This window comes from Heterodontus francisci, chromosome 13 (genome assembly GCF_036365525.1).
Source record: "Heterodontus francisci isolate sHetFra1 chromosome 13, sHetFra1.hap1, whole genome shotgun sequence".
In the NCBI taxonomy this organism is placed as follows: Eukaryota; Metazoa; Chordata; class Chondrichthyes; order Heterodontiformes; family Heterodontidae; genus Heterodontus; species Heterodontus francisci.
Window position 1 is genome coordinate 102550897 of NC_090383.1, and position 820427 is coordinate 103371323.

An 820427-nucleotide genomic window follows, 5' to 3' on the forward strand; every position below is an offset into this window, starting at 1 on the left:
GTGGCTCCACAAATATCCCCATCCTCAGCGATGGGGGAGCCTTGCACATCAGTTCAAAAAAAGGGCTGAAGCCTTTGTATCCATCTTTAGCCAGAAGTGCCGAGTGGATGATCCATCTCGGCCTCCTCCTGAGGTCCCCAGCATCACCAATGCCAGTCTTCAGCCAAACCGATTCATTCCACGTGATATCAAGGAATGTTGAAGGCATTGGTACTGCAAAGGCTATGGGCCCTGACAATATTCCAGCAATAATACTGAAGACTTGTGCTCCAGAACCAGCCGCGCCCCTAGACAAGCTGTTCCAGTATAGCTACAACACTGGCATCTACCCGACAATGTGGAAAATTGCCCAGGTATGTCCTGTACACAAAAAGCAGGATAAGTCCAAACCGGCAAGTACTGCCCTATCAGTCTAACCTCGATCATTAGCAAATTGATGGAAGGGGTCGTCGACAGTGCTATCAAGTGGCACTTGCTGAGCAATAACCTGCTCACTGACACTCAATTTGAGTTCCGCCAGGGTCACTCAGCTCCTGACTTCATTACAGCCTTGGTTCAAATATGGACAAAAGAGCTGAACTCAAGAGGTGAGGTGACAGTAACTGCCCTTGACATCAGGTAGCATTTGACCGAGTATGGCATCAAGGAGCCCCAGCAAAACTGGAGTCAATGGGAATCGGGGGAAAACTCTCCACTGGTTGGAGTCATAGCAGCACAAAGAAGATGGTTGCGGTTCTTGGAGGTCAATTATCTCAGTCCCAGGACATCACTGCAGGAGTTCCTCAGGGTGGTGTCATAGACCCAACCATCTTCAGCTACTTCATCAATGGCCTTCCCTCCATCATAAGGTCAGAAGTGGGAATGTTCACTGATGATTGCACAATATTCAGCACCATTCTTCAGCACTCAGATAATGAAGCAGCCCATGTCCAGATGCAACAAGACCCGGACAACATCCAGCCTTGAGCCGAAACGTGGCAAATAACATTCGAGCCACACAAGTGCCAGGCAATGACCATCTCCAACAAGAGAGAATCAACCATCTCCCCTTGGCATTCAATGGCATTACCATCGCTGAATCCCCGCACTATCAACATTCTGGGGGTCACCATTAACCAGAAACTGAACTGGACCAGCCTCATAAATACTGTGGCTACAAGAGCAGGTCAGAGGCTAGGAATTTTGTGGCAAGTAGCTCACCTCCTGTCTCTCCAATGCCTGTTCACCATCGACAAGGCACAAGTCAGGGGTGTGATGGAATACTCTCCACTTGCCTGGATGGCTACACCTCCAACAACACCCAAAGTGCTAGACACCATCCAAGACAAAGCAACCTGCTTAATTGGCACCTCATCCACCACTTTCAAAATTCCTCCCCCCCCCCCCCCCCCCGCCCCCCGATGCACAGTGGCAGCAGTGTGTTCGTTGGCATTTCACTAAGAGGGAAGCAGGAAGAAAGCAGATCACAATTAAGGCACAATGGAACATAGCTTTCAGACAATGATGACTAATGATTTGCAGAAAAGAACATTTAATTGATGATGACATTTCATATTTTCTACACCTCTGAGTCCCAAAGTGTGAGTAGGTGGTCCTCTTAATATGTTTTCAAGTGTTAATACGCGGTGTGATCCCAGCAACTGGAGCTGAGCTGGAGATAGGCTGCTGATCAAGCTGCCCTTCGGCCTGTGATGACTTTTTCTCTGTCTGCCTGAGGCCTGGAAGGCCCCGACTGCCTGGGTGTCCCAGACTAGTGCAGGATCTCCTCAGGTGTCGTGGCTGCCAGAGCTGGGCTCACTGACAGAAATGCTGAGGAGCCAGTGTCCATACTCTGAACGCCCTGAGGGGAGCCCCCAGATCTAGAGATCAGCCTCTCTGCCCTTTGAAGGCTCAGTTGAACCTCCCTGCTGACCAGAGAAGGATGAAGAGCTGGGAAGTCTCCAGGCTCCTGTTCCTTCTCTTGCCGTGCCACTGCTTCTTTGAGCTCATCGCCAAGGCGATGGCGTGCAGGTCTACACGCATTTTTGGATCTGGTTCTCCATGAGGGTCACCGACCTCTCAATGAAGAAAGCCATGCACTCACATGCCTTAAACATGGCAGCACTCATGGCTTGGATGGAGTCCTCCATTGTCCATTCTAAGTTGTGCATGGCCTCTGGCATCTTCACCAGATGTTGCCTTACCTTGCTCTGCAACTCCAGCATACCCTGTGCTGTCAATACCAGAGGCTTGTCATCAGCCTGGGGCTCAGCATAGGCCTGGTCATCCACACTCCTCCGACTGTCAGCCAGCTGCTCGGGCATGTGTGCGGTGCTCTCACCAGCTTATGACCTTGATTATAAAGTCGAGCAGGTACCCACCGAGGTGAAAGTATCTGCACTGGTGGAAGGTGCAGAAGAGTGATGGGATGGTGTATCCTCTGAATGGTCCTACTCCTCTGAGGCAGGCAGCTATCCCCCTGCAGCTGCAGAATCCTGCACATGCTGACCTGCATGAGGGAACACAAACATATGTGGGCTAGGCTGCACAGATCTTCATGGCAACCATGCATGATATGGGTCTCCAACAGTAATGAGTATGTTGATGGAAGCCAATCCTCACTCTATTGCCCTGGAACTCCAGTCTCCCCACCCAAAATTGCACAGTGGCCCTGGGTCCCCACCAGTTCCAAGGCCTCATCCTCGACAGTAGTGAGAGAAGGCAGGTCAGGGACTCCTCTGTCAGCCCGGGCCGTCTCCCTCCTATTGTGGGCCCTCTTGCCTTGCAAGAGGAAGGATGGAGATGGTAGAGAGCGGCAGAGAGATCAACATGACAGTTCTGCTAGTGTCACCCTTTCGTCCCCTGCTGGAGGATCTGATGTCTCTCGTGCTGTCACTCTCTGTCAGGGGAGTTAAGGGTGGTGTGCTATGAAGGAAGGTGGCCTGTGGCCATGCATCTGTTAGGGTGAGGTAATACGCTAGCCCTCTGCCATCACCGTCGTAGTGCTACCCTCCCCATGTCACACACCCTCCCCCGTAGTTACATGCACTCCCCAAAAAAGGAAGTGGTATGGAGCACTCACCTTGGCCAAACGCAAGAGGTCGTTGACCCCCTTTCGGCATCGCACTCAATTCTGGTGAGTGACCCCATGGCTGCTGACCTCCTCTGTGCCTCGGAGGGGGTCATTAAATTCAGCCCTACATCTGTACAAGTTTACAATTACTCCTGATAGTTTTGCTACCCAGCGTGAAGAGCCCCTGTCACCCCTTCTTTTCACCTAATGTCTGGCACCATTTTTCACAGATGTAATTCCCAGTCTGCCAAAGAATTTCAATGCTGAATGTAGCCAGCCTCATACTTCAAGCCCACTAATGCTATTCAGTACTCCTTTCATGTCTCTCTTGGAATCTAGAGCCTTGTAGCACATTATAATAACCCCTATGACTTGACATTACTGCTGAGAGGTCGTGGGTCAAAGCCTGTGTGATAACTGGCAGCCAGTTGCAGATTGTGAGGAGTGCTATTGGACAGTGTAATTTATCTAAACAATATTTTGCTGTCTTGCCTGTCAGTGATATCTGGAACGACCTCATGTTCAGCACAATAAAACAATCACCCTGCTCTTGTGCAACCATTACCGTCTTTTTGACCTTCAATCGACCTTCTCAAACGTGCTAGAGGTGAAATTATTTTGCTTTATCCCCTTAGCAGTCTCCACTTTTTCTCAAATAATCTGATAACTGCATGTAGACTTTGATTGTAATTCCATCTGCATTTACTCTGCCTAAGGGTCATTATCTGTGCTGAAGGTATGTGATCCAATTGCTTTGCCAGGGGGCCTGTTCGCCTTTCACTCCATAGAGCCTTACTTAATGATTCCTTAGCATTTCTTGTTAGCAGGTGCTGAAAATAAACGGCTAAAAATGTTTTTCTTCTCATTCTTCGGTGCGGGAGTCGCGAATGCCCGTGCCCATTCCCATTGAGGGAGGCAATGCACAAAGCTCAGTACTGCCTCTCATTTCCATGATTTCAGCATGTAGTCCATAGCAACCCGTGCTGTTAGCTGACTGCACACACATCAGGGGACCTGATAGCATGCAAGGTTAGCACGTGTTGTAGCTAGGCTCCAGCTCTGAAAGGTAATCTGTCCCTCTTAAATGGAACCTGCACTGGATCAAGGGAGACTGCGGCTGAATGCTATTGCTGCTATTCAGTTCAAGGGAAATGGAACACCAGGGAAAAGAGAGGGCTCCCAGGTGTAGTACTGTGCGCTGGAGGCGTTCTTCATGGAAATGAACAGGAGAGAAGCCATGTTTCCACGGGGGCAACCAGGAGGCCCTCAAGATAAGCCCTCCAAAGGGAATGGGAGCAGGGAGCAAGGGAGGCCAATGCAAGGAGTCTAGCCCCGAGGACCTGGCAACAGTGCCGGAAGAAGTTTAATGAACTCACACGGGTGGTCAAGGTCAGTGAATGCATCTTCACATGACATCTCCTACCCACCACACCACTAATCTCTCACGTTGCTCAATGCATCACACGCCCATCAGGCACCCATCAGCAGTCCCTAGCACTCAGGTCTCAGGACTAACATTCCGATACTCCAACTCACCCTCCAATGCTGCCAGCCTCACACCCACCCTCTCTGAGCCTCCACATACTCCAGCCATTTAGCTATGGCAGGCACATCACTCAAATACAGCGCCATGCAACTACTGACATTCTTCCATCTCTTTTGCAGGACAAGGTGTCCCACAATAGGATGGAGCAGCAGAGAGCCGGCAGGGGCAGGGACAATTTATCCTTCACCCACTGAGCCTGATGCAGGAGATGGTGCTGGGCATCATGGGAGCAGCTGCAACAGAGCCCATAGAATCCAGCATCACTGAGACCATCCAGGATGAAGGGATGTTGTTGATATATGCCCTTTCTCAACTCCCTCCTCACCCTCATCCTGCTATCTGGCACAATGAGCAAGCTGCTGATGATATGACTATGGACCTCTTGCTTTCCTCCCCACTGCCCTCCCTTCCCTTACCACAACCTTTCCCTTTCAGATACCCATGAACTGCCACTTGGCCAGCCACAGCACACCCAGGAGGAAGAGAGAAAGCCACTGCGTACCAGCGATGAGGAAGCACGATTACTTGATTGGACACTCACAGCCACCAGCTCAGATACTGGCACTGCAAATAACTTAGAAGCTAGTATCGAGTCAAGGTCTGCATGTGTTGAGTCATCAGTGGGCTACAGCAAGGACAGGGGGATAGGGTAGTTCTTGTGCTAGCTCCCCAGGGGTCAAGGTCACAGACAAGTTCAGCTACAGGGGACTCAGATCAGGACTTGGATGGACAGCATACAGGAAAACACTGATGAGCATTCACACCGTGATGCTAGGAGCATTGGCAGGGTGCCAGACTGTCTCCCATCGCTGTCAAAGAGCATAGAGGGGTCCGACTTCAACTTGGCAGAGGGGATCGCACAGAGCTTGGAGCTCATTCTTTCCACCGTGGAAGTGGTGGCCGAGATCATGACATTATTAGCAGACCCAACCATGATACAGCATCTGGTGGCCGATGTCTCAGCTTCCACTGCAGCACAGGCAGAAGCCACTCAATATCTGAGTGCTGTAGTGGAAGCTCAGACGGAGGTCATGATATCCATGCTTGCTGTCATGCAGGCACAGACTGCTGCCATCATGACTGTGGATCTCAGTACTCAAAGGGGATCACAGTGGACCAGTAATCTGTCCTCCAACAGATTACTAGGATTTTAGTGGCGTCACCCCAGGGGAGTGATAGTGGGTCCGTGGTGCACGGACCTGTTGTCCTCTCTCAGGATGGCAGTATTAGTGCTCCCACCACTGCCACTCCACCAGTGACCTTGCTGGTGCCTCTCAGCCAGTCAACCCAGACTGCTGCCGCCCATACCACGGTGCGGTCAGAAGCCAGGACCTCAAGGCCCAGAGCTACTTGAGGGCCTCCTGCAAGGTCATCTGCAGTTTTCTCTTTGAAAATCAGCAAACTTCCACCAGCAATACTGCAGGCACTTGGGTAGGACTACGTAGGAGCAGAGGCAAGGTCACCCGCAGACGGGCACTAAGAAAATGCACAATGGTGAATAGTTCATTTTTGTTTGTATAATTGGATCTATTGTTGGATAAAAATGTTAATGAGAAGGTTTTTGTGGGTGGCCTTTATTGTTGGATGGTGGCCAAGGGAAGACTGTAATGGGGCGTCTCAGATGGATATAATGGTGGGGAATGGTGAATCCATGGAGGACAAATAGCTTTATTGAAAACAAAGTCTAAGAATAAGCACATCCAGAACTAAAGAGTCCAGGATGCTTCCTCTCTGCCTTCTCCTCTGGCACCTCCTCTTCCTCTCTTATGGTGGCCTCAGGATTCCTGGAGACAATGGCTGCGCCCTCATAGTGGCAAAATTATGGAGGATGCAGCAGACGACCACAAACTTTGAAGCCCGTTCCATCATGTACTGGAGGGCTCTCTTCGAGCGGTCAATGATGTGGAACTGTTACTTGAGCAGGCTGATTGTCTGCTCCACAATGTTTCTTGTAGCTCAATGGCTCTTATTATACACCCAATGTCCTCGCATGATGAGCAATGTGGGGGTCATCAGTTGAATGTGCAGTGGGCAGCCTTTGCCCCTGAACAGCCAGCCTCTGGTTCTCCATGGACACCTGAAGTCAGTGGGTTTGGCTGGCTGGCACAGGATGAATACATCATGACTGCTGCCAGGATAGCGGGCATTCACCAACATGATATATTGGGAAAGGTCGCACACCAACTGCATGTTGATAGAATGTTAGCCCTTGCAGTTCCTATTGCTTTCCCCCCTTGTCATGGGGGCCTGCAGAGCATGCGTGCAGCTGATGGTATCTTGCACCATCGGGAAACCCACTTTCCTGGCGAAGCCCTCCCTTTCTGCCTATTCCTGCTGAGGGAGAAGACAATGTACTCTCCGCTTCTGGAATAGATGGCCTCTGTGGCCTCCTGGATGTTCCTATGGATGGTGTACTGGGATATACTCAAGATGTCACCCACTCCCGCCGGGAAAGACCCGGATACATAAAAATTCAATGCCAATGCCCTGGTGTAAATCTCCAGGTCGGGTTGTGGGAGGTGGTACAATTGAGTCACAACCCCCTTGTTGAACCTGAGTCACCTCAGGCATTGCTCCTGGATCAGATGCAGGTAGGAGAAGTGTTCCTGGAAAATGCTTGATGGGCAGGGCCTTCTGTGGAGGAGGCTCCTCCTCCTTCCTCTTTGCAGAACTTCCCCTCCCTGCAGCCCCCGCTCTATTTGTCATGTTGCAGACCAAGAGACCCTGCAACCACAACTCCCAAACTACAGTCACCAAATCCTGTGTCCTCCCTGATTTTAAGCACCAGCTATCCAAAAAACCTCCAAAACTACAGCCCAGTACTTCCACAAACTCAGCCTAAGCAGAAGTAAGTCAAAAGCTTCTCAACGGAAAATTGGTATCTGGCCCTTTAAGTAACGCTAGTGGGGGAGGGAGGACCCTCGTGCTTCTGAAGATCTGTGCAGCTGGAACCAATCAGCACAGGTGTTCATTTCACACACGCAGACCAAGTTCCTGCAACTCATATCAAGTTAGCCAGATGCTGCCAGACCTGCTGAGTGAATCCAGCATTTCTTGTTTTTGAGCCAGAATGGCTGTTTGGCATCATGGTGGCACCATGCCACTTTCAGCACATGGCACACCCCCGCTAGCACTCTTCCCAGTATGAAGTGCCACCCGGGCCGCACTAGATGTTGCCGGAAGAGCAGGCAGTGCCATTTTCTTGCTTTGGGGCTTCTCTCTAGTGCTGGCAGTAGCCGCACTACAAAGCATAATTTCTCACCCAAGGGAATGTGATTTTAAAGAGTAACCTAATCATTATCCTGTTTACAAAACGTAAAATTCAGCTTATCGAAGCTAATTTTTCTAGTAACCTGAACTCCTTCCCCAGGTAGATTTACTCCTTTACTGGTTCAACATCACTTCCCTGCCACACTCAGCTTAGGTACCACACTGTATTCTGAATTATTAAACCATAACCAGCATATGCTGCAGAGCCTCCATTGTGGGAACTTACCCTTGCATAAAAACGTGCATTTATATAGGGCCTCTAATATAGTCAATCATCCCGTGGCACTTCAGAGGAACATATCAAACAAAATTAAACACTGAGCCACATAAGGAAATATTGGGACAGGTGACCAAAAGTTTTATCAAAGAGTTTGATATCAAGGAGTATCTTAAAACAGGATAGTGGGATACAGAAGTGGAGACATTTAGGGAAGGAATTAAAGAGCTTATCATCAAGGTAGCTGGAGGCATGGCGGCCAATAGTGAAGCAATGAATACTGGGGACATTGCAAGAGGTCAGAATTGGAGAAGTGTAGCGATCTCGGAGGGCTGGAGGAATAGAGAGAGCTTAGAGATAAGGACGGCTCAGGCCATGGAGGAATCATGATGCTGAGGCATCAGCTGCAGCTTCGCATGGAATCCACATTCCACTAGTCTACTTCCAGCTGGCAATGGGCAACAAATGGATCAAATTAACTTGCTGCTCATAACCAAGCATTTGAATGTTAATAATGTTTTACTACTGAGCTGAATTGCATCTGAAGCTTCACCAATTCACTCTGAATAACCATGTCAGTCAATATCCATTGTCGCAATGATGACTTATAACAAAAATTCTCCCACCTTCAGTAATAATCTAAGATCTTGACTATCAAACATCAATAACTGAGCGAGCATAAGATCCTTGGAATCAATTCAATGCTGACACCAGGATGCTATTAACTCACTTATTAAGATATATTAGCAATACTTAAGACTTTGACCATCTGACAGTGTTACACTCTACTAAAGCTTTTAATGGCAATGGGATGAATTTTACACCACCACTCCCCCCCCCCACCCCCCACCCCCGCCACCACAAACAGGGGGATGGTGGCAGGGGGGCGGAAAATGGCCAGTTAACAGCCACTTAAGGGCCTTTGCCCGCCTCCACAGGGATTTTACGCGTGGCAAGCAAGCGTCCTAGACCCGAGAGAAGTCGCCTGACAAAAGCAGGCGGCTCTCTGACGGCCGGGGAGGGAGGCCCTCATGATCAGGCACCATGTCCCCGACGGAGAGATGCCCCCGCTGCCCCAACCACACCAAAAACCCAACACACCCCCCAAACGACCTCCCTTGCCTTGCCGGGGCCCAACTGATTACCCACGGCGAGGCAACCAAAATTTACCTTTGTTCCAGGCTCCCTGACATCTTCTCTGGGCAGTAATTCCAGCAGTGGCCATCGCTTCCTGTGGCACTGCTGGGACAGTTAGCTGCCGGCTCGCTGATTGGCCGGCAGCTCTATTCAGCGGGACTTCCTACCTCAAGCAGGTGGAAGTCCCGCCTCACACCAGTTGAAGTCCGGCGACCCACAAAATACGGGTCGGATCCCCAGGCAAGGCGGAAGTGGGTTTGCCACCGACTTTTCAGTCAGTGGCCGGCTCCCGTCTGCCCAGAGTTAAATCCCAGCCAATGTTTCTCTCATAATATCAAGCCAGTTGATGCACTGCTGATAGGCAAGTTTTCCTCTTTTTCATCTTACGTTTCGCTTCTGTACATCCAATTATCTCATTCAGCCACATCAGCCAAGAAATAGGTGAGATTCCTAACCCCCAAGGATTAAAAACATTTTAAAATCTCAAATCTGAATTCAACCTGCCTCCACCTGATCCACTTTCAGTTTTAATGGAGGCGGGTTGCAGAGTTGGGCTCTCAGGAGATGGGCCACTTACTAAAATCTTTTAAGGAGGTTTCATGCCTTCATTTTAACTGGATTTTTATTTTTAATACCTGGAGGCTGGGATTCCCGGACCTCAGGAGTCCCAGCAGTTAAAAGAAGGCGAGAAAAGCTGGATCCATATGTTGTGTCTTTATTGCACTGCTTGTGAGCCAGGACGAACTGGAGTGTTCTCCTCCAGACCCAACAAGCTTACCTCCATGTGATCCCCACAATTGGCCAACCTACATCCCCCCCTGGCGATGTCCAACCCCGTCGCTGTGATATCTGACCCCCTCCTCACACAGTGATGTCAGATTTACTTGCCATTGGCTGTTTTCTCACCTGTCAATCTGGTTGGCTGTTGGGTGGGAAACCCGTCTGAAAATCCTCACTTGGCTCCTGCTTTTTTCCCAGCCCCAAATAAATATTCTGCAAACTTTGGTGTGAATTCTACTTGGATTTTGGTATGTAGATTGTACCTATTTTAAATACTATTTTGACTATCCCTGTTTTTCAGTACACTTTGCTATTTGATGTGGACTAACACCTGGTGAGCAGTCCTACATGGCCTGTTATGTGTGTCTGAATTTTTATCCAGCAGATTGAAGTTACTGAGCATGGAGAATATCGGGATGGTAACATTATTTGTGGGTAAATGTCCTTAGCGCAAGACTTCTGATTTTTGAAAACATTTTGCACATGTGAAAAAATTAGGATTGTTTGGTTTCTCTCGGATTTTATGATGAAGAGGAATCCAAAATGTGAGTGGGATTAGCGTGTGGTTTGAAGAAAGTGGATTGTTTTATGGTTAAAGTGGTAAATATTTATATTGCAAGGCCTGTTTACAAAATTCAAACCATTACATTTCATTAGGACTAATGTTTTCCTTTATCTTTACACTTAAAAATGCCATAAATTATCTCATTGCGCTTGGTTCAGGTGAATTAATGCTTTGTGTGGTCTATGTAATTTGGTTTGGAGAGACTTCACTCAGTGCCTGTTGTGATGCTTTCAGGCTGAGTGGCTTTTCATCTTTCTTGGTTTGTACAAACAGATGTTACAAGCTCCTCCTCAGCTCCCCAAAGCTCATACTCAGAGTAAAAATGCTCTTACTGTTCAGAAATATGAGTTGTTCTGTGCTCTGTCACAACAAAGCTTCTCTTATGAGACAGCATGTAGATTGGTAACTTCAACTTTTACAATACTTCTTTTTATAATTAACCTTTAAAACATCATGTGGGAAGGTTTCTTCCAGTCACTGTGACATTAAAATGGTGCTCTGGAACAACAGTAAACAAACACTCAAGGAAACAGGCCATACTAGATTAAGTAACAAATAATGAACTGGGATTGATTAGCAATCTGGCAGGAAGATCTCTGATAGTCTCGCGCTACTCAGGGATACGATCACCGATGTACGGGACAGGAGGGTGGACACCTGCCTCATCAGCCTGGACCAGGAGAAGGCTTTTGACAGGATATCGCACACCTACATGATGGACGTGCTTTCCAAAATGGGGTTTGGGGAGGGAATCTGCAATTGGATCAAACTGCTCTACACAAACATCAGTAGCGCAGTCTCAATCAACGGGTGTGAGTCGGAAAGTTTCCCGATCCAATCTGGAGTCAGACAGGGCTGTCCTCTCTCCCCGGTCTTGTTTGTTTGCTGTATTGAACCCTTTGCTGAGTCTATTAGGAAGGATGCGAGCATAAGAGGGGTGACAATACCAGGCAGCGGAGGCACTCAGGTTAAAACCTCCCTGTACATGGATGATGTCGCCGTCTTCTGCTCGGATCCACTGTCCGTGCGCAGACTGATGAGCATCTGCGACCAGTTCGAACTGGCCTCGGGAGCCAAGGTTAACCACAGCAAGAGCGAGGCCATGTTTTTTGGGAACTGGGCTGACCAATCCTTTGTCCCCTTCACCGTCAGGTCAGACTACCTGAAGGTGCTAGGGATATGGTTCGGAAGGGCCAGGGCGTGCACCAAAACCTGGGAGGAGCGAGTAGCCAAGGTACAACAAAAGTTGAGCATGTGGGGGCAGCGATCTCTCTCCATTGTGGGTAAGAACCTGGTCATCAGGTGCAAGGCGCTCACGTTGTTGCTGTATGTGGCGCAGGTCTGGCCCATACCCCACTCCTGCGCTGTGGCGGTCACCCGAGCCATTTTCTGCTTCATCTGGGGATCTAAAATGGACTGGGTCCGGAGGGACACGATGTTCAAACCTCTGGATAAGGGCGGGAAAAATGTACCCAACGTGGCCCTCATCCTGATGACCACCTTCGTGTGCGGCTGCATCAAGCTGTGTGTAGACCTCCAGTGCGCAAACTCCAAGTGTCACTACGTGCTGAAGTTCTATCTGTCCCCGGTGTTGCGAAGGATGGGCCTGGTCACATTGCCGCGGAACGCTCCATGCAGTTGGACCGTGCCATATCACCTATCCTTCGTGGAGCAGTTTCTGCGGGAAAACACCTTTGACCACCGATCCATCAGGCAGTGGTCTGCACGGAATGTCCTCAAGGCCCTACGGGAAAAGGAGACGTTGGATCCTGTCGGATGGTTCCCCGAGCAGACCGTCAAAGTCATTTGGCGGAATGCCTCATCACCAGAACTTTCAAACAAGCACCAAGATGTAGCTTGGCTGGTAGTGAGAAGAGCCCTCCCCGTCAGATCCTTCCTGCACGCCCGAAGTCTCGCCCCCTCCACGCAATGCCCCCGCGGTGGCTGTGGTGGGGAAGAGACGGTTGCCCACCTCCTCCTGGAATGTGCCTTTGCAAAGCAGGTGTGGAAAGAGATGCAGTGGTTTTTGTCGAGGTTCATCCCAAGCAGCTCTGTAACACAGGAGTCTGTGCTCTACGGGCTGTTCCCAGGGACGCACACCGAGATAAAGATCAACTGCTGCTGGAGGACTATCAATTCGGTGAAAGACGCTCTTTGGTCTGCCCGAAACTTGCTGGTCTTCCAGCGCAAAGTGTTGTCCACCACCAAATGTTGCAGACTGGCACATTCCAAGGTCCAGGACTATGTGCTGAGGGACGCACTAAAGCTTGGGGCAGCCGCAGCAAAGGCTCAATGGGGAAAGACCACAGTGTAAGGTCCCCCTACTAAGCTGAACTGAGGGGCTGGATCCATGGGAAACCCCTCGAACTGTATCGGGAAAATTTTCATTTGCTGTAAAATGTAAAAATGTTAATGGCATGATAAATGAAATGGAAGGGTTGTGAGGCAACTCATGATTGTATTGAAGGAAACTGATCTCCCTTGCAATGTTTGTATTTTTTGGTGCTGTTTGAAACTGTTTGGCAATGTAATTTTTACAGATTTTTATGAGTAAAGTATATTTTGGAAATTTAAAAAAAATTGATTAGCAATTCTTGTGAATTGTGACCATAGTATGATTGAATATGATATACTAGGATTGAAAGTGAGAAGGGAATGTCACAAACCAAGGTTTTAATTTTAAGCTAGGAAAACTTCGAAAGGATCAAAATGGAATCGGATATATACTTGAAAAGGAAACACTTGCAGGACGAGGGGGAATGAACAGATGTGTGAGACTAATTGGATGGCTCTTTCAAAGAGCAAGCACAGGCATAATGAACCAAACGGCCTCCTTCTGTGCTGTAAGATTCTATGATAAGAAATAAATTGATGGCCTGTAAGCTGGCTAGATTGTTAATGGGTAAAACTACAGACAAAAAGTGGGAAGTATTCAAAGTCATATTTGGTATGATACAAAACCAATATATACTCCTAAAAATGAAAGCTCCACTTGTGTAGTTAACCAATAATGGTGAGCAAACCAAAATGGCTAATGAAATGTTGTCTGTTTGGATTTCCAGAAAACATTTGGCAAGGTTTCCCACAAGAGATCATCAGCAAAATGAAAGTAGATAAAAACGGAAATTGTCCTGTGACATGGATTGGTAATTGGTTAGGAGGCAGGAAACAGAGATTGCGAATAAAAAGAATATTCTCCAATTGGTGAGTTGTGATGGGGGTTGTTCCCCTGGAATCTCTGTCCGCTTCCAATCATATATATTTAGTGACTTGGATGAAGGAATAGGGCATTGTCTATCCAAATTTTCAAAGGGCACTAAGTTAGGAAATACAGCAAGTTAAGTAGATGAGAGCAGGAAGTTTCAAAAGGACAAAGATGGACTAAGTGAGTAGGCAAAATTGTAGCAAAATGGAGTTCAGTGTGAGGAAGTATGAGGTAATCCACTTTGAACATAAGCACATAAGAAATATGAGCTGCAGTAGGCCATATGGCCCTTGGAGGCTGCTCTGCCATTCAGTAAGATCACAGCTGATCTTCGACCTCAACTCTACCTTCCCTTTGGATCCGAGAAAGACAAATCAGAATACTTTCTTAATTGTGAGAGACTGGAGGCCGTGAAGGAGCAAAAGAATTTAGTTGGATATCTACATAAATCTCTTAAAGCTAGCGTTGAGGTACAAAATATAATCAAAAAAAGCTAATGAAATGTTGGCCTTATCACAGGCATAGAAATACAAAAGTAAGGAAGTGATGCTTCGATCGTATTGGGTCTTCGTCAGACTACATCTGGGGTACTGCCTTTATTTTGGGCGCTGCACCTCGAGAACGATATATTGGACTTGGAGTGGGTACAGTGCAGATTCACCAGAACGATACCAGGGCTTAAAGGGTTAAATTATGAGGGCAAGTTGTATAAACTTGGTTTGCATTCCCTTAAGTTTAGAATGTTGACAGGTGATAATTTGTTTAAAATGATAGAGGGATTCGATAGGGTAGATACTGAGAAACTTCCTCAGTTGGGAGACTCTTGGACAAGGGGACATAATCTTAAGGTGAGAGCTAGGCCATTTAGGAGTGAAATCAGGAAGCACATTGGGATTCTTTGGTAGTGGAAATCCCCCCCAAAAGGCTGCAGATGCTTGGTCAATTGAAATTTTCAAGACTGCGCTCAATAGATTTTTGTTAGGTTAGGGTATCAAGTGATATGGATCAAGTGATAGGGCAAGTGGAGTTGAGATGCAGATCCACTTGGATCTGATAGAATGGTGGTTCAGACCTGAGAGGCTGAATGGCCTGTTCCTGATTGTATGTTCCTATAATTATCTGGAATTCTTTTTAGCATTCTTTTAGTTGAGATGTTAACTTTAACAAAAATTGCAGAGGGAAGTTTCAGAGAAATGTGTAAAGCATTATCATCCCACAACATAATGTCAAGCAGCAATGTGTGCCAACAATATTATAAAAACAGTGGGAAGACATCATAGATTAACTGTTCTGGCTAAATCGCAAAATTGCTGTAAAGGATAGATATACAATTTTGTTAGAAATGGCAGCCAGAGGAAATCATCCTGCTATGCTTAAGATGTTGCTGACATGTAGTGGCCAGAGAAAATCTCCCTTCCCCCGATGATCTCTCTTATCTCCCCAACAAACAGTTGTTGTCCATGTTAGGACATATACATAGTGCTAACAACTGAGGAATCATTCACGTTCCATATAATATCTTATGCCTTTATCAATACTTGCTGTTATCACCATTAATTCTGCCCTTAAAAGGGTAATTTATATAACTGTTTTTAAAGGCATTAATCAACAGAGTCTGGTCTATATATTCTAAAATAAAAGCAAAATACTGCGGATGCTGGAAGTCCGACTATGGGTACCCACATGGGCCCTAGTTCCGCCTGTCTTTTTGTGGGATATGTCGAACATTCCTTGTTGCAGTCCTACTCAGGCCCCCTCCCCCAACTCTTTTTCCAGTACATTGATGACTGTATCGGTGCTGTTTCCTTCTCCCGCCCCGAACTGGATAACTTTATCAACTTTGCTTCTAATTTCCACCTTTCTCTCACCTTTACACGGTCCATTTCCGACACTTCCCTTCCCTTCCTCGACTTCTCTGTCTCCATCTCTGGAGATAGGCTGTCTGCTAATATTCATGAAACGCCCACCGACTCCCACAGCTAGTTCTGAAGAAGGGTCACTGACCTGAAATATTAACGCTGCTTCTCTCTCCACAGATGCTGCCAGACCTGCTATTTCCAGCATTTCTTGTTTGTATTTATGGTCTATATATTCATTATTCTTGCTCTTAAAAGTTTAAATTTATCACAAAAACTCACAAATTCTATGTTCATCTAACATATTCCGTACCACTTAGTAGTTTCAAGATTGAGATTATGATCCCTTTCGACCAGCTTTTCTTCAATGCAGGTGGGTCTAATTCCGTGAAGAATTTCGAGCCCAAGTTTTAAATTGGTTCTAGTCAGTCTTTGAATTCTTCTTAATATAATAGGATACGGTGAGCAAGATGTGGGCCACCATCATCTAGAACTATTGGATGTATTTCTCACATTGTAATCAGGAAGGGTGATTCATAAACATGAGTATACATGCTGTTCTGTAGCTCCTCGGGGGTCAAGTGACAGCCATTGGCACATTACCTCAAAAAAGAGGACGGGGGGACAATTTTCAGAAGAATAGAACATAAGAAAGAGGAGCAGGTGTAGGCCATCTGGCCCTTCCAGCCTGCTCTGCTGTTCAATAGTCATTGCTGATCTTTGAGCTGAACACCTTTCCACACGATTGCCATATCGCTTAATTTCCTAGTATCCAAAAATCTATCAATTTCTGCCTTGAATATACTCAACAACTGAAGGGCATCCACAGCCCTCTGGGGTAGAGAATTCCCAAGATCCACAACCGTTTGAGTGAAGAAATATCTCCTCATCTCAGTCCTAAATGGCCAACTCCTTATACTGAGACTGTGATCTGGAGTTCTAGACTCCAAGTTAGGGGAAAGATCCTCTCAGCAGTTACCTGTTTCTCATCTGAAAAGCAGTAGCTGACAATTAAAAACAGGTACCTCAAATTTCCATTAATGCCCAAAGCCCACCTGATGCAAATTCCAGACAGATCGATAAATGGATGAGTAGACCACCTGCCTGTAACAGGCGATCGGCTGCCAATTGTAGGTATACGATTGCAATTCTCGGTATAAATCAGGGTAAACACTGTACCCATTCCTACCAGGCATTGAGCAGCCTAAGCAACAGTCCTTAAAAGGGCCAATGGAGGCCCATTAAAAATTGGCCATGGAAATTCTTAATTTTTAATTTTGTGTGGACAGGAAGACCAGGAGTAGTTCCTTTAATGACAGATTTCTATTGTGACAGTGTATAGCAGTAGAAGAATTTTATCCCTTTGAAGAGATTTGAGTACAATCCCTGTGGGTAACAAGAAAACTGCAATATAACACATTACAGTGGATAATTGTAATCCTTAAAATAGTGGCATTATTGTGGAATTCTAATTAATAATTGTGGTTTCACACTGTTTTGAACAATCCATCAGCAATCAATAACACAGGAATAAAGAATGAAGACATCAACAGAAAACTTGCAAAAGCACAGTCGATCAATCATAACTGCTTTTATTTTAGATTTTTAATATTCCTGGTTTTCTATTTATCCTTGAACAATGAAGACAGATTCCTTTCATCTCAAGAGACTTGGCATTTAAATCCTGCAGCCACTTTATGCAGAGTTATTGTTGAATCCAACAGTGAAATGACTTCTTGAAGGCTTATTTCTGGAGACAAAATGACTCCTTGCTTCTTCAGTCTATTCATTAAGAAAGCGCAATGAGTCATCTGTCACTATGGATGTGTAATGTCCTTTTTTGAGGACTAAAGGTGACCTTACAGGTCCAAAATCGTGTCTGCGGCACGCATGCACACTTCTGGTGTGAGTCGCGCCAGACACCATATCCGTGAGGACATGAGCACGTGTGCAGGGTGCAACTGCCAGAAGTGTGCAGAGTAGGCAGATTGCAGCATCAATCAGTGTGACCACCAGCGCTGCCATTGTGGAGCTCAATACCCCAGCTAATGCACTCTCTTAATCACGCACAGCTGAATACACGTTTAACAGCAGGTAGGATCCATCCTCACCAAACCCCCCCTCACCCCCAACCAGGGCTATTTAAAGGGATCATCAACTGCTTTCAAGTTAACTGCTGAATGGTTTCTACTATCTGTTGCCACAGTTGTACAAGTGTTTGGTGTTTTCTAGAATTCTTTAAAGTTGCTAAAGTTTACAGGAAGTGGTGTGTCTGGTGCTGAAGGACTTTGTCCTGACGACAAGGCTTCTGCACAATGCAGTTGCCCCCAGATATGGAAAAGTAGTAATCATTCCCCTTGGAATACAGCATAACTAGGAGAATAAGCAGAGGTGACACAGAGCAGGACAAGTTTCTAGAAGAAGGAGGAGGAGGAATAGGACTCTCAGGAGGTGGCCATTTCCGCCCAAGGTTTTCAGGGAGCATTTTCCTACCTGACGCTCGGCACTGAAATCTGCCACTTGCTGCAGCCTCAAATGCAACCTCAGAGCTAGATGAAGATGGCATTGCCAATGGCTGTGAAGGTGACCGCTGCAATGAACTTTTATGCATTGGGCTCCTTCCAGACTGGAGCTAGAGATATTTGCAGCATCTCACAGTTTACCGTCCACTGTTGTGTAAGGGAGGGGAGGTCACAGATGCTGTCTAGTCAAATAGAGCTGATACCTTTCATTCTCTTTTGCCAGAGCGCAGCAGGTGGAGCGAGCACATGGTTTGTGAGGATTGCAGTCTTCCCCAGGGTGCAGGGTGCCATTGACTGCACTCGTAACTTTGCAGACACCACATGTCAACTCTGAATTGTATCGTGTTCGAGGGGGATTCCACTCCCTCAACATTCAGTTGATGTGTGACTATACACAGCAAATCATGCAAGTAAATAGCCAGTAGCCTGGCAGCAGACATGATGCCTTCATTCTGTGGCCGTCGGCTGTGCTATTTGCATTTGAGCCACTGCATGAAACCAAAGGTGGTGACTGGGCAACAGGGGCTGTTCACTGGACATATGGCTGATGACTACGGTACACAACCCTCACACACACACACCCACACATACACGCACACACGCGTGGGCAGCATGCATACACTGAAAGCCATGTTGCCACACAAATTGAGATTGAACAGACCATTGTAGTGCTGGAACAATGCTGTCTGGTCCACTTTGTAGAGTGGCAGAGTGGGTGTCAAGATTCATGGTGGTCTGCTGCATGCTGCATACACGCCATCATGAGGGCAGAGCACCTGCAGCTTCTAATTCAGAAGTGATTGTCGGAGGAGCTGGAAGTAGGAATGCAAGAAGGAAGATTAGGCATGAGGATACCATCACCTTCAAGGGTTTAAACCCCACTGCTGGCCACACCCTTGGTACTGGATGCTCCAGCGATGGCAAGCACCGCCTTCTCCATGGGGGTTAGGACATGTAGCCGCACCAGACCGCCTCCAGCTACATCCTGATGCCTCTGGTTGAGCACCAACTTGCGCTGCAAGAGGGAAGTGTGTCAATGTATGCGATGCAATCTGTCTGGGTAACGTGGTTGGCATGGTTGAATAGCTGGCGGTGTGTGCAAGCTGTGAGACGTGGGTGTGAGGCTTGCAGCAGCACTAGGTGTGTGAGAGTGAGGTGAAGTTATGAATGGGAGGTATGAGCCTGATTGACTGTGATTGTTGGTAGGTGAGTGATGGGGGTGTGCTGCTTTGAGCAATGTCTGAGGCTAGTAGTGAGCTATGGCATTTGTGGATGCATTCTCTGACCTTGACCTCTCATATGAGGTCATTGAACTTTTTGTGGTACAGCCTCCAGGTCCTCGAGGCTTGGCTCCTGGCATTGACCATCGTGCCTATCTGGTTCCTGAGCTTCGTAGAGATTGTCTGGAGGGTCTCCTGGGCCCTTATGAATAAAGCACATCTCTCCTCCTCCTCGGCACCTCCTCAACCAAGGCCTCCAATGCAGCATTGAAAACCTTGCAGCCCACACCCTCTCATGTTGTGCCATTAGTGAGTGCTTTTCAGGTCAGAAACAGTAGTAAGAATTACTTCCAGCACCTGCTCCAGCCACAATGCACTTCCCCTTTATGAAGTGCAGGCTGGTTTTAAGTAAATTTTACAAGTGTTTCCATTTTTTTGTTAAATTTTGAGAATTCATGTTTTAAAAATAAAAGATCCCCATAGTCGCAGGGACTTAGCGTGTTTTTTTTTTAAAGGAGGTCACCAGAAGGTTTGGGACTGAGTTTGACCTGTAAACAAACAACCCAGCAGGGGTTGTTTTTGACTTGGAGAGATGTTTACAAAGAAGTGACATGCCAAGATTTATGGTTGTCAAGAGGCTTGCTTCTGGAAAGTTTTAATTTCAATTTAAACTGTTAAAAAAGCTAGTTGCTGCTTGACCTGCCAGGAGAAGACAGCTCATATCTCTCTCTTGAAAAGAAACCCTATATTTCCAATGTGACAGATTCCTATTTCCTCCTCTATTTGAAGGAACCTTGCATCGAATGTATGGGCACTGAAACCTTATTGCTGCCTTCCTGCTGTAAGATTTATTTGGAGCCTTCTGTAGCTGCATCTCTTGGAAAGCCTATCCACACTGATCTTCAACATCATCTGGAAGGAACTTTTCTGGGAAGATCCTAGTGATAGCCACCTATTTGCAATTGGGAGGCCAAACCAAAACCAAGGACATTTTTCCATACCTTCTTTTCAGCCGAAGTGTTTTTAAAAATTCCTTCTATTTCTTTCTAACAGCTGTAAACAAAAATCCCTTTTATTTTTTTCCTGGATAACCGGTTGTGTATGGATGTGTGTGTGTGAGGACTATGATAAATAAGGGGCTTTAATAGTACAATTTGTGTGTATGTTTTACTTCATTGTTGGTTAACCTTGGTTGATAATAAACTGATAATTTTGTTGTTTATTAAAGAATCCTGGTTGGTGCACTTTATTCTTGGAACAAATAGAGTATATGGTTGACCGTATCGTTAAGAGTGAAAATTTAAATATATGTTGTGACTTGTGGAGAGGTGGGACTGAATTAACAGTGCACTCCTCCCACCTCGGTCATAACATAATGCAGGCTAGTTCTAACTGGTGCTAGCCTCTCACAATTCTGGGCCCCCTGCTGATGTGTACAGATGGATCAATAGCATGGTTAGTGCTAGCTGCACACTAAAATCCTGTTAATTAACAGGCATGCCACCTGATTGGATGCAATGGGTACAAGTTAATCCCACATCGCAATCCCCGCACCCATTTTCCGGGGCTATCAAATTTTTCCCCCATTAGTTTGGAGCAGACTTTTTTGACAGGTTGATTTTCAGGCTGAATTGCCAAGGCAAACACTACAGGATCTATAATTGCTAACTTGTAATGTTCCTTATTCTCCATTGTTGAACACTGTCATCTAAAGCAAAATTGAATTCATTTCCCCATCGCCAGCAGTGGTAATCCTTCCTCAACCCACTGAGCAACAGAAGACGTTGCTGTAACTGTCCCATTAATGGCTGCCTGCAGTGGATGGATAATGTTGAGCCATTAAATCTTCTGGAATACTTTATAGAGAAACGCTGCAGAGGAGTAAGCTAATATTGTATGGCACAAGGGCTAAGGACAACAGGATTCAAAGATTGTCATTTCTTTCATTGAAAGAATACTTTTCAATATTGTCCTTTCTTCCTGTCACTCTGTGCTGCTGGGTCATTTAGACAAACAGAAAGCAATAGTTGCAAAACTGCTTTGAGCAAGATTAACAAAACAATCAATTTCCTCCTTAATGTGTCTTTGTAGGTCAGAGCGGGAGGTGATAAGAATATTAGGGAAGTAAACACGTGGCTAAGGGAGTGGTGTGGGAAAGAGGGGTTCCATTTCATGGGGCATTGGCATCAGTTTTGGAACCGGGGGGATCTGTACCGATGGGACGGTCTCCACCTGAACCGATCTGGAACCAGTGTTATCGCGAAACGGATAAATAGGGTGGTCTCTAGGACTTTAAACTAGTGAGTCGGGGGGAAGGGAAAGGGAAAACGACAGGGAGTATGATGGTAAATAAAAAGGTAAGCAGCAGGTTAACATGTGTGCAGGAGGGTTTAAGTTCAAGGCAGACTATGAAAGAAGCAGAAAGGAAGGATAACTCAGGAGTTATTAGAGATGTTGGAAATCATGAGGGTAAGAAAGCTAGCATAAAGGCACTTTACCTGAATGCTCATAGCATTCGTAACAAGGTTGATGAGTTAACGGCACAAATCATCGCGGAGGAATATGATTTGGTAGCCATTACGGAGACATGGTTACAGGTGGTCACGACTGGGAGTTAAATATCCAGGGGTACCAGACTATTCGGAAGGACAGACAGGAAGGTAAGGGAGGTGGTGTAGCTCTGATATTCAAGGATGACATCAGGGCGGTGCTGAGAGATGATATAGGTTCTATGGAGAATGAGGTTGAACCCATTTGGGTGGAAATTAGAAACTCTAAGAAGAAAAAGTCATTGATAGGCGTATTCTATAGGCCACCAAATAATAATATCACATTGGGGCGGGCAATAAACAAAGAAATAACTAATGCCTGTAAAAATGGTACGGCAATTATCATGGGGGATTTTAATCTACATGTAGATTGGTCGAACCAGCTCAGTCAGGGTGGCCTTGAGGAGGAGTTCGTTGAGTGTATCCGTGATAGTTTTCTTGAACAGTATGTAATGGAACCGATGAGGGAGCAAGCTATCCTAGATCTAGTCCTGTGTAATGAGACAGGAATAATTAATGACCTCATAGTTAGGGATCCTCTTGGAAGGAGTGATCACAGTATGGTTGAATTTAGAATACAGATGGAGAGTGTGAAGATAAAATCCAATACCAGGGTCCTGCGCTTGAACAAGGGGGACTACAATAGAATGAGGGAGGAATTGGCTAAAGTAGACTGGAAACAAAGATTTTATGGTGGGACAGTTGACGAGCAGTGGAGGACTTTCAAAGCAATTTTTCAAAGTGCTCAGCAAAAGTATATTCCAGTGAAAAGGAAGGGCTGGAAGAAAAGGGGTAATCTGCCATGGGTGTCTAAGGAAATAAGGGAAGCTATCAAATTGAAAGAGAAGGCATACAAAGTGGCCAAAAACAGCATGAAACTAGAAGATTGGGAAAACTTTAAAGGTCAACACAAAGCCACAAAAAGAGCTATAAAGAAAAGTAAGATAGAACATGAGAAAAAACTAGCACAGAATATAAAGACAGATAGCAAAAGTTTCTATAAATATATCAAACGAAAAAGAGTGGCTAAAGTAAACGTTGGTCCTTTAGAGGATGAGAAGGGGAATTTAGTTATGGGATATGATGAAATGGCCGAGGCATTGAACAGGTATTTTGTATCGGTCTTCACAGTGGAGGACATTAATAACATGCCAGTAATTGACAAAGAGACGAACGTAGGTGAGGACCTGGAAACAATCATTATTACTGAAGAGGTAGTATTGGGCAAGCTAATGGAGCTAAGGATTGATAAGTCTCCTGGCCCTGATGGAATGCATCCCAGGGTACTAAAAGAGATGGCGGGAGAAATAGCAGGTGCACTGGCGGTAATTTTCCAAAATTCGCTGGACTCTGGGGTAGTCCCAGCAGATTGGAAAACAGCAGATGTGACGCCACTGTTTAAAAAGGGAGGTAGACAAAAGATGGGGAATTATAGACCGGTTAGCTTAACCTCTGTAGTGGGGAAGATGCTTGAGTCTATTATCAAGGAAGAAATAGCAGGGCATCTCGATAGAAATTGTCCCGTTGGGCAGACGCAGCATGGGTTCATGAAGGGCAGGTCATGCTTGACAAATCTTTTGGAATTCTATGATGACATTACGAGCAAGGTGGACAATGGGGACCCAGTGGATGTGGTGTACCTAGATTTCCAAAAGGCCTTCGACAAGGTGCCGCACAAGACGCTGCTGCATAAGATAAGGATGCATGGCGTTAGGGGTAAAGTATTAGCATGGATAGAGGATTGGTTGACTAACAGGAAGCAGAGAGTGGGGATAAATGAGTGCTATTCTGGTTGGCAATCAGTCACTAGTGGTGTGCCTCAGGGATCGGTGTTGGGACCTCAATTATTTACAATTTATATAGATGATTTGGAGTTGGGGACCACATGTAGGGTGTCAAAGTTTGCAGATGACACTAAGATGAGTGGCAGAGCAAAGTGTGCAGATGACTGTGAAACTTTGCAGAGGAACATAGATACATTGAGTGAGTGGGCAAAGGTAAAGGTCTGGCAGATGGAAGGGCGGCACAGTGGCGCAGTGGTTAGCACCGCAGCCTCACAGCTCCAGGGACCCCGGTTCGATTCCAGGTACTGCCTGTGTGGAGTTTGCAAGTTCTCCCTGTGTCTGCGTGGGTTTTCTCCGGGTGCTCCGGTTTCCTCCCACAATCCAAAAGACTTGCAGGTTGATAGGTAAATTGGCCATTATAAATTGTCAGTAGTGTAGGTAGGTGGTAGGGAAATATAGGGACAGGTGGGGATGTTTGGTAGCAATATGGGATTAGTGTAGGATTAGTATAAATGGGTGGTTGATGTTCGGCACAGACTCGGTGGGCCGAAGGGCCTGTTTCAGTGCTGTATCTCTAAAAAAAAACAATGTTAATAGATGTGAAGTCATTCATTTCGGTAGGAGTAACAGTAAAAAGGATTATTACTTGAATGGTAAAAAGTTGCAGCATGCTGCTATGCAGAGGGACCTGGGTGTCCTTGTGCATGAATCGCAGAAGGTTGGTCTGCAGGTACAGCAAGTAATTAGGAAGGCAAATGGAATTTTGTCCTTCATTGCTAAAGGGATTGAGTTTAAAAGCAGAGAGGTTATGTTGCAGCTGTATAAGGTACTGGTGAGGCCGCACCTGGAGTACTGTGTGCAGTTTTGGTCTCCTTACTTGAGAAAGGATGTACTGGCACTGGAGAGGGTGCAGAGGAGGTTCACTAGGTTGATTCCGGAGTTGAGGGGGTTGGTTTATGAGGAGAGACTGAGTAGATTGGGATTATATTCATTGGAATTCAGAAGAATGAGGGGGGGATCTTATAGAAACATATAAAATTATGAAGGGAATAGATAAGATACAAGTAGAGAGGATGTTTCCACTGGCAGGTGAAGCTAGGACAAGAGGGCATAGCCTCAAGATTAGAGGGAGCAGATTTAGGACTGAATTGAGAAGGAACTTCTTCACCCAGAGGGTTGTTAATCTATGGAATTCCTTGCCCAGTGAAGTAGTTGACGCTTCTTCAGTAAACGTTTTTTAAGCTAAGGTAGATATCTTTTTGAACAATAAAGGAATTAAGGGATACGGTGGGAGCGCGGGTAAGTGGATCTGAGTCCACGAAAAGATCAGCCATGATCTTACTGAATGGCGGAGCAGGCTCGAGGGGCTGGACGGCCTACTCCTGCTCCTAGTTCTTATGATCTTATGAGCATAAGGCCCCTGTCATGCAGAATGAAAAAATGAGATTATAGTCATTTTTTTTAAAAAGTCATGAAAATACTTTAAGTTTAAAAAATGTCTCAAAAATAACATTTACGCCATTTGCTTAAAGCTCAGAGCTTTTTCAGGAGGCTGAACAGGCTTTACTATATGAAGTCACATAGCGCAGGTGCGTTTTTCAATCTCGTAAAAGTGCCTGAATTTCCACCTGAGCTACTTCTATAAATGTGTAATTGAAACACGAACTCAATACAAGTCTGAGACCAGTGGCTACTGAAATAATTTGCAGCCAGCTGTACCCAATCTATACAGCTTGGCTGCAATTGCATTCTGTCAGCCTGAGCCGGGAATGTAATTGTTACTTTATGCATCTCCAAAGCTCTACTACCCATGTTGGAAAGAAAAAGCCCAGCAGTTTGCCATTTTCTCATTAGAGTGGGACTGATGGAAACATAGCAGAGATGGATAGCGGGAAGGAGATAAATGCTGAATTTATTAAAAGAGAAATCAAAGATATTATCTTGATAACGCAAAGGCAAGTTTAGTTACATTTGTGAAGCTAAAGAAGGACAAAGTGCCAGCACCTGATAGAATAAGAGCCAAGGATTCTGGGAGGAATCAGTCCAAAAGTATCAAAGCTCTAGAAATTATGGAGTCGATGTTAACAGAGGCAGGCTGACTGCATGGTTCACCCTGAAGTCAGAAAGGAAATGAAGATGAGCCAATTTAACTGCCAGGTATCTTTATAATAAGATTTATGGGCTGGTTGGCCGATCCCGCGGTAGCAGGCTGTCTCCCTCCTACGCCTCGCAATATCCAATGGGAGTCTCAGGACACTATTTAAAGAGTGAATGCATCTTTTAAAAGGAGGTTGCATTCATTCAATTTAAAGACTGCTTTCAGCTGGTTTTCTGATTGTGCTGCAAATAGGATCTGGTTGGAAGAAGTGGTAAGATTGGCCCAGACTTTTATACCTGGAGGTGTTGCTGGCAGCAGTCAGAGCCAGGAGGGAAGTGCTGATCCCACAAGGTAGCAAGAGGATGCCCAACATGCCCGATGACAAAAGTCTTGTTAGAGTTAGTAGGAGAGCATCACCCCGAGGACCAAACTCCAATGCTGCAAGAGGTTCAATTACATCACTAGATCAGGAATGGTGAGTACACCTCCTCCTATCCCCATCTCTTGCTCGCAGACTCTCTTCCTCTTACATCATTCAAACACATCACCACCCCTGTAACACATCCCTCCCACCAATCCCAAGGGCACACTGCACCAGCTCTCATGCTCACTCCTAACACACTCATCTGTTGCTTGCTCCCTGCATGGCTTCCCCTATTGCATGCTCTTCTAATCTGCTGTCAATTGCTGAACATGCACCTCCTCTCATGACTTCTTCCTCAAATTCATACTCAAGCCATTCACTTTCACTCAAGAGATCCCCATTCCTCTAACATTTTGTTTCTTTCCCCTCTCAGTTAATGAACCATATGCAGAAAGTATGCACATCTCTACTTGTCCTCTCGCTAGTCACTCATAATTCTGCCCTGCCCTGTCGCAGGAGAAGAGAGTGCACAACACAAAACTAAGACTGGATGTCTTGCCCCTAACCTAGGTGGAGCAGTAAACATTGGAAATCAGTGGGGTTTCAAGAGCATTGACCATTGGAAATGGCAAGGTTGGGGGCTCTACTGAACACTTACACATTCAGGTACCACAAGCAATCACACTTTCAGCCTAATTGAGGACCTCAACCAAGATGGTGAAGACTTTCATCTGCAAATGCCCAGCCTCTCATTGCCAGTCTAACTCTTGTTCCTTTCCTCTTCACTCTAAATACTTCCCAGCAGCAAGAATCCCTTGAAGAAATTCCTGAGGACAGCTCAGAGGTGGTAATCGCCCATTTCATTCTTCAGAAGAACCAGCACAACAGGTGGGCTAGATAGTGAGCACAAGTGATCGAGAGCAGGTACTGGTGGCAGGAACAGCGCGGGAGATAATTAGTCAGAGATTAATGGTCTCTAGCTGTTGAGCAGGTTCAGAGATATAATGCTCCAGGGACCGGCCGTGAAAAGAAAAGTGCTGGGGCACACAAGCGATTATATGAGGTACTGGAAGGCCTGCCAAGACTTTTACAACCATGTCTGAAAGTATGGAGAGTTCACATCCAGCATGTGCCACTGTTGTCCCTCACGGGCATTTCCACTCTACATTCTACCCTGGAGTGTGTGGCCACCCTCAGGGATACTGCAGCCAGGCATTCACAGCAGGAATCTGTGTCATCAGCCTTTTCAGCTTTGATGGAAGCTCCAGACTCTGGGAACCAGTGTCTGCTCCATCCTGGATAGACTTGGGTACCAGATGGGTAGACTGGTGGACCATGTCAATAGGGACTTTCAAGGTGTCACTCTTTTCTGCTGTGATTCACCCTCCCTCAGATCAGGAGGAACAATGATTTGTTGACCCAAGGGAGTAGCAATGGGATTATAAAGACAGGAAAGTGCTGCCCTCTCTCAGGATGGCAGCATATCAGTTATCCTTGCCATCCCCTCAACCAATACCTGCTATGGTGCCCAAGACTGGCTAGGCCAGACTGCCTTAGATGCATTCTCCTCAGTGCCCTCACTGGTTCCAGCTCACATAAATGATTGGCTATGACCATCTTAAGAGTCTCAATATGATCCAAAGCTGTGCTGAAACCACTGAAGCAACACTTTATAGAAGTAACAGTGAGTAAACCTTCTTTTTAAAAAAGGCACTATCGACTGAGATTTGGGCATTCAATGATTTGATGCAAATGATTGTATTTGGCACCTTGGTCTGCCAAACCTTTGTAGAGCAGCTTAAGAGTTTGCCTTGTCATAAAGTCATTGATGTGAAAGCTGGCAAATGTTTTCAGTGCTGGTGAATTCAAGATGAAGGGAGTGGTCACAGAGGTTTCCATTTATACTTCCAGGTTGATGGGGAAGATTAAAGGAATATATGGGATCAGAGTCATAAGTCATTAAAAGCAACACCTCAAATGGTTAAGGCCTTAAGAAAGCAAATTTACTATTAGGTTTTACGGGAAGAAATATAGAATATATAGGTCGAAATATAACGGTGCATCTATATGAAAACTTAATAAGACCACAGTTGGAGTAATGTGTGCAATTTTGGGCTCCACATTATAATAATGATGTTCTAGCAATAGAGAGGGTACAGCACAGATTCACTAAGATGCTGCCTGGTATGTGAATAAACACTTGTTAAATTTGTGCTACTTTCATTAGGAGATGATGGGGTGATTTGGTTAAAGTGTTTAGAACTACGAAAGGATGGAAGTAGATAGAAACATATTGTTTCCAATGATTGAAGGATTTAAAACAAAGAGACAGAGAAATAAAATTATATGTAAGAGAAAAGACAGATCAAGAAAAACTTATTTTACACAGAGGGTTGTGAGGCTGTGGAATGCACTACCAGAGTTAATGATTGAAACAGAGACCATGTCCATATTTAAGAATAGGTTAGAAAGGTAGTTGAAGAAAAAGGAAAACAAGGAGATGTGAGAACAGAGTGGAAACACGGGATTCAAACTACTTCTCGTGGAGGAAAAACACTAATATGAACTAATTTGGTCCAACAGCTTGTTTCTATGTTGTAATTTTTGTGTAATTCAAAGTGGAAAAAGTGGTCACTGTCATCTGTCATTTATTCACACACTTTTGCATAGCAAAATGTTCAGAGACGTTCTCTCCAACCTTAACACCCACACATAATTCAAATGATCTTGTTACATGTTCTAAGTACTGAATAGAAAAACTTGCAAAAAGATAAGCTTTTACCTTCAGTACATAATGGGGGTCAACAGATGTGTCTCTGTATTACCGGTCATTAGACATTAACATCCTGCCTTCAATCAGCTAGGAAGCTGGGTTGCCTAGGCACCTACATCGAGCATTCATAATTTCCCATATTGGATTGTTTCCCAGGGAGGGTGTGGCAGATGGTCAGGCTGGAGGAAACATCTCATGGGACGTTTGGTCATCTTCTCCTCATTTTCTCGAGGCTGAATTATCTTGCAAACACTGCCTGACAATCTGCTGCTTCACAGAGCTGCTATTCACCTGCTAGTGCTTGCCCTTGCCATTAAGTGCTAACCTCCATCCATCGCCCCACTTTCCAGTTCCATTGCAAGTCCAGTGCCCAGCTGTAGTAGAGAAAGAGGAGGATGGCCATCAGAAAGATGGGTCATCAGTCTCTCTAACCCTTGCAGGCATCAGCTCAAAAATTAATAGGCTGCATACCATGGGGAGTGAGTTTCAACGTTTGGCACTGGGTGATTCACTGTTAACAGGTGAGTAGGAGCAAGGATAGGGGTAAAAGATGGCACAGGACACAGCTCTATAGATGGCAAGCTCATGTCCTGGCTCTGTTACAGAAAGCACAAGTGCAGCCTTTAAGAGAACAATGATAGCTGTGCACTTGCAATTGCTCAATGCATTTGAATGCCTGCCATGTCAGACAGTGTGGAAGTTTCCATTTACAACTTGGGCGCCATTAAGGTCTTGCAGTTAACCACTAGCTCTTGCACAGTGAAGTAGAGTCCTTAATTCAGGCGCCAGCATTGGCTGCTTTGGTCGAAGCTCAATTTGGTGCCATTCAGACTCTGGGCTCCACTGCCTGCACAAGCTTGCAAAGTTTGTGAGAAATCATGGACAGGGGCTTCAGTAGCATCACAGCCCTCCTGAAATCTGCTGTCCCACAGATCATTGCGAGAATTGAGGTGCAGAGCCATCTGGGTGGTAGTGGCACCATGGAAGAGGCACATGCTATCCTTCCTCAGGATGACACACACCTACTTCCGTGAACCAATGCCTGGATTAGTGCCAGAAAGTCAGCTGGGCCAGACTGCTCACAGTAGCCGAGATACTGCAGTCTCAGCTCCGACTCTTCCAGGTTGACAATCCTGGCCAACTCAAATGCCCTTATCAGGGGCACAACCTTCCACATCCAAAGCTGAAGCTACTAGAATGGATAGGAGAACACACAGGCCAGGTATTAAAAGCATGATGATGTGTTTGTGTTAATAATGAATGACACTTTTTATGGAATTCATGGTGTTCAGAGTTTGTTTGGTGATTTGAGAGAAATGCTCATTTTGGTATATGGGTTGAAGGCAGTGCTAAAGAGTGTGAAAGGACTGGGACGGATGGTCTTTTGGTGCAGGAGATTGGAATAATTTAGCCAAAACACTCCTCGATGACTACTGCTGAGGAACTCTTGCAGCTGGCAAGATAGGTGGGCCTTGCTCTTCCTTGGCATTCTCTATATTTTATATTTTTCACCGCTCCCAGTGGCAGGAAAATAAAATCCAGCCCATGAAGTTCTTGGCCTCCCGTCAGCTCCCCTCCTCCTGTCTCTTCTGCCTACAGCTGCAGGCCTGTGGACTCGTGCCCGTTGCTTCTCAACAGAACAGGATTTTCCTCTGTATCACACAATTTCCAGAGTAGCACCCAAGACAACACTTCTGACAAAGGAATGGAGATTGAACTCACAACGTTCTGGCTCAGAGTTGAGAGGGCTACCAACTGCCTTAGTTGGTAGGGAGATCTCCAAAAATAATATGAAACTGCTGTCCTTGTGTGGCCAAAGGCCTTACAGAAGAGAAAGGAGATCTTGTTTTTCGGAAAAAATTTCTTTAATGACTGTGACAGGTATACAAAATTATGAGGCGCATTGATAGGGTAGATAGGAAGAAACTTTTTCCCTTAGCAGAGGGAGCAATAACCGGGGGCATAGATTTAAGGTAAGGGGCAGGAGGTTTAGAGGAAAAATTTTATCACCCAGCGGGAGGTTGGATTCTGGATCGCACTGCCTGAAGGGACGGTAGAGGCAGGAACTCTCACAACATTTAAGAAGTATTTAGATGAGCACTTGAAACGCCATAGCATACAAGGCTACAGGCCAAGTGCTGAAAAATGGGATTAGAATAGTTAGGTGCTTGATGGCCGGCATAGACACGATGGGCTGAAGGGCCTGTTCTGTGCTGTATAGCACATGACTCTATGTGACAGCAAACGCTACCCTTTCCATCTACAATACACAATCACCCGTGAAAACTCCGTGCTTCTAAGTGCTCTTCTTCATTCCTTTGCATACACTTCTACGAGGTGCTCCCCCTACCCTGTCAGCTGCTGACCTTTCTGTCCCTTGGCTAGGGATGACCTTCCCGGCCGTCCTCTGGTTGCCTTAGGCCTGGTAAGCCCCAGCATGTTGGGATCCTCCTGCACAGAAGCAGTAGTACCATTTATTGTCAGGGATGATGGAGGCCCCGGTGTCACTGGCAGAGGGGCAGAGGAACTGCTGACCACACCAGGAGCATCCTGAGAGGAGCCCTCAGCAGCAGTGGGAAGCCACTCCTCCTCCCTTGCAAGGCAGTCTTGTGCATCCCTGCTGAGCTGAGAGGGTAGAGGACCTGGTGATGACTCCAAGTCCCCTGTCACCCTTTCGCCTTGCCTTGAGCTCATGGTCAAGACGAGGGTATGCAGGTCTGCACGAATGTCCTGCAGACACTGAGTGCTCAGCTGGATGTGGTTCGCCAGGAGAGTTGAGAATCTCTCAGTGGAGGATGTCACTCATGCACCAGGGCAACACTCAAGGCCTTAATGGACACACATTGTCTCTGGTATCTCTGCCAGATGTTGCCTGACCTCTTGCTGCAACTGCAGTATTTCCCGTGAAGCCGGTGACACCAGAGGCATGTCATAAACTGGGGGCTCAGCATGGGGCTCAGCATGGGCCTGACCCCCCCCCCACCCCCCACAGTCCTCTGACTGTCTGAGACCTGGGCTGTCACAGCCTCCATCAGCTGCTTGGGCATGTGTGTGCTGCGCTCAGCAGGTGTATGCCCGAATCCGACTATGAGCATATACCCACCAACATGCGAGTATTTGCACTGGTGGAGGGTGCAGGGGTTTGAGGTGACGCTGGACCCTCTGAGGATCCGTCCTCCCCCTCAGAGGTAGCAGGCTCTCCCACAGTCTTGAAGGCTCTGCGACTAGGTTTCGCTTGACCTGCATGTGAGGGTCAAGGGACTCCCCTCCTGACATAGCCCAGACCTCTACGTTAGAAACCCCTGTAGGCACCAGGATCCTGATGAGCAGCATGGCTCCATAGCTGCAGATGCACCATGTCTGCCCCATGACAACCTTACTCACTGTCTTGGGAAGGTTCTCCTGTCTCTCCATCTGCATTGCACCTTCCATCGTGCAGCCCAGCGAGCTCCATGCCTCTTCATCCACCATCAGAGTCAGGACATGGAGAATCGGCAGCCCACTGCTGGCCTTGGCCTACTCTCTCCAATTGTGTGCAATCTTCTGCAGGCAGAGGGATGAATGCTGTTCCTCCCCCAGTGAGAACAATGCTTGTGTTTGTCCATCGATGATGGATGTGGGCATATGGATGCCTTCTGCATCTGGTCCCTTTCTGGGGACCGCGTGAGGGTCGGAAATGTGAAACGGCCTCCTTTCATGGCCTTTTCACCATGCCTCAGACAGTTTGTATGCATGCCCTGACCCTTTGCCCATGCCTGGGTGGCAATCCCTCTCCACCCAACTCACCCTTCTCCTCTGACAGATACAAGACCCAGGAGCTGAAGGCTTTAAGAGGTACTCACTTTTGCTACCTGGATGAGGTCATTGAGTCACTTGCGGCACTGAATCCAGGTCCTCGGTGTGACCCCATGGCTGCTGACCTCCTCCGCAATCAGCAACCAGGCTTGTTGGTCAGGCTCCCATCTCTCCTCCTCCTGTCCCTCGGGAAGAGAATCTCTCCCCTTTCCCTGGCATTTTGTAAGAGCAACTGGAGGGAGTCATCACTAAAGTGTGGGTCCACCTGGGGTCCACTGTCCGCCATTACTCTGCAGCCTTTTGGCAAATCCTATCACTGCACACAGCAACATTGAATGCAGGTCTGGTAGCCCTTTAAAAATGGAACCAGCATCTGCCACAGCGTCTCTGCCTCTGCCCCACCACCAACCACATAATTGGCCGGCTCCTATCACCCATTGCCCTTAATTGACCGGCAGACGCTGGATCCTGTGCGCTCAACTGCTCCTGGCCTCGATGTAAGGCGCACCCACTCCCGGTCCTGACAGCGGGACCAGCGTCTTCAAAACAAAATCCAGCACAGTAATGTTGCTCCTCATGCTTCTCTCAATCAATTTACCATGGCAACAGAAGTGTTATAACGTATTAACTTCTAACCTTTCTTTCACGGTGTCAATTTTTTTTCTTATATTATTTTTTAAAGCCTCGCCGAAGCTCCTCATTAATCAATGTTATTCATAATTCATAATCTAATCAATGCCTATATAACTTGCAGCTCTTTTCTTCCCGGTTGCTCAAATTAATATAGGTGACAAATAATTATCCACTCACAGACTAAGTGAGATTTATTACGTTCTGTAATAATATCCCAGTATTTTGCCTGACTAGTGTTATTTGTATCTATGGGTTGGATTTTACCAGTCCTTTGGAAACAGGCTGGGAGGCGGGAGGGCTGGTAAAATGGCAGTGGAAGGCAGCGGGAGGTGAGCCTGACCTCTTCCCACTGCCAGGGCAATTTTACCAGTGTTGGGAACCTTAGCTGTGCGGCCTATAGTACCAAATAAGTGCCCAATTAATGGCCCCCTCCTGCCACCGCCAGTATGTAACCGGCCTTGGGAGTAGCTGCTGCCACGTGGGGAGACTGCCAGTTAACCCTGGCAGCCTCCCAGCAGGTTCCCGGGGTACTGGGAGGGGGGTGGGGGGGGGAGTGGTGGCCTCATTTATGGCCAGTCCATGGCCCACAGAGGGGTTCCCTGGCAGCAATGGAGCCCTCCCCGCACCCCCCCCCCCCCACCCCCCATGCCAGCTACTACACTGCCAATGGAAGGTGCCACTCTGCCCCCGGATTGCTGGGACCTGCCTGTCCGGCCCCAGCATGGAAAGAAAAAGTTACCTTGTCTCCTACAAGGGCACCTCGACATGAAGGCGCCCCCTCCTTCTTCCTGTGAGGGAATATGCTGCAGTGGGGGTGGCTTGTGCCTTTGAGGGCCCTCTATGGCGTAAAGGGTGCCCGATCAGGAGGTCTCCCCACCCTCAGCCCACAAGGAAGACGCCAGTTTTTACTGGGCGGCCTCCTGAGTTCCTGAGCCAGCAGCCCGTCACTGATAATTTACCAGCATGGCAGGAGGTGGCCCTTAAGTGGTAATTAATTGGCCGCTTAGGATCCTTAATTGGCCTGGGGTGGGCTGTTAGTCACCGCCGCCACTGCTTGTAAAACTGCATCAGGGACGGGAAGGCGATGAGAACAGCACTCCATATCTCCCACTCAATTCTACGCACACACCCCGCCTCCAGCGCGCTCACGCGGGAGGAGTAAAAATCTGTTTCATCCTCTGTGGATGCTGTTGGCGGATGCTGTATTTTTAATGGTTGACTTTCTGATTAATTTCCTATTCAGATTGATGCTCCAGGGAAGTGCAGGGGATTGTTATCTTGTCAGAGATGCTATCCTTTGGTTGACACATTAAATCGGTGCCATCTGCCTGTTCTGATCTTTTAGATGGTTGTTAAAGATCATATGACATCATTCAAAGAGTGTTCTCTGGGTGTTTCTTCCTACACCAACACTACCGAAAGCAGATCAATTGGTCACTAATCTCGTTGCTATTTGTTGGATCTTGCAAACTGACTGCAAGACAGGAGCGGCGGCAGCTGGCGGACCTGGGCGGAAGCTGATCTGGAGCGGGAACTGTAAAAGAGAGCGCGGGGCTCGAGGCCCTGACTTACCTGAAGACAGGAGCGGCGGCGGCTGGTGGACCTGCTCTCCCTCTCGGCGTGCGCTGAGACTCGAAATAAAACTTGCAGTCACATCACGGGAAATCTGCAAGGTGATTGGTTGGGTGAGTAGCAGCTGTTAGTGCATTTAAATAGCTTAAAAAAAGAGGAAAGGTTTTTTTTGTTGAAAAAAAGCCTCGAGTGATTCGTTGAGTACTACTGAAGTGTTTTTTTAAATTCAGTATAACTTATTAAGGACTTTAGATTGTAGTGGGTAGAACAAGGCCCTTGTGTAATTAGTATTTTTCAATTAAGGGAGTAACTAATTAACCTAAGAGTAAGTCATAGCAGGAGAGCTCAGCCCCGTGATATGCTCCTCCTGCGCTATGTGGAAAATCAGGGACGCTTCCATTGTCCCTGACGACCATGTGTGCAGGAAGTGTATCCATCTGCAGCTACTGGCTACCCGCATTATGGAGCTGCAGGTGGATTCACTGTGGAGCATCCACGATGCTGAGAAAATCGTGGATAGCATGTTTAGCGAGGTGGTCATACTGCAGGTAATGGCTGCACAGGTAGAAAAGGGATGGGTGATCACCAGGAGGATTAGTAGGCACAGGCAGGTAGTGCAGGAGTCCCCTGTGGCCATCCCCCTCTCAAACAGATATATCATTTTGGATACTGTTGGGGGGGGGATGACCTCCCAGGGGAAAACTGCAACAGCCAAGTTCATGGCACCACGGAGGGCTCTGCTGCACAGCAGGGGAGGAAAAGCGGGGAAGTGCTATAGTGATAGGGGATTCTATCGTAAGAGGTGCAGATAGGTGGTTCTGTGGCCGCAAACAAGACTCCCGGATGGTATGTTGCCTCCCTGGTGCTAGGGTCAAGGATATCACGGAGCGGCTGCAGGACATTCTGAAGGGGGAAGGTGAGCAGTCAGAGGTCATGATACACATTGGTACCAACGACATAGGTAGAAAGAGGGATGAGGTCCTGCAACAAGAATTTAGGGAGCTAGGTAGCAGATTAAAAAGCAGGACCTCAAAGGTTGTAATCTCTGGATTACTCCCTGTGCCACGTGCTAGTAAGTATAGGAATAGGAGGATAGAGCAGATGAATGCGTGGCTGTGGAGATGGTGCAGCAAGGAGGGCTTTAGGTTCCTGGATCACTGGGTCTGTTTCTGGCAAATGGAATTTAACTCTGAGAAGTGTGAGGTGATGCATTTTGGGTGGACTAACAAGGCAAGGGAATAGACAATGGATGGTAGGACCCTCGGAAGTACAGAAGGTCAGAGGGACCTTGGTGTACTTGTCCATAGATCACTGAAGGCAGCAGCACAGGTAGATAAGGTGATTAGGAAGGCATATGGGATACCTGTCTTTATTAGACGAGGCATAGAATATAAGAGCAGGGAGGTTATGATGGAGCTGTATAAACCGCTAGTTAGGCCACAGCTGGAGTACTGTGTACAGTTCTGGGCACCACACTATAGGAAGGATGTGATTGCACTGGAGAGGGTGCAGAGGAGATTCACCAGGATGTTGCCTGGGCTGGAGCATTTCAGCTATGAAGAGAGACTGAAAAGGCTAGGGTTGTTTTCCTTAGAACAGAGAAGGATGAGGGGGGACAAGATTGAGGTATACAAAATAATGAGGGGCATTGATAGGTTAGATAGGAAGATACATTTTCCCTTAGCAGAGGGGTCAATAACCAGGGGGCATAGATTTAAGGTAAGGGGCAGGAGGTTTAGAGGGGATTTGAGGAAAAAGTTTTTCACCCAGAGGGTGGTTGGAATCTGGAATACACTGCTTGAAGTGATGGTAGAGGCAGGAACCCTTGCAACATTTAAGAAGTATTTAGATGAGCACTTGAAACGCCATAGCATACAAGTCTACGGGCCAAATGCTGGAAATTGGAACTAGAATAGTTAGGTGCTTGATGGCCGGCACAGACAGGATGGGCTGAAGGGCCTGTTTCTGTGCTGTATAACTCTATGACTCTATGACTCAATGATCACCGTGCTTGAAAACAGTTAACTGGATGGAGCCAAATGAAGAAAAGAAGTAGCAGAATCAAGATTCAAACGAATGTCAACATAATTAATTGTATGCAATGTGTTTGCAGACTTTTCTGGAAAAAGTGATAAGGTGACTCATAAAAGTGTTTTTTGTCTTCTCGACTGTACTCAGATGTTTTTCTTTCATTCTGTTCCTGGAATTGCTGACTTATCTGATGTTCTTTGATTCTATCTCCTTTTAGATGAAACTTCATTTGATTCTCGCTTTCACTATCTCTTTTCCTTGCTCAGCCTTGTCCAATTCCCACAACAACAAACTGTTTTCAGCTGAAATATCCCATCTTTCTCCTCCTTCCACCTAGCTGCCAGCACTTGCACACTTCAACATCCTAATTTCCGGTGATACCATGTCTCTTCCTCTCATTGACTGGCATGACCACTGTCATAATTTCAAGGGATTCTGGTATGTGGCGTACCTTTATGCCATACATATTTATCATATTGCATATTCCAATATACTAAGCTAATAATAATTGTGTATTACAAGCGTTGTAACTGCTGCCTTCCATGTTGTTTCGGTCGCTGTGAGGCGACTATGGAGTGACCTCTCCATGGCGCATGCCTGGGTGAATGTATGGAGGTTGAGAGTTGCCTAAGCATCAAAACCCCCCTCTCGGCCTTTCTGGTGGGGTCCAAAGGAGTGCAGAGCACGACGTTTGGCACCGGTATGGCTGCAGGAACTGCCGGAAACATGCCAAAGGTGACACATGACCGCCTACGGGGTTCCGCTCCGGATTTTCTGTTAGGGTTTACTCCCTTAGCCTTGGTCACTCCTGAGACGCCCACAAGGCAGTGGGGTTGTTAGGGCCCCTAGGAGGATGCCGGTGGGAGGAGGGGGTGCGAGGGGGAGGGGTGGAGGGAAGGGGGTGCGAGGGGGAGCTGGGAAGGGGGCTGTAAGGGGGTAGGGGGGTGCAGGGGAAGGGGGTGCAGGGGGAAGATGGTGCGAGGGGGGAGCTGGGAAGGGGTTGAGAGGAAGGAGGGGGTGGGGGAGGGGTTGGGGGAGGGGGTGGGGGAGGGGGGTGCGGGGGGGTTGAGCTGGGAGAGTGGAGCTGGGAAGGGGGAGGGGGGGAAGGGGAAGTGGGGGAAAGGGTTATAAACCATTTCATCAGTACCCACCATCGACACCGGGAAAGCTCATCCGTGTCCTCCGGGAGGTGAGCAACAGCCTCAGGCACCGGTACCAGCAGGAATTCGCTCACATTGCGCTGCAGTTGCTCTCCGAGCCATCTCCCGTGAGCGCTTTGAAGTTGTGGCCGAGGTGCCATTTGTGGCTTTTTACGTGTTCGGGGCACCTTTTCCTCAAGGCTTCCCCTCTGTGATAGTCTTATTTCCCTAGGGTCCCGCTGCTCCTTCTTCTCTACAATGGACTTACTGCACGCCGTGGCCGCAGACACTCTGGATGGTGTAGACAGCAGGATCGGAGATCAAAGTATCACCAGCTGTACTTTGCAATTTCGTCCGGATTAATTCAATTCCATTTAGTGCTCAATGAGGAAAACAAAGAGCAGGTATGGCTGGGGGAGGGCAGTGGGCCCAGGTAACATAAACTAGCTGTTAACTTGTAGTTAGGGCTGAAATGAACTGATTAAAGAGCCAGGGGAATTTAAACAGTTTAAAAGGGTAGATTGGAGGAGAAAGCAATAAGAATGGGAGCAGATGGCCATGGATAGAGTTGCACAGCTAGGGAGCTTACAGCCCAGGAGCCATCTTGAACACAAAAGTCCGAGTGTATCAAGCCTGTGTCCTCAGTACCTTGCTCTATGGCAGCGAGGCCTGGACAACGTATATCAGCCAAGAGCGACGTCTCAATTCATTCTATCTTCGCTGCCTCCGGACAATACTTGGCATCAGGTGGCAGGACCGTATCTCCAACACAGAAGTCCTCGAGGCGGCTAACATCCCCAGCTTATACACACTACTGAGTCAACAGCACTTGAGATGGCTTGGCCATGTGAGCCGCATGGAAGATGGCAGGATCCCCAAGGACACATTGTACAGCGAGCTCGCCACTGGTGTCAGACCCACTGGCCGTCCATGTCTCCGCTTTAAGGACGTCTGCAAACGCGACATGAAGTCCTGTGATGTTGATCACAAGTCGTGGGAGTCAGTTGCCAGCGATCGCCAGAGCTGGCGGGCAGCCATAAAGGCAGGGCTAAAGAGTGGCGAGTCGAAGAGACTTAGCAGTTGGCAGGAAAAAAGACAGAGGCGCAAGGAGAGAGCCAACTGTGTAACAGCCCCGACAAACAAATTTTTCTGCAGCACTTGTGGAAGAGTCTGTCACTGTAGAATTGGCCTTTATAGCCACTCCAGGCGCTGCTCCACAAACCACTGACCACCTCCAGGCGCTTACCCATTGTCTCTCGAGACAAGGAGGACAAAGAAGAAGACAAGCGTTGTATGCATCAGGAATTTTATAGTACCTGTAACTGTTTCACATTCAAATTGATCCTCTGCCAAAATATGGCTGTGATAAAATCTCAGTTTGCTAACCATGACCAGGACTTCAGTCAAGTCAGCTAAGACTGTGCAAAGGTCCTTTTGCTGCTTCATGTATTTCTCATGAATCTGCCATGTGAAGAAAATCATGTCAGTGATGCTGAGATTTGATCGAAGCCATTGTCCCTCCCAGGACTGAGCCAGTCAAGTGCATGATCGAGAAGAAACTTCTCTGAGTATTTCCCAACTACTGAAAGGAGTCAAATTCCATGATTCTTGCCACAGTTGCTATTCTTTCCTCTCTGCTTGTGGATTGGATATTTCTAGCACCTTGAACATGGTGAAATGGCCCAAGGTGCTCCACAGGAGCAATTATCCATCTCAATTTGACATCAAGACATATCGAGGAGCTAAGTGGCTGAAAAGTTGGTCAAGATGTAGGGCTGAATTTTATGCTCCTGTTGAAGGTGGGATCGTTGGCGTGGGGGGGGGGGGCCCAGAGAATCCCCAGGGAGTCATCCGCCATGCAAAGAGCGCCGTAATGCTCTTTTTGATGTTGTCCGAGGTGGGGAAGAACTGTGGCAGCACTGACGGCCCGACGCGATGGCATCAGCATTTAAATGTTTTACACACTGATTTAACTGCATTTGAATGGCATTCATCACGATCCAACGAAGCAGTCTCAATTTTGTGTTGGACGTGCAGCTCTCACGTGCCTTCAGTTTCTTGATTTTCAAAAGCTGCCGCCACCAAGGTGAGAGTCCATGGTGCCTCGAAAAGGAAGGTAACTTCACCGGAGTTTATTTTTAGGGGAAGTGGGGTTTGCAGAGGACATTGCCGCTATGCTGAATCTGCAGGGGGGCCTGTGTGTTAAAGGGGGGGCTCTGAAAGCATATAGACCGTGTTTGTCAGGGGGGCCATCATAGGGTAGTTTAAATGATGTTGGTATGGTTTGGAAAAATTGTCAGACCAACATTAATCCCAACTATAGAGCCACCGCAGGCATCCTGCCGAGCAAAAATTGACAAACATCAGGGAGGCAACAATGAACCAAGGGCCACCCTTGATCTGACATCTGCCATGGTTGCCCAGCAGTTTGCTTGTTGATTCAGAGATTTAATTCAAAACATTGAGGTGTCGTTTTAATACACTGCTGCTCAATGCTCGGAGAGGCTACATGCAGGGCTGGCAGCCTTTTAAAGATGGCGCCAGTACCTGCTCCAACTCAGGCGACACCTTGACCAGCGTCTCCATTGCCGCCCCCTCCACATGATTGGTGGGGCAGTCATCTCCATTTTGCAAAATGGCCCATCTGCCGTGTAATGGCAGCGGTGTGGCCGCTGACGTCACATGCGCGACCTCTGCCATTGGTCCCCTGGGCGAGATCATAAAATCCAGCCCATAGGTTTTAAGGAGCATCTTAAAGGAGGAGTGAGCAGTAAAGAGGGGGGACGGTTTAGGGAGGGAATTCCAGAGCTCAGGGCCTCGGTATCTGAAGGTATGGTCCCCAATGGTGGAGCAATTAAAATCGGGGGTGCGCATGAGGACAGAATTGGAGAAGCGCACAGATAAATGTGGCTTTGTGCGATGGTGCCATCTTTCCAGATAGTTGGTCAGTAATTGCCATTCCTATAAATCTCTGCAGTTCTGGAGCTTTACTGGTTTTCATTTCCTTGGTGGCTTCACAAGCATCACTGACGTTGAGAGTCATGCAACACAACTCCTGAATCCTTACTGATCTTGCTCCACCCTTGCCCCAAACAAGGCTTTGGGTTTGCCCCTTGATTGCCTTGTGCAAGTCGTCCAGCATTTTTGAATTCCTAGCAACCACCAGCATCCAATTCACAACAGTTAACCCATGTTCTACCTGTTGTCCTATTATGTTGTGCACAGTGTTATGACACATAATATTTGAAAAATAAATATTAATGAGAAAGATAGGTTCCTGTGGGAAGAAACCAGGAAATGCACAATCCTTTGATCCTTACAACAAACTGATGTAGTCAGTGGCTGCTGTTTATGCCATCTATACTCAACAGCCCTCTGCAGCTTTCAAAGATACTAACACTTACGAGCCACGCAGAGGTTTTTCTGTAATTTTTTGGTGCTGAATTACAGCCAGGTATAGCAAGAGGAATTGGAATTTTAGAGCAATATTTTCAGTACATACTTCATAAATATTTCCTTTGTTTTGCTGTGGTTTACAAAGGTTTAGCTTTAATTTTATTTTTAATGTCAATGGATCAATTCAGCCTGTTGGATATCGCACTATGTTTTGCTGCAGCCATTAACTAGTATGCCATCATGTGGCTTAATATGGTGTTAGATTCCAAAGCTTACTAAATTTGAACCCCTTTTCTTTCATCAGTCTATCCAATCTAATCTAGAACTTCAGATCATTAATTTCAATATTTACGTCATAAATATTTATATTGTTTTAAGCCACAAAGAGATTTTTGAAACCCACAAAAGAAATCGGAGAAACATGGCATTGGCCTAAGTAAGAGATAACTGTGATATGTTGTAATAATGGTCTAATGGGGAATTATGGAAGATTCAATTTAAGGAGGATCATTGAGATCAACGAAACTTCTCAGAACAATACAGGTAGACTTATAAGCAGTATTGCCACATTTACCTAATGTGCATTTTGCTAGTTACTAATTTTAAATTGCATTTATGTTAGCCTAGAAACTGCTGTAAAAGTAACAGCGAGTTCACGGTGCCCACCGTTATTAGTGCATAAAAAAATCCAGCTTTTTGTAGTGAGGAAGAGATATGCATAATTTACAAAATGCCACAAATTGCAGGACGGCTTGTACTACTGTGCACTCACAAAAATGGGAGCTCACCATGAGCGTCAAGATTTTGCTGGATTTGTGCCGTAAATACAATTAAATCTTGCCGCAGCTATTTGAAGCTGGTATTTCGTGTGATAAAGACCATTTTAATGAGATTTATGGTTCAGCCATACCACTTCGACTTGGAGGCCCAGAAACAGACCGTCTGAAGCTGTGGAGTCTCATATTGCATTGTTTTCATTTCGTTCTTACTTCTGTCTCCTTTATTCTCTCTCTTAACCCAATCTTTCTTTCCATTTATTTCTCTTTCTTTCGCCCTATTTTCTTCGCCATCCTTCACTCTGTTTCCTTCTCTATCCTCAAATTTCATTGGTTAAGGAGATAGCCTGTTGGACCTTTCATTCAGGATGTCACAGATGCCCCATTGACCTCCCTGCGCCATTACCAAATTCCACTTCCCGCAATTCACGGTGCAAAAACAATTGGAAGTGAAGGTTGAGGAAAAGAAATCCAATACATACCCTCGCTGTGATATGCCCCAATTCATCAAATTCTGGCCCATTATTTCTTTAGGAAAACTCAGCATATGCTGCAGATTTGTTGGAAAATAGTCAAGATTGCATACGTGCCAAATTACGTTTCTACTGATGAATATAAGCACAATGCCAAAATATGACTAGTATTTCATAATAAAATAAATTACTTAATATTCACTTCTTGTTCGAACCTTATTAGGGCCATGCTCACAAAAGCAGCCAACCTCCATTTGTTTGGCACAAAATGTATCACTAGTCATCTTTAGCAACTTGCATTTATATAGCACCTCTAACATAGATAAACGTCCCAAAGTTTTTCAGAGATGGATGGTCAAAAATAAATGTGGAACCAAAAAGAGAAGAGATAATAGGATAAAAGTTTGGTCAGAGGTGTGTATGTTTTAATGAGGCTTTTAAAGCAGGATGGGGAGGGGGAAGCAGAGGGATTTAGGGAAGGAATTCAACAAGAATGGCTGCACAGCTGAGAGGGAACAGTGGCAAGTACCCTTCTAATATGTGATAATTGTTACTGACTGCCATTTGTACAGAAAGTGAACAATGATAAACGTGGAGTCTCATTCCTTCAGGTTGTGAATTGTTTTAAAATAGTTAAAAATGACCATTTTTAAATTTAATTTTTTTCTTACTTTTTTGCTCCCTCTCTTTTCTCTCTCTTAATCTAAACTCCTTTTGCCTCTCTTTATTTCTCTTTCTGTATCTGATTTGATTGTGAATTCACCACTCTAATTCACCCTCCTCCTCACTCTTTCCTCTGTTTATTTCTCAATGTTTTAATCTTATTGGTTAAGGAGATGCACTGTTTGTCCCATTGTTCACCTAGATGTCCTGTTGCCCTCCTTCCACTATTATCAACTTGCACTTCCAGCAACATCTAAATGTGTAATTGTAACTCTAACTAAAGGAACACGCTACCAGTTGCCCCAATCCAGCAAAATCTGGTCCAATGAAAGGAGTTATAAATATGAGGCATGGGGGACTGGAAGGCTAGGCTTGGTATAGGATAGGATATGGGCAGCAGAGTTTTATATCAGCTGAAGTTTATGCATATTGGAGAGTCCAACAAGGAGAGCATTGAAATAGTCAAGAATGGAGGTGATAATGGCATGAATGAAGGTTTCAGTGACAGCTGGACTGACATAGGGATGGAAGCAAATGATGTTATGAGGTGGAAGTAAGCAGCTGTTGTGGTTGAGAGGATAAGGGGTCAGAAGTACAGCTGAGAGTCAATTAAGATGCTGAGGTTACAAACAGTCTAGTTCAGCCTGAGACTAGCTGGGGAAAGGAATAGAGTTGGTAGCATGGAAACAGAGTTTGTGACAGGAGCTTCAGTCTTCCCAATGGAGGAAATCACAGTTCATTCAAGGCTGAACATCAAATAAATGGTCTGACGTCACAGAGACTGTGGAGGGGTGGAGATGTGGAGCTTGTTGTCATCAGCCTACATGTGGAAACTGATCTTGTGTCTGAGGGTGATGTTGCCAATGAACAACATGTAGATGAGGATTAGAAGGTAGCAAAGGATGAATCCTAGGGAAAGCTGACGGGACGGGGAAAGAAGTTATCGCAGGCAATGCTTTGGCTATGATGAAGCAGGTAAGAGTGGAAACGCATTTGGCATACATTGCAGAACATATTTCAGCACATATAAGAATGGATAGATTGAAGTAAGTAGTAAGGTTTTACTCTCTATTCTAGGGATTAAAATGAGTTTAGCTTACAGACCTAATCAAGTATTGACATATAATTCAAGGGCATCTAATGGGATGAAAGAAGATATGTTAACCCCTTGAAACTCTTTAATGAGACCACATTTAGAATATGCTCTGCAGTTGAGACACCTTACCTTCAACAGGACATTGATGAAGGCTCACAGAAGAGTTAAAACTCAAAATCATCAATTGAAATTCACAAAATTGTTCCTTTTGGAAAGAAGGTGCAGAGGCAATATGATTCAGGTTTCAAAAATATTTATTCCTGATACAAATATGAAAACTCTAGGATTAATTCTTTGATCTCAAGCATCTAGCAGGAAGCATCCAATCAAAGGAAACACATGTTGGAAATATACTAGAACACTGGGCTTCATTTTCCCTCTCCTTGCCCTCCAAGCATGGCTTACTGCTTGACACACTGGATCCTGGAATTAGCCATTTTTTTTGCTTGAACTTTTACTGCAATTGTAGAGCTGCAGGAGACAAGTATAAAACTGGTGACTCTCAATTGCTAGTCATAAGAAAATAAGAACATAAGAAATAGGAGCAGAATAGGCCATTCAGTCCCTCGCACTTTCTTCACCACTCAGTAAGATCATGGTTGATCTGATTGTGGCCTTAACTCCACTTTCCTGCCTGCCCCCCATAATCCTTGACACCCTTGTAGGTCATAAATCTAACTCAGCCTTGAATATATTCAATGACCCAGCCTCCACTGCTCTCTGGGGAAGAGAATTCCAAAGATTAACGACCCTCTGAGAGAAGAAATTCCTCCTCATCTCCATCTTAAACAGGACCCTTTATTTTGAAACTGTACCCCCAGTTCTAGATTACCCCACAAGGAGAAACATCCTCTCAGCAATTACCCTGTCAAGCTCCCTCAGTATTGTATATGTTTCAATGAGATCACCTCTCATTCTTCTAAACTCCAATGAGTATAGGCCCAACCTACTCAATCTTTCCTCATAAGACAACCCTTTCCTCCCAGGAATCAGCTTAGTATTCCTCCTTAAGTAAGGAGACCAAAACTGTACGCAGTACTCTAGGTGAGGTCTCACCAATGCCCTGTACAATTATAGCAAGACTTCCCTACTTTTCTACTCCATCCCTCTTGCAATAAATGCCAACATTCCATTTGCTTTCCTAATTACTTGCTGTATCTGCATGCTAAAATTTTGTGATTCATGTATGAGGACAACCAGGTCCCTCTGTACTGCAGCATTCTGTAGTCTCTTTCCATTTAAATAATAATTTTGTTGTTCTATTCTTCTTACCAAAGTGGACAACTTCACATTTTCCCACATTATACTCCATCTGTCGAATTCTTGGCGACTCACTTAACTTATCTATATATATCTCATTTATTTAAAACCTGGTGACATTCTTGCGGGCTGGGGCGGGCCGTCCTGATTGGGCAGCCTGTGCCCCAAAGTGGGCCGCCCCCAAAGCCCCAACTGCCCCCACCTCACAATACATCCCACACCCCCCCACACCCCCAAACTGATGCTCCCCCTTGCCTCTCTGAGGCCTCGCTGATTGTCCCTGTCTTCTGGGGCCATCCTTCACCTTGCTTGCAATGGCTGGTTGTAATCCCAGCAGTGGCCACCACTCTGGTGGTGCTATTGGGACTAAGAGCTGCCGCCCCGCTGATTGGCCGGCAGCTTCATTAGGCAGGACTTCCTGCCTCAAGGAGGTAGAAGTTCCACCCAAGACCAATTAAGGGCCTGGGGAGCACAAAATCCCGGCGTGGTTCCCCAGGCCCAGTGGAGGCAGGCTCACCCCTGACTTATTAGCTGGGTGGGTGGGGTCTTCTGCCCAATGTAAAATTCTGGCCTTTGTGTCCTCTTCACAATTTGCTTTTCTACCTATCTTTATATCATCAGCAAATTTGTCTACAATGAACTCAGCCCCTTCATCCAAGTCATTAATATAGATTGTAAGTAGTTGAGGCCCCAACACTCATCCCTGTGACACTCCACTAATTACAGTTTGCCAACCTGAAAATGCCCCATTTATCCAGATTCTCTGTTTCCTGTTAGTTAGCAAATCCTCTATCCATTACCCCTAACACCATGAGCTCTTACCTTGTGTAGTAACCTTTATGTGGCATCTTATCAAATGCCTTTTGGAAATCCAAATACACTACATCTACTGGTTCCCCTTTATCCACCCTGCTTGTTACATCCTCAAAGAACTTCAAGAAATTTGTCAAACACGATTTCCCTTTCATAAAACCATGGTGACTCTGCCTGATTGTATTCTGATTTTCTAAATGTCCTGCTACTACTTCCTTAATAATGGATTCTAGCATTTTCCCAATAACAGATGTTAGAATAACTGGCCTATAGTTTCCTGCTTTCTGTCGCCCCCACTTTACTTGAATAGAGGTGTCACATTTGCTGTTTTTCAATTCTCAGCAGACTAGATCTTTTTTACATTTAACAGTAAGAACCTTAAACAGACTACAATCAAAAGGACTTAACTTAAACTCTTTGAAAAGGGAAGTGGTTACACTACGAGTTAAAAGTAGGAATGAAGGCTAGACGTGCAATTCCAGATGTAGCTGGTCACCTTGCCAAATTTCTTCATGATTGTAAAACTGTAAATCTAATCATTGCCACTAAAAAAAAAACAATGCGTGTAACATCAAAGTCCTTTCCCGTCTCTGCGGGAGGGGAGATAAATACACCATTTTGTCTTTACCTGGATTTACAAATCTAAAACTGTAAAGATGCAAATATCCATGGAATTAGAGTACTATGGACAATATTTTTCGATTGCTGTTAAAAGACAGACAATATAGGCTATAATAAATATTAAAATATACAAATGAATCCAAGATGAAAAAGCCCCTGTCAATTCTCAAAGCAAAGCCATGCTGTGAAAGTGAATGCATTATTAAAGTCTGCTGCCAGATTGTCAGGATATTGTAATAAATCTCATGGCTAGTTTTTATTTGATGTTTTAGCAAATTTCTCTGCAAGCTCATGTAAAAACACTTGGATATTTTACACTTTAATTAATGTTGACAGGTTGTCTGATACCCACCACTAAATAAATAATGTGCACGAATGAGTCCTATTAAAGTAGCGCAAAGTGTGGCAGCTGTAAGCTTGAGGAGTTTTGTCAATAATTCTTGTGATTGTCATGAGCACGCTACTGCTGATCAAAACGCAGAGGGTGGACGATACAGAAAAATGGACGTTATCCAGCAGCTCTGTGATAGGAAACACTTTCAAGTCGGCAGCAGCTTAGATGTGATGGAACACAGAAGGCGAACATTTGCTCTGCCTGTACATGGAGTGAAATTGCCAACCTGTCCTTTATAAATGGATTTGCTTTTCATCTGTGCATATATTCAGAATGAATCTTCCCCACAACCCGTTATTATTCTTTGGATAACATCATTTTGTCCACAAAACTGTCTTTAGAAGAGCAATTCTCTCCACATTGTTGCCATGTCTACTTGGTTCAAAGCAGAGTATCAAAGATGAATCTGAGTATTGTGAATTTTAGTTAAGAGGAACTGTTAAGGCAGTAAAGCTTGTTTTCTTCAGAAAGGATGGAATTTCCAGTTGAAGGAACCTGACTATATTTTACCAGGAAACTTATTCACTCTGACAAAGAGTTCAAGGGCTAGGGAATTAATATAAGTTAAAAATTATGAATACAAACAGGAAAATGCTGGAATATGCAGCAGGTCAAGCAACATCTGTGGAGAGAGACACAGAGTTAACAGGCATGATTTTTCCATGGGCATTTGGACCCCAACTTCAGGACCAAATGGGGGTCCGGAGCCCGCACTTGCTGGCAGAGAGATGAGCGGAGCAATCTCCCATCTAATTGGCCGCCTCTGAGCTCTCCATCCTATTAATGATGGCGGGCGGGCACCCGATATTGCTGGCCCAATCAGGGGGCCGGCAGTTCTGGAGCCTTGGAAGCCCCACTGGGAAATGTGGACACCGCTGAGGCAGGTTGGGGACTGTGAGCGTGCTGCAAATGGAGGCACATCAAACATCAAGAAACCAACATCTAGACTGGTAGGTGAGTCAGCCTGGAGGGGGAGCCCGTCTGTCGGATCAGTATGGTCACGATTGCTGGCTTTAATTTCTGCTACCCCTGGTTTGCTGCATGGTTTCACTGGCTTCAATGGTCCCCACCCAGTCTGCCACAGGGAAGCTGTCTCCATTGAGCTGGCGGCCGCTGCACACGGCGAGGGGCCACTCCACCGCTGGCAAAATGGCAGAGGGTCTGCAAAATTTCCCTTAAGTGGGGCCTTAACTATGTAAATTGGCTGCCTGCCTCCTGGAGCAGACAGCCAATCCACTTCGCAGGCCGCTCCTGGGAAAGTTCCCTAGTGGCAGGAATATATCGGGGAGCCCTCATGACGCAGCTCCCCTCTACTTTTCCGGCTCCCCCACCTCCAAGCCCACAACTGTGGGGCCGGGAAAATTCGACCGAACCTTTAGGGTCGATGACCTTTCATCCACCTGAAACGGTAACTCTATTTCTCTTTGCACAGAGGCTACCCGACCTGCTGAGTATTTACAGCATCTTCTGTTTTTATTTCAGATTTCTAGCATCAGCAGTATTTTGCTTTTGTGCTTGTGTTAAAAATTAAGAAGTTAGGAGTAAGAAAGGAAGCCAGATAGAACTTTGTCATCCCAAAGATAATCCAGCTGTGTCATAAAATATGGGGGAAACACAAATGGATTTAAGAGACAACTGAATGTGTTTTTGGAGAGCAAAGGGATTTAGGAGATGCTGAGAAACTGTTCACCTTAATCTCTAACAAAGGGTCAGTATTATTGGGATCAATGGCCTTTCCTGTCCATAAAGATTCTTAATTCTTGCAATCTTACCAAAATGTGACATTTCTTTTCCTCAAACTCTCTTCTATGCTTTTGCTGCACTATCATATTGACAAATTCAATTCAGCCATGATCGTATTGAATGGCAGAGCAGGCTCGATAGGCTGAATGGCCTACTCCTGTTCCTATGATCCTAGTTAAAGCCACTTTTCTTCTAATAAATCACATCCTGAGAGCTGACTGAGACAAGAGTTCCCCTTTCACTAACTCAGCAAGTCAGCAAATTAAACTTTCACCTTTGAGACGCAGGGCTGGATTTTACGCCAGGCAGACAGGAGCTGGGCACTGATGTAAAAGTCGGTGGCGAACCCGCTTCCGCCCGACCCGGGGATATGACCCACATTTTATGGGTCCCTGGGATTTAACGGTTCCGAGGTGGGACTTCCACCTGCTTGAGGAAGACATTCCGCCTCGCTGAGCTGCCGACCAATCATCAGGTGGCAGCTCTTAGTGCCAGCAGCGCCACCGGGAGCGGTGGACACTGCTGGGACTGCAGCCCAGCTGAGGACATGCAGCCAGTAGTCCAGGTAATTTTGGGTTTGCCTCGCCAGGCTAATCGGTCGGGCCTCGGTGAGGCAAGGATGGTGCTTGAAGTTAATCCAATCCCATACTGGATCGGATATTCAGGCCCCCATGGTGGCCACCCTTGAATATGTTACTGAGGGGCCTAATGCCTAATTCCTCGTCACTGAGTTCTTCTTCTTCTTTGGCCTCCTTGTCTCGAGAGATAATGGGTAAGCGCCTGGAGGTGGTCAGTGGTTTGTGAAGCAGCGCCTGGAGTGGCTATAAAGGCCAATTCTGGAGTGACAGGCTCTTCCACAGGTGCTGCAGAGAAATTTGTTTGTCGGGGCTGTTACACAGTTGGCTCTCCCCTTGCGCCTCTGTCTTTTTTCCTGCCAACTACTAAGTCTCTTCGACTCGCCACACTTTAGCCCCGTCTTTATGGCTGCCCGCCAGCTCTGGCGATCGCTGGCAACTGACTCCCACGACTTATGATCAATGTCACAGGACTTCATGTCGCGTTTGCAGACGTCTTTAAAGCGGAGCCATGGACGGCTGGTAGGTCTGGTACCAGTGACGAACTCACTGTACAATGTGTCCTTGGGGATCCTGCCATCTTCCATGCGGCTCACATGGCCAAGCCATCTCAGGTGCTGCTGGCTTAGTAGGGTGTATATGCTGGGGATGTTGGCCGCCTTGAGGACTTGTGTGTTGGAGATACCGTCCTGCCACCTGATGCCAAGTATTGTCCGGAGGCAGCGAAGATGGAATGAATTGAGACGTCGCTCTTGACTGACGTACATTGTCCAGGCCTCACTGCCATAGAGCAAAGTACTGAGGACACAGGCTTGATACACCTGGACTTTAGTGTTCTGTGTCAGTGCGCCATTTTCCCACACTCTCTTGGCCAGTCTGGACATAGCAGAGGAAGCCTTTCCCATGCGCTTGTTTAATTCTGCATAGAGAGACAGGTTACTGGTGATAGTTGAGCCTAGGTAGGTGAACTCTTGAAGCACTTCCAGAGTGTGGTCACCGATATTGATGGATGGAGCATTTCTGACGTCCTGTCCCATGATGTTCGTTTTCTTGAGGCTGATGGTTAGGCCAAATTCATTGCAGGCAGCCGCAAACCTGTCAATGAGTCTCTGCAGACACGCTTCAGTGTGAGATGTTAATGCAGCATCGTCAGCAAAGAGGAGTTCCCTGATGAGGACTTTCCGTACTTTGATCTTCGCTTTTAGACGGGCAAGGTTGAACAACCTGCCACCTGATCTTGTGTGGAGGAAAATTTCTTCTTCTGAGAACTTGAATGCATGTGAGAGCAGCAGGGAGAAGAAGATCCCAAACAATGTAGGTGCGAGAACACAGCCCTGTTTCACTGACCTTATCGGCTCAGGTTTGTCGATCGTAATGCAGCCTGACCAGTGGTCCATAAAGGAACCAACAAGATTACCAGCAAAAGAGGAAGTAATTTAAAAAGGATAAACTTTCATGTGGAGTCAGTGGTAACAGGAGTGGTCCTCCAGCTCCACAACACTGAGGACTGCTGCCAGTCTACAATTTCCTCTCTCCAGCCTTCTCCTTCATCTCAACCTATCGAACAACCACTGTCAGTAAGGCAACAGTCCACATTCGTCCTCATCAACACACCAAGCTGCCTCTGGGTGCCTGATTGGTGTCAGGCTGATAAGGCCCTTGACCCAATTTCAGGTGAGCCTTGGGCCTTTGGTGCATGCTTCTAGCACAGCCCCTATTTCAGGCCTGAAAATGAGCCTTGACCAATTTTCAGCCCATCTCGGCAAAATCATTTTGGCTGATTCATTTGGTTCATCAACAAACATTGACAATGAAGGAAATGTTTACACATTTAAGTAAGGTTTTCTTTTGTGTAGTCATTTTCAACATTAAATGGTGACATAAAAGGTGTGAATCAAAATCATGATAACAAGAAATGTAGTTTGTGTACCAGAGGAATGCATACCAGAGGAAATTTTTAAAAATATAAAATAGATATCAACTTCACTGCCTATTCTCAGTCATTTCTCGGACTACTGATCCCTCATACAACAACATTACTACATATGTACTTTGCAAGACTCGTAAACATGCAGGAACAACAAAACTGGACATTATAATAGACGCTGCTGTATAACAATCAATGGCACCAATGTCGAATGGAGTGAAAGGGCAGCACTACATGAAGTGCAGGAATGGCAGGTGACGGGAGATGAAGTTCAAGTCATCATTTGAAAAATGTCACATACAATTTAAAAAGAGAAATGTCCTCATTTTCTTAAGCAGGATATTTAAAATTGCAGTTGCTAGTTTCTTTTTTACATAGAATATACAGCACAGAAACCGGCCATTTGGCCCAACTAGTCTGTGCTGGTGTTTATACCCCACTCAAGTCTCCTCCCATTCCATCTACCTCATCTCAGCCTTTAAGCATATCTTTCCATTCTCCTTTCTCTCATGTACTGGTGATATCCTTTTGAAAGCATCTAAGATATTTGCCTCAACCACTTCCTCTGGTATTGAATTCGACATTCTAACCACTTTCTGAATAAAGAAATGTCTTCTTATTTCCCAAATGGATTTATTAGTAACTATCTTGTACTGATGGCCTCTTGTTTTGGATTATCCCACAAGTGAAAACATTCTCGGCGGCCAGCTTCAAAAACAACGGGGCGCACGTCCGGGATTTGCTCCGTGGAGCCGCTGTGATATTTAACGTGGCAGCTCATTTACATGGAGCGGGGGGTGCGGAACACCCGCCTCCGATTACATAGAGGGGGTGGGCGCTCCATCCCTGATAATGGCGTCCGGCGCCACTGCACAGTCACCGGCGCCATTTTTAAGGGGCTTAGAGCCCTTACTGATGGTTTCAGTTATTGAAGAGACAGTTCATTTGAAATTAATAAAAATAATTGCAGAAACTTTCCCAGCCCCTCTCCCACCCCCCCCCCCCCATAACATTACATATCATTCCTGCCCTTCCCCCCCACAAAATACTTACTTTGAGTATCTGACCATCCCCCACCCTCAACAAATTTCAGAACCTTTTACCTTTACCCCTTCCCATCACCCCCTCAACCAATCCAAAGGTGCAGGAGTTCCGGCAACCGGTCGGAATATCGCAGCAGGATGGCCAGCGCGACGAGGTAAGTACTTATTCATTTATTTATATAAATTAAATTATTTTAATGAGGCTCCCATCTCTGAACAGTGGGGAGGAGGGGGGGTTCTGCCACGAGGCATTGCCACCACCGGTAATATGGGGCAGGGCCTTCCCGGGTGTCGAGGCCCATAGCGGGTGTCTCCCAGAGGTATTTTCAGGCCCCCCACCCCCCACCGCCATGATCCGCAACATCGAGAGGGGCTGGTAAAATCCATAGTTTCAAAGACCTCTATCAGGTCTTCTTGAAGTCTTCTCTTTTCTAAAGGATAAAGCCCCAACCTCTTCAATCTTTTACGACGATGTTACAATAACAACTTGTACTCATATACAGCCTTTAACGTGATAGAGCTTTGACAAAATTTGTTAGATGGGTAAATGGGTCTATCACATTCAAGGGAGGGGGGGACATTCAGATAATGAGAGATTAATACAAGTCTTGATGTGGTGTCCACAAAATGCACTGTCCCACATGGTTAGTCATTTTCAAACAGTACTGCCAGAACTAGTTCTGGCAACACTAAATAGGACCATTTGTTTTCACTCAAGCTTATGTTTTGGGAGGAAAAGCCTACACAATTGAAGCACATGCAGTGACCTTTCAGGTTCCCCCGGGTAGTTAATTGCCTCATCATGCAGTGAAAAGGTCATCATTTCATCAAATTACAAACTTACTATGGTCAATGTTCTGTAAAGATTTTTAAGGATTGTTCATCTTTTTCAGCAAAGCAGCATGTATTTCGGCTGTCATTTCTAGTCACAGGCTTGTCACATTATGAAGGTCAATAACCTCCACTGAGCATTGCTCCTTATCACGCCTGACTACTTATCCCCTTTCAAATCTACTTTTCACTCTTTATGAATAAAACACCCCAATCCTTTATTACTTGCTGTTCTTTGTCCTTTACTAAATACTGGCTGGTTTATTTATTATCCGTCAAAGTCCCCAGCACTTTTGCTGTCACCCTGTCACTGTTTAATTTCTTCAATGACCCATTGATATAGCTACAATTCACGGTGATTTTGTTTTGTTTAAAAAGCTAATAACTAGCTTCAATTCTACCTTAATGAAACAAAGAGCTGGATATTTACTGAGAGGCAGGGAGAGGGCCGATGGGTGCCCAGGCGAGGTAGGGAAATCCAAATGTATGGTTGCCAGAAGACCCTGCCATTTTTTTCTCGCTGTTTCCGGACCACAGCCAGCCAGATTGAGAGGCTGGCATGTTGTCAGGTGGATATGCTTTGGGAACCAGGCTGCAGCCGTGGAGCAGAGAGGAGGGAGGGAGGGCTCAGAGTCTGACAGTGGGATCAGAGATCGGAGGCCTGAGGGATTGGAAGCAGAGGGAGGGTTGGAGGCTGGAGATTGGAGGCTTGTGGAATCGAAGACCGGTGGTTAAGTGATGGAGGCCGGAATGGTATCCGATCACGGGGTGGTTGACAAGGCAGGTATGCTGGATCCAGCTGTTAAGTGGAAAGGCACTCTGTCATGCTAGGCCCTCACCTGCCAAGAATGAGGCACATTAATTTTGTCACGAACATTAATTTTAAACTGTTGCTGGAGCGAGGATATGACTCACTAAGCAGATCAGCCATGACTGGAAAAGACATTTGCATATTAACAGACAGTGTTTGGAAGGACAAAGGACCATTCCCTGACACATTCAACCCTCAATGGACCTTGATCACCAGGTGTTGTGTGCAAGAGGAACATTCCAGAGACTGCTAAGGTGATACAATCAGAACTAGTTAGACCAACTGGTCGCATGACTAACAGGCTGTTCCAGTGTCTTTTGAACTAGCCACAGAGAATTTGAACTCAGAAAGACTGTCTGCTCCTGGACTGAGAAGAACTCTCCTGTCTGCTCCCATCTCTTTCTCACAAGCCTCTGAATCCACTGAAGACACATGAACCCAAAGAGAGAAAAGTCTCCTGCAGCGAACAAAGTTTAAGAAGAATACTGGGCCCCAACGAAAAGCAAGATCTACCTGCAATCAAGGACTCTACAGAGAGCTCAAAGAACTGTAACAAAAAGTCTTCAGAGATTGCCTCAATTTTTTCCATGTTATTTTTCTTTTGCTCTTTTCTGTCTCTATTTGCATGTGTGTATTGCGTATGCATGCTAGCATGGATGTGTTGTGTATCCATAGGCACCAACCGAATTAGAGTTTAAGTTTTAATAAATTTCAACTTTTCTTCTTTAAAGCTAAGAAAACCTGTTTGTGCTGGCTTCTTTGCCTTATAATTGAAAAGCAGTGAACAAGGATTTACCAAGGGGGAGCTAAAAACAAGGTGCGTTTAAAATTAAATTCTGTTACGGTAAGACCAGGTGAAGGCTGAGAGGGACCCCTAGACACCTTTCTCACCTGGGTCCAGCAGTCCTGGTCTTTCTTTAGCTGCCAGGCATCCCACATGCCAAAGACTTGCAGGTTGATAGGTAAATTGGCCATTAGCAATTGCCCCTAGTATAGGTAGGTGGTAGGGAAATATAGGGACAGGTGGGGATGTGGTAGAAATATGGAATTAGTGTAGGATTAGTATAAATGGGTGGTTGATGGTCGGCACAGACTCGGTGGGCCGAAGGGCCTGTTTCAGTGCTGTATCTCTAAACTAAACTAAACCCAACCAATCAAGAGTTAAATTTCAAATTGTAGATCCATATGAGGCTGCCAGCCTCATAATGATATTGAAATTGCCAAATAGCCTCCTGAGACTGGGTTAGTTGCCCTCCCCTGTCCCACCTCTGTTAAAACTGGAAGTGGATGGATTGGAGGCGAGTTGGGTCTGGGATTCAGATTTCCAACACTTTAACCTCCCACCTGACCCAAATCTGCCAGGTTTTTGGGTTAGCATTGTCCCAAAGTAGTAGAATTAGAAAACTACCATTGGAGAAGGAGACTTCTATGCATTGCCACATGGATGAGAAATAAGTTCAGGGTAATTATAGTTTTATCATTAAAGAATTACCATTTTCACATTTGGTACCTTTGTCTGCAGTGTGGTTTCATTTCAGCTTCTGAGTCTGTGTTGTGAGGATGTCATTGATATGACAGTCAGTTTAACATTTACTTTATTGCAGGATTTGAGGGAGTGGTGAAGATACCAAGTGCTGTTATTGCAGAGGACATGTGGTGCTGTATAACAATGCTAGGGAATGATTTGGACATCAATTAAGTCATCCTTGACATCTCTGGCTGCAAAATATGTTAATGGTTCTCCTCCTCCTCCTTCCTTGCCTTCTCCCAAGTCTTCCTTGTCAGATCTTGATTATTCCTTTTACTGTTTTCTGCTCCATGTGTGAACCATCTTGTGTTGCAAGGTTGTGCTATTGGCAACACTGTACCACAGTCCATGAGTCAATTTATGGGTTGTATTGAATCAAACCAGATTTATCCAGGTGCCTTGTTTAAGGAGCCCTACAGTGTGCTCATTGATCATCCATGTGGTCCCATTGATTTGGTATAACTCAGCTGTTCAGCTATGGTGGAATTGGCATGGGCTGTCATCAGCCATGTTGCAGGGACTAGCCAAATCAGCTCATCAATCAACCACTCTCCAACATTCCAGTGGGAGGAATAGCGGAGGGATAGTTGACAGGCACAAGATGATGGCATCACAACAGCAGCCAGGAAACCTGGTGCACGCCTGTGTGATTCATTGGTGGCGATCAGCAGCTGAATGTTGATGAAATTAAAATTCTTCCCGATGAACAAATGCTCCTGCTGGTTTTCTGGTTCCCTGATGGCTACTTGTGTGCCCTATGACCTCTTGCACATGAGGGAAACCAGTTATTGAAGCAAATCTCAGAGCCCCTTCATTTTATCCACTGGTGTGCATGAAGAAGATGATGCAGTTGCCAGCCATGGCAAAAAGGACATTGGTGACCTGCTTGCTGCACTAATGAACTGCAGGCTGCGTGATGCCAGACATGTCCGTTGCAGCACTCCCCTGTTGCCTCTTGAGGGCAAAGAAATTAAGGGCTGTGGTGACTAATCTTCCCAGGCATAACATGACCGCCTGGGCCTGTAGGCAGTAGGACTTGTGGTAGGAGGCTGCAGATATCAGCAGCTGCCTACCTCCTGCACTACTCCACAGACAGATCCAGCAAAGTCACTCAGGGCCTGTGTAGGCTGCGTAAGCCCTTCTTCGAGAAGCCCACAACCCCGTCCCCTACCTGTTGCATTAAAAGGCCCACTCGCTACTCATCTTCCTCATCCTCTTCATGCATCCAGATTAAAGCCCCTTCTCCATTGTTCCTATCCAACATGAATATATGGCAAATGAGCAGAATAGAGCAGTAAATGTTTCCACCATAATTTTAACTGTGCACCTGCCCTAGTCCTGCTGCAGGGTAGAGGACATTAAAACTCCCCTGATATTGTACAATGTATTGTGAGCAATGCCATAAGGGAGCCACTATTATCTAATCTTGTTGCATTTAAAAATGTAGCAAGTGAAGCAATAATCCATTTTTGCAAGGTAAAGAGTAATTTAATGAACTGATTATAGTGTGTTAACCTACTTATTGTAAAAGTCATTCAGTCATTTAGCCATTAAATAAATGCCCCATCTGCTTAGTCAGGTGGACATAAGGGATCCCATGACAGAGTCAGAGAGAGCAGGTTGTTCTCCTTTCCATCATGGCCCACCATGGCTCCTTCACACCACATCACCAAGAACAAATTCCCTGGTCACTTATTCATTTAATGGTTCGGGAACTTTGCTACATAAAATTCAAATTCTCATTAGTTTAGCCCTGAGTTTTGTTACTCTACACATTAATGTAATTGTAATGTAATCTGAACTGGATTTATGAAATGACATTGAATTTATCAGACTAATGAATAAATATTACTCTAGACTACAAATTAATTCAGTCCATCCCAGCCAAGAGACAGAAAGTATTGCTGTGGTTACAGATACTGTGGCTGTATAGTAATGTCACTGGGGGCAACTTTAAACCCCCAAGAAGGGTGCAAGGTAAAAATGTCTAAAAAGAATATATGAAACAGCAACCTAACATGCCTCCTGCTTTTATTTCTGATATTCACTGAGGCAAAATACTGCGGATGCTGAAACTCTGAAATGAAAACAGAAAGTGGCAAAAAAACTCAGCAGGTCCAGCAGCATCTGTGTAGAGAGAAGCAGAGTTAATGTTTCAGGTCTGTGACCCTTCAGCAGCCCTGAAACATTAATTCTGTTTCTTTCGACACAACTTCCAGACCTGCTGAGTATTTCCAGCGAATATCAGATCATTCCATCTGTTGATTCTCTTTAGGTGAGGGCTGCCAGTGCGGAAGAGTCAATTACTTCTCTACATTTTACACTATAAAGTCATCATTTAGCAGGTCAGGTACAGCAAATCCAGATATTCTTTTACGCTGGGCCTACTAATGTGCCTTAATCTCTAACTCAGGATCTTGCCCTGCGTGAATTACTTCAACTCCCCATTACCAGTCATCCTGAGTGAATGTTTCGAGGTAATGCTAATTTATACTGTCAAGTTTTTATTGATATCACTCTGAAGTGCCTCGGGATGTGTTGCTACATTAAAGACACAAAATAAATGCAAGTTGTTGTTGTGCTGATAGTTTATTCACGCTATCATTTCTACTTGATTTAGATAACCCTAATTCTTCTGATCGTAGAAACCATGGATCCTGCACTCCAAACTTCACAGTTTAAAGATTGTTCCTCAGGCAATTAGCTACACTCTGTATTGACCATACATTTCTCCTGTAACATGTTCTGTTTGGATTTTTGCAGTTGACTGAAGACTAATCTGTCTTTAAATATGGGTGCTACAATAAAATACAGCATGTGCCAAACTGTAGCAATGTTACTGTGTGCAGGCCACCTCTCATAATCTGATCTTCATTTGCTCCAATAAACAATTCAATCACTACTTCTTAAGATTGAACTGTTGGCAATAGCTATTTCTATGGTGATCTGCACCTTCCTTAAGATGGGCCTCAGAAGATGGCGCCTGATTTTAACCCATTCAAAACCCACCCTCTTGCACAGAGTTAAAATTAGGCCCGTCATGTTTCTGATTCTGCGATATGTCCATGTTGTTATGGGGAAGAATTTTGGAGTCAATACGGGGTGGGAACAGAGCGGGACAGGCACTTAATTTCCTGACGCCGACCAATGTGCCAATACCCTGCCACGGTCCTGACTCTAGGTCATTTTCTGGGAGGCCGGGTCAGGTGTGAAACAGCAACCTGCCCACAAGTGGCATGTAGCTTGTTAACTCAATTAAGGTCGTTGGTCAGAAGCCAACGGGAATTTTCTATTCATCTTGTGCTTTAGAATCACTTTGAGGACCCTCCTTAGCCACCATACCCACCCTGTGAAGGCATTTCCCCTCCATAATGGTTGTCTGGCAGCTGTGGCCATTGCTTCGTGAAAAGTACTGAGAGGGCACCTCAAGATGGAGGCGCCCTCACTTTCCCCTACCTGCGACGGCAGGCTACAGTTCTTTTAGTACTATAGAGGCTCCTACTGGCCCTCCAGCTTTGAGGGCCCACCTGCCGCCCTTAATTGGAAGGCGAGAGTGCCCTCTGGCATTAATTGGCCAATCCTTCCAAAATCGTGTCGGCTGACTGTTGCTGACTCGGTGCGGGTCTGGATATGATCCCAACCACAGGGGAAATTCCTGCTCATGATCTCAGTTTTGGATTTTGCAAACACATGAATTTTGGATCTGCCTTATTTAGGAAAAGATGACCAAGAACAGAACATGAAAGGCTTTTACTCATCAGGTTCAGAGGGTTCGAAGATTAGTGCACTATTGTGTTCAATGAAACTGAAGGCCATTTCTCAAATGTTATAAAGCATACAGGGAGACAAACTGAATATCAGATTACTGCCTTTTCGCCTACCTAATCATGTGTACAATTAGCTTCTAAATGAGTTTAATCAAAAATGCTACAAATTCTAATAAATCAGAAGACCTAGGGAGGTGGAAGCAGACAGTTTGAAGCAAAGAATAATTAGTGTTTATTATTATGGCAATAAACCTTTTAAAGGTTTGCTTCATTAGGTCATCTCTGCTGTGGTCATTAATCACTTTCTGGGCATATTTAATCAAGGCAATTCATGTGGGCCAATAAATACCATATTTTGGTCTAACATCTTTTACTGGCTATCCCTATACTAATTAGACATTCAAACCTGATGACCTTTATGTCTGCAGTTAAACTGAACTCGGTGAAATTTATAATGTCAATAATTTCATAGGCAGTTTGCTTACTTAGAATTAAGGTTTGCTTTTTAAAACATTTTTATCAGCAGATCAGGTTCTGACCACACCCTGAAGAGTGTTTCATAAATTTACAGACAACAACAGGAGCTGGTTCACAAGTGCTCATCTTCCAACAAGGCTCAGATAAAAGTATCGTCTAACAACTTTAATTTTGTGATTGGAGCACCAGAGGATTGGCAATCAAATGGAGGCTGTAACCCCCAAGCATGGCTCATTGTAGTCACTTCCACAATGTGCCACCAGTAAGTTCCACAAAAAAAGCACCCATTGTACCTGTCTCTGAACACTGTTCATGAGGTCCACAAATGGTTAGGGGTGCATCAAGAGAAAGCTCTGCCCACTGCAACATTATCACGCTTCTGCCTTCAATGGCACGCTATCAAAGTCGAGATGCCTCACATTACCACATCTGAAATTCATAAGTATTTAATGGGATGTGAGAGTGAAGCACGTGGCGTAAGAAGATGGTGTAAGGAACAACATACAGAATGTATGTTTTACAGCGATACAAATGGATTCCTGTTGTGCCCGTTGTATGCAAGGCCCAATTTTAGGGACCAATATCCTGTACCACAAGGTGTCTGAGCTTAAGGCCTACCTGAAATTGGGCAGGCCATTTTTCAGGTGTCCCTGGAGGCCACCTAAAACAGGCATTACATATGTAAATGGAGCACCTAATGCTTGTTTTAGGTTTCCTCACAGAAATTGGATATAGCTGAACAGGACAGGCTTCAGGCCTGCTTCATTTAGGGATGTTCATTGACTGCTGTGGCCTAAGCAAAAGGTACCAACTAAAGGTCAGTTTCTCAAAAAATAAATTGTTTAAAAAGCCTTCCTGTAGAACCAGGAAAAGCAGGAATGCTGCTCTGACTCCACAGTCCACAAGGATATGTATTGGGGCCCCAGATAGTCACTATATTTATTAACGACTTAGATGATGGGATCGATATCCAGGTTTGCCAATGACACAAAGATAAGTGGCATTGTAAGCAGTGTAGATGGAAACATAAAATTACAAAGAGATATTCATTGATGAAGTGAATGGGCAAAACTGCAGGAAAACATGAGGTCATCCACTTTGGACCTAAAAGGGATAGAACAAAGTACTTTCTAAATGGTGAAAAGCTAGAAATAGTGGGGCCAGAATTTTACGTTGCATGGAGGCCTTACCCAGAGGCTGAAAAGTTGATGGCGAGCCTGCCTCTGCTAGTTCTGGAAGCCATGCAGTAATTTTACATGTTGGGCTTGGTTGAGACTTTTGCCCCCCTGAGGCACGAAGGCCTGCCTTCAAGAGCTGCCGGCCAATCAATGGGCTGGCAGTTCCTCAGTCCCAGCAGCACCATCAGGAGTGGTGGCCACTGCTGGGACTGCACCCAGCAAGAGGAGCAACATGGACGTCGCCCTCAGGACAGGTAAGTGGAGTTTGGGCCTTGCTGGGGACAATCGGCTGGATCCCGGTGAGGGGGCTGGGAGCTGATCAAGAGGGCGGGGGGTGGGTGTTCCAGCAGAGGCAGCTTGTGCCCTCCATGTGGCAAGGGTGCCCAATCAGGAGGGCCGCCCCAGGATGCCGCCAGGTTTAATTGGCCTGGGGCAGGCAGGCTGTTTGCCACCTTGCCTGCTGCTGGTAAAATGGCAGCGGGGGGTGGTAGGCACTCCCCGGGGTTGGGGGGAGCAGTGTGTAAAATTCTGTCCTGGAGGTCCAAAGCAACTTGGGGGTCCAGATACCAATAGATCATTGCAATTTCATGAACAGGTACAGAAAATAATCAAAACAGCTAATGGAATGCAAGGGGATAAAAGTCATGCTTCAGCCATACAAAGCCCTGGCTAGACCACACCCGGATTACTATGAGCACTTCTGGGCGCCATATCTTAGGAAGGTATATTGGCCTTGGAGGGAGTGCAGCATAGATTTACCACAATTACACCTGGACACCAAGGGTTAAGTTACAAGGATCGATTACACAAACTTAGATTGTATTCCCTGGAATTTAGAATGTTCACAGATGATTTGATTGACGTTTTCAAGATATTAAGGGGAACAGATAGGGTAGATAGAGAGAAACTATTTCCACCTGTTGGGAGTCTAGGACCAGGGAGCAAAGCAAGTAGGACAGAAAGTCAGACTTTTCGGTAGTGTATTTAGGAAACACTTGTATCCACAAATGGTTATTGATGCTAGATCAATTGTTAATTTTAAAATTGAGATGAATAGATTTTTATTAACCAAAAGTATTAAGGGATATGAGGAAAAGGCAGGTATGTGGAGTTAGGTCAACGATCAGCCATGATCTCATTGAATGGCGGAACAGGCTTTACGAGCTAAATGGCTTATTCCTGTTCCTATGTTCCAAGAGAAAAGCCGAAACAGCTCCCAAGAAATCTCCCCTTTAGAAAAATGATTAGGCAACCTAGTATTTCCTATTATTTAATTAAAGGAAATTAATTAGAAAATATCCTTTGGTCTTTCAACTGATCTTGATTTTAATTGGTTTTAAAGGAATTCTGATAACTGTGCTTTTTCCTGTTTAACTAAACCAATTAATTTGCTCACCCACATGCCTATTCTTTTCTCACTCGGCCCTAATCCAATTCCTGTGTATTTGTTTACTGTCGACAAAGCTACAACTGCACTTGTACAGTTTTCGTATCAGGCACATTGCTGTCATCCTTTGGGCACAGATCCAATGTGGAGACAAATGTGCAGAAGCAGCCAGTCAGAGTTACTTATATCCATATTTAGGGAATTAGCTCACATGATCTGGTGCATTATTCAGTTACTCATTTTCTACTAAGTGTCATCAGTTGGATGAGAAGAGTTGCCACCCTGCTCACAACCCCGTGAACAGCCAGCATTAACTTCCTTGTGTTCATGTCACCAAACTGAGGGCTCATGGGACCGAGATCAGCAAAGGATCGACAAAAAGCTGCTGATCTCTCCTCATGTGTGTGCTCATTAAAGTTTGTTATAACAGTGAAAGAATATGGAAATGGGTCATTTTTTCCGCTCGTGTTCTCCCCACTGCCAATGCTGTCCAACGTTCCAAGCAGAAAGACGGGAAGTGTTCCAGTTCAACAGATTTCTCCTTTCTTCTTTCAGGAACCAATATCCTGCACCCTAAGGACACCTGACAAAATAACTTACCTGAAACCGTGCTGATTTCGATTATTTACCCACAAAGCAGTATTCTCAACCGTGGGCTGTTGTGTTATGGAGAAAGTCAGTCTCTCGTTAACTTTGATGAACAGGTTATAATAATGAACCACTGATACTGAGCCGATGATATGAGTAAACCCATGATTTTTCGCACAGCAAATTATTACATTAACCAAACAGGGACACATTGGGGGAAGTTTTCCAAATTCACACTTGTCGATGGAGAATTTTGTCCATTCATCACACATATTAGGAAATCAAAGGTTGAGTTTCCATTAGTTATGGGCAATCTGTGACAGCATAGCTGCAGTTTCCTGATATGTGCAGCATGGAGATGAAGCTCCCTGACTGATGTACAAACTTGGAAAATCAGACTTAATACTCCAAGTATGATGCCAGAGTTGGCCTGTTACCTAACCAGATTTACATTCTTATAGCCCTATTATTGAATTCCATTGTAAATGTGATTTTGAGGAGATTTTCACTTCTGTGCCCATGACTTTTCATCTATTAAAATAACTGGTTAGAAAATCTTGGACTGCAGAGGCAGAAGCAAAAATGTTTAACGTCAAGTGAGTGTCCTGGCTCGCATGTTCCCTCAGCCAACACCACCATAACAGACTAACTTGGTATTCATCTCAATCGCATTTTGTGCAAATTGGCTGCTGTGTTTGTCTACATAACAACAACGAATACACTTCAAAAAAAGTGAATCATTGACTGTAAAGAACTTTGGGTTGCCCTGAACATGCGATGTGGCATTATTAAAATGCAAGCTGTGCTTGTTGTGGGACGATCTTAAGAAGGAACCACCTTCAGACAGGACCACCTTATGAGCTGTAAGTGAAGGTCACCAGAGGAAGTGATGTCACATCATTCATAACCAGTGAGTTGTAGGTGTTGCCTGACAGAATGAGATGTGTTTAGATGTGGCTCATGCAATAACTGTTTAAATATATATGTTCCAGTTGTTATAATAAAAACCCACATTTTCTTTAGATATTACTTGTAGCCCTGTGAATGTTACAATAGTTTACATACCAAAGGGACAAGCAATATTATATGGTGGCAATGTTTGGGATTTTTATTTTCTGAAGAACATCAAATATTACATCGTGACAATGTTTGATTATTTCCTGAAAAACACACTGAGAGAAATGAGAACAGCTGAACGCCTACCTGGACTGGCTGAAGATCCAGCAGGAGAGCAGTTAGCAGGAGACCCCACAACACTGCAGAGAGCTAGGCTACAGACAGGACCCTGGGAAGTGTTGAAACTCTGTGAGTACAGTAGGAAATTTGCCAGGAGATCAGAGATTTCACCTAGTCTGGCAGTGGGTCAAAAAATTTGGAAAACAGTAGCTGAAGCCATTACTGTTTTAGTTTGCCTGGTTTATTTTGCTTTGTGGACAGGGGCTAAGGTGAAAAAAGAGGAACAACTCGACAACACCAGTGGAGATCCACAGCACAGTGAGAAAACCTGGTTGTGGCAGCTGCCGATACTGCAGGTTTCAGCCCTCTTTAAAAAAAGCTCACAGTTATTAAAAAAAAAGAGCTGCGCAAACAGAAAGCGGCTGTGGTGTCTCCCTCTTAAAGGTGCAGGCCTGCAGAAATGAATCTGTCTAAACAAGAGAAAAAGTGTGCCTGTAAAATGAAAACCTGTGAAAAAGTCCTGTATTTATTGTTAAAAAAGCAGGATCATTAAGACAACGGCTTTCAGATATCCAGTTACAGGTTGGAAGGCATTGGACCTAGTGTCTGAATTTAAACTGCTTCAACAGCAAATAAAATTGTATTTCCTGGATCAAGAAGTGAGTGAACCAGAGAAACAAGATATCAAGAGCAAAATCACACTGGGCAATGAGGATCTGCAATGAACCAATCCATTAGGATTGTCAGCTGATGATCAGAAGGACCCTGGTAATGTAAGGACATTCCTGGAGCAGCAACTGAAGGTAAAAGTCAATTCCGGGGACATAAGTTTGAGCTTATGACCTATCAGCAAAGGCAAGATGAGTCAATTGACCAGTTTTTTGCAAAGTCCGAGACAAAGCTTAAGAATGCAACTTCGCAGATATTGAATTATCAGAAGGGGTTATAGAGCTCGTAATCGCGTTTACCCCACTAGAGGCCTTTCAAAAAGATCTGCTAGAAAAGAAATAAGGGCACGCCATAGATGCACTATTTAATGATGGAAGGAATTTGAAGCCATCATGGCTGGGCATTAACAGTTACAAGCGCTGGGGCAGGCCACGACAGTTGGTATGGTAACTAAGGCTCAGAAGTCTGCGAAGCCTTGTGGCAAACGTGGCGTGACTCACCCAATTCGCAGTTGTCCAGTGTATCAGAACTTGTGCAAAGCTTGTGGCGTGTGATGACATTGGACAAGACAGTGCAGAAGGCCAAGCTCGGATACTGCACACAGGAATGGTGGCAGATCACATACAGAGAATGTCTACCGGATAGGATGGCAAATGCAACAAAAGGTATGTCAATAAACAACAAAAGCCCATGCAGGTACTTCAGTCAGCAGAGAGACTGATTGTCAGGAGGACACAGGTGTTGAATGCATTCGTCCAAACATTGAGCAAGTATTTCACACAGTTAATTTGGATCGACATGTCAATGCAATTACACAATCTGAGGCATTTGCTGTGATTGGGATTATATGTCCACAGAACAGTGGCAGGCATAAACTCAGAGTGAAAATCGACACAGGAGCAAGTGCAAATATTCAGCCCATCTGTATACTGAAGGACATGTATCTAAAGAAATGGGAATCTATGGTACGACCCACCACAGCTTGGCTGACTGCCTACAATTGTTCTCCAATTAAGTGCATTGGAACGATAACCTTGCTGTGCAGCTATGTGAGCTCCGAATGACTACCACAAATGTCTTATATTGTGGATACAACTGGACCAGCTGTCACAGGACTTCCAGTTTGCTGAAACTTACGAATTGTCACAATACATGAATTCAGTAACGCACCGAAGATGGTAGAATATACCCAGGTCAAGTGTATCAGATCGGTCCATGTAAAGGACAAAACAAAGGCTGTGATTCTTGACACAATGAGGTGATATGATCGGGAGCCTCTTCTCGAGCTTCATTCCAATGCAGCAAGTACCTAGAGGCCAGAGGGATTGCCAGTTATTGGTGATGTTGCCAGTCATCATTTTTCTAAGTTTTCCAAACAAGAGAAGATGAAAGCATGACAGGCAAACAGGACAAGAGTTAGCTCAATTGCAAGTAGGACAGAAAGTCAGAGTCCTCAATCATGCATCAGGAACTTGGCATCCTGCAGAGGTTGCTAAGAAATGCAACCAGCCCAGATCATATGAGCTCCAGACACCCAATGATGTGATTCTCAGATGGAAGCAAAGTCAACTCAAAGAACTGCACAACACTACATTGACAACCCTAAGGCATCGCGGACATGTTCAAAGACAAAGTCTGAAGATGAACATACAGAGACTACGAACGAGAGGGAGAACATGCTGGTCAGAGTTCTGAGTCACCAGAGTCTGAGAGGAGTCTTCAAGACGAGCTCAGCTCTGGGAAGAGGTTTACGATAACAAGTTCGGGACAAATAAGCAAACCTCCTCTACGTTTTAGAGAGTTTCAATCATGTATGGTTAGTCCGAACTGCAACATATTGTATATTGTATGTATGATTTCATCTTTGGAAAAAAGGATGCTGTGGGACGACCTTATGAAGAGACCACGTTAAAAGAGGATCACCTTAAGAGTTGTAAGTGAATGTCACTGGAGAAAGTGATGTCACATCACACGTCACCAGGGAGTTGTGGGTGTAATCTGACAGAGAGAGATGTGTTTAGATGTGGCACGTGCAGTAACTGTTTGTATATATATATATATATATATATATGGTTCTAGTTAAGTTATAATAAAAACACACTTATTCTTTGGATAGCACTTGTAGTCCTGTGAATCTTACAATAGTTCACATACCAAAGGGACAAGTAATATTACACTGCTTACAGTAAGAAATATTTTGTTTAGGTAGCTTTGCCAGTGTGAATTTATTTAAAAGCTGCTTAATTGTCAACAAAGTGTACTTATTTACTTTTTAGTTAGATTCAGTTTATTTGTGTTAGCTCTGGGAGGAGGTTTACGATAACAAGATCGGGATGAATAAGCAAACCTCTCCTATGATTTAGATAGTGTTAAACTTACTAACTTGTAAATAACATTTATTTCTGCTCCATGGAATGCAGTTTAATGTTTTAGAACATCGTATAACAATTGCACATAAATAATTTGGAACCTAAAATCCAGCCTCCTATCAAGTTTTACTTTTTACAATTTACAATTCACTAGGTATTTTGACAGGAGAAAACATGCAACTTCTTTTTTTGTAAAATATGTCTCAAATTTTAACAAGGAAACAACAGAAACCATTTTATAGTTTACCCAAAAACAGTTACAGGATGCATATAGTCCAAGACAGATTGACAACTTGTCATTCAGCTGTTTAAACTCAGGCTACTACAAAAGGAAAAGCAAAGAACCTCTGCATTTAAAGCAGCAAGCGTAGACACTTCTTACAAATGTAACAGAGGATAAATTCTTTATCTTAGGCACTGTTCATGTGAGATTTACTGGGGCAAAATAATAAGGTACAGATTCCAATGATTCACATTGATGCAAGTTTGCATAAATGCAGCCTATATATATATTGCAGGATTGACCATGCAGATGTTTATTGTATTATCAATATTTTGCAGAATGACAAGTTAAAGAATATTCAATACCACAAATAATAATGAGGCTGCATTGCAATGAAGAAGTTCAAGTGATGAGTGGTTTAAAGTCATCAAAATCTTATACTTCTAGCCTGGTAACCCACTCTCATTTATATAGTATATAGTCTGTGCTTAAGTTAGCGGAGATCAGAAAAACAAATGATGGAAGTCTGAAATAAAAACTGGAAATGCTAGAAAATGCACAACAGGTCAGTCAGCATCTGAAAGCAAAAAGATAGGCTTATCTGTCAAGTGTAACTCTTCATTAGAATTGTCCCACTGTGTCTGACGAAGATCCATTCATTCAATGCTGCAGCAGCAGATAGTTTCCACCTGCAACATATTAAAAGGAACAATTACAATTAATATTGAGACATACCACACTGCCAACCACCTGCACAAATGAAATCCAAAGGGCTGGATTTTTAGCCCCTGTTATGTTTACGTCGGGTTACAGGATATATTATGTATATCTGATTTATCTCAGAGCAATCAGCCTGTTTTCTGTAGAAGATTCTAGTTCTGTCTTTTAGTTTCAGTTTTAACTCTTAAGCTTCACCCATAGGCTTAAGCAATCTAACACAGTGAACATAGAGAAATAGACAGACTAATACAATCAAACTCAGATCAATCAAACACTACATTTTTCCCCTTTTGACTAAAGATATTATTTTTGAATTAAAGTATTCTAAACAACAAACATATATACATCAAGTTATTTCTTAGAGAAAACAGACAAGTTGAACACTAAGTACAAAAATAGTCTTTGAGATAGGAAGGTGTTACGACCAGGTGAGGAAGGGGTCTAGGGCTCCCCTCTCGGCCTTTTCCTGGTGGCCTTAACAGTGTTTAACTTTTAAAACACAGTATTTTTAACGTTTCCACAGTGTGTCCTTGTTCACTGCTCTCTAATTGTAATGGTAAAGGACTCAACCAGGCAGGTTTTCTTAGGTTGAAACAAGAAAGGTATAAGTTTATTAACCTTAAAACTCTAACTCAGTTAAAACTACTAAGAATACACGATGCAACCACGCTAGCATGCATACACAATAAACACATACACAAATAGATACAGAGGAAGAGAAAGAAGTAAAGCGGGGAAGGTTTGAAGTAGTAGATGGAATTCAGTTAGTGTTTCTGGGTTGGATGCAAAGTGTTTGATTGAAGTTAAGTCTTGCAGTTCTTGTTGGGGCTCAGTGCACACTCTCAAACTTGTTTTGCTGGTACCCCAGAAGGCTGCAGGGTTGTCTGTCTTGAGGCTTAAGTTACTTCCATGGGTCCCTGGAACTTCGCGTGAGAGAGGGACCAAGAGAGAGCGAGACCTTGCTTCTCTATGGTCTTCAAAAAGCAGTCTGCCTCAAACTTTACTGTGAGCACAATTCAATCAACTCCCAGGTTGACCAGCAGGTTAGTCATGTGACTAGCTTTTTGTTTGAAACTGCATCACCTGAGATGTTTGTTAATTCTTCAAAGCTTACCAGACACACTCAGTGCGGGGTGGAATGCTGGCTCTTACGCATTCAATGTTTCTTGATCATCACTGTTGACAAAACCCATCTGGCTACTTGAATCTGCGAGTACTTCCATTGTCTCTCAGAATGCAAATGTGCAGCCAAGTTTTCAGCCTGTGGTCTTGTTGAACAAGTTATTTCAATGTCCAGTAAACGTTCAAATAACGTTCCATATGACGAAATGAATATGTTTCCATTTGGCAGGTGTGGTTTCTGTCCCACCTCCATATCTGGCTGAATGAAATGCGACATTAGAGGAGCATTTCATTATAAAATAGAAAGAAGAGAAAGTACAGGAAAACAGACGTGCACTTTTCTCATTCATTCTCATTCATTCAGAAATCTTCAAATTGTTACAGTCTGTCTTTCCTTTTTTTTTCTTTCTTTTTCTTTTTATGTCGAGGGGGCCTTTATTCCTCAGGCCCCCTTTATATACACACTTATATTTTTAAAATAACTTTATCAAAACCAGAGAAATCAACAAAAATCTCAAATTAGAATGCCATTCTCGGCGTCAACGATGCACTCCAGTCCCTGCGGTGCCCACTGGTCGCGGAAGGCCTCAAGCGTACCGGCGGACACCGCATGCTCCTTCTCCAGGGACACCCGGGCGCGAACGTAACCGCGGAAGAGGGGCAGGCAATCGGGGAGGACGGACCCCCCGACGGCCCGCAACCTGGACCTGTGAATTGCCACCTTGGCCAGGCCCAGGAGCAGACCGACGAGGAGATCCTCCTCCCGGCCCAAGCCCCTCCGCACCGGGTGCCCAAAGATCAGGAGCGTGGGACTGACGTGCAGCCAGAATTTGAGGAGCAGCCCCTTCAGATACTCAAATAGGGGCTGCAACCTCGCACACTCCGTATAAATGTGGAACACGGACTCGTCCAGGCCGTGTCTTTCCTTTGTAGCAGTGCTGCTTTAAACTGCCCCTTTTCCCTTGAGGTGGACCTGAGATAGTTATGTGTTGCCCAAAGGTTTTAAAGTTTCTTCACTATCGGCCTGCAAAACGTTGGAAATGGGCATCCCAATAAACATGTCATTTTTGGGGAAGTTTGCAATTTGCACATTTCCATGATTGTCTAGGGTGCCTTTGTTCCTGTTGGGGTCTGCAGGGGGATGGTTAGATTTAATTAGCCCTGGTTTGGAGTTCTGATCATGGGAGTCGGCAGTGGATGGATCCACTCTGATCTCTCTTTCAGTGCTCTGATGAGTCATGCAAGTGCTTTTCACTTTAGGCATGGTTGGTTCCCTTTTCTCCTGACTGTGGGGTAGAATTCTTTGCTAATCTTCCTTTTGCCCTCTGGGACACTCCTGCTTGCAGATATTTGTCCAGATTCTACTGCACTCCCCTGTGGCACGTCGACTAGGTGAGGCATCACCCTCACAGTTTCTCTGCCCTCCTGAGGACTTTCTTTGTCCTTACAGGTTTCTGTAACTGCTGTTAGCAACCCTGGTGGGGTGCTTCTGGTGTCTGCATTTACATAGCAGGATGTGGGGTCTAATTTTTTCCAACATTTCAGGGTTGGCTGACTGGGCAGTAGGAGTTTTTATTTAGGAATCCTCCCGGACCTCCTGTAGCTTATCCTCTTTGTCCCTTTTTCCCCTTTCCTCTCTGACCTTTTGCCAGCCCTGTGCCTATCTGTCCCCTTTTGTTTTTGGCAGTGGTCCCTTACAGTTCACCAGCCCTCTTGGAGGATTTCCCAAAAGCCGATACAGGAATTCGGGGTGCAGATTTCACCATAGGTTGGGGTTTCTCCTCAACCTGGCACATGTGGCAACCCCAACAGTACTCCACCACATCTTTGTGGAGTTTTGGCCAGTCAAACTGCTGTCTTATGCATGCTTTGGTTTTTTGTGTACCAACATGTACAGCCACTGTAATCTCATGGACCATTCTTAATATTTCTCTCCGGTACCTCCGCGGCACCACTAACCGGTGAACCACTATGCACTCCTTGCTCTCAGGTCTGTGAGGAGAACTCCATTTCCTCATCAGTATCTCATTCTTTAAATAATGGCAATCATGAACTCCCTCTGCTTCACTTTCTGACTGGGTAGCCTGTGCTAACTCTCGCAATACTGGATCAGCTCGCTGAGCCTCAGCTAGGAAAAATCCATTTAATTCATTCCCTAGTTCTCCTAACTTTCCAAAGAAAGTCTCGGAAAGGCAGACCTCATGGTCATCTGCCTGCAGTGCCAATGCAGTCTCCTCTGGGGGAGCTGGTTTGATCATGGCCTGATCCACTACACATTCAGGTAAACTGCAGGGGTCAGTCTCCACCACTGCCCTGTCTCTCTGACCTCCTGCGGTCTTTCTTTCACTACTGGGGTGGGGTGGGCACTGGAGGGCTACCACCTTCACCCCCACCAGATCATTACCTAGGAGCAGGTCAACACCTTCCAGAGGCAAACTAGGGACAATCCCTAAGGTCACCGGTCCTGAAATCAGGTCGCACTCCAGGTGCACCCGGTGTACAGGTACAGGCCTACACTGCCCTCCAATACCATTCACCACCATTTTGGTGTTCACTGCACTCCCTGGGGAAAAGGTCAGGCCATTTCCCAGTAAAAGGGATCCAGTGGCCCCTGTGTCCCTGACAATCACTATGGGCTTGCTTGCCCCACTCGAGGGGTATGGGGTTACTTTCCCTTCAAACACAAAACCCTGATAACCTTCAGGAATCCTATTAGCTTTTCCTGCACTTACAGCCGTAAGCTTCCTGGGTCTCACTCTTACTACAGTTAAAGCCACAGCTTGTTCTGCTGTGCTTTCCATCAGGGTCCCTTCTTCACTGAGTGGGTGTGCCCTAATAAACCCTACCGGCTTTCCCTTTAGTTTCCAGCAGTCAGCTTTTGAATGCCCTGTTTTATTACAATGGAAGCACACAGGTCTCTGGGCCTCAGTCTTGCTCACAGCACCTTCCTTCTTGGCTAGAGGAGGGCCCCCTGTGTCTCCTGCTTTTCGTTCTCTCCCAGGACTGCTTGGGCTCCTATCACCTTCCCATCCTTTGTCCTTTTTGGATCTATGGGGGTAATTAGGAAAGGTTCTTCCTGGGAAACCGACTTATAAACTAAAGCAAACTCATCGGCCAGCATGTCTGCTTGCCGGGCTCTCTCAACCCGCTGCTCCTCTACATGGGTCTTTATGGAGAGTGGGAGAGAGTGTTTAAATTCCTCTAACAGAACTACTTCTCTGAGATTCTCTTGCTGAGCTGTACTTTAAGAGCCCTCAGCCACTGGTCAAAAGCCAGCTGCTTACTTCTTTCAAACTCCAGATAAGTTTGATTAGCTTGTTTCTTGAGGGTTCTAAACTTTTGGCGATAGGCTTCAGGTACTGATTCATATGCCCCGTGGATAGCGTTTTTGTCAGTTCATAATTTGATGAACTCTCATCCGGCAACAGGGAATAAACCTCATGGGCTTTGTAGGAAAAGAGGACAGGTCTCAGCTGGCCATTTTAGCTGCCTTGTCAGTTTCTCAAAGGATACAAAAAATCTTCTGCATCCTCATCATTGAATTTTGGAATTAGTTGAGCTAGTTTTAATAATTTTGCACCGAGCCCTGAATTATGCTCCTCCATATTGGCTATGCTTTCACTGGGATTACTCTGTCGCCCCCTAGTTAACTCAAGCCACTTCAACTCACTCTCTTCGCATTTCTTCCAGAATATTCTCTCTCTCCCTCTCCTCAAATTCAAGTTTCCTCTGTTCCAATTGTATCTTTGCTAACAATAACCTGTCGGATTCTGCTTCTAATACTGTTTCTGCTTCTTCAGATTCAAGGGAAAAATGGTTGGTCACTAGCCTTAGAAGTTCAGACTTCCTAGCCTTGCCACATACAGTGATCCCACATTGTTCAGTCATTTCTCTCAGCTCCTCCATTGACAGTGCTTTTATCTTATCCCAAGTTACTTCACCCTGGCTTGGAGAGCTACTAGTTTCAGTTGCAGACATATTAGTATTCAAGCACACACAACCACAAGAAAACCTGTATTGAAATCTTGCTCTTTTTTGATTGGGAACAATTTGGCTTCCCACTTCCAATTTCACTTGTTTGTGTGTAGGTAAAATCCCGAATGGTGGCAGCCAAATTTCTGTTACGACCAGGTAAGAAAGGTGCCCAGGTGTCCCTCTCAGCCTTCACCTGGTCTTACTGTAACAGGGTTTAATTTTAAACATACTGTATTTTTAGCTCCCCTTTGGTGAATCCTTGTTCACCACTTTCCAATTGTAAGTCAAATAACCAGCACAAACAGGCTTTCTTAGGTTTAAAAAAAAGTTTATTAAACTTGAACTTAAACTCTAATTTGGTTAACACCTACAGATACACGACACGTCCACGCTAGCATACATACGCAATACACACATGCAAATAGAGACAGAAAAGAACAGAATAAAAGTAAAGTGGAAAAGTTTGAGGCAATATCTGCAGAGTTGTTGTTACAGTTCTTCGAGCTCACTGTAGTGTCTTTGAGTGTAGGTATATCTTGCTTTTCGTTGGGGCCCAGTATTCTTCTTAAACTTTGTTCACTGTAGGAGACTTTTCTCTCTTGGGGTTCATATGTCTTCAGTCAATTCAGAGGCTTGTGAGAAAGAGATGGGAGCAGACCGGAGAGAGATCTTCTCAGTCCAGCAGCAAACAGACTTTCTGCCCAAACTCTTTGTACAAATTCAAAAATTCAGGTTGCCCAGCTGGTTAGTCATGTGACTAGCTGGTTTTACCTTGTCCGTTTGTGTATTCGGCCATCTTAGCAGTCAACCTGGAATGCGAGCTCCCCCACCTTCAACGTCTGGTGATCAAAAGTCCATTGGGGTTCGAATGTGTCAGAGAATGGCTGCTTTGTCCTTCCAAACACTATCTGTTAACATGAAAATGTCTTTTCCAGCCACGGCTGATCTGTTTAACAAGTCCTTTCTTCACTCTAGTAACAGTTTAAAATCAATGCTCATGACAAAATTAATGTGACACATTTTGGCAGGTGGGGGTCTAGCATGACACGGGCCTCCTGTGTCTCCTGCTTTTCTTGTCTCCCAGGACTGCTTGGGCTCCTATCACCTTCCCACCCTCTGTCCTTTTCGGATTTGTGGGGGTGACTGGGAAAGGTTTTCCCCTAGGGAACTGAATTGTATGTTAGATAAAACTCATCATCCAGAACTGCGGCTTGCCTTGCTCTATTTACTTTTTGTTCCTCCACATGGATCTTTATGGAGAATGGGGGAGAGTTTTTAAATTCCTCTTGCAAAATCACCTCTCTGAGGTTTTCACAGCTGGACTGTACTTTGAGGGTCCTCAACCACTGGTCAAACGCCAGCTGCTTACTTCTCCTTACTTCTTTACTCCAGGTAAATTTGATCAGCTTGCTTCCTCAGGGTTCGGAACTTCTGGTGGTAGGCTTCTAGTACTAGCTCATATGGCCTAAGGATAGCATTTTTTGTTAGTTCATAATTTGATTAACTCTCATCTGGCAACAGGGAATAAACCTCATGGGCTTTTCCTGTTAGTTTACATGCACGAGAAGAGTCTAACACTCAGCCGGCTACTTTAACTGCCTTGCAAGTTTCTCAAAAGATACAAAAAATTCTTCCACATCTCCCTCATTGAATTTTGGAATCAATTGGGAAAATTGGAATATTTTCCATGCATTCACTGGGGTTACTCCCTAGCTAACTCAAGCCGTCCTCAGCTATTTTTCCTCCCGTTCCTTCTGGAAGGTTCTTTCTCTCTCTCTCTTCTAATTCAAGTTTCCTCTGTTCCAATTGTATCTTTGCTAACAATACCCTGTCAGAGTCTATTTCTAATGCTGTTTCTGATTCTTCAGATTCAGGGGAAAAATGGCTGGTCACTAATCTCAGGAGTTCCGATTTCCTAGCCTTGGCATGAAAAGTGATCCCACACTGCTCAGCCATATTCCTCAACTCTTCCATAGACAGTGCCATTAACTTATCCCAAGTTACTTCACCCTGGCTTGGGTCGTTATTGGCTTCAGTCACGGACATGTTAGTATTCTAGTACACACAGCCACAAGAAAACCTGTATTGAAATCTTTTCACTTTTTGATTGGGATCAATTTGACTTCCCATTCCCAATTTCTCGTTTGTCTGTGGATCCAATCTCGGACGCTAGCCCCCAAATTTCTGTTATGACCAGATGAGGAAGGGGTCTAGGGCTCCCCTCTCGGCCTTTTCCTGGTTTGGCCGTAACAGGGTTTAACTTTTAAAACACAGTGTTTTTAGCTTTCCCTCAGTGAGTCCTTGCTCACTGCTCTCTAACTGTAATTGTAAAGGAATCAATCAGACAGGTTTTCTTAGGTTTAAACAGGAAAGGTGTAAGTTTATTAACCTTAAAACTCTAACTCAGTTAAAAGTACTAAACATATGTAACATGACCACACTAGCATGCATACACGATAAACACATACATGAATAGAAAGAGGAGGAGAAAGAATTAAAGGGGGGAAGGTTTGAAGTAGTTGATGGAATTCAGTTACTGGTTTTGGGTTGGATGTAACATCTTTGATTGATGTTATGTCTTGCAGTTCTCGGTGCCCAGTGCACACTTTCAAACCTGTTTCGCTGGTACCAGAAGGCTGCAGGGTCTTCTGTCTTGAGGCTTAAATTACTTCCGTGCATCCCTGCAACTTTGCGTGAGAGAGAGAGAGAGACCTTGCTTCGCTTTGGTCTTCAAAATGCAATCTGTCTCAAAACTTTTCTGTGAGCACAATTCAATCAACTCCCAGGTTGGCCAGCAGGTTAGTCATGTGACTAGCTCTTTGTTTGAAACAGCATCGTCTGTGAAGTTTGTTAATTCTTCAAAGCTTCCTGGACACTCTCAGTGGGGAGTGGGGGGATGGCTCTTACACAGAAAATGACTCTCAATGTCGTTTGATCATCATTATTGACAAAACCCCTCTGGCTAGTCGAATTAGGAATTACTTCCATTGTCTCTCCATGCAACTGTCTTTCAGAATACAAATGTGCCGCCATGTTTTCAGCCACTGCTCTGTGGTCTTTTTAAACAAGTCATGTTCAATGTCCAGTAAGCGTTCAAATAGTGTCCCATATGATGAAATTAATGTTTCCATTTGGCAGGTGTGGTTTCCGTCACAATATACAACAGTGAAGTCAACACACGGCATAATGCAAAAATTTGCAGTTGTTGTTGTCGTCTATTACTGGTTATAACTGTTATTTGCTTAAATGGATGCCCTGCCTGGAGGAACACAGTACTGATTTAAACTCCACTGGAATTAATTGGTACAGACAATCAGTCCCCAAGCAGGAATGCTGCTCTAATCATGTTCCCATTAAATGATATTGAGCAATTATATCACTAATTGTTTTTTCTATTGAGAATGATATTTCAGTGCAGGAACTCTCTAAAATCAAGAATAAACAGAAAAGACCTTTTATGTGAATGGGGTTTATCCAATTTATGCTGATTGAAAGGACCAGGCATTACACACTGATAGGATGGCTGCTTTTCTTAAAGGATGCTTGCTTTGGCTGAAGTGGTGCTGTAACATTGGGCAGGACAGCAAGTTGCAGGTACCTCCTCCACTCTCTGCTGTCCTGGCTTTAGTGTAGGATAGTTTGTTTCGAAGAAAAATTCTTGTGGGTAGTTGCATCATGTGATCTCAGAAGACGGGTCACTGAATGGTTTTGCACACAGCTACATTGCAACATTTTACAGCCAAACAAAAATAACCATTAACCAGGGGTTGAAACAAGCTTATATAAAAGCAAAATACTGCGGATGCTGGAAATCTGAAACAAAAACAAGAAATGCTGGAGTCACTCAGCAGGTCTGGCAGCATTTGTGGAAAGAGAAGCAGAGTTAACGTTTCGGGTCAGTGACCCTTCTTCGGAACCCTTCGAAGAAGGGTCACTGACCCGAAACGTTAACTCTGCTTCTCTTTCCACAGATGCTGCCAGACCTGCTGAGTGACTCCAGCATTTCTTGTTTTTGTTGTTGAAACAAGCTTATTGTTACCAAGAAGCAGAAATAAAATCATAAAATGCCAGGTGTGCCTTGTGAAGTGTTCAGCCACATTTGGCAAAACCTGTACACAACCAACTGATGAAATTAAGTATATCAGCTACTATGTTCTGTTTTATAGAAGCTGTAGATGGCTACAATAATTTAATGGCTGACTATATTAAGCAGTGACTCACAGACTGGTAAAACTTCACTCATTACTTTAAGTCTAGACAATCTCTAAAAGTAGAGGAACAGGTTAATCAAGATCGTCATTTCTAAAGGATAAAATTAAAAAGCAGAGAAGTTATGTTGTAACAAGCCTTAATTAGACCACACTTAGCATGTTGTGCACAGTTCTGGTCTCCATATTACAAAAAGGATATCGATGCACGAAAGAAGGTGCAAAAAGATCTGAAGAATAATACCAGAACTGAGCGGTTATACTGGTCAGCAAGGACTGAACAGCTGGGCTGGGCTGTGACTCCTTACTTGAGAAAGAGGTGACCTGATAAGAGGTCTTTAAGATCATGAAAGTGTTTGATATGGGAGAAGTAGAGAAATTATTTTCACTTGCAAGCAAATCCAAAGCTAGGGCCATAAGCCTAAGACAGTCACCAATAAATTCAACAGGAATTCAGGTGAAACCTCTTTATCCAGAGATAAAGGTTATAATGTGGAACCTGCTACCACAAGCAGTAGTTGCGGTAAATGGCATTGATGTATTCGAGATGAAGCTCGGTAAACACGAGGGAGAAAAGAATAGAAGGTTATGCTGATAGGGTTAGATGAAGAGGGGTGAGAAGAGTCTCATGTGGAGCATAAACAGCAGCATAGGCCGGTTGGGCTAATGGCTTGTTTCTGTGCAGTACATTCTATGTATAACAACAGCCTGCTCCTCTGTGGTTCAGTTAGTATGTGCAGTGGGTCAAGCAGAACAGCATCGACCCGGGTTTGATCACTGGTCTGTGCTGAATTAGTTGATCTACGTCAGGTTAGTAGCAGGCACCTTATTTCATGATTTATGGAAGAAGAATGAACCAGTGTTCCCAATCTTCATTGTTGTTCTGTAGCTACTGCTGAAAAGTGTTCATAAAAAAGACATGAAGATTGGGCTCCACAAGAATCAATAGCCTACCGCTGCTCACTGTCTCAGCACGCACATGAAGAATAACATCTTCTGCAAGTACTAGAAGCAACCAGTGCCTATGGAGCAATATCCCAGTTGGAGTTAATGCTGTCAAGAGAGAACATCAGGCAAACTTTAGAGGTGGGGGGGGGGGGGGGGGGAGGGGGGGAGGGGAACTGCATTGAAAATTTTACCTTCAACTTTGTAAAAGAGAGTGAAAAGTGTGTGTTTTTATTCTGAATGTTTTATTTCGAAAGATTGGCATTACAATTTAAAACAACTCAAATGAAGTATTCTACACTCAATTACTTTACAATGGTGTTCAATGAAATCCCTGAATGGATATTGCTTCAGCTTCAGTCAGAAATGAGTGGGCAATTATTCCTCAATCACTATATTTAATACAAGTGGCAGAAAAAATGGGAGGCAACAACCAAGTTTAAACACTGCATTCTTGGCTGATGAAACTAGTTCTGAATCTACAATAAAGTACACAACACTTTGTAACTACAGTTATCAATAACCTTAAACCTAAAAAATTGTTCTCACATTGATCAGCTTGCCATTTTATTTTCTCTTTTGCTTGCATAATAAACATGCAATGAAATATCTGTTTTTATTCTTCCGAAAGAATCTTTTATGCAAAGATTCAGACTGTTGCTGTATTGCATAAGAGCATTACCAAAATAAGGAAGAGCTAACTAACCAGAAACTAACATCTTAGGTTTATGTGAATGTCCTACACTTCTCCTGAGACGCACGGCAGTCAGACAGAAGCATGTACATCAAAAGATCGATTTACAGTGTGACACGGTCATGCACACAACTTCTTGCATAGCTCAACCCACATATAGTAAGGCACTATTTCCTCATCACAGCCCAGTATCCATAAGCAGATTGCTCTGCACATCAAAAAGTATACAATACCATTCCGGATGAAGAAATACATAAATGTATAGGATGAGAGCCATTTATCATCTTTCACGTATGTGCTCACAAGATGATGGAAATGTCTTAAAACGTCTCTGCACACAGTTTGAAATCAATATATCTTTTTCTCTACATCAATTTGAAAGCAGATGTGCTGACAGAGCAGACTCAGTGAGCTATAGCTTCGGTGTTCCAAGTGCACACTGAACAGGTTATATACAAGTATAGGTTTGAAAGCATTCAAAGAGAAAATCTGTAGGTATTTCAATGTTGGTGGGTCAGCCTAGTCCTTGTTTAGTTGAGCTGGTCTTCATACTGCTTGCGGAAGCAATCTCCGGCAGGAAAGAACTCCCAGCAGCGTTCTTGATACATTTTCCACACATAGGACTCCTGTCAGATAAATAAAAATGTCATCTTATACATTATATAATATATGTTATGGTCTTTGCACTCAATGAACCATGCAATACTGTATCAAGTTTACAGTAAATCCCTACATGAAAATTAGTAAAGGGTCCAATTACACACAGAGGACAAGGGTGTCATGGACAATTGGGGACACCCGAGTTACTAGAGGTATCAGGGTAAATGCCAGGTGACTCTTCAAATCAGTCTTTTAATACACAAAAGGATGTCTAAAAATGTATTTGATATATTTGACCCCAAATCAGCTATGCAATGAACAGTATGGAGTATGGCCTGAATTCTGTATGGCATCGAGACCTCAACATTGTGGTAAAGAGCCCACACTTGCCAGCAGCAGGGTTGCCTCGGCAATTTTACCGTAGGCAGCCTCCTAATTGGCTGCCTGCGGACCTGCCATCCAATTAAGGATGGTAGGCAGGCTCCAAATATTGAGGAGGTCTGGCAGCATCTGTGGAGAGAGAAGCAAAGTTAACGTTTCAGGTCTGTGACCTTTCATCAGAACCTATTTTGCTTTTATCCAAATATCGAGGACTGGCAGCTCTAAACCCTCAGCAGCACCACCGGGAGAAGTGGTCACTGCGGACATATGCAGGAGACCTTGGGAGCTGGGCTGAGTATCAGAGGAGAGACCCCTCCAGGGGGATCATTGGGGCCAGGGGGCTGCCTTCCCTGCACCCAGGCCCATCTTTGCGCTATCGTGCCTGGCACCCCAGGCTGCCGCAGGGAGGCTGCCTCCATTTAACTGGCGGCCTCCCCACACAACGGGGGAGTCACCCCACCATCAACAAAATATCGATGGCACTGTAAATGTGACCTCTAATTGGGCCTTTTAATCAGCTGCCTTGGAGCAGGCAGCCTATCTGCTTCCAGTCCCAAGCTGATCCGACACAGCTCCCTGCGATTTTACAGCTACCCCCACCTCGGCCTCCCGGAGCTGGTAAAATCCTGGCCTATATCTTTGCAAAACCTCTGCTTGTCAATTCGGTCTCGCTCTAACCTTACTCTAGTATAATGAAGTTTCAAAATACAACTGCTCCCTGTGATGTGATGTAAATCCCAGCAAGGAATTTGCAATGAACTCTAACAGGGAAGCTTATCATACTCAACTGCATAGACTATGTAAAAGATTATGGCCATGTGTGTCCTGAAGATATAACATCTCTTTTGGGTTTGAACTCTCCCTTGCGATAAAGTAATGTCAACTGACCATCACAGACATCTTACAGCTTTGCAGCATAAATCCAGCCATTTCCATTCTCTTATAAGGAAGTGCTGGGGACTTACCTGTCCTGTGTGCTCCGTTTCATCTTTATTAATAAGGTACATCAAGAAAAACCTGTAGGAATAAAGACACGAGTTGGTAGCATCTAAATAAACATTGCCGATGTTGATCTGAAACTAATTCCACATCACTCCATGGAACACATGGTTGTGATAACACACAGTAGGCTGCCTCTGAAGTTCTCCTATAATTAGCCCCAATTTCTTTCTTATAGTCATGGCTATTGATTTTTTGTTACTCACCTTTGTGTTGTGAGGGTCTGTTAGAACTAAGATGGGTATCTACAGCAAGTGATTGGTCACTCTATTTTTTCCTCAAATTTTCTTGCAAAAGACTAAAACTTTCAGGGTTTTTTTTTTAAAAAAAAGATTGAATAAAAGAATCCTTCATCTAAACACAAAACTTTTATATTTTTTTCTGCCGTAACTTGTTCTTAAGCTACAAGAAGAAACTACCACAAGTATTACATTAGTACATGTTTAGACATGGCGCTGGAGGATTGCACAGTGCTTTAGGACTGTAAGATGTGCTGTTAGTCACGGCTCCTAACATTACAAGATCCTGAACTCTGCCCTTTTGTTGCTGTTGGGGAGGGTAGGTTAAGCTCACACTGAACTCCTTTTACATGCATTCTAGCAGAAGAAAGCCAGGAACAGGTCACATGTCTCCTCATTTGGGAGGGGAATGATACAGGGCTCTGAAAGCAGGGATAGGCACCGACATGCTGTGCCATGGACATTTGCCAAAATTATTGACTCAGCCATGGACATGGGCAATTAATCTGTACATAAAGCATATAATCAATCTAATACCATCAAAACACAGTCTGATTTAAAATACATTTCTCCTTATAAAGAAAATAGCTAAGTATACAAACATCAATGGAGAGCAGCTCCTCTTTTTAGGCAGTCCCTCGGGAATGAGGATGACTTTCTTCCACACCAGGTTCGTGGATCTTTAGGTGACTGAATAGTCCAATTCTGGATCCGCACACTCTGCCACAGGTTGGGCAGGTGGTGTTTGGTGAGGCGAGTGAATGGGATGCTCAGAATTCCGAACGCTCCTTCTGCTGTTTGTACATGGACGCTGCCTGGGCATGTCAACGTTGTTCGAACTGGCTGGCACCGTCACGGATGCTTCTTCTCCATTTTAGGCGGTCACAGGCAAGAGATTCAATGAATCGGTGGAAATGTCACATTTTTTCAGGGAGGCTTTAAGGACATCCTTGTAGAGTTTCCTTTGCCCTCCTGGTAGCCTCTTGCCGTGACGGAGCTCAGAGTAGAAAGCTTGTTTAGGGAGTCTTGTGCCAGGGATGCGGACAATGTGGCCCACCCAGCGTGGGAGAGCAACACAACTGCATGAGCTAGATAGCAAGCAAAATAGTATGCAATGCCAATGCGAATTACTTTCGTTGACAGATTAGAGCTAGCTGTTCTATGTCACGGGTGATAGATGGACCTTATCGGATGACTTCCGAGTGTAAATTCATCAAATAAACCATAAAACTCAAGGAGAGGATTGTTAAATGAGAACACCGATTAATTGACTTACTTTCTTGTCACTATGTTTGACACTGATTTAGTGAGATACCTGGCATTTGTTTTGCTTGCACAAGTAGTCAATGTCTGCCCGCACACTTCTTGTGGCGATGCGGAGTATTCTGGATAGATGTTCATCTGTCAGGAGTTATCTTGATCGTTCTCTCATCCCCTCTCTCTTTCTGTGTCTGTCTGTCTCTCTATCTCTCCCCCTCCCTTTCTGTGTTTCCCCGCTCTGTGTTGTCCCCCTCTCTGTATTGTTTCCTCTCCTCTCTGTGTCATTCCACCCACTGTGTCATTCCACCCACTATGTCGTTCCCCCCCCCCCAGTGTTTCCCCCCCACCGTGTCATCCTCGTTCTCTCTATATCCCCCCCTCTTTCTCTGTCCCTCTTTCTCTCCCCTCTCCCTCTCTCTGACCTTCTCTGTGTCCCCCATCTCTCCCCCCCCCCCCACCCCACACTCTCTCTCTCCCCCACCGCCCCCCACACACTCTCTCTCGCTCTCTGACCATTGCCAAGAGCAGGAACTAAAAGCAGCACAGCTTCGTCGTTGGCCAACTTTAAAAAGAAATCGCAACTGTCAGTCAGAAACTGGTTTTCCAGTGGGCGTTTTATTTTTTTTTAAATCGGTATTCGCCGGAGCACCACAAAACTGTCTGAAGTTCAGAAGCGCTGTTCCTGCTTTCAGCACCTATCAGCTGTGAAACTGACAGTTGCGGTTTTTTTAAATTGGTCTGGTCGGAAAAAAGAAACCAACGGGAAATTTCTCATCCCTGAAGATACCAGTCATGGACCTCAAAATGTTTTACCACAAACACTGCTGCCTGTGTAAGGACACGTGTGTCTGTGTATGGACACGTTGCTGACCCCCCCATCTGAGAGATGCACGAGAGAAAAGAGAAAAATGTAATACAAATTACCGAGTAAATCACATCATTGCATCTCTATGTGTGCAGTAAAGGAATAATATTTACAAACAAATGAGTATTTGGTGACAGTTGAATCTCACAGTATACATAAATGGAGATACTCTTCACGTTACATGCTAAATGACACGGTAGTGCAGTGGCATGGTGTTGGACTGGCAACATAAGCATTATGAATTCAAAATCCCACCATGACAAATTCAATAAATCGAGTTACTGTCTCATTTTCCTCCATTTGTTGTGTCCAGGTGCAGTAACAGACAATCTCTCCCCTGCTGTGTAGAATATTCAAACTGACTCATAATGTAACACCTGCCATGTGAACAATTCCATGAATAGTCAAGATAGCTGAAATAAAAAGTTCCCTTCTCCCAAATGAATGCATTGTCTTGAAAATGCACTCGTGATGGTGAAAAAGCAATTCAAATAATTGCTTGCCTGTTCTCCCCAGGCACAGCTAAGAAATGTAATAAACAACAGGTGATTCAATTAAAATGCTTGCAATATTCTTGATATTTTTCTAAATGAATGTTGATCCCAAGCTTCTGCTTCCATCTCATGAGCAGATTTAAATGGCCACAAATATTCCAATAAACTGCTGCTCACACGCTTTTCATTGTCTCCGTGGAATCTTCCCAATACTAATGAAAATTACTGCTGTAATAGTTACTGCTTTTGGCCAAGACTATTCCAGTGAGAAATATTGCAGTAGCACTGATCCATTAATGTTACATGACTCAGGCTTCACTAAGAATATGAAACATTATGTCACCACTGGCACATGCTGTATTTTGTGTGAAACTCTATTGTTATTCCATATGCGGTTCTTAGTTCCCCTTGTATAAAGTATAGAAGAGTGTTGTCTTACAGAAAACACTGCTGGGGGGTGGCCCTGGTGTTTGGGCAGCAATGGCAGGGAGTATCATGATCTGCTAAGAATCACGTGGCCATATTGGGGTCTGGGAGCAATGGGTGGGGTTCCTCACTGTGGCAGTGCTAAGAAAGTGGCACCAGGATTTGATGTTGGGATCTGGGATGACTTAGAAAGGGCAATAGCAACCGTGGGGAAGGGTTTAGGTACATGGCAAGGGGAGGCACGAGCAATGAGACACGGCAGGAAGTCGCTGGGAGGAAAGGCACAGGGGATGGAGGGGCAGGAGTGGCAAGAAGCCGTGGGACGGAGTGGTGAGGGGAAAAGGGGCATGGGCACTCAGGGTGGGTTGAGGCGAGATGGCTGAACAGAACAGAGAGGTAGAGAAAGAACAAGCAGGAGTGTCAGTAAGGGTTGTTAAGAGGCTTTCCTTGTATCAATCTGGAAAATCCAGCATTATTTAAATAACAAGCGGCATTTGTATAAAGCCTATTTTCCATTTAAATATAAGATGTTCCCCAGTTAGTGTCGAATCCATTTAATGAATCTGACTAAATGAAGGAAAGCCTGGTTCCTGGGAGTAACTGTTAATCACCTTTAAATTGGTTAAGCTCTTCCAGCACTTTGATAGATGTTTCTTGCCTTTCTATTCTTTTCTGCATAATTAGTTGACTGCTTGTGTTTTCGCACATGGACAAAAGTAAAACAAAATGGTATCTCCCTCTTCCTGGAACATTTTCTCTGTTTATCTCCCACTCACCAACTCCTTCTCTTTTCTTCTCTCTATCTTTCTCTTTGTCTTCTACTCTTTTTCTTTATCAAATGCTTTTCATACACTTTCTCTCTCTGCCATCTCTTTTTTTCTCTATGGTATCCAGCTGTACCTTTTGTATTTAAATATTTAAACCTTATCAAGGACCATAATCAGTAATCAAAACTTCTCTCTCTTCCTCTCAGCTTGTTACTGGATGCAGGATACCACAGGATTAATGTAAAATGCTGCTGTAAAGTTGCAATGGAAGAGACCTTTTGGACAGAAGTAGAATTGGAAACAAGGAATTTTCTAGTCAGAGAAAAATCTGATCGATGTAATATTCTGTTGGTTTAATTTGTTTTGTATCTTTGCTGGTGAAAACCTCCCTCAGGAAGATGAGTGAAAACCTCACTCTGTTTATTCATGACCCAAAGACCAAACAGCTCGCTCTAAAGCAAGAGTTCCTCACGGCATTTAATTATTTCAACAATATTGATTCCATTTTGGAAATTCCTTTATTATGGCTGCCTGCCATTTATCTATTATTTTGCCAGGATGAAATAACAGGATGTTCTCACAATGTTCAGACATTTGCCTTTCAAGCTTTCGTTTAACTAGCATTAGCTCTTTTTTCATTATGGTAAAACCATAGAAAATATTACAGAGAGCCATAGATGGCCTGTGGCAAGCACCTCTGATACATCCTGAAACCCAAGAGTTAAAGAGGCGGTGAACGTGAACGTGGTATGAATGGTGAGGTCAGTACACAGCCTGTGTTGTATCCACACCCCACCCCCAGATACCCCATTCACATCAGGCAAGGTGGGGTGGGGATAAAAATTGTGTCTGTAATCTCAGAAAATGGTTGTCCCAATCAGATGTTCAGTCATTGTAAACGGAGAGAACAAGAAAAGATAAATAGCAGACCAGACTTGGCACCTCTATAATGAGATGTTACTTTTTGTGCACTCCTCAACCGAGAGTTAATAAAACAATATTGGATATCTCTGTGCCTGATCACTGCACCTATTACTGAGGTTTGACCTCAGTAAGGTCTACTAACTGCATTGTGTCATATTAAAGTCTTGCATTTATAAAGTGCCTTTCACAACCTCATGACATTCCACAGTGCTTTACAGCCAATAAAGTACTTTTGAATTTTAGTCATCGTTGTAATGCAGGAAACACGGCAGCCAAATTTGCACAAAACCCCACAAACAGCAATATAATAAACTGTTTCAGTGATGTTAGTTGAGAGATAAACATTGGCCAGGACACCAGGGAGAACTATCTTGATCTTCTTCGAATAGTGCCATGGGAACTTTTATGTCCACCTAAGAGGACAGATGGGGCCTCAGTTTAACATCTCATCCGAAAGACAACAGCCTGGACAGATGCAAGTGCGGATTACATAGGAGGGGGAGGGCAGCGGTGGGGGGTGGGGGGTGCAGAAGTCTGTTTTTCCCCACATGCTATGGAGTTTTAAATCAACAGAATGTGTCTTTTAGCCCTGATAGGTTCCTTGCCAGGAAATCAGCCTGATTGACAAGCTTGGCTTCCAGTTGGGCAGGGAGCACTCCTGAGCAGGACGCAGGATCAGGCAGGTCTAATCAACGACCGCAGAGGGGAGTTCAATCCTGGACTCTGTTGGGGAAGTGGGAGTAATCCCAGAGTGACCATCTGATTCCAAAGAGGGAGGTCCGATTGCCGATCCCCAATGTCTTTGTTTGGGGGGAGGGCGTCTGACATGGGAGGAGCTTGAGAGCCAGGATGAAGTGCTCCTGCTCATCCTGACTCACAAGCAGTGCTTTACAGGCATTTACCTTCTCCCTGAAGCTGTCCTTGCATCACTTCAGCTGCCGAGACCTGGGAAATCCTGCCGCCCAATGTAAAACCTACAAAGTAGGTTAAGTCAGAGGCTGCCAGCCTCATTAACATCTTTAAATTGCCAAACTGCCTCCTGGGATTGGGTTGCCTGCCAGCCCATTGTCCCTCCTCCGCAAAACCCAGAAATGGGCAGGGTGGAGGTGGGTTAGTGTCAAGTTTCAGATTTTCAAAATTTTAACTTCTGACCTGAACCCAACCCTGGGCTAAAATTCAGCCCAGCACCTCAGACAGTCCAACTCAATGTCATCATAGTGTTACGTATTCACTATTGAAATGGCAGACCTTTCCACCACTTCACTCCACTCTTGGAATTATAAATTACTTAGAAGTCTCATGTAACAACAAGCCTCAGCCACCTGGCCAAATGCTGCAATTTAACTGAGCCCAAAATAGCTGACATAAATCACTTGTCTAATATCTATTAACATACCTATTTGTTTATATTTTTTAATCACATCTCGGCTCAAGCTTTTACTGGCAAGCTTATAGCTACAGGAACTTCTATCTGCCTCCATCTGCAGGTTCAGCAGCAGTTGGTGAAGCTCAGTAATGCAGATGGCTTCTGTCCATAAAAGGTTGTTTCATGGAACTCAACATTATGGGGGATTGTTTTCCTTGGCAGATTTAATTCTTCCTTTAAAAATGCATCACTGACTGGACCTGTTTATTTTCTTTTTTTGGTGGCCATGTAGCTGATTAAAAATCCAAGCATACTGGTCTGTCTCTGGTTTGATTGAGTAGCAGGAAATGCAAGTACTTACAGGTAATTTGCCAAATTGTGCTCCTGCAGTGTGTGAGTCTCAAAACCGTGGGGTACTGTGTCAAAGTAGTCGTTGCCAATTCCACAGATGAAGCATTTGGTCTGAAAAGAACAGAAAAGGAAAAGAAGGAAGATTGGCACTTGAAGCTTGCAGATCAATATTATCTGATGACTATAATCAGTTGGTGGGGTGGACTTGAGACTGGGGAGATGGGGCTGTGTTTTGTCCCTTCATCTTTCAGCTCAATCTTTGTAAGCATTCCTGAATTACCTTTGAATGGTCACATAATTCCTTTCTAAACTGTGGGAAAGTAGGAGTAGAAATTTGAGATATTTGCATATCTGAAATTAAAATGATCTCAAAGTATTTGTCCACCAAACCTGGTGAATGTAATTCCCACAGAAGTTTTTTTTTTGACATTTGCAAGAAGTTCTTTCTTGGACATTTTCAGTGCTACATGCCCAAAAGGGGGACTGTTTTCATTTAAAAAAAAATATGTTTGACAAACCTTTTGGTCATAATAAAAATAGCATAATTTATAATAAAATACAACAAGAAGAGGTAGATTTTCAAATTGTCGCCTGGGCATAAAGCTGGCGTTGTGGATTGTCCACTTGATACTGGAATCAACAAAGATGAACGTTGACTGTTTCTCAAATGAACAGCTGATCTACAACACCAGTTTTACACCCAGGTGGAAAGATGCAAATCTACTCCCGCATTACTTACATGTGACATCACTGTGATAAAATCACACATAACTCTTTCCTTTGCTCAAAATTTAAAAAAAAATCAATCTTATGGTCCTCAATTCTGGCAGAATCCCCACAGAATTTCAGGGCTGTACAATCATATAAATTTCTAGCACAGAGAGAAAGAGCACTTAGCCCATTGCATCTGCAGTAGTTTTCTGAAAAAGATTTCGTCTTAGTCACACTCCCTGGCCTTTCACTATATCCTTTGCTAAAGCAATTCATACTCTGATCATAACTTTGATGAAAAATTCTTCTCATTTCCCCCCCTCCTTGTGCTTCAGATACATATCCTAAACTAATCTTTCTCTATTTATTCTTTATTGTCTATTCGGCATTTGTGACACTTGTTGTGAAAGACAAATAGCTCGAATTGTACTCATAAGGGCCATTGATTTTAATGGATGTAAAATTGAGAGCACAGCACACCCCTCCGCAATGAGAGTTGAGGCTCAACCAGCAGGGTTACCTCGCAAAATAGGCTTTTTAATATCATCTTGACGTTTTGAGATTCTGACCTTGAAATTGCACTGTGATATTAGTGAAGAATGCAAGTACCCAAGGAACTCAGCCCCAGTTGTCTCTACAATAAATAGATGTTTTTTCCAGTCAAATATTCAGTAACTTATTCCTGGTATTGTGATTCCATAAGTTAACGCTCTTACCTCCATATCTTCTTTAACTTGCTCCTGCTGATCTCTTAGTTCACCAAAAGCATCAATAATTAGACCTGAATGAAAAACAAGAATGAGATCACTTCATAAAGTAAAGGCACTGTTGCAGCTCCTACAGATGTGAGTTTTCATTTAAATGATGCAGTGCAGCTGATTGCAAACAATTTGCACATTGAGACAGTAGAACCCTTTCCTGTTGTCAGCTGTAATTGCACTGAGCAAGGGAGCACATAGGGCTGTACAGGTGGAATCTATGACTCCTTGAATGTTCGGTAGTCCTGCCAAGTCTGTAAAATCATAGGGGCCCATAGATTGTCCATGGTGAAGCAGATAAAATTACTTTTTTTAGCAAGCAACGCATCCGTGCCTTGCTTAATGCACCTATGCACAGCTGATTGACCAATTTTACTAATATTCCTGAATAACTCCATAAAAGTTAAGTGCAGTGCCTGTGGTGCATGTGGGTTGTAGATCCAGTAGCAACAAGTGATGACTTCCTTTGTAAAGTGAAAACTCTGCAGGCACTGCTGCTCAGTCAAATACAGAAGCACCTCGGCCTGTATATTCTGGTGTGGCTGTATTGGTGGGTAAGTGCCATGCACCTCTGGTGCTACCTGACTAGCCTGGTATTTCTCCGTTGCTCCTCTAGTTCTTCCAAAAAAAAAAGACATAAGGTTGTTCCTATTTCACTCTATTTCAAATGTTGATTGAAAAGATGGCAGCTTCACAGCAAATAGTACAAAGATAGATATTAGCTACTTAGCAGCAACAAAACAGCCTACCAATAAAAGCCAGAAATAGGCTGATGCTATAATATTGATCCTAGGCTCATTACATTATTTTTTGCTATTGCTATAGCATCTAGCCGCACTGAACAGTTGATTTATACAGGTAGAAAAAGAAAACAGCATAAATGAGGTCTAAGTAATTGAAAAATGGGACACATGATTTAATTCACACTTCCTTTGAGTGGTGCTGCCTAAGGACTGGTGGGTGGCCTCAGCAGTCTGATGGCTGAAAGCAGGGCAAGCACAAAATTGGACCTTGCTCTGGCATCTGAGCAGGTAGACCCGATAAGAATATCCAGGCTTCAGAGTAAAATACAACTTGAACATTTGCAGGGTACAGTATCCACAAACTGTACACACAGTGAAGAGAACAACTGATCCAAACTGCATACTTGATTGCCCATGTTTTTTCTAAACAGCTAACACAGTATAATTGCATTTGACACCAGCTGCTTTTGCTCCACAGTTATTGAAAAAGTATTATTCTTAGAAGAGCAAAGTTTTCCAGAACTTCAGTTCCTGGTACATCCTGCACCTGAAAGCTTGGCTGTCAGTCATTGCTGCGGAGTTACATTCACAATGAAACCATGTAATTTTTAAAAATCAATTTTGGCTTTTAAAACCAAGATGAAAATAACTCAATGTTATGACAAAACTGAATTCATCACCATGGCTCTGATCAAGTTCTTTGTTTGTCGTATACTGGCCATACAGTGCAAGACGTGTTGGGCGAGATTTTCTTGAATCTGCTGTGATGGTTAGGATGGGAGTTCCCAGCTGCCACACCAACTGATGGGATCTTCATTCCAAGAGGGAGCCCACCGTTTCTCATGAGGGAAATGTGCTGAAGCAAGATACTGTACCACCAGAAGAGGCACCCCAAAACCTCAGCAATTTACATTAACTTATGTCAGGGCATTTTTCCAGGTGGGTGCTTCTGTAAGAATACAGATTTGATATAACTTGACCAAATTTAAAATTGACCAATTTTTACCAGTTTACTTTTCAAGGCCAAAAGGCTTTTCAAAGTAAAGTAACCTGCTAAAACAAGACCACTGGACTGCAACAGGGAACAGCAGATTTTCGAGGCCATGATGTATCGGGCCAAGAGGCCCAAGGGTCATAAAATAGGGCTGAAAAAAATAGACAACCATGCTTCAAAGCTGTGTTAATTCTTCCAGTTAAACTGTGCCTAATTAAGAAATGCTTGCTGGAATGCAAAGCCATTTAATGTGTAGAACCTTAGTGAAATTTTATGTTTCAATTGTTTAATAAGGAATTGAATAACCATTATGAACAGTCCCAAACATAAATAACGGATAACATGCCAATATGAACAAGGAAACCCTGAAAGTTGGTTAACAAATCGGAGACAAGAAGCTGGATTAGCAAAGTGCTTTGGGCGGCGAGCATGAGTACGGGCGTGAGTTGAAGACTGCATTCCCAGAAGGTCTCTCTGGATCCTGATGCCTCGGTGACACGTTCCAATATTCAAAGTGAGGGCGGGCGAGGGGAGGGAGTTGGGAACCTGCGCACCTCCAATTAACGGCTTGTTAAACTCCTTGAGGATCTTGTTAATGGGCCGGGGAGGGTGAGACTGCAGTTTTCAATTGGGAAATCGGCAAAGCCAAACAGTCCGGTGCGTGTTCATGCACAGCTGTCAGGTTCAATGTGGGGAGACGTTAAAGTGTTTTTTACAAGGTTAAAAACCTCGGGACCTGGGGGATCTTGTGTTGGATTGTGCGCATTACCTCTCATTTGGCCATGTGGCCACTTTCCTGCCCGGTGAGGCGGTTGGGTTTCCGAGGAGCTGCCTGCTCTCTTCAGCAAGGCAGCAGCAAGCATCATCAGGTACTTTTCATACTCTGTAGGCAGGTCCGGCCTCCTGGTAATGCTTGGTTCCACTAATTGAGTGCCAAACTTGCCTCCGTCCTAATACGGGCATTTACATTTAAAGATAGCATCACGTGAGCGACACAGATGCGGCATGGGGTCGGAACCCGAAAATTATCTGGGTGTCGGGTTCCTGACCACAAATTGAAAACCCAGCCCAAGATGTTCCAGGGAGTTGCAAACACCAACCACGGGAAACAAAAGGGAGATAACCATGGCAGAAACATGTTTGAAAGAATGTCACTTCAGCTGACTGAAGTGGTGTGGACAGTGTGTTTAAGGTTTTAAGTTTACAAATAGTCGCTTGGCAGTACAGCACTTGAGTATTCCTGAAAAAAGAGACATACTGTTGAAGATTTTCATCTTGCACTCATCAGGACAGACGCAAGAATGCCAAATTTCAAAGGAAGCAACAATTTATACTGCTAGACGGCAGCATCTTGTTAATGGAAAATACCACTTCTGCTGCTACTGCAGAGTAGCAGTGTGAAGGCAGTCAAGCCAAAAAGACATTCTGCCTACCACACAAATGAGTAATGCGGTATATGAATTCCATTGCCGGTGCAATGTCAGGTACGTAGGCCATACATCCCAGCGACTGGTACATCGTATCAAACAGCATGTCCCTTCGCAATAGGTGGAGTACTGACGGTATTCAATCAGCCCATACTTGAAAATCTCAGAACGCAATGTCTAATGTTAGATGTGATTCCGCGATTGGCCAGCACTTACTGAACAATCCCGAGTGCTAAGAATTACACTCACAACCAATTTAAGATTATCAGTCAAGCTCACAATGTGGTTCACTTATGCTTGTTAGAAGATATATATATTCATATGCAGGGACCTGTTTTCTGCAGGCAAAAGGAACATGTCCACCTTTTTTGAATTAAACTAAACCATGGAAGACAATTGTTCCGTGATGCATTCTCCCATGGCAATGCCTTGACCAATCAGAGTCGACTTGCCAACCAATCAGCACCCTTTTCTCATGCAATGTAAATTGTTGTTCCCTTTGAAATGTGACATTGATTGATGATGACTGGTTTGCCTCCTTTTGAAATGCAAAGAAGTTAACTCTACAAGCCGCTGTGTGTGTTTTTCTGTACTTTCTGTCATCAGATTAACCCTGTTTTTTTTTAATTCACCAAGCCAACAACTTTCAAGGAGTCAGTGATCTGATTGCTTAACCATCTTGATGGCCCAGTAATGTGTGACCAGGAAAAGAAGGTGCTGTTGTGTGTATGACAACGATCTGAAGATATCTGTAGCATCAAGGGTGATGGAAATTTACTAAAGGATGTTTAAAAAAGGTGGACAACATCAAGGCAGGCTCTAACTCTGTGGTTTAAACGATGAACTTGAATCTCCATTTCATAATGAATGGCGACGAAGGATTTTTACCGGATGGTGCACTCCTGTCCATGTAACATTCGGTTTGCTACTGAAAGGAGAGTATAAAAAGTAGTTGTTAAAGGAATCAGTAAGAAGGCAATCTGGTCAGTTGCTGAAGAGCGTACAATCAATATAAGATGACCGCTGGTGGATGATTGAATAATCATTGCTGCAGTCAAAAGGGCAGCGCAGTGGTTAGCACCATAGCCTCACAGCTCCAGTGACCTGGGTTCAGTTCTGGGTACTGCCTGTGTGGAGTTTGCAAGTTCTCCCTGTGATCGCATGGGTTTCTGCTGGGTGCACCAGTTTCCTCCCACAGCCAAAGACTTGCAGGTTGATAGGTAAATTGGTCATTGTAAATTGCCCCGAGTGTAGGTAGGCGGTAGGAGAATTGAGGGAAGGTGGGGATGTGGTAGGGAATATGGGATTAATGTAGGATTAGTACAAATGGGTGGTTGATGGTCGGCACAGACGGTGGGCTGAAGGGCCTGTTTCAGTGCTGTATCTCTCTATGACTCTAAGGTGACTTTGGCCAGTCGTCTCACTAGGAAGACCTGCAATCAACAGGGACTGATCATCTGTTGGTTATCTCTTGAAATATTATTGGTATATCGCTTGCATTTTTTGCATTTGCATGGGGCGGCACAGTGGCTCAGTGGTTAGCACCGCAGCCTCACAGCTCCAGCGACCCGGGTTCAATTCTGGGTACTGTCTGTGTGGAGTTTGCAAGTTCTCCCTGTGTCTGCGTGGGTTTCCTCCGGGTGCTCCGGTTTCCTCCCACAAGCCAAAAGACTTGCAGGTTGGTAGGTAAATTGGCCGTTATAAATTGCCCCTAGTATAGGTAGGTGGTAGGGAAATATAGGGATAGGTGGGGATGTGGTAGGAATGTGGGATTAGTGTAGGATTAGTATAAATGGGTGGTTGATGGACGGCACAGACTCGGTGGGCCGAAGGGCCTGTTTCAGTGCTGTATCTCTAAACTAAACTAAACTAAAACATTTTAGTGTTTTTATAACTAACTTTAGATTGAATCTGTTTTGAGGATACAACAAAATCTTACAGATGGAACTGTGAGTCCTGTATAATTATTCCTAAATCTCAAGTAAAAGAATCATAAGCCTGTGAACTCCAGGAGTGAGATTTTACATTTGCATGATATTTAAATATGGTGGTGGGGTTGATTAAACTAAGCCAATTTCACCCATTATCCACATACATGATTTTCCAGTAGGAAGGTACAGACAGCAATCAGTAGCAAAACATATGGGTGATTTTTCTTCTCTTTGCCCAAGGGCACTTGAGATGAGTTAGAACAGTCTAACTTCCATGCCAGCTGAAGTTAGCCAACAAGGCACAGACCAAGGATTGGACCTGGGACCCTCTGGTCTGCATTGTCTATTACAGCATTAAAAAGTGCCTTTACTCACTGAGCTGTCAGGCGAGATTCCTCACAAGCTCTCGTAGCATAAATTTAATTTTGTACTACATCTCTCAGTGTCACTGTAAGCATGGGAGTACAGCAGCAATGAACCATGCTAAATATTCATAGCATAGTAGAATGAAAAAAGTAATATAAAGAGTGTACCCTAAATGCAAGTAAATCAGTCTTTCTTTCAACACTGCTTAGTGTATTATTAGGATGGTTAGCAGCATTAGGTTTTGGCCAGACACCACTTTTGTATTGCAGTGCTCATGCATCATGTGGTCAGGATATTAGTTATTCAAGGTCTGAAGAGATTTTACGCCAGTATCACTTAGCTTTCCTCTCGTGGTTCTTTAAAAATCACTACCTGATGCATGGTCCACCAAAGGACCACTTACAGAAATGCACTTGCACTGGTGGAAGTATTCATGGAGAATATTGGTGAAAAACAGTCATAAACTTTCATCACCACTGATCAGCTACAAAATGCTCCTGCAAAAATCCGCATACCTTGAATGATGGCCAACAGGATGACAATTACGAAGAAAAAGAAGGTGATGTCAAAGATGATGCGATAGATTTCGTATTCGTCCCCAGCAGGGTCTTCAATCTCATCACCAATGCCTCCACCAGCACGGACACCCACGTACATGTGGAACATATAACACTGCAAAAAAAAAAATCACAGCTTAAACAAGGGTATAGTTAAGTGACAACATCAGATGATCATGCTTCGCTTGTTTAGGTTGAGTCCGCTAAATACTTTTTCATTTGCTTTTATTTCAAATTAATCAACAAATTATTCCAAACAAAAATCTCACATAAAATTCACCTAATCCAAAATTCAATACTCCAAGAAGTTCATTTTCAAAATACTTGCGGGCTTTTCATGCTCTTATAATTGAATCAGCATATGTGTTGCCTTAGCGACAACCCTGGTGTCAACTTATCGTTCTTCACTAATGCATCCCTAAAATGTTCTTGTGGTAAGAAGAAACCAATCGGGCTGGATTTTATACAGCAATCAAACTCGGCAGGACTCGGCCCGATGTTGCTGGTGGCGGCGAAGCCTCATGGCGGGCACCGCCGTTTGGTGACGGGACCTCAATTTAAATAAATTACAATACCTGAATTAATGACTCTCCTGTCGCCTCCTATGTCCCGCCGCAATCTTCACCCCGGCGACTGACACTGCCACGCCTTCGGTTCCCCGTCCGGGGAAATGAGGTGCAACATTGATGGGGAGCGGGGGTGGAGGTAAGTTTCTCAGTGCAGGGGAGGGCAGGTGATGGGGTCAAATTAGCATCATCGGTATAGGGAATGGTGGGAAAGATTATAATGTAAAGTTTGTGCAGTTGGGAGAGGGGAAGGTCAGACGGTAAAGTTAAGTGTTTTGTGGGGGAAAGGGCAAATAATTAATTTAATTGTTATTGTGGGATGAAAGAGGGCAAAAGAAATATATCTATTTTTTGCATTTAATCTATCTTTAAATATTTAAATCTGCCGGTAGGCAAACTGCCTTTTAAAAATGGTTTCAGCACCCGTGCACAGGCAACTGACGCTATTGTCGAAGACAGACAGCCCACCTCTCCACATGATCGGGGGAGGGGACGGCCTGCCCCAGCTATTTAAATAAACCACCATGCTTAGAATTGTGGCGGCTCTTTGGCGTGCGGCCCCCACAGGCGGGCCCCCATTTTTTTGTCCACCGCCAATTTCAGCAGCGGGCTTATAGAATCCAGGCCATCATGTGTAAAACTCTGAGGTGAAATTTCCATGGAGGTTCCCTGCTTACTCACTGTAGCTTCATGGAAAGCCCAAACCAAAATAACAAATTTTTAAATTGTGTCCCCTAGTTCTGGTCTCCTCTACAAGGGGAAACATCCTCTCAGCATCCACCCTATTGCAATAATTGACAACATTCTATTTGCCTTCCTAATTACTTCTTGTACCTGCATACTAACATTTTGTGATTCATGTACCAGAACACCCAGATCCCTCTGTACCATAGAGTTCTGCAGTCTATCTCCATTTAAATAATATACAGCTTTTCTATTCTTCCTGCCAAAGTGGACAAGTTCACATTTTCCCACATTATACTCCATCTGCCAAATTTATGCTCACTCACTTAACCTATCAATATCCCTTTGCAGACTCCTTATGTCCCCTTCACAACCTACTCTCCTACCTATCTTTGTGTCATCAGCAAATTTAGCAACCATACATTCTGTCCCTTCATCCAAGTCATCCATATGGATTGTAAATAGTTGAAGCCCCAGCACTGATCCCTGTGGCACTCCACTAGTTACAGCTTTCCAACCTTAAAATGACCCATTCATCCCTAGTCTCTGCTTCCTGTTAGCTAACCAGTCTTTTATCCATGCTAATATGTTACCGCCTACACCCTCTTATTTTGTGTCGTAAAAGTTGTTGAAGTGCTGGATATGTTGGGGCCAAATGGAAGATCAAGTGCTGTTCTCAAAAATAAATCTAAAATAAAAAAAAAGATTAAGAAGCAGCACTTTATGAAGGAGGAAGGCATATGATGTTTACATTAAAAATAAATATGATTACATATATTAATACAGTCAGCTTTTTTTTTACAGAAGTTGCAATAACAGGAGAATGGTTGTACTAGTGAGTATCTTTCATCCTTAATGTATAATTTAGCATCATTTGGCAAAAATTACAGAATCATAGAAAAGTTATGGCACAGAAAGAGGCCATTCAGCCCATCGTGTCTGCGCCGGCTGAAAGAACTAGCTGCCCAATGGAAACCCACCTTTCAGCACCTGGTCCATAGCCTTGCAGGTAACAGCACTTCAGGTGCATGTACAGATACCTTTTAAATGAGTTGAGGGTTTCTACCCCCCTCCAATGTATCACAGAAAAAACTATCACCCCTTCCCTCCCAATAACAATTATGTGCAATATTTGCCCTCTGCCCCCCCCAAAATACTTACCTGCAACACTTGACCTTTCCTGCCCCCCAAACAGATCAAAGTGTAGAGGTCAGCCCCTTCCCATCCTCCCCTACTATTAATGGCAATCGGAACCCATCCCCCGCTCCACCCACCCCCTCCCCCGAAACTAATAATCCTAAATTCCCCCCTTCCCCACCTCAATGGCACCTGCTTTACCTGGACAGGAAAGTGAAGGCGCATGAGTGCCGGCCACTGCTCGGAAGACCCCAGGAAGAAGGTAAGATAGCAGAGAATTTTATTCAAATGTATTCATTCACTTCATTTAAATAGGTAAAGCCACATCCTGTCACCCAGCAGCGGGGGGAGCCACCACGGAGCCTCGCTGCCACCAAGACGATCGGGCCCGGCACTCCCGGCATCGGGCTCTGTGGCGGGCCACAGCCAGAACAATCTTCCGGCCTCCCCCCACCCCGCCATAGAGCCTGATGTTGGGAGCGCAGTAAAATCCAGTGAGACTGATGATCAAAATGAAAGAGACAGATTGCAAACCCATTTAAACAGAAATAGGTCGATTTCATGGGTTTCCTCTCATGGCTTAAAGCCTTGTCCATCAAGAGTGCATATGAGGAAATTATGAGCATGCTACCTCTGAGTTTCCATCTGGTGGAAACTCAAGGGCTGGGATGATGCTGGAAATGTGCATTCATATAATCAACCCTTTGGAGCCGTGTTTCTTTTCAGATTCAAATGCATTAGCATGCTTTAAAAACAAAATCGATGACCAATGAGTCAGACTTGACAGTTTAATCACAAACAGATATGCTTACCGTCAGCATATCATCACACTTCATGTCTGGTGTGTCTCCATCTTCACTTTTGTTGTAGAATTTGCGGAAGAAATTGAAAGCAACCACTGTGTACAAATACACCACAACAGCCAATAAACCCACGGTTAACACCAGCTGCACAGACACAAGGGTGGAACAAAAGTGTTAGATTATTATGAAATAATTAATCGCTATCTATTAAATAAAACTGGAACTTGAGTCTTTAGTGGATTATTAGCCATTCATTTTAAAAATACAACTTGAGGAAATTGTTTCTTAAAGCGTTTCAACCATACAATCATTGCTGCATCTCCTAGTTATTCAATTTTTGTTTTTCCAATTTCCTTTGGCCATAGTTATTATTAAGTCGCCTTCTTACTTTGTAGTTTGTAAGATTGTGCTTTTAAAAGGGAACAGATAAATCTTTGTGCTTTCCATTTTAAGTTTTAAAAAGTAGCTACAAGCAGGTTGGTAGAAAACAAATGCAGCAACCCTCGCAATCATGCCATGCAGGGTTTTTGCACCTTGCTATTAATTTGTAGATTCAACTTTATATTGAAAAAGCCACACGCCCTCATTCTGGTACCTGTTTGCCATTGTGTGTCACTGATGACAGGATAGTCCGTAAAGTTTTAAATCCCATTGCAATATCCAGCAAATGGGCAGCAAAGAAAAAGTTGTTATAATGTCCCAGAACTGACATAGTCATGTACCAGGCAAGATACAAGAAGGACTGCAAGCAAAGAGAAATAGGTATTACTATTACTAATTAGACCACAGCAGAAATACATTGACTACATGAGGAGTTCTATTAAATTCACACTTATTGCATAGAGTTCTAAAACAAAAACGGAAAATGCTGGATCTACACAGTAAACTCATAAATATCTGAAAACGGAACAAATATTAATGCTTCACCTAGAGAGCTTCCATCAGAACCCATTCTTTTCTCTTTAAAGATACTGACTGACTTGCGGTGCAGTTCAAATATTATTTAAAATTTGCAGTTTGTTTCCTTTCATTTCTTGTGTGGAGCTATATTTTTGCTTCAATCATTATGTGTACATGCTGCAAGTTTCTACTTGCCAGCTTGTTAGGGCAATTTCCTTCCAGTATAGTCAATTTAGAACATGGACAAAAGGCATATAGTATACATGTAAGACATTTAACTCATCACAGCGCCACTCCCCAGCCCAAGCTCCAAGTAGGGACTGGTTGTATTACTCTACAGAACCATCAAACAGACGTGGTTCCTGAAATTCCCCAAGGGCTTCTACAAGTCTCCCATTTTCAGCTATTTGACTGCGGGTCCTATTAGAATTATGGTGGAAGATGGTAAAACCACAATAGAAATTCAGGGCTGTGATGTTTCTGTCTGACAGTTGTAACTGTACCTCAGTTAATACAATTGGATAGTCATCAAGTGTTGACAATCTTTGCAAACCAACATTTCCAGTTACAATACCCAGTGAAGATAAATAATGTAATTTATTGGTCAAGTTCCTAAATAGGTTCAATGGATTTGTAAATGAGGCGAAATAAAGGGAAGCAAAAATAAATTCCAGGTTATCATGGCATTTTTTCCAAACAGCTGTTCATTTAATCTGACTGGGAACACTTCCTTGACTGCCCATGGAGAAAATGCATTGCATGATAAATTTATGCCAAATGAATTTTTTTTAAAGTGCTGTATAAAAAAGGCGATAAAGTGGTGACTTTTGTTTAAAAAAGTGTATCAACCTATTTAAATGAGATTTTTTATGCTTAGACTCTGTTTGTGCATCCAGCTTATCTTTTTACAGTAATAACTGCCACTCAACACCTTGCAAGCTCAACTAATTTCTCACCTCACCATTAAGTGGCAGATAAGCAATGCCTGCGTGATGTTCTGAGCCCAAATGCTGTCAATTAACAGCAATTTCCTAATCCCCAATGAACAATGACTTCAAGAGGAAATTGGATCAGCGCTTGAAGAAATAGGCTTGCAGGGCTATGGGGATCGAATGGGGGAGTAGGACTGACTGGATAGCTCCATGGAGAGCTGGCATGGACTCGATGGCCCAAATGGCCTCCTTCTGTGCCATAAATGATTCTATGATTTGCTGCTGGGTAATCCCAATGCATTTTACATGCTAAACTGGACCAAGTGGTTTCGGATCCAGGATCAATTGGGTGACATAAATTCACCAATAAATGAACTGTGCATGATGTGAAAGACACAGGGATCACATGAAAGGAATTAGAAAATTGTTGTCTGATGACATCATTTGATCACTTGGTACTATCATTGACACTGGCACACCAAGCAATACAATTAAATGGGGGGGAAAAGCAAAGGAAAAATACGGCCTGCAAATTGTGGAGTACATGCGGCTCTGATCATAACAATGTCAACGTAGTGCAGTGGTTATGCTATTGGACTAGTATGGACATATAGGGCTGAATTTTACATGTCCACCACTGAGATCGGTGACGGACGTTAACTATGGCGGTCCGACAGTGCGGACCACTCGTCATGGAGCCACCGTGATATTAAATGTGGCAGTTCATTTAAATGGTCGGGGCGGGCGCTCCATCCCCAGCGACGGTATCAGGCACCATTGCACAGGCGCCTACGCCATTTTTAAAGTGCTTTGAGCCCTTAAATTTAATTTGAATTTTTAAATAAATAGCGAGTTAGAATTTATTCCCCCCCCCCCAAATTACCAAACAATTCACTCCTTGCCCTCTCCCCCCCAAAATACTTACCTTGTGCACCTGACCTTTACCCCCCCAAAGTTCACAAACTTTAGTCTTTACCCTTTCCCATCATCCCCTACACCAATCAAATCACTGATACCGCTGCCCACAACCCCCTCCCATCCCCCCACAGCACTGAAATACTTAACTGCTCCCCCTCCTCACCAGTGTCCCACATCGGATCCCCGGTTGGGGGGGGTATCCAAAGGCGCGGAGTGCCAGCCACCGGCAGCAATAACACTGTGGAACGGATGGCGGGAGCAGTTAAGTGATTAATTCTGTCATAAAATTTTTTTTGCATATTTAAATTTGCCTTCCGTCGCTGAGTGGCGGGGGGGGGGGGTGGGTGGGGCCGCCATGAGGCCTCATCGCTGCTGGCAATTTCTGGCTGGGCCTTCCCGCTGTCGAGGCCCATGGCAAGCCTCTGCCAGAGGCATTTTCCGGCATTCCCCCCCACCCCCACGACCCCCAGTGTCGGGTGGGGGGTGGGTGGCGTAAAATCAAGCTCATAATCTCCAGAAATGTGTTCCAATACCATCATGGAAGTTTGGGAACATATGAACATATGAAGTAAGAGCAGCAGTAGGCCACTCAGCCCCTCGAGCCTGCTCCGCCATTCAATAAGATCATGACTGATCTGATTGTAACCTCAACTCCACATTCCCGGATAACCTTTCACCCCCTTGCTTATCAAGAATCTACCTACCTCTGCCTTAAAAATATATAAAGACTCTGCTTACATCTGCCTTTTGAGGAAGAGAATTCCAAAGACTCACAACCCTCTGAGAGAAAAAGATTCTCCTCATCTCTGTCTTAAATGGGCAGCTCCTTATTTTTAAATAGTGACCCCAAGTTCTAGGTTCTCCCACAAGGGGAAAGATCCTTTCCACATCCACCCTGTCAAGACCCCTCAGGATCTTATATGTTTAATCAAGTCGCCTCTTACTCTTCTAAACTCCAGTGGATATAAGCCTAGCCTGTCCAACCTTTCCTCATAAGACAACTTGCCCATTCCAGGTATTAGTCTAGTAAATCTTCTCTGAACTGTTTCCAATGCATTTACATCCTTCCTTAAATAAGGAGACCAATACTGTACATAGTACTCCAGATGTGGTCTCACCAATGCCCTGTATAACTGAAGCATAACCTCCCGACTTTTGTACTAAATTCCTTTCACAATAATCAATAACATTCTACTAACTTTCCTAATTACTTGCTGAATTTTGAATTCAGTTTAAAATAAAATCTGGAAATATAAAGTTGGGACGGGTAAAGTCCCCATGGGTTGTCTTAAAAGCCCATTGGTTTACTAATGCCCTTTAGGGAAGGAAAGCTGCCATTCTTACCCAGTCTGGCCTGTACATCTCATTAGTCCCACATTAATGTGGTTGGCTCTTAACTGTCCTATGAAGTGGCCTATTAAGCCACTCAGTTGTATCAAACCCCTAAAAAGAATAATGGGAATTTTAAGAAAAGACAGATCACTCACTACTGATTGAATCAGAAGACGACAAAGGCATACCAGCTCAGTCAACCTTGCAAAGGTCTCCTCACTAACATCTTGGGACTGGTGCCAAGTAGGGAGAGCCAACCCACAGACTAATCAACAACAGCCTGATATTCAGTCCCAGGTCCAATATCCAGTCCCACCAGCAGGCAGGATATATTGGTATTTAGTTAGGAGTGTCCTCAACATTGACTCCGGAACCCGTGAAGTATCCTAGTTCCCGGTCAAACATTGGTAAGAATCAGGCTTCAGATCAAACATGGGAAAAGAAACCTCCTCCCTCAGCTGATGAGTCAGTGTTCTTATCGTATTGAAGGCCATCTGGAGGAAGAACTGAGACTAGCAAGGACACAGAATATGTTATTGGTGGGGCTATTCAGTGCTTATCAGCAAGAGTAGTACCACCACTGGACAAGTTCTGAAGGAGACAGCTGCAACAATGGGCTTGTGGCAGGTCATGAGAGAACCAATACAATGGAATACCCTACTTGACCTCATCCTCGCCTATCTACCTGTCCCAGATACCTGTTCCCACCTTCCATAGCAACTTTGATACGAGTGACCACTGCTTAGTCCTTGTGGAGACCAAGGCTGAATCTTCCCCAGGGAGGCAGGAAACAGGCATTGGGACATTTTTCAGGTCCCAAAGCCACCTCCACTGGGAAACTGATTAAAGTCACCATTTTCACATGGGAGAGCCCTTAGTTGATATGGAGAGGGGTTTCCTGTCTAATTGGAAACCTTGGGGGTGATAACTGAAGCTGGTCAGATGAAGTAGGGGATTGATTCAAACTTACCATGGCAGTCATCACTGAGTCTTAAGGGAGAAATCTGCTGATTGTGCCAAAGACTTCCACAGCACCAGAGAGAAGCAAGATGTCACAGGAGAGCCGGAGGCCTGGCACCCATGCCAGGGTTGCCCCCTCACTTCATTGATGCCGACCTGGATGCAGTGTTGGAGACCATGAGGGACAGAGGAAGGTCCTCTTCCTGGAGGGTGGTAGGAGGCCACCAGCTGAAACTACAGAGGCCTGGGTTCATATTGCTGCAGCCATCAGCGGCAGAAGCGTGACTAGAAAAACCTGGAGTCAGTGCTGTAAAAGGTTCAGCGACCTCATAAGTTCTGGCAAGGTGAACGCAACCCCCAATCCCCCGGACAGGTCTCAGGGCTTGCACCCTCCTGAGGAGCCTGAGGATGCACGCTGCTCCTGAACATGGGAGGGGTGTATGCCCAGGGCACTTACTGACCCCTCAGAATGGCTCAGAGTCATAGTGCTGCTGAGGACCTGTCACCACTGAGATACGCAGCTTCTAATGGATAGGGGCAGGTGACATTGACCAGAGGACAACAGTGCCTTATCTCATTCTCGTTTGTCCTTGCAGGAGAAACGTGCACACAATGTCCAGGAGAGGGCCCAGACGGGAGGAGGCGTGCTGTTCTTCTACCACATCACCTGAATGGAACAGGCAGCGATGGAGATAACCAGGATAGTGGAAGAGGAGACATTCAGGTCTGTTGAGTCCGGAGCTCATGGTGGACCTGGTGATTACAGACAGCAATGTGGTCATTACGGGCGTGCAGTGCACTCCACCCTGTCTGGTAGCATGTTGTGCGCTCGGTAACATTGGGTAGCCTTAGCACTGCAGTGTGTTCAACTCTCCTAAGCTAGCTCTCATCATCTCTTGTGTATCCCACAGGTGCAGAAGTTCAATCCATGGTACCGTTCCCCCTCCCTCCAAAAGCCCAGAGGAGGGAGAAGGAGATGAAGAAGCAGTGTCATAGCTTATGAACGCACCATCCACCAGCGCAGATATTTTCACATCAGTGAGTCCTCCCACCTGTGTAGATAGAGTAGCACAGAGTGATGATCACGGCACTAGCGGGCAGAAGGAGGTGTCGGAGGGAGAGGCAGCTGTGGTCAATTCCCCTCAGAGGAGGGAGGACAGACATAGCCCTGCTCAGCTGGGTACAGATGTAGGGCCTCAAGAGACACTGGAAAGGAGGCTCTACCTTGAAAAGCAGCAGGAGATGTACTCCCGTATGTCAGAGTTCCCTGAGGCAGTGTGAGGTCTTGGGCAAAGGATGGAGGACTTCATTCAGCTGACGTGCACTACAATGGCTCAGGGCTATAAGCACATGAGCTCCTCCATAGAGAGTGTGGCCAACCTGTTGGAGAGCCATTGCGGCATCACTCAGTGCGTGCAGGAACTGTTCACTGACATCCACAGGATGCATGAGATGCTGTATAGCATGGACAGGTCAGTCACACTGGTGGTGCAGAGATCTTTGGAGGGGCTGCCAGCTGCACTCCAGCTGGAGGCCTCCTCCAGGCATCCGGAGCAAGGACTGCGGATGTCGTGGAGGAGGATAAGGGTGCCGCCCCACACGGGGCACCCTCATAAACCTCGGCCTCCTTGTATCCTCTGATGCCCCAGAGGCACATCCACAACAAGGATGACTGGCCCACACATCTCGACCACAGCTGAATGAATGAACAGGCTACCTTCACCTCCTCCGAGGCCATAAGGGGAGCACAGCATAGCAGTGGCCAAGTGCAGAGGCCACCGAATCATTCGGAGCATTAACTGGGTCGCTGGGGTGTGTTCTTATTGTCTCTGACTACTGTTTTCCTCTCTTTGCACTGTATAAATGATGGCACTTTAAGCCACATGTTTGGGACTCCTTAATTGCTGCTGTGACAGAAAATGTGGTATAAGGTGCTGAAAGAGATAATAGGATCCTCCACAGTGAAGGCAAAGCCTCTGAACAGATGTATTTCCTTCACTGGTGGTAACTGATGTCACAGGCTGCGTCTTCCATGCATGAGTTAGCCCAGGTGCTTCAGACCTCCTTCCATTCCATGGCCCTCAACCTGGGTCAGAGCAGCTCAGCTGAAACATTCCTAAATCAGAAGATTCCTGACATTCATGGTATCCTTATGAGCCCGTTGTGCCCCGTGCTGTGCCCAGTCACCTCTCTCTTTGGCATCATCTCCCTCCGCTTCCACTTTCTCCCCGTCACTCACCTCTTGCTCTTGCTTTTCCCCCATTGAGCTGTGTCCTTCCAGGGCCTCACCATCCTCAAGAATGCAGCAGACCATCACAATGACCAAGACCCTTGCAGGAGGCTATTGCAGGGTTCCACCTGACCAGTCCAGGCATTGGAATTGTATCTTCAGAAGCCCGACGGCTTGCTCAATGGTTGTCCTACTGAGCAGGTGCCATTGGTTGTATTGTCTCTGTTCTTCTGTCTGTTGTTCCCGCAGAGGGATCAGTAGCCATCTCTTAAGGGATATCCCTTGTCCCTAGGATCAATCCACAGAATTTGAGTGTTGGAGTGAAGATCTGAGACAGCGTGGACAGCTGGAGGATGAAGGAGTCATGGCAACTGCCAAAAAAGCAAGCGTACACATGGAGGAAGCTCTTGTTGTGGTCACAGATCAGTTGAACTTCGAGGGAATGGAAGCCTTCCTGTTGATGAATCTGATCGGGCCATTGCTGGATGCCTTGATAGCCACACATGGGTGCAATCGATGATGCTCTGTACCTGGCATTGAGCTTGGAAGGCACCAGGAGTGAAGAAGTTCAAGGCCACAGTGATTTTTATGTCCAATGGCAGGGCATGGCAGCCAGTTCTGCGAGGTGTGAGGTCTTTGGCGAAGAGGGCATAGATATCTGTGACCATCTACCAGTCTACCGTGGCATTGGGTCTTGGTCATTTCCAGATAGCTCTGCCTTCGACGGAAGATCCTGTTTGATGGTATGGCCTCCGTTGCCTTCCTTCCCCTTTTTCCTCTCCCATGTCCTCCTGCTGCTCGGGTACCACCCTTCCTTCTGAAGGTGTTGCTCCTCATCGCCACTGGCCCAAAATCTGACAGCTGTTGTCAGCTGCAGCCTTCCTTTTGAATGGGTGGCATACCTATTGTGATTGGCAGCCTTGCCCGCTGCTCTTCTGCCCCAGCAACGCCACAGGGATGATGACCCCGTTCAATGCTTGAGTGCTGGGTGGCACTCTCCCTGCCACCTGCGGAGCACCAAAAGCACCTTCTTTCCTCTTTAATAACTTTAACTGGCCTTAATTGGGAGGCGGACAGGATCACTGTTCTGCCCTTTCCCACCCTGGTGAATGTTGCTGGCGCCAGGAATGGTGCCTCAAAACCGACAGGCCAGCTGGCGCCAGTATTTTCAGGCCCCACCCATCTCCATTCCAGACCTTGGCAGGCAGCAGAAATTCAGCCCCAGGTCTCACCATCACACCAAAGACATCCTCCATTGTGGTCATATGGCACTACCAAGATACTAACTGGGATAGATTAAGAACACATCTAACAGCTCAAAACTGGGCATCCATGAAGCACTGTGGGCCATCAGCAGAAGCAGAATTATATAACACCACAATCTGTAACTTCATGTATGTTCCTCACTCCTCCAGCAAGCCAGATGGCTTTTTTAAGTATTTCCTGAAGAGTTAACCAAGGAGCGCCATTGATGCCCTCTTAACTTAACAGGGTATTGTCAAAGCACACAATGTTGTAGGAAAAAAGTATATGTGAAAAACTTAGACACACACAGACAAAGGGAAGTCATTTCAATGAGCGATAAAAAGCAGCCATTATTTTTTTCCAGAATGATTTTTGGCATTGTAACAATGAATTCCTGAACATCATCCTTGTATTTATGAAAGTGGTTTATTTAAATCAAAAATTAGCTTCTGTCCTGTTTGATACGTACGTTATCTGTGAACACCACTCCCAACTTCCAGATCTGGTACTTGACATCAATGGAGTTAAGCCTGTATGAAATAAAACAAATCAGTTGATTTGCACTAACCACTCATAATACCAAATAAAGTATTCTGATGAGAAGCACTGCATAGAAAATCTTTTGCCAGGAACAGAGAGTAAAAGATTAAGAAAGAATTGAACATTTGTTCACTTATGGAATTAATAGTAAGCGCACTGTCATAAATTAAAAATATATGAAGATGCTCAACTTTTGATTGCCAGTCAATAAATCCGGAGTGATTATGTTACTCTTTCAGACTGGACCACATCCATGTTACTGACAAGGTGCAGCAGCAGCAGCGGTGGTACTACTACTGCGACGACAATGATGATGTGGCATTTATATAATGCTTTTAATGTTGTAAAAATGTTCCAACTCTTCACATGAGTGTTAAAAAATTTGACACTGAATCACAAAGAGATGGTAGAAAAAGTGACTAAAAGCTGGGTCAAAGAGGTAGGTTTTAAGGAGTGACTTAATGGAGGAGAGAAAGGTAGCAAGATGGAGAGGATTCGGTAGGGAATTCCAGAGCTTACAGCCTAGGCAGTTGAAGGCGCAGCCACTAATGGTGGAGCAATGAAAGTGGGGGATGCCCAAGAAGCCAGAAATGGAGGAGTGCAGGGATCCCAGAGGTTTGTAGGACTAGAGAAGGTTACAGGGATAGAGAGGACCAAGGCCATGGAGGGATTTGAAAAGAAGGACGAGCATTTTAAAATCGATGCATTGTTGGACTGTTGTATCCCATAGAACCCGCTGTAACCAATTCTCCTGGCCCTTATTCCAGATCACGGGGTCTCTGGCACTTTAATGCTGCCCCTGGATTCTTGGGGATTCTCTATAGGGGCAAAGCTGTCCTGCTATTGTGGAAAGGGCAAACCAGACAGAACCATGTAAGTGAAGCAGATTGGGGCATTCCAGTCTGTCATCTCTGATTCTGCTTGTATCACCTGTTGGCTAGCCAGGTGCAAGAGCATACAGAAAAGCTAATTCTGAATTGAAGGTCCTATTTTCAATGCTAGGCACTCCCACAGAGTGGGTCTGTACAGGGGCTCCCAAGTCATTTAAATAGCCTAGGATAGGAAGTTGGGGAAATCCCAGGGCTGGGTAGGTGTAGCACAGTTCGGGTGCACAGCTCCTGTTTAATACCCAGGCAGAGGGGACCCAGAAATATCAGCCCAACTATGTTTTCAATAGTTATATTGAAAGAATTTTGTCCCAATATGTATACTATTCCAGAATATCATTAAATCCAGTCTGTTCAGAGTCCCAGATCCCAGCGCCTCATTGTGGCGATTACAACATACAAGATTTCCGTGGGCCATAAGTACATACTGGACTATTCCCTGTCACTTGTGTCTCTGTCACAGGTATCTATTCTTTAGGAATTCTGTTACACTTTTAGGAACACATTTAATGAGAGAAGTTGTTCAAAACACAAGCACAAAATGAACACAAGTGCTGCCTGGACATCAAGTAAATGACAGCTCATCATAATACTCTATTTAAATGATCATGACAACTCCATTTACACAGGAATCTATACTAGAGTTGACAGCTTCTGCTGTCTAGTTTTGTATCCACCTTTTACATGGTGTCACCTGTTAGTACTGACTAATGTTCAGAAACTGTTGTTCAGTTAAAACAGCAACCCAGAGCTTACAACCTAAATGAAATACTGTCAGTTGTAAAATAGTTACTGAAGAAGAAAGCCACCACAGCTTCTAAGGGCAACTGGTGAGGAACTATAAGTGAGGCCTGGCCAGCACTGCCCACATCTTAAGCAAAAATTGTGAAAGATCCTAGTGACAAAAATATTTGTAAAATAACGAAAATCACAACTTACAGGGAAACAAAACTGTGTATTTGTTAAAGACAGAATGTCTCATGATGTGCATCTATATGTTTTGGAATTAGTTTTAAGGATCATTAAGTAACAACGTTTCAGTTGTTGTGTTTTGAAGGGAAATCCTTGCAATGAACTTTTATGATTTGTTTCCAATGAAATCTGCATGAATTAACAGATTTGCAATAATTTCATGAGCAAAAAAAACCCATTTTCCATACAGCCTATATTAGATCCAGCTGTCAGCCACGTTCGTAAGCATTTGTTTTTATTGTGCTCAGAATGGTGTCACTCACAGGAGTGAAGCAATCTCATCTTTGTTGGAAAAAGTCCTAGGGGACTGGAAATAATTTAATAGAAATTATAATTCAAAAGTCCCAAACATTCTTTCATTTCATGAGGCATAATAAGGGAGATGGAAAGTCATTTCTACTATAGGTAGATTTTCAAATAGTATAATTCACGTGACAGGCATCTAACTTTATTGAAAAGATACGGAAATGTATCACCTTGTTTTTTTGGTGTAAATGGGTTGGTGGCAGGTCCGTCAGAGGCCCACTGTGGGGGAAGGGGCCTTGATTTAAGCTGCCAGCACTCCTGCCCAAAACTGATGGGAGACTAATTAAAGTAAGGGTCCTTTGACAGCTACCGGACTGACTCAATGCTGCCACCACTACTTGCTAAAATCGACTTCCTAAAATTGACTCCATGGATTCTCCTGAACAAAGGAACAAAGAAATGGGGAGCAAAGTGGAGGTGACTCTAACCAGGAACAACTACTTGCCTTTATATAGCACTTCTAACATCGTAAAATGTCCCAAGACATTACACGGGAGTGTTACCAAACAGAAATTCACACCAAGCCACATAAGGAGATACTTCTGGGATGACGGAGCATTTTTGCCCGGTAGAAAACTGAAAATCTGGAAGGGAGGTCCTGCCGAATTTACCAGCAGGAACACATTTTTTTATTCCTTTTCTTGCTTGTCAGCCGGTTAGATAGAGGCTTGCGCTGGATACTGGCCAGGAAAGCCAGCTGTGGAAGGCCATAGCTGCAATATATTGGGGACGGTCCTGGAAATCCAGAAAGGTAAGGGATTGGTGGGGGTGGGGCACGGGATTGGACCAGCAATCAGGAAGGAAGTAAAACCGGAAAAGATTGTGGGAAAGCTGGAGGAGGGGTCAGACAGGAAATTGGGAGATGGGTGGGCCTGGAAAGAGATCACAGGTTTAGCCAACTGTGGCAGTAGATTTGCTTGAGGGGTTGAGGGAGCACTTCTACTCCTCCTGGCCTTATAGGAGTGCTCTAAAAAAGCACTTACCCGCTGGATCTGTCTGCCCCATCCCCATTTTGCTGTTGGGTTTCCCGAGTCCTGGGAAACCTGGCCCGCAATCATTAAATTTAAATCAGATTCCCAACCCACACTTTGGGAGCCCAATTTAAATATTACAATGTGGTGCCCCGCCTCTCCAGACTAATATACAGACATGCCAACAACCCACTGCCGTAGAAATAGCAGCAGGTGCATAAGCAGTGGTTGGGATCTGGTTACTTTTTTTTATTTGTAACACCCCTCCCCGAACCCTCTCACGCCCATAGTGGGAAGGACAGAACATGGGAGCAGGGAGTTAAAGTCCCTACCCATCATTTTAAATTGGTTAAATCCAAATGTTAGAATGAAATCAGGCAGTCAAGCCAAATCAATAAGCTTTGAAGGACCTTGAAGGACCAAGTGAAGAAAGTTCAAACGTATCCACAGAGATGGCATCCAGCTTTAATACTGAGCCTAATAAATCAGGAACACAAAAGGACCATTAATTTAAATGAGCACAGCTTCTCTTTTTAACAACTTAACTGGATTTTGCTAGCAGCAGATATAGTACCATTGTCAAGCAATATTCCATATCTTGTCTGTGAAAGTGCAAATTTAATCTCAGTACAGTGGGGGAATCTCAAACCAGTTTGTAAAGTAAGTATCACCCACAATGCAACTCCCAAAGCAGCCAAATTCTACCAAATAATTGAACAAGAAACATTTTCATTTTCATATTAAAAGAAATTAACTTGGTGCTCCTCTGTTATATTTCTTATGCATTTTGTGCTCATCAAGACTGTGCTGATAGAAAGATTGTAAAATGTGTAAGACAGGCAATAATATAGCATACAATCATGGTAAATGTTGAGATTTTATCACACTGAATGGCAAAGAGCAATTTCAAATTTAATCGCAGGATAAAAAAAAATGAATAGCTCATTTACTGATGAAGGAATCATTAAATAAGGGCTTTAAAACCTCTACATCTATTTAATAGTCATCTTAGCTTGAAGGGCAAATGCGAACAGCTTGAAGACAAGGAAGAAAGCAAAGAGGGTCCAAAGTGCCTAACTTAATCTTGCTAGCCGCAATCCCATGACAAAGGATTTCGAAAGAAGGTACAAGACAAAGGAAGCCAACATGTGGAGAGCCTAGCCCAGCTGTGTCTGGTTGGTAATTTGCAGGAAGATGTGCCAGGTAGAGTTGGAAATGTGAATTTCAAAACCTTTTCTTTAACCTTTGGATCTAAAATTGAGCTGGCATTTCTCATCTTTTTTCTTGCAATCAGGAAACAATCCAGAGGTTTGCTCCTCCAGGTTTTTGAGGTCACGACGTTAGGTCTTTGGCTTCAGAGCAACTGGATGGCTAGAATACTGGACTCTGGGTTCTAATAGCTAGTTATTGCAAACTTCTCTGTCCATATTGATATCACCATTACTACTGTCATGAATGACTTTGGATCATCAGTTGCTTCTATCATATCCTATAGCCACTTATAGAATCTAAAGCTTTTATTTTTATTTTGATAAGATTCATGGACCAATATTAGAAAGGGAGGGAGGAGTCATCATGGCTGTTAATAAATTCATTGGTATTGAAATGGTCAATATTGTACATTTTATCTGAAAGCAAGCATGATAAGATTTGATGCATAATCTTTCACTGTAGTCGAGTTCAGACAACTGGACATTTCTATGATATTCATATCAAAGTATATAATGTCAAATGTTTGATGTAATGCCATGGAACAAGTCGAACAATTTGTCCCTCATTAGGCTCACTCTAGCAATCAATTAATGCACAAAGTCTGTGAGTCATTGGTTCAGTATAAATTATTTCATCATTTGTCTTGTCTGGAAAATAAAAATCTTCTTTTTGTTTTATTCTTTTTTGTTAAGCAAAGGACAGATCTGTGCTGACTTCTGATCCCTCACAGAGCTCACAAGTGATCCTGTCATCACTATTATAGCGGCTAGTGCTCATTTATCCCTCCTGCTGTAGTGCAGAGCTTTCTTCTGCTGCTACTCTGCACAAATCACAGTTTCCAGCTGATCAACAATCTCGAAGCAGCCATGTGCATGTCACAGTCATTTTATAGAGTCTGCCTGAATGCTAATACTAGCAGCAGAGATGGAAGGACAGAATAAGCTATTTATATTTAGAATGACATTCACAGCAAGAAACAGAGTAGCTTTTGAAATATATTCAACAACCAGGATGTGCTACACCATTGAGGAATTGTCCTTTACCAATCATTAATCCATTTCATACCTTGGGTACATTGCAGAACATGAAATATGGTATGGGAACATAGCAACCGCTAGAACAAATAAACAATGTTTATGTTGTTGAGCTTTTACCATTGCAGTAGTCGAATGATACAATGATAATGGAATAAAAGCCCTTGAGGACATTCTGGGGCAAATGACTTATCTTCTGACTTTTCAAAGCTTGTCCATCATCTACGAGGCACAAGTCCGCACTTGCCTGGATGAGTTCAGCTCCAACAACACTCAAGAAGCTTGACACCATCCAGGGCAAAGCAACCCACTTGAAAGGCATCCCACCCACTACCTTAAAAATTCACTCCTCCACCATTGCCGTACAGTGCCTACAAGATGCACTGCAGCAACTCAGCAAGGCTCCTTCGACAGCACCTTCCAAATATACAAGCGCAGCAGATGCATGGGAAAACCACCACCTGCAAGTTCCCCTCCAAGTCACACACCATCCTGATTTGGAAATATATTGCTGTTCCTTCACTACCACTGGGTCTAAATCCTGCATCTCCCTCCGTAACAGTACTATGAGTGTACCTACACCACATGGACTGCAGCAGTTCAAGGCTCACCACCACTTTTTCAAGAGCAATTAGGGATGGGAAATAAATGTTCTCCTTGCCAGCGATACCCACATCCCAAGAACAAATAAAAACATCATGGCAGTCAATCTCTCCATGACCTGAGGTAAACCCTAGTGGTGGAGAGCTTTGGGAACCATGTTTCTAAAGTCACCTGTTCCTCCTACAAGCATGCAACACTAACAATAACTCATGTCTCCAGTTACTGATATACTGTATGCCAAAATGCTACTTCTAAACAAAATGTATTTAATTTGCATTTGATTTGAATGAATCAATACTAACTGCTTCCATGTCTCCCTGTGCCATAGACTGACCACTCGCTCACTGAAATATTACAGGGAACAGTATGCTCAGAGATTATATTCTGGGAAATCAAGGATGCACAATCTCAGCTGAATTTAATGAGCCCACTGCCAGTCGTGGTGGGCAGCCATTTTACATAGTGGAAGTACATGGCCCCCCCAATCACGCAGCAGGGGTGGGAGGCGAGATGTCGATTATGGTGTCAGATGAGTCCGGAGCAGGTGCTGGTGCCATATTTAAAGGCCTGCCAGCCCTGCTTGCATTGCTGCCTTAAAGTCATTTGAATCTTTCAGTGCACTACTGAAAACAGTGTTGGACTGACTCCTGGACTCACCCCCCCTCACCCCCGCACGCCACCCTGTGAAGAACACCACAGGATGGCCGAACCAAGACACAGGGTGGCCCCACGGTTTAGTGATGCCTCCCTGCAGATTCTCCTCCAGACTGCAAAGGAAAGGCATGAGGTTCCCTTCCCCAGCGATGGCAAGAAAAGGTCCTACCGCCTGACCAAACAAGCCTGGATGGACTAAAAACAAGAAATGCTGGACTCAGCAGGTCTGGCAGTATCTGTAGAGAGAGAAGCACAGTTAACGTTTCAGGTCAGTGACCCTTCTTCAGAACTAGCAAATATTAGAAATGTAAAAGGTTATAAGCAAGTAAGCGGGGGTGGAGCAAGAGATAACAAAACAGAAGGTGTAAATAGGACAAGGTCACAGAGAATAACCGATCAGAAGGTCGTGGAGCAAAGGCAAACAATATGTTAATGGCTAAAATAAAAGCAAAATACTGCGGATGCTGGAAATATGAATATGTTAATGGTGCGTTGAAAGACAAAGCATTAGTACAGATAGTACAGGTGTTAACGGACTGAAAATTGAACAGCCGCAAGTACAAACTGAACAAACTAAGATGAAATAAAATAAACACAGAAAAAAAAAATTTTAAAAAGGAAAAAGAAAAAAATAACTAAAAATAAAAGTAAAATAGGGGGGCTGTCATGCTCTGAAATTATTGAACTCAATGTTCAGTCCGGCAGGCTGTAGTGTGCCTGATCGGTAAATGAGATGTTGTTCCTCGAGCTTGCGTTGATGTTCATTGGAACACTGCAGCAATCCCAGGACAGAGATGTGAGCATGAGAGCAGGGGGGAGTGTTGAAATGACAAGCAACCGGAAGCTCGGGGTCCTGCTTGCGGACTGAGCGGAGGTGTTCCGCAAAGCGGTCACCCAGTCTGCATTTGGTCTCCCCAATGTAGAGGAGACCACATTGTGAGCAGCGAATACAGTATACTACATTGAAAGAAGTACAAGTAAATCGCTGCCTCACCTGAAAGGAGTGTTTGAGACCTGGGATAGTGAGGAGAGAGAAGGTAAATGGGCAGGTATTGCATCTCCTGCGATTGCAGGGGAAGGTGCCATGGGAAGGGGACGAGGTGGTGGGGGTAATGGAGGAGTGGAGCAGGGTGTCACGGAGGGAATGATCCCTTCGGAATGCTGACAGGGGAAGGGAGAGCCTGGATGGAGCTAGCTAAGGGGGTCTGCAGCCAGAACTGGGTGCAGTGCTGCAAGAGGGTCACAGACCTTCTGCACTCTGCTATGGTGAATGGTCCATAACTCCCTCTTTTTTAGTGATTGCAAGTGGGCTACGCAGGAGCAAACAGGGGATGGGGATGGTGGCACTATCACTGTGATGATAGAGGGGGTAAGGCATCACCTCATCCTGACAGATGCATGGCTACATCTTGGCCACAGGCACTCACCCGCAATAACTCCCCTAAGAGTATGTGGCAGCATGAGATATATGTGATACCCCAGTAGGAGACAAAGGGCTGACACTAGCAGAACTGTCATGTTGATCTCTCTGCAAAGTATGACAATTTCCTTCCTTCCTCTTGCAGGACAAGAGGGCCCACAGCGGGAAGGAGACAGTCCTGATTTGCAGCCTCTCAGCAAAGCCGAGGAAGAGGCTTTTGAATCAGCAGGGACACAGGGCGGCTGCTCCATACCAGATGGAGAGACTGGAGTCTCTGCGCAAGAGAGTGAGGATTGCCTTCCATCATACATACATACAGATCAGTTCTGGAGACCCACATCACGTATGGTTGGCTTACCGAAATCTGCACCGCCTAACCCACACATTTTGTGTTCTCGCATGCAGGTCGGTGTCCACAGGAGACTCCAGCTGAAGGGGGACAGCCATCCATCTCTAAGGAGTAGGACCACTCAGAGGATGCACTGTCCCATGACTCTCCTGCACCTTCCACCAGTGCAGATATTTTCACCTCGGTGGGTTTGTGCTCAGCTCTAGAATCAGGGTCACAAGCTGGTGAGAGCACCGCGCACACACCCAAACAGTTGGCTGAGGCTCAGCAGCCAAGGCCACTGACAGTCAGAGGACTGTGGATGACCAGGCCCATGCTGAGCCCAGGCTGATGACGAGCCTCTGGTGTTGACAGCACAGGGCATGCTGTCATGGTGGAGATGCCAGAGGCCATGCGCAGCCACGAGTGGACAATGGAGGACTCCATCTATGCCATGTCTGCTGCCATGTCTCAGGCATATGAGCGCGTGGCTTCCTCCATCGAGAGGTTGGCAACCCTCGTGGAGAGCTAGATCCCACAGATCCGCACAGACCTGCACATTATCGCCTTGGCCATGAGTTCAATGCAGCAATGGCAAGGCAAGAGAAGGACAAGGCACCTGACGTCTTCTCCAGTGCCGTGTCCTTCTCTAGTGAGCAGGGAGGTTCAAGTGAGCATTGAAAGGGAGGAGGAGAGGATGACCTTCACATCTGGGGGCTCCCCTCAGGGCACTCCGAGTGTGGACAACGGCTCCTCAGCCCCTCTACCAGTGACCCCAGCTCCAGCAGCCATGACGCCTGAGGACAGTCCTGCACCAGTGCAGGTCATTCAGACAGGCGGAGCCTTCCAGGCCTCAGGCAGCCAAAGGACGCTCGCCAAAGTCAGCACATGCCAATGGGCAGCCTGATCAGTAGTCTGCTTCCATCACTGCTGCTGCCGCTGGGATCACACCGCATATCAGCACTTGCAAACATATTAAGAAAGCCACCAAGTCACACAGGGATTCATGGGTGTCTATGACATCTGCCATGTAATGATTAATATAAAGTTCTTTTGTTCAATTCATTGATCATTGTGTAAAAGTCATTATTCCATTATGCCGTTATTGTGAGCTGCTGACTTCCCCCTACCCCCTTAGTGCAATACCAATGTCACCACAGCCCTCATTTAAATATGATCTCCCATGGGCATGAGCCCGGTTTGTAGCTGGGCGCAAGTCAGGGAACACAAATGGAAAGGAGACAACAAATTACATGCATTGAGCTGAGTATTGGTTTCTCTGTGAGTGGGCATTAGGGTGGCAGGGTTCCGCCGGATCAATCGAGGCACCGGAATCTCACCTTCTGTAGCCCAATGGCCCGCTCAATGGTTGCTCATGTGAAGCTGTGGCAAGTGTTGCTCCTCTCCTCTGCTGCATCGCGAGGATTCCTCACAGGTGGCCAAGTCTTCAATGGGTAGCCCTTATCCCCAAGAAGGCCTCAGAAAGGCCTCTGCCCTATGCAGTGCTGGTGGTGGCTGCCTCACCACTGCGCCACTGAGAGTTCGCCTCGATGCCACCAGCTTTTAACAGAATTGAACCCGTAGGGACGTAAATGTTGCCTGGCATCCACTTAATCCTAGCTCCGCATTGAAGCGCACCAAATAAGATGTTAATGTATGTAAAGGCAGTGTTTTTACAATGTAAAATAGATTCCCGTTGAGTAGGGGCTTCAATTCCACCTTGGTGCCTTCCTGCCGCTTACAAAATCTGGAAATGATGTCACAATGCCGGATATCTGGGCGGATCCCTCTGACGCGATTTTCCATTCCCCCCACGCCACCATTCCCGCTTTAAACGGCTGCATTTAATTCTGCCTTCTGTTACAGATAGGTATGAAAAAGTGCTGAGGATTAAACAGGTACTAATCTACTTTAAAAGAGTAGCTAGTTACATCTCTGGTTCAGACTGCATTGATTGTTTCAAATAGTTATTCATCTTTTCCTCTAATTCATCATCTGTAGGTTGCTTTAACCTATTATTTCTGTTTCTCTCTACTTTTACCCTTCACGACTCAAATAGGATGCAACCAATATACCATATGGCTCCAGCATGCAGATTACACCACACCTATCCATACCAACGTTTATTGGCTGATTGGCCAGTGGGAAGTACAGTGAACAAGAGTTGTTGAACAGCTAAGCAGTGGTCCCTGTCACTGTAAGCCATGGACTGTCAAATCATGTTTAAACCTCAGTATAATGGACAGTAAATTCACAGTGTTTTGCTAGAATATGGCTTCTGTGCATGCTACTCTCTACTGGAAGAAAGAATGGGACCTATGTTATATAATATGGAAAGTTTAATCCCACATGGGTGAATTTCTCATGGCTGATTTTGGCTGGAAGCATCATTTGCAATATCAGGCACAAGGTTTGCGCACTAACAGACCAACAAAAACATATTTAGTTTTATTATGCTACTAATGGGAAACATGACAGGTACCCTTTAAATAACATTTCTATAAATTATGACCCTTGTGGCTTTCTGTTAGCTTTGCTTTTTTTACAAAACTTCCTTAACAACTGGATCTCAATGCATATGCTCCAATGTGAATACCCCTCACTTCAAGAAAGTCTTCTTCTTCTTTGGCCTCCTTATCTCGAGAGACAATGGGTAAGCGCCTGGAGGTGGTCAGTGGTTTGTGAAGCAGCGCCTGGAGTGATTATAAAGGCCAATTCTAGTGACAGACTCTTCCACAGGTGCTGCAGATAAAATTGGTTGTCGGGGCTGTTGCACAGTTGGCTCTCCCCTTGCGCTTCTGTCTTTTTTCCTGCCAACTGCTAAGTCTCTTCGACTCGCCAAGAAAATAGATGACATGAAATGTATCAATGTATCCTTATACTGCCACATGACAATACATAGTCTGGGTGTAACTACTACTCACACTGCAGAGAAGGAGTTCTCTTTCTTGGGTTTCTTCTTTTCCTGAGCATCACTGAAATCTAAAGCAGCTTTGTCCATTCCCAGTAGTTCGCTGATCCTATCCCTCCCGTAGAATTCTCCATACTTATCCATAACCTGTAGGGAGACAAGATAAACTGTTATTAAAGCATTGCATTGTTAGATAAAACAATGAAGGGCAAGGTTTAAAGAAGTTGGACTTCTCAATGGTAGAATATTTACAAAGACACATATTAAATGCAGCATTATATAGCACTCTGAAATCAGTGGCCTCAATGTAGATAGATATTAGGCGTTTCTATCAGTGAGATTATTGTGTGAAAGCTGAATTTGCTCGCATCAATTGTCTTTCATTTGTTTAAAATAATTCCATTCAACACCTCAATTAAGCAGCATAGCAAAGAAATGGTTAAGCGTCCTACAATAACACATCCTAACAGTAATTTTTACATTAAATTTACTATCAGCTGAACTCACTTGTTTTCAACCTTTATCATCGAACATTACCATAAATAATACCTTGAAAGTTATAAAGTTGAAAAAATGTTTTTTGAAATTAATATCCTTTGAATTAACTGGCATGTTGGATGTTCACCAATTTTAAATTAGCAGTGAGTAAAAAAACCATATAAGAAGCAGTGTGGTCAATTTTGACTGCCTTTGTCTGGCGTTAATAGGACGTTAACCGTCTCAAATTAGGGTTGGTAATCTAACTGCCCCATTAGTGCCAGCTCCATTTTAAAAGAGGCCTACTGCCAGGTGTCCAAAGCACCAGCCTGATTCAGGAGATAGGCTGCTTTTAGTACGAAAATCTGGGGCCAATGATATAAATAGGGCCTGATTGCCATTGTAGGTAGGAACTGGTGGGAGTGTCAGCTATGCAGGTCCCAATCAGGCTCATGGGCGATGGAAGAGAAGAGGTCCACAGAAGGCAATTATTGTTCAATTATTTTTGTGGGCCTCAGAGAACTAGGAACAATCTGGGCTGCTCTACTGCGGGACCCCCCCCCCCAACCACCAGCCCCCCCGACACACCCCACCACACCACACTCCTACCCCCGCAACTCGCATTGCTGACGACAGCTCTTGCCTGATTTTCAGGCCTCGACCTGGCAAGCTGCAATGGGACACCTGTTTAGTGACCTGGAGGTTGACTAATGAAACTAAATGAGGCCAAAACCTCAAAATCACAGCGAGAATGAGCAGCTGACCAGCGAGCTCCCAAAATCAAATTCTACCCTCGTGTGTGCAGAATGTAGGAAAATTACAGAAAAATTAAGTTTGAACTTGCTCTTTACCTTTCTCTTCACAAACTTGTCCCAGTAGTTATAAGGGAAAGATCTGAAAGAGGAGGACAGAGTTATTATTAATTATATTTCCTGGTTCTCTCATACCATAAAAATAAAAAAAAGCTGCATTATCAGGCCAGGTGCTGCCTCAGGTGGGCAATGTGCCAAGGAAGGCTGGACCAGAATGCACTCTTGCTTTAGACCATTTTAGCATTTAAGAGGAAAACCTTCAGTGGTAGCTGGAGGTGTGGACATGTGCCAAATCACTGGAGGGTGGCCAATGTAGTACCCACTTTTAAAAAAGGAGACAGAGCTTATCTGACTAACAGCAGTTTACCATCTGTGGAAGGGAAAATTGCAGAGCGTTTAACTAAGAACAAAATGACCACTTATCAAGATAGAGAGAAATAGTTAGAAGTAGCCAACACAGACTTAAAAGGGAAGATCAGCTTGACAAACCTCATAAAATTCTTTGAGGAGGCAACAGAAATGATACATAGGGAATTGCAGTCAATATAATGGTGTGCATGAACTTCAGGAAAACCTTTGAAAAGGCACCACACAGGATGGATAGAAAATGTGAATGGATATATAATTGGGAGAGGATAGAAAACTAGATTGAGAATTGGTGAGAAGGGAGAAAACAAAGAATTGGATTTGCAAGATGTTTATCAGAGTGGTTGGAGATTGACAGATGTACTCCAAAGGGTTTAGTTCTGGAGTCAGTAGTGCAATATCAATGATTTAGATATAGTCTTAGAGGGAATGGTGTCAAAATTTGCAGATAATACCAAAATAGAAGGTATAGTTAATTCCTCACAAAATTAAATAAAGCTGCAGCGGAATATTGATAAATTAGGGTCACTGGCAGCACAATGCTGATGTCAGAGATGACCACCGGAACACATGGAACTTTTTTTGAAGTAAGATCTCTGTAAGCACTGTTTGGAGGGCATCACACACCTTAAAGTTAGCACAAGAGGCACTCTCCTGCAAACAACTCACCATCACCCTAGCTCACAGGGATGCGCTACCCTGTCCAACTGTGAACCCTTTCACAGAGAAACATACTCCTCTTACAACTCTCCTAGTTCAGTACGACTTGTTTAACATAAAAGGATTGAAGAATACATGACAATAGCAGAGACAAGAATTTAAACGTGACACAACATGGTAAACCAATTACACAGAAAGATTTAAACCCCTTATATTTATTATCTGAAGTCACATTGTCACAACTCAGGAGACCTATACCAATAACTGCTGACCCAGGCCCAACATTAATATCATATTTTTTAAACCAATGGTAAGCTTTTCAGTACGATCATTGTAGTAAGATTACATAGCATTACGTGGAAATGACAACACCAAAACAAGCCATTCAGCCCAACCGATCCATATTAGTGATAAACCGTCCATAACAGCATTGGTCCTAATCCCATATCCTCTACATAAACTTCATATTTTTTTATCCCCTTTCCTTCAACCATATAATCCATCTATCAATAAAATTACACAGAAAATTCAATGTTTAATGCTACTCACTGTGTGTTTATAACCAGCCTATCCCATTGGCCCTTGATATCATCCTCTGAAGGTTGCTCTGTGATGTATAACCCATCAAACTCCAACTTCCTGGCAACCTCTTTTTCTCGCTTGAAAATAACCAGTGGGACCTACAAGTAAAATAAATAGATAAACTTCTCTGAAGAACATCTCAGCTCACATTTTATGATCTTTTGTGGAACCTCGTCATCATTTAACTATAGACTGGTTTATGAAATTATGCAAGAAAATCATAGTTGTATACTGATGTGATACAAGAGACTGGCATCTAAATGTTGATGGTTCACTTTTGAGAGATTTGGGCAAATGAGCGATTGCAGGCCAACATGTCAGTATATCACAGAAGTCTGCAACATACTATGACAGATAAGGTATTATTTTATTTGCTGGAATGAAACATTAATTTAAAAGAATAACTGGCACAAACAGCTAAATCACTATTAGCTTTAATGTCCTTGTTTATTTCTGTTCATTTTCTTGATATATATTTTGTTAATTGACTTAGTACTAGTAACATCATTAGGAGTACTGTCCAAGTCTGAAACGGTCATGTTACAGTTACAGTTACAGAGATACAGCACTGAAACAGGCCCTTCGGCCCACCGAGTCTATGCCGACCATCAACTACCCATTGATACTAATCCTACACTAATTCCATATTCCTACCACATCCCCACCTGTCCCTATATTTCCCTACCACCTACCTATACCAGGGGCAATTTATAATGGCCAATTAACCGATCAACCAGCAAGTCTTTGGCTTGTGGGAGGAAACCAGAGCACCCGGAGGAAAACCACGCAGACACAGGGAGAACTTGCAAACTCCACATAGGCAGTACCCAGAATTGAACCCGGGTCGCTGGAGCTGTGAGGCTGCGGTGCTAACCACTGCGCCACTGTTGATATTAGTGAAACAGTTGACCTGACTTCTATACAGTCAAAAACATGGAGCACTTCAGTTTTAAGTATCTATGTTAATTCAGTTGCCTTGAGTTTCACAACAAATCCAAGACAGGAATGTTACATTATTTAGTTTATCCTTTTTTATTCTAGCTATTTTTGGTCTCCATAGAGTTATACAGCTCAGAAACAGGCCCTTCAGCCCATCGTGTCTGTGCCGGCCATCGAGCACCTAACTATTCTAACCTCATTTTCCAGCACTTGGCCCGTAGCCTCATATGCTATGGCATTTCAAGTACTCATCTAAATACTTCTTAAATATTGTGAGAGTTCCAGCCTCTACCACCTCTTCAGGCACAGCGTTCCAGGTTCCAACCATCCTCCGAGTGAAAATTTTTTCCTCAAATCTCCTCTAAACCTCCTGCTCCTTACCTTAAATTTATGTCCCCTGGTTATTGACCCCTCCGCTAAGGGAAAAGGTTTCTTCCTATCTAACCTATCAATGCCCCTCATAATTTTGTACACCTCAATCATGTCCCCCCTCAGCCTTCTCTGCTCTAAGGAAAACAACCCTAGCCTTTTCAGTCTCTCTTCATAACTGAAATACTCCAGTCCAGGCAACATCCTGGTGAATCTCCTCTGCACCCTCTCCAGGGTGTTTTAGACTGGTGTGCCCTAGCTCCCAACATCCTCAAGCAAATTTTCTCTTGCCCTGATAAGAGGTAAAATATCACAGGGTCCTCAGGAAATGAACAGAAAACTATTTCAGATTGTCTCAACTATTAATTCTATATATCTTGTACCTTCAACAGAACCACCTTGTGTCAGACTAACACCAGGTTAGACCTTGTTTTAGGCTTCTACTACTCAACAAATTAATCAATGATAGAATAAGTGAATAGTAGCAGTAACATGACGTTTTTACAGTAAAACGTTAAGCTTTGCTAATGCTCTGCAACTTTTCTAATGCAGTGGTTTTTTGTTTTCTTACGAACTATGGACGTTATCTGGCTTAATTACCAGACATAATTGTCTGAAAAAAACTTTCTGATTTTGGAAGGATTGGCTGATAAACAGCTTCAAACTGGTGACCAGAGCTTCATGAATTTAAATAAGTGCTTGTCAAATTCAAAAAGATCTGCATATTTAAATAAATCACACAGAATGTTTGTATTTGAATTGAAAAGCTTGGTCCTGCATATACCAATAATTGTGATTTCAAGACTGTAATCTAATGCTTGTTTCTCAGACACACCAACTGTTAATTGCAACATAATGTAAAAAAGTGAGTTGGAGCATTTTTCTATGAATCAAGCTTTTTTTTTTATCCCATTATGTACAGTACCAGAATGAGGAAAAAAAGCCAAAGCATAGTTAACTCTTAGATAAAAATGTAGCATCTTTTGTCACATGTACCTTCAAAGATGTAACCGGCACTCAGGGACTTTGAAAATCCCCTCAAAATCCTAAGGGTATTAAAGTCAATAATAATTATTTCTGATGTTTTGTATTTATTTAAATTATTATCTTGGTGGCATTCTTAAATGACTTTCTGAATCTTACTGCTGTGACTTGTTATCCAGTAACTCCTGTAAACTTCAAATAGAAAAGTACTAACAATTTAAAATACAATTGAAAGTTAATATGGAAGCACATAGAACATAGCACAATTGTATGTCATAAAATCGTAGGGCTGAATTTTACTAGCTCCTCAACATCGAGGGTCGTGGCGGGGAGGGGGTCCCGTAAAATACTTGCGGGAGCAGCCCACCATGACCCCTGATGCCAAGAAGGCCCCGCCGCATTTTACCGGCAGCAGCGAGGCCTCGGTACGGCCCCCCCCGTTACATCTTTGAAGGTACTTGTGACAAAAGATGCTACATTTTTATCTAAGAGTTAACTATGCTTTGTCTGGTAATTAAGCCAGATAATGTCCAGTTGGTGTGTCTCAGAAACAAGCTAGATTATAGTCTTGAAATCACAATTCATTTAAATATTAAAATTAGAGAAATAAACATGCAAATGAACCTTCCTGGTCCCAGCGGCCGTCCCGCGCCAATATTACGTGCACTGGCTGCAAACTCTCGCACCTTTGGAACTGTGTTTGGAGATCCAAGGCAAGACACTGGTGGGAGGGGGGAGGACTGACATTATCAGGGCGGAAGTGGGAGGGGGGCAGCGGGAATAGCACATCTTATTGGCTGTGGGGATGGTGGGAAGAGGTTGAAGGACAAATGTTAAGAGGTTGGGGGGGGAAGTGCGAGTTGGGAATAAAGTTCCTTTTGATGACAATGCCCCATAAACAAACATTGTGGGGGGGGGGTGGGAAAGGGCCTCTAGTATTTATTTAATTTTTTATACATAATGCTGCACAATATAACTTTAAATATCACAATTTCTCCTAAGGGCTTGTAGTCCTTTAAAAATGGCGCCACTCCGACCCCCCCCCACCATTTAAATGAGCCCCCGCGTGAAATATCGCGGGGGCTCAGTGATGTTGCTTCCGTGCGTGAAGGCCGGTGAATTCAAAGCGCGTTGCCACAATGTGTGACGCGCTAATAAAATTTAGCCTGTAATGTCCACCTGAAGCTAAATACCAGTAATAGACCTCATGCAGGGACATTGTAGTGGAAGGTTTCCAGAAATGTATAATGTATACTGGCCATATCATCACCTGAGAAACAAGTAAATAAATCGTATCTTAATAACTGTACGGTGATTCTATCAGACCTGTTCACTCTGTAGGATAAATGTCTTCTTACATCAATGACATGAGAGTAGTGAAACCTGCTAACGGCACAAAAGCAGGCCTACAATGGAATAAAACCCTCCTGTAGGTCATTGTATCTTCCAATAATTGTTATTTCAAGACTGTAATCTCATGCTGGGTTCCAGATAATGGTTTTAAACCATTTGACCTTCGTTTTCACATCACTTTGCTGATGTTGACTGAATCCATTGATTAGATTGCTGCCTTATAATCATTCCTAGGTACCATCCAGTAGCCTGTTGTAGGCTACAGAGACCATGAGAGTCATTCTCATGAAAACACAGGTGACCACTGTACAAACTAGACTGCAAAAATGGGAAACTCTGCAATTTAAGAAAAATAAACCACTGAACAAGAGTTTACAGTAAAATACAATTAAATTTTTCAGTTAATAATTGAAGACAATGGGTTTAGATATTGAAAGTTAGATAAAATTATCTTCTAAGTCTTGAATTAGAATTTCAGTTTGATTCTTGGAAAGCAATTTGCAACTTACAAAATTAGTGCATATAGCCTACAAAAATAAACAGATTTTTTTGTGAAGTGCTTGCAATGACCAAAAATTTCTGTTGCCTTACTTTTAAACAGTAATAACCAATAATGCAGAAAAAGGAGATGACAGTATGAAGGATGGCCAGAATTCTCAGAGTGGGTTCCATATAGCCACTGCTTTCTTGTAGAACATAATGCACTGTGACCCGGTGCCCACTTCCCATACTGCTCCAACGAGAACCTCCACCTTCTTGATTATAAACACCAAGGATACTTTCTTTCTCTTCAATGGATGGAGACGTTGATACCTGTTGAACATTGCACATTAGTAACACTAGCTTGCCACCAATGACAAAAATATCCAACACAATTTACAAACCTGACATTCATAGGCCACGATAGAAAGAAATCAAATGCCAGCGTATTTTAAAAAGGCACTGTCTTCATAAACAAGTGCTTGCCCAGCAGTTGTTGGATGAGCAAGAAAAATCAAGCATCATTTTCATAACGTCGTGATTCACAAATGGTGTAATGCTTCTCAAATTTGACTTGCCTTAGTACATTATGTACTTGACAATACACAGAAAAAAGATTGCCGAACATGTTTTCAGGAAAGGTTTCTTAAGTCAATTTCATCCATCTGGGACACAGAATTACAAGCATTTTCAATATTGGTGCTTGAAATGTTTTTATTAAATCCTAAAAAGTGAGCACATTCATGCGCACCCTTTTTTAGTTAGGCATGGATGATACAACATGTCAGAGTAACCACTGTCTATACACAATTTTACTTAGGCTTGTGTTCGATGATGTTCTTTACTACACCAATTTGACATTACTCTTTTAGTCAAGTAGAAAAAAATGTCAGCATTGTCACCTGGTATCAGGCCAAAAGGAAAAATGTAGCGAGTTTCTAAGAATTAATTATACACCAGTTAAACATGCTACATTGGTGCAACACTGTGATCAAAAAAAAAGTTCTGATTCCAAAAGTCAATAAACTCAACACTTTTGCAAATAAATTTCCATTGAACAATCTTGAGGAATATAGGCTAGATTTTATAGGCAAATCTACTTCTGGGGATCACTCATGTATTTTTTGAGCACCATGGTACCCAAAGTAGCATTTCATTCTCCATTTTATTTGGTGCCTTGGGGTTTGTCTCTTGGGTCAGGCAACAATGATGGTTTGGATGGCCCAAACCCTAGCTACTCACTCATTACTGCTGGAGACACTACTCAAGAGATATAATTACATGAATTTGATAATTTTATTGATTTATTTACTGACTAGCTTGAATGAGTTAGTAATGTCTACCATGAACAATGTATCCAAATAATTCAGTGATCACTGAAAAACAATTTGCACTTATTTATAGTGCCTTTCCCATCCTCAGGAATGTCCCAAAGCACTTTCCAGCCAATGAGGTACTGTTGTAACAGAGGTAAACATAGCAGCTCATGTGCAGGCTGCAAGGTCCCACAAACAACATCAACATAAATAACCAAATAATCACTTTTAGGAGTGTTGGTTGTGGCATAAATGTTGGTTAGGACATGGAAAGAATTCCCCTGGTTGTCTTTAAATTAGACCATGGGATCTTTTACAACCAAATGAGAGAGTAGATGGGCCTTTGGTTTAACATCTCACCCAAAGAGGCACATCTGACAGTACAGCACACCATCAGTTCTACACTGATATGCCATTCTGGATTATGCACTAACTCTGGTTAATATATGACAACATAGCTAGGATTTTAGCACCTGGTCAGGAGTCATGTGGGTGCAGACCCAGGAGAGTGGCAAATTGTCTCACCCTCTGCAGCGTGTAGCCCTGGAGATTTTAAACTCCCGGACCTCATCTGCATAGGCCCCAATCATTCTCCCGACAAACTCGTTAATAGCAGGTGGCAGGCAGGTAGGAGTGCGTTTTTGGGCAGCAGGAGGCCACCAGTGGGACCAGAAGGCGCTCAAATAAGTTGTTGCGAGGAAGGTTGGAATGATATCATGGTCGGGAGAGGGGGAGAGAAGCCCTTGTTAGGGGAGGCCCAAGACTTTGTTCTGGTGCCCTGAAAAGCCCTTCTGTTCCTCCTGGCCTACAATGAGATTTTAAAAAATCTTTCTGGGCCTCTTCTGTGAAAACCCAAATTGTAATTGGGTCCTGATGATTGGAGCCCAATCTGCATATTTAAGGACGGACCCCGAGCCTCCTACTCACTTCTGCTGGAAGGGCAGATTGGAAATCAGCCCTTATGTAACAGTTAGCAGTTTTATTGCTGACAAATTTTGATATGTTTGCTGAAAAATTTAAACTGAATTTAAAAATGCATTAACAAATGTCAATAGTCTATTTAACTTTGATGATAATGGAGGATAAATCAACATGCAGTGTTATATCATTCATGTCAGTGAAATAAACCTCATAATGAGAAAAATGATATACATGAAGGAAGTCAATTTACAACAATTCCAGACATCAAGAAGTTATCTTTTGGCATGCAGTCTATGGTTAGTTTTCCTCCCCTCCAGAATCATACAATAAAATTATAGAAGAATACAAACCTCTTACCTTATAGAAGAGGAGAATGAAGTTAATTGCAAAGGCTACAAACAATGCCAGCATCCTCATGTTGTAGAAGTTGCGTGCAAAGTAATTCTGGAAAGGTAGGAACAAATGTATTGTGGAATATCTTAATCTAAACAAAATTCTAAACAATAAAATTCTAAAGGCATTAAATATAGCACAAACCTTAGTGCAAATAATTTAGGAAAGCAACACAGAAGCATGCCTTCAAATGGTCTGAAATAATGGGATTTTAAAGAAAAAATTAAAAAAAGGAAAACAAGGTTCAGTGCCAAACAGCTCAATAGGGCCCAAAAGGTCCCATATTTGGTCCATGGTCTGTACTTGAATCTCTGATCTCAGCAGGACCAGTACTTGGAGCACAGCAACCTTTGCTGGAAGTGTACATCTCTGAGTGCTTTGTGAGGACAGAATCACTTAGCTGTCATGTTCCCTGTTCAGGAGTGGTAATCAGGCCCTCAAACTTGTTCCATTATTCAATTAGAGTATTAGAGATTATGATCTGTACCTCAATAGCATTTACCCGACATGGCTCCATATTCCTTGAAATTTAACATAAACCTATTGATCTCAGTCTTGAAAGCTTCAATTGGTCCAGCTGAAAATATCAATTGACACAGAAATTTCTTGCCATACTCAGGAATAAATAATGGATACTCAAGGGAAATGTGCCTGACGAACTCCAAAAGACACAAGAAATCTGATAGTTAAAAATGGCAAATAGGAAGGTTCTCAGAATTAAAATAGAAAACCAGAGGGGTATACAACCTTCCTGATTTTCTTTGCTATTGACTTCATTAGAAAGAAAAAATGGATGAGATGTATAATGGGTGTATAACCACCAGGCTTTCTGCTTTCACACAGACTAAAAATTACGGCCTATTTTTTTATTCGTTCATGGGATGTGGTCATCATTGGCAAGGCCAGCATTTATTGCCCCTCTCTAATTTGCCCTCGAGAAGGTGGTGGTGAGGTGTCTTCTTGAACCGCTGCAGTCAGATGATAATTCAGTCAGTTTTAACATAATTATGGAAAAGGACAGAGATAGAACAGGAGTTAGAGTTCTCAATTGGGGCAAGGCCAATTTTACTAAACTGAGGAGTGATTTAGAGGAAATGGACTGGAAACAGCTACTTGAAGGTAAATCAGTGTCAGAGCAGTGGGAGGCATTCAAAGGGGAGATTCAAGAGGTTCAGAGTAAGCATGTTCCCACAAATAAAAAGGGTGGGATGGCCAAATCGAAAGCCCCATGATGTCAAGGAGCCTACTGGATAAGATAAGGCAGAAAACGAAAGCTTATGTCCGACACAGAGAACTCAATAGTACAGAAAGCCGAGTGGAGTATAGAAAGTGGAGGGTGAAATCAAAAAGGAAATTAGGAAAGCTAAGACAGGGCATGAAAGAATATTGGCAAGCGAAATCAAGGTGAACCCAAAGATGTTTATCAATACATTATGAGTAGGAGGATAACCAAGGAGAAAGTAAGGCCCATAATAGACCAAAAAGGCAACCTATGTGTAGGGGCAGAAGATGTTGGTATTGTTCTTAATGAATACTTTCCGTCTGTCTTCACAAAAGAGGGGGATGTTGCAGATATTGTAGTTAAGGAGGAGGAGTGCGAATTATTGGATGGGCTTAGCATTCTTGAAAGTTGATTAATCACCAGGGTCAGATGAAATGTACTGCAGGCTGTTAAAAGAAGCAAGAGAGGAAACAGCAGAGAGTCTGACCATCATTTTCCAGTCCTCACTGGATACAGGTATGGTGCCAGAGGATTGGAGAACTTCTAACGTTGTACCGCTGTTTAAAAAGGGAGCGAAGGATAGACCAAATAATTACAGGCCAGTCAGTCTAACCTCAGTAGTGGGCAAATTATTGGAATCTATTCTGAGAGACAGGATAAACTGTCACTTAGAAAGGCACAGGTTAATCCAGGACAGTCAGCATGGATTTGTTAAGGGAAGATCTTGTCTGATCAACTTGATCGAATTTTTTAAAGAAGTAACAAGGAAGATAAATGAGGGTTGTGCAGTTGATGTGATCTACATTGATTTTAGCAAGGCTTTTGACAGGTCCCAGATGGCAGACTGGTTGAAATGAACCCAAGGGATCCATGGAAATGCATCAAGGTGGATACAAAATGAGCTCAGTGGCTTAAACCAAAGGGTAATTGTTGATGGGTGTTTTAGCAACTGGAGGGCTGTTTCCAGTGGCATTCCGCAGGGCTCAGTACTGGGTCCCCTGCTTTTTGTGGTATATATTAATGATTTGGACGTAAATGTAGGGGGCATGATCAAGAAGTTTGCAGACGACACAAAGATTGACCATGTGGTAGATAGCTGGGAGGAAAGCTGTAGGCTGCAGGAAGATATTGATGGTCTGGTCAGATGGGCAGAAAAGTGGCAAATGGAATTCAACATGGAAAAATGTGAGGTGATGCATTTGGGGAGGTCAAACAAGGCAAAGAAATACAAGATTAATGGGAAAATACTGAGAGGTGTAGAGGAAGTGAGAGACCTTGGAGTAAATGTCCACAGATCCCTGAAGGTAGCACGACAGGTCAATAAGGTGGTTAAGAAGGCATATGGAATCCTTTCCTTTATTAGCCAAAGTATAGAATATAAGAGCAGGGAGGTTATGCTGGAACTGTATAAATCATTGGTTAGGCCACAACTTGAGTACTGTGTGTAGTTCTGGTCATCTCATTACAGAAAGGATGTAATTGCACTAGAGAGGGTACAGAGGAGATTTACGAGAATGTTGCCAGGACTGGAAAAATGCAGCGATGAGAAAAGATTGGAGATGCTGGGGTTGTTCTCCTTGGAACAGAGAAGGCTGAGGGAAGATCTGATTGAAATTTGAGGGGCCTGGATAGAGTGGAGATGAAGGGTCTATTCACCTTAGCAGAGAGGTCAGTGACGAGGGGGCATAGATTTAAAGTGATTGGTAGAAAAATTAGAGGGGAGATGAGGAAACACTTTTTCACACAGAGGGTGGTGAGGGTCTGGAACTCACTGCCTGAAAGGGTAGTTGAGGCAGAAACCCTCAACTCATTCGAAAGGAGTCTGGATATGTACCTCAAGTGCCGTAATCTGCAGGGCTACGGACCAAATGCTGGAAGGTGGGATTAGAATAGGTGGATCGTTTCTCAGCCGGCACAGACACAATGGGCCAAGTCGCCTCTTTCTGTGCCTTAAACTTTCTATGATTCCATGAATGTCCTTCTAGGTAATAGAAGTCACAGATTTAGAAGGTGCTGTCAAAGGAGCCTTGGTGAGTTGCTGCAGTGCATTTTGTAGATGGCAAACCCTGCTGTCACCATGCGTCGGTGGTGGAGGGAGTGAATGTTGAAGGTGATGGATGGGATGCTAATCAAGTGGGCTGCTTTGTCCTGGATGGTGTTGAGCTTCTTGAGTGTTGTTGGAGCTGCACTCAGCCAGGCAAGTGGAGAGTATTCTATCACATGCCTGACTTGTGCCTTGTAGATGGTGGACAGGCATTGGGGAAACAGGAGGTGAGTTACTTGCTCGAGAATTCCTAGCCTCTGACCTACTCTTGTAGCCACAGTATTTATGTGGCTGGTCAAGTTCAGTTTCTGGTCAATGGTAGCCCACCAGAATGCTGATAATGGGGGATTCAGCGATGTTAATGCTATTGAATGTCAAGGGGAGATGGATATTGCCTGGCACTTGTGTGGCACAAATGCCACTTGCTACTTATCAGTCCAAGCCTAGATGTTGTCCAGGCCTTGCTGCACCTGGACATGGACTATTTCAGTATCTGAGGAGTCGCAAATGGTGCTGAACTTTGTGCAATCAACAGCGAACATCCCCACTTCTGACCTTATGATGGAGGGAAGGTCATTGATGAAGCAGCTGAAGATGGTTGAGCATAGGACACTTTTCACTGTTCAAAGTGACACTTCCTTTCAGAAGCTTTGACATGAATGGGCATCCATAAACTGAGGTTATTTTCTTACCAAAATGCCATATTTAACTCTGCTTTGTATAATATGAAATCAATCCCCTGCATGTTAGTAATTTTGCTGCCCAAAACATTTCATTCACTGGTCATAAGTACACAGTGAAATAATACGAATGATTTTCTGGTGTGCAGTGAATTGCTGGCTTTCAATCATTATTGAAGATTAATTGCTGTCCTTAATTTGACAGATGGCTGAAATAGCAAAATTTGTGCAGCATGTCATACCTACAGTGTGAAATCTGAAGTGCAAACAGGATAGGACATGCAGGTAGAAAATGGTTTAGAGTCATAGAGTTATACAGCACAGAAATAGGCCCTTCGATCCATCGTGTCTGTGCCGGCATCAAGCACCTATCTATCCTAATCCCATTTTCCAGCACTTGGCCCATAGCCTTGTATGCTATGGCGTTTCAAGTGCTCATCTAAACACTTCTTAAATGTTGTGAGGGTTCCTGGCTCTAGCGCCTCTTTAAGCAGTACGTTCCAGATTCCAACCACCCTCTGGATGAAATTTTTTCCCTCAAATCCCCTCTAATCCTCCTTCCCCTTACCTTAAATCTATGCCCCCTGGTTATTGACCCCTCCGCTAAGGGAAAAAGTTTCTTCCTATCTAACCTATCAATGCCCCTCATAATTTTGCACGCCAAGGATCCACCGCAATCTCAATTTCTGATGTTGAACTGGCGAAAGAATCCAATGAACCTACACTGATGTCCTGAGCTAAAATATGACACTCACGAGTAGCTTCTGTTGGTATGCTGTAATTTTCTTCCAGAAGGCAGATTCTTGAACTTCTGGTTCTTGTGCTTTTTGTGCATGTCTCTGTCTCCTTCTTCGTCGAGGCTTCTTTTCTGTCATTTTTTCCTCTTTTTCTCCATCTTCTCCTCTATAATCCAAAAAGTAAATTGTTATTGAACAAGCCAAAATCAAAATATTCAATAACTCAAGGTTAAAAACCTTCCAGCTTGACACAAGATGCATAAAACATTTACAACTGCACACTAGTCCATTTCCTGGGGAGTTAAGACCAAGTGTAGTCTTCAAATGAAATAGGATTAGAGTGCTGGGAATAATTGGACAAGAGGGTGAAGATATGATTAAGTCACTGTTTTGAAATTATAGATTCTGTTTTATATAATACTTCTAATGTAATATAGAGCAAATCGTAGAGCAATTTAGTAAGCAGAGAGTTAGAGGTGGTTGGAAGAGTTTATCTGAAGTACAGGCTGAGAATGCAGAAGATGAAAAACTAAGACATTAACCCATCTCCACTGGCATGAGGGTGTAATTACAGTTTAGCAAATTAACATTGGCAGTTTCCATTATAAACATTGACAGAGGAATTGGTATAAAGCCAGTGTACATCTAGATCAAATCCTTCATTTGTAAGGGGGTTCTAACAATAACCTGGCAGAATACAATGGACTAGATTTAAAGAGCCTGCTGCCGATCTCGGAAGCGAGCAGGTGGGCCGCATGCCAAGCGCAGCGGCTCAGTTAAATAGCCAGGGTAGCCCGCCCGACCCCCCCCCCCCAATCTCGTGGGGGGGGGGGGGGGTGGGTGGGCTGTCTGTCTCAGCAATGGCGTCCGCTGCCTGTGCCATTTTTAAAGTCATACCCCCTAAAGATAAATGAATAAATTTCTATCGCCCCTTTCCCACCCCCCCCCAATAACAATTACAATAACTATTTGCTTTTACCATCACCCGCCCCAAAACACTGACCTTTTACATCTGACCTTCCCACGCCCAAACTGCACAAAGTTTAAAGTTCAACCCTTCCCGCCATCCCCTCCACCCATTATGTATATTTGACTCCGTTCCCCCGCTCCTACACTAAAAATCTTACCTCATCCGGAGCCATCTTCAGGCACCCCCCCCCCCCCCCCCCACCTCTCCCCCCCCCCTCACCACAGAACCCTGCGCCTGGGGGAGAAGAAAATCCAGCCCAATTTATGTCACGATCCATGGGTTAGGGAGGGGAAAAAAATCAGCCAGATAGAAAGTGTAGATGTTTGGATTTTGAGCAAACACAGATTGTGATGTCTCTCCTGCCGGCGGCGGTGAGGCCTCGTGGCGAGCACTGCCACCCACCCACCCCCCCAACCCCCGGATTTAAATTGGACCCTGGATTTAAATATTTAAATTAATGAGATGAATAAATTTAAATCAACTTACCTTGAATCTTCCAGGCCCAGCATGACCTTCAGTGCAGCGGCCCGCACTCCCATGCCTTCAATTACCCATCTGGAGAAAGCAAGCACGACACTGGTGGGAGGGGGGAGGAGCTAAGGTTTTTACTGCAGCGGGGGGAAGCGAGGTCAAATAAGCATCATTAGTGTCGGGGATGGTGGGAAGGGGTGGACTTTCAACTTTGTGCAGTCTTGTCGGGGAGAAGGTCAGAATGCAAAGCTAAGTGTTCTGGGACAGAAAGGGTAAATACTTACTGTAATTTTTATTGGGGGGGGGTGGGTTGGAAAGGGGCGTTACTATTTTATTTTGTAAACTTTGTGGGGGGGGGGTTTCACTTTAAAAATTCAAATTTGCCGGCAGGGCTGGCTGTTCTTTAAAAATAGTGTTAACGCCTGCGCACTGACAGCTGACGCCATTGACGGCGATGGACATCCCACCCCTTCCAAGTGATTGGGGGAGGGGTAGACTGCCCCAGCTCTTTAAATGAGCCGCCGTGTTGCTCTTCGGCACGTGCAAGCCACCATTTTTTGAGCTCAACAGTGGGAGCGACGGCGAGCTCTTAAAAGTCCAGCCCAACATGTGGACACAACTGCCCAGCACTTCTGGGGTTATACCCAAGTTCTGTTGCTCCCATTTGGAACAGCAACAGAGAAAGTTGGTACGGAAAAGGTGAACACCAAAACGATCAACCACGTTTTATCAAAAGTGTCCAATTTTTGAACTGCATGTGAGACAATTACACCAACGAAACCATCGGATTATAAAGTAAAAAGTTTTATATGGCACTTTTCACGCCCACAGCCAATGAAGTACTTTTTGAAGTGTAGTCTCTGTTGTTATGTAGGAAATATGGCATTCAATTTGTGCACAGCAAGATCCCACAAGCAGCACTGTGATAATGACCAGATAATCTGATTTTGTGATGTTGATTGAGGGATAAATATTTCTCCCTGGACACCAGGGAGAAATCCCCTGCTTTTCTTTGAATTAGAGCCATGGGATATTTTACATCCACCTGAGAGAGCAGACAGGGCCTCAGTTCAACGTCTCACCAGAAAGACGGTACCTCCAACAGTGCAGCACTCTCTCTGTACTGCACTGGAGTGTTAGCCTTGACTTTTATGCTCAAGTCCTGGAGTGAGACCTGAAACATTCCTACTCAGAGGCAATAGTACTACCAACAGAACCACGGTTGACACTACAGCTGTCATTGCATTCACAGACTGTGCAATTTGTAAGGCATTTGGATATCTCTTGTATTGTTGTTATGCTGTGAGGCACTTGTTAATATCTCCTGCATTTCTGTTAATAAGCAAAATGTAACCAGTCGTGGGTGTGGACCAGCGTGTGGAGCTTACCAGGTGGTAAGAATATGGAGGTGGAGGACATGGGGATGAAGGGAGACGAATTCTGACTGATGACATCATCACTGGGGTTCATATTGAACTTTTTAAAAATAAAAGACAGTGTAATTGAACAAGGACCCCCACATACACACACACAGACCAACAAGTCAGGACATGCCACTGATGTGGTAGTCTGGGCTGTTAAAACATCACACAGCCTGTCTACAATCACTCTCATGGACAATGGCCTTTTGAAATATGTGTGAATGGTTTCCTTCTTGCCTTATCAAGATGCAGATATCACATCCATGGGTGGTATGCACCTAAGACCCGCCGCCACCCCCCCGCCCACTGAGTGCAGGATATGACCAAATGCAGGTGGTCTTGCATAGCCATGGTGGGGGGATTGATAAGGTACTGAAACCCAATTGGATGACCCAATTCAAAACATTACCTTATATGTCGAGGATCAGGGTCATAAAGGGGGATAAAATCACAGCTCACAAGGACATTATTGCTGCAGCCAGGAAGTGTGACTTGGTCAGTCACAGGAAGTCATGCGGGAGAAGTCGTTCAGCGGACCAGACCACCCGGGAATGAGCTCCAGTACGCGGGTCTACTAAGCAACTGGTGTTGTCAGTATATACTATTGCTTGGTGAGTTAATAAAGGTGTTCCACATAAAGTGGAAATTATATCTAAAGTCTGTTTCGTGCAATTGATACTCAGTACGGGGTCAAGGCCTTTGAGGGAAGTGAGACCCCCTTTGTAAGAGTCTTACAATATATAGTATAAGAAGAGAAATGTTCTCCCAATTCAGTTTCTTTAATTCGTCATCAACTGTTCAAACAAAATGGAGTAAACTTTCATCCTCACTGCCTGGGCTGTAATTTGGCTGTCTCTGTAATGACAATTGGACAGAAAGAAACATAGAAAATAGGAGCAGGAGGAGGCCATTTGGACCTTCGAGCCTGCTCTGCCATTCATTATGATCATGGCTGATCATCCAACTCAGTAGCCTGTTCCCGCTTTCACCCTATACCCTTTGATCCTTTTAGACCCAAGAGCTATATCTAACTCCTTTTTGAAAACATTCAATGTTTTGGCCTCAACTGCTTTCTGTGGTAGCGAATTCCAGACTCACTACTCTCTGGGTGAAGAAATTCTCCTCATCTCAGTCCTGAAAGGTTTACCCTGTATCCTTAGATTATAACCCCTGGTTCTAGACTCCCCACCATCAGGAACATCCTTCCTGCATCTACTCTGTCAAGTCCTGTTAGAATTTTATAGGTTTCTGTGAGATTCCCCCCTCACTCTTCTGAACTCCAGCGAATATCATCCTAACCAACTCAATCTCTCCTCATATGTCAGTCCCGCCATCCCAGGAATCAGTCTGATAAACCTTCGCTGCACTCCCTCTATAGCAAGAACATCCTTCCTCAGATAAGGAGACCAAAACTGCGCACAATATTCCAGGTGTGGCCTCACCAAGGCCCTGGATAATTGCAGCAAGCCATCCTTGCTCCTGTACTCGAATCCTCTCGCTATGAAGGCCAACATATATTTTCCTTTTTTACCGCCGGTAGCACCTGCATGCTTACCTTCAGCGACTGGTTTACGAGAACACCCAGGCCTCGCTGCATATTCCCCTCTTTCAGTTTATAGCCAGTCATTATCTGCCTTCCTGTTTTTGCTACCAAAGTGGATAACCTCACATTTATCCACATTATACTGCATCTGCCATGCATTAGTCCACTCACTCAACTTGTCCAAATCACCCTGAAGCCTCTCTGCATCCTCCTCACAACTCAAATAGAATTCTTTGAGGAAGTGACAAAGTTGATTGATGAGGGAAGGGCTGTCGATGTCATATACATGGACTTCAGTAAGGCGTTTGATAAGGTTCCCCATGGCAGGCTGATGGAGAAAGTGAAGGCGCTTGGGGTCCAAGGTGTACTAGCGAGATGGATAAAGAACTGGCTGGGCAACAGGAGACAGAGAGTAGCAGTAGAAGGGAGTTTCTCAAAATGGAGACGTGTGACCAGTGGTATTCCACAGGGATCCGTGCTGGGACCACTGTTGTTTGTGATATACATTAATGATTTGGAGGAAAGTATAGGTGGACTGATTAGCAAGTTTGCAGACAACACTAAGATTGGTGGAGTAGCAGATAGTGAAGGGGACTGTCAGAGAATACAGCAGAATATAGATAGATTAGAGAGTTGGGCAGAGAAATGGCAGATGGAGTTCAATCAGGGCAAATGCGAGGTGATGCATTTTGGAAGATCCAATTCAAGAGTGAACTATACAGTAAATGGAAAAGTCCTGGGGAAAATTGATGTCCAGAGAGATTTGGGTGTTCAGGTCCACTGTTCCCTGAAGGTGGCAACGCAGGTAAATAGAGTGGTCAAGAAGGCATACGGCATGCTTTCCTTCATCGGACGGGGCATTGAGTACAAGAGTTGGCAGGTCATGTTACAGTTGTATAGGACTTTGGTTCGGCCACATTTGGAATACTGCGTACAGTTCTGGTCGCCACATTATCAAAAGGATGTGGATGCTTTGGAGAGGGTGCAGAGGAGGTTCACCAGGATGTTGCCTGGTATGGAGGGCGCTAGCTATGAGGAGAGGTTGAGTAGATTAGGATTATTTTCATTAGAAAGACGGAGGTTGAGGGGGAACCTGATTGAGGTGTACAAAATCATGAGAGGTATAGACAGGGTGGATAGCAAGAGGCTTTTTCCCAGAGTGGGGGTTTCAATTACTAGAGGACACGAGTTCAAAGTGAAAGGGGAAAAGTTTAGGGGGGATATGCGTGGAAAGTTCTTTACGCAGAGGGTGGTGGGCACCTGGAACGCATTGCCAGCGGAGGTGGTAGATGCGGGCACGATGGAGTCTTTTAAGATGTATCTAGACAGATACATGAATGGGCAGGAAGAAAAGCGATACAGAACCTTAGAAAATAGGCGACATGTTTAGAGAGAGGATCTGGAGAGGGCCGAAGGGCCTGTTCCTGTGCTGTAATTATCTTTGTTCTTTGTTCACCCTCCCACCCAGTTTTGTGCCATCTGTAAATTTAGAGATATTACATTTAGTTCCCTCATCTAAATCATTAATGTATATTGTGAATAGCTGGGGTCCTAGCACTGATCCCTGCGGTACCCCACTAGTCACTGCCTGCCATTCGGAAAAAGACCCATTTATCCCTACTCTTTGATTCCTGTCCACCAACCAATTTTATATCCATTGCAATACACTACCCCCAATCCCAATGCGCTTTAATTTTACATGCTAATCTCTGATGTGGGACTTTGTCAAAAGCCTTCTGAAAGTCCAGATAGACCACATCCACTGGCTCCCCCTCATCAACTCTACTAGTTACATCCTCGAAGAATTCTAGTAGATTTGTCAATCATGATTTCCCTTTCGTAAAGAGGTTCTATAACAGGAGAGTGATCAACTCCACCAGATTATTGCCCAAACAGTAAAGACAAAAATTTGCCCCATTGTCTCTTTATGTTGCGCTCTCACTTTTTCAAAAGAAATCAATATAGAAAGGATTCTGATTCATCAAAATACTCACTCAGCTTTTTCTGATTCAACTTTATGGTCTTCTTTCTCATCTGTCTCATCATCTTTTGTTTTCTCATCCTAGGAACACATTTGAGTAAGAAAGACTTGCATATATATAGTGCCTTTCATGACCGTCGGACATCTCAAAGTGCTTTACAACCAATTAGGTTTATTTGAAATGTTGTCATTGTTGTAACGCAGGATTCAAGTAAATGATTCAAGTAAAACAGGTTTGTGTCTTTTTTTATGTTTATGTTTGTGTTGAATTTTTAACCCAAGATGAATTATCAAGTGAGTACAATTTTAGTAGATGTAAAGAATGGGATTGGATCAGGTTATGAGTTAAATCTCCACCTCAGTCGTGATCTATGTATAAATAGGTGGATCCTGTTGGAAGTGGGTAGTTGATCAACTGGAATAGTAATCAAGAATCTAAGTAGATCTATGCAACTCTAAACATTAAGAATCTGGAAACTAATGCCCACATTAACATGGCCGGTGACAGAAAGGCACATCTAATTCTGTGGGTTATGCTGAAAAATGTCACAATATCTTAGATGCTTTCAATCTCACAAGGTAATACCAGTGAGATGTATTAAGTCTAGTTTCCGTATAGGCTCACTCAAGTGGAATGGAATGGGAAAATGAGAAAATATGCTGGATTTATTACGAAAAGTTTTATTTGTAATTTTATGATGAATATGGACAGCTTAAAGAAGCTCTGATATTAATGACACTGATAAACTATATAAGTTTAAATTTTAAAAATGAGAAATGTCTTCACATAGGGGTCAATTCAGCAATGTCACCCTCCCAGCAGAACACCACATTCTAAACGAGTGCAAGTTGGAGAAACTAAATTAGAATGTTGTAGCCCTCGCTCTGATTCACCGTCACTTTGAGAATGGCCGCCCTGCAGGGAGCACATGACTGCTGAATTTACCTGATTGCCTACAGGCAAGGAAGCAATAGAAACTCTGCAACAAGTCTTTAGTAACCACTACAAGAGGATAGCTAGTGTTATGCATCACCTGATGGCTGCATTGAAGTTCTGGAAGTGGAACAGTAAGATAAGGTGGACTAATTAGATCACTCATGCCAGCATTTGGATTGTGTGGTATTAGCTTGTACTGGCCTCCCTCACGTCGTAGGTCTAAACCAAAGATATCCGATAGGAAGTCACTCTCTTCAGTGATAGCTGTTAGATCAGTCAAGTCTTCAGAAGGCAGGGTTGATTGTGGAACTTTCCCCTCTCCGTCTCCAACTTCACCTCGTACCTCATCATGTGTTGGATCTGGCATGTTGGCTAAGAGTTCTGTCACTTTAATCTTCTTGGCTCCCTCAACAAGGCTGCCACCCAAGAAAGTGCTGTGCATGATGCGGAAGAATCCACGGAAAACACTGAATACGAAATGGGAGAACCCAATCAATAAACTCCAGTAGAAAGCAAACAAGGTCATAACCATGTCCTTCATTGTCATTTTTTTTATTTTCTTCATCTGCTTTTTGAGGCTCTTGGTTGTGAGCAACTTCATGAGGATCATCACATTATACCTGAGAGCCATTAAGGCAGATCTAATTGTTGTCATGGAAAAAAAGCTCATTTTGTGATCTTCTTCCTCCATCTTATCCTTCTGAGTCTCCTCTTTACTCACAGACCTCTCAGTGGAATCTGATTCTGAGATTTGTGCTGCTAACTGCATTTCGAAGATAGTGTCTTCACAGAAATTCACAAATAGTTCCATCTTTTCTTTCTCTCCTCCTTCATTTACAACATCAAAGATGAATTGCCTCTTAGACTCCTTTACTTGAGGCTTCTCCCACTGTGTCCTGCTGGATTCACTGATCTCAAAGTATACCCTCTCAATCCGTTTGGCACTTCCCATAATCTCTATACGGCCTAGAAATGGTTGAAAATAGTTGAGAACGCTCTCTGCCAACTCGAGGAAGGTCTGCAGCCGAGTATCATGGGGCATGTGCTCTGACAAGTTGGTGAGTAGAACTGCAACATTGAAACCAATGTCTTTTGCAGGTTCATGAAACCTTTCAACAAACTCTTCATAATCCAGCATCTTATTCTCATCAGTCTCTGCACAAGAGAGCAGGAATTCAGTTTCTGACTGTGTGTAGTGTTTATGACTCTCCATGGCCTTCTGGAAGTCTCTCTTGGAGATCAGACCTTTGCTATCGGGATCATATTCTTTGAATGCATCAGATGAGGTTAGGTTCTTTAGCTTAAGGAACATGTCAAAGAATTTGAGAATCATTTCCACGTTGTTTGAAGACTCCACCAACATGTCCACCATCTGTTTGCCAATAGTTCCATTGACGACATTGCCTGAAGTAAATAATTCATGTTACATTTGGTCCATTATTTATCCTTTGTTATCAAAGTTCTTTCACTAGTAAATTAACTAAGTGTTTGCTTTGTTTAGTATTGCATGATTTAATTGATTTGATCTAATCAGATTTTGTTGTTCCATAGCAGTGCATGGTACTTTATAAACCAAAGCCTCTATTTCAAACCCAAGTATAAAGCGAGAATGGGGTGTTTGTGAGGTTAAAATAGAGGCATCACTTTTCCCTCCAGAAGGATGCCCACATCATTTTTACAGGCACATTTGGGCAGTGTTTGAGGGTCTTACCACCCTGTGGAGACTATACAAAAGTCAGGGTCCCAGAATGTAATTCGCACCTTGATGTGAGTGCAGGCCTTGCCAGGGAAATCAGCTTCCAACGAGGAATATGCCCAGAAGAAAGTCTAGAAGGTAATTTTGTTTAAATTTTATTGAAGATTTCCTTGTGGATTGAGAGGGACAAGTCTACACCTCTGCAACCCACAAAGAAACATGGGGCGTCCCCTTTCCCAAAAAATATACCTTTGACCCTTAGTTTGTTGAACATTTCAACATTTATCAGCTCCATGCCCAAGTCTCCCACAACATCCTACTTCAATCCTTACAGTTCAGGATCCACTGTTCTCTCAGTACCAAAACAGTGCTAACCAAAATCACAAATGACATCCTCTGTTATCGTGATCATCTTTTGCTTCTCAATCTGCCTGCAGCATGCAACATAGTTAAGTAAGCTTCTTCCAACATCTTTCCATCATAGGACTGCCCTTGCATAGTTCTAGTGGTACCTCCAGCAATGATGTCTCTTCCCTCCCTTGCACCATCGTCTCCAAAGTCCCCCAGAGCTTATCCTTGGCCTCCTCCTCTTCCTCATCTACATGCTGCAACTTGCAACGCGATAAGGTTAGAAAAATTCGGGCATATGGTTTAATTAGCAACATAGCAGAATAGATAGAAGTTTGGTTGATGGAGTGAGAATAGAGTTAGAGTAAATGGGGTTGCCTGGGTAGGAAAAGGTTTGGAAGTTGTCTACCCTAGAAGTCAGTGCTGGGTCCACTTTTGTTCTCAGTACATATAGATGATCTGGATTTGGGTTCGGGGAACACAATCTCAAAATTTGCTGGTGATATGCAAGTAGGGGTTTTATGCAATGAAGACTAAAACATTTTGGAAAGGCGTGGACAAGCTGCTAGAAAAGGCAGCCAAGTGGTAACTGCAATTTAATACAGATAAGTAATACATGTCGGGAGGTAAAACAAGGACCGAAAGTATCAGCTTAATGTAAAGATAGAGAAGGGCTTGGATGCACAAAAGACCCAGGGGTTCAGATGCATAATTCCCTGAAAGTGCGGTTAGATAAAGGCTTTAAACAAAAATAGAATATGGGGGTTTGTAAACAGGTTACAAAGTACAAGAGTAAGGAAGTTATGCTAACTTTGTACAAACCATTGGTTAGTCCACAGTTAGACTATTTAATGCAGTGTACAAAACCCCATTATAGAAAGTATATTAAAGAGATTGTACAGCATAGGGTCACCGGAATAATACCACAGAATCACAGAACTGTTACAGTGCAGAAGGAGGCCATTCAGCCCATCGTGTCTGCACCAGATCTCCGAATGAGCAATGTATCCAGTGCCAGCCCCCCGCCTTCTCCCCTTAACTGCACATTCTTCCGTTTCAGATAACTATCCAATTCCCTTTTGAATGCCTCGATTGAACCTGCCTCCATCACACGCTCAGGCAGTGCATTCCAGACCTTTTTCACTGTGTGAACAAGTTTTTCCTCATGTCACTTCTGATTCTTTTGCCAATTACTTTAAATATATGCTCTCTCATTCTCGATCTTTTCACAAGTGGGAACAGTTTTTCCCGATCTACACTGTCCAGAGCCCTCATGATTTTGAATACCTGTCAAATCAGCCTTCTCTTCTCTAAGGAAAACATTCCCAACTTCTCCAGTCTATGAAGTTCCTCATTCCTGGAACCATTCTCGTGAATCTTTTCTGCACTCTCTCCAATGCTTTTACATCTTTCCAAAAATGTGACGCCCAGAACTGGACGTAATACTCCAGCTGAGGCTGAACTATTGTCTTATACAAGTTCAACATAACCTCCTTGCTCATGTACTCTATGCCCCTATTAATAAAGCCTAGAATACTGTATGCTTTATTCACCACTCTCTCAACCTGTCCTGCCACAGTCAATGACTTATGCACATATACACCCAGGTCCCTCTGCTCCTGCACCACCTTTAGAGTTGTACCCTTTACCTTATATTATCTCTCCATGTTCTTTCTACCAAAATGAATCACTTCACATTTTTCCACATTAAACTTCATCTGCCACTTGTCAGCCTATTCCACCAACTTGTCTATGTCCTTTTGAAATTCTACACTATACTCACAGTTCACAATGCTTTCCAAGTTCCATATCATCCACAAATTTTGAAATTGTGCCATGTACACCAAGGTCTAGGTCATTAATATATATCAGGAAGGGTAAGTGTCCCAACACTGACCCCTGGGGAACTCCGCTACAAACCTTCCTCCAGCCCAAAAAAATATCCATTAATCACTACTCTCTGTTTCCCATCACTCAGTCAATTTCATATCCATGTTGCTACTGTCCTTTTATTCCATGAGCTATAACTTTGCTCACAGGTCTGTTGTGCGGCACTGTATCAAATGCCTTCTGGAAGTCCAAGTTCACACCAACAGCATTGCCCCCATCAATCCTCTCTGTTACCTCTTCAAAAAACACCAGCAAGTTAGTTAAACATGATTTTCCCTTGACAAATCCATGCCGGCTTTCCTTAATTAACCAGCATTTGTCCATTTGCCTAAGAATTTGGTCCCGAATTAATGTTTCTGGAAGTTTCCCCACCACCAGAGTTAAACTGACTGGCCTGTAGTTGCTGGGCTTATCTTTACGTCCTTTTTTGAACAAGGATGTAACATTTGCATTTCTCCAGTCCTCTGGCACCACCCCGAGTCTAAAGAAGACTGGAAAATAATGACCAGTGCCTCTGCGATTTCCACTCTCACTTCTCTTAGTATCCTTGGATACATCTCATCCAGTCCTGGTGCTTTATCAGCTTTAAGTATAGACGACCTATTTAATACCTCCTCCTTATCAATTTTAAATCCTTCTAGTGTATTAATTACCTCCTCTTTCATTGTGGCCTGGGTAACACCTTCTTCCTTAGTAAATACCAGGGATGGGAAACTATAGTTATGAGCAGGAATGAGAGATATTGGGGCTATCTTAACTGGAGTGGGTGAGGCTGGAGCAGATGTAATAGAAGTTCTTAAAATCCTAAAGGCTTTTGGGAGACTGAACAGAGATAGATTACATCCTTTGGATGGGAACTCAGTGATGAGGAGTCATTAATTTAAAGTTACTATTGAGAGTGAAGAGACCATTAAGACAAATTTTCTTACGTACAGGGTTGGTGGGATATGGAATGCTTTGTCACAGAGACCTTTTGAGGCAGAAACCATTACAGGAAATTTATATAGTTATTTATAGTAGTGAAAAATACAGGGCTACAGGGCAAATATGGGACAATGGGATTAGTCTTGGATTGCTCTCGCATAGAGCTGGCACAACCATGATGGGCCAAATGGCCTCCTTCTGTGCTACAAACTTCCATGGTTCTATTTTAGAGAAATAAGATATTGAGAAGACAAGATTAGATTATTTCAGGTAGGAAAAAACATCAAAGTTAAAAATGGGACAGTTTGAGAATGAGGGGAGAGGCAAAAGAGCAAGCAGAAGTAAGAGTAATTCTGAATTCAAAATCAATTGTGTCTCACCTCATTTCACTGACCCGTACCCACCTTCCAGCATTGAAAGCAGCATAACCACCATATCCTTCTGAAGATCCATCAACTCCTTCAGCAGCTCGATTTGGCTAGAATCCTATTAAATTATAATATGTAGAGACTGTAATAAATCATTTGAAGTCTTTTATCATGTTTAATCTTTTCATATTGCCAAATTTCTGGAAATGTGGTTGAATACCAAGGATCAAGTTATGGTACAATGCTGTGAGGAAACAATTGCAGAAGACACTTTTTTCATTTATTGTCTACTTTTAATCAGCAAAGTACTGTTCGGTCAGTTTATAGTAATTTTTTTGAACTTCATTTCATTGTATTTTTCCTGTTAAATTTTCCATTGGTTCTTCATCGCTTTTTGTCCTTTATAAATCTATTGCCTGGAGATGGGCACATGACCCAAGAAGTGTCAAGCCTTTCTTTCCCTGGGCACCTACTTACTAACCTGGGACAGTTTCATTTGCATGTGGGCAAAGACATGAAGAAAGCCAACCACTGCATCCCATAGCCTGCTGTGTGCCAGACTCTGCTGATTTCCAGTGCAGGGGCCCTAGAGAAGTAAACAGGATTTAGTACAATTACATTATCATGTACAGGGACTATTTCAGCCTGTACTAGTTGATTATTAAAACCAGTACCTTTCAAACCAGAATAATAGTTCCACGTTTTGTGGAGGAATCTTGACTTATAAATGTCAACTTTTTTCAGTTGATTTGCACTCTCATCTCTAAGGCAGTTTCACTTCAGGGCTTCTACACATAATCAAGGCTGACACTCCAGAGGTAACCAAGGCAAGATAGCTCACCCATTGTTTGTGCTCAATATCTGACACTTGAAACTAAATCAGAAATTGACCTAGTCTTGCTTATGTCATGGCCTATCAATCTTTACAATTATAGTCCTTTTTTGGCTAAAACAAAAAAGCTTTGGAATAAAAACAAGAAATGCTGGAATCACTCAGCAGGTCTGGCAGCATCTGTGGAAAGAGAAGCAGAGTTAACGTTTCGGGTCAGTGACCCTTCATCGGAACCCGATGAAGGGTCACTGACCCGAAACGTTAACTCTGCTTCTCTTTCCACAGATGCTGCCAGACCGGCTGAGTGATTCCAGCATTTCTTGTTTTTATTTCAGATTTCCAGCATCCGCAGTATTTTGCTTTTATTAAAAAGCTTTGGAGATGAGGGAGCCGATTTTAACTTGAGGCGCACAATGGGCAGAGTGTGGAAGGTAAGCATTGCAAACCTGCTGCTCACCTGTTGTTTCCGCAGTGAGGCACAAGTCATTTTAAGGCAGGGGCCTCATTTACTTAAAACTGGTGAGTTACTCTTTCAAAGAGCTGGCATCAGCACAATGTGCCGAATTGCCTTCTTCTGTACTTCAAGATTCTATGATTCCAAAGGGTTAAAATATCATGACATTCTACATAAATGTGGTTTATATTCGCCTGAATCTAGATGGTTGAGGGGTGATATAATTAGGTCTTAAAAAAAAACTATTTTCTCAGATTGCAAAACCAGAACAAGAGGGCATAATCTTAAAACTAGAGCTAGGCCATCTAGGAGTGAAATCAGGAAGAACTTCAGACAAAGGATAGTGGAAATTTGGAGGTTTCTCCCCCAAAAAGACATTGATGCTGGGTCAAGTGAAATTTGAGATTGAGATTGTTAAGATTATGATACACTAAGGGTTTCAAGGGAAATGGATCTAAGCTGGGTGAATAAAGTTGAGGTACAGATCAGTCATGATATAATAAAATGGCAGAACAGGCTTGAGGGGCAGAATGGCCTTAACCTGTCCCTATAAGACGCTTCTTTGCATTAAATATTCAACACTATATAATGGTTCTGCCAACAGTAATAATAAACTAATTATCATGTTCTTGAAAAAATGTTTGACAAATCATTCTGACATCAAACCAATGAGGTGAGTCACATTGAAATGCACTGTAATATCACTTGTGCATAATAATCACTGGATTTTGCAGTCAGTGACAAACAAATGACGCTTGCCATTCATTATGCTTACAGCTGGTCACAGACTTTTCATGAGCTTTAGAGTTGCAACTTACAGTCAATCAGGGGTTTGATACAGTGTGACGGCCACTACAGGGGGTCTGGGACTGTGTGACCAGGGAAAGCAGGAGTGTAAGTTAGAATATTTAATTCAATGTAAAATTATGTAAAGAAAGTAAAATAGAGGACAAGAAAGACAGGATCAAGAGAGAACTAAAGGAGTCAAAGAAAAAGTTGATTTTCAGTTTTAAAATTTTTAATAATCTCCAAGAATAATTAAAACCTGAAGGAATGAGACTCCACACTTGTAAAATTTAATTTTCAGTGCCAAAGAGGTCATCTGGTAGTAATTAAGACTTATCACGCTATTATACTTACACTTGAATGGACAAACCCCAACTTATTTTTGCAGGGTTAGTGCATATCTAATAGGCAAGTATCACAATTTCAGCAGCTTCATGTGTTTGAATTACAAATCTCTTGGCGAGATGTTAGAGTGAAGCTTGTGGAGCAGCAGGGCAAATCGGACAACATCTTCCTGATTTTTGTATTTAACTCTGCACATGCAGACACTGGAAGATGCTGTCTGTGTAAATCCTTAATAACAGTGAGCACTGACTGCCGCAATGTTATTATCTGGGTCATTATGGTGAAACCAATGTACAGCTCATAAATCTGTTCCTGTCGTCAGACTAGTCTAATTCAGAGTAGTATTGACTCTACCTGAATGTATTCCGTAAGTGTGTTGAAAACTTGCTTCGCCACATTGATTGCCTTTGAGAAATTACGCTGCCCCTGTTCATCAATGATGTCCTTCCCAGAATAAAACCAATAGAAATCGCTGATCGATTCCTGGAAACAAGACAAAAAACATTGGTCATAATTACAGACATCCAGTGTAAAGTATCTTCAGTGATACAAATAGTGCTGTAATACCTAAGGGGTTTAATGTGCTCTCAATGCTTTGGATTGTGTATTAAATCAGAGTTGACTGCTTTTCCTAGTATTTTAGCGTACTCATAGGAATGTGCAGCTTCATTCAACATACTTTCTTGTGGAGGCTGTGTTATAATGATTGCACAACAGAGAAGGCAGTCAGAAGTAATCTGAAAATAATACAGCTCAATTACTTCATAAATCGCTAACAATCCACTTAATAAGTTTATTCTTACAAAGATTGGGTAACTCGCTGGTGTTTTTTCTGCTAATCAGCTCAGGGAAAAGGTGGGAGGTCTAATCTACCCAAAAGGGCCTGTATTAGTTATCTGTAATGGCAAACACTCTGCTTTTTAATGAGTTGTTTTCCACCAACATGAAATGTTAAAAAGGAAGTAAAAGTTCTGGTAATATACAAGCGATCCACTAACACCTAAAGGGAGATTATATGTGATAATGTTTTGCATAGAAATCCCTCATTAGTTCAGACCAGAGATCCCCATCCATAAATAGTAGCCTATTTTCCTTTTTGTCTGTACATTTCCAGAATTCTTCACTTTTATTCCCATTGTGACTAAGTAAGCATACTGAGAATGCCTTATAAACTCAAGTACATATCTTTATATTTGTAAACTTACTTTTTAAGACAAAGTAATGAAAAAGTGACAAAGTATGCAACTATTCCTGAACTGGCAGGAACAGTAACTAAGTACTGTGTTCAGTTCAGATGTGTCCCTTTGAATACATCAACGCTCAGCATTGTAAAGTGTCGATCCTAAGTCATTAATCATTCATATTACACTGTTCACATTTAACATAATTTTGTGCTACTGCTTTTCAAGATTAGGTATGGTATCACAGCAAGACAGTTGGTTGCCTTGACACATGCCCTAGGTACCCATATGGAGCACTTTTCCAACGGTCTGCAGTTTTCTGCAGTCTCCTTGTCACTAAGCATTTGTCTCACCTTCCCCACAGATCAATATGCTCTGAACAGGCATCAATAACGTCTTTTCCATTACAAGCCAAGCCTTAGGAATTTGGGAAAAACTCTTCAATTACTCCTTAAGAAGGAAAAGCGTTGTTAATGCAGCTTATGTACAGCAACATGTGCTATACCTGTTCACTTCCTGGGTCAACTTTAGGAGTTTGGGAAAAAGACAGCCTCCACTCCAATTACGGTAAAGCACCCTGCACTCAATTAACACATCTGCCAACTCTCATGCACCAAGGAAATAAACCCTTTTATGAAGTACTGCTAGTATTCACAGCCAATCCAGCAGGAACACAAAGTGGGGGTGACTAATTGTTCTCATCATTATGTGCAGCAACATCATAAATATGTTCCTTTGAATGCATTCACATCATTATACATAGTGAGCACAGTAATTCATCTACCCACATTACTCACAGTTTTAAATTAATCAAACAACTTCTTATTCACTGCTGTATCACAAAATGATTTCTCATTTGTTTACAGGACCAGTTGATGTCCAGAGATTCACAATACATCCCGTTTCATTGTGGGATCACGGACCAACTGTTGTGAATTAAATCAAAACAAAACTGTGCAATGGCAAACATGAATAATTCAGATAGGCTCCCGAGTCTGCCACAAAATTAAGGCTAGTAACATAGAAGAAAACCAGGTGCAATACCAAAGGCAGAAAAGTAAAAAGAGAGATTAGAGATATCATGCAGGCCCCCACCTGCCAAGAATGAGGCACATTAATTTCACCACATGGACACAAAATTTCAAATTGTTGCTGGGAAGAAGAGAAGGGCTGTTACAAGGAATTGCCAGGCCCCTGGCCGGAAAGACGTTTTTGCATATGAACATACAGTGTTGGAACAAAGGAGCTATCCCTTGCTCCCATACACTACACAGAACAGACCTGGTCAAACCAGTTGGTCACATGGACACCCTGCTGGCCAACTTGGGGATTTTTAATTTGTAGAGACAGTGTTTGAATGGGGAGCAAGCTCTTTGCTTCTAGACTGAAGAAGACCTCCTGTTTGCCTGTCTGCTCCCATCCCTTTCTCTGATCGAAAAGAACTGAAACCCACTGAAGACACATGAACTCCAAGAGAGAAAAGTCTCCTACAATGAACAAGGTTTAAGAAGAATACTGGGCCCCAATGAAAAGCAAGAACTACCTACAATCAAGGACTAAACAGTGAGCTCAAAGACCCGTAACAAAAAGCTCTTCAGATATTGCCTAAAACTTTTCCACTTTATTTCTTCTGCTCTTTTCTGTCTCTATTTGCATGTGTGTATCGCGTATGCATGCTAGCGTGGGCGTGTCGTGTATCCGTAGCTGTCAACCGAATTAGAGTTTAAGTTTTAATAAACTTTCACCTTTCTTCTTTAAACTAAGAAAGCCTCTTTGTACTAGTTTCTTTACCTTATAATTGGAAAATGGTGAACATGGATGCACCAAGGGGGAGCGAAAAACAGTGTGTTTAAAAATAAAACACTGTTACAGTAAGACCAGGTGAAGGCCGAAAGGGAACCCTAGTCCTCTTTCTCACCTGGTCATAACAGAGACTAAAAGGGTTATAAAAGCCATTGTTATGACTGTGTGGCAGCCAACATAAAGGGTGATGACAAAAGCTTTTCTAAATACATCAAAAGTAAAAGATAGTCAAAGAAAGGGTGGAATCATTAAGGGGACTAAATTATCAAAAGAATAAATAAATGGTCAAGATGCTTAGTAAATACAAAAGCAAAATACAGCAGATGCTGGAAATCTGAAATAAAAACAAGAAAATGCTGGAAATGCTCAGCAGGTCTGGCAGCATTTAGGGAGAGAGAAAGACTGTTAACATTGCAGGTCTGTGACCTTTCTGAAAAATCAATGACCTGAAACATTGGGCTGAATTTTCATAGCTTGCCGCCGTTCTCGACAGCAAGCTTCAAAAAGTACGCAGCGCATGCGCGTGACGTGCACTGCGGGAGCTGCAGTGATAACATGGAGGGGGCAGACCACTCACCCCCGATGACGTAGAGGAGGCGGGCACTCCGTCCCCAGCAACAGCGTCCGGCGCCAACAAGCAGATGAGCAGACGCCAGTGCCATTTTTAAAGGGCTTCAGACCCTTCCATTACATTTTAGTTTTTAAAGTGACAGGTTGGGAAAAAAATTTAAATAAAAAGCTATTCACACTTCCAGTCCCTTCTCCCACACACCCCCCCCCCCCCAATAATTAATCAGTTTACTATTTGTCCTTTCCCCCCAAAAGAAGTAAATTTTTGATCACGCACTTTCCCCCCCCGAACTTTCTTTACTTTAACCTTCAACCCCTTCCCACCATCCCCTCAACCAATTGCATTCGTTTTTGCTGTTGCTCCCCCCACCGACTCCTGCCCTGACAACTTTACTCCACCGCCCTCCCCAACAGTGTTATGCCTCGGATCTCCGTCGCTACGAGGTAAGTATTCATTTATCAGCATTGATTTAAATATGTAAATGAATATTTTCTCGTCGAGCGGCGAGGGGGGCTGCCACCAGGCCTTGCTGCCAGCAATAAAAAGGGGCGTGGCCTTCCTGGCGTCGAGGGCCATGGCAGGCCTCTCCCGGAAGTATTTTCTGGGCCCCCCCAGCCACAACCCCTGACATCAGGGGCTAGTAAAACTTAGCCCATTAATTCTGCTTAATAAGGATGTTGTTTCTGTATTTAGAGAGCAGGATGAGGTGCTAGAGGAGAACAGCCAATTGAAAAAGATATTGAAAAAGAGGTAATTTTAAAGCTGACCAATGACCAGGTGTGGATGGTTGGACAGCCTGCATTGGATTACATTGCATGTTCCCCATTCAGATCATGTAATAAAGCATCCTGATTGAATCCCCGATTTTAATCCTTCACAACTGACATGAGTGGGGCATGCATGGAGAGGTTAAAATATCCACAGCGTCACACTCACTAGAGCTACAATATACAAGCTTCCCATTTCATTTTAACGTTTCAAGCAACATGAGACCCTCCCTCCAGGCAGGCGAGGGCTTCACTGGCATTCGAAATCCTCAGGGCCAGGAGCAGCAGGAGTGCTCCACAAGGCTTCTAGGGCTCCGTTCCCCCCCTCTTCATCTACCTCGCTGGGCACATTTCATGTGGTTCCCCAAATGCAGCCTCCTGCTGCACACACTTGGCTTCTCCACACCAGCCTGATGTTATTGACGCCAGGTTTGGGTGGGAGTCGGGCCTGGTCTATTTAAACAAGGCCTATGCGTTAAAATAGCAGGGCCTCATGCTCACCACTCACCCAGAGTTAAAATTGGGGCTTTTTTCTTTTTAAGTTAGCAAATGAAACTTTAGCAGGATTCAGATGATTGGAAGATCAGTTCACTAATTAGATTCTAATTAACCTAGGGGTTAATCTAGTGGTGTTTATAACCATACCTGCCCAGTGGAAATCATTTGGGTGGGCAGTTAAAATCAGCTGGGTGACTCACCCAGCAATGTCCCAACATCTTCCTGTATATCTGAAGATGGTGGGTCTTGGCTTAAATATGCAGATGATGTTATCAGGCCATGACTACAATTTAATCTGTGGCCTGAGCAGAGAAGTCAATATGGCTTGCCTTCCTCAAGATGGAGTGAAAAGCATCTGATACCAGAAGAGGTCATTTTAGACAAGGTTTTTTTTCTTGTTGACCAGTAGAAGCAGGTGTGCTCTTCCGGGATCCCACAAGAAAAACTTAGGTCTTCCCTGTCCTGGGCTACCCACTTCCTGCAAGACTCTCCCAAAACCCCTGAATACAGTTTACCTTTGTGCTGGTGATCCTCTTGTCGCTCAAATGACCGCCCCGTCCACCAGTCAATTATGGCATTTCACCTGTTTGGGACGGACAGCTGAGCAAAGGCATAGAAATGATCCCCAGGAGTTTCAATTGTCCAGGCTTCATGCTGCTGAGGTTGACCATGTTTGCCACTTGTCCAGTCCCCTTGCCCACTGGAACCCCATTCCTGGTTAAAATCGGGACTACAATATGTGATACTTCAGCTTCACTTCACTTACACATTACCTCTGCACAAAATCTGCTCTAACCAAAATTGAAAATGTGCGCATATCTCTGGTAGACAGTACCTGAACTCTCAAGAGGTAGTCCACAGTTGAAATGATGATATTGACTGTTGTGTTGTTGCCCGTCTGGGTTCGTAGGTAATTCTGGAAATCTTTAGACAAAGAAATCAGAACTTAAAGAATGAACAGGGATCCAAAATATTGTACGCTCTATTGCTACAGCTCATGGGCAGGTTATAACAATCTGATACTAATCAAATAGAGATCCAAAGGTAAGATAAATAAAGACAAATAAGAACAATCAATGATAGTCCAATCTGGAATGTCCAAGACATGGCCTGTGGGCTTCATTCTTTTGTATTGGGGTCTCACTAATTTTGTATATGGGGAATTTTACTTTTTTGTTTATTGGGTCTTATTATTTTTGTGCATGGGAAAGTTTTGCTATTTTTGTGTAAAGGGGGTCTTGCTATTTTTTGTGTATGGATGTCTTGCTAATTTGGTGTACAAGAAAGTATTTTTATATTAACTCGTAATTCTATGAGTGGTGTCACTTCTTGTGTGTATTAGGATCTCACATTTTGTGCTCATTGCTGGTCTTGCTCTTTTGTACCCAGGGGCTCACATTTTTCTGCGCATGTGTTCTCACAATTTTGTGTATACTGGTCTTGTATTTTAATGTTGGGAGTGTTGCATTTTTATGTTTTGTGTTATATAATTTGTGCAATGGGCTGTTTGGATTTGCTGTGGATGGTAGATTCCTATTTTTACATTTTGTATGATCATAGCTGGCCAACCCACTGTCTTTGAAACATGTATCTGGCTTCCAACCCCAAAAGGTTGCATATTCCTGGCCTCAAATACTTTATTTTTTAAAAAAATCACTTTTAAAGTAAATTTCCATCACAGTTTCCATGTCAATAGCCAACCAATTAAAAAGTAAAACTGAATAAAATGTGAATACGATATTCATAGAACTGTAGAAAGTTTACGGCACAGAAAGAGGCCACTTGGCCCATCGTGTCTGTGCCAGCCGAAAAATGATCCACCTATTCTAATCCCACCTTCCCGCATTTGGTCCGTAGCCCTACAGATTACGGCACTTGAGGTGCATATCCAGACTTCTCTTGAATGAGCTGAGGGTTTCTGCCTCAACTACCCTTTCAGGCAGTGAGTTCCAGACCACCACCACCCTCCGGGTGAAAAAACCTTTCCAAATCGCCCCTCTAATCCTTCTACCAATCACTTTAAATCTATGCCCCCTAGTCACTGACCTCTCTGCTAAGGTAAATAGGCCCCTCACACCAATTCTATCCAGGCCCCTCACACTTTTGTACATCTAAATCCAATTTCCCCTCAGCCTTTTCTGTTCCAAGGAGTACAACCCCAGACTATCCAATCTTTCCTCACAGCTACATAGTTCCAGTCCTGGCAACATCCTCATAAATCTCCTCTGTACCCTCTCTAGTGCAATTACATTCTTTCTGTAATGAGGTGACCAGAACTGCACACAGTACTCAAGTTGTGGCCTAACCAACGATTTATACAGTTCCAGCATAACCTCCCTGCTCTTATATTCTATACCTCGGCTAATAAAGGAAATGATTCCACATGCCTTCTTAACCACCTTATTGACCTGTCGTGCTACCTTCAGGGATCTGTGGATATTTACTCCAAGGTCCTTCACTTCCTCTACACCTCTCAGTATTTTCCCAATAATCTTGTATTTCTTTGCCTTGTTTGACCTCCCCAAATACATCACCTCATACTTCTGTGGGCTGAATTCCATTTCCCACTTTTCTCCCTATCTGACCAGACCATCAATATCTTCCTGCAGCCTACAGCTATCTGCCTCGCTATCTACCACACGGCCAATCTTTGTGTTGTCTACAAACTTCTTGATCATGCCCCCACATTTACATCCAAATCGTTAATATATACCACAAAAAGCAGGGGACCCACTATTGAGCCCTGCGGAACGCCATTGGAAACAACCCTCCAGTCGCTAAAACACCAGTCAACAATTACCCTTTGTTTCCTTCCACTGAGCTAATTTTGTATCCACATTGCTGCGTTTCCATGGAACCCATGGGTTTTTATTTTTTTAACCAGTCTGCCATGTGGGACCTTGCCAAAAGCCTTGCTAAAATCTATGTAGACCACATCAACTGCACTACCCTCATTTATCTTCCTTGTTACTTCTTCATAAAATTCGATCAAATTGGATAGACAAGACCTTCCCTTAACAAAGCCATGCTGACTATCCTTGATTAATCTGTGCCGTTCTACGTGACAGTTTATCCTGTCTCTCAGAATAGATTCCAATAATTTTCCCACTACTGAGGTTAGACCGACTGGCCTGTAATTATTTGGTCTATCCTTCGCTCCCTTTTTTAAACAGAGATACAACATTAGCAGTCCTCCAATCCTCTGGCACCACACCTGTATCCAGTAAGGTTTGGAAAATAATGGTCAGACCGTCTGCTATTTCCTCTCTTGCTTCTTTTAACAGCCTGCAGCACATTTCATCCAGCCCTGGTGATTTATCAACTTTCAAGGATGCTAATCCGATTAATACGTCCTCTCTCCCTCTGTTTATCACATCCAATACTTCACACCCCTCTTCCTTACTTACAATATCTGCATCGTCCCTCTCATTTGTGAAGACAGACGGAAAGTATTCATCAAGAACAATACCAACATCCTCTGTCCCTACACAAAGGTTATCTTTTTGGTCTTTTATGGGCCCTAATCTCTCCTTAGTTATCCTCTTACTCTTAATTTATTGATAAAACACCTTTGGGTTCACCTTGATTTCGCTTGCCAATATTCTTTCATGCCCACTCTTAGCTTTCCTAATTTCCTTTTTAATTTCACCCTTCCACTTCCTATACTCCTCTAGGCTTTCTGTACTATTGAGTTCTCTGTGTCGGACATAAGCTTTCCTTTTCTGCCTAATCTTACCCTGTAAGCTCCTTGACATCATGTGGCTCTAAATTTGGCCGTCCCACCCTTTTTATTTGTGGGAACATGTTTACTCTGAACCCCTTGAATCTCCCCTTTGAATGCCTCCCACTGTTCTGACACTGATTTACCTTCAAGTAGCTGTTTCCAGTCCACTTTCGCTAAATCACTCCTCAGTTTAGTAAAATTGGCCTTGCCCCAGTTGAGGACTTTAACTCCTGTTCTATCCTTGCCCTTTTCCATAATTATGTTAAAACTAACTGAATTATGATCATTAACACCAAAATGCTCTCCCACTGCCACTCCTTCCACCTGCCTATCTTCATTTCCTAAAACTAAGTCTAAAACTGTGCCCTCTCATGTTGGAGAAAAGTTCTCCTGAATGCACCTCAAGAAATCTGCTCCCTCAATTCCTTTCACACCATAACTATCCCAGTTAATATTGGGGTAGTTAAAATCCCCTACTATTACTGCCCTATTGTTCTTGCACTTCTCACAGATTTGCTTACATATCTGCTCTTCGATCTCCCTCTGACTGTTTGGGGGTCTATAGTACACTCCCAACAGTGTGATTGCCCCATTTTTTTCCTTAGCTCAATCCATATGGCCTCAATTGTTTTCCAACTGTTGTTAAATGTGCTATGCCATGTCCAGAGAACACATGCAGCCTTTGTTACACACCTGAGTTATGACCTTCACAGAGCAGCTGGAGAAAGCGAAAGAGATCACACGTAAACTCATCATCCTGCATCACCTTCTCACCTACAAGATGTCAGTGATAGCGAGAGTGCAGTGCGTCAGTATCGGGAGCCTGGCATGTGCATCCTAAATCTAAAAAGCTTGCACACTTTTCATTAAATTACAAATATATATCCCATCTATTTTCCCAATAGTTGCTAATCATAGCTACTGTTCTATCAGAAGCCCACACAGTGCACTTCACAGATAGAGAACAAATGAAAACAGCCACGCACAAAATATGCCTACCAAAATGAAATCTGAAAACACTCAAAATTAAACACATGAAAATTATCTTAGAAGTTGACATGGCTGTCGCCAATATTTAAGTTTTACCTAAAATTATATGTTTAAATATGTAGTCAAGACTGCTTGGTTCACACGTGTATGTATGCATTTGAAATGCAGATGCAAATGCCATGATGGTACATGATAATTTTAACATTTCACTGAATGTTTACTCAATATAAAACAAATGACTGGCCTTCTGTAATGCTTCATTGGTGACATATCAGGGCAGTGGGAGTTAGAGAGTTTATTAAATTGTTACTTAGTTGAAGCTGTAATTGCATGAGCTTCACGAGTGATGTTGCTACAAAGCTAGGTTCAGAAATGGAGCCACGTCTTGCTCACTTAGTTGTAAGTCTAAAGCTAAGTATAAGAAAGCAGGCAAGAGATGTCATATGGGACAAGAGTTGTGATAGCTACCGAATGCTGAGCTCCAAATCTTCAATGTCAATTATACCTTATGTTTTTTTCCACAGCTCAAGTTGGATTCAGTGTGCTGTGAAACAGTTTAAGTTTGAACATGGATTAGAATACTTTGTACAAAAAAGCAGGTTTACAAAAGCTTCAGTAAACTTTCAAAATGTGTTGGAGAAGTCTCAAACTATATTCCAGATTTTAATGCCCAAAGCACATCTTATAAATTGCAAACCATTCATCTTAAAAATTATTTAACATTGAAATCTGAGTTGGCTAAATTTAGGAAAGATCTAATAGAGAGACTAGTTAATAGAGGCAAAGAAAATATGGACATTTGCATAAAACACTTGAAGGGAATGGAATGTACAACTATGAAGCCAAACTTGCTGACCAAGGAAAAAGAGATCGCAATATACTTCAAGAATCTGAAATTTGCGGAGGTTCCCACAACAGTGTCTAAGGCCAATGCAATTCTTTTTAAGTCCACCATCATAAATGCAATCCTTTACTCGCAGAAAATATTGTAATTTTCAAACATGATTGGGTAATTGAATTTAAAGTAACTTATTTAAATCTGGTTCCACCACTCCACTGAGTTCCCAATCTCTGCTGTGCTGCCATAGAGTGTTACTGAGCAAAGATCAAGCAGCTCTCCGTGAAGTGGAGGGCAAATCAGACAAAGACTCACTGCCGGACCGCTGTTGTACTGCCTTGCAATCAGTTGAATAGCGGCAAAACCCGACAGCAAGTCAGCCACCCGCCCTTGCAACCACAGATTCTGCATGACCCAGCCATATATTAACATAGTGAAAAAGAGGGAAGCAGAAAAGGTTTTTATATTAAGAAAATAAAATTTGGTTGCGTGTTCAAAGTTGTAAATTTCATAAAGTGTCACATTTATGTGTGGAATTATTCAAACTGAACAATCACACAATATCCGCACTGTCACCAACCTCAGTAGTGGAGTCCAGACAATTGCAAAGAATATCGGAGCTCAGCTTTAATCAATGAAACTAGTTACTAAAACCAAATTTGTTAGGCTGTGGCCATGAACCATGTCAACGCTTCTAAAATATAGAGACCACTGACAACAAGTCATGACTGATGGAAAAAGCTAATGCTGAATGGCTTTATGACTTCACATGGGACTTTTAGATGTATACTGAAAATGGAGTACAGTGAGTGAAACAACAATGTAGGGAAAAGAAAAACAAAAGGTGCAGATGGTTACTTTAATGTAAATTCAATTACTGACTAGGCTTAAATGACCTGGTTGAAAACGCATACTGGATCCAGAAACACTAGGAACTGTATTTGTTTTGTGGCCTGTAATTTCCACATAACATAGCAAAAGATTATATTGTTGTAATAGAATAGAAATTGGGCTGGAATTTCAGCTGAGATTTTCTGATATCTCACCATAATGTCAGCAAAGGAGTGGTGGAAGCTCTGCAGAAATGGCGTAAACAGCGATACTATTTACCGGAAGCATGAAACAGATCCAAGAGAGATAATAAATGTGTAAATTGCTTCAGAGGTTGAGGGGAAAATATGTCAGCTAATGTCAGAATCTCATTCATGTGATACTGAAGCAGTTTATAACTGTCATCAGAACTCCAAGATGACAGGTATTACAAATATGAAATTATTCTGAACATTTCCAATAAGGTGCAGAGATAATTTTAGATAATTTGGGTGGCACAGTAGCGCAGTGGTTAGCACTGCAGCCTCACAGCTCCAGGGACCCAGGTTCGATTCCGGGTACTGCCTGTGTGGAGTTTGCAAGTTCTCCCTGTGTCTGCGTGGGTTTTCTCCGGGTGCTCCGGTTTCCTCCCACAAGCCAAAAGACTTGCAGGTTGATAGGTAAATTGGCCATTATAAATTGTCACTAGTATAGGTAGGTGGTAGGGAAATATAGAGACAGGTGGGGATGTTTGGTAGGAATATGGGATTAGTGTAGGATTAGTATAAATGGGTGGTTGATGTTCAGCACGGACTCGGTGGGCCGAAGGGCCTGTTTCAGTGCTGTATCTCTAAAAAAAAAATTGACCTATATTAAACCTATTTTCCTCTTTTCAGGTGTTGAAGGACTTGCTGTATGTTTTCTGTCCTTTGTCGGAATTCATGAAGATAGTTCTCTTCAATTTTGAGAAAATGTGACTTTTCTTTGCAGCTCTCAGTACGGCCAATGAAAATACACTCCATGCAAAACAATGTCCACACTGAAATACTGCGTTAATTATGGAAACTTTGTCTGAGAACTAATTGATTGTTCCTTTCCAAGGACTAATATATCTGGTGCGTTTTATAAAACATTATTCCATTTCTGCAACCAGTATGCACTTCTGATTTCTAGAGTTTTATATTTGGTGGGCTGAACCTAAATAGCCAGAACAATACGAAGGCTCTCTGCGACAAGCCTAAACTTTGCATTGCAATATACGCAATGGAACCCAGTTGCAAAATAAGGTAGATAGGAAAACACACAGTAAACTCACGCAAAGAATGTCATCTGCATCACAACAAATAATCAGCGCCATTGCACATCAGTTTTTAAAGCAACTGAAAAATCAAATTAGGTACAAAATTTAACACTAAAAGTCCTTTTGTTGTTACTTGCACATTGACAGGTGCAGCCATAAAGCCACATTGAATACACAACAAATACTACAGTAACTGTACACCACAGTTTGGCACATCCAACCAATGCATAAACTACGCCACTTAACGGCTCACAGTTCTTACATCTAGTGTGCCAGTTACTGTGCAAATCCTGAGAGAGAGGCAAAACAGACGTGAAGTTGGCTAAAAGGCTTAAACTTTTCTAAAGCAAAAACAAACAAAAATATGTTTTCTTTTTCATTAACAACTATGCACAATGTCTAAGTGCAAATTGGCAGAGTTCAGGACCTGTACAGTGCTGACACAAGGTAACAAAGGAAATGGCAGAGTTATAATTACCGCGCTCATGAGTGATGACTGAGGAGGGGAAGACAGAACAATTGAAATCAAAAGAAAAAAAAGATGAGATTAGGTAGTTAGAAATTATACTCAACTTCATTCTAAATTTTATAAGAATCGGGTAGGTTGAAAGAGGGGAAAACAGAATCGTAAAAGTCACACAAAAATAAAACCATATATTAAAAAAACAGAATATACACATCTCCTTGGTTTTCTTCTAACTAAATAACAAAGGGATTATGTCATGTAAAATAAAAAAGGTATTTTTCAATAACTAACAAACCCTGTGTTTATTTTAACATTTATTTATGCAATGAATTCAAAATGAACAATTCAACACTTGATTTCTTTTTTTACAAACACACACACACATGCACACACACATCCCACTGCACAGGTACACATGTTTTAATATATACTGCTGTTGGAAAAGTACTTGAAACATCTGTGCAGTTCAAAGGCTTCCTCATTTTTCGTTTAATATCTGATCCTAGTTTCTACTGAAAATCTAATTTAATTGATTGCCATTTGTAACTTGGGAACTAGTGATGCATTTTTCAAAGAGCGGTATTTGGTGAGGGATTTTGTTCTCATGAAAAACAATACGTTTTTTGGTAAGTTTTTAACACAGTCACGTGACACAACAAGAGAACAAGCGATAGGTATATCATGACTAAATGGCTATGACTGTTGAATGATGTATAAGAAAATTATAATGAAGAATGTTTCAACATCCAGAGGAAGAAGGACAAAATAAAAATGAACGTCAACAACATTCGAAAATGGAAAATGCAGCAGTATGATTGGCTTGTGTGCAAGCAAAAGAGAGGCTTCCAGATTAAGTAGTATTTACATTTGTATTGATAAACTTTTTTGTAGCAGTTAAGCTTTTGATCTCTTGTCTATAAAGGATACCTCTAAAAAGACTTGCTGGATACATCAAGAGTTGAATTAAGCAGGATATTTTTGCTGCTGAAAAAGTGAAATGCATAATCTTTTGATAACTGAAGCTGCATTTGTATTATGAAGATATAACATGACCTTATTCGGTTAGTTTGGAGAAAACGAGAATTCAGAAAGGATTTCCAACATCTACAGCCCATAATTACTGTTTGTAATAATATATCATATGACATTCATCTGTCTGCTATTTTAACAGAAGAATTTACCAGTTTATTTTAAAATGAAAGACATTAATTCTTCTATTAAAGTAACAGAGGAATGCCATATAATTTATTTCATATACTAATGTCACAAACAGTACAAAGGAACAGGAGTAGACCATTCGGCCCCTTGGATCTGTTACGCTATTCAATGAGATCATGGCTGATCTGTATCCTAACTCCTTCCACTCGCCTTGGCTCTATATTCCTTAATATCCTTAGCCAACAAAAATCTATGTATTTCATATTTAAAATGATGAATTCAGCCAGCATCTAATGCTTTTTGTAGAAGAGAAAATTCCACACTTCTATCACCCTTTATGTGAAGAAGTGTTTCTTAACTACTGTCCTAAATGGACATGGCTCTGATTTTGAAGTTGTACCCCCTCATCTTTAACTCCCCCACCAGCAGAAAAAGATTCTCTCGATCTAACCTATCAAAATCCTAAAAACATCAATTCAATCACCCCAACCCTTCCTCATAATTTAACCCTTGAAGGCCCGGTAACATTTTGGTGAATATGTGCTGTACCCCTTTCAAGGCCAATATATCCTTTCTAAGAGACAGTGCCCAGAACTGTACAAAGTACTCCAGATGTGATCCAACCAGGGCTTTGTATAGCTGTGCCAAATCTCCTGCCCTTTATATTCTAGCCCCCTAGATAAGGCAGCTAAATTTCCAGTTGCCTTTTGATTTTTTTAGTGATCTGTGTACATGGATCCCAAAATCTCTTTGGGCCTCCACTGTTCCTAAATTTTAATGATTTAAAAAATACTTGGATCTATCCTTCTTTTGGTCCAAAATGGATGACCTCACACTTACCTGCGGTGAAATCCATCTGCCACAATTTTGACCACTCAACTTAATCTTTCAATGTCGCTTTGTAATTGTAGACAACTGTCTACACCACATACAATGCACCAATCTTTGTGTCATCGGCAAACTTTGATATATGGCTCTCTATTGTGTTACCTAAGTTATTAATAAATATAGTCAACAGTTGAGGCCCCAGTACAGATCCTTGTGGGAATGACACTAGTCATTTCCTCCAAATTTGAGTACATACCCATTATCCCTACTCTCTGTCTTCTACCATCTAACGCATTTTCTAACGAGGTAAATAATTTGCCGTCAACTCCATGAGCTTTAATTTTAGCTAACTGTCCCTTATTGAATGTCTTGTGGAAGTCCATGTAAACTACATTCATAAACAAATCCATGTTGTCTCTCTCTAATCAGCTCAAATTTCTCAAAAGTGCTTAGTCATTCTGTCCTTAATAATAGATTCCAATAACTTCCCCACAGCAGATGTTAGACTAACAGGTCTATAATTTCCTGGTTTTTCTTTCTCTCACCCTTATTAAATAACGGCATTGCATATGCAATTTTCTCAGCTAAAGGGACAATTCCTGAATATCGAGAACTTTGGATTATTAAAGCACCTGCAATTTCCTCACCTACTTCCTTTAAAATCCTGGGCGGAAACCATCAGGTCCTGGGGATTTTTCAGTCTTTAGTACCCATTAATTTTTCTAATACTGTTTTCTCTCTGAAGTTAACTTTTTTTGAGTTCTAGTCCTTGATTCGTTATTAGTTTCCCTGGAATGTCAGGTATATTGACAGAAAGTAATTCTTCAACAAGTGTGCTATTTCCTTATTTTAGTTTGCAATATTACACGCATCAGTTTTTAAAGGGCCCACATTACCCTCAACTACCCTTTTTCTTTTAAAACAATTGTAAAAAGTTTTTGTGTTCATCTTGATATCCCTCATTAAGTTTCTTTTCATATTCCCTTTTTGTAGCTCTTACTATCTTTATTGTCTTCTTTTGCTGTTTTTTATATCTCTCCCAGTTCCCTGGATCTACACTATTCTTTGTACATGTTCATACATTTTCGTTTAGTTTTACGTTATTTTATCTTTTGCCGCTACAGCTGTTTGAGTTGTTAAATACAGCTATTGCCCCTTAGGAGTATATACTGGTCCTGTATTAAGCTAAATCCTTTTTTGACCATTATTCAACTACAGTTTTACCCAGTAACAGGTTTGACCAGTTTGTTGTCATCAGTCGCTGTTAGCAAGCCTTACCAAAATCTAGAATCTTAGTAACTGCGTTACATTTTTTCATAGTAATTTTTAGGCTTATATTTTTAAATTTACTCTTTGTAGCAGGAAAATAAATATGTGTTGGTAATTATTTCAGAGTGTTTTTAAAGACAATTTGCCTCTTTAATACAGGCTTCATTACCATTTAAACGTTGGCATCTGGGGCTCAGAAGTAGTCGCTGCTAAAAACACCTCTCCCTTAAAGTTAACCATAAGTGCAGATCTTACAATATACAGAATTAAATTTGTTAATGTTAGATTGATTGTTGATATTTTTTCTTTGTTGTAAGCATGGTTTGTTTATCTAAATCAAGCCTTTAAAATGCAAGTGCCTAAAGGAATCCCAATGAAATACTTTGATGAAAACTTCAGTTTTACTCTGACTTTGAAAATGGATGAAAATGATAAACCTTTCTTGGCGATACAGAAACTTATACTAATAGGGATAGGGTTGCCTTTTGGACTGCCAGGGTGGCAGACTTAGTTAGTGGAGCTGAACATTCAGTGGCAGAGCCACAACAGCGTTTGCACTGCAACTGACACTATAACTGCTGCATTGCAAATCTATCAACCTGGTTTTCAAATTATTTTACAAAATAGATATGCCTCTGCCACCCAGACAACTTAAATAAAACAGCAATAAATCAGTAGTAGATAGTGTCATTACATCTCTTTCTGCATATTGAAATAATAAAAACACTTTGCAGCAGCCTATACTTCAGCAACAGAACCCTTCTCAAAGGATTTTATTTTATTACATTCAATAATTATTTATTTCTGAACATTTTAAGAGAATAAGATATTTAACATAATTTGTAATTTTTTTTTGTTTGAAACAGCACTGTAATTATCACCAGTTTGTGAAATACGATTGCCAAAAGAGACCTAAGCATGTTATCCCGTGTTCAGTTTTATAAATTAGCATTCCTGAAAAAAATGTCCATTTAACAATCATGAAATACTACTCACTAGCTTTAAAATTGTGTCATAACATACTGGTATGTGAATGTTTAACACATTCATATGAAATTCTTTCATCTCCGATGGAAGCAATAACCCATTTAAAGCAAACAAGTTTACACCTCTGTTAAGATAGTGCAGGAAGATATTTCATACAAATGTATTCAGTGTTTGCATGCTAGTTAATATTCCAGGGCACAATTACAAATCTTTCTCCTTATTTTTATTATAAAGCTTATAGAAGATGACTAAAATACCATATGGTCCTTCAACATATACCTGATCCCTCTTCTGTCACCATGCCGAGTCCTTCTGCTTTGTTTTGCCGTTCGAATGCATTTAGATCAAGTACGCTGCAATTAATATAAATAAATATTATTTTGATTTTTAGACTTCCTGAGAAAAAAAAACTCTGAAATGTCGTATGTTAAAGTTAACAATAAGGCTCAATTGACCCACAGATGGTAAATTCTCAATAACACTGCTAAATAGTATCATGTGCTTTACCTTTTCATGTAGCAGCACCAATAACAGACTCAAATTTGCATTTAGAATTGTGTCAAATTCGCATTAAAAGGAGATTCAAGACTCTGAATGGTGCATGTTGAAAACTTAGATTGGTCCTGAGTATCTAACTCTTAACATCAGCTCCTTTTAAAAATTATTTAATGTAGATGGTAAAATCAAGCCTTAATTTGAAGATTTTGCACTTTTTTTGTCGAAGATATTAACTGCTTAAGTATAGTCGCGATGAGTGGGAAGGAAAACAGCAGCAGCTCTTTATTACCAGAAGACTACTCACTATTGCCTGAAATATTGTACATGGAAAGTGTGGAAAACTAGTGTCATCATAGGCATTCACTAAAAATAGTTTGCTAACCAAAGAAGAGTTAATAGGCATTCTGCGTATTGCTGACAAAAGTTGTTTCTCATATATTGTATGTAGTCATGGCAATACCAGGGCCAGAAAAGCAGGGCAGAAGCTGGATACCTTGTGATGGGTGATTCAACGCCTGATGCTTCAATGGCTATCCACCATCTACAAGGCTCAAGTGAGGAGTGCAATGAAATAGTCACCACTCGCCTTGATGGGTGTAGCCACAACAACGCTCAGGAAGCTCGATACTGTCTCAAGGCAAAGAAGTCTGCTTGGTCAGCACTTGTACCACTAAACTCAACATTTACCACCTCCATGACTGATGCACTGTGGGTGCAGTATGGACTATCTGCAGGATGGTCTGCAAGCTTAATTTAACAGCATCTCCTAGCCCCAGGACAACTGCAAGTTCCCTACAAATCACCCCCCCCCCACCCAACATCACACATATGAATATATATCACCCTCCCTAAATTGTCGCTGGGTGAAAATCCTAAAATTTCCTGCTTCTCTTCATCAGGTGAGTATCATCACCACATAGACTGCAACAAATCAAGAAGGCTACTTTTTCAACTAGGGTCAGCAATAACTAACAAATTGTCTTTGTTAGGATCACCCATAACTCCAAAACAATTATTAAAATCCCAAATTTCAGGTACTTCTCATCAGCAATATGGTTGATATCCAAATACCCACAATGTGCCTGCCACTTTGAATTTCTGGATGTTTAGGATTAATACCACACACCAGACTAACTCACCATCCGCTGCTTGGTTGAGATACAGCGTGGTGCATATTCTCCTGATAAGCCATGCCAACATGCAAAATGTAAAGAGGTCAAGCACCATCGGCCAGACTGTGGTCAAACAGCAGGAGGTGATCAGAGTGCAACTTACAATTACTAAACTGTTGCTAAATACTCTATGCTTCCCTCCATCAAGTAAGACATGTCAGAACATTCCAAGAGCTGGCTAAGAACACACTTGAGAGAATAGGGGAAAGTGAAGAGAAATGACGCAAATGCTAGTTTCCACTTGGCGGTTTGCCAAGGACGTGTACCCTCTCCACTGCATTCTATGACATCAAGAAATCCTACATTATGTATTTATGAAATACTCCACATATACACAATGGGGTACTGTTGAAAAATGGACAAAATTGCCCCAAATATCTACATCACTCATGAATCAGTTGTGAATCTATCATATCACTGCATCTATAAATGGTGCTTTATAAGAGAACTTGTTTTCCATTGATACCATGGTTCTTTTTAGTATTTTAACAATAATAAATTGTAGCTTCTACACAATCTGACAACTGGCTGAGCTGTGAAATCAGACTACAAGAATGTAAATAATTATTCTATTGCCTAATATCAGGAAATAAATGTAGCATCAGATTATTGAAAGCACTAGACTCTTAATAAATTAATGGCCCAGGAATTGCTGGGGCGGGGCCCAGCAGACCCTATTAGTCAGACTTGTTCCTGCACCCTCCAGCTCAAAATTTTTTCACCCACATAGTTGCTGGAAGTGCTATCTGAAAACAGTGACAGGCATCTGGGATCTTGGTGAACAAGACAACAAACAGTGAATCTCTTTAACCAATGAGCATTAAGGATACAGCAGGCTATAGATCGGTTGGAGACTTGGGCGGAGAAATGGCAGACGGAGTTTAATCTGGACAAATGTGAGGTAATGCATTTTGGAAGGTCTAATGCAGGTGGGAAGTATACAGTAAATGGCAGAACCCTTAGGAGTATTGACAGGCAGAGAGATCTGGGTGTACAGGTCCACAGGTCACTGAAAGTGGCAACGCAGGTGGATAAGGTAGTCAAGAAGGCATACGGCATGCTTGCCTTCATTGGTCGGGGCACAGAGTATAAAAATTGGCAAGTCATGTTGCAGCTGTACAGAACTTTAGTTAGGCCACACTTAGAATATTGCGTGCAATTCTGGTCGCCACACTACCAGAAGGACGTGGAGGCTTTGGAGAGGGTACAGAAGAGGTTTACCAGGATGTTGCCTGGTCTGGAGGGCATTAGCTATGAGGAGAAAAACTCGGATTGTTTTCACTGGAACGACGGAAGTGGAGGAGCGACATGATAGAGGTTTACAAAGTTATGAGTGGCATGGACAGAGTGGATAGTCAGAAGCTTTTTCCCAGGGTGGAAGAGTCAGTTACTAGGGGACACAGGTTTAAGGTGCGAGGGGCAAAGTTTAGAGAGGATGTGCGAGGCAAGTGTTTTACACAGAGGGTGGTGAGTGCCTGGAACTTGCTGCCAGGGGAGGTGGTGGAAGCAGATACGATAGCGACGTTTAAGAGACATCTTGACAAATACATGAATAGGAAAGGAATAGAGGAATATGGGCCCCGGAAGTGCAGAAGGTGTTAGTTTAGGCAGGCATCAAGATCGGCGCAGGCTTGGAAGGCCGAATGGCCTGTTCCTGTGCTGTACTGTTCTTTGTTCTTTGATTGAGAAATAAACAGAGGAAGGACTGAGGGTAAATTAAAACGAGTAAATTCAAATATCAAATCAGCTATAGAAAGAGAAGTAAAGAGAAGGAAAATAAAGTTTGGATGAAGACAGAGAAAGAGACAGAAAGGAAGGTAAGAAAGCATATCTAAAATTTAAAAATTTGATGTTTTTAAGTAATGAGACTCCATATTTTAAATTATTCACTTTCTGGGAAAATGGGATTGATTGACTGTCATTAACCATTACTACATTGTTAAATGGAAACTTAAGCTGTTAATTACTAGATTTAAATTTTGGTGGTAAGTTTAATGGTCAATTAATGTGTAAATGCAGCAATTTCATAAAAATCACGGATACATTAAGCACGAGATACCATTTTCGCAAAGTTAATGGTGGACTGGCATAAATTGGCCAGCAACCTGTGGTAATTCACAATTAACGGGTTATCTCTTCCTCGACACAAATTACTGGCCAATTTGCACATTAATAACAGTGTGCCTTGTTCACATGCTGTTATTTTTTCAGTGAATTCTATGCCTATAAATTAGTGTTTGTAACAAACAGCTGATACTGGCTGATCACCTAAGAGGAAATCTTAAGTAAATTCCTCAGCACATAAGGTACGAGACTCTAAAATATGTCGCCACAATTACATGAAAGCAAAAGCCAGAAACTCCATTAAAAATGAAGCGTTCTCAAAGCACACATCTGAGGCTACCTCCCGGAGCTACACATGCAAAAACTGGTCAGTTGGTGAGTTCATCAGCAAACTGCTGGATCAAATTTAACTAAATACATTAATGATTTGGAGGAAAGTATAGGTGGACTGATTAGCAAGTTTGCAGACGACACTAAGATTGGTGGAGTAGCAGATAGTGAAGGGGACTGTCAGAGAATACAGCAGAATATAGATAGATTAGAGAGTTGGGCAGAGAAATGGCAGATGGAGTTCAATCAGGGCAAATGCGAGGTGATGCATTTTGGAAGATCCAATTCAAGAGTGAACTATACAGTAAATGGAAAAGTCCTGGGGAAAATTGATGTCCAGAGAGATTTGGGTGTTCAGGTCCACTGTTCCCTGAAGGTGGCAACGCAGGTAAATAGAGTGGTCAAGAAGGCATACGGCATGCTTTCCTTCATCGGACGGGGCATTGAGTACAAGAGTTGGCAGGTCATGTTACAGTTGTATAGGACTTTGGTTCGGCCATATTTGGAATACTGCGTACAGTTCTGGTCGCCACATTATCAAAAGGATGTGGATGCTTTGGAGAGGGTGCAGAGGAGGTTCACCAGGATGTTGCCTGGTATGGAGGGCGCTAGCTATGAAGAGAGGTTGAGTAGATTAGGATTATTTTCATTAGAAAGACGGAGGTTGAGGGGGGACCTGATTGAGGTGTACAAAATCATGAGAGGTATAGACAGGGTGGACAGCAAGAGGCTTTTTCCCAGAGTGGGGGTTTCAATTACTAGAGGACACGAGTTCAAAGTGAAAGGGGAAATGTTTAGGGGGGATATGCGTGGAAAGTTCTTTACGCAGAGGGTGGTGGGCACCTGGAACGCGTTGCCAGCGGAGGTGGTAGACGCGGGCACGATGGAGTCTTTTAAGATGTATCTAGACAGATACATGAATGGGCAGGAAGAAAAGAGATACAGAACCTTAGAAAATAGGCGACATGTTTAGAGAGAGGATCTGGATCGGCGCAGGCTTGGAGGGCCGAAGGGCCTGTTCCTGTGCTGTAATTATCTTTGTTCTTTGTTCTAAAGCTGAGCACATCTGAACACAATAATCAGAAACTTAGAAATTAGAAAATTAGATTAAGGAGAGTTGAAATTCCTCTCACACGGAACAAAGTATTAATTGGAGAGGGACATGTGGTATCCTTACCTGCAAGACTGCATGAGACCTGCAAGACTCTGAAAGAAACCCACATCCTTCTTCTCTTTGAGACAGTCAAGCATTTTCTACAGAAGATGAAAAACAGATTTTATGTGTTGGATTAATGATTAATGACTGTTTTAACCTGTACCAAACATCATTTCCTGTTATAGTCCACCATATTCAAAGGGGTAGAAATTAGTGTGGTGATGTTATGGTTGCAAGAGTAGATAGAGAGAAACTGGTGGGGAAATCAAGGACAAGAAGACATAATCTGAAAATCAGAGCCAGACCATTCAAGGGAAAAGTTAGGAAACACTTCTTCACACAAAGGGTGATAGATGCGTGGAACTCTTCCACAAAATGTTCACTGAATTAAAAATCTGAGATTGACACATTTTAACTTTCAAAGATATTGAGGAAAATGAGTCAAGACTGGTCGATGGAGTTAGGATGCAGATTATCCATGATTTTATTGAATAATGGAACAGGTTTGAATGGCTGAATGGCCTACTCCTGTTCCTACGTATCGTTTGCAACAAAAGCTTGTTATATGGCATTCCTCTATCTATTACTTTATGAGAAGAGTTAATCTCTTCACTATACTACAGTGTAGATTCAGCAGGGTGATATCAAGGATGACAAGAAGAAGAACTTGTATTTATAATAATATTTATCTCTTTATTAAGCAGGCACTCTACAGCCTTGTGGCCTCAACATTGAGTTCAAAAATTTCAGAGCATAACTGGCCTTTTTTAATTTTATTTTTAATTTTAAAATTTTTATTTTTAACCATGTGCCTGTTTTTCATGTTGTGCTTTTGGAAAAAGCTGCTCATTATTCTGCCATTAACACTCTGTCTCTGGACGAATGCTTTGTCTTTCACCACAACCATTAACACTCACTTTGCCTTTGTTCCATGACATCTTTGTTATTTAATCTCTCCTGCCCTCTGTCCTTTCACACACTTTCCCTTTTGTTCTCTTCCTCCATCACCCACTTAACTTGCTTAAAGCCTAATACTTTTCTAACCTTTGCCAGTTCTGATGTAAGGTCACTGACCTGAAACATTAACGCTGCTTCTCTCTCCACAGATGCTGCCTGACCTGCTGAGTATTTCCAGAACTTTCGGTTTTTATTTCACATTTCCAGCATCTGCAGTATTTTGCTTTTATTTTAGGGAAATGGCAGACTTGGTGAATAATGTGTGTCAGTCTTCACAGTAAAGGAAGACGATAATATCCCTGACAAACTAATAATGAATCCCAGACTAGAACTCACTAAAGTCAGCAGAAAGAAGAATTAGAAAAATTAATGATACTAAAGACAGAAAAATCCTTGGGACTTGATGATTTCCAACTCAAGGTTCTAAAGAGAGTAGTTGAGCAAATTGCTAATGCTTTATTCATAATCTAGAAAAGTTCTCTTTATTTAGTAATTGTCCCTTTAGATTGGCAAACTGCAAATATAATTTCATTATTTAAGAAAGGTGAGAGAGAGATTCCTGGAAATTATTGACCTATTAGTCTACCATCAGTTGTGGGCAAGTTATTTGAATCTGTTATTAAGGACAGAGTGATTGAGCATTTAAGAGACATTTGAGCTAATTAGAGAGAGGCAACTTGGATTTATAAAGGGTAGATCATGTCTAACAAAGCATATTGAATTGTTTGTGGAAGTAACTAAAGTAACAGACAGGGGAGATGTCTATCAATGCAGTTTATATAGACTTCAAGAAGGCATTTGATAAGGTTCCACCGAACAGACGATTAGTTAACATTAAAGCTCATGGAATTAAAGACAAAGAACTGAGCTTGTTCAGAGATTGGTTAGGTGGCAGAAGATAGAGTAGTGAAAAAGCGTATGTACTTGAATTGGGAGGAAGCAACTAATGGTGCCCCACAGGAATCTGAGCTTGAGCCTCAACTTTTCACTATATTTATTAATGACTTAGACAACACAGTCAATACAGTAGAGAGCCATATATTGTAATAACACAAAGATTAGCAGCATAGTAGTTGGTGTAAACAGGAGCATAAAGTTACAAAGAGGCATTGATAGATTAAGTGAGTAGGTAAAACTGGCAGATAGATTTCATCACAAGTGTGAGGTCATCCATCCAAACTGCATTCCTTACTCCAATTATGACCTAATTAACATCTGGTACAGATTAATAATCAGTCCCTCACTTTTGTACTCAGTCTAATTTACCTGCTGAACAGTTGAGTTCCCGCCATTTAGAATAGCAATCCCAAGCTTTAGAGTGGATGCAACCATCAGTCCCATTTCACCTAAGGAAAATGAAAGTAATTGCTAAATATATGTATTTACAAACCCATTCTAAACATATCAAGGGTCAGGTTATAAGCAATATAATGAGTTTGCTAGTAATGTTTCTAAATACCTCATTCAACATTTCTGGCAGCAAATCGCATATCAATATGTGCCAACAATATCAATGATAAATGTTCGATCTCTTTGCTATCGTAAGCTAAAATGCTGGTTGAGTCAAACAATCCAGGTCATGTAAAATAGCAACAACTATATGTTTGGAATGAACAATCCCACCAAGACTTCAGTGATCAGTCTAATTTAAGTAGGAAAACCAAGATCCCAGTACAGAATTTGCTTACCGCAAGGATTGTACTGAGTATAGTGCAATGTCCTGTGCTGCTGCAACAACTGAAAGGGAAGGGAAGTAAAAATCTAGCCGTCAAATGACAACAGGGGCTGGCACAGATCTGGAGAGTAGAAACATTGTGGAGGCAAGAAAAGGAACAACTAAAAGGTAAAAAAAAACTGAAAGAGAATAAACAAAACAAAAACTGAAAAACAAAACTGCAAAAAAGGAAATAATATCTAGACCCCTTTAAGATTTTCCTTCCACATCGAACATAATTTAATGCCCAGTTTAAATGGATAGAATCTATTTTCATTGAAGTTTAGGAAATCTTTCCCAGTTACCCTTGGCTTTTATTTACTTGCAGTATGCATATTTAGTAATGTTTTTCCAAATCCTTCAGTCATTAAACCCAATAATCAAATTGCAATGGGGCTTAACAGCAGCAGAGATCAGAAAAGGTTGTGAGAGATTCCATTTCTTGGTCCCCACTTCACATTGATTGAAATGATCAATTCTTCATGACAGAAACAGCACAAAGGAACAGAGAATAGAGCAACATGAACAATCAGCACCTGACTGCCAAAGGAACAGATATAATATTGGCATCAATCTTTCTGGGACAGGATTTACAAGCTGGGGGTGGGTGCAGTTCTGGTTAGCTTTCCCCAAATGCTATTTCATTCCCATTATGTGTACAATTAATCAGTCACTTCTTCAAAAAAGACATAAATTTGTCATAAATACTCACTGTCCTAGATTATCCCATTTATCTCTAAATGCTGACTAATTTTATCTTTAAGATCTTGCTTATGACTATATGGTATCTTCCAAAATCCTACTTGTTAAATAGAAATGAATTTTTGACTATAAAGGAACAGTCAGCAAAAGATATACAAGAACAATAGATGTATCAGGTTAAACTATGATTTAATTTCTGTGCAGGAAACCCCCTACGTACATTGACACAATTAAGGCAGCCAGTGTCAAGTTCAATGTTAACTAAAAATGTTTCACTTTTGCCACAGTTTAAAACTAGATTATCCATTTCTCTCAGTGCAGATATGATGGGCTGGATTCTATTGGCCCGCCGCTGAAACAGGCAGAAGGCAAAAGAAAAGGCAGTCTGCACACACGGGACGCACGTCACAGAGCCGCATCGATACCAAACGCGGCGGCTCATTAGAATGGCCAGGGCAGCTGTCCCCCCCCGTGATGTGGCGGCGGCAGGCGAGCCGTCCCTGACAACGGCAACTAGCACCACTGTGCAGGTGCTGGCGCCATATTTAAAGGGCTTAGAGCCCGAAATGACAGGTTGAATTTTTAAAGTGACAGTCCATTAAAAAATCTTGAAAATAATTTCAAAAACTCTTTCCAACCCCTCTCCCATCCCCGTCGATACTTTACATTTAATGCCTTGCCCACTCACCCCCTGAAATACTTACCTTGACTACGTGACCTTCTCCCTCCAAAGTTCATGAACTTTAACCCTCAAACCCTTCCCATCATCCCCCCAACCACTGAGAAAATCACCTCCTCCCTCCTCCCCACAGGTATCGCGCCTTGTTTCCCCAAACGGGGATTCAAAGGCGCGGCATTGCCGGCCGCCGGAATGAAGATCTTAACCTGCTGTCAGAATCGCAGCGGCCGGCATGTTAATGAAAGCTAAATGCCCATCTGCATATTGTAATGCAGATCCCGTCGCCGAGCGGCAGGGTGAGGGGCCAACATGAGGCCTCACCGCCGCTGCAGAGATCAAGACAAGCCCTGCCAGCATCGGGGTCGGTGGCAGGCCTTATCCAAAGCGATCTTCATGCCCCCCCTGCCACCATTCCCAACATCAAGGGTTCTATAAAATTCAGCCTGATGTATGTTTTTATTTCAAAAGTTCTGTCTTCTTCAATGAAAGCAAGTTCTATTTGCTGAATTTCCATTCATATCTTAGAGCCATTATCCCTGAAGCTAGTATATTTGTATCCTTTGAAAGATAGGGTGCCCGGAACACCTCTGGTTGGAGGTAGCTTTTATATCTTAGCACCTTTACCTTTGCTTGCACTTATCATCTGCAAAACCATCTCAGCAGCACCTCGGTCATGGAGTCTTGCTTGCTGATACAGAAGCTTTTGTTTCTCCATTTCCTTCTCCTAAACAGAAAAGCCAAGAAGTTGAATGGTGGTAAATTAAATATTTTCTTTTCTCCAACTAGAAGATTCTTTTGTTTTTAAACCTAGGGCTCTAGGCTAACTTCTCAGGCCGTGTTTATTTGAGGCCTAACACTGGAATTTCGGCTTTTCTGTTACCTGCATACAGTCCATCTTTGCAGGATGCTGACAAAAGATGTCAAGACATCTGCCCCACCATTTTTGAATAGTGTTACTGGTTTCTTCAACCATCTTAAAGCTGAAGTATCCTTTTTTGAGGAGTTTGCACAATCAAAAAATAGATCCAAAATAAAGCTCTTTCTAGCAGGAAGCTGGCGTTCTCTTCAGATTCTGTACAGGATGTTGAACAATATGAGCTTTCACAGAGTAGAACAGAAAAACCTTTTTCTTCTTGCTGTGGGATGATGTAAGAGTATTTGTTGCACTTTTAAGCCTGTTTTCATAAACACATGGTGCTTTACATGCTTCTAGAATAGCAAGTGCATGTTTGGAATAAACTTTAGGTTATTTATCAATTATGATTCGTATTTCACATTTGGAATATCAATGAAAGGAGGCACAAGCATTCTTGAACTTTCATTGGTCCAGTATTTCCTAAATTTTCTCTATAACAAAAATGTAATCATTTGGCCAGTGAGTGAAGCCAACTGCGATACGAATGCACAATGCATGCCTGGAAAGAATGGCTTGTCCTTATTTCAGCGGAACCACAACAGAAGATTAATGCACATGCATGAGCACGGAAACACACCATGAATAGGTGCTTGTGAGGAACACCACAGCAGGTCTTTTCAGCAGCAGCGCATCATGGAAACAGGCTTGACAAAACCCCTGGGGTAAATGTGGATTAAGAAATCCAAATTCCTGATAGATTTGAAACTTGCAAGTCAACTATAAAGAGGATACCACAGCTTAGATGGGAAAAAGAGTACCAACAGAAGACAGTTTAGAGCCCTGCAAAATAGAACAGTGTTAGGCGTTCAATAGCGCAGCTGAAAGCTGAGAATATGGGGCATGAAACAATCAAATTCGCATCATGTCCAGACAAAAGAAATTTTGGGAGACATGTGTGGCTTATGAGGAGCAGCAGCAGCAGCAAAAAGCAGGTCGTCATGAAATTGGCTTTGCTGCCTTTATGTTCTATTGGAACTACTCAGAAACACGCTGGAAGAACCAAAAATTCAGATGGAAGAGGTTAAAAAAAAGGCTTTTACGGGAATAAATATATAATATAGGAAAGAAAGCAAGAAATGACACAAATGAACAAGGTAATGGATTAGAAACAAAATAATATTACTGAAATACTGTAGATGACACTAACACAGAACAATTAGTGGGGTTTTTGTTTGTTTTCTTTTCTTTTTTTTTGTTTTACCAGAGTCGTTTCCCAGAGGCTGCCAAATTTGTTTCGTAAATCTTTGATTATATCAGGCTGCAAAAACAAAATTAATCAGTTTTTTGTCATTTCCATGTAGCAAAAAAAACTCGTCGTCTGGAAGAAAATGGTGATAAATCTAAAATGGGAGCATAAAGTAATAGTGCAGCCTTGCTTCACTTAGCCATGCCAAATCTGACAGTTTTGCCTTCATTTTCAACCTCTTCCTTAGTAGCTACACAGTGAAAGAAAACAAAATTCTGTCAGTTCATAAGTCTTTGTTTTTATTAAAGCTGCAGCATTCCTTTCGTGGCCTTCATGGGACGGATTTGGCATTTTTCACAGCCTCTCTTCCTTTAGTTATTTTCACTCCCTCTCATTTAGGTGCTCTCTATACTAGGCACAAGTTCCCAACTGCAAAGGCTCTGGAAATTGCAGCAACAAAACACATGAAAGTGAACTGCCCTCTAAATTTCCCTCCCCTACTTAGGGCAGTGAGGGGAGGGCTGGAGAGTAGCATCTGGTCACCATTTAGTATTCTACCATATTCACTGGCTTGTACCTGTAACTTACTGTTTTGGAAGTTGCACACAGTAAATACAGCATTGCATTTTAGTCACCATAAGTATAAATGGCTATGCAATTAATGGCACAAAATTTCCTGTAATAGATCAAAGAATGGCACCCGCCATAAATTAGACTTGCCCCTGGCCATTTAATCTCCAGCAAATCTTGCATAGCAAGTTGCTGGAAGTGGGAATTGGAAACAACACGGTGCACTTTTCATGGCATCGGGAATCTGACAGGGCAAGCAACTGTGTATCTTCTTAACCAATCAGACTGAAGGATTGTGAAATGAACAGCCCAGATTCTGACGCAGGAAGTTACAATAGTGAAATCACTGTCAAATCAGGTACAGAAAAGTAAAGAGAGGGAAAGAAAGATTGGATTAGGAGAGACAGAGAAAAGAGACAGAAAGTAAAAGTAAAAAATGTTATTACCCTTTTTTTAAGAAATCTGCAACATCAACAACTTTATTTACGGCACCTATAATTTAGTAAAATGCCCCAAGGTGCATCACAGAAGCGTTATCAAATAAAATTTGACACTGAACTACACAAGGAGAGATTAGGGTAGGTGACCAAAAGTTTGTTCAAAACGTGGCTTTAAGGAGCATCTTATAGGATGAATGCAAGTTAGAGAGGCAGAGAGGTTTAGGGAGGGAATTCCAGAGTTTAGGGCCTTGGTAGCAGAAGGCACCGCTGCCAATGTTGGTGCTATTAATATCATGGAGCTCAAGAAGCTAAAATTGGAGCAGTGCAGACATCTTGGAGGTTTGTAGGGCTGGAGGAGGTTACATAGACAGAGTGAGGCAAGGCTACGGAGGGATTCGAAAACAAGAATTTTAAAATTGAGGCTTGCTTAACCGTGAGCCAGTGTAGATTAGGAGCTCAGGGGTAATAGGTCAACGGGACTTGGTTCAGGTTAGGACATGAGCAGCAGAGTTTTGGTTGGCCTCAAGTTCAACAACAATTAAAAGCTGAAGGAATGAGTTCTACCCTTGTAACAGTTAATTTTCAGTGCCAGTGAGGTTATCGCACCATTAAAAAGGGTACTTAGACTGAAATGGACAAGCCCCAACTTTCTGCGGCAGGTTTAGTTCATATCTAATGGGCAAGTACAGAAATGTCACACCCTTCAATTCATTTGAGTGGTGAGTCAGAATGCAAAATGCCATTTTCATGAAACTAATGGTAGAGGGGTGCAATTCGAATAGCAACTTCCAGATTTTCAAGTTTGACCGCATATCTGCTCTGGCCTGAAGTTTCTGTGTGATTTGCCCTTAAATAATGGTGAGTGCCGTTAGCCTCAATGTTACTGACAGGAAAATCTGGGACAATATGGACATAAATTGGCATTATTTCATTCAATATTGTATTCTCGCAAACGAAATGGCTTATATGGATGTGTTCTGTTAGCTTACTTGTTCATCTTTTGAGTATAAGTTGCAGATCAGAGATCCAACAGATGTGGCAACCAATACTTAAGAACATGTTGAATTCCTTGCTAAATTTTAAAAGTGCCACCAGGATGTTTTAAAATAACTGGCTATCAAACAATCAATCCGATCCCCGCAATAAAACAGATTTTACAAAAATAACAGGATTTAGAAACTATTCTGCCAAACCCAAATTAAATTGTTTTTTTTTAAGTTAAATTATGCTAAAAAGAATCACTTGATATTTTGTCTAGTTTTGAAATCCATCCTTTGTGGTTTAAAGAGGGCCACTGCAACCTTAAGAACAATAAATGAAGGGACTGTCGATGTGCTGGGTTATAATTATCTTAAAATATTAAAATACACCATGCAGATTTCTACCGAACACAGGGATTAGATTACATCTTGTCAGAGATTCAGCCAGTAACTGATATGCTTTGCGGCTCTTTGACTCTTATTACTATTTACTATCTATATGGTTATTTTGTGGTCCTCACTGGTAGCCAGTGATAGTTCAATTATGTACATGAGAAAAAGTATTGAGATAGGTTCTAGAATCTGCAATGATGTAATCTAATTTCAAGAATGAACCAAAATGTCTCCTTTATTGAGGAGGTAGGTATCCTCAGGACATGTGGTTCTACATAGACATCGAGCGAACAACAAATGCTACTATGTACATCCCACGTTTTTCGTTATTGATTAATTGCGTCTGATCGCATTGCTGGAATTGAACATTACACTCAACTTAAAATAAGCAGCCAATTCAAAGGGAGAAAGCTTAAAGCACTTGGCATTAAGCAAAGATGGCTACAAAAGAAAATTAGTTTAGACATGAAAGCTACGAAAGATATTCTAATATGCATCATCAGAGATTAATCAAGGAAAATCTTACTTCAAAACTTTTGACTTCTTCCTCGCCATCCTCATCTTCTTCTACATGACAGCTCTGCAGTACAAATACATTAAAATGTCTCACTGAAATGTGATTCTATTTAAAGCATGTGACATTTTAAATATTGTTACGACCGAGGCAGGAGGAGTGCACTGTTTATTCTAGTTCCACTTCTCCATAGGTCACAGCATATAATTAAATTTTCCCACTTACCAATACGGTCAATCGTATTCTCTATTTTTCCGAGAATATAACACACTAACCAGGTTTCTTTAATGAACAACAAAATTATTAGTTTATTATAAAACAAGTCTTAACCAGTAATGAAGTAAAGCATAAACACACAGATTGAAATTTTAAAGTTCCTTTTTAACCTTAGCCCCTCACACTGACACACACACACACACACACACATTATATATACATATATATACTGTTTAACCGGAAAAATAAAAGGGATTTTGTTTTTGTTCAGAGCTGTTATAGACAAAAAAACACTTGGGCTGAATACTTGCTCATTTTTGAAGAAAATAGATGAGAAATGTTGTGTTCCAAAACTGGCATACAGTCTGGCCTCTGAATACACATAGATGGATCACTGGGATCTTTTAGAACAGTTCTTTTCATGCAGCATTGAGAATTAATTTAGCAGGCTTTTCTTCAAAGACAGGAGACGAGATGAGTTGACACAGTGGACTTCTCAGGGTCTTTCAGAGAGGTGCTGGAAAGCTGAGCTGGGTTGTGGTCTTCTCTCCTTCCTTGGGAATTCTCTTTTTCTGCAGGCTTGACTATTTAAACATTCAGCAAGACTCTGGTCTCTTCCTCTGTGACACTTCTTCAGCAGCAGGAGCTAACTATCTCATTCCAGAAGGTAAACACTGACACTACAACCAAATGCTTGCAAGTTTGCTGCTCTCTCAGGGCTTGTCCTATCAAGGGGCGCGCGACAATTACTTCTCTGCACACAGCTTCTCCAATTACCAATTTTGTGCTATTTTTAATTTGAGTCATGTGACAACCAGTAAACATTGTTGCCAAGTTAGTTCTATCAGTCCCCTTGATGACTCTCTTGAAAAAAAAATTGGTCCAACATTTCTTCAGTTTGACTGTGAATTCCTTAAAATGTATTTTAACAAAAACAGAAGCATTTTCATAACAATCGCTATTAACATAGTTCCTCGCACATGATTTCTTTACTCAGATTCAAACCTGGCTCACTCTGTCACCTCTCTTGCTGCATACCATATCTCATCTATGACTCAATCACCTCAAGCTCAGAAACCCCAAGCACCGGTGAATTAAAAGGAGTGGTGGCAGAGAGCAGCTGAAAGTTGACAAACAGAGGGAAAAACTCAGCAAATGCAACACAATCAGTACAGAGTGAGGAGCGGCATGAGCTGAGGAATCAGAGCCAAGTGTTTAATTTATTATTTATCTAAGCATTAACTGCACAGTATCCTTTAGGTAAATAAAAATAAAAGATCTAAGAAGAGGGCAAGGACAAAGGCGGAGCACTAGAAAAGGGTGAGGCCGAGAGTGGGCCAGTAGAAAAGGACGAAGCAGAGAGCAGAGCAATAGAAAAGTGGTAAAAATAAAAGGTGAGGCTGAGAGTGGAGCAGGAGAAGAAAGCAAGGCCAAGGGTGAAGCAGTAGAAAAGAGTGGTCTGTGAGTCGCACAGGAGAAAATTGGAAAGTGAAATCACAGCACAAGGGTGGTCAACAGGGGTAAATTACAGGTAAATATTGAATTTAATCTGCCTTTATCTTAAATTAGATCAAGTAATTAGTAAGTTGATCAAATACATAAACTTTAATTAACTAAATAAATAATACCAAGTTAGATAAGGACGGCAGTGTATGTGGGGTGCAGCAATTGCAACATGTGGGAGTTTGTGGACAGCATCACAACTTGGACAACCATATCTGCAGTAAGTGTTGGCATCTTGAAGAACTTCAGCTCAGCATTATTGAGCTGCAGTACGAACTGCAGACATTGCAAGGCATCGGAGAGAGGAGAGTTGTGTGGACACTTTGATCTAGGAGGCAGTCGCACCCCTTAGGTTAGGTAGTGACACAGGTCTGGTTATTGGTCATAGACAAATTGTGTGACTGCGAATCAGGCAGATAAGGGGACCCCAGGTGCAGTGCTGGAGGAGTCTCAGCCTATGCCCTTATCCATCAGATACAAGGTTTTTGCTGCTTGTGTGGATGAGAGCAAAGTCTGCAGGATAGACAAGAAAACTGTCCATGGCACTGTGGAACAGGAAGCTATTCAATTAAGGGATATGAGATGGAACTTGGTAGTAGTAGGGGACAGTATAGTCAGGGAAATAAATACTGTTCCCCGCAGCTGCGACCGGGAGTTCTGAAGGTTGTATTGTCTGCACGGTGCCAGGGTTAAGGACATCTCCTTCCAGCTGGAGAAGAACTTGGGGCAGCATTTTAACAGAGGGACCCCCTCACAGTGGGATAAGCTGCCAGCAGGATGGGAACCCAAAATTTAGTGGAGCGGACTTTGGCATGGCTTTTTAAACTCAGCCACAACGTGAGCATCCTGCTTCCGGGTTTTCCGAGCATTCGGAGCAGGCGGGCGTGAAGACGACCCACGACTGACTGTTGAAGCTTCACAATTTGAAGGGACCCAGGCAGGGGTCAGAATGGATCCATGTCAGGACAAAGTCTGCAACTTCAATGATGGAGTCTTAACGTATGACGGCTACCCCCTGGTTGTTTCAGACATCCCTGGAGGTCATACTGTTGGCTATAAGGACCTGCAGAGAAATATTCTTCCCAGAGGATGGAAGGAATAGGCCAGCCTCTGAAATGGAGCAGGTGTGGCTGCAAGTGGTTGAAGAGGTGAGCTGCCAAGTGTGGTTCCTCGCTCACGGATACAGTGCTGCAGGAAGTTCAACAACTTAATCAGGGCAGGAAAGGCGAGTGGCATGCCACATTCAAGTGCCGACCCCCGACTCTGATTTCACCAGCACTCCTGCACAGCACTCAGACCAACACATCTTGCAGCTCCACTCATTCCTCTCTCTCAAGCACCTCCTCATATTCCCCCTCTGAACAGCCACCACTGACACTCACCTTCATCTTATTGCCATCTCACACCCATCCCTCACAGTCAGCCTCCACAAATGTTATCCTTCCATCCTCTCAAAAACATTCCATTTCTCACACTCGTAACTCTCTGCTTTCTCGCCTTACAGAAGAGAGTGCAGAATGCCAGGGAGTTGCCGAGAACTGGGATGGTGGCTCTACAGTAATCGCCACCCTGACCACTGCAGAGGACGAGGCACGAGAAATCAGCAGACTGTTAGAGGGCATGGCCATTGGAGATGGAGGTCTCCCAGACAGAATTAGATATCACACAGCCAAATGGCAGACACAACAATCACTGATGTTAATGTGGTGTCACCTGGAATTGAAAGATAATCACCTGCACAATCTTGACTTTAAACCCTTTCCTCATGGTAGTTCTAATTCATGTCTTTAATCTGGCACAGGTCCTACAAGCGTGATGCTGGAGATGGTACAGCAGGAGGCTGAGGACTCCACAGAGGAGCTCATGCACTCTGAGGAAGCACCATCACACGACTCATGAGCACCCTCCACCAGCTCAGATGCACACACCTCAGTGGGGACTCTAAGGCAGGTAGCTGGGTTGTCACATGGTGAGCCACAAATCACAAGTGAGCAGGAGCAGATGCTGGAGAAAGGGACAGCAGTGGAGAGTCCCTGTTGCAGGGTGCAGGATAGTTCAAGCTCTACTCAGCTGAGCACAGATGCTGAGTCTTGGGGGCCATCCATGAAGAGGAATATTCTGAAGCAGCAGCAGAAAAAAGTGTGAGGTTCTTTCAGCATTTTCAGAGGCACTGCTGACTATTGGAGAGAGATTGCAGGAGTCTGTCTCTAGCATGAGGGCCATGACGTCTCAGGCCTTTGTACTGATGTCTACCTTCAGGGCAAAAGTGGCCACCTGCATGCAGCATCAGGCACAGCAGGCTACCATGTGCATGCTGGCCCTCACCAATTACCTGCACACTCAGTCTGCCAGTTTACAAAGGATGGTGGAAAGCCTAATCTTGAGTGTTCAGTCCTTCAACGAATTTCAGCAAAGCGCTCTCCAGCTCATGGCGAGCAAAGAAGTGTGAGTGGACCTTGAGAGGGAAGATGGAGAAAGGTCACATGGAAGTGGAGACTCAGCTCAAGGTGCTTCCAATGCTCCTCCCTGGTAAGTGATCGGTGGGTATTTCTTTCTTCCATGTCTCTTGTGTTGTATTTTAGGTTTGGCGAAGTGATTTAAATCAGGCGACGTCATTGCAGGTTAAGAGTACACTTAAATAGTTTTTTGTTAAATACTGAGATCCAAATTAATGAATTAAATAGAATAGAGATGGCTGGGCAGGCGATGTGTTGCAGCTGGAGTATGTGGGAGCTGGTGGACGCGGTGTGATCCACGAAGGATATACTAGCATTGGAGGGAGTTCAGAAAAGGTTCACTAAGCTGAATCCTGGGATGAAGGGACCGTCTTATCAAGAACGGCTAAACAGGTTAGGCCTTTATTCATTGGAGTTTAGAAGAACGAGAGATGATCTGATAGAAACTTATAAGATTTTAAGGGGGCTTGACAGGGTAGATGTTGAGAAGATGTTTTCACTCGTGGGGGAATCTCGAACTAGGGGACATAGTTACAGAATAAGGGGGCACACATTTAAAACTGAGATGCGAAGGAATTTCTTCTCTCAGAGGGTGGTGAATCTGTGGAATTCTCTGCCTCAGAGAGTTGTGGAGGCTAGGTCACGAAATGTATTTAAGGAGGAGGTAGATAGATTTTTGAAATCTCAGGGAGTCAAGGGTTAGGCGGAGCAGGCCTGAAAGAGTAGTTGAGGCCTGGGACAGATCAGCCATGATCTTATTGAATGGCGGGGCAGGCTTGAGGGGCTGAATGGCCTACTCCTGCCCCTATTTCTTATGTCCCTTGCGCCCCGCCTCAGTCAGTGCCCCATATGCTGACTCCACCCTGATGGTTCCTGGTGTAGTTGCGGCAGTCTTTGACAGGGACATCATGACCTACAAAATCCTGAGGATGCTGCCATGAGCATCTGAGCAGTTAGAGCAGGGAGCTGCCTCTAGCTCTGCTGAAGCCACATGGGTAGCACGACGTAGAAGGAATTGGAAAAGGAAAACAAAGAGTTTGTAGTTTCACAAGGGAAATAACTTTGGTGTTTAAAAGGGTGTTAATGTGACAAATTAATTGTAAATGTTTATGCACCATAAACTGTATTTCAAGCCTCCATTGTTCAGTCATCTTTGTTCCCTCTCACAAGAGTCAAAGACAACCAGTGGGTGTCATTGAAATGGAAGGATTATTGACTGTTGGAATGTGTTGTATGATGGTCGGGGGATTGGGGGGGCGGTTGTTGGGGTGGTGGTTGGTGGGGGGGTAGTGGTGCAGTGGGTTCATCATTGCAGAGGTTAGCTGAATTGTGACTGTATGAGGCCATTCTGGGCATCTCTGGCAGCTAGCTATGTGCCTGCAGGAACACTAGTCACATCAGACTCCTCCTCCTGTTGGTCCTCCTCGTTCTCCTCCGAAGATGCAGTGCAGTCATCAATTTCCTCCTCATGCAGCTCCAGTCCTTTCTGCTGTGCCATGTTGTGAAAGGCACCGTGTGTTAGTTGTATATTAATTGTATGCAGGTAGTGGGCATTAACTCAGGATTCACTTGTGCCCCTATAAAAAGGAACAGACTGAAACTATAGTTATTGGGTGAGGAGGTGTATGTCTGTAATGTGTATCTGTAAATAAATGCTTATAGATGTGTGTAAAGATTGGCTCCACTTCTTTCCTTCACTACTTAGCTTTCTGGAGTATAACACAGAATACCACTATCATTCCACTTGCTGGTGCATACTGAAGGGTGCCCCCTCCCCCACCCCCACCCCCCCAATCTGTCCAGGCACCTGAAACGCATCTTCAGCAGCTTGCTCAATGATCACCCTTGTTGTCATGTGGCTCTAGTTGTACCTTTCCTCTGCATCAATGGTAGGGTACCTAACTGGTATCATCACCCATGTCCTCAGAAGATATTCCGACTCCAAGGAGCCATCTGTTGAGTCTGCTTGGAATCTGGAAGATCTGTGGAAGACTTGACTTGTACAAAATGAAGGTACCACAGCAGCACAGCTTCCTTGATATCTTGCAGAGACATGCATGATAATCTTCTGGTACTTACATACCAGTAGAACATTAATGGAGTGGAATCCCTTCCAATTGACGAATACTGCTGGTTAATCGAAGGGCACTCTGATTGCCACATGGGTGCAATCTATTCCTGAGCTTGTGAGAATCCAGCCATTGCAGCAAATCTGACTGGCCTCATTAGTTTCAAAGTGAACATAATTGGCAGCCCTGGCATCGGTCACTGGGAGATACACATGTGCTCAACAGATTGTGAAATCCTGCAGATGTCACTGGCATATCCCCGGAAGAAGCCAGAGGTGAAGAAATTCAGGGCTGTGGTGACCTTGATGACCACTGACAATGTGTGCCCACCTGGTCCATTGCAAAGGAAGTTTTGTTCCAGGAGGCTGCAGAAATCAGCACCCACCTGTCAAGAACGTATCAGCCTTCTGAGGCACTGTTGCTCAGTCACATCCAGAAAGCTGATCACCTGTCGGTATACTCTGTGTTGCAGATAGTGCCTCGTGCGAGCTGGAGCTCTGCGTTCATCCCCTCTGCCCTGTGGAGCAGCAGGTGGTTGAGGAAAAGGTAGCTCCTGTTGCTCTTGCTGCTGGTTTAGGTGCTGTTGCTGGTGTTGCACTTCTTGTTCCTCATTAGAGATTCACGGTAGAGCTGCATAAGCTGCATCCATGTTGCAGCAAAGGCAGAAAGCTGGGAAGTGCAGGTCAAAGTCAAAAAAGTCCAAGGTAGCAGAAATGACCTTCAAAGTCTTGGATATCATCTCAAAGACAGTAAAAGTACACTCTCAGAACGTCCTGTGAGTAAAAGCCTCTCATTTAGGCAAAGAAGCAGCTGTACTGGTTCAGAATTTAAAGACTTCCCAGCCTGTCAATTTCACAGCCCTATCAATCCCCGCTGTGCTTTCACCTTGTTGACCCTGGCGAGTTTTAGACAGCCTGGACAACCCGTGCACTGGCAGTTAAAGCCAGAATCCAGGGTTAAATCCTCAGTCAATTGCTTTTTTGCATACTTAAATCGTCAACCCACCTGTCCCACAGCGGCTTCCGGCACATCTCTTGCCTTAGAGCGGGTGCAACGAGGGTTGTCCTATGAGGAGAGATGGGCCCAAACTCTCTGAAGTTCAGTAGAATGAGGAGTGATCTCATTCAAACAGATAAAATTTTGAGGGGGCTTGACAGGGGAGATGCAGAGAGGCTGTTTCTTCTGGCTGGGGAGTTTAGAACTGGAGACATCGTCTCAGGATAAGGTGTCAACCATTTAGGACTGAGATGAGGAGAAATTTCTTTACTCAGAATTTTTGGAATTCGCCACCTCAGAGAGCCATGGATGCCGTGGTTGAGCATATTCAAGGCCAAGGTCAAGATTGATAGCTTTTTGGACTCTACAGGAATCAAGGGATATGGAGATCGAGCAGGAGAGTGGCATTGAGGTTGAAGCTAAACCATGATCTTATTGAATGACGGAACAGGCACAAGGGGCTATATGGCCAACTCCTGCTCCTATTTTTTATGTTCCAGAGCAGCTTTTTTTAAAAACTAAGGTTCAATTAGTAAGATACTGAACAATCTTGTCCAATAAAGTTTACTCTTAGAAACCTCAACAGAGCTCTAATGTATAACCATAATGTATATTGCTCCATTGCTCCCGATATAGTAATCATTTCGCCTCCGAGTCTGTAACTGGACTTGTGAACAGGAACCCTGCGAACCTTTTATGTAAGTGATGCACGGAATAAATTTGGGCATCCTATGCTCCCGTTACAGTACTGCACCAATGGCCATCCCGACTTTGGTGGCGCAGCTGTACAGTGAATGAGGCGGTGATGGTACATTTGGAATGCCATTGCCCACCTAAACAGTTGTTTTTTATTTGATCATATGGAGGCAACAGAGTTCCCTTCCCCCCACCCACTTACTGCAGCAATGGAAAGCAATGGAAAAACTTTTGCGAGAGACAAGGATTGCCATCTTTTCCAACAGCTGTCAGGCTGAGCAGCACTGATTGCCTCTGCAAACCAGTCAAGATTTTATTCCGCTTGCTCCTTCTATCCATCTTGTCAGGCCATTTGGAGATGTACTGCAATCAAAAACAAAGTCACATACCACAATTCTGAAATACCTGCAGATATCTAATGAATAATTTCCCCCAAAATGTTAACCTATCTTTTCTCTATTCAGGTGCCATTAGACCTGCGGTGTATTTCTACGTTATTTAGTTTCTCTACTTCCAATTTTCTGGACTTGAGATTTTTCTTATTATCACTTAATGTTTTTTTCTACTGGTTTCAATTCTCTTTGCCTGTGTAAGGACAACACAATTCAACTGCCTGCTTAATCATCCCTGAAAGAAAGCATCCAGTGTCTTGTTATGTTCTATAATTCTGCTGCAGTTCAGATAATTTGGGGGAGAATACTCCTGTTTTTTTGAGCTGATTGAATTAATCCACATAGATGCTGATCATTGAATGGAATTAAACAATGTTCCTCCATTATTCTCTATATCCATATCACAGGTAAGATGTTAAACTGAGGCCCAGTCTACTCTCTCAGATGGACATAAAAGATCTCATGGCACTATTTAAACATCAGCAGGAGAGTTCTGCTCAGTGTCCAGACCAATATTATCTCTCAACCAACGTCACTAAAACAGATCATCTGGTCATTATCTAATTGCTGTTTGTTTGACCTTGCTGTGTCCAAATTAGCTGCTGTGCTTTCTACATTACAACAGATGACTTCGCTTTAAAAGTATTTAATTGGCTGTAAAGTGCTTTGAGACGTCCTGAGGTCGTAAAAGGCACTATATAAATGCAAATCTTTATTTCTTTCCAAAGTAAGGCTACATTTAGCCTCTCAGGTCTGATCTCCTTACTGTCAGATTTTCCAGCGATAGTGGTAGCTGGTACTGTTAGTGTTACCAACTACGGATCAATGAATCCGTGGAGGTTTCATCACATGACCTCTCACCTCCAACCACCCCACCTTTTTTTCTCCATCTGTAATATTGTTATAACTAATAATTGGAAGTGTTCAAAGAAAATTAAACAAGCAATTCATTTCTTTGCGCCCTATGATTTTTGATTTAATTTGATTTAGAGATACAGCACTGAAACAGGCCCTTCGGCCCACCGAGTCTGTGCCGACCATTAACCACCCATTTATACTAATCCTACACTAATCCCATATTCCTACCACATCCTCACCTGTCCCCATATTCCCCTACCACCTACCTATACTAGGGGCAATTTATAATGGCCAATTTACCTATCAACCTGCAAGTCTTTTTGGCTGTGGGAGGAAACCGGAGCACTCGGAGGAAACCCACGCAGACACAGGGAGAGCTTGCAAACTCCACACAGGCAGTACCCAGAATTGAACCCGGGTCGCTGGAGCTGTGAGGCTGCGGTGCTAACCACTGCGCCACTGTGCCGCCCATCTTGTCCATTCTGTCGCCCATTCTGTCTTGGGTTGCTTGCAGCAGCGTCCTGGAGATTTATCTTCAATTCCTGGAGACTCTAGGGAAATCCTGGCAGGTTGGCAATCCTAGGTGCAGTATTAGTATAACCCACTTACAGCAAAACAATAAGAGGCTGTAGATTGGATGAGGTTTTTCAAAAATCGAATTTAGCCCAAAATAAAGCAAAATTGCTCCCTTAAGCAATCAGATGCAATGGAAAGTTTTACTTGTCCAGGCACTATTGAGCTCCATAGGTAGTCACAAGTACACTTATTTGAAAAGTATCTTCCATACTTTGAGCTCCCACTCCCAAAACAGACTGAGCACACAACAAAGAACGAAGGAAACAAGATAAGTAAAAGTTAGGCTAGGAAATTGCTTGCAACTGTTTATTCTCCTTCATTGCCGCACAAAGATTCTCTGGGTTATAAGAACTGAAGTAGACCATTTAGCCCCTTGAGACTGTTCCATAATTCAATGAGATCACAGCTTTTTTTTTATTCATTCATGGGATGTGGGCGTCGCTGGCTAGGCCAGCATTTATTGCCCATCCCTAATTGCCCTTGAGAAGGTGGTGGTGAGCTGCCTTCTTGAACCGCTGCAGTCCATGTGGGGTAGGTACACCCACAGTGCTGTTAGGAAGGGAGTTCCAGGATTTTGACCCAGCGACAGTGAAGGAACGGCGATATAGTTCCAAATCAGGATGGTGTGTGACTTGGAGGGGAACTTGCAGGTGGTGGTGTTCCCATGTATTTGCTGCCCTTGTCCTTCTAGTTGGTAGAGGTCGCGGGTTTTGAAGGAGCTGTCTGAGGAGCCTTGGTGCATTGCTGCAGTGCATTTTGTAGATGGTACACACTGCTGCCACTGTGCGTCGGTGGTGGAGGGAGTGAATGTTTGTAGATGGGGTGACAATCAAGCGGGCTGCTTTGTTCTGGATGGTGTCGAGCTTCTTGAGTGTTGTTGGAGCAAGTGGAGAGTATTCCATCACACTCCTGACTTGTGCCTTGTAGATGGTGGACAGGCTTTGGGGAGTCAGGAGGTGAGTTACTCGCTGATCTGTGACCTAACTCCACTTACCCGCCTTTGCCCCGCCTTCCTTAATACCTTTGCGAACAAAAATTTAACAAACTCAGATTTAAAATTAACAACTGATCTAGTATCATTTGCCATTTGCGGAAGAGGGTTTCAAACTTCTGACATGCTTTGAGTGTAGAAGTTTCCTAATTTCACTCCTGAAAGGTCTGGTTCAAACTTATAGTCTATGCTCCCTAGTCCTAGACTCCAACCAGTGTAAATAACTTTTCTCTATCTACTCTATCTATGATCAAATCACCCCCTAACCTTCCAAATTTCAGGGAATACAACTCTAGTTTGTGCAATCCCTCCCCGTAATTTAATTCTTGGAGTCCAAGTATTATTCTGGCAAATCTACCCTGAACTCCCTCCAAGGCCAATATAACCTTCCTAAGGTAGGTGCCCAGAACTGTTCACATTACTTCAGGTGTGGTCTAACCAGGGCTTTGTACAGCTGTAGTATAACTTCTACCCTTTGTAGTCTAGTCCTCTAAATATGAAGACCAACATTCCATTAGCCTTTTTGATTATTTTCTGTACCTGTCCATGGCATTTTAATGATGCCCAAGTCTCTTTGGAGCTCCACTATTTCAAGCTTTTGACCATTTAGATAGTGCCCTGTTCTATCCTTTTAGTCCAAGGTAGAGACCTCATGTTTGCCTACAGTGAAATCCATTTCCTACAGTTTTGCCCATGCACGTTATCTATTAATATCTCTGTAATTTTATGCTTCCATATACACTGCTTACAATTCCACCTAGCTATCTTTACCAAGGAAGTAGATGCAGCCCAAGGCATGGCGAAATAGGAGGTAGTTGAGACACTGGATGGGCTAAAAATTTATTAAAAGGTATTAGCTAGGCTGGCTGAACTTAAAGTTGATAAATCACAAGCACCAGAGGAGATGCATCCAAGGATACTCAGGGAAGTAAGGGTGGAAATTGCAGAGGCACTGGTCATAGTCTTCCAATCCTCCTTCGATATAGGAGTGGTGCCAGAGGACTGGAGAACTGCAAATGTTTCACTCTTTTTGAACAAGTGTATAAGGACAAGCACAGAAACTACAGGCCAGTCAGTTTAACCTTGGTGGTGGGAAAGTTTTTAGAATGATACTTCGGAACAAAATTAATAGTTACTTGGACTAATGGGGATTAATTAAGGAAAACCAACACAGACTTGTACAGGGCAAATTGTGTTTAACTAACTTCCTTAAGTTTTTTGATGAGGTAACTGAAAGGGTTGATGAGGGTTATGCGGTTGATGTGATGTACATGGACTTCCAAAAGGCGTTTGATAATGTGCCACATAACAGGCATTTCAGCAAAGTTAGAGCCCATGGAATAAAAGGGACAGTAGCAACATGGATATGAAATTGGCTGAGTGACAGGAAACACTAGTTGTGAACGGTTGTTTTTCAAATGGAAGGAATATATATAGTGGGGTTTCCTAGGGGTCGGCGTTGGGACCCCTGCTTTTCTTAATATATATTAATGACCTAGACTTGGGTGTACAAGGCACAATTTCAAATTGTGCAGATGACACAAAGCTTGGAAATATTGTGAACTCTGAGGAGGATAGTGATAAACTTTAAGAGGACATAGACAGGCTGTTGGAATGGGCAGACAAGTGGCAGATGAAGTTTAATGCAGAAAAGTGTGAAGTGATTCATTTTGGTCAGAAGAATGAGGAACGGCAACAGAAATTTCAGGGTACAATTCTAAAGGGGATGCAGGAGCAGACTGCACAAATCATTGAAGGTTGCAGGGCAGGTTGAGAAAGCATATGGAATACTGGGCTTTATATAGAGGGGCACTGAGTACAAAAACAAAGAAGTTATGATAATGTCACAAGAGTTTTTTTTAATTGAAAGCTGAGAGTTCTGTATACTTTTAAAAGACTGAGAAAAAGGATTTTCTCTGAGAACACTGAATGCTGAACTGAGTGGGGCACAGATTGCAAGGCAATTTGTATCTAAGCAACTCAGCAGAGGAAAATTTATGACTGTCTTGTGACTTCACTGTTGAAAAGTTAGTTTCATTTTTGGGTTCAGTTGCTGCTAGAGACTTGGCAGGAAGACAGCCCAGAAACTCTTTCTCTTGAAAAATAATTCCTGTATCAAGTGAAATTCTAACTTCTTCATGAAGTTAAAAGAACTTTGAAGGAGTTGCAAATCTAATCAACCCTTGTTGCTGTTTATGCCTGAAGTGAAAGAAAAGACCCAAGAAAGAGGAGTTGCTATACTCCGTGGAGGAAAACTGCTTTGCAGAAAGAAAGCCCCTACATTTTAAAAGGTAATGGATTTCTACAGCCTCCAGTCTCAAGAATCCTCGCCTCAAGAGTGATTCCAGTTACTCCGATGTTGTTCTTGGGAGATCCTGAAATCTCAAGAAAGTTTCTACTGTTAGACTGCTACTTTAAAATTTAAGCAGACCTGTTGGTACACCTTAAACTGAAAGATCTGTGTGACGCCTGCTGCAGAAGAATTGCCTTGAACGCATACCCATCACAGACTGTTCATCAAACTCGCTTGGAGAGACTTTGAGTGGTATCTGACTATTTGACACTGGGACACCTCACTGATCTGGAAATATTCTACCAGAAGCTACAACCCAGTTATTTTATTATTCCTAAGAAACCGTTGTAAAATCGATACATCCGTTTTCCCCGGTTAACCGTTTTGTTTTTGAACGTATGTGTGTGTGCATGAGGATTGGGACCAGTAAGAAGTTATAAAATCTTTTCATACATATAGATTTATCTCTATTGTTTAAAGCTTGGATTATTAATAAGTAGTTAATTTTGTGGTTGTTTAAAGAAACCTGGTTTAGTGTGCTTTATTCTGGGGATAAATCAAGTGTTTAATTTGGCTAATTTCCAGTGGGTGGGAAACTTTACTAATATGCTGAGACCTGTGGAGTAGTGGGACTGAATTAACAGTGCATTACTCTCGCCTTGGTCGTAACAATAAACCTGCATAAAACACTGGTTCAGCCTCAACTGGAGTATTGTGTCTGGTTCTGAGCGTCACACTTTTGCAGGTATTAGGGAGGGTGCAGAAAAGATTCACGAGAATTTCTTTTTATATATTTGTTCCTGGGATGTGGGCATCACTGGCAAAGCCAGCATTTCTTGCCCATCCCTAATTGCCCTTGAGAAGGTGGTGGTGAGCTGCCTTCTTGAACCGCTGCAGTCCATCTGTGTTAGGTACACTTACAATGCTGAAGGGAGTTCCAGGATTTTGACACAGCGACAATGAAAGAATGGTAATATAGTTCCAAGTCAGGATGGTGTGTGGCTTGGAGAGGAACTTGCAGGTCGTGGTTTGAGGGATGAGGAACTTCAGTTATGTGGATAGTTTGGAGAAGCTGGGTCTGTTCTCCTTGTAGAAGAGAAGATTAAGAGGAGATTTGATAGAGGTGTTCAAAATCATGAGGGGCCAGGACAAAGTAGATAGGGAGAAACTGCTCCCATTGGCAGAAGGATCCAGAAGCAGATACAACGATTTAAGGTGATTGGCAAAAGAAGCAACAGTAACATGAGGAAAATTCTTTTACACACCGAGTGGTTAGGATCTGGAATTCCCTGCCTGGGCCGGATCATGTGCTCGGCCGGAAGGCGGGTTTCATAGCGGAAGGAGGGAGGGGCCAGAGAATCAGAGCAGAACCACCCACCATGGAACCCAATGCCGGGATCCTAGTTCCGATCTTCCCGGGGGTGGAATAGACTGATGACGACCTTCCTGCCCAGAGGCCAATTGGGATCTTATCAGTGGCAGTGGGGCAGGGGAGAGCCTCTGCCCTGTGGGCAGGACACCTTGCTAAACAAGGTGCCCTCCCTGAGGGCTTGGGGGAAGGATCCCTGCTTCATGGGCAATTTGTGGCCCATGGAGGGCGCACCCCCCCACCCCACCCTGGAAAAACTGTACCCGCGAGACCCCCCTCCCCTTGTGAATGGCCAGCAGCTTTTGGAGGGGGGATCCCCATCCCTATAAAGTCTTTAAAGGGACGGGGATCCCGCCTCCTAAAACTTTGACCCCAAAAGACTGGAGGATCGCTCCATGGGGCTGAAGAAATGCAGAGGGGGAGCTCCCCCTGTCTTTACGCCACAGCACTGGGAGCCCTGCCTCCCGCACAAAATCCAGCCCCCTGAGTGTGTGGTGGAGCCAGATGCAATCGAGTCCTTCTAAAGAGAACTGGATAATTATACGAAAAGACTTGCAGGGCTATGGGGAAAAGGCAGGGGAGTGGGAGTGGTGAGTTGCTCTTGCAGAGAGCCAACACAGACCCGACAGGCTGAATGGACTCCTTCTGTGCTGTAAGCATTCTATGATCTCTGTGTCATCAGCAAACTTGGATATCTATGCCATCATCTACGTCGTTATTAAATACAGTGAATATCTGGAGCTGCAACACAGATCTTGATGGGACACCACTAGTTACATTTTGCCAATTAATTAATTACGTCTGCCCATTATCCCTACTCTCCGTGTCCTGTCATTCAGCCAATTTCTTAACCAGGTCAATAATTTGCCTTCAATTCCATGAGCTTCAACTTAAGCAAGCAGTCTCTTACGAAGGAATTTATCAAATGCCTTCGGAAAGTCTATATAAATAACATCCATAGACATTTCTCAGACCATTACTTTAGCCACCTCTTCAAAAAGGCCAATCCAGTTCGGCAGGCATGACCTACCTCAACAAATTTATGCACGCTGTCTCTGCTCAACTGAAGATTTTCAAGTTGTTCACTCACCTTATCCTCAATTATAGACATCAGTAATTTCGCAACAACAGATGGTAGGCCAACTGGTCTATAATTCCCTGGTTTCCCTCTTTCAACTTTCTTAAATACTGGAATTACTTGCACTATTTTTCAACCTGAAGGAGTTGTTCCCTAATCAAGAAAACCTTGGAGAATTGTAGTTAGAGCATCTGCAATGTTCTCACCATCCTTTAAAACCCTGGGATAGAATCCATCTGGTCATTTTGATCAGACTTGTCACCCTTTATTGCCATTATTTTTTTCATTACTGGTTTTTTGCTTACATTAATTTTCCCGAGTTCCTGTCCGTTGGGATCTACGGCATGCTAACCTCTTCCTCAACTGTAAATACTGATGCAAACTAATTATTCAACACGTCTGCCATTTTCTTCTTTTCATTGATACTATCACTGTTATCAGTTCTCATGGGGCCTACATTGTTCCTGGACCACCCTCATTTCCCAAATACAATATTGAAACAAATTTTGTGTTGATGTTAATATCCCTTGCAAGTTTATTTTTATATTCTCTTTTTGTAGCTGTTACTATCTGTTTTGTCCCCCTTTGTTGTTCTTTGTTTCTCTCCCATTTCTAAGGATCTGTGCCTTTTTTTTTTGCATTTTGTATGCTTTTTCTTATTGCCTTACCCCTTTAGGCTACTTTTTGGCAAGTAGAGCTCTTGCCTCTCAGGGGTATAAAATGGTTCTGTATCATGTTAAATTCTTTTGTGAACACCTTCCACTGATCTGTCTTTTTAACGATTAACAGATTTGCCCAGTTTATTGCTGACAGTCTCTGTCCCATCACATTGAAGTCAACCTCACCTAAATCCAGAATCTTAGTAGCTCTTTTATATTTCTTCCTTCCAAATACTACATTGAACTTGAACCTATTATTATTGCAACTGGATAAATGTTCACGCACTGTTAGTGTATTATTGTTGAAAATACAGACATGTTGTCGAAGCTTTTCGTCTTACACTCATCAGGACATCCATAAGAATAACCAATGTAGGGAAAACAACAACTTATATTGAATGAGAAAAGAGTGCTGATTGGTTGGCAAGTGAACTCTGATTGGTACAGGTGTTGCCATGGAGAATTCACCAGTTTATGGTGACTGACAGTTAACTGCGTACTGGAAGCTACATATATTAATACACAGGGCCCTGTTCTTTGCTGACAGAAAGAATATGTATAAACAATACGCCTGATTCAGCTGAACAAAATAAGTGACAACCATTCGCTGGTTCATTCCTCAGGGCAATGCCTTGACCAATCAGAGTCAAGCTGCCTGGTTTAAATTTCAAACAAAGCTTAGCAGTTAATTGTCAGTCACTGTAAACTGGTACATGCTCCATGGCAACGCCTCTACCAATCAGAGTTCACTTGCCAAGCACACTCTCCTCATGCAGTATAAGTTATTGTTTTCCTTGACATTGGTTATTCTTGAGGATTGTCCTGATGAGTGCAAGACAAAAAGCTTCAACAACATGTCTCTGTTTTCAGAAATACTCAAGTTCTGTACTACTAAACGACTGTTCGGGTACTAACTAAATCTGAATCATTACTAACTCTAAAATCAGATACTGCTGGTCCCAAAGTTTTTACTCCCTGGGTCGCCTTCCCACCCACTGCCCCACCGCACCCCATTCTCCCACTCCCTCCTCTCCCACCAGGTCCATTCTGTCAGCCCTCTTAGAGCAAGGTTGGATATCATGAACCGCTGCAAAGATTCCTGCTGTATGAGGAAAAATAAAGCAACAATAAAGCCATTCATTCATCCCATTGTAGCTTTAAAAAAGTGATCCAATAGAAGCTATTTTACTCTAAAGAAAGGAATTGAGTTTTATTATTTATATAATTCAATCATTACCTTTGCCATAATGTCAGCATAAGCCATGTAGAGGAAATCTTCTTCCAGGTTACTGAGGAGATCAGAAGAGAATGTTTTAAGTATAATTTAAATTAATATCTGAATTACCTCAGATTTTTTGTGGTTGTATCTTAGTTAGGTTTAAAGACCAACAGCTAGAATTTTCAAGGAGTTCTTCCGACGTCCCTCCATAACTTCAGCAGACCATTGACATAAACCTCAAAGAAACTGTATAAGTGGTTATTTAGGCCATTTCTCCAGGTTTCCCATCAAGGTTACAATGAGTTATCAGGAGAGCCCCAACAGAAATTCTACCCCTATAATCATACCACCAACTATTACTATAAATTACGTACGGCATGATAATAGAATAGCAACCCAGAGATAGTGAATTAAAATCCCAGTTTGTCAAGTTATGAGGGATCATTCAATAAATGTGATCACTTGTGAGAGTACGGGAAAAAAGTTACTATGAAAGCTACTATGTTGTCATTAAAAAAAATCAACTGATTTTTTTTTCATTCAGTCAGGGAACCTGACACCCTTACCCAGTCTGGCCAACATCTGACTTCAGTTTACACTTTGTGGTTGACTGTTAATTTCCTCAGGACAACCAGGGATCAGCAGTAAATACTACCTTTCTGGTATTGGCTCTCTCTTAAGCACAAGAAAAGAGCAGTAAATATAGACCCAGAGTATCCGCAGAGCTGCTCCTACTCCATGTCATAACTTTTCTAGAAGTGTGGTACAAATGCTATTTACACACAAAGTTAAGATGGCCATGTAGGAGCAGCTCCAAGGAAATCCCAAGCCTCTGTAACTGAGAAGTTAGTTGACATGGATTTACTGAGGTTCTGTCTCATGCACTGGGAAAACTACGATCCATCACAGCTTCCAACTGCCACTTTTAATGAGGTTAGAGTTTTTGTTTCTCGAAGACCACCACAGGAATAATCACCTTTGTATCAATTCTAAACTTGCCTTTTTCCTACTTTGTACCTGAGTTCAATAATTGTAGTTTGATGTGAAATAGTTCATGGTAAATCAGTAGATTTTCTTCCCACTTAATATTATATACATCTCCATAAAGTTCCCTGTCACTCACCTCCTTGCAAGGCTGAAGAGTCCAAGTTTTTCTAACATTTTCTCATCACTCTATTCTCAGTCCCAAGCAATGGACCTTAGACTCACCCAAAAATTTTCCTGTCTGTTTGATAGCAACATGGCAGGGTAGCTTCAATAAGTCATTTCAGAAAGCTCAGTTTAGAAATTTCGATACCATAAATGGTAACGTTCCTTATGCTGAACTATAAGAACATTCTTTGATCATAAGATAAACACAGATGAGGACAGAAGGCCGTACAGGCCATCTGGCCAACCTTAGCTTGTTCATTCAGAAAGATCCTACAGTCCTCCTATCAAAACACCCAATAGTTTATGAAATGATTCTGGGTTTTTACTTCACTGTCCTACCCAGAAGTCCATTCCATACACTAATCGCTCTTTATGTGAAGAACTGCAGCCTGCAAGCGTCAGGTAGAAAGTTGGAAGTGAGTCATTTTTGGTGTCGCAACCGTTGCATTCACATTGATGAAATGGAGGGGTACAGAATCCAAAATCAGGGCCATTTTCTTAAAATTAATATATCAACTCAACACAAGTTCACAAGAAAAAAAGAAAGCAACTTGCTACATCGTAAGCAAAGAAAATGTTTTACAAGAGGGCAGCATTAAGGAGCATTCCAATTGCCAATGTGGTTAAAAAGTCATGACGTGCCAATCAGGGAAATTGCATTAAAGCAGGATAGGAAGGGAAGGTCAAATGGGTAATGGCTTACCATTATGACACCATCAACGTCAAGAAGGTAGTAATGGAATATTGACCAGGAAATTCATTTTGGTCCCCTTTCTTGGGTACAAACCGAGCGGTGACAACAAGCACAGTGCCTGCACTGAGGAGGTGATATGGGTCCTCTTGCGTCAATGGGAGTTGACCGGTATACTGAAGGTACTAGTCGTGCCCTGGGAAATGGTACGCCGATTGCGAGGAGGAGCAAAATCAGCCAGCTCGGACAAGGACCCAGGGTCTATGGCAAGTACTGAGGGACCATTTGGGAGTTGATGTGCCTGGGCTGGCAGCAGCCCCCAATTTACATGTGGAGCCTGAAGAAGTACTCCTGCTGCTCCTGGTTTCTTGGCTCCAGGTTCATGTAGGTTTTTAAAACTTAGCTTTTTATTTCTTCCTTTGTCACAAGTAAAGACAATGAAAAGCAAGTTATACTAATTGTACAATTCTGTTAAGCCTACCATTTTTCAGTTAAAGCTGTTCGACTGAAAAGCAGAATGAGTTGGTGAAGAGGGTCAAGTCGTTTGGTTCCCTCCTCTTCTTCCACTGGTTTCTCCCCCCCTGGTTTCTAAAGAAATAAACAGATAAACGTATAACCAAACTGAAATTCCATTACAAAAAAATCTGCAACACTGATTATGACCATACCTGACTCAGGATTTCTAACAAAAAGCTTTCAAATTTACAGTAGTTTTCAGTGAAAACATTGCACAATTCAGAATGTTAATTGCTCGGAATGTAACACCTCATATAATCAGAAAAGAACAGCTGATCCTTACTGGACCAGATTATATCGACTTTTGACATATATAGCACTTTTCAGGTCTCAAACAAGAACAAAAAAACGACTAGGAACAAGCAGCAGGTCAATCAGCATCTATGAAGAGAACTGACTGCTGACATCTGAAGAACAGAATGAAGCCAAAATCTTGACTATCTGTTCTCTTCACATGTGCTCACTGCCTTGCTGCGTGTTTTGGGCCTTTTGTGCTTTTGATTCAAATTTCCAGCATTTGTAGTATTTTGCTCTTTATTTGCTTTTCATGTCTGTTTATTCAATCTTTCCATCACCCCCTCTTAATCTTTCCTTTCTATATCAGTGCCCTTTTTTTTAACTCCTTCTTGGGACTTGGATGTCGCTAGCAAGGGCAGTATTGACTGCCCATTCCTTGGTGGTGAGCCATCTTCTTAAACTGCTGAAGTCGGTGTGGTGTAGATACTCCCATATTGCTGCTAGATAGAGAATTTCAGGGCATGGACTACTTTTGTTTCTGAGGAATTTCAAATGAAACGAAAAACTCTGCAATCATCAACCAACAGCCCTACTTCTGACCTTATAATGGAAGGAAGATCATTGATGAATGAGCTGAAGATGGTTAGGCCTAGGCTGTTGCCCTGAGGAACTCCTGCAGTGATGGCCTGGGGCTGAGATAATTGGCCTTCAACAACTGCAAATATCTTCTTTTGTGCTCAGTATAACTTGAGCTACTGGAGAGTTTTCCCCCCAATTACCATTGACTTCAGTTTTACCAGAGCTTCTTCGTGCCACACTCGATTGAATGCTGCCTTGATGTCAAGGGCAGTCACTTTCACCTCACCTCTGGAATTCAGCTCTTTTGCCCATATTTGGACCAAGGCTGTAATGAGGTCTGGAGCCGACAGGTCCTGGCAGAACCCAACTGAGCATCAGTGAGCATATTATTGCTGTTCGATAGCACTGCCAACAACTTCTTCCATCACTTTGCTGAGGGTTAAGAGTAGGCTGATGGGGTGGTAATTGACTGGGTTGGATTTGTCCTGCTTTTTGTAGACTGAACATTCTTGGACAATTTTCCACATTGTCAGATAGATGCAAGTGTTGTAACTATACTGAAACTGCTTGGCTGAAGGCACAGCTAATTCTGGAACATAGCTCTTCAGCGCTGCAATTGGCTTGTTGTCAGGACCTGTATCCTTTGCTGTATCCAGAGCACTCAGCTGTTTATTGATACCACATGGAGCCCATTTTCTTTACCCCTAATAGTGAAGTGCTCTGGGATGCTTCGTTACATTATAGAGTGCAAGTTGGTGTTGTGTCTGACCTGCAGGGAGCAAGGATATCTGTCCGCAGATTCCAGAATGACAATTATGAAAAATCTGTAACTTTTCAAGGAATACTGTTATGCCCATATAACAATGAACCTGAAAACTTTGCAACAATAATCTTTGTCTACCTCGCGAATCAGTTATTAAATGCAATTTTAATAAAATTAAATCTTTCCTTTGCATTGAAATGCTACTGTGCAGCAGTCACAACAAATGTTAACATGTTTGTATGAAATTCCTCAGTCCGCTAATTTCTCCTTTTTTTAAAATGGGTTAATGCCTTTGCTAAAATAGTACAGAAAGGAATTCCCTATCAATGAATCACTGTGACCTTTGCCCGAACGAAACAGAGCAATGGAAAAGGACATTTGTTGTAGACTGTTAAGTGACAATGGAATAGTTGCACTGGTGGAAAGATAAAAGTAAAGACAAGTCAATATGACACTGCCCTACGTTGCTAATACCTTATTTGATTCCACGCACATAAGACTACACAAAGGTCAACAGCAAAGTGTTACTTACAGCTATATCCTCTATGAGCTTGTCTTCAAAATAATGTTCCTCGGTCTCAATCCAGGATTTCTCATAGCCTTGAAGGAAGAGATTGACAGCTCGGTGCCTGAAGGGGAATACATCAATGACAGTTATGACAAGATTATTTGCTTTGCTTATTACGTTAGGACTGTATTACTTTCTGTATAATATTAAACCGATTAGAAAAATGAATGTTGTTATCTGGAGCCCAGTTTGTAGCACTGCCTTGTCAGTCACTGCCATCTGCTATAGCAATATCTGGTCATTTCTCACGTCAAGCTCGATTTCTTCATCCGCCTCAATCTGATTAGTTTTTTTTAATAATAAAGAAGAATGTCTATACCAACATAAATTGGCTGTTAATCTCTCATCTAAAGTTCTGTTCATAAATGTAGGTATCTATCTATAAGTTAATCTCAAAATAACACAATTGTAAAATATAGCACAAATATCAAGCACCCTTGAGAAAGAAAATTTGTAGGGGCTGTCTCGCGTGCACTCAGTGGCACAGAAAGTTTCTGTCAGAAACTGCATTCATTTCTGGGCACCATGGGCTGGTTTTCGTTACAGAGGCAGGAAACAGGAACTGGGTCCAGTTTGAGGTCAGAAACTCGTCTCCGGTGGAAAACTGATTTGGGTTCAGGTTTTCAAATGGGTAAGCCCTTAATTGGGATGGAAACGGGTATCCTGCCTTTTAGAGCCAGTGGGGTCGGGAATGGAGTTGGGTCAAATGAAGTGTGGAACTCATGTAGACTCTAATGGCAGCCATCACTGAGGCTGCGGATTGTTCTGAGGGAGAGATCTGTCTTCTACAACACCAGAGGGCAATGAGATGTCAGCTGGAGGGCTGGCACTGAGTATAGCAGACCCCGCTTCATCGATGCTGATCGTGACCTAATGCTGGAAGCTGTGAGGGAGGAAGGAGGTCTCCTTGCCAGAGCGCGGCAGAAGGAGGCCACCTCGTCATGCAGCAGGGACACCTCTCTGTTCAGTGTTATCCCCCTCCGCCTTTTCCTCCTCTTCTTCCAATGAGCTGTCTCTTTCTAAGGCCTCACTGTTCTCAAGGTTCACACCTCTCTGGAGGGCCATGTTATGCAGAGTGCAGCAGACCACCACAACGACACCCTCGCAGGAGGGTGTCGAAAGACATCACCTGACTGGTCCAGGCACAGGAATCACATCTTGAGAAGCCCAATGGCTGAGCAGATGGCATTGGTTGCCTCTGTCTGGGGCTCCCATAGATGGGTCAGTAACTATCTTTTCAAGGGATTTCCCTTGTACCCTTGGATCCATCCACTCATTTTGGGGGGTGGACTGAAGATCCAAAGCAGCCTGGATTGCTGGACTGGCAGAGGATGAAGGAGTCATGGCAGCTGCCAGGAAAGTGGGCGCACACATGGAGAAAGCTCATTGTGAAAACAGACCAGTTGGACGCTAAGGGAGTGAAAGCCCTTCCTGTTGATGGATCTCACTGGCCGGTCACTGGGTGCCTTCATGACGACATGGACCTGAGGGAATCCATCGATGGCAGCAAAGCCCAAAGCCCTCTGTACCTGTACTGACCCATCTGTGTCAAAGTGAATGTAATCCCCCACCCTCTTGAATATGGATCAATCATCTGCCTGAGGGCATGATGAGCTGCCAATTGCGAAATGCCACCTATGTCCACAGCTGATCCCTGCAGCGACCCGGCTGCATAGAAATTCAGGGCAATGGTGACATTGACGGCTGCAGGTCAGGAACCGCCATAAGGCTGTAAGGCCTCAGGTCGTTTGGGTCAGAGCACACAGGTGCGAGACCCCTATGGAACTGGCACTCTGTTGTTTGCAGGTAGCCAACTCTTTGACAGTAGACCTGATGTCTTGGGTAGTGCCTTCTTCCCCTCGCAGCCTTCTGCTGTGCTCCTCTGGCCTCCTGCTGTTCAGCAGGTTGCATCTGCTGCAGCTCATCCTGCCTGCTCTGTCCAATATCAGAGTACCCTGTCCCCTTCCGAACTCTCTCTGCTGGCGTTTGTGCATTCATCAGGCCTCTTCCTGCCAAATTCAGCTGCCCAAGTGACACCAGTAGCCTCATGTCCCTCTCCGGATTCCTGCCTTTCACCACTGAGAAATGCATATCTTATAGCTCCAGAATTGACTACTCTATGGCACTTTTGGCACAGCTGAGCTTTATTTTGGCCCTCTGCATTATCTTAATCAGCCCTTCCCATAGCCCTCATGGCCCCTCCCCCCCGCAGTGTTTGCGACTTGTACACCCAGCTGTTTTCCAGAAATGGCGTTCTCCACGTTCCCTTCCTTTAAAAATTGATAACTGCTGCTGACAAACCTGTTAGTAAGCTCAACAGGCACCTAATTGGAGGGGTTGTCGTTCCCTCCCCCCCAGCATCCATTTAAAAATGGCGTCACCTTCCGGACCTGGCGGGACCGAGTGCCGACCACCGAGAACGCGATCTTTAAATTGCTCACGCACTCGCTCCCGCCCCCAGCGGGCTTTAAAAATCCTGCCCCATAACTCCAGAAGGATATATTGGCCGACGAGAGTCTGCAGCATGGATTCGCCAGAATGAAACTGGCGTTCAAAGGGTTAAATTATGAAGCGAGGTTGCATAGGCTAGGCTTGTATTCTCCTTGAACGTAGGAGATTAAGGGTTGATCTAATTACAATTTTTAAGATGTTTAAAGGAGTTGATGGGATTGATAAAGAGAAACAATTTCCTCTGTTGGGCAAGTCAAGAACAAGGGGGTATATCCTTAAAATTATAGCTAGATTGTCCACAGGTGATGTCAGGAAATATTTCTTCACACAATGGGCAGTGAAAATCTGGAATTCACTTCCCAAAAGAGCTGTTGAGGCTAAATCAGCTGAAAATTTCAAAACTGAGATTTTTGTTAGGTAAGGATAATAAGGGTTATGGAACCAAGGCAGGTAGATGGAGTTAAGGTACAGGTTAGCCATGATCTCACTGAAAGGTGAAATAGAGTTAAGGGGCTAAATGACTGACTCCTGTTCCCATGTTCCTATGAAGCAGGAAGATAGTGCGAATGCCTCATTTACCTAATGGTGCTACTGCTCACAGTAATCCCAAATTTGTCAGCAGTGTTATAGTGGTACATAAGCCTGCATTGGTGCCTCTGAAGGTTCTGGGATCTGCCTAATTTTATTGAAGTTCAGCCGATGACATCTCCTGCAATCAGTTGCACTTGGAAAAAATTAAACAACAAATTTGCTTTGTTCCTGCGGCAGTTTTTTCTGCAGCCATAAACCGCTGCTGTCTTTATCAGCTCCACTTCTGACTGGTGTACAGTGCTGGCAAAGTAAACATGGGCGAGTAGCACCAGATGGTCAGTAAAGCAAGGCTGTCCCAAAACTGGCACAGCAATGTAAAAGTGCCTTGAGCATTGAGTTTCACCAGTGTCTAGAAAGGCAGAGGCACTCTAGGTCAATATAAATGTTACTATCTGCTGCTGGAGGTGCACTGACTGCTCAATGGCTGAGCCTGTCTGCAAAAGCAAACAGTGCAGTTTGTCAGTCATTGTTTCCAGTTTTAAATCAACATTCCTCCCTTATTTATGCCTTTGTTACCTCCATAGTAAACCTCTCCAGTGCCATACTCAGTCGTTTCCCTATCTACACCCTACAAAAATTCCTACTTGTCTAAAATGCTGCTTCCCAAATCCTAACTCATACTAAGTTACACTTGCTCATCACATCTGTCCTTGCCAACCTCCACTGGCTTCCCATTTCCGAATTCAAAATCTTTGTCCTCATTTATAAATCCCTCCAAGTCCTTGGCCAACTGCAAGCTCCATCATCCCAGCACATGCCATTTGAGGCTCAGCCACTGGCTTCCTGTGGATTCACTTGTCCCTTTATCCATGACTTCTAGCAGTGTCTTCAGCCATACTCATTTTCTGGGAGTCCCAACCTAAATACCTCTGCATTGTTATTTCCATCTCTGGCTTCAAAAGCATCCTCAACACCCATCTCTTCAATAATAACACTGATTGTTCTGTATCCAGTTCTCCTCTGTGAAGTGCCTTAGGATATTTAGTAAGATAAATGTGCATGTAAATATACCTTGTGTCGGTCAAATAAAAATGCATTCTTTTGCAATTTGGAACACATTCTGCCTGACTGTTATGTTATGAATATTTCCTGCTGCTGTGACAAGGAAAATCTGATTTGCACAGAGGAAATGTAAATGGTTGATACAAGTTCTTTTACCCTGGGTGGGGGGAAAACAATCAGCTCCTACCGTGGTAAATTATAGAGTGGTGCCATTCGGAAGCAGGCCACAACTGCCCGTTTACGTTGCTTCGACAGCAACTTGTGCCAGACAGCTTTTTTAGATCTCTGGGGATGTTCAACCTAGAGTATTAAGTACAAATGCAAAAGTCAGTCTTACCATTATAACTGTGTGACCATTTTTAACAGATTCAGTCATCTTAGGCTTTAACCAATTCTTGAATTTATCCTTATCATGCCCATTAAACAAAGAACAAAGAAAATTACAGCACAGGAACAGGCCCTTCGGCCCTCCAAGCCTGCGCCGATCCAGATCCTCTATCTAAACCTGTCGCCTATTTTCTAAGGGTCTGTATCTCTTTGCATCCTGCCCATTCATGTATCTGTCTAGATACATCTTAAAAGACGCTATCGTGCCCGCGTCTACCACCTCCGCTGGCAACGCGTTCCAGGCACCCACCACCCTCTGCGTAAAGAACTTTCCACGCATATCCCCCCTAAACCTTTCCCCTCTCACTTTGAACTCGTGACCCCTAGTAATTGAATCCCCCACTCTGGGAAAAAGCTTCTTGCTATCCACCCTGTCTATACCTCTCATGATTTTGTACACCTCAATCAGGTCCCCCCTCAACCTCCGTCTTTCTAATGAAAATAATCCTAATCTACTCAACCTCTCTTCATAGCTAGCTCCCTCCATACCAGGCAACATCCTGGTGAACCTCCTCTGCACCCTCTCCAAAGCATCTACATCCTTTTGGTAATGTGGCGACCAGAACTGCACGCAGTATTCCAAATGTGGCCGAACCAAAGTCTTATACAACTGTAACATGACCTGCCGACTCTTGTACTCAATACCCCGTCCGATGAAGGAAAGCATGCCGTATGCCTTCTTGACCACTCTATTGACCTTCAGGAAACAATGGACCTGAACACCCAAATCTCTCTGTACATCAATTTTCCCCAGGACTTTTCCATTTACTGGATAGTTCACTCTTGAATTGGATCTTCCAAAATGCATCACCTCGCATTTGCCTGGATTGAACTCCATCTGCCATTTCTCTGCCCAACTCTCCAATCTATCTATATTCTGCTGTATTCTCTGACAGTCCCCTTCACTATCTGCTACTCCACCAATCTTAGTGTCGTCTGCAAACTTGCTAATCAGACCATCTGTACCTTCCTCTAAATCATTTATGTATATCACAAACAACAGTGCTCCCAGCACGGATCCCTGTGGAACACCACTGGTCACACGTCTCCATTTTGAGAAACTCCCTTCCACTGCTACTCTCTGTCTCCTGTTGCCCAGCCAGTTCTTTATCCATCGAGCTAGTACACCCTGGACCCCATGCGACCTCACTTTCTCCATCAACCTACCATGGGGAACCTTATCAAACGCCTTACTGAAGTCCATGTATATGACATCTACAGCACTTCCCTCATCAATCAACTTTGTCACTTCCTCAAAGAATTCTATTAAGTTGGTAAGACATAACCTTCCCTGCACAAAACCATGTTGCCTATCACTGATAAGCCCATTTTCTTCCAAATGGGAATAGATCCTATCCCTCAGTATCTTCTCCAGCAGCTTCCCTACCACTGACGTCAGGCTCACCGGTCTATAATTACCTGGATTATCCCTGCTACCCTTCTTAAACAAGGGGACAACATTAGCAATTCTCCAGTCCTCTGGAACCTCACCCGTGTTTAAGGATGCATTAAAATAAGATTGTACACGAGGTGACTAGTATTTGAAGGCTTCAAGCTGTAATGTATTTGAAATCACAGTGTGGGATATTGACACGTATTGGATTTTGTGTGTTGATATGAAATTCCTTTCTTTGATATAATAGAGATGTTAGGTCATTTGAACAGGAACTTTAAATGCGCCCAATAATGTGGAATTTAAATCCTTTTCAGTCACAAAAATGGAGTTTGTGTGGTTATCTTATAGAAGTATATGAAATAGTAAATGTTGCGGAAAACTCTAATTCAGAAAACTACTGTCAATTAAACAGTGGAAGCAGAACAAGGGGACATAGATTCAAACTGGTAAAAGGAAATTTTAGGACTGCTATCTTCATGCAGAGAGTAATCAAATCCAGAGCCCTGATTTTAACTTGAGGCACTAGTGCAGGCCAGGGAGAGGGTGGGGGCGGGGGTTGCGCAATAAGCTTGCATGGCCGCACCAATAGAAACCCTGGGTTTTTTAATCAATGGGCCCCTCTACAATCTGGCAGGGCTGATTCCCGCCAACCTGGAGTGAATGACGTGGAGGCTGGTGGGTATGAAACATAAATCTCGCAATGGTAGATTGTCATATAGGACCTAAAGAAATAGTCAAATATGTACGTTGGGGTGGAGTGTGGGAGGAGAAGCTCGCAGGAGATCACATTCGGGGAAGGTGAAGTATATAGTAGCGGAGGCACAACGTTTCCTTATGGGGTTTGCAGGAGCACTCCTACTTTTCCTGAGCCACAACAAAACAGTAAAAAATTACATTTATTTATCATCTTGACCCTCTCCTGGGCCTGGACCTTCTTCTGAGTGGCACCAGCTTTCCCTGCCAAGGCCAGCACCAGGTGTCAAACATGTGATTGCACGTTAGAATATCATCAGGGTCTGAACGACATCATCAACCCTGACTTTTGCATTTCAATAAGGCCCATGCCTGTCTGGGCAAACATAGCATGCAACGCAAAGTGGAGGTAGATCCCGTGAGTAGGACGCTGCTTCCATTTTAACCCTTAATCCAACCCCCTCCCCCACCCTGCTCCCATTGGAAATGGGAAATTGAAGTTGGGTCTTAGGAATGGACATCTGGGTAGAGTTGTATATGTACAAACCTGGCGATAATTTAAGAAACTACTAAATACAGCAATGGGTAGAGTGTAGAGTCATTTCAGATTTATGATTTGAGATGGGCTGAATGGCCTTCCTCATCCACAAGCAATACAACATTCCCTGTATATATTTACAGAATGTTAACAATTGATGCAGATGATGAACTCGCAGGCAGGAATGAAGCAATCGTGCTCCAAAGATCGCTACATTTCCCACTCCTGATAAACCTACTGCTATTTCCAACCAATCCTGGAAATACAAAACCAAAGTCATTGCCTCTTTCAGACGGGCTCCTCAGTAGGCATGCAAATTGGGATTCTACCTTGTACACAGGACTCAGACGCAATACAAAGGTACCAAGAGGCAGAGCCGTGTGCTGTGTGTGTTTCACTCACTGGTACTAGGCATAGAGAAGTTTAATCAGTCGTCTCTAAAGAAACCACAGCAGGCTCCACAAAGCTCTTCTCACTTGCTGCCAGTTCCTCTGTATCCCCCTCCTGTGGTTGCCAACCCCCTACCCCCACCCTCCCCACTTAACCTCTACGAACTTAAGCTCAGCTTCACAGGAATTCTGTGCATTGGAATTATGATTATTTATCTTAAATAGAGAGAACAGACCTGCTCCATGTGGAACACCACATTGGCAATATCCAGCACACGGACCACCGTTTTCTCTGGATCAGATGTATCTTCATTCCTGTTAGGTAGATCTTTGTAAAGGGCCATCTGCCACCTAATGGCAGGATCTTCCAACTGCAGGAATGGACAAATGTCAGTGATCACACAACACCATCCACAAAGCACCACAAATTCCTTTGATATATCTACACAAGCTCACACTCAATCCTGTTTAGTTTAGTATGCAGTATCTCTAACCTAACAGATGAATAAATGTTTTCAATTAGTACCCCATTGCACTACTCACCCCATTGCGTTAAAATCTAGCCACTTTTGGAGTTTGAACAATTCAAATTTAAATAGTAGATCAGAAAAGTAGGATGAAAAAAACCGGCAAGCTACTTTATGCACTGTAATACACACTTAGAAATAAAGATTGTTGGGAATGTGCAGTAAGGCAGTATTTAATAGCAGCAGTCCAGATGGTATCAGACGCTATAAGGATGAAGTTTTTAATGATTTCTGAATATTATCTGAACATTGAGATCAAATTAAAGCCTTACACACTTTTAATTGTTTATCACATACACAGTTTCACTAAAATGAAAACAGTATTGATGTCAAAGCAAAGCTGAAAAGACTTTAAATGATTGAAGACTATGAGTAACCTCTATATCAACACTGAGGATCGTTACAATCATGCAATTATAGAAAGCAGCATCTGAAAAGATAATCAAATCCTGGCAATTATAACAAAGCAGACAAGCTCAAAATCTGAGACAGGTTAACAACAAAAAATGCAAAAGCAAAAGCAAAATCCAAATGGCATATAATAGTTATTGAATCTTAAGCTAGAATTAAGATTGCAACATTGAGATCACTGCCATTTCATTTAATTTTCGTATTATTTTGTATTGTTCAATTTAAGGTAGTGATTTTATTCTAAGTGTTTTAGGCACAGACAGTGGCCCTGATTTTGCAGTGATAATGACAATGAAACTGTCTTCGTTTGCTGGCATTGCTCTCTTGAAACTTTGAAACTGACAGCAACTTTGGGCGTGCGCATTTACACAGAATAACGTGAAAATGCAGCGAATGCTGTCAGTGATTCTAAGCTCCTCCAGAGGGTGCACTACTGAGGTCCCCTGAGAGTGCAGTTCCTAAGCAAACAGTGAATTGATGAAAACTACCACTTTTAAGTATTAGTCTTGTAAAAATCTTTGAAAAAGTTAAACCTTGTTGAAAGAGGTGTAACTGGGTTTTTAATTGCATACTAAGTTCATAATCACCTCTGAACATCCTCACTGGCCTTGAAAAGCTAATTTTATATTTGTGGAGGTCAAATTTCTCCATTATGATAAAAAAAATCCATAAAGTTTGAAAATAATATTTTTAAAGTTTGTTTATAATACTTTACATTCTATCTTAATCCAATCATAATCATTTATTTTGCTATTTGAAAATTTAAATTAAAAGTGAGGGGATTCAGTGCTTTTAATGTCCTGGTTTGCAGTCAGTGAGAATACTTCAATGTGATTGGCTGCTTACCCTGCTTGCTGACATTACTGCTACAGGACACCTGGAGATCCCCTTGATTTGGTGCCAGATTTAAACTGTCATTGGAAAAGGGGAAGTCTGTACCACAGAGATCACTAGATCTTTGTGGGCAGCTTTCTTCAAGATCAGCAGCAAGTGCCATTGCTTCGCCACTGACTGCAAAATCCAGCCCATTATGTCAGACACTGAAGCTTACTATTTATATACCATCGATACCTGATTCTGGATACACTGAAATGCTGTAATGTATTCACTGCAGGTTAACGGAAGGTCATATTCATATCCCGGAAACTGCAATCTTGGTATTTATATGAAAAAGGCTGCATATTCAGCAGTTTTCCTTCAAAGAGATATTACAAATTACTTGAGAACTTAGTATATATTAAAATTCAGTATGATCTGATGTATTTGCTTAACTTATAAAAAGTATCTCTAAACTCATTTCTACATAATGTGCGAACTACATAAGATGCAGCACTAAAAACATTGGAGACACAGAAGGCAAACTAATGTGCTTAGTACAGTGCAAATTCCCATTACTTTGACATATTTTTAAGGCAATAATAGGCTATCTTGCAAGAAAAATTCTGATTGCACAATACGGGCTGCATTTTATTCGGGCGTCGCACTGTGCAGCGGCGCCCTTTAAACTCAGTGGGGTGCCCGCATTTAGCAGCAGCCGCAGAGCCCCTGCGATATTTCGTGCGGGGGCTCATTAGCATCACTGCACCGAGCCGCCCTCCCCCCCCCCCCCATATTACGTGTGGTGAGCCGGGACATTCGACGCAGTGAGAGACATTTTGACAGTTGTGCAGCGGGTGCCGGGGCCCTATTTTAAGAGCCCCAGCACCTGCTTCCTGACAGCTGTCAAAGAAATACTTACCTGACTGCTGAAGAGTAGGGCTGCTGTCAATCTGGCAGCAAAGCAGAAAGTGCTGGAGAAACTCAGTAGGTCAGGCAGCATTTGTGGGGAGAGAAGCAGAGTTAACTTGACCAAGTTCACAGACCTGACAGTTAACTCTGCTTCTCTCTCCACGGATGCTGCCTGACCTGCTGAGTTACCCCAGCACTTTCCGCTCTGCTGCCACATACTTACCCTGCTGTGTCCCAGTATCCTGTGAAGTTGCCTCTTCTCCCACTCAAGTCTAACATTCCTTTATGTAGGCGTGCCGCACCTGGGTGAATAATCTTAATTTTGCACATTTCAGGACGTGAGACTTAAATATACCATAAAAGGCAAATATACAACAGAAATAAAACCATAATTGAAAAATAATTACCTCGTATGAGCATCTAATCATCTGACTGTGAAAAGCCGCAGACTAATATGCATTTGGAATCTGTATTCATTTCTCTGCTAACTGTTATGTGAAAACACATGTAACTGCAATTATATGATCTTTGTTGAAAAAAAACAGGAAAACATGTTCATATTCTAGCTGCATTGCCAATTAGAAATATTACACCAATAAATATGATCAGCTGCTGCAGAAGCAAAGTGTTCGTGAACATGTGTCCATGTGTAATAGTTGAAAAACCATGACAATAGTACAGATTTCCTCACTAGTCCTCCATTGGTTTTCAAGCATGTGCAAGACAAACCTTGCAGCCAGAAGTTAGAGCTGTTACATGGTGGAGTCACCTTTACATTTAAAGGACCACACCAAAAGCCGAGGATGGCAGAGGGGTGTTCTAGGGTGGACCCACAGTTCAGTGATGCCTCCCTGCTCACTCTCCTGCAGGCTGTGCGGGCAAGGTGGTAGGTCCTTTTCACCAGTGATGGTAAGAAGAGGCCCTCCTGCCTGAACAAGGCAGTCTGGCTGGAGATGGCAGAGGAGGTGAATAGCCGTGGGGCCATCTGCCGTCAAAGGATCCAATGCTGGAAGGGGATGAACGAGCACTCCTCCAGTCAGCTGGGGCCCACTAAGCCTCGTGTGCACAGGGTATGAGCGCCAAAGTCATCCACAGCCAAAGGGCAATCAGATCAGCAGCCTTCCTCCAGTCAGGCTGCTAGTGCAGAGGTTCCAAGAAGGGGCAACCTCTCCGCTTACAGAGAGCACACTGACACAAATGGGAATGCACGGGTGTCACAGCAATGTAAATATGTCTTTCACCACATGTTCCTCACCAACATGTGTGTCCTTTTCTCTGTGTGCCAGCATGTAGTGCTAATGTCACATCCCTTTGCACCATTTGCCCTTCAGGAGAGCCAACGTATGCAATAACATCATTGCCATGCCACCATTACTCATGAGTGCCCCCACGGATGCAGTGACATGGACATTGGCTCAGTTAGCTGCTGCCTCTAATGCTTCACACAGGGACGCTGCAGATGTGGACTGGAGCACAACAGGTGAACGAAGGTGATGTGTGGCTTGCGGAGCTCATGTTGGTTCCTATGGTGCAGACAGCCTTTGTCTGATAAGCTACTTCCATACATCCCTACCTCACTACCAGCCCTGCGTGAAGAGCCTGGGTGCCATCTGCCCTCCCATGCATCTTTCATATTGTAGGTCTTCAGTGGCCTCATAGTCCAAGGAGGAATCCTGTTGACGTCTCTCCTCATCATGCCAGGCCTGGCCCCTATTAGGTGCGTAGTTGTGCAGAGCAACAACGAAAGGAGCTGGCCTTTTTGGCCCATAGTACAGGGGATCACCCTATCCATACAGGCATTGGAGGCGCTCTTTCACCATGCTACTCGCCTGCTCAATGGTGGCTCTTGTAGTTCAGTGACTGGCGTTGTAGCTCTCCTCTGCAGCAGTGATGGATCTCTCACTCGTGTCAAAAACCATGTCTGCAAAGGATAGCCCTTATCTCCAAGAAGCCACCCCTCTATCAGTCAGTTCAGCGGTGGCAGCTGGGACTGGCACAAGTCCCAGGTGTCACGGCAGCTGCCTGAGAAGCGGTCACAGATTTGCATGAAGCATCTGCGGTGATCACATACCAGCTTCACCCAGATTGAGAGGATTCCTTTAATGGTGACGTCTGCAGGTGGTAGCCTGGCGGGAGGCCTGACAGCCACATGAACATTATAACCTATGGTTCTCCGGCATGGTGCCGAAACTGATAGCCCTCTGGGCCTGTCTGAGAGAGTTCGTCCTGAAGCAGACATACTCACTGACCCTCCGGTGCAGGACACTGATGCAGCAGTGCACTGCTGACTGTGTGACCCCACAAAGGTCTCTGGTGGGCCCCTGAAAAGCTGCACAGGCATCAAGCTTGAGAACCACTGCCACTATGAGGACCGCAGCATATGATGTCCACCGAAGCCCATGGGCTGCAGGTCATCTTTGAGCAGCACACAGAGACATGTCACCCCCCTCTCGACATGCGCAATCGCCTCTGAGACTGGTGCTCAGACATCCGATGGCATGTCATGTGGGGCCTGTAGGTGCACGGCAATCGTAATGGCGAGCTCCCCTTGGGGGCTGCTGCTCACGACCTGGGGCCTCTACATGGATCACACCTGCCTGTTGATTTTGCCTCTGACACATATGAATCCTCAGGAGCAGAGGATCACACAATGTAGGATGAGCCACACCTATTTCCATGTGATAAATAAAGTTGAACCCTTCATGTATTCCAAGGTTCCTAACAGGGCAGGGATTGGTGTTGATGGGTACATCAGCTGCTTTCATGGATCAACTATGTGGCGTGCCATGGCATTGCCCATCTTGGCCAACACTCAGAGTGGCACAACATGACCATATCAAGATCCTATCAGCTGAATCGATTGCCCCCATCATCTATATAACCTTAATGCACCTACCCTTTCTGGCACCCTCCCCACATACAGGGTGACTGGAGTGCCATTGCTCCTTCACAAACACAAACAAATGCAGAGCGTACACTGTTTACGGAGGGAGAGTACACAATACCTCCCTTCATGCCTGCAGAGCTTTCCCTCCCGTAATCCCAGACTCCCTCCCTCCTCCCTTGAAGAATGCAGAGCTGCAACCCCTGTAATCCCCCCTCCTCCCTTCCACGATGCAGACTGAGACCCTGAGTATCCCAACCTCCCTTCCAGTATGCAGAGTGGGCCCCCTGAAAACGGAACTTACCTGCTGTCGTGAAACGTTCTATCTCCGATGACCCACCGGCTTTTCTAATCATGAGTGGGACGGCACATGACGGCCACCCATTCAAAGTAAAATCAGGCAGTGTCCGAGGAGAGGTGGTGAGCTGCATAATCTGCAGAGGTAAGTATTGTTTAACATATTCTAATTGGGGTGTCACCGGCCTGCAGCGTGAGGACCGCATCGAGGTCCCCCGCTGCCAGTAATTTACAGCAGGCCCTTCTCAATGTCGCAGGTTGAGGCGGGCCTCTCCCTGCAGGATTTTACCAGCCCCCTGCGCGCGACCCGCGGCGCGAGGGGCCGGTAAAATTCAACCTTACGAATGTAAGCGAATCAAAAAAGGTATCCCGGGGCATATGTGAATTCTTATCCAAATTTGGGGTGTTGTTGTCAAAGTACTGTAGACCAATTATATACAAAACAATATCAATGTTAATTATTCATTCACATTTGAACTATAAATATGACATTTTATAACGTTAAGCTATAAATTATGACAGCACATTCTACTAAGGCAAGTCTTTTTATGAACATACACAAGAAGTATAGTTCTATTGCAAAATAAAATTAAACAATAGAACATCAACAGCCCACAGAAGATTAGTGTCTCCTTTTATTGGTAATCAATGCAAATTATTCAGACTTACATGACTACCCTGTATGTCTCAAAACAGCTTGCAGCACCCAAGCTAACCATTCATATTAGTGGTCTTGCCTCTTTCGGGCCTTTGCTGGGCTTAGCAACCAACATCCCAAAATGCTCTGACTGGATCTTTGAGTGTCTCTTCATGGACACATGGTCAAACAAAGGTTTCGTTACAGCAGGGAAAGGAGCTGGTTGACTTCTGCTTATAATGCCCAGCCTAGTAGGGTGTTTTTGCATGTCAAGCTTTTATAAATATAAGTGGCTGGCAAATCTGGACCTGAGTTAGTGAGCCTCGAGATGGATTTGGAAGGTTTGCTCTGCATCCATTTCAGAACTATGATTAGTGTCTTCAGCAGTCCCTTGCAATAAAGGCTCGATACTGAAAGGCAGCATGCAGGCATGCGGGAAGAGAGAGACAGACATGTGTGAAATGAGCAGGTAAAAGATCTTACAGTGACTGCAATGAAACTTGTACATAATTCATGCTCTAGCATAGCGGTGCAATCAATCGAGAGCAATTACACAAATACACATAAAACAGCAATTGCTTAGCAAGTGGACAGTAACACCAGCAACCTACTTTCCCCTGAAGGTGAAGATTATTGCGAATTATTTCTCTAACTTCATCTTCTGTGTCTTTCTGTTTTAAGAAGGAAAAATAATTAAGTTTCAGCAAACTACCTTTAAAAGACCCACAAAATCATGTAACTCTCTTATAATCCATCAACTAAATATAACAAGGACTCTATGTAGAGCAGCATGTTGTACTTTCCAGCAACATCTTAAAATGAATTTTCCAAAATATTTGTACGAGATGTTATGGATCATTGAGAGTTACATTGGTCCAATTATTTCTGAGACATAAGTTAATAATACACCAACTGTCAATGTGGCAGTCTCCCTCAGGTGTTTGTACAACTCTATTAACACCAGGAGTGAGTAGTGCAATCTTTCCCCTGTGTTGTTATTTATCATGTATCACCCAATAGAACCACTTATGAGTTAGAAATCTAAGCCTAGAAATTACTTTCAATGCATTGTTGCTTAAGATTTTTATGGGCTGAAGTGACCATGCAGGAATGCAGTATTTTGTATTAGCGGAGTACCGAGAAGTTCGGTATAATGACAGCAAAACTGGAATCCGAGAGAGACACGCTGGCAATAATGCTGCTAAATGCCTGTTCAAAAAGGGAACCAGGTACTTAAGCCTTTTAAACGACATGGCATATCCAATTCCAGCTGCTTGCAGAGCAACTTCCATTGAAAAAGGAACACAAGACACCAAAGGAAAGTGCAGTTTAAAGACCAGTCCTGGAAAGCTGTGATAGAAAGACTGAAGGAGAAACGAAACATAACTTGACATATAGCTGGTCAAATCTTTCCATAAAATAGTTGACACAGAGCAAGATCACTGAGCAGGTGATGCGGTGTTGGGTGTCCACAGGAACTGGGAGGTCATCCAGAGAAAGATGCGTGACTTGAAGAAAATTATCAAGCCAAGTATTCAAAGTTTTTGTCAATAGCAGGAGCTCACCTAAATTTGGAGGACCCCAGAATATTTAAGAATGAAAGGAATATGGTACAACTGACGGTAAAAGGAGCCCGCAATGATTGGAGATGATAGATAATGCAAGCTCAGAACAGTGTGGTCAGTGTATTCTGCTCTCCAGCCTGTGATTCTCACCCACTAAAGTTAATGTGTGGAAAATTACTGGCGACACAGAAGCAGAAATGCCCTTGGATATCACACGCAAGCCCATGATATCAGACAAATTGCATGAATGTACTTGTAACAGGAGACCACAAATGAAATGCAGACTTGGCATTCCAGTTAATTATCTCTTCAGGATACACATGTTAAGAGTAGAATAGGCAGGCGGCTGTCAAGTCAATGGCAAAACCAGACCATCACATCATCCTGTAGTCATGGCAGAAACCAAGCAGGCATAGAGACCCAGAAGGCAACAGAATATTTCTATCTCACAGTGCAGGCCAATGAAGGTATAATGCCACTGGAATCCCAGGGAGCTCACCTGCAGCCAACCGACTTAGCTAATCAACTGCAGAGTCACTGAAGAGCAGTAATAAACAATTAGCACAAGCTTGAATTCATAGATGGTATTCAAGGAGAAAGAGGTGCACCACATCTCCCTGAATACTTTGACTGCATGCACTACTGGACCAAGAAAATGTTTAAATTAAAACTGTAGAATTTAATGATTTATTATTTAAGTCCATGAAACATAAATGACAATAGTAAACTATCATGGAGAAATAAGCATAATACTGCACAGCATTGAACATAATAGAAGCTAGGGATACTAGAGGATATCAGTCCTCAGGACTCTTTTTCAGTGGTCATCTGTGCAACTCAATTGAATTCTTCTATGAGAACATGCCTTACCAGTCGCCCTTTCTACATTTGTTGCTCTCCTGACAGCTCATTTTCATGGTTAACCTCTTGTTCTTTCATAGAATTATCTTACATAGTGTGGCCTCTTCAAACAACAAATTTCCCAGTGTGCATGAATTAAATTAGTTAAATTCCATTCTTTTAATACAGATCTTGGGATCTTTCCCTGGGAATTGCACTTTGTAATTCTTGATATTTATAATTAGGTCCATTGGTCTATGGTTACTTAATGTCAAATTCCATTTTTTACGCAGTTTAGAGATTGTTTTCCATCATTTGATTGATTCGTCCATTAAAATTGCAAAACCGTGGCCCTCACAATGGTTCAAAAGGACCCCTGCAAGACTGTCCCTAACCTCCCCCATTCTGACCCATGCTAATATCTGAAGTACTGCTTCAAGCTGTCACTCTTGTGTCCTATGATGATCTGGTTCTTGGATCTGCTTCATTGCATATGCACTCTGTAGGAGCAGAAAAGTGGTGTAAAAAGATGTCACTATCCATGACTGCATTGCAAAACCTCGATAGGCCTCTGGCCTCCTTCTGCGCTGTATCATTCTATGATTCATCCAAGTGCCACATCCGTGTTTCCCGCTCGAACAATAGTAGCAACGAGAATGACTTGAAAGCAATGCACCATGTGAGCTTCCAAGATACTGGGCATTGACATTCATTATGTTGTGTGATGGTCGCACATCAGATGCATGTTGATGGAGCAATATCACTTCGGCTTAAGCCATTGCATTGCATATAGGTAAATAAATGATAATGTTAGTTCAGTAAGTGCTATCTTACAATCTTAAATACGTTTCCCTGCTGATGCATCTGCTCCATATACAATTGGATGTTAACACTGACATAGTGGATTAAGGTATCAGTAAGTTCAGTGATTGACAGGATGCAACCTATGATAGCTACTATGCTTGCTTGGCATCTTGCACCAGGCAGCACAGATCTGTCACTAGCCTCCTACTCAACATTGCCGTGCAACAGCTTTGTTTCGTTGGTAGCACTTCTATCTCTGAGTCAGCAGATTGTAGCACAGTGCAGTACTGAGGGTCTGCTGCATTGCGACAGAAGATTTAATATCTGATTAGCACTATTTGTAAAAGAGCAAGAAATTCTCTTGGTATTCTAGCCGGCATTCCTCCCATTACCAAAACCACAAAAAGGCAGATCAATTGGTCATTCTTATCATTGCTCACGGGATCTTGCTATGTGCAATATGATTGTTGCATTTATCTACCTAATACTGCACATTAAAGTACGTCATTGTATGTGAAGTGCCTGGAGATATGACAGGCACCATACTTTCTTACTTTCTGAGCCTCCTGAGGCATTGTTTCTCAATTGTTTCTCACATAGCTCCACTTTCTTTTGTATATGGGGTATCTGTGGAACCTGTACATGCATCTTAAGTGGCTCCCTGATCGCCCTGACCACCCTGTGCTATTCTTTCTATTCCTCCTTCATCAGTTTGTGCACTAACTCATCTTGTAACTACAGATTCTTATCCTGTTATTCAAGCAAATATAAGTTATTAGGCAATTCCTAAATTGGTGTAAATGTTTTAACTGGCACAAAGACACATCCCTGTGATGCTACAGTGCTTTTCTGAAATGATACAGCACTTGTCTGCAAACTGGCAGGTACAAGAATTTGGGCAGAATTTCCCTTAAATGGCAATAATCAGCCTTTCAGCAACCTGAAACATCATAATACACAGATTAGGCAATACTACTGTCTGCAATACTTCAGGAATTTTGAGCACAGCAATAAATAAAACCTAGTGCTATTGCTCAGGAACAAAATTACTGGGCATCGCCACACAACTAGTGTGCATGGTAAATATAATGTGCGGAGTAATTTCTAGGCTTTAGACCCTACTATTGATATTCTTGCCAATATATTAATGCCTATTGGTGTTATGATGAGAAACATAACTCAGAAAAAATAAAATCTAAATTGTGGTCTGCATACCATGCTAAACCTATTTTTAGCTAACGAAATTAGTTCCTGGTCACCAGGTGCACAAATATTTAAGCCAATAGGCAGTAGTCTCTTCAGTGCTGCAACAATGAGTGAAGTTTGAAGAGAATAGCGGTCTCCTTTCTTCTTTGACTTCTTCCTTTCTTGATCAGACACACCTCCCTGTGGAAAGCAAAAAGAAGAAAAATAGTTGTCATGTTAACATTATTTATGTGACAGAGAAAATGGTTGTTGTTATCACATTTTTCAAAAGATCAGAGCCAAGGTAGCTGAAGGGTCCACCACCAATTGTGGGGCGCAAGTGGGGAGGTGCACAAAAGGGCCAGAGCAGGAGGATCAGGAATTATAGGGATGAAAAACTGAAGGAGATTACAGAAGTAGGATAGAGCTATGGAGAAATCTGAAGAAAAACCGTCTCATGTTCTGCATTTATTGCCAGTTGACGCCAAATTATGGGTTATAGCATGGCCACTTGATCTAAGGGCTGAAGTTTGAATACTCTAAATTTGTTTCAGATAGAACCCTTCGAGATAGGAGATTTCCAATCCATTTGGCTGCTTTGGATATGAGCCCAGATCAGTGCACTCATTAGGTAACAATTAGCAAATAGTTCACCTGTTGAATATTAAAGATGGTATTACAGTATATAAAGAGCAATAAGCATCTGTCAGTGCAGGTCAGGATTAATTGAATATTATCAATCTTACTAATGCTCTCAAAGCTTCTCTATCATCCACTGTGAAGTCATTAGAACTGCTCAGCTGAATTAACGTCCAATAAATGCATGAATAAATAATATATTAAAAATATAAATTACTGTAACTTTAAATCCAATGCAACTCCAACTGCAAATCACAGCAGAAATTCTGTGTAAAACAAAGCACTATAGCTCAAAAAAATTCACGACAAATTTGAAACCTTTGACATCTTGGATTTTGTATCAGTGATGAGGAAAGACATGTTGTTGATTTCATTCTGTATCACAAAGTTCTGCTCTTCTCTTTTGAAATTCTGAAAAACATATACATTGACAGTAAGTAAGATTGCAAAAAAATTCTAAACACATGAATCGTTGCTTTATTAAAGAAAAAAATAACTGCATATTATGCTCACGTGTGATTTTGCCCAGTGAATAAATACTTCAGCTACCATGCGGAAAAGTTCTTCTGCTTCAGAATTTGGTTCTTTGAGCCATTTTGCACTAAAATGGAACAAAAAGGCATCTCATGGGCACGCTGTGAAGGCACAATTGATTTCTGTATTCATATGGAAAATAGGGCAATGCTTGTAAGGCTGGTTGGAAAGCCCCATAATATACATCCATTAATATAATGGTTGGAAATTAAGTAGTGTGGGCATGCTGTATTGCTGCTACTCACCAGGAGCGGCCAGTTAAAAATATCAGCACTGTTAATAAATTACTGCAGTAAAAGGGACGTGATTAAAAATGAAGGAAGCCCCAATCAATGCTCCCTGTGAGCACTGCTACTCACCAGAAGCAGCCAGTCGAGAAATTAGCACTGTTATGTTCAAAGTTAAGATTATTCTTTTGATTAATTGATAATTGGTTAAAAGACCTCATTGTACACACTGTAACAATATAATGTCCCAGTATTTCCTCAAGGCTACTCCTGCTCCACCGCCATAGGTGCAGCAAAGCAGGGTTTCCACCGCACATCTGGTAAAGTCATGTCGATGGAGTGGGAACAGTGCCGGGGAAATTGTGGACCAATGTGAGCAGTACGAAAACAAGCATGAATTTTACACGAAGCATGCATTAAAAAGCGTTTAAACAGTCTCTTACATGCCTTTTATCGACATAAAATTAGACCTTCTTTATCAGTTTAATTTTTCTAACATTTGGCCAAAGATAGTTACAATAGTGAAGAGCATAGTGACCATGGGCTACATGGATTCCTTCAGCGATTGTCATTCCTGATTCAATGTAGGAGATTTCCCTATGCTGAGTTGTTACAGCATTAAAAAAAATGCACGGGCTGGTGATCGGAGAAGTATTCATGCACATACTCATTGGAATAGTCATTGGTGTAAATCAGGTGTAAGCTGCTGCAGGGCATAGAAACTGGGTATGCCGTGTTTAAAAAATAGACAGGTCAGCCTGCACATTTAGCAATGGACCGGGGAACAACCAGGCAAGGAAAAAGAAGTTTTTGGCTTCACTCTCAGATGACTTCACGGTCTGTCTCATCAAACTTTTTAATCATACTTTTCAAGAATGACTCCAACAGCACCCTCTGGATCAAGCAGCCAAACAAGACTGCGCTAGACATGGCGAAAAGGCACAGAAGATGATTAAACTTTGTTGATTCAGATCTCCAAACCTCAGTGAAAGGTCATCATACAAACTTTGCTGCCTGTATAGTCTATGTGGTGGGAAGTGTGGGTGGGGCCTTACACCTGACAGGCTGCATCCTTCTTAAATGCTGCCTGATTCTCCTTTGCTCTATTCTGTGCTGCTGCACCTAATCCATATGCATAGAGAAGCCCATATGTACTCCTGAGAAGCTCCAACTCCTGATGGGGCAAAACCCCACCAGTGGTATGATACAGGTGGAAGTAAGTGCAAGATGTCTGTACATAATGGCCACAAAAAAAAACACAAAAAATGTTCCCAGCTGCAGAAATTGCTATTCAAACTCTGCACATTCTTCAGGCTCAAATACTTCTCACCTCTCCCTCAGTATCAGCTGATCCTGGTAGCTGTTCTTCATTATAAATCTCAGTCTAAGTTACCTCCAGTACACTGGGAGTGTTAAAACAGAAAACCTGGAACTGCTGCTCCACTGGCCCTCATTTTGACACAGGTAAATGACATCAGTTAAGGCTCAGCAGGCGGATTGCGGGAAGGCTCAAAAACTGTCAGGGAACATGCCGGGAGCGTTTTAATGCTTGTGTTTCTGCCTGCAAAAAATTTCCTGCACTATTTATGTACCGTAAATATGTTAAAAATTGGGAGATAATTAAACACCTCCTGACTCCAAGAGCTTGAACACCACACTGTAACATCATCACAATGACATCACACCTGAGTGACATGCTAAATTTGACACAGCTTGTGTTATTGTGCTGTTTCTTTGTAAATGAATGCTAACGTTTTGCCAGACACTTTCTCATGAAGGCAGTATTCCTTTTAACAACAGTTACGCCTTTAAATTAGTGCATGCTTAAGGGTTTTAAAAATAAATTACCGGTTATAATCCACAAATCTGATCAGTAGTGGGTAGAAAGCATAAAGATCCCGGGCCAGCACAGTAAATTCATCCAGAATTAGCAGCTCAGCCTCAGACATGTCTCCTCTGCCCTCTGATTTAAGATGTTCCTCTTCCAACACCACTGTGGCCACTTTCTTTTTCAGCTTCTCCATCAGGGGGAGGAAGTGTGTTTTAAGGAGTTGCGGTTTCACTTTGCTGATAATTGGCTGTGAGAATACTGTTAGAGGCAAAGCATCAGATTACAGGATTTGACAGGATTGGTAGAAACAGACTCAAAAGTAACTTGCAAAAAGAAATTGGTAAATACTCCAACAGACATTTGCAGGGCTATGGGGGAAAAGCAGGGGAGTTGGACTAATTGGACAACTCTACCAAACAGGTACGATGGACCAAATGGCCTCCTTCTATATTGTATTCTACTATGACCATCCAGACAGCAAATGTGTGAAATCTCCAACTGAAATCAGACTTTCCTTTTTAATAATTTGTATGCTGATTTACTATCCTTCAGCGCAGAAACCAGCATGCAAAAAACTAGGGACTGGGTACAAGTAACAAGCCTCAAGAGAGATGAAAGATTGGAGGAAACTTTCCCTTCTCCATGGAATAGTGGCGTGTGGAACAGATTCCTAGCAAAAACAGCTAGGTTAAGTCATCCAGAGGGGAATAATGAATGGTCTATTATAGTAACTCTGCGCTCTTGGCTTACTGCACAAACTCTAATTGTTTCATCAATCAAAATGAGTATTTCCATTTTGGAAAATGTGGCAGTCCTTGTAACTATACAATAAGAATGTTGCATTCTGAACAGCAGATAAGCACTATTAATTACACATTGCTGTCCAAATATCAGTTTTATGACTGACCAATCGAATAGAAAAAGACTGCATTATTAGAAATGAAAGTTATTTGAATGAGTGCAAATCTTTACCTTGTGGGAGGAAGAAAAAATCTAGTTGGCAAAACAAATGCTGCCACTAATAGACTAAACCACAAATTGCTCTTTAATTGTGCTATCTTCTTATTTATATGGCTGAATCTCTAAATGCATGTTTCCAAGCTTCCCCACATTGAAAGAGCAACTGGAAAATTGTGAACATGCTACCCAGGATTTTCCATCCATTCATTAAGCCGGCTGAAAATCTTGAGCTGTGTTTCAGCAGTTTCTTGATTTGCACATCCCAGCTGGCAATCAGTCCAATAATAGGAACTTGGGGCAGGAGTAGGCCATTCAGCCCATTGAGCTTGCCCCGACATTCAATATAATCATGGCTGATCTTCCACTTCAATGTCTTTTTCGCACACTATCCCCAAATCCCCTTATGTCATTTGTATTTAGAAATCTATCAATCTCTGCTTTAAACATACTCAATGATTGAGCTTCCACATCCCTCTGGGGTAGAGAATTCCAAAGATTCACAATCCTCTGAGTAAAGAAATTTCTCCTCATCTCTGTCCTATGTGGCTTCCCCCTTATTTTGACATTGTGTCCTCTAGTTCTAGACTCCGCTACGAGGGGAAACATCTTACCTGCATCTACCCTGTCTTATCCGTTTAAGTATTTTGTAGATTTTAATGAGATCATCTCTCAATCTTCAAAACTCTAGAGAATACAGGCCCAGTTTCCCCAATTTCTCTTCATGGGACAGTCCTGCCATCCCAGGAGCAAGTCTGTTGAACCTTCGTTGCACTCCCTCTATGGCAATAATATCCTTCCTAAGGTAAGGGGACCAAAACTCCACACAGTACTCCTGGTGCGGTCTAACCAAGGTTCTATACAATTGAAGCAAAACTTCACTCCTCCTGTACTCAAATCCTCTTGCAATAAAGGCTAACATACCCTTAGCCATGTTAATTGCTTGCTGCACCTGCATGTTAGCTTTCAGTGACTTATTGACAAGGACACCCAGGTCCCTTTGTAGATCTACATTTTCTTATCTCTTGCCATTTAAGAAATAATCTGCACATCTGTTTCTCCTACCAAAGTGGATAACCTCACATTTTTCCACATTATATTCCATCTGCCACATTCTTGCCCACTCATCAAATCCCTTTGATGCCGCTTTGCATCTTCCTCACAACACACATTCCCACCTAGTTTTGTGTCATCCACAAACTTGGAAATATTATATTTGGTTCCCACACCCAAATCATTGATATATATTGTGAACAGCTGGGGCCCAAGCACTGATCCCAGCGGTACCCCACTAGTCACAGCCTGCCAATGCGAGAATGACCCGTTTATTCCTATTCTTTGCTTTCTGCCTGTTAACCAATCCGTAATCCACACCAGTATATTACCTCCTATCCTATGTGCTTTAATTTTGCTAACCAACCTCCAGTGGGGGACTTTATCAAAAGCCTTCTGAAAATCCAAGTATATCACGTCCACCGACTCCCCTTTATTAATTCTGTTAGTAACATCCTCAAAAAACTCCAACAGGTTCGTCAAACATGATTTCCCATTCATAAATTCATGTTGACAATGCCCAATCAGATCATTATTATCCAAGTGTCCATTTATCATATCCTTTAGAATAGGTTCTAGCATTTTCCCAAACTTTCATTAAACATACTGATCTGAAATAACAGTACCTGCTAATCTTTTCATCCAAGCTCCTTCATCAATGCCCAAGTTGTTTGATATAATCTTCAGAATGTTGCCCAGGAGGGTGTTCATGTGTTCGGAAGTGAGAGCAGTGCAACACCGCTCCATCTTCTCAGGGTTATTCTCTGGCCCATGTTCCCACCAATGGGACATGTAGCTGCATAGCATGGGCAAAATCACTTCCATCACATGGGGCATCTGAGTGTAGCGTATCCCAGATTCTGCCAGCTCCATTATCTCTTCCAGCAGACTTTCCAAGGAAGGAATATTGGGACACATATCTTCCACTTTGGCTGGCAACTTCAGAGCTGAGGCATAAGAAACAATTGTAAGAATGTGAAAAAGAAAAGCAGTATTCCAAACAATGATACTTTGTATACTTAAACTATTTATTCCAAAGCATGACTTTTTGATATATGACTTGAACAAGCTTTGACTTTTTTTCAATGGACTTATTCATCTCCTTAACAAAATATATTCCAACAATTGGGACACAGAGTGACTGTTCTCAGGAGTGGGGTAATACACCGCCATTATTTTAAACAGTGGATGTGTGAGGAGAACACACGACAATTGTTTTGAACATTGTGGAGGGGGGACCGTATGGCAATTGGTTGCAGAGATGAGGGATTTTAGCTACACGGTTAGTTTGGAGAAGCTGTGGTTGTTCTCCTTGGAGCAAAGAAAATTGAGGGGAGAATTGATAGAGGTATACTAGATTATGACGGGTTTGGATAAGGAAGACAAAGAAAAGTTGTTCCCATTAACTGAAGGTACAAGGACTAGGGGGGCAGAGATTTAAGGTTTTGGGCAAGAGATACAGGGAGAGCATGTGTGGAAGAACTTTATATGCAGCAAGTGGTAATGTCCTGGAACTTGCTGCCGACAAGGGTGGTGAAAGCGGAGACGATCAATGATTTCAAAAGGAAACTGGATAGACACTTGAGGGAAATAAACTTGCAGGGCTATGGGGATAGAACAGGGGAATGGGACTGACTGGATTGTTCCACAGACAGCCGGCATGGTCTCGCTGGGCTGAATGGCCTCCTGTTGTGCTGTAATGATTCTATGATGATGGCATCACCAACTATTTCACCAACTCTAACTCAATTTCATATTGGTTTTGGTCATTCAACACACTAGATGGCATAACAGCAACACGTAGACAGAGGCCACTGTAGTGAGGGGCTGAATTTTATCAGCCCTCTAGGGTTGGGCAGGAGGGCCATAAATTGCGAGGGAAGGTAGGCGGGTGGCATGCTCATTGCCTTTCCGATGCCATTCAATTTTGTCAGCAGCAGGCAAGGCAAGGACAGCCTCCCCACCCAGAGGCCAATTGAGGCTCTTGAGCGGCCACCAATTAAGGGCCTCTTCCCGCCGCCGCTGGTATTTTACCAGCAACTGGTGAGAGCCCCGCCACGTGAGAAGGCCACCCAGTAAAACCAGGCAGCCTCTCTGTGGGCTGGGTGGGGGTGGTGGGGGGTCGTCCACTTGGGCAATCTGTGGCCCATAGAGTGGCCCCTAGCAACAAAGGCTGCCCTTGTGCCAACACCACACCAACCCCCCACCCTCAACAACCACCCTTCGCCAGGGCCTGCATGACTGACCCCGGCAATTCGCCCCCACTTACCTTCACACCGGGGACCCCGGCCTGCTCCTGATCCCAGGCCTCCTGCAGTAGCAGCAGTGGCTGCCACTCCTAGTGTCGCTGCTGAGCTGCTGGTCCTCTGATTGGCCAGTAGCTCTTGAAGGGCTTAAAGGATGGGGACCCCAGCACCAGGGAGTTAATTGCCTTAGCACTGTGAAATTCAGTCAGGGATCCCCAAAGCGCTAAGGCGGGGCTCTCTTTGCCTTTATGGCCTGGCATCAGGACCCCTGATACCTGCAGAAAATTCAGCCCAAGGTATGCAATTGACACTGCAGTTTCTGAATTTATCCTAGGCATCTAGAGGGTAAGCCTCGAACCTTCCCGTGGTCTATTGTGTGGCACAATAGTTCTGGTAAGGTGCTGCTGACCTTTGTTTGTAAAAAAGTATATTAATTTGCAACATAAATAGAACATATGCTGCATACCTACAACAGTAATGGCAAAATAAGGACTGGTTCACAATAGCAGCTTAATAATATATAGCCTAAAGCTCTGGTTTTAACTCAAGGTAAGAATCAGGCAGATGAGGGCCAAGAGGGCACCAAATCATCCCAACCTCGGCAGTGTGCGGCCCAGGAGACTTTAACTCCTGAGGCTCAGCTGCCATAGGCCCCATCCTGAATCCAGTGGAAGTTAAAAAAAGATTAAAGCAGGTTACCTCTTGATTGGCTTCTGGCACCAAATCAACTTTAGCTGCTTGCCTGCCAGCCCAGGGTTAAAGGGTTAAAATTGACCCTTTAGTGACAATGACAATTGGGACATTAGTGTCCAAGACCAGGCATGATTCTATAGTGCGCAGCAACAGTGTGCCAGAACAGAGAGGCCCAATAATCAAATTAAATGTTTCCGATGGCCTCATTGCCATACTTCAAACAAACTGCAGGCACCAATTGGGCGCCCTGATGGAGTATGACTGACAAATTTTTACTAACGTCACGGGTACGACTGGGAGAGGGTGGGTAATTGGTTGCTGGGCTAGGGCAGGCTGGCAGCAACCCACAGGTGTTTTGTGGAGACGGGAGGAACACTGCTGTTCCTTTCATCTGGTAAGGAAAGATTTACCGTTTCTCTTTTGTTCTCTCCTCAGAGATAGCACAAAAGCCTGTGTTCAGTGGCTTCCTTTAACTGCACTGCAAAGGGTCATTTACTGGGATTTGTTTCATAAGAGTTACTGTCTGCACACATGTCCTACCATTATGTGGCACAATATGGTGGAACTTTGAAGCACTGCATCAGTACATTTGTTGGCTTTTAAAGGTTGCACTGGATCAAATGAATGAATGGCCAAGAACAACTAGTTGTACATTGAGTTACTGTACCTGCTTGATCTTTTGGTGTCTTAGTGTTGTAGCTTGAGAACGGATTGTGCTTATTCGAGTCAGTTTCTAGGAATGCAACTGGAAATGCCCCAGCAAATGCTGCCAGGCATTCACCCAGTGCTGGTCGCTGCCTGCAGATGAAAAATTACACAAATAGAAATAAAATTAACAGAGAATCCTATAGAAACAGCATCCTTGGTCTCCTAATCTTAGTATCCAAAAGCTGTTGAGTAGGCCTTAAGTTCTGGAACTTCTCCCTAAACCTCTTTACCTCTCTATCTCTCTCTCCTCCTTTAAGACCTTTGAAACCTACGTCTTTGGTCAAGCTTCTAATCACGCTTGTTTTAATATATTGTTCTTTGGCTCAGTGTCAAATTTTGGCTGACAATGCTCCTGTCAAGTGCCTTGGGGTGTTCTACTATGTTAAATGCAAGTATCTTGTTGTTGAATATGTTTGTTATGTTCCAAAAGCAATATGTACGAAACCAAACTAAGATGGTAACTAAGCAAAAACAGTTACATTCAGATAGCACCTTATCACATTTCTGAGAAGGAATTTTTTTTTTTTTTTAAAAGAGTGCAGTAACTGACATGTCAACCAACTTGGTTTTAATATGGGCCAATACTTCAGGTGAAACAGTAGATAAGTTGAAATAGCACTGTAAAAGCCAGAGGAACAGAGACAGATTTCAAAAGGATAAAAATAAGTACATTCGTAATTAATTTTTTACATCAGGGTCTCTGGCTCTTGCACTCATGTTAACTTTAGGAAATTTTCCATGTTAAAAGCAGGGCTCCTCTGGGCACCTCAAAATGAGCTTGCAGTGCACATACAGGCTGCTGTGTTTCCTACATTACAACAGTTCAATAGAAATTAATTGGCTGTAAACTGCTTTGGGACTTCCTGAGGTCATGAAAGGTGCTAGATAAATGCACATTTTTCTTTTATTATTTATAATAGTAAATTATTTTTAAGCAATGTTCCTTATTTTTTTGGTGTTACTTGTTCATTGTTGGAACGCCATTGATGAACCATATAATCTCAAGGCATTCCAGTTACATAATGTAGGACTTGCAGTATTGCAAGCAGCATCTTTGAGGAAGAATGATTGGGAACTTTGCTATTGTGTACAAATTACAGTGGGATCTGTTATCACAATACAAGTAATACTTAGATACAACTATCCACGTTTTGATATTCCCATTGGCTATTTCCTTACCTTTCTACGTATATGCTTTTCCCTGTACCCAATGCATATAAGCTGCTTAATATTCTGTAACCAGAAACTTGCACGTCATCCACTGCAAAAAAGAGAACCACCAGCACAATATTAATTCTCAGATTCATTGTAATAGAGGTTATAAAATATTTTTCCTCTATCCGCTCTCATGACGTCACAGGTTTACCCATGGGATAGATGCCCTGGAGCTGAGAGGGCATGTGCTGTAAACATGAGTGGGTTCTTTTTCACAACGGTTAAAAATGTAATCAGTATCACCAACAGAGGACATAGTTTGTACTAAAAACATTTCCACTGTGTTATGGACCTCCTTGTGGATCATTTAAAGCTGTAGTGCTTCACACTAGAAGATAGAAGATGAATAGGTTTGTCTGAACAAAATCTGCTTTTCTGGCATCATCAATTTCGCACAATAGAAATCAATTTTAAGAGCACATGCTTGGTGCATTCGCACCACATTTCTTTGAGCCTTGAGCTTTGCCTCAAAAGCAGCATGTTTTTGAAAACGATCCTTATTTTGAACACTTGATTTCTTTATTTCCTAATCTGTGACAACTGTGAGCACTGAAACACTACAATATGGAACAGCAACTGTTCTAATATCCTGTTTGTTTCCATACTGATGGCAATTCTTCATGTTCACTCAGAAGCTCTGCATAACACAATTCCTTTACAATTCAGCCCGAGCTGCTATAAAGGTTTATCGTCCTTAGGCTACATTCTCTCTCAGGGTCGGGGGGTGGGGGGGGGGGGGCGGGGCGGGGGGTCATACAAATATAATTTTGATTTTGTCACATGAGTGTTTAGACGTATCAGTTACTTGCTGTCATTCAAAGAAGATTGGGTAACTGCAATTATTGAACCTGATAACGGAGCATGGATAGAGTGACAGGGCGGCAGAAGAGTTCATCCAAAGGACAAGACTGGATGTCCACTACCATGCTGTAGACTGGAGGGTAGCCAAGTCAATTTGAAGGATCAGATGTGAACTTGAGCATCGAATTGAGCAGTTGAGGTTAAGTATATCAATCTGCAGGACAAGACTGCAGATTGGATCCATGGTAACAACCGATCAGTCTCTCATACTGAATCATAGCCTTGTCTTCCTCGTATAATGCAGATTTTAAACATCCCTACCAACTCTTATATAGTAGAAGACATAACTTATTGTTGATATGCTGAAGGAGTCATGAATTGCTGATATCCTTTTGCCTGATAATGCCTTTGCTAAAAACTCTAAGTTAAGCTGGAGTGTCTGCTATGCAGTCTGAATGCACAGCCCTCAATACTGCATTTTAAAACACTACAATTAAAATTTCAGTTAAAAGAGTATTCTCTTCATAACTGCAGCCAGGCTAGAGTCATTTATGGTACAGAAGGAGGCCAATCAGCCCACATGAATGAAAAACTTACAATGTTGTCCTTTCCTTCTATCAGATTGTTCTTAGTCACAACATAATACAAAATTGCTTTTCCATAATAATGACTTATAAACTTGGTCCAATGACATTATTTCATATTTTCCTACTGACCCTGTATCTATGCTTTGCTTCAGTACGCCAAGATGGGACTGCCCTATTTCCCAAGGCTTTGCTGAGCTAATATTTCACTTAACGGGGTTCGTCCAATACCAGCTTTTGTCTACAGCCCAGATTTATGATATTTTCCAACATACCTCCATGCCAACACTTAAACTATATTTACCTTTCTGCATGAGACTTATGCTCAGTATAGCATCAAGGTGAACTGGCACAGATTAAGGTGACTGTGCATTATTGCAAGTTAAGCTAACTGAATGTTAGCCAAAAAAAACCGAGTGTTAAACTGCATCATTTTGCAGATTTAAACTAACATTGTGTCTTCAAGCCCCTACATCAATTTCTCATACCAGCATCCATTTCTTTCTAGCTAACCCAAGAAAATACTGACTTATTCAAACAAACTACAAAATTGACAAACATCTTCATATCACATACAATATGACACATAATGTGCAAGAGATTTGGGAATTCAGAGTAAATAATTTATGGATCAATTTAGATAGATTAGGAAAATGGCTCCATCTTCAGCCTATCCTTCAATGCGCATAAATGCAGTATTATGTATTTGGGTTTTGGAAACTCCAAGCATTTATATGCAGTGCAGAAGAGCCCACCAAACATCACAGAGCAAGCTCGTTGATGATCCATCTCGGCCTCCTGCTGAAGTCCCCAGCATCACAGATGCCAGACTTCAGCCAATTCTATTCACTCCGCATGGTATCAAGAGACAACTAAAGGCACTGGATACTCCAAAGGCCATGGACCCTGACAATATTCTAGCAATAGTACTGAAAACCTGTGCTCAAGAACATGATGCGCCCCTAGCTAAGCTGTTCCAGTACAGCTACAACACTGGCATCTACATGGCAATGTGGAAATTTGCCCGGGTATGTCCTGTACACAAAAGGCAGGACAAGTCCAACCCGGCCAATTACCACCCCATCAGTCTAATCTCAATCATCAGTAAAGTGATGGAGGGTGTCATTGACAGTGCCATCAAGCAGCACTTGCTTCACAATAAGCTGCTCAGTGTCACTCAGTTTGGGTTCCGCCAGGGACACTCAGCTCCTGACTTCATTACAGCCTTGGTTCAAACATGGAAAAAAGAGCTGAACTCAAGAGGTGAGGTGAGAGTGACTGCCCTTGAAATCAAGGCAGCATTTGACCGAGTATGACATCAAGGAGCCTCAACAAAACTGAAGTCAATGGGAATCAGGGGGAAAGCTCTTTGCTGGTTGGAGTCATACCTAGCGCAAAGGAAGATGGTTGTGGTTGTTGGAGGTCAATCATCTCAGCTTCAGGATATCATTGCAGGAGTTCCTCAGGATAGTGTCCTAGGACCAACCATCTTCAGCTGCTTTATCAATGATGTTCCGTCAATCATAAGGTCAGAAGTGGGGATGCTCACTGATGATTGCAGTGTTCAGCACCATTCACGACTCCTCAGATACTGAAGCAGTCCGTGTAGAAATGCAGCAAGACCTGGACAATATCCAGGCTTGGGTTGATAAGTGACAAGTAACATTCGCGCCACACAAGTGCCAGGCAATGACCATCTCCAACAAGATAGAATCTAACCATCTCCCCCTTGACATTCAATGGCATTACGATCACTGAATCCCCCATGATCAACAGCCTAGGGGTTACCATTGACCAAAAACTGAACTGGAGTAGCCATATAAATACCGTGGCTACTAGAGCAGGTTAGAGGCTAGGAATCCTGCGATGAGTAACTCACCTCCTGATTCCCCAAAGCCTGTCCACCATCTACAAGGCACAAGTCAGGAGTGTGATGGAATACTCTCCACTTGCCTGGAATGGGCGCAGCTCCAACAACACTCAAGAAGCTAGACACCATCCAGGACAAAGCAGCCTGCTTGATTGGCACCCCATCTACAAACATTCACTCCCTCCACCACCAACGCACAGTGGTAGCAGTGTGTACCATCTACAAGATGCACTGCAGCAAAGCACCAAGGATCCTTAGACAGCACCTTCCAAACTGCGACCTCTACCACCTAGAAGGACAAGGGCAGCAAATGCATGGGAACACCACCACCTGCAAGTTCCCCTCCAAGCCACAAACCATCCTGACTTGGAACTATATTGTTGTTCCTTCACTGTCGCTGGGTCAAAATCCTGGAACTCCCTTCCTAACAGCACTGTGGGTGTACCTACCCCACATGGACTGCAGCAGTTCAAGAAGGCAGCTCACCACCACCTTCTCAAGGACAATTAGGGATGGGCAATAAATGCTGGCCTGGCCAGTGATGCCCACATCCCATGAATGAATTAAAAAAATGGTGCCCAAAAAGATTCACAAGCAGTATGATGAGGTCGCAGGGAAGGCACGATGATTGTATAGGAGAGTACAATATAAAACTAAGAATACCACATGGGCTGTACAGCCATAGTCAGAATATTGTGCCCATTTTTCATCTCTACACATGGTAGGCAATATAGAGACCCTGGAGAAAGTTCAGAGGAGGGTAATCAAAATGATAGCTAATCTTAGAACTCCTAATAGTAGGCTCGATGACTCTGGGCTATTTTCATTAAATAAATGCAGACTTAAAGGATATGATTGTGGTTTTATATTGATGAAGGGCTTAAATGTCTAGTGGAGAGGGTACTTCAATGCATAGAAATGGGAAAGCTGAGTGGCATACTGTTATATATCTTAGAATGTATTTATTTTCACAGAGTCATTGTCTTCTGGCATAAATTATCAAAGCATGTAATGTATATGAATCTGTGCAGTTCTTCAAAAGTGAGCTGGGGAGGTTATTTCTAGTTATAATGTGTAAGTATGGGGTCACTGTATTGAGACGCCTGAGCTACTGTAGCCCCCTGGAGCTTGCATGTTTGTGTTACTGCATTGGGTAGGCCTTTCTCAAATTGGTCACTTTTTCTTTACTGACTAATATCTCTCCCACAAGATTGAGTGATGGTGAGGGTAGGTTGGGGTCGGTGGGAGGGGGGGGTTGAGGGTGGTGCTTGATGGACCATATACCAGATGATCTTTTTGTCATTTTCATATGTTCTTATGTTTGCAAGTAAGCACTTAGACTGGATAACACAGCACTCACATGGAGTACTGGTATGGAGTATATGTCTGCAATTCCTTAACTCTTTATTTCTACCAACTCATTAGGGTTAGTGGCAAATAGAGGCTAGGTATTTCCCCATGACTGGAAATGCATGACTCTGGACTGTTTCCCTGCAGCCCACTTAAGATAGCATCAGTACAGTCCTGGGGAACCATCTTCCTGTGCTCTGAGCCAGGGAATAGTATGTTGTACCAGAAATATATAAACCAATTTTACATATGCATGTTCCCAGTGGTGAGCCTCATCTGCCAGGATTCTGCAACTGGGAATTGTGGAGTGCTTCCCATGATGTCTTGTTCCTTTAAAAATTCATGAAAAAATTTTGGGAAGCATACTATGATGCCTGGGCAAAATTCCTGCCTGGGGTATCCATTTATATCATTCTTGACTTCATGAACTTTGGATACTTTCTGTGATTGGAAAGCATCAAGAGCTACATAACTCATGAGACTGAGGTCACAGCACAAACCACATGAGTGAAACAAGAATTGATTACGGATGTCTCCTGAACCCTAAAATGCACTTATTGTCTTGAAACACTCCCAGTAATTCTTATTATACGTGGTAGATCTCTGAGGCAGTTTTGTAAGGCTCTTTTTTCCTAACAGCAAGTGCCTTAACAGGCAGTGAGAGCTAATGTGGCCCCTTCTGAAGACACACACTGAAGAATAGATGAATCATTGCAAGTTTATCACATGATAATCCACATTTAAATTACTAGAAAATAACAGGCAACATATGTTTGATTTATCATGCGGTTAATTGAAAATAATTTTTAAAAGAGTAGAAGCATACAGATCAGATCTTCTCCGAACTGGTGCTGTCCAATGTGTTCAAACAATGATGACAAGACTGGCAGCAGTGCCACTGTGGTGTAATTGATGATCTGGGTCACTCCCTTTGGCTGGATCCTTGTGTGAGTGAACTGACCCAGCTTAAGATTTTCAATAGTTTTTTCCAAATCCTCTGCTGCATTTTCAAAGAAGGCCCTTAAGGCCAGCTTAACAGACTCCAGGCCGGTCTTCATCACCGTTCTATGCAAAACAAGACAATCATTTAGAGCTGGTCAATGGGCAGTAACAGCTCACTGAGTTTTAATGACATACTAAAAATATCCTTTAGTGCTGCTTCTCCATTAAAAAAAAACCCTGTATATTATCTGTATGATTGTACAGTCACATCTAGGAGCCATTTATTTTCCCATCTCTGATTTTAATTTTGCTGCACACTAGTCCAACAAAACATCAAAAATATACACTGGAGTGATTAAGAGTTTGGGAGGGGGAAAGGAAGAGTTGTAGAATCACAATTTATCTCACCTTCTCCAATAATCTCACAAATTTAATTTCTGCAATTTGAAAGTGCACAAATTCAAGTTCCTTACAAAATTATTCTTTGGTGGGCTGGCATCTATTTTCACAGGATAGTACCTCCATAAGCATTTGTGCATAACTGCCTTCAAAATAATATTTACCACTGGAGTAATAAATGCAAGTTCACAGAAAGGATTTGCTTTTTAAACTGATGCCAGACAATCCACCTGTCAGTAAACATTCAGAAGCACAAGAGCATTTTGAATGCTTTGTTGAAGGGCATTCATTTAGTGTTAGCTCTCATGCTGCCTAAAATTATGAGATCCTTTCATTTGTGAATTGCTAGAAACAAAGAAAATAGTTTTAAAACATAAGGCAAGTATGAGATTGCCTCGAGTAAAAATCGCCCCCCACCCAAAACCTTTTCCAGCGAGACACATACTTCTAGCTGCGTGAGGCTCAGGTTCGAGTCTGGACACCCTAGCATAGTTAGGTATGGTTTACAATCCAGATGCACGTTCAAGTTTGCAATTGTCGGCCATTTTACACAATATACAATAATTTAGTGTGATCTGAAGTCTACTGCGGAGGTCCAGCTGTTGCTACTCCCCCTATCTCACAAGAGATGCGGGAACCAATTATAACTTGAAGCATACAAGAGGTGATCAGCAATTGTCTATTCTGACATCTCTTAGAGGTAGAGAGTAGCTATGCTGAGAATGTTATCATAAGTTTATCTAAACAAACACTGGATTAACTGGTTTACCTGGCATCCAAAGTTTGGCCCAATATGTGAAGGCAGTTTACAATTGACGCGGCATCATTCCCTGTATTAAAAAACAACATTGATTTACAATTGCTGGGCAAAATGGATTATGCTTTAGAGGACTGTCCAAAACCACTGCCAGCTATCGTAGTACCACTAGTTACATGGGCAACGAGTAATATTTGCCATAGAGCAAAATAGAGGCTAAATACATGGCAAATACCACAAATGGTAAGTCTGTACCTTCAGAGTTTTACTTACAAGTGCCAGCATGAGGAAGCTTTAGCCACAGTCGGAAAGAGGCATGCAGGTCAGTTTGCTTTGTTTTTTTAAAAACAATTAAAAAATATTATTTTTGGAAGGAATGCTCTCAGACCAATTTCTTCTGAACTTTGCCACATTTTGAAAGAGGCTGCACAGAGCATGAAAAGTTTAATTACCTGATTTTAGCTTTACATCAGTGACTGGACTTTCATGTGCCTCACCAGATCACGTAGCTGTGTTTTCAAATAGTCTCTTTACATTCAGATTAGAGTCTCCCCCTATATTTGTGGCTGGCAGTCGGGCTGCTCAAGGAGAAGTGCATGGGTAGGATTACAGTGGTCGTTCCCCAATTTTGCAACATAACTTTGGCAGAAAATCAGTGAAAAGCCTGGAGACATGGAGTAAATGGCAGTTTACAATGCCTCGCCATGGTTTCTGAATAAGTTATGGTGGGAGACTGGGGAAGCCCCTGTGAAAATTCTATGTGACCGGATCCTAAATTGTAACATAATTCTAACCATTATAAGAGGAGATACCTACACAATTATTGGTGGCCCTCCCTTGCCCTTCATTGCCACGTTTTATGGGTTTAGAGGGCACCTGGGAGCGTACATTTTCTATAGGCCTTTGTGCGGCTCTGATGTCACTATTTTCACCTAGTGATATCATTAGCAGGGTGTCCGGCCATCACTTTAATATGTCTAGCTTTCAAAGTACAGGCAGCCCATTATTAAACCACAATTAGTCATTTTGAACAGCCTCTGTTTAGACACTGCAAAGGAATGGACTATCATACATAGCTCGTGGGTTTTTTTTTGCTGAATATGTATACCAAATGAAACAGAAGACTGACATCTCCATGGGCACAAATATTTGAAAGACTGTAACACACGACAGTTGCCAACGGCATACAAACAAAAGCTTTTATCAATAAGAGAGATAAAATATCATGCTTTTTGTATGAATAGTTAAATGATGAATCTTAAATATTCCAGATTTTAAAGAACCATGGCAGGCAAGCAGACCAAAGATCAGTAAGCAAAACTGACAGTGATGGAACCAAAGGGCAAGGCACCATACCTATTGGAAGTGTCAGACTTGCTGGCAGAACAGGAAACTGAGGAAAGGAGACTGACATCCCGAAAAGCCAAACACAGTACATGCGAAACAGGTCGTGCAATAGGGCAAAGCACAAATCAAAACATGGTGAGAAAACAATATGGTGCTATGCTTCTATCACTCATGCTTTAGCTTACCAAACAGTGATATCCTATGTCTGACAAGCACTCCAAGTTTGCAGAAGAGGCTGAAGTGGAGAGAAGGAAGAACAGAGGGGGGAAAAAACAGAAGAAGGAAACGGCTGAAGTAAAAGCCTACCAAGTAATGTGACATCATGAAGAAAGAAGTCTTAAAAAAAACTGTCAGAACGACACAGCAAGGGGCCATCATAGAGCTGTAGGGGCAGGTTGCTACCTAGATTATGAGTCTGTAACACAAAGGTCTATAATATCTGCAAATCACTGGTAAAGCCAAGAGCAAAGCTTTTATTAAAGTGATACAAGCAGCTTCTATGTGTTAATCAAAATAGAAGTTCATTAAAGCAAAAGAGCACTTGTGGTTTTGCTAAAACATCAGTCAAATTTCACACAAAGTACACCGTAAAATTTGATCAGATACAGAAGTTCTTTCTTTGATATTTCTCCCCAACCCACACATTACCTTAATTTCTAATATCTTTCAGATTCACTGAACTCTCATCACACATCATTCTCTGACTGAGAGGCTGGGATGTGACCTGTTCCCAGCCCTCAACCATAATCCTATATTATCAGTTGCAAGAGGGAATGCCAACTGAAGCAGAACAACTTCATTTCTGGTTATCCCTGCATGCCTCCTTGATGATCTCCCAAGATCAAAACATCATTTGCAATATGAAGCCAAGTTGAATCCCTCTGCTAACACATTCATGTGAAATATGTGAAATAAAGCTCCTTCCCACTGACTTTTATTGACTAAAAACATTTGATGTTGAATTGATTTTCCAAATATATATTTATATATTCAAAATATGTTCTGGGTACTGCCTGTGTGGAGTTTGCAAGTTCTCCCTGTGTCTGCGTGGGTTTCCTCCGGGTGCTCCGGTTTCCTCCCACATGCCAAAGACTTGCAGGTTGATAGGTAAATTGGCCATTGTAAAAAAAATTGCCCCTAGTGTAGGTGGGTGGTAGGAGAATTGAGGGAGGGTGGGGATGTGAGAGGGAAAAATGGGATTTGTGTAGGATTAGTATAAGTGGGTGGTTGTTGGTCGGCGCAGACTCGGTGGGCCGAAGGGCCTGTTTCGGTGCTGTATCTCTCTATGACTCTATGTTATTTCTCCTTGTATATTAGTGAAGAGTTTCACTGCAGAAATTAAATGTCAATGTTCTAAAAGCACGACCGTTTAATTTGCTAAAATAAATAATGCAGTCTTTTTAAAGTAGAAGAAAAATATTTTCCACATCAGTCACTAAATTTATCTATTTTCCTCATAATATTTCTTCTGTTAAAATGATTCTGCATTTACCAAGTTCTCTCAATAGGTGGCAGTCTAATCACACAGTAAGTTAACACTCCCGCTGCTTGGATATGTAGGAGTTTATATTGCATCTTGTGATGTTAGTAAAAAGATTTACGCATTCATACCAAATCCCTTCATCCGATATTTAACAAAGTATTAGCCCATTCAACATAAACTGGATCATATCGTTATTTAAATAATGGGAAAAAGAAGTTTCTTTTGGTCCTTAATAATGTACACTGCAATATCAATCGAAAATGTAGATTGTTCTTTTATGCTAACTATGGGATTTTGCCTGGATAAATACTAATAGGTTTACTATCAAAAAAATCTGGATAAGAAACATCAATACAGATACTCTCTATAAATACTCCTCATAACTGAATAGTTAAATATAAGGATGGATTCATTACAGCTACACTTTCCAAAGCCAACTAAAAAATATCTGCTCATTTAGTTGAACCCATCAACATCTTAGTTTAAGATTAGGGTTTGAAAGGGTAGAAATGAATCAGATTTGTTGTCTGATTTGTCACCAATAACTGCCATAAATTACATATTATCTCCACCTTTGTTTAACTTGTATAAAAATGCCAAAAAAAATTTGCCATATTTTTCCAATCTCTCCAGTTAACCCTCTGGTTACCTTGTACTCTGCATCATCCTCAGCAAAGAGAGCAACCAGGAGCAGGTGATCTACTCACCTGGCTCTGCAAACCATATTCTACAAGACTGTTAATTTTTGCTCTTGTAAAGTACCTTGGAACATTGTTACTATGGTAATTGCATGTGTGTTGAGGCACGGTTGTTAAGAGTCTTATGCTTATGCCCCTGCTTTATTTGCTTAAAACCTATTACATTTCTAACCGTTGACAGTTCTGATGAAGGGTCACTGACCTGAAATGTTAACTCTGCTTCTCTCTCCACAGATGCTGCCAGACCTGCTGAGTATTTCCAGCATGTCTTGTTTCAGATTTCCAACATCTGCAGTATTTTGCTTTTATTTTATGCTTATGGTATTGGCCTAACAATCTAGAGATTGTAAATTCATAAACCCATCATTGCAAGTTGTAAATTTGAATTCAACAAATATCGTCATTCATGAGCTGTCCCAGAAAGCTGTTGGATTAATGCAAAAATCCATCTGGATTTTAGTTAAGGTTGGAGTACAACCAAACTGCAGCTGATATGTGGTGAAATCACCCAATTCACTGTTCTCCTTAGAAAAGAGGAGGTTGAGAGGAGAGTTGATATAGGTGTCCAAAATCATGAGGGGTCTCGAAAGAGTAGCTAGAGTGGAACAGGGAAGGGAACCTGCCACTCCTCCCCAGTTTGGCCCACATCTGTCTCTTAACACTTATGGCAATAAATACTGGGGCACTATTTCACTGGTACCAACAGTCCATTCTCCATATGTAAGCCTTGACAATGGGTGACAGCAGGCTGTTTGACCAGAGTGGGAATCATGGCTAAATCCAGTCCTCTTTGCAATTAACAACCACACATGGACCTCACAGCAGAGTCACAGGAGGACATTCAGGAGTAGGAGCTCTGACTGATTCCTTTCTCTCACTAGCCCGGAACTGTTAAGGTCAATGGGTAACCTCAGTGATCCCAACCATGCTCGACAAAAGCATGGATCAGAGTATAAGACATTACATTGATGTAGCACCCAATTGCCACCCAGGCTCCCTTCAAGTGAGACTCCTGCTTGGAAGCACTTCTCTTCAGGTACAGTGCTTCTAAGCAACCCTAGCTAAAGTGAACAAATGCAGAACAGACCAAAGATTAACCTGGAACATTTTTTCAGGAATTACACTGTGCAACTTTTTGTTACTTCACACCATCATAGAATAGTAACAGCACAGAAGGAGGCCATTTGGTCCATCGGGTCTGTGACAGCTCTCTGAAAGAACAACTCAGTTAGTCCCACTCTCCTGCCCTTTCCCTGTAGCCCTGCAAATTTTTTCTCTTCAGGTGCTTATTCAATTCCCTTTTGAAAGGCAAGATTGAATGTGCCTCCACCGCACTCTCAGGCAGTGCAGTCCAGATCCTAACCACTCGCTATTTAAAACAGTTTTTCCTCATGTCGCCGTTGCTTCTTTTGCCAACCACCTTAAATCAGTGCCCTCTGGTTCTCAATCCGCTCGCCAATGGGCACAGTTCCTCTCTATCTACTCTGTCGAGACCCCTCATGATTTTGCACACTTCTATCAAATCTCCTCTCAACCTTCTCTTCTCTAAGGAGAACAGTCAATTGGGTGATTTCACCATGTATCAGCTGCAGTTTGGTTGTACTGCAACCTAAACCAAAATCCTACTGTCACTTCTGCCTTTCAGAAGTGAGAAGGTCCATCGCCAAGTGAAAGAACACAGGAAGAGAGCAGTAAAGATGCACAGATAATGAGACACATCAGGGCTGTTTCGCCTCAACACCAGCCCACATTAAAGCTGGCCAAGGAGACTGCTAGATAAGATGCACTGCTGAACATCTTTCACACAGACTAAAACAGGATCAAACCCAGTTTCTCTATTCAGCATGAATAAAAATCAAGTCGAAACTGTGACATGTAAGGCTGGACCTGTGATCGTGCTGTGTTGGTTTAGTTAGTACAATTATGATATATTTCAATGCAGCTCTGCAATTATGAAATCGATTATCCACCTTTTCCTACATTAAAGTGACTTTGTTCTATGCTGTAATAATCACCAAATCACACTACAAAGTGTGACACATGATTTCCTCCCTACTCACAATGAAAAAGAGCATTCAAGCATTACCTTGTTACCATCTCCTTTTCCTTGTTTGATGCATGGCCCCCACTACTGAGAGGGCTACTTGCAGTAGACAGGAAATACAGGCGATGGTTCTTAAAATATTGATCAATTAAAGGAAGAACAACCTGTAAAAATGAACAACATTCAGTGTAAAGGCACGCAAGACAAATGTCCGTCAGCTTTTCACCAGAGGATAAAAGACCAAGATCACCTTCTACCATCCTGCTGCTCATATGATGCAACAACAACGGAGTTGTTGACTGATCAATCTCTATCACTTAGTCTACAACAGACCTAGACATGGGGTGAGAAAAACCCCAGGAGGGGAGGTCTATGGGAACCAAAGTTATTTGTTCCTCCCAAGCATGCTACACTTACCAAATGTCATGTCTCAAATATTGCACACTAAAATATTATTTTCTGAAAGAAATTGATCTAATTTTCTTCCAATATCTCCCTAGGGAATCTGTAGCATAGATTGACTACTCGCTCACTGAAGGACTGTTTCATATATGGATCATTTTGTGTTTTAGGATCAACTCCAAGTCCTGGACATAAAGTATATTGTGATTCCACCAGAGCAGAAGGTCTGATACTTGAGAGCATGAAATGATACACTGGTGACTCAGGAACCAGGAGTCATTTACTTTTAATTTCACAATTGGAAATGTTTGTTTAACCCCACTTTTTGGGGGAGGTATTTTATGGTCTTGACCAGAGGGCATTTAATTGGGCAGGATATTGGCGGGTGCAATTCCCACCACCTTCCCGACTCCACCCGATTAAGTCCACGGAGGGGAAGGCCTGCCCCGCCACCAACTGAGGCCCTTAACGAGCAATTAATGCCCAATCAAGGGTCTCTTGCCATCGCTGCTGGTATTAACCCAGTGACAGGCAAAACTGTTGCCACGCAGGCGCACGACATGCAAACCCATGCAGGGTTGTTTATGGTTTCCCCTGGGGGGGGGGTGTCTCTCGTTCAAAGGCATTCAGTGCCTGATCGAGGAACCCGGCATCTGGAAAGAGGGGAGCCTGCTGAAAGCCACCCCCCCCCGCCCTTGCTGCTGGCCCCCCTACACCCCCTCCTCTATGACCCCCACCCTACGAAACCCCTTCCGCCATCACCTAAATCTGGCCTGTGCCACTTTGTGTTCCTGGGCCTCCGGTGGGTGCCTTTCCAGCAGTAACCACCGCCTCTCTGGTAGCACTGCTGAGCAAAAAAGCTGCTGGCCTCTGATTGGCTGGCAGCACTTGATGGGCAGGACTTCCCACCCCTGAGGTCCTGATCCCGGCAAAGCCCTGCTGATGGCCTCTCAAGTGCCTGATTTGCTCGATATTCGGTGGGCCTTCCCCAAAGAGGGAAATGCCGGTCTCTCGCTGGCTCTTTAGCCAGTGGCCGAGAACCCCGTTGCTTCCATAAAATTCCTCTTTTAAGTTTATTTCTCACAAATATTTCACCAGCTCCTCTTCCTGTTAAAATATTGTACCTTAGCAAAGAACTTGACTTCCTGCTCATGCAGAAACTTTTCTCCTTTACTTGTGGAACAAAGATCTAGAAGCAAGGAGAAGACAGCATTTACAATGATAGGAATAAAACATTCATTACCCATTAAAAACGTACCCAAATAACAGAGTTTAGAACATGGAGTTGTGCAACATATTTTGTGTTGGGAAGTGGCACAAATAGACATAATGCTAATATTCAAGAATGCGCAGTGTGACTGGCACATAAACAACACTCTTCATTGTACCAGAAAAAAACAGAATGCAAGATTCACATTTTCTACAAAAAAAAATTACATTTGATGTGTCAGCCATGGCTAATTTGGTAGCAACTTTCGCCTCGAAGTCAGAAGGTTGTGGGTTCAAGTTCCACTCCAGAGACTTGAGCACAAAAATCTCGGCTGACACTTCAGTGCAGCTGAGGGAGTGCTGCGCTGTTGGAGGTGCCATCTTTTGGATGAGACATGAAACCAAGGTTCCATCAGCCCTCTCAGACGGACGTAAAAGATCCCACTGCACTATTTTGAGGAAGAGGAGTAGAATCATCCCCTTGTCCTGGCCAATATTTATCCCTCAATCAACATCACTAAAAGCAGATTACCTGGTCACCATCATATTGCTGTTTGTGGGAGCTTGCTGTGCACTAATTGACTGCTGCATTTCCTACATTACAACAGTGACTACATTTCAAAAAATACTTTGTTGGTTGTAAAGCACATTGTGACATCTGGCAGTCATGAAAGGCGCTATATCAATCCAAGTCTTTTTTCTATTTCGAAGAAGAGCTACGGAGTTCACCCCAGTGTTCTGGTCAATAATTATCCTTCAATTAACATCACAAAAACAGATGGTTATCTGGTCATTGTCACACTGTTATTTGCGGGAGTTTGTTGTGCACATATTGGTTGCCATATTTCCCACATTACAACAGTGACTACACTTCAAAAGCGCTTAATTGGCTGTAAAGGTCATGAAAAGCATTAGGTAAATGCAAGTCTTTATTTTATATTTTTAGAAAGGCACTTTTTTCTTTCTTGCCGTTCTCACTTATCTTTCTAGATCATGCATCATCTATGAAGGGGGAAGGGAAAGCTGGAGGAAAGAATCTGATCTAAACCAAAGCATTGGCCTGCGCCACTTTTTGACCAGTTTTTAGGATGTTCAAAATGGAGGCCCATAGTGGCCCTTCCTTCCAAAGTTCTGGGGTGTCTGGCTTCTAGTATGGCTCAGCTGAGGTGGAGATTCACCGTGTGGGTACAGACAAGTTATCCAGCTCCTTGCTGCAGTGTCTGGGATCCCCAACATAGTGTGCCAGCAAATAACCAGTAAGTAAGATACTGGGCTGGATTTTATGGGGTCTCCCTGAGGTGGGATCAATGGTGGGTGGGGGTGGGGTGGCAGTAGAATCGAGACGGGAGGCAGGAGGAGCAGGAGGCCCGTCGCTGCCCCGTCGCCAAGCAATTTTCACGGGGGTGAGATAGGCCGATGATGTTCTTCCTGCCCAGCGGTCGATTGAGACCCTTAAGTGGCCCATTAGTGGCCAATTAAGGGCCTCTTCCCATTGCCACTGAGATCTTACCAATGGCAGGGGGTGCCTCTGCCACGTGAGGAGGTCACCTTGTAAAATGAGACGCCCTGACTGCGGTCTTTCAGGGTGTGGAGGGGGGGGATCCCTCCTTCGTGCTGACCACCTCTGGGAACCACTTTATCCCCCCGGGGCCCCCTTCCCCCTGGATTGCATGACCACCACCTCCCACCCCTCGCTGGGGCCTTCTGGACTGGCCCCGACAACCCCGCCTCACCTATCTCTGTTCCAGGGTTCCAGCGCTGGGCCCAAGTCTGAGGCCTCTGCAGTATCAGCAGTGGCCACCCCTCCAGGTGGCGCTGCTGATACTGTCGAGCTGCTGGCCCTGTGATTGGCTGGCAGCTCTTGGAGGCAGGCTCACTGTCTTTACAGGGATGGGGATCCCGGCTGCAAAACCTAGAGGTTAAGAGACCGGAGGGTCGCTCCAGGGGGGCACGAAGAGGCCGAGGTGGGGTTCCCCCCACCTTTTCAGTCCAGTGCCCAGAGTCCCGCCTCCTCCACAAAATCCAACCTATTGTTTCAAATTGTGTTCAATTGGGTTTTGTCATCCTGTTTGCCTTCCTACACGAAGTTATAACTGGCATGAGAACTACACAAGGTAGGGTCTGCAATATTTTGAAAAATTACTTAATCAGTTACATAGAAGGACAAAGAATCCACAGCACAGGAACCGGCTATTCAGGCCAACTGGTCCACACCAGGGTTAATGCTCCACACAAGCCTCCTCCCACTACTCTTCACTTAACCTACACTGGTTCATCAAGAATTCTAGATCCTAAAAAATTCAAACATGAGAATGACAAGCAAACTTGGCATCCAAGATATGTGAATTTGACATGTTAATAGTATGTAAATATGCACTTTACCAAACTGCAGTATGTACTCATGAGCCTGATCAACATATTTGATGAGCTGCTGGAGGAAGCTGTAGGCAAATCGCTTTTCAATGGAAGGTGTATCCAACTCCATCTCTTTGAAACCCCTGGGGAAAAAAAGACCAGTGAGAATTCTCCTTCCTTGTTGTATAACCTTTTGTTTAAAATGTGTGGATCTAGCTAGGAAATATTCATTTCAAAAAGAGAACTAAAATCAGTTAAATTCTTAAAGGTTTCTCAACCGGAATTATTCATCAAGAAAGAGACATCAAAAGTCACAAGTCACAACAACGACCAGTTACAGAATTATCGAAGAACAAATAGAAAAAGGCAGCAAACGTAAGTGGCTTATTCTCATGTTACTAACACCCTATGGGTGCTAATTCAACAAGAATAACGGCAATATTTTATTGGAGGAAACTTCTGTTCATCCAATACTGGATGAGTGGAGTGGTTCGGAGAGGTGGTGCTGAGGTAGTCCTGGATGTCAGCAGCGTACATGTGGAACCTGACGTGTTTTCAGATGACGTTGCCAAGGAGCAAAATGCAGGTAAGAAATAGTAGGGGATCCTTTGGGAGCTAAATGGCATATAGAAAAGAGGCAGAGATATCTCAGGTTGGACTTTTTCCCTTTTTGCCCATAACATGTATATGTGTCAGGCTGGCAGATTGCAAGAAAACCACATTTGAAATGCATAGGAAATTCAAAATATGAAGACGCAGAGGTCACATAATTAAACCATTCTTTCCCATCATTTTTCAGCCATGGCCAAGAACAGCACCAGGTGTAAATCCCACCCATATATAACAGCTGTCCAGAGTTGCTTAGCACTAGGCTGTACTTAGCAATAAGAAGATTCACTAAACAGTTTTAAGGCCATTTCTGCACTGTTTTTCTTCATTTGTTTGTGCCTTTTACTTTGCTGACATTTGGGTTCTCATGAGCCTTTGTGGCAATTGGCGTAATTTTTGTTCACCCCCATATCATTATTGACATCATTGAGTTTTCCAATGGGAAGCATCCTATCTGATGTATTTGGAAGACGAAGAGGTGCCAGGTAGGTAAGGCTTCACAAGATGTACTCTATGCCCACCTTCTGTACCAGCAGAAAGTTGTGGCTATTGTTTTGATAGAGAATTGCTGCAGGTGGAGATTTTTATTCACAAAGGAAGCTGAGGAAACAGACCCAGTGGTGCCACTAAGATGTGTGAATGTCTAACTAACCATAACCCCTATCAGGGTATGCCATGCTTTCAGTAGTACTGCATGGAAGAAGCCAAGCCAGGACAATTAATAGCCAGCTTAGCCTGATTGTTCAGACTGCCAAGATGCCATCAACCATACCTGCAGTCATTGCCATATTTACTGGACAACAACTACATCTGTGCCACCTGTTGCTAAAACATCTGCATCGACCATGTAGCACAGGGCTGGTACATTCAGTGACAGTCACCATCAGATGTGGGCTCAGTTCTGCCTCCAACTCCTTCCTCACATCCTATAATACAGACTTATAGGGCTAGTGTAATAGAGCAGCACAAACAGCAACCCTTCTTGCACTCACCTCATGCAGTTCCACTTTACTTCAGCAGCCATGAAACAGGGAGTCAGGTGCTGGGCCACTCTGTTACTTTGCTGCAGATTCATGCTTGTGCATTTAGTTTCCTTTCTCTTTATTCTTGCCCACTTACTTCTAGATCTATAACCTGTTTCAGTTTGTCTTTTGAATAACATTAGTTAAATTATTGACCTATATTTTCCTTGCAACGGAAAGAAGAGCACCTTCACAGTAAAGTACCAGAAAATCCCCAGCACAATCAAGAAAAAGATCCATTGAGATAGGTAACAACCGCAAAGTGGGTGAATTTCCTTCAACTTCTTCCGCTCTGTTGCTGTAATATTGCAGAAATCCTGTTTGAGCATAAAGGGAGTTCCCGCTGAATTTACGGTGGTGGAGCACAAGAGGCTCCGAGGAAATTCCCAGCCAAAATATTTCAGGAATTATTCCTGATCTCATCTGGAAGATGGCATTTTATAGTCTTCGCAAGGTTACCTCAAAAAGGGAGATTCTTTTCTACATTTTTGAAATGTGCATCTGGTTATTTAGAGCTTCCACATTGTTGACATTTTTCAAAGAGTTAACTTCTGACATTTTTTTCAAAATAGGAAATCTATTTGTCATTTTCGCCCAAACATGTGTCGCACTACTCAGTACAGACTTTCAAAACCTGAAACTCACTGAAAACATGCCTAACTTATCTGAACGCCAAAGAATAAGCAGCCCAGAGCTACCCTCCTTGGTTGAGATTTTGTGTTTTTCATCACTCTCCTTATTTATTCCACTTTTTTTGTAGTTCTGTCCTGTTGTATTCTATCTCTGATATAAAAACGACAGGCTGGAAAAGTATCCCGCAGTCTTCATCTGTATCGCTTGATGAACATCCATGACAAAGTGCACAAGAGGGGCCCAAGATGTTGCTCCCAACAAGGCTTCTGCTCAGCACCACCTCTCTACCAAAAACAGCATGGCTGCAATTGGTAGGCTAGAAAATCATACCCTTCCCTTTGCTTGGCACAGCATGCTGGATGTTCCGTATCACCGTAACATCATCTCATTTACATAATTTTGTAAGCAATACAAAAATATGTACTGTCATTTGCTCCCAATTGATAACTTTTACAATTGCCTTTTAGTAAAGAATCGAACTTTGATTTATTTTTTCACTTTTTTAAAATTCATCTCACTAATAAGTGATTAGCTCATAAATAAGTTAGTGGACTGCATCTAAAGCTATTGCCCTCCTCATGCTGGACACTAATACCTTGAGACTGCATAGCCATTGATCTGAAGAAACTTCAGGATTTCCTGTGCTTTCTCTCGGTCTCTGGCCTTCTCTTTCGCTGTCAGTGTATCGTAGGGTACCAATAAAGGGTGGTTTCCTCCTCCTGAGGGTACAATAGCAACCACAGACATCAAAAATAATAAGTGGCATTTCATAATAATGTTCTTTGGTCACATTCGGTGGAATTTCGCTTCCAGGCTAAGTGGTTGAGGCAGAAAATCTGTCAACATTCAAGATTAGTTTGGATAACAGGATGAAGGGATGGGAATATGGGAATGGGGTGGGTAAATGTGATTAGAACTATTTGCTCATGCAGACACTAAATGTTGACATGGACTGGTTGAGCCAAATGGCCTATTTCTGTATTGTCACCGCTATGTATGTAAAATGTCAACCTTTCTTTTGCCAAAGGGAAAAGGGAAGAGGTCTACTTGCAGAAGCAATTTACATCTCTGCTCAATAAAATATTTAAATAGTATTACCCATCTGAAGAATAACTGATGATGTTTAAAGTGACAGTTGTCAATACAGCGTGTGTGAGCCTTTGGTAATCCACATAGAGAATCCCCGATTTTAATCAGGCTGTAAGTAGGGGAACCTGAGAAGAGACGCGATACTTCCTCAGAGGGGAAAAGAGAACCCCAGTGAACAAGTCAAATAGGTCCAACTCTCACGTATGTCCTAACAATTAGTTCTCGAGCGAGGCACTGACAAAGGCCTGGGAGTTGACTTTGTGTCATTGTCTGAACTAGGAAAGGTACAAACTGCGATGGAATAAGAAAATGGGGGGAAAAAGGAGAGAGACAAAAATATAATAAACTATAAAATGGCAGGTGTAATCTGATGTAATCAGAAGTCCTCGTGGGCCTTTTTTTAGGGGGTTTTATGTTTCTGGTGGTCACCCATTTTACACTGTGCCTGATTTGACTTTCTATTGACTTCAATTGAAAGTAAAATCAGGTGAGATAGAAACAGGTAGCCTATCCAATCCTAATAATTAGCCGGCAGGTGGGTTCTGTTAAAATTCCCTCTAATGTATCATTGTTGGCGCCAAAGAGCAACCATTGGAGACTGTTTGGCCAATGATGGTCCTAATAAGGACTGGTGACACAATGATAAGTAATGACGAGGTCATCATCTGGGTATCGCTTACTCTGCACTCTGGTAGCAATAGAAAATCATCTTCTGAAACCCTGCTATTAGGGAATAAGCAGCTAAATGTTTAGACTAGCACGGCAATACGAAAGGTCATTGACCTGAACCTTTAACCCTATCTTCCACCCTTCCCAAATGTTGCATCATCTGCTGCGCGTTTCTAGCATTTTCTGTTTGTGTAACAAATTCACACTGAAAACTCAGTGAAGAGCAGTGCTGTTACCTTTATCCATAACAAATGTTTCACCAGTGCAGCGACATATAATAAACCAAAAGATAAGAAAATAACACATAAAACTGATTTGCTGTATTGGGGGAAAGAAAAAACTGGAGACAGACTTCTGACTGCTCTCTCACATCTCTTAGCAGGTTGTTTACACTGGCACAGCTGGAGATCTGCGATTAGATCACTAGCGCACCGGGGAGAGACTCAACTGGAGAAGAGGAGGAGCAAAATAGCTGAAAAATAGAAGGCTGTCTAAAAAAACAGAAACAGAGTAGAGGTTTATACTCGTGGAAGAAAAAAAATAATACAATTAGTCAATGTATCATGATCAGAAGCAAGAAGATGATCGTCTCCCCGAAAGAAATTACTCTAATAATTTATGATTCACAGGCTATTTCTCTGTTGATACTGAAAGGCTGAGTAGTTTGGTGACCATTTTGTGGGTCTTTTTTGTTTTCATCAAGAAATGCAGATGAAACTTTATGATGATGTTGCAAGATGGGCCATTCCAGAATTTCACAATCAGTAGAGAAGCATCAAATCAGATCCACTTAACAGGAGCAAAGCAGAAATACCCATTGAATCTTGACTAAATCATTGAATAGGAATCCAGCACTCTGCCACAAAATTTGCCAATCTACCTCTTCCTTTAAGCATACTTTTAAAATAATCAAAATGAAATTTCAGTAGTTAGAACCCAATAGGTTCCAGCAATCTAATGGTAACCTAATGATAATGTAACATGTACCGTTACCTTTAACTTCCAATTCATTTTTCTTCTTCTTAGCCCAGATATTATGATAGTTCTCAGCTAAAAGCTCTGCCATTGCCTGAAATAAATTGCAAAGAAATACAGTCACCACCTTTTTAAAATATTTTAAACTGTGAAAAATAATTTCTGGAGAAGCAGCAGCTACAACATGGATCATTTACTGATCAAACTCAGTGCCTAAATTACGCATCTCTGAATAAGGAAGAACATATCTGCATGTTAGGATGAGAGGGCTTTCCAATGATGAGATACTGACTAGAAATGGCCTATATTCTCTGGAATTTAGAAGAATTAAAGGTGAAATGTATAAAATTCTTAGAGAGCGTGACAGGGTAAATGCTAAGAGACTGTTTTCTCTGGCTGGAGAGTCTAAAACTAGGGATCATATTCTCAGGATAAGGGATTGTTCATTTAGAACTGAGATGAAGAATTTTCTTCACTCAGAGGGTTGAGAGTCTTTGGAATTCGTTACACCAGAAAGCTGTGGATATTCAGTCGATGACTATATTCAAGGTTGAGATTGATAGACTTTTAGGCATTCAGGGAATCAAGAGATATGGAGATAAGGCAGGAAAATGCAGTTGATGTAGAAGCTCAGCCATGATCTTACTGAATGGTGATGTCGTCTCAAGGAGCCATTTGGCCTAGTCCAGCTCTTCGTTCTTATTTTTTTTTTTACAAGAAACTTTCTCTTTCTCATCCAATAAACAGAGTGGCATGGCTAATAAATCACAGTGCTTTACTGATAGTACATATTTTGACACTAACTGTATATTTTTCAAACAGTGCACCCCCGATTTTAACTCAAGGTAGGTGGGTAGAAGTGCCAGTTTATAACTCTCCCGCTGCTCCCGAAGTGAGGCCTAGGCTATTTTAACTCCTGGGCATCATTTAAATCCCACCAGCAATTAACTTATTGCAGTACAAGTTACCATATTCAAACAACTTCTAAATAGAATCACATCAAGTATCAATAAATATGCACAACCTCCTTAAGAGATACTAGAAATACCACATTATCCTCACAAGTGTGCTGATTCATTAAAATGTAAATATCCTAAGCGTTATAGAGCTAAAGAAGCCCACTATCTATTTAGCATTTGAAAGTTTGCCTTTTTAGGTGAGTAAGTATGGTAAGGCAAAATACAGAGTGGTTCTTCTTACCACAGAGATCTCTGGGCTCATTTTCATCTCATTACCGCCCCAGTTATGTCTATTAATGAGCGGTAGCTGCAGGAAAATTTCAAGAGAAAAAACATGCCAATTTACCAACTGAGGCTCACTCATTCCAATTTTTGGGAAGATCTCAATTTAAGCAGCCAATGGCCAAATTAATATACTTAAATTGAGGTCAGGTGACACACTTTAAGACCACGGCACAATCTTTGCGTCATCAGCATTGCCATTGATACTCTCTCAACCCGCTTACAAATCATGAGTAATACAAGTCAGGTGGTGGCCATCTGCAGTGTTACTTAAAGGTAACCTGGTCTTGCCGTAACAGGGTTTAATTTTAAACACACCGGGCTGGATTTTACATCAGGTGGATGGGAACTGGCCACCGACATAAAAGTTGGTAGTGAACCTGCTTCTGCCTGGCCCGGGGATCCATCCTGCATTTAATGGGTCCCTGGGCTTTAATTGTTCCGAGGTGGGACTTCAACCTGCTTGAGGGAGGAACTCCCGTCTCATTGAGCTGCTGCCAATCTTTGAGCTGGCAGCTCTTAGTCCCAGCAGCGCGACCAGGAGCAGTGGCCACTGCTACGGCTGCAGCCCAGCTGAGGACATGGAGGCAGTTCAGATACGTTAGGGTTGTCTCGCTGGGGTAATCAGTCAGGTTTCACTGGGTGGCCTTTCACATCTCCTGGACACCCGTTTGCCACAAGTAAAATCCCTGTGGAAGCGGGCGAAGACCCTTAAATGGCCGTCAAGTGGCCACTTAAGGGCTTTGATTGGGTTGGGCTGGGCGGCCCATTTCTCCCCCACCACTGCCAACATAAAGTGGGTCGGAGGCAGGTCGGCTAGGCCTTCCGCTCAATCTTACGCCACTCCCTGCCACCATCCGGCTCATTGGGGTGTCATAAAATTCCGGCCATCATGTTTTTAGTTACCCCTTGGGAAGTGGGCACTTTCCAATTATAAGGCAAAGAAACCAGCACAAACAGGCTTTCTTAGATTTAAAGAAAGGTTGAAATTTATTAAACTTAAACTCTAATTCGGTTAACGCCTACGGATACATGACGCGCCCACACTAGCATGCATACGCGATACACACATGCAGATAGAGACAAAAAAGAGCCGAAGAAAATAAAGTGGAAAAGTTTGAGGCGATCTCTGAAGAGGATTTTTGTTCCGGTTCTTTAAGCTCACTGTAGAATCCTTGATTGTAGGTGGATCTTGCTCTTCGTTGGGGCCCAGTATTCTTCTTAAACCTTGTTCGCTGTGGGAGACCTTTCTCTCTTGGGGTTCATGCGTCTTCAGTGGATTTGGAGCTCCGTGAGAAAGAAAGGGACAGCCAGACAGGAGAGGTCTTCTGCAGTCCAGGAATATACTGCAGTCTCCCTGTTCAAAACTCTTTGTACAATTTAGAAAAACCAGGTGGCCAAGCAGGCTAGCCACGTGACCAGCTGGTCTGACCACGTCTGTTTGTGGATTCGGCCATCCCAGCAGTCATCCTGAAATCTGAGCTCCCTTACCTTCAATGTCTGGTGCTCAAAGTCCATTGGGGGTTAAATTAGATAAGGGAAGATTTGGGTGTACTTGTACAAGGAACACAAAGGTCAGCAAGCAGGTACAGTGAACAATTAGCAAGGCAAATGGCACGTTGGCCTTTATTGCAAGGGTATTGGAGTAAAAGAATAAAGAAATCTTGTTACAATTGTATGGGACTTTGATGAGACCACACCTGGACTGTGTGCAATTTTGGTCTCCATGTTTAAGTAAGGATGGATATACTTGCATTGGAGGCAGTACAGCGAAGGTTCACTAGATTGGCCCCTGGGATGAGAGGGTTGTCCGATGATGAGAAGCTGAGTAAACTGGGTCTATATTCTATGAGATTTAGAAAAATGAGAGGTAATCTCATTGAAATATTCAAGATTTAGAAGGGGCTTGACAGAGTAGGTAGTGAGACACTGGGCTGGATTTTACAGCCCCCCTCCAGACGTCGGGGGTCATGATGGGGGCTGCAAAATGCTTGCGGCGATGAGGCCTCATGGTGACCCCCCCCCCCCCACCCAACCTGGCAACGGGAGCCAAATCACATTGGTAAAAATATTTTAAATTAGCGATTAAATGACCAACCCACTCCCACTGTCCATCCCAGAGCAAAATTAGTGCCGGTGGCTGGCACTCCCACGCCTTCGGGTCCCCGTCTGGGGATCCAAGGTGTGACACTGGTGGGGAGGAGGGAGCAGGTATGTTTGTCAATGCAGTGGTGGGGGAGCGTGGTAAATAGTGGGAAGGAGTAAAGATTAAAGTGTGTGAACTTTGAGGGGGGTGAGGTCAGGTGGGCAGAGGAAGTGTTTTTGGGGTGGGGAGGGGTCAAGTAATTAATTACATGGTTGCTGGGGGGGGTGGGAGAGAGCCAAATTAAATGGTTTCAAAATTTTTTTCAAAATCTCTCTTTAGAAATTTAAATGAAATGGAAGGGCTGGAAGCTCTTTAAAAATGGCGTTGGTGCCTGGTGCCATTGCTGGGGATGGCCCGCCCGCCCCCTCCATGTCATCGGGTCTGACCTTTAATGAACTGCCATAGGGAGCTCCGAGGCGAAACACTGGTGGGGAGGGGAGAGGAGTCAAATTATCAGGGCAGTGGGGGAGCGGGCAAAACAATCCTTATCGACTGTGGGGATGGTGGCCACCCCCTCTACATCTTCGGGGGGCAGCCGTTCCGCCCCCTGCATTTAAATGAGCCCCATGCGTAATATAGTGGAGGCTCTGCAGCAGCACTTCTGTGTCGGAAGACTTCAAAGCGCGCCGGTGATAAAATTCAGCCCATGGTCTCACAGGGAATCATGGGATATAGGGAGTTGGTGGGAAAGTGGAGTTGAAGCCCAAGATCAGCCATAATCATATTGAATGGTGGAGCAAGCTCAATGGGCCATATGGTCTACTCTTGCTCCTAGTTCTTAAGTTCTTAACAACAGATATCAGCAACATCTATCTGTCTGCAATTCATGCTTGCAAGAAGCAGGTGACTGATATCATGTTTGGTAAAACAAACACCTTCATCACTTTCCCCACAAACAACCGGAAACGTGAAGATAGGGGTTCTGGGGTTCATGCAGCTTTCAGCTGTTCCCCTTGGTCCAGGGTTTCATTGTCTGCACACACCTTGCCCTGCAGGCTATTTTAGATAGTTGCACTGCTTCCATGAATCACTCCCAAAAAAAATCAAAATGGGCATCTTTCTGCCCATCTCTATTCTGGTTATAGGGAATGAGGAAGTAGAGGATCAGCAATAAGCAAAAGGGCCACATGGAGCGGCAGCTCCAGGGAAACCAAATCCGATTAGTTTCTTAATAGAGAGAGACAGGAACGGTGCAGGAGCACACAAATCACTAAAACCAATGGGGAAAGGTGCAAACAATAATCAAAAAAGTGGCCTTTATCTCAATTGGGTTGGAATACAAAAGTGAGGAAGTTATGCTTCAGTGTACAGAGCCATGGTCAAACCCCATCAGGAGTACTGCATTCAGTTTTAGGCACCACACTCCAGGAAAGATATATAGCCCTTGCTGGGTGTGCAGTGCAAATTCACGAGAATGTAACCAGGAGATAAAAAGAAAAATTTTGCACAGATTGCATAAACTTGCCTTGCATTACCTTGAGTTTTGACGGTCAAGGGGTGATCGAGATGTTTAAAATTACAAAAGAAACTGAAGATGCAGCAGATATAAAGAAGTGATTTCCTCTGGTGGGGGATTCCAGAACAAAGGGCATAATCTTAAAACTAGAAGTAGGCCAGTTAGGAGTGAAATCAGGCAGCACATTTCAATTGGAAGGGTAATGGAACTCTGAAATTCCCTCCCAATAACGGGAAAGAGCAAGACTAATTGGAGAGCTAGTTTCAAACGCTGGCATAGGCACAATGGGTGAATGGCCTCTTTCTGTGCTGTATGATTCCATAGGCGAATCTAAGAGACTTAGCAGTTGGCAGGAAAAGAGACAGAAGTGTAAGGAGAGAGCCAACTGTGTAATAGCCCCGACAACCAATTTTATCTGCAGCACCTGTGGAAGAGTCTGTCACTCTAGAATTGGCCTTTATAGCCAGTCCAGGCGCTGCTCCACAAACCACTGACCACTGACCACCTCTAGGCGCTTACCCATTGTCTCTTGACACAAGGAGGCCAAAGAGAGAGAGAGATTCCATTAAAAAAAGGCTGTGAACGTTGGGTCAATTGAAATTTTCAGTAAGAAAAGCTATTTCAATACTAAAGAGTTGCAGTGTAATTCTTCAATAGCACTCTTTACAATAGGTTACACAGTCACTGACACACACAGCATATATTGTAACAGATTAATTGGAGCAGGAACAACTTACATGCAGGCCCCTGGAAAGCGTAACATTGCTCATGTCGATCGGCCGAGGACTGTAACCATGTGCGGAATCTACAGAAACCTGAATAACAAGTAGAAACACAACTGTAAAAGCAGGTGCAATGGATGGACGGAAATAGTTATCGTTTGCACCTATTTAAATAAAAGGAGTTATATCTGAAGGAAAGGACAGAAAGGCAAAGTACAGTGAAAGCCTCTTAATTTGTTTTATTTACATGTTGACAGTATTTATTATCGCCTTTTATCTTGTCTCCCCATGCCACACACCATCCCTTATCAATGTATTCTGGCAGGTGGGTTGCTGCCAGTGCTTTTGCAATGTCACTTCGTACCAGTGCCTAGTCTTTCATATGTTTTATCCAGTTTTATTCAAATACAGTATTCCAGTGTTTGATTTTGTTTCAATTGTATTTTGTTTTTGTTGTATTATTTCCTGTTTCATCCCTGGGACTGTTGCATCCATGCTTTATTCTACTTAGTAGAAACAATTGGACCAAACCTACACACAGAAAAGGGGCACTGAACATGATGAGTTAAAGGTAATATTTAGTGCATACACTGCATCATTAAGTGTAGCAGCAAATGTTTCTGTATGCACAACAGATGTTTATGGCAAGTTACTATAAATTGTATGTTCACCACAGCAAAGCTGCTATTCAAGAACTGATTGATAATGGAAGAGTGGTGACTGGGAAAAGATCCAATTTTGTGAGCGCCGATTGTTTGATAACAGTTGGTGATGACAAATGATGACTGAGAGAAGGAGAGGCTGTCTTGGTGGTGAAGCAGGGCAGACTGTCCTGATGATGGAGGAGAGCAGACTGTCCTGACGATGGAGGAGGGCAGGCTGTCCTGGTGATGGAGAGGGGAGACTGTCCTGGTGATGGAGGAGAGCAGACTGTCCTGATGATGGAGGAGAGCAGACTGTCCTGACGATGGAGGAGGGCAGACTGTTCTGGTGATGGAGCAGGGCAGACTGTTCTGGTGATGGAGCAGGGCAGACTGTCCTGATGATGGAGGAGAGCAGACTGTCCTGACGATGGAGGAGGGCAGGCTGTCCTGGTGATGGAGAGGGCAGACTGTCCTGACGATGGAGGAGGGCAGACTGTCCTGGCGATGGTGGAGGAGGGGAGGCTGTCCTGGTGATGGAGCAGGGCAGACTGTCCTGGTGACGGAGGAGGGCAGACTGTCCTAACAACGGAGAAGGGTAGACTGTCCTGGTGATGGCGCAGGACAAGCATGCTTTTCAAAAAAGAAAGGATATTTGTTTTGCTTTTATTTTGTATTTTTTAACATATCCAAAAATTGGGAGTGGCAAGGAACGTCCTTTGCCCAATCCTAAATATAATCAATGAGAGTGTCAACTGCCAAGTGATTTTAGTTGGTAAAGGCAGCTAAATCTATTCCAATCCATTACTGGTCAATGGAAAATGTAAGCTTTAGTTTTTTATGTTGGACTTACCTGACTTGACTGAGATATTCGACGTGTTCTGTTATGTAGGGCCATGGACTCGCCTTCTCGTGTTCTCGCAATTGTCCAACTCCAGGCAACCATTGTTTTTAAAGACTCCTTTATTGGCCAACGATACACTTCCTTGTCCTGGAATTTTATTAGAAAATTTAAATTTTTTTCTCAATTATATTTATGGTTAAAATAAAGATGGAGTGTCTTTATGGAAATCAGTATATAAAAGCGTTGGTTAGATTTCCTCAGATTGTGAAAAGTGAGTTACGGGATGTGTGTAAATACTAACTAGACAGTTACAAGTACAAGCTAAAATTATAAATCACATTTCAAAGGCATTTTAATTTCACTGATTTCATGACATTAAAAAAGAATCCATAACAAAGTTAACCCAGGGAAAATTAATTTTAGCTGTTTATAGATCTTTTACCAGTAATGCATGTTTAAATCTAATGTACATACCAGAATTTTAAGGCTGCTGCATTTAAATTTAAAATGTTTTACAATATTACAGTTTGTCACATCTATTACAACATTCTCATGTCCAACGAATTAGTTTGAGAGCGACACATTTATTACTAATGGAAACAGATGTCAGTACATTGTCCAGCTGGACAAGTCAACGTTTTACCATCCTTATTTGATAGGAAAAAAAATGGGCTAGAATAAGAACAGGAGAAGGTTGAGTCTGCTTGTAAAAATATTGATACTAATGAATTCTTAACGCAGGTCCAAAAACATTCTCGAAGGTGTTCTCACAGAATTCTCATGCCTCAAAGCTGTGATCTAGAAACGGATTACACCACACAAAAAGTAGCTCGGTTGTGTTATATTTGTTAATAAAAAATAAAATAATTAGGTGTCTCATATTTGGCAAACTCTTGACAGACCTTTTTAATAGCTTAGTGAGAGATGAAGGGAATTTATCTCTCCCTTTCAAACTGGAATTGGATATACACTGAGAAATTTGCAGGGCAATGAGGAAAGAACAGGGCAGTTGGACCAACTGGATAGCCCTTTCAAAGAGCCAGCATAGGCATGATGGGCTGAATAGCATCCTTCTGTGCATATGATTCCATGATAAATATTTGATTTATAAATATCAACAGCAATAAGATCTGTTCTAGCCAAATTCAGCTGCCGATAGTACAAGCTATCCAGAAGAATCCCAATTCATAATATATGCTGGCATCCAACTCTTGATGTTGGAGGGCAGCCTCTTGACTCCACTATTCTCTTTGGTTAGCACAGTCAGGAGGTTTTGTTCTGGCTATCATAAGTTTGTACAGTTGGTAAACATGACCATGGATTTCCTGGATATGCAGGAGACTTATAAAGTATTGTGTACGGCCGTGAGAAAGATTTACGTTTGCCTCTTTCATACAGATCATTGATCTTGGACAAATTCAAGTTGTAGCAACCTTTGGAAACTCGGGATAAAAGCAAATCGGTACAAATATTCTAGAAAATGCTGTCGTTTTGAAAATGTATGCTGTTATTATTTTGTGGTAACCAATTGTATCTTAGCATGAACATCCTTCACCTTGATAAGTGCTAAAGTTCACCAAACAATGAGCATTACTAACCATTCAATGCAAATGTTATCTCATATCATCTTCATAGGGCATATTGGCTATTACCCACCCCGAATCAAAATTCTTGTAGCAAAAATTCAGACAAAATAGAATAGAAATACCCTGACGAATTTCATGTTTATATACCTTAAAACGAAATGGAATAATGGGAGTAATTTCAGAGCTGTAACTTTATTTTAGGAATAAGATAAAATAGAATAAAATAATAATTATAAACTGATCGGGCTTCACTCGGCAAATCTGCAGCATAATCCTTTGAAATTATTACCTTTTTAATCATTCCTAAGCATTCATTGTTCTCTATACAATAACACTAGGTGTAGGAGATAAGTATTTGCTTCCTACCCACCTTTTCAGAGAGAAGTTTGAATGGTTTTAACAAAGGATGAACCTTGGCAGCCTCATTGCATGCTTCACCATACACCCATCCACTTGCAAACTGGGAAAAGAAAACCATATTATTTTGATCCTATTGCAGTTTGGGTATTATCCAAGATAGCTCAACACTTTTTAATCATTGCTGTGGTCATATACGTCATGAAGTGGTAAGATGCAGGTTCAATGGCCACATATCTATATGGCAAGTTCCTGGTGTTGTGTGCGATACTAGGGAGAAGTGGTAAAAACAGGGCAGGAGATTTACCACACAGAGTACAGTATTACAAAGTCACATGCAGGGCATTTGCAAACCTACTTGTGACTGACTCAACACTGGTAACTGCAAAAGAGTGAACTGTATGATCATCCTGTCACCAGGAAATGGGATGTGACCTGGGGGAGATCAAAGCAGATGTGAATGGAACTAATTTAAACAAAAACTGCAAGGGGATTAAAAGTAAGAGCATCCTATTTTTCTAATGACAAAGACTCTTCCTGGGTGGAATGCTCCTGTAACATGACTAACATGCAGCTTAATGGGAAGAAAACAGAATCAAATATAACAATGAAAACTAAGTAACAAATGTTCTTATAAGTGTGCTACACTGTTTCTAAAAAGGATAGCAGTGCAAATTGTTGGAACATAACAATGGTGTTTTTTGGATTCAGTCCCATAACCTCTGACTTCCTGATTTTGGTCATGCTGCTACAGGGAGATGATGAGCAGTGACACTATGGAATAGGCCACTTTTGTCGGTTACTCAATGGCCAATTCACAGCAGCATCAGTGGAAGCTCAGGTGTTGGGTGCTCTCTCAGTTGACTGCGCTGTGCAATATAGGTAGACTCAGGGAATAAAATAAAATGTCTTACCTTGTCCATTGCCCATTTGTCATGACTGTGTTCTGCATATTTGTTGACAAAATAATCCAACTTTTCTGGAAGAGTTGTACTGACAATGGAAGTGAACAAACGAGATGAGTTACCTTCTGATCTATATTCTTCTACTAACGTAACTTGTAAACCATTTTTGATAACATTGGTCAGCCAGAATTACTGCTGGAGGGGATTTTATTTTTCCCACCTCCCCTGTTTACTGCTGACTGAATGACTTACTGAATTTTACACCTATTTCCTATTTCTTATCAGAATGGTGTTACTAAATACTAAATCATTGGTTCAACTGTTTAAGTGTTTTCAAATATGATTTTTTTTGCTACTAATTTCAATTTGGCAGACAGGGAACAATAAAGTTTAGAAGAGTATTAGGAAAAGACAGGGCAATGGAACTAAATTGGTATCTCTGAAAGAGAGGTGCCATGCGCTGTAAGGTTCTGTGATTCCAGGAGGAGAAGCACTTCCTTTCTGGCCCCGCTCGGCCAGAACTGCTCATCGGACCCAGGCCCCGAAACCCTCCTCGGGAGCCGGTCCCGCACAACCTGAGCCACCTCTCGGAAATGCCCTCCGTGCCATTCCAATCGGCGTGGAGGGGTTTCCTGTACGGGCTGCTCCTGCACACACTCCACTTCCTCGCCCTCATCAGCTGGCCGGACGCACCCTGGTGGTCCCCGTTGCTACCTGGTGGCGAGGGGAAACCCCAATGGAGGTCTCTCTACGCAGGAGTCCTCCCCCTTTACATCGGGGACCTGGGGTGGAGGGTGTTGCACAGGGCAGTCCCGTGCAATAGACTTTTAAGTAGGTTCACGGACTCCCAGGCCGCCTGTACTTTCTGCGGCTTGGATGAGTCTGTGTTCCACGTATATATGGAGTGTGCGAGGTTACAGCCCCTCTTTGAGTATTTGAAGGGGCTGCTCCTCAAGTTTTGGCTGCACTTCAGCCCCACGCTCCTGATCTTTGGGCACCCGGTGCGGAGGGGCATGGGCCAGGAGGAGGATCTCCTCGTTGGTCTGCTCCTGGGCCTAGCCAAGGTGGCAATTCACAGGGCCAGGTTGCGGGCCGTCGGGGGGGGGGGGGTCTGTCCTCCCTGATTGCCTGCCCCTCTTCTGCAGTTACGTTCGTGCCCGTGTGTCCCTGGAGAAGAAGCATGCGTTGTCCGCTGGTACGCTTGAAGTCTTCCGCGACTGGTGGACACCGCAAGGACTGGAGTGCATCGTCGACATCGAGAATGGCATTTTAATTTGAGTTTTTGGTTTATTTATCTATGTTAATAAAGTTATTTTAAATATATAAATATGTATATAAAGGGGGCCTGAGGAATAAAGGCCCCCTCGACATAAAATATATAGAAGGGGCCTGGGATATAAAGGCCACCTTAAAAAAAAAAGAAAAAAAACAGGGTAAAGAAAAAAAAACGGGTTAGATACATAGTAAAGCTCCCTCTACACTGTCCCAAAAGAAAAAAAAACCCTCCTTTCTGATCTATAAATACATCAGCTCCACAGAAATTACATTGCTCTAATGGGGAAACAGTGGCAAGTCCTTAGTTAATCGGCATACTTATCATCTGCACCCTCAGGGGCTGCTGGGTTAATTAACATCTATCCTAGCTCTATATGGCTGAGGAATCCTCCCTAGTCTCGCAATCCGAAGATCCTCCTGTAACTTCTCAACCTTACTCCTCTGCAGAATTTCCTTATGCTGTGCTGTTTCCTCTGTACCTTTGTGTTTTTCAAGTAAACAGCCAAGACCCATATAGCAGGGCATCACCAAGAAAATGCACTGACTTGGTAAAGCTGGTGAAACAGCTGTTCCACCAATGGTAATATTAGGAGCATAATGCATCTGCAATTTTTTGCAATGATTTCCCTAAAGGCTTAGACTATGTTTTATTGAATTGGTTAGCTCCGTGACTTGGCATTTTGGGATTTTCATCAACTTGATAAGGCCTGAAAAGGATTTTGTTTCATATGTTATCAAAGGTTTTTGCTTGTAAAGAGCTAACTCCCATTTAGAATGCAGATTAGGATAATTCCCAAGACAGGATATAGATGACAGGCCAGCCACCATAGACATCCAGCTGTTTATTTTTGCATGTTATTTTAGCTTTGAGACAATTAAGGTCATTATGGGTTAGGCCTCGGTATTTTCTGCCCTTATAATAGAATCATTTTTATCCATTGTGGTTGGCAGGGGGACTTAGCGTTACAGACAAAACAACGCTGTAATATTCATATCAAGGGGTTCAAGGTGGTAACTTTAATTGGAAACTCAGTGGGCCAAACCTCAACGGAATTGAGGGCGGGACCAGAGGACAGACGTTGCTTTGCCTTTGCTTTTTCCTTCTCTCTCTGGAGAGAAAAGTCCAAGATAGGTGTCTGCTAGAGACACAAAAAATTTGAGAATGTCACAATGAACTCATCTTGCTCATAGCATAAAGACAGTGTAGGCTTAATATAGGGCTCTCCTCAGATTAGTAACAAAGTTGCATTGTTAATATTTTTCATGGTATGAAATTGATATAACTCACTGGAAAGTATTCTATTCATTCATGTATTTCATGTAGAATGAACCAAGTTAGTTGTATTACAATTGGTCCCAAGTCATAGAGATACCTTTATAATGCCTCTCAAAAAGACAGTGGGAGCACATAGAAGAACACAGTACTCAGCACCAGGTCACGATACAATTTAACTAGATATTGAGCAATAAAATTGCACTCAAGAGGGCATCACAGAGGGCATTAAGTCAATTTAAGAGAGTAAGGCTGGAATTTAACGCACCTCCCAGAAGCAAGCTAGGAGGCGGGGTTGCCTTGCCCATCGCCTTCCCACCCCTCGCGGCAGGGGAGATGGCAAACGGCCTGCCTTCCCTTAGGCCATTGAGGCCTTTAAGTGGTAATTCTGTCCTTAAGTGGCCAATTAATTGCCACTTAAGGGCCTGTTCCCACCACCGCTGGTATTTTACCATTGGCAGATGGGCACTTGCCAATGTTCATGTTCCTCTTCTTGCTGGGTGCAGTCTCAGCAGTGGCCACCACTCCCAGCGGCACTGCTAGGACTGGAGCTACTGGCCCTCTGATTGGTTTGCAGCTCTTGGAGGTGGGACTTCCTGTCTCAGAGGGGCAAAAGCCCCAAGTGAAGCCAATTACAGGTCTGAGCCATACAAAACAGCAGCGTGGCTTTCAGACCCAGTGCGGCCTCTGTGAGGCTGAAACCAAGAAATCAAACCTGTAAAATTTGTAACAGGCAGTCTGAATACTTAGCATTCTATTCATCAAAAATCAAGTGCGCGAGTCGCATTTTACATTCATTTTTGTTCAAAGCAAATATGATGGAATGACTTGTCATAGAGTCATAGAGTTATACAGCACAGAAACAGGCCCTTCAGCCCATCGTGTCCATGCCGGCCATCAAGCACCTATCTATTCTAATCCCATTTTCCAGCATTTGGCCCGTGGCCTTGTATGCTATGGCGTTTCAACTGCTCATCTAAATACTTCTTAAATGTTGTGAGAGTTCATACCTCTACAACCCCTTCAGGCAGTGTGTTCCAGATTCCAACCTCCTGCCCCTTACCTTAAATCTATGCCCCCTGGTTATTGACACTTCCGCTAAGGGGAAAAGTTTCTTCCTATCTACCCTATCTATGCTCCTCATAATTTTGTATACCTCAATCATGACCCCCCTCAGCCTGCTCTAAGGAAAACAACCCTAGCCTAACCAGTCTCTCTTCATAGCCGAAATGCTCCTGCCCAGGAAACATCCTGGTGAATCTCCTCTGCACCCTCTCCAGTGCAGGCACATCCTTCCTATAGTGCAGTGACCAGAACTGTACACAGTACTCCAGCTGTGGCCCAACCAGCATTGTGATTGATACAACAAGTGCCTATTTATACCATACTATCACTATCCTGTGTAGAGAAAAGGGAGAGATAAGCTGACAAATTAATTTAAAATATGAAAAAAAAAACTTTTGATATGCCCCTTCCCCATCCTTTCTCTGAAAGCTATCATCAAGAATTCAATGGCATCATTTTGCACAGGTAAAGGATCCTGATCAGAATGGAATGATGTAATGAATTAGAAGTTTCAGGAAACAGACGTGTTCAAAAGCTTCCCAATCAAACCTTAAGGTATCTGCGGGTTGTGGGTTGAAGTTTCCTTCAGTATCCACTGAAGACTGTTTCTCCATCATTGCCACATAGTTTGATTCCATGTAGTCTGGGGGCAGGGCCCCTGCAACAGCACTCAGACAGGGCAACGCCAACTTAAATAACTCCTGTTCATATTTCTGCAGAAAAGCACAAAGGAACACAAAACATCCATTTGATCTCTTCTTGAAAATAGGGCACATCAACCCTTTCATTTTGCTCAGTCCAGATTCCAGTTCCGTCAATGCATTTATATCAAAAATTTTAATCTTTCCTCCCTTTAAAAGTTGCCGGACCTGCAATTTTATTATAAACTTCCAGCATTTGCAGTTTTTTCTTTATAGAAATTCAAGGATTTTTAATTGCTGCGCTTAGTACTTTAGTCTGCATTATTATAAACACAAGGGGGCAGCAAACTGGTCTGCACTGTTACTGTTTCTCACATGTCAAATGGGAACATTTTCTGGGTGCTTGATCCTGTGCCAGATCTGTGCCACCGGGATATTGGTCCTCATTTTTTTTAGGTGTCCCACAAGGCCGCCTGAAAGCTGTGTTTGCTCATCATAAATATGGAAAGTAGAGACCTGCGCCTGTTTAAGGACCCTTCTGCAATATCCATCAAAGATGAGGCACAGCTTAGGTTTTGCTGAATATTGGAGAAAGGTCCTGAGAAGATACATGCATTTATTTTATGCTGCTCCCAGCGCCATCCTCCTGTTCACCTTTCCCTTCAACTACCTCCATACAACACCCCCTCCACCCCGCCAGACATACTGGATGGCCTCCATCAGTGAGAGAGGCAGCTATAATTGGTCCCAGGAGGTGCAGTCTGATGATTAATTTTGGCCAATCCTCAGGCCAATCCATGTCAGTGCAAGCTGCAGTTACATTGCCCGTTCCATGACTATAATTGGATGCTAGCCAATATCTACCCTAAATTACTGAAATCTCCTTATTGATTTAGATTTAGAGATACAGCACTGAAACAGGCCCTTCGGCCCACCGAGTCTGTGCCGACCAACAACCACCCATTTATAGTAATCCTACACTAATCCCATATTCCTACCACATCCTCACCTGTCCCCTATATTCCCCTACCACCTACCTATACTAGGGGCAATTTATAATGACCAATTTACCTATCAACCTGCAACTCTTTTGGCTGTGGGAGGAAACCGGAGCACCCGGAGGAAACCCACGCAGACACAGGGAGAACTTGCAAACTCCACACAGGCAGTACCCAGAATTGAACCCGGGTCGCTGGAGCTGTGAGGCTGCGGTGCTAACCACTGCGCCACTGTGCCGCCCATGCCGCCTTATGTGAAGTGGCTTTCATTTTGTATGGCACCTTGAAAGTCTTGTTAGCAGAGGGGTTAATGTTACAAGTTGTGGGCAGGCACACCCATAACTATGTATATTTTGATAACTTATTACAGATTTTTTTCCAAAGATTTTTATCTCCTTTACCTTTTGTCATTTTATTATGATAAGAAAATATAGAAGTATTTCCAGGCATCTCATGACCACCACACAATTACAAGACATATCCATCTTCACAGTGTCAGTGAATCACAAAAAGAGACAATTAGACAAGCTCAATGGCAAATTATTAAATTATATTATTTTGAAGCATCAACAGACAATTCTTGGCATGGAGTAAGAAATTATTCCCAGTTCCTGTTCTTGAATAAATTTTGTAAATGACAAGCACTTGTATTTTAAGTGGGATTGGAAATATGACTTTCTACTGAATATAAAATAGTACAAAAAGGGGAAATGGCATTTTCTCAGAACAAAACAAGTCTACTTTCCACCATTATTGCTTGAGAGATGCAGATTACCTGTAATTAGATACTATAATTATTAATTAACAGGGAATGGACCTACCATATGAAAATTGTTTTCGGAACGATTAGACCAGACAGAATTAGTTAAGTTGACTTTAATAAATAAAAAGGTTGTTTAAAAAGGGCTGTTAGTATGGTGGATGGTAAAACAGAAATCCGAGGTTTCGTTTTCCCTGCAAAGGTACCTTCTGGGACAGGGCATCAAAAATACCCCAGAACAACTTCCTGGACAAGTGAAGTTCTTCTTCTGAAGTTGCTCCAAAGCTCCCCCAACCTCCAGGGAGACAGTAATACTTCCAACACCTTTCATAGTGATTGGTCAATAACTGGAAGAGAAAGGTGAGAAGTTGGTTACTGAACAAAAATTACTTTTAAAAAATTACTTTTATTATATATCATTTTCCCCCTCATTAGATAACGTGCACCATTCCCAAAGAAGGCAGGCAGATAACCTGCTCCCACGGTCTCCACCAAGAATGCAATGTTGTGTACAACAGTGGCGAAAGAACCAGAAGTGAGGTGAGAAGAACATTTTTTGTGCAGCTAGTTGTTGTGATCTGAAATGCACTGCCTGAAAGGAAGTAGATGGAATAATAATTCTCAAAAGGGAATTGGATAAATACTTGAGATGTGCAAGTCTATTGGGAGAGGGCAAGGGAATGGGACTAATTGGATAGCTCTTTGAAAGAGCACGCACAGGCACGATGGGCCAAACAGCCTCTTTCTGTGCTGTATCATCCTACAATACTAAGTGAGGCCCAGACTATGGCTCCTTGCTTTGAGGAAGCACCCAGGCTCTGCTCAGCACCTATCAATGTTGCCATCTGACTGTATGGTTTCAACAAGCACAGCAGATTAAAACACCATCGCACTGTACCCCCTCCCACCTCAAAGGAAATTATATTTTAGCCCTTTCATTAGCACATATTAAGATTTAAACTTTTAACAAAGTGCATTCCAGATGATATTCACCCAGGTTTCTAGTTGTTCTGCAAACATAACATGTTAGTTTGAACAATAAAACTCATTTCTCACACATCAGTTTTTAATAATAAAAAACATTAGAAAACTGAGGCAACACAATAGGAATGTTAGAAATGTTACCAAAATTGGGAAATATTTATTGGTAATTAATTTATAAAAAGCAATATTTGAAGGTAACATCCTAGCAGCCAGCTCAGTGTCCGCATTAGCTTCTGCAGAAACACGACGGACTGATGAAATGGTTAATAATTTACTTTGAAAGTTGCAACACAAAACAATCTATTTGCATTGCAGAGTGCATTAAACATGTTCATAGGTGCTTGATAGGTGCTTGATGGCCAGCACAGACACGATGGGCTGAAAGGCCTGTTTCTGTGCTGTATAACTCTATGAGTTCCTTGACATATATTGAAAAGTACAACTCCTGCATCTATTGCTATTGTTTATTCAATCTAAGGAGTTGGAGATAAATCAAAGCCTACATATACTGTTGGCAAAGGAACAAATGATCAAATTACATTCCCCGTCAGCTATTTTAGTGGAGGCATTAAATCATTAAAAATTAACAGGTTAACTCCTGCATTAAAATAGCAGACAAAGAAATGTCACGGGTACATTAATATTGCTAAACGTCATTTCTTGGCTCGAAAGTCTTACCACGGTTTTAGTGCAATGTGGTATTCCTCTTTTGATAAGCAAACTGCACTATTCCTTTCATCTTGCTGTAATTTTGTATCTTTCATGTGCTTTGGCTCTGCCTATTGTAGCATCCAGTAGCCATGCCTGGTACCAGGCTCTGATAAAGCTACTCGAGACAAGCATAAGAGCACATCAGGACGCCTTGCCCTCAAATGCTTCTTTACCACCTTCCATCCCCATATGCGGAAGCAGAAAATCTGCATCACTGTTCCCAATCTCAAATTCAAATTTGTCCAATAATTTTTCTTTTGTGTACAAATTGAAACTAGCAGACGATCGTTATATGAACACATTAAGCATTCGCCCATGAATATCAGCAACAATAACTGATGGGCTCTAAAGAACTTACCGCATTTAGGCAAAACACAAACTTACTTTTAGAGGCATCTTTGCATGTTCATTCAGCAAGGGGACATCAAACACCAATCTCCTCAGCAGATGCTGCATCATGGATGGTCGTAATTGGCTGTGTAGAAAGGGAATTCTCTAGGATGAGATATGGATGTGATTCCTTCTTACATTTACCATTACAGCAATAATAATTATATAGTCCCTAAAGACAATGGTTACATAAATATTATTATTCCTTTTTTTTTTAAATTGAGGAACCAAAGTAAGGGCCATGACCAATAAGTTGAGGGCACCAAGAGTGAAATAAGCAAAGCATATACAAGGTAAACCAGGAAGTGAGAATTAGATTATGCCAAGTTTGGATTTTAAAAGCCGATGGATTGTAGGAGAGATTGAGGAAGGTAAGAAGTTCCTTAATTTTGAGGATCTGGTGTAAAATGAGTTAGAGAATTGGACCATGCTGACTGCAATACAGCAGGAAGGAGGAAGAGCACGTAAGGCATATTTGGAATTTAGAAGTAACAAGAGAAAATTTCCGAGCAGCAATAACCATCTGTGTCCTTCAGGATGTGGGATGCTACGAATTGTGATATTCCTAATACGAGCTCATCAGGGATCTACACAATGTAAGGTTGGACTTTTTTTATTCTTTTATGTGATGCGATGTTGCTGGCAATGCCAGCATTTATTGCCATCCCTAATTGCCCTTGAGAAGGTGGTAGTGAGCTGCCTTCTTGAGCCGTCCACGTGGTGTAGGTACACCCACAGTGCTATTAGGGAGTTCCGTGATTTTGACCCAGCAACAGTGAAGGAACAGTCATATAGTTCCAAATCAGGATGGTGTGCGGCTCGGAGGGGAATTTGCAGGTGGTGGTGTTCCCATGCATCTGTTGTCCTTGTCCTTCTAGGTGGTAGAGGTCAGGGGTTTGGAAAGTGCTGTTGAAGGAGCCTTGGTGAGTTGCTGCAGTGCATCTTGTACACGGTACACACTGCTGCCACTGTGCATCGGTGGTGGAGGGAATGAATGTTGAAGGTGGTGGATGGGGTGACAACCAAGTGGGCTGCTTTGTCCTGGATGGTGTAGAGCGTCTTGAGTGTTGTTGGAAGTGCATTCATCCAGGCGCTCCTGACTTGTGTCTTATAGACTGTGGACAGACACTGGGGAGTCAGGGAGTGAGTTACTAACTTTTTCTAACTAGCAGAATAAATTTCATCTATAATTGATCTGAAATCAAAATTAGATGATGCCCAAAAACACAGAAAGTAATGCAATGCCATACATAGCTTGAAACAAAAATATTCAATTTTATTCTATGGCAAATCTTATCGTTTAACTTACCCACAGATTGCAAGTAAGCATTCTTCAATGGCATCCCTCTGAGCCTTAGTGAGGGAGCAGCCTTTAGACAGCCTGTAGACAGTGTGCAACAAGGAATCAATAAGGGACGCATGATGTTCAGTGCCAGCAAAGAGCGGGGCACACTTCGTTAGCAGTGGTAAAACAGCAGTGCACAGGTATCGATTCAGTGCCAATGCCATATCTGTAGCACTCAAGGCAGCCTAAAGATTAAGAAAAGAAAACGAGCAAACATTCTTGCAGTTACTAAGTTTTATCTACCCAGTTACAGTAATCACGTGCCCTCAGTCTGGGCAGACGAATGAGCTTTAGAAATCCTGCTCAAATTTTCCTCCTCCCCCAATAACTTGCTGCAATGCACACCTTGCTCTGGTTACCATCCTGCATATTCTAACATGAGTAAAACTTTTCCCCTGCCAATCTTTGCCAGGTAGCCCCGATCCCTCAGACACTTCTCTGCTGTAACCCTATGACTAATCAGCCCACTATCAGTTTCTCTGATAAACAGTGTACTGGCAATCCCTGCCCACACATACCCTGTTTCCATAATCCATTTGTTATTTCAATCTGTTGTTGATTGGAACAGAATTGGCTGTGAAATGTTCAAATTTGTAACAGTATGAACAACTAGTGCAGGTGACAGAGAAACTGGCATCCATTCATTGTCTAACATTTAGTTAGACATAAATCAAGTACAACGCCAGCATAAAAATGTACATCTACTGTACCTTTATCATAGAGCTCCTGTAAGAAACATGGTGCTGAATTTTTGTACTGTGTTCTGGACCCCGACATCAGGCGCACTTCCGGGTCCCGACCCTGCGTCTTGTTGACACCCGCAGCAATTTTTAACGAACAGGCCAATTAGCAGCCAGGGTGTATACTCACTGTCCAATTAAGGTCGGTGGGCAGGCTCCCGAGGCTGGAGCGCCAATAGGAGGCCCTCCAGCAACGACACATAGGCAGCCCCACTGTCAGAGGTGGGCACTGCCGATGTAGGTGGGAGAAAGAGAGGGCGCCTCAAGATGGAGGTGTCCTCTGAAGACATTTTTAAAAATATTTTTAAATTACAAAGAAGCCACAGTTGCCAGGCCGTCACCGTGGGGGGCTACCTCCATCACTCAGCTGTATTTCAACCCTCAGTGGGGGGCCCTCCTGCCGACTGGAAAATTCCAGTCGCACAGGCCCAAATACCCAATACGTGCTCAGGGTGGGTAAGGCTCTCCTTTGGAAATGCGAATCTGCAAAACTGCCCCTCACTTATTATTTTGGAAGTGCTGTTCCTGGTCCTGGAAAGAGACCAGTTGTGCAGAGGAGATGTATGATATGAAGATTGACAAATGATACTGCAAAGGTGTCACTAAGTTTATGTAACATATACTGGCAGCAATGTGTAAGAGACTTGTGTGATTTTTCCAATAGGTTTTAATACTGGTCCAATGCATGTCTTGAGTAATACTTCACATTTATCACTTAAAATTGTGCTCTACACTTAGTGCCGCAAGTGACAGTCTTGTAACAATTAATACTTTATTCTAGTTTAAGCTGCTCAAAGTATTTGCTCTAGGCAGAAACCTACTTTGGGGAGACAAATTCTCCAATTATACTGCTGCAGGTACAGTTCAAGCAGATATAATATTAAAGTTTTATATGTCCATTATTCCTACCAAAATACCGACAAGAAAAATCCCTACAGCGTGCTGTATGAAAATTATACACATCCACCATCAGACTTTACCAACCTCCTAGTGACAACATGGATAATGAATTGAATTTTTTTTTTTTTAATCCACTCACCTGGAAGTATCTGTTGATATTACAGCTAGATTTCTTTATCTAGTAGTCAGTCAGGCAGTTTATTTTCAATGTGAATGGCTCAATTGCTGAATCCCCACTATACTTGTATCACATAGACAGAAGCATGCAGAGACATGACACCAATTAAACCTCAGAGGCCATTTATCTACCCACCGTGTCCAGTGAGGCAGCAGCACGGAGGTCTGGCAAAAAGCCAACCTCCAGCAAATGTAAAAGGAAATCTTGCTCTTCAATCCCATACACCCTCTCTAGGAACAAAACCATGGCTGCTTTGTGATCAGGGCAGAATCCTGCTGACATGTCTGGCTCCACAACTGTCCCATCTAAAAAGAAACATATATATTTACCAAATATTTCATGTGTTAACAACCTATTTCTGAGATAATCCCAATTAAATTTTTACAATCATTATGTTTATTTATTCTTGGAATGTGAATGTCGCTGGCTAGGTCAACATTTCTTTCCCAACCCTCATTGCCCTTCAGAAGGTGGTCATGAGCTGCCTTCTTGAACCGCTGCAGTGATGTAGGTACACCAACAGTGCTTTTATTTCTGGTTTGATACAGCGGAGTAGCTTGCTATGCTATTTCAGAGGGCAGTTAAGAGGCAACCACATTGCTGTGACCTGGAGTCATATCTAAGAGCGGGTAAAGATGGTAGTTTTCCTCTCCTGAAGGTCATTAGTGAACCTGATGGGTTTTTACAACAATCTAGTAGTTTCATGATCATTATTTTAATGAATTAGCATTTTATTTCAGGTCTATTAATTGAATTGAAATTCACCCAGCTGCCGTGGTAGGATTTGAACTGGAGTATTGGTCTGGGCCTCCAGATTACTAGTCCAGTAACATTACCACAATGCTGCCATCCTTTCTCAATGCACAAACATTCCATAACTGAGTGAACAACCTTCATTCCGACGATGATGCTCTTGAGTTAGCCACTGACAAGGCACAACATTCGCTCTAATGTCTGCTCTCTCCTGGGAAAGCGTGAGTCTGCTCACCACTTCCCCACAGTAATGCAACCGGAAACGCAGCAGAAATCAAACCCATCTTCCGCTGTTCAAATTCACAGTGCCATCTCACTCCATCCAGTATTTACATTGTAAGATGGGAGCAGAATTTCATGCATCCTTTAGCCCCATCAGAGATCAGTAAGCATCTTACCCAATTCATGCAAGTCAAAAGAACAAGCATTTAGGGAAAATAAAATTGTACATACGCCTAATAAGTAGTAAGCCTTCCATAATTTCCATACCATACAATTTAATATTTTATAAGCAATGGAAAACGTATAAATTATCGTATATTACCAGCGGCCAACAGGCACTTCAGAACCTGAGGAGGCCGCCCAGTAAAACCTGATGGCCTCCTTGTGGGCTCGGTGGGGGGGGGGAGGCACCCTGTGCCCCATGGAGGGACCCCTTCTGGCACAAGCTCCCCCCCACCCTCTTTATCAACCCCCACCACCCTCGCCGGGGCCCAGATGATTTTCCAAAACCCCACTTACCTTTCGGTGCGGGCATCCCTCCTGCTCTTCTGGCTGGGTGGCATCTCAGTAGTGCTCCCGGTGGTGCTGCTGGGACTGAGGAGCTGCCAGCCCTCTGATTAACCGGCAGCTTTTGGAGACGGGATTTCCTGCTTCAGTGGGGCAGAAACCCCGACTGAGGCCAATTAAGGACCTGGGCCACGCAAAATTGCTGCGTGGTTTCCAGGTCTGGCAGAGGCGGGCGCACCCCTGAACTTTTAGCCATGAGCGAGGCCTTTTTTTTATATTCATTTGTGGGATGTGGGCATCTCTGGCTAGGCCAGCATTTATTGCCCATCACTACTTGCCCTTGGGAAGGTGGTGGGGAGCTGCCTTCTTGAACCGCTGCAGTCCTTGGGTTGTAGGTACACCAACAACGCTGTTAGGAAGGGAGCCTCCGCCGCAACGTAAAATTCTGATGCTTGTTTTTGTCCAATTTGTCATTGTTGAGATAATTGTTGAAAAAGACAGTCTGCCTCATTCTTTTTTGTCACTTGTTGAGATAAAGGGCTAATAAGTACAAACTCTGCATACAAGGATGCACTGCAAATATGGTAGGAACAGTCAAAATAAATGGAACTTAAGGGGGAGAATTTTAACCCCAAAAACGGGTGGGCACCCCATCACCCCAGATAGGGCATGGAACTACCTGGCCCTGAGGCCTCCTCTAGACTGCTCCCCACCCAACTAGCAGCCAAGCCTGTCAATCCAGCTGAATTCTGGGCAGGGAACCTATTGGTGACATCACACGATAGTTAAAACTCCACAATGTGTGGACGAGCCCTGACCTCCAGGTGTTCTGCGTTCTAATGAGCCGCCACCTCTCTCTCTTAGTGGGTCATGAAAGTTAAAATTCCCCCAATGGGTTTGATCAATCAAGTAGCTGGAATACATGTCAAGTTCAGTGGCCAATCAGCCTATTTCCCTTCCAGTGGCAAATATCCATCAAAAGCACCAAAAAATCAGAACCCAATTTAAGGCCATGAAAATAATTCAAACAAACAGGGAAAAGTTTTTGTCTTCACCACAAGGGCAGCAATGTGGCGGAGTAGATTGCCCGCACATTATAGAATCCATTAGATTTTCCTTCCAATGAAGTAGACTGCTTTCACTCACTTGCTGTTTGAGCACTCACCACTTTTACTGTTAGCTGCACTTATGGAACAAAAATTAGGCCAAACCCTTTGATGTACCATACTCTTTTTTTTTTCTAGCATAAGTGTATTTTATCTGACTCTATTTTCAGATTCTTAAATGTCATTACATGGGAAAGGAGTGAACAATCTCTTCATGTGCTCAAGTTGTCCAGGCAACCTCACAATTCCACTACATTGCCACATAGGTGTCATCTCTGTGATAAAAGGACAAATTATAACAAGCAGTGGTTTATTTGGAGTGTTGCCGAAAACTGCATTTAAAGAAAATAATAAGTATGTAAACATTGTTCCAATGCAGCAGTTCATGTAAATGAGTTCACTAAAATTTCTCACGCACAATCAAACTGTATATCATCACACTAAATGGAAACAATTCTGTCCAATTGAGCTATAAATTTTAATGGTTTGCACATACTAGCAGAACCCAGAATATGAAGTCATTCATTTCAACAGTATGTTCCTTATCTTGCAAGGTTGTTCTTTCTATCATTATTTCAATAACCTCTTAAGTACCTATTTTTCACCTAAAATATGAGATACAGTTGTCAATAAAAAAAAAATCTGGAAGCTGTCATTAAAAACCATAGCTTGAATCAAGCCATTATTCTAACAAATGTAGTCTGACTATGAGAATAATAGATTTGATTTGTTCCCACTCAAACATACATTGGTAGAATCATGAACAGACCATTTTCATCAGCTCTACCTGAAAACCTTAGCCAACTCAGTGCCTCTTTTGTTTCTACACTCGCCAGGACCCCAGAAGTATACATAAAGGGCTGAATTTTGCGGCAAGTCCCGAGGTCCCATTGCCAGGACCCGAAGCGGAAGCCTCACGGGAGCGGGGGAGGGGGTGCCCATATGGTTCAGCAATGCCTCCCTGCAGGTTCTCCTCCAGGCTGCTCAGGCAAGAAGGGAGGTCCTCTTCCCCACCGGGACAGGAGGAGGAGACCTGCCCACCAGACCAAGCAAGCCTGGCCAGAGATCGCAGAGGAGGTCAGTAGCCGTGCAGTCATCCCTCAAACCTGGCTGCAGTGCTGCAAGCAGGTTAATGACCTCATGCAATCCACCAAGGTGCGTGCACCGCACATCACTTTGCTTAGGGGTTGACATGTGTCCACACGCAAGGGTGAGATTGGTAGAAAGGGAAGTCCAACCCAATAAGTGGCAATGGGGCCAGGCAGCAGCATTGCCTGTCATAGGCATGGCTTGCATCTCGGTGAATGCAGACAGCGCCAGTGAACAGGGAACAACTGTCAACGTCTGAGGAGGAGGAGGGGACCTCAGAGATTGAACCGTCACATCATTCCCCCCCGCCCACCACCAGTGCTGACAACATGTCTCTAGAGTCATCAGCAAGGCAGCAGATGCTGGAGCTGCAGCGTGACGTGTGGGAACACCTGGGGGAACTTCCAGGGGCTTTGCGCACTCTAGCACAGAAGATGGAGTCCATCCAGGCCATGAATGCTGCCTTGTCTCTTGAGTGTGCATATGTGGCTTCCTCTATCAAGAGATTAGTGACCCTCATGGAGAGCCGACCACTCAGTGGCTACTGGAGATGCATGCGGACCTATATACCATTGCCAACTCCATGTGCTCTGTGAAGCAGTGACTGGGTGTGGGGGGGGGGAGGTCGCGGAGCTGCGGCGAGGTTCCTGTGGTCATCATCAGATCCTCAGACTCCTCAGGTGAGCAGGAAGGTACAGGTGTGCCTTAGGGAGGAGCGGCTGCCTGATGCACCTGGGGCTCCTCTCAGGGCGCTCCTGGTGTGCACAGCAGCTCAGCAGCCGCTCTGTTAGTGACACCAGTACCTCACTTAGCCGCGATGACAGAGGAGGGTCCTGCATGGAGGCCCTCAATACGTGGGGGCTCTCCAGGCCTCAGGCAAGCCAGAGGACGACAGCCGAGGTCATCCAAAGCCACAGGGCAGCAAGGTCAGCCTCCACCTCAGCTGACAGTGCAAGGGGAGCATCACGTAGAAGCACGTTAAGAGATTTAAGAAGCTGCACTCGGGATTCACGGGTTAATAGCTTGTTAAAGCATGCTGCCTTGAAATTTTTTTGCTCTCCAATAAATGTGTGATTTGGCAAGAATTATCCTTCCTTTTCTTGCGGGCACTGGGACTTTAGGAGTACCCTGGCTCCGTCAAACAGTGTGATGGGAAGGACCACAGTGCATGAGGTCAATGCATTCCCCATGCCGTGGTCTAATGTCTTATTGCATGCAGGTAAATGGTAAGGTCAACGAACGAACATCTGGCAGAGCTTCCGGAGGTGATGTGCGCACTGACATAGATGATGGAGGAGTCCATCCAGGCCTTGAGTGCTGCCATGTCTCTGCAACAGGGCTGCAGAAAGGTGAATCTTTATTGGATTGCATGGATCTGTTAGTAAGGATCATATGAGATGTGCCAGTATTAGCGCGTCCCGAGCCTTCCTGGCATGTATCTCATTGCGTCTTGCCTGTGATCCCTGGGGTTCTTCAGCATGCAGCGCCTGGTCATCATCTTCCTCCACATCCTCATCATTAGAGAAGGCATTTTGGTCCTCGATAGGTCATAGCCTCTCCCCTCTATAGGGCACAGCACACCACCACGATACGCGAGACCCTTGCTGAGGCATACTGAAGGGCACCACCAGATTCACCTAGGCATCTGAACCGCATCATCAGAAGCCCCATGGCCTGCTTGATTTTGCCCGTGGAAGGTGTTGTACATCTCTTCAGCATCAGTGCTTGGGTTCCTCACAGGCGTCAGTAGCCTTTGTGGGTAGCCCTTGCCACCCAGTATCCATACTTGAAGGCATGCGGGTACCCGGAAAAACTGTGGCACCTGGAACTGCCTTATAACATAGGTGTCATGGCTGCTTTCCAGGAACGGTGCACACGCCTGCAGGAACTGCTTGCGGTGGTCACAGACCAGTTGTAAATTGAGTCCTTCCTGTTGGTGAAGGCTGCTTCCTGGTCCATGGGAGCCTTGATGGCCACAGGCATGCAGTCGATGATATCCTGCACCTGGAAGGCGAGCGATGAACTCTAACCCTATGGCCCTCTCAGCTTGACTTCCAGGATCGATATGAAAGCGTATATATTGGCTGGCCCTCCTGAAGATGGCACTGGTGACCATCTTGATGCACTAATGAGCCACAAACTGGTAGATCCCACATATATCTCCAGATCCCTGGAATGACCCTGAGGCATAGAAGTTCAGCGCCACAGCGACCTTCAGCACCGCTGGCATTCAGTAGCCACCACTTTCCATGGGGCTCAGCATGTCCTCCATTCACGGCACACAGCTCTGTGACGGCCTCCCTGGCGAGGTGCAGTCTTCAGTACATTGGTGCTCCGACATTTGAAGGTAGCTGAGCCTCAGATGGTAGATCCTCTTTGGAGGGTAACCTCTTCTGTGCACAGCAGGATGGTTGCGTGCCCCTCTGTTCCCTCCTCCTGTGTTCCTCCCCTGCCCCCCCATCGAGGCTAATGCTCCTGTTGGCCCTGAGGTTGCTGTTGTCCCGCTGCCTGTGGATGCAGCTCTCTCCCTCTCTGATGCCCGTCCTCACTGGAGGTCCTGAAGCCTGAGTGAATGAGGCCCATGGAAGGTAGTTGCACTCAGTTTCAAGGGCCTCTCATTCACCCACCTCGCTCTATCCAGCTCCAAGATGGCACTCTGGCAGTCTGCCCCTGCAGTGCTGGCCACACTACCATTCACAATGGCTGCTGTCTGGAGCCACTACTGACCTCCCGCTAACACACCACCTTGTTATACCTGGGGAGGCTCTGAAGCCCCCATGCTTCACCTGTATTCATTGAAAAATCTGAAAACCCCTGTCAAAGTGCAGTTAATTTCCAGTTTAACAGGCTTAATTATCTTCCTACCATGTTTGGCAAGGTCCACTCGTCTTACTGGCCACCATTTGGAATATCCAGTTGCGACGTAAAAACATCAGGCTTCTGTCTCGCCGCCTTTCATCGCAATATCCCGCTTTCCAGTCCGTCCCCAAAGGAGCGGGTAAATTCAGCCTATTGAGTTGCTTCTTTCATTTTATGGATATTAATCTCCCATTGCTATTGTGACACAATTAAATTTTTCATAATCCACAGATAAAATTAATTGACAGTCTTCAAAGCCCCCCTATGTAGTGATAAACTCACCCTTAGCAACTGTTGGCATCTGGAAGGGAATGCTGACAACTCCTTCTAGGTCTTCCAGCGGAATCAACGACCGGAGAATGGATTTAATTCGGATTGCCTCTCCTTTTCCTGCATTAATGAGCTATTATAATAAAAAAATACAAACGAATGTTATGATATTTAAAACAGGGAAACTACACATAATTACAAGACAAGATTATCACTGTGCTTTGTTAATGGTGACATTCCCTCGTTCTATGGTTTTTTGCTCATTTTTTAGGTCTCCTCTCTGCCCAACAGGACAGGAAGACAATCAGATCCCAGGCTTTTGCCAATGCTAATCGGAAACCTGTTGTTCCAAAAGTGGCAGAAGGTTTTTATGATTACATTTTTGTGACTGCCGTTCCTGAGCAGGCCTCGCCGAGAGCAACCACCCTATCTTGTGAGAATCATGAAATGTTGTTACAACTAAATATTTGGATCTGAATAATCTCCCTTTTAATTATGAAATCATGGAGCTCGGTCTTCTGTGTGGCTTGACTTAGAGCTATGGCAGGAAGAAAGGTTAAGCAAGCGAGCAGTACACAGAGGTCTCAGGTGTTGAGGTATTTAAATCCTGGTGAATACATTGGAAAGTGAACACTGGAGCAGACACTCTATCTCACAGACTCTTTGGTCTGTGTTACGATTGATTCAGGAATATCTCTTTAAACAATGTGGTCAAAAATTCCCCAAAACACTCAATGATGACAATTTCCTTTGTTTTACTGACCGCACTGTGAACATTCTTAATTTTTTTTTTAAAAGAAAGTAAGGTGCACTCTTATACTTATGTTACATTCTCAAGTTTGAGAAGACTGATACCATTATTTATCTAAGTCTGAATATGAGCATCAGAAATGAGGAATATTCATTTTCAATAGAAGGAAAAACAACTGTGTGGAATTTCTCCCTTCCCCCAATTTAACTTAGTTTGTGAAGAACTATTAAAATTCAAACTGAGTAGCTTTAAAATATTGATGTTTCAGACCATCAATGAAATTCTTTTTTGAGTTGATTTGCAACTTACATGGATCTCTGGTGCACAACGGCCCAATAAATCAATTAAAGCAGAATAGAAGGTCATAATAGCATTCCCCATATGAATGGTGTCATCTTCCTCTTCTTCAATATCTCTGTTAATCAAACGTATTAACAATGTTTCTGCATTTTGTGCAATTTAATGATACAAACAGATGTTTCTGTAGTTTTTAATGTGGCAAGGTAATACAAACATTCCCTACTGGTCACAAACCTCATTACACACACATGTGAAAGTACAAATACAACATTATAAAATATTAGCAGCTTACACAATAACTGAAGAGCGAAATGATTTAAGTTACAGAAAGATGTTTTATACAACTGTGTTTACATGTTTCTTTCACATCTTCCTTGGTGTCCCTCTGATACACCATTGACCGTCAGGGTGAAATGTTTCCCCCCAAGCAACAGTCCAGATGCTGCCAGGTTGCTGTTAATAATGAGCCTCTTTTAGTGTCACTAAGGCATGGGCTGGTTGTGCATATCAGATAACTTCCAATCACAATCACTACATGGTGTGAATGAAATTCTTTTTTAAATGCAAAATGGAAGATTGCCTTTTTTCTATAATTAACATCCTTGTAACAAAATTACAGGCATGCACTGCTATAAAACGTGCCAATTCTGCAAATCCAATTTTATTAACAGGTTGTTAATTGCAACATTTTTCATTAAAGAAGAACTTTAGCCCCAGAGTTTGTAATCAATAAATGTAGCATTTAATGCAACACAAGACTTCCAGCTGCAAGATTCATTATCATTAACTATTCAATAAAATCAGTTACAAAGAATATATTCCTGTTTCTTTTTGATAACTTTTAGAATATTTTCAGGTAAACTGCAAGTATAGATGACAATATTGGGGAACTTGGCTCAGAGATGTTGCAGAGTTTAACAGCATGAATGAGGTTAATTAACAAGATGCAGTTGAGACACCATGACTGTTTAAACATATGACTGTGTCTAGTGGCATTATTTCAGTTCTTATGCTGCTCGGTTTAATATTTCAACTAAGGCAACCCTCCCTATTCAAAAAATATTTGGCCAGGAAGACAGGTAACTGAATGTGCTTTTTCTAAAACTTAATTTATAACCTTAAAATTAGAGCTAGGCCATTCAGGGACGATGTGAGGAAGCACTTCACACAATGGGTGGTAGAAATCTGGAACCCTCTACTCCAACAAGCTGTTGAGGCTAGGTCAATTGAAAATTCCAAAATAAGATTGATAGATTTTTGTTAAGCAAGAGTATTAAGGGTTATGGAGCCAAGGCAGCTAGATGGAGTTAAATTACAGATCAGCCATGATCTAACTGAATAGCGGAACAAGCTCAAGGGACTAAATGACCTACTCCTGTTCCTATATAGAATAGAATCATATCCCACTCCCCTGTCTTTTCCTCGTAGCCCTACAAATTTTTAATGTTTATTTCAATGGTTTTCAATGTTTTCATCTGTTGAGCAAAGATGGGCTGCTGAAAATAATTGAACGTTAGGCTAGATGCTTTCTCTTAGGTCAGATGGAGCTACCGCTACAGAAAATATTTCAAAGAGTGTCTATGGCCACTCCATTGATAATCAGGTCACAAGTTGAACTCACAGACGTCTACTAGATTCATCAGTTGATGAGAGGCCATCTCTCGCTGGGTCTTCAGAGATCTTTATAGCTTCCTCCATAGCGGACAGAAGCCCATCCCCTCCTTCTCCTCGCAGGGCTGGGCCGAAGCATTCAGGGCGGCGAATCAGCAATCTTACAACCTCATTGGCATTCTCTTCCACGCTCTCACCTACAAATTGAGGCAACAAATTGAATGCGAGAAGCTAGCACTGCACACACAAAAAAAACCCCTTAAAACATCTATGTTTGAAAACCCATGTAAAGTAAGGATTTAGAAAGCTTTGACACAATGCAGGGACCCTACTTTCTTCCTGCGAATAAATTAAATACGAGTTTCTTTCTGGTAATTGCAGCTTGCTCTGCCATTGAATATCAGTGCTCTGATACATGGAGGCATAACTTACTAATTTGCTGCATTCATTCACAACAGTTGGTACCAAGAGATATAGATAGAACTTAGTTCATGATATGAGTGAAACATCAGCATCTGCCTGGTGTGTACTGAAGATAAAAACACACACTGGAGCCCATTTATTCTCGTGTCCAATTTCCTGGCTCATAAAATTACAAATCTGATAACCAGTTCACTGCAGATGTACACTATTACCATAAAATCGCTAATAAATAATTCTGCATTTTACACAGCCTTCTACATAGGGCAAATTAATAAAGCATTATTTTATTTAAAAAAACAAATACTGTCTGCAGTATTATTTTCACTTTCTACAACAGAGTGAAAAATAACTAGCACAAAAAATTGTAACTCACATCCTCGCTTCACATTTTAGCATTTCACAACATTACTGTGAAATGTTGTTCACATTTGTGATTTAATCTCTACTTAGAACTTGGTTGGTAAACGCATGGAATGAGTTTAGTATTGGAAGGTTCAAAGGTGAATTTGCAGTCATTATTGAGTTGCCGAGTTCAGCTGGACTGGCACTACAATCGCCCTCAGTACATAGGGTTAAGGAGGAGAAGGAGTCAGCTAGGATTACCATTCCTGATTGTCAACCAGCGAAGCCTTCCAGAAAATGTGTGTGTGTGTGTGGATCTCAGTTGAGAAGATGATTTGCTTCAGCTGTGATGCCCGCAATTGCTCAAATATTGGAAGAATGCCCACTTGGGTGGCTGGTACCTGTGGGACCACCTAGCAGCACAAGTCAGCACCTTCAGGGGAATTTGATGAATGGATAATACTGTGGCGTGCACTGACTTTACTGCTTTGAGCAGGAAGTGCAAGTTTGTAGAATCTGTTCTGCAATGTTAGCCTGATTCAAGTATTGAATTGGAAAAAGCCTTTGGCTTAGTGGTAAGATTCCTCTCTCTAAGTCAGAAGGTGCAGAGTTCAAAATTCACTCCAGATAGTTTTGGTGAGTGGAGACCAGAGCTTAGGCTATGAATTCTGGGTTAGTATCCAGAGGATACTTGTATGGGGTGGGTTGTGTCCTTGCCTCCTGGTATAGGTTGGAGGAGCCTTTAAAACCCTCTTGCTGTATAGGACTAACCACCCTTTTGGCTGGTATAAAGATGATAATGGCCATGGAAGGAGCATTCATGTTTTGTTAATCAGCCTAAGAATCTTTCAATCACTTCACCCTATTCTCCAAGGGAAGAGTATTAACACACCTAAACAACAACTAATAAAGAATATTCTGGTTCACATTCCATGTTGTCATCTATATTGGATTCTGATCACTACTGGACTGGCACAGAAAACAGCTGTACAAAAATAGTTTAGAAAAGAAAGCCTGTAGACTTTAAATTTTGATCATGTTGCCCATTTATTCTGCAGACAAATTTATATGCTTCCTTATGTGTAGCTCTTACAATCTCAGGGAGACAAACAAATCAATAAGAAAAGGTTTCTGTATTCTACACAGAATTTGAATTGTCCAGGAAATTGAAAAAACTGTCAGAGATCTGTTCCAGTGTTGTGAACATGTGGTTTACATATATTTTTGAGAAAGTCTGTATGCTCACTAGTTTTGCACCAGTATTATCACATTATGAGTGACTGACAACAATTTGATTCCCCCACCCTTATATTTTCGGCCCATCTTTATTGTAAACGGCCCCTGATTGAGAATGGACCAAGTAAAATATTAGAGTCATAAGAGTTATACAGCACAGAAACAGGCCCTTCGGCCCACCGTGTCCGTGCCAGCCATCAAGCCTATCTATTCTAATCCCATTTTCCAGCACTTGGCCCGTAGCCTTGTACGCTACGGCATTTCAAGAGCAGTTCAATTTTAATGGGTGAAAAGGGGTTGTGCCCTACAAACCTCCGTGCCCAAATTGTTCATAAGCACTCCCACCATGCAGACACGAGAGTCCATGCTGGGAGGTACGGTCTCTAAATTTCACTGTTCTATTACAATATTTCAATATGGGCTGAATTTTGTTGAGCTCCTGACGTTGGGCTCCGTGGCAGCAGGGGACGGATGATCTCATTGGCAGTGGCTCGCTGTGGAGCCCGACGTCGGGATTGCTCGGCCCGATCTTCCTGGCAGCAGCGAGGCTCCATGGAGGCACCCCCACCCCCCCTCCCGACACTCAGCTACGGGACCCGATTTTAAATATTTAAATAACCTCAAGAATACATTCATCTATAATTCCCCACAATTCTATCAGCTGTCCGGGATCTTCCGTATGACGGGCGGTACTCACGCACCTTCACTTTCCCGTCCAGGGAAAACTGGTGCCACCCAGGTGGAAAGGGGGGGACCTTAGGATTTTTAGTGAAGTGGGGTGGTGGGATGGGGTCAACTCTGCATTTCTAGTGTGGGCGGGGGGGAGAAGGGGAGGAAGAGGTGACCTCTGCACTTTGTGCAGTTGGAGAGGGGACAGTCAACTCTGCTATTCAAGTGTTTTGGCGGGTGGGGGGGGCGGAAACGGGTCAGCCATTTATTTTCAGTGCAGTAGCGGGGGGCGGTGTGCGGGTACGGGTACGGGGTTCAAATCTGCAGTTTCTGTGCGGGTCTGGCAGCCCTTTAAAAATGGCTGACGCCATTCACGCATCGCAGAACCAGCCCCCACTACGTGACTGGAGGCGCAACCCGCCCTGCATATTTAAGTGAGCCGCCACATGCTAGATCGCGGTGGTGTGGATGTGCATGGCCCGTGCATGCGGACCACCATTTTTCTCACCCGCCGCCACTCCCAGCAGCGGGAAAAGAAAATTCAGCCCAATATGTGTACATTGGAAAGCAACAAAATATAGAATATGGTCAATTTGAAGGCTTTACCTTATCTTCATTTTCTTTGTCGAACTATGCTATGGAACCTTTACTCTAATTTTCTCTGCTTTGTTCCCATTTACTTTCCCTTTCCTTTTTTCAATACAATAACAAAGGAATATTTGGTAGCAGGTCCACCAATAGGTATCAGGGGCCATATATATTTGGTCAAGTACTCTGTGATGTATTTGTGGCACAGAAACATATCTGGAGAAAGGGAAGGAAACTACAATCAAAATATGCACCAAGATGACCGCCATCTACAAGGCACAAATCAGGAGTGTGATGGAATAATTTCCACTTGCCTGGATGAGTGCAGTGCCCACAACGCCCAAGAAGCTCGACACCATCCAGGATAAAGCAGCCTGCTTAATAGGAACCCCATCCACACTTTAAACATTCACTCCCTCCACCAATGGTGCGCAGTGGCAGCAGTGTGTACCATCGACAAGATGCACTGCACAAACCCGCCAAGGCTCCTTCGACAGCACTTTCCAAACCTGCGACCTCTAAAACCTAGAAGAACAAGGGCAGCAGATGCTTGGGAACTCCAAGGTCCTCTCCAAATCAAACACCACCCTGACCTGGACTATAGTCGTGGCTCCTTTACCGGCATAAGGTCATAATCCTGGAATTCTCTTCCTAACAGCACTGTGAGGTGTACCTACACCAAATGGACTGCAGCGTTTCAAGAAGTCAGCTCACCACCACCTTGTAAAGAGCCATTAGGGAAACTCAGTGCTACACTGCTGACCCCAGAGAACGTTGAGGAACTCAAAAGGGATTACAAAAGTTGGAGGACCGTGAAACCCCTCTTTGAGTCTCCAGTTCACTGGTGGGAAGCCATCAAGGAGAACATCAAGAGGTTCTTTATCCACAAAGGTGTTCAGAGGGTGAGAGAGAGACAGAAGGAAATCTCCCGACTCCAGAAAAGTATGCAAAACCTGCTCCTGCTGCAGTCGATGGGGGTCGAGGTCAAGGAGGACCTCCAAGAGGTGAAGAGCCAGCAGGCCTCGCTCTTTGCCACGGAGGCATCCAAGATCATCTTCCGGTCCAGAGTCCGCTCCATTGAGCAGGATGATAGGTGCTCGCGTTACTGCTTCCAAAAGGTATACAGAGAGAGCTCTGTTATCAGCAGCCTGAAGGAAGAGGATGGCTCGGTGACATCTTCGCAGTCCGACATACTAAGGATCAGCAAATCCTTTTATGCTGGGCTGTATGACGCGAAGCCCACAGACAGCAGAGCCTCCCAGTCCTTCCTGTCATCTATCACAGAGGTCTTAGATGACAGCACGAGGGAGAGACTGGACAAGCCGTTAACTCTGGACGAGCTGACAAAGGCCGTCGTGTCCTTCGAGACGAGTAAAACTCCCGGAAGCGACGGCTTACCGGCTGAGTTGTACTCGGCCCTGTGGGACTGGGTTGGCCCGGACCTGCTGGAAGTATACGAGAGTATGCTCCTGGCTGGCAGCATGTCAGAATCCATGAGGAAAGGCATCATCACCCTCATTTACAAGCGGAAAGGGGAGAGGGCAGAAATCAGAAATTGGCGGCCCATCTCACTGATTAATGTTGACTACAAGATTCTGTCCAAAGTCATAGCCAGTCGAGTCAAGTCTGCTCTGGAGTTGGTGATCCACCCCGATCAGACCTGTACTGTACCCGGCAGGAAGATCTCTGATAGTCTCGCGCTACTCAGGGATACGATCGCCTATGTACGGGACAGGAGGGTGGACACCTGCCTCATCAGCCTGGACCAGGAGAAGGCTTTTGACAGGATATCGCACACCTACATGATGGACGTGCTCTCCAAAATGAGGTTTGGGGAGGGAATCTGCAATTGGATCAAACTGCTCTATGCAAACATCAGTAGCGCAGTCTCAATCAATGGGTGGGAATCGGAAAGTTTCCCGATCCGATCTGGTGTCAGACAGGGCTGTCCTCTCTCCCCTGTCTTGTTTGTTTGCTGTATTGAACCCTTTGCTAGTCTATTAGGAAGGATGCGAGCATAAGAGGGGTGACAATCCCAGGCAGTGGAGGCACTCAGGTTAAAACCTCCCTGTACATGGATGACGTCGTCGTCTTCTGTTCGGATCCGCTGTCTGTGCGCAGACTGATGAGCATCTGCGACCAGTTCGAACTAGCCTCGGAAGCCAAAGTTAACCACGGCAAGAGCGAGGCCATGTTCTTTGGGAACTGGGCTGACCGATCTTTTGTCCCCTTCACCGTCAGGTCAGACTACCTGAAGGTGCTGGGGTTATAGTTCGGAAGGGCCGGGGCGTGCACCAAAACCTGGGAGGAGCGAGTAGCCAAGTTACAACACAAGTTGAGCATGTGGGGGCAGCGATCTCTCTCCATTGTGGGTAAGAACCTGGTCATCAGGTGCGAGGCGCTCTCGTTTTCTTTTTCTTTTTTTTTCATGTCGAGGGGGCCTTTATTCCTCAGGCCCCCTTTATATACATATTTACAAAAATAACTTTATTAAAACAGAAAAATAAACCAAAACTCAAATTAAAATGCCATTCTCGGCGTCGATGACGCACTTTAGTCCCTGCGGTGCCCACCGGTCGCGGAAGGCCTCAAGCGTGCCGGCGGACACCACATGCTCCTTCTCCAGGGATACCTGGGCGCGAACGTAACCGCGGAAGAGGGGCAGGCAATTGGGGAGGACGGACCCCCTGACGGCCCGCAGCCTGGATCTGTGAATTGCCATCTTGGCCAGGCCTAGGAGCAGACCGACGAGGAGACGCTCACGTTGTTGCTGTACGTGGCGCAGGTCTGGCCCATACCCCACTCCTGTGCTGTGGCGGTCACCCAAGCCATTTTCCGCTTCATCTGGGGATCCAAAATGGACCGGGTCCGGAGGGACACGATGTTCAAACCTCTGGATAAGGGCGGGAAAAATGTACCCAGCGTCGCCCTCATCTGGATGACTACCTTTGTGTGCGGCTGCATCAAGCTGTGTGTAGACCTCCAGTACGCAAACTCCAAGTGTCACTACATGCTGAGGTTCTATCTGTCTCCGGTGTTGCGGAGGATGGGCCTGGTCACATTGCCGCGGAACGCTCCATCCAGTTGGACTGTGCCATACCACCTATCCTTTGTGGAGCAGTTTCTGCGGGAAAACACCTTTGACCACCGATCCATCAGGCAGTGGTCTGCACAGAATGTCCTCAAGGCCCTACGGGAAAAGGAGACGGTGGATCCTGTCGGATGGTTCCCCGAGCAGACCGCCAAAGTCATTTGGCGGAATGCCTCATCACCAGAACTTTCAAACAAGCACCAAGATGTAGCTTGGCTGGTGGTGAGAAGAGCCCTCCCCATCAGATCCTTCCTGCACGCCCGAAGTCTCGCCCCCTCCGCACAATGCCCCCGTGGTGGCTGTGGTGGGGAACAGACGGTTGCTCACCTCCTTCTGGAATGTGCCTTTGCAAAGCAGGTGTGGAAAGAGATGCAGTGGTTTTTGTTGAGGTTCATCCCAAGCAGCTCTGTAACACAGGAGTCTGTGCTCTACGGGCTGTTCCCAGGGACGCACACCGAAACAAACATCAACTGCTGCTGGAGGACTATCAATTTGGTGAAAGACGCCCTTTGGTCTGTCCGAAACTTGCTTGTCTTCCAGCGCAAAGAGTTGTCCATGACCGAATGTTGCAGACTGGCACATTCCAAGGTCCAGGACTACATGCTGAGGGACGCACTAAAGCTTGGGGCAGCTGCAGCAAAGGCTCAATGGGGAAAGACCACAGTGTAAGGTCCCCCCACCAAGCTGAACTGAGGGGCTGGATCCATGGGAAACCCCTCAAACTGTATCAGGAAAATTTTTTCTCCTGTAAAATGTAAAAATGTATCTGGCATGACAAATGAAATGGAAGGGTTGTGAGGCAACTCATGATTGTATTGAAGCAAACGGACCTCTTTTGCACTGTTTGTAGTTTTTGACTTGGTGCTGTTTGAAACTGTTTGGTAATGTATTTTTTACAGATTTTTATGAATAAAGTATATTTTGGAAATTTAAAAAAAATGATGGCCTTGCCAGCAAAGCTGACATCCCATGAACAAATAAAAAAAAAGTTTCCTACCTCATGTAAAATTAGCCAGGATAAATAGCATGGGAAATTACACAGAGTGAGCTTCCTGTCTATATCCTTGTATGTGGCTGGTTTCCATCAAAGACAATGAATCTCCAACTAACATGAATCAGATCACTACTCCATTCGGCTGGGTTACTTTTTTTTGCTTCACTCTCAGTATCCAAGGAATACATATATTGTGTTGCATTGTATCACCACTGACACTTTATTCCTCCTTCTTCATTACATGACTGCAGCCTATTATACTGCACTGCTTACACAGTCTTCACTTTTAAAGGACATGCTTTTCGATAGTGCCTTACCATTGCAAAATACAGCAAAACGGAGAAAATCCAAATATCGCTCCCCTTCCACAGGATTCCACCCAATATCTGGGTAACCCTTGGACACCAGCATAGCACAGCTTTGAAGGCCACACCCAGCCAAATATTGAACAACCTAGAGAACAGAACATTATCAGAAATCAGCAAGTAGCTTCACATTACATTTCCAATATTAGTTGGAGAAACTATTTGGCTTGATTGAAATATCCATCAAACTTCTGGAATAGTTGCAGAAGTGAAGATACAACCAACCATTCACCTCTTGCATCTGAATTCAGCTACAACCTGAGTAATTTTGAGATTCATAAAGGGACAACAGTTTGGTGGAAAAGGGTTGGCAAACCTTTTTATTTATAAGCAAGCACATGACATCATTTGCATTCAAACTTAACATTACTTCTCTTTCAAGGAATCCTGGCTCCAGGTTCTGTTCCCTTTGTACAGCAAAAGCTATGCAATAAACCAATATCTTACAGGACACTCTTCGCGGGATATATTGCAAGAAACCACCAGTCCTATCCAGGCATCAAAATGACTGCTTGAGGATTCCTCAAGTCTACTCATTAAGATCTCCAAAGGAGTCATGGTTCTGATTGTAGCACAGTTTGGTCATTGTGCATGGGGCCCCTGCAGCAAAATCATAATCCATTTGTGCAGGAGATAACCTTTATCTCTGAGCAGTCAGCCTCACACCTGCTGCATAGAGGCAAAGAGTGGGTGGACAGAAGATTGGAGCAGTATTAATATGCCATGGTCAGTTGCCAGGAAAGTGGGTGATGTTCTGCTGGTAACCACACACGAGTTGTGCATTAATGAAGTGAACTTCCCTCATGACTCTTGAGGTAGTTAGATAGTGTGAAGGAGCTCGGAGGCTGACCTGGGTCCAGTTAGTCAATGAAGCCCTGGAGTTGGGGGGAGCCTGAAATCTGTGTGAACCCGAGAGACTATTCTGCAGCTTCCAACTATCCCAAGGCAATCTAATGACAGATTTTCTTTAAACAAAGATGGCACCAGTCACCTGCTTATTGCAAGCATGTTTTTCAGACTGAGTGATATTGCTGGTATCCCCTGTGGTAGTGTGGAAGAATCTGGAAAGAAGTTCAGGGTTGACATGACCTTAACAATAGCAGGTGATGCTGTGCAAGCTGTGGCAATTGGCTCTGGGTTTTGCTGCAGGAGATGACACAACTTTGTGGCAGCCTTGCTGGAGAAGCAGACACTCCTTATGCACTCTGTGATGTACAGGTGCATTGCGCTAAGCCTGCAGGGTACATACAAGAAAACTACTTTCTCTGCCAGTAGTAATGAACAAGAGGATATTATCTTAAAATTAGAACGAGACCATTCAAGAATAAAATCAGTAAGCACTTTTTCACACAAATGGTAGTAGAAATCTGGAACTTGCTCTTCCAAAAGGATGTCGATAATGGGTCAATTGAGATTTTCAAGACTGATAAATCAGTAGGTTTTTGTTAGCTGCGGGGTATCAAGGAATATGGTTCAAAGATGGATAAATGGAACTGAAGTACTGTTTGCTTTCATGTCACTCATCGTTAGCTCAACTATAAAATACTTAAGGAGAAACAGTAACCTACCGATTCGGGTAGAAATAGTAACCTGTACTAAAGTCTGCAACTGCTGTCAAATATTTGATACAATATTTTTTGTAACTTAGCCAGAATATATTTCCTATTGAAAATAACTGCACAAGACTAACAGGCTTGAGGGACTGAATGACATACTTCAATTCCCAGACACTCTGGGAAAGTAATGATCCCTGCAAGCTTGCCTCGTTCTATCTGCTTTCATTGTAGCTGTAACTCTGCCTTCTCTTCCTCCCCTTGCCAGGGTGAAATTTCCAGAAGCACCCTTATGATGAAGTGTGTGTCTGAGAGGCCCCTTAACATCTGCAGACACTACTCGCACTTTGAAATTATCTGAAGTATCTAAGAAAAACCACAAGGTGGCAGAAGCAAAACATGTACCAAAACTTTCCAGCATTTTAACTGAGAGAAGCTGAGGATCCCCTTTAAATATCACTGAAAATGTTCACCTCTCAACTTGTAATGCCCATGGTTTGTAGGCAGGTTGAGATATTGACAGCAACAATGCAGGTGTAGACCAAAATAGTGTCAGAGTCCTGATTTACTAACATCATTGGCCTTTATTTTAATATATTTATATTTTAATTATAAAGTCTTTGCTCGAGTCGCTCTAAACAGGCTCCAGAAGCTGGCCGAGCGCATCTACCCTGAGGCACAGTGTGACTTTCGTGCAGAGATCGACCGTTGACATGCTGTTCTCCCTTCGTCAGATACAGGAGAAATGCCGCTAACAACAGATGCCCCTCTACATTGCTTTCATTGATCTCACCAAAGCCTTTGACCTCATCAGCAGACGTGGTCTCTTCAGACTACTAGAAAAGATTGGATGTCCACCAAAGCTACTAAGTATCATCACTTCATTCCATGACAATATGAAAGGCACAATTCAATATGGCGGCACCTCATCAGACCCCTTTCCTATCCTGAGTGGCGTGAAACAGAGCTGTGTTCTCGCACCCACACTTTTTGGGATTTTCTTCTCCCTGCTGCTTTCACATGCGTTCAAGTCTTCTGAAGAAGGAATTTTCCTCCACACAAGATCAGGGGGCAGGTTGTTCAACCTTGCCCGTCTAAGAGCGAAGTCCAAAGTATGGAAAGTCCTCATCAGGGAACTCCTCTTTGCTGACGATGCTGCTTTAACATCTCACACTGAAGAGTGCCTGCAGAGTCTCATCGACAGGTTTGCGGCTGCCTGCAATGAATCTGGCCTAACCATCAACCTCAAGAAAATGAACATCATGGGAGAGGACGTCAGAAATGCTCCATCCATCAATATTGGCAACCACACTCTGGAAGTGGTTCAAGAGTTCACCTACCTAGGCTCACCTATCACCAGTAACCTGTCTCCAGATGCAGAAATCAACAAGCGCATGGGAAAGGCTTCCACTGCTATGTCCAGACTGGCCAAGAGAGTGTGGGAAAATGGCGCACTGACACGGAACTCAAAAGTCCGAGTGTATCAAGCCTGTGTCCTCAGGACCTTGCTCTATGGCAGCGAGGCCTGGACACCGTATGTCAGCCAAGAGTGACGTCTCAATTCATTCCATCTTTGCTGCCTCTGGAGAATACTTGGCATCAGGTGGCAGGACCGTATCTCCAAAACAGAAGTCCTCAAGGCGGCCAACATCCCCAGCTTATACACACTACTGAGTCAGTGGCGCTTGAGATGGCTTGGCCATGTGAGCCGCATGGAAGATGGCAGGATCCCCAAAGACACATTGTACAGCGAGCTCGCCACTGGTATCAGACCCACCGGCCGTCCATGTCTCCGCTTCAAAGACGTCTGCAAACGCGACATGAAATCCTGTGACATTGATCACAAGTCGTGGGAGTCAGTTGCCAGCATTCGCCAGAGCTGGCGGGCAGTCATAAAGGCGGGGCTAAAGTATGGCGAGTCGAAGAGACTTAGCAGTTGGAAGGAAAAAAGACAAAAGCGCAAGGGGAAAGCCAACTGTGTAACAGCCCCGACAAACAAATGTTTCTGCAGCACCTGTGGAAGAGCCTGACACTCTAGAATTGGCCTTTATAGCCACTCCAGGCGCTGCTCCACACACCACTGACCACCTCCAGGCGCTTACCCATTGTCTCTCGAGATAAGGAGGCCAAAGAAGATTCATTTTTAGCCAACAGCACTGCCCACCTGAAATTCCGAACAGGGTGGCGTAACTTCCATCGGCAATTGGCACTTTTTAAAGAAATGTCATCCTGCTACCAATGTGTTTACAGCTAAAAACGGGGTAATTAAAATCAGCCCCAGCGTGTTTACAGGAAGTTATGCTAAACCTTTATAAATCACTGATTAGGACCCAGCTGGAGTATTGTGGCAAATTGTGGGCAACACTTTAGGAAAGATGTCAAGGCCTTTGAGAGGGTGCAGAGGAGATTTACTGGAATGGCAAAACAATGAGGGACTTCAGTTACATGGAGAGGCTAGAGAAGCTGGAATGTCCTCTTTAAAGCAGGGACAGTTAAGGGATGATTTGATAGAGGTGTTCAAAATCATGAAGTCATTTGACTGAGTAAATAAGGAGAAACTGTTTCCAGTGACAGAAGGATCAGTAACCAGAGGACACAGATTTACGCTGATTGGCAAAAGAACCAGAAGCGACATGAGGGAAAGAAAATTTACGTAACAACTTATGATGATCGGGAATGCACTGCCTGAAAGGATGGTGGAAGCAGATTCAATAATAACTTTCAAAAGGGAATTGGAGAAATATTTGAAGGGGAAAAATTAGCAGTATTATGGGGAAAGAGTAGAAGAGTGGAACTATTGGATAGTCCTAACAGCCAATTTCAAAGAGCCTGCACAGGCAGGTCAAATGGTCTCCTTTTAAGCTGTATCATTCTTTGATTCTAACTCACAAGTAAACTAAACTGAAGTTTTACAGAACAATTTGATTTAAACTGAAGTGATACTCTATACAGTGACACTCTCTGGAGCAGTGTGATTACACTTTCTGCCAGGACTATGTTGTATTTCTTGTGATCATATACCACACTGCTGTGTCAATCTTCTTCATTCATTAATTGTGCCGACATTGGTAAAAAAACAAACTAAGCAATCATACCAACTATGAAACGCTCCAATTAAATTAATGTTAAAATATATTGATCTTAAACTCCTATAAATAACAAAATGAATCAAGAAGATCCCTTCAGCCAGTATATTCAAATCCACCACAAACAATCTAAATTATGCATAAACTGCATAATTATAGTAATAAGTTGTCACTTTCCCCCTCTGCAAAATACATTAATATTAAGTAGGGCAGGTAATTTGCTATTTCAAAATATTCATTTGTGGAACACTGGGATTAGTTTCCATTATCTGCAAATAGAACTCCATTTCAATGTGATACCTCATTTAAATAATTTTACAATAAAGCTGCAAGAATGCTTTTTGAAATAAAAACAGAAAATGCTGGAAAAACACAGCGGGTTTGGCAGCACATGGGTTAATATTTGCAGTTCATTAGAACTAGAAGATACATGGGATCCTTTTAGGGGACTGAATAAGACAGGCCCGGAGGGGAGAATAAGCAGTGAAAGACAAGAGGCAAGACATGTAATCACTACGCAGCCAGGTCCATCAATGTTTAAATGTAGTAGCAAAGCAACACTTTTACTGCTGTGTATACCAACATAACCCAAATTGCATTGTTAATGGGATTTATTTCAATATATGTTACAGAGAAGTAGGACGCCTTTGGCACATTGGAGCAATGTAGCCCAACCAACTATTGTATTCTTTTTATACTTTATTGTCCCAAAGCTGAATATCCATTAAGATGAGGCTTTGGTTGAGTTTCTAAGACTGGTTGAACATTTTGTAGATTTAAACAAATGTAGTTTAAACATTAATACAAATAAGCACGGGTAACTGCATTTGGATAACCATAGGACTGATACTTACTTTTTCTAAGTCAGGCTCTCGCAATGCTAAGGCGAGTTCATTGTTGTCCATCACAGATGCTGCAGCAACATCCAAAGGAGTGGAACCTCGCATTGAAGGAGATGCTGTGAAGAAAATATAAAGCATGTGAGAAATAGTTTTATAAATGGTTTAGGTATGACAGCATTGTTCAATATTGTATCAGACAAAATAATTTTGGTGGAATTTGTCTCTCCTCATTCATGGTAAGGGACTGCAGGGATGAAATTTTTAATGGTCTGAACTTTGGCACTGGAAAGTTGAAACCATTGAGAATTGCTGAAGTCCAGTTTCAGATTCAATTGAGCTCTCTTGGAAAGAAGCTGAGTTCCAAGTATCAAAACCTATTCCAAATCCTCATTAATGAATACTTAGGATGAATAAATCATTCTGAGTGCATTTGCACCTTTAAGAAATCAGACTATTGGGCTATTTTCTTCCTCATTTTCCCATCAATGTCAATGACTGAAAATAGCTTTATTTACAAAGCAGTCCTAGTCTTTAAAGGCACAAGTACAATACTGAAAGGCTTGTATGAATTTCATTCACCTCTACTAAGCAATAGCAAGTGCACCAGAACACTACCAGCCCTAATGCTCCATGTAATTGCTCAATCAAAAAGTCCAATTAAAGAATCTTTTTAAGGAAGATAAATTATGACATTCTTAAGAAGGTTCAGTGTTGGGGAACGAAAACTTGACTTTTTTTGCATCCAATGGAATATCAAGCATTCCGATGTCTGGCACAATTGAGTTTAGATAATGAGACCTTGAAGTTATGCAATGGGATAAACAATGAGTAGAAATGTATAACGCACTTTTTTGCAATTCTTATTTTCATTATTTTATGACAGTATTAACCCATTTGTTTTAAATAGATTAATGCCTCTCTTAAAATATCAAGATAAAAATTTGGGGCAACATAGTCTGTACTCAACTGATGATCCCACAGTTTAATTTCAAGAATTCAGTTAATGACTCTGCCCCAATAATGTGCCTGATCTATATGCTCAGAAGAACAAGATTTATTGCACCATTGTGACACATCCATTTCCCAACCAACCATCCTGGTGTATATTTCAATCTTTGCAATTGGTCAATTCAATTTGAATTTGTGCCAACTTACTGCTATGAGTTAATGCTGCTCAAAATAATCCCATCAGTCCATGCTATGTTTAAGTCCAGGTCCCTCGTATCAAAGAGCAGAATTCTAATTCATTGCTACACTCAACATCCAAGGCTGAATTTAGTGGTGGCATTAGGGCCCGAAAGTGGGGGGTTGGGGGGGCCCTGCTTCAGTGCTCAGCGGGACCTGGGGCCACCCGCCCCCAAGAGCTGCCAGCCAATCGGAGGGCCGGCAGCTCAACAGCCTCAGCAGTGCCACCGAGAGCAGTGGTCACAGGTGGGGCTGCACCTGGAGCAAGAGGGCGCATTGATGGTTGTGTGTCCTCACAACCAAGTTAGTGGGATCTGGGGACACTGGGACCTGCCTGACTGGGGGGAGGGGAACGGGTTGGTGACGGCAGGCACACTGTTGCCATTAGGGCAACCAGAGCCTCCGGGGGAGGGAGGGGTGCGGTGGGGGAGGCCTTCCTTGGGCCAGGGGGTGCCCATAAAGAAGGCCCCGCAAGGAGGCCACCAGAGGCCCCCCTCCCCACCACTGGCAATATGCCAGTGGAGGCGGGAGGAGATGGGAGGAGGCTCTTAATTGGCCACTTAGGTGGTTCAATTGGCCTCTGGACGGGAGGGCTGTCCGCCACCTTTCCCGTCGAGGGCAAGATGGCATGGTGGCAGGAAGATGGTGAGCCATTTTATGCTTTCCCCCACCACCGCCTCCCCCCCGCCCACCCCACTGGCATCCCAGCCTGTCCCCCGAGGGCTGGTAAAAACCCAGTCCCCATTCTCTAATTACATATACTAATAAGTTCTATAACCAAACTACAGAAAACTATTTTTAGTTCTATATAATGCACCTCCATCATAAAACACCGTCTCTCTCTTACATGCACTGGCAGCTCCCGCCTCAGACTGTGGAGCTGCTGATGTGTCATTGCTGCAGGGCCTCCTATTGGCCCCTCCAGCTTCTGGAGCCCACCCACCATCCTTAATTGGATGGCGAGTGTGCTCCAAGGCCACTAATTGGCCAGCCCTACAGAAATGTTGTTGGGTGCCTGACGCCAACCCGACATGGGGTTGGGACCCAGAAATTCTCGCGAGGTCAGGGTCCCAACCAAAAGCAAAAATCCTGCCCCATATATAGAAAATGCATAACTGCAATTTTCATAAATCACACAATTTCATACCAAATCATGAATTGTTTTGTTGCAATATATGAATACCAGCTAGATCAAAAGTGAACACTCCATTATTTCATAATATAACAGGATCTCTTCATGGATTATACATCCTTCTCCTCACCTAATCCAACACTGCTGTTTTCCAATAAATAGCTTAAGTGGTCAAACATGGCTTTTTGATTTTGCCTACTGATTCGGCAGAAATAGCACAGGAAACGACAACAGTTGGCCACCATCTTCGGGAAGATAATTTCCTAAATAAAATGCATTGAGAGAACAAAAGAGACTCAGTTTATTTTGGAAACTATTTTAGCAAACAGAAATTGGGAGAAACAGAAATGTCTCATAGCATTTTCATTTACCATTGTCCAGAAATATCTCACTTGGGATGCTCGAAAAGTGGGCAATATTTTCAACAAAGCTGTATCCAGAAACTTCATTTGCATCTTTCTCTAAACTGGGTACTTTTTAATTTACACATACATATTTAATTTAAATACAATTAAATGTATCACATTCCAGTGAGGATGTGTACTTAAATTGGAAATATGCATCCAGGAGAAAAAATGTAGGGGTAAAGAATAGAGATATTGTGATGGAATATAGGTATAGTAGGCTTAATTAAGTAGAATTTGGAAATAGTTAATATATTATGCCTTTTAGAAGTAAAGATTGAATAAATGATCAGTTTTTAGCACTTACTGACATTCCCCTTTAAGAAGGTAGACTATTTCAAGGTCCCTGTTAGAATAGAATTTCTGTTGCCAGGGAATTGGGAGATAAACACACACATTGAAATATCCTGTGTGACCTCAGTAAGAGGTAGCAATAAACTTAATTAATTTATGGGATTGTTGATGCAGACAAATCAGCTCCGGAGGTTGCTTTCAGGTACGATACAAAAGGCAATGATAGAAAATGGACTCACAGGAACAAGAGGTCGAATAAACACAATTATAAACATGTTGACCAGATAAAAGCTCACAACTTCAAATTCCAGTAAAACATTAAGTGGAAATGGTAATTAAAGATATGGATTTTAAAAGGAACACAGGAAGGTCACATAAATGCTGGAAGTCAGATGACACCTTAGAAATAGTATAAAAATGGGAGGTTTTGAAAGCAAAGTTTAGGGGTGTTGTATCCTCAAGCAACACTTCTCATCTCATGCCTTGCTTGGGAGATTTAAGGTAAAAGTTTACTTTAAATTTTGATGGATATTCTGGATATTCTAGGAGCAAGGTTAAACTTTTGAATTCTATGTTAGAAATAAGAATGTGTGTTACATCTCTCAGTAATAATCTATAAAAGTTAATAAATTGTCTCATGTAGTATTCTGTATACAACTACAAGAACCCCCTCTCTGCGTCTCTTTAAATGGAGAGATACGTACTGAGGGGAGTTTCCCAGACCCTTATAATATCTGGGATATTTATGACTTATCCATAAATATTAAAAATAAGCTATCCAAAAGATGGTAATATTCTCTGTTGGTTTTCTTTCTTTGAGGGAAAACTAGTACAATTCTTTGTACCCAAGTAAGTGTCTGAGAATTTGTCTGGTTTGAACTAGATTAAAGGAGATTTATAAGGATGTACTTCTGATTTGGTTTGGTCCCTATAAGGGGTTACAGTCATAAATCACTTCAACATTGGGCTGCATTTTAAGAGTCCGCCACTGAAGTAGGCGGCGGACGTAAAAAGAATGCGGCCCGCCCACACAGGCACCATGTCAAGGAGCCGCCGCGATTTCAAATGTGGTGGCTCATTTGCATGGCCGCGGCGCACAACCCCCCACCCGTGATGACGTGGAGGGGGCAGGAGAGCCATCACCAGCAATGGCAACCAGCGCCAATGCGCAGGCGCCAGTGCCATTTTTAAAGAGTTTACAGCCCTCAAAGGACATTTAAAAATTAAAGGGCCAGGTCAGTTAAATTTCCACAAAACAAAATTAAATGACCTTGACATGCAATTTCCCACCCTCCCAATGGCATTTCCAGACATTTGTGCCCTTTTCCCCCCCGGAATTCCAATACTGATAATTTGATCAGCTCCCCCCCCCACCCCGCCCAAAGTTCGGCAACCTTTCTCTTTACCCCTTCCCATCTCTGCCGACCAACCCCCCCCCACCCCCCCACTCCCGACCAATCCACATCATTGTTACCCTGCTCTCCACCACCCCCCTCCCCCCCGGCACAGAGAAAAAATCCTCCCCCCCCCCCCCACAGGTGTCGCGCCAAGTTTCCCCCGAATGGAGATTCAAAGGCGCGGCATTGTCAGCCACCCGAATGAAGATCGGTGCAGCGTTTAAGGAAGCGACAGGACCCTCACTAAATCAGGTATGTAAATTAGTTTACATATTGAAATGGGGGTCCAGTCGCTGAGCGGCAGAGCGGCCGCCACGAGGCCCCGCCACTGCCGCCGCCGAGATCGGCATGGGGCCTGCTCAGGTCGGGGTCGGTGGCAGGCCTCCCCTGCACCCATCTTCATTGCCCACCCGTCACCGTTCCCAACGGCGGAGGGGCTTTAAAATCCAGCCCATTGTGACAATATATATTAATGATGTACAAATCCAGCCCATCTACCTTAGATTCTCCACCTCCGAGTACATTCACCATCACCTCCATCACTGTCTCGTGCATCCCCAGGGCTCTCATTAGATTGGGATGTTGGTAAAATACTTTGTTATTCATTATATCCCTATGTGAATAAAAGCAAGAAAACAAGCACACTTAGCACAAATGTTTACTAATGGCTGTTGGTTAATTCCTCTGAAAATTCCACTAACAAGACTTTACTTAACTGTTGATTTTAGAATATTTCAGTCAGACCTATTATTTTTTAATATTTTTTGATTTATTAAGATTTGAACTACTTTGAACCTCTGAACTTAAGTAAATAAAATCAATTTTGTAGGATATTAGCTAACATATTGAAATGAAAAATGTAAAATGAAATTACAGCTGAAAACAAATTCCAAAAAATAAAGATACAAGGTTGTTAACCCCAGTTCGGCTGGGGTGGGTTTTTACAATGGCAGTCGGGAGCTCATGCCGCATTCCCATCTGCTGCCACCTTAACCAGAGACATTTCAGGCATGAGTGTAGGGTAGCCTCCAGCAGCCCAGGACATTAGTAATTTAAATTTCCCATAGCTATGTGCACCCATCAAAACTGGTTCTGATGAAAGGTCACAGACCTGAAATGTTAACTCTGCTTCTCTCTCCACAGATGCTGCCAGACCTGCTGAGTATTTCCAGCACTTTTTGTTTTTATTTCAGATTTCCAGCATCTGCAGTATTTTGCTTTTATTACTATGGTAAATGGTGTTGTTACAGTCTATTAAAAAAGGCCTCCCTTAAGATGCTCCAAAAGATTGGCCTTGAAATGACACTGTTGGATGATGGTAGACAGATGTAACCCATTTGTCTGAAACTCCTCTCTCCACAACCTTTTGGACACATAAACCTACCAACATAAATGAGTTAACACCTCCACCCCAAATGTAGTTGAGGAAGAAATTTCAAGCAAACATATTAATCTTTTATATATTATCCTAAATATATATCATATCATGCTAAAAATTGCTTTTCCTGTCTGAAAAAAGTAAAATAGTCACTAACATTTGAAAAATGGTTCAGCTCAGTAGGAAGGTAGTTTTTGTGCCATAGCTCATATATTAACATTCTGAAATCATTTGAACTACACAATACTAAATTTTGTTTACTCACCCAAGCCCACGGATCATCAACTTCTCCTCTTCTTTACCCATTCTGACACTGAGAAGAGATCTGATCTGGCCCAGTGAAGCAAGTAAGTTTATTGTGTCCTCCACAGACACTCCATTTATTGTGTATGTCTTGGGTAAAGCACGAACAAGCTCACCAATGCCGTCATACTGCCGGTGCAATAACACAAACATGGCCCTGACCAACTCTGGGTCTTCAATCACTGACTCCTGGGCCCACCGTACCATGGTCTCAGAGATCAACTGCTGCAGAGTGGCTAAAAAAAAATCAAAATCGGACATTCATTTCACTGGATGGTTTAAAAATTTCTGACAGCATATTCCTGGAAATACCTGGGAAACATGCAAATTGCTTTCATGTACTCATTCAACGCATAGTACAAGTAATGGTGAAACTTTATTGTTGCATGCAAGTCTTGTGGGAAAATATAACTTTTTTGGTCAATTTTGACCGTATGCTTATAAAGTCCACCTACATTATTGAACTTTGAGGGCACTAATTCCACAATATTGCAAACTCGTCATCAGATTTTAATGAACTCACTATCGCACAATTGAACCTTCTAACCTCACAACATTTTAATGCGTACATTTTAAAAATTTCAAAGCCCCTTACAATCAGCTCACTTCCCGTTTTCAGAAATACTTTGAACCGTTTAAGAAAATCATTTCTCTGGCTTCTCGGATCATTTGTTCCTCCTATCCCACTCCATCCATTCATGTAACATCTCGTGGCCAAGAGACCCCACAGGTTTAATAACACATTGGGCAGAATTTTGGAAGCCCGCCAAAGGTGAAAACGGAGGCAGAGGAGCCCAGAATTTCCCGCCGCTGGCCAGCGTGTCGGTTTTCCGGCACGGATCCACCTCTGGGCCATTTTTGAGAAGGCCGGGTGGCGGGCAAGATGGCTACATTCCCACAAGCAGCGGGTAGCCAATTGAGGAATTAGACCTTCTCCCACGCCAGCTGGAATTTTCCAGTCAGCAGGTGGGTCCCCTGCAGTGGCGAAACATGGCCAGAGAAACAAGGTGGCCTCTCGGTGGCAGACCAAGGGGCTAGTGCTCCGTTTCATTATTTAAGAAACCCTCTCCACAAAGACAATCTGGCAGCTGTGGCCATTTGTATTCTCAAAAATGTTAAAAGTGCTGAGAGGGCACTTCCATCTTGAGGTTTCGGTGACAATAGGCAGGATTTTTATTTTGGGGCCGGGGCCCCAATGCCGGGATCATTTCAGGGTCCCAAACAATTCGCCCAGTGCAATTTTTGTTGGATCAACCAATTAATGGCCAGTGAGTGCGCTCACCATCCACTCCTAATCATGAGAAAGCTATAGCCTGACAATGCAGGTAAGGGAGAGAGAGGGCACCTCAAGCCGATTGTTCTGATCTGTGTTAAATAAATTTTCATTTCTGAAGGTACAGAGAGAAATATCCAGAAGTTCTAGGGTATTTACAAGGACAGGAGTAATACAGCGTGCAGTAAAAGGGTATGTCACAATCTGGGATCACTGTAACTAAAGGACATCACATAACACATTTGAGAAACAAACACGAACTGGGCTTCTTTGCCTCCTGCTCCATTGGATTCTCCTTCTGCCTTTTCTTTAAATACGTCACTTTTTCCACCAGGTTCATAAGCCGACCCCTGATTGTGGAGTCGCTGTTATCGTTATTTGCTTCTTCTTCTTCCAGTTCAATACCTGAAATAGTAAATTTAAGTTCTTTTTAGCACCTGAAATCCCATCCACATTAACAGCAGTTGGAAAACAAACTGCAGAAGAAATTGCTCATTTTAAGTGCGCTACTTAACCCTGTGAGAAAAGTTATGCAACGACAGAGGATCGCAAAGTAATTATTAAGATTAAGGACTCTTGTCAATAAAATATGCTAATCTTGTCAATAACCAGCTATTAAAATTTTTAAAATTCAGAAAATGATTACTTCAGTTTACACAATGTCAACTAGTTCCAGATATGTTTGCTAGGTTTTCTCATTTGATAAGTGCATCCCATATAGGGAAAGGCAAGATTTATCAATAGATCGAAAATCAACATTGACTGATTAGCAAAACATCAACTGTGTGTAAATAGATTAGTTTCATGGAGGTCGATTTTCACATCCCTTGCTTGGTGTTAACGGTGCAGTAACAGCCTATACATGGGGTTGATCGCCTTACCATTCCATTAACACCAGCAATGCAGTTGGCAGCATTTAAAAGTGGCCAGCTTCAGGATGTCCAAAGGGGCTTACCTGTTTAAGAAATATGGAAATATGGAATATGACCATGACTGCCATTTTAGGTGGGAAATGGTCAAAGCCTGCTCCCGTTTCCTTTGAGTAAATTACAGCTTTTTACTTACAGTCCATAATTGTTTTGCAAAGTGTCAGCAGATGGTACAGAACCTAAGTTTCGTTGTGTAAAAATATCAACGAATTGGACTAATTAACTGTGATTTTCACACTTGAATTTTAAAATTCAACCACAATTTTTTTTTAAATGATCGCAATGATTCAATGACTCGTCATAATTACTTTAAACTGTCATGCTCTTTTAAAAATATCATGCTAATAGCCATTCAATGATGATTCACTGTACTCCTTGTGGTTTTATTGTATTTTTACAAAGCATGACAATTTACTGCCAATGCATAAAAGGTTTAGATATAGTAGTGTGTTTTATTAGGGGAGACCATTATTTCAGATAACATATGAATTAGGCTTTGTTCTCGTTGATATGTTCTCGGTTTTAGTAAAGGTATGTTGAAGTAAGCACTGCACAACCACTGACCACAATGTGCCATGAGGTCTTCATGGAAATCCAACAGTTCTTCCCGTACTTCGACAGGGCAAGGACATTCACGTCTGTCATTTTTAAAACTCAGCAACATGTTAATCTGAAAATAAAACAAATTCAACAATCTTGTATAATCACTGTATAAATTAAAAGGCACAATTTTCAAAAATGTCATAAATGCCTTCCATTCTTTCCCCATTTGAAATAGTCTTGAGACTTATTTGTGTTGGGAATATACAGAAATCTTCAAGATTTACTGCTGGGCATGAAGTGTGTTAAAAGCTAGTTTTCACACTCCAGAGTCATCTTGTTAATTTGTTGTCCCTCTTCCAAATGTTATTCTTAGAATAGGCTGTCAATTTAGGAAAGATTGAAACTTTTTTTTTATATCTGCAGATATGTGTTTCATACAAGATACACAATAAAATCTTGAAAGCTGTATGTTGTATATAAAGAACTTTAAAATAATTTTTTACCGACTTCCACCTATAAACACACAGATTTGTGTGGATTACTCCAGCTGTGGTCTAACCAGCGTTTTATACAGTTCCAGCATTACATCCCTGCTTTTGTATTCTATATCTCGGCCAATAAAGGAAAGCATTCCATATGCCTTCTTCATCGCTCTATCTACCTGTCCTGCCACCTTCAGGGACCTGTGGACATGCACTCTAAGGTCTCTCACTTCTACCCCTCTCAATATCCTCCCATTTATTGTGTATTTCCTTTCTTTGTTGGACCTCCCCAAATGCATTACCTCACACTCCTCTGGATTGAATTCCATTTACCACTTTTCTGCCCACTCAACCAAATTATTGATATTATTCTGGGGTCCACAGCAATCCTCTTCACTATCAACTACACAGCCAATTTTTGTATCATCAGCAATTTTTGTGTCTTAACATTCCCCTATATCCCATGGGCTTTCATTTTTCTGACCAGTTTGCCATGTGGGACCTTGTCAAGTGCCTTACTAAAATCCAGGTAGACCACATCCACTGCACTACCCTCATCAATCCTCCTTGTCACTTCCTCAAAAAACGCAATCAATTTAGTAAGACACGACCTTCCTTTAACAAATCCATTCTGACTATCCCTGATTAATCCGCGCCTTTCTGAGTGGCTGTTTATCCTGTCTTTCAGAACTGATTCTAATAATTTACTCACTGCCGAGGTCAGACTGACTGGCCTATAACTATTTGGCCTATCCCTCGCACCCTTTTTAAACAATGGTACAACGTTCGCAATCCTCCAATCCTCTGGCACCTCGCCCGCATCCAGTGAGAATTAGAAGATGATCTTCAGCGCTTCCACTATTTCCTACCTGGCTTCCTAAATAGTTTTGCTACTAACCACTTGACCCACGGAACTGAGACTGTATGCATCTACTATGAAATTGTTCCCCATCAATATGGAAAGAAAAAAAGCAAGAGAAAGAAAGAAATTGCATAGAGATGGTCTTTCACGACCTCAGGATGTCTCAAAGTGTTTTACCGCCAATGAAGTACTTTTGAAGTGCAGTGACTGTAACAATGTAAAAAATGCGGTAACCAACTTATGCACAGCAAGATCACATAAAAAGAATTGAGGCCCAGGTTTTCACAGGGGCGGCCAATTAATGGCCAGAGGGCAGGCTCACCATCCAATTGAGGATGGTTGGCGGGCTCTCAAAGCTGGAGGGCCCATCAGAGGCCTTCCAGTTTGAAAGGAGCAGCAGGCTGTGATGGCAGGTAAGTAAGGGAGAGGATGCTTCAAGATGCGGGCGCCCTCTCTCGGACATTTTTAAACTTAATTTTAAAAAATGCATCTTGCAGCCAGGCCACCACTATGAGGGGGGGTGGGGGGGAGGTGGGAGTGATGGGGTTCAGTGAGGGGGGGGGGGGGGGTGGAGAGAGGGGGAAGGGGAGATCCTGTGGCTGCTCCTGCATCCAAGCAGGCAGGGAGGGCCTCTAGGCCTGGCTGGAGCACTGGCTCCCAGGCCTGCCACCAGGAGACTGCCTCCAGGCACCTAAACTGGCTTCTGGTGCCTGCGGAGACCTGGAGGCCAACTGGAATATCCCAGTCGGCCTCCTTTAATTGACCTCAAAAGGCACATAACGAGCCTTTGTTGGCTACCTGCCACGTGTAGGCAGGTGGCCCAGCCACCCCACCCCACCCCCATTATCGCAAAATTGGTTGGGGCTGGGATGGAGCCAGAGAACCCGCATGCCGGCTGGCAGGGCTATTTTTAGCTCCTGCCCACCTCTGTTCCCTGCCCAGGTGGGGAGGAAAAATCCAGCCCCAAGAGAGCGACCATTAAACAAGTTGTGAGTGAGTCAGTTATCTCTTACTCAATAATAGTAGAACAGCCTGGTAGTAGAGCAAGATGACGGATTAGTAAGATATAAAAAAGTGTATGAAGTAAAAAGAAAGGATGGACTTTTCATTCCGTTTATATTCAATCAAGGATTAATCCACACCAATCTTTCAAAAGTTCAAAAATACAAACATAAAGCTTTACAAATTTATTCAAATATGAAGACAATATAAAAATTAGCAGACTTTAAAAATCAGCAAGATATTCAGTATTTTCAATGCGATTGTTTAAAGACAACAGAAAATGAGGAGATTCATTAAAGATCTGAGATGTATGAAGTCAGTACATAACCACTTCACCTAGTGTAGGTTTTCTTACCTGCTCTTGTGGAGGTGATCGGAATTCTTTTGTTTTCTTGGCGGTCAATGCAGCAGACATGTTTAAAGCCTGCATCACTTCATTATATCGGAACCTTTGGTTGTCCTGAAGCTTTAACACAAAATCATCTGAAAAGGCGACAATGGCTTCAATCCGATGACGGAGTTGACAGTCGCACAAATACTGTAAAAGATGGCACATCTGGGGAAAAGGAAGTCATAATATCAACCCATGTCATGTGTTCACATTGCCTGTATCTCTTTCCATTAGTTGGTGCAAACTATGTAAAAACGAAAAGGTCTTCGTGGTGAGAGTGGTATACGTTGAGTAAGACAATTTTTACAGTTTACACCATCTGAAAAGAGCAATTGTTACCTAAAAAGAGAGGAGTTCGTAGAACAACTGGTAGGCCTCGATGTTTCAGGCAGCATACATCGCCTGGAGAAATAACTGGAGCAGGTGGAAGTAGTGGATTTATATGTGGTGGAAAATGGGTACGTGGGCAGGATCTTACTGCTAATAAGTCCTTACGTGTTCGTATCCTTGCTGCTATTGGTCAAGTGACTGGAAACATCAACAACAAGAACTGCACCACATCAACTTTACACTTCAACTCAATGGATTTCCTTCTCACAAGATTAGCACATGTCCACCTGTTACACTAAAACAACTACCTCAAACAAGACAAGAGTCAACCTCCCATACATCAGCTCCACCTTGCACAGACTACAACGCATAGTCAGCTCAGCAGACATGGAAGTCCTATGTAAGTCATCCAAGAAGCTCAGCTCCATCCTTCATAGTCACAAAGACAAGAAACCATCTCACAACAAACCATGAATCTACAGCACATCATGTGACTGCGGACATGTCTACATCAGAGAAACAGGCCACAGCCTGCACACTAGACTCAAGGAACACCAAGCCTGCTTCAAACACAGTGAATGGGACAAGTCGGCTATCACCAAGCACGCTCAACCACCGCATCAAATGATCCAATTCCAAACCCTCATCTTGTCCATTAGCACTGGCATACAAGATGTGTTAGGGAGGCGACAGAGATCTATCAACGTCACACTGTCCCCCAAGTCAGGCACCTGCTCATCAGTGATATCTAGCTACCCCTACTCAAGAAACACATCACCACCTGCTCTGCAGCCAACATACCCCAGCAAGAACAACAGTATGTATCAACCTACCACGAGAACAACTTGCCTTGGAGACATGGACAACAAACAAAGAGACTATTGATAAGCTGAATGCTCAAGATGTGAACATGTAGGAGGATGTTTTGCAAATCCTACACAGACAGAATGATTTGGGTGAGGGAACTAAATGTAACATTTCCAAGTTTGCAGACAAAACAAAGCTGGGGAGGATAGTGAGCTGTGAGGAGGATGCAAAGAGGCTCCAATGTGATTTCGACAAGTTGGGTGAGTGGGCAAATGCATGGCAGATGCAGTATAATGTGGATAAATGTGAGGTTATCCACTTTGGTTGTAAAAACAGAAAGGCAGATTATCTGAATGGTGATAGATTGGGAAAGGGGGAGGTGCAACGAGACCTGGGTGTCCTTGTACACCTGTTGCTGAAAGCAAGCATTCAGGTGCAACAAGCAATTAGGAAGGTGAATGGTATGTTAGCCTTCATTGCAAGAGGATTTGAGTACAGGAGCAAGGATGTCTTACTGCAGTTATACAGGGCCTTGGTGAGACCACGTCTGGAGTATTGTGTGCAGTTTTGGTCTCCTTATCTGAGGAAGGATGTTCTTGCCATGGAGGGAGTGCACAGAAGATTTACTAGGCTGATTCCAGAGATGGCAGGATTGACATATGAGGAGAGATTAGGTCGACTAGGCCTATATTCACTCGAGTTTAGAAGAGAGGGGATCTCATAGAAACCTATAAAATTCTAACAGGACTAGACAGGATAGATGCGGGGAGGATGTCCGGAACCAGGTGTCACAGTCTCAGGATACGGGGTATGCCATTTAGAACCGAGGTGAGGAGAAATTTCTTCACTCAGAGGGTGGTGAACCTATGGAATTCTCTACCGCAGAAGGCAGTGGAGGCCAAATCATTAAATATATTCAAGCAGGAGATAGATATATTTCTTAATGCCAAAGGGATCAAGGGATATGGGGAAAAAGCAGGAAGAGGGTACTGAATTAGATGATCAGCCATGATCTTTTTGAATGGCGGAGCAGGGCCGAAGGGCCGAATGGCCTACTCCTACTCCTTTTTTCTATGTTTCTATGTCTATGTTTCTAATGAGGAAGTGCTGGAAATGGCTGGAGAAAAGAGGAAATTAAGGCAGAACATCAAAGAGAGAAAGTTACAATATTTTGGTCACATCATTATAGCAGAAGGTAGACAGAGACAATTAATGGAAGGAAATATTGACAGAAAACATTAGAGAGGGAAGCAGAGGAGAAAATGGATGAAGGATATAATGGAATGGATGCAGTTGACCTATGCGGAATGTGTAAGAGCAGCACAGGACAGACAGAGGTACAGATCCATGGCAGTCAACCCTCTGGGAAGAAGGTGACACTGACAAACAAATGAACCACGAGGTACAATAGCTGACCAACCAACAGCAAAAGCAGTAGCATGTACCAACCTAACATGAAGCACGATGAGCTGACCAAAAGCAGCAAAAACAAGAACACGTAATGAGATAAATAAAAGCAAAATACTGCAGATGCTGGAAATCTGAAATAAGAACAAAAAGTGCTGGAGATACTCAGGGCTGGGGGGAGGTCCCTCGTTCAAAGGCATTTAGTGCCTGTACTTGACCCGGCACCAGGAAGGGGTGTGGGCCCACTTAGGGCCACCCCTGCCCTTGCTGTCGAACCCCACCTCCCCCCCACCCCCACAAGACCCTTCCCGCCCTGACCAGCCAAGGCCTGACTCCAGCGGCACTCCTCAGCCTCTGGTAGCTGCAGCTTCTGCGGTGGTGCGGCTGCTACTGGCCTCTGATTGACTGCCAGCTCTGCAAGGCCTGGACTTCTGGCGATGGGGTCCTAAATCCTATGGAAGGCGCAACACTGTCCACTTAAGTGCCTGATTGGCACTAAATTCAGCAGGCCTTCTGGAAAAGAGGTGATGCGGAGATCTCGGTGGCGGTTTCCCCCGACATCGTGCCCCCTGCTGCCAGCATAAAACTCCCCCCCCATTGTGTCAAAAGAACATGCATGACCAGCTGTGAGGAGCTTCATAAAGTTAAATAAAATAGCTGCTGGGGAAACACACTTAGACTACAATGGTTATGAAATCCATTAACCTTTTATCCAGGGGCATTTAATTTAACAGAGAAGGCCATCTAAGTCAACTGAAACCGCTTGTTTGTTTTGATGAGAGCAAAGAGAACAAAATCCTGTTCTTCATTTTACTTCCATATCTATGTAAAGTTAAAATGAAACATAAAATTCTAATTTGAGAATGTATATATAAATTCAGAATTTCAGCTGCAATCATTAACAAAGCCTACAGAAGGAAAAGCATGACAGATTTTCACACATAATAAAAACGTTAAAGGTCAATAAATACATCTTCATTCTCAATACTAATAAGTGTTACAAGAAAGAGTAGGGAAAAGATGCTGATATTACATTTTAACAAGATGGGCTGGATATTAAGAGCTCTCCGGGTGGCCCGGACATATGGGTCGCACACCATTGCACCAACATGATCTACCGCGTGGCTGCTCATTTAAATACCTAGATTGGCCTATCCTCCCCCCAACCCCCTCAACGGAGCCCGACGCCGGGAGCTCGGTAAAAACCAGCCCAATTTATCAGACTATTAAAAGGTTTCATGTTTAAAAGTCAATGCATTCTAACTTTTAAAAGATGCTTTCTGATGTGGGCCTCCTTATTACATATTCACAAATTGAGGGGAGGCCCCTTAGGCCTGGAAATACAGGTCTAAAATTTGAAAGTGTAATTAATTCGTAATTAGTGATAACTAGCCCAAATTCATGCTGGTTCCAAACTTGCCCTCTGAATTAGTGAATCCTCTGGAGCAGCATTGGTTAACCCACTGCAACATTTGGATTAGTGCACTATAGTACGCGCTCCGGACATTGCAGAGCCTCTCCAACATCCAGTAGCTGTGAACGCTGAACATGTCACCATTACTGGCATGGCAAAACCTGGCCCATAGATTAGATCAAATAAAGTACATCAGCTTTGCATAAATTAGTAACTACTTAAGTCAAAATGTCAGATCTACTCAGATGTGTTATGACAATCCATATTATTAAAAAAAGTTGTCACATCATGTACATTTAACTGCCCATTTTGCAGCAAGCTGATTGATCCATGGGATCATGACCTGAGAACATTAATGCATTACCGATCGAGTGGTTGCCACCGATCAATGCTGCACTCCCATGCAATAACCAGACACTTTGCTTTGTGTCGGCCTCCTGGCCTCTCTCCAATAGTCCTTCCCATTCTCAGACAGCAGACGACTGTACCTGGTCTCTCAGCTTGCTCCCTCCAGGCAGAGGGCCCCACTTCAGTCTCCCTGCTCTTGTCAACCCCCACCCCTGCAGATTCAGGCAATGATGCATGGTCTCCTAAGGAATTGGTACTGCCCAGCCCTGTTTTTTGTCATTTTGGACCTTATATTTTGGACCTTTATGTATCAGCTGTAGCTGTGAGCAGCACCCTTGCCTGATACTCAGATGGTTGTGGGTTCAAGTCCCACGCCAGAGACTTGAGCTCAAAAATCTAGGCTGACACTCCAGTGCAGTACTGAGGGAGTGATGCACTCGCAGAGGTGTCATCTTTCTGATGAGATGTTAAACTGAAGCCTCATCTGCCCTCTCAAGTGGACATAAAATATCCTATGACATTATCCTTGGTCTCCTGACCAATATTTATCCTTAATGTTCCCTCTACAGTGACAGGTTGGGTGGCAATGCAGCAAATTAGATGTTTCTGTGCACAAGTTGTACTCTTTAAGGCACTGTGCTGCACCAAACAAAATTAAGGGTACTGTGCACATAAATGAATAGACCGTACACAACAAAAAAATTAATGGGAACATTGTTTATCCTTTAATTAACATCAGTAGAAAACAGATTATCACATAGATAGTTATCACATTGCTGTTTGTCGGAGTTAGCTATGTGCAAATTGGCTACATTACAATCGTGACTACACTTCAAAAGTACTTCTTTGGCTGTAAAGCATTTTGAGAATTCCCAAGGCTGTGAATGATACTACAGAAATGCAAGACTTTCTTTTCATATTTTCTTCAGCACTGAGTCCTGTGCCTTTTACCATGTAACAGTGAATCTGGGGGAGTAATGAGTGGGTGAGTAGATTCTGGAAGGGAAAGAAAGAACTTGCATTTATGTAGTGCAGTTCAGAGACTTTCATCAGGTTAAATTGAAGCTCAGATCTCAAAAATGCAAGGAATGGTGGGTTTTATGAGTTTTGTGCGAAGGGGATGAATAAGGTGAAATTGTATGTCGCGTGCTGTCTGCCTGTGAATTCTTGATGGGAACTCCTGTTGCGTGAAACTATATGCTAGGAGAACTAATTTGTAAAATCTTCCCCATCTCATCACGCAGTCCCTTATCCTTTTCTCCAAAGTATATAATCCAAAATCTTAAGCCTATAATCAAAAAAAGAATGTGACTCAAACTGCTCTCCTTTGTATTATCTAATGCTTATGGCTAGGCCAGTATTTATTACCCATCCCTAATTGCCCTTGAAAAGGTGGTGGTGAACTGCTTTCTTGAACTGCTGTAGTCCATGTGAGGTAGATACAACTAAGTGCTGTTAGAAAAGGAGTTCCAGAATTTTGACCCAGTGACAGTGAAGGAACGGCGATATAGTTCCAAGTCAGGATGGTGTGTGACTTGGAGGGGAACTTGCAGGTTGTGGTGTTCCCATGTATTTGCTGCCCTTGTTCTTCTGGTTGGTAGAGGTCACGGGTTTGGATGGTGCTGCCTAAGGAGCCTTGGTGCATTGCTGCAGTGCATCTTGTAGATGGTACACACTGCTGCCACTGTGCGTCGGTGGTGGAGGGAGTGAATGTTTGTGGATGGGGTGCCAATCATCGGGTTGCTTTGTCCTGGATGGTGTCGAGCTTCTTGAGTGTTGTTGGAGCTGCATCGATCCAGGCAAGTGGAGAGTATTCCATCACACTCCTGACTTGTGCCTTGTAGATTGTGGACAGGCTTTGGGGAGTTAGGAGGTGAGTTACTCGCCACAGGACTCCTAGCCTCTGATCTGCTCTGGTAGCCACTGGATTTATATGGCTACTTCAGTTCAGTTTCTGGTCAATGGTAACTCCCAGGATGTTGATAGTGGGGGATTCAGTGATCGTATTGCTATTGAATGTCAAGGGGAGATGGTTAGATTCTCTCTTGTTGGAGATGGTCATTGCCTGACACTTGTGTGGCACGAATGTTACTTGCCACTTATCAGCCCAAGCCTGGATATTGTCCAGGTCTTGCTGCATTTTTACACGGACTGCTTCAGTATCTGAGGAGTCACGAATGGTGCTGAACATTGTACAATCATCAGCGAACAACCCCACTTCTGACCTTATGATTGAAGGAAGGTCACTGATGAAGTAGCTGAAGATGGTTGGGCCTAGGACACTACCCTGAGGAACTCCTGCAGTGATGTCCTGGAGCTCAGATGATTGACCTCCATCAACCACAACCATCTTCCTTCGCTCTAGGTATGACTCCAACCAGCGGAAAGTTTTCTCCCTGATTCCCATTGACTTCAGTTTTGCTAGGACTCCTTGATGCCATACTCAGTCAAATGCTGCCTTGATGTCAAGGGCAGTCACTCTCACCTCACCTCTCGAGTTCAGCTCTTTTCCCCATGTTTGAACAAAGGCTGTAATGAGGTCAGGAGCTGAATGGCCCTGGTGGAACCCAAACTGAGTGTCACTGAGCAGGTTATTGCTAAGCAAGTGCCGCTTGACAGCACTGTCAATGACATCACTTTACTGATAATCGAGAATAGACTGATGGGGTGGTAATTGGCCGGGTTGGACTTGTCCTGCTTTTTGTGTACAGGACATACCTGGGCAATTTTCCACATTGCCGGGTAGATGTCAGTGTTGTAGCTGTACTGGCAAGGGGTGCAACAAGTTCTGGAGCACAGTCTTCAGTACTATTGCCGGAATGTTGTCAGGGCCCATAGCCTTTTCAGTATCCAGTGCCTTCAGTCGTTTCTTGATATCACACAGAGCGAATCGAATTGGCTGAAGTCTGGCATCTGTGATGATGGGCACTTCAGGAGGAGGCCGAGATGGATCATCAACTCGGCACTTCTGGGTGAAGATTGTTGCAAATGCTTCAGCCTTATCTTTCGCACTGATGTGCTGGGCTCCCCCATCATTGAGGATGGGAATATTTGTGGAGCCACCTCCTCCAGTAAGTTGTCTAATTGCCCATCAGCATTCACGGCTGGATGTGGCAGGACTGCAGAGTTTAGATCTGATCCATTGGTTACGGGATCGCTTAGCTCTATCGCATGCTTACACAGTTTGGCAAGCAAGTAGTCCTGTGCTGTAGCTTCACCAGGTTGACACCTCATTTTGAGGTATGCCTGGTTCTGTTCCTGGCATGCCCTTCTGCACTCTTCACTGAACCAGGGTTGGTCTCCTGGCTTGATGGTAATGGTAGAGTGGGGAATATGCTGGGCCACTGTGGCCTTTCGGCAATAAGGTGACATTATGTTCGGATATAAGCTTTTAGCCATGCAGTCTCTGCACGGTAACCCACTGCAAGATCCAGACCCCTGCATGAACATAAATTTGAAACTTGAACAAAAAGTAACGTTTGACAGTTCAAGGAGATACGCTTTGTGGGTATCTCACAAAAACACAATTTAGCATTTTCACTAAAGTGTGCCCTGATAAATCCACATCCTAATCATTAAGTTAGATCCTCATTGAGTCAGATCCTGCATCAATAAATTATTTATGTTTCAATATTTGATAGGGAGAAGGAAGTATAAGGCTTGCCTGACAGGCATGCAATACCAATACCTCTTTAATATAATGCCTACGGGTGAGAATTGTGTGGGAGAATATCCAAATCAGAGCAGATAGTGCTGCTTGACTGGTACCTAATTAGTGAGGTAATAATATCTTCAGTAAAAATATGAATGGTTTGTTGATGATAACCACACATGAAGTCAATGAAGACTGTTTCTTGAAAGTTTCAATTGATTTTTTTCCAATAATTTCAAAGTGTCATTTGTATTTATTTCCATACTTAAATAGGAATGGATCTTATGTAATCTCAGCTTTGCATACACTGAATTAAATATTTCAAGACTCATCAGAAAATGAAAATGTATTGAAACCCTTGCAACCTCACAAGTTGCAGTGCATCGTTTACAATGTGTCTTGTCGGACTCTTTCTGATTTACTTAAACACCTGAATAAGTGCAGATGAACTCTCAAGAGAGATAACACTCTCAAATTCCTCCCCCATATCCACCCAAGTAAAAGATTCAAACTGGTGTAAAGGCAGTAGCAATGGTTTGGATTGACATCTCCACAACAATGCTGCTTAAAGTCTAGCTGCAGAATAATGTATAGGATCAGTTGACATTCCATCTGCAGCTCTGCAAATGACATCTACAGAGCTGAGAATGACAAAGCAGGGTTGCTAATGGTTTGGGTGGATGGACACCAGCCTGATGCTGCCTGAACTTATTTAAATCTCCTTTATTTTTCCAACTTCCTTCCCTTCCTCTTCAATCCTGAAGGCACTGATACATTGTGGTGATATGGGTCCACTGGAAACATTGCCAGTGGCCGTTCTTCACACGTGAGCCTTGACTTGCAGTGACAGTAGGGCATTCCACCATTAGGTTGGGAGGGGGGGGGGGGGGGGTGGGGAGAAGGAATCACATCTCCACCTGATGTCCAGATGCAATTGTCCAAGGGGGATTGCAGGATAGAAATCAGGAGCAAGAATCTTGGTCTTTATTCCTCTTCCTAACCCAGTGACACTGAGGCCAATGATATCACAGAAGCCCTCCAGCCTCTAACTATTAACACCCGTTGCAGTTGGCTAATTCAGAAAAGGGGATAAAAGCTAGGGCTGATTTTAAATATCTACTCCCTTAAAGCATTGAAGGTCAGGAAACCATGATCACTGAATATATCATATGAAAACAGGCTTCAAAGACAATATTTGAAGAAAAGCTCTATCTTTAACTGTTCGATCTATTACTCACAGACATGAATATTGGGGTAGATCTTGTCAGCCCATTTTGTATATCTCCCAATTTCAATTACCATTGGAAATAGCAATTTGGAGAAATGTAAAACAGGTTGCTAACTCTTATTACACTGTCACACAAAGTCAAGATCTACCCCATTCTGCCCTATTGCATTACCACAAAGAAACACAACTTGGAATGCTATAGTTTTTTTTCATATAACTGAGGTATCCTTGTGTCCTCTACCTGCAGTGTTCCTGAGTCAATAAATTGGCAGTTTTTTTAATGTCCCACTGTAGTGTTGTCCTCATTATCCAACCCTGGCAGCAGTGGGCTCACTCTTGGTGGGAGAGGTTCCAATGGAAAGTGTAATGAGCACTAACCCAGGGAGACAGGCTGGGATCATGGCAGCTGGGGAGGGTTCTTGACTCTACTCAGGTGGGAGGAGGGAAATTCACACTCAGGGTCTCAATATCATTGCTGCTTTGCTAAATTCAAACAATTACAAAAATTGATAATCACTTGCATGAGGTCGTTTCACAAATCTGTGCTCCAAAATAGAACATCACCTCCCAGAAGGAGGAAAACCACATACATTAAATTGTATGGAATTGTTCCTGGAATATCCTTGTTGTAGCTATTTCAGTTGATTTTCTTTAAGTACAGATGATAGAAATGAGAGAACTAGCTTGGGACATGGCATGAGGAGGCCTGAACTAGAACCTGCAAAGGTGCAATTATTAACCTAGGGTCTTTGTTTCAATTGTGCATAATACAAGTTATTCACTCATACTTTAGAGCTTGGGTATGGGAGCATTGTGGTTATGTTACTGGACTAGCACTCCAGAGGCCTAGACTAATGATCTGAAGACGTGAATTTAAATCCCACCACAGCAGCTGGGGAATTTCAACTTAGTTAATTAAATAAATTTTGAATAAAAGGCTAGTTTCAGTAATGGTAACCATGAAACTACCAGATTGTCATTAAAAACTATCAGGTTCACTAACATCAATTAGAGAAGGAAACGTCCTTATGCAGTCTGGCCTCCAGACCCAGTAATATAGCTGACTCTGAAATGGCCTAACAAGCCACTCAGCTGTCTCAAGGGCAATGAAAGAAGGCTAGTAAATGCTGGCTTTGCCAGTGATGCCCACATCCCATGAATACGCTAGAAATCAGCGCCCAGCCCAGATGGTGCCAAAAATATTACAACATGAAACAGGCCATTCAGCCCAACCAGTCCATGCTAGATTATATCCTCCACAGGAGCTGCACTCCTATATGCCCATATCTCCTTATCCTCTTTCCTTTAACCACCTGTCTAACCTATTGTTACATGTTGACATGCTTCCTGCTTCAGTCGTTTACTCTGGTAGTGCATTCCACAGCCTCACAAACCTCTGTGTAAAAATGTTTCTCCTGTGTGCCTTTTAAACACAAATAAAATTAAATAGTTCTGTGCGTTATCAGTCACAAATACGTTAACACACTTATATAACATTTCGCAAAGGTGTTGTCATGTTTAAAATAAATAGATTGTTAAAATAGCAGGCACACACGTTAATGTAATCATCAACAATATGGTGCAGAACAATTTCAAACCCAGAGCTTTCTAAAAATCAACAGAAACTAAAGGCGAAGAAAAGATTCTGAAGTCCATGAGACGCTTTGTAATTATTTACATTTTCATAGATTCTTCTGTAGAATGCATACACAAACTGGTCAAAAAAATAGTGGTTGTTCCAAAAATCTAAAGTAATATACAAAATATCAAATGGTTGAGATTATATATAAAATGCAATTAGCATTGAGGATCCTACACTCCGGTTTCTGGAATAGTGGCACCTACTTATTCAGCTTTAATAGGCAACATTCAGTTAAGATTTTCTTTCAAGTTTTACCTGAAGTTTAACTGGCTCTGGGAGTTTCATCTGCAGTAGACCTTCTTTGGGAACTTGGTCACCTTTGAATTCTTCATCGCCTCCCTCTGTTTTCTGTTCACCTTTACTGACATCCTTTTCATTTGTTATATTTTCTTCTTTTCTCCCAGTATCTTCAGCAAACACACTGGCCTCGATCAGCTGCAGAATATGTTTTAAGTCCTCGCTGCAGAAGATACCCATGATAAGGAGCGTGTAAAAGAGTTTGATAAGGGGGACAAAAAGGAACTCAGTGGTGCCACCAACTGGGTCTCGGACGTGGAGACTGCCTTCCTGCACAGCTTCGGTCAGCATTTCAATCGTTTTGGCCTTCAAGATGTCCAGTGGAAATTCTGGGCTGTACTGGAAGCATTCCCCAGTCATGGTGACAAAACTGGCTGAGGAAAACTGCATTCTAGGCCTAAGTGAGGTGCTGAGGCCTACTCCAGGGACCGCATGATTTTGGTTATCATCTGGGAACAAAGTAATACTCTTGGTCTCATCTGTCATCGGAACGATGAATTCGTTGTTCATCATCAGCCTGGCAGTGGCATAGGTACTAAGGTAAGTGTCAATGAGTAGATCATAATAACCTGTTCGCAGCAAACCAGGTACATATTTGTTTTCTATTGCATAGAGCAATTGAGACTCATCCACATGACTGCACAGGGCATGGGCCACTCGGTTATTGCCCAGAGCACAAACTGCGGAATACAAACGCAAGGTATGGTAGTGAAATTTCAGCAGGTCCTCATGCTCTGTGAGTTCCAAGATATCCAAAGCCCTACATATCACAAAGAATCAAAGGAAAGGTTAATGTTTACAGTATTTATAATACACATGCAAACCTTTTGTCTATTTAAAAAAAAATTACAGTACTTTAGCCAGTTAAAGAAGGCAAGAGTTTATGTAAAATAACAAGCCTTAAATACGGCCTTTCCAATCCAAGCAGAGCAAAGCCCCTCTCCAAATGTGTGCAGCAACAGACAAAATGCTGCTGTGGATATTGCTAATCACTAGTTACATAGAAATTACATAGAAATTACAACGGGGAATCAGGCCGTTCAGTCCAATCAGCCTGTGTTCGTGTTAATCCTCCACACAAACTGTCATCCTAATCCCTTGTGCGCACCCAGTTCCCATATTTCTTTACTCCCTTTTACTTCAACTTCCAACCTAACCTATTCTTAAATTTTGAAATAGTACAACAGTCATTGTATAAAAGTAGACACCAGCATGTATAATTGCTGCTGACTATTGGTTTACTCCTTCCATACTTTCCCATTTAGATGCTCAGGATTGTTTCCCAGCTGTAAGTGTCAAAACACAAATGGATCATTAAATGGATTGTATGATTAAAACTCTAAGTGGGAATAAAAATAGTGCGCGCGCTGTTGTGTTTGACCATAATTAGAGGTCACGGTTATTAATTGTTCACTGATTACTGCCTTCACAAGGCTTTTGAACACTAACCTGTTCTCTTCAGGAATATGTAAAGACATGAATCTTAAAGGTTCTGTACATTGCACCTGCCATCCATGGCGGTCACTAACACGGCTGATATCCACCTTTAAGAACTCATTCGGCACTCTGCTCCACAGCACAGGAGTAAGACGCTGGACATGAAGTCGAGGAGGACACTGTGGTGTTGGATTCCTGCGCTCACTTTTAAACAATCCTGCTGACAGGGGCATTACATTCTGGAAATAAATAAGAGGATGCGGTGGGACCTGGTTATAATGAAAACGATCACAACATCAATCCTTTCATAATGATAAGGCTCCAAAGCCCCAGCACAGTTACATTGCCTTTCAGATGTCTACTAACGTAACGAAACTCCTATTGATAGAAATTTAATCTGCCAAACAACAGAGATGAAGTGTAGTTATAAGAGCTGATCTTGAGCAAGTATTGAAATACTGTGGGTAAAACTGCTTCTGAAGCATAACAAAAAAGATTTTAAAATTATTAATCCCAGCCAGCCTGGTTCCTTCCTCCACATTTCTCTCCACATATACACGGAGTAGCTCTCTTTCTTTCTCTTTACAATGGGGCATAAAGGCTGGTGGTTGATCATGTACAATTGGTAAACAGGGATGGATGGTACAGAGACAGCCATACGAGGTATAGAATGCTGAGATCAACAGGTAATAAATAGGAAGCAAAAATAATAATCCTTGCTCCTTATTTATTTTGTGTTTGTTAGATACAATTGTCAACCCTGACTAGAGTACACAACCAGCTGGCAATAACAGTCTGATGAAAGTTATAATCCGAACGTGCTAATCCAGCATCACCCACTAGATGGTGGTAAAATCAGCAAAATGTCACTGCTGCCAGATAGTGTGCAACAGCTGAAGCAAAGACCAATAAATAAATACGTTACCTTAATGTATTATCAAAGAATTAAATTGACTTTGTTTTCAAACTACAACAGCAGTTTTACACAAATGAAACACACTGCGTTCTTTCAATGAGACATGAAAAACTTTTAAAGCGGATATAAAACCATAAAATATGCAGATTATAAATGTCCACTTTAAAAGAACCAACAGACCAAGTGCTGAACACAATGGAGATATTATGAAAATATATTGCTAAAGAAGAGTGATGAAGTTGGTTACAGGACAAAAAAATAGATTGTTTTGAACTCCAGAATGCTCCAGTTTGGCAGTAATAATCTGGCAGATTACTTCTCGTTGGCATAGTTTATATTGGGAGAGAGGATTAAAAATTCCAGTTGTTATAGAAGATGTTGGAGTGAGTACAAAACAGGAAATCTTGCTTTGTAGCCCACCAGATTTTTCACTTAAAATGATCAACTAGAGGACTTCTAATACAAAGTTAATTTTTGTATTAACAATCTGAACATTTTTACTTTCATACATCTCTCATTTGTACTATTAATCTATGTTATTCCTACTTTGTCCCTCCCAGGCACCATAACCGGGATTTTACTGACCCCGGGATGACAGGTTGGGAAGCAGGTTGGCCGGTAAAATGCCAGGGAGACATATCAGGACAGCTTCCCGATGAAGTCACGCCGCTGGAGATGTTTCTCAGCGGCAGGAAAGGCAACAGCTGGGCTGCCCGTCCACCAGAGGTGGGCGACCAATTTGAATAAATAAAAGTCCAATTAAGGGACATTTTCTTGGGCCGCTGGCAAAAACAGTGCCCCCCACCACCACACGGGGAGGCTGCCAGCTGAATGGAGGCAGCCTCTCAGCAGCTTCCCGGATTGGGAGGGGCCATCGGAGCCAGAGGCTGCATGGCCCAAGGGGGGCGCAGCCAGCGGAAAGGGCCTCTGCTATAGGCCTGACGCCGCTGCTGAAGGGATCTTCCCTTCAATTGCCAGGACCTGCCTACTTGGGCCCGGCAGAGAAAACAAATCTTTGCCACCCCTGCGAAGCAGCCTCAAAATAGACCCACCCTCGTGTTTCCCTCGATGCCACTGCAATGGCCACCTCTCCCAATAGCAATGCTGAGCTGTCAGCCCTCTGCACTAGCAGCATGGAAGGCTTGGCTGCCTCCCCGGCCTGTCATTCATTAACTGGCAGCCCTAACACTTTCTCAATTCCACCGCCTGCTTTACATCCTGACGTCGGGACTTAGTCTCTGCTGGAAAAATCACACCTCGTATTAAAGTAAGTGGTAATGGCTGACAATTAAAATTCTGGATGATAAATGTTCATTGCTAAAGTTAGTATGATCAAAGTTCTCAGTTCTTTACTTGTGGCCTGGATTTTGCAGTTGGGGTGAAGTAACAACACTCGCTGCTGACTTCGAAGTCACCTGCCCACAAAGATCTAGTGATCCGTGTGGTGTGGATTTCCCCTTTCCCGATAAATCTGGTGCCAAGTCAAGAGGATCTCCAGGCAACCAACAACAGTGATGCCAGCAGGCAGGGTAAGTAGCCAATCACATTGAAGCATTCTCACAATCAGAAAACCAAGAAGTTAAAAGCACTTTATCCTTCAAATTTAAGTTTTCAGATAGTATAATAAATGACTATGATTGGATTAAGATCGACACTAAAACATATAAACAAACTTTCAACATTTTTTTTTAAGTTTGTGGAATTCCTTATAATAGAGGAATGTGATATTCAACAAATATAAAATTATTCTTTCAGAGTGAGTGAGGCTGGTTAGCAGTAATTAAGAACTTAGTTGGCCATTAAAAACCCAGTTACACTTCATTCAACAAGGTGGAACTTTCTCAAGGGTTTTACATCAAGTGTATGAGTATAAGAATGGAGCTTCTCATCAGTTGAATGATTTCCAACTGATTGAAAACTGAGGGCAGCACAGCCTCAACAGTGCACACTCTGGAGAAGTAAAGAATTGTTAACAGCAACTCCTGAATTTCCATGTTATTCTGCACATGTATGGACTCCCAAAGTTGCTGTCCATTTCGGTGAAGTAATGATGGCGAACACTGACAACTGTACCGTCATTACCACTGCAAAAGCTGGGCCTTCAGTTCTTTACAAAGATAGGCGGTATTGTAAGCAGTGAAGACGGAAGCAGAATATTACAAGGAGATATTAGTAGATTGAGTGAATGGGCAAAACTAAGGCAAATGAATTTCAACATAGGTAAGTGTGAGGTCATTCACTTTGGACCTAAGAAGGATAGATCAGAATAAATGGAGAAAAGCTAAAAATATTGAGTCCAAAGAGACTCATGGTTCATGTGCATAGATCATTAAAATGTCATGGACAGTTACAGAAAATAATCAAAAAAGTTAATCGAATATTGGCCTTTGTATCTAGAGGACTAGAAAACAACAGAGTAGAAATTATACTAAAGCTGTACAAACCTCTGGTTAGACCACACCTGGAGTACTCTGAGTAGTTCTGTGCATCAAATCGTAGGAAGGATATAATGGCCTTGGAGTGAGTGCAGTGTAGATTTACCAGAATGATCCTCAGACTCCAAGGGTTAAATTACAAGGAGAGATTACACAAAATTTGTTGTATTCCCTGGAATTTAGAAGATGCGGAGTGATTTAATCAAAGTTTTCAAAACATTAAGGGGAACTGAAAGAGTAGATGGAGAGAAACTATTCCTGCTGGTCGGGGAGTCTAAGACTAGGGGACATAGGCCGTAATTTTATCCCACCCCAGCAAGCTAATACATTAGCTTTATTACACTGAATCCCCTCTTTTGGTATCATCTGTTTCACTGGTTCATAATATTGATTGAGTCGATGAAAAGGAACAAGACTGAAATCTGACTTCTGATATCATTACTGGATTAATTAATTGAGAAGAAAGGGAGGAATTTTCCTTTGCAATAAAATTTAAGGTACATAGGAACATAGGAGCAGGAATAGGCCATTTAGCTCCTCAAGCCTGTTCTGCTATTCAATGAGATCATGCTGATCTGCAGCTTAACTCAATATACCTCCCTTTGCCTCATATCCCTTAATACCATTGGTTAATAAAAATTTTATCAGTTTCAGGTTTTAAGCTAACAATTGATCAAATATCAACTCATTTGCAGAAGAGTCCAAACTTCTACCACCCTTCATGTGTAGAAGTGTTTCCTAACTTCACTCCTGAAAGAACTGACTCTAATTTCTAGACTATGGCCGGGATTTTATGTTGGGCGGACGGGAGCCGGCCACCGACTGAAAGGTTGGTGGTGAACCTGCTTCTGCCTCGCCTGGGGATCCTTTCCGTATTTTACAGGTCCCCAGGCTTTAATTGTTCCGAGGTGGGACTTCCACCTTTTTGAGGGACGAAGTCCTGCCTCATTGAGCTGCCGGCCAATCAGCGTGCCAGCAGCTCTTAGTCCCAGCTGCGCCACCTGGAGCAGTGGCTACTGCTGGGACTGCAGCCCAGCCGAACGCAGAGAAAGACATGGAGCCAGGAGTGAAGGTAAGTTTTGGTTCATCGCCGGGGGTAATCGGTCAGGCCCCGGCGAGGCAAGGGTGGTCGGATGGGGTGAAGGGGGGCATGTTGAGTGTTGGGGGTGGTTGGAGTAGCGGGGGCGGCCCTCCATCGGGCTCCCTGTTCCGATGATCAGGGCCCCCCCCGGACAATCGGCAGCCACCTGGTATTTCCAGGCGGTTTCTTTGGGTCCTTGGCCAACCACTTGCTACGCATAAAATCCGCGTGGAGGCGGGTTAGTCACATTTCACGTTTTATTTTTCATTTTTAACCCCCTGCAACCCTCTTTCACCTATCATAGTGGGATTACTGTTGAGGCCAATGTAATAGTTGATCTGCTTAGGCTATACCTATCCTTAAAGCTTTCAATCGAGTTTCCAACAGTACATCTATCCAGCTTGCTTTTGAATGTATTAGTTGGCACAGTATCCTGGGTTTTTGCTGGATGATCCATGGACTGAATTTTACCTTTTGGGGCAGGAAACAGGAGCCGGGACTGTTTCCAGTCCCGAACTTGCCCCCAGGAAGAAACAGTCACTCATTGGAATTTTGACTAGGGCACCCCTTAATTGGCATGGAGACAGGTGCCTTGTCCAAACACGGGCAGCAGATGAGCTCTTGAGGCTGCAAGGCCAATCAGAGGCCTCCCTGCATCAGAGGAGTAGCCAGCTACAATGAGTGGTAAGTAACTGAAAGGGCGCTTAAACAAGAAGGTGCCCTTTCCATAGAGCCATAGAAAAATTACAGCACAGAAGGAGGCCATTCAGTCCACCCAATCTAATCCCACCTTCCAGCACCTGTCCATAGCCTCGCAGGTTACATCACTTCAGGTGCATGTCCAGGTACCTTTTAAAAGAGTTGAGGGTTTCTGCCTCCAACACCATTCCTGGCAGTGAATTCCAGACACCCACCACCCTCTGGGTGAAAAAGTTTTTCCTCATGTCCCCTCTAATCCTTCTACCAATCACCTTAAATCTGTGCCCCCTGGTAATTGACCTCTCCACTAGGGGAAACAGGTCCTTCCCGTCAACCCTATCTAGGCCCCTCATAATTTTGTACACCTCAATTAAGTCACCCCTCAGCCTCCTCTGTTCTAAGGAAAACAACCCTAGCTGATCCAATCTTTCCTTAAAGCTGCAACATTCTTGTAAATCTCCTCTGTACTCTCTCCAGAGCAATTATGTCCTTTCTGTAATGTGGTGACCAGAACTGTAAGCAACACTCCAGCTGTGACCTAACCAGCATTTTATACAATTCCAGCATTATATCCCTCCTTTTGTATTCTGTACCTCGGCCAATAAAGGAAAGCATTCCATATCCCTTCTTCACCACTCTATCAACTTGTCCTGCCACCTTCAGAGACCTGTGGACATGCACTCCAAGGTCTCTCACTTCTTCTACCTCCCTCAATATCCTCCCATTTATTGTGTATTCCCTCGCTTTGTTGACCTCCCCAAATGCATTACCTCACACTTCTCTGGATTGAATTCCATTTGCCACTTTACCGCCCACGCAACCAAACCATCGATATCTTTCTGGAGTCTACAGCCATCCTCTTCACTATCAACTATATGGTCAATTTTTGTGTCATCAGCAAATTTCAATCATGCCTCTCACATTTAAGTCCAAATTATTAATATATACCACAAACAGCAAGGGACCCAACACTGAGCCACTGGAAACTGCTTTGCATTCGCAAAGACATCCGTCGACTACTACCCTTTGTTTCCTGTCACTGAGCTAATTTTGAATCCAACCTGCTACATTCCCCTGTATCCCATGGGCTTTCATTTTGCTGACCAGTCTGCCACGCGAGACCTTGTCAAATGCCTTACTAAAATCCATGTAAACTACATCCACTGCACTACCCTCATCAATCCTCCTTGTTACTTCCTCAAAAAATTCAATCAAGTTAGTAAGACATGACCTTCCCTTAACAAATCCATGCTGACTATCCCTGATTAATCCGTGCCTTCCTAAGTGGCAGTTTATCCTGTCTCTCAGAACTGATTCTAATAATTTACCCACCACCGAGGTCAGACTGACCGGCCTATAATTATTTGGCCTATTCCTTTCAACAATGGTATAACGTTCGCAGGCCTCCAATCCGCTGGCACCTCTCCTGTATCAAGTGAAAATTTGAAGATGATCCTCAGCGCATCCACTATTTCCTCCTTGGCTTCCTTTAACAACCTAGGATGCAATCCATCCGGCCCTGGCGATTTATCCACTTTCAAGGATGTCAGACTCTCTAGTACTTCCTCTCTCATTATACTTACTGTATCTAATTTTTCACACTCCTCCTCTTTTACTACAATGTTTTGCATCATCCCTCTCCTTTGTGAAGCCAGAGACAAAAAATCTCATTAAGAACCCTGTCCACTTCTCAGCAACTTTCCTTAAAAGTTTAATTGAAAAATAGAAAATGTAGCCAGGCCACCACTGTTGAGGGGCGGGGAGTGGGGGAGGGGTGCGGGGAAATCACTCTACAGGGCAGTCTTTGGTTCCCCCCCGCCCCACTGAGGCAGGCAGGGTGGGTCTATAGGCATGCCAATGGGTCTCCTCCTCCAGGTAGGTGACCTGCTCCCCCCACCAACCCCCCCTCCCCCCATTGCGTGGGGAAACTGGAGGTGGACGGGAAAATCCCAGTCCGCCTCCTTAACTTACCTTTTAACAAGGCTCTTAATGAGCCTAACTGGCTACCTATCTCGTGGGGCAGGTTATCATGCTGGCCTCAAATCCATCTCAGCCAAAATGGCCGACGCCGGCAATGGGTTCAGGAAACCGGCACGCCGACCGGTTCTGGTATTTTTGGGCCCTGTCCGCCTCTGTTCCCCACCGTGGCGGGGCCCAAAAATTCAGCCCAATATTACAGAACAAACTAACAAGGCTACAAGAGCACTGAAGTAGCAATATCTTAAGTAATGAGAAATTCTTAGCACAGTCATATTACATATTGAATAATCTGATATTAATATAACCACAAAGCTTAAGTAACAGCATGAAGATAAATTACTATATTAAAATTTTAATTGTAGTATCAATTACCATATTAAGAAAAAATATCATGACTCTAAGGTAGTAGAAACATTTATAAAATGATAGAAGAGGGGACTGGAGACAGATTATCTACAGACATGGGTTTTCAAGACTCTAAAGGGCTTATGTATTAACTGAACCCTGATAAATTGTCTGACACAGCTATACTCTGTAACCAGGAAGAGTGGGCTCAAGCTCAGAACAGGAAAGATGCACTGGAGATTTAACTGCTTTACAGAGAGGATGGTGAATGTGTGGAATACACTGTCCAGAACTGCCAAGTGGAATCATACAGTCTCAACAAGTTCAAGAGATAGCAGCTTCATATGGTGTCACCACTATTCCCAGCCAGACTGAGATGACTGAATAACTCCCCCATCAATCGTGCCTGGAGACCCCACTGCTGTAAGGGACTAGGATTGATTTAATGCACATAACGTGCTCACTGCATTTTGCTGGTGCTCTTATTGGGAAATGTTGCTACAGCTTTGATCAAGACTTTGTAGCAGACTCTGTAAATAGACTTCGGAAATAGACTTTATTTGCTGTAAAATACACTGTCTGCTGTGAGTTCTGTCTAACCTCTCCCCCTTCCCCCAAGCCTCCAACTCATTGTGATTTGAACACTGTGTCAGCCAATGAAAACTCTGTGGCCTTTTAATGAGTCTATCACACAACCTGGTGCACAGTTTCCAAGCAAGGGTGCTTCTGAGTTGAGTTATTATGCACACTGTGTGTTCAGTTCTTAGAGAGTCTCAGGCACAATGCAGGGATAAAGTACCCAATGTTCAGCAGCCCTATAGTCGGAAAGACTGCGGCCCCAAATTTCCTGTGTCTGGGCAACTAGCAACACCTGCTGTGAACTAAACTTGGCCTTGCCCATTAAATGCTGACGATATTTTGTGCTGAAAGTTGCTGGAATGGGGCAATAGAAATAGCAGGGTATCTTCTACAAGGCACCTGGGATCTAAGTGAGCAGGAAAGAAACTGGGTCTCCCCATAACCAATCAGATTGAAGCACTGTGAAATCAGTCATGCAAGGACATGTAATTTATAATGTTGAATTCAATGTCAAATCAGGTGCAGAAAGAGAAATAGATAAAGACTGGATTAAAAAGAGATTTAAAAAGACAGTAAGAAAAGTAAACAAAAAAATGTAGATTTTTAAAAAATCTCCAACAACAATTAAAACCTGAAGGTATGAGACGCCACACATTGTAAGATAACTTTTAGTGTCAAAGATGGTGGCTGCCTGTAGTTAACACTTATCACATCGTTAAATGGATACTTAGACTGAAATGGACAAGACTTGACTTTCTATGGCAAGTTTCCTTCATATCTACTGCACACGTGTAGGAACTTAATGCCGTTCAATGGATTTGAACGGGGAGCCAAACAGCGAGATACTGTTTTCACGAATTAAACAGCAGAGTGGCGCATATTCAACAGTGACTTTTCAATTTCCACGTTCAATTGCGCATCTCTACCCTCACCTGAAGTTGTTTTGGCATTTGCTCATAAATAACAGCAAGCACTATTAGCCCCGTCATTATTTTGATGGCAGATTTTGGGCCGACATATTGAACTGCATTGTCGTTAAGATTAAGCACAGAATTATAAAACCTTAGTCAATTACTTAAAATGTTAAGTAGGTGGAACACTTTCATGTGTACAAGGATAAGTTCACCAATCCTGCACTTGCAGATCAGTTTTGTAGCCCTATCCCAATACCTCACTCCCTTCAAGCAAGGCTCCCCATTACAAGCATGTAATTGTGTATTTACCACAATCATGACTTACCTTAATCCTTCCCAACTCAAATTGGAACACATTGGGGCTTGTGGCTTGTGCAAATACTGCTGCAAACAGTTTTGTGCTTGGTTCCACCTGAACACAGAATGAAGATCGCATTACTGCTGAAGAAAGTTTCTGTAAGGTTATGATCAATCACTAAAATGCAACCCAGTTTTCTATAGAGTCATTCTGGGTTCATTAAAATAATTGAATCCTTACATTTCAAGTGGTTAATGACATACACGTCTCGGTACTTGACTGGACGTAATCACAAATGCTCAAGCAAATTAATGTTGCACTTTCCGACAATTATGTTTTCTGATTTTTGTTAAAGAAGAACCTACTTAGAATTATAAATTAGCAACAAGCCCACGATAATGGATCCAGATGATGAATAACTCAGAATGCAGTCCATACCGCCTACTCATCTATCACTCGAATGTGTACTTCATTTTAATGTTTTAAAAATCGCAATCCATGAAGCAATTTTAATACAGCCTACACTGTCCAGATCCAAAGCAAAGGTGCACTCACTGCAGCAAGTAGATGGAATGAAGTTCACTGATGGCTTGACTTTCCACTGTTTAAGGGTTGCTATAACCAATTTAAAAAGTGTTTTTTTAAACATAAATTTCAATCATTCACTCACAGACACATTCTCAGTCAAGTGTTCTTGTACAAAAATGATGGCTGTGTTGTCAGAAAATCCTCCTTGTAATAATGCCCTCTCACTACACTAGGATGAGAACCTTGCAACTGGCTGTATTTTATAAATATGTTAGATAACATCCCCACACAAAAACTTCAGCTCTTTAAAATAAGAAAAAATTATTTTAATTAATAATCATCTTTTCTGGAACCAAACGCTGTGATTGCGACAATCTGTTAATGTGTCCACTGACCCACCATAGCCCTTCCATTATGCAATTCAATGTATGTCTTTGCCCAGGGTGGATACTGAGGTTCCTGAGTTCTAAAATTCATTCATTCAGGGGATGTGTGTGCCACTGGCAAACCCAGCATTTATTGCCCAACCCCCACCGCCCTTCAGAAGGTGGTGATGAGCTACCTTCTTGAACTGCTGAACTCCATTGTAGCAGTTTTGATGCAACTGAGTGGCTTGCTAGGCAATTTCAGACGGCAATTAAGAGTCACCCACGTTGCAGTGGGTCTGGAATCACTATAGGCTAGACTGGGCCTAACTGGGAGGACTAACAAGGCAAAGGAATATACAATGAATGGTAGGACCCTAGGAAGTACAGAAGGTCAGAGGGGCCTTGGTGTACTTGTCCATAGATCACTGAAGGCAGCAGCACAGATAGATAAGGTGGTTAGGAAGGCATATGGGATACTTGCCTTTATTAGCCGAGGCATAGAATATAAGAGCAGGGAGGTTATGATGGAGCTGTATAAAACGCTGGTTAGGCCACAGCTGGAGTATTGTGTACAGTTCTGGTCACCACACTATAGGAAGGATGTGATTGCACTGGAGAGGGTGCAGAGAAGATTCACCAGGATGTTGCCTGGGCTGGAGCATTTCAGCTCTGAAGAGAGACTGAAAAGGCTGGGGTTGTTTTCCTTAGAGCAGAGAAGGCTGAGGGGGGATATGATTGAGGTATACAAAATTATGAGAGGCATTGATAGGTTAGATAGGAAGAAACTTTTTCCCTTAGTAGAGGGGTCAATAACCAGGGGGCATAGATTTAAGGTAAGGGGCAGGAGGTTTAGAGGCGATTTGAGGAAATAATTTTTCACTCAGTGGGTGGTTGGAAAGTTGAACACACTGCCTGAAGAGGTGGTAGAGGCAGGAACCCTCACAACATTTAAGAAGTATTTAGATGAGCAGTTGAAATGCCATAGCATACAAGGCTACGGGCCAAGTGCTTGAAAATGGGATTAGAATAGTTAGGTGCTTGATGGCCGGCACAGACACAATGGGCCGAAGGGCCTGTTTCTGTGCTGTCCAACTCTATGACTCTATGGGCAAGAACAGCAGGTTCCCTTCCCAAAAGAACATTAATGAACCAGATAGTTTTTTTTTTATAACAATCGAGTATTTTCATGGTCAACATTACTGATCCTAGCTTTTTATTCCAGATTTATTTAATTAACATTATTTAAATTCCCCAGCTGCCATAATGGGATTTGAACTCTTATCTCAGGATTGCTAGCCAAGGATTACTAGTGCTGTAGCATAACCATTATACTACCACACCCATTCAAATAAGAATCATGATCACACTAGTAGTGTCACATCAGTCACTGGGATATTTACATAGTATATGGCAACCTTATACTATTGAATTGCATAAAAATACATGCAAAATACACAGAAAAGAGATATTAATGGTAATTTCACTGACTCCATGCTCCCAGGAGGGAACACACTCAAAAGCAGTGCAGGTCAAATATTTGACATTTTAGCATTGTGTCCCTATCACTGACCAATGATCTATGCGACGGGTTTACCTCACCATGAATTCCTCACAAAAGGAGCAAAAAAGGCAACCTGACATCATGGCCGCCTTTACAATGTAGCAGTGCATTGTTCAGAATACTTGGCAGTGGACTTGATTTGAGTAAACAATTGAAAGAATTTGAGCAGGAACATTTCTTTCAATCCATTTGACAGAAGCGATCTTTAATCCTGTTTGTTGGATTTTATTCCTCAACCAAGTTGTTCCTATTTTAATTATTTGTATCTGTATAAAGATCCAACAATAAGTGCAAGGAGCTCACAGACATCTTTGTCACTAAGATTGAGACCATCCAATCAGCTGCCTCTGTTGCAATCCTCCCTTCCACCCTCCCACTGGGTCAAACTTCCTCTAAAGCTCCCCCCTGCCCTAGCCCTGAAAATTGCATCTTTAGTTTCTCTCCTGTTTCCCCTCATGCCCTCTCCGAGCTCATCTTGCCTAGAGAGACCTGCTCCATCGACCTTATTCCCACTAAACTGCTGGCCACCCAACTGTCCCTCCTGGATCCCATGATAGCAGATATCGTTAATGGTCCTCACTCTTCAGGTGTTGTCCCTCTCTCCTTTAAATCTGCTATCATCATCCCTCTTCTCAAGAAACTAACACTTAACCCCACCATCCTTGCAAACTAATGCCCCATCTCCAACCTCCTTTTCTTTGCCAAAGTCCTTGACTGTCACCTCCCAGATCTGTGCTCATCTTTCACAGGACCCCATGTTTGAAATCCTCCAATCAGGTTTCCTCCCCTCCAACAGTACTGAAATGGCTCTTGTCAAAGTCATAAATGACATCCTGTGTGACTGTGACAAAAGTAATTTTCCTTCCTCATCCTTCTCAACCTATCTGCAGCCTTTGGCACGGTTGACCACATCCTCCTCCAATGCCTCTCCACTGTTGTCCAGCTGGGTGGGACTGCTCTCACCTGGTTCCATTCTCTATCTAATCTTAACCAGAGAATCACTTGCAATGGCCTCTCTTCCTGCTCCTACACAATTACCTCTTTTGGCCCCCAAGGATCTATCCTTGGCCCCTTCCTATTTGTCATCTGCCTCTTGGTGACATCATCAAAAAGCACAGCTTTAGTTTTCACATGTACACAATGACACCCAGCTCTACCTGACCACCACCTCTCTCAGCTCCTCCACTGTCGCTAAACTATCAGACTGCTTATCTGACATTCAGTACTGAATAAGCAGAAATTTCCTCCAAATAAATATTCTTTTTGATCCCCGCTCCAAACTTCATTCCCTCGTTATTGACTCCCTTCTTCTCCCTGGCAACTGTCTGAGATTAAACCAGACTGTGTGCAACCTTAGTGTCAAATCTGACCCTGAGGTTAGCTTCAAACCATGTATTTGCCCCATCACTAAAACCGTCTACTTCCACCTCCGTAACATTGCCCAACTTCAGCTCTGCCTTGGCTCATCTGCTGCTGAAACCTTTATTGATGTCTTTGTTACCTTCAGACTTGACTATTCCAATTCACTTCTAGCTGGTCTCTACATTCTACCCTCTGTAATCATTTACCTATCATCCCTGTGCTCACTGACCTATACTGGCTCCCGGTCAAGCAACATGTTGATTTAAAAATTCTCATCCTTCTTTTCAAATCCCTCTGTGGCCTCACCCCTCCCTCTCTCTGTAATGCCCTCCGACCCCACAATCTGCACTCATCTACTTTTGGCCTCTTGAGCATCCCCGATTTTAATCAGTCCACCCCTGGTGGCCGTGCCTTCAGTTGCCTAGGCCCTAAACTCTGAATTCCCTCCCTACATCTCTCCACCTCTCTACTTTGCTTTCCTCCTTTAAAACACTGCTTAAAACCTAGCTCTTTGACCAAACTTTTGGTCATCTGTCCAAATATCTCCTTATGTGGCTCAGTGTGATATTTTGTTTTATAATGCTCCTGTGAAATGCCTTGGGACATTACCTTAAAAGTGCTATATAAGTATAAGTTGTTGTTGATGATGCAAGATGCTGGTACAATCTGAGAGTAGCCATGTTGTGCCACACGGTGAAGCTATACAGTGGGGGTTAGCTTCACTGATAACCTCACACAGCAAATTCCCAATCTCCACTGGATTGTCTGGGTTAGATGTGAAGTGTAGGTAAAGTGTTTCAACCCGCATCACTTTTGCATATCTTCTGGTGTCCAGTCACAGAGTGTCATTAGCAGAGAAGACGGCTGACTGATTATCCACTCTGTCATGGAATAACATGTAAAGTGGTGCAGTAAAATAACTAAATCAGGAAACACATTTTCACACAGAGGGTGGCTGAAATCTGGAACTCGTTCCCCAAAAGGCTGCGGATGCTCGGACAATTGAAACTTAAGACCAAGCTCCATAGATTTTCCTTAGGTTAAGTGTATCAAGGATAAAGATCAAAGTGCAAAGGGTAAATGGAGGCAAGAATATCAAAGGATATGGAGCTAAAGTGGGTGAATGGAGTGGGGGTTCAGATTAGCCTTGATCGTTTGATTGATGCAACAGGTTCGAGGGACTGAACAGCCTACTCCCGTTCCTATGTAGACAACAAAATGCTATTCGTTCCATTTAATTTGAGTCCTTTGACATACCTGATAATATGTATTTAATTCCTTGCCATTGGCTGTGAATGTCAGTAAACCGCTTGCTGTATCCACCAGGCAGCCTATTTCCAGCCCATTGTTATTACGTCCTTGCCCAGGGCTCATGCTTTCTCCCGCCCACACCATGTAGCAGTTACTTCGTTTGACGCTGCATTGGAAAAACATTTACAGAAAAACTCATCAGTGCTGCAATGTGTGTGGGCAGATATAGCGATGCCTAGAGTCAAACAGCTTTAGCTGTAAGTGTAGTTCTTCTGTAGCTAATCACATCTTTCTGTCTCTGACATGAAAGCATTTCTTAGTTCAGCAACTGTAGCTGTGAGTTTCGCTGACATCATTTCTTCCCCCATCTGTTGTTTTTTTCCTCAGGCCACGACTAGGCTGTGGTTCCATGATCTCCCACAGCCCTCCAGTATGTCACACAAGTGATCATTCTATATTTGTGAGTCTAGGCAATGGGTCTTGCCAGGCAATTTAATCATGTGAGCAACACAGCCAAGCCCTTGATCTCTACCTGTGCAATTTCTAGTTTGTATCAAACAGGGCTGTGAATTTCGGATTTTTTTCTCCTGTTAACACTGGGGCAGCGAGATCAACTGTAGTGCTGTCCTGATTGCGAACACAAGGATACCACACTTAGAATAGAACCATGTTCAGCCATGCAGCTCACTATCAATTGGGCAGATACTTATCATTATGTCATTGGGGTGTTTGCCTGATATCTTTATGCTACATGTGACAATCTAATTCCAGTATTAATCAGAACATTTTCACAACAATTTGTTTAATGCTTTAATAAGAAGTAGTGGCATTAGGCAGATTGGTTCAAACTTACAGAGTAACTTAAAGTAGGTGATTTTCAGTTGATTACAAAACAGGCGGCCAACAGCTGGAAATCAGGGTGGAGGCACCTTAACTGCTCCATTGAAGCCATGGCCCACCTGATGTAATTTTCAGAGTGGCCTATAAGTAGGTGAACACCCAACCCACTTTGTTTCCAGCAGGATGTTGACTGTTCAAATATGCAAGTTGGGGTACTACATCAGTTGTAGGTTCCCAATTACAATCTCACCCATTTATAACAGATACTGAGTAACCTAACCAGTGATCCTCAAAGGGACCACCGATAGCTGCTTACAAAACAGTTGAAAAAATTTTTACTTTTTATTTTTGGGGGCCTATTAAAAGCTTCAGCCTGCTGCTCGCTCACAGAATCACCTCCCACCCTCTAAGCTCTGGAATTCCATCCCTAAAACTTTCCTCCTTAAGATACTCCTTAAAATCTACCGCTTTGACCAAGCTTTTGGCCACCAGTCCAAAAGCCTCCTTATGGGGGTCAGTGTCAAATTATATTTGATAATCCTCCTGTTAAGCATCTTGGGATGTTTTACCACATTGAGGGTGCTACATGAATGGAAGTTGTTGTTGACACAACCTCAATGCATGTGCACCGTCTTTCCTCTGTCAGTGAATTGTCATACCTTCATCTCTTCCAAGCCCTTTGCAATGTAGCCTCTAATTTCTCTTTGTTGTGTGCAGCCTGTTGGTTGCACTGTGCAGTACATTCAAGATTGCTGCGTGGCTGCCCACACATGCAGTTTAAAGAGAATATTGGCTGTGCACAGCCTGTTTGTTGCACTGCGCAGTACCTACTGGATTGCTGCACACCCATGCAGCTTAAAGAGAACATTACTTGAGATGCAACAAGTCTTGATTATTTCAATGCTTCACATGACACATCTTTACTCACAGGTCCAACCAACAGCTGACGCCATTACGTCTGATTCTCCTCCTTGTTCATCCTTCTATATCTATTCACAATCTTGGCCTCATCATCACAAATGAATTACTAAAACTATCATCAAGAAACCTAGATTCTCTTTCATGCTGAATGCTTATCTTCCCTTTAACAGCTCAACTCAATTTAAAACCTCATTCAGCTAAGTCTCAAATACTACTCCCATATCTAGGGAGACATCTTTCTTGGATACGTGGACTGTATAGAAGGAAAAAGCTTCTTTCTTCCCACGTCAATAAAACAAGTCCTGGCGGGGAGATACTCCTTATTTTCTCCTTCGTTCAATTGCATGGTCAAGAATACTGAGTGCGCAGGCATATTACAATTCCTTTTCGACAGCACAACCCTTACCTTTCATGGACCTTCCCCTTCTCATCTCCTAATGTTACTGTCACAGTGCGAACCTTCTCCAGGTCATAAGCAGTGTCATACTGATGAAAATCTGAGGTGATCCAACCAACCCAAACATTAGTTGGCTCCTGACCAGGAAATATTCTCACAGAATAATAGTACTGCAAAAAAAGGAAACTTTTATTAGGAGAGAGGCTCTAACTCCAAATTTTGTAACACCTATCCATGTTTTCAACTTCAAATGTCAAAATCATTCACTGCCACTCTATTGGAGGGAGAGTATAAACATGACATCAGAGGCACAGAATGTTACCTTGCAATGTGGTTTCACTCACATACTCCAGTGACAAAACAGCTTCGTATTGCTGGCTTGTATGGACTTTGCCCAGACACTGGAAAAAGTCCTTGACAAGAAATATAACGTACTTGGAGGTGGTGGTGGGGGGGGGGGGGGGGGGGGGTGCGGGGTAACTGTCCCTTTGCAGAGTTGTGTAGCACAGATATTCAATGTCACATTCACTGTGTTACACAGCTGCCACCTTCCTCTGAATTAAACCCCACCATATAAATAGGGAAAATTCAGATCACGGGAAGCCAAGACATTTGTAGAACTGCTTCCAGTAGAAATTATTCTGCAGTGTAAATGAAGTAACAAGTGTTATATTTTGAAAGAGAAACAGGAGGAAAGGATTGATGTCAGCAGAGACTCAGTCAAGCAGTCAAATGTGGCATGTAGCTGCCAATGCTCAATATAAAAGCACTCATCTTACAGTTATAACGAAGATATGTTTCAATTTTGTTTCCACTACTTTTTAAATGAAAGTAACACATATCTACAACTGTCATTTTCTGTACCCCAAAACCAGGCTGTAGGAACAGTGGCTGAAAGAAATGAAAAATTGAATAAATGATACATGCTCCAATTGTTTATTATTCAAGATTTTTTTTATTATTTCACATCCATTTATGTTTTATAAAATACTGGACAACAGCAGGTAAATCGATGGGATCCAGAAGTTGTTTTCTAATTAATCATGTATATGAAAACTGGTTCACAAACATCTTAACAAATAAAAATGCTTAAAATATTTGATTAAAATATAATCCTGCTTGAGGATGACCATCATAAACCACTTACTGTTGTTGTCTGCATCAGAAAGTCATAATCATCCCTATCATCTGCCAGTACCTCCTCCGTAAGTCGTGTTGAAGAGTGAGTCAAGTTATAATCAGGTTTTGTCCTTTTTAACATAAACCTGAAAAAAGAGGTGTTTTATTAGTGAGCAGCAATATGTTCTGTAGCACTGTTATATACACCAGTAGTACGTCATCTTAACAAAAACGTTTCATCCACTAGTGGCTCTATATATATGTTGTCCTCATTACAAGCGAAGTTATATAGCTTGCAGCAAATCAGAGAAGGGGCCAGATTTTCAAATGCCTGTGGGGTTGGCACCGGGTTCGGATGCGATTTCTGGATCCTGACACCTCTGGACAGACTTCATTTTTAAAGTCTGGCTGGGATGGGAGTGGGGGGGGGGTGGTGGGGAGGAACGGGGAACCCGCTTGCCTCCAATTAATGTTCCTTAAGCTCCTACAGGAACTTGTTAAGGTGCTGGGGAGGTCGGGACTGTCATTTCCAATTTTGATACCGACGAACCCAAACGTCTGGTACACTAAGGAGCCGCCTGCTCTCTTTGGAAAGGCCAAAGCAGGCCCCATCATGGCTGCTGTCTGCCTTTGCTGCTCACACTCTGCCGGCAGCTCCCACCTCCTGGAAACGCTTGGCGCCGCTAATTGGGTGCCGAGCTCGCCTCTTGCCCAATTAGGGCATTAACATATCAAGATAGTGTCGCGTAAGCGACGCAGTTGAGGCACGGGATCAGGGCCCAGAAATCAACCAGGCGTCAGGTTCCTAACCCGGTTTTGAAAATCCAGCCCAAGGTTTATTCTCCCTGTTTCTGGTCAACCCAGGATGTTGAGGTGGGGGATTCAATTCATAATGCCACCAAATTTCAAGGGAAAGTAGTTAGATGCTCTTTTGCTGGAGGTAGTCTTTGCCTGGCACTTGTGTGTTGTGAATGTTACTTACCACTTATCAGCCCAAACCTGAACGTTGTCCAGGTCTTGCTGCAGGTGAGTACAGATTGCTTCATTACCCGAGGAGTCACAAATGGAACTGAACATTGTGCAATCATCAGTGAACATTCCCACTTCTGACCTCATGATGGAAGGTCATGGAAGAAGCAAAGATGTTTGGGCCTAGGACACTACCCTGAGGAACTCCTGCAATGATATCCTAAGGCTGAAATGATGTAGGTTCCAGTCAACATTTGGGCACGAATGTCATGCAGCTCTGCCAGTGAGCATGTTACAAGGCATAGCCCTTGTTCCCAAGCCAGTCTCTCACTTGCCGTGCAGATGCAAAGATTAAGAGATGAGGATTGGTGCAATATGAAAGCATCAAAACGGCTGCCAGGAAAGTGGACACAAATTGGCTGATGCTCTGCTCATGATCACACACAGTTACACATTAAAGTAATGGAAGGTGTCATGCAGTCCCCCACCTGCCAAGAATGAGGCATATTAATTTTGTCATGTGAACATTGATTTTAAACTATTACTGGAGTGAAGAAATGACTTATTTGAAGATCACGAGACACTGGGCTGGAAGGATATTTGCATACTAAGAGATGCTGCTTGTTGAGATAAAGGGCTATTCCCCGCTCCAATTAACCCAAATGGATTTCGATCACCAGACATTGAAGATGTAAGGAAGCGCATTCCAGGCCCTGCTAGGATGATACAATCCACAGAGCCAGGACTGGTTAAACCAGCTGGTCACATGACTGGCTGGTCCAGGTTTTTTGAACTACCCACAGGACAGTTTGAATGAAGAAGGCAGTGTGCAACTGAAGCTGAAATAAGCAAGTCTCTCGCCTGGCTGTCTCTCTCTCTCTCTCTCTCTCTCTCTCTTTCTCCCAAGCCACCAGACCCACGGAAGACATGTAAACCTCAAGAGAGAAAAGACATTGGAACAAGTTGAAGCGTGAACTGGGCCCCAACGAACTGCAAGACTTACCAGCAACCAAAGACTCCACATTGAACTTAAAGGACTATATATACCAGATATTGCCTCAAACTTTTCCCCTTTATTCCTTCTACTTTTTCTGTCTCTATCTGCATGTGTGTTTATCACGTATGCATGCTAGCAAAGTTGCGTCGCATATTCATAGTCGTAAACCGGATTAGAGTTTAAGATTAATAAACTTCTACCTTTCTTGTTTAAATCTAAGGAAACCTGTTTGATTTCTTTTCCTGACAATTGGAGTCGTGAACAAGGATTCACCAAAACACAGCGTTTTAAAATTAAACCCTGTTACAATTAAATCAGGCAAAGGCTGAGAGGGAACCCCCAGACCCCTTCTCACCTGGTCGTAACAAAGGCTTAATAGTTCACGAAGGCAGTGAGCTCATATTTAACTCATGGTGATTTGTGTGTCGGCACTGATGCCCGGGACTTGGACACAGCCGCAATATGCAAACCCTGGTGTCCTAACCTGTTGTTTCCAGTTGGCCATGGTGAACATGATAAACTCATCTGCTTTACCCAACATGGCATCAATGACTTGCTTCAGGAACCATAAACTGTAGACTGACTGATATTGCTGATAAAGCTTGTTGTTGCCTGGAAGGAGCTGGAGACAACAAATTTGAGAGCTGTCGTAAGTTTGACCACAACAAGCCGTCGGTTGCAGCTCTGGTTGCAAGAGGCAGCACTGGTCTGTGACAGCCTTCCTTATGCACTGCTCCTCTGAGAACTGCAGGTATTGTCACTGGTGGCCTATACACCCTGCGAGGTTTCCTTCTCAAAAATAAATCAAGGTTGACACTCTAACGCAGTATCGAGGGAGTGTGGAAGTGTCAGAGGTGCCACTTTTCGGATGAGATGTTAAACCGAGGCCCTATCTGCCCTCTCAGGTAGCCATAAAAGATGCAATGGCACTATTTCGAAGAAGAGCAAGGGAGTAATCCCTGGTGTCCTGACCAACATTTATTCCTCAATCACCATCAATAAAATAGATTATCCGGTCATTATCCCATTGCTGTTTGTGAGAGCTTGCTATGGGTTAATTAACTGCCTCATTTCCTACATTACAACAGTGACTACATTTCAAAAGTACTTCATTTGGCTTTAAAGCACTTTCAGACATCCAGTGGTCATGAAAAGTGCTATATAAATGCAAGTCTTTCTTTCTTCCTTTCTGCTGTCCTTTCAGCTGTAGCTAGATGTGGTCTTTCAGCCTGTTGTTGCTACTCTTTTTCCTCAAGTCAGAATAGAATGGTCAAAAGAATCCCCACTTTTAGAAATGGCTAGCACCTCCTTAACCTTACTGAAGGCTGTCCAGACACAAGAAGTTAAAAAAGTCATTTTGCACCCAAGTAAGACTATGAACTAACAGCAAGATGTCTGCCAAACATTTACAGCAATTTAAAGGAGAGAAGGTGAGTGTCCTTTTAAGTGGCTCTGCTGTTGGCTGCTTGCCACCCTGCACTGCCCATGATTTGTGGGCGAGTTCAAGAAGGCAGCGCTGAGTCAGATGAAAGTGGCGTTTGGGTCCTAAGTGAGATGTGGACGCTCACTAATATGTTAGTTAGGTCCCCTGGAGGAGTGCTGGCTGCCACAATCACAGCCTGTCCACAAGTTGCAATAGGTGGGCTTCAGATGCAAAACTGAGCCCACAGACGACAACACACACCATATGAATCACTGACAACAATGAAAAGATACTGATGAATATTGCAGCCCGGATAAGTAACACCGTTGAATTAATAAACCATTGGAGCAAGCGGCATCAACTAGATAAATAACTTTCTAGAGCTGCGGGAACCAGATAACCAAATAATTAGTAACTGCAAATTAAACATAGAAGTGGGTACCAATGAATTAATAAATTCAGAGACCAGCAGGCAAAGCACCAAACTGTTAAAATATTGGAATATCAGATAGCAATGAATTATTAAATTCGTACAGACCAACAAATCAAAAAGTGAATGCAGCAGACAAAATGGTAAGTGAATTGGAGTATTCAGTGTGAGTGAATTAATTAAGTAATAGTGTAGAAGATGCAAGAACAAGGTAACTAATTAATGGAAAGCTGGCACTGGTGAATTAATAAACTCATAGAGCAGCAAGGTACACCAACAATGAATCAATAGAGCAACTGGAACCAGTGATTAATAAATGAAGAGTGAGATCAATAAAGTAATGGAGCAACAATAAAACAATAAACAAATAAAATAATGGAATAGTTGTTAACAAATTAATATATTTGCAGGGCAGCAGCCACACCACAGAATTAGTGCAATTGTCCAGCACTAGTAAATTAATTAATTAATGCAGTAGCAGGCACAACTGATGAAATAATAAATTCATAGAGCAATGTGCACAACAACAGATAAATCATTGGAATACCAATTAATAAAGTAATGGAGAAGTGGGGTAGACCAACAATTCAATAAGTCAATGGAAGAGCAGGTCCCAGTGAATTAAAAGTTCATACAGGGATGGGCTAACCAACAAATCAATGGATTATTGGAGTAATTGACACGCCAACAAGTCAACAAATGAAGGGAGCAGCAAACACCCATGAATTAATACTTTCATATAACAGAGGGCATACCACCAAATCAATAAATTAATCGGGCAGTGGAAAGCTATTGAGCAGACCCTTGCTGGATTGCAGTTCTGGTTGCCTAATCATAGGAAGAATCTTATTGCTCATGAGATTACTGAAAGAAACAACAAGGATGATTTCATAGATCAAGAATTGAAGTTATAAGGCAACGCTAAATCGATAGGGCTTGCCTTGTTTTTGGAATCTGATTTGGAGATAGCCTAAGTTTTTAAGAGCATCACCGAGAATTTCCCAGATGTTCTCCCGACCGACTGCCGTAATTTTGATCAGTGGAAACACTAGACAGGTGAATAAACTGGGTTTCCTCTGAAGTTGGGGCAACCAATCAGAAGATTCCCCCAAGGAAATTCCGAGTATATAAATCTATTTATTTGAAGGGAATTGGCAAATTCGATCTAAGAAACTACTCACCATATTGAACGACGTAACTACCAGCGGACACAAAGTAAAAATTAGGAAGATATGTGACAGTGTGGGAAGATACTGGATGACTGATTGAACCTGCTGACTAAATGTATCCAGCATCAAGCATACACACTCCAGCTCAATTTTTTCTGGCAAAATGGATAGAAACCTTGACTATCCTTACTAGGAATATGAGTAATCTTTGGAGATCACACCACAGATAGAATGGCTCAGCAGCTGGTAACCCTGATCTGTGAGAATATAATAATTCTCTTTAATCTGCATACGTTTAAGAAGGGAAATCAGCAGAGATCTTCACTCTTCAAATGTAATAGGAGTGAATTTCCTGAGACTGTCTCCCACTGTGGCACTGCAACTTTGGCGGAAATCCCTGTTAGTGCAAAGAACAAAGAAAATTACAGCACAGGAACAGGCCCTTCGGCCCTCCAAGCCTACCCCGATCCAAATCCTCTATCTAAACCTGTCACCTATTTTCTAAGGGTCTGTATCTCTTTACTTCCTGCCCATTCATGTATCTGTCTAGATACATCTTAAAAGACGCTATCGTGCCTGTGTCTACCACCTCCGCTGGTAATGCGTTCCATGCACCCACCACCCTCTGCGTAAAGAACTTTCCACGCATATCCCCCCTAAACTTTTCCCCTCTCACTTTGAACTCGTGTCCCCTAGTAATTGAATCCCCCACTCTGAGAAAAAGCTTCTTGCTATCCAACCTGTCTATACCTCTCATGATTTTGTACACCTCAATCAGGTCCCCCCTCAACCTCCGTCTTTCTAATGAAAATAATCCTAATCTACTCAACCTCTCTTCATAGCTAGCGCCCTCCATACCAGGCAACATCCTGGTGAACCTCCTCTGCACCCTCTCCAAAGCATCCACATCCTTTTGGTAATGTGGCGACCAGAACTGCACGCAGTATTCCAAATGTGGCCGAACCAAAGTCCTATACAACTGTAACATGACCTGCCAACTCTTGTACTCAATACCCCGTCCGATGAAGGAAAGCATGCCGTATGCCTTCTTGATCACTCTATTGACCTGCGTTGCCACCTTCAGGGAACAATGGTCCTGAACACCCAAATCTCTCTGGACATCAATTTTCCCCAGGACTTTTCCGCCAACAAGGGTTTCCGCCAAACCTCCCCACCAAGTTACGGCTGTGCTGTAGGGGAAGCCCTGAAGAACTTTCACTGCCATAGAGTTGGTATTCTAACAAAGAAGGCAATATAGTTGAGCTCTATAGAAAATATATTTCCAAAGAGAGATACTGGCAAGAAGGCAAGTAGGTGGGGCTCATTTATAAAAAAGGGATGAAGCTTGTTTGGACCTTGTCACCTATTCTGGCCACTGAAATGTAAAATAACTTTTGAGAAAATTCTTTTGTTCCAGTATTTCTTCAAAAGATTTTGGAAACAATAACTTGAACTGTGTCTAAGGCCATCAAGGGCATGAGACTGATCAGAGAGTTTAAGCTCAAATTTAACATTGCCCGCCCATTGGAAATATGTTCTCAACACGTTTGTGCCAGGTGCTATTGAAACCCTGCTGCTTTGTTACAGCAAAAAACTCCCGGCACAAGCAGGTGGGGGCCTCATTAATATTTAAATGTCAGGGTCCGACAATGTCATTCAGATCCCAACATGGTATTTGAACCACAGAGCACCAGGCCTGCCAGTGAAAACCTGCGATATGCAAAACCAGGACCAGAAGAGGCCAGGTAAGTTTAATTATTTAATTAAGGTTTCCCCATGGGGCAGGAAGAGCACGAGTGCTTCTCCTGACCGAACATGAACAATTTGAGCCTCTGCTGCCCCAGGCTTCTTCCCCTGACTACAACTATATCTGGACTCTGCCATTCACCTGTTACCATAGGCTGAGGGCTGTTCCTTCATATCCCTGGTGGCAGCCTTCTGCCCCTTCAAAATCCCACTAACCATCCAGGTTGCAATTCCTACCGACTTTGGGTGGGCAAATTTTTTTTTTTAGAACAGGTCCAAGAGATAAAATGGCTCAGAACTCATGCCAGTGGCATCATGGGCACTTCCTGTCCCACCCACTCCCTCAGCCCTTGCCCCAGGAGTTACCACCGCTTCCAAGTGGCGCTGCTGGGAACTGAAGCCTCTGATTGGCCGTCAGCTCCTGGAGGCAAGACATCCTGCCTCTGAGCAGCGGAAGTCCTGCCTGGGGCCAGTTAAAGGCCTGGGCCATGCAAATTAGTTGCATGGCTTCCAGGCATGCTCATCCCCGACTTTTCAGGTGGTAAGCGGGGCCTCGACTGCCACATAAATTTCCAGCTTCGATTATATCGTGACCCATGCTATATTCTAGTAAACTGGAGTACAATGACAACAGATCTCTGCTCAGCCCCTGTCTCTGTTACCTGGATATTGGACAAGGTAAAGGCACATTGTGGATCATAGCACATGTGAAATGCACTTATGGGATTGGTCAATTACATTGAAATCAAGGAAATAGCTTCTGGGATTTTTTTAAAATAAGAAAAGCCAAAAAATGTAAAAATGTAATTTAAAAAGCCTCCATGTTAAAGGCTGTGGACAGCTAAAGTTAACTCTAACCCCAGATTGGCTTCTGTCTCTGAGTCAGCCTGGTAACTTCCTTAAAGAGGATGGAAAGTCCTGGGTAGGGCAGAACATTTTGTTCAGTTACCATCCCCACCTGCCACCAACCCCTACACTGCAACAAAAATAATTTTTCATGTATCTTTAAAAGGGATAAGATTTTCATAGACAACACTCTAGTGACATTATTTCCAGCATAATCATCTCAAAATAGTCAGCTCCACAATTCTATTCTTTTCAGTTCTTTCATCTTTGCACACGACAGCAGTGGCAAAATTGCTGCAGCATGTTTTGATTACTGCATCCATTCCATCACTGCAGAAGCAGCACCACAGTAATCAGTAAAACATTTTAAAGGCTGACCAACTAAAAATTGACAGCCCTCTTTGTAACTGCACCATGGTCAGTAGTCATGAATATAATCTACAGCATTAAATTGTACCTCTGGATAAGAAGCTGACCCCAATGCACATCATACATCACAAACTGATCCTGCAACAAATAATCATTGCTCTGATATTTCCGAATCACTGTGGTCAGTGCTCCCAAGGAAGCTGTGGGATTTTGGAGTTTAAGAATAAATGCACTCAGTTCCAATATGTTGTGCCCCTTTACTATGGATCAATGACAATTATTAGGACAGCTGCAAAAATAAAATATATTAAGAGGTTTTACATTTTAAGCTGTTCGAGGAAATCTTCTGACATCCTTCCCGCAAGTCATGTAATGAAACAAACATTTGAGAAATACTTTCACAGTTAGCAATGTGCATTCTATATGAGTATGCACACCATAGCCGGAATTTTACAGTGGATGGATGGGAGCCAGACTCTGACGTGAAAGTCGGTGGTGAACCCGCTTCCGCCTAGCCTGGGGATCCATCCGGTATTTTACGGATCCCCAGGCTTTAACTGTCCCGAGGCAGGACTTCCACCCACTTGCGGGAGGAGGTCCCGCCTCAGTGAGCTGCCGCCAATCAGCGGGCCGGCAGCTCTTAGTCCCAGCAGTGCCACCAGGAGCGGTGGCCACTGCTGGGACTGCAGCCCAGCCGACACAATGGATCGAGGAGGGAAGGTAAGTAGGTGCATGCCTCACCAGGGGGATCGGTCCTTCCCTGGTGAGGCTAGAGTGGTCCTTTGGGGGGAGGGGGGTGTCAGGTCCCGGGGGTGGGTTGGGAGGCGGGGACAGCCCTCAATTGGGCACCCTGTGCCCAACTGCCATGTCCCCCCCCCCGGGGCGCGGAAAGCCCGGCAGCTATCGCCGGGCGGCCTTTCACGTTCCCAGCACACCCACTTGCCACAGGTAAAATACCCGTGGAGGCGGGCGAGGGCCCTTAAGTGGCCGTTAAGTGGCCACATAAGGGTCTTGATTGGCCTCGGGTGGGTCGGCCTCCTGGAGCCTGCCACTCAATTTTACTCCACCCCCAAGCCACCATCCGACCTGCTGGGACGGCGTAAAATTCCGGCCCATTTTTACCTCAATCTGCAGTAGACATGAATTACTACACCCCTGTGAGGCTTACAACATGATTATATGACTTAGCTAGAATTTGATATTCAGCAGTCAAATTTCAACAAAATAACCAGCACTGTAATTATTAACAAAAAATAGCTCCACAACGGTTGCGTGGATAACTCCACCACCTGGTTTAACACTAAAGTGAGAACATCCAAGCCATTTTTTTTCATGGGCCACTTAGTACATAAGATAGACTGTCATGGGCCACATATACGGACAATAATATGATAAAGAGCTGGGCGTATTCACCATATTCACCAGTCCATTCAACAAGTTCTGCATCATAAAAGTAATTATCACTTCCAATCAATAAGACCCCATCTGGAAATGCATCCAAAAAGAGCAAAATAAACTATCAACCCATATTAAAAAAAATAAGAAAAGAGAATGTTGATTAAAGAGCTTCATGATCCCAGCTGAAAACTAAAGGATAGCCAATAAGTATGGGTGACATTAGCACATTTGTTGCACTGTTAAACTGTTTTGCCTACTCCCATTGCAGAGGAGTCATTTTGCATAAAGATGCAACTTGGTCTGTAAATGCCCAATTGTTTTGGCGATGGCAATAACTGAGGTGAAAATTGGATTCCACATTTATGATGTCTTGGTGCTAGCCAATAGTCTAAGATCCATCCCAAACTGCATTCAAAACAACTTCACTTAATTCCTCTAGCACCAAGTTCCATTTCTCTTGAGATAACTTGTGAAATGTTGTCTGTTTAATCTCTGGTAACCATCAGAAAGAGTAAAAACATATGAATTAGGAGCAGAAGTAGGCCATTCAGCCCTTCAAGCCTGCTCCGCCATTCAACAAGATCATGAGTGATCTGTTTGTGTTTCGAATTTCACTCTCCCATCCATCCCCGATAACCTTTGATTCTCTTGCCTAACAAGAATCTATCTACGCCCACATTAAAAATATTCAATGGCCCCGCCTCCACTACCTTCTTCGGCAGAGAGTTCCAAAGTCGCACAACTCTCTGAGAGAAAAAATTTCTCCTCATCTCTGCCCCCTAGTTCTGGACTCACCCACAAGAGGAAACATCCTTTCCACATCCACCTTGTCTAGACTGATCAGGATTCAAACTCAGCTTCCAAAGGTAAAAGGACAGTGTTCCAGTAAACTACTCTGAAACTGAAAACAACACCTACCAAATGAGTCACTCACCTCTGCTTCAGACGAGAAGGCTTTTCCTGATTATAATCCTTATGGTTGTTGAATTCTGTTTTGGCACTTTCTTTCTCTTTTTCTGATGTGGGTGAGGCTAGATGTCCATGTGCTGTTTTCATCAGAACTTCAAAATCTGAGTCTGCGTCATACTCTTCAATTACGTTTTTCTGAGGTAGAATATTGGTATTTGCCAGACCACCAATGGGCATCTTGCAGAATGCTTCTGCACATTCAATGGGCATGCTTAGGCGATAGAAAACAATGTCTGTGTGGCTGTTTTGAGATCCAAATGACCTTTGTATGACCTTCAGGCAGGGCGAGCTATCGACAGTGCCATCTATTCTTGTCACCTGGCACATAAATGCCACAGAAGGGTCAGCAAATTTATTCCTAATTTCAACATATTAATTAAAAAATGCAAAATAATGAATCTCACAACGTCGACATTCGTAGCAAACACATCTATAAAGATCTAATCAGTCATTCTGAAACAAGCCAAAATGTCATTTGCTTAAAATAAAAGGCCAAATTAGACGTGTTACTTAACATTTCGTCCATTAGACTGGTCATAAATTTCTGAACTGAAATTTTATTTAAATAACCTTATAACCTGTGAACAAAAAATTGGCCATAAAACTTTTGGCATAACGTGACCTGCAGCTGACATCTGCATGTGTTGTCAACTTGGCTCAACTGGTAGCATTTATCTTCATGAATCAGAGGGTCTCTTTTGTTCATTCATTCACTGATGTGGATGTCACGGCAAAGCCAGCATTTATTACCCATCCCTAATTGCCCTTGAGAAGTGGTGAACTGCTTTCTTGAAACGCTGCAGTCCGTGTGGTGAAGGTACTCCCACAATGCTCTCAGCTGGAGAGGGAATTCCAGGGTAGTGACTCAGCGACGATGAAGGAACAAAAGTATATTTCCAAGTCAGAATGATATGTGATTTGGAGGGGAACTTGGAAACAGCAGTGTTCACATGAGCCTGATGCCCTTGTCCTTTGAGGTGGTAGAGATTGCTCATGGGTATTGGACATGCTGTTGAAGAAGCCTTCCTGAGTTGCTGCAGTGTATCTTGTAGCTGGTACATACTGCTGCCACGTTGTGAGGGAGGTTAAAGCAGTGAATGTTTAAGGTGGTGGATGGGGTGCCAATAAAGTGGGCTGCTTTGCCTGGATGGTGTCAATCTTCTTGAGTAGTTGGAGCTGCACTCATCCAGGCAAGTAGAGTGTATTCCATCATACTCTTGACTTGTGCCTTGTAGATGGTGGAAAGGCATTGCGGAGTCAGGTGAGTTACTTGCCACAGAATGACCAGCCTCTGACCTGCTCTTGCAACCACAGTATTTATATGGCTGGTCCCCTTAACACCCAGGATATTGATGGTGGGGGATTCAATGATGGTAATGCCATTGAATGTCAAGAGGAGATGGTCACTGCCTTGTGTGGTGTGACTGTTACTTGCCACTTATCAGTCCAAACCTGGTCTTGCTGTATGTGGGCATGGACTGCTTCATTATCTAAAGAACTGCAACTGGAAGTGAACTAGAAGTACAGGATCTCTGAACTTTTCCCAGGTATTACAAGCATCAACTACACAATGCAAAGACATTCGGCACATGACTCAAAAGCTGAACCAGGGGTTGTACTTTAAAAGGGCACCATCAGTATTCACTCAAACTCAATCAACGTGAGATGCAATCTGCTTGAAACTTGTCACTGTGTTTCTGGTGCATGGCTTTAAATAAGCAAAGCTGACCAGAAATTTTTCTGACTCTTTCCCATTTCTTAGTGACAATGAAATACCTTCTTTAACCTGAGACTAAACCTGGATGCAGTCTGCCCTACCTCGACATGTTCATGGTTTGCTGGTACAGGTACAAACTGAGGCAGCCGTTTGCTAAACCACATTGTGATGTCCCTGTTCATGTTCACAGCAAAGGGCTCATAGCCTTCTTGTAGCCCACAAATAGTAAAGTACTTCAATGTGCCAACGTCATTCCCAAAGTTCATCCTGCCAACTTGAGAGAGCCCCAAGCTACACACCGGAATAAACCCTGTTGGGGAAGAAAAAGGAAAAAATTGATAGCAATTATTGTGGCACTCGCAGCACTAATGTAAGGCACACATTTAATAAATGTGGTGAAAAAAGAACACAAGACAACCTGGAGATAATTTTGACTTTGGGCAATGTTGAGATATCAGATCAGCCATGCTATATACATGTTTCTGAATTTTCATTTTCTTTGATGTCAATGGAAATGAGAACTGATGAATAATGTGTGACTGATCCAACATTTCCCGTTTTACACTATTGCCCAGAGTCAAAATTTTCCACCTTGTGTTTAAAATAGCTGAAAAATATGTAAATTATTTTCATTACACCATCTCCTACATTGATCTGTTTTGATTTCACAGGGTCTCTGGGTACTTCCTTTGTCAATTGCCCAGCTAACTACAGCATCAAAAAACATGGAAGAAATTATGGAATGGATAAATGTAACTGCTGCAATGACTATCAGAACTGAACGTACCATTATTGTACAAATTTTGAACAATCTCAAGTTTTAATTTCTTGGGATGTTTAGTATATAGGTCCAACAAAGCAGTTCTAGTGCAGCAGCTCCAGAACTATTATACACTGGCACAGGCTATACCAGTGGGGCTACAAACTGATCTTGCTCCATAATTCAAAGTCAGCTAATTTATGTACTTGGAAAAAGTTCCCAGCACATACTGCATGATGCACTAGGATAACACCATAATCAGTTAAAGAGCTGGCTGCCCTCAACACAGTGCCTGATTTCTTTTTAAAATAGTTTGCAGAAAAATGGCCCAATTTGCAGATTTATTTTATTTAGAGATACAGCACTGAAACAGGCCCTTCGGCCCACCGAGTCTGTGCCGACCATCAACCACCCATTTTTATACTAATCCTACACTAATCCCATATTCCTACCATATCCCCACCTGTCCCTATATTCCCCTACCACCTACCTATACGAGGGGCAATTTATAATGGCCAATTTACCTATCAACCTGCAAGTCTTTGGCATGTGGGAGGAAACCGGAGCACCCGGAGGAAACCCACGCAGACACAGGGAGAACTTGCAAACTCCACACAGACGTACCCAGAATTGAACCCGGGTCGCTGGAGCTGTGAGGCTGCGGTGCTAACCAGTGCGCCACTGTGCCGCCCTAAATTGATCCTTGAAGACCAAGATGCAGGAGGTCATGCACTGAAAGATTTTTTTTCCTGATTATTTTAAAACACGCATCACTAATGGGCACACAACTTGAGCAGAGTTGTGCAGACTTATCAATTGCTTTCTTGTCTTGCCCTTATTAGCATAGGACTGGGAGCCCTAATGAGACTTGTGCAGGTTCTATGCATCAACAGCACTTGGAAGCTACGCTATAGGGCACTGAACACATTGCACATTAAGTCTGGATCTCATATGCACTTGTCCAATCTGTCATGGAACCCCATAGTGCCAAATAATTTACACCGCTCATACTTGTAATACTTTTTGCCAAGAATCATACGATTAATCTCTGTAACTCATCAAACCAAGTGCATAAGATGATCTGTTGAATAGATCATTAAAATGTGGAAGAAAGTACTTAAGTGGGTGGATTGAAAAACATTTTAACAACCTAACTATGAACAGCTTAGGCTCTAAAATGATACAAGAGCTACATACTTCAAACAAATCATATCGTTACATAGTCATACATTTTGTTAGATCAGTGAGACAAGAGTTTTGCAGGTAGGAGGTTGTAGCTTTATCTGTCCAAAGTTTGTGAAACAGAAGGGTGCTCCTGATAACAGAGGTATGTCGAGAACTAGCAGAAGGGACATGTTGATACGTGAATTTCAATGCCAGTGTGACGCTAGATATATAAGCCATACGTCCCAAAGACTGGCAGATCGTATCAAACAACACGTCCTTTCTGTTGTTCGCAACAGGCAAAGTACAGGCCATACCCAACCAGCCCGTGCTTGCAAAACTCAAAACACAGTGTCGAACATTAGATGTAATTTCGTGACTGGGCAACACTTGCTAAATAATCCACAGTGTGCTAAGAATTACACTGACAACCAATTTAAGATTGGTAGCGCATTTGCACGCACTGGAAGCTACATATATTAATATACAGGGCACTGTTCTTTGCAGACAGAAAGAATATGTACAAACATTGCGCCTGTTTCAGCTGAACAAAATGTGTCAGCCATTCACTGGTTCATTTCTCAGGGCAATGCCTTGACCAATCAGAGTCAAGCTGCCTGGTTTAAATTTCAAACAAAGCTTGGCAGTTAACTGTCAGACAACATAAACTGGTGCATTCTCCATGGCAACACCTCTACTAATCAGAGTTCACTTGCCAGCCAATCAGCACTCTCTTCTCATGCAGTATAAGTTGTTGTTTTCCCTTACATTAGTTATTTTTGTGAATGTCCTGATGAGTGCAAGACGAAAAGCTTCGACAACATGTCTCTATTTTCAGCAATACTCAACTTCTGTACTTTTAAATACTATTTAAAAAGAGGAGTCTGGGCCCCCACACCTGAAACGGGTATTATGCCCTTTGCATATTTAAATAAAGGCCTAATGCCTGTTTGAGGCCTCTTTCCAAAATTATACTGAGTCAGATGAGTTCAAGAAAATGTGGTCTACGTGCAGCCAAACTAGTAATCCGCAAAGGGACTGCCAAAGGTCATCAACAAAAAGGTAAGTTTATTTAAAAAATACTTAGATGAATCTGGAGCCGTTAGGAGTGCTCCTGCTCCACCTGCCTCCAGCAGCTCCCCGATCCACTGTAGTACTGAAACCAATGTTCCCTCTAATTTTTTTTCGGAGTGCGTGGGCAATTTATTTAAGTGTGTGGGCCTGTTAAATTTTTTCACACATTCGTGACCCGTGGTAATTTAAAGGGGCCGACATGTGCACAACCTGCACAGGAACTTTCAGGTTGCCGTGTGGCTGCGCAACTTAGGCAGAATATTGCTGAAGACCATTGCTGGTTCCTGCTCAACCATATTCTGATCGCCTCCCATCCTTCCTAGAACCTACCTGAGGGCCGCTGCAACTGACAAGCTGCCTGGGGACGGCCAGCATGCATCTGCAGTTTGCTTTGTCTCATTTAAATAAGGCCCAAGGTCCAATATTGGGTGTTCTTCAGACCCACCATTCTGGTGCAGGGATCATTCTCTGCACCCAGTCATGCCAACAGGCTACACAAATCAATTTCTAGGTCAATGTCCTTCTGTTCATGCACATTGCCAATTAGTGCTAATTTCATTAAAACTACTGTGAAGTGAATCAAATAGGGATAAAGTAGAGTGTGTTGGATATACACAGCAAGTCAGTTAGCATCTATAAAGGGAAAGGGAAGGTTATGACATATCCTGTGTGTATCCTTTATCAGAACTAAAGCATGAAAGAAAATCATCTTTACTAAGGTTGAGGTAAACAAAAAGGAAACTGGAGGGAGAATCAGACACATGTGTCACAGCGAGGATGATCATGGTTAAAGTGATGTGCAAACTATTTAATAAAAAACAGTTGTTAGAAAAGTTCATCATTGAGATGATGCAGAGATACCTATTATATCAATAAGAATTTTCAATGAACAGATTAAGGTTAGCCAACACATGAACTAACTCCCTGTCTGTGATCAGTGTATTTATTGATTCTCTCCTGCTCCACCTTTTATCCTTACTTTTGCCGAGCTTACCAAAACCACTTTCAATTATCAGTTCTGGTGAAGAGTGCACACCTGAAATGTTGTAAATTGCTGCCATCCTATTCCATTCCACCGTTTCATTTTTCATAAGATTAATTTCACTTTTTTCTGACAATCTAATTTGTATCTATAATTTTGTATCTCATATTTCCTCACATTTCTTTATACTCCAGGCTCCCAGCATCATTTTTGACAGTAAAAGTTATTTCCGAAAGGCTGGGCTTTCATTCTTTGCACAGTGGCTTCAGAGGCTGTTTTTCAGCGAACTGAAAGTCCAAATAATGAAGACTGATACACCTGAACATAGATGTGGGCAGGTAGATTTCTTGTTGCACAAAGCTATGTCAAAACTGGATTTTTGAACCAACATGTCAAGGATTGAAACAAACAAATTAAATATGGGAGATGAAGTAAGCCAGCAACAGAAAAGAGAGGAGGAAAAGAAGCCAAGGCATTTTTTAATTCTTATTTAAAGTTGCATTTTAAACACGTCCTAGTTTTATTAGGTTAATATTGCAGAAATCAGCTATTCCTGAAAGTCGAGTAGGTTTACTGCGACAATATTAGCATTAACTCTTAATCATGGTGTGCAAACTTAAAAAGGATTGCTCCAGAAACTAAGTGTGAACAGACTGGAGCATCATAGAATTTTACAGCACAGAATCAGGCCATTCGGCCCAACAGCTTGATATTTATGTGCCGCACAAGCCTCTTCCCACCTTGCTTCAGCTCACCCTATCAACATATCATTTCTTACAGTGTTATTAAACTGCCACTAACAGACTGAACCCACGAGGGATTAGAAGCAGTAAATTTCTCACTCTGCCCTGCTCACCCCAACCATTATTGATATGCTTCACAATTCCAAGTGCTGAAAATCAATCAGAGTTTTTCTTCCTTTAATTGATATTTTGCAGGTGTACGCTGACAATTCAGCCATGTTCATATTCTGTTCATTCAAGGGTTTGGCAGGACATATAATTATACTTTGCACTTGAATTATTCAAAGCTTTCTATACTCCACAATGTCAAGTTGTCGGTCATTGCTAAATAAAAAAATCACTCTGGGCACTTTCTACATTTACACAAGAAACTGTTGGTGACAGTTTGTAACACATTCATCGGCATTTGCTGATCTCCTTAGATGTCACTCGTGCACAAAAAAAAATTAATTTCTTTTAGGTTCCTCCATTCATCTCCCACTCAAATTATTATTGGCCCGGATTTTGCAGTCAGCGATGCAGTGGCGGCACTTGCCACGGATGTCAAAAAAATCTCCGCACGAACCTAACAACATTCCCACGCCGACAATTTTGGCTGTCTTGAGGGAGGATTCCCTCCTGGCGTAGGTTGCAGCGAGACCCAGCAATCTAGGCTAGTGTGGCCTAGGGTTAAAATGGCAGGCAGCTGTGAGCATGGCTTACAATCACCGCAGCACAAAAACTGTATAAGGCAGGCTGCTGCAGTAAAAAAAGGTATTGGAAAGTTACATTTTAGTAGATGTAATTAATTTCACAAAATTAATAATTCAAACATTTTATCAAAATTAAAAATTTAAACTTTTTTTAAAACGTACAATAATTTTGATCAGGTAAATTATTTCAGAAGTAATATTTAGAAATTCTGACAAATTCTGCTATACATCATTCTGAAGTAGCGAACCCTTGGGAGTAGCGTTGGTTCACGCACTGCAACTTTCTGATTAGCACACTCCGGAGGTTGTGGGACCTCTCAAGACATCCACTAGAAGCAAATGCTAAACACATCACTATTACTGGCACCACAATATCAAGCCCTTTGTTATTTGATGAATTCTACTCTTTCTAACTTTTATGCCTTTTCTCTCTTTTTGGATCACATCGATATTCATCTAGTTTTCCGTCTCCAACTCGACCTCATGTCTTTTCTCCTTCAATCTCTATCTCCATCCCTCTGCACTTTTTTTTTATATACGTCACACTTCCTCTGCCTCTTTCTCTCCATTTTTTTGCTTTCTGTATTTCTCTGATTATTTTCTTTTCATCTCACGTTTCAGAGGTTTGGAGGCAGACTTTAACCACTGAACCTATAATAGGTGCAAAAATTATCTTGCTTTTCCCAAGGGTGGGAAACTATACTTTTCCTCTCAGGCAATAGTGCAATCATATGCTTCCTTCATAAACATTCAAACAGTACGAAGCACTCAACTTTTTTTTTACGCAGCAAATTGGTATGATCTGAAATGAACTGCCTGAAAGGGTGGTGGAAGCAGATTCAATAGTAACTTGCAAAAGGGAATTGGATATATACTTAAAATGGAAAGATTTGCAGAGCTATGAGGAAAGAGCAGGAGAATTGGACTAAATGGATAGCTCTTTCAAAGAGCGGGCACAGGCATGGTGGGCCAAATGGCCTCGTTCTCTGCTGTATGATCTATGAAAATGTTCCAACTGCAGCTTAGGAGCATCTGGTCCTCTCTACAATACCACTTGGCTAATCATTTTTTAAAAGAAATTTCTTGGGAAATTAGGAAGTGAGGTTGCACAGGACTAGAGAAGAGCTGGCATCCACATCAATCTTTGTCTCAACTCCAATGCTCTCTTTGCTGAACCACTGAGAAGGTTTACTTTACAGAACAGTATAAATGACAGCGACACTCTGCACATCCATGCTTGAGAGAGGGTGTCTCAGGAAGGAGCAGCAGGGTCAGGCTGGAGGATGCAGAGTAGATTCTGAGGAGCTCTTGCATAGGGAGCAAGGAAGAGGTGAACTTATGAAGGAGTGATCAAGGAGTGGGGCAAGTGGGAAACCTGCAACAACTCGTAGGCCTGGCTGGAAGTGCTGAGAGCACTTGCTGTCCAAGGAACAGGGAGTATAGAGGGGTTGCTGAGCAAGTGGTGAGAACAGGAAGGACCAAGTAACGAGTGAAGACCAGAGGACAGCCAAGGAGCAGAAAGCACAAATGGGCAGGGCAGAAAGCAGAGAACAGATATGGACCAGGGCATGTGGTGTGGAGTGGCAAAGGGGAGGGAAGCAAGGAACTGATGAAGAGCATAGAAGGCAAAAGGGGTCAGGGGCAGGATTTTTCCCTTCGAGTCAGGACCCCAACGTTGGAGTCAAATGGGAGTCAGAACCCCACACTCTGGGGGAAATGGTCGCCCAGCAGTGGTTTTCCCCAAATTGGCCAGTTAGTGTCCAGAGGATGGGCTCACCGCCCTATTAAGGGTGGCAGGTGGGCTCTCAAAGTTGAAAGGCCAAGAGGAGGCCCTCCAGCTCAGAAGAAGCTGCAGCCTGCAGTTCAGGTAAGAGAGAGAATGCGCCTCCATTTTGAGGTGCCCTCTGTCCAACTTTCTAAACTTTTAAATTTAAAAATGCTCTCAGCAGCCGGGCCACCATTCTGAAAAATTCCAGTCAGCCTCTAAAAATAGACCTTAACAGGCCTTTCACTATCCTCAATTGGCCACCTGCTGCTTGCAAGCGGATATTCCTTCAATGCCGATCCCATCTCCAGGAAAATTGCCTGAGGACACATGGAGGTGGGGGGTGGGGGGGGGGGTTGGTGCCAGGAACTGGTAGTGAGCACAGGAAAACTAGGATAAAGTGGAAAGCAAAAGGGCAGTAAGTGTAGAGCATAGGGAGACCGGGGGTAAGAGAGGAGATGGATTCAGGAAACGCATGCAAACTGGGGAGCAGACAGCAAGGTGAGTCACATTGACAATTAAATGTTATAAATGATTGAGCCTCAATCTTTTCAACTACAGGTGCAGGTATCTGTAAAACAGTGATTCCTTAAGTAAGTATCAATGGTAAAGCATCCAGAAAATCAATTAAATATTCAGTGGCAAAGGCGCAAAAAAAATTAAATATATTCAATGGAAACCCTTCAATGGTAAGTTAAAATATGAGAAAGAGATGTTGGTTGGTATTTCACAGGGATATAGGTCTCATGTTTCGGGGTATCTAGGTTGGGCTGGTCGTAGGCAAAAGTGGAGCATGAAGTAGCCCCGTTTTGGGTAGTTTTGGATGAATGGTCACAGATGTGGCTGGACTGACCTGGACACACCTCAGTCTGCACAAACAGCAGAATGCCATGGCTTGGCTGTGGGGACACAGGCCCAGCCAAGTCAACAACAACACCTTGCATTTATAGAGTGCCACTGATGTAGTAAAACATCCCAAGGTGCTTCACAGAAGCATAATGAGATACAAATTGACACTGAGCCAAAAATGGCACGGGACCCCCTTGCACATGCTTGGCTTTGTTGCAGCAAGGGGAGGTACGCTCCTGTGCAGACAGATCATTTCCAACAGACAGGCTTCTGAATATTACTGATTGGGAAGGAACATTTACACAGTGGCTCCTGGCAGGTTCCTTTGCTGAAGGAAGTCCCAGTGTTTTTTATATATACGATCGATGACTAATAGCAGAGTAGATAAGTAACTGCCATGGTCAGTGTATCAAGCAGAAATCATTTAGCTGAAATGTGATTCAGGGAAAAATTGAAACTGGAAAAAAACATCTTTGCCTAGAAATTTGATGACTCTGCATTTACTGGCAGAAAAGAGGCACAAATGCATCCAATATGGCCAAGAACTGTCTGGTGACACAGCGACCGAAAATTCAAATACTTTTCAATTCATCGACCTGCCTGGGGATGCTCAGCTGGTGTCTGCAGCTTGCCAGCCTGATGTGAATAAGACCCGAAGCCCAATATCAGCTCAGGGATCAATTGGCGCAACCCAATCTCTGGGTCTTTGTGTAAATGGTTTTTGGCGAGTAACAGAAATGAAAAATAAACAATTTAAAAGGAGGAAAACACAACTCAAATGAGAAAAAAGTAGACACTTAACCAACAAGAAAAGGCAAGTTGACAGACCAAAGCAACAGCAGTGATATAAATGATGGTCATGGCGTTTGCAGGTCACGACAAACACAAGAAAGCATCTTAACAATTTAATTGTCATCGTATCGTCAGGTCAGCAAAGCCTGTCATTTTGATGCAGTAAGCTGCTTAAACCAGACAAGCTGGTTCAGTCCCTAAGGCAGGAACCTAAACTAACTATAGAAGGTCATATGAAACTAGGTTAAAATCTACAACACAGTTCGGAATTGGGATGAACCTTGCTTCTGCAACATGGGAACTCTACTGCTATAACAGGACTTCAACACCAGAAAATAAAAGCACAACAAATACTCAGTGTTTGTGACAATTAAAAAATATATAATGACAACATTTTCTTTTGTGCTGCAAATGTAAGAGCTTCAGCTTTCAGCATAGTTCAAATGATCTATTGCTGCAATCACTCGATCACTCACCCTATTCTGTTCAGTACATTTATTTATGCTGCATCACTCAGAACCAGCCTTCAATTACAGTGCTCCAGTGCAATTGACCATGTTTCACAACAACAAAACATTTTTCTGCCCCTCCAATTTTCTCCCTGCTTTCTTAAAGGTGCAGATTGACACTAAGGTATGAGTGCACATCAGTTGAACCAGTTGTCATGTAAAAGTCCTGGCAATGAGTGCTTGTAAACTATTTTCCGTAGGGTCATCACCGTCGATTTTTCTTGCAAAGTTGACATACGTGCAATTCCCAGCAAGAGTCTCTGGATAGCAATTAGGAGAGGCAAACCCATGTGGCATTCTCCCCGTCTCATCCCATACACACACTGGTATGCAGCCACATACATATACACACACACATACACACACACAGAGGCAGGCACACATGCATCTTAGGTACACTTCTGTAGCACTCCTGCCATCATTGCAGTTTTTATCAGATATAAAATGCTGAAAATCTAAAAAGAGAACAAACCATGCTAGAAAAACACAGCAAGTCAATCAGCATCTGAAAAGGGAATAGACAGTTTCACATTTCCTACACTGGAACCTGAAACCATAATGTAAGTTGGACCCTTAATAGGACTGAAAAAAAATCAAAGAGGGGAGAACAGGTAAAAGTCAAGAGTCAGGAATGTTTAGCCCTGTCACAAAGAGACAGTGGAGTCGACTTTCCTTACAAAGGCAGGCAACCGATGTAGAACCCGCCCCCAGGGGCAAAATAGTTACTCATTAGGGTTTTCACAGAGACGTCTTCTTAATTGGCATGGAGACAGGTTCCATGTCCAATTAAGGGCAGCGGGCAGACTTTTTTTACCCAAAAATATACTTTATTCATAAACATCTGTAAAAATGCATTACAAAACAGTTCAAAACTGTTCCAAGTTGACATTCCAGAAAGTGCAAAAGAAATCAGTTTTCTTCAATACAGAACGTGAGCTTCCTCACAACCCTTCCATTCCATTTTATGTGCAATGTACATTTGCATTACACAGCAAAACCATATTTTGGTGCATACAGCCCAAGGGGTTTCACATGGGTCCAGCCCCTCGGTTCACTATGGCGGGAGGACCTTACACAGTAGCCTTTCCCCATTGAGTCTTTGCGGCAGCTGCCCCAAGCTTTAGTGCGTTCCTCAGCATGTAGTCCTGCACCTTGGAATATGCCATTCTGCAACACTCGGTCATGGACAACTCTTTGCACCGGAAGACCAGCAAGTTTCGGGCAGACCAAAGAGCATCTTTCACTCAGTTGATGGCCCTCCAGCAGCAGTTGATATTTATCTCGGTTTACGTCCTTGGAACAGACCATAAAGCACAGACTCCTGTGTTACGGAGCTGCTCGGAATGAACCTCGACAAAAACCACTGCATCTCTTTCCACACCTGTTTTGCAAAGGCACATTCCAGAAGGAGATAGGCAACCGTCTCTTCCCCACCACAGCCAACTTGAAGGCAGCGCGCGGAAACAGTGAGATTCCGGGCACGCAGGAAGGATCTGACGGGGAGGGCTCTTCTCACCACCAAGTTACATCTTGATGCTTGATTGAAAGTTCTGGTAATGAGACATTCTGCCAAATGACTTTGGCAGTCTGCTTGGGGAACCATCCGACAGGATCCACCATCTCCTTTTCCAGTAGGGCCTTGCATACATTCCGTGCAGACCACTGCCTGAGGGACTGATGGTCAAAGGTGTTTTTCTGCACAAATCTTTCCACGAAGGATAGGTGGTACGTCATGGTCCAACCAGATGGAGCGTTCCGCGACAATGTGACCAGACCCACCCTTCACAACACCAGGGACAGACAGAACCTCAGCACATAGTGACACTTGGTGCTTGCATACTGAGGTTCTACGCAAAGCTTGATGCAGCCGCATATGAAGGTGGTCATCAGGATGAGGGCGACATTGGCTATGTTTTTTCCCCCTTTATCCAGAGGTTTGAACATAGTGTCCCTCTGGATATGGTCCATTTTGCATCTCCAGATAAAGCAGAAAATGGCTCGGGTGACTGCCACACCGCAGGAGTGGGGTATGGGCCAAACCTGCGCCACATACAGCAACAACGTGAGCACCTCGCACCTGATCACCAGGTTCTTACCCAAAATGGAGAGAAAACGCTACTCCCACATGCTCAGTTTATGGTGTACCCTGGTTACTCGCTCCTTCCAGGTTTTAGCACAGGCCTCAGCCCCTCCGAACGATATCCCCAGCCCCTTCAGGTAGTCTGACCTGACAGTGAAGGGGACAAAGGATCAGTCAGCCCAGTTCCCAAAGAACATGGCCTCTCTCTTGCCGTGATTTACTTTGGCTCCTAAGGCCAGTTCGAACTGGTCGCAGATGCTCATCAGCTTGTGAACAGATGGCGGATCCGAGCCGAAGACAGTGACTTCGTCCATGTACAGGGAGGCTTTGACCGGAGTGCCTCTGCTGCCTGGGATTGTCACCTCTCTTATGCCCGCATACTTCCGAATGGACTCAGCAAAAGGTTCGAAACAGCAAACAAACAAGACAGGGGAGAGAGGACAGTCCTGTCTGACTCCAGATTTGATCAAGAAACTTTCTGATTCCCACCCATTGATTGAGACTGCGCTACTGATGTTTGTGTAGAGCAGTTTGATCCAATTGCGGATTCCCTCCCCAAACCCCATTTTGGAGAGCACATCCATCATATAGGTGTGCGATATCCTTTCAAATGCCTTCTGGTCCAAGCTGATGAGACAGGTGTCCACCCCCCTGTCCTGTACATAGGCAATCGTATCCCTGAGTAACGCGATGCTATCAGAGATTTTCCTGCCGGGTACAGTACAGGTCTGATCAGGGTGAATTACCAACTCCAGAGCAGGCTTGACTCGACTAGCGATGGCTTTGGACAGAATCTTGTCGTCAACATTAAGCAGTGAGATAGGCCACCAATTTCTGATTTCCCCTCTCTCCCCCTTCCACTTGTAGATAAGGGTGATGATGCCTTTCCTCATGGATTCTGACATGCTGCCAGCCAGAAGCATACTCTTGTACACTTCCAACAGATCTGGGCTGATCCAGTCCCACAGAGTCGAATACAACTCAACCAGTAAGCCATCGCTTCCGGGAGTTTTACTCGTCTCAAAGGACCTGACAGCCTTTGTCAGCTCGTCCAGAGTTAGTGGTTTGTCTAGACTCTTCCGCATGCTGTCATCTAAGACCTCCGTGATAGATGACAGGAAGGACTGGGAGGCCATGCTGTCCGTGGGTTTCACATCGGACAGCCTGGCATAAAAGGATTTGCTGATCCTTAGTCTGTCAGACTGCGATGACATCACTGAGCCTCTTCCTTCAGGTTGCTGATCACAGAGCTCTCTCTCTGTACCTTTTGGAAGAAGAAATGTAAGCACGTCTCATCCTGCTCAACAGAGCGGACTCCGGACCAGAAGATGATCGTGGAGGCCTCCGTGGCAAAGAGCGAGGCCTGCTGGCTCTTCACCTCTTGGAGATCCTCCTTGACCTCGACCCCGATTGACTGCAGCCGGAGCAGATTCTGCATTCTTTTCCGAAGTCCGGACATTTCCCTCTGTGTCTCTCTCACCTTTCGAACACCTTTGAGGATAAAGAACCTCTTGATGTTCACCTTGATCGCTTCCCACCAGTGCACTGGAGACTCAAAGATGGGTTTCACTTTTCTCCAACCTTTGTAATCCCTTTTGAGTTCCTCAACGTTCTCTGGGATCAGCAGTGTTACATTCAGCTTCTACATCCCCCTGCCAACCCCCTGGTCATCCTGTAGGTGACAGTCGACCAGTAAGAGGCAGTGATCAGAGAAGAACACTGGCTTGATGTCGGTGGATCTGACCGTGAAAGAACGAGACACAAACAGGAAGTCAATCCTGGAACAGGCAGACCCATCCGGTCTTGCCCAGGTGTATCTACGCTGCGCTCCATCTGCAGGGTTGCTGAAGACGTCATGAAGCTTGGCATCTTTTACTGTTTCCATTAGGAATCTGGACATAGCGTCCAGTTTGCTGTCGTCACTGCCGGATCGTCCAGCTGCATCAATGATGCAGTTGAAGCCACTGCTCAGAATGACTGGCCTGGACATCGCCAGCAGCAGTGGGAGCATTGTTGCACATTACATCTGCTACGAGGAGGTGACCGCCCACCACCTCCTTAACTTCAGAGATGGTGACGTTACCTCCCTGCAGCAGAATACTCAGGTCAGAGGAACGGGAATCATTTCCCCTGACCAGATCGATGGCCCGTGGGACCACCATCGCGACCATTGCCTGTAGGTGCTGAGGTGCGGTATCCCACACTCCTACAGAAACAGCAGGGCCAATCAGAAGCCTTCCAGCTTGACAGGAGCAGCAGGCTGTGATGGCAGGTTTGTAACAAACGGGCACTTCAATGTGGAGGTTGAACTTTCATTAAAAAATGGTTCTTGTGAGGGGGTGCCCCTCTACAGGGCCATATGTGGCTGCTCTCAGACTCAGGCAGGGAGGACCTCTAGGCCTGCCTGGAGCACTGGCACCACAGGCTGCTGCCGAGTGCCACCTCCAGGCACCAAAGCTGGCTCCTGTTGGTGCAGAAATCTGGAGGCCGATTGGAAAATTCCAGTCAGCCTCCTTCAATTGGATTTAACAAGGATCTTAACAAGTCTAATTGGCTACCCGCCACTTGAGGGTGGGATGTCCTATCAGCCCCAATCCCCCTTCCTCCAAAAGAGTGGGTACTGGGAACAACATGAGGAAACTGGCAAGCCAGCCAGCAGCGGTATTTTCAGGCCCTGTCCATCTCTGTTCCGGCCCCCCGGCAGGACTTGAAAATTCAATCTCGTTAATCAGTGAGAGTCTGCAAATAGCCTTAATAAAAAGATAGAAGGAGATGAAAACCAGTGAATTATTTATGAATCCGCTCAATGAGGTAGCAAATATGCTTTAAAAGAACAAATGGGTGTGAAAAGCCATGTGTGAAAGATAACACAAATGAAAACAGTATGGAATGAAATGCAAAGTGAATAGGAAAAATAGCCAAGATCACTAACACTACCCAGGCGAAGAATTAAATTTGGGTTCTTACTGGTCTTAGTGGCTCAGTTCCATTCTAGAGGAATAAGTTGACCAATTGACCCACTTGTAAGAGTTTTAGAATAACTCGGTTAGACTGTAAAGAGGTATCCTGTGCAAAAACTGTCTGAGTGTCCTTTATTTGAACACCACTCCTTTTCACAGACTGAAATTTTGAGTTCTCCAGGGAGAATGTTGTCACTGAGACCACCCTCAACGCAGCCCAGCCTCTACCAGTCATGGATGAGCTGGACATACAGCCAACAAAATTGGAACTCAGTGATGCCATTGATTCTCTAGCCAGCGGAAAAGCCCCTGGGAAGGACAGCATTACCCCTGAAATACTCAAGAGTGCCAAGCCTGCTATACTCTCAGCACTACATGAACTGCTATGCCTGTGCTGGGACGAGGGAGCAGTACATGCGCGATGCCAATATCATCACCCTCTATAAAAACAAAGGTGACCGCGGTGACTGCAACAACTACCGTGGAATCTCCCTGCTCAGCATAGTGGGGAAAGTCTTTGCTCGAGTCGCTCGGAACAGGCTCCAGAAGCTGGCCGAGCGCATCTACCCTGAGGCACAGTGTGGCTTTCGTGCAGAGAGATCGACCGTCGACATGCTGTTCTCCCTTCGTCAGATACAGGAGAAATGCCGTGAACAACAGATGCCCCTCTACTATAATAAATTAAAAGCAAAATACTGCGGATGCTGGAAATCTGAAATAAAAACAAGAAATGCAGGAACCACTCAGCAGGTCTGGCAGCATCTGTGGAAAGAGAAGCAGAGTTAACGTTTCGGGTCAGTGACCCTTCATCGGACCTCTACATGCCCCTCTACATTGCTTTCATTGATCTCACCAAAACCTTTGACCTTGTCAGCAGACGTGGTCTCTTCAGACTACTAGAAAAGATTGGATGTCCACCGAAGCTACTAAGTATCATCACCTCATTCCATGACAATATGAAAGGCACAATTCAACATGGTGGCTCCTCATCAGACTCCTTTCCTATCCTGAGCGGCGTGAAACAGGGCTGTGTTCTCGCACCCACACTTTTTGGGATTTTCTTCTCCCTGCTGCTTTCACATGCGTTCAAGTCCTCTGAAGAAGGAATTTTCCTCCACACAAGATCAGGGGGCAGGTTGTTCAACCTTGCCCGTCTAAGAGCGAAGTCCAAAGTACGGAAAGTCCTCATCAGGGAACTCCTCTTTGCTGACGATGCTGCTTTAACATCTCACACTGAAGAATGCCTGCAGAGTCTCATCGACAGGTTTGCGTCTGCCTGCAATGAATTTGGCCTAACCATCAGCCTCAAGAAAACGAACATCATGGGGCAGGATGTCAGAAATGCTCCATCCATCAATATTGGCGACCACGCTCTGGAAGTGGTTCAAGAGTTCACCTACCTAGGCTCAACTATCACCAGTAACCTGTCTCTAGATGCAGAAATCAACAAGCGCATGGGAAAGGCTTCCACTGCTATGTCCAGACTGGCCAAGAGAGTGTGGGAAAATGGCGCACTGACACGGAACACAAAAGTCCGAGTGTATCAGGCCTGTGTCCTCAGTACCTTGCTCTATGGCAGCGAGGCCTGGACAACGTATGTCAGCCAAGAGTGACGTCTCAATTCATTCCATCTTCGCTGCCTCCGGAGAATACTTGGCATCAGGTGGCAGGACCGTATCTCCAACACAAAAGTCCTCGAGGCGGCCAACATCCCCAGCTTATACACACTACTGAGTCAGCGGCGCTTGAGATGGCTTGGCCATGTGAGCCGCATGGAAGATGGCAGGATCCCCAAAGACACATTGTACAGCGAGCTCACCACTGGTATCAGACCCACCGGCCGTCCATGTCTCCGCTTCAAAGACGTCTGCAAACGCGACATGAAGTCCTGTGACACTGATCACAAGTCGTGGGAGTAAGTTGCCAGCGTTCACCAGAGCTTGCGGGCAGCCATAAAGGCGGGGCTAAAGTGTGGCGAGTCGAAGAGACTTAGCAGTTGGCAGGAAAAAAGACAGAGGCGCAAGGGGTGACCCAACTGTGTAACAGCCCCGACAAACAAATTTTTCTGCAGCACCTGTGGAAGAGCCTGTCACTCTAGAATTGGCCTTTATAGCCACTCCAGGCGCTGCTCCACACACCACTGACCACCTCCAGGCGCTTACCCATTGTCTCCCGAGACAAGGAGGCCAAAGAAGACTGTAAAGAGGTATCCTGTGCAAAAACTGTCTGAATGTCCTTTATTTGAACGCCACTCCTTTTCACAAACTGAAATTTTGAGTTAGTAGAAATTATGTCTTTGTTTTGAAGGTGTTATTTTCAACTGAATAAACAGATATAATTCCTAATGACTCTAAGGAATGGTGCCGAATTTTTTTCCCATCCCTTTCATGTCACCACGTCAAGTAAAGGGGTCATCTTTGGAGTGCACATTCGAACCATTTCAGCCAAAATGGGAGTTCCTCACATCTATTTACATAAAGCTGTTTCCACCATATATACCAGAAGAACATCAACTGCTGAGAAGGCAGAACAGAGATTAAATTTAAACAATGAAATTCATCAGTCAGGAGAACAGAATAATTAAGGAGATATAGTGGTGTTACACTCAGCTTTCAGGTGTTAATAATTTAAGTAAATTAAATAGAATTAATTCCTTCTGCTGAGCATACTGAAAGTGACATTCATTTGGAAGTTTATTTTGAAAGTAGCATCACTTTGCTTAGTCAATAGAGAAAATGTGTCAATCAAAATGTTTAGCGATCTGCGACTTTACTGAAGATGATAAAATATGTGAATCAATTCTGAACTGTGTTATTACTGAAATGTCTAAGGTATTATTAATTTTTTGGAAACTGGTGGTGCATTTAAAAAGAACAGCCCATACAAGTTAATTTCGGAGTCTATTATTACATTGCATTTCATAGGACACAGCAGGTTTTCTGCCTACTCTGTCTTTCATCCTTTTCAGGCCATCCGCTGTGTTTGCAGATGAAGGACACGTCATGAATATAAAATAGCATAAATCAGGTGCTCCAAGCAGCACTCTCAACACATCACTCAGACTGCGACATGTTCTCAAATTCAATTATTCTTCACTGGATACATTTTATGATTGATGATGAAATAATTATATTCCCCAAAAAAACTTGATTGATGCCTCAGTGCAGTAATACAAGGGTTGATTTTAACCTTGCCAGCAGGAACAGTGCAGACAGGCCTGTCAAAATGGAGGCCGTCAGGAGACCCGCATTCCTGCAGCATACCCCCAGCCACCCACCCCCCAACCCCGACATTTTATCGCCTTCGTTTTTGAGAGCTTGCGGAGGGCATCACGAATGTTGAAATGCCAGAGACCAATGATGACACCGGGACCTCAACGCCAATTTAACTAAGAGACGTGCCAGGAAAAAGTGGAGGTGATCAGCAACAGGCCAAGTCAGTATTCATTTCTAAATTGTTGAGGGGTTCCTTGTGGCGCAGGAGTAGGAGGAGGAAGTCTCTTCCTGGCCCAACAAAGAAACCTTGGGCATCCTCTGCCATGGACTTTCCCCCCCGCCCACTTCTCCGGCCGGTATGAGGCAGGAACTAGGGCGGCACAGTGGCGCAGTGGTTAGCACCGCAGCCTCACAGCTCCAGGGACCCGGGTTCGATTCCGGGTACTGCCTGTGTGGAGTTTGCAAGTTCTCCCTGTGTCTGCGTGGGTTTTCTCCGGGTGCTCCGGTTTCCTCCCACAAGCCAAAAGACTTGCATGTTGATAGGTAAATTGGCCATTGTAAATTGTCACTAGTATAGGTAGGTGGTGGGGAAATATAGGGACAGGTGGGGATGTTTGGTAGGAATATGAGATTAGTGTAGGATTAGTATAAATGGGTGGTTGATGTTCGGCACAGACTCGGTGGGCCGAAGGGCCTGTTTCAGTGCTGTATCTCTAATCTAATCTAATCTAACTATCCCTTAACCTGCTCACTTTCCTTTCCAGGCGTCGTTCTCAGTCTCTGACGACAGTCTGCAGCTATGTTATTTTTCACTCCCACCTGCCAGCTTCCACCCCGTCCCCACTGGCTTCAGGCAGTAGTCAGCATCAGAACATTTAAACTGGGCTACAGGAGATTTTAGCTCTTTTGAGAAGAAAGAGAGAGCCTGGTGGGGCTGGGTAGATCACCAGCTGCTTCAGGTACAAGCACTCCTGACTCCCACTCCAAGGTAAAATCAGGGCTTTAGCTTCAGCAGGTTGTCTTGTTTGAGAGGCTGGTAAAGCTTTAGTCAAGGATTTGCATGGCACTGTCAAACATTGGACATACATTATTGTCGGAAATAGCTGTTAATTCTGCAGAGCTACGAATAAAAGTTAACAGTCAAGACTGACATACTTCACTAATTTATTGATACAACCTGTCAATGCTACAGTTAGTGGGTTGCAAGATGCTGATATCTCAAGGCCAACTTTAAAAAGGCATGTCAGAAAAACTTCAAAGCACGCACCACCAGTTCAAGGCAGTTTCTTTTATCCTTACCCTTATGTTCTTCCCTCCAACTGCCACTCTATCCATGTGGCCACTTGTCCTTTAAGTACAAATACCATTTATCTTTGCCAGAGGTCTCTTGTGTGGTACCTTATCAAATACTTCTCAAAAATCCGAACAAACCATAGCCATTTTGATTCCTTTATTAATCTTCTTTCGGACCTCGGAAAAGCCAGCAGGTAAAAGGAGGCAGAGAGCGCTGGGTCGTAAGATGTGTGCCTTCACAGCACTGTTTGAAGCAGGCATGTTTCCTCCAGGCCCAATAAGGAGACTGTAAACCCCACCCCTACCCCCCAATCTGTCTGCTCACCCTTCAATCTCGCACCCCCTCCGACTGCCATTTCAACCCTGCCGACCACCATCTCGCACTCCCAACCACCCCGACTGCAATCGCTCCCTCTCTCCCTGCAACCTTGTGCTGCTGCCTTTTCCATCTGACAGGTAGCCAGCCTGACAACTTCAAACATGCAGCTTGGTAAACATCAGGACCATAGAGTCTATGTACATCATATTGTAGTGCTTTTATTTACAATGTTAAGTTATTCAAAGAAATCAAGTAAATGGGTCAGACATGATCTTCCCCTTCTGAATGCATGTGACGACTGTATCCCAGATCATGATAGTTCTCAAGAATATCCCTGATAACAATAATCAATTCCATTATTTTATTCAGTATTGAAATAAGATGAATAGTTCTCAAAGGTGTGCAACTGAATGAGGTGGTTGATTGACATTCATTTCCAACTGTTTCACGTGTTTTTTTTTAAGGTAGCAAATACTTTCTTCCAAAACGCACATTAGTCCCTGCTTACCATCCGCAACTTCAAAATCCTTGAAAGCGAGTTCTGAGCCTGAGTCATCCAGCAGAACCTCCCCGTTCAGAGTAAATGTCATGGTGTACTCGTTCATATCGACCAGGCAGCCGACAACATCCCCCGCCTGCCAGGAGCGGCCAAAGTGCTCGTTACCCTGGTGCCACCGTTGTGCCTGCAGCACACATCACATGCAAATGATTACAAGGTGAAGAAATTATTGCAACTGCCACACACTGGTTGTCCAATCATTTAGTGGATAAACATGATAGGAATTCTTAGGAGAAATTCCAGACAAAGAATGGGGCTTTTCTTTCGCATTAAACTCTTAGTTTTGGCGATGATTTAATATGTTATGTTATAGGATGGGCCAATTAATAAATTTTTCTTATTAATTGAAATGAGGCAAGACATCTGCTTTTAGGTGTGTACTTTCTCTCTCTATAAAAGCCACCTTACTTGGTATGATGGCACAGAGAGTTGGTGCTTTTAAATGTACTGTACCACTGAATTAGATGACTTGGGCTCACTACACCCACACAAAGTTTCTAATCTTAGCTATGCTCTTAGACTACAGTGCAGTACAGAGGTTTACCATTTCCTCGTAGAGAGGGTGGGGAAAAAGTAGTCACTTTTCTGGGCCATAATGCACCTCTCATCATCTGGTTCAGGAACTCCCTGAGATCAAGTTGCCTGGCTGCTCGCTCTTAGACAGGGAATGGTGGTGATGGTACTAAAGTAAAGAAAAATATAATACAATGCATTCATACGGAAATTGAAAAACCACCCAAAGCTACCCAGCATCGGGAGGCTCCCACCATTTTCAGGTTCAAGCTTCATTCAGATGTGGCCAGTGGGCTGCGTGTGAGAAACAGGCACTCCACTGCAAGCCACAGGTTACTGGAGGACAGTAAATCTGTCAGCTCCTACACGCAGGCTCGCAGGTGGAACCAGTCCCAGAGGGTGTGGAGGTGGGGGTGGGGAGGGGTGGAGGTGGGGGTGGGGCAAGCAAGGGCCGACAGTGGCCCGTAGCAATTTTATGCAGCCAAGAAGAGCATTCCTGTTGGCCCCAGTAAAATAAGACAAAACATGTTTTGAAGTCATTTTGTGGAGCTGCCATAACCAGACCCTTAAAGAGCTGCTGGTTAGACCACTCACCACCTGGTACAACTGCTTAAATAGCTTCCCACCCAAAACAGGCAGGAATGCTCTGCACCTATTTACAGGCCTGCCTAAAAATTGCCTGGTGGGGTGGGGTGCAGTTGGTCGGGGGGGTCCATCAGGTAACTGAGGTTCCCCCCGATTTTCCTCTGCTTGCAGCCAGTTCTTCATGCAAGAAATGAGTGACAGGTAGATGAAAATCCCACCAACCAACACCAACCCCCGCCATTGCACTGTATGGCCTCTTTGTGCGGTTTTATGATTCTAAGGACAATTGGTATGGGACAGTGGAAAAGTTAAAGCTCAAGCACTGGGATTCTCTTCTGAGGTAGAAGTAAGTCAGTTTGCTAGGGCAAAGTAAGGAAACCTCTACTAGCTGTGTGGCAACTGACCTGTGAATTCTTCATGATACTTTCCATTTCCCCAGCACCATTCATCACTTTGGGAATAAAATTTTCCCCTAAAAAAAGCGAGCTTGATCTTTCATTCAAAACGGTTGGCTGAATTTTACTAGCGCACGCAAATCGCGGCCGTGCGCTTTGAATTTGGCAGTCCACCTGCACAGAGCGGCTGTTGCTGAGCCCCTGCAATATTTCACGCTGGGGCTCCTTTAAATGGAGGGGGCAGAGTGGCCGTCCCCGATGACATAAAGGAGGTGGCCACTCCGTCCCCAGCAATGGCGTCTGGTGCCACCGCTCGGGCTCTGGCGTCATTTTAAAAGGCTTCAGGCCCTTCATTTTCATTTCACTTTTTAAAGGTCCCGCTTCACTGCAACCTGCCGAACAATTTTATTCCAACTTAGATTCCCCTCTCACCGCAACCCCCCCCCCCCACCTCAATGAGTCCTCACTTATTACAGTGACACATCCCCCCAAAAAAGCACCTTTTGATTCCCTGAATTTTCCCCCCTAAGGTCAGAACATTTGACCCTCAACACCTTCCCATCATCCCCACAACCAATTACAGTAGTTCTCCCTACTACCCCGCCCCCCCCCCCCCCCCCGCTTCTGCCCTGAGAATTTCACTCCTCTCCCCCCTCCCCACCAGTGTCACGCCTCGGATCCATCCCACCAGCCAGAATATCTGCGTGGGATGGCCGTCGGGGCAAGGTAAATTTATTTACATATGACACATATGAAAAGTAAGGCTCCGCCGCCGAGCAATGGGGGGGGGCCGCACTGAGACCTCGCCATCGCCGGTAATATGCAGCGGAGCCTTCCCAGCATTGGGGGTCTTGGCCTGCCTCTGCCGCAAGAATCTTCCGGGTCCCCCCACCATGACCCTCAACGTCAGAGGGCTAGTAAAATTCAGCCCGGTGTTTCTGAATCACAACATACACTGAATAATATTTCAGCAGCAAAAGGCTACTGAAATGCAGAGAGCAAAGTGATTAATGCACTTTGGCCTGACCATATTTCTTCTGTTTATATCAACTCAAGCGTACAGTCCTTGATTTATCCGTTCTAAAGCATACAAACCTTGAAACCATCAAAAACAAAGGACTGATCATCTGTCCCAAGCTCCTGATCTGGACGGCAGCCTGGTCTGGTCCAGCCGATGCGCATGTCTTCAGCAGTCACTGCTTCAAACTCAAAGTACCACTTCCCACTTTTCACTGCATAGGTTTTCTCAGCACGGAAAATGCGAAACCTCTCTGCTGCATTGTTCAACAGATCCGATCGTGCAGCTGCAGTAAAAACACATACAAAGCAAGATATGATTTCTTGTATCAGTAACAAAAGTATGATTTAGATACAAATAACGTCCTCATTCGGACCGAAGGGATGATTTTTCCTCTGCCTACCAGCTACAAAGGGCTCAAGTGTCAACCCAGCGTCTAGTGTTAGGGTTGCCGACTCTAATCGGACCAATTCCTGGATGCTTGGCATGTGATCATGTGACATTTTATCATGTGATCCTATGTTCCTCATCTATACATTATGGAAAAATTTTCTGCAAGATGCAGGCCACCTGCCCACCTCTAGTTCCAATTTTGTGTCACACTTGTGTCAGTGCTAGCACTTTGATAAATCTTTATTTTGTTGCTCGTTCATTGCATTCTTGCAATTGTGCTGGTTTTCACCAACCATTTAAGATTTTGCTATACATAATGATCACATGAATTCTTTTCCACTGAGATTTTCCTGTCTCCGCAAACGCAACGAATGCAAAGAGGTAACATAAAAATCAATATGTTGCTTTATTAATGGCATCACATTGCAACAAGGTATGTTATAAAGAGACTACAATGTACTAAATTTCAAAACTGATCACAGGCAGTGCCAAATGCAAGTTGTTCCTCACATGTATAAATGCAACTAAACTGCCCTGCAGAAGTGCCATTAACCCCCAATCCAAGCTGACAGTGCTACACAAGAGGGGAAGCTAGACCCTCTTGTATCGGCTGGACTGTTATCAGTGCAAAGCACAAGCATAAAAGTAATTTCTAAAAAAAAACTTGCACTTTGTTAGTACCTTCCCCCCCCCCCCCCCCCCCATCGGACATCCCAAAGCATTTTACAGCCAATGAAGCACTTTTGAAATGTCATTACTGTTATAATGTAGGAAACATGACAACCTATGTGTGCACAGCAAGCTCCTACAAACAATAATGTCATAATAACCAGATAATCTATTTATGTGATGTTGGTTGAGGTGTAAATATTGGCCTGGACGCCATGGAGGACTCTCCTGAGCTTCTTCAAAATAGTGCCATGGGATCTTTTACATCCACCTGAGAGGGCAGACGGGATCTAAATTTAACATCTAATCCCAAAGACAGCACCTCCAACAGTGCAGTACTCCCTCAGTACTGCACTGGAGTGTCAGCCTTGATTGTTGTGTACAAGTCCTGGAATGGAACTTGAACCCACAACCTTCTGACTCAGGAGTGAGAGGGATACACACTGAGCCACTGCTGACACTCAATAGAATTAAATCAGCACAGTATTCCGACCAATTCGATCAGAATAGGAGGATAAAGAAGGCAAGGGATCATGGAGTGGATAGAGCATGGAAGAAGGCTATTCGGCCCATTCTGTCCATGCCAGCTCTTTGAAAGAGCAACTCAGCTAGTCCCATAGGCTTGCAAATGTTTTCTCTTCAGGTGCTTATCCCGTTCCCTTTTGAAACCACGACTGAATCTGCCTCCACCACATTCACAGGCAGTGCATTCCAGATGCTAACCATTCACTGCATAAGAACGTTTTTCTTCATATCGCTGTTAGTTCTTTTGTCATTCACCTTAAATCGGTGTGCTCTGATTCTTGACCACAATGGTAACAATTCCTCTCTATTTACTCTGTCTAGGCCCCTCATGATTTTGAACACCTCTACCAAATCTCTTCTCAACCTTCTCTTCTCTAAGGAGAACACCCCATCTTCTCCAATCTATCACATAATTTAAGTCCCTCATCCCTCGATCCACTGTCGCAAATCTTTTCTGCACCTTCTTGTTGGATCATCCAGTAATGACGCTTTGCAAGACTGAGATTCAACTTGCTTCACACTGTTCTTTTAGTCTGCCATCTTCACTCTCAAGATGTGCTATCTGACCTTTAACCCCAGGTCAGATGACCTCCTAACTAATACAGATTGTACTGTATTGTATCAAACATGCAAGTCCACATAACACTCAGTTGTTATCATGACACCTCTCCAAAGCTTTCACATCCTTCCTAAAATGCGGTGCCCAGAATTGAACGCAATACTCCAGTTAAGGCCAAACCAGTGTTTTACAAAGGCTCATCATAACTTATTTGCTTTTGTATTCTATGCCTCTATTTATAAAACCCAGGATCCCATCTGCCTTTTTAACCACTTTCTCAACCTGCCCAGCCACCTTCAATGATATGTGCACATATAACCCCTTGTTCTTATGAAGGGGCGGCACAGTGGCGCAGTGGTTAGCACCGCAGCCTCACAGCTCCAGGGACCCGGGTTCGATTCTGGGTACTGCCTGTGCGGAGTTTGCAAGTTCTCCCTGTGTCTGCGTGGGTTTCCTCCGGGTGCTCCGGTTTCCTCCCAAGACTTGCAGGTTGATAGGTTAATTGGCCATTACAAATTGCCCCTATTATAGGTAGGTGGTAGGGAAATATATAGGGACAGGTGGGGATGTGGTAGGAATATGGGATTAGTGTAGGATTAGTATAAATGGGTGGTTGATGGTCGGCACAGACTCGGTGGGCCGAAGGGCCTGTTTCAGTGCTGTATAACTAAACTAAACTAAAGGAATAGTTTCTATTCAATTTATGCAGATCTCACATTTAACCATCCCTAAATCCACTACATGTTAACAACGTCTACATTTCTAACCCTGTCAGTATATTTGAAAGATTTAGTTAGAATGATTGTTAAAAATTAACATTTTAAATGTTCCAAATGTACCCTTATCCTGCAGGTCCAAGATTTGTATTGTGCAACCCTGTGGATTTTCAGAACTTTCAATGTGTTAAGGGATAACATGTGAAAAGATAGGTGAGAAAAACCTGTCAGTCCCATCAATGTTCACCCTACCCATTAGACAAGTTAATGTTGTGCACTGCCTTCTCCAATCATCAACTCCTGAGAAAGGCAAAACAAGAGAGAAAAGGGTCTGTCAAATTTCAGGGGAAAAAACTAAGAAATTCCTCCTTAACCTCCTAAGGCAATAAAGCAATCTGCAAGTGCCTAAGCATAACTATGATACATCACCAGACATAGCTAAACCAAGTCCTCCCTCCGTCCCAATTTCCTATACATGAGTCAAAATGACAATTTCATTTAGGAAAGTCATTTGGTAAGGTTACTTGGGAAAAGCAATCTAAGGCATAAAGCAGTATTTTACATGGCTGTTGGTTAATTTTAATTCTACTGGGCAGACGATGTAAATGTACCTGGGATACTAATGGCGTAAGAGCCTGACTAACTTAAAACAAACACTAACAGCTCCCCCTCCCCCTTTCCATAATTCTTAACAATAATTTGAGGTTGATTTCTGGAAATAACTGGAAAAGCTTTTTGAAACACAAAGAGCAGATCATCCACCAGTACAGCAAACTATAAACTATGCTGGAATCAAATTTGACAAATTGTATGTTACAACAGGCACAGCAGTTCCAATCACAGACATACTTCTGTTTCATGCACATTAACATCTTAAGTTAACAGCAGAGAAGCTGATTGCTATAAAAACTGCACATGCTCTTACTGTCCATAACAGGTAATATGCATAGTTAAACATCTTATTCCCTGCTATTTCTTCATTGATAATGAACTTTTAGGGACCATACATGATAGGGAACAATTAAATCATGAAGCATTTATTCACACAAAGGGTAGTTGAAATCTGGAATTATCTCCCCCAAAAGACTGTGGATGTCAATTGAAATTTTCAAGACTAAGATTGACAGATTATGACAGATTTTTCACCAGCATTCTGATGTACAGTCACAGATCTCAAAGGCTAACTCTGTTTCTCTCTCCACAGATGCTGCCAGGACAGCTGTGTATTTCCAGCACTTTATGTTTTAATTTCAGATTTCCAGCATCCACAGTATTTTGCTTTTATTTATTGATAGACTTTTGTTGTGTTATGTGATCAAGTGATATGAATCAAAGCAGGGTAAATAGAGTTGAGGTACAGAAAGGCCATGATGGAACTGGCTTGGAGTACCTGTTTCTACTCCTATGTTCCTTTGCATAAAAGCACGAATTCATGACTCTCATTAATATTTAAACATCTTTCGCAGAAAAAAAACAGAAGCCAGGACAATTTTCCTTGAAATCACCCCTCTCTATTCGAGAGCAGTCGATATGGGGTAATATTCTCTGTTAGCCACTATGTAATTACAATTTAATTCCTTAACTTCGCTAATTAGGAAGATTTTCTTTAATCTTGTGATCAGGAAGCTTGTAGGCTGCTTGAATAGTGGTACACTGGAAAGTTTTCAGATTTAGTTTCTACAATAAATGTGAAGTAGTCAAAACAAAAAATCATTGGGTTGTATTTTGGACTTTGGGCCAGAACGTCCGGTGCCAAACCTGTATTAAAGGTCGCTACCAATGCCCATCGAGCGCCTGGCTTCGCCACAGGTTTCTGAATGAAGATCTGTCATTTTGTCAATTTAATCCAATACAAAGTTCCTGTATAGTTTGCAGAAATGTTGACGTATTAGTCATCTGCTGGCTTTCACTTTCAATTCCTCTCATTTTGGCCCTGCTGAGGGGGAAATCCTGAAGTGGATGGCACATGTTTCCACCTAGGTGATGAAGAAAAATCATATTCATGGACATCTCCTAACATTCAGCTTGTGCAAGAATGGCAGAGGCCTGACAGCTAATCTCCAGTCATCTTCTCAGCTCAGGATTGGTATAGGACAGGAAGAGGTGAAGAAAGAGGCAATAACAGTTATATAAAAAAAAACACAGACTAAACGTAACAGTACTCAGCAACTAGCTTCTACATAGCTGATAGTCTCTTACCATTACATGTCTAGGCATATAATCTTAGGCGTAAAAAGAAAAGAAGAATGAGTTGATATGTACCATGATCCTGGTCTGGTGCCTCTAAATTATATCCATAGCCTAAAAGTGTGCGAACTGCCTCACGCAGGCTGTCCTTGTTGGACTTTTTTGTGCGCTCATCCAAAAGGGTATATGGAACCAGACGGGGGTTTCTTCTGTTTTTGACATCCTGTGATAAAAGAAACACACTTAGAAATAACATAAAAAAAACAGAATTGCTTTCCACTGTAACTTTTAGGATTAGTCGAAGTAGTTTTCACGTTGGGGAGGGGAGAAGTTGTGATTTGGTACAGGTAGATGGTGTTGTGAGGTGTGACGTCTGATGAGCATTTATTGCAAGTGAGGTCTAGTCATATCCAACCTGCTGCCAAGTCAACAAGATAAACATTTATATTATGTAAAACCCCGGAGCATCAATGTGCTGCACCATGCAGATGTTGGATATATAATTGGACTGATAATTTCTCACAAGCAAACCTTCTGACCTCCATCATATCAGTACGATGGGGCACTGGACAGAAAGTAGGCAATTGCTGTGAGGATGCAAGAAATATGGGTAATCATCCTGAGATGCTCTTCAGCCCTTCCTAACAGCCTGTTTTAGAACAGCAATCATGAAATACAGTGAATGGTACATTCAGCTGGAGAAAGCGCACGTCAAAGGGAGACCAAAGTAAAAGGGGATCTCCCAATGGTTCAATTGGTTCAGGCGGAATATAAATCAGCAATGCAGACCAGCGATCCCAATTTTTATTTCCCAATTTGTGCTGAGGGTTAGCTGATCTGAGTTTGCAACAGAGCAGCATAAATTTAACTTTTCAACAGGGAGCTAGGGAATGGAAAATCAGCCAGGATTTCCATTGTTGATCTCTGTCCAGAAACCTGTGCTAGAAAATGTGGAAGCGATGGGTAGGTAGCCTCCAAACACTTACTATCTTGGCTCATTCATGAAGAATGATCACTTGGGCACGATATTGAAATTGTCAATGTCTTCAGGAAAGGAAAAAAAAGAGGAGAAAATTGGTTCAAAAAATGCAACTCCTACACAGGCAGGTGGCCAGCCGAACTTCCACTAACATGGATCAGACAAAAAAGATTAACCCCCAATGGAGCTTGTAAGTGAGATACCCTCCCACTGACCCTGCAAGCTCCAGCAGGGATCACTGTTGGATGGCAGAAGTGTGCCCGATCTTAGCAAAACCCAGAACAAATTTTTATTTACCCTACCTTTCACAACATCACAAAGCACTTATTTCCTTTATTCATTCTTGGGATGTGGGTGTCACTGGCAGCGCCATTATTTATTGCCTCTCTCTAATTACCCTTAAGAAGATAGTGGTGAACCACCTTCTTGGACCCTTGCAGTCCATGTGGTGTAGGTTCTCCCACAATACTGTTAGGTTGGGATTTTGACCCAGTGATGATGAGGGAACAGCGATATATTTCCAAGTCAGGAAAGTGTGTAGCTTGGAGGTGGTGCTATTCCCATGCACCTTTTGCCCTTGTCCTTCTAGATGGTAGAATTCATGGGTTTGGGAGGTGCTGTCAAAAAATGAAGCACTTTTGCAATTTTGGTTTTTATTTGTGATGGTTGCGGGATTAATTGGAGAACTCCCCTGCTCTTCTTCCAATAATGCCTGAGAGGGCAGATAGGGTCTTGGTTAAACATCCCACCTGAAAGACATCATTCCCAAAAGTGCAGCATTTGCTCAATACTGCCTGAAGTGCCAGCCTAAATTATGTACTCAAATCCCTGGAGTGGGGCTTGAACCCATAACCTGCTAGCTCAATTGCAAATGTCCCATCACTGAGCCAAGGACAATGTACAATTTATTAATTCTTCCACGATGAGTTAAAATGCACCATTAAAAATACAATGAAAAATACAAAGAATTCATTTCACTTTCCTAAATAGTGGGGAAATACGTTAGCTCCTGTTGTTTAGAGTGCTGTATCTAATTAATGCAGCAAAGTTATTTTAACAATGAACTCCATACACTGGATGCAACCTTCTGGAGGTTACATATGTTCTGCTTTTGCATACTTTGTGACATGGCAATCTGTTAATGAGCTGTAAATGGGACACAAGAACCTTCTCTCTCATTCACAGTATGCTGAAGATTATCAGCTTTCTTTACTTTCTGTCTAATATTTGTAAAAAGATCACTTTTCATGTTGGAAAGATAAGGCAGAATCTGCAGTGACTGTAGGAATCCAGGAGATATTTACCAATGGAAGGAGTTAGAGATCTATTTCTTGTTTCGGCTGCAATCTTGGTTTCTAAGCAACTATTTATTTGTGATCTATGTAAATAGTGTTCTGTACCCGAAAATGAATGCTGCGTGGTTGCCAAGGCAACATTAATTTAGTAACACAATTTTCTGCAGCTCACAAATGCTTTTCAAGTCACAATATTTGGTCATGTAGGGTCATAAAACAGTAAAACAAAACTCATGTAATAAATGTTAGCTCATGCTCTGGGCACTTCAGCCCACAATTTAAAATGCTCTTCTCTTTGCATGGAGATGAGGGGGTCAAAGTTAAGAGAGTACAGAAATGTCATCCGTTCAGTACTTAGGGGACATAATTCTGTCGTACAGAACTACTCTCAATATGAACACTGCCGAGTAACAGCAGGAGTTCAGTGAAATAGTTTGAGAGGTCCGGAGGATACAGCATGTGAGGGATAGCACAATGACTCTGTGGTGTTAATTATAGTGCTAGATCACTTTGCACAGTGCAGGGGTACGTTTGCATTTCTAGACATCAGAACATTTGATGCTGTAAAAGGTTTTTTTTTGGAAGGGTTTTTTCATTATGATGCAGCACTATACAACTTAGCCTCTTCAAAGTCCCATGTGGACTAGAACAAAATGCATGAGGGGGTTGATTTTCACTGTGTGCTCCCAATCTCTCACTGTAACTTCATTGGAAGATCGGCAGAACCCCTACAGAAATGGCATAGTTGGCTGTTTTTATACATTTACACATTTCTCTGAGGCTTAGCTGATCTTCTGATGGTTAGGTTAAAAGATCAAGAGAACCTCAACATTCATTCCAAGCACTCGCTGTTACTTTGTGATGTATGGTACATAGATTCATCCTGAAGTTAACAAGGGTGAAATAAATTAACAATGAGCCTATTGCTTTTTCAGTTTATAAATAAATTGATGAGGAGCATTTAACTCTGAAGCTACCATCTGAAAATGCAGTAGATTAAAAAAAGTTTTTAAAAATATTGCATTTATGGGAACAAAATTGGGTCCCTGCTTAAAATGTGGAGTGCACCAAGAAATTTGAGAGAAACATAAGAATTGTATGCACTATGCTCTGCTCTGTATGCTCATTCCAAAAGTTAAGTCAACTGATATCTTTTCCTCCACATTTTGTGAAGACAGATCCTACAGTTAATTTCTTATTCCTTCTCGGGATGTGGGTGTCACTGGCATTTATTGCCCATTACTGAGAAGGTGGTGGTGTTGGGCCTTCTTCTTGAATCACTGATATGGATTTGATACAACTGAGTGGCTTATTGGCCATTTCAGAGCGTACTTATCAATTAACTATACTGAAACTGGGTAGGCAGCAGATTTCCTTCCCTGAAGGACATTAGCGAACCCGCTGGGCTTTAAGATAATCTGACAGCTTCATGGTCACTTTTACCAACTGTTTATTTCAGATTTCAGATGGGGGGATCTGAATTCACAATTTCTCGACTTTTATTTGTTCTTGGACTGTCAGTATCGCTGGCAAGGTCAGCATTTAGTGCCCATCTCTAATTTCCCATGAGAATGTGGTGGCGAGCCACTTTCTTAAACTGCAGCAGTCCACGTGGTGTAGATACACCCACATTGTTAGTACTGGTTTGATACAACTGAACGGCTTGCTGCACCATTTCTGAGGGCAGTTAAGAGTCAAGGGTTAAGAGTCAAGCACATTGCTGTGGGTCTGGACTCACACGTAGGCCAGATCAGTAAGGATGGCAGATTTCCTCCTCTACAGGACATTAGTGAACCAGATGGGTTTACAACAAGCCGGTAGTTTCATGATCATTATTAATGACTAGCATTTTATTCCAGATTAAGTAATTGAATTTAAATTCCCCCAGCTGCCGTTGTAGGATTTGAACTCATGTCTTGTCAGCATTACACTGGGCCTCTGGATTATTAGTCCAGTAACATTACCACCAGCTGCTGTCCCCACTGTCCAGCTCTATTAGTCCAGCCCTCTGGATTTAGTGAAGTTGTAGGGCAAGTTTTTTTTTATTTGAATCAATTTTCCAACTGTCATATCCTCAGGACATCTCAAAGCCCTTTGCAACCAATAGATTATTTTAGAAGAGTAGTGACTGAAGTTATTTATGCAAACATGTTACCCAACGTTTGTGCAGCAAGGTTCCACAAACAGCGAACAACCAAATAGCCAAATAATGGCTTTATAGCTCTGATATAAGGGGATGGTATGAAAATTGGGTGGAATCCAGAAACATCAAGTCTCTGCCCAGAAGAGTTGTTAATGCCAGTATTCACATGGGTCTGTGTTGGAAACACTCCAGCTCAACCTTAGTTCATGACATCAGAGGAGGCAGGAAAATGGTACAGCTTTCTCATGCTCGAATTCCAATGGTTCCTGCCTCCATTCTTGACACTGGAAGTACCCAGCATCAAGGTTGATTTTAATGCAATGGGGTCCACCAGGATCTCCAGATCTGGTAGACCGCGGAAATGCTGCCAACGATGGGCAGAATTTTACCAACCCTCGACGTCAGGGAGTTGTGGCGATGGGGGCCCGTAAAGTACTTGCGGGAGAGGCCCGCCACCACCCACGACGCTGAGAAGGCCCTGCCGCATTTTACCGGCGGCAGCGAGGCCTCGGTGCAGCCCCGTGGCCGCTGGGCAATGGGGCCTTCATTTACATATTTAAATTAATTCAAACAAAATGCTAATCACCTCACCTGCTCCCGGCGGCCGGCCCACGCCAATTGTACAGCCGCCGGCCGCAACTCGGGAGATCCGAAGCGAGACACTGATGGGGAGGGGGCAGGATTGAAATGATCAGGGTGGGGGGACAAATTTGATGAGGTTGGGGGAAGTTCCTGTTGGGACTGAAATATCAGAGTTCAAAGCACGCTGCCGCGATGTGCGGTGCATGAATAAAATTCAGCCCAATATTTCTAGCTCAGCACTTTTATAAGGAATTCAATCATTTGATCTTTGGGGGGGGGGGGGGGCGGGAAGCACCAGTAATCCCCCACAAAGTCATCTTGCATCTTATTTTAACCCATCCTCCCCAGCAGCCCCCACTCCCCCAGCAGGTGCCCAAGGTGGTGCCCAATAAATATATTTAAATAAGATGGTGGTGTTGATTGTGATAGGAATGTTGGCCAGAATATAGGGAGAACTCACTGCTCCTCTTTAAATAGGGCTATGGGAATGTTCTAGCAATGAACCAGCACAGACAGGATGAGTCAAATATCTTCCTATGGTGCTGTAAACCTCTAAGGTTCTCTGAGTACATTATAAGGATACCTCTAATGAAACTGTTACCATTGGAGACAGCCATCCTAGAAGGTAATTTGGGTAAACAAAAGAAACACTGTGGTCTGAAGTTTGCAACTGAGGGGAAATTCTTGCTTTCGGAATAGAGCACAGAAAAGTCCCTCGAGGGTTCATCCTAAAATTCAAACTGAAAACATAGTTGAAGAGACAGTTTTTAAGAGGCTTCGAAGGGCAGAAAAAGAGACAGCAAAACAAGAAAGCTTTGGAAGAAAGATCAAGGGGCAGGGATGTAATAGCTGCGGGTTGACTTCTTCGTTTAATACAGGAAGCAGGGGACAAGTTAGTAGCTCACGGCTAATGGAACAGAGGCTGTGGCCTGACATGTTCTTTCATGTCAGGAGTGTTATGTCAATAAAAATTGTTGTTGAATCAACCAAGGGACTAAAGAGTTTCCTTTTCTTTCACAATATCAGAAAAAAACTAAAGCAGAACGCTCATTAAATATAATGGAGGAGTTTGGGGTGGATCACAGAGGGATCTATCTGGAGAAGATCACTCAAATAGAGTTCTGCAAGGCCATGGAAGGAAAAAAAATGAAGATGAGAAACTTGAAGTCAATTTTCTGGAGCACAGGCATTCAGTACAGCTGGGCAAGGACAGAGCTGGAGGGGTGGCGCGGGGTGAGTTTACTGAATGTGTGATACCTTGTGTGGGAGTGGATTCAGGCCTCATAGTTCTGGATTAGCTGAAGTTTGTTTAGTTCAGAGGAGTGCAGTACAGCAAGGAGATGCTGAAATAAAATGATCCTCAAGGTAATGAATGCTTAGATGAAGGTTCCGACAACAATGAGGAGGTAGAGTAATAAGCGGACAATATTTCAGAGGTGGACGATTGCACTCTTCACAACAAGCAGAGGGCAGAAATTTCAGAGTCAGACAGATATTTCAGGTTGTCTACCACTGGACTCAACCTGAACAAGCTCGCTCAGTGATTGATGGAATTGATACCAGACTGTCATAGGCAGTGGTGGGAGTGAAATGGGATGGTTTCCATTTTGCCTACATTATTACAGTCACAGAGGCGACTACTGCTAATACTTTATTTTGTTCAACATAACAGGAAATGTCAAGGCATGCAAATCTAATCCTTCTCTGTAAGAGATAAATTTTTACTGCCCTTCTACTATTAGTTGACAGAGTGCAATAGGGGATGACATACACTTTTTAATCAAACAGAGTGTATTTTTAATGGAGATTAGTCAGATGAAATTGTAGGATACATCATTCTAATATTTCAAGTCCCTTAAACTACGATCTTGAAGGTACGTTCTGAGCCCTAATGTTTTCTTTCTGACAGATAAATGACTTGCTTCATTGAAATACTGCACATTTTTTATGTCGATGAAAAGTCTTATTTTAAAGCAAAAGTTCGCATTAATATGTATATTTAATCAAAGCACTTCTTGCGTGTTAATTTCCATATCTACATTTAAATCTGAGCTTCTGTTCTAATTTCACTCTTAAGGACTGCATAGATCATGGATTTACACACTATAAAAATAGTACCATAAAAAGATGTGGTAGAATTCAAACAATACATTTATGACTCATGTGAACATAATTATTTTTAGGAACAGGTAAAGGCTATTAGGTCCAACTAACAGTTCTTTTTTAATGTTAAACCCACTTGCCTACCTTCTTACCATATTCCCCAATCACATCTCTCTTCAGAAATATACCTGATTGATCCAGAGACACGTTTATATTGTCACCTGAATGTCCTTCCCTGGTAACATGCCAACAATTTTATTACTTTTGTATATATTATGTGGCAGAACCAGGAAAATGTCCTTATAATTATATAGTTCATGGCCAGCGCCAAAGACATTGGTGTCAGTGTCAGGAATCATTATCTGATAGGAAGAAGATTTCAAAGGTATATACCGGGTTTTCATTTGTTTACCAGTCTCTCTATGATGTTCATATTTCATGGTGGTCTCAGGTGGATTTTCATTCATTTTCACTGTTGAGCAATGGAACAGTGTTTATTTTGGCTGAGGTTGCATTCTCATCTGAGTCAGATAGGTTGAAGCCCCACTCCACAGACTTGAGCACAAAGTCCAGGCTGACACTTCAGTGCAGTACTGATGGAGTGCTGCATTGTCAGAAGTGCTGACTTTTGGGTGAAGCATTTAACCGTGACCCCATCTATCCTCTCAAGTGAACAAGGAAGGATCCCATTGCACTATTCAAAGAAGAACAGGGGAGTTCTCCTAGGAGTTCTGGCCAATGTTTATCACTCAACCAACAATATTAAAAAAAAATTATCTGGTCGCTTAACTCATTATTGTTTGTGGGGCTGCCTAAGAAGAAGCAGCAGCTTTGTGGGACCTTGCTGTGTGTAAATTGGCTGCTGCATTTCCCTATATTGCAACATTTCAATAAGTGCTTCATTGACTGTAAAGCATTTTGGGCCACCCTGAGGTTGGGAAAGATACTACATAAATGCAAGTAAGTAAGTCTGTCTTTCTTCCTTTCTTTCTTGTCATGGAAATGCGAATTATCTGACAAGGTTCCATAAATGAACCGGCAAGCCAAATCTGCCAGGATGGCTTTTAATTTTCCTATTTTCTCATGTTACAATTTTCTTATTTTTTTAATGTTGCAATCAGGGGAATATGTAGCCTAATGATGCACTGTCCTCAGCTTTTGGGTTGTGATCTTGGAGGAGGAGATCACAAGTACTTGTTAGGGGAATCACTGCCATCACTCTCTGATGGCTTCTTGCTGCTGGTCCCTGCTCCGACTTCATCTTAGTTCCATCGTGTGGTGCATTTAATCATTAATCCAGTGGGATAGTAGGAACTTTAACCTTAAAGAAAAAAAATCTTCTGTATTTGCAAACAAAACCAGCTAACTTACATAATTGCCAGCAATTCTATTATTCAAATGCTATTGCATTGAATCTGCTGCTCACATAGACTGGAACTTTATTGCTTTGCCAGTACCAATTATGGAGGTCTAACTGCCACATAATTCTCTGCACAAAGCTCTTCTCAGCTAAGTAAAAGTCTTTTAGCACTCCTTTGGCAATAGTGAAATACTACAGGAGACCAGCATCTCAAAAACATCGTCCAGAAGGAAAGGGTAAATAGTGGCTGAGAAACAAAGTAAATTCACTGTATTAAAAACAAAATACTCAAAATATTTGGTGCTTAAATTCCAAGGAACATTGGAGACAGAAGAGGCCATTCAGCCCATCAAGCCTGTTCCGCCATTCAATTAGATCATGATTGATCTGTACCACAACTCCATTTCCCTGCCTTTGATCCTCATCTCTTGAATGCCTTACCTAATAAAAAATCTACCAATTTCAATCTGAAAATTTCAATTGGCCCAGCATCCACAATCTTTTGGAGAAGAAAATTCCAGATTTCCATTATCATTTTGTGTGGAAAAAGTGCTTCCTGATTTCAATCCTGAATAGCCTAGCTCTAATTTTAAGATTGTGATCCCCTGTTCTGGATTTTTCAACAGATTAAATAACTTCTCTGTATCTACCCCATCAAGTCCCTTAATCCTTTTAAACACCTTGATTAGATCACCCCACAACCTTTTAAACTAAAGGGAACATAAACTAAGTGCAACATGTCATATTTTAACCCTTTACCACCTGGTGAATTTTTGCTCAAGCTGCTCCATGGCCTTGCTGAGGTGCAGCTCTGATAGCTGAGGGCAGAAGGGTCCGCTAGTATAGCATGGGTAGTTTGCCTGTGTGGGTGGTTGGGGGGACTGGGGGAAGGTGGAATTTGCAACAGATTCCAGATGCATCAGGTTTCTGCCCTGTGTCAGATCTAGCCCAAATTCCAGTCAAGGGAATAAGAAAGATTTCTGCCTACCTCCCTTGCATCCAGAGACTGTTTCAGAAATGTATCCGTGTGAGTTCCTGGAAACTGCATCCGTGAGGCTCTCCTTAGTATGCCCGCCAGTATTGAGGATTGAGGACAGCTGAGAGCAGGGTTAATTAGTTACATTGAGGGCTCAGTGAAGGTCCAAGACTGAACCGAGGGGTATTGATTTTTCTGTTCACAGTCAGGACGATCACCTCTGCTGCACACTGGCCACTTGCCTCAAGCTCTGTGACTCAAGCCATGGAGCATTTCCACCAGCAGAGCAAGACTCCCAAAAATTTGTGGCCTATCTGTAAAACAAAGTGGCCTGCACCAGCCCATGTCTGAAGTGCAGCACTGGCTCCAACAGTAGCATGAATCCAAAGAGGCTTCCATCAGCAACAGAGGCATGTGTGTTTTTGTAGCTAGCAGTCCACTGAGTGTCTGAAGCACTCATGCCCCTCTTATATCAGCCAATAAAGTTGTTTTAGAACTTTAAAAGTACCCAGGCAAGTAAAACTAGCTGCTGTAGACCAGAACCCCCCACCCCCCCACCTCCCATTGACCCACCAGCTGAGGCAGTTCTGCAGCATAAAGTGCAGTGTTAAAGATAAATGTATGGCTCTACAACTGCTACAGTTTGCATAATGGATAAATGTGCTGCAGAATCATATTCAGCTAGCAATGGGGGTCATTAAAAATGCAAAAGCTATTGAAACTTTCATAGCTTCCATTCTGTCTAATCAGCAGCAAGTCCCTCGAGGCAATAACTTAGGATGATGACATCCACTGCAAAAGCAGACAGGATACGGCTTACCTGCTGAATACCGTACGTCCAGCCTTGCCTGATGCGGTCTCTTGCCCAGACATTGTGGGCGTTCTCTGCCAGTTTATCTACCATGGCCTCCTGGGTTGAGGTTAGTTTGATGTGGCTCAAGTCCATTGGAGCTGGTTTGTAGCCGCTCGGTAGCTGGTAGCTGTGTCAGAAAACGCAGTGCTTCTCATTAGTCATTTTCAGTTCTGTTTAGGTATTATACTGTGAAATTCAGAGCGTCAACAACATAAATCAGTTTGCAATGTTGCAATGTGTGCATGGAATCTTGACAGTAGCTGTGCTTTTTAGACTAGCCTACCAAAAACGCCTTATTAATATTACTTAAGTTGACAATTCAAAAAACGCCTAATAATATTCTATTTGCTAATATTAACAAAACAGTCTGTATGAATAAAAGTGGGAAAATCCTTTTCATGAACCCCATACCCCAACCCCAGTATGACTCATGCTGTTTGTCGCTCCCTAATTAACAAAGAAAGCAAATAAATACAATTATGACAGTAGGACTGAAATCAGGAACTCAGCAGGTTTGGGGTTGAACTTGCATCCCTAATTGGCATGAAGTAGCCAATCAGTTCTCCAACTGATTATGCTATCCATATTCCAAAGAGCTGCTTTTTGAAACTCTTTGAACTGTCACAACTTCTGAGTTTTAATTTTTGGGGTAAACTATATATATAAAATAAAATCTATAAAACACATGTGTCACACTTCAGTATTAACACTTCTCTCCGATGCTGATCGCTCTGTTATGTTTGTCTTTATTTCAGATTTATAGCGTTCATAGTTACAAATGCACAAAATTGGAACACAGGAAAAGACCAGCAGGTACGTCACGCCTGCCCCACTCTCATGATTGCTAAAGCATCAGGATTAAATTATTCATCTATTATTCCCCACATAAAGCAGCCTCTTTATTATATACTATAGCCATGTTTATATTGTAATGTAATCCATGGGACAGTGAGCTAGCTGCACCATTCATAGAATCATAAGCCCTGAAATTCCAGTCGAGCTGTTCCACCTGTGGAAGAGAGCCAGAGCAGAGCCTAAGTTCACTTGAGAGGATAGGCCCAGATCCTATCCAAACATTAGGGGTCAGGATCATCTGAATATGCAGAGAAAGCACAGTAACGGGGCTTCAGGAGCAGCTGTGCCTAGTCGACTTTTCTGAAGTGTGTGTGGTGTCCTTAGATGCTCCACTATATGTCTGCTGATATTCTTCCAGAGCCTGAAAGGGGTATGTATGTATTTGCTATTACTGTGGCTATCGATCTCCTCCAAGCTTGATGATCTTTCTCAGAGGATCTTCCCAGTGGCCTCAGCAGAACTAAGCCAACACACAGCTGCTCAGAGCTCCACAGAAGCTTTTTTCAGGGTCTGAGGAGGTTTTTGTGAGGTAGCTTTCAAGCAATGGAATGACTCTATGATCATGAGTTCTGTTTGCTATAGTTCATAGAGGCTCTGTTTAAATAGACTCTGATGTTTTTTGAGTAATAAATTCTGTCGACTGCAAGTCCTGCCATAAGTCATAAGAACATAAGAAATAGACCATTTAGTCCTTCGAACCTCCTCCGCCATTCAACAAGATCATGGATGACCTCCTCCCTCAACTCCACCATTCTGCACTACCCCACACCCTTAATTCCTTTAGCAATCAAAATTCGACCTCTGTCTTGATTATAATCAATGACTGAGCATCCACAATTCCAAAAATGCATAACCCTTTGAGTGAAAAAGTTTTTCTTCATCTTGGTCCTAAATGTCCAACCCCTTATTCGGAGACTGTGATCCCGTGTTCTAGATTCACCAGCTGGGGATAAACTATCCTTTCAAATCCCTTAAGAATTTCATATGTTCCTGCCTCACCTCCAACTTACTGGCCAACATATTGGTGTCAATATGCACTCTGCATATTAAAAGTCTTGTGTATCTCACACACTTCCTGTAAATGGAATTCCCAGTCACACATTCCTGATAACATACCTATTGTTATAAAACAGCATATTCTCACGATCACTATGAGTAATGCTGTGGAAGATCAGCTAGTACATTATTTATATAATTGTTACGACCAGGTGAGCAAGGGGTCTAGGGGTTCCCTCTCAGCCTTTACTTGGTTTAACCGTAACAGGGATTAATCTTAAAAACACCATGTTTATAGCTCCCCCTCAGTGAATCCTTATTCATTGCTTTCCAATTGTAAGACAAAGAAATCAATCAGACAGGTTTACTTTGACTTAAACAAGAAAGGTGGAAGTTTATTAATCTTAAACTCTAATTCGGTTAACGACTACGAATACGTGACGCGACCACGCTAGCATGCATACACAAAAAACACACACGCAGATAGAGACAGAAAAAGGTAGAAAGAATGAACGGGAAAAGTTTGAGGCAACAGCTGGATTCTATTTCTGGTCCTTTGAGTTCAATGTGAAGTCTTTGGTTGCCGGTAAGTCTTGTCGTGTCGTTGGGGCCCACTGCACGCTTTAACTTGTTTTGATGTAGGAGTTTTTTCTCTCTTGAGGTTTAAGTGACTTCAGTGGATCCGGAGATTAGTGAGTGAGAGAGAGCCAGACAGGAGAGAGTCACTTGTTCCAATTTCAGTTGCAATCTGCAGTCTGAGACAAGCTGTCCTGTGAACAGTTCAAAACTAGACTTGGGCCAGCAGGTTAGTCATGTGACACATATTTTAACAAATTCCTGCATTGTGAATTCCAAAGCTCTTGGTTGGGGGTGGGGGGGCAGGGTGTAATGTTGTCTCTTACACCAACAATATGTGGATCACATTGCCCAGACCAATCTCTGTTAATTGAATCAATGAGCAGTTCCCATTGTCTTTTCCTAGACGACGGTCTCTTAGAATGCAATTTTTTTTCCAGCCACTGCTGATCTCTTTAAACAAGTCATCTCTCCACTCCAGCGACAGTTTAAAATTAATGTTCATGTGATGAAATTAATATGCTTCATTCTTGGCAGGTGGGACATAACATAAAAGTTTAAAGTTCGACCCACTTCAGATGTCACAGATGACACAGGTTGATAGGTAAATTGGCTATTGTAAATTGCCCCTAGTATAGGTAGTTGGTAGGAGAATTGAAGGAATGTGGGGATGTGGTAGGGAATATGGGATTAATGTAGGATTAGTATAAATGGGTGGTTGATGGTCGACACAGACTCGGTGGGCTGAAGGGCCTGTTTCAGTGCTGTATCTCTCTATCACTCTATGTAAAACGATTATATAAAAAAATGAGGAGGAATGGCTGATTTTATAAATTTGAATTGCTGGTGAGAAATTTCGCTGGTCGGGAACCCATATCAGGAAATAGCAAAGATTCATAAAATATACCCTAAAAACTAATAATTTCCTGTTGGGTTTTTGATCACCTACTAATGTACAAAGAAACAATAGTCCTCCAATGGAGCACAGGATATGTCAAAGAGGAATAGTTCTATTATTGTCTCGGGGACCATATTTACTGCAAACAGATCTTGTGTCCATAAAGAGTCACAATTCTACTTAAGCAGAAAAATGCTTTGAGTATTACATGGTATAATGTTCTTGCTTTTATAAGACTTAGTGTTGTCTGACTTACTGTGGCCAAGGCCACAGGATGTCCTCTAGTATATGATATTTTTCACATTTGTGTTTTCCTGAATCTCTCACCAGCGAAGTCCACTTATTGAGTGTGTCATGATCCAATGAGATGGGAAATGGTTCCGACGGCCACACTTCCAGCCAAGGAGTTGCTGAACAAGCCACAACTGTTTCTCAAACAAACCATCTCGCCGTACAGAAATAAGTAGGCAGCTAAAATGTGAATTCAATAAATGAGCAAACATTACTTACAAAAAAACTAAAACAACTCACTTCAACAATTAGAGAGAAAATAACACATTGCAGTGTGATTGTGGCATGTCTGTTGTAATTGGGCATGTCTCTGGACTGGGAGAACCTGACCAAGTCCCTGTCTGCAATCATTTTAACAACAATGATACAATAGGTATACAGCAGGAGATGGAATATATTTGAGGCGGTCGCATTGACTGGAGAATTTAAAATGCATTTACAACTCCACAGGGCATAATGATGAAGAACCTCACGAAGCACCAATAAAAGATGGTTCATTCAGATTCTGATCCAGCATTATACAATATGTCAGATTCATCAACCAAACAAAAAAAAATGTCGAATTGAACTTCAAGTATAACTGGTAAAACATGCACCAACTGAAGGAAAGGGTTTGCATAAGACCGGGCTTTGAAATGCCGATTTGTATTTTCACAGAACTCCTCCTGGCTCCGCACTCAGGTCAGCACCCTTTAAAATGTTAACTTGTTGGCTGCGACCTATAGACAATTAAGGACACTGGATGACTGAGAACAAACCAAACTTGAAACCAAAAATAAAATACTGTGGATGCTGGAAATCTGAAAAAAAAACCCAGAAAATATTGGAAATACTTTCAAGTTAATAACCTTTAAGTTCCGACAAAAGGTCATCGACTTGAAATATTAGTCTCCCTCCACAGATGCTGCCTGCCCTGCCGAGTATTTCCAGCATTTTCAGCTTTCATTTCAATCTTGAAATCAAACAGGGATTAGGCCCCTGATTTGCATATACAAAGGACATAACACCTGTTTCAGAGATGGGTATGTATATTGATTTTTTAGACTTTAGCAATATGGCAGCAAGTGCACTTCCAGCTCATGATGAGTATGTGCTTCCTGCCTGCCATACTGGGGGCTTATGAGGTCGTTTAGCACATGAATTTCTAGGCAGGCTACACTTTCTGTGTGACAGGTGCAGAGTGTATATACAACATAACGCTTGCTAACTTTTCCTCCATTTCTGCAACAGTAGCCGAATCTCTTCCCCATAGTGCACAGCGGCACAAAAAATGCCCCAGTAACTGTATATGTTGTTGTGCAACATGAGAGACCTCCAGTTTATGCCTGTCTATTTTGCGCACGTTTCATCGTCTATCACTGCTTTCCACTGAAAGAAAGCAAGTGAATGCTGTGGAGGCTGGGTGTTCTAGCTTGCACAGGTTTATGAAAGCACTCTATTAAAGCTGAGATCCTGAAAAGAGAAAAATAACTTCAAAGGCAAATAAGCAAACTCTATCAATGTGGGGCAGGATTTTCCTTCCAGAGTTAGGAAACGGATGTCGAGACTGTTTCCGGGTCCCAATCCCGCTCCCGGGGGGAGCAGTCACAGCCTGATTTTCACGGGGGCGGACTGTTAATTGGCTGGACGGCAGGTTGGGCGGCCAATTAGCGGACACGGGGACGGAAACGGAGGCTGGACTGAAAAAGTGCTGGCCCGATTTAAACCCACAACGGCAGCCATTACTTGCTGAAATAAACATGAACCAGGAAAGGCAGAGGGCTGGAACCCAGGGCAGGGCTGCCCCTCGCTTTGCGGATGCTGAGTTGGAAGTCCTCCTGGAGGCAGTGAGGGAGAGGGGGGAGGCCCTGTTTCCAGAGGGTAGCAGGAGAAGGCCACCCTCCCAGACCAAGGAGGCCTGTATGAAGGTGGTGGACAGTGTGAGTAGATGGAGTGTGGTCTGCAGCAACTGGGTCCAGAGCTGGAAGAGGTTCAATGACATTTGTTCTGGCATGGTGAGTTCAACACCAGACCCTCAGGATGTGCCTCTGGGTATTCAGCTAAGGAGCCTCAGGGCACATGCTCCTCCTGAACATGAGAGCATTAGGAGCCCTGGTCACTTACTGAGCCGTAGTGCCGCTGAGGACCGACCAGCACTGATACATGTAGCTTTTTTATGAAAATAAGCTGCTGGCATTGGCCATGGAGGTCAGCCTTGTCTCTCTCCTTTTTGCCCTTGCAGGAGAAACGGGCCCACAAAAGGGCCCAGACAGGAGGAGGGGTTCCCTTCTTACACATCACCACCAGCATGGAAGAGGGAGCCATGGAAATTTCCAGGCTCACTGACCATGAGCAAGTTGGGGAAGGCGAGATGGGCATCCCAGGTGGAGATCCCAGGAATAGAAACTGGAATGTGTAGATTAAGGGGGTGCATTGCACTCCAGTCCATCTGACAGCATGCCAAAGATTCAGCTGCATTGGCAAGCTTCAGCACTGCAGAGGCTTCTGCTCTCCAAGGCTAGATCTCGCGTCTCCTGCAGGTTCTGATGTTGAGGCGTAAAGACTGATTCCTGTACCATCACCAAGCCAAGCGCTGCCTGAGCTGACCTCGGAGAAAACATCATCATACCCTGCATGTGCACCCTCCACCAGCACAGATACAGTCAGCTCAGTAGGTTCTCATGCGCGAATAGATAGGGTGGCATTGCGTGATGAGCTGGTAAGAAGTGAGCAGGAGGAGGTAACAGAGGCCGCTGTGGGCAGTTCCCCTCAGAGGACAGAGAACAGCCAACAGCCTGCTCAGCTGGGCGCAGATACAGGGCCTCGGGAGTCACAGCAAAGGAGGCGCTACTTAGACCAGCAGCAACAGATGTGCTGCCACATGTCAGAGTTCCCTGAGGCAGTGCAAGGTCACGAGCTGAGAATGGAGGAGTCCATTCAGCGTATGTACACCACAATGGTTCAGGGCTTTGAGTGCATGAGCTCCTCCATTGAGAAAGTGGCAAACCTCACAGAGAGCCACATGCAGCAGTACTCTGAGTACATGGAGGAAGTGCACACTAACATTCATAGAATGCATGCCACACTATGTAGCCTGGATCAATCAGTGGCACTGATGGTGCACAGATGTTTGGAGGATGCCAGTTGTGCCTTGCGTTTTTGTGCACCAACTGGTGCTCCCCTCCAATCAGCCAGACTGCCAGCCATGGGCTGAGGCTGTCAGCAAGGAGGATGAAGGTGCCACCCCTCACAGGGCACCAACAACATCAGTGGCCTCCTTGATTCCTCTGACTGAGGGACCACCTGTGCAGCAGGGTCCAGTGATGGAGGTGCAGCAGCCTCTGAGGACAACCACCACGTGGCAGAGACAAGTGAGCAGACTGCCTTCACCTCATCCGAGGCCACAAGGGGAGCACCATGTAGAAGCAGCCGAGAACAGTGGCCACCATGTCGGACGGAGCACTGAGTGAATCACTGGGGTTTCTTTCAACTGTAACTGGACACTTTTTGTCTGTTTGAGCGCCGTATAAATATTGACACACTAAGCCAGACATGTCAGCTGCCTTTTACTCATTGTAGGACAAGAAAAGAGGGATGGAGTGGTGAAGGGGAGCAAAGGTCTGTGAACCTCTGGGCAGATGTGCATCTATCACTGGTGTTAAGAGTTGATCTATTCAAGGCTGCATCTTCAATGGAAGTGTTCTCACAAGCAGTTCAGAGTGAGTTCCAGAACATGCCATTGCCCCTGGGTAGCTGAGCCTCAGACGGTAGAACCTCCGTGGCGGTAACCTCTTCTTCACATATCAGGCTGACTGTGTGCCCCTCTGCACCCTGCTCCTCCATCCAGCACACCCATCTCCCCCCCGCCTCAAGGCTGGACCTCTAGCTGCCCCTCTGGTTGCTGCTGCACCATTGCCTTTGACTGCAGTTCTCTCCCTCTCTGATGCTCCTCTTCACTGGAGGAACCAAAACCTGAATGAATGAGGCCCATGGCATGGGATTCACTCAGTCTCCAGGGCCTCTTACTACCCCTGCTTTACTCACACAAGTGCCAGTTCTGAGATGCCCCCTCAGTGCTGGCAACTTTTCCCCTTCTCCCGATTGACAATGCCAAAGCCTACGCTGTTCCACCCTCCCTGCCAAGCCATGCTAGGCTTCACAATGGCTGCCTTCTGGAGCCAGAATTGACCACCTGCTAGCTCACTGCCTCCTTATACCTGGCAAGGCTCTGAAGCCCCATGATTCCCGTGCACTTCTTGAAACATCTGAAAATGCCGATAAAATTGAAGTTAATTGCCCATTTAACAGACTTAATTACCTTTCCGCCACGTGTAAGGGAGGGTGGAACAGCGTAGGCTTTGGCATTGTCAATCGGGAGAAGGGGAAAAGTTGCAAGCACTGAGGGGGCATCTCAGAACTGGCATTTGTGTGAGTAAAGCAAGGGTAGTAAGAGGCCCTGGAAACTGAGTGAGATCCTCCCACCATGCTGGTCATCCTTCGGTATATCTGATTGCAATGTTGAGATATTGGGCTTCTATCACGAGATTCCAACCCCTCTCGCCTCCCAAAATTCAGCCCATTGTTTTTGGTCCCTGCCACAAACTCCATTTCTTAGCTACTGCCTCTTTTCCTCACTTGACCACTGTCTGAAGCTGGACCAGACTGTTCACAACATTGGTACCATATTTGACCATGGGTTGAGTGTCAGATCCCATATCTGCTCCATCACTGAGACCATCTATTCCCACCTCTGCAACATTGCCTGTCTCTATCACTGCCTCAGTGCATGTGCTGCTGACACCTTCCTCAATGCCTTTGTTAACTCCAGACTTGATTATTCCAATGCACTCCTGGCTGGCCTCCATCCACCCTCTGTAAACTTTTACTCATCGAAAAATCTTTTGCCATATCCTAATCTACACCAAGTCCCATTCACCCATCACTCCAATGTTCCTGGTCCAGTAAAACCTCGATTTTAGAATTCTCATCCTTGTTTTCAAATCTTTCCATCGGTCGCTCCTCCCTACCTTTATAACCTCCTCCAGCCCCTTTGACCCTCCAACATCTCCATGCTCCTCCAATTCTGACCTCTTGCGCATCCCCAGATTTAATCACGTCACCATTGGTAGCCACGTCTTCACCTGCCTAGACCCTAAGGTCTGAAATTCCCTCTCTAAACCGCTCCGCCTCTCTGTCCACCGTGGGTAAGCATTTGATCACCGGTTCTGATAAATGCACCAAATTTCATTTGCAAACATTTCTATGAAGTGCTATGGGGTGTCTTACTATGTTAAAGATGCTAGAAATTGCAAGTTGTTGATGCTGTTATCTGTATTTAGTGTCAGAAAGTGGAGGCTTCAGGCAGCTTCAATCAGCTGTTCCTGGGGCATTAAAAACAGACATAGGGGATGGACAGCACTCAGAGGCACTCAGCTGCTCAAATAAGCAGTTAACAGCACTTAATCACATTTTAACAAGGTGCGAGAAGCTTATTGAATTAAAATAAAAGCAAAATACTGCAGATGCTGGAAATCTGAAATAAAAACAGAAAGTGCTGAAAATACTCAGCAGGTCAGGCAGCATCTGTGGAGAGAGAAACAAGTTAACGTTTCATCAGAACTGCTATTGAACTGCCCTAAATAGCCAGCCCCGTTAATCTGTTATAAGTGTCACCTTTGTAATTGAATTCAACAGTAATAGCAAATGGTTAGCGCTATTTGCATGATGTGGGTGGCTGCCCAGGATAAGCATGGACTGCATCAGTGTAGGGGACAGTACGAGAAATACCAACACAACATGTGGGGTATCACAACCTTAGCAAATGTTTGACAGGTGTCATGAAGACCCCACCTGCCAAGAATGAGGCCTATTAATTTTGTCATGTGAACATTAATTTTAAACTGTTGCTGGAATGAAGAAATGGCTTGTTTAAAGAGATCAGCAGTGGCTGGAAAACATTTGCATACTAAGAAGGAGGGCCCGGAGACAATAGAACGGCTCCCTAATCCAATTAACCCAAATGGATTTTGATCACCAGACATTGAATGTGTAAGAAAGCCAGCATTCCAGGGTTTCTGCTGAGATGGAGAATCCACAAATGCAGGAGTTTGTTAAAAAAAAATAACTAGTCACATGACTAACCTGATGGCCCAGGGTTTTGGTTTTGAACTGCTCACAGGACAGTTCAGGTCAGATTGCAACTGAACTTGGAACAAGAGAGACTCTCTCCTGGCTAGCTCTCTCTCTCTCTCACGAATCTCCAGATCCACTGAAGTCACTTAAACCTCAAGAGAGAAAAGACTCCTACATCAAGACAAGTTTTAAAGTGTGCACTGGGCCCAAACGAAACAGCAAGACCTATCGACAATCAAAGACTCTACATCGAACTCAAAGGACCGTAAATAAATCCCAGCTATTGCCTGAAACTTTTCCCCTTTATTCTTTCTACTTTTCTGTCTCTATCTGCGTGTGTGTTTATCGCGTATGCATGCTAGCCTGGTCGCGTCGCGTATTCGTAGTCATTAACCAAATTGGAGTTTAAGGCTAATAAACTTCCAACTTTCTTGTTTAAATCTAAGAAAACCTGTCTGGTTGATTTCTTTGCCTGACAATTGGAGAGCAGTGAACAAGGATTCAGTGAGGGGGAGCTAAAACATGGTGTTTTTAAAAATTAAATCCTGTTACGATTAAACCAGGCAAAGGCTGAGAGGGAGCCCCTAGACCCTTTTCTCACCTGGTTGTAACACAGGGCTGGAATAGAAAAGTAACAAAACAACAATAAGATTATTCATCCATCTACTGAATAAACATTAGTTTTGTCAATTGATGCTTTAATTGTTTTACTTGAACAGTTACGGACCAAAGACACAGGAACCAGATTTGGGGAAGTCAAAGAGTGGCGTTGTAACAGAGCTGAATTATTGTCAGTAGATACAGGCTTCAATCCAAGATATTCCAATGAGATGGTCATTCAATCCGTGTGTGTATGTATTTCAACTCTTACCTGCCGCTGCTCATTAGTGACTAGGCTACCTCAAAGAAGTCATCAGCATACATTGTTCAACAGGAAAAAGCAAAAAGGCAAAAGGTTGTAAAGTTAATCATAACTTTTTGCAACTTATTGAACAACAATGTTGATCATAGAATCATAGAACGTTTACGCCTAGGAGGAGGCCACTTGGCCCATCGTGTCTGTGCCGGCTGAAAAACAATCCACCTATTCTAATCCCACCTTTCAGCATTTGGTCCATAGCCCTGCAGATTATGGCACCTGAGGTGCATATCCAGACTCCTTTTGAATGAGTTGATGGTTTCTGCCTCAACTACCCTACCTGATGGTGAAAGATCATCTTGAAATCCAGCCACCCAGAATGTCTTGGAATACGAAAATCACTTTTCTTAACAACTCTTGTAGACTATTGCCCTTGGTATTGAAAGATTGTAATGATAGCTCTGGAGCAGGTGGGGGTGATTTCCTGGTGAATACCATTTGTGAATTATTAAATAGCAACCTTTAGAAAAAAACTACAGAAGATATAGAATCTCCTCAAAATCTAAGAAAAATCTGATCCTTAAGCAGTGTGTATTTATTAGAACTCTGTATTTGATAGTTTTGCCCTTTGAAGAGCTCTCCGTGCCTGAGGGTTTCCCAAATTTTTGTGCTAGTGTGATTGCTTTTGTTTGCTGCTTAATAATGAATCACATTTAAAAACAAAAAATGCTGGAAATACTCAGCCGATCAGGCAGCATCGGTGGAGAGAGAAACAAAGTTAGGTTGATGACCTTTCACTAGAATGGGAAAAAGTTTGAGCTGTTACTGGTTTTAGGCAAGTGAGGAGACAGGGAAAGGGGAGAGGGGATGAAAAAACAAAACAGAAGCTCTGGGATAGGGTAGAAGGCAGGAGAGATTAAATGACAGAAGTGGTAATGGTGCAAGGCAAGAAAAAAAGGAATGGTCTAGAGGAGGTGTAAATAGCAATAGCAAAATTATTACCAACAGTTGTTGTCTGAAAAAAGTGTTTATGATCTGAAATTGTTGAACCAATGTTGAGTCCGAAAGGCTATAAAGTGAATCCCTAACTTCTCTAGACACATCTTTTGTTTCTTTAAGTATCCCATTACCACCCAATTTCCCCTTGCACCAACATCCATTTTGTCATTTAATCTCCTGCTCTCCACCCTATCACAGACCTTCCCTTTTGTCATTTCGTCCCCTCCCCCTTTCCTCTACCTCTGTATTTGCTTAAAACTTGTTACGTCCCTAACTTCTTCCAGTTCTGATGAAAGGGCATCAACCTGAAATGTTAGCATAAAAGCAAAATACTGCGGATGCTGGAAATCTGAAACAAAAACAAGAAATGCCGGATTCACTCAGCAGGTCTGGCAGCATCTGTGGAAAGAGAAGCAGAGTTAACGTTTCGGGTCAGTGACCCTTCTTCGGAACCCCGAAGAAGGGTCACTGACCCGAAACGTTAACTCTGCTTCTCTTTCCACAGATGCTGCCAGACCTGCTGAGTGAATCCGGCATTTCTTGTTTTTGAACCTGAAATGTTAACTCTGTTTCTCTATCCACAGACATTGCCTGACCTGCTGAGCATTTCTAGTATTGAGTGTTTTTATTTCAGATTTCCAGCAGCCACAGTCTTTTTTTTAGTAAATCAGATTTAATCGGCCTGGAAGACGGATGCTTCTAAAAGTGTGCTAAATCATCACCAAGTTCTTGGATGGAAGGTATGAAATACAGTTCATCAACAAATGTAACAATTGAGAGCTGCAGAATAAGCGTGAATAGCCACAGTCCCAAACCATGCATAATATAAGCAGCTGCAGTATTTGTACATCAAAAGAAAGCACAACATGTGGGTCCTGAAAAGATTTAGCTGTATGAGGTTGTTACATTGCCTCATCTGTCTAATCTGCAGGTTAGCACATTTATAATCTCTCACTGCTCATCAACATGAAAAGAGTCATTAAATCATTAAAAAAAAATAAGTCCAAGGGGTGTCATGTCAGTACATTTAACAAAGCCATTTCAGATGAAGGCAGGATTTTCCTGTTTGAGGTTTAAGATTCAGCATCCGAGGGCAGGATTTTCCCTTCAGGGTGGGAAACAGAGGTCGGGACGATTTCCAGGTCCCTAAGCTGCCCCTAGGGCAAAAGAGTCACCAGCCCCAATTTTCATGGGGGCACTCCCTTAATTGGCCTGGAGTCAGGTTTGCTCTCCTTAGGCACTAAAGCTAGGCGGCCTATCGGAGGCATTCCAGCTTGAAAGGTACAGCAGACTGCAAGTGAGGGTAAATAAGGGAGAGAGCACTTCAAAATGGAGGTACCCTCTCTCAAACCTTTTTAAACTTAAATAAAAAAATGGACCTTGCAGCCAGGGACCACTGTTTCTGTGTGTGTGTGTGTGTGTGTGTTTGCATACTCCTCTGCAGGGCGTTCTACAGCTGCTCCTGTACCCAGGCAGGCAGGAAGGGTCTCTAGGCCTGTCTGGAGCACTAGTCCCTGGTTTGCCGCTGGGAGGCTGCCTACAGGCACCTGAACTGGTCCCCGCAACCTACAGGGACCTGGAAGTCGACTGGAAAATCCCAGTTGGCCTCCTTTAATTGGCCTCAATAGCTCCTTAACAAGCCATGTCCGTACCCACCACATGCCCTGCTGCTACCCCACCCCCATACTACCTCCGCAAAAATGGCCCAGAGGTGGATGGAGCCAGGGAACCAGCATGCAGGCCGACAGGGCTAATTTTAACTCACACCCGCCTCGGTTCCCTACCCAGTGAGAGCTCAAAATCCTGCTCCTAGTGTTCCATGGCACGTTGGAGTATCAATACACAATGAGGTAGAAATTAGACCTTGTTGCACCCATTTCCTGAGCACAAAATGGAAGCATAAAGAAACTATAGGGCTATGTCTCACACCCTGAGGTCACCAGAAATATGTCCAATATTGTTTTGGGTGGGGTGATATACAGGTGTCCCTGAGCCATCATAAACAGCTGTGAGATCCCATGTGTATATTAATAAGGGACCTAACAGCCGTTCAAAGACCTCCTGATATTAGTCATCACTGAATGGAGCCTGTACCAGGCAAGCGCTCTTAAGTTTCCTTTCCTTAGGGCAGCCTAACCTGACATCTTTAAAGGGTCCACTGAAAGTGGCCAACAAACAGGTTAGTTGTTTCCTTTTAATTTACATTTATGTGCAGCTGGGAGGAGCAGCAGCACTCGTCCTGGCTCCACAGCAATCCTGAGGGCCAATGCTAGCCTCCACTTATTTCCTTCCAATTCTCCTCCCTCCCATACGAGGATCTATTTAAAGGCCACCACCAACATCACAGCTGCCCCCAAAATAATGGAGAGCCAACCACTGAACTGCCTGTGGTCATCCAATTGACAACTGCAGCTGACAGGAATTAGGCTAATGAGGCTGGGCGCGCAATTTAGGGCAAGCCTCTCCTGGCCCAAACATCGGTTTAATCCAATTTCTCATCCAATAATATATGTAAAAATTGAGCTATTTTCATTAGAACAGGACATTATTGGGTGATTTGATAGAGTTGTTTAAAATTATGAAAGTAGATAGAAACCAATTGTGTTTCCACTGAATAACTGGAATGTAGATCACAGGGACATAGATTTAAAAGATTAAATAGAAGAAGTTGAGGTCAGAGAGTAAGAAAAACCCCTTTATCATAAGAAGGTTGTGGGAATATGAAACATAATGATGGAGTTAATTCCTGGAGCATAGACTATAGGGGATGATTTTAACTGTCTGTTTGACAGAAACTCAGCAGATAATTCCTCACCTGCCAACATCCCACACCAATTCCGTGGGCTCCAAATTTAACCTGCTCTTCTGAGCGCACAAGAGGGGCAACCAGAAGATTCTTTAAATTTGGATATCGTGCTCCAATGATGTCAGCAATCCACAATTTTAACCAGAGGCCTGTGCAGAGAAGCCCGTCCCTAACAGGAAGAGGAGTCAGCCAGGTGAGGTAGGTTTTTACTTTTTTTTTTTAAATGGAGCTAGGAGAAGCAGGAGTGTCTCTGCTATTAACACACCGACCCACCTCCCCCAGATCGCGAGACCCTGGCTGGATTGCCCAACAGCCAAACTCGCCACTTAGCTGCTGCCGGTGGCTAGACCTAGGCCCACAATATTCTGCCACTTCCTGTGGATTCCTTCCCAGAGTTGGTGGGAAAGCTGTCAACAGAACATAAGACTGGTTGTTAAAATCAGCCCTGTCTCATTCTGTCGTGTGCAGGCAGGAAATTTCCCACCTGCTGGCAGTTATAATTCAGACCTAAGTTATGATTTGATACCTACCCCCTGACCTATACATCCTAAAATGCTCTGCTTTTTGCACCATTACCGGGCATTGTGATGGCACTTCTGTAAGAACCCTTGTATATTTTCTCCTACGCTCATTTCTTGGAGGCTGTCTATTTTCCAGGGCCATTTTTAACTAGCCAAAGCCAGCATTAATGGAGCACTATGGGCTCAAAATAGGGTTGGTAAACTTACCATCCCATTAACACTAACCATCCAGCTGCTGCCTTTTAAAGGAACCTTCATATAGTTGACTTGAGCGCCTGCCAGTTTTGGGTGGTAGGCTGCATTACTATGCAAATTCTGGTCCTAAGGTATACTTAGGATCTTGATTGCAACTTTAATGGATGCATGGTTGGACCATGCACCACACACAGCCCACCCACATGTGTTGAGCAACTTAACCAGAAGTCTTTAAAGTGAATGATGCTAGCAATACCAAAAACACCCCGGAAACTTTTCTGAGTGATACTTTTGTGGAGCAAGGAGGAAAAGGAGTAACAGTGATGTCCTCAAATGTGGGATACTCAACTGCATAACTTATGGTAGTGGGAGGCTGTGTTCGTGCTTTCCCTTTGTATGGGTTTTCTTTTAGGTGTCAGTCGTGGCTTAGTGGTAGCACTCGTACCTAGGATTAAGAAGGTTGTGGGTTTGAGTCACAATCCAGACATTTGAGCACCTAGGCTGTTACTTCAATGTAGTTCCAAGAGAGTGCCACACTGTCAGAGGTGCCATCTTTTCGATGAGACATTAAACAGAGGCCCCCTCTGGCCTCTCAGGTGAACCAAGAAGATTATGGCACTATTTTGAAGAAGAACAGGAGTATTCTTCCCTGTGTCCCGATCAGCTTTGATCCATCAAATAACATCACAAAAACAGATTATCCGGTGTCATTGTCACATGGCTTTTCGTGGATGTCAGTCGATCCTTAAAACCTTCCTCTTTGACCATGTTTTTGGTCACCTGTCCTGATAACTTCTTATGTAGCTCAGCATCAATTTTTTTTTGATAATGTTTTGTTAATGCACCTTAGAACATATTCACTATGTTAAAAGGCACTATATAAATGCAAGTTGTTGTTGTTCACCTTGCTGTGCACAAATTGGTGAATATGATTCCAACAGTAAAACAGTGACTATACTTCAAACAAAAGTATTTAGTTAAAAGCAAAATACTGCGGATGCTGGAAATCTGAAATAAAAACAAGAAATGCTGGAACCACTCAGCAGGTCTGGCAGCATCTGTGGAGAGAGAAGCAGAGTTAACGTTTCGGGTCAGTGACCCTTCTTCGGAAAGTATTTAGTTGACTGGATGGCACTTTGGATCATCCTGAGGTCATTGAGGCTGCTTACAAATGCAAGTCTTTCTTCCTGATGGGCTGTGATTCAAATTGAAAGTTTTCCATTTCTCAGAAATAACTTTCTGGACTCTGATGAGCAAAAACAAAAAAAACACCCAAAAAGTGCAAAAGCCAAAACAATTATAGGATAATAAATTTACTGAAGAAATGCTCCATAAATTTCTGTGCTGCTAGTGCAACCAGACTGCACCCAGCTCATCTAAATTTTAATTATCCAACTGTAAAATTTGCGTGTCTATTTGTTATTTCAAGATGAACACTGACGGTCCTGAACAATATAAAAAACCCATGCCTACATAAGTAAAATGCAGAGCTGTAAACAACTTTCATGGGTACATCAAAATGCAATGTATCAGCCAACCCAAGGACATGAGTGCAAATACTTCAACTAAAGCAATCATGGATAAACAGAAATGAGTTCAAAGGCTGTAATCTAATAGAAGGGTTGAAGTGCTGCCACAAAACCGTGAGCTTGAAACCCAAGTGGGTTATAGCTGTCATTAAAACGTCAACATTAACTTACAGCCTTTTGTATTATTTTTAATAATATGTGCAGCTTTATTTGTACTGGGTTTGTTGTTCTGTTCTTGGTTTATTTGACGACAAGATTATTTATGACACTTCTGCTGGGGGAGTTGAAAACCAGGGAACATAAATATAAGGTAGTCAGTAATAAATCCAATTAAGGAATTCAGGAGAAACTTCTTTACCCAGAGATCCAGCGAGTGGCTTGATTTCACTACCACATGGAGTAGTTGAGGCGAATAACATCGATGCATTTAAGGGGAAACTAGATAAGTACATGAGGAAGAAGGGAATAGAAGGATACGTTGATAAGGTTAGATGAAGAAGTTGGAGGGAGAAGGCTCGTGTAAACACGAGCACAGACTGGTTGGGCTGAATGGCCTAGTCCTTTGATTGAAATTCTATGCGGTGTTAGAAAAGGGAGAAAGTGAAGTAAAATATCATTTCACAAAGAGAGTCTTTCTCAGCAAAATACATTGGCCTGGATATTCCTCAGCGATGACTTTGCCACGAGAATCCTGACAGTATTACCTTCCCGTCCACCCAGTTCAACTCCAGCAGATTTCTAGGGTTTAGCCCCAATTGTATTTTACAGGCAGACTTAGAGTGGTAGTAACCATAGGGGCATTAAACAAAAATGTTAAGGAGAGGTAAACACAACATCAACTGAAAACATGATGCAAATGAATACTTGCCACATTTTGCAGTTGAATGTCAAAAGAGCATCAGAGTCAATAGTCTTCATACAGTACAAACATTTTAAAGGGGAATTTCCTTCCCAATCACAGAACAAAAAGAGACAAATGAAACAAAAATGATACTAATATTGCTGGAACTATTTCACATTGCCATCTTTGTAAATATTTTTTTAACTTTATATAAATAATATTGCACTGAAAGTGCTTTGATAGGCCATCACAAATGTTGATTGTTCAATCGGCATCAATTCATGCACCACCTTGATATTTCCTTCCCCATGTTCTCTCAATAAAGGCACTGTGCCACCACTATTAAAGAACAATTAAAACACATTTAGCATGCAATTACTATTCTTCATTATGGGGTGTGCTATCCTTTTCACTGGAACTGTTGCCAATCTGGTTGCAAAGTCAGTAGTGCTGTTCCAACAGTCATATATCACTGCGCCACCACCACCAGAAATGGAAAAAAAGTTATACGGATTTATAATGATTGGATCTACGGGGATCCTAGATAAATATACGAGGGGATAAAGAATAGAGAGTTGCGCTGACAGGGTTAGATGAAGAGGGGTGGCAGGAGGCTTATATGAACTATAAACACCAGCATGGGCCAGTTGCCAAATGCGATGGCCTATTTATATACCAGTTTTGCACTAGTAGCCAATATTCTGTAGAGCTGTAAGCTTTCATGTTGGTTTTCAAATTAACATTAAAAATGCAATGGTAACCTAACATAAAATGAGATCATTTGGAACTTTTGAGAAGACTTGGATGCGGTGGGCCGAAGGGCCTGTTTCTATGCTGTACAACTCTATGACTCGATGACTTAGACATCAACTGGCAGGAAACTACCAATCTTTCTCCCAGAAGAAGACTTAAATACAAAAATTAATTACAAAAAATAGATATTTGTGAAGGTAGATATCAGTTTTTGAAGAGGTGAAGAAAGATCCAGGAAAAATATGCATTAGATTTAGGAAAAGACCTAAGGGCAATATTTCAAAGTCTCCTCGGAAATTGCATTCTATCCAGAATAAGCAGGAGCATTTCAGTACCAGAGGCTTTGCAGAAATAAAGATATTGAGCAAGACAGTTAACATTTAAACAGAGGACAAAAGAAAAATTGCAGAGGAGCAATGTTTATTGGTGGAAATAAGTCAAGAAACAAAAAGAGAAACAACATAAGTCAAGCTACAAGGACAGCTGAGAACAGTTTTGCAAAACTTATTTGAAACTTTCATTGCATGCAAGGTAAAAACAATTGAAGGCCTGCCACCCGACCCAAACCCAACCGGACCCGACGACATGTGTTTGTGTTTGGGTTGGGCCTCTCTTCCAGGTCCGGCTTTCGGGCTCAGGTCGGGCCGGGTCCGAGTCAGGCCAGGTCTGGGTCGGACACACACAGCAAGAAGTGTTATAAGCAAAAAAACCTAACTGAGCTGGGAGTCTGGGACATCAAAGAGGGAAACTCTGAGTCTGCTTAGTGAGCGAGTGAGCATCTCTATGACGTCATCACGCTCATGCTGCAGCTTTCTGAAGATTGGGAGTCACAAGGAAAGTAAAGGGAACATTCCAGTGGTCGGGTCGGGCAAGGGAGAAATTGGAACGACTTGGGTCAGGTCGGGCCCGGGTCCAATGTGGTGCTGTCAGGACCTGAGCTGGCCTTTAAATACAATGGCTCTGAAAGTCCTCGGCCTTGCTCCACCAGCCTGTGCATTGTTGACGCCAGCAGAATACCAAGGGTCAATTATCTTACATACATTTTGTGGGCATCCGCATCAGTATGGCCGCCCACTACAGGTGGTGGGGGGGAGGAGGGGGTGGCGGGGGGGAGGGCTAAGGAAATGCCAGATGGCCATTTGTGAGGGCCAATGACAGGCCCCCTTTTAATAAAGCTCCAAATAAAGCATGCAAAGGAGGAATTTCCAGAATTACTAGGTCAAGGCCCTAGCCTGCAGCAATGAATATTTTCCTCTGTCATATTCTGGATGTCTGAAAGGAGTGGATGACCATAAGCATTCAGATTGTTTTATTGCATTAATAAGGGTACTGTAGAATTGTGGTTATGGCACTAGTCAACTAACCGAGAGGGCATGAATTTAAATCTCACCATGCTGAGTTGTGAACTTGAACTCAACAGGTCAAATTTTCACCAGAGGCAGGAAACAGGAGCTGGGTTTATTTTTGGGTCAGAAACCTACCTCTAGGGGGAAACTGATTAAAGATTTTCATGTGGGTGAGACCTTAATTGGCATGGTGACAGGTTTCCTGTCGAATTAAGAGTGGCAGGCGGGCTCTCTAAGTTGAAGGGCCAATCAGAGGCCTTCCATCTTCAGTTCAAGGTAAGAATTTGGGGCGGTGCCTCAACAAGAAGGTGCCCTCTCAGCCACTTGTTAAAATTCTTAACAAAAAAAAGGAAAATGCAGCCAGATCATCACAGGTGGGCTGTGTTCTCTCTACAGTATGGTCTTTGGCTTTACCCCAACCCGGGCAGGCAGGGAGGGCCTGCAGGCCTGCTAGGAGCGCTGGCACGCTGACCTGCCAAATGGGTGCCTGCCTCTAGGTAGTTATCTGCCCCCCGCCTCGTCGGGAAACCGGAGACCAACTGAAAAATCACAATCAGGCTCCTAAACCTACCTTTAACAAAGGCTCTTAATGAGCCTAAGTATCTGCCCGCCTTCTGTGGATGGGTGGCCTTCCTGTACCTTGAACTCATCCACAAAGTGGCCATGCCAGGAATGGCATCCTGCAACTGACATGCCACCCTCCCCCGCCGCTGCTGTTCCCGTCTTCAGGGGGCCCCAAAAATTCAGCCCAATAAATCTGTTCATTTATACAAACTAGGAGTGGGAGTAGGCTATTCGGCCCCTTGAGCCTGCTCCGCCATTCTATAAGATCATGGCTGATCTGTTTGTGGACTCAACTCCATTTTCCGGCCTACACCCGATACCTTTTGACTCCCTTATTTGTCAAGAATCTGTCTATCTCTGCCTTAAAAATATTCAATGACCCTGCCTCCACCACTCTCCAGGGAAGAGAGTTCCACAGACTCACGACACTCTGAGGAAAAATTTCTCCTCATCTCTGTCTTAAATGGGAGACCCTTTATTTTTAAAATATGCCCCCTAGTTTTAGTCTCTCCCACAAGGGGAAACATCCTTTCAATATCTATCCTGTCAAGTCCCCTCAGGAACTCATATGTTTTAATAAGATCACCTCTTATCCTTCTAAACTCCAATGAGTACAGAACCAACCTGTGCAACCTTTCCTCATAAGATAACCCTCTCATCCCAGGAATCAGTCGAGTGAACTTTCTCTGAACTGCCTGCAATGCAATTATATCCTTTCTTAAGTAAGGAAACCAAAACTGTACACAATACTCTCGATGTGGTCTCACCAATGCCCTGTACAACCGCAGCAAAGCATCTCTAATTTTACATTCCATTCCCCTTGCAATAAACGACGACATTGCATTTGCCTTCTTAATCACTTGCTGAACCTGCATACTAACCTTTTGTATTGTGTACGAGGACACCCAGATCCCTCTGCATCTCACAGTTCTGCAATCTTGCTCCATTTAAATAATAATTTGTGACCTATCATCAAAAAACTCAAGAAATTTGCTGGAATATAATTTCCCTAAGAAGGCTGACCACGTTTCCAGGACAATTAGTCGTTGGCAATGAATGTGATCTTTCTATAATCACCCAAATGCCAGATCATTTTTTTCAAATCTGAGACGCTACATGTGGTCTGAATGGAGTGATTGCAGATGTCTTTTGCAATATCTGATAATTTCAGGGTTTCATCCCAATGGCGTTTGAGAATTTTAAGGATTAAATTCAGTATGGATTTGCAGAATTAAGCAAGAAGGTAGGCAGCTTGAGTCAGCGTGCCTCCACTGAGCTATGTCTTGCTTCTGATCCAGGCCAACTGTTCTTGTATTTCTGTCCTCACATCCACTGTGGCTTGCCACGTCTCACCAGAGGACTTTCAGGAATTTATAGAATGAGTCAGATTATCTACTCACCATGGAGAAGCTCCACAGTTGCCTGCCACCACAAGCTGCCAGAGACTGAGTGCCATCAGTTCATGATCTTCAACTCTATACCAGGTCTGTCATCCCATGATCAAATACTATTAATGAGCTTGCATCTGAATCATGGACTCTAGCACTTCTCCCAGAAGAGAAAAAACACTCATTGTTGGTAAAAATACAAGTAAAACAGTTTTGCTTGACTTTCTGCATGAGTCAGCTTGCAGATGCAGGGGTGCGCAGGTGTAAATCTCATGGAAGGAAAGACTTTCCAACCTGAATATATTCATGGCATGCACTTAAATAATTATTGAGTGATGACATTATAGAAAGTATTTTAGATTATTCTACACACAACCACCCTCACCAAATACCTGGGGGGATCTGCTTGCCTTACTTTAAGCAGCCTTTATTATTTAACACTTTTGAATATTGAATGTCTTTTGTAGTTTTTTTAATAAGCATTTTTTTTCTTAATAAGTATTCATCCTTGAATTTCTATTCTCAATCTGGCAAACTGAGCAAATGATTTGTGGGCAGATTGAGTCAGCGTGCCTCCCCTGATCTAAGCCTTGCTTCTGATCAAGGCCAACTGTTCTGTTATTTCTGCGTCTACACCCACTGTGGTTTGCCATTATCTCACCGGAGGACTTTCAGGAAATTATGGAATGAGTAGGATTATTCCACAGTTGCCGGCCACCACAAGCTGCCAGAGACTAAGTAGAGTTAATCAAAACTTCAACTCTATACCAGGTTTGTCGTGCCATTCCCTCAGTTTCTCTGTGTCCGTCACATCCGTTCAGATGATGCCATCTTCCTTACCAGCACTTTCAATATGTCATTATCATCAACCAAAAAATCCCAATACAGTGGTTGACAGGGCAGGTTGGCAGGGGGTGGGGCAGCCATCGCAGCCAGGGGGAGGGCCTTCCAGGGGCCATGGATTGCTGCCTAAGGAGGGCCCCCCCCCCTCCGACCCTGAGTCTGCTAGGATGCCAGCAGGCTTTACTTGGCAGCAGCGAGCCCCTCCGCCTTCAACAAAATTGAAGTGGACAGGGAAGAGGCCCTTAAGTGGCCATTAATTGGCCTGGGGCAGGAAGGCGACCCTTGGCCTTCCCCACCCTGGACAAAATGGCAGGGGTCCTGGGCGACATCAGGAACAGTGCTCCTATCATTTTGTTTGCTCCCTGCCTCCTTGCCCGTCTCCAAAGGCAGAACAAAATCCTGTCTTTAACATAGTAAAATGTGCCAAGGTACTTCACAGAAGTATTAGTAAACAAAATTTGACACTGAGGCACATAAGGAGACGTTAGGAAACATGGCCAAAGGCTTAGTCAAAGAGGTAGGCTTTAAGGAGTACGTTGAAGAAGCAGGAGAGAAGTAGAAAAGCAGACAAGGTTAGGGAAAGAATTTCAGAGCATAGGACCTAGGCAGCTGAAAGCACAGTTACCAATGTTGGAACGATGAAAATCAGGGGTGTGCAAAAGGCCACAGATCTCAAAGAGTTGGAATGCTAAAGAAGGTTACAGCATTAAGGAGAGGCGTGGCCATGGAGGGATTTGCAAACAAAGATGAGAATTTTAAAAATCGAGGCATTGCCAGACCAGCAACTTAGCAGTATGTGATAATCATAGAATGGTTACAGCACAAAAGGAAACCATTTGGACTGTCAAGCCTGTGCTGGCTCTCTGCAAGAGCGATTTAGCTAGTCCCACTTCCCTGCCCTTTCCCCATAGTCCTGCAATTTTTTTCCCCTTCAGGTACTTATCTGATTCTCTTTTGAGAGCCACAACTGAATCTGCCTCCACCCCACTTTCAGGATGTGCATTCCAGATATAACCATGCACTGCATAAAAACAATGTTTCCACATGTCGCCTTTGGCTCTTTTGCCAATCACCACAAATCTGTGTCCTATAGTTCTCGACCCTTCTGCCAATGGGAACAACTTCTCTTTCTTTACTCAGTCTAGACCCTCATGATTTTGAATATAATTATAATGACAGTGGTATTTCCCACTGAAATTTAGAAGCACTGAATGATGGATCAGATAGTAAACTCTAGAGACTGAACAGAACATTCAGTTGGCAATGGAACTGGGGAGCTCTTGATGACCGTGAGGATTCACGTTGCCTCTATTTCTTATTTTAAATGAATACATGTACAACTCATATATTGGGCTTACTTCTTGAGGAAACAAACTGGTGTTTGGTTACCACAGCCCACTGATTTATTTTGCCACCAAAATGAAAGTTTCTTTCAGACTCTCACATTTAATGTTTGGACTCTACCTGTACCAGTGTTCCATGGATGTGATTCTGTTGTATGCATAGATCTGTGGAAGCAGGTAAGGCTTCCAGCAAGGACTGTGTCATAGGAAGAATACAATCCACTCTGACAAAAGGAACTCAGGCACGAGCTGCCATCTCACGGGATTGGTGCACAGGTGAGTGACCACACCTCATGAAGAATGGCAATTGGGGAAAGCGAGCTACACTACACTCCGAATATTACTGCTCTGCAAGCAAGTAGTACAGAAATTATAGCCAACACTAATTTCCAGTCTGCATTGTGAATTCTACATTATGACTATGCCATTATGAACAAGTGCAGCAAAAGAATAAACACCAAGTAAGTCCAAAACAACACAAAAGCAGGATGCTGGAAATCTGACATAAAAACAGAAAATACTGGAAATGCTGTAAATACAACTCAGGTGAAACAGTAAATAAGTTATGCTGATTTTAAAAATTATTTTCTTTGTTAGACCAGATACTGTTTCACGTCCCTGTTGCAAGGGAGGGAGGGGGGAGGGGAGAACAACAACTACACCCTGTGTCATGGAACTGTTTTTTTCTCCTCTGTTTAAAACAGTGTCCCTTTAAAAACTAAGGGACACAGTGTGCCAGCAGCTGCATCTGTTTCCTAGGCAACAGCAGGAGAGAGAGGAGGTCACAGGGTGTATTGTAATTTTGGACTGTGTAAAGACTGGCTATAACTTGTTTGAACTGGAGCTCAGCAAAGCATGCTCTGCACTGAAGGAAGAATTCTGTCTGTCTTCGCAGAAAAACTACACTGAACTACAGGCTATGTTGTTGCCTAAACAGGAAAAAACCCTGGAAAAGAACATTTGCATTGTTGGAGGTAGTAAATTCCTTTTTTACTTCTAAACTCTAAGAAGTCTCTGCTTCAGCAGTGACTCTGTTGTTTGTTTGTGTTTGCTGGAATTTTCAGTAGGGTTTCAAAATCCAAATAGACTTGTTGAAAGAACTGTGTGTTGCCTGCTGCAACCGAAGTGCTTTGAATGCCTATCCCTTAAAGACTGTTTGTTGAATTCGCCTGGAGACTTCAAGTGACATCTGTTTATTCTACTCTGGGACACCTCACCAATCAGGAACGTAAATCAACAGGACTTACAACCCAGCTACTGATTCCTAAGAAACATCATTTTTAAACTGGTTAACCATTGGTTTTTGAATGTATGTGTGTGTGCTTTAGGGTTAAGAGAAAATAAGTTTTAAAGTCTTTTAGACATAGGTTTATCTCATAAGTGTTTAAGATTTAGTTTATTAATAAATAGTTAATTTGTTGGTGTTTAAAGATACCTGGTTTGGTTTGCTTTGTTCTGGGGGGGTTACTAAAGTGTTTAATTTGGCTAGGTGGAAAAGCTTTAATAATATGCTATGGACTGTGAGTAATGGGACTAAATTGACAGTGCATTGCTCCTGCCTCGGTCGTAACAACTTGAATTTGAAGTTTCAGCATTACAGAAAGCAGAATTACACATGCAAACAAACATTCTGATGATATGTTTGCTCAAGGTACTCACTTTCTGGGAAGCTTTAATTTCTTCACCTTCTCTTCTGCCTGGTCATCAGCAATGCCTACATGGCAACCCAAAGCCATAAGGGTTCTGCAAAATAAACATACAAAAATAAGTAAAACTACAACCAACATCAAATTTTACATAGTATTTGCAGCATAGAAACAGGCCATTCAGCCCAACAGGTCCACGCTGGTGCTTATGATTAACACGAGCCTCCTCCCACTTTTCTTTATCTAACCCCAGCAACATGTCCTTCTATTCTTTTCTCCCTCATGTGTTTATCTAGTTACCCCTTAAATGCATCTATGCTATTTGTCTCAACTACTCCTTATGATAGTGAGTTCCACATTCTAACCACTCTCTGGGTAAAGACGTCTCTCCTGAATTTTCAGCAACAAATGTCTTATCAACACCAGGCACAGTTTAAATTCTTACATAGCATGCATTAAACTCCATGAATTAACAAGTAAAAAGATTATTTTGTCCACTATAGAATGTAATATGTATATTTCTTCATCTCATGGCACTCACTGCAGTGAGCCAGTGTCAGGTTAAAGTAGCAGAATCAGAAACATACAGCCTGTTGCTGCTCTTTTAACTGGTGTCATCTACTCAAATTCCATTTCTCTGTCCTGATCTGATGATTCATTTTCATTCATTTTATTTATTCAGAAATTTTAGCACTGTACACGTGAAGCTGTTTTAAAATAAGTTTGACTACTTTTCGATGCATTTCTCATTTCAAAATTTCTGATGCTGGCTATGGGATCCTGCTGTGTTGCCATCTGCCCCTGATTTTTCTGCCCAATGATCACAGGCTGGTGAGCACACAAGCAGGGCTGAAATGACCAAAATTCGGTAAAGTCTAATACAGGAGTGATTCCACAATCTAACACTCCCAGTGGGGAGTGACGCTAGCAGAGAATAGTTATAGATAATAGAGAGCCAGTTGCAATCCCTGCTTTTGGGTGGGAATGGAGCAGTCACACAATGAAATAGGTCAAAAACAACCAAGCGTCTCATTAGCACATGTAAATTGGGGTCCTTTAGACATTGGTATTGAAGACCTAGCCAATGGTTCTTAAAATATTGATAAGCAAAATCAAGGTGAACCCAAAGATGTTTTATCAATACATTAAGGGTAACAGAATAACTAATGAAAGAGTAGGGCCCATAAAAAACTAAAAAGGTATCCCATGTGTAGGGCCGGAAGATGTTGTATTGTTCTTATTGAATACTTTGTGTCCGTCTTCACAAAAGAGGGGGACAATGCAAATATTGTAGTTAAGGAAGAGGGGTGTGAAGATAAACATAGGGAGAGAGCAAGTATTAATGGGATTAGCATCCTTGAAAGTTGATAAATCACCGGGGCCAGATGAAATGTATCCTAGGTTATTAAAAGAAGCAAGAGAGGAAGTAGCAGAGCTTCTGACCATCATTTTCCAGTCCTCATTGGATCCAGGTGTGGTGCCAGAGGATTGGAGGACTGCTAACATTGTACCTCTGTTTAAAAAGGGAGGGAGGGATAGACCGAATAATTATAGACAGCCAGTCTAACCTCAGTAGTGGGCAAATTATTGGAATTTATTCTGAGAGACAGGATAAACTGTCACTTAGAAAGGCACAGATTAACCAAGGACAGTCAGCATGGATTTGTTAAGGGAAGATCGTGTCTGACCAACTTGACTGAATTGTTTGAGGGAGTAATAAGGAAGATAAATGAGAGTAGTGCAGTTGATCTGGTCTACAGGGATTTTAGCAAGGCTTTTGGCAAGGTCTCACATGGCAGACTGGTTAAAAAAATAAAATCCCATGGGATCCAAGGAAATGCAGCAAGGTGGATACAAAATTGGCTCAGTGGCTGGAAACATAGGGTAATTGTGACTGCTGTTTTTGCGACTGGAGGGCTGTTTCCAATGGTTTGAAGTGATGCATTTGGGGAGGTCAAACAAGGCAAAGGAATACACAATTAATGGGAAACTACTGAGAAGTGTAGCGAAAGTGAGGGACCTTGGAGTGAATGTCCACAGATCCCTGAAGGTCGCAGGACAGGTCTATAAGGTGGTTAAGAAGGCATATGGAGTCCTTTCCTTTATTAGCTGAGGTCTAGAATATAAGAGCAGGGAGGTTATGCTGGAACTGTATAAATCATTGGTTATGCCATAACTTGAATACTGTGTGCAGTTCTGGTCGCCTCATTACAGAAAGGATGTAATTGCACTAGAAAGGGTACAGAGGAGATTTACGAGGATGTTGCCGGGACTGGAAAAATGCAGCTATGAGGAAAGATTGGACAGGTTGCGGTTGTTTTCCTTGGAACAGAGAAGACTGAGGGGAGATCTGATTGGAAAGTACAAAATTTTGAGGAGCTTTGAAAGAGTGGATGTGAAAGTTCTATTCATCTTAGCAGAGAGGTCAGTGTCTAGGGGGCATAGATTTAACATGACTGGTAGAAAGATTAGAGGGGAGAGGAGGAAAATATTTTTTACCCAGAGGGTGGTGGGGGGTCTGAAACTCACTGCCTGAAAGGGTAGTTGAGACAGAAACCCTCAACTCATTCAAAAGGAGTCTGGATATGCACCTCGAGTGCCGTAATCTGGAGGGCTATGGACCAAATTCTGGAAGGTAGGATTAGACTGGGTGGATCGTTTTTCGGCCCACACAGACACAATGGGCCAGGTGGCTGCCTTCTGTGCCGTAAACCTTCTATGATTCTATGATTTTAAATTGGGTAGCTGTGGGCTGCTCAGATAAAGGTAAGAATAAGTTTTAAAACTGATTCTGTTTTTCAAGGTCAGAAGAAGAATTTGTGCTCCTCTTGGCCCAACAAAAAATCAACACTGTGATGCCAAATCCTCCGCGGCCCTTCCCAAGAAGCGTTTTCCACCCCCCACCCCCCTCCACAACCTACTTAGTGGAGCTGGCTGGGCTCCGCGCTGCAGATGATGGATTTTCAGCCCCTCCAACCTGTGAAATGTGATAATGAGAGCAAGCCATGAACATTAGTCACGCCCCTCACCAGTGACATCAGAACGATTAATCCCTGGGGGGATTCTGCATCCTGAACCCCTGATGGGCGGTATTACTCACAGGCAGTGCATCTCAGAGGATCACAGATGCACAGCCATGCTCTCCCTATACCAAGAGTTGCTCACCACTGGGGTACTAGAACATGGAATCACTCCCCATAACTGAAATACAAATCCCATTTCATAATGCTTTAAGGTGAGAAAAGCGCCAAATATAACGCACACGTTTATGTTCAAATTTATTATAATCGCATTTAGATGGTAGAATCAGTTTCATTCTGATGGTACAAATAAAAGGCAGAGGGGAGGGGACATTTCTGGAGCACCAGAGAACGGATTGATAATATTCTGCCAAGTCGGCAGAAAAATGAGAAGTGTCGTTATTCATTGGACTGCCTAGAATCGGTTACCCCCCATTATACCAGCTCTGGACACTGCATCCTGAATCAGTCTCAACCAGTCTGCATAGTGTTCTTCTTCCAGCACTTGTGCATGAATCAGTGGCAAAAAATCCTTCCCGTCATCACATTGTCTAAAAATTTTCACATAACAAATTACTTTTGAAGTGCTATGATTTGTTGTGTGTGCAAATAGAGACGACAATGTTAAATCCATAAATATCACCACGTTGCCCTCTCAAATATCTTCTGAGTGAAACCAGTCCAGGGAAAATTGTGCGGCAGTGTCACTCCAGAATTTAGGGTCAACTGGGTTACTAAGGTAGGTGCGTTGGAATGCGGGTCGGTTCACTACTAACCATTCCCTAACACCTTCAATGGTGTCAAAGAACTCGATTATTTGGTGTATTTCACAGCACTCAGATTTCCAATCTCCAATATTACTGGGAACATACTCCTTCTTGTGGCAATGCTTTTTGCATGGCTTTTAAAAACACTGATCCTGAAATTCCAATGGCAGTGATCCAGGCAGTTACACCAGGATCGCACCCACTAGTGCCCTCCAGCTCCGCCCCCAGGCAGAGTCAGTTGGAGGACACTTCATTTGCATAGAACCAACTGGCACCCAACTAGGGGAGCATCTCAGCCTCAGACTATAGATATTCCAGTTCCTGCCACGATCTGGGGAAGTAGATAGAGAGAAAGAGATAGATAGAGATAGAGAGAAACTGTCCCAAGAGAGAGAGAAGAGATAGGTAGAGAGGAACTGATTCCACTCGTGAAAGGATCGGGACCGAAAGGGCACAGATTTAAAGTATTTGGTAAGAGAAGCAAAAGTGACATGAGGAAAAACTTTTTCACGCAGCAAGTGGTTAAGGTCTGGAATGCACTGCCTGAGAAAGTGGTGAAGGCAGGTTCAACTGAAGCATTCAAAAGGGAATTAGACAGTTATATGAAAAGGAAGAATGTGCAGGGTTATGGGGAGAAGGCAGGGGAATGGAACTGAGGAAGTTGCTCTTTCAGAGAGCTGGTGCAGACACAATGGGCCAAATGGCCTCCTTCTATGCTGTAACGATTCTGTGAAGTGTCCAATTCACCACCCCACACCACCCCGACACCATTATCTCCCCTGGGAGAAATGGTAACTGCACACACTTTGACCTACATTAACAAAAAACCTCTTCTTTGGGGTCCTTGCAACTTCCCTGACCTTGCTTGGCTTGGCCTGGCTTCCCTCCTCTCCCTGACTACATCCTTGCCTCCCAAGGTATGGTCTCATATCCTTCTTGAGATCAGTATGCCTCATCTCACTGGGTACACCAACAACATTTATATAGCGCCTTTAACATAATAAAACATCCCTAGGTAATTCACAGGAGTGTAAGATTTGAAACAGAGTCACATAAGGCGATATTAGGTCAGATGGCCAAAAGTTTGATCAAAGAGGTAGGTTTTAAGGAGCATTTTTATTTCTTTATTTAGAGATACAGCACTGAAACAGGCCCTTCGGCCCACCGAGTCTGTGCCGACCAATAACCACCCATTTATACTAATCCTACATTAATCCCATATTCTCTACCACATCCCCACCATTCTCCTACCACTTACCTACACTAGGGGCAATTTATAATGGCCAATTTACCTATCAACCTGCAAGTCTTTTGGAGGTGGGAGGAAACCGGAGCACCCGGCGGAAACCCATGCAGACACAGGGAGAACTTTCAAACTCCGCACAGGCAGTACCCAGAACTGAACCCGGGTCGCTGGAGCTGTGAGGCTGCGGTGCTAACCACTGCGCCCCCCATTTTAAAGAAGGGAAGCAAGGTAGAGAGGTGAAGAGCTTTAGGGAGGGAATTCCAGAGCTTAGAGCCTGGGCAGCTGAAGGCACAGCCACCATTGGTGAAGCAGTTAAACTCTGGGATGCTCAACAGGCCAGAATTAGGCGAGCGCAGATAGCTCAGAGGGTTTTGGGGCTGGAGGAGATTATAGAGATATGGAGAGGTGAGACCATAGATGGACTAAAAACAAGGATGAGAATTTTAATATTGAGGCATTGCTTGACCAAGAGCCAAGTATGTCAGTGACATGGGTGAACAGAGTTCACTCTAAGGTAATTTTCCACCCTGAAAAATCAGGAGTGCCACAATTCAGGCACATTACTAACACTGGGAGCACAGTCTTGCAAAATGATTCTATGTATTTTCCTCTGCTTGTTAATCTTAGCAGAATGGTAAATGCAAGTATAAAGCCATGTTTTTACACAAAATTTGAGCATGGGGGAAATTTAACATAATTGTTTGTTTCATCTGTTGCACCACAATAATTCTACTATTATTTTTTTCTTTCTTTCCATGATTACTCTAAAGCTATGAAACTACATGCTTCTCCTGTTTGGCTCTCTACAGTAATTCACTCACAGATACTACTGATTATAAAAATGGCATTTTCAGACACTTATTTGAAATTAGACACTTGCAGTCATTTGTTTGTCAATTCAAATTTAAGTATTGTTTATATTATTAAAAGGAGTAATTTTTGCTTGTCAGGCAGTTCAAAAATTAAATATGCATGTTGCACAGCCTTGAGACAGTAGATTTCAGTCCCAGGAACACTTCAATAATTCTTCTTATAAATAGTCTGGTTATTTTTGTTTAACCACTATAGTAGTGAAACTGAGAAAGAACTGGAAGTCCTTGTGGGTGAAGAGTATATAAATTATTGTACATGAAGACTCCCAAACTACAGCAAGTGCACTCTACTGCTGCATTACTGTCATGCAGAGAGCTGAGGCTATTTTCCTTACAGAGTTTCTGCAGGTAAGAGCTATTCAATGAAAAAGCAAAGTGTGACAACATTTCTGCTGTTTGTGTCTTTGACATTAACATGCAAATAAATTTTACTGGATCTGAGACAGGTATAAATCCCAGCACTAAATCAAGAACATATGTTTGAAATAATTCAGAAGCTGAGTTTAACTCATTACATTTTCACTGGGTGAAATGCTCAGAGACCTCACATCACAGCTGCGGCCTTGCATGTAGTAGATGGCTTATCAGAGGCGCTGATTTCTGTTCATTGGCAGTGCTTCTTTGATTTTCAGAAAGATACTACCGGACCCAAATAATGTAAGAATAAACTTTCCAAGGCATGTAGGGATCCAGGCATTGTTAGCTTTAACAAAAAGAGTACTTCAAATCCCCTGAACTTCAGAAAAATAGATTTTTGTTAATGCCCCCATAAGAAGAAAGAGATTAAACAAAATAACAAACTCACTTGAGGGTTTCAAGTGACATCTGCAAATTGTAATTTCGTTCCTGTTCCGGCAACTTGGAGAATTCCACCAGACAAGGGTGTTGTCGTTTGTTGTCATCCCGGATCTGTAAGGAAGATGACAAGTCAGTTGTAAGCAATACCAGCATTTTTGTTGTGTTGTCATAATGTAATCAAGAAAGTACCATACATTTTTGAGGCAATACTAATTTTTCATACTGCAAAAAAATTAATAACATTGTTACAACCAGGTGAGAAAGGGGTCTCGCATTCCCTCTCAGCCTTCACCTGGTCTTACTGTAACAGGTTATAATTTTAAACACTTTTTTTTAAGCTCCCGCTTAGCGAATCCTTGTTCACTAACTTCCAATTATAAGGCAAAGAAACCAGCCAAACAGGTTTTCTTAGGTTTAAAGAAAAATAGTTGAACTTTATCAAACTTAAACTCTAATTCGGTTAACGCCTACGGATATGCGATGCGCCCATGCTAGCATGCATACGCAACACACACATGCAAATAGAGACAGAAAGGAGCAGAAGAAATAAAGTGGAAAAGTTTGAGGCAATATCTGAAGATGGCTTTGGTTACTGTTCTTTGAACTAGCTGTAAAGTCCTTGATTGCAGGTAGATCTTGCTTTTCGTTGGGGCCCAGTATTCTTCTTAAACCTTGTTGGATGTAGGAGACTTTTCTCTCTTGAAGTTCATGTGTCCTCAGTGGGTCCAGAGGCTTGTGAGAAAGAGATGGGAGCAGACAGGAGAGGTCTTCTCACGCCAGGAGCAAAATAGTCTTTCTCAATTCAAACTCTTTGTACAATTCAGAAAATCCCAGGTTGCCAAGCAGGTTAGTCATGTGACTAGCTGGTCTGACCACGTCAGTTTGTGGATTCTCTTGTTTTAGCCGACCCTGGAAAGTCTCTTCTTACACACAATACCTGGGGCTCAAAGTCCATTGTGGGTTAAATTGGAGTAGGGAATAGCCCCTTTGTCCCTCCAAGCACTGTCTGTTAGTATGCAAATGCTTTTTCCAGCCACGGCTGATCTGTTCAACAAGTCATTTCCTCGCTCCAGCAACAGTTTAAAATCAATATTTGTATGACAACATTAATATGCCTCATTCCTGGCAGGTGGGGGATCTGCATGACAATATAAATAAACTAAGCTCATATGCATTGGGGGATTTTGGCTACAGTATTATTTCTTCAATGTTTGGATTCAGTTTTAGCTAAAATAACAATAAAAAACTCACATTTCTGCTTGGTTTAAATCTAAGATAATATTTTTTGTTGAAAGAAATCCCCCTCATCAATCATCAATCCAAAAAAATTGATAAAACAAAGGTTGACATTTTCTCAAAAGATCAAATTGTTTCACTCTGCAGGGACCTGATATATTGGGTCTCCTTGCTTCAGTGTTGTGGTAATGATAATATTGATTGGAAGGAGACCAAGGGGGCGCATTTCAACAGGCAGCTACCCATTTCTGACCTAAAAAATGGCAGCCAGCAGTTTCAAATTGGAGAAGCACCTCTGCTGCACCATTGATTCCCAAGGCACAGCTGATGCAATTTTTCAGGCGGGCCTGTAAACGGGCAAGAAAGTGCACAGCTGCCTAAATATGCGAAAAGAAGTCCTATTCTGGTTGTAGGGCCCTAACTGCACATTTCAGGTATAAAGGAGTGCAGTGTGCACCATGCAGACTGCCAATTTGCACCAGGCACCAAGGGGTCGAAACAGCAACTGTTAAAGTGTTTTTTTCTTCAAAAAATGATGGCTCAGGAAATTTCTTGTTTATTTTTTCCCGGGGACAGTGTGCTCCTCCCGGGTCACAAAAGAACTCAGGCCCACTGATGACTCACTTGTGCTCCCATTCCCCTAGGGTTTGCCTCCAAACACCCCCATCCCCAATCTCCGGTCGGATCGGCTGGTCGACTCCACATGGGAGCCAGATGATTTCCCATCCTCCACAACCAGGAAGTTGCAGCCGGGTGCTATTTGGTGCCTTCAGCTCACCGATGCGATTTAAATAAAGCCTAAATCCATCTCTTTGGGCCTCCCGGCACCAGTTTTCTGAAGCTGGAGCACTGCTCTGCCAACTTCATGTCCGTTTCAGGAGGAAGTTGAATTTCTACCCCAAGTGTCAAGTAACAGGCTTACTATGACTTCAAACCTATTTGGATGATAATGCAGAGGTAGCCAGCTCCAGGAAAACATACTAACTGTTTATGTTGTAAAGTTTACTATGTTCTAAGATACTGCTCCCTAACGTTGTCTTCCTTGTAACATACAGGTGTATTTTCCTCCATTCACTTATTATAGTAAAAGTCTTCATCCTGGTTCGCATCAACTATTTTTTGCTAAGCTAATGAACAGTAGAAAATATACCTCCTGGTTCCAGTTCAAAGCCAGCCAACCAAATCTGTACAAATTAATAGTATGGTACAAACATACCAGCCCATATGTCCAGCCAAGTTCAATTTTGTTCATCACCCAAAGCTCATGGATGTTTTCCGCTAGCTTTTCTCGTACTCGGTCCAGGTGAGGTGGGAGGACAATCTGAAATGTATTCAAGTGAGAAACATTATTCTTCAAAGTGTTCTCCTCAAAGTTCACTGTACAGGAACATTAGCAAAGGTCAAGGAAATCACATACATAGTTCCAAATGTGATTTGAAGTGTCAACAATGCGTGTGTACAGCTTTGTTCCTTTCGGTGAAATCTCACCTGCCAAGCATCTCTCTGGTATCCCTCCTCTTCTTTCTCCAAATAACAAACAGAGAGGGCTTCTAATAAAAACACTGATTTACCTAATTTGTAGTGGAAAGCTTTTAATGGCGATACCAAAACACATGACATGGTACTTTCAGTCACTAAGCTGGTCAAATGAAAAAGCAATAACAGTACAAAAATAGGCATTTAGCTTGCTCGCTGTCTATTTAAATTACTTTCCATTCAAAGGCACAGTCAAGCTACATGCAAGATTTTTATAGGCAAAAATTATTGTTACGACCAGGTGAGAAAGAGATCTAGGGGTTCCCTTTCAGCCTTCACCTGGTCTTACCTAACAGGGTTTAGCTCTCCCTTGGTGAATCCTTGTTCACCACTTTCCAATTATAAGGCTAAGAAACCAGCACAAACAGGTTTTCTTAGGTTTAAAGAAGAAAAGTTGAAATTTATTAAACTTAAACTCTAATGCGGTTGACGCCTATGGATACACGAAGAGCCCACGCTAGCATGCATATGTGATATACAGAGGCAAATAGAGACAGAAAAGAGCAGAAGAAAAATAAAGTGGAAAAGTTTCAAGGCAATATGTGAAGAATTTTTGTTACGGTTCTTCGAGCTCACTGTAGAGTCCTTGATTGTAGGTAGACCTTGCTTTTCGTTGGAGCCCAGTATTCTTCTTAAACCTTGTTCACTGTAGGAGACTTTTCTCTCTTGGGGGTTCATGTGCCTTGAGTGGTTTCAGAGGCTTGTGAGAAAGAGATGGGAGCAGACAGGAGAGATCTTCAGTCCAGGAACAAAAAGTCTATCTGAGTTTGTACAATCCAGAAAAGCCCAGGTTACCAAGCATGTTAGTCATGTGACTAACTGGTCTGAGTACGTCTTGGATTGTATCACCTTAACAGTCTCTAGAATGCACCTCTTACTCACAATACCGGGTGATCAAGGTCCACTGTGAGTTGAATGTGTCAGGGAATGGTCCTTTTTCCTTCCAATCACCCGTCTTTAATATGCCAATGTCTTTTCCAACCACGGCTGATCTGTTTAACAAGTCCTTTATTCACCCAGTAACAGTTTAAAATCAATGTTCATGACAAAATTAATGTGCCTCATTCTGGGCAGATGGGGGCCTAGTATAACATTATAAAGAACTGTACTTCTCATGTTTGCAACAGAATTAGCATAGATATGAAACTGCATTATATTTGGCCTATTATATTATTGAAATGAAGCTCCAGGCCGGAATTCTACGGTGGGCGGACAGGAGCCAGCCTCCGACATATAGGTCAGTGGCGAACCCGCTTCTGCCTCGCCTGGGGATCCGTTCCAGATTTTATGGGTCCCCAGGCTTTAACTGTTCCGAGGCGGGACTTCCACTCGCTTGAGGGAGGAAGTCCCGCCTCACTGAGCTGCTGGCCAATCAGTGGCCCGGCAGTTCTTAGTCCCAGCAGCGCCGCCGGGAGAGGTGGCCACTGCTGTGACTACAGCCCAGCGTCCAGAGAAGATGTCGGGGAGCCGGGAAGAAAGGTAAGTTTTGGTTGCCTCACCGGCGGTAATTGGTCAGGCCCCAATGAGGCAAGGGTGGTCGTGTTGGGTCTTGGGGTGGTTGGGGTAGTGGGGACAACCCTCCATCATGCACCGTGTGCCCGATGAGCAGGGCCCCCTACCCAAGACGATCGGAAGCCACCTGCTTTTCCCAGGCGGCTTTTCCCCGTTCCAGGACGCCCGTTTGCCATGCGTATAATCCGCATGGAGGCGGACGAAGATCCTTAAGTGGCTGTTAAGTGTCCACTTAAGGGCCTTGATTGGCCTGGGGCGGGCGGGTTGTTTTTCACCCCCCCCTCCCCCCCGCCCTATGTAAAGGGGGCGGAGGCGGGAGCAGGTCGGGAAAGCCTCCCGGTGCCTCCCGCTCCATTTTACACCCAGCACCCAGCTCATTGGGGTGGCCTAAAACTCCGGCCCCAGTCTCTTTTTGGCTGAGAGAGCTTAAGTGCTTACCAAATATTAGCCTCATGTGCATTATGGCATAAATAATATTCAAGCAACTTCTGCCCCTGATTATGCTTGGCTATGGGGCTTAACTGAACCAAACATTATCCCCATATTCTCCAGTGATTGACTTTATTGGACTTATGTGAACTGCATTTAAGTAATCTTAATCTTGTTTTTTTGTCAGTGCTTTGCACTTATAACCTAAGATCAAAATGAGCTAAAGGTTAATCAATAAAATCAGACCACTTATGGATTATGGACTGAAGACAACATGAATTACTGGCAAAAACAGTTCCATCTCTAACAGGCATCAGTTTACCACTCAATGGATTATGAGGAAAAGTTTAGAAAGTGTGAGCTTGTTTTCTTTAGAGGAGGCTCAGACCTCGAAATTACTCTGAGTGCTACCCATAATTTGAGATGGCCTCACTGGAGATTTCAAGATTATGAAATTAAGAAGCTCACAGATTCATATTTGGCCATTTGATTTCTATGAGTCCTGCATCAGATACATTCTGAACCGTTTTGGTAGTTTTTAAGCCCAGGTTTTAGATGAATCAGCAGTGGCTACATTGCCTGCATTATAGTGTTTCTCCAGGTAGAGAGAAACTAATAACATCAGTCAAGTCAACAAAGCAGGAACACTGCAAACAAACAGTTGAAAGCAATGCTTTGCATCCACATTAACTGTACTTCCTGGTACGAATATATGATAAATTCTGCTAAAACAGGATTAAAAATCATATTAGTAGAATATTTTATACCAAGTGCTTGGTCCTTGAATTGGCAGCAATTTATCAAGAAAAATTACTACGATTCCTCAGTGAAAGCGTAAATCATTACTTAATACTCAATCCTTATCATCTAAACTGGAGTAAACTGCTAGCTGTGATACAGAATCACAGCTGTGCACGTGTGATACCAAGGGCCATATTTCCCTCCGGTCATTAGGTCTGATACAAAAATGGAAGCGAGCATAAAGCAAGAGAAAAGAGTCATTAATTGAGGTGCATGTGCAAAGCAAGAATCTTGCAAAATTGGCATACAAGTGTTGTAATGAGAATTCTTAAAGATACAGTTCCATGATTTTGCCAGTTTAGAGTCATGGCTAATGGTTAAGTCTGTGAGATGTTCAACAGTCAAGAAAACAATGTTGTGTTAAGCACTGAATTGATTATGTCGATCTTTCCTCATTCTCTGATGACAAGTAGCATGCAAAGAATTTTTAAGTCTTAAGACCTTTATTTATGAATTAAATATTTCATTTCCATTTCTTACTTTAATTAATCTTTGGCATAAACTGTGATATTCCCCTGAAATATACAAACTATTACTGCTGTTCGATCCATGTGGTACAATAACCACTCAGATTCAAGCAAAGTGGTTCAATCACAAAAGTGATACATTTGTTATCAGTCTTGAATGCCCCAGTAGCAATGAATACAAATAGAAAACAGTGAGCAATGTCATGCAATACTACTTATTATAAATAACACAACCTGTGGTGTGTTGTAAGGTAGCAATACATCAGGTTTCAAATGACATGTTGATAAACTGCAAGGGCTAAGTCATGTCAGGCCCTAAATATTTTACTGTCTTGAAAGAACCTGCACAATTGTCTTTCTATATACACCAGGGGTAATCAAAGTCCAGACCTTAGCACAATATAATTTTAACACAGAACACACTAATACTGTGCGTTATTACTCACATAGTCAGTCTTTCAGAGTTGTATTTTTGGACAAAAATTCCAAATTTGCACACATGTAATGCATCTGAATCCTCTCATTTAATATGCTACTCCAATACCCACTATAAAATTGTATCTGTGGTGACATAAAGCAATATACAATTGTCCAACAAAACAAAAACTACTCAAGTACCATACCTGAGTAGTACCCACAGGGGTTGGTGTAAAGGCAGCTTGAGTGAGTGAGATGTTAGGACCCAGTAGGTCCCTGACGCCATTGTGATCTTGCTTGTATTCGTTAGTGTGTTCCACTCTCATCTTCTCTTTAGGCAGCAAAGCTTCAAAACAAGGAGCATAGCCAGGAGGTGGGAGGAACTTAAACTCTCCGTGACGACCACCAAGCAAAAATCGGACTCTAGGGAGATATAAATGCAGCTTCCTTAGAAGGACCAGGTGAGTTTAAAAACTAGAAAACAAAAAATCATGAAGCTCTATATTCAGCAGAATAACTAAACTCTAGTCTGTCAATTAAGTGGACAGCTGCTCAAAGGAGGATTGGGCCAGAACACTAGCAACAATTCTCTGACCCACACACCTTCAAGCGAAGTTCCCCATTAGGAAAGCAAAATCACCAAATTTAACTTTTGGTTCTGAAGGGCCATTGAACTGAATTGCAATTAAAATGGCTATAGTTCTAATCCAACCCTTTCCCCATGTTTATTAAGTATCCACAAGCCACTCTCCCTTGTGAAAATACTGTGAAATGAGAAGATTGGCACCAGCGGTTAAGTATGGATTATCCTCACTATGCTAATCAGAAGCCACATTATCAACTGCAGGGAATGCAAGTGGATATTTCTTTAATGTATTATACATTACAATGTCAAACATCACAAAGCAGCTTCAACTGATTTTCTTGTGTGCAGAAATTGAATGCATTTTTCCCAACTGAATTTCCACAAGTGCTAAGATTACCTTCACTTCTGAGGGAACCAGACCTTTAATTTTTGTGCATTTATTGGGTTAAAAAATTGTTAAAGCCCCTTTCTGGGAGTGGGGTTGCACTTCGTCATCTGCCCACACCTCTTCCCATTGGGGCAGCAGCACACAAACTTGATGCCACCTCCTCATTTACCTGATTGTAGCATTGGTTCAAACAGGACCTGCGCTGATGGCTGTCTGAGCGCTCAGCAGGAGGCCGGGCAGCGTGTGCTGATGTCACGTGGTGCAGCCAGCCTACTCCTCTTAAAGGAAGTTTGTCCCTCTTAAAGGGGAGCTGCACTCAGTGGAAAGGAGCTGCTGCTGGCTGCCTGCATAGACACTGGCTGCAAGTAGGAGATGTACAAATGGTGCGCCAGGGAAGAGAGAGGGTTCCCAGGTCCACGGACGTGGCGCTGGAGGCATTATACATGGAGGCAGACAGAAGAAGAGAAACTATGTTCCTACAGTGTCCAGGAGGCCCTCGTGGTAAACCCTCGGAGATGAATGGCAGCAGGCGCCTAAGGCTGTCTATGCCCAATGTCTGGCCCTGAGGATCTGGCTGTCGTGTTGCAAAAAGTTCAATGACCTCACATGAGTGGTCAATGTCAGTGAATGCATCTTCAAAGGACATCTCTTGCCCAATGCACCACTAACCTATCATTGTTTAATGCACCACACCCCCATCACTCACCTATCAGCAGTTCCTGGCAGTCAGGACTCAGGTCTAACATCCACTTCACCCTCACACACATTCCAATGATACCACCCTCACACCCAGCTCCCACTACTTCCACATACCTCCAGCTATTCAACTGTAGCAGGCATTTCACCCAGACACAATGCAACATAATCACTAACATTCTTTCCTCTCTCTTGCAGGACAAAGTGGCCCATAACTTTCCCATCTAGGAAAAGCAGGCGCTGCGGTGGTGGGGAATGTCATGAGATCCTATGTGTTATCTTAAGCAATACAATGAGGTATTTGGATTCCAGTTCCTTGAAGATCTCGAGCAAGTTTATTCGCAGCTAAACCAGTAAATACAACACAGAGCAAAGTATATACAAAACCTTTGACCAGGGTGTTGTTGTGCAGAGAAACTATGGCTTCTAGTGACATTACTACATCCTATTATTTAGCTCATTAGCATACTGTCTCCTTAAAGTAACATCACTCTTAAAGCAATCATACAACAGGGAAGGGGGGAACTTAAAATTTTTAGTGAGGGGTGGGGGAATGGGGTCAAATTTACATCATTGGTGTAGGGGATGCGAGGAAGGGGTGACCTCTGCATTTTGTTCAGTTTGTGGGGGGGTTGGTCAAGTGTGGAAGGTAAGTGCTGGGGGTGGGGGTGGGGGGGTGATGGTGGAAAGAGGACAGATAATGAATTTTATTGTTATCGGGGATGGGAAAGGGGTAGCAGATTTTTAATCAGTACAGTGGAGGGGTATAACTTTAAAAATGTTAAATTAGCTGGCAGGGCTTTAAAAATGGCACCAGCGCCTGTGCAAAGGCAGCTGACGCCATTGCCGGCGTCGGAGAGCCCACCCCCTCCACGTGATTGGGGGGTGGGGCAACCTAACTGGCATATTATTATGGGCTGCTGCGAGGAAGAGTGCAGCGACATGGCGGCACCTGGCCTGCAAATGCGGGCCGCCACTTCTTTTCCCCGCTGCGGCAGGTGCATAAAATCCAGACCAAAGAGTCTGCAAAGGTTAACATAGGTTAAGTGAGAGGACAAAATTTTGCAGATGGGATGAGGTTGTTCACATTGGTGGGAAGAACAGAAAAGGAGAATATTATTTAAATGGAGAGAGACTACAGAATGCTGTGGTACAGAGGGATCTGGGTGTCCTCATAAATGAATCATAAAAGGTTAGCATGCGGGCGCAGCAAGTAACTGCGAAGGCAAATGGAATGTTGGCCTTTGTTACAAGGGGAATGAATTATAAAAGTAGGGAAGTCTTGCGCAACTGTACAGGGTGTCCCAGTTAAGAGAGAGACGAGGAGGAATTTCTTCCCTGAGAGGGTCATTAATCTTTGGAATTCTCTAGCCCAGAAAGCAGTGTAGGCTGTGTCACTGAATATATTCAAGGCTGAGTTAGACAGGTTTTTGATCTTCAAGGGAGTCAACAGTTATGGGCAGCAGGCAGGAAAGTGGAGTTAAGGACACTATCAGATCAGCCATGATCTTATTGAATGGCAGAGCAGGCTTCAGGTACAAAAAGGAAAGTAAAGAGAGGGAAAGAAAGATGAGATTAAGAGAGAGAAAAGAGACAGAAAGAAAAAGTTTTAAAAGTATTGACTTTTATTGTTTTATTTTAAGTGTCCAACAATAAGTAAAATTTGAAGGAATGAAAACTTATTAAAGTTCATTTTCAGGGCCAGGGAGGTTGTTTGGCAGCAATTAAGACTTATCATGTCATTAAAATGGTACTTACAACGGAATGGACAAGCCCTCACCTTTTCTGGTGCGTGTATATTATATAAATAGTCAGGTAAGTACAGCAAGTTCACACCTTTCTATGTATTTCAATGCTGAGTCTCTGAGCGAGATACCATTCTTGCACAGCTTTTGGGGAAGCAGGACAACATGAAAAAAACTTCCTGATTTCCACATTTATATGCACACATGCTGGAAGTTGCTGTCTGTTTTCCACTTTAATAATAGTGAACACCGTTAGCCTCATTGTTATTTCTACTGCTAAATCTGGCTTCTTAGCTGTAAAAGGAGTTTGTTGAGAGTTAGTCTTGGCATAATTGAGACAGCTTAAGGAATGAAAAAACAGTCTTTTTCCCACACCCCTGAGCAAGCTCTCACCTCCTACTATCCTGTGTTACTATCACCATGTCTATATATCGAGATACATAAAGCACTGAAGATGCAGATAGTGACATTGAGAAAGAATCACAATGTAAATTACCAAGAAGGCCATTTTCACCAGCAGTATAAGTGCTATGATGGGGCAATTGGATGTGTTGCTGAAGAGAGATATGGTGAGAAGATGCATGGATGGGGCTTATAATGTGTCTACTTTCATAATGTTGCTTTAAGAAAGCCGTGGATTGATGTTTCTTCTTTAGTTGTTTGATCACAGAGGCAATTTTATAAGTCTGTGCTGGCAGTAGGGAGCCACACCTGCAGGACGCATGCATCAGAAACTCGGGCATATACTGTCCACAAGTATCTGATAATTATGGGAAGTATGTACCCAACTTTCTAATATATGCTGCCAACAGATGAGGACCCCTGCCTCACATAATTGTCCCTCAGTGCTCTAGATGTTTTCCTTAGATAGGTAACCCACGAAAATAGAATATAACCAACTGTACAAGGAATACAAGAGAGCAAAGAGTAAAAGGCCCAGATTTCACAAGGTGAAAAAAGGGAGAAATAATTTTTGCTCCTAAAAAATCTTGGGCATAAGTCTTATGGTCTGCTTTAATTGGGATGCTGGTGAGCAGACCTTTCTTAACAAAATCTGCTCTTGAAGAATTTTGACGCCAAGTAAAGAGCGTTATAACAGTGAGGATCACCCCTCGTCTCAGTATTACCATTGGATGCGTTCAGAGAAAAGGCTACAATCCCTCAGATGTAGGACAAATGAGTTCTTGAACCTGTTTGTGCCTTTCTCTATAAGAACTTTTAACAGCAGCTTGATGAATGGATGAGCATATTCACTCACGATGGGACTCATTGATTATTTTAATGTACTGGAATTAGTTTTTAACATATGTGTTTTAATCAAGTTAGACTTTTTGTGAGAGGGTAATTTTTTTTTCATTTTATTATTATTCATATGTTCTTATTAATCAATAAGCAATGTGCCCAAAATGAATTTCCGTATGGACAATAAATTAAAATTGAATTGAATTGAATATTTATCACTGGGCACAGTATATCTTCCATTAATTATAAAAATTGACTCAATACTGCAGACAAACAGATGAAAAAATACAGCTAGCATCTATTAAAATGATGGGAATTTCTGAGGCAGAACAGGGATAACGGGTAATGGCAGCAAGCTTTTGAGACTGTTCAAAGTCCTGTTGAGCAATGGTGACCCATAAAGGCACAATATGAACACAAACAGAAGTTGGATGGTTCTGAAAACCATTCAATACGCTATGAAATTCTGTCTACATCTCAAACTGAATGTAGACACAAAACATTCACAACACTTAAGATGCTCAATTTCTAACCCTGTATTCAAAGGCTTCATTCTGAGGCTTGCTGGACCATGAGCCTGAGACACGGATGGAGCCAATTTTGGTTTGCTGTGGTAATTGGGAGGATGGGGGAGGGGACATGGGATACTTTACGATTGTGCTGTCTGCCCGATCTTAGCAACGAGAGTCCAGAACCATCTGGTGGTCAGGCCTCAACAGTACCGGTGAGCTGCAATATTCCAATGCATACTCCAAGATGCTGGTCAGAGAGGAGAGAAAACTGTGTGACTCCCATGCTGAGTGTACTGGAAGGTTGGGTAGTGGGGTTTTGGGGAGGGGGGGGGGGTGCTTGTGGGGCGGGGGGGGGGGGGTGGTGGGGGGGTTGAGGTTGGGTAGCAAGTGAGGGAATCATGGGAGGGCCTGGACCCATATAAAAATACTGCTCCTGTCTCCTCAAAATGTTTCATTTCTATTTTTGGAGCAGGCTGCAGCAATCCCTTTAAGGACCACTGGTTAGACTACTCCAAATCAATAGATCAATGGCTGGGGTGTACAGTGCTCTGCTTTGCCCATTAGCCCATGAAAAATGGGATTTAAACAGGCTGCCACCTGTTTCAGGCAGCAGCAACTATTGCCCATTTTGAGGCCTGCTCAGAGATCCAATTGGGTGAATATTGGTCAGCCAGTGGACAGGGCTCTTGAGTAAAAAAAAAAATAACAATTGCCTACCGCTCCATCTTCTAATGTAAACATTGCAGTAGACATGAGAAAATTGGCCCTAATCACTTTCAACCAATTTGGGCCATTCTCAATTATCTGCTTAACTGGTTTATCCTAGTATTTATATAATGAAACAGGCATCATTAAACATCTCTGCCTCTACATTGATGGCCCGAGATATTAATGGGGAAATAACAATACAGAGTATTTACACTCAAAATAGCTAAACTGATGCATTCCGTAATTGTAACAGCAGCAATATTAGGCCTTTTCTAATACACTGTGCAGGAATGCCTCTACTAGAAGAATATTGAAACATATTGTCAGAATCATGGGGTGGATCCTGACATGTTCAGTTGTCTACACTACAATAAAAGCAAAATACTGCGGATGCTGGAAATCTGAAACAAAAACAAGAAATGCTGGAATCACTCAGCAGGTCTGGCAGCATCTGTGGAAAGAGAAGCAGAGTTAACGTTTCGGACCCGAAACGTTAACTCTGCTTCTCTTTCCACAGATGCTGCCAGACCTGCTGAGTGATTCCAGCATTTCTTGTTTTTGTCTACACTACAATATTGATGCATTGTTACACAAATAATTAATTGAAATGAACTCGCGAATGGAGAAAGCTTTAAGAATTACTAACTTTACTCCTGTCGAGAAGCTGACCACGGGAAAGAAAAGGCCATCGGTATTGAAATTTTCAAACATTCCCTGAACTGGCTGCCCATTGATTCGGAAAGAAATGCTTGGAGCGCTTAAATCCAGACAACAGCTGATAACATCATCAGCTCTTAGTAGGTGTTGATTTGGTGAATTTACTGTCCGTGCAATGCAACCTAAAAGGAGAAAAAGGACAAATTAAGGAAAATATTACGTCAGTTTCCTACCGTCGCAAAAGCTTCACTGGGTAGATTATCTGCTTTTAGAAAAAAAAATGTTCTTACATGTTTATTTTGATTGTTTTAGCAACCCATTTAAACTGGCAGCTTGTTGCTAATTCCTCAGATCAAATTGTGAAACACATTATTAATATCAGGGCGGACAGAGCACGGCTAATCACGGCGCACCCGAAATAATGCTAATAGCACATTTCTCTTGCATCTAAACTGGCACTTAACAAGTTGGCATAACTGCCTTTAACTCAGAGTGAGTAAAACATTGTGAAAATGACCCAACAAATCCAGAGCAGGTCAGAGGCTGGGAATTCTGAGGTAAGTAACTCACCTCCTATCTCCCCAATGCCTGTCCACCATCTACAAGGCACAAGTCAGAAGTGTGATGGAATGCTCTCCACTTGCCTGGATGGGTACAGCTCCAACAACACACAAGAAGCTCGACACCATCCAGGACAAAGCAGCCTCCTTGATTGGCACCCCATCAACAAACATTCATTCCCTCCACCACTGACGCATAGTGGCAGCAGTGTGAACCAGAAACAAGATGCATTGCAGAAACGCACCAAGGCTCCTTCAACAGCACCTTCCAAACCCGTGGCCTCCACTACCTAGAAGGACAAGGGCAGCAGATGCATGGGAACACCACCACCTGCAAATTCCCCTCCAAGCCACACACCATCATGACTTGGAACGATGTTGCTATTCCTTCACTGTCGTTGGGTCAAAATCCTGGAAATCCCTCCCTAACAGTACTGTTGGTGTACCTATCCCATATGGACTGCAGTGATTCAAGAAGGCAGCTCATCATCACCTTCTCAAAGGCAATTAGGTATGGGCAATAAATGCTGGCCTAGCCAGCGACGCCCACATCTCCCGAACGAATATAAAAAAAAACTGATCTGACCTCCAATGTCAGCACTCCTGACCTGACGAGACTCACGATTTCAGCCCACACCCGGAATTGAATGAAATTAAATGTTGGAAACCATGCTGCTCTTTATAGGAATTTTAACAGGTGAAATTGTAAATATCAACACTTTTATTTATCAATGAATAAATTTCTGGCCAACCCATCACCTGATATCAATAATAAAAACAAGAAATGCTGGAACCACTCAGCAGGTCTGGGAGCATCTGTGAAAAGAGAAGCAGAGTTAACGTTTCGGGTCAGTGACCCTTCTTCGGTCACTGACCCAAAACGTTAACTCTGCTTCTCTTTCCACAGATGCTGCCAGACCTGCTGAGTGGTTCCAGCATTTCTTGTTTTTATTTCAGATTTCCAGCATCCGCAGTATTTTGCTTTTATATACCTGATATCAATAATTGGGTCAGGTGCAGAGGGGTGATATTGAGAGCTGGGTAAATAACAGTGGTACTGCCACAGTACCAGCATCAGTCCTAAATCCATCAATCATTATATTTCAACAATAACCCCTAGCTGTGCTAATTTTGCCCTTCATTCATGTGACTAACTGTTCAGACCTACAGCAGACTCCAGGCACCAGGCTGTATATTTCTTTCCAGTACAAAAAAGCTGTAATGTTTCAATAAATTGTTATGCAGGCAGAAAACACCTGGGCTGCATCATGAGTACTTGTGCCATAATGTCAATTTAAGTGATGACATAAGTGCACAGAGAAGCTAAAGCAGCTAAGCACACCCACGAGGTAGACCAGAGCTAATAACAACATGCATTTCACAACCTCAGGGTGCTTTACAGCCATACGTTTGAAGTGTAGCCACTGTTGGAGTGTAGGAAACATGGCAGCCAGTTTGCACAGACCAAGGTCTCACAAACATCAATGAAATAATTGGCCAGATCCTCTGTTTTTTTAGGAATGTTGGTTGAGAGATAAATGTTAGCCAGAATACTGGGGAGGACTACCCTGCTCTTCTTCGAATGATGCCGTGGATGCTTTTACATCCACCTGTAAAGTTACATCTAAAATTAATCCCATAACATCTTAAAACTTTGAAATGCTGCACACCAAAAAACCTTAACATTAATAATCAATCGCAATGATAGCATATGGTAGTATACTATTGTCAAGCAATGAATCATTGAACTGCTTCAATTATGTATTTCCGATGGACAGGCCATCTTTCAAGGCAATCATTATGACATGCAGCAGGTGTTTGTAGTTAAAAGTCTCTCCGTTAATACAATTATTTTAAAATAGTTCTAATTATAACAATATTAGGCAGGAACTGAAGAATTTAGATTGGGGGCGGCTGTTTGAGGGTAAATCAACATCTGACATGTGAGAGTCTTTCAAACGTCAGCTGATTAGAATCCAGGACCAGCATGTTCCTGTGAGGAAGAAAGACAAGTTTGGCAAGTTTCGGGAAGCTTGGATAACACGGGATATTGTGAGCCTAGTCAAAAAGAAAAAGGAAGCATTTGTAAGGGTTGGAAGGCTAGGAACAGATGAAGCACTTGAGGAATATAAAGACAGTAGGAAGGAACTTAAGCAAGGAGTTAGGAGGGCTAAAAGGGGTCATGAAAAATCATTGGCAAACAGGATTAAGGAAAATCCCAAGGCTTTTTATACATATATAAAGAACAAGAGGGTAACCAGGGAAAGGGTTGGCCCACTCAAGGACAGAGATGGGAATCTATGCGTGGAGCCAGAGGAAATGGGTGAGGTGCTAATTGAGTACTTTGCATCAGTATTCACCAAGGAGAAGGACTTGGTGGATGATGAGCCGAGAGAAGGGAGTGCAGATAGTCTCAGTCATCTCATTATCAAAAAGGAGGAGGTGTTGGGTGTCTTGCAAAGCATTAAGGTAGATAAGTCCCCAGGGCCTGATGGGATCTACCCTAGAATACTGAGGGAGGCAAGGGAAGAAATTGCTGGAGCCTTGACAGAAATCTTTGCATCCTCATTGGCTACAGGTGAGGTCCCAGAGGACTGGAGAATAGCCAATGTTGTTCCTTTGTTTAAGAAGGGTGGTAAGGATAATCCAGGAAATTATAGGCCGGTGAGCCTTACGTCAGTGGTAGGGAAACTATTAGAGAGGATTCTTCGGGACAGGATTTACTCCCATTTGGAAACAAACGAACCTATTAGCGAGAGACAGCATGGTTTTGTGAAGGGGAGGTCATGTCTTACTAATTTGATTGAGTTTTTTGAGGAAGTGACGAAGATGATTGATGACGGAAGAGCGGTGGATGTTGTCTATATGGACTTTAGTAAAGAACTTTGACAAGGTCCCGCATGGCAGACTGATGCAAAAGGTGAAGTCACACGGGATCAGAGGTGAGCTGGCAAGATGGATACAGAACTGGCTCAGTCACAGAAGACAGAGGGTAACAGTGGATGGGTGTTTTTCTGAATGGAGGGATGTGACTAGTGGTGTTCCGCAGGGATCAGTGCTGGGACCTTTGCTGTTTGTAGTATATATAAATGATTTGGAGGAAAATGTAGCTGGTCTGATTAGTAAGTTTGCGGACGACACAAAGGTTGGTGGATTTGCGGATAATGATGAGGATTGTCAGAGGATACAGCAGGATATAGATCGGTTGGAGACTTGGGCGGAGAAATGGCAGATGAAGTTTAATCCGGACAAATGTGAGGTAATGCATTTTGGAAGGTCTAATGCAGGTGGGAGGTATACAGTAAATGGCAGAAACCTTAGGAGTATTGACAGGCAGAGAGATCTGGACGTTCAGGTCCACAGGTCACTGAAAGTGGCAACGCAGGTGGATAAGGTAGTCAAGAAGGCATACGGCATACTTGCCTTCATCGGTTGGGGCATAGAGTATTGGCAAGTCATGTTGCAGCTGTACAGAACCTTAGTTAGGCCACACTTAGAATATTGCGTGCAATTCTGGTTGCCACACTACCAGAAGGACGTGGAGGCTTTGGAGAGGGTACAGAGGAGGTTTACCAGGATGTTGCCTGGTCTGGAGGGCATTAGCTATGAGGAGAGGTTGGAAAAACTCGGATTGTTTTCACTGGAACGACGGAGGTGGAGGGGCGACATGATAGAGGTTTACAAAGTTATGAGCGGCATGGACAGAGTGGATAGTCAGAAGCTTTTTCCCAGGGTGGAAGAGTCAGTTACTAGGGGACATAGGTTTAAGGTGCGAGGGGCAAAGTTTAGAGGGGAGGTGCGACGCAAGTTTTTTACACAGAGGGTGGTGAGTGCCTGGAACTTGCTGCCAGGGGAGGTGGTGGAAGCAGATACGATAGCGACGTTTAAGAGACATCTTGACAAATATATGAATAGGAAGGGAATAGAGGGATATGGGCCCCGGAAGTGCAGAAGGTGTTAGTTTCGGCAGGCATCAAGATCGGCGCAGGCTTGGAGGGCCGAATGGCCTGTTCCTGTGCTGTACTGTTCTTTGTTCTTTGATGTGGAGAAGATGCCATTTGTCTGGACGTTGACGCAAGCTTTGCATTTGTAATTGGTTATATTGAGCATTATTATTCCTAATTATGTAGAACTACCTACCTGACCACAAGTGCAGTCCATCGAATCCATAGGAGTAAAGGTCATCTCCTACACCATTCCCTCCCCACCCTTCACCCCCTCCAGGGCATGGTGAGTAACCATCAGTTGAAGCCCAGCCAACTCGAAGATGTGTAGCTTCTGTGGTTACAAAGGGGTCAACATGGTCCACTATTAGCTCATAGTACCACTTCTTGTATTGGGCAGCACCATCGCTTATTCCCAGAAAGATATTGGGTCGCATACTGAAAATAGAAAAAAAATTGTGCTTCTTTATCAGAGAAACTTGCATCACTTTTTTAAAAATTCTAACCTACGTCTAGCACACAATTCCTCAATCCGGTGGCTGTAAAAGTAGTATCTGTACAGATCTGTGAGGGTAGAATTTGATCCAGGACCTAAATACACTGAGTTCCCAACCCATTTACCAATCAATCAGAAACCTTGGCCTTAGTGAGGCTGGGAGTAAGACACTGCAGCAAAATCCTTCCTGCCCACTTGAAGCAGGTAGTACATCAGCACTGAAAATGCCAGTGGTACCCACACATTATATGTTAATGCTACCCACTGCAGGATACCGTAAAGGATCAAGAGCGCAGGGGCGATGTTCTCGGCCCCTACCTTTTAAAAGATGTGTATATTTTAAAACTGGCTGATTCTGTGCTTTTCCAACAACATAACCAGGGTTTTTAGCTTCTGTTCCCAACCATTTTCTGCTCATTCATTTTCATAACTGGAATAATGTAGAGTGGCTAACACAGCAGCAGAAAACACAAGGCAGTATAGGACATAAGAACTGCTAGACAAAAAAAAAGACCAAGGGCCATCTCATTCACTTTCTACCAACCTGGTAATCACATTATGCAATGATAACGGATCATGGTAAATAATCCTCATCATTTAGTCTACTCCCCAATGCCTGTCCACCATCTACAAGGCACAAGTCAGGAGTGTGATGGAATACTCTCCACTTGCCTGGATTAGTGCAGCTCCAACAGCACTCAAGAAGCTCAACACCATCCAGGCCAAAGCAGCCTCCTTGATTGGCACTCCATGCACAAACATTCACTCCCTCTACCACCGATGCACAGTGGCATCAGTGTGTACCATCTACAAGTTGCACTGCAGCAAAGCACCAAGGCTCCTTCAACAGCACCTTCCAAACCGCGACCTCTACCACCTTGAAGGACAAGGGCAGCAAATGCATGGGAACGCCAACACCTGCAAGTTCCCGTCAAATCCACACACCATCATGACTTGGAACTATATCGCCGTTCCTTTACTGTAACTGGGTCAAAATCCTGGAACTCCCTCCCTAACAGCACTGTCGGTCTATCTACCCCACATGGACTGCAGCGGTTCAAGAAGGCAGCTCACCACCACCTTCTCAAGGGCAATTAGGGATGGGCAATAAATGCTGGCCTAGCCAGTGACGCCCACATCCCATGAATGAATAAAACAAAAATTACAGACACAGCCATGAGGCATGGAAAAACCCCACTGATGAAAGGCTTTGGGAACCTTTAATCCTAAAGCACCTGTTCCCCTCAAGTATGCTACACTTAGGTTCCAGTGAACATCAACACAAGCTCGAGGAGCAGCACCTGATCTTTCGATTAGGCACTCTACAGCCTTGCAGAACCAACCTTGAGTTCAACAATTTAAAGCATGACTGGCTTTTTTTAATATTTTTATATTTTTTTATTATTTTATTTTTAAACCACATGCCTGTTTTTTCATGTAGTCAGAGCTGCTCATTATTCTGCCATTAACACTCTCTCTGGACTAATGATTTGTCTTTCACCACAACCATTAACACACTCTTTGCCATTGTCCCATAACAGCTTTGTTATTTAATCTCTCCTGCCCTCTGCACTATCACACACCTCCCCTTTTGTTCTCTTCCCCACCAACCTCCACCCAGCATCCACCATCCCCCGACCCCTGCTTCACTTGCTTAAATCCTAATACTTTTCTTACCTTTTCCATTTCTGATGACCTGAAACGTTAACTCTGCTTCTCTCTCCACAGATGCTGCCTGACCTGCTGAGTAATTCCAGCACTTTCTGTTTTTATTTATGCTAGACTTAGCATGTCTCTTTAAAATATAAACAACACATTTCCATTAACTTTACATTTTCAATTCATTTTAATAGGTTAAGAGAGGACTTAATTGTATTCTGGACAGTTTCTGGTAAAGTCATTTTTTATTTGTTCTTGGGATGTGGCTGTCACTGGCAAGGCCTGCATTTATTGCCCTTGAGAAGGTGGTGGTGAGCCACTTTTTTGAACCACTGCAGTCAGTGCGGTGAAGGGATACCTGCAGTGCTGTTAGGTCGTGAGTTCCAGGGTTTTGACCCAGCGATGATGAAGGAATACCAATATATTTTCAAGTCAGGACGGTGTGTGACTTGAAAGAAAGACTTGCCTTTATGTAGCACCTTTCACGATCACTGGATGTCACAAAGTACTTTACAGCCAATGAAATACTTTTGAAATGCAGTCACTGTTGTAATGTAGGAAACACAGCAGCTAATTTGCACACAGCAAACCCCCACAAACAGCAATGTGATAATGACCGGATAATCCATTTATTGTGATGCTGATTGAGGGTTAAATATTGGCCTGGACACCAGGATATAACTTCCCTGCTCTTCGAAATAGTGCCAGGGGATTTTTACGCCCACAGGAGAGGGCAGAGGGGACTTTAGTTTTAATCAGCCTCATCCAAAAGACAGCATTTCTGACAGTGCAGCATTCACTCAGTACTGCACTGGAATGTCGGCCTAGATTTTTACAAGTTCTAAAATGGGAATTGAACCCACAACCTTGTAACTCAAGCACAGAGTGCTACCAATGGAGCTACTGCCATCTTGGGAAGGAAGCTTGCAGAATAGTAATATTCCCATGCGCCTGCTGCACTCATCCTTCTCAATGGTGGAGGTCACAGGTTTAGAAGGTGCTGTCGAAAAACCATCTGTTCAAACCAAAGCCAGAGTGAAAATCTTTTCAAATGTTTACTTTTGCTGCAGTGAGAGGTTGGAAATTTATTTTTTTAATTAAATGTTTACTCTTATTAATTCAGAAAATGAGAAAAGGAGTGAAATATTGGGAAGATTGATAGAAAATCTTATTTACCCCTAAGCAGGGAGACAATTAAACATTGCTGACTGAGAAGTGTGTCAGCTGTTAGATGAACAAAATTATTCAAATGTTTAATTTACTCTAATTTACATATCATAATACTTTTACAATATAATTGCTACAAAGTACCCTTTCTTAAAATGCAAATTATGGTTAATGTGAGTGTGCCTTAAAGCATTAAATTATGAAGACAGTTTGAATAAACTTAGGGCTGAATTTTATGCAGGTGGCAGGAGTCCTGACGGTGGCCCTTAAAGGCTGGGGAGCCCCGCTTTGGTTGTTTGGGGGACCCTCCTGTTGCATTTTAAAGAGCTTGGCCGTTAAATACCGGGCGCCGGAGTCCCCGTCCTTTTAAGGACGGGGACCCGCCTCCAAGAACTGCTGGCCAATCAGAGAGCTGGCAGCTCAGAGGTCCCAGCAGCGCCACCAGGAACAGGAGCAGTGCTGGAGGCCCAGCGGGAAGGTAAGTGGGGCGAGCTTATCGGGGCCAGTCAAGGAGGCCCCAGCGAGGGGGAGGGTGGGGGGCGTTGGGGCGGGGTTGGTTGGTGATGGTAGGGGGGTGGTGTTGGTGCAGGGGGTGGCCTTTGCCACTGGGGACCTTCTGTAGGCCACAGATTGCCCAAGCAGGAGGCATCCTTCTGCCCACAAGGAGGCTGGCAAGTTTTACTAGGCAGTCTCTCCACGTGGCAGAGGATCTCCCACCGCTGGTTAAATGCCAGCGGCGGCGGGAAGAGGCCCTTATGTGGCCATTAATTGGCCACTCAAGGGCCTTAACTGGCCTCCGGGCAGGAAGACTGTCCTCGGCCTGACAAAATTCAAAGGCATTGGAAAGGCGACGGGCACTCCAGCCCCTGCCTTCCTTCACCGTTTTACGGCCCCACACCACCACCCCATCAATGCCCGCCCCCCCCCACCCCCCCATCCCTAGAGGGTTAATAAAATTCAGCTCTTAGTTTGTATTCACTTGAATTTAAAAGGTTGAAGGGTGACCAAATAGAGGTGTTTAAAATAATAAAAGGATCTGATTGGGTAGATATAAAGAAAGAAATTATATTCTCGGGTAGAGGAAAGTCAGAATAAGGATTATGATTTTAATCATAAAATTAGACTCAAGCCATTCAGGAGTGAAATCAGGAGATTCTTTTTCCCCATAAATAATAGTGGAAATATGGAATTCTCTCCCGCAAAAACAGTGGATGCTGGGTCAATTGAAATTTTCAAGGCTGATATCAACAGATTTTTTTTAATTATGCAAGCTTATCAAGGAATGTGGATCAAAGATGGGTAAACGGAGTTGAGGTACAGATCAGCCATGATCTAACTGAATGGTGGAGTAGGTCTGAGGGGCTGACTCCTGTTCCTCTGTTCCAGCATCTTGACTGACTTTCAGATTCATATCAAAAATATAATTTCTACCTGGTTTATACATGCAAGATAGCTCTGCTTAGATTTTTTTACCATTATGTTAACAAAATAAACCTGTATTCCTTGAGTGAACAGCCATATACTTTACGAATGAAAAGCAAAACATTGCAGATGTTGGAAAACTTTCCATAATATCTTTCAGTTCTTGTTCAATGTATTCATATATACAACAAGACTTGTGTTTCCTCAACAAACGCTGCTTGAACTTGCTGAGTCTCCCCAGTATTTTCTCCTTTTGATACATTACATATGACTCAGTGGACAACCATATTGCCCTTTTACTTCTAGGTTCAAAGCTGGTTTTAAACCCAGCCCAGAAAGTTAGATGGATGTCTCTTTTCCTAATGCCTGTCCAAAATTAAATAATTTTGAGCAGCTGTAATCAATTTCCTAGTGTATATCTGTCCACATATTCGTATTAATGCGGGAGTTGATAGATTCTTGTTAGGCAAGGGAATCAGAGGTTATTGTGGATAGATGGGAGTGTGGAATTTGAGACACAGATCAACCATGATTTTATCGAATGGCAGAGCAGGCTAGAGCGGCCAAATGGCCTACTTCTGCTCCTAATTCGTATGTTCGCATGTATATTCCTAAAGGCCACAGAGATGTGGCAATTTCCCTTGGCGGATTATGCAGGTAATATTGTGCGATAGTGGCAACTTGTTGGGATAGAGTGGATTTAATGGCTGTATTATCGAATACAAAAATAACTGCTATGTAGAAAAAATGACAGTAACGTTTGGTCAGAACCATGATTATGTGGCCATGTTACACAGGTGACCATATGTACAGGTTTTATTGTACCGATATTAAATATAAGATGTAAACAAATCTTATTAAATATGCTCCAACACAATACAACCTGTGTAGTTCCACAAAAAGCTATACTAGTTTCTTCCAATCCTTCCCAGAAGTAAAAACACTGATTTGAACTTTTGTGGTGGGGGCCCTTGACCAGCAGCTATAACTTTGGTAAAAGATCTGTGGAAACCTTGGAGAAGTGACATAACCAGCTGTTACACCGATATCTGCTTCCCCAGGGTTTCTGTAGATCTTCCATCAAAGTTACAATAGACGATCAAGAAATTCAACCCCGCTATCTCCGAGGATCCCATGTTTAATCCCTCATCTATTGCGAGTTGACCTTTGCCGAAGCTGAAAGAGCAGGGAACTAATCAATGCCAGACCAAGATGAGGGCAATTGGTGGCTGTGCCTTCATTTGCTTGGGCCCTCAGCTCCAGAATTCCCTCCCTAAGACTTCCTGCCTCTCTCTCCTCCTTTAAGGCATTCCTTAAAACCTCTCTCTTTGACCAAGCTTTTGGTCAATTGTGCTAATATCTCATTTGGCTCAGGGTCATCTTTGGTTGATAATGCTCCTATGAAGTGCCTTGGTATATTTTACTACATTAAAGGTGCTTTTGAAATGCAAGTTTTTGTTGCTGAAGAAGAATGGAACCCCACGGTTAAAAAAAAGTATATCAATTTATTGCTTTGCTACATTCATGGCATTTAAAGGCACAGTATTTCTGAGCATATATCTGTGGAATGTTTCAATGTTACCTGCTGACATGGTTGATGAGCCGTGTTTGTAACAGTAGGTCTCTTCCTGGTAGCAGGTTGTCACAAATTAGATGCTGGTTAGATCGCACAGCAACTCCATGACACACACACAGAGAACATAATACGTCCAAAACCTTAGAAGGCAAGAAAATTAACTGTGTTTATTCTGCTCTTCTCCGTTTTGTCATTTACCACAAGGAGCAGATTTTCATAAAAGTTACGGTTCTGACAGGCCATCTCAGGGTAACTTTTGGAAACTTGTTTAAATAAAAGACACACCTTCAGAACTGCAAAAGCTTCAACTGCTGCACAATAGCACGAACTGAAACCTGTGGAAGCTCATGTTATTCTTCCACATCTGCACTTATTCAGGCAACTGGCTCATTTAAGCATCAACTCAGGATTGTTAAGAAAACTTCCAGGAGCGTTATCAATTAGATCCATCATAAGTGCACCGAAATTACAGAATTTATAAGAAATAAGTAAAAATGTATCAAAGCTTGAATTGAGTGTTTAATTTACTTAAAGATGAGTTGGTATCTTTGATCACATTGTGATCATCAAATTTCCTTTTATTTAAAACAGCAGTGCTGTTCTTTTGAAATGGGAATAACTACTCTGTCCTATTGTGAAAATTCCAATGTGCAATGCAGACAGGGAACATTTATGTATCTTCTTGGATATTGATCACTATTTATTACATAATTTTTCTGTTAATTATTATATTTTATATGTAATATATCAAGTGTTTGTTAAGTTTCTCTTGACACTTCTACGTCAAAGAGCTGAAGAAGTGTTGGGTTTGATATGAGAGGGGTTAAAACCAAGGGCTGAATTTTTAGGCCCCAATGAGGGCAAGCACGGAGACAGACAGGCATGTAATTTCACAGCGCCAGCCGGTATTCCGTTTTCCCGACACTATCCTGCTCCCAGGCCATTTTCCCAGAGGGAGGATGGTGAGCGGGTGTGGGAAGGCTACCTGCCTACAAGTGGCCTATTAAGTTTAAAGGCCTATTAAGACCTATTGTCAGGGGGCAAATGGAATTTTCCAGTCTGTCTCCAGGCCCTGGGATGCGTCAGGGAACAGCCCAGCTGTCTGGAGGCGGCCTCCTGGCGGCAGACTTGGGTGCCAGCGCTCCAGGTTCCCCTCCACAGCAGTGGCACGGCTGCTGAGGGAATTTTTTAATTCTAAAGTTAAAGACGTTGGAGAGAGGGAACCTCCATCTTGGGGCACCCTCTCTCTCACTTGCCCGTTAAGGCAGCCTACTGTTTCTTCAGTGCTGGAGGGCCTCTTGTTGGCCCTTCAGCTTCAAGAGCCCACCTGCCATCCTTAATTGGACAGCGAGCCCGCCCTCTGGGCATTAATTGGCCAATTCAGGGAAATTCACAGCCGGGTGACTGTTCCCCACATTGTGTGAGCTTCTGACCCCCATTTGACCCTGATGTTGCAGTCCTGAAGCCCGTGGGAAAATCCTGTCGCAAGAGTCTAAAATGGTGCAATGGTCTTTTGCAAAAGCTGATGTATGATCAAGATGAGAATCTCAGTAAAACCGTCTGCTTGAGGGCCAACATTTATGAGAGGTTGAAACAGGCTGAATTTGCATGCAGTTGTACAATATTGAATTGTTGAGATTAAAGAGATTCTCGAACTGAAACTAAAGTCACTCTAACAAAAAGGTAATGGTTCTATTATATGTTCTAAAAATTCTACAGTTAGTATTTGCCAATGACGGTGCTTCATTTTACTGGTTCTTGTAAATAAAGAAATTGGAGCTAAAAATCTACAGGGTCGACATCCCTTAAGTGGATGGAGGCACTGCAGGCCGAAGCTGCTGTCTCCACTGCAGTATGTGGTAGCAGAGGGATTTAACCCCATTTAAATATTCCTGGTGGGTGTCCTTGCCATTATACCCTCAGTGAATCTCTGCCAATGGTCGTTTGTTGTGGAAGGAAATAGTGATAGAGGCCTGACAACATGATATATCACATAAGCCCCAAGTCCAGCAGCCATCTGGTTGTAAAGTTGGTCTTGTAAAGGGGATTGATTCTTGGCTGGTGCCAGCCTGAGTCTTCTGAGCCCACCTTCCACCATAGGTCTTCTGTTTTTCAGTGTACCAGTTGCCTGGTAGATCCCACATCAGTGCCTAGCACACCTGAAGTCCCTTTTCCCCAGCCTCGTCCCCGCTGATGCTAATGCCCTTGTTTGGGGAAGATGGAAGCTCTGCCAGAAAGCCAATCTGGTGGCGTATACCACCCTTTCCAGGTCCAGAGCTAATTCTCCTGCCCTCTGCTGCACTTATAAAGGGCACTGGAAGGCCTGCAAAATTCAAGGCCATTCATTGCTTTAATCGGAAAATGTATGGTCTGTTTGATAATATAATATAATATACTGAATTTAGTTGTACAATGGGAGTCGACGATAAATCCAGACAAAGAAGAAAATTTATAACCTGCAATTTAAATCTACAAATCCTAGAGTTTAAACTTATCATAGAATTTTGTAGCACTTGACCACTTGACTCACTAAGTCTGTGCTAGTATTCTGAAAAAGCTGCCTCCTGTTGGGAGATTCTTTTTACTTGGGCTCTGGCCAAAATATTAGTATTCTGCTCTTTGTGGCACATGATAAACATTCTGATCACATTGGTCAGAGAACCCCAGTGAACAGAGGTTAAAGCACCAGCTCTGAATACTGGGCTGACATCAGCAGACGTACTTGTATCTGATGGGTGTGGGAGTCCCTCCCGCTATTGTGAAGGGCGAGTAGGGCTCTTTAGCCTTGGCTGCAGCCCTCTAGGCAAAAGTACACTGAAAATAAAAACCATAAGGAAGCCAACGGCAACCCATCTCAGCTGGTAAATGGCTCAAGAATCTTATGTGTGAGGCTTGACTTAGGACTTGATCTTGGGGCAGAAAACAACAGATGGACTTAATACATAATACAGTAATGAAACCATTTGTTCTGAATGTAATCGGAGAGTTTGTTGGCGGCTTTATTATATTTATGGCAAAGCAAAATTTAGAAATAAAAGCACAATATAACCAATACAAGATTTAATTGAATGGCCAGTTTATCATTTATATTCTGTTCTGTTTCATAAGAATTGGGAATTTTATTGAAATATCTGATCACGATAACAAATGGTGACTCATACATCAGAATACCAACACACAATGAGTAATGGAGGTTTAACTTCTCTACTCGATTCATCTTAATCATGTCACTTTTGGAAGACACCATGCAGAAGCCAAGTACTTCCTTTGGAAATTCGGGTGACGGGGTGTATGAGGGAGAAGAAAGATAGCAAAATTAACATCAATGAGCATGGGCTACTCTTGCAGGGATCCTAGCACAAAACAGAATGCCAGTGGGACAAAAACAGACACTGGGTGCAGGTGGTTCTTGGCTTGAAAAGGCTTAAAGAGGAAGTAATATTTGAATCTTCAATAATAAGTTTAAAACAAAATAAACATAAAATTCTTATAATAATTGTCATGCAGGCCCCCACCCGCCAAGAATTGCCACATGGACATTAAATTTCAAATTGTTGCTGGGAAGAAGAGAAAGGCCTGTTATAAGGGCTGCCAGACAGGCTGGGAAGACATTTTTGCATATTACCAGACAGTACTTGAAAGAACAAAGGGGCTATTCCCTGCTCCAATTTAACCCACAATGGACCTATGTGTGTAGTGGAGACATTCCAAGGTCTGCTAGGACAAGAAAACCCTCAAGGGCCAGGACTGCTTAGGTGAGCTGGTCACATGACAAACTGGCTGCTGAGGTTTTTTTGAACTTGTAACAGAGAATTTGAACTCAGAAAGCTGTCTGATCCTGGACTGAAAAAACCTTTCCTGGCTGGCTCACTGCAGCCTCTCCTGTCTGCTCCCATCTCTTTCTCATGGAACTCCAAGACCCACTAAAGATACATGAACCCCAAGAGAAAAACGTCTCCTACAGTGAACAAGTTTAAGAAGAATACTGGGCCCCAACGAAAAGCAGGATCAACCTCCAAAAGGACTCGACAGTGAGATCGACGAACCGTAACAACCTCTTCAAATATTGCCTCAAACCTTTCCACTTTATTTTTCATCTGCTCTTTTCTGTCTCTTCTCTGTCTCTATTTGCATGTGTCTATCACATATGCATGCTTGCGTGGGGCGCAGCATGTATCCGTAGGCATTAACGGAATTAGAGTTTTTAGTTTAAGTTTAATAAATTTCACTTTTCCTCTTTAAGTCAAAGAAAGCCTGTTTGTGCTTGTTTCTTTGCCTTATAATTGGAAAGCAGTGAACAAGGATTCACCAAGGGGGAGCTCAAAACACTGTGTTTCAAATTGAAGTCTGTTACAGTAAGACCAGGTGAAGGCTGAGAGGGAACCCTAGACCCCTTTCTCACTGGTCGTAACATAATAAAGGAGAAGCGAACTCTATGGCAACTAGCATAAATCGCTCCACCTCTTTATTTAAAAAAAAACACAGATAAGCAATTTCCATTTACCTAGAAATAAAACATTTAGAAAAGGCAAAATACTTGAGGGAAGATTTCCGCTGCTTACTATTTGTAGCAAAATTCTAAATGTATAAATAGATATAAATGTATTTGTATAAACATACTTACAATTTTAGAACAAATCTTTGCCACGTGTGGTCTTAGAAATTTAGCAACTTGCCCCTTCATGAAGTAAAATGATTATCAATACAAAAATAAATAAAACATACCTTATGATTTCTTCCATGTTTATCTAGCAAGGAAATTATAGACTTAATGTGCCCCTCTTTGATAATGTTCAGAGCTTCAGGACTTTCCACAAGAACACAATGCAAAACTTCAAGAATACCTATTGGTAAAAATGAAAATTAATTAGTTCAATGAATACACATGCTTCTTTTTACTTTATTTTGGGAAGGTTTTTTATTATTTGTACTCCTTCCCCTCTGCGTATCACACACCATCCTTGACCAAAAGGGTCCAACTAACCTGCTGAGTCGTCCGCCAACATCACTCTGCAACTAGCGCAGTTGTGCTAAAATGATAGACTGTGATTCTATCTCTCCACCTCTCACCTCCCGGCCTTGCCTTGGAGCTCACTGTAATGGGATGTATGAGATGAGTACTTCACTGGCAGCGACCTGACCTAATCCCATAAATATAGAATGATACAGCGCAGAAGGAGATTATTCAGCCCAGTGTCCCTGCACTGGCTGTTTGGCTGTTTTACTCTGTCAAATCCTCATGATTTTGAACACCTCTATCAAATTCCTTCTTAGCCTCTACACAACTGAAGTCCTTCACCTCTGGTACCCATTCCAGTAAACCTACCAGTTTGTTGATTCAGCCTCATAACTTAAATAACATAAATACAAAAAATGGCCAACTTTAGCTTGGTAAATGTTTTTTGCTTTGAGACATTTTGTGCAAGGATTAGCGCAATGTCAATTTGTCGCAGGGAACACGTGAACAGAAGAGTAATGCTGTTAAAATGTAAAATAATGTATGTATATGAGAATTATTGAATCAAATTATTGGCATGCACTTTAACATCAATTAAGAATATAAGTCAACCATAAGAAAAGCAAACTATAGAGATGTCATTGTTGCATTGGAAAGAGAGGCTGCCCTTGAGGGGGCAAGGACAGAATCCATTTGGCTAGAGTTGAAAAGCAAAAAGAGTATGATCACACTACTGGGGATATTCTATAGGCCTCCAAATAGTGAGAGAGAGAGATAGAGGAGCAAATCTGCAGGGAAGTCACAGAGAAGTGCAAGAACAATAGTGTGGTGTTATTGGGGGACTTTAATTACCAATTATCGACTGGGGTACTATTAGAGAAAAGGGTAAGGAGGGGGAGGAATTTCTGAAATGTGTACAGGAGAACTTCCTTGATCAGTATGTTCTCGGTCCAACTAGGAAGGAAGCATTGATGGATCTGGTGCTGGGAAATGAGGTGGGCCAAGTGGACCAGGTGTCTGTGGGGGAGCACTTGGGTAAGAGTAATCATCATATCATAAGGTTTAGATTAATAATGAAGAAGAACAAGGAACAATCTAAAGTAGAACTTCTAAATTGGAACAGGGCTCACTTCAACAGATGAGAAGGGATCTAGCCAGGGTAAAATGGAACCAAAGACTGACAGGAAATATGGTAATGGAACAATGGGTGATCTTTAAGGAGGAAATGTTTCAGGTACAGGCCAGGTACATTCCAACAAGGGAGAAAGGTAGGGGATCCAAAGCCAGGGCTCCTTGAATGACAAGGGAGATAGAGAATATGATGAAACAAAAAAAAGAGGATGTCTGATGCATGTCAGGTGAATTCTTCAAGTGAGAACCAGGCCAAATACAATAAGTTGCGAGGGGAAGTGAAGAGGAAAATCAGACTGGCAAAGAGAGAGTATGAGAATAGAATAGCAATTAACATAAAAGGGAAACCAAAAATCTTCAACTAGCATGTAAGTAGTAACCAGGTAGCAAGAGGTGGGTTGGGACTTATTAGGGACAAAGAAGGTGATATATGCTTAGAGGCAGAGGACAAGGTTAGAATACTTAATGAGTACTTTGTATCAGTGTTTACTAAGGAAGAGGATGCTGACAAAATATCATCGGAAGCGGAGATGATAGAGGTAATGTATGGGATGTACTGGAAAGGCTGGCTAAGCTTAGAGTGGATAGGTTACCTGGTCCGGATGGCTTGCATCCCAGGTCGCTCAAGGAAGTGGGGGTAGAGATAGCAGAAGGGCTTGCCACAATCTTCCAATCTTCCCTAGATATGGGGGAGGTGCCAGTAGATTGGAGCATGGCAAATGTGACACCCTTATTCAAAGAAGGGTGTAAAGACATTCCTAGTAACTACAGGCCAGTCAGTTTGACAGCAGTGGTGGGTAATGTTTTAGAAACAATAATTAGGGGAAAAAATCAATAGGCACTTGGAGAGGTTTGAGTTAATAAATGAGAACCAGCACAGATTTGTAAAAGGCAAATGGTGTTCGAATAATCTAATTGAAATTTTTGATGAAGTAGCAGAGAAGGTTGGTGAAGGGAATGCAATGGATGTTGTCTATATGGCTTTTAAGAAAGCATTTGACAAAGCAGCACATAAAAGGTTGGTTTACAAAACTGAGGCTCATGGAATAGGAGGGTCAATGTCAGCTTAGATAAAAAATTGGTTTAAGGACAGAAAACAGAGAATCATAGTAAATAATTGTTTTTCAAACTGGAGGATGGTAGACAGTCGTGTTCTCCAAAGATCAGTGCTGGGACCACTGCTTTTTTTGGTATATATAAATGACTTGGATAATGGAATAGACAGTAACATTTCAAAATTTACCAATGATACCAAACTTGGAGGTGTGGCAAAGAGTGAGAATGATACAAATCGACTGCAATAGGACATAGATAGGCTAGCAGAAATAGAAAGACAAGTGGCAGATGGTATTTAATATAGAGAAATGTGAGGTGATGCATTTCAGCCAAAGGGATGGGAGAGGAAATATATACTTAAGGAAAAAGCTCTAAAGTGTGCAGGGACAAAGGGACCTGCGGGTTCAAGTGCACAAATTCTTGAAGGTGGCAGGACATATTGAGAAAGTAGTTAGCAAAGCATATGGGATCTTGAACTTCATAAATCGCGGGATTGAGTACAAAACCAGGGAAGTTGTGCTGAACTTTTATAAAGCTTTGGTTAGGCCACAACTAGAGTATTGGCTCCAGTTCTGGTCACCACACTTTAGGAAGGAGGTGAGGGTCCTCGAGAGGGTACAGAGGAGATTTACCAGAATGGTTCCAGGGATGGAGGATTTTAGTTACAAAGTTAGGTTGGAGAAACTGGGGTTGTTCTCCCTGGAGCAAAGGAGATTAAGGGGAGATTTGATAGAGTTGTACAAGATTATGAAAGGTTTAGATAAGGTAGATAAAGAAAAGCTATTCCCATTACTGATGGTACAAGGACTAGGGAACACAGATTTAAGGTTTTGGGCAAGAGATGCAGGGTGAAATATGAGGAAGAACTTTTGACGCAGCAAGTGGAAATGATCTGGAACTTGCTGCCTATGAGGATGATGGAAGCAGAGATGATGAATGATTTCAAAAGGAAATTGCATGGTCACTTGAGGGAAATAAGCTTGCAGTACTACGGGGATACAGCAGGGGAATGGGACTGACTGGATTACTGTTCAGACTGCTGGTATGGACTTTCAGTACTGCAATGACTCTATGAGAATGGGGGAATATGTTTATGAAGCAAAGATTAGGACCTTACACATCAAATATGTTTTGAATCGGATTTCTCTTCACAGATTATTTTTGGCATATTACAGTCATTTTTATAATTTCTTTGAGGGATGAAACAGCATTTTCACTAGACTTGTTTTCATCAAAAGGTAAACTGGCATGCTCAAGAAAAAATGTGTTACACCACAGGGAATCAAATTGCTTTAGTCTGACGTGTCTGGAAAGCACTAAGCATTAGCCAACCAGAGAGAATAATAATGTGTGAGAAAGGGAGTAAAAAAATACACTTCATGCACAGAATAAAATAGGTAAATGCATTTCTCCATTTCAAGCTGCACAGTGATCTATTTTTGTTTCAAACATTTCTATTTAATGGCACCAATCCATTTTTTGTCAGATATGATGCTAATACACCCTCAATCCCTGATGAAACATTTATTATTTCATGCACACACCCTATTAGCTACAAAAAGCTAACTCAGTTTATATCTAATTGCTCGACTGTTTTTCAAGGTTAACCGTTCTAATCAGTTGAGCATTTTTTTTGTTAGATTTCCCTTGCACCGTCCCTAAACTGCAATTTTAAAGAAACAACAATTTCACTCCCATTTAAAGCACATTACTCCAGACCAGGACATTGTAGAGTTACTCAGACTCATTACAGTCCACCAATGCCAATCTATAGCAAGAGCAATACATAATTCAAACTTTAACTAATGAATTGATTATCTTAAATCGATTTGAAAAGTACAGAAACACCATTTTATTTTCATGTTAATTGGCTGGTTTAGCATCATTTCTGAGGGAAGAGAGGTGGAGAGGTTTACAGAAGGAATCCTCAGCAGCTGAAAGCAAGGCCACCAATGGTGGAGTGATTAAAACAGGGATTTGCAAGAGGCGAAAATTGGAGGAGTGCAGATTTATCAAAGGGTTAGAGGGATGGAGTATGTCACAGAATTATGGAGGGATGAGGCCATGGAGTGATTTGAAGAAAGAATGTGAATTTTAAAATCAAAGTGCTGCTCAACCTGGAGCCAATGCAAGTCAGTGAACACAGGGTCACAAAGTCAATATGAATGAAATATATGCATATAAGGTCATAAGCTTTCCCACCCCATCAGGTTTGAAGAGGTTCTGGGAGGCGGGGGCAAAGAGCCTGGAAATATGCTTGGAAACATGGCAACAACTTCCTCTCTGTGGACAACTGGCCCATTAGTATAAAATGTGCCTGCTAACATACAAATCAGATGACAGTGGAAACATGGTAACCAGTTGAAATGTTGGATGTAGGGGTCTCCAGTCTCCAGGCTCTGGCCCGCCGACGTCATCAGAGCATTCCAAGCTGTGCATGTACGCAAATGGTCTCCTGCTCTGGAAGATGCTGCGCATGCGCAGCCTACCGTCTCAGCCCTTGCCACGACTAATTGACGCATGCACGGGAAAATGATCCCTGCCACTCGCTCCCTCCAACTCAGCTACTCGCTCCTGCCCCAATGGCCGCTCTTCCTCCTTGGCAACTCACTCCAGGCCTCAACGCTTTCTCTCCCCACCCCTCCCCACCAGCCACATCCCCCCCCTCAGCCGCTCGCTCCCCGCTTCCCGTCCCGCACCCCGCTCTCCGGCCGCTCGCTCCCCACTTCTCCCCCGCCCCCCAGCCACTAGCTCTAGGCCGCGCCGCTTCCCTTCTCTCGACCACTTGCTCCTACGTCGCCCCGTCACCCCTCTCGGCCCACTTTGCTTCTTCGGGTGCTGCATGGAGAACGATCGAACATGGGAGCGAGTGGCCCAGAGGAGGGAAGTGGCACAGCCTAGAGCTAGCGATTGGATGGGTGGGGTGGTGTTGGGGGAAGCGGGAGCGAGTGGACAGAGAGCGGGGGGGGGAGGGGAGCAATGGCGAGGTGTGGAGCGACAAGCTGAGGGAGGGGGGGAACAAGCGAGGCTGTAGTGAGTGCTTAAGGGAAGGCAGCGGGGAGCCAGTAGTGAGAAAACAGGCATAGGAGGGACAGATAGAGAGAAACTCAATGGCAGGAGGGAGCGGAAGACTGTTGGTGATGGGATGGAGGCGGTGATGGGATGGAGGCGGCGATGGCAGCCATTGAGTGGATTTTCGGGTTCCATTTGATTTTCTGTAATAAATTGAGCAACGCCATCTTTACTCCTGGCAGCTGCCTGAACGTCACAGACACTGACTTTCCAGTGGAAGAGACTGCATTTGTGCATGTGCTAGTACTGTGCCACCTAGTGGTTGCGTTGCCAGCAAACGCAGCCTTCTGGAAAACCATCCTCATTTATACACCTCAGTTTGCCTACTTTAAAGTTACTTTTCATTAGCATTTTTGGATCCTTTTAAGAACAGCTTATTTATGCAAACAATCTTAGTTGTTTACTTTGAAGATACTTCCCACAAGCAAGACTTCACGATCCAACTGTTCTCGGATGCCTTGAAGAACAGTTTATTGACACCCACTCTATACTATGGTTAATTGATCCCTCTGCCTACATTTATTGCACTGGTCACTAAAGTTATATAGTAATCACTCATGGGTGATGTCATCCTAGTCATTTATCTCCTTGCACACGCATTTCTTGTAGATAATAATCTGACATTTTGAGCAGAACATAATCCATCCTTCCTTCTCATGGCACTTGAGTGTTAGCCTGTTTATCTTACAAAGCCTGATGCTCTATGATAAAAGGCAGTTCAATTATTAACCCTTAACTCTCCATCATATGCCATAATTACTTTTAGGACAATGACACGCACTGGTCTCAGGAGCAGTTCGGAGGCTGTTTTGAGCTTTCGCCACTGCAAGGCCCACTACAGTAAGCTTCCAGGCCCAGTTTGACATAACTCTTTACGAGACTGGGGCACCTGCCTCCATCATGCAAATGACCCCAGGATCTTAAAGCAGCCAGTGTCACGGTCTTTTTCATGGTAGACAGAAGTCCCACCTTACCAGAGATGCCCCTACCTCTTCTCCAAATGACTAGCTTAGGCCAAGACCTTATATTTGATTTTTTGTACTCTTGCAGATGACAAAGTGGGAAGTAATGCATCCCAGAGGATAAAGAAAATAGTTGTAAGCAAAGAAATAACCATAAAGAAATTGGTCTTTAAAAGAGGAATGGGGTAGAGCAGTAGGTTAGTACAGAATCCTTTTATTTTTGGCATTTCAGTTCAAAGCCAGCATGATGAATATGTTCTCTCTCAAAGATCCAATGAAAAATGAGTTAAAGTAGTCTGAGTCCAACTGCTATCAAATAAAAAGCAATGTAAAAGGTCTTTAGGTTATTTTAAGTATGTCTGTGCTTCGTAGGTTCTTCATGTCGTATGCACTGGACAATTCATACGCCAGCAGTTACAAACCACTGCTCATCACACAACACAGGGGGTATAACATTTAAAAGGCCAAATCCACCATAGTAAACTCTTGTATTCTATGTTACCTTGTTTAAGTGCATATATGAAGACAAAAGAAAAATTTGAAATGAAGAAATCATTGAATGCAAATATGGAAAATGTGTTACTTTTATCCTCAATATATAGAAAAAAATGCAAGCCTGCTCCAGTAGTCAATGTCAGGGATTATGTAGGGGAGTTGCAAAGCACTCTGTTTCCAGAGATCAGCGTACCTGAAAACTCCCTAATACAGTGATACAGCACTACCCTTTCAAATAAAAGACGTTCATAAGCAAACATTAGACTGTCACTAGTTCCAAGCACAAAACCAAATTCTTTATCTGCCTGACATTACAGTCAAACTTTCTTTGCTAAAATCGGTTACATTTGCCAGCAAACCTAATGTGATCACGTGACTACACCATCCACAGAGGCAGAAGCAATGGGGACTACCTCATTGGCAAGTAATTATAGTTGACCTTGACAAGCCTTGCAGTTACACTCTCCTGTCACTCCCAAGGTCTGTTTAATATAAATCTTATTTTCCCTTCTGGAAATCCATGTTCTTTTGAACTATAAACCCCAAAGAAGAAAACCTGGCATAATTACATGAATAGATATGTTGGTATGGAACCAATGACTGGCGTTAATGCAGCGACTTCAATATAGAAAAACATCCTAAAAAGTTTCACAAAGACATAAATACAGCCACCAAGTCCCTAAAAAGGAGATATTGGTCGGGGTGATCAAAAGCTTGGTTAAACAGGTGGAGTTTAAGGGGGTATATAAAAGAGGATAGAGAGATGGAGAGGCAGAAGGGTTTAGGGAGGGAATCCAGAGCATGAAAGCTGAAGGTACAAGAGAAATGATGGGGTGAAAGGGGAGGGAGGGGGCAAAGCACAAGAGGCTGGAGTCAGAGAAACAGAGTTTAGTGGGCAGGGATTAGTATTGCAAGGGTATTTTTTGGTAATGTACCTAGGCTAGCTTATCAAAAATGAATTAAAATGAATATTACTAAACAAAATCAAACCCAGAAGTTAAATTAATCAAAGATTTGACACAAATTTCACAAGCATGCTGACACATCATTGAATTATACCTTACTTTTAAAGCATATGCTACATTCTTACTATTAGTATAAGCTATCTTTCTGAAAAATATGCACTATGTTCATTTGTGTATTTTGCATTTATACTTCACTTTCAAACTGTAAAGTAAGTTGTTTATCTCCTTTCAAATAATAATGTGAGATTATTAGGGATTCATACATACCAGAAGAAGCTTCTAATCTCTCTAGTCGGCTAATCAGCCAGTCCAAAGAACAAGAAAATTGGGCACAGTTTTTGCGATTTCCTCTGATCAGGGCAGCTGAAGACAGAAGAGACAAGATTAGTTTATAACTTAGTGCCCTTTTATGTTTCAAAAAGCCTTTTCCCCTGAAAAGGACCATTTTAACCATTTGCATTCATATACTCTGGCAATTTAGCTCTTATCATCCTTTTACAGCAGAATAGGGAGACCAAACTACAAAAAAAGGTCATGGAGTGTTTCATGTACAATTCTGAACACAGATTGTAAAAGCTGCTATAGGTATGTAAAAAGGAAAAAAATGGCAAAGACAAATGTGGGTCCATTACAGACAGAGACAGGAGAATTTATAATGGAAAATAGAGAAATGGCAGAGAAGCTAAATAATTACTTTGTGTCTGTCTTCACGGAGGAAGATACAAGAAGTCTCCCTGAAATACTTGAGATCCCAGGGTCTAGTGAGAATGAAGAACCAAAATAAATTAGGATTAGTAAAACAGTAGTATTGGAGAAATTAAAGGGACTGAAAGTTGACAAATCCCTGGGACCCGATGATCTTCACCCTAGAGTGTTGAAAGAGATGGCTACAGAGATAGTGGATGCATTGGTGATCATCTTTCAAAATTCTATAAATTATGCAATGGTGCCCGCAGATTGGAAGGTTGCAAATGTAACCCCACTGTTTAAGAAAGGAGGGAGAGAGAAAACTGGGAACGACAGACCTGTTAGCCTGATGTTGGTAGTCGGGAAAATACTACCTTTACTGGACACTTCGAAAATAATGGTCTGATTGGGCAGAGTCAACATGGATTTATGAAGGGGAAATCATATTTGATAAACTTGTTGAAGTTTTTTGAGGATGTTACCAGCAGAGTGGGTAAGGGGGAACCAATGGATATGGTGTATTTTGACTTTCAGAAGGCTTTTGATAAAGTCCCACATAGGAGGTTAGTAAGCAAAATTAAAGCACATGGGATTGAGGGTAATATACTAGCATGGATTGAGGATTGGAGAACAGGTAGAAAACAGAGAGTAGGAATAAATGGTTGGCAGGCTGTGACCAGTGGGGTACTGCAAGGATCAGTGCTTGGACCCCAGCTGTTCAATGATTTGGATGTGGGGACCAATTGTAATATTTCGAAGTTTGCAGATGACAAAAAACTTGGTGCGAAAGTGAGTTGTGAGGAGGATGCAAAGAGGCTTCGAGGGGATTTGGACAGGCTGAGTGAGTGAGCAAGAACATGGCAGATGGAATATAATGTGGATAAGTGTGAGGTTATCCACTTTGGTAGGAGAAACGGAGGTGCAGAGTATTTCTTAAATGGTGAGAGATTGGAAAATGTTGATGTCCAAAGGGAGCTAGGTGTCCTTGTTCATAATTCACTGCAAGTTAGCAACAGGAGCAAAGAAGTCTTGCTTCAATTGTATACAGCACTGGTGAGGCTACACCTGGAATATTGTGTGCAGTTCTGGTCCCCTTGCCTGAGGAAGGATATATTTGCCATAGATGGAGCGCAGTGGAGGTTGATTCCTGAGATAGTGGAATTGTCCTATGAGGAGTGATTGAGGAGACTGGGCCTGTATTCTCTGGAGTTTAGAAGAGCGAGAAGTGAAATTCATTGAAACTTACAAAATTCTTAAAGGGATTGACAGGGTAGATGCAGAAATGATGGGCTGGATTTTATTAGCTCGCCGCCAATCTCGGCGACAAGCTTCAAAAATGGCGGCTCACCCATGCGGGCCACACGCCAAACAGCCAGTGCAATTTCAAGCGGGGTGGTTCGTTTAACTAGCCAGGGCAGGCTGCCACGCACCCCCCCGATCACATGGAGGCGGTGGACTGTCCGTCTCTGGCAATAGCGTCAGCTGCCTGTGCGCAGGCACTGATGCCATTTTTAAAGGGCTGTCAGCCCTACTGGCTTAGTTAAATATTTAAAGATAGAAGAAATAAAATTAAATGAATACATTGATTTTGCCCCCTCCCACCCATCAAGAACAATTAAATTAATTATTTGCCCTTTCCCCCCCAAAAACACTTATCTTCACCATCTGACCTTCCCGCCACAAACTGCACAAAGTTAAACTACAACCCGTCCCACCATCCCCTACACCCATTAATTTGACCTCATCCCCCCACCCCACTGCACTGACAAAATTACTTCCTCCCCCCTCCCCACCAGTGTTGCGCCTCATTTCCCCGGACGGGGATGCAAAGGCAAGAGAGTGCCGGCCACCAGGCCGAAGATCACGGCGGACCATCAAGAGGCGACATAAGTATATTTGAATTAATTAAATTAATTGATTTGAATATTAAAATTGTGGTCCCATCGCCCAGCGGTGGGGAGGCCGCCACGGTGCCTCGCTACTGCCAGGAAGATCGGGCCAGGCCCTGCCGACGTTGAGGTCTTTGGCAGGCCTCATCTGGGGTCGTCTTCAGGTGCCCACCCCCATCCACTGCCATGGATCCCAACATCGAGGGCTCCTTAAAATCCAGCCCAATGTTTCCCCTGGCTGTGGGGTCTCGAACCAGGGGACACAATCTCAGAATAAAGAGCTGGCCATTTAAGACTGAGATGAGGAGGAACTTCCTCACTCGAAGGGTGGTGAATCTTTGGAATTCTCTGCCCCAGAGGGTGGTGGAAGCTCGGTCACTGAGTAAGTTCAAGACAGAAATCGATAGATTTCTAGTTGCTAATGATATCAAGGGCTATGGGGACAGTGCGGGAATATAGTGCTGAGGTAGATGGTCAGCCATGATCTAGAATGGCAGAGCAGGCTCAAAGGGCTGAATAGCCTACTCCTGCTGCTATGTTCCTATGTTATCATTAGCACTATCCATGAACAATGATGGCTGTGTTTTACAAAAATAATTATCATGTTAGACTGCGCATAATATACTAACATAGGAGAGCATTAAAAGAAGCTCAAAAGTATAAGGATATGTGGTATATCTGAAATGTTCTGTGTTTCTGACCCAATTTACTAAACGTATTTTGTTAACATTCATTTATTTGCAACTCTATTTCAATGAGATAAAGATGGTTTGTAATCTTGACAAAGCAGTTTGTGTTGAAAATCTTCTTTATTTTTACAGGATGTAAACCTGTTTGGGGTACACTGAGAATCCAACGCTATTTGCAATGTATCTTTTACGTTCCTCTGAAATAATGACTATTTACTGGCAATAGTTGAATCTGCTATTGAAATAATTTGCCTTACGATCCTCGAGCACACTAGAAATCAATGTGATGATATTCATTTTGATGTCACATTTTTGTTCTACATTGTTATTAAATTAGTTTCTCGTGCACTTTAGGCATGACAGATAATCATCACAGGGCAAACATTGCGGGCTGAATTTTTTGGTAAAGGATCAAGTCCTGCCACTGGGACCAAAAGTGTCAGCTGGCCCCGCTCCAGCGGGCGGCAGAAGTCTAAGGTAGCATTGCCAGCAGCAGGTAATTAACAGGCCACCGCCGGTGCCGTCGTTCAATTGATAACGGCGGACCGCCCCCCCAGAACTGCGTCTCAATCAGAGGGCCAGCAGCACCACTGTTAGCTGTGGCTAATGCTGAGGCTGCATCACGAAGGAAAGGCCTCGAAGACAGGTGTTTTTTTTTAGGAAACCGGGGCCAGGCAGGCAGGTAGGCCTCAGCAATCGAGGAGGTGGGGATGTGCGGTCATTCTGGTGGCAGCGCCTTGAGCACCAGAGGAGCCATTGCCGCTGGGGGGGTCCCTCCATGAGCCATGAAGCACCAATAAGGAGGGCTCCCCCAGGAAACTGCTGAGAGGCTGAGAGGCTGCCAGGGATTATCTAGCGGTCTCCCCACGTGGCAGCAGCCCCTCCCGATGCCAGTGAGGGCAGAAGGTGGCCCTTAATTGGGCAATTAATTGCCTCAATTGGCTGCTCTGCGGGCATTCACTCACTGAGGTTCCTGCCGCCGGCAATATGCCATGGCGGTGAGAAGACAATGGGTTCCCCTCCCGACACCTTCCCTTGCCATATTGCCAGCCATCCTGAATTCAGTCCTGTGTTTCTGCTGTGCACTTTCATGTCACAAACACTGCACCAACCAGCTTTGCATAATAAGCAAACAGACACCGACTTAAAGCAACTAGATTTAGTATTCCAAGAGTGCTTGGTTCTCAAATGCAGACTGATGACAATTAAGGCAGAACGTTCACTGCAGTCACTGTAACACAGGTAATTGCTAGAAAATGAACACAAGTTCCACCTCAGTCCCAAAGGAGTCAGACTAACACACAGCAGCCAGTTACTTCCATGGCTATACCCATCTTAATAGCAGCTGACAGGATAGTTAGTCGTATGCAGTGGGAGGGTTTTATGGGATCCCGTAACCCATGACCCATGCGATAAGGGCCACACCCGTCAGATGGAAGTATTTCACTGCATTCAGGTTCAACCTGTAGGCCAGCTCAGCCCCTTTTACAACATCCTTTAATGTCCAGCATAACTCTGAAAATGTTTGCAACTCATCTGAAAAAGGACCCTTTAGTTGGATTGTTACTTGAAATTGTTGGTTTAAATTACCGGGTTAAAATAGCTGTGTGTGAATCTTCTGTAATATATATATCAATTAAAAATAAGAAAAACTGAAAATATACACCTTACCAAGTAGCTCATACAGTGAGTTTAGAATCGCTCTCCAAGACTCTCCTGCTTCTTTCCCAGCTACATCTGTAAAATGGGCTGCACTACTGTACACGTTGAGATGATCAATGCATTCAAGAACTAGGTTAATCATTCCCTGCAAGTAAATGTAGAAAGGTAAATTTGAAGATCAATTCATATTGATATTTCAGCACTTTTTTCTGCACGTGTTTAAAATTGGTCTCTGCCAATAAGCCTGATTATTTCTGATTTGGCATTACCACCACCAGAATGGCATTTGATAGGTCTTAAAATCAAATGGCAGTAGGCTGTATTTTATACGCCTAATTTTTTAGACTTAACTCATTAGGGTAAATTCAAACTAAATCGGTCAACGAAGAAAGCTAATGAGAGTTTAATATCTCTAAGGGCAGCTGCTTACCTCTTCCTGGAAGAGATTTTGTCTGTTCTTCAGTGCTCTCAATCTGTTCTGTTTTTCTTCATGTTCCAGATGTTCATCTGGTGGCTGAAAGTAGCCAATCAGATCCTGCAAACTCAGGCTGACTGATTCAATTGGCAAATCAACAGCTGTGGACTTCCCTTTCTTATTAAGAGCATCAAGGCCCCTAAAAACACAACCAAATATTATCCACAAATTTAACAGCAATGATCAAGCATCACTCTAATTATCCTAACCTTTCATTTAATAAATTTACTAAGAAAATGATTTGTCAAATTGAAAAACCATACGGTAGAAATTCTGTTCCTTCATGGAGCAGAATTTTGGCAGAACAAAAGTTTCCAAAGTATTCACAAAGCAGTAGCAAATTCTGATTGAGAGGAAGCCAGACGATTCTTCTGCCCACCCTGCCTTTCTTGTGACAGTAGTTTGAGGACATGTCCGGAGTGCTCCCCGGCTACCCAGGAATCCTGCCAGATATGTTTCCAACAGGCCCACTGGTACTTATATCTTCTGAAAGCAGGCAAGGATGCCACCAGGGCCATGTGGGCCCTTATCAGGACTATCTTTCCCTTCAGTGTGTTCATTCGCTTAGTAAATTGGAAGACATGCACATGTTCCAAACAACATGGGAGTTCTGTTGCTTCTTTTGCTTGCCTGCTATCTTTGGAACATCCAGGCTAAAGGCTTCCTCTTTCAGAGTGACAGGCTGCCACTCCTAGATTACATTGTTGATGATGGGTGAGTACACCAATTACTGCAAATACAGGTTCAGGCACCCACCCCTATCATGTCAACAACTCTATTCTTGAGATCTGGAATGGAGTCATTATGGGAGCAGAGTTACAGGTCAAAGCTCCACCCCACTGCACTTCTGGCAGTGCAATGGCTCATGATTACCAAGCTTACTTTATCATGTTAAGCATTTTGAAGACAAACATTAGGAAATATATTGAACGTATCACCTCTGGTAAGAGCTAACAGTTTCTTCAACTGCCTTTAAAAGGGAAAGGGCCATCAAGGGAGTGTACTTTGTCTCCAAAACTTTCCTCATTTTACAAATTAAAATTATGGGGTCGGGGCTGATAATTCAGTTGGCATGCATTGGTGCCTGTACTGCTGCTCTTGGGATGCTCAAATGCAGCAGTACTGGTGGCCATTAGACCAGGTAGGGCAGTGTTATTAGAAGATACATCTCTTCAGGTCATGCTGCAGGAGGTGTTCACCAGAAGCTGAAGCAAATCTTGCTGGTGACAACACATGAGAACCACTTTCCTATCGAATTTGAGAAGACTGAACATAACAGGCGCCAGGAACTGCAAAAAGGAGCATAACAAGCTCAATACCCATTAGGAGAGTGCCCTGCAGATTATGAGCTTGGAGGCAATTGAAGAATTGAGGTGGAGAGAGTTTAAAGGTCTATTACCAGCACAAAAATAAAACCATGCTTTTATTTTCATTCCTTCCTCTATCCAGTCACTCATTCATTTAATGAAGCACAAGAGCATAGCAACAGATTTGTGACTGAGCCTCTAGAGATCTGTCTTCTCTGCATTCCCACTGGAGAAGCAATTAGAAGTATAGGATTATACCTTCGCTCAGGGGAAGTACCAAGGCAATGCACATTGAACATAATTGCATCACACCTTGTAAGGGTTAATAAAAGTCAGGATGACTGACACTATAAAATGTATCCTGAAACTATGTTGGTATGAGGCAGATTAAGGTAGTTGGAGAGAAAAGTGTTTATATGTTGATGGAGCTAATGATTTATTTGGCAAAGCAAATTTGTTGTGCTTTGGGATATTTGAAACGCTTAATTAAATATATCATCTATTACAACCTGCCTTACAACTCTTTGAGTGACCCGTTCTATGAGCAGACAGCTCTTCTGTCTCCTACTGCAACTCATTGCTGTGACCTGCCATCTCCTGCCTGCTCCTGCAGCAAGGCCCCTTTGTAAAACAAAGATGTGTAAGACACAGCAGGCAAAAATAATTTTGGACACCATGGTCAGGTTGTACTGTAATCCTCTTCCAATTCTGCTCTTCTTCCTCTAAATTCATAGAGTGTGATGACTATCAGAATATCTACTGATCCTATTTAGGGAGAGTTCCATTATCCCCGTTACCCCCAATAACTACCACGAGTAGCATATATGGTGGAGCTTTAAAAGAAGGTTGAAAGGGCATGAGTGAACCAGATGGGTTTTTTTGTGACAATCATAGTCACTATTGCTGATAATTCAAAATGTATTTAATTAGCAGAATTTTGAACTCCCCAGTGGTCACGGTGGGATTTGAACTGACAATTTCCAATCATTAGTCCAGGCATTTTGGGTTACTTTCAGCAGCAGGCTACCATACCCATATTCTGACCAAATGGCCTGTTTACGTGCAGCAAATTCTATGGAAAAATCACAATCAGAATTCAAACTGTGTTAAAATACCGCTACGTAGAATGTTTGGATCGAGATACAATGATGAACAATCACTTATGCAGTTTCTATATATCGTGTAGGTATGTCGTAAAACTACGGATACATGCCGGTGCCTTACTGAATGCATCATTTATCTGGGAGGTGGTTTCCATCGAATAATGTTCCAGAATAAACTATTCCATGCTGAGGGGATAATCATGTTTCCTAGTATCACACAGACTGGCTAAAGAGGGCAGTGAAGCTCCTCGCAGGTTTTGCAGAACACCAGAGCTTTGCATATCGTTCATGGTCGAGGATGGAGAATGTAGCCTCACACCCACAGCACATGTAAGATCAGGCTGGTTGGGTAAAACCTGCAGAGTTCAGTTGCGAGTAACTGTACTACTTTCTTCCGTTCCTTTCCGCCCAGCTGTCCTGTGGCTCTGCGAAAATGTACTGAGGTCGCAAAACCCGTGCGAAATGCCTCAGCTGTAGAAACCCACAGGCAACGCCAGCTAACTGGATGATACATGGATTATAGTAGAATGAAGGGTATGTAGGTAGTTTGATCTTAGAGTAGGTTAAAGGGTCGGCACAACATCGTGGGCCGAAGGGCCTGTACTGTGCTGTACTGTTCTATGTTCTAAGGTTGATAGATAAAAATCCAAGGACACCATAAAAAGATCATTAAAATCACAGCTACTTCATACATTATCAACATAGCGGAATGGGAAAATCATTCATTGTTTATTTTAGATGCCTCAGCAGTGCTACTCAGATGCTGAGAATGCATTATGCAGAAATTACGTCATGAACATTTTATTTGAGGCCTTAATAAACATAGTGGATACCTGAATATCCAGCCCTCAGTGCCGTGGACACTTTCTCTTATAAATGCAACAGACATGCAGAAAGCCACATGCCGCAGTGCCTGATAATACAAGTGTCTGATGTACATCAGCATTATAGGTGCCAGGCAACACATTAATGGCTAGAATTTACTGTTGGTAGTAATAACACAAACTGTTTAACACACTGATATGATACTGCTGTCTGCTATTTTAATGGCTGGGTTATGCCATTTTAAACAAATAGATTAATGTCTGCCGTCAAATAGTGAACAGAGATCTGTTGTGCAAAAGTATTAAACATTCATATGCAAATATCACAAACAGTGATTTCTATGCTTAAAAATCAGGGGTGATGTTTTTCACAAATGTTAATTTTCTTATCAGTGTGGAAACCTCAAGATGGACATCCCCAACTTCTAGGTCAGTAACATTACCAGCAAGGAGTGTCCCAATATCCCGGATTGATTCCATTGAAAACAGGGGGCTGTGACTTCAAAGCAGACCTGAGAGATCCCCTGGAGTTGTGGGACTCCAGAAAACCACCCTTCTGCACTGTTGCCAACTTGAGCTTTTTAAGAACCAGTTAGTACTCAAAAGAAAGCATACCCAATAAATCTGTTAAAGAGAAAAACCGTGCTGCGTATAACCCGCGCTGTCCTTGATTCCTCATGCTGAGAGCGTGAGAGAGTTAAGCCATCATCCATGTGACCTTCATGATGCATTATTGCCTGTAAGAGAAAAAAAATGCAAGCATTGTTTATTGCAATCAGATCTCTACAATTTGCTTTGTAGTTGATGTCTTAATTTTTTTCTCTGACTAGATTATGCATTTTCATTTAGAAAAGCAAGAGAATGACTGATGTGGGAAATAGTAACATGTCATACTTATCCAGTCGGGGTTTTCTTTCAAAGCTGAGGCACATAGTTTTGCTCTGCATTTAGCACGTTAATGTAACTCCAAGGCGCTTCAAATTGGAAAGACAATGTCAGAAATTCAGTCATGTCAGCAGAATCCAGGCCGAAAAACTTACTTTACGTTGAACTGTTCCCATCCGAGCTGATTTGGCATCTATAGACTGATAGGTGAGCCATAGTCCAGTGTCTACGTGCTGGATATAGCAGACCGAATCTCCATATTTGACCTCTGGAGATCCCATGCCATCCACTTCTTTCCTTATTCCTGTATCCAGTTTTTCCTGAAAGTAAAATCACATCAGTCTTAAACAATTCTTCATTGAATAAATATACTAATCAAATGTCATTACAGTAGCCCCAAAAGTTCGCAAGGTAGCACGTTTTGGCGTAAATGCTGGGATGCCTCTGCCATGAATCTCCACCACTGAACCTACCAAAATTTTCCAAACTTTACCTAATACAAACCAAGTTTATGTGACCTGTTCTCATAATTTAACCCTTTAAGCCATGCTATCATTCTGGAAAATCTGAACTGTTGCCTTTCAAGGCTAAAAATTTTTTCCTGAGGGTTAATGCCCAAAACTGAACTCAGTACTCTAGATGAGGATCTGGTCAAGACTATATACAAGTGTAGCAAAACGTCCTCTGTTTTGTAATCCAGCTCCCTGGAGATAAAGGTCAATATTCCATGAGCCTTTTTTGATTATTTTTTGGTGCCTGTCCAATAGCTTTAAATGATTTGTGTACTTGAACTCTCAAATCTCTTTACCCTCTACCGTTCCTAGTTAATCATCATTTAGAAAATACTCCAATCACTCAATATGTCTATGCCCCTTTGCAACGTCATGCTCCCATCTGCATTGTCCTCCCTAACCTAGTGTCCTCTCCAAGTTTTTATATACAACTCCTATTCCATGATCCGCCTGCCATTAATAAATATAGTGAAACACTGAGGAGCCCGGGGACGGTAGCATGGTAGTAATGTTGCTGGAGTAGTGATCCAAAGGCCTGGACTAATGCTCCAGGATCATGAGTCCAAATCCCACCATGGCAGGTGGAAAATTTAAATTCAGTTAATTAATAAATCTGGAATAAAAAGCAAGCCGTAGTAATGATGATCATGAAATTGTTGCATTGTCATAAAAACCCATCTGGTTCACTGATGTCCTTTGGGGAAGAAAATTTGCTGTCCATACTCAGTCCGGCCTATATTTGACTTCAGACCCACAGCAATGTGGTTGCCTCATTACTGCCCTCTGAAATGGCCTAGCAGTTACTCACTCAAACCGCTACAGAAGAGTTGGCACTGTCATCACATGGACTGCAACAGTTCAAGAAGGTTGCTCACCACTATCTTCTCAAGGACAAGTAAGGGTGGGCAATAAATGCTGGCCTTGCCAGCAATGCTCACATCCCAAACATGAATAAAAAAAGACACATCCTTGGGGAACACCACTTGTCGGACCCTGCCAACCTTTCATCCCCCTACACTGCCTCCTGCCTCCCAACCAAAGTCAAAAGGCTACCTATAATTTTGTGGGCTCTCATTTTTGCCAATAATCTTTTGTGTGGAAATTTATTAAATGATATCTAGAATTCAATACAGATAACATTCACAGACACCTTTGCCTACCTTATCAGGAACTCCACAAAACATTCAGCGAGATTAAACAAACATGACCTACATTGGCAAAGCTATGCTGGCTCTCTCTGATCAACTGACACTTGTCCAAGTGCTAAATCACTCTGTCACTATATGATAGATATCAGTAACTTGGCCACAATTGATGATAAACTGACAGGCCTGTAGTTAAATAGTTTTGCACTCTGTCTCTTCATAAATAATGGAGTGACATTTGCAATTTTCCAATCCAAAGGCATAATTACTGAATCTAGCGAGCCTTGGAAAATTGACTGGCACATCTGCAATTTCCTCACCTATTTCTTTTAATACCCTCAGGTGGTAACTGTAAGGTCCTTGAGATTTGTTCATCTTAAGTCCCATTAAGTTCCTCTACTTTTTAAAATTATATTAACTCCACCATATTCCTTCCATTGACTTATTTTTAGGTTGCCTTGTTCTTCCTCTTCTTCTTCCTCTACTGTGAAAATGGATACAAAGTACTCATGTAACTGCCAGTCCCACTCCAGGACTTGAGCACAAAAATCAAGGCTGGCATTCCAATGCAGCACTGAGGGAATGCTACTGTACTGTACTGAAGGTGATGTCTTTCAGATGAGACATTAAACTGAGGTCCGCTCAGGTGGATGTAAAACATCCCGTGACACTATTCCGAAGAAGAGGAGAGGAGTTATCCCGGGTGTTCTGGCAAATATTTAACCCTCAAACAACATCACAAAAATAGATTATCTGGTCATTATCATACTACTACTTGTGGGAGCTTGCTGTGCGCAAATTGATGCCAAATTTCCTAAATTACAACAGTGCTTCATTTTTGTTCTTTGAAACATCTGGTGGTTGCGAAAAGTGCTATATAAATGCAAGTCTTTCTTTTCTTTCTTAATCAGTTTTTAGTTCTCTTTTCTTTGCCAGCAGCAGATGCAATGACAGATCATGACAGTCAGCATATTCTATGGGCTGCAATTTGCCATCAGCGGCGAGTTTCGAAAATGGTAGGGTGCACGTGCGAGCTTCATAAGAAGGACTCGTAACAACTACTAGGAGCAGGAGTAGTCAATTCAGCCCCTCAAGCCTGCTCCGCCATTCAATACGATCATGGCTGATCTCATCTAGGCCTCAACTCCACTTTCCTGCCCGTTCTCCATAACCCTTCAACCCTTTACTGATTAAAAATCTGTCTATCTCCTCCTTAAATTTACTCACTGTCCCGTCATCCACCGCACTCTGGTGTAGTGAATTCCACAGACTCACGACCCTTTGGGAGAAGTAATTTCTCCTCATCTCTGTTTTAAACCTGCTACACCTTATCCTAAAACTATGACCTCTTGTTCTAGATCACCCCACTGAGGAAATATCCTCCCTACGTCTGCTTTCTCAATCCCCTTAATCATCTGATAGACCTCAATTAGATCTCCTCTCGTTCTTCTAAACTCTAGAGAGTAAAGGCCTAAACTGCTCAATCTCTCGTCATAAGACAAAACCCTCATTTCTGGAATCAATCCAGTGAACCTCCACTGAACTGCCTCCAATGCAACTCCATCCCTCCTCAATTAAGGGGACCAAAACTGTACGCAATACTTCAGCTGCGGTCTCACTAATGCCTTGTACAATTGCAGCAACACTTTCCTAATTTTATACTCTATTCAAAGAACAAAGAACAGGAACAGGCCATTCGGCCCTCCAAGCCTGCACCGATCTTGATGCCTGCCTAAACTAACACCTTCTGCACTTCTGGGGCCCATAGCCCTCTATTCCCTTCCTATTCATATATTTGTCAAGATGTCTCTTAAACATCGCTATCGTATCTGCTTCCACCACCTCCCCCGGCAGAAAGTTCCAGGCACTCACCACCCTCTGTGTAAAGAACTTGCCTCGCACATCCCCTCTAAACTTTGCCCCTCTCACCTTAAACCTATGTCCCCTAGTAACTGACTCTTCCACCTTGGCAAAAAGCTTCTGACTATCCACCCTGTCCATGCCGCTCATAACTTTGTAAATCTCTATCATGTCGCCCCTCCACCTCCATCGTTCCAGTGAAAACAATCCGAGTTTATCCAACCTCTCCTCATAGCTAATGCCCTCTGGACCAGGCAACATCCTGGTAAACCTCTTCTGTATCCTCTCCAAAGCCTCCACATCCTTCTGGTAGTGTGGCGACCAGAATTGCACGCAATATTCTAAGTGTGGCCTAATTAAAGTTCTGTACAGCTGCAGCATGACTTGCTAATTTTTATACTCTATGCCCCGACCAATGAAGGCAAGCATGCCGTATGCCCTCTTGACTACCTTATCCACCTGCGTTGCTACTTTCAGTGACCTGTGGACCTGTACGCCCAGATCTCTCTGCCTGTCACTACTCCTAAGGGTTCTGCCATTTACTGTATACCTCCCACCTGCATTAGATCTTCCAAAATGCATTACCTCACATTTGTCCGGATTAAACTCCATCTGCCATTTCTCCGCCCAAGTCTCCAACCGATCTATATCCTGCTGTATCCTCTGACAATCCTCATCACTAACTGCAACTCCACCAACCTTCGTGTCATCCACAAACTTACTAATCAGACCAGCTACATTTTCCTCCAAATCATTTATATATACTACAAAGAGAAAAGGTCCCAGCACTGATCCCTGCGGAACACCACTAGTCACATCCCTCCATTCAGAAAAGCACCCTTCCATTGATACCCTCTGTCTTCTATGACTGAGCCAGTTCTGTATCCATCTTGGCAGCTCACCTCTGATCCCTTGTGACTTCACCTTTTGTACCAGTCTGCCATGAGGGACCTTGTCAAAGGCTTTACTGAAGTCCATATAGATAACATGCACTGCCCTTCCGTCATCAATCATCTTTGTCATTTCCTCAAAAAACTCAATCAAATTAGTGAAACATGACCTCCCCTTCACAAAACCATGCTGTCTCTTGCTAATAAGTTTGTTTGTTTCCAAATGGGAGTAAATCCTGTCCCGAAGAATCCTCTCTAATAGTTTCCCTACCACTGACGTAAGGCTCACCAACCTATAATTTCCTGGATTATCCTTGCCACCCTTCTTAAACAAAGGAACAACATTGGCTATTCTCCAGTCCTCTGGGACCTCACCTGTAGCCAATGAGGATGCAAAGATTTCTGTCAAGGCCCCAGCAATTTCTTCCCTTGTCTCCCTCAGTATTCTGGGGTAGATCCCATCAGGCCCTGGGGACTTATCTACCTTAATGCTTTTCAAGATGCCCAACACCTCTTCCTTTTTGATAATGACATGACCCAGACTATCTACACTCCCTTCCCTAGGCTCATCATCCACCAAGTCCTTCTCTTTGGTGAATACTGATGCAAAGTACTCATTTAGTACCTCGCCCATTTCCTCTGGCTCCACACATAGATTCCCTTCTCTGTCCTTGAGTGGGCCAACCCTTTCCCTGAGTTACCCTCTTGCTCTTTATATGTGTATAAAAAGCCTTGGGATTTTCCTTAATCCTGTTTGCCAATGATTTTTCATGACCCTTTTTAGCCCTTTAGCAATAAATGCCAAAATTCCATTTGCCTTCCTCATTACCTGCTGCACCTGCATACTAGTTTTCTGCAATTCATGCACGAGGACACCCAGATTCCTCTGCACTGAAGCACTCTGAAGTTTCTCTCCATTTAGATAATAATTTGCCCTTCTATTCTTCCAACCAAAATGGATAACCTCACACTTATCCACATTAAACTCCATCTGCCAAATTTTGGCCTATTCACCTAACCTATCCATATCCATTTGTAAATTTCTTATTTCTTTATTGTAATTTGCTATCCCACCTATTTTCGTGCCATCTGCAAATTTGGCTATAGTACCTTCAATCCCTGCATCCAAGTCATTAAAATAGATTGTAAATAGTTGGGGCCCGAGGACTGAACCCTGTGGCACCCCACTAGTTACATCTCGTCAACCAGAAAAGGACCCATTTATCCCGACCCTCTGTATTCTGTTGGTTAGCCAATCCTCCATCCAAGCTAATAAATTGCCCCTAACCCCATGTGATCTTACTTTCTGTATTATTAACCTTTTGTGCGGCACCTTATCAAATGCCTTCTGGAAGTCCAGATATACTACATCTACAGGATCCCCATTATCCACTTTACTTGTTACATCTTCGAAGAACTCTAGCAAATTAGTCAAACACGATTTTCCCTTCATAAAACCACACTGACTCTGATGGATTACGTTTTGATTTTCTAAATGTCCTGTTATTACTTCCTTAATAATGGATTCCAACAATTTCCCAACAACAGATGTTAAACTAACTGGTCTATAGTTTCCTACTTTCTGCCTCCCTCCCTTTTTGAATAAGGGTGTTATATTAACATTTTTCCAATCCACTGGAACCTTTCCCGCATCCAGGGAGTTTTGGAATATTATAACCAATGGATCCACTATCTCCGCTGCCACTTCCTTTAGGACCCTAGGATGTAGGCCAACAGGCCCTAGGGACTTGTCTGCCTTCAATCCCAATAGTTTGCTCAGTAATTTTTCCCTCGTGATGATGATTGTTCTAAGTTCCTCCCTTCCTATAACCTCTGCATTACTTGTTACTATTGGGATGGTACTGGTGTTCTCCACTGTGAAAACTGAGGCAAAATACTAATTCAGTGTCTCTGCCATTTCTGTAGTCCCAACCATTAACTCCCCTGTCTCATCCTCCAAGGGACCAGCATTCACTTCAGCTACTCTCTTCCCTTTTATATACATATAAAAGCTTTTGCTATCTGTTTTTATATTTTGTGCTAGTTTTCTTTCATAATTTATCTTTGCTCTTTTTATTACTTTTTTAGTAACCCTTTGTTGATCTTTACAAATTTCCCAATCTTCCAGCCTGCCACTGGCCTTTGCAATATGGTATGCCTTAGTTTTTGTCTTTATGTTACCCTTAACTTCCTTGCTTAGCCATGGATGCTTTCCCCCCCCTTACAATTTTTCTTCCTCTCTGGAATATATTTTAGTTGGGAGGATTTGTATATCTCCTAAACATTTGCCACAGCTGATCAACTGTCCTACCTTTTAGTCTTCCTGCCCAGTCCACTAGGGCCAAATCTGTCCTCATGCCTATGTAATTACCTTTGTTTAACTCCAGATCGCTTGTGGGGAACTCCGGTTTCTCGCCCTCAAACGGAATTTGAAATTCTAGCATGCTATGATCATTCTTCCCTAGAGGATCCTTACCTATGAGATCATTAATTAATCCCACTTCATTACACAAAACCAAATCTAGAATAGCCTGCTCCCTGGTTGGTTCCACAACATATTGTTCCAAAAAACAATCTCTAATGCATTCAATGAACTCTCCCTCGAGGCTCCCCTTGCCAATATGATTAATCCAGTCTATATGCATATTAAAATCACCCATAATTATTGCCGTACCTTTCTTACAAGCACACAGTATTTCCTGGTTTATACTGTGCCCCACTGCAGAACTACTGTTTGGGGACCTATAGATTACTCCCACCAGGGACTTCTTTCCCTTGCTATTTCTTATTTCTACCCAGGCTGATTCTACGTCTTGATCTCCAGTGCCTATATCATTTCTCACTACAGCACTGATCTCTTCCTTTACTAACAAAGCTACACCACCTTCTTTTCCTTCCTTCCTATCCTCCTGAAATACTGAGTATCCTTGGATATTCAATTCCCAAACCTGGATTCCCTGCAACCACGTCTCAGTAATCGCGACTAAATCATACCCATTCATCTCTATTTGCACTGTTAACTCATTAATTTTATTCCGAATGCTTCGTGCATTCAGATACAAAGTCTTTAAGTTTGTTCTATTATTAAATTTCCCTATTCTTGTACGATTCCCTGGTGCAATATGACATTCACATGTTCTGTCCCAACTGTTTTTATTCTGGTAACAATCAGCCTCATCACTAACCTGCACTCCTACCTTTTCCTTTAGCTTTGACTTCCTAATTTTCCATGCAACTGAACCCTCCCCCCCACTATTTAGTTTAAAGCCTTATCAACAGCCCTAGTTGTACAATTCACCAGGACTCTGGTCCCAGCTTGATTCAGGTGGAGCCCTTCCCATCGGAACAGCTCCCTCCTTCCCCAATACTGGTGCCAATGTCCCACAAATTCGAACCCATTCCTCCCACACCAATCTTTGAGCCACACATTTTCCTCTTTAATCTTATTGACCCTGTGCCAATAGCTCGTGGCTCAGGTAGTAATCCGGAGATTACCTTTTTGATTCTGCTTTTTAATTTAGCCCCTAGCTGCTCATATTCCCTCAGCAGAACCTCTATCCTCGTTCTACCTATATTGTTGGTAACTATTTGGACCACAACAACTGGATCTTGTCCCCCTCCCGCCCCCCACTCCGGTTGGAGATCCGAAGGCGCGGGAGTCTGAGCAACCGGCTGGAATATGGCAGCAGAACGGCCGACGGAAGCAGGTAGGTCATTAATGCACTAATTAATATATGTCATGCAGGCCCCCCACCTGCCAACAATGAGGAACATTAATTTTGCCACATGGACATTAAATTTCAATCTGTTGCTGGGAAGAAGAGAAGGCCTGTTACAAGGGGTTGCCAGACCCCTGGCTGGAAAGACATTTTTGCATATCAACAGACAATGTTGGAACAAAGGAGCCATCGCCTGCTCCAATGCAATCCACAAACAGACCTGGTCGGGCCAGTTAGTCACATGACTGGCCTGCTTGGCAGTCTGGGTTATTTTCTGAGTCGAACAGTAGTTTGAACTGAGAGCCTAGCAGAAAGCTGTTTGCTCCTGGATTGAGAAGACCTCTTGTGTCTGGCTCGCCACAGCCTCTCCTCTCTGCTCCCATCTCTTTCTCACAGAACTCCAAAAACCCACTGGAGACACATGAAACCCCAAGAGATAAAAGTCTTCTACAGTGAGCAAAGTTTAAGAAGAATACTGGGCCCCAACGAAAAGCAAGAACTACCTACAAAAGGACTCTACAGTGAGTTTGACGAACCATAACAACAACTCTTCAGATATTGCATCAAACCTTTCCACTTTAATCTTTCTTTTGCTCTTTCCTGTCTCCATTTGCAGGTGCGTATCACGTATGCATGCTCGTGTGGGCACGCGGCGTGGATCCATAGGCATTAACCGAATTAGAGTTTTAAGTTTAATAAAATTTCAATCTTTCTTCTTTAAACCTAAGAAAGCCTGTTTGTGCTCATTTCTTTGCCTTATAATGAAAAGTGGTGAACAAGGATTCACTAAGGAGGAGCTAAAAACACAGTCTGTTTAAAAAAAATAAAACGCTGTTATAGTAAGACCAGGTGAAGGCTGAAAGGGAACCCTAGACCTCTTTCTCACCTGATTGCAACACATAATTACATCCTGCTCCCGTCGCCAAGTGCCGGGAGGCCCACCACGATGCCTCACCACGACCGCTAATATGGGACGTGGCTTTCCCGGCATCAGGGCCCATGACGGGCCTCTCCAGGAGGCATTTTCTGGGCCACCCGCCACGACCCCTGATGTTGGTGGGGCCGGTAAAATTCACCCCTATGTAACTTACTCCTGATAATGTCCACACAGAAGTAATAATAATATAGGTTTTGACCAACAATTGCTCATCGGGAAATAACACAGTTGGTTTACGTTATCGCAAAACAAAAATGGCTTTGATATAATGTTAACACACTTAACCAAATTCAGCGCCAAAATTTATTTTAAAAATGCAATGAACAAATATCCGTAATTCTAATGAGGCAATTGAACGATTAAAATATGATTGCCAGGTCCTACTGAGTAAACCAAATCCGTCACAGCGTCGCATTTGGCCTCAGTACTCTGGGATTAGGGAGGAGAAAGCCAAGTGAGGTTTCTGCAGCTACTGCTTGCAAGTGCACTTGTACAGAGGTTGAGTAAAGAATGGATTGGGTTCTGGACAGCAGTCTCTATTGTTGCCTCTTATGTGATGAATGGCTGCTCGTGTGAGGTACTGTAGAGCAACAGGAGCACAAAGAACCATATCTAGCATGAACGCACCTTCAGGGTAGGAGCAGCAGAGAATGTTTGCAAAAATGACACCTTAAAAAGTAGGGGAAAAGAATTACCAATTACTATGCAGTGCAACATTTTGTGCTGGATTTTACGCTCCATTAGAAGGCGGGTTCTTTGGCGATGGAGTCGGAGAATTGGCACGGAGCCATCCACCACGGAACTCGACGCTGTAATGCCGGTTTCCAATTTTCTCGGAGGAGGCGAAGTTCTGTGGCGGCAACGTGACGGGATCACAATTTAAATTTGTTACATACTGTTTTGCATGAATTTGAATCCAATTCACCACGATCCTATCAGGCGTTTGTAATCTTATACACGACGTGCGGCACTCACGTGCCTTCGCTTTCCCATCTTTGAAAAGCTGGAATCACCGAGGTGACAGTCATTGGTGCCTGCAAAGGTTAGGGAAGTTATCCGTTGTTACCTTGTGAAAATCTTTTTCACATCGGACATTGCCGCTGAGCTCAATCTGCAGATTTGAGGGAAGGAGGGACCTCTGCAAGTGGATACTGTTGGGGGAGGGGAAGGAGGTAACTTTGCAATCCAACATCAGGAGATGCCGTTAACCGTGTCTCCAATGCCTCACCCACCACATGATTGGGGTGGGGGGGACATATGCCATCATTATGCTAAATGGCCGCCTGCCATGTAATCACAGCTGTTAACCTCACAGGCAGGACCGTCGCTGTTTTTACACCTGCCGCCACTCTCGGTGGTGAGATAGTGAAATCCAGCCCTCTGTGTGTATAAATTATTCAACGAGTTTAAGAAAAACTTCTTGCAGAATTTATTTTACTAAATTCAGTTGGAAATTAAGTATGCAATAAGATGTAAAGCTTAGGGTCACAAGGTTTTTAATATTTGCAGTAGTTAGGGTAATTTACTGTACGCATTAAGTTTAAGTTTGGAATTAAATAGGAAAAGGATAAACGCTGGGAATTTCCTCAGGAGTTGTCCCAATCAGTGGCCATAACTTAGGCAGAAACTCTGGTTGGATAAGTAAATGGACTTTTTACAAATCTGCCTTCGAAGTTATAATGAAATCCCAAGGAAACCACAGCAATAAAGCTTAGGATCACAAATTTAGTTAACTTTTGCAATAATTAAGGTAATTAATTGTATGATAAAGTTTTTGGCATGTATTTTTGTAGGAAAAGCCTGGCCAAACTTTAATTGATGGCGAGTCATTGACTATGGATGAAGCATACATAAACAATACCACCCTGATGTGAGTGGGAGGACTACTGTAATCAGCGTGCTACTGTGGTACATGGTACTTTATTATAAATATGCTACAATTAGATTGGAAAACAAGCAATAAGTCACGCTCTATTCACTGCACTCACATCGAGACAGAAGAGACACATCTAGCAGTCGGAAAATAATTCATATTTTCTTATCCTTTATTTTTCTTCTAATTTACACTTCATATGATCCTTCTGTGAGGAAGCAATAAATTTGCTACCAGAATACAAAAAGATGCATAAAACTCAGGTTCTGCATTTTGCATTGGTACCCTGGCAATTGAATGCTGTCTCAGCAACCAGGATGAATGGTGTTTGCACTGAAGAACAAAACTGTGTTATTTTGTTTTGGTGTATGTGCTAAAAGTTACAGTATACACTGTTCACAAGGTTCATCACAAGCACCAAGCTGCAGCAGCAAAAAATGCATAGAAACAGGTATTTCAATTTTTGTTTAGCCAGTAGATAAATAACCCATGCAGTGGCTTTATTCAAACAGAAAAATAGAAGCACATTGATAGTGTACATTGTAGCACTAAAACACTGTGGGTGGAATCTAACCACTTTAGTTTTTAAATGTGAGCCACAGCCATGTGCAGGTACCGACCTCGATGGTTTCTGAGGTCTACTTACCTGCGCCACCTCCGGAAGCCCCTTCCAATTAGGGATGGCAGGCAGGCTGAGCCGGTGAGAGGGCCAATTGGAACACTTAAGGCTGAAGGTGGCCGGGAGCCAACTGGGAGAGGTGGGCGCTGCCGATGTAGGAAGGAGATCGCAAGGCTTTCTCAAGATGGAAGCGTGCTCTGAACACTTCAAAAATCGTCATAAATAAGTGTGGCCACCGCTGCAAGGCTGTCATTGTGAAGGGGGATCCCCTTCACAGGATGTCCTGCATCCACAGTTATTGCCCTCTGGCACCCAAGGCTCTGTGGGGGAAATTAAAGGAAACGTCACTGGCTCCCCGGCCTGCCGCCAGGCACTTGCCAGGCTTCGGGCTCAGTGAGGCCTGTCCATCACCAGCAAGATCCTGGCGGCATCACCAATTTGCCTCTAAGTGGGCACTTAATTGCTGATAATTAGCTACCCTCTGCTGCTGGCCAGGGAGCCAGTGCCGTTCAGACTCTTCCTCCGGCAAGATTGCTCAGAGGCAGGAATTTAGAAATTCCCCACCCTCCTGCATCCAAAGCCTCCTCCGTGGGGCTAAGATTCTGCCCTGTAGGTCACAGATTTGCCTCTGTAATACCCCATGTGATGAGTTTCTGATCATGGTCAGGTAGTCTAGCGATGCCAAGCAACTTTTTTTTCAGTAAGTTTTTTATGTTCAGCATGGAATTTTTCTTGATGACATAAATGCCTGAAACTTTACATTGCCTTTTTTATACTAATACATTTAATCCTTTTGTTTTTCATATAGTTCATTATGAATTACGCTAAAATGGTTTTTATTTCTTCACAGTAAGTCAGTCATGTCATTGTCTTTGGGTTGTAAGAAAAATAAGCTATTGTAATTCACTGGAGAAGAAGAAGTTTTCTCTTCAATACAAGGAATGTGCTGTGCCTCTGAAAGTCCTGGAAACAGAAAATGAGCAGCAAAATTCCTTGTAGAAGCTGTCATGAAAATACTTCCACTATTAATATTTTTTGACTTGTGTTCAAAAGACTGGAAATACCTGAGGAGATGCTGGACTTGTTTTTTTTTTAAAGGGTCACTGGAAGGACCCTTTGTTTAAAAACAACTTAATGAAAGTCACCAAGCTAATTAAACAGTAGGAGCATTGCTGCCTATTGTAGCTGTTAATAGAGAAGTGTCATGTCTAGATTTATGGTGGTCAGGAGTTGGTTCCGTTTGTGAACTGTTTTTGAATGGGCAGTTGGGGTGCAAGCCTGCTAAGAGAGAGGGCACCAGCTCAGCCTGTTCCATCTTTGAGAAACCCTGAGAATCCAGCGTGAGAACTGGAGAAACTGAAGCAGCATTTCTCCCAAGAAGCTTCTGTGAGACTTTCTCTTGATATCTCCTGAACGAACTGCTTCTGAAAAGATCCCAGTGACCACCACAGTGACACCTGTCTACATGTACTTAGACGCCAGACCAAAGACCCATCTGGAACAATCCTTATCTTATCCTTTTTCTTCAAGTATTAACAAGTATCTGGCCAAAGTATTCTTTTGTTTTTTTGCAAAGTTGATCCCTGCAGATAAAGCTTTTTCATTTTTCCTTTTAACGGGTGTGTGTGTATGCACGTGTGTGTTGGGTTATTTACAAGGGAATGTATTTATACTTTCACATTTCAACTTGTACGTTAATAAGCTTTGTATCTTTATTGAATGAGTCTTGTTTTATAATAAATTAATAATTTTGTTGTTTATCAAAGAAACCCAGTTGGCAGAAGTTTATTTTGAAGCTAAAAGAGATAAAGTATATAATCGGCCGTATCGGTAACTGGGTAAAACATTTAAATAATGTTGTGACCTGTGGAGAAGTGGAACTAGAGAAAGACAGTGCACTCCTTCATCCTCAGTCATAACAAAGTGGATGGGAGTTTAGAAAAGTAGCACTGCCATCCGGCATGCTGGAGCCCCAGCTACATCCTGCCTCCCAGCCAATTTTGCAGAGCCAGGATGGAGGGTAATGGGGGATGGGAGGGGGGAGGGGTGGCAGGGCTACCCTGCATGTGGTGGGTAGCCGACATGGCTCATTAAGAACCTACTGGGATTTTCCATTCAACCTCCAGGTCCCTGCAGGCAGTGGGGAGTGGGGACCAGTTTAGATGCCTGGAGGTGGCCTCCCAGTGGCAGACTGGGGGGGGGGGGGCAGCGCTCCACGCAGGCCTGCAGGCCCTCCCTGCCTGCTTGGGTGACCACAGGCAGTTCAGTGGTTGGCTCTCCACTATTTTGGAGCAGCTGTGATGATGGTGGTGGCCTTTAAATAGGTCCTAAGACGGGAGAGAGGAGAATTGGAAGGAAGGAAGCGCAGGCAAGCATTGGCCCTCAGGAGTGCCGTGGAGCCAGGACGAGTGCTGCTGCTCTTCCCAGCTGCACATAAATGTAAATTGAAAAGAAACAACTAACCTGTTTGTTGGCCGCTTCCAATGGATGCTTTAAAGATGGCAGGTTAGGCTGCCCTAAGGAAAGGAAACTGAAGAGAGCTTGCCTGGTACAGGCTCCATTCAGTGATGACCAATATCAGAAGGAGGTCTTTGAACAGCTGTTAGGTCCCTTATTAATATACACATGGGACCTCACAGCTGCTTATGATGGCTTAGTCAGTTGCCAGTGATCGCCAGAGCTGGCAGACAGCCATAAAGGCGGGGCTCAAGAGTGGCATGTCGAAGAGACTTCGCAGTTGGCAGGAAAAAAGACAGAAGCGCAAAGAGAGAGCCAACTGTGTAACAGCCCTGACAACCAATTTTATCTGCAGCGCCTGTGGAAGAGTCTGTCACTCTAGAATTGGCTTTTATAGCCACTCCAGACGCTGCTCCACAAACCACTGACCATCTCTCGGCGCTTACCCATTGTCTCTGGAGACAAGGAGGCCAAAGAAGATGATGACTGTCAGGGATACCTGAATATCACCCGATCCAAAACAGCACAGGACATATTTCTGGTGCCTTCGGAGTGTGACACATGTTCGCGTTTACAATAAACTTTTACAATTTATATAAATGGCATAGATGAAGGGACCGAAGGTATGGTTGCTAAATTTGCTGATGACACAAAGATAGGGAGGAAAGAGGACATAAGGAGGCTACAAAGGGATATAAATAGGTTAAGTGAGTGGCAAATGGAGTACAATGTGGGAAAGTGGGAAATTGTCCACTTTGGCAGGAAGAGTAAAAACGAACCATATTATCTAAATGGTGAAAGATTGCAGAGCTCTGAGATGCAGAGGGATCTGGGTGTCCTAGCACATGGATCGCAAAAGGTTAGTATGCAGGTACAGCAAGCAATTAGGAAAGCTAATAGAATGTCATCGTTTATCACGAGGGGAACTGAATACAAAAGTAGGGAGGTTATGCTTCAGCTATACAGGGCATTGGTGAGACCACATCTGGAGTACTGTGTACAGTACTGGTCTCCTTATTTAAGGAAGGATGTAAATGCGTTGGGAGGCAGTACAGAGAAGGTTTACTAGACTAATACCTGGAATGGGCGGGCCATCTTACGAGGGAAGATTGGACAGGCTAGGCTTGTATCCACTGGAATTTAGAAGAGTTAAGGCTGCTTGATTGAAATCTATAAGATCCTATGGGGTCTTGACAGTGTGGATGTGGAAAGGATGTTTCCCCTTGTGGGAGCATCTCGAACTAGGGGTCACTGTTTAAAAATAAGGGGTCACCCATTTAAGACAGCGATGAAGAGAAATTTTTTCTCTCAGAGAGTCGTGAGTCTTTGGAATTCTCTTCCTCAAAAGGCAGGTGGAAGCAGAGTCTTTGAATATTTTTAAAGCAGACGTAGATAGATACTTGATAAGCAAGGGGGTGGAAGGTTATCGGGGGTAGGTGGAAATATGGAGTAATCAATTCAGCCATGAACTTATTGAATGGCGGAGCAGGCTCGAAGGGCGGAGTGGCCTAATCCTGCTCCTAATTCATATGTTTGGTGCCAATGCAACCACTGGATGGCTCACTACCCACACTTACGCAAACGGAGGGCTGGATTTTACCAGCTCCCCCCCCCCGCCCCCCAACGTCAGAGGTCGCGGCGGGGGGGCCCGTAAAATTCCTCCAGGAGAGTACCGCCACGGGCCTCACGCCAAGATGGCCCCGCCCCATATTACCGGCGGCGGCAAGGTCTCGTGGTGGACACCCCCCCCCCCCCCACCCACCCGCCACACGGTGACAGAACACTGGTGGGGGGGAGGGGGGCAGTGGTTGTGGGTTAAAGTTAATAAAGTTTGGGGGGAAAGGTCGGGATCAGAAGAAAAGCTTTTTTCGTGGGGGGTGTGAGGGGGAAGAGCAATTAATAAATTGATTAATTATTAGGGGTGTGGGAAAGGGGATTGAAAATGTGATTAAATGTTTAACTTTATTTTTTATAATTTTGTGACTTTAAAATTTTGAATGAGTCGGAATGGCTGAAGCTCTTTAAAAATGGCACCGGTGCCTGCGCAGTGACGTCTGACACCATTGTTGGTGTCTATTTAAATGATCATGGCATATATATCATGGCAGCTCCACGGTGCACATCACGTGTGTGCGCCACACTGTTTTTGAAGCTTGCCGCCTGAAAAGTCCAGCCCACAGAGTCAGTGACTGAAACGTCACTGTCAGCGAATCCCCAGGCAGCTGCCTGTAATAAAGATGGCGCTGCTTGAATATACATACAAAAAAGCCACCGAGATATAACAGCACAGTCCAGTCACATTGTGTCCTTAACAAGGTCTGTTGGAAAATGTATGAAATTTGACATGTTCTGCGCATGATGCCCGTGGTGAGAGGGTTTAAGTGCGTTGCCAACACGTGATCAGATCACCTCCCTCCACCTCCTCCCCCTTTTCCCATTTTTCTCTTGCGGTAGACGGGAGGGGAGGGTGACAGGGGAGAGAGAGAGAGAGAAAAAGAGACTGTGGGAGGCGCAGAAGGAGACAGCGAGAGAGGGAGAGAGAACAAGACTGGGGGTTGTGGCATACTGTGGGAAAGGGGAGGGAGACTGTGAGAGACAGAGAGAGAGAGACTGGGGGAGTGGGGAGGGAGACTGCGAGAGAGAGGGAGAGGGGGAAACTGGCAAGCTGCGGAGTGAGGACACACTCCAGTGAGACACAGCCAAACAATATTCAGTATTGGATGAGCAGAAATTTCCTCCAGTTAAATTTTCGGAAGACTGAAGCTATTGTTTTCAGTCCCTGCTCCAAACTCCATTCCCTAGCTACTGAGTCCATTCCTCTCCCTTGTGTTATGACCAGGTGAGAAAGGTGTCTAGGGGTGCCTCTCAGCCTTAACCTGGTCTTACCGTAGCAGGGTTTTATTTTTAAGCGCACTGTTTTTAGCTCCCCCTCGATGAATCCTTGTTCACTGCTTTCCAATTATAAGGCAAAGCAACCAGCACAAACAGGTTTTCTTAGGTTTAAAGAAGAAAAGTTAAAATTTATTAAACTTGAACTTAAACTCTAATTCGGTTGACGCCTACGGATACATGACGCACCCACACTAGCATGTATATGCAATACACACATGGAAATAGAGACAGAAAAGAGCAGAAGAAAAATAAAGTGGAAAAGTTTGAGGCAATATCTGAAGAGTTTTTGTTATGGTTCTTCAAGCTCACTGCAGAGTCCTTGATTGTAGGCAGATCTTGCTTTTTGTTGGGACCCAGTATTCTTCTTAAACCTTGTTCACTGCAGGAGACTTTTCTCTCTTGGGGTTCAGGTGGCTTCAGTGGATTTGGAATTCCGTGAGAAAGAGATGAAAACAGACAGGAGAGGCTGTGGTGAGCCAGGCAAGAGAGGTCTTCTCAGTCCAGGAGCAAACAGATATTCTGAGTTCAAACTGTATGTACAATTCAGAAACACCCAGGTTGCCAAACAGGTTAGTCATGTGACTAACTGGTCTGACCACGTCTTGGATTGTATCACCTTAGCAGTCTCTGGAATGCTCCTCTAACACACAATACCTGGTGATCAATGTCCATTGTGGGTTGAATGTGTCAGGGAATGGTCCTTTATCCTTCCAAGCACTATCTGTTAGTATGCAAATGTCTTTTCCAGCCACTGCTGACCTGTTTAACAAGTCCTTTCTTCACTCCAATAACAGTTTAAAATCAATGTTCGTGACAAAATTAATGTGCCTCATTCTTGGCAGGTGGGGGCTTAACATGCCACTTGCAACAGTCTGAGATTAAGCCAGTCTGTTCACAGCCCTGGTGTCACATTTGACCATATTATGAGCTTCCGACCTCATATTCATGCCATCACTAAGAGCGCCTATTTCCACCTCTGTAAAATCACCCAACTTCGTCCCTGTCTCAGCTCAGTTTCTGATGAAAACCTCATGCATGCCATCGATACCTCTAGACTTGACTATTCTAATGCAGTCCTGGCTGGTTTCCCACACTTTACTCTATGTAAAATTGAGGTCATCCAAAATTCTGCTGCCCGTGTCTTAGCTCGCACCAAGTCCCATTCGCCTATCACTCCTGTGCTCGCTGACCTACCTTGGCTCCTGGTCAAGCAACATCTGGATTTTAAAACTCTCATCTTTGTTTTCAAATCTGTCCATGGCCTCACTCCTCCCCTATGTCAGTAATCTCCTCCAGCCCCACAACTCTCCAAGATATCTGCACTCCTTTAATTCTGGCCACTTGTGCATCCCTAATTGTAATTGCTCCACCATTGGTGACTGTGCCTTCAGTTGCCTAGGTCCCAAGCTCTAGAATACCCTCACTACACCTCTCCGCCTCGCTTTCTTCCTTTAAGACACTCCTTAAAATCTACCTCTTTGACCAAGCTTTTTGATCATCTGACCTAATATCTCCTTTTGTGGCTCAGTGTCATACTTTGTTTCATAATGCTCCTGTGAACCACCAGGGGACATTTTATTACATTAAAGGCGTTACATAAATGTAAGTTGTTGCTGCCTCATCCCATGGGGCAGATGGAATACTGGGAAAGCAGACAGCTACTATCCTGCAGTATCTAAGTGGAAATATATAACAATAGTTCTTTCTCTTTCGAGAGACAGAGTACTGCACAACCACAGTCTGCGCTATGCTAATTAGCTCTCCACTGGAGCCATCACTCTGGCTTAAAGCCCAACAGTCTCGTTTTAGACTAAGCTATTCTCAATATTTTTTAAATGCTGCTTATGTAAACGCAGGTAACTTAATCACCAAGTTACAAAATGTGTTATTCAGATGTATCCTACAAGGACACACCTAATTCCACAAATCTTCAACTGGCAAGAGCCCTGTGTTTTTGCTCAGGGAAATTAAATTGTGCTGACATTAGATTATGTGATATTTTTCAATTGCAGACATACCATGACATCCTGTATCTCTCAGCATTTTCTCATGTATAGAAATAATCAAATCATTACACATCACAAAACTAATAAATTGTTTCAGGAAAGAAAAACGCATTTTTGTGTACTCTATTCAGGAGCCGGGCATTGGGGAGAACTGTATTTTAGAAGGTAAATCACCAAGGAATGGACAAACTTATAAACAGTCTATTCAATTAGTAGAAAGGGCTTATCTATTGCTTTCACAAGCCGTATCTTTGGTGGCAATGTATACAGACTTGCTGGTGCTTACATTTACACTGAATGCTCAAACGGTCAATTCATCGTCTTACACTCTGGCATTTTGATATGATCCCAAAATCTTTTTCTTTATTCACTGGCCTTGACTTCCTGAGGAAGAATGTGCTCACGAGGGAGAGGAATGTGTGGAATGTAGAGAAAGGGGGGCGGAGGCAGAGAATGTAGAGGAGGGAGTGGAGAAAGGGAGAGGAGGGAGGGGAAGGGGAAGGATTAGGACATGAAGGAAAGAGGAGGAGGGTGAGAAGGGGTTGGGAGAAGGGGAAGGAGTGAGAGAAAGGGAGGAAGGGATAGGTACAAAGGGAAGGAGAGAAGCAGGGAACAGTAGGGGAGGAAGTAGGAAGGAAGGAAAAGGGAGAAGATGGAGGGCGAGAAGGTAAGGGGAGGGAGGGAAAGGAGGGAAGGGGGCAGGAGGGACAAACAGGTAGAAGAAGTAAAGGGAAGATGGTGAGGGTTAGGGAATGTGAGAGCAGAGGAGTGATAAGAAGGAGTGAAGGAGACTGGGAAAGGAGAGGAGGAAGGAAAGGTAGGAAAAGTAAGAAAGAAAGAAGAATGAGTGGGGGAAGAGGAAGAAAAAGGAAAGAAAGGGGAATTTCTGATCAGTGAAGGAAAGGTTTATTACAAGCTTTCCTTTCGGTGTGTGAATATCTTAATTTTGTACCAAATTCATTTTTAATGCTCAGCAGATGGGTTGTAGTGGTTATTGGCTTCTGGTTTTAACTTGCTTCTGTTTATTCATTGATGCGGGAGAGGGGACAGTGGTGGCGGTCGTGTGAATGTCTTATACATTTTTTACATATTTGGGTCAATGAGGGAGATTATGCTTCATGTTGCAGGGGTGAATTTTAAGTTTCTGCAATCCCGCTCTTGGAAAACACATGAAACCAATGGGCATTCAGTTTCAGCCAACATACTGGATCAAGATTCCAAAACATCTCAGTATGAGTAAAACACTGAGAAAAGCTTCCATGCAAGGTCCGCATTAATATTTCAGCCCTTCAGCCTCTGTGTATTGATGCACAGTTCAATTTGTTGATAAATTCAAGAGAGTTTGAGTTTTTATTGCCAGTTGTTGATCTGCTGTTTCAGCATGCAGTCCTTTGTTTTGCTATGTTATTTCTGTTTTCAAAGAGACTTTGAGAAATTACCTTTAGGCTCCTTTATCAAGATGTCCACTGTGCTTAAATGAGTGTACTGTTGCAGCACCACATAGTGGCCACAGTTAGGAACCACACCCTAATGTCACCGATCAGTTGATTGATGGTCACGTAATGTTAGGTGTAGTATTAGAATCTACAGTACAGATAAAAGCCATTGGGTTTGTATGGTCTATGTCAGAGCTAATAGTTCACATGGGCCTTCTCCCAGTCCAATCACCTCTTCCCTCTTGTATCCCTCTATTCCTTACTCCTTCATTGCATGCATCAAGCCTCCCATTAAAGACATCAACACCATCTGCTTCACCACTCCATGTGGCAGCCAGTTAAAATTGTCACCACTTTTGGTGAATAGAAATATATCCTAAAATCTTTCTTTGATTTGTTAGTGACTATCTTATATTTATGGTCCCTTGTTCTGGATTTAGCTACAAGTGAAAACTGTCTTTCCATATCCACCCTATTGAACTTCTCCACAATTTTAAAGACCTCCATCAGGTTTCTTCTTAGTCTTCTCCTTTCTAGAGAAAAGAGCCCCAGCCTCATCAATCTTTCTTGGCAGTTGTAACCAATCAATTTTGGCAACATCCTTGCAAATCTTTTCAACATTTTCTCCAATGTTTCAATATGCTTTTTGTAGCATGGAGACCAGATCTGCACATAGTTTTCCAAGGCCAGAATTTTACCTTGCAGCAGTGATCCTGCCCACTGACTAAAAGGTTGGGGGAGAGCCCGCCTCTGCCGGGCCTGGAACCCACCCAGCAATTTTACATGGCCCAGGCCCTTAATCAGCTTCGGTCGGGAATTCCAGCTGCTGAGGCAGGAAGTCATGCCTCCAAGAGCTGCTGGCCAATCAGAGGGCTGGCAGCTCTTCAGTCCTGACAGCGCCACCTTGAGCCGTGGCCACTGCTGGGACTGCACCCAGTGAGAGGAGCAACAATGGAGGAGGGCCCGGAAATGGTGAGTGGGGGTCAAGTCTAGTTGGGGACAATCAGCTGGGCCTTGGCGAGGGGATTGGTGGTCAGAATGTAGGGCGGGGGGGTGGTTTTAGTGGGAGCGGCCTATGCTGCTGGTAGGGGGGGGCCTCCGTGGGCACAGGGTGCCCGATCAGGAATGCCCCTTCTCTCCCCAGCCCGCAAGGAGGCCACCAGGTATTACAGGGTAGCCTCCTCAGGTGCTGCAGTGCCCGTCCAGTGGCGGCAGGAGGTGGCCCATCAGTGGCAATTAATTGGCCACTTAAGGGCCTCAATTGGCCTGGGGCAGGCAGGCCATTTGTCACCTCCCCTGCCGCTGGTAAAATAGGAGCGGGACAGGTATGCGGCAATAACGTAACCCCCGCTTCCCACTCAATTTTACACTGCCCCCTTCCCCACCGCCACCCAGCCCGCTCCTAAGGTTGTAAAATTCCAGCCCAAGTGTGGCCTAACTGAGGTGGGTGCTGCTTAAGTTAATCAGTCCCATAACATTACTCGAAGAGCACCATATCCATTAATTGTTTTTCATATATATTCGTTTATACAGTATTGTAGTATTTAAATGCAGTCTTTGCTCCTAATGGGCAAAATCACAATAGGGGCACTAAGAGTCAGGGCAAAGGTATCATGAAGCAGAGAAGTGGCAGAGGTTTTTCAAGAAAAATCTCTGCCCTAGTTTCCAGCCTTCCAGCGTCTGTCCCACATTAGTAATTATGACCATGTAGAATGGGAATTCTATCTTTGATATTGTTCCCATTTTTGGAACATTTTATCACCTGTCCGTTATCCTTCATGATACAAAAAAAGCTTATTATTTGATAAGTGATTATTCTCTCACCTCCAACCTTAAATCTCATTCCCTCCACCATATGGCTTAGCTTTCGCCATTATATCAATACTAATATTGTCATTGCTTCCCTGAATGCTATTCATTAATGTGAAAATTAAGACTAATTGGGTTGATTTTGAACATGTGCCAAGAACAAGATGGAGACTGCAGTGCCTCCTCAGAGCCAGTTCAATATATTCAGCAAGAGCCACAAACCATTTTCAGGTTTGGGACTCATAAGTATACAGCTGCCAAAAGTTCATGGAGCAAGTAGGCATCTTACCAAAACAGGAGCTGGGAAATCCAACAGCTCCATGAGCAAGATAAACCGGAAGTCAGCAGTAAATGGAAGGGGAGGATCACCGGGGGATGAGGGAGGTTGGTGTGAACTACTCAATATCTGGGAGTCGACCATACTATTTTGTGCGTCCAAGAGGAGCATTACTGCTCCTGCTAACCCCACAGCAATTCCTCACAAAAATATTCCAGGCCGTTTTTGGGAAACCACTCCAGGTAGGCCTTCGACACCTTAGGAGCAGCTGTTGTTTTCCTGAAACGCTGGGCACCACATAAATAGGGCATCTGAAGATCAACTCCACTGCATTATTTCCTCATTCTTTCCCAGGAGCTCAAACTGTTGAAGTCCTTACCTCTCCTCTACATGCTACAGTTCTTTGAATCCCAAGTTTGGTATTACCTATCGACTACTACTTCTTGATTTATCTTTGTTTCCTCCTTACACTTTTCAATCTTGGTGGTAGCATAAACTTATGAGCTTTGACCTACATTCCCTGGTGCTGGAATTTGTATAAATACACAAAATAGTTTCAGTTCCACGGGCTAAATGATAGCATTAATCCAATCAGACTGCTAAACAATTATTTTGACATACCTTGGATGATCTGAAACAGAAAGCTGTGCTTTTTACATCAGCTTTTTCTTTGCCCATTAGAAGAAGGCCTTTCTCATCAATGAGGCTCAAGTACTTTCCTGTTGTAACATGTCTCAGTCTGAATGGCTGACCCCATCTGATATGGCTTCCACTCCATCTGCAAAGAGAAATTAATTAGAACTGAACAATATCGATACAACATAAAGTCAATGAAAGGATTCACAAAACCGAAGAAATAAAAATGAAACATAAACAAGTCACTGGACAGCAATTTTCCAATCCTCACCTGGATACAGGTGTGGTGCCAGAGGATTGGAGGTTTGCTAACATTGTACCTTTGTTTAAAAAGGGAGTAAGGGATAGACCGAATAATTTCGGGCCATTCAGTCTAACCTAAGTCGTGGGCAAATTATTGGAATCAATTCTGAGAGACAGGATAAACTGTGACTTAGAAAGGCACAGATTAATCAAGAACAGTCAGCATGAATTTGTTAAGGGAAAGTCGTGTCTGACTAACCTGATTGACTGTTTTGAAGAAGTAACAAGGAGGATTGATGAGGGTAGTGCAGTTGATGTGGTCAACCTGGATTTTAGCAAGGCTTTGGACAAGGTCCCACATGGCAGACTGGTTAAAAAAAAAGCCCATGGGATTCAGGGAAATGTAGCAAGCTGGATACAAAACTCAGTTGCAGGAAACAAAGGGTAATTGTTGACAGGTGTTTTAGCGAGTGGAGGGCTGTTTCCAGTGGGGTTCCGCAGGGCTCAGTCCTAGATCCCCTGCTTTTTGTGGTATATTTTAACGATTTGGACGGAAATGTAGGGGACATGATCAAGAAGTTTGCAGACGACAGAAAAATTGGCTGCATGGTTGATAGCGAGGAGGATAGCTGCAGACTGCAGGAAGATATCAATGGACTGGTTAGGAGGGCAGAAAAGTGGCAAATGGAACTTAACCCAGAGAAATGTGAGGTGATGCATTTGGGGAGGTCGAACAAGGCAAAGGAATACACAATAAATGGGAGAATACTGAGAAGGGTAGAGGAAGTGAGGGACCTTGGAGTAAATGTCCACAGATCCCTGAAGGGAGCAGGTCAGGTCGATAAAGGTAGTTAAGAAGGCATATGGAATCCTTTCCTTTATCAGCTGAGGTATAGAATATAAGAGCAGGGAGGTTATGCTGGAACTGTATAAAACATTAGTTAGGCCACAACTTGAGTATCGTGTGCAGTTCTGGTCACCTCATTACAGAAAGGATGTAATTGACTGGAGAGGGTACAGAGGAGATTTATGAGGATGTTGCCAGGATTGGAAAATTGCAGCTATGAGAAAATAATGGATAGGCTGGGGTTGTTCTTTTTGGAACAGAGGAAGCTGAGGGGCGATTTGATTGAGATATACAAAATTGTGAGAGGCCTGGATAGAGTGGATAGGAAGGGCCTATTTACATTAGCAGAGAGGACAGTGACTATGGGGCATAGATTTAAAGTGATTGGTAGAAAGATTAGAGCGGAGATGAGGAAAGGTCTTTTCACCCAGAGGACGGTGGGTGTCTGGAACTCACTGCCTTAAAGGGTGGTAGAGGCAGAAAACTTCATCTCATTTAAAAAGTGCCTGGATGTGCACAGAAACCTGCAGGGCTATGGACCAAACACTAGAAAATGTGACTAGGTTGGATGGCTCTTTGTTTTTCCAGCTGGAGCAGACACGATGGAAGCATCCACGTTTCAACTGTTTAAATCAGTCCAAAAGTGCTAACCATTCGTAATTTCTATTATGGTCAATTACAAAGTTGCCACTTACCGCACGTTAAACATACTGCGTATATTGGGCAGAAACAGGTATTGAGTGAGTTATTTGCACCTCATTAAGGTACCATTGCCTCGTATACTTAAACATACTCTAACTGGTGCAAGGTTACTCCTTGCACTGTTCAGCACTGACTGCAATAATAAACACGTTCAATAAGTAAATGGCACCTCATTGAGGTCTAATTATCTTGTGTACTTAATCCCCTCCTAGTGATGTGGACGTGCAGCTTCAGGGACGTGCAACTTGTTACAGTCTTGTTCAATAGTAATAGTGCTACTACTTTAAACCAGCCAAGGCATATTGCAGGCAAATAGTGTTAGCTCCAATGCACCTGGCATTATAAATAGAGGTGACTGGTAACACCGTTTTCAGTCTTAATCTCAGCCTGTGTGACCAATGCCACTGGCCTTGGGACTGCAAAGTAGGGAAACTCAATCCACTCCAAAATCACTGTTCTACTGGAAGGTATGCAAGTGTCACCATGGGAGGAAAGGGTCAGGTTCAGCTATGACAAATTTTCAGGGGGAAATTCTGATGACACCATTTGGGCAAGGTGCTGCCAGATGGTTATCTGAGTCTATGTAACCATACTTTAGCATGGGTTCTGGAGATGAAATAACAAAACCAGGAAGAAAGAATCTTCCAATAAAAAGCAGCAGAGTGCATCTTCAACTTGTTATGAAATAGATATGAGTTTCAATAACCATATCAATATTATTAATAAAGCATATAAAATTTTATTTGAATTCTGGACAAAAATTAAAATAAACCTCAATGAATCTTTAAATCAATCGTTACCAGTTCCCCCGGCTCCACAAAGATACAAGTTAAAAATATCTTTGGGCCATTCTTTTGAGCGGTCAGGTTAGGCCACTTTATGCCGGTACAAAAGGGCGCTTCAAAATTGCAATCAGGGTCCTACATTCACCAAAGGACTCTAATCTGCATCTTACTTGCGAAATTCCACCTGAAACAAGTAGTTAAACAGATGTCACTCAAGGTTAATTACAAGGGGCAGGAGTCACAATGGTTAAACTCCAGATATGTCAGCACCCCATCGTTTCATACTTATGCAAGGTGCTGAAGTTGTGAACAATGGCAACCCCAGAATCAGAGAATTGTTACAGCACAGAAGGAGGCCATTTGGCCCATCATGTCTGCACCGGCTCTCCAAAGGAGCAATTCACCTAGTCAGTGAATTGGAGTGATCACGTTCATTGACAAGCATTTTATGCCAGGAATAGAGATTGTCCCCATTCAATACTGCTGACCTAGCCATTCTTGGTTTAATTAAGTCATGTGGAGTATATTGTATGCCCACAGTTCTAAGAGCTGGTCCCAGTTTGGAACCTTTTACGATTGACAATCAGTGAACAGAAACCTCAATTACACAAGCATGCTTTGAGACGGGCAGTCAGTCTCTTCTGGACATTATTTAGCAGGCCATGGCAATTGATGGTGGCTGCTTTTTCCCTCCTTTACAGCCAACTGTAATACCCTCACTGAGCTGAGACCTGACAGTGCCTTTACATACTGAGTCGTAAGCTGAGTCAGCAGGTGTTAAATTGAAATTACAATTACCTCTCCCCTAAATCACTGAAAGCAACTTGTTTCTATCTACTCTGTCACATTATTTAATTTTAAACACCTCTTTCAAATCAGCCCACAATCTGCCAAGTTTTCAAGTCTTTGTATTTGTATTCCAGTAGCATCCCAGCAAAACAAAAATCAGAAAACTCCAGAACCATTCAGCAGGTTCAGACAGCATCTGTCAGAAAAGCATGGGCTGGATTTATAGGTCCCGCCAGGGTTGTTACAAGTCAATCATCTCAGTCCCTGGACATCACTGCAGGAATTCCTCAGGGTAGTGTCCCAGGCCCAACCATCTTCAGCTGCTTCATCAATGACCTTCCCTCCATCATAAGGTCAGAAGTGGGGATGCTCGCTGATGATTGCACAATGTTCAGCACCGTTTGTGACTCCTCAGATACTGAAGCAGTCTGTGTAGAAATGCAGCAAGACCTGGACAATATCCAGGCTTGGGCTGATAAGTGGCAAGTAACATTCGCATCACACAAGTGCCAGGCAATGACCATCTCAAACAACAGAGAATCTAACCATCTCCCTTGACATTCAATGGCATTACCATTGCTGAATCACCCACTATCAACATCCTGCGGGTTACCATTGACCATAAACTGAACTGGACCAGCCACAGAGGCTGGGAATTCTGCGACATGTAACTCACCTCCTGTGATGGAATACTCTCCACTTGCCTTGATGGATGCAACTCCAACAACACTCAAGAAGCACGACACCATCCAGGACAAAGCAGCCTGCTTGATTGGCACCCTGCCCACCACCTTCAAATTGACTCCCTCCACCACTGACGCACAGTGACAGCAGTGTGTACCATCTACAAGATGGTACAGCAGCACACCAAGGCTCCTTTGACAGCATCTTCCAAATCCACAACCTCTACCACCTAGAAGGACAAGGGCAGCAGATGCATGGGAACACCACCACCTGCAAGTTCCCCTCCAAGCCACACATCATCCTAACTTGGAACTATTGCCATTTCTTCACTGTCGCTGGATCAAGTTCCTGGAACTCCCTTCCTAGCAGCACTGTGGCTGTACCTACACCGCAAGGACTGCAGCGGTTCAAGAAGGCAGCTCAGCACTACCTTTTCAAGGGCAATTACGGATGGACAATAAATTCTGGCCTAGCCAGCGATGCCCACATCCCCCAAACAAATTTAAAAATACCAGCACTAGCCAGCGTGCCTGTTGCCCATCACCGGCAAGTTTCACCAGGCCCCAAGAACCCGCCCGATCTGTTCATAACTGCAATTAAGATTGTTGAAGAGCTTATTAAGAACTCATTGAGGGCCATCGTCAGATTTTGACGGGGGTGCAAGTATTGCACACTGGGGGCTGAATTTTGTGGCCGTGGCAGGGCTTCCAGTGCTGGGCCGCAAAGGCAGAGGGAATCCTGCCTGGGCCAGATGGAGCCTCCCCCCCAGAGCGATTCTATGGTGCTGGGCCAATTAGCAGCCTGGAGCTAGGATCCTCGTCCCCTTAAAGACAGGGATCCCACCTCCAAGAGCTGCCAGCCAGTCGCAGGTGTCTACTGCCAGTAGACAAGAGGGCGCTGGCAGGGTTGCCAGGCCAGACCAGTAGGCCCCAGCAAGGGGGGGGGTGCTGTTTAGTCCAGGGCAGGGGGTTTCAGGGAGGTGCAGGTTTTTCCAGCGGGATCCCTCAGTGAGCCACAGATTGTCCACAGAGCAGGCCCCCCCTATCGCCCCTGCATAGGGAGGTCGCTTCTTTTTAATGGGCGACCTCCTGCATGGCGGAGGTTCCCCCCCACCGCTGGTTCGATCCCAGCAGCGGCAGTAAGAGGCCAGTAAGTGGCCTCAATTGGCCTCTGGGCGGGAAGACTGTCTTTGGCCTATCCCACTCATGAAAAAATTGCGTAGTGATGGGCCCTCCCCCTTCCCCACCCTCGTCATAATTCTATGGGTCCCCCGCCTCTGTATCTGTATCAGAGGGGCCCATAAATTTCAGCCCTAGATCTGGAGCAGACCAGGTACGTGGAGGCAAGTACACAGCGGAAAGCCAGTCATGGTTCCCCCAACCCCCGCAAGGAATTAGGTGGGCCCCATGAAAGGGAGAATGGAACAGAGGGGAAATTGGCCATTGGCACATAGGTGACATTGGGTCAGTGCAGGTTGCGGGGAAAGTGGTCAGTAGGCATTCAGGCAGTGCAGGGGGTCATAAGGGGAGGAGGCAAGGTTTCCAAACACAATTGGGGGGTCACCTGAGCACAAGGAAGGCAGCAACTAGCAATGGGAGACGACTCTCAGATTTCGGGTCCAATGGCAATGAGGAGCAGTACCCTCTGCAGGAAGGGCAGAGCTCCAGGCATCAGGAGGGTAAAGGAGGAAGTCAATGGAGGCATACCCGCAGCATAGGATTTACTGCTGAAGACGGAGCTACCTTGAGATGACCGCGAACCAGTGTCAGAGGATTCTGTAACTCTCCAGATAGTCACAGAGATTTGTGCCCTCATTGTGGAAGACCTCATACCTTGCAGCTCGCTATGCCTTGACTGTAGCTGTAAAGGTCACTGTGGCCTTGAACATCTTTGCCTCTGGCTCCTTCCAAGGATCAACTGTGGACCTTGGTGGTGTCTTGTGAACAGCTGCACACTACTGCATCTCGCAGGTCACTAATGCCCTATTTGCGAAAGCTGGGCAGTACATTCAATTCCAGAGAGATGGTGGCTCGCAAGCACAGAGGTCAGTGGGTTTCACCTTTATCGCTGGATTCCCCCAGGTGCAGGGCATTATCGATTACAGCCATGTGGCTATCAAGTCACCAACTGAGCACCCAGTTAAATTCATCAACAGGAAGGGCTTCCACTGTCTCAACAATCAGCTGGTCTATGACCACAAAAGAGCTCACTTTCCTGGCAGCTGCCAGGACTCCTTCCCCCTCTGCCAGTTCAAGCTGCCACAGCTCTTCATTCCATCTCCCAAACTCCGTGGATGGATTTTAGGGGAAAAGGGATATCCCTTGAAGAGAAAGTTACTCATCCCTCTAGGAAAAGCTGACACAGAGGCACACAGGCGCTGCAACCGGCGCCATCTGCTCACTAGGACAACCATTGAGCAGACTATCCAGCTTCTGAAGATACGGTTCTGGTACCAGGACCGGTTTCGAAGGCGCCCTGCAGTACACTCCTGCAATGGTCTCACGCATTGTGGTGGTCTGCTGCACTCTCCATAACATGGCCCTCCAGAGAGGCGTGGACCTTGAAGAGGGTGAAGCGCTGTATGGATGCATCTCATTGGAGGAAAAGGAGGAGTAGGAGGAAGATGCAGACACAGAGGTGCCCTGGCTACACAGGGAGGTGGCCAATCATGGTACAGGGCTCGAGGGTCTTGTCAAGATGCCATTAATGTCAGGGATCATTTGATTCAGGCCCATTTCAGCTGAGCCTCTTTAACCTAGGAGGAATGGCATGCTATGAATCTTTCTTTGAGATGCCTTGACAATGTTGTGTGATTGCCTTTAAGAGTGATGTCCCTTTAAGATCTTAGTATGCTAATGAGCTATGTACCAGTTCGTGGCCATGTGACTACATGCCAGTCTCAGTCTGTAACTGTAACACCAAGAGGCAGTTCCTGTAAATAGTTAGCGCTGTACTGTGTTTAATAGTTTAGCCGTTAATAAACCTGTTTGAGATCTTCAACAATCTGGACTCCATGCATCACACTTATGTTGCATCAAACAATATAAAAAACTTCTTATTACATGGTGGCAGCTGTGGTGAAAGACAGAATCCAAGATTGAAGACCATAGGAAAACAGCTTTAAAAACCACCTACAGCTAAAAGAGAGAAAGTTAGAAAGTAAAAAGAAACACTGGCCCAAACAGTGTAAAGAAGAAAAAAAATCTCACCTCCAGTTGTAGAAGACAGAACTGAAAGACAGGCTGCAAATCAATCACTGTGAGCAGGTGAGTTAGTATGCCATTGGGACAGGAATCCCAGTTTACAAAAAGCTTTGAGGTGCTTGTAAAGTTGATTTTTTTTTAAAGGCTCAGTAAAAGAAAAAAACAGGGAAAACCCAATCCATATCTCAGGCTGATCAATTGTTTGCAAAGGCTCCCCCACACTGATCAGGTCGGCGCCATTACAGGAGCTGTCCAACAGCAAAAAGCATGGAATCCACCATTCACACAGCTCGCAGCTAGAGCTATAAAAAGAAACTGATTAAATCACTCCAGCATGAAGACCTTTCATTCACTCAGCCTGAGTTTAAAAAATAACTCATAAAACCACTCAAGCGTGAAGAAACTGTCTCTTGAATGGCTGTATAAACAAACCCTAGTTTAAAAAGCACTTAAAATGCCTATTGCATGGCTGTATAAACAGACAGACTTGAGTGCTGGAAGCTAGAAAAACAGACAAGCTGCACCTGTCAATCAAACCAGCCAGTCTAAAGAAGACAATTTTTTTTGAAGGGAAACAGGGAAACAGTGCAGAGTCACAGAAGCAGGTTCTTAAAGCTAGGTTAAAGCAAAAGGAACAAGGATACCAATTTTCCCCGTATGAAATGGAAAGCCTTGGATATCCTATCTGAGTTAAAATTGTTCCAACAGAGAATGCAATTGTGTTTTACAGACCAAGTCATCGTAGAACCAGAAAAGCAGGCTGTAAAAATAATGATAGTGCTTGGAAATGAGGGATTACACAGAATCAATAACTCTGGATTTTCTGAATAGGACCAGAAAGATCCCGCAAAGATATGGAAAGTGCTGGAAGATCAACTCAGATTAAGAGTGAATTTCAGAATTCACTGCCTAGAATTGATGTCCGACAAGCAACAGCCACAAGAATCAATAGACCGGTTCATCAGTAGGTGCCATTGCAAGGGCAATGAATGCGACTTTACAGAAGCTGAGCTGTCAAACAGAATAATGGAGTTGGTGATTGTATCAACACCCACTGAAGCATTTCAGAAAGACCTCTTGGAGAAAAAGAAAGGTCACAGTGTTGATACACTACTGGAAGATAGCAGGAAATAAGAAGCCATTGTAGCTGGACAACAGTACCAGCAAGCATTAGCTGTAGCCAACAGTATCCACACTGAACCAGGTTGAAATGCATGGAGAAATTGCCCTGCATTTCAAGACCTGTGCAAGGCGTGTGGTGCAAAAGGACACTGGGCCCGCCTATGCAAGAATTCTGGCTCGAAAGATGCTGGCAGAAGCCACGGTAGGACACGGGCTAACAGAAGACAGGTACGGCCACATGGCAACAGCAGCAAGGAAAGCACCAGAGACCTACATAAATGCAAGCCGATACATGAGATCCACAGCGAAGCAGACCTGAGACAAGACTCAGAGAGAAGTAGTTCTCAGACGGAAGACGAACAGGCATTCCACATTGTGAACCTGACATATCACGTTGACGAAGTTCAACAACTCGAAGCTTTTTCCACTATTAACATCACGTGCCCAAAGAAAGCTGGCAAACATGCACTCAAGGTCAAGATTGACACCAGAGCTAGTGCAAATATCCTACCAGTCCAAATCCTCAAAGCTATGCACCAGAGTCATTGGAGATAAATGATACAACCGACAACTGCCAAGTTATCTGCGTACCGTGGATCACCCATCCCATGCAGTGGCACATTAACGATGCAATGCAGCTATAACAAGTCGGCATAGAAACCACAAATGTTCTAACCTAGTAGACACGAGTCAACCAGCAGTGGCAGGACTACCAGCCTGTAAGGACCTCAACATCATAACTATCCACGAGCGCATTGCCAAAGGGAAATCTACAAGGGCCGGACTCACTCGCAGACTCCGACCAGCATCAAACGGTGCAGTCTGGAAACTCAGCAAAAGCACAACTATGCCACACCTTCACGGCTGCTCTTTAGAGAACCACCAGCACCACAACGAGCCAAAATGGACAGGCACCTCCATGAGGCCAAGTATTTGTCCCCCAACAAGTTCTCAACCTTGAGCCCAAGACCTTCAGACGCAGAGGATGAGGAGAGGAGATGGACATGCAGTGCCCTGAGGAGGCAGAGGGGGAATAAGTTGAAGTAGTGTCCGTTGGCTCTTCGCGACGAGGTGGCGGAACTTTCCAAGAATAGCAAGGCCACAAAAGGTGATCATTTGAGAAAAGCAACGGAGTATGTTAGCAGGCTGAAGGCAGAGCAACAAAAACTGAATGCAGCGAGGGAGAAACCTCAGAAAAAGCAGCAATAAATGAGATGCAAATTCCCTGAGCAAGAGTTGTCAAACCACCAAGACAATATATGGACTTTTGAGCCTCTATATTTGTAAATTTCACAATGTCTATCCATGTGTAAATAATTTTGATATTGTCTAATTTTGTGTGTTTCTTACTTTTAGCATACGAGACTTAACTTGGAAAGAAAGGGGATATTGTGTGATTGCCTTTAAGAGTGATCTCCCTTTAAGATCTTAGTATGCTAATGAGCCAAGTATCAGGATACAGTCATGTGACTCAGAGCCAGAGTCACTCTGTAACATATAGAGGAAGTATTCTGTAAATAGTTAGCTCTGCACTGCATATACTTGTTAGCTGTGAATAAACCTGTTTGAGATCTTCAACCAACTGGACTCCATGCATCTCATTAATGTTGCATCAGACAACATAAAAAGAATTCATTACAACCTCTGATTGTTACTTCTAGCAAAATCATAAGTGTGTTATTTAAGATTACTTTAGTAATAGCAAAGACAGGAAATCTTCCCATCAGGTTTACAATGCTAGTTGCGGATAGCAACCAGAGGAATCTTTCCCCTCATTAGCAACATGTTCCATTTGATCTGGATATAAATGCTAAGGTGTGAATGTGTGGGCGAACAATCCCCTTCAGCAACAAACTACACAGATAACTCTCCTTTTGACATATTGAAAAGAGTTTCTTCATTATGTTCATGTGTGATAGTGAGTCATCCATCATTTACAATATTTCAGCTGCACTATTTCCATTATAGAAACCGTTCATCAATAACAAAGAGCTCTGAGATTTCACTCTATAACTCGCTACAATGCTGTCATGGCATTTTTATTAACTGCTTATTTAAACTTTGTTTATAGTATAATTTTTCCACTGTACTGAACTATTTCAATGGCTGTCAAGCCAGGCTTCAGATTTAAAGGAAAATATTTAAAATTATATGCAAAATGTTCTTACTTTTGATACCTGGCATATACCTTATTTTCATCATTCAGTTGATTAAGATTGGCATAATGTTTGTGGTTGCCTGGTCTCCAGTGGAGCTTTAACAAGTAATGTTGTATCAGTCTAGTCCTGTGGCCGACAGCCCATTTGTTTATTAGTGCATACCACTGTAAAATGGCATGAGTTAAATTTGTTGGTAGTTTTAACTTTCAGTGGATGAAGTATAATAGGCAGCAGTTTTACACCACTGCTGAAAATTAATATTACCGCTCATTGTGTTCCCAGTTCATGAAAAGAATTCCTGATCTCCGAGAAGAGCTTCCTCAACAGGAAAGGAAATAAAAACTGAAATGCACTTATGCAATTTGAATAGAACTGGCAGAAGCATTGAAGCACTAGCTCCACTGTCTCTCTCAACTGGAGAAACCTGCAAACCGCAAGTGGCCAATTAATGGGGGCAGGATTAAAACAATCAAGCGTCTTCTTACTTAAGTCACCTATAGGGCTGAATTTATGGGCCACCTAGAGACGGGCTGGGAGGCCTGGGGGCCCATAAAATTGCTTGTGAAGGTCCATCACCCCGATGCCTTCGAACTTAGTCCAGAGCCGAGGACAGCCTTCCCGCCCAGAGGCTAGTTGAGGCCCAAAAGTGACCAATTAAGGGCCACTTAAAGGCCTCTTCCCATCGCCGTTTACCAGCAGCAGGGGGGGTGCCACCACCACGTGGGGAGACCACACAATAAAAGCAAGCAGCCTCCCTGTGGGCTTGGAGAATTGTGGAGGGGTGGGGTGGCAGCTCCTCCATGGGCAATCTGTGACCCATGGAGAGCCTCTGGTAACAAAGGCTATCCCTGTGGAATCACCCAGCCCCCACCCTCAGTTAACTCACCACCCCTCACCCTCGCCAGGCGAGTCCGCCCCTACATATCTGCAGGCCAGGGCTCCAACAATGCTCTTCTTCCGATAACTGCTGCAGTTCCAGCAGTAGCCACCGCTGTCTTACAGATGGGACCACCGTCCTTAAAGGGACGTGGACCCTGGCCACGGGTAGTTAATTGCCCGAGCAATGTAAAATGCAGCCAGGGAACCCCCAAAGGGTGAAGGCATGGATCCCCAGGCCTTTTGGGCCCAGTGTCGGGACCCCCGCCAGCTGTATAAAATCCAGCCCATAGTTTTCACCCCTTTGTAGGAAATGGCCTAAGAGACATGAGCAATGTATCTTGTGGGAAATCATGGGCCATAAGTAGTTTTGAAAATAAAGGCTTTCTAGCATGCTCTGTTACGTTATAATCTGGATTGCTCAAGCGTTTAACCACAGAGGACAATGTGGATAGGAACGAAGAGACATGCAGGCCAGCAATGAAGTATGTGCTGAATTTAACCTGATATATATGATTAATCCAAATCTCTGATTGCCATAAATAAAAGCAGCAGATTCTTGAGCTTCTGAGGAGCTGATTCCAGCCATTTGTACAGAAGAATTTTTGTTCAACTGTTGACTCTTCAATGTCATGTTAAGGATTGTATTTTTGGCTCCTTTCACTGCTGGGTCAAAATCCTGGAACTCCCTTCCAACCAGCACTGTGCGTGTACCCACCTGACATGGACTGCAGCGGTTCAAGAAGGCAGCTCACCACCACCTTCTCAAGGGCAATAAATGCTGGCCTAGCCAGTGACACCCACATCCCATGCACGAATAAAAAAAATAGTAGTTTTAACCTGGAAAACTGGAGGCAAATGGCAATTAATCTAAAAACAATACACCCCAATTAACAAAAATATTAATGCAGTGTGTAGACCTGTTGAAATTGGCATACCAGGCAAAAACATGCCTCAGCAATGATATAATATAAATATTAGCAATACCACTCATTCAACTGATAACAACTGAGAGACTATACAACACCAACAACAGCTGGTGCAAGTCTGTTGCTTTCTAGTGAATTTATGTTAATAAACTCTATGGAGACAATTTTAATTCTCTCCAGCTTGCAGGGGTGGAGCGCTAACTGTAGTATAAGAGTATGAAAGGGTTAATCTTGAGAGGATAACGATTACTACCCACCATGATGATGTAAGAGATCATGTGGGAGAGACTCGGAACAGAGACAGCGTGGCTTTTGAAGGAGACACACAATCTAGTGTGGAGTGTATATAGTTGTTATGAAATAATGATTAATGCTTAAATACTACAGTCTAGGATCATCTCTGGTAGACTCAATAAGGTGGCCGCATACAGAACCAAGCATATATCACTAATGGCCCACAAATTGTGGGAATACACTCACCACCTCAATCCCACACCATTCATGCCGACTGCCATTTTCCAGGGAGCCTCCACATGAGAAGCCCAAGTTCCTGTCTGCTTTAGACGGGAGCCTATTTTGAATATGCTAATCGAGTCCTATGATGTACAAGGGACTGCAATACAACTTTGAGGTATCAATAGGATCCATGTGAGCCATGTACTCTCCGTCCATCGGTACCAGATGTTGATCAGATTAATTAGCAATTCGTAAAAGGGACCTCTGCATACCTCTCCAAAATCGGGTCTTTTACAGATTTTTGGAGGAGCATGAATGCATCACTTGGCTCCACAAAAGTCTTCATATTCACTGACAGCGCATCCACCAACCCCTCCCACTCCCACCCTCCACCCCAGATTTTCCACCTATTCCGATTGGCATGCTGCCTGTGAATGGTGGCTTGCCAATAAAAAGTAAATAACCCCAGCCCTCGAAATTAGAGCATGGCTACCTGACCTGACCCCGACCAGACCCCACAACATGTGTCGGGTTTGGGTCAGGTCAGGTCTCTCTTCTGGGTCCGGCATTTGGGCTCGGGTTGGGTTGAGCCGGGTCGGACACAGTGCTGCCTTTTGCTCAGGGAGGGAAAAGCTTCAAAATTTGAACAGCCAGGACGTCAAGGCAGGAAACGTGCATCCGGACTCCACACTAGTCTGCAGTGAGCAATTCCATTCAAGATAGAGCACAATCTATATTCAACTTCATTCCGGTAGTCGGGTCGGGTCGGGTCGGATTGGGTCGGGTCGGGTCGGGCACGGGAAAATATCAAAGGACTTGGGCTTGGTCAGGGTCAGGTTGGATGTGGTTCTGTCGGGCTCGGGTTGGGTTTCAATTGCATACCCGAGCAGGTCTTTGCTCAAAATGTCTCAGGTCTCACGCTGCCCGCCCAATGTTCACCCAGGATTAAAATCAACGCTATTACTTCTACATTACCTTTAAACATGTTCAAAATGACTTCAATTTTGAGTGTTTGCATTTCTAACTTGTCAATTAAAAAGTAAATTAAAACACACAGTTTTTATTCAACTAAAGGAAAAGGTCATGAAGTTTGTTACTTACGCAACCCTCAGTGTCTCCAGCCTCCACAGGGATCGAGCATGAATGGACACTGCTCCACCTTCATAATGAACTGTCCTAGAAGGAAGTTGGGAGGAGACACAACTGAACTATGTCTTGGTTTTAACTTGTCGCATAACATTAGCACATCTATAATATTATTTACAAATAAATCATTGAAAAGTTTTAAAACTCTACAATTCAAAATTACTTTAATAATGAAAAATAAAGAACTAACTAATCAGACTAAGTAGGAGTAGCTTTTCATTTATAAAGAATAAAACTTTTGGGTCCTTAAGATTAAAAATGAATGTAATTTGCGACGTAAGTAAAGACTGTCTCGCTAATCTATTTCGAAATAATTTAGAGTAATGCTCCATATCTATGACAGGACAATCTAAAGTTAACAAAGGAGCAATAATAAAAAATTCAATCTCTCCCCAGTATGTGAATACACTTCTCAAATTTCTCTTTTTTTTTGTTGCTCTTTGACTTCTTTGATTACCTAACACAGCCACTGCTGGGGAGGGTTTAAAATGGTATCTGGTCACCGTAGCCTACTGATTCTTGCTACCGATATTAGCAAACGAATGCTTAACATGGTCACACAACAATCCCTTCCACTATTTTAGCAAACTGTTCACTAATTTAAAATAAACAGGTTGGTGCGTGTTTCAAAATAGCACACAGTGCAATGTCATATCAAACATGTTTATTGTTTGCCTACTAAAACTGCCAGAAGTAATATCTCAGTTAATATGTATTGACCACTGTGTGAAGCTTACCTTTGTTCAGTATTCTAACAGTTTGTAACACATTTAATGCATTAATGACACTGCTGCACATAGAGACCAGAGGAATTCTTACCCCTTTATGCTGTATACATGATGTACAAGTTTCATGTGGGAGGAAGAACTGCTCTGGTTGATACGTATACAGACATCAAGAAAGGACTATAAAGCAACCCGAGTAATCCTTCTGCCTGAGGGCAGAAATCCCTCTGTGCATCGTTTCAGCAAATTAGCAAACACATTTGAGTGAAATTACTTTGTTCACTATTGTAACAAAGTCTTCAGTTCATTTATTTTAAATGGATTAATCACTTTGTTCCGATAGATAACAGAAAACTCTACCAGCTTGTTAAAATAGGGAACATTTGGATGTTTTTATTTCATTGCTCAAAATCACTTATGAAGTAGAACATTTCCATTTCAATTTCCCAACTAAATATTATAACACCTAGAGTGGAAGTGTTGCTGCATTGTCTGAAGCATGTATAAACACCATTACACAATGTAGGGAATATCTTTATTGCACAGAGGTCCCCTCAGCATTCTAGGTGACCCATTTCTATCAGCCAGTTTCACATATTGATTCAAAGTAGGTCTATGTAAAACAATTTTACCCTGTATTAAATACACATTTGACTTTAAAGCAAAGTCATCCTGGTTTTGGATGTCAGCATGCTGAACTAGATTTTCCTCTGGTATCTGTGTATTTGAGGTATTGCTATAGTTTTTCAACTACACTACACAAACATGACTTCACCCAAAACTCTACTTCTCATCCCTGTGCTAACTGGCCTACTTTGGCTCCTGGTCCACCAACACCATGATTTGAAAATGCTCTTTTTCAAATTCCTCCAATGTCTTGGCCCTTCCTATCTCTGCAATATCATTCAATCTCTCAACAGCTCTGCATTCCTCTGTTTCCTTGTTCATCCTCCACTTGTTTCGCCTACCACTGGCGACCACGACTTCAGTCATCTAGGCTCGAAGCTCTGGTATGCTCTCCCTAAACCTCTCAGACTTTCCAACTTTTCTCCTTTAAGATACTCTGTATAATCCACCTCTTCATCCAAGCTTCAGTCACCCATCCTAATAACAACAACAACTTATATCTATATAGTACTTTTAACGTAATAAAAATCTCATGGCCCTTCACAGGGAGTGTTATAAAGCAAAGTTTGACACTGAGCCACATAAGGAGATAGTAGGGCAGATGACCTGAAACTTGGTCAAAGAAGTAGGTATTAAGGAGCGTCTTAAAGGAGGAAAGAGAGGTAGAGAGGCAGAAACGAGAGTCCCAGAGCTTAGAACCGTAGTAGCTGAAGAAATGGCCACCAATGATGAAGCGAGTAAAATCAGGAATGCTCAAGAGGCCAGAGCTGGAGGAGCACAGATGTCTCGGAGGGTTGTTTGGCTGGAGGAGATTACAGAGATAGGGAGGGGCAAAAACCAAAGATGAGGATTTTAAAATCGAGGTGTTGCTTAATCAGAAGTCAACGTTGGCCAGCGAGCACAGAGGTGATGGGTGAATAGGACTTGGTGCGAGCAAGGACACGGGCAGCGGAGTTTGTCTGACCTCAGGTTTACAGAGAGTACAATGTGGAAAGCTGGCCAGGAGTGAAATATTCACAAAGGCAAAGATCAGAGTTTCAGCAGATGAGGTGAGGCAGGGCCAGAGTCGGGCAATCTTACAGAGATGGAAATAGGTGGTCTGAGTAAAGGTGTGCATATGTGATTGGAAGCACATCTCGGGGTCAAATCTGATACCAAGATTGCGAACAGTCTGGTTCAGCCTGAGACACTTGCCAGGGAGGAGGACGGAGTTGGTGCCTCGTGGTGCCTTTATTGACTTGGTAACAACTTCTGCCTGATTATGCTCCTGTTAAGTGGTTTGGGATGTTTTTCAATGTTAAAGGTGTCATATAAATACAAGTTGTTGTTGTAATAAAAACAATTTTTGACAAGCATTTACTGTACGTGGAAGCATAAAAGGATTGAACACAGTATGTTCCTCTAAGGTATGGTCCTCTCTAAAAGAAACCAAGAGCAGCTCAGAACTCCTACTTCACATTGCAAACTTTGAACATTTGAGTTCTCTGCCCAGATATAAATCTAGCTTTACACTAGTTGTGTGGGCATTTGTCATAGTTGCTTACCTCTGTGCATGTTTAAGTTTGAGGAGCTGAGCATTCTGAAAACAACCACTCTACCCCATGGAATTGATAGCACCTGTGACACGAGGAAAACTGTACCTCGTTGGTGACAGCATTATGTTTCCAAGTTGCTGTTCAATGGAGAAATCTCACTTTATCATTCCTAGTTATGTGGAAAAAAGCCCTTGGTATTACTAAACAGAATTAAGGATTTTATTTATCGTCTCAAAAGATATTTTCTGTGCCTGATTGATTAGTCGACTCAGATAAGGAGGAATACAGCTCAAATCTAACTGACAGTGATGTATGACTACCACAGATCTGATTAGACTATTAGACCCATCAATGAGCAAAAAGGAGGCAGTAGAAAAAGGATAACTTTGTAGCTGTAGCCTCGCAATGCATTAAGACTGCCTGACATGCTACTTCCAATATCTTTACGACTTTCTCGATGAAAATAAACCATGTAAAGAGCTCACTTTAAAATGTTTCCCCTCCCTCCAACCAAATTTTATGCTTCTTGTATGGCTTTCAAAACAGCACTGTGTAAGTATTTCAGGTGTTAAATTAGAAGCACAAAAACATTCTTAATGAAACAGCGCACACTAAAATTTGCCTACTAAAGAAGGGTGCGGATATACATGACATAACAATATCTTACTGGATTTTAAATGATTTTGACAGACTAAGAGGATGAAGTTTCACTCCACTTTGGTGTCGGGTCTGGCTGTCACTCCAGATTTACACTGCAAATTAAGCATTGGTTCAAAGTGAAACCACATTGCACTGGTGCTAAGTAAATACAACGTGAAACTAGGATGTAAGGCAGGGGAAAGTAAGATCAGGCCGGGTGTATAATGGGAGGTTGACCCCTTACCGTCCATTTTGTGCACATGTCTAAGATGAATTTTATCTGCACAATTCACAAGTAAAACAATTCCCCTACTTAATTACTACCCAAGGCCAAGCATATAAAAGTATAGGGGAAAAGGGAAAGGAATTGGAATTACAGTGGGTATTTAGTACAATGGGCCAAAGCATAACCTTGTTAAACTATTAGGTAGGCTGAGTTGGTGGAAATTGTGCTTCAAAAGCAGGAGGTTGTGTGTTCTTTATTTTTTTAAATTTATTTAGTGATACAGCACTGAAACAGGCCCTTCAACCCACCAAGTCTGTGCCGACCATCGACCACCCATTTATACTAATTCTACACTAATCCCATATTCCTACCACATCCCCTGCCACCTACCGATACTAGGAGCAATTTACAACGGCCAATTTACCTATCAACCTGCAAGTCTTTGGCTGTGGGAGGAAACCGGAGCACCCGGCGAAAACCCACGCGGTCACAGGGAGAACTTGCAAACTCCGCACAGGCAGTACCCAGAATTGAACCCGGGTCGCTGGAGCTGTGAGGCTGCGATGCTAACCACTGCGCCACTCATTCTTATCCCACTACAGACTCATGTACATAGGCTGATAAATTGGGCTTGTGCCCAAAACACCAGAATATATGCTTATACATTTACAATTCAAAATATTGAGTTCCAGTAATCCTTTGAGATGGAGCCATTATTTATAAAGTATATGCTTGATAACCAACCACAGGCACATATAAAGGGTTAGCACGTATTCTTGGAAATAATACTTATTCCACTACTAATATAGTAGTGACACACTAACGAAGAATGGGTATGCTAGCAGGATTCTGAACAGTGAAGTACAATTTATTCAATCAGCTCCTATTTCTGTCTAAAGTATCACAGGGGGCAGGCAGGCAGATAAGGCCAGTTCCTGTTTGACAAGAGACACTTTGAGGCTGGTAGTGAGCCATCAACAGCAGACATGCAGTTTTCCTAATATCAGCATCCATCAGTAGTATAAAGTTGGGGATTCCACAGACCTGATACCATAAAAGGCTCACATGTTTGTGAGTCCTGAGAGATGCCATCAATACTCCACTTCTGATTTGAAGAAGTGGCAGGAGCAAAAGTAAATGAAGGAGAGAACCACATGGAATCCACAGATTTCCAACTGAGTGCAACATTCTCATAATTCTTACTTTAAGGATAGAAATAGAAAAGATTATACACACACTTAGATGACTTCTTTCTACCAATCATATATATATATATATCTGTTTTTAATGAAACAAGAATGTTTTCAGGGTAGAAATGATCCAAGTGCATAGCAGAAAACCTATCCTTTACAGTAGATTGACAATTATTTTCTTATCATCTAGATTCACAGTCAAGATCACAGGCACACAAGCTGAACTACTCTGGATCATAAGTGCAACCTCACAGCTAGTCACTATAAGCAACTGATCCATGTAGCTAGTTTTGAGCTCAGTAAACAATAGTGAAAAGGCAACTCCAGTATATACTCAGAGCTTACATATGTAGATATGTTCAGCTGCATTTCTTGCACATTTGAGTCTATTTAACTGCCGGTTCTCCCATTTACAAGTTGATAATGGCAGGGAAACAACAGCCCACCTGCCCCAAACTGGCCAGAGGCTGCATGCATATGCAAATTGGCATCGTAGAGCCCTGCAGAGCTTCCACCAATCTGTACTAGGCAATAGCAGCTTAACCAGTGATCCTTAAAAAGGACCACTGAAGGCCACTCCAAAACAACTTGGAATATTTTTAGAGGAAACTTTTGCGGGGCCAGGAGACCACAAAAATACTGTTGTCTGCTGCTGTTGGCTGAATAGGTTCCCCACCACTCCAACTCCCACCATCCCCTCTGGTGTGTCTCCTGTACCTATTTTTTACTGCTAACTTACAGCTTGCCTTGCTCACAGAGCTGCTGTATTTCTCACCACCCCCACCTCTTCCAACCCCGGTTTGGTAAGCTTCCACTTAACACTCATTGAGGGCTAAGCAGGTCACCTGAAAATGGTTTAGCTCTCCCACTGAATTGATCAGGTGTGTCCCTCGGATGCACCACTGACTTTATGTCTGTTTTGGCAAAAGTTCAAAATCACACCTAATCCCCACCCCTCTTTTAGGTTCCTACTGTGATATATGTCACTCCCTAGCTAATAAAAAAATTGATGTGTACCCATCCTGCCAACTCTTTCCATTTAGCTAGTCAGTGAATGTGCTACTCTTCACTTTCTCTCCCTCTGCGGGAAGGACCTCACCTCAACACGATGCCCCACCTTGGCAGCCCAGCCAAATATCAGAGTTCACCATGTGGTGAACTGGAGGTACAAACCCACAATATACCACCTCTTATTGTTTATTTAAGAGAAAGAAAGAAAAACTTGCATTTATATAGTGGCTTTTACACACAAAGAATGTCCCAAAACACATTATAGCCACTAAAATTACTTTTTTGGATTATTGAGTTATTGTTACGTAGGTAAACATGGCAGCTTTGTTATGTAAGCAAGATCTCATACTACAAATGAGATAAATGGCCACTTATTGCCTTCACACACCCAACTTATTGTCCACACTTATTGTCAACTTATTGCTACAACAGGCCTTTAAAATGGCACTTCAACTACTAAAGGTATCATCATCAGTTTCTCAAAGGATGTGATATCTCACAAAATCATTGGGAATGTATTCCAAGTAAATCAGTAGTGCGGATTGTACCAGATCTTTCCTGGAAGCAAGCAATCTAGTGGTCAAAGAAAAGGTTGATTAAAAAAAAACAATGATAATGCTAGCATTTCACAGAAATTTGACTGTAGAAATAGGACAATGTGACGATCTGCCAGTGTAACACCGTGAGGCAATATGTAAAAATAGATGGAAGTTACAAGAGGGAAACAGGCCATTCGGCCCCGCCAGTCCATGTTGGCTTTTTCCTTCCATGAGAGCAAACAGTTATAATAGTGCAGGAAAATGGGAAGTCCAAAACTAGGGGTAAAAAATATAAGATGGTCACTAATAAATCCAATAAGGAATTCAGAAGAAGCTTTTTTACCGAGAGAGTGGTTTGAATGTGAAACTTGCTACCTCATGGAGCAGTTGAGCGGAATAGCATACATGCATTCAAGGCAAAGCTAGATAAACACACGAAGGAGACGGGAATAGAAGGGTATGTTGACAGGGTTCGATGAAGTGGGGTAGGTGGAGGCTCGTATGGTGAAGACCAGATGGGCTGAATGGCCTGTTTCTGAGCCATTAATTCCATGTAATTCTGTGTAAAAACATAACTGAAGCATCACTTTTGGCTGTGGAGGAGTAGTTCATTCATTTCACCAGCAGAGGTGGCAGGGTCAAAGCAGAAACATGAGGCAGAATCTTACCGCCTTGGAAGATTTTCCAAGGACAGGACCAAAAGCGGGTCCTGACCCTGCTGGCTATGCTTGGCTGGCTGCCTGCCTGTGCGATCTTACTGGAAGCAGCCAATTAAGGACGGCGGGTGGAACATGCACCTGGCTGGCCCAATGGGAAGGCCTGCAGTGCTGTCCTGCCGGCAGCCCCACTGGGAGAAGTGGGTTCTTGCAGCAGCAGGGGGGAGAAACAAGGGTGCCTCAAGATGGAGGTGCCATCGGAAGGTATATGAAATTATTTAAATTATTTGTGTCTGCTGCTGCCAGGCCATCATTGTCTGCTCTGGGGAGGTGGGATAAATAAAAGAGGCCTCTTCGGACTCACGGCCTGCTGCCAGGAGGCCGCCTCCAACAACCTGGCAGGCTTTGACCACAGCTAGGGGCCCATCCGCCACCGGTAACATCCCAGCAACCTCCCAATTCTGCCCCCAAATGGCCATGTAATTGTCACGAATAGGCTTGCTACCCGCGGCTGCAGGGTGGGTAGCCACTTCCGTGGCTCACCCGCCTCCGGCAAGATCGCCCAGAGCGGGAACGCGTGGGCTCACCGACCTGATGGCGACCTTTCGGATTTCCCTCCCGCTCCTGCCTTCACAGGTCTCATTAAATTCCACCCATTAATGCTGCCTCTTGACACCACGCACCATTTATTTGGGTGTGTACAGGGTGACCGCTTAGAATGCACTGTACGGTACGAGGTGTTGCTCTGCCATCATGAATGGAGGTACGAGTGATATCTGATAATGCCCTGTGGGACGCAGTCCAAGATTCCTAACACAAAGCACTCTCAACTCACTGAACATTTCATCAGTAAACTAAATAAATAACACAACTCAATCTGTAACACATTCAGCATAGCACAAATGCTCTGAGTGTGAATTCTATTTAAATTCTATTTAAACCAAATTCATTAAAATAGACTCTTTTTTCCTTATCTTCTTAATTTGCTTCCAATCACCAGTATATTCTGAGACTTTTTTTTTGGACAGTAATAACTTGCTGACTAGTTTGTGTTGTTGCACACAAAGATGAACATGTTTGAACATGAACACATTAACCTTTGGCTTGTTATGTAGTTCTATTTGAAAATTCCTCACTGCATATCTTATGTGATTCAAATAGGATCTAAAAGGCAAAACACACACTAATCATATTCCTCTAAATGTACTGATGTTCTTGTTGCTTCATCAAGAGTCCAAGAAGCCCGCAGACAATACACGGTGGTATGCATTGCATAATTATATGTTAACTAGGAAGAGTAGCAAGCCAGTAAAACCGATCAAATTGAATTGTAACACTAAATTAAAAATATGAATTAGCAATGTAATATCTGCTGCAGTGAACTCTTGAGAATCCCTGCAATCTGGGTCATCCTAAAACCAAGTGGATAATTAATTAAATGAGTAAGAAAACCCATACAGTGACATTTACAGAGCCACTTGATAGTGATCAACTTCACTTCAAAGGTGCTTCACTCCCACATGATGCTATTGACCCCAATCCCCTGTCCCCTCCATAAGGTTTCTCATCTCTTTTTCACTTTAGGGACAAACTCTGAAAATAAATATGGCCCACTGTATACATTGTCAGCACATTTCAAGGATTGGTGTTAGCTGTGGCTCATTTGGTAGCACACTCATTTAAGTCAGTACATTGTGGGTTCACAGACCCACTGCAAAAACCCGAACACATTTAACTTAATCTTGTCTCTTTTGTTTCTCTTCTCTAGTTTTTGTTTCCAAGCGAATAGCTACACAGAGACAGGGATAAGTATAATAGCCTTGCATTACATCTGTCCCTGTCTCATTTTCTTAAATTTAAATTGCCAGTTAACCATATCAAATTCCGTTTGGCTGCTTGAATTTAACAAAAAAGTGGCATCCATGTAATTAAAATTTAATGTCATGCCTTCAACCTTTTAATGGAGACTGCAACCTGCAATAGGTTATTTAAAACCTTTAACTAACACATCTCATGTGGATCCTGATTTGACGTGTTAAATTTGAGGCCATACATACAGCTGCCTTTGCTGCAACCCTCATTCCCCTTGCCTAACAAGCCAAAGTTCCCCACAGGTGCCTCCTGCCACACCCCCAACACTTTTCCTGAACCTGCATCTTTCTCCAATTTCTGTCCTATCTCTCCTCATGCCCTCTCCAAGCTCACCATGTCTGAGACCCACCTCCTGTTCCCTTGACCCTATTCCCTCAAAACAGCTGGCCATCTAACTTCCCTTCTTGGCACCCACGCGAGCTGATATCACAAATAGTACTCTCCCTTCAAGTATTGCCACTCTCCGGGCTCAATTTCATCAGAAAATGGCGGAAGGCTATGGGATATTCCCAGAAGTGGGAATGGCAACGGTGTGGTCACCTGCCGAATGGAGACGGGCAGCCAACTAATTCAATTAACTGGCCAATTGATGGGCATTTCCCGTCACCTGCCAGCATTTTACTGGTATTGGGACAGGCTCCCACCATGTGGCAGCCTCCCAGCAGGTTTCCAGCATTGCAGAGGGGGGGGGGGGGGGGGGGCCCTTCCTTTATGGCTGCTCAATGGCTCATGGAGGGGCCTCACCAGCAGCAATGGCCACCCTCACAGCTCTGATGCTGGAGGCTTCACCCCTCCGATTGCTGGGGCCTGCCTGCCTGGCCCTGGCACGTTAGAAAAAATTCTCAACTGCCCTGCAAGGGTGTCTCAACATGGAGGCGCCCTCTTCTTCTTCCTGCAGCCTCAGCAGGGGCCACCTCTATCGGTGACGAGGCCAAGGCAGTCACGCTGCTGGCCCTCAATTGGACGGTGGTCCCAGTGGAGGCCTCTTAACTGGCAGCTGCCATTAAAATCCAATCAATTTCCCTCCTCAGCTACTGTCTCAGATTGTACCAGACTGTTTGAAAAATCAGCATTCTATTTGATATCAAGTTGAGCTTCTGACCCTCTATTCACTCCAGCACAAAAAACATCTGTTTCCACCTCAAAAACATTGTCCCCCTCCACCTCTGCTTCAGGCTATCTACGACTGAATCCCTCATCTACGTCTTTGTCACCTTTAGGCTGGATTATTCCAATTTTCTCCTGGGCAGCCTCCTATCCTCCATAAACTTTAACTCATCCAAAATTCAGCAGTCTATATCCAATGTGGCACTAAGTCCTGCTCACACATCACCCCTGTGTTCATTAACTGCATTAGTCCCTGGATCCCCAATGCTCTCAATTTTAAATTCTCATCCTCACATCCAAAATCCTCCATTGCCTCACCTTCCCTATCTCTGTAACTTCCTCCAGACTGACACATGCCGTTATTAATGTGCAAATCAGCTAGCAGGGTCAGGGGATGAAGAGACGGAGAGAACAGTGAATCTCCAAAGAATGCCAGTCTATTTAAGCCGCTCTGCCGTATCCCTTGTACAAACATCATTGAGCCATTAACCCTCACATTACATTTAAGAACTTCCTGGATATGCGCCACCAAACGTTAGGGCTCATAATTAATAACGTAAATACTCTTTAATGTGATAATTGTTCATGCAATTTACACTTTTGAGTCTGCATGAAGTGAATAGTTATGAGAGATTTTAAAATTCTTAAATACTAAATGTCTGATTTTTTTTCTTAATTTTCCTTTCTGCCTTTTTTCACCCTCCTTTAATCTAATCTTTCTTTCCTCCGCTTTATTTCTTCTTCTATACCTGATTTGACTCTTGGGTTGAATTTTACCAGCCCCTCGATGCCATGGGTCACGCGGGGTGGGGGGGGGGGTGGGGGTGTTGTGGGGGGGGGGTGCTGGTAAAATTCTGCGGGATGAGGCCCGTCTCGACCCCCGGCGTCAAAAAGGGCCCGCCACATATTACTGGCGGTGGGAGGACCTCAGTGCGCCAAGCGGCGGGGCCTTCATCTACATATTTAAATCAACCTAAAGTAGATCTAAATGAGCCTACCTGCAGGTGGTGGCCATCCCACACTGATTTTACGGCCACCGTTCATACCTCACGCGCCTTCGAAACTCCACAGAGTTCTGAGGCGAGAACCTGGTGGGGAGGAGGGAGGAGTAAAATTTTCAGGGCGGGCAGGGTGGGGGAGTGGGAAAAACGCTTTTAATTGGATGTGAGGATGGTGGGAAGGGGTTGAAGGGCAAAGGTTAGAAAGTTGGGGGTTAACGTTTGAGTAGGGAAAAAGGCAAGTGTTGGTCATATCGGGCAATGAAATGACCATTAGGGGATTGGAGAAGGGCCTTCATATCTTTATCATTTGTTAATGAAAAATATATGCATACTGCATCTTTAAAAATTAAAATTATTCTAAGGGCTTAAAGCCCTTTAAAAATGGCACCAGTGCCTGTGCGGTAGCGCCACGCGCCATTGCCGGAGACATGGCGGCCGCCTCCTCTACATCATCGGGTGCGGTCGCTCTGACCCCTCTATTTAAATCTGCCCCCGCGCGTAATATCACTGGGGCTGTGTGGCGGCACTTCCATGTCAGAAGGCCGCCGCTCTCATAGTGCGCCGCCGCAAAGTGCGGCGTACTAATAAAATACAGCCCTATTTTACCCTCCTCTCCATCATTCCTCTGTTTCTTTCTCAATCCTTAAATCTCATTGGCTAAAGAGATAGACTGTGATCCTGGCAAAACTAAGGTCCTAGATGCCCTGTTGCCCTCACCAAGCCAATATCAGCTCCCACTTCCAACAAGTTATAGTGCAAAACATTATCCTGCAGACATCGCATGAGAAAGTCTAACAAAAATGCACCCCATGTGATGCCCCACTCCAGCAAGATTTGACCCAATATAACCACTGTTATTAATGCCAGCAGTTCTGTACAATTTACATTTTTGGGCAGATTTCAAGTTAGAATTGCTCCTCCTGTCCATAAAAGATACCATGGGCATCCCCAACCGTCAGCTACCCCTCTCCCCCGATCACAGACTTGGTGACAACCCCCCCACCCTCCACAGTCTCCCAGTCTGTAACTGCATTACTGGGAACCATTTCTGGGATCCCCAGTGGTGGCCTGACCTCCCACCAATTTTAGTTCCTGCCCAACGACAGTGACATCATTCCGTATGTAAAATGCCCTCAACTACTCTTTCCCAGCAATTCTGCAGCTGTTGATCACTGTCTGTGTCGAGAAATACTTCCTGATACCTATTCTAAATGTGCTTTTCATCTCTGTGAACCTGTGCCAACTTATTCTGTTGCCTAGGATGTCTTGAAAAAAAACTTTCCTGTTAACTGCAAAAGTATCCAGTCCTTGAGATTTAAAGCTGTTGTAGCTTCATCAACTCAACAACAGCAGCCTACACTCATATAGCGAGCACCTTTAATATAGTCAAAATCATCCCAAGGCGCTCATAGAACCATGTCTATCTTTTTCACAAAGGAACATTTAATACTTTCATTGAAATCATTTGATGTGTGGTGATAGGTCCTTGCAAACAATCCATGGCACTGTATCATTCAAACTCTCTTAAACGTCATGATCTTTCAGTTTCCTGCACAACTCCCCTGCATGGTTATTTTGTCCACCTTAATTACCTGCGCTGTTCTTCTCCATGCTCCCCTGAAGGCACAGTCAGACATTCATCCATATGTCCATGTAGTAACCTCAGCACATCCCCTCCCTTTAGATATCCTAACAGAAGAGAACATTTTGTTAACTCTCAATATGAGATGTCATGAATTACATACTGTTTTTTGAACAAAAAAACAAAAACTAGCAGGCAGCTGCAAGAGCTAAATATTTGGACATATAGGGTTCCAATTTTAGAAGTTCTGCAAGCGTCTCAGTTGATGTGGCTGAGCATCAGTACGATATCCTTGCAGAGTGGAACTACTTTCCTTTACTTTCATACTCCTTACCAGAGGCCACAAAACCTTGGTCATCTGAAAGGGGCATGTAGCAACTGGGTGTCCAACACTCAAGGTGCTGATCCATCTGCTCAACCCAGTTGTCTCCCTCACATGACGATAGAATGTACTGGTAGTGGAAAGGATCCGCGTTTCAGCACAGAGGCTGGAGTGTGAGCGGTAGATGCAGGATCATCCCATTGCTTCACAGGGAGGCAAAAGACTATCTCTAATTATTTAAGTATAGGGAGAAAAAGGAATCATGTGGCTCCCAATAAGGAGCAGCAAGCTCCCACCAAATTTGCATCTCCCCCTGAGGTGGCACCGAGAAGGAGCACAGGTTGAGGAAGTTGATTACACACCATACACTCTCACCAAAGATAAAACATTAAAGGACAGACACACAGTGTAAGTAGGAAAATAGAATGATTGTACTTCCTTTGGAAGTTACTGTAAATTTATCATCTGAAGGGACATAAGAATGTTGCAGGTGGCAGAAAGCAGACAGAGATGGTAGTAAAAGTAATGGTGATTATACACAGCATGTTGATAATGGGGATAGTACATTATAGAATGGAGACCATTGGTCTATTAATTCAGTTTCACAAATGCAGCTTTTAAGTGAAATGTCAATCCTGGCTGCATTTTAGCCTCATCCATTTCTTTCCTCTCCGTCCTCCTCTTCTTCCTTTGCCAAAGCTGGGTTCTCTGGGTGAAGGGTGTCCCCTCTCTGCGTATACAGGATGCAGCTGATGCTGATAAGTTTTAAACCTCTGTAGAGCTGCACCCACCTGACCTCTACAGCCAGCAGGATCACTGTTTCAGCATACCAGCTGTTTGGGAAGTTGTTAGTCTTATGAGATTTCCTTTCATCCTCTTTTCAGTGGCTCCTCAATGATGTTCAAACTCAGCGATCCTTGAAATAGTACAAGCACAATGGATTGGCACAAAGTAAAGGCATCGAGACTGCTGGCAGGGTATAGCCCATTTAGCTACAATATTATGTTTCTGTGCTCTGATATCAAAGGCACATTAATGGAATATTGATGGCTTTTTCATATATGCCATGGACTTTTTCTGACCACAAGTATACCACCAATGAGACTCTGCATATTAGGGACGCCTGCCTTGTGATAAAAACTGCTGCACTCTCTTGTGCTGTTTGCTCCTTTCCATAGGGAGATGGAAAATGTGTTCCCATTTGGTAAATAAAACTTCTGTGACCTGGTTGGTGCATTGGAAAACAAAATTCTGACTAATGTGGCAAATGTCACCAGAAAGGCTTGAAAGGATCTGGGCACATAAAAGGTTCGTGATGTAGTGGCTTTCACAGCAATGAGCAGGCTGCCCCTTTGATAGATCTTATCTGCAGGTCAGGCTTCGAAGATGGCATAACTCTACTATGTCCTCAACTCATGAGGCGGTGCTACAAAGGCTCCTCAGACATGCCCAAGTAGATATGTATGGACCTGGAAAGGTATTCCTGGGTTGATTCCAAGTAGGAGCTTGGTGCCTGAGGTGATAGCACACCTGCCCTCTTCTCTTTACTTCCTCCTCCAAGTCCACAAGAGCCACGGGCAGGCAGCACAGAGTGCCCAAGTAGAGCAATATGGTTGGAACTCAAATGTGCAATGATGGCTGGAAGTCACTGCAAAAGGATTCCTACATTGAAAAAAAATCATCAGTGGAAGAAATGAATATCTGAGCAATAAAGCCGAAACCACAGTTTGGGAAGTCGAACAAGGCAAAATCCACTTGCAAAAACGCAGCTGGCCCCAACCGTTAGAATCAAAGTTCAGTAGCAATCAGCAGGGCAGGCAAGAAGCACCTGTTTTATGTGAACAAGCAGTGCACAGAATGAAGAGCACAGAAAATGTGGGTAATTCCTTGTGGGATCCATCAGACCTAATTTGCATTAAATATAGCAAGTACAAAAGGGTCCGTATAAACTCTCAATGTGCCTTGTAAAACAACTTTAAAATTTAAGGTTGTGGCACTTGGAGGCAATAATGCCAGTGCTCAGGCTTATCTACCCAATACTGGGATAAATGGACATGGAATGTGTGGGTGCGCTCTACAGCAGGAATCTGCCCGATATCGTTCATGAATGAATTTGCCTGTCTGGTACTGAGAGTATAGACGGTGTGTAATCGATGCCAAAGATACTTCTGGCAGAATCTTTTCCCTCAGGCTATCAGTGTGAGTCGGGACATTTCCCACTCTGCTGTCAGGGTGTCCGCCTGCGAGATCTTCCCAGAAGCGGACAATTAAGGGTCACCTCCAGGTCCACTGTCCTTCCCTCCGGCTGCAGGCCCGATCAGAGGGCCTGTAGCCTTGGAAGGACAGGCCCTGCCACTGTCAGAAGGGGAATGCGAGGGTATCCTCTGAAGAGGTTAGATTTAAATGAAAAAAAGCTCTGGCTCCTCCACAGGATGGCCAGCGGCAGCAGCTATGGCCCATTGATGGCTGCAGCTCAGGTGAGGGCTAAAACAGGAGGCCTGCTGGCAGCCCACCTCCAGGGACCTGCTGGGTATGGCCCTCCATGGAGGACCCGTCCGCCACTGGGAAGATCCCAGTGGTGGCCCCAATCAGCTCACAAATGGATATTTAATTATGCAGATTGGCTACCCAACACAGTCGGATGAGTAGCCTCTTCAGGTGCTGACCCGCCTCCAAGAAGATCGCCCGGAGGTGGCAATTTCTCAGAAATGACTCCTGGTCCCACCTTGAAGCCTGTCCCGACGGGATCAGGAAGCTTCCAAGTTTCAAGTTTGCACTGCTGATGTGGGGAACCTCACTTCCTGACAACACATCCTGGAAACTCAGGCATGTGCTGTCCAATAAACCCTGGTCTATCAGCCATTTGAGACAATCTTTGCAGACATATTGGATTACAGTCTTTTAATTAGTCAAGATACAGTAGCTGTTCCTTATGGTATTTCTGGAGGATCCATTCTTGCTATTTTCAATGGTACTCAGTCTCCATGAAATTGTAGTCGTATTCAATAAAAGTACATAACTTGAGACTTCACAGGAAATCAGTACGTTTCCAACAGTGAATTACACAAGAGTTCACTATCATATTGCATAGTATCCTGCACTTATTAAATCTATGATTCGCAATTTAACTGCATAATTATGCTATAGGACATGGGATCATCTCTCATCTTCTTTAAGCCCCTCCTGATAGCTTCCTCAAGAAGGTGAGTTTCTGAATTCTGGGTGTGTCTTCGAGGTGAAGCACAAAGTGGGGGGGGGGGGTCAAGGGTTTCCTCAATGGGAAAGGGAAAATATTGACAGCAAGTAATCCCGGAGCTGATTCTACACACCTTTGCATGGTCAGTTCAGTTGTAAAGGTACACACAGTGGCTGGAATTGGTCACTATCTGGCATGGGGAAATGATGCATTATGTCAGAGAAAGCTTGAACAGGAGAGTGAAAAAAGCAAACTTTAAAAAATTCAAAACATGGGTCACAAATAAAAAATATTAATATAGGAATGAGGTCCTCCAAAACCTAAGGTGAATGGTGTTATTTGATGGTTAACGTGTATGTGAAGTGCTTTGACAGAGTACAAAGCTAACGGCATAGTTGCAGCAGCGTTACTGCAGGGGATTTTTTTTTAAACAATCTTACCTTGTGCTACTTCACTTCCAGAGCAAATTGGAGCAACACTCCAGAGAGTTTGCTGGAATGCGGCATCAACCTGTAAACTGCTACAGCCATATGACAAATGCTGCAAGAGAATAATATCAGTTCAGCACCAGCTCAAGACTGCCAGCCCATGCTTGAATACATTTTATCAGAATACTGATTTTTAAAACACCCCATCCTTTTAAAACAATCAAAGACATAAATATTATAGCATTCAAACCCGCTTCCAGAATTTATTCTGTTACCATTCAGCTGAAGTACTTTAATACAATAAATGCAACAATTTTTTAACATGTTTGCTCAGTCTATGCCTTCTTTGTTTTATCTAATTGGAAATGGCATCACATGTCATCTAGCTACACAGATAAGCAAGCATGACTGCATTGTTATATGTACTACAAAGCAAATCACAAACTAATTTTTCTGCACCTTTCAGATAATGCATGAAAAATGGGATCAATGCTGATCAAGAATTTGAGGCTAACTCATTATCGTAAAACATATTGTTATGTTTCCACATTTAATTAATGAACTGAAATCTAGCTTCTATAAAAAAAATGAAAATGGAAGCATTCACTCTCTATTGTGTACAATGTTCTGGCCACAATTACAAATTAACTGCTTCCTACACATTTTAGCTTTTTTCGTCTTTTCCTGCCAACTCCCTCCCCCTCTCTCCACCACCCCCTTCCCACACCCTACCACCTACAGCATTAATTTGTTTCACTGGGGTATATTTTCAAAGGCATTGGTCACTCTTAGGACCTTCCGACCAAGTGGCCATTCTTCATGTGCAGGCTATTTTATCATAAGGCACTTGAAAGGCAAAAGTCCTTACCTAAATGTGCACATATTGGCATCTGGCAAGACTCACTGGAGAATAAACGGGAGTGGGAATCCTAGATGATTTTTCCTTCATTAACCTAGGGACTCTGAGGCCTAACGTGCCATTGATCCTGACAATAATCAACTACCAGGGTGGACAATCAAATACGTATGTAAGACTCAACTATTCATCAGTGTAACTAGTAGAGTCATTGGGAGCACAGTTTTTTCATAATTTCAAAGCACTATACTGTTTAAAAATACATCAGATATGCAACATGTTCAAGTAGAGACCTGAAATAAAATGAACAAAGCAAGTCGTTTGCTGTCAGGAATGGAAGAACAATATTAACAGACTTTCTGTGATTTTGATAAACAAATTTATATGCTAAGTTAGTGGAATATATATCAGAGAATGTTTGCAAGAATTGGAACAGAAAATTTGCACTACTTTACTCACCAGGTACCGCTCCGAGGAAATGCTGACTAAGATAAGATCATCTCCTACACGTACTTTTTCTCCTTCTGAACGTTGTTTGGAGGCTGGGTGTATAGTCCACCAGCAGGCCTCCCCTATATAAACAGGAAAACTGAAACAATTCTCTGTAAATTCAGAGTCCTGTGTCTATTTTTCACATGAACATTGGCAGTGTAACAGTGAATTTGGAGAGATAAGTGCAAGCTGAATTTTAGATATAAAATGACAATAATCTGCCATTTTTTAACTAACCAAACTCATAATACAAACATAACTGTCCCTTGATTGAAATATTCTCATTATCATTACTATTTCAGATGCAATGTTCCTTTTACTTACACATTTTCAGCATATGCTCCACTGCTTTTCAACTTTAAAAAGCTCCCAAAACATTAAATTACAATGTAATAAAAACAGAAAGTGCTGGAAATACTCAGCAGGTCAGAGAGCATCTCTGGAGAGAAAAGCAGAGTTAACGGATGAAAGGTCACAGACCTGAAACGTTAACTCTGCTTCTCTCTCCACAGATGCTGCCTGATCTGCTGAGTATTTCCAGCACTTTGTTTTTATTTCAGATTTCCAGCATCTGCAGTATTTTGCTTTTGAATTACAATGTAACCTGTATTTTCTACTTTTTTTTTTTAGTTATGAATGGTAACCTTTTTCTCGCAATTGAGCAGAGTATTTTAGAATGGACGAATGTAACCTGATGACCAGAGGAACTGTCTGGTATGAAGCAATCAAATTTGTGGGACTCATTTAGTCAGTCCCTGCTCACTTTGCTGCAGGGTTGATGCTGACGGTCTCTCTCCATTCTCAGCACCATTCTAATCTAGACAATAGTTCCCAATGGCCAAGCTATTCTATCATAGAACATACATCTGCTTTGTTACTCAAACAAGCATCGCTAAAACAATAAGGGCAAATTCTTGAACCTGCTACATGCAAGAGAGAAAAGCTTATATTCAATATAAGTCCAATGCATCCTTCAAACATACCTGTTGTATCTTCCTGCAATCCGACATCAAAGGCGAGTTTGTCTGTTGAAGATCGAGATGTGGACAAACAACAGAGATACTTGGAAAGAAAGTGCAGGATAGCAACAGGTTAAAATTGCAGACTGGTGATAGTCCAGCTGAGAAGATAGTAGTGAACAGCAGATCACTTTTAAGGAATTTTTGTTCTCTCCAAGTCAGTTCAAGCTACTTATTGTAAATTAGGTATTGACAAACATTGCAATATGCTGCAGTTTCTTAGTGTTCAGTAAACCAGAAATTGTAAATAATCTTTGAAATTTACACTTGTTGGGCTGGATTTTGTTGAGGTCCCGACGTTGGGATCTATGGTGGTGGGGGGGCCAGAAGATTGTACTAGCAGTGGCCTGCCACGGTGTCCAACGCTGGGAGTGCCGGGCCTGATCTTCCCAGCAGCGGTGAGGCTACGTGGCGGCCCCCCCCGCCACCGGGCAACGGGACCCGGTTTTCCATATTTAAATTAAGAAAATGTATACATTTAAATAAAATGGTCAGCAATCTTACTGGTTGCCCGGGATTTTCCGAGCGGCAGCCGGCACTCATGCGCCTTCACTTTCCTGTCCAGGGAAAGCTGGTGCCACCGAGGTGGGGAAGTGAGGTACTTAGGATTTTTAGTGTAGTTGGGGGGGTGGGGGGTGCAATCATCATTAATAGTGTAGAGGGTAGGGGGGGGGGGGGGAAGGACTGACCTTTGCACTTTGATCAGTTTGTGGGGGGGTCAAGTCTTGCAGGTAAGTGTTTTGGTGGGGGGGGAGAGGGCAACTATTACATGTAATTGTTATTGGGTGGGGGGAAAGGGGCGATAGTTTATTTTGCAGTTCATGGGGGGGACTTGATAGGCCTTTAAAAATTTAAATCAATCGGCAGAGCTGCCTGCCCTTTAAAAATGGTTCCAGCGCCTGCGTATAGGCAGCTGATGACGTTGCTGGCGTCACAAAGCCCGCCCCCTCCACGTGATTGGGTGGGGGTGGGGGGGAGGGGTGGTCCAACTGGCCTATTATGTTAGGCCATCGCGCGATAGATCGCGGCAGCATGGCGGCACGCAGTCCGCACATGAGGGTCACCATTTTTTTTTGTCTGCTGCCTCTCGCAGTGACGGGAGAAGAAAATTCAGCCCATCTTGTTGCTGGTCAACATATGAGTACCAACAGCTACAATGAACACCATGTGGATATCAAGCAGTTCAACACATGAGAACATCTTGGCCTGACAACGCACTGCAGATGGGCTCAAAAAAGCCATTTAGGGACTTTCTGTTAAGAATGTGAAAATTAGATCAATTCTAGTTACTTCTATTTGGTTGCCATAATAATTAAGAGATAGTCTGAATTCCTCTTGCGAATGTGTGATGCAAATTAATTAGCAGAAAGCAGTAAATTAATCATTCTTACCATTCCACTGTAGGAGTGTCTGAGCAATACTGCATGTCCATACAGAAGGGTCCGATGGCCTCCAACTTGAGCTGTCTGTTTAGTAAATGATGATAATGGTCAGGGTATTACATCAAATGAAGCACAGTACCTCTGTGTTGTAACCACTGACAATTCAATTTACCACCCTTTCAAGTATTCTGCAGTTAACAAAGCAAACAGAATTCTGCAATATAATGCTAAATCTGGTAGAGTATAAATCAAAGGATATCACACTGTAACTATACAGTGCTTGGGTCAGCATTTAACATGAGTACTGTTTTCAGTTTTGGTTATTGAGATACAGGGAAGAGAACTAAGCTCAGGAGGCAGTACAGAGGAGCAATGAAGCTGATCCCTAATGTTAAATCCCAAAGAAACTTTGTCTGTTGAGCCTTAATATACCTTATTGAGGTAACTAAGATTTTATTCATTCTTTGGATGTGGGCACCACTGGCAAAACTGGCATTTATCGCCCATTCATAGGGCTAGATTTTATGGGTCCACCTGAGGCAGGGTCAGAGGCAGCGCGGCCCATACAATCACAATGGGTGGCGGGGGGCAGAGGGGCCATCGTCCCCTCATTGGCAAGCGATTTTGCTAGGGGTGGGACAGACCGATGACCGCCTTCTCGCCCAGAGGCCAACAGAGGCCCTCAAGTGGCCTATTGAAAAGCTACGTAAGGGCCTCTTCCCGCCACTGCTGGGATCTAACCAGTGACGAAGGGTGCCTCTACCATGTGGAACTTCCAATTTACAGCCTAAGTATAAAATGGGTAGAAGCATATCAGCCGCCCTTTATACACCCCACTCGATTTCTCTTTTCACTGCAATGGAAAGTCAGGTGGGGTGTAGAACGAGCAGCCCCCATCCGTCAACCCCCGCCCCAACCTGACCGCTACCGTCCATTTTACACTCCTGCCAAAGTTGAAAATTCCGCTCATAGTCAAGATAGTATGATCAGGCTGCAGGGTGAAATTATGGGCATTTTTAGATGGATGAATTAAGATTTTAAAATGTCCTATTTCATGCTTTTATCTGTGATCTTTAACTGATAACACCACCAGGTTCTGGGATAAAGGAAAGGAAAACCATTACCATAAGAAATAGTAACCAAATCCCTACAACAATTTCTCATGGCTAATCCAGAAACAGAATGGCCTGTGCCCATGGAAGTATGCCATCCTACTTGGATAGGATTACCTGGGCTTGGGACAGGTTAGTTCAATAAAACATGGATATTAATAAAAGATCTATATTCAATTCAAAATGATAACTTATCAAAAAAGGGAAACAAATATGAATGACACTTAAGGTTTCATTTTGTATAATAATTAATCTTTGGATATCTAGAAAAATCCAAAGATTTCTGTATTTCTATTCATGGTTCAGAAAAGCTTACATTATTTTTATTCAATGGGATTCCAATTATTGTGTTAATATAGTAGTTTCAGTTCTGCACATTAAATGCTGTATTCAAACAGCACAGGTTCCAATATTTTGTTGGTATGGTAGACCGTCCCATAACCCTTTCCCTTCTAAGGGTACTCTATCTTAAAATGGGAATTTGAGAGTATGGAATGGTCCACCCAGTTCGTTTCTCTAAAAAAAAAATGCAATCAGGTGCTAAATAGCCATTTAAAAAACAGATCAACTCCTGTGCACACAGTACTTCATTTGCATTTCATCTTGAAAACTGCAACCCAAAAGTCAATGACAAGGTCTTGAGGAAGTAAGAGATTCACCAAGCTTGCTGGGTCAGACCAAACATGTACCAACAAAAATAAAGCATTCAATCATATTGGGATTAGGAAAGCCTTTTAGGACAAGTGGAACAACCCACATTCAATAATAAAACAAGTGTAGATTTAGCACCTTCAAATTCCATGGTAGTCCCCATATCAATAAGCATCACTATTTCAAACACAATACATCTTGTCCTTGACAGACTGTGTTACAGCAGAGGCCTAGATAGAGGTCAAACTTGATTCAGTACTTCAAAGTGAGCATGAAATTGTGAGAAAAAAAATCAGAGATTACAGTGACACAAACCACCACTGATAATATAAGTGGACCTGAGATAGCAGGATGTAGAAAATCAAGAGACAATACAATACTGGATTTCCAAATAATCGTACTCTATTCATCTTTGAAAGTGCTTCAAATGAGTCTGTTTCTCAGCTGTCTAATAGTCGTTGCCACTGCACCCACTCCCTATTCTCCATAGGCTAGGTCTACAGCATCAACAGTGGCATCATCAAAGCTTTCTGGCAACCTTATGCATTCTGCTATCAATCCTGATTCCAAAGTTGTGAAGCACACAACCTGCTTCTACAATTTGAGAGACAGTGTTAGCATATATTGGGCACTCTCCAGATACCAAAACCATCCTTTGAGGCTTGCTCAATTCTTATCCGTGTCTCCATGGGTGTTTTATTGCAGTGCTTTTCTGTAACGCTGGTGATCTTACAAAATGGAATCATGAGAGCAGTGAGTATCCCTTGTCACCCAACAGCCATCTTGGCCCTTGCTTCTACTGTTGCAATAGAGTTGAGATACTATAAAAGTATCATGACAACTACCAGAATGTTGTGAATTCATGTGCAAGAATAATGCCTTTGATTGGAAATGAGCTGCATATTTAGGGAATGATAGCCTTTACAGTTCATATAAATAAGGAGATTTACATGTGTGGTGTGCAATGCCACATGGGTGCCACCAACAGCCCTGTAAATCCTGGGAAATTCAGCAACCCTGAAAAATTTGGTGGCCTTCTCAGCTGTCTGTGTGAGAACACTATAATATTGTATCAATTGAGCTGCTATGGCAAAGAGGGCAATGGTGACTTGCCAATTAGTTCTCTGGAATGAGCTTGTGGCATTAAGGTTGAGTACTATAGACACTTTTTGTGCATAGTGAGAGCTGTCAGTGCTGTGAACCTTGTTTGCAGATCTGACTGCAACAGCGAATAGAGCTCCTCTAAAGATGCATTTAAGGAGAACATAAATAAATGTGAGAAAGGAATAGAAGGTTATGCTGACAGGGTTAGATGAAGAGGGTTGGAGGAGGCTCATGTGGAGCATAAATGCCATCAGGGACTGGTTGGGACCAACAGCCTGTGCCTGTGCTGTACATTCTATTTTATTCTAGGTAATTCATGATTGAAGAGCAGCCTCTTCAGACAGAGCTCCTGGGAAGGGTCTTGGAAAGAGCATCTTGCATCTATAGATCCTGCTGGATGAGTAGTTCTGTGATAATCAGGCTTTCCCTTGGTGTCGCCTGATTACTCTGGCTTCACATTGCGTCCAGCTGTTCCTCTTCCTCCAGCATATGAATCATGTAAAGTGGGGTTCCCCAGTGGGAAGCCCATTGTGCAGTCCTCAGATCATAGCTCAGTAATTCTCTTGAAATAGAATGCTTTCCAAGAGTAATGCAATAATGGAGGGGAAGGCTTTCTGACTACGAAAGAAAGAAAAATTTGCAATTCCTGCAGTTAGTCCCATTATATGGATAAAATTCTCCATCTGAATGAGCTGTGCCCTTCAATGAAGTACTTCTGCCTTAATGAATGGGTCTTGGAAGACTGCACCTTTAAAACAGTTGCTTATGTTTCAGAGGCAGCTGGGAAGGTGGAATTCCCATAATTTAGGATGCCATCACATAGATCAGCCCTGTCAAAAATTCCTCATTCTGCAGAGGGGCACGAATCTTGGGCTGAATTTTATGCTCCTCTGCAAGGCAGGTTTTTAGGTGAGGGGGATGCAGAGAATCAGCATGGATTTGTCCGCCACAGAACTAGACGCCGCAATGCAGCGTTCAGATTCTGTCGGAGGCGGCCAAGTACCATGGCAGCACTTCTGCACCGCCACAACAGCAATGGCATTTACATATGTTAAACACTCTTTAGCATACATCTGAATATAATTAATAGCGATCTTACCAGGCGTTTGTAATCTTGTGCTGGGCATGCGGCACTCACATGCCTTCAGATTCGCATCTTTAAAAATCTGGCGGCATCAAGGTGAGAGTCTTAGGTGATTCGAAAGGGTAATTTACTTTAACGCTGTTATCTAGGGGAATTGGTTGGTTGGAAGAACTCTGCAACTGCATTATCTGTGAGGGGGTTCTGGGAGAACACAGCAAGTGGTGTATTTGTGAAGGGGGGTGGGGTGGATGGTTGGGAGAACTCAGCAAGTGAACAGGTAGTTTTCTTTTGGAAGGCCAGTGCAAGGCACTGAAATATTGTTGGTTTGCTCATGATGGCTCGCACTTTTGGAAATGTTGCAGGTCCAACATCAATCCATACTGTGGAGCTAATGTAGGCTTCACGTAACCAAAATTCCAACATCTCTTTGCACAGACAGGTAAACATAACCTTTGAAGGAAGGTGAAGGACCAAGGAGGATAGATATGGGTATGATTCACCCTTTTTTCTTGGATACCCATGCTGTGCTGAGGCGAATTGCTGGAGGCCGGCCCAAGAGGCAGCTCCGCACAAGAGGAGCCTCCCGGACGTGAGCAGCAGCAGACGAGAACACAACGAAGAGCACAGATACAGCAGGCAGTATATAGAACTCGCCTGACATACCTGCAGATGCCTGAATGGAACTGCCGCAGAAGACTGCGGCTTTCCAGAGAGGCTGTCACAGACCCCTGCGCACTGCTCAATGACCTTTTGTGACCAATGGGTTTTGGTGGTCACCCTATGCCTGTGGCTCTGAAGAGGTCACTGGCCCTAAACCTTTATGCCTCTGAATCATTCCAGGGATCCACCGGTGACATGTATGGGGTCTCCCCATCTGCAGTGCACCACTGCATCAAGGAGGTGACCAATGCTTTGTTCAAAATGGCCAGCGAGTATGTGCGCTACAGGACAGACCCTGAGAGTCAGGCCAAGAGGGTCACTGGATTTGGGGCCATTTGGATTCTCACAAGTCCAAGGTGTGATCAACTATGTGGCCATCAAAGCTCCCACTGACCTACCAGCCACCTTCATCAACAGGGAGGGTTTTCAATCCATTAATGTGCAACTAGTGTGCTTTGCGACCACAAAAGGCGCTTCCTACAAGTGGGTGCCCACTTCCTGGGAAGCTGCTATGACTGATACATACTTTGGCACTCCCAAGTGCCACATCTTTTCACTCCTCCCGCTGGCCTTCAAGGGTGCATTCTCAGGGACAAGGGCTACCATTGAGGTCATGGCTTCTGACGCCTGTAAGGAATCCAGCAATGCTGCAGAACAGCATTACAATGCCTGTCACGGCTCCACCAGAGCGAATATCGAGCAGGCTATTAGTATGTTGAAGATGTGGTTCTGCTGCCTCGATGGATCTAGTGGAGCCTTCAGTATGCCCCACAGAAGGTTGGGCACATCATTGTGGTCTGCTGCGTTCTACATAACATAGCACTACAAAGGGGGGAGGCATTGCCAGAGGAAGACATGTGGGAGTATGAAACTTCCTCATGATGACGATGCAGAGGGCACACAAGGCCAAGCAGCCATGGAAGATCCGAGCAGAGTGATGAAAGGTAGACATCTTGAGCAGTGCGTAAGCAAGGCAAGATAGAGCCTTATAATGTAGCGTTTCCAAAATCCATGACTTGCAATAAATATACTTCTGACCAAAACTCACCCTCATGCTTGTAGTATCAAATTTTCTGCCTCTGTACTATCTTGCCCTCCAGCATGAATGGCAACACTCAATTCAGCCAGTGCCTTGTGACATCATTCAAGTAATAAAACAATCATGCTCATTGGCATGTTAATGATGTCAGTGGTCACTTTGCCAATGTAGTAAGGCGTTTGAGGGATTTGCAGTTGTCACAATCACGCCATGGTGGAATGCGGTTATCCATCGATGAAGGCTGAAGATTTGCACCAATGAACTTTTAATTACATTAAACATGAGATATCTACTTCACCCATGAATACCTATGTATGTCAAAGTGTCTTTTTTATACGTTTGCGTGTGCTCCTGTATGGTACATCCCCTGCCACAGCACCTGGACTGGAGGCATTTGCTGATCATGATGCCCCTTGGCTTGGGATGACTTCAGCAGGGGACCTCTGGGTGACTGAGGCCTGGAGGGCCCTGACTGCCTGAAGGATTCCTGCACTAATGCGGGAGTACACTCAGGCATTGTGGCTGCTGGAATTGGCTCACTGAAGGAGGAGATGAGGAGCAGGTGTGCACACTCGAATCGCCCTGAGCAGAGACCCGAGATGTGGAGTGTATCCTCTCCTCCTCCCGCTCGAGGCTTCTTGCAGCATCCCCGCTCACCAGAGAAGGACTAGGAGCTGGAACATTCTCCCGCCTCCTGGTTCTTCTGTTGCCCTGCCACTGCTAAGTGGACCTCATAGCCAAGGTGAGGGTTTGCAGGTCATGGTGCATCTGTGGAATGTGGCTCTCCAAGATGGTCGCCAACCTCTCGATGGATGAAGTAATGTACTTTTATGTCTGGGTCATGGCAGCAGTCGCAACATTGATGGACTCCACCACCGTCCAGTCAAGGCTACGCATGGCCTCTGGCAACTCTGCCAGATGTTGCCTTATCTCTCCCTGCAATTCCAGCATGCTCTGTGTTGCTGAAACCAGAGGCTCGTCATCAGCAGGTCAGAGGCTAGGAATCCTACAGCGAGTAACTCACCTCCTGACTCCCCAAAGCCTGTCCACAATCTACAAGGCACAAGTCAGGAGTGTGATGGAATACTCTCCACTTGCCTGGATGGGTGCAGCTCCAACAACACTCAAGAAGCTCGACACCATTCAGGACAAAGCAGCCCACTTGATTGGCACACCATGCACAAACATTTACTCCCTCCACCACCGACGCACAGTGGCAGCAGTGTGTACCATCTACAAGATGCACTGCAGCAACGCACCAAGGCTCCTTAGACAGCACCTTCCAAACCAGCGACCTCTACCACCTAGAAGGACAAGAGCAGCAGATGCATGGGAACATCACCACCTGCAAGTTCCCCTCCAAGTCACACACCATCCTAACTTGGAATTATATCGCTGTTCCTTCACTGTTGCTGGGTCAAAATCCTGGAACTCCCTTCCCAACAGCACTGTGGGTGTACCTACCTCACATAGACTGCAGCGGTTCAAGAAGGCAACTCACCACCACCTTCTCAAGAGCAATTAGGGATGGGCAATAAATGCTGGCATAGCCAGTGACGCCCACATCCCATGAATGAATAAAAAACAAGCCTGGGGCTCAGCTTGTGCCTGACCACTCACAGTCCTTCGACTGTCAGAGGCCCCAGCTGTCTCAGACTCAGCCAGCTGCTCGGGCACATGTGTTGTGCTCTTACCAGATTGTGACCCTGATTGTAAAGCCAAGCGGATTCGTACTGAGGTGAAAGTATCTGCGCTGGTGGAGGTGTAGGAGAATCATGGGATGCTGCATCCTCTGAGTGCTCCACATCCTCAGAGATTGTTGTTAGTCTCTCGGGGTCTGTGGTCTCCTGTGAATGGCAACCTGCAAGATTCAATACAAACAATATATGTGTGGGTTAGGCTACACATATCCCATTAAGGACAGGTGCCAGAGTTAATTCACCATGATTATTGCATTTTTATCTGATCGGCAATAATCACTCTCTTGTGCTGGGACCCCGAGCTCCACGCTTGAGATGGCATGTATTCTTTGGCTCCCGGCTAGTTGCAGTGCCTCCTCTTCGGCCTGACTTAAAGGACGCAGGTCAGGCACTCCATCACCAGTCCTGGCCGTCTCCTCCTGTTATGGATCCTCTTCTCCTTAAAGAGCAAGGATGCAGATATTGAACCTTGCCAAACTTCAACATCATGATTCCACCTGGGGGATGTTTTGTCTGGCATACTGACTCAACCTGTCGTGGGTCTCTCTTGCTTTGAGGTATTAACGAGGGAGACTTGATTCACTTATGCAGCCAGTCATCTGCTATCAATCTGCTATGATCTCCCTGACTTTGAAATAGCAGTGGCACCCATGTGGTATACTGTGTAGTGACAACCACCAGATCGCACCAAGCAATTTTGGAATGTGCCACTTACCTTTGCTGAACATAGGAGGTCACTGACCCTCTTCCTACAGTGGACCTAGTTTCATTGGGTGATCCCACAGCTACTAACCTCCTCTGCGATCTCCGTCCAGACTTGCTTGATCAGATGGGAGGACCTCTTCTTGCCATCAATGGGGAAAAGGACTTCCCTCCTTCCCCTTGCAGCCTGGAGGAGAATAAGCAGGGAGGCATCACTGAACCAGGCGGCCAATCTTGCTCGGACCTCTGACATGATCAGAAGGATGCCCAGTGGGGCCGCCTGTTGAGTTTTAACTTTTTGGAACAGCACAGAAGTGTTGCTTCAGTGAGCTTCAAAAGAATGCAGGAGACAGTCAATGCAGGGCTGACAGGCTTTTAAAGATGGCACGAGCACCTGGCCCTACAACAGGTGACGTCATGAATGCCGTCTCCATTTCCACCCCTGCCACATGATTGGCAGGGGAGGGGCGGGGAACGGCCGCCTCCATTATGCAAAATGGTAGCCCGCCACGTAATCGCGGTGGCACGGCCAATCATGGGACAAGTGGGAGCACCACCATTTTTGCGCATCCGCTGCTGTTCCCAGCAGCGAGATCAGCATATTAAGCCCCTTGTCTTACACCCTCCCAAAATCTGAATTTCGAGGCCAAATGTAGATGATACCAAAATTATATGCAAAAACAAGGTGATCACAAGAAAGGGATAACATAATATTCCGAGACCTAGCTAGAGTTGGTGGCCCTGAGATTCCACAGTGCTTCCCTCACTTCTACTGCAACTTGGGCAGGAGACCAGCAAAATCCCAGAGAAACAATGTGAATGGCCATTTTCAATTGTTTATGCTATTTTTCTGAATGCTGCATTGGTCTCCTGCCAAAGTTATAGAGGGAAACTGAGAAAACCAATTGCTGAAAGGGTGACCCTACCTCCAGGAAAATGTCACATTCATGTTTCAATCTAAGAATAAAATAAACTGTAAACTATATAGATTGTTGATGCCTGAGTGCCTATTGTGACTTTTATCAGGCAAACTCACTGAATTTCTTCAGAGAATTCTAAATGTGTAGAAGAGCATCTAATCTAATTATCTATATGCAACGAGGCATACCACTCCTAATCCTAAGGAATACCACAAATCAACTACAGACACCTAAAATAGCTAAAATCTGAACCAAGTAGACACCTTATGAGAATTGTAAAAGAGCAAATCTTGATATTTATCAAACACAAAATTAGTCCATCTCTCCTCAAACCCAATTATTGATTCTGATACAAATATAATTCAAATACAAATTCTGATTTGTTGAGATGTGCAGCTCTCACCACTTTTCTGGTGGAAGACTAGTTTGGGAAGTTAACTTCTATAAACTGCATTAACAGCTGCACAACATCTTAGTACACTTAACACACACACAACTGACTGCTTCGAATAGCTCCACCTTGCCATAAGGTTAGGAAATAACCTTGTACAGCATTCATGCTCAATTAGAGTTTTCATTAATACTAGAATAGTAATTAAACTTATAATTGGATAGGACACTTGTACTGAATTGGTTTTGTGCTCACTTCCATCTGAATTACATACTGCTTGAATTCTAAATTAAGCAGAACGGAGCAACATGAAAGTGTGGATTTCAATGCTATGAAGATGCAGTTGGCTAAATAACATTTCATTGATCACAACACTACTTCATGGATTTTTAATGTAGAATATTAACTAAGAAAAAGGAATATATATTAGTTGCACCTGGAAAAATTCTATACAGCAAAATGTTACTATGTGGACATCATTTACATTCTGGATGGCAAACATTATTAATTGGTTGGATTAATTTTCTAAGAAAAAAAAATCAGGTCTATGCAGGACCTTGGTATTAGTCATATTTCTTGATTTCAGCACAATGATCATGAATAATATGTGCACCAAATGCACTGGACTACCGACGTGCTTAAATCTGTCAGTGCTGCAGGTCAGCTAATCTTCCAGCATGTACCATATTTGCCAACACAGGCTTTAATACATTCTCGGCACAACGCCCGGGCTGAGGGGCGGTAGTCTGTCTCCTGTTTGTAAATGGCACCCCCCCTGCCGCCACCCCCCACCCCGCACAAGGCGACCAAGGCAAGAGGCGTGCACTGTTAATTCAGTCCCACTTCTCCACAGTTCACAGCACATCAATAAATTTTCCCACTTACTGAAAAGCCAATTAGATACTCTATTTGTCCCCGGAATAAAGCACACCAACCAGGTTTCTTTAATAAACTACAAAATTATCAATTTATTATAAAACCAAGTCTTAATCAATAATGAAGTAAAAAATACATGCGAATCAAAATATTAAAGCCCCGTATTATTATCCTAGCCCTCAAGCACACACACATACATCCAAAAACTGGTTAACTGGGAAAAAAGGGATTTTTGTTTACAGCTGTTTCAAAGGAATAAAAGGAATAATAAAAAAACACTTATACTGAAGCAAAGAGATGGAAATCCTTTGGTTTGGCGAGGTGTCCCAAAGTCGAATGCTTGGATGCCACTCAAAGTCTTTCCGGGCGAGGTTGATGAACAGTCTGTTTGGGGTAGGCGTTCGAAGAAGTTCAACTGCAGATCTTCCATCAGGTGTGCAGCAACAGCTGTCAGTTCTCACACACATTCGATGCAAAAGTCCTTTTTAAAGATGCAAGGTTTCTGCAAGCATTCAGGGTTTATTAAAAATGCAGGAGGCAAGAGTACCACTTCATACAGGCTTCTGCTTTTCACTAGCAGGAATTCTTCAGAGAGAGGTAAAAGTTATCTGGATTTTCTTCTGATCCCCGGGCAGGTCCATATGCAGATTCCAACTGCCTGCTTTTAGTCCAAAAACCAGCATCTTTTAATAGTTCAAAGTGAAACTAACTTTTCCAAGCAAGTCTCATGCTAAGTCACAAATTCTCTCTTGTCACAACAAAATGGAGGCTCTTAGGTCAAAACCCTGGCTATGGTTACTGGAAATCACATGCTTTCCAGAAAAACTTATTTACAGGTCAACCTCTTTCAAAAAAAAATTAGGTCAGCCTCATCAGTTTTAAAAATACAGTATCCAGTTTTAACAAAAAATATATGGAAATTCCATAACAGTAGGGTCAACGTATGACCTCGAGTGCTATACCAGGGTTTGAGCTCATGAAGTGGACAGATAATAAAGTGTTGATTTGAGGATTGTTGAAAATTCAGTCCTTTGGCTGTGATGTTAAATCAAGCTCCCTGCTCCAGTGATTCAAGTAGATGTCTAAATCCAATAACATTGTTCAAAAAAGTCCAGGGAGCTTTCTTGGTGTCAACAATTTTCCCTTAACCAATATTGCCTAAGAAAAGCTTACTAAGTTAAGGCATCCCAAGCAACAGCCGTGCCCATATTAAGAGGGCAGACAGGTGTCCTTTCGCAGGGTTTAAATAACTTTGAGATGTCCTCTCTGTAACAGGCCTCTAAGACTCATGCAAGAGCAGCCTGATCTTACATTGATCCTTTCTCGCTTCAGACAGATGGACGAGTTTCCTCCTGAATTGTCCTCCAAGGGCAGGGCTGGAATCTGGAAGTCAATATGTAGGGAATTTGTGACACAGTGGGCCCAATTTTAACTCTGTGCAAGTGGGTGGATTTTGAGTGAGTTAAAATCTTGCCCAGTGTTGGAACTCCATTATGCTGCACCGCTACACTGCTCCTTTGCCGATGAACTTGTTTTATATATTTGGGGGTATATCCGAGCAAGAAACGGTAAGCAATTTACTTTTAATAAGAAAGCTCATACAAAACGTGACTGTTGACTGAGTGTCATAAATAGAAATGGTGGGCGCACTGGGCACCTTCTGACAATATTAGTTCTGTCATTAACTGTACATGTAGGGATGCTAAAAAAAAACTGCAAATGCTACATTATGCATTTTACAAGCATGCTACAGTTTGCTACAGGCAGTGCAGGGGTCAATTAAATATTTGTTTTGCTTACCTTCATCATGAATTTCTGTGTAAGCATACAAAATATTTTGAGAAGTTAGTTTACATGAGTATTTTATTTTAAAAATCATCAGAACTTAGCACTAGCTTTTATTTAGTTCATGATGTAAAAGTTATGAATATAACTGACATCACCTCAGTATATCGCTGTAATAGGAAAGCAGAAAGCCATTAGCTAAGCACTTTTTTGCCTTTTGCTCCTAGTACAAAAATGAAATGATGATATAAATTCCCCATTATAAAAATGTTAGCTAGCCACTTGAAATCACAGTTTAAAAAGCGACAAGTTATCAGTTTATACAGAGAACTGAAGCAAAATTCAATCATGTTAACAAGTTTGTATGCAATTCCTTTGAAAGGCATTTCAATTAAAGCATTAACCCAATTAAACTATACTAATATCACAAATTACAATTTCAACCTTAATTCTGGAATTCGCTTCCCCAAATTCTTCATGATCAATGAGCAAAATCCTGCTGCTTAAAACTTCCCAGCTTACATATTCAGGATAGATTAAAGTAATAAATAATTACACTGTGGCAACAAAAAATATTTTTTATCCACATTGAATTTTTAATTATGTATCTTGAAAAATCAGGGACAGTGGCGTTGTGGAAATGTTATCAGACTAGAGGCCCTGACAATGCTCTGGGAACATGAGTTCACGTCCCATCATGGCAGGTGAGGGAATTTAAATTCAATTAATAAATCTAGAATTAAAAGCTAGTCTCAGAAATGGTGATCATGAAACTACTGGATTGTTGTAAGAACCCGTCTTGTTCCCGAATGTCCTTTGAGAAGGAAATCTGCCTACATCTGACTCCAGACCCACTGCAATGCAGTTGACTCTGAACTGCCCACTGAAATGTCCTAGCAAGCCACTCAGTTGTACCAAACCGCTACAGAAAAGCAAGAAAGAATAAACCCAGACAGACCAACGGGCATCGACCTAAGTAATATATGGCAATGGCACACCCTGCTCCGTCGACCCTGCAAAGTCCTCCTTATTATCATCTGGGGACTTGTGCCAAAATTGGGACAGCTGCCCCACAGACAAGTCAAGCAACAGCCTGACCTAGTTATACTCACCGAATAATACTTTACAATGTCACAGAGTCCTGCATCACCATTCCTGGGTATCCCACTGGCAGGACAGACAGGCAAGACAGAGGTGGCGGCACAGTGGTATACAGTCAGGACCGAGAGGCATAGGAGTCTCAACATTATCTCTGGACCCATAAAGTCTCTAGACAACAGGTCAGGCAAGGAAACCTCCTGCTGATTACCACCTACTGCCCTCTCTCAGCTGAGGAATCAGTACTCCTCCATGATGAACACCCCTTGGAAGAAACACTGAGGGTAGCAAGGGTACAGAATGTACTCTGAGTAGGGGACTTCAATGCCCATTATCAAGAGTGGTTTGGTAGCACCACTACAGACTGAGCTGGCCGAGTCCCGAAGGACATAGCTGCCAGACTGGGCCTGCAGCAGGTGTTGAGGGGACCAACAAGGGGGAAAAACCTACTTGACCTCGTCCTCACCAACCTACATGTCACAGATGTACCTGTCCATGACAGTATTGGTAGGAGTGACCACCGCACAGTCCTTGTGGAGACAAAGTCCTGTCTTTACACTGAGGGTACCGTCCATCGTATTGTGTGGCACTACTACCATGCTAAATTGGATAGATTAAGAATAGATCTAGCAACACAAAACTAGGCATCCATGTGGCGCTGTAGGCCATCAACAGCAGCAAAATGGTATTCAACCATAATCTGTAACCTCATGGCCTGGCATATCGCTCACTCTACCATTACTATCAAACCAGGAGAACAACCCTGGTTCAATGAGGAGTGTACAACAGCATCCAGGGGGAAAAATCAGGTGCAAACCTGGTCAAGCTACAGCACAGGACTATGTGCATGCTAAACAGCTAAAGCAGCATATGATAGACACAGCGAAGCAATGCAACAACCAATGGATCAGATCAACGCTCTGCAGTCCTGCCCATGAATGGTAGTGGACAATTAAACAACTAACTCCAGGAGGAGACTCCACAAACATCCCCATCCTTAATGATGGGGGAGCCCAGCATGTCAGTGCAAAAGACAAGGTTGAAGCATTTGCAACCATCTTCAGCCAGAAGTGCTGAGTGGATGATCCATCTTGGCCTCCACCTGAGGTCCCAACCATCACAGATGCCAGTCTTCAGCCAATTCTATTTACTCCATATAATATCAAGAAATAGCTGAAGGCCACAATAGTCACTGCAAAGGCTATGGGCCCTGACAACATCCTGATTGTAGTTCTGAAGACTTGTGCTCTAGAACTGGCCGCACCCCTAGCCAAGCTGTTCTAGTACAGTTATAATATAGGCATCTACCGGACAATGTGGAAAATTGTCCAGGTATGTCCTGTGCACAAAAAGCAGGACAAATCTAATCTGGCCAATTACTGCCCCATCAGTTTACTCTCAATCATCAGCAAAGTGATGGAAGCTGCTGTTGACAGTACTGTCAAGTGGCACTTACCCAGAAACAACCTGCTCACCAACGCTCAGTTTGGGGTCCGCCAGGGCCACTCAGCTCCAGGCCTCATTACAGACTTGGTCCAAACAGGAACAAAAGAGATGAACTCAAAGGTGAGGTGAGAGTGACCGCCCTTGACATCAAGGCAGCATTTGACCAAGTGTGGCATCAAGGAGTCCTAGCAAAACTGAAGTCAATGGGAATCGAGGAAAACTCTCCACTGGTTGGAGTCGTAACTATCACAAAGGAAGATGGTTTTGCTTGTTAGAGGGCAATCATCTCAAACCCAGGACATCAATGCAGGAGTTCCTCAGGGTAGTGTCCTAGGCCCAACCATCTTCAGCTGCTTCATCAATGACCTTCCCTCCATCATAAGGTCAGAAGTGGGGATGTTCGCTGATGATTGCACAATGTTCAACACCATTTGCGACTCCTCAGATACCAAAGCAGCCTGTGTCCAGTTACAGCAAGACTGCACAGCTTGGGTTGATAAGAGGCAAATAACATTCGTGCCATACAAGTGCCAAGCAATGACCATCTCAAACAAGAGAGAATCTAACCATCTCCCCTTGGCATTCAACAGAGTTACCATCGCTGTATCCTCCACCATTGAGATCCTGGGGGTTACCATTCACCAGAAACTTAACTGGACCAGGCATATAAATACCGTGGCTACATGAGCAGGTCAGAGGCTGGGAATTCTGCAGCAAGTAACTCACCTCCTGATCCCCAAAGCCTGTTGACCATTTACAAAGCACAAGTCAGGAGTGTGCTGGAATACTCTCCACTTGCCTGGATGAGTGAAACTCCAACAACAGTCAAGAAGCTTGAAACCATCTAGGACAAAGCAGCCCACTTGATCAGCACCCCATCCAACAACCTTCAACATTCACTCCCTCAAACAAAGGCACACAATTGCAGTAGTATGTACCATCTACAAGATGCACTGCAGCATCTCACCAAAGCTCCTTCAACAGCACCCTCCAAACCCACGACCTCTACCACCTAGAAGGACAAGGACAGCAGATGCACGGGAACACCACCACCTGCAAGTTCCCCTCCAAGCCACACATCATCCTGACTTGGAACTATATCGCCGTTCCTTCACTGTCACTGGGTCAAATCTTGGGATTCCCTTCCTAACAGCACTGTGGGTGTACCTACACTAGATGGACTGCAGTGGTTCAAGAAGGCAGCTCACCACCACCTTCTCAAGGGCAATTAGGGATGGGTAATAAATGCTGGCCTTGCCAACGACGTTCACATTCTTTTTTTATTGTTCATGGGATGTAGTCGAACGTGAATTCAAATCCAACCATGGTAGTTGGAGAATTTGAGTTCAGTTTCAAAAAAAATCTGGAACTAGAAATGTGGTATCATGATGCTGTCTGACTGTGACAAAAACCCAACTGCTAACTCAAGTCCTTTAGGAAGGAAACCTGTTGTCATCATATAGTCTGGCCTATATGTGACTCCAGTCCCACACCAAGGTGGATGACTCTTAACTGCCCTCTGAAGTGGCCTAGCAAGCCATTCATTAAGGGCAATGCGGGATGGACAATAAATGCCGGCCTTTTCAGTTACGCCCACATCCGGAGAATGAAATGTGCTAAAACAGGAGAAAATTTCAAGTGTTCAAGAGAACCCAACATTTTGGATTCTGTTGAGTTATAGAATGTCAATAATTATCCCCAAACACAGCCAAATGACTTCACATTTTTGCTCATTTTCTAAACATTGTGTGAAGGTGAAAAGCTCATAAGAACTTATTCTGTTCTTTAAATCAAATTAAATGAAAAGCAAACTTTAAGCATTGGATTCATCCACTTTCATATCATTTGCTGTTGTTTTGCTTCCTATCAGACAGTGGTTATTCTGAATGAGACACATCTTAAATTTTCAGTTTGCAGGGTATTACATCTTGATGTATACTTGCAACAAACAGTATCATCAAATCATCTGTTTTAATGATACTCTACTGAATACTGGATATCTAACAAAAGAATTAGGATGCATAAAATTCTAGCTAAAATTAGTCAGACAGTAATTACTGTAACAAATGAAAGCTATAAGATAATCCAGTAGTCGGTGAGTTTCTGGACTGAACTGATCACTTAGGGCAAGTGCAACTGGAGGTAATAAGCTTCCACAGAGCAAGGAAGAGAAAATCAAATGGTAAATCAACCTCGAGTAATCTTTTGAATACCTTTGTAGCAGTTGGTGACAAAGAAGTATTTTCAGAGGCCCTGGTCTTCCCTCTCAGCCACAGAATGGAGTTTATCCCAAAATGACATTCATTGGGGAAAAATTTGTTTGAGCCCAAAAACAGGCATGCAAGGAATGAACCCTGTGTCTGAACGGATAGGTCCATGGAGCACCTAATATTGGAACTTGAGCCTCATTATAATTGAACCAGTAAGATGCAGACACCTAATGGGCATCCCCAGGCAGCTCGTTGGAGAGGAGGCCTTGAAGATCAGGCCGCTGCATCGCCGCAGCAGCTCTCAGGTAAATTGTTAAATAGGACCAGTCTTGGGGAGTCGGGTGGGGTGGGGTGCATGACCAGGAAACTATTGTATGATTGCCTTTAAGAGTGATGTCCCTTTAAGATCATAGTATGCTAATGAGCTATGTACAGGATGCAGTCAAGTGACTACAAGCCAGAGTCACACTGCAACCTAGAGGAAGGTTTTATAAATAGTCTGTTCTGTACTGTATATATTAGTTTCGCTGTAATAACCCTATTTGAGATCTTCACCAAACTGGACTCCTTGCATCTCATTTATGTTGCATCAGACAACATAAAGAACTTATTACATGGTGGCAGCTGTGGTGAAAAAATAAAGACTAAGATTGAAGACCATAGGTAAAACAGCTGTAAGAACTACCCTTCCGAGAGCCGCTGGAGAGAAAGTTCAACAGAAACACTGGCCCAAGATTGGAAAGAAAACAGAACTCACCTCCAGCTGTAGAAGACAGAGCATAGAAATGATAGGATGCGAGTAAATCCGGTAAGTCATTGTGCTGACAGTCGAGGGATACTGGTTTGAAAAAAAGCTTTGGTGTGCTTGAAAGATTGATTTCTTCTAAAGACTCCGTTAAAAAAATGAGTAAGACCTGACTACTCTCCCAGGCTGATCGAGGTCGGCGCTATGTCAGGAGGCCTCCGATTGTAAAAACATGGGAAAACACCAATCACTGCAGAGTCTCATCCACGCAGCCAAAGTTTTTAAAACAAGCTCATTAAATCACTCAAGTGTGAAGAAGAGTTTCTATTCACACAGTCACAGTTATAAAAATACCTTTAAACCACTCGAGCATGAAGAACACAAACAAACTCTAAAAAAAATCAACTGAACTGCCTAGTGAACAGCTGTGTAAACAGACCAGCTTAAATGCTGCAAAAAAACTCCAGCAACAAATGCAATTGAACTGCCTATTGAACAGCTGTGTAAACAGACAGGCTTAAGTGCTGCAAGCAAGATAAACACAGAACACTGTAAAACACCTGTTCCTCTCAATCCAAGCAGTTAGTCTTTCCTGTGTTTATTTCCTAATTCCAAAATCTCACTGGTTAAGGAGATACCCTGTTGGTTGCCCTGTTCATTCAGGTCCCAGATGCCCTGTTATTAGATCACACTCTCAGCAATTCTGTGGGAAAACATTTTATGAACTGAAGGGTGAAGGGGCAAATCTAATTACTGCCATTAGATGCCCTGCTAGAGCAAAATCTGGCTCAGTGAGTCCAATGATTGGGGTACTGATTAAGTAAAACATTCCTGGGTGGCGGTAAGGACCTTCAGTGTTTTTATACCTGCACCCATCCAGGTGAGAGTTCAATTACACTCCTGACTTGAGCCTTGTAGATGATTAAGAGGCTTTGAAAAGTCAGGAGAAGAGATGAAATCATAGAATACCAATACAACTCACCCATATATTTGAAGTAAAAAATAAAACTGGGGCATAAAATCCCATGACATATCATAAATCTTTTGACAATAGAGCAATTCATCTACAGTATTGTAAAAGCACAATACTGCAGATGCTGGAAATCTGAAATAAAATCAAAAAATGCTGGAAATACTCAGTAGGTCTGGCAGTCTCTGTGGAGAGAGAAGCAGAGTTAACGTTTCAGGTCAGTGACCCTTCATCAGAACTGGTAAATGTGAAAATTTCAACTTGTGTTTGCACCTTCAGAGCCCCTGGCTCCCTGTTTACAATCTGAGAGTCTGGGAGTGCAAAACCCATGTTCTTCCGGTGTTATAACCTTGCATTCTACTTTCAAAAGGGTCTTTGATCTGGGTTCCTTGTTCCTTGTTCGCATGGTAACCAGGATCCCTGTCTTGTCTCTAGGTTGAGTTGGTGTAAGGTCACATGTCTCCTCTGAATCTTTCTTACACCACATTAAAAATCACAGCTTTTAAAAATATAATCATACTACAAAGTCCAACGTTCATAGCTGTGACATCTACCAATGTACAATCAATATAATCATATATGGCCGCATGCAGATACTGTAAGTATATCCTCTTAATTCCCTATTTTATATTCTGTCTTACGAATAAAGTGAAAGAAACTTCTTTATTCTGGATAGAAGCATTTTATTATCTACTTCAAATATTAGAAAACACCTCATTAAACTGAGTCAAAATGTCATTCCACTAACATATATCAACTGTAAAGAGCAGTTGAAACGAAAATTGCTATGGTTGAATTGAGTGAATAAAGTCACAAATACCTACTTTTCCATGTCAAATAGCTATTGAAATTCAAGATAAATGAAAAGGAAAAAAAATAACATGATATTGATCTGAGCATCATTCAGAATATAGACCATCTTTGCTATTTTAATAATGGCCCAAGTTTTGCAGTTGTAATGATGGCAGAACTGTCAGCATTCACCATTATTACAACTGTGAAACAGACAGCAACTTTGTGGAATGTCAAATTTCTCCATTATGATATAAAGCAAATCCACAAGTTTGTTTGATATTTCAGCTTGTCCCGTGTGTATGAGCCAATCTTTATTTTGCTCTCTGTAAAATGATTAAAAAGTGAAAGATAATCAGTGCTTTTTACTTCCTGGTTTGCTGTCTGTGAGAATTCTGCAATGTGATTGGCTGCTTAGCCTGCTGATCCCTATTGCTGATGCCAAAATGAAATTAACATTGGGAAAGGTAAAATCCACACCACAGAGATCACTAAATCTTTGTGGGCAGCCTTCTTCAAGGTCAGTGGCCCTCACTTCACCACTGATCACAAAATCTGAGCCAGTATTGCCAAGGTCAACCAAAATGAAGTATTACTGTAGTTCACAAGTCTTCATTTGAAGTTAAACAAAGTGGGACTGAACTTCTCCTTCAGTTACAGCAGTATAAACTGATTAGGGAAGGAAAATTGACCAAAGGGCCATTCTGCCACTTCTCTGCCACTCTACCCAACTCCAGGATTTCCTACCAGTTCTGATGTCAAACATACATCTACTCAAAAGGACTGGCACATTATAATAATACATCAATGACATAAATGCTGGAGTGAGGCATCTTGCAGAGTACCCCATTAGACATTTTCCCTCGCCCTTGAACTTGAAAAATTTGTACGCTGTAAGGCTGCTGGAAGTACGAGGGCAACATGGCATCTGTGACCTTGGTGAATGATGGGACCAACAGTGTATCTCCTTAACCAATGAGATTTAAGTCCGGAGGGAAAAAAAAACAGGGAAACAATGGAGAAGAAAATAGGATGAATTAGAGTCAAAACAAGTACATAAGGAGAAACAAAATAGAGGGAAAGAAATATTGAACAGGGAGAGAGAGATTTTAAAAAAGACAGAAAGGAAGAGTAAGCAAAAAATTTTAACATTTTAAATCTTATAAATTTCTAGCAATTTACTACCTGTAGGACTGAAACGCCATGGTTTAAATTGTTCTTTCTCCAGGCTGGAGAGAATGAGTGACATTGCAGGAACATAAACCTCCTCATTAAAAAGGTACTTATGCTGTTAAGGATCAGCCCTAACTTTCTATGGTGAATTTAGTTAGCAATTAATGGGCAGATGCTGCAACTTCATGAAACATATGAGGAGGTTGAGGGTGAGCTGCCACTTTCACAAGACTAACAGTGGAGTAGCAGACATCACACAGCAACTTGTGGTGATTCATAATTCACAGGGTATCTCTTTCTCACCACAAGTTGCTGGATGATTTGCCCATCAATAAGGGTGAGCATTATTAAATGCTTTGTTACTTGGGCAGCTAGATCTGGACCAATATGTCCCATAACAATCTTCCCATTAATTGTACTTATGCGTATGAATATATGGGACCTGTCCTCTGCAGGCAAAAGGAACATGTCCAGACATTGCATCTTTTTTGAATTAAACAAAGCCTGGGGGACAACAGTTCCCTGGTGCATTCTCCATGGCAACACCTCAACCAATCAGAGTCAACTTGCCAACCAATCAGCACCCGTTTCTTATGCAGTATAAATTGTTGCTCCCTTTGAAATTTGGCATTTTTGCATCTGTCCTGATGAGTACAAGACGAAAAACTTCGACAGCATGTCTCTGTTTTTCAGAAATACATTTTAGTGTCTTCAGCCAGCACTTCCAACCATGCTACACCATGGCAAGGCAGTGCAGCAATTCCCTTCCCCTTACCTAAGAATAGCACCCACTGGTGCCCTAAATAGCAATGGTGCTTGCCCTAATTGTTTGAATTTCCCTATCCTCAGGAACTTGGCAAGGGTCCATACCTGAGCTGAAGTCCTGTCTTGTCCTGCTGAAAAATGTTGCAAAGAGGAAACTCTCAGATTATGTCAATATTTTAGCTCACTAGGGGCAGAAGTCACTATATTCTTCTAAATGTTGTCTGAGTCTATCAGGCAGCCTTTGGTTTGGAAGTCTGTGTCCAATCAGTGGTCCTTATAGTTATAATATAATAAAGAGATTTGAAAGTAAGGATGTGTAGAGAGATAGGTGAATGAAGAGTTTACAGGTAGCTGCTCTACAAATTGAATCTTAGGCGTGATGCCCTTAGCAATCAGAGAACATTCTATCTGTTTCAAAACAGTTTGATGTAACGCACATGATGCTCAGCTCCTTCCTATCTCTAAGCGCTACTACTAAAGGTGTGCACAAAGGCACCAATTCTCTTCAGCAGAAATACCACAGCCCCCAAAGAAACAAGTTCCACTGAGTTCTAGATTATTTCTGAACAGTTTAAAATAATCAGTCAACCCCCGACTCTGCTAGCCAAGGACATGTGGTAACCGTGACTGCCCTAAGTTAATGAGCAATTTTGATGAATGTTTCAAGCCTATCTACTTTTATTCAATGCAATTTTTTAAATGTTCATTGAAACTCTATCCACTAAAACATATTTACAGGTTATAAAGGTGTACTTCCTACATTGCACCTTGGCATTGTGACTCCTTATTCAATGGACAGTTGCAGCAGGCTGTGTGAGTGACTGGGTGGGGGAAGTGGCTGCGGCTTCAAGATTTCCTAACCTTTTCCCAGCCGTGTCTGCCATGCTCAACAATAGGACTCTCACCCGAGTCAAAAGGTTGTGGGATCTTATTTAGATATACAGCACTGAAACAGGCCCTTCGGCCCACCGAGTCTGTGCCAACCAACAACCACCCATTTGTACCAACCCTACAGTAATCCCATATTCCCTACTACCTACCTACACTAGGGGCAATTTACAACAGCCAATTTACCTAACACCTGCAAGTCTTTGGCTGTGGGAGGAAACCGGAGCACCCGGCGAAAACCCACGCAGTCACAGGGAGAGCTTGCAAACTCCGCACAGGCAGTACCCAGAATCGAACCCGGGTCCCTAGAGCTGTGAGACTGCGGTGCTAACCACTGCGCCACCTTTTAGATTTCTTTTGTGAAGTAACCAGCTTAAAGTGGATGAATTTCCTATGTTCACAGTTACTTTGGTCAAGGCTATCAAAATCAAGTTGGAAATTGTTTGCATTCTCCAATTCCCAGAACCTCCACACTGCTAAAAGATGAGACTTTTCTCTCAGACAGGTAGCAGCTGAAGAAATGGTAAAAATGCAGCAGAGTCAGGGTATCAATTTACCTGGAAAGTGCTTGTTTATAAACATTTCTGGCACACATCAAGACAAGAAAATGGTTTACAAATGATAGCACAAATTCCAATGTCCAAATTTCTGACAGCAGCTGACAGAGGCAAAATACAATGCTTTTCCCTCTGGGATTGCAACCAAAATTTAGCTTGTTTAAGGGGGAATGTGCAGAAGAAAATATGTTCAGAACCTTAAGAATTCAGGCAGTGCTGATCTGTTTTCTTGTACTGCACCTAATTTGTGCTTTAATTTCTCACCTGGGAGTACCTGATGCCATTATTAAGTGACAAGTGAAGAATGTTTCACTGCCATGCACCTTCATGAGTATATAGATACACAAGAAAAATCTACTTAGGTTGTACCCATTAAACATAAATGTCTCAGAGTTGATACATCTATCACTACCTTAAGAAAAAGAGGAAACTGTTAATCACATTGAAATGTTGAAGCCTGCATTAGATCATAAAACATAATTCGAGTTGCACAGCTCGAGTAAGTGAACATAATTTATACAGATTGTTAAGACCAGGTGAGAAGACGTCTAGGGGTTCCCTTTCAGCCTTTGCCTGGTTTAACTGTAACAGGGTTTAATTTTAGAAACACGGACTGAATTTTACCGGCCCCTCGGCGCCGCTGGTCACGGCGCGGGGGCCGGTAAAATGCTGCAGGGAGAGGCCCGCCACAGCGGCACCACAATTAGCATATGGTAATGCTTACTTACCTATGCTGATTATGCAGCCTGCCGCCTCTCCACCGACACTGCCGGATTTTTCGTTGAACGGGTGGCTGTCACGTGCTGTCCATTCACGATCTGAAAAGCCGGCAGGTCCTCACTCTGCATTCTGGAAGGGAGGAGGGAGGGGGGATACGCAGGGATCAAAACTTTGCATTGTGAAAGGAAGGGAGTCTGGGATTACTGGAGGGAAAACTGTGCTGGCATGAAGGGAGATAAATGTGTACCAGGGATGGTGGGGGCAATCAATTCAGCTGATAGGATCTTGATGTGGTCATGCTGTGCCACTCTGAGTATTGGCCAAGATCAAGATGGGCAATGCCATGGCACACCACATAGTTGATCCAGGAAAGCAGCTGATGTACCCGTCAACACCAATCCCTGCCCTGTTAGGAACCTTTGAATACATTGCAGGGTTGAACTTTATTTATCACATGGAAATAGGTATGGCTCATCCTACATTGTGTGATCCTCTGCATGTGAAGATCCGTATGCGCCAGAGGGAATACCAACAGGCAGGTGTGATTCACGTAGAGGCCCCCGGTCATGAGCAGCAGCCCCCAGGGGAGCCCGCCACGCATCTACAGGCCCCACATGACATGCCATCGGATGTCGGAGCACCAGTGTTGGAGGAGATTGCGCATATAGAGAGGGCAGTGTCACGTCTCTGTAACCTGCTCAAGGATGACCTGCTGCCCATGGGCTCCGGTGGACATCCCATGCCTTTGTTTCTCATAGTGGCAGCAGTTCTCACACCTGATGCCTCTGTAGCCGTTTAGGGGCCCACCAGAGACCTTTGTGTGGTCACACAGTCAGCAGTGCACCGCTGCATCAGGGAGGTCACCAATGCCTTGCATTGGCCAGTGAGGATGTCCGCTTCAGGACGGATGCTCACAGCCAGGCCCAGAGGGCCATTGGTTCTGGCACCATTGCCAGAGAACCATAGATTGTAATGTTCATAGACTGCGCTCATGTGGCCATCAAGCCTACTGCCAGGCTTCCACCTGCAGACGTCACCATTAAAGGAGCCCTCTCAATCTGGGTGAAGCTGGTATGTGAACACCGCAGCAGCTTGCAGTGAATGTGTGACCGCTTCTCAGGCAGCTGCCATGACACCTGTTCACTGAACCAGCTCAGATGGTGGGGTGGCTTCTTGGAGATAAGGGCTATCCTTTGCAGACATGGCTCCCGACACCAGTGAGAAACCCCACCACTGCTGCAGAGGAGAGATACAACGCCAGCCACTGAGCTACAAGAGCCACCATTGAGCAGGGGATTTGCATGCTGAAAGAGCGCCTCCAATGCCTGGATGGATAGGGTGATGACCTGTCCTACGTGCCGAAAAGGCCAGCTCCTTTCGTTGTTACTCTGCACAACTACGCACCCAACAGGGGCCAGGCCTGGCATGGGAGGGCAGATGGCACCCAGGCTCTGCACGTAAGGCTAGCAGTGAGGTAGGGACGTACGGAAGTGGCTTATCGGACAAAGACTCTCTGCACCATAGGAACTGACATGAGCTCTGCAAGCCACACATCATCCTCGCTCACCTGCTGTGCACCAGTCTACATCTGCAACATCCCTGTGTAAACCATTAGTGGCAGCAGCTGACTGAGCCAATGTCCGTGTCACTGAGTCCATGGAGACGCTCATGAGTAATGGTGGCATGGCAATGCTGTTATTGCACACGTTGGCTCTCCTGAAGGGCCAATGGTGCAAAGGGATGTGACATTGGCGCTACATGCTGGCACACATTATTCACACAGAGAAAAGGACACACATGTTGGTGAGGAACATTGAGTGAAAGACGTATTTACATTGCTGTGACATCCGTACATTCCCAATTGTGTCAGTGTGTTCTCTGTTATACCTTTTATGGTCTATTTAAGTCTTACGTCCTGGAATGTGCAAATTTAAGATTATTCACCCAGGTGCGGCACACCTACAAGAAGGAATGTTATACTTGAGTGGGAGAAGAGGATCGCAACTTCACAGGACACTGGGACACAGCAAGGTAAGTATGTGGCAGCAAAGCGGAAAGTGCTGGGAGCACTCAGCAGGTCAGGCAGCATTTGTGGAGAGAGAAGCAGAGTTAACTTTCAGGTCTGTGAACTTGGACAAGTTAACTCTGCTTCTCTCTCCACCGATGCTGCCTGACCTGCTGGATTTCTGCAGCACTTTCTGCTTTGCTGCCAGATTGACAGCAGCCCCACTCTTCAGCAGTCAGGTAAGTATTTCTTTGACAGCTGTCAGGAAGCAGGTGCTGAAGCATTTAAAATAGGGCCCCAGAACTGCTGCACAGTTGTAAAAGACTCTCTCACCGCGCCGAATGTCCTGCCTCACCCCGCGTAATATGGGGAGGGCGACTCTGCACCGTGATTCTAATGAGCCCCCGCGATTAATGTCGCAGGGGCTCGGCGGCGGCTGGCGAATGCGGGTGCCCCGCCAAGTTAAAAGGGTGCCACCATCCAATAAAATTCAGCCCACTGTGTTTTTAGCTCCCCCTCACTGTTCCAACTGTAAGGCAAAGAAATCAAACAGGTTTCCTTAGAGTTAGAAAGGTAGAAATTTATTAATCTTAAACTCTAATCCAGTTAATGACTATAAATATGCAACGCAACCACGCTAGCATGCATATGCGATAAACATACATGCAGATAGAGACAGAAAACGTAGAAGGAATAAAGGGGAAAAGTTTGAAGCAATATCTGGTAGTTACAGTCCTTTAAGGTCAATGTGGAGTCATTGGTTGCCGGTCAGTCTTGCAATTCGTTGGGGCCTAGTTCACGCTTCAGCTTGTTCCGATGCAGGAGTCTTTTCTCTCTTGTGGTTTACGTGTCTTCCATGGGTCCGGCGGCTTGGGAGAAAGCGATAGAGAGACAGGCAGGTGAGAGACTTGCTTGTTTCAGCCTCAGTTGCACACTGCTTTCTGAATTCAAACTGTCCTGTGGCTAGTTCAAAAAACTGGACCAGTCAGTTAGTCATGTGACCAGCTGGTTTAACCAGTCCTGGCTCTGTGGATGGTATCATCTTAGCAGGGCCTGGAATGCACTTCCTTACACCTTCAATGTCTGGTGATCAAAATCCATTTTGGTTAATCTGAGCAAGGAATAGCCCTTTGTCTCCACAAGCAGCGTCTCTTAGTATGCAAATGTCCTTCTAGCCCAGTGTCTGGTGATCTTCAAACAAGTCATTTCTTCACTCCAGCAACAGTTTAAAATCAATGTACATATGACAAAATTAATATGCCTCATTCTTGGCAGATGGGATCTGCATGTCAAGATACATTTGTAATATTGTGGTACGGTGGTTAGAAAAGACTGAATATTGTAAAGTTGAAGTTTCTGTTGAAGAAGTCTGCATAGAACATCAAAATCTATGCTGCAAAATATGCAACAGCACCCTAGAGATTGCTCCAGGCATAAGGCTGTAAGTCTGCACAATATGTATTTGTGTCTAGTTATGCCAGAAATGCAATATAGCACATGTTTACCATTCATTTCCCAAAATTAACAAATTGTCCATGCAAGTTGTTAAGTACAAATGAAATACAAGTCTTAAAGTGTGCATTTCATGCATTAGTTGAATTAAATGGGCAGATTATATCCTTAAAGAGAGGAAAGTCCTTTATTTCTATGGAACACATTGCCGGTACAATGTATTCGTCTCACCCAAATAGAGATATCAGTGAGATGTTACAGTCTCCACTTGGAGGTCAATTGCTTTTACTTTCCTTTCCTTCTTCTGGGGCAGGAAAGTCCCGAAGGGGTGAATGCAGAGGCGGGCCAGCGCAAAAATTAGTTTTAAATCGCCGTTGCTGCCGTCGTCAATTTTGCTCATGGCGGGAAAGGCGGGTCCTGGCAACCCGCCCAATTTGGAAATGAGGCCAATTAACCTCGTTAACGACCTTACTGTCAGCTCATTAAGGGTCAGTTTGAAATTTGGTGGGGGTGCACAGATTGCGCAATGGTTCTGGAACAGGCCAGGTCCATGGAGGCAGCAACACAGCGAGGAGCCAATCATGGCCGCACCATGAAATTAGGTGGGCCCATTAAAGGGAGCACAGCTGAGAGGGGCACTCAGCCATTGGCACACAGTTGCCATCAGATGTGTAGAGGTTGCGGAGAGAATGGTCTGTAGATGCTTGGGCAGTGGAAGGGGTCGTGACCCTCCTGATATCATGGTTCATCGGCTTTGGACCCTGGGACCTAATTTCCCCATGTTTGCCATGATCCTGGCAACATCCTCTGTTGGAACAATGAACTAAGCTCCTGCAGCAAGTGTTTCTGGAAAGTGTGCAGGAAGACAGGTAATGCTTTCCTTCAATCGGAAGATCTGAGCGAAATGTTCCCTACTGTAAGAAATGCTAAAAATAAACAATATCAGGAAATGTTTAGGTTTCTACGCTGCTTATTTTGGAAGAAATGTACTACCTTACTGACCCACTGCTGATCCCAGTTTAAAAACCTATGCTTTATATTAACATTAAAAATTGAAAGAGTGGTCCAGATAACCATTTGCAATCTTTTCAAATGCTATGCCAGGAGTAGTTGGTGGAGTGGGGGGGCAGAATTACAGTGGGATTGCGCTCCGCCAGTGACTTCTACTATGTATCCGACCCAAGAATGCAGGGTTGGTGCGAAGTCAGCCTATGTGCAAACAGCTGAGGGGTACTTGCATTATGGGGACACATCTTCAGCCCCTGGATTTTCCATGTTGCCACAAAATGCAGCACTTATGGCCAGGCTGAGGGTATGGTGGGTGTTAGGTCCTCGTGTAACAAAAGCCTTATTGATCCTCGAGCCAAGGGGGGCTGCTCCTCATCTTTGAGAGTCTTAGCCTGCACACCCATCACTCCCGCACCCCAAACAATTGACCCCATCTCCTCCTCCCCACTCCAATGTAGGACCCACTTTGGCCTGTCAGGAAGCCAGTACGCCTCTTCTCATTTGACACATAAGCCTCTAGTCTTAGCCCTTTAGGGCTAAGGACATGGGAACACCCACCATAGGTAAGCCACAGCGTTGACCTTGCCCTTTTTATGTCAGTGGCCTTGTTTACTGCAGACAGAGTCCCCACTCCCAAACAAGGCCACTGCAAACTTCAGTATCAGCCAGGACCCAGTGTGTGCAACATCCAGTGGAGCTCTTCACCAGAGTTACTGTGGGGGTTTGCTAGAACTGCTGGAGTTTTCTAGAACTGCCAAGCACCTTTCAGGAGGTTTATCTTTAAAGTTTAGAAAAATTAGTCAGGAATAATTACTGTTAAACTGTAGCCTGTAAGAGATCAAAATGTTTTGAGTCCCCTTTCTCAGGGTAGTATCATACTCCTCGTTAGTATTTAATATTCCATCTGATCAGCATTGGTGTAAAGATGCAGTATGATTGGAGCGTAAGATTTCTCCAGATTGGCTCTAATTTTTAAACTTAATTTTTAATGAAAAAGCTTAACAAAAATAGTTATTGTCACTTAATGACATCCCACTATACTAATACATTGCAGCAGTCTTAAATAATTTTTAGAAATGGAATTACAAGTAAAAAGACATATTGGTTTCCTTTCTGCTTCCATTCTTTACAATTTTCCTCTCTGAAGATAGTAAATGTGCTTGGGTTTCCAATGAACTACCACTGTAGATTCTCTTTCTCCACAAGAAAATTGATTTGTCATTTGTGCTTCACAGGACAAACCTCCAGGGCATTGCACAGGTCTGAGTTGCCTACAAATGACCATGATAAAGAAGGAAGAAAGCACTTGCATCCACATAGCGCCTTTCAGAATGTCCCAAAATGCTGCACAGCCAATGAAATACTTCTGAGGTATATGGGGGGAGAATTTTAACCCCGAAAATGGGTGCGATTCATTCGAGTGGGAGGTTAAAAAGCTAGAAATATCAAATTTCTAAACCAACCCACCTCGAACCTGCCCACTTCCAGTTTTAATCAAGGCCTGAAAAAGGGCGGGCAACCAATCTACTTGCTGAAGGCAGGTTAGTTATTTAAATATTTTAATGAGGCTGTGTACTTTGATTTCAACTGTGATTCTATTTTTAACCACAGACAGCCAGGTTTCCCTGTCAACTCGGCCAGTTGTGAGCAGGGAACCGACAGAAAAAAAATTTAAGACGTCTGTGTTTCCCAACCACAAAACAGCCCCCCACTCCCTCCCATCTCAGACTCCATGTCCAGCTCATAGTCACTGCTGCAATATTTACTGCATAATTTTGAATCAATGGTGAACAGTTTCACACAATGAAAACTGCAGCATATATGTGGCTTTGAATGATAATTTGTGTGTGTGTGTAATAAATTTACTAACTATAAATTATTACAATGGTTTCATAGGGATAATAGCTTGAATTAATTTAATTTCTGGTTCCCTTTCAGACCCTTTGCATTTCAAATTGTTCAAATTTAAAATTTCACCCCTCCCTCTACCCAAAGCAAATGCCTTAGACTGAATGAGAAGTTCACTGCATGTGTCAAAAAGCCAAGGGAGTCTAGAATACATTTGTCATTCATTTTCTTTAATGTACCTCTCAACTTTTCTTGCTGTTACTCCAAAAGGCTTTTGAATTATTTACCAATAATATTTGTTTGCATGTATTCATTCTGAGGATTTGAGAATTGCTGGCAAGGCTGGTATTTATTGTTCATCCCAAGTTGCCTTTCAGGAGGTAGTGATGCACCTTCTTCTTGAGCCACTGCAGTCAAGGTAGTAAAGGTACTCCCACAATGCTGTAAGGTAGGGGGTGTTAAGATTTTGACCCAGTGATGATGAAGGAATGATGTCCAAGTCAGGGTGGAGTATTATTCAGAGGAGGACTTACAGGTAGTGGTTTTCACATTGCTCCTGCTGCCCTTGCTCATCTAAATGGTGGAGGTTGCGGGATTGGGAGGTGCTGTCAAAGAGGCTTTGGAAACTTGGCATCCTGTAGATCATGCACACTGCAGTCATGCTGCATCAGTGCTGGAGGCAGTGAATGTTTATGGTGGTGGATGGGATGCGAAAAATGTGGACTGCTTTGTCCTGGATGGTGCTTACCTTCTTGACTGTTGTTACAGCTGCACTCATCCACACAAGTGGACAGTCTTCCATCACACTCCTAATTTGTGTCTTGTAGGTTGTGGAGAGGGTCTGGGGAGACATAAGGTGAGTCACTGTCTGCAGAACATGCAGGCTCGGACCTGATCTAGTAGCCACGGCCAGCCCAGTTGAGTTTTTGTTCAATGGAATCCTGCAGAATGTTGATGATGGGGGAATTCGGCAATAGTACTGCCGCTGAATGTCAAAGAACTCGCTCTGCAAATGGTTCAGCCTTGTCTTTTGCACTCAGATGCTGGGTTCCATCAACATTGTGATGGGAATGTTCATGGAAACTCCTCCTCCTGTTAGATGCTTAACTGTCCATTAATTTCCATCTATTAATTAACAAATACCATTAACAACCGAATGTGTCAGGACTGCAAAACTTTGACCTGATCTGTGCAACATGTATGTAGTCCTCTGTTTTGCTTCATCAGGTTGGCACCTCATTTTCCGATATGCCTGGTGGTGTTCTCAGCATGCTCCTTTACTCTCCTCATTGAACCAGGGTTGGTCACCTGGCTTGATGGTGATGAAGGAGTGAGGTAAATGCTAGGAAGGAGGTTAGTGTTTATGTACAGTCAAAATTGTGGACTCCTAGGGTTACTCCCACCCGACTGTATCCCACTGTTCCCCCACCTCCGGTGGGTCTGTCCTGCTAGTGCATCAGGACGTACCCAGGGATGTTGATGGAGGAGTTTGGGACTTTGGTATGATACTGTGAATACAAATATGTCAGGCTATTGCTTGACTAGTCTGTGGGACTGTTCTCCTAACTTTGGTATAAGTCCCCAGATGCTTTTGAGGAGGGTTGACTGGGCTGTGTGAGCTTTCTTCATGGTCCGTTTTGTTCTTCTTATTTCTGAGGAGAAGTTTAACCACCAAGTCAGATGCAAAATGGGTGGGGTGGGGGTTAAATTCTTAAAAATGGGAAACCTGATGCCAATCTGTCACGGATGCACTCACTTCTGGTTTAACTGGAACAGGTTGAGAGTTGGGCATTTAACCTGCTCTTAAAAGGCAGGCCAATAATCATAATATTTTAATCAGACAGTGTGCCTCAGATTTTAGAAGCCACATGGATTTAGTGGCTACAGGCTCCCAGGACTCAGGAATCCCGGCAGTTTCAGGGAAGTGAGAACTGCCCGATCCAATAATAAGTGCTTTTCTGTGTCGCTTGTGGGCCAGAAGGAACAGGAGTGCTAACCCCCAACCTTACCTGTTGCAATCTGCTCCCCACCCCATCCTGATCCGATGCTGACTCGAGATCACCCTGACTCCTCCTCTCCGATCCCCGCCTCTGGCCTTCTACCACAGGCCTTCGCACCCAGCTGCCAGACTGGAAACTGAGAAAAATATTCAAATGAGGTCCTGCCGTTAAATTCAGTGGGACCTCCACAGTGCCATATTTATGGGTTTGCTGGCCGCCAAATGTCAGCCCCCACATCCTCCTCACAACCCTGTAAATATTGAGGTAATTTTAGCAGTTTAATACAACCAAGTGGCTTGCTAGGCTACTTCAGAGGGCAGTTAAGAGTCAACCACATTGGTGTGACACTGGAGTCTCATATAGGCCAGACCAGGTACGGACAGCAAGTTTCCTTCCCGAAAAAACATTAGCAAAGCAGTTATGTTTTTACAACAATCCTACAGCTTCGAGGCCACTTTACTAATACCATTGTTACACTCAAGTAAGGAGGGATTGAAGGGCTTCCTTCTTTTCCCTCTCCTTGTTAGACCACAACAGATTTAATTCTTTCTTAAAGTGGATGTACTGGCCAATTCAGTAGGTGTTTGATTACTTACTTGCTATGATCATAGCAAGAACCAATCAGACAGGTTTTCTTCAGTTAACAAAGAAAGGTTAACTTTATTGTACCTAAACTGAACTAATGAAATAATAAACAGCATGGCAACTTTCACTGTCACACACACATTGGAGGTTTACACACACACAAATAGATTACAGAGTGGGGAAAGGTAGATTAATTGAGTTCGAGTCCATAAAAAAGGTATACAGTCTGTGGAGTTCGGTGATTCGGCTGGCTTCGAGCTGAATTCAGTGGACCTGAGGCTTTTAGATTGAAGAGGAAAATGACTGGTTCGGTGAGTCTCTTGGAGACAGTGATGTGGATGATTTCCTCCAACGGGGTTTCGGATTGTAGCCAGAGTATGCAAAGGTGGTCAGTTAACATGCAGCATTTGAAATCTTTCAAGCTGGAATGGAGAGAGAGAGGGACCCCCACTTAGGGTCTGCTCATGTCAGAGTCCAGTTGCTTCTCCTCTGCTGCAGAGGAAACAACATCTTAAAACCAGAGATGGGGTGGGGCTTGTCACATGACAGTCACTCAGTGATTCAAACATAGCAGTTAGCAGTATTTCTCTGCTTGCTGAAAAGAACAGATAGTTCCTTTAAACTTCCTGCGTCTTGCTAATTGCTGGGAAATGCACAGACGTTTGGTCTCCCTCCTCTCAGTTCTTAGCAATGTTGAATACAATGTAGCAAACTGGGTAATCATCTTAAGCTGCCAGCAGTCATCCTGTTTTAAATGCTTTTTAAATTTCTTCAAGAAAAAATACAAATTCACATCTCAAATCAGTGGACAAAAGGAAATTATCGTTCAACAAAACACACTGGTGTAACACCATCCTTTTATTTCCAGATTTATTTACTTAACTAGAGAAACTGACCTTTATATTGCTCCTTTCATGACCTCAGAACATCCAAAGCACTTTACAACCAATTAAGTGCTTTTGAAGTGTCGTCTATGGTAATGTAGGATTTCAAATTCTCAAACCATCTTGGTGGGATTTGAATTTATGTTCTCTGGCTGACTAGTCCTGATCTCAGGATCCATATCATAACCAATATGAAACCAGACCCTATTTTAAATACACAATTAGTTTGTGAATGAGATAAACTTTATATCCAGCAGGCATTTCATGAATGGGACCTCTGCTGGATATTTGAAAGAATTAGTCCCATTCTCCAGATTCTTACCTCATACCATTTAAATTCAAATATTTATCCATCTAACTGTAGAAGCTATTGCAGATTCTGTTTCCTAGCAATCCTCTCTATACCAAAAGGACTCTGAACCTCTCCCATCTTTCTTTTGGTTACAATCATAAACTTATGCCCTCTAGTTACAACTGACTTTTTTTTATTCATTCATGGGATGTGGGTGTCCCTGGCTACACCAGCATTTATTGCCCATCCCTAATTGCCATTGAGAAGGTGGTGAGCTTCCTTCGTTGGACTGCTGCAGTCCATGAGGGGCAGGTACACCCACAGTGATATTAGGAAGGGAGTTCCAGGATTTTGACCCAGCAACAGTGAAGGAATGGCGATATAGTTCCAAGTCAGGAAGGTGTGTGATTTGGAGGGGAACTTGCAGGTGGTGGTGTCCCCAACCATTTGCTGCCCTTGTCCTTCTAGGTGGTAGAGGTCTTAGGTTTGGAAGGTGCTGTCTAAGGAACCTTGATGCATTGCTGCAATGCATCTTGTAGATGGTACACACAGCTGCCACTGTGCATTGGTGGTGGAGGGAATGAATGTTTGTGGATGGGGTGCCAATCAAGCGGGCTGCTTTGTCCTGGATGGTGTCGAGCTTCTTGAGTGTTGTTGGAGCTGCACCCATCCAGGCAAGTGGAGAGTATTTCATCACACTCCGGACTTGTGCCTTGTAGATGGTGGACAGGCTTTGGGGAGTCAGGAGGTGAGTTACTTGCCACAAGATTCCTAGCCTCTGACCTGCTCTTGTAGCCATGGTATTTATATGGCTACTCTAGCTCAGTTTCTGGTCAATGGTAACCCCCAGAATGTTGATAGTGGAGGATTCAAGGGTAGATGGTGAGATTCTTTCTTGTTGGAGATGGTCATTGCCTGGCACTTATGTGGCGTGAGTATTACTTGCCACTTATCAGCCCAAGCCTGGATATTGTCCCAGTCTTGTTGCATTTCTACACAGACTCCTTCAGTATGTGAGGTGTCACAAATGGTACTGAACTTTGTGCAAACATCAGTGAACATCCCCACTTACTGGCCGGGATTTTACCCTTGGCGGAGGGGAGCCATCCACCGACTTTTCAGTCGGTGGTGAACCCGCTTCCACCTAGCCTGGTGATCCGACCCACATTTTGCGGGTCCCCGGCCTTTAGTTGTTCTGAAGCGGGACTGCCACCCGCTTGAGGCAGTAAGTCAAAGAACAAAGAAAATTACAGCACAGGAACAGGCCCTTCGGCCCTCCAAGCCTGCGCCGATCCAGATCCTCTAGCTAAACATGTCGCCTATTTTCTAAGGGTCTGTATCTCTTTGCTTCCTGCCCATTCATGTATCTGTCTAGATACATCTTAAAAGACGCTATCGTGCCCACGTCTACCACCTCCGCTGGCAACGCGTTCCAGGCACCCACCACCCTCTGCGTAAAGAACTTTCCACGCATATCCCCCCTAAACTTTTCCCCTCTCACTTTGAACTCGTGACCCCTCGTAATTGAATCCCCCACTCTGGGAAAACGTTTCTTGCTATCCACCCTGTCTATACCTCTCATGATTTTGTACACCTCAATCAGGGCCCCCCTCAACCTCCGTCTTTCTAATGAAAATAATCCTAATCTACTCAACCTCTCTTCACAGCTAGCGCCCTCCATACCAGGCAACATCCTGGTGAACCTCCTCTGCACCCTCTCCAAAGCATCTACATCCTTTTGGTAATGTGGCGAACAGAACTGCACGCAGTATTCCAAATGTGGCCGAACCAAAGTCTTATACAACTGTAACATGACCTGCCAACTCTTGTACTCAATACCCCGTCCAATGAAGGAAAGCATGCCGTATGCCTTCTTGACCACAAAGCATGCCGTATGCCTTCTAGTCCCGACTAATAGAGCTGCCGGCCAATCAGCGGGAGCAGTGGTGACTGCTGGGACTGCAGCCCAGCTTCAAGACGAAGATTTCAGTGAGCCCCGGAACCAAGGTAAGTTTTTGTTGCCTCGCTGGGGTGATCGGTCGGTCCTTGGTGAGGCAAGGGTGGTCGATTGGGGGACGGGGTGGGGGGGTGCATGTTAAGCGTTGTTAGTGGTTGGGACAGCAGGAGCGGCCCTCCTCCAGGCACAGGGTGCCTGATCATGAGGGCCCCACACCCACCCACCAGTTGAGTGGCCACTTAAGGGCCTTAATTGGCCTGGGGCGGGCGGGTCATATTTTGCCGCTGCCATCCTGCATGAAGTGGTGGCGGAGACAGGAGCGGGTTGGGAAGGGCTCCCCAAGCCTCCCACTCCATTTAACACCCCCTCTTATACCCCACCCCCGCCCCGCCACCTTCCCGCTCTTTGGGAGTTGTAAAATTCTGGCCACTATATGAAATGTTTTTTTCCCATTTACCTTACCTCTCATAATTTTCTCTGGTTCTAGTGAACGAGCTCCAATATCTCCAACCTCCTTTCATCACGAAAGCCTGTTTCCCTGGGACCATCTTAGAGAATCCCCTCTGCACTGCCTCCATGGCCTGGGCATCCCTCCTAAAGTAGGGCAAACAAAGCTGGACACAATGGGGCAGATTTTCATCTTCATCATTTTGGGCAGTAATCTGGTGAAGCGAATCAGCCGCCCTTTACAGAACTCACCTGACTTTCATTCTTTCGAAATCAAGAGAGTAATAATCAAGCAGGCATTCAAGCATTCCCCCCGAAGGTTGAATGAACTCTCACTGAGGCTACACACTGAGGCGCACAGTGGCGCAGTGGTTAGCACTGCAGCCTCACAGCTCCAGCGACCCGGGTTCAATTCTGGGTACTGCCTGTGTGGAGTTTGCAAGTTCTCCCTGTGTCTCTGTGGGTTTCCTCCGGGTGCTCCGGTTTCCTCCCACATGCCAAAGACTTGCAGGTTGATAGGTAAATTGGCCATTATAAATTGCCCCTAGTATAGGTAGGTGGTAGGGAAATATAGGGACAGGTGGGGATGTGGTAGGAATATGAATTAGTGTAGGATTAGTATAAACGGGTGGTTGATGGTCGGCACAGACTCGGTGGGCCAAAGGGCCTGTTTCAGTGCTGTATCTCGAAACTAAACTAAACTAAATTCCATACACAATGAGCTCTTTGTACTTCACTGATCTCACTCTCTGCTCAAGATGAATCTCGCACAAGCACAATCAAAGCTACACTTGCTTAATTTACACAATAGCCCAACAACCACAGAAAAAAAAACACAGCCAATTGGAAACAGCTAATCATGTCACTTATGCATCAATCAATTACTCTATTGCCAACTCAAAGCCAACCCATAAGGCACAAATAAATTGTTGGCACATTTCTGTCGTTTGGAGTGTAATCCCTGATAGATGCGGTTTGGCAAAGAATGCTATGCTTTCATCAGAATTTCTCTAACCTTCAGATAAAATAGTGTAACGTTACGTAAACAAAGTATTTAGGTGTATTTGAACAGTGGAACAACTCTAATTTGTATTCAGGGCATTAAAACCTGAACAATTGAATATTTTATGTTTTGATCAGTGATTTTTACTTAAACATTGTGCATCAATTAAGTGTTCTACTCAACAGGAGTAAATTAAGAAATAAAAACAAGAAATGCTGGAACCACTCAGCAGGTCTGGCAGCATCTGTGGAAAGAGAAGCAGAGTTAACGTTTCGGGTCAGTGACCCTACTTCGGATCCCTTGTCGGATGAGACGAAGGATGAAATGAAACTGCGGAGTAGAACAGCTTTGAGATAAGGTGAGGCGGTGCTGTTGGAGAGAGAGGTTCAGTGTGTGCATGTGGCGGCGCATAGCACTGAATGTGGATCTCAGGATGCAGCGAGAGTAGCAGTCTGTGGAATGTTGTATTTCTCAAAGATACCTGTAGTCCTAGGTGGATTCAAAACATGATGGGTGAAACTGTAGTTGGAATCCACGTGGCATAAGTCGGAGCCGGAGACAGTCACTGAGGAAGGAGATATGGCTGTGAAAACGAGTTTTGGTAGACACTTTATCAAACACCAGGAGGGAAATAGAAAGCAATGAAGGTGAACAAGGTAAAAGAGACAAACGAAAATCCCATCGGAGAGAAGAGCAGAACTTCTTCAAGGTACGCATTCCTGGAAGAGAAGTGGCAGTGAATTAAACACTAAAATAAAAGCAAAATACTGCATATGCTGGAAATCTGAAATAAAAACAAGAAATGCTGGAACCACTCAGCAGGTCTGGCAGCATCTGTGGAAAGAGAAGCAGAGTTAACGTTTCGGGCCAGTGACCCTTCTTCGGAACTTTAGGAGTAAATTAAGAATGGCTTTGTAATCTGGAATTCTATGTATGAATCAGGTTTATGCTGACGAGATTTGACTAGAGCAAATTACCAGTGAGATTTAAACTGAACTCGAATGAACCACTTCACATTAATTCATAAATAGGCTGAAATGGAATAGAATGTGCTTCCCTACCTAGATCACCAGGTATCCATTTAGCCAGAAGACTAGCACAGAAAGTGTACCAAAGGCATTAAAAAATGTTTAAGAATTTGTTATTTTCTAATTAAAGAAAATACCCACAAAATGTCATATCATTTCTTGCATGCACCTTTGCCTTGAAAGAACAGAAGTAAGAAAGAACTTGGATTTATATAACGCCTTTCCCACGTCAGAACATCCCAAAGTGCCTTACAGCCAATTAAGTACAGTTAAAGTGTAGCCACTGTTATAATGTTAGTAACACAGCAGCTAATTTGCACACAGCAAAGTTCCACAAACAACAATGTAATACATGACCCGATAATCTGTTTTAGTGATGTTGGTTGATGGATAAATATTGGACAGGACACCAGGGAGAACTCACATGCTCTCCTTTCAATAAAATTATTTTATGTCTACAAGAAGAGGTCTTGGTTTAACATCTCATCCAAAAGATGACACTTCCAACAGTGCAGCTCTCTATCAATACTGCACAAAAATGTCAACCTAGATTTTTATGCTCAAATCTTTGGGCTGGAACTTGAACCCACAACATTCTAGGTTAAAGACAAGTATGCTACCTACTGAGCCACAGTGGAGACTAAGTACTTAGAAGTGAATGGTCCTAAGTTGAAAATGTGAGCAATACAGATCAGAAACACTGTCGTACTCATCAGTACTGCTTCATCATAAATTTCTTACTGTAAAGTAATAGCCTGAAAATTAATGTTAGCAACAGCTTGCAGCTGAAGACATAATGAACTTGTCAAGACATTCCTCTGTTCATTATTTTAGCAGAGGCATCTAACTGTTTTAAAGAATTAAACGCCGGTGTAGAACTAACTGAACAGATATGAATGTTAAATATTCATCTACCAATACTGAATGATAATTTCTGAACTAGTAATCTTAGAAGATAAAACCTGGAAGTTACACGTTGTGACATATCATAGATTATCACCTATTACTTCAAAATAAATGAATCAATGAGTCCAAATAGCAGACTGCATAATCTGATATGAATGTATTTGTATAATAATATTAAACCTACTAAGGTTAAAATATTATTAGTGCTGTAAAACTAGGCCAGAAATCTTAAGTGAATCAAGTTGGTTTAGTTCAGGTGATATCTCAAAATCTGACCAGATGTAACCGTGAATATGTGTGTCATATGGTGAACTGTTATTACTGGTTACAAAATCAAGCATAGCTCTGTAATGAGCGAAAGCAAAGTCTGTCAAGTGTGCAAAGCACGATGCAGAAAAAAATCAAATAGCAGCTGTCGAGAAGGGAAGCTTTAGATATTAAGCACAGCATTGTCCATTTTAATAAGAAGAATTGGAATGTCCCAGAGATGCACGATGTTACTGAGCATGCGAAGTATGTAATTATGATTCCTTGATGCCTAAAAATAGGTAATAGCATTAATGTTTATTTGTACTCAGATGTGATTTTCATTGCTATTGTCCATAATAACTGTCATTTATAGGAGCAGGAAACACAGAAGGAAATACTAGTGGTATTAGCACTTTTCCAAGTATTCTGCTCTATGAAAAAGAAAATTAGGACTAACATTCTGGTAATCCTTAAATGCCCACTGCTTAATAATGCTAATTCAAAGCCTGGTATGGCAATTAATGCCAATTGGTCCTGTTTTCCCATAAATACAATGAATTCTTCACTGGAGCCTATTGCTTCTGGCTTGAATTAAACATATTCGGCTGGGTTTTCTGATCGGGCACCCAATCAGGCATCTATCCATTAAATGTAGAATATGACCACTGCTAAAGTATGAATAGCTTGACTGTCAATGCTTAACTGTGTATTGTTGCATCTGTATTTTTACACAAGTTGCTGAATATCTTGGTTTCTCTCTCTACAGATGCTGGCTGACCTGCTAAGTGTTTCCAGCATTGTTTTATTTTTGTTTTCATTTCAGATTTTCAGCCTCTGCAGTATTTTGCTTTTGCCTTAGAATTACCTGGGTGGCCAAGGACATAGCGTTCACCCTGCGAGCACTCTCATGCTAGGCCAGTTGAAGACTGATTTTGGTGATGTTTGGAGCCTCTCTGCTCTCCCAGACTACATCTACATGTGCACAAGATCCATGAAATAAAACTGAAACATAGCAGCCCTTGAATTAAGTTGTTGCAGCTAGTTTAACATTGCTCAGTGTTGCATATTATGGTTAAATTGGCAGTAAACCATTTCAGAACTGTGAAACCAGCAGGATCGGGGTACTTCAGGATTAGCTGAGAACTCCAGCAATAACACCAACACCAATGTGGTGAAACTTTGCTCCCAACAGAAAACATGGGACATCACTTGGAATAAAATAAGGATATTAATACTCCAAGAACCAGCAGCAGAAAACATGCCAGAGTTTCAAAAAGGAACTCATCTTGTATTTAACAGAATGGTCCTCTTTATAGCTTTTCCCACTTCTCTCGAAACAGCAGCTATCATATACCATTAAATAGCCTGTAGCTGACTGAGAAACACATTCAGTAGTCAGAAGATAACAAGTAACCTTGTGATTGAAAATCTTCTGTTAATTAAATGTTACCAAAGGTATTTTGATTACTTGCCCCTTCTGCTTTCTCCTCATTGTTTGCCAACATCTCTTGTAGAGCCCGAACAGAGAGGGATTGCTCCAGCACAAAGGTGCAGATTGAGAGATCTGGAGGGACATTCTGCAATAAAAGAAACACGATGTAATATTTAAAAAGCTGTTTCTCATCAGAAAAAAACATAGTATTCAATCATTATTTCTAAGATCAATGTAACATTTTTTGCATTCCCTCTTCAAACTGTATCTCCAAGCCAACTGGCAAATATAAAATTTTTCAGCTAGATATACAGGGATTTGAGCAATGGTACACCATCATTCCAAGTATCACATAAAGCATTAATTTGAATTAAGATGGGAGCAAAGGGATTTATGTATCCATGTGCACAAATCACTAAAAGCTACTGCACAAGTACAAAATAATTAAAACAGCTAATGGAATGTGGGCCCTTATCTCAAGAAGGTTATAATACATAAGTGAGGAAGCGATGCTTCAGATGTACACAGCTTTGGTAAGTACCCATCTGAAGTATTGCACTGACTGCTGGGAACCAAACCACAGGAAGAATATACTGGCCTTGCAGGGGATAGAACGTAGATTTTCCAAAATGATACCAGGGCTTGAAGAGTTAAATATGAGAGCAAGTTGCATAAAATTGTTTCTATTCCCTTGAGTTTAGAAGGTTGCGAGATGTTTGAAATGATAAAGGGATTCAATAGGATAGATGCAGAAAAACTATTTTTTCTGGTGGGTGAATCTAGAACAAGGGGCACAAATAAAATTGAAACTGGGTCAGTTTATGTGAGAGCAGAAAGCACTTTTTCACACAAACAGTAATGTAAACGTGAAACTCTCTCCTTCAAAATGGTGTGGATGCTGGTTCAATTGAAATATTCAAAACTAAAAACAATAGATTTTTGTTAGATAAAGATACAGGAGTAGAGATACTGATTACCTATGATCTAATTGAATGGCACACAGGCTGAAGGTCTGAATGGCCTACTCCTGTTCCTATGTTTCTAAGAAGGATGAAAACTAATTATTCTTATCCATGCTTAAAAAAAGCACGTGAAATAAATAAATGGAGTAACACCCCAATCATTACTACAATATCCTGCATTTTCTTTATCATCTATGACTCTGTAGATCAACTTACAAATTTCAACAAGCAGAATGTGCGAGACTGGAGTTTGTATAGTAACTGACCAAGTCTAGGTTCAGCACTGTACTGATGAGGGTAGTTGCTTTACTTACACATGAACTGCATCCAATGGTTTCTAGACTTACTAAGGGTTACACACAGTATCCAATACTGAGCAGTCAGTTACACAGTCTAGCTACACTGTATAGAACTTCACTTCATGATGCATCCTGTCTGCTCCAAATTTGCAACAGTAAATAGAGTCCTGTTGTTTACATCTAACAGTTCACTGGTTTGATTCAACCTCTGCTGATATGTTGCATATTGAATGATACACAAGACAGAATGTGCTACATGACCAAAACCGATTCATGATGTTCTGATAATATCTTCAGCTATTACAGTACAGGTCTTTTGCAACCTACACACATTTACTATTTCTCAGATGGGCAGTGTTACGATCGACTGCTCCAGTCAAAGCCCCCCATCAAAATATACGATTCTGATTGTGGTGGGAGAAACGCACTGTTAATAGAAACGCACTGTTAATTCAATCCCGTCCCTCCACAGATCGCCTAACATATCATTTTTAAACTTTGCAAATTAAAGACCCAGCCAAATTGTACCATCAATTAACCCCCGAATGAGGCTAACCAAACCAGGTGTCTTTAAGTCAACAAATTAACTGTTTAATTGGAAAAACGAAATTCTTAAACACTACAAAGATATAAACAACATTTAAAATAGAAAAAATTAGAGTCCTTGCAGATTTACGCTCCTGTCAGATGTGGAACAGACCAAGGTTGCTTGAAGTCCTCACAGCCGTCCGATGGGGGGAAAAAAGTTCTTCAACAGTAGAACAGTCCATCGTCTAATTCAGAAGTAGAAATAGCTGCTCCTTTTCCAGCAATGAATTTCAACAATTAACAACTTGAAAATACTTTTTTAAATGAATCAATTTGGCATTAGAATTTTTGAGGGCTAAAGGGTTGTCACACTCTAACTTCCCTTCCTTCAGTTTAAATTGTCAGAGATCTCTGTTTTGGCTTGACTTTTTTAAATTTTGAGAGAGAATAATAAATAAACAGACTAAATTCTCTTCCTTCCGTTTAAATGGTTTGAGAGCTCTCCTTTCAGGTGCTAACACACAGCTGACTGTATGTTTTTCAGAGTTAGAACAGACTGTTTCCACTATAAGTCTGTTCAAAATTAAATTGTAACAATCTATCTCTCGATCTCTGGTCCTGAATGGCTGTATTCCAGGCAACAAGAATGCATTCTTTAACTCAGGCTTTGGAGCTTGCTGCCTTAAAGCAGTATGGCTCCCTTTCCAGCCTTAAAGGCATACCGCATTCTTCCCAGAAAAAAACTACAGGGTCATAACAGCAGATAAATGCTTGGAACAACCTACCCACTGCTGGATTTATCTCATCACTCCTACTCCTCCCTTATGATTATTTGGCACTCAAATTATTCATTTCGGTGTCCCAATAAAATTTTAATTTATGGTCTCCGTCCACATTGGAATATTGCTTATGTAATTGGTTTTGTTTAATTTTAAAACTTTTGTTTTGAGCTTACATTCAATGTGAATTTCAATCATATTATGATCACTCTTCCCCACATGATCCCTTACTATGAGATTACTAATTAACCCTGTCTCATCACATAAGACAAGGTCTAAAATAAACCTCTTCACTGGTTGGTTCCATGATGTATTATGCTAGGAAACTGTCTCAAATACATTTCATGAATACATCTTCCAAACTACTTTTGCCAATTTGATTTATCCAGTGTATATGAAGATTAAAGACCCCCACAATTATTGCATTGCCTTTGTTACAAGTTCCTCTTATTTCTTGATTAATGCTCTTCCAACAGTATAGTTAATGTTAGGGGGGCCTATAAACTACTCCACCAGTGTTTTTTCTTCTCTCTACCCATACTGATTCTACTTCCTGTTCTTCAGAGCCAAGATTCTTCCTCACTACTGTCCTTATGTCATCCTTTATTGTCAGGGTTACATCCCCGCCGCTTCTTTTTCATTTTGTCTGCCTTTGTGGAACGTCCATTACCCTGGGATATTTAGTTCCCAACTTTGGTCACCATGTAACTACATGTCTGTATTGGCTATTCGATCAAACACACTTATCTTTATTTGGGCCATTAATTCATCTATTTTGCTGTGAAATTTTTGTGCATTCAGATAAAGCACCATTAATTTTAACTTTTAACCATTTTTCCCTGATTTGACCTTATTCACTGATGCACTATTACCATTAAAATCTTCAGGCACCATCTACAGTGTAACACACGACTGGTACAAGACTCAGTAGTGTACTATAATATCTCACCAAGTCCTCAGGAAGTACCATATTATTCGAGGATAGGACACTTGAAGTTAGCTGGGCACTTAGTTTAATTGTAGTAACTAAGGATTTACTCCAGCTAAAGAAAAGCCTTAGTTACTACAATTAAACTACGTGCTCAGCTAACTTCAAGTCAAAATCACTAGACAATCACTAGATTGATGATATATAATTCCAGTGGGAAAATGTGTTGTAATATATGTGGGAGTTTGGCAAATCAATGGATAATTTTAGATCAAGAAGGCCATTCAGCTCATTTACTCTCATCTTTCAAGAATCCATTCCATTTTCCCATTTCTGAGTGTTCAGGCAAACTCCACTAAAAACCCAGCCTGAATTTGCAGGTCACAGAAGCATAAGAATATTTGGACCAGCAGTAGCTACTGCTACATTACCTTCAAGACCTGATGAATTGTACATAATTCCAAATAACAAATTGTCTTATTAGCCTAAAAGTTGCAATTTGTCTGCAATTTAGAGCTGACTGTGGTTCCTGAAAGTTTTGGGGAGAAATCACTGCTGCTGGTTTACTTATCATTTTTCTGTTTTTAGTCTGTGGGCTGAAATGTGGCCATTCTCTGCAGCAGATTGGGCTATTCAATTAAAGGATACAATATATCTGCTAACTCAGCTGGAAACTGCAATTAAGAGAGAGTTAAGGACCTCAATTGCAATGAAAGGATAAAGCTAGCTGTTTACTCAATAATTGCTGTAGATTTGAGCAAGAAAAAACAACTTGGCAGGCCGGAAGTTGCAAACCTTTTCGCAAGTACTCAAGAAAAGAAGGCATACGCTGAAAGAAACTGATGGCAGAACCCCCCACCCCTAGCCCCCACCCACACCTTCCGCAAAGCACCTGGTTTCCCAAGCATGGCAGGAGGTGGCTTGTAGCAAACTGGACCAGTCAACCACCAAAGAATCCAAATGTGGCTGATTCACATGTGGGGCCTTCACAATACATTGACCAGGAAAATCGAGGGTCACCAGAATTCCAACAAGCTTTCAGTGGAACCTTGCACTCTGACACAAATTTATTGCTTCCACAAGGGAATTGCTCAGAAGGAATGATAGGTTAAATGTCTCATAAACGTCCAGGGAAATGCTAACTAAATTGCCAACATTCTTGTACAATATCCCAGAGAAAATAAATGCCTTGTACTGATTTGAAGGTTGTGCTGAGTATTTATTATTTATTGGTTGCAATGTAGTAAGAGTCTTGCATGCAATGAAAATGAATTAAATATGTAAGTACATTGCTAGGCAGACCCGAATACTTTGGCAGGATCAACACTGGAGGTCTCTTGCAGGTACACCCCAACACTTTTATTGGCCCTGTGGGTTTTTAACTGCATAATTTATTAATTTAGAGATATAGCACTGAAACAGGCCCTTCGGTCCACCAAGTCTGTGCCGACCAACAACCACCCATTTATACTCATCCTACATTAATCCCATATTCCCTACCACATCCTCACCATTCTCCTAAGACCTATCTACACTAGGGGCAATTTACCTATCAAATGCAAGTCTTTGGCTGGGGGAGGAAACCGGAGCACCCGGCAGAAACCCACGCAGTCACAGGGAGATCTGCAAACTCCACACAGGCAGTACCCAGAACCGAACCTGGGTCGCTGGAGCTGTGAGGCTGCGGTGCTAACCACTGCGCCACTGCACTAACAGCCAATGAACTACCCACAGACATATGAACCAACTAACTGATGCACTGGTCAGCCAAAGCTGCAGCTATTTCATTTCCTTTTCTACCAACAGGAAGCAACAGAAGCATGACAAAAAAAATACTGCCAATGCTAGATTCTGCAATAAAACCAGAAAGCATTTGAAAACTCTTAGCCGGTCAGGTAGCATCTGATGGAAAAGCAAAATACCAAGATGCAGGAAATATGGAATAAAAACTGAAAATGCTGGAAATACTCAGCAGATCTGGTAGCATCTGTGGGGGGAGAAACAGAGATAATATTTCAGGTTGATGGCCTTCATCAGAATCCAGTTCTGATGAAAGGTCACTGACCTGAAATGCTAACTTTGTTCTTCTCTCCACAGATGCTGCCAGACCTGCTGAGTATTTGCAGCATTTTGTGTTTTAACTTGAGCAGCACCATACAGATGCTTATTGTTTGCACACTGTTGCAAATACAGGAGTCCTTTGATGGTTACCAACAAGTTCCCACTTCTCTTCTACCACCACCATTGACTTCTCTACTTTTCCCAGTGACTTACCCAGAGGTAGGTCTAGAGGCTCACTAACTGCATTTGGGATTTGTGTTGCTGTGCTAGTGCTTGCAAAGCTTGCTGAGAGGAATGCAAGGTGCTGTATTTCCTGGACAATTGGCAGTGCTGGTGGGCTGTTCCAGCATATAATGATGGAAAGGTGACTGATGTTACAATTTGTCCACTTGCACAGTTATCCACTTGTGCAGGCACTGAAGCGGTCATGACATGTTGAAAGTTGAATGACCACGTGTACATGGCAGATATGTGCCAAAGCTATAGCTACTGTTATGACCGACCACTCCTGTCAAAGGCCCCAATCAAAATATACGATTCTGATTGTGGTGAGACCAACGCACGGTTAATTTAATCCTGTCGCTCCACAGATCAGCTAACAAATAATTTTAAAAGTTTCCAAATTAAAGAAAGACCTAGCCAAATTGTACCTTCTATTAACCCCCAAATGAGGCTTACCAAAATAGGTGTCTTTAAATCAATAAATTAACTCTTTAATTAGAAGAACTAAATTCTTAAACACTTTGAAGATATAAACAACATTTAAAATAGAAAAAAATAGAGTCCTTGCAAATTTGCAGTCCAATGTTGCTTGAAGTCCTCACAGGATGTTGCCTGAAGTCCTCACAGAATGTTGCTCGAAGTCCTCACAGAACGTTGCTTCCCTTTTCCAGCGAATTTCAACAATTAACGGCTTACAAACACTTTCAACAGAATCAATCTGACTTGAGAGTTTTTGAGGGATAAAAGATTGCCACAGTCTAACTTCCCTTTTTTCAATTTAAATTACCAGAGATCTCTGTTTTGGCTTGATGTTTTAGAATTTTGAGAGATGTTAATTAAACAGACTAAAATCCTCTTCCTTCAGGTTAAATGGTTGAGAATACTTTTTCAGGTGTGCTCATCACAGCTGTGTCCTCTGTGTCTGTGTGTTCAGTTAGAACCAGCTGTCTTCTACAAAAAGCCAGTTCAAAACTGAATTGTAACAAATGTATCGCATGAGACTCACTCCCGGTGGCTGTTTCCATGGTATTGAGAATGCACCCTTTGAATCGCAGTCTCCAAATGGCTGTTTCTAAGGCAATGAAAATGCACCTTCCTATAACTCCTGAAGCTTGCTGGTTCTTAAAGCAATACTGATCCCTTGCAAGCCTTAAAGGCAAACCGCATATTCCAAATAAAAACTACAGGACCATGACACTACGTAGTGCATGCCATTAGGTATCCTTGTTTTATACAGCTAGGTTTTGTTGCTGTGGTTTTAAGTGTGTATCCCATTGAAGAGGTGAGAGTGTCAAGGCTTTCAACTATAATTTACAGTGTAATGTGTGCCCTGCAGGTATGCATGCTCAGCAATGACAAGCATTTTTTAAAATGTTTCATGGGATGTCGGCATCACAAGCCAGGCCAGCATTTATTGCCCATCCCTAATTGCCCATGAGATGGTGGTGGTGAGCTGCCTTCCTTGAACCGCTGCAGTCCATGTGGGGTAGGTACACCCACAGTGCTATTAGGAAGGGAGTTCCAGGATCTTGACCCAGTGATAGTGAAGGAACAGCGATAGAGTTCCAAGTCAGGATGGTATGTAGCTTGGAGGGGATCTTGCAGTTGGTGGTGTCCCCACGCATCTGCTGCCCTTGTCCTTCTAAGTGGTAGAGGATGTGGGTTTGGAAGGTCCTGCTTGAGTAGCCTTGGTGCATTGCTGCAGTGCTTCTTGTAGATGCTACACACTGATGCCACCGTGTGTCAGTGGTGGAGGTAGTGAATGTTTGTGGATGGGGTGCAAATCAAGCGGGCTGCTTTGTCCTGGATGGTGTCGAGCTTCTTGAGTGTTGTTGGAGCTGCACCCATCCAGGCAAGTGGAGAGTATTCCATCACACTCCTGACTTATGGCTTGTAGATGGTGGACAGGCTTTGAGAAGTCAGGAGGTGAGTTACTCGCCGCAGGATTCCTAGCCTCTGACCTGCTCTTGTAGCTATGGTATTTATATGGCTACTCCAGTTCAGTTTCTGGTCAATGGTAACCCCCAGTGGGGGATTCAGCAATCATAATGCCATTGAATGTCAAGGGGATATGGTTAGATTCTCTTTTGTTGGAGATGATCATTGCCTGGCACTTGCGTGGCGCGAATGTTACTTGCCACTTATCAGCCCAAGTCTGGATATTGTCCAGGTCTTGCTGCATTTCTACACAGACTGCATCAGTATCTGAGTAGTCGCGAATGGTGCTGAACATTGTGGAATTGTCAGCGAACATCCCCACTTCTGACCTTATGATTGAAGGAAGGTCATTGATGAAGCAGCTGTCGATGGTTGGGCCTAGGACACTACCCTGAGGAACCCCTACAGCAGTGTTCTGAGACTGAGATGATTAACCTCCAACAACCACAACCATCTTCCTTTGTGCTAGGTAGGACTCCAACCAGCAGAGAGCTTTTCCCCCAATTCCTATTGACTCCAATTTTGCTAGGGCTCCTTGATGCCATACTCAGTCAAATGCTGCCTTGATGTCAAGGGCAGTCACTCTCACCTCACCTCTTTTGTCCATGTTTGAACCAAGGCTGTAATGAGGTCAGGAGCTGAATGGCCCTGGCGGAACCCAAACTGAGCGTTACTGAACTGGTTATTGCTAAGCAAGTGCCGCTAGAAGGCACTGTTGATGACACCTTCCATAACTTTACTGATGATTGAGAGTAGACTGATGGGGCAGTAATTGACCGGGTTGGACTTGTCCTGCTTTTTGTGTACTGGACATACCTGGGCAATTTTCCACATTGATGACAGTGTTGTAGCTGTACTGGAACAGCTTGGCTATGGGCGCAACAAGTTCTGGAGCACAGGTCTTCAGTACTATTGCTGGAATGCTGTCAGGGCCCATAGCCTTTGCAGTATCCAGTTCCTTCAGTCATTTCTTGATATCACGCGGAGTGAATCGAACTGGCTGAAGACTGGCATCTATGATGCTGGGGACTTCAGGAGGAGGCTGAGATAGATCATCCACTTGGCACTTCTATCTGAAGATTGTTGGAATAGCTTCAGCCTTATCTTTTGCACTTATGTGCTAGGCTCCCCCATCATTGAGGATGGGAATATTTGTGGAGCCACCTCCTCCTGTTAGTTGTTTAATTGTCCAAATTGTCCACCACCATTCATGACTGGATGTGGCAGGACTGCAGAGCTTAGATCTGATCCATTGGTTGTGGGTTCATTTAGCTCTGTCTATCACATGCTGCTTATTCTGTTTGGAATGCAAGCAGTCCTGTGTTGTAGCTTCACCAGGTTGACACCTCATTTTGAGGTAAGCCTGGTGTTGCTTCTGGCATGCCCTCCTGCACTCTTCATTGGACCAGGGTTGATCCCCCGGCTTGATGGTAATGGTAGAGTGGGGGATATGCCGAGCCACGAGGTTGCAGATTGTGGTTGACTACAGTTCTGCTACTGCTGATGGTCCACAGCACCTCATGGATGCCAGTTTTACATTGCTAGATCTGATCGAAATCTATCCCATTTAGCACGGTGGTAGTGCCACACAACATGATGGGGGGTATCCTCAATGTGAAGATGGGACCTCGTCTCCACAAGGACTGTGCGGTGGTCACTCTACCAATATTGTCATGGACAGATGCATCTGTGGCGGGCAGATTGGTGAGGATGAGGTCAAGTATGTTTTTGCCTCTTGTTGGTTCCTTCACCACCTGCTGCAGACCCAGTCTAGTACCTATGCCCTTTAGGACCCGGCCATCTCGGTCAGTAGTGGTGCTACTGAACCCCTCTTGGTGATAGACATTGAACTCCCGCACCCAGAGTACAGTCTGTGCCCTTGCCACCCTCAGTGCTTTCTTCCAGTGATGTTCAACATGGAACAGCACTGACTCATCAGCTGAGGGTGGTAATCAGCAGGAGGTTTCCTTGCCCATGTTTGACCTGATGCCATGAGACGAACATACGAATTAGGAGCAGAAGTAGGCCACTCGGCCCCTCGAGCCTGCTCCGCCATTCAATAAGATCATGGCTGATCTGTTTCTGCCTCGAATTCCACAATCCCATCTAACCCCAATAACCCTTGACTCCCTTGCCTAACAAAAATCTATCTAATTCTACCTTAAAAATATTCAATAACCCCGCCTCCACTACCTTCTGAAACAGAGAGTTCCAAAGTCACACAATTATCTGAGAGAAAATATTTCTCCTCATCTCTGTCCTAAAAGGGAGATCCCTAATTTTAAAACAGTGACCCCTAGTTCTGGACTCACCCACAAGAGGAAACATCCTTTCCACATCCACCTTATCAAGACCATTCAGGATCTTATAAACTTCAATCAAGTCTCCCCCCACTCTTCTAAACTCCAGTGAAAACAAGCCCAGTCTGTCCAACCTTTCCTCATAAGACAACCCGTTCATTCCAGGTATAAATCTAGTAAACCTCCTCTGAACTGCCTCCAATGCATTTACATCCTTCCTTAAATAAGGAGACCAAAACTGCACACAGTATTCAATATGTGGTCTCACCAATGCCCTGTGTAACTGAAGCATTACATCCTTACTTTTATTTTCAATTCCTCTCGTTATAAAGGATAGCATTCCATTAGCCTTCTTTATTACTTGCTGTACCTGCATACTAACTTTCTGTGACTCATGCAGTAAAACACCTAAATCCCTCTGCACCTCGGAATTCTGCAGTTGTTCTCCGTTTAAGTAACACTCTGCTTTTTTAGTCTTCCTGCCAAAGTGAACAACTTCACATTTTCCCACATTATACTCCATCTGCCAGATTTTTGCCCACTCACTCAACCTATCTACTCAGTCTGCAACCTCCTTATGTCCTCTTCACAACATACTTTCCTACCTATCTTTATGTCATCTGCAAATTTAGCTACCATGCCAACACTCCCCTCATCTAAGTCATTGATATAAATTGTAAAATGTTGAGGACGCAGCACAGACCCCTGTGGGACTCTACTCGTCACATCCTGCCAATCAGAAAAGGACCCATTTATGCATACTCTCTGTTTTCTGCCAGCCAGCCAATCTTCTATCCATGCTAATATGTTACGCACTACACCATGAGCTCCTACTTTGTGCAATAACCTTTTATGTGGCAGCTTGTCAAATGCCTTCTGGAAATCCAAGTACAATACGTCAACAGGCTCACCTTTATCCACAGCGCATGTTACTCCTTCAAAGAACTCCAACAAATTGGTTAAACACGATTTCCCTTTCACAAAACCATGCTGACTATTCCCGATTACCTTGAGTTTCTCTATGTGCCCAGCTAGAACCTCCTTAATGATCGATATTAACACCTTCCCCATGACAAACATCAAGCTAACTAGCCTATAGTTACCTGTTTTCTAAAGCCATGAGAATAAGTGGTGACTTGGTATTGATTAACAGTTAAGTGTACAGCAGGTTGCCAACAACAATTGTGGGCCATGTACCTGGTAAATAAAACCACTGGTAGGATTACCTTCACAACATCCTTAAAGTATGCCACCTTCTTATATCTGTACGCAGGTCTTCCAGGTGCTGCAGGTAGTGTTGCGTCTGGTCACTACCTCCTGCTAGGCTCTATTGTTCTTTGGGAAGGGTGGCCTGAAGTAGCAAACAGAGCATCATTCTCTGTCAGAAGCACCCTCATCCCCACCTGACTGACCAAACTTCTATCACGAAGCCGAGCATGGGCCAAGAGCTCACCACAACTATTACAGCCACAGTGGCCCCAAAGGTTCCTGAAGGATCAGCCCTCTTCCAATCAGACAGGTGTAAATTTCATCTCAGGCTGCTTGTGCTGGCTCCACACATAAACCCAAAAAATGAATGCGCAAAATGTTCTTTTCTACCACCTGCCTGCCCTAATTATATTTTTGATCATCACATTCAGCTAACCTGGCTCAGTTTTCTTGCCAGCACCAGAAAAATAACTATGAGTACTGCTGGATTGCCATAAAAGCCCAGCTGGTTATATTAACGTAGGTCTGGGTAGGGAACCTGCTACTTCTAGCTGATCTGGCCTCCATGTGACTCCAGCCCCACATAATGTGGTTGACTCTTAATGCCCTCGGGGCATCTATAAGGGGCAATGAACACTGGCTTGCCAGCATCACAGAACAAATTTTAAAATGTAGAAGAATTGTCAGCTCTGTGTCAATAGATTGTTACTTCAAACTCCACTCCAGCACTTCAGCACAAAATCTAGTCTGGCACTTCAGTAAAGAAAGAACTTGCATTTACATGGTAACTTTCACATCAACAGGTCAGCCTAAAGAGCTTCACAACCAAATAATTATTTTTGGACTGCTCCGTTGGCAAGCACTACAGCTAATTTGTGCACAGTAAGTGAAATAAATTAACAGCTAATCTGTTAGATTGATGGACAAATACTGGCCAGGACACTCTCCTGCTCCTTGTCAAATTGCACCTAAACAGAAAGACAGGGCCTCAGCTTACCACCTAGTCCAAATGGTGCCACTTCAAACAATGCTGTTTTCCTTCATTAATGTATGCAAATATCAACCCAGATCATGTATTCAAATCCTAAAATGACTGTCATCTGACTCAGAAGGCAGAATGCATTACAAAGCCAGTCTAACACCTGAGTGAATGCTCCACTTTCGAAGGTGCCTTACATTTCATAAGACATCAAACTGTCTACCAATTCAAGTTGACATTAAAGATCCATAGAGCACTGCGTGAAGCAGAGCAGATTTCTCCCAGTGCTGAACAAGATTCAAGAATGGTGGCTCTGTTATCTTTTTGATATTCTTACAGATCTATTACAATATCTTCACAATGCTTCAATACCATACACATAAAAAACGCATGAGATAGCTGTCTTTCTGTATGATTCCTCATTCTTATTAGAAGGGGCTGTTTTCCTTTGGTTGGAAAGTTTCAGGAGACTGAGACTTAAGTTGCACAGGAATATATCTAACCACTTCAATGGCAAATCAATACAGCTTTAATAAATGTGCTAAAAATAAAGCATCTTGTAGGATAAAGAACCAGACTATTGCTCCAATTCTCTGGTTCTCAAAAGGACAGCTGGATATCCCGACATGACAATGCTGTCAATTTCAAAAAATAACTCTTTGCTCATTTACTGGCTCATTGAAAAGAATTCTGCAAGCAGCTTTTCCACTTCAGTTACCAGCTTATTCGCACATTGTGGTTGCTATAGACAAATATCTCTTTTAGATATCCGGTTAGCACTGAAATGCTTTGCTCAATAAGCAAAATATGCTTAATCTATCATCTGCCAAATTTCTGCCTCTGGCAAATATCTTCCTTTAAAAGAGAATTCCCATTTTGACAATTGAGTACTCATTTTCAGTCACAATACACATTCATATAGCTAGAAACATAGGAGCAAGAGTAGGCCATTCAGCCCATCGAGCCTGTTCCGCCATTCAATTAGATCATGGCTGATCATCTACCTCAATGCCACTCTCCCGTGCTATCCCCATATCCCTTGATATCATTCGTATCCAGATATTTATCAATTTCTGTCTTGAACATGCTCATGATTGAGCTTCCACAGCCCTCTGGGGTAGAGAATTCCAAAGATTCACCACCCTCTGAGTGAAGAAATTCCTCCTCATCTCAGTCTTAAATGGCCTACCCCTTATTCTGAGACTATGTCCCCTGGTTCCAGACTCACCAGCCAGGGGAAACATCCTATCTACATCCACCCTGCCATGTCCTGTAAGAATTTTATAAGTTTCAATGAGATCACCTCTCATTCTTCAAAACCCGAGAGAATACAGGCCCAGTTTCCTCAATCTCTCCTCATAAGACATCCTGCCATGCCAGGGATTAGTCTGGTGAACCTCTGTTGCACTCCCTCTATGGCAAATATATCCTTCCTTAGATGAGGAGACCAAAACTGTACCCAATGTTCCAGGTGTAGTCTCACCAAGGCTCTATACAATTGCAGCAAGACTGCTTTGCTCCTGTACTCAAATCCCCTTGTGATGAAGGCCAGCATTGCATTTACCTTCCTAATTGCTTGCTGCACCTGCATGTTAGCTTTCAGTAACTCGTGAACAAGGACTCCCAGATTCACCACCCTCTGAGTGAAGAAATTCCTCCTCATCTCAGTCTTAAATGGCCTGCCCCTTATTCTGAGACTATGTCCCCTGGTTCCAGACTCACCAGCCAGGACTCCCTTTGGACATAAACACTTTCCAACCTCTCACCATTTAAGAACTACTCTGCATTTCTATTTTTTTCTACCAAAGTGAACAACTTCACACTTATGCACATTATATTCCAACTGCCATGTTCTTGCCCATTCGCTTAACTGGTCCAGTCCCTTAAAGCCTCCTTGCATCCTCCTCACAACTTAGTTTTCTGTCATCAGAAAATTTGGGGAAACTTTATATTTGGTCCCCATATCCAAATAATTTATATAAATTATCAACAGCTGTGGTCCTTGAAGTACCCCACTAGTATCAGCCTGCCATCCTGAGAATGGCACATTTATTTCAGCTCTCTGTCTTCTGTCTGTTAACCAATTCTCAATCCATACCAGTATATTACCCCCAATCCCATGTGCTCTAATTTTGTTTACTAACCTGCTGTGTGGGACCTGATCAAAAACCTTCTGATCTATGCCACAAGTAACATCCTCAAAACACTCCAATTGGTTTGTCAAACATTATTTCCCTTTCATAAATCCATGCTGACTCTGCCCAATCATATCATTATTTTCTAAGTGTCTAGTTATCACATCCTTTTTAATAGATTCTAAATTGCTCTCAATCCTTTTTCTGACAATCTTATAAACCACTTCTTTTGATCTAGTTCAACCTCTAACTTGGTTTGTTAGCCACAGTTGATTCATCTTTCCTGTTGGGTTTTTGTGTCTGAGAGGAATGCATATTTGTTGTATATAATTACAGAAGGCTTTTGATAAGGTCCCACATAGGAGGTTAGTAAACAACATTAGAGCACATGGCTAATGGTAGGTTATTGCACATTGCATTGTTTGCACCAGAGGAAGCACCCATAATATTAATATTGTAAACTTTGTATTGTGCTTTGTAACAGTGAGGTTGATTTTAACCCGGAACTGGTTACAGGTAAGGTGGGATACAGGGCAAATGCAAAACACACTCGCCGGCCTAAATTTCAATCCAAGTCTATTTTAACTACTGGGCCTCATTTAAATTATACCACAGGTTTCACAACCAGCTGTGTCAGGAACAGGAGACCCACCAATTTCCCACTGGCCGCCAGAGGCCTATTCAAAGTGGTGATGGACCTCCTTAAGGGAGGCTGCATTACTTCTGGCTGGTTTCACTGGTTCATTGCTGAAAGATGAAATTTGGTCAGAAAGGAGTCGTAGGCACAGCCCCCAAGTTTTCAGAAGCCTCGCTGGAGGTCAAAGAGTTGATGGTGAGGTGGGAAGTTATCTTCCCCACCAATCCAGGAAGATTCCAAAATCAGACCTTCACCAGTCCTTCAAAGGAGTGAGATCAGGAAAATCATCCCCAGGACCTGAATCCTGTGGAGAAAACACTTCAATTGCCTCACAAGAGTAGCGTGGATGAATACAGCTCTTCATTTCTCCATCCTCCATACTACCTGACAGTAGTCCTGTGCACACACTTTGCCCGGCACTCTGAACAACTGGTTCCCTGTATCACATCATTTACCACCCATCACATGGGTGCACTTACCACCTCTCATTCTCAGTTCAAACACACAGAGTTCCTTGCTCCCTTCACTGCAGCCACCAGTAACATTCTGTTTTCATATGATAGCCTTTGCAGATTCAGCAACTTCCCCCATGACTCCTACCGCACTCCAGCCACTTTTCTTTTCCATTCAACAGCTGCCAATTCTGCTTGCATCTTCTCCCCACTACATGTGCAGAAGCCCTACACATTTGCACTCTCCTTTTCAGTAGACATTCATTAAATCTCACCCTCTCTTTCTACAGGGGAAAACAGCACACAGCACCATGCCGGTGAGGGTGGGGGGGGGGGGGGGGGGGGGCGGGGGAGTAACACTGTGGTAAACCACTCAGCCTGATGAGCCTGTCACAGGTAAGCTTGAAATCAGTGGCCTCTCAAGAAATGTTCCAATTGGACATTTTGAGGCCGGGGTCTTATCTGAACAGGGTGTCTGGCCATTACTTGTAGTTCTTTACATACCTCAGAAAATCGCAGATTCAACCAGCTTGACAACATCAAGCTGCATTGTGAAGTCTGTCATCTGTTACTGTAAAGCCTGTTTGTCCTTCTCAGCAGTAAAAACAGGCATTAGAAGATATCGCTGAGGAGGAAAATCATTCTGAGGGAGCACCGTCATGGGCCCCATCCCTCCCAAGCATCAACACAGAAAGTGGCAGTCCGAATGGATTAGACAGTGAGGCAGAGGGGGCTGTGCGTGCTGAAACACCCAGTACAAGAGAGGAGCATCAGGTAATGGTGGGAGGAACAGTCCAGCAGAAAGATAAGGTTGTCTCCCATCTCTGCTGAAGAGGACAGAGATGCAAACTTCAGGGGCTATGGAAAAAAAAACTTGCCTCTCACAAGCAATTATCCCAGATATTGGAAAACCTGACAAGGAGTTTCAGCACTCGGATTAAAACTAAGACGGAGTCCGGTTCCAGCCTGTGTTGTGTCATCTCACATGGCATCAGCACTCTGCAGTCTACCTTGGAAGGTGTGCTCATCTCCAGGAACACTGCAGTATGGATCAGCTTCAGCTGAACCTTTTAGCTTGCGATTTTCTGATTTTTACTTTGCCTTCTGTGTATTGACTAATCTTACATTTAAAAGTGAAACCAAATCTGGAGACAGACATAATCAATGACCTCATTGGGGCCAATAATGTAACAGCTGGCAACCACTGTACTGAAGTGTATTAGGCGCTAGCTTGCGGTATGATCGGGAACAGAGATTGGAGACATTCACACCCAATACATCTTGCGCAGCCCAAATTAGCCAACAACAATAAGCAATACCAACAGTGCACTAATTTCTCTGAGGTCACAGAACCTATGTCAAACATAATGTAGCTGGATCACCTGAGTAGTGCTCCAGTTGCTCAGTGCCCATTAACAGTCATGGAGAGGACCAATTTAAAAAATAAATTCTGGGTGGTCCTGTCCTTGTGCTAGAGCTAACTTTATGTGGAGCTTTATTACATTAAATGGGGGTTGCTGTTGTCAGTTTCAAAGGACTGATTTTGTTTCAGTGCCAATTACCAACCTCCTCCCTCCCTGCACTCCCCAAATAGGGCCTTCAAAGACATAGGCACCAGTTGGGCTAGAGATGGTAGACTCCAGAATCCTGGTTGAAAAATACGAAAGATATGACAAATATGACAGGCTGTTATTTGAATAGTCCCTGGGACAGCTCTTCTATATTGGGAATAAGTTCCCAGATGTTGCTGGGAGAACCTTGCAGGTTCAACTGGCTTGGAATTGACTGAATCTTGTCCTGATCCAATGCGTGGGTCACAGCCAATTGATTCATCCAATATTCCTCTTATTGATCTGTATTCTTGCAGAAGTTTTACAACTAAGTGAATCACTAGCCCACTTAAGACTTGAACATATGTTGTGAGACTGGAGTTATATTTAGGGAGATAGGTGGTTAGTGAACAGTTGGGTTTTAATGACAATCCAACAATTTTCCTAGTACAAATCCACAAATTAACAGATTCCATTCAATTCAATTTTATAGCTCACCATGGTGGGATTGGAACATAAAACCTCTGAGTTGCTAGTCCAGTGCCATAACCACTATCATACTGTACCAGGTCTTTTTTCTTGTTTCAAAACAATTATTTATAGATTGTGCAAGTCTAGCATTGAGCATTTTAGTATCTTGCTGAGTCTTACTGTTTCTTTGAATTATTCTGCTTGTAAGTAAATCGGCCCACTCATTTTGCCCTGAAAGTAATAGCCTGGTAGGACAGTACTTCCTTCATTTCTGAGTAGATCAGAAAATATGGTGGGCATTTCCACTTACTCGCTAGTACAATATACCATAATAGAAGTAATTGTTAGTTCTATGGCACACTATCACACTCATGAGATGCATAAGGTTGCAGGCATGGAAACTGTCTTTCTTTGGTGAGCAAGAGAGAAGAAAGCCCAAAACTCTAACAACTTTCTTTCTTTCTTTGGCCTCCTTATCTCGAGAGACAATGGGTAAGCGCCTGGAGGTGTCTCCATGGCGCATGCCTGGGCGAATGTATGGAGGTTGAGAGTTGCCCAAGCGTCAAAACCCCCCTCTCGGCCTTTCTGGTGGGGTCCAAAGGAGTGCAGAGCACGTCGTTTGGCACCGGTATGGCTGCAGGAACTGCCAGAAACATGCCAAAGGTGACACATGACCGCCTACGGGGTTCCACTCCGGATTATCTGTTAGGGTTTACTCCCTTAGCCTTGGTCTCTCCCGAGACGCCCACAAGGCAGTGGGGTTGTTAGGGCCCCTACACAGGTGTAGGAGGATGCCGGTGGGAGGAGGGGGAGCGAGGGGGGGGGCTGGGAAGGGGTTGTGAGGGGGGAGGGGGATGCGGGGGGGGGTGAGCTGAGGGAGTGGAGCTGGGAAGGAGAAGGTGGGGTGGAAGGGGGGGAAAGGGGGTGCAGGGAATAAGCCATTTCCTCAGTTCCCACCATCGACGCCTGGAAAGCTCATCCGCGTCCTTCAGGAGGTGAGCGACATCCTCGGGCGCCGGTACCAGCATTGCTGACAGTGCGCTGCAGATGCTCTCCGAGCCATCTCCCGCGGGCGCTTTGATGTTGCAGCCGAGGAGCTGTTTGTGGCTTTTTGCGTGTTCGGAGCACCTTTACGCAAGGCTTCCCCTCTGTGGTAAACTTATTTCCCTAGGGTCCCGCTGCTCCTTCTTCTCTACAATGGACTTACCGCACGCCATGGCTGTAGACACTCTGGATGGTGTAGACAGCAGGATTGGAGATCAAAGTATCACCAGCTGTACTTTGCAATTTCGTCTGGATTTCGTTCAATTTCATTGAGAAAACAAAGAGCAGGTATGGCTGGGGGAGGGCAGTGGGCCCAGGTAACATAAACTAGCTGTTAGCTTGTAGTTAGGGCTAAAATGAACTGATTAAAGAGCCAGGGGAGTTTAAACAGTTTAAGAGGGTAGATTGGGGGAGAAAACACTAAGAATGGGAGCAGATGGCCATGGGTAGAGTTGAACAGCAAGGGAGCTTCCTAGGGAGCTTACAGCCCAGGAGCCATCTTGCCTGCACAAACACTTTGTGAAAAAGTTCAAGTTAAAGCAGATTGAGTAACTCTGGTTGAATAAAACATCAGCAAGCATGGCAGCACTGCAGCTGAGGTTTTCACACCTAACTATTTTCTAGGGCAACAATGTTCTGCTCTTTAAGTACGATGCTTGGATCGTTTTTCAAGATTTCTAAAATTATTACTTTGCGGTGTCGGCACTCCCAAGATATCCTGTTGTCGGAAGAATGAGCTGCTGCAAAATACTGGTTCCCCTAAAGTAAATGTTCACGTCAAAAGCACAAGCTACAACAAAGTGCTTAACCTGCATCATCATCATCAGGCAGTGTTACGGTGACATTCTGCTGCAGAGTTAATAACGGTTGACAGCCCAAACCCATTTGCAGAAAACAGCTTTTATAATGTGCAAAAGCTGACACTTATTGCCATTCAGTGTAAAACAAAACGCCAGTCTGAGCAAAATGTGCTCTGGTGAGGCATCAATGTCGAGAGAATTTGGAGCTGCCTTCTTAAACCTAATTACAAGGCCTGATAATCATGAATGTTTATCTGATTTTAGTGCTTTTCTCTTTTAACTATATAGATTGAAATGGTTGTATCACTGGGTGTCACTTCTTAAGCCTCTCTGACAAATGAAAAGCTAACATGTAAGCAATGCTCACAAGCATCCCCTGTGAAGCACACTGATGTGGCAGAGATTATTTAATACTGTATCTATATTACAGCACTGCAGGCTGAGGCAGCTTCAGCTGTAAACAGACAGTGGTGGTGCCATCAGCAGCAAGGAGACTCCAAGAGCTGTTTTTGCCATGTTGCCAAGCAATAAGCTTAAACAGGTACTGCTACTACATGCTGCTCCATTTTGTACTCATGGTAAGTGGGCTGGACTCACAGTAATGCAGTTGTTACTGGTGTTATTCCATGCTGTGATTTCCCCCATGTCAGGAATGTCCACAGCCACAAAGTGAAATCATTCTACCTTTACCGTCAAGCCAAAGGATCAACCCTAGTTAAATAAGGAGTGCAGTACAGCATGAGAGCACTGGGCATTCCTCAAAATGAGGTGCCAGCTGGTGAAGACTCAACACAGGACTACATGCATGCTAAACAGCTAAAGCAGCATATGAAAGACAGAGCAAAACAATCCCTCAACCAACAGGTCAGATCAATGCCCTGCAGTCCTGCCACATCCAGTCATGAAAGGTGGTGGACAATTAAACAACTAACCAGAGAAGGAGGCTCCACAAACATCACCATCCTCAATGATGAGGGAGCCTATCACGTCAGTGCGAAAGACAAGGCTGAAGCATTTGCAACCATCTTCAGCCAGAAGTGTTGAGTGGATGATCCATCTCAGGTTTCTCCTGAGATCCCCAGCATCACAGATGCCAGTCTTCAGCTAATTCAATTCACTCCACATGATATCAAGGAACAGCTGAAGGCACTGGAAACAACAGAGGCTATGGGCCCTGTCAATATCCCAGCTGTAGCACTGAAGACTTGTGCTCCAGAACTGGCCCTACCCCTAGCCAAGCTGTTGGAGTGCAGCTACAACACTGTCATCTACACAACACAACACAAAAATTGCCCAGATATGTCTGTCCACAAAAATCTAAACCGGCCACTTACAGCCCCATAAGTCTACTCTCGATTATCGGCAAAGTGATGGAAGCTGTTGTTGACAGCGCTATCAAGTGGGACTTACTGAGCAATAACCTGCTCACCGATGTTCCGTTTGAGTTCCACCAGGTGCACTCGGCTTCAGACCTTGAACTAAACATGCACAAAAAGAGCTGAATTCCAGAGGTGAGGGGTGAGAGTGACTGCCCTTGACATCAAGGCAGCATTTGACTGAGTGAGCTCCAGCAAAATTGAAGTCAATGGGAATCATGGAGAAGATTCTCCACTGGTTGGAGTCATACTTAGCACCAAAGAAGATGGTTGCGGTGCTGTCTGAGGCAAATCATCTCAGCCCTAGGACATCGCTGCAGGAGTTCCTCAGGGCAGTGTCCTAGGCCCAACCAACCACTTCTTCAATGACCTTCACTCCATCCTAAGGTCAGAACTGGGGTGTTCGTTGATGATTGCACATGTTTCGTTCCATTCGCAACTTCTCAGACTCCATGCATGCAGTAAAACCTGGACAATGTTCAAGCTTGAGCTGAGAAGTGGAAAGTAACATTCATGCCACACTAGTGTCAGGCAATGACTACCTCCAATAAGAGAGAATCTAACCGTCCCCCTTAACATTCAACGGTATTACTATCGCCATCAACATTCTGGGGTTAGCAATGACCAGAAACTGAACTGGACCAGCCACATAAACACTGTGGCTACTAGAACAGGTCAAAGACTGGGAATTCTGCGGCGAGTAACTCACTTTCTGACTCCCCAAAACTTGTCCATCATTTACAAGTCATGAGCGTGATGGAATACTCTCCATTTGCCTGGATGAATGCAGCTCCAACAACACTCAAGAAGCTTGACACCATCCAGAACAAAGCAGCTCACTAGATTCGTACCCCATCCAACACCTTCAACATTCACTCCCTCCACCACCGATGCACAGTGGCAGCTGTGTGTACCATCTACAAAATGCACTGCAGCAACTCACCAAGGCTCCTTTGACAGCACCTTCCAAACAGCAACCTCTACCACCAGAAGGACAAGGGCAGCAGATGCATGGGAACACCACCACCTGCAAATTCCCGTCCAAGCCACACACCATCCTGGCTTGGAACTATATCGCGTCCCTTTGCTGTCACTGGGTCAAGAACCTGGAACTCACTTCCTCACAGCACTGTCAGTGTACCTACATCACATGGACTGCAGCGGTTTAAGAAGGTGACTCACCACTGCCTTCTCAAGGGCAATTAGGGATAGGCAACAAATGCTGGATTTGCCAACAGTGCTCACATTCCATGAATGAATCCAAAAAAAAATTGACATTTGAGCAGTTCTGTCTGTGTCACTGTCAGTGTTCTCAATGCTCCCCATGCTTTCACCCAACACCTGCCCTCCAACCCACAATGTAAATGGGAACAATTTTAGTGCTTTAGCAACCTCATGTATTCTCAAACAGTTTAGCGTAGATGTGGTTGCATAATGCAAATCCAGAGAGAAGTGGCCAGGAGAAATAAAAAGTACTTACTGCCAATTGCAAGCTAAGAAGATCCAATTAAGACCTTTTGATAGGGGGCAACATCAGTGTCCGTTTAATATTAAATTTGCCTTTGCATCAGCAGTGCAAAATTCATCTGTGATGTTTTAGTACTTACATATCATTTGAAAATATGAAACTGTACCAGCATTTATTGCTTGGCCAGTTTGGGCACTGAATAAATTTAGTGCAATTTAAATGGTGTTAAATTGGTAATTCTGTACATGACAACAGAATGTTTTTAATTATAAGAGCTCCATACTGTATTGCTATCACAAGAATCTGCTATAACAGAATGGATATTTTGGGTTGGATCTGAGAACAGTGGCTTTCTTTAAAAAAAAACTTTGACCATTTTATCACTAAGGCTGTGAGAATGAATCAAAAACTCTTTAAAACATCCCTGCCAATCAAGAGTTTTGTTGGGATGCAATTATGCAAAGGGTTGGAAGATTTCATCTGGTGACCTTTGCTGGAATTACCCACTGAATGGCACTATTCTGGAGGCACGGGACTTACTACTGGAACGCCAACCTTTCCCAGGTCAGGTTAATCACGTGTGCATAGCAGGCTCCCAGCCTCACTCTCACTGCTAAGGAAGAATCTGCTATTGCCCAACTGCAAAATCTGGTGGTCCCTCCGCAGGGCTACTGCATGAGCCTCTTGGGACTGTGCATTAGTAGTTGCCGGGTAAGTTTCAAATCAGACTTGGCTGTAATGGCCCACTGTGATAAAATAGCATGATGACACTGACTGTCAAGGCACACATATGAATAATGGCCGCTTGGATGCAGCACTAAGTGACAATTAACTTCTGGAGAGCCATAGTCCAGCAAGGCAATGCCTTTGGGAGAGGAAAAAAAGCAAAATATTTCTGTAAGAAACAAGGTATTTTTGCATTCCCGCAAGAAAAAGTGCATTCTTGTTGCTGTGTGACTCGAATTTAAATTGCCTTGCTTATGGTTGCTCTAAAACAGACATCAATCGCTAACTTAGTAAGGCTCTGGTATGACTCACTCTGTAATAAAAAAAATCCTTATTATAGCATGTCTGTCATTACAACTTGTCTTTAGTTTACAAAGAGAGCCTTCAGAAAGGATCCAGTGCCCCAACCCATCAAGAATAAAAATACATCCAAGACCCAGTGGTATTAAACAACAACAGCTTAAAATGTATCTTTTTTTTAATCATCAAATCTTAACAAGTATTGTTGTCTGCATCAGTCATTTTGTGGAAAGATCACTTTAAACTTCTCTTCAAAAAAATAGCATCTTTTCATTATTTTCATTCATCTATGGTTTAGTTTCTAATTATTCTTGCATTATTGTTCCTTCCACAGCACGACATATAATACAGCAATATAAAATTCTTGAGGTTATCAAATAGTGACATGGTGACAATCACTGATGTCGAGTTCTACGACAACTGATGAAAGTTCAATAAAGATTCATAAAGGCTCACCTTAGAGTTTGAAGTAGACTCCAAAAAACAGAGTCGATTGCCAAATCCTTCTGCAGCGAGACAGAGTTTGAGCTGCTCTTTGTGGAAAGTGGCACTGCACTGCAGCACAACTTCATCATTCTGCAAGAAGATAAATGAAATATATACATCATTTGGAGTTTTCTGTCGAATAAACAGTTTACACTACAGAGGGCACTTGAAAAATGTAGCTCAATAATTGAACGTTGATGTGATGTCAAGGCATCAATCTGTTATTTTCCAAAATAATATGTAACAAATTCTAAACTATGATGTGCAAAGCCATAGAACAAAGCCAAATGCAAATCAAGAAAACTTGCTTTTAAATAGCGCCTTTAACATAGAAAACATCCTGAAGCAGTTCCAGGAGGACTGAACAGAAACTGAGCAGTCACGGATAAGTTAGCAGAGGTACCTAAGTGTGGTTGAATAGGTAGTATTTATTAAATACTTCATTCCCAAATAGGTAGTGTTTAGCACTTTTGATGGCAGGAGGGCAGATATTGAGGCAGAGGTGTTTAGAGGCAGACAGGATTCCAGAAAATAAGGTTGAAATGGCTAAAGGAGTAACTATCAACAACAATACCTTGTATTTATATAGTGCCTTGACAAAGAAAATGTCTCAAGGCACCTTACACAAAAGGAGAGGATAAAATAAAATAAATAAAAGCAGCTGTTGCTGAGTCATAGCCAGGAAAGATAAATGAAAGCTTGGTTCAAAAGATGGGTTTTTGAGAAGGTTTTTAAAGATCAAGAGAAAAAGGGAGAGGAGCAGAGGTTTAGGCAGGTGATTTCTCCAGACAGTAGACCCTGTTTAAGACTCTGCCATCAATGGTGGGCCAAAAGGCAGAGGGAGGCACAAAAGGACAGAGTCTGAAGTTCAAAGGGTGTGGGAAGTGGGTGTATGGCGGGAGGAGGTTGTAAAGATGGTGGGGGAGAGGGGAGGTTGGGGGGAGTGGGGTGGATAGGATGAAACCGAGGAGGGGTTTGAAGATTAGGATAAGATTTTTATATTTAATGCATTGGGAGATAGATGCATAAGGTAGGTCAGCATATACAGGAGTGTTGGGCAAGTAGGACTTATTGCAGAGTTTTGAATAAACTGAAGTTTATGGAGGGTGAAGAATGGAATGTGAGCAAGAAGATTGGAGAAATTGAGGTGCCAAAAGATTGGAAAAGGGTTTCAGCAGCAGTGGGGATGACGTAAAGGAAATATTGCAGAGAATGAAGTAGGTGGTCTTGATGATGGATATAATGTCAGATTTGAATGAAATAGGATATCAAAGGTTTTACACAGATTGATTTAAAAATGAGCAGGTGGAAGAAAACAGTGTCAAAGGAACAACATTTTTGATGGAGGCCAAAAGTGATGGCTTCAGTCTTCCCAATGTTCAGCTTGACAGTAAAGTTTGACACATGTATGCCGTGAAACCAAGCAGACAGACTGACAGCACAGGGGTTGTGCTGGGGTTGAAGGAAATGGTCATGACTGAGAGCTGGATATCATCAGCAATCATATGGAAGCTGATTCTGGGGTAATTTTAACCTAAATTGCTGGGATGGCAACCCACAAGATCAGGTGCAACACCAGTTTTACACCCAGCATAATATAACTCTGCACTTACTTCAACAGGGAGTTAAACTGGACTGGGTGTAAAAATTAGTATTGCGCCTGATCCCGTCGGTTTCCCAAGTGGGTTAGGTAAAAACTGGCCAAATCTGTGTCTGCCAATGATGCTACTGAGCAGTAATATGTGAATGAGGAACAGGCGGGGGATAGAAATAGATCTTTTGGGGAGCCTCAAGACGAGTGAGATGAACAGGAAGCTGCAGTGTCAGAGGACTGAAGGGGATGTAACAGGATGAAACGTTTGAGGAAAGTAAAGAGGTAATGAGTGATTTGTCGATGAGGATAAGAATTTTGCATACACGGTGTTAGAACCTGCAAATTCAATGGGTTGTATTTGCCTCCTACAACTTCTAGTTAATAAACTAAATAAGCCATTAAGTTCTATTGAAAATGATAAAGGAGTAAAAATGTGTTAACAGATTGTAAATAAAAATGGAGCAGTGTATCATTATAGCTTTTGACAACATTTTTTTCTGATTTTACATTTGGAATGCAGAATATTTTTAATATGGCTCTGTTTCTGCTCACATTCACAAAGTGACAAATAAACAGAAATAAATTTAACACATGCACGCACAAAGAAATACATAGAAACATCCAGAACGTAGACACCACTCAAATGGGTTTATTAGTTTTAGTGTACTGTATATATACATATACAAATGATCTGGGACATACCCATCATACTTCAGTCATCACACTTTGTATAAAACATGATTAATCATAACCAGATAATCTTTAAAAATATGCATAAAAATGGAGAAAGAAACTCCGTCATTTCCTGCTGGATTTTCAGATCTTGAGGCTAGTCAGCTTTTTCTCAAGCAAAGGAGCCAAGCTGAAAACATCTAAAGAAACTTCCAACAGCAATAGTAATTAGCTTCTAACTGACATCAACATATGCCCACTTAGTGCACTTCACCTGAGCACTGACTTTAAAGCAACAGGACAGGTCAGCACTGTAATAATGTGATATTCACAAATGATTTCACTGTAAGAACACAACTGCTAAATCTAATTCTAAATCTAGCTCCATCTTTCAGATGAGACATTAAACCAAGGCCCTATCATCCCTCTCAGATGGATGTAAAAGATCCCATGGCACTATTTCAAAGAAGAGCAGGGGAGTTATCCCTGGTGTCTTGGTCAATCCCTCAATCAACGTCACAAAAAAGAGAGATTATCTGGTCAGTATCACATTGCTCTTTATGGGAGCTTGTTGTGTGCAAATTGGCTACCACGTTTCCTATAGTACAACAATGACTACACTTCAAAAGTGCTGTAAAGTGCTTTGCGACCTCAGGTGGCCATGAAAGGCATTATATAAATGCAAGTTTTTCTTTCTTTCAAACTATCGATGAGCAATGTCACAGGAAATCAGCTAGTAACATTTTAAGATTCCCAACCAGAGTTTTTCATGTTGTATACTCGGAAATTATCAACCTCAACTCTGGATCCTTCAATCCAGCCCCATTAAATGGGATGGTTTCTTCCTCTTTGTGACTGGCATTTCCAATATGACTTTAAACTGCAGACTCCAAAGGGATGCAGAAGTGCACCATTAAATAACACTAAGTAAAAACATCAGTTTAAGTGACTGCAAGGATAGAGGCTGTGGGACTCTGCTGCAGTGGATGGTTTCACTTTGCTACCCGACAAATTTTGTAATTATTTTCTAACTTTCTTATGTCTCCTGTGTCATACCTATCTCAAATTAAGGGAGCATCTGGTGGTGTGTAGCCAGGTCTCTATGCCACCCATATATCATCTGTTGTCTCTTTCCAATATTTGAATATTTTTAACCATTATTATCATAAATCAACCTGGCATTTCTGTTCTCCCATCCTTCCAAAATGAAATGAATTAATTCTCTCTGTTGCTGTTCTGTGCAATATCATTGGTTAGTGTAGTGTAAGAATATGATATTCACAAATTACTGTTCTGCAAGAAAATAAGCACTGCAAGTATATGCAGCGCTGTCAGAATATGATATTCTTAGATCGCAACACGGTAAGAATGCGAAGTACATAGATAACATCACTGTAAAAATGAGATATTCAGAAGTACGTCACTGTAAGAACCTGGTGCAAACAGGAAGGCTGAAGCTGGCGCAGCCACAGAATTCCAGTTTAGAGGCAGATTTGGATGTGGTTGTGGACAACCTCAATACATATGGACAAGTTGTGTAAAATAAAGTCAATTGCATTCCAAAAAAATGTGACAGCAATTCCAATGTTTTAAAAACTGTGATCTTTAATGGAGTGTAAAATGGACCTCATACAAAATCTGCCCAGAGGCAAACCAGGGGTCTTGCTTACCATGAGGACAAGGAACCCAGATCAAAGACTAAAAGCAGGGTGCAAGGTTGTAACGCCTAAAGGATAATGGGTTTCGCTCTCCCAGACTCATAGAATGTAAAGCAGGAGGCAGGGGCTCTAAAATGCAGATTGGAGTTGTGGTTACAAAGGAAGGCCCAAGCGATTTTGCTATGGTCAGACTTATGGTCTCTGAGAATTGTCAAAGGCAAACAACCATTGACTTTGGATCTAAATAAATGCAACATGCTTTCCTGGATCTGGGGACTGCAAGGAAGAAACAAAGACTAGCAGTCAGCTACACAGCCTAAAAAGAGATAGAGAGACAGCAGTGAGGAAACAGCTGCTCTCAGATCACCAATACAGCAAAAGGCTAATAAAATTTGTGCCCGGTTCAAAGGCTCGAGGTTTGTGGAGGAGGAAAGACCAAGAGGATCACAAGAAATTGCCTTATTAATGGAAGTCCAGTTGAAGGTACTCGGAAGAAGTGAGGGAAGAGGACGTTGGCTTTGAGACAGACACTGGGAGATCCAACCCATTGCAGCTGGGGGGAGTTTGGGACTTTTAACCAAAAAGATACCTTTTCCGATGAGAACACTGTCAGAACTGATGAAAGGTCACTGACCTGAAACGTTAACTCTGTTTCTCTCTCCACAGATGCTGCTAGACCTGCTGAGTATTTCCAGCACTTTTTGTTTTTAATATCTTTTCTCTGTTATTTAGTGTATTAGCTAACTATTGAGTACTTTTTAGTTAATGTTGATTTTTAGAGTAGAATAAAAGTCTTAAAACGTGAAATGTTGTATGATTCTTTAATCGGCCATGAGGAAGTTCATATCTCTTGTTTTAAAGTTAACAGTCCCTACTGAAGTCATAACAATATACTGTAGCACTGTACTAATGACAATCCTAGATTACTGCACTGTACCAGTGACATATTCATAGATTACATCACTATAGTAATGGCATATTCATAGATTACTGCATTTACTATACCTCATAGATTATAGCAATTTTAAAATGTGATATTCATAGAGCCATAGAGTTGAATTTTGTGTGGACCTTTGAGACAGGAACACAGGAGAAGTACCAGAGGACTGGAGGACAGCAAATGTGGGACCATTATTCACGAAAGGTAGCAGGGATAAACCAGATAATTACAGACCGGTGAGTCTAACATCAGTGGTAGTGAAACTATTGGAAAAACTTCTGAGGGACAGGATTAATCTCCACTTGGAGAGGCAGGGATTAATCAGGGATAGTCAGCATGGCTTTGTCAGGGGAGATCGTGTCTAACAAACTTGATTGAATTTTTCGCGGAGGTGACTAGATGTGTAGATGAGGGTAAGGCAGTTGATGTAGTCTACATGGACTTCAGTAAGGCTTTCGCATGGGAGATTGGTTAAGAAGGTAAGAGCCTATGGGATCCAGGGCAATTTGGCAAACTGGATTCAAAGTTGGCTTTGTTACAGGAGGCAGAGGGTGATGGTCAAGGGTTGTTTTTGTGAGTGGAAGCCTGTGTCCCGTGGTGTACCACAGAGATCGGTGCTGGGAACCTTGCTGTTTGCAGTGTACATTAATGATTTAGATGTGAATATAGGAGGTATGATAAGTAAGTTCGCAGATGACATGAAAATTGGTGGTGTCACAAATAGTGAGGAGGAAAGCCTTAGATTACAGGACGATATAGATGGGCTGGTAAGATGGGCGGAGCAGTGGCAAATGGAATTTAATCCTGAGATATGCGAGGTGATGCGTTTTGGGAGGATTAACAAGGCAAGGGAATATACAATGGATGGTAGGACCCTAGGAAGTACAGAGGGTCAGAGGGACCTTGGTGTACATAGATCACTGAAGGCAGCAGCACAGGTAGATAAGGTGGTTGGGATATTTACCTTTATTAGCCGAGGCATAGAATATAAGAGCAAGGAGGTCATGATGGAGCTGTATAAAACACTGGTTAGGCCACAGCTGGAGTGTTGTGTACAGTTTTGGTCACCACACTATAGGAAGGATGTGACTGCACTGGAGAGGGTGCAGAGGAGATTCACCAGGATGTTGCCTGGGCTGGAGCATTTCAGATATGAAGAGAGACTGGATAGGCTAGGGTTGTTTTCCTTAGAGCTGAGGGGGGACATGATTGAGGTATACAAAATTGTGAGGGGCACTGATAGGATAGATAGGAAGAAACTTTTTCCCTTAGCGGAGGGGTATAGATTTAAAGTAAGGAGCAGGAGGTTTAGAGGGAATTTGAAGAAAACTTTTTTCACCTAGAGGGTGGTTGGAATCTGGAACACACTACCTGAAGGGGTGGTAAAGGCAGGAACCCTCACAACATTTAAGAAGTATTTAGATGAGCACTTGAAACGCCATAGCATACAAGGCTACGGGCCAAGTGCTGGAAAATGGGATTAGAATAGGTGCTTGATGGTCGGCACAGACATGATGGCCCAAAGGGCCTGTTTCTGTGCTGTATAACTCTATGACTCTATGAGAGGTGGCGGGGGCATAAAATCAGGATGGGAGACATTGGACATTCCAACCCGATTTTGTCGATGGCAGCAAAGATGGAATGTGGACATCAGACGTGAAGTGGCAGACAGGCAATTAAGGCATTTCAGAGGCCTACTGACAGCAATTTTATTCATGATTTTAAATTTTATAAACAGCACACGGGATTCACGGAGCTTCAGATGCTCGCCTGCTTGAAGGAGGTGACATGGAGGAGAGAGTGCATTGCCGACTGCTAGGGGAGACCATCAGGAGAAGCAGTGTCGACTGGCAGGCAGTGGGGAGAAGGGAAGGCATCAGACCTCATCTGAGGAGTCGGGGCAAAGGTCCCAGAACCGCGGGGGTGCCATTGCAAGGGGGGGGGGCGTCGGACAAGTGCCAGTGGGGGAAAACTGTGGGCGGGGGGGGGGTGCCACTGGCAGAGAAGGACTTGTGTTTAGGTACAGACCACCTATCCTGGGCCTCATTCATCCAGGGTTTGGGGACCCCTTTGAAGTGGAGGTGGAGCAGAGCACAAGGGAGGTCCAGACACAGCCGAGTAATGACCTGTGAGGCCACAGGAGGGTCAGCAGTGGCCTGCAGATGGTGGTGAAGGGTGCAGAGGGGAAAAACAGGTGGCTCCCTCATGCAGAAGAAGCTATCATCCAGAGAGGGTCTACAGATCAAAGCACAACTATCTGCAGATGTCCGAGCGTCAGTGCCAACGAAGACTCCGCCTCTCCAAGGAGGCAGTCACTGACCTATGCACTATGATGCAGGACGAGGGGACGGTAGAAATGCAAAGCCAGTGGCGCTAAAGGACGCCATGGCATGGAACTCCTACGCCTCTGGATCATTCCAGGGATCCACTGGGGACATGCATGGCATCTCACAGTCTGCAGCCCATCAGTGCATCAAGGAGATCACCAATGCCCTTTTCAGGAGGGCCGGAGACTGTGTGCACTTCTGCATGAATCCCAACTCTCAGGCTGAGAGGGCCATCAGGTTCTGGGATTCCTCCAAGTGCAGGGTGTCATCGACTTCACGCATGTGGCCATCAAGTCTCCAGGAAGGGCTTCCACTCCCTCAATGTACAACTGGTGTGCGACTACCATAAACGGATCCTGCAGGTCTGTGCATGCTTCCTGGGAAGTTGCCACAATCCCTCCATTTTTGTGGCAGTCTCAGGTCCCAGAACATTTCTGGCCTCCCTCGTGCCTTCAGGGATGGATCCTTGGAGACAAGGGCTACCCACTGAGGACATGGCTACTGACACCTCTGAGGAAACCACGCATGGATGCAGAGGAGAAATACAACCCCTGCCACAGGACAACGTGAGCAACCATAAAACAGGCCATTGGTCTGCTCAATATGAGGTTCAGGTGCCTAGATCGGTCTGATGGAGCCCTTCAGTATGCCCCGGCGAAGATCTGACGTATTGTGGTTGTCCGTTATGCACTGCACAACCTGGCGCTTAAGAGAGAGGAGGCCATGAACAATGAGTAATGAAAGGAGCATGCTGCTTCCTCGTACAATGAGGATGCAGAGGAGGAAGCTGGCCAAGCATCGTGGGTTGAGGGGCCCCTGATCAACAGGACAGAATACGTGCAAGGGAGGTTCGTGATGCCCTTATACATTCTCGTTTCCTTTGATCCTTACTGCCAGTTGTACGTTGACCAATAAAGACTTACCTTTATGTAGCCTTGTTGTCGCCTTCTTTCCTTCAAGAAGCATTCACTCATTGGTCAGTTTTGCAGCATTGAGCTGGCCAGGTTCCAGACTGGACCCCTCACAGCATGATGCCTTTCTGCAAGCCCCTTCACAGATGCTGGGGTGATACAAAGGGCCAAAGGTGATACAGAAGAAGAAGGAGATCTTGTTTGGTTGTAAAAAAAACTTTCATGACCGTGAAGGCAAACGCTACCCTTTCCATCTACAACACACAATCACCCATGAAAACCCTGTGACTCTAGGTGCTCTTCTTCATTTTCTTGCGTGTACTCCTACAAGGTGCTCCCCATGTGCTATCAGCTGAAGTGGAGGCAGGCTGCTGACCTTGCTGCCCCTTGGCTAGGGGTGACTTTGTCAATAGTCCTCTGGTGGCCTTAGACCTGGTGGGCCCTGGCATGTTGGGATCCACCTGCATAGATGCAGTAGCACCCTCTGTCATCAGGGATAATGGAGGCCCTACCTCATTGGCAGAGGGGCAGAGGAACTGCTAGCCACACCGGGAATACCCTGAGAGAAGCCAAAGCAGCAGTGGGCAGCCACTCCTCCTCCCCTGCTCATCGTGTCCGTGCCAGCTCTCTACACAGCAATCCAATCAGTCCCGTTCCCTGGCTCTATTCCCCATAGCCCTGTCAGTTTATTTCCCTCAAGTATCCATCCAATTTCCTTTTGAAATCATTCATCATCTCTGCTTCCACCACCCTCGGAGGCAGCGAGTTCCAGAATTCGTAGATTACAGCACTGTATGAATTCAATATTTACCAATATATATTACTTCACTGAAAAATGTGATATTTATTGAAACTCAATTACTAAAATACAATATTCATAGATTACTGCACCATAAAAATGTGAGTCATAGATTATTTCATATTGTAAACATAATCACATATTATAGCACTATAATAATCTGATTATAACACTGCAAGGAAGTGTCATTCATGCTGCAAGAGATACTCAGAGATAACTGCAGTGTAACAATGCAATATTCATAAGTACTGCAATCTAAGAATACAATATTCATAAATTACTGCAGTGTAAGGATTACATAAATCAGTGTACTTTAAAAGCAATATTTTAGATTACAGTATTTCAAGAATCTAATATTTACAGATTGCTGCAGTGAAAGAATGTGATATGCCTGCAAAGAAAAATTACCACATGAATATTAAATTACAGCACCGGTCTGTTTTAGAAAGGTTTACAATGTGTGCATATTATTTACATATATACATTCATACACTATTTAATATTATAATTCTCTCTGGTGTCTTTTCCTTGCTGCGCGAACACATCACGTACTCTGCTGGCTCAATATTGTTCTAATTTGCTGCATCGAAATGCAGTGCCTGCTCTGAAAAGGCAGTGTTAACACCTATGTAGCTCTGTAGATTTTTGCTTGTATGTACTGTTATCTTTATCTGTGGTGATGTGTCTCACAACCTTCTCTAAATGCATGTATTAAATTAAATGTATTAAATGGACATTATTTCCAAAAGCTTTGCGACTCGTTTTTGTCACAAATGGCATTTCAGACAGATTTTTGACAGCAATGGATTTCTCGAGGCACATGGAACAAGTCCAAAACAATACAAAATTATTTGCCATTACATCTTGTCAGATTTCCAGAGGTAATTCCTCACAACGCCTCACATATTTAAATGTATCTAATAAATGTTTCAGGTTCTTCTATACCATGAATTGATGAGGGGGAGAATGCAAGCTTTACAGACATGGGGGTAATTATATATTAACCTGCTTGGCAGGAAACTGGCGGGATCAGTTGGGCCATGAGTTTTAAACCTGGCCCGATTTTACTTTCCATCATTTGACTTCAATGGAAAGTAAAGGTGGGCAGGGTGTAAAACAGTCAGCCAATCCAATCCAGTCAGTTTCCAGCCTGGCGGGTTAGGTTAAAATTATCCCTCAAGCATTTCAAAGGGTAGCTTATCCTCAAGGATAGGATAGGCTTATACATCACACTTGTGAATCTATTAATATATATAAAACACAACGCATGTTTTACATCCTAAAAGATAAATACTCAAAAAAGAGAAATGTTCATCTGATGCATTACCTGAGAGGGTAAATTCAGTGAGCAGAAACTCACTGTGAAAAGCGGCACATGAAAGAAGCATGGGTTCATAATGTAGTGGCAATCTCATTACCAATGTTTCCTTTGATCATGATTCCACACTGGGTTCAGAGGATCACTCAATTTACCCCAATGTTCACACATTCACGTAAATCATGCAGTGGAAATCTGTATGCCACTCATAGGGGTAATTTTGAACTGCGCCAACTGGGTGGTAACCTGGACTGGAACACCAGCACATTGTAGAACCTGCCCAATACTCATTCCAGTGAAATCTACAAAACAGAAATCGGGCAGGCAGTCCACTCCACTAGTAAACTGCCCAGGAGTGGAAACTGAAAATTACCCCCATAGTTTTTAATCAAGATCAGTTATGAAACTGCCAGTCCCAAGAACACATATCTCATCTCCACAACAGTATGTACTTGCTGCAGGAAACCCTATACCTACCAGAAGACAAGTTTATACTTAATGAAAAAAATTGTTCCAGTTTTTATGAAATCAAAATAAATCAATGGATGAAAGAAGGACTTGCATTTATATAAAGACTTCACTGCCACAAGATATCCCAAAACACTTTACAGCAACTTTTAAAGTGTAGTCACTGTTTTAATGTAGGAAATGTGACAGCCAATTTGCACACAGCAAATTCCCACAAACAGCAATGTGATAATAACCAGATAAATTGTTTTTGTGATGTTGATTGAAGGATAAATATTGGCCAGGACACCAGGGATAACTCCCCTGCTCTGCTTCGTAATAGTGCTGTTGGATCCTTCCTTTCACGTGGGAGGGCAGACAGGGCCTTGGTTTAATGTCTCATCCGAAAGACATTCCCTCCAACATTGCAGCATTCCCTCAGCACTGCACTGGAGTGTCAGCCTACCTTATTAGAATGGTGGCAGACACAAAATCAGTGATGTGATCACAACTTTGTGCTGGCAATTGCAGCATCACACCTTGCAGTACCTATAAATAAAGTACCTTACAATGCACTTTATATTATATTGTGAACTCATAATTGTGTACCTGCCTCATAATGGGAGTCACGGAATTTCGAAGTAATGCATTGTCGTATGGATGAAGATTTCAGATGTTTCTCAGATATGTGGTAAGGCAATATGAAAGTGTCATAATTCTCTCATGTTCAATATCACCAATCACTCCCATATGTAGCTCTCACATCCCCCATGATCCAGAATATGCCTTTTATTGCTCAATATCTAGTTAAACTAGAGCATAACCAGGGAATCATAAGAGTGAACTCGTGCTCAGTATAATGGCTGCTGAAATACTGTACCAGCCAGCATGTGTGTTCTACTCTCTTTATGGAAGGCAGAATGAAATGTCGTCCATCGTAACCGTAACAACTTCTAACCAACAAATGTCTTAATTTGCATAAATCACACCAAAGGACATGACAGTTTTACAGTGGGATCAATTTCACTACAATCTTTGGTTAAGAAAAATAATAAAGAAGCTCGATAATCATAGACTCACTTCCCTAGCTAAGCTATTCAAAGCTAAGCTGGTTTAGGCTTTTAAATTATAGCCATATTTTCACTGCTGCCTGCTAACTTTGCAGTTGACTCCATGTCTCAGGAACAGAAAGTGATTTGACATGTGTCTTAAGTCTGTGTTTAGACAATATGAGGAGATTTTCCTGACTCTGCAACTAGGCATTGCAAGCATTGGAAGATGGGGCAAGGCAGAGCACATGTCTATTAAGGAAACCAAACAATGTTATTCTCATTTAGATTAATGGAAAGAAAATTGGCTAATTTCCCTTTACAGTCTCACATTCCTGACCACCCAATTTTCACAACCCACAAGTGATTCAGAATGCCTGGAACAGGCCCATGAAATTCCACCTGCACATATTGAGTATGTCACATATTAAAATTATGTATGCTCTATATGTACATATTACACTAAATTAAAATTCTTCTGGTCACCATACAGGCAATTTTAAACGTACACTCAAAATGGACGTGAAGTCAGCAGTGTGCCACTCTCCATCTGGTACAAATGGCTGGAGTGTGAGTAGTTTTGCATTTGAAATTTGTAAACAGTGTCTTATAACTGACATAGGGCCCCAATTTGCATTTGTAAGTGCCCCCACGTGTTTCTTCAGCTCATCTGCACCCTCTCCCTTTCTCTCTTCCTTTAAAGCATTCCTGAAAACCCATCTCTTTGATCAAGTTTTTGGTCACCTGTCTTAATATCTCCTTATATGGCTCAGTGTCAAATTTTATTTGATGATCATTCCTGTGAAGTGCCTTGGGATATTCTACAATGGCAAAGGTGCTATATAAATGCAAGTTGTTGATTTAGGCAGTAGTGCTGGATGCCCATCGGTTGGAGTGATGATGGTAGAGACAATGGGCTGGATTTTGTTGAGGTCCCGACGTCGGGATCTTTGGCAGTGGGGGGTGGGGGGTGGGGGGGGAGGGGGCCTGAAAATTGTACCGGCAGCGGCCCGCCAAGCAGCCTGACGTCGGGAGTGCTGGGCCCGATCTTCCTGGCAGCGATGAGGCTCCGTGGGGGCCCTCCTGCCGCTGGGCAATGGGACCTGGCCTTGAATATGTAAATTCAGAAAATGAATACATTTAAATAAAATTGTCAGCGATCATACCTGCTGCCCAGGATCTTCTGAGCGGTGGCTGGCACTCACGTGTCTTCAGTTTCCAGGAAAAGCTGGCACCACTGAGGTGTAGGGGAAGATGCAAAGGTGTGACCTCTGCACTTTGAACAGTTTGGGGGGGGAAGTCAGTTCTTGCATGCAAGTCTTTTGTGGGTGGTAGGAGGGCAACTGTAAGTATTATTGGTGGGGTGAAAGGACGATATTTTTTATTGCGGTGTACTGGCGGGGTATGTTTTTAAATATTTAAATTTAGCGGCAAGTCTGGCTGCCCTTTAAAAATGGTACTAGTGCCTGTGCACAGGCAGCTGGCGCTGTTACTGGCGCCGCAGAGCCCACCCCCACCATGTAATTGGCAGGGGTGGGGTGGCCTGACTGGCGTATTATCTTGAGCCACTGAATTGTAGATCGTGGCGGCATGGCAGCGCGCAGCTCATGCGTGCAGGCCGCCATTTTTTTTGCCCGCTGCCGAAATAAAATTCAGTCCAATGGATGGGGTGAGAATTGATGGGCAGGATATACTGGATTGGCTGGCTATGCTTGGACTGGGAAATTCACTTGGTCTGGATGGCTTGGATCCCAGGTTGCTAAGGGAAGTGGGGGTGGAGATATTAGAAGGGCTTGCCATAATCTTCCAATCTTCCCTAGATATGGTGGAGATGTCAGAGGATTGTAAAGATTGACACCTTTGTTCAAGATAAGGACTGGAATTTTATAGTGGGTGAGGCGGGGTGTCCCATCCGCCGGCTGAAAAATCAATGGGGATCCAGACTGGATTTTACGGTCCCCAGGCCCTTAATTGGTCTTGGGCGGGACTTCCACCTCCTTCAGGCAGGAAATCCGCCTAATGGAGCTGCTGGCCAATCAGCGGGCCGGCAGCTCTTAGTCCCAGCAGTGCCACCAGGAGCAGTGGCCACTGCTGGGACTACACCCAGCTTCAGCAGGAAGATGACAGGCAGACCCGGTAAAGAGGTAAGTATTTAGGGTCTTGCCGGGGGCAATCAGTCGGGCCCCGGCAAGGCAACGGGGTTGGTTAGGGGGAGCGTGTTGTGTGCTGGGGGCAGTTGGGGATTTGGGGTCGGTCCTCAGTGGGGGCACAAGATGCCCAATCAGGAGGGCCCCCCAGCCCACTAGAAGGCCACCTAGTTCGATCAGGTGGGTTTTCTGAGGCCTCAGCTGCCCGTCAGCCAAGGGTAAAATACTCCTGGTGGTGGGCAGAGGCCCTCAAGTGGCAGATAATTGGCCACTTAAGGGCTTTGATTGGTCTGGGGCGGGCGGGCCGTCTCTCACCGCCACCGCCTGCGTAAATTGGCAGCAGAGGTGGGAGTAGGTCGGGAAGGGCCTCTCCAGCCTCCCACTCCATTTTACCACCAGCCCCCCCACCCCACCACCAGCCCGCTCTTTTGGGGGTGTAAAATTCCAGCCAAGGTGTTAAGTCATTCCTAGTAACTACAGGCTGTCAGTTTAACATCATGGGTGGGTAGGATTTTAGAAACAATAATCAGGGGAAAAGTGAACAGGCACTTGGAGAGATTTGAGTTAATTATGGAGAACCAACACGGATTTGTAAAAGACAGGTCGTGTTTGAATAATCTAATTGAATTTTTTGAAAAAGTAACAGAAAGGCTGATGAAGGGAATGCGGTAGATGTTGTCTATATGGATTTTAAGAAAGCATTTGATAAAATATCACATGAAAGGCTGTCTAACAAAATTGAGGCTCAAGGAATAGGAGGTTCAGTGTCAGCTTGGATAAAAAACTGGCTTAAAGACAGAAAACAGCGAGTCATGGTAAATAGTTGTTTTTCAGACTGGAGGATGGTAGACAGTGTTAATCTGTTAATTGTGTATCAATTGTTTGATTATCTGCAGGTGGAGGGTGTTAATTGGGGTCTTACTTGAGCACTTATAAGCAGACACACTGAGACTGGTGGAGGGTTTGAATGAGGAGCTACATGTCTGTAATCCTTTAATCTGTACAATAAATGTGAAACTGAGTAAAGATAGGCTTCAGTATTATCCTTCCATAACAAGCTTTCTGGAATTTAACACACAGTAGTGCTCCCCAAGGTTCAGTGCTAGGACAACTGCTTTTTTGATATCTATAAATGACTTGGATTTTGGAATTGAGTAAAATTTCAAATTTTGTTGATGATACCAAACTTGCAGGTTTGGCAAACAGTGAGGTTGATACCAATCAACCGTTTGAGGACATAGATAGGCTAGCAGAATCGGCAGAGAAGTGGTAGATGGATTTAATGCAGAGAAGAAGGAGAGGCAATATAGTCTTAAAATCACAGTTCTAAAGAGTTGGGAGGGACAGAGGGACCTGGGAGTTCATGTGCATAGAACTTTGAAGATGGCAGGACATATTGAGAGAGAAATTAGCAAAGCATATGGGATCTTGAGCTTCATAAATAAAGGCATTGGGCACAAAAGCAGAATTGTCATGCTGAAACTTTATAAAGCTCTGGTCCAATTCTGGTCACCACACTTTAGGAAGGATGTGGGGGGTTTTGAGAGGGTGCAGAGGAGATTTACCAAAATGATTCCAGAGATGAGGGATTTTAACTACAAGGATAGGCTGGAGAAGCTGGGGTTGTTCTCCTTGGAGCAAAGGAGGTTGGTGGGGGGGGGGAGATCTGATAGAGGTGTACAAGATTATGACAGGTTTAGGTAGGGTAGACAAAGAAAAGCTGTTCCCATTAGCTGATGGTACATGGAGTAGGGGACACAGATATAAGGTTTTGGGCAAGAGATACAGGGGGGATGTGAGGAAGAACTTTTTTACACAGCGGGTGGTAATGACCTGGCACTCGCTACCCACAAGGATGGTGGAAGCAGAGACTATCGGTGATTTCAAAAGGAAATTGGATGAGCACTTGAGGGCTATGGGGATAGAGCGGGGGAATGGGACTGACTGGATTGCTCTACAGATAGCTGGCATGGACTCAATGGGCCAAATGGCAACCTGACTTGATGCCTATTTACTAGCCCATCTCTCATTACCTCAGGATATCCCAAGGTGTTTTGCTGCCAATGAAGTACTTATTGAAATGTATTTAATATCGGGAAATAAGGCAGCAAGTTTGCATATAGCAAGATCCCACAAAGAATAATGAGATAAGTCACCAGATATCTGTTTTGGTGATTCTGCTTGAGTGCTAAATGTTGGTCAGATCACCTCCACTGCACTTCTAAAAGTGCCACATGATCTTTTACATTCACCTGACAGGGTCTTGGTTAGTATCTCATCTAAGAGATAGCACCTCTCATAGCGATCACTCCTTCAAGACTGCACTGAAGTGTCACCCTAGATTATGTGCTCAAGTCTCAGCAATGGGGACTTCTAACTCAGAGCCCAAGCTGACACCTAAATCCACAGAACAGGAACATCCTGAAATACAAATTAGACTCAGTAGAAACATCTGTCCATAAATGATGGTTCCTGTATACCACATCATTTGTAACAGTGGGGAAGCTTGGAAATTGGAAGAAGGTGAAAATTAGCCACAAATCCCAATCCAGATCCTTATCCACCAACTTCTACCAGAAGTATGCTAGTCTGGATGGTAGGTGAAAACAGAATCTGTGATGTCCATGTGGTAAAATAGCCTGTTGATACTCACCATCAAAACTCACACATGAGTAAAGGGCCACATGACTGAAATACTGGAGGGTGACAAGATTCCACGACCAATGCAATTGGCCCCCAGCTAGTAGTCAAGGAGAGGAGGGAATGAAAGAAAATGAGCAAGAAATGAAAGTAAACTACCACTGCCTCCCGTCATAGTTCCTTTTTGCATTATCTATTGTAAAATATCTAATCAATATAATGATTTTTCACACACTGACTAACATATATATATATTATAGTAAAATTACAAAATATAAAGGCAATAATCTACAATTTTATTGTTATTCATAAAACAATGAGTAATTACAAAAATATTCTCCTAAGTACACATGGCAGAGATTACAGACATAATACGCTCAACTGAGTGATTCTCAAGTGTCTGGGAAATATCTGTCATGAGGTCTAGGATGGTCATTGGCAATTGAGTTGTCTGGATCAGCCTCACTGAGGATTCCTCATGAGAGTGGGGAATTTTGCCATCAGGAAATGTGCTAAATCTTAGGGCAGGTTGGATGAGATACATAAGTGGAGATAAAAAGAAAAGAGCAGAAGAAACAGCAAGGAATTGGATAAGAGTTGTTAATTATTTAACAATTCGCCGAACCTTATCCCTGAATGCACTGGGAGTGAGAGAATAGCCAATCTTATAAGAGTGGCAATACTACAGATGTATAATTTATAGCTATTTACCAAATAAAACAGGACTTTCAAAGAACATTCTGGGAATGGCAGCTTACTGAGAACTTTGTTTTGTAGAAACTGCCTTTACTATTTGGTCATTCTGTCCTACCTCATTGGCATTGTTCGTGACAGGCTATTGTTAGCCAGACATTTTGGTTCAAGGTACCACTTAGTGTAGCAGATGTTCCTTCACTCCATCAGTTACAGTCTAAGTATTTCAGATAAATGCCTCCAAATCGTACAACAAAACACAATATTTGACAATATAGAACTTCTACTGGCCTGATATATATTTTTGAAGGCTGGTGAATATAGCCATCACTTTTAAGATAGTCCTACTAGACTATTAAATGCTTGGCAGAGTATCAGTTGATCAACCCCTTCACAAATGTCTCAAGTAATAAGGAGAGATTTTGCTGCTGTTTCTGACCTGACAGAGATTTTTGAAAGCTGCAAAGGATCAGCGACACAAATGACAAATAGTCACAGAAACTGATTGAACAGTAATAATGGTCAACACCTGTGGTCTATTGAATCTCACGAAGCCTCAATATTCCCGGTGTCATTCCAACATTTTTTGGAACAGTTACGTCATACGAAGCAATAGGTGGAAGACTTTAATCGGGAGTGTTACAACACTGGTCATCACCCTGATGAGTTGCCATATGAACAGAGGTGCTGAGCAAAACCCAAGTGCTTTCCCACAGGAAGGAGAAATCAAAGGATCAGTCAGCCCAGGCTTCTCCTGCTGGATCAGAGCAGCATTATCAGAATTCTGGGATCTGTTTCCCAAGGAATGGTGCCTGTCATTGACAGTAAAGGGACAGCGCCAAGAAGCAAACTAAAACATTTTAACTGAGTGTGGCTATTGAGTTGATGTTAGAGGCACAAATCAGAGAAAAGGAGAGGTTTTGGTGTAGGACTGGAGGAGGTTACAGAGAAAGGTACAGAGAAAGGGAAGATGTGAAGCTACAAAAGGAATTGAACATGAGGATGAGAATTTTATGTTGGAGGTGTGGGGGCTAGGATCCAATGGAGCTCAGGAAGGGCATAGATAATTGGATATGAGCAGCAGTGTTTTGCACGAGCTGAAGTTTATGAAGAGTGGGTTGGGAGGCCAGTCAGGTGATCTGAAATAATTTAGGGCAATTTAGTCCTTGTGTGACAGTGTAAAATGGGTGATAGCAAAATTTACAGCCCATTCTACATCGCTCCTGATTTTTATTTGGATTGACCTCAATGAAGGTAATTGAGCCAGTGTGTCAAGGAACAAAGATGGGGGCCATAGCAGGGGGAACGATTCAGATAGGAGAGTTAAGGTTATGTTGGAGACAAGGGCATCAAAGGTGAACGTAAGCAACTGGTTGAGAAGATCAACAGCTGCAGAAGTATCAGAGTGAATGGAAGTCCAAAAATTAGGCAACTGGGAGCTTGAAAGGGCAGTTTAAGTGACTTGGGAGAGGATTTATTTTCCTCAATGACAGCAGGAACTGGGATTGGAAGGAGGAAACAGGTGGTGAGGAATAGTAGGGCGGGGTCAATGATGTCCTTGTCAATAAATACAAATCTTTCTCATCAGGGTGGAAGAGTACAATTTGAATGTTTATGATAGCGATTAAAAAACATGCCCTTAAACCCAGATTTTAATTGAAGATTCTCAGTGAAATTTTGGTTTAGGGCATATGCCTTCTACTCTCAACACCGTCAGTGCTCGTATTAAGCATTACCTATTATACAGTATTGAACACATACTTCAGAACAGGTCCATTGTTATATACATCATTCACAACTCTGATCGAAAAGGAATATTAAAGCCCTTTAATAAATTACTATTCTTAAGCCATTCAAAAACACATTTTAAAAATAAATTAAAGAGCTCTCTTTCAGAACTAACGTTGATACAGCAGGCATAAAGTCCAGAATTACATGCTTAAAACACACTCAATAGGAACAAGGCCAATTGGGAACGCTTGACTGGCCCCATTTGCGGCCAAACATGGGCCAACTGTGGTAGGGATTGGAGTTGGATTTCATCCCGCCCACTTCGCACCAGTTTTGTGGCCCATCAAATTTTCTGAGTGGGAAGGTGGGAGAGGGGTGTTGTGGCATGCAGAATTTCTGTCTGAAAAAGGCAGGAGCTTCCTTTGCATTTTAGAAAAGATACAGGGAAGGATGACATGTTTTCCAGCCTGGTGATGTGTTAGGTGGCGAGTCCTCATCACACCCATGGAAACCTGGTTGAACAGAAGCCGTGGGCAGCTTAAAGAGCTGTTAGCACCTGTGGGAATGTACCCATCTTTGTGAGTCATATGTTGAGGAGAGAAAGGAGAAGAACGTACTAAGCACATTGTGCTATATTATTCCAGTAAGGGTGCAACTACACAAAGGGCTTATGTTCCTTACCTTTATCACACTGGTGATCATATAAAAGTATTGTACATGCAGGTCATGTTATGAAATGTGGTAGGTTTTACTGGTCCTTGATCTGTTTTCATCTTCACATGATTTAATTCTCACTCTTAAGTATGCCTGGTGTGGTTGGCAGGTAGGACGAAAACCATGCTGCTCAATGAAGCATGAACACTATTAGCATTCCCTGGTTTATGGGAAGCCTAAATGTTATCTGTGTGTCAAGTAATTTGTGTTCTCAGTCAGCCATTAGTGACACAAGAACAGATTGAGGTTCTGCTTCATTATTACTCCAATTCCACCATCTCCTTCAGACCCAAACAACAAGAGGACGGACTGCATCCCCCGACCAAAAACAATATTGATATTCAATAACTAGTCTGCTGCTGTTTTTTTTTAAATTACTGTAACTTCAAAGATTATATCGGCAACATTGAATCCTGCAGACTCAGACTCATGGTTGATTTACTGTTATGCCCTGCAGGCATCAGAGATCTTCATCCCAGTGTATTGTTTTTGAGATTTGCTAATATGTCAACAACAGATTCAAAGGCATTTGAAAAACACAGGAATGGTTTTATTAGCATGTGCCCAACTTCATTTCATTTAAACTTTTAAAGGTTGATTGTTTACTAGTTCACTTTGACCATTGACATAACAAGAAGAACCATGAGGCTGATCCCTGCATCAGTTATGAGGAAAGGTAGGAGAAACCTGTGTCTCTCAGCCTTTAAGGGAGGTGACTGAAATGGGGACCTCATAGAGATACACAAGATAGGCATATAGAAAATGGAACACAGCCTGAAATTAAACAGTGTTAATAGAGCATAGGAAAACTGGTTAAAACTAACGAAAGACAAATTTAGAATTAATTTCAGGATGTTCTTTCTCACACACAGTGATCAACATGTGGAATGGACTTCTGCATTGGGAAGTGAAATCAAAAATCCTAGAATTAACTAAGATGCACTTTTGGACAGGCAGTGTAGGTTCTTTCTCAATGAATAAATCAGAATGGGCCAAGTGGCCTTTCGAAGCTGTTCCAACATTGCTATCTTGTGATAAGGAAACTTGGAACAAAAGGCCATTCATCCCATTCAGCTCATTCTTTCTACAGAGCGTGTATCTGTTGCTTTAACTTCATGAGGGAGATGATCTTTCAAATACTTTCTATTGTCTGATTTGCTCTCTTAGCAAAAGTCCAGGATGTCGGGATGAAGAGGCTCTAAAGAGAGTAACTGGGGCAGTTAAAATGAAGAATGGTTGCAAATAGAATGAGAATATTTTCTATTGCTCAATGCTGAATTTTCTAAGGCTGTTCAACATTAAAATTCTGTTAAGTGCATGGGTAATTGCTTTTTGTATGTCCTAACTGCAATTCATTTTTTGAGTCCCCGTTAAGAAAAAGTATCCTTGTTTGGCACTTCCATCCTAGGTCTCTTCTAATAATGCCCAATCCACAATATCCCAACAGCATTTTGCAATGGCATTTTGTGAGTTTCCTTTTATTGATTTATGACAGGGAATTAAAAAATCTACAGCCTCTAATGCAGATGCAAACTACGTGAGGCCAGGGCAAAGTATTATTTTGTGTGTACAAAGTGCACGTGCTCAATGGAAGATCAGGAATAAAGTTTTGGGGTTTCAATGAAAGTTTACTCTCTCCCTCTCATCATTTTAGTCAACATATTTCCAAGAGCCTGACACATAGTTGAGATTGTGATCAGCAATGTGAACATTGCTTTCATTTGAGCAGTACCACTGAATTCCAAGATGTGAGAACAATTCTCCAGCGTAGTCCCAAGAGGTTCTCCCCAGAGATTACCTGTATCACAGAGTTACAAAAGATACACCATCCTTAACTGTAGCCTATACCAAGCTGACCACTCAAAACCTCTGTAAATGTTTTAAAAATATAAAACCCACATTGCACAATTATGTATTCAAATTATGGTTTCTGCAAAGTGATATTTATTTATTTTATTTTATTTAGAGATACAGCACTGAAACAGGCCCTTCGGCCCACCGAGTCTGTGCCGACCATCAACCACCCATTTATACTAATCCTACATTAATCCCATATTCATACCACATCCCCACCTTCCCCTACCTATACTAGGGGCAATTTATAATGGCCAATTTGCCTATCAACCTGCAAGTCTTTGGCTGTGGGAGGAAACCTGCGCACCCAGCGAAAACCCACGCGGTCACAGGGAGAACTTGTAAACTCTGCACAGGCAGGACCCAGAATTGAACCTGGGTCGCTGGAGCTGTGAGGCTGCGGTGCTAACACTGCGCCACTGTGCCGCCCATATATGTCATACAGTCAAGGGTTCACAATGATACGATATGAGCTACATACCTTCTGATTTGTACAGCTCAGTTACAGTCTCTCTGGGTTCACCAACTACGCTTTTGGAGGAGCTTACTGATCATTTTTATTTTTTTGCGAAATAAACAACTCCATGTCGATCTGTTCCTAAGGTCCTGCTGTCCAGAGAAGACAAATCCTCCACTGTCCTTCGTGCTTGAGCATATGTAAAGTACTGGTACAACCTTACAACCTGAATAAATGTGCATCACTGGCAAAGGCTTTGGGATTGGGCATCTGTCCACTCTACTGGCTGAAGTAAGAATGAATACTGTAGAACAACAACAACTTGCATTTATATAGCATTTTTAACATCTCAAGGCGCTTCACAGAAGCATTATCAGACAAAATTTAACACTGAGCCATGTAAGGAGAATCGGACAGGTGACCAAAAGCTTGAACAAAGAGGTAGGTTCGAAGGAATGTCTTAAAGAAGGAGAGAGGGGAAGAAGATGAGAGGTTCAGGGAGAGAATTCCAGACCTCAGTGCTTAGACAGCTGAAGGCATGGCTGCCAATTGAGGGTCAAAAGAATTTGGGGTGCACAAAAGGATTGAATGAGAGGAATGCAGAGTTCTCAGTGGGTTGTAGGGCTGGAGGATGTTGCAGGGATAGGGGGAGTGAGGCCATGGAGGGATTTGAACACAAGGATGAGAAGCGAGGGAGAGCTCTAACAAGTGAAAGAAAACAGAAAAAGAAATTCCAGTAGCAGTATAACGAAAGGGTTTTTGCCTCACACCTAGAGAATAAAACAGATGGGGGTGAAACCGGTCTTTACCAGGAGCACAAAATGCACTCTTTCCAAATCAGCAGCCTTCTTTTCAGCACCCTCAAGTTTCTTTTCCACTGATTTCAGAATCAGGCACTGTGTAAAACAGGTAGTCGATTCACTGTGAGCATGTTTCACTCCCAATTGTTCTACAAAGGGCAGGAAACACACATGGGTGATTGTCGTCTCAGTAGTATGCCATCTTTCAGTGTAATGGGCGGTAGCAAGGCAAAGATCATGGGGAACCACTTTCTTTCTTTTGGGCCTCCTTATCTCGAGAGACAATGGATACACGCCTGGAGGTGGTCAGTGGTTTGTGAAGCAGTGCCTGGAGTGGCTATAAAGGCCAATTCTAGAGTGACAGGCTCTTCCACAGGTGCTGCAGAGAAATTTGTTTGTCGGGGCTGTTGCACAGTTGGCTCTCCCCTTGCGCCTCTGTCTTTTTTCCTGCCAACTACTAAGTCTCTTCGACTCGCCACATTTTAGCCCCGTCTTTATGGCTGCCCGCCAGCTCTGGCGAACGCTGGCAACTGACTCCCACGACTTGTGATCAATGTCACAGGATTTCATGTCGCGTTTGCAGACGTCTTTAAAGCGGAGACGTGGACAGCCGGTGGGTCTGATACTAGTGGCGAGCTCGCTGTACAATGTGTCTTTGGGGATCCTGCCATCTTCCATGCGGCTCACATGGCCAAGCCATCTCAAGCGCCGCTGACTCAGTAGTGTGTACAAGCTGGGGATGTTGGCCGCCTCGAGGACTTCTGTGTTGGAGATACGGTCCTGCCACCTGATGCCAAGTATTCTCCGGAGGCAGCGAAGATGGAATGAATTGAGACGTCGCTCTTGGCTGGCATACGTTGTCCAGGCCTCGCTGCCAGAGAGCAAGGTACTGACAGGTTACTGATGATAGTTCAGCCTAGGTAGGTGAACTCTTGAACCACTTCCAGAGCGTGGTCGCCAATATTGATGGATGGAGCATTACTGACGTCCTGCCCCATGATGTTCATTTTCTTGAGGCTGATGGTCAGGCCAAATTCATTGCAGGCAGCCGCAAACCTGTCGATGAGACTCTGCAGGCACTCTTCAGTGTGAGATGTTAAAGCAGCGTCGTCAGCAAAGAGGAGTTCCCTGATGAGGACTTTCCGTACTTTGGACTTCGCTCTTAGACGGGCAAGGTTGAACAACCTGCCTCCTGATCTTGTGTGGAGGAAAATTCCTTCTTCAGAGGACTTGAACGCATGTGAAAGCAGCAGGGAGAAGAAAATCCCAAAAAGTGTGGGTGCGAGAACACAGCCCTGTTTCACGCCACTCAGGATAGGAAAGGGCTCTGATGAGGAGCCACCATGTTGAATTGTGCCTTTCATATTGTCATGGAATGAGGTGATGATACTTAGTAGCTTTGGTGGGCATCCAATCTTTTCTAGTAGTCTGAAGAGACCACGTCTGCTGACGAGGTCAAAGGCTTTGGTGAGATCAACGAAAGCAATGTAGAGGGGCATCTGTTGTTCACGGCATTTCTCCTGTATCTGACGAAGGGAGAACAGCATGTCAACGGTCGATCTCTCTGCACGAAAGCCACACTGTGCCTCAGGGTAGACGCGCTCGGCCAGCTTCTGGAGCCTGTTCAGAGCGACTCGAGCAAAGACTTTCCCCACTATGCTGAGCAGGGAGATTCCACGGTAGTTGTTGCAGTCACTGCGGTCACCTTTGTTTTTATAGAGGGTGATGATATTGGCATCACGCATGTCCTGAGGTACTGCTCCCTCGTCCCAGCACAGGCATAGCAGTTCATGTAGTGCTGAGAGTATAGCAGGCTTGCCACTCTTGATTATTTCAGGGGTAATGCTGTCCTTCCCAGGGGCTTTTCTGCTGGCTAGAGAATCAATGGCATCACTGAGTTCCGATTTGGTTGGCTGTATGTCCAGCTCATCCATGACTGGTAGAGGCTGGGCTGCATTGAGGGCAGTCTCAGTGACAGCATTCTCCCTGGAGTACAGTTCTAGGTAGTGCTCAACCCAGCGGTCCATTTGTTTGTGTTGGTCAGTGATTATGTCCCCTGATTTAGATTTGAGGGTTGGCCCAAGAGCTCTCTTCATGCCATCATACATTCCTCTGATGTTTCCAGTGTCTGAGGCCAGCTGAATATGACTGCATAGGTGTTGCCAGTAGTCGTTTGCGCAGCGCCTGGCTGTTCTTTGTGCAGTGCTTCTGGCTGTTTTAAGTGCTGCGGATGTTAAATCGCTGGGGGCTTTCTTGTAGTTCAACAGTGCAATGCGCTTAGCGGCTATGACAGGTTCCAGCTCTTCATTATGAGATTGAAACCAGTCTGCATTTCTCTTCACACTTTTGCCGTAGGTGGTCAAAGCTGACTCATAGATGGCGTCTCTGATGTGGGCCCACTTGGTCTCAGCATCCCCTGTGGGAGTGTTTTGAAGGGCTGTTACAAGTGAATTTAGAAATTTTTGTAACAGCTGTGGGTGAGAAATTCTGCTAGTGTTGATGCGCAGGTGGCCCTTCTGCTTGGAATGATGCAACTTCTTTGGTCTGAGTCTAACCTTGCTGCACACCAGGGAGTGGTCGGTGTCGCAGTCCGCACTGTGGAAGCTGCGTGTGATTTGAACACTGTTTAAGGCGGCTCGCCTTGTGACAATGAGGTCTAGCTGGTGCCAACGACGCGATCTTGGGTGCCTCCATGAAACCTGGTGACAGGGTTTAGTGTGAAAGAACGAGTTGGTGATGCAGAGGTTATGATAGGTACACAACTCAAGCAGTCTCTGCCCGTTCTCATTCATCCTTCCAACGCCACAGCACCCAAGGCAGGAGGGCCATGAGTCATGGTCGGCCCCAACCCTGGCATTAAAGTGCCCCAGCAGGAATAGGTGTTCGGTGTTGGGGATGCTGCTAATGATGTTATGGAGTTGCTCGTAGAACTGGTCTTTCGCTTCAGGTGGGGAGCAGAGTGTTGGAGCATAGATGCTGAGTAGGTGTACTGGACCAGAAAAGGTGAGCAGTCGGATGGACAGTATGCGTTCCGAACCATTTGAGGGAGGCTCTATCATGCTGAGCAAGGAGTTTCTGATGGCGAAGCCCACTCCATGCTGTCTTTGTTCTTCAGGATCCCTGCCCTGCCAGAAGAAGGTGTAGTCTTGCTCTGCTAGAGATCCACTTGCGGGGAGGCGAGTCTCCTGAAGTGCTGCAATGTCCACATTGAGTCTACTGAGCTCGTTGTTGATGAAGGCGGTCTTCCGAGAATCATTGATTTGTGTAAGGTCTTCCGACAGGCCAGGACACATAGTTCTGACGTTCCAGCTTGCAAAGCCAAGGGCTGGTACCTTCTTTCCTTTTTTCATGTTGTTTGGTGCGGTGTATCAGTCCACCTTTCCGACAATGACCCTGAGCTCCAAGCACCCATTGAAGCAGGTAGACTGTGGCGGGACAGAATCTTATTGACCGGGGGCTGCCCGGTTTGAGGCGGGCGGTAGCTGTCCAGTGAGGTGCGATGACCTCTCCCACCGACAAAGACAACCCGTGGCGCCCAGTTTCTACGCCAATTTATCTGGACTTATAACCCGTAACTGCTGCCTTCCGTGTTGTGTCAGTCGCTGTGAGGCAACTATGGAGTGACCTCTCCATGGCGCATGCCTGGGCAAATTTATGGAGGTTGAGAGTTGCCCAGTCGTCAAAACCCCCCTCTCGGCCTTTCTGGTGGGGTCCAAAGGAGTGCAGGGCACGACGTTTGGCACCAGTATGGCTGCAGGAACTGCCGGAAACATGCCAAAGGTGACACATGACCGCCTACGGGGTTCCGCTCCGGATTATCTGTTAGGGTTTACTCCCTTAGCCTTGGTCTCTCCCGAGACGCCCACAAGGCAGTGGGGAACCACTTACACTTCAGTTAACACCCAAGGTTCACCCAATGTGATTTTCAAGTGGGCCTCAATTTATGTGGCCAGGGTTCCCACATAATAAGCTCGTAAAACTCATTAAAATAATTGTGCTACAAAGGTATAATTTTGATCTTCCGCTGGGTAGAATGCACATTTGCGTAAACCCTGCCCGGTGGAACTGAGCATTCAGTAGCCTAACCAGCAGTCCATAAAAAGACTGTTGGAGTCCACTCCGGAAACATTACAAGTTACATTTTAAAATTATCTTTGGGGGGGCAGAAGGTACATCGTGGGACCACTGCCAAAATCTCTGTCCCCACCCCGCCAGCCCCACAAGATTCTTTTGGTTCAGCTTCACAGAGTAGCTGCCGGATTTCCTAAACCGTCCCTTCCAACAATTGGTAAGCTACCTGTCTGTGCTCGTTTGGCGCTGGCAGCAGACTGATTTTACTTCCATGACACTTGGCTACAAAAATGGATCCGGCCTCCTGCTGGTGAGATCAGGTACACAACTCAATCAAGCTCTCCCACCCTGCTACCACCACCACACTGCCGCCCCCACCAACCACTGTATGTCTACTCAACAAAAGATCGCCCACATTGTGACTTCAAATAATAACTATGCATTTTACCTACCACTCTAAGAATAAACAGCAACCTTTACATCCACAGAAATTAATAGTTAACATTGAATATGTCCTTGCACAGTATTCACCCAGTGGTAGCAGGCTGCTGCAACATAATAATACTATTTTGATCTGTATGTGTCCTTGACTCATACTGCAGTACGGTTCCACAGATGCTGGCAGCCACCCAAGTGGCTATTCTTCATGAGTGAGCCTAGACCACAAGTGCACTGACAATCCATAGGAAGGAGTCAATAAACACTGGTGAGGTACCAGTGGGTTGGAAATAATCTAGCGTGGTGCCCATATTCAAAAATGGGTGGTAAAACATCAACAGGTAACCATAGAACCGATTGTTTTACTTCAACTCCATATAAAATAATGCAATTATCAAGAGTAAACTTGAGGATTATCCGTACAGCAGCAATCGAGTAGATAGCAGTCAATTTGGCTGTAGAAATCTCTGCCTGACCAACATCCTTAATTTCCCTGAGTAAGTGACAAGCCAAATTAGATTGAACGGCATCGTATACTTAAGACTTCCAAAGGCATTTCATAAAGTTCCACACATAAGGTTACTAATTAAGCTGGAAATGGTGCGTATCAGGGGAATATTTACTATGAATTAAAAAATGGGGCTGAAGAGTGAACTAAAACAACAGGAATATAGGGGAAATGCTGAGTGGGGTGCATTGTTGAGACCACTGCTGTTTTTTTAATGTGCATCAATGACTGAGGTTCTGAAATCCAATGCAAATTGTTCAAATTTGCAAATGATACCAAACTTGGTGAGGCGGTGGAATCAAAGAAGACAGCCTAAAAATTTCAGATTGAGCAAAACAAAAATATGAGTGGGCCAAATAATAGCAGATATATTTTCTAGCAAACAAATATAAAGTGTCGCACATAGGAAGGAAAAATGGGTGACACACGTACTCCATGAATGGTGTTGAAATAGCTAACAATGAAGCTGAGTGAAAATGAGGAGCCCTAGGGGATCGAAAACTCAACAAATGTAGAACTGCAATCAATAAAACTAATAGAATGTTGAACATATACAGCCAGAATAGTAGAAAAGAAGCCAAAAGAGAATGCCATCAAACTGTACAGTGCTCTGGCCAGACTGCACCTTGGGTGCTATGTCCAGCAAGTACAGAGATGAGTCAGGAGGTTGCTCCCTAATGTCAAGAATCTGGGTTATGGGAAAAGCTTGGGCATCATTCGACTTTTCACCCTGAAAAGTAGATGTGAAATAGCCTTACAAATGTATGTAAGATAATAAAAGGTATGATAAAGGTTAATCAAGAATACTACTTTAAAAAAAGGAGTAGAACAAAGGGACACCGAGTCAAATTAATACAAGGTAATTTTAGGATTGATATCAAAAAGTTCCTTTTCATGCAGAGAGTGATCAACACAGAAGGTATCGGCTTGACTCAATGATAGCACTGTCACTTCTGAATCAGGTTATAGCTTCAAATTCCACTCCAGAGACTAGAGTACCAGGCTGACCATTCAGTGTAGTGTTGCTGGACGGCACATGGCAGGGGATGGCGGGGGTGGGGGGGGTGTTGTAGTGGTGGCGAGGGGAGCTTGTTCCGTCAGTGGTGCTGTATTTCACACTCAGGATGTCCCAAGCACTTCATAGCCAATCGAGTATGTCTGAAATGTAGTCAGTTGTAATGTGGGGAACACAGTTGCCAGTTTTATAAGGTACCACGAACAGTAATGAGATAAATGACAAATTAGTCTACTTTAGTGATGTTGGTTGAGGCATAGATGTTGTTCAGGAAGCCAGAAGAACAGTTCTTCAGCTCGTGGCTTGGAGTCTTTTACACCCACTTGAGATGGCAGATTGGGCCTCAGCTTAACATTTTTTTTTTTTTTTTTTTTTTTTTAAAAAAAAAATGTTAAGCTGAGGCCCAATCTGCCATCTCAAGTGGGTGTAAAAGACTCCAAGCCACGAGCTGAAGAACTGTTCTTCTGGCTTCCTGAACAACATCTATGCCTCAACCAACATCACTAAAGTAGACTAATTTGTCATTTATCTCATTACTGTTCGTGGTACCTTATAAAACTGGCAACTGTGTTCCCCACATTACAACTGACTACATTTCAGACATACTCGATTGGCTATGAAGTGCTTGGGACATCCTGAGTGTGTGAAAGGTACTAAGCAGATGCAAGTTTACTTGTTTGTTCAAACACTTAGAATGTACTTTTGGAAAAGGTGGTGGTGGTGAACACCAGGAATCATTTAAGAAACAATTAGATACTACAGTGAAGATGTGTAGGGTGTTTTCTGGATTGATGATTTAAGATGGCCCGATGATCTTACTCAGCTTTCAGGATTTATGCTGCAGAAGTGGGGCTCAGCACTTATTGCAACAGTGTTTGCTGGATGATGATCTCGCAAGAGATAGAACTTTGCCAATTTTAACAGAAGTGCTAAAGCCAATTGTATTATTCTTAGAATATTCTTATTCAGTAGAGACTGGTGATCAAACCTGTGATTTTCTTGCTCTGTATAGCACAGTATCTCACCAAGCAATGCATTTATCCATTGAGGCATCATTAGAACAAGAAATGGATGTACTTTGGTTGTGATTTCCATAAAATACAAGATCCTCTACATAAATGGGAACTGACCGTCACATATTTAGTGTGCAGTCGTAATTTTGATGATGACTGCTCCCTTTAATTTTACTTCACATTAAAATATGTACTGTCATTCTACTGGATGTTGTTAAAGACTACAAATTAAATAAACTTATGATATTACTGCAAACAATTGCCCAGAATGTGTTGGACGAAGGAAAGTCAGTGGGATACAGTGTTAGGAAGTAGATTTCTTCTAAAAACAGCTGCACATGGATCCACAACAGGCTCATATGTATGAGTACCTTTCAGTGCTATCTTTTAATTAAGATTGAGATCTTTTTTAAATTTAAGTAAGTTTGGTTTATAACCAAGATCCAATACAACATTTTACATCAAACTTCAATTTTAAAATAATTATTGCTCTGTGTCATAACAAATAAAAGAGAATTACAGTTTAATTGGTCGAAAGCAAAGATACCATTTTGTATTCATTGCAGAAATCTGCCCGGAAGATATAGGAAATCTTATAAGAGGTGTAGAGAAACTGCAGTGCGAAATATGTCTGCAGATTCTCCTGGATGCTTCTCCAAAAACACTTGATAAATAATTCAGTTAAAAATCACTTCAGGCCTGTTGGAAACCCCTCAGCTGAATCCAGCTTTGTAAAACAAAATGCTTTGTTCCAGCTAGTATATCTAAACCCTAGAGGATTAGTGATCATTTCTAATCACCTGCCTCTGCATTTTGGGGAATTCAGAAGTTAGACCATCAGTAAGATCGTCAGTTATCTCACACAAGGGTTAAACAAAATGATTGTTACACATTGATTATAAGTCCACAGACAAAGTGTTTCTCAAGAAAGATCTTTCTGGTGTTCCGTGAGAAACATTTCAGTTGGTCCTAAGATATTCTTAAACAAATGTCACTATGTTGTCTCAGGTCCCTTGGTATTCAAATGTCCTTTGGCATTGGCTGGTGGAAATGATACTTGCACCCATGGGTTGCACACGGGTTGAATTTCAGATCTTACAAGTGCTGTCAGGTGCAAAAGCTAGGGAGCAAGTGCTTCTGCCATGTGGAGCCTTAGAATCTGAGTGCACAATTAGTGTCAGGGCCACTTTGTCTAGTCCCACACTGATTTAAGCTAGAATTAGCAAAGGACTGTAACAGATTGCCTCATTTTCCTCTTAGCTTGAAGCAAGCAGTTGCTGCAACAAAAAATAAAGCCTTTTTCAGTTTTTAATTTTTCTTGCGGTCTTTAAAATCTGAAGGATTTTGATAGAGTAGACATAGAGAAAATGTTTCCACTTTTGGGCAGTCCAAATGACAGGTCATAAATATAAGATAGTCACTAACAAATCCATTGGAGAATTCAGGAGAAACTTCTTTACTCAAAGAGTGGTCATAATGTGGGACTCACTATAACAAGAAGTAGTTGAGGTGAATAGCATAGGTGCATTTAAGGGGAACCTAAATAAACATAAGGAAGAAAAGAACAGAAGATTGTGCTAGCAAGGTTAGATGAACCAGGGGTAATAGGAAGCTCATGTGGAGCATAAACACCTAATGATTAGATGGAATGAATGGTCTATTTCTGCACTACAGAATCAATGTAAATCAATGTAGCTGTACTGAGGCTCCAGCGTCAGGTTAGTTGATTAATTCTTACATATTGAGAACAACTAGTGCAAACTACACAGTGCAAAGATTCTAGAAACCTAAATGTCTTGCAACTAACTCCCTCCTTGTCCTTCTCAACCTCTCCACAACATCTGACACGGTCGATCATATCATTCTCTTCTAACACCTCTTGTCCATTGTCCAGCTTAGTAGGACTGCTCTCAGATGGATTTACTCTTACCGATTAAACCAGAGCTAAAGCATCCCCAGCAATGGTTCCTCTTCTTGCCCTAGCACCATTAACTCTAGAGACAACTCTATTCTTGGTCTCCTCTTCCTTATCTAAATGCTGTCTCATTAGCAACATTATTCAAAGGCATGAAACTACTCCTGCTCTGCAACGTTAACTTCACCAGAACTCCAGGAAAATCCCATTTGCAGTAATAAACAAAATTTCCAACACACTTCTGGAAAAGTGATGGAGCGGAAGCAGCACCAAGGAACATTCAAGCTATAGTGTCAGCTTTAAAATGCGCACAGATGACACCCAAATCCACCTCTCCAACACCTGATGCAACCCCTTTACTGTCTCTTTGTTTTCCAACTGCTGTCTAACATCCAGTCAACAAATTCCTCCAGTTAAATGCTGGGAAGACCAACGCCATCCTCTTTGGTCCCCGCTACAAGTTCCATAATGGTGACACCAATTTCATCTCCCTTCCTTACCAGGCTGAACCAGAATGGTTGCAACTTTGAAGTCCTATTGAGCCGAAGCCAAGCTCAGTGCCATGTCATCTCTATCCACCTACTTCCACCTCCGAACATTGCCCAATGGTTGCTGAACCCCTCAGCTATGCCTTTGTCACCTCCAAAGTGAATTATTCTAACACACTCCTGGTTGGCCTCCTATCCTCCACCTTCATAAAATTCAGTTCATTGAAAGCCCTCCCTGCCTATAGCCTATCGCAGACCAAATCCTGCTCACCCATTACCCCTGTCCCTGCTAACCTATATTGGATCCCAGTTCCCAATGCCTCAAATTTATAATTCTAATCTTTGTTTTTAATCTCTTCATTGGCTAGTTTCCCCCTATCTCTGCAACCTCCTAAAGTGCTACAACCCTCTGAGATCTTCGCATTGTTCCAACTTTGTCCTTTCATCCAACTCCCTTCCTTTCACTATGCACTGGTTGCTGTGCCTTCTGCCCTCTCGAATCTGCACTATGGATTTTCCTACTACCTCTTCGCATCTCTTTCCTCCTTTAAAAGCCTCATTAAAGCCCACCTCTTTGACCAAGCTTGACCTCATTAATATCTTCTTCTTTGGCTTGACATTCAGTTTTGTCTGATTACATTTCTGTGAAATGGCTTGGGATGGTTTTCCTCATTACATGCACTATTTCAAAGCAAGTTATTGTTGTAACTGTAAATGTAATTTTTCATTTATTAATTCTCAGAATGTGATTGAAACTGGCAAGGTTGCTTTTACTGCCCATCCCTAGATATGGTTGGGAAGAAAAACATTCTGATTGAAGGAAAATAAATCTATTTTTGGTGAAGAATTTTTGTTAAGACGTTTGTAAAGTTTGAAGTAAAAAATTCCAATTTTTGTCCTCACTTTTGAAACCAATACCCTTTATATTGTCCATTATTTTCTCTGTCAGTATTACCTAAGGGATTATCTACATTGACAGTTGAAAAAGATTACAATATCTAATGTGAGCCTTTCACAAAATACCATTGGGTTGGGCCAAGACAGAATCATACAACAATGGCTGCTTGACTTGCATAAACCCGAAAATGGATAGTAACATTGCTAAATGTCAGCATTATTTGTTTTCTGCTGAAGACAATTAAGGGCCTTTATTGTCAATGCAGAAAGAACTCACATTTATGTTTGTAGCATGTTTCATGTCCATGGATGTGCTAAAACACTTTGCAGTTAATAAATTACTTTTGAAGCGCAGTTACTGATTGTTATATAGGCAAATGCAACAGGTAATTTGTGGTCCAGAAACAGCATTAAGATAAATGGCCAGATAATCATGTTTTAGTGACATTGTTTGAGGGATAAATGTTGGCCAGGACACCAGAAGAATGATGAAAGGTCATTGACCTGAAACATTAACTTTGTTCTTCTCTCCATAGATGCTGCCTGACCTGATGAATATTCCAGCATTGTCTGTTTTTGTTTCAGATTCCCAGCATCTGCAGTATTTTGCTTTTGCACCACAAGAATTTCCCTGCTTTTCTGATAATAGTGTCACAGGATGTTTTATATGGTCAATGTAGGTTATTATCTGGAGAAAACATTTTTACAATCTATTCTATAATATAGAAATACTGGTGGCCGCAGGTCTTCCATGTAAAGTGGGAGCAATTTGAGATGATGAATTGAGCATTGCACGAGAAGAATATTGACAAAATATAAAGGGTATTGGTTTTAAAAGTGAGGATTTAAATTGGAAACTTTTACTTCAAACCTTACAAACTTCTAACAAAAATTCTTTAACAAAAGTAGATTTATTTTCCTTTGATCAAAATTTTTTTTCTTCCCAACCATATCCAGGGATGGGCAGTAAATGCAGCCTTACCAGTTACAATCACATTCTGAGAATGAATAAATAAAACATTTGGGGTTAACAGTTTTTTTCAAGCTGGGAAACTGTGAATGAACTAACTTTACAATATCTTATGAGGTAATTTGTATTTTGTCTGCGGAACCATGTTTATTAAAGACTATGGAACTGAATTTCCATGGTGTAGTTCTAATCTCAGTGGGAGATCACTGGAAACCCTGAAAAAACGGCACAATTGGGTGTTTACACCATTTCTCTGGGTTTCGACCAACCTCCTGCCAAATTACTAATGGGAGATCAGGAAAACACCTGTGCAAATTCTCCCTCTTGTTACGACCGGGATGGGAGGACAGCACCGTCTTTTCTAGTCACACTTCTCTACAAGTCACAACATATACTTTTAAAAATGTTTGCCCAGTTACCGACTTGGTCAATCATATACTCTACTGCTTATCCCAGATAAAAATACACCAACCAGGTTTCTTTAATAAACAAAAAAAAAATCAGTTTATTATAAAAACAAGACTTATCCAGTAACGAAGCAAAGCATTAACACACAGATTGAAATATGAAAGTTCCTTTTTTTTAAATCCACACACACACACACACACACACACACACACACACACACACACACACACACACACACACACACACACACACACACACACACACAGAAAAAAAATGAATTCTCTCTGCAGAGCTCTGTTACAAAAAAAAGACAAAAAAGGAATACTTTGGTCAAATACTTGCAAATACTGGCCCACAGCTGTCCATAAAGTAGAAGCAAGGCAGACCTGAACATGGGCATGGAGTGAAAGAGCATAAGGTTTGGGAGCAGTGGGGGCCCCAAATTGGATCCCTGCTTCTCAGGTGGAACTTTGAAGGAGCAGAAAATGTGGAACAACTCTGCCAACTTGAGCCAGATTCCTCCATGCTTCTTGACAGTGACAGAAAGCTGCCTAGCAGGCCATACAATGCACCCAGCATCTCACTGTGCATGCCCAACAGCATTTTCCTGTATGTCGCCTCCTCAAGGACCTCAGCTGAGTCCTCTGCAGCAGAACTTGTCTGCAATCTCACCCTCAGGTAAGCTGGCAAATGAACCACCTTATACCACAGCCTGGCTACAACCCACTCATGCCCAGATGCTCACCCATGTTGATCTCAACTCTATACTAGCCTCAAAGGTAAATGCAGTGCCAGTATCTGAACTTGTGGCTCTGGGTGTTCGATCAAGTGATAGGGCCTCATCATTTGTGCTGTGCTGTTGCTCTCTCTCTTCTTTGTTGGGCTGCTGGGGCTGGGAAGGCAGCAGTTCTTGGAGATCTGAAAGCAGGAACTCAGAAGAGGAAGGTTGGTGTGTTGTAAGGGGGTTGGGGCGGGACACAACAGGTGTATGGTCACACCATCAGCAGCTTGCTTGTCATGCCAGATAAGAGGAAGCAGGTGTGCTGGGATTTAAGAAGGAGCATAAGGCAGGAACATACCGTCATCCTCAATGTTCTCAGCAATGCCGGATGCCATGAGCCATTGCAGCCAGCCCCATGATGCTGACAGTCACCTCCTCTGTGGAGCTCAAGAGATGCAGGTGTCCTTGTCCTCCACTGGTTCTGTTCTGCTCCTGTCTATCCTGTGCCACTGTGTGCTGCAAGAGAGAGGGAAGAATGCCAGTGATGGTGCTGCGCTGTGTTTGGGTGATGCGCCTGCCATAGCTGAAAAGCTGGAGGTATGCGCAGGCAGCGAGAGGTGGGTGTGAGGCTGGTAGCACTGGTAGGTGTGTGAAGTTGAGGTGGAGTATCTGGATGTTAGGCATGAGTCCTGAGTCGGCTGGGTGAGTGAATATGGTGCATTGACAAGTGTGAGAGGCTGGTGAAGCTGGGTAGGAGATGTCATGTGAAGATGCATTCACTGACCTTGACCACCTGTGTGGCCACTTCTTGTGACACTGCTGCCAGGTCCTCGGTTCCAGACTCCACAGGTTGACCTCCCTGGTGCACCTGCTCCAACTTTCCTCTGAGGGTGGTCCTTGAGGGCCCCCTGGTGCCCCCAAGAACCATGGTGATTTTCTTCCTGCCCATCACCATGACTAATGCCTCCAACACCATATCCCCCAACCTGGAACCCTCTCTCTCTGCCCTGATGTTCACTTTCCATCATTTAAACTGCAGCAATATTATTGAATGCAGCTTACCTTTAAGAGGCACAGCCTGCCTTTAAGAAGAGCAGGTTGACTGCACCACATGATATGTGAATAGCGCTGTTTGGCTCTCCTGCTGAGCACAGAGGCAGCCGGCAGTGCAGGGAGAACGCCAGCAGGGCAGGACCCACTTGGCCACATGCGACAGTCATATAGAAGAGGTGGGTGCACCAAGTTTGCATGCTGCCCACCTCAATCGGAATGGGTGCAGGTCGGTCGGATATCGTGACTGGAAACCAGGGCACATGAATTTTGAGTTCAAAATCTTCAAAAGCTTACATTTAAGTTTTAAAGTAACTTATCTGAAGGGAAAAATTACTTTGAAAAAATAACAAGACTATGGCAGAGCTGTGAGAGTAAGCTCATGAATCTGCTCCAGAAACTACCTGATAGCACAGTAATTATGGCAAATTTCCAGAAGCAAATGTGACAGAAATTTAAATAAAAAGCGTGACAAAAACATGGCAACAGTAAATCAAGTGCTGCAGATAAAAATGTGGATAGACGCAAGATTTTTAATTAAGATATTTATCTCATTACTGTTTGTGGGGCCTCACTGTATGCAATTTGGTCATCACATTTTCTGACATTACAACAGTGACTAGAATTCAAAAGTATTTCAATGGCTATGAAGCACTTTGAAATGTTATGAACTTCTGAAAGAGGTTACATCAAAGCAAATTCTTTCTTTGGTACATGGAATCGATTCCAAGGCAGGGATCTATCTCTGGGTTCAGATAATGGTTTATTACATCGTCTGAATCTTTTAATTACATTGTCAGAATGCTGCCATGCAATTAGCTAAGGATACCAATATTCTACTCTTAATTACGTATTACACTGAGTCTTGGAGGCTTCAACAAGAACAATAAAAGGAATATTTATATTCTCTCTCACAATTGTTCTGGATACAAAGCTTTCCCTGTGCCACGCATCATTCAAAAATCACTGAAATTAAACACTGTAAATGTAATGGATTGGGTCTGTCTGCCAATTTTCTCTCAATGCTCCTGACCTACAAGAATTTTTTTAATCCAGTTAATCAGTACTCTACATAGTGTGCAACTATACAGTAAGTCAACTAATATGGGGCTTTGCATCAATCCATTTACATTATTTTTATTCCCTCGAGAATTTTATAATATTTCTTCTTTAATGTTATAGCACTTAAATCTAAACAAAATCTCAAATATAGCACAAAGCATAGAAATCATTCCTAAACCCATGCACCGGTTTCCAAATTAGTAGATTGGTTGGCAATATTATAGCATAAGGTCATCATACCTTTAAGTTTAAAATTCACATTTTTTTTCTTGAACTATTGAAACAGGACATAAACGCAATGTAAAGTTTTGTATTTTGAAATAATAGCAATAGTTTACCAACCAGGAGAATTTCGAGAGAAGAAAGTAAAAGACAAGAGACAGTATTGTTCACCTGTCAACTAAATACACAAAAGGAAACTAAAGATGATGGAAAAATGTTACAGCAATGAAGCATACTACAGTGCGTACTAGCTCCAGCTATTTACAAATTGTTAGCAGCTGACTGGAGGAAGTGCAGCTGATTGAGTGAAATTCTCTATTGTTTAATAGACTGGAGAATAAAAGCTAAGTTTTCCCACTACTCATGATTTAGAACTGGTCGGTCCACTTAATGGTCATTATGTGCATTCATTTATAAAAGTTTTATGTACTTCATGCTTTATCAAGTTTGCACGATTGACACTTTACACAAACGCAATTTTTTAAAAAATCCCCTCGTGCAAAAGCATTGCAACCACCTCGCGCATCCTCCAATTAATAACAACAAATATAAAACAGACCACTCAATAGCTGGGCATTGCACCCCAGTTTTAAAAATAGTCAGCAACATTTTCTCAATCCTTCCATAAAAACCTATGTCATATTTGTGATGCAATGAAGTACAACAAATAAAACTTTCTGGATTGGAAGTTTTAAAACAAACCACTCATGCGCCTTCTTTACATCATACAAACATATGAATTAGGAGCAGGAGTAGGCCACTCAGTCCCTTGAGCCTGCTCCGCCATTCAATAAGATTATGGCTAATTGGATTATCACCTCAACTCCACATTCCCACCTACTCCGGATAACTTTTCATCCCCTTGTTTATCAAGAATCTATCTACATCTGCCTTAAAAATATTTAAAGATTCTGCTTCCATCGCGTTTTGAGGAAGAGAGTTCCAAAGACTCACAACCCTCTGAGTGAAAACATTTCTCCTCATCTTAAATGGGCGACGCCTTATTTTTAAACAGTGACCCCTAGCTCTAGATTCTCCCACAAGGGGAAACATCCTTTCTGCATCCACCCTGTCAAGACCCTCAGGACCTTATATGTTTCAATCAAGTCGCCTCTTACTCTTCTAAATTCCAGCGGATACAAGCCTAGCCTGTCCAACCTTTCCTCATAAGACAATCCACCCATTCCAGGTATTAGTCTAGTAAACCTTCTCTGAACCGCTTCCAACGTATTTACATCATTCCTTAAATAAGGAGACCAATACTGTGCACAATACTCCAGATGTGGTCTCACCAATGCCCTGTATAGCTGAAGCATAACCTCCCAACTTTTGTATTCAATTCCCCTTGCAATAAATGATAACATTCTATCAGCTTTCCAGATGTTACGAACATACGAATTAGGAGCAGGAGTAGGCCACTCAACCCTTCGAGCCTGCTCTGCCATTCAATAAGTTCATGGCTTAACTGATTACTCCACATTTCCACCTACCCCCAATAACCTTCCACCCCATTGTTTATCAAGAATATATGATGTTCTGCCACAAAGTTTCACTCCAGTTGAAGATGGCAATCAATTCTTCAAGAAGTAAGATATATTTTTGTACACTAAAATCCCAAAAACAAATCATGACCAATCCCAAGGCGTTGATTGCTTTTGTAGTAATCATTAGTGTTAGTTCTACGACACCTGTGTTGAAAGGAATGGGCTTCGTGTGCCAAATAGATTTGTTCCATTCTATACTTTTTATGTTATTGAATATGTAAAAAGATTACAAACCACTTCAGAATATTGCAACTAGTATTGTATTATTGGGTGTCATTTATTTGCCTTCCACAAAAACACTTTTCTGAATTACTGATCTTTCACACTAGATAAAGCTACCAGCCTTACTAGTGCACAATGTTCTGTTTATTCACACATAAAGAATTTGATCCAAACTGTCCAAAACGATCCCTGACAGTACCGTTTTACAGTGTTAATACATAAAGTACGTGGCCCAGAATTGAATAACACTCAAAAGTGTAACTACATCTGGTAAGGACACTAACCTCATATTTCTGAACAATTCAGACTTTAACATGTTAACTATGGCTTTTTGACTAATGTTGGATGCTGCTCAAATTGGCACCATGATGAAGGTGTACAAACTAACTGAACAAAGCAATAGGACTGCTGCCTTTTCAGAAATGAGAGGCTGAACCATAAATAAGCTCCTCTCCAGTCGGACTAGTAGTAAAACACCAGAAATCTCAACTGGACAACAGTGAGTTCAAACGCAGATTTAACTGAGATTCACACTTCCTCACCCTCATTATGTGAATTGTCTTAGATCTTGCCAGATACACTTTCTAACAGGCATCACTGATCAGAAGGCACAATCCTGGCTCAAATTGCCTCTCCCCACTGCAGAAGAACCCCAGTTGGCAAATTTTACAGAATGGAGTATACAGATCGTATCTGGCATCTGCCTAGTTTGTATTGCTCAGTATAACATTAGGCATTGCATTAGTACATCGACCTACCGAGGAAATTCAAAATTCTACTTTCTTTTTAAGTATCTCAAATTATTGAATCTGTTTCCACTACCCTCTCAGCAGTGCATTCCAGATCATAACATCCATTGCATAAAAAAAAATCATCTCCCCTCTGGTTCTTTTGCCAATACCTTAAGTCTGTGTCCTCTGGTTACCAAACCTCCTACCAATGGAAACAGTTTCTCCCTATTTACTCCATCAAAAACCCTCATAATTTTGAACACCTCAATTAAATAGGGAGGCAGTGGTGTAGTGGTAATGTCACTGGACAAGTAATCCAGAGGCCCAGGCTAATGCTCTGGAGACATCCCACCACGGCAGATAATGAAATTAGAATTCAATTAATAAAAAGCTGGAATTAAAAGCTAGTCTAACGATGACCAGGAAACCATTGTCAATTGTTGTAAAAACCCATCTGGTTCACTAATGCCCTTTAGGGAAGGAAATCTGTCATCCTTACCTGGTCTGGCCTACATGTGACTCCAGACCCACAGCAATGTGGTTGGCTCTTAAATACCCTCTGAAATGGCCTAGACAGTACAAGGGCAATTAGGGAGGGTAATAAATGCTGGCCTAGCCAATGATGCCCACATCCCACGAATGAAGATAAAAAACTCCCCGTAATTTTCTCTGCTCTGAGGGTAAGTGTATATATTATGGAGACCCATCACATATAATTAAAACATCTTCATGACACTGGCAACTTCAATCGTGGCTTTCAAAAGGGAATTGGATAAGCACTTTAAAGGAAAAAAATTGCACAGCTACAGGGAAAGGGCAGGGGAGTGAGACTAGCCACGTTGCTCTTGCAAAGAGCTGGCACAGACTCAACGGACCGAATGTTTTCCTTTTGTGCTGTAACCATTCTATGGTTCCATGATTCTACGAACTATAAGGAAATATTATCATTTTTCACTGTCATTTCCTCACATATCCTGGCTCTATTATACTAGGAAAGATGCATCTGACATCAGGAATCGGGAAAATGCTAGAATATAAAGGATGTGAAACTGGACACTTAGAAAATAATGGTAGGATTGGGCAGAGTCACATGGATTTATGAAAGGGAAATCATGTTTCAAAAAACTTTTAGAGTTTTTGAGGATATAACTGGCAGAACAGATAAAGGGGAACCAGTGCATGTGGTTTATTTGGATTTTCAGAAGGCTTTCGATAAGGTCTCACACAAGAAGTTAGTAAGCAAAATTAGAGCGCATGGGATGGAAGTAATATACTGGCATGGATCGAGAATTGGTTAACAGACAGAAAATAAGAGTAGGAATAAACGGGTCATTCTCAGGTTGGCAGGCTGTGTCTAGTGAGGTACTGCAAGGAACAGTGCTTGGGCCCCAGCTATTCATAATCTATATCACTGACTTGGATGCTGAGACCAAATGTAATATTTCCAAGTTTGCTGATGATACTATACTAGGTGGGAATGTGAGTTGTGAGGAGGATGCAAAGAGGCTTCAAGGGGATTTAAACAGGCTAGCTGAGTGGGCAAGAACATGGCAGATGGGATATAATGTGGAAAAATGTGAAGTTATCCACTATGGTAGGAAAAACAGAAATGCAGAGTATTTCTTAAATGGTAAGAGATTGGGAAGTGTTGATGTCTAAAGGGACCTGGGTGTCTTTGTTCATAAGTCACAGAAAGCTAACATGCAGGTTCAGCAAGCAATTAGGAAGACAAATGGTATGTTGGTCTTTATTGCAAGTGGATTTGAGTACAGGAGTAAAGAAGTCTTGCTGCAATTGTATAGAGCCTTGGTGAGACCGCACCTAGAGTATTGTGTACAGTTTTCGTCTCTTCATCTAAGGAAGGATATATTTGCCATAGAGAGAGTGCAACAAAGGTTCACCAGACTGATCCCTGGGATGGCAGGATTGTCCTATGAGGAGAGATTGAGGAAACTGGGCCAGTATTCTCTAGAGTTTAGAAGAAAGAGGTCATCTCATTGAAACATACAAAATTCTTACAGGGCTTGACAGGGTAGATGCAGAAAGGATGGTTCCCCGGCTGGGGGTCTGGAACCAGGGGACACAGTCTCAAAATAAGGGATCGGCCATATAGGACTGAGATGAGGAGGAATTTCTTCACTCAGAAGGTGATGAATCTTCGGAATTCTCTATCCAAGTGGGCTGTGGAGGCTTAGTCATTGAATATGTTCAAGACAGAGATCGATAGATTTCTAGATATTAAAGATATCAAGGGATATGGGGATAGGGCGGGAAAATGATGTTGAGGTAGAAGATCAGATATGATCTAGATGAATGGCAAAGCAGGCTCCAGGAGCCAAATGGCCGACTCCTGCTTCTATTTCCTATGGTCCTAAGCTTGTTCAATAATGAAAGAAAAAATTACTCAGTGAGTTAATAGTTGTGTTGATCCCCAGCAGCAATTTTCCACCACCACAATATGTAAACAGGAGGAAATCAGTACTGTGGTAATACAGCTGATAGTTGAATTGGCGTCTGAAAGTTAACGGTAGTGCTATATAAATGCTGTAACCTGCTACAGAAAGTAAGGTGAGGAAGCCATTGCTTTGTAGTCCAGTTGCATTGGTAATTTGGGAAGGTTACTGAGAAGCAATGCTTGATTTTCAAATTCTCCATTCCCAAAACTAGACAACCTCAGTGGCATTTAATCAGCCTCTTTTAAACCACCACTTTCATCATTCTGAAACATAATAACCACAGCTTTAGAACTTCTATAAGCCCCTGTCCCTACTGCAGAATGAAATAATAGCAAGTTGACTGTACAAAATTAAAATACAAATCTTCAGCAATGATACTATTCCATAGGGACTAATCTTTTTAAACCGTTGGATACAAATACTGACATTCCAGCATTTCATAAAAACCTGACTATTTCTCATAATCTTAAAAATAAAAGAAAGTAATCTGAAAGCAAAATATAGGTATTAAGGAAACTTCAAAGTTAGGGAAAGACAACGTGATTTGGGAAGAGAATCCAGAAGTGGGGACATTAATGGTTGAATGGTGAAGAGGAGGAGCTGGAAAACTAGCAATAATTAGAGGACAGTGAAATAGAAGTTACAGCCAGGGATAAAAAGCTAGAGTAAATTTGATAGATAGGGAAGGACAAGGCCACAAAGGGATTTGAAAAAGAGGATCAGCCTGCTGAGGCAGTTCAGCTTGGCAAGCATAAGTGATGCCTGAGCTGTACTTTGTTCAGGGGAGCAGTCAAAGCACTATACTGTTGATTAACTGATGTGAAGAGTGGTGGTGGGGAGGCCAGAAAGGAGAAAGAAATTAATCCTCAACGTGATAAAGCCATGCACAGTCAGAGAAACTGACAGAACAGGCATAAGCAGACAATGTGCTGGAGGGTGAATGAAGGTCACCTTGGCAACAAGCAAATGAGGTTTTATGCTCCATTTAGGGTTGCCAACAGGTTGAGGTTGCATGCTCTTGTGTTCAGCCTGAATAGGGAGGTTATGAGATTGGATCCAGAGGTTGATGAGCTGAAAAGAATGAATTTGGATTACCAGTGTTAAACTGGAGGAGATTATGGTTTCACATAACTTTGATAGTGGAGCCGCAGTTGAATAATAATGATTTTTCCGTCAGCAGGTCTCTGACATCCATGGAAACCCACCGCTATGTTTAAAAGTCTCCAAACTAGCAGTAGCACTAGTCTTAGAATCAGCGGCAGAGCATTTATGTGCAGAAACTGGCCCCATAATTGTGGTTAATGTTACCAAGGGGTAGCATGTCAATGGTGAATAGGAAGACACCTGAAAGGGAGACACAGAGAAGAAGAAATCATTGGAGGATGTATAATGAAGGCACTGGGAGAGAGGGAAATGGAACCATGAGACACATTTCTGGAATGAATGAGGCACTGAGGGACATAGTGAAAAGGAATAAAAACAGATGAACAGTCACAGACTTGAAACGTTAACTCTGCTTCTCTCTCCACAGATGCTGTCTGACCTGCTGAGTATTTCCAGCAATTTCTGTTTTTATTTCAGATTTCCAGCATCTGCAGAATTTTGCTTTCATTATAGTGAAAAGGAATATTGCACAGACACAAAGATTTATTAGGGTTGATTTTAACCCATCCAGCCTCCCGGCGGAAACAGTGTTGCAGGGAGGGGAGGGGAGGGCGTGGGGTTAAGATGGCTTTCATCACATTCCCACCTCTCACCATTTTAACTAGTCTGAATTCAGGCAGGGCAAAGCAACCCTCACCAGAGGAGCAGGGGCCTAATTTAAATGACAAAGTCATGTCCCAATGACAGATCAGGTGTGCCTGATAAAGCACCACATAGTCTCAAACTCCTCTAAAAACAGGTTGCAGCAAGGGTCCTGGCCACAACAGACCAATGTAAGCAAATTTTAAATTGTTTTATCAACCCTCCTTGTTAGTAGGAGTCATCTTCTTGGACCCACAAGGACACCTTGGGCTTCTCCTCTTCAGGCATTCTCCCCGTCCCCAATCACAGACTTTCCAACCCTTACTTACCTCAGCAGGGATCCGATACATGGGTCCAGTGATGTCATCCCATCTGCTTCAAACAAAAATGAGATATCAGATGTGACTAAAAGCTTGATCAAAGAGCTGGGTTTTAAGGAGGTTCTTGAAGGAAGCCAGAAAAGTGCAGTTCTTTTGGTTCACAATAATCAGGAGAGACGTATAACAGATGAACTGTCTGATATCACCCCATTTACGTTACCACCAAAAGTTAAAATAACCTCCAACATCTTTTGCTGTTTATAAGATGAACTAGGCCATCCTGGTTCTTGGACCTGGGATGAGACAAAGGATCCTCATCGAATCAGTTGTGATGCTCTGACCTGTTTGGCATCAATACAAGTTCCACTGCTGATAAACTGACTTTTTAAAAAGAAAACCTGTGCAAACTCACTTTGTTTTAAAACTCAAAACTTAAACATTACTTCATCCTTTTCTGTAAATAAAGATAGGTTTAAAAAAAAATACGAAACACAGCACCTGAAAAAAGAGTGCTCTATGGAGTGGGGCACTTCCAGCATGCATGCAGGTAGAGAATGTACCCTATCAAATTTAAGGGCCCTGTAGATGGAATAAAAGGCTTTACTTTGAGTGAGAGCAAGAGAAGACAATTGCTAATCAGTAGACCATGTAGAGAGAGTGAGATATAAAGAAATAGAGAAAGATAGAATAGTTGAGAAAAGGAAATAATATATTCTTCTTCATCTTCTTCGGCCTCCTTGTCTCAAGAGACATTGGGTAAGCGCCTGAAGGTGGTCAGTGGTTTGTGAAGCAGCGCCTGGAGTGGCTATAAAGGCCAATTCCAGAGTGACAGACTTTTCCACAGGTGCTGCAGATAAAATTGGTTGTCAGGGCTGTTACATAGTTGGCTCTCCCCTTACGCTGCTGTCTTTTTTCTGCCAACTGCTAAGTCTCTTCGACTCGCCACACTTTAGCCCCGCCTTTATGGCTGCCCGCCAGCTCTGGCGATCACTGGCAACTGACACCCACGGCTTGTGATCAATGTCACAGGACTTCATGTCGCGTTTGCAGACGTCTTTAAAGCGGAGACATGGACGGCCGGTGGGTTTGATACCAGTGACGAGCTCGTTGTACAAGATGTCCTTGGGGATCCTGCCATCTTCCATGCGGCTCACATGGCCAAGCCATCTCAAGCGCCGTTGGCTCAGTAGGGTGTATATGCTGGGGATGTTGACCACCTCGAGGACTTCTGTGTTGGAGATGCGGTCCTGCCACCTGATGCCAAGGATTCTCCGGAGGCAGCGAAGATGGAATGAATTGAGACGTCGCTCTTGGCTGACATACGTTGTCCAGGCCTCGCTGTCGTAGAGCAAGGTACTGAGGACACAGGCTTGAAACACTCAGATCTTTGTGTTCCGTGTCAGTGCGCCATTTTCCCACCCTCTCTTGGCCAGTCTGGACATAGCAGTGGAAGCCTTTCCCATGCGCTTGTTGATTTCTGCATCGAGAGACAGGTTACTGGTGATAGTTGAGCCTAGGTAGATGAACTCTTGAACCACTTCCAGAGCGTGGTTGCCAATATTGATGGATGGAGCATTTCTGACGTCCTCTCCCATGATGTTCGTTTTCTTGAGGCTGACGGTTAGGCCAAATTCGTTGCAGGCAGACGCAATCCTGTCAATGAGTCTCTGCAGACACTCTTCAGTGTGAGATGTTAATGCAGCATCGTCAGCAAAGAGGAGTTCCTTGATGAGCACTTTCCATACTTTGGTCTTCGCTCTTAGACGGGCAAGGTTGAACAACCTGCCACTTGATCTTGTCTGGAGGAAAATTCCTTCTTCTGAAGACTTGAACGCATGAGAGAGCAGCAGGGAGAAGAAGATCCCAAACAGTGTAGGTGCGAGAACACAGCCCTGTTTAACGCAACTCAGGATAGGAAAGGAGTCTGATGAGGCGCCACTATGCTGAATTGTGCCTTTCACATTGTCATGGAATGAGGTGATGATACTTCATCGCTTTGGTGGACATCCAATCTTTTCTAGTAGTCTGAAGAGACCACGTCTGCTGATGAGGTCAAAGGCTTTGGTGAGATCAATGAAAGCAATGTAGAGGGGCATCTGTTGTTCACGGCATTTCTCCAGTAGCTGGCAAAGGGAGAACTGCATGTCAATGGTGGATCTCTCTGCTCGAAAGCCACACTGTGCCTCAGGGTAGACACGCTCAGCCAGCTTCTGGAGCCTGTTTAAAGCAACTCGAGCGAAGACTTTCCCCACTATGCTGAGCAGCGAGATTCCACGGTAGTTGTTGCAGTCACTGCAGTCACCCTTGTTCTTATAGAGGGTGATGATATTGGCATCGTGCATGTCCTGTGGTACTGCTCCCTCGTCCCAGCACAGGCAAAGCAGTTCGTAGAGTGCCTAAAGTATAGCAGGCTTGGCACTCTTGATTATTTCAGGGGTAATGCCGTCCTTCCCAGGGGCTTTTTCGCTGGCTGGAGTATCAATGGCATCACTAAGTTACGATTTTGTTGGCTGTACGTCCAGCTCATCCATGACTGACGAAGACTGGGCTGCATTGAGGGCGATCTCAGTGACAACATTTTCCCTGGAGTACAGTTCTAGGTAGTGCTCCACCCATCGGTCCATTTGCTTGCGTTGGTCAGTGATTGTATCCCCTGATTTAGATTTGAGGGGGGCGATCTTCTTGATGGTTGGCCCAAAAGCTCTCTTAATACCACCATACATTCCTCTGATGTTTCCGGTGTCAGAGGCCAGCTGAATATGACTGCATAGGTGTTGCCAGTAGTCATTTACGCAGCGCCTGGCTGTTCTTTGTGCAGCGATTCTGGCTGCTTTAAGTGCTACCTATGTTAACTCACTGGGGCTTTCTTGTAGTTCAGCAGTGCAATGTGCTTAGCGGTTATGACAGGTTACAGCTCTTCAAAGTGAGATTGAAACCAGTCTGCATTCTGCTTCACACGTTTGCCATAGGTGGTCATTGCTGAGTCATCGATGGCGTCTCTGATGTGGGCCCACTTGGTCTCTGCATCCCCTGTAGAAGTGTTTTGAAGGGCTTTCAGAAGTGAATTTAGAAACTTATGTAACAGCTGTGGATGAGAAATTCTGCTAGTGTTGATGCGCGGGCAGCCCTTCTGCTTGGAGTGATGCAGCTTCTTTGGTTTGAGTCTAACCTTGCTGCATACCAGGGAGTGGTCAGTGTCGCAGTCCGCACTGTGGAAGCTGCGTGTGATTTGAACGCTGTTTAAGGAGGCTCACCTTGTGACGATGAGGTCCAGCTGGTGCCAACGACGTGATCTTGGGTGCCTCCAAGAAACCTGGTGACAAGGTTTAGTATGAAAGAACGAGTTGGTGATGCAGAGGTTATAATAGGTACACAACTCAAGCAGTCTCTGTCCATTCTCATTCATCCTTCCAATGCCATAGCGCTGAAGGCAGGAGGGCCATGAGTCATGGTCGGCCCCAACCCTGGCATTAAAGTCCCCAAGCAGGAATAGATGTTTGGTATTGGGGATGCTACTAATGATATTATGGAGTTCCTCGTAGAACTGGTCTTTAGCTTCAGGTGGGGAGCAGAGTGTTGGAGCATAGATGCTGAGTAGGTGTACTGGACCAGAGGCAGTGAACAGTCGGATGGACAGTATGCGTTCTGAGCCATTTGAAGGCGGCTCTATCATGCTGAGTAAGGAGTTTCTGATGGTGAAGCCTACTCCATGCTGTCTTGGTTCTTCAGGATCCCTACCCTGCCAGAAGAAGGTGTAGTCTTGCTCTCTTATGGATCCGCTCACAGGGAGGCGTGTCTCCTGAAGTGCTGCAATGTCCACATTGAGTCTACTGAGCTCGTTGTTAATGATGGCGGTCTTCCGAGAATCGTTGATTTGTGTAAGGTCTTCCGACAGGCCAGGACACAGTTCTGGCGTTCCAGCTTGCAAAACGAAGAGCTGGTACCTTCTTTCCTTTTTTTGTAGTGCTGTTTGGTGGGTGTTACAGTCCACTTTTCAGGCAATGACCCTGAGCTCCAAGCACCCATTGAAGCAGGTGGACTGTGGCGGGACAGAACCTTACTGACTGGGGGCTTCCCGGTTTGAGGTGGGCGGTAGCTGTCCAGTGAGATACTCCTACCGACAAAGGCAACCCATGGCGCCCATACTCTACGCCAACTGAGCTGGACTTTTAACCCGTGTTGTTTTGGTTGCTGTGAAGCAACTATGGAGTGACCTCTCCATGGCGCATGCCTGGGAGAATGTATGGAGGTTGTGAGTTACCCAAGCGTCAAAACCCCCCTCTCGGCCTTCCTGGTGGGTCCAAAGGAGTGCAGAGCACGACGTTTGATACCGGTATGGCTGCAGGAACTGCCGGAAACATGCCAAGGTGACACATGACCGCCTTCGGGGTTCCGCTCCAGATTTTCTGTTAGGGTTTATTTCCTTAGCCTTGGTCTCTCCCGAGACGCCCACAAGGCAGTGGGGTTGTTCGGGCCCCTGCTCAGGGATAGGTGGATGCCGGTGGTAGGAGGTGGGGGGAAGGGGATGCGGGGGGGGGGGGTGGGGGGAGCGAGGAGGAGGGGGAGCAGGGGGGAGGGGGGGAGGAAGGGGCTGCAGGTAATAAAACATTTCATCAGCTCCCACCATTGGGAGTACTGCTCACAGTACTTGATGCTATTTGATCCACTAACCGATTTTTGATTTCTCCCAGAGAGAGATGGTCAAATCCAATGGACAGCGTACTAATAACTTTCAAACATGGCCCTGCAGCTTATAAAACCTCATCGTCGATCTTGTCCGTTAACATACAGTAGAGGCCATGTGCTCCTGCGATTCCCTTCAGCAGCTCTTCCTTTGGAACTGGCTCATCGGAGTCCCATTGCTGAATATTGCATATTCCTGACTCAGACAAGACCTTCAGTCCATCCTTCGGAATCCAACGGGTCACGAACACTTTCATCAGCTGCTGGGGGATGCTGATATCGAGGAGGCCGTGCAGGCTGTGGGCTGGCATAATACTAGAAGAGATTTATACATATACAAGTACCCTGCAGATGATCAGTCCAGCATGGTTGTATGTCCTCGTGGGCAAGATGTGCGGTCGAAACACCTCTTCTGGCTGCAGCACTGAGTTATTCTTGTCACTATCTGAGATACAATTCTTGATCTGATAAGTACATTTCCATCATGCAAAGACTGTAATAATATAATAATGTCACTTAAATATCAGCTGCTTTTGGCATGTGTCAACAGTGAGGTGTGCAACTCAAAAGAAAATCTTATACTTAAGGTTTATTCACAATTGGTAGCCCTAGATGTGATTAACTGAGAGGCATTCATATCGGCATTGCACAGCCCAGTCACAGTAGGAAATTTATGGTTGAAGTTTTGGTGGTAGCTATAATTACCTAGTTCTCACCCAAAAAGGCTGCAGAGGAAAAGTTTCGATTTCTTAACATATTCAATTTTTTTTTTAAATAATTCTCAGTCAGTTCAGGATATTCACATTTTCTGCTTCATTTGCCTTTATCTGTGTTTCCTGGCTGCTGTTTCTGGTTCATAAATATACTTCCATAAAACCCCTTTGATCTTCCAGTAGGCAAACGCCATGCAATGTTTGTACCAGATTATACAAGTGCCCACGGCACTAAGTTCCTGCGGTTTTTACAGCACTGTGCCCTCACTGCAATTTTCAGTCCTTTTTAATGTAGTGTGAAAAGCACTGTGATTTAACTGTATATAAATCAGGTTGGAAATGTCACGAAATGCACTTGCTCACACTACCTCGATGTACAAATCCCTTAAACAGCTAACAGTCATGCAGGTGTGACTTTGAAAACAACAGTTTCAACTAATTGCTTATCAGTTTCTTTTTTATTTCTCCTACACCTAAAGGCATTGACTTCTCATTGAATATTGTTCAACGTGCACTAGGCGCCTTCCAGAATCTCACACATTAGAGCCTAACAGAGAGCTATCAGTGGGCCACTTGGCCACAACACAGGCAAAACCAACCTGTCGCCAACTCATGTCCACTTCCAAAGGGGTCATTGTACAGCATTCAGCAGCTGGAACTCTCGTGAGTCTTACCACCTTAACCCAGGGGCACTAAAGCCACTTGTAGCACTCGTACCACCAATCCTTATGAAATCAACTGTCCATAATTATCTGTACAATATTCCATTCATAACCAGATATTCATTCAGTTCTTGCCAGGGAGACTCAAAAATTATCCTATGTGGTGTCCTATGACTTGAATGGACAAGTTCTTGTTTTGGTAGACTGCTGCAAAGGGGACTGCACTCATGCCAGTAGCAAGGCAAGCCCCTCCACTTCATTCATACAGTTGATCACAGAACAGTGTTGGCTGAAAGTCACAAACCTGGTCATGCAGGAGTTTTTACAAGGCAATTCCTGTCCCTTAAGTTGTGGTGCAAAGAATTCCTTTGGTGCATGTAGAAATTTGGTTACAGTGACCTATTCACTGATAGTATCCTGCAGCAAAAGACGTGGTTCTTTTTGAGGCAGAAGGCCAACATTCTGTAAAATATGAGCTTCAAGCAACATGGTGGAAGGTTACTGAGCTATCAGGCTTCAGTGCAATCTAATCTTCCTGGCGTACCTTAGAATAATAGTCATGACGGCACAGAAGGAGAACATTCATCCTATCGAGTTCATGCCACCTCTCTGTAGAGCAATCCAGCCAGTCTCATTTTCTCACTCTATCCCCGTAGCTTTGTAAGTTCGTTTCTCTCAGGTGCCCATCCAATTTCCTTTTGAAATCATTCGTCATCTCTGCTTCTACCACCCACCTTAGTAGCGAGTTCCAGGTCATTATCGCACACTGCGTAAAGAAGTTCTTCCTCACATCCACCCTGTATCTATTGCCCAAATTCTTAAACCTGTGTCCCCTAGTCTTTGTGCCATCAGCTAATGCTTTTCTTTGTCTACCCAATCTAAACCTGTCATAATCTTGTACATCTCTATCAAATCTCCCCTCAACCTCCTATGCTCCAGGAAGAACAACCCCAGCTTCTCCAACCTAACCTTGTGGCTAAAATCCTTCATTCCTGGAACCATTCTGGTAAATCTCCTCTGCACCCTGTTACGATCATCTCATTCATGGTTTGTATTAATTTTCTGGAGGTAACTTTTAATTTGGGAATTGATTTTTTTAATGCAAGACAAATGAAAACACCTGGTTTGAGAATTTGGCAAACAAACCATGAATGAGATGAGTATGGTCATAATGGGAAGTGTGAAGACCCAAAACAATCAGAATCTCTCTGGACTTCTCAATGGAGATGGTGTGTCTGCAGCTGCCTCAATTATATATGATTTCCCAAAACAAAGAGAAGATTTGGAGTTGAAAATAATTAGTTTAAATTGCTATCTGGGACATCCCACATGTTCCACATTGCTATGGAGATAGATGATGCAGTGGGTGCCTGTTGATGTTTCGATCTGTGTGTGCTTGCTGACAAACAAGTAGTTGGCTTTTGAAAAGCCGTTGGACTCAGGAGCAAAAAGGTCATTGGGATCCAGTGGTGTATTTGTTTTGAAAGAGGTCCATGCTCAAGCTAGGAAGTCCAGATTGAAGAGGTGATCCCATACCTCAGAAGATAGCTCAAAAACTAAGGAATCAAAGTGAATTCCTAAGAGCTTTGAATTGGTCCCAGGAGAAGTGAATAAACCACCAAGATCCTGTAATGTATTAGGGAACTCTTGGAGTTGAAGTAACAATCAAACACGGGTGTTCCTTTAAGATTTTAAGTTTAAAATATAAGTGTTTCCAAAGTGTCGTGTTAAGTTAGTAGTATTTTGCTTTGTTTAATATGTGAAATCTTGTCGCCTAATTCTTTTAGTAATAACTGGGAATTCGACTTTCTCTTTTTAAATGTCAATGGTCCCTAATGGGATCATAACAATCCTCTCAAGGAAGCTCACATTCTGTACACTCACATAATTATGCAGCAATTAAAAGGATCAGAACTCAAGCTGAAGAGTTATAAAAATGGACATTTCTTTTTCAAAAAGAGACAACATGCTTCAAAATGGCCACCGAAGGTCAAAAGATCTGGCCTTGTATATTCAAAATGTCTACTGTCTGACAAGGACTGAAGGACACATTCCAAAGATAACAGGTGTCAATTCCACCCATCCTGAACCCATCAAGAGAAAATTTTGAATTGAATGGGTTCTTCTGAAACAAAGAAGTTGTAAAATAGCCACACCCTGGGCCATTGTCAGTCACCACAGGGAGGAAGATATGTGTCTCCCAACAGAAGCAGGATGTAAGAGACTTTTACCTTAAAAGATGGCTCTCTGGAGAGAGAGATACCCAGGAAAAAGCATCACAAAAGCTTGTCCAGCTAAGAGCAAGGAGAAAATACACTAAGCCAAAAGGAAGGTGCTCTGCTGTGAATTCTACATTTCAACTTGTGTCGCAAAGAACTGAAAGTGATCCCCTGCCTTCAGACTCAACTTTCAACCAACAGAGAAATCTACAAACACCCTAGGCTGGCAACTAAAGAGAAATTGACCTCCGAGAAAATTCAGCAGGTTTACCATAAACCCTGAAACCCTATCTCACTTCAAACTGCTTACCCCTTTTCCTCTCAATCTGTCTCTTGTGTGTGTGTGCGAGTGAATGCGTGAGCGGGTACGGTTGCGACAATTTCAGGATAAGGCATATTGCTCAATAAATAATTTATCTTCTGTTTTAAACCTATAAGAAAACCTGGTGCTCTCTGTTTATTTGACAAATAAAACACACAAGGGGTTAAACCCTAATAACAAAAACACTTACTGTGGTCAGGTGGGAGTTGAACAGCGGAGCCCACCCATACCACTTACCACATGGCCATAACAGTTCCCAAAGTGTGGTCACCAGAACTGGAGGCAATACTCTAGTTGTGGCCTAACCAGAGCTTTATGAAGGTTCAGCAATAATGTCCCTGCTTTTGTATTCAATACCTCTATTTATGAGGCCCAAGATCCCATCTGCTTTGCTAACTACTCATTCAGTATGTCCTGCCACCTTCAAAGATCTATGCACAGGAACCACCAGGTCCCTCTGTCCCTGCACACCCTTTCGAACTTCTTTGGTCTTCATTTTTTATTTGGTGTGATGTCCTGTAATAGATGCACTGAATAAAATCCCTATGTTTTGCAAAGGAATCATTTTGAAGTGCATAGTATGAGATTCCTTCCCAACAGGTGATATCTCTAATGGCCTTTAATGGCTTGTGCTGGGTGCTGCACAGTGGCGCAGTGGTTAGCACCGCAGCCTCACAGCTCCAGGGACCCGGGTTCAATTCTGGGTGCTGCCTGTGCGGAGTTTGCAAGTTCTCCCTGTGACCGCGTGGAATTTCGCCGGGTGCTCCGGTTTCCTCCCACAGCCAAAGACTTGCAGGTGATAGGTAAATTGGCCACTGTAAATTGCCCCTCGTGTAGGTAGGTGGTAGGGAATATGGGATTGCTGTAGAGTTCATATAAATGGGTGGTTCTTGGTCGGCACAGACTCGGTGGGCCGAAGGGCCTGTTTCAGTGCTGTATCTCTAAATAAATAAAAATAAATAAATAGAACAGGAAACTCAAGAGCTGCCTTAATGGCAATAAATCAGTTGGCTTAATGAGGCTATTGCACATTCTGAGCTGGATTTTATACAGCCCTCGAAGTCGGGATCGGTGGCGGGAGGGGGGGCATGAAGATTGCCCCGGATGAGGCCTGCCACTGATCTCGACACCGGTAGGGTCTGGCCCGATATTGCCGGCTTGGCGAGGCCTCGTGGTGGCAACCCCACTACTCAAAGACAGGACCGCCATTTAAATATTTAAATGAATTAACCTACCTGAATAAATGAGTCTACAATCGCCTCCTAAAGTCCCACCGCGATCTTCACCATGGTGGCCAGCAGGGCCAGGCCTTCGGATCCCTGTCCGGGGAAACAAGGCGCAACACTGACGGGGATGGGGGAGGAAGTAAGTTTCTCAGTGGCGGGGAAGGGGGCCTCGGGGTCAAATGAACAACATTGGTGTCGGGGATGGTGGGAAGGGTTATAGTTTAAAGTTTGTGCAGTTTGCGGGGGGAAAGTCAGATTATGATTGTCAGATTGTTTTGGGGGGGGGGGAGGGCAAATAATTAATTTAATTGATATTGGGGGGGTGGGAGAGGGGGAAAATAAATTTATTTATTTATTTTAATTCAACGTGACTTTAAATATTTAAATGTCCCAGTCGGGTTAACGGCCCTTTAAAAATGGCGTCAGCGCATGTGCACAGGCAGCTGACGCCATTGCCGGGGACAGACAGCAAGCCCACCCCCTCCACATGATCGGGGGTGGTCAGCCCCAGCTATTTAAGTGAGCCGACGTACTTGGAATCACGGTGGATCCTTGGCGTGCGGCCCACATGGGCGGGCTGCCATTTGTTCCGCCCACCGCCGATATCGGCAGCGGGCTTATAAAATTCAGCCCTCTGTGTGAGAGGGAGCACTAACCGCGGACAATCAGGTTTGAAAATATGTGCAGCATGAAGCAGGTGAAAACTTGGCCTGTTCCATAACTCTCTATTTTGTAACTCACTGTCACACTTTAACCAGCGGAAATTTATCCTTTTTTTTAATGTTGCCTTTGTCAGTCAGGTGAAATTATTTCTATTGAGTTTTGCACTAGTGGTAATTGCCAATCTAAATGAACCAAAAATTTCATACATGCATGAACACTCCTTGACAGTTGTTCATTGGCTTACTAACTGTAATCTAACCTCATTATCTGTGAAATTAAAATCATTGCCAGATTAAGTTTTAACTACATTGTTTAACAGACATTTCTACATATAATACATGTTAAAGTTGTTGCTTTACATTTTGAAATAGAACCATAGAAAGGTTAAGGCACAGAGAGAGGCCATTCAGCCCATAGTGTCTGCGCCAGCTGGAAAAACTAGCCGCCCATCCTAATCCCAACTTCCAGCACCTGATCCGTAGCCTTGCAGGTTACAGCACTTCAGGTGCAGGTCCAGTTACCTTTTAAATTAGTTGAAGGTTTCTGCCTCCACCACCGTTCCTGGCAGTGAATTCCAGACACCAACCACCCTCTGGGTGAAAAAGTTTTTCCTCATATCCCCTCTAATCCTGACCAGTCTGCCATGTAGGACCTTGTCAAATGCGTTACTAAAATCCATGTAGACAACATCCACCGCATTACCCTTAAATCTGTTCCCCCTGGTAATTGACCTCTCCGCTAGGGGAAACAGGTCCTTCCTGTCCACTCTATCCAGGCCCCTTATAATTTTGTACACCTCAATTAAGTCACCCCTCAGCCTCCTCTGTTCTAAGGAAAACAACCCTTGCCAATCCAATCTTTCCTTATAGCTGCAATTTTCAAGCCCTGGCAACATTCTTGTAAATCTCCTCTGTACTGTCTCCAGAGCAATTATGTCCTTCCTATAATATGATGACCAGAACTGGATGCAATACTCCAGCTGTGGCCTAACCAGCATTTTATACAGTTCCAGCATTACATCCCTGCTTTTGTATTCTATACCTTGGCCAATAAAGGAAAGCATTCCTTATGCCTTCTTCACCGTTTCATCTACCTGCCCTGCCACCTTCAGGGACCTGTGGATATGCACTCCAAGGTCTCTCACTTCCTCTATCCCTCTCAATATCCTCCCGTTTAATGTGTATTCCCTTTCTTTGTTTACCCTCCCCAAATTGATTACCTCACACTTCACCAGATTGAATTCTATTTGCCACTTTTCTGCCCACTCAACCAAACCATTGATATGATCCTGGAGTCTACAGCTATCCTCTTCACGATCAACAACACGGCCAATTTTTGGGAAAATTCTGCAAATTTCCCAAACATGCCTCCCACATTTGAGTCCAAATTCTTAATATATACCACGAACAGCAAGTGACTCAACACTGTGCCCTGTGGAACGCCACTGGAAACTGCCCTCCATTCGCAAAAGCATCTGTCGACCTTTGTTTCCTGTCACTGAGCCAATTTTGGATCCAACTCCCCACATTGCCCTGTATCCCATGGGTTTTTACTTTTCTGACCAATCTGCCATGTGGCACCTTGTCAAATGCTTTACTAAAATCCATGCAGACAACATCCACTGCACTACCCTCATCAATCCTCCTTGTTACTTCCTCAAAAAAATTTAATTAAGTTAGTAAGACACAACCTTCCCTTAACAAATCCATGCTGACTATTCCTGATTAATCTGTGCCTTTCTAAGGGTGAGAGTTTACAGCCCACCCAACGCGGGGGTTGTGGTGGGGAGGGGGGGCTGGAAAATGCCTCTGGGAGAGGCGCACCACTGGCCTCGACAATGGGAAGGCCCAGCCCGATATTGCCAGCGGCGGTGAGGCCTCGTGGCGGCCCCCTCGCCGCTGGGCGACGGGAGCCAAATCTAAATATGTTAATTTATTAAACTAAATGAACTAAACTCTAATTCGGTTGACGCCTATGGATACATGGCGTTCCAACGCTAGCATGCTTACGTGATACACACATGCAAATAGAGACAGAAAAGAGCAGAAGAAAAATAAAGTGAAAGGTTTGAGGCAATATCTGAAGAGTTTTTGTTATGGTTCTTCAAGTTCACTGTAGAGTCCTTGATTGTAGGTAGATCTTGCTTTCGTTGGGGCCCAGTATTCTTCTTAAACCTTGTTCACTGTAGGACACTTTTCTCTCTTGGGGATCATGTGTCTTCAGTGGATTCAGAGGTTTGTGAGGAACAGATGGGAGCAGACAGGTGAGATCTTCTCAGTTCAGGAGAAAACAGACTTTTTTTCCCAAACTGTTTGTACAAATTCAAAAAACTCAGGTTGCCCAGCATGTTAGTCATGTGACTAGCTGGTTTGACCATGTCCTGTTTGTGTATTCGGCCATCTTAGCAGTCAACCTGGAATGTGAGCTCCCCCACATTCAATGTCTGGTGATCAAAAGTCCATTGTGGGTTGAATGTGTCAGGGAATGGCTTCTTTGTCCTTCCAAACATTGTCTATTAATATGTAAATGTCTTTTCTCGCCACGGCTGATCTATTTAACAAGTTTTTTCTTCACTCCAGTGACAGTTTAAAATCAATGTTCATGACAAAATTAATGTGCCTCATTCTTGACAGGTAGGGGCCTAGCATGACAGAATAAACACACAGATTGGGCGGCACTGTGGCGCAGTGGTTAGCACCGCAGCCTCACAGCTCCAGCGACCCGGGTTCAATTCTGGGTACTGCCTGTGCGGAGTTTGCAAGTTCTCCCTGTGTCTGCGTGGGTTTTCGCCGGGTGCTCTGGTTTCCTCCCACAGCCAAAGACTTGCAGGTTGATAGGTAAATTGGCCATTATAAATTGCCCCTAGTATAGGTAGGTGGTAGGGGAATATAGGGACAGGTGGGGATATGGTAGGAATATGGGATTAGTGTAGAATTAGTATAAATGGGTGGTTGATGGTCGGCACAGATTCGGTGGGCCAAAGGGCCTGTTTCAGTGCTGTATCTCTAAATAAAATAAATAAATAAAAATAAAAGATTGAAATATTAAAGTACCCTTTTTACCTTAGCTCCTTACACTCACACACACATATACACTGGTTAACCGGAAAAATAAAGGGATTTGCGTTTTAGAGCTATATTACAAAAAATCAGACACAAAGCACTTGGGTCAAATACTCGCTAAATCTTGAAGAAGAAAGAGAAGATATGGAAAGATGTCCTTTGTTTTAGTTTGGTGTCCCAGATGCATATGGATGGCTGTCGCTGGGATCTTCCTAGAACAGTTCTTTCTAGGCGATGTTGAAGATCAGTTGGGTAGGCTTTCCAAGAAATGCAGCAACAGAAGTTTCAGATAGGCCTTACAGCAGAAATGCGGCAACAGGGGCATCAGTTCCCACACATTCGATACGCAGGGTATCTTCAAATACAGGAGGAAAGAGGAGACTGACACACTGGATATGTAGGGTTTCTTTCCTAGAGAGAGAAAGAGATGAGCTGGGTTTCCTTGGCAGACAAAAACCAACTGTCTTCCAAGCAGTTTACACTCGAACTGTCTTTTAAAAATGCTTTTCCACATACCAACTCACTGTCCAAAGCAAAACCATAAACAATGTCACAAGCGACAAGCCTCCTGACCTCTATAAATCTTGACCTGTTACTTCTCTGTAAACATCTTCTCCAAGTCAAAACAACAGGCTCCCTGCTGGTATTTTATCTGAAAACAAGTGCCTTCCAGTAAGGGCCTGTTTACAAGCCAAGTCCAGGAAGCCTTCTGGTGATCTCTTTAAAAAAAAACACAAAATTCAGCATCTCTTCAAGCTTCCAGATGAATCAATGCCCATAATTCAACTATGGATTGCATTTTATGTTGCAGCCGCTGTAACTGTTGGCTGCCATAAAGTATGGTGGCATACACACGTAGGATTTATTCCGCAGAGCTGCCGCAATATTAAACACGGTGGCTCATTTACATGGCCGGGGCAGACCGCGACCCCCCCCCCCACACAATGACATAGGAGGGGGTGGGCGGTCCATCCCCGGCAATGGCGTCCGGCGCCATTTTTAAAGGGCTTCCAGCCCTTGAACATTATTTAAATTTTTTAAGATACATGGTTGTAAAAAAGTAAATAAAATTGTCGCGACCCTCTCCTACCCCTGCCCCATGACCTTAAAATTTATTACTTGCCCTCTCTCCCCGACCCAAAGAACTTACCATGTGATCCGAACCTTCCCCGTCACAAAGTTGATAAACTCTGAACTTTACCCCATCCCACCACCCTCTATGCCAATCAAAATCATTTAACCCGCTACCCCCAACCACACCATGAAAACTTACCTGCTCCCCCCTCCCAACAGGTGTTCCACCTCAGATCTCCGAACGGAGATCCGAAGGCACGGGAGTCCCAGCAACCGACCTCAATATCGCAGCGGGACGGCCAACGGGAGCAGGTAGGTCATTAATTCATTAATTTACATTCATTTAAATATTTAAATCCTGCTCCCGTCACTGACCGGTGGGGGTGGGCCGCTATGAGGCCTCGCCGCTGCCGGTCATATGGGGCGGGGCCTTCCCGGCGGCGAGGCCCGTGGCAAGCCACTGCCAGAGGCATTTTCCGGGTCCCCCCCGCCACGGCCCCCAGCATCGGGGGGTTGGTAAAATGCAGCCCTTTAAGTCCTTAAAAACATATTTTACAAAAAAAAAGGAGTACTTTCGTAACAAAGTACTGATAAAACATCTTTTGGGTTTTCCTTGATTTTACCTGCCAATATGTTTTCATATCCTCTCTTTGCTTTCCTGTTTTCCTGTTTTACTTCACTTTCTCTACTCCTTTAGGCTTTCTAAAGTTTTTTGTGACTGTCTTACCCTGTATGCTTCTAGATAACTAGGGGGCTCTAGATTTGGCAGTATCACCCTTTTTCTTTGTGGGACATGTCTACAGTGTGCCCGTAGAATCTCGCTTTTGAATGCCTCCCACTGGTTTGCCACTGATTTTCCTTCAAGTAGCTGTATGGAACAGAGGTAACACCTCTATTCAAGAAAGGAGGAGGACCAAAAAGCAGGAAACTATCTGCCAGTTAGTCTAACATCTGTTATTGGGAAAAAGCTGGAATCCATTATGAAGGAAGTAATAGCAGGAAGTTACAGAAAATCATAATACAATCAGGCTTTACGGTTTAATGAAAGGGAAATCGTGTTTGACAAATTTATTAGAGTTCTTTGAGGATGTAACAAGCAGAATGGATAAAGGGGAACCAGTAGGTGTGGATGAGATTGGGATTTCCAAAAGGCATTTGCTAAGGTGCCACATAAAAGGTTACAACACAAGATAAGTGCTCATGGTGTTCTTCTTCTTCTTTGGCCTCCTTGTCTCGAGAGACAATGTGTAAGTGCCTGGAAATGGTCAGTGGTTTGTGAAGCAGCGCCTGGAGTGGCTATAAAGGCCAATTCTAGAGTGACAGACTCTTCCACAGGTGCTACAGATAAAATTGGCTGTCGGGGCTGTTACACAGTTGGCTCTCCACTTGCACTTCTGTCTTTTTTCCTGCCAACTGTTGTCTCTTCGACTCGCCACACTTTAGCCCCGCCTTTATGGCTGCCCACCAGCTGTGGCGATCGCTGGCAACTGACTCCCACGACTTGTGATCAATGTCACAGGACTTCATGTCGCGTTTGCAGATGTCTTTAAAGCGGAGACATGGCCGGCCGATGGGGGAAAATATTGGGTATCCATTTAAGATGCAGATGAAGAGGAATGTCTTCTCTCAGAGAATCATTAGTCTTTGGAATTCTCTTCCCCAGAGAGCAGTGGAGGCTGGGTCATTGAATATATTAAAGGCTGTCAGACAGACTTTTGATCTACAAGGGAGTCAAGGGTTATGGGGGGGGCGGGGCAGCAGAAAACTGGATTTAAGGCCACAATCAGATCAGCCATGATCTTATTGAATGGCAGAGCAGGTTCGAAGGGCTGAATGGCCTACTCCTGCCCCTATTTCTTATGATCTTATGGGCTATTTTGTCAAATAGTAAGTTATTTCATTCAAAATGTATATTTTAAGCCTGTTCAATAGTAGAGGCTATATCCTCAAACATAATGATAAGTAGATTATAATTCTACAATGTTTCTCAGCCTGTGTTTTAAGATGAGACACCCTGCATTCTCCATCCTCTCTGCTTTCATAAAGGTTGTCAAGTATTGTACATGAATATTGACAGACCACAGTTTTGATCTCAGCACCCAACCTCAGAAATAACACAAAGTAGCACAATCATAAAACCAGGCTTTATAAAGTTTCAGCATTGTTTCTATCTAAGTATGATTTTTTCTGTAAGTCTCTTTTTTTTGTCCAATGTATAATTGAGGATAATGTCAATGTAGGGTCAGGATGTGAAGTATTCCCTGAAGAATAGTTATCGGTATCTGAAACTAGAAGGCAAACTGCATGGCTAAAAAAAAAGTGTGTGTTATTGAGGGGAATTGGCATCTTGAATTCTCTTTCAAGTCTTCTTTTGGGAATTATGGATAAAAATAATTGTAACAGTGGCTAAGTGGGAACAAGCTGATTTCAGTTGCACAGCACAGGATATTGGGAGTCTGAGTCTGAGCAAATTGCACTGTACAATATCAAAAACAAACACACTACAAATAAAAAAAGGAGGCATGAGGAATTTTTTTTCATGCAATGAGTGATTAGTATTTGGAATGCAATGACTGATAGGGCAGGTGATTCAAAAAGAAATTGGATAAATACTTGAAGGAGAAAAAAACTGGAGGGATATAGGGAAAGAGTGAGGGGGTGAGACTACAGCTCAGCTATGAGAATCTCAGGGAAGTCATTCTGTTCAAGGAATTTAAAAACTCTCTCCCACTCTCCATAAAGACCCATGGAGAGGAGCAGCGGGTCCAGAGAACCCGGCAAGCGGTCGTTCTGGCCAATGAGTTTGCTTTAATTTATAAGTCTGTTTCCCAGGAGAGAACCTTTCCTAGTCACCCCCACAAATCCAAAAAGCACAAAGGGTGGGAAGGTGATAGGAGCCCAAGCAGTCCTGGGAGAGAAAGGAAAGCAGGAGACACAGGGAGCCCTCCTCTAGCCAAAAAAGGTGTTGTGAGGAAGAGTGAGACCTGGAGACCTGTGTGCTTCCATTGTAATAAAGCAGGGCATTTAAAATCTGACTGCTGGAAACTAAAGGGAAAATATGTAGGGTTAGTCGGGGCACACCTGCTCAGTGAAGATGGGAACCTGTTGGAAAGCACAGCAGAACAAGCTGTGGCTTCAACTATAGTAAGAGTGCAACTCAGGTAGCTTACTATTGCAAGTGCAGGAAAATTTAATAGGATTCCTGAGGGTTATCACGGTTTTGTGTCTGAAGGGAAAGTAACCCCATACCCCTCGAGTGGGGCAAGCAAGCCCATCGTAATTCTCAGGGACACAGGGGCCAGCAGATCCCTTTTACGGGGAAAAGGCCTGACCTTTCCCCCAGAGAGTGCAGTGAACACCAAAATGGTGGTGAATGGTATTGGAGGGCAGTGTATACCTGTACCTGTACACCAGGTGCACCTGGAGTGTGACCTAGTTTCTGGAACGGTGACCGTAAGGATTGTCCCTAGTTTGCCTGTGGACGGAGTTGACCTGCTCCTCGGTAATGATCAGGCAGGGGTGAAGGTGGTAGCCACCCCCCACCCCCCCAGTAGTGAAAGACCGCAGGAGGTCAGAGAGACAGGGCAGTGGCAGGAGACGGTCCCCTGCAGTTTCCCTGAATGTGTAATGAATCAGGCCATGATCAAACCAGCTCCCCCAGAGGAGACTGCATTGGCACTGCAGGCAGCTGACCATGAGGTCTTTCTAGCTGAGATTTTCTTTGGAAAGTTAGAAGACCCAGGGAATGAGTTAAATAAATCTTCCCTAGCTGAGGCTCAGCGAGCTGACCCAGTGTTGCAAGAGTTCGCACAGGCTGCCCAGTCTGAAATTGAAGCAGAGGGAGTCCCTGATTACTACTACTTAAAGAATGAGGTACTGATGAGGAAATAGAGTTCTCACAGACCTGAGAGCAAGGAGTGGGCAGTAGTTCACTAGTTAGTGGTGCCGCAGAGGTACTCGAGAGAAATATTAAGAAGGGTCCATGAGCCTACAGTGGCTGTACATGTCAGTATACGAAAGACCAAAGCCAGCATAAGACAGCAGTTTCACTGGCCAAAACTCCACAAAGATGTGGTGGAGTACTGCAGGGGCTACCACATGTGCCAGGTTGAGGAGAAACCCCAACCTACAGTGAAATCTGCACCCCTAAGTCCTAAGAGTTAGGGGGACCCTCCAGCAGAGGGCTGGTGAACTGTAAGGGACCCCCGGTGAGAACAAAAGGGGACAGGCAGGCACAAGGCTGGCAAAAAGTTAGAAAGGGAAGGGGAAAAAGTGACCAAGAGGGCAGGTTAAAGGAAGTCTGGGAGGAATCCCGGATGAAAACCCCTACTCTCCGGTCAGCCAACCCTGAACAATTTGAAAAGTTAGACCCCAGAGCCTCCTATGTAAGTGCAGACACTAGAAGCACCCCACCAGAGTTGCTAACAGCATTTACAGGAACCTGCAAAGACAAAGAAAGACATCTAGGGGGCAGAAAAACCATGAGGGTGAGGCCTCACCTAGTTAAAGTGCCACAGGAGAGTGCAGTAGAGTCTGCACAAATACCTGCAGGCTCTGAGACAAAGGGGAGATTAGCAAAGAATCCTCCCCCACAGTCAGAACCAAAGGAACCACCCATCCCTCTAAAGTCAAAAGCCTTTGCATGACTCAGCAAAGCACTGAAAGAGAGTTCAGGACAGACCCACCCACTACTGACTCTCCTGAAAATAAATTACCTCAGCTGGAACAAAGACCCTAAGCAGCCACGGAAATGGGCAAATGGAAGAGAAACTTCCCCAAAAAAGAACCACATGTTTACAGGGAAACCAAAAGTGGGGGGTGGGGGGTGGGGGGTGATGGGGGTTGAAGTTTTAATACGTTTTAGGATTTGTGAATGAATGAGACAAAAGCATGTTTTTTTTCTGTATCTTATATTTTCTCTCGACCTTTTTAATGAAATGCGCCTTTTCTTAAATTGCATTTGCATGTGTGTATCGCATATGCATGCTAGCGTGGGAGCATCGTGTATCCGTAGGCGTTAGCCGAATTAGAATTTAAGTTTAATAACATTTCAACTTTTCTTCTTTAAACTTAAGAAAGCCTGTTTGTGCTGGTTTCTTTGCCTTATAATTGGAAAGCGGTGAACAAGGATTCACCAAAAGGGGAGATAAAAACACGAGGTGCTTAAAATTAAATCCTGTTACAGAAAGACCAGGTGAGGGCTGAGAGGGACCCCTAGACACCTTTCTCACCTGGTCGTACCAAGATACAGGATTGATTTCCTGGACTTTGGTCTGAGTTGGTTAGCATCAGACAGTAAGTTCATTTCTGTTCATTTATTTGCATCACATTCCCATCAATGGCCAACATATACAAAAATTCAAACATCTGTTTTACAAGATTTGGGTTCGTATAAGAAATTCTCTCGAGTACAGTGGTACTGCTTACTCCCATTGCAGTCCTAGTATCTGACGTTTTTACTGTGTCTATACTGGCCAATGTCTAATTATGTAGTACAGCACCAAGTATAAATACGGCCATGAGGTAGCCCAGAAGACCAGCCATAAACTGCGGTGTAGCATGATTCGAAAGGCTGTCTGTGTCCAATTTCCCGGTCCTTGCAGAGTGCAAATCGAGCATTCCAGCACAAATCTTTTGGTCTGAAAACCCACTCTTATGCTAAGAAAATAAGTTTAGATGTAGGCCCCGAAATTCTGATTGGTGCCTAAGGAGAAGTATGATCTTTGAGCGGAGGACCCTAAAATGGGAAGGCACGCAGTTGTGCCTGGATTCCAACCCATTTGTGCTGCAGAGAGAAATTCTGGTAGTCCGGCAATCTCTCAGAGCAGTACTGCACTGAAGTGTCAACCTAAACTATGTGCTCAAGCCTTGGAGTACAGCTTGAAATTTATAACGATGTGGCTTGGACGCAAGAGCGCTACCACTGAGCCAAGCTGAAACTTAAGTGAGGGCCTCTCAATTTTTTGTGCATGCAAGCTTGGATTTGGAAATGAGCGTCACAACAAACTTTCCATGAGAATAAATCTGGCAATAATCGGTTTTGCATACTGATTTTAAATAAAGTACTTTGCCACCTTCTAAAGGGAGAAGCATTTTCAATGTAAAGACATCCAAGCACAGGAGGAGGATTTTTTCTTAATATCTTTTGACAGATGTGCTCCATATAATGCAACTGAAAAGAGCAAGCATCAAACTCTGAAAATTTGAAATAAATCAAATGTGCTACTTTGCTTTATGTTTAACCCTTTGAACCTTCCAAGAATCAATTAAAAATGTCACTGTTATCCTTTACTGTTATGTTTTTGAATATGATTTATCAGTATTCTAAGCTATATTATATTTGAGAAATTACATTATTCAAAATTAATAACTTATTTAGTTCTTTTTCTCAAGAAAATTAACTTTCACATTGCTTCCTAAAATGTTTTTCCTCAAAATTATACATTCACTTACTAGCAGGGATCACAACATAGTAATTGGAAATGGCTGAATTTTTGCTTCTCAAACCAGGAGCACTGAGTTTTAGCTCATCCGGCACCACTTCAGGTGAGTCCAGCAAATTCAGTATAGGAAAAGATCAAACCTGCAACCTTCCTGGTATTTCTGCCTCAGTTCCTCACTGGTATGTGCACTTACTTACTAACCTATTTCATAATTAAGCAGAGCACTAGGTGCTTGAGAACAACGATTCTCTGTTCTTGCCCCTTTAAAGACGTGGATCACACCTCCAAGAACTGGCAGCTCGGTAGTATAGGCAGCGCTGCTGGGAGCAGTAGCCACTGCTGGAATTACAAGAGGCCTTGGACCCAGGCCCAGCGCTGGAGCCCGTACCCATGGTAAGTGAAGCGGGGTCGACAGGCCCCGGCGAGGGGTGGGAGTGGGGTAGGGTGGATATTTAGTGCAGTGGGAGGGGGGTTAACCTATATGGTGTTTTAGTGCACCACCAACACCCGCCCCCCCCAAGCCCGCAGGGAGGTCGCCTCATTTTACTGGGCCCCCCATGGCAGAGGCCCTCCCCCTGTCAACGGCAGCAGGAAGGGGCCCTTAGGTGGCTGGTAATAGGAAGGCCGTCATAGGCTTATCCTGCCCCCAACTAAATTCCAATGTGACGGGAAGGCGACAGGCCCTCTGCCCCCAGCGCAATTCTAAGGGCCCCACCGCCTCCGAACCCACCTCAGGGGGCCCATATCTGATGCCTCATTTTCTAAGAGATTTAGAACAGAAATGTTAACACTTAAAATGTAACCCCTTCATTAGAGATCTGACTAACAGTCTGCACCCAAAACATTAGCTAATCTTCTCTCCTATGTTAGAAGTCTTGCTGTGTATTTTATTTTATTTTAATTTAAAGATACAGCACTGAAACAGGCCCTTCGGCCCACCGAGTCTGTGCCGACCATCAACTACCCATTTATACTAATCCTACACTACTCCCATATTCCTACCACATCCCCACCTATCCCTATATTCTCCTACCACCTACCTATACTAGGGGCAATTTATAATGGCCAATTTTCCTATCAACCTGCAAGTTGTTGGCTGTGGGAGGAAACCAGAGCACCCGGCGAAAACCCACGCAGACACAGGGAGAACTTGCAAACTCCACACAGGCAGTACCCAGAATTGAACCCGGGTCGCTGGAGCTGTGAGGCTGCGGTGCTAACCACTGTGCCACTGTGATTTCCAGCATTTTCTGTTTTTGTTTCAGATTTCCTACATTTGTAGTTCTCTTTTTGTCCCTCAATTATAAAAAACATTTTCACATGGAAATCTGGGTTAGTTTAATTGGTTAGAGTTAAAAATAAGATACAACTGACGAGTCGATCTTAGCCTATAAGAATTTCTGCTTAACTAGCTAAATTAGTATAAAATACACTCTGTGATCCAATCAACAGGTTCTGGGGGAAATAGAAGAAACACTCGACATGACAGTTAGTCTCAAATGATCATTCCCACTCGGCTGAAAGTTATTTATATATACTTTTAAAGTTTTTTTTAATGAAGCAAATCCACTGAACTCAGTGAATAGATTGGTACTGAAACTATCTTCACACTGTCTAATACATTAAAAGAATTGTCTACTACTTTTTCTTCCTGTGTAAAGAAATTCCACTGCACGACATATGAATATAATATGGTTTTGAACACCACAAGGATGCGTACCTCTGTGTAGATCTTATTTTGACGTTTTTTAATTTTAAAATCCTCTTTTTTGTTGAAGAATCATGCACTGGAGGATATTTTTCCTTCTAATTATAAAATATTCTTGCTCTGTGCTCTGATGACAGTTGCTAAGGAAACACCACACTTTGTTTGAGAATGCACCTTCTAGGCTTCTCACTGCTAGTTAAGATGGGGTCAGATTTTGCTCTAGAAATAATGGTGAGGCTATCAGTGCTCTCCCTTATTATAGTGCAAATCAGACCTAACTTCCAGCGAAGTTATACACTGTTTCAGTCAAGCTGCAGTTATTCTGATGCTCAGTCAGTGAAACTACTAAGTCACTAACTAGTAATCATTGACTCGCTATGCTATCTGAAACATTGGCAATTAAAGAATGTAGTTTGCTCTGCCTTGTCACTCAAGATATTATCGTAATTCCCAAACATCACAACACAGCAAAGCTGGAAAGAATCCCCCCTGAAGATAGCCTTCTACCACAATCATCGCCACTGTGTTTTACTGATCCACATAATTAATAAGAATGTTAAAATCACAATGCAATATTACTGTAAGTAATGATCCTAATAAATTGAAATTATCATCTACTCATTACTCCATTATCTTACAATTGAAGGCTAACCAAAATGATCTCATGTACATCTCAAATTGTCTTTGATTCTTGATAACAAATCGTATTTATTTTAATTATAATAAATTTGACTGAGTAATAAAGCTACGTGTAATCCAAGACCACTTTTTACTGTTTAATGAGGGTTGGCTCAGATTAAAATCAGTCTTTATAAGAAAATTATTTTCTTATTGTTCATTTTGTCAATGAATGAACAAAAGTTGAATTTACACAGAAGGAAAGTAAAGCTAGTAGAGGTAGCTCTTTTTCTCCCCTCCCATCTCTCTTGTTCTCTCTTTTCCCAACCCCTCCCCTCCCTCCCTTTCCTCTCCTCTCCCTGAAAGTATTGAAGTGGCTGCAGAGATAATGGATCCATTGGTTGTAATCTTCCATAATTCCCTAGATTCTGGAAAAGTCCCTGCGAATTGAAAAACCGCAAATGTAACATCTCTATTCAAGAAAGGAGGGAGACAAAAAGCAGGAAACTATAGGCCAGTTAGCCTAACACTATCATTAGGAAAATTCTGGAATCTATTAATAGATCACTAGTAATCCAAGTAGAAGCAGGACCCTTAGAAAATCATAGTACAAGCAGAGTCAATATGGTTTTGTGAAAGGAAAATCAAGTTTGACAAATTTATTCAAGTTCTTTGAAGATGTAACAAGCAAGGTGGATAGAGGGGCACCAGTAGATGTAGTGTATTTGGATTTCCAAAAGGCATTTGATAAGGTGCCACATAAAGGTTACATATCAGCATGGATAGAGGATTAGCAAACTAATAGGAAACAGAGTCGGGATAAATGGGGCATTTCCAGGCTGGCAAACTGTAACTAGTGGAGTGCTACAAGGATCAGTGCTGGGGCCTCAACTATTTACAATCTATATTAATGACTTGGATGAAGGGACGGACCGAGTATATTGTAGCCAAATATGCTGACAATACAAAGATAGGTTGGAAAGCATGTTGTGGGAAGGACTCAAAGGGCTGGATTTAATGGGCCCCCACCAGGAGATGGGCTCGGAGGCAGGATGGAGGCAGGTAGGGGGGTGGTGTGCGGAGAACCTGTCACCTTCCTGCCACATGATTGCATCGGGAGTGGGAAAGGCCAAAAACGGCCTTCCCGCCCAGAAGCCAATTGAGATAGTTAAGTGGCCTATTATTAGCCATTTAAGGGCTTCCTCCTGACGCCGTTGGAATTAAGCCAGCGATGGTGGGGCGGTCGGGTGAGGTCCATGGAGGGCCCTCACTAGCAAACAACTCACTTCCCATAACAGAGCACCTCCCCCTCCCCACTCATCACCCACCCTCCCCCGCCCCACCGCTGGGGCCTGCCAGACTGGCCCCGGTAACTCCAACTCATCTATCTACTCTCTGGGTCTCCAGCACTGGGCCTGCTCCCAGGCCTCCGGTAATACCGGCAGTGGCCACCACTTCCAGTGGAGCTGCTGATATGACTGAGCTGCCGGCCCTCTGATTGACTGGCAGCTCTTGGAGGCGGGATCCCTGTTATGAAAGCGACAGGAACCCCAGCACTGGGCACTTAGGTGTTTGAGCAATGTTGAATTGCACCAGTGGGGCTCCAAAAGAGCAGGATTCTCTTTGCCTTTTCGGCCCGGCACCTGGAGCTTCACCAGCACGACTAAATCCAGCCCAAAAGTGTCTGCAAAGGGGTATAGATAGGTTAAGTGAGTGGGAAAAAATTTGGCAAATGGCATATATTGTGGGAAAATGTGAGGTTGTGCACTTTGGTAAAAATAGAAAAGCAGAATATTATTTAAATGGAGAATACTACGGTACAGAGGGACCTGGTTGTCCTTGTATGTGAATCACAGAATGTTAGCATGCAGGTACAACAAGTAATTAGGAAGGCACATGAATGTTGGCCTTTATTGCAAGGGAGATGGAGTATAAAAGTAGGAAAGTCTTGCTATAATTGGGCATTAGTGAGACCACACCTATAGTACTGTGTACAGTTTTGGTCCCCTTATTTAAGGAGGGATATACTTGCATTGGAGGCAGTTCAGAGAAGCTTCACTAAGTTGATTCCTGCGATGAAGGGGCTGTCTTATAAGAAAGGTTGGGCAGCTTGGGCCTATATTCATTGGAATGAGAGGTGATCTTATTGAAACATATAAGATTCTGAGCGGGCTTGACAGGGCAGATGCAGAGAGGGATGTTTCCCCTCATGGAAGAATCTAGACTAGAGGGTGCAATTTCAAAATAAGGGGTCTCGCATTTAAGATGGAGATGAGGAGGAATTTCTTCTCTCAGAGGTTTGTTAATCTTTGGAATTATTTACCCCAGAAAGCAGTGGAGCCTGGGTCATTGAATATATTCCAGGCTGAGCTGGACAGATGTTTGACCTACAAGGGAGTAAAGGGTTATGGGGGACAGGCAGGAAAGTGGAGTTAAGGCCACAATCAAATCAGCCATGATATTATTGAATGGTGGAGCAGGCTTGAGGGGCCAAATGGGCTCCTCCTGCTCCTATTTCTTATGTTCTTATGTTCCAGTTCCACGGGCACTGGGCCCTTAGCAGTACCATGCCTAAGTGCCCATTTTTCACGTATGAACTGCATGTCAACATGCTGTTCAACTGTGGCGGCAGCGAAGCTGAGCCGAAACGTTAACTCTGCTTCTCTTTCCACAGATGCTGCCAGACCTGCTGAGTGGTTCCAAGCATTTCTTGTTTTTATTTCAGATTTCCAGCATCTGCAGTATTTTGCTTTTATAATAAAGCTGAGAGCAATCCTGTTTCCATCTAACTATTGTTATGATCCCCGTGGAGACCACCAACAAACCAAAATAATTGAATCCATTGACTGACCCCAATTTAGGAAACAATAAAAAGGCCCAAAAGAAAGAAGAAAGAAAAACCAAAAGGACAAAATTTCACTTTCATACATTTTACTTTACCATTCAAACCAAAACCAACATATATTAAACATGAACTAACAGTTAAATCATAATCATCATATATATCTTAAAGGCTACACTTTAATTATCAAATGCAACAATGTTAGTTCTCACAATTCTTCTGGATAATCTTCCCAGCAAAGGTAGCACCAATTACAGCCACCAAGTCCTTCAGGTTTTTGAATTTTTCAAGTAAATTTCTAAATCCTATCTTCCAAAATGCAATTGCTGATTTCTGTTCGATGATGGTCCCCCTCAATCCAAACTCCACCAAAACTGCACACTGTTCCAGAACTTCCATGGTTTCTCAGAACAGTCCTGATGGCATAGCTCCACCAGTGTCACCTGAAGTACCTCTTTAAGTCATTGAAAACGGCTGTAGCAACTTGATTTCACCGAAGGCCCACTTCCAAAATCAAGTCTTTGTTTTTGAAACCTGCAACTTCCAGCTTGTCACTTTAAAACAATAGCTGGCTGTTTAGCTTCCATCCACTGCAGAGAGTTCTCCTAAACTGAAACCTAAGCTCCAATCAGATGTCTCTGTGTGTTTTCAACTGGTTAGAACCAGCCTTGTCTTTTCCAGAATTCTCTGGAACTTTCAGTTTCATTTCCAGTGAATGACTGCCTCAGAAAAAAAAACATACGCTTTGAATCCAAAGTCATAGCACCTAACAGTCCATTCAATAGGTTAGCTGTATAGAATGCAGTCCGCACACGAAGACTCCATCACACTATGCACACATATGCATTTCTATCAGTTGCCTCTGGATATTGATCCTGAATGGGAAGCCTGTTCTCATCTCCCCAGCTTGGATTTTTGTGGCCAATTTTGTGTTCCTAACACTTCCAGATGAGATCAATAAGCTCATCGCCGCTACTCACTGGTTAAATATAATTTATTTCTATCTACCCTGTGCTATTCGAGAATATAAAACTGTCTGTGTGGATATAACCAGGACTTGCTGCATCCTAGATGTTGGACAATCACATCTGCAGTTGATCTACCAAAATGAAAATAAAAACAAGTAATTAAAAGCACATTAACATACTGAAAAGGCTGATCAATTACAATCCTATGGTAATGCAAATATGACTGGATTTCAAGAACCCAATTTGTGAAATCAGCCACTAAATAATCTACTGATTCTGATCAAAATATGTTGTCGTGGCTCAGCGGTAAATTTCTATGTGAAAAAAATTGTGCAGAGAGTCTCAGTTCAGAAATATTGCTTGATGCCCCCAAGAACCTCATGCAGGATCCCAATTTGCATAGGTTACTGAGGTTCGGAGAAGGCCCCGGGAAAAATGGCGACAGAGTGCAACCAAAGTAGTAAGTCACTTTAAAATTTCATTTACTCAAAGAAGATGGATGAAAATGATTTTCGGAAAGCATTTTTAGAGATTTGTGAGAACCTGATGGCCTGATAGCACAATCACGGTAAAACACATTATATATGTGGATATAGGAGTTATCAGGTTGGATAAAGTTGTGCAAGTAGTAAGTTTGCTGCAGGCGTAACTCTCTTACTGTATTACAGATAGTGTCCACCACCTCAAAATTTTGAGATTACACTGGCAACAAAATATGCTCCTCTTGTACTATTCAATAGGAAAAAATTGAAAGATTTGTAACATTCAATCAATTGACAACCAGCTGTCTTTAACTGCCCACCCACCCAGTTTCCACCAGGTGGGTAGATTTAAAATCGGCATGACAGCTTTTTTGTCAAGAGAGATGCTATGAGCATTTTTTAAACAGTGTGTCTGTGTGTGATAATGAGATAGTGCCACTACGTGAAAACAAAGACTGCTCATTATATTCTTCTTGTGGCTTTTGTTTCGTGTTCTATAGACTTCTGAAAATGTATTAAGTTCAGAAAGAGAGCCAGAGTATTTTCCTAATTGTGGTTGGGTTTATTTATTTTTAAAAATAGTTTAATTTTGAAGTAAAGTCTTAAATTACCTCACTGATTATCACCTGTTATGTTGAAAGAAAATGTAAACACCCTAATTACCAGCAACTGTTAAACAGAAAGACAGAGTGGAAGAATTTAACTACCTTCCCCAGCGTAAAACGGTCAGTGTGTGAGTTAAAATTGAGGCAACAGACTTACTGCCTTGTTCCTGCTCTGCTGCCAGTTTTCCCCAGGGCTTTCTGCTCGGCAGTGGGGGTAGGCTTGCCTGAATCAGGTGGGATTCTAATTAATGTGTGCAAATCTGGGTCCTAAAACTTAAGTTCATCCAAATCTTGACTGTCCGTATCCTAACTAGTACCAAGTCCCATTCACCTATCACCCTATGCTTGCCGATCCACATTAACGCCAATCCGGCAATGCCTCATCTTTAAATGTTTCATTCTTGTTTACAACTTCGTCCATGGCCTCGTCACTCTCTCTCTCTCTCTTAACCTCTTCCAGCCTTACAACCCTCTGGAATCTTAGTGCTCCTCCAATTCTGGCCTCTCGCACAGCCCTGATTTCATCACTCTAATGTTGACAGCCGTGCCTAGGCCCTAAGCTGGAGAATCCTCTCCCTAAATATCTCTGCCACTCTTTCCTCCTTTAAGATGCTCATTTAGACTTACCTCTTTGGCCAAGCTTTCGGTCACCTGTCCTATTATCTCCTAATGTGGCTTGGTGTCACATTTTGTTTGAAAATGGCTCCTGTGAAGTTCTTTGGATGTTTTACTACATTATAGGTGCTTCATGAATGTAAGTTGTCATTTTTCTACGGCATGCATAAACACGTAGGATCCTGGTGCCATTTCAGCTGTCTGCAGGGCAAACATTTGCCCTGAACATCCTGCTTACTAAAACATGCAGGCACAGCAGAAGAAGCCTGAAAAAGTAAGTGTTAAGATTATTTTTGTGTGGTCAATCCTCCCGGTTCATCAAGAATAACGTGGGCTCCTGCTGCTACAATCTAACCGCCCCCTCTTGCCACTGTGATCCCAACCCACTACCCCTCCAGAGAACAACATGTATCCAAGCTAAGTTGGCCTCCAGGCCAAAGCAGCATCAGGATTTCTGATTGGTGCTGACAACCTGATGCATATTTGTTCATGAGGTGGAGGCCCTGACAGACTGGGCCTCCTGCTGACACTATTGGGTGGCCGACAGTTTCCTTGGGCTGGATTTTAAGGAGCCCTCGACGTCAGGATCCGTGGTGGGGGAGTGCCTGAAAATGGCCCCGGATGAGGCCCGCCACGGACCTTGACACCGGCAGGGCCCAGCCTGATTCTCCTGGCAGTGGCAGGGCACCGTGGTGACCCCCTCCCGCTGCTCGGCGACAGGAGCACGATCACCATATGCAAATAAAGTAAATTAATAGACTTGCGTGTACTTACCATTAATCTTGTTGTCCCGCGGCACTCTTCAGCCCGATGGGTGGCACTGCCGTGCCTTCAGATCCCCGTCTGGGGAAACGAGACACAACACTGGTGGGAACGGGGGAGGAAGTAGGTTTCTCAATGCGGGAGCTGGTGGGGAGCAGGGTCAAATTAACGTCCTGGGTTTAGGGGATGGTGGGAAGGGTTGTAGTTTGAAGTTTGTGCAGTTTGGGGGGGGAAGGTCAGATGGTAAAGGTAAGTGTTTTGGAGGGAGAAAGGGCAAATAACTCATTTAATTGTTATTGGGGAGGTGGGAGAGGGGCAAAAGAAATGTTTTTACTTAATTTCATTACATGTTTCTTTAAATATTTAAATATGCCGGTAGGGCTAACAGCCCTTTAAAAATTATGTCCGCTGCCCTGTGTGCATTGCCGGGGACGGACAGCCCATCCCTTCCACGTGATCGGGGGGTGTCCCTGGGCTGGATTTTAAGGAGCCCTGGACATTGTGATCTGTGGTGGGATCACAGATCTTCCTGAAGATAACCCTGGATGAGGCCCACCGCAAACCTCGATGCCAGCAGGTTCCGGCCCGATAGTAATGGCAGTGGCGAGGCCTCGTGGCGGCACCCACCCCCCACCCCCCGCTCGGCGACTGGACCCCAATTTAAATGTTCAGATAAAGTAAAATAAGTGAATTAGTTAAGCTCACGTCACCTCCTGATCTCCTTACCTCCACGATCTTCAGCACGGTGGCTGGCACTGCCACGCCTTCGGATCCCCGTCCGGGGAAATGAGGCAGAACACTTGTGTGGGGCGGGGGGGAGGAGGTAAGTTTATCAGTGTTGGTGAGTGGGGGGGGGGGGAGAACAGGGTCAAATTAGCATCATGGGTGTAGGGAATGGTGGGAAGGGTTGTCGTTGAAAGCTGCCGCAGTTTGGCAGGGGAGGGAAGGTCAGATGGTAACGGTATGCGTTTTGGGGGGCGGGGGAAGGGCAAATAATTAATCTAATTGCTATTCGGATGGGTGGGAGAGGGGCAAAAGAGATGTATTTATTTATTTTAATTCCATTTCCCTTTAAATATTTAAATTTACTGGTAGGACTGACAGCCCTATAAAAATGGCATCAGCGCCTGCGCACAGGCAGCAGACGCCAATGCTGGGGACGGGCAGCCCGCCTCCTCTGCATGATCGGGGGGAGGGGGTGCCGCCACGGCTATTTAAATGAGCGCCGTGCCTGGAATTGCAGTGACACTTTGGCTGCAGCCCGCCTTTTATTTTGCCGGCGACGGGCTTATAAAGCCGCCCCATGTCTGCCTGCATTTCTTGTCTTCTATGTCCAAATTTATAATGAAAGCTACATATGTAAACTTGTCACACTGCAATTGCACCTTTCCTGTCAGCAGAGGCACTGCAGTGCTAACAATGGCTGGAAGATGTATTAACAAAGTGGCAAATTTCTGTGGGCAATTTTCATTATTAATGTGGAATTTTTGGTGTTTTTGTTTAAATAAGTACAGAATGTATAACTGTAAAATTAGGATCTGCATTAGATCTGCATGCAGTAGTCAGACTGCTCCCTGCCAACTAATCCAGTATCCCCTAAAGACTACAATTAATATTGATTGCCAATACGCAGTCCCATGTGAGACTGACTAGTAAAATATTAAGCATCTTACTTTAGTCTGCACTTCCTCTCAACTTGTTTTGATTATAAATTCCTTTCTCCCTACTTACAATACAAACTGCTTATGTAAAATGGTCACACTGTGGCTGAATTTTATTGGACCTCCGGGGCCGGCAGGGAAGCGGGGGGTTTCATTGAAGAGCAAGGGAAGGCGAGAGATGGAGGGTCCTTCGCCTTCCCGATGCCATTCAATTTAGTCAGGAGCAGGGCAGGCCAAGGATGGCCTTCCCGCCCAGAGACCAATTGAGGCCCATAAGTGGCCAATTAATGGCCACTTAAGGCCTCATCCCGCCACTGCTGGTATTTTATTGTGGCTGATGGGAGCCCCACCACATCGGGAGGTCACCCAGTAAAACCAGGGATGGGCTGGTGAGGGGTGGAGGACTTTCCTGCTTGGGCAATCTGTGGCCCATGGTGGGCCCACGGTGGGTCCCTGGTGGCAAAGGTCGCCCCTGTGCCAACACCACACCCCTGCCCTCACCCACCCCTCGCTGGGGCCTACCTGACTGGCCTCAACGAGCTCACCCCCACATCTCGTCTCCAAGGATCCAGTGCTGCTGCTGGTCCTGGGCGTCCTGCAACCCCAGCAGTGGCCACCGCTCCTGGTGGTGCTGCTGGGACTGCTGAGCTGCCAGCCCTCTGATTGGCGGGCAGCTCTCGGAGTCGGGATTTTAATTTTAAAGGGACAGGGACCCCAGCACTGGGCAGTTAATTGCCTGTGCGCCATAAAATGCAGCCGGGGATCCACAAAATGGCCAAGGGGAGTTCCCCTCACTTTTCTGGCCTGGTGTCGGGGTCCCCGCCAGTTGCTATTTATTTGTATTCAAGCTAAACATATACTTGTGTGTACATAATGTGTTGGGACTCCACAACCTGCAGGAAGCCATTCAACTGATGTCTGCAAAGGGACTCATCAGTTGGCAGCAAACCATGTTGCTGAGCATCATTTCATATCCTGGATACGGATAGAAAAGTCAAAAAAATATGATTACCGGCCAGGCGTACATAATAGTATGACATTTGTTGTAAAGGCTTCTTCACTGCAGTGCCACCATGGGCAGGAAAGTGGAATTACAAGTGTGACAAGTTTACATTGGCAGTTTTCAATATAAATGTAGTCATAATGGAAGTATAGAACCAAAGGCAGAATAGATAACTTTAGAACGGGAATTGAATTAGTCTGCACACCCGAGTCGGATTATTCCACGCCCTCCCGCTTCAACTTACAACCACACTTGATCTTGACTCTCAAAGTAAAATGAATAGTCATAACTAAATGGGGACGATTGATTACCTAAAATTCTAGGTACCTTACATAAGAAAAAGGGCAAGTTTAAGAGAAGTATTTAATTTAAAGAAAGAAGCCTTTACAAAAAAATGTTATACTATTATGTCTGCCTGGCCACTAATCATATTTTTTGACTTTTCTATCCGTATCCAGAATAAGAAATGATGCTCAATAACATGGTTTGTTGCCAACTGATTAGTCCCATAGCAGACATCAGTTGAATGGCTTCCTGCATGTTTGGAGTCCCAACACGTTAGGTACACACTGGTGTATATTTAGTTAGAATAAAAATAAATAGCAATTTGAGCATGAGTTCAAAGCCTTAATTAGACACCTAGGTTTAGGTGTCAAATGGAAACCTCTCAATCTCACTCTTGCAGATTGCAATGTTGTGCTGGGTAAATGTATTACGTGACCTGGTTTGCAGGCATAAGAATCCAAATATTCCCAGGGTTAGCCCCTGTTCTAATGCTGAATTACCTCCATGTATGTGCACTTTCTAGCAGACATCACAGGATTGTTATTAGGAATGGGAAGCCTGGCTGACTTTTTCCCCCCCTTTTCTTGCCAGAATTATTGAAGATAACTGTAACACATCCATTGCCATCTTCACCAAGAACTTGTGAACAGTCTTGGCACTTTCCTGATTTGTTTCCTGATGTATTTGCTCAGTACCACAGTGTATTTACCTACCACATTGTTTTTAAACCTGCTCACAAATATGCGACCAAAAATTAGCCTAGTAGTATCCGATCCTACATTTCCCTGTGATCTGAATTTTGTCAGCAACAAATAACATTGTTAATTATGTATTAATTGTGTTAAATTGTATGTAGATGGTGGGCATTAACTGGGGATTCACTTGAGCCCCTATAAATTGACACAGACTAAAACTCTGGTGTGGTGAAGAGGTGTAATTTGTAACTCTGTAAATAAATATGAAAGTAATAAAGACTGGCTCCAGTTCTATGTTTCACCATTGGTTTTCTGGAGTACAACAAGGATTTTGCACCTGTTCAGCAATATAAATTAAATATAATCGAGAAACTTAATTACATCAGGCTGCAGTATCTTCCAATGTATTTGCTCACATTGAAATCTGTTCCAGTGCCATTGCTGTCCTCTTGTAAGCCACTGCTCCCCTCACATATAAACATGATTTCTATTCTTAAAAACAACCCTTCAAAACCACCATAGCTCTTATGGAATTACTGATAATTTTTGATACATTTGCTCAACCCCACAGTGGTCAAATAGAATCGCATCCAGAATCAAACAATTATCAGCATTGGCTCTTGAACTAACCACAGTTCCCAAGTAGCTACAAACACCTGCACTATAGAATGGCCTGTTGATAGTCTGCTTCTTAAACCACCGGTTAGAGCTAAATATTTAACTGATGTCTCAGTACAACATACTGTTTTGTAACATTTCAAACACTCAGTGATGTATCTGACTTCAAGTCATTGATAGATCTCAATTCTACATCTGTGGAGTTTGACCCCAGGGTTTCTACATTACTAATTTGAAGCAAATTCCACAAGACTGCTTGTTTACTTAAATTAAGTTTAAATCAGTTTTCTCTCCTACCCTTTCCTCTCGTCCCCAAAGTCCAGAACCTAACTGATCATTCATTAAATCCTTTCTAGCATAATCAAAGGATGTAAACAATGTTTAAACAGTGAACTGTAAACAGTGAAACTGAAATCTGAGTAATCTTCTGAAGCTTGGGATTCTGTTGATGCCATTTAAGCCGCTTCTTAGCTGCATTTTTTTTACAAATACACGTGCAGTTCAATTTTTCATCATGTTAAAGGCAATATTTCAAATGATTTATTGGTCTGACTGCTCCTTGTGGATTGAGTACCAACTGCAAGTAATTGAGATATAAGCAAGTATATGAAAGCACCTAGTATGCTTCCTGCATACAATGGGAGAAGCTCATCAGCAATACCAAACAGTAAGGTCGTTATTGATCCCACAGATGGGAACATTTAGACAGGACCTTGTGTTGTAATGGATATCACCAGTACGCAAACGTTGGCTCTCGGTGTGTGGATTATGTGGACATATATAGTAAAAATTACCCTGGCATATAAAATGTAATCTACAATCAGGCAGTGTTCTTGGCTGGGAACATGTGACCCATAAAATACATGAAACTCAAGCCACAATATTTAGCATTTTTCTGAGCAGCAGATCTGAGCCAAAGCTCAGTTTATGCTACAAGATTTATTGGTGCCCTCATCAAAAACATCCTGTAAAATAGGATGAGAAGCAATGGGCTCTGTCTGTTAGTCTAAAATCACAGCTGAGAACTCATCACCTTTCACAGACAGACACTCATAGCTTCACTTACTGTATTGGTATACCTCTGTTGAAGGCAGATTCACTTGGCGCAAGTTTATTTTCAAATAATTATTCAACAAGGGTAATGTCATCTAATCCCCAGCAACATACTTCATGTTCTGTAAACTTGAGTTCATCCACAACTCTGCTACCTGTATCCTAACTTGCAAAAAGTCCATCCCCCCTATGCTCATTGACCTACATTGGCTCCAGTCTAGCATTTTTAAAATGCCCATCCTTGTTTTAATTCCTTCAATGGCTTTGCTCCTACCTATCTCTGTAACCGCTACAACCCTATAACCATCTGAGATTTCTGCACTCCTCCAATTCTGGCCTCTTGAGCATCCCCAAATTTCATCGCTCCACCATTGGCGGCTGTGCCTTTGGCTGCCTAGTCCAGAAGACTGCTTCAGATAAAGCATCAGCAGACTTCTCTCTAAGAACACTCAGAGTACTTGTCTACATTCACACTGGCTGTCATAGAAAATTCAGCTAGATTTACCTGCACATACCTTTAGAGGAAAGGGAAGAAGTTGACCCAAAAGCCAAAATGGGAGCAATAGCCTCATTGTCTGGTAAAGTCCAGGTATTTTGAACCCAGAACAATTAGGTGTTCAAACTTTCTTTCTGACGTGAATGAAATCTAGGCATACAGAATATATTTCCTGAAATTTTACAACACTAAAGGTTTGGAGGAAGGGAAGCAGAGGGCACATTTTGATCATAAAAGGAAGCTCCAGAGCTAATGTTGAACACATTTATTGCATCCCTTGTTTCTGAGCCAAGAGAGCAACTTCTATTTATAAAACAGTGGGAGAAATCATATTCCTACCATTCTAATTAAATGTTTCACAAATTTTAATTTTGTGCTTCATACTGCATTGCAGATTTAATTCTTAAAGGCATGTTTCAAAAAATGATTTGATTGGTGTTCAGGTTTTAGTCAACTAGCAGCTTAATTAACAGTTGCACGCCAGAGAAACTGACTGCCCTTGTGGACAGTGAGCTACCACGGCTGAACCAATAACCCTTCAGAGATAATGGGGAATGCTCCATGTTGAATTCAATGCATCAGTTAGATATAAATTTTATTAAAGACGTGATATTAATCACTTCAATTGTTTTCCTGCATATCCAATAGGCCTATTTTGTCTTCCAATTTTAATATTGCATATTTTCACTGAGGTTCCTTCAGTAATTTGACAAGAGAACATTCTAATTTTTTTCTTAGTGCAGAGGAACTTTTATCAGTTGCCAAAATAGGCAACACACCATTAACTTATTGTTTGCCTTTGCTCCGTGACCTTTTGGTCAGCTATGTGGCCTGGTCCAATCTCGACCTCCTTTGTTATCTCTTGCCCCACCCCCACCTCACCTACTTATAACCTGTGACTTTTCTAATATTTGTCAGTTCCGAAGAAGGGTCACTGACCCGAAACGTTAACTCTGCTTCTCTTTTCACAGATGCTGCCAGACCTGCTGAGTGGTTCCAGCATTTCTTGTTTTTATGCCAAAATAGGTTCCCCTCATTCAGTTTCTGCTGTGTACTACTGCAAAGGATAATGCCAGTGATTTGTCCAGATAAAAATTGATGTTAGATGGTGAGAACGGAAGAGTTGATTTTTCTCTGCTTTGCATCCACGGAACAGCCAGTTCCAGGGGAAACACAGAGGAAGAAAAGGCAGAGATCTGTGATACTAGACTCAGCCCCATTGCATTGCCCTACAATTCTGGGGCTTCATCAGGGGATGGGGCCAGAGTGCTTGTACTTGGTGCAGGCACAACAAATCAAATGAATTTATACGGGGAAATAGTGATGTTACAGCATCTCTAGTCTCATTAATCTCTCCCACTGTTAGGCTGGCATTCATTGGAGAAACATCCAGAAGACGCAAGCCTTAGGCCTTATGCCCAGTCACATTCAAAATGAAGGATCTGAATGTGATCTAGGCAACATCGCTTACAGCTTTGAGGAACTTGGGATGGTAGAGAGGCCGGACTTTGTTTGAGGCGTTTGAGGAGAATTTTTTTTAAGTTTACCTTAGCGGGCCTCACTGGCCTCCCGGTCAGCTCATCTGGCGGGTCGATGCCCCACTCAGGAGTCAGTCAAATTCCACCAGAATCTCACGTATGTCACGGGTTACTGATTTGCATTTATTGACAAGGTTCCCGCCAAAGTCCAGCAGAAAACTTGTCTGCCTCCCAAACCAGTGCCATTATAGTTTCAGATTGGCACAGAGTGTGAAATGGGGCTGCTTTATTTTAACTGCTTCCCTCACCCTTCCCATTAATTGAGGAGAGTTAAAAGCACATCTAAAATCATCCCTACACAGTCTATTATAGAGGGCTGATAAAGACAATCCCCTCTAAGCACTGCACATTGACTGTTTCCTATTCATGTCAGGTGACTAATGTTTGCAATCTCACTAGCTGCCAGAAAAACTAACCCAGTGGAATATATTCATTATAGACATGTTGATATGAAGAACATAAGCACAAAATTGCTAGCTGAAACGTTTTAACAGGTTTTATTTGCAATTGTTGGAAAATGCGGAAGGATTTGTTTCTAATTGCAACATGATATTTATGATTTCCCCTATAATCCAGGTGTTTCTATGAATCTATCACACTCTGTTTTTGAAGCATCGGTTTAAAAAACATTTTTATTGTGCATAACAATGCCACTTGTATGGTGAGTGATGGGGTACAGATTTGAATTCCCTGCATTTCCCCCGCCCCCCACCACTTCATTAATTTCCCAACCTCACTTGTGCTGCACGGACAGGTGCAGAAACAAAGGCCATGCGGATGAAATTGGTCCACACCAGGGTTGTCCAACATACGGCCAGCGGGCCAGGATCCGGCCCACCAAAGGTTTCCTTCTGACCCAAGGATGTATTTCAGAGATGAGAAATTTTCCATTGTCTTCTTCTTTCAGACCAGCTTTTCAAAAAAATTGTACTATCAGTTTCAAAGCTGACAGGTGCTGAGAGCGGGAACAGCGGTTTCCCAACTTCGGACGGATTCGGGGTTTTCTGGCAGGTTTCAAATTTTTTTTAAAAACCCGTCAGAAAACCCCGAATCTGTCCGAAGTTGGGAAACCGCTGTTCCCGCTCTCAGCACCTGTCAGCTTTGAAACGGACTTGCGATTTTTTTAAAAAACTGACCTACCACAAAGCTGTGCTGAGCACTCCCGCTCTCTGCAACTGTCAGAGAGAGGCAGCAGACAGAGACAGCGGGGACAGACAGAAAGAGAGGGAGGAACAGAGACAGAGGGGAAGTGAGAGAGAGAGAGGGACACAGAGAGAGAGAGGGACACAGAGAGAGGGGGGAACCAGAGAGAGAAGGGGGACATAGAGAGAGAGGGGGGGGACAGAGAGGACAGTGAGAGAGAGGGGGGGACTGAGAGAGAGGGGGGGACAGAGAGAGAGAGTGGGACAGAGAGAGAGAGGAGGACAGAGAGAGAGAGGAGGACAGAGAGAGAGAGGAGGGGAGAGAAAGAGGGGAGAACCAAAAGAGGGGGGTACACTGAGCGAGGACGACACAGAGAGGGGGGAAAAACAGAGAGAGAGAGACGGAGAGAGAGTGATCAAGATCACTTCTGACAGATGGATATCTATCCAGAACACTCCGCGTCACTACAAGTGTGTTGGAAAACGTTGACTATCTGTGCAAGCAAAAATATTCCAGGCATCTCAGGAAATCAGTGTCCAACATAGTGATGAGAAAGTAAATCAATAAACTAATCTCTTTTAAAGCTTCTTCACACTATAATGGGAAGAAAACAGGAAACTATTACTAAGTCTTTGTAGGATGGAGGCCATATACCAATAAAATTATGTTTAATATTTTAAATACAGTAATACTTCAAGCTAAGCTTGAGTTCAAGCTTAATGCATTTGGTGAATTTACTGGCATATTTTGAATGATTTTAGAGTTAAAAAAATAATTGTTGGATGATCTGAGGTGATGTTACCCTTAATGTCATACATTTACCAGGGCATGGTACTTCTGTAACAGTAGATATAGCTCCACTCCTATTTTATCTCCGAACCACAAACATGTGCAGATACAATCTCTCTTTCTCAGCACAACCCTTTAATAACTCAGCCGATTTTCATGGAATCCATAATCCTCCTCTCCCAAACACACTAACTCATTGAGATCCTGTGTCACAGGTGTTGATGGCCCTCTGGTTGTTCTTGATACCCAAGACTAAACAGAGTATGATGACATTTGTATACAGGAGGGTCTCAAAACCAAACTCAATCCTTTCCTTGTTCGATGTCTGAGAACAGCTAGCTCAGTCACAAACCAAAGGTGGAATGTTGAATCTCCTGTCCTGAATGGGCTAGCTATTCACAAAATAAACTCACAGAGCCATCAATGGGGGCAGAAACCAGTTTCTCATCTTTTCACCTTGAAACTGAGCATAGCATATGCTCATGTATCAACTACTTCAGGTCTTCAGACTCAGCAAAAAGCTGCAATTGAGATTAGGTACAGCACAGCACACACAAGTAAGCAATCAGCTTCACAGGAGGTGATGCAGATCGTCATCATTTGTCAGCAGGGATGCCACTCAAGTGCTACCGAATCCAGAAGGATACAGTGCAAATCACATACTGCAGTACATTTATTACATCAGAGGTAATCACCCTGGCAATTATGTTCTTTAAGTCACTCTGAGAAGTCTCCATTCCTCCAATTTTGGCCCCTAATTTCCATCGCTTCAGCATTGCAAGTCGGGCCTTCAGCTGTCTAGGCCCTAAGCTATGGAATTCTCTTTCTAAATCTCTCTGCCTCCTGCTTTTAAGACAGTCTGTAAAACAGACCTCTTTGACTAGGCTTTTGATCATCTGTCCTTATGTCTCCTTATTTGACTCGGGGCAGGATTTTGGGTTTTGGGTCAGGATTCCGATGTCAGGGTCAAATGCGGGTCCCAACCCCGCATTGTGCAGGGAGCAGTTACCCAGCAGTGATTTTCCCTGAACTGGCCAATTAGTGACCAGAGGGAGGGCTCACTGTCCAATTAAAGCCGGCAAAAGGAGTCAATTGGAGGCCCTCCAGCATGGAAGGAGCTGCAGCCCGCCATTGAAGGTAAGGGAGAGAGACAGAGAGAGAGCCTCCATCTTGAGGCCCTCTCAGTAACTTTAAAGAAAGTGAAGTTTTTAAAATGGCACCAGCTGCCAGGCTGCCATTGTGAAAGGGGGATCTAGGTAGGTGAGGAGGGCATCAAAAGCTGCCCGGAGCATAGACCACCACCGCACCCCCGGTCTGCTGCCGGGAGGCCCTCTTCAGGCAGCTGGCCTCTTCCCAATGCCACGGTGAGCCCAGAGGTTGACTGGAACATTCCAGTCGGCCTCTGATAATTGACCTTTTACTTACCTTAATTATTTACCCACCACTTTCCGGGTAGGTAGCCCTTCTGACCACAACTGCACCCCCCCCCACCCCCACCCCACCCATCCTGCCTCCAGGTAAATGCCCTGGGGCTGGAATGGTGCTGGTAAACTGGCATGTCAGCCAGCAGCGCCAATTTACAGCCTGCCCGCCTCCTTTCTCGTTCCCCTATCAGGATCACAATTCTGCCCTCATTGTCAAATTTTGTCTGATGATGCTCCTGTGAAGTGCCTTGGAACGTTTTACTATTTCAAAGGCACTATATAAATACAAGTTGTTGTTGGGCTCTTCGTACAATACTACATACTTGGAAATTTTCAAAAGAAATTGTAGGAAAGATGAGATAGCCTCAATTGAGATAATGTGCTGATCTAAATTTATAACAACAAATATGCTTCCCCACAAATACCCAACTCAAAGGACTTTGTTTCTATTAGCCTCAGAAGAATATAGGCCGGAACTTTACGCCACCCCGATGAGCGGGATGGTGGTAAGGGGTGGCGTAAAATGGAGTGGGAGGCACCAGGAGACCTTCCTGACCCGCTCCCACCTCTACCACCACTTTACGCAGGGCGGCGGTGAAAAACGGCTCGCCTGCCCCAGGCCAATCAAGGCCCTTAAGTGGCCACTTAACGGCCACTTAAGGGCCTTCGCCGGCCTCCACGCAGATTTTACGTGTGGCAAGCGGGCGTCCTGGAGCCGGGAGAAGCCACCTAACTAAAGCAGGCGGCTTCCAAGCATCCCAGGGAAGGTCCTTATAATCAAGCACGCTGTGCCTGATGGAGGGCTGCCCCCGCTACCCCAACCACCCCCAAGACCCAACATAGTCCCCCTTACCCCCAATTGACCACCCTTGCATCGCCAGGGTCTGACCAATTACCACGGCGAGACAACCAAAACTTACCTTTCCTCCCGGCTCCACATCTTCTTCTATCTTCGGCTGGGCTGCCGTCCCATCAGTGGTCACCGCTCCCGGTTGTGCTGCTGGGACTAACAGCTGCCGGCCCGCTGATTGGTTGGTAGCTCTATTAGACGGGACTTCCTACCTCAGCAGGTGGAAATCCTGCCTCACACCAACTGAAGCCCAGGGACCCGCAAAATACCAGGTTGGATCTCCAGGCAAGGCGGAAGCGGGTTCGCCACCGACTCCCGTCCGCCTACCGTAAGATTCCAGCCATAGCTTCTAATACAGCTATTTCCTAACAGTGACATACTTTGAAACTTAATAGAACTCGCTCTCCTGTCACTATCTTGACTTTCAGCAAGTAACAAGCAATAAATCAAAGTTACTCCTAATTTACAGAGTTGCTAAGCATATGAGATATTGATCTGACTTTTAAAGTACTTCATCTACCATTTTTTCTAAGTATGTACTAGTTAAGATAGAGTAAGTAGAATTCATCTTCCTGGACATAAACAAAGTTTATCACATTTTACCTGACAGGTTATTATAGAAAATAGTCATGAAGGAACAGTGCAATCTGTAATTCTTCCAATTCTTCACTGCTCCTGGCACAGCTCTAACTCATTTCAATGCAGTTCAAATGCATGGTAAAGCAAGATATTAGCACAAAGGCACTCTCCCACTCTCATTGATTTACTCAACAAAAATCTATTACATATGCAGAAATGATATTAATATTGACTTTCAGTATGATTGTAGTACTTACTAACTCATGAAAACTGTATAACCTTTAAGTAACAGATCTACGTAAATGGCTGTCTTTGTTATTCTTATGGTCCAAGGGTGGTTTTTTTCAAGAATGCTCTCTACCTCTCCTCCTACAGTGACTGATTCTTTCCTGAAGTGTAGTTTGATGAAGGGTAGTCTTTGATAAAAGGAAAACAAAAGAACTTGCATTTATGTAGCACTTTTCATGACCTCAGGATGACCCAAACCACTTCACAGCCAAAGTACTTTTGAAGTTGTTGTAACGTAGGAAACAGTAACAGCTGTATATTTTACATGATTGACTACCATATGGTTTTAAGCTGAGTGTCACAGCCCATGCCACAGGAACATTGAAAGGAAAATGTGCGATCAAGAAGTAACATGTTTGATGGTGCTAATTTTTGTTTTTCAAAGTTTGTGAATTGTACAAGGGAAGACTGAGGGAAGTAAGGAGTTCCACACCTATAGGAACAGGGCATGTTCTTCCACCTGAAACATTAACTCTTATTTTCTCTCCATAAATACTGCCTGACCTGCTGAGTATTTCCAGCACTTTTTGTTTTTGTTTCAGATTTCCAGCATCCACAGTATTTTGCTTTTGATTTCAATCAGGTTTAGAGTACAGTCACTACACAAAGAACGGTCATGGACCAAATTCATCAGCAAAGGTGTTCAGCCTATAATTAGGCAATGAATAATAAAACAGAAAACTGAAATCACTTCTGTATCATAAATGCTTTTATAACTCAAGGCAACATTAAAGTATGAACCTTTCACTTGGGGGAATTACATAGACAACAGATGGTGGACAATAATTTACAAGGGAAGTAATTCAATCGGTCAATCCTAATAGTGTCAAAAAGTTGCAAGAGTGACAATTGAGTGGTTTTAAATGTCAACAGAACAGCAATGTTGAATCCACTGACTTAGTACAGGGCATTTTCACCCCAGCATGTGGATTAGAACACATAAAAATAAAGGGGGGAATTTTTCCATGCATGGAGAGGTGAGTTTGCGTGTGTGGGGGGGAATTAAGTCCCCTGAAATTGACGTTAGGTCAGGATCCCGACATCATCCCGCCCTCTTCCAGGTTTCTGCATGGCGGGATAAAAGGTGAGCAAGGAGCTTTGTCAGTAAAACTGGCAAGTTGGGAATTCTTTGATCAGTGAAACTGAAGAGCTCCAGCCATTGCCAGGTGAGAGGCTGCTGTTCATAGCACTCCTTCAGTTAGGAAGTGCTAACACTGCTTGACAGCTGATACCCAACTTGTTGGAAGGCACTTTACCTGTCCAGCACTTCACTCACCTTCAGCTGCACTTCCCCACAGCCAGCCTTCAGCACAGCATGGAAGCAGGTTATGTAGCTCCACCTTGCATCACCAATAAGGGACAAGCGCAGAGGCCACACCACCACCAACAGCACAGCGGCAGTAGGACCCCCAGTACCAGCTGCCTTCCCCTGAGCAGCATGCCCCTCCAGAGGACAGATGGGATGGTCAACGAGATCCGGCTGGAAGGAGGCAAGACCCCCAATACAGGGACTACAGGCAGAGGATCAGCTCTATCGAAATGTATGAGCACCAATGTCTCAGGAGGCTCAGGCTCTCATGGCTGTTGACATCTGCAGCCTCCTGGAACAAGACATCCTTCCCAGTGGAGCAGGTGGGCATGCAGGTGGGATAACAAGGTGTCTATCAGAGGAGGTCTACCCCCACCTCCAACCTCACCCCCAGCCCCTCCCCATGCCTCTGCCTCTCGCCAAGTTGTGTGCTCTACTCATCTGACAGGAGAGAAAGCAGAGAGGTGTGAATGTTTGTAATGGCTTCTTTGGAGAGAAGGAAGGGCAACATTTGTGGAGGGTGACTGTGAGGCATGGGTGTAAGAGAACAATAGCTTGAGGGTGAATGTGAGTCTTGGTTGCTTTGATGGAGATGCGAGATGCCTGCAAGAGAGGAATCAGCGGAGTTGCAAGGAGTGTTGACCTGAGGTGGCTGTTCAGGACAATGCTGGGAAAGTCAGAGTGTGGGGCTTGACACCTGCAAATGTTTTGCCACTCACCTGTCATACCCTCTTAGGGATCCAGATTCTCTCAGTGCACTGTCTCCAAGTTGGAGGGAGCACACCAGCTGCTGACTTCCTCAGCCGCTTCCATCCACACCTGCTTGGTTGAAGAGGCTGTTCCCTTCCTATGACTCCTGTCCTTGGGAGTGCTCACCCCAGATCCCGCAGCAGGACCTCCGGGGAGGATTGCGAGACCCAGGGGGCAGGTCTCCTCTCCATTCCTATCGTTGCTGCAACCTCAAAAATCCAAGTGCTGGTGAGCCCTTGTAACCCATGTCATGATCCCTTTAATTAGAATTCCCTCCTTTGGCAGAGTGGATGTGTCAATGCACCTACCCTCCCAAATTGGTCGGTCAAGCTGGAGGTAAGATGCTATTGCTATGGCTGAGTCAAACAGCCATGGCTAAGGCCGCCCATTAGTAAATCGGGTTCCCAACCAGAAAACGGTCCCGCTGTTCCAGCAGAGTCTGAGTCCAGAAGATTCCGCCCAAAGTCTCTGATGGCTGTAAGGGTCCTGTGTGAGATGAGTTTGAGTTGTCTCAATTCAGTTCCGGTCCAGTTGGGTATTTGCCCACAGCCTTAATTTGGCAATATATAGGGATGTTCACATAAAGTTATAAACTGGTTATTATCATTGAGTTTCATGCTCATTGACATTAATCAAACTGAATCTCGATTATTTTGAATTGTTATATCCTTTAGAAAAAAATAAAACATTGTGACTCATTAGTTATTACAAATCCTCCTACAATTTTACCCTACCCTATCGATGTAACCTCCTCCAGATAGCAGCTGGGATCTAGTAATCTGTCAACTCTGATATTGTCCAACCCCCTCTCTCAGTTTCACCATCTCCAACAATCATTGTCCTTTCACCCTGGAATTCTCTTTCTGTACCTCTCCTTCCAGCTACATCTTTCCACCAACCTCCACTCTTGGCACATGTGTTTGACCACCTCCCCAAACACGGTAAAAGAGGGAAAAACATTGATGTTATTCAAAATAGGTAGACGCCATCATTGAGAAAGTAAAGTTACTACACTGACTGCATAATTGCCTACGTGACAAATGTCACTGCACTTCAAAAGTAACCTGTTGTATCTGAAGTGGTTTGAGACATTTCTGAGAGATGTCATAAGGTATTTTGTTTTTAAAAAAAATCTTTCTTTTAAAGGGAGTGGTTTCATTTCTCATCTCCTACTTTTCTTCTGCCCTGAATCATCTAATAAAAACTGTTATCTGTTCAAAAGTGAACAAAATAAAATGTCGCTCAACACAAATTCAAGAGCAGTGTATTGTAATGACTGCAGCCACAGGTGGCATTTAAGACATCAACTGGAGATGGAATAAAAGCAAAATCCTGCGGATGCTGGAAATCTGAAATAAAAACAAGAAATGCTGGAAATACTCAGCAGGTCTGGCAGCATCTGTGGATGCATCTGTGGAGAGAGAAACAGAGTTAACGTTTCAGGTCAGTGACCCTTCTTCTTGGAGATGGAATGTCTGTGAGAACAAACCATTATAAAGATTCTTCATGAAATTCAGGTTCCATTGATTATTTTTGTTTCGATGCTTGATATTGAAAATTCTCAATGAAACTATGAAAATCTACTGAAATAGAACATTGCTGTAATTTACCTGGAGAAATAGTTATTCAATTGATTCAAACATAAATGGGTGGAAATTCCAGGAGGCCCAAGACCAGCCTGAAATTGGACTTCGTGCCTCGTCAGTAATTTAGGTGCCTGTCGCACCTCTTGAGGTAGCTTGCGGATTTCCAACGATTCAACTTGGGGCCCCTTGCCTCAGGTATGTCCTGGGAGGGGCAAGGAAAGGACAACTGGGGGAGCTGATGGTGGGAAGGCAGCAGCACACAGGAGTGCTGTGGAGCAGGGAGGAGCACCCAGGCCCCTCCTGGCTTCCCAATCAGCATTAAAAAAAATGACTTACCTATTTTCTGGTGGCTGCTTGTTAGGCCACAACCACAGCAGCAAAACCAAAATGGAGCAGACTTGACCTTAGGGCAGCCCAATTGCCAAGAGAGGGTCCCAAAATTGGTGTCAAGTCTCTCAATACAATATCCAAAAGGCTCAACATCTGATTTATGTGGTCGCCCAGACGCCTGAAAGATGACCCGGTCCATTATTGGGTTGAATGTCTTTCAGATGTTCCTATGGCGCAGGACATTGGTTCCGGAATTTGACCCTCATTACGTCCATTTAATGGGCATAAAATGGGCGCAAGGTCCGATTTATACCTTCAAACAATACTTGAGCTGTCAAATTCCTCCAACATGATAAAAAATAGCATCAGTTATACTCATGCTTCTAGCATCAGAGTAAAGTGATTTCAGATGTGCACTGATGCAAAAGAGGTCGTATATCTCAGCAGTCAGGTCGGCAATCTGACTTTGCACTGCACTGATGACAAGAGATGTTAGACCACTTCCATGATGACAGTCTCATGCCACTTCTACTTTATATCAGACAAACGATAACTACTTGAAAACTTTCTAAGCATAATTTTTCATGTTAACAGAGAGTCAGTTATTCTGACTGTGTTCACCGAGCATCTGAAAGTTGGTTAGGGACCAGTATCTGTAATAGAACTAAGCCCTAATAAAGGTTACATTCCATTATTTTTTATTTCCTTTGTTAAACTTGCACACCTAAAAATAGTTCACACTTCCTAGTTGTAGCCTTGGACAGGTGCCACAGGTCCAAAGTGGCTTTGGGCCTGTTTTTGGGCAGAAGTTGAAAATTTCCCACCCGTTTTGTGGAGAAAGACATCAGTACATAATAGATGAACTGAATGGCCTATTTGTGTGCTGTAACAGTCTATGGACTACATTTTATTCCGACAGCAGGGGTCCCAGTGACGGGCCAGAAGCAGGGTGGGTGACTCCACCTCGGCCATTTATCAAACCCCTGGGCAAATTCAGTGGTGGGCAGGCAATTCACTGCCAGCCATCAGGGATGCAGTCCCCTTTAAGGGATAAGATCCTGCCCTAAGAGCTGCTGGCCAATCAGAGGGATGGCAGCTCCGCAGTCCCAGCAGCAACACTGGGAGTGGTGAGCACTGCTGGTACTGCAGGAGGCCCAGAGCAGCAGCCATGGAGGAGGCCCCGGAATTAAGTGGGGTTGGGCTTCCCAGGGCCACTAAGAAAGGCCCAGGGAGGTTGGGGGAGTGTCATCAGTGATGGCAGGTAAGGCCTTTCTGTGGTGGGAGCCTTCTATGGGCTTTAGGGTGCCCAATCAAGAGGCGGTGCGAAGAGGCCCCTTAGGGCCTCAACTGGCCTCTGAGCAGGAAGGCCGTCCTGGACCTAGCTCCAACCCTGATAAAATTCCATGGCATTGGGGAAGCATCCCCCATCCTCACCTCCTAGCCTGCCCCGAGAGGGCTGGTAAAATCCAGCCTATAATTCTTTACTGTCTTGCAGTGGCAGTTACTAATTGTTATGGTCAAAACCATGCCCATTGAATTCATGTTGCTTCACTTTATTATTCAAACATTCAGCCTTTATGGAAGATCTCCAAACAGCAGTTCCGCAGTGGGGCACAGTATAAACTAGGAAATACTGGGGGCTTGTAAGAAAGGTACGGCAATAATCATGGGTGATTTTAATATGCATACAGACTGGATTAAACAAATTGGCAAGGGGAGCCTCGAGGGAGAGTTCATTGAATGTATCAGAGATTGTTTTTTGGAGCAATATGTTGTGGAACCAACCTGGGAACAGGCTATTCTAGATTTGGTATTGTGTAATGAGGTGGGATTGGGTAATGATCTCATAGTTAAGGATCCTCGAGAGAAGAGTGATCATAGCATGCTAGAATTTCAAATTCAGTTTGCGAGCGAGAAACTGGAGTCCCACGCTAGCATTCTGGAGTTAAATAAAGGTAATTACATAGGCATGAGGACAGATTTGGCCCTAGTGGACTGGGCAGGAAGACTAAAAGGTAGGTCAGTTGATGAGCGGTGGCAGATGTTTAAGCAGATATTCAATTCCTCCCAACTAAAATATATTCCAGAGAGGAAGAAGGATTCTAAGAGGGGGAAATAATATCCATGGCTAAGCAAGGAAGTTAAGGATAACATAAAGACAAAAACTACGGCATACCATGTTGCAAAGGCCAGTGGCAGGCTGTAAGATTGGGAAACATTTAAAGATTAACAAAGGGTTACTGAAAAAGTAATAAAAAGAGCAAAGGTAAATTATGAAAGAAAACTAGCACAAAATATAAAAACGGATAACAAAAGCTTCCATAAGTATATAAAAGGGAAGAGAGTAGCTAAAGTGAACATTGGTCCTTTGGAGGATGAGACAGGGGAGTTAATAGAGGGGAACACAGAAATGGGTGTGAAACTAAATCAGTATTTTGCCTCAGTTTTCACGGTGGAAGACACTGGTACCATCCCAATGCAGAGGTTGTAGAAAGGGAGGAACTTAGAACAATCATCATCACGAGGGAAAAAGTACTGAGCAAACTATTGGGATTGAAGGCAGACAAGTCCCCAGGGCCTGATGGCTTACATCCTAGGGTCTTAAAGGAAGTGGCAGCAGAGATAGTGGATCCATTGGTTACAATATTCCAAAATTCCCGGGATGCGGGAAAGGTTCCAGTGGATTGGAAAAAAGCTAATATAACGCACTTATTCAAAAAGAGAGGGAGGCAGAAAATAGGAAACTATAGACCAGTTAGTTTAACATCTGTCATTGGGAAATTGTTAGAATCCATTATTAAGGAAGTAATAACAGGACATTTAGAAAGTCAAAACGCAATCCGTCAGAGTCAGCATGGTTTTATGAAGGGTAAATTGTGTTTGACTAATTTGCTAGAGCTCTTCGAAGATGTAACAAGGCAAAGTGGATAATAGGATCCTGTAGATGTAGTATATCTAGACTTCCAGAAGGCATTTGAAAGGGTGCCGCACAAAAGGTTAATATACAATGTAAGATCACATGAGGCTAGGGGCAATTTATTAGCTTGGATAGAGGATTGACTGACCAACAGAAGGCAGAGAGTTGGGATAAATGGGTCCTTTTCTGGTTGGCAAGATGTAACTAGTAGGGTGCCACAGGGTTCGGTCCTCGGGCCCCAACTATTTACAATCTATATTAATGACTTGGATGCAGGGATACAAGGTACTATAGCCAAATTTGCAGATGACACTAAAATAGGTGGGATAGTAAGTTACAATAAAGAAATAAGAAATTTACAAATGGATATGGATAGGTTAGGTCAATGGGCCAAAACTTGGCAGATGGAGTTTAACGTGGATAAGTGTGAGATTATCCATTTTGGTTGGAAGAATAGAAAGGCAAATTATTATCTAAATGGAGAGAAACTTCAGAGTACTTCGGTGCAGAGGGATCTGGGTGTCCTCGTGCATGATTCGCTGAAAACTAGTATGCAGGTACAGCAGGTAATAAGGAAGACAAATCGAATGTTGGCATTTATTGCTAAAGGAATAGAGTATAAATGTAGGGAAGTGTTACTGCGACTGTGCAAGGCATTAGTGAGACTGCAGCTGGAGTATTGCGTACAGTTTTGGTCCCCTTACTTGAGGAGGGATGTAGTTGCATTGGAGGCAATTCAGAGGAGGTTCACTAGATTGATTCCAGAGATGAGGGGTTTGTCTTATGAAGAGAGATTGAGCAGTCTAGGCCTTTACTCTTTACAGTTTAGAAGAATGAGAGGAGATCTAATTGAGGTATATAAGATGATTAAGGGGATTGACAAAGTAGACATAGAGAGGATGTTTCCTCTTGTGGGGCAATCTAAAATGAGAGGTCATAGTTTTAGGATGATAGGTAGCAGATTTAAAACCGAGATGAAGAGAAATTACTTCTCTCAAAGGGTCATGAGTCTGTGGAATTCACTACCGCAGAGTGCTTTGGATGCCGGGACATTGAGTAAATTTAAGGAGGAGATTGACAAATTTTTAATTAGTAATGGATGGAAGGGTTATGAGAATGGGCAGGAAAGTGGAGTTGAGGCCGAGATGAGATCAGCCATGATCATATTGAATGGCGGAGCGGGCTCAAGGGGCTGAATTGCCTACTCCTGCTCCTTGTTCTTATGTTCCAAGATGCAAGCCTTTTGAAGCAGTGCAATCCTATTTTATTAATGCAAACACCCAGGGTCCAATCTTAACTCCGTGTGAGTGGGCTTTGAGTGAGTTAAAATTGGGCCCTTGACTGACTATGCAAAACAATAATAAGAGTCCAGAGAAAAGGTGAAAGATATTACATTGGTTTTATATTTAACTTCATCAAGTTTGCTGCACTTTTTTTCAGCATCTTGACCTCACAATGAAGCAATAAAGAAAACAGAAATAGCACGAGTAAATTTGAATGAGTAGACTACCTTGCTGGTGGTGGAAGTCTTTGAAATGAAAAACAATCAGAGCAGCATTCATGCTTACATATAACGTGTGTGTGGGCTAAGCAAAGTGCAGACTGCAGCTGTAGGTGTGCTCTCACCCACTTGCAGCCTGACTCAGTTTCCCAGGCAGCATATAACAGCATTAGTGACAATGGGCTCACTAACTCACTTGTCACCTGCAAGGAAGCAGTCCAGTGTGGTCGGTATACACCACAGAAGTTTAAAAAAAAAATAATCAATGACATTTGGAAAATGGTACTGCTTGCATGGATAGGAAGAGATTATTCTCTTATTTTAAATAAACGTGACATTCAAAATGATAAAACTGGAACATTTACTGTTTAGAGGAAATGCGATGGTGAATTTCTCTGACTGTTAAAGCCTAGAGGTAGTCACTGCTTGCTGCTTCCAGGCACAGAGACATGCCGATTCCTCTGGTTCACATCAGTTCACATTTGACAGTCCAAATAATGATACAAGTTGAATACCAACGTCAAAGAGACACATTTCCAGAGATAATAAAAACAGAAAGTGTGGGAAATACTCAGCAGGTCAGGCAGCATCTGTGGAGAAAGAAACAGAGTTCTGATGAAAGGTCACAGACCTGAAACATTAACTCTGTTTCTCTCTCCACAGATGTTGCCTGACCTACTGAGTATTTCCAGCACTTTCTGTTTTTAATTCAGATTTCCAGCATCTGCAGTATTTTGCTTTTATTTACATTTCCTTAGATAATTGGGTAAGCCTTCCTACGTCCTTGTTTGGATGCTGGGCTATGTGCTTTGAAATTGTTAATAGAGAGATTGATATTTAGCTATCTGAATAAATGGTAGTACTATTGACTTTGGGCGATAGTGTAAAGCAGGCATTATCGAACCAGATGCCTGTTCTACATCTTTCCCAGTTTTCATTGCTATTGACTTCCATACAAATAGAACAAGAAAGAAACAGGGTTTTTTTGTTAAATTTTTCTTCCAATGTTTTTCTCCCATTTTTAACACTAAAAACAAAACCTAAAGATCCCAAATTTTAAAATCGACAATAAAAACTAACTTTAAAGGTCATTGTGAATAAGATGTAGTGTTGGAATCTCAATTCAGGAGCAAGTGACCAGGAAGGAGAGTGGAATCAGTGGCAAAGAAGGAGTGTTCATGCCGGAGGCCGAAAACAATGATTTTGGCATCTTCATCGTGGCTCATCTTCAATTATTATTTGACAGGTCGTCAGAGATGGGTGGAATCAAAGGGTGATGAGGTAGAGCTGGAGTTCATCAAGGTACACTTGGAAGCTAACCCCGGGCCTGTGCTTGATGTTGTTGAAGGGAAACATGTGCATGAGGAAGATGAAGGAGCCAAGGATGGAGCCTTGAAGGCTCTGGAGGTGACAATTCAGAGGAAAAGAAGCCAATATTGGGAGTTGTGCAGGCTGTGTTTAGATAAATAGGAATAGAATCAAGCAATAGATTGAAATTTCAAATAAATGCAACAGCAAATGTACTGACTTCCTCTTTAAGGACTGAAAATATATTCTATATATGAACTGCTCAAAGTCCATCTCATTATTCCTACACCAAATGTTAAAACTAAATAACATACAGCAGAATCCAAAACTCCAGTTTAAACTTGATATTTTCTTCACAAGTATGTTACCTTGCTCTCAAAAAAGTGTTTACTGTGCACTGCATGATGAAAAAGACCGAGATTCTGCTTGTATGGAGGCATTCATTATTATTGCATGCAAAGAATGAGAGTGCTTGCCATAAAATCTGATCCTCTAAAATTAAGTCAAAATGAAAAGCTTTCCAAAATCCAAATCATCAGCAAGCTAGAAGGGGAAATGTTAAAAATATAAACATCACAGAGCAAAGATAGCATGATTCTGATCCCTGCTGTGTTTCCAGTTTTATCAAGTGGAGTGATGCCAAGTGGAATCTGCCAAAAAGGGGGTTGGGATGGAAAATTGGAAAACAGAGTCATGTCTGAGTGACCCTTTGTACCTTCTCACAGTCAGTCACAGGCGGCATTGGAAACAACCTGGGAAAAGGATATGAATCAGCCCTCTTCACTACAAGCTGTCAAATCGGGTGGACGAAACAAAATTAGGTACGAAGCTACAGGGAATAAAAGTAAAAAGCTGATAAAAAGAGATTTAAGAAGGTATGCAACTATTCTGTAGCTCCAAATAAATATTCAGTTCTTCTTCAAAATGGTCAGCATTAGAAATCACCAGAGCTTATTTGATCCAATTTGCCATTTTAAAAAAATCTTCAAGCCTCCTCTCGCAATGGTGATTTTTCTTGACTAAAATAGAGTTTTATGGGTGCCGGTATCCATCCTCCGCATTGCCTAAGTAGCCATTTATGTGTGAACATAAATAGATTATTCAACCACAGGACAGCTTCATAACCAAGTGAAGTTTCTGTCCTCACCCAAAGTCCACCCAAGCCAACTTCCAGCAGGAGTCGCATGATAGAAATTAGAGGAGGAACCCTGGCCAATGTTCCCTTCTCCAATTCTCAGGCTAATCATCTTGCCTTTGACAACTGGGAGGCTTGCCAGATCACTTCAGAGGGCTGTTAAGCAGTGAATGGTGCTGGACAATTAAACAACCAACTGGAGGAGGTGGCTCCACAAATATCCCCATCCTCAGTGATGGGGGAGCCCAGCACATCAGTGCGAAAGATAAGGTAGAAGCATTTAGTCATAGAGTCATACAGCACAGAAACAGGCCCTTCGGCCCATCGTGTCTGTGCCGGCCATCAAGCACCTAACTATTCTAATCCCATTTGCAACAATCTTCAGCCAGAAGTGCCGAGTCAATGATCCATCTCGGCCTCCTCCTGAAGTTCCCAGCATCACAGAAGCCAGACTTCAGCTATCACTCCGCGTGATATCAAGAAACGACAGAGGACACCGGATACTGCAAAGGCTATGGGCCCTGACAATATTGCAGCAAAAGTACTGGAGACCTGTGCTCCAGAACTAGCCACGCCCCTAGCCAAGCTGTTCCAGTACAGCTACAACACTGGCATCTACCCAGCAATGTGGAAATTTGCCCAGGTATGTCCTGTACACAAAAAGCAGGACAAGTCCAACCTGGCCAATTACCGCCCCATCAGTCTACTCTCAATCATCAGTAAAGTGATGGAAGGTGTCATCAACAGTGCCATCAAGCAGCACTTGCTTAGCAATAACCTGCTCAGTGACACCCAGTTTGAGTTCCTCCAGGGCCACTCAGCTCCTGACCTCATTACAGCCTTGGTTCAAACATGGACAAAAGAGCTTAACGCAAGAGGTGAGGTGAAAGTGACTGCCCTTGACATCAAGGCAGCATTTGACTGAGTATCGCATCAAGGAGCCCCAGTAAAACTGAAGTCAATGGGAATCAGGGGGAAAACTCTCAGCTGGTTGGAGTCATACCTAGCACAAAGGAAGATGGTTGTAGTTGTTGGACGTCAATCTTCTGAGCTCCAGGACATCACTGCAGGAGTTCCTCAGAGTAGTGTCCTAGGCCCAACCATCTTCAGCTGCTTCATCAATGACCTTCCTTCAATCATTAGATCAGAAGTGGGGATGTTCGCTGATGATGGCACAATGTTCAGCACCATTCATGACTCCTCAGATACTGAAGCAGTCCATGTAGAAATGCAGCAAGACCTGGATAATATCCAGGCTTGGGCTGATAAGTGGCAAGTAACATTCGTGCCACACAAATGCCAGGCAATGACCATCTCCAACAAGAGAAAATCTAACCATCTCCCCTTGACATTCAATGGCATTACCATCACTGAATCCCCCACTTTCAACATCCTAGGGGTTACCATTGACCAGAAACTGAACTGGAGTAGCCATATAAATACCATGGTTACAAGAGCAGGTCAGAGGCTAGGAATCCTGCGGCAAGTAACTCATCTCCTGATTCCCCAAAACCTGTCCACCATCTACAAGGCACAAGTCAGGAGTGTGATGGAATACTCTCCACTTGCCTGGACGGGTGCAGCTCCATCAACACTCAAGAAGCTCAACACCATCCAGGACAAAGCAGCCCGCTTGATTGGCATCCCATCCACAAACATTCACTCTCTCCACCACCGAAACACAGTGGCAGCAGTGTGTACCATCTACAAGATGCAATGCAGCAATGCACCAAGGCTCCTTAGACAGCACCTTCCAAACCCGCGACCTCTACCAACTAGAAAGACGAGGGCAGCAAATGCATGGGAACACCACCACCTGCAAGTTCCCCTCCAAGTCACACACCATCCTGACTTGGAACTATATCGCCATTCCTTCAGGGTCGCTGGGTCAAAATCCTGGAACTCCCTTCCGAACAGCACTGTGGATGTACCTACCTCACATGGTCTGCAGTGGTTCAAGAAGGCAGCTCACCACCACCTTCTCAAGGGCAATTAGGGATGGGCAATAAATGGTGGCCTAGCCACTGATGCCCACATCCCATGAATGAATAAAAAAAAGAGTCAACCGCGTTGCTGTAGGTGTGGAGTCATATGTAGGCCAGACCATGTAAGGATGGCAGAATTCCATGGCAGGTAGCCAACTAAAATTGGCCACGTCGTTGATAGCAAGGAGGATAGCTGTAGACTGCAGGTAGATATCAAGGGACTGGTCAGGTGGGCAGAAAAGTGACAAATGGAATTCAACTCGGAGAAATGTGAGGTGATGCATTTGGGGAGGTCAAACAATGCAAAGAAATACATAATTAATGGGAGAATACTGAGAGATGTAGAGGAAGTGAGGGATCTTGGAGTAAATGTCCACAGATCCCTGAAGGTAGCAGGACAGGTCAATAAGGTGGTTAAGAAGGCATATGGAACCTTTTCCTTTATTAGCCGAGGTAAAGAATATAAGAGCAGGGAGGTTATGCTGGAACTGTATAAATCATTAGTTAGGCCACAACTTGAGTACTGTGTGCAGTTCTGGTCACCTCATTACATAAAGGATGTAAAAGCACTAGAGAGAGTACAGAAGAGATTTACAAGGACATTGCTAAGACTGGAAAAATGCAGCTAAGAGGAAAGATTGGATAGACTGATGCTGTTCTCCTTGGAACAGAGGAGGTTGAGGGGAGATTTGATTGAGATGTACAAAATTGTGAGGGGCCTGGATAGAGTGGATAGGAAGGGCCTATTTACCTTAGCAGAGAGGTCAGTGACTAGGGGGACATAGATTTAAAGTGATTGGTAGAAAGATTAGAGGGGAGATGAGGAAATGTTTTCTCACTCAGAGGGAGGTAGGAGTCTGGAATTCACTGCCTGTAAGGGCAGTAAAGGAAGAAACCCTCAACTCATTTCTAAGGTGTCTGGATATGCACCTCAAGTGCCGTAACCTGCAGGGCTAAGGACCAAATGCTGGAAAGTGGGATTAGGCTGGTTGGCTCGTTTCTCGGCTGGCGCAGACACGATGGGCCGACTGGCCTCTTTCTGTGCCGTAAACTTTCTATGATTAACCGCCTGTCGTTGGGGACGCTGTCCCTTAAGGGACAAGCTCCCACCTCCAGAGCTGCTAGCCAATCAGAGAGCTGGCAGCTCTGCAGTACCAGTAGCGCCACCAGGAGCAGTGGACACTGCCGATATTGCAGGAGGCCAGCAGTGGTGAAGATGGAGGAGTCCCTGAGATGCAGGTTTGTAGTGTTGGGGTTGTTGGGGCCAGTCAGGCAGGCTCTAGCAAGGGGCTTGGGGGGGGGGGTTGCTGAGGGTGGGTCTTTCTGTGGAAGTGGCCATTGCCAGCAAGTGGGAGGCCCTCCATGTGCCAGGGATTGTCCCCAGAAGAGGGATCCCCCCTCAAGACTGCTAAAAGCTGCCAGGTCTCATCTGGTGGCATCTCCACATGGCTTTGGGCCCCTCCAACATCAGTGAAATCGAAGCAGAGGTGGGAAGTTGACCTTAAGTGGCCATTAATTGACCACTTAAGGGCCTGAATTGGCCTTGGGCAGGAAGGCCTTCCTTCGCCTTCCTCGCACTGTACAAAATGGCATGGGGGCAGGACAAAGTCAGTATGCCATCCGATGCCACCACATGGCATTTTGTGTGCCCCCCTCCTCCATTCCCCTATCCATGGGCAGGATAACATCCATCCTGCCAACCCCCCCCACCATTTCTGTCAACTGACCCCATCTTGTGCACATGCAAAAACACACTGGCTACAATTAGAGTGTCAATCAGTGGTACTGAAAGATACAAATTCTGATGTTAAATCTCCAATACTTAACTTCTGAAAAGGAGAACCACAAGAGAAATGTGTACTTATATTACTAAAAAAAGTACAGTTTATAGGAGTGAGTTCAAGACTGTAAACCAGTCACTTCAACTTTCCTCTTCTTTATGATACTCTTGAAGCTACTCAAGTGTGTTACTCTCTTGCAAAAAGAACACAGGTTTTGGGCCAAATATTGCTGCAGAAATAATGGTTAACAGTGCTCATCGATATTAAAGCAGGTCGTAGTAAATGGTTGCACTTTTCAAACTGGAGGATGATAGACAGTGCTGTTCCCCAAGGGTCAATGCTGGGACCACTGCTTTCTTTGCTATATATAAATGACTTGGATCTTGGAATACAGAGTAGAACTGCAAAATCTGCCAATGACACCAAACTTGGGGGTGTGGAAAATGGTGAGGATGATATGCACCGTCTGCAACAGGACATAGATAGGCCAGCGGAGTGAGCAGACAGGTGGCAGATGGAATTTAATACTGACAAGTGTGAGGTGATGCATTTTGGCAGAAGGAATGGAGAGAAGCAATATATACTTAACGGCACAGTTCTCAAGAGTATGCAGGAACAGAGGGTCCTGGGGGTGCATGTGCATCGATCTTTGAAGGTGGCAGGTCATATTGAGATAGGGGTTAGTAAAGAATATGGGATATTGGGCTTCATAAATAGAGGCATTGAGTACAAAAGTAGGGCAGTTATGCTGAAACTTTATAAAGCTCTGGTTAGGCCCCAACTGGAGTGTCACATTCAGTTCTAGTGACCACACTTCAGGAAAGATGTGAGGGTCCTTGAGAGGGTGCAGAGGAGATTTACCAGAATGATTCCAGGGATGGAGGATTTTAGTTACAAGGTTAGGTTGGAAAAGCTGTGTTTGTTCTCCTTTGAACAAAGGAGATTAAGGGGAGATTTAAAAGAAGTGTACAAGATTATGACAGACTTAGATAAATTAGACAAGGAAAAACTGTTCCCATTAACTAATGGTACAAGGACTAGGGGACACAGATTGAAAGTTTTGGGCAAAAGATGCAGAGGGAATATAAGGAAGAACTTTTTTTACGCAATGGGGGTAATAACCTGGAAGTCGCTGCCCACAAGGGTGGTGGAAGCAGAGACAATTAATGATTTCAAGAGGAAGTTGGTTGGCCACTTGAGAGAAACAGGCTTGCAGGGCTATGGAGATCGAGTAGGGGAGTGGGACTGACAGGAAAAGCTCCGTGGAGAACCGGCATGGACTCGATCGGCCGAATGGCCTCCTTCAGTGCCAGAAATGACTCTCAATGACATTAGCACAGTTAATCACTTATTTTCTATACAATAGTACATTGGCGCTTTTACATTGTATAAATGTACTTACTCTGTTTGTCAATTGTAGGAAAATAATTCACATTGCCTTCATTAAAATACACTGATCTTTATACAAGCCTAATTACACAGAAAAACTGTGATTGCTGTACTGAACACAATGGATATTCATGTAACATGTACCTATGAAGAATGCTCTTGAAGTTAATGTGGCATTCCACCAGCTAAGATACTCAGAGTGAGCATAATCTTCCCTTCAACTCAAAATAAGGCCATTGAATAAATATAGAATTCTACTGCAAACCTAGTGTCCTGCATCCACTCTGACATGGATTCCTGGAAATCAAAGTAATTCAAATTCAGAAGTTTTTAAGTTAACCAAACTTGGAGGTGTGGCAGAGAGGATAATACCAATCAACTGCAACAGGACATAGATAGGCCAGCAGAATGGGCAGACAAGCGGCAGGTGGAATTTAATACAGAGAAGTGTGAGGTGATGCATTTTGGCCGAAGGGATGGGGTGAGGCAATAAATACCTAATGGTACAGTTCAAAAGAGTGTACAGGAACAGAGGGACCTGGCCCTAACCAAAAAGAAATTAAGAAAATATGGCCCCAAGGGCAATGAAGTCAAAGAGGCATCAATGCCTGAGGGCACTAATTCTGACCACTAAATAATCTAGGAACATAACCATACACATATATACTAGTCCATGGGAATTTTTGTGTGATTTTGCAGAATTGTCTTTTCTCCAGCTACGTAATGCAAAAATTATCTTTTGAATAGGAGTCGATGCAAAAGAGATCAATTTGTTCACTTTTCAAAATGAGTTAAAATGGTTGCAAAATTGCATTGACTTCACAAAATGGTCAACAGTGGGATTCATTTATATTCAAAGTAGGTGTCAGTGTTACCTGTAATCAATCTATTTATAAAAATCTGATGTAAGTACATCCCTATAAATTACATTTTTTCACAGGCTGTAAGTAAGTACCACTTAGAATATAGAAAGCATCTGATGCTACACACTAAATATTGCCAACCCCATTAATTTCTCCTTCACTAAAACGCATGCAGCCTGATAAATGTAAAATAATGAACTCTGTGCACAAAGAAGCACAGATCACTTGATATTTATGTCCACAATTTTGCATGGAAGAATCCAATTTTCAACTAAAACCAACCAGTACAAATGTTTAATATCCTCACACACTATGTCAAATAATTTCTTGGAACATTAACCCTAGTAGAGACAAACCTTCAGGCGGTAATCATTGAAATAATAAGACCTGAGAGAGACTGAAATTCTTAGACTCGGATCTCATTAAAGCAAAGAACAGAATACACTGAGACAATCATGTTACAGTCTATACATCTCTGTGAAAACTTGGAGTTTCTTTTGGACACAGCAGACAAGCTTTGAGGGCTAATCAGTGCAGGACTACAGTGGGGGTTGTCTCTCTCTCTCTCTCCAGTTAATACTGTAAGCTTCGAACCCTGTTTGTGGACTGCAAAACATCCAAGTATATCACTGCTACAGACACAGACTCCGGGGAGAAAACCATCTACATCACTGTCTCCAAGAAAACCCTAAACCAGGTGGCCACCTCTACCAGCCAGGAACTTCAGGACCATGAATTCAACTGGAAGACAACTGAATTACCAGACTCCACAGACTGTATATTATTTTATTTGTTCTGGACTCGAATCCAACAAAACTATTCTTCTTCACCCTGTAACCTGTTTGTATGTGTGTGATTCTCACGTGTGTGTGTGTGAAAATTGGAACGTAGTTTATTATTTTTACTTAGATTGGGTTTAGATTTTACATATAATAAGCTACTTTCTTTCCTGTTTAAACTCAAGAAAACCTGTCTAATTGGTTCTTTTATAATCATACCACATAAAGGGGTAAACATTCACTGAATTGGTAAGCATATCCACTATTTAAAAGAAATAAACCCTGTTGCAGTCAAACAAGGAGAAGGAAAAGACGGGAGCCTTTCAACCCCTCCTCACCTGATTGTAACAGTATGTTTTGCAATAAGCACTCCCTGAAACCCATTAGTAAGACTGCAACCAACCAACCCCCTCCCCCCCACACAAAGTTTCCATCCATGCTTTCACAACTCCACTGTTAAACTGTTCCCTGGCCAACAATCTTATGCTGCCTATCCCCACCCTTCCAACAGCTCAGAACAATATTGGGATAGATTTTTGCCTTCATCGCATGGGCGCTAATCTGGTGGAAAGACTCACCTGGCCATTATAGAACCTGCCCTGTTCCATTCAATTGAAATCAATGGTATGAAAATTGGATGGGATCTCCAAAGGATGGGTGATCCACTCCACCAGGTGACCATCCAGGCAGTGGAGGCAAAAATGAAGTGTTTGATCATTTCGGTTTCTAGCTATTCTTGCAACTTCTAATAATACATAACCTGTACTGAAGGTCTTGACGTCTATTCTTTAGAACTGCTACTTTTATCACTTGCACTACACAGCAGAGAGCTATTAACTTACATCTCTACCCAACATTAAAGAACTGAGACATACTGATTCTACATTCCAAGAATCATCATGCAGTATTTGAAGCATCAAAAACTTAATAAATACTCATTAGAATGGAATGCTTGAACATGAAATTAGTTGGGTTCAAATTGTTTTAATTTTATTTCAAAGTAAGGACATTATAGAACAGAGGTTGGTACAGGGAAGTCTTCACAAAACAATTTCTAAAATCAGCAAAGTTATGGTTGGGAACTGGGAGGCTGAGGCAATGCGAATCCCTTCAAGGAGCTTTGTCTATTTCCACAGGGCACTCTCTTATAGATTGCAAAATGATATCCCTTGTCTGCCCTTCCATTCAGTAAACGTTGGCAGGTGGAGGGGGGGAGCGGTGTGGAGGGGGGAAATATTAAAATGGAGGATGCACTTAATGACACCAATATTTTTATTTAGTAAAAAAAATTGAAAGGGTCATGAATAACCTGTGTTACCAAGAGAAAGACAGAATACCAATGACTTTCAAAAAGAATTCCATTCATAGAATATTTTTCTTGTAAATAATGTTGTTATGCGGGGGGGGGGGAAGGACTCATTTTAATGCATTCATGTTAACTATAGCTCTTGTTTGTGTTCATGGAATCACAGAATCACAGAAATTTATAGCACAGAAGGAGGTCATTCGGCTATTCATGTCCATGCCAGCCAAAAAAGTGTAATGCAGCCTAATCCAAATGCTGCGGCATCAGAGGCATTTAGATAAGGTGGGTGAACATAGCTGCCACTTGCAATGTTCAGTAAAGTGCCACCTCAGGTAAGGGGGAGACAAATTGCCATCTTGTATTGCCATAGCACAATTGGTTTCCTGTATCCAAGATCTCATTCAAATAATATCTAAATCCAATACTGAGTGATGTACTGCATATGTACTGTACAGCAAGCTATGATTCTCTAATTGTAAACAATAGCTCCGCCTTTTGAATGAAGTGTTGTTTGAATACTAACTTAAAGAAACAAAATAAGACGTTCTTCAGAGATCAAAGCTGATTTGGTCTTAAATGAAGCCAGTTTTTTTGGTACACTGTTACGATTACCCCACTGCAGAGATGAACATTGTGTTAGCTGTCTAATGAACTGGAGGAGAGCAATATCTAAAGACTAATAACAATTTATTCAATTGCAGGACTTCCAAGCTTGCAGGTGAAGGAAATCACTTCTGTGACCTATGCAAGTCCTGACTTTATTGCTTCACTTCATTATTTATCAAATAAAGACAATTAGTACAAAGCATAGATCATTCAGCCACTCAAGCCTGTTCCATCATTCAATTAGATCATGCCTGATGAAAACTTAACTCCATCTACTGGCCTTGGTTCCTTAACATTTAATACCTAACAAAAATCTATAATTCTCAATATTGAAATTTTTCAATTGACGCAGCTTCAACAGCTTTTTTGGCGGTGAGTTACAGATTTCCACTACGCTAATCATTAGCTGTATGCAGCTGTAGTGTAAGCGGGAGAAGGGAGAAAACATACAATGGGGCAAGGAAATAGAGACACCTTTAGGTGTTAGGTTAACTTTTTGCTGCTTTCACTGTGTTGAGATCTAAAGCAGGAATTAAGTGTTTGAATGCATCCATGACAAACAGCTGTGGTGATAATGGGTTGCTGATGATGCAGACTTACCTCGTAGTTCTCTGGGGAGCATTATCTGATAAAATGAGCTTCACTCCACTGCGGTCCTCAGCACAGCATAGGTAGCATGTTGTACTGATTTCTTTAGCTGGGAATTTCGTAATCTAAATTAATGTGTGTTTCTTTCAGTTTTGAAATTTCGTGAACGTTACAGATAATGTGCTAAGGCACATATGAATGAATGTTCACTTCAATTGTGTGAAAACAATTTCAGCAACAATTGGTTCCTGCGTAAGCAATGAAGGAATGCAGAATAAAAACAGAAAATGCTGGAAGTAGGGTCTGGCAACATCTGCGGACAGAAAAACAGGGCTGAATTTTCTCGTGAAGGTGAAGCCCAACTGCCAGGGCCGAAAGCGGGAGCTGAGCCCATGTCAGCCGGCAGCAGGACCCTGGAGTGGCATATTGCCGCCAACGGCCAATTAAGATCCCACCGCTTGGGCTGCCATCCAATTCTGGATGGTAGCCCGCCCTCAGGAATTTCCAGCCCAATCAAAGGGCTGGCGGCCCGGCAGAGCCACACTAGCAGTGGCCAGTGCTGAGGTTGCCGCTACAGAGAGCGGGTGCCTCAATGGCGGGGCGTTCTTGAAGAAAGTTGAGGTAGGTTTGGGGAAGCCAGGGCCAGGCAAGCAGGTCCTGACAGTCGGTGGGGGCGGGAGGGGTACGCGGTACACTGGTGGCGCCATTGCCGCCTCCGTGGGCCATGGAGTGCCCATAAAGGAGCCCCCACCGGAACCTGCAGTGAGGCTGCCAGGGTTTACCTGGCAGTCTCCCCACATAGCAGCAGGCCCTCCGAACAAGGCCAAAATGCCCCAGAGGTTGGAAGTGTCCCTTAATTGGCCACCTAAGTGTCTCAATAAGCCGCCAGCTGAGTGGCTGTGCCACCACAGTGCCTGCCACTGACAATATGGCATGGCGGCGGAAAAACATCAGGCTCCCATCCCAATGCCTTTCCCTGCCATATTGCCAGTGCTCCTGCCTCTTAGCCCATCTCCAACGGTCCGGGAAAATTCAGTCCACAGCGTTAACATTTCAGGTCTATTGATGAAATGTACCACAGATGCTGCCAGACCTGCTGAGTATTTCCAGCACTTCTTGTTTTTATTTCAGATTTCCAGCATCTGCAGAATTTTGCTCATGTTATAGGAGCAACAGACTTCTGTTTAATTCCTTTTCATTCCATACAGTTTTTCTGCCATAACATAATTGGATCCCAACAGTACCAGGAAATTCCCTAAAAATGTTTAAAAATGCTCTAATTGGTCAGCTTGCTAATACAATTGATCTAAAAGCTGAAATCAGCCTTTTACATTTTAAAAGGTCCCTTCAACTCTCGTGGAGACCCTTAGCAACTCTGGATGTCAAGGAATCAGAGGCATTCCTTGTGCCCAATACTGCTCGAGGGAAAATAACAGGAAATATAACATAGTGAATGCTGGCGTAATCCTCTGTCAATTTTGATGGACAGAGAAAGGGCATAATCAGGACCCGCCTCAAATTCCACCCCCCTCAGGTTACAATGGTTTCCCGGCAAAGCCAGACAGGAAATTCAGCCCCGACTGTATATTTCTAATATTCTGACTTCTTAAAAAAAAAAGGTTCCAGATTTACCAGTAAACCACGCATCTGTGTTCTGCATCTTTAAGGTGAATGGCATTTATATTTGTTGGTAACATCTTCTGGACAGCAGAAAATTACAAAAGTGGGTATTTGTTGTTCATTCATGATTAAACATTAGTAGGAAAAAATCACTCAACAATAGCTTCATGGATCTTCATCTTTTTCACACAAACTCCAATACAAGTAATTGTTACATGCAGCAATCGAACAGTGGTGACATCTGGAATTCCCACAAAATAAACTGAGTGGATTTATGATTGCTGCAACCACCTCGAGTACGTGTGCCGAAATAAATCAGGTGCTGTTAGTGGCATAAAAGCACTGTGGCATAGAGTGGTAGCACACAATTTCATACCATGAATTACCATGCCCGGCCATGCGCTCAGTGGATAGTGGCACACTGCCCACCACAAGAAGGGATGGAAAATTACAGAAATCACCCTGAGCATCTGTTATGGACTTCCTTAGCAGCCAGGTCAAGACTGCACTAGCAGATCTCTGGGAGTAAGTCTTCCTGTCTTTTTGACTGTGTGTGGACCTGAAGAGAGGAGGTTACAACAAATAAGTACAGTAGGAATGTACTTTGCAGACAGAAACTGTGGGGTTGTGATTGCAAAGCAGAGCAATTCCATCATCCTTTTCTTTCTACATTGAAAGTCACAGAATCCCTTCAGATCTCACACTTGTCATGTCCTGCCTATCACAGAAAGCATTTTCAATATTGACAACAGTCGTACATGTGATTTTCCTCAAAGCTATCAAGCATTTCTTATTCATATACCTGAAGTATTTTATTGATACCATCATACAACAAGAGTGCGCATACATTTCTATAACATTTCCTTGGAAATATCTTTAGTTGCCCTCCTATCATTAAAAAAATTGACTTTCCACAGCAGAAGTACATTGTGCATAATATGCTATAATGCTCCTGTCAATAGAAAACAATGTATAATTTCACTTACTATGAGCAATGCCAGCAGAGATCCACAAATTCTTATTTCATTTATTTCCTGTCTTCTGAATCACCTGGAAAATAATACTGATGGATTTTGAGGTAGTGCTATGCATTACAACCTTGGATCCAAGAAATATCCTTGAACTAACATTTCCATCTGTTTTTTTGTAAAAATGCTCACACCCTTTTACACAGTGGCTTTGTTCCTCCTTATACATTCTGGAATGACTGGCAAACAGATAGAGAAGCTTTTCATAACCCATTCTTGAAATACATAATATGAAAGCCCCTACACTGAATTATATTGTGATACATTTTTGAGTAATTGAAGCTGTTACAAAAGTGCCTCTGTATTTTGTTAAATATATTTTTTGAGGATTCATTTTTGAAAGATTGAATAAATGTTAAACTTTGGGATTTTCAAAGGTGGTCATGTAAAGGCCACTTGACTTTGAAAAACAGTCCCTGGAAATGTTTTTTACAAGGGTCACTGAGAGGTCTTGTGAGGAAAACAAGCCTTTCCGGGAAACAACCTGACTTCCAGCTCAATAAACAACAGAGAACTTTGGATAATAAAAGCAAAATACTGCAGATGCTGGAAATCTGAAATAAAAACAAGAAATGCTGGAAACACTCAGCAGGTCTGGCAGCATCTGTGGAGAGAGAAGCAGAGTTAACGTTTTAGGTCAGTGACCCTTCTTCAGAACTGACAAATATTAGAAATGTAAAAGGTTTTAAGCAAGTGGGGGGTAGGGCAAGAGATAACAAAGGAGAAGGTGTTGATAGGACAAGTTCAGAGAATAACTGACCAGAAGGTCATGGAACAAAGGCAAACGGTATGTTAATGGTGTGCTGAAAGACAAAGCGTTAGTGCAGAGAGGGGGTGAATTGACTGTAAAGCACAAAGCAGTCCAAACACAAACATTAAAAAAAAAATTTAAAAACATAGACAGTGGGTAGGCACAGTAGAAACAAATTAACCAAACTAAAAAAAACTAAAATAAAATAACCAAATAAAAAAGAGAACAGAAAAAAAATAACTAAACATAAAAAAGTGGGGCCCGTCAGGCTCTGAAATTACTGAATTCAACTTTCAGTCTGGCAGGCTGTAGAGTGCCTAATCGGTAAATAAGATGCTGTTCCTCGAGCTTGTGTTGATGTTCACTGGAACACTGCAGCAATCCCAGGACAGAAAGGTGAGCATGAGAGCAGGGAGGAGTGTTGAATTGGCAAGCGTCCAGAAGCTCGGGGTCCTGCTTGCGGACTGAGCGGAGGTGTTCTGCAAAGTGGTCACCCAGTCTGCATTTGGTCTCCCCAATGTAGAGGAGACCACATTGTGAGCAGCGAATACAGTATACTACATTGAAAGAAGTACAAGTACATCGCTGCTTCACCTGAAAGGAGTATTTGGAGCCTGGGATGGTAGTGGAGATAGTGTGGAGAGAGGAGGTAAATGGGCAGGTATTACACCTCCTGCGATTGCAGGGGAAGGTGCCATGGGAAGGGGACGAGGTGGTGGGGGTAATGGAGGAGTGGACCAGGGTATCGCGGAGGGAACGATCCCTTTGGAATGTTGACAGGGGAAGGGAGGGGAAGATGCGTTTGGTAGTGGCATCATGCTGGATGTGGCGGAAGTGGCGGAGGATGATCCTTTGGATATGGAGGCTGGTGGGGTGGAAAGTGAGGGCAAGGGGAACCCTATCGCGGTTCTGGGAGGGAGGGGAAGGGGTGAGGGTAGAGGTGTGGGAAAAGGCCGGACACAGTTGAGGGCCCTGTCAACCATGGTGGGGAGGAATCCTCAGTTGAGGAACAAGGCATATCAGAAGCACTGTCGTGGAAGGTAACATCATCAGAGCAGATGCATCAGAGATGGAGAAACTGGGAGAATAGAATGGAGTCCTTACAGGAAGCAGGGTGTGAAGAAGTGTAGTCGAGGTAGCTGTGGGAGTCGGTGGGCTTATAATGAATGTTAGTAGACAGCCTATCCCCAGAGATGGAGACAGAGAAGTAAAGGAAGGGAAGGGAACTGTCGGAGATGGACCATGTGAAGGTGAGAGAAGGGTGGAAATTAGAAGCAAAGTTGGTAAAGTTTTCTAGTTCTGGGCGGGAGCAGGAAACAGAGAACTTTGGGCACCTGGAGAAATTGTTTACAAAGAAATGGCAGTTCAAGATTGATAGAGGTCAAAAGATTGACCTCCTGTTGTCGGTTTCGCTTTTGAATTATTTTGAGTTGGGGTTGAACTATATAAAAAGAGAGAGATCTTCCAAGGAGAGAAGAAAATTCCCAAAGAAGGAGAGAAGACCACAACCCAGCTCAACTTTCCAGCACCTCTCTAAAAGAACCTGAGAAGTCCACTGTGTCAACACATCTCATCTCCTGTCTTTGAAGAAAAGCCTGCTAAATTGATTCTCAACGCCGCCTAAAAATAACTTCTCAAAGATTCCAGTGACCTGTCTACGTGTACTCGGAGGCCAGACTGTATGCTAGTTTTGGAACACAATATATCTCATCTGCTGTTTTCTTCAAGAATGAGCAAGTATTCAGCCTAAGTGGGTTTTCTGTCCTTTTTTTTGTAACAGAGCTCGAAACAAAAATCCCTTTTATTTTTCTGGTATGTGTCTGTGTGTCTGAGTGTGAGGGGCTAAGGTAAAAAGGGAACTGTTATACTTCAATCTGTGTTTATGCTTTGCTTCATTACCGGTTAAGACATGTTTTATAATAAACTGACAATTTTGTTGTTTATTAAAGAAACCTGGTTGATGTGTTTTCTTCTGGGAAAAATAGAGTATAGGATTAACTGTATCGGTAAGTAGAAAAATTTAAATATATGTTGTGACCTGTGGAGAAGTGGGACTAGAATAAACAGTGCACTCCTCCCGCCTCGGTCGTACAAAAATGAACAAGAATGTTACGTGGAGAGATTTAGATTTCAAAATTCAGAAATGCGATAATTTGTTGGCTAAGACGCATGATTCCAGTTATTAACAATCATTCTCATATGTTACACATTTAATCTGGAAACTGTTCTTTTACTTTTTTCATGGTACAAACACACATACATCTTGGTGTTGTATGACAATTTTCTATTAATAAACAGCAAAACTCTCAAATGGAAAAATTATGGGAACAAATTTTTAAAAATCTGATTGCCAGAATTAGAGGACCAGTGACAAATCTAAAATGATCCAAATCAGCCAAATTTAAATTCTTTGGGTTCAAGTGCAACTTTTAAATTTAGGAAAAAAATTATAATTTCTCCAACAGCTCAGTTGGCAAAGATGTTCCGATATTCGATTCCCAGCCTGTACTGAGTTATTTTACCTCAGTCAGGGAAGACATTAGGGCACTACGCAAATCAAAAGTGATGTTAGTTGAATGAAGAGCAAGATTTAGAAGTGTCACCACTGACAGAAGTGAACAGCACAGAGGAACTTTCAGGAGGATATGTTAGTCAGGAGTGCATTGGAGGCACATGATTCATGGAACAAATTATGCCATGCAGTGGATGTAACCTCACCAAAAGTGGTATGTTGACATGTTAAGGATGCTTAGGCTCTGCAGGGAGCTCTAAGATCCATAAAAACCTTGACAGGGAATTTGTACTGCACTACTCGTGGCAGTGAAGATCATCACTGTCCTGAACTTGCACACAATACTGTAATTCTAGGAATCCGCAAGGGAATCATGTGAGTCAGCTGCCTCGCTGTCCTCTGCTTCATTAGGTAGGAAACTGAAGCCCTTTATGGCATGAACCCACTAATATACCTTTCAGCCACAAACAGCAGCAGCAGCAGAAGTAGTTGAGGTTTTTCCAAAATGGTAACTTCTCCAAAAGTACAACATTGATTATATGCATGTAGCAATTTGTGCATTTAACCAGCACTCCAATGGGAAACGTAAATAGGAAGGCTATTATTTCATCAATGTAGTAGTAATATGTGTAACTTCTGCCAGAAGATATTCCATATCACCACAGAGTGTTTGGATGGGCTGCTCATAATGTTTTCTCACTAAAACAATTAAATGTGACACAGTTCTTCGAAGGAGAAGGAAGGATGGGCAGATGGCTTCTCCAAGATTTGGGCTACGTTGATGCTGATGACAGTTCTGCATAACTTCTAACGTACCTCTAGTTCCTCACCCATAGTCAACCTTGAGTAGATACAATCTATGCAGCAATGTTATGCTTTTTGCTTCCCAAGTGTGCTAATGAGCAACCTGCCCAGATAAAAAATCCTATCCTGCCTCTCCATTAAACAGTCCACAAATATGTCCACTGTCAGTGAAATGAGCTTTACTAACTTGCCCCAGAGCTTTTGCGCAGAAATGTTGCTTATTTATGAATAATCTTATCACATAAGCCAATTCAGTGATTTGTTAGCTGCTTGTTAAGTATTAAAAGACCATTAATACATCATGACTGGTTAGTTTTCTGCTGTTTCCACTAGAAAATAGTTTTGCATAAATAGTCTAGGACATTGTGACTACACGTCATTAAAATCTATTTTTTGAAAAAGAGGGGGAAACGTGGCCTAGTGTGAATAAAAGTAGCCTAAGAAAAATCAAAAGATATAAAATCACATTTTGTGTTATGCAAATTATAGTCTCTTCAAGTTATTGTTCTGTGCAGATTTAATTATCTCAGCCTTCTCTACCATTACTTCAAAAGCAATTCTTTTTGCCCCAAAAATCTGTGTTTACTCTTACAAAAAACAGCATTCAATTTTCAATTAAAGCTTGGAAATATCGCTGCACGGGAATCAGGTATCCTATTTAAATATCTTTACACTATTTTGTACCAAGAGTGGCTGGCATGGGTCTGAGCCTGCAATTTTCTGTGTTCCAAGGCCCCGATCCAAGCTAGAGACACTGGGGAAATTTTTAGCTTTACCACCTGGGTGGGAAGCTGGCAGAGTTGATTGCCTGCTCATCGGTGAAATGAATGGAAATGGAAACCTGGCAGTTTCTACAACAGGTTGGCGAACCGCAACACCGATTTACCACCCAAGCTGTGATGGTGAAAGTTACCCATGATAAGTGGAAGCCAGGCATTTTTGCACAGGGAAAGAAAGAAAAACAAATGGAGGCATTCCCCTGGAATGATTTTCTGCACTTCCTTTTGGCTTTACAAAGAAACATTGATGGAAACCTTGAAATATATTACCAGTCTGTATGCCCAACCAGGAATGGTCCAAGTTGTACAGCACTCAAGCAAAGGTAAAAGGGAAGAAAATAATTTCAAAATAGGATGTCTAACCCTCAAACTCAGAAATTAACATTGCGTTACAGGTTTTTGACCTGGTTATCATGTAATGCAGTTATATTTTTATTTCGTACTTTTTGGACTTTACATTTAAAAACCAGGAAATGCACCCCATGCATAATGTGACCCTACATGCCACCTACAGAATAATATATTGCTGTTGTACTGACATATAAACTGACAGTTACATGAAGTAGCTAGAGGGTATTTAAGGAAAACAAATCATCTCAAAGAGAAACATATGTCTAACAGGAAGAAGTTGATGGTTGAAGCTTGAATATTTTAATATTTGTTAACAATATATCAATTAAAATGAGCTTATTACAACCAGCAAACATCTGTCTGCAATTCAAAATGATTCATGAACCTTTGCAAAAATACATTGTGGAAATAAAGTGGAAAAATAAAGCCCACAAAGCCAGTTTTTGTTCTAAAGATGAATTCACAAAGGTGCCGTTTATAGCACTGGCCTGCACAATGAACACTGAGAATATAAATGTACGTATAAGCTGAAGATCAAATTTGCCAAGGTGAAATATAACAAGAACTATGTAGAATACAAGAATTGTGTAGAATACAAATTATACCACAACTTCACATTTCTTTACTCATTAAAATTAAATCTAGAAGTATAGTGCTGAATTTCAATCAGGAAGGATCCACACTTGGGTCGGAATCATGTGGTCCTGCATCTGGGAGTGGCGGCGGGCGTAAGAAATGGTGGCTGGCACGCACAGGCCACGCACTGCCACGATCTTGAGCCCGGCGGCTCATAATCATATGCACAGTGGCCATCCTCCACCAACCCCCAATCACATGGCAGGGGCAGCCTCGGCAACACCGTGAACAGCATCAACTGTTTCTGCGCAGGCACTGGCACCATTCTTAAAGGGCTGCTGATCCTGCAAAGAAACAGTAGAGTTGCCCCCGTCTCCTCGCCGCCAACCACACCCAATACATAGTTGCCCCATTCCCCCCACCCCCGCAACTACACTACCAATGCAGAGTTGACACCTTCGCCACCCCCCCCCAATCCCCCACAACTGCACTGTGCAGAGTTTACCCCTTCCCCAACCCCCCACAACTACACTAAAAATGCCGAGTTCACAACTCCTCCCGCACTACACTACGAATGCAGAGATCCACCCTTTCCCATCTTAGTGGCGCCGGCTTTCCCTGGATGGGAAAATGAAGGTGCATGAATGCCGCACATCGCACTGAAGATCCGGAACTGCAGGTAAGATCGTTCCGGTTTTCATTTTAATTCATGCAAACAGGTAATTTAAATATGTAAAGTCAGGTCCCATCATACAGCGGCAGAGGGGTCGCCATGGAGCTTCCCCGCTGCCGGGAAAATTGGGTCTGGCAATCCCGGTGTCGGGTTCCGTTGTGGGCTGCTGCCACTCCAATCTTCCAGCCACTCCTGCCATGGAGCCTGACGTCGGGAGGGAAACAAAATCCAACCCTTAAATTCCAACCTCAGCTGAAACTGGACCACTGTAATTTTACTGTGTAAAGTTCATCGCTTTGCAACTGAGCATTTAAAGGAGCTATGGCAAGAAAATAGAATGGTCCATATTAGGAGAAGTTAGCGCAGGGTGTGGTGGTCACACTCTTTAGGGTTGCAATGACAACCATCACAGAGACTTTCGAATGCCCCACCTCCCAGATGAAAGGAAAATTGGAGTAGTGGAGGAAACCATGAAGAATTTGCATTAAACAATGGGGAGCAGCCATTAAAAAGTGTATCTGTGTTTGAACCATTCCATAGTAAAAATTAAGAAATTAAAAAAAAGTGGAAAAGGGCATGACATTCCTTTGTGCATTATTTGAGCATCAGGTCATTTAAAATAGGCAGGTTAATGCTCGTGTTGGAATTGCAGACAGAGAAAATTTAGACAAATATATTAAGCATTTGTATGCTAATATCACCCAACAGCAAATTCTAGCAAACATATTTTTTGTTGTAACATTCTGCATAGGTAGCTAGTGACATTGCTGACTGTGAACCTGTATGAAATAAACAGCTGTCGAGCATCTTGAGAATCAACGACTGATTCAGCATTCCTATCCAACCCAGATATGGAATAAAGGGCATTATATGAGGGACATTAGAGGATGAACTTGTCCAATGATACAAAGCTAGAATGTTATTATTTTCAAGTTGATGCAGAAGAACACATCAAAAGATAACAACCAGCATAATACAAAATGGAATATATATTCACAATAAAAAGGACCCTGTTATTGTTTTAAATGCTTTGTTTAAAGATTTATAAGGTGGCTGTAATCTATTGCAACTGTAAGCATTAATTTTTCTCAACTCAATTTAATCAATTTCAATTTATTGTCCATACAGAATTTCACCTCAGGCACATTGCTCATTCATCAGTATAATAACAAAAAAATACTCTATCACAAAAGTCTAACTTAATTAAAATATATATGTTAAAAACTAATTCCAGTACATTAAAATAACTAGTCAATGAGTCCCATCATGAGTGCATATCCTCATCCATTCATCAAGCTCCCGTTCTGAGCTCATTGTGCAAAACAAAGACTTGAACATCCATTAGTGTTGAGTCAGTATGATAATTAAAATCAAAAAACACATCACAAGGTAAGTCTTAATGATGGGGAAGCTACTGGAAATCATTATCAGGGACAGAATAAACGTTCATTCGGAAAGGTATGGGTTAATCAAGGGGCATCAGCATGGATTTGCTAAAGGCAAATCATGCCTGACTAACTTGATTGAATTCTTTGATGAGGTAACAGAGAAGGTTGATCAAGGTAGCACAGTAGATGTTGCATATAAAACCTCTCGAAAGGCATTCAACAAAGTGAAACACAAGAGGTCTGTTAAGGAGATGGAAGCTCATGGAATTAAGGGGAAGTAGCATTATGGATATAGAATTTGGTCAGAGACAGAAAGCAGAGGGAGATGGTGAATGGATGTTTTTCAGGCTGGGACGTGGTTCACTTTTTATGAATGACTTAGACTCGGGTATAGGAAGTAGCATTATAAAGTTTCCAGATGATTCAAAACTTGGCAATGTAGTAGAAGTGATGAGGATAGTTGCAGACTTCAGGATGACATAGACAGAAAAGTGAAATGGGCAGAGACATGGCAGATGGAGTTCAATGTGCAGAAGAGTAAAGTGATGCACTTTGGGAGAACTAAACTGAAAAGAAAGTAAACTATAAATGGCACGATCTTGAAAAGTGTAGGTGAGGAAAGAGAAATTCTTAAAGGTGGCAGGAGTGTTGTGGAGAAGTTGTGGATAAGTCATAGATGTAAACAGATAAAAACGGGACAAGGGCGTGAATTAAGATTGTCAAGACAAGAGGAAATTTGTGATGATGAGGCCAGACTCACAGCAGAACCATACATGATGCTGATAATGAGTTGCACAGAAAATATAGCCAAACAATTCAGCTGAAATATTCTTAGTGACTATACTCAGAGTTGATATGGACCTTATTGCTACCTAGCCCAGGGAGAACACTGCACAGTTTGACACTGCACTTGATGATGTGTGTTATGAGTCATAGTTGCGGGTTTGGCTTTAAGCATTCATCTGGGATTATGCAATTGTTCTGACTGCTGAATATTCAAGCATGGAAAATTTATTTTAAAAAATTCCATATTGTAACATAAATGCAGAGATAAAATATTCCCAAAGGAATCATTTAAACTCCCCATCATATCTCATAAGACTGGCATAGCAAAAGGGCAACAAAATAATGGCTTGATATGTCTGTTTGTGCCTCACTTGAAAGCTAGATTAAGAATGTAGAATAAAATCTGCAAACAGTACATCAGCAGCCAGCTGACACATTTTCATAGAACAATACCTCATCAGCTGGAAGTGATCCAAGAATGTACATTTTGGAATGGAAGTATTTTCTCAATGGAAAATGAATCCTTGTCATAGATCATAACCACAGTTATAACATCTTATCAGCTTTGCATTTTAGATATGGTTAACACTGTACTAACAGTGGATATAAAGCTTTCTGAGCTGACATTATATATGGAATGTCCTATCACATGCTGGAGATTCATTACATTATTTTTTATTATCCTGTAGATGGTCAATAGAAAGTAATTGTTAGATACTATTATACCATGCCACAAACTATCATTTTGAGTGTTTCTTGGGCAAATCCTATGCATCAACCATGAGAATGATAAAAGAGTCACCAGAATATAAGCAATAAATGTGAATTGGAAGTGTCTATACTTTATCTTGAATGGGCACTAATTATCCATTGGACTTAGCTGTTCTTGATTAATATATTTTTGTTTCAATATAAGTGACTTTTTTTAACATCTGCATTACCTTTGAAGAAGATGCCTCATGCCAATCACGACAAAAACAAGATTTGGCACACATGAAAACATCACCCTGGACTTTTGTATTTTAGGGTATTGAACACTTCAGGCTAACTATTACTGCACAATGTAGCTGAGTACTACAACTGTTCACTTATGGGAAAAGTCAGGTGGGATCATGAGACCAAAATATTTCCAACAATGTCATAGCAATGTTAACTAACAACATTTGGAGCAGTATTCTCCTAAACATCATTTTTATTAAAGGGCAATGTGGATTTATATATTATTATGAGTGCTTCCATTTTTTTGTTAAATGTTGTGAATTTGTGGTTTAAAACAGGAAAAAGACTCCTTTGGGTGGGTTTTTACCAGGGTCACTGACAGGTCTGGCTTTGAAAACAAACAGTTACTGGAAGGTACCTGTCATCAAATAATTACCCAGCAGGGGTTGTTTTTGACTTGGGGAAGATGTTTACAGAGAAATGACAGGTCAAGATTACAGGTCAGGAGGCTTGACTTCTGGAATGTTTTTGGTTTCACTTTGAATTGTTGAAAAAGGCAGTTGGGAATGAACAATGGTTTGAAAAGACAGTTGGAGAAAACTAGCCAAGAAGAACAAACCATCCCAACTCAGACCATTCCAGCAGTTTGGAAAAAGCCTGCCAGTTTTCCATTTTGTGAGGAGCTGAGAAGCAAGTGTAAGAAGCACACTAAACTGTTGCTGCATTTCTACTATCAGGCCTATGTCTGAAACCTCTGTTGCTGCATTTCCTGGAAGCCTACTCAAACTGATCTTCAACGTTGCCTGAAAAGAACTGTTCTAGAAAGATTCCAGTGGCAGCCATCTATACACATTTGGGACACCAAACCAAAACAAAGAACATCTTTCCATATCTTCTCTTTCTTCTTAAAGAATTAGCAAGTATTTAACCCAAGTGTTTTTGTCTGTTTTTTTTTGTAATAGAGCTCTAAAATGCAAATCCCTTCATTTTTCCGATTAACCGTTGTATGTGTGTGTGAGTGTGAGTGGCTAAGGTAAAAAGGGAACTTTAATACTTCAATCTGTGTGTTTATGCTTTACTTCATTACTGGTTAAAACTTCTTTTGTAATAAACTGATAATTTTGTTGTTTATTAAAAAACCTGGTTGGTGTGTTTTATTCTGAGAAAATAGAGTATATGATTGATCATATCGGTAAGTGGAAAAATTTAAATATATGTTGTGACCTGTGGAGAAGTGGAACTAGAATAAACAATGCACTCCTCCCACCTCGGTCGTAACAATATTTATAAAAAGCAGTTAAAATAAAGGTTTCAATCTTTTAGGCATTTGTTAGAAGCAAGTATTCATTCAATGAAGAATAGTCAACCAGGATGAGTTCCTCAAACAGCTGTGGACAACCTACCTTCAAATCTCCAGTGTGATTTTGTGAACTCTGTTAATCAAATTCAGACATGTGGAATAATGAACGAGTGAGTATTACATAGAATTTTACAGCACAGAAAGAGGCCATTCCGCTCAACAGGTCTAAGATGATGTTTATGCTCCACATAAGCCTCCTCCCTCCTTACTTCATCTCATTCTATCACCAAATATTAAAAACATAAAAGATAGAACATTCCACTCCCTACGTGCCACTCCTTGTCTAAATCTCTTGGAAGCACTGAATTAGTGAAAACCTGGAAGGCCCACAAAAATAATCTAAAATTATCAGTAGCAATTGGCAGGATTGGCACTTTGATGACATCACTTTCAATGGGTCAAACAATAACACAGAAAAAGGAACAGTTGACAAATGTTGACAGATAAGGTAAATATAGGTCACACAGTCACATTTTACCTTCAACCTACCCATTAAAATTTTATTGTAAAAGAGCTTTATAATAATGTCTTCTGCTGTGTTTGTAAAGATGTCATTATGGCAGCTTCAGAAAAAGGCCCAGGATTCTGAGAGGTTTCTTTCATTTGTCCGCTTTCAGTGCAAAGCAGACTAGAACCCTTCAAGATTTATGTCTCGTTGTCAAAGATGACAAGATGTACTGCTTCAACCAAAATGAAGAACAGAGAACCACAGAATCTAGAACGGTTATGTAAAAACTAGATATCTGGGCCATCAGGTAAATATGACTGAGAAGAAAGACTGCAGACCTGCTTTCCGTCTCTCTTCATTGCCACTGCACATTCGCAAGGAGCTACACGAGGTGACCAATAATCTGAATTTTCCTCCACACTCTTGCATGAAAGCATCAGTTCTTCCCATTAAATATCTTCCCAGAACATCAAGGTTGAGATCACAACCCTCCACATAGAGATCCAAGTCACAAACTCATGTTCCATAGTGCTCAAAAAGAAATTCCAAATGCATGGTACAAAATTGTATCTTCATCAATGCATTTATATTTTTTGAGATCATAACTGCAAAATAGAGGTGACTCACAGACCCTATTTTATGGTATCCTCACATAGCAATAAATCAGGTCGAAATGCAAGTTAACAGCACCTTTACCAGGATCACAACATTTTTATAAGTATTCACCCACCTTGATGCAAGAATGAAAGTAAAACCAATAAAATCACATACTGCCTTAGATTCTAATTTTATTTCACCACGAGAATGAATTGATCCAAATTGCCAGTGGATGGTTGCACTAAAAAAACAGCTATTATAGCTCGCATTTTAAACAGAGCATTCACAGTTGCTGCAGAATATTTGTGTTCTAGGTCATTCCGCCTGCACAGAAACTGAACATTACTTCCTAATGAGCGCAGAAAGCGGCCAGTGACTCTTGACCAAGTTATCAATTACATAGCCTAAGACCACAATTTATTTCAGCTTAAGGGCTGCACCTTGCAACTAGTCATCACAACTAGATAGCTGTATGACTAAGGATATGTGAATTTTGTGAATTGCAGCCATTGACAGTCACTCTCAAGAGACTTAACCCATTGTTGTAATACACCAAACAGCAATATCATTCTACCCTCCAGTAAATCCTGAACAATTAAGATTTTGAACATAATCAGAAACATAGAGGGATAGAAACTCGTATAGTGGGTGAAAAACAAGTCCAACAAGGCTCAGTTTCTGGGGGCCTAAATCCTGCACCTAAATCCTGGATATCGGAAAAGCATCTGAGCTAAAATTGGGACAGACCATTTTTTAGGCATGCAGAGTGGCCACCCAAAACAAGCATTTGGGCCCTCGCATATGGTAATATTGGGGCCCAGCACTGTTTTTTAGGACCACACCGGGCTGTAGGAATCAGGTCTGCTTCGTTCTGGTTTTCTAGACGTGGTTGTGGCTTAGCCAGCAGCCGCCATCAAAATTATATGGTTCATTATTTTAATTTATGTGGAACAGGAGTGCTCCTGCAATTCCACCACACGCCTGACAGCTGTTGCTGGCTGTGATCCACATTCTCCCAGGCCCACCCTCCCGCCATTTTCCCCTCCATCTGCCAACAAAGTAGGCAGTCCAAAATTCCTTGGTTCAGTCTGCTATTCTGCTGTAAGCATTCACATATTCTCTGGGTCATCGATAAATCTTTTGTTTCTCTAATTTCTCTCATTATTGCCTTGTTTTGTCTCCATTTCTGTCATTTAATCATCTCCAGTCTTCTACCTAATCACAGACCTCGCTTCTTTTTCTCCTTGCCCATTTTCCCAGCTCTGCTTGTCCTTTAGGGTGGCACAGTGGTGCAGTGCTTAGCACCACAGCCTCACAGTTCCAGCGACCTGGGTTCAGTTCTGGGTACTGCCTGTAAGGAGTTTGCAAGTTCTCCCTGTGACCACATGGGTTTCTGTCAGGTGCTCTGGTTTCCTCCCACAGCCAAAGACTTGCAGATTGATAGGTAAATTGGCCATTGTAAATTGCCCCTAGTATAGGTAGGAGAATGGTGGGGATGTGGTAGGGAATATGGGATTCATGTAGGATTAGTATAAATGGGTGTTGTTGGTCAGCACAGACTCAGTGGGCCAATGGGGCTGTTTCAGTGCTGTATCTCTCGATGACTTATAGGTTGTTCAACTGTATCATCGTCCGATTCTGATGATAGGTCAACCTGAAATATTGGTCCCACCTTCCTCTCTTCATAGTCGTTACCCGAGCTGTTGAATGTTTCCAGCATTTCCTGTTTTTACTTAATTACCCACCATACTATTCAGATGGATTACATAGAATTTACAGCACATAACAGGCCCTTCAGCCCAACTGGTCTATTTCAGTGTTTATGCTCCACATGAGCCTCCTCCCATCTCTGTTCATCTAACTCTATCAGCAAAACCTATTCCTTTCTCCCTCTTGTGCTTATTTAGCTTTCCCTTACTGCATCATGTATAGATGTTCAAAACTGAAGGCTCTGCCTTTTTGAAATCCGGCAGAAGATAATGGGAGCCCAACTCCAATTGATCAGATCATTTTCCATCTTTTGCAGGTTGAATATTATTATTCTCTAAAACTTACCTACAAAGAGGTATCTTATTCATAGAAGCAAATGAAAAACTTTGGTTAAGTTTAAAAAATTTGTGGAAACCTTCTTTCACGATTCTTCCAATGAAGTTTTCAACCATATATTAAAAACAGTGCATCGTCACAATACTCCAATGATTTTTGCACTTTAGCTTTGTAACTTAAATGGCACCTCACCTAACGTTGCTTGACTGTCAATCAACTCATCTTAAGCCTCTTCCATGAAATGTCAGTGTGATTCATAACTTTGTCCACTGGATGGCATTTCAGCCACCCTTTCAGCAGACATGCAGAATGATTACAGCAAAGGAGGCCATTCAGCCCTTCAAGCCCATACTGATTGTGTGTAAAGGGAGTGAAGGCAGGTCTCCTCAGTTGTTTTCAGACACAAATAATATCACAAACACAAAATAACAAAGCCTTAACATTATACCAGCTACAACAGAAACAGAGTTAATCCCTCCCCATCCCTCCCCTCTCCTTTGGAGGAGAAATAATGTGGCAATACCCTAGTCCCATATTGGATTCTGCCACAAAATCCCCACTAAGGAGAGATGTTGTGTTACCCCACTCATTGCCCCTGCTAAATCCACATTTCACACCTCACTATACCGAAGAGAAATATATATTGATCACCACCACCCCGCCCAAGCAGTACATGGATATTTTAAGAAATGCAGCAGCCAATTTGCACACAGCAAGCTCCCACAAACAGCAAAGTGATAATGACCAGATGATCGGTTTTTGTGGTGCAGATTGAGGGATAAATATTGGTCAGGATGCCAAGAAGAACTCCCCCACTCTTCTTTGAATAGTGTCATGGGATCTTTTACATCCAACCAGCTAGGGCCTCAGTTTAATGGCAACGCCAACAGTGCAGCCCCTACCTTAGTACTGCACTTAAGTCAGCTCTGATTTTTGCATTCAAGCCCTGGAATGGGACTTGAAGTCACAAACTTCTGACTCAGAGGTGAAAGTGCGACCGACTATACCACAACTGACACACAATATGATAACAGTACGCTTTCTTATGTTACGTAGCTAGCATCTAACCAGATCTGTCATGATGATAACCATACAACTGAAAGAAAGATAGAAACTTGTATTTGGATAGCACCTTTAAGATACTCAGGATGTCCCAAAAGCAATGAACTGCTTTTAAAGCATGGTCTTTTGTGTTGCAGCAGACAATTTACACACTACAAGGTCCCACAGACAGCAGTGAGCTAAATTACCAGTTATTCTGTTTTTTGAAGATACTGGGCTGAATTTTATAAGCCCGCCACCAAAATCGGCAGCGGGTGAAAACAATGGGCGGGCCGCACGTCATGGAGCTGCTGCAATCCTAAGTGTGGCGGCTCATTTAAATAGCCAGGGAGGACCACCCACCCCCCGATCTTGTGCAGGGGCGGGCTATCCAACCCCAGCAATGGCGTCAGCTGCCTGTGCACAGGCGCTAAAGCCATTTTTAAAGGGCTTGAAGCCCTACAGTTAAATTTAAATCTTTAAAGATACAGTGAATTAAAAAATTTAATACATTTATTTTGCCCCTCTCCCAACCCCCCCCCCCCCACAACCATGAAATTAATTACTTGCCCCTTCCCCCACCAAAACACTTGCCTTGTCCACGTGACCACCCCCCCAAAGTGCATAAACTTTATCCTCAAACCTTTCCTAGCATCCCTTACACTAATGATGTTACTTTGACCTCAGTCCCCCCCGCCCCCGTACTGAGAAACTTACCTACTCCCCCCTCCCCACAAGTTTTCCACCTCGTTTCCCCAGATGGGGATCCGAAGGCGCGGGAGTGCCGGCCAGCGGCAGGAAGATTGCAGCGGGACGGAAGGCTGCGGTGTAAGTATGATTAATTAATTAATTTTAATTCATTTAAATATGCAAATGGGGGTCCTGTCAGGGGCCGCCACAAGGTCTCAACGCCGCCAGCAATATTGGGCCGGGATTAAGTTGCTCATGATAGAACTGACCTCTCCCACTCTTCACTATCTCCTCACTAGCAATGTTGCACATTGAGGTCAGTCTATTTTGTCATTACAGAACTGCATTAAAAAATAGTATTTAAATCTATTAGTATATAGCTCTATAAATCTTCATCAGTTTAGTATCAAGTATAGCGTATATGAAACAAATATTCAAAAAAGGTGACTAATCAATATCAACATAGAACGGTTACAGTAAGTTTTCTACGTCTGTAAGCTTAGATTTCTAGCTGGCAATGTGCGATTTGAAATGCATTCGGAAAACCAGCAGCTCCTCACATAGTACAAGTTCTTGCCCAACCATTCCACAGCAAAGTATGCTGTGTCTGTAATCCCCACTGTTATCACTGCGCTGTCTGCTCTCAGCAGGTTTTTATTTTATTCTTTTAACTGAGATGCTCCATGATATATTGGCATATGAAGAATATCATCTCACAAAGCTGAAAGCAAAAGCAATAAAGAAAAACAAAGGCAAACACTCTTTAAAACTCAAAAGGTTTCTGAAGAAGTTGGTCATACTGTAAGTGGAGACATAAACAAGATAAGCAAAAACGCCAAAGTAATTCCAAAAGGGGAAAAATATAATTTTTGCATCGAGAAAACAAACTGTGTAAAATAGTTACAAGCTTTGTCACTCAATTCACTGGGATGGGGGAAAGCTTATTATTTAAATTTAACCAAACACAGTGGATTGTTTCCTGAAATCGCCAAGACTGTATTTTGATAACAGACTGGAAAAACCACACTGCACCTTTGGGCATTTGTTCCAGTTGAGAAAGTAATTCAGGGAATTTCACCACAAGGGTGCCAACAATGAGCTGGTGAAGGAGAGTGCTTTCATTTTGAGATACCTTTTCTGAATGTCACCATCTGTTACAAGCTTGCACAGCATGAGTTCCCCCAGAAACTTCAAAACAGTCAGCCTGGTGTTAGATAAACTTTTCAAAAGGTTAGCACTCCTCAACATGTTCCCAATTCACCTGATGCAGTCCCTTTTAATTGTTTCTCAATCTTTGTGTGAAAAACATTGGATGCATAACCTTCAAAGCATTTCTACATAGTTACAAAACAGAGCAATACTTAAAGGTTATTACCCTTTATATCAACATTATTATTCTGTATCTTATTTGTTGATTCTTTTGAACTCACCAATGCCATTGAATGGCAGGGAGTTCCTGTTTAGTAAGCTTAGTACCTCCATTAATGCTAATTAGTTCAGTTAAACATACCCAAAAGCATGAAGAAAGACAAGGCATCAACCAGTAAAATTTAAACTCAATTAATTAAATAAATTCTGAATAAAAAGCTAGTATCAATAATGGTGACCATGAAACTACCAATTGTCATAAACACACATCAGGTTCACTAATCTTTGTTAGGGAAGGAGATTTGCTGTCCATACCAGGTCTGTCCTGTATGTAACTTCAGGCCTGCAGCAATGCGGTTAACTCTTAACTGCCCTCTGAAATGGCCTAGAAAGCCACTCGGTTGTATTCAAGAAGGTGGCTCACCAACACCTTCTCAAGGGCAATTAGGGATGGGCAATAAAGGCTGGCTTTATCAGCAATGTCCAGATCCAGTGAATGAATAAAAAAAAGCTAGTCTTTTGTCACTCATTAATTAGCCATTTTGAAATCCTAAACAATTTAACACAACTTAGATTTATGTCAAGTAAAGATTTTTTCTCTCTTCAGCACAGCTTGTACTACAGTTTAAATTCGGAGGTAAACAAAGTCCCTAGTACAAAGCGCACCAAAAAGAAAGTGGATGAAGCAGTTTTGGACTAAAATACGTGGAATTTGAGTAAACCTTTGTCTTTGTGGTAGCATTATCACCTCTGAAGGGGAAAGGTTCAAGCCCCACTTCATACAGTCCTGGTGAGTGGAGTCCAGAATATGGTCTCTAAATGCTGGGTTGACAACTCACATCCGGACGAAGTGACCATTGGCTCCCGGGTAGTAATCCTAACTCAGAGACAGAAGAATTCAGTTTGGATCCCACACCAGACAACCCACTGAATGGGGACTGAAGCGTTGGCTCTAAACACTGCATTGATGTCCAGCAGCCGATGGGTGTGGGTGTCCTCTCCCCACCCACCACCCCATCAGGGAAGTTGGGTCATTTTAGCCTTGGTTTCAGCCCACCAGTGAGAAGCCACTCCAAAGATAAAAACAGTGAGGATTGCAAAGGAAACCATCTCAGTGACTCTTCCCCAGTAAATGGCTCAAGAATCTCATGCGAGATACGACTTGACTTAAGACTTGCCCTAGGGCAGAACACAGTGGACAGATAGACTATGGGATTGAGGTGCATCTTCTGAATTAATCCAGCAGTCTTCAGTGTTTGGTGACTATGCCTTCATCTCACTGCTATATTTCTGTCATGACATAGATTGGCATTATAACAAATGTTCTGACATTCACAAGCAGAAGATGTTGTCCTGCTGTGAATGCACAATCTGCAGTAAGCTACAGGAGACACACTTAAGTGTACACAGTGGCAGTGAAATGAAGCTCTGACAAGGAGCAAAGAACATTCAAATAACTGACTCTCTGAATATTTTAATTGTTTTCATGAAGATAGATCTAAAGTCATGCAAATCTTTTCTTTCCCTGCACTGCAATCTTTTCTCCAGCACTATTCCCCAAAAATGCACCAAGTACATTTCAAAATGGACACGTTCATGTGGAGGTGGGTGAAGGGTATCTCAAAGCTAGCCTCACTGACCGTGGAAGTTGGTGATTCAGCATCTGTGAAGAGAACAGTGCATAGACTTCAAGTGCAAACCCTTCATCAGAAATAAAAGCAAAAGGGAGAGACGTCATGCAATCAGAAAAGGAATATGTATGAAAAGAAAGAACTTGCATTTATTTAGTACTTTTCATTTTCAAGCCTTTTTGAAGTGTAGTTATTTGTAAGTTAGGGAAACACAGGAACCAGTGTGTGTTCAACCAGGTCCCACAAACATATTTAAGATAAATCACCAAATAACCTGCTATAGGGATGCTGTCTGACAGATAAATATTGGCCGGGAACTCCTCTGATCTTCAAATAGTGCCATGGGATCTTTTACATACATTGGAGAGAGCAGACAAAACCTTGGTTAATATCTTATCTGAAAAATAGCACATCTGACAGTGCAGCACTCGCTCAGTGATGCACTGAAATGTTAGCCTGTATACGCTGTCATGGAGACCCCCACCTGCCAAGAATGAGGCATATTAATTTTGTCATATGAACATTAATTTTAAACTGTTGCTGGAGTGAAGAAATGACTTGTTTTACAAGAGATCACCAGACAGTTGGCTGGAGGACATTTGCACACTAAGAGACAGTACCTAGAAAGACAAAAGAATTGCTCACTCATTCAATTAACAGAGATTGGGTAGGGCAATGGTGATCCACATCTTGTCGGGGTGGGAGACAGCACTATACCCCCCCACCAAGAACTTTGAAATCCACAAACGTAGGAGTGGTTAAGCCAGTTAGTCACATGACTAACCTGCTGGCCAACTTGGAGTTTTGAATTGTGCTCACAGGGCAGTTGTGGTCAGACTGCAAATTGTAACTGAACCTGGAACCAAGACAGCCTCTCTCCTGCCTGTCTCTCCCTCATTTTCTCACAAGCCTCCAAACCCACTGATGACATGTAAACCTCAAGAGAGAAAAGACTCCTACACCGAAACAAGTTAAATCATGCACTGGGCCCCAATGAACAGCAAGACTTAACAGCAACCAAAGACGCAACATCAAACTTAAGGGACTGTAACTACAATCCATCTATTGCCTCAAACTTTCCCCCTTTATTCTTTTCTCCTTTTTCTGTCTCTATCTGCGTGTGTGTTTATCGCGTATGCATGCTAGCGTGGTCACGTCACGTATTTGTAGCCATTTTCTGAATTAGTGTTTAAGATTAATAAACTTCCACCTTTCTTGTTTAAATCTAAGAAAATCTGTTGATTTCTTTGCCTTACAATTGGATAGTGGTGAACAAGGATTCATTGAGGGGGAGCTAAAACACTGTTTCTTTTTAAAACTAAACCCTGTTAAGGTTAAACCAGGCAAAGGCTGAGAGAGAACCCCTAGACCCTTTTCTCACCTGGTCTTAACAATGCACTCTAGGCCTGGAGTGGGGCTTTAACTCATAACTTTCTGACTCCGAGGCAACCATGGTACCACTAAATCTAGGTTAACTCCTATGACTTACATATAGCTGGGTAAAAGTGGAAGGCCTTAAAAAAAAGGGAGAAAATGAGAGATGGAAAACATGGTGTTAGCAAGTATGAAATTAAAATGTGCAAAAATGAAATATAAGGTGCTACCAAAGTGTATCAAATCTAGCAGTCTGTCCTTCCTGTTGACCCAAGGAGGCAGAGGAGGGAAGGAAATTCTCCCTTTTGGACTTTGCTGATGACATCGGGGATGATGACCATGAGAGATGGAATATGGCAGTCAAGTGCAGCCATGAATTAGATAGCATTATTGAGTATATGGCATTAGGTGATTCACAGAGCATGAAGGAGTCAGATAAGTGAGGAGTGAGTGAGAATTTGCCATCTTCCTAGTGATCAATAGAAGATGGCATTAGACTTGTCACCCCGTAGACCAGTATGGGGGCAGATCCAGAGCTAGTGGAATGACAAGAACTGGAGGTGACCTGCACGAGGTTGCTATTTCTCAAGATGGAAATGCACATCAGGCCTCCAGCCTTCCCACACACATTACCAACATCAGACTAATAAGGCAAAATCTTCTGAATTGCAGCCAGCAGAGGCTCCCCATGAGCAAGCTTCCATGAGAGGAGGCAACCTCAGTTACATGAGTTGTTTGTACCATGGAAACAGCCAGCTACGATTTATAATACTGGCCCCCAAGTCATTTGTAGGAGAAGCACTAGAACTGGAAAAGGAGTCACAATGTAACAAAAAAGTAGATTGGCTTTTGGTCATGTTTGTTACTTGTGTTCAAGGAGAATATGTACTTATGTCATGCTTTGGTATTCATAGAAAATAAGAGCAGGAGTAGGCCATTCAGCCCTTCGAGCCTGCACCACCATTCAATACGATCATAGCTGATCATCCAAACTCAGTACCCTATTCCTGCTTTCTCCCCTTATCTCTTGATTCCTTTAGCCCTAAGAACTATATCTAACTCTTTCTTGGTCTCAACTGCTTTCTGTGGTAGAGAATTCTGTAGGTTCATCACTCTCTGGGTGAAGAAATCCCTCCTCATCTCAGTACTAAATGGCTTATCCCTTATCTTAGATTGTGACCCGTCGTCCTGGACTCCCCCGCCATCGGGGACATCCTTCCTGCATCTAGTCTGTCCAGTCCTGTTAGAACTTTGTAGGGTTCCATGAGATCCTCTCTCATTCTTCTAAACTCTAGTGAATACAAGCCTAATCAACTCAATCTCTCTTCATTCATCAGTCCTGCCATCCCAGGAATCAATGCGGTGAACCTTTGCCGCACTCCCTCCATAGCAAGAACATTCTTCCTCAGATAAGGAGACCAAAACTGCACACAATACTCCAGATGTGGTCTCACCAAGGCCTTGTATAATTGCAGCAAGACATCCTTGCTCCTGTAATCAAATCCTCTCGCTATGAAGACCAACATACCACTTGCCTTCTTAACTGCCTGCTGCACCTGCATGCTTACTTTCGGCTACTGGTGCACAAGGACACCCTGGTCTCGCTGCACCTCCCCCTCTACCAATCTATCACCGTTCAGATAATAATCTGCCTTTCTGTTTTTGCCACCAAAGTGGATAACCTCACATTTATCCACACTAGACTGCATCTGCCATGTATTTGCCCACTCATTCAACCTGTCCAAATTAGACTGGAGCTTCTCTGCATCCTCCTCACAGCTCACACTCCCACCCAGCTTTGTGTCGTCTGCAAACTTGGACATATTACATTTAATTCCCTCAGCTATATCATTAATATATATTGTGAATAGCTGGGGTCCTAGCACTGATCCCTACGGTAGGTACCCCACTAGTCACTGCCTGCCACTCGGAAAAAGATCGGTTTACTCCTATTCTTTGTTTCCTGTCTGCCAACCAGTTCTCTATCCATGTCAGTACCTTATCCCCAATCCCATGTGCTTTAATTTTGCATGCTAATCTCTTATGTGGAACCTTATCGAAAGCCTTCTGAAAGTCCAAATACACCACATCCACTGGTTCTCCCTTATCTATTCCAATAGTTACATCCTCAAAAAATTCCAGTAGATTTGTCAAGCCATAAATCCATGTAAATTCATGGAGATTATAGTCATACATAAAAGGATGCACCTATTTGATATCAATTTATTCAATCAAATGGTTAATATTGCATTGCCATGTGGGATCAAATAAGTTTGATATGATGTAATATTATAGGATGGATTCTGGATTAAAGGATTCTTAATTTATTTGAAATTGGGGAGAAGGAATTAATTAATACAGTCGTGAGAAAAGTAGCCGCTGTTAAACAGATGAAAACAGTTAATTGATCCATTGCATTCTCAAGCCCCCTTCGAGTAGCCTCGAAGGAGTCCTCAGAGTGACAAACATTCTGACACTCTCCTCCAAGTTGTTCCACTCCAAAGCAACTACAGCCATCTTCCTAGCAATGTTCATGTCCCAGTTTTTTTTGAATTACAAGGCTAAGTAGGACACAGCAGGTTACAACTTTGTGGGAGGATATTTTGGAGCTTCTCCTGGCCTATCAAGGCAGCACAAACCCCTTTAGCGCTCCAATGGTCCTCTCAATGTCTATTCTGGTCGGCTTCCTCAGCTGCTGCATTTTCCATGATAGCAAAGGATATGCCTCATCACCCACAAGCCATCTGATCACATAACATTTCTCCTTGAAGAACTCAGAAGGCGTAATTCCTAAGGACAAACACCAACTTCCAGAAAATCTCACACTGATGCAGAGGATTCTTTGCATGTTGTCACACACAATCATTCAGCGACTGGTGGCTCTTTCCGGTCAGGAAGTTGGGGAATTTACGTCAGGAGCACAAAATGCAATCAATTTCACTCTGAACGTTGGAGAATCCAGAAACACCATGTATGTATGTACGTAAGGCCCCATCATACAATTGACTTAGTGTGATACCAAACTGTATGAACTTTCCAGCTCCACTGGAAAGTGGGTCAGTTACCTGATGAATAAATGGATGATATTGGACAGATCCCCACCAGCTGTTCGAAATGAGCCAGTGGCTTAAAAAATTAAATGTGGTTATTCTTTTATGGCCACAGGCAAGCAGGTGATCTTCATTGCAGGTCTTCATTTAGTTGGGCCCACAGTTCTCTTACTCCACTGTGGTGAAGTGCACTCTTTCTCAAGGTCTTCAAAAGATGTGTGGCCTATAACTTCTCTTGTGGGGAGGTAATAGATTGATGTGCACATCCTCTTCAAATGCTGTCCCACTCTTTTTCTTTCTATTCTCTCATGCTGCACCTGACCTCCTCAAAGCCACTCACTGTGGGTTGGGGCTAAAATATCCTGGGAGTCTCAAAGTCCCTCAGGCAGTCAGAGGCAAGTCCAAGCCAAAACAAAATTCCAAATGCTCTTTTACAGCTCGAATAATCCAGACATAAGTTTCTGCAAGCTTCAGACTCAAAATATCGTCATTTCCATCTCAGTCTCAGTAGCCATTGGCAACAGGTATGCCTTATTTATCTCATTCAAAAGTATCCCCTCTTCGAAGAAGGGTCACTGACCCGAAACGTTAACTCTGCTTCTCTTTTCACAGATGCTGCCAGACCTGCTGAGTGGTTCCAGCATTTCTTGTTTTTATATAAGAACATAAGAACTAGGAGCAGGAGTAGGCAATTCAGCCCCTCAAGCCTGCTCCGCCATTCAATATGATCATGGCTCATCTCATCTGGGCCTCAACTCCACTTTCCTGCCCATTCCCCATAACCCTTCAACCCATTACTAATTAAAAATCTGTCTATCTCCTCCTTAAATTTACTCAATGTCCCACCATCCACCGCACTCATGGGTAGTGAATTCCACAGACTCACGACCCTTTGAGAGAAGTAATTTCTCCATCTCTGTTTTAAATCTGCTACCCCTTATCCTAAAACTATGACCTCTCGTTCTAGATGTCCCACCAGAGGAAACAGCCTCTCTACGTCTACTTTGTCAATCCCCTTAATCATCTTATATACCTCAATTAGATATCCTCTCAATCTTCTAAACTCCAGAGAGTAAAGGCATAAACTGCTCAATCTCTCTTCATAAGACAAACCCCTCATCTCTGGAATCAATCTAGTGAACATCCGCTGAACTGCCTCAAATGCAACTACATCCCTCCTCAAGTAAGGGGAACAAAACTGTACGCAATACTCCAGGTGCAGTCTCACTAATGCCTTGTACTGTTGCAGCAACACTTCCATATGTTTATACTCTATTCCTTGAGCAATAAATGTCAAAATTCCATTTGCCTTCCTTATTACCTGCTGTACCTGCATACTAGTTTTCTGCGAATCATGCACAAGGACACCCAGATCCCTCTGTCCCAAAGCACTCTGAAGTTTCTCTCCATTTAGATGATAATTTGCCTTTCTGTTCTTCTGACCAAAATGGATAACCTCACACTTATCCACGTTAAACTCCATCTGCCAAATTTTGGCCCATTCACCTAACCTATCCATATCCATTTGTAAATTTCTTATTTCTTTATTGTAATTTACTATCCCACCTATTTTATGGGCATCTGCAAATCTGGCTATAGTACCTTGTATCCCTGCATCCACGTCATTAATATAGATTGTAAATAGTTGAGGTCCGAGGACCGAACCCTGTGGCACCCCACTAGTTACATCTTGCCAACCAGAAAAGGACCCATTTACCCCGACTCTCTGCTTTTTGTTGGTTAGCCAATCCTCTATCCAAGCTAATAAATTGCCCCTAGCTCCATGTGATCTTATCTTGTGTATTAACCTTTTGTGGGGCACCTTATCAAATGCCTTCTGGAAATCCAGATATACTACATCTACAGGATCCCCATTATCCACTTTACTTGTTACATCTTCGAAGAACTCTAGAAAATTGATCAAACATGATATACCCTTCATAAAACCATGCTGACTCTGATGGATTGCATTTTGACTTTCTAAATGTCATGTTATTACTTCCTTAATAATGGATTCTAACAATTTCCCAACGACAGATGTTAAACTAACTGGTGTATAGTTTCCTACTTTCTGCCTCCCTCCCTTTTGAATAAGGGTGTTATATTAGTATTTTTCCAATCCATTGGATCCTTCCCCACGTCCCGGGAATTTTGGAATATTATAACAAAGGGATCCACTATCTCTGCAGCCACTTCCTTTAAGACCCTAGGATGTAGGCCATCAGGCACTGCAAACTTGTCTGCCTTCAATCCCAATAGTTTGCTCAGTACTTTTTCCCGAGTGATGATGATTGTTCTAAGTTCCTCCCTTTCTATAACCTCTGCATTACCTGTTACTATTGGGATGGTATTAGTGTCCTCCACCGTGAAAACTGCGGCAAAATACCGATTTAGTTTCTCCGCCATTTCCGCGTTCCCCACTATTCACTCCCCAGTCACATCCTCCAAGGGACCAACATTCACTTTAGCTACTCTCTTCCCTTTTATATACTTATAGAAGCTTTTGCTATCTGTTTTTATATTTTGTGCTAGTTTCCTTTCATAATTTACCTTTGCTCTTTTTATTACTTTTTTAGTAACCCTTTGTTGATCTTTAAAAGTTTCCCAATCTTCCAGCCTGCCACTGGCCTTTGCAATATGGTATGCCGTAGTTTTTGTCTTTATGTTATCCTAAACTTCCTTGCTTAGCCATGGATGTTTTTTCCTCCTCTTACAATCTTTCTTCCTCTCTGGAATATATTTGACTTGGGAGGATTTGAATATCTGCTTAAACATTTGCCACTGCTCATCAACTGACCTACCTTTTAGTCTTCCTGCCCAGTCCACTAGGGCCAAATCTGTCCTCATGCCTATGTAATTACCTTTGTTTAGCTCCAGAACGCAAGTGTGGGACTCTGGTTTCACGTCCTCAAACTGAATTTGAAATTCTAGCATGCTATGATCACTCTTCCCGAGAGGATCCTTAACTATGAGAACATTAATTAATCCCACCTCATTACATAATACGAAATCTAGAATAGCCTGCTCCCTGGTTGGTTCCACAACATATTGCTCCAAAAAACAATCTCTAATACATGCAATGAACTCTCCCTCGAAGCTACCCTTGCCAATTTGATTAATCCAGTCTGTATGCATATTAAAATCACCCATGATTATTGCCGTACCTTTCTTACAAGCCCCCAGTATTTCCTGGTTTATACTGTGCCCCACTGCGGAACTACTGTTTGGGGACCTACAAATTACTCCCCCCACGGACTCCTTTCCCTTGCTATTTCTTATTTCTACCTAATGAGCAACTCTATATTTACACAAGGTCTGAGAGCATGTAAATCATGTGGGGTAGAGAGCACTGTAAGTGCTGTTTCACTCTCATACCACTTAACATTAATTTCATTGGCGGCGACAGGGGAAAGCAACTGGAATAATCATAATATCAATGAAGAAAGCTGTTATCTGAGAAGGTGAGATAAATGAGGGATCAACCAGTAAAACAGAGGTTCACTCGATGGCTTTTAAACTTACAGATAAAACACTGTGACATTTATATTGCTCCTAGAAGAACTTAAGTAGGTTTAAGCCCTCTTTTCTGACAGTCACTGGGCTTATCTTGATTGAATTATTCCTACCGAACAACAATGACTGGTCAAAGGAATCTGAAAGTCTATGTGGCCTGCTCTCCAACTTGGAAGAAAAGAAAAATCATTGTGGCAACAACATCAAAAGGAAGAAATTATATAGAATTTTTTTATAAATGGCTAAATGCCTGATTTGCAGAGTGGAGAGCGGCAAGCTGAAAGCATTTGAACATTTAACTGATAATTAATTCCCTGTCATATCACTTCTGAAACATTGACAGTCAGGTCTCAGACACATTGGGATTGCATAAGTCAAACTGTTGCCATGAAATTCGGTCACGCATATATGCCTGTTATTTCACTTCAAAATCTGCTACACCTCAATTTGTTTAAAAAAATACAGAATATGAAATTACCGCTTTTATCAGCATTAAGAAAAACATTTATATTAAATAACAAATTTTAAAATAATGCTCGTTTCCATAATTGCTACATTAATACTAATTAGTTTACAGTTCACACTTTTGCCTCTGTTCGGTAGTAATTGATCTGGCCCTCGCCACCACCATATTAGATGTCCATAAATAAATAAAGACTTGCGTTTATATAGTGCTTATTACAACCTCAGGACATCCCAAATTGCCTTTGAAGTGTAACACAGAAAACATGGCAGCCAATTTTACACAACAGTGTCTCACAAACAGCAATGTGATAATGACCAGATAATCTGTTTTACTGGTGTTCATAGAGGGATAAATATTGGCCAGAACACCTGTCAGAACTCCTCTGCTCTCCCTCCAAGAGGGGCCTCTGTGTAATGTTTCATCCAAAAGACGTCACCTCCAAAAGTGCAGAACTCACTCAGTGCTTCACCAGAGTGTCAGGATAGATTTTGTGCTCAAGTCTGTGGAGTGGGGACAAGAGTGTTCCCACTGAGCCAAGACTGACACACAATACGTAACCAGGCTGAGATACTGAGGAGCACAGGAGCATCCTCAGACTGCTTAACAGACTCTCAATAAATCTAGAAGAGACACTGCAAAAAAAAACTGTTGCACGTCATCAAGCTTAAAAGTCACCAGTGCAGTGTTTAGAATCACTTTTGTCCCAACAACCTGCAGGTGTTCTTAGCCAATTTATCATGAGGTACTACAACCTCTTTCCAATTTTAACAAACAAAAGCTGTGACACCAGCTTTCACAGAACAGTTCCTACAGTGAAAGAGGTGACATGAAATCTAAGTCCCCCAGATACTGACTGTCCACATGAAACACTGACCATTGCCATGCATGCATCAAGTTTTAGAGCTGGGAACAACATTGAACTAGCCAGTAATTCCCTGTCACACTGTCCTGTGGTCATCAATGAATAATCTCAGGTTGCACCCAAAATAGGGATGTCCAATGGCATCGTACCTCAACTTTAAGCAGAAAAAAACAGAAAAACCCAAAAAATGTGTTTCGCATTCAATTTAAACAAAGTATTGAACATATAGTCCTAAAGGTGGAGTGCAATGGGCAAAGGTTTACTCCCACAATTCCGCACAATGTTTATTCCAAGCTTGACACTGCAGGGAGGTACAAAACAGAAGCCAAGTATTTCGCACACAGGAATAAAAGGAAAATTGTATACAAGGCCACAGTTGCATACCTATAACAGCTGGTTTCAGGGAGCAATTGTCTGCTCACCAGAATATAATGCATCCCCTGGCAAAACCTCAAAAAGGTTTAAGGAGAGTAAGTAAAAAGATCTCAACTCAAAAAAGAATCAATGCAAAAACTATCAAATTTAATGGGAACGAAAACAAAAACCCGTCCTTTCCTTACACATTTTAATGAAGCTGTCCTCAAATGTCCACTCCTTGCTCTAATGCACAAAGTCCAGTGATGCAATCTATTCACTATTGTTAATGCAATTAAATCTTGAGAGCTCACCTATGTGTTTCTCATTGGCTAAATGTGTCTTATTTTTGCAATAGCTAAGTACAATGCTTTCTAAAAACTGAACAACGTTATGTAGATTATAATCAAAAGAAGTCAAAAACTAGAGCACACAAACGCATGAATTCTTCAATGCTAAACTTTCACTGCATAAGCAACAAGCAATAGACAGAGCTAAGCGATCCCATAACCAACGGATCAGATCTGAGCTCTGCAGTCCTGCCACATCCAGTCGTGAATGGTGGTGGACAATTAAACAACTGGAGGAGGTGGCTCCACAAATATCCCCATCCTTAATGATAGGGGAGCCCAGCACATCAGTGCGAAAGATAAGGCAGAATCATTTGCAACAATCTTCAGCCAGAAGTGCCAAGTTGATGATCCATCTCGGCCCCCTACTGATGCCCCCAACATGACAGATGCCAGACTTCAGCCAATTCGATTCACTCCGCGTTATATCAAGAAACGACTGAAGGCACTGGATACTGCAAAGGTTATGGGTCCTGACAATATTCCGGCAAGAGTACTGAAGACCTGTGCTCCAGAACTTGCCGCACCCCGAGCCAAGCTGTTCCAGTATAGCTACAAAACTGGCATCCACCCGGCAATGTGGAAAATTGCCCAGGTATGTCCTGTACACAAAAAGCAGGACAAGTCCAACCCGGCCAATAACTGCCCCATCAGCCTACTCTCAATCATCAGTGCCATCAAGCAGCACTTGCTTAGCAATAACCTGCTCAGTGATGCTCAGTTTGGGTTCCACCAGGGCCACTCAGCTCCTGACCTCATTACAGCCTTGGTTCAAACACGGACAAAAGAGCTGAACTCAAGAGGTGAGGTGAGAGTGACTGCCCTTGACATCAAGGCAGCATTTGACCGAGTGTGGCATCAAGGAGCCCTAGCAAAACTGGAGTCAATGGGAATCAGGGGGAAAACTCTCCCCTGGTTAGAGTCATACTTAGCGCAAAGGAAGATGGCTGTGGTTGTTGGAGGTCAATCATCTGAGCTCCAGGACATCACTGCAGGAGTTCCTCAGGGTAATGTCCTGGGCCCAACCATCTTCAGCTGCTTCATCAATGATCTTCCTTCAATCATAAGGTCAGAAGTGGGGATGTTTGCTGATGATTGCACAATGTTCCGCACCATTCGTGACTCCTCAAATACTGAAGCAGTCCGTGTAGAAATGCAGCAAGACCTGGACAATATCCAGGCTTGGGCTGATAAGTGGCAAGTAAAATTTGCGCCACACAAGTGCCAGGCAATGACCATCTCCAACAAGAGAGAATCTAACCATCTCCCCATGACATTCAATGGCATTACCATCGCTGAATCCCCCACTATCAACATCCTAGGGGCTACCACTGACCAGAAACTGAACTGGAGTAGTCATATAAATACCGTGGCTACAAGAGCAGGTCAGAGGCTAGGAATCCTGTGGCGAGTAACTCACCTCCTGACTCCCCAAAGCCTGTCCACCATCTAGAAGGCACAAGTCAGGAGTGTGATGGAATACTCTCCATTTGCCTGGATGGGTGCAGCTCCAACAACATTCAAGAAGCTCGACACCATCCAGAACAAAGCAGCCCGCTTGATTGACACACCATCCACAAACGTTCACTCCCTGCACCACAGACGCACAGTGGCAGCAGTGTGGTACCATCTACAAGATGCACTGCAGCAACGCACCAAGGCTCCTTCGACAGCACCTTCCAAATCCGCGAACTCTACCACCTCGAAGGACAAGAGCAGCAGATGCATGGGAACATCACCACCTGCAAGTTCCCCTCCAAGTCACACATCATCCTGACTTGGAACTATATCGCCGTTCCTTCACTGTCGCTGGGTCAAAATCCTGAACTCCCTTCCTAACAGCACTGTGGGTGTACCTACCTCACATGGACTGCAGCGGTTCAAGAAGACAGCTCACCATCACCTTTTCAAGGGCAATTAGGGATGGGCAATAAATGCTGGCATAGCCAGTGACGCCCACATCCCATGAACGAACAAAAAAAAAACTGGAGGAGCAGCTTTTAGAATCTATAAGCATCAACAAAAGGAATAATGTAAAGAACATCAAATGTCACTTTAAAAAATACCTGCAAAACTCAAAGACAGCCGCTCAGTCATTCCCCAGAGAATTCTTGATTCTTACAATCTGATGTATCCCTGGAGACCAGTCTACTTCAGCAAAGCCAACCTTTTGGTCTATAATGTTGGAGAATGTGGCTTTACACCTTCCACAAAAAGTCTACAAGTAGTTGCCAACAGGCATTGAGAATGCAGTTGTGTAGACATTTGTTCACATTTTTCAACCAAGCAGCAATGTGTACATTTGTAGGTTCCTGAGTTCAAGATGTGACATACTCAAGTGCCTTTAAGACAATGATTAATATCTTTATGTCATTTTAACAAACTGATTAGATTTGCGAAAATACAAGTGTTATTTTTGCTTAAGTAGTTCGTTTTAGTTCAATAATGAGGAAACTATTCAATTCAAGGAAACTAATTTTTGTGCAATATTTTGATGGATGAAGACAGAGCTGAGATCCTGACCCACTAAATGTTAGGTGAATTATAAACAACAAGTAATGCTTCCATCACTTTGTCAACCACCCAACAGTTACCTAGATGAAGTACTCCAACCAACAGGACAGGTGTCAAATGTGTGTTTTTTTTATTCATTCATGCTGGCAATGCCAGCATTTATTGCCATCCCTAATTGCCCTTCAGAAGGTGGTGGTGAGCTACCTTCTTGAACCATTGCTGTCCATATGATGTAGGCACACCCACAGTGCTGTTAGGGAGGGAGTTCCAGGATTTTGACCTCCGACAGTGAAGGAATGGCGATATATTTCCAAGTCAGTATGTGTGCATGACATGGAGGGAAACTTGCAGTTGGTGGTATTCTCGTGTGCCTTCTGCCCTAGTTCTCCTGGGTGGTAGAGCTCACAGGTTTGGAACATGGTGTCGGAGCCTTGGTGAGTTGCTGCTGTGCATCTTGTAGATGGTACATACCGCAAATAGCGAGTGAATGTTCAAGATGATAGACTGAGTGCCAATCAAGCGGGCTGCTTTGCCCTGGATGGTGTGGAGCTTCTTGAGTGTTGGAGTTGCACCCATCCAGGCAAGTGGGGAGTATTTCATCGCACTCCTGACTTATACCTTGTAGATGGTGGGCAGGTTTTGGGGAGTCAGGAGGTAAGATACTTGCTGCAGAATTTCCAACCTCTGACCTGCTCTTGTAGCTGCAGTATTTATATGGCTGGTCCAGTTACATTAATGGTCAATGGTGATCCTCATGATGTTGTTGGTGGGGGATTCAGTGATGGTAATGCTGTTGAAGGTCAAGGATCGATGGTTAGATACTCTCTTGTTGAAGATGGTCATTGCCTGGCACCTGTGTGGTGTGAATGGTACTTGCCACGCACCAGCCCAAGCTTGAATGTTGTCTAGTTCTTTTTGCATGCAGGCACTGACTGCTTCATTATATGAGGAGTTGTGAATGGAACTGAACACTGTGCAATCTTCAGTGAACACCCCCACTTCTGACCTTAAGATGAAAGGAAGGCCACTGATGAAGCAGCTGAAGATGTTTGGGCCTAGGACACTACCTTGACGAACTCCTGCAGCGATGTCATGGGGCTGAGATGATAGGCCTCCTACAACCACATGCATCTTCCTTTGTGCTAGGTATCACTCCAGCTGATCGAAAGTTTTCCCCCTTATTCCCATTGACTTCGATTTTATCGTGCGTCCTTGATGTCAAGGGCTATCACTTTCACCTCATATCTGGAATTCAACTCTTTGGTCTATGTTTGGACCGAGGCTCTAATGATGGCAGGAGCAAAGTGATCCTTGTGGAATCCAAACTGGACATTGATAAGCAAGTTATTGCTGAGTAAGTGGCACTTGATAGTACTGTTGATGACACATTCCCATCACTTTTCTGATGGTTGAGAGTCGACTAATGGGGCGGTAATTGGCCAGATCGGATTGTGCTTTTTTTGTGGGCAGGACACACCTGAGCAATTGTCCACATTGTCAGATGGATACCACTGTTGTAGCTGTACTGGAACAGCTTGGCTAGGGGCATGGATAGTTCTGGAGTACAAGATTTCACCACTACAGCCGGAATGTTGTCAGGGCCTTTGTTTTGTCCAGTGTGCTCAGCTATTTCTTGATATCACATGGAGTGAATTGAACTGGCTGAAGTCTGGCATCTGTGAATTTGAGAACCTCAGGAGGAGGCTGATATGGATCATCCACTCGGCACTTCTGGCTGAAGATCGTTGCGAACACTTCAGCCTTGTCTCTTGCTCTGATGTGCTGCACTCCATCATCACTGAAGATGGGAATTCTTGTGAAGCCTCTTCCTCCCATTAGTTGTTTAATTGTCCATCGCCATTCACGACTCGAAAGGACTGGCAGGACTGTAGAGCTTAGATCTGATCCGTTGATTGTGAGATCACTTAGCTCTGTTTATAGCATGCTGCTTCGGCTGTTTAGCACGCATGTAGTCCTGTATTGTAGCTTCACCATTTTGGCACCTCATTTATAGGTATGCCTGGTACAGCTCCTGGAATACTCTCCTACACTCCTCATTGAAGCAGAGTTGGTCCCCTGGATTGATGGTAATGGTAGAATTAAGGATATGCAAGGCAATGAGGTTACAGATTGTAGTTAAATACAATTCTGTTGTTGCTGATGGTACACAGCACCTCATGGAAGCCCAATTTTGAACTGCGAGATCTGTTCTGAATCTATCCCATTTAGCACAATGGTGGTGCTACAGAACACAATGGAGGACATCCTCAGTGTGAAGACAGAACTTCATTTCCACAAGGACTGTGCGGTGGTCACTCCTACCAATACCGTCATGAACAGATCCCTCTGCAAAAGGTAGATTGGTGAAGACAAAGTCAAGTAGGTTTTTCTTTGTGTTAAACACAATTAATGTACAATCCACAAAGAATAAAAAAAGTCACGACTTCAGCAAAAATGAAATTAATAGTCGTCTTCAACAGTTACCAATAAGCAGCACAAAGCACAATTATACCAGTGTAGGAGTTTTGGAAATTAAGCCCACTGTGTCTCTTGATGGATGATCTGAACATTGACACATTTTCAGATATTTTCATTGCAGAAGGTAAAGAATCTCTGTCACAGGTATATTAGTGACGCAATGACGTGCTATTATTGTGAATACTGCAAGGGAACATTATGATTTATAACCAAATGATGACATTTTAATAAAACAGGCAACAGAAAAAAAAATCAATTGACAGCAAAAACTGCATATGTATAATTAAAATGAAATGTCAAACTACGATTTTTGGGGGGATGTTCTTTTGGGCCTCCTTATCTCGAGAGACAATGGATACGCGCCTGGAGGTGGTCAGTGGTTTGTGAAGCAGCGCCTGGAGTGGCTATAAAGGCCAATTCTGGAGTGACAGGCTCTTCCACAGGTGCTGGGGGGATGTAAAGTTCTGTTATTTGCTCCCCAGTTCTTGTGACCCGACTCCACCCTTGTTTTTTCATGGAAATTGTGCCTCTATGTAAAGGAGTAAACTTGGAAATAATTCGGTGCACCCCTAAATTTGTGCAAAAATTGCAATGGAAGGAAAAAAAAACTCAATTAAATATAACTCCCCAATGTGTCCTCATGTTTTACATCCACTTTTGAAATGCAAACATAAAATGCATTACAATAATGCACTCTCAGAATAAGAGAAGTGTGCTTCTCTCTTTATTTGGCCAACTGCACCAGCAGAAAAGATTTCCAATTCTTAGATTTGTCACAACACATTCTTGAAACTGCTTAATGAGTGTCAAAAAAAGACCACCCATTTTTAACCTGGTTTAACAGCTGTCACAACAAACCTGACTTAATAGTTGTCAGTACCAACCTGGTTTAACATTTGCCATTACAAACCTGGTTTAGCATCAGTCCAAATCGCAATGCCTTGAAATAGATTGATAACAGAGTATATCTGTTCTACACCGGTCTGCTGCAATGTTATTCACTACCCACAGACACAAGTAACTGTCTCTTATTTCGGGTGGCCAATTTTAGTTGGACACATTTATTGAGGTTTCATCACATGACCTCCTGCCTCCAACCACCTCACCCCAACATTGCCGCCATCGGTTGTCCAACAGGTCCATCCTCACAGCAAACCACCAATCAGCAAGTGAATAGAGTCTTCATTACTCATTTGGTGATTCTTCAACCATCAGTCAAACAGCACTTTTTTCCTCATGTCTGAAAATTTTATAGCTAATAAACAAAAGCAAATGTTAAAAGAAAATTAAAAAACAACACTTTTTCAAATGTCCCTATGATTTTTATCCTCGATTCCTCACAGAATATTCCTGGAAATTAATTTTAATTCCAGGAAATCCAGGAGAGTTGGCATCCCTATAGTCACTCACAATATTCTCTTGAAGCAAATCTTTCAAAATAGAGGTTAAAATTTAAAACAAGTCTCAGAGGAAAGTATTGGCATTAGCACTGTGTGGACACAACCAATGTGAAGGACTGCAACAAGCCAGTGAATTTACCGCTTCATCCTGGCTCAGGGAATTTTCAAGATCTCTGGAGTGACGGAGAGAGGAACCTCACTTTGACAAGAAGCTTTCAACTGCTGTCCCGGCATTAAAAAAAAACCCTATTAAAATTAATAATTAAAAACAAAGTTTTTTTTATTCATTTGGAGGATGTGGGCATCACTGGCTCGGCCAGCATTTATTTCCCATCCCTAATTGCCCTTGAGAAAGTGGTCATGAGCTGCCTTCTTGAACTGCTGCAATCCTTGGGTTGTAGGTTCACCAACAGTGCTGTGAGGAAGTTTTAGTTTTAGTTTTAGAGATACAGCACTGAAACAGGCCTTTCGGCCCACCGAGTCTGTGCCGATCATCAACCACCCATTTATACTAATCCTACACTAATTCCATATTCCTACCACATCCCCACCTGTCCCTATATTTCCCTACCACCTACCTATACTAGGGGCAATTGCTAATGGCCAATTTACCTATCAACCTGCAAGTCTTTGGCATGTGGGAGGAAACCGGAGTACCCGGAGTTCCAAGATTTTGAACAAGCGACAGTGAAGGAATGATGATATAGTTCCAAGTCAGGATGGTGTGTGGCTTTGAAGGGAACTTGCAGGCGTGGTGTTCCCATGCATCTGCTGCCCTTGTCCTTCTAGGTGGTACTGGTTGCGGGTTTGGAAGGTGCTGTCAAAGGAGCCTTGGTGAGTTGCTGCAGTGCATCTTGTAGATGGTACACACTGCTGCCACTGTGCATTGGTGGTGGAGGGAGTGAATGTTGAAGGTGGTGGACGGGGTGCCAATCAAGCGGGTTGCTTTGTCCTGGATGGTGTCGAGCTTCTTGAGTGTTGTTGGAGCTGCATCTATCCAGGCAAGTGGAGAGTATTCCGTCATACTCCTGACTTGTGCCTTGTAGATGGTGGACAGGCATTGGGAAGTCATGAGGTGAGCAGAATTCCCAGCCTCTGACCTCCTCTTGAAGCCACAGTATTTATGTGGCTGTTTCAGTTCAGTTTCTGGTCAATGGTAACCCACAGGATATTGATAATGGGCGATTCAGCGATGGTAATGCCATTGAACCGCAAGGGGAGATGGTTAGATTCTCTCTTGTTTGAGACGGCCATTGCCTGGCACTTGTGTGACATGAATGTTACTTGCCACTTATCAGCCCAAGCCTGGATGTTGTCCATGTCTTGCTGCATATGGACAGGGGCTGCTTCAGTATCTGAGGAGTCGCGAATGGTGCGGAACATTGTGCAATCATCAGCGAACATCCCCACTTCTGACCTAATGATAGAGGGAAGGTCATTAATTAAACAGCTGAAGATGGTTGGGCCTAGCACAGTACCCTGAGGAACTCCTGTAGTGATGTCCTGGGACTGAGATGATTGACCTCCAACAACCACAACCATCTTCTTTTGTGGCCAGGTATGACTCCAACCAGCAGAGAGTTTTCCCCCTGAATCCCATTGGTTCCAGTTTTGCTAGGGCTCCTTGATGCCACACTTGGTCAAATGCTGCCTTGATGTCAAGGACAGTCACTCTCACCTCACCTCTTGAATTCAGTTCTTTTGTCCATGTTTGGACCAAGGATGTTATGAGGTCAGGAGCTGAGTGGCCCTGGCGGAACCCAAACTGAGTGTCAGTGAACAGGTTATTGCTGAGCAAGTGCCGCTTGATAGCACTGTTGAGGACCCCTTCCATCACTTTGCTGACGATCGACTGATATTGGCCAGGTTGCATTTGTCCTGCTTTTTGTGCACAGGATATGGCTGGGCAATTTTCCACAGTGCCGGGTAGATGCCAGTGTTGTAGTTGTACTGGAACAGTTTGGCTAAGGGTGTGGCTAATTCTCGAGCACAAGCCTTCAGTACTATTGCCGGAATGTTGTCAGGGCCCATAACCTTTGCAATATCTGGTGCCTTCACCGTTTCTTGATATCACGCGTAGTGATTCAGATTGGCTGAAGACTGGCATTTGTGTTGCTGGGAACCTCAGGAGGATGCCGAGATAGATCATCCATTCGGCACTTCTGGCTGAAGATGGATGCAAATGCTTCAGCCTTATCTTTTGCACTGATGTGCTGGGCTCCCCCATCGTTGAGGATGGGGATATTTATGGAGCCGCCTCCTCCTGTCAGTTAATTGTCCACTACCATTCACGACTGGATGTGGCAGGACTGCAGAGTTTAGATCTGATCCGTTGGTTGTGGGATCACTCAGCCCTGTCTACTGCAAGCTGCTTCTGCTGTTTGGCATGCATGTAGTCCTGTGATGTAGCTTCATCAGGCTGATATCTCAATTTTAAGTATGCCTGGTGCTGCTCCTGGCATGCCCTCTTACGCTCTTCATTGAACCAGGGTTGGTCCCCCACTTGATGTTAATGGTAGACTGGGGAATGTGCCAGGCCATGAGGTTACAGATTGTGGTTGAATACAGTTCTGCTGCTGATGATGGCCCACAGCACCTCATGGATGCCCAGTTTTGAGTTGCTAGATCTGTTCAAAATCTATTCCATTTAGCATGATGGTGGGTATTCTCAATGTGAAGACGGGACTTTGTCTCCAAAAGATCTGTGCGGTGGTCACTACTACCAATACTGTCATGGACAGATGCATCTGCGACAGGTAAATTGGTGAGGACGAGGTCAAGTAGGTTTTCCCTCTTGTTGGTTCCCTCACCACCTGCCGCACACCCAGTCTAGCAGCTATGTCCTTTAGGACTTGGCCAGCTTGATCAGTAGTGGTGCTACAGAGTCACTCTTGGTGACCCACCAAAAATGACACCCCAAAGTCCCCAACCAGAGTACATTTTGTGCCCTTGCTACCCACAGTGCTTCTCCCAATTGCTGTTCAACATGGAGAAGCACCAATTCATCAGCGGAGGGACGCGGGGGTGGGGGGGTGCTGTGGGGTAGATGGTAATCAGCAGGAGGTTTCCTTTCCTATGTTTGACCTGATGCCATGAGAACTCATGGGGTCCGGAGTCAATGTTGAGGACTTCCAGGGTAACTCCTTTCCAATTGTATACCACTGTGCTGCCAGCTCAGGGATGGCGATAGTGGTGTCTGGGACATTGTCTGCAAGCTATGATTCTGTGATTATGACTATGTCAGGCTGTTGCTTAACTAGTCTGTGGGACAGCTCTCCCTATTTTGGCACAAGCTCCCAGGTGTTAGTAAGGAGGACTTTGCAGGGTCGACAGGGCTGTAGCGCTTTGATACAACTGAGTGGCTTGCTAGGCCATTTCAGAGTCAGCCACATTGCTGTGGGTCTGGAGCTACATGTAGGCCAGACCAGGTAAGGACGGCAGATTTCCTTCCCTGAGAATGAAGAACATTAGTGAACCAGATGAGTTTTTACAACAATTGACAATGGTTTCATGGTCACCATTAGACTAGCTTTTTAATTCAAATTGAATTCAAATTCCACCATCTGGGATCTGAACCCATGTCCCCAGAGCATTAGCCTGGGGCTCTGGGTTACTAGTCTAATGACATTACCACAACACCACTGCATCCCCATAAATTTAACAACATTTTAAAAGTCTAGCATATGACACACTTTTCCTACACACACAATACTTCCGTCTCACAATTTTGAGTTCCCCATGGCCATTTTCCCCAATTATTTGCTCCCCTTTCCCTTACCTAATTTTTCCATTTACTTCCTCCTTCCCACCTGAATTTTTTAGACCCCAAATTCTCCTTTTCCTGATAAATCCATAACGAGACTGTGAGTTGCCACAGTATCCTCGAACAAAAACCAAACAAAAATGCCTTTGTTTTTTAGACAGGCATAACTAATAAAGAATTAAACCATAAGCCAAAGGAAACATATAAAAATTAAAAAATATCACCAATACCCAGTACATACTCCAGTCCTTGCGATTCCCCCTGGTTGTGGAAGGCCTAAATTCTAATTTTATGCCCTGGCCTATCCTCTCCTTTCCCATCCAATTCTCAGGATTCAGGCTGCAGTGTATCCACTTCAACTCTCCCTCCATTGCTGTTACCCACTCAGTTTGTCCTATATGGTTATTCATTAAATAATCTGTTGCCAAGTGAGTGAAATGCAATGAATTCATGCAATATTGAACAAATTCAGTTAATAATGTATGCCTCAGATGATAGAATCTTGCACCATCTGACCCCTTTACTGCACAGTATTCTACCTCAAATACAGTAGCCCTAAAACTCAGGTCTTTCCTCCACCAATTACTCACTACTCTCCCAATGTTCCACAACATATCGTGCTCTCGGTCACTTAAATGATTCCACACCGCTTCTCAACTCATCACATATCCCTCCCAAACAACATACCCTCTGTCTTACTATTATCAACATCCAATCATTTCTACTTCGAAAACAATAAGTGGGGGGAGGTGAAATGAGTCGATGCCATCAGCGCAAAATGGGCTCATAGCAAATCGGCAGATGATTTTTCATCACACCCAATCTTCTTTCCACTGAAGTTCACAGAATGATTGTTTAAACTCCTTTTGGAAGCTTGTTTCCTAGTCTCACTTTTATTTTTTCTTGGTTTGAAATTAAAAATCTTGGCAATATTTTCCAAGTCAATAGGAAAAAAAACTGGATCGTTGAAAAATTGGCTCATAGTGAATTAGCAGCCAGTTCCATGCTTCTGGCATAGATCAATTTCACCCCCTATATCTTACGATGTGCTATTAGCAACACAATGGGAGATCCATTAGTAATATATTTAAAATCTTGAATCTGGCACACACTTTCTCTATGTCTAACACTTCCTGCCACACTATTTCCTCATACTTTTCTGTCATGCATTTCTGGCCCAGTAATGTATATCTATTGACTTTACTTATCTCTAATTGAGCCTTGTATACTTGATCTCCAAGCTGGATGCTACTGTTGTCTATTTACCTCTTAAACTGTCTAACTACATCCCTAACCTTGGTGCCACTGTGGCAACAAGCCTGAGAAAGTTACATTGGTTTTTAAATTTTAATATTACTTTTGATTTTTTTAACGGACTATTGCGCACTCCTGCCACTTCCAGCTCTTACCACAGCACTGCAATTACCACTGCCAACCACCAACCCCCCCCACCCCCCCTTCCCTTCCCAGATACCGATACCACTTTCACCCTGTCAACCCATTCCTCCTGGTCCCCAACACCAACATCATTCACCTCTTTCATCCATTTTTCCCTTTGTAACCTAAGGTCACTGCAGCTCTACCATTTCCCTGGTTGAGGTAAGTTAAATCAATACCCGGGTCTTCCTGGCTCATATTTGTGGTCAGATTTGAATGTTTGGCTTTATGCTCTTGCAGTAATAAGACTGCGACTCTATCAGTTAGATAGATGGCTTGCTAGTAGAGAACAACTATATAAAGAGCATATGGAACTGAAGCATTTTGGCTTGCAACTAAAAGATAGATTGAACCTAGAACAAGACCTAATGACATACATATACGGCTAAAAAATAAAACTCTACATGCTCTCTAATTTTCCATTTTCCAATTCGTTGCCACTGAACCATGACAATACAATTCCATTGGCTTCTTTATTAAAAGCAACAATCAATATAAAAATGAAGAAACTGAACAACAGGAACAGCAAACTGATCCTCACATTACAGTTGTTTAACACTTTATTGGTTTTACTTGCTTATGTGCTACGTAACTGTTGAATAAACGTGTACATTACTGATATTAACTGATATCACTTGCAAAATAATCAAATAAATTGTCAGGATTTATCATCCAGTGCCAAATTTCAATAGACTGTTCAATATGGATAAACTGGCCTTGGAGAGGGTGCAGTGCAGTGTTATGACCGAGGCTGGAGGAGTGCACTGTCTTTCTCTAGTTCCACTTATCCACAGGTCACAAAATATATTTAAATGCTTTGCCGTTACTGATAAAAGTTCCCTTCTAAATAACCCAACACAAAAATAAAGAAGTTTTCTCTGCAGAGATCACTTTACTAAAAGACAAAAAAAAAAATACTTTGGCCAAACACTTGTTAATTCTTGAAGAAAAAGGATAAGATAGAAAGGTGAAGGGTGAATGGTAGAAGGGTGTTACTGGGGTCTTCTGGAGCTGTTGTTTTCAGGCGACGTCGCGGGTTAGTCTGGCAGGTTTTTCAGGAGAAATGCTGTGTCATTTTCTCCAGTTCTCACACTGGATTCCCAGGGTTTCTCAAGGAGGTGGAAAAGGAAGAGCTGGTGGGTTCTCTCTCTTAGCAGGCTTAAACCCCAAATGACCTCAAACAATATCCAAAAATGAAACCAAAGCTCCTAAGCCATAAACCCAGACATGTGACTTCTCTGTAAACAACTCCAATAGCCAGCAAGGCTCCTTATGTTTATTTAACTTAATTGTTTAAAAAAAACACTTACTGAAAGAGGCAAAGTCCCAAGTGTCCTTCCAGTGACCCTTTAAAAAAAAAGTCCACGTCTCCTCACAGTCTTTTGAAACACAAGTCCTCAAAAATTATTAAAAATGGAAACACCTTCATAACAGCAGATTCACCAGAATGATATCTGGGGATTAAATTATAAGGACTGGTGGTATAAATGTGGCTTGTATTTCCTTAAATGTATAAGATTGAGGAGCGATCTGATCGAGGTGTTTAAAATGTGAAAAGGATTTGATGGGGTAGATACAGAGAAACTATTTCTTTTGGTAGGGGAATCGAGAACAAGCAGACATAATCTTAAAATTAGAGCTAGCCCATTCAGGAGCAAAATCAGAAAGGACTTTTTTCCATACAAGACTGAGATAGATTTTGTTCAGTAAGGTTATCAAGGGATATGGAACAAAGGACAATAAATGGAGTTCAGCTGCGGATCAGCCATAATCTAATTGAATGGCAAAGCAGGCTTGAGGGGCTGAATGGTCGACTTCTGTTCCTATGACTCCCTCTTTCAATGAGTTGACTCCTTTCACAATAAGAACAGGACAAGAAGTGTTAGATCATGAGTTAATTAAAAAGAAATTGTAATGTCGATCAAAGTTTTAAGTAAAGCATAGACTTTGGGGATAGCCATCATATGAATGTTTCCTAAAGCAAATTATGCTTTTCTATGCTCTACTGAGATTCTGTGATGTGCAGTAAGTCTGCGTAGCTGATTATTAGATAGAGGAGTTTGACCCAATTTCCCTTTGCTTTAGGATACGCTCTTTTAATGTATAAAGAAGGTGCCATAGCTTACACCTTAAAAACTTTCACATTTACACATCTGTTAAGATACCTAAAATTTCAGAAGCTGACACCATACTGACAGACAAAATGTTTACAACCAGAAATCTATCTTTCTATTTCCTTTTACTGGAGATATGCAGGCCGCAAAAATCTGCAGCCAACACATCTGAGTATAAATGCTGAGATCCACCCATCCCTCAGCTCTCCCATAACTCAGCCAAAGTTCACTGGGCAAAAGGGTGGGTGCACAGGGGATGATCCCATAGCTTAAATGCCTTTGGCAGATTGGGGGGCAGTTATAAAACGTTCCTAAAAATCAATACTGGGGTCCTGATCTCCTGAGATATAGGCCTCAATCCCGACCTGGACCTTAAAGTGGGCTACACCACTGGGCAGCCCCAGTCACTATGCCTACTCTCAGCAGGCATACCAGCACAAAACAAGATAACTAGGTCCAGGGCTCAGAAACTTTGGCATTCAATGCAGTACTGATCCAAGTGTTGCAATATTGAAAGTACCATCCTTTCAATGCAATGTTGTGTTGTATTGTCTATGAACTTTAAAGGTATAATAAGATTAGATGGTTGTTTTTATAGAAGCATGAAATAAAATGGGATGCATGGCCTTCATCGCCCAAATTTATATACCACTTAGAGCCACTGTATCTAATAATATACACATAATATATTCAAAATTCCAGATATCTATGAAATATCTATGAATTAGTAACATTTTGTATACATAGATAGGCACATATGAAAAATTCTAGACATATGCCTCGCAGAGACGCTGCGATATTTCGCGCGGCGGCTCATTTACATGTCCGGGGAGGACTGTCCACCCCCGATGACGGAGAGGGCACAGGTGCTGGCGCCATTTTTAAAGGGCTTCAAGCCCTTACACGTAATTTACATTTTTAAGGGAACAGTCAATAAAAATGTAGGGCAGAAAAACAGCGCGGCGCACGCACGAGATGTGCGCCGTGGGGCCACCGCAATATTTGGCGTGCTGGCTCATTTACATGGAGGGGACGGACATAGAGGTGGTGGGCACTCCATGCCCGGCAATGGCATCTGGTGCCACTGTTAAAGGGCTTCAAGCCCTGACAAGTCATTTACATTTTTAAAGTGAACTGCAAGTTGCAGTTAAATTTAAACGTTCAATAAAAGATCCAAACCCCTCTCCCAAACCACCCCCCACAAGACCAAACAATATATTTATTTCCCTCTCCCCCGCCGAAAAAACCTTTTTGCCGATCCCCAACTTTCACCCCTGAACTTTATTACCTTTGACCTTCAGCCCCTCCCCCGCCCCCACCAAACCAATAGTAAGAGTTTTCCCCGCTCCCCCGCCCTTAAAACTTCACACCTCCCCCTCCGCACCAATGTTCCATTTCGGATCTCCGAATGGAGATCCAAAGGCGCGGGAGCTCCAGCAGCTGGCTGGGATATCGGCATGGGGCAGCCGCCGTCAACAGGTAAGTGCTTATTCATCTTACGTGAATTCATTAACATAATTTAATTAGGTCCCTGTCGCCGAGCGGCGGGCAGGCCGCCACGAGGTCTCGCTGCCACCCCTAATATGGGGCAGGGCCTTCCCGGCATCGAGGCCCGTGGCGGGCCTCTCCCGGAGGCATTTTCAGGGCCCCCCTTCCACGAACCGCATCGTCGAGGGGGATGGTAAAATCCAACCCTGTACAGTCATTGCGCTTTATGCTTCACTATGAATACATTTCGTATCCATCCTGGCCCATGTAACCTCTTAGAAGAGACAAAAAAAGCAGATAAAAATGGCCAATTCCTCCTCCCCACCCACTCACAGCAACATTGGGAGTGAGGTGAGGCTGGAGATGAGCAACACTGCAGAGATTTAGGTGCGGGCTAAGATGTAGATTTTGAAGCTCAGCTGAGGATACCAGGGCTGCACACTGTTGGGTTCAATTTGAGTGAGCTGTCAGGGCAGGGACAGAGTTGGGGAAAAGGTGAGAAGTGTTTGGTAGAAGTTATATTCAGTGAGAATAACTTAAGGTATAAATTCATTTAACAGGTATGAAAAGGTGTTTATTATTAAGAATAACCTGAGCAAAATATATTTAAGCTAACATGTCTGACTGAGTGACACTTGCCAGGTTTGTGCATCTGAACAATTGGCTTCTTTAATGGTGAAGCAGATTTCTGGCAGGATTGGAACAGTGGGAGAGGAGAAGGGGCTTTATACAAGGCATCCATTTGTGCCCAGTTGGTCTGCTTATCATCTTCCTTGGTGGTCTGACAAATGGGGTCACACATATCTGCCTGAGTCACAGACTTCGTTTAGTGAAATTTTTCCAGACCACAACTTGGAGTGATCTGAATTGACCAGTTACTGCATGTCAACTATAATGTAATTTATCACCAGCAGATAAAAATAATGCTCAGGGAATTAATTAACTGAAAATAGAATGATCTTAATGTTAATCTAATTAAAACAGGTTTGCATGGAAAAATGTTTATTTTCAAAGAGGTCACTTAAATACAACAGTATATGCTGCACAATCTCTTCTGAAAAAAATGGATGCAAATTTGCTACACTTCATCGGAGTTCGAATGAGGTCAACTTCAAGAATAACACAATCCTTTATTTTTTTTTTATTGAGGATTTTCCCAAGTCAATTCACGTGCCAGGGATTAGTTAGTGAGATGGCCAACTCATGCTGCCAAGTTAAATCAACTGGTGGTTTGCACCAGGCATTTACACCAGTGTAACAGCATCAGACATATGTCGGGAAAGAGAGTTTATCCTCTGAAATCCCATTGAAGTAGATATCTCTGCACAGTCACTGCAATTTCTTCCCAAATTTGCGACAAATGAAGATCCCCAATATAGTATAAATGGACTTTAAGGTTCAAAACTGTTTGGTAGACCCCAAGAAATTACTGGCACTTGTGATTTTGCTTCCATTTAGTTTATTTTGCTTATATATAGGGAAACTATGCTGTCAGATATTGCTGTACGTCAGCATTAAAGAAACAAAGGGCTTTTAGCCTCTTTATCTAGGTGGTGGCATTTTCTCGTTTCCTTTATCTGTTTGTATCCAACCAATGCGGTGCAGCGGTTAGCACCACAGCCTCACAGCTCCAGTGACCCGGGTTCGGTTCTGGGTACTGCCTGTGTGGAGTTTGAAAGTTCCCCCTGTGACTGTGTGGGTTTCAGCTGGGTGCTCTGGTTTCCTGCCACAGCCAAAGACTTGCAGGTTGATAGGTAAATTAGCCATTGTAAATTGCTCCTAGTGTAGGTAGGTGGTCGGAGAATTGAGGGAAGGTGGGGATGTGGTAGGGAATATGGGATTAATGTAGGAATAGTATAAATGGGTGGTTGATGGGCGGTATGGACTCAGTGGGCTGAAGGGCCTGTTTCAGTGCTGTATCTCTCTATGACTCTAATTAGTGCTCCAAAAGTAAAAGGCAAAATTGCATAAAAGATAATTCACACAGTGAAATAGCCAGCAATAGGATATTTTTCATAGAAACTACTGCAGTTAGCTTGCTGCGCCCGCATGCTCTCTACCAGCCTTTTACAGCACACCACTTCTTCTGATCAATCAGATTACATAAGAATACTGCAGATCTCTGCAGAGAAGTAATCCCAGTCCTGTCTAGCAACAAGAAAAACAGACTCCTTTTGCTGATTTATTTTTTGCTTCACACCATAAAAATTCAGTTGAAACTGTGTCGTGTGTTGCTAGCAATTTACATGATATTGTGTTCATAAAAAATGGCCCTGAATTTGCTGAAAATGTTCAGCTCTACATTAATCTGGGGTACAGAAATTCCAGGAAATTAGGGCATGAATGATTTATGTCATTACGTGCACCACGCCATAATTTGCTGGCTCACTCATGAAAATTTTGAACAGCTAATGATCATAACTCTGCCCCTCATCACAATCCACAGCAGGAACGAGTTTACTGAATTAATGCTACTGTGATCACCACAGCCACGGAGACCATTACAGAATAACACTGGGGTCTCTGAATCTGTGAAGTATTCAATTGCTCAGGAGGTTGCCAGACAGCAACATTTTTACTGACTTGCTCTAGGAACTTCACTGAAATCTTAAACCTCAATTAAGTAATAAAATAAGCATGATCTGAATGTGACACGACTGATATCTTTATATTAATATTTTTCGTTCTTGTGCACTAAGCATTGATTGCAACCAGTAATGAAATATGACTAGGGATCACACGCAATTCAGGAGACACCCTGTGTATGGGTTCCTTCTGAATACCGATTTATACATTTATATTGTTTCAGAACAGATGCAATCAAATTACTTTTTTATTTTAAATCTCCAACTATAATTAAAATCTGAAGGATTGAGATTACACTCTTGCATCAGTTAATTTTCAGTACCAGAGAGTTGTTAGGCAGTAATTAAGATTTATCATGTTGTTAAAAATCCAATTACTCCAGAATGGACAAGCCTTAACTTTTTCTGGTGTGTCTAGTCGTTAAATACACAATCCACTCCATTTGTTACACTGGCAAGTTTCTGGGAGAGATATCGGTGAAGCAACCCAGCAACGTCCTGATTTCCACTTCTAATTACATATGTGCAGTCACTGGAAGTTCAGCCTAGACTAATGTGATGACAGTTTCCGATCTCTGCTTGCTGTAAGGCCTCTAAGTTAAATGAACTGTTGCAATCTCAACCCAATTACCAGTGGTTGAATCCAAAGGAGCAAAATGCAAATTTGGCTGCAGTTGGACAATCAAAGTCATAAAAATAACTGATGTAGATAACAGAGCTGCATTTGTGCTGTTTGGAACACTTTTCTGAAGCTGCTGTTGAGACACATTGTTGGGTCAGTGTACAGGAGCTTTGCTCTGGATCCAACCAATATTAAACTGATCTGGGAATCCTTGATCCTTGACAGTGCATATAAAAAAGTGGAAAAACTTTTTGACATTCCGCAGCTTGATCAGCACAAAATTAATTATCTCCTTAACAAAAAGCAAATCATAAACTAATCATAAGCAGCAAAACAATTAAAACAATTATTTTATTTCATAATCAATGCAGTCCTAGATTAGAGAGAATGATTAACTCTGTAAAGGTCAAAGGCCATGGAGATTTTGAGGTCAATTCTTACAGCCCACTTCGCAGTTCTTAAATAGTCACCCGAACTGTCGTGTTATTTTCCACAGGAACTGCAGTAGACATTATTTTAAATGGTATCTTTAGTAATGAACAAGTGGGAAACCCCGAAGATGTAGTTACGTTTACTGTATTTCAAAGCCGGTTTCATCCTGAAAGATGTAATGCCTTTCTTAGTATAAAGTATGTGTCTGACAGCCAGTCTATGACACAATTACATTTTTGTTTTAAAAAGTGCACAATACGTTATTAAAAAGAAAGTCTTTGTTCCACAGAGCAGTGCATCAATATTAGTAAAGGTCAATGTTTTCCCTTGCTGCCAATGATTCATGACACCTCAGTAAAAAGGTCAGTTTTAACCTTCAAAGTCCCTTGAAGGTTGAAACATACAATGAAGAGCTACAAGACCTTTGTCCAAGTAAGTATATTTCAAGTGGCAAATTAAACAGTTTGAACAGAGACAGCTTTTAGATTTGTCCATGTTGAATTTTATCAAAACTTCATCATGTAACAGCAGAGACCAGTAATGACCACAACATTTTTTCTCTCAATAGAGCTTTGATTCATCGACTTTAAAAGGGGAAATCACTGCTTTGATATAGAAGACTCAGAACAGCCCATCTTTATTACAGTCAGCACAATAGCCAATGTATCATTACGTTCAAGCAACATGATGATGTATTATGAACAAAGCTACTTTGTGTTGCAACCTTCACATTACCTAGCTATGGCCACAATTAAAAAGCTATGTAATAACTCCAGTAACAATTACCCTTCTTTAAATTTAGAAAGGAATGGTCCACTGTTATGGACATGGACAGAAAGCAATATTTTCTGAAGTTGGGAGCACAGTGAAACTATTCTTGAGCATGGATGAGTCTCTGGGTGATTTGTATGGAGCCATTACTCTCAGTGCCTCACAAACAGGAAAAGTTCTTTTTAAGCTAACCCATCACAGTCTCACAGTCACAACATGTGCAGGTACTGTTGTAAAAGAGAACACCTGATGTTTCAAACACTTTAACTGTAATGTCAATTTACATCAAAATTTAAAAGCTTATGTAAATAGCACATAAATAACAAATAGTATGTAACATTTTATTGCCTCAATTTATCTGAGAGCAGTGGAAGAAGGCTCCCTTCTTACTATTATACCTATTATATACTTATTATACCTATGAAACATAGGTATAATAGGCTTAATTAGGTAGAATTTAGATATAATTAATACATTACACCTCTCAGAATTAAAGATTGAATAAATGGTCAGCTTTCAAGACTCACTGAAATTCCCTTTTAGGGCTGAGTTAAAAATCCATAAACATCCCTGTTACAATAGAATGTGAACCAGAAACACCTTTTAAGTTTTAAAAAGTCCATTCCAAGGTCTAAAAAGGTCTGTGCTACAATGGAATTAGAAGATGAAACACATTGAGACATCCTATGTGAGGTCAATACTGATAACTATAAACTTAATTAGTTGATAGTGTGAGTGATATAGACAGACTGACTCAAGAGAATGGTACAAGGTACCATAAAAAGACAATTACAGATGATAAATTACAAAATGAAATGATACTTACAAAAACAGATGCCAAGTAAACCCAATTACAAACATTTTGGCCAGATAAAAGCTCACATTTTAAAGGGAAGGGAATTACCAACAAATAAACTAAGTGGGAATGGTAGCTAATGATATTAGCATATATGGATATCAAAAGCAGGAAAAACACCAACAGAAAGGTAACATTTACATTCTAAAAGATGAGATGACAGATTAGAAACAGTATAAACATGAGAGTTTTGAATAAAAAAAACAGAAGTATTGAATTCCTCATCAATGCTCCTCAACCTATGGCTGACTGCAAGACAAGAGAATTCTGCTCTTAACTGAGAATGTTTTGTCTTGTTAAGCAGGAAGGCTTACACAGGGAATTTAAGGTAAAAGTTTACTTTAAATTTTGATGGATATCATAAGATATTTTACTGTAACATGTTAAGGTTGAACTTTTGGATTCTATTTTAGAAATAAGATTATGTTTACATCTCTTAGTAATCTTTGATACTTATCTACTTAAAGTATATTGCATGTTCAATAAATATATAAAAGTTAATAAATTATCTCATGTAGTATTCTGCATCTTCTTTTTTAGATTTTTTTTTTAGATTAGAGATACAGCACTGAAACATGCCCTTCGGCCCACCGAGTCTGTGCCGACCATCAACCACCCATTTATACTAATCCTACACTAATCCCATATTCCTACCAAACATCCCCACCTGTCCCTATATTTCCCTACCACCTACCTATACTAGTGACAATTTATAACGGCCAATTTACCTACCAACCTGCAAGTCTTTTGGCTTGTGGGAGGAAACCGGAGCACCCGGAGAAAACCCACGCAGACACAGGGAGAACTTGCAAACTCCACACAGGCAGTACCCAGAATCGAACCCGGGTCCCTGCAGCTGTGAGGCTGCAGTGCTAACCACTGCGCCACTGTGCCGCCTTCTTTGGCCTCCTTGTCTCGAGAGACAATAGGTAAGTGCCTCGAGGTGGTCAGTGCTGCAGCCAAACATCGAGCTCTGCACTCCTTTGGCCCCCACCAGAAAGGCCGAGAGAGGGGTTTTGACGCTTGGGCAACTCACAACCTCCATACATTTGCCCAGGCATGCGCCATGGAGAGGTCACTCCATAGTTGCCTCACAGCGACCGAAACAACACGGAAGGCAGCAGTTACGGGTTATAAGTATTCTGTGTACAACTACAAGAACCCCCTCTCTGTGTCTCCTTAAGTGGGGAGATATTATTGAAGAGAGTTTCCGAGACCCTTATAATATCTGGGATATTTATGACTTTGCATAATTATTTTAAAAATAATTAGTTATGACTTCGCATAATTATTTTAAAAATAATTATTTTAAAAATCCGAAAGATAGTAAATATTCTCTGTTAGTTTTCTTTCTTTGAGGGAAGACTAGTTCAGTTCTTCAGACCCAAACAAGTGTCTGTAGGAATCTGTCTAGTTTGAACTTAATTAAAGGAGATTCATAGGGATGTACACTTGATTTGGTTTAGTCCCGATAAGGGGTTAAAGTCATAAATCACTTCACAGAGGGCTATTTGGTTATTTTTCATGTTCTTGGTATTAAAAAACATCATCCATTAGGTATGCAGCTACATCAAGGGGCTGGATTTTGTTTTCCCGCCGTGTAAAAAATGGCGGCTGGCATGCACAGGCCGTGAGTTGCCACAAACTTGAGCCCAGTGGCTCATTAGAATATGCAGGGTGGCCACATACCCAAATCACGTGGCAGGGGCGGCCTCGGCGATGCCATGAATGGAGTCAACTGTCTCTGCGCAGGTGCTGGCGTCATTTTTAAAGGGCTGCCAGCCCTGCGTAGAGAATGCAGAGTTGCCCCCCACTCCACAGCTACACTGAAAATAGATCTTTGCCCCATTCACACCCCCCACACCCCCCACTATACTAAAATTGCAGAGTTCACCACCCCCCCCACTACTCTACAGATGCTGGGTTCCCCCGTTCCTCACCGCAGTGGGGGCAGCTTTCCCTAGACGGGAAAGAGAAGGCATGTGAGTGCCGCCCGTCATGTTGCTGATCCAGAACCTAAGATAAGATCACGGGTAATTCAATTTAAATGCATGCAAACAGGTAATTTCAATATTTAAAGCATGGTCCCGCCGCAGAGTGGCAGAGTGCCCGCCGCAGAGTGGCAGAGTGCCCGCCGCAGAGCTTCCCCACCACCAGGAAGATCGGGCCCAGCAATCCCGGCGTTGGGTTCTGTGGCAGGCCACTGCCATTCTGGTCTACCAGCCCCCTCCTACTCCACCCTCCACGGAGCCTGACGTCAAGAGGGGAACAAAATCCAGCCCAAGGTGTGAGACCACCTCAAGGTGGATTGAGTACCAATACCCACCACATGTTTGACAAAAATGAAATTCAAAGATTGTACCATATTATAACCAAGCATGTCACTTGAATCAAATGGATACAATGAGAGGGTGGTGGAACTGATGGGAATTTTCTTGACTTCCTTTTTTTATGTATTATACTTTTGTACATATAAATTGATATTGTGATTGTAACTTCAAAATCACTATCAGTGCAGCATCATAAAATTTACCTTTCAGACTTCTGCTGTGCTGACAAAATATGCACTGTTCGTTGATTTAAGTGCCATGCAATTGCCAACAGAAAGAAACAGTGGCCATGAATTTCCTCAGAGCTGCTCACAGCTCAACTAATGTCACTTTTACGGAAACCCCAGTTTATGCATCTAAATTGGGTTTCTGCTGTATTTGTCTCTGAGTAACTCTGTTTACTTAACATGAGATGGATCTGGAAATAACATACAGACAGACCCAGAGATGCCCAAGGAGGGGATAATTAGTACCAGCTGGGGTATTGCATGTTTTTTCTGGACACTGGATGAAGATGTTTTGGGACAAATATGGCAGAATTCCGCTCCATCAGCAGAATGTCCTCAGACATGAGTGAAAACCCAAAACAGTGGGGCTTGAGGGGAAGAAAAACACATTAAGGAAGAACCTGCATTTATGTATCACCTATCCTAACCTCAGGACATTCCAAAGCAATTTGCAGCCAAGTACTTTTGAAGCATAATAACTGTTACAACATAAGAAACACAGCAGCCAATTTGAACACAGCAAGGTCCCACAACAGCAATGTGATAATTGACCATCTGTTTAATGGTGCTGGAGGGATACACATTGAGCAGGAAGAACGACCACCCCCTTCATTATATGTTTTTTTTTCATCCCCATGAAAGGGGAGCCAGAGCCCCAGTTTAACATTTTATCTGAAAGGTGGCACCTCTGACAGTGCATAATTCCCTCAGTCCTGAGCTGTTAGCCTAGTTTATATGCACAAGTCAGGAGTAGGATTTGAACTAACAAACTACTGACTCAGAGCTAATAGTGCGACCCACCAAGCCCGAGCTAACACCTATACTAACGTGAGGATATTCTCAAGTATGAGATTCATGAATCTTTTTGTTTCTTTTAATTATAAGGCTGTGGGATGTACTTTTCTCTGAAAGTATTTCCTCAAGGCTTTACTGTTACTTCAAATTTTGCAGGGTAAGTACAAAATTAGCAAGTCTCAAGTGAGACTACATATCACAAGGTTGCATAGCAATAGGTATATGGCAATACAGCAAGTGGATACAATTCAAATTCAATTTAATACTTTATATTTATCCTTCTTTTGTCACTAATTGTCATCCAATAGAAAAAGCATAATTTGTAAAACCATTAACTGAAAAACCCTAAGAGTTTCAATTCTATAACTATACAAATAGCAAGTGTTGGAATAAGAAATATTAATGGGTTTCAAGAATGAATTAGACAGGTTCTTGTCAACAAATGGGATTCAGGGTTATAAGGAAACAATAACGTAAATAATGTGATCGGTGGGTTAGATGGATCAAAGTTCTCTTACCTTGAAACTGTAACTATGTTAATCCACCATTATGTATAACCCTAATTTCTTTTCTGTTCATCTTTCTATTCTTATTTACATTTCTTTGATGTCGATCACTATTTGGGCTGATAAATTGGTCTCGTGCCAGAAACAGGTGCAAAGTGGGCAGTGTTTGCAACAAGTGCCTGAGGAGGAAGGCCTGAGGGCTCACTGAAAATTAGGCCTCAGTTCTCACCTGCACGATACCAGCAATTTGTGGACACCGATCGGGCATCCCATTGCAGCTCAGTGCTTGGAGCGCTAGAGTGTTTGTCCAGCTCCTAGCCAAGTCCCAGGGCAGGTGAATGTGAAGGGGCGGTTGGCAGAGGTCACGAATCCCAGGTGCTGAGCAAGGGGTTTAGCAGGCATTCACTTTCTGGCTGTGAACAGCAGGAGGTGAAACACACCGACAGCCAGGTTTATGAAAGTGCATGCTGTGAAGCAGTCAAGCAGCAATGGCTGCAAGAAAGTTAGAAAGCAGGACAGCGTTGTCTGAAATTGTTTTGCTTATCAAGCCAGATAACCTGCCAATGTGAGAAAGCATAGTGTGCCTATTATTTTGTTTTATCACACAAAGACAGTTCGTACTGATTTAACAAAGTGAATCCGATCATAACTGATGTTCTGCATGTTCGTTCACTGTGAAATAAAGCAGTTCAACAATTCATATCAAATCTCATCTGACTAAGTGTTTGCTCGATCTGCCTTTGGAGAGATTGATGAAACATATGTGTAAGACACATAAACATCTGGTTCGGATCACAAGAGGTACTGTTATACCCCCTGGGTTATGTTACAAGGCAGTGCAAGTCAACTCCCGTAAAAGGAAGTAACTCAGACTGCTTACAGGAGCAATTGACGCCACTAACTACACAAGAAGTTATCTACAAAAGACCCAAATATCTACCATTCACAGCTTTCGATTTTCCCTATCTCCCCCAAAAGCTCAGTTGATACTGGAATGCAGCTTTAGCTACTGTAGAACAAACTGATATCCTAACAATCTGAGGCGAAGTGGAATGATATAAAACCTCCCAAAGATAGTCCCAAGGAGCAGAAATATAAGCAGAGCAGATGCAGGAGCAGGCAGCATGGTACAAAACCTTCAGTGTCAACCTCAATTATTTCTGTGGTATTGGTCTAGGATTCTTCCTGTCTAATAGCACAGTTGTTAAGTGCCCTCATGGTCAAGAACTGAGCTATAACAACCAACAGGATCTCATATTCCACTCCGGATGTGAGCTAATCTAATTTCTTCAAGTGGAAAAGGTGCTACAATTAGCAACATTATCTCTAGTTAGGGGTAGATGAAAACAACCAGGATTCCCATGCCTGATCACTATCCAGTGATCCCTACTGGAAAATGTGCACCACGTGGTCGGGATTATGCTCAGCTGTGATGCCCAGTGATAAATAATCTACTAACTATTCACTACCTGGAGTTATACATGAAAAATCGCCACTTGAATGAGAATCAGTGAGCATCAGTGGAATTATACCCCAACAAGAAGAACATTTGTAATAGGAAGAATATTTCTTCTGTTTTGGTAGCTTGCCATGTTAACTGTCGCAAATTGCAGTGTGCTTAAGAATGGACAGGCTTTATTCACGGCCTGTACCAAAAGAGATTTCCCCACTAATTTAACTCCCTCAGTGGTTTATTTACCTCTTTATTTATTCTTCTTTGCTTATGAATTCTCTTCTCTCCTGAAGGTATTGATTCTTTGCTGGGACATGTCTTTGTCTTCACAGGCTCTAGTACAGAGTCCAAGAGCCATTCTTCATATATGAGCCTGGAGAGACTCTTTAACCCCAGGGGGCATGAGAAATTATCCCAATCCAATCTTTATATGACAGCAGGGAATACTGGATAGCAATTCTCTTACTACCCCAGGGGTGCTGAGGCTAGCAATAGTGGCCCCACCACCACCTGGATCAGCTTGAGCAACAAGCATAGGAAATTCCTGGCCTTTCTAGCTGAGCTTCTCATACTCTTAACCAACTGAGCCATTAAACAGCTACCTCCTCACATTTACCATAATTTATTTAAAACTGGTGGAAAAATTCTAATTTAAAAAAATCCTGTCAGCTACATATATAGGGAAAACACACATTCCTCAATATATGTCAGTGATTAGTGTCAGCCGTGGTTTAGTTGATAGCACTCTTGCCTCTAAGTCCAAAGATTGCATGTTTTAAGTCCCACTCCAGTGACTCGAATACAAAATCTAAGTTAAAACTTCAGTGTACTACTGAGGAAGTGTTGGCCCCATCTGCCCTCCCAGAAGAATGTAAAAGATCCCATGACTCTATCTCAAAGAAGAGCAGGGGAGTTCTTCCTGGTATCCTGGCCAATCTTTATCTCTCAACCAACATCACTAAAACAATTCTTTTTTAATTTGTTTAATGGGATGCGGATGTCGCAGGCTAGGCCAGCATTTGTTGCCCAACCCTAATTGCCATTGAAGGTGGTGGTGAGCTGACTTCTTGAACCGCTGCAGTCCATCTGGTGCGGGTACACCCACAGTGCAGTTAGGGAGGAAGTTCCAGGACTCTGATTGAGTGACAGTGAAGGAACAGCGATATAATTCCAATTCAGGATGGTGTGCAGCTTGCAAGGGAACCTCCAGATGGTGGTGTTCCCATGCATCTGCTGCCCTTGTCCTCCTTCTAGGTAGAAGTCGTAGGTTTAGAAGGTGCTATCGAAGGAGGTGTTGAGATGCTGCAGTGCATCTTGTATAGGTACACACTGCTGCCATTGTGTGTCGGTGGTGGAGGGAGTGAATGTTTAAGGCGGTGGAAGGGATGCTGATCTAGTGGGCTGCTTTGTCCTGGATGGTGTTGAGCTTCCTGGAGTTCACTCATCCAGGCAAGTGGAGAGTATTGCATTACACTCCTGACTTGTGCCTTGTAGATGGTGAACAGGCTTTGGGGAGTCAGGTGGTGAGTTACTCGCCACAGAATTTGCAGTCTCTGACCTGCTCATAGCCACAGTAGTTACCTGGCTGCTCTAGTTCAGAACTCCAGGAAGCTCAACACCATCCAAGACAAAGCAGCCTGCTAGATCAGCATCCCATCCACCACCTTATACATTCACTCCCTCCACCTCTGACACACAGTGGCAGCAGTGTGTACCTATACAAGATGCACTGCAGCATCTCAACACACCTCCTTCGATAGCACCTTCTAAACCCGCGACCTCTACCACCTAGAAGGAGGACAAGGGCAGCAGATGCATGTTCAGTTTCTATTCAAGGGCAACCCCCAGGATGTTGATAGTGAGGGATTCAGCAAAGGTAATGCCATTGAATGTCATGGGGAGATGGTTATATGCTGTCTTGTTGTAGCTGGTCATTGCCAATTATTTGATCATTACTTCATGCTGCTTGTGGGAGCTTGCTATGCACAAATTGGCTGCTGCATTACAACAGTGACTAGACTTAATTGACTGTCAAGTGCTTTGGAATGCCCTGAGGTTATGAAAGGCACTATAGAAATGCAAGTCTTGCTATTCTTTACTTTTACACTGAGTATCAGAAACATTGCTTTCCTCTTAAGCTGTAACGATATCTTTCTCTCCAACACCCATGAGACCAGAATTTCAATGGTCCATCACCCTAAGCAATATTAATTATGTTGTGCCATTTCCCACAGATATGTTACAACAGCCACTTCCAGTCACTGTCAAATACTAGGAAACACCCTTGCACTACAATTGCACCAAATGCAAATCATTTGAAATAGAAGAGCCTTTAAGCAGTATCAGATGCAGTTATACTGCAGCTAGCACTCAGATCAATAACTGTACATTTTAGTTGTAACCTTTATGTCATGATTTATCCCTAACTTTTGTTACTTAAAGCTACGGTTAGATATTAAGATTTTGTAACATGGACACATTTCAACAGATGCACGTCAATTGTTCACATTTTAAGTTACAATTAGAGCATCTGGTGAGACCCACAAACAGCTGTGATACTTTTCACTATGAATTTGCTGTTCATTACAGTAAAAACTGCTTTTCACTTCACATTTAGCAATAGTGTTAATAATTTTGTGATCAGATATACTGCAAGGATGCAACCATATAGAACATCTCTGTTACTCATTTTTAATTTACTAATCATATATGCAATTTGGCACATCTGGATTCCCAAGTAGCCACATGTGGCTTGTAGCTAATGTATTGACCAACACTAGCTGATCCCCTAGCAACCTTGAAAATCCATTAGATATGGGTACGAATATGATCTGGTGTCGCATCAGCGTGAAATAGTGGAAAAGAAGCAAGGGTCGTCACCAATGTTCTCGCTAAGCTGTGTGCATGCCCAACCGTGCAGAAGCCTGGAAGGTACCACACAGGCCTTATTCTGTGTTTAATTGTGTGGCTGTGCAAATATATTCCAAGTACCGCACATGGGAAGAACTCGCCACACAGAACAAAAATTTGGTCATTGATGAACTTTGGTCATTGATGAACTTTGGTCATGACAACGTTTCTTCCCCATCATTTGAATACTAAAAATGAAATTTCCAACCCATTAGGAATGCACTTCAGGCACAATAGGATAGAGATCCAGGGCTTTATTTTTAGCCATCGCTTGGGCCGGGATCGGAAGAGGGCGGGTGCGAAAAATAATGGGATTTTCCAGTCGGCCTCCAGGTCCCCGCAGGGGGCAGGGGCCAGTTCAACTGCTTGGAGGTGGCCTCCCGGTGGAGGGGCTGCCCCCGCTCCCACACCAGTGCTGGCCTGGCTGTCAAACCCATTTTTTAATTTAAACTTTATAAAGTAGGAGAGAGGGCACCTCCATCTTGAAGCACCCTTTCCCTTACTTACCTTCCATTACAGCCTGCTGCTCCTTAGCTGGAAAGCCTCTGATTGGCCCTCCAGCTTCTAGAGCACGCCCACCATCCTTAATTGGACAGTGAGCCCATCCTCTGGCCATTAATTGACTGCCCCAAGGAAAAGCACAATGACTGACTGTTTCCCACACAGTGCGGGCTACTGACCCACAGTTCAACCTGACGGCAGAATTCAGGAGCCCACAGGGAAAATCCTACCTCCAGTCTCTCCTCCCCTTTTTTCTGCTCTGTTATGCCCCATGAATAGGCAAACATAAGGCTCAATGAATATAGATCTCATCCCCTACAAGGCACGAGATTATATGCAGACATAGAATTTCCGCTAAGCTTGTAATTTGCAAAATGCTCCCGGAATGCATTGGACACTGCCTCAGTTTTGCCAAGGGAAAGATACACTTGAGTTTCCACGCAAAACTCATTCGCGTAAGTCTGAACATAAAACCTCCCATGAATCAGCATAATCTATCAAAACTGGTTCAGGACTGGAACAAGGCATCCTCCAGCATCAGAGAGAGGAGTCAGTGTGCTAGGAAAGGGCTATTCTTTAAATGATTTAATGCTCTTGGTCTTATTTTTTAATTGAGTCAGGCAAGCCCCCCAACTGCCAAGAATGAAGAAAATTAATTTCACCACATAAACATTGATTTTAAACTGCTGATGGTGAAGAAAGAACTTGCTTTAAAAAAAAAACTGGAGACTTTGGCTGGAGAGAGATATTAGCATATCAACAGACAAGTACTTCAAAGGACAAAGGAGCAATTCCCTGCTCCAATTTAATCCACAATGGACTTTTGATTATCAGACGTTGAAGCATTCCAGGTTAACTACTAAAATGGCTGAATACAAAAACATGACTGACTGTTGGAGTTTTTTGAATTTGAACTTCCAACAGGGAATTTGAACTCAGAAAGCACTTTTCTCCTGGACCGAGAAGACCTCTCTCCTGTCTGCTCTCATCTCACTCTCACCAGCTTCAGAAACCATTGAAGACATATGAACCCCAAGAGAGAAAAATCTCCTACAGTGAACGAGGTTTAAGTAGATAACTGGGCCCCAACAAAAAGTAAGAGTTGTCTACAATCAAGGACTCTACGGCAAGCTGGAAACACAGAAATAGTAACAAGAATCCCCCTTTTAGAGACTGCCTCAAACCTCTCCACTTTATTTTTCTTCTGTTCTTTTCTGTCCCTATTTGCACGTGTGTATCGCGTGTGCATGCTAGCGTGGGGGCATCGTATAACCGTAGGTGTTGCGTTAACCGTTTTAGAGTTTAAGTTTAATCAATTTCACTTTTCTTCTTTAAACGTCAAGAAGACCTGGTGTGCTCATTTCTTTGCCTTATATTGGAAAGCTGTCAACAAGGATTCACAAAGGGGGAGCTCAAAACACAGTGTGTTTAGAATTAAACCCTGTTACAATAAGACCAGGTGAAGATAGTAAAATACCGCAAGACACATTTCTCACCTGGTTGTAACAATTGGCTCCAATTGATTGTTTTGATCTGCCCTTGGCACATAAGACCTATGACCAGCAGTCAATTGAAGCCACGAAGGCATGCCCTGCCCTGCTGTAATTGACTAAATTCAGTTTAATTAGTCTAAATTCAAAGTAATTTTTAAAAATTACAGCAACAGCAGAAGAAACAGCAGTCAATTGAAGTCTGATCCCATTGCGTTTCCTCTGCTGTTGCTGTAATTTTTAAAAATTACTTTGAATTCAGACTAATTAAACTGAATTTAGTCTATTACAGCAGGGCAGGGCATGCCTTTGTGGCTTCAATGACTGCTGGTCACTGCAGGTACAGGTGATTAATGCTGGATTAATGTGACCACAGGTTCCTGTGCGCCCAAGTTTGTCGGCATAATGTAACGAACATCCCAAATGAGAGAAATCGGAGGAAACTCACCATGCTGGCCTTGGGCTGTGTGGTTAGTTTTATGGGTGGGAATTACTTCAGGTAAATTGACTTTTGAGCTAGCACCAAAGATTGTGGATAGTCGAGTGTAAAATAATTGTGGGTGCAGCTCACTTCAAAACTCCACAACCTTAAACGCTATTTTATCAGATTCCACCCAGATTACACTGACATCTGGGTGGAAATCATGTGGAAACTCCAGGCCATAATGTTAGAGTGTCAAAGAAGCATTTATGTTATGTATGAGGCAGGACCCCAGCCATACTTTCCTGGAAAATGTAGTGTTTTAGACAGGTGTACTCATGCACGTAAGCAACTTATAATTTAATTCTGGCGGCCCCCTGGTATGCTATAGGCTAAGGCTGCAGTTATACTGCAACTAATACTCAGATCAATATCTGTATAGTGCAATGTATATCTAACAGACCAGATGTCTGCTACAAACTGTTCATCCTATAGATTACAATCAACTCTGCTTCTCAGACAATTCATTTTTAATGTTAGGATTGCATGGGCCTGAACTATTTCTATCCCATAATTCAAAAATTTTAGGGAGAGCAATGGACAGACATGACAATTATAGGCACAATTTTTCACCATGCTAAAGTTATTGATTTATTAGTGTGACCTCAAACTGGTATGAAATAGAAGGTGATATCACTATCTTTGTACAGTGCATCCACTTCCACATTTGCACTGATGTTTAGGCCAAACCACTTCACATCAGTGTAAAATTGGCAGCATACGTGCACCCTTAAGACACTATCATTTATTCTCTATATACTACAAACTAATTTCCCAGACAAGAAATGGCCCATTATCATGTAGAGAAGCAGACTGAGGCTCTGATAATCTATCAGTTACAATGCTTGTTTCTCAGACAGATATGAGGTAACATCTGAAGCTCTCCAACAGTAAGATTCATCTATTATATTCTTGGAAAAGTCGACAAACTGGACCATCCTGACATGCCAAATGAAGGAGGAGCAGGCTGAGAAAGGCTACAAGGAACGCAAGGACAGGATTACAATGCATGTCTGTAAATACACAACGTCTGATGAATAAGTGAAAGGTGAGCTACAAGTACAAATAGCAGTATGGGAATATGGTTTAGTGGCAATAACAGAAATTTGGCTTAAAAATGGTGTGGACTGGGCACTGATTATACAAGGATATAAAGTGTTCTTGTTGTCCCACCGCCATGACTGGTGGCAGGTGCAGAAAATGGCAGCTGCACCGCGCGGGACTGTCACCGCCGCAATTCTGCGGCGGGCAGCCACTTAACATACTGACGTCAGCCACCACCGCATCTCCCCCCCCCCCAAATCACATGGCGGGGGCAGCATCGGCGTCGCTGTGCATGCCGTCACCTGAAGTGGTAGCAAGTGCTGCCGCCAATTTTAAAAGGCTGCCAGCCCTGCAAACAAAATGCAGAATTGCCCCTGTCCCCCCCATCCATAAAATAATGCAGAGTTTCCCCCGTCCCTCGCTTATCCTTACACACAATGCAGAGTTGACCTCTTCCCCCACCCCCCACATCTATATACAAAATGCAGAATTGACCCCTTCCCCCTCCTCGGTGGCGCCAGCTTCTCATGGACGGGAAACTGAAGGCGCATGAGTGCCGCACATTGAGCCCAAGATCAGGAACGGATGGGACGATCACGGCGGATGACACTGAAATGCATGCAGAGAAGTATTTTAAATATTTAAACTAAGGGCCCATCGCAGAGCGGCAGAGGTGCCACCATGGAGCTTCCCCGTCCATGGGAAGATCCAGCCCAGCAATCCTGGTGTCGGGTTCCATGGCAGCCACTGCTGCTCCGATTCTCCAGCTGCAGGGCTAACTTTAATGTGATGACAAGGGAACTAGCAAAGATAAATTGAAACAAAAGACTGACAGGCAAAACTGTAATGGAACAACGGGTTATCTTTAAGGATGAGTTTCTTCAGGTACAGGCTAGGTACATTCCAACAGGGAGGAAGGTAGGGGAACGAAAAACAGGGCTCCTTGGATAACGAGGGAGATAGAGATTACGATGAAACAAAAAAGGTTTATGATGCATACAAGGAAAACAAGGCCAATTACAATACATTAAGAGGGGAGGTGAAGAGGAAACTAAGACTGTCAAAGAGAGAATATGAGAACAGAATGACAGTGAACATAAAAGGGAACCGAAAAATCTTCTACCAGCATGTAAATAGTAAATGAGTAGTAAGAGGTGGAATGGGGCCTATTCAGGACAAAGAGGGTAATATATGCTTAGAAGCATAGGGCAACTAGAATACTTAATGAGTACTTTGTATTGGTGTTTACTAAGGAAGAGAAATCTGACAAAATATTGGTAGAACCAGAGAGAGTATAGGCTATGGATAGGGTAAACATTGAGAATAAGAAGGTACTGGAATAGCTGGCTCTGTTAGGTAGATAAGTCACCTGGTCTAGATGGCTTGCATCCCAGGTTTCTCAAGGAAGTGGGGTGGAGATAGTGGAAGGGTTTGCCATAATCTTCCAATCTTCTCTAGATAGCGGGAAGTTGCCAGAGGATTGAAGCGTAGCAAATGTGACACCCTTATTCAAGAAAAAGTATAAGGGCAGGCCAGTTAGTTTAACATCAGTGGTGGGTAAGATTTTAGAAACAATAATCAGGGGAAAAAAATCAACAGGCAATTGGAGAGGTTTGAATTAATTAAGGATAGCCAGCATGGATTTGTAAAAGGCAGATAATGCTCAACTAATCTAATTGATATTTTGATAAGGTAACAGAGAAGGTTGATGAAGGTAATCTGGTGGATGCTGTCTGTACGGATTTTAAGAAAGTGTTCCACAAAGTACCACATAAAAGGCTGGTTAACAAAATTGAGGCTCATGGAATAGGAGGGTCAGTGTCCAATTGGATAAAAAAAATCAAGGACAGAAAACAGTGAGTTGTGATAAATGGTTGTTTTTTTAGACTGGAGGATGGTAGACCGTGGGGTTCCCCAAGGGTCAGTGCTGGGACCACTGCTTTTTTTGCTATATATAAATGATCTTGGATTACAGAGGAGAATTTCAAAATTTGCCTAGATACCAAAATTGGTAGGAGCTGCAAACAGTTGACACGAACTGCCTGCGCCAGGACATCGATAGGCTAGCAGAATGGGCAGACAAGTGGCCGATGGAACTTAATACAGACAAGTGCTTTCTTTAGGGACACCAAGCTTTTCCAGCTGTTGAGAAACAGCCTCTATCATTGGAGGTGGACCACTAATGTAACAGAGGTTATCCTTTGACACATGTGCCATAGTCCTTTCAGATATTCTTCCAGCAGTGACATAAGGCTTGATATCTCCAGGTATTTCAAAGCCTTCTGGCAGAAGGGATAGGGAGAGGCAATATAGACTTAATGGCGCAGTTCTGAAGAGTGTGCAGGAACAGAGGGACTTGGGGGTGCATGTGCATCGATCTTTGTAGGTGGCAGGACAGTTTGAGAGAGTGGTCAGCAAAGCATGTGGGATGTTGGACTTCATAAATGGAGGCATAGATTACAAAAGCAGGGAAGTTATGCTGAATCTTTATAAAGCTCTTGTTAGGCCCCGACTAAAGTATTGTATCCAGTTCTGGTCACCACATTTTAGGAAAGACGTGAGGGTCTTGGGAGGGTGCAGAGGAGATTTACCAGAATGGTTCCAGGGATAAGTGATTTTAGTTACAAGGTTAGGCTGGAGAAGCTGGGGTTGTTCTCCTTGGAGCAAAGGAGATTGAGGGGAGATATGATAGAGGTGTACAAGATTATGACGGGCTTAGATAAATTAGTCAAGGAAAACTGTTCCCGTTAACTGATGGTACAAGGACTAGGGGGACACAGCTTGAAGGTTTTGGGCAAGAGATGTGGGGGAATGTGAGGAAGAACTTTTTTACGCAGTGAGTGGTAATGACCTGGAACTCGTTGCCCACGAGGGTGGTGGAAGTGGAGACAATCAATAATTTCAAAAGGAAATTGGATAGGTCCTTGAAGAAGATAAACTTGAAGGGCTATGAGGATCAAGCGGGGGAGTAGGACTGACTGGATTGCTCCACGGATAGCTGGCATGGACTCGATGGGCCAAATGGCCTCCTTCTATGTCATAAATGACTCTAAGTGAAGGTGAATGGCCGGAGGAGGAGAAAGAAATTAAACTATGAAAGAAAAGGGAGACTGGGAATGCATTTTAAATATGTATGCTGAGGAGATCTATTGCTTTCCTCATGGTTCCATTACACAGAGTGGGGTGCAGGGGTGGAAGTTTTGAATGGCGTGTTCAGCATTAACTTAATATAGAATGGATCTGGGGCAAGTACAAGTTACTGAGAGCAAGCAGGAGGCAGAAAAATCTTGAGGCAGAGAGAAAATGAATAGCAGGAGTTGGGTGATCTGTGGTGGTGAAGTTACCTAGTCACATTGATGTGCACATAGAATGACTACTTTATGCTTTATTGTTTTGGGGGCTGGTTGTAGGGATTAAATTAAGAAGATACCATGACAGGAATCTAGTTGTGCTTTTGGACTCTGACTGGCTCTTGCATACCACACAATTGACAATATATGGTGCAGATATTCCTCCCACATGTGCTAAGCTCAATGCAGCAGAGCACGCTCAAAGTATCTGGATTTCAAGTTCAGGTCCTTAGCATCGGCTTGATATCCCACAGATACAGAACGGTCCTTGGAAAAGACTTGACCTCAGAATCGGGGAGGAAATCCAGTCACTACTCCAGGTCTGGTAATCAGCTGCAGGGTATTCTGGTTGCTATTCAAAAACAGAAGATAAAGGGCTTGTAGTCCCATGGTCCAAAGGGCGAAAGTGCCACCTTCCTTTTTTGAGACTCCCTGACCTTGCCGCTTGCCCCTTTCAGATCCTCTGGCTTGTGAGGGAGCAGGACTGAAAGTTAACAGCAACTTCTGGAGAATCACAATATATGAGCACCCACTTTACTTGTACCCTATTAGAACCATCCCACCTAAAATAGGCTTCTGCACATTTTTGAATGAAGAAAACCAGGATAAAGGGGCAAGATCACCACATTGATAAGAACATAGGAGATAAATCAGGAAGCAATGATTATAAGAGAGCAGCAGAAGCAGGGAGAATCTGGGGGAAATGATCTGACAACCACTCCAGGAAATTGAAAATCATGCTGCCACTGTGAGCTAAATATGATGATTTTAGGCCTGCATTCCAATACAGCAAACATCACAGGGTTTAAATGGTGCAGACTAACTGCTTACACTTTGTTTATGCCATCAGCTAAATTTCTTATTGCTGTTACTGCCTTGTAATACTTAGCTGGCTATTATATTATCGTCAAAGTTTTTAACCTAAACCCCCATGTGTACTCAGGATCAGTGCAAAACTACTTAATGATTGCTGTAAATCAAAACTGCCAACAAATACCAAGAGAGTATACTTAAATAGGAATGGATGAATGAAAGTATATTGAGACTGAAGGTAAAGTGGATGAGTAAAGAAATTGAAAGTCATTTCTGCTTATCTTCAGCTGTTTCACAATATAGACAGCACTGATGCACATCCATTATTACTGTTAATTTGAATGTTTAATCATTTCAATTGGCTTCAGAACGAGTATAGCAATGACGTGGAGGTTGATACAGTTTCTACCATTACATATACAACAATCAATGTTTAATTGGAGAGGAGTTCATGGGAATGAGTTCTGTTTCCATAAATTTTGGGGAAAATTATTAACTGAAAAGAGAGAAAAAGATCATACATGAAGTTCTAATGGCAAATTTCAAAGCAGAGCATTACGACCGGGTGTGGCAGGGGTCTAGGGGTCCCCTCTCAGCCTTTTCCTGGTTTGGCCTTAACAGGGTTTAATTTTTAAAACACCGTGGTTTCAGCTTCCCCTCAGTGAGTCCTTTGCTCACTGCTCTCTAATTGTGATTGCAAAGAAATCAACCAGGCAGGTTTTGTTCAGATTTAAACAAGAAAGGTGTAAGTTTATTAACCTTAAAACTCTAATTCAGTTAAAACTACTAAAATTACGTGATGCAACCACGCTGGGGAAGATTTGAAGTAGTAGATGTAAATTCAGTTTCTCGTTTTGAGTTGGATGTAAAGTGTTTGATTGAAGTTAAATCTTGCAGTTCTCGTTGGGGCCCAGTACACACTTTGAAACTTGTTTTGTGGGTCTTCTGTCTTGAGGCTTAAGTTACTTCCGTGGGTCCCTGGAAGTTTGCATGAGAGAGAGAGAGATGCCCTCTTCTTGAAGTTCAGTTGCAGTCTCTTCCCAAACTGTTCTGTGTCAGGCACAATTTTTAAAAAAACAGGTTGGCCAGCAGGTTAGTCATGTGACTAGCTCCTTGTTTAGAGCAGCCTTGCCTGCGAGATTTGTGGATTCCTTCAAGCCTACCAGACACTCTCAATGGTGGGAGTGGAATGCTGGCTCAATGACTCTCAATGTCTCTTGATCATCACTACTAACAAAAATCCATCTGGCTAACTGAATCAGGGAATACTCCCATTGTCTTCTTCATGTAACTGTCTTTTACAATGCAGATGTACAGCCATGTTTTCAGCCACTGTTGTGGTCTTTTTAAACAAGTTATTTCAAGTCCAGTAACAGTTCAAAAATAATGTTCCATATGACAAAATGAATATGTCTCATTTTGGCAGGTGTGGTTTCCATCACAATGGTCATCTGAAAAAAAAATTATGATCTAAAAAATTGTTTCAAATACAGTCCACTAGTCATTCCCTGGCTTTGTTTTTCCAAGCTTCCAAAAGTCCCTCCAAAATTTGATCAGAGAGAACAGGATTTTCAATCAAAAGACACAGCAGGTTGCTGGTAAACATGAAATAGAGAATATATTAAACAGTCACTAGCACAGGCAAACCTCAGGTGAGATTTACTGGTCATGTGGTTCTGACAGACCAATTAGATATCTGAAAACAGATATTGAACAATGGGCAGGAACAATACTGGGGAATGTAAAATATTCAATGAATTTATGAAACTTTATGAGCACCGCATTTTATTTTCTGCTTGTTGCTGTTCAGTAACACTGCAATAGTTTCCAAATAGTAAAACAACATTAGCATACATGATAAATCCAGCACTTCTAAAGCAATTGGTTTTGGCATATCTATAAATAAAAGTGGCAGAGTCATGCTGATGTAAGAGCAGCAGCGAAGGTTCAGGAAGTTCTAATTAGCAGCAACAGACACTGTGCAGAAAATGTCTTTGTGACCTCAGAACTCCAGCCAACCATTGCAAACTTCTAAGAATGTTTATCAAGCCTACAGCCTGGAGCTTCCAAACAATACTATTCATGGACTCCCTAAAACCACACCAGAAAGTCCCAAGAAAAAGATTCATCTTACCAAGTCTACAGCTTCCAGCTTAAAGTAATTAAATGTGGCCATTGATCCAGGTTTACTCCAGAATTCTAAATCCAACCAAATAACTCTCTGAATGCTCTGGCCTGAAAATACCTTATTTTTTATTTTATCTCAACATTACTGAAGTGAATTTTCCCAATGGCTCAATATGAAGTTATAATTCATTCTGATACTGTACCATGGAGTGTAGAAAAATCTTTGGCCCCCACCTGACACGGAGTTAACTGATTTCAGTTGGAATGGAGATAGAGGTGCAACAAATGAGCCCCCAAAAGAAAAATGCCCTTTTGTGGGCACCAGGTGCAGAAAGGGAGGGAATCAGTAATGCTGTCCCCATAATCACTACGTTATACCTATGATATTAAGTCTTATCCAACCTTTGTAGAGATCTGTTTCTGGCAGCACCCATCCTTACTGAATATTCTAGCACTCAGCACCTTTCTAATTTTGGAGAACATAACTGGCAATGAAAAACTGGCAGTGAATCATAAAACGCCTACAATAATGGTTGTTAACATCTGTCAAGCAGCTAACAAGTCACTTAACTAGCATAAATATCAGAAAATGCACTCATCCAGCAGTTAAGTTTGCAGTTGCAGCGGGAATTAGCTGAATGAAAATTGAGCAAATCCCAGTTTATCCACAGGGCACTGTATGTGTTCTAGTTGATAGCAGCATTCCTGATTTTCCTCCCCAAATATGATTTGAAGAGCAACACAAATGGAAATGCTGATTTTTGACACAAGTAGTTTCTAGCTAGCAACCTGATCAAACTATTTTGACATACTATATTAAGTTTTTTTTTTATTTGTTCATGGGATGTGAACGTCGCTGGCTACGCCAGCATTTATTGCCCTTGAGAAGGTGGTGGTGAGCTGCCTTCTTGAACCGCTGCAGTCCATTTGGGGTAGGTACCCACAGTGCTGTTAGGAAGGGAGTTCCAGGATTTTGACCCAGCAACAGTGAAGGAACGGCGATATAGTTCCAAGTCAGGATGGTGTGTGATTTGGAGGGGAACTTACAGGTGGTGGTGTTCCCATGCATCTGCTGCCCTTGTCCTTCTAGGTGGTAGAGGTCGCGGGTTTGGAAGGTGCTGTCGAAGGAGCTTTGGTGAGTAGCTGCAGTGCATCTTGTAGATGGTACACAGTATTAAAATTCAAAAATTAATGTTAGAAAAGTTCTAATTGGAAAGAAAACAATTCAGCAAGTGGTTAGATCCTGGAATGCGTAGCCTGAAAGGGTGGTGGAAGCAGATTCCATAGTAACTTTCAAAAGGAATTTGGATAAGTACTTAAAAAGGAAAATTTTGCAGAGAGGGAGCACAGTAGTCATTCTAACTGATAGCTCTTTCAGAGAGCCGCAAGCACAATGGGCAAAATTGCCTTCTTCTGTAATGTGTGATTCTATGACATATACATATAGCATCTCATGTCTCCCAAAAATGCCTCAAATACTTCATAAAGAATGAATTGGTTAGGAGTGCAATGTCTATTGTTATGTTGACAAATTTGGTAGCCATTGTTCACACAACCATATCTCACAAACAACAATCAGATGGATGGTCAGGCTGCTATTATCATATTCGTTAAATCTGTGATCATCCACAGTAAACATATGATGTCATAAAGCATAGATCATACTTCAAATATTGATTATTTTTAAATTACTAGGAATTTTCTAATTGGAGGGATTTACTTGAAAAGAAATGTTACTTGGATGGGATACTAGAAATTTGTAGTCTGTACACATATGGGATAATTTTCTGACTTTGCTCTACCAGTGGGGAGCTTCACCCACCTGAAGGACATATTGGAAATTCAGTCACTTAGCTATTAATTTAAATGTCTGGAAAATCATGTATAGCAAAGCCTGGGAGGTGCTCCTCTACTGCTACTGGTACTCTGAGTAGTGGAATACAATCATATTGCATTACTCTCTCCTGAGTATCCTATGATAAGGTGGTTAGGAAGACATATGGGATACTTGCCTTTATTAGCCGAGTCATAGAATATAAGAGCAGGGAGGTTATGATGGAGCTGTATAAAATGCTAGTTCGGCCACAGCTGCAGTACTGTGTACAGTTCTGGTCACCACACTATAGGAAGGATGTGATTGCACTGGAGAGGATGCAGAGGAGATTCACCAGGATGTTGCCTGGGCTGGAGCATTTCAACTATGAAAAGAAACTGGATAGGCTAGGGTTGTTTTCCTTAGAGCAGAGAAGGCTGAGGGGGGACCTGATTAAGATATACAAAATTATGAGGGGCATTGATAGGATAGTTAGGAAGAAACTTTTTCCCTTAGCAGAGGGGGTCAATAACCAGGGGGCACAGATTTAAGGTAAGGGGCAGGATTTGAGGAAAACTTTTTTCACCCAAAGGGTGGTTGGAATCTGGCACACACTATCTGAAGGGGTGGGAGAGGCAAGAACCCTCACAACATTTAAGCAGTATTTAGATGAGCACTTGAAACGCCATAGCATACAAGGCTACGGGCCAAGTGCTGGAAAATGGGATTAGGATAGATAGGTGCTTGATGGCCAGCACAGACAGGATGGGCTGAAGGGCCTGTTTCTGTGCTGTATAACGCTATGACTCATTATGCAATAAAAATGCAGAAGAATTAAATCTCACTTCTTAAATTCTACTAATTTTCTTTATCTTAATTACGTATGTATCCCCCAACTCTAATTTCTATTCTATACTGAATCACATATTTAGTATTTAAAAATTGTCACTGCATATTCATGGTTAACTACCTTGAGTACCACTTCTCTATGTCTCACTTCACAGTGATTAGAATATAGAGAATCAGGGCAGATATTCCAATGAGAAACACATGAAATCTTTTGTGAAAGCTGAGATCTAAATGCAATGGAATTCATTCTTGAAACCCAATAGAACTAATGACAAGCTGAAGAGATGGATACTGAAGATACAATTTTAGTCTGCAAAGTGGTAGTTATTATGCAGGTGTGTGACACACTGTATTGTTAATATCTTGATAAGATGTCAACATTAAAAAACATAAGGAATCATTAAAAATGTGGCCAAAGAAGAGTTCTTTTGCATGAATGAAAATGCATTTCCACCTGTAACTCTGACAGTTTTGTGTACAGGTATACCCAGGGTATAAAATGAAGCCAGTTTTTGAATTCAAATGCAATGAGGCCCAAGAATTGCGAATTGAACAAGCTGCACTCCGTACAGTTTGAAACCTTAATCTATGAGTTTGAAACCTGGATGTAACAGAAATCCGCCAAAACAAACAGAAATAGAATGAGGGTTGCGGAAGAAATAATTCAGAAGCTGCTGGACTGAATTAACATGTCACACTGGACAATAACAGTGTGCTTTGCTGTGAGAAAAGTCTGTCCAGAAACATCTTGAAACTTAATATTTAAAAAAGTATATATTTAAGCTCATCGAGGTGAGGAATACTGGTGCTGATGAGTAGAACTCTTCACATTTCAGTGTCAGCTCCAAGCATTCCAAGGTCAAATTTGATTTAATTCATTCATGGGATGTGGGCATCACTATTATGTCCAGCATTTAGTGCTCAGCCCTAACTATACTTGAGAAGGTGACGGTGAGTTGCCTTAGTGACTTGCTAGGCAATTAAGGGTCAACCTAAGGGTCTAGAGTCACAGAAAGGCCAGACCAGGTAAGGACAGCAGGTTTCCTTCTCTAAAGGATACTAGTGAACCAGCTGAGCTGTTAAAACAATCCAATATCTTCATGGTTACCATTACTGATACTGGCTTTTTATTCCAGATTTATTTCGTTATCTGAGTTCAATTCACAAACTACTACGGTAGAACTTGAACACTCATCTCCAGATTAGTGGTCCAGGCCTTTGGATTATTAATCCAGTAACATATTTAGAGTACAGTAACAGACATATGCAGAAAAAAGCTCCCACTGCTCTACTGAACCGTAGCCTCAAGAAAGTACCCACTACTGCACCAGTGTGACATTTATCCCATTTCTCACAGCATTCTCCTGTGACTATCAATTAGTGTATATGACAAACATCAGTATTTCACACTTGACAGTCAATGTGTTGGATACCCGGTCTGCATGCTAGTGTTTGTTGACGTGAATCAGCTCAGACCAGACTGCTCTTCCCTCAGACCGATTCCTACGTGAGTCTGGCTGCTAATAGAGCAGGTGGCCCAGGAATACAATTTCCTGTCTATAGTATCCGTAGTCATAATCACAACTATCAGTGTTAGGAGTGGTATTGAGGGAAGAGAGGTTCATTCGGGTCCTGTGTATCTGCAGATGGGCTCAGGTAAAAGTGGGACTCAATGGAGAAAGGAGAAGAAAATGAATGGCATTGTAAGGCAGGCACATATAATCAGGATATCCTCACTCAAGCTTATCTTAGAATGTCCTTCTGTCTTTTGTGGAAGCATGACCTAAATGCAGAGGAATCCACTTCATAAAGAACAATGGAACCAATGACAAGCTACAGAGATATAAATGTGGAATTTGAACCTATTATCTATAATGGCATAGTTATTATGCCTGTGTATGGCACACTGCATTGTTGATTTTTAGACAATTACACGACCAGACACTTCAGTTTCTACAAAATTGATTCGGAAACAAATTGCCATTATAATTCAGTAACAATGTTGCCAAGACTCATGAGAATTAAAGGGAGCCCTGATGCAGCATCCATGTGGGAGTCTTGAAGTGGTACTGAAACAGAGCCAAGGAGTCTCAGGCGCTACGTCAGGGCTTCTTTTGAGAATCAGGATGTTGGCAACACTGCAGCAATAATGCCATTTTCTATGGTGACAACTGCTATGTTTACAATAGTAGGAAACCATGTGGCTTGTTCTCCTTACTTCAGATCCACCACTGAGTGCAATAGTGTACGGTCGCAGACTGCATGATTAAAAACAGAAAATATTAGTTGACCTCCCGTGGCATTGCACACAGCACGATCAAGTGCAGTAACTGGGCCAGGCAGGATTAGAGAATGGGAGATAAGTGCACCAAAGTGGGGGAACAGGAAAGGTGCAGAGAGAGGAGTGGGGGGGGGGGGTGTGAAGAGGAAGAGGGGGAATGGGAGATGGGCAAAGGAAAGATGGAATGGGAGATGGGCAAATGAAAGATACGATGAGGGGAGAAGATGGGGAGGTGAGGGGGAAAGAAAAGAGGAGACAGGGAAGAGGAGGAGAACGGGGAGAAGAGAAGGGGGAGGGGAGAGAGGTGAGCTAGTGAGGGGATGGAGACAGGGCAGCAAAGGAGAGACACCACCTCAATAGTGGAGGGTTGAGACTGGCAAACTTTCAGTAAGGAGGATTCTGGAATATTGGGCTAGATTTAGTCATGCCAGCAGGGCTCCCGGCGCTGGGCCGAAAAGGCACTGGGAACCCCACCACAGCCTTTTGGATCCCCCAACTACCCCCCGCTGCATTCAACAGTGCTCAGGCACTTAAGTGCCCGGCACCAGGATCTCCGTCTCCTTAAGGATGGGGATCCCGCTTCCAAGAGCTGCCAGCCAATCAGAGGGCCGGCAGTTCAGTAGTATCAGGAGTGGTGGCCACTGCCAGTACAACAGCAAGCCTGGGAGCAGGCCCAGCGCTGGAGACCCAGAGAGAAGCTAAGTGAGGCAGGGTCACCAGGGCCAGTCCGGCAGCCCCCAGCAATGTGGGGATGGGGGGTGATGGGGAGTTTTAGTTTAGTTTAGAGATACAGCACTGAAACAGGCCCTTCAGCCCACCGAGTCTGTGCCGACCATCAACCACCCATATATACTAATCCTACACTAATCCCATATTCCTACCACATCCCCACCTGTCCCTATATTTCCCTACCACCTACCTATACTAGTGGCAATTCATAATGGCCAATTTACCTACCAACCTGCAAGTCTTTTGGCTTGTGGGAGGAAACCGGAGCACCCGGAGAAAACCCACGCAGACACAGGGAGAACTTGCAAACTCCACACAGGCAGTACCCAGAATTGAACCCGGGTCGCTGGAGCTGTGAGGCTGCGGTGCTAACCACTGCGCCACTGTGCCGTAGTCTGACGCAACATAAATGAGATGGGTAGGGGTTCAGTTGGTTGAAGATCTCTAACAGGTTTATTACAGATAAACTATTACACAGTACAGAGCTAACTATTTACAGAACTTTACTCTAGGTGGTACAGTTGCAGTGTGACGCTGGCTTGTGGTCACATGACTGCATCCTGGTACTTAGCTCACGAGCATACAAAGATCTCCAGGAAAAATGTTGTCACTGAGACCGCCCTCAATGCAGCCCAGTCTCTGCCAGTCATGGATGAACTGGACGTACAGCCAACAAAATTGGAACCCAGTGATGCCATTGATTCTCTAGCCAGCGGAAAAGCCCCTGGGAAGGGCGGCATTACCCCTGAAATTATCAAGAGTGCCAAGCCTGCTATACTTTCAGCACTCTACGAACTGCTATGCCTGTGCTGGGATGAGGGAGCAGTACCACAGGACATGCGCAATGCCAATATCATCACCCTCTATAAGAACAAGGGTGACCGTGGTGACTGCAACAACTACCATGGAATCTCCCTGCTTAGCATAGTGGGGAAAGTCTTCACTCGAGTCACTTTAAACAGGCTCCAGAAGCTGGCTGAGCGTGCCTACCCTGAGACACAGTGTGGCTTTCGAGCAGAAAGATCCACCATTGACATGCTGTTCTCCCTTCGCCAGCTACAGGAGAAATGCCGCGAACAACAGATGCCCCTCTACGTTGCTTTCATTGATCTCACCAAAGCCTTTGACCTTGTCAGCAGACGTGGTCTCTTCATACTACTAGAAAAGATCAGATGTCCACCAAAGCTACAAAGTATCATCACCTCATTCCATGACAATATGAAAGGCACAATTCAGCATCGCGGCGCCTCATCAGACTCCTTTCCTATCCTGAGTGGCGTCAAACAGGGCTGTGTTCTCGCACCTACACTGTTTGGGATCTTCTTCTCCCTGCTGCTCTCACATGCGTTCAAGTCTTCAGAAGAAGGAATTTTCCTCCACACTAGATCAGGTGGCAAGTTGTTCAACCTTGCCCGTTTAAGAGCGAAGAACAAATTACGGAAAGTCCTCATCAGGGAACTCCTCTTTGCTGTCGATGTTGCATTAACATCTCACACTGAAGAGTGTCTGCAGAGTCTCATTGACAGGATTGCGGCTGCCTGCAACAAATTTGGCCTAACCATCAGCCTCAAGAAAACGAAAATCATGGGACAGGATGTCAGAAATGCCCCATCCATCAATATTGGCGACCACGCTCTGGAAGTGGCTCAAGAGTTCACCTACCGAGGCTCAACTATCACCAGTAACCTGTCTCTCAATGCAAACATCAACAAGCGCATGAGAAAGGCTTCCACTGCTATGTCCAGACTGGCCAAGAGAGTGTGGGAAAATAGCGCACTGACACGGAACACAAAAGTCCAAGTGTATCAAGCCTGTGTACTCAGTACCTTGCTCTCGGCAGCGAGGCCTGGACAACGTATGTCAGCCAAGAGCGACGTCTCAATTCATTCCATCTTCGCTGCCTCCGGAGAATCCTTGGCATCAGGTGGCAGGACTGTATCTCCAACACAGAAGTCCTCGAGGCGGCCAACATCCCCAGCTTATACACACTACTGAGTCAGCGGCACTTGAGATGGCTTGGCCATGTGAGCCGCATGGAAGATGGCAGGATCCCCAAGGCCACATTGTACAGCGAGCTCGTCACTGGTACCAGACCCACCGGCCGTCCATGTCTCCGCTTTAAAGACGTCTGCAAACACGACATGAAATCGTGTGACATTGATCACAAGTCGTGGGAGTCAGTTGCCAGTGATCGCCAGCGCTGGGGGGCAGCCCTAAAGGCGGGGCTAAAGTGTGGCGAGTCGAAGAGACTTAGCTGTTGGCAGGGAAAAAAACAGAAGCGCAAGGGGAGAACCAACTGTGTAACAGCCCTGACAACCAATTTTATCTGCAGCGCCTGTGGAAGAGTCTGTCACTCTAGAATTGGCCTTTATAGCCACTCCAGGCGCTGCTTCACAAACCACTGACCACCTCCAGGTGCTTACCCATTGTTTCTCGAGACAAGGAGGCCGACGAAGAAGAAGAAGATACAAAGATCTTAAAGGGACATCACTCTTAAAGGCAAATACAACAGGGAGTGTGGGCGATGAGGGTGGATGGGGGCGTGAGGGGGGTTGTTAACAAAAGTGTGGCCTTTGCTGCTGGGGGCACTCCGTGGGCCACAGATTGCCCACAGAGGAACCCCACTCCCAAGCCCACAGGGAGGCTGCCTTGTTTTACTGGGCTACCTCCCCATTTGGCAAAGGTCCCCCTGCCGCTGGCTTAATTCCAGCAGTGGCGGGAGGAGGCCCTTAATTCGCCACAAGAGCCTCAAGTGGCTTCTGAGCGGGAAGGCTGTCCGGCCTTTCCCACCCCCAACTTTATCGCGGTGTGACAGGAAGGTGATGGGCCCACCGCCCCGTGCCTCTCTTCGGAATTCTTTGGGGCCACCCTCCCTCTCCCTCCCCCTCCCCCATCTCCTAGCCCATCTCTGGGGGACCCATTAAATTCTGCCCATCATCTCTGTGGATGGGGCAGAGGCGGGTAGGCAGGAGGCGAACACCCTTGATTCCGTGAACCCTGATATTAACCTCAGCTAAGCAGGGGTGAACGCCCCTTCTCTCTCTGGTGATGACAGGCATTGTCATTAAGCTGGATTTTGCTTTAAATTTGTAGAGGGTTTGGTTAGGCCCAATTTTGCGCACAGGATGATAAAGCTTCTAAAAACAAGATTCAGTGAGGTTTTTCCTGATGTCCAAGGTAACCTGTCTAGCTTACAAGCTAGTTTATTCAGCACCAGCAAGTTACATTCTACATTCTGATAATCCCACAGTCCCAACAGCAACAATCTGCAAACTATTCTTGTCAATTCACTTTCAGATTTCCATCAGATATATAATCAGAACCATGAGGAAATATTTAATAAATGCAGTATTTGAAATCATTGATCTAAAAATAAAAATGATTGATTTTTCCTCAGATTATGGACATGATACTGTACATTAATGTATATCTACTGTGTGAGAGAATCCCTGGAAACAACACACTCCCAAAGACCTTTTGTTCAGACTTCCAAAAAACAATAGCAGTCACCCAAAGAAAAAGTCCATCAACGGAGAAAGTATTTTTTTGAAATATCACAGCAGTAAATTAACAAATACAGAAAATGCAGAAATCTGACGGCATCTGAAAACCCACTGGGATTCCTTCATGGTGTACATAAAGCTAGTTTTGTTGCAAACTTTCCAATGAACTAATCAGGTTTGAAGCATCGTATGTGGTTCTGTGTGGGATGTCATGTTTTGATTATAATTCAAAATAACACTGATTTGATTAAATACCTTATAAGACATTGAAATTACTAAAAAAAAAAGCTACTTTACTTGTTAGGACACATTGACCTATCTTGACTCAAATTTAAAAAACACTGAATTTATTCTGATTCACTTATGCATGATTTGAACTTTGTTATAAATTAGATGCTGAAAATCTGCTTTACAATAATATTATTTTGTAATACATTTACCCAGATGGGTATTGTGGAAACCTAGCTCATGAAATATTTATACCTCTGGGAAGATTTTACCTGCTGATCAGTCAAGCCAGAACTCCTTGACCAGGATTCAACCCTGGACGGACGGAAGCCAGCCGCCGACTGAAAAGTCAGTGGTGAACCTGCTTTCCCCCTCGCCTGGGGATCCAACCCATATTTTGTGGGTCACCGGGTTTTATTTGGTGTGAGGCGGGACTTCCACCCGCTTGAGGTAGGAAGTCCCACCTAATAGAGCTGCCGGCCAATCAGCGGGCCGGGAGCTGACTTTCCAGCAGCGCCATCACGGGCGGTGGCCACTGCTGGGTCTACAGCCCAGCTTGAAGAAGAAAATGTCGAGGAGCCCGGAACAAAGGTAACTTTTGGTTGCCTCGCCGGGGGTGATCGGTTGGGCCCTGGAGAGACCAGGGTGATCGATTGGGAGGGAGAGGGGGGTGAGTGTTGGATGTTGGAGGTGGTTGGGGCAGCGGGGGTGGCCCTCCATCGGGCACAGGGCCTGCTTTTGTCAGACGGCTTCTCTCAGGCCTCAGCCACCTGACTGGTCATGGGTAAAATCCCCTTAGAGGCAGGCAAACGCCGTTAAGTGGCCACTTAGGGGCCTTGACTGGCCTGGGGCAGGAGGGCCTTTTCTCGTCGCCGCCACGCTACATAAAGTGGCAGCGGAGGCGGCAGCCGGTCTGGAAAGGATACCAGAGCCTTCCACTCCATTTTACGCCATCCCCAGTCACCGTCTCGCTCTTTGGGGGCGGGGGTGTAAAATTCAGCCCCTTATTTTAATATAGCTATTTCTAGTATTTTCATCTATAAAATTGCAGTATGTTTTTTGACAACATCCAACTCTGCCTCACCACCATCTCTCTCGAACTCTCCAGTGACTCTGATTTGCCAAGTGCTTGTCCAACATTCCAGTCCTGAATGAGGAGAAATTTCCTCCAACTATATATTTGGAAATCCATAGCCATTATATTCAGTTCCCACCACAAATTCCATCCCCTAGCCACTGACTCCATCCTTCTCCCTGGCAACTGTCTGAGGCGGAGCCAAACCGTTCACAACCTTGGTGTCATATTTGACCCTGAGATGAGCTTCCGACTACATATCTATTCCATCACCAAAACACCTATTTCCACCCCCATATCATCTACCTCCATCCCTGCCTCGGCTCATCTGCTGCTGAAACTCGCATCCATGCCTTTGTTACATCTAGACCTAACTATTCTAATGCTCTCCTGCCGGCCTCTCAGCTCCATGAACTTGAGCTCATCCAAAACTCTGCCATCTGTATCCTAACTCACATCAAGTCCTGTTCATCCATCACCCCTGTGGTCGCTGACCTACATTAGCTCTCAGTCCAGCAATACCTCAATTTCATCCTTTCTTTCAAATCCTCCCTGACATCGCCCCTCCCTGTCCCTGTAACCTCCTCCAGCTCTACAACCTTCTGAGATCTCTGCACTCCTCCAATTTTGACCTCTTGCACATCACTGATTTTAATCACTCCTCCATTAGTTATGCCTTCAGTTGCCTTGGACTAGACTCAGAATTTCCTCCCGAAGCCTCTCCATCTCTCTCTCCTCTTTTAAGATGCTCCTTAAAACCTACCTCTTTAACCAAGCTCTTGCTCACCTGTCCTAATATCTCCTTATGTGGCTCGGTGTCAAATATTGTTTGATAGCATTCCTCTTAAGGGCCTTGGAACGTTTTACTATGGTAAAGGTGCGATATAATGCATGTTGTTGTTGTTGTTGTTGTAATAGCCTTTCCCAAACTGCTTCTGCATTTCTCCCAACCGCCACTTGAATACATATTCAAAATCTATTTCAAGTGTATCGTTGAAGGATAAAACTGAATATGTGATTTTCTAAATACAATTCAGTAACTTTTGCAAGTTACAATTCATACATAATTTGAGAAAAGACCCTCAGTAGATGATAATATTTATGGAATTAAGTAAAAAAGTACTTTACAGAAATTGAGAAGCTAAATTACTTTTGCGAGTAGAACAACTTCAAATAATTTAATTTGAAATGTGCATTAAGTGCATCAGATAAATTCACTTTATTTTTATTAACATAAGCTTGACCAGAAAAGTGACTTTTGTTTAATTTCTTTGAGTAAACGTTTTCATCGCAAACTAGTTATTATTAAATGATGCAAGTTATATGTTCTGATTCAAAGTACTGTATCTGTGGTTTGACATGCACATTCTTGATACATTACTCTATATGGGCACAAAGCAGTGCTCATAATCTCAGCAGGGGGAAGGGCGTACAATGGCTTTCTACATCCATTGCTTTACTTTTCAGAAATATGTATTATAAATCAATGAATGTATGTGGATATATGAGAAAATGATATGGACGCTCAAAGGACTTCAAACAAACTGAGTGACTTAATTTGTCACTTTATCATTTCATGCACTAAGAAGTAAGTTAACTTTGAAAAAATGAGTGACATGATTAATTGATATTGGCCTGAATTTTACACTACTAACAAAAGTGAGGCTGTCAGTGCTCACCATTATTACTGCGCAACACTGACAGCAACTCCTAGTATTCACACATGCGCAGTTAAACACAGAAATCCAGAAGCTGCTGTCAGAAATAACACACTCCTCCATAGGATGCACTGTTGCAGTCTTCACTGATGGAATCTGCACAAAGTGCTATTAAGGCATGAACGTAAACTAATTACCCATTATTATTGCACTAAAGATGAAAAACTTAAGCCTTGTTCAATCAGGAATAACTGAATTTATTTGAGTTAAATTAAATAATTAAATACATAATTATATTACTATTAGTGCATAATTAAAATAATTAAATTAAACTACTTCTGAACAACCTCTGTAACCCTGAAAAAATAATTTTACAAATGTGGAGTCTCATGCCCTCAGAAAAAATGCTGCAGATTTTTAAAAAATATTAATTAAAGTTCTGTGTTTTTGTATTCAAGTTTCTCCCTTAATCCCAGATGTATGTCTCAAACCTTATTTTGTTTTCTGCATAATGATTTAAATATAATTTATCTTTTACTCCCAGCTTTGCCATCTGTGAGTATTCTTCAATTTGATTGGCTGATCATCCTGCCTGCTGCTTGCCCTATTTGCAGACACCACAGATCCCCTGGAGAGGGTGCCAAATTCAAACTGACATTCGAAAAGAGGGAATCTGCACTGAAAAACCCGCTCAAACCGTGTGAGCAACTTTTTTCAAGGTAAACAGTGACTACCATTCCTTCACTGCTGACTGCAAAATCGTGCCAATTGATAGTTTCTTTTTACAGCTTTCCCTACCCGTCCAGTGAATGAAACTGTTTTTTGATTGATTTGCACTTAGTCAATGGGATATTTGAATTAATAGCAATTATTTGAATGAGTCATGATTTTTTGTTCCCATATTGGTTTTTGAGGTGCGCTGCAATAAGGGCACTGTAGATGCATAAATTTTATTTATGATGAGAGATATCAAGTTATTGAAAAAGAACACAGTATCAATGTTATTTTCAGCAATGTGGCACCACCTTATGGGGGTCTAAAATTACTTTGTAAACTTTTCAAAAGGTCAATATTTACAATATAGCATAACATTTACTATCCTATCCAATTGAAATTAATAAGAAAAAAACTTAAGAATAATCAGAACAAGGTAAGGCCCCTCAACCTATCAAACCCACAATGTCTGATGTGCATGTGCGTTTAGTCTATTGTTACGGCCAAGTGGCAAGGGGTGCGAGTGATTCCCACTGTTCAACTCCCACCTGACTACAGCAACTGCTTTTTGTTATTTGGATTTAACCCATTGGTGGTTTATGTGTCAAATAAACAGACAGTGACAGATTTTCCTGTAGGTTTAAAATGAAGATCAATTATTTATTGAGCAATACGCTTTATTCAAAATTGTCGCAATTGCAGCCACTCACACATTCACTCGCACCCACATACACTCACAGGAGACAGATAAAGAGGAAAAGGGGTAAGTGGTTTTCGGGTGAGGTACGGTTTTCGGGTTCAGGGTAAACCTCTTGAATTCTCTCAGAAGTCAAGTTCTCGTTGGTTGCAGGCCTGAAGTGTTTGTAGATTTCTCTCTTGGTTGAAAGTTCAGTTTGTAGACAGAGGATCACTTCCAATTTCACTGCTGCATAAGTCAAAAATGTGGAATTTTACAGCAGAACACCTACCTTATGTTTTGCTGGATCTTCTCCCAGCCCTTAGCTGGACAAGTTGTTGGGTGATGCTTCTTTCTGGGTGTCTCTCTCTCTCTCTCTCTTCAAGGGCTGCCTTTTTAAGGTGAAAAGTTTGTCACATCATCTTCTGGTAGGAGATGCTCTGGTCTCTTCCCCCATGGTGATCACACAATAGCCCAGGATGAGAATAATCCAGTTATGATGTTTTCACTTCATACCTTCTTTGTTTGAGTAGAACCCATTCAAGTCAGGAATGTTTCAGGATAGGTTTACGATGGGTGCAACTGACACGTCTTAGCTTTGAAGGTATTCTTCGTTCTAAACAGACAGTGTGGCAATGTTCGAAAACACATGCGGCCATCTTTTGCAGCATTGTCCATTTTCTTAAAAAGGCAAAGTCAATTTTTATAGCTCTTCAGATTTAGTCCATAACTTTTCATCGTTGCATTTGTCATAAGTGTGATACTATGATTAACTTCCCTCCTAAGCCACCTGTTGATCGCCAACTATATATTAAGTAGTCATCTTCTTCTACATCCTAACCTTAAAAAAATACAGGCAGGTGTTGTTCAATATCTGTATGGGCCTCAATTAACATTAAATTATTCATTAAAATTATTTATTAAAATCTAAATGTTACAGTGATTTCAGTGCCTTGGTATAACTACTTTTACATTTATTCAGAAAGGAATACATTGAAGGCGAATTGGCTTCTGAAAAAACAATCCAAAACCAATTGTCCAGAAGAATGAAACATCTGCCCAACCTTTCCTAAGGTCCTTTGGGCTACTTGTAGAGGACTATGGTCTATTTTAAAAGGTTTTGCTGTTATACTAAAATACATTGTGGGTAGAATTTTTCCCATTAAAATTCTGTAAATCAGCATTTGTGGAGAAACTGTCCAAATGAATTTTAGCAAATCAGCAAAGTTTTTATGAACAGTTTGCTTAGTCGCCAATAACATCTCATACTAGCAAAGGAACAAGTGCTTATTCATAAATATTTATATTATAATCCATTGCAATTTATAAAGTCAAAACAGAATATTGCAAAAACATTACCTTTGTTTTCTAACTACCTCATTAGGAATCCTGCCCCAGATTAAACGGCATTTGGCAACAACAGGTTATGTATTTAGTGGCCAAATGAGTTCAGATCTCGAGATCCTCGACAATTTAAACCTCATTATTTGACATATAAAAGGAGTTCTGAGAACATTCCTCCCTACACACACAAATACAGGCCAACGTTTTAATAATCTCACAACCAAAGCCACAATATAAAGAACAGAATACATGGAAACCATGTCACCATTATCACCTTGCTAACTTGGTATAGGGGAAATAAAAATCAGCCAACCATTTTACTCATGAAGTGTTTTCGCTCTGCAGTCTTGAATATTTCTAGTTCCTTCAGATGGTCATTATTTTCAGAGCAGTCACGCAATAGCGCGTCCACATCAGCCTCATCTGTGCCTGGAATGGAACTTGTATAGGGGACTGATCTTCAGTATATGTCTTCCAAACAAAATCCATGAGTCTACGCTGTCCAGTAAATACTTTCTTTAAAAGAAGAGAACAATCAGATGCTCTGGCACTACCCACTAGTAATCCACCTCAGCACATCAAGGTTTGTTGCACTGGTGAACTATTCTGCTGAGCTGCTGTTGACTTATTAGAGCCGATATAACTGAGAGAAGGTCATTAGATACTGTGGAGACTGTAACAATGATTTCTACATCAGCATTCACCAATCGATAGCTGCAACACAACATTTTGACAGTAACAACATCTCAGATTTTTAATAAACTCAGTTTGGGATTTATGCATATTCCATGAGCAGGATAAAAGTACAAACTGTGGAACCCGTATCCCTGGCTGCTAAAAATCTTCAGAGCAGCCACTCAGTTTGGGCACATTAATGATCTGGATGGCCCCAAAACAGATTTAGATTGTTGATAATACTGACAGTCACAAATTTCATTTGTCCCAGCTCACCTCCCACAGCACATCTGAGCATCAAGCATGTCAAAAGCCTTTTGGCTATCAATAGATGGTTTTTGGTGGCATCAAACAAGGCTCATCAATGAAGTATCTACCAACCAATGACCAGCAGATAACACGTAACTCAAATGCAAAACTTGAGTTTAGAAGATTGAGAGGTGATCTTATTGAAACGTATAAGATTCTAAGGGGACTTGGCAGGGTAGATGTTGAGAATATGGTTCCCCCCATGGGGGAATCTAGAACTAAGGGACACAGTTTCAAATTAAGTGATCTCCCTTTTAAGACGGAGATTAGGAGGAATTTTTTCTTTTAGAGGGTTGGGAGGGTGGTGGCAGGAAAGTGGAGCTAAGGCCACAATCAGATCAGCCATGATCTTATTGAATGGCGGAGCAGGCTCAAGGGGCTAAATGGCCTACTCCGGCTTCTATTTCTCATGTTCTTATGTAATTTGTAATCGACTTGGGATGTTGGTCTTATCTAATTATTCATTAATAGAATTGAGAAAGAGACTCATCCAGTGTGCCAGCATTTGTCCAAATTTTTTGACTATTTCTTGCATACACCTTACTGCCTAATATTGGCTCTTTGTATTATGTCACTGACTTCACATGTTCTGGATGCAATTTAGGTCTAGGTTCTAAAGGAGCTAACCTCATCTTTCCTTCAATGAATTTCTTCACCTTTGGCAATGTGTAGAATCTTTAATTAAATATGAAATTACTAAATATCGGAGATGGGCGGCACAGTGGCGCAGTGCTTAGCACCGCAGCCTCACAGCTCCAAGGACCCGGGTTCTATTCTGGGTACTGCCTGTGTGGAGTTTGCAAGTTCTCCCTGTGACCGCGTGGGTTTTCGCCGGGTGCTCCGGTTTCCTCCCACAGCCAAAGACTTGCAGGTGATAGGTAAATTGGCTGTTGTAAATTGCCCCTAGTGTAGATAGGTGGTAGGGAATATGGGATTACTGTAGGGTTAGTATAAATGGGTGGTTGTTGGTCGGCACAGACTTGGTGGGCCGAAAGGCCTGTTTCAGTGCTGTATCTCGAAATAAAATGAAGAAAAGAAAGTAGAAGCAGCCAACACAGATTTCAGAATTGACAAACCAGATGAATTCTTTGAGGAAGTGACATATATGGTGTCTGGGTAGATGCAGTGCGCATGGACTGTGAGAGAGCCTTTAACAAGATACCACACAAGAGACCAGCAAGAAAATTAAAAGTTGTGGAATTAGGGGAAGATAGAAAATTGAATTAAAATTGGTTAGAAGGGAAAGAACAGAGAAGGAGTGAAGTACAGTTTCTCAGAGTGGTTGGAAATAGGTAGAGGTGGCCCAGGGTGCCCTGTTCTGGGACCAGTTCCATTCATCGTGTATATCAACTTTGTGCAGATACAGCTAGATGGAATAGTTTCCAAATTTGCAGATGATACTGAAATAGAAGACATAGTAAATAATTTTGAGGATCAAGGGAAGAGAAAAGAGAATACTGATAAAATGGTGGAATCGGCAAAAAAGTGGCAGATGAAATTCAACATCAACAGATGTGAGGTAGTACATTTTGGTTACAAATGTAAAGTTATACTTTGAATTGGGACAGGTTGGATGATGTGAAACAACAGAGGGATTTTGGGATTCAGGTTCACAACATATTAAAGCAGCACTTCAAATGGCTAAGGCCATTAAAAAAAAAGCTAATAGAATAAGGGGTTATATGGCAAGAAGTGCAGAATATAAAAATGAAGACATAATGGGGAATCTACATAAAACCTTAGTCAGACCATTGCTGGAGTGCTGGTTTTGGGCTCCATATTACAGGAAAGACGACTAATTAAGACAGAACGCAACAGTTTGCAACAATTAGTTCACATTGTTACAGAAATTTCAGATTATACTTACTAGAAAATAGGATTTAACATCAGTTGCAAAAAGTAACAATAGTGTATATGTCTTTCAGGGTGTTAGCTGAGGCTTAGTTTGTAGGACTCATACCTCTGAGTTAGGGTTCGAGTCCCACTCCACAGACTTGAGCATATAATCTAGACTGACTCTTCATCTTTCAGATGAGATAATTAAACCAAGGCCTCTCAAGTGGATGTAAAAGATGCCATTTGAAGAAGTGTAAGGGAGTTCCTCCAGTGTCCTGCCCAATGTTATCACTTAAACAGATTATCTACTCACAATCACATACAAACAATGGGCTGAATTTTATCGGCCTCTCGACGATGCAGGTCGCGGTGCGGGGGCCGGTAAAATGCAGCGGGGAGAGCCCCACCATGACCCGCGACATTGAGAAGGACCCGCCGCATATTTCCGGCGGCGGGGGAACCTCAGTGCAGCTCCCCACCCCCGCCACCTGGCGGCGGGCCCTTCATCTTAATATTTAAATTGACAATAAAAAGATGTAAATGAACATTACCTGCAGGCGGCAGCTGTCCCACGCCGATTTTACCAATGCCATTCATACGCCGCGCGCCTTTGGATCTCCATACGGAGTTCCGAGGCGAGAAGCTGGTGGGGAGGGGGGAGGAATAGAATTTTAAGGGTGGGAGGGGTGGAGGAATGGAGTAAACGATCTTTACTGGCTAATGGGATGGTGGGAAGGGATTGAGGGTCAATGGGAACAATCCACCCCCTCTATTTAAATGAGCCCCCAAGTGTAATATCGCGGGGGCTCAGGGACGGCGCATCCGCATGGGATGCTCACCGCTTTTAGAGTGCAGGGAACTGCGGCGCACTAGTAAAATTCAGCCCAATGTGTGCAAATTGGCTGCCGCATTTCCCATGTTAGAACAGTGACAATACTTCATTTGGTGTGAAGTGTTTTGGGATAGTGGCGCAGTGGTTAGCAGGGCGGCGCAGTGGTTAGCAGGGCGGCGCAGTGGTTAGCAGGGTGGCGCAGTGGTTAGCACCGCAGCCTCACAGTTCCAGGGACCCAGGTTCGATTCTGGGTACTGCCTGCGTGGAGTTTGCAAGTTCTCCCTGTGACCGTGTGGGTTTTCGCCGGGTGCTCCGGTTTCCTCCCACAGCCAAAGACTTGCAGGTGATAGGTAAATTGGCCATTGTAAATTGCCCCTAGTGTAGGTAGGTGGTAGGGAATATGAGATTACTGGAGGGTTAGTATAAATGGGTGGTTGTTGGTCGGCACAGACTCGGTGGGCCGAAGGGCCTGTTTCAGTGCTGTATCTCTAAATAAATAAAAATCTTGAGGACGTGAAAGGCACTGCATAAGTTCAAAGTTTTTGCATGAGACATATAAAAGTTCAATCTCTCCTCCCCCAATATTGTCCTCCTTCAGAGAGCAGGAACACATCTGTAAGCACATCCACAGATCCATCATCATCACTGATAGTTTGACTCGAAGTGCAATCTATAAAGACACTTCCGATATGAAATTGGGTGGCAAATTTACATTCGGGATATTTATGTCCATTATCAGCGCAAGTTGTCCTTTAAGTACATTTTAGGAATGCAATGCTATGTAACCAGATTACAGCTAAGTCACTCTTATCGCTGCAATTGCAGCACACAGACAGTTCTTATCACATGAATATTTTACCCAGAAGAGGTGTTAAAATAAGAGCAATCTGTAGATGCATGCAATAAATATTATAGAAAGAAAACAGGCCAAATTCAATATTACGAAGCTTCCAAATTCACAGACTAAACACTAGAATTAAATATCAATGATTTTAAAACTCCAATTTATTGTAAAAAAAAAATAAACTGCTATATATTGCAGGCTCTTTTCTTTGAATATTCATGTTTTCAGCTCTGGGACATATGGTAGTATGCAAAAGAAAGATTCTACACTACCAGTCTTCTACCAGCTAGTGTTAATTTGAAATGTTGAATACTAAAAGAATTATGTACATATATTTGGTTGCTGCCTGCTAATAACTGCCATACAATTTATCACAGAGGTCTGTACGTTTTGCCACACAATATTCTGTTCACGATACTGGTGAGAGACAATTTTTTGGAAACAGTTCCTTCATTTTTGTTCGACCACACAAGTGGGATTTAATGCAACACTGCCATTTAAACATTCAACATATTGATCATATATTAACAATGGTGTGTCAAATGTCTCTCACTCACTGATGATGTGACAGTTACTTACTTGCCAGTAACTGTGTGCTTCCTTTTTTCCCTCTTGTACATTCATTTGTCTTTCTTTACGTCTTTCTCTCACTCATTCACTGCTCTGTTTAGCTTCCCTAACATTCTTTCCTCCCACTGCTCTACAGTTTGCTTCAAACATAACAAATTCACCTCCATTGACACTAACCTCTAATGGATTGCAGCACCAATGATAACTTGTCAGTTGTTCCCTCTCCAAGCAATATGAGATCTCACATTTTTAAATGATAAAAAAGCAATTAAAACAATGTTATTTAAATGAAGACACAATACCATGTGCATTAGTTTGTGCTTTTACCGATAATTTTTCTCATTCTATGATTACATTACCGATTCCATATTCTTAGCTCTCTGAACTGTAAATGACCCTATGTGGCAAATTACTTACTGCAGAACATATGGGATGCCCACCATGTTCTCTGACCAACTCAGAAGTGGAAAAGTGCATTAGTGGTGCACTGCATACAAGATAAATCTATCAGCCTAGAGTTTTATTTATACAGATAAAATGTCATACAGAAACAAAATGATTGTCCAGATAGAAAAATACAATAATTAAACTTGCAATATATATAAACTGGGTTGACTAATTAAAATGAAGATAGTGCCTGGAGTTGTTATAGCTTCCCTTTTGCAGCTTCTTAAAAACACATTATTAGATGATACATATGAAAAATTATTTATTTGGCGTTTCTGCTGCCACCATACATGAGGGTGGCTGGCTGAATAGATGGCTGAAGATGCTGAGGAGTGATTCTAAGGGTGTTGTCTCCTTTGAAGTTCAAGCATATTTTCTTGAAGATGAAATATCCAGGTTATTTGTTACTTGAATGCAACAAGGATATTTTACCCCATGACAATGATGATAATACTAAATTACACCTTATAATGGAGCAATTGCTTAACCGTCATAAACTGAAACTGAACTGCAGCAGCCACATAAATACTGTGGCTACAAAAGCATCTCAGAGACTGGGAATTCTGTGGCAAATAACCCACCTCCTGACTACCAAAGGCACAAGTCAGGAGTATGATGGAATACTCTCCACTTGCCTGGATGAGTGCAGCTCCAAAAACACTCAGGAAACTTGACACCATCCAGAATAAAGCAGCCCACTTGATCAGCACCCCATCCACCACCTTCAACATTCACTCCCTCCACCACTGACGCACAGTGGCATTAGAGTATACCATATACAATATGCACTGCAGTAACTCACCATGCCTCCTTCATCAGCACCTTTTAAACTGTGACCTCTTCCACCTAGAAGGACAAGGACAGGAGACACATGGGAACACCACCACTTGCAAGTTCCCCTTCAAGTCACACACCATCCTGACTTGGAAATATATCGCCGTTCCTTCACTGTCACTGCATCTAAATCCTGGAACTCCCTCCCTAACAGCACTGTGGGTGTACCTACACCAGATGGACTGCAGCAGTTCAAGAAAACACCTACTCAAGGGCAATTAGGGATGGACAACAAATGCTGGCCTTGCCAGTGACGCCCACATCCCATGAAGGAATAAAAAAAGGCATTAATTCAAAATTGCTGAATCACCACCAAGAAATTTGTTCTTCACCTGTCAACCTTGTATACCTTTTGCCAGTGCCATCAAAGTATGGATATCTTTACTGATTTTTGAACAAAAGGCATTTGTTCCTTTCTGCACACTTTGGCTTAGATTTTCCTCTGCGACTGGGGTTCCTCCTCAAAGCATGTTCGGGAATGATACGCACCTAGAGTCAGGCTGGCTTACATATCTAGGATGGTCTCCCAGCGCTGTTAGTATTTTCTCTTGGGGAATCACCTCAAGCAGGGTTATAAAAATAACTGTGGCTCTTGCTACCGCACAGGATGGCCTGCTAAGCCAGCTGGGAAAAGAAACTTTTAAAATTTATGTTAAGTCTCTCTCATCACCTAGTGCAGTCAATCACATTGATTGCATTGGGAAAAATAGCCCATTCAGTTTGAACTCTTGCCCCTTCTCGGCCCCACCTCCTTAGTAGCACTAACATTGCTAATGATAGAAATGGAATGTTGGCATGCTAGAAACAGAAAATCCCAAAGCGTCTTTAGATATCAGAGGATTGACACAATGGCTCCCCACCACAATTCCCACACCTGCCCAGTCAAAACCACCTGAAAACAGGCATAAATCCAGAGGAAAATCTGGTTCATCGCCTGCTTTTCATTTTAAAACTTAAAGAAGAGAGAACAGCCTCTATCCTAAGATAGAAATTAATCTTTTCAACAAACCATGACATAGAAGAAAGAAGCAATGCAACAGTGATCAATTAGGGAATGATCAGTATTGTTCACTTGTACCTGTGCTGCTCATAATCACCTAGAGCTGCTCAATAGTTTAATTGCTATAACCACCACCCCACCCCCCCGCCCCGCCTACACACCGTGTCTCAGGTTCTTGATTCCTTACCCAGTTTACCAAAAAGGAATGCCTCAAAAAGGGTGTGTTTTTTTGGTGATATATGTGCAGCATCCTGTCCTGAAATTCTAGACATGGTTCCATATTAAATTAGAATGTGTTAAATTAAATTAAATTAGAGGTGACTTAATAGAGACATATAAGATAATCAGAGGGTTAGATAGGGTGGATAGTGAGAGTCTTTTTCCTCGGATGGTGATGGCAAACACAAGGGGACATAGCTTTAAGTTGAGGGGTGATAGATATAGGACAGATGTCAGAGGTAGTTTCTTTACTCAGAGAGTAGTAGGGGCGTGGAACGCCCTGCCTGCAACAGTAGTAGACTCGCCAACTTTAAGGGCATTTAAGTGGTCATTGAATAGACATATGGATGAAAATGTAATAGTGTCGGTCAGATGGTTTCACAGGTCGGCGCAACATCGAGGGCCGAAGGGCCTGTACTGCGCTGTAATATTCTATGTTCTATGTGTCTGCAAAGAAACATTTCATGGAGGAGCTCCAAGAAGAATACAGCAATGGGTTCCGTGCACATTGTTTGGTGAACATGGTGGGAAAAGTTGCTCAACAAAAGGGATCTATACACACCAGGTTGTGTACAAAAGCAGATGCCATCAGTGTGGCTCCAAGGTCAATGGTAAAAAGTAAAATTAAGAGAATGAGTTTACTCCATTTTGCAGGCTGATATTCTCTAGGGGCAAAAAATAATAGCCATTCATTATATCTTTTATTGGTGATGATTAATCTACAAAAATCGGGTATGTTTTTTTTAAACTTAGAATATGTTTATTTGTATTGCATGCATGTTATTATTGTAATATTATTGTAACTGGGTTATCATAACTGGACTGAACACTTGCAGATTTGATGTCGTGCGAGACCAAGATGGCCAAATTTACCCAGATTTGGCTGTACAGACCTTTTATAGCTCCACATTTTAAAAAGCGTTTTACACTTGGTTAATATAGAGAATTAACTTCTACAGCCAGCTTAATAAATTTTGATACCTGACTTTAAGTTCCACATTTTAAGTTTTCAGCACACTATAGTGGTCTGTGTTCATTTATTTGCATGATTTATAGATTAGTAGAATCTCATAGGTGTACATTGATATCAGATTCCAGCCTCACTTGCTAAAATAGTGCTAATAGCTATGTTGTTCCAAATAAAACAATGGGATATTCATATTGCATACGATTTTTTAGTCTGAGCAGCTGACATTAAATATTACAAACAGACACCACAGATAATAAGGAAATAAGGTTTTATTTACAATGTGTTTTTGTTCAAGGTCATTTCACCCAAGTTCAGCATTCCTCGCCAAAATCTTCATTAGCTAACACAACACAGGCTTGTCTGATGTTTGTGTAGCCCAACAGATGACAAGCAGTGCAGCGTTAACATTGCTTTATATGTACAGTAGATCACTAAACTTCTAGTTCAGTATGTCACCCGTCGGCATTCGGATCATGCTTGGTTTAATACTTATATATGTTCGTTATTCGAACCGCCGCTCAGAAACTTTGTAAATGCCCATTATAAATCACTAAAGATGACCCGGAGACGCCGATGACTCGATGTTTGATCTTCAATGGCACTCACTCTGACGCTACACATTAATTGGATCATTGGTTTTGCACAATCTTTGAGCGAACAGGCTACAGTTAATTTCATCGATACAATGACCCTTCTGTTTTGCCAGTATATGTTCTGTGAAAATTAACTGCACCGGCCCGTGTAAAGCACAAGACGAGCAAAAGAGCCCAAGCATGAGATAGAGCGCTTGTTACAACTGGTTTGCAAGACAGATGTTTACAGCAATACCAGGCAACTGCATTGCTTATGAACTGAGCAATCATCAGCAGCACGGTGACTGTATGCGTGTCTGCAGCATGAAACATGCTCATTAGAGCAATACTGGGCACCAAACCTAAACCTTACCTCTGTCCATCTGACACAGCCCAGATAACCGCGCGCATTCCCTGACAGCCACCAGAATGGGATAACAGCATCCCACTAACTCTTCCACTAACCTCGCAGTGTTTGGGGGGGGGGGGGGTGGGGGTGGAAGAAGGTTAAAATAAAATACATCAATACTAACTCCCGCCACTCACTTCGATCAAATTATTAACACATTCACTTGTCACATAATCTGCACTGGGAGAGAAAGGTTCTTTAACGGGCGCCAATTCATTTTCGCCCCAGTAATATTTTCCCCTCCAAGAAATGCAGCAGACAGTAAAAGCTTCCCATTTACTGAGAGAATAATTTCATACAAAAGCACCGCTAACAGCATGTAGCCGGTGTCAGCGCATCAATAAGTGCAGTGCAAGTCTAATACCCATTGATTCAAATGCGGCTAAAATAAATCCACGCGAGTAGGTGCCGTTTCGCGCGGGGGTGGAAATAATAATTATTTTATGTAAGGTGAGGGAAATGAAAATAATAATGGGGTACTTACAGTTCTTAAGAACTGAATTTCGTCTTCTCCTTCTCCCACCTCAGCCATGACTGCAGGGGGGAGGGGGGGTGTGAGGGGAGAAGGCGAGAGCTGCAAACTGCTTGCTGCGTGGTCCCCTGGATTACGGGCTCTTATTGTAGGAGAGCCGCAAATCCTCCGCTCTCTCCGCTCAGGGATTCCGCGTGCACGAATTTAGGGTGCGCGTGCGCGGGGCGCGCGCCCTGCCTTCTGATTGTTGTGGGGGGGTGGTGGGAGGAAGGCGCGGCCCCGCCGGTGCCCGCGCTCACGCTGGAGCTGACCGAGCGCCCTCTGATTATTTTTTTTGTCTCTCTCTCTGCCTCTTAAACTTTGTTGCAAGCAAAAAAAAAACCACCCCAGCACGGCGGAGATACAGCGCCGCTTAAGAGGGCTCGCAGCCTCAGTTGGAAAAACTTGTGAGGAACAGACGCAGCGCAGGTACATCCATCTCCTCAAACTGTTAGTAAAAGATGTGTTGTAAATTTTCTATGACTGTATGCCCAGGCTCTCTCATCGTTTGCATCAATTATAAAAATTGCCCTTCTCCCCTCCCCCATAACTAAATTGTGATGGGCAGTAAGAGATTGGATCAGCTATTAGCAATGTGCAGCTTTGTAAGCCTGAATGATGTTTCTTCTGATCATCCTAGCTGGAGAATGAGAAAGAATTTGCATTTGTGTAGATTTTCAGGACCACAGGTTGCCCCTAAGTGCTTTGCAGCCAATGAAGTACTTTAGAAATGTAGTCCCTGTTGTCGGAAATCGGGCAGCCAATTTGTGCACAAACAGCAATATGATAATGACCAGCTAATCTGTTTTCGGTGATGTTGATTGTGGCCTAAATATTGCCCTACTCTTCTTCAAAATAGTGCCATGGGATCTTTTGCATCCAGCTGAGAGTTTAGCATCTCCTCTGAAAGATGGCACCTCCGACAGTACAGCACTCCCTCAGTACTGACCTGGAGTGTCAGCCTTGATTTTTGTGCTCAAGTCCTAGAGTGCAACTTGAACGTGCAACATTCTGACTCAGGCAAGAGTACTATCAAATAGGTGATGATCATCACAAGCAAACCAAGAATGGGAGAGGTAGGGAGACAAAGACCACTGAAATAAAATTGGCAACTTAGATTAACTTTCTGGAAATTGCAACTGTGCAAGCTTTGAAAAGGACCAAGCCACAGTCATAATAAATGTGATCATTCTATAGTATTTAAAGCAAAGGTTAATTTCAGGGTTGAAGGATAGAAGAAGATTGACTTCCAGCTAGAAAGTCATGGCATGAGTGACAGAGTTGTTGTTTTATTCTGATTCACTTTCCTTAAGCAGACAGTCATATCCAAAACCAAATTGAGCAAACAACAACTTGTATTTATATAGTACCATTAATGTAGTATTACATCCCAAGTCACTTCACAGTAAAACCTGGCTCGGGTATAAAATTAAAACCCAACCCGGGCCCAACCCGACAACAGCCAACCCGAACCTGACCCGGGCCCGAGTCCTTTAATTTTTTTAACTGCCCGACCTGACCCGAACCCGACACATGTAGTCGAGTTTAGTCAGATAGCCAGGCTTTACTGCAGAGTGCGGAGTCCAGACTGCACGTATCCCGCCTTGACGTCCTGAATGTTCATTTGAAGATTACTTCTCGGAGCAAGGCAGCACTTTCCACGTCCAGCCCGACCCAACCCGAGCCCGAATGCTGGGCCCGGAAGAGAGACCCGACACATGTCGTCGAGTCTTGTCGGGTTTGGGTCGGGCAGCTACGCTTTACATCACAGGAGTAATTATCAAACTAAATTTGACACCGTGCTATGTAAGGAGACATGAGGACAGGTGAATAAGAGCTTGATCAAAGGTAGGTTTTAAGGAGTGTCTTAAGAGAGGTGGGGAGGTTTAAAGAGGGGATTTCAGAGATTAGGATCTAGGTAGCTGAAGGCATAGTTGCCAATGGTAGAGCAATTAAAATTGGGGATGTGCAAAAGGCCAGAATTGGAGGAAAGCAGAGATCTCAGAAGGTTGTAGGGCTGGAGGAGGTTAAAAGGAACTCTGCCTTATAGTCTTGAGGTTTAAAACAAACTGGCATATGTCTTCTGATCTCACCAGTAGTATCATACTCGTAGTGATCATTCACAGCCACACAGATGATTGCCATAAAACAATGAGATTGTACCCAAAATAGTTTGTCAATCCCAGCTAGATAATGGGCAGAATTAGCTGTCAAAGTAACTGTGAGGCTAATGGCATTTGCTGATATTTATAGATAATTGGTTCAGCAGCTTCAGACAAAGAGCTGATGTGCAGTTAAATGCAAGTATCCAAAAGTTGTTGTCTGAGTTGTTGTCCAAGTCCACCAGTAGCTTCTTGAAAATGGCATCTCACTGTCTGCCTCACCATTCACGCACATTGAATGTCATGAGGTTGCTGTATTTACACATTAAATACAAACTAAAGCCAACAAAAATATTTCAAACAAGTGAAAGTATCTTTTTAGCAATATGTTGAGTGTTAATGAGCCTCTCTGCCACTGAAAATTACCTATTATAAGTGGGGAGTGTCATTCCTTCAGATTGTGAATTGTTTAAAAGATTTGAAAAATGCAAATTTTAAATTTAACATTGTTTGTCTTACATTTCCTTTCTGTCTTTTTTCTCTCTCGCTTAATCCAATCTTTGTTTCCCTCTCTTTATTTCTCTTTCATTGCCTGATTTGATATTGAATTCATCCACTATAATTCACCCTCCTTCTCAGTCCTTCTGCGATTTATTTCCCAATCCTTAAATCTCATTCATTAAGGAGATACCCAGTTGATGGCCCTGTTTACTCATGGAGCAGATGCCCTGTTTCCTTTGCTGTGCAGTTATCAGCTTGCACTTTCAACAACCTAGTCGGCAAAGAAGTTTGAGCTGTAGGGCGAAAGGGAAAGTCTAACTAACAGCAGATGCCGTTAGATGCCCTGCTACAGCAAAATCTGGCCTATGAATATCTAATGATGATGGCAAGTAACCTCCTGAAATGGAGAGGAGGAGGAAAACAAAGGCCATTTTGTTTTAATTGAAAGATAAGATGTTGATTAATCATTCGGAAGTGCTAATCATTGCTGTTTGTACCTTCATTTTTTCAGCTTTTATCCCCTTTAAAAATTTGTTAAAATGAAGTGTTGAAAGAATAAGCATTAATAATATACATCACACCAAGGAGAACATCTTGTAATAAAACTGGTTAGCAAAACACATGAAATGATCCTGAAAATAAGACAATGCCTTACTGACAGTGGGTATTGTAAACAAATCAACCCAGCTAAGAAGATCAAGGATTTTCCGCAAGGGATTTCATGCTTCCTAACAGGTAGGAACCTACTCCCCATTCTAGATTTACATTGCCTCAACATGTTGCATAAAGAAGAAAATGTTTGTCTCGCTGGGCACTTTTGCCAGGTCTTTGGTACTGGGCGTTCATTAGGTCTGTGAAATATAATCTTTCCAGGGCTCTGCTTATACATAGGCTACCCTCAATGTAAATTTTTATATTGGACTTACCTTTCCTCAAACAAAACTTGAAAAATGATCAATATAGCATTAGAGATGCATACTTCCTTAATATTCATAAGGATCATGAAATTCCTAAGAATTTGTGTCAGAAATGTAACACTATGTCGAGCCACTTTACCATATTCATGAGTGTTTATGTTCAGGCATTGCTGAAACAAGTGTCTGTAAGTAGTCTCACAAGCCACAATTTGCAGTGGCAGGATTACAGTTAGTATTGTATACCTCCTAGTGGCTGGCTGAAAACTGGCATTAGCTCTTCTGCCAGCTTTCTTAGTTAGGGAATAGTGCATGAAAGTGGAGGATCTCAAAAGGCATAAATAACCACAATGAGGCAAAAATGCACCATTATAGTGGGTGCACAGCTTCAAGGTTCAAGCCCCTCTGCAACTGAGTTCCTGATTTCGGTCATGGTGCACACACGGGCATCTTGCTCTTGAGGCAGCAAGAATCACAAGGGTCAGGCTGCTATTACAGCTGCCCTGATTAAGAGCAGTGGGGTGCCCACGAGTAATTTGGCCACCCTCTCTCAACTACAAAGGTTCAGGGGAAGCTCAATAGCAGAAAAAGAAATGAAGAAAAAGGTTGGGAATAAAAAGGTGGCAAAAATGCAAGTATTTACAATATATTCTTATTGAATTGCGAAAAGAGCAAGACCATTACCCAACAGGTAGAAGATTAGATAATGCTTGTATGCTTTTTCCTGCCTCAACATCCTGCATGAAAGTACAGGATTTACTGGAAAACATCTGGGATAATGCAATATTTACCACATAGGAAATTAATTATCATGTCTGCAGCCAGTTTAATTATTGTGATAGTTTTAAATTAGTAGAGCAATTCCAAAGATCAGGCTAAGTATGTTACTTTATTACCAAACAAAGTTACAAAATAATATAAAATGCAAGAAAGAAGGAACTTGCATTTATAAAGCATGTTTCACAGGCCATCCGATGTGCTTTGCAGTGAGCACATTACTTGTCTGTCACTGTTGTTAGGTCTACATATATAGCAGCCACCTTGCATACAGCAAGGTTCCACAAGCAACAGGGAGATGAATGACCAATTAATCTACTTTGGTGGTGTTTCTTAAGAGATGAACTCCCTACTGTTCTTTGAAAACATGCCTTGAGTTTTTTAATATCTACTTGAACAGGTAGATGAGGTATTGGTGCAATGTAGGGGAGGTGGTGGTGTAGTGGTAATGTCACTGAAGTAGTAATCCAGATTGCAGGTTAATGCTCTGGGGACCTGGGTTTGAAGCTTACCACGTGGTGGAATTTGAATTCAATTAATAAATCTGGAATTTAAAAACTAGTCTAATGATGACCATTGTTGTTAAAAACCCATCTGGTTCACTAATGACCTTCAGGGAAGGAAATCTGCCGTCCTTGCCTGGTCTGGCTTACATGTGATTCCAGACCCACAGCAATGTGGTTGTCTCTTAAAATGCCCTCTGAAATGTCCTAATAAGCCACTCAGTTTAAGGGCAATTAGGGATAGGCAATAAATGCTGGCCTAGCCAAAGGTGCCCACATCCCACAAATAAATTTTTTTTAAACTCATCCAAAAACAGCATCTCAAACAATTCAGTACTCTCTCTATTTACACTGAGTTGTCAGTATAGATTGTGTGCTCAAGTCTTGGAATGGGGCAGAGGCCATAATGGTACCAATAAGCCAAGCGGAGAAAATAATGTTAGATATTCCTGCCTTTCTCTCTCTGCTTGAGTTTTGACTTCTGCCATCACGATTCTTAACTCAATCCTTTCTAAGTTTACCTTCCAATAGACATCTTTAGCAAGAAGCTCTTCAGTTCTTTATTTGGTCTTTCAGCTTTGCTTAACAAAAATGTTTCCAACACTTTTTCTCTGCAGCACAGATACCCACCATGCAGTCCGGTTCTGAACTTCATAGATTTTGTACTACTTTTTCAAAACCTTCAGAGTTTTATGAAATACTGATTCAACCTGTTCCACAGAAAACTGAGCCAACTCAGTAGGCCATTTGTTACAAAAGCAATCTCATTGTTCTTTGTCAATTTAAGCCGCACTCCATGGTGTGAGCAAGTGCTTTTCCTATAGGAATATAATCCTGTGAGTAATTTAATTGCGTTTTTTAAACTAAAAATACAGTAGAAGCTTACCCACAGTACTTAGCCAGGCTGAACCTGCAATATTCAAGAACAGACATTAACAGCAATTTTTTTGTGGAAGAGATATAAAAGAATCACAGAGAATCCAAAAAGAAAAAGTCACGTATAGATCAAAAGAAAGGAACCTTAAAAATAGGTGTGATGGCTTGGGGATCTGTCTTATTTCATTTCATAAAAGATTTGATTTTAAAATTCATAGAAGCCTCCTGGTTCATTTGGTTGCTGCTCTGAGCAAACATTGGTTGGTCAATTGAATTACATGCATTCCCTAGCTCAGAGCTATGTAAATAAAGTGTTTTCTGATGTCTTTAATTACTTCTGAGGAAATTATACACGGCTACAGACTACATATGGGAGGCAGAGGTTTTCTCATCTTGTTGTTCACAAATTGCTCCAGAGTCAAGTTGGTTGCAACTGTCGGATCTGGAAATGACTTGGTTAAGGGACAAAGGACAAGCAATTGCATTTTTTATTCTAACTGTCCAGAAAGATGTAATTGTTTAAAAACAGGCTCCAAGAAAGAAACAGAGCTATATGTTTGGGTTTGATCACCTACCAGGGTGTCTGCGTTTGTTGCAACAGGCATTTCAGACAATGTACCTCGATTTGATGCTTCGCAGACCCACGCTCAGAGCCTGTCTGGCAGAAAGATAAGACCTGGTGCATTTTCTTTGTCAGTCATTCCCTTCCTCACTGTACTGCCACTCGGGCAGAGGACTTTATGAATTTGTCTCACATAGAAGCATTCCATCAGGAATTTAAGTTGATTCAAGTACTGCCGAGAACTGCTAAATTATTCAAAGTTTTCCTGTTTTGAAAGAGATACTGGGAAGTTGCATGAGGTACTTTATCAAGTGAAATCTACAATGTTTGCTCTTCTCTTTAATTTTATTTCTTAATAAATCTGATTCATAGTTTATAACCTGAGATATATAGTCTGTCAGGGTATTATTTGTCCACCTATCAAAGAAATTGGAGCACGTAACTAGAGATTTACTAGAATGGTTCCAGGGCTTACAGTTATATGGATAGACTGGAGAAGCTGGAGTTGTTCTCTTCAGAGCAGAGACGATAAAGTGGAGATTTGATAAAGGTATTTAAAATCATGAACGGTTTATATAGAGTAAATGAAGAAAAGGTGTTTCCAGTGAGCGAATGGTTGATAAACAAAGGGCACACATTTGAGGTGATTGACAAAAAAAAAAGAGGCAACGTGAGGAAAAACCTTTCCACGCAATGAGTGATTGCAGTTTGGAATGCACTCGCTGATAGGGTGGTGCATACAGATTCAAAAGTAGCCTTCAAAAGGGAATTGAATAGATACTTGAAGAAGAAAAAAACTACAGGGATTTGGGGAAAGAGCTGGGAGTGGGACTAACTGGATTGCTCTACACAACATAGACTTGATGGGCCAAATGACCTCCTTCTGTGTTGCCCTATTCTATGATTCATAACACATCTAATTCATATTCAGTGAGTTTATCAGCAGCATAAGGAACTAATTGTCCGAACCAGGCATGCTATCTTCCAGCTAACTTCATATATAAGGGCCAATTAATTGTTCATGGGCTGCAACTGCTTCCTTCCCACACAAGCATAATGACCTCATGATCCCATCAATTTCAGCAGGGTCATAGAATCGTACAGCATAGAAGGAGGCCATTCAGCCTCTGTTGTTATTTAATCAAAGAATTCAATCAGGTTGTTCATATACAGTTTTTAACAAATCCACGCTGACTGTTCCTTATTATCCCATGCTCCTAGTGAGACTTAAATTTGTCCTTGAAGTATCATCTCATTTACATAATTAAATATGAAAATTGTGCCATAGGGCTGGAGCATAGTCAATGTAAAACCTTTGTTCAAGAGGAGAAAGAAGGATAAACTGGGTAACTACAGATAAGTTAGTCTAATGTCATTTGTGAGCAAATTCTTAGAATCCATAATTGAAAATAAAATTGGTAAGGGTTTAAAAATGCATAGGCTAATCCAGCACAGGTTTGTTAAAGGAAAGTTATTAACAATATTAAGAGTATTTGAAGAGGTGAGGATTGGATAGATAAAGAGAATGTAGTGTATATGGATTTTAAGATGGCATTCAAGAAGATATCTCACAAGAGGCTGGTTAGGGGAAAAAAATCATGTTTATGGTATTAAAAATTAGCAACTTTATCGAAAAGTCCCCTTTAACAGCTGGAAAGATCTGGATGAAAAGAAGTTGAAGGCTGTGGTTACTTTCACTGCCACTAGCAAAATTTGACTACCTAGTCAAGAAGGCAGCAAATCCTGTTGCAGGGGCTGCCGAGATCTGTGACAGCCTGCCTGAAGAAGTATAGGCTCCGCATGTACTACTCTTCGGACAAATTACCTTGAACATCCACTCCCTCCACCATTGGCTCACCATGGCTCACCAGTGTGTACTATCTACAGGATGCACTGCAGCCACTCGCCAAGGCTCCTTCAGCTGCACCTTCCAAACCTACAACCTCCACCAACTAAAAGCCAACAAGTACAGCAGGTGCATGGAAGAGAACGAATGATAAACTGGATAACTACATATAAGTTAGTCTAATGTCCCTTGTGAGCAAACTCTATAATTGAAAATAAAATTGGTAAGGGTTTAAAAATGCATCAAGCTAATCCAGCAGAGATTTGTTAAAGGCAAGCGATGAAAAATATTAAGAGTATTTGAAAAGGTGACTGACTGGATAGGCCACCTCCAAGTTCCACTCCAAGTCACACACAATCCTGACTTGAACATGTATTGCTATTCCTTCATTGTCGCTGGAAATCCCTACCTAATAGCATGTTGGGAATACCTTCACCACATGGACTGCCGTGCTTCAAGAAGAAGGCTCAAATGCAAGTGGGAATGAGCAATAAATGCGAGTCTTGCCAACAATGCCCATATTCCAAGAATATATTTCTAAAAATTCAGGAAACTCAACCTGGGCCTCTAAACCCTGGGATCTGGGTAAGGCCCTCCCCAAGCAACCTCCGTCACTTCTATAAAGCCCAACTACTGCTTCTTGTGGCAGGGAGGCCCATTATTCCTCTTCCTCCACCTCTTCATACAACCAGATTAAAGAAGCAAGAATGGCGCCCATAAGCTGTGTGCTTATTGAGAGTGTGTAAGCAGAATACATGCTGTAAAATTAGTCTCCAAGGCAAACTTGTCTGTAGAAATCCAAAACAACACAACTGAAAACAGATACCAAGGATTTGATCACTTGCAGGTGAGTGCCCCTTTAAATACTGCCTTTCGAAACCTATCCTATTAGGTTTTACTCAGCAGATTCGAAAGGGGGCAAGACTTCCAATTTTGAAGAAGGGTCACTGACCTGAAATGTTAACTCTGCTTCTCTCTCCACAGATGCTGCCAGACCTGCTGAGTATTTCCAGCATTTCGTGTTTTTATTTAAGACTTCCATTTTGACAGGTTAGCATAGAGGTCCTAATGAAATTATGTGAGTCCGATTTGCAGCCACCTGCATCCAGCTGGTACCTAGGACACCTAAAAAACTGTAGTTAATTTGGCGGTGGACGGGAATTGAACAAGAATAGGACTGAAAGTCTCCTCCTGCAATTTTAATTCTATTACCATTCTGTTCCCAACAGGCAACAGGAGTTAAATCTCCCCATATACCAACATTCAAGATTAGATTGGATGGGGGATTAAGGCAAAGATGATTAAGGGATATGGGAACAAGGCAGGTAAATGTGGTTAGGATTATTTGCTCACGTGGAAGTTAAGTGCAGCCACAGACTGGCTGGGCTGTATGGCCTGATTCAGTGTTGTAAATTCTATGCAAAGAGTGCATGCATTTCTTTACATTGAAGGCATGCTCTGCTGTCTGCTGTGATTCAGTGGGTCAGAAGGTTGTGGGTTCAAGCCCCACTCCAGGACTTCAGTACAAAACTCGAGGCTAGTGTGGGGGGTGCTGTCTTTTGGTTGAGGTGTTAAACCAAGCCCCACCTGCTCTCTCGGGTGGATGTAAATGCTCTATTTCCAAGAAGAGTAGCGATGTTATCCCCAGTGTCCTGACCAATATTTATTCCTCAATCAACATCACAAAAACAGATGATCTGGCCATTGTCACATTCCTCTTTGTGGGAGTTTGTTATGTGTAGATTAGCTGCTGCGTTTCCTGTATTACAACAGTGGCTACATGTCAAAAGTATTTCATTGGTTGTAAAGCCCTTTGGGATGTCCAGTGGTTATGAAAGGTGCTATATAAATGCAGGTCTTTCTTTTTTTTAATCATAGCCTGTTGCTAAAATCCTGTACAATATTGTCATTTTGTTCTGTAAAATTAAAATGTAAAAATCAGAATTATATATATATGTGTATTAGTGAGAGGTGTTTATGGTTCCATTTTGTGTATTAACATCTGAGAGTTGTTAGTCACAATTTTCCAGCAAAGGGAGGAAAGGCACCTTGGCTATAAAGTGGTAGACCACAGATGACCCCTAGTCTGGACTGATATAAGTAACAAAAGCTTGGTTTAAAGCAATAGACATTAATGCGCTAGTGAAGGTCAAAGCCGACCTACTGTTTCTGCAGGAGTGTGGAATACCACACCTCAGCACCTACAGGCAGTGGTCGCGATGGTGGTCCCACGGGCCATCGATCTGGTCAGGGGGTAATGATTGCCGTTCCTCCGGCCTGGGTATTCTGCTGCGGGGAGGTAACTTCACCATCTCCGAAGTTAAGGAGGTGGTGGGCGGTCGCCTCCTCTTAGCAGACGTAATGTACAACAACGCTCCGCTCCGGTTGATCAACGTGTACGCCCCGGTACAACACAGTGAGCGGCTGACCATCTTCCAGCAGCTCCCACTGCTGCTGGCGACGTCCAGACCGGTCATCCTAGGTGGTGACTTCAACTGCATCATCGATGTGGCTGGACGATCCGGCAGAGATGACAGCAAACTGGATGTTACGTCCAGATTCCTAATAGAAACAGTTAAAGATGCCAAACTGCACGACGTCTTCAGCAAACCTGCAGACGGAGTGCAGCGCAGATACACATGGTCAAGATCGGACGGGTCTGCCCGTTCCAGGATTGACTTCCTGTTTGTGTCCCGTGCCGTCACGGTCGGATCCACCGACGGTAAGCCGGTGTTCTTCTCCGACCACTGCCTCTTACTGGCCGACTGTCACTTACAGGACGACCAGCGGGTTGGCAGAGGGATGTGGAAGCTAAATGCTACACTGCTGAACCCAGATGAAGAAGGGTCACTGACCTGTAACGTTAACTCTGCTTCTCTCTGTACAGATGCTGCCAGACCTGCTGAGTATTTCCAGCATTTCTTGTTTTTATTTCCGATTTCCAGCATCCGCAGTATTTTGCTTTTAATTTAGTATATAATCCAGGCTGAGACTTCAGTGCAGTACTGAGGGAGTGCTGCACTGGTGAAGATGTCATCCTTCTGGTGAGATGTTAAATGGAGGTGCCTGATGGATGTGACAGATTCCTTGGCTTTATTTAAACCAACCAACATTACTAAAACAGAGTATCTGGTCATGTACCTCATTATTATTTATGGAACCTTTCAACGTCTAAGTTGGCCATTGTGCTTCCTACATGATAGTAGTGACTGCACTATCTGTCAAGCACTTTGCGATGTCCTAAGTTTGTGAAATGTTCTATATAAGTTCAAAGTTCTTTCTTTAATAATATTGGGAGATGGGCAGAATGGAAGATATGTGCTTTCCTATCGGGAGGCAGGAACGATTGAAGGGCCAAGATAATTAACATGAAAAGCTTTGACCTCTCTATAAAGGATCGCTCAAGGTCACTTGCCTCATAAGTACCTAATTCTGTCAGAGAGTTGTAATGGTCTCCTTTAGACCTATAATCAGCCTGAACCGTTCTACAGGTTCAGCATCCACAATGTGATTTTCTTTGTCTGAAAATGATTTCCATTCCTCTTCAAATGTTGAGGTTTTCCAGTTATTTGGCTGGATTTTAAGAGCCCGCCACCGAGCTCGGGAGCGAGCTGAAAAAATGCGGCCCGCAAGCAGAGGCCACATGCCAAATGAGACGCCGTGATCTCCCATACGGCAGCTCATTTAAATAGCCGGAGCGACCTGCCCCCCCCATCCCCCCCCCCCCCACTCCACCGCCCCCGCAATGTAGGGGGCGGGGGGCGCTCTGTCCGTCACCGGCAATGACATCAGCTGCCTGTGCGCAGGCACCGGCTCCATTTTTAAAGAGCAGCCAGCCCTGTGGCATATTTGAATTTTAAAGATACACCCCCCCCCAAAATTTATCACATAAATTTCTAACACCCCTTTCCCATCCGTCAATAGCAATTACATTAAATATTTGCTCTTCACCACCCCCCCGCCCCACAAAACCCTTAGCTTTTAAATCTGACCTTTGCCCTCCCAGACTGCACAAAGTTTAAATTTTACCCCTTCCCACCATCCCCTGCACCCATCATGTTTACTTGACCCCATTCCCCCCCACACCATTGCACTGAAAATCTTAACTCCTCCCCGCTCTCCACTAGTGTCACACCGGCTTTCAACGGACGGGGAATTGAAGGCACCGGAGTGCCAGCCGTCGCACTGAGGATCACGGCAGGCTTGAAAGATTAAAGGTAAGTTTATGCTAATTTATTCATTTTATTGATTTTAATATGTAGATGCAAGTCCCGCTGTCCAGCGGCGATGGGGTTGGGGGTGCTGTCACGGAGCCTCACCGCCGCCAGGAGGATTGGGCCAGGCCCTCCTGGTGTCGGCCTCCGTGGCAGGCTGCTGCCAGACCCATCTTCTGGCCCTACCCGCCACGGAGCCTGACATCGTGGGCCTGTTAAAATACAGCCCATTTTCTCCACTCCTTACAGTGGCAGACAAAGCTCCACCAGTTCTGAAGAATGATGCTGTTGTTGTTTCAGACTCACCAGTCAACTCTAGTCATAATTATGACAATCCATGGTAATTAATTTATTTAGTTGTCGTATTTTTCTCTCTGCATTATTCAACCCAAATTGAAATAAGGATCTTATAACGTCAAGAAAACTGTCTGGCAATATAATCCTCTTGCTCTCTTTTTTTGCAACATTTATTCACCCTTGGTCTCTTTCCCCCCCCCACCCCCCCACCCGCTCTAAGCTTATTATCTATGATGCTCAGTGTCATGCAGGCCTCCACCTGCCAAAAATGAGGCACGTCAATTTCACCAGATGGACATTAAACTTCAAATTGTTGCTGGAAAGAAAAGAGGGCCTATTGGAAAGAATTGCTAGGCCCCTAGCCGGAAAGACATTTTTTCATACTAGCAGACAGTGTTCGAACAAAGGAACCAGTCCCTGCTCCCAAAACAGAACGGACGTGGTCAGACCAGTTTAGTCACATGACTAACTGACTGTTGCAGAGTTTTGGACTGAGAGTATTAAATTGGAGAAAAAGTGTGTTTGAAGACAGAAAGCTACTGGCTCTTGGATTGAGAACATCTCTCTCCTATCTGCTCCCATCTCTTTCTCACCAGCTTTGGAATCCATTGAAGGCACATGAATCCCAAGAGAGAAAAGTCTCCTACAGTGAAAAAGGTTTAAGAAGAATATTAGGTCCCCAGTGAAAAGCAAGATCAACCTACAATCAAGGACTTTACAGCGAGCTCAAAGCACAGTAACAAAAAACCCTCCTCAGAGATTGCCTCAAACTGTTCCATTTTATCTTTTCTTCTGATCTTTTCTGTCTCTATTTGCATGTGCATATCGCATATGCATGCTAGCGTGTATCCATAGGCGTTAACCGAATTAGAGTTTAAGTTTTAATAAATTTCACTTCTTCTTTAAACTTAAGAAAGCCTGTTTGTGCTCATTTCTTTGTCTTATAATTGGAAAGCAGTGAACAAGGATTCACCAAAGGGGAGCTCAAAACACGGTGTGTTTAAAATTAAAATCCTGTCACAGTAAGACCAGGTGAAGGCTGAAAGGGACCCCAGACACCTTTCTTACCTGGTCGTAATACTCAGTGAAAAGATAAAGGAGTGACCAACACCCAATCCCCCAATCCTTTGTCATTAGTGGTCTATACCTGGTCACTGGGAGAAATCTATTTTTCCTCCTTCCCTGTTCGCAAATATCTTGTACTTCTAAGAAGCCGGCTAATATTGAGAATTCAACCTTGTGAGTAATCTCAGATGCCATCATGTACTCTATCTAATCATAGTACCATGCATTGATACACCAACTTACTGCACCACTAGACCACACAATTATCTTTCTTGAACCCAACAACATTACTGATGTGTTATAACAATTAGTTCACATCCTGTTCCCTGACGCTGTCTGAAAACTATGCAATACCTGCACTGGGATCACCCAAGGGCTATAATGATTCGCATAACTCATATCATGGGAAAACCGAATTCCCCAGAGCATCTGAGAAGACCTCCCTTTTCACCTAATGAGTAGCAACTTTACCCAGAGGTAAAGAAGCTGATTTTTCTCCAACAGAAGGTTGTATTAAATCATAATTGCAGAGAGTGCTAAAAGAAACCTGCTTTGAAGCCAGGACTGTACAGACACATTCCATCTAGTAACCCATTAGGCTTTCAGTCATCAAAGAAACAGCAAGAGACAAAGAAACAATCATCACAATTGCTACAAAATAGTGCAGATAACAGTTTTACGCATTTGTTGCATAAGCAGCATTTCAATAGCTTCTGTTATCAGTACCATTGTTATACTGAGACTCAGAATGTATTCCGGTTTCAGTCCTTACTCAACTACAAGGATGATTTGAATAGAGCTGGTTGGTTGACATCCTTCCATCTTTGAAAAATGATGGACATGCAGCAAATAATCCATTCAGGTGGGGTGTCTTCCCTTGTGCACCTTTGCTGGTGGCTGTGAAGGCCAATCCTTGAGAGACAGGTTCTGCCAAAGGCGCCGCATGTGAAGCTGCCAAATGACGCTGTGAGTTGGTGTTTTTGACATTGGAGCCTGTTAAAAAGCTGCTGGTTGTCATGGTAGTGCACAGGATATGTTGCCATTTCTCTCTTTTGCCAGCTAGTGACTCACAAGTTGTGTTAGTCAACGTTTAGGGCCTTTATGTCACACTTGGAAGCATCCTAGAAACGGAGCTTTGGGTGCCCCACTGGTCGTCTGGTCCCAGCTACCTCACCATACAGAAGATCCTTGGGTATGCAACTGTCTTCCATCCTGTCCGCCGAAGCCACCTCTGATTAGGGCTAGCACACTTGGGAGCTCTGCCTTTGAGAGGGCTGCTGCATTTGTGATGTTGTCCTCCCAGGATATAGCCATAATGCGCCACAGACAGCGAAGATGGAAATTATTGAGCTTCTTTTTCTGGTAGCTGTAAGTCACCCATGTTTCACAGCCATGCAGCAAGGTGCTGAGAACACAGGCCTTGTAAATCATTAACTTGGTCCTAAGAGTCAGCTTGGTGTTATCCCATGCGTATTTCACAAGTCGGCCAAAGCTGCTTTCCCCTATGCATGTGTCGAGCTCTGCATCAAGGGACAGATTATCTGTCACTGTGGACCCATGGTAGCAGAATTTGCTAAGTACTTCCAGTGGGGTGTTATTTATTGTGATCAGGAATTTAGTTTGATTTGAATAGAGCTTCCCATTGTTATACTGCTCTATGTGTTCTCTTACAGCAGCTACACCACAAACATCCTTTTTAAGAAATGTATCTGTGTTTTATATATTTATATATCCACACGAGCAAACAATTTTTAAGTGAAAACAAAGAAAGTATACAGAAACACTGATAAGAATGGGAAGAACAGCATGCAATAAGTTGATCAGGGGATTTGAGGTTACAATGGGCTGAGGAGTTTGGTCTCGAGGCTGTAACAACTGCCAGGTTATCTTGTCATCCTCTTAATTGTCTTGGCATGTTGACAATCTCAGCACCTATTTGCCAAATATATAATAAATTACGCTACAGAGATTGAATTACAAACAATTTCAGCTGGGGTGCAACATCCAAAACACAACACAGCATAGAATTAGAGAATAGTATCTTCTGAAGCACAAGAAAGAATGTGACATTCTGTTCAGACCCAACTATCCTCTTGTTGGTAGCACTGCTGTTCAGACGTAATGAGGGCTAAATTGGACAGCCCTCAAAAATGGGCATGGGGATCATGATGCATGATTAACCCATGCCCATTGTTCCGATTCAGGCAGCATGCCAACTTTATGTTGCCTACTAATTTGCATGATTGCTGCATGCAGTCAGCGCTAAATGCTCTGTTGCACACCTCAGCAAAGGGCCCAAGTTCATGCAAGGCTAGCACCACTTAAAGGTAGTTAGTACAACTTAAATCCTAGCTGAACCTCTTAAAGGGGAGGTGCATTCTGCTGGAGTAGGTGCTGGAACTGTTTGTGGAAGAGAGTCTGAGCACGAAACTGAGTCAATTATAGTGCAACTGGGGAGATTGTGTGCTACAAGGTTCCCTGATGCTGCACTAGACACCTTGGTGGCAGAGGAGGAGAGCTATGATCTATCCACAGGGGGACAGGAGGCCCCCCAGACAAACATTGCAAAGGTAGTGGGACCAGATAGCCGTAGGTCAATACCAGGAGTCTAGCCCCAAATACTTGAATGCAGCACTGCAAAAAGTTCAATGACTTCACATGAGTGGTCAAGGTCAGTGAATGTATCTTCAAATGCTATCTCCAACCAACTGCACTACTGGCCTCAGACACTGCTAAATGCAGCACACCCCCATCACTCACCTATCAACAATCTCTATCAATCACCACTCATAGCTAACATTCATAGCTTCACCTCATCTTCATACACTTAGTACTGCTGCAAGCCTCACATGCACATATCACAGCTTACACAAATGCCATCATTCAGTCATGACAGCCATATCACCCAAACACAGTGCACCACATTCACTGACTCACTTCCCTTTCTCTTGCAGGACAAGGTGGCACATAACCGGAGGCAGCAGGGGCTAACTGGTGGGGGACAGGCTTGGCTACACATCCTTACTTCAATGGGGGAGACAGTGGTTGCCATCGTAGGAGTGGCCAGCGCTGAGGCTGTGGCCAGCAGCTGGACTGAAACCATCGAAGATAACTGTATCCTCATACCTAATCCTTCTCACATCCCAGTTCCCCCTTATCCCACATTCTCTTTTTTTATTTGTTTCATGGGATGTGGCCATCACTGGCAGGGCCAGCATTTATTTTCCATCCCTAATTGCCCATGAGAAGGTGGTGGTGAGCTGCCTTCTTCAACTGCTGCAGTCCATGTGAGGTAGGTACACCCACAGTGCTATTAGGAAGGGAGTTCCAGGATTTTGACCATATGACAGTGAAGGAACGGCGATATAGTTCCAAGTCAGGATGGTGTGTGGCTCAGAGGGGAACTTGCAGGTGGTGATGGTCTCACACATGTGCTGCCCTTGTCCTTCGAGGTGGTAGAGGTCGTGGGTTTGGAAGGTGCTGCCTGAGTAGCCTTGGTGCGTTACTGCAGTGCATCTTGTAGATGGCACACACTGCTGCTACTATGCGTCGGTGGTAGAGGGAGTGAATTTTTGTGGATGGGGTGCCAATCAAGCGGGTTGCTTTTTCCTGGATGGTGTCGAGCTTCTTGAGTGTTGTTCGAGCTGCACCCATCCAGGCAAGTAGAGAGTATTCCATCACACTCCTGACTTGGGCCTTTTAGATGGTGGACAGGCTTTGGGGAGTCAGGAGGTGAGTTACTCACCACAGGATTCCTGGCCTCTGACCTGCTCTTGTAGCCATGGTATTTATATGGCTACCCCAGTTCAGTTTCTGGTCAATGGTAACCCCCAGGATGTTGATAGTGGGGGATTCAGCGATGGTAATGCCGATGAATGTCAGGGGGAGATGGTTAGATTCTGTCTTGTTGGAGATGGTCATTGTGTGGCACTTGAGTGGCGCGAATGTTATTTGCTGCTGATCAGCCCAAGCGTTGTGCTTGTTTCCTTTCATATATCCAAGAACTGCAACCTCGCTAGGCAGTGATGGAACAGCAAGAGTTGGAAGAGCAGGAAGACAGGGATGAAGAAGAAGCATTGTCACTTGCCGCATACTCGCAGGCACCAGCTCAGATACTGACACTCCATATACTTTAGAGCAGGGCTGCCCAACCTTTTAACGTGGGGCGACATTACAATTTTTGTCCTATGAAGGGGGCCGGTGAGAAAATTTCTGGAAAGATAAAGGCATTAAAAATTTACGATGAATCAAAACAATAACTAATGTGCATTTTGTGAAGAAGCTTTAAATGAAAAGACTAATTTATTGACTTACTTTCTTGTCACTATGTTGAACACTGACTTAGTTACATACCTGGCATTGTTTTTGCTTACATTACTGGTCAAGCTCTGCCCACACATTTGATGTAGTGATGCGGAATACTCCAGATAGATACCCATTTGTTAGAATTGATCTTGATCTCTTTCTCTCCCCTCTCTTTCTCCCCTTTCTGTGTTTATCACTCCCCCTCCATCTCTGTCTCTCTCCCCCCTTTCTCTCTCTCTCTCCCCGCACTCTTTCTGTGTCTCTCTCCATGCTCACTCTCTGTGTCACCCTCCCCCCCCCCCCCCCCCGCCTCTGTTTTATCCTTCTGCCTCCCTCTCTGTGTGTCTCTCTTCCTCCCCCCGCATTGTTCACTGCTCCCCACTCCCGGCTCTTGGTTCCCCACTCCCCACTCATGGTTCACCGCTCCCCACTGTCTGTTCACGTTTCCCCACTCCCAGCTCCTGGTTCCCCACTCCCAGCTCCTGGTTCCCCGCTCACGGTTCACTGCTCCCTGCTCATGATTCCCCGCTCCCCATTCATGGCTCGCTGCTCCCTGTTCCCCCACTCACTGTTCATCACTCTACGCTCATGGTTTGCTGCTCCTCGACCCTGTCCCACCCACTTCATGAACCACGCGAAAACAGCGGGGTGGCCAATCTCAGGGCGCCTGCACCAGGCACCACCAATCAGCGCTCAGCACTCCCAGGCAGCCCACTGTCAGTCACAGACAGTGACCAATCACAGATAGGTGTCCACCATCCCTCAGATGCAGGTCCCGCCTATCCCTCCATCTGACGTACACATACAGGAGAGCCACTGTCAGTGACAGAGGACTGGCGGGCTGGAATGAAACCTTCAGCAGGCCAGATTCTGGCCCGTGGGCCATATGTTGGACAACTCTGCTTTAGAGGATAGTTTAGGGATGGAATCTGCACATAGTGAGACACTGGCAATGAGTACCTGCAGCCAGGGAAAGGAACTTGGGTAGCGCAGATGCCAGCTTGCCAGAGAACGAGGTCTTCTAGGGCCAGAGCAGCTCGAGGTTGTCCTGCAGGGCCATCTCCAGTCTCCCCCACTGAAAGTCAGCAGCCTTCTGCCAGCCATGCTGCACTCACTGGGATAGCACTGCATTGGAGCACTAGGCCCAAGCATAGGCACACATAGGACAGGCACTAAGAGAATGCACAGGGGTGACTAGTTGACCTTTGTATGCAATATGGCATGGTTTGATTTATAAATTTGATTTGGAATGGCTTTTTTTGTAATGGCTTTTATTGTTGCATTGTGGCAAGTGGACACTGTGATAGTCAGTAGCAGAGGAAAGGAAAGATGTGGGACAGTTGGTAAATGGGGAATTGGGGTTGTATTTACTGGTATCACAATCAGATGAGTTAACCATGGACAGCCTAGCCAGAAAGGAACTAGTTTGGTTGGCTCCTCCCTTCCTCTTCCTCAAATTCCTCTTTCCCCTCCTTCAACTCCACATCCTCTTTCTTCTTCCCTTCTTTCTCCTCTTCCTCCTTTTTCTCTTCCTGTCATCATGCTGAAGTTGTGCAGTATGCAGCAGAGCACCACGAATCTTGACACGCACTCTGGCAACTACTGCACGGCTCCTCCGGAGTGGTCCAGGCAGCGAAAGCATTGTTTCAACACCCCTATGGTCTGCTCTATCACATTTTGTTTGGAAGCATGGATTTTGTTGTATGAATGCTACCCACTCGTGCGTGGGTTGCGCGCCAGAGTCATGAGCAAGATCATCAAAGGATAGTCCTTGTCGCCGAGTAACCACCCTCTAGTTTGTCATGGTGGCTGAAATGCAGCTAGCTCAGCGGACTGCCGCAGAATGAGAGCATCGTGACTGCTAGCAAAATACTAGGCATTGACCTGCATGATATGCTTCATATGGTCACACAACAGCTGGTATGTTGAGTGAGTGGAATCCCTTTCAGTTCTCAACTGCTTTGCATGCTGTGATGCAACAATAAGGTTATTACGCATTTGGCCAAATTTAATTTTGGCCAACACGTTCCCCTGAGTTCATAGGATATTTGCTGCATCTTGCTATTCTAAAGTATCTAGAGTGGGAGAAATTGAAGGAGGTGCCCCCAACCATTTTCACTAATATATTCCTTTCTTTTTTTTAGGTGGATGCCAAAATTATCGCCTCTTCTATTTCGGAGATAGGCCTGTAGAGATTAGAGGTGGAGCAGTGTCCAGCAGTTGCCATTCTGCTCTTCTCGGTTCCTAGAGGTGCCTGCTCAACTTGTCAGTAATGTCTTCCCTGCCCATTCTCCTTCTCCCTCTTCCTTGCCTCAGCCATAACAATGGTGTACCGTGTTGCACCATCGGAAGTGCTGTCTGATTGCCATGATTGCTCTGTGTAGATAGATGGAATTGTAGACAGATAATTTTGGTCTCTAAATGTTGCCATAAAGACCCCACCTGCCACGAATGAGGCATATTAATTTTGTCATATGAGCATTAATTTGAAACTGTTGCTGGAAGGAAGAGATGACTTGTTTAAAGAGATCAACAATGGCTGGAAAATATTTGCATACTAACAGACAGTGCCCGAAGACAATAGAACAGCTCCCTGATCCAATTAACCCAAATGGATTTTGATCACCAGACATTGAATGTGTAAGAAAGCCAGAATTCCAAGGTGTCTGCTAAGATGGAAAATCCACAAAGACAGGAGTTTGTTAGAACAGCTAGTCACATGACTATCATAATATGCATCTCTGACGCATCTGCTGTGATGATGCTACTTTCCATGACAGCGCTTCTGATACGTCTTCCTTTTTCCTCAACCGAGGGTTCCCCCCTACTGTGGTTGACAGGGCCCTCAATCGTGTCCGGCCCATTTCCCGCACCTCTACCCTCACCCCTTCCCAGAACCGCGACAGGGTTCCCCTTGTCCTCACTTTCCACCCCATCAGCCAACATATCCAAAGGATCATCCTACGCCATTTCCGCCATCTCCAGCGTGATGCCACTACCAAACGCATCTTCCCCTCCCTTCCCCTGTCAGCATTCCAACGGGATCGTTCCCTCCGTGACACCCTGGTCCACTCCTCCATTACCCCCACCACCTCGTTCCCGTACCATGGCACCTTCCCCTGCAATCGCAGGAGGCGTAATACCTGCCCATTTATCTCCTCTCTCCACACTATCTCCACTACCATCCCAGGCCCCAACAACTCCTTTCAGGTGAAGCAGCGATTTACTTGTACTTCTTTCAATGTAGTATACTGTATTCTCTGCTCACAATGTGGTCTCCTCTACATTGGGGAGACCAAATGCAGACTGGGTGACCGCCTGGCGGAACACCTCCGCTCAGTCCACAAGCAGGACCCCGAGCTTCCAGTTGCTTGCCATTTCAACACTCCTCCCTGCTCTCATGCGCACATCTCTGTCCTGGGATTGCTGCAGTGTTCCAGTGAACATCAACGCAAGCTCGAGGAACAGCATCTCATTTACCAATTAGGCACACTACAGCCTGCCGGACCGAACATTGATTCAATAATTTGAGAGCATGACGGGCCCCCTATATTACTTTTATTTTTAGTTATTTTTTCTTTTTCCTTTTTTTAATTTTTTTGTGTGTTTATTTTATTTTATTTCTTCTTCGTTTGTTCAGTTTGCTTGCTCACTTTTTTTCATGTTTGTACTTGCGGCTGTTCAATTTTCAGTGCGTTAACATCCTATCTGTACTAATTCTTTGTCTTTCAACACACCATTAACATAGTGTTTGCCTTTGTTGCTCGACCTTCTGGTCAGCTATTCTGTGACCTTGTCCCATCTACACCTCCTTTATTATCTCTTGCCCCACCCCCACTTTATTTGCTTATGACCTTTTACATTTCTAATATTTGCCAGTTCTGAAGAAGGGTCACTGACCTGAAACGTTAACTCTGCTTCTCTGTCCACAGATGCTGCCAGACCTGCTGAGTATTTCCAGCATTTCTTGTTTTTATTTTAGTCACATGACTAACCTGCTGGCCCAGGTTTTGAACTGCTCACAGGACAGTTTGGGTCAGATTGCAACTGAACTTGGAAGAAGAGAGCCTCTCTCCTGGCTAGCTTTCTCTCTCTCTCTCACAAATCTCTAGATCCACTGAAGTCACTTAAAACTCAAGAGAGAAAAGACTCCCATCTCGAAACAGGTTTTAAAGCGTGCACTGGGCCCCAAAATAAACGACTTACCAGCAATCAGAGACTCTACATCGAACTCAAAGGACCGTAAATAGATCTCAGCTATTGCTTCAAACTTTTCCACTTTATTCTTTCTGCTTTTCTGTCTCTATCTGTGTGTGTGTTTATGGCGTATGCATGCTAGCCTGGTCGCGTCGTATATTCATAGTCGTCAACTGAATTAGAGTTTAAGGTTAATAAACTTCCACCTTTCTTGTTAAAATCTAAGAAAACCTGTCTGGTTGATTTCTTTGCCTTACAATTGGAGAGCAGTGAACAAGGATTCAGTGAGGGGGAGCTAAAACATGGTGTTTTTAAAAATTAAACCTTGTTACGGTCAAACCAGACAGAACCTAAGAGGGAGCCCCTAGACCCCTTTCTCACCTGGTCGTAACAATGTCATTTACGTCTCTGGTAATTAATACACATCAAATTTCTTATTGCATGGTAAGCACGACCAAACATTACACTTCTACTAAATTCCCATCTGTCAGCTCAGCAATGACAATAGGGCAAAACTTTTAAACACTACTGAACATTAATTTATTCAAAGTACAGATGACAAGATAATTTGATCAATTTACAGTTTTTCATTTTATTTTTGATTGTTAAATGTGTACTATTTTGTAACAAACTTAATTTTCTAAAATTAATTAATTAAAATGCAGTGTACAAATACATTCATCATAATATACACTAACATTTGAATTCTGGATGGACATTGTTCTTCTGTAACAGAAATTCCACCTTTTCTGCAAATGATCGGAATTTTTAGGAAGCCTAATTTCCTCTTACACCCTCATCATTGCTTTGGCTAACTTTCTTACAGCTATCTTCAAATCATTGAAATGTTTTGTGGAATATTCAGCATTCTCTTTTTTTGCATGATGATGGTTTTCTGAATTATAATTGGGCAGAACTTTCAACTTCTAACAGGGTTGCAAAATGGGCAGGAGCGGACTGGCTTCTCATTATACACCATGTTCAATTTTCCTGACCACCCAGCACCCTGATAAAGTGTTTGTATTTGTGCTGAAAGCAGACAGGACCAGGAAGTCACTGCAGCATTGGATGCAAATGACTCAGATACAGGGTCACTATTAGACTAAACAGAAACTCAACAGGTTGGCAGTGAAACCCTGGAGTGAGCTAGCCTCCCAACAGCCAGCGGGAGGTAGAAGAGCAGGTGGTCGAAGTTTCAGTAGGGGAGCATTTCGGGAACAGTGACCATAATTCCGTAAGTTTGAAGGTACTTGTGGATAAGGATAAGAGTAGTCCTTGGGTGAAGGTGCTAAATTGGGGGAAGGCAAATTATAACAATATTAGGCAGGAACTGAAGATTTTAGATTGGGGGCGGCTGTTTGAGGGTAAATCAACATCTGACATGTGGGAGTCTTTCAAACGTCAGTTGATTAGAATCCAGGACCAGCATGTTCCTGTGAGGAAGAAGAATAAGTTTGGCAAGTTTCGGGAACCTTGGATAACGCGGGATATTGTGAGCCTAGTCAAAAAGAAAAAGGAAGCATTCGTAAAGGCTGGAAGGCTAGGAACAGACGAATCCCTTGAGGAATATAAAGACAGTAGGAAGGAACTTAAGCAAGGAGTCAGGAGGGCTAAAAGGGGTCATGAAAAGTCATTGGCAAACAGGATTAAGGAAAATCCCAAGGCTTTTTATATGTATATAAAGAGCAAGAGGGTAACTAGGGAAAGGGTTGGCCCACTCAAGGACAGAGAAGAGAATCTACGTGTGGAGCCAGAGGAAATGGGCAAGGTACTAAATGAGTACTTTGCATCAGTATTCACCAAAGAGAAGGACTTGGTGGATGATAAGCCTAGGGAAGGGAGTGTAGATAGTCTCAGTCATCTCATTATCAAAAAGGAGGTGGTGTTGGGTGTCTTGCAAAGCATTAAGGTAGATAAGTCCCCAGGGCCTGATGGGATCTACCCCAGAATACTGAGGGAGGCAAGGGAAGAAATTGCTGGGACCTTGACAGAAATCTTTGCATCCTCATTGGCTACAGGTGAGGTCCCAGAGGACTGGAGAATAGCCACTGTTGTTCCTTTGTTTAAGAAGGGTGGCAAGGATAATCCAGGAAATTATAGGCCGGTGAGCCTTACATCAGTGGTAGGGAAATTATTAGAGAGGATTCTTCGGGACAGGATTTACTGCCATTTGGAAACAAACAAACTTATTAGTGAGAGGCAGCATGGTTTTGTGAAGGGGAGGTCATGTCTCACTAATTTGATTGAGTTTTTTGAGGAAGTGACAAAGATGATCGATGAAGGAAGGGCAGTGGATGTTATCTATATGGACTTTAGTAAAGAACTTTGACAAGGTCCCTCATGGCAGACTGGTACAAAAGGTGAAGTCACACGGGATCAGAGGTGAGCTGGCAAGATGGATACAGAACTGACTCAGTCACAGAAGACAGAGGGTAACAGTGGAAGGGTGCTTTTCTGAATGGAGGGATGTGACTAGTGGTGTTCCGCAGGGATCAGTACTGGGACCTTTGCTGTTTGTAGTATATATAAATGATTTGGAGGAAAATGTAGCTGGTCTGATTAGTAAGTTCACGGACGACACAAAGGTTGGTGGAGTTGCGGATAGTGTTGAGGATTGTCAGAGGATACAGCAGGATATAGATCGGTTGGAGACTTGGGCGGAGAAATGGCAGATGGAGTTTAATCCGGACAAATGTGAGGTAATGCATTTTGGAAGGTCTAATGCAGGTGGGAGGTATACAGTAAATGGCAGAACCCTTAGGAGTATTGACAGGCAGAGAGATCTGGGCATACAGGTCCACAGGTCGCTGAAAGTGGCAACGCAGGTGGATAAGGTAGTCAAGAAGGCATACAGCATGCTTGTCTTCATCGGTCGGGGCATAGAGTATAAAAATTGGAAAGTCATGTTGCAGCTGTACAGAACCTTAGTTAGGCCACACTTAGAATATTGCGTGCAATTCTGGTCGCCACACTACCAGAAGGACGTGGAGGCTTTGGAGAGGGTACAGAAGAGGTTTACGAGGATGTTGCCTGGTCTGGAGGGCATTAGCTATGAGGAGAGGTTGGGTAAACTCGGATTGTTTTCACTGGAACGACGGAGGTGGAGGGGCGACATGATAGAGGTTTACAAAGTTATAAGCGGCATGGACAGAGTGGATAGTCAGAAGCTTTTTCCCAGGGTGGAAGTGTCAGTTACTAGGGGACATAGGTTTAAGGTGAGAGGGGCAAAGTTTAGAGGGGATGTGCGAGGCAAGTTCTTTACACAGAGGGTGGTGAGTGCCTGGAACTTGCTGCCGGGGGAGGTGGTGGAAGCAGGTACAATAGCAACGTTTAAGAGGCATCTTAACAAATACATGAATAGGATGGGAATAGAGGGATACGGTCCCCGGAAGTGCAGAAGGTTTTAGTTTAGGCAGGCATCAAGATCGGCGCAGGCTTGGAGGGCCGAATGGCCTGTTCCTGTGCTGTATTGTTCTTTGTTCACACATATTCCTTCCTGAATGGATTCATTTAGCTGAAGAGATTAAACGTCATGTATCACAAACCATCCACAACACAAAGCGTCATCATGAATCAGCAAGAACAACTTCTACCATTGTGACGTTTCTTTGCAGGGTGACACAGTGGAGCCCGCAGCAGATAACAAATATTTCTGTGACTTTCCAAATGTTGCAGTGCAAGGTGCCTTTTGATCGTTTAAGGCATCTGAAGCGCCGCTTCAAAATCCCTATATGTCCTAAAATCATTCTGGTTTTAGGAAGAACTTTTGTCTATAATTGGTCTAAAGGTATCATGAGCCATTGCTGCAAGCGATCGCCTTGGTCTCTCAGGAGTGTTCTTTCTTTTATTTTCCTTTCAAATAAGGGTAGCATGGATGACTGGCTTAAAATTAAGGCATCCCACAAAGCAGGCATTTATCTATATTGTTCTGCTCACTGATAGAATGAAATCCCACATATAGGACACATATAGATGTGCACAGAGGCTGTAATGGCAACGTATGTACAATGATAGCCTTCACTCTAGGAAAGCCAGAAAATAAATTGTGTTGCCCTATCATCCTACTGTTCCTAATAATTGGTGAATAATCAGTTGGTTCTGCTGAATAAATCATTTGTTGCCCCATTGACACATTTCTGGACAGAAGACTGGCTAATATGACTGTTCAGTCTTTGGCGGAATGCCTCATCACCAGAACTTTCAAACAAGCACCAAGATGTAGCTTGGCTGGTAGTGAGAAGAGCCCTCCCCGTCAGATCCTTCCTGCAAGCCCGAAGTCTCACCCCCTCCGCACAATGCCCCCGCGGTGGCTGTGGTGGGGAAGAAACGGTTGCCAACCTCCTTCTGGAATGTGTCTTTGCAAAGCAGGTGTGGAAAGAGGTGCAGTGGTTTTTGTCGAGGTTCATCCCAAGCAGCTCTGTAACACAGGAGTCTGTGCTCTATGGGCTGTTCCCAGGAACGCACACCGAGACAAACATCAACTGCTGCTGGAGGACTATCAATTCGGTGAAAGATGCCCTTTGGTCTGCCCGAAACTTGCTGGTCTTCCAGCGCAAAGAGTTGTCCACGACCGAATGTTGCAGACTGGCACATTCCAAGGTCCAGGACTACGTTCTGAGGGACGCACTAAAGCTTGGGGCAGCTGCAGCAAAGGCTCAATGGGGAAAGACCACAGTGTAAGGTCCTCCCACCACGCTGAACTGAGGGGCTGGATCCATGGGAAACCCCTCGAACTGTATTGGGAAAATTTTCATTTGCTGTAAAATGTAAAAATGCATCTGGTACGACAATGAAATGGAAAGGTTGTGAGGCAGCTCATGATTGTATAGAAGGAAACAGACCGCCTTTGCACTGTTTGTATTTTTTGACTTGGTGCTGTTTGAAACTCTTTGGTAATGTATTTTTTTTTACAGATTTTTATGAATAAAGTATATTTTGGAAATTTAAAGAAAAACTGTTCAATCATTCCAGGTAGTTGTGGTTGGGAAAGTAGACCCTGAAGTGATGAACTTCAACCTCAACAAAAGCATAAAACGGGCGATGGCGGAATGGCCGCCAGATATGAAAGTCAGTGGAAGGAAAATTGGGCGGGTTGTATAACAGTGTAGTTAATCCTCTTTGCTGCACCTCACCTTAGGTGCAGCCCTTTCCTTCACTAGCTCTTTTTTTTTTCTTTTTTTTTCTTTCCAAAATATACTTTATTCATAAAAATCTGTAAAAATTACATTCCCAAACAGTTTAAAACAGCATCAAGTCAAAAAATACAAACAGTGCAAAGGTGATCAGTTTCCTTCTATACAATTATGAGTTGCTTCACAACCCTTCCATTTCACATTTGTCCTGCCAGATACATTTTTACATTATACAGGAGACAGAAATTTTCTCGATACAGTTCGAGGGGTTTCCCATGGATCCAGCCCCTCAGTTCAGCTTGGTGGGGGGGACCTTACACAGTGGTCTTTCCCCATTGAGCCTTTGCTGCGGCTGCCCCAAGCTTTAGTGCGTCCCTCAGCACGTAGCCCTGGACCTTAGAATGTGCCAGTCTGCAACATTCGGTCGTGGACAACTCTTTGCGCTGGAAGACCAGCAAGTTTCGGGCAGACCAAAGGGCGTCTTTCACCGGATTGATAGTCCTCCAGCAGCAGTTGATGTTTGTCTCGGCGTGCGTCCCTGTGTTCCAGAGTTGCTTGGGATGAACCTCGACAAAAACCACTGCATCTCTTTCCACACCTGCTTTGCAAAGACACATTCCAGGAGGAGGTGGGCAACCGTCTGTTCCCCACCACAGCCACCGCGGGGGCATTGTGCGGAGGGGGCGAGACTTCGGGCGTGCATGAAGGATCTGACGGGGAGGGCACTTCTCACCACCAGCCAAGCTACATCTTGTTGCTTGTTTGAGAGTTCTGGTGATGAGACATTCCGCCAAATGACTTTGACGGTCTGCTCGGGGAACCATCCGACAGTGTCCACCGTCTCCTTTTCCCGTGGGGCTTGAGGACATTCCATGCAGACCACTGCCTGATGGACCAGTGGTCAAAGGTGTTTTCCCGCAGAAACTGCTCCACGAAGGATAGGTGGTATGGCACGGCCCAACTGCATGGAGCGTTTCGCGGCAATGTGACCAGGCCCATCCTTCGCAACACCGGGGACAGATGGAACCTCAGCACGTAGTGACACTTGGAGTTTGCGTACTGGAGGTCTACACACAGCTTGATGCAGCCGCACACCAAGGTGGTCATCAGGATGAGGGCCACGTTGGGTACATTTTTCCCGCCCTTGTCCAGAGATTTGAACATCGTGTCCCTCCGGACCCGGTCCATTTTAGATCCCCAAATGAAGCGGAAAATGGCTCGGGTGACTGCCACAGTGCAGGAGTGGGGTATGGGCCAGACCTGCGCCACGTACAGGAACAATGTGAGCGCCTCGCACCTGATGACCAGGTTCTTACCCACAATGGAGAGAGATCGCTGCCCCCACATGCTCAACTTTTTTGTACCTTGGCTACTCGCTCCTCCCAGGTTTTGGTGCACGCCCCGGCCCTTCCGAACCATATCCCCAACACCTTCAGGTAATCTGATCTGACGGTGAAGGGGACAAAGGATCGGTCAGCCCAGTTCCCAAAGAACATGGCCTCGCTCTTGCCGTGGTTAACTTTGGCTCCTCTCGTGCCTCAATTCACTGCCCTGGGCCAAAGTGGTGCTACAATTTAGCGACCCTCAGTATTTAGTTCACATTGTTCACATCATCTACTGAGGTAGTATGGGCCGAGGTTAGAAACAGGAGAGGTGAGGTCACCCTGTTGGGAGTCTTTTATAGACCTCCAAATAGTTCCAGAGATGCAGAGGAAAGGATAGCGAAGATGATTCTCAACAGGGGCGAGAGTAACAGGGTAGTTGTTATGGGGGACACAAAAACAAGAAATGCTGGATTCACTCAGCAGGTCTGGCAGCATCTGTGGAAAGAGAAGCAGAGTTAACTCCTTCGGAAGAAGGGTCACTGACCCGAAACGTTAACTCTGCTTCTCTTTCCACAGATGCTGCCAGACCTGCTGAGTGAATCCAGCATTTCTTGTTTTTGTTTCAGATTTCCAGCATCCGCAGTATTTTGCTTTTATTTTAGTTGTTATGGGGGACTTTAACTTTCCAAATATCGACTGGAAATACTATAGTTCGAGTACTTTAGATGGGTCAGTTTTTGTCCAGTGTGTGCAGGAGGGTTTTCTGACACAGTATGTAGACAGGCCAACCAGGGGCGATGCCACATTGGATTTGGTACTGGGTAATGAACCCGGCCAGGTGTTAGATTTAGATGTAGGTGAGCACTTTGGTGATAGTGATCACAATTCGGTTAGGTTTACCTTAGCGATGGGCAGGGACAGGCATATACAGCAGGGCAAAAATTATAGCTGGGGGAAAGGAAATTATGATGCGATTAGGCAAGATTTAGGATGCGTAGGATGGGGAAGGAAACTGCAGGGGATGGGAACAATCGAAATGTGGAGCTTATTCAAGGAGCAGCTACTGCGTGTCCTTGATAAGTATGTACCTGTGAGGCAGGGAGGAAGTTGTCGAGCGAGGGAGCCGTGGTTTACTAAAGAAGTTGAAGCGCTTGTCAAGAGGAAGAAGAAGGCTTATGTTAGGATGAGACGTGAAGGCTCAGTTAGGGCGCTTGAGAGTTACAAGCTAGCCAGGAAGGATCTAAAGGGAGAGCTAAGAAGAGCAAGGAGAGGACACGAGAAGTCATTGGCAGATAGGATCAGGGAAAACCCTAAGGCTTTCTATAGGTATATCAGGAATAAGAGAATGACTAGAGTTAGATTAGGGCCAATCAAGGATAGTAGTGGGAAGTTGTGTGTGGAATCAGAGGAGATAGGGGAAGTGTTAAATGAATATTTTGCGTCAGTATTTACAGCAGAGAAAGAAAATGTTGTCGAGGAGAATACTGAGATTCAGGCTACTAGGCGAGATGGGATTGAGGTTCACAAGGAGGAGGTGTTATTAATTTTGGAAAGTGTGAAAATAGATAAGTCCCCTGGGCCAGATGGGATTCATCCTAGGATTCTCTGGGAAGCTAGGGAGGAGATTGCAGAGCCTTTGTCCTTGATCTTTATGTCGTCATTGTCGACAGGAATAGTGCCGGAAGACTGGAGGATAGCAAATGTTGTCCCCTTGTTCAAGAAGGGGAGTAGAGACAGCCCTGGTAATTATAGACCTGTGAGCCTTACTTCGGTTGTGGGTAAAATGTTGGAAAAGGTTATAAGAGACAGGATTTATAATCATCTTGAAAAGAATAAGTTCATTAGCGATAGTCAGCACGGTTTTGAGACGGGTAGGTCGTGCCTCACAAACCTTATTGAGTTTTTCGAGAAGGTGATCAAACAGGTGGATGAGGGTAAAGCAGTGGATGTGGTGTATATGGATTTCAGTAAGGCGTTTGATAAAGTTCCCCACGGTAGGCTATTGCAGAAAATACGGAAGTATGGGGTTGAAGGTGATTTAGAGCTTTGGATCAGAAATTGGCTAGCTGAAAGAAGACAGAGGGTGATGGTTGATGGCAAATGTTCATCCTGGAGTTTAGTTACTAGTGGTGTACCGCAAGGATCTGTTTTGGGGCCACTGCTGTTTGTCATTTTTATAAATGACCTGGAAGAGGGTGTAGAAGGGTGGGTTAGTAAATTTGCGGATGACACTAAGGTCGGTGGAGGTGTGGATAGTGCCGAAGGATGTTGTAGGGGACAGAGGGACATAGGCTGCAGAGCTGGGCTGAGAGATGGCAAATGGAGTTTAATGCGGAAAAGTGTGAGGTGATTCACTTTGGAAGGAGTAACAGGAATGCAGAGTACTGGGCTAATGGGAAGATTCTTGGTAGTGTAGATGAACAGAGAGATCTTGGTGTCCAGGTGCATAAATCCCTGAAGGTTGCTACCCAGGTTAATAGGGCTGTTAAGAAGGCATATGGTGTGTTAGCTTTTATTAGTAGGGGGATCGAGTTTCGGAGCCACGAGGTCATGCTGCAGCTGTACAAAACTCTGGTGAGACCGCACCTGGAGTATTGCGTACAGTTCTGGTCACCGCATTATAGGAAGGATGTGGAAGCTATGGAAAGGGTGCAGAGGAGATTTACTAGGATGTTGCCTGGTATGGAGGGAAGGTCTTACGAGGAAAGGCTGAGGGACTTGGGGTTGTTTTCGTTAGAGAGAAGGAGGAGGAGAGGTGACTTAATAGAGACATATAAGATAATCGGAGGGTTAGATAGGGTGGATAGTGAGAGTCTTTTTCCTCGGATGGTGATGGCAAACACGAGGGGACATAGCTTTAAGTTGAGGGGTGATAGATATGGGACAGATGTCAGAGGTAGTTTCTTTACTCAGAGAGTAGTAGGGGCGTGGAACGCCCTGCCTGCAGCAGTAGTAGACTCGCCAACTTTAAGGGCATTTAAGTGGTCATTGGATAGACATATGGATGAAAATGGAATAGTGTAGGTCAGATGGTTTCACAGGTCGGCGCAACATCGAGGGCCGAAGGGCCTGTACTGCGCTGTAATATTCTAATTCTAATTGTAATGCGATCCTTTTTCCAGTCATTTCTTCATTTGCTAACAGTTTGAAGCATAAAGTTAAAGGGGTTCTGCGCCGACTTTTAAATATAGTGTATAAAAACAGGTTGAAATAGATGTGTATAGTAATTGCATCAATTAAGTATGTCAAAGTGCGACTGGGAGGTTAAACCATTCGCCTATCCTAGTGTAGTCAGGTGGTGTCGAAGTGAAGTCAGTGAGGCTGAAGAGCTCAGTCTGACTGGACTGACCAATGCTCCTGGTGACAGTGTCCGATGACCGGGAACTGGCACAAGCCTCTTGTCATTGTTCCTCCAAAACACTGCTCCGTTGCGGATATATTAGTAACTCCGTTTGGAGTAACTTCCAAACCAGTATCAGACATGCAAATGACTAAAAAAAAATGTGGAACGACCATGTGTAATTCCTGCATAAACTAATATAGTCCACAAATTATTCAGTCACAAACACTCCAAAACATTACACTATAAGGACACGACAGTGGTTTAAAAAAGTTGCTGAAATTTTGGACATTTTCAGCAAGTATTGAAACATTTCCACAAGCGCAACGAAAGAAGTGGTAACTGTAATGAGATTTTTGGGGCAGAGTGGATAAAACCCCTGTAGATAAAACTGCTGTGTGATCAGTGAATCGTCTTAAAGATAGACGCAGGCTTGATATTCCGGTTCAACAGAAAACTCTTTATTTCTTTAATTATTTACATTTTATGAACTCTGCACGTTACTCCGGTCCAGACTGATGTGTGTGCTCTGTCGGGTGAGGTCACCACTACACTACATTGTGTCCCACAACACCTCTTCATTCTCAGAAATATCAGCCATTTGACAAAACTTTTACCATCTAATGCTCAAACCCTCCTCACACATGAGAAGAACATATAAAAGCCAAAAAAATGATTT

The 820427-nt window shown here is 43.2% G+C and overlaps 1 protein-coding gene across 1 annotated transcript; it reads right to left on the reverse strand.

Annotated features, from left to right (window-relative positions):
• Positions 1-79895: 79895 nt before the first annotated feature.
• ryr2a (ryanodine receptor 2a (cardiac)) lies at positions 79896-787835 on the reverse strand. The gene is made up of 103 exons (XM_068045285.1): positions 787766-787835; positions 586251-586370; positions 562671-562775; positions 534186-534200; positions 522156-522230; positions 520729-520807; positions 519713-519825; positions 518410-518509; positions 514462-514558; positions 501694-501768; positions 487783-487939; positions 464885-465049; positions 464460-464581; positions 460566-460749; positions 460145-460280; positions 455476-455571; positions 447296-447414; positions 442577-442710; positions 436447-436688; positions 431736-431928; positions 425419-425635; positions 421267-421371; positions 418822-418925; positions 412125-412208; positions 386719-386878; positions 376536-376683; positions 371489-371697; positions 368850-369024; positions 349246-349454; positions 347393-347745; positions 337140-337257; positions 336002-336162; positions 333841-334000; positions 328792-328878; positions 319530-319756; positions 318039-318840; positions 306920-307120; positions 304240-304345; positions 303008-303151; positions 301436-301709; positions 300291-300405; positions 297828-297960; positions 295393-295496; positions 289852-289987; positions 282202-282388; positions 280590-280695; positions 279542-279662; positions 272859-273028; positions 270870-271090; positions 269555-269645; positions 267682-267822; positions 265626-265789; positions 261473-261551; positions 260572-260661; positions 258625-258762; positions 257146-257223; positions 251584-251659; positions 249428-249551; positions 246596-246711; positions 244129-244193; positions 242645-242766; positions 238563-238612; positions 237043-237103; positions 235759-235997; positions 230292-230373; positions 229072-229202; positions 226092-226412; positions 223473-223713; positions 221377-221464; positions 221182-221274; positions 220255-220425; positions 216442-216501; positions 209583-209717; positions 206131-206243; positions 201864-201960; positions 199718-199824; positions 197412-197463; positions 180035-180088; positions 175648-175747; positions 173195-173274; positions 170993-171069; positions 166031-166104; positions 157799-157879; positions 154217-154305; positions 148916-149044; positions 146626-146730; positions 146181-146262; positions 141016-142322; positions 139995-140062; positions 133614-133761; positions 128877-128963; positions 126394-126615; positions 122125-122255; positions 120589-120631; positions 119274-119407; positions 107892-107952; positions 99501-99647; positions 98915-99049; positions 95674-95830; positions 89656-89720; positions 88239-88339; positions 81503-81554; positions 79896-80182 (listed from the first exon to the last, which is right to left on the reverse strand). Exons 1-103 carry the CDS (start codon positions 787811-787813, stop codon positions 80087-80089), a joined length of 14862 nt encoding a protein of 4953 aa, XP_067901386.1. The 5' UTR covers positions 787814-787835; the 3' UTR covers positions 79896-80086.
• Between the last annotated feature and the right edge of the window lie 32592 nt (positions 787836-820427).

What these genes read in the sequence shown, in the direction of transcription:
- ryr2a (XM_068045285.1), bottom strand. Translation starts at nt 787,813, where the DNA reads ATGGCTGAGGTGGGAGAAGGAGAAGACGAAATTCAGTTCTTAAGAACT. An exon ending in CTCATCAACCATGTCAGCAG is followed by an intron (nt 436,689 to 442,576) that starts GTAACATTGAAA and finishes TTCTATTTTCAG; the next exon opens with TATGCGACCCAATATCTTTC. An exon ending in GGCACCAGACCAGGATCATG is followed by an intron (nt 371,698 to 376,535) that starts GTACATATCAAC and finishes TTTTTACTGCAG; the next exon opens with CTGCACGATCGGATCTGTTG.